At 47.4% G+C, this 1,082,873-nt stretch overlaps 22 protein-coding genes, 2 long non-coding RNA genes, 2 other non-coding genes and 2 pseudogenes across 70 annotated transcripts; 18 read left to right on the top strand and 10 right to left on the bottom strand.

Annotated features, from left to right (window-relative positions):
- The first annotated feature begins 3,917 nt into the window (after positions 1 to 3,917).
- ANKFY1 (ankyrin repeat and FYVE domain containing 1) lies at positions 3,918 to 80,261 on the top strand. 2 transcript variants are annotated; one of them, XM_030861724.3, is made up of 25 exons: positions 3,918 to 3,986; positions 20,233 to 20,425; positions 24,872 to 24,990; positions 35,777 to 35,912; positions 40,385 to 40,508; positions 41,640 to 41,789; positions 43,311 to 43,476; positions 48,057 to 48,261; positions 49,527 to 49,595; positions 49,819 to 50,018; positions 54,920 to 55,017; positions 58,120 to 58,351; positions 59,307 to 59,405; positions 59,646 to 59,799; positions 60,550 to 60,718; positions 61,530 to 61,648; positions 62,456 to 62,612; positions 63,748 to 63,948; positions 65,518 to 65,694; positions 70,358 to 70,505; positions 70,969 to 71,059; positions 71,363 to 71,487; positions 72,964 to 73,110; positions 75,034 to 75,124; positions 75,797 to 80,258. In XM_030861724.3, exons 1-25 carry the CDS (start codon positions 3,977 to 3,979, stop codon positions 75,927 to 75,929), a joined length of 3,513 nt encoding a protein of 1,170 aa, XP_030717584.1. In that variant the 5' UTR covers positions 3,918 to 3,976; the 3' UTR covers positions 75,930 to 80,258. The 2 variants fall into 2 exon arrangements, with proteins under 2 accessions (XP_030717584.1, XP_060147186.1); XM_060291203.2 differs by lacking the exons at positions 3,918 to 3,986; positions 20,233 to 20,425; positions 24,872 to 24,990 and having other exon boundaries at positions 35,864 to 36,004; positions 75,797 to 80,261.
- Positions 79,968 to 94,947, bottom strand: CYB5D2 (cytochrome b5 domain containing 2). 8 transcript variants are annotated; one of them, XR_009560500.2, is made up of 8 exons: positions 94,533 to 94,947; positions 90,179 to 90,319; positions 86,114 to 86,300; positions 85,563 to 85,615; positions 84,996 to 85,126; positions 83,470 to 84,200; positions 80,818 to 81,042; positions 79,968 to 80,304 (listed from the first exon to the last, which is right to left on the bottom strand). XR_009560500.2 is itself a non-coding variant. In XM_060291205.2 (6 exons), the coding sequence occupies exons 1-5, from the start codon at positions 94,780 to 94,782 to the stop codon at positions 84,903 to 84,905; spliced, it is 855 nt and encodes a 284-aa protein (XP_060147188.1). In that variant the 5' UTR covers positions 94,783 to 94,940; the 3' UTR covers positions 79,968 to 80,304; positions 84,862 to 84,902. The 8 variants fall into 8 exon arrangements, 4 of the variants coding, with proteins under 4 accessions (XP_060147188.1, XP_060147187.1, XP_060147189.1 ...); XR_009560497.2 differs by lacking the exon at positions 80,818 to 81,042; XR_009560498.2 differs by lacking the exon at positions 79,968 to 80,304 and having other exon boundaries at positions 80,311 to 81,042.
- Positions 94,948 to 95,228: 281 nt separating this feature from the next.
- ZZEF1 (zinc finger ZZ-type and EF-hand domain containing 1) lies at positions 95,229 to 208,659 on the top strand. 4 transcript variants are annotated; one of them, XM_030861721.2, is made up of 55 exons: positions 95,229 to 95,701; positions 112,072 to 112,216; positions 115,692 to 115,886; positions 117,409 to 117,580; positions 119,082 to 119,281; positions 120,909 to 121,119; positions 124,544 to 124,660; positions 125,706 to 125,884; positions 127,451 to 127,549; positions 131,470 to 131,561; positions 131,945 to 132,093; positions 136,445 to 136,556; positions 137,641 to 137,856; positions 139,492 to 139,592; positions 140,114 to 140,283; positions 140,857 to 140,990; positions 145,026 to 145,093; positions 146,071 to 146,185; positions 149,781 to 149,940; positions 150,867 to 150,988; positions 151,074 to 151,196; positions 152,089 to 152,255; positions 152,339 to 152,420; positions 153,395 to 153,596; positions 154,656 to 154,804; positions 156,503 to 156,743; positions 159,939 to 160,018; positions 162,185 to 162,278; positions 163,049 to 163,517; positions 164,390 to 164,554; positions 167,922 to 168,041; positions 168,834 to 168,995; positions 170,556 to 170,685; positions 172,394 to 172,532; positions 174,109 to 174,274; positions 175,205 to 175,467; positions 176,843 to 177,012; positions 181,201 to 181,351; positions 182,763 to 182,902; positions 183,237 to 183,514; positions 184,575 to 184,749; positions 185,249 to 185,381; positions 190,434 to 190,633; positions 192,139 to 192,258; positions 194,068 to 194,259; positions 195,367 to 195,467; positions 196,813 to 196,948; positions 197,044 to 197,403; positions 198,440 to 198,583; positions 200,145 to 200,313; positions 200,481 to 200,579; positions 200,982 to 201,147; positions 203,422 to 203,575; positions 204,171 to 204,242; positions 206,060 to 208,659. In XM_030861721.2, the coding sequence occupies exons 1-55, from the start codon at positions 95,348 to 95,350 to the stop codon at positions 206,138 to 206,140; spliced, it is 8,904 nt and encodes a 2,967-aa protein (XP_030717581.2). In that variant the 5' UTR covers positions 95,229 to 95,347; the 3' UTR covers positions 206,141 to 208,659. The 4 variants fall into 4 exon arrangements, with proteins under 4 accessions (XP_030717581.2, XP_030717576.2, XP_060146345.1 ...); XM_030861716.2 differs by having other exon boundaries at positions 145,023 to 145,093; XM_060290362.1 differs by lacking the exon at positions 198,440 to 198,583 and having other exon boundaries at positions 145,023 to 145,093.
- Positions 127,943 to 129,682, top strand: LOC132594173 (etoposide-induced protein 2.4 homolog pseudogene; annotated as a pseudogene).
- A 3,046-nt stretch (positions 208,660 to 211,705) lies between the features above and the next one.
- Positions 211,706 to 211,778, top strand: TRNAR-CCU (transfer RNA arginine (anticodon CCU)). Its single transcript has one exon. It is a non-coding gene; the product is annotated as a tRNA-Arg (tRNA).
- A 30,399-nt stretch (positions 211,779 to 242,177) lies between these two features.
- On the top strand, positions 242,178 to 280,631 carry ATP2A3 (ATPase sarcoplasmic/endoplasmic reticulum Ca2+ transporting 3). 4 transcript variants are annotated; one of them, XM_060290909.2, is made up of 21 exons: positions 242,178 to 242,412; positions 251,821 to 251,838; positions 252,135 to 252,217; positions 253,657 to 253,761; positions 253,944 to 254,082; positions 254,347 to 254,427; positions 254,518 to 254,603; positions 256,175 to 256,639; positions 258,601 to 258,689; positions 258,855 to 258,957; positions 260,169 to 260,300; positions 260,694 to 260,819; positions 261,877 to 262,095; positions 262,204 to 262,539; positions 264,365 to 264,585; positions 265,457 to 265,659; positions 266,125 to 266,210; positions 269,716 to 269,849; positions 270,312 to 270,429; positions 270,948 to 271,065; positions 280,413 to 280,631. In XM_060290909.2, exons 1-21 carry the CDS (start codon positions 242,289 to 242,291, stop codon positions 280,511 to 280,513), a joined length of 3,087 nt encoding a protein of 1,028 aa, XP_060146892.1. In that variant the 5' UTR covers positions 242,178 to 242,288; the 3' UTR covers positions 280,514 to 280,631. The 4 variants fall into 4 exon arrangements, with proteins under 4 accessions (XP_060146892.1, XP_060146894.1, XP_060146893.1 ...); XM_060290911.2 differs by lacking the exon at positions 280,413 to 280,631 and adding an exon at positions 273,827 to 275,193; XM_060290910.2 differs by lacking the exon at positions 280,413 to 280,631 and adding an exon at positions 273,824 to 275,193.
- On the top strand, positions 280,550 to 295,038 carry P2RX1 (purinergic receptor P2X 1). The gene is made up of 12 exons (XM_030861758.3): positions 280,550 to 280,806; positions 289,423 to 289,570; positions 289,870 to 289,941; positions 290,398 to 290,467; positions 290,709 to 290,805; positions 291,109 to 291,189; positions 291,452 to 291,593; positions 293,247 to 293,374; positions 293,809 to 293,899; positions 294,319 to 294,384; positions 294,624 to 294,725; positions 294,836 to 295,038. The coding sequence occupies exons 1-12, from the start codon at positions 280,670 to 280,672 to the stop codon at positions 294,899 to 294,901; spliced, it is 1,200 nt and encodes a 399-aa protein (XP_030717618.1). The 5' UTR covers positions 280,550 to 280,669; the 3' UTR covers positions 294,902 to 295,038.
- A 5,154-nt stretch (positions 295,039 to 300,192) lies between these two features.
- On the top strand, positions 300,193 to 327,410 carry CAMKK1 (calcium/calmodulin dependent protein kinase kinase 1). 4 transcript variants are annotated; one of them, XR_009560295.1, is made up of 18 exons: positions 300,198 to 300,349; positions 306,899 to 307,021; positions 307,137 to 307,538; positions 308,438 to 308,485; positions 309,250 to 309,303; positions 309,853 to 309,904; positions 310,157 to 310,290; positions 310,735 to 310,771; positions 311,634 to 311,655; positions 312,900 to 312,988; positions 316,194 to 316,393; positions 318,231 to 318,284; positions 318,917 to 318,990; positions 320,634 to 320,721; positions 320,942 to 321,070; positions 323,131 to 323,234; positions 325,366 to 325,596; positions 326,339 to 327,410. XR_009560295.1 is itself a non-coding variant. In XM_060290293.1 (17 exons), the coding sequence occupies exons 2-17, from the start codon at positions 306,989 to 306,991 to the stop codon at positions 326,352 to 326,354; spliced, it is 1,536 nt and encodes a 511-aa protein (XP_060146276.1). In that variant the 5' UTR covers positions 300,197 to 300,349; positions 306,899 to 306,988; the 3' UTR covers positions 326,355 to 327,410. The 4 variants fall into 4 exon arrangements, 3 of the variants coding, with proteins under 3 accessions (XP_030717612.1, XP_060146276.1, XP_030717611.1); XM_060290293.1 differs by lacking the exon at positions 325,366 to 325,596 and having other exon boundaries at positions 300,197 to 300,349; XM_030861751.2 differs by having other exon boundaries at positions 325,366 to 327,410.
- A 7,032-nt stretch (positions 327,411 to 334,442) lies between these two features.
- On the top strand, positions 334,443 to 365,029 carry NCBP3 (nuclear cap binding subunit 3). Its single transcript, XM_030861741.2, has 14 exons — positions 334,443 to 334,633; positions 336,598 to 336,663; positions 338,563 to 338,668; positions 347,500 to 347,625; positions 349,471 to 349,599; positions 349,810 to 349,886; positions 350,629 to 350,737; positions 353,089 to 353,188; positions 353,488 to 353,591; positions 355,688 to 355,982; positions 357,494 to 357,648; positions 359,150 to 359,311; positions 360,439 to 360,601; positions 361,068 to 365,029. Exons 1-14 carry the CDS (start codon positions 334,451 to 334,453, stop codon positions 361,174 to 361,176), a joined length of 1,884 nt encoding a protein of 627 aa, XP_030717601.1. The 5' UTR covers positions 334,443 to 334,450; the 3' UTR covers positions 361,177 to 365,029.
- Positions 365,030 to 384,131: 19,102 nt separating this feature from the next.
- Positions 384,132 to 429,954, top strand: ITGAE (integrin subunit alpha E). Its single transcript, XM_060290773.2, has 31 exons — positions 384,132 to 384,147; positions 384,561 to 384,678; positions 392,026 to 392,117; positions 393,309 to 393,412; positions 393,764 to 393,881; positions 394,102 to 394,245; positions 394,657 to 394,772; positions 395,371 to 395,522; positions 396,737 to 396,890; positions 397,423 to 397,573; positions 398,082 to 398,149; positions 399,428 to 399,563; positions 400,097 to 400,239; positions 400,604 to 400,744; positions 401,412 to 401,648; positions 402,676 to 402,806; positions 404,457 to 404,587; positions 405,792 to 405,955; positions 407,377 to 407,505; positions 410,506 to 410,579; positions 413,792 to 413,924; positions 415,951 to 416,049; positions 416,566 to 416,645; positions 417,345 to 417,422; positions 417,943 to 418,006; positions 418,089 to 418,196; positions 421,583 to 421,639; positions 421,956 to 422,051; positions 423,597 to 423,692; positions 428,273 to 428,383; positions 429,334 to 429,954. The coding sequence occupies exons 1-31, from the start codon at positions 384,132 to 384,134 to the stop codon at positions 429,427 to 429,429; spliced, it is 3,537 nt and encodes a 1,178-aa protein (XP_060146756.1). The 3' UTR covers positions 429,430 to 429,954.
- HASPIN (histone H3 associated protein kinase) lies at positions 418,609 to 421,457 on the bottom strand. Its single transcript, XM_030861738.2, has one exon. It carries the CDS (start codon positions 421,390 to 421,392, stop codon positions 419,047 to 419,049), a length of 2,346 nt encoding a protein of 781 aa, XP_030717598.2. The 5' UTR covers positions 421,393 to 421,457; the 3' UTR covers positions 418,609 to 419,046.
- A 16,609-nt stretch (positions 429,955 to 446,563) lies between the features above and the next one.
- On the top strand, positions 446,564 to 463,024 carry P2RX5 (purinergic receptor P2X 5). Of its 7 annotated transcripts, XM_060290913.2 has the most exons (14): positions 446,573 to 447,232; positions 451,199 to 451,349; positions 451,985 to 452,056; positions 452,342 to 452,417; positions 452,504 to 452,600; positions 452,859 to 452,939; positions 453,181 to 453,319; positions 453,786 to 453,922; positions 454,378 to 454,471; positions 454,621 to 454,686; positions 456,702 to 456,784; positions 457,678 to 457,827; positions 458,349 to 458,428; positions 459,235 to 463,024. In XM_060290913.2, exons 1-14 carry the CDS (start codon positions 447,096 to 447,098, stop codon positions 459,261 to 459,263), a joined length of 1,392 nt encoding a protein of 463 aa, XP_060146896.1. In that variant the 5' UTR covers positions 446,573 to 447,095; the 3' UTR covers positions 459,264 to 463,024. The 7 variants fall into 7 exon arrangements, 5 of the variants coding, with proteins under 5 accessions (XP_060146897.1, XP_060146896.1, XP_060146898.1 ...); XM_060290914.1 differs by lacking the exon at positions 451,985 to 452,056 and having other exon boundaries at positions 446,564 to 447,232; XM_030861747.3 differs by lacking the exon at positions 458,349 to 458,428 and having other exon boundaries at positions 446,582 to 447,232.
- Positions 463,025 to 474,080: 11,056 nt separating this feature from the next.
- Positions 474,081 to 474,983, bottom strand: EMC6 (ER membrane protein complex subunit 6). Its single transcript, XM_030861762.2, has 2 exons — positions 474,836 to 474,983; positions 474,081 to 474,648 (listed from the first exon to the last, which is right to left on the bottom strand). The coding sequence occupies exon 2, from the start codon at positions 474,598 to 474,600 to the stop codon at positions 474,268 to 474,270; it is 333 nt and encodes a 110-aa protein (XP_030717622.1). The 5' UTR covers positions 474,601 to 474,648; positions 474,836 to 474,983; the 3' UTR covers positions 474,081 to 474,267.
- A 121-nt stretch (positions 474,984 to 475,104) lies between these two features.
- Positions 475,105 to 480,115, top strand: TAX1BP3 (Tax1 binding protein 3). The gene is made up of 4 exons (XM_030861760.2): positions 475,105 to 475,253; positions 478,235 to 478,354; positions 478,759 to 478,836; positions 479,148 to 480,115. The coding sequence occupies exons 1-4, from the start codon at positions 475,215 to 475,217 to the stop codon at positions 479,283 to 479,285; spliced, it is 375 nt and encodes a 124-aa protein (XP_030717620.1). The 5' UTR covers positions 475,105 to 475,214; the 3' UTR covers positions 479,286 to 480,115.
- On the bottom strand, positions 479,037 to 501,216 carry CTNS (cystinosin, lysosomal cystine transporter). Its single transcript, XM_060291284.2, has 11 exons — positions 500,023 to 501,216; positions 497,180 to 497,259; positions 493,140 to 493,218; positions 491,869 to 491,953; positions 487,373 to 487,476; positions 487,124 to 487,255; positions 486,108 to 486,207; positions 485,898 to 486,017; positions 484,667 to 484,837; positions 482,774 to 482,891; positions 479,037 to 482,513 (listed from the first exon to the last, which is right to left on the bottom strand). The coding sequence occupies exons 2-11, from the start codon at positions 497,238 to 497,240 to the stop codon at positions 482,380 to 482,382; spliced, it is 1,104 nt and encodes a 367-aa protein (XP_060147267.1). The 5' UTR covers positions 497,241 to 497,259; positions 500,023 to 501,216; the 3' UTR covers positions 479,037 to 482,379.
- On the top strand, positions 500,540 to 521,093 carry SHPK (sedoheptulokinase). Its single transcript, XM_030861754.3, has 7 exons — positions 500,540 to 500,786; positions 504,179 to 504,320; positions 509,982 to 510,165; positions 510,707 to 510,859; positions 512,121 to 512,296; positions 516,000 to 516,200; positions 518,425 to 521,093. The coding sequence occupies exons 1-7, from the start codon at positions 500,571 to 500,573 to the stop codon at positions 518,835 to 518,837; spliced, it is 1,485 nt and encodes a 494-aa protein (XP_030717614.1). The 5' UTR covers positions 500,540 to 500,570; the 3' UTR covers positions 518,838 to 521,093.
- Positions 521,094 to 522,802: 1,709 nt separating this feature from the next.
- TRPV1 (transient receptor potential cation channel subfamily V member 1) lies at positions 522,803 to 555,563 on the top strand. 2 transcript variants are annotated; one of them, XM_030861763.2, is made up of 16 exons: positions 522,803 to 523,112; positions 531,398 to 531,716; positions 532,474 to 532,628; positions 532,703 to 532,855; positions 533,233 to 533,373; positions 533,516 to 533,814; positions 534,680 to 534,859; positions 537,418 to 537,576; positions 538,847 to 538,942; positions 540,343 to 540,413; positions 542,973 to 543,138; positions 543,558 to 543,624; positions 546,454 to 546,776; positions 547,682 to 547,809; positions 548,420 to 548,535; positions 554,660 to 555,563. In XM_030861763.2, exons 1-16 carry the CDS (start codon positions 522,833 to 522,835, stop codon positions 554,830 to 554,832), a joined length of 2,826 nt encoding a protein of 941 aa, XP_030717623.2. In that variant the 5' UTR covers positions 522,803 to 522,832; the 3' UTR covers positions 554,833 to 555,563. The 2 variants fall into 2 exon arrangements, with proteins under 2 accessions (XP_030717623.2, XP_060147266.1); XM_060291283.1 differs by lacking the exon at positions 522,803 to 523,112 and adding an exon at positions 529,392 to 529,996.
- Positions 555,564 to 561,082: 5,519 nt separating this feature from the next.
- On the top strand, positions 561,083 to 590,691 carry TRPV3 (transient receptor potential cation channel subfamily V member 3). Of its 2 annotated transcripts, none has more exons than XM_030861772.2 (17): positions 561,083 to 561,198; positions 565,794 to 565,898; positions 566,099 to 566,185; positions 567,110 to 567,264; positions 568,032 to 568,208; positions 570,740 to 570,880; positions 573,287 to 573,567; positions 575,672 to 575,848; positions 576,785 to 576,943; positions 577,659 to 577,754; positions 578,798 to 578,871; positions 581,039 to 581,204; positions 582,598 to 582,664; positions 584,392 to 584,666; positions 585,721 to 585,833; positions 587,020 to 587,099; positions 587,346 to 590,691. In XM_030861772.2, exons 1-17 carry the CDS (start codon positions 561,083 to 561,085, stop codon positions 587,438 to 587,440), a joined length of 2,364 nt encoding a protein of 787 aa, XP_030717632.1. In that variant the 3' UTR covers positions 587,441 to 590,691. The 2 variants fall into 2 exon arrangements, with proteins under 2 accessions (XP_030717632.1, XP_030717631.1); XM_030861771.2 differs by having other exon boundaries at positions 587,343 to 590,691.
- Positions 590,692 to 594,051: 3,360 nt separating this feature from the next.
- On the bottom strand, positions 594,052 to 651,207 carry ASPA (aspartoacylase). Of its 7 annotated transcripts, XM_060290559.2 has the most exons (9): positions 650,286 to 651,158; positions 648,813 to 649,373; positions 637,824 to 637,951; positions 613,858 to 614,118; positions 610,537 to 610,732; positions 608,978 to 609,071; positions 606,336 to 606,443; positions 599,373 to 599,482; positions 594,052 to 595,578 (listed from the first exon to the last, which is right to left on the bottom strand). In XM_060290559.2, the coding sequence occupies exons 4-9, from the start codon at positions 614,091 to 614,093 to the stop codon at positions 595,381 to 595,383; spliced, it is 942 nt and encodes a 313-aa protein (XP_060146542.1). In that variant the 5' UTR covers positions 614,094 to 614,118; positions 637,824 to 637,951; positions 648,813 to 649,373; positions 650,286 to 651,158; the 3' UTR covers positions 594,052 to 595,380. The 7 variants fall into 7 exon arrangements, with proteins under 7 accessions (XP_060146542.1, XP_060146543.1, XP_060146544.1 ...); XM_060290560.2 differs by lacking the exon at positions 637,824 to 637,951; XM_060290561.1 differs by lacking the exons at positions 637,824 to 637,951; positions 648,813 to 649,373; positions 650,286 to 651,158 and adding an exon at positions 616,130 to 616,234.
- On the top strand, positions 618,523 to 636,714 carry SPATA22 (spermatogenesis associated 22). Its single transcript, XM_070044471.1, has 9 exons — positions 618,523 to 618,563; positions 619,923 to 620,038; positions 621,756 to 621,884; positions 623,763 to 623,823; positions 623,963 to 624,058; positions 628,396 to 628,732; positions 631,433 to 631,565; positions 633,472 to 633,569; positions 636,402 to 636,714. The coding sequence occupies exons 2-9, from the start codon at positions 619,996 to 619,998 to the stop codon at positions 636,591 to 636,593; spliced, it is 1,089 nt and encodes a 362-aa protein (XP_069900572.1). The 5' UTR covers positions 618,523 to 618,563; positions 619,923 to 619,995; the 3' UTR covers positions 636,594 to 636,714.
- Positions 651,208 to 654,298: 3,091 nt separating the features above from the next.
- RAP1GAP2 (RAP1 GTPase activating protein 2) lies at positions 654,299 to 872,122 on the bottom strand. 7 transcript variants are annotated; one of them, XR_009560476.1, is made up of 26 exons: positions 871,985 to 872,122; positions 862,050 to 862,166; positions 837,042 to 837,077; positions 758,104 to 758,188; positions 716,053 to 716,088; positions 711,363 to 711,407; positions 710,627 to 710,659; positions 709,992 to 710,204; positions 708,681 to 708,784; positions 699,548 to 699,626; positions 698,720 to 698,773; positions 695,943 to 696,026; positions 690,479 to 690,579; positions 688,252 to 688,381; positions 685,649 to 685,804; positions 680,366 to 680,437; positions 679,763 to 679,849; positions 678,272 to 678,406; positions 669,001 to 669,138; positions 667,145 to 667,263; positions 664,530 to 664,643; positions 664,142 to 664,259; positions 663,734 to 663,855; positions 659,957 to 660,033; positions 659,525 to 659,563; positions 654,299 to 658,637 (listed from the first exon to the last, which is right to left on the bottom strand). XR_009560476.1 is itself a non-coding variant. In XM_030861781.2 (26 exons), the coding sequence occupies exons 1-25, from the start codon at positions 872,032 to 872,034 to the stop codon at positions 659,555 to 659,557; spliced, it is 2,319 nt and encodes a 772-aa protein (XP_030717641.1). In that variant the 5' UTR covers positions 872,035 to 872,122; the 3' UTR covers positions 654,299 to 658,637; positions 659,525 to 659,554. The 7 variants fall into 7 exon arrangements, 6 of the variants coding, with proteins under 6 accessions (XP_030717641.1, XP_060147093.1, XP_030717640.1 ...); XM_030861781.2 differs by having other exon boundaries at positions 663,734 to 663,860; XM_060291110.1 differs by lacking the exons at positions 862,050 to 862,166; positions 871,985 to 872,122 and adding an exon at positions 855,902 to 856,085 and having other exon boundaries at positions 663,734 to 663,860.
- On the top strand, positions 858,690 to 859,517 carry LOC115855961 (high mobility group protein B1 pseudogene; annotated as a pseudogene).
- A 12,928-nt stretch (positions 872,123 to 885,050) lies between the features above and the next one.
- Positions 885,051 to 887,780, bottom strand: LOC132594133 (uncharacterized). Of its 2 annotated transcripts, none has more exons than XR_009560350.1 (2): positions 887,642 to 887,780; positions 885,051 to 885,467 (listed from the first exon to the last, which is right to left on the bottom strand). It is a non-coding gene; the product is annotated as an uncharacterized lncRNA (long non-coding RNA). The 2 variants fall into 2 exon arrangements; XR_009560349.1 differs by lacking the exon at positions 887,642 to 887,780 and adding an exon at positions 887,278 to 887,632.
- CCDC92B (coiled-coil domain containing 92B) lies at positions 887,007 to 907,724 on the top strand. Its single transcript, XM_030861791.2, has 4 exons — positions 887,007 to 887,534; positions 895,969 to 896,121; positions 900,464 to 900,511; positions 902,846 to 907,724. The coding sequence occupies exons 2-4, from the start codon at positions 895,992 to 895,994 to the stop codon at positions 903,439 to 903,441; spliced, it is 774 nt and encodes a 257-aa protein (XP_030717651.2). The 5' UTR covers positions 887,007 to 887,534; positions 895,969 to 895,991; the 3' UTR covers positions 903,442 to 907,724.
- On the bottom strand, positions 889,022 to 889,094 carry TRNAA-UGC (transfer RNA alanine (anticodon UGC)). The gene has a single exon. It is a non-coding gene; the product is annotated as a tRNA-Ala (tRNA).
- LOC115855964 (uncharacterized) lies at positions 893,747 to 904,339 on the bottom strand. Of its 4 annotated transcripts, none has more exons than XR_011377063.1 (3): positions 903,998 to 904,339; positions 900,787 to 900,910; positions 893,747 to 896,048 (listed from the first exon to the last, which is right to left on the bottom strand). It is a non-coding gene; the product is annotated as an uncharacterized lncRNA (long non-coding RNA). The 4 variants fall into 4 exon arrangements; XR_009560348.1 differs by lacking the exon at positions 903,998 to 904,339 and adding an exon at positions 902,842 to 903,165; XR_011377065.1 differs by lacking the exon at positions 903,998 to 904,339 and adding an exon at positions 903,085 to 903,138.
- A 5,926-nt stretch (positions 907,725 to 913,650) lies between the features above and the next one.
- CLUH (clustered mitochondria homolog) lies at positions 913,651 to 935,381 on the top strand. Of its 3 annotated transcripts, none has more exons than XM_030861786.2 (26): positions 913,651 to 913,871; positions 921,138 to 921,340; positions 922,177 to 922,348; positions 923,344 to 923,487; positions 923,671 to 923,795; positions 923,874 to 924,028; positions 924,110 to 924,235; positions 924,509 to 924,656; positions 924,831 to 924,923; positions 926,087 to 926,781; positions 927,520 to 927,743; positions 927,852 to 927,953; positions 928,073 to 928,173; positions 929,605 to 929,757; positions 929,846 to 929,908; positions 929,991 to 930,235; positions 930,456 to 930,540; positions 930,660 to 930,813; positions 930,911 to 931,050; positions 931,917 to 931,997; positions 932,077 to 932,202; positions 932,284 to 932,405; positions 932,685 to 932,778; positions 932,860 to 932,994; positions 933,076 to 933,149; positions 933,942 to 935,381. In XM_030861786.2, the coding sequence occupies exons 1-26, from the start codon at positions 913,772 to 913,774 to the stop codon at positions 934,126 to 934,128; spliced, it is 4,047 nt and encodes a 1,348-aa protein (XP_030717646.2). In that variant the 5' UTR covers positions 913,651 to 913,771; the 3' UTR covers positions 934,129 to 935,381. The 3 variants fall into 3 exon arrangements, with proteins under 3 accessions (XP_030717646.2, XP_060146582.1, XP_030717645.2); XM_060290599.1 differs by having other exon boundaries at positions 927,849 to 927,953; positions 934,269 to 935,381; XM_030861785.2 differs by having other exon boundaries at positions 927,849 to 927,953.
- Positions 935,382 to 940,419: 5,038 nt separating this feature from the next.
- Positions 940,420 to 1,013,419, bottom strand: PAFAH1B1 (platelet activating factor acetylhydrolase 1b regulatory subunit 1). 2 transcript variants are annotated; one of them, XM_030861792.2, is made up of 11 exons: positions 1,013,034 to 1,013,419; positions 982,826 to 983,046; positions 958,899 to 958,983; positions 958,525 to 958,599; positions 957,452 to 957,658; positions 952,117 to 952,285; positions 950,262 to 950,364; positions 949,320 to 949,548; positions 947,797 to 947,898; positions 945,275 to 945,431; positions 940,420 to 944,363 (listed from the first exon to the last, which is right to left on the bottom strand). In XM_030861792.2, exons 2-11 carry the CDS (start codon positions 982,855 to 982,857, stop codon positions 944,290 to 944,292), a joined length of 1,233 nt encoding a protein of 410 aa, XP_030717652.1. In that variant the 5' UTR covers positions 982,858 to 983,046; positions 1,013,034 to 1,013,419; the 3' UTR covers positions 940,420 to 944,289. The 2 variants fall into 2 exon arrangements, with proteins under 2 accessions (XP_030717652.1, XP_030717653.1); XM_030861793.3 differs by lacking the exon at positions 1,013,034 to 1,013,419 and adding an exon at positions 1,012,205 to 1,012,347.
- Between the last annotated feature and the right edge of the window lie 69,454 nt (positions 1,013,420 to 1,082,873).

The following is a 1,082,873-nucleotide window of genomic DNA, read 5'->3' as shown; positions in this document are numbered from 1 at the left end:
ATAAAACTATTACAGAAAGGTCTAGATGATGTCCCTAAACTTTAAATATCAGTTGTAAGCATAATCATCTACTTGAGGTATATAGCAAAAAAGTTTTATTCCCATGCTGTACAATGCAAATGAACAGCTTTTGACTTTGTCTACTGTGTGCAAGGCCATAGGCTTTGAGGAAGGATCAGTTGGTTTTCTCCTTCCTTCTTGTAAGAGTTGGTAACACCTCACCAAATTAAAATTGTTCGTTTTCTGGAGGACTGCAAACCCCAACGGGATTCAGGTATTTTTTGATTGCTCAGTTTCAGATGGTGTAACCTGGCTGTCTAGGTAGGACTAGTCTTCTTTGTCTCTTGGAGTCTGCACACCCCACTGGGCTGCAGTGAAGGAGAAGGGAAAGGCTTTCAAAAAAGGCAGCCAGACACATCTTAGACATAGCTGCACAGAAAGTCATAGATAAGGTACTTGGTTTTCCCTTGCCAGCAGTCTCCATTAAGAACAAGTGCAGTATAATAGTACTGTGTGTGTTAGCACTGTGACCTCTCCTTTAACCCTCATGAGCACCAGTAATCAAGTTCCTATTTATTGAGCCTCCACTTTGTGGCAGGCTTGTGCTAGATGTGTTTCGTAAAGGATCTAGTCAAATTCTTACAAGGGTCCTCATGCAGAATCAGGTTCAGATTAATTTCTCAAGACTGTACAGCAAGTAGGTTTCATGGCTGGGATTCAGTTTCATGACTTCCCTTACATACCGTGTGCCATTATTTCTTACCTCCGGGATATTTTTTCCCAGGTCACGTAGAGACTGAGGTGTGTTGAGGCTTGTACTTGAACCCAATTCATTGGACTACCAGTCTAGTGATTCCCTCCCTATCCCCTTCTATCTACCTCCCCAGATAAGAGTCTACTACCTCCCCAGAAAGAGTCTGTTCCCCTACGCTCGTAAGGCAGGCAGCATCTTTCCCTTCCTGTACTTCATGCTCCATGTCCGGGACAACTTCATACAAAGTTCCTCTAAATCAGACAAAACATGAATTAGGTCTAAAATGAATCATGTTTCAGTGCTCAGATTTCTCAGGTCATATCTAATATTGTAGCTCCATCCAACCCTGTTGGGTATTGTAATTCACTGAGTACTGTAGATGCTTTATTTTACAGGGTGTATTAAGTAGTCCTATAGCTCAGGGGTTTCAAGCCAGTAAGAGTCTATTCAGAAGACAAGGGCCCAGAGATAGGGTTATATTACAGACAGCGCTAAGAAGAGTGCTTTCACCTCTGCTAGAGGGCTTCTTGAAGGTAGTTCGTGATGAGGAGGTAGTGAAGCTCTTGAGTTGATTAAATCCCTTAAGATGAGTTCTTGTTTGACTGTGGGCATCTAGGCCAAGCAAACTAAAAGGGCACATTTGTTTACTGCTACCTGTGTGCTGCTCTAAGGGAGAGGGTCCCTGGTTTTCATCAGATTCTCCAAGGTCATGATCCCCCAAGTTATTAAGAACCATGGATTCTAGTCCAACTCCTTCTTGAAACTGATGGAGAATCTGAGATGGTAGCATAGATCGTACAGGGACTTGACCATGATCGACACAACAAATCAGTTGCAGAGGCAAATCTGAACCCAGTTCCCCTGACTCCCGGTATAGCTCACAGCAACAGCTCATCAGACATTTTGAGGGCTTACCTGGTGGCGCAGAGGTTAAGAACCCGCCTGCCAATGCAGGGGCCACAGATTGGAGCCCTGGTCTGGGAAGATCCCACATGTCATGGAGCAACTAAGTCTGTGCACCACAACTACTGAGCCTGCGAGCCACAACTATCGAGCCCACGTGCCACCCGTGCTCCGCAGTAAGAGAAGTCACCACAGTGAGAAGCCCGTGCACCGCAACGAAGAGTAGCCCCTGCTCACCGCAACTGAGAAAGCGCGCGCACAGCAATGAAGACCCAATAGACCCAGTGCAACTAAAAATGAATAATAATTAATTTAAAAAGAATGTATTAAAAAGAAAAACATTTTGAGCACCTGCTGTATGCCAGACACTAGGCTGGTGCTGGTGAAGAGGCAAAGATAAGTCATATGATGCAAAACCAGACATCAGCTATGACAGGACTTCTTGATCACATTTATGTTATGACCCAGGAAATATTTGTAGGGCACTCTGAGATAAAACAGATGAGGCTGCCTGTGGCCAGAGGAGACTGTCTTGCCTGGCTACCCTAGTGGCCCCAAGGGCTCACCATTTAGCACACCTATAAACCATTCTTGACAGGGAAGCTTTGAGCCATGACACCTCCATTAAGCCTGGCAAATGCTCTCCTGCCCTCTAAGCTCTGCTTGCTCGATGCAGCTGCTGTACGCACCTCCCTGCCCACGCCTCTTCCGCATCTTTAGTCTCTTGCCACAACTGGAACGCTATTTCCCTGAGCACACCACCGTTCTTAAACATTTCAATACCCTCTCCCCTTTCATCTCCCAGGTGTCCCTCCCTCAGAATTCCTCCTCCTTCCTCAACATTTTAACCCCATGATTATGTTTACCATGATCTAAACTCCAAATTCTTTCTCCACTCTACCTCACTACCCACTAAATGGTTAACCTTGGCAGCACCTAAAATTTCTCCACTTTCAAATCCTCCCCCTTTTCTGTTCTGACACCCTCATCCTGTTCTCAGATCCTTCCTTCAACCTGTCATCTCTTATTCTTGGCTCTTCTCCAGGGCCACCACTTCCCCCTCAGTCCTTAACTGTGGATGCTTCTAGGAATGGGTGCAATCCACATTCTTTTGATTGTCCTTTGAGTAAGAATCTGTTTTGACAGGTTTCACACTATTCAGTTATATTACTCGTTAGTCTTCCTTTTTGCTATTAGTCATCCCCACATTGACTAAAGATTTTAGCACCTGGTTTATGGTCTCCTACCTTCTCTACCTCTGAATTCCAATATCTGATTTTTCTAGCTTCTCACCTCCACTTCAGCTACCATATTCCATGACTCTGTCCTGGAGTTTATTGTCTCCTAGTACTGTTTAACTTATGAACTTCAGTTTGCCACCCTAACACAGGGCCCTCACAACCTTGTTCACACTGCATTGGTCTTCAATATTATAGAGGCCTGCAGTTTTATGACTCGTACATCAGCCTCTACCCAGTCTGCACCGGAGTTATATTCTCACAGCACTCTCAATTTCTTTTTGGTAATGAATCCCAAGCCCTGCGCAAATGCTACAATCCATATTCTCTGCTTCTGCAGCCAGGTGGCTGAGTTCTGCTAGAAAAAAGTGACCCATCCACACACTCAGAAGACACGTGCAACCAGGCCTTCCAAATTCAGATTCCTCTCCCAAATTTTCTTCACTCTTTTGGTCCCCTTGCCTATGAACTTCAACCATAAAAATGGTGTCACCAAGCAATCTCTCTGATATCTCTTACCTCCACATCCATCTGCATGCATGTTCTTGTTTCCTAATGTTTTAGTAGAAAACAAGTGACTTGCCTGTAGTCTACAGTTAATCCCTTCCCCTAAATTTCCTTCTGAATTCGCCTGCAGGGCATCCCGCCTCCCCAGGCTAGTGAACCTTCATTAGCCTTTCCCTCTCCTTTGGCTCTTTTCTCTCAGCCTCTCACATCTTTACAAACAAACCTAGAAACGACGAAAACCCCTTTCTCGACCCTCTCGTGGCCACATTTTCCCAAAGAGTAGTCAATGCTCGCTGCGTCCATCCCTTTCAGTCCCCTGCCTAGGGCGTGTAATATGATAGAGCCCAGTCAGTGCTTGATAAGTCCAGAGCCTCGAAAGTATAGGTGAAGAGAGCTAGGCTCTCGGTTCCTCCCGCGTCCAGCTACCTCCACTTTCATTCACTGCTCTTACCTAGTCTCGATCCCTCCCTCTCCCTGGCCCCCATGACTCTCGCGAGACTTGGGCACCTCCGTTACGCACCGCCCAAGTTGAGCGGCGCACTTCTCGCGAGGCTGAGGCAGGGCTGGGCCCGACATGGCGGAAGGTAAGGTTTCTGTGGAGCAGCGCGGGAAGGCGCGGAGCTGTGGGGGCGCTGCTGGCTGGGCGAAGCAGCCCTGTGAGGGAACGGCCGGGTGTGTTCGCTTGGGGCACAGCGGGTCTCGCGAGCCTTCCTCTCTCGCCTCTGCCGCGCGCCTCGGGCCGGGGTACTGAGCGCTATTCCTATGGCAACGCCCCTCCCGGCGTCCCCGACCCCGCGGGACCTTGGCAGGGTGCCGGGCCGGTCGTGAGGTCCCGTACCAGCACTGAGTGCAGCCTCGGGGATCCCGAGGGCCGCCGGGGAGGCTCCTTTGATTACCGGCGGTGCTGGGACGGCGGGGGACGTAACCCTTCTCCTTAGGAAATCGAAACTGCTGTCCTGGCAGGTCCCGCATCCGGAAGGGGTACATCCCTCCCCTGCGAAAGAGCTTAGGACTCTTCCCAGGGTGAGGGGTGGGGGTGAGCCAGGGCTGTCACGGGCCAACGAGCCAAACAGGAGGGGGCTATAGGCTCTGGGCTCCCCAGCAGCCTCGGGATTCGGAGCGGCTGGGATTCTTTCTCCAGATTGAGAGATGTGGACGGGAGGAGGGGGTTTGCTTGGTAGTGGAGTTGGCCAAGGTCACGCTGCTCCTAAGAGATGTGCTAAACTAGACCTCGACTCCTTTGCCTCTCAGTCCTGTATTTACCCGCTTTTCTGGCGCTTTCTTTGTGCCCCTGCAGGTGAAGGCAATTTGGCCTCTCGGATTGAGCCGCCCTTAACGTAGCAATATTAGAAGCCTTCATTGTCAAAGCCTTGTTGTACAGGTGGCGGGAAAGGAGACCCAGAGGTGGGAGTTACCTGCCAGGGACCCTAGAGTGAAGCTGTCGGACCTGGCTAGTGTGCTTCTCCTGTTCACCCCATTACTGGAGGAAAATACTCCTTATTTGACTTAATGTTTATTGAGTGACTGCACTGTGCTGGTCCTCCACCTGTCCGATTGGTTTTGAGCTAAGCTTTGTCTGAACCTATCTTTACTTGGATCTTACTTTTGGGCAGCACCTGACAAGTTTGCAGGCTTTTCTCATTTGGATTAGACTTGGCAACAACCTTGTGAAAGAGGTCCGGCATGGGTGTTACTTGCACTTTATAGATAAAGGAATTGAGGCCGAGTTCTAGAGATATCCGGGGCAGGCACCCACTTTTTGTCTGCTCTTTCTACCATGTTAGACCCCCTGAGGGGGAAACATGAGATAAATATTGTATGAAAGCAGAGGAGGATTAAAAGGAACCGAAGAAAGCTGAGGTATCCCCTGAAGCTAGTCTTTGGATGAGTCACAGAATGTTGATTAAGATTTTTTAACATAGTGGGTAGCCAGTGAAAATGGAGCGTGTTGCCCAGAGCAGTGAGTTGGGGTGGAAAGGTTCAGGAAGGCTTTATGTGAGGTGACAGGTACTCCAGCGCTTTTACACCAGTTAGGGAAGTTAAGGAATGTTTGGGGAGTACATTACCAAGATTGAAATTGTAGAAGGCAGTTGGTTTTTCATTAAGCAGTTTTACTGAGTACCTGCTCTGCCTCGCAGTTCGGTTCCAGCCTGAAGAGCTCCTACTGGCTGAATATGCTGATTGTTATCCTGCAAGTGCCTTGAGATTTGTGTTAGGATAACCTTGAGAGAGATGCAGCTGGTGGAGAGCACACCTTAAAACATCCTTTCAGGGTTAAATTGGCAAGGGAGTACAGATAGGTAAGCATAGTCAGGAGGTTCTGACTCGACAGTTTTTATTTTACTCTTTTTGTGTGTGTTCCAGTTTCCTAGCCTGTGTTCTGACTTAAGCTTTTTGGAAACAATGTCACAGACTTTGGGAAGAATTGAGTGAGCATCCTAGTCCAGTTACCTCATTAAACTGAAACTGCTTGTTATGCACAGGAAGGCAAGGTTATCTAAACAGTGTTTTGCGGGGGTGTTACGCGACATGTACTTTAAAAAGAATTTATCGGAGCTGGCTATGCTTGTTCAGAAATACTCATTTAAATATAAACAAATAGCAAAAATCTGTGTCATGTAACAATTGGATGATCTGTAAGCACGCTCTGTGGGAATTTCCCTGATAATGGTCTTCGTTAGGTGGTGTGAGTGTGAGAATGTGGGAAATTGCGCTTAGGAATAGTAAATAGAACCTGCAGGGGCTGAGTTATACAGTAACTTCTTAATGCGACTCGTTTAGAAACCAAGCTTCTTTCTTTCCTTGCATCCATGGGTATTGGTTTGACCGTATATATTTAGCTAAAGTCTTTCCTAAAATTAGTTGCCATTTCCACTCTACATCTCTGTAGCTCTCCTTCATCTCAGCCTCCTTCATGACTTGAACAAGTCCCTCCAACTTGGTCTTTCTGCTTTTACTTTTTCTCCTTGATTTTACTTCCCCACAGCCTGTTTTTACAGTCTCCAGTGTTCCTTTTAAAGCATAAATCAGATCATGTCTCTCCCACTCTTTGCAATACACCTACCCTTCCACACGTTCTCCCCATTCCCCGTGGCTCTCCATGATTTTATATATATTTTATATCTTATATACATTTGGAATATATTTTTCCGAAGCCTTCCAGTGATCTTTACAGGCCAACAGGATCTGGCCGCTGGTTAACAGTGATACTTTATTTCTTCTCCTTCACAAAGCTCTTGCACACTAACTTCCTTGCTGTTCTTTGTATTGTACATTCCCAACACACTCCTACCTCTATATCTTTGTCTTGCAGTTTCCTTGGCCTGGAACAGTCTTCCTCAGTTTCTCCACGCAGCTAATCAACTTTTATTCACTCAGGTGTCTGTTCAGTTCTCACCTCTTCAGAGACCGTCCCTAGGTTTTGTTTGTTTGTTTTTTAATTCCCTTACTGGAATATAACCCCCATGAGGGCAGAGACTTTTCCTGTTTTGTTCACTGCTGTATCTTCCAACTTAGCATCGTGCCCGTGGTTGAAGGAGTGGATGAATTATTGAGCATCATTTACCAGACATCAAGAAAAGTTGCCAGGAATTGCCTGGCGGTCCAGTGGTTAGGACTCCTCGCTTTCACTGCTGAGGGCACAGGTTCAGTCCCTGGTCGGGGAACTAAGATCCTGCAAGCGGTGTGGCCAAAATAAAAAAATAAATAAATAAAATTAAAAAAAAAAAAAAATAAAGAAAGTTGCCTGGATACATCCTTGGTCTCTTGTCAAGTACGCTGGCTGGTCCAGCTTTTAAGAAAGAAAGTTGCCTGGATACATCCTTAGTCTCTTGTCAAGTAAGCTGGCTGGTCCAACTTTTAATGTGCTCTGAATAACATCAGCTTGCTGGGAACTGCCTAACCTACTTTTCATCCAGCCCAGTTTAGTCTTAGCAATTTAAGCATGCTTAAGAGCTCAGTCTCTGCAGGCAGACATGGGTTTGAATCCTAGTTTTACTAAGCTGTGATCACAGGCAAGCCAATTAATTGCTCTCAGTCTCAGTTTCCTCAACTTTGAAAGGGGGATAATCACTATCTCAAAAGAAATAGTGTATCATGCAGTGTACCTACCATGCGGTCTGTCTCTTAGTCTCATCTTTTTTTAAAAAAAATATATTTATTATTTATTTATTTGGCTGCGCCAGGTCTTAGTTGCGGCATGCGGGATTTTTTTTTAAGTTATTTTTATTTTATTTTATTTTATTTTGGCTGCATTGGGTCTTCGTTGCTGTGTGGACTTTCTCTAGTTGCGGTGAGTGGGGGCTACTCTTCGTTGCGGTGCACGGGCTTCTCATTGTGGTGGCTTCTCTTGTTGCAGAGCATGGGCTCTAGGGTGTAGGCTCAGTAGTTGTGGCACATGGGCTCAGTAGTTGTGGCTCATTGGCTCTAGAGCGCAGGTTTGGTAGTTGTGGCACACGGGCTTAGTTGCTCCGTGGCATGTGGGATCTTCCTGGACCAGGGCTCGAACCTGTGTTCCCTGCGTTGGCAGGCAGATTCTTCACCACTGCAGCACCAGAGAAGCCCCATGTGGGATTTTTTAGCTGTGGCATGTGGAATCTATTTCCCTGACCAGGGATCGAACCCGGGCTCCCTGCATTGGGAACGTGGAGTATTAGCCACTGGACCACCACGGAAGTCCCCTCTCTTAGTCTCCTCTTAAACCACTCTCCCCTCAATAAAATAAAAGTGAAAATTGGAAAAAAATGTGACTTGTTAAAACAGAAAAATGATCATGGACTTTTATAAGCTTACTGGAATTTGGTCAGGAAAATACTTTTGACAACAATTCAAGTAACAAGGTGAAGACATTCTGTATTCTGGACAATCCCTGGCCACTACAGTAGCCATTAGCTACATATGGCTTCTTAAATTTAATTAAAATTAAATAAAATTTAAAATTCAGTTCCTTAGTCATGCTAGCCTCATTCCAGGTGTTCAGTAACCGTGTGGTTAGCGGCTCCCATATTAGCAGACAGCACAGATGAATAGAACACTTGCATCATTCTAGAAGGTGCTGTTGGACAGCAGTGTTCCAGAAAATGCTTGGTATAGGCTGGTAGAAACAGTGAAAGGAGAAATTTTGCTCCTTCCAGTTTGAAAGTTTATCTCTTCATTTATTATTTTATTCATTCATCAGATGTCCCAGTCTGTTCATAATTATGTATTGTCTGGTGACCCCTCAAGCAGTATCTCTCTATATACCATTCCTACATTCCCTACAACTGCATTGTAGGGTGGAAGGTGAAAAATGCTTAGGAGTTACTTTGAAAATTCAGAGTAGGAAGAGATGTTTTAGGGAAGTGGGGAGTATGTTTCGGGTGTCAGGGGAGGCCTTTGCTGCAGGAGTTAAGCTGGGCTTATCTGGGCTGGACTTTGGAAAAATAGGCCGCTTTTGGACATGGGGAGATGTGGGTGGGAGGAGGTCAGTATTCTCGGAAGAAATATCAATAGCAGGATGTGAGGTTGGAAAAGTATGTTAAGGGCTAGATTATGAAGGGATTGTTTAAGCATTTGCATTTTGCTCTGTGGACCGTGGGGCGAGGCTACTGAAAGGTATCAGCCAAGGTAGTGACGTGACTAGAATTGTCTGAGGCCTGTTGAAAAGGCTGTATAATGTAGAGGATGGATTTGGGAGGGAATGAGGGAGGGAGGCTGGAGTGGGTGCCGTAGCAATTGAAGGTGAGTCCTTGGGTAAGGGGCATTGGGGTTGGTGAGGACTGCTGTGAGAGATACTCACTATAGACAGCATAAAAGACAGGACTCTGGAAACCTGTTTGCATGTTGACAAGAGGGCGATATCAAAGATGACCCAAGGGTTCTAGGCCTGGGTGACTCAGATAATGGCTGGGCTGTTAACAGGAAGAAGAGGAACAGATTTGAGAACAAATATCTTGATCTCAGGTGTGGACAGATTTTGCCATGCCCAATATACCTTTAGGTGATTATGTCTTAGCAGGCAGTTGGAAGCATTTCCAGTCAGACTGGCGTTTGTGTGAAAATTAGCTAGTGAGCTAATATTTGTTGAGTATCTCCTGTGAAGCCAGCCCTATCTGTGATCAGTGCTACACAGAGTGAGGTTTTTTCTTTTTTTTTAATGCTGTGCTTTTTAAAAAAATATTATTTAGGCTGCACCAGGTCTTAGTGGTGGCATGCGGACTTTAGTTGCAGCATGTGGACTTCTTCGTTGTGGCATGTGAACTTACAGTTGCGGCCTTCATGCAGGATCTAGTTCCCTGGCCAGGGATCAAACCCGGGCCCCCTGCATTGGGAGTGCGCAGGCTTACCCACTGGACCACCAAGGGAAGTCCCCAGAGTGAGGTCTTGAAAAACATACTAAGTCATGCCACTGACTTGCAGACAAGTCTTAACAGAGTTGAATCACAATCAGGAAAAATGTATTTCATTTCTATTAACTATTGCTAGGGATGACAGGCAACTATTGCTAGGGATGACAAAGTGAGCAACACACAGTCGCAGCCTTAATGGAAGTGGAACCGAGAGGGGAAGGCAAAGTTTCTCATAAAAACATGCATATTGTGCTTTATAGTTTAGTAACTTTTCTCTTTTGCATTGATGCTTAGTGGCACTACTGTCCAGCCGAACTCAAGTCCATAACCTAGTAATCATCCCTGACTTCCTCCTAAGTCTGGTGTCAGTCACCAAATCCTGTGACTCTTATAAAGCTCTCACATACGTTCTTTCCTTTCTGCTGTCATTCTGGTAGTTCATGCTAGTGGCTCTCAACCTGGAGAACCTGGCATATTAGAATCACCTGGGGAGTTTTTAAAAACTCAGATTTTTGCATCACTCAGCTTCAGTGAAGATCAGTATATCCCCCAAAACATTTTTTTCAAACTGAGCCAGTATTGAATAAAAGAGGGTTTTACTGCATCTTTTTTTTTTTTTTTTTTTTTTTTGCGGTACGCGGGCCTCTCACTGTTGCGGCGTCTCCCGTTGCGGAGCACAGGCTCCAGACGTGCGGACTCAGCAGCCATGGCTCACGGGCCCAGCCGCTCCGTGGCATGTGGGATCCTCTCGGACCGGGGCACGGACCCGTATCCCCTGCATCGGCAGGCTGACTCTCAACCACTGCACCACCAGGGAAGCCCTACTGAATCATTTTTTAAACAAATATAACTATGTGCATATACACACATATACATAAATAAAATAAGGTCATCTTTCCTAACTAAGAAGTCCTGAGTAATTGGTTTTATTTGTAAACTGGGGTAAAAGGATTTTTTAAAGCAAACTTTTGTTAAGTAATGGCTTTTGGACGTTGTCGATGCATTTGAGTTATGACAGAATTGCTAGACTTTTTAAAGTGTGAAAAGTCAAAATGTGAAATGTCTCTTAGCACCATTTTGTTTTCAGTAATACAAACTTTGTGTGAACTGGGAGGTTACAGACTGGCAGGGGTATCTTACTATTCCTTTGTAACCTCCTCCCGATGGTATTGCTGTCTTCTTTCCCCTTCCCTTCCTCTTTTTTTTTGGCCTAGCTGTGCAGCTTGCGGGATCTCAGTTCCCTGACCAGGGATTGAACCTTTGCCACGGCAGTGAAAGCCCGGAATCCTAACCACTAGGCGGCCAGGAATTCCTTCCCTTCCTTTTTTCATTAGGGTATTTTGTGAACTTGAATTCTGAACAGTAAATGTATCCACTTATTTCTTATTCTCCATTACACAATTTTCCCATAGTTAGCACTCTTGGTTAGTGAATATTCAGTAATCCCAGTGAAAGAAAAATGGCATCTTTAGTATGACAGGTTTAGGAAAGCAGTAGTGGTAGTAATTCATCACCTGTGAGGAGCTTATCTTTTCTGGTGCCAACAAAGAAGATAGTATTTTCTGGGACTTTGATACATGCTTTAATGAAATATTGTTATGTGGAAGACTCTAATATATGTCTGAAACAAAAATTATTCTTGTAGTTCTCAAAATGAAATGTTATCACAGCTTTTACGATCATTTTTCTTTTATCTAATGGACATAGTTGAAGCAGAGTAGGGAGAAAGTCGGTAATTAAAGGATTATACAAAAGAACACTAATTCACTGCTAAAATTGGGACTAGAAAGTAAGAACTACAGAAGTGTAGAGAAAGGAAATATCAGGGTTTTGTTAATCTAAAAAGGTTTAATGAATACAGTGTGGGTTAGTATTGGAGTAGGCAGAGGGGAGTAGAAATCACATTTAAGGTAGGGAATGGAAACAACATTTAATTTCTAAATCAGTGAATTAATAATAAATACGTGTTTGATGTCCTGACATTAGAGCTGAAAATAGGTAGCATGGTACAGTGGGATGAGCATGGGCTTTGGCTTAAGATCTTAAATTATGATCTAGAACATTTTTATAATCTTAAAAAATTTCCTTGAACTCCTTTGCATTCATTCAATCCCATTCCCTTGACCTCTGGCAACCACTGATCTGCTTTCTACCACAAAGCCTAAACTATTTACTATCTGGCCCCTCACAGAAAAAGTTTGCCGACTCCTGACCTAGAAGGAAGAGTCTTATAAGGATCATTGTGGGTTCCTTTTCTGACTGTCCAATGACTTGCTGATTAAAAAAATATATATATATATATATATATATATTGCAGTTGATGTTGGTCTCTTTTTTAGGCTATTAATAGTGAATGTAGATTTTTTTTTGTCTCAGGCATCTTTGGTTAGGTCAAGAGTGATGAATTATAGAGAGCTCATGAAAATGTCTCACCTCCAACTGCGTTGGTGAAGAGCAAATGGGTATTGTTTGGAAAGAAACATGATTGAATTATAATGCAAGTGCTGACATACTTCACCAATACTTAGCATAGCTCTTTCGGCAAAACTGTAGGTTTATCTATTATTTAAATTTCTAGGCTTATTTTTCAAAAGGAAAGTTGGAGGAAGAGAAAGAAGAAGCCACAGCTGAAAACTAGTCACTTGATAAAGAAGTGGTAGTAAACCTTTAAACTAGACACTGTTCTAAATAATTTAATCTATCTTAACTCAATTACTCCTCGACAGCACTCTGAGACACCATGATTATTGCCACTTTCCACCTGTGAAAATCGAAGCACGGAGAAGAGTAAGTGACTTGCCAAGGTCACACAGCTAGTAATGGGCAGGCCAGGGTTTCAGCCCAGTCAACTGAGGCTCCAGAGTACACTTTTTTTTTTTTTTTTTGGCCGCTCAGCATGTGGGATCTTAGTTCCCCGACCAGGGATTGAACCCATGTCCCCTGCAGTGGAAGCACGGATTCTTTTTTTTTTTTTTTTTTTTTTTGCGGTACGCGGGCCTCTCACTGCTGTGGCCTCTCCCGTCGAGGAGCACAGGCTCCGGACGTGCAGGCTCAGCGGCCATGGCTCACGGGCCCAGCCGCTCCGCGGCATGTGTGATCTTCACGGACCGGGGCACGAACCCATGTCCCCTGCATTGGCAGGCGGACTCTCAACCACTGCGCCACCAGGGAAGCCCAGGAAGCACGGATTCTTAACCACTGGAGCACCAGGGAAGTCCCAGAGTACACTCTCTTAAGGACTGTATCGTGTTGCCTTTCTAAGAATTGTAATAATTAACATTTATTGACCACTTACTGCAAGGCAGGTAATCTTCTAAGGTCTTTGTATGTATTTGAATGTTTAATGTTTACAACATACTTAACATATGAGGAGAAGGAGGCCTTTGCCTGAAGTGTCACAACTAGGAAGTGCTGGGCCTGGGATCTGATCCCAGTCAGTCTACCTCCAGAGCCTGTGCTCCTCACCACTGTACTGTGCTGTAGATTCTCTCTCCATTATTGCTCAGAATGGTAATTGTATACTTTTTCCTATAAGAACTCTACAGCTTGGTGGTACTTCAAGGACACATTTGTATTGCTGTTTGCAAGCAGACGCATTGCCCACAGAATAATATCTCAGCCTTGGGTGCTCTCTCCATTATACTATGAAATGGTGTGGCAGTTGCAATACCACTGTTAGGTGCACCTGGGATCAGGGTTTCATCCTACAAAAGATGCTAGGCGGGGAGCATCTCTGATTTCATGAATGAGAGCCCTATATCCTAAAGCCCTCCTTTCATCTTGCCTCTTCTCTTTGTAATTTATATAACCCTTGTAATTTATGTCTCGTGTTGTTAGGGAACTGTTGACTGAAACAACAATGTCAGGGTCGAGGTTGCAGGTAGAAATTTGTGTCAGTAATTCTGGAGAGAGACTAGGGTTATTGCTGTAGATTTTGGATTTACGTGTGTATAACTGATATCCAAAGAAATTTACAAGGATTCCTTGAGAAGGTGTTTGAAACAGAACTTTTATGATCTTTTCTTTAAGGGTTAAAGGAATTAGTAACTTTCTACTGTTGAAGGCAAATGTCCTCATAATTCCCCCACATGAATCAGTATCCAGATTCTTTGTGACTGTTAGCTTTGTTCTTTTCCCTCCTGTTTGTGAGTTCCTGTAGATACTACTTTGATTCTATATTTGGTACTCCTTTGGTGCTATCAATACATTATTTGTTTGGAAGAGGTGCAAATTAGACTGCCCTTTTAAAAAACTCTCAAAGAGGCAACTGGTGATCTACTATAATGCTTAGTTCATAGCAGGTGCTTCATAAATACTTGCAGAATGATAGTTTAAGTGAAATGGAAATGCAGAGTATTTACAGATGCTATAGTCTTGATGGATTGGAGCTCTTGAGCAAAAGGTTGGCTAGAATATGGTGTGATTGAAACCAGGGTTAAAGGGTTCAGTTTGCTTCAGGGAAGAAAAATCTGCAGTCGACAGCCACAGGCTATACCCTGTGAAAACTTGGAAGCTATCTCTTGGGTAAGTGGGATGTGACTGTAGCCACTAGTTTGAACTAGCAAGATAAGGTGTCCTCTGGCCATCCATTTAGTTGACTTAGAGAGAGGCAGGTGAGTGGTGCCAGTGACTTTTATGGAGGACAAGACTAGGTCTTGCTTTCTAATTATTTGTATTTCTCCTAGAGCCTACTATTATGCCTGTTGCACAAACCCATTGACTGATACTAGTTTAAAAGGAAAATCTGACCAAGAAAACAAAACACTGAAGCCTTTTCCTTACATTTTCTGGACCCAGTATGCTACAAGCAGAGGCTTTATTTAAATCTTTTGGAGTAAAACATCACTTGTCTGGAGTGTCTTTCCTTGCGCTGGCTTTAGCCAGGTGGTCTTGCTCCATGCTCAGTTTGCATCCCCTGTCAGAGTGCTGTCAGGTTTTATCAATTTGTCTTGTTTAATTGCCCATCTTCTCTATTACCTTGTGACTTTGTAAAAAAACATGTGCCAAGATGGTTTTCTTTACTTTGACACTGGCACTGCATAGGTGCTTAATAAATTTTTAATGAATGACTAGATTATACAGCTGTCTTCCTAGGAGATGAAAACCTTTGAACAAGTCAATGAATGAACAGAAAAATTGCAGTTCAGTTGGTCTTCTATCTAAACAGTAGTATTCCCAGAGCAGTCTTTGTGTGACTTGGGGAGGTACGCGCTGGGGGCTGAACTTTTTCCCCAGGCTAGTCATCCCCATACCTGGGGTAGTCTTAAAAGTACTCTGTATTTCCTGTGACCCCACTCCCCATCTACTGAATTTGGGCGCGCTCTCTCTCTTTAGTTCAAACTGCCTAAGTGATTCTTACACAGCCAGTTTGGGAGTAATGTCATCAAACACAGTCTGAGGGAAGAGGTGGGTAGGCTGCTGGTTGTGGGCCTGTCCCCTTTCTGCTCCTTGGTTCACTCTCTGGGAATTGAGCCAAAAGAGATGATCTTTAGGCTCCTTCCCTTCCTAAAGTTTTGTGATATATAAAAACCCTTACACTTGGGAATTAGAAAATTATTTATTTTTCCTCATATTTGTAATTGTTTTCCATAATCTTTAAAATTTGTGTGAAATAGTATATTTGCTTTGTAAGTGCACATAGATTTAAAATTCAAATAATATTACAAGACTTACAACAAAAAATAAATTTGCTACCCCTCAGACCCACTCCGCAGACCACTTTCCACTCTTCTCTGTTTACCTCTAAGTGATAATACTGCCATTTCTAGATTGATCAATTATAGACATTGACTGACTTTTTCCTAGGGTAGATTAGGAGTTGCCTCTTTGAGAGCTTTTTTTTTTTTTTTTTTTTTTGCGGTACGTGGGCCTCTCACTGTTGTGGCCTCTCCCGTTGTGGAGCTCAGGCTCCGGACGCGCAGGCTCAGCGGCCATGGCTCACGGGCCCAGCCGCGCGGCATGTGGGATCCTCCCGGACCGGGGCACGAACCCGTGTCCCCTGCATCGGCAGGCGGACTCCCAACCACTGCGCCACCAGGGAAGCCCTGAGAGCTTTTTTTAAGGTACAGCCTAACTTACATCTCTTTCAAATGAATAGTAATGATGATTTTTTAAAGCATGTTAGGCTTTACTTTTTGGTTCGGGAATTGTCACTGCAGACTTGCTATACGAGGTGATGCAGTATTTAAAGTAGCTCGTTCAGTAGTTAGCGGTGTTTCCATTTCTGTTTTTACTTTTGTTCATCACCTCATCCTTCTGATAATGTCCTGTTGATTTGCCATGATTTTAATTGATCAATCTTAATTCCTAAGTCAATAAAACATTTGAAACTCATTCTGCTTTTCATGACTCAAAAAAATGTGTAAACAGTTAAAATAGTTTAAACTATTTATCCAATAATTATGTAATTGTGAAATGCAAAGAGGAGGGTGGAGGCAATGCTGACAGTTTTGAGTGCATGTGCAAATTACAGTAGTTTCATTGAATTTTTACTACAGCACTGAGTAGTAGATTCCTGCCCGCCCCCCATCTTACATATAAAGAAACTAAAGCTCAGAGAAATGAATTGCCCATGGTCCCCATAGCTAGTTACTAAAAGGATTTAGATCCCCATTGCTTGGACTCCAGAATCCACTACAGGTGTATATGAATTTTTTAAAACTGTTTAATTGAAGCATAAGATACATGCCAAGAGCAAAGCATTAGTATAGAGCTCAGTGAATTACCAAAATAAAACAGGAATGTAACCATTACTAAGTTAAAAAACAACAAAAAAGGATGTTACCAGCATCCCAGAGGGCATCCCTCATGTGCCCTCCCAATTACCACTCTCCGCCCATTCCTCCAAAGATAACCGTTATCGTGACACCATAGATTGATTTTGCCAAGAGTGTTAGCAGTTTTTGGACATAATTTGAAGCTACTCCTAATTCATATGTCCTTTTACATTTTCTGTTACCACATGTAGAAAATGAGTGCCAGTTTTTCTTTAAAGAGACCCATCAACTCCATTTCTTTCTCTACAGGAAGAAAAAAAGTATAAATTTTGTACAGTCACATGAATTTACTGCTTTGTGTTAAATGTGTCCCCGTTTTAGGTAAATAATTGCAATTTCATGGCTCTTTAGTCCGAGTAACTATGAAGAACTCTTTAAAACCAGTGATTTGTCACACCAGAATAGAAGTGTAGACCTGAGTCCTACTGAAGGGGTTTTGTGTAAATGTAATGCTAAGATTTGAAAAAATATTGCAATAGGATCATTGTAAGTACTGTTTTCCTTTAGCCAGTGTTTTTTAAAACAATATTTGGTTTAACGGTTAGTAGGCCAAATAATTGCAGTATTTTGAAAAAAAATTAGTTTTAGGAATTCTCATCTGATATGTAACTCATGACCACAGTGATCATTTTAGCAGTTGTAAGCAAATTTTCATCTTGCAAGTGCCTTCTCCTTTATTTTCCTAAGAATACTGATTTATACCTGAGATAGCCAGGTTTTTGACTCCAGGCATTTATTTAATGTGGAGTCTCTAGATGAAGGGGAAAAATTCCCTACTGTATGTATGCAGAAGATAGGCTATTAGTATTTAAGTATTTAAACACATTTCTCTTTAAATATTTTTTTATAATTATGAAAAGAGAACACATTTCTTGTAGAATACCTGAAATGTGCAGGAAAGTGCAAAGAAGAGAAAAATCTGATATTTTGTGGTATTTGTCTTTTTATTCCTCATATATGTGAATGTTTTTAATAAAATTAGACTTATAAAATATGCTTCTCAGCCTCCTTTTTTCTGTTAATAATATTTATAATTTGAAAATGCATGTTTAGTATCACATATTTCTTTGAAAACATTAATAGTTGCATAATAACTTCAAACTCTTATGTCACTTTATTTAACCATTCCTTTGTTTTTTAAGTGGGAAGGTCAGTTTTTGAGTTGGGGTAGGGTTAGAGTCATGTGAGTGAACAGGAGACATCCAGGATTCCTCCCACATTTCTTCTTCAGGTAACTAGGATAGATGCTGGTGTCATTTATTAATATAGGGACCATACAAAGGAAGAGCAAATTTGCTCGAAGCTTTGTTTTGGGGATAGAGAGTTTGACGTGCCTGTGGGCCACTAGGGAGAAATGTCTGTTGGGCAGATGGATAGTTGAAGCTAAGAAGAGAGATCTGCACTAGAGAGATGAATCTACGGATCACTGGCACTAGATTTTGGCATCAACCACAGACCAAAAATCTGCTGCCTTAGGAGATCCCACGGTGGAGAAGAGGGCCAAGGATAGACCCCCTGGGGAGTGTCAGTGGTCAAGTGTTCAGAGGGATGCAGAGAAGCATGTGAAAGAGACAGAGCACCAGAACTGGAGAGAAGGTGGCATTGTGGTTGCTGAAAGAAGAGAAGAAAAGAGGGATGGACAGTAGTGTCCTGAGTCATGTTACAGAGGTGTGGGAGGAGACCCACTGGCAAGTGTCTATTGGGTTTGACAATCAGAAGGTCATCAGTGAGAGGAGTTTCAAGGGAGTGGTGGGGACAGAAGGAGGGAGTGGCAGGGGAATAGTGGGTGAGGAAATGTGTGTGGTAGATAGAGCTGGAAGGGCAGAGGTGGGTCGGATGTGTGGAAGGAGAGTTTTGTTTTTACTAGGTATAGACCTGGACAGCTTTATGTGCTGATGAGAAGGGCCCAGCTGAAAGAGATTGAAGTTGCTGGAGGAGGGGGGGTTGATGATCAAGCAGAGGACCAGAGGAGAGTGATGGGTTTGGAGCAGAGGTGGAGGGATTAAGCTTGGATAGGAGGGAGATGGTTTCACTGAGAAAGCATAGGGTAGATGGGAGTAGGTGCTGGCACGGTGGGGGTCGGTGGCAGTAGCTCAGTTTTCTCAAGACATTGGCCAAGAATGAGGCAGATTGGGTGGGAGATGGGCTTGAGGGCGGTGTCAAGATTTGGAATATCTGTGGTGGGGAGTAGGGGGTGGATGGACCGAAGCCCAGAGAATGACCATAGCAGCACTGTGGTTCCCTAGATACGATGATTTATGCATGGTTGCACGAATCCCCACCAAAGTTCCAGGGAAAGGAAGAGAGAAGTCTCTTGACTGCTTGCATCCTCAGGGGAGTCTTCCCTGATGTCGGAAGTTAAATTTCTTTATTATAGGTTCTCATAGCTCTGTTCTTTTCTTCTAGTAGTTTTGCATTTGGTTGTTGCAATTATTATTTTAATTATAAAAATTTACTTTCCCCGGTTACTGAAAGCTCTGAGGAAAGATATGTCTGATTTTGCTTACCACTGTAGTGTCTGGCACCTCGTAGCTACTCGGTAAATGTTTGTTGAATTTAATGAATCAAATACAGTGGTTCTCGGGCTTCCCTGGTGGCGCAGTGGTTGAGAATCTGCCTGCTAATGCAGGGGACACGGGTTCGAGCCCTGGTCTGGGAGGATCCCACATGCCACGGAGCAACTAGGCCCGTGAGCCACGACTGCTGAGCCTGCGCTTCTGGAGCCTGTGCTCCGCAACAAGAGAGGCCGCGATAGAGGCCCGCGCACCGCAATGAAGAGTGGCCCCCACTTGCCACAACTAGAGAAAGCCCTGGCACAGAAACGAAGACTCAACACAGCAAAAATAAATAAATTAATTAAAAAAAAATACAGTGGTTCTCAACCTTTTAAATCTGCCCCAGCACACCTGTGGAATATTACTTGCTTTCATCTGAACCGTTATTGACTGCCCTGAGGCTTCCTGAGGGAGGGCAGGTGTCAGGTAGTGTGGGGTGGTAGTTAATAGATCACAGGCCCCGGAATGAGAATGCCTGGGCTCATATCCCAGCCCCACCTCTCACCAGCTTCGTGACCTTGGGCAAATTCTTAATCTGTGGCCCAGTGTCCTCATCTGAAAAGTGTGGCTAGTAATAGTACCTACCCCATGGGGTTGTCATGAATCTTGCATGAGAGTTCACGGAAAGCTTGTAGAACAGCATGTGATATGTAGAAGTTACTTATTACTGCTAGTGGTTTGAAAAAGCCTCCCAAGTAATTCTGATAATCATTCCTGAGACTCCATATATTAAATATTGGTCTTCAGGGAAACTGGGAAGACATCCCTGGACTGTGATGGCATCCTCAAACAAAACCACTCTTGGTCTTGTAGGAGTATCAATAAGAAATAGTAGGAATGTCACGTGACTACAGTTGACCCTTGAACAACTCCAGGGGCTAGGAACACCTACGTTCCGGCACGGTGGAAAATAAATCTTCGTGTAATTTGTAGCCCTCCATGACCTTGATTCCTCCATATCTTCAGATTCAGCCAACTGCGGATGGTGTAGTACTGTATGTATTTACTAATGAAACATATCTGTGTGTAAGTAGACCCACGCAGTTCAACCCCGTGTTCAAGGGTCAGCTGTAGTCATTTTGCTAGCCATCCTGACTGCAGGATGAGGGATGAGTGGATGCTGTCTGCTTTTACACATGCTGTGGTAAACTTGATTTTCTGTCTCCCTTGCAGAGGAGGTGGCCAAGTTGGAGAAGCACTTGATGCTTCTCCGACAGGAGTATGTCAAGCTGCAGAAGAAATTGGCAGAGACAGAGAAGAGATGCACCCTTTTGGCTGCGCAAGCAAACAAGGAAAGCAGCAAAGAGTCCTTCATCAGCCGCCTGCTGACGATTGTGGCCGACCTGTACGAGCAGGAGCAGTATAGGTGAGCTCCTGGCACTGGGCCAGTTTGGGGAAGCAAGCCCTTTTGCTTTATTCACAGGCTACATTGCAGCTTCTCCTCTTACTGACTTTCTTCCCAAGTTTATTTCTCTCTACTAGTTGACCAGCCTTTAGTCTCTGGAATGTAGGCCCCTTGAGGCAAGATTTTGTCTCTTTTGTTTGCTGCTTATATTCAGTACAGAGTATAGGAGTGATGGTGATAGATAGCATCGCTGGTATAGATAGGAATTAGCTTACAGGTGCAGGGATTCAGAGGGGAGAGGTCGCTTTCTCTTGAGCTGGTCAAAGAGGGCTTCTTGGAACTAGTGGGTAGTGTAGCATGATGGTTGAGGGTGGACTTTGGAGCCACACAGCCTGTGTTAGAAGCTCAGCTGGCCACTTACTGGCTATGTGACCTGGAGCTATATGACATGCCTCAGCCTCCTAATCTGTAAAATGGGGATAATAATACAACTGTTTACCTTAGGGTTGTTGTGAGGATTAAATTAATAAAATACTGTTTAAGCACTTAGAACAACAGTCTAGCATATAGTAAGTGCTCAGTTTTTAATTGTTATTAAATGAGTTTTGAGGTAAAGGTTAAAGGCTGAGTAGGATTTAATAGAGAAAGACAGTGATATTACTAGTAGAGAGAGTGGCTGAGAATAGGCTCAAACATGGGAACATGTGGAGGATTTAGAGGACAGTGAGGGGCCCATTTTAGGGTACATGTCCATGTAGGGGAGCACTGGGAGAGGTGGGTAAGGTAGGGTGGATTGGGGATGCCAAGGTGAGGAATTTGGATTTGATCCTCTAGGAAGTGTGGAACAGTGTTTTTGAGTTATAGGACTATCATGATCAAAGTGGTGTTTTAGGCAGATTAGTCTGGTAACATCGTATAGATGAAATTATAAAAAGACAAGAGCAGCCATGATGTTGTCGTAAATAGTCCAGACCGGAAGTGATGAAGGACTGAGCTGGGATGTGGATGTGGAAAAGAAACATGGACATGAATGTGTGTGGAAGGAAGGATTTGCCTACTAGGGAGAAGGATGATTGGATTAGATGATTAAGTAAAATTTTGATATTATGACATTTAAAATAGATCAAAATCCAGGATTGCCATCTACCATCTTAATCATTTCTAAAAGAAAAGAAAAAATTAATACCAAAAAAATAGGAAGTACATACTCTGAGTAAAGGACAGGGCTTTCTTTAAATCTAATGGATGTATCTACTTGTAAAATATAGTTCATTGTTTTTTTTCTTTTCGCCCTCCTCTTTTTCCCATGGACAAGTGAAAACTTTGTTTCCGTTGGCCCCAGGAAGCCTGGCATTTCTATTACAGACACAGCTGTCCCACTGTCCAAGGCTCTTACCCATTAGAATTCCCATAATTTACTTTCTGTAATACGTAACAGTTGATTGCATTCCTTTTAAAAAAATATTTATTTATTTAATTAATTATATTTAATTAATTAATTTTTGGCTGCACTGGGTCTTTTTTGCTGTGCGCAGGCTTCCTCTAGTTGCAGACTGCGAGAGGGGGCTGCTCTTCATTGGGGTGCGTGGGCTTCTCCTTGCAGTAGCTTCTCTTGTTGTGGAGCACGGGCTCTAGGTGCGCAGGCTCAGTAGTTGTGGCTCGTGGACTCTAGAGCGCAGGCTCAGTAGTTGTGGCACACAGGCTTAGTTGCTCCACGGCATGTGGGATCTTCCTGGACCAGGGCTCAAACCTGTGTCCCCTGCATTGGCAGGCGGATTCTTAACCACTGCACCACCAGGGGAAGTCCCTGATTGCATTCTTATACTGTATTCCTTCTAGGAGACTGGGAATGAGACTGGGCAGTTATCTCTTCTGGCCACTTTTTACCTGGTCGGCTATGGTATGATCCCATGGTTCTGGTGGGTCTCTCTTCCTCTTCTAAAACCTGTCCTTTATCAAAAGAAGGCTGAATACCTTTGTTATCTACAATTGATAATCAGATGAGGAATGGAGACTTCAAAGAGGACTTACCTGTTGAGATGGGATAAGTGAAACTGGAATATCAATTTCTGAAGCAGATGCTCTTTTACCAAGATGTGGGGAGGGAATACTTTGTCCCATGAACATGCATTTTGTTGAATTTAAATAGTGTTTTTATGTGTATTTCAGTAATTGGAATAACTGAAGGGTCAGTGTTAAAATTTTTAAATTGAGTGATGTGGAAGAAATTGGTGCATTTCTTTTATTCTTACTTAAGTTCAGGAGGAGGCTTTGGTCCCATAAGACAGTTAAAAATGATGGTTATATGTAGTTATTTACTACCATTTTTTTAGCAAACAAGCTTATAATTTTTCCTATTAAAGTGTTTGATTGAGACACTCTAGCAAGAAGCTCTTTATTTATGTTTCCTCTCCAGTTGTTACATCCTAGCATCCATATTTTTTTTTTGTTTTTTTTGTTTTTTTTGCGGTACGAGGGCCTCTCACTGTCGTGGCCTCTCCCATTGCGGAGCACAGGCTCCGGACGCGCAGGCTCAGTGGCCATGGCTCATGGGCCCAGCCGCTCCGCGGCATGTGGGATCTTCCCGGACCGGGGCACGAACCCGTGTCCCCTGCATCGGCAGGCGGACTCTCAACCACTGCGCCACCAGGGAAGCCCCTAGCATCCATATTTTAAAAGGAAATGCCTTTAGTTGACTAGGATGAAATTTTTAAAAAATTGCTAGCCTCCTAATTGTTTCTGCATAGAGTCCTCATAGACTTGACCTGTCCAGTTTTACATTTTTGAATCATATTTTTAAAAACTATTATTATTAGAGATTAGTGAAATCCTTATATTTATTTCCTTTTGAGATGTTAAGACTACAGAAGAAAAAGTTTTGACTTGACATTCATGAATAATAGTAGGAATTTTATAGAAACATTCATTTTTATAATTTTGTGGCTAAAGTCAGGTTTGTGGCAGAAACGGTAAACAGTGACTGTTCATTTACATTATTAGAATTTAATACTTTACAAATAAATTTAGAGTGTAAAAATTATTTGTGCTTTGTTTTCATTATAATTTTTAAACCTTATCATAGGATATAGTATGAGACAGTTTTATCTTCCATTTAAAATAGAATATCAATTGTATTTCTTCTTTATTGATAGTGTTTTGTGTTAACAGTATTTTCTAATAGTTTGAAATAATAAATACCCTATTACTCTTTTGATCTAACATAATTAGTTGCAACTTGGTTAGTTCTTTAATAGAAGTAGAATTGATATGCTTACATAATTATAAAGTATGTTCTAGACAGTGCTTTTGTGGGGTAAAATGTGTTTGCATCAAGCGTTGTATAGAAGCAGTATTATGTTTGCATCTCCTTTTAAGTGGATGAGTCAATTCATGTAATAGTTTTTTCTTTCTTTCTCTCTTTTTCTCTCTCCTCCCTCCCTCCCTCCCTCCCTTTCTCTCTCTCCCTTTCTTTCTTTCCTTCCTTCCTTCCTTCCTTTCTCTCTCTCTCTCTCTCTCTCCCCCCCTCCCCCCCCCTTCCTCTCTCCCTCTCTCCCTCTCTCTGAATTTAGTTTCTGAAACCTTTCCAGCCTAACAAATTATTTTCAACGGGAATATAAAAATAAAAAGACATGCAGATACAAGCAGGGTGATGCTGATTCGTGCCTGTGGATTGCTGCCAGCGCTGCCATCTGGCACATGCTTGTGTCAGCCCAGTAGGTCACCCTTAGGTTTTTGTTAACTGCCCAGATGCTTTCCCACCTTGACATCTGACATTTCAGAGTTAAAAATAAATAACTATTTGGAAAGCTCTTTTCATGTAGTGGTAAGTCATACATATGGAAACATGTTTGAAAACAAGATTTCTCTCATCCCATTTCTTTATAAATGGTTGAGTAAAAAATGGCCAATAATAGGTCTGAATGTTTCTGGTGAGAACAGGAGTGTAGATATTGGGTTTCATATTCTTGACTGCTTTGTCAAAGCTAATTTGTTCATGGTTTTTGGTTTAACCTTGCTTGAGCATTAATATAGTGTGGAGCATTGCAGCACTGTAGTCTCAGAGCTGTTATCACAATCTTTAATCTTTCTATCTCTCTCTCCTGATGATTAATCTTGATTTTTTTTCCTTCATAAAACCTCTTCTCTTTATATGAATATTAATAATCCTGTGTATTGATAACTTGTAGGTTCACCATCTTGTGGGTGACATTAGGGAATGTCTTTGAAAGCAGAACATCCCACGTGAACTAAAGCTAGAAGTTAGAAATAGAAAACGTGTCTAGCAACATATTGTAAATGTGAGCCATCAGAATTCAGTGGTAGCATAGAGAAATAATTCTGCTGTGATTTTTTTTTCTTTTGCAGATGTATGTTGATCAGTCAATACTCATATATTTATCAGCTGTGAATCCTAGCTACACCTAGTTATAATGACATTTTATATCTGTGGGTATTTTTCTTCATCAGTGATCTGAAGATAAAGGTTGGGGGCAGGCACATCAATGCTCACAAGTTTGTCCTGGCGGCCCGCAGTGACAGCTGGAGTCTGGCCAGTTTGTCTTCCACCGAGGAGCTGGACCTGTCAGGTGAGCCTCTGATGGGCTGGGGACTCAAAACTCCCAGCACAAGAACACTTGGCAGAAGGTTATGGTGTGTAATTTTGAAATATTTGTGGTTTAATGAACGTAGAGTACTTTTCTTACAAATTGATGGTGACCATAAACTAGTTAAATAATTAGTGAACCAGTAGGTTGTACTTTGTGGACACTTCTGTTTAATGTCTGGCTGATAAATCATAAATATTTGAGGATTCACAGTATTCTTAGAATTTATAAAATAAGAATATTTATCCAGAAACTCTTTTCATATAGTAGTATGTTATAAATATGGGAGCATGTGTAGAGAAAAATTTTTCTTCCACTCTAAGAAAAAGTCCTGCTGCTGTTCAGTTGCTTAAAATTTAATCATAGCTGCCAAAAGTACTTTTCCTGGTCTATAAGAACTGAATTCAGAAGTAACATTTATTCCAAAGAATAAGAATATTCTTTCTTTAACATCAAAGGATGACCATCAGTCTTTAGGATTTGAATAAGTGCATTGAGCTGTTTAATGTTATTATTTAATTGTTTTATGCCACAGTATGTTGTGTAGAATTTGGGTAAATATGGTGGTTAAGTAAACTTAAAAACATAGTTTTCAAAAGTTGATTTCAAAATTGCATTTTCACTTAGTACTTGCCTAACAGCTGCTTAAAAAAAATAAAAAGAGCAAATTTTGAATTTAATTCTGATATTAATAATGAAGAGAATTATAATGTGGTAAGGAGCATACCCAGGCATTAAGATATGCGTTACTTGCAGAAGTGATTGTGTGGAAAGTCTGATTTATGTCTTTGTTCAAAAGGTTTGCCAATTCAGAAGGTACTGTTTTCCATGTGTAGTGTTAGGAACACTGAGATGGTTATAACACCATCCTTGCCATACAGAGTGCATACTCTGTTGGAGGAAATGGGCTGATAACAAATCATTTAAGGCCAGGGCTGTATATACAGTAGTATAATGGCTTTATGTCTAAGGTACAGAAGAGACTGACTTGGGCTGATAAGGAACGTGTCAGAGGTGGCTAACACCTGAGCAGTGTTGCACAGGTTAAATAAGCATTTATCTCAAGAATTTAGGGGGTAAATTGTCTGATGCTTCTCCACTGTGAGTGAACTCTGTCTCATGATCATTTCTGGGATTTAACCTGAGGTCCGTAATTCATAGCTGTAAACACACAAATATTCATACATGCATATACATGAGCATATGCATTCATGCCTATAACTAAAACATCTACTTGGGAAACGGTCTTTACTGGAAGGACACCAGTCCACATGATTGAAATCGGAACAGTTTTTCTTTTTTAAAAGTAAAGTCTTTTGAAGCCTTATGTCTTTGACCCCATATAACACAATTATGAATAACTTTTAAAACCCATTGGATCATGAGGTGTTCTTCACAGTGCATGATAGGATCTTGATTACATGAACAGGTAGTTTTCAAAGACTAGTAGAGATAATAAAATATTGAAAATATTCAACTTTGTTAGAAAAAAGTTTAGAATAAGTTACCACCTTTTGATACCTACAGTATCAAAAATTGATGATCCCGGGCTTCCCTGGTGGCGCAGTGGTTGAGAGTCCGCTTGCCAATGCAGGGGACACGGGTTCGTGCCCCGGTCCGGGAAGATCCCACATGCCGTGGAGCGGCTGGGCCCATGAGCCGTGGCCGCTGGGCCTGCGCGTCCGGAGCCTGTGCCCCGCAACGGGAAAGGCCACAATGGTGAGAGGCCTGCGTACCACAAAAAAAAAAAAAAAAAAAAAAAAATTGATGATCCCAGTAGTTGTGAGGCTCATGGAATTGGTATTCTTGCACATTGCCAGTCACATTGTAAATGGGTATGAAGGATTTAGAAAACAGTTAGACAGCTGAGCTATAAAATAGTCATACTTTTTTTTTTTCACCTCATCATTTGACTTCTGTCAGATGGATTCTGTTATAGGTAATTCAGACAGTGTAAATGTTTATCATGGTAAATGTAGCTGTGAAATATTGCATACAACCAAAATGAATGAGTGGGAAAAATAAAATATGACTGCTCCCCAGAACAAATAAAATTACGTAAGAACACAGAAAATTGCATTAATTAATTAATTGCAAAATTGCATTAAACATTGCACTTAAAATTTTGCTTTTACTTTTTTAGTACATTAGAATATTTAAGAGCTGCTTTAACACTATCTGTGACTATCTGACCACAAGATTGGATCACTGAGAAGCAGGAGATTTTCTAGAGTTTAGGAAGGTATAATGTTAATGCCTTGAAATGTCCCTGAACATGCCTCCTGCTGTAAATAATCAGCATGGTTTGATCCGGGCTACAAGGTTTGCTTTCAGGAGTGAGCGGCTGCAGAGTCAATGTTTCTGGTGGCTTTGGTAAATCAGGCATCTACTAAGATAGCTGTAGTGGAGCTTATGGTATCTTTTCTTTTTTTTTTTTAAGCGTTTTAAAATTTTATTTATTTACTTTTGGCTGCCTTGGGTCTTCCTTGCTGCGCGTGGGCTTTCTCTAGTTGAGGCGAGCGGGGGCTACTCTTCGTTTTGGTGCGCGGGCTTCTCATTGTGGTGGCTTCTCTTGCTGCAGAGCACAGGCTCTAGGCGCCCGGGCTCTAGGCGCCCAGGCTTCGGGAGTTGTGGCTCTCGGGCTCTGGAGCACAGGCTCAGTAGTTGTAGTGCATGGGCTTAGTTGCTCTGCGGCATGTGGGATCTTCTCGGACCAGGGCTCAAACCCGTGTCCCCTGCATTGGCAGGCGGATTCTTAACCACTGCACCACCAGGGAAGCCCATCTTTACTTTTCTTTATAAAGTTTATCTTTGAAGGGTTCCAAGGAGGTGGTTGCATTTGTGGACCTGTTCATGTTTGTGTGTCTGGTGCAGAGTCCTGCTGAGTTGCCTGGGTGGGCATGGGTGTGATTACCTAAATCTGGGCTTGCAGCAACTGAAACTGCCTGAGAAGCCTGTGTGTTATACGATACCTGGAAGCACTACTGCCCATGGCTGCCTCACGCCTGAGGGAGATTGGAAATAGGCTCTTGTAAACAAGTGTATAAATAGCGTAAAAGCTGTGTTTTAAATGGTTGAACCTTTTCCACACTCATGAACTTAATAAAATCATTTTATGAATTTATTGGTATTTTGTTTCTTCAGAATTAGTCCATTAATATCACAAATGCTGAGTGGCAGGCACTTTTCAAGGTACTAGGGTTATAGCAGTGAACAAAATTAAATTCGTATTTGTATGGAACTTACATTCTTAGAGTGACATCCTAAGTCTCACATTTTCTTTGGAGGTTCTTGTGTAACTGATATTTCTTAAAATTCAAAATAAGCACAACTTTAATTCTATTAATTGTTATAAGAATTTTAGCACATGTTGATGAAGATACAGTAGGCATTATATACCAAGTGTTTAAAATGTATTTGGGTACATGAAAGTTTTCTTAAATCATACCTTGTTCAAAAAAGTAAAATATTGGGCTTCCCTGGTGGCGCAGTGGTTGAGAGTCCGCCTGCCAATGCAGAGGACACGGGTTCGTGCCCTGGTCCGGGAGGATCCTGCGTGCTGCGGAGCGGCTGGGCCCGTGAGCCGTGGCCGCTGAGCCTGTGCGTACGGAGCCTGTGCTCTGCAATGGGAGAGGCCACAACAGTGAGAGGCCCGCGTACCGCAAAAAAAAAAAAAAAAAAAAGTAAAATATTTTGCGCTTGATATGATGCAGTGACAAAGGCACAATCACTTCTGTAGGATTCTTGCCATAAATGCATGACCTCAATCTAATTATGGGAAAGCATCAAACTAACCCAAATTGAGAAACATTCCACAGAATAACTGGCCAGTATTACTCAAATATGTTAAGGTCATGAAAGACAAGATAAGATTAAGGAACTGTTAGAGATTGGAGGAGACTAAGGAGACATGATAATGAAATGCAGTGTGGTACCTCAATTGGATTCTGGCCCATAAAAAGGACATTACTGGGATAATTGGCAAAGTTTGTAATTAGTTAATAGTATTGTATCGGTCCTAGTCACCTGGTTTTAATAATTGTGCTATGGTTATGTAAGATGCTAATATTAGGGGAAGATGGGTAGAGGGTATACGGGAACTCTACAACTGTTTTGTTAAGTCTGAAATTGTTTCAAAATATAAAGGTCAAAAGTATAAATTTGCTTTTTATTTATTGGTTATTTTAAGTATAAAGATGTTTATAAAGATACTGACTGATCAACTGGGAAGAGAAAGAATATAACTGTTAGCTCAACACAGTACAACAAATCTTGATGCACGATATTTCACTTCTTTATGAAGTAAAGCAGTTTGCTTCAGGCTAAGTGGTTTGTTTATAGCCTCTCTATAGCACTTCAGTAATAGCAGCTGACACTGAGCAGTTCCAATGCTGTAGAATGGCTGTTTTGAAGCTAGAATTTCTTGCATGCTTCCTCCAGCAAAGATCTTATGGTTCCCTGGCATGAGAGTTTATGGTGAGTCATTCAGCTTTCCTGGAATGTGTCCTGTGTCCTGTCAAGCCATTCCCAAAACAGAAAGCATCCTCCTTCCCTCCTTTTCAGTCCAGTTAGGAAAACTACGCACCAAAGCACAGACCTGGGAGGTTGCACTGTGCAGTGGAAGAAGCATAGGGTCCCAGACTCTGTGCTCAGGCACACTAAGGTGCTCCAGCAAACTCACAGGGACAATGGTATCTGTTAGATACCATGTGTTCTAGGTTGTTCAGTTTCAGTATTTTGAAGATATCTATGGTGGTTTAAAATATGTCCATAAATTATTTGTTATTCCTCCCTTCAAAGGAGGATCCTGATTCCATTCCTCTTACGTATAGGCTGACTGAGCTTGTAATTGATAACATGTTACTGCAGAGATAGGTTCTTTGAAGGCATTGTGACTTCTTCCTTGCTCTGTCTTTTGGATTGCTCACTTTGGAAGAAGTTAGCTGCTGTGTCATGAGGACACTCAAACAGCCTTGTGGCCTCCTGCTAACAGCTGAGACCCCCTCCCAGAGATTTTCTTAGAGCTTCAGTTAATCTGTGTTATGTCCCCTTACTCAACCCTAACATGGCTTTTGTGTTTTTCTGTCTAATCTCTGTTTATGCTAAATTTGTCTGTGTGTTGGTTTAAAATAGTCTGTTTTAATAATAATCATAGGAAATTTTTGTATAGCAATTAACATGTGGTGGTAGTTTACAGGTATTAACTCATTTATCTTTAGAATAACACTTTGAGGTAAGTACTATTGTTTATTCCCTCTTATAGATGAGGAATATATGGTCATCTACATATTGAGCAATATATGCTTCCATCTATTGGCTAGTGTAAATAATGTTGCAGTGAATATTGGTGTACAAATCTCTCTTCAGGAGCCTGCTTTCAGTTCTCTTGGGTACATACCCAGAAGTGGGATTGCTGGATCATATAGTAGTTTTATTTTAAATTTTCAAGGAACTGTTTTCTATACGGTCTGCACCATTTTACATTTCCCCCAACAGTGCACAAGGGTTCCAATTTCTCCACATCCTCACCAATACTTGTTGTTTACTGTGTTTTGTTTTGTTTTGATAGAGGCTATTCTACCGGATGTGAAGTGGTAAAGACTTGTTCGTTATGTTTAGTTTGCAGTAGTTTGCTGATGATGTATCTAGATGATTTTCTTCTTGTTTAGGGTACTCTGATCTTGAATCTAAAAATTTAGGTCTGTCACCAAATTAGGAAAGGACCATCATTTCTTCATTATTTTTCTTCCTTGATCTCTTTCTTTCTGAGACTCCAGTAGTAGACCCTTTGTTACTATCCAACAGGTCTCTTTGAGGCTCTCTCTTTTATTTTTTTCTCCCAACCTTTTTTTTTTTTTTTTCTGTTCTTCAGATAGGATAAATTCTACTGATCTATCTTCAGGTTTACTGACTTTGCACTGCTGTTTTCATTCTGCTCTTGAGCCCACTGAGTATGTTTTTATTATACATATCATATTTTTCATTTCTATAATTTCTATTTCTTATAATTTATATGCTGAAAATTTTTCTTTTAATTTCAAGTGTGTTTCCCTTTACCTTCTGGAGCATAGTTATACTAGATGTCTTCAAGTCTTTCATAAGTTCAGTATCTGGGTCATCTTGACGTTATCTTTTCCCTTGAAAAACGGTCATATTTTCCAAATGTTTTTCTTTATCAAATGATTTTGAATTGTATCCTGGACATTGCCATTATGTTGTGTAGGCTTTGGTCCTGTGTCATCCTCTGGAAAATGCTAAGGCTCCTTAGGTGCAAACTGCAGCTTCTGTTTCACCTTCTGTGGGTGGTGGTTCAAATATCACTTCAGTTCTTAAAGCTGGGCTAGGACTGTTCTGTGCATCAGTGGCTTAGAGGTGAGCCTGAGGCCTTGTGGCTTGTACACAGAATTAGGAGATCTCCTTCTCTGGTTCTCTTCACTCTGGGACTCTCCCCTGACCCTTCAGTGCCCTGGGGGCTCCTTTTCCTGGTTCATCTGACCAGAAAGGTGGAGTTTTTATTGGCGTTTTAGGCATCCTCGTGGGCACTACGGCAGTGTTCCTCCTGGACAAGTCTACCCTCAGGACAAAGCCATAAAGGGAAAAAAAACAATGGAGAAGCTTGTCCAGTGCAATTGCTTCTTCAAGTTTTGCCTCCCCCTACAATTCAGATGCTTTTGTTTATTTTCAGAATCCTCTGGTAGCTGTTTTTGGTACACTGTCTATAGTTTTTAGCTATAATCAGTTACAGTAGCATGGGTTGTCACACTGCCATAACAGAACTAGACCCTGTATACTTTTATTCCTTTTTGACACTGGGATTATTTTGAAGTACGATATGGGGTTTATTTTTATTTCCAAGAAGTTATATTTAAGGGTACATCCTTAAACTGACTAAAGAGGATGTTTATACTGATAAAAGATGCAGTCTATGGGAATTCCCTGGTGGTCCAGTGGTTAGGACTCGGTGCTTTCACTGCTGGGGCCCGGGTTCAATCCCTGGTGGGGAACTAAGATCCTGCAAGTCCTGCAGTGTGGCAAAAAAAAAAAGATACAGTCTATCGTGATTTTTAAATTTTATGAGCTAAAAACTTTTTGTAAAGGGCATGAAGAAAAAAATAGTTGGAAACTCAAAGACAAACCAGAGTCACAGTAGGAGATTCAAAACACCTTTCTCAGATTTGACAGATTGAATGGAGGATTTAAGTAACAAAATTAATTTCCTCAGTATACTTCATTTAATGGCTACTTGCGTACAGATAAGTTTATTCCCATTCTTTCCAAATGTCTTATAAAACATTTATCTGAAATCAGACCAAAAAAAAAAAAAAAAAACCCAACTAGGTCACAGAAAATTTCAAGTTCTCCAAAAGAAAATTTCAAGTTTTCCAAAGCATGACAATATGCATCGTGGACTACAGTGAAGTCGGAAGGTTAGGTGTTACCTTCTTTTCATCCTTGCAGTCACAGATTTTTACCAGCTTCTGCGCTGGGCCTGATGAGAGGGCGACGGCTTCTAGCAGCAGATATACCAGGCAAGTCATGGATGCCAACTGGTTTCACTTCTCAGAGTCTAATCTTTTTAAAGGTAATTTCTGGTTTATGGGATCATCTGACTTTTATAGCCACTTGCTTACGTAGATTGGAAGCAGATAGACTGAATCGCTTGCCTAAAAGTACACAGTTGGAAGCACATACCCTTCTGGTTCATTGTTCTCTGCCCACCTTATACCACGGGCTGCTTAGTCTGAGTCTCAAAATGGATCTATTCTCAGTTTATTTTGGAGATTAAGGGAAGAGTCAAGGCAGGAGTGGGAAAATTTGGCGATCACTTGGATCTTATTTTATTTGAAATTTTGAGGGCTTCCAGGACGTCCCTGCTGATGTGGTTTTTAAGAAAACTAAAAAAAAAAAAAAGAAAAGAAAACTAGATTTTGGTTTATCAACCGTACAGGTCAAATTTATTTGTTTGGACAATTGGGGTAAGAGTTATTAAAGGAAACCAGCCAAATTTTAAAACAAAATTAATTAAACTACCACAGAGAAGATATTTGAGGGTTGTGGTGTTGGGGATGCTCTCATCATTAGGCATAAGCTATCTTTCCAAGATAAGGCTGTATGAGCCAAGTAGTGGTGTACGGGCAGACCTCGGAGATATTGCAGGTTCAGTCCCAGACCACTGCCATCAAGAGCAAAAATTGTAACAAAGTGAGTCACATGAATTTTTTGTTTTCCCAGTGCATGTAATGCTATGTTTACACATAGCCTATTAAGTGTGCATTGCCATTATGTCTAAAAAAACAATGTACATACCTTAATTTAAAAATACCTTATGGCTAAAAATTTCTAACCATCATCTGATAACACAGGGTTACCACAAACCTTCAATTTGTGAAAAAACACTATCTGCAAAGTGAGATAAAGTGAAGTGTAATAAAATGAGGTCTGCCTGTACACAGCTTTGGCATTTTTGGTGACTCTGGACAAATTGCATGGCCTACATATTTTTTCTTTTCATTAGGAGACTACTGAGGCATTAAACCCAGTTTACAAAGCTAGCTTAGAATTTCACTGTTTCAAGATCTACTTTGTATACCTTAGACAGCTTAGTTGAAGTACTTCTTCAAGTAAATTGTTTAAAGAAATCAAATTAGATTTTCATCTGATTTTAAAATGTTTTTCTCTCTCTTAAGACATTTACAAAAGTATTATTACTACATTGGCAGGTAAGAGAAAAGAAAAAAAAAATAGACCTTAACCTAATCACTGTTAGCATTTTGATGCATTATTTTTCACTGTTTTTTTCCCCGCCAATTACACCTTTTTTTTTCTCCTTTTACTATCTGGCTACTTAAGGGGGTGATGGTGAATTAACGTGGTTGCAAGTTAATCAGGGGCCTTCAGTTTCACTCACTTGACATTACTGTCTTCAACCCTCTCCTCCCCACTAGAGTTGGAAGAGAGGGGTTAGTAAGAACCATTCAGTTGTTGCCTAATTACTAAGTTAATGGGATGTTCCTGTTGCATGTTCCACCTTTCCTAGGTAATCAAGAATTGAGTATAGTTTCTTAAACCTTAGCAAGCATCAAAGTCACATGAAGGACTTGTTAAAACACAAATGCTGGGCCCCACTCTTATAGTTTCTGACTTAATAGATCAGGGTGGGCCTGATAATAAGACTTTCTCACACTTTCCCAGATAATGCTGATTCTGTTAGCCCAGGCCCACAGTTGAGAACTGTTGGTGTGTAGACCATGATTTTTTGAGTGATCCTCTGACCATCACTGACCTCCTTCTGATAACCAAGAGTTGATTTTAGTTGAAATCATAATTTAGATATTTTACATTATGATTTTCGTCCCAAGCATTTCCCCGAGTTGCTGTAAAGCATTTTAACTGAAAAAACTACACAAGTAATGTATGTTCATTAAATAAAAATCAGGGAGAAAAGAAGCTAAAAGAAAAATTAGTTACAAATTCCTCCAGGTCAATACTTTTAGTGTATATCTTTCCAGTCTCTCAATAGATAGACAGACAGACAGATGGACAGTCTTTTTGTGGTCATACCACCCAGAATGTCTTCGATTTTGTCTGATCTTGGAAGTTAAGTAGGGTCGGACTTGGTTAGTACTTGGATGGAAGACAGACACAAAACTCTGTGTGTGTGTGTGTGTGTGTGTGTATGTGTATACACACACATATATACACAGACAAATATATCTAACAAAAGTGAGATCATTTAATACATGTATTTTTAGTTATGTAGTTTTTTTACTTGCTATGTAGTGAATATATTTTTATGTTGAATATAGATCTAAATAATTTTAATTGATGCAACATTTTCCAGTTTATACTCTAATTTATTTAATTAGTTCTCTTAAGAGTTTTGCTCCAGTTTTTCATTATTAAAAATAATACTGCATTGACTATCTTATGTTTCTCTGTATTTGCTTAGTTATTTTCTTAGGATAATAATCTACATGTATGATTGCTGTGTCAAAGGTTATGCACTTCCCTGGCAGTCCAGTGGTTAAGACTCTGCTCTTCCACTGCAGCACAGCCAAAGGAAAAAAAAAATGTTATGCACTTCTAAGAATCTTTGCTAGTCTGAGAAACAAAAAAAGTATTCTAGTTTAAGTTTATATTTAATTATCAGTAAGGTTTATTGGCCATTTTATTTCTTTGTGAATTACCTGTTTATATCCATTGCTGATATTTCCATTGAGTGTCCATCTTCTCATTTTTATTTGTAAGATCTTTTTATTAGAATGTAAACTCTTTGCCATATGTTTAAAATAGTTTCCCCCAGTTTATTTGACTTATATCTTTTTTTTTGCGGTACGCGGGCCTCTCACCGCTGTGGCCTCTCCCGTCGCGGAGCACAGGCTCCGGACGCGCAGGCCCAGCGGCCTTGGCTCACGGGCCCAGCCGCTCCGCGGCATGTGGGATCTTCCCAGACTGGGGCACGAACCCGCGTCCCCTGTATCGGCAGGCGGACTCTCAATCACTGCGCCACCAGGGAAGCCCTGACTTATATCTTTAATAGGTTCATTTTCCCCACCTGCTGCCCCGTGCAGAATTCTTAACACTTTTCTGGAGTCAGATGGTACCCAAAATGCTTAATTACCATTTTTAATGCCTGTGTGATATTTCTTTGAGTGGGGTCTACCAGAATTTAGTTTATTATCCTCAACTTTTAGGGGTCCTCGAGAAGGCCTGAGTGTGTCATCTGTGCTTTGTTTTCAAAGTTTTTCTACTTCTTTTCTTTAACCAGATGCTAACCCTGAGGTGACCATGACAATGCTTCGCTGGATCTATACGGATGAGTTGGAGTTCAGAGAAGATGATGTGTTCCTGACTGAGCTGATGAAACTAGCTAATCGGTTTCAGCTACAGCTCCTTAGGGAGAGGCAAGTCACAGCAGATATATTCAAGCACCTCAGATGGTGGTGGCTGAGCTTTAATTATGCCAAGCTCTGGGAAAACAGCTGCTTCTGCTAATGTAAATAACTTTTGCAAGGTGTTCTTTTAAACGCAGTAGTGGGGAGAGAATTTTATCTCCCTTGCTTTGTGTTATCTTGTAAGCTAAATTTTGCCAAAGCTTTTAGGTATTCTCTGTTCTTTCACTGGTTTATTACCTGAGATTACATAGCTGTGTGAACTGATGAACTGAATATGAAATAATGTAATCCAATGTCCAACGCCTCAACTTTCCCTCCTATACCATTTCCTTTTGACATTTTATTCTACTTTCTGATATATCTACTTAGAAGGAGTTCTTGGTCATATTCTCTTGTTAGAAACACATTAATAACTAAATTAGTACATGAGAATCTGCTTCAGTAAGTTTCATAGTGTTTCTGAGGTCTCACTTCATTTGTTAACTGCTTTTTAGGTTTAGTCTCCTATGTTTTTTATATTGCATTTTCTCTGTTGCTCTCCCGAGTTGGCCTTTATAACAACAGAAAACAAAATGTTCACCAGATGATATCAAGCAAAATGCCCTTTAGTTTTTGTTGGAGATATGGCCCTTGGTAGTCAGCTTGGTAGATGGAGCGTCTTTTTATGTCACTTAGTAATCTTTTGTATTCTGCATGCGTGAAGGAATGGCTTTTTTCCTGGGTGGGTGGAGAGGTAGTTTCAGCTATCAAGAGGCATTCCACTTGTTGTGTTGCCCTCAGTGAGTCAAGAGAGACCTTGCTACCAGAGCTGCTTGTTCTGTTTTCTTTATGAGGCTGATGTTTCCCCTGAGATGGCCCACTGGGCCCCACATGAGACAAGTACACAGGTTACTCCTGACTGTCTGTGATTGATGTGGGCTTGAGTGTATTTTAATACCTAAATCCAATAAGTAAAAAAAAAAAATCAAACAAGCAGGTCTAAGGTTTGTAGGTACATACAGTATTAGGTTAGCAAAGATAACTTTACTGTCAGGGCCTTTCTTTGGGTGAGTTTTTGAATCATCTGAGAGTGAAATGAGAATAATTTTGATTAGATTGAGTGTGATTTATATCTACTTTTTCCCCCCCAGATTTCCTGAGCTTTTTCCCATTGACCTTGTCAAACTTGCTTGTAAATTAAATTGCTTTGATAAAAGTGCCCTGCAAAAAAAAAAAAAAAAGTGCCCTGCAGTTTGGAGTAGTTTAGATAATTGTAATCTGTGTAATGGATTCTTTAATTAGAATGTTTGTTGTTTATTGACTGATTAGGCTTCAAAACTGTCAACATGACCAGATGCTCAATGTTGTATTGTTGGATGTGGGCATTAAGTTTATCTGTCATGGCTTTGTTAAGGGCTGGGATGGAAGAGACCCAGTAGCGGGTTCAATTGTTGGCTTTTGAAAGGTCACAGAGCGCCCACTGCTGTCTGCAGGAGAAATTACACATTTGAAATAGTAAGTGAAAGGGCCCCAACACAAATGTGTGCAGTTAGATGTGAAGCCGGTGTTGGTCATTTTTGTAATGTAGGGGTCTTGGCGGTTTGGGAATGCTATCACCGGTTTGATGAAAAGGAGGTTTTGGGCATAAGCATTATCAGGAAAACACTCTTAAAAAAGGAGAGAATTAATGGTGTATGCTAACAACTGACAGTTTGTATAATTTTTTCCTGATTATTAACTACGTATTCAGTTCATGGTATTTAGAAAGTATAGAATGATATAAAGAAAAAAAGTAAATCGTCTAATTCAACCACTGTTAACCTTTTGCTGTTCATTCTTTCAGTAATTTTTCTGCCTTATGTTCATACACGGGATTGATAAAAAACTAGATAGGAGTTTGTGGGACGCTTGAGTATATGCTTGACTTTGTACTTTAAAAATTAGGTTTATCATTTTTGTGCATCTGTGTCCTTTTTGTACTCTAAAATTAAAAACGTATATTAACAGCAACAAAATCCCTTTAGAGGAAAGTTAGTCTGCCTTGCTACTTTTCAAAGAGAAGACATGAACTGAGAATCTGAGTTTTTAGATATAATTACATGTTCTTCAGTTGTGTAAATCATGTCAGTTACTATTTATAGGCTATCCAAATAGTGAATGTCACTCTGGGGATCCCAGAATTTAGTGAAAATGAAGTGTCTGCCAGTGGTAACAAAACATCTGTCTTCATGAAACATAGTTGAGTATCTTGATAGAGTGTATTTTGGCAGTAGTAAGGAGGGGAATAGAATTTTCAGACTCTCAGCATTTGTCTGTAAAAATGCTTTGTAAAGTCAGTACTCCCTGAGATCACACCATGTTTTAGGACATTAGGATATTTGTCATTGTAAAAGTGGTAAAAGTTTCACATACCTGAAAAGAGGACTTTTCTCCTGGAATGCTCTGATTTCATAGCCTGGGTCAGAATAACTTCAAACATTGCTGTCAGTCTGCTGATAGTTTGGGGAGACTGGTGGTACAGACAGCAGAGGCTCAGAAATAGAACATTGTTATTCATTATTATAGTAACTTATTTAGATATTGTGACAATTTGAGTTAAAAGTGCCCTGGGGGAGATGCTTCTTCACACCAAGCTGTGTAGCTTAAAAACAAAGCACTTAAGCACAGGTCTTGGAATAAAATGGGTACCTGCATTTACTGCCAGATGGAGAAATGACTCCATGATTATTCTTGCTCCTAGCCTAAGGTCTCATTTGTGAGGTTTAGAAAGTTTGTTCCCCCTTCTTCCCAGGTCTTTCTCATGACTTTCCTCCTCTCCTCCCTCATCTCCCACTCTCCACTTGGTATCCAAACCTCACCTGTTAGAATTGGGAGTTATCCGCTAGCCAATCAGTTATTCTTATTTATAGTAATACTGAAACCCATTCTTATTAGTTATTAAATTATGCAGCTTCCTTGAGAAGGACCTCAGCTTTCAAGCAAGCATACCTCCTATGTACCTCAGACTGTGCAAGGCTTACATAGTTTTCCTTTATCTTGGAAAACACACAGAGATCCCCTAAACCTCTGAGATAGAGTAATGTCTCACAGGGGAGGAGGTGGGGTCACAGGGAGCTTGTGTAGTTTGGCCCCTCAAATTCCGTGGGCCTCAACTCAGGTCTTTCTCACCTCACGGTTCACTTTGCGTTCAGCACTGTATGCTGCCCTTGTGATTAGAACATGGTTTTTGTGGGAGCTGGGGACAGAAGCAGCGGTGGGGTGTCAGGGAATACCTGATGCCACATTAGGCCTCTCGACTGCCCTTGGAGGTGAACCTGATTTGTAGGGAGATGTTCAGGCAAAGGAGATGGGAGGGCCGTGTCACCTGCCTCCTTCCCCCGGGCCCTGTGCTGTGGAGACCCACCAAGATTTCCAGGAATTCTGGGGCAGTGGAAGTGTGGGCCTTCCCAGTGCTACATCTTCTAGTCTAGGACATGCGTGTGCCTGCTTTGTGCTGCCAGAGGCCTGCGTGCAGCCCTCTCTTCCCTGACGTAGTTGGGGCTCTCTTAGTGATTGTGAGAGTCTTGTTATTGTTGCTGTTGTTGTTGTCATGTTGTTACCAGGCTCTATGGGACATCCGTTGTAGCCAGTTCTTCTCTGTCTGGTGTACTATAGTTTGACTCTTAACTCAGTTGTTTCTATACATGATAGATTTTTAAAGTGGGCTTTCTAAAATCAGCTTTATTGAGTTATAATTCTCATACCATATAGATCACCATTTGGGGAAGACTTTTAAGGAGGTGTTCATTTATTGAGGCATAGAGCCTCATATTTGAAGTGATTTCTAAGCCACACTGGTTGCGTGACAGAGTTATGCTTGTGGGAACTGCAAACGTGTCCCATACAATTAAACATCAAAGGACTGAATTTGATTTATTGCGTGTTTGATATTACAATTGCCTGTGTGCTATGATTACTGAGTTTCACGTGATTACTTTCAAGGCAGTTGGGGGGTTAAGCTTAACATATTTATTTACAGATTATTTTGGTTCTGACCAGAATGAGCAATATAATAATGAAATTCTAGGACTTATAAAATACAGTGGGCTTCCCTGGTGGCGCAGTGGTTGAGAGTCCGCCTGCTGATGCAGGGGACACGGGTTCGTGCCCCGGTCCGGGAAGATCCCACATGCTGCAGAGCGGCTGGGCCCGTGAGCCATGGCCGCTGAGCCTGCGCGTCCGGAGCCTGTGCTCCTCAATGGGAGAGGCCACAAAAGTGAGAGGCCCGCGTACCGCAAAAAAAAAAAAAAAAAAAATTATATATATATATGTGTGTATATATATATATACACACATATATATATAGTAACTCAGCTACAATTCATTCGTAGCTGCTTTGCTTAAACCTTAGGCTTTAGTGCTATTGGACATGGCCAGGCAGTACACAGATTATTGCTTTGGTTTGTTTGTTTATGAATAAATTGGTCCTAATAATACTGTTGATCATTAAAATTGTCTCGTAGATGTGAGAAGGGTGTGATGTCCCTGGTGAATGTCAGGAACTGTATCCGCTTCTATCAGACTGCGGAGGAGCTGAATGCCAGCACGCTGATGAACTACTGTGCAGAAATTATTGCAAGTCATTGGGTGAGTGTGAGACTGAGAGGTGTGGAGAAGCACCTTCACTGGAAGTCAGAAGACTGGGGCTTGGGACCTGGTTCCATAGAAAGATACCTCTCTGGCCCCTCACTTCCTCTTACAACAAAATTGAAGGCTAAGTAGTCGCACTAGATGATCTGTGAGATTCCTTTGGGCTCTAAAATTCTCATAATTCTGATTTCGGAGTAGAGGAGCAGAAGATAGCTCAGGTCAAGAAGTAGGCTTGGAACGGAGGGACACAGGCCTGCTTTACCCTCCATCTGCAGGAGTGGCAGCTGAGCCCCGGGAGCGGGTGCTGCTGTAGGGCCAGCAGGCCTGCCGTGCTCGTGCTCGGCAGCACCCCTTCCGGGATTTCCCTGCCTTCTTGTCGTGTGGAGGGTGTTGTTAAATTTACATATGCCCTTCTTAGGTAGCTTTCATCATAAAGACAGGTCTTGCATTTCTTTGTTGTTGTCTGTTTTGCGTTTTTCAGAAAATCATGGCTAGGGCTATGTTTATAACCTAGTTTCTGCAAATTGTTCGGTACTCAACAGCATTATGAGAAAAAGTGTCTTAAAGAACTGGATTTTAAAGAATTGAAACAGGAACGGTTTCAATTAGAGATCTGCAAACTTAGAGATCTGCAACAGTAGAAAGCGATGGTGACTCAGTGGACTGAGTTGTTTGTGGAAGTTCTGACTAATTCTGTACCTGTCTCCTGTGTGGGGTTGAAGGGGAGAACTCTGTTCTCACGGGGAGGGCTCCTTGTGACTTCGTCCTTGTGGAGTGTCCGTGTTGCCTGTGCTTTACCGTCTCACCCAGAGGCAGGGCAGTGCTGTGGTGAAGAGTCCTCGCTCGGCAGGTGGGCCTCTGGGCTCCAGATCCCGGCTTGGCCGTTCACTCATTGTGCGAGCTGGGCACACTAATTAGCCTCTTTATGCTTTACTTTCTTCATCTGTGAATGGGGATAATAATAGTACCTACCTCATAGGGTTTTCGTGAGGATTAAATGAGTTGGGAAATGTTAAGCCCTTTAAAATAGGGCCAGACACATTCCAGGGGCTTCTTAAGAAATGTCAGTTGTCGTTATTGTTGATATGTTGAATCTGTTCTGCTTTTCACTGTCTTTTTAATCCTTAGGATGACTTACGAAAGGAGGACTTCAGCAGCATGAGTGCTCAGTTGTTATACAAAATGATCAAGTCCAAGACTGAGTACCCATTACATAAAGCTATCAAAGTGGAGAGAGAAGATGTGGTCTTCCTTTATCTAATTGAAATGGATTCACAGGTACTATACCTTTTCCCCAAACTATACTTCTCTTGTTCTTCTCTACAGTGCTCCTCACTTTCTCTGAGCCATTGCTGGCACAGTCTTTTTTTTTTTTTTTTTTTTTTTTTTCTGGTACGCAGGCCTCTCACTGTTGTGGCCTCTCCCGTTGCGGAGCACAGGCTCCGGATGCGTAGGCTCAGCGGCCATGGCTCACGGGCCCAGCCGCTCCGCGGCACGTGGGATCTTCCCGGACCAGGGCACGAACCCGTGTCCCTTGCATCGGCAGGCGGACTCTCAACCACTGCACCACCAGGGAAGCCCATCTGGCACAGTCTTTAATGTACATATTTCTACTAGTAGTTTGTCCAAGGCAGTCTGAGCTTATCCTATCATGCTTCTCAGTATTCTTCCAGCCTCTGCCCATTGCCCACTTCCAAAGACACGTCCACATTTTTAGATAGTTGTTACAGCAGTACTTAACTTCCAGGTACCAAAATCTGCTTTAGTTTTTCTTTTGCTACTGTAAGAAATTACCACAAACCTAGTGGCTTAAAACAACACAAATTTATTATCTTATAGTTTTGTAGCTTGGAAGTCCAGTACAGGCATCACCCATCTAGAAGTCAAGGTGTTGGCAGGCTGTGTTCCTTTCTGGAGGCTCTAGGGAAGCCTGCTTGTTTGGGTTGTTGGCAGAATTCAGTTCCTTGTGATTATAGGACCAACATCCCCATTTTCTTCTGGCTATCAGCTGAGTCAGGGCCATTCTCAGCTTCTAGAGGCCACCACATTTCTTTAGCCTGTGGCCCCCTTCCTCTGTCTTCAAAGCCAATAGTGGCAAATCAAGTCTTTCTCGTGTCACAACTGTCTGACCTACTCTTCTGCTTCCCTCTTTCACTTTTAAGGACTCATGGGATTAGATAGATTGGGCCCTCCTGGATATCCAGGGACACTGTCCCCATCTCAGGGTCCTCAACCGTAATCACATCTGCCAAGTGCCTTTCATTGTGTGAGGTGACATAGTCACAGGTTCGGGGGGTTAGGACGTGGACATCTTTGGGGCTGTCGTTCTGCTTACTGCACTGCCTTAGAAGAAACGTAGCTGCTCTTGATGGATGGCTGTGTCATGTGTTTTATCCTGGGTGTCCAGGGTGTGGGGGAGGCATTAAACTGCTAGGAGGAATTAGATAGTTAAGCCACAGTCTTTTGTGAAAATGTGAGCTGTTTCCCATCAGGCTCTCTGAACCTCTGTCCTGACACTTGTGTTCCTACAGCATTGTCTGCATTTCCCCCTTGTACTGTCTTCCATGGTGTTTGCACCTGCTCTGTGATCCCCGTTAGTCCTGGGCTCCCTGAAAGGCATGAGTCCTGAGGAGGCCTGAGAGAAGTTTGTGAATTCAGTTGAATTTGGAGAGTAAGATATAGTAAGTTATAGGACTAAAATTTGACATTTGTGTGAGATGATTTTTAAGAGTCAAGGTGTGAGAGATTTAGTTGTATTCTCTACTGGATGGGTGCTGATTTACAAATTTCTCTGTGCAGCTCCCTGGGAAGCTGAATGAGTTGGATCATAACGGAGATCTTGCTTTAGATCTAGCCCTTTCACGACGACTAGAGAGTATCGCCACCACTCTGGTTAGTCACAAAGCTGACGTGGACATGGTGGACAAGAATGGCTGGAGCTTGTTACATAAAGGCATCCAAAGAGGTAGGAAGAAGCGTATTTTATATTTTCTGCAGTGGGCAATTTTACCTTTATCCAGGTAACTTTTGAAGACTCTCTGACCCTGTTCCTGTTCCACAGATTCTCAAAGGCTTCTTGAGTCTGTACTTGCAGGCTACATGATTTAGAATTTGTGATCAGTGGGTCAGAAGAGAGATGGAAGAGCTATTGCCTTATGTCTTGTTGGTTAGGCTCTTCAGAGTGTCAGCAGGAGCCCCAGAAGAAGGCTAGAAAGATGGTACTTATAGAAAAAGTACCTTTTACTTGTAAGCAATTGATGTGTTATTTGCTTATTCAATACATCAGTTTCTCCAGAAATTGTGCTAGGAAGACTTGTATCAGTTACTGTAAGAGAGGGAAAGTATCAAGAACACGAATATTTAAACATATTCTTGGATTCAGAGTTTTCACTTTTACAGAATAGACTTCTCATAGATCATGACAAAGTGCTAAAGTTTCATTTTGTTCTTGGGAAGTTATTTGAAATTGTAGCTGTGTTTGAGTACATTGTCATTAGTAGTGGGAAGCTATGTAAGTGATAGAATTACGATCAAAGCATTTTCACCTTATTGAATTAAAGGGAAACAAGTACTAGTCTTTTGTTTTTCCCATGGCCTTAATAATTCTTAAGTCCCAAATGGATCCTGCCTGACTCTACTTTGCAGTAGTTATTTTTTTGACAGAGTGAAAAGCTATATAGGGGTAGAGTTCCAGTATGGAAAGAAACCTTTCAAATGTCTCAAAGCCTTCATTTTGTAGGGGGATAGATGACTTGATTGAAGTACTTGGCTGTGGCCACTTTTTTGTTTACATGTGGACATCAAAAACAGAATACGTGTAATGGTTTCCCTATATCTTAATCATGTATGTCTAACCTTCCAGTTGTTCATTATTATACTGTTATTATCTCTGCCACATTTTTACCATTCACAAGTTGCTCCTAGTTGGTGGAATGTAGTTACTTCAAATAAGGTCGTGTTGCAGCTGTGGCTTTGCCCTTTTTGGGCATAGGCTTTAATATAAATATCCCTCTAAGTCATGCGTTAGAGTGTTAAGCATGCTGGCTGATGGAGAGGAAAATTTTGTTCATCATTGGGAAGGAAAGCCTTAGAGTATGTCAGTGTCAAGAGCAGATGCATTTTTCCCAAGCATCACTCCACACTGTGCAAAGCCATTGGGTGCTGAGCACTGGGTGTGTGTTCAGTGGGGAAAGTTTCCACCACATCAGGAACTATTCTTTCCCATACTGTTTAGTGTCTGAAATGTTTATTTTGGAAACAAATAAACTTGTTACTAAAAAAACAATCTCAGAATTATGTCTCTTTCCTCTTAAGGACTTAAATTCTTATGTATGATGAAAAAACATCTTTGATGAGTTATTAAATATTTTGATGATTGCTTAGTTACAAGGATTGCCAAGAATTGGTGGTGCATTTATGGTGCTTATTTGCAGATGATTTAATCTTCTGCTCTGAATTTATTAGTTGCTTGCAAGTATGTGGGCTGCAGTGTGGGCACGGTAAACTTGATTGTTGAACGTGGCAGTGTGGCCTGGTGTGGAGCACGGAGTATTGGCATTGGAGCGTGGATGTACCAAGCTGGGAATCCTGGCTCATCCACTTACTCTGTGGCCTTGGACAAGTCACTTAACCATTCTTGAGTCTCCTTTTCCTCACCTGTAAGGTGAGGAACCTGCTTTACTGGTTGTTGGGAGACAGGTTAGTAGCACACCTAGCCCAGTGACTACCATGTGGTAGGGTCAGCCTGCAGCTCTTACCTCGCCCCTGTGTTGCAGTGCCACGACCAGCTTCAATTTCTGTAGGAATTTTTTTCACCTTTTCCTTCTTCACCTTGAGCTGTCAGTCCGTTGACCTGCCCAAATGATTAAATTGAGTAATATACCTGAAATTTAACTGTTAACCTTACTTTAAGTTCATTGTAATATGAGTGAAGATCCTTAATATATGAGGTTTAGGTCTGGTTGTGGACACACATTAGAATCTCTAACCAGAAGACTCACTAATCATCCTAATAACCAAGTGTACCCATCAGTTTGTACCGAGAGTGCGTCTGTGAGTGAGTCCACAGGAGATATACATGTGACCAGAGGGATGCCATCTCCTCTGATTAGCTGCATCTGGGCAAGAAGATGAATCCTTGCTTTTTAAAACAATCTTCTTGTGCTTATTTTCCTTGATGATCAACATCAATCAGTGGGTCTCTTAAGCAGCATGCTCCTATCTAATTGTTTGTAGGAGGTTTGCAGATGATGCCACCAACTGGAGCAGCATGAGATACAGCTTTTGTTAATTAAATAATGAAAGTTACTGCCTGGTCCCTGAATGAAACCGGTCAGGGAGCTTTGTTGAAAGAAAAATTGTGTGTGGATTTCTTTTAAACGTTAACTACATTGTTAGGAATGTTTTTATGTGGACAAGTCATTATACATTTACTTGGCAGTTTCAGGGAGTGAAGTGATGAAGTAATTGGAACTGTTGAGCACCAAACAGTTTTTGTTTTAACGGTTTTTGATGGAAATCGTTCTAAAATGTATTAGAAGTTTTCTTGTTGGCAGAACCTTTATAAATGGTGTTTTTGGCATTTTCTGTTCCCTCCCTTTGTTCTGCTTTTTCGATGTCAGTTGTCTATTTCCTCTAGGCTGTATATCCATGGGCTGACTTTCTGTTAATGTAAAACATCATCAATTCTCAGTTGCCAATAATTCCTAAATAACTTTTTGTGTAGGGTGCGTATACTGTATGTATGTATATATGTGTAAGTTAAAAAAAAACACACTTCGGCGCTTATGAATAAAGTAAATCTAATCTAAAAGCTATGATTCTTTTTTTTTTTTTTGCGCAGTACGCAGGCGTCTCACTGTTGTGGCCTCTCCCGTTGTGGAGCACAGGCTCCAGACGCGCAGGCTCAGCGGCCATGGCTCACGGGCCCAGCCGCTCCGCGGCATGTGGGATCTTCCCGGACCAGGGCACGAACCTGTGTCCCCTGCATCGGTAGGCGGACTCTCATCCACTGCGCCATCAGGGAAGCCCTATGATTCTTTTCAAGAGGGCTTAAGATATAAAACGTTTTTTTATTATGCCATCCATCTGAATCCAACCATTGATCTGTACCCTTATTTCTGTGTGCAGTATTGCCCAGTTTATCTTCTGTGTGTATAGTGTATTATAAGTTTTTTATTGACATACTTTAGCTTTGCTATCTGTTTACTACTTAGTTTCGAATATATGCCAAGCTTAAAGATAACGAAACCACATTTCACCTCTCCCCCAGCATGTTATTTATCAGATTTGTCATTTTAAGGCTCTCTGTCCTCATAATTCTAAATTTTCTTTCCACTTCCAGAATGTAAGTGACTTTCTCTAGGATATTTTATTCTATTGCTAATGTATTGTTTTTACATATTCTCTCCTAGACTGAATCTCTGTGGGGTTTGTTCATATTACACATTAGGGCCCTACTGAGAACCCTAGTATGTCTTTGTACATATGGACAGCAAAGGCCTGACCCAGACTAATCCCTGATATGCATGTTACCTGCTGCTTTCAGAGCTCTACCGACATCTTTTTGTAAAGAAATCTAAGCTTTGGTCCTTTGCACACGATGCTGGTAAAGATTGTATCTTCCCCTACCCCCCAAGAAAAAAATCGGGGACAGACGAATGAAAAGATTTCAGAAGCGTCTGGTTAGAGGATTCTTAAGTTACCCAAAATCATAATTGATTGGAATTAGAGCCAGTCTGTTAAAGTGGAACCTTATAACTTCAACCAGTCAATCCATTTTCTTCCCAAACATTTCCCTGGTGCCTGTTTTGTATAAGACAGTGGTAGATACAAAAATAAATCAGACATGGACCAATCAGGATATGGGGGGCTGTGGTGGCCTAGTCACGTCAGTGCCAGAGCTCACACTCTCCAGCAAGATGGTCCCTTGGAAGAAAGAATACAGCAGATGGGAAATATCGAAAACCAGTTGATTTTGAAATTCCATGTCTACTGAAGATTAGATGAAACTCATATTATTCAGATGAATAATACAGGAATACAGCTAACAGACTTGAGAGCTTTGCCACTCCTGAAATCCTAAGCCCCGTTCTCGATATTCAGATAGCAGAAGTATAGTTGAAGAAGATGAAATGGTATTGCAGGATATAAAGGAAAACTTCTCATAAGTGCCTTAGCAAGAGCCACTGCAAGTATAGCCGGTTAGAGGTAAGTATTGCTTAGGTATAGACTGTGATCAAGAATGAGAGAGGGAGATAAATTGTGTTGCGGAGGAATCTCGGAACCCTTTATGAGAGTTAATGACCTTTGAAGGATAGAAGCCTGGTATGCTTAAAATTGTGAAGTGATATTGAAGCGAGGGGTCAGGACAGATGACAAGAGGTCATCAGAAGTTGAATTTGAGTATGTAAGTCCATGATCTCAATGATGAAATCTTCTTTGTCTACAGTTACTGACTGGTACCTTTTTGTGGAAGCATTGGTCAGAAAAGCTTGCCCTGAGTGTTGTCATATGTGACCATTTCTTCTGTTGTTTCTTTTCAAGGAGATCTCTTTGCTGCCACTTTCCTCATTAAGAATGGGGCCCTTGTCAATGCTGCTACGTTGGGTGTCCAGGAGACACCGTTGCACCTTGTAGCATCGTACAGTTCAAAAAAACACTCAGCAGATGTGATGTCCGAGATGGCACAGATTGCAGAGGCCCTCCTGCAGGCTGGCGCCAACCCCAACATGCAGGACAGCAAGGGCAGGTAAGTCGGGGAGCAGATCACCTGCTCTGAGCACAGTTCCCACAGTGTTATTTTATTGTGGCACATAACTGGCAGGCGGGGACTTCATGTTTTTTAGTTCAGCATTATTCTCTCTGAATTTTATGGAAGTTACAAACATTGATTCGTTTTGCAAATGAGAGAGATGACTAAGGCCAGAGGCATTTGGGGAAACCATTTCCATCCTGGGTAACTGAGGTCCTTGGATCTTTAAGCAGTTTCTGTCATCTCCACAAAACTCCATTTCCACCTTTTTGTAAGTACCTCTGCTTCAGACAGCTCTGTCCACACAGCTTGCCATCTTCCACAGCATACTGATAGTAGTTGTCATGTTCCTTTTGCCCCTTCCCAGAAATATTTGGTTGAGGATTCCTTGTGGTTTAGAATCTGAGAACGGGCTGCTTATCTCTGGGACAGCAGTGTGTGAGGCATTGAAGGGAGTTAAGCCACCTGAATCACCAACACTAGGGGGACCCACTTCTTACCATAGCAGCTCAGTATTTTATACCTTTAAAAAACCCTGTCAAAAAATAACTGTGAGGTCGTCAGAATAGGAAAATAGATTTGTGTGATGAGTAAGGTACTTAAATAAGGCGGATCTCCATGAACTCAGTATAATGTCATAATTACCTTATTTCCCAAAATAATTGCATTCCTTTTTTTCTTGTGATTTCTTAATCTTTTTCCCCCAAGTGTAATAAATTCTGGCATTCTGTACCTCTGAGATAGATACCAGCCTGGGAGTCCCTGTGCTCTGTGGTGGCCATCTTCCTCAGGGCACATGAGGGCTAAATAAAAGCAGTGAAGAGTGGTTAATCAATTCCTATCGATGCCACTCATAATGTGTTTGAGTATAACAGAGAATTATGGGAAGAAAAAGTTTCTTTTCAGAATTGTGGAGGATATGTAGGGGAAAGTAGGCATACCTATGGCAGAAACTACTGTTTTATTTGTTTTAAAAACAGTACATATACATTCAATGAGGGTCAGTATTTAATTGAAGAGTATTTTATATCTCTTCCTTTTATTGATTCTTGTTCTTTTGGCTACTTGAATAAATTGTAACATATAATCAAATCCATTTTCATCCTTTGATACTTGGTCATGGTTTTGGAAAACTGTTTGTCAGGATAGAAAAAGAAACTCTGGCAGAAATGGGGAATTTCTTGTGGATTCTAGTTGCCTCCTGCTGTGAGTAGTCCTGAACTGGGCCTGTCCTGAATTGACACCTCTTCTTCATCCTGTAGGTCTCCCTTACACTTGTCCATCATGGCCAGGAATGAATACGTGTTCAACCAGTTGCTGCAGTGTAAACAGTACGTAGGGAGACATGGAGAAATGAAAAAGCAGTTGTGAGGGTGGGATTGTGAGTGAAAAATGATTCTCTTAAAATGTCTTTTAGCATTATCCATTTTAATAAGTAAAAGTAAAATAAAAAATTGTCATTCATAAAGTACAAAGAGAAAGAATGAGGCTGTTGACAGTACAGAGTGTCAGAAGACGATTATACTTGCTATTCACATTGCTTCCTCATTCCAGATTAGATTTAGAGCTGAAAGACCATGAGGGCAGCACAGCTCTGTGGCTTGCCGTGCAGTACATCACTGTGTCTTCCGACCAGTCCGTAAATCCCTTTGAAGACCTCCCTGTGGTAAATGGGACCTCATTTGATGAAAATAGCTTTGCAGCCAGACTCATTCAGCGTGGCAGCAACACCAATGCACCTGATGCAATAACAGGTAAAACACAGGCCCCTAAGAGCTGATGCTCAAGTCTGGAGACCCCATGAAATATTGTCAGTGTTTTTACCAAAAATTTAAAAACCGAACGGCATGCTATTATGAGAATTATTTTGTATGTAATTTTAACCATAGTAAAAAGCCTGATCTTGTGCTTCCAAAAATCTAGCCAGACTCGATAAGTCCGTTGAGCTGAAACACTTCTATTTATTTAATGCAGTGAATTTCAGTCTTTTTGGACTCAGAACTCTTTTCACCCTCTTAAAAATTATATCCCAAAGAGCTTTTGTTTAAGTGGATATCTTTGGTATTTACCATGTTAGAAATTAAAACTGAGAAATTTTTAAAAGATGTATTAATAATAATAACGACAATTTTATGTTGACATATAACATTTTTTATGAAGAATAACTTTCAGAAAAAAATTTAGTTGGAAGAGTGACTGGTTTCTAGTATCTGCATCTGTGTTCAGTCTTTTGAGATACGTTGTTTTGGTTAAAGAAAATACCCTCACACAGTGATGTAGTTGGAAAACGAGGCATATTTTAAGAGGCTTTTCAGATAATTGTGGATATATGTCTTTGATACTACAGCGAGAAGAATTTATCAAGGGATAATTTTTTTAAGGTTAGTTGCAATATGGAATCTGAAACTATATCAGTGAACTTTTTGTACTCTGTTATATAAAATCCATGGTCTGTGTGTGCTTTGAATGGATTTCTTCATGTGTGATTTTGTAACATCATGCCTTAGTCATTTGGAAAATCTTGTTTCACTGAGTTATGCAGATCTTCAAAATGTTCATTTATTTTAGAATCACATTTATTAATATCACCACTGATCTCATTGGAAAAGTCTTTCAGTATTGAGAAGCTGTTAAACTTACAGTTGCAGACAAAAGTTTTCCAAAATTCTAATTTCACTTGGAAGATCAAATTTTGTCATTTGGTGGAAGTATTGCCAGTTGTTTTTCTTACAGAGACAGGCTTACTTTTTAAGAAATTGTCTGTCAAATACTCAGGTTTGAATAACCATGGTTTGTTAATCAGTCATTCTTTCAAGTAAAAATGGTGTTCCATGAAAAAACTGTTAGTTCAGCTTGCAGTGAAACAATGACACAAGTGCTTTCCTTTGAGACAACTTGTGTAATTTGTTACACAACAGATGTAACATACTTTATATACTTTATGCATACTTCTTATTTTGTCACACAGAATTTTAAAGACATGTACTCAATGTTGAGATTTATTAAAGTTAGTAATTTTTACTGCTTTATCAAGGGCCACCGTAAGTGAAACTGGTTATGTTTCTGACCGAGTGCATGGCAGTGAGGAGTACAGTGATTACCACTAGTACATTTTGGGGCCCCTGCCTTGATTTGTGTTAAGGCTCCCCAGTTTGATCCACCATTGCTTTTGTGCCCTCAGTGCAAATGTCAGCACAGGGGGAAAAAGCAGATAACATCAAGTATTATTATTATGAAAATAGTTTTGACCTCCTGGACCCCCTGAAAGACTCTGAGGAACCCCTACGAATCCAAAGACCATACACTGAGAACCACTGTTTTAATGTGAATATGTCCTTGATCTGACTAAATAAAACATGGAGATATTTTAAGGAGCGGGATTCCATGTGGTTCAGTATTGAGTCCTAGCAGTGTATAAAAGCATGGGTAAGTGCCACTAATGAGGGGAACTGGCCAAAAAAAAAAAAAAAAAAAAAGGATATTAAATATCCCTTCCCCTAAAAGAAGTTACTAATTAAATAAAGGTCAAATGAAATCACCCTTTGGGTGACATAAAAGCTAAAGGCAGCAGTACTACAGGATGGGGAGTACAGGCAGAACTGTGTTTTAGACTAAAGATTCTCTGGAAATGAGATAGTTACTAAATAGCTTTTAATTTATAAATGTTTGTTGGTTATTGACCATACTTCCACTGATTTCTGATTTAACTGCATTGTAGAAGAGTGTGACATATAAGAGATCGGTTCTTTGGTGCTTCGGACTTGAATGTTAGACTCTTAGAGATAGTTTTTATGAAAGTCTGACATGTACTTGAAAAGAATTGCATTCTTTAATTGTAGGATGCATGTAGCATTCTCTGTTTATGTCCATTAAATCAAGCTTGTTCATTGTGCTGTTCAGATCTTACTCATTAGCTTACTAACTTTTGGACTCCTTGATCTGTCCGTTTCTGGGAGGTATATTAGAAATGGTCACTGTGATTATGGATTTGTCCATTTTTCTTGCTAGTTCTGTCAGTTTTACATTATATACTTTGAGTTTTCATAGACATATCAGTAATGTTTTAGCAGTTGCAGGTTATCTTTGTTCTGTAGGGAGGTATATGATTTAGTTATTGTGTACACTGGCATGACTACAGAAGTGAAAGTGGGACTCTTATTAGGAGTCTCAATTAGAAAGACTCTCAACTAGGCATGGAATCACTTTCTCTGAGGGAAAAGATAAAAATGGCATGGAAACAAAGCAGTCCTTTGTCCCGTTGCTTTTCCTTGGTTTTAGTCCTAGTATTTAATTTATTTTGAGTTTTCAAATAGCATAGCTGTAGAACGTGAGACTTGTGTTTATCCAAAAAGGAAATGGATTTTAATAGAGAAAACACTGTTCTGGGACTAAAACCATTTCAAGAGGAAAAGAAGAAAAAAAAATTTTTTTTTATTGAGTATAATTGCTTTACAATGTTGTTTTAGTTTCTGCTGTACAAGGAAGTGAATCAGCTCTATGTATACCTATGTCCCCTCCCTCTTGGACCTCCCTCCCACCCCCACCCCCATCCCACCCATCTAGGTCGTCAGAGAGCACCAGGCGGAGCTTCCTGTGCTTTATAGCATGTTCCTGCTAACTATCTGTTTTATGCATCGTAGTGTGTATATGTCAATCCTAATCTCCCAATTCGTCCCACCCTCCCCTTCCCACTCTGTGTCCACATGTCCGTTCTCTACGTCTGCGTCTCTATTCCTGCCCTGCAGATAGGTTCATCTGTACCATTTTGCTAGATTCCACATATATGTGTTAATATATGATGTTTGCTTTTCTCTTTCTGGCTTACTTCACTCTGTATGACAGACTCTAGGTCCATCCACATCTCTATAAAAGACCCAATTTCATTCCTTTTTATGGCCAAGTAATATTCCATTGTGTATATGTACCACATCTTCTTTATCCATTCATCTGTTGTTGGACATTTAGGTTGTTTCCATGTCCTGGCTATTGTAAATAGAGCTGCAGTGAACATTGGGATACATGTGTCCTTTTGAATTATAGTTTTTCTCAGGGTATATGCCCAGTAGTGGGGTTGCTGGGTTATATGGTAGTTCTATTTTTAGTTTTTTAAGGAACCTCCATACTGTTCTCCACAGTGGCTGTCAGTTTACATTCCCACAAACAGTGCAAAAGGGTTCCCTTTTCTCCACACCCTCTCCAGCATTTATTGTTTGTAGATTTTTTGATGATGGCCATTCTGTTAGGTGTGAGGTGATACCTCATTGTAGTTTTGATTTGCATTTCTCTAATAATTAGTGATGTTGAGCATCTTTTCATGTGCCTCTTGGCCATCTGTATGTCTTCTTTGGTGAAATGTCTATTTAGGTCTTCCGCTCATTTTAATTGGGTTGTTTGTTTTTTTGATATTGAGCTCCATGAGCTGTTTGTATGTTTCGGAGATTAATCCTTTGTTGCTTCCTTTGCAAATATTTTCTCCCATTCTGAGGGTTGTATTTTCATCTGGTTTATGGTTTCCTTTGCTATGCAAAAGCTTTTAAGTTTAATTAGGTCCCATTTGTTTATTTTTGTTTTTATTTTCATTACTCTAGGATGTGGGTCAAAAAAGATCTTGCTGTGGTTTATGTCAAAGAGAGTTTTTCCTATTGTTTTTTTCTTTCTAAGATTTTTATTTAGAAGAGTGATAGTGTGAAGTAAAACATTTCTAAGCCAAGAACAAACATATTTAAGGCCATAGGAGTAAAACTAAAGTATTTAAGGAGCATTTTCTGGTAGAACTTCGGCTCACAGTGTCTCCAAAATGGTCATCTACCCCAGAGGTTCTTAGAGATGACTTCCCAAGCCTCACCCCCCAAGGGACGTTTGGTAACGTCTGTAGACAGTCTTGATTGTCACAATAAGGTTGAAGGTCGTGGTGCAGTGGTTAAGAATCCACTTGCCAATGCAGGGGACACGGGTTCGAGCCCTGGTCTGGGAAGATCCCACATGCTGCAGAGCAACTAAGCCCGTGTGCCACAACTACTGAGCCCAAGTGCTGCAACTACTGAATCCCACGTGCCTAGAGCCCGTGCTCCGCAACAAGAGAAGCCACCACAATGAAAGGCCCGTGCACCGCAACGAAGAGTAGACCCCGCTCACCACAACTAGAGAAAACCCATGCGCAGCGACGAAGACCCAACACAGCCAAAAATAAATTAATTAGTTAATAAAAAAAAATAAGGTTGAGAGTGTTACTGGCATCTGTTGGGCAGAAGCCAGGGATACTGCTAAATATCGCACTGTGTACAGGTCAGACTCCTCCTCGCAGCAAAGAATTATCTGGCCCAAAATGTCAGTAGCACTGCTGTTGAGAAATTATGTTCTAACCAACCCTGGTAAGGAGACATAGCTTCCCCCTGGTCCTAGGAGGTGGCTAGTGGGAAATCCAGGGAGGAATGAATGTCTTTTGACTTCCAGACCAAGTGTTTTCTCCCCACACAGGCTCATTTGAGTCTCTGTGTCCACACACAGGGTGCCTGTGTAGACTTAAATTTCACCTACGTCTAGTGTGGGCTTGTAAGTTGTGAAAGGTGGTAGGGAAGGGCAGGGTGTGGTGCAGTGTGGAACTTGACCTCATTTTTATGCAAATGGAAGAATGAACATGTGCATTTTCTCCTAGGAAATTGCTTACTACAGCGGGCAGCTGAAGCAGGAAATGAGGCAGCAGCTCTTTTCCTGGCAACCAGTGGTGCCCACGTCAACCACAGAAACAAGTGGGTAAGTGTGACAGGGCAGCCAGGTGAAGCGGCTTTGGTCTGTGGAAGAAATGGCAGTGGTGGATGGGTAGGAAAAAACAGAATAGATTCTCTTCAATTTTTGTCAAAAAAAAAAAAATACATGGACACTGTTAAAAAACCAGAGTCTAGTCGATGCTTTTATCCTCAAATATTGGTTGATCGATTCATTCAGCAGCCACTTCTTAAGCATTTGTGGTATGTCAGGTCCTAAACAATACACTGTGGACTTCATGGTCTACTAGAGATTAGCAAACATGGACACAACAACCTACCATATTAGCATCTTAATTTTTTGTAACATTTTACATTTGCTAAAGTTTTCCTGTGTGAATGTTTATTTAGTCTGTATCTCAAGCTAAGGCAGATGGTGCAGTGTTAAAGGGGGGCCTTTCGGGTTGCACATTCCTGGATTTACTAGGTTTCCCATTTCCCATCCTGCTGTATGTGGTCTTAGGTAAGTTGCTTAACGTTTCTGAGCTTCAGTTCTCATCGGTAAAGTGGGGTTAATATTGATTTCATAAGGTGTGGTTAAGATAAAAATAAATGATAAATTTAAGTGCTTATTAGCATAACATCTGGGACATTAGAAACTAAATAATAGTTATTTTTACTTTATAATTTTCAGACAGGGAGGATGTGTTTATCTTTAAGATCACATTTATTCTACAGCTACTTTGTGCAAGGAGCTTTAAGGTTATTATCCCTTTCAGTTCTCACAGGATCTAGAAGCAGCATGTGTTGAAGAGACATTATCAACATCTGTAAATCCCTCATTTCAGGGTAAAGAACCTTGAGGTTCTGAGAGGTTAAGTGACTCGTAAATAACGGAGCCAGTATTAAGACTCAGGCACTACAACATACAGTTGCATTTTCTCTCAGCAGCGCTGGGCAGAGCAGTAAACAGTAAGCTTGGTGTATGAGACAAATCAATGTGTCGTGGAAGCACAGAGGGGAGGGCAGCGCCATTTTTTCCCACCATTAAATCTACTAATCTGTCTGCGCCTAAACCTGCACCCGGCCTGCTCTCCAGCTAGAATGATGGCATGGCCCTGTATGCACCAGCGGCTGGTTTCTTGGCTTTGCTCCTGCCATTATGTGTGTCTGCCTCTGTCTGTCTCTCTCCTGTATCATCACTGTTGCCCACTGTTCATTTCTAATAGCATACAGACATGCTCTACTGTCTCTCAACTTAAAAGAAAATTCTCCCTTGAGCCCACGTTGTCTACCAACTCTTCCTTCTCTGATACCCTTCAGAGCAAAACTGGGTGAAACCTTAAGATGTAGAGGCACAGAGGAGACTCGACTTGAAAGCAAGTGAGAATGACACTGGAGACAGGTCTGGAATGCTGGTTTAAGGTCTTTGGACTTTATCCTGTGGGAAGAGAAAATCCACAGAAGTAGGCAAGCAGTATGATCATTTTCGGCTTGAGAAAGCTTCCTGGGATAGCTGGTGGGGTGGATGTACCATTGAGATCCAGGCTGGAGCCAGATGGGAATCATCTAGACAAGCAATGGCTTGTCCTGACCTCTGATACTAGATTTGGACCCAATGGGTTGGGTTTCAGAGGAATTGCAGAATGATAGTCCATAGGACCTACCTCTGTGGCTCTCAGAAGCAAGGGCTGGAGAGGTGTTAAGACGGTTGTGTTGGATCCAAGAAGAGAAGCAGGGGACTGGCCAGGGGGAAGAACTGCTGTGGGGAGAGTGAATTCCATTTTGTGATTGTTGAACTCCTTTTTAAACATTCAGGCAGGGATATCCTGCAGGCAGTGGGAAAATTAGATATACAGACAAGGCTGGAGATCCTGGTTTGAGAGTCCCCTGCTTGTATTCCCTGGTAGAAGTCATGGGCGTAGATAAGCGTACCTAGGGAGGCTGTGTGGGGGGAAGGGCTGGAGCAGAAGACAGCCTGAGGAGGAGGCTATAGGGAGAGGGTGGGGTGGGAAGGGGTCCTCGGGGGAAAGAAGTGAAAGAGCCAAATCCTTATCACCCGGTGAGATCACAGTGGCAGGACCCACAGGGGATCCCACACCGGGGAAGGTGATGAGGCGGCAATAAAAACACGTTAGCTAGAAATGAGGAAATACAAAACCCGCTCAAAGCATTCAAAGTGGTTCCTTCTGGGAAAGGAGAATTTTTTTTAGGGAAAACAAGGTGAAACCTTGCTGTTTTTCACAGCAGGCCTTGTAGATGAAGTTCTTGGACTCTAAACAGTGAGGATGTGTAGCTTCGGTAGGAGCCGGTGCAGAGCAGTGTGTTCAGTTTGTTTGGGTGAAAAGATCCAGTGTGTGTGTCTGCGTGTGTGTGTGTGTGTGTACAGGTGTACACATATATGTATTCACACATATATACACGTGTATATGTCTTTGTGTGAATATTCCGTCACTGGAGAGAAACATGAAACTGGTAATAATGGTTCCTTCAGGGGAGGATAATTGGGTAGGTGGGGGGGAAGGCACGAGGGGAAACTTCTTTTCAGTGTATACTCTTGCACCTTTTGAATATTGAATCAGGTACCTCTAATACCAATTAAAAATTTTTTAATTTTAAAAAGTGGGGGAAAGAGGTGTTTCTTGATCAGAATTCAAGGTGAGGTTGGTACAAGCTGGTGAAAGAATCAGGGCATCAGTGTGCTGGAGGGGGTTAAAAAAGCTGTGACGGTCGACTGACAGCACCGCTTATCTGTGGGGCTGTGGATGTGAGGCTTTTCTGATTTCTACAGTGTTTATTTTAGTGACGCTCGGAGGTCGTCTGTTTAATAATAATAATAATGTATTATTTTTATAATTAGCAACATAATTCTAAAAACTGAGTGAAGGGTGGAAATGCAGAAGATGAGGACCCAGGGTGTTCGGAGGGTGCTTGGGAGGACATTGGAGGAACTAAGGATGGTGGCACAGGAGAAAGGGAAGGAGAGGAGACCTGAGGAGTGGGACAGACCTCATGGAGCTGGTGACAGGATGAGCCAGGGGCTGTGCCTGGCACTGGGGACTGAGTTGCAGCACGTAGGCTGTCTTTGTCCCTTTGTGAAGGGGCCTCCTAGGCTGAAGTGCTCTGACTGGGACTATTCATTTCTGTTCAGGGAGAAACCCCGTTGCACACGGCCTGTCGGCATGGCCTGGCCAACCTCACTGCAGAGCTTCTGCAGCAGGGAGCGAACCCAAACCTACAGACGGAGGAGGCCCTGCCTTCACCAAAGCAGCCTGCATCCTTGCCCAGCTCAGCGGACAGCAGCGTCTACCTGCAGACACCACTGCACATGGCGATTGCCTATAATCATCCAGATGTGGTGTCTGTCATCCTGGAGCAAAAAGGTAGGTAGTTAGGGATTACTGCCCATCACCGTGACCTTTGCACAGTGGTTTTGAGTAGTTAATGACAGAGTTGATGTTTCTTCTATTGGTGAGTTTTCTTACCCCAAAAATCCTTTGCGGTCAAACCAGATAAGCATATATTCTGGCTCCGGCTACTGTTTTTCTCTGTGTACGTTTTCAGGATGGGGCCTGCTCACTTCACCCGCGGGGTTAAGGTTTAGAGTCTCTGGCTGCTCCTCTGGTGTTTCGGGGTGTGGCCCCAGGCCACTTCGGTGCGGGTCAAGCAGAGTTCTGCCTTGGCGTGAGCACTGTCTCTGGAAACTCTGCCGCCGCCGGTCTTCCACGAGCCGGTCAGCTCTCTCGCCCACCTCTGAGCCTCCCTGGCAGGTGAACCATGAGAGAGGAGCCAGAAAGAGGGGCCGAGGGAAGCCCCTGCCACGAGGGAGGCCCGTTTCCCTCAGAAAGTCATCTTCCAATTTTTCTCTTTCCTGCCTTGAAATTTGTTTTACTCTTTCCTGCATCCTTGTTAAGGCCGGCATCTTTTAGCACTGAGCTCATGGAAGGAAGTGGGGTGTTAGATAGGCCGTGCCTTTTTCTTAGCCCACACAGGAGGTATACGATGGTAGGACTTATGTGTTAGGGAAATGTCACCAGGGCATTGTTTTGATCCTCTTTTCAGTAATCAAGTAATTAAGGTGTGTTTCCATAGTGGACTCTGTTTTCCTTTTGTGAAGATTCAGTATTTTAACCTTTAAAACCATTCATTTTTCCTCATAAACTTTGCTCCAAAATATCAAATGTCTTGGCTTCCACTTCCCACAACAAGATTTATCAGTTCTCTGTATAGAAATGATCAGTCAGTCAGTTTGAAATTGAGCTGGTAGTCTCTTGAATACTTTAGATGGGATCCATGGGATGGTGAAATCAAGTGTTCTTTTTCTTTTAAAAAATATAGCTAATGCTCTTCATGCCACCAACAACCTGCAAATTATTCCAGACTTCAGCCTCAAGGATTCCCGAGACCAAACTGTGCTGGGCCTGGCATTATGGACTGGTAAGGTGGTGCCAGGGCCTGCAGACAGACAGACGCCAGACAGTGGGCGCTAGGAGAAGGGAGGTGGAAGGGTCGGAGCTAATCATTTGTTGTAGGACAGCCTTTCTGTTTGGGTTCAGCCCGTAATATCCAGTGGAGAACTGCTGGCTTTGCAAAGTTGAGAGGGTGTTTGTTGTAGTAAGAGGTTGATGAAGTGGGAGAAGCTGAGCCCACGTTAATCGGGGCTTGTCTCTTTCCCAGGCATGCACACGATCGCAGCCCAGCTGCTGGGCTCCGGGGCTTGCATCAACGACACCATGTCCGACGGGCAGACCTTGCTGCACATGGCCATGCAGCGGCAGGACAGCAAGAGCGCGCTCTTTCTCCTGGAGCACCAGGCGGACATAAACGTCAGGTGGGCTGGAACAGCACTCCGCCACAGCACCAGGCCACGTTTAGTTGGGACGGTTCATAGCCTTGCTTGTAGAAAAGAGTTTTGTTCCCTGTTAAAGGGAGAGAAACAATGACTCTGAAAAAGTACCAATGCAGTGTTGTAATTAAATGTAATCATAGACTCAGAAGGAGAATTGTGTGCTTTGCTCTTATTTGAACCTTTCGAGACCAGGGCACAATATTGCACAAATCTCCTTAAAAAGGACAGTCCAAAATCAATTGTTTAAAAGTAGGAATTTTCAGTTATAATGAAGAACATTCCAACAGATGAGCTATCAAAAGGCTTGAGGGGCGAAAATACACAGTTAAATTTTTATTATTTTTGCTTTTTCAAAGGAATTTATCTTTATCTCCAATGTCACCTGACCCAGAATGACTGAGTGGGTGAAAGTGTTTTGTCAAGTGGGTAGTTGGGGTGACATTCTATTCAGATGCTGTTGAAAGCAGCTGTATGCCTGTAAGATTTCAGCATGCTGGCATGTTTGGCAGTTATCTTCTCTGTGCAATAGGATAGCCTGGCTGTATTTTTTAAAAAGACAGGAGGGACAGATGCTATTGACAGGTTAACTTTCTCTGAAAGAATATTAGTGAATGTGGGTGAAGTGTGTTTAAGGGATACAGTGGACTCTGGCCTCTAGGATGCCCAGAAGGGCACGCTTTAACCATTTGGCCCCAGATACAAACATTGGTTTTGGTGTCCATGTCCCAGCAGGACTCAGGATGGGGAGACAGCTCTTCAGCTGGCCATCAGAAATCAGCTTCCCCTTGTCGTGGATGCCATATGCACCCGAGGAGCTGACATGTCTGTGCCAGATGAGAAGGGGAACCCCCCACTGTGGCTTGCGCTGGCAGATAATCTGGAGGACATCGCATCCACTCTGGTGAGACAAGCTCAACTTCAGCTCCGTTTACACATGGGGATATTTTGTGTCAGAGATGGATTTGGGGCCTCCGTAGCAATCATAAGGAGCATGAGATCTACCAAGTAACAGATTGGGTCAAGGACAAGCAGTCAAAGGTCATGTTAAAGAAGCTTGCGGGTTCAACGTAGCCTTGGCCAACACCTTTTCGTAGGGTGTCTTTATCAAGAAAACTACCAAGAAGCAAGAGAGCTGAGGCATTTCCTCAGGCGTCTGCTCCGGTGGTGGCTTAACTGGCTGTGGGATGTCCTCACTGTTACCACAGTGATAAGTTCTCAAATCTCAGGTTTGTCCCCCTTATTCAGAAGACAGGCTCCAAAAGTGGAGGTAGCCCCAGAAGCTCACTTAGTTTTCTGAAGGGCCTGAAATGTGACATAGAGGCATTTTAAACCTGGGGGTTTACCCAACTGTTCTTGAGATTACCTGCTGTTTACAGGTGTGTGTTACTGGGGGGCTCGTGTGTGTGTGCAGGCATTTGTGTGTGTTTTCTGTCCCTTCTAGGACACAGCTCTAGAGGACACTAATCAAACATATCTTCCTTCTATTTCTCAAACCCCTCCCGCAGGACCTAGTGCAAAAACTTGCACCGAGCAGATTTTAATCAGTGTTTGTAAAACTAATGAATGGTACAGATTAAACTAAATCTCAGTTAACTATCTACTGTGTCTCGCCTGAAAACTGGGTCTAATGATGTGCGTAGGGCTCACAGATGGTAATAAACGTGTTTACCTTTGCTTGGCAGTGCTTGTGAGTGACCTGTGTTTTCCTGCAGGTCAGACATGGCTGTGACGCCACGTGCTGGGGCCCAGGACCTAGTGGGTGCCTTCAGACCCTGCTGCACAGAGCCATTGATGGAAACGACGAGTCTACCGCCTGCTTTCTTATTCGCAGGTCTGAGAGGCCTGAGTATCCCTCCAGATCTTATTCAGCGTATCGCAAACTGGCCCTTTTCTCATTTACTCCAACTATAGTCTTGACCTGCCTGTAGCTAGCTTGACCTTTGTAATGAAGGCTAGAGAGGGTCATTGTTCTGTCAGATCAAGTCAGTCAGGGAGAGGGGCTTATGTGCCCAGATCAAAGAATCTAAAAGCTAAGCCAGCTTCCTGCTTTGGGAGCCATATAGGTCCCTGTAGTCACATCAGACCAGTTCACACAGTGAGACCGGGAGGCTGGGGTGGAGGAGACCGAATGGCCTCTGCAGGACTCCACCAAGGTGCCTGAGTCATGCCAGCCTCCACGGCCTCAGAGTACAGGAGGTGTGGGAGCTGAGGTTATTCAGGAAAGCTTTAGAGCAGTAATTCTCAAACTTTAAATGCATGCAGGTCCCCTGGGGGAGTTTTTAAGCGTTCTGATACCCAGGTTGCCCCCAGGGGCAATTGCCAAAGAATCTAGGGAAGCAAGGGAATTCCCTAGCAGTCCAGTGGTTAGGACTCTGCGCTTCCAGTGCAGGGGCCCGGGTTCCATCCCTTGTCGGGGAACTAAGATCCTGCAAGACGCGTGGCGTGGCCAAAAATAAAAGAAAAAAAATCTGTGGGAGCAGGACACACACACCCGTATTTGAGGCCAAGAAGCAAGGACTGCAGTCCCTGGTGGTGGCAGCCTTTCTGTTGGGTTGGATGAGGCTGCTGCTTTACACCTGTTAGCATGCCTTCAGGCTCGGTGGAAGCATGCGTTCCTTTTACTTCGCCTTCCTTTCAGTGGCTGCGATGTGAATAGTCCCAGACAACCTGGTGCTAATGGAGAAGGAGAGGAAGAGGCCAGAGATGGGCAGACCCCCTTGCATCTGGCAGCCTCCTGGGGGCTGGAAGAGACGATACAGTGTCTTCTGGAGTTTGGTGCCAATGTAAATGCACAGGTAAGGAGAGTATCTCTTTTCCAGGAAGATGGATGGTAACCCCAGAATCAGGGAAATCACCTCTTATGGCCAGGGACCTTGCAGAGTCTCTGGTCTCGGGCCTCTGCTTTTCCATGAATGGGCCTAAGGGACGGACACACGAAGTGACTGTCTCTTGGGTCATGTAGCCTGTCTAGTAGTTTTAATGATTTCAGGTTAAGACTTTTCGTCTCTTTGCCTTTGTCCTTTCTACAAAGTGAGGAAGGTTCGTTCAATCAACTTTTCTTTGCCTCCTGTCCACATTTTTTACAGATTTCCATTGAGAATTTGTTCCTATCCCAAGCTGAGTACTGTGTTTAGGAAAATGTTCCAGTAGCTCAATAGGGCATCCCTGAGTTACGTTCCTTGATGCTTTTCAACGTTCTAGCCTGTAAAGATTTGTGTAGCGGACTTCCCTGGCTGTCCAGTGGTTAAGGTTCTTCTAATACAGGGGACGGGTTCGATCCCTGGTTGGGGAACTAAGATCCCATGTGCCGCACTGTGTGGCCAAAAACAGAAAAGATTTATCTGGCCCTGCAGCCAGATAAGTAGTGGTTTAACTTAGAGGTGAGGGTGACTGCAGCTTTTTTTTTTTTTTAATAAATTTATTTATTTTATTTATAAAATAGTTGCGGCGAGCGGGGGCTACTCTTCGTTGCAGTGCGCGGGCTTCTCGTGGTGGCTTCTCCTGTTGCGGAGCACGGGCTCTAGGTGCGTGGGCTTCAGTAGTTGTGGCCCGCGGGCTCTAGAGCGCAGGCTCAGTAGTTGTAGCACGCGGGCTTAGTTGCTCTGCGGCATGTGGGATCTTCCCGGACCAGGGCTCGAACCTGTGTGTCCTGCATTGGCAGGCGGATTCCCAACCACTTCACCACCAGGAAAGCCCATATCACAGCTTTTCTAAACCAAATGTGTTTGTGCCCCTGGTCACTGGAGCGTGGAGGTAACGGGGAGTGGCTGTCAGTCATCTCTGTGTTTGGCCTCTTGAAAAACTGATTTCAAATACAGAGTGGCAGTATTGATTCTCAGAACTGAATTCTGTTTACAGGTTATTCCCCTTCGTATTTTTCCTGGGTTTTATCTTTGCTTGGACATTGAAATCTGTGCCTTGTCCCCACAGGATGCAGAAGGAAGAACGCCTGTCCATGTGGCCATCAGCAACCAACACGGCGTCATCATTCAGCTGCTGATTTCCCACCCTGACATCCACCTGAATGTCCGAGACAGGCAGGGCCTGACCCCCTTTGCCTGTGCCATGACCTACAAGAACAACAAGGCAGCCGAGGCCATCCTGAAACGAGAGTCCGGGGCTGCTGAGCAGGTGAGTGACCGGCACCCAACATTCTCCATGGCGCCCCAAGCACTAAACATGTGTCACCAACTAAACAGGGCTCTTCTCGTTAAAGACATTTGTACTCCCCTTAAATTTTGGCCATTCAGATGTCCTGTCAGTGCTGGATGGAATGTGCCTGCTCTGCCCTGCATGCCAGCCACCTGCTGGTGCCATGTGTGGAAGGGAGCTGGCGGAGGCTGGGCCCAGGGACAGGAATTCTGTGTTTGTACAACTGAGGGCATTCTTTGCTTTTGCTGGGTGGTTTACTTGCCCTAGTAATGAATGTCTTAAAAGGGTTAAATTGAACTTGAGCTTTTGGTGTCATGTTGGGTTTTAGAGGAGCTGTCAGCATTCAGCTTAGCAGGCTCAGTTGTCCTTATTGTGGATGGTGAGCTGTTGACCTGCAACATCAGACTGGGCGGGAAAGGACAGAGGCAACTGATTTAAGGCGGGAGCTGGGATGGGTTTGTGAAGTCAGTTCTCAGACACTTGAATCTCCATCCAGCACTTTATTTGTCTATTTACGCCAAGATTTATGAGTAGCCATTTATGAAGGTAAATTGGAAACTTGGGACCTGAACAAAAGTACTAACACGGGTGGAGACTTTTGCTTTGTATTTCAGGCTTCCGTATATCCCTTTTCTTCAGCATTTGCCTGAGTGTGACTGATCGAGTAGGTGTTGACCTCACTCTTGCTCACATGGGGTAAAATATTCATGAATGGAGATAGTCATTTCACATTTCCTCCCCATCTAGCCTGAAACCGGTGCTGTTGATCGAAGTCCTTTGCAGATATGTTGCGCTGTGTGTGTGTGTGTGTGTGTGTGTGTGTGTGTGTGTGTGTGTGTGTGTGTGTGACGGAATGTGGTGTGTGTGTAGCATGTGTGTCTCCCTCACTTTCTCCTGAGCCCTCACACTGATATGGCAGCTCTGGTAGTTGTAGTGTCCTGTGTGGTTTGATGTGAGTGGGCTTCTGTCTGCTTTACATCAGTGGTGCAAAGTCTGTGACATACCGTTGGCGACCTCCCCCAACATGTATTATTATCCTGTAGCTCAGTGAAAGAAGAGACTTTCTGGAAATTTCTGAAGGTTTGTTTGGCTGCTCAAGGGTCAGGCTGGCATTGCAGCTGTGGTTTTTAGAATTCTGGGTGCTTGTTTTAGCCAAAGCAGGAAACGCCCAAAGCCGCTGTCCACCATTGCCTTTCCCCATGCATCCCAGTATTCTGGTGCTTTTCTTTCCCTGTCCTTCAGGTTGTCTCCTTCTTGGCCTTCCAAGTCCACTCCTGCTTCAGGAGGATGCCGGGGCAGCTTGGGTTAGCTCCCTTTTTCTGACCACGCACATGTGGTCACACGCATAAATACGCAGTGTGGGTCTATGGTGGGTGTGGGGCGTGGGGTGTAGCGCGACATTGAGTGTTGGTTCTTGGGAGGGAGCTTCTGGAGCTGAGGGAGGACTACACCGTGGCCCTTCCAGTGGTCAGTGCAGCTCGCAGCTGCTCAGGAGGCCCTCTTGCAGGGGGAGCCCACTAATATTTTGGTTCCCACTTGTTGCCTTAGGTGGATAACAAGGGCCGGAATTTTCTTCACGTGGCAGTTCAGAACTCTGATATCGAAAGTGTGCTCTTCCTGATCAGCGTCCAGGCTAACGTGAATTCCAGAGTCCAGGATGCTTCCAAGTTGACCCCTTTGCACCTTGCTGTCCAAGCAGGCTCAGAGATTATTGTCCGCAATTTGGTAAGTGTCGCTGAAACATTATCGCATGAAACGTGTGGACAAAGCATGTTGTAGAGTGTGTGCGGACTCTCATCACAGGTGTTTGGCCAGGTATTGTGAAAGGCCAGCAGGAATTTGGGGAGGTAGCCGGTACACTCCAGCAGGTGTGTCTGTGGGCAGTGTGTCCTGAGTGCCCAGTGGGCAGACAGATGCTGGAGTGAGGCCACGAGGGAAGGCGGCGTGTGGGTGGCGGTGGCAGGGTGGGAGCATCAAGGGAAGGGAGGTCACTTCCGTTGACTGCCGGCTCTGTGTCAGGCGCTCAACTGGTGCTTTCCAGCGAGTGCGCGCACACTCTCCCTCTCCCCACCCCTCCCTCCCCCCTCCCCCCTTCCCCCCCACTCTCTTGTTTTCATGAGTTTTAAAATCGTTTTTGGAGGTATAATTGACAAACAACATTAAGTTGGCTTCAGGTATACAACATTGATTTGGTATTTGTATATTTTGCAAAATGATCAACTCGAGTCTCGTTAACATCTGTCACCATATGTAGTTACAACAAATTTTTTTCCTGTGATGAGGATTTTTAAATTTACTCTCTTAGCAACTCTCGGATATACACCACAGTTTATTCACTGTAGTCACCATGCTGTGCATCACACCCCCGTGACTTACTTATTTTGTAACTGGAAGTTTGTGCCTTTTGACCCCCTTTACCCATTTTGCCCAGCCCTCACCCCTGCCTCTGGCAACCACTAGTCTATTCTCTGAATCTGTGAGCTTGGGGGTTTTTTGTTGTCTGTTTTGTAAACTCCACATGTGAGGTCATACAGTATTTGTCTTTCTCTTTCTGACTTATTTCACTTAGCATAATGCCCTCAAGGTCCAGCCATGTTGCTGCAAAAGATTCCATTCCTTTTTACGGCTGAATAGTGTTCATTGTATATACATAACACAGCTCTTTATCCATCCCTCCGTCACAGATACTTAGGTTGCTTCCATATCTTGGCTGCTGAAAATAATGCTGCAATTAAACATGGGTGCATGTATCTTTTTGAATTAGTGGGGGTTTATTTTGGAAAAATGCCCAGAAGTGGAATTATTAGATCGTATGGTAGATGTATGTTGAATTTTTTGAGGAACCTTCATACTTTTTTCCTTAGTGGCTACACCAGTTTACATTCCCACCAGCAATGCACGAGGCTTCCCTTTTCTCCACGTCCTTGCCAACACTTGTTACTCATAATAACCATTCTAACAGGTGTGAGGTGATATCTCATGGGCTTTTAAAAAATGTTTGTTTATTATTTATTTATTTGTTTATTTTGGCTGCGTTGGGTCTTAGCTGCCGCATGTGGGATCTTCCTTGTGGCATGTGGGATCTTCCTTGTGGCGTGTGGGATCTTTTTTTTTTTTTTTTTGGTTGCAGCATGTGGACTTCTTAGTTGCAGCATGCATGCGGGATCTAGTTCCCAGACCAGGGATCGAACCCGGGCCCCCCGCGTTGGGAGCTCGGAGTCTTACCCACTGGACCACCAGGGAAGTCCCTCTCATTGTGGTTTTGATTTACATTTCCCTGATGATTAGTAATGTAGAGCATCTTTTCATGTACCTGTTGGCTATCTGTATGTCTTCTGTGGAAAAATATGTATTCAGATCCTTTGCGCATTTTTAATTGGATTGTTTCTCCTTTGCTGTGCAGAAGCTTTTTAGTTTGTAGTCCCAGTTTTTTATTTTTGCTTTTGTTGCATTTGCTTTTGGTGTCAGATCTAAAAAACTATCACCAGTACTGATGTCAGGGAGCTTACTGCATCTTAATTCTCAAAACTACTCAGAGGGATGTAGGAAATGTTTTACATTTTACAAAGGAGAAAATTTAATCTCAAAGAATTTTCTTCCCTCAAGAATATCAGTGGACTTCCCCGGTGGCGCAGTGGTCAAGAATCCGCCTGCCATTGCAGGGGGACATGGGTTCGATCCCTGGTCCGGGAAGATCCCACATGCTGCGGAGCAACTAAGCCCGTGTGTCACAACTACTGAGCCTGTGCTCTAGAGCCTGCGAGCCACAACTACTGAAGCCCGCGTGCTACAGTTACTGAAGCCCACGCACCTAGAGCCCGTGCTCCGCAACAAGAGAAGCCACTGCAATGAGAAGCCCCCACTTGCCACAACTAGAGAAAGCCTACATGCAGCAATGGATGAATGAATGGATAGATAGATAGATAAATAAGAAAGAAAGAAGGGAGGGAGGGAAGGAAGGAGGGAGGAAGGGAAGGAGGGAGGGAGGGAGGGAGGGAGGGAGGACGGAAGGAAGGAAGGGAGGGAGGGAGGGAGGGAGGGAGGAAGGAAGGAAGGAAAATCAACTAGTTAGGAGTATAGCTGGGAATTTGGCCATTTCTCTTTGACCCCAAAGCCTGTCTTTTCCAGGACAACTTAATGCCACCCAGGCAGGGGAAGGGTCTGAGCAAAGATGTGGAGACTGGAAAATGCATGTGGTTTTTCAAGTGGCAAAGTTTGGTTGAAATTTGAGCAGAGAGTAGAAGGAGATGTGGTTGGAGAGAGAGATAGAAGCCAGGTCATGGGGTCTCATATTTCAAACCAAGAACTGTGAGCGGCCTTCATCCTTTCAGTAGTAGAGTGTTTGAGCTGAGAGCGTGGTCCAGAGCCAAGACCAGGCCTCCACGTCACCTGGCTGGCTTACAGAGCTGCCACTTGCTGCTGCCTCCCATCGGAACTGACCGCTCGAGCACTTGCCCAGCCTTTGGTGCCCTGCCATTTTTGTTTTTGAAGAATTCTTTTTAGGAAAATCTTTATGACTTGACATGTGTTGGAGCTGAGAGAGCATCTGCCTTGGGGGTGGGGTGTGAGGGTGTGGGGGCAGTGTCAGCAGAGAAGAGGCCTAGGGGAGGCAACCACAGGGAAGGATGGACTGGACAGTGATGAGGAGGTGGGTCTGACAGATGCCGGGTGCAGACTGGATGTGGGGAGCAGTGAAGGAGGCAGACGTGAATAGGGAGTTGCGCCCCGTGTGTGTCAGTCTGCCTGCCACCCTAGGAATCTAGGTGTTTTGAGGGTCAGGGCCCCTTCCTCAAGGTCATGCCCTGTTTTACTAAGCCTTGATCTTGCAGGTGATTGGAGTCCCTAGAAACAGCTGATCTTCCAAACAATGGCCATGTAGTCCTTTGTCTATGAATCGGTATAGCTTAATGTTGGAACCTATTCACACTGAAACAGTGCCTTTCTCCACTGAGAAAGGTTAGGGTTAGCGATGACCCTAGCACAGCACTCGCGACCATGAATACCCCTCTATGGCATGTCCTGTTTGGACCTATGAGTGATTTGACCAGGCACCCAGAGGTCTGGGGGGCTGGGACTTGGAAGTCAGGGTCAGAACCAGAGAAGCTGATCACTGCCTAGATTTTCCCAGAGGCAGAGTGCCTGCACACACAGACAAAGGAACCAAAGATGGCTGCAGACCTCAGGAGAGGCAAATTGGGCTTTGACTGCAAAGTAGAGGTTCTGTTCTGTTAACAGCAGCTGTCTTTGAAACTTTATTAGGAAGTGGATGATGAATGAACTTCAGATACTAAATGAATATATAAGACACTATTTAAAGGACCTTCCTGCCTTTGATTCTGTAATTCTTTGTGTTACTTTCTTTCTTTTAAAAAACTAATTTTAAAAAGTACATTTTTATTGTGGATTTATTTATATCCCTTAAAGCATGTAAGGATATAAAGCAGTTAGTAACTCCCTTTCACTCCTGACTCTTCCCTGAGTTTGGCGTGTATGCTTTTAAACACCTTCACAGTTTGTGTATGTTTGTGTGTGCATATATAGTTCTCTTATCTCTGTCTCACCAAATGGAATCACACTATCTTCCTGTCTTCTAACGTGCCTTTTTAAATTTAAATTTTATTTATTTATTATTTATTTATTTATTTATTTATGGTAAGCACGGGCCTCTCACTGTTATGGCCTCTCCCGTTGCGGAGCACAGGCTCCGGACGCGCAGGCTCAGCGGCCATGGCTCACGGGCCCAGCCGCTCCGCGGCACGTGGGATCTTCCTGGACCGGGGCACGAACCCGTGTCGCCTGCATGAGCAGGCGTACTCTCAACCACTGCGCCACCAGGGAAGCCCTATTTTTTTATTTTTATGTTTTGTTTTTTTGATAGGTAAGTAGTGGATTTATTTAGAGAGAAACACACTCCACAGACAGAGTTCGGGCCATCTCAGAAAGCAAGAGAGGCCTAACTTGCCTTTTTTTTAAACTTACTATAGCATAGATATCCTTTCATGTTAAGCCCTAAATTTTTAACATCTTAGTGGCTCCCAGTGCTATTGTTTGTATGTATTATAATTTCTGTAACTAAATCTTTTCTGCAGTCTGGTTTTACTGTTACACGCAGTGGACATCCTTATATAGTGCACTGCAGTCCTGTGTAGTTTAATATACTGAAGTCTTAGAATTTCTCTGTCCTAGGGAATGGCTTTTTAAACATTTTGATAATTGCCAGTTTGCCCTTGGGATAGGTTTTGCTGGCCTGTGCCTCACCAGGAGTTTGCTCCCAGCTTTGCCAGCAGGGCAGACTCTGTGGATGCCAGGAGATAGGCAGGCTTGGTCCCTTACACAGGACCTTGGTTGGTTGTGGTAGAACGGCTGATCATGTAATCAACTTCAACAGCTTCTTGCAGGAGCCAAAGTGAATGAATTAACCAAGCACCGCCAGACCGCCCTGCATCTTGCTGCCCAGCAGGACCTGCCCACCATTTGCTCAGTCCTCTTGGAGAATGGAGTGGACTTTGCTGCTGTGGATGAGAATGGAAATAATGGTAACTTCCAGTCATTCCCCGTGTGCAGTGCTGAGTGCCTCGAGCAGTCCCTCCCTTCTAGGGTTGGAGGGGCACTGCCTCCTTGGGTCTGCTCCCCTTCCCAGAGGTTGGCTCTTACAGGGGCAGTGCTGTGACAGGAAATGCTCTGAGCCAGGCATGCACCCTGCTCCTGACCAGGGCCTGAGCAACCTCCTGATGTGAGTGGTAACTCTGGAGGCCTAAATGGCTTCTTGTGAAACCATTGAATCTCATCTTTGGATAACGGCAGAGGCAGAAAGTGAATCTTAGGTTGCATTTAGGACTCATTCTTGGGGATGGTGAAGCATGGAAAGGATGGTTCTGTGAGTGGACAGTGGCTGCTCTGGCCGAGTCCCATTTAGAGGGAAGTTTGTGAGGGTGAGGAGGAGTCGAGATTTTCTCTCTGTGCTTCTGGGCTTGCACTGTAAGAGAGTTTCCTCCTCAGCTCTTCATCTCGCTGTCATGCATGGCCGGCTCAACAACATCCGGGTCCTCCTGACAGAGTGCACCGTGGATGCTGAAGCCTTTAATCTACGGTGAGTGTGTGTGGTTCAGAGCAGAGGCCAGAGCTCCACGTCCCCTGGCCTGCCCCTCCGAGCTGGTGGTCACGGGCACCTTGTATTAGCCCCAGGGGCATGCTGCAGAACTGTCCACTAGGGCCCTTGACCAGCCTTTAGTACCCTGGAATTCTTCTTTCTGAAAATACTTTTTAGGAAAACTTTTATGATTATTGTGTCCTTTAGATTTATCCAGCATCACAGAGTTCTGAAAACCCCATTTCTCTTGTGCATGATGGCTGTGGCAGATAGATCCCTAACTTTTCCAACTTGTTTTATCAGAGGCCAGTCGCCACTGCACATTTTGGGACAATATGGCAAGGAGAACGCAGCAGCCATCTTTGATCTCTTCTTAGAGTGCATGCCTGAGTATCCTCTGGATAAACCAGATGCAGAAGGAAACACAGGTATGTAATAAGATTTTTGTCTGTCCTGTCTCACTGGTGTTCCTTGCTTCCTAGAAAAATAAGAGCCCATGCCGAAAAACAAGACACCCATGCCGTTACTTAAGGACATTCAGCCCAGTGGGCTGGGCTCTGTGAGAACCTGTCACCGATTCCTGACTTGGAATTTGGCAGTGTCTGATTTTAGGCACAAGCACATCTGAAGTGGGGCTAGTGCTCCAAAGCCATATCCACGTCCAGACAGGCCTGCCCACCTGTTTTTATTGCCCTCATCTACCTCGTATCCAGTCAACTAGATCCCTACCCAAGCTTCCAGATCCCAAGAGAGAGAGGAAATACAGCCACCGCACAGGTGCTTCAGAAGGAGGAAATGTGCCACAGTGCGTATTTATGTGTTTTGAAAAAGTGGCATGTTATGTACAGATGAGGGCTGATGTCTACTTGAGGGGTTTAGTAAACAGGCCTCTGTCATGGTAGTGCTCTAGCCACCCACAATCACTGTGTTAATTTGTGTAGCTTTCATAGTGTTTTTGATGGACTTTTGCATTCGTTTTCTTGTTGAATACTCGCAACAACCTTATAAGGTAAGCAGTGCGTATAATGTGTCCCCATTTTTCAAGTAAGGAAACAAAGATGAAACCCAAATCTCTTTCTCCCTAGCCCAGGGCTCTCTGAGCTCTTTGCTGCTGCTGTATTCCCATTCATTTGCCATCATTGCCAGACAGAACCTCATGGCCTTTGGCAGCAATGCAGTCACCAAAGGGTGTCCCAGACCTTAGCATGGGACCAAATATTTTGTCATCAGTTCTCGGCCTTGATTCATGAACATGTTTTTTAAGCCAGCAGTGGTGAGCCTGAGTTTCAGAGGAGTCAGCCCTGGGCGTGAGCTGCTGGACCCAGAGCCTACTGCAGTGAGCACCGTTGTCCAGGAGCAGGTGAACAGGCAGGCAGGTGCTTCCTGCCCCAGTAGGGAGGGCCAGCAGGGTGGCCTGGCCAGAGCCCGGGCGCCCACCAGGCCTGCTCCTGCACAGGAGAGAGGCTCCACGGGGTAGAAGAACTTTCTGGCGCAGGTTTACCGCACTAATCTATTGTTTTCTCCGTGTGTACACACCTCACGAGTCTTCAGAGTTAGGTACATCGTGTGAAAAGAGCTTTGTCCCCCACCCCCCAGTGTTTTATGCCAGAGGAAGGCAGCTGAAACAATGGTATATTTTCCCTTCAGTGTGTGACCCCTCCTCAGTGCTCTTGTGGCCAGAGCTCTGAATGGGCAGGAGTGTGTCTCTGGAGCTGGAGCTGCTCTGGACCCCCTGGCTCGTGGCCGGGTCCTTGGCTGCAAGATGCTGCAGATCCTCTGCGGAGCTGTCACGAGAGCCCCAAGGCCCTTGTGTGTCAGTGGGGACTTTGCCAACACGTGTCCTGCCAGGGTTCTGTCCTGCCCTCGGCGGTGGGAAGTAGCCCTGCCTGTGGTTTTGTTTCCAGTGCTGCTCTTGGCATACATGAAAGGGAACGCCAACTTGTGCCGTGCCGTCGTCCGCTCGGGTGCTCGCCTGGGGGTGAACAACAACCAAGGGGTCAACATCTTCAACTACCAGGTTGCCACCAAGCAGCTGCTGTTTAGACTCTTAGGTGAGTGGCCCACTTTCTGCTCTTCCAGTGCAGGCACAGTGACGGTGTTGATTATCTGGATGTATTGGTGACCTTGAAATCTCATAATGACTTGCTTCACGATCTGAACCAGCAGTTTTCCAGGCACCATATGGTTTAGGCCTTCGTGAATGCCATGCAGGGCCTTTGAGCAGCAGTGGGAGGGTCACTTTTGGAAACCCAATCTGGTTTATTGGGTGTCCCGCTTTGGGGCTCCCGTCAGTTTCCCATTTCCCCAGATCCCACCAGAAACCTGACAGCTCCAGGCATTCCCCCTTCCCACGGTTCCCGACTGCGTGTCTGCACACCCTTTGTCCTTCAGCTGATGCCACTTCTCTGCGTCCTTCAGAATTGCCTTCTGGTTCAGCCCCACTGACTTCCTCCTCTATGTTCCTTTTGTGGCGAGGAGAGCTTCACGCTTGATAAATGTCATATTGCAAGTCTTTACTTGTCCCCATTGAAGTAGCAGAAAGACTCAGAATGTCTCAAGTGCCACTGTGCTGTCATCACCCACAGTGCAGGTGGAACGGGGTTCTTAGCCCCATGGTATGTGCAGAGAAACGAGCTCAGACATACTTAGTAGCTGTGTGATCTTGATGTAGGTGACTTGCCCAAGGTCACAAAGCTGGTTTGTAGCAGAGCCAGCACCAAAGTGCGGTGTTGCTATAGCTAGTCTACTCTCTGCCGTGCTCTTGGTCAACCTTTAAGGAGCTCAGATCAGGAGCCCACACCATCTGCAGTGCTGGCATGTGGAAGGTGCTTGGTGACGATTGATTCCTCCCCGTGAGCTCGGTCTCCTTCTCTGCATGGAGCACTCAAAGCAGTGCCGGCATGTGGTTAGAGAAATGCTAGTGGTTGCTGCTGTCACCTACACTGGTAACTTCCAACCGAATGCCCCACAGCTTCCACAGACTCAAAACTGAACTCCTCTGCTGCTCTGCTTCTCTCTGATGTCTCTTCCCTGCCAGTGGTCCCACCTCAGACTCAGTGACTCTGTCCAGAAACCTGGGAATCACCTTTGTCTCCTTCCTGCTCCCTGCCTCCCTCTCACCCCCGACTTGTGTTCAGTCACCAGACCTGACGGATTCTGCCCCCTTCATTGCTCTTGTCTGGTCCCTCCATCCCTGTTCCCCTTACCATGGGGCCCCTGCCAGTCTTTCCAGCTGTTGGTCTGCCCTCTCCCTGCCATACCATCCCTGACTGCATGTGTTTCCCCCACAGACACTGTGCTGTTTCACTGCCTTAAGACTGTTTCCTTCCTACCCCCGTCTGCCTGGCAGACACTGGTTCTCCATATTTTCCTGTGTGCCACTTTCCCTGACCTACTTAGAATATAGACAGACCTCGGTCAGTTCCCGACCACCACAATAAAGTGAATATTGCAATAAACTAAGTCACACAAATTTTTTTGGCTTCCCAGCGCATATAAAAGTTCTATTTACATTGTACTGTAGTTTATTGCGTATGCAGTGGCACTGTCCAAAAATCAATGTATATACCTCAATTGAAAAATACTTCATTGTTAAAAAATGCCAAAATAAAATAGTAACATCAAAGATCACTGATCACAGATCATCATAACAAATATAATAATAATGAAAAAGTTTGAAATTTTTGAGAATTACCAAAGTGTGACAGAGACATGAAGTAAGAAAATGCTCTTGGAAAAATGGCACTGCTAGACTTGCTCAATGCAGGGTTGCCACAAACCTTCAATTTGTAAAAAGTACGATATCTGCAAAGCGCAATAAAAGGAAGCGTGCCTGTATGTTGCTTTCTTATCCTTCACGTCCCTCTGCGACGTGTTGCTTTATTTACTGGGCCATTTCCCTGCTACTTCTGAGCCCCAGGTCTGGCTGGGCACAGTCGGTATCTGACAGGAACTAGTCTTGTGCTGTGTTGCAGATATGCTGTCCAAGGAGCCTCCGTGGTGTGACGGCTCCAATTGCTATGAGTGTACTGCCAAGTTTGGAGTCACAACTCGCAAACATCACTGGTAAGACTGTCCCCGCCCACCCCCCACCAATCACTTGCCAGAGGAATAAGGGGATTTCTGCTATACCATTGCTGCTGCCTTTTCCCATGGTAAACTATGAACTTGCCAGGGCCCTGTACTCTCCTGGGCAACACTTGACCACACGGAGCAATGAGGTGACGGGACCCTGCACACTTCTAGTGATGTACAGAGGCCAGCGGGCACTCAGACTGATGGCTTTCCTGCTGAATGCTGGGGTTCACAGTGCTAGGTGGCCTGTCAGGCCTCCTGTCGTCTTAGCCAGGCTTCCTGCTTGCAGTGAAGCTGAGTTGATCACTGCGCTCCCAGGACGTGTGCTTCCCAGCCTGAGCACAGGCCACTGTCCTGAGAACTGAGGAGCTGTTCCCATTACAGGGAGACGCTTCTTTGGCTCTTGCTGAGCCTTTCTTGAGCTTTAAAGAAAGAGGCTTCTCCAGGATCACTTTAACGTAATTATTGGCTAGAATTTTGTTGTCATGGACTATAAATTATACATGCGTTGGTATGATTTGGCTGGCGAGGGGCAGAGCTGGCCTCAGAGTGCCAGGCGTGGGCTTGCTTGTCCGATGGGGCACTGCCGTGCTGTGCTCGCGTGCCAGGCGGCAGTCTGCTCTCGAGAACCCCTCTCACACTTCCTTTCTTTGCTTCCCACAGTCGTCACTGCGGACGTCTTCTTTGCCATAAATGCTCGACCAAGGAGATTCCTATTATAAAGTTTGATCTGAACAAGCCTGTGCGAGTTTGCAACATTTGCTTTGATGTACTGACTTTGGGTGGGGTCTCTTAGTGAGCCCCCGGGAAGGTCCAGGCCACATCCTCGGTTGCATCCCCAGCAGCTGCTCTGCTCACCAGCCTGACCCCCCCACCCTCCACCCCCCAGAGCAGGAGCTGGCAGTTGTGTTCTTGCGGCAATAGACTGGAGCAATTAAGGACCGTGGTGTGACAGATCCCATCTCAAATAATTCTGTGTGATTGTCAGTTTATCAGACTATGATCAAGGTCACTAGACGTCTCACTAATTGGACCAGGTCTTTTAGCCTAAGTGGTAAATGTGATAGGAATTAGACCCCATTCTGCTAGCAATGTACAAGGATGCTTCGAAAACCATTTTCCCTTCCAGTAGCTTAGTGTCCATCTCAGAGCATTCATGAAGTCTTCCTGACTGGGTGGACTTCCTAGGCAGAGCCTAACCGTAGGAAGCTGGCATCTGGCTGCACGACAAGAGCTGGCTTTACTCTAGGGTAAGTGGCTGTGGACTTTTCTGCACAGTGTTTTCATAAAGGTAATAGGATCCTCTTGCCCTGAAATCTCGCTCTCTCTTTTTTTTTTTTTTTTTGGGAAAAGCTAAGCTGTATTTTTAGTGAACTACCCCTTTAAAAAAGGTGAAATATTTCTAAGCAGGGTTCAAAGATGAGAGCTGAAAAATTGTGGCCTTAACAACTGAAAGCTTTACCAGTATTCATGCTACTCGGGTGTCAGGATTGCGGTGTGGCAGCTTGACACCTCCTAGCAGCCGTCTTGTTCTCTCATCTTACTGTGTCCTGTCTATGGAGTCCTCAGTCACCTGCCACTAGGCAGTGGTGGAGAAAATGCACTTTTATTGTGCTGCACTTTTTATATAGCTGCATTATTGGTGATTCCAATTTAAAAATCCATATTCAAAAATACCCTCACGCATCCATGCATCAGTGATTCTAATGATCGGCTTTGACTGGACCTCAGCTCACACTAAGTCTTAAAGGGAAAACTCCTGCGGAGTGTCATGTGGAGCAGGAGAGTGACACGGGCCAAGTGAGGGGAAGGGGACTCTCCAGCCTCAGGCTGGCAGGTCCCATCTCCTTGACACGAGTGCTTCTTGCTGAAACCTTTGCAGTTATGTTGTGAGTGCTGTCCGTCCCAGGTCCCAGGTCCTTGCCCCATAAGAGCCAACAGCCAAAGGCCCTGGCCAAGTGTGTGTGACCCCATCTTGGAAGGCTCGCTCGTGTGCTGAATGAGGCCCCCAGAGCCTACCAGGCCTTAGTCGCTGCTAGTACTGCATTAATCCTGAAGTGTTAAACTTCTTTTCTTTTGAAGGTTTGGCCAGTTTTTTTAAAAAATGCACATTTAAAGAGAAACTTCTACCACTGCTTTAAAAACAAAACAAAACAAAACTCTGAGATGAACAATATGTGTTGTACAGCTATACTCAGAGATTAACAATCTCAATCATACATACTGTTTTTTTCAGACATTTAACCACTACATTTTTTTGTATTAATGAAGTATGAATATATGTGTAAAAGGGACTAAATATTTTTTTTGCAGCAGCAGCCTGTTGTTTTGTTTGGATAATGGTGTGTCCTCCATGTCGCTGTAGACTTATACATCCTACTGCCTAAATATGTGTGTAAAATGAGCTGATAAGCCAGAGTGCTACGGTTTTTTTTTAACATTTCTGTGAATTTATAAGATATATATGCTTTCTATGTTAATATGAGCTTGTGCACAATGTTTCAAAGAAAAAATTAATTAGAAGAGTTCTCCTGTCCCCAAAAGTCTGTGACATATTTCATATAGAATTTTTATAGGAAAACAGCTAGTCTTGGCAAACACCTGACCACGTGAAGCATGTGGTCAGTTTCCATTTTCTGTTGCCTGAACAGGGCCTGAGGAAGTAGGCCTTAGTTAGGTGGCTTGATTCTTTAATTGGAAAGTAAGATAATTATGCTTCAGATATGAATTGAGGTAGTCGGTACTTTTATACCTGTTCTTCTAACGTTCATGGTAGAGAGAGCAGGATGGAAATTCAATCAGGGATGAGATTGATTGTCCTGCCTCTGCCCTACTATACCAATTTCAATAACACTCTAATTTCACTTAAGAATCTTGAAATCATGTTTGAAATTGTTGAGTCAAGCTTCTTTTTCTTCACAGAGTCCAGGGATAGCAATGGTACTTAGCTGCCACAAGTTGGGGGAACATTTTGTGAGTTCTGCATTGGCTTCAGGTAGATCTTGTAGATCTAGAAAAAGCACCTTTCCACAGTCTTAGGCTCTCCCTGCCGTGCCGATGCTTGCAGGGCTGTGTCTCAGGATCCTTGAGTGGTGGCTGACCTGGGGGGACTTGATGTGCTCTCAGTCCCCTTTGTGCTCTCCAGGCCGTCAGACTTGACTCTAGAACTGCCTGGCTGTTCTTGTTACATTTTAATCCATAGCTTACATACTAATAGAAAAAACTCAATTTTATTCATTCAGAAAGTTGCCAACTGTGACTGAGTAGAGCAGGAAGAATAAACTTTATTGAAATATAATTTGCTGAATCAGTCAACATTTTACGCTGAATTAGCTTTTTAACTGCCTCATGCTCATCACCAGATTTATGATACAGTGTGTTCTTTACAGTCCTTTCTTTTTTTTTTTTAAAGATGAAGGTACAAACCATGTGCTATATATATAAATGGAATGGCTAAAACTAACTTGCTATGATCCTCGAACACAGGAATTTCCCACAAACTTAAGTGCCTACACTTAGGACTTATTAACTTTCAGTTATCTTTTAGTGGTGTCTCACTGAATGATGTATTAGAATATGTGTTCTGTTTGGAGTTTGTTGCCTGTGCATTGTCAACCCTAGTTACCAACTTAGTCGAGGCTGGATTAGATTGTTCAGTTCACCTGCCATATTCTCTCCAGGAGTGGGGTCCACGTGACCACTAGTCCTCTACCTCAGAGCCCTGAGTTATTTGTGACCGCCCTGTTCAGCTTTCCTCTCTCCTCTCCCTGAATGGGGTCCCTGCATGGAACTCAGCGTGCTTGTGGGTTCACCACCACTCCCGGTTCATGTCTCCCACTTGTTGTATTGAACGGTATTGTGCTAATCTTATCTGTAGGCATGAAGTGGAGGAAAAGCCTTGGGACAGGGGAAAACCTTGATCTCCATCTAGGTTTCTTTTTAATCTGGAGAAAAACCCCTATTGAACTATGTAATGCTTAGATCTGAAAGGCAAACTAACTCCCCAGGTGACAGTAGCATGAGCAAGTAAATGTAACGCTTCCATGACAGCCCCGCGTGGAGCTTGCAGGTTGAGACTGAGAGAGAGCTCCTGAAACAAGCTTTCTTCCAGGACCTGGGACTGCTTCCCTCGGGCCCAGGCCCAGGAGAACTGGGCATGGGGCTGGCAAGACCAGCCCCTCCTAATCTGAAGCACCAAAGCTCCCCAGCCCCTCTGGGGAGAGGAGGAAGCTGAGGACAAATAACTTTCTAAAGCGTTTGGAAGCCACATTCTCATTTTGTGGAAGTAATTTAGTGAAGAGCTGATTATTTGACTAAACACTTACTAAATTTCCAGAAGTCATCATAGATGCCTTAAAGATTTTCTTTGGAAGATCATTGCCTGTACTGTTACTTTTTTGTGTGGCATAAGTAATATATTAACCTGTTACAACCGACAACATTGGTTTTCTGTAGCTAGGGAGTCTTGAGTTGGCAGCCTGTTCAGCTTAATGACTTAATGTCCTTTTTTGGCACATGTGTGGAGTTGGCTGCTACCATGACATACCTGTGTGCTATACCCAGGGGGAGGGCTGGGCCGAAACTGCAGGCACACATTTGGGTTGATCACCTTGGCTTCCAAGCCATTCTGGGTGGTGCTCAGTGTGGGGCGAGAGCATCATATAGGACCATGGCGCTTAGCAGCATTGTTTCTTTGGAGTCCGTGTAATGGAATGTATTTTTCAAATATTGATATTTGCATTTTCTGTAATATTTCCATATAAATAAAATGAGGTAAAATTGTACATTTAAAGTGGAAACCTTAATAACACATTTGTAGTTCCTTTTTTTTTAAAATTTATTTATTTATTTTTGGCTGGGTTGGGTCTTCATTGCTGTGCACAGGCTTTCTCTAGTTGTGGAGAGCAGGGGCTACTCTTCGTTGCGGTGCGGGCTTCTCATTGCTGTGGCTTCTCTTGTTGCAGAGCACAGGCCCTAGGCACGCAGGCTTCAGTAGTTGCAGCACATGGTCTCAGTAGTTGTGGCTCACAGGCTCTAGAGCACAGGCTCAGCAGTTGTGGCGCACAGGCTTAGTTGCTCCGTGGCATGTGGGATCTTCCCAGACCAGGGCTCGAACCCGGGTCCCCTGCATTGGCAGGCGGATTCTTAACCACTGTGCCACCAGGGAAGCCCTGTAAGCATTAAAAACAAACACAAAAATTTTAACACTCCTGACATGTGAATACATTTCTTTAACAGCTACCCTCTAGGAAAATCTGAATTTCCAACACTTTTCAGAAACACATGGTTGACAGCAGTGAGAAGGTAGCTGTTTTAGGCATAATGACCAGCTGCCTGGATGTCCTGTGCTCTTGGCCCAGACTTCAGCTCATGGTGACGTCTGTGACCACAGCTGCCCAGGCTCAGCCACCTGACCCCACTGCAGCTCTCCCGTGGACCCTGGAAATTCCCTCCCTGACTCCATTATTTAGGAGCAACTCGAGAAGATCCCCCCATGGTGAGGTTTCTGCTGGCCTTGGTCTGAAGGGAGGACTGGTGCTGTGGGTTTCAGAGAAAACTAAGGAAAGTTTAGGGGTTTGCAAGTTAAAATCTAGTGATCCATAATTCCCTCATACAAACTGCATGAATCTAGTAGCTCACCTCACCATCACACTTTCTTGAACTAGTGTTCTCCTTTCCCTTACCTGTTTTCCATTTTGCTCACTCCTGGTTCGGACCAGCTATGGTGATTGATAAATCGCATTCTCTGGTGGCTTTACTCAGAGTTAATAGGCACTGTTGGGGGCTTCCACGTAACAATCCCAAGTAATCCTAATAGCCGTCCCTGAGGAGAACACTGGTCATATTTTGTCATAATATGTGAGTACAAACCGGCATGTTTCATAATTTCTGTGCCTTCATTTTTATGTCTGTAAAACAGAAGTGAGCACGGTTCGTCCTAGCTCACAGGGTTGCCCTGAGGAAGGCGATCAGTATTAGGTCATATGTCCTTCCTCTCATGCAAGTACACGAATTCTGGTGTGCACAGCGAGGGTCCCCTCCAGTGTGGACTGATGGGAGCAATGTCTGCTGCCTATTTGCAGGAATCTGGGGGCCCAGGGAATAGGAAGTGCTTTCGAGGATGGAAATTCAGATTTCCACAGATTTCTGAACAGATATCCCTAACCTGTCCGTAGCGTCTATCTTTCAGATCACAGTTTGTCCTGGAGCTGAGCAAGCTAGGGATGGCGGCAGTGGTCTGATACGGGTCCCTTTGCAAGTTAAAGGGACTGAGCTATGGCCAAAAAATTCTGGGCTCTTCCCTCTTAGTTCTGTGTTTCTGGAAAAACTGGAATCTCAGGATTAAAAGGCAGACGTTACAATTTCCTCCAGCATGTTGGAAGGCAGCTGCCCAGCCCTTGCTTTAACACTGCTCATGGTGTGGCAGAGAGAGCAGACCTGGGTAAGAAGCTCAGCTCTATTCACTTTGTTATAAAGCAGAAACTAACACACCATTGTAAAGCAGTTATACTCCAATAAAGATGTAAAACAAACAAAAAAACACAAAAAACTCAGCCCTGCCGTGCAATGACTGTTGTAACCATTAGATGTGGGGTGGGAGAATTTATGCCCCTTTTCTGGACCATAAGAAGACCCTCTCAAGGCTGGCATCGAGGTTCAGTGAGAACAGACAAAGCTCCCTCCCTGCTCAGCATGTTTGCCCAACATGTATTAGTTTCCTTCTCCACTTCCCTCTGTCAGCAGGTCTTAACTGCCCGAGCTGAACTTTCTGTGGCTTGCATCACGGAGGGACTACCTTCCTCCTCCATAGTCTTGCCCAGGAGAGAGGAAGGAGAGGCATTTCTCCAGTAGCCACTAGCTTCTCATGGCTGAGCCTTCTGGATCATTAACATGACAACCTACTCTTGGCGAATCCTTTGAAGACTCATCCACTGCCCTGGTGTGAGGAGGCTGTTTCCTATAAAGTAAGTGGTCGGCATCGAAAAGGAAACGAGTGCTCATTGAGCAAGGAAGTGAGCAGCCCGCAGAGGCTGGATGAGTGTGTCCTGAAATGTGGGCTCAGGGGTGTTGCATCAGCCAGAGTTCAGGTCTGTACTTGGCTGGGATGACTCTTAAGTGCCTTGTTTTGCTCTTTTTCCTTATCAGTTTGTTTGGAAGGATCTAAACATCTCTGGACCTGGCCTCCACGCCATCCCTGCATTCCTACCCCAGGAGTGGCCTCTGGCCGCTCTAACCAGGGCTTTACTTGGCCATACTACAAGCTCCTTGAGGTCAGGAGCCTCACTTCCCCCCAGCCCAACCCCATGGCACACAGATGCTTGGTAAATATCTGTCGAATAACTAAGGACTAAGGAGAGCAGTGGCAGTGACTAGTTCTCAGTTAGCCTGGGGTTGAGTCAGCAGGGGTGCCTCAGGCACTGAGCTCAAGGGCTGTGTGGAACTCAGAATAAGGTCCTCACTTAAGTTCGCCTCCTTACTGTTTGCTCCTGCTCCAGGGAGGGCGGAGACATACCAAGCCATGGAGGCACGAAGATAGCACTGAGTCAGGACAAGAACCTTGAGTTCTAGGCTCAGCTTCATTGCTATGTGCCTTTATTAAGTTCTTTGGGCCTCGGTTGCCTCATCTGCAAGAGAGCTAATTCTGCACACTTCTCGTGTCCTAGGTATGGTGGATATGGGGGTACAAAGCCAAGTGATCCTTGGTCCCTGTCTCAAAGAGAGTCTGCAGTCCAATGCGAGAGGCTGATAGGAAATTCATAGTTACGGGACACTGTGACATTTGTTATTTTAGAAGTGAACACAGAATTATTTTCCTAGAGGAAAGTGCGTCTAAATCCACTGGTGGGCCAGTGGTTCATGAAGCCTCCCATTTGATTGAGCTACGTTATTAAGGGATAAGAGGTAGAAAAATTGAGAAGAAGACATGTCATTCCAGGCAGAAGGGACAGCCGGGGTGAAGGTGTTGCAGGCATAAAGCAGCGAGGTGAAGGCTGGAGGGATCAGTGCACGTGGGAGGTGGTGGCAGAGATACAGAGGCTAAGAGGAGACGGACCCTAGAAGGGCCTCGTGTGCCGCTGAAGAGTTAGCACCTGATCCTTACAGATAAGGGAGCCACTGAAGAGGTTTAAACGGAGAATGCCCCGAACATCACGGGGATGGCTTGGCAGTGTGGAGGATGGGCTGGAGGGAGTGCAGTTAGATCAGGTGAGAAAGGAAGGCCTCAACCAGAGGAGGAGTACTGAACAGGTAAGGGGTGGGATTGCTAGGACCTGGAGACTGGTCAGGAGGAGGGGCTCAGGAGGGAAGGGGCTGGGGATGATGGCCAGGATTCTTACTTGGTGTGACTGGGTGCTTTGAGATGGCGATGATGGAACCATCCAGGGACACTGGAAGAATCACCAGGGAGAAGATGAAGACTAAATGCCAGAACTGTGGAGACTCTGGTGCCTGCAGAAATGGTCAGGAAAGCCGCCTGGACGAGATTGCAGACTTGGCAGCTGACGCAGGAGCGACAGGAGCTGGTGGGAAGGCGTGTGGAGGAGAGGCTTCCAGGAGGCTGGAAGGGACCCCCGAGGGAGATAAGGGAAATGGGGAAAAAGCCAAGGGAGGCTTTCACGAGGGCCCTCAGGTGGGACAGGTCCAGGTAGGTAATAATTGAATGTGGCCGTGCGTTTGCCAGTACAGAATTTATCCTGCTGTGGCGCAGGGAAGGGCTAAGCTGGGCGACTGTGTTGCAGGCAGACGGGGGCTGAGGAGCAAAGCCTGAGTACATGCAGCATTCTCCAAAGCTTCGCTGGGGCGGGAAGTAGGGACAGGAAGGAGTTACGGGGCCTCAGAAGAATGGGGCAGGAGGGAAGGGAAGTGAGCTGTTGAATGCAGACTTAGAGGGAAGAGCCGGGAGGCAGGAAGAGGTTAAAGGTGCTGGAAAGGCCGGTGAGGAAGATCCTGGATGGCAAAAGGAGCCAAGAGCAGGATTCAGGCGTGAAGAGCAGCTGTGGCCGAAGGGCAGTGAGCCACACCAGTTAGGGCAGGCAGCCTCCGTTTTCCAGTCCGTGAATCTGGAAAGCTATTAAGTGAGATTAATGATAAAGGAGAGGAAAAAAGACCAAGAAAGGGAGGACAGGGAATGTTTAGATTAACAGCTGAGGGGACTGGGAGAAGTTGAGGTGAAGGCACAGATGGGGAGACCATGAACCTGTAATCGCTTCAGATTCGTTTCCTTACCTGTAAGGTAGGAACTCTGCCCCCATGAGCTTAACTAGAATCGAGGAGGTAACGGGTATGAACTTGGTCCAGTGTGGGAGATTACAGATGACCTTGGACACACCACCCACTGTTGAGGCTGTTTGTATTGGCATTTGTAGCCTTGCCCAAACTTTGATGTTGCGCTAGCCAGTGTCCGCGTTAGAGCTGTGAAACTACCTTTTGCTCAAAAATGCAGACTTCTCCCTTTGAAAACACACCACCCCTAATTTTAAGTGTTTAAAGAGAAACAATATCTTTGCTTTAAATTGTTGCTTTGTTCAGAGTTATCTGGATTTGCTGCATCCCTAAGAGCAAAAACTTCTCCGTTTCCAGAACTAGCCTATCCTGTTTTATTGTCACCTCTCACTATATTGGTCCAGCTCGAATTAACTCAATGCGGCTTTTGGCTGTACTGATAAATTCAAGTTTGCCTAAGGGCAGAGGTCTTACTTTTAAGAAAGGTTGTAAAAGTCAGGGCTCACATTAGCAAGTGGGGAACCGGAACAGGGTTGTGTTGACACTGTTAGTTCGTATGGCTTTTCTGGATGTGTCTGCTTGTTTCTGAGTTGTAAGGGAATGACGTAGGCCCCGATGTCCTGGTCAGGATGAGACTTACAAGCAGGGCCCAGGCCGGCAGCTGATCTGGGCAGCCTGGGAGTCCGTGGAAAGGAAGCTGTTGGAGCTCAGAGCCCTTCTGCGTGTCTGTCCAGTTAGCTCTGAGTTGGTCAAATTTGTGCCCGTTAATACCTGCGAACTCCAAAGGATGATGGTGAGGAGATCTAGCGGAATAGTGGCAAAAACAGGCCGACCAGTACTAGGCAGGTTGCCAAGCACTGGGCTCAGTCACCAAAATGGTGAGCCCATGGGGAGGGGCATGAGTCCTGTCTGCAGAGCATGGCCCAGTCCTTCCAGGCCCTCTTGTTTCATGTAGGAGCCCTCCTAGGGCACAGGAGTCAAGGGCCCATTAGGGAAAGGCAGGTGAGGGTTCCCTGTGGGTTATGGACATACAGGGTACCGGCTCAGAGGGGGACATAGCATGTGATGGCTAGGGGTGGGCAGCCTGTGTATTCCTCCAAGTTGGGGTGGTCCAAGTCCCCACGATTTCTGTGTGTAGGGTTGTCCGGCGTCTGGTCACTAGGGGGGCCAGTTGTTCTCACACACACGCAGTGGGGCTCCTTGGCACCTGGCTTAAACAGCTTCCTGGGGACGCCAATCCAGTCTCTGCTCACACCTCCACTAAGGAGAGAAGGAAAGAGGGCTGCTTAAAGCATGAAGTCGTGAGTTTCTCTGGGAAGGGAGGAGAGGGAGCAGTGAACCAGGCCTTGCGAAAAGGAGAAGCCATTTCACTTGCTGCCTTGGTGTTTTCCCAAGGCAGTGGTCTGCAGTGTTCACCCGAACCTTCTTGCTCTCCCCCGAGGTCCTCCAGCTTCCCCTCTGAGGGCACAGCCCGTCGTCCTTTCACTGCTGCTCCAGCCCCTGCCCTCTGCCTTCCTAGGAGGCCGCGCCACTTCCCTGCACTGGTGGCAACACCTGTGAAAGGCTTTTCCCCACTGGCCTCTGAGCGTCTCAAAAGCAGCGTCTGGCTTGAGAATCGCTATCCCAGAGCACACGTATTTTGACAAAGTTCCCCTGGGTTAACAGTCAATTTATGGCCTCACTGAACAGCACAGATGTGGTGACCTAGAAGATGGATTTGGGGGAGAGGCGGGAGGAACAGAAGGAAAGCCCGTTTACCTCCTCTGGGAGCACCAGAACCGGCTGCCCCGGGTTGAGCTCCACTCAGCATTGCATGGTGGAAACTTCTGCTTCTCTTTCAGTTCCTGTTTATTTGCCTCCAAGCCTTTGGTGATCATGGCTTCTGCCTGGGTCAGTTCTGGAGTAGGTAGCCCATCCTCTCCGTAGAACCTTCCTGTCACCCTCCCTGTGGTGACAGGAAAGCTGACATCAGAGTAGCTGTGGGAGGGGGGCGGCAGGAACAGAGGCTTAGCTCCTGCAGAAGTCCTGGTAAAGCCGAGTCCCCAGGGCTTCCGCCTTCCACAGTAGCCTGCTGGCTGCTGATTTATTAAGAACTGGTTGGAGGGACTTGTGTTGCCTTCTATCCCGATGTCTCTCAACATCTTATACGACTCTGGATAGACGCCTCCCTGTTCTAGATGTAGAGTCCTCCAGCACGGAAATTATAAAATCCTTCCCCACATGTCACTCATTTTTCAGTGTTCCACAGTGCTTGAGGTACACAGTAGGTGTCCAAGAAATGCTTGATGAATGAATGGCTTATTGCATAACATTTTTGTGGCTCATTTCTTCCCCACATTGAATTATTTTGTCTTATATGGATATAAATAAGTCATTTATTGAGTGTTCACTCAGCATCAGGAGCTGTGCTAGCACTTTACCAGTATTTTGTAATCCTCCTAACACCCGTTTGAGAGAGAAATCAGTGCTCCCGTGGTCCTAGGAGAGAGACTGGGAGACTGAATAGCTGGGAAGTCCCTGAAGCTAGTAAGTGGGTCTGGCCCTGAGCTCATGCTCTCCCCTCCACCATTCTTTTCCGGCTCAGTCCTTCAGTGGACAAGCTGAGTGGAAACTGGTTTTAGTTTGAAATCCCCGTCAGAATTTGTAAGGTCTGAGCTATGGCAGTGGCCAGCAAGTGGTCGGCGAGCCTGTAGGCCAGAGCCAAGAAGAGATCAGTTCTTAGATGCAGGGACTTGCATCTCCGAGTCCTGAAGTGCAAGTGGCTTTCACAGCAGCCCCTGGCACAGGGCAAGAGAAGCAGCAGAAAGGACTTCTAGAAGGTTTGCCCAAGTAGGAGGAGGTATCTGTACATACCTGCTCCTGCTGTGTCTGTCCAATCTTCTCAGTCCCCGAGAACTGAGATTCCAGGGTACGTTCGTGTACCAGATTCAGTTCATCTTCTCAAGTCCAACACCCTATCCTGACCTTTCCAATTCTATTCTTATCACTTTGTTTTTTCGGCCACTCCATGTGGCTTGCGGGATCTTAGTTCCCCAACCAGGGGTTGAACCCAGGCCCCCTGCAGTGGAAGCGCAGAGTCCTAACCAGGGGACCGCCAGGGAGGTCCCTATTCTTATCACTTCTGCCTGGGTTCCCTGGCTTAGGAGCCCTGGATCTCTGACTCCTCCTTCACATCTAAATGTACACTTCCCTTCGTTCATGTCCAAACCATGGGTGAATCGTGTCGGTCCAACCTTTAAAAAACACCCTGATTCTGCCCATTCCTTTCCATTTCCATTGCTACCACCCTAATCCAGACGATGGATTACGACAGTGGCCTCCCAGTGGTCTCTGCTTCAGCTCATTCCTTCCCACAGTTCTTTCTCTACAGAGTAGCTGGGGTGACCTTTTAAAAACGTAAATCACACCTCCATGCCTGGTTTATACCCTCCTATGGCTTCCTAAAACATATGGATAAAACACAAACTTCTTATCAAAGGCCTCCAAGACAAGCATCTGACCTGTGTTTGCTTCTTCAGCCTCGTCTTAAGTGGTCCCCTCCCTCACTGTAGGCTCCCTGACCATGCTTCGCTGCTCCCCGCCTCGCGCACTCTGTTCCCTCAGCCTGAAATACTCTCTTCTCAGATCTCAGGATGGCTGGCTCCTTCTCACCTTCCAGGTCTCAGCTTAATTTTCATTTCCTCCAAGAGGCTACCCTGACCGTCTGCTCTAAAGGTGTCACGCACACACCCAAACATGCATCACATTAGTTTTAGCTTATTCACAGTCCTATCTGGAATTGTCTAGTCAGTTTACTAGTTTATGATACTGCTCTCCCCACCAGTGAGGCCCCAGCACTCAAAGCAGCTTAGTTCAGAGCATTCATTTTGAACGCTTGTTAGAATAAATGAAGGGAGCAGGGCCCAAGTCCCAGGGCTTCAGTCTGAGTTGGCCTGGCACCGCACTTTCTCCTGTAGAGGGTCTCTGTATGCATGGTGACAAGTCTGTCCTGGTGGGTTTTAGACATGAGACCCAAAGAGAGGACAGCAGTAGTAGAGGCAACAGAGGAAGAGGCAGAAGCTGTGTCGTGAGAATGGCGGTCACCATTGGCTGGGTCTCCAGAACACAAAAATGGCATCTCGTTTCCCCTCGAGGCCTGGCCATATGGCTGCCAAGATGGCTTCCTGCTGTCGTCCTTCAGTGTGCACCTGTGTAATAAACCTTCATCTTCTGACGCTCTGTCCTGAGGGTTTCTGGTGCCCTGAAAGAACCTAACACTGCCCTCCCCTTACAGAATGAGCTAACAGAGGACAGGAACTGCATTCAGCTCATCTGTGGTCCCCATGAGGACCAGAACCACAGCATATCCATAGCAGATACTCGAATGTATCCTGACTTTAACTACAGTCCTTCGGAGGCATTTCTGACCATGTGCCCCTCACTCCCCTGCACGTTAACACTGTTCAGACAAGACGAGTTCACTCATCTCACCAAACACATCAGTTTGCTCCTCGACATCAGTGTGATGTGTTTGGTCTGGCATCCTTTGCTGACACACAGGACTCCACTTTTATTCTTCTGTGTTGGGTTTTTTCCTTATTAACACAGTCATGTTTCAGCTTTGGTTTGGCAACTTTATGGGGAAAAGGGAGAACCAAGCCTTCTGAAGGCCAGACGGATAGAGGTCAGTTCCTTCAGTGGCAAACATAGTTGTGATCTGAGGAGTGGCCTGGTGCAGACTGGGTGAAAACAAAGATGGGGGGTGCTGCAGGTTGGGGTGACAGGGGCCAACAGTGGTGGGTGTGGAAGAGGGGGCACTGGAAACAGAACTTCAGATTCATGAAAAAAGCCTTGGCTAGTTGGATGTGGACGGAGCAGAGGAGTCAGTGAAAATGCCAGTGAAAGGTTCTCAGCAAAGGTAACCCAGGGAGTAATGACAGAAGCAGACATGCAGGGGCATTAGGGGCAGAGAAAGAACTTCCAATTTAGACCTGTTCCAGGGTTAAGTGACACTGATGTTCCTCAGGAAATTAGCCGTGTCTAAGTGGGCTCCAGTGAGAGGTCAGGGCAGCAGTAGATGGAGAACAGGGGCCCAACCATCCCAGTTGTCAGTGTTTGTGAAGCAATCTACTGTTTAGTGTCTAACATTTCTTTAGGACACCGTTAGGTATCTTCTCATTTAGGTAGCAGGTGCGGCGCTCCACACAACTGGCTTGAACAAGTGTTTGATGAGCATGACTTCCACCTGGGAGGCAGTTCGTTGAGGATGGGCACAGGTTGATGTCTGTCTCCTTCGGGGACGAAGTAAAAGGATATTTGTCAAAACCATTTGCAAACAGGCTTTGAGCCTCCCTGACTGTGTCTGAAGCCAGACTCCTGGAACACGGCGAGATGGGGAAGCTGCCCTCCTGGGCGGGTCACTCAAGAGTGGCGCAGGCTGTGGGGCAGCAGAGGCCAAAGCCAGTGGTCGGGCAGTCCTCTCCCAGGAGCGAGAGCAAGGGAAACAGGGACCTCCCCGGTGGGCCCGTGGTTAGGACTCCGCGCCTTCACTGCCGAGGGCCTGGTCGGATCCCTGGTCAGGGAACTGAGATCCCACAAGCCGCGGCATGACCAAAAAAAAAGGTGATGGAAACAAGCGCCCCAGCCATTTCCTTCCGGGACATATCGCCACACTGACAGCCGGAGTTTAAGGTGAAAAATCCATGGGCATTTTTCAGATTTTAACCTTGAGTCCAATCCCCAAAGAATTCTAGCCCCTTAAAAAAACTGCAAGACAAACAAAACAAGAAAACAACTGCAAGACAACTAAATGAAATCTATGGAAATGACCTGTGGAATACTTACCGATGAATTCATAATTCTGCTCATAGAATGAAAGCCAACTTTGGAGTGTCAGCATCTCAGAAAATGACAGGTCAGATACATCATCCACAAGGCCTCCTTCAGAGTAGTCCCCGGTCACAAACGCTCTGGATGCGTCTCGGCCTGCAGGGGAGATGTTTCCAGTAGATTAACTTATAAATCACCAACACTGTAGCAACTCAAGAATCTGTTTTCTGAGAAACATCTCCCCCAAACCCTCACTCCCCAGCCCCCAGCAAAGCTGATCCCTCCTCCCCCTCGGTGACAGACGCCCCTGGATCTTAGACATACTTTCTGGCATGCATCCTGTTCTTTCATTGACTTTCAGCAACATTTCGCATGGTGGACCATGTCCCTTGGCTTCTGTGACACTATACTCTTGGTTTTCCTCCTACCCTTCTAGCTCATTTTCTACCAGCCTCAGACATCAGTTCTTGTTCACCTCCTTTGCTCCATCCACACCCTCCACTTGACAATCTCATCCACTCCGTGGTTTCAAGTACCACCTCTCTGCCAAAGATGCCAAATTTGTATGTTTAGCTCAGACTTCTCTTGAGCTCCAGACCTGTATATCCAGTTGTCTGCTCAACGTGCCTTAGATGACTTTCAGACATCACAAGTTAAAAATGTCCATACTGCATCCCCAGCCCCTGGAAACCTGCCTCTATTCTAGTACTCCCTGTCTCGGTTAATAACCAGTTGCTCACTCCAGAAATGTAGTCCTTGACTCCTCCTTCATCCCTTACATCCCATCAGTCCCCAAGTCCTATAATTTCTTCCTAAATATCAGTCTGCCTGGCCCCATCTACTACTAAGCAAGCCCGGGCTGCCGTCGTCTCTCATCTGAACTACTAGAGTAACCTGCTAGGTCTCCCTGCATTCATTTGGCCCCCTGCTCATCTATTTTCCATACAACACTTAGACTGATATTTTAATTAAATCGATCATACCATTCTCTTGCTTCAGAATCCTCAGGGGCTTCCTTTTGCCCTATGACAAGGTACATATTCCTTAGCAGGCCATTCAAGGCTCTGCACCAGCCACCGCCAACCTCACCTTGCCACTGTACTCCCTTTCTCGCTCTCCTCCTCCCCCACTAGGCTAAGGCCTCTAGTAACACCACTATGTTCTTTTAACACTCATCACAAAAATAACTGATTAACTGCTTATGTGATAACTATTTAACGTCTGTCATTTCTACTAGTCCGCAAGTTTTATCAGGGAAAAGAACATACCAAACTAAAGAATCAGTTCCCCAGTGTCTGGTGGTGCCTGATCTTTAGTAAATTCTCAGTAAATACACGACTGAATGAAACCCATACATTTATAGTTAATTGATTTTCAATAAGGGTGCCAATTCAATGAGGGAAAGAACAAATGGTGCTGGGACAACTGAATAGTGACATGCAAAAGAATGAAATTGGACCCCTACCATATATAAAATTGACTCCATAAATCAATGACCTGAATTATGAGCTAAAAATATAAAACTCTTAGGAGAAAACATAGGTGTAAGTCTTTGTGACCTAGGATTAGGCAATGGTTTCTTAGCTAGGACACCAAAAGCACAAACCACCAGAGGGAAAATAATTAGGATTTGGTCAGAAATTTTAAATTTTGTGCATTAAAGGACACTATCAAGAAAGTGAAGCCCTGAAACCATAAAACACCCAAGAGAAAACAGGCAGCATGCTCTTTTTTTTTTTTTTTTTTGGCCGTGCTGTTTGTGGGATCTTAGTTCCCCAACCAGGGATCGAGCCTGGGCCCTCGGCAGTGAAACTGCAGAGTTCTAACTACTGGACTGCCAGGGAATTCCCGGCAGTATGCTCTTTGACATTGGTCTTGGCAGTATTTTTGGGAATGTCTCCTCAGGCAAGGAAAACAAAAGCAAAAGTAAACAAATGAAACTACATCAAACTTAAAAGCTTTTGCACAGCAAAGGAAACTATCAACAAAACGAAAAGGCAAGGGAATTCCCTGGCGGTCCAGTGGTTAGGACTCCGTGCTTCCACTGCAGGGGGCCAGGGTTTGATCTCTGGTGGGGAACTAAGATCCTGCAAGCTTCAAGGCGCAGCCAAAACAAACAAACAGAAAACCCGAAAAGGCAGCCTACTGAATGGGAGAAGATATTTGTAAATGATATATCTGATAAAGGGTTACCATCTAAAATATACAAAGAATTCATACAACTCAGCATCAACAGAACAAAATAAAACAGGGACTTCCCTGGTGGCAGAGTGGTTAAGAGTCCGCCTGCTAATGCGGGGGACACGGGTTCGAGCCCTTGTCCGGGAAGATCCCACATGCCGTGGAGCAACTAAGCCCGTGTGCCACAACTACTGAAGCCCATGTGCCTAGAGCCCATGCTCCACAACAAGAGAAGCCACCGCAATGAGAAGCCCACGCACCGCAGCGAAGAGTAGCCCTTGCTCTCCGCAACTAGAGAAAGCCTGCGCAACTTGTACATAATGTTCATAGTATTATTCATGATAAGCAAAAAGTGGAGACAACCCAAATATCCAAGAAATGATGAATAGATCAACAAAATGTGGTATATCTATACAATGGAATATTATTTGGCCATAAAAAGGCATGGAGTCTTGACATGCCGATACATCATGAATGAACTTTGAAAACATTATGCTAAGTGAATGAAGCCAGACACAAAAGGCCACATGCATGACTCCATTTACATGAAATGCCCAGAAGAGGCAAATCTTTTGAGACAGAAAGTAGATACTGGTTGCCAGGGGCTAAGTAGTCGGAGGGGTTGGGGAATGACTCCTAATAGATATGGGGTTTCTTTTGGGGGTGATAAAAATGCTCTGAAATGAGATAATGGTGATACTTGCACAACTTTCTATGTTCACAACCACTTGTACTCTTTAAAAGGGTGGATTTTATACCATCTGAATATCTTTAAAAAAAAATATTGACTAAGCGAATAAGTGAACATACCTGCTTCCCTACTAGAGTGCATAGGTGTTGGGGAGCAATGTTATAATCTCTGATTCCTCAGCACGTGGTACAGGGCCAGCTACATGGCAGTGGTCAGTAAATAGATGGTGAATAAGTATTGGGCACAAAGGAACTCAGTCGACAGTGGAGCACATTGCAAAAGAAAAACCACTCCAGAAATGGAGTGTTTTCTGCTCACACTTGTGCATACAGCCATGATGGCTGCATCAGAGTGCGGCAGGAGAGTGCACCAAAGTGTCCTCACCTGGCAGGTAAGTAAAACACTTGATTCCAGTTCCAGCTCTGCTTCTAACTCACTGTGTAGCCCTGGGTAAGTCCCTTCCCCTTCTGGACTGTTTGAGGAGCTCAGCAACACCAACTGAACTTAATTCCTTCTCTGTCAATGCTTCTGTTTCTTAAAAGTTCTCCCTAAAGACAGGGAAGTGACTTGCATTTAAGTACCAGAGGCAGCTACCCAGTTCTCCTGAAATAATGACAAGTGGGAAATGCTTATTTCCTATCAGCTTAGTCACTGGCCGTAGGCTTGCTCGTCGTCTTTTTCTTTTTTAATCTAGGAGATGGTCATTCTTCTGGGCTGGTAAGACGACATCTCTAAAAGTAATAGGCTGGTGTTCCTAGTTCAAGTCCTGTCAGGACTTAGTTGTGAGGGCTCTAGGCAAATCACATCCTCCAATCCCCCAAGATATAAAATAGGGAGGACAGAATAATCCTCATTTGACAAATGTTCTTTGAGGCCTAACGTGCCAGCTTTGTTCTAAGTACTGAAGGACTGTAAATGAGGCCAGACTCCTTCCCTGTGCTCTAACCTGATAAACTTTTTCAAGGAAGGCAGACAAATGCATTTGTACTAGAAGCAAGAACGACTCAAACCAAATGTACTACTTTTAGGGGAAACCTGGAGCAGGGGGAAAGGAAGATCGCTTCCAATTGGGGCACATTGAAGAAATGGTTGGAATCATTTCCAACCATTTGGGGAACTCTTGAGGCCGGGGCAGGGCGTCACTCATCTCTGGGCCCTGAGAGCCACGCAGTGTGGCACAAAGCATGTACTGGGGGCTTCTGCTGGCGAGTAAAAGGTAACTCGTAAGAGGCAAGAGATGTGTTTCTCCAGCCTAACTCAAGAAGAGCGGTGGGGAAAGATAGGGAAAGCAAAGGCTGGCAACAGTTGCCCATAGTCCTGCCCGAGTCAAAACAGACCAGAAGGATGATGCAGCTGAGCCCGGTCCCCACGCTGGTCTGACGAATGTGGGGAGGAAAAGAGGAAATGAATAAACGAATGAATAAGTGAATGAATGAAGCGCAGACGCCTACCGGCCCGCATCGTAACAGGAATAGGCGTGAACCGCCCCGCTAATACCTGCGAAGCCGCTATAGTGGGCCCCAGGCTCGTAGTGCCTCCGGCCAGAGGACACATCGTAGACGCGTCCGAGCAAGGCCAAGTAGAGGCCCCGGTCCCCAGGGCGGCCGCGATAGCGGGCCAGCTCCTCGGGTATGAAAAGGCGAAAGTCAGCGCGGGGACTCCACCAGCCCATCAGCCGTGCGGCCATCGCCGCCGCTGCCGCCGTGGCCAGGCCCAGCCAGAGCCCACGCCTGCCGAGGCTCAGCATTTCGACAGCCGCACCGCCTCGGCTCCTCCGAGATTGCTGCCTCTCTGTCCACAACTAAGATGGCGGAGAACCGGCCGCTACGTCACCGGCGCGACGCGCGCTCTCCTGTGTCCGCCCGTCACCAAGGGGACAACGGAGGACTGAAAGGGGAAAGTCTGGCGAAAAGTTCACTCCCTGGCTCCAACTCTTTCTCGTACTTTTCTAGCATAGCTAGCGACTGTGGAGGGATACCGAGAAAGTGAGTAGCGGGAAGCCTTCCTGGCCGGCAGATTATCTGCCCCCAACAAAGATGGTGGCAAAGGAGGCCGCGGGAGGACGTAGACGTAATGACAGACGCGCCGTCTTGGAAATCAGGATGCCCTAGCTAGCTGTCTCACGACAGCTGGTGGAGTCCACTTGACGGCGCCTTTGCGACATCAGTCCTCGCTTGTCAGCGAGGAAGCCGGAAGCCGCAGCCGCCGCCGTCCCTTCCTCGTCCCCGCCCGCCGGGTGCCGTCGGAGGTTGACAGGTCGAGGCAGGGAGGCGGCGGCGGCGGCAGAGCCGGGCGCTCGAGACGGAGACCTCATGGGGAACGCTCCGAGTCACAGCAGTGAAGACGAGGCGGCAGCCGCCGGGGGCGAGGCCTGGAGTCCGCACCAGGACTGGGCCAAGGACTCGGGGACGACCCCCGGTCCGGGCCCCGCGGCCCCGGCGCTACCTCCCGCCGCAGCGCTACTGGAGCCGGCCCGACTGCGAGAGGCGGCGGCTGCGCTGCGGCCCGCGCCGCCCTACGAGTCTCTGGTGTCTAGGCACCACGGCGCGCTGTTGCGCTGGCTGGAAGAGCGGCTGGGCCGCGGCGAAGAGTCCGTCACCCTGGAGCAGTTCGGGGAGCTGCTGGAGGCTCGTGGCGCCGGCTTCTCGGGCGAGCGGTTCGAGGAGGTCAGGGCTGACTGGCGACTGTGGGGCGGGGGCAGGGCGGTCGCCCCCAAGGGCGTGAAGAGGTGGGCGGTGGCTTTGGAGAGGCTGGGCAGGAACCCATAGGGTGTGCAGGTTCCCAGAATAGGAGCATGAGTGTGCTGGGACTCACAGTGGGCGCTTCCAGCCTGTTCACTTTGGGAGACGACTGTGAATCTCTTTAACCTTTATTAGAGGTGTGGAAATCCTGGACTAGGCCGTTCTTGCTCGGAAGTACTGGACAGGTGTAGATGTCTTTGCATGTTGCTGTGGTATAGACCTTTGTGCTGTTGTCTGACGCTGCATCAACTGCCCTCTGGAGCTTCCTTATCATGCTCCAGAATGGTTTAAGGGAGATGTGCTCTAGGGATCAAGGGAGTGGCCATGAAAACCATTCTGTTTTATTGGCCAGTGGGTTTTTGCAGGGCCCCTTCTGAATCCAGTGTGTGGGCCTGACGAATGTGGGAGGAGAATAACACATATTGGAAATTTTCACATTCTGAAAGCCATTCTCATCACGCAGAAACTAGCTTTTCCAAAACACACATTTGTTTTAGAACTTTGAAAAGTCACATTTTCGACTCATTTAAACCTACCTAGAGCCTAAAACTGACAGGCAAATACCAGGTTTCCTGTCACTACTTGTAATTGTATATAATAGCTTTGGGCATAGTCACCAGCATTGTTTCTGTTAAGTGATTAACTGCAAATTGATATGGCAACAAAATATTTTCCTTGAAAGGGATCTTAGAAATTATCTGTACCACATTCTTCATTTTAGAGTTAAGAAAAGAACTGATCCAGGATCACCCTGTGAATCATTGGCAAAACTGAGACTGTCACTCAGATCTCTTGGTTTTTTGTTTTTCTTACGTCACACTACCTCCTTGGGGCCCTGTTTCTTTAACTCCACAATGTTATAACAGAAGGTGCTTAATTTGTGAAAATGGGTAAACCATGTAGTATATTCAGTGTCAGTGAAGGGTGAGTGCATAAAGCAGTAAACTGACAGGTACTTGTAATGCCATTAAAAAGTGATGTACACTTTAAAACCAGAGGCTTTTAAAATATTTTAAGGATGTTTTCCTCTACATGGCCAGAATTCAGATAATGTGGTTTGTGTGTTTCTTATATTTTCCTTTTAAAAATACCTGTAAAGAATCCTGACTTTAGAAAATGTTGGTAATATAACTTAGTGAAGTGTCTCCTTTTTTTTTTAAAATTCCAGGAGCATTCATAATAATTTCCACTCTTTTCGTTTTGTTCTGGTTTGTTTTTTGGCCATGCTGCGTGGCTTGTGGGATCTTATTACCCTGACCAGGGATCAAACCTGGGCCCCCTGCAGTGGAAGTGTGGAGTCCTAGTTACTGGACTGCCAGGGAATTCCCAATACTTTCCACTCTAGTCCTAGGTGTGTAAAGAGAAAATGAAGCAGTGTCAGAAAGAGCTGTGCAGATCTCTTGAAGGAGTTAGCACATTTCAAAATTGTCCAAAAGAGAATGGAGAGAAACTGTTTACATCGTGAGAGTGTCTGACAGGAATAGAGCTACAGGAGTCCCATAATGTAAGGCCAGAAGTCCTCGAGGTGTGGTCCAGAATTCACTCAAGGACTATGACGTTATCCATTCATTCACTGAGCAAATATTTATTGGGCATATACTGAGTGCTCAGCACTTGGATGACAGTGGACAAAGCAGATAACTTGTTCTTAAAGAATATCTAGTACTGAAAGTGATGCACGTTAACCCAGCAATTATAGGTGTGGTGAGTATTATCCAAGGGAAAGCATAGTGAAAAAATAGGAGTATTTAAGCTCATCCAGGGTGTCAAGGAAGACTTACCTGAGAAAGTTAACTTTTCAGCTCTGATTTGAAGGCTGAAAGCAGACAAGGAGCAGAGGTGTTAGCAGTGTTTCAGGCAGAGGGAGTCGAATACACAAGTCCCAAGTCCAGAGAATAGAGAATCAGAAAGAATGGTAGGATGTGTTATGGTTACAAAACTGCTTCAAGGCAGAAAATCCAGTGCATCAGTGCTTTAAATGATAAAGAAGCTTTTTATGTAAAAGTCCACTTAGGCAGTCCAGGATTGATATGGCAGTTTCACAATTATCAGGGACCTGACTCTGTCCATCTTCTTGTGCTGTCATCCTCCACAGTCACCTTCCACTTAATGACCCAAATGACTCTGTTGCTGTTGCTTTGCACAACCAGCAGGAAAGGGAAAAGGAAGGAGAGGGCCACAAACCCATTTGGCCAAACCCAGTCACATGGCTACACTTAAATGCAAAGGAGGCTGGGAAAGATCCTTATTCCATGGCCATATATTCAGCTAAAAATCAGGATTTAATTACTGAGGAAGAGGAAAACAGATATTGGGTTACAATTTCATAGACTGCAGCAGGAGGAGAGCAAGGCTAGGAAGCAGGCAGGGACCAGATTGTAGAGCAGGTTCTCATCGGTGTATAGTATTTACTAGTGTAATGGTAAGAGTTTCCAAGTTGTACATGTTGGTTCTTCCGGCTCCTGTTGCCATCCATGTGTACCCAGCTGTCTTGCCTTCACATACCTGTGACCTCAGTTGCTTGAAGTGTTGTCCTAAAAAAATTCTTGAACTTGTACCAAAGACCAAAGTCTGAAACGTTGTCATTTTATAGTGTAACACACCTTTTCTCTTGGTGGGTGTGGTCCATGGAGAAGGACTCTTTGATTTGGTCACAGGGAGAAATATTTAATTTAATTGACTCCTATGTAGAAGAGGAATTAGAGTTAAAATTAAATTCTTATTTGACATCAGAGATTAGAGATTAGATATTGTGCTCTTAATATGATAAGCTTCCAGAAAATCATGTAGACTTTGGAGCAGGAAAAAAGTGCTGAACATAGGATGATAGCAGATGCCTTGAATGTGGGAATTTAGTATGAATAGGTCTTATTATTATTATTTTTTTTTTTTTTTTTTTTGCGGTACGTGGGCCTCTCACTGTTGTGGCCTCTCCCGTTGCGGAGCACAGGCTCCGGACGTGCAGGCTTAGCGGCCATGGCTCACGGGCCCAGCCGCTCTGTGGCATGTGGGATCTTCCCGGACCAGGGCACGAATCCGTATCCCCTGCATCGGCAGGCGGACTCTCACCACTGCGCCACCAGGGAAGCCCTAGGTCTTATTTTATTAATTTTCTGTATTAGCTTTGGTGCCTACTTTGTGAAATTCGTTGGGTTGTAAAGTCTGAAGGAAGGACCATTTTCTTTTTTTAATTTAATTTTATTTATTTTTTATACAGCAGGTTCTTATTAGTTATCTGTGTTATACACATCAGTGTGTACATGTCAATCCCAATCTCCCAATTCATCCCACCACCACCCCACCCCCCGCCACTTTCCCCCCTTGGAGTCCATACATTTGTTCTCTACATCTGTGGCTCTGTTTCTGCCCTGCAGACTGATTCATCTGTACCATTTTTCTAGGTTCCACATATATGCGTTAATATACGATATTTGTTTTTCTCTTTCTGACTTACTTCACTCTGTATGCCAGTCTCTAGATTCATCCATGTCTCTACAGATGACCCAATTTCGTTCCTTCTTATGGCTGAGTAATATTCCATTGTATATATGTACCACATCTTTTTTTTAAAATAAATTTTTTTATTTTATTTTATTTATTTATTTTTGGCTGCGTTGGGTCTTCATTGCTGAGCACTGGCTTTCTCAGGTTGCGGCGAGCGGGGGCCCCTCTTTGTTGTGGTGCGCGGGTTTCTCATTGCGGTGGCTTCTCTTGTTGTGGAGCACAGGCTCTAGGCACGTGGGCTTCAGAAGTTGTGGCGCACAGGCTTAGTTGCTCCGCAGCATGTAGGATCTTCCCGGACCAGGGCTCGAACCTGTGTCCCCTGCATTGGCAGGCAGATTCTTAATCAGTGCACCACCAGGGAAGTCCCCACATCTTTATCCATTCGTCTGTCAGTGGGTATTTAGGTTTCTTTCATGACCTGGCTATTGTAAATTGTGCTGCAGTGAACATTGGGGTGCAAGTGTCTTTTTTTTTAATTAATTAATTTATTTTTGGCTGCATTGGGTCTTCGTTGTTGGTTCTTCATTGCTGCACACAGGCTTTCTCAAGTTGTGGCGAGTGGGGGCTCCTCTTCGTTGTGGTGCGTGGGCTTCTCATTGCAGTGGCTTCTCTTGTTGCAGAGCTCGGGCTTTAGGCACGCGGGCTTCAGTAGTTGTGGCACTCAGGCTCAGTAGTTGTGGCTCTTGGGCTCTAGAGCACAGGCTCAGTAGTTGTGGCGTACGGGCTTAGTTGGTCCGTGGTATGTGGGATCTTCCCGGACCAGGGCTTGAACCCATGTCCCCTGCATTGGCAGGTGGATTCTCAACCACTACAGCACCAGGGAAGTCCCGCATGTGTCTTTTTGAATTATGGTTTTCTCAGGGTATATGCCCAGTAGTGGGATTGCTGGGTCATATGGTAATTCTATTTTTAGTTTTTTAAGGAACCTCCATACTGTTCTCCATAGTGGCTTTATCAATTTACATTCCCACAAACACTGCAAGAGGGTTCCCTTTTCTCCACACCCTCTCCATCGTTTGTTGTTTGTAGATTTTCTGATGATGCCCATTCTAACTGGTGTGAGGTGATACCTCATTGTAGTTTTGATTTCCATTTCTCTAATAATTAGTGATGTTGAGCAGCTTTTCATATGCTTCTTGGCCATCTGTATGTCTTCTTTGGAGAAATGTCTATTTAGGTCTTCTGCCCATTTTTGGATTGGGTTGTTTTTTTTTTAATATTGAGCTGCTTGAGCTGTTTATATATTTTGGAGATAAATCCTTTGTCCATTGATTCGTTTGCAAATATTTTCTCCCATTCTGAGGGTTGTCTTTTTGTCTTGTTTGTAGTTTCCTTTGCTTTGCAAAAGTTTTTAAGTTTCATTAGGTCCCATTTGTTTATTTTTATTTTTATTTTTATTTCCATTACTCTAGGAAGTGGATCAAAAAAGATCTTGCTGTGATTTATGTCAAAGAGTGTTCTTCCTGTGTTTTCCTCTAAGAGTTTTATAGTGTCCGGTCTTACATTTAGGTCTCTAATCCATTCTGTATGGTGTTAGGGAGTGTTCTAATTTCATTCTTTTACATGTAGCTGTCCAGTTTTCCCAGCGCCACTTATTGAAAAGGCTGTCTTTTGTCCATTGTATATTCTTGCCTCCTTTATCAAAGAAAAGGTGACCATAGGTGCGTGGGTTTATCTCTGGGCTTTCTATCCTGTTCCATTGATCTATATTTCTGTGTTTGTGCCAGTACCATATTGTCTTGATTAGTGTAGCTTTGTGGTATAGTCTGAAGTTACGGAGTCTGATTCCTCCAGCTCTGGTTTTTTCCCTCAAGACTGCTTTGGCTATTCAGGGTCTTTTGTGTCTCCATACGAATTTTAAGATTTTTTGTTCTAGTTCTGTAAAAAATGCCACTGGTAATTTGCTGGGATTGCACTGAATCTGTAGATTGCTTTGGGTAGTATAGTCATTTTCACAATATTGATTCTTCCAATCCAAGAACATGGTATATCTCTCCATCTGTTTGTGTCATCTTTGATTTCTTTCATCAGTGTCTTATAGTTTTCTGAGTACAGGTCTTTTACCTCCTTAGGTAGGTTTATTCCTAGGTATTTTATTCCTTTTGTTGCAGTGGTGAATGGGATTGTTTCCTTAATTTCTCTTTCTGATCTTTCGTTGTTAGTGTGTAGGAATGCAAGAGATTTCTGTGCATTAATTTTGTATCCTGCAACTTTACCAAACTCATTGATTAGCTCTAGTAGTTTTCTGGTGGCATCTTTAGGATTTTCTATGTATAGTATCATGTCATCTGGAAACAGTGACCGTTTTACTTCTTCTTTTCCAATTTGTATTCCTTTTATTTCTTTTTCTTCTCTGATTGCTCTGGCTAGGACTTCCAAAACTGTGTTGAATAGTAGTGGCGAGAGTGGACATCCTTGTCTTGTTTCTGATCTTAGAGGAAATGGTTTCAGTTTTTCACCATTGAGAATGATGTTTGCTGTGGGTTTGTCATATATGGCCTTTATTATGTTGAGGTAGGTTCCCTCTGTGCCCACTTTCTGGAGAGTTTTTATCATAAATGGGTATTGGATTTTGTCAAAAGCTTTTTCTGCATCTATTGAGATGATCATATGGTTTTTATTCTTCAATTTGTTAATATGGTGTATCACACTGATTGATTTGCATATACTGAAGAATCCTTGCATCCCTGGGGTAAATCGCACTTGATCATGGTGTATGATCCTTTTAATGTGTTGTTGGATTCTGTTTGCTAGTATTTTGTCGAGGATTTTTGCATCTATATTCATCAGTGATAGTTGTCTGTAATTTTCTTTTTTTGTAGTATCTTTGTCTGGTTTTGGTATCAGGGTGATGGTGGCCTCAGAATGAGTTTGGGAGTGTTCCTTCCCCTGCAATTTTTTGGAAGAGTTTGAGAAGGATGGGTGTTAGCTCTTCTCCAAATGTTTGATAGAATTCACCTGTGAAGCCATCTAGTCCTGGACTTTTGTTTGTTGGCAGATTTTTTTTTTTTTTTTTTTTTTTTGTGGTACGCGAGCCTCTCACTGCTGTGGCCTCTCCCGTTGCGGAACACAGGCTCCGGACGCGCAGGCTTAGCGGCCATGGCTCATGGGCCTAGCCGCTCTGCGGTATGTGGGATCTTCCCGGACCGGGGCACGAAGCCGTGTCCCCTGCATCTGCAGGCGGACTCTCAACCACTGCGCCACCAGGGAAGCCCTAGTTTGTTGGAAGATTTTTAATCACAGTTTCAATTCATTACTTGTGATTGGTCTGTTCATATTTTCTATTTCTTCCTGGTTCAGTCTTGGAAGGTTATACCTTTCTAAGAGTTTGTTCATTTAAGGAAGGACCATTTTTATTCATTTATTTACTGTCTCAGCACAGTCCCAGCTCATAGCCAGTGCCCAGTAGGTATTTTCCCCATGGAGCCCTCAGTTTGATTTGACAGATTGAATATGGTACAGTCCTCATTCTCCAACCTCATATTTTATGTTCAATCTGTAACCTTTTAATAAGATTTTTCTTCTCTTTTCTTTTTTTTTTGCCATACCACACGGTTTGTGGGATTTTAGTTTCCTGACCAGGGATTGAACCTGGGCCCTCAGCAGTGAGAACGCAGAGTCCTAACCACTAGACCAGGGAATCCCCAAGAAGTTATTTCTTGACATTGGAGGAAACAGTTAAATACAGTTTTAGTGAAAACTTAAAAAGGTTCTTAGTCACTGTTGGGTTTAGAGGAAATTTGGAGAAGAATACCATCTTGGCATTATCATGTCATAGTATTGATCAATTAATTTAGAATGGCTCTGAGCCCAAGAACTATGCAAATAGAATTATACAGATGTAATTCTGTACCCTGTCAAGACAGTGTGAGAGACGTGAATGTACCGTAACGCGGAAGCAGGCTACAAGCGTTGCTTACCCTCAGCTCAGAGCCAGTAGAGGCTCCCCACTGCTTGAGGGATCAAGCACAGATTCCTCTGAATGAGTCGGAACCCACAGGCCAACCTGTCTCCCTGTCTGACCTTATCTACCTCTGTCCCCTGTGGGACACCTGCCTTGTCCTGTGTGTGGACCTTGCTTCTATGAGTTCTTCAAGATTCCCTGCCTTGGCACCATCACCTGGTCAGGACCAAGCCTTTCCTGTGACATGATTCAGATGGCTTCTATATAATCGTATTTTCAGTCCTACCCGTGAGGCTCTTGTTTCCTGTTCAGTACAGGTCTTCTGGCACTTAGAGTACACTGTGTAGCCTTGCTCTGCCATGGGGCTCTGAGGCACTGCCTGCACTTCTCCAGCACACAGGAAGCCTTCAGTAAGCGTTGGCCATTGATAGTGATGAAGCAGTGCAGAAGAGGAAGATCCTGGGGGAATTGGAGATTATTCTGGCTCTTTGTGCTTTGCTTTGGGGGGAGTGATGGTATTGGCTTTCTTTTGGAGAACTTCACAATCCACAAGAGCTATGGAGGAAAGGTCACAGATCTGTTTTGCCTTTCCCTGATTTCCAGAATACCACTACATTATGGACTCTCTTGCTTTAGAAACTTCATTGGCTTCCCATTGCCTTCAGAATCAAATGTTAGTCTAACATTTAGGTCTTTACACCCTTCCACTCTTACCTCCCAGTGCTATTTAGCCAGCCGGGTCCATTTACTGTTTCCCATATACGAGGGGAATTTTGTCCTTTGCTCCCTTTCTCTCGCTTCAGCCCTTTGCTCCCTGCTAAGCCCTTTCCACTTTCAAGGACCACATAGAAGCATTTAACAGTAGCATGGGAGTTTGGGAAAGGCTTCACCAAACCAGAGGTTGAGAAGCTGAAAGAATTTGCCAGGCAAAGAAAGAAAGGGATATTCCATTTGAAAGGCACAGCATGTGGAAATATATTGAGGTGAGAGAAAGCAAAACTTGGGGAATGATGTTTCTTTGGGACCTGGTCTAGAGTCTGAGTTGGCTGGGACCTTTGTAGCCATTGCAGGCAGCCTGTCCCCCACCTGCCCCAGGATCACTTCTGTAACATCTTGAACAGTTAGCCTGTTAAAGGTATTAGCGAGTTTCTGATTTATTTACTTATTTATCTTTTACATTTTTAAAAATAAATTTATTTATTTTTGACCGCTTTGGGTCTTTGTTGCTGTGCGCGGGCTTTCTCTAGTTGCGGCGAGTGGGGGCCACTCTTCGTTGTGCTGCACGGGCTTCTCATTGTGGTGGCTTCTCTTGTGGAGCCTGGGCTCTAGGCACACGGGCCTCAGCAGTTGTGGTATGTCGGCTCAGTAGTTGTGGCTCATGGGCTCTAGAGCTCAGGCTCAGTAGTTGTGACGCACGGGCTTAGTTGCGGCATGTGGGATACTTTCTGGACCAGGGCTCGAACCCGTGTCCCCTGCATTGGCAGGCTCTTAACTACTGCGCCACCAGGGAAGTTCCGAGTTTGCCGATTTGTAAGTCTGCCTGTTCCACTGTTCTTTTTTAGACTGAGCGTGAGAATTGGGCCCTGGACTCAGCCTGCTTGTGGGCAAATCCTAGTTCCACCATCCTCAAGCCGTGTGACCTTGATTGACTTACATGACCACTCTGAGTCTCAGTTGCCTCAGCTATAAAATGAGCATAATAATAGTATCTACCTTATATAGTCAGTGTGAGGATTAAATGAATTCATGTAAAGCCCTTAGAACAGTGTCTGGCACATGCTTAATGCTCAGTAAATGTTGCTGTTAGTGGTGTTATTCTTCTCTATTGTTCTGTCTCTGCTCTAGGATTGTTTACTCCATCTTCTGTGACAGCCCTTCAGTACTTCACTAGACATGGAATGTGGAACAGCCTTACAGATGAGTTAACTAAGGCCTTAAATGGATGTGACCCTTTCAGCCAACAGGTGGCAGAACTAGGACCAGACCTAGATCTTTTGACTTCTGATGGAGTGTGCTTCTCCAAGTTGAACCAGTGTGCAGCCTTTATATGTAAGCCTGGTGCGTTGCATTCTGCTTGTCTGAGCCCACAGTTCTGTTCTGTGATGATTTTGGCTCCTTCTCTATGTGTACTGTGGTCTTGATCCCAGTAGTGGTTAAGAAGGTTAGACAGGAATGGTCTGAGCCCGGCCCCGTGCTGCCCTCGGGCCAAGGCGAAGGGATGGAAATCTGTAGTCAGCCAGCCCACTTTTCTGTCTCTTGTCTGTGAGTTGTATCAATTATGGCCTCTAATTAGAATGTATTAATAGCTCTTTGCAGTTTACTAGGCATAGACTTGTTCATGAAACCTTTGGACCCCCACAACAAGCTATGAAGGAAGGTTGGGTGGGAAGAGGAGTTGAGACTTAGAGAGACCAAGAGTCTTGTCCCAGGTCTCACAGAAAGTAAGAGGTCCATGTGACACTGATCTCTTACCCACATTTCCCCTTAGTCTGACTGTGTTATACTCTTTATCTCCCACATGCTCCCTAGCATAATGCCTGCACTTGGGAGCTGCCTGCATGGTTGTCATGTGGACGGCAGAGCATGTAGCGGGTGTAACAGGAAGAGACCTGGAGCAGGAGAGGAGGAGGAATACAGCAGATCAGTCCAGGTTGCTGTCTATGTGGAGACTCCATGGAAATTGGGGGTCTTGCTCTGTACGCAGAGAGGTGAAGGTAGACTTGCTTTACTTTGCACCATGAGGTTAGACCCAGTGTATCGAGTTGGGTCTGGGGCCCCATGTTCCAGGGCAGTGAGTTTCAGACTGTCCCTTCAGTGGGTTGGAAACCTATTTAGTCAGTGTTAACCTGCAAGTTAAAAAAAAGAAAGAGTAGAATGGAATAGAAAAGGTCAGGGTACATTATATCTGATAAGAAAAAGTACATTGTTTCACCAAACTTTTATACCAATTACATGTATACTGGCTCATGATATAAAATGTATTTCTTACAGTGGATCAGCCGATAAAAGTTGAGAGGCACTGCTCTGAGGTTTATTGTCAAATTGGAGGGATCTTGGAGGGGGCAGCCAGCATGGGAATGAGACCAAAAGCCATACCACATAGAGAACTGGCTGAAGGATGGAGGGTTTGAAGAAACTCAGAGGACCTGATCAGTGTTTCCAGTGATCTGCAGGCTGTGTTGGGGTAGAAGGAACAGATGTGTTCTGAAGGGCCCCACGGGGTGGTAACATCAGGGATGGAGATTTCCATTTCTTATATAGGGAAGAGCATTGTTGCTGTCAACTGGCCAGAAGACATGAGCTTCCCATCACCAATGTATGTCACAGAGACACTGGAGAAGGGGTTCAGCAGTATAAAGGAACATATTTTAAGAGATTTGTAGGTCCATTCCAATATGGGAGCCTTTATAGATCTGGGAGGCTCGGCCCCCTCCACCCTTAGTCTTCTCCAGCAGCCTCATGGTACCCTTGCTGCGAGATCTGAGCTCTGTAGCCTGGTTGGCCAGGTTCTTTCTCTTCTGACCTCTGTGTGTCTCTTCACCCCCGCCCCCGCCTCCTTTCCACACTGCAGGTAGGTTATAGTTCTCACGATCTGTGGTGCACTCTGTGTCTGTTCTCACACTCTGTCCCCTCTACCCAGGATGGCCTCCCTGTCTTCATATCCTTGCAAATTCCTAGTTATTCATTAAGGCTCAATTCAAGGGTCATTTTTCTGAGGGCCATTTCCCCCAAACGCCCCTACCCCTCCTGGGCTTCTGGCTTCTGGAGTGCTTCTGTTAGCTCATGGCATAGTGGTCGACAGTGTGGGGTCCCAGATCAAACCAGGATTGGAATCCAAGCTCCATCATTTACCAGTACTAACCATGTGACCTTGAACAAAATGCTTAACTTCTCTTGCCCTCTCTAGTAAAGCGATAATACCGACCTTAGGGTTGTGGAAAATATGAGTTGATCCAGGTGAGGTACTTAGAACTCTGTCTGGTGCCTAGTAAATGCTTACTTAATAGTAAGTATCAGCTATTATAGTTATTTATGCTGTTACTTCTTTATTATAATTATCACACCTATCACATTGCTGCTCTCGGTTTACATATCTGTCTTCTTCTAGGCTGTAAGGATTTTGGAGAGCAAGGACTATGCCCTGAATCCCAATATGCACATACCCAAGCATGGGTCAAGTATATATGGCTGCCTGTCGGATGGTGTTGAATAACTGCTAAGTAAATTGGCTTCTGTGAAACAAACTAGATGTTAAGTGTTAGATTTTACAACTTGTGCATTTCTTTAAGGATGATTCCTTTTTTAAATTTTTTAATTAATTAATTTATTTTTGGCCGTGTTGGGTCTTCGTTGCTGCGTGCAGGCTATCTCTAGTTGCATTGAGTGGGGGCTATTCTTTGTTGCGGTGCGCGGGCTTCTCATTGTGGTGGTTTCTCTTGTTCCTGAGCACGGCTCTAGGCACCAGCTTCAGTAGTTGTGGCTCGTGGGCTCTAGAGCACAGGCTCAAGTAGTTGTGGTGCACGGGCTTAGTTGCTCCACGGCATGTGGGATCTTCCTGGACCAGGGCTCAAACCTGTGTCCACTGCATTGTCAGGAGGATTCTTAACCACTGCACCACCAGGGAAGCCCCTCTTTAAGGACAATTTCTGACTGTTAGGAAATCACGTATTTGTTTGGTGAAGCTGTTAGCAACGCTCTTCTGATATTTTTTCTCACCCGAACTGTCTTTATTTTGTTTGTTTGAAAATTCTCTTTATCATATCCATTAACTATTGACAGATCAACAGAGTCTGTTAAAAATAGCAGAATGTCACCGTTTGTATAGCCTTGCTTATATAGGATTTTTATCAGCCATAAACGGCAGGAGTTGTGTGGGAATTTGGGAACAAACAGCACTTGAGATGCAGGTGGCACTCGAAGTGCAGAAGTTCTGGTAGGAGTAGGACTTGAGTACTGTTTGAAATTTAGAGAGTGAGTCTCAGTTTTAAGGTTGATACTGAGTTAACTTGGGCACAAGGTGCTGAGAGCAAATTTTACAGATGCAGGAAAGAGATAGATAAGAGAGGCGTTTTGAGCACTTGGTCTCCGGACTGCAAGGAACCCCAGGTGTTATCTGGTCAAAGGAAGGAGAATGGAGTCGTGGTGAAGAACATGAGCTCTGGGGGCTTTGTAGTCGAATACTAGCTGTGTGACCTTGGGCAAGTTCTCCGACCTCTCTGTACAACTATAAAATGGCTAGGTTAAATAGTAAGGTCTTTTGCTGTTATAAGGAATAAATGATATGTACACTGCTTAAAATTTAGCCAGTGTTCAATATTAATTCAGAGCTTCCCAAACCATCTGTCAGTCCCAATTTAATGGGTTACAGCTGTACTAATCCCCTCAGACGCTGAGTCATACAAATACTATTTTCTCACTATGCTGTAATGTGAAGGAGTTGGGAGGTAGCTGTTATTGGTACTGCGTATTCACACCCTGGGACCTCAGGGCAGACAGAGGTGTGCTTCTGCTCTACCTCCCTCCATATCCATTGGCTCTACTTTTTATATTGGGGTGTGCTTAAAATTTCTTAATATTTATAATTTCCTCTTTATTATTATAAAAGCAACATATGTAGATTGCTATATTACCACTATTAACATCTTGATGTTTATTCTTTCAGATATATCTATGTATCTATGTATCTATCTATATATATTTGGTACCAAAGTAGGAAGTGCATATTTGCTTTTTGTTCAAACTAACAGGAGATCATTCTCTAATATTCTTCTGTAGCCTAGTGTTTTCAGTTAGTGGTATTCACTGTTCCATTAATTTCTGTTTAATTAATACCCAGGCCCCCCCAGAATGTATCCAGCTGTCCCACAAATCTCCCTTTATGGCTGATATATCCAGTGTACATACAGTTTTATTTAGAGAGGTACTATTCATCCATCTGCTTCCCAGCTTCCAAAATTTTGTTGCTATTGTAACATCTCCTGTTCTCTTTGTCCTTATGGTTAAAAAAAAAATCCCTTTATAATATTGTCTTAGTGGGATTTCATGAGGGAGCAGAGGTAAATGCATTTGTTTAGTATGACTTCTTTGAACACTCCTGTTGGCTGGTTGTCTAGCTGTTGCCCTGAAGCCTTGAGGGATGAGGTGGGCATTCCTTCTAGAGCTTCCTAATCCATCTTTATACCCCACTAACAGCAGACATATCCATCTTTTTTTATTTTGATGAAGCATAAGTATTTTACTAATTTTATAAAATATTGATCTCATTTTATTTATTTATTTATTGAATTTTATTTGTTTTTATACAGGAGGTTATTTATTTATTTAACTGGAGTACAGTTGCTTTAAAATGTTGTGTTAGTTTCTGCTGCACGGTGAAGTGAATCAACCATACGCATATGCACATCCCCTGCCTCTTGCACCTCCGTTCCCCGCCCTGCCTCCATCCCACCCAACTAGGCCATCACATAGCACCGAGCTGAGCTCCCTGTTATACAGCAGGTTCCCACTAGCTATCTGTTTTACACATGGTAGTGTATTTATGTCAAACCTAATCTCCCAATTCATCCCACCCTCCCCTTCCCCACCATGTCCAAACGTCCGTTCTCTACATCTGCATCTCTGCTCCTGCCCTGCAAGTAGGTTCATCTGTACCATTTTTCTAGATTCCACACATATGCGTTAATATACGATATTTGTTTTTCTTTCTGACTTCACTCTGTATGACAGACTCTAGGTCCATCCACATCTCTACGAATGACCCAATTTCATTTCTTTTTATGGCTGAGTAATATTCCATTATATATGTACCACATCTTCTTTATCCATTCATCCAGACACGTCCATCTTTATGATGAGCTTTTCCCTCTAGCTTCTATCTAATGACCTTAACTGCTCCTTCCTGTTACAACCCATCAGGTATTTGAAGAGGAGTCTATTACTCCCAGTCATCTTTCCTCCTCACTGAAGATTCCATGGTCCTTCAGCTCTTCTCACAGGGCAATTTCTAGCCTTCTCTTCATCAGGATATCTTTCCTCTGATCTCTTCTATTTCATTTACTTTGGGTGTGTGACTTCCCAGCTAAGCTTAGCTTTCCTGATTGGGTCTAATCAGAAAAGAACAGGATGGTATCTTCCCTCCTTCTGAGCATTATGCCTTCATTAGTGTAGCCTTTGATAACTTTTTGGATTAATGTAGCCTGTTAACTCTTTGGATAATCCCCCAAAAGAAGTAGAGGCAAAAAGAATGCTATAATCGCTCTCTTTTTTTAAACAAATTTATTTATTTGTATTTTTGGCTGCACTGGGTCTTCATTGCTGTGCACGGGCTACCTCTAGTTGCGGAGAGCGGGGGCCACTCTTTGCCACGGTGCGTGGGCTTCTCACTGTGGTTGCTTCTCTTGGTGCAGAGCACATGCTCTAGGCACGTGGGCTTCAGTAGTTGTGGCACGCAGGCTTTGGTAGCTGTGGCTCACGGGCTCTAGAGCGCAGCCTCAGTAGTTGTGGTGCACGGGCTTAGTTGCTTCACAGCATGTGGGATCTTCCTGGACCAGGACTCAAACCCGTGTCCCCTGCATTGGCAGGTGGATTCTTAACCACTGCGCCACCAGGGAAGCCCCAATCTCTTTTTTTTTTAATTGGAGTATAATTGTTTTACAATGTTGGGTTAGTTTCTGCTGTAGAACAAAGTGAATCAGCTATATGTATACACATATCCCCTCCCTCTCGAGCCTCCCTCCCACCCGCCTCCCCAAGAATGCTGTAATCTTTCTCCCACATTCTACCTCTAAACTCTGTCCCCCATCCTGCATTTATGTCCATGGTTTTTGGACCCAAACACAGGAATTTGCATGTGTTCCTATTAAACACTGCATTGTTCAGAGGTCTGTGATGGAAATAGGGGTATTTGTGTCAGTCATGAATCGTCAGTGGGACATTTCCATTTTTCTTGGAGGGGGGAAGTAAGGAAAGAGGGCAGGAGTTTTAAGAAAGAGAGAGGATTACTTAGAAAGGAGGTAGAAGGCTCCTAAAGTATTTCATGGTGAGGGATGTTTGTGAGTGAGTGTATCTGCAGGAAGAAAGAAGCCCCTGATGAAGGAGGGCTTGAGATCTGGGGAGAGGGGCAGCTGCTGGGTGAGGAAAGTCTTTAGGATGTGAGAGAGGGTCAGGGACACAAGAGGAGGTAACAGTGCAGATTAGCAAGGAGAAGAGGACCACTTTGCACTGCTTCTGTGCTTTCACTATACTGGGCTCTGTGCCAATGTTACTTAATCCAGGCAGCAGTCTGTGAGTTTGGTAATATTTGCTCCATTTTTCAGATCAAGAAACTGAGGCTTACGGAGGCAAAGAAATGTGTGTAAAGTCACATGGACAGTTAGTGACAGAGCAGGATTCAAGCCAAATCCCATGCTGTACCCGGTTCCCCAGATGACCCAACATGAACAGGGAGCAAATTAGATTATGGTTAAAGGTTAGTGAAAACAGGGCTATGAAGTAGATAAACCAAGTTAGCTCTCGTGTCCAAAGAGTGTTTAAAAGAAAAAGCCCAGATAAACCAGAGGTGCTACCCTAAGCCAATGCTTTGTTTTTGGCACTTTGTAACCAGTTGAACATTTTTGCAGTGGTTGCTTTCTTCTGAAATTATTTGGGGGAAGGGGGCTTACTCTCTTGAAAGATGAGATGATGAAATTGTGCATACATGTAGCAGTACTTATACACACATTCTGCAGAGCATAGTGAGTTACTATCCTGAATGTTTTTGTTCTTTGAATGATGTATAGGAACTCTTCCCACAACAACAGTAACAACCAAAATCACTGGTCTTGGGAAGTGTCAAAAAAATTATTCAGGATTTGGAACAGACCTTATTTTCTTGCATCTCTTCTTTTAGGCCTTTGCTCAGTTTGACGCCGAGGGTGATGGTACCGTTGATGCTGAGAACATGTTGGAGGCTCTCAAGAATTCCAGTGGAGCTAATCTTCAAGGGGAGCTGAGCCATATCATCAGACAGCTGCAAGCCTGTTCTCTTGTTCCAGGTAAGGCTGTCATCTGAGTGCTGAATGCTGAGGAACGCTCTCTTAAAGCCCAAATGAACTTTGCTATAATGTGGGTTGTAATTAGGCAGACTTGTGAGCACCATGAAATAAATGTGCTTCTCTGATAGTCGTCATTAAGCTCGTGGTCTGAATTAGTGTTCACTATAATCATTTCTCTTGCTTCCCAGTACAGTGTTGGTTGAGCAGTTCTACCATGTTTTTATGAACCTTTGTCATGAGACTGCCTTCCTTAGTGAATCTCTTTATTTCAGTCTCTCAAGAAGCCTTCCTTGGCCCCAACTGTATGTTGTCTTAGCATCCTGCATTTGTTTTTTGCAACATATTACCGTTGTAATTAATTAATTAATTATCACTCACTTATTTGTATATGTCTGTCTTCACTCTTATCCTGTGAGCTCCACGAGGGCAGGGAGCCTTCTCTTTTATTTCTGTTGTGTCCTCACATTTAGTACAATTTTTGGCACATGGTAGGCACCCAGTGTTTTTTTTTAGAAAGCTATCACTCAGAAATTTAAGTAAGAATAAAAATAGCTTAAAATTAAGCAATACTTCTACATTATACCTATGAAAAAATTTTGTCTATGTTTTTGATGGTTTCTTTGGGGGACTCAGAAACAGAATCAAAATAAAATTCCCTTTTTTTTTTTTCTAGTGAGAAAACAATTGAGTTTGAAAGGGAAAAAAAAAAAAAAAACTTGGCATATCATCTTTTTGGTTCAGTTTATCTTATCCAAGAGCTTTTCCTGCTCTGTGTACTTAGAGTCATAATACTTAGTATAGAGCCTGAGCTCCAGCAGCAAGGAGGCAGATAGACTTGTTGGATACATAAATGTAACTGGTTGTCCTTGACCTCTCTGACTTCCTGCTGAGGATCTATTGAGCTAGGGAAGGATGGTTTCTGTATCTCAATGAAGAATGCCTATTTCCACTCTTCCTCAAATTGTCTTTAATTGCGTAACTTTTATAGAGCATTATAGGTAACCTGTACATGTTAACTTTTCTCCTATTCTCATGGCAGTTAAAATTATGCTTTGAATTATGCATAACTAACTTACATCTTGGCATTTACGTATTACTCCCACCTCTGTGTTACCAGCATGTGGATAGCATCAGGAGTTTATTTGAACACTTCAAATAGATGTTTTGGGAGGAGAGGAGAGGAGTGGAGACCAGGGGATCCACCAATAGTTAGTGCACCATTGCTCTGGGTGACCTTGAGGAGAGGGGGAGATTAGGTTAGAAAAGTTGGGGGTCCAGATCCCAAGGTTCTTACCTTATTAGCAGGGTTGTGAGTTAGGACTTTCTTTCTTTCTTTCTTTTGTTTAATTACAACACTGAAGGTAGCGCTACTTTATTTTTTTTAATTAATTATTTATTTATTATTTATTTAATTTATTTATTTTGGCTGCGCCGGGTTTTAGTTGTGGCATGCGGACTCTTCGTTGTGGCATGCATGCAGGATCTAGTTCCCCAACCAGGGATGGAACCCAGGCCCCCTGCATTAGGAGCTCAGAGTCTTACCCACTGGATCACCAGGGAAATCCCAATGAGTTAGGACTTTCTACTCAAAATTTTTATCAACAGCCAACTTAAGAGTTGTTTTTCACAGTCCTTGGCTGAACCTTGGTGAGCTGACCTCACCTCTTTGGTGGTATCCTAGTTCCCTGGTCCCTCTGCCTAACCCAGACTGACACTTATTCCTTTTGTTTCTCATTGTATGGGTGCTGAATGTTTAAAAGAGACAGTCCCTTTACCGGGACTGTTTCAGCATATGACAGAAGTTTTCCTATTACAAGCAGCACACGGATTCTGAGATCAGTGCAGCATCAGCAGCGTCATCATGTGAGGTTTGGGTATTACTGTGGGCCTCTGCTTAGGAAAGAACTGTAAGAGGAGAGGCAAGGGATGGCATCAACTTCTGCGGCTTGGGAAATCAAACCAGTGTCTCTGGGTTTTGTGTAGGGGGCAGAATCAAATGGGCTGCTTCAGGGGCACAGTTTCTCTACAATCTTATGTTTATCTTTAAAAATCAATGCAGGGCTTTCCTGGTGGCGCAGTGGTTGAGAGTCCGCCTGCCGATGCAGGGGACACGGGTTCGTGCCCCGGTCCGGGAAGATCCCACATGCCGCGGAGCGGCTGGGCCCATGAGCCATGGCCACTGAGCCTGCGCGTCCAGAGCCTGTGCTCCGCAATGGGAGAGGCCACAACAGTGAGAGGCCCGCATACCGCAAAAAGAAAAAAAAATCAAAGCAAAGTTTCCTTCTGCTCTCATATGTTTCTGTTTCACACTTAAAAGTAGTTTCTCCTGCAGACTTCTGGAGTCCTGCTCTAGGTGCTGCTTACGTGGGTGTGTTCAGTTTGTGACAGTTTATCAAATGATACAATTATAATATACTTTTGTTTTAATTAGAAAGCAAAACGAAAAGAAAAACAAATCCTCCCCAAATCTACAAGCATATCTGAGCTCCAGGAAAAGCTGCCATGTTTATTCTCTCTTCACTTAACTGCCTGGGTTATGTGCACCTCAGTTCAAAGCATATTATTGTAGGTTATGAGGAACCATGAAAGGATTTTAAACAGGGTAGACATGGCCTGTTTTGTGTTTTTGTAAGATTACTCAAGTTAATGTCAGACAAAATGCAGCCAGGGGAGCCGCTTAGGATATCTGGGGAGGTGTATGAGTGGGCGGTGTTGAGGCCAGAGCCTGGGCAGCGGCCAGAGGGATGGACAGATGGGGGAGACTCCAGAGGGGCCACACTGGAGAGAAAAAACTGGAATGGTGGAAGGAGCACTCGGAGGCAGTGCGAGGAGCTACTTCCGGTCCTACCCCTTTTTTGTTGTCTTGGTCTGTCACCTGAGCCTCGTTTTCCTCAGTTGTAAGAGGAGGATACCAGTACCTTCGGTGCCTTCTCTCCCCCACCCTCCACCCCCCCACCTTATTGTGGGGACCAAAAGAGGTGCTGTGTGTGGAAGGACCTTAAAAACTATAAGATGCCATCGGGAATTGTGGTCAGGGCAGTGGTTATATTTTCATTATTGTGGTTTTTTGTAGCTTAGTATAAAAGCAGTTATGCCTTTACTCTCTAACGTGATAAACTTTATTCCTAGCCCACATTCTATATGCAAAACTTCTTTAAAAATTTCAAGTTAGTATTTAGGTTTATAAATTAAACTTATAAAAATTTGAAGCTTGGAATGAAACAGATAATCACTATTCTGAGTCTTCTAAACTTTCTGTTAAACTACAATGAAGTTAATTTTTAAATTGAGATTACCACTGATTCACTTCTTAAAAGCCTTTTTAGATTTTTCAGTGATGAAAGCTGAAACTATCAGTGAGGATTCTTACCGGCTGCTTTTAATTCAGCTAATTCAGAGAGGCCGCCAGGCAGGGGATGTGGAAACTACTGTGGTGGGTTCCCAAAAACACCAAAGATGGATTTTGTCTGTTTAGGTTTCATAGACATATTTTCAGAGTCCAAGGAGGGCCTGGATGTTCACTCGTCAATGATCCTGCGCTTCCTGCATCGCAACCGGCTCTCTAGCACCGTCATCCCCTACCCGATGTTGGACCACTGCAATAACATGAGCACCATGAGGGCTTCTGTTCTGAAGGACTCTCTGGATCAACTGGTACAAAAAGAAAAGGGTACGTGTGCAGGGGTGGGGGTGTTCTTGAGAAGGCGTGATCATCGTTTCTTCCAAGTGTGGTATTTATTGATAGGACGAGCCAACACTTCTCCCTGCTTTTATTTCTGAAAATGTAATAGTGACCAGTTTGTAGCACAAGAATGAAGACCTGCTCTGCCTTTCCCCTCCCCCTCTCCTTCCCCTCCCCCTCCCTCTCACCCTCTTCATAACCCCAAGTCTCCGCTCAGATGTGACTTCAGGAAGGCCCTTTCTCATTACTCTTACCTAACTAATGCCCCCACCCCTGCCACTCCCCACCTTTTGGTTACTATCCCCTTTGCAGGTTTGATAGTCTAAATGGCACTTATCATCATCTGAGGTTGTAGTGTTAGTATTTACTTGCGTTTCTGTCTGTCTGTTCGCTTCATTATCCTTGGCACCTGGAACTATGCCTGCCGCGTAGTAGGTACTCTGTGAATAGTTGTTAAGTAAATGAGGGAAGCCACTACAGACTCACTTAGTGACCACAACAAAAGTTGATACTGTGAATTAGCAGGTCCGTGGAACATAATAAGAGTCCAGAAATAGACCCAAATACATGTGGGAATATAGTACCAGATATAGTTAGCATTACACGTCAGGTTGGAAAGGTGAATTAGCAAGCAAGTTGGGTTAGGGAACTGGTTAGCCATTTGCAGAAAAAAATAAAACAAGATTCTTAACCCACTGTATTCACGAAAATAAATTGCAGATGGATTAAAAAGTTCAACCGAAAAGAAAGCTATAAGAGCTAAAAACCCTGACATGGGAAAACCTTTCTGAGCAGGACATGAAACTCAAAAACTACAAAAGAAAAGATTACTAAGTTAGACTGTATGCAAATTTAAATTTCTGTACAGCAAAAAATATAAGCAGAGTCAAACGACAAATGACATTTTAGGGAACAAAAGTATATTTTGTAACATTGTGACAGACTCAGTTTTTTTTTACTAACTCTGACCTTGGGCAATTACTTAATTACCTTAGTTTCCTCATCTCTAAAATGAATTAATACATAAAAATGTGTAGAAAAGTGCCTGGTTCACAGTAAACAGTTAGTAAATATTACTTACTATGTAGGTGTATATATACATTACATAATGTACATAAAATATATAAATTGATAAGAAGACTTGTGACCCAGTAACAAAAATAGATGAGGGCAGGACCAGGCCATACTCAGAAACACAAGTGGCTTACAAACAAGTGGCTTAAAAAAATCTCACTCATAATTAAAGAAATGTAAATTCAAACTATAAGTCATCATATTCATCTCTTGGGTGGTTTTGCAGATATATCAGTGGATTTGTGTTGTACTACAGTCAGCTCATGGAGCAGTCCTTCTGCTTTACACGTGTTCTCCAATTTGGAAGGAGATTTTAAGGAGCATTTATTTTTCTAGGGCCAAAGTGCCAAGCATATTTCTGCTAGATATTTTAAATGATCTTTTTAAAGATTCTTTGTGAAAGAGATGTTATGATAAAATCTGGTTTTTCTTGCAGAGAGCCCTGGAGATCTAACTAGAAGTCCAGAGATGGACAAACTCAAGTCAGTAGCAAAGTGCTACACTTATATAGAAACATCCTCCAACCCTGCAGACATTGACAAGATGACAAATGGAGAAACGTCATCATACTGGCAGTCAGATGGCAGTGCCCGCTCACACTGGATTCGGTGGGTGCTGTAATACCAATTCTTGAGCGAAAGTCCAAGAAAATTACCCACTTTCTTTCTCTTATCCCAACAATGTGTTAAAAAATTATTTTTTAAAATTTTAGAATATTTTCTACTTAACTGGCTAGTGTTTTTCTTCTTGTGACTATCTGGAAAGATGCTTTAAGAATCAAGTTAGGACTTCCCTGATGGCGCAGTGGTTAAGAATCCACCTGCCAATGCAGGGGACACGGGTTCAAGCCCTGGTCCGGGAAGATCCCACATGCCACGGAGCAACTAGGCCTGTGTGCCACAACTACTGAGCCTGCGCTCTAGAGCCCGCCAGCCACAACTACTGAGCCCACGTGCCACAACTACTGAGCCCACATTGCCACAACTACTGAAGCCTGCGCACCTAGAGCTCATGCTGCATAACAAGAGAAGCCATTGCAATGAGAAGCCTGCGCACCACAACAAAGAGTAGCCCCCGCTCACTGCAACTAGAAGCCACTGCAACCAGAAAGCCCGCGCGCAGCAATGAAGACCCAATGCAGCCAAAAATAAATAAATAAATAAAAATAAATCTATGAAAAAAATTATTAAAAAAGAAAAGAATCAAGTTAAAGGAATCATGTAAAATTTTCTAACCTGGTTCATATATTCATAAACATGGAAAATTACTTGGTATTTTAAGGGAGAAAATTAGCATTTGACTAATATTTTATGATATGGATTTCAGATCTTTTTCACTAGGTTTTCAGGAAGATTAATATCACAAGGGACAAGTACTTTTCTTATATCTGATGTGATTTCACTTCTCAAGATTTTTTCTGCACATTTAAACAATTTGTGTACAACTAAGTTGGCCAGTTTATTAGAGAAAGAGGGAACGGGGGTGGTCAGGAATCCTGGAGTGGAATTTTTTTTCCCCCACCCCCACACAGCACGTTGGGGGATCATTCCCTGACCAGGGCTCGAGCCTGTACCCCCTGCAGTGGAAGCATGGAGTCCTAACCACTGAACCGCCAGGGAACTCCCCCACTGGAGTGGAATAGATGACAGTAAACTATGATGAAGCTGCTATCTAAAATTTCACCTGTCCCTTCAGAAAATGGGCTGATTTCAGCTGGTGGAAATAGAAATAATTACCTTGTTTTCTCATAGAGGATAAATATGCTCTTTAGCCATCTATACATGAGGGAATATACCCAGTTCTTTGCATGCAGTTTAGAAATTTGCTTCTTGCCAGGTAAAGGGATTTTGTTAGACTGTTCATATTGTACTTTCCTGCTTGTGTTAGTAGCTTAAAAAGAAATAGAAGATTGATCTTGAACTGAAAGGAATTTTAGAAACTTGGGAAGGTCATATTTGAAACTAATAGCCAGCATTTCAAGTTAGTTGCTTTTAGGGGAATCAGTCTTGGGGTATATCACACGTAAGATCTTAAGAGATGGGACTTGTGGGCCCTGCCAGTTCTCAACCTGTATAAACACTTGTAGTTTCTGCTCTCCGTGTTTTCCAGTTTAAAAATGAAGCCAGATGTTGTGCTTAGGCACCTGTCCATTGCAGTGGCTGCCACTGACCAGAGCTACATGCCGCAGCAGGTGACTGTAGCTGTGGGGAGGAGTGCCAGCGATCTTCAGGAAGTCCGCGACGTGCACATTCCCAGCAATGTCACTGGCTATGTGACACTGCTGGAAAATGCCAACATCAGTCAGCTCTGTGAGTCAACCAAGATACGTCTTGCCCTTCTAACTAAGGGGATTGGGAGGGGAGGAAGAAGTCATGTTTTTTGGCGGGAAGACCTCTGAAGTAGAAAAGCTGTTTGCTTTTCTCTGGAGATTTGATTTGCTTCTCATCATATACATGGAAGTGGTCATTATTTCACCTATTCAGTGTTTTTAAAAGTTATAGAAAAGCAGTAAAGCCTATTTTAATTAAAAATATTTTATTTTTGTTTTCTTATTAGAAAATCAGAAATATTTAGATAAAAATTATTCAAAATCCCACTACCCAGGGATTGTCGCTGTGAATCCATTGGTATGGATCCTTCCAGACCTTTTCTTACATTTTTGTGTGTGTGTGTATGTCTGTGTGTATAAATACACACACACACGCACATATATATATACACATTTTAAAAAATAAAATAGGTTTGCATATATATATTTACATATATCTATACATGTCTTTTTACAAAAAATAGTGATATTTTGTACACGCCCTTTTGTAACTTTTTAATGTGTTGTCTTATATATTCATGCACACCTTTATTTAGTGTTGTAAGAATATGCCTTAATTTTAACAAGCCTTTTATTCTTGGACATTTAGTTTGTTTCCATTTTTATACTATTATAACCTTGCTTCACACATAGCATTTTGGAAATAATCACAATTCTGTGATTTCTTTCCAGGCTTATTTCATTCAGGGAGCCGGAATGCTTCATGTTTTGTCTCATTTCTTCTAATGCTTTCCTGGGCCAAAAGAAGTATTCTTACTTTGCTCAAAGGAACTGAGGCCTGGGGAGGTAGAGTCTTTGTGTCTCACCCCTGGGCAAAGACGTAGTTAAGCTTGTGGAGTAGAAGCTTCCTGTCTTATACTGTGGTGGTCTTTTCTCTAAATTGTGTCCTTTTAAACTTCTCACCTCCTTTCCAACCCAAATAAGAAATTATGACAGCTCTTAAAAGTGAGTCATGCCTATGCCATTTATCTGGACTTGATAATTAAAAAGAAATTCTCACAACTGCTATGAGCCAGCTGCTGTTTCATAACAACATCCAAATTTCGGAACTCTAGGAAAAGTTTTTAGACATTTTCTTACCGTGTATTTAATCAGGATTTTAAAAATGCACTTTGTGTTAATTATCAGAACTCATAAATGCCTATGAAACTTTGTGATATATAGATTTAAGCCACCCTTAGTTTTACACATGATTCTTTTGACTCCTTAGATTGGTCAATGCTTTTTTTTTTTTTTGCGGTACGCGGGCCTCTCACTGTTGTGGCCTCTCCCGTTGCGGAGCACAGGCTCAGCGGCCATGGCTCACAGGCCCAGCCGCTCTGCGGCATGTGGGATCTTCCCAGACCAGGGCACGAACCCGTGTCCCCTGCATCGGCAGGCGGACTCTCAACCACTGCGCCACCAGGGAAGCGTGGTCAATGCTTTTTTGACAAATTTATTATATATACTAGCTCCATTGCACACATCATTTATTTCTGGCAACAGAGTATATCTTCAGAATTTTCTTTTCAAAATGTGAATTACTATCTTGCTTTTAGTTGGAAGCCTAGAATTTGCTGAACTGAAGAAGTTAATCCAATACTGAATTTGTTGTTTGCGCTTGACAGATGTCCAGATTAACATAAAGCGTTGTCTTAGTGATGGATGTGACACTAGAATTCATGGTCTGAGGGCTGTTGGCTTTCAGAGAGTCAAGAAGTCTGGGGTCTCAGTCTCAGATGCTTCTGCAATATGGTATTGGTCTCTGCTGACATCTCTGGTGACGGCTTCCATGGAGACAAATCCCGCCTTTGTCCAAACAGTGCTACGCAACACTCAGTAAGTCGCTCTGCTTTCCAGGCTTGTCACGGGGTGCTCATTCTCTAACCCTTTAGGGCGAGTCACTGAGCAGCCTTTGATCATCGAGACTCAGTCAGTAGCTGGGCCCCAGGTGCCCTGTTGTTTCCTGTTGTTTGTGCCTTCAGCTTCTATCTTGTGAGGGGGTCCCACATGCCATTCCTCTTCCTTATCCACTGGGGAACAGTTGTTCACATTACATAGCAATTTATATGGGATAAAACACCTTCAGATGCTATATATTATTTACCTACTTATGTCGTAAAATGTATCTGTAAAAATTATCCCTGTTTTATAGACAGGGATACGGTGACCTTCCCTGAGGTGTATGACCAGGCAGTGATGGATCAGTTTGAATCCAGGTCTTTGGACCTAGGCCCTAGGTTGAAAGCTCTTTTCACTAAAGAGTCAAATCTTTTCAAGGACACCAAATTAATTTATTTTTAAATGTAGAGTACCTTTGAAAATTTTCTTCTAAAAACTGTTAGGGCAAAAAGACTCAGTTGTAATATATAAGGCAAAGCAACTAGCTTCAGTAGCAATGAAGTATTAGTGTTATATGTAAGTTTAATAACTGATAATAGGCACTCTTAGTGCAGGCTGTCAAAATATCAGATAAAAGAGATAGCTAATATTTTGTTCTGTAGATGTTTTTTGAGATTTGTTATTGCTATTAAATAAAACTCTTCAGCAAATAATACTGCTGGCAGTGCTAGATCTGAAGGGTAATATTTGGCCAGACTCCTTTCTTCCTGCCTGTTTTAAAATTTAAAAAATAAAAAAAAGTTCAAACTTAGAGAAATATTGCAAATTCGATGCAAAAAGAAAAAGTAGCTTCTTCCTGAGCCAGTTGAGAGTAATTTGCTAACCTGATGCCCCATGGTTCCTGAATATTTTATTCAGTATGTGTTTCCTGCAAATGAGAACATGCTGCTACAACCATCAAAATCAGGAAATTAGCATTGATATACATTGCTACCATCTAATTCTCAGATCCCGTTCAAGTTTTGCTAGTTGTCTCAGTAATGTCCTTTGTAGCAAAAGGATCCAGTCCAGAATCATACTTAGTATTTCATTGTCATGTCTCTGTAGTTTCCTTCAATAAGGAACAATTCCTCTGTCTTTCCTTGACTTTTAAGACTTTGAAACTTTTGAAAATTATAGGTCAGTTATTTTGAAGAGCATCCTTCAGTTTTGGTTTATCTGAAGTTTCATCATGATTAAGATTAGATTTTGTATCTTTGGCAGGAATGTCATAGAAGTGATGATGGGTTCTCATTGCATCCCATCAGCGACACACAGCTTCAGATTGTCCTATTACTAGTTTGGTGATGTTAACTTCAACCCTTTGATGAAAGTGGTGTCTGCCAGACTTTTCCAGTGTAAAAGAATTCTTTTCCCTTTGTAATTAATAAATGTTTTGTGAGGAGGTGCTTTGAGACTATGTAAATATCCCATTCCTCATCAAACTTTATATTGGTATGACTCAAGATTCCTGTTTTATTCCCTGAGTTATAATCCATCACAGTTTTGACGGTCAGATTGGCCCAGATTTGGCCGATGGGAACCCCTTCAGTCTGGTTCATATGTCCTTTTGATATGTCCTCATCTTCTTGGAACACTTCCTTACAACAAGATATTCCAGGCTTATCTTGAATGTTCCCTGCCATAGTCCTAGAATCAGCTGTTTTGCTCAGGAGTCATGGTCACTCTTAGTGGAGAGTTGTGTTTAGAAACAAACTAAACTCATTGCTGTTGGAGTGTTGCTTCTTTCAGTGTACACAGCTGGGAAATACATGTTTGTGTGTAAGTAACAGACACATATGTGTATCCACAGACACATTGACACCTATATTTATTTCTATATCTGTAACACTGAAAACTCTGAGTTTATACTTCTAATAAACTCTGATAACTTCTAATTCTAATCCAGCACTGCTGTTCATTCTAGTTTTCTCCCTTTCTCTATTTGTAACTCCCTTCGGTGATTGTGAGAAACCTGGCTCCCATCATCCCTAAAATATTTACTTATTTAAACAATCCCGCTCTATATAACCAGTCTCCCACCTCCCTGGCCCTTGCCTGGACACCCTCCTCACCCTCTTGGTGCTTGCATTCCATGCCAGGCTGTCCCTTTGCTCAGTACCCCACTCTAATACCTCGCTCTGGGCCACCATGCACCCCACCCATGCACCCACCCAAGGACACACGAGTGCCTACCTTGCACAGCCCTACTTTATGGACTGAATTTTCAGGAAGGGGAAGAGGAAAAGTTTTCTGCCTTATTTTTGTGAAGCTATGCCACGTTGTTGAAGAACGGATATATCCCTAAACAGTTGTAATAGTTAATTGGCAATGGTATCTTCACTCCTAACTTTTAAATATCAGTGATCTTAAAACTATTCTAAAATTTAAAAATTATTTTAAAAAAATCAATGAGGAAAAATAAGTAAGAAAAAAATATTATGAAACAAAAGTGGAAATAAATTCCGTAAATCCTTGCATGCCACTTAGGTGCATTAGACCTTGTTGATCGACTGTATGTTAGTGTAGGTGCCCTACTGATGCAGCTCATATAGAGGGGACAAGAAACGAGAGCAGAGTGGAAGCTGACACAGTGTTATTAGCCTTGCTGTTTTGTCTCTGTTGTGAAATGTAGAAATAAAATAGTTTCAGGGATTCCCACTACTATTATAAAATGACTATCAAGTGTAGAATTTTGAGTGACTTTTTCTGTACCTTCATGTTGTTCATGGTACACTCATTGCCTAGCACAGTTGCTGGCACAAGTAGGGCTCAGTAATATTTTGTTGCATAAATTTATTAGATGACTGCTGGTCCAGAGGAGGTAAAGCTATTGTAAAAGGAGATGAGAAAAGAGAAACATTAAAGCAGACTCTGAGGTAGAAAGGCCAAGAAACACAGGCAGGAATAGAGAAGGTGACAGGTGCTGATATGTTTAGGATAAAATAAACATATCATGATGCATCTTTAGATACAAGAGATCTGAAGATGAATTTTTTTTGTGTGTCACAAACAGCTCTGCCCCTGGGGTCAAGTTTTCTAAGAACTCAGGGTTTTTCTGTAGACATATGTCTTTTGCTTATACTACTTAAAATGAACACTTGCTTCCAGAGGGTTGAATGAGCTTTTATAGAGGGAAATGGAACTCTTAAAGAAAAAAGAAAAGAAAAGGAAGAAACCTCATTAAACTGTTTAGCACCAGGACCCCTGCAGGAAAAAGGCTGATCTGTGTTACGTACCAGGTTCTCTGTAGGAACACTGTCTGTTTCTTGATAAGGGATTAATCCAAACAAGCTTCCAACAATTTTTTTTGGTCTAAAATTGTATTATTAAGTTTATTGTTTGCCAGGGATTGTTCTGATTGCACATTTTACACTCCTAGGAAGGCACTGCAGCACATGCCTCCACTTTCCCTCTCACCAGGATCTACAGATTTCTCAACTTTCCTGTCTCCCAACGTTCTGGAAGAAGTGGACAGCTTCCTCATAAGGATAACTAGGTAAAATTAAGGTTGATAAGGGCTGGTGGCGGATAGAGGGCATATGGGCTTGATAAGTCCTTTTCGTTTTTTTTTAATTTTAAAATCTTTTAAAGATTTTTTGTTTTTTAAAGAATCATTTGTAGTGACTGAAGAGAAAGTGAAATAACGGTGTACCCGTGTAAACTCCATGATCTAGCAGTACACCTGCCCTCAGGAATTGGGGGTGGGTGCGGAGTAATCCTCCGATTCAGCTAGAGCAGGGGTCTCAAAGTCCAGAATGCAAAGCCTTTCAGTTCCCTCACATCCCCAGCCCAGCACCTCCTGTCTCCGTGAACAGGTCTAACAAGCCTGATTGTCCATAGACCTGGGAAAGGACACCCTGCTAGCTGTTTGAGGGATCGCGTAGTGTGGGGACACTCAGCTCTGTCACAGTGAGCCCTGTTAGAGTACAAACCAGGCCCTGAGCCATCTAGACAGGGTTTTTTTTTTTCTCTCTCTCTTTTTGGCCACACCACATGGCATGTGGGGATCTTCGTTCCCCAACCAGGGATCAGACCCATGCCACCGGCAGTGGAAGCACGGAGTCCTAACCACTGGACCACCAGGGAAGTCCCCATCTAGACAGGTTTAAAAGTTTCAGTGTAATATGTTTAAAAAAGCATATGTGATGTGGAATAGATCTAAAGCATGTTATTGGTGTTTGAAGGAATAAGCCCTTAACACTCTGGCCAAGCCGAATTATTACCCGAGGCTTCTTCATAGCAGGGGCTTATTGCAACAGCCTATTTATTTTTGGTTTATAAAGTTTGCCTTATTAAAGTTGATAGCATTATTTAATACTTATAGGTGAAGGTTACAGAAGTGAGGATTTAATTTCCTGGTCCTCTGGGTTGATTTAGTTTTTCTTTAGGCTGTCGTAAGGATTTTGAAAAAGTATTTCTGGTAAACAGAGAAAGCATATGGCAGCTTGATGTTGCTTATGTAATCAGTTACACAGAGTTTGAGCTACCTGGATTTTCTCATAGTTTTAAGAAGTGAAGTGTTTTTTGTTCTTTGTTTATAGCTGTTCTTCTACTCCAGAGGTGGAGCTGACTCTTCTGGCTTTTGCACTAGCAAGAGGGAGTGTTGCCAAAGTGCTGAGCTCTCTGTGTACTGTCACTGACCACCTGGACACACACTATGATGCCTCATCCCTCATCTCATCCATGGCATCAGTCAGGCAGAACCTGCTCCTTAAATATGGTAAATGACCTTGGCATGATGCACACGTCATAAAACCATCACCAACGTGGGATTTCCTGGCATCTTCTTATCTTTTTGTGTAGTTTGTGGGCTCGGTCGTTGTAGTTATACAATGATTTCTGGAAGAGCGTGTCTTCTTTGGGGCTGGTAGGGAGAAGGGAGATGTTGGTTCATTTATGGATGCATTAGCAGAAGGGGACCTGAGTGTTCACTACGCTGTACTCCCAGGATTTACTGGCCTAATCACTTAGGCATGGTGGCCATTTGAACACAGCCATCTTTGATAAAAGTATGGGAGTGTCTCATGGTGTAGGTCAAGAGGTTGGGAAGTTGGAGTACCTCTCATCTGGAGGAGGGAGGAAACTACCCCAGACCCAGAGCAAAGGATCCTTGTCTTGGAATCCATCCCTCTGCATCCTCGTGATAGTTTATAGTTGGTTGGGACAACATAGATGGTCATACATACATGCCTGCTATCACTTTCCCCTCCTGGGCCCAATGGCAGTCCATCTTAGCACTTTTCTACTGACCCAGGGTGGGGCCTCCTAATCCTTCTCAACACAGGAGTCCATACAGCTACTCTCAGATGACTGCAGTGGACATGTGCTGTCCTGGCCTCTAGTGGTAAAGTTTCTGTCCACAAGTACAGTATTGGATCCCATCCTCTTCAGTAATAGAGGCAATACTGTGATACTTCCTCATGATATTTGTACCTTTGCCTAAATATCACTTTATAATAATGTATTTTATGTTTAATTTTTTAAGTCTGACAATCGATGTCTTGTAAATCCAGTCCCTCCCCAGTTTTGGAAAGGTCATTTTTTTGGAGGGGTAGGGGCCCGTAGAAGGCACAGCCAAATGGGAGGGATACGTAGTATCTGGAAAATATTCTCCAGAAAGGTTTTTGATTCAGTTTAGCAGTTATTTGAGCAGGGAGCACGGGATGGAGGAGGAATGCATAGGGGGACTGTTCATTATTGATAATGTTCTAGTTCTGGGTTGGGTTATAGGTTAATAGGGTTATAAGGTTTTCATTATATTATTAAAAGAAAAAGAAAAATTTTCAGATCATTATAGCAAAAGTTGATTTTTATAATTTTGAAAACTTTCAAAATTTGCCTGGAGACGTTTTAAAGAAACAAGACCTAGAACGCTAAGACATTATTTATATATTTAAATGCAATTACAATAAAATTAATTATTGGCTCCAAAACAGTGTCTTAGGAATTCCTCCTTTCCCCCCACTCGGCACACAAATATGTTGAGCCTGTGCTATTAATCTGTGTCTTATAGTGTGCTTCGTTTCCAGCTAGTGGTTATTCTAGAATGATTCTCCTCAGAATTACTTAGGGACATAAGCTGTACTTTGTTTCTTTCAGGAAAGCAGAAAAGGATGGTGTCAACTTTTGTCTAATATTACTTCCTATTTTAGCTTTTAAATGGGTAGATTTTTACTGAGCAGTCTGGGCGTCCACAGGCTCTCCATTTGCACTAATGAGTTCTAGTTTCCATTTTTTCGTAGCGCTAGCTTCAGGCTGTCTCTTTCTCTTTCTTTTCTTTGATTAGGTAAACCTCTGCAGTTGATTCTTCAGGCCTGTGATGTCAAGGGAAAAGAAGAGAAGTCAGGACCTGAAAACCTCCTTGTTGAGCCGTGGACGAGGGACGGTGAGTGGTGGACCTGTCGGGTTTTAGTGAGTCGAAAGGGCCATGGTGCTCACTAGAGGCTGTGTGAAACCGCACTGTGGTCTTCGAAACTTTCAAGATATGCAGTCTTCGCTGCGATGTCCTTCAGTTGGTTTCAGTGGTTCCTGAACCATTTGCGTGATTTCTTTACTACAGTATTGCCACCTGCTAGGTGTCAGTCACCTGTAACAACTTAAAAGTACTTGAGAGCCTTCAGTTTTGAAAAGCAAAGACTTCTCCTCTTGGAATATAAAAAGTTACCATTTTTAAGTTCAGACTGTCTTTCTGTTGTGTTATCTCAAAGTATTGAGACACTCAGTGGATCAGTAGCACTTAGTGCTAAAAACGTAGCTTAAGATGAGGGTATTTCTCCATATGGCTGCTCTGGCATTTGAAGTGTCTGGAAGGAAGCCTCACTCCTTCCCTGGCGTCAGCATGGTGATTGCTGATGTGCTCCTCAGCGCTGTGGCTCTTTTCCTCATCCAGGGAGTGTTTGTGAGTCTCTTCCTCATCCGTCTTGTTGGCCAGCTGGTTAGTCGCCTGCACATGTCCCCTTCTACTCACTATACTGCTTTGAATATTGCCAGTTCAGAAAAGGACGTGGAATGTTCCAGCAGTTATCAAACGTTGAAGGGAACTGGCCTTACCACTTTGCACTCGGTTTCGCCTTGGCTTGCCTCACAGCAGAACAGACCTTGTGCATTCTCAGTAGTCGCCTCCTCTCTGTTCTGTTTCCTGTGGTCATTAGCACCAGTGAAGTGAAGACGCCTGGGAAAACGTGCCTCACCAGTCCCACCTCCTCCTGGTGGTCTTCTTAAGCCATGACTACCGCATGAGACAGGCTTCCTGCAGTCCTCGCTGAGCAGCTCAGCCTCTGCAGACACATTTCCTCCCCCACATTCATCTCCTGCCACCCTGAAGGCCACCTCAGACCGCCCAGTCACCTGCCATCCAAAGTGGGGTTGGGAGGAGGTGGTGGCAGCTCTTTGCCCGTTTCCCCCTTCCCACACTCAGGAAAGCAAGACCACTCTACCAAAGGCCCTCTGCAGTTTTCCTTTGCTCTCTGAAGAATTGGGATTTTTGTCTCTGGAGTATGTAAGGCAGAATCTTCTTAAAACCAGTGTATGGATTTTTTTTTCATACTCTCATCATCATCTACTGAAAGGCCTCTCTTATTTTATCTTACTTTTTTAAACTTTTATAACAATTTCAGATTGTCTCCATCTAGTCTTTCTTTTTAAAGACTGTATTTTCTTTTTTTAAGAGCAGTTTTAGGTTTACGACAAAACTGGAAGGAGGTACAGAGATTTCCCGTATGCCCCCTGCCCCACACATGCAGAGCCTCCTCCATTATCCACATCACTCACCAGAGTGGTACATTTTTACGAAGGGTGAACCTACATTGACACGTAATCGCCGGAAGTCCATAGCTTACTTTAGGCTTCACTCTTGATGTCTTCCATTCTGTGGATTTGAACAAATGTATAATGACCTATATCCATCATTATAATACCATACAGGGTGTTTGCATTGTCCTTAAAATCAGCCTGGATTTTTAACACCATTCTAAGTCTGAAAGCACCACAGGTTTTTCTGTAGCTATTGAAATGCATTTGCCAGCTCTTCTGCCTGGTCTGATTTGAATAGTTTGCTACTCTCCCTGTGTATCATCCATCCCCCTCTCCTCCCTGCCTTCCACCTAACCTTGCATGGATAAATTGCATAAACTAGTTGTAGTGTGTGGATTTGTTGCTTTTGTTGTGTTTCTGATGAGCACCCAGGTGGGATGTGACTGGGCGTGGGGAGGAGCCTTGGTTTCCCCTGGTTTCTCCCTCCACAACCATCACTGTCTGTTTCTTGTAACTCAGGTTAGGATTCCGTCCTCTACAAAAAAATGAACCTGACGAGACAGGGAGGACAGAGGAAAGTCCTCACAGCCGGAACTGTGGGGTTTTGAGGAGTGATTTGTTTCTTCCCCTTAACGGGGGCCAAAGCTCTTTTTCACTGCTACCTTTCAAGTTCCCCAGCTTCTGGGAAACACTGGACGTTCCCCCTTGCTGCACAGAGTGCCCGGAGAACACGAACGTGGACACTCCGAGGGCTGACCTCCCGTGAGTCACAGCCATGAGTCTGGCATTTTAAAGGAGTGCAGACTGCTGCCAATAGAACTGAAGGAGTAGGGTTATTGAATTCTTTACGTTTGAGATTGGTTATTTTCTTCCTGTCATTTTAAGAGAATAAATTGGGCAGGAGGGGCATGGTGTCCAAACAGTTGTAGCTTTAAAATATTATAGTTAGACTTATGAGCTGGTTTTTTACCAAGAAAAGGAAGCACAGAGGTTTTATTTATTTACTTTTTAAGCTTTATTTGTTTAACGTATGTATTTATTTGGGCCTTAAAATAATTGATGGCAATGTTATTTTAAAAGAATCTGATTCTTTTGACTTAAATTATTGCTTCAGCTACTTTGAGACTAATGAAAACTGGCAGCTACTCCCAGGCAGCATTTCAGCCTTTACAATAGATTTGATTAGTTAGAGGCATCCAGACCTCCTAGGAAAGGTGACAGTTCAATAAGTGGGATCGTTTTTAGTATTACTGTTAGTAGAATTGTGTGAATTTCTGGCCGTATGGCTTCTTAAAATTGTCTGTAGAATTACTATTTGATAGCATTAGATCAATAATAGCTTCTCCCTGTGATTTAGTAAAGGTTCCTTTGGATTTAATTTTCTTGGTTTTGGTGACAAATAATGCATATTATTTAAATCTCTCACGGAGATTTAACTTCACAAATTTTTGTTTTATTGAACCCAGTGTAATGAAATAAGCATGAAATTGGTTTTAGTCTTTTCATCTTGATAAGGCAGAGTGGTTGAAAGCAGTTCGTGGTTTCAGGAAGAATGGGTGGTCAGGCTGATTTGAGTAAATGTGTAAGTTATATAATTTACAGAGGTTGGAAAGAGAAAAGCAGCTTTGGATTTAACAGACCTTTTTGTAAATTTTTAAAGGATAATTAACAACAGCAAAAAAGGTGAACCACAACTCTCATACAAATATAAAATGAAGACGTCAATCTTTTTATTTATCCCATTAATTACTGAGGGAACCAGTAAGATGTTACAAGCAGGTCAAAGGAGAACTCATTAATACACATAGACCAGTAAGAATGCTGACACGAATCTACAGATGGTTGCAAAATTGGTCAGTCTTCATAAGGAATAATCAGCTATGTTCCTATAGACACAATTTTTATTTGTGTGGACAAGAATCTTTTGCATTACTGTTACTATTCTACAATTTACAGAGTTGTAAAATAGTTCAGAGACAAAGAAAGGTGGAGATGACCCAAAGAGTGCACTGAACAAACACCCAGCATGCTTTTCTTGCCCATTTCAAAGACTTTTACAGTCTTTCCTGAAAGAGTATTCAAGAAGCTATCTAATTCCTCTCTCAGCCTTTAAGCCTGCTTGCTTCTAACAGCCCAGCCAAACGTCAGTCATGGTTTCAGGAATGGTTTAGAAAGGTGATTGATTGTCCAGTCTTTTGTCTCTTTGAATTAAAGTCACAGTCTTTATCAACTTTTTAATTTCTTTATCGTTACCTCAGAGCTGAGCGGCCTGTATAGTTGAAAAGATTTTGCTCTGACCAAGTTATACCTGGACCATGATCTGTTACCTCGGTGTCTCTCGGGGGGGGGGGGGGGGGGGGGGGGGGGGGTTGCTTCTGCCCAGAGGGGAATTCTTTTTCTAATTTTCTTCTTTCTTTTTCTAATTTTTATGAGAGAACCAGGTAGACTAGATGCCCTCTGCCTCAAAGGATAAGCTTTGGTTTTGTTGGTCTTAGTTCTTAGGGTTATTACAGATGCCTCAGTCATCCTAACTTTAGTTTTTCTTTTTTGTAGGTTTTCTTACAGAGACTGGAAAAACCAGAGCAAGTACTATTTTTTCTACAGGAACTGAATCTGCCTTTCAAGTTACTCAGATCAGAATTATGGTAATTCTTATGCTGCCTTCTTTAGGAAATGTTACTGCTATTTTTAAAAATATGATTGTACTTCGGAGGTCCATGTCACTGGTTTTTCATTGAACATTTAGTGATTATTTATTCTGTGTCAGGCCTGTAGCAGAGGGCAAGGGCACAAAGATGAATAGATTGTTAAGTCTGTAGATGGTGTGAGTATAAGGATCAAGAAAAGTAAGGAATCATTTCTTGGGAAGCAGCTTTCTTACTTTTCCAGGACTTAATGTATTTTAAATCTCATTTTGTTGGTTTGATTTTTGCGTTAAGCTATTTGAATTTGACCATATTATTTGGTAACAAAATGGCCACAGAACTTTGGTCCCTTTGATGTACTTTATTTAGATCTCTATTTCCAGGTTCGACGTGGTGGCATTGGTGCCCAGTGTGGGTTGGTGTTTGCCTATAATTCATCTTCTGATAAATTTCATGCAGAAGAACACTTCAAAAGGTTTGAAAAATATGACAAATGGAAGCTTCAGGAATTCAGGCAATTTGTAAAAAGCAGGTAAGGAACAGAATAAAAATCTTTATAGTTAATAAGATTGTATACATTCTCTTATTGGTGAAATACGTTTTCTTTATAGAAAAGTTGCCACTAACCCATCTTCAGTGGCCATGAGCATTCATTGCTTTCTGGCAGCACATGTGAAGACATATATTTTAATTTGTTCATAGTCTCTTACTTGATCCCTTCTGTGACCAGGTGTACACATCTTCAAAATGGTTGGGTAATAATACATGCCTGAATTGTGGGCAGCCTGAGGTCTCTAGTCTTATCTAGCCACTGGAAAATTTACCCAGGCCCCAACTTCCCTCCTCCTATTTTTGTGTTTTTACTGAAAATATTTATTAAGCACCTACGATGTGCTAGGCCTGATGCTAGGTACTGAAGATACCGTAATGAGCAGATTGGCCCGTTCCCTGCTCTGTAGAGCCTACTGTTTAGCTCAGAAGACAGGTGATAAAGCCTACAGTGTCACAGTACTATAAATGCGAGGTGGGTAGGAGGGATGAGGTGCTCTGGGAGCATATGGCAGAGCACCTGACCTGAGCAGGGAAGGCTTCCCGGAGGAAGTGTTGAATATGGATGAGCTAAAGCTAATTAACTACCTGAAGAAGTGGAAGGAGAGTGGCCTGAGCAAAGAGCAGAGCAGAGTTGAGAACTCAGGTGGGGTCTGGCGTACACAAGGGACTGACGAGCCCCACGTTGCTGAGGTGTGCCGTGAGTTGGAGAGTGGGGAGAGGTGAAGCTGGAGAGCTAGGAAAGGGTCAGGTTGTTAAGGCCCTTTTGTCTCTGTTTCAGGGTTTAGACTTTATCTTGAAAGCCATGGGGGCAGGGGAAGGGAGCAGGGTGGAGTGTGTTGCTGAGGAGCTTCAAGAAGAACGAGGAGAGATCGCATTTGTGGTTTGGAAGTGCTGCTCTGGAGCCTGCTATGTGAGGTGGGCTGGAGGAGAGCGAGCGGGGAGGCCAGATGAAAAGGGGGAGGCTGTCACGGTCACCTGGGAAGCCAGAGTGTGGGTAACCTCAACTAGAGCAGCAACAGGAGCCATGGAGAGATGTGGACGATTGAAGAGACGGCTAGAAAGTAGAAGCGGCAGGACCTGCTGAGTGACTGATGTACAGTAGGAGAGAGAAGGAGGCTTAGGCATCAGTGAGTCGTGGATTCTTGGCTCGCCAGAGGGGACATTGGTAGCGCCTTTTTCTGAGACAGAAAATACCTCGGGGAAAACAGGTTTGTGGGAAGATGATGCGCTCAGTTTTGGTCCTGTTGCATTTGAGGTTCTAGGAAGCCTCTGAGATATCCCACAGCTAGTTGGATAAACAGGTCAGGAACCTGGAAGAGATGTTGTCCTGAAGGCAGAGATATGAGAGACATTTCGGTGATAGGTTTTTGTTTGTTTGTTTGTTTTTTTGCGGTACACGGGCCTTTCACTGCTGTGGCCTCTCCTGTTGTGGGCCTCTCACTGCTGTGGCCTCTCCCGTTGTGGAGCACAGGCTCCGGACGCGCAGGCTCAGCGGCCATGGTTCACGGGCCCAGGCACTCTGCGGCATATGGGATCTTCCCGGACCGGGGCACGAACCTGTGTCCCCTGCATCGGCAGGCTGGCTCTCAACCACTGCGCCACCAGGGAAGCCCTCGTTGATAGTTTAAAATGAATTAGAAGAGGTCATTCTGGAGGAGTGTGTGGGCTGGGAAGAAAGAACAGAGACCTTAGGTCAACATGCTGAGAGGCACTAGCATTTATGGGGCAGCAGAGAAAGGGAGGCTGAGCAAAACAGCCAGAGAAGCAGCAGGGAAGCCAGGGGAAAATCGTGGTTAAAGAGGTAGGGAGTGGGCAACAGTGTTGGATGTTACCCCGGAGTCGGTGAGGTAAGTCTAGAAGTGGACTTGTTGGATTTAGCCACAGACGTCGTTGGTGACCTCTTGGACAGTGTTACCTCCCTTATTACTAGTAGCAAGTTAAAACTCATGCAGCTGAGCCCGAGACTTGCCCTTTTTGCTCCTGTATTTCACAGGTAGTGGGGTGCTGGAGTTTTTACTATCACTGAGTACTGTACTACTAGGCTTTCATGTACGTATGAACCACCAATAACTGTGTGAAAATGCGGATTCTGAATCAGTGGTTCTGCCTGGGGCCTGAGACCTTCATTTCTAACAAGCTCCCCGGCAACTCTGATGCTCCCTGACCACGGATCACACGTGGAATAGCAAGGATCTAGAGTAACTGCCTCTCTCTGCTGGACTTCCTTTGGTGGCATTCCTGACAAAGGGTCACTCAGCCTCCCTAGGATATCCTTAATGATGGAGAACTCACTGCACTTCAGTAACATATTCTATGTTTATTGAAATCTACACTTGTAATTTCAACTCTGTGGTCTTAATTTCAGCCCTCTAAATGAATTGAAACAAATCTCTCTCCCATCATGCATACATGCTTTTTTAAAAGATGCTTTTCTTTCTAAACAATAACTAGAGATACACTTGTTTTTAAGTAGCTGTGTCCCACTTCTGGGACATATTAATATAGGGTTTTTTTCCCCTAAACCTGCTGTCCAACAAGATCTTTCACATCTTATATAGGATGATTTTTTTTGGAACCTAAATGCAGACTTATTTGCTAGTCCCTTGTTGATTTTAGCTCCTGGTTCCAGCCTGAACTACTATGAAATCCTGATTTGCTTGGGCTACATATTATCAGTCCCTCTCCAGTTTGGAGGTCAAAATGGTAATAAACATGTGTCTGTCTTCTTGCCTTTTTTTTTTTTTTTGTCTGCCCTCTGGTCAGACATTGGTCAGTTAGCACACTCTGGGACCAGCTGTTTGGTTGCTGTACATATTTAAGAGGACTGATTCTTAGCTCTGTTTTCTCCACCCTGCCTGTGAGTGGGTGTAGTGAGCAAGGTTGCTTCTCCCCACTCTCTGACATCCTGCCAGCTCTCTGTATCTCAAGGATTTCCTTGATGACTCCCAAAGGGTGAATTGAAAAATCCTCAAACACACCGTATTGATGAAAGTCATTGGCATGGTTTTGGGCTAAGACGGAATACCACCTGTCCCATTGGTTTTAGGGTTAACTATATCATGAAAGGTTTATGCTAAGAAAGACTTAACTGTAAGAAGAGAATGTTTTTTTCTCTCTGTTACAAAACCTACTCTGGGTCCTTTGTCTTTTTCTTCTTGCTGTTTTCTTCTTGTAAATCCCTGTGTTTGCTTATCTTGTCTATACAGAATACCCATGTGTTGGCTAGCTTGTTAGCCTATCACAGACTAAATAGTTTAAAGTTTTAGGAATGTTACTTGAAAAGACTGCCATTTTCTCCTTCTCAGTTATTTAATTCCTAAAAAGGAAGTACCATTCAAGTATCCAATTTTAAAAAGAAACAAGGGCTTCCCTGGTGGTGCAGTGGTTAAGAATCTGCCTGCTAACACAGGGGACACGGGTTCAAGCTCTGGTCCGGGAAGATCCTACCTGCCACGGAGCAACTAAGCCCGTGTGCCACAACTACTGAGCCTGCACTCTAGAGCCCGCGAGCCACAACTGTTGAGACCACGTGCCACAACTACTGAAGCCCGCGTGCCTAGAGTCTGTGCTCCGCAACAGGAGAAGCCAATGCAATGAGAAGCCCGCACACCACAACAAACGGTAGCCCCCACTTGCCGCAACTAGAGAAAACCCGTGTGCAGCAACGAAGACCCAACGTAGCCAAAAATAAATAAATTAAAAAAAAAAAAAAAGAAACAGCACACAGTTGTACTTCTTCAGCCTTTGGGTTGAAATGCTTCCCTGGAAGGACTTCTTAAGTAATAGGGAAAAATCCTGAGGCCTGTGAAGGCTGAAGTTTTCCTTTTTTGGAGCTCCAGGATCTGAAAGCTCCTCAGCTTTTACCCTTCAGTTGTTGCAGTTGTGAATCTCAGGCCGGTCGTACCTATGTTAGCCAGACCTAGGGAAAGAAAACTGAACCTGCCTCTCCTTTGGATCTTTCCAGAAGCACACACCAACTGTTGCATTGTACCTTATTCCTGAGTAGCTTCATCTCAGATGCCTTGACTTCAGGTCTCATTCTTCAGATAAGCAAGTTATCTAGGGAAGCAGACTTTCTCCTTAGTTCTCAGGTTATATTTGGGACTAATCATAGTTCCCATTGCACAGATGAGGAGGCTGAGAAATGGGGAGGATGTTACCGCCAGCTCCCTTGTATGCTCATAGAGGCCCACGTGCCACACCCCGTCCTCGACTGTTAACCGACAGGCCGGGTAAACAAGTTAAATGCCATTTAGGTGGTGCCTTATTCATTAGACGCTTGAGAAGTTTAGGAATAGGAGAACATTCTGTGATTACCTTTGTGTTTACAGGATTGGTTGCCCGTCTGATAACCTTGGCGAGGATGATCCTATTGGCTGGTTTGAGCTGGAGGAAGAGTGGGATGAAGCAGATGTCAAGTTGCAACAGTGCAGGGTTGCCAAGGTAAGTGTCAGTGAGGTGTGGCCTTCGCACACCTGCCCACTCCCCTCCTTTTGTACTGTAAGTGTTTATCAAGCGGTTATTTTATGCCGGCCCTGTGCCAGCACTGGAACCCTGGAGGTGAATCAGACGTGATCATGACCCTCACGGAGCTCCGAGTCTAGTGGGAGACACAGATGTATGAGACAGTGTGATATGGGCTGATAAAGAGACACACAGGGGGCTGTTGCAGCCTAGAGGAACAACATTTACCCAGCCTGGAATTCACTAGGGAAGACTTCCCGGGAAAGTTGGTGCGATGCCAAGTGTTGAAAGTTGATTAAGCTGTCATCTTTAGCCAGGCTGAGAGGTGTGGAGAAGGGCCTTTCAGGCTGAGGGAGCAGTAAGTCCACAGGCCTAAATGCAAGAGAGATGTCTTTTTGTAGAAACAATGGTTATCTGGCTACTTAATTTTTTTTAACCTCCGTTGTGAATCTTAGTAAGAAGCTTAAAAAAGAGAAACAAGAACTATCTTTAGGGCTTGTACATAGTAGGTGCTCAGTAAATATTTGTGCAGCTGAGTAGTGGATTCTGAAAGGCCCTCAACAAAGGAGCTTTCACTATAATAAGCAGAGAGTATGCATAGAAGTTGGGCTTTGCAAATGGTTTTAGCTTTGAGCAGACAAGGCTGTGTCCTGGGCTCCCAGCACATGGATTACAGGTAATTGGGGGCTTGGAGATGATCCCTTAGGGCAGTCATTGACTCTTTTCACCATATAGCTGTTGTCTGTTTCAAAATGACTGTGCCACAGAGCAGACGTCCTTCTCTTATTCATCCTGTCTCATCCTGTTTTTGCCTTGAAGCAGGAATAGTGCCGTTTCTCTTATTGTGAACTTTCCCCAAACCTGACTTCAGCGTTTGTATTGTCTCTTCCCTGTTTGTTGTAGATGCTGGGCTTATACTTTGTGTCTCCAGTGCTAGGCATAGTGGTACCTCATTAATTATTAAAGTCACAGGAAGACCTGCCCAGAAAGGCCTTTATCTCCCTTTCGTCAGTACCTGGGGCTTCTAAGTCCTTCTCCTCACCTCTGTCTTGTCCTTTTCCAGTATTTGATGGTGAAGTTCCTCTGCACCCGCCAGGAGTCGGCAGAGCGCCTGGGAGTACAAGGCTTGAGCATCAGTGGGTACCTCCGGCCCGCGAGGGCAGAAGCAGAGCAGAGCATCGTCCGTACTCACTGCAGAAAGGGCGTGGAGGAGAGCGTCTGTGGGGCCACACTGCTCCTCAGGACCCTTCAGTTCATCCAGCAGCTCGCCCACGACCTGGTAGTGTTTCCTCAGTTGTTAGACCTCATTCCTTTGGGAAGAGTAACGACAGTGTTTGGGGAAAGGAACACCAACCAGTGAAACCTGGCCCTGCTGACGCCATGCAGTACAAATGAGGACGGCAGGCATCATGCTGCTGTGATGATGTTGGGAGGCCAAGGGGAGTGAGGCGTTGGGCATTAATGGCATCAGTCAGTGGAAGACGAAGTGGCATGTGGCCACCATCGTGAGGTTTCCTGGGATACACCTACATGCAGATCTTAAAGAGCCCCAGCTTTGATTGACAGGGAGACAAAGCACATTTGTGGAATTTATGTCTTCTTTAAGTCCTAGAATTATTCCTGAAGTGTAGGTGAATTCTCTTTGTTTACTAAAAGTACCAAAAATAATAACAGGATTTTTTTTAATTGAAATATAGTTGACTTACAGTATTAGTTTCAGGTATACAACATAGTAACCCGATATTTTTATAGATTATACTCCATGCAAAGTTATTATAAAATATTGACTATATTCCCTGTATTGTACATTATATCCTTGTAACTTAAATTTTATTTTATACCTAGCAGTTTGTACCTCTTAATCTCCTTCACCTATTTTTGCCCTTCCCCACACTCCACTCCCCTCTGGTAACTACTAGTTTGTTCTCTGCAACTGTGAGTCTGTTTCTGCTTTGTTATATTTGTTTGTTTATTTCATTTTTTAGATTCCACATATAAGTGAAAACTTACAGTATTTGTCTTCTCTGTCTGACTTATTTCATTAGGTATAATACCCTCCAGGTCCATCCATGTTGTCACAAATGGAAAAATTTCATTCTACTTATGGCTGAGTAATATTCCATCATATACATATACCGTATCTTCTTTATCCATTCATTTGTTGATGGACACTTAGGTTGCTTCCATATCTTGGCTATTGTAAACAATGCTGCTGTGAACATTGTGTTTTTGATACTGACTTCTACAGTCACTAATAAAAACGCAGTGACAGTCTACTCAAAGAAAGGTTCTTGCAGCCATCACTGTAGAGAACATGGCTTATCACTCAGGAACCCAGTGGAGCCCTCTCACATGTGCTATGCAACAGTATCTACTCTTGACCTGCATTCTGCTTCAGGGCATGTTCAGAGGCTGGTGACTCAATTTGTATATGGATTGTTTGGTCTTTGTTACTGGAGCTCTCCTATCACAGCAGAAAATAGCAAATGAGAGGGAGATGCTTAGGAGTAGCAGAAGCGATTACAGTAGAATTGATCTTTCAGCCTACATGCAGGGAAGGGTCAAAACATGCTGCAGGATGGTCCTGGACAATAATCATCACCAAGTAAAGATTCCCTTACGTTCCAGGTGTAGAATCTATGAAGTCAAGGAGCTTTCATAGGGATGTGTGTGTATGTGTTATGTGTATATATACATTCACGTACATACGTACACACACACGTATTTTAGAAAGTTTCACACCAAAAACAGTTGTTCACGGACTTTTTAGTTTAAGAGTAAGCATCAGTTATGTTGGAATTTTACAGATGCGGAGCCACCTTATCCCTTAACAGTGAGAAGTAAATGAGCCACTACAATATTTCTCTAAATACATGTTTCAATTTTATTTTTTCTGGTCTTTATTATTTTTTAGGTACAGCAGAAGGAAAGTGGCTTAAAATACAGATCTTTTCTGGACTTCACGGGTCTTGATTTGCAGATCTTCTGGGATTTTTACAGTAAATTAAAGCAAAAGTAAGTCAGAATTTGTTACAAGGTGATAATCGGATATTGATAAGCACAACTGAAAACAGAGTTTTGCTGTTCTAAATGGACAAGTTTTTTCTTCCAAGATTTTTTACTTCCTACTAGTTTATATTGCTCTGATTTGAAAGATTTGGTTATTGTTGAAAATAAACACCTTACATTTCTACAAAGTGCTTTATTAGGGCAGTGTTTTTGCAAGCATTTTGTCATTTATATTACAACTTTATAATGATAAGCAGGTCAAGTATTATAGTATTCTCATTATACTACTGAAGAAACAGAATCAGAGGTGTATTTCTTTGCCCAGAGTGGGCACAGTCAGACAGGGTCTGTGTTTTCAGTCACTACCCAGTCCATTGTTCTTTCCTTTCCACCTTTCTGCCTCTGGTTGGCATTCTTTTTACTGAGCCTGATGCCTAGCGGGGAGAGCCCTTTGTAGATAGTTGTTTGGCTTGGAGGGTAAAAGCAACTTGCATTTTTGCTCTCTGATGTTCTTTTTCTTTCTGTAGCCCAAGGGAAGAATGCATCTGTGCCCAAACCCTGCTTCTGCAGCTCCTCCAGAGCTGTTTCTCCGTGCTGCAAGGAGATGTGTTGGCCACCTCTGAGGACGCCAAGGCTCCAAGCATGAGCCGTAGGCGGGTAGAGGCCGCCAAGGAGCTCTACACACACCTGTGTGATGGTAGGGATTGGGGTTCTTCTTTACTGTGACCCTGAGCTCGTAGCCTGCAGGGCCTTTTGCTTTAGAGAACAGGGGGTCCTCTGACCATGCAAACCCAGGAAAAGGTTTACATCTTTGGAAAATGAGTTTCCATGATCCTCTTTTGAATCATTATTTGGAGTTCAGGATTTAGTCCCTCTTCAATGACTTCTTCCTGGTTTCTGATATACAGTTGTGTTATATTGAGAGTAATTGCTATCACACTCCAGTCTTTACTTCAGCTGAGACACGGAGATGAGGCTGATAGATTGAGGTGGGGGAGATGATAATATTAATTGAGAATAAAACACATGATCATCTGAAGTTATTTTTAAGGCTTCGCCAAGTTGTGTCTCAAAAGGACAGAAATAATGTAAAAACTGGTACATAGAGTCTTTATTTTTGTTAAACAAATAAAAATATAATTTCTTTACATTGCCTAGCCTGTACAGAAGTATTTCTTTGCTCTGGTAGCGAGTGTATGGGCTACAGACGATACATATATTGTAAGTGAATAGGTGGGATATATTAAAGCCGATTATTCATTTTTATCAGTGGTGGATAGGGTGGATGGAGACTCTGCACCCATGGAAATATTGAAACAAGAAGTCAGGAATACCCTTCTTAATGGGGCTGCCGTCTTCTTTCCTGATCGACAGACCCGGCGGGACCATCTCTTCACCATGATGGTAATTATTTACGTTAAAAGTATGGATTCCATTCCAGAACTCTGTTGGGGTGAAACTTATTAGTCTTCGTTTTCTCTGAATATCCTCTCAGTTTCAGTTTCCCAAATGTGTATTTAATACTGTGTGCAAAGTTTTGTGTGGGTCACAAGTATCTAAGGACATAGCGCTGTACTCAGGGTGGGGATGAGAGATAATCCTGACCTCTGTTTTAGAACCTGTTGAATCACAAAGGGAGAGTTTAGTCTCCTTCAGCTTTATGACATGCCTACAACCAAGTGTTCTTTTTAACATTTTAACCTTTTATTTAATATTTATTTTTATTTATGTATTTATTTTGGGTCTTAGTTGTGGCACATGGGATCTTTCATTGCGGCGCGTGGGCTGTTCGTGGTGGTGCGCGGGCTTCTGTCTAGTTGTGGTGCACAGGCTTCTCTCTGGTGGCGCATGGGCTCCAGAGTGTGTGGGCTCTGTAGCTGCGGCATGAGGGCTCTCTAGTTGTGGCGCGTGGCCTTAGTTGCTTGCAGCATGTGGGATCTTAGTTCCCCGACCAGGGATCAAACCTTAGTCCCCTGCATTGGCAGGAGGATTCTTAACCACTGGACCATCAGGGAAGTTCCAACATTTTAACTTTTTTTTTTTTTAAATAAATTTATTTATTTATTTGTGGCTGCATTAGGTCTTCATTGCTGTACGCGGGCTTTCTTTAGTTGTGTTGAGTGGGGGCTACTCTTCCTTCTGGTGTGCAGGCTTCTCATTATGGTGGCTTCTCTTGTTATGGAGCACAGGCTCTAGGCACGCGGGCTTTAGTAGTTTCAGCACGTGGGCTCAGTAGTTGTGGCGCTCGGGCTTAGTTGCTCCGCGGCATGTGGGATCTTCCGAGACCAGGGCTCAAACCCGAGTCCCCTGCATTGACAGGCAGATTCTTAACCACTGATCCACCAGGGAAGCCGCCATTTTAACTTTTTATTATGGGAAAATTAAACACAAAACTAGATTAAATAATACATATAATGAATCCCTCCAACCCCCCAAGTGTACTCATCACCTAGATTCAATAATGATAAACTTAGGCTAATCTTGTTTCATCTGTAATATACTTCACCCACTCCCACCCGCCATTATTATTTCAGAGTAAATCCCTGACTTATTTTATTCATAAATATTTCAGTTTATATCTGTAAAGAAAATACAACCAAGTTTTAATCTTCCCACCCAAAATTATGATTTATCCTAGGAATGCAAGGATGGTTTAACATTAGAAAATCAGTCAATGAAATCAGAGAGGAAAAAAATCATATTGATAAATGCAGAAAAAATTTTAATAAGATTAACTTCTGATGATGGTTCAAACAACAAAACCCTTAGCAAACTTGATATAAAAGGGAAGTTCCTTAATCTCTTGGAGGGCATGTATCCAAAACCTACAATAAACAATGTACTGGTCTTTGGGACACTGACTCGTCCCTTCCAAAGTGAGGTATAAAACAAGGATGCTTACTGTCACTGCTTCTCTTTGATATTATATTAGAAGGCCTAGCCAGTGCTGTAGGACACGGAAAAGAAATTTTAAAAATAACAATCAGAAAGAATAAAACAAATAATCATTATTTGTCTGTTTAGACAAACAACTATTAGAAGTACTGAGAAGACTTTGATGAAGAAAACGAGATGCAGCATTTAAAAGGGCATTTCTGTATGTAACAACTAATTAGTAAATGCAATAAAAGTGCCCTGTCGGATGCATAAAGCCCCATAGAAACAAAAAAGGGAATAAAAGAAGCATAAAATGTGATGCCAAATGACTGCAGTCTGTTTGGGGGCACTGCCACAAGGAAAAACTGACCCTATACGCAATAGGTGTTTAGAGGAGAATCTTGTTCAGGTTAAATGATGGAGGATTTCCAAGAGGAGGGAGGATCTTTGGTTGTTTTCAGCTCTCTGCAAAATTTCCATATCAGCTTGAGGGATCAGGTTTTTTTCTTCTAGTTTTATTGAGATATATTGACATACAGCATTGTATAAGTTTAAGGTGCACAGCATAATAATTTGACTTACATACATCATGAAATGATTATCACAATAAATTGGATGAACATCCATCATCTCATATAAATTAAAGAAATCTCAAAATTAAAGAAACAGAAAAAAAATTTTTCTCCTTGTGATGAGAACTCTTAGGATTTACTCTCTTGACCACTTTCATATATAACACGCAGCAGTGTTAATCACATTTATCATGTTGTATGTTACATCGCGAGTATTTAGCTTATAACTAGAAGTTTGTACCTTTTGACTGCCTTCATCCAGTTCCTCCGACCCCTGCCTCTTATCTCTTTTTCTATGAGTTTGTTTGTTTTTGAATTATAATTGACCTGCAGCACTACATTATTTCCTGTTATACAGCATAGTGATTCAATATTTCTGTACATTTCAAAATGATCACCACGATAAGTTTATTTCATGATATGTCACCATATGAAGATATTACATAGTTATTGACTATATTCCCCACACTGTACATTTCATACCTGCGACTCATTTAATCTGCAGCTGGAAGTTTGTACTTCTTAATTTCCCTCATCTATTTCTTCCCTCCTTCCATCCCTCTCCCCTCTGGGAACCACCTGTTTGTTCTTTGTATCTATGACTTTGTTCCTGTTTCGTTATGTTTGTTCATTTATTTTGTTTTTTAAATTCTACATATAAATGAAATCATACAATATTTGTCTTTCTCTGTGTGACTTATTTCACTTAGCATAATACCCTCTAGGTCCATCCGTGTTGTCACAAGTGGCGAGATTTTATGGCTAATATTCATTCATCGTGTGTGTGTGTGTGTGTGTGTGTGTGTGTGTGTGTGTGTATATCTCACATCTTCTTTATCCGTTCATCTGTTGATGGGCACTTAGGTTGCTTCCATATCTTGGCTATCGTAAATAATGCTGCAATGAATATGAGGGTGCATATATCTTTTCTAATTAGTGTTTTTGTTTTCTCTGGATAAACATCCAGGAGTGGAATTTGCTGGATCATATGGTAGTTCTGTTTTTAATTTTTTGAGCACCCTCAAAAGCTATTACTGTTTTCTATAAAGGCTGCACCAATTACATTCCCACCAACAGTGCATGAGGGGTTCCCTTTGGATCAGTTTTTACTTCGTGAGTTTTAACCTTTGACAGTATCAGCTGACTCTGAATTGTGGATGAATCTCTGTCCCACTTGTTTGCTGGAAGCATTTATCAGGCAGCTGAGCAAATGGTTTTTTTGTTAGCTCGTGTCCCACATGGAAAAATAGAGGACATGCGACCTCTTGAATGACATTGCTGTGTGTTAGGAAAGCAGCTCGTTAACTTTTCCTTTGCCCATCTATCTGACAGCAGTGGTAAGGTCTATATTTTTTTTCGCTTCTCGTGCAGATGAATTGAACTGCTGTCATTTGTGACCATATCTTATCTCTCCCAGCCTCTTGTGCCAGGCAGGGCCCCGGGTCTTAAATCCTCTGGAAATCTCCCCCAGTGCCTTGCATAGCAATAGGTGTTCAACACATTTATTGAATTAAGAAAAAAAAAAGTGCCCCCAGAGTAACCCATAGCCTCATCAGGGGGTGTGATTCCTTTAACTGTCACCGTAGGCTGTTCGGACTTATACAGAGAAAGCTTAGATCCTGTTTAAAAAAAACAAAAGAAAGCTCACAAGAAAGGCGCTCTGTCTCTGTCCCCTCCTCTTGGGATGGCCTGCCCAGGGATGAAAATAGACATCTTTTGGAAGTCACCTTCCTAAACATTTGCATCAAGCTTTCCTGCAGGAAGGCTTGAAAATGTCAGCTTCAGCAATGAACAGAAGCAAACCTGCCGTCTCTTGGTTCTGCTCCCTCTTCGCGCTAGGCCAGGTCTAAGTTGGGCCCGTGAGGTGGTCTGCTGACCCCGGCTTTCCCCATGTTTGGGATCAGTGGGCCGTGGCATTTTGTGCTGCTCTAGGGCTCTAGAATGTTGTGGAATAGATTTCCTGAATCCGCAGTGTCTTGTTTTCTAGAAGAATGTCACTGAGCAGGAACACAAGCAGTCCCTGCAGCTCACTTTCCGCTCACTCTGCACGTATTTTAGGTAAGTTTACAGTTCTTTTCAGTTGTCCAGTATTTCAGATCTTTGCAACGTTGTTTTCTTGAGCTCTCCCTTCCTTTCATGTGCTTTTGGAGTAACCAAGTACTTCCCTCACTCAGCCAGGTTTCTAGAGTGAGGTATCACTAGACTCAGAAGTGACCAAAATAGTGGTAGAATAATAGTCTTGTCAAGAATTTGCTCCAAGTCCCAGTCACTGTAAGACACTTTAGAGTTGAACCCATGGGGAATCTCCTTGAATGCTTCAGTTTCTACATGATTTTTGAAGACAAAAAAGAAGCTGAAGGAGTTTGGGGTCCAGTCCTCAAGTCTAAAAACCCAGATACCTTAAAGCCCAAGCCCAACTGCAGAGGCACAGAGTGGTAGTTTAGCAAAAATTGTGCTGAGAGGGGTGACGTGGAGACCATTACCTGCTTTGACTCCCAAAGAAGCTCATGGGCCTGTAGGTTGCATTATTAGAGGTATAGACTCTTGAAGGAGGGAGGGGACTAAAAGCCTGAGCAGCTGTCTGCAGGTGAGACTATACCTGGTACGGAGGCCAGATTTAGAGGACTGTATAAAATGTCTTCAGAATCGAGTATCAAGGATGATGAAAGAGGCTGGGGCTCATGTGAAGAAACTTTGAAGACACAGGGAATGTTTAGCCTGGATTGTCAGATTAGCAGTCATGAGATTAGGTTTATTTCCTGTTGGTGGCCAAGGTGATTTATTCATCATATTTATTCCCTGGAATATTTTCTAAGGACTTGAAGATTTATGGGCCTGTGCTTACATAAGTACATGTGGACAGACAGTGGCACAGACCCAGCTGGGACCCTGGCCTTTTCCTGACCCAAACTCCTCACATCCCATAGAACTGACAGTGAAATCTTGCTAGGTTCTCTTTTGGAACCTTTTGAGATAGACAGCGTGAAAATCCCCTTCCTGAAACAAGGTGTCATGACTAATTTGTGTCCTTTCAGTGATAAGGATCCAGGCGGCCTTCTGCTGTTACCTGAGAAAGGCGACCTGGCCGACACGGACATCAGTGAAGTGCTGGCCGTCATGAGCACTCTGCTCTCTGTTGCTGCTCGAGAGGTAACTGATGCCGCTCTGTTTCCTTTGCCTCTTGCCTTTAGGAGACGGGGTAGGGCAGTTGTGGCTCCTTCCCCTTTAGCCCTCATTTACAGCATGATTGTAACTTTGCCTACGACTGTCACACACGAGCACAGAGGTTTCCCCGCCTGCCTTTGCTTCTAGTTAGCAGCTCCTGCAAAATGAGCGAGAGGTTGCTTCCCTGCCCCTTGGTAGTCAGCCAGCAATAAATACCTGAAAGTGCTCATTAAGACTCCCTTTGAAAAGGAGGAATGGGTATTTACTGAGTGCCCTTCTGGTGTCAGTCAGTGAGCCCAGCGCATAGTCATATATTTGTGGTGTGAATTCTGTGGAAAAAGCCTTTAACTTTTTTTAAAATTTAAGATTACTTAGCAAACCCACAGGCTAATCAAATCTGAAAAGATGGTCTCTTTTTTTCTGTGCTAATGACATTTTAAAATTTTTTTCTTTTCTTTTTTTTTTTTAACATGAAGGATTTTGTTTCTCAAAATGTAGTCCATTTGTCACCTGGATCAGAATCGCCTGGTACATTGTGGCAAACATTTGGATTTCTCGGTCCCACCCCAAGCTACTGATTTAGAGTCTCTGGGGGTAGGGCTTAAAACTCTGCATTATGTCAAGTACCCCCAGAGATTCTGAAGTAGCAAAGCCCTGTAGTAGGGGACCAAGCACTACCTCTCTGGATAAAATACAGGAACCAGGGAGGTAGAGGAGATGTGGGCAGAGTACAGACCACACCCTTGATGTGTTTAATGACGTGGCTGAACTTGGTGTCTTTAAATCTCTTACGTTTTTGTTAGTGCTTTGCTGTTTTCAGGTTGCTTCTGGAGCCATGATTTCGTTCATTCCCAGCTGCCTGCATTGATAGGCCACTCAGCACTTACCCCCCCCCCCCGCCATTTGCTCACAGGGACCTTAGAGAGCTTTCAGTGTGCTGGGCTGTCATTTGTAGTGTGCTAGGTCACACTGGACTGGCCACTATTTAGACCTAATATTAGTTTAAATTCAGGGTTATTTTTATTTTACTGTGATGCCTGTGTTCTTTAAGGTAATGTATTGACTTTATAAGCCTTAATTGTTTTTAATCAATGCTCTATTTTCTGCTGTCACATTAATGTTCTCTTTGGTTATTTTCTCCTTTCTGTCTTCTTTCCAGACCCATCTCTTGAGTCTCCCTTAAAAATCTTACTCCAGCCTACTGCCCATCAGTTTTTGCTCTGCCCTGGTTAGCCGTGTCTCATTCTCATCTGTTTTTATTTCTGCCATTTCCCACACTTTCCCTTTCTCCTGGAGCTCATCTAAATTCTGTGTTTCCCAGACTGCTGATTTAAGTTCTACGTTCCCATCATCAGTGCCCCTGGGCAGAAGACTCCAGTGTTCTCACTGGTTTTCGTGGGTGTTAATTCTGCCTCCTGCGTGAGTCGGTATGTGCTGGAGCCAGGACTAAAACCCAGGCTATTCGACTCTTAGTCTTGTCCCCTTTCCACTTGGTCAGGTGTGCTGTGAGTTGTACGTAGAGAAGTGAGATAGCATTTGTCCAAGAGAATTCCTCATAATCTTCACTATTTGGAGATCACGTGATTGTCTTTTCTTCCCTGTCACTTTCCTGTGATACAAAGGAAGTTAGAAACCTCACCAAACCTCCCAGGCCAGGGATCACTGCAGCCATTGAGATATTTCCTTGAATTATCTTTTTGAATAAGAAACATTTATGGTTGTACTAAAGAAGAAGAGTTAGATTTAAAAAAACTTTTTTTCAAGGTGGTCAGAAATGTACCTAGTCTGAAAAATTTCTCGCAAGTCTGTTAATTCAGTAGAGATCCACGAGAAGCCTGCTGCGTGCCGGGCCCTGTGCTAGGCATGGGGGTACAGTGCCAAAAGAGCACGGTCTTGAGAAGCAGGCAAACATGTGATCAGTCATAATACAGTAAGGGCCTAAAAGCGTAGGTCTTGTGGGTACAGAAGAGCACACCTGACCCCATCTGGTGGAAGAAGGCAGTAGAGCTTGGGAAGGGCTTTTTGGAGGAGGTGGTGCTGGAGCTCCTTGTGAGCCCACAAACGGAGTCTGATCAGGCATAGAGGAAGGGGTGTTCTTAATATAACAGCATATGTAAAAGGCCAGTGACAAGATGGGGAGGAGCAGGTATTTGAAGAGGAGAGTGCTAACGGCTAGGCTTCGAACATGTTGGGTTTATGGTTCTGGGAGGACTTCAGGTGACAGTGTCTGGTTGGACCCTCAGGAGCTGAGTCAGTGCTGGAAATGGAGATTTGCCGTCATTCACCAGCAGGTGATAGTTGAAGCCATGAATGTCAGTGTTCTCTCATCGCCTGTGGGCATCTGTGTAGAAAGGGCAGCCAGGAGAGTAAGAAGGAGAGGCAGGAAGAAAGTCAGGGGCCACAGAAGCTGAGGGAGGAGAGAGCTTCAAGTAGGACCGTGGCTGGCACAGCTCCCAGGGCTGAGGTTAAGTGGGGAGGCTTTGCTCTCTAGGTGGCAACTAATGCCTTTGAGGAATGGCTTCAACGAGTGGTGGGTGCAGGAGGGGTAGAGTGGCAGGGAGGGGAAAGGCAGGCACAGCAGGTGCAGGCAGCTTTTTCAGATGGAACACATGTACACAAATATATATATTGATGCACACTTTAAAGAAACAACTATCCATTTTAAGAAGTGGAACATTACCAGTATTTTTGCAGTCTGCCCCTCCCCGCCCAGTGCCCTTCCATGGCTCACCTTCCTCCTTCCTCATCAGAGGTAACCACCATTCTGAAATTTATATTCATCATTTCCTTGTGTTTCTTTCTACTTATCCCTACATAGCAGGCTTGTTTTCCCTGATTTTGGTCTTTAATGGAATCATGTGGCATTCAGTCTTCTGGGACAAGTTTTTTTCACCCAACAGCATTTTTGAGATTCATGCATGTTGATGTATGTGCTGCAGTTCTCCCCCTCCACCCCCAACCCACTGGTACACAATATTCCCTTTATGAGTCTGCCATAATTTATTTATCCATTTTACTTTGGAGGGAAGGGAGAGTTGGGTTGTTTCCAGTTCGGGGCATTTACATGGAAGTAGTATATCTTGTGGTTTGTAGGTGCAAGAATTTATCCCTAGAGGTCATTTGACTCTTCAGAGAAACTGGAGAATAAAGATGATGGTTAGAGAGCTGTAGTGGGATAAAGAATTGTCTTTTAAAATGGGAGAGATTTGATTGAAGGCTCAGGGGAAGGAGCCAGAGAGAAAAGGAATTATTGAAGATGTGTGTGTGTGTGTGTGTGTGTGTGAGTGTGAGTGTGTGAGAGAGAGAGAGAGAAGATAACCGTGGGGTAAGGTTCCTAAGGGGTGGAAGGGGGAACGTGGAGTCCAACATCTATAAAGGCTCTGAACAGCTGGAGGGCAAGAGAGGAGTTTTCATAATGCCGTCTTTCTTGGTCACTTTTGGGTTGAAAGCTCTGTCATAAATATTCCCCACTTCCCTAGAATCTCTTTGTGTCTGACAGCTGCTCTCTTACAGAATGCCCCTGGCTGTGTTCTGTGAATGGCCTGTTGTAAACACTTTCCATTTCTCTCCTCCCTTGTAGTGTGAGCTGCTGATGGTCGATGGGGCCCAAGGGGAGGTGGGCTCTGTGCTCTTCTCCCTGTTCTGGTCTGTCCAAGGCAGCCTGCTGTCCTGGTGCTACCTGCAGCTGAAGAGCACAGACTCTGGAGCCAAAGATCTTGCCGCTGACCTTATTGAAAAATGTGAGTTTCAGTACAAAATCCATGAAAACAGATAGGTGTTTGGGTTTGACTCTGTGTGTGCTCTTTTCTTAGTACCTCACGTAGAACAGAGTGTGTGTTGTTTTCATTTCATTATTACAAATCAGATCTGTCTTCGGGTTGTTTTTTTCTTCTTAAAATGGAATTCTGTAGCATGTCTTTTTGCTCAGTTTCCTGTCTGAATGAAGTAGTATGCCTAAGTGTTTTTATTGTACGGTTGGGTCATTTCACGGCCTAAACATTGCCTCTGCGGTCATACAGCACTCTTAGATGATACTATATTCTTCAGTAGAGTCTGTCTTCCCTGTTTTAATCAAATTATCCAAAAAAGAAAGTCTTGAACTTTAAAAATCTAAGGTACATGTGAGCACTTCTGTGATCTTTGCTGGTACTGAAAATATTCATGTCCCATAAACCCACAGAAAATTATACAAATCCCAACGGGTTCTGAGAAGTTGTATGTAGAAAAAGCAGTTCCATCAAACTTGGTCTCAGCAGCCATGTCAAAAATGCTTACAGCATTGAGTCTTGGCTCTTCAAGTTTGGCCTGTCACATGGCGTACCTAGAGGCGGGCCCTTTGTAAACAAAGGGAGAGGCAGACCAGCAACTGGGTTGGTCAGCCATGTACCTTCACTTATAAAAGGGATATCTCCACCCCATGGAAAAGTAGCAAAGACAAAAAAAAAAAAATCACTCACTTTAAAAGTAAACTTTTACTGAGATTCGCAGTGCTTTTCCCTCCCAGAGGAAAACGTTTGTATGACACTGAAATGGTCTCATGGTCTTCTCTGATGGGGAATTCCCTCTACAGCTTCTGTGACCCTCTCCAGCTTTGTCCTTGATGATGACCAAGTAAGTGGTGTTTCTACCATATAAAATATTAATTATTTTCTTTATGTTTTGGCAGATGTGGGACAGTTTCTGGCATGCATGAGAGTGATTTTGGAATCCCTTTTGTCACAGTATAGCGGGAAAACTGTAGTAGAAAAATTATGTAATTCGGTGTTTTCAATGGCAGCTCGTCAACTGGTAAGACAGAGTGGCAGCCATTTGTAAGGGGTGGGAGGGGGCGACTCTGAGGTGGACGCTAAGTGCTTCGTTCATCTTCCTGTAGGTGATCTTTCTGCTGGACTTTTGCACGTTAGATATTTCACACTGCACGCTCTTGAGAGAGTTCAGTGCCCTGACAGAGCTGTTGAAGGAGCTCTGCAGTGACCCTGATGGAGGACTGAACAAGGTACCTCGAGTTGGCATTTGAACCTGCTTTGTATCCCCTCTTAGGAACGCTGTGACCACACGTAATGAGACATACCACTCAGTTACGGGTCTACACGAATAAGTTACCTCTAGAAGAGCCCCCTCTGTTTTATCAGTACTTTATCAGTGCCTATCAACTTTATCAGTGTTGGTTTTGACAGCAAGAATAAATGCCAGTCTGAGTTGATTTGGTATATGGTCAGCATTAGACAGGAGACACAGAGGAAGCTGTACATAGATTAATTTAATTGTTCTACAGCACATGAAATTATATCAAAACCATGTGAATGATTAACCAAATTGAAGTCCAGAAGAGAAAATCTGTGTTGAAAGGCAAATTAGAGGGTTGGGTATTTAAAAGCATTTTCTCCCTTACTCAGCCTTACAGGACAAAATGTTTTTTCACTGTCTTGTTTGAATCTCACAACTCTGTGGGAGTAGAAAGGGCGTATATTTTAAAGCCTATTTTAAAGACAAAAAAAGCAAAGACTGAAAAAGGGAGGGAGAAGACAAGGTGGGCTCGGGTTTGCCAGGGTCCCAAATAGGAGTGTAAGGTCTTTCATGCTAGTACTGGAACTTCATGCTGGTACTGGTTTGTAAGAAATAGTTCTTACAGATAGTCATAGTTAGAAAAATAAAAGCTAATCAGAGTTACTATAATGCAATAGAAACCCCGTGTCTTCTCTGCTGAATAAATGTATGTTGATCGATATGTATAGATGGGAACATCAGGTATATTTTTAGCCTGTGTGATGATTCGTGTAGGGATGTCAAAAGCTACTGTCTGGGGCACTGATGCACAGCAGTTTCCTGTGTGTGGCTGGATGTAGAGTGATGAAAACCCTTCTTTCTTAACTCGTTTGTCTACATAGCTGGATGTGGAGACTTGGCAACAGGAACGTCCTGTGGTGTTACATACGTGGACCAAGGAGTCTGCTCACAACTATGAAAATAACTGCCATGAGGTGTCTGTCTTTGTTAGCCCAGGGGCAACCTATTTTGAGGTAGAATTTGATGAGCGATGTGAAACTGAGAAAAGGTACAACTCACCTGTTCTTTTTCCCCAAGCAATAATGGATCAGAAATGAGAGACGGAAAGTGATAAAGATTATGCTTTCACAGGTATGATTATCTGGAATTTACCGACGCTAGAGGTGGGAAAACACGCTATGACACAAAAGTCGGCACTGATAAATGGCCCAAGGTGAGTGATGTTCCCAGAGAGCCATGCGATACTTGTTTCTGTGTCAATTCTTCTCCTTTTGTCAGCCTCAGGCGGTAATAGAGATATGGTCTTTGAAGGGAAGCACTTATATTACACTTTCGTAAAAGGAAGTGCTTATAGCAGAGTTCAATACCTGTTTTGTAAATAAAGTTTTTTGGGGATACAGCCGCGCCCATTTGTTTGTTTCATCTGTAGCTGCGTTGGCACTTTAGTGGTGGAGTTGAGTCATCGCAACAGAGGCTGTATGGCGCAGAAAGTCTAACGATTTACTCTCTGATTCTTCATAGGAACAGTTTGCCACCCCTGGTTTATATCACATTGTCAGAGTAAATGGGGAGTTGTAATCCTTAGCAAGAAAGGGCCAGTGAGTCCAGGAGGGCCCTGACCATGGTGATGAAAGCCAGGATCTCCCTCACAGTTAGGGCCGCATGGTCTCTGGGGCTGGGAAGTTAAGTCCTGCTTCACTGTTGACCTTCTCTCTGCTGTCAGCAGTCTTGGTTGGGAGCAGAGGAGCGGGCAGCATGCTCTCTGGCTGAGTAGGTGGTGGGCAGATGGGCATCTGAGGTTTAGAAAACCGACCAGCAGTTTTCAACTTTGCTTCTTCATAAGATGCAGTTGTGAATTTTCTGTTTCAGTCACTCCGTTATACATTTCTCCTTTAGTAGTTTTGGTGGGGGTGATAAGATATAATGGTGAGAATATAGACCAATTTTTTTTTTTTTTTTTTTTTTTGGGCCATGTGGCATGTGGGATCTTAGTTCCCTGACCAGGGACCAAACCCATGCCCCTTGCAGTGGAGGCGCGGGGTCTTAACCACTGGACCTCCAGGGACCAATTTTATATTTAGACCAATCTTATATTTAGATCTTTCTGAGTCGTGAAGAACATGCTTATTATTGAAATGCTACCTTCTCTAATCAGTTTGACCACATGACTTTTTTGTTTGTCTCTAGAAAGTGACCTTTAAGGCTGGTCCCCGGCTGCAGTTTCTCTTTCACTCTGACAGCAGCAACAATGAGTGGGGCTACAAATTCACCGTCACTGCCTATGGCCTGCCTGATGTCGCCGTGTCTTGGGGCTTGGATTTACAGCTCCTTGTTTCCCGGCTGATGGGACGCCTCGCTTCCCAGTGCATGGCACTCAAATCCGTGCATCGTAAGTCCACAGACCATCCCTTCCCTTCTTGCTAACAGCCACATTGAAGAGCAAGGTAGTACCCCTTTTGTGTAAGTTGTCTCCACATAGCAGTAGAGCAAAGGGGATTGATAAAATTCCCTTTCAGTTTCCTTTAAACTAAACCACAATAAGATGTCTGCTTGACTCAGACACTGGGGCACATTGCCAAGGAAGGACATGGTGGATTCCCTGTCTGTGGAGGACAAGTGGGGAGGGAGCTGAGTTTGGGCAGCATTGTCATCATTGTTTTGTGAGTCAATTTTGGTATACTCCAACAAGAAGGCAGAAATATGGAATAAATTAATTGTATATTCTCTAATTATCTGAATATTTGTGTGAATATGTATAAATATGTGAACATGGATTTAGCCTTAAAGTGATTTCTTCAACTTATTTGTTAAATTCATCCAAGGATGAGTGAAACAAGAAATAGAATGAAACTTGCTAGCGTATTTTATTTCTATATCATGTCTTGAGTTTTTCCTCACTTTAAAAGTAAAACATCATACAAAAATTGCGTAACGGAAAAAAGCCAAGGGGAAAAGCCATTTTTAATCCTGATACCCAGAGATAACTATTATTAACATTTTAATCTATTTCTATCTAGTCTTTTTTCTTTGTTTATTCATAAACACATACATGGTGGGTATTTAATTATTGCTGCTATTTTTTTACAAACTTAAGTTTATGAATTGTGAACATGTCCCCATAATGGAACGTTTCTAAATGGTCTCCTGTTATACCCTAGAGGTAGTTCCCATTCTGTTTTCAACTTACTACACGGGTTAAGTCATTTCAGAGGCACCTGTAACTGAAGCTGTCGTAGAGAATGGTAGCATTTCAGGACTGCCTGATGGCTTGGGTTCATTGGGGTATTTGTTTATGAAGTATCACAATTACATTCTGCTAAATGTGTGTGAATTCCCTCCAAGTCTTAATGCCCAAGTTTTTTTAAAAGCTTTTCTTCACCAGTTCAAAGATTCTCAGTATATTAAGGAAAAAATAGAACTCTCATCAGCCTTCTTTTTCTCTTTCCAGAGTTAGGAAGTAACATGGCAATACCTCAGGCAAAAATGGCATTAGTCCTAAACTCCCCCTTGTGGAAACCTGTGTTCAGGCACCAAATATGTCCAGAGTTGGGATTAGAAGCAAGCTGGCCCACTCACCCACCCCAGGATAATAAGGAGGTATTTGTTCTTCTCTTGTCTTTGTATTTGGAATGGGAAATGTTTACTAATATTTATTACTTTAAATTATAAACGTCTGTGTTTGTATCTTATCACCCCCACTGAGCTGTTAGCTCCTCGAGGGCAGAAACTATATCCCTTGTTCACTTGGGGTCCCCACTGTGCACCACAGGGGCCAGTGTAACGGGTCTTCAGAAGTATTGACTGACTGACTCTTCAGTGATATACAGTAGGTGCTCAGTAAATCTCTCTTGATGGAGTTATTAAACAAACAAGTCGAGTCTATTTCCGGTGCCCGCTGAGTCAAACTTCAGAATAAATGATTTATGCTGTACTTATTTGTTCTCCATGGAACAGTAACACATTATTTAGGCTTATAATAATTAAAAACGAAACAAGTTTGCCCACTGTCTCTTCTTCATCTCTCCGCCCTTCTCTCTCTGCTCTACTACTTTTCCTCCCTTCTTCCTGCCTCCCCCTACCCCAGTTCTTCAGTAGTTAATTGCTGAATCCAGGGGTTCTTGCTCAGCTTCTCTTCTCCTTTGCCTCTCTGCTCCTTCTCTTATTCCATGGCAGCCCACTGTCTTCTCTTAATCTCACCACTCCATCTACTCCCTTTATTGACCTCTCTTCTTCCTCCTTCTCTAAAGAGTAGGCTTCATTTGGGCTTTCTCCCCTTTCCTGCACCCCACCAAGACTTGATGCTGTCTCCTCTCTTCTGTTGTCATATCTGTGTGAAAAATACCTAAATGTCAGTTTCCAGCCCTGGTTCTTCTCTCAGGCTCCAGTCATGTATCCCCATCTTCCTGTCAGGTATTTCCATTTAAGTGTTCTGATGCCCTTTAACTCAGAGGTGTAAAACCAGGACGTCTCCCTGGACTTCTCGCTCCTGTTACTGTCATTATTGTTTCCCAGGCATTGAACCACTGCTCCCTGGCATCACCTTTATCCCCACCTTGTTCTCACCTTTCCTGTCCAGTCAGCTGCAAGCCCTGTGGCTTCTTCCTTGAGATGTTCACCACTGTCTGTCTCCTCTGTCTCCATCTTTATTCAGACCCTCATCTTGCACTTGCGTTGTTACATTGGTACCTACCAAGTTTTTTTTAATCACTGCATTATCTTGTCATTCCACTGCCAAGCACCATTAATGGCTCCCCGTTGCCCACAGGGTGAAGTCTAAACTCCTCAGTGTGACAGTCAAGGCTCTCTACAGTCTCCTTTCACCTTACCTATCTGACTCTAGTTCCCACCACTCCCCAGCTGAGACTTCAGGCCAGGTCAGTCTCCCCACTGACTCTTAACTTTTGCTCATGGTTGTGTTCCTCAGGGCCAAACCTGCGCAGTCTTCAGGGTCCAGTCCAAAGCCCGTCCCCTCCAGGAGGCTTTCCGTAGTTACTTTAACCTGCCAGGAGCTCCCCCCTGTGGATTCTCAGCACTGGGTGTCCCTTCTAGGCATTTGGCACTTGATAATCTTACGCTTTACAGTAGTGGTAGCTTTAATGCTTTTAATGTTTTATTTATGTTTACCTTTTTTTTTAACCCATGTATCTGTCTGATCTCCCCCAAGTAGATTGAAACTTCCTGAGAGTAAGCACCGTGTTTTATACTTCTGCTTTGGCCTAGTAGGTGTTCAGTAAACTTTATTTTTTGAATGAATGCATTAAACATGATGGTTTTTCTTGTTGTTGTTGTTCCCAGGTTAAGAACATCCCTGATGATCCCTGCCACCAATTTCTTCTTGACTTTGCACAGTCAGATCCTGCCCAGAACTTCTGTGGGCCATATTCAGAACTTTTCAAAGGATTCATACAGGCATGTAGAAAACAGGCCCCAAAGACAGATATAGTTGCTGGTTCCACTATTGATCAAGCTGTGAACGCCACCTTTGCTGCTCTGGTGTATCGCACTCCAGATTTATATGAGAAGCTGCAAAAATATGGTAACTTATATTACAGGGAATGTTTTTGATCTGAAGGCCAATTGCTAAGTTTTAAGAAAGCTTATCTTAAGTGAAAGTTGTAAAATATTTTGGAACATAAACATACTTCTACAACTATAGACTTCATCTTGTCAGTCCTACTTTGCCAGTCAAAAGATTTGTGACCAATTTATAATTAGCAGATTGCAGTATATAGCAAGTAGCCTTGAGTTTCCTAATTAGCAGGTAATTTGTAATCCAGAATTCTCATGGAAAACTGGCGAGAAGTTTAATGGAAAGAAACCTTAACTTGGGTTGTAGTCCCAGCTCACAAACTAGAAGTTGTGCAGCTTCAGGTTAATCAGATAACCTTTCTGCACCTGAGTATCCTTATCCATAAAGTTTAGATTAGCTCTAACATGCTAAGAAATTCCAATTTAAACCTGAGATGTTTAGGTAATTGAATGTGCTGATAACCAAGGAGGAAATGCAGGTATTAACTCCATCTTTAGACTTGCAGCTTCTTTGTAGCATCATCCCTGCTTGGTTTCCTTCGTTGATAGCCTGCTCCTTGCCATTTCTTTTCCTCATGTCCCCCAGGGATACCATCTCTGTGTATTTACTATAAGTGTAGACTGCAGCCTAACAGGACCCACGGAGAGGGAGGGTCTCTCCCTACGCATAATCTTTCAGGGGAAAAACATTTCAAACCCAACGTAAAGACAAGTTATGGGCTGTCCCAAGCACTTTGGCAGGATATGTGTTCTTTCCATGGTGCTGATGAAAGAAGCAGGAACAAATGCTTCCTTTCTTAGAGTAGGTAATTGCTTATTGCTCTAATTATTATTATTGTTGATATTATTAGCACTGCTACCTTTATTGCTTAGTCTTGTGTGTCCCACATTGCAGAGTTTATTTCCTGATGTCCAAATCATCTCAATTACTCCTTCAAATCTTAATATTTCCTTTAAGAAGCTGCTCAAGTAAATAAAACTGTACTGAAGCATGAGTGGTTTAAGTAAACAGCTGTCACATGGGAGAGTATATTTCTGCTGGGGATGAGGGGCCTGCTGACCTGTATGGTCTTGGAAAAAAAAATTCGGTACATGTTTCCATAATCAAATTGTAGTAAGACAACTGGACAGCTTTGTTACCTGTGGGAACTTTCAGTGGAAGGATAAAAGCCTTGTGAGTTAAAAGCTGAGAGATAGAACTCTCCCCCAGCTCTTTTTCAAATCATGTTCAGCTATCACATACCTATTTGCAGTTAAGAAACACACAATCAAATGTAGGAACTAGAAATATTCTACCGAATACAAGTTGTTTCTAGAATACCTACCACTGTTGCTTTGAAAGAGGTAAAGTTGGTTCCCAGTTCTTTCTGTCCCTGCCTCTAAGGGGCTATTCATGGGTTCTTCAAGACTGAACTACTTTGAGAGTGGTCCTTGTCTAGCTAATTTGCTCATCTTTGTCTAAAAATTTGTCACCCTTTTGGGTTAGAAATGTACGGGAGGAGTTTTTCAACTAGACTCTAAGCTGCTTGAGGGCAGGAACCATGTTTTTTTTTTTCAGCATAGTGTTTCCCAGTGCCTGGTATAGAGCCTGGCACATTCTAGGTATTCAGAAAATACATTGCATTTACATTGGCTCAACAGAGAGTGTCACTGTGTTCTAGTAGTTTATCCTTTGGTTTTTAGATGAAAAGGGACAGGCCTCATGGGTCTTTCTTTAAAAAAAAAAAAAAGAAAAAAGAACTTTTTTGTTATTTTTCTAATTATAAAAATAATACCTATTCATGTAGAAACTTACAAAGTACAGAAGAGCTTAAAGTAATTATCAACTATAATCTCACCACTTCAAGAACATTTTTCTGTTATCATTTTTCTATATATCTACTTGGCCTTTTATTTAGGTATATTTATATGTGTACGTATGTATATATACACACCATGTTTTTACTATGTATACTCTTTTTAAATAAGACAATTTTGTACATACTGTTTCATTATCAGCCTTTTTTACTTAATATATACCATGAACTTTTTTCCATGTTTTTTTTTTTAACATCTTTATTGGGGTATAATTGCTTTACATTGTTGTGTTAGTTGCTGCTGTATAACAAAGTGAATCAGCTATACGTATACATATATCCCCATATCCCCTCCCTCTTGCGTCTCCCTCCCACCCTCCCTAGCCCACCCCTCTAGGTGGTCACAAAGCACCAAGCTGATCTCCCTGTGCTATGCGGCTGCTTCCCACTAGCTATCTATTTTATATTTGGTAGTGTATATATGTCCATGCCACTCTCTCACTTCGTCTCAGCTTACCCTTCCCCCTCCTCACGTCCTCAAGTCCATTCTCTACGTCTGCATCTTTATTCCTGTCCTGCCCCTGGGTTCTTCGGAACCATTTTTTTTTTTTTTAGATTCCATATATATGTGTTAGCATATGATATTTGTTTTTCTCTTTCTGACTTACTGCACTCTGTATGACAGTCTCTAGGTCCATCCACCTCACTACAAATAACTCAATTTCGTTTCATTTTATGGCTGAGTAATATTCCATTGTATATATGTGCCACATCTTCTTTATCCATTCATCTGTTGATGGACACTTAGGTTGCTTCCATATCCTGGCTATTGTAAATAGAGCTGCAATGAACATTTTGGTACATGACTCTTCTTAAATTATGGTTTTCTCAGGGTATATGCCCAGTAGTGGGATTGCTGGGTCATATGGTAGTTCTATTTTTAGTTTTTTAAGGAACCTCCATACTGTTCTCCATAGTGGCTGTATCAATTTACATTCCCACCAACACTGCATGAGGGTTCCCTTTTCTCCACACCCTCTCCAGCATTTATTGTTTGTAGATTTTCCATGTCAATAATTATTTTTTACTCACTTTTAATAATTTTTATTTTGCTTTTAATTTTTTTATATTTTACTTTTATATTTTTACTGTTAATATTTTACTTTAACAGTATATCCATTTCAGATGCGGTTTGTTTGAAAAAAGTTAGTTTGAAGTAACACAGAGAACCCATTACAGGTGTTTGTGGTTTAATTGATAGTTTTTTCCCCCCAGTCCTCTCTTAGGAACCCCCATGTGCAAGTGTCAGGGGAAGAGTTTTCCTTTGCGGAGATTGGGAGGTGACTTTGGGCTTCATGTTGCAGTAGTGAATTGTGTTAACTGAATGTAACCTCTCCTTTCCCCAGTAAACAGTGGGGGCAAGACAGCCCTGAGTGAGGAGTTCGCACAGGTGTATTCCTTGGCAGATGGGATTCGAATATGGATGGTAAGGTTTTCCTTTGCATGTGATTTTTATGCATTTTGAGTTTTCCCACCATGATATCATTGAATTAAGGTAAGTAGCTCTCTTCTCAAGAATTTAACTTTAGGAATGTTTTTCAAAACTAAAGTTCAGTGATGTGAATGGATAAAAAATAATTTAGAACCCTTGAAATCATAATTTGGTGAATGTTGAGATTGTCAGAGTAAACAGGGCTCAATTGAGCCCCCGCTTACCTCCTTCTGTAACCCAAAGGCTGCTCGGTGGAACCTAACCTTTTAGACTAGGGGGAAGAGCATTGTGTTAGATGACAGTTTTAGGCAGAGGAGAGCACTCTTGCAAAGGAGAGGGCTTTCTGCATTTTAGAAAAGTAGTTCTGCAGCATTGTTCATGACAGCAATAAACTGGAAGAACAAAATGTCCCATTTATAGAACAGACAAAAAGATTATATATTATATTACTGTATAATGCTGTATTACAGTGAAAGTGAATGAAGTAGAGCTGCCTGTATCAGCATGGGTGGTGCTCACAAATGTGATGATGAGCAAAAAATAGCAAGTTGTAGAAGAATGCGTAGGTATGATATTCCTCGTATAAAGCTTAAACATAAACTAGATCTGTTATGTACATAAATATGTAGTAAAATTATACAAATGCATGGAAATGATAACAAATTCAGGAGAATTGTTTTTATTTCTTAGGTGTGGAGATGAGTATATATTAGTATTATTTATATATATATTTACAACCACCTTAAATATTGTATAGTAATTGAGAAAGCAGTCTTAAAATAAATGAGTAGAGGCTGGTAATAAGAGTGAAAGCAAGAGACTAGTTGTGGTAATTAGATGAGGATGGCTTCTGCTACTTGGGAGATAAGATAATTAGACTGTGTGATTGATCTGAGTGGTGAACAGGCAAATGGAATTTAGGACTGTTTCCGTGTTCCTGGTTTGGGTGACTTGGTGGGTGGGTAGAAGCGTTGACCAGAATAGGAAGAATGGTCTTGGATCTGGGAGTGGGGTGCTAAGTTCAGTTTGAGACCTGTTATGTATGAGGACATCTAGGTTATTTAAGACACCTAGCTGGAGAATTTAGTAAATGTGAAAGAATATAAATGTCAAGGCAGAGATAAGGATAACTTCAAATCATTGGTAATAGTTTTTTTTTTAATGTATGAGTTTATCCAGGAACAGACAGCCTTGGACAAAATCCACAATGATTAGAACATAGTTGGTGCTCAATGTAGACAAGATAGATAGATGGAGACCCAAATGAACAGGGACTCTCAAAAGAAACTAAAAGGTATCATCATCAGAATGGCGGCGGGTGGATCAGAAGACTGTGTTGACAAAGGAACCAAGACAGTAATAGCAATTTAAGAAAGTGTCCGATAAAGTCAGTGGCCACACACAGTTCAAGTAAAAAGGATTTGGCAATTGTGACAAAGCACATTGTAGATTATGCTTCTGGCTTAGCATATGACAGACTGCCGATGATTGGACAAGATACCAGCCTTCTCTCTAAGACCTTGGTCTACATACATCACACATGGTCTTCTCTCTGGGCTGTCAGCACCATGGCCCAAACTGTGACCATTTCCTGTGCTGGTACTAGAAGCACCATTCTCTGCCTGGCAGTCTCAGCATCACTTAGAGGTGTCCCCTCCTTCGGAGGAGAATAGAGATCAACTTGTGGTTCAACCTCTGCTGCAAACCGGGTGTGTGATTTCTGGCCACACCACGCGGCTTGCAGGATCTTAGTTCCCCGACCAGGGATTGAACCCATGCCCCTTTCAGTGGAAGCATGGAGTCCTAACCACTGTACCGCCAGGGAAGTCCTGAGACCTCACTTCTTTATCTGTACTAGGTCAGCTTTAGGTAAGGGCCCCTCCAACTCCAGGGTTCTAGAATTTTTTAAAGAATAGGGTCATGGTTACAAATCCCTCCCAAATAACACATAGTTGAAAAGGAGGTGGTCTTGCAGATAGACCTTTAGGCAGCTTCAAATCCTGAATTATTTCTAGGACAAACAAAAACAGCTCAGTCCTGTGCACAGGACTGTAAAGTTCTCCAGGATCTCAACACTGTGTGCTTTTGAAGTAGTTTGCTGTGGCTGCCCTTGCTGCCCTGTCTGGACAGCGTAATTATGTGGCTCAAATCCTTCCCCAGTTAGAGATGAAGCAGAAGTCCCTGATGAGCCTGGGGAATGAGGCAGAAGAACAACGCGGGCCAGAAGCTGCTGAGGTGAACCCCGAGAGCCTGGGTGAGTGCCATCTCCAGCTGTCATCACTGGGCCTTCTGTTTCCATTTTGTAGAAAACCAGTGACCCACCTTCTAGATAAGTTTAGTTGAAGCTGTGTTGGCCTAGGGAAGGTAACACAGGCACTAAATGTATTTTCCAAGGATGTTCACAAATAGAGAAGTGCCAGTTGTTAATTGTTTATTAACATGATCCAGACGGAGCATCTTTCTAATTACTTTCCTTAGGAGGCACGAAGTGCTTTTTGAGCTACATCTTGTTATGTTTTTAAAGTGTATTCACACTAAATATTTAATGAAATTAAAGAATTACTGTTAACTTTTAAAATTTCATGGTTATGTTATTATTTAAAAGTTTTTTTTAGTGAAATATACTGGAGATTTTACAGATGAAATAATGTGATGCCTGGGATCTGCATGGAAGTAATCCAGGGAGTGGGGAGTGGGAGTGGGTGAAAAAAAGACTGGCCTTGGACTGATGGCTGTTAAATCTGCACAAGGGGAAGGGTCCTTATACTATTCTCTCTCTATGTATATTTGAAAACGTCCACAATAAAACTTTAAGTGTGCTGATGGTAGTGCTAGGGAGATTTTGATGTATATAATGAGAGAAAATTTGATTCTGTCCTGTCAGTAGATGTGTATATCACTGTGTTAATGGAGGTATTTCTTGTCCTAAACTGTAGAGTTTAAGTAGGTTATTTTCAATGCAAAAGTAGGTAACGAGTTTAATTTCGACTTTTTTTCATTATCTTTCTTGCATTTTGCATTTAGCGAAAGAGTGTATTCAGAAGAGTCTTCTACTACTGAAATTTTTGCCCATGGGTGTAAGTTCAAAAGAAGGCTGTGACAAGTTGGTGGCTGTAGATGACACAGATCATCTGCGGCCACTGGACAAGCGCCAGAGGACAAGCTCTGTGGTGGAAGAACATTTCCAAGCCTCCACATCTCCCACCAAAGCAGCGCCCCCTGCTGTGGAAGATAGGAGTCCTGGCTTGGATGTCCAGCCCACGCTGCCGCCCAGCAGTGGTGCTCCTGCCACGGAAGTGTCCTCTGCCACAGCCGAAGAGCCCTCATCACCTTCCACTCCCACCCGGCGGCCTCCCTTCACCCGGGGGCGGCTCCGGCTGCTCTCCTTCCGCTCAGTAGAGGAGGCCAGACCGTTGCCCACAGTGAAAGAGAAGTACCCTGTGCTGAAGGATGCCATGGACTTCATTAAAGATCAGTCACTCTCCCACGAGAGGTGAGCGCCTTCTCTTTTCAAGCAGCAGGTACCCAGTCTTGTCAAAGACTTGAAGTTCATGTTAAAAACAAGCAGATAGGGCTTCCCTGGTGGCGCAGTGGTTGAGAGTCCGCCTGCCGATGCAGGGGACATGGGTTCGTGCCCCGGTCCGGGAAGATCCCACATGCCGTGGAGCGGCTGGGCCCGTGAGCCATGGCTGCTGAGCCTGCGCATCTGGAGCCTGTGCTCTGCAACGGGAGAGGCCACAACAGTGAGAGGCCCACGTAGCGCAAAAAAAAAAAACCAACAAAAAAAATGAGCAAATAATACTTGGAGGACAGATCAAGATTTGTCTTAGAATGTTCAAGAAAAGTTTTGATTTTGTTTTTCTTTTAAAGAAGTATTTTTTTCACTTGAGATTTGTACATTATGCTATATATACATTATATCAATAATGTACCATTTGGATAAGAAAAGAAACATTTCTCTTCCTAGCTGCCAAAATAAATTTGTCTTATTTTAACGCTGGGAGAAATTTAGGATTTGATATTTTTGGCAAAATTACTTGTCAGTGGGCCTATACCTCTGGAAGTATTGCGTATTTTAATTTCCTTTCCTAAGTTTGTCCCTGGTTTACCACAGAGACAGAGTTCCTTTTTAATCAATTAATTGTTCAACGTGAGTTGTTGGGCTTCTGGACAGTGAACTGATTTGTAGTGCTGCTGAGTAATGACTAAACGTAGCAAACAGTTCTTGCTATCCTTCCTGAATGATACCTCACAATAGTGTTTCCTTTTTATTAATACGGCATCAGAACTTGGGTAGGGGTCTGTTTTCTTTCTGCCCCAGCTCGAGAGTTTTCTGGGTGTTCCTGACTTGAGTTCTGTCTCCAGTGTTGTAAAGGTTCTTTCCTTGAGGAAGGCCCAAGCCCGGAGCATCCTCGAGGTCCTGAGGATCATTCAGTGTTGTACAGAGTCCCTTGGGCAGCCTCACTGCTTCCACCCACCTTTCATACTTTTCCTGTTGGAGCTTCTGACCTGCCAGAAAGAGTTTACCAAGTAAGTCCAAAGTACGAGGAAGACAAGCCGTGGGGTCGTTTTAAAGAAATCCTGATTGTCTTCTCTAAGTAACAGCTCTATCATTTCCATGTAGGATACAAATTCATGTTTTTGAACAATTCATTCTCTCATTCTAAGGAAAAATGGGTTCTATCCTTTCAGTAAGTAAATACCAGAACATGTTTATTCCTCTTGATGAGTTTATCAGCTTTATTTTACCAATGAGGGTTGTATTGCCTGTGCACCCGTACTCATCATTTGGCTCCTGGAAGCTGGGGGCCACATTTAATGCTCATTTACTATAACAACATAAATCTAGGTACCTCACAAGGTTGTTTCAGCAGCCACTTGGTAAACACTTCCCGAGTGTTGTCTCTACCAGCCACTGTTCTAGGTGTTGTATATAGCAGTGGGCAAGGCAGACAAGATCCTTGTTCTAGTGGAGCTTGTATTCTGTTTAGGAGAGACAGACAAAACAAAACAAACACAAACAAACGAAAAATATGATCTATAACCTGGCTATGTGGTGATTTCATACAGAGTGACCTAATTTGTGTAGTTGGGTTAGGCAGGCTGAGGAGGACATGGAACCAAGGCATGACTTGACCAGCTGAGATCCAGGGGAAGAGCACTAAAGGCAGAAGGACCACCACACAGACCCTAGGGTGGGGGATTAGCCCAAGGAGCAGAAAGAAAGCCAGTGTGCCTGAGCAAGAGAAATAGGAGGAGGTGAGGTCAGAAAATTAGGGCCCATATTACGTAAAGCTTTGTAGGATATGGTTTAAGGTGTTTGGATTTTACCCAGAGTTGCAGATGGGAAGTCCCTGGAGAAATTTAAGCCCAAGGGGAACACACTGTGATATATCTTTATGAAAGATACTTCTGGCTACTACATGAAAAAGAGTGGAAGGAAGAAAAGCAGTGGAGAGACTGCTGCAGTAGCCCAGGCAAGAGGTGGAGGTGGTTTGGACCAGGAGATAGTACTGGAGAAGGAGAGAAAAGGGTGAGATTCAAGATACACCGTGGAGGTGGAGTCGTAAGGACTTGTTGATGGATTAGACGTAGAGGGTGAATGAAAAGAGTCATGGGGAAAGAAACCTCTAGGATTTTGGCTTGAGCAGCTGGGTGGATGGTGATACATTTTACTGAGGGGAAGAGTATGGAAGGAACAGATTGGGGTGATAATCAGAAGTTTTGTTTTGGCCATGTTAAGTTTGAACTGCTTCTTTCATACCCAAGTAGATATGAGAAAATAGAGATAAGAGTCTAAACATCTCAGAAGAAACCAGGAGTAGGGATAGAATTTGGATGTTGTCAGTATATAGATGGTATGTAAAGCCGTGAGACCAGATGAGAGCTTCTAGAAAGAGTGCAGAGAGATGGACAAGAGGGGGCTCTGGACTGAGCATTAGGGGCACTTCTTTATTTAGATGAAGCCAAGCAGAGGAAGAGGAGTCATGAGGAGACCAGGGAGTGACCACCAAGAGCAAAAACCAGGGGATGGTGGTGCCGTCGAAGCCGACAGAGGAATGTATCTCCAAAGATAGGAATGGGGCTTCCCTGGTGGTGCAGTGGCTAAGAGTCCACCTGCCAATGCAGGGGACACGGGTTCAATCCCTGGTCCGGGCAGATCCCACATGCTGTGGAGCAACTAAGCCTGTGCACCACAACTACTGCACCCGCGCGCCACAACGATTGAGCCTGCACACCACAACTACTGAAGGCCATGCACCTAGAGCCCGTGCTCTGCAACAGGGAAGCCACTGCAATGAGAAGCCCGCGCACTGCAACGAAGAGTAGCCCTCTCGCCGCAACTAGATAAAGCCGGTGCACAGCAACGAAGACCCAACACAGTCAAAAGAAAACAAATAGATAGGAATGGTCCATTGTGTCATATGCTGATGTGAGAGGTTGAGAGAGATAAGAACACACTAGATTTGACAGCAGTCTTACTGGAGCCATGAGGCCACAAGCTCTGTTGGACTGGGTTGAGAAGAGAATGGGGGTGATGAAATGGAGAGGGAGACTAGACAATTATTTCAGGAAATTTGGCCTTAAAGGGGAGCAGGGGATTAGGATAGTAATTGCAGGGGATGTAGCATCAGCTGAGGGTTTTGAAGAGATAGCAGAGTATACTGTACACTGACGGGAGTGGGTCAGTAGTGAGGAAAACTCGATGCAGGAAGGAGGGCTTAATTGCAGTAGCAGTGGTTAAGTATAGTGGTCGGCCTTTGAGAGCCAGGGAGACTATCTCCCTGGCAGCAGGAGGAAACACACTGGGGTAGAGATGCAAGTTGCTTGGTAGGTTTGGTGGTGCGAAGATGGGGGAGTTCCTGTGGGATCATTTCTGTTTTCAAAATATAAAATTTGAGGGTAGGTATCAGCTCTAAATGATGGCTTAGGAGGAGGCAGTGGAAGTTTAAGAAGAAGCAGGAGGTTTGAAACAGTAGTGAAAATTGAGACAGCCGGTCTGATTGCCTGACAGTTTGGAGAGATTATTTGAGAATTATGGTTGTGAACGTAAAGTACTACTAGTCAGCTTGGTTGTGTGGTGTTTCCTCCAGCAACAATTAGCTATTTTGATGTTGGCATATAATTTCTCAGGCAAGTATGTGGAGGGAGAAGGCAGCAAATGACTTGGTGATTGCTAAGGTATGATTATGGTGACGGACCATGGAATTAAAGCTGAGTACAGGGCAAAGAGAAAGCCTGGCGGCAGTGGTGGATAGTCAACGTGAGGGAGCATCATGGCTTGGGGCTCCCTGGGATTGGTGGGAGTCGCAGTGTAGGTGAGCAGGGTGAGAGGTCAGTCAGAGCAGGATGCTCTGAAGTCAGGATTTCAGAGGTAACGCCGTTACTGTGGTGACAAGGTCAAGGAAATGACCATCAGACGGGGACGGCAAAGGGGCTGGAGGAGAAGATCGCTGGAGGTGAAGAGGGCAGAGGATCCAGAGACGGCAGAACTGGGGCATCATTCCCATGGGTGTTGGAGTCTCCAAGGTGACAAGGATCAAGGTCGGAAAGACACTGAGCTTGGCACGGAAGTCGTCACTGAAGGGAGGCAGAGGGGTGGGCGTGACTGTGTGGAGAGGATTAACTTTGGTAATTTGTGAGGAATACTTAACATGGTACCAGGCGCTCAGGTAGTGGTGGGAAGGGTGGTTTTTATAATAACAAAGAAAGGTTAATAATTGTCATCTCTATACTCCTGGTGGGCAACCTTCTTGATCCAAGCAGATGAGTCACTTGCTGTTTTGTCTGTTACTTTCTGAAGTTATGTTTTTATTAAGTTTCTGTGCCACTTCGTTAGCAATTAAGTGATTAATGTTCTGGCAATTAAGTGACTGGTAATTTCTTCTGTTTCTAGTTATTTTGGACACCTGGAGGGCTGTGGTGCAGATCTACACAAAGAAATTCGAGACACTTACTATCAGTTTGTTCTGTTTTTGGTCAAAGCAGTTAAAGGGTTTAGTAACGTAAACGACAGGTACGGGATAATTTTATGATTTCTAGAGAAAAAAATTATTTCTGTTTTTTCTGATTTTTTAAAGAAATACATGTCCACTGTTAAAAATACAGAAAAGCACAAAGAGTAAAATAAAAATAACCCCTAATCTTACCGTCTAGAGCTAATTGCTAATGTTAACTTATCAGTATATTTTCTCCCAGCCTTTTTTCTATATGGTGTGTACAGTTTTTTAAAGTGGATGGGTTTTGGTTCATCTGAAAATTTGTAACCTGTTATTTTCAATTTTAAAAACTTGAATAGACACTTTGCTGTACACCTGAAACTAACACAACATTGTAAATCAGTTATATCCCAATAAAAATTAAAAACAAACAAAACTTGAATAGAAAGCCATTCCCCAGTCTCCTCCATAGTAAGTGGTTTAGACATAAACCTTAAATCAAATGGTTCTTCTCTACATCTGAGCTGTATAACCTAGGCTAATTGGGCCTGGCCCTGACCTTGCTGTTTATCAGAGGTGAGTTTTACTACTCAGTCCTTTACCGTAAAGTGTCCCCTGTGGTAGTCCTAGCAGGGTGGAGACCTTTCTCTTTATGCTTTCAGAACTCTTTTGCTTAATCTGTTGCTTGAAGAAGGTTTATATGGAGTCTGAGAAATTGGAAAAGAGATTATAAGGAACCCAAAACAGCAGTCTGGCGTTCCCTTCTGTTTTCCCCTGACAAGCACACCAGGGCTCTGATTCACATTGTTTCTGTTGTCTCTGTGGATGATGGGCAGCTTTAGTAACTTGCACCTTCGTGGCCTCTTCAGGTCCTTGCTGCCTGCCTTGTCCTGTGTCCAGACGGCCCTGCTTCATCTTTTGGATATGGGCTGGGAACCCAGTGATCTCACCTTCTTTGTTGACATTCAGTTACCAGATCTCCTCATGAAAATGTCACAAGAAAATATAAGTGTCCATGACAGTGTGATCAGGTAAGGACACAGTCCTGCACTCTGCAGTTCCTACAGTAGCTAATCAAGTACAGGGATCGTAGCACATTCAGAGCTCGGGCCTGGAGCTAGACTTTCTGGGGAGTATCCTGGCTTTGGCACATACTAGCTGGATGACCTCGGGCAACTTTTTAAACTCCTTTGTGCCTCAGTTTCCTCATCTTTAGAGCTGGAGGTAATAACAGTACCTACCTCAGGATTGCTGCGAAGAATGAATGAGTTCCGTTTCTCAGTGTTTAGCAGGTATCTGGTGCATGGTGCTGTATATAAAGTGGTGGTGGTGGTATTGTGAACTCAGCATGAGTTTCTCCTCATTTTTGGAGATCCTCATATAGCTTGTTGAATTGGAGAATCTTTTTCTGTTGTTGTTGGTGTGTGTGTGATTTTTAGCCACTATAACCTCTTGCACATTACAAGGACTTAAGGTATGAGGGGAAAAAATAGTATGCAAAGTTTTCTTTTTTTTTTCTTTGCACTTCTCATTCCACTTACCCATTAATCACTCATGTCTGTAGAAAAGAAAGAAGAGAAAGGGGGGAGAAGAGCAAGAGGAGATAATTAGGAGGAAATCAGTGAATGAATCAACATCAATTTTCACTCTCTCAGAAGAGATATCCTGGGCAAAGGACATAGAATTTAAGTGGTCTCCTTGTTTACAAACCGCAGTCATTGCCCTGCTGTCAGAGGGAACTCTTGGTGGAGGGCTGGGGCACAGCAAGGAGGAGGAATGGGTGGGGCACCAGCTTTCTGGCTCTTCAGCCATCAGTCTGCTTCTTGTTTCAAGCTTCGCCTACTCCTCCGTGACCCAGTCCTTGGGAGTAGGGACCGCACCTTCCTCAGCGCTCCCCATAGCACCTGGAGCAGGCTCAGTCTGAGTAGGCCTGAAGTCAGTTTGTTGGAACAAGTGAAGGAACAAATGTGTATTTGTTGGTTGGTAGATGTTTTGCATTTGCTGTCGAGCAAATAGTTGTGTATTTAAAATTCCGGTTGCTGAAACAAACTGTAAACTGAAATTATGGAAATCTGTAATTTTGCACCTAAAAGGAGTCCCTGAGATTATCTATTAGAAATGAGGAAACTGAGGACCAGGGCTGAGTGCTGTGTCCAGGTCTTACAGAAGCCAGCGGGAGAGCTGAGGCCCCAGGGTCTCCTGACTCCCTTCTCATGCTGCTACCGCTAGGGTGTGCTGAGCATGTCCAAATTGGACTTTTTTTTTTGCTTTATTTGGCTCCAGTGCCTGGCACATAGTAGGTTCACCACAAATGGTTGTTGAGTGGGATTATGCCATGTAGGTACAACCTTTCAAGCTCTAATTCCTCACCCATTGTAGTCTACTCTGGAAGGGGCTTCTCCCTTTTTATTGGTATATATCTATCAAACATCTGGCAAATCCTGGGGCTTTGAAAACCGAATTGACCTCTTCCCTTCAGAAGTTTAAAAGTGCCTCGTGTATTAGACCCATAGGACACAGAGTCTGCTAACAAGCGCTTTCCTTGATTATTGGGAGAGGCATGCTTTTCTCTCTTTATGTCCTTCTTTCAGCCAATGGAGTGAAGAAGATGAGCTTGCTGATGCCAAGCAGAATTCAGAATGGATGGATGAGTGTCAGGATGGCATGTTTGAGGCCTGGTATGAAAAAATAGCCCAGGAAGATCCAGAGAAGCAGAGGAAAGTAAGACCTCTCAACTAGAGTAACCTGAAGTGACTTGCTAGGAGTTTGGAGAGGAGAGTCTGTGCGGGGGAGTGCCAGCAGGCTGTCCCCTGAGAGGGCTCCAGGTGGCAGTCAGTACCTTAGTGAGTGGCCATCACCCAGCCTAGTCTTTAACCTGAGGGGCCCTGAATCCTGACTTGACCACAGTCAGGTGGTGGTTCCCTCCCGTAGAACTAGATTCACAGGAAATAGGCTCGTGGGGCTGAAGTAAAATATTAGGTGCCAGTTTATTAATTTATAGTGAGAAATAGAATTGCTGGAGGCCCTGGATTCTGGTGTCTGTGGTACATTCTTTTCCTGTAGGCAAGCAACTTGGGAAGTCATGTTTCAATCAGAAGGTTGCCTGGTGAGCGTGGAAGCAGCCATGTGTGCCCAGAATCAGAGTTACATGATTCATATGTGTAGAGGCATCAGGCTCCCATAGCCTGCCATGTCCATCTCCACATTAGGGGTTTATCTGTCACCACCACATTATGCCAGGCATCTGCTGCTTCAGATGCATTCATTTTCTTAGTTTGTGTGCCTACTATGTGCCAGTTACTTTGCTCATTTGGCATCTCTGTGGTGCTTGGATGGAGCACACCAACTTGGCCTTTGCGATTTTTCTCTCTTGTATGTTAATACCTTACTGGGAGCCATTCTAAGGTGGCTTGGCATATTTGCTATGCTGTACTACCGTATGGTGACTTAGTGGTTTATGTCCCTTATTTCTAGGCCGTAAAGATAAAGCATACTGTAGCCTCCAGGGACTTCGCAGTAAAACAGTTTGTTTTGCTCATGAAATGGTGCCCTTACTCTTTCCCCAGAAAGTTTTTCTTCTTAAGTGCCAGCAAACAGTGCTTCTTGTGCAGTGTTTCCTGTATCTGTGAACACTACCCTTGTCCAGCCAAGTACCCAAGCCAGAAATCTGGATGTTGTTCTTGACCCTTCCCTTTCGCGGGCCCCTGTAACCAGTCAGCCCCCAAGGTTCCTCACCTCTGTCTTCTACTACCTCTCAGCTCTCCCACCTTCCACCATCTCACTTTTGGCCCAGTCCAGCCCTTATCACCTGTTGGGGGGGTGCTTTAACAGCTGCTGTCAGGGTCAGTCTCCCTGTCTCCAGTCTTGCCCTCTCTGATCCGTTCTCACTCAGTAACCAGAGGAGCTTTCAGAATGCTCAGTTACTCTTCTGTTTAAAATGTCTCTGACTCCTTAGACTAGCATCCCAGGCACTTGTGGTTTAACCTTTCTAACTTTATCTGGTTACCCCCCCTCCACACTGTATTCTACATACGGAATTATTGCCAAGTTCATGAGCCCTTGCCTTGACCCTTTTGTGCCTCCTGTAGAACTTGCTATTGCTTTTATCGGGCGTGCCCACCACCCTTACCCCCACCCAGCTAATGCCTGTTTGCCCCTCAGGCCTCACCTGAAGAATTAGCACCTTTGAAAAACCTCCACGTGCCCTGTAAGCCTCCTGAAATTTCTATCCAAGCCCCTGTCATACTGTATGCTGTCATCTGTTTGCTTCAGGGAATTCCCAAGTAGACACTAAGCTCCTACATCCCCTAATCCTAGCACCTAGTACAGTGCCTGGAATATTTTAAGTACATACTGAAGGGTGGATTGATTACTGAATAGTGCCACATTAAAAGTCTGTTGGTTAATTGTGTTTTATTTCATCTTATAGATGCACATGTTTATTGCTCGCTACTGTGACGTGTTAAACGTGGACATCTCTTGTGATGGGTGTGACGAAATTGCCCCCTGGCATCGCTACAGGTGTCTGCAGTGCAGCGACATGGATCTCTGCAAGACTTGCTTCCTAGGTAAATTTCACGGCCTCAGTGTGCCATACCCAAAAGGAATAAGCATTTCTATTTTCTGTGATCTTGTCATTTTTTAAACCCCACTGTACAGTAACAATACTGCCCCAGCAGTGTTCTCTGACTTGTTGGCGAATATGACCCTTATCTCCCCAACTGAATGATAAACTCCAGAGCTCTGTTATGTGATGTGCTGTCATCTTCTATCTTGCTGGGTATAGGCACTTGATAAACACTCAGCACCAATGAATGTACATTCAGTTGAGTTTTCAGGAAATGATTTTGCCTTCTGAATCATGCAGTGTTTATAAGAAGTAAAATACACACAAGCAAACTTCAGAAAGTCTTGAATCCTCTTGACTTGTAGGTGCTGAGATAAAGCAGGTTGTCAGTAGTAAGCAGTTGAATGCTCTTTGTGTGCATCACCCAGTCGAATAAGATACAGCCCCTGCTCTGGAAGCATTTATAGTCTTAGCAGGAGACTGGACCTGCTCACAAAATGTATATTCCAGGACAAGAGTGTACATGCTGAGTTACAGATGAGCAGTACAGATTGTTCTGGAAAAGTTCAGAAGTAGGGAAGGCTACCATTGCAGGAAGGCTTGTGGAGGAGATGGGATATGAATTCGTCTTTGAAGAAAGTTAGAACTGGGTGATGAAGGAAGCAGTGGAGAGTGCGTCGTCATCCAAAGCTGAGCAGGTCCAGGGACAGAGGAGTGAGCATATGTAGTGTGTTTAGACAGACTCTCCAGTGTCTGCTGCTGAGTGATAGATTGAGACAGGTTGGGTCCAGGTTGTAGGACCCAGAGATACCAGGCTCAGGAATTTGAATGAGTCTACAGACAGTGGGGAAGGTTTTTCAAGACCTGCATTGGGAACATGACCAGAGCTGTGCTAGAGAAAGGGGGTTCTGTCCATGTAAGAGTTTCCTTTAGGAAATCAATCACAATAGTGACAAGGGGATTAGTGCCTGGACTGGGTTTCTGGCAGTGGGAACTGAAGTGGGTCAGAGGTAAGGAGCATTGAGCAGGTGTATGACGGGGCTCAGAAACCCATTGGACTCAGAGTAAGAAGGAGACCAGAGCTGTCAGTCTCTTTCGTGACTAACATTCTTTCTCACTCAGTGGGTCTGTGGTTATGGAGTCTGTTTTCATCTATGATTCGGGAATGAAAAAGTAAGAGCAAATACCTGATTACTTCTCAGTGCCTGTTAAGAAGAATACACCAATATTTGTTAGAGGAGAGGTCATGGGAGACAGCCCACAGATTGGTGTGTGGACTTGTGCTGCCAAATGGAGGTCATGATGGGATTGGTGACCTGTTGGATCAGACTCCATATTGCGCTGGAAAAGCAGGGTCCATGCACGGTACTATTGCTAAGATGTTCCATGCCAAGAACATCGTGCATATGCTAAGAGCCACCTGGGGAACCCTTGGTCTCCAGAAGATTCCTGTGGCCCGTGACGCCCCGATCAATCTGTTGGGAACAACCCTGCTTCTGGGGTTGGTTTGGGTTTGGAAACTAGCCCTTCTAAGAGCCCTTTGCCCAATTCACCTCACGCTGCTGTTTTCCCCCCAGGTGGGGTGAAGCCTGAGGGCCACGGAGATGACCACGAAATGGTCAACATGGAGTTTACATGTGACCACTGCCAGGGTTTGATCATAGGCCGGAGGATGAATTGCAATGTGTGCGATGACTTTGACCTTTGCTATGGATGCTATGCGGCCAAGAAATATTCCTATGGGTATGTCTCAGATGACCTCCAGCCTGGTAAACTTTCCTTCATGTATTCCGTTGCCTTCTTTTTAATAATTAAAAAAAACCTTGCATTATAAAAAATGTCAAACATACCCACAAGTAGAGAGAGTAGCACAGTGAATCTTCACATAACCATGACCCGGACTCAACAATTAGGAGGATTTGGCTATGTGTGCTTAGCTTATTCTTCTTTTTAATTTTCCTTTGTTAAAGTATTTTAAAGCGAATTCCAGACCTTAAATCATTTCCTTCCTGCATACTTCATATCTGTCTCTAAAGATTATGGTCATTTTCTCATGTTACCAAAATACTATAACCACACCCTGCGAAACTTCACAATAAGGAATTCTTACTTCACCTGGTTTCCATAGACAGTCTTCTGGGGATTGTGAAATCCCAAAATGGAATGTGCAGTGTTTGTTCATTTTTCTGAAGAGAGGGCCCATACCCATCTTTAAAATTTTTAATATAAATTTATTAATTTTATTTATTTATTTTTGGCTGCGTTGGGTCTTCGTTGCTATGCGCGGGCTTTCTCTAGTTGTGGCGAGCAGGGGCTACTCTTTCGTTGCGGTGCGCGAGTTTCTCATTGCAGTGACTTAGGCGCGCAGGCTCAGTAGTTGTGGCTTGCGGGCTCTAGAGCGCAGGCTCAGCCGTTGTGGTGCACGGGCTTAGTTGCTCCATGGCACGTGGGATCTTCCCAGACTAGGGCTTGAACCTGTGTCCCCTGCATTGGCAGGCGGATTCTTAACCATTGCACCACCAGGGAAGCCCTGTCTTTAAATTTTCAATAACCACAGTCTTAGAGCTACCTGATGCCCAGTTGTGACCATGCATGTGGTCCCCTGAGGCCCAATTCTCCCTTTTTGGGGGCTCACAAAGGCCTGTAGGCCTTAAAGATGTCTTGCCTTTGCAGCCACTTGCCTACCCACAGTATCACTGCCCATCCGATGGTGACCATCCGGATCAGCGACCGGCAGAGGCTCATCCAGCCCTACATCCACAACTACTCCTGGCTGCTCTTCGCCGCCCTGGCTCTCTATAGTACCCACCTGGCCAGCGCCGAGGACGTGGATGGTGAAAAGCTGGATCCCCAGGCCCGCAGCAGTGCTGCCACCCTGCGGAGCCAGTGCATGCAGCTCGTCGGGGACTGTCTGATGAAGGCTCACCAGGGAAAAGGTAATTGTTCCTCATGCATGGAAACCAGACCACCCCTCAGCTGCTTGTGAAGCAACAGCCCCAGTGGAAGTGAAATGCAGTGCTCAGTTCAGAAGCAGTAAAACCCAGTTTTCCACAAGAGGTGCTCACCCTGGAGTGGAACCTAATTTTAAATCCCCAGATGCAGGACTTCCCTGGTGGTCCAGTGGGTGAGAATGCGTGTTCCCAATGCAGGGGGCCCGGCTTCGATCCCTGCTCGGGGAACTAGATCCCACATGCTGCAACTAAGACCCAGTGCTGCCAAAATAAATAAATAAATATTTTTTTAAAAAAACATCCCCAGATTCATTTGAGAGAAATGTCAGCATTAAAGTAGCATTTAGTTTCTCTAAAATATTTCATGAAGATGTAAAAAAAATTAATAATTAAAACTCTTGATGTCTGGGGATGAAGTATTTAGTATTTGAATCCACCAGACTTAACTTTGCCAAAGGAATGCAGCCTTTTTTTAACCTGGAGTGCAAATCTACTTCCACACAACTGTGTTCTAGATGAGAGCTATTTATAACTAAAATAGTTTGATTAGGGACTTCCCTGGTGGTCCAGCGGTTAAGACTCTGCACTCCCAAAGCAGGGGGCCTAGGTTCGATCCCTGGTCAGGGAACTAGGTCCCACATGCCACAACTAAGAGCCCACATGCCACAACTAAGAGCCCGCATGCCACAACTAAAGATCCCGCATGCTGTAACTAAAGATCCTGCACACCGCAACGAAGATCCTGCATGCCGCAACTAAGGCCCAGCACAGCCAAATAAGTAAATAAATAAATATTAAAAAAAAAAGTTTGACTAATAAAATATCTAGTTGACTTTGAATCTACTGAGGGGTGCCAAGGAGAAAAATAATGTGAATGTTCAACTTCTGAGTAATTTAAACTCCTTTCAGAATAATGGACTAACTCCCCATTCTAATAAACATTAGGGAAATCAGACTTGGATGAAGTAGCAGGTGGGTAATACCAGTACTTCAGAGCTATTTTGTTATCTATTTGCCAGTGGAAATTTAGAAGTCTGGCTGTTTGGGGCTACTACAAAATTTTAATGTTCATGATTTTCTAAACAGACAATCCTATTGTATCTTTTGTCCTCTTGTTAATAAAGTACAAGTATCCCCCACTATCGAAACTTCCGGTGTCTGAAATCAGGAGCTGAGTAGATTTGGACAGCCATGGCGAGGGGGGAGGGAGGGAGGAAGGTTGGATGGAGCACTCTTTGGTTCATTTCGTGGAGAGCTCAGCCATGTATTTCCATATAGTAGCAAAGTGATTTATGGCATTTGCAGAGAATAATCCTTATTATAAAACTTTTAACCATTCTCTTATTTGCTTCCCATGTAGGTCTTAAAGCTCTAGCTCTTCTTGGTATATTGCCAGACGGTGACTCTACTTCAGAAAAGCAGGCCCCACCAGTCGCTGTGCCCACCCAAACATCAGAGGAGCAGCCAGAGAAAAAAGCCATCCAGGCTGCTGTGGAGCCAGCCGATGCAGGCCCATTTGTGCACCGCAGTGTAAGTAACAATCCTTCCCTGGGCAGAATCACAGGTGAGCTCAGAGCTTTCACACGAGGGACTGGAACACAGAGGTTAATGGTATAGGCTCGTGACCCAGATTACCTGGGTGCAGATCCTCTGTCAGACCTTGGGCACGTCACCCGAATCTCTTTGCTTTGGTTTTCTCGTCGGTAAAAATGGAAGGATAATAATGAAAATACCCATTCCTTAGGATTGTTGTGAGGATTTACATGCATTACATACATTGAAATAATGTCTATAAAGTGCTTAAAACAGTGTTCAGGAACTTCCCTGATGGTCCAGTGGTTAAAACTCCATGCTCCCTGTGCAGGGGGCCTGGGTTCGATCCCTGGTTAGGGAGCTAGATCCCGCATACCGCAACTAAGATCCTGCATGCCACAACTAAGATCCCGCATGCTGCAGTGAAGATCCCGCATGCTGCATTGAAGATCCCACATGCTGCAACTAAGATCCTGCATGCCACAACTAAGATCCCACATGCCACAGCTGAAGAGCCCGCATGCCACAGTGAAAAGCCTGCATGCTGGAACGAAGATTTCCTCACGGAGCAACGAAGATCCTGCATGCTGCAACTGAGACCCGACACAACCAAATAAATAAATAGATAAATAAGTAAACATTTTTCTAAGAAAAGCAGTGTTCATAGTAAGTTCCCTGTCAGTGTTAATTACTCCTGTTTCCTGCCTCCTGTGGTTATTATAAGAATTGAACAAGATTATGCACCTAAAGAGATTGGTTCCTGACCTATGGTGAACACTGTATATGTGAAACTATTTTTATATTCAGCCAACAAATAGGTGATACTAATTGCTTACCACTTACCAAGTAGTTTACATATGTAGTTTAGAGTAGTTTGCATATGCTTGTGTAAGTAGAAGAAAAGCCTTCCTGGATCCAGGTGGAACCTGTGACAGTGACATTAAGATTGTTCTGTGGAAGAGCAAGCAGAGCTTCCATGATGCTGCCTCCAAAGCTTGAGCTGGTGCTGTAAATGCCCCTGGCTTTGCCTCAAGAGCTGCTGCTGTTTCTGTCCTCTGTCTCTGTTGTGGAGGATCCCCATTTGGTGGTTATAGCTCACTGGGATCCTGTTGTCATTTAGAGGAAGGCAAAAGCAAAGGTAGCTGGCAAAAACTTGAAAATTCTATTAGCTTCATTCCGCCAGAGAGCCAGCACAGGACAAGTGACATAATAACCTTCAAGCCTGTTTTGACCACAAAACCCCTTCTCCAGGCAGCATCGAACCCACCCACAGATTATGGTGGGGCAGAAAGAACGTTATCAGCAGAGACAGGATAAATCAGCAGTCTTGTCTTCACCTTTGAGCCTGGGAATAATTGTATCTTCTTGTGAGCTCCCAGCATCTTATGCTACCCATCAGCACAGCACTCCCCATGTATCTACTTATTCATTTATTTATATGAAAATGGACTCGGTGAATTTTTTTTATTCAATGGATTAAAATCTTTTACTTTTTATTACTTATTTTGATGCTCATATTGTCCCGTGTTTGGCCAATGGAAACTTCCAGCTGGCTTTTGTGTCCTTTTGATATGTCTCCATTATTATTTGAGCACTTTCTTAATTTTTGATACAAAAAGATGTTTCAGGCTTATCTTAGGCTTTCCCTGCCTAGGGACTGGAATCACCCTTTTTCTAAGGATCTCCCAGGGCATTATTTTTATTCCTGAGGTGTCCCTACCTTTTGGGTCCTCTTCCCATCAGCAGCTGGGTATACCCAGGGTACCCTGCCTCTGCCTCTGGCTCTTAGTCTTCTCTCTAGCAAATTGCAGTTTCCAACACTGTGCCCACAACAGAACCCAAACGTCCCCGCTACAATGGCCCTAAGAACCATATCCTATTTGGGCCCTGAGTACAAATCACTTGTTTTTGAACTTCTGCGCGTTTCTAGCCAATCCTAGGCTGTATTAAGGGTATTGTCCCTCCTTCCCTCTAATGTCTAGAGATACTTTTTGTTTTAAACAACTGAGAAAGCAGTCTCAGCCAGAGACATCATCTGTCTACAACGGCCTCTGGCCAGTAATGAGACCCTCTTGAGTGCCATGTGGTGCAACTGCAGTGGCTCTTTGGAGTCCTGTGATAACAGGAAAGAAGATCAAGACTAACATTATTAGCCAGAACTTTGGAATTATATTGTTTCCACAAAGGGCCACATAGTACAGAGAGTATAGTGTTGGAGATCTTTTCAGAGGGTACATTTTTAACAAGGCAGGTAGCTCTCCCAGTCTGGTCCCCTTTTTGGACAATCTTTTTTTTTTCTATTAAATAACTGTATTTAAACTTACATAGAGATTGAGAAATCCAAGATCAAGAAACAAGTCAGGAACAGAGCTGGGAAAAAAGGTCAGGTCTATGGATCTCAGCTTCATAGGAGAGAGAGAAGGTAGGGGACACGGTGGAAAGTAAAGGCACATTTGTCTTCATGTGGGTGAAGCTGATAATGTGTCGATTCATGATGTAGATGTGTTATCTTCCAAATGCAGAAAGCAATTAGCTGACTTAACACAGGGAAAAACCAACAGTGACATGAGGACGGGGGAGGAGTCGCTAATTCGTGTCACGGGGGCAGGTATCTATGTCACTGACTTTAATGATATTTTTGACTTGAACAGCCATTTTCTTTGTCTTTTCTTTGAAAACCTCATAGTCTTCAGGGCTCAGATCACGGCCTTTGGCAAGTGCCATCGTCAGGGAAGTCATGAATCCGTCCTCACTTGTGTTGACTAGAAAAATAATACGTACCTTCCTGCGATCAGGAAGTGTGTATAAATAGTCCTTCCCTGAGTAGAGCATGCTGAACCAGATAGCCACGGGGTTTTTTTGCAAGGAGGCTGAAGCTTTGACACGTACAATTAACCCTTCGATAAAAGGTGACTCCAATGTCACCATTGGATGACTCGTTAATAAGCAGAAGTTCATCCTTAGTGGTCCATTTTCACTTACCATGTTTTCATTGTTGGCAGCCAAGTAAATGGTACTCCAGTTTCCAGTCCACTCTTCAAGCACCCACATTTTCTCTTCCATTACCATTTCTTCTTCTGTATCTTGGGCAATACAGAGAATGCCTTAATTTAAAAAGTGTATTGTTGTAAAAATGTCGCTGATGGACTTGCTCGATGCAGGGTTAACACAAACCTCAGAAAGCTCCAGTCATCCTGTGGTCAAACAGAACTGGTGCTGTGATCAGTTTCAAGCTTAGATTCAAGTTCCATTGTGTCTTGGTTCCGTCGTGTGCTTCGGGCAAATCTCCTGGACAATCTTATAGCCACTTTCTTCTTGGGGTGTTGAGGGTAGGATTGATGTTGAGGTTACAGTATCTGGAGAAGGGAGGATAAGTAGCTGCCGCTGGGAGATGTCAGGATCTTCTCATGAGTGTTTAGTGTTGGACAACGCTCCGTCTTTGGCTCCAAAGTGTCCTCTTCTCATGAGTGTTTAGTGTTGGACAACGCTCCATCTTTGGCTCCAAAGTGTCCTGCCTTCGCAGACTCCTTGGAGCTAGGGTGCCTCCACCGTGCACAGAAGGCTTCCTGCCTGGCCTGGTTTCCACATATAAGCCTGTGTGACAGCAAGGAAAAGTACCCTGAGGGCCCAGGGAGTGCAGGTGATTCTTGGGGTGACTTTGAGTGACTCCTAAGGAAATTCAGGTCAAGGACTGTCACCCTGCCAGTGTGGGCAGCTCACTGCCAGACTCCTGAGCCCAGAAAACCCTCCCAGCTCCAATGAGGGCCCCCTTTATAAGTCTCTCTGCCAAAATGGAATTCTCAAAGGTGTAAAGTCAGCTTACTGTGCTAGAAGGAAATCCACACCTTCGCTTTTTTTCTTTTTCCCCAAGAGAAGAACTGTCTATACCTGGCTTCTGGAAGATAAATAGAATGTGTTAGAGGTTTGTACCAGAGCTATTGCTTATGTGACTGCAGGCTCTGACAGAGCGGCATTTGGAAGGTGTTGGGGGGATGTGATGCAGTGATTACTGTCTTAATTAGAGTACAGATTTATCATCAGAAACGAGGGGCATTCTCTAATTCAAAAGTATTTTTGTTTGTGAAGACTGATTGGCTAGTGATTTTAAAAGTTGTATTAGATTAACAAGTAAACTTTTTTAAGAAAGAAACCTTAATTCTTTTACACTCACCGTTTTGTTTTTAGGGGAAGAGGGATGCCCCTAAGGAAGTCAGACCTTTAGACTGCAAGCAGAGGAGCAAGGCAGGGGGAGCTGCATCGTTACTGAAGGGTCCTTCCTGCCAGACGCAGATTTCAGACTCACCTGCAGATGCCTGTGCACCTACAGAACTTCCAGGTAAAGACTCTTTGACAGTTACCTTGATCTCTTTGATCTTAAAGTGCACGCATACCCGTCCCTGACTTACTCCTTGCATACAATTTAAAATTGGCTAGCACCCAAGGGTGCATGGTTTCTCAGTTCTACATCAGATGGTACTGGTAACACTTTGAAAGTCACCTTTTCTTCATCTTGCCTGCTTTCCTACCTTGTTTATTCCCTAATTTACTGAGTGCCTTCTATGTGCCAAGCACTGTGCTAGGCCCTGGGGTTGAAACAGGGACCAAGTCAGACAGATAGACACATCTTCTGCCCTCACAGTGCTGACAGTCTGGGAGGGTTTAAGACAAAGGTGTGTGTAACTGATTTGAGCTGGGATGTGATTCTGTCCAGGAGAGAGGCCCAAGTGGGTGTTAGCGGTGATGGGTGTGTAGCTGGAACAGGTTGTGTCATTGTAAAGCCCTTGTAAATAAGGCCTGCATGGGACCTTCATTGTGCTGAGATCTACTGGGGGGAAGGGCATTCAGGGCAGAAAGAACTACAGGAGCAAAGAAAGGCCCCAGAGTGGGAACCCCCAGAGAATTCAGGCAGTCCCTTGGGGGGCAGGTGTGTAGGGAGGGAGTGGAGCACTGGAAGGTGGAAGTGGAGAGGGGCTGTGCACTCTGCTGTGGAGGCCCTCGGACATCTGCTGGGGATGGCAGCGCAAGGTCAGGGCTGTTTCAGGGCAACTGAGGAGCCAGGAGTGGGGGCGCTGTGGGCAGAAGGAGCGCGGCAGCAATGTCAGCCCAGTCCAGGACGGCTCGGGGAGGCGGGATCCTCCCCAAACGGCCGCTCTGTGACAGGCAGGGGTGAGCACCGGCATCCTGCCCCGTCCGTGGGGCCAGCTCTCAGATGGGGCTGACGCTTATCTCTGCAGGGCCTATAATTCTAAGGTCCAGAAAACAGTTTGACTCCATGTCAATCCAGGTCATCAAAATCCACTCTGGTCTGATTCCATCTGAGGAGCAGCATCCTGGTTCACATATAGTTTATTCATCCATCAAGTATTTATTGAATAGCTGCTGTGCTCCAGAAACATTTCTAGGTGTTTGTGATACATCATTGAAAAAAACAAAAATCTAGAAGGGAAGCCAGATGGTAAACAATCAATATCAAATAATATGGTGTGTTAAAAGGTAATTAAATGCCATGAGCGCAGAAGAGCAGGGGAATGGAGAGCGCAGAGGGGTTGGGAGAGATCAGAGGGCAGGCTCAACCTTAAACCAGGGTGATCAGGACAGACCTCCTTGAGTAAGGCGTGTTCAGCAATAGGTTTTTAAAGTCCCAGCTTGATTCTGTAGTGGCACAGGAACAGTGCAGTGGTTTACTTGCCTCTTCATACACATATAGAACCTGGCAAACTCTCAGAGCTTGGTGTTTTACAACTCAGATGCTGAAAATGCAGAAGCATCATCTCAGAAGCCGATCGAGGAAAAGGCAGTTACTCCAAGCCCTGAGCAGGTGTTTGCTGAGTGTTCCCAGAAGAGGATTTTGGGATTATTAGCAGCCATGTTACCTCCCTTAAACTCGGTAAGAGACAAATTGGCATTTAAAAAAAGAGGGGGTGGGGTGGGTAGTGTTATGCATAGAAAAAATTTTTGGAAAGCCATATACTGGAATTAACTGTTAATTGCAGTCATCTGTGTATCCCTGGGGTAGGATTATAAATTACAAGTAGGATTGTAAGATGATACCTGAGAATGTTTATTTCACAGTCTATTGTCCCTAAGCCATTTGTGAAAGACACTGCATAATTCCTTTGGCACCAGGCCAGTTATAAATAATATATGAAGGAGATGGAGTGTTTAGCTGGTGTGGTTACATAGATTTTTGTATTGAACAGATTCTTCTCCTCTCTCGACAGGATCCCACAGTCCCCCTGATAGACCTGGAGCACGTGCTCCCACTCATGTTCCAGGTCGTCATCTCAAATGCAGGCCACCTGAATGAAACGTATCACCTCACCCTGGGTCTTCTCGGCCAGTTAATCATCCGCCTTTCACCAGTGGAGGTAGATGCCGCAGTGACCAAGGTCCTCTCGGCCAAACACAACCTGTTTGCAGCAGGGGACAGTTCCATTGTGCCAGATGGCTGGAAGACCACCCACCTGCTCTTTAGCCTGGGAGCTGTGTGTCTGGACAGGTAGCCGCCCTCACTGTGCCCCACCTTGGTGTTCATTTACTTAGGTCAGTGATCTGGCTGTTGATTAATTTCAGCGTGCTTCCCTGCTCTTGTCTAGGGATCTTTTGTGAGAGTGGAATGTGTTTTATTAGCAACACTGTCAGCCGACATTAAAACTGCACTTAAAACCCACATTAAGACAGCTGTACAGTCTGGGCACTCTCTGGTGATACATATTCTGGTTTGTTCTTTCCTGAGAGTAATAAGTGTAGGCTTTGGGGTTGAAGAAAATAGATCTATTTTCATTATATAAAAGTAACATAATCAAAATACCAAATTTGGAAAACCAAAATGAGGGGGAAAACTCACCTTGCCTTGTACCACATCAGTGCATCTGGTGCTGTTTTATTCTCCCCACTGCCACCACACTGCTTGCAGGATCTCAGCTCCCTGACCAGGATTGAACCCGGGCCGTGGCAGTGAAAGCCCAGGATCCTAACCACTAGGCCACCAGGGAACTCCCTGGTGCTATTTTAGTATACATTTCCTGTGCGTTTTTTTCTGTACGTGAATGTGAGTGTGCACAAGTGCACATGGTGCATGACCTTTTATAGAGATTTTTAAAAGCATAGCTGTAGACTTGAGTATATAAGTAACAAATCTTGATATCCCCCCCACACACACTTATCATTATATGAAAAGCATCATTCTGGTAGTTTTTTTGTTTGTTTGTTTTGTTTTTGACTACATTTATTCCAGGAAATCAAGGAGGGTTTACAGTTTTAAAATCACTACGTTAACAACAACCAAAATGGGAGTGAGGGAGTACAATGTGATCATATCAACCAGTGAAGACAAATCATTTGATAGAGCACAACAATGTATTCATGATTTAAAGAAAAAAAGAATAGAGGAGTAGGCTCCTGATCAGTTAAAGAGTTGTCTAACATTCTGGTAGTTTTTAAATTAATACAATGAATGGCTCATTGGCATGCTTCTGGGTCTGCCTTTGAGTGTGGCGACCTGATGAGTTGAATTTGGAGCCTCTGCGCTGCCGTCTAATGGAGCTCTTGCCTTCTAGCCGCGTGGGCTTGGACTGGGCCTGCTCCATGGCGGAGATCCTGCGGTCACTCAACAGCGCCCCCCTGTGGCGTGACGTCATTGCCACCTTCACAGACCACTGCATCAAGCAGCTGCCCTTCCAGCTGAAGCACACCAACATCTTCACGCTGCTGGTGCTGGTCGGCTTCCCCCAGGTACGCCACTGAAGGCCTGGCCTCCTCTTCATCACGTGCACAGCGTATATCTTTGGAAGTTTTTTTTTCTTTAGTTGTATAATTTGCCTTTACAGTATTGGTATATTTTCAAGATTATGGGGTGGTTTGTTCAACTTGCATTTTTAACAGTTTTAGCCATTTGATTCATTTTCTTGGCTTTGAATAATAGGTAACTGTAATATATTAAGTTACAGAGAACTTCAAAATACAGTTGTTCACTTTGGCATTCACCTTGATCTCATTTCTACTCTTCACGTCTCTCAACTGGTTGGGACGAAGAGGACTGTGAAAACATGGCTTTATCCAGCAAGCACTTAAACCAATTCTGTGCCAGGCCTGTGCCAGGCCTGTGCCAGGCCCTGGACTTAGAGATGGGAAGAACCCTGTCCTTGACTGCTTGTTGAAGTCAGCGGCACAAGCAAAAGGCACTGTGCTCTATATGCTGCTGAGTTGCCTTTTCTGTCTGTGTCATGTTTAGGTCCTCTGCGCGGGGACCCGCTGTGTTTATATGGATAATGCCAACGAACCACATAATGTGATCATCTTGAAGCACTTTACTGAGAAGAACAGGGCTGTGATCGTCAACGTCAAAACCCGGAAGAGGAAAACAGGTCCCAAGCATAATGATTTTTTCTAAGAATGAGAGACAGTTGTCCAATCTCTGTATACCCTAAAATCAGTTAAGATATCTTGGTTCTTCCCCTGCATGTGAATTTTTAAAAAACAAGTTATAGGTCCCCGAACTTCTTTTTACTTGTCTCTGAAGTGATGTGGTTGAATTGGAATCACTTTGAAGGCCCTTTCCACACTGTTATTTTGTGTACATGGCTCTGTGTTTTTGAGTTGGCTAGATGTTTAGGTTCTGAACATTAACTCTTTTCATTTGCCAGTGTCATTTGTTTTCTAATGGGTAATTTAAATATATGATGGAGTCAGGTGGCTACAGGACTGTAAAATAACTTCACATAATTGTATTGGCATTCATGTCACTTTCCATTTTGTTTCATCAATAGAACAGTGAAGGTACATCATTATGTGCCCAGGTCTGCTCTTGAAATAATCTGCTTTATCATTCAGCTTCAGCACTAGGCACTATCTGTGCTATTATTGTGTACTGTGCAATGTAAAAGTCAAGACTTATTTGTTTGTTTGTTTGTTTGCATGTGACTGTCCCATTGTTCTTCGACCATTTGTTGAACAGACTATTCTTTCTTCATTGAATTATCTTGGCAACTTTGTGAAAATTAATTGACCCATGTATGTTTGTGTCTATTTGTGGATTCTGTTACGTTCCATTAATCTATATATCTGTCCTTACGCAAATACCACATTGTCTTGACTGTTGTAGATTTCTCCTGAGTATTGAAATCAGGTTCTCCAACTTTGTTATTCTTCAGAATTGTTGGCTAGTCTAGTTCCTTTGTCTTTCTGTATAATTTTAGAATCAGCTTGTCAGTTTCTATTAAAGAACCTGTTGGACTTTTTTATTTTAATTAATATTTATTTGTTTATTTTTATTTTGGCTGCACCGAGTCTTAGTTGTGGCATTCGGGTTCTTTCATTGTGGCATTCGGGATCATTAGTTGTGACAAGTGCAGTCCTTTCAGCTGGGACATGTGAACTCTTGAGTTGCGGCATGCATGTGGGATCTAGTTCCCTGACCAGGGATCGAACCCGAGCCCCCTGCATTGGGAGCACAAAGGCTTAGCCACTGGACCACCAGGGAAGTCCCCCTGCTGGACTTTTGATTGGCATTGTATTGAATCTATAGATCCATTTGGGGAGAATTGACATCTTACCAATACTGAGTCTTTTGACTTGGGAGCATGGTATATCTCTCCATTCACTTATGGGATAAATTTGGGTCTTATAAAATGTAGATCTTTAATTTCTCTGAATTTCACATGGGGTATCAGATGCCTCTTCTCATTCCTGGTTTTGGTAATTTGTATCTTTTCTTTTTTGTTTCATAGGCTAGCCAGAGATTTATCAATTTATTGGATCTTTGCCAAGGACCAGCTTTTGGTTTCATTGATTTTTCTCTATCTGTTTTCTCTTTTATTGATTTCTATCTTTCCATTATTAATTTCCTTATTTCTTCTTGCTTTGAGTTTAATTTGCTTTTTTCTTTTTCTGGTTTCTTAAAGTGGAAGTCTAAGTCACTGATTTGAGACCTTTCTTTTTTCGTCGATAGAAGCATTTTAATGCTGTGAATTTCCTGTTAGGTGTGGCTTTATCCACATCCATAATTTTTGATATGTTGTGTTATCATTTTCATTCAGGTCAGAGTATTTTCTATTCATCTTGTGATTTTTTTCTTTCTTCTGTGATTATTTAAAATTTTGTTGTTTAATTTCCAAATATTTGGGGGTATTCCAGATACCTTTCTGTTACTGATTGCAAGTTGTGGTCAGAGAACATACTATGAATGATTTCGGTCCTATTAGATTACTGCAATTTGTTTTATGGTCAAAAATTTAGTCTGTTTCAAATAAGATTCCATGTGCACTAGAAAAAAAATGCATATACTATGTTGTTGGTAGAGTGTCCTATAGATGTCATTGAGATCAAGTCATTTGACAGTGCTGTTCAAGTCTTCTATACTCTTACTGATTTTTTGTCTATTTGTTCTAACAATTACTGAGAAAGAAATGTTGAGGTATCCAGCTATAATTGCGTGTATGGTCTGTTTCTCATTTCATTATGAAACGTTCCTTTATATCCCTAATAATATTCCGTGTTCTGGAATCTACTTTAATATTTAGGTAGCCTCTCTAGCTTTTTTGTTGTTGTTGTTACTAACATTTGCATGATGCATCTTTTTCTATTCTCTTGCTTTAACCTCCCTGTGTCTTTACATTTCAAGTGTAGATAGCACATAGTGGAGTCTTGGTTTTGAATCCAGTCTGACAATACCTGCCCTTTTTTTTGTTGTTTTTTTTATGGAAGTATAGTTGATTTACAATGTCATGCTAGTTTCAGGTTTACAGCACAGTGATTCAGTATATATATTCTTTTTTCAGATTCTTTTCCTTTATAGGTTATTACAAAATATTGAGTATAGTTTCCTGTGCTATACAGTAGGTCCTTGTTGGTTATCTGTTTTATATGTAGTAGTGTATGTCTGTTAATCTCAAACTTCTAATTTATCCCTCCCCAATACCTGCCTTTTTTTAAAAAATTATTTATTTATTTTTGCTGTGTTGGGTCTTCGTTTCTATGCGTGGGCTTTCTCTAGTTGTGGCGAGCGGGGGCCACTCTTCATCGCGGTGCGCGGGCTTCTTACTGTCGCGGCCTCTCTTGTTATGGAGCACAAGCTCCAGACGCATAGGCTCAGTAGTTGTGGCTCACGGGCCCAGTTGCTCCGTGGCATGTGGGATCTTCGCAGACCAGGGCTCGAACCCGTGCCCCCTGCATTGGCAGGCAGGTTCTCAACCACTGTGCCACCAGGGAAGCCCATACCTGCCTTTTAATTGAGATGTTTAGACCATTTGTATTCAATACACTTATCAGGATGATTGAGTTCAAATCTACTATCTTCTTATTTATTTATTTGTTTGTTTTTATTTTTGGCTGTGTTGGGTCTCTGTTGCTGTGCGCAGACTTTCTCTAGTTGAGGCGAGCGGGGGCTACTCTTTGTTGCGGTGTGCGGGCTTCTCATTGTCGTGGCTTCTCTTGTTGCAGAGCATGGGCTCTAGGTGCATGAGGTTCAGTAGCGTGCAGGCTCAGTAGTTGTGGCACACGGGCTTAGTTGCTCTGCGGCATGTCGGATCTTCCCGGGCCAGGGATCGAACCCATGTCCCCTGCATTGGCAGGCGGATTCTTAACCACTGTGCCACCAGGGAAGCCCCTCTACTATATTCTTGCTTGTTTTTTGTTTGTCACATCTGTTCTTTGTTCCTTCTAACTTCTTTTGGATTGAGCTGGTTTTGTTTTTGTTTTTTTAATGATTCCATGTTATCTCCACTATTAACTTTAAAGTATATCTTATTTTTTTAGTGGTTGCTTTAGGGTTTACAGTAGTTTACCTTCAAATAATTTCTTACTGGTTGCATTAGGGTTTATAATATACACCTTTAACTCATCGTGGTCTGTCTTCAAACAGTCTACCACTTCACATATAGTGAAGAAACATAGGTTTTGTATTTTTATTCCATCATCTTTTGTACTGTTGTTGTCACACATTTTACTTTTACATGATATAAACCTCACAATACATTATTTATTTTGCTTTAAAAGTCACATACTTTAAAAGGGATCTTAAAGTGAGAAAACAATAGCTTTAATATTTAGCCACATATTTACCATTTCTGGTGCTCTTCATTCCTTTGTATAAGTTCAGGTTTGTACCTGGTATCATTTTTTTTTCCTGAAAAACTTCCCTTAATATCTCTTGTAGTGCAGGTCTGCTGCTACAAAATCATTATTTTGGTTCGTCCTGCCAAACCAAAGAAATATTTACTTTGACTTCATCTGTGAGATGAATTTTTCTAGGTAAAAAATTGTAGGCTGAGAGTTTTTTCTTTGTACGCCTTAAAGATATTGTTCTTCTGGTTTGCATAGTTTCTGCCATGAAGTCAGCTGTCATTCTCTGTTACTCTTCAAAATGTGTCTCTTTCTCTGCCTGCTTTTAAGATTTTTCTCTTAATCACAGCTTTTTAGCGTTTTGATTACGATGTGCCCTGGCGTGATTTTCATTGTCTCTTCTGCTTGACGGCTTAAAGAGCTCCTTGGAGCTGCACATTTATAGTTTCCATCAAATTTGGGATGTTTTTGATCATTATGTCTTCAAATAGTTTTATGCCCCCGACTAGGACACTTCCACTCTCACTGGTCAGAAGACAGAATATTCTCAGAGTTCTTTGTGAGCTCCAAGAATTGTTCTGCCTACTGCTTTTTGACAGTTCTTTCCTAGAACCAGGTAGTTTCCTATCTAGTTTCCTCTCACATTTGTGTAGATCAGTATTCAGCCAAATACTCATGAGGAACCCTCTGTAGATATCTAGAGAGGTCTCCCACACACCCCTCTCTCTGTGCCTCTCTCTTCTCTGTGATATTGTGTCCCATAAGTCCTAGCTGCCTTGACTTCCCTGAACTCTGACCTCTGTCTCCTCAGTTCATTAAAACTGGACTTGGATTTCCACTCCATGCTGTGCAGGCTGGAAATTGTCTCCAGATAGCCAGGGCTATTGGAAGGCTCACCTGGTTTATGTCCCTTCTTTCAGGGGTCATCGTCCTGTACTACCTATTGTCCAATGTCTGCAAACCATCGTTTCATGTATTTTTCCAGGGTTCTGGTTGTTTAATGTAAGAGGGTAAACCCGATCCCTTTTACTCAGGCTTGTTCTGAAATGGAAGTCTCTCATGTGTTCTGTGTTTATGAACTTCCTTTAACACCTTTGGAGACAACCTGTTTGTGTGAGTAGTAGGAATGTGAATTGCATCTCTTGGTGGCTTGGTGGGTAGGTGGCCCAGTACCACTTTTGTGCTCAGCTGCAAGCTGGCCTTAAATATAATGGCTAAGTTTGAAGCCAGAGAGATTTGTGTTTTGGGGTCTGCAGTTCTTGCTTCAGTAAGGCACATTACTGGGGAAGAAACTTATCTGCAGGAAGTATTAACTGTGCTTTTTGTGCCTTCTTTTCCTGCCTGACATCACCCTTCAGTGAAGGACTACCAGCTGGTCCAGAAAGGAGGAGGACCGGAATGCAGCAACTCTCAGGCCCAGCTGAGCCAATACTCCCAGCACTTTGCCTTTATTGCCAGTCACCTTCTGCAAACCAGCATGGACAGCCATTGTCCCGAGGCAGTGGAAGCAACTTGGGTCCTGTCCTTGGCCCTCAAAGGATTATACAAAACACTGAAGGTAGTGGTGAGCTTCTTCTATTTGCTAATGAATCTGGCTGTGATTTAACACCTGCAGGGTATTAACTAGAAGGACATACCGTCTGATTTCAATGGATGGTTAATCATAGGATCTTGATTATTTTTAGAAATAATTGGCACCTTGCACAAGGATAACTTTAAGGAAGAAACAGAGTTTTCCCAATAGTTGGTTCTCTGTAATTTTTCAGTCCTGCCTCATGGAACCAGGTACCACTACCTAATGGGCCCATAACCTTGGAAGATGAGAAGAAAAATTGACTGAACAGTTTCTCACTTGCCTCTGAACCACAGTCCCTTCTGGTTCATCCTAGGAAAAATACAATATCTTACGGGATCTTGGAGCAATAGGTTTGGCATTTGGTGTAAGAGAAGACAGACAAGTTAAAGAGCTGGGCGATAATTGACATGGAGATGGGAAGCCTTGACTTGTGGGGAACATGATTCTTCTACCATCTGAGGGGCATCGATAGGGAGGATCTTTCCAACAGAACTAGCCATGAGAGAAGGATCTCATTTGGAAAGTTTATGCGTTCCCTGACTTTGGCAACACTGGCGAGGAGGCCGTGGAACGACTCAAGCACCACAAGGAGATTGGATTAGATGGCATTTCAGCTCTGGCCCAGCCCTGAGAGTTTATATTTTTAGGCTTGAGACAAGACCACACATCTGCTGTTTGTTGATTTCATGGCATTTATCACAATCTACTATTGTTTCAATTGTTTACATTACCGTAGGAAAGAGAAAATAAACTCCCTGAGGGCAGAGACCATTTCTGTCTTTGAATCCTTCATTCTGTAAATATATGTCTATTTGTCGAGCACCAGGGGCCAGATGGAACTGAGTACATAGTGTTGAACTAGAAAGAATGTCCCTGCTGTCATGGAGCTTTCAGCCTAAACTGCAAGGGAGACAACAAAGAGCCTGCAAGGAAATCCACCATGAGTCAGAAAGAGCCTTTCTGAGGAGGTGAAATCTGAGGTGATAAATAAGGAGTCTGGGCAGAGCATTACATCCTGGGAGAGGTCAAACTCCAGGCCCGGTTGTCAGGGAGCAGAAGGAACTACCTTAGGGATTCAGGAAAGTGCCGAGGAGGAGATGAGACCACAGAGACAGGCAGGGAGCCTGCGGGACCTTGTCAGCTATGAATAGGGACTTGGATTTCAGTCTGCAGGGCAGTGGGAAGCTTTTGGAAGGTAGAGAGCAGGAGAGGGACATAAAACCTCTGTTCTTAGCACAGGACTCAGCACGTAGAATGTACGAAGCTTCAGAAATACTTGTTGAGTGAATGAATTAGAGAGCGAACACACTTAGGTTATGGCTCAGGTTCAGAGTTTCATCCTCCCCGTTGACTCTGGAATTTTCACCAGAAGGTGAACTTGGGCCACTAGCTGAGACTGGGCTGTGACAGAGGCCTGCTTCTCCCCGAGTGACCCTTACCTTCTTCACTCTGAGGCAGTTGCAGATCATTCTTTTTCTGTTTGACAGGCTCATGGTTTTGAAGAGACCCATGCTACCTTCCTTCAGACTGATTTGCTGAAGCTGCTGGTGAAAAAGTGCAGCAAAGGGACCGGCTTCAGTAAAACGTGGCTCCTCCGGGACCTGGAAGTAAGGGACCAGGGTGATTCCTGCTGCTGCTTCCTGATGCAGATTTACTGGCCTGGGAGTTAGAACCACGAGTCAGTTACAGCTGGTTCTGCCCTGTGTACTCTCATCTGGTGCAGTTGTTAAAACAGTGTCTTATATTTGTCTTCCTTTTTGGAAATAGAGATTATGACACCTGTCCTCCCTTGTCAGGGAAAATGAATTTGATGTTTGTTCAAAGAATATTGGAAGAGAAGTATTTTGTGGAAACACACGGTTGACCATTTATATCATGGTAGTAAATCTGCCCTTGAATTATTATTTCCCTTTAAACTTCCTTTGAGCTAAAATCAGTTCCTAAATTTGTCCTCACTTATGTTTATTTTATGTAGGATTTTAGTTGATAATTTTCATTTTATTCCTTTTCGCCATAGGCCTTAGACTTTTCTTAGTGGAATTACTGTGGTTCCCTGGGGCGTTTCTGTGCCAAGCGTCAGCTTCAGGTCAGAAAAGGCTGCTGCTGTATGGGGGTGCTCAGGTGGTCATTCTCAGTCACGCAGAGGCCTGAGCTCCAGGAAGCAGCTCTCAGTTGCCACAGGAGGATTTGGTTAGGTTTTAGGAAAGTACGCTGAAACATATTAATGGATAACCTGGTGAGCATTTGAGCTCTTGTTCTTTAGGAAATATTTTTAAGTAAATTTTTTTTTACATTCAAAAACTTATATTTTTTATATTCAGAAAGTTTGAAAAATAGAAAAGAAAGAAAAACCCCAAATTTCATCCACCCCAAACACAGCTACCATTAGTATTATGTGTATTTCCTTTTTCTAATTTTTTTCCTTCTGTGTTTATATTACATACGTAGGTTTAGATTGTACAATGAGGCACACTGTTGAAATGAATTGAGGTCATGTGATGGCCACTTTTCTAGGCTGCTAGGTAGTTTTCATAACGACCATCTTTAATGGCTGCAGATGATCCATAAAGATGAATTTCAGGTTTTTTGCCATTATTAAATGCTTCATTGACCATATCAAGAGTATAGCTTTTTACACATTTTACATTATTCCCAGAAGATGAGTTACCAGGTCAAAAGTTATGAACATTTGTGTAGCTCTTTACATTTCACCAAAATGCCTTCTAAAAGGATGATAACAACTTACACCATCAGTGGCAAAGTTAAACACGAAGGTCCCGTGTAGTTTTTATTTTTTTATTTTTTTTTTCAGTGTTCTTAAAGTCTTTTATTCTATGCACATATTTTTACAAAATAGGGTAATGCTATATAACATGGCTTTTCTCTAAATATCATCTAACAAACGCTTTTCGAAACCAATAGAAATTTGTCATTATTTGTAAGGAATGTTCCTTTGTGTGAGATATGCACTAATCAAACTCCTACTGTGGGAAATTTAGCTTGTTCCCAGTTTTTTTATTTGTTTGTTTTTTTGTTTTGTTTGTTTTTTTACATCTTTATTGGAGTATAATTGCTTTACAATGGTGTGTTAGTTTCTGCTTTATAACAAAGTGAATCAGTTATACATATACATATGTTCCCATATCTCTTCCCTCTTGCGTCTCCCTGCCTCCCTCCCACCCTCCCTATCCCACCCCTCCAGGCGGTCACAGTCCCTTGTAGTTTTTAGTCAGCATTTCTTTTATTGTAAGTATGGTTGAACATGTTTTCATATTTCTTTACTAATTTTACATTCTTTTTGTGAATTCTGATGTCTTTTAAAAGGTTCAGTCAGATATTTTCTACCCTTTGAGGGTTAAAGATCTCACCCACTAAACACTCATGTTCCTGCCCTGCCTGATTTTCTTTCTGTATAGATATTGTCCATCATGCTGTACTCCTCAAAAAAGGAGATCAGCACTTTGGCTGAGCATGGAGAGCTGGAGCTGGATGAGCGAGGTGACCAGGAGGAAGAGGTGGAACGGTCAGTCAGCAGCCCGGGTGAGCCGGAGCAGAAAAAGCTGGACCCTCTCGAAAGCCTGGATGAGCCCACCAGGATATGTTTCTTGGTACGTTCTTGGGTCACGGTGTGGACTGAGGAAGGGACTCTAAGGAATGGATTCTCTTTGGCTTGGGCTGTGTTTTAGCCTCCATGTGAAAATGCTTCAGACTGATGTCCTGAGAATGCGCTTCCTGAAGACTCAGTCGGTATTGTGCAGAATTCGTCCAGAGGGATGGAAAAGCCCTATTACAACAGTAGTTCTTAATGTTTGGGGGGTCATGGACCCAAAAGCTTTAGATCGTTTCTCCCATAAACTATACTTGCAAATAACTTTTGTAAAATTTTGCATGTAATTTCAGGCCTGTCCATAAATCCCCAGGTGACAGTCTGTCCTCACAGTTTCTCAAGACACACTCCTACTTTCCCTGAATAATCCACTCTTCCTCAGAATGATGTGAAAATGGGCAAGGGCTTGGACTTCAAAGGGTCTAACTGTGTGAAGAGTAAACAGAGTATGGGGTGGATATAAGGAAAGCAAGTACAGTTTTTAAAAACCTCAAAAGAAAGTCCAGTACTTAGATTTATGTGCCACTTAACAAACTTGAGTGCAAGGCAGCTGCTACAGAGAAGCTAGCAATGAATACAATTTGGTGGGTTATTATTGACTATTAACAGTACATTTGTTTGCATGACTTTTTTTTTGGTGTTTCCATGTTTTATATCTTCCTTTGAATTTATAACAGTAATGCAGATTTTACAGTCCATGTTTTAGGGCTTATAATCTTTTTTAATTTTTTTATAATTTTTTATTTTTTTGTGGTACGCGGGCCTCTCGCTGCTATGGCCTCTCCCGTTGCGGAGCACAGGCTCCAGGCGCGCAGGCTCAGCGGCCATGGCTCACGGGCCCAGCCGCTCCGCGGCATGTGGGATCTTCCCGGACCGGGGCACGAACCCGTGTCCCCTGCATCGGCAGGCGGACTCCCAACCACTGCGCCACCAGGGAAGCCCAGGGCTTATAATCTTATATACATGAAGTGCCCATGTGATGTTTTTAAATTATAACTTGTGGTAACTTTAGGAAATAATTGTTTTATCACTTTTGAGGTCAGATCATCAATAATGTGTTAATGCAGTTTAAATTGTCTCTCTTCTACTTCCTCCTTGTGGCCTTCAGATGGCTCACGACGCCCTCAATGCCCCTCTGCACATTCTCCGGGCCATATACGAACTGCAGATGAAGAGGACCGACTCTTTCTTCCTGGAGGTTCAGAAGAGGTAAGGGACATTTAGATACAGCCAAAGTGTAGTGAGTGAGGCAACAAGTAAGGGCGGGACTCTGTTTACCTCCTGCCAACTAGATCTGGGTAAAAACTCCTGACAGGCCAAAGAGCAGTTGGTTTTCAGTTCTTCATAAAGCGACATGAAAGCTGGCTGTGCCACACCGCATGGCTCATCTTTGAGTTGTGTTGTGTGCTTCTTCTTTAGGAAGAGCTTTATATTCGCAGTCTGCCTCTTAGAGTAAACTCGTTGTGGGGGCAGAGTTTTGACACAGACGCCAAGGTCTCTCTCCCATGTCAGCCCAGGGAGCAAACGGTGCAGAGCAGGACCTTCTGGTACATTCTCGTCAAAAGTGTCCTTTCGTTTGTTTGTTTTTTCACTTCTGTACATTATTTTCATTTTTTTTTCTTCAAGGATTATTACAAAATTAACAATATACCCTTCCTCTTGGCCAGGAAGTTCAGAGCTAGTTCTCGGGCCCAGCTCTTAAATTTGTGGAGAACTTTATGTTTCTGCAACTAATCTCCTCCTCCATCCCCCACATCCTAATTTTGACTTCCTATTCTGATTTATATCCAATTCCAATTTAATTTTCTTTTATTTCATATTTCTATTTTCCCATATGTATTTCTTATCTACTGCCTCAAATCCTTTGTGAGATGAGGCAGGGTTGCATCAGTTAGGACACAGAAGTATCATGGTCAAGGAAGATGGAATTTGTTTTCCCTCTCACGGCACAGTCCAGAGGTAGGCAGTAGCCTATGGTGGGTGGGCGGTCTGCTTCACAAGGGACCCCGCACCCCCAAGGGTGCTGTCCTCATCTGTGTCCTCAGAGCTGGCTCCCCGACACCAGCTCTTTGTTCCAGCCCAGGGGAAAGGGGGAAGGTGGGGAAAGGAGCTCATCCTTAACCCAGTTGTTTGAGAGCAAGCTGCGGAAATGGCACACGTTACCTCACTGGCCTCCCGTTGGCATGACCCTAGTTGCATTGCTGCTAGGAGGACTGGGAACTATGTCTCCAGCTGGGTGATTGTGTATCTTGCTAAAACTTCAGGGAACTTTGTTTCTAAATGAAAGGAAGAATGGATCCTAAGGGATGGCTTGCATCTCTGCTTTGGGCACGTGGGCATGCGTGCACGTTTGTGTGCCCGTTTGTGTGCACGTTTGCGTGCACGAATAGATGAACACTGTGAATCTAGTGTGCGAAATATGGAACGTAATAATGTAATTGCAAAATAACAGGAAAATAACTCGGATCGGCATTTCTGCAAGTTTCACTGCAGGTTAAACTCTTGCCTTTCTGTAACTAGGGTGCCCAACTTTGTGTTTCTTCCTTCTCTTCAGGTTTGACGGGGATGAGCTCACCACTGATGAAAGAATACGGACCCTGGCTCAGAGGTGGCAGCCCAGCAGGAGTCTGAGACTGGACGAGCAGAGCGCCAAAGCTGTGGATACAGACATGATTATCTTACCATGCTTGGTATGTTGCCCCACCTGGGAAGCAAGGTGTCTGCCCTGCCCCCACCCCAGTTGTGAGGAGGCCAGGCCTCTGTGACGGTGGTCTTTGGGTTGCAGTCCCGGCCCGCACGCTGTGACCAGGCCACCACGGAGTCAAACCCTGTGACCCAGAAGCTGATCTCCAGCACGGAGAGTGAACTGCAGCAGAGCTACGCCAAGCAGCGGCGCAGCAAGAGCGCCGCCCTCCTGCACAAAGAGCTCAACTGCAAGAGCAAGAGGGCTGTGCGCGACTACCTCTTCCGCGTGAACGAGGCCACAGCAGTCCTGTACGCCCGCCATGTGCTCGCATCCTTGCTCGCTGAGTGGCCAGGGCACGTGCCAGTGAGCGAGGACATCCTGGAGCTGAGCGGCCCTGCCCACATGACCTACATTCTGGATATGTTCATGCAGCTGGAAGAAAAGCACCAGTGGGAGAAGGTAATTAGGCAGCCGGGCTGGGCTCTTACCCCACTTGCTCCTCCTCTGTGTCCCTCCCAGCCCCCCGCTGGGGCGTTTGAATAGGCTTCCTCTAGGGAGTGCCTTCCTGGAGTGAGGTTACCTGTGTGGCTCTACAGCCCTCCTGACAGGTGTGAACGCAACGAAGGCAGGGTCAGGTCGCTGTTAAACTCTCCCAAGTACTGGCCTGGAGCCGAGCTCATGGCCTAGGCAGACTTGGTGCTCAGGGAGTGTTTGATGTAACAATCCACGAAACCTACCCTTGCAGTTTTCCTTTTTTGTTTTCAGACTTAAGAGTCTAACTCTCCTTGGTAGCCTGTCTCTTCTCATGTTCCCTAGGGTCTCACACAGTGTGAAGTCTGCGGGACAGGGTTAATTATGATTCTGACAGCCTGTTCCCGTAATACAGGAAGCCTTCCAGGAAGGTTTACGTCGTCTGTTTTCAACCATGGTTTCTAGAATGTCTACCTCAGGTCAGACACTCTGCCAGCACTTACACCTGTGTTACGTTGTGACCCAGGGAGTTTTATTGGTGAAGAAGTCAAGCCCGGGAGGCTTGTCCAAGGCTCCCAGCTTCTGGGTGGCAGACGTGGGGTCTTACCAGAGTCTGTGCATTCTCTTAAGTCCAGTGCTCTAATTTTTTTTTTCTTTGGCCACACCTTGTGGCATGTGGGATCTTAGTTCCCTGACTAGGGATCAGACCCGTGCCCCCTACAGTGGAAGCACGGAGTCCTAACCACTGGACTGCCAGGGGAGTCTTCAGTGCTCTAATTTTAAGTTTCAACTTGACAAGTGGTGACCATCTTTTGTTTTGTTTTTAAATCACATCTTCGACTTGGTCTTTTGAAGTAGTGCTGGGTTACCAAACTTTCACAGGACTGGAAGCATCTCTTCCACTTCCTTCTGTGTAGAACCAGGGGACCCACATAGCAGAACTCAGGAGCCCTGGGCACAGTCTGTAGCTGAACTACAAAGTTTTGTCACCATCTTCCCATGTTTCCTGCCTGTGTCCCACCAGATACTGCAGAAGGTGCTCCAGGGCTGCCGAGAGAGCATGCTAGGCACCATGGCCCTGGCTGCCTGCCAGTTCATGGAGGAGCCAGGAATGGAGGTGCAAGTGAGGGAGTCGAAACACCCGTATAACAACAACACCAACTTTGAGGTACGATCCAGGGTCGGCCAGACTCGCCCAGCCTCAGGGTACGCAGCTGGCAGGACCTGCAAGGGTTGCTGAGTAGCGTGAATTTCATCAACTCCCACTGTGGCTCTTTCTGCCTGGACAGACATGGCCTAGAATGTGCTCCCGTGGTCTCAGCAGCAGTCCGCCTCCCTGAAGCCAGTCCCAGGAATCTATACAAACAAGTCGTTTCTTCTCCCGACCTTGTTTTAATAGAAAGCAAGGGGCCACCCGGCCCTGGAGGAGAGATTCCTCTTCCTGCAGCAAGCTCCTTAGAGTGAGGCCTTGGTGTCTCTGGCAGAGACTTTGAGTGTGGATCTGGGTTCAGCCCTCACTCTGTCCATCTCCTGATGACCTGGCCACACCTTGGAGTCTCCCACCCCTTTGTTTAATTACCCAGAACTGAAAAGCCGCATCTCTTCCTTCCTTAACTCTGTACGTGGAGAGATATAGGAGTTTGGATGAGGCAGGAGGGTGGTGGCCTCAGTTATCCTCATTGACCTAATGCTGCTTGCATTTCTTCATCTCTTTTCAAAATGTTGGTGCTGTCGTTCTGAGTAGGTGACGGCCTGTGGCCACAGTGGTGGGCGATAGAGAAACTAATCCAGGATATGGTTGTTGCCAGCTGAGGTTTTGTTTTGCAGACGTATAAACCTCCTCACTCTCTACCTTCTAAGCCTCTTTTCTTCCGCGGCTCCTAGGCTCTGTCCCCACTCCCTCAGCCCCACGTAGACACACCTAGTGAGCTAGCGAGTTCTACCTCAGAGCCCTCAGAGTGATCACCTTACCTTCTCCACTGCCCTGACTCCTCCCCTTCCCTGGGTCCCTTCCTCTGCTCCTCTCTGATCCCCCACTGCTGGCCTGCCCCGGCCCTGGCCTTGCTGCACACCAGCTGTCACAGTGATCCTGGTACAGCACAAACCTAACCTAGGCTTTCTCCTGCTTACAACCTTTCCAGGGCTCCCCCTGCTGTCCAGACAAGTCTCAACGCTTCATTTTAGCACACAAAGCCTTCTGCATCTGTCCCTGCCAGCCTCTCCAGGGTCACGTCACCCCTGTCCGCATCTCCCAAGCATATGTGCACACAGAGCTCACCCTGTACCTCAGACACATCAAGCTCCTGTTACTCCCTGAACATGTCAGGCTTTCCAGTCAGTGCTCTTTCCTTTGCCTGGAATGTACCCGCCAGGTGCTCATCTCTCTCACCTGCCTCCTGCCATTCCTTCCTCCTGGACAGGCTGCTCCTGTGCCCCCAGTCTCCACAGCAACCCAAACATCCCTTCACTGGGACTCTTTTCTGCCCTCGCCTCCCCTCCCCTCCCCCCACTCCTGCGAGCTGTGCCCCAGGCCGCACAGTGTGCTTCCTGCCGTGTTTGCAGCCATGTGCGTTCTCCCCGACTCAGCTGGGCTGAGAGCTCCTGGAAGGCAGGAGCTGTGACTTACCCCTTCTTACGTGCCCAGTTTTAACTGCAGATTGGCACAAGGAAGCCTTCGGTCACTGTCCAGTGCCCAGCGATGTCAGGAATGTCCTTGTTTCCCCTCCTAGGATAAAGTTCACATTCCTGGTGCAATCTACCTCTCAATCAAATTCGATCCTCAGTGCAATACAGAGGAGGGCTGTGACGAGCTAGCCATGTCCAGCAGCAGTGACTTTCAGCAGGATCGACACAACTTCAGCGGGTCTCAACAGAAATGGAAAGATTTTGAGCTTCCAGGTAGTAAATAAGTACTGAGTTATACAGACTCTTAACGTTAAGTACCTAGAAGGGAAATTGTTGAAGGATTTAAAACTGTGTTGAATCTGTCTCAGTGGAAAGCGCTCACTTGCCTTTCCCTGTTGCTGCAGTGTCCTGACTTGTTTTCTGATTCTTGTGTGCCCCAGGAGATACTCTGTATTACCGCTTCACCTCTGACATGAGCAACACCGAGTGGGGCTACAAATTCACTGTGACAGCTGGGCACCTGGGGCGATTCCAGACAGGTGTGTGCTCTGGTCTTTCTGTTTGCATGATCTCCCGGCCCGGGACACTCTGGGGTTCGGTGCCATTATGTCACTGATCTTTGTTAAAATCAAAGCAGGTACTTTTCTCTGAGACTTCAACAAATATGTCCACAAGGCCCACGCATGTCCCTCGTGAATGTGCTGGAGTTGGCAGGTTGTAACTTCTAAAGAGCCATCTGTCAAGGCCTAGGAAAGATGCTTGTTCTCTTAGAATTTGCCAGGGCATTCTGCAAAAAGGAAGAACTGAAAGTGTTCCTATGTTGCTTTTACATAAGGCATAATTTCAGGTGAAATGTAAATGATCACAGTGGTTTCCTCCTATTCATTAAAACTTGAGCAGTTTACATTTTTCAAATGTCTCTGTGTTGTGGGGGTTGCCAGGATTCGAGATTTTGAAGCAGATGCTGTCAGAGGAAAGAGTTGTGCCGCACCTCCCGTTGGCCAAAATTTGGGAATGGCTGGTGAGCGTGGCCTGTCGCCAGACTGGTCATCAGCGGCTAAAAGCCATCCACCTACTCCTGAGGATCGTGCGATGCTGCACCCACAGGTAAGCTGCCTTCTGGATACGAGTCCCTTGCTGGGTATTTGTATTGTGAATATCTCCCCCCACTTCGGGGCTTGCCATTCACTCTGTTAGTGGTGTCTTTGATGAGAAGTTTCTAATTTTAATGTCTTCCAGTTCATCACTCATTTCCTTTATGATAGAGCTTTCATTGTCCTATTTAGGAAATTTTTGCCTTATTTGACCTTGGGGTCATGAAGATAAAGCTTGATTATTTTTTCTTCCATATTTAGATCTACAGTCCACATGGAATGAATTTTAGTGCATGATTTGAAGGGTAGGGTCAAACTTTGCTTTTTCACATGGATCTCCACTTAACTCAAAAGCCCACCTTTCCCCTCACCACACTCCAGTGCCATCTTTGTCACAGAGAAGGTGTCCACATGGATCCATCCCTGGTTGCTTTTGTTCCATTGGTCTTTTTGGTTATCTTTGTGCCAGTACCACACTTAGATTTTGTAGCTTTATAGCAAATTCACGTTATCTAGCAGTATAAATCCTTCAACTGGTTCTTCATCTTCAAGATTGTCTTGGCTATTTTTACCCTACATGTCCATGTAAATTTTAGGATTAGTTTATTTCTTTCCCCCCCACCAGCTTTATTGAGGTGTAATTGACAAATAAAATTGTAATGTATTTAAAGTATAGAAGGTAATGATTTGATACATAATACATTATACATTGTGAAAGGATTCCCACAATCGAGTTAACTAACACATCCATCACCTCATATGTTTACCTTTTTTTGTGGTATGTGACAACACTTAAATTTCACCCTTTTGCTGAAATTTGCCTTTCAGCAAATTTCTGTTATGTGTTATAGTATTGTACACTATTATCAACTATAGTCACCATGTTGTATAATAGATCCTCAGACCTTATTCATCTTGTAACTGAAAGTTTATACCCTTTTACCAGCCTTTCTCCATTTCCCCCACTTCCCAGCCACTGGCAACTACCATTCTAACTCCCCGTTTCTATAGGATTGACTTTTTTTTGGATTCCACATAAAAGTGATACTGTGCAGTATTTGTCTTTCTTTATCTAGCTTGTTTCACTTAGCATAATGCCCTCCAGGTTCATCTGTGTTGTCGGAAATGGCAGGATTTCCTTTTTTCTCATAACTGGATAATATTTTATTGTGTATACACACCACATTTTCTTTATCCATTCGTCCATTGACAGGCATTATTTCCAGACATTGGCTATTAGGAATAATACTGCAATGAACATAGGAGTACTGATAATCTCTTTGAGATAATGATTTCATTTCTTTTGGATATACCCAGAGGTGGGATCGCTGGATCATTTGGTAGTTCTAGCTTTAATTTCTTGAGGAACCTCCATACTGTTGTGCATAGTGGCTGTACCAGTTTACGTTCCCACCAACAGTGCACAAGGGTTCTCTCTTTTCTCAACATCCTTGCCAGCATTTGTTTTCTCTTATCTTTTTGATGAAAGCTATCCTAACACAGGTGAGGTGATATCTTATTGTGGTTTTGATTTGCATTTCCCTGATGATTAGTGATAATTGAACACCTTTTTATGTACCTGTTGGCCATTTGTATGCCTTCTTTGGACAGATGTCTCTTTAGGTCATTTGCCTTTTTTTTTTTTTTTTTTTGCGGTACGCAGGCCTCTCACTGTTGTGGCCTCTCCCGTTGCGGAGCACAGGCTCCGGATGCGCAGGCTCAGCAGCCATGGCTCACGGGCCCAGCCGCTCCGCGGCATGTGGGATCTTCCCGGACCGGGGCACGAACCTGTGTCCCCTGCATCGGCAGGTGGACTCTCAACCACTGCGCCACCAGGGAAGCCCTGATAACATTTTTGATATGTTTATTTACTATTGTTTTTAATATGGTCACACAGTACTACATATACAGTTTTTAAATGTTTACATTTTATGTTGCGTATCTTGCTCTTTTCCACTTAACGTTTATCTTGAGATTTTTTCCGCTGTCACTGGAAGTTTTTAACAACCATTTTTAAAGATGTGCAGTTGATTTACATGAATGTGCTTGAGGATATCCTTTTCCCCGGAGTCCTGGTTTGAAGTTGAGATGCTGCCCCTTTTTTTTATTTGCCATTGGTGAATATTTGGGGCTGTTTTGGGGAGTGTGAGGTGACTGGAACTGTCCTGTCCTGCCTTTACTGGATGGGGGGGCGGGGAGTGTTGGAGCTGCAGTGCCCGGCAGCTACCCTCCGTCTGTCTGACATCTGATGGGTGTGATCCCAGCAAACCATACCCCTCTCCCACAGCGACCTCTGTGACCTCATGCTGTTGAAGCCCCTGTGGCAGCTCTTCACCCAGATGGAGTATAGCCTGTTTGAGGACGTGACACAGCCTGGCATCCTGCTGCCCCTGCATCGCGCCCTTACCGAGCTCTTCTTTGTCACTGAGAACCGCGCCCAGGTGAGGGCCTGTCCTGCCTCCCCACCAGGTTCCGGGCCTCTGCTTCGTCTGCTGCCTGGGGCCAGCCCTGGGCCTCAGGTCACAGCCCTCTGAGAGCCCAGGGTGTCGTGGGGGCTTGGCAAACCCGCACAGGGAGACAAGCGTGGCCTGGGGCCCGGGGTTCCCCTCTCTCCCGCCCCAGGGAGCCAGGCCCTCCCCTTGTTTGCTCAGGCCTGGTGCCAAAGGGGGAAGGAAACTGCCCTGGATCGACCCTTGACAGCAGTGAGTTTGGGAAAATAAACCAACAGGTTCTTTCTTCTTCCTCTTTTCCCTCCCCTCAGCACAATAGACTCATTGACTGTGAGAGATGAAAGGGCCTTTCAGAACTCTTTAGCTTAAGCCCTCGTTTTATAGTGAGGAGACTGCGGTGAGTCAGGACACCTGGTTCCCCACCGTCCTGCTCCTTCCATGGCTCCCAAGGAAAGCAGGCAGTGAGATGTCTGGCAGAGTGGGCAGCAGTGTCCCACCCGAGTCTTCTGGGGCCTTGGGTCGTGGGTCATGGGTGGGTGTCCGCTAGCAGGTGGCCTCTGACAGCTGCCCTCCGCTCTTTCCGCAGGAGCTCGGCCTGCTGCAGGATTACCTGCTGGCCTTAACCACCGACGACCACCTTCTGCGCTGCGCGGCGCAGGTACGCCCTCCCCGGGCGGCCGAAATTCCCCCGGCACCCGTGCAGACTCCACCCCAGCTTTACACGGAGCTCTGTTCCCAGTCAGCCACTTCCTACTGGTGTCACAGACAGCAACGGAGCCCCATTTATCAGTGTCGTTCGTATTAAACTGTGGGGTCAGTAGACACTAGCAAGAATTTGTGGCTTTTAAACCAGAACAACCAGTGCCTTAAATTTATAGTTTGGCTGATCCCTGAAGTTTCCATAGAGGATTTCAGATATTTTTGGATGTAACTTTCTTCCCTGGTAGGAGAACTCCTCTCTGACAGCTATTGGGTCTCAGGGCCCCTTTGTGCTTTTAAATTACTGAGGATCCCCAAAAGCTTTTGTTTATGTGCGTTATATATATTGATATATACTGTTAGAAATTAAATTAGATTTTAAATTTAGAAATTAAGTTAGAAATTAAATGCTAAACACTTATCAATTTGTTTTTTAAAATAATCTCATTCTATTTAATACTACAGTTGTGAAAAACAACGGTATTTTTCAAAACAAAATAATTTTTGAGAAGGGTAGAGTTGTGTTCCATTTTTGCAGATCTCTTTAATGTCTTCCTTAACAGAAGACAGCTGGATTCGCAGATCTGTTTCTGCTTTCAGTTGTTCTATTATCACACAGCAGCCTCTGGAAAACTCCACTGTATACTCGTGAGAGTATGAAAGTGAAAAAAGAGAAATAATGTCTTGGTATTATTATGAAAGTTGTTTCCACGACACGGAGCCCCTGAAAGGGTCTGGGGAACCCGCAGGCTCCAGACTACATTTTGAGAACCTTAGGCTCACAGACTCCTTGAACATCGTAGAGTGTGTGGTCTGCGTCCACAGTGGACAGATGGGGACACGGAGGCTCAGAGAAGGGAAAGATTTGCCCGCAGTCTCACTTGAGGGGCATCCAGCTGGGACTCCCGGCCAGCGCCCTGCACTCTGTTCCTGGCAAGTTTTCTCAGTGAACCTACGGTCCTCCTACAAAAAAGGGTCAGAGTGCCTGCTTAGAAGCGGGCTTCCCCATCCACTACAGAGGGGTTTGTGTGAATCGTCCTGACCCCGAAGGCAGAGTGGAAACTCCCTCCCCTCCCGACGGATGCCTGCCAGCCCTGCCATCACCACCCGTGGTGTCCCGAGGTTTCACACAGTGAAATCTTGACATTTGACCGTTTTGACACCGGAAGCTTTGACACCGCATCACATATTGCTGTGGCTCCTCCCTCACCTGCCGCTGTGTCCGGTCTCCTAATCCTCATTCTGACCCTCCCTGCAGCCTGTCCACTTTGCTGGACCAGCGCTCTGCTTCTTCTCCCTGCTTCCGCCTCTTCCTTCCCCAGCCCCTGCCCCGGGCTCCTGCTGCCTTGGCTTGGAGACCAGCCTTGGCCTGGCTCCAGGGCGTCTGTCTTCCCAGCATTGCTTCCCGGGGGGGGGGCCCCCACTGGCTGTTTGTTTCTTCCCTTCTGCACTTTTGTGCTGCTGTCCCCATTCCCTAAACAGCTTTCCCAGACCCCCCAGCAGATGTGCCCTCTGAGCCCCCAGAACTGCACCTGCTCCTCTCTCGGGACAGTGATGATTCTGCCTACATTTGGAGTTTCCATGTGGACTTTCTTGATAGCTTTGTCCTTCGCTCTAGACCGTGGTCCCCCTGGTGAGGGGAACAACATCTGGCTCGCGTCTGCCTCTCCCCTTCCCTCCTCAGGTGCTCAGCTGAGGGTCTTGTTCTGTCAGCAGTTAGTGACCCAGCAGGTGACCGGTTCTTGACGTTGGTGATGACTCTTTCTCCCTCCACAGGCTCTGCAGAACATTGCTGCTATCAGCCTGGCCATCAACTACCCAAACAAGGCCACCCGCCTCTGGAATGTTGAGTGTTAGCCCTTGGTATGGTGTGCATGGAACTAGCTAATCTGTCCACAAGGATCTTAGAGCAGATGTCTAAACTCATTCGGGAAGATTCCTGTGGCGTTGGTGCCTGGCTCTCCTTGAGCTCCCCCTTCCACCCCAACTAGAATGCCAAGCCGCCATGTCTCCGAGAACTTCCCGTGTCACAGGCCAGGCACCCGCACGTACCATAGCATGTGAGAATAAGCAGACCAGTGCAAAATTATTCAGAAAGGGCAGGCAGCAGGCCCTTGAGAAGGTTGTTCAGAGGCCAGCCTCCTCCAGGGTCTGTCCCTGCAGAAGCCACAGCCCCAAGAAGACCTGGCTGCAGCCGCTCTGGAAAGGAATCTGTCTCCGTTGAGCTGGAACTGCCTGCACTTGACCTTCAGGGGAAGACAGGGTCTGCCCTGAGCCACCTTTCTCAGCAGGACCTCCAGCAGCAGCCTGGGAGCTCCTCCTTTGCTTTTGCTTCTTGAGACTGGGTCATCCAAACCAAAACCAGTGAGAGCCCCTCGGGGCTGCCACCTGGTCCCCACCATTCAGTACGGAACCCACTGCCGCACTGGCCCCCTGCATAGCCTCGGCCGTCCCGGAGAAATCCTTGGTGAGAACAAGTGCCCTTGGGAACAGCCAGCAGGCCGCCGTGCACGTCCACCCGTGCCCTGCTCCCAGCACAGCTGCGTTGTTTTAACATATTTCGGTTCCCACCTCATGTTCTTAGAAAGAACCACACCAACTCCCTTGAGAGAAGCTCGGGGGCCTGACCAGTGGATCGGTCATTCCGGGGGACAAACTGGTTTGTGTGAAAGTAGCAGAACTTGAAGAATACTCTTTAGCTTCTGTACCTAAAGATTTGAAATGTAATCACAGGATATCTTACCTTAGAAGTAAAAACAAACAAAACCCCATGATTGTATTTCTGCTCCACGGTCGTGGTAGTCCATCACGTCCACCTCTGGGACTCTCCGTGGTTACTTGGCTGTCACTTGTCTGGCAATAACTACATTAGTTCTAATGAATGCTGTTTTCCACATTTTTTTTTAAATGGTTGTAGTCTTGCTCTGAAGTGCTGATTACTATTCTCTTTCCAAAGCCACGCTTTGGAGTGTGAGGCTGGGTTGGCACCTGTGCCATGGATAAGCCTCAGTGGGACTCGCCATTTGAAGAATGTTTGAGCCAGCTGCCATTTAAGGGCGGGGGTCTGGGCCCGAGCATGTCCCCCCACACAGGGCCAAACCCAAGGAAGGCTCATCATACCCAGGGCCAAGTTGAGCAGATCAGCACTGCCATGGCCTCGGAAGCCCCCTCTGCAGGGCCCAAGACTCCTGGTCCCAGGAGCATCTCACCACAAGAGCACTTTTGCCTTCTGGGTCAGGAGGCCAAGGTGCAGCGACCTTCTGCAGCCCTAGAATTGGATTCTCAGCCCAGCCCCAAGCTGCATGTGGAGCCATTATGGAGGGAAGAATTCAAAGGAGACAGAAACAAACAGGACAGGTCCTGAAGCTCGGTGACCTGAAGCCCATCACCCTGGTGTCGGAAAGGCCCGGGCATGGCCTGGTGTCCCACGGTGTTGAGGTGTGAGGCGCTGCTGGCTTGGTAGAAGCCGCTTTCTCATCTTTTGTTCTGCCTGCATCCCCAGAGAAGGGCCTACACTCCGTACCACCCAGACCCGGGTGGGTCTCGCAGTGAGGAGGGAAATCACAGAGAAGCGCCGTGCTTGGGAGGAGAGGTCCCTACTGCGGGCTCGGGCTCACTGAGGGGCTCCACGGAAGGTCAGCATGGAGATGGTGCACTCACTGCTTACCCTCGCCATGCCCCCCACCTCCCCGATACCCCTCCGTGCCTCAAACTGACAGCAGCCACCAGCTTTGCTCCCCATGCTCCCTCCTGGAAGATAAACTGTAAATAAACTCTGGACTCCTCATAGCTTCTCTGTGTACACCACCCTTGCTATTCTGGTCTCTCTGTGTTCAGTTTGCACAGAATAAGCCTCGGTTTCCCCTTCACACACAACTGCTGCTCTCTCCTGGGAGGGCCCTGCCTGGCCCAGCTCCCCTGCATCGCACCCGCCTCTGCTTCCAGCCACTGGGTGGCGCCGCTGAGCCAGGCCCCGCTCCCCTGGTCCCCAGCTGGGCCAACAGCATCCGAAAGCGCGATTTCCATCAAGACCAACATCCCTCTGATCCTTCTTAGGCAGGACTGCCTGGAATGAGATAAAACTGGCAGGAATGAAGGTGTTGTGGAAACATGTGCCTAATCTATAAAGAAATCTGTTCCAAACCATGTATATTGTACAGACAGACGCTGTTCCTAATGAGGAGTGACTTATTTTCATCATCGTTTTTAATTTGTTTTCTTACAGGTTTACGATTTTGAATTTTTCTTATTTGGTTGAAGGAAAGAATTTTGATTATATCAGCTGAGTAAGTTCAGCCTGTATAAAGGATGTTAAGTTGTGGGTAAAATATGCAAATGAAGAGAAATATATTGTACAAATTCTATATAAAAAGGTACACTTGTGTGTGGGCTTTTCTTTTTTTCCTTCTGCCTCTCTTATGAAGATGATACCTGGAGTTTCTATCAAGTCCATCCTGATGAATTTCTAGAATCCCACGGCCTCAGGGTAGAAAGGAATCAGAACGGTTCTTAGCTCCGATACCCCTCCCAGCTGCACCTCCTGCCTTGACTATAGCCGTGCAGGAGATGCCCCTCCCCTCGGGCTTATGGTCTGGGGGGGCTTATGCTCAGCCCCTGCTCCCTGGGCCTGTCCGTCTGCACAGCTACTCAGAGGTTTGTGCACATACACGCTCTCTCCCCGGTCCGCTCCTCTCCAGCCACACACCCCAGCTGCATCCCAGGCACCCCTCACCTCTTGTGGCTCACAGGACCTGCGTGCAGCCAGCTGAGGGAAGGAAGGCAGGGGTCTCACGGGGCTGCTACCCATCCAGGGCCCGGTTTCCTCCTTGCCTGCCTCTGGACCTGCTCCTGACAAAACACGAGGCCGACGTCTGCCCATCCTGGGGTCTTGCGCTTCCTCCCTCACATCGCTGGTTTGCCACTTACTGCTGTGCCCCCTTCTCAGCCACTTTCCTAGTGCTGAGGGCTGTCTCATGAATTAGAGAAGAGAGACTTTGGTGAGAGCTGGATGTAACCAATCTTCGAGGCCCGTCTGTTCCGGCCTGAAAGCATCTTGACACATCCCCCCTAAAGCCCCCAGACTGCCTTCTGAGGAATCCGGGGCCAGGACCCAGGACCCAGACTCAGCCCTCATCATCCTTGAGGCCAGAGAGAAAACTGGATCAGCGTGGGGCTCAGCAGAACTGGGTGCTCCCAAGGCCTGTGCAGCCACTGAGTCTCCCTCTAGAGCCTGTGGGTGATGCTTTCGCCCTCTCCTGTCTCACAGCGTTACCTAAGCAACATTGATTGCTTGGGCCTTTACTCCAAAAAGTCGGCCTGGAGAGGCTGGCTGTGTTGTGCTCTGTCCGTCTGAGCCCCGTGCTGCTGCTCTGACACTGCTTTTGCTTGGCTGGAAAGGCTGCCTGCTGAGATTAACCCACGAGTAAACAATAGAAGGTCACAGAGGTCAATAGCAATCTGAACTCAAGCCTTTTAGAACGGAAGGGAGACACAGTTCAACCAGCCAAGCCTCCTCATTTGAGAAAGAACTAGAAGCTGTGAGAGGTCAGCTTGAAATCGCACAGGAAGTGGTGGCAGAGCCAGACCAGCTCAGTTCTTCTGACACACCAGCCCCAAAGCTGTCACCGTGGTAGGCACGCGTTCATTCATTCAACAAACAAATTTACTCAACCAATCAGCAGTAAGCCACCTGGTTAAAAACCCAGGCTCTGGCTTTAAATTCTGATGTTTTCAAGGATTTTAAGCCCCCAGTGTTTCCTCTTCATATACTAAGTTCTCCAGTCTGCATTTTAATTAAAATGGTAATTTCTATTAAAAACAAAAACAAAACCAGCCTCCGGATTGAGGCCAAATGTAAACATGGCCCTGTGTGCCCTATATGGTGGACCCTGTCACTTACTACCCTTTCCCACCCACTCCCCTTCCCTGCTAACAGAATCCAATTTTTTTGCAGGTGGTGACTGGAGATACTTTAATCTCAAGAAAGATAGGACCTTACACTAGCTCCTGAGGAAAGTCACGATTGGTTTAAATCCGTCTCGGTAATCTCATTTCTATTTGCTGAATGTTCACTTTTCCAGCCCCTCCCACAGTCAGGGTACCTGTGTGACCCAGTTCTGGCTAAAGAGAATTCAGCTTAAGCCTGTTGAGAGGCCTTGGGGAAGGGATTTTGCCCTGGCCCCCACTTGTTCCTCTTGACTGTGGTGAGAGAGCACCATGCTTGGCACTCCCGCAGCAGTCTTGCTGCCACGGGGCAACCTCCAGAAGTGCGTGCGTGCGTGTGTGTGTGTGTGTGAGAGAGAGAGAGAGAGAGAGGGAGAGGGAGAGGATGAGAGAGAATATGTTTGTTGTTGTGCGGTCTCTTCCAGCTGAAAGCAATTCTGACCCAAGTTTATGCAACAATTTGGCTCCAATAGTTCGAAAAAATGTCGTAGTTCTGTCTCATCACGTCAATACGAAAGGTATATGGAAAGCAAATATGTAAAAATCCCCGAAATAAAATCAAAGAGACTTCTGGCAGTGTCCAGTCAAGCCACAGATGACATTAAGCTGCAGCCATTGCCAAGTTGTTATTCTCCTTTCTAGGGATTCTCGGTACGGAGCTTTGCTCATGCTCAGTGAAGTGCCAGACTAACTTTGGAGGCGCTGCCCTGGATTTACTGGGATTTCTTCAGTTGCAAGTTAAACCCACTCTAAGCTAACTTAATTTAAAAGAGAATTTATTGACTTACAAAACTGAAAAAGCCCAAGTTGCATCTGGCTCCAGGCAAAGCTGGATTCCAGGTCAGTCTGTCTGTCTCTCCCCCTCCCTCCCCTGCTCTGCTTCTCTCTTGGGTTTTCACAGAGGTGAAGGTGAAGAACCAGGTGATGGTTCTCCCCTCCTTTCCAACCTGACCACTGCCCACCACTGACTCCCCGGTGGCGACAGCCTCTCACTGTCTCTTCATGTGATGCTTCCCTGAGTTGTTAACTGATGTTTTCTAGCCATGATTTAAGTTCATGTTTACAAAGCTACTTGGGAGACCCATGAGTTTGCAGGTTGTCAGCCCAGAACTGCTGAGCAGCACAGCATCCATGACAACTGGGCAGGAGATGTGCCGGGAGAGCCCCACAGAGGTGTGCTGTGGGTCACACCAGCACACCTGCTCAACCACTCAGCTACCCTGCCGGGCAAGATGCCCCTCATCCATTAGTGGTATAGACGTTTCCCATACAGAAGTGGAGAAAAACATCCAAAAACAACCGATCTAAAAAAAAGGTTACATGGAAAAGAATGAGCACGGGTATACCAAGCAGATGAGACCAGAAAATCAGGGTCATTTAGTATTAGGCAATGCAGTTCAAGACAAAAAATTTAACTGGACCAAATGTCATTTTATGGATCAATATTTTCTGCGGATAAAGAGTGTAATTTGTGGGACTTCCCTGGTGGTCCAGTGGTTAAGACTCTACGCTCCTGATGCAGGGGGCCCGGGTTCGATCCCTGGTCAGGGAACTAGATCCCACATGCCGCAGCTAAGAGCCTGCATGCTGCAACTAAGACCTGGCGCAGCCAAATATATATATATATATATATATATATATATTTTTTAAGAGTGTAATTTGCAGTTAAAACAGTTTTCTGTACGAAATCCCACCAGAAATTACATAAGGCAAGCACTGCTAGAAATGTGTGGAGAATTGAGCAATTGTAACGGAAGGTAGGTGACATCCTTCTCATTTACCAGCAGGTTATTTGAAAAAAAAAATGAACAGCAGAGTTGTAAGGAAGCTTTCATGACAAAGCTCCCCTTCGCCGAGACTGCCCATGGAGAGAGAACCTCCTGAGAAGGAGGACAGTTGACCCTCCCAGACCTTGACTCTCCTAGGCCTGTCTCCCGTCCCTGAGGGTCCCCTTCCGGGTGGACCATGTCATGCTCCCTGGGGGCCTTGTGCTCCCTTTGCCCTGCAGGCTGGGTATGGACATAGGCCTTCCTCTTACTGCACATGACACAACCAGGGCTGGACTGGGCAGCTCATCAAGGCTTGTCAGATGGTCAAGGCAGAGCAGGCAGGAGCCACAGCACAGCCAAATCTACCACAGGTGACTGGCTAGCTCTGGTCATCAGTCAAAGGATGGGAGGAAGTGCCCTTCAGGATTCAGAAAGGACAGAAGCTACCTTTTCCTCTCTCTAAAGCACCTTATACTGGGATGGATTGGGAGTTTAGGGTTAGCAGATGCAAACTATTATATGTAGAATGGATAAACAACAAGGTCCTGCTGTATAGCACAGGGAACTATATTCAGTACCCTGTGATAAACCATAATGGAAAAGAATATGAAAAAGAATGTGTGTGTGTGTGTGTATATATATATATGTATATACACACACACATACATATATGTGTGTGTATATATATATACACATATATATGTATAAATAACAGAATCACTTTGCTGTACAGTAGAAATTAACACAACATTGTAAATCAGCTATACTTCAATGAAATAAATTTTAAAATAAAGCCCCTTACACCAGCCCCTGCTCCAAGTCCTCACTTTCTCTCCCAGGTCCAATTCTTCCCAGGCTGATGGGCAGTGGGAATGTCTAGTTCCTACAGGGGCACCTCCACTCAACTTCCCATCATGCTACTAACAGGCTGGCTAGACCACAACACAATCACCCACCGTCTCTCTGTTCAAGAGTCTTACAGCAGTTAATAGCACTGCTCTGTTCCTAAGTAAGTGTGGGTGCGTACCTGTGCTTGTGTGTGTACATGCAGATCGTGCCCATAGAGAAGGCCTTCTTTTCCAGTGCTCATGGATAATTCCTAAAAATGGATCCTATTTCGGGCCATTGTATTAGATATGCTGGACATCACATCTCTTCCCATATAATCTTTCTAAGGGAACCTGACCCCATTCCTAGCCCAGCTGGGGGGGGGTGGTGAGCAAGTAACCATCCATTATGGCCACAGGTGATTGGATCAGGAGTGAACACCTGATCCAACTTACGGCAATCAGACCCTTTAGGAAATAAGGATTTTAGGACACAAAAAACTGTGGCAAACTGTGGATCTAAAGAGTTACGTAAAATTGGGGTTGGTGGTCATGTTGAGCCATGTTCAAGTGAATGAAACTAATCTACAGAGTAGATATTGGAGCAGATGAAAAGAAAGAGGTTCAGTAAGAGATTCCCAGCCCTAGAGTAGCTTCCTGGTTCTTTCTTTTTCCTCTGAAGTCCAGCTATTGTTCCTCCACTTCATTTCTGTGAGAGTGTTCCCCTTTTTACTTGACTTAATGTGAGTGGGTTTCTCAATAAGTATTTTAAAAACAGAAATTGGGTGATGGAAATACTCTGAAATTAGATCATGGAGATGGTTGCACAACGTGGTAAATACACTAAAACTACTAAATTGTGTTTGACTTTTAAATGGTAAATTTTATGTTCTATGAATTATATCTCAATGAAAAACTTAAAGCAGAAATTATATGCCGTTAAGACCAGATGTTATTAACAAAAGGTTTAGAAATCTAGCCACCAGAACGAGGAAACGGAAGGGAAGGGAACTATCATAGGTCATTCTTTGGTGAAAAAGAGAATCCACACTGCAATTACTATTTTGAAGTTAATGACAGTGAAAAAATATAAAAATTGTGCATGTGGAGGGTGGTCAAAGCTTTATTCAAGGAAAATCATAACCATAAGTGAATTTTTACTAACATAAAGAAAGCAGAATTAAATGAACTAAGTGTTCATGTCAAGAAGTTAGAAATCAAAAAGCAAAATAAACGTAGGCAAGATAACAGAAAGGAATGAATGAAGATTAAAAATAAAATAATAAGATTTTATTTATTTATGTATTTTGGCCACGCTGCGTGGCATGTGAGATCTTGGTTCCCTGACCAGGGATCGAACCTGTGCCCCCTACAGTGGAAGCACAGAGTCTTAACCACTCGACTGCCAGGGAAGTCCCCAAATAATAAAATTTTAAAAAGAAAAAGCAGAGAGGATAAACGTGGGTCCTAGACATGTCAGTCACAAAGCTTACAGGTCCACCATCCTTCTTAGAGACAGCCATCCCGTTCCTGCCTCTCTGCTAAGGGAGGGGGCCCTGGGCTGCTCCTTAAACAAGAGAAGCTTCTGACAAGAACTCCAGTGAGGCCCTGAGCAACGGAGGCCCAGGATAGCCAGGCATAAAGAGCTCTGTCCAACAGAGGCAGTGTCAAACAGCATGACATCAAAGATGGGAGCCATAAAGGAGAGATGGACAACTTTGACTATACAAAAGTTAGAACTATTGCAAAGGAGAGGAAAGCTTGAAAGCATGCTGGGTCAGATGTGGAAAACAAAGTTTGATTCCTACCTCACACCTTACATCAATATAAATTCCAGAGAAAGAAATACAACTGGCCAAAGAACATATGAAAAAGAATGTGCAATCTCATTTATAATTGAAATGTAATTCAAACAGTTGTTTTATCTATGAGGTTCACAAAAACTAGAAAATTCTACCTTACCCAGATCTCTCACACATTGCTCGTGGGTGTGCAAACTGATGCAGCGTTTCTGCAAGATCTAAGTAAATGCTGAGTATATTTACCCTTAACCCAGCAATTTCACACCCAGGAACGTATCCTGCAGAAACCTTAGAACATGTTCACAAGTGTGTGTGTCTCTCTCTCTCTTTTTTTTTTTTTTGTGCCGCACCACACCGCATGCAGGATCTTAGTTCCCCGACCAGGGATTGAACCTGTGCCCCCTGCAGTGGAAGCGCAGAGTCATAACCGCTGGACCGCCAGGGAAGTCCCACAAATGTGTCTCTTTGTTATTCTGTTGAAAGAAATTTGGGAAGCTCACAAATATATGAAAATTAAATAACATATTCCTAAATAACCAATGAGTCAAAGAAGAAACTGAAAGGAAAATTAGAAAATGAAGTGAATAAAAATGAAGACACAAAACACCAAAGAGCAGCTAAAGCCATGCTTAGAGGAAATTTTAAGCCGTAACTACCTACATTAAAAAAAGAATGATTTTAAATCCGTAACCTAACTTCTACCTCAAGACAATGGTAAAGTAAGAGCAAACTAAGCCTAAAGAAAGCAGAATGAAGACTGGAGTGGAAATAAATAGAGTTCGAAAAGCAGAGAGAAAAATCAATGAAATCAAATCCTGGGTCTTTGAAAAGATAACCGTATTGACAAACTTCAGCTGAATTGACCAAGAAAATAAAAAAGAATACTCAAATCACTAGAATCAGAAATGAAAGAAGGAATATTACTACCAACCTTACAGAAATAAAGTGGATTATAAAGGAAGGCTATGAACAATTGTATGCCAATAAATTAGATAACTTGGATGAAATGAATAGATTCCTGTAAAGATAACAAACTACCTTCAGGAACCCGGGCCCCTGGCAGTGAGAGCGCCAAGTTCTAACCACTGGACCACCAGGGAGTTCCCAGAAATAGAAAATCTTTAACAAAATATTGAATTAGTAATCAAAACACTACTTACAAAGAAAAGCCCAGGACCAGATGGCTTCACTGCAGAATTCTACCAAAATTTAAAGAAGAATTCATACCAAAGAAGTCTTCACAAGCTATTCCAAAAGTAGAAGAGGAAGGAATACTTCCCAACTCATTCTATGAGGCCAGTATTACCCTGACACCAAAATAGTGAAGATAGCACCAGAAAAGAAAGCTATAGGCCATTATCTCTTATGAGATTGGATTCAGAAATCCTAAACAAAATACTCGCACAAACCCACATCACAGAAAATAATTATACACCATGAGCAAATGGAATGTATCACAGGAACGCAAGGTTGGTTTAACATCTGAAAATCAATTAATGCTCTCCACCATATCAATGGAATAAAAACAAAAACCACAGGATCATCAAAATACACAGAAAAGGGCTTCCCTGGTGGCGCAGTGGTTGGGGGTCCGCCTGCCAATGCGGGGGGCGCGGGTTCATGCCCTGGTCCGGGAGGGTCCCGCGTGCCGCGGAGCGGCTGGGCCCGTGGGCCGTGGCCGCTGGACCTGCGCATCCGGAGCCTGTGCTCCACGGCAGGAGTGGCCACAGTGGTGAGGGGCCCGTGTACCGCAAAAAAAAAAAAAAAACACAGGAAAAGCATTTAACAAAATCCAACACCCTTTCATTAAAACAACAAACTAGGAGTAGAAGAGATCTTCTATAAAGGGCGTCTATGAAAAACCCACTAACATCATACTTACTAGTGAAAGACTGGATGCTTTCCTCTTGCTATCAGGAGCAACACAAGGATGTCCACTCTCACCACTTCTACTCAGCATTGTACTGGAGGTTCTAGCCAGGGCAATTAGGCAAGAAAAAGAAATAAAAGGATTCTGTATTGGACAGGAAGAAGTAAAATTATCGCTGTTTGCAGATGACATGATCTTGTATATGGAAAATCCTAAACAATTCACTAAAAAACTACTAGAACTAACAAATGAATTCAGGAAGGTTGCAGAATACAAAATCAATATATATAAAAAATCAATTACATTTCTACATATTTGCAGTGAAAAATTAAGAAAACAATTCCAAAAAAACAAACAAAAAACAGCATCAAGAATAATAAAATACTTAGGAGTAAATTTAACAAAAGGAGTGCAAAATTTATCAGTGGAAACCATGAAACATCGTTGAAAGCAATTAAAGATCTAAATAGATTTTAAAACATTCCATATACATAGATCAGAAGACTTATTGCTATTAAGATGGCAATAGTCCCCACACTGATCTATAGATTCGGTGCCATCCCTTGTCAGATTCCCAACTCACTTCTTTGAAGAACTGGCAGACTGATTCTAAAATTCACATGGAATGACAAGGGACCCTGCATAGCCAAAACAATCCTGAAAAAAGAAAAATGGGGAACTCACACTCAAAATTTACTGCAAAGCAACAGAACTTCAAGATAGTGTGATGCTGGCTTAAAGACAGACGTATTACTAAATAAAAAAACAAGATATAAATAATGTCAACAATCCCATTTATATAAGAAAAAATATTTTTTCCCCATAAGGAAAAGTCTCACAACATTAACACTGCGTGAGTAACAGTGCTCATGCAAATAAGGGTAAAATGAAATACGCAGGCTTGAGGCCTGGCATGTGGGGCTCAGCATTAAGGGTGGTGTGGTGACCCAGGTCCAGGGGCTGCCCCAGAGTCAGGGCTTCATGAGAAACAGGCAGCTAGCTCCTGTTTGTTCCAAACTCCCAGTGCCTCTCAGGCAACCTGGAAAAACACAATTCCCCAAGCAGGAAACCCGCCACATATTCCAGCCTGGAGCTCAGAAAGCCAAACCCTGTGACAAATTTAAAAACAAAACTTGAAAAAGCAAACTCTCACAATAGAATGTTAAAAAAAACAAAAACCAAAAAGCCAACTTTTATTTTCCTTTCTTATTAATAAGTACCACACGTTTATTGCAAAAAATTTTTTTTCAAAATACAGATAAGCAAAAAGAATATTTCCCATAATCTCGCTGCCAATGATGACCAATGTTAATATTTTACTGCAAATGTTGTGAGATTTTCACTATAGGTCAAAAAACTTGTAGACGCTATAACTTATTTTTTCATTTAATAATACACTGTGAACGTTTTTACATGTCAGTAAATATACATGTATATTATTACATAAAGCACCTGTTCTTGCCATTTTCCCTTCTCTCACAGAAGTTTTTCTCTCTGGGGCTAACCCAGCAGGATGCCCACTCCTGGCCCAGACTCAGGCCTGGCCAATCAGTCTTCTGTTCCCCTGCTACAGTGATTCATCCAGGGGTGGGCACGTGACCCAAGTCATTCCAATGAAACTCTGTCCCAGGACCTTTGCCGCAACTGTGGAGAAAGAGAAGTTCTCTCTCTACGGGGGTTGCTGGGACACAGGAACATCAGCATGGCCCTTCTGCGCTCCTGTCAGGAGCATAAGAATGAGGATGCTTCATCCCTTGATACAGCCATCCTGACACCAGCTACCCTGAAATTGTCAGTCACAGGAGCCGAGAGTTTCCCCATTTTTGCACACCCACTCTGAGATCAGCTTCTGTTACCTGCAAACAAAAGAGGCCTAATTCAGTGAGCTAGGAGCCAGGTGCTGTGCCAGGCTCGGACGTGGCAGTGACAGACCCAGTAAGGTCCAGGCTTCCTCCTGGTGGCTGACCTTGTCTGTGGTCTCCCCACCAGCCTGCCCAGCAAGGCAGCCCTCTGGGTCCTTCCATCCGCAGAGCCTTGCAGATTTTGAACTCTCCTGTACAAGTCTCTCGTTGGCAGGAGAGCAAGAAGTTGAACTCACATTCCCCCCACATGCTTGACTTCACGTTCCACATTTCTTAAAGTCTCCCATGGTAGCTAGAATTTTGTGTAAATTCTGCATTCTCTACTATTATGTCTTAACATTTAAAGAATGTGTTCTCCAAAAAGTCTTGGAGTAAAAGTAAGATACACCCTGCTTATCCTGTGTCTTTTTAAACTAGACTTTTATCTAGATAAAAGTAAAGATAAAGGTATATGACTTGTAAATATTTTCTCCCATTCTATAGGTTGTCCTTTTACTCTCTTAATAGTTCCTTTGATGCATTAAAGTTTTAAATTTTTTTAATTTACATATAGTTAATTTACAATGTGTTAGTTTCAGGTGCATAGCAAAGTGATTCATACATATATATATACACATATATATATACACACATATATACATATATATTCTTTTTCAGATTCTTTTCCATTGTAGGTTATTACAAGGTATTGAATATAGTTCCCTGTGCTATGCAGTAGGTCCTTGTTGTTTATCTATTTTATATATAGTAACGTGTACCTGTTAATCCCAAACTCCTAATTTATCCATCCCTTCCCCTTTCCCCTTTGGTAACCATAAGTTTGTTTTCTATGTCTGTGAGTCTGTTTCTGTTTTGTAAATAAGTCCATTTGTAACTTATGATATCACATACAATATCACATATGATATCACATGTAAGTGATATCATATGATATTTGTCTTTCTCTGTCTGACTGCACTTAGTATGATAATACCTAGGTCTATCCATGCTGCTGCAAATGGCATTATTTCATTCCTTTTTATGGCTGAGTAATATTCCATTCTTTTTTTGAATTTTATTTTTTTATACAGCAGGTTCTTATTAGTCATCCTTTTTTTTTTTTTTTTGCGGTATGCGGGCCTCTCACTGTTGTGGCCTCTCCCATTGCGGAGCACAGGCTCTGGACGCGCAGGCTCAGCGGCCATGGCTCACGTACCCAGCCACTCCGCGGCATGTGGGATCTTCCCGGACCGGGGCACGAACGCGCGTCCCCTGCATCGGCAGGCGGACTCTCAACCACTGCGCCACCAGGGAAGCCCCAGTCATCCATTTTATACACATCAGTGTATACATGTCAATCCTAATCTCCCAGTTCATCACACCACCACACCACCCCCTGCCACTTTCCCCTCTTGGAGTCCATACATTTGTTCTCTACATCTGTGTCTCAATTTATGCCCTGCAAACCGGTTCATCTGTACCATTTTTCTAGGTTCCACATATATGCGTTAATATACAATATTTGTTTTTCTCTTTCTGACTTACTTCACTCTGTATGACAGTCTCTAGATCCATCCAAGTCTCTACAAATGACCCAGTTTTGTTCCTTCTTATGGCTGAGTAATTTTCGTTGTATATATGTACCACATCTTTATCCATTCGTCTCTTGATGGGCATTTAGGTTGCTTCCATGACCTGGCTATCGTAAATAGTGTTGCAATGAACATTGGGGTGCATGTGTCTTTTTGAATTATGGTTTTCTCTGAGTATATGCCCAGTAGTGTGATTGCGGGTCATATGGTAATTCTATTTTTAGTTTTTTAGGGAACCTCCATACTGTTCTCCATAGTGGCTGTATCAATTTACATTCTCACCAACAGTGCAAGAGGGTTCCCTTTTCTCCACACCCTCTGCAGCATTTGTTGTTTGTAGATTTTCTGATGATGCCCATTCTAACTGGTGTGAGGTGATACCCCATTGTAGTTTTGATTTGCATTTCTCTAATAATTAGTGATGTTGAGCAGCTTTTCATGTGCTTCTTGGCCATCTGTATGTCTTTTTCAGAGAAATGTCTATTTAGGTCTTCTGCCCATTTTTGGATTGGGTTGTTTGTTTCTTTAATATTGAGCTGCATGAGCTGTTTATATATTTTGGAGATTAATCCTTTGTCCGTTGATTCATTTTCAGATATTTTCTCCCATTCTGAGGGTTGTCTTTTCATCTTGTTTGTAGTTTCCTTTGCTGTGCAAAAGCTTTTAAGTTTCATTAGGTCCCATTTCCTTATTTTATTTCCAGTACTCTAGAAGGTGGATCAAAAAAGATCTTGCTGTGATTTATGTCAAAGAATGTTCTTCCTATGTTTTCCTCTAAGAGTTTTATAGTGTCCAGTCTTACATTTAGGTCTGTAATCCATTTTGAGTTTATTTTTGTGTATGGTGTTAGGGAGTATTCTAATTTCATTCTTTTACATGTAGCTGTCCAGTTTTCCCAGCACCACTTATTGAAGAGACTGTCTTTTCTCCATTGTATATCCTTGCCTCCTTTGTCGTAGATTAGTTGACCATAGGTGTGTGGATTTATCTCTGAGCTTTCTATCTTGTTCCATTGATCTGTGTTTTTGTTTTTGTGCCAGTACCATATTGTCTTGATTACTGTAGCTTTGTAGTATACTCTGAAGTCAGAGAGTCTGATTCCTCCAGCTCTGTTTTTTTCCCTCAAGACTGCTTTTGTTATTCGGGGTCTTTTGTGTCTCCATACAAATTTTAAGATTTTTTTGTTCTAGTTCTGCAAAAAATGCCATTGGTAGTTTGATAGGGATTGTGCTGAATCTGTAGATTGCTTTGGGTAGTATAGTCATTTTCACAATGTTGTTTCTTCCAATCCAAGAACATGGTATATCTCTCCATCTGTTTGTATCATTTTTAATTTCTTTCATCAGTGTCTTATAGTTTTCTGCATACAGGTCTTTTGTCTCCTTAGGTAGGTTTATTCCTAGGTATTTTATTCTTTTTGTTGCAGCAGTAAATGGGAGTGTTTCCTTAATTTCTCTTTCAGATTTTTCATCATTAGTGTATAGGAATGCAAGAGATTTCTGTGCATTAATTTTGTATCCTGCAACTTTACCCAATTTATTGATTAGCTCTAGTAGTTTTCTGGTGGCATCTTTAGTATTCTCTATGTATAGTATCATGTCATCTGCAAACAGTGACAGTTTTACTTTTTCTGTTCCAATTTGTATTCCTTTTATTTATTTTTCTTCTCTGATTGCTGTGGCTAGGACTTCCAAAACTATGTTGAATAATAGTGGTGAGAGTGGACATCCTTGTCTTGTTCCTGATCTTAGAGGAAATGGTTTCAGTTTTTCACCATTGAGAACGATGTTTGCTTTGGGTTTGTCATATATGGCCTTTATTATGTTGAGGTAGGTTCCCTCTACGCCCACTTTCTGGAGAGTTTTTATCATAAATGGGTGTTGAATTTTGTCAAAAGCTTTCTCTGCATCTACTGAGATGATCATATTGTTTTTATTCGTCAATTTGTTAATATGGTGTATCACATTGATTTGCATATATTGAAGAACCCTTGCATCCCTGGGATAAATCTCACTTGATCATGGTATATGATCCTTTTAATGTGTTGTTGGATTCTGTTTGCTAGTATTTTGTTGAGGATTTTTACATCTATATTCATCAGTGATATTGGTCTGTGATTTTCTTTTTTTGTAGTATCTTTGTCTGGTTTTGGTATCAGGGTGATGGTGGCCTCATAGAATGAGTTTGGGAGTGTTCTTTCCTCTGCAACTTTTTGAAAGAGTTTGAGAAGCATAGGTGTTAGCTCTTCTCTAAATGTTTGATAGAATATCACCTGTGAAGCCATCTGGTCCTGGACTTTTGTTTGTTGGGAGATTTTTAATCACAGTTTCAATTTCATTACTGTGATTGGTGTGTTCATATTTTCTATTTCTTCCTGGTTCAGTCTTGGGAGTTTATACCTTTCTAAGAATTTATCCATTTCTTCTAGGTTGTCCATTTTATTGGCATAGAGTTGCTTGTAGTAGTCTCTTAGGATGCTTTGTATTTCTGTGGTGTCTGTTGTAATTTGTTTTTCATTTCTAATTTTATTGATTTGAGTCCTCTCCCTCTTTTTCTTGATGAGTCTGGCTAATGGTTTATCAATTTTGTTTATCTTCTCAAAGAACCAGCTTTTAGTTTTATTGATCTTTGCTATTGTTTTTTTGTCTGTTTGTTTTTTGGTTTTTTTGTGGTACACGGGCCTCTCACTGTTGTGGCCTCTCCCGTTGCGGAGCACAGGCTGCAGACGCACAGGCTTAGCGGCCACGGCTCACGAGCCCAGCGGCTCCGCGGCATGTGGGATCTTCCCAGACCAGGGCACGAACCCGTGTCCCTTGCATCAGCAGGCGGACTCCCAACCACTACGCCACCAGGGAAGCCCTTTGCTATTGTTTTTTTTTTTTGTTTCTATTTCATTTATTTCTGCTGTGATCTTTATTATTTCTTTCCTTTCTGCTAACTTTGGGTTTTGTTCGTTCTTCTTTTTCTAGTTCCTTTAGGTGTAAGGTTAGATTGTTTATTTTTGATTTTTCTTGTTTCTTGAGGTAGGCTTGTATAGCTATAAACTTCCCTCTTAGAATGGCTTTTGCTGCATCCCATAGGTTTTGGATCGTTGTGTTTTCATTGTCATTTGTCTCTACGTATTTTTTGATTTCCTCTTTGATTTCTTCAGTGATCGCTTGGTTATTCAGTAACGTATTGTTTAGCCTCCATGTGTTTGTGTTTTTTACATTTTTTTCCCTGTAATTATTTGATTTCTAATCTCATAGCGTTGTGGTCAGAAAAGATGCTTGATATGATTTCACTTTTCTTAAATTTACTGAGGCTTGATTTGTGACCCAAGATGTGATCTACCCTGGAGAATGTTCCGTGCGCACTTGAGAATAAAGTGTAATCTGCTGTTTTTGGATGGAATGTCCTATAAATATCAATTAAATCTATCTGGTCTATTGTGTCATTTAAAGCTTGTGTTTCCTTATTAATTTTCTGTTTGGATGATCTGTCCATTGGTGTAAGTGAGGTGTTAAAGTCCCCCACTATTATTGTGTCACTGTCGATTTCCTCTTTTATAGCTGTTAGCAGTTGCCTTATGTATTGAGGTGCTCCTATATTGGGTGCATATATATTTATAATTGTTATATCTTCTTCTTGGATTGATCCCTTGATCAGTATGTAGTGTCCTTCCTTGTCTCTTGTAACATTCTTTATTTTAAAGTCTATTTTATCTGATATGAGTATTGCTACTCCAGCTTTCTTTTGATTTCCATTTGCATGGAATATCTTTTTCCATCCCCTCCCTTTCAGTCTGTATGTGTCCCTAGGTCTGAAGTGGGTCTCTTGTAGATAGCATATATATGGGTCTTGTTTTTGTATCCATTCAGCAAGCCTGTGTCTTTGGTTGGAGCATTTAATCCACTCACGTTTAAGTTAATTATCGATATGTATGTTCCTATTACCATTTTCTTAAGTGTTTTGGGTTTGTTTTTGTAGGTCCTTTTCTTCTCTTGTGTTTCCCACTTAGAGAAGTTCCTTTAGCATTTGTTGTAGAGCTGGTTTGCTGGTGCTGAATTCTCTGAGCTTTTGCTTGTCTGTAAAGCTTTTGATTTCTCCATTGAATTTGAATGAGATCCTTGCTAGGTAGAGTAATCTTGGTTGTAGGTTCTTCCCTTGCATTGCTTTAAGTATATCATGCCACTCCCTTCTGGCTTGTAGAGTTTCTGCTGAGAAATCAGCTCTTAACCTTGTGGGAGTTCCCTTGTATGTTATTTGTCGTTTTTCCCTTGCTGCTTTCAATAATTTTTCTCTGTCTTTAATTTTTGCCAGTTTGATTACTATGTGTCCGAGCCTGTTTCTCCTTGGGTTTATCCTGTATGGGACTCTCTGTGCTTCCTGGACTTGGGTGGCTATTTCCTTTCCCATGTTAGAGAAGTTTTTGACTATAATCTCTTCAAATATTTTCTCTGGTCCTTTCTCTCTCTCTTCTTCTTCTGGGACCCCTATAATGCAAATGTTGTTGCGTTTAATGTTGTCCCAGAGGTCTCTTAGGCTGTCTTCATTTCTTTTCATTCTTTTTTCTTTATTCTGTTCCGCAGCAGTGAATTCCACCATTCTGTCTTCCAGGTCATTTATCCGTTCTTCTGCCTCAGTTATTCTGCTATTGATTCCTTCTAGTATAGTTTTCATTTCAGTTATTGTATTGTTCATCTCTGTTTGTTTGTTCTTTAATTCTTCTAGGTCTTTGTTAAACATTTCTTGCATCTTCTCGACCTTTGCCTCCATTCTTTTTCTGAGGTCCTGGATCATCTTCACTATCATTATTCTGAATTCTTTTTCTGGAAGGTTGCCTATGTCCACTTCATTTAATTGTTTTTCTGAGGTTTTATCTTGTTTCTTCATCTGGTACATAGCCCTCTGCCTTTTCATCTTGTCTATCTTTCTGTGAATGTGGTTTTTGTTCCACAGGCTGCGGGATTGTAGTTCTTCTTGCTTCTGCTGTCTGCCCTCTGGTGGATGAGGCTATCTAAGAGGCTTGTGCAAGTTTCCTGATGGGAGGGACTGTCCATTCTTCTTTATACATTCATAAACGTATACCACGCTTTCTTTATACATTCATCTGTTGATAGATACTTAGGTTGCTTCCATGTCTTGGCTATTGTAAATAGTGTTGCTGTGAACATTGCGGTGCATCTGTCTTTTCAAATTAGAGTTTTCTTCTTTTCTGGATATATGCCCAGCAGTGGGATTGCAGGATCATATGGCAACTCTATTTTTAATTTTTTTAAGGAACCTCCATACTGTTTTCCATAGTGGCTGCACCAATTTACTTTCCCACCAACAGTGTAGGAGGGCTCCCTTTCTCCACACCCTCTCCAGCATTTATTTGTAGGTTTTTTGTTTGTTTGTTTGGCCTCATTGTGCGGTTTGTGGGATCTTAGTTCCCCGACCAGGGATTGAACCTGGGCCCTCGGCAGTGAAAGCACCAAGTGCTAACCACTGGACCGCCAGGGAATTCCCATTTGTAGACTTTTTTTTTTTTTTTTTTGCGGTACGTGGGCCTCTCACTGTTGTGGCCTCTCCCATTGCGGAGCACAGGCTCCGGACGCGCAGGCTCAGCGGCCATGGCTCACAGGCCCAGCCGCTCCATGGCATGTGGGATCTTCCTGGACCAGGGCACGAACCCGTGTCCCCTGCATCGGCAGGCGTATTCTTAACCACTGCGCCACCAGGGAAGCCCTGTAGACTTTTTAATGATGGCCATTCTTACTGGTGTGAGATGATACCTCATTTTATTGGGTTAGCCAAAAAATTCTTTAGGTTTTTAAGTAAAAATAAAAGACACATTTTTCATTTTCACCAAGAACTTTATTGAACAACGTATTCACCGTTTTGTTCCACTTCCTTCTGCCATATTTCAGGCAACTTCATAATTCCATCTTCCCAAAACTTTTTATCTTCTTGAGCAAAGAACTGTTCAGGTGCCTTTTACACTCTTCCAGGGAATTGAAATTTTTTCCATTAAGAGAATTTTGTAAAGACCGAAATAAATGGAAATCCGAAGGTGCAATGTCTGGTGAGTACAGCGGGTGAATCAGAGCTTCCCAGCCGGGCTGTAGCAGTTTCTGCCTGGTCATCAAAGAGACATGCGGGCTTGCGTTATCCTGATGGAAGATTATGCGTTTTCTGTTGATTAATTCTGGACACTTTTCATCAGGTGCTGCTTTCAGTCAGTCTAATTGGGAGCAGTACTTGTTGGAATTAATCGTTTGGTTTTCCGGAAGGAGCTCATAATAGAGGACTCCCTTCCAATCCCACCATATACACAGCATCCCGGCCTTTGGTGGGGTTAATGGTGGTTCATTTCGCTTGCCCCACGATCTCTTCCATTCCACATTGTTGTACAATATCCACTCTTCATCGCCCGTCACAATTTGTTTTAAAAATGGAATATTTTTGTTACATTTAAGTAGAGAATCACATGCAGAAGTACATCAAGAAGGTTCTTTTCACTTAACTTATGTGGAACCCAAACATCAAAGCGATTCATATAACCAAGCTGGTGCAAGTGATTTTCAGCGCCTGATTTGGGTATTTTGAGTATGTCAGCTATGTCCCGCGTGGCATAACGTTGATTGTTCTTAATTAATGTCTCAATTTGATCGCTATCAACTTCAACTGGTCTACCTGGCCGTGGAGCATCTCCAGCACAAAACTTCGCAAACCACTTTTGACATGTTTGATCAGTCACAGCACTTTCTCCATACAGTGCACAAAGCTTTTTTTGTGTTTCAGTTGCATTTTTACCTTCCTTGAAATAATAGAGCATAATATGCCAAAAATGTTACTTTTTCTCTTCCATCTTCAATATTAAAATGGTTACACAAAAACTCACCAATTTTGATAAGTTTTTTTAAAATGCACACTGATACGACAGTTGTCACAATACAATCTAACAAAGTTGTTTCGAATGAAGTGAAAGACAACTAAGGGCTACTAGAGCCATTGTACAGAAAAAACCAAACGAGCTTTTTGGCCAACCCATAGTTTTGATTTGCATTTCTCTAATAATTAATGATGTTGAGCATCTTTTCATGTGCCTGTTGGCCATCTGTATGTCTTCTTTGGAGAAATGTCTGTTTAGGTCTTCTGCCCATTTTTTTGATTGGGTTGTTTGGTTTTTTTTTGATACTGAAAACTGCATCAGCGGTTTGTATATTTTGGAAATTAAGCCTTTGTCAGTCACATCATTTGCAAATATTTTCTCCCATTCCATAGGTTATCTTTTTGTTTATGGCTTCCTTTGCTGTACAAAAGGTTATAGGTTTGATTAGGTCCCATTTGTTTATTTTTGCTTTTATTTCTTTTGCCTTGGGAGCCTAACCTAAGAAAATATTGCTATGATTTCTGTCAGAGAATGTTTTGCCTATATTCTCTTCTAGGAGTTTTGTGGTGTCAAGTCTTATATTTAAGTCTAAGCCGTTTTGAGTTTATTTTTGTGCATGGTGTGAGGATGTGTTCTAACTTCATTGTTTCACATGCAGCTGTCCAGCTTTCCCAGTGCCACTTGCTGAAGAGACCATCTTTTCTCCATTGTATATTCTTGCCTCCTTTGTAAAAGTTTTTAATTTTGATGAAGTCCAATTTATCTATTTGTCTTTTGTTGCTCGTGCTTTTAGTGTCATATCTAAGAAACCATTATAAATTTCAAGCTTATGAAGATTTACCCCTATGTTTTCTTCTAAGAATTTTATAGTTTTAACTGTTTGATTCATTTTGAGTTAACTTTTGTATATGGTGTGAGGTAAGGGCCCAACTTCAGTCTGTTGCATGTGAATAGCCAGTTGTCCCAGCCACACAGACCCCTGGACTGGGTGTCTCCCAGGCCCCCTGAGAACCTTGAAGAGAGGACACACTCACACCTTTTCGGAAAGGACAGGTGTACTAAATGCCGGACCCAGCTCAGGTCAGGATGGTTTGGGTTTCGGAAGATGAAGATAGACTAGGAGAAAGGAATATGATGAGTAAAGACGGACAAGAAGACAAAGCAAGTGGGGAAATAAGCTGGAGAAGTGGGAGGACACTGAAATGAGGGGACCGGAGGTGGGCTGGCTGGAACGGAGGGGGAGCCCACCAGTGACCAGAGAGCCCAGAGTCTGGGGTTGGGGTAAGGCTGAGGCAGGAGACAGAAGGCCTGGAGCTGAGGGCTCCTCAGCCACCCTGCCTGGATGGCCCTGAGGACAAGGATCCTTAGAGGATGCCAGGCTTAGAGTGCCTGGTGGACTGTTCTAAGCTCCTGGAAAAATAACGGGTCCCACTCCGCACCTCAAAACAATAGATGTCAGCGTTTCCAGGCAACGTCGCACAGAGATCAGCCTCCTGAACTTCAGGGGCCTGACTGTTAGAGTTCAGCTCCTGAACCTAACATAAACAAGTATGTGCCCTTGGGCAAGTCACTTAGCCTTTCTGAGCCCAGATAAACCATCAAAGGAGGAAAACCTCAGTGGGGATAAAGGGAGTAAAGTCAGGCAAAGTGCTCAGATTACACCTAGCACATACTGCATGCCGAGTGTCAGTTACTGTCTTATGCCAGGAACCCAAGAGGTCTAAGGACACTTGTTTTCCAATTATTTCTATATTTAGTCGTTTACAATGATGGTATATACACTTAGGACCACAAAACCCAGTGACGCTTAGGATTTGTGTCTTGGCATTTTCACCCGGGGCCTGCTCCTGGCTGGGGACCGGAGGCCGGGGCGAAAGCCATACTATTGGTTTGACCTGAGCGTGGCCAGGCAGTGCTTGGCTTGGAGCCAGCTGCGGCAGGAAGCATTTGCTGCCCAGAGTCTCCGACCCTTCGTGCCTGGGGATGCCGGGCAGGGGCTGCCTCTGAGAGGAGCTAAGGCAGACCCTTTGTCGTTGGTGGGCTCTTGGAGCCTCACAGAGGCCCCCAGGCTGGCACATGACCTGTTTTTTACGCCTGGGAGTCATCTCAGAGGGCAGGCGACTTGCTGTAGGTTTCACGCATGTTTCTGGGGTTGGAACCCCAATCTGACCCGGGCTCTCTGCACCCCTCTCAGAAGGCTGAGGTCTAGGCCCGGGGCCATGGGAGTCTGAGACGCACGCCCACCCCCCACCGCCGGGCTGGAGAGTCACATCCGCTGTTTGGCTGTGGGCGTGGGCTCTGCAGCACCTCCTCGGGGGGAAGCTGGCATTGTGTCCTCAATGGCCTGTTGTGGAAAAATCACAGAGAGCAGAGTAAACAGAGGACCGAGGCTGCCGCCATGGGAACCGCCGGGTGGAGGTGGCAGTGGAAGGCAGAGGAGGGAGGCTGTGGCTTGGCCCAGGCTCACCTTGGAGCCAGGAATCTGCCAGCACAGATCCAGAGGGCCTACCGGGTGGCTCGAGGAGGTCTGAAGCTCAAGGAGTTCCCCGAGGTCACCCAGCGAGCCAGGGCCAGGGCCAAGGGCAGCGTCCTGGCCTCTCGGCTCTAGCTGCTCTGGTTGCTCCCTGCTCTCCCAGCCAGAAAGACTGGCAGAGGCACAGCAGGAATTTCTTCCAGAGCTGTTACTTCCAGGAGACTCTGGGGACAGCCCTTATCCTTTATGGCCCAGACTCTGGCCTTGACTGATGCTCAGAGCAAGGAGCCGTCAATACCCAGGTAAAACTGAGTGTAGTCCCGAGTACTAACTTGTGCTGTTTAAAGCCCTTCACAAGCCCAGAATGAAGCTAGTACCTGGAAGACACTGGCACACAGAGTGTGTGAGCTCACGGAGATGATTAGCACATGGAGGTATAAGCACATGGGGGTATTAACACATGGGGGTAATTAGCACATGGCAGTATTAGCACATGAGAAGCAGTCACACTTGAAAGGTATTAAAGTCAGAAAGATTCAGTGGGATGGATCAAGTTTATGACACGCCACCCGTGCTCCCTTACTAAGGGCCTGATCAAGGGGTACCTTTATTTAAGGGGATGATGATTCACTTTGAGGCTAGAAGAGGAATGAGAGGCAAGATGTGGACCTGTTAGTTATGCTTCCTCGTGTGACCTGTAACCACATGCTTTTGGAAGTGGCTGGACCCCTGATGGCTCGGGGCCTGGGGATGAGGTCAGTTTGCTCTCAGGAAGCTATCACTTCCTGTTTCTAAGAATAAGGATCACACGGCATTTCCCTCGAGAGTCTCCCAGCCTCCCAGGAGAGAGACTCGTCCACCAAGGCCACGGGCCCTCCTCAGCCCTCCATCATCCATGAGGCTTCGTCTCTGGGCTGTTCTGCACTCAGCACTCACCCTGTGCCCTTACGCCTCCTCCCTGAAGACTGTGCCACTGCTGGGGCTCCTTGGAGCCCGGGGCTGGACAGGAGCCTCCTCCCTTCCCCCTGGGACCATCACAGAAGCTCACACAGAGCTGGCCCCTCTTAGTGCCCGTGGAGGAGGTCCCTGACCTGGCATGCTCCCGCAGTGGTGGTGGCCCTTCATGTTCCTGCCTGCTCAGCACCCCTTCCTCCAGGTTCAGCGCCTTGACTGTCCTTTGAGGAACCCCCTTCAGCCCTTGTGTTGACCTCTTCCCTCTTCCTCCTCACCACCCCCCATCTCCCGGGTTTAGAGCATGTGACTCCATATAGCCAACTGGAGCATGACAAGGATTTGTTCAGGAAGGGGCACAGGACCCACATCCCATGGGAGCACAGGATATGAGACTCAAATCAGGGGCTTTTCATGAAACTGTTGGCAGAGAGAATCTCCTTCTTCTAGGGTGACCATGCAAGTGAGATGTTAGGTGGAACTCCTGGCGGCCATTTTACCACCATGAGGAGAGAACCCTGGACTCACCACAGAAGAAACATCCCAGAGGCAGCGAGAGACAAATTCCCCAATTCATAATTTGAGAACCCTTGATGCAGCCGTTTCTGAAGCCATCGCCGTCCCCTGGACTTTGAACAGAAATGAGCCAATAATTTCCCATTTGTGCTTCAGCCTATTTAAATTGGGCTTGTATCCCCTGCAACTGAAAAGAGACCAGATTTGTCCTCCACATCCAGTTCAGACTCTGCTGGACCCGTGGGGACCTTCCGGGTGCCCCTTTCCTTTTCGCTGGAAGATCCCAGGCACGTGACTGGTTTCCTGCTGGCCTACATCACTCACTCCTTGCTTAGACTAAGGGGACTGAGGGGACCCAGGAGGCCCAATCAGAGGGGAGGAGGCAAGCCAGGAGAGACCCCATTGGGCGAGGGTTGGTGGAGGTGTGGGGGCTGGGGCAGGGCAGGGGCCTGGTCCCAAGGCATGAGAAGGCCCAAGGTGCATCTGGAGAGGTTTCTCGAGGCTGTGAAGTGAGGGACACTCAAAGGGCTGGTGAGACCATCCTGTCCAGCCCCCGCTGTGCCAGCAGGGTGACTGAGGCCAGAGGGGCAGGGACTGCCCAGGACCCAGCAGCTGGGCAGGGCTCTGTCCACTCAGGGGTTGTAGCGGAGCAAGTGAGGCCCCACCCCATCCCACCCCCAGCCCCTCCCCCATGCCCACTACTGACGCTCTGTGGAAGGTTTCCTCTGAGCAAACGTTTCTGCCTAAAACAGTGTAAAACGTCACAGACCTGGAACTGGAGGGGGAGAGCCTTGGAGACCACCTGACCCCTCCTATACATCCCATCCCCATCCCCCACCCACTGTGCAAGAAGGGAAACTGAGGTCCAAAGCAGGGCTGGGGTCTGCCAGAATTTGCAGAACAGGTGTGGTCCCAGGTGCAGAGTGGAATGGGGATCTCCCAGCTCCCAGGCCAGGCACATCCACTCTCTAAGCCTGGGGGGAAGGGCAGGCAGTGGGGGATGTGAGGGTGGGGGGCCAGGACGACTGTCTGACCACATGTCTGTGCGTCTGTCCCTGAGTTGGGCAGAGGCATGAACATTCTGTAGCAGGTGCCCTTAGTTCCCTTGGAGAAGGGGATACCTCAAAAAATCCCGGGGACGGGTTTTCCCTCCACTGTGGACGGTGGTCCAGCGGGTGCCAGGTCCCAGCATTGCCACCCGTGAGCAAGAGCGTGTGGCTGCTGCCACCAGCATCACTGTCCCAGGTGGTTCCCGTCCTGTGGCTGTTCTGTGTCTCCCATTCTGTGGCGGTTCTCTTGACATTTATGGTAGAAAACGTCATCACACAAACGTGTATCATTTTCATCTGTCCTCATTTATCTTCTTGCTGACAAGAACAACATTCCCTGTTTCTTCAGGACTCTGACCCCTTTCCCCTCTACGTGGCCTTGCCATTTCTCCTTGGGACAGTTCCTGGTCTCTGCGGGCTTCGAGTCCAACCTGCGCAAGGAGAGAAAACAGAAGATGACTCAGGGGTCTTTCCAGGTCAGATGCCCTGGGTTCCACTATTTTGTCATTTTTAAGGTGAGGGACAGAGCCGCAGCACCTCATCGGGCACTGGGTCCCTTAACCGCTTCTTGGTCTGTGCTCCGAATGCCTTTCTCTGCCTGGTGGTGGAGCGACACCACAAAGGCTGTCCTTCGGGGCAGGCCCCGTGTTCAGAGCCACGTGGCAACGGATGAAGTGGGTTCTAGCATTATTCCCGTTTCTCAGACAGCGAAACAGAGAGCAGAGCCTGCGCTCTTAACCTCCCCTTAACCACATTGCCTCCTGTTAAAAAAAAAAAAAAGCAACCAAAAAAACCCAATTCAGAATATTTACAACCCAGGAAGTTAACCACTTGAAAGTTTTGGGGACCGAGACCCCAAATGGGCTTCAGCTTGGTTGGGCGCCCCCCTTTATCACAAATCCCAGACCCTCCCTGTCTTCATTGGCACTTAATGTAAAATGCAACCAGCTCTTGAGATGTCAAGTTGTTCACCCCAGAGCCTGTGCTAACACTGGGCTAAGACCTGCGTGAGGTCACAGGCAGCCTGTTGTAGGGAACAACCTTGGTTCATGAATTGAGACTAATTAATCACTTAGGTTCTAAATGAGCTATGTTTCTCCCTTTTCCTCCCTTTGTTCTCCCTGGGCAACCTCTGGTGGGGAGTCAGCCCCTTGTCTGCTGGTTTCCCTCCACCTGTTCCATCCAGCGGGGTAATGGGCACCTCCGGCAGTTCTGATTCAAATGCATGGACGGCCCAGGCGCATAAGGCAAAAACTGAGGATGAGTGAAATCACCCTTGAAACCCTCCAGGAAGGAGTGGGGAGCCAGATGCCATCACCTGTTGGTGGTTTCCAGCCAGACATGGGGCAGCCTTGGTTTCTCCAGTGGAGCCCACACCCAAGGCTACCTTTGCACCTTGAGGTCCTGAGAGATACTTGGGCCCAGCAGATTCACAGCTCCATCCCATTTACACACTGAGTGGAAAGGCAAGTGGAGTGACCCACACCATTTATCTTTTACATAACTCATCTCCCACTTGCTTTGAATAAAGACTTTTAAAATCATCTTTCAGAACAAGAAGTCTGGATGTGTGCGATCTCAGGCTGTTCTGCAGCTCAGCAATGCCTCCCCACATAGCCATCCTCAGGGTAGGTTTCTCATCCTTAAGCTGGATGCCTCATGGCCACAAAATGGCTGCTGCAGCTCCAGGCATCAAAACTCTTCATAGGGAGGAAGCAGGGAAAGCAAAGCCTTCATCCTCTGTATTTTATTCAGGAAGCCCTCAGCAGGCTTCCCCTTATACCTCACTGGCTATAAGTGGGTCACATGGCCATCCTCAGCAGCCAGGAAACTGAGAAAAACAGTATCTGCAAAGAGGATTTTGGCCTGCGATTGGCTTAAATCACTCATGATTCATGCACTGGGCTGGGGCAAAGTCTTTGCTACCTGGAGTAAAGTCAGGGCTCTGTTAGCAAAAAGGGGGCACCTATGTTGGGTACCCAACTATGAATGCCATATATTTTCTTAGTTAAACTCACAGCAGTCCACTGAGGTGTGTCTTGTTATCACTCCCATTTTACAAATGATGAAACTGAGACTCATTTAGTAACTTGTCCAAGATCACATGCCTGGTAACTAGTAGCAGTTTAATCCCAGGTCTGTCTCCTGAGAGCATAGTCTTAACTACTACACACGCTTAAGTACCTGCTACTTGGGTATGTACCAGCCAGGCTGTGACCCTCTTGAGGGAAGGGACCACATCTTTCTCTTCTTGGTATTTTGGCGATGTCTGAAAATTGACAGAAGCCCAGCTGAGTTGATTTAAACACAAAATCATTTGGTTTTGATACTTGCTGCTTTGTAATATGTTTTATAACCAAGAGTGCAAGCTTGCCAACACTACCTTTAGAAAAATACACCTATCTCTTTTTTTGTATTGTTTTCCACTTGCCCATGCTGGGTTCCTGAAGTCCTGGGAAGAATTCCAACGTAAATATCACCAGTGATGGAAATCTGAGGGAAGGAGAGGAGGATGAAAGACTAATTGAGGCCCAGAAGAGTGTCAGTTCCTCATTAACTGCGGAGCCATGGAAAATTCTTTGTTCCTGCCTGTTGGCGTCTTGCCTCCAGGATCTGGGTGGGTATTGCCCTTGGCCAGCTTCCTGGTCAGGTCACAGACAGTTTGACCAGAGGGGGAGTGTCCTGGGGAAGACAGGGCAGAACCGGGCTGGGTCCTTGGAAGTGGACACAAGTAAAAGATGGGTTCTGAAGATCTACGGCCCAGTAGGCCCATGCTGGCCACTGTAGATACACCAGCTCACTTAGCACTCAGAATGACCTGTGGGTTTAGGTCTACTATGTTGCCCATTTTACAGATGAGAAAACTGGGGCTCAGAGAGGTGAAGTCACTTGTCCCAGGTCACGCAGCAGAGCTGAGATTAAAAACTAAAGCCTATGGTCTTCTCAGGTGGGGTTCTTTCCCCAGTCAAGGGTGACTGCCATCTCAGGGACCTGGAGTGGATGCTGATGGCATGTTGGGGACCCTGGCCCCTCCTCAGAGCTTTCACCAGGCTGTATAACTTAGTGGTCATGAGCAGGGGCTTTGAGTCAGAGCCAGGTTAGGAAACTAGCCCTGCATTGCCTAGGGACCCAGCACAAGCAGAATAGCACAGTGGTTAAAAGCCTGGGCTCTGAGGCCAGATGGCCCGGGTTCAAAGCTTTGCTCTCCTATGTATCAACTGTGTGGCTCTTACCTCATTGGGCAGCTCTATAAAGCAGGGGTGTAAGAACCTGCTCTAAAGTGTAAGGGGTGTAAGAACCTGCTGGTAAAGATTAAATAATGCACTCAGCACAGTGCCTGGCTGTTGTTACTTTATACCCCCGGAGCAGATAGTGCTGTGAGATGTCCAAGGCAGATCCCATGCCCAGGTCCCATCCTTCCCTCCACCCCAGCAGCTGGTTGTGAATGACCCACCCAGGAGGGCCTGGGCTAATTTGAATACACAAATGAGGGGGTGTGTGACTCCAGGGAATGAAAGGCAAATGGAACCCAGTTTGCAAGTCTGGGCATTTTCATGGAGCCCGGTTACTGGAGGCCAGGGCCTGGGCTGGGTTGGCTGTAAGTCATGGCCTCAGGGAGGGAGCTCAGAGAAATAGAGGACATGCCAAGGTCACCCAGAGAGTGGGCAATGGGGCAGGGAGACCTGCCGGTGCGTCTGCCCAGAGGCTGGCCATGGCCCAGGCGTCAGGTGTCTTGGGCACCATGCCCGGTCTGCCACGCTGGGGATCTGGGTGCCTTTGCCAACTTCCCTAACCTCTCTGGGCTCCTGGGCCCCACCTGGGGACCTGGAAGGGACCCAGAGGACTGGAGCTGACCTGGCAAGAGGCAGTGCCTAGGCTCTGGGCCACAATGACAGGATATCCCCAGGGAGCTGGGCTGGCCGCCACACAGGGAACACCGGGGCGGAGACCTGGCACTGCTGGTGAGAGACCCAAAAGAGCACTGAGGAGGGAAAGTCAGGACAGCTGGGCCCTGAGAGGGTAAAGAACAGGCCAGGAGTGACATGGAGCCTGTGACTATAGGCAGCAAGGGGACCACAAATAGAGACCTGAGTTTTTCCCTCTGCCCCCAGCCTTTGAGCCAAGGACAGACCTGGGTCTCCTGCCACTTTGTCCAGATTTTGCTCCTGGGTGGACCCTGTAAGCAAGTTCCTACCATGGATCCTGTGAACTCCAGACACTGTTCTGTCCCACCCCCACTGCACAGAGACCCTGGGTCCAGAGGGGAGGGGGCTTTCTCAGACTCCCATGGCCAGGGTTGTGCCCAGAAGGAGCCAGCCTCGCTTGAGGACTTGACCAGCCCCACTAATCCAGCCCCAGGCCTGTGGGTACCCGCTGGGTAAGGCTGAACCAGCAGCCCCTGCTCTCTGCGCACAGGAGGCAGGGATGGTTCTCCAGGCTGAGGGTCTAACCAAGAAAAGCCTTGCCCTCAGGTACCCCCAGGCCAAAGGCCTTTCTCTATACCAGGGAGCAAGTCCCAGGTCTCACATTCCTTTTCAAGTTGTGCCTCAGTCTTACAAGCCTGGTCAGGTGTAACCATTTACAAGGCAAATAGGGGTTTTGTGTTTTAACTTCTTACAACCCACTACCAGCTGATCCTATAAGCAGACTGGTCAGGCATGGCCTGGAACCTGGAATGAAACCTCCTCCCTGCCAAGCAGGGCTTCTCACCTCACTGGCCAAGGTGCTGATAGGCACAGCCCAAGACTAGCCCAGGCACTATGTGCTTGTGCCAGACACTGTGGCAGAAAAAGTAACAGAGCTAGGAGGTAACCCAACCCTCTGTGGGACCTCCAGCAAATTCCAGCCTCTCTCTGGGCCTTAAACCCCTGTCCATACAATGGGAGTGCTAACTCTGATATATCCATGGTGAGACTGTCACAGCTCCTGGATGTGATTATACTTACTCAGTCTTTCACTTTCCAGTATTTGTATCCCATTTCCTTTTCTTCTCTTATTGCATTGGCTAAGAACGTGTTCATTTAACCAGTATCTTTGAGAGTCTAGTAAGTGCCAGACCAGATGCCAGGCACTGAGAGGCAATGATGAGTGTTATAGACACATTTTCAGTCTCAGGAGATCCCCAGCCTAGAGGGCAACTTTATAATGACCTTCATGCACTGGGCCACCCTGTAGAGACCTTGTGATGATTCAGATGCAGCTCCTGTCCTGGAGGGATGCACAGCCTGGATGCTGCTGCTGAAAATCCAGGCAAATAGGGCGGAGCACAGAAAAGCTGGGCCACGCAGGAGGCACACGGTCACTGGCTCTTGAGGGGTCAAAGAGGACTTCTCGGAGAAGGTAGCATTTGAGCCTGGCTTTAAAGAGTAAGGAGAGTTTAGACAGGTAAAGATGAGAAGAACTAGTTTCCTACTACAGGTAATAGCATGGGCAGAGGCAGGGAAGGAGAAGACAGGTCAAAGTGACTAAAGTCCAAGGGGCTGAGGAGTTGATGTTAATTGGGGAGACCATGGGGAGCAGGAGAGTAGCAGCATGGCTGCTTAGGAAGGGGGCTCTAGTAGCAGCACCAGGAGAAGGCAGGTCTGCAAGAAGCAGGCGCACCCTCACATGACATGCTCCCCCCCGCCTGAGGTCCAGGAGGGTGTCTCTGTCCACCATTGGGAGGGAGAGGACAACTTCCTCTCCTCAGCCTGGCCAGCGAGATAAGGGGACAACGACAGGAAGTTGCCTCAAGGAGCTAAAGAGTGAGTAGCCTGACCCAAGGCCCCGGCCCCCATGCTGTGCAGGGCGGTCCCACAGAGGTGGTTGCAGGGAAAGGAGGCCAGCCTCCTCTGGCCAAAATGCAATGGTCCGGGTGTCCAGGGCCGAAGGCCCCTGGGTGCCTGTTCTGTCCCACTTGCTGACAAATCCCCACTTCCCCAGGTCCCTGAAGGCCAGGTGTGCCCCCTTCCCAGGAAGAGGCTCTGGAGTTTTCCTGCCTTAACTCAGTCATTCAGACACCCTCCCTGACACCTCCTGAGAACTGAGGTGAGTCTGCCTTCAAGGGTGACTACAGACAGGGGTGCAGGGCAGACAGTGAACACCAGGGTGCGGGGAGCTTCATGGGGTCATACGGGCGATGGGAGTCTTATTGGCCCCAGGGATGAGCCATGGTTTCTGGGCCTTAAGGTCTAATAGGAACGAGCCCCAGAGGATGGCAGAGGGAACAGAGTGAGCAAAGATCCAGAGACAAAGAAACTTTTTACTGTGTACAGGGAGCTAGATGTGGCCCCAGTGGGACAACGTGGGCAGCTGCAAGTGATGAGGATGAGTGTGGGCCAGGGAAGCTGGACATCCCTGAGGGGCAGGGCTGAGCGGAGGTCAGAGTGTGGGGGTCCCCACCTAGGGCATGGGGAGAGGCGGGAGGGTGGCTCTAGGTTAGTAGGGGCCCTAGGCCCAAGAGGACTGGGGTTGGGGTGCATCTAGAACTTGCCCAGGGGTCCCCAAGACTGAAATAAAAGAACTTGCGGTTAGGGGGGTGGCCGACAGGAGGGTCTCCCACTCTGTATGGCTGGGGGCCAGTCTTCCCTGCCCCCACTTCACAGGGTCTGTCCAAGTGGGCAGGGTGGGGCTAAGACAGTGGACTTGAAAGGGAGGGAGGAAGGGAGGGAGGGAGAGAGGGAATCAGGGAGGGGGGAAGCTAGGACAACAGCAGGGTGGGAGCCCAGTCCTCCTGCCTCCAATCCTCCCAAACTCTGGCCCCGCGCCTGTCCCCTCAACTATCTCTCAAGACCCTCCCCCAGGTTCAGGTTGGAGCCCCCATTGGCCAGGCTGTCCTAAGCTCACTCCCTGGCCTCAGAGGAGACCTCCCCAGCCTGGCCCAGCAGAGGTATCCCAGCAGCTGAACACCAAGGAAAGCCATCAGCAGAGGAGGAACAGGACACTTGGCCTGGGAGTTCCAGCTGAAGCTCTGCCTTGGCCTCCCTGGCTCCATGTCCCTGTTAGAGTCCCATCCTCTCCCTGGGCCTCAGTTTCCCCTTGTGTGCAATGGGGAGATAGGCCTTGATCTATGGGGCCTCATTCAAAGTCGGTCAGAAGCGTGCAGGGAAGAGCATGAATACACAGTGTTGGGGTAGCCAAGGAACTGAGTTTCTTGGGGAGACATTTTAGGGGGAGGAGCTGGGAGAGCACTTGAGACCAGGGGAACAGCCTGGACAAAGGGCTGAAGCTAGAATGTGCAAGGCCCGTTTGGAGAATTTTGAGCAGACTGGTTTGCTTGGATATGAGTAGGAGCCGACTGGTAAAGAAAGGGCTGTGACTGCTGGGTTGAAGGGTCTGGACTTTATCCTGCTGGTAATGGGGAGCTAAGGAAGGGTCTTGAGCAGAGGGATGAAGTAATGAAATCACCAGCTCAGGCAGGCAATCTTGATATACAGAGGTAAGTCTGGAGGCAGGGAGGCCAGGGAGGAGGCTGTTGGAGAGCTTGAGAGAGAAGGTGGGGCCTGAGCGGGGGCAGTGACGATAGGCGATAAGGTAGGGCAGGGAGAGGGGAGCTGCAAGAGGAACCCTCTTCCGCCTCCACGTGGATTCCTCCAGGCCCCTCCCACTCCACTTGGCCCCACACACCCTCCCACCTCAACCCGCTCCTCCCCCACCTCAGAGCTGAACCCCTCACCCACCAGAAACACGGGAGTCAGCTGTCACTCCTCACTTGCTCTCATCCCTGAACCTAATCCGCAACCAGCTCCCTCTGCCTTGGTCTACACCTCCTCATTTTTTACCACTGTGGGGTCCTTTCAGCGTCTCCTCTCCCCTTGGATGCCGTCCCCCACCAGCTTCCAGGGGGAAACTATTCTAGAAAGCAAATGTGACCTCACATCTTCATTGCTTAAAAGGCCAGGCCATTAAATGTTCGAACAGGGCTCTCAGCGTCCTAGCCCTGCCTCTCCGGTCTACCCTCCTGATCCTGTGCTCATGCTCCTTCTGGTGCAGCCATGTTGAGGGGCTGAGGCACTGTCTCTGGCACACGGCTGAGGTTTCCCACCCTCAACTTAGGTTGTTTTTTCTGCCTGTGACACCCTCTTCTTCATGTGTCCAAATCCTTCTGGCAAATACCTACCTTTCCCCCATGCTCCGCTCTGCCCCCCCCCCCAGGTGAGGTTGGCAGGCACACCTCCTGCCAAAGAGGTGGTAAGTTCTGCCATCATCTGTCCTGTGGGGGATTTAGAAAGAGCTGGGACTGGGTGCCAGGCCTAGAGCTCTCAGTACCTGGCAGCTGGGAGGTGGGGATGACAGACCAGCCCTTTGGACAGCGGCGTACCTGTGACCATGTCCCCCTGGCTACCAGCTGTATGTCTAGGTGCAGATAGAGGGCATAATGGGGGGGGGCACACAGCAACTGGGCAAGTAGTTGGAGTGTGAAATGACTGTGGAAGCTTGGAGCGATGCCCAGAAGCTGTCATGGGGGCAGCCAAGCAGGTGGGCATGCTGACAGGTGTGTGAACCTGCCAGGTGGGGGCCATAGTTGCTGGCAGCTGCTGGCCCTGCTTGTGGTGGTTTGGAAGCAGGGTGGGGTGCGGTGGGTGGGCTGGAGAGAGGGAAGATAGGCCAGGCTGCCAGAGCAAGCAGGCAGGCCTTCTGGCTCTGCCTTTGAGCAAATGCCAACTGACAGCTGAGGGTGGGGTGGAGTGGAGAGGCTTAGTGTTAAGGTCCCTGGGGCTGACAAACGAGAGTGGGGAGTCGTACCCGAGGATGTGTAAGTGGGGGAGGGGGAGGGATTTCCAGTTGCTTTGTGACTAGGGCTTCATGTCTCTGGGAGGGAGGTCTCTAGTGGAAAGCTGTAGGGTTCTGTCCCTGCCTAGCCCTAGCTAACATTCTTCCTGGCAACTTAGAGATGCAGGTAGGGCTGTCTTTGTGCCCTACAGTGGTGGGGGAAGAAAGGGAGAGGGTGGAAACACAGGGAATATTGGACTTGAGATCTAAAATATCGGGCTGCATGAAGCCACAGACAGAAAACCAGCATTCCCCTACCTCAACGGCAGTAGGCTGAGCCCCAGCTGATGCCCCTGGAGTCAGTCTGGGTGACCTGTCAAAAGCAGCAAAGCACTGGACCGTTCCGCCAGCTAGTCCTCACTCAATCTCTCTATATTCAAGGAGTAATGGCAAAGGGGAGAGAGAGGAGCAGGACCATGGCCCCATCCTGTGAGGAAGAGATCAGGAACTGGGGGGACACTGGGTAGGGGTCAGCAGGGGGGGAGCCAGGCTGGAAGCTGGGGCTTGTGTGTGTGCAGTTGCAGTCTCCCTGAAGGCTTTCTGTTTGCAGAGGCACTATAGGGTTTGAGGTTTGAACAGCCAGCTGAGTGGGCTCAGTCCTGGAATCTCTGACCTTGTGCCAGCAAGGTGGATCCCAGAGCTCTGGGCAGCAGAGGCCACCAGTAGGGGTATGATGGTGGGTGGGGTGAGACTGGCTGGGTCTCTCAAGCTGGAGGGGCGCAAGCAGATTGCTCTTTTTTGCTCTTCCCTTTGGCGCGGTGAGTGGTTTCTGCCTTCCCGCAGTTTGCTTCCCTGACCTGCAGCCCTCCTCCTGGTACCCCTGAACAGACTGGATCTCAGGGAGCACCGGAGTAGGGGTTCCTCTTCCCTCCCCTGCCCTGCACCAGGGTCACTCTCCCTGGGGGCCTGGTCAGAGGCTTCCCCCCCACACCCTCAGACTTCTCCAGGGAACCCTCATCCCACCTGGCAGTTACATTTCCTGCTGGGGTGAAGGTGTGAGTCTAAGGTAGCAAGACTGGTTTACTTTCTTATATACTGGGTCATTGTTAGAGGTTCTGATTGTGTGAGGAATAACCGCTCATCGCTGGACTTTATGAAAACAATAAAGCAAGCATAAACATCAGAAGAAGAAAACATCAAGTAATCTCCAGAGGAGTCATGCTTATTCACAGGCTTTTGGGTTCCCTCTAGACCCAGGGTCATACTTTGCAGAATTCGAGTAGGGGGTAGGAAGCCCCTCTATGGACATCCCCGTTTTGCAACCTCCCAGGACCCAAGAGGGCTCAAAAGAAGGCATCTCAGAGACACGTGCTCAGCAGCCCTCCCAGTTCTCTGACCTGCCTCCCCCTTCCAGCTCTGTGGACAGTGGTCGAGGCCCTTCCGGACCACGCTCCCTCGGCTCCCCCAAGCTCAGCGCGTTCCGCGTGGGCGGCCTCAGTTCCCGCTTCTGCAGAATGGGCGGGCAGCTAAGCCTCCGCGCCTCGGGGTCCTGCGGGGGCGGGGCGGAGGGCTCCGAGGGCGGCCGGAAGGGGTGTGAGTGCGGGGGCGGGCCCCAGGCCGCCCCGCCCCTGGGAGGGAGCCCTGGGCGCAGCATTCTGGCGCGGGCCGCGGCCGCTGCCGCCACTGCCGTCGGGGAAGGTCCCAGCGCGGTCCTGGCCTCGCGCGGCGCCCGTCGGGGCCCGAGCCCCCCGCGCCCCGCGCAGTAGCCCTGCAGAGAGGCGGCCCCGACTGTGCCGACGGCGCAGACTGCCGTGGGGGCGGCATGGAGAAGGCGGAGGCGCACCTGCTCCCGGCCGCCGACGTGCTGCGCCGCTTCTCGGTGACTGCCGAGGGCGGCCTGAGCCCGGAGCAGGTGACCGGCGCGCGGGAGCGCTACGGCCCTAACGGTGAGAGCGCAGGCCACGCGGGGGCAGCCGGGGCCGCGTGCGCCGCGGTCTCCGTATCGCCCCCGGCACCGCGGCTGCGGAGAGGTACACTCCCCTCCCAGCCATCGGCCCCCGCGGGCGGGCGGGCGGGCAGGAAGCGAGGGCTCAGGAAACCTCTGCAGATGCCCTTGGGGCTCCCGGCGGGGCTGCGCGGTACCTTCGCAGGGGAAGTGGGGGTGCGGGTTCCGGGTTCGGAGACCAGACGCCTGGCTCCCCTGCCCCGCTCTCCTCCCTCCGGGCCCAGGGACCCGTGCGGCCCTTCCGGGCTTCCCACCTCCACCCGCGTCCCAGTCCACTCCTGCAGGCCCTCGCCCACCCCCATCGGCGCTCAGCGCTGCATCCCCGCGCCGCCGCAGTCCGCCGGAATCGTGCAGGTGCACATACCGGGGTCGGCCGGCGAGGGACCAGCCGGGGACTCTGAGGCTCAGCCTCCTAGCTGACCCCGAGGGTCTCCCCCGAGGGCTCAGTAAAACGCCCAGAAGGTGCAGCTTGTCAGCTGGCAGGCTTGGTGACCCCACCCCCAGGTCTTCCTCTTTCTGCAACCCCAGGCGGATGTGGCTGGCGGAGTCGGTGGGGGCTTTGAACTGCTGAGGCGGGAGACCCACCTCCTTGGGGGTGGCAGGTTCAGGGCCTCACTCAAGGAGTTGCCTGGGGAGGCCTTTCCTTCCTGGGTGACCTGGAGCCACGCCCGCCCATCTCTGGGCAAGGAGGGAGCCTTCATGCTGTTGCTGTTTGGGAGGGAAAGGTATCGTTCTTCCTCATGTTCAAAGAGTGTGGGATTCTCCACCTGCCAAAAAGCACGGCAAGTGCCAGCTGTGCAGATACGACCCAGGGATGGTAGAAGGTGTAGAGGCCCCTCCCCAGGTCGCTTGCAGGCAGGACTTGCCACCCCTTTGGTCCACCCCAGGGCACGGCGCAGAGTGTTAGGGGTCCAGAGAGAAGTGTCGCCTCCATCCCCAGAGTGCAGCCTGGACCCACGCCCTTTCAGAACTTGGGGCCTCACCCTTTTAGGATTCCCCGCCAGCCAGAAGGAAGGTTCTCTGGCCTGTGTGTCTCACTGCTCAGGGCTGGCTTGAAAATTACGAAGAGCTGTCAGAAAGGGAGCTTTGGGTTTTGTATTGGTTTATGACAACCACCTCTTATATAAATATTATCTTTCTGTAGCAGAAATCCTTTTTCGAAAAAATTAGTTGCTATATTTAGTTGAGCTGTGGGCGGAACTAGGGAGATAAATATTATTTAATATCCCCTACTAGTGACTTGGCAGGGAGGGTGTCCTCGCTGCAGGAGCGCAGGGCATCAGGGCTGGTCCCCCAGCCCATGGGTGGGGCTGGGGGTCGGGGCAGCAGGTCTGGGGTTCCACTGCCTCCTCTGTGCTGCTGTGGCCTCCAGCTTAGGAGTCCTGATTCCCAAGGGCAGCTGGAGATCCAGCCCTTGGTTCTGCCTCCAGAATCACACAGATGTTGCCCTGCATTACTCTAGCCAACACCCTTCTCCTTTCTGGCCCCCATGTCTTCATGAGGAGGGGAAGCTGGCTGGGAAGGAGGGAGCCTCTAGTTCCCCCCATGTTGTTTTCTCTAGGTGAGAGGATTTGGGGGTGCCCTGGCGGCTGAGCATCTGTGTGGGGTGATGAATAAGGATGTTGGTGCAGTGTGTAGGTACAGAGAGGTGGATGTGCATTTTGGGGAGGGTGGTAGGAAAAGTTAGGGGGCTATTCCTAGGCTCCTCTGGTTCCTCTGTGCTTCGATGGTAGTAAAAATGAAAGCTCATGTTCGCTGACTACCTATTGATACTACGTGCCAGGCATTGGTCTTATAGCACTTTTCATCTCTTGTCTCATTCCTTCCTCAAAACAACTCTATGAAAACAACTGTTGTCATCCCCATTTTACAGAGGAGGTAACTGAGGCACCAGGAGGTTAGACAGCTTACCCAAGGTCACACAGTAAGTGGTAGAGCTGGTACTGGGTGCCTGCCCCTCTCTGGGCCTCAGTTCCCCTGTCTGTTCAAGGGAGTCATCCGTTCTGCAGACGCTGGGACCCTGGTGTTGGGGCCTGTGCTAGGAGCTGGGGTCAGCTAGACAGGAGCTAGTACAACCTTGCCCCCGGCCCCCGCGGAGACCCCAAGGGTTTTTTCCTCGGGAAGCATTCCAGAGCTCTGGAAGTCATCAGGTGAGGAGAAGGGAGCCGGCTTCCCCTTCCTGGCTCATGCTCCTGCAGCAGAGCCCCGGCCTGAGGAGGAGGTGTGGGTGTCCCGCGGTCTCTACCCACGCAGCCTCTGGGGTGAGGCTGACAGGGTTTTGAGCCCTAGCTCTGCCCTTTCATAGCTGTGCAATCCTGGATATACTGCTTTGCCTCTCGGTGCCTCTATGCTCATCATAAGTGAGGCTACGATAGGACCCATGCCAGACATTTGTGAGTGTTTGCGTACACCAAGCCATCCCTTCTTGTGGCAGAAGGAGCTGGGCCTGGCTCTGGGCCAGAAATAGGGTGGAGGGGGCGGGACCTGCAGGTGGAGGGAACACCCCAGGGACTAGTGTCCTCCCCCACCCCAGGAGTCTATGCACCTGCAAGGTCGTTAGGCTGGAAACCACAAGGAAGTCATTTGCTTAAGTCTTGAAGTTCACAATTTCTGCCAGCACAGGAAGAGGGGAAGCAGGGGCCGGGGATCCTCCCTCCCTGCTCCTCAGAGCTGGGGGAGGGGCCTCAGTCAGTGAGTGTACTGGGAGTCGCACCTCCCTCCCCCGCATCTGTCCCAACCCCAGCAAGTAGCCATGTCCTCTGAGGCCCCAACAGGGCAGAAAGTGGGAGGCTCCTGGCCTCTTGTGAGCCGCCTTTCTCTGCAGACCCCAGCAGTGCCCAGGACTCAGCTTTCTCGGAGGGGCCTTTCTACATCCCTTCAACTCTTTTTTTTGAATAAAAATGTACACACAGTACCACATTCAAAATGTACAAAAGGAATATAGTAAATTCTCCCCAGCCCCGTCCCCAGTCACCCATTCCCAGCCACCCCAGTGTCTCCTTCCCAAGATACTCTGTGCACACACACTTCTGGGTCTGTGATCGATGATCTTTTTTACATGAAAGGAAGTGGATTTTGAGGGCTGTTTTGCCCCTGATTTCCACGTGACCGAGTCACTCTTGCAGGTGGTTCCACGTGGAGCATCCTTGGGCTTCCTAGTGGCCACTCAGAGTTTCAGCATGTGGCTGTTCCAGCACTTCTTCACCCGAGCTTTTGATGGGCTCTGGGGTTGTTCAAAGCCTCTGTTATCACACACACGTTATTAGGGACATCCTTGTCCCCATGTCATTTCACACACTGTGACTATCTCCAAAGGATAAATGACTAGAGGGGGAATTGCTGGGTCAAAGGGTGTGTGTATTTTAAATTTTGACCGCTGTTGCTAAATTGTTCTCCATAAAGTTGCACCAGTTGACCTGCCCATTTCCCTACCACCTCACCAGCACAGTGTGTTATTGGACGCCAGTCTCATAGAAGAGTGGCCTCTCATAGTCTTACTTTGCATTTCTCTGTTTGCCAGTCATGTTGGGCATTTTTTCATATATGCAGGAGCCATCTGATCTCCTCATGTCCGTGGATGGGCTGCCTATCACCCCTGCTGGACGTGAGCCTAGGCAGGAGGCAGGACTGGGTTGGGGGTGTCCCCCCAAATGGGCGGGCCAACACCTAAGCCACCCCCACCCCAGAGCCCACTGATGTGGGAGTCAGGCGAGGTCCCAGGAAGTCTCTGCGGGGGAGGGGCAGTGTCTCTGTTTAGGGGAGCTGGGGGAGGGGCTGTGACAGGGGCTGGAGCCTGCCTTCCTGGGCCTCAGCCTGCCCATCTGTACAGTGGGTACCAGAGCTCCAGGGGTGCCAGGTGGGAGGGATAGTCTGGATTTAGATTCCTGCCGGTGGGGTCTCTGCTGTGACCTTATCTCCTGCCCTCAGCCCAGGTACCCGCTTCCTTGGCCCCAGTGTTGTCAGTAGGGCAGAGACAGGCCCCTGAGATCCCCCAAGGGCCTTGCAGATGTGAACTGACTCGGATCTGAGGCGGGTATTTCAGGCTTCACCCCCATTCTCACACCCTTGTTGGGCAGCCTTAGTACCCCCTCTCAGGAACAGCACCAGCCCCGCCCCTGCAGAACCCCAAGCCCTTGCACCAGAAGCTCCCTGAGGCGGGGCTGGGTCTGCGCACAGCTCCGAGGACGCCCAGCAAACACTTCGCCTCTGGGCCTGGTCAGCCAGTAAGGCTGCACCAGGGCAGAGGTTATCCACTCCAGGTGGGGCCTGGAGACCGTGGCAGGCCAGGTGGGCGGGGTGGCGTCTGCCAACCAAGATCTCTCCCTGACTTTGTGAGTGAGGATTTAATTGCTCTGTAAATTTGCCTTTGAGGAAGACCTTGGTGAGCACTCGCCTCTCCCAACTGGAACCAACACTTAGAAGCTGAAATACCAGTTTCCATTATTGTGAGAAGGAAGGAGTCAAGGGGGGATTAGGGGAGCAGGTGGTGTGTGGAGCCTGGGGGCAGCCCTGGCCCCGCACCCCCCTTCTCCTGGGCTCTGGGCTGTGAGCCCAGGGTCCAGGGCTGAACCATGGGGCAACCGAATAAACAATTCAGTGAGGCTCTGTGTGGACCCAGGGATGACTCAGCCCCTGCCTGCCCTGGGGGTGCTCCGGGGCGGGAAGCAGAAGGCAACATTGATGACCCTTGAGAGCAAAGCTTTTCTGGGAAGCCTTCCTGGAGATTCAGATGAGGAAATGGGGAGGTACCCTGCACAGAAAAAATGGCGAAACAAAATCTTGGAGGGGGGAAAGCTTTAGCAAAACCAGGGGACGTGGTAGCAATCCTGAGGCATCTCACTTGGCTGACAGAGGGAGGGACGGATGTCTAAGCTATGAGAGTGATTCTGGAAGGGTGGGTTGGGGCAAATCCAGGAAGACCTTGAAGGCCCTGTTAAGGTTGGTCTTTATCCTGTAGGTCCAGGAGAGTCACTGAAGGTCTGTGAGCGGGGCAGGGTCATTCATTCATTCACAGAGTTTTATTGAGCACCTACTGTGTGCCAGGCACTGTCCCAGGTGCTAGGGACACTGGAGCTTCCATCCTCTTAACTGTTGTTATGGCTGATGTTTACTGAGCATTCACCATATGCTATGCATTAGTCTAAGTTCTTCATACATATTACATCGTTTCATCTTCACAGCAACCTTATGAGGTAGTTACTATTATTATCCCCATTTTCCAGATGCAGAAACTGAAGCACAGCCAGGGTTAAAGTGACTTGCCTGTGGCCGCAGAACTACCAAGATATAGGATTTGAACCCCAGCCCTCTGGACCAGGCTGTCTGCTCTAAGCTGCAGAGTTTCTCTAATCACATCCCAGGCCCTTCCAGGCCAGCTCCACATCGGGCATCTGTGGACATGGGCTGGTTCAGTCTGGCAACAGTGACCCAGAGCAGGGTTCGGCCAGGAGAAGCCACCATGTGAGAGGTCCAGACAAGAATAGTGGGGGCTCATATGCCCCCAGGCTGGCCCAGCTGGGGTCTGGGAGGGGCAGCACCTCCTGTTACTGACTTGGCCCGTGCAGCCTGGCAGATGGCACCAAGAGGTGGGCAGGGCCAGGACATTCTCCTCACTTAACAAATGGGGCATCTGGTGCTGCTGAGGGCCCAATGCCATCATTTCAAGGGGAACTGGCTCAGCCCCACCAAATGCAACCTGGAGGTGGCAAGGGGGAACCAGCATCTTCCAGGGATGCCTAGGAAGGGGAGGAGGTGCTCTCCTAGCCCCTGGATCCCCCACCGTGCCCCTGGAACTAATTCATGTGAGGGGAGAACTGGGTTGTTCAGAGTCTTGGCAGGATTGGAGTTTGAAGCAGATCAGGCCTGAGCAGATACGGTCTAGTAACCCCCAAAACACCACCTGTTTTGTGAGGAAGAGCCTTTGGGCCGGGATGATTGGGCTGATGGCTCTAGGGTCACAATAGAAGGATGAACCGATTGATGGGATGAGGGCATCCAGCCCAACAATCAGGACGTGGGATATTACGTTCTTTCAGGTGACCTTGGCTGGGGGGAGACAGGGGGACCACTGGGGTGGGAAGGCAGGACAGCTTAGGCATGAGTGCAGGAGGTCCAGAGTAGGGATTTGAGCTCAAAATGCTTCCCTGCCACTTCCCAGCTGTGTGACCATGAACTAGTCACTCAACCTCTCTGTACTTCTACTCTGTAAAATGGGAATGATAATTGTATCCTCCTTCCCAGGTTATTTGAGAATCACAAGAGAGTAATGCACATGAGGAAGTGATTATTCTGTCTGTGGAGCACCTTCTCACGTGCTGGGCACACAATGCCCTCCCGTTTATCTCCGGAGATGAAGTAGGTAAAGCACCTGGCACACTGCTCGGTATATAGTAGGTGCTCAATAAATGTGACTTATTAATATTAATGATACTAATGCTGATCCTCACAGCAGCCCTTCTGGGTGGGGGTGGGTACTCCGTCTTCCAAATGAGGCTCAGGGCCCCACGGGGAGCCAGCTACTCAGACATGACTGGAAGCATGTGCATTACATGAGCAGGGATGGCCCTCATTCAGGGATGGGCAGGGCATCTGTGGTGACCTCATGGCTGGCTGAGCCTCCCCCAGGGGCAGCGGATGGGGGTGAAAGGGGAGCCTTGCGGTAGAGGCTAGGTCTGGGGAGAAGGGGGCATCGGTCAGGATCGGCTAGGTTATGTTGCAGTAACAACCCTCAGATCTCAGTGGCTTGAAACAATCCAGGTCATTTCTTGCTCACACTGTATATATGTACCTCAGTGCAGCCCATCTGGGGGCTCGGTGTCTCCCGACTCTGTGACTCAGGTTCACAAAGCAGATACCGTTGCACAGGTGCTGGTTGCTGTAGCAGAGGGTCAAAGAAGTCCAGACTGTGCTGTCCAATAGGGCAGCCACTAACCTTGTGTGGCTGATTGAGTTTAAATGAATAAAAATTAAGTATAATTTAAAATGTAGGGAATTCCCTGGTGGTCCAGTGGTTAGAACTCCGTGCTTCTGCTGCTGGGGGCCTGGGTTCAATCCCTGGTCAGAGAACTAAGATCCTGCAAACCTCAAGGTGTGGCAAAAATAAATAAAATGTGGCTACTTAGTCACACTAGCTACATTCCCAGTGCTCAGTTGCTACATGTGGCTGGTGGCTACCATATCAGACAGTGTGGCTATAGGACTCTTCCATCATCACAGAAATTTTCCATCGGACGGCGCCCTTCTCCAGCAGTTCAACATTCCAGCCCGAATATACATCCTTCTTTTTGCCACTCACACAGGAAGCTGGGACGTGCAGTCCTACTGTGTGCCCACAAGGTGGGGAGAATGAGAAGTATTTGGGGAACAGCATGATGACCACCACCAAGAGTGGACCCTGGATCGAGCTGTGGGTCAGCAGAAGGGGAGATCCAGGTGGAAGGGGAGAGAAAGGAGAACTGGTGAGACCTGCAGGCAGAGGGCAGCTTGCAGGGGAACTAGAGCTGGTATGTGTGTCCAATAACATGATTCCCAACCCCGGGCCTCACTCTTACCCAGAAAAAAAGCCCTGAGGAATATGGTGGTCAAGGGGCTACATGCCAAATAGAGGGAGGGGTCAGGGAGACAGCAGGAGGGATTCAGGTGAGACTTAACGGATACACTCTCCCTTAGGTCAGGAACCCTGAGGACACCTGCAGAGGTGAGGGGTTGAGGAATCTCCTGGGTCGAGCATGGCAAAAGCAGACTGATGTGTGCCATGAGGCTGGGGCATGGCCGAGATGACCTCTAAAGGGCGCTGCTCCATTGGAGAATCGGCCCAGAAACCAGGCCTGGCCCTCCCCCCGCCTTTCCTGTTCGCCTCAGCTAAATAGATCAGAAGGAAAAAGTCTGTTTGATTTTAATCTCAACGCAGGACACTGGAGATTACATTTTCCACGGAAAATGTCAGCCATTGCCTAAAATAGGACTTTGGAGAAAATGCTAGAAAGTGTATTTTTAGGTTACATGTTTTCCTCCTGGATTCCTGCAGCCCGGTGGGCTGCTTATTACTCCCCATGGTTCAGCTGCCAGGTGCAGACCCCAGACCTTTGAAACAGATGGTCAGGGGAGAGGTGCCCGTGGGAAGAAATGCTGGCAGGTGCTCGAGCCGAAAGCAGGTGGACAGAGGCAAGGACCCATGTCAGGGAGGAGGAGAGAGGGAGAGCCAGCCTGGGGTGGGGCTCGGATTCTGCATGCTAACAAGCTCCCAAGCGACCCGGGGTGGGGCTGGGGGTGTAGACAAGAGGAGGCAAGACTCAGTTAGGCTTGATCTGGGAGGGGCCTCAGACAGCTGTGGGCAGGTCCCGAGCTTGGCAGGAGGAGGGAGAAGCCCGTCCAGGGCCCCTTTCCACAGACCCACAGATACCCTTGCTGGCTGTGTGACCTTGTTCAAGCCACGAATCCACGCTGGACCTCACTCTTGCACCTGCGAAACGGGGTCAGAATTCCCACCTGCCTCCCCTTTAGGCTGTTGGGAAGATTCCAAGACTTCAGGTACTGGGGCAGCCAGCTCCACCTGTAACATAGGTGCTTCGGGAAACAGGAGATAAAAGTGGAGCCCGTAAAGTGACAGCAGGTCCTGGTGGTGTTTGGAAACATGGTTCTTCAAAATGTTCTGTGGTCTGGCCTGGGCATGCTGGCTGGGTCCTCACTGAGCTTGCCTGGAGTGGAGGGCCTGGGAGGGGACAAGCTGAGACTCAGCCTCTAGGAACTGAACTGCGGTGGGTTTCTCAGTGTCCGGGATGCTGGCTGCTGGGGTCGTGCTCAGGGGGAGCCTGGGATGGGGTGAGGCTCAGAGGGACAGCAGTGCTGTGGGCCTTGTCCCTGTGGTCCTGGAGAAGCAGGTGTGTCAGAGGTGGCCTGAGCCGATGTTCTCAATTTGAGGGAAGGGCTACCCTGCCATGGGTGGGGGACATTGAACGGGACCAGGTGGGCATCTGAGAAAGAGCAGAGTGCAGGGAGCTGTGAGAACTACCAACTCCCTATGTGACCTCAGGGGTCCCGTCTCTTCTCCAGGCCTCAGTTACCCCTCTGTGCAATGGGGGAGTGTCTATGAGGCCGCTTCTGGCTCCCGTCTTGTCCCAGGGTGAGCCAGGCCACACCAGACCTTCCTCAACCAGAGTGAGGTGAGGGTTGGGGGTGGAAGCATCTGGGCTCAAACCATCCGTTCTGTGATCTCAGAGAACTGGAGTGATGTGCCCTGCCCATCGTGGAGGTCCCCGTGGGCACATGGGCAGGGGCTGCTCAGACTCCACTCTATAACCCAGTCATTTCTTGTCTCCCCATGGCTCCTGTGGCTGCCTGGATCCTGCAGAGCTCCCGACCGAGGAAGGTGAGCCTTGGGCCAGGGCGGCCTATGAGGCCACCAGACACCATCGTGGGCCGTTCACTGTCAGGCCGTGTCCTCCCCCCACCCCCGGCTGGGTGGGGCCTTGCTGAGCAACACCCCACCCCCACCCCACCCCACCCCACTGCATTGCCCATCTGTGCTTCTCAGGGCCTCTGGGCTCTCCCTTTTCAAATGGTAGGGAGGGAGTGGGCCAGGTGGCCCTGAGGCCGCCCCAGCTCTGCATGGAAGCAGGTCAGTCGGTCAGGGGCCCAGGCCTCATGCGGCACTCCTGTCCCCAGGGAAGTCCCTGTGGGAGCTGGTGCTGGAGCAGTTTGAGGACCTCCTGGTGCGCATCCTGCTGCTGGCGGCCCTGGTCTCCTTCGTAAGTAGGGCCCCCATTTCATGGCATCGGGCAACCCGGGAGGGAGACCAGGTCAGGGCAGTGCTCAGAGGCCCAGGCTCTGGGCCACAGGGCTGTCCTCTCAGCTGTGGGCATCCCTGGGCCCCTGCCTGCCCCCTGCCCTTGCCCACACCCTCGCAGCCCCGCGCACTGGACTCGCGGCTCCCACCTGTCCCCTGGCTGGCAGAGTGAGCTCACAGAGGCACAGGTCTGACCCCACCCCTCCTTGCCTTAGCGCAGGGTTTCTCAGCATCGGCCCTGCTGACCTCTTGGACCAGATGATTCTTGGTGGTGGGAGCTGTCCTGTGCACTGTAGAATTTTTAGCAGCATCCCTGGCCCCTGCCCACCAGATGCCAGTAGCACTCCCCACTTGTAACAATCAAGCCTACAGATGTTGCCAAATGTCCCTGGGGGGCGAAATCCCCCCGGCTGTGAGCCCATTCTGTGACTTGCAGAGCTCCTCAGACAGACTTCGGGCCTTAACCTCCTGCAGCCTCCTCGTGGATGCTGCTCCTTGCGGCTGTCCCCCATCCGCCCTGCCCAGGCTCCTTCTGCACCTGCAGGGCCACGGGGCCAGAGTGGAGCGGTGGGGAAGGGGAACACCAGTGGCTGAGCAGCAGAGACCCAACGGTCATGCAGGGAATGGAGCCCCGGGGGTGCATGTGACTCCTGCCCCAGGCCCCGCCAGCCAGGAGGGACCCAGCCAGCTGTGTCTGACCCCCCTGGCCACTCACTGTTCCTTGGAAACGGAGGACTCTTAAAAAAGTCTGTCCAGGCATGTGCCCAAAACAGCTGAGCCAAAAGGGTTCTGGTACCCTCTCCACGGAACAGATGGACACACTGAGGCCTGGAGAGGATGACAAGTGCCCACCTGGGCCAAGAGGTGGGAACGGACTTGAACCAGGTCTCGTGCGTCCAGGCCTGGGCTCTGGCTGGAATCATGGTCCTCTGGTCTGTGAACCATGAACTTGAGCCTGCAGCAGGATCACCTGGGCTGCTTAAAACACAGACTGCTGGGCCCCACCCCAGAGTTTCTGACTTGGGAGGTCTGGGATGGACACCAAGGATTTGCATTTCTAACAAGTTCCCAGGTGATGCTGCCGCCACTCCTGGTCTGGGCACACCACACCTGCTCCGAGAACCACCGCCAGGCAGGTGGCGATGCCTCCTACTGGCCATCACACAACGGCCCCACGTCCCTGAAAGTGGGTGGGGTGGGACGTGGGCTCTGGTGGTCACTACCTGCAGGGGCTGGACTTCGTAAGCCAAGGCCTTCTGAGAGCAGACCTCTCTAGGTCTGGTGCTCCTCAGGGGTATTTCCCCCAAAATGGGAGCAGACAGAGACCCTGCATACAAAGGAAATGGCAAGCAGACCCTGGCCCACGGCTTAGCCTAAACTCACCAGCTTTGATCCCGGCAGGTCCTGGCCTGGTTCGAGGAAGGTGAGGAGACCACAACTGCCTTCGTGGAGCCCCTGGTCATCATGCTGATCCTTGTGGCCAATGCGATCGTGGGCGTGTGGCAGGTGGGAGGCTCGGTGGTGGGACTGGGCCCTGGGGTCTCCCAGCTGCTAGGTGTGACCTCCATTTGGTCCGGAAATCCTGCAGGTCCTTCTGCTTCCAGATCCATCCCAAGCCCTAAGGGTGTCACTCCAAGGGGGTGGCCTGCTGGGGCCAGCAGAGACAGACAGCCTTCCTGCCTCTGCAGGAACGCAATGCTGAGAGTGCCATTGAGGCCCTGAAGGAGTATGAGCCTGAGATGGGCAAGGTGATCCGCTCGGACCGCAAGGGTGTGCAGCGGATCCGCGCCCGGGACATCGTCCCCGGAGACATCGTGGAAGTGGCAGGTGCGTTGGGGGCCTCCTCCTTTCATTATGTGACGCAGATGAGCCCATCCTTCTCTTTCTGACTGTATATGCAGAGGGGGTAGCTATTGGAGTCTTCTAAAGCTCTTTGGCCAAAACCGCATCGGACAGATAAGGGGACTGTAGGCCAGGGGACAGCTCAGGCCTCTGCCTCCCAGCCCCAGCCTTGGTTTCTGGGAGCCCTCCTGGCTTTCCCAGGAGGTGGCATCCAAAGCCACCCTCAGCCAAGCTGTTCTCCCTCCACAGTGGGAGACAAAGTGCCCGCCGACCTCCGTCTCATCGAGATCAAGTCCACCGCGCTGAGAGTGGATCAGTCCATCCTGACTGGTGAGGCCTGGAGGCCGGAGCCAGGGGCGGCTAGGCCAGGGGACAGAGGCGCCTTCACGTGGGGCTTCTCATTTCTGATTCCGCATCCAGGTGAATCTGTGTCTGTGACCAAGCACACGGATGCCATCCCAGACCCCAGAGCTGTGAACCAGGACAAGAAGAACATGCTGTTTTCTGTAAGTGCTTGGGATGCCTGGGGCCTTTGCCTGGACGGTGATGGTAAAGATAATAACATTTAGATTAATCAGCTGAAGCCCTGTGGGAAAGAACCTCATCTGTTATTAAGAATATGTACAAACTTATAGTAATAATAATAGCTGTGTTTACCTAAGGCTGTGTGCTTGGCCCTGTTCTAAGCCCTTTACCTGTATTAATTTATTTAATCCTCACAGCGCCTTTGAAATAAGTACTCTTGTCTGCATTTTCCAGCAAGGAAGCAGGCACAGAGAGGTTAAGTAAGTTGCCCAAAGTCACACAGCCAGCGAGTGACAGAGCTGGGATGTGGACTCAGACTCCTGATTCCAGAGCTTTTCCTCCTACCTGCTAGGCTTATCCTGCCTTAAACTGGAGAGAGGCAGAGCCTCTCTTGCCTCAACAGAATCCTCTAGAGGGAGAAGCATTGCCAAAATGGTGAAGGATATCAAGAACAGTCCATTTCTCAGATAGGAAAACTGATCCCCAAGGCAAGATTCCAAGCCGCCCAGCTCTTCTCAGGGAGAGTGATGGGTTCTTCTCTGGTGGGAGGGATCAGCCCCTGTGGCCTTAGAGGGACTTAACCAGTGATGCTCACAGGCTGCCCACGGAGGCCACAAGGAGGGGTCAGGCCAATTGGCAGTGGCCCTGGGCACTAAGTTATTAAAGTCTCCCCAGAAGTGAACAGAAATGGAGAAAGTGATATACACCCACAGCTCTTCTTGAGGAGAGCACCCTGCCTAGGTGCCTGGAAGCTTTGGACAAGCTGCCTTGGGTGGGGAGGGGACGCCAAGGGGCATATTCAGGCATTAGAAGCTGTCACTAGAAGCTTTCTAAGGAGGGTGCCCTGGCTAACTGCAGGTCATTTCCTTAGCGGAGGGGCCTGTAAGGGGGGGCAGGAGCTGCATAGCTCAGGGCAGAAGGGACGCTGAGGCTACCAGAACCCACCTTCTCTCCAGCCTCAGCATAGTGCACCTGTCTGAAGGGGACCGAGTTATGAGCCTCCTCAGAGCAGCTGTGTCTCGGGCCTCTGTTGGACCGTTTTACAGCAGAGGACACAGAGGCTCAAGGCTGGCCGGCACTTGCACCGGGGCTTGGGGATCTTACTGGGGCCTTGGGAATGGATGGACTTCAGCTCACATTTTCTGGATTCTTCAGTAAATATTTATCGACTGTTTACCTGAGGTCACGGTTAGCCACACTCCTGTGTGGCTGTATTGGTCGTTTATGAGCTGAATTTTGATGGGTTGGTGCTGTGCTGTGCTGGTTGATCATGCTGTCAGTATCAGCTGGTGCTTCCTCTGTGCCAGGCCCCCCACACTAGGCACTGGGGATGTGGCACTGAACCAAGTCCCTGCTTTCATAGAGCTGACACTATCATGGCGATGACAATGACTCAAGACTACATAGTGGCATCCCTCTGAGAGCACTAAGTATGGAGAAAAAGAAAGCCAAGGAGGGGAATAAGAGCCCTAGCCCCAGCCTGAAGGGATCAGGGGTTCTGGGCCCCGGTTGGGGTGCTAACCATCCCTTTCCTTATCCCTCCCTCGGCCAGGGCACCAACATCGCATCGGGCAAGGCGATGGGTGTGGCAGTGGCCACGGGCTTGCACACGGAGCTGGGTAAGATCCGGAGTCAGATGGCGGCCATGGCACCAGAGCGGACGCCCCTGCAGCAGAAGCTGGATGAGTTTGGGCAGCAGCTGTCCCGCGCCGTCTCCGTGGTCTGCGTGGCCGTGTGGGTCATTAACATTGGTCACTTCGCTGATCCGGCCCACGGCGGCTCTTGGCTCCGAGGTGCTGTCTACTACTTCAAGATTGCCGTGGCCCTGGCAGTGGCCGCCATCCCTGAGGGCCTCCCGGCTGTCATCACTACATGCTTGGCACTGGGCACACGGCGTATGGCCCGCAAGAACGCCATCGTGCGGAGTCTGCCCTCCGTGGAGACCCTGGGCTGCACCTCGGTCATCTGCTCTGATAAGACGGGCACACTCACCACCAATCAGATGTCGGTCTGCCGGGTGAGTGGCTGCAGCCAGGTTGGGTATTGCTGTGTGATGTTTGGCAGGCTAGGCTCCCTCTCTGGGCCACTCCCTGACTCCTTTTTGGCCAGAGGTGGAGGAGAGAACCTGTGTGCTGCCCCATGGTGGGGAGCAGATCCAGGTTCTCATGGGGCAGAGCAGCAAAGCCTGGCTGGACATGCATCGTTAGGACCCATGGGTCACTCTGTAGGGTACTGGCAGGCAACTGCCCATCTGTGAACCTCAGTTTCCCCATCTGAAGTTTGGGTGTGCAAGCCCTGCCAGGTAACCATAAAGGACACAGGGGAGGGTCAAGTACAGCCTGGGCATCTGATCCAAGCTGGGCCTAGACCCAGGTTCGTTTTTTTCTTCTTTTTCTTTTTTTTTTTTTAGAAATTTATTTATTTATTTATTTTTGGCTGTGTTGGGTCTTCGTTGCTGCACGCGGGCTTTCTCTAGTTGTGGCGAGGAGCGGGGGCTACTCTTCACTGTGGTGCATGGGCTTCTCATTGCTGTGGCTTCTATTGTTGCAGAGCATGGGCTCTAGGCGCGTGGGCTCAGTAGTTGTGGCACGAGGGCTCAGTAATTGTGGGTTGCAGGCTCTAGAGCACAGGCTCAGTAGTTGTGGCACACAGGCTTAGTTGCTCTGCGGCATGTGGGATCTTCTGGACCAGGGACTGGACCCAGGTTCTATCCTTCACCACCGTGACTCTCTGTGGTCAACGCCTATCACCAGATGCGCCAGCTCCAGTGACCTGGGAAGGGCCCAGGCAGGAATTATTCATTTCCTGGCACTTGATCCCAGATCCTGGGCTGCTGCCCACATGCATCAGGGAGTCTGGCTGAGACTCCAGCAGGCCCCTGGGGTAGAGGAGTGGGTGGCATGACGGTGAAGCTTTTGGATTTCCCGCTCCCTAGGTCCCCCAATCACTCCTCTCCCACCCCTGCTCCCATAATCTGCCCACTGGGCCTGGGAAACCCAGGCTCTGTATCTGAGAGCTTAGTCCCCCACAGAAGCCCATCAGCGGCTGCCATGGGGTTGGCGGCACCAGCACGCTTTACTGCCCTGCAGCCCCTGACCTGCTAGAATCCCTAGTAGGACTTCATTTGAACAGTCCTACTAGGGGTTCTGAAATAAAGATTTGAAAAACACAGTATAGGGAAGTCGTAGGGGCCTTACATACTGGATGATGGGCTAAGAAACTTGACTTCTCAGGGGTCTGCTGGCTGGAGGGCTGTCCCCAGGCGCAGGGAGGAAAGTGCAATGGAAGGGATGTTTACTGAGCACCTGCTGGGTGCTGGGCTGGCCATTGGCTTGGGAATGTGCAGTGAGGCCGTTTCCAGGAAGCAAGCATTAGCTCCCTGGCAGAGCTGGCTGACAGATGAGGACATGGGCTGCCCTGGGAGAGGTGAGCCCCCTGTCCCGCAGGGGCACAGGTAGGGGCTGGGCCCTGCGGGCAGGAGCTCACTCTCTGGGACGGGGTCTGTGCCTCAGGATGCTATGTAGGTTTCCTCCCTTGGAGGTCAGGAACTCGTTCCCTTGAAGGGCAAGGAGGGGCAGCTGCACTCTGATCCCACTTTCTCCACGTTACCAGTGGAGAAACTGAGGCTTAGGTGCTCCGCCAGGGGTCACATAGTGAGATGGGCAAGGACCCAGGCTTCCCGTCCCAGCTCAGAGCTCTGTCAAGCTGGCAGCTGCCCCAGAACATTGAAGAATCTGCCATAAATCTCTCGTGGGTTTAGAGCAAAGGACAAGCCTGAACTGGACACAGCTGGGCAGGGCAGAGAGGCCCGGCCTCAGCCTGGACGCAGTACTCTTACACTTCACCTCCAAGATCCTGGGGGAGGGAAGGCCGGTACCTCCTCTGGAGACCCACAGGACACCACCCTGGGGTCAGGCTTGAGTCCGACTGGCTGCCCAGGGAGGAGGGCCTGCCTGAGCACGCCCCTGCGCTCCGCAGATGTTCGTGGTAGCCGAGGCCGAAGCGGGTACCTGCAGTTTGCACGAGTTCACCATCTCGGGCACCACGTATGCCCCGGAGGGCGAAGTGTGAGTGCTCGGCGAGGGGGCTCAGGTGGGCGGGGTTTCCTGGTGGGCGGAGCTATGTAGGACAGCTCTGAGAGCTGTCATTGGTGAGACCTCTTGGGGGCCAAGAGCTGGGCATTGCCCAGGGGCTGGGACAAGGGCACCGTACTGACAGCTCTGGCTCCACAGGCGGCTGGGGGGGTGGCCTGTGCGCTGCGGGCAGTTTGACGCGCTGGCGGAGCTGGCGACCATCTGCGCCCTGTGCAATGACTCAGCGCTGGACTACAACGAGGTGGGCCCCCGCTCCCCTTCGTGACCTCCCTAGTATCCAGGCGCTCAGAACAGACCTTGCTCCCAGAGTATCAAAGCTCGCAGGATTGGAGGTCCTGCCCCGTTGGAGTGCCACACCCCAGGAGCACTGCCATCCTTTGTCCACTCCACACTGTCACCCCTCCTTCCTCAGACTGGCTCTGGAACCCTGCTCGGGGCTCTTGGGCTGTGGGGGACTGTAATGTAAAGGGCAGAAGGGCCAGGGGTGCCTGGGGGAAGAGGTTTGGGGGACAAGACTAAGAAGTGTTTAAAGCAGAAGGCACAGCCCAGAAACGAGCATTGAATGCTCTTCCCTGTGGCTGGAGCATGTGGGAGGCCGCTCCTGCCTGTTGGGGCGGGGGCGCTTGGCCAAGTCAGTCTGATGCCCAGATGAGGGCAGTAGACAGACAGCAAAGGGTTTGGAGCAGGAGAGTGATATGGTCAGATCTGCGCTCACAGAAGATCACCCAGACTTCTGTGTGGAGGACAGAACAGACTGGGCAAGACCGGAGCCGAGGAGCCCCTTGTGGGCATCCAGGCCGGAGCGGTGCCAGCTGAGTCCTGGCTGGCGCTTCAGGGGGAGGGGGGCAGGCATGGGTTGGAGAGAGAGTTTGGAGCCCAGATCCTGGGACTTGGTGACTGGTTAGGTGAAAGAGGGAGGAGGTCAGGGTAGCCTGTAGTTGCTGTCCTGGCTGGGACTGTCATGGGAGTGGCAAAATAGGGAGGGGGAGAGGTAGCCTGAGGGTCCCCAGGGAACAGAGTCCAACAGGTGGCAGCTGTACGTGTGGGCTTGGAGCTCAGGAGAGAGGTTGCAGTGGGCTGGGTGGGCACTGGCCATCATGAGCCCATGAAGGATGGGAGAGGCCAGGGGCATATGAGGCCTCAGGGAGACGGGGGTGGACGGAAGGAGCAGGGCCCAGACAGCAGGTTTAGAAAGAGGAATCTGGTGAAGGAAGCTGAGAAGTGTGAGCAGAGGGCGATTCAGAGGACAGGAAAGGTGCGTGGCCATTGATGTCAGGGGAGGAGGGAAGGGAGGAGGGAGGGTCAGGTCAGCTGGGCTGGGAAGGGCCCACAGGCCTGGCGCAAAGGACGTTACAGGTGACGGGCAAAGGGAGCTCCAGGGGGCAGGGAGCGAGTGGGAGGTGAGGCTGGGGGCCACCCTGCCCCTCACTCCCTGTACCTGGCCCCCGCTAGGCGAAGGGCGTGTATGAGAAGGTGGGAGAGGCTACGGAGACGGCCCTGACTTGCCTTGTAGAGAAGATGAATGTTTTTGACACGGACCTGCAGGCCCTGTCCCGGGTGGAGCGAGCTGGGGCCTGCAACGCGGTGAGCAGCTTGAGGGTTCGGCCACAGGCCGCGTGGCTGGGGCTTCTGGGGCATCTGGAGAAGGGAGGGAAGGGAATGAAGTGGTGGGAGGCTTCTGGGAGGAGAAGGGCCCTCAGACCCCTAGTGAGACTGGTCTAGGGGGAAAAGAGAGGAAAAGCTGAGTGTGGGCAAGGACTCCGAGTCGGGAATTACACAGCGTGGTCAGGAAATGGCAACTTCGGGGCATTTCTGGGGCTGGAGAGGGGGAGAGAGGCCTTGAATGCCAGGGTCAGAAGAGGGTAGACAACATCGTGCAGGGAGCAAGAGGCTCTTCATGGGGCTGAGCAGCTGGCAAGGAAGGAGCCAGAGTTGCTGGCTGTGCCCCTCACGCCCTGACCCACCTGGGCCCTGCAGGTCATCAAGCAGCTGATGCGGAAGGAGTTCACCCTGGAGTTCTCCCGAGACCGGAAGTCCATGTCGGTGTACTGCACGCCCGCCCACCCTGGCCTAGCGGCCCAGGGCAGCAAGATGTTTGTGAAGGTGGGCCTGCCCGACCAGCCTGGGGCCTCTGGAGAGCCAGAGCCTGCAGCGGTGGGAGACTGGGGGAGGCGTGAGGCCCTCTGTCAAAGCGACGACTCCATAACAAGGGTGCTCAGCCTGCCATGGGCAACTGGGAGTGGGATCCACATGTGGGGCAGATAAAGCCAGGGCCAGATGCCCTGTGGTCCCCGCTCTGGGCTGAGAGGCACTGCCTGGCCACATGACCTTGCGGTCACCGTACCCCCGTGTGGGCCTCGGGCTCCCCATCTGAACAGCAGGTCAGGCTGGCAGGTCTTGGAACCCCTCTTGCTTCTGATAGGGCGTGTTGAGGTGGTTGGTGTGCAACTTTGGTGCTTTGTGTTTTGGAAACCGAGACCCACGTTCCCATCCAGACCCCCGTTCACGTCTTCACGCGCAGTGGAGGGTTTTAACCTCTTTGGAAATGACAAGCTTCTGTACTGGGAGCTTGGGCAGCCGAAAAAACCTAGCATTTGGAGTGCCCTTTGAGGAGGGGGAGGAGGCACTGATGGAGGATTCAGAGGTTCCTCCCAGGCCTCGGGCGAGATCTGGGTTGAGACCCCAAGGCCGCTGAGTAGCCCGGCACCCCCAAGACCACCTTCCCAGAGCCACACCGCACACACCCTCAGCAGGGCTCTGTTCCTGGTCCCGCTGCCGAGCACCCCACAGAACTGGGATCCCGGTAGCAGCAGGCTGGCAGGGAGGCAGGGCCTGCAGGAGGGCTGCCATTCCCACCCCATCCCCCAAAATGCTGCAGCAGGCCTTCTCAGCTGCAGGTTGGTGAGGGGAGGGTGCCTCTGCCTGGGCTTCACACGGTGTCACACCCTGTGTGAGCCCCCTTCCCTCTGGGCTTTCTCACAGTGGGGCCTAATTGGTTCCCTCTCCGAGCTTCCAAAGAATGGATTCTGGTCTGTGCCTTGCTGTGTGTCCCCTTGGGTGACCTTTCCCCGTATCTGGGCCTCAATTTCCTCTGTTAGGCAGGAGGGAGGGAAGGGGTCCTGACTGACGGACTTGTCTCCTCCCCTACCCCACGCGGCAGGGGGCACCTGAGAGTGTGATCGAGCGCTGCAGCTCAGTCCGCGTGGGGAGCCGCACGGTATCCCTGAACACCACCTCCAGGGAGCAGATTCTGGCCAAGATCCGGGACTGGAGCTCAGGCTCGGACACACTGCGCTGCCTGGCACTGGCCACCCGGGATGCGCCCCCGAGGAAGGAGGACATGCAGCTAGACGACTGCAGCAAGTTTGTGCAGTACGAGGTGGGTGCTGGCCCCAGGGCTGGGAGCCATGTGTCCGCCTGTGGTGCTGGGCAGGTGGCAGTCTGAGGATGGGCCCAGGCCCTACTCGCATCTGCCCCCTCCCTGCAGACGGACCTGACTTTCGTGGGCTGCGTGGGCATGCTGGACCCTCCGAGGCCCGAGGTGGCTGCCTGCATCTCACGCTGCCACCAGGCGGGCATCCGTGTGGTCATGATCACGGGGGACAACAAAGGCACGGCTGTGGCCATCTGCCGCCGGCTTGGCATCCTCAAGGACACAGAGGACGTGGCGGGCAAGGCCTACACGGGCCGAGAATTCGATGACCTCAGCCCCGAGCAGCAGCGCCGTGCCTGCCGCACGGCCTGCTGCTTCGCTCGGGTGGAGCCCGCGCACAAGTCCCGCATCGTGGAGAACCTGCAGTCCTTCAATGAGATCACCGCCATGGTGAGGCCACGAGACGGGAGCCTGGGGAAGGTGGCGAGGGTGGGGGTGAGCACTTGCCATAAGCCCTGGGAGGAGCAACCCGGGCAACCGCTGCTTCTGCTTCATTCTTATTTTTCCCAACATTTTATTACAAAACATTTCAAACACGAAGAGAAGTCAAAATGATTTTTATAGTGAATGCCTATAAATATCCACTATCTAGATTCTATAAATAACATAGTTGTATTGGCTTTATCACGTACCTATCCCTCTACCCATCCTTCATCCATCTTTTCTTAAATGTGTTTCAAAGTTGCAGACATCAGTACACTTTTCCCCCACACGCGCTAGGGAACATTACCGTCAACCCGTGAAGTTCCCTTATGCTCCTTCCCATTTTTTTGCATCATAGATTAGTTTTGCCTCTCCTGGATTTTCATGTAAGTGGGATCATACAGCATGTGCTTTTTTGTGTCTGGCTTCTTTCCTTTGAGGTTTACCCATGTTGTTGCAGGTATCAGTTACACGATAGCTTTTTTACTGTTCAGTGGCATTCCATGGTGTGAATATACCAGAGTCTCTTTTAAAGATTTATTTATTTATTTATGTATTTGCTTGTTTGTTTGGTTGCGCCAGGTCTTAGTTGTGGCAGGTGGGCTCCCTAGTTGCGGCTCACGGGCTCCTCCTTAGTTGCAGCTCCAGGGTTCCTTAGTTGTGGCATGCGAACTCTTAGTTGCGGCATGCATGTGGGATCCAGTTCCCTGACCAGGGATCGAACCCAGGCCCCCTGCATTGGGAGTGCAGAGTCTTATCCACTGCACCACCAGGGAATTCCCATCCACAGTCTCTTTATCCATTCACCTCTGAATGGACATTTGGTTTGGACCCAGTTTTTGTTCTGTCTCATTCTTGATTGTTGACCTCTTCATCAACACTGAACTGATTCTCAATCTCAGCCTCAACCCTGACTTGGCCTCAGTTTATAATCTTGACTTCCAGCCTAACCCAGTCCTTTACCTTGACCTTAATCCTGACCTGTGGCTCAGCCTAGACCTGGATAAAGAGCTGAGCACCAACCTCGACTTGACTACAGCTGTAACCTTGTTCTTGACCTTATTTTGATCTTCACACTATGTCCCTGACCTTGACCTTGACCATCTTAAACTGATTCTTTAGTCTGAGCTCAACCCTGATATGGGTTCCAGTCTTGACCTGGACCCTGATCTGTTCCCTGACATTGATCCCCCCCGCAGTCCAGTACTTTATGTTGACCTCAACTTTTATCTGGCCTTCAGTCTTGACCTCAACTCCAACTTCTACCATGACATCGTTCCTGATATGGACCATAGCCTTGACTTGACCTCTACCTTAATCTAATTTTTTTTATCTTGAAAGGAGTCCATTCTTGACCCTGCTCGTCACTTTGGCTCCAGCCTTCCCCTTGACTACAACACCTAACCGACCCTTGACCTGGGCCATGACCTTCACCTCATTCCTGACTTGAGCTTACCTTTGTCCTTAATCTCAATTTCATCTTCTACCCCACATCCCACCTGAATTTCACCCCTGCTCTCGGCGTTGACTCACCCTCATCCCTGTCCCCACCTCACCATTCTCTCTGATCTTTGACTTGATCTCCTCAATTTTGTCCTTATCTGCACTCCTTGCCTTCCCCTTAGCCTCATCCCCAAATCAGTTTCTAGGCTCATGACCTCACCATTTGTTCTGTCCAGCTGTCTGCTTCTTCGGGGACATCCCCTAAACTTGGTGATAGGCTGAGTTGAGGGGAGTCAGGGAGGTAGAAGGGAAGTTTCTCAGGCGTGAACCTACCTAACCTGGCCCTCAGACTGGAGACGGGGTGAATGATGCCCCAGCCCTGAAGAAAGCGGAGATCGGCATCGCCATGGGCTCCGGCACAGCCGTGGCCAAGTCAGCGGCAGAGATGGTACTGTCAGATGACAACTTTGCCTCCATCGTGGCTGCAGTGGAGGAGGGCCGGGCCATCTACAGCAACATGAAGCAATTCATCCGCTATCTCATCTCCTCCAATGTTGGCGAGGTCGTCTGGTGAGGCCCTGTGTTCCCTCCTCCCAGCCCTCTGGACCAGCTCTGCATCCCTAAGACTGGGGAAATGCCTGTTCCTGGGATGGGGCTGCAGGGATGGAGGGACCCGTGCCCTGCCCTGGAAGGCTGGGGCCTTCCAGAGTCCCACCTCAGGGTGGGGAGGGATGGGGACACCTCATCACTCTCCAGAGGCCCTGATGCACCTCAGCCCCTGAGGTGGTGCCTGAAAAGTCCCCTGTCATCCCTCCAGCCTGACCTTCTTCCCACTTTCAGAGTCCTGCAAGATGGGAGAGCTTGCTTCGCCTTTGGGCAGGAACGTGTCCGTGCGTGTGTGTGTGTGTGCGCACAGGGTGTATGCCTGAGTGAGAGGTGTGTGTACGTGTGTGCATGTGAGTCCTTGTTCAGCTTTTCGCATGAGGATTTGTGCTAGTGTGTAATTGGGTACGCACTTAGGTTCACATGTGAGTGATGCCTGTGGAGAACGGTGAACACGTTTGCCTGGCTATGTAAGAATTCTGCATCTCTGCACGTCGGGGCAAGCATGTAGGTGTTTGCTTGTGTTTGTGGGATTGTGTAACCTGTGCTAGGTTGTTGTACACATCTGTGAACAAATGTGTATATGTTTCAGGCATGCACTGTCCACGTGTGTGTGTGTGTGTGTGTGTGTGTGCCCCTAAAGAGGACTTGTGTCCTCAAGAGGAGAGGCCTAAAAGGCAGGTCTGTCCAGGCGCCAGAGCTGGGACTGAGGGGGCAGGGGTGGCCCAGTGTGAGGCGGGGCTGCTGTGGAGACAGTGCAGGAGCTCCTGGGCCTGGGGTAAGAGTAGGAGCTGTACCCTCCATTTGCTGGGGCTAGAGCCCATGACTCTGGTTCCAGCATCTTCATCACAGCAATTCTGGGCCTGCCCGAAGCCCTGATCCCTGTGCAGCTGCTCTGGGTGAACCTGGTGACGGATGGCCTACCTGCCACGGCTCTGGGCTTCAACCCACCAGACCTGGACATTATGGAGAAGCGGCCCCGGAACCCTCGGGAGGCCCTCATCAGTGGCTGGCTCTTCTTCCGATATCTGGCTATTGGAGGTGAGTGGGGCCCCAGTCTTCACTGCGGTTCCTGGAGCTTCCTAAGACCCTTGTATCAGTTACACTTGCAAACTACAGACCAGTATGACTCAGCCTGGCTTATGCCAAGAGAAACTGTGTGGGCTCGTGTAACTGAAGAGATTAGATCATGCCTCAGGCATGGCTGGACCCAGCCCTCAGACAGTACCATTGGCATATTTTGGCTCTGCCTCAGCTCCATTCTCATGCAGGTGCTCCTTGGGGTGGCAGGATGGCTGCCGTAGCTCCAGCCCTTGTACTTGCCCCATTACAACCTCAAATAAAGCAGGAGAAAGAGCGTTTTGTCCTCTTACTCCTGCAGTAGTGTGCAAACCACATGGCTCAGAAAGGGAGAGAGTGGTTCCAGCGAATTATTAGGAAGGGGAAACGGATACCAGAAAACCAGAGGTGTCCACTATAACCAGTTTTCTCCTGCCCTCCCCACAGTGTACGTTGGCCTGGCCACAGTGGCTGCTGCCACCTGGTGGTTCCTGTATGATGCCGAGGGACCTCAGGTCACCTTCTACCAGCTGGTGAGCAAGGGATGGCCAGGGAGCCTGTTGGGGGCATCTGGGAGGTAGAACTCACAGCCCAAGTTGTTGTTGGAGTTCCAGGGGAAAGGAGTCCAGAACCCCACGGGTGCCAGTGGCTGTCCCGCCCCCGCCCCCACTCCTCACGTATAGACATCCACCACCTAAAGAGACAAGCTCAGAAGCCACAGGAAGCCTAGAGACGGCAGCACAGCCCCCGAGCCAGAGAGGAGGCTACTTCCTCCCCCAATCATTTAGTTACGGGGGACCAAGGGGCTTAACTGCCCAGAAGTGTCTTACTTTACTGGGAAACTGCCCAAACAATTGAGGGCTCAGAGGTAGGAGCCCCTAAATGGTGGAACTTCAGGCAGAGGGTCAAACTGGAGCAATTGACAGTGGACGGAAGGAATCTGCCGGGCTCCCCACTTTCATAACCAACGTGTGTCTTGGGGAAGGGACCCTCTGACCTCTGGAAGTCACCTGGCTGGCAGGTGCACACCACGGGCCGGGCTTAGCTCAGCAAAGCTCTGGAAGCAGGCAGGGAGCCCCACCTCAGCTGCTGTCTGTCAGTCTGTCCTTCTGTCTGAGCAGCCAGTGCATCTCCTTTGCTTGAAAGAACCTTCGCGGCAATTCCGGCAAAGGCAGTTGTGGGTTTCTCATTTAAAGGGGAGAGAGGCGGGGATGTGGAATTTCCTTCCTCTGACTGTGCCTGACTTTGCTACTTTCCTGTAGGTAGAAGAGCTCAAGAGAGGGACCCTGACTTCCTGGCCACTCTTGGGAGTGTCAGGGGAGTACAGTCTTCCCCACCCTGAGGGCAGCGTGAGAGCTCCTTCAGGGGTTCACACCTAGGTAGAGGCAGCCTGGGGATGCTTTCCTCCATCCACCAGCCCTCAAGCACATGGGGCTCTCCCTCCTGGCAGCAATGAAGAGCATGGGCCCAGACCCTTGTCCCAAAGGCTGGTGGCCCCACAGCCCTTGGCAGATGGCTCAGACCAGCCTCAGGCACCTGCTCCTGTAGCTCCTGTGGGGGCAGCAGCTGGAGAGTGGGGATGTGCCAGCCATCCCGCTGCTGCCTCCTTCCTGCCCTGCCTCTGTTACCATCCTTTGTGCTGTGGATCCCCTGAGGTCATGACCCCTGGGGTCATGCTAGACACACATCCCATGCCCACTACCAGTCAGTCCCCAGTCCCCTTGGTGCCACCTTCCCAACTGTCCTCAGGTCATTCCATTTCTCATTTATCCACTTGGTTAAGAAACAGCTATTAGGCACTGACTCTGTGCCAGGCACAAATTGTTAGGGCGATGACAGTGACCGAGCTGGCAAAGGCTCTGCAAAGAGCGTACAGTCCAGTGGGGGAGAGAGCCACGGAAATGGGCAGTCACATTTCACAGTGAGAAGTGCTTCAGCAGAGAAAAGGCAGGTGGCTGTGGAACTCAGAGATGGTCAAGAGTTAGACCTAAGAGAACTTTCAGCTCCAGGTGCTGGAATTTCAGGAGAAGTGCCCAGAGCCCCCTTTGATTCCTGGAGGAACACTGAGTAAAAGCAGCAGAGTGGATCCTGGATCCTGGCTGCCCAGGTTCCCACCCTGGTTCCATCACACACTAGCTGTGTGATTTTGGACAGGCTACTTAACCTCTCTGTTGGTTTCTTCATCCATATAAAATGGATAATAGACCCTGCCTCATAGGGCTAAGATGATTCAATACTTACAAAGTGCTTAGACCAACACCTGGCACATAGTAAGAGCTATGTAAGTGTTAAGTTAATGAAACCCAGAGGGGGCCTTGCAGGTGAAGGTGAATAGGAAATAACCAGGGAGGCAAAGGGAAGGAGTAGGCAGAACAGTGGCTTCCCCCAAAGAAGCAGCCTCCCCACCCCTCGGGGGCTGCTCACCATGCATCTGTGAGGCGGAAGTTCCAGCCCTGAGCACCTTCTAATAAACAATGTAGGAGGCCTCACTGTGACCCACGACCTGGGGACAATGCGTGTGTGGCAGGTGCTCACGGCTGAAACCCAGGAGGTCTGAACTGGGCAGGGTGTTTGTCTATGGAAACACCTCCATGTTTCAATCCTGTTTGTATTTTCTTCCCCTGCATGGGCATAGGGATGCAAGCACACACATGCCTGAGTGGGAGGCGTGTGCACTGCGTTTGTGGGTACATGCATGTGCAAGGTCCTTACCATTAAGGTCTGGAGGTGGGGCCTGGCGGCGGTGACACAACTCGCAAGAGCATTTGGTCCTCTTGATCAGTGGGTGGGTTCAAAGTTTAGGACATTTTCTCTGGCCTGTGATCAGTGCCAAATAAAAACATGCACTTGTCCCAAATACCGGAGCTTGGTTTTTGGAGAAATTCCCACTGTTCGTTTAAATAAGACTCTCCATCTCTTTGTTAAAATAAGAAATCTAGCCAAGCCATAGCCTTTTATAATTTTGTGTTCTGCACGAGAGAGGGAAGTGCCAGCAGCCCCTTCTGGCTGACAGTCGCCTTACCCGCATTTTTGCCCGGGGAGAAATGAGGGATGGATTTCCTGGACAGGAGGTCAGACAGCTGGTCACTTTACAGATTTCTCTTTGAGAGTTATTTTCACAGCATGTGTCCCCCCCCCCCCATTTCTGAACTTTTAGCTTAAAGGATCACTGTGTTCAGATGAGATTCCAGAGGCCAGATTTGTATTGTTGGAGAACAGAGCTGTTGAACGGTTATGAACGTTCATGCTCATCCCCGTGGTGCGGAAGAGAACAAGACGGAAGTTCTCACGAGTGTCCTCAGTTCAGCATGTTATTACAGCAGATTCTGTGAGCCAGGTTTATGGGCAGGAAGAAAACTCCCCTGGGGCTGCAGGGGCAAGGGCCACTTCCCTTATTGAGCCCCGAGAGCTCCCTGTTAATTATGAAGAAGCCGTGCAGCAAGCCTGCACCTGGCCATGAGTTAGGCCACGTCATAAGCAAAGGGCAGGTCTGGTAGAGCTCGATTTCAGCAGCAGAAGTGGAGGGAGGTGTGAATGGAATCTTATTTAATAATCATGACTAGGGCCCCAGTAACCTTCCTCTTCTACCCACCAAGGGTGAACTCTGTTCAAGTATAATTTTACTGATCAGTTTTCATATGCGTTTACTCATGTTACTCTGTGGCCTCAGTTAATCACCGCCCGCACTCCTGTACCTCGGATACTCAGTCCCCCACTCCCTGATTCCAGGGCCCCCTGCCGTCCATCCCCAGCCTAATGCCAGCTGCTCCCCCTCCGTCCCACCACCCCCCTGCCCCAGAACGGTCTGCCCTTCTCCCTGGCCCAGTGCAGCCCCTCTGTCCCCATCCTGGGAGAGCGAGCACCCTCCCTGGACCCTCCCCACGGCAGTGCTGGCTGTATTGAGTCCTCAGATGTGAGCCGAGGGTGAGGGCGAGGGTGAGGGCGGAGTGAGGCTTCCCTCTTCCCATGCCCTGGCCCCGCCCCTGACCGCTGTTCTCCCTGCCACCACCCCACCCCACCCCACCTGGGGGCCCTCAGAGGAACTTCCTGAAGTGCTCAGAGGACAACCCGCTCTTTGCCGGCACTGAATGCGAGGTCTTTGAGTCACGCTTCCCCACGACCATGGCCTTGTCTGTGCTGGTGACCATTGAGATGTGCAACGCCCTTAACAGGTGGGCTGGGCAGAGGGACCTGGAGAGGGTGTTGAGGGATGGGGGCTGAGGGTCAGTGGGGCCCAGAATTGGGGTCAGAGGTGTCCAGGAGTGCGGTCTGAGGTTTCGGGGGTCCAGGATTGGGGTCGGGGGGTCAGAGGGTCCAGAAGAGGATTCTGAGGACCCATGGGGGCCCAAATTGGTGGACCTGCTGATGGAGGTGTGAGGAAACAGAGGGGCCAGGATTGGGTCTGAGGGGCAGAGAAAGGGCGTCCAAGTCCCAGCATAGGCCCCTGGGGGCTGAGAGGGCAGCAGTGACATCCACCTTCCGGCGGCACTGGCCTCCCAGAAGCTCTCCCGTCCTTAAAGGGCAGTGCCGAGGCCCAGACCACCTGCTGCATCTCACATGGGGGGGCGGGTGGGTGACCACGGCGGGGCCTGCCCGCATCCTGGCCTGAGGTGAGCGCCCTGTGCCCTTGGCAGCGTCTCGGAGAACCAGTCACTGTTGCGGATGCCGCCCTGGCTGAACCCCTGGCTGCTGGTGGCTGTGGCCATGTCCATGGCCCTGCACTTCCTCATCCTGCTCGTGCCGCCCCTGCCTGTGAGTCTCCATCCAGCCCTGCTCACCTTCTCGGGCTCCTGGGGTCACAGGGTCCTAATTCTCCTCTGATGCTAGGCCTTTCTGGGCCTGTTCGTGATGGAAACTGCCTGGGGGGTGTGATGGGGGGGTCTGATGGTGCTCTGTGACTGCAGCCTGTGTTGGGACCCTGGCCAGCCACTGTCCTCCAGATGTGTCCCCCACTTTGGGACCCTCCCCCCAGACTTGGGGAACAGAAGAGGTGGGGAACCTTCCCAGGCTGGGGCAGGAGGAAACCTGATGCCCTTTCCCAGTGCAGAAACCCTCCCACTTCCCAACAGAACAGAAGGATTTGGTCCTCTGGGTGAGGGCAGGGGAGAGCACCTCAGGCAGAGGAAACAGGGGGGACACATCTGGAGGTGGGACCTTGAGAGGCATCTCAGACGTGCTCGTGAAGAGTCCACTGTAGTCCGGGTGTATGAAGCAGTGGATCTGGGGGGCTCTGGGCACTCCTTCCTTTAACCAGAACTACCCCGCCGCAGCTCATCTTCCAGGTGACCCCACTGAGTGGGTACCAGTGGGTGGTGGTGCTCCAGATATCTCTGCCTGTCATCCTGCTCGATGAGGCCTTCAAGTACCTGTCCCGGAAGCACGTGGATGGTGAGTGAGAGGCCCCAGACCCTCCCCACCCTGCTCGCCTCCAGCCCGCCTCCCTGCCCACCCCTGCTTCCAGGCTGCAGTGAGTGTCCGCAGGGTCTTGCACTGCAGGGGTTGGGGCCCTGGGCTCACTGGGCCGCCAGCGGGAGCACTGCTCAGAGCCACGCGGCTTCGGTTTCTTCACTTGCCACCAGCCCTGCACAGCCAGGCCTGCTGTGCCCTCCTCTGGGCCTTGCTTGGCCTCTGACTTCCCTGAACCGGGCCTGATCTTATGCAGGCATTCTCAGCACAGTCTCCCAGGCGGTTCTCTGTTTCTGAGTTCACAGCTCTGGGTCTGCCTGAACCCGGGAATGGAGGACAGAATGGCAGGGTTGGCGTGGGGGGCGGTGAGTGGAGGAGCAGGCTGGGGCACGGTGTCCACCTGCCTGCCTCTGCCAGGGGCTCAGAGCGTGGGTGATTCTGACCCTGCCCGAGCTGCCCAGAGAGGGAGGAGGCAGGGGTGAGAAAGTCCCTGTTCCTGGGAGTTTGAGCCAAGGCTGTAGGTCTGTGGCCAGGCTGCTGTTGAGGGCCCCGGGTTAGGCCCAGAGATGGCTGAGGCCTGCTCTGTAGCAGCTGGGTCCTTGAGGGCCACCTCTGGCAGGAATGTATCCCGGGCCCAGGGGAGGGTGCCAGGGCGGGGTGGGGGTGGGGGGCATAAACAGATCACGTGCCTGTCATTCCGCAGGGGCCAGGGCAGCCGATCAGCCCCCATCTCCCATGCTGGCCAGCCCTCCCAGGCACTGCAAATATTTTATGTTATTAAAAAGGCTAAAACAAGTTGGCCTCCTCTCTCTGGAGAAGCTGGCCCACCGCAGGTCTGTCCAGAGGGTGACCACACACGTGGCAGGGGGAAGGGGGCTCAGCTGAGGGTAGAGGTGGGTGCTTGGTCAAAGCAAGGTCTGTTGGAGCCCACAGGTTGGGGGTGGGGAAGGGGGAGCCAAGCCAGACAAGGCATTCTGCCCCGGCATGGTTCTCTCGGGCCCACCCTCAGGGCGCTTCTGGGGAGGTGAAGACAGGGAAATGGCTCTGTCACCTGAAACTCCGTCTGCAGCAGCCCCAGCTCTGGCTGGAGCACAGGGCTGGGCCACCAGGAAGGCTGCCGGCCAACCTTGACCACACTAACTCACCTGCAAAGTCCCCCACATCCTCCGGGGGATGTGGGCACCTTCGTCTTTAAGAGCTTTCCCTAGCCAAGAGGTTCCGCGTCTTCTCGAGAAAGCTGAAAAGTGAGAACCTTTCTCAGCCAATGGGAGAAGCCTATGTCTTGGGCACTGTTCCAGTGCTGGCTACTGGATGATGGAGGATTTGGCTTGGGTGGGGGAGAGGAGCGGGCCCCTAGCAGGACCGGGTAGGTTGGAAGGACTGGGGAGGGAGCAGCCCCTACTGGGCCAGGGTTGGGGGTGGTTTCTAGAAGAGGTGGGGTTTGGGCAGAGGTTTGAAAGGCGAGGATTGAACTTGGTGGAGAAGAGGCTGGGCTCGAAAGGCTTGGCCTCTTTAGTGGAGCTGGGGCTTGGAGTGCAGGGTAGAGGGCTGAGGCCAGAGTGTGGCAGGGGCCTCGGATACCAAGGTAAGGACCCTGGACATTATCCTCAGGTCAGAGAGAGCCACAGAAGGGTGGAAGCATGGGAGGGACTGCGGTGACCATGGAGGGTAGATGGGAGCGAGACTCAGAGCAGGGAGGCTGGTGGGCCTTGTTAAGCTGGTTTGGGAGGGAGACACTGAGGCCCAGCCCAGGGTAAGCTGGTCCCGGAAGATGCCTCCACCTCCACCATTAACCTGAGATGTTGACTGTGGTCCTGGTGAAGCTCGGCTCGTGAGGGTGGTGCTCTGCTCTCAGGAGTGGCCATGGGACCCGCAGGACGGACACAGGCTGGGTATCTGTGGCCACATCTGAGAGGTGGGGTGGAGTGTGCCCGCTGGCAGCCCAGGCAGCTATGGCCTGTGCAGCCGCAGTCCCTCGGGCCTCCTAAAGGCAGACAGGGCAGGGGTGAGACAGGGGACTCTGTTACATTCCCAAGCCAGCCTGGTGGCCTTTTAGGGAAGTTTTGCTGAGGCCTGATGCTCGTGGCTTCCCCATGATTTACGAGAGATGTGTCCTGGGAAGAACTGTGGATGCTGGGTCAGTCCCGGAGGGTCAGGGGCAGGGGCCTCTTACCCGACCTCAGCTGTCAGGCGGAGGCCTGTGGGCCAGGCTGAAGGGAGGGGAGGCCTGGAGAGACTGAGTGGGGACCGATCTGGGAGGGTTCAGGATATGGGGCAGGTTTGGAGTTTATTCTGATGGCAGTTGGGGAGCCATTGAAGGGAGTGATGGGCTAGGTCTGTAGTGTGATGCCAGGGACAGGAGGTTGTTGGTGAGAGGCCTTGAGCCCTGGTGGGGGCAGTGGAGGAAGAGAGATGAAGATGGTGAAATAGCAGGCCTGGTATGTGGGATGGGCAAGGAGTAAAGGATGGCCGGGGTTTCTGGACCTCATGATGGTAGGTAGTGGTTCCCCAAACTGGAAACCAAGAGGGTAATGTGCATCAGATGCTCTGAGGGAGTTGATGGAACATGTGGGGTGAAGGAAGCTCCAGGGACATCCAGGGGGTGTAGCGGGGCTGGGGGCCGACCGAGAGATGCCATGGGAGAGTGGGGCTGTCCCAGGGAAAGAGGAGGACAGAAGGAACCAGTGTGGATGTGTGCTCTCCTACGTACATGTTAACACGCTCTCGGGTTTTCTTCCAGAAGAGAGTGCCGGGAGCAGAGTGGCGTTTCCAGTGTGTACCTCAGAGTGATGGTGCCCAAGCCTTCGCCCCCCGAGCCCCCCCGCCTGCATGCTCACCTGCTTGCTCACTGGGCCCTGCTGAGGTCGGGGCGGCCACCTCCAGGCCCATCCCGGGGTCTCTGTCCCCCTCCCATCTCCCTGGGGGCTCTGTAATTCAGGTCTCTAGGGCCCTCCTGGGCAGTTCATCCCTGAAGCTGTGGCCCAGGAGCTACAGCCCGGGCAGGGCCTGCCCAGAAGCCCACAGCAGAGCCCTCCTCCCCAGATCCACAAGGGCGCTCAGGAGTCTGCTTCCCCTTCCTTGGACGCAGGTGACCTGCATCTCTGCATAGACAGAGCTCTCCTGGGAGCCACTCTGGCCTCTCCCTCAGTGCCTGGGCTGGGGCCTGGTTGGCCCAGGGTGAAGCGGGGACAGCCAGGCCCAGCTGTGCACAGCGAGGGCAGACAGCCCCCTCCACTCTGCTTCCACGGAGTCAGCTCCCGAGGGCTTGCGCCTGTTTGTGTTTATGTGTGCAGGGGGTGGAAGGCTCAGAGAGAGGGACACGGGAGCGGGGGAGGGGGGCAGAGCAAGGCCCTCCTTTCCTGGGAGATGGCCAGCCTGCCTGCCGCAGCTCGGCGCACCCCCAGGCTCAGGTTTCTCTGTTCCAAGCCGACAGAGCACGCGCCGTCTTGGTGCTGCCTGCTCTGCCAAGCGGAGGACGATTTGCCTTCTGCGTCCCTGGCGCCCGAGACCCGAGCCGTCCTCGGGTCCCTGACCACTGCGCCTTGACACCCTGACCCAGCTCCTGGCCGCGTCAAGCTCTGCACGGCTGCGTGATCCTGAGTCCCCACACCCATGGGCCGAAAGGACGTCCTGAAGAATGGTTAGCTACCCAAGGGCACGTCCGCTCCCTCCCTTCCGATGATGGGAAAAGAGCGTTTGCGGGACACCAGTGTTCTCTTCACTCAGCTTTTGCCCCTCCAGCGAAAATTAGCTAAGAGCAGAAGCAGCAGTGAGTAAATGGCCGTGCGTCCTCGCCCCTCCTAGAGAGTGTACAAAGCGATTATTTTATGTGTAAATCAAGACCTGCATCCCTGTCCCGGTCCCCAGAATCAAAAGGCCCCCTGGGCCCGCCTTGCAGACAAATGGGCTCCACGTTCAGTAGCCCCTCCGCCCACACTTCCGCCCTCCCCTCTCTCGAAAGTGAGAGAATCAGAGTTGGGTGGGACTTTCCTGGAGCCCCCAGAGATTCTCCTGCACCTTTCCTGCTGGGGGAACGGAGGTCTCGGAAGGGGGCAGGGCCCTGTACCCACCTGCTGACGTGCAGTCTGGTAGAGAAATAAAGGTTGAGTGTCTGGGGCAACAAGGGCCATCAGCGTGTTTCCTGGAGAGCGGTCCCCCCTCTGCCCCCTCGGTGTCTCCCTGGGGGCTCCCACCACCTGTGCCCCCTCCGCCAGGAGCAGTGAGTGAAGGTCTGGGGCTCTGATGCCAGCCGGAGGGAGAGATCTCATCCTCAGACAGGGGGCGGGGAGCCACGCCCCCGTAGCAGAGGCCTGACTGCCTTCTCCTCACGTGTACAGCACTTGAAAGTTTGTGCATGTGATCAAAGCCCTTTACACACGATTCAAGGGAGATGAGGCTGCGAGGGGCCCGTGACTCCCCGGGGCAGGGCTGGGTCTGAAGCCTGAATATCCAGGGTCACTTGCTCCCCACAGAGGGGCCCCCGGCCCTGGCTGTTCCAGGGGTCCTGCGTCTCCCTGAGGTACCATCCGTCTCTCGTCCTTCCCAGCCCAACTCAAATGCACCTCCCCGAGGCTTCCTGAGGCTCACACTGTCCCGGGGCCTCGTGAGGCTGCTTGACATTAACTCCTGACTCGCCCAGGTGACCCTGCCCTCCAAAAGTGGGAGCTCTGGGAAGGGAAGAGCCGTGTTCCCCTGCCTCCCTCATTTCCTCCTCTGAAAGGAGGACTCACTGCCCTCGGAAGGGGACTCAGGCCCTGCCCACAGGGCCAGAGGCAGGCACAACTGTATAATTTGTGGAGCTCAGTGCAAAATGAAAATGGGGAGCCTCTTGTTCAAAACTTAAGAATTTCTTAGCAGTGGCAGCAGAGCAATACACCAAGTGCGGGGCCCTTCTGAGCACAGGGCCCCATGTAATGCAAGGATGGCACGTCCAGGAAGCAGGCCGTGACCAGAGGAGACAGGCAGGACCCACCCTTCGGAGCTCCCAGGCTTTATTTAGGAGACAGGATTTGACACACAGCACACAGCAGAAGCTGGGGATGGGCAGGCAGAAGGATTCCCTCTTGAACAAAATCCATCTCAGATCACAAAGCATTTTCATGTACCTTGTCTCCGGGTCCTCAAGCAGCTCCATGAGATGGGCCCGGCAGGGCGTAGGGCTCCGTCTTACAGTTAAAGAGCCTGAGGCCCTCTGAAAATCTGACCATCAAGTTGGCCCTCACCCTGACGGACGGGTAGCAAGCGGCGCTAAGATGGGCCTGGGGAGCTTACGTAGGAGGCAGGCGGGCTCCAGCTCCTGGCAGCCTCTGGGGCACGTGGCCAGGCCTGCTTTGCCTCCAGCCCCACCCAGCCCTGCCCAAGTCCGGCCTTGTCCAGCCCACAGGACATGGAGCCCGATGGGCCAAGGTAAACAGAGGTTTCCTACCTCACGGCCACTGACCCAGGGGGGAATTCCGGGGAAAGCCCCGGCACACTTCGCACTGGCTCGGGGATGGCAGTGACCAAAATGCCCATGGCCTCCCCCGTCCCCTCCAGAGGCCAGGATTTTGTGCTCCTACGGACCCCCACACTGCACCCCTCCCAGGAGGGATGGATGCCCGTTGGGGCTGCCCTGGGAGAAGTGGAAGGGCAAAAACAGGAAATGAAGATGTGTCCACGCAAAGACCTGGACCTGAGTGTCCACAGCAGCTTTATTCATCGTAGCCCCAAACTGAAAACAGCCCAAATGGCCATCAGCAGGGGAAGGATGAACAAACTGGCATGTCCATACAGCAGAATACTGCTCAGCAATAGAAAACAACGCACCCATGTATGCGACAGAATGCGTGATGCTTAAAACCCTGGTGTGAGGAAAAGAAGCCAGAACCAAAAAGAGCCCATACTGAGCGATTCCACCTCCATGAAGTTCTAGAAAAGGCAAAGCTGTAGCAACAGAGCGGATCCGTGATTGCCGGGGGCTGGGGGTTGGGGAAGACCGACAGCAAAGGGGCAGGAGGGAACGTTCAGGGCTGAGGGATTGGGGAGGGAGGGGAGTTCCATGCATTTGTCAAGACTCATCAAACTGTGTGCCTAAAATGGGTACCTTTTATTGCACGTAAATTATACCTTAGTGCAGTTTGATTTAGAAGAAAGAGAAAAGAGGTGGGAGCCAGAGGAGGTGGCTGGCGCGCGGCTGCTGTAGGTGTAGTGGCTTCAGCGTCGGCAGGGGGCGGGCCTCCAGGTGTGTGCGCAGTGTTTGTGGGGCAGTGGCCCAGGCCAGCCCCAAAGAGTCCCCACATTCCAGGGGAAGGAAGAGGCTGAGAACCAAGGGGAGATGGCCCAAAAGCATGGAGGAGAACCAGGGGGTCGTGATGCCTCAGACACTCTGGCAGAGGGGCTCCAGCCGGATGGAGGCCCTTAGTAGGGGACGGAAGAGGCCAGAGAAGCCATGCAAGATCTGGGCAGTGAGGAGAAGCCAGCCTGGGGACCCCCGTAGTGGCCTCCCCATGGATGCCTGCCCTCCCCTAGACAGTCCAGTTAGGCCAGCCCAGGGCCCTGTTCCACAGCGTCTGAGAGGCTGTGTGAACACTGAGGCTGGACCAGCTGGTGTGGGAGCTTGGACCGAGCTCCTCTCCGGGCAGAGGCGTGGCCCCTGCACCTTGGGACCCTGAGTGGCCAAGGAGACCCACTGGAGCCTGTGCCGACCTCCTTGAGGGCCCAGGCTGGCCTCCAGGATAGGCACACAGGCCCCCTCCACCCTCACAGAGTGGCTAAGTTTAGCCACGCAAGGGAGGTCATCCTGGGGCCAAGCTTGGCAGCACTGCCTTGCCTCCCTACAAGGCCCGGCCCAGTACCCACTCAGGCCATCCCGGCCTTTGGGCTTATAAGGCAGGTCTGGCGGCTCTGAAGGGCTGGAGTCTTAGGGTGGGCTCTGGGCCAAGATCTCAGACTTTGGGGAGCTTCCTTCCCGGCCACCAGCAGATACGGGAGCTAATCGTTGTGTGACCTTGGGCAAGGCCCTTAACTTCCAGAGCCTCAGTGTCTTTATCTGCAAAGTGACAATTCTTGAGCCTCCATCACGGGGCTGCTGTAAAGAAAAGCCTGCAGAATTCTAGGTTTCCTTCACTTCCCCAAATGCCTGGAACAAACACGGATATCTGCCCCTGGGGATGCTGAGGTGGGGGCCAAGGGCGGGAAAGCACAGGCCTCAGTGGAAAGACGCACTTTAGGACCAGTGAAAGGGACATCGACCCTCTCAGCTGCCCGTCTTACTCTTGCAGAGTGATTCACGAGAAAAGGAATTTGGGGAAAGAAATGTAATTGCTTTTATTTCTTTTTGTTTTGGGCACATTTTTGGTTATGATAACATCCCCAAATGAGACTGTCCTCCGGCGCATCCTGTTTTCTGAGTGTCAGGGTCAGAACCGAGGCTGTAACAGCAGCACATGTGTGTGTTCCAAGCAAGTCTGTCTGTCCATTGGTCCATCTGTCTGTCAGCAAGCCTAGCTCCTTGGAGGAGGAAGAGGAGGAGGAGGCAGGGGAGAAGGAGGAGAACATGGTGACGGAGTGAAGAGCACAGACACAGACTGGAGGACTGTCTGGCTTCCCTCCTTCCTCCCTCCCTCCCTCCCTCCTTCCTCCTCCCTTCCTTTCCCCCTCCCCTTCCCCCAAACCCCAATTTAGTGCCTGCCGCCCTCCCAAGTGTGGTGTGCTGTCCTGAGAAGTGTGGGTGGAGTGGGAACACAGAGATGGCCCAGACACGGTGTCAGCATCCACCTCACCCCCACTGCAAACAGTTCATGTCCAGCGCCTGCTGTTCCAAGGGCATGAGGTCAGCTGGGAAGAGGACAGGCCCGTTTGTCTGAGGTCAAGACCAGGCCAAGGGGATGTGGCTACCTCTGCTCTGCCTCCCAGCATCTCTGGATTTTCCTTAGAAAAGCCAGGACGTGGTACTCACCAGCCCCTCTTGAAGGCAGCATCCCCGGACAGACCCTTGAGCCTGAGATTAACGGGAACTCTGTGTTGGGTGAGGCTGATCTGTTTGATGGGGGGATTGAGCTAGGGTGCTGGAGGGGCCCTCTGTGGGGACCCCCTGCTGTCTAGAAGGCAGCTCTACTCAGACAGGAGGCTGGGATTCCCAGCCCCGGGGCCTGGCTCCTTGCCCAGAGTGATTTCCCAGCTAAAGGCCTGCCAGGAAGAAGACTCCCATCAGCCTTCAGGGTGGGGCAGCCTGGACGGGGCGGGCGGGGTGTGGGGGAGCCCCGAGGACACCCAGCCTGGGTGGAGGGAGGGCCAGGGAGACCTTCCTGCTTCAAGCGGGGGCTTCCTGTACCGTGCAGGGTGAGCTTGGGCAATTCATTTCTCCTCTCTGAGCTCTAGTTTCCTCACCTGCAAAATGAGAGGGAGGTTGGGAGTTAGCCTCCAGCTCTGATGCTCGGAGAGTTAACACAGGACCTGCCCCAGCCCAGCCCCCAGGGCCTCTGCTTTCAGGGCCTGGGTTGGGGTTGAGGGCAGGGGCTGCAGGAGTGGCCTCAATTTCTCTGTCCTCAGTGTTGTCAGGACCCATCCCCTGGCCTCTCCCTATGAGGAAAGTCCCATTATTGCCCCATTTCACGGATGAGGAAGCAGGCTCAGGGAGGTGAGGCAAGGTACCCAGGCCCCCACAGCAAGCAGCACAGCCAGGGGTGTTCGCTGAGGCGGTCTGATGTCAGGCTTCCCCTGCTGGGCTCTGAGAGCCCCACAGTGATGTGTGACAGACGCGGCCTTCGCCTTGCCTGGGTTCCTGCGCCCTGTGCTGGTTTCAGGGTGGTGGAGGTGCGGCTAGGACAAGAGAGGTGGGGGGATGGAGATGCCAGCCCGACCCTGAGGTTGACTGGGCACGGGCCAGGCTCAGACCCAGAGGGATGGGTGGATGGAAGGTGGTCTATAAGGGCGGGGTGGGGGTCCTGCCCCAGGTTCAGGAAGTGTCAGGCAGCTGGGCTGGAAGCAGCCCTCCTTCCTCTCTGCCCTCCTGGCTGTAGACTCCCAGGGACTGAGCTTTCCACCTGGGGCCAAGGTAGGGTGGGGAGGATGTTTGGATACAAGATGGGTCCCTGGTTTGGGGAGGGCTCCAGCCTGAGGCCACTCCACCCAGGCCCTGGCCTGAGCCCCCAGCTCTGTTCCACCAAGCTCGTGGGGGGCAGACAGCTTTATCTTTGCCTTGTGACGGGTGGCCCATGGTTTCCTGCCAGCAGCTCCCGTTTCCGGAGGCCCAGCAGGGCCCAGGCGGAGCCAGGAGGGGCAGTGGGGCCGGGCCTGGGTGGCCCCCTGGCCCCGCCCCCGCCTATCTTTGGGAATTTATTTGTCCACAGGCACAGCTGGTCCACAGTCCATTGCCTGCCAGGGGCCAAGCGCGGCTCTGACCACCCAAGGACTCTCCCTCCCAACTCAAGTGCTGACAACTGACCTCTGACTCCCGACCTCTGGCCTCACCTTTCCCACCCTGCTCTTCCTAAGGGGCTGGGAAACCTCTAGAAACTTCGCTGTAGACTTGGGTGTTGACGCCTGGCTCACCCCAGGAGCCAAGGCCGGGCAGGGGGCTCGGCTCTCAGCCCCCAGCTGGGCCACCATGGCGCGGCGGCTCCAGGACGAGCTGGCCTCCTTCTTCTTTGAGTATGACACTCCCCGCATGGTGCTTGTGCGCAACAAGAAGGTGGGCGTCATCTTCCGCCTGATCCAGCTCGTGGTTCTGGTCTACGTCATTGGGTGAGTCTGGACGCCCCCCCTGCTGCCCTCCTGCACCAGCCCCCAACCCAGGCCTGTCCTCCAGGCTGATGCTTCCCATGACCCCAAAGAGCCCCTCTTTCCCTCCACGGCCTGTCACGCTTCCTGACAAACTTTTCAGGTGCCATTCAGAAGGAAGGGAAGCCTGCTAACCCGCTGCCTAGGTGGGGACACTGTGACGAGGGGCAGCCCTGCCTCCGGTCATGTGGTGAACAAGAGGCAAAGCCTCTGGGCTCTGAGGAACTGACCCACTGCTAATGGTTCCCTCAAGGGGTGGGGGGGGCATCAGAGGCCAGGGCCCCAGCCAGCCCCAGCCAGAGCCCTTCCACTTCTGACCTCCCAGCCAAGCCACGCAGCTCCTGAGAGATGGAGGCCGCACCCCACTTTACAGGCCAGAGTGGGACGGGCCCTGCGCTCACCTGCCCTGCCTAAAGTAAAGGCATCCTGGTCTATTCCAGAACCTGAGCAGAGAAACCTTCAAATTCAGAACACCTGGTGCCTTAATGGTGGCATGTCACGCAGAGGTGGGAGGTCCGTTCTGGTCCCGGGGAAGACAGCTCCTTTCTGGGCATCATGGGGCCTGTCCCACCGCCCCAGGGGTGCAGGGGCAGAAGTAGGTGGGACTCCCCTGTGGGCTGCTGTTCTGGGAGCCACGCAAAGGCCATCTTCCTGAAATCGGTCTGGCTGTCTGGGCAGGTGCTTATGTGATCACACGTGTGTGTGGTGTGTGGATGCGTGTGCATTGTACCCAGGGCTCTGTGTGGGGTGCACGTGCCCTCGTGTGTCTGGGCACGAGCCTATCGGGTGTGGTTGCTGGGGGTGCCCCTGGGGCTGGGCGCCCCTGTGTCAGGGACACTATGTCAACTTACAGTGACTCCACAGAGGGCTCCTGGAGGCCTCAAGGCCACTGAAGGGGGTTCAGCCCCCGCTGGGGGGTCTGGGGCACCCAGAAGCCCTGCCCCTCTGGTCTCCGTGTCCCCGTTTTTGCTGTGAGACCAAACTAGGGCGGGCTGACCAGGAGGCCAGTGACCACCTGGTCCCCCTAGGGCCTCTGACATCCAAAACAACCTTCCCTCTGCCCCCCACCCCCTGCCCCCGAGGCCCCAGAGCTGGTTGGGTGGAGCCAGGGCCACGACCCAGCCCTCCGATACCTTTCGACTCTGCCTCCTTACTGTTCACAAACCAGTTTGATATGTGCAGTGTCATTGAGCTTGTGAGGGAAAGAGACCCAGAGGGGAGCAGTGGGGTTTCCAGGTCACACAGCAAGTCAGCATCCAGGCCCAGTTAGAACTGGGGCCTCCTGATCCCCAGCCTTGACTCTGCCTTCTCTTCCCCTCTTCACAAGGGCTCTGAGAACCCTTCTAATGGGGCCCCGATGTGTTTCCACCATTAGCCACACTCCTGACCCTCCAGCGGGGAGAGAGCTTGCCCACAGGCCCAGCGCATCGCTCCCACCAAGAGGCTGGGAGAACGTTGTCCTCACCGTGGCCCCCATGGTTCCCCATCTCTGCTCTCGGGTCAGCACTGCCAGACCTCCTTTTGTGTGTTGGTGACAGACTGTCAGAGGGAAAGGCACAGTCCTCCCACCCCACTCCCAGCTGCAGCAGATGCCCCAAGCCACCATCCAGTCCTGAACACATGCCTCCAGTGACGGGGACCTCACTACCTGCCTCCTTCCCTTCCTCTCTCCCAAGACAGTGCACTCAGTTTCCAAATGGATGTGGCCTCCTCAGTGTTGGTGAGACTCAGAGACACTGAATGATTTAGCCTGGTTCTCACAGCTAGAAAAAGGCTGAACCAGGACTTGAATCCAGCTGTGTGACTCCAAAGTTGGACTTGATATCCTGGAAAGGAAACATGCTCAGAGAGGGGCACTGACCTGCCCCAGTCACAGAGCAGAGGGAGGCAGGCAGAGTCCCTGGAAACACCCACCAACCCCCAGACTCCAGCTGGGGCTGCCACTCCTGCTGTCTCTGGTGCCGCCACTCCTGCTGTCTCTGGTGCCCTCGTCTGGCCACTGCCCACTGCTGCACTGACCGCTCAGCTAGGCACCCGCAACTGCTGACCAAACCCAGCCTGCACTTTGTCTTACAATTTCAGACCTCAGTTTCCCAGCTGTTCCACAGAGCAGGGGTTAGGGGACCCCCTCCAAAGACATTGTCTGCAGGCTCAATAATTTGCCCTTTTCTGAGGAGGGATGGCCTATCTTTAATTGCCCCCCCTTCCCAAGGGCCCTGTCTGTCAGACTCTCTGGTCCTGTGGGCATTGCAGGGGCACAGAGGGGAGCATAGAAGAGCCAGACACCCCAACCCCAGAGACAGAGAGATAGTCCAGATGGGGGGTGGGCAGACACAGAGACAGAACTGGACAGAGGGACAGACATTGGAACACAACACTCAGATGAAGAGAGAGGCCCTGAGGCTCAGATATGGAGAGGGAATTATTGAGACAGAGGCAGAGAGGCTGAGATGCTGAGAACTCGAACAGACTCCGAGGAGGGAAACTGAGGCTGTTTTCTCTGTCAGTCACAATCCTCCGGGAAGTCGAGGGCAAGTGGAGGGAGCGGACCTGAGGCCCTGGCGGCCTGAGCTAAGATGTCACTCTTTTTATCTCAAATTGGGATGGTTTAATTTGCCGTTAAAGCTGTCTCCTGGGAGGTGATGAGCTCTCTGTAACTGGAGGTGTGCAGGCAGTGAGCTGTCATCCATGACCTCGCAGGCCCATACAAGAGGTGTGTTGGGATATGTCCCTGTCTGGGGGGCTCTGGCTGCACACACAGGAGGGTCTCAAGGGGATTTATGAATGCTGCTTGGGGAGGGGAGCCTGGGAAGACTTCCTGGAGGAGGTGGCACAGTGGTAGAGCCAGCCTTGAGCAAAGGCCTGGAGGCTCTAGTCCAGGCAGTCCTGCTCTTGGCTTTCCCTCAGGCCTCCTGTGCGCCCCTACACAGAGCTCATGAAATCACATGCCTCTGATCTTGGAGTGCACCAATCAGAGATAAGGAGAGATAGCAATTATTGCTGGGAGAGACACATCCAGGGACACTTCCATAGCATCTTCTCTGTGCCTAGGCCTGCGTCAGGTTCCCTGGGACAGAGGTGGGGTACAGGGTGGGCAGGGGGAGAGAGAGAAGATGAGGATGAGTTAGCTGGAACTTCTTGGTTCCTAGGGACTGAAACCCAATCAAAATGGGTTAACAAGGGAGGATGAGGGTATTAACTGGTTTGTGTAACTGAAAAATCAGTGTGGGCTTCAGGCCTGGCTGGATCCTCCCTGATGAGGGTGCAGGAGCATGTTCTATGGGAAGATGAGGAATTCAGGTTGGTCCCATTGGGTTCTCCAAGGAAGCTAGCCAGGATCTTCTCAGCTCTGCTTTCCTCTGTGGAGGCCTCATTCTCAGGCAGGCTCTCTGCCCTCAGAGTGGAAAAATGGCCACCAGCAGCCCTGGGGCACAAAAGCGTCTTCTCCTCCAGAGTTCCAGCAAAAGTCCCAGGTCCATCTCTTATCGGCTGTGGTTGGGTCATGTGCCCATCCCAGAACCAGTTGTTGTGGCCAAGGAAAGGGAATGTCCTGACTGGTGGAGCCTGGTTGGGTACCCACCTCGCTTCAGGCACTTCTGCTGGAAAGCAGAGTGTGATCAAAGGTCCTGGGGCAGGGAAGGAACACCCAAAGAGTCACTAGGGCTAGGCTGAGGGAGCATGAATAGAGACAGGGAGAGGAAGTGGAGGAGTGAGCAGGGCCACTGGCTCAGGCCTCTCAATGCTGAGTTGAGGGATATGGGCTTTCTCCTGCAGGTGGTGGGGAGCCATGGAAGGGTGTCTAACAGGGGAAGGCCCAGGGCAGGCAGGTGCTGGGGTAGGGGGTGGAGGCCAGAGGCAGGACAGCTGTGAAGAGGCAGCAGTGATAAGAGGTGAGGGTGAGGCCAAGGCAGAAGCAGCGAGCATGGAAGACAGGTCATCATCCCAGCGGGCCCCGCACTGGGGGTGGCCACAGCTCAGCTTCTGCCCACCGTTGCTGCATCAGGACATGTGCCCAGCATGGCCAGAGTTCCTGACTTCTCAAGAGCAGTGGGAAATTGGAAATTATGGGTGAAAGGAACGTCTCTTGGTTTTTAGAGGTTGATGATTCAGTCAAAACACTTACAGACATAAATCATCAGCCTGACTTGTCTGCAGACTGCATGTTGATGAACCTCTGAGCCCCGGTGTGGGCCCCAGCTCTGAACTCAGTCCCTCCTGGGCCCGGAGCCTGGTCTTGCCTCTCTTCAAGGGTGCTCTGCCCAATAGCCCGTGGCCCAAGGCTATACCCTGTATCACCAGCCACATGCCCTGTCCTCCCTGCCGCACGCCAGAGCTGCCCCGGCATCTGCCCCAGCTCCTCTTGTGTCTCAGCCTCCCCACAAGAAGCCCTCTGGGTTCTTTGATGAAAGCCAAGGGGAGATGGGAAGGATGGAGGGATGCAAAGAATGGGGGCATGAGAGGGAGGGTGCCGTGTCCAGGCTGTGAGCCTGGGGGTTGGGGCAAGTATGGCCCCGTCCTTCAGGATGAGGGCACCAGAGAAGGAAGTTCTGTGGGAAGATGAGGCGTTCAGTTTGGTCCGGTTGAAGTTTTGTTTTGAGATAGATTTCACAAGTCATAATGTTCACCCTTTTAAAGTACACAAGTTGGTGGATTTTAGTGTAATCACGAAGTTGTGCAACCATCACCACTATCTAATTCCAGAACGTTTGCGCTATTCCAAAAGGAGCCTCACACCCCTTAGCAGCCACTCCCCGTCGCGCCTCCCTACCCCTTGCTCTGCCTATTTTGGACGTTTCATAAAGATCAAATCGTACAATATGTGGCCTTTTTGTGTCTGGCTTCTGTCACTTAGCACCATGTTTGCAAGGTTCGTCCACGTTGGTTGTAACACGTTTCAGTTTTCAGTCCTTTTAATGGCTGAATAATATTCCACTGTATGGAAATTCCACACTTAGCTGGGCATTTGGGTTGTTTCCACTTTTTGCTTGTGAATAATGTTGTGAACATTTGTGTATAAGTTTCTGTGTGGACATGTTTTCCGTTCTCTTGGGTATTCGGTTCTAGGAGTGGAGTTGCTGGGTCAAATGGTAATTCCATGTTTAACTTTCTGAGGACCTTCCAGACTGTTTTCCAAAGGGTCAAGTTAAGTTGGAGGTACCTATGAGATGTCTGGGAGGGGGGTGGGAGGGTAGGCAGGGCAGGGGGGGAGGAATCTGTGTCACCAAACAGTTGGAGGTTCAACATTTGCATAAGTTCTTTTTTTTTAAAATGTTTATTTATTTGGCTGCACCGCGTCTCAGTTGCGGCATGCAGGATCTTCGCTGGCATGTGGGATCTAGTTCCCTGACCAGGGATCAAACCTGGGCCCCCTGCATTGGGAGCACGGAGTCTTAACCACTGGACCACTAGGGAAGCCCCTATATAAGTTCTTTGAGTGCAGAATTTTGGTTTGTTTTTCCTTGGCACATAATAGGGGTCCGATAAATAAATATCTGTTGAATGACTGAATGTGTGGAACTGAATCTTGGAGGAGAGTGCAGAAGTGGAGATAAAAAATCGGGACAAAGTGTGCCCGCAACAGCACACACAAGGTTCTGCCTGGGCTGAGAATGGAAGCCAGAAGATGGGGACAGATCGACATTTAAGGAGGAATTGGTGAAGGAGGACCAGAGACCGTAAATAAATAGGATTATTTTATCATGTGCTTGCTGCATGCCAAGCACTGTGTTAATTTCCTTAAAAAGAACTCATGGGAACGTCCTCCACACCATCACCTAGACTCTTTTTCTTCCTGGAGCCCAGCCCACGGCTCAGTGAGGGGTAGGGCCTTGCTTGTAAATATCTGTGGAACGATCAGCATCTTTGAGGTAGGTGCCTTCACCTCCTTTTACTGAGACGTCTAGTGCTCAGAGAGGTTTAGTCTTTAGCCTGAAGCCACGCAGCTGGTGAGTGGCGGTGCTGGTGTGTGAACCTCGGCCTCTGTGACTCCAGAGGCCACACTCTCAGCCACTCCACCATGTGGCCTCTTCCACAAGGGGCTGTTGAAGAAGAGAGACTACTGAGGATGAGGAGGAGAGAATGGAAAAGAGAATTTCTGGAAGGGGAGGGGCTTCTGAAGATGCCAGTGTCTTTGGCATCAGACCCCCTTGGTGGCCTTCCTGGGGTGTTGACCACAAGACCGGATCACGGAGAGCATGGCTTTGGAGGGAGAGGCCTGGCGCCATGGTCATTCCGGTATTATCAGAACCGAGGTCATTGATGTCAGATTTGGGCCACAGGACTGACAGCCCCTGGGAACGGACACAGCCTGAAATGGCTACATCAGCCCCGGGGCACAGCCTCCGTGTGGCTCCTGGCAGACACATTGATGCCAGACTGCTCAGTGGCGGGGCCAGGGTCCTGGGCTGGGGAGCCTCGAGCCTGGGTCTGCCTCTGACTCGGGAGGGACACTCCCTCAGGCCTCAGTTTTTCTATCTATACGGTGAGGAGTTGGTTCTGAGCAAAGAGAGAAATGCTGCTACTAGGATGTCAGGGATCGGGGGGCCCAGGAGGCAGGCCGGTGACCTCTCTCTCCTGCAGCGTGTTCAGAGTGCGGAGCAGCTCCCCGTCATCCCCCTCAGTAGCAACTTCACACTTGGACCTGGAGCCAGAGGCCTTCCTGGAGGAAGGAACCTAAGGAGACTGGGGGAATAGGTGATGGCCCACCCTCCCTGACGGGGCTGGAGGCAAGCAGGCAGGCTCAGGCTTTGTCATGCCTCACCTGTTGCCATCTGAGACCTGCAGGGGGCAGCAGTGACCACGCTTAAGCTTGGGAGGGGTTGTCTGGGCTCCAGCACCAGGCTTTGGGGGTTGAGGGGGCTTGGAGAAGGAGAGGAGTAGACTATAGGAGGGGAGAGGACGACATTGGTGGGCTGCCTTCCTGGAGCCTGGAGCAGGGAGACAGCCCCCAGAGAGCTAGTGGTGACTGGGAATAGGAGGCCTGGAGAACTCCGTCATGGGTCCTGAGCTCTGGGGGACAGAAGAAGGGCTCTGAGCTCTGCTTTGGACGGGTGGGCTAAAGGTAGGGTGAGGGGTGACAGGGGCAGAAACACACCTCCCCACAGTCAGCCACAGCCACAAGTGTGCTCACAGATTTGCCCTGGAGATACACAGCTACACACTCTGATGGATACCATGGACACACACACACACACACACACATACACACAGAGTTACAATGAATCGCCAAGATTCTTTCCTGAAGGAAGGGGACCACACCCTGGAGAGAAGTATTATCCACAACTCTCACTTGTAAGCTACGGAAACCAAACCCAAATTGGCTTAAATAAAGGAAAAGAATTTATTAACTTATATAACTGAGAAGTCCAGAAGTGACTTTTCAACATGCTTCAGGTGTGGCAGGATCCAGGTGCTCAAGCAACATTGTCAGGGGTCTGCCCCTCTCCATCTACTGGCCTGGCTTTTCTCTAAGCTGGCTTCATTCTCAGGCTTGCTGTCTCCGTGAGGTAACACAGATGACTAACCATACCTTGCTTAGCCACCCAACAGAGAGGACGTTTCTTTCCCAGTAATTCCCAGAAAAATTCGGGCTGCGTTGCTGAAACTCCTTAGGGTTGTGTGCCCATCCTTAGACCCATTGCTGTTGCTAGGGCAATGGAACATTGATTGGCAAACCCTGGTCGTGTGCCCCCCACTGTGGGGCTAGGAGGGAGGTTGACCCCACTAAACCTCCCAGATTGGAAGTGGAGAACCCAGAGGAGCAGGGGTTCTTGATGCTGGGAGGGGAAGGCCAGAATCTCCCGAGAAAGCTGGGAGACCTCCAGCCTGACCCACACCCACAAGGGCCTCATCTGGGGCCAGATGCTGTGAGCCCTTCAAAGGGCCACTTGCCCCTCTGGTTTCCCTTCCAGTCAGTCCCCCTCCCCAAGAGCTCCCAGCATGGCTGAGATAATAGTAGCTAATGTCTATACAGTGCTTAGCCCATGCCCGTTTCCATTCCAAGTGCTTTCACAGGCATTAACTCACAACATAAGTAGTATTGGTACTATTATTGTTTACATTTTACAAGGAAACTGAAACAGAGAGGGATTTGCCCTAAACAGAGACTAGTTTACCCTCATACAGCCTGTGAGATTCAAGCCCAGACTCTCGGGCACCAAAGGCCAGGCTCTCGGCCATCATCATACTCTGCTGTTTCTCAGCGGGAAGAGCTCAGGAAGGAAGGAGATAGGGCTGAAGACTGGAGTCCAAGCAGCTTGGCCTCCAACAAATGCTACTCTTGGAAAAGGCTCTGAAAGAGACCTTCAGGGGCTCTGCTCCCTGGCCAACCAGTAAGAGTATTTTTATAGTGAAAAGAATGGTAGAACCCTAGGCACAGGCCAGCAGGGGGAGCAGGTGAGGATTTCCAGCCTCCAGTCCCAGATGTAGCTTTAGGAACGGAGAGTGGCTCAGAGACGCGTCTGGGGAGGGGAAGGGAAAGGACTTGACACGTCCAGCTGGTGCCGGAAGGGGCGGTGGCCCACAGCCTCATGCCATCCTTGAATGGCTCCGGCCAACTCTGGCCCCTCTGCCCCCCTGCAGGTGGGTGTTTGTCTATGAGAAGGGCTACCAGACCTCGAGTGGCCTCATCAGCAGCGTGTCTGTGAAACTCAAGGGTCTGGCTGTGACGAAGCTCCCAAGCCTGGGCCCCCAGGTCTGGGATGTGGCTGACTACGTCTTCCCAGCCCAGGTGAGCAGACTCGGGGTGCACCTTCCACCCACAGGGCTTGCTGGCTCAGAGCTGGGTTAGGCTCCGTCCCACCTCCCTGGGGGACCAGCCTAGCTCCTCTCTCTCTCTGGGCCTCAGATTCCCTGTGAGTGAGGGGCGGAAGCAGCCTCATAACATCACCCCAGTCTGATGTCGTGGGTTATGGAGGCTGCTGGGTGTCCTGTGGGTTCTGGGGGCTTGCTAGGGCAGTGCTTGGGTTCTTGGGGCTCTTCTCCCAGCTCAGAGCCCTGCCCTCCCCTCCCCCTGCCTCTCACTTCCAGGGGGACAACTCCTTTGTGGTCATGACCAATTTTATCGCCACCCCCCGGCAGGCCCAAGGCCACTGTGCAGAGGTGAGGACTGTTGCCCATCCCCCCTTCTTGGACCCACAGGGGAAAATAACATAGAAGAGGAGGCCCCCTTGGGCATTGGAGGGGAAGCCAGGTAGGCTTCCTGCGGCACCACAGTGGTGGAATCTCAGGCATAAGTTCACACCCAGTAATGGCCCACCACTGGCGGTTGCTGAGGCTTCCCTCCCAGCTGTGTGCCACGCAGGATGCTGAGCCTCAGTGCCTGCCCAACGCCCAGGCCCCAACCTCCCCTACCCCTGCTGTGACATCAGCACTAGGGCAGCTTGGCATGAGCCCAGAGGGTCCTGGGAGAGGACTGGGGGAAGGAGGCTGTGATTAAGCGTCACTCCAAAGGGGTCTGAGACTCTGCCCCACACCCTAGGGCCATGCAGGGGGTGGGGGGATCTTCTTAGGACCCTACCCAGGGGACCTGGGGCCAGCAGCTCTCCCCTTCCCCAGAACCCAGAAGGGGGCACGTGCACGAATAATAGTGGCTGCACCCCGGGAAAGGCAGAAAGGAAGGCCCAAGGTAAGGTCGGCCTCCTCCTGTCCCCCTCCACAGCCTGTCAGTTCCAGGCTTCCTCCACCAGGATGTCCTTCCTGCTCTCTCTCTTCCCGCCACCTTGACCTTGGCCTCCCCTGTCCCAGAACCAGCCAGGCTTCTGCTCTTGGGCGCCCCATCAATGGGGGCTCCTAGGAGTGGGGCCTGGGGGTTCTCCTCTGCACCCCCAGCTTGGGGTGGGCACCCAGGGGTTCCACCCTTGCTCCAGGCATCCGCACAGGCAAGTGTGTGGCCTTCAACGACATCGTGCATACGTGTGAGATCTTTGGCTGGTGCCCCGTGGAGGTGGATGACAACATCCCATGGTAATGCCCTGTCCTTCCAGGGAGCTGGGAGCAGGGTCCCCAGCCCAGACTAGAGGAGCATCTGGATCTGTGCTCTGTCCCCCCTTCTTCCAACCCCACCCTCACCCCATCTGTGCAGCTCAGGCCAAAGATGCCCCAGCCTCTGCTCAAGGGGCCTGAGAGTCCACATTACAGCATGCCCACCCCTCCAATGACTCAGGAAGATCCCATAGGCTCTCACAGCCCCACACGCCAAGCCCAGCTCTGGTAGGCACACGAAGGACTCCTGGGGAGGGGGCAGCAGGTGAGTGCCGTCTCCTCCAGCCCTGCCCTTCTCCGAGAGGCCGAGAACTTCACTCTCTTCATCAAGAACAGCATCAGCTTTCCACGCTTCAAGGTCACCAGGTTTGTGGGAAAAGCGGGCAGAGATGCAGGCGGAGGCTGCTCCAGCCGGTCTTAACCTGTCACCTCTGTCACCCTGCACTCATGCTGAGTTCCTTCTGGAGGCAGAAGCTTGGGCTGGGCCCCTGGGGTGGGCTGCCTTCAGTCTCCAAGGGATAGGGAAGGGGCGTCTCTAGGGCCCGGGAGGGGTCCCCAGAGCTCCCGGGCATGGTGGGTGCCCTCCCAGCTGGCATGCTGCCACCACCAATGCCGTCTGCCCCTGTAGGCGCAACCTGGTGGAGGAGGTGGATGCCGCCTACATGAAGACCTGCCTCTATCACAAGACCTTGCACCCACTGTGCCCAGTTTTCAAGCTCGGCTATATGGTACAAGAGTCAGGCCAGAATTTTAGCACCTTGGCCGAGAAGGTATGGTGCCAGCCGAGTGGGGAGGGCTGGGCCCCCAGATCATCAGGCCAAAAAAGACTTTTCAGGCCCAGTTAACCCCCGCACCGCACCCAGTCCCTAGCGTGGGCCGAGCATATATATAGATCTATCCCCTAATACTGGGGGCCCCTGTGGTTCAGGCCTGTGTCCTCAGCAGGGCCTGGCATGGACCTGGCACAGAGGAGGTGCCCAGAATGAATGGCCATAGGCAGATGTCACTTGGCTGTCTTCCGAGGGCCCAGTGTTTTTTAAATATTAGATACAAGCAGCTTAAATCCCATGGCCCATGGCCCTGGGAAATCCTGTGCCTGCCCAGGTTTCCTGGGAATTCTGGAGGCTGAGATGCACACAGTCATGTGGGATTCCCAGAGAAACGTTACCTTATAAGGAGCACAGACCTGTCTGACTGGGTTCAGATCCTGGCTCAGACAAGTCTCTTACCTTCAGTGAGTCTGCGCTTTTGCACCTGTAAAGTGGGAGCAGTAATAGTGCAAGTCTCTCGGGATTGCCTTGAGGGCATGGGACAGCACTTCAGGGTGGCCTGGCCCAAGGCATCCTAGGTACGTGCTCCCTTGTGAGCCTTATCCGCTCCTGTGGGATCCAGGGATGGAAATCAACCCCTCTCTGTGACATCACACACCAAAACAACTCACCCACAGTGCCTTTATGGAGAACACGGGTCAGCAAACTTTTTCTTTAAGGGGCCAGAGAATACGTATGGGCCACAGGTCACATGGTCTCTGTTCTAGCCACCCAGATCAGCTGCTGTAGGGCAAAGGCAGCCACAGGCAATGTGTAAACAGATTCGGCCCCGAGGCCTCAGTTTGCCAACCCCTGGAGGGGGTTTACGCAGTAGCAACACACAGGACCAGAAAGCTGAATGTTAGTTTCCCCTGTTCCTAAAAATCTCCCTGCCACCCCCAGTAGGAACTTCTCACCCATCACCATTGTCGGTAGGCATCTAGCCTCCCGCCTAGCTGCCCAGCTCCACGCAATTCTCCTCTTGCTCAGCCCACCTGTCCCTGATCCTTGCCTCGCCCAGAGGGGCTTCACTTTCTCAGGTTTTCTCTTCCCAGCCCATGTCTTTACAGACTCCCTCTTTAATTCAACAGCTATTTACTTGCCTCCTGCGCTGTGACTCAGGAGTCAGTGCAAATGAGACAGACAGCTCCACCCTTGTGGAGTTTACAGTCTTGGAAGAGATGCGTTAATAATCACACAAAATAAATGTGTGGTTACAAAGTGACACGTGTTCTAGAAGAGAACACAGAGGGAATCACAAGGGCATATTTTAGACTGGGGGTGGTGGTCAGGGAAGGCTTCCCAGGAGAAGTGACCAAAGGATGAGAAAGAACCAGCCTTGTGGGGAATGGTGGTGGGCGGGGGTGGGGGTGAGTGGGGGGAGTGACTGCTTGTGCAAAGACCCTGAGGTAGGAAGAACCTGGTGTATTCTAGAAACTGTCAGAAAGCTGGAATGTGATGGTGGGAGGCAGGACCAGAGAGGGTGATGGGACCTCAACCCTGAAGCAGCTCCTCAGTGTCTCTTCTCAAACAGACAGAAAACAGCTGCACCAGCTGTAAGGCAGGAGTTCTTGATCCTAAACCCCGGATCTTGAGGGCCTGTGTCCCTGGTAGGGCGGGGTGGTAGGCATCACCATCGACTGGCACTGTGACCTGGACTGGCATGTGCGACACTGCAAACCCGTCTATGAGTTCCACGGGCTGTATGAAGAGAAAAAACTGTCTCAAGGCTTCAACTTCAGGTGCCTGCCGGGCCCCCACCAGTGCATCCTTCCTTGGCGTCCTGCGGGCTTTTCTACTCCCAGAACCCCTTAAGGCCAAGCAAGTGTCCCCGGGAGGGGAGCAGCGGATCCTAGGAAACTCCCATTCTCCCGGAATTGACCAAGCAGGGAGCACGAGCCCAGAGGCCTGAGCCCTGCCCCTGGCTCTCGGTTCCCTTGAGGCCCACCTGGCCAGGACTGGCTGGGGAGATTGCCCACATCAGGAGTTAGGGCAGCGGTTGAGTACAGCATTCCTGGAATGAGGCCTGCGATTCCCCCTCTATATAATGTTGGGGGGCACGGGGCTGTCCTCATGGACCTCTAAGGGCTCCTGTATCCCTGATGCTGTGGAAACTCTGGACCCAAGACAGTTCTCCATCACCCACCCTCTCCTGCAACCTCTCCCCTTCCCCAAGGTTTGCCAGGCACTTCGTGGAGAATGGGACCAACTACCGGCACCTGTTCAAGGTGTTTGGGATTCGCTTTGACATCCTCGTGGACGGCAAGGTGAGTGTCCAGTGTGAGGGGTAGCCAGAGACACACTCTCGGTTCCTGCCGGTGCTTGTTGGGTGTCTGTGGTTAGAGGCGACAGGAAGTTGGATGGGCCTCATTCAGCACTTCTACATCTGATAACAGAGGGACCCAGATGCTGTTGAGGGCAGGGCTTTCCAGCCTGTGACCACACCTCCCTCACTGTCTCCCCTTGTCCAGGGAGGGCAGAGTCAAGGTCAAAACCCAGGGCTCCCAAGCAGCAGCTGGGTCTCCATGCAGAGCCAGAGCCGTGGGCAGCAGGCTGTGGGACCAGCTGCCAGTGGAGGGTGGGGAAGGCCCCTTGCTCCCGGCCCGGTCTCAGCGCTCCTGTGGAAGGCCTTTTCCACCAGACCCTTCTGACTGTTAACCTTCTTTCCCCTGGGCCCTGCCACCAGGCTGGCAAGTTTGACATCATCCCCACCATGACCACCATTGGCTCTGGGATTGGCATCTTTGGGGTGGTAAGTGCTGAGGTCATGGGGTCACTGTGCCGGGGTCAGGCCCTCCCCTTCCACACCTCAGCAACAAGTCTCCCATCCCAGACCTGACCGAAATTGTTCCCTATTACTGAGCCCACCCCACCTCCCTAGACCCGCACACAGTATGTCTGAGGAAACTGGGGCCCAGAGCTGGGGCAGGACAGAGGTGGGGAGTGGAGGGTCCTGTCCCCACCCCCAGGTTCCCGTGCGCCGCCCCTCAGGCCACGGTTCTCTGCGATCTGCTGCTGCTCCACATCCTGCCCAGGAGGCACTACTACAAGCAGAAGAAGTTCAAGTACGCGGAGGACATGGGGTCAGGGCCGGTAAGAGAACTCCCGGAGCCAGCCCTGCAGAGGCCCCAGGCCTGCGTGTCTGTGCCGGGGAACCAGCTGCTTCTCCCGGGATGACTTTCATCCCCCCAATGTTTACACAGGAGGCGCACGACCCTGCGGCCACCAGCTCCACCCTGGTTCTGCAGGACAACGTGAAGACATCCTGACCTCTGTCCCCCCCCTCCTACTGGACACAGCAGGCAGGGAGCCTGGTGGGGTCTCAGCCAGGGTGGAGGGGTCTCCCCAGGAGCGCTCCCACCCTCTCGGCCAGGCAGACACCAGGTTGCCGGAAGCTCAGGGTGGACTCTGGGAGAGACCTGCACAATTCTGGGCTCTGGCTCCAACTCTGCAGCCCCCAAGGGAGCCTCACACCAGCCTCAGCCACTCCTGGCCCCAGGTTTTATGCCTCTCCCTCTGGGCCCTTGTCCATCCATCCTACTCCCTCATGTCTCCAGACCTCTGCTGTCCCATATGGCAGCCACTAGCCATCGGTGACTATTTAAATTAATTAAGATTGAATAAAATTAAAACTTCAGTTCCTCAAATAGCCACATTACAACTGCTGAATACACACATATGGCTGTGGTTGCCCTATTGAACCACATGGAACGTTTCCAGCATCGCAGAAAGTTCTGTTGGACAGCTCTGCTTGAACCCTGTTTCTTATTGACCCCAGATTTCCCTGGGATGCTTATCAACAGTGCTGGCACCGGGGGATTCCCTGGCAGTCCAGTGTTTAGGACTCTGCGCTTTCATTGCCAAGGGGCCTGGGTTCGATCCCTGGTCAGGGAACTAGGATCCCACAAGCTGCGAGGCCAAAGGAAAAAAAAAAAAAAAGAAAAGCAGTGCCAGCAGCTGGGCGCGCCCCAGACCTCCGGGACCAGAAACTCCACGTCTGGTGACATGGTCTGCAAGCACAGCAAACTCTTCAGGTCATTTTCAGGACCTAAGTTTTAGAACCGCTCCTGATCAGGTATCAGACTTAGCTGGGGCCGGCATCCCCTGGCAGGTGCGGGCCTTGAGCAGGTGTGTGGTGTGCTCACAGGCCACACGGTGTCTCATGCACTCCTCCCCCACGTGCACACTCACCCGCATGCACGCTCACCCGCACGCACAGCCCCCCCTCCCATCCACACTGTGTGTTTGAACAGCTTGGGCCCTGCAAACACAACCATCTGAACACACCTACACCCCCAGGCGCAGACTCATGGTCCATGCCACCCCGCCTCTGTGGGGATGTGCTTCTCCTCAAGTGTGTCAGGCCAGGACAGCCCCTTCTAGTGATGAATCCTTACTCAGCTACCTCTGGTCGGCGTGGGAGCCTCACCCGAATCCTGGGCTCTCTGCCTGTGAGCCAGCCCCAGCTCCCGGGGCCTTCCCGGCCCTGTGTGAACACAAGGTCTGGGAAATCAAGGGCTGGAGTGTAATAAGAGGATTGGTGAACGAGTTCAAACCTCTGCCTTCCGCCCTTTCTTCCCAGCCCTCTCTGAAACCCAGTGTCCGCAGCTGTGAAACACGGGGCTGAGCTGAGCGATCTTTGAGATCCTTCTGGGTCTCTCCGTGGGAGGTGGTGAGCTGACCCTTATGCAGAGGCAGTGCTGGGCATCAGCTCACCTCTATCCAGGGTCCGCTGTCCTGGCACGGCCCCAGTCATTGGAGATCTTCCCAACCCTCCTCACGCCCCTCCCCCAGCTTTGAAAGGCCCGGCACTGGGACAAGCAGAGACCCCAGGAGTGGCCTCATGAAAGCAGGGGTGAGGAAGGGACTGGCTGTCCCAGGAGGGAGATCGGATGGAATCCCAAAGAGGGGAGGAAGGTCTTGACTGGAGACAGTGTGGAAGGATCCTCCAGGGACCCTGCTGTGGGCATGACCCTCTGGCCAAGCAGGGTCTCTGGGCACCCCCATCACCATGCTCTGTCTAGACCAGTGTTGTCCGACACCAGTGATGGAACAGTGTCTATCTGTGCTGTCCAATGTAGTATTCACATTGTGGACGTTAAGTATTTAAAATGTGGCTCATGCAACCAAGGAACTGAATTTTTTATTTTATTCATTTGAATTTAACTCGCCACGTATGGCTAGTGGCTACCATATTGAACATCACAGGCTAGCCCCTCCCCTCTCCCTCAGGCCCTTGGCCTCCTGCCGTCTTCCCCGGCCAAGAGCCATCCCTCGGATTTTACAAGACAGGCACTCCCTCTTCTTCCCTCCCTTCCTTCTCCAGATCTACCTGCTTGTGCACCTCCAGTCCCCTTCCCTCCCGAGTGAGCAGAGGATTCCTCCCTGGAAATCATGCCTCCCCCAGCCTGGAGGCCGCCTCTCCTCTCTCCCGCTCCCCTCCTGCCTCCTCGCAGCCCACATTTCCCTGCTGCTCTGCCTGCTCTCCGTTCACTGCCACCACCATTCCAGAAAGACCAGTCTGCACTTCCCTCTGGGTCCCACCCTCTACAATTGGCCTCCAGCCCCTACCCCCACTTCTAGATGCCCTTGCCAAGGTTACCAGCGGCGTCCTTGTTGCCAGATGCAAGCAGACACTTCAGCCCATATCCTGCTCAGCCTGTCAGCCTCTGACACTGTTGGCCGAGCCCTCCTTTGTTGAAAGATTTCCTTCCAGCAGCTCCTAGGACCCACCCTCTCCAGATTTTCCAGTCAGCCTGGAGTGTAGGGATAAGATAGTTTTCAATTGCAACTCTGTCACTGTGTGTCCTTGGGCAAGTTGCTTAACTCTCCAAGCCTCCTCTGTGAGTCAGGGATAATAATAGCCTCTACTCAGGTTGGGGTAAGATAAGATGCATAAAGTACCTAGCACAGAGCCTGGCACACAGTAGTGCTCTGCCCCTGCCTCTATCCTCTCTTTCAATGGCAGAGTCAGCTAGCTGTCCCCAGGTTCTTGGCTGGGTATGTGGCTGCCTAGAATGGAAGCTGCATTTCCCAGCCTCCTCTTGCAGCTGGGTCTGGTCATGTGACTGTTATAGCTAATTGGATGTATGTGGAAGCGTCATGTGACGCCTTCTGGGAACTTTCCTTAAAAGAGAGCTGGTGCAGATCCTTTGCCTTCTTCTTCTTCATCCTTGTCTCCTTCCCACTGCCTGGAATGTGTGCGTGATGGCTGGAGCTCTAGCCACCATCCTGAATCACGAGGACAAGGGTCAAATCCAGAAGTGGCTGGAGTAGTGAGTGGAAAGAGCCACATCTGGGAGGTCTTTGTGGAGCACAGCTGACATACTGTTACCCCAAAACTGGGTTCACCTTCTGGTGGGTGTTGAGCCCAAAGACACAACCAAGCCAAAGAGTGGGAGAAGGAGACACTTATTACCTGAGGCAAGTAAGGAGAACACTGGGGATCTTTCCCAAAGCAGTGTCTCCCCGAATGGCAAAATTGTGGAAGTGTTAAGCTACGGGTACATGCATATTCGTGAAGAGGCTTGGGCAGTGTACGCATCATAGAATTGGGGAAAGGTTGACAGAAGCGTCAGAAAAGATCAACATCATCCCTCAGGTTCTAGTTGATCTGGTGGTTGAAGGGGGTTTAAATTCTGCAAAACAGCTCTTTTAAGAAAGTACTTCAGGCTAATCTGAAGTACTCAAACAGAACTGGGAGTCTTTACAACTGCTCTATTATCTTTGCTATTGTTATTTCTCCACCTGATAACAGCTGCTTGTTCCTCCATTCTTTTGTTCCCTTATGATCATTAATTACTGAGCCTGTTCAAGGACAAGCATTGTGGCCAGGGTTAGATTACAAAAACGGCTTAGGCCAAAAATGGCTTCTCTTATGTCAAAATGCTACATCTGGTTCTTTTCCTCGGGGACCCCCTACCTCATCTGCTTACCATACCAGCCCAGGACTGTCTTCCCTGAGGCTCTTACATGGAATTTCTGTTATCTAAGTCAAAACTGATCCTACCTGGTACAGAAATTTTTCCCCCTAAAAGCAAGTGTTCTGTCCTCAGCCCCTGTTTATTTGCCCTGAAGTTATCTCAGCCTTTCCCATGGCCCTACTATGGGTCCCTTCGGACAACTCCCAAAACTGTCTCAATGGCCCAGCCCTCTTTCCTGAACTCCAACCACACACATCCAACCCCCTAATCGCCATATCAATTAATTATTCATTCGACAAACATCTTTTAAGCAACGTGTCAGGCTTTGTGCTGGATGAATCAGGCATGGTCCTTGCCCTCAAGGAGCTCCCAGTCCAGAGGAGGAACAGGCAGGTAAACAGATGCTCACTTCAAGGAAGTCCCTAAGAGGACTCGCTAACCCACTCTGGGCAGTGAGCTCATAGGGAAGTGTGTCTGGCAGAAGGGGCATTGAACCAAGTCCTGAAAGGAGTGAGGCAGGTGATTAGGACTGAGGTCATGGAGGGCCTGATTAGGTCTATTCTCAGGGTACTGGTGAGCCATGGAAGATTCCGAAGCAGGAGCTGACCAATTGGACTTGTGTTTCTAAAATATTACTCTGGCCACCAGGTGGAGAAATGCAAGTGGGTGGGGGCCGTGCGGGAGGGCAATGAGGCTGCACGGAGCTGGGAGGCCAATGAGGAGGCTGCTGTAGCAATTCAGGTGCAAGAAGATTGTGACCTGAGCCAAGGGAGGGGCAGAGAAGCAGAAAAAAGTGGGTGGATTCCAGGGATATTTAAGAAGCAGCATGGGCAGGACTTGGTGATCTACTGGTTGGAACAGGTAAGCGGTAGGCTATGATGACTCCCAGGTGTCTGGCTCCAGACTGAGACAGGGACATAAGAGGCCAGGTTTGGGGGAGTGATATGGGGCTCTGTCTTGGACAAGCGGTGGGGTGAGGTGCCAGAGGATAGATACACAAGTGTAGAATGTAATTGAACCAAGAGTTGATGAGCTTGCCAGGGGAGAGGTGGGCTACCACGAAGGTCAAGACGTCCTGCCCCAGCTCGCCATTCCTGCTGCCTGCTCCCTTCCCCAAATGAGAATCCGACTATGACCCCAGCATTCTGTTAAAACCGCTTCCCGTTTCCCCTACCCTCCACGCAGCAGAAGGCTAAACTCCTGAGTCTACCATTCAAGGCCTTCCTCCCTGGCCCTCGGCCCGGGCCCCATCCCTTTGCTGATCTCGCTTCGCCCCTCCTCTAGTACTCACTGCGCCTCATCCCCGCCCCCCACTCCGGGGGCAGGGGTGCGCTCTTGCCCCTCCCAGGCCGAGATGTTTGGGGGACAAAGGGTTTTATGGGGGAAGCAACCGTACCCTCCAGGTCCAGCTAAGGGGCCCAGGCCGCGGCGTGGAGGGATTTCGGGGGACCCCAGATAGCCTGCCGCGAGTCGATGGGGGCGTGACGAGGCCGGTCCAGCCGCAGGGGGAGGTACCCCTACAGAGCCACCGCCCGCCGCGGCCCCTCCCTTCCAGGAGCCGGGCGGGAGTCCTGGGCTCTGATTGGGCGGTGCCGGAGGGGGGCCGCGCGGCCAGGCCAATGAGCGCGCGCCGAGAGCGGCGGCTGGCTGGGGAGCGAGCGCCGCTTGGAGCCCAGGGGCCGGCGGTCTGAGCTCCGTGATCTCGGCCCTGGATAGGCGGGCGGGGCGGGATGCGCGCCGCGGGAGCGAGCCTGGCCGTCCTCAGGGCCGCGGAGAATCTCGCTGGGCACCGAGGTAGGGATCGGCTGGGAGGGGGCGGGGGAGCGGGAGGGGACGAACGCCTGAACGTCTGCTCGGAGCCTGCAGGCGAGAAGGATGGTCTGCGAGGACAGCCGAGAACTAGTCCATGCGGGGATCCTCCCCCTTCGGTCTGCGGGGCCCAGTCTATTAGGTGCCTCCCGGAGCCTGCTTCTGTCTGCGCCGGCATCCGGGACCGCATCTATGAGGGCGCCCCGCCGTCTGCGTCCCTCTCCCAGCTCTGGTCTGCGGGACCGCGTCCATACCTGGCGTACTACCCCAGCCCCAGCTCTTGGTGGGAGGCCGTGTCTATGCGGAGTGGGCCCAGACAGGTGAACCCACGTGTGGATCTGCGCGGAGCGCTCCTCCCACACTGCCCACCTCCGAGTCTTCGTGCTGGAGCTGGGGCGGGGGGATGAATGGGACAGATGCGACTCGAGTGGTTTTAGCTGCGCAGTCCTCCCTGGTTGGGGCGGGGGGTGGAGGAGGGCGGCGGAGGTGGATGCTGCGGTTTCGGCGGCCCGACAGGCACAGAACTGGTGGCTCGGAGGGTGCACACGTGCACAGGGACCTGTGTGTGGTGTTTGGAGGCGGGTGTGCGTGTGTCACGTGGGCACAGGAGTGTGCCTGTGTGCATTACAGGATGGAGTGGTGTGTGCGGGCGGGTCACGCGGATATCGGCGTGTGCCTGCTCCGGGAGTGGGGTGTGCGTGTGTGTGTGTGTGTGTGTGTGTGTGTATCTTGAGGGTGCAGGGGTGTGTAGAGAAGGCTGTGTCCCAGGTCACAGGACTGTGCCTCGGTGGGCTTGTATGGGGCTGTATATCTGTCAAGTGGGCCGGGAAGTGGGAGGAGCACACAGCTTGTGTTCTTGAGGGTGCACCGACTGCCCTCACAGCCCCCACTCCTTCCTTCAGTGCATACAGACTGAGCACCCACCGTGTGCCAGACCGTGTCCTAGGCCCACAGACTCTGGGGACTCCTGCCCCTTCCTTGGCCTCTTACCCTCAGTCCCCACAGAAGGCAGAGGGATGATTTTTTAAAACCTCATCCAAATCGAGTCACTCCCCTACTCAAAACCTTCCTCTGGCTTTCGAGTCCTCCTGGTCTCTGTCCAAAAAGACCCCCAAAGCCAAGCCCTGAGCCCCAGCCAGGAAGTGGCTCTCTGTCATGCACAGTGTGAACTTCTATCCTCTCCTCTGAAACCCGTACTCAGCAATCATGAAAGCGCTTAAATGCCACCTCCTCCAGGAAGCCATCCGTGAGGCCAGGCACAGTGAATGACTGGGCCTTGTCATCCAGGTGTAACTCTGCTTGCCATCAGGTACCTCTCACACGTGGATACCCCACTCTGGTGACATCGGCCTCCTTGCTGTTCCTCAGACAGTGCAAGCACCGTCTCACCTCACAGCCTTTGCGGTTGCTGTGCCTAAAATGCCCTCCCCAGATATCCACACAGTTCGCTCCCTCACTTCCTTCAGATTCTGCTCAAATCCTGCATCAGAAAGGCCTTTCCTGATCGCCCTGTATAAATAGCACCCCCCAGTGCCTCACTCTTGATTCCGCTTGACACGATTGTATTTCTTCTCCATAGCATGTACTGTTTGACATACCATCTATTAATTCCTGGCTTTCTTGTTTGTTGCTTCTTGCCCCACTAGAAATTAAACTTCATCAGAGCAGGGACTTTGTCTTTTTGGTTCGCTGCTTTATTTCCTGGGAACTAGCACAGTGCCTGGGCATATACAGCAGGTGCTCAATGAGTTTTTCTTGCATGAATGAATGACCCTGGGTTTGCGTCCCAGAAGTCTGTGTCCCTGGCTGCTCCCTAGCCTGTGAGCCCCAGTCTGAGTCTAGGTCTCCTGCTCTCCTGTCCTCCAGATTCCAAGATCCCGGAAGGCCAGGTCTGGAAGAACTGAGACCAAATTTGCATGTTAGGAATATTCCCTCTAGCAACTGGTCTGGAGGATGGGGTGTGGTGGGGTTGGGGTGTGAGCCTGGAGGCGGGTGACCTGTGTGGCGGAAACAGGGGGGAAGGAAAGTGGAGGTCTGCGTGTGGACTTTTTAAGGAGTTGGGCTCGGTGACCTCATCCAGCACAGCAGTGGGGAGATCAGGAAGGAGATGTCTGAACTGCCCTCCAGCAGCAAAGGAGAGGGAGGTGTGTTCTGGCAGAAGGCACAGCTTGGACAAAGGCCTGGCAGCAGAACAGAGTCTGCAGTTTGGGACTTGCAGCCAGAGTGGAGAGTAAGTGTGGGGTTAGGGGGGATAAGGATGGGCAAAAGGGAAAAGATGGCTGATAAGGAGGGCTCCTGGGTTTCTGGGCTGGGAGAACTGTGGGGGGGGGCACTCGTCTCAGCAATGGGGACAGAGGAGGAAGCGCAGACTCAGGGAAATGCTGAGTTGAACTGGAGCCTCTTGGAACCGAGCTGCCAGGGAACACGGAGGGGAGGAGGCGCAGACCTGCTCTGGAGGATGCGGGGGCAGAGGGAGAGGGGAGGCCTGGAGACTCTCAGCCAAGGGCGCTCAGGATGTGCTGAGGGCTGCCGTGCGGAATCAGGCACAGAGCCCATCTCGGCGCCTGGGGCCTCCCTGGGAATGGGGGGGCGGGGGCGCGTCCTCACAGCAGGCGTCCTCGAGCATGACAGACGCCTGGGCCTCCCTCGAGGGGACTGAGTCATCCTGGGCGGGGGCGGGAGCCACAGAGGCCACCGTTGCCAGGGCCATCCAGACATTTGTCAGGAGCATAAACATGGCTCCTGTGAGGCAGCCCAGTGATGTCAAGGCCACTTTCTGTGTCTGGCCCGGGTGACTGGACCACCTCCTTACAGCTTTCCCTTCTGGCCTGCCCTCTGCCAGCCAGGGCCACAGCTTGTCTTGCCTAGATGATAGCGGGACCCCTGCTCAACCTTGCCCTGAGGTTCCCAGCAGCCTTCCAGAACTCAGGGTGAGGCCTGACTGGTACCTGAAGTCATCCCAGGAGAGGCTGCTTGAACCAGTGTGGATGAGAGCAGGATACCCCTGCTCTGTCCTGCGCTGGGCCTCCTCCGAGGGACCCAGGTGATGAGGCACATCCTGAGGGGGAGGCCTGGCCAAGCAGGGTCTGGAGCCAGGGTCTGCATCCCTTGGGAATAGCCAGACACCTGTGCATGAGGGACGTAGCCTGGGAGGAGAAGCCTGAGGGGGTAATGTGCCAGGCCACCTGGGAGCGGGGGGCAGATATGGGGCTGCGCTTTGCACGTACATCAGGGCTCGCTCTCGGTGGCCGTGCCACAGACTCATCCCAGCTCCACGTCGCTCAGGCACCATCCTCTTCAACGTTCACAGTCTCATCCATTTCCTCCCGTAGCCCTGAAGGCGGCATGATGGTGGCTCTCTGTGCAGTTCACAGATGAGCAAGCTGAGGCCCCGAGGAGTTCAGTGACCCGTCCAGACAGCACAGTCACAGGCTGGGAGGACAGACTCGGGTAGCATTTTTCAGTGAGCGAGGGCCTGAGCCTGGCCATTCTCGGCTGCAGGACCAGGCTGGTCCCTGGGAGGCTCCCCACGCCCATAGGAGTCCTTGCTCTGTCCTGGGCCTGGGTGCCAGCCTGTCTGTCCTTCTATTTGCCCATGTGGCTCCTAGCCACCTGCTGAGTCAGTTTATATGTAGTGTGCACGGAGGCCTCAGCTTAGAGAGGGCCTTGAGAGACCCCCTGGGTGAGCCTCCAGAGAGGGGTGGGTCCTGCCCAAGACACACAGCCCAGGCCAGCAAGCAGCCCCAGGCTGGTAGACTGTTGACCATGTGGGAAGTTCAAACTTGATGCTGTGGGATCACATTGCTGTGGCCCCGAGGGGCGCAGGCCCCACCCCCCATTCTGGGACACACATACACAAAGACCTAAAGGCACACAGTGTACATGAACACACTTATCCGCAAGTATAGGCCACACCCATAGAGTCTTGTTTCCGTGCAGATGCCCTCCTGTGTGCGTTCCACTGCCCCCGGCCACACACACACACACACACACACACTCTGTCACCCCGAGCCTACAGCCCTGCTTACACATACTCTCTCACGCGGACACACGGCCCTGTCTCCTGGACACGAGGCAGGAACCTGGGGCCTCCCCAGGGCGCCTCCTGCACAGACCTGCTTAGTCACCTGAATTTGATCCAGGCGGGAGGGAGGGCGGAGGGCCTGACGTCAGCCCTCACAGCTGCCTTGTGCCGCCTGCGCATCCATCTGGGCCACCACGTGTCCCAGGCAATCACAACAACGGCAGCACAACTCCGTTTTACGGGGCTTCGTCAGTGGCAGGCCTGGTTCTGAGCCCGGGAAGGGTGTTCACTCCTTTTCACAGCCCCGCGGGCGGGTGATACTGCTGTTAACCTCATTCTGCAGATGGGGAAAACCCAGGCACAGAGCGCAGTCACCTGCCCACGGGCACATGGCCAGGAAGGAGCGTAGCCTGGCAGCCTGGCTTCAGAGCCTGGGTCCTCAACCAGGTAACAGGGCCTCAAACTGGAGCAGGAAGGCTCTGCCCTGACCTGCTGTGTGACCTTGCTGGGCCCTACTTTCCCAATCTGAGAAAAGAGGGAAAGAGAGTTGAAGGAGGATGGCCTGTGGCTGGGGTAACAGCCTCAGGGAAATCCTATGCAAACTTGATGGGCTAGGGCAGCCTGTGGCCTCTGCCTGGGGTGACTCTCAGTCCCCTCGGTCACTGCTGTGGACAAGAGGACAGGAGGTCCGCACACTGCCATTTGTTCCCTGCCATGGGCTTGCCTTAGGCTCCCTGGGGTCTCCTTCCCCCTCTCTGCTGTTCCATCTGTCTAATGGGGCCAGGACTGTAATGATCACTATGGCAACTACTCGTTCATTCAAAAAATATTTACTGTTTCTCTGTGCCAGGCACTGCTGCTGATGCCAGTAATCTTATGGAGACGAGGCAGACAAGAGCCCTAACCTGTGGAGTTTATATTCTGGTGGGAGAAAAAGGGCCTACAGAGTGAGGGGGAGGGGCGGCAGGGTGAGCCACCTACAGGGTGGGCCAGGCTTGTAGGGCTCCCTTTAGCCTTGGCTTCTTCCTTCCTGCAACCATCTGGTTCCCAAAGCCTCCCTGATGCTCTAATTCCATTCCACCTCCTCCAAGGAGGCCTCCATGATGCTCCAGCCCTACTCCCTTCCTCACCTACTTCAGAGAGTCCTCCCCGATGTTCTACTCCTACTTGCCACTCTCACCTTCTCCAGGGAGGCCTCCCTGATGCTCTAGCCTCACCAACCCCCACTCCCCTCACTCCTTCAGGTCCAGTGTCCATGTCTTTTCCTGTTGCCAGTCTAAATTCCCTTCTCCCTTCCTTTCTGCATGCCAACATCAGCTCCACCAGGCTTCTACTCATACAATACACTGTGTGCCAGGCACAGGGGGTCTGGACCACACCCTTACCCACAATCCATCTCCAAGTTTTGCTGTGGCCTTAGGAATCTGGGAAGGTCCTGCATCTGTGGTACAGATGGGGAGACTGAGGCTCAGAGTCAGGAAGGAGCTGCCCAGGGCCTACAGCAGGTTGGCCGGCAGGACTGGAACCCAGCCCAGGCTCCTCTGTGGCCAGTGGACTCCAGTGAACCCCGCCTCCTTGACATCTGTCAAAGCAAGGTGATGGGGGAATAAGGGGTGTAACGGAGACCACGTTCTCAAAATTGTTGTGTGGTGACAGCACAAGTTACCGCCAGACAGGAAGGGCAGAGGGTCAGGAGTCCATTTACTTCCTTTTCCTGAGAAGATACTGAGTCTGGTCCAGGAAAGGGGAGGGGCATCGAGTGGGGTGGGGCCAGTGCTCAGCCTGGGGCAGAAATGGAGTCCCAGCCTGAGTATCAGGGTTCAGCCCTGGGTCAGGGTTCAGCCCAGAGCTGTAGTTGAGTGTGAGGTCTGGGGCTGGAGGTTGGAGGTTGGTTCGGGGTTCAAGCTGGAGTTAGTCCTTGGCCTGGAGGCTCAGACTGCAATAGGGCCAGTGTGGATATAAGGCCAGGCCAGGGGGAGCATCTCAGCCTGAACAGATGTGGGGAACATTTTAGCCACATGAATAAACTGGAAGGAAAAACCAGGAGAAATAAGTGCAGTGAAGTCTCTCTTCACGGTCACCAAAGTAGCAGCCTCCTCCTCTAATGGACCCTGTCCTGGGTTGCCGGCTCTGCTAGGGCAGGGAAGAAAGGAATGGGAGACTTGCCCCGTGGCCCTGGAGGGTCTCCTGGAGGAAGTGAGATGGGTGGGAGAGGCTGGAGACCCAGGGAAGTCTTCCTGGAGGCAGTGAGGGGTGGAGGGGGGGCCTGGATCAGCTTCCAGGCGGCCACAGCAGCAGCATTGGAATGCTCTGTTGTCAGGGGGTGGGGCTGTGAGTCACTGCGCTGTCTGCTGGATGGGGGCCTGAGCTGACCTGGGGCTCTGTTTCTCCCAGTACTGCTGGGCCTCCAGTGTTCTGCCCATGTCTGTCTGTCCTGACTCCAGAATATCAGATTCTCCCTGCTTCCCTGTGAAGCCAGGAAGGCTGATGTGACTGTGCCTGTTTTACAGATGCGGACACTGAGGTCTAGAGGGCTGGTGTGCAGCAGAGCCAGATGAGTTCCTGGAATTCCTTTAGTTAGTAGGGAGACTTGAGTTTGGATGCTGGCAACCCAGGCAGAGGGAACAGGCCAGGTAAAGACATGGAGGTGGGACTCACAGTTTGTGGCTACGATGGGAGAAGGGCCTGGAAATCTGACCTCCTTGCTCTGTGGCCGGGATTGAAGGCTTCTCTGCCCTCTTTTCTCAGGTTCCCAATAAGGCTGCACAGAGGAACCCGCTGACTGTGGCAATGGAGGGGGGCCCGGCGGTCTGCTGCCAGGACCCTCGGGCAGAGTTGGTGGAGCGAGTGGCAGCCATGGATGTGGCCCACTTGGAGGAGACGGATGGCAGCCCAGAGCCCACCAGGAACTGTGTGGACCCTTCACCACGGGCCAGAGCTGCCTCCGTGATCCCCGGTGGTACTTCAAGATGCCCCGCCGCCCGGCCCGGCCTCTCGGCTAGGAAGTTCTCCCTGCAGGAGCGGCCAGCGGGGAGCTGCCTGGAGGCCCAGGCTGCACCTTACGCCACAGGGCCTGCCAGCCACATCTCCCCACGGGCATGGCGCAGGCCCACCATCGAGTCCCACCATGTGGCCATCTCGGACGCAGAGGTTGGTGGGGCAGAGCTAGGGGGTGCCCACGAGCTTTTCAGTAGTCCTCAGTGAAGACCCTTTGCTGTTCCTATCCCTGCCACACAGCTGTCTAGCCTTTGGTTTGCATACCCCCAGAGCTGAGGAGCTCACTACCTCACTACATGGTCTCTTCCCACCCAGGGGAGCTTCATCTGAGCCAGTTGCTGCCTCCTGTAAGTCTCACCATTCCCACCCCCAGTCCAGGCCTAGGAAATAGGTCCCTCCCTTATTCCCCCAAGAAGTCCTCTTAGAGATTTGAAGATAGACAGTGCGTCCTCCTGTCCCCCAAGTCTTCCCCAGCTTGAACCTTCCACCTCTAATCCTGCCTCTTAGAGTCTGCTCTGACTTAGGAGCTGCCAGCAGGCTTCCAGCCTCTGGGCTCCGTCCTTGCCACTTAGATCTGAAAGGGAACCCAAGTACTGAGCAATCTACAGGCTTCAGAAGCTGAGCTTTTCACGCCTGAGCCAGGGCTCTGGTCTCCTGTCCCCAAGGCTCTCCTCCTCTTTCTTGTCCATGCAGTCTCCTCATTCAGCTGCTTCTGGAAATACTTGCTCATGGGTTTCTCCCATCAGGGTCTCCCAGCCCCCAGCATCCAGGTAGGAATCAGTGCATTTTTCCACCACTTCCTAGGGAGCAAAGCATAGGCATGCTTCACCATTCATGTTTTCAAACATTCTCCAAGTCTTGTCACTTTCGGCTTCACTTTTGGCATTGGCACTACCTCACTTGCCTATGTAAACTTGAAAGGTGGGTGAGACCCAGGGTCTGGGAGCAAGGGGCCTGGGGCCAGGATGGGGCCCTGGACGTGCTCCTGGAGTGGGAGCAGTGCTGCTTCTGGATCAAGCTTTACCTGATGTCCTCTCTCTTTCCCCCACCAGGACTGTGTGCAGCTGAACCAGTACAAGCTGCAGAGTGAGATTGGCAAGGTAGGCCTGGGGGCAGGCCAGGAGCAGTGGGAACTTGTCTGGGGGATTTGCAGAGGCAGCCTGTCCAGATCCTCTGCTTGGCAAAATCCCCTCTCCTCCTCTGGGAATGTGAGGCTGGGCCAAGAAGGTCCCAGCCTGGAAGTGAGGAAAGTTTTGTCCTCTATAGGAAACACCTGGGGTGGGGGGTGGGCGATGACTCCTGATTCCTGACTCCCTAGAGGTTTTTTTTTTAATATAAATTTATTTATTTATTTGTTTTTGGCTGTGTTGGGTCTTCGTTGCTGTGCGCGGGCTTTCTCTAGTTGCGGTGAGCGGGGGCTACTCTTCGTCATGGTGTGCGGGCTTCTCATTGCGGTGGTTTCTCTTAATGTGGAACACGGGCTCTAGAGCACAGGCTCAGTAGTTGTGGCACACGGGCTTAGTTGCTCCATGGCACATGGGATCTTCCCAGACCAGCGCTCGAACCTATGTCCCCTGCATTGGCAGGTGGATTCTTAACCACTGCGCCACCAGGGAAGTCCCCTCCCCAGAGTTTTTGATGGAAGGGACTGGGGAAGGCATAGAGCTGTGTTGAGCCCGGCAGGGGCAGTGACCAGGGCATAGGAGCCCTCTCCCTGCCCGCCTGAAATTTATGCCCACTGGTGGCAGGGGTGGAGATGGGAAGCGGGGGGAGGGGGCTGGAGCTGTTCAGGCTCCCCTTCTCCTGGGCTAGTCCTGGGGGAGGCTGTCCTGTCCAGCGGGGGCTGACCTGTGCCTATCTGCAGGGTGCCTACGGCGTGGTGAGGCTGGCCTACAACGAAAGTGAAGACAGGCACTATGTGAGTCTGGGGATAGACTCACTATGTGAGTCTAGGGCCCCTCCAAGCTGGGCCCTAGGAGGCTGGGAGGGTGGGCAGAGGCTGTGCTAAGACAGAGGACAAGGCTGCCTGTGAACAGAGTGAGCTCCCTCTAGTTGCTGCATGCAGGCTCTTTAGTTGTGGCGCGTGGGCTTCATTGCCCCGCGGCATGTAGGATCTTAGTTCTCTGACCAGGGATCGAACCCACGTCCCCTGCATCGGAAGGCAGATTCTTAACCACTGGACCACCAGGGAATTCTCGGAAATGAGCTTCTTGACCCTGGGGATATGCAAGCAGAGGCTGGATGCCTCTAAGGGGAGAGCTCTAGAAAGGCTTGTTGGGGGGAAGAGGGGTGAGGCCTAGGTTCAGATATGGCTCCCTCCTAACCCAGCATAACTGCAGGCAGTCCATATCCTCAGTGCCAGTGACAGATGCTCATGTGCCTTTCTGGACCTCAGTCCACATGTAACCAGCCTGTTCTAACCCCTGGTGGCTTCACACAAGTGACATGTCTGCCCCTCCCTCCTCAGGCAATGAAAGTTCTTTCCAAGAAGAAGTTACTGAAGCAGTATGGCTTTCCACGTACGTATCTGTCTGGTCCTGGGCTTGGGAGCTCCTGGCCTGGGGGCAGAGGAGGAGGAGACCTCGGAGGCTAGTTTTTGTTAGGACTGGGGGTAGGCAGGGAGAAAATGAGCAAAGGCCTGGTGGTGGGACTGTGCTTGGGGGTTTGAGGCCAAGGCCATGGTCTTGCAAGATTCTTGCTTGAGGCTGGTCGCAGGGCCGTGGTGAGGCCCAGCCTTCTGCAACTGGCTGGACTCCCCTTCCTGGTCACAGGTCGCCCTCCCCCTAGAGGGACCCAGGCTGCCCAGGCAGGACCAGCCAAGCAGCTGCTGCCCCTGGAGCGGGTGTACCAGGAGATCGCCATCCTGAAGAAGCTGGACCACGTGAATGTGGTCAAGCTGATCGAGGTAGGTGGTGAGCCAGTGAGGCCTGTGGAGTAGCCTCTGGTGCAGGGGGCACTTGGCACGGACCCAGCGATCCCGCTGAGGGAAATATGCCAAGGGCAGGGCCAGAATTGGAGTGGGGGCTGCCGGGAGGCTTCTGGGGTCAGCTCAGGCTGGTCTGGGATGTTCTCAAGTTCTCATGGAGGGGGACGAGCTGCCCCAGAGGCAAGAAGTGAGCCCCCATTATGGCAGGAGGGGAAGAGGGGCTGGGTGCCATGTGGTGAACCCAGGTCGGGGCCCGCGATTCCTGAGGCCTCATCTGCCTGGTGCCTGCAGAGTTCCTGCTGCATCGTCCAGGGTGGCTGTGGAGCACACTAGGGGTCCTAGGGCTGGTGAGGACGAGACAGCCTGGGATGCCCACCCCATAACTCCCCAAGACTCACCCTCATGTGTGCTCCCTCTCACCAGGTCCTGGATGACCCAGCTGAGGACAATCTCTATTTGGGTGAGTGACCCAGCTCATCCCCAAAGCAGCTTACCCCGGTGGGTCTGAGTGCTCCCCGGAGACACACTTGACATTTAGATGGGCTGTGTGCAACGCACTGACCTCCTGGGGGCAGGGAGGAAACACATGTTCTCAAGGCCCAGATTCTCTTGCCCAGCACTGCTGAGCCAGGCTCAGAATATCCAGTTAGATTCAACAAATATTCCCAAGCCCCCCCACTCCACTGATCGGAGAGATGGTGGATCAGATAGATACAGGAAGTAGGCTATGTGATGTGGGTTCCCAGACCCTATCTGATAACTCTGTGCCTCAGTTTCCTCACCTGTAAAATGGGGATAATAATGGTATCTACCTCCTAGTGCTGATGTGAGAAGAAAATGAGTTATTATATACAAGACACATTAGCTATTATTAGTAATAGTATGCTGTTGTCATTACTTAAGGCCTTGGTGCTCGATCCAGGGCTGGGCTTAGCAGCTCTCAGGGAATGGCCAGAAGGAACACTGGCTTAGGAATCAGAGGCCAAGTCTTTAGCCTCCACTCCCTCTCCTACCTGCCTATCTGCTATGACCTGTAGGAAAATTCCTGCCCCTTCTCTGAGGTTCCATTTCCCCCCTATAAAAGGGGTCTATGTTGATGGTCCTCACTCGGCACCTGGGAGTCTAGTGAGGCAGGTCCATAGTCGACCCACGCTCATTTACTTCCTCTGATACCCTGGGACCCCTGTCCTATCCCTCCCTCAAGTATGCCTGGATGCCTGCCCCCTCTCCCACCCTCCAGAACAGGGAGGAACCTTGGCATCGGCTGTTTTTTCAGCCTGGCTGCACCTTACCTACTCTTCTTTTCTTCTCTTTTCTTTCAGTGTTTGACCTCCTGAGAAAGGGGTGAGTTCCCCATCCCGATCAGGCAGGTCAAGTCTTCCTTTCCTTCCCTGTATCCCTAGTCCTGGGGTCAGCTACTCTAGCAAAAAAAAGAGGTCCAGCCTCTGTCCTTAGGGAGCTGTGGTCTGGGTTGGGGAGTGGGGGCAGAACGAGAGACCAAGAGGATGATTCTTTGAAGGCCGGTGGGGTCAGTGAGACTGGAATAGCCAGGGAGGCCTCAGGAAGAGGGGGTGGGTTTTGAGCCAGGACTTGAAGAACTGGAAAGAAGATTTTGATGGAGAAGAGAGAGAAGAAAGGAATATTTCTCCAGCAAAAGTATAGAGATGGAACTCAACTCTCATCTGTATTCAAATCACAAAGAGTTCTTTCAGTTTTACAAGTTTGTGAGTTGGGTGGCTGGGATGCCATTCACTCCCATTTACAAGAAGGGAAGCTGAGGTTCAGAGAGGGTAAGTGGCTTGCCCAAAGTCACACAGCAAGTCACTGATGAAATCTAGGGTTGTAACTCATGTTTGCCTTGTCTGACCTTCTCAGGGTATGTGAAGAACAGCAGACATGCAGTAAAGGGCACGGGGCTGGGTGGACTGGGGGCCCTCACTGCCAAGGCCTGAATACAGGCTGTGACTTGTCTCTCTGCCTGGGAGGCTACCTAAAGACCAATTTGGGGAAGGGGCAGGGAGTGATGTCCTTTTAAGACTCAGGGGCTTTCAGCATTTTTGACCTCCATTCAAAGTAAGAAATACAAGTTTTACATTGCCATCCATATCTGTAATTGAAACCAAAGTTTTATAAAACAGTGTATTACGTGTGATATACTCTGATATATTCTACTTCATTAGGAAAAAAAAAAAAAAGCAGTAGGCATCCACTAAATTGATTTCATGACCTTCTTGGTCCTGGACCTACAGTTTGAAAACACTGCCCTAAATGGCATCTTCACAACTGTTTGATTATAGATAATTAAGTACTTAGAAGAAGGAATACCAAGCCAATCAGAAATTAAGATAAAGGTAATTTGAAATTGTAGTGATTGAAAAGGGATATTTGCGTCTATGCCTGTTTTCAAATTTTCATTATATGGGAGAAGAAGCTACTATCTGGGGTTTTAGGGACACGTTCGAGCATAGAGGGCTCCCAAAAGGTCCTGAGGGGTCTGTATGGCCCAGTCCCTGTTCGCCTCCACCTGACATCTGCCTTTACTCATCCTGATTCCGGCGAAACATCCCTCCTCCCCGCCCTCCCCATAGGCCGGTCATGGAAGTGCCCTGCGACAAGCCCTTCCCCGAGGAGCAAGCTCGTCTCTACCTGAGGGACATCATCCTGGGTCTTGAGTACTGTGAGTAAGGGGCTGCCTGCCCCCCTGAGGCTGGAGACCCGGGGGGAGTGGAGGGGACACAAGAGGAGACGGAGCCCAGGCTGAGCAGACTCTGAGCAGTTCCTGTCAGTCAGTGCTGATCTACCAATCATCTTTAGCTGGGGGTGGGGAAATGGGCCTGTGGGCGGGGCCGAAACTTCCCGAACAGGTAGGGTGGCGGCAGACTTCACTGGGCATGCGCCAGGTCCTTGGCGCCTGGTCGTCACCGCGTCGGCCAGCGCCTCGGACGTTCAGCGTGTATCTCACCTCCGCTGAATTCTTAGCCAAGCTTAGCCTCTCCACTGGACCTCAAGAGCTGTGGGAAGGAATTTATGTCCAGCGGCTCGAGGAGGAGTCTGTCCTGGTATGGGGCCAGTGGGTGGTAGCAGAGTCCGTTTACTGTGAGGGGCCCTAAGGTGATGAGAGCTCAGAAGGGAGAATGTTCGTTTAGCCTCTATCTGTGGAATTCATTTATTCATTCATTTATCCATTTACGAGTATCTACTAAGTGCCAGGTGGGGGCACTGGCCAAAGACCCAGAAGTGATCTCAACGATCTCGCAGCCTAGTGGGAGGGACGGGAACCTAAGCAGTGCCTGCCAAGGCTGGGGAGGCACAGGGGCTGTCAGAGCACTAAGGGACCAGGGGTGGCTTCCTGGAGGAGGCCACTTATGAGTAGGGTCCTGAAAGATGAGTAGGAGTTCGTTGGCTAGTTTGAGGCATGGTGGGAGGGAGTACACCAGGCGGAGAGAACTGCATGACAGCGGCACGGAGGGGAGTACTATTTGAGACTGGGGAGAAGTTCAATTTGGTTAAGTCCAACCTGGGAGCCAGGGATAGGGAAAGATGATGCTGTAAACACTGTCCAGGCTGCACCGCGAGGGCTGGGAATGCCTCCATAGAGGACTTTCATGACTTTATCCTGTGAGCCTTGTGAGCCCCTGAGGGCTTTGAGCAGGGGAGGGGAGTGACAGGATTTGTGTCTTGGAAAGCTCTGTCTGGCAGCGTATGGTGGCTGGATGGAGGACAAGAGGCCACCAGCTGGTCAGGGAGGAGGCTGGTTCTATAGCCCAACTGACAGATGGTGAGGCCTGGATTAGGGCAGCGGCAGCGGGGAGCAAATGTGAACGAGGTGAGGTGGGCAGCAGTGGGTGACTAACTGGTCATGGGGAGAAGAGGGCCCGCAGGCAGCTAGGGTTCTGTCCTGGTTTGGGGAGTGGGGCACAGGCCATCCCTCTGAAATCTCAGCTTGGTTTATCAGAAGCATATTCTCTCCCTAGGGGAGCAGGTGAGGACCAGCTGAGGTTTGACCTGCAGTGAACGTCTTTATCTCATCTGAGGCACTCCAGTGCCTTCATTTTAATGATGTCTTTGTACCTATGGGGAAACTGAGGCACAGCGAGGGAAGGGCTTTGCAGAAAGTCCCTAACAAGGGCCTAGAGGCGTGAGAAGGGGGGCACTTCACCCTGGTGTGGTCGGCAGCAGACACAACCCCGTACCAGCTTGGCTTCCACCCACTTCTTGTCCCGGGCCTGTTGTCTCCCATCCTCTCTCCTTGCAAAAAAAAAAAACAGAAAAAACAAGCTAATCCCATCTGGCTCTTGGGTAAAGCCTCATCAGGACCCAGCTAACCATGATGAAGGGCTTTCTGGAGTGAACTGGTCAGCAGCAGGGACTGGACAGGCAGACAAATGGTGGCACCCGGTGCTGAAGACCCACTTTGTGATTCTGGCCCCCAGAAGGGAGAGCTGAGGCTGCCCGGGGAAGGCCCTGTGGTCGGGGAGGCTCAGGCCTGATTCTTACAGACGGGGCAAGTGCAGCCATGCAGGTAGGAGAAGCAGTCGCATCTGGAATATATCTCAGAGGTCCAGTCCATAGAACTTGCTGATGCATTGGATGTGGGGTCTGAAGGAGAGAGGAGTTGAGGCTTTTGGCCTGAGCAGCTGATAATATGGCCATTAACTAAATGGGAAAGACTAGAAGAGGAGCAGAGCTTTTCTGTTCTGTTTGTTTGGTGGTGCTGTGTGTGTGTGTGTTTAGGCGGGGCGGGGGTTGCAGACAAGAGAAGTCAAGTTCTCAATTAAGTATGTGATTGACAAATACTGAGGTGTATGTTGAGATGTCTGTGGGATACCCATGTGGATAAAGAGCTGGGAGTTCAAGGGCGATGCCAGGGTTTGTGATAAGAATCTGAGCCCACTTTCCATGGTCCAATTCACAGCCTCCTGAACGTCTGTGTTCTGATGGGTGTGTGTCACATGCTTTGTGTGTACCTGGCACATAGGAGGCAGTCGCTGTAGGGCCATGGGTCCTGTTGTTATTCTTATCAATATATGATGTTCACTCCCCCTGCCCCCAGCCTTCCTCTCCTTCTCCTTCCCCCTCCCCTTCCCTCCTTCCCATTCCCTTCCCTCCTCTCCAACACCCTGGGGTCTGTTGGTCCAGGGGAATGTATTTGTTGAGCAGGGAGCCCATAAGTGGATGGCTGTGGGATGAGGTCAGTGCCTTTTCTCTGCTGGGACATTGCTGGTCATCTCAGCCTGAGCTGCCCGTCTCTTCCCAGCAGTGCTGGACCCAGGAAGCAGAGTGGGCGCTCAGCCTACTAGAGAGGGCCGACCCTTACCCCGGCCACGTTCATCCCGGCAGTCCCAAGGCTTGGGGTGCCCTCCCTCTCCAAAACCTCATCAGCCCAGAGTCCCTAGGGCTGAGGTGATACCTCTGCAGGATACCCCACAATCCCACCCTCAGTCCGAGGAACAGGGACAGCTGTGACAGGCTGGGTGCGGGGGATGGAACTGGGGAAAGATTTTGATGGGCTTCAAGCCTGTAGACAACACTCACATGGGAGGGCCAGGGATGGCCTACGGAGGACCCCTTCCCCCAGTTTCCTCTGACGTCCACCCTCAGTGGCAGATGCCTTGACTGCCATGGAGAGAGCACTGGTCTTGGGGTCCAAAGATTCCTAAGAGTCCAGTCCCGGCTCTGTTACTAACAGCCTAGGTTAGTGTCTTCACTGCATAGCTGAGCAGGGGGCCCTAGATCCTCAAGAGATGAATGTGTGCAGGGGACAGGAAGTCCCCGCTCCTTCTCTCCTGGAGTTTGAGGCAGCCTCCACGGCCAGGCAAGAGCAGGTGGGGGGTCTGGGCGGCAGGGCCCCAGGCCAGCGCTCGAGCTGCCTCTCTCTGCAGTGCACTACCAGAAGATCATCCACAGGGACATCAAGCCATCCAACCTGCTCCTGGGGGACGACGGGCACGTGAAGATCGCCGACTTCGGCGTCAGCAACCAGTTTGAGGGGAACGACGCTCGGCTGTCCAGCACGGCCGGGACCCCAGCGTTCATGGCCCCCGAGGCCATTTCTGAGTCCGGCCAGAGCTTCAGTGGGAAGGTGGCTCCCAGGACCCGGGCTGGGTTGGGGTTCAGGTGGAGGGGTGGGGGTACGTGCCACGGGGTCCCATTTCCAACCTGAGGGTGCCAGGGTCCTCATGTCTCAGGAGGGACCGAACATGGTCCCCTCCGTCATGTTTGCCTCCTTCTGGAGTCCGACAAACTCGCCGAACTTGGGCCTCCTCTCGTCCTCCAGCAAAACGGCCCCAAGTCTTCCCTGTAGATACTTCCCGCCAGCTGCTCTGTGCTGAGTTCTGGGCTGGGCTGTGGAACACACGGAGCCTGGATGGCCCAGCTCCCTGCCCTTCTGGTCATGGTGCAAGGGCAGGAGAGCTCGTGTCTGGGGGGACATCAGAGCTTCCCCTGACTTCTTGGATATGCCAGCCTTTGAACTAGGCCTTGAAGAATGGGGAGAATTTGAGCCCAGAGAACATACAAGGGAACTGAGGGGCACAGCGGGGTTTGGACAGAGTTTAAAGGGTCTGGAAGTCCTAAGGGTCTGGGCTTTGTCCTAAGTGACAGAGGCAGTGGCAAAGGTTTCTGAGCAGGGACTGTGGTTCTGTGTGTCCCCCGGCACATCCTGCTCTACCTGTGAAGTACTGGCTGCCCCACTGTGGTTCTGCCATGGAGGAAATGGTTGAGAGGCACTTGGACACGTGTGTGAGTGTGGAGCTCAGGAGACGGCTGTAGACAGAGATTTTTTTTTTTAACTTTTAATATAATTCCAAATTTACAGAAAAATTGCAAGAATAATACAAAAAACTCCCCTATATCTTTTATTCAGATTCACCAATTATTGACATTTTGTTCCATTTACCTTTTCACTGTCTCTCCGTATATTTATAGAAGTTGGAGACATTTTGCCCCTTTATCACTGAATACTTCTGGAGGTATTTTCTGATAACAAGGACATTCTCTTACATAACCTCAGTACAGTTATCAAAGTTAGGACATTTATCATCGCTAAAAGACTGTTACCTTATCGACCTTGTTCAGATTTCATCGGTTGTCCCCATACTGTCCTTTAATGCCTTTTCTTTTTCTGGTCTGGGATCTGATTCAGGGTCAGTCACTGCATTCACTTGTCACATCTCTTTGGGGTCCTTTAATCTGGAAAAGTGGCTTGACCTTGACATTTTTGAAGAGAACAGGCCTGTTATTTTGTAGAATGATGTCAGTTTGCATTTGTCTGGTGTTCCCTGATCGGATTCAGATGAGGCATCTGTGGCAGGAATACGTAGGCAGAGATTTGAGAATCATTCACATAAGAGAGAAAGTGGATACTAGGAGAGGAGGTGGGGTTCCAGAGGAGGAGCCTGTAGAGACAGGGCACATTCAAGGGTGCAGGGAAGCCCCAAGGGGCTGTGGAGGTAGCTGAGGGCCAGGGGCTGTTCTGGTGTCAGAAAGAAGGTGGATGGTGGCTTTTCCAGTGGATCATCAGGAAGAGGGATGACTTCTCGAAGCCAGAGCTGGTTTAGCGAGTACAAGTTCAACATATACTGTCGTTTCTGGGGTGCATCTGTGTCGTGCGTACAGCAAATGCGACCCTGTAGATGAAGGGGGTTTTGTACCTGTTGAGTTGGAAACATGTCTGGTTTGGGCCCATTCCAAGGAGACTTGGAAACCCTTGACAGCAAGGGCCCTGGTCTGGCTGTCCCTGTGTCCGCAGTGCTCAGCACAGGGTCCAGCATGGAACAGGGGCCTGGGAGTGTTTGTTGAGTGAATACATGACTGAGGAAGGAGGTTCCCCACTTGCCCTCTCCCATGGCCCACTGAAGCTGGGTGATCAAGGGGTGTCAGTTCCTTTTGGGGGACTGATATGAGCTGTTTCTTTCTAGGCCTTGGACGTGTGGGCCACAGGGATCACGCTGTACTGCTTTGTCTACGGGAAGGTGAGTGCTGGGTGGGCTGGCAGAGGTGGGGCAGCCCTGGCACCATGGGCTGGGCACCATGGGTCAGGATGCATGACAGATGCAGGCCCTGCCTTTGTGTCCTTAAGTAAAGTGACTTTTGAAAGAGCCCACCCAGCTCAGAGAAGACGGAAGGAAAAGGGACTTTTCTGTTCTCCTCTTGTCCCCTTGGGGGGATGGATTCATGTGCAGGAGTCCTGGGACAGCAGACATCCCAAGGGAGGTGTAGATGGTGCCATTCATTCATTCACATATTCACTCACTCATTCATTCATTCAACAAATTGTCCTTGACCTCTGCTCTAAGTCAGGCCGGACACCCAACCTTGACGTGCCGAGATCCCCGTCCGCACGCGCTCCCACTCCAGGGACCGTGCTGAGGCACAGGGGGGAATCTCAGGGAACATGTTCCCAAACTTCAGGCCCTGGCAGTGCAGGCCTTGCTGCGAGTGGTTGTCATGCACTCATTCGTTCAGTCCACGTTTGTTGAGCATCTCCTGTGGGCTAGGACCTGCACAAGTTAGACGAGGTCCCCCCCAGCTCACGAGGAGCCCGGAGCTGCCCCCAGCGAGCTGAGGTGCTGGGCGCCGCATCCTTTGTCTCTCCCCACCGCAGTGCCCATTCATCGATGATTTCATCCTGGCCCTGCACCGCAAGATCAAGAATGAGGCCATCGTGTTCCCGGAGGAGTGAGTTGTCCACCACGGGCCCCGCCCACCCCCAGGGAGGCGTGTCTGGGTTTTAGCAGAGCTTTTGTCCTTTCCGGGCCCCACCCCAGCCTGCAGATCTAGAGGTTGGGGTGCTGCTCCCTGGGAGCAAATGGAGGGACATATGAGCGGGGTCTCAGACATCTGGGTTGGATCTCATTGAACAGATGGGAACTCTGAGGCTGGGAGTGGGGCAGGGATGACCTCAGGTCACACATTCATCCTGCTTCTTCACTGAAGGCCTCCAGGAGGTCAGTGACATCAACCCCATGCAGATCCTGCACCCGCGGGGAACCTCCACCTTCTCCACACGGGTGGGGGGGCTTCATGATGCCAGTGCACTCCCCCGTTTCACAGATGGAAAAGTGGAGGCTCAGTGGGTCTGGGATTTGAAGCCACTCCCTCCCCCTTGCCCCTTCCTTTGTGACTGAGGTCTCTGAGCCCAGAAGGACTGTTTGGAGAGGCCTCCCCACCCATCCACGGTTCTCCCGATTATGATGCCAGCTACCATGGCAGCCAGCCTGAGTCCCCTAGCGCCTCACTTTTCAGGGCCCTTTTACCATCTGCGCAGAGTGCCCAGGTCAGAAACCACCCTGGGAGTTGTCCTCGGGGTCCCTGCCCCTCGCACCCACTTCCTGTTTGGCCCCAAGCCGTGCTCAGTCCACCTCTTACATTTCTCCCGGTTCCGTTGCCAACGGCACCCCCTGCCTAGTTCAGGCCTCTGCCTTGTCCAGCTACTGCAGTCAGGCCAGAGTGACCCTGATGAAGCGCAACAGATCTCACCACGCCGCCTGCTGAAAGTTTTTCCAAGGCTTCCCAAAGCCCGCAGGAAGAGGCACGCCCTGGCCCGGGCATTCAAAGACCCCTGGGTCCCCCCACCTGTTCACCTGCCGCCAGCTCCCCGCTCCCTGCCACCATCCCTACAGCAGTGGCTTCCTCCCCTTTCACGTGACTGCTTGTCTCCCAGCCTTTCCGCCCCCCCCCTGACCCCCAGGGATTAAGTATCTAGGACAGCAGAGGGAGCCAAGGTCATAGCCCTGAGAGTAGGTTCCTTCTCCCAAGAATTTAAGTAGCAACGAAGCCTGAAGTTTAAGCAGAGACCGTCGAAGCTGATGCGGGGCTGAGTCCTGCTCTCCTCCCCCTGAGTCTCACCCCTGCCCTCCCTCTTCTGGGTGGCGGTGAGCCTCGGTTTCCTCCTCTGTCAAATGGGTATCTTCCCTGGCCGCCTCCCAGGCGGAGGAGAAGATAAGATGGTGAGTGGGGGCGAAGGCCTCTTGGGGGTCCCATAAAGCGACTCTTCTCGCATTATCCTTGCCACCTCTGCCTCCCAGGGGGTGTCCAGCACCCATGGGACCCCGTTTACGTCTGTGACCTCTGCCCCCTGAGGGAGAATGCTTTACTTCGTACTCAGGGGAGAAGGATATCCATACGCTTGTTCTGGAGCTTTCTCCTTCCACCCTGGTGCCTTTGGGGGTGTCCCTCCTGCTCTCTGAGAAGGGGGGTCGGCGGTGTCTCTGCCCTGGTGTGCACTGATCAGGGAAGCCTGGAGCAGGGTGGAATGCAGAGGTGGGAAGCAAAGGACCATCAGCTGTCTCTCCCTCGTCTCCTTCCTTCCCCTTCTTTAGGCCAAGGGTCAGCGAAGAGCTCAAGGACTTAATCCTGAAGATGCTAGACAAGAACCCTGAAACAAGAATTGGGGTGCCAGACATCAAGGTTGGGGAACCAGAGGTGCTGGGCTGGGCTGGGCCACAGAAAACAGGCCTCAGTTTCCCCTTCTGGGGAGCCTTACACTGGGGACATCTGTGTATTGGGTTGGGGTTTGGGGTTTTTGGGCTTTGGACCCTCAAGGCGACTGCGGGTGGGATGCCTAGGTCCCTCGCTTGCCGATGTCTGTCGCCTGTGGCCCTGACCCTCCCTGCCCTCTGCTCTGCAGTCGCATCCCTGGGTGACCAAGAATGGGGAGGAACCCCTTCCCTCGGAGGAGGAGCATTGCACTGTGGTAGAGGTGACGGAGGAGGAGGTGAAGAACTCAGTCAGGCTCATCCCCAGCTGGACCACAGTGGTAAGAGGATGGGGGGGGGGAGGCACCGACTCCTGGGAGGGCCTGGGGGGTGGGCATGGCTGCCGCCTGAGACTAGCTCTGTGCTGGGCCCTGTGGGGGGCAGAGGGCTTCCTGGTTGGCCAGCCCCGATGCTGGGCCCTTGAGGCCACTGTTCCGCTAGAGGCCCACAGGAACAAGGTCACATTATTCAGCCTCGTGGTGGGGAGACCAGGAGGTGTGGTGAGGAGAGCGAATGGTTTAAATATACAGCCCTCACTGAGTGTCCACATTCACCACGACCGGAGAAGCATTTCCTTCCTTCCTTCCTCCTTCCTTCCCTCCCTCCCTTTCTTCCTTCCTAACGTTTATTGAGCTTCTGCTATCTTCCAGGCACTGGCCTAGGTGCCAAGGACGTGAGAGGGAAAAGGCCTAGCGTGCCTTTGATTTGGAGACGTGGTCCCGGGGCCCCCGCGTGTCAGGCAGACACCACCCATGTGCTCCCTCCGCTTTCCTCTCATGTTTCAGCTGTTCGCATCCTCCTCTGGACAGCTCCCACGTTAACAGTTGGGAGTTATTAACTTGGCCCTCATGGCCATCTGGGTTTTTTTGTGGGGGGACACTGAGAGCCATGGCTTGCCCTGCGCTGAGGTTTCACAGTGAGTCGGGGTGAGCGCAAGGCCGGGAGAGCGAACTGGGGCCCGTGCCTGGCATGGGGTCTGGCCTGTGCACTTCATGCCTCCCTACTGGGTCCAGTAGGGCCAGCGGGCTAAAATCCTGTGCTCTACAGAGCTCCAGGGCTGTATGGGGTCCCTGGAATTGTCAGCTCCCATAGGGTCCCTACTGCCACTTCCCTGGTCTTAACCACCATACTCTCTTTTCTAAACCACTGGACTCGCCTCCCAGGTTGTCCCCCTGCCCTTCCTCCACCCTTGCCCCCACTACAGTTAACACCCAACTCAGCAGCCAGGGTGGTCCAGGGACCTGGTCATGTCCCTTCTCAGCTCAGACCCTGCTCACTCAGGCCTCCGTGTTGCTCAGAGTAAGAGCCACACACCTGACTGCCTGGCAGACCCTGCATGGCCTGCCTGCCCCCCTTTCCCCTGCCCACCTCCTCTCCTCCCTCCGTTCACTCCAACCACATGCCACGGAACCTGCCGCCCCAGTGCCTTTGAACATCCCTTCCCTCCGCCTGGGGTCCTCTGGCCCAGATGTCCACAGGGCCGCTTCCTCATCCCTCCAGGTCTTCACTCCACAGTCACCTTCTCAGTGAGAAGTGAGTGAACCTTCCCAGCCCCTTATTGAAAATTCCAACCTCCTCTTTGTCATACCTCATCCCCCTTCCTTGTTTTATATTTTCCTTCTGAGCCCTTACCACTAACTAACATACATTCTACTGATCTGTCTTATTTATTGCCTGTCCCTGCAACTAGAATATAAACTCTATGAGGGCAAGAATTTTTGTCTCGTTGTGGTCCCTGTGCCTCGAATAGTGTCTGGCATATGTAGGCGCTCAATAAATACTTTCTGTTGGAAGGAAGAAGGAAGGAGGGAAGAAGTAAAGGCGCCCCGATGCTATGCTGGTGTGTGAGAATTTGTGTGCATGTGGGCAGGAGGATGGAGCTGTCCTTGTAGCGGGAGGAGGGACAGTCAGAGAGCTAGGGCACAGCAGCCTGTCCCCTCCTGGCATCCCCCCAGGCCACTGCACAGCTCCTCTCTGGCCCCTGGGACAGCCTCTTCTCGACTCCATCCTTCCTGTGTAGCCAGAAGGCATTTCCTAATTGCACTCCCCATGCCCTCAGCCTCGCATTCCAGACCCTTCCTGGTCTGCTCCTGGCCTCTGTGCCCGCCACGCACCAGATGCACCGGGCTCCTCGCCATTCCCAGAATTCACCCTCAACCAGCTCCCCTCCGTGCTCTTGCCATTTCTTCTGCTTGGGATGCGCTTCCTTGCTCTGCCCAAGGACAGGGAGCTTTAGCAGGGCCCACCCAGCAGCCTCCCCGTCCGGGAGTCAGGGTGGAGGCTGCCAGTGCGTCTGGGAACCCGGGGGCCTGTGTTCCTCACGCTGATGTGTCTTCCCCAGATCCTGGTTAAGTCCATGCTGAGAAAGCGTTCCTTTGGGAACCCGTTTGAGCCCCAGGCGCGGAGGGAAGAGCGATCCATGTCTGCCCCGGGAAGCTTATTGTCGTAAGTACTGGTGGGCTGAGGCCTGCAGGGTGCTCCCTGCGGTGGGGTGAGGGCTGGGGCCCCTCCCCTCACTCTCAGCATCACCAGGCTGTGCAGGCTGAGCCTGGGGACTCGGCCAGGCCTCAGAGCAGGGCCCTGTCTGCACCTCTGTTCTCAGCCCACGGCAGCCTAGTCGAGGTTTGCAGGCAGACCTCTTTGTAGAAGGTTGGTTTGTGTGTGGAGGGAGGGACACTTCTGCTGACTCTTCCTGGTCCGGGGGCGGGGTGGGTCAGCTGCCTTCCTGAGTGGCCTGTGCTATACATCCGGCCATTGCTGAGGCCGTGCACCCAGTCAGCACTTCGTAAATGCTTGTTCAGCGAGTAAGGACAGGCAGACTGGTGACGACGATGCTGGGCCAGGGAAGAGGAACCCCCAGTGCTGCCGGCTCCCGCCTCAGAGCCCGGCAGGTACATTCGCCACCTCCTGGGGGAGGGCAGAAAAGCAGTTCCCCAGACCTCCGTGAGCCTTGCCCTCAGCGTTTCCACCTTCTTCCACTGAAATAAAAGTTTGGGATGCTGACAAGGCCTGCTGGAGTTTGCGCACAGACCTGCAGAGAGAAAACAGTAAGGGGGTCCTGGACCAGAATGTGGTCCTGGGACTTGGGTCGCCTTCCTCTAGCCTGCGAAGGGAGCTGCGGGACAGAGGGGCTGTGCCAGCCAGCCCGCTCTGCGGAGGAGATGTGCTCCCCTGGGAGGTGAGCGGCGGCTGCCGTCCAGGTACGTCGGCCTCTGGGGAAGGAGCAGTTTCACTTGTGCTGTCCGGGGGCCCAGATGTGGGTTTCGTCTGTGTGAGACCACTCTCTTCAGACGTACGGGGTCCCATCATAGTGGACAAGCTGGTGTCTGCTCCCTGCCAGAGGTTGCTTGCACCCAGGGAGGTCCACGTACCAACCTCTTGCCCTCCTCTTGACAGACTCCCTGGCCTAAGTGGGGTGAGCTCTGGGGCCTGGGAGAGGCCTCGACTGTCCAAAGCTTACTTCCTGTTCCCTGTCTCTTCTGTGAGGTGGCCAGTCCTAGGGAAGGGGTTCCCCGGGCTCTTTTAGATCTGCAGGCTGCGATGCTGGAATTGGGCATAGTGTAGGGGACCACATATTCTGCGTCCAAACGGAGCCACTCTTGAGAGCGAAAGAGGAAGCTATTACTAACTATGCCGGGGACAACAGGCAGAACTAGGACCATGAGGCGCAAACCTGGACGTCTGGTCTCCAGCTCAGTGTCTGTGACTAGGCGCCCCCTAGTGGTGGTTCGGGCCAGTCACAGGCCAGGGACGCATCCACGCAGGGCACAGGGCTGGGCATAGGGCTGGGCATGAAGAGTACACCTGAACGAGGCAATCGTTGTCCTTTCGTGGACATGTTAATGGGGAGACAGGTCAGTTCCTTCATCTGGACTGTGAAGGGATTGGGCTTAACACTTCCCAGCTATAACATTCTATAGTTCTGTGACTCAAGTTTAATTTTGAAAAGCAGGTTTTACCTCGTCAGAGTCCCAACATTTGTCCTTGATTGTCTCTGTTTTTTATGCTTCGGGATAATTGTTGAAACTCTACAGTAGATTTAAATGAGATTGATCCTTTTTAAAGGTATCAAAATCCACTCATTGATCATGTTTTTAAAAAAAAGGTCTTAGGGGAAAAAAGCAGATACAGGAATCTACTGAATATGTGACAGAATCCTGAGACCGATAGGTAGAATCTGTCCTGTGAACAAAGAAAAGAAAATGCAAAACCAAAGCCCTTCGACCTAGGACCATGGGGGCTGATCTAGGCCAACCTAGAAGGCCTGTGACCTGGCTGGTCCTTGAGGGTGCAGGGAAGTCAGCTCAGGAAGGTCAGATCTGGAGAGGCTCCGGAAGCCTGGCTGGGAAATCTAGACTTGGTCTCCAGGCAGTAGGGAGCCACAGAGGGTTGTGGGCTGAGACTAGGGGTGAGGAAACCAGCAAGGGACCACCATGCAGGAGAGTGAGACTGAGATGAGCTTAGAAAGGAGGTGAGGGGGGATTTGAGAGATGTGGATATAAATGCCTGTGAGTGTCCTCGTGCATGCGATGTTCTGACCCCTGAGGTCCCTCTGCCTCTGGTGTCCCCTGAACAGGAAGGATGGGTGTGGTGAAGGAGGCAAAAGCCCGGAGCTCCCCGGCGTCCAAGAAGATGAGGCTGCGTCCTGAGCCCCTGCATGCGCCCAGGGCCGCCCGGCAGCACGCTCATCCTGCGCCTCCAAAGGCCCACTGCCCTCATGCCAACAGCCGCCCCTGCGGGCAGGGGGCTGGGGACTGTGGCCCCTCTCCCGGCCCTCCTCCCCTGTCGTGCTGCATGACCTCCACAAGTGCGTGTCCAGGGACAGGATCGGAATGTGTGTCACCTGGGGTTTGAGGGGGGTAGGGCTCCCACAAAGCCTTTTGTTTCGTCCTCGCTCTCCCTGGCGGGACCCATTCTTTGGGGAAGCTGGGTGCCCGTGGTGCCTTAGAAACCTCACCGGCTGGTTGGCAAGGCCCAGGGGCAGGAGGCAGGAAACCAAGATGACAGGTGGAAGCCTCGTTTGCTACCACCGCAGAGGCCGGGTGGGCGTGGCTCAGCCGCCACCTGCACAAGGAGGGGTGTACCCTGCCCTCCTCAGGGGGGCGCTGCCAGAGCTCTTGTCTACTGAGAACACTGACGTGGAGGCTCTGAGCCCTTGGTGGGTGTTCCTGGGCCTCACGGGGGCGGGGGCCAGTATTGGAGAATCCAGGTTCCTCTTTCGTTATCTTTTTTTTGGTAACTTGATGGGGGAGGTAGGTGCAAAGCTCTGCCTGGGAACACGTATCGAGCTTTCCTCCAGCTTTGGGTGGTTCCCAGCGTACCCACCATCACTTGGCAGCCAAGTGGATTGGACTGGCCTTCCCGGATTGTGTTTCACACTCTGGAGGATGGGCTGAGTGAGGCTTTGAGCAGAGGCCCGAACCAGGAACACCAGCCTTCCCTGCCCGCCTCCCTCCCTCCCCCCGTGGCTCCCCAGAGCCCTGGCTGCCAGAGATACCAGGGCTGACATGGACCGAGGGCCCTGGACTCACAGGGCTGTGACCTTGCAGATGCTGGAGTAACTGAAATCCAGGCTGCGATCCAGCACCGGCCTCCCCATCTGGTCCTGGAAGCTGCCCTCGCGTTCCAATGATGAAGGACCAAGTGCCCAGGTTGGAGGCCTCGCTAGAGCTGGAACCCTGGTGGGGTGTGCGCGCTGGCAGGGGGCCACGGAGAGGTGGGCCTTCTGTCGCTGGCTCACCCCAGAACAGTTGTCATCCCACCTGCTCAGAGCTGGAGCCGACTTCTCTCTGGGATCAGTGCCTGGCTTGCTGGCTTGGCCTTGACTGACCAAATGCTGAAGAGACTGGCCCCCAAAGGAAAATGAAGCAGGACTCACATACCTGCCCTGAAGACATGGGCCAGACAAGGGATTTCAGTCACCCTCACAGGGCTCCTGTTGCAGGAGAACTCTGTTCGGAAGGGAAGGAGGTGGGGCTGGAGGAAGGCTGCATCTCGCGTGTGTCTGTGCCTGTGGGTGTACATCGCCTCTCCATGCACGCACGCCCGTGCGTGCCCGTCTGCTGCACACAGCATGTCTTGCACCAGCACGTGCATCTGTAATATAGCGTCTATGTTTATTTAAGGCTCTGAGCAGAACGCGGCCAGTTGTCACCGGGTCCACATGTCTCCCTGCTCCTCTGCACTAAGGCATTGTAACCCAGGGCTTAAACGATAATTCGGTACTGTTCTTAAGAACACTTTTTATAGAGTTCATGGGAGGCCATTCACGGATCAGCAGGTTTTCCCTGAGCATCTCTGTGCTGGGGCCTTGGAGGGTAGGGGTTTCAGGGACACGCTCCCCCCTCGCAGAGCTCCAAGGTGGGCCCGGCTTCATTGCCCATGCTCACCCCATCACTGAGGGTTTGGACTGGCATCATTGTTTCTGAATGTAGCACAAGGGATGGACAGACTCCATAAGAGTGTTTTAAAAATTAACTTCCTAGGAAGTGAGTTAAAAACAATAAAAGCCCTTTCCTGAGTTAAAACAAAACAACCCCCCAAAGCTTGGTATATGTACCTTTTCTGCATCTGGGTGTGGCTTTGCTAACTTTTCTGCAGGGGTCTGAGTAGGGCAATAGTGGAGGAGCTCTGGGGGTGGGAGAGGGAGGGAGGGAGGGTTGATTTGGAGGGGGAGGGGCTACAGTCCAGGATGTGGCTCAGTCTCCTGGGTAGGTCTTGTGGCCCCTCCTTGGGAAGAACAGGGTGTTTGGGAGCCAGTGCGTGGCCCGTCAGGGCATCCTGCCTGTTTTGCAGGGGCCCAGGGAGGCCAGGGTCTGGTCCTTGGGAGCCACTGCTACTCCTCATGGGGCAGAAGTCCCAAGTGAAGGCTCACAGGAGTCCCTGTGATACAGGCCAGTGTCCTCCCAGTGCCCCCTTAGCCTTGGGCACTGGTACTAACTGTTTGGACCCGGCAGCTCCCTGCTCGTAGGAGGCTTCTCCGTGGCCATGATAAGAAAAGTCATCTTTGAAGTCAGATAACCTTCATCTTGAATCCCAGCTTTGCCATGTAATAGCTGTGTGCCCTTTGCAGGTCATCAGAGGAGTCTCAGCTTCCTTGTTGGTACAATGCAGACAATATCGGCACCTCCTCATGGGGCTCTTGTGAGGTGAAATGAGGCATTTGTGCCAAGCATCTGACATAGTGCTTGGTACATAGTAAGTACTCAGCAAGTGAGACCCTTGAAAAGCAACCCAAAGACCTTTCTGCCTCTGGGGCTGCCTGAAGCCAGCCTTAGAGACCCGAAGCGCAACACGTCCTGCATGACTGGTATTTGCTCATCTGCAGAGCTCCTCACCAGGTGCTACTGGAGACCAGCCGGAAGGAGATCAAGCCAGAGGCTGCCCATCATGGTGATCGGTTTTTCTATCTGAGAAACGGAGACCAAAGCTGCTGCTGCCTGTTTCCTGGTCGTCCTGCAAAGGTCCCATGAGGGCTACACCAAGCCCTCTGTGGGAGGGGGTCCTGGCCGCCAGGCAGAAGTTCCCCAAACGCCACTCCCTCCCGACCCTCGCTGTCCCTCAATTTTGGACCCACCACCTCTCGCTTCCTTACTGGTCTCTGGCTTGGTCCTCAGTGCTCCAATCCATCCTCTTACAAGCTGCCAGAGTGGTCTTTGGGCACCCACCGGACCACGCCCACCCCTCTCAGTGCTCAGCCCGGGGTTTGAGGCCATTGCCATTAGCCTCCCAGGCCTCCCTGGACGCTCTCCTGACCCATGCCCCGCCCACCCTCCCTCCAGCCACTTCTTGCTCCCCACGGCTCTTCAGACTCACTCACCCACTACTCCCAGACACGGCCATCCCCCACCCCTGCCTCTGTTCATCAGTGTCAGCCCCACCCTCCAAGGCCTATTCTGCAGTCGGGAAAGATCCTCAGGTTGGTTCATCCCAGGTGTTGGTCACCAAACCTCGTGCCTGGGTTTGACAGTACAGATTGTCACGCACAGGAGCTTCGAATAGGACCACGATGTCATTTCACCACGAGGACAGCCACTCTACGTGGCACGCTAAGGTAGGGAAACTGAGGCTCGGAGTCACACAGCGAGTTAGGGAAGAGCCAGACCAGAGCCCAGGCCTCCTGCCCACACCCCCACGCAGGTTCCCACGTCAGTGGCTGGGAAAACCCGAGAGCCCAGCGTACGGGGAAGGACACCTGCGAAGATGGGAGATGGAGGTTGCGCTCCCAGGCCTAACTACACGGGGAAGCTGAGCCCAGGCCAGGGTGTCCAGCTGAAGGCTCGGGGCAGTGTGAGGTTTGCCCTGGGAGGTTCTGGTTCCTCGCGGAGAATGTCTCTGGGCTCCGGATCCCACAGGAACTTTGCCCGGTCTCTGCTCCCCCCAACCTCTATCATCCTATATGGTCTCAGCCTGAAGGAGAGGAGGGATGGGTGGTCAGGGCCACTGAGGGTTCCAGTTTTCCCAGGGGAACACCCAGATGCACTGGGACTCATATATACACGTCACAGGTTATAGATTCCCTCCCCTGCCCACAGGCTGGCACACCTACGCAACCTCCCCTTGGGCAAACAAGCAGGCCTGTCTATGGGGCTGCCTCCTGGGCCACTGGGGATCCACTGAGGGAGGCTGGGGAGTCATGCGGTGGATGGTACTGGGCCCTGGGGGTCAACTGAGGCCCAGAAGGAGACCAGGAGGGGCTGGGAGGAGACTGTCCTCTGTCTCACCTGCAGAATAAAGCCCTGGCCGCTCCCTGCACTGCTTCAGCCTCCTGACGGACTGGGTGTCCATGGCTTAAATGACCACCTCCTGTCCCTGGTCCCTTCCTGCGCGCGCGCGCACACACACACACACACACACACACACAGACTGACCTGGATCTGCCCTCTGAGGTCTCAGATACATCCACTTCTCCAGCTAGCATGACCCAGGGAACAAAGTCTGGGACCTCTCACTCTCCAGGGCAGCTGCCAGTTCCCACCCAGGTTGGGCTGACAGTTTATCATTAGCCCATGCCAGCTCTGTGGTCAACTTCCATGCTCTCCCCACTGCCTAGGCCCCCACCATCTCCAGGTCACCTCCTCCAGGAAGCCTTCCCTGGTCCACAGCCCCAGAGGCACCCTTGGCATGTGGTCTGATGTCTGGTTCATCTCCTATAAGACTGGAAACAAGGCCCAGGGATTGCAGCCTTACCTACCGGCTGAGTCACTTTCACAACTTGTTATCTGTCTACTCACTGATCCGCCATGATGAAGACCATTGGAAAAGCATCTCTCAACTGAATCGCAAGAGTGGGACTTTCCCTCTGGGAACCCAATTCTCTCCACCTGATCCCTAGTAAGCCTCTTCGCTAGCCTGTATATCTCTGGCCTTCTCTGTTCTTCCCTCCCTGCTCCTCAGCCTGCAAACTAGCTCAGGTCTTCCCTTAACTATTTCCCAATTTCCACCGCCTTGGCTTTCTGAAGGCTGCTGTCCCACACTCCCAGGCATACAGGAAGAACCCCTCCTGGCTTCTCTCTCAGATGCCATCTGCGCAGACTCCTTCTTCCCTGTTACTTCCTGGCTCAGTGTGTCCCGTCCCCAGCAGCGCTGGTCCCTGCTTGCTCTGGTCACAGTGGCTGATGCTCTCTGCACTGAGAGCCCTTTGACAACCCCTCCCCCCAGTCCTTTGGTCTCCCCAAGACCTTCCCTTCCCCATGGCCTAGGCACAGGTCCACACTGCAGGAATGGAACCACAACAATGGGGAACCGCAAGATGGGAAGGGGCTAGTTAAACTTCTTCGCCCTCGGTCTCCCCCAAGCGCAGGGGATCAGCCTTGAGGCACAGAGCTTTCACAGGAGAGGATCCACATGCCCTCAGGTGCTCTCATCTTCTTTCAGGTAATCTTGCCAACATCCACCCACCTCCCTGGGAAATGCACCCCAAAGCTGAGAGAGCTCCCAGCTGTAGTCTGCCCTCTCCCATTCCCAGTTCAGTGTAAACATCAGTTATCAACCTGGCTACATGCTAAAATCTCCCAGGGAGCTTTTAAAAAATCATCCACCCTTAGAGATTCTGATTTATTTTGGTCTGGAATGTAGTCTGGGTGTCAAGGTTTTGTTGTTGTTGTTGTTGTTGTTTTAACACACAGACTTTATTTTTTGGAACAGTTTTAGGTTGACAGAAAAAATGAGTAGGAAGTAGAGTCCCATACACCCTCTCACCTGCCTCTCCCGCCCCCCAGTTTCCCCTGTTAGTAACATTTGCCTTAGTGTGGTACTTTTTTTTTTTTAAAGGTGGCTATATGACATAATGTATTTTTAAAAAATGTTATTTATTTTTTTATTTTGGGCTGCATTGGGTCTTTGTTGCTGTGCGTGGGCTTTCTCTAGTTGCGGTAAGTGGGGGCTTCTCTTGTTGCGGAGCATGGGCTCTAGGCGTGCGGGCTTCGGTAGTTGGGGCACGCGGGCTCCAGAGTGCAGGCTCAGTAGTTGTGGTGCATGGGATTAGTTGCTCCGCGGCATGTGGGACCTTCCCGGACCAGGGCTCGAACCCGTGTCCCCTGCATTGGCAGGCGGATTCTTAACCACTGCGCCACCAGGGAAGTCCTGTCTGTGACACTTGATCACTTCTTTTATGAAACTCTCCAGTCTGTCTCAGTATCCCACTCTCCTGGTTTCTTCTATGAATAGAAAATTATCCAGACATTGGAAATAAGAAAAAGGAATAGGAAAAATAGCCACACTGATGTTGTTTCAGTATAGTGCTGGCTGCTCTCTAACATGCCTGTTCCACCTGGGATCATCTCATTCTCTAGGGAAGGGTACCCTGGTTTGACTTCCGATTTACTATTGATTAGGGTATTTTACAACTCTGTAAGGGCAGAGGTTAATTTATAGAAAATTCACAATGAGCAAATAATTCTTTTTTTAAATTTATTTCTTTTGAGTAAATAATTCTTGTCCAATAGTAATGCAAATTTTTTCTGTCTGGTAGAAAAGGGAACCCCAAAGGTTACAGTTTCTTGCCTTGCAGAGCATTAACCTCTGTGGTTAAATCCATTTCAATATTCCTTTGATTGACCAACTTGGTATTCATGCTCAAATTCTCTTTTGAGCTAGTCTTAATATCTTCCTGGGGACTTCCCTGGTGATGCAGTGGTTGGGAATCCGCCTGCCAATACAGGAGACGTGGGTTCGAGCCCTGATCCGGGAAGATCCCACATGCCGCGGAGCGGCTAAGCCCGTGTGCCACAACTGCTGAGTCTGCGCTCTAGAGCCTGTGAGCCACAACTACTGAGCCCACACGCCTAGAGCCCGTGCTCCACAATAAGAGAAGCCACCGCAATGAGAAGCCCGCCCGCATGCCTCAACGAAGAGTAGCCCCTGCTCGCCGCAACTAGAGAAAGCCTGCGCACAGCAATGAAGACCCAATGCAGGGTCTCCCTGGTGGCGCAGTGGTTAAGAATCCGCCCGCCAATGCAGGAGACACGGGTTCGAGCCCTGGTCTGGGAAGATCCCACATGCCGCGGAGCAACTAAGCCCGTGCGCCACAACTACTGAGCCTGTGCTCTAGAGCCCGCGAACCACGACTACTGAGCCTGTGTGCCACAACTACTGAAGCCCGCGCGGCTAGAGCCCGTGCTCTGCAACAAGAGAAGCCACCACAATGAGAAGCCCACGCACCCCAATGAAGAGTAGCCCCTGCTCGCTGCATCCAGAGAAAAGCCCGCGTGCAGCAAGGAAGACACAACACAGCCAAAAAATAAAATCAATTTATTTTAAAAAAAGACCCAATGCAGCCAAAAATAAATAAATTTATAAAATCTTACTGATGTCCTCATTCATTAATGAGGATTAAAAGCTTTGACGTGTTCATTTAATATTTGGGAGTCATGTTTTTTAACTTTTTTGAAAATTGTTCTTTGCCGCTACTAGTGTTGTGACCTCACCTCAGCAGGCTGCACTGAGGAAAGGAAGGGGCGGTGGGGGTGAGTTAGGTGAACAGAAAGGTACAGGCATCAAGGGCTTTTCTGACAGGAGTCTAGGACCCCTGGTGTTTGCTGGATGCCCTGGCTTGCCCTGGATTCCTGATTCTCATGCCAGCCAGAGGTCCCCCAGGGAGCTGGTTCTCCTCTAGACTGTGCTGAATTGCAATGCCTGAGTCCTCGAGGCTCTTACCCTGCAGGGACAGGGGCCTGCGCAAACTTCTCTGCTGGCCTCCTGATGTCCATAGCTGAGGAGGGATTGCTTCCTCCTCTCCCCACGCCCCACCCCCTCAGGCCTATGGAATACATGTAATGGCGTGGTCTGTGACTGTGGCCCAAAGCTGGCCAGCTAAGCACAAACTTTCTTTAAAATGTTCTTTAAAATTCATGCAAGTGCATTCCATACATTTAACCCAATCTTGTAACTACTATGTGTCCCTTTCATCAAGGAAAACTAGCCCCCTAAAGAGCTCCATCTCGTGTTTGCTCTGTTTTAGACCATATTTTAAAAAAAGCAAAACCAACCAAACAAAGAACTATGATGTACTGTACCCCTTCTGTTTGATCCTGTATCTACATATAATTATCTCATTTAAGCCTCACAACCTCCCAGGGTGGGTAATGACCCATTTTACTGATGAAGAAATTGAAATTCCAAAGGGTTAAGTAGCTTGCCCAAGGTCACATGTGGTGTAAGGGGCGGAGCCAGCCAGCTTGAGACCCAGGTGTGTCTGATATTGATCATGTTCTCCCTTGGTTTATAATTATTTGCTTCTCCATTGTCAGAGCTGGTAAGGCCTTGGAGACCCTAGGATCCCACCTCCACCCTCCTCAGATGGGAAGACAGGACCAGAAAGGGGTCAGAACTAGCCCAAGGTAACACGGGGAGGAAGGTGCAAAATCAGGACTCAAAGCAAAAACTGACCAGTGGCGCCCTCTGGAAGCCTAGAGGACACTCCCTCTCTCCCAACCAGGTTCTTGTTAGAAATGTCCGCAAGAAACCATGCTCAGAAGTCTCCAGTAGACTGAGCCCTTGGGAGACACGAAATTAGCGTTCAAGCTCACTACCCTCTTGGAGTCTCAATTTTGCGGTATGTAAAATGGGCCAACTATTGGGAAACTTGAGACAAAGGTTGTCAAGGCAAGTCCATTGTAAACCTACAGACTTGCCCAGAAGTGACAGACCAAGGCTCATTCTGGTTGCCAAGGCTCACATCCGGATTTTGTCCTTTAAATAGCCTGTCACCTTGGGTAAATTTCAATGCCTCAGTTTCCTCAAATGTGAAATGGGGATAGTAAAAGTAGAAACTTCATAGGGTTGTTGTAAGGATTCAAGCACTTGGAACAGTCACTGGCAGGTAATGATAATTCAGTAAAATTAGCTTTGATTACAAGTTTACTGCTCAAGGTGTAGCTATTTTCTAAGCCCAGACTGTAGCGAACTGCTCCAGGCCCCGCAGGGGGGCGGCCCTCCAGCAGGCCCTGCCTCCGTTCCCACTCGGTCCCGCCTCCTCTTCACCAGATCCCGCTCCAGCCGTCCAGGGTTCCTCCCACCACCAGAGGGCGTAGGCGCTGAAGAGAGCCTTCTAGCCGCAGCAGGCGACGCTCTAGGTAGCGGCTGCTCTGTGGCCTGTGGCAGTGGCGCTCTAGCCCGCGGTGTGCGGGGCGAGCTCTCAGTGGTGCGGCCGGCGGGCGGCGATGGCGGCCGTACGGGGCCTGCGAGTGTCGGTGAAGGCGGAGGTCCCGGCGGGGCCGGCCTTGGGGCCCCCGTCGCCTGAAGCAGAGTCAGGTTTGGACCGCGGCGAGCCGGAGCCCATGGAGGTGGAGGAGGGCGAGCTGGAGGTCGTGCCGGTTCGGCGCTCGCTAAAGGAACTGATCCCGGTACGGGCGGGGGGCGGGGGCGAGGGCGAGGAGGAGGTCGCTGAGCGAGTGTCCCGCGCCGGTGGGGGCCGGAAGGGGAGGTGGCCGGGGCTGGGGGAAGTCTGGGGAAGGGATGAGGGGGGCGAGCGCCCGGGGGGCGGGGGCGCCAGGCTTGAGCAGAAACGGGCAGCAAGAGAAAGGACGCTGGGGCGCCCGGAAATGGGTGTTGAGAGGGCTGGAGGAGTTGGGGAAGAGCTGGGGGGTAGTTGAGGACACCCCCTTCGCTGCTCCTCGGAGTCAGTCTGTGCAAGAGTGTGAATGAGGAGGGGTTGGGCTTATCTGGGGGCTTGAGATAAAGGGCGAGCCCCGGGCGGGAACAGAACCAGGAGCGGCCCAGAAGGAACTGTCGAGTGGCGCGGGCATCCCGGTCTCTTTGTGGGTCCTACTCCGGTGGAGCTGGTGTCTGTTAAACATAGCACTCGCGGTTTCCCTTGGGAGAGCTGGGCTTGTCAGCTGCAGAAACTCTGTGTTTCTGTTGTGACTTGAGGGTCATCTTGTCCCCGCGCGGCTCCGCTGTTACACCGTGGCTCCAGGATCTCAGCCCTTAATGAAAACAAAACATCAGTGAACCAGCAGTGGTCCTTGGTCCCTCTTTTATCACAATGGGGATGCTGAGAGGTGTTTTTGCTTTTGGTTTGGTGGTCTTGTGTCCGGTTCTTAGGGCTGGTCTCAGGCCTGCATGGCTTCTCTCATGTACTTAATTTCTCACCTAACATGGACTACTTTTTAGCACATGTCTGCTAGTCTTGCTTTTAAATTAAGATTATGGAAAAAGATTTTTTAAAAAAAGGTAAGAGCACTAAAGACAGTAAATTATAGTGACTCTGGCAACAACAACTAACATAGTGGCATTTTACCATTTACTACATTATATCATTTAAAATATCACTGTGGTTGTGAAGTAGGTGTTATCATCCCTTCATTCCTTCAGTTCAACATGTACTTATTGCGTCCCCCACTTAGTGCCAGCCACAGCCCTAGGCACTTGACCAAGATCAAGACCAGACTGTGTCCTGGAGTTTATGTTCCAGTTGGGGGGACACAAGTAAACTAATAATTTACGGTAGTGGTGAGTGCTGTGGAGAGAATAAAGCATGTTAATGGGATGGAAGTGTGCAGAGGGCAGGGAGGGTGTGCAGAGCAGGAAGCAGAATGGCATAGGATGGTCAGGAAAGTCCTCTGAGATGGTGAAATTTAAGCTGAACCCTAAGTGACAAAAAGGAGCCATCCATGTGAAGATGTGGAAGAGAGCGTTCCCAGCAGGGGCAACAGTAAGTGCAGAGGCTCTGAGATGGGCACGAGATTGTTTTGTTGGAGAAAGGTAAAGTTCTGTAGCACAAGTGGGAGAGCAGTTAAAAGAGGTCAGAAAGGTAGGCGGATACCACAGAGGAAACCTAGGCCCAGAGAGGCCAAAGGAATTGTACAGTGTCATGTAATCAGTGAACGTCAGAGATGTGATTTGAGTCCCCAGGCTTCCAAATCCCATCCTATTTTCATTGCACTGTGCTGTGTTTTCCCCAGAAGGTCGAGGTGAGTCCTGACTTTCTGCATTTTGGTGAAGACTTGTGCTCCATCTGGTGGCCTGGCACAATGAATTTGTCCAGTCTGGGTTGGGGAGATAAGTGACTGTGCATCATCTTGGATATTTTTCATGAACGCCTTTAGATTTTCATTTACACGGATACCTTCAGTAGATGGAATTACTTTAGGTTGTGGATAGGCCTAGAAAAGCCTTCTTGGTATAGTAGTTGATTGCTACATGGAGTCACTGGGACAGGCTTCCCCATAATATGAGGTTGTCAGGGCGGGGGAAGGATTGCTGAAAAGAACGACTGTCCAGAAGGAATGGGTTGTCAGGCTGTTGTTTATCATGTGCTTGTCGTCGGTTGCTCGTTAGCAATTCTCACCCATCCCCTTCTTGTTAGGACACAAGCAGAAGATATGAAAACAAGGCTGGCAGCTTCATCACTGGAATCGATGTCACCTCCAAGGTAAGACAGACCATGATTAATTTATTCATTTTGAGAAGCAGGTGAACTTAATGAACAGATCTCTAGGAGAACAGCAATTATTCTTTACCTCCTTTTTTCTTTTGTTGTTGGATTGAAACTTTTTTTTAGGTTTAAATTTTGTGTTATACCGTGATGCCTTCATGCATCCTGAGAACATTCAGACAGCATTTGTGTGTTGTTGAATCCATGAGAAGATATAATCACTGTACCTAGATGCCTGTAATTAACCATGTTCAAGAAAAAGTTCTGCACTGGAGTGCTTTTTTTATGCTGTCCATTCTTTAAAAATGTGTAAACTGTTTCCACTTTAAATGAAGCAAAACGTGAAAGTGCCTTGCACATAGTAAGCCCTTAGTAAATGTCTTTATTCCTCACTGGTTGAGGCCGAGAAAAATACGATTTCCTGAATGTGTGTGTGTGGCTAGACTTTGAAGGCCAAGTGGACTGAATTATTCCCAGTACCTGGGAGTATTGCCTTTTATCTAGTGACTGCTGTTACTAGATTACCAGCTTTACTGTAACTCTTCACAGAACGAAACATATTATTTTCTTTACAATAAACAGTTGATACTTATTTGTTGCTTTAATTGTTGATGATATTCAGCTTAAACATTGTTTCTGATTTTAATGTGTGCAGTTAAGTTTCAAACAGAGTTTAAGTTACAATTCTGAATAAATAATACTGTGTTACTATATTGGATGTGTGAAAGCAAAAATAAAAATAAGTATGTCATGCTAACTTTTTTGTGTTTTATCTGGGTCTCAATCTCTGATTGCTTAAAGGCCAAAAGAAATAACTGATCATCTTTTTTGACAAGAAAATAGAATAAAGTGAAGATGTTTTCTTTTTGTAATTGAAAAAGAAGTATACAGTACTCTTCTTAAGCCCACACCATTTGCCATTACATGAAACAAATATATGGGGGAAAGGGTGGTAGCCAAGAATTGGTACTTCAGTCTTATTAAAGGAAGGTAGATTAGTTGTTTCCACTGGGAAAACTTAAGTGAAGAAAATTAGCATAACTATTGGGAAATAACAGAATTGTTGCTGCTTTACCAATCCCCACAAGCTTTCTATAGTCAGACCTTCAATTAGTGTGGCAAAGTCAATATACAATTAGTGAAGCTTCCTAAAAGCTATCAGAAACCCATAGTTGGACCTGGATTTATTTTACCTCCTGGAAAAAAAATTTAGGAAACTGATTGTTTTGTTTTTTAGAGAGCATCAATGCTTCTTGTCACTTATAGATGAAAACTGGCAATTCCGTGGGCACAAGTTTAGAATAGAGGAGAGAGTTTCTTTGCTTCAATGTTATTTTCAAATGCAGAAAAAGCTTTAGGGAGTGGACTGCTCAGGCAGACATAATGTGATAGGTGTGATTACCATGCACACAGACTTTGTGAAATGGGGGTGGTGGTGGGGCTTCTAGAAATAGTGCTGAGATCAGAAGATCTGCCCCTTATTAGCTGAAGTGCCTCTAGCAAACCTTTTAACTTTCTTTGTGCCTCAGTTTCTGCACCTGAAAAATTGGAATGTTAAGATTGTATAGTTACAATTTGTTTACATGATTCCTAATAATAAATGTCAAACCATTATTCATTACTCACTGAATCAACAAATATTCATTGAATTCCTGCTGTGTCCCAGATAACAGTGATAGGCAATGAATCATTGTAGAGATTATTACAAATTATAGCACTATTAGTGTATACCCTCCCAGTCATTGACTGTGAATATCTAGTTCTTTGCAAAAATTATTAAAGGCACAATGTTGCTTATTTCTTCTAAGTTACTTGTCACTGATGCATCATTTTGTGTTTGTGATTTAACTTTCCTCTTCCATGTTTCACTTCTTTGGCTTTTTCTATACCTTCTAGGAAGCAATTGAAAAGAAAGAACAGCGAGCTAAGCGCTTCCATTTTCGCTCAGAAGTAAATCTTGCCCAAAGAAATGTAGCCTTGGACCGAGACATGATGAAGAAAGGTACAGGGTGTTCGGGGGGAATTTTTCCACATTTTCCCAGAGAATGACTTCTCCCTGCCAGGGCCTCATGCTTCTGGCCTTGCCTTGCGTGTCCAGTCCTCATCCAGATACTGCCTAAGGAAGGAACTGGTGAATTCCCCATTTCTGAGGTGACCTGTTAAAGTTGAGCTGCATTAGCTGTCTCTCAGATGTCAGAGCTGGGAAGAAGGAGATTGTCTTCTCTGAGAAGCCCCAGAGAACGTCACCTAGTTGGAGGCAGAGCTGAGATTAGAACTGTGCTTTGATGGACTCTTACTCATTTTCTGCTTTTAACATAGAAGTGTTAACTTTTCTTTGCCTTTAAATATAGTGGGAGTGTATCACAGTGAGACTGTCTTTTAGGGGAGTCAGATTGGTTGGGGGGATACCATTAATACTTCAGTTGATACAGGCTTGTGATTTTATTTTATTTTTGTGTTTTGTTAGGGTAAGTATCATGCTTCCTGAAATTCACCCTGAATTATCACATCTAGTAATCTACCCCAGTTTTCGAAAGCAATTTATAAATAGAGGGGAAAATTATTATTACCCTTTTAGTGAGTTCACAGTCATATTTATTATTCCATAAATGCAAATGACCGCCCTCTGTTGTATTTGCAAATTTGGGATTTGTGAAGGGCTTAATAGGCAGCCTTCTGAATGCATGTTAAAGGTCTATGCTCTGCTGTGTGAGTTTCTCTAGGCTTGCTTGTTTGATAAAAACATGTTGAATGAATGAAAGAATAGCGACTATTTGTTGGGAACTTGCTCTCTTACCAGGCACTGTGTTAATTAGCGGGTTACATATTTGTTTCGTACTCATTTCTCACAACAACCCCATGAGGAATGTATTTTTATCCCTATTTTACAAAGGAAACAGGCCCAAAGAAGTTAAATAAATGCCCAGGTTTACATAGCTAGTAAAAGTAGAGTCAGGGTTAGAACCTGATAAACCAGATAAACCCTGACTCTAAAGCCTTGCTCTTAACTGCTTTGCTCTGTTGCCTTACAATATATGATATGATCCCAGAGACCCAAACCTCCTTCCACGCCAGTGGGCAGAGTGGCTCGGATGCAGAGCTCAACTCTTGGAGCTGCTTTACTCCTTTTTTCTGCATAATGAGTTCAGTTTGGAAATACGACCTTGCTTCCCTTGCAGGCCAGGCGTCCAGGCATCTGCTTGAGTGGATTTTTCTGTTTCAGGAAAAGTCCTGTGAAGGCATAGGCATTCATGTGCCTGCACGGTCTAGACCCAGGCAGATGTCGGAGGCCTTTCTTACAGCTCCACCTTGAAAGCCCCCGTTTCCTTCTAGTCCCGTAAGCAGTCCTTGTGACATCTTGCTTCTGACCTTGCTCATGCCGGTCACTCTGTTGATTTGCCCCTCCCTGTCCCACGCTTTTTCTGGTTCAGATGTCACTGCCTCTGTGAAGCATCCCTAATTACTCACTTCAGCCTCTCTTCCCACCTGTGTTGGGGCTCTTCAGAGTGCTGAGCCCTCCTGGGATCGTCTCAGTTCCTTAGTGAATGCGGGCGAGTTAGTGAACCTTTTTAGGTCTCACTTTCCTTGTTGTAAAATGGGAATAGGATACCTTCCTGAAAATGATCACTTTCGGGGTTAAATTTTAATTAAAAAAAAAATGTTTTTTTGAAAAGTAATCCCGATCTCATGGTTTTAAAGATTCTCTTAAAAACAATAGATCTGCCTGGAATGTCAGTTGCTCATTACAACCTGTTTTTTGATCCAGGAAGCAGCATGGTTTTGGAGTGTGTTCTTGAACTCCAGAGAACCCTGCTGCCTTTCCCAGATCAATTTAAATTAGAGTGGGGGAATGGGTTTGGATAGATCTCAAAGATAGTTATTATTTTTATATCTCCTCAGGTAATTCTAATGTGCAGTCAGGATTGAGAACCACTGGTGTTGTGGTTAAGAGCGTGGTTTCTGAAGTCTGACTGCCTGTATTCAAATCCTGACTTGTCACTTTCTAGCTCTTTGACCTTAGGTAAGTTGTTTAGCCTCTAAGAACCTCAGTTTCCTCATCTGGAAAGGCAGGTTAACGTTAGTTCTTATAGGGTGGTTGGGAGGCTCTGACAAAATGTTATGATTCTTAGAGTGGTGTCTGGCATATAGTAAATGTTAGTTATTATTATTATCTGGCATTCTCCATCTTCCAAACAGTCATCTAAGTGGTCCAGCCTCTTGGGAGAATGGGGACATTGGAATAAGCATCTTGATTCCTGCAGCCACAGTAGGTGTCAAGTTATTTCTTCTTATTAATATCAACAGTAATAAAATACACCATTTGATAAATGCTTACTATGTGCCAATCACTCTGCTATGTGGTTAGCTTATCTTCCAACAACCCTGTTGCAGGGAACGTATTTATCATTTCTGTTTTACTGGTGAGGAAAGTAAGGTGCTGAGAGGTTGAGAAACTTGCTCAAGGTCCCACAGGTAGTAAGTAGCAAGGCTGGGATTCGAAGGCTGGTCTGACTGAAGCCTGTGTTCCTAATCTCTCTGCCAGCTTCAGGGATGTGGTTTGGGATGTGCTGCACTAGACCAGTCCTCATCAAGAGTAACTCGCTACTTTTGAGTGACAGTGTCAGGCAGCTTCTCTTTATCTCCAAGATCAAAGCTCTCATGGTTGGAAAGGACCTTAGAGGTCATCTGGATCCCTCCTCCTGCCCAGTGCTGCAGGCCTTTCGGCAAAGTTCCCCGTGGTCCTTTGGCCTCTGCCTGAACATTTCCTAGTGGTGGCATGAGAACTATTTATGAAGCAGTCAGTTTTTTTGTTTTTGTTTTAATTAAGGCATGCACACTGTTTATTTATTTATCTTTCTTTCTTTCTTTCTTTTTTTGGCCGCACCCTGTGGCATGTGAGATTTTAGTTCCCCAACCAGGGATCGGATCTGTGCCCCCTGCAATGGAAGCACGCGTAGTCTTAACCACTGGACCTCCAGGGAAGTCCCCACGGTCTTGTTTTTGGATACTTCTTCATGTTGAACAAAAATTGCTTTCTAGTAATTTCTGTCTATTAGTTACTGTGTAACTCTTAGAACAACATTAAGTCCTTTCCTCATTCACACAGTAACTCTTCAGGTGAAGGAATGGACAGCCCATTCCCTGAACTTTCTTATGTGGCATGACTTTCTGGTCTCCCTCCTATAGATCCTTCCCAGTTTCTAAACGCCCTTCATCAGATGAGGTGCAGATCCCAGATTTGGTTGGATTCGTGCAGTGCACGGCAGGACTCCGACCACGGTTTCTGTCCCGGCCGTTCCATAGTCATCTTCTGGTCGACCGAAGCAACAGCTGTTTCCCTCAGGAGTTGCGCCTATCAAAACAGTCTTTCTCATCTTGTATTTGAGACATTTTAAAAAGTTGCCTTTTTATTTATCCCTGTTAAATTATATCTTGATTTCAAGACTCCATTTCAGCTTACGGAGTTAATTTTCATCTTGACTCTGCCTTTCAACATTTTAGCTGCACTCCTCACTTTGTTATGCATGGCTTCTGCATCTTTATCCAGCTGTTGGTAAATGTCAGACAGGATAATCCCGTATCATGCCATGACACACAGATGCATCCATTATAGTCTTATTCTATTATCAGGCCCACCTATCATTTTATTGTCATGGGGAACTAGATTACGCGCCTTAATAAACTTGAGATAGAACATGTCTGTGGTATTCTTTGAATTTCTTGGCCTGCTAATCCAATCAAAAAAGAAAAGAGGTTAGCTGGCTTGCTTCTTAGTGAACTCATGTCATTTCCTATGGGAAAGACTTAAGTTTCTTAAGGGATCAGAGATTCTGTCTGATAAGCTATTTTTTAAAAATTTCAGAGAATGACAATCTTTTGCATTGTTTGGGAATTTCTCTTTTCCTCTTTTCTGAAAATCAGTACAGAATTAGTCCTTCTCAAGGCTTTAAGGTACCTCGTTCCTCCCCTGCAACTTTTTAGAGATTACTGCCTAATTCTGAAATCACTGCTTTGTGTTTTGGTTAGTACAGTGGGGCGTAATTCTAGATTAGAAGACTTAAATCTATTAAAACTATTTCTAAAGCCCTTCTTGTCACCTATCTTGGGTTTTAGTTCTTACTTAATGATAGCTATTCTACTGCCCTTTAGTAGTACAGCAAAATAGATTAACAGTTCTGCCCTTTTCCCCAAAGCAACGTTGCTCGAAACACTTGGGAAAAAAACCACCATTCCCCCCCCGCCCCCCCCCCCCCACCTCACCGTGCCGCTTGGCTTGTAGGATCTTAGTTCCCTGACCTGGGATTTAACCCGGGGCCATGGCAGTGAAAGCGCTGAGTCCTAACCACTGGACCACCAGGGAAGTCCCCCATTGGCATTTTTTTTTTTTTTTGCGGTACGAGGACCTCTCACTGGTGTGGCCTCTCCCGTTGCGGGGCACAGGCTCCGGATGCTCAGGCTCAGTGGCCATGGCTCACGGGCCCAGCCGCTCCGCGGCATGTGGGATCTTCCCGGACCGGGGCACAAACCCGTATCCCCTGCATCGGCAGGTGGACTCTCAACCACTGCGCCACCAGGGAAGCCCCCACCATTGGCATTTTTGATGAGCCTGTTTGCTCTGGACTGTAACCTTTTCTTCATTAGATGTTAGACAAACAATTCGTGTCCACCAAAGAAAATTTGGAAAGTAAAGTAAGAAGAAAAGTTGCCCACAGTGCACCACCCAAATGCAGTCATTGTCAACATTTTGTGCATTTCCTTCTAATCTTTTCTGGGTATGGACTTTATTTTTGCTTTTCGCTTTGTAGTCCTACTGCTTTCTTCCTTTCCACTTGACAGTCTGTCATCAGCATTTTCCATGTTATCATAGAGCCTGATGTAGTCTTTCAGACTCGTGCATTTCTTACATTTCTTCTCTTATACTGGTAATTTACCCTTTATCTGTCTCCCATATGTGTTCTTTGGTGAGTTGTGCTCACCTAAGCTTTGTTGCGTTCTCTTTTCTTGGGATCACCTCTCATACTCTGAGTTACTGTATTTAGTGTCTTCCAAATTTTTTGATCATCCTAATCTGAGGCTTTGAAATTGGCTACTTTTTCTCTGGATTTTCAGAAATCTGCTTTCTTAAAGACTTGAGTTTTGTGTCCTACGACCTGTCATTCATTGTCTTCTCTCCTGTTGGAAAATCCAAGATGATTCCCTCACCACCTTGCTTGTAGTCAACACTCAGTAAATGCCCAGTTCTCATTCCCCAGTTCATTTGTTCACTGCCACCTCAGCAGTTAGTCCTTTCTCATCATCTGGGAATAAATCTAGGCGCCTTCTTTGTTGCTTTGTTTTATTTTAAGCAGTGACATTGGCAGGCTTCCATCAGATCTTAAGCTTGTCTCATATATGATTAAATCCTTCATATCAGCATCTCCTACAAGATTTTCTTCTGCCTGCTCCTCAGTCTGATTCCTCTACCCTCACCAGGAGCTGTTCTTGTTGTTTACCCTCTTCAAAACCATCTCTTTACTTCCCAAAGGATTTTTTCCTCCAAAATCATGGCTTTTAGCTTGAAGAACTGAGAAGGTCCCCTGGGCTACCTCTTCAGTTTCCCATCCTGCGTGGTAGAGTTACTCTGCATGTCCAGTGTGGACATCCATCTCATTTGGGGTTCTGTTCATTGTTGCACCGCTGGTCACTAATAAGGACTTGCTAAGGATTCATAAGTCTTTTTTTTTTTTTTGGCCGCACCATGCAGCATGCGGGATCTTAGTTCCCTGAGCAGGGATTGAACTCATCCCCTCAGCAGTGGAAGCACAGATTCTTAACCACTGGACCACCAGGGAAGTCCTAGGATTCATAAGTCTTGATGGTATCTCTGTCTTCATGAATCTGAGTTGGCAGGAAGATACTTACCTGATTTATTCTGCCCACACCTAATGGGCTCCCATTAAACCTGTCTTTTACTCTTCAAAATGACAAAAAAAAAAATTAAAAAGAACTTTTATCTGAAAGTATTCACATGTATTTCAAGTTCATTTGTTTTAAATAAAATATATGACATATAAAAACATACTTAGGAGTAATGGATGCTGAATTCTTTTTTTTTTTTAATTAATTTATTTTTTTGACTGTGTTGTGTCTTCATTGCTGCACGTGGGCTTTCTCTAGTTGCGGAGAGCAGGGGCTACTCTTTGTTGCGCAGGCTTCTCATTGCAGTGGCTTGTCTTGTTGCGGAGCACGGGCTCTAGGCGCGCGGGCTTCAGTAATTGTGGCACGCGAGCTCAGTAGTTGTGGTGCACGGGCTCAGTTGCTCCGTGGCATGTGGGATCTTCCCGGACCAGGGCTCGAACCTGTGTCCCCTGCAATGGCAGGCGGATTCTTAACCACTGCGCCACCAGGGAAGTCCCAGATGCTGACTTCTTGACAGAACTACTTTGGAGAAGCTCGGGGAGGAAGGGACGTGGAGAGCTTACACAGGCCCTAGGGGGTTTTTTTGTTTGTTTTTGTTTTTAAATTTATTTATTTTATTTATTTATTTTTGGCTGCGTTGGGTCTTCGTTGCTGCGCACGGGCTTTCCTCTAGTTGTGGCAAGTGGGGGCTACTCTTCGTTGTGGTGCGCGGGCTTCTCATTGCAGTGGCTTCTCTTGTTGCAGGGCATGCGCTCTAGGCACCCAGGCTTCAGGAGTTGTGGCTCACAGGCTCAGGAGTTGTGGCTCGTGGGCTCTAGAGCACAGGCTCAGTAGTTGTGGCGCATGGCTTAGTTGCTCTGCGGCATGTGGGATCTTCCCAGACCAGGGCTCAAACCCGTGTCCCCTGCACTGGCAGGCGGATTCTTAACCACTGCACCACCAGGGAAGCCCGGGCCCTAGTTTTATATATAGTGTTTTATTTGCCTCAAATCTTTTTTTTTTTTTTTTTTTTGTGGTACGCGGGCTTCTCACTGTTGTGGCCTCTCCCGTTGCGGAGCACAGGCTCTGGACGCACAGGCTCAACGGCCATGGCTCACGGGCCCAGCCGCTCCACGGCATGTGGGATCTTCCCGGACCGGGTCACGAACCTGTGTCCCCTGCGTCGGCAGGCGGACTCTTAACCACTGCACCACCAGGGAAGCCTTATTTGCCTCAAATCTTTTTAAGAATTTAAGCGTAAAGCTAGGTGGTGGATATACAGGTATTTTAAAAATATTTTTTCTTTGTTGATATATTTGTGTATTTCACAATTAAAAAGATTAAATGAGATAATGTGCTTAAAGTATTTAGTAAAAAACACAATTCTGCTAAGGGTGAGGTTCCTTTAGACCACAGCCTTCAACGTTTCTTCCTTCCCAGAGGTAACAGCTCTTATCAGTGTGGAGTGAATTATTCCAGAGTTTCTTCTATGTATTTGTGTACACAAATATATATCCTTAGAAAATATATGGTGATATTTATGTTTTAATATTTTTAATGTATGTATTTTTCTGCAGCTTTTTTTCACTCAGTAATGTGTCATAGAATCTTTCCATGGTATATAATAAATTATCTCATTGTTTTTAACTGCTTAATATTCTATAATATGGATAAACCATGATTCATTTAATATGGATAAACCATAATTTATTACTCTGATAGCTACTGGGTTATTAAAATAGTGCTGCAACAAACATCTTTGTGTGGACCACTCTGTGAACCCATGTGTGTTTAGGATAGATACTGAAGAGAATTCCTTTGCGTATAGGGCATGTGCTAAGTTACATTTGTAATAGACACTCCTAGTTGCCCTTCAGAGTGGCTGTGGCAGTTCACACTCCCACCAGCAGAGGGAGGGGCTCCTTCCTCCACACTGCCACCAATTGATACTAAAAGACATGAATTAAAAACATAGTCAGTGGGCTTCCCTGATGGCACAGTGGTTAAGAATCCACCTGCCAATGTAGGGGACACGGGTTCAAGCCCTGGTCCGGGAAGATCCCACATGCTGCGGAGCAACTAAGCCCATGCGCCACAACTACTGAGTCTGTGTTCTAGAGCCTGTGAGCCACAACTACTGAAGCCCGCGTGCCTAGAGCCTGTGCTCCGCAACAAGAGAAGCCACCGCAATGAGAAGCCCACGCACCGCAACGAAGAGTAGCCCCCGCTTGCCGCAACTAGAGAAAGCCCGTGTGCAGCAACGAAGACCCAACGCAGCCAAAAATAAATAAATTAAAAAAACAAACAAACAAAAAAACCTGGTCAATGAAAACTGATACCTTGTTTTAAGGTGGATTATCCTGATAGTAGTGAGGTCAACCATCTCTTCATGTTTATTGGCCTTTTCTGTTTCTTTTTGTGTGGATTGCCTGCCCATGTCCTCTGCTCATGTCCTCTGCTCATGTCCTCTGCCCATTTTTATTTGGGGCCGTCATTTTCTATTGATTTGTAGGATTTCTTTGCTCTACTTTCATACTTTGCTTTACATCCAGGGGCAGTGTCTCTTCTTCTCAGAACTGTCTTGACTATCGCACATTTCTCATTGACATATCTTTAAAAAATTTTAGAATCAGTGTATCAAGTTCAATGAATAACCCTGTTGAATTCGGTATTGCTTTTATTATTACAGGTCATTTTGAGACGAGGTATCATGTATATAATCAACACCATTTGTTTAATCTTCCTCAGCCTAATAAGCCCATTCTGAATAGTCGTTTATTTAATGCTATTGATGTGTGATAAAAATTAAAATAGTTTACCTTACTGTCAAGTCTCATTTTCTTTTGAAATAATTATTATCTCTTTCAGCATATTTCTTTTTAAAATACCTATTATCTGAACTGTTACAACGGGCTACTGGTGGATTGTGCAACAGCAGGTGTCTTGTTTTTCTAGCAATCCCCAAAGTGAGACTGGAGACAATCTACATTTGCGGCGTAGATGAGATGAGTACCCAGGATGTCTTTTCCTATTTTAAAGAATATCCTCCGGCCCACATTGAGTGGTTGGATGATACCTCCTGTAAGTAACCCAGGTTACTTGAATATGCTTTTGTTTATGATATTAAAAGAATTTTTGCCATCTCAAATGGTGAATGATTTTGGCCAGACTATGTCTAACCTCTGCCTTTAGCCTAGGAGAGAAAAAATTGCTCACTGCTGAGAACCAGAGTGCGTTAACCAGTCTGCCAGATCGTACTCCATGCGTATTTTAAGTCAGCTCAGAGGTGGTTACCCGGCCTCTAGGAGGATGGTTGTTGGCAGCTGAGTCCAGGGTACATGACTGAGGCCTCTCTTAACACCCACAGTTTCCCAACAAAGGGGTGGGTCCAACTGCATAGACTTGGGGCTGCATTTTCAGGGCTTTAGACTTTGTCATTGCAACTTGCCATACAGCTTTTCAGAGGGCTATCTCTGACCTAGAACTAGACCAGAACCCTCTGACACAGTGCCAGACCTCTCATCTCTGCTTGCTTTGGACTGTGTTTTCTGGAGCTTCATCTGCTGGCCCTAATCTGGGGACTGTTCCACTTGTGAGCTATCTGTAATTTTTAACTTGCGTCCCCACTCCAAGTCTGGCCTGACCTTTGGTACCCACTCTGCTGGCTTCTTGTCTTGTCTCACTTCTAGTCTGGCTTTACTTTCTGCCAGTGTGCTGACCTGCTTTTCCCGGCTGCTTTCTTAGATGTTAATTCGTTGAAAGAAGAAGAAGCATGACTGAGTAAAAGTTTTTCTCCTTTTTTCTTTTTTCTTAACTTAGACCATCCAAATCAGGGTATGGCAAGCCTTTTTTATAAAGGGCTGGATGATAAATATTGTAGGCTTTGCAGGCCATACAGTCTCTGTGGAATCTACCCAGCTTTGCCGTTGTAGCGTGAAAGCAGCTATAGACAATATAACTGAATGAGCCTGGCTGTTCTCTGTAGAACTTTGTTTACAAAAACAGGTGGCAGGTGTGTAGTTTATTATACGTTAGTTATAACTAAATAAAGCCGGTTCAAGTATAAATAGATAAATGGATGGGTGATGGATGGATGGATGAATGAATCAATGATAGCAGGTGGTGGGCTGGATTTGCTAACGCCTGATTTATCTAATTAAAACTGTAGCTAAGGGATGTTAGAGTCAGAGGAACCCTTAGAATCATCCAGTTCACCTATCTCGTATTGTACATCAGAAACTGAGAAACAGAAGCGGGAGGTTATTTGCTCAAGACCATGTGGCGTATTATTAACAAAGATGAGACTCTTTAGACTTTCATTTCCCAAACTGAGATACAGGAGTAACATAAGTTTGAGAAACGCTGCTTTAAAGTTAAACTTCTCAAAAACCTTTTCTTGCTAACTTCTCTTAAAGAAGCAAATTAAATTGATTGCTGCAAAGCCAGGTGGCTGTCACGCCTCCATTCTATATATCCCATGGATGCCATCGTCACCCACACTTCACAGTAGGGAAACATCATTTAGCATGTCTGGATAACAAGGAGCAGCAGAGGGCTTCCATGTAGGGGGCAGTAGAATAAAGGATAATCTAAATTTATTTGAGAATTTTCACCACCATCATCATCAAGAACTGCTAACACTTATGTATAACAGCCGCTGTATGCCAGGCAGTTTTAATACACAGAACCCCTTTTCATGGAATACTTGACCATTATTTTGTGGACCCAGTTTGGGAATGTAGCTCTAGGTTGATTTTATCAAAGAAGATTTACTACCAGGTTCTGTAGTTCCTTTCATTAGTTGGTGTGTACATTTACTGATGCCAGTCCATAGCTGAATGAGACTTTAGCAGTGAATATGATGTAGTCTCTGTTCTCAAGAAACTTAACCATTTGGATGTGATGTAACGTGTTATCTTATTTTAGGTAATGTGGTTTGGTTGGATGAAATGACAGCCACACGAGCCCTTATCAATATGAGTTCCCTGCCAGCCCTGGATAAGATAAGAAGCAGGGATGCCAATGAGGACAAGTCGTCTGAGAAAAGTAAAAAAGGTAACTGACCACAAAGGAGGGACTTTGGGGCTAAAAGTCCTGTCCTTTACAACTTGAGTTTCTGTGCAGTGTTCAAAGCATCTCATCGCCAGTTATTTCTGAAATAAGCTGTGATGCTTTGCATCATTAGCAAAGAGGAGGAGAAAGTATTAGACTTAGCATGCATGAGATGGAGTTAAGATTCATCTTGTCCCTCACGTTCCGTTTTAGACAAGCAGGAAGACAGTTCCGACGACGATGAGGCTGAAGAAGGAGAAGTTGAAGATGAGAACGCAAGTGATGTAGAGGTCAGTGAGAGGGCAAAGGTGTCTGTAAGGTTTCACTGTAAACAACTGCTTACTGTCTTGGTATTTAAGCCTTAAAGACTTAATACAGTACGTTGTGTTCCTCCTCTGGCTTTCACCATTATACCTCCTGAGGGGGCACCAGGCTCTTGGCCTTTAAGTTCGTGTGGCTATAATGAATGATTCATCTTGAGATCTTAGTACTCACACTTCTGTATGAAAGGAAATGGTTTTATTGAGAAATCCTTTGAAATGCTATCAAATCAGTAAAATTAAGGAATAGCAAGTAATGGCATATTTCCTAATGGCATATGTACTGTTGTTGGAAATATTAAAGTGTATTCATTTTAAAATTATTTATTAAATGCCTACCATATACCAAATTCTAGGTGCTGGGGGTATAGCGTCCAGCAAAACAAAGTCCTTACCCTGTCGGAGCCTACATTCTAGTGGGGTAGACAGACAATACACTGATACACAGATATGTAATATAATGTCAGGAAGTGATGAGTGCTGTGAAGAAAAGTAAAGAAGGGTAAGCAGATAGAGAATGATGGAGACGATTCTTTTAGACAAGGTGGTCAGGGAAGACCTCTGACTTAGACATCCTGCAGAGGAACTGGTGCTGTAATGCTGATGGGTATTAGTAAAGGTAGATTGCTTTCTTAATCAGTGGTAACTTTGCTGCTGAATGAATATGAAAAAGGCTTTAATTTTTATGTCGAAAATGCTCTTTTTTCTTAAGTTGGACACGTTGTCTCAGGTAGAAGAAGAATCTCTGCTAAGAAATGATCTTCGTCCAGCGAACAAACTTGCTAAAGGAAATAGGTTATTCATGAGATTTGCTACAAAAGGTAAATGATAATTGGTATTGATTTTTATTTTTTATTTATTTTTATTTTTAATCAAAGTGATTTTTATTGAGTGACACCTCTCTTGAATCAGAACCTAGGTCAAGTAATCTCAAAGATCCTTCAAACTGTAATATTCTGTGCTTATAAAATCAATGACTTGCTGCCTGAGTTGGAATTTCACACATTGAAAGTGAATATTAGTTATTTGTACACTTTTGTGGTTTCTAGCTAAAGTAAGTTATTTTCTGTCAAAGCTGGTTTGTCCCATGTGCTTTTCAGCCAGTTTATCATCTGAACTATGAAAACTTTAAAATTGTATTTTAGGTATCATAGCAATACCTTCCTGGACATTGCTAGTAGCGCCATTCAACTCTAATTCTCTAAAGAATTAAATAAAAAGCCTCTTAACAATTCATAAGGCTTTTTACACATAATGATTTGGGTACACATTAATAATGTGTGTGTGGTGGTGGGGGTTGAGTCAGTTGAGAGTTAATTGGAAATGACAACTCTTCACCCCTGAATACTTCAGTAAGTATTTCTGAAGAACAAGGACTTGGTTTTACACACAGTTATCAAAATCAGGGAACTTAGCATTAATACAATACTGTTACCTAATTCGGAGCCCACGTTCAGATTGTACCAGCTCCCCACTCTGTATATTTAAACTACCTGGGGGAAGAAAAAACTACCTGGCACACAGTGAGTGCTGTGTCAGTGTTAAGAGTTCATGCTGCTGCTGCTGCTGACAATGATGATTATCAAATACATTTGGATTGTTCTTTATACTACTCCCCCACTGAACTAGGATCCACTCTAGGCCCGGGTGTTTAAGTCTGCCGTGTTGCCTTAGTCTCCCTGCATATGGAACTACTCCTTTGTTTTCCTTGACTGGGACATTTTTAAAGAGGATAGGCTCATTATTTTATAGGCTGCCCCTTAGTTTGTCTGATGTCTCCTAATTAAATTTGGGTTGTGCGTTTATACCACAGACGTGACATTGTGTCATTTTCAGTGCATCATGTCAGGAGGCACATTGTATTTATTTATCCCCTTCCTGAGGATGTTAGCTTTTATCACTTGGTTAAGGTAATGATTGCCAGGTTTCTCCACTATAAAGTTACTCTTTTTCCATTTATAATTTAAAGGTTTGTGGGGAGATGCTTTGAGGTTATGTAAATAGCCTGTTCCTCATCCAACTTCCATGCCGTAGCTTTAGATCCATTGATGACTTTTTAGCTCTCTCATTTATTAGTTGGCAGTCTGCCGTAAGGAAGAGCTTTCCCTTTTTACCCATTTGTTTATGTGTTTACTTATCTTTTTTACTTATATCAGTTTAGATTCATGGAGTTTTATTCAATGGGTTATCATCCATTTTATCATTATTTTGATTCACAAATTATTTTGGATTTGGCAAGTAGAGCCTCTTCAAACTGTGTTCTTGTGACACGCCTTCATGATTCTTTGAGTTCTTTCTTTATGGCACAATAAAACATCTTGTTTTGCCAGACTCAACTTGTACTTTCCCTGCCCCAGATCTGGAATCAGCCATTTCTCCAGGGAGCTGGTGGGCATGCTTTTTGTAGGGTGCACATTCTGGTTTGTGACACCAAGTTTATCTCTAGCACTGGGTACATTCTCATTGGTGTTCATCCCTTGCGTTCAGTGAGTGCCCAGGGAGCTGTCAAGAGACCTTTATATTATGAAAATATGTGTGCTCACTGACCACCTTTTCTTCCTGTTAACTGGCATTTTAACTTGATAAATGGGGTCTTGTCTTCATTTACTTATTCGAGGGACCATTTGTGTGCATTCTGGATATATGGTGCTGTGCTGTTTTCCTTAAGCCATTTTGAGGAACATCACGGTAAACTGGAAAAAAAATGGTTTGCCAAATACATGGACCTGTGTATAATCTGTTTCTTTGACCCTGATTCTGTGTTATTGGAGTGTTGTCATTCAGAAGTGAGTATCATCTTTCAGGGGGCAGTGAAAATGCCACCTCTTCTAAAAGCCTTTTTGATTCCTGAAGGCTGGTGATAACTGATGTTCCCCTGTGCTTCTTGGAACCTAGTATATTGTATTGTTGTTAATAGTATTTTCTCTATGAAGTCAGCTCCCTAACAGCAGCTTAACCTCCCTCGTCTCTGAATTTTGCTCCACCCCCTCCACAAGGCAGTGCGTTAGGAGGCGCTCAGAGAGTGAGTGTTTCTAGTGCGTCCTCCCCTTTTGTTGGCTGATTGTGCTGATCTGATCCCAGCCATGAAAAAATTCTTTTTTTTTTTTAAAACCCATTCAACATTGTCTTCACACTCACAGGAAATCCTTGGTAACTTGTAATTAATTTTTAGATGACAAAAAGGAACTTGGAGCAGCAAGAAGAAGTCAGTATTACATGAAATATGGGAATCCAAATTACGGAGGCATGAAAGGAATTCTTAGTAATTCTTGGTGAGTCCAAAACCTTAAAATACAATAGTTTAAATAGTATGTAAGCTTTTCATAATCCTTCAGTTGGTATTCTGCAGTGGAATGTCAACACCGTATGTGGACGTGAAGGAAAACAAGAAGAAAGAATTCAAGATTTTTAACTGTGGTAAATGGTGTGAGAATGCTGACTTTCAGTTTCATGTGAAATATCTCGGTTTCAGCACCTAACATTGTGTCAGGGTGTAGTTGAAATTAACTAGTGGATTTCAAGGCCCTTCCTGCTGGTTTTTGATTATGTGCTTGTTTTGGCAATGTTGCAGGAAGCGAAGATACCATTCCCGTCGCATTCAGCGGGATGTGATCAAGAAGAGAGCCCTGATTGGGGACGACGTTGGCTTGACATCCTATGAACACCGACATTCCGGTAGTTGCCTGCTCAGCTCTTGGGTAGACACATGTTTGGCTCCTGAAATCATATTTTTATTCTTAATACAGTCTCTTAAGGTTCCAAACTTTATCATCCTCTCTTCCTTGCCCTCACCCTCTGCCAACATATAGGAAAGTAAGTCAAGTCACAATTAATTTGAAATTGCCCCGTACAAAGAGGTCAAATGATTTTATAAAAGCCGTTCTAACAATAAAGGCAAGATGTAGGAAAAATTAAAACTTTTCTTAGGAATCTAATTTTCCTATTAATATCAAAAGCTGCATGAAAAAATTTTTAATTCTTTTGTTGGATGAGTTGATTTGATCGTTCCTTTGTCTGATGAAAATAAGCTGCTATGTTTAGCGTTCTGTGCTTATTGGCTTGTGCACGTGAATGCCTCAGTAAAGTGGGATATCATGACTTGGGTTTCATTTTGTTTCTTCTTTTTTCTTTTTCTTCCTTTTTCTCTTCCTCTCTCTCCCCTCCCTCCCCCCCCCCCCACCCCCCCTGCCTCCCTTCCTCCCTTCCTTCCGTCCTCCCTTCCTTCCGACCTTCCTTTTGGTGCTTATTGTGAAAGAACCATTTTCATTAAGTTTTATAAAGATTTGTTTATTTTGAGTCTGATCTGTGAAAATCTTCTATATGCTTTGTAGAACCAGCCAAGTCAGCATACAAACACAGAATAACACGCATACACATTTATCATTGTAATAGGGACAGGGAGAGATGAAATCTCTACATTTTAATTTCATGTGAATATCCAAACTTGTATATTTGAAATCTGCATCTTAACGCACATACTTTTCTGATACACAGTTAGGCTTTTCCAATTTCAGTTACTTTTATTTTCATTATATAATCTTTACATTCATATTAAAGAAATTAAAAAACAAATTGCCTCTAATTCTAGCACTCCAAGATTAACAACTGATTTCATTTTACATTTTTCCTTTGTCTCTTTTCACAATAAATACTATAATAACTGTTGTGGACATATATTTTATATTCTGCTTCAAGCATTCCACTTACAAGCATTTTTCCATGACTTTTAAAGGTACATTTCATTATTCATGGTGGTTATGTTCTATAAAGTCACCGTGATCATTGAAAACCATTCAGAGACTCTAATCACACCATTTTTTTTTTTTTTGCGGTAAGTGGGCCTCTCACTGTTGTGACCTCTCCCGTTGTGGAGCACAGACTCCGGATGCGCAGGCTCAGCACCCATGGCTCACGGGCCAAGCCGCTCCACAGCATGTGGGATCTTCCCGGACCGGGGCACGAACCCACGTCCCCTGCATCTGCAGGCATACTCTCAACCACTGCGCCACCAGGGAAGCCCTAATCACACCATTTTTGTCAACTGATCAGTATATAACTTTGTTTGATGTGTGTTTCTGCTTAAAGACACCTCATTTACTACATACCGTTGATTCATTAACATTGGACTCGAGGCCAGCAGCAGTGTAACTCATGCCCGAACAAAGCTTATCTAACACACGTATTTTCTCCATATGGCACATCACAGCCTCATTGCGTTTAGGAACACTAGACAGCTTTGGAACTATGCTCAGAGGCTATTTTAAACAAGGGAATCACCAATAAAAGCCACAAAAGTGTTAAAAATTAGCACTCGCTGGACTACAAAAAGGACACTTGTTTACAGTGTGAGAGAGAAAACAAAGAAGATGTGGCTTTGCTTGCCCGCAGCTGGGAACATGCATGGCTGGTGCCTCAAATTTCTTGCTGCTCCTGTGCATGTCCACAAATGACCGCGAAAGCGCCATGGGTTTTGATTCTGGAGTTACAAATAAAATTGGCAAATTCACAAATACAGAATCTGTGAATAATGATGAGGGTCTGTATTTTAGATAACTCTGTAATATGGCATCAGGCTGCTCGTTCATACTTTACCTAGACATTCTTTGTTGTCGGGATCAGAATGGTAAGCAGATTAGCACTATTATACATAATGCCCCAATAAACTCTAAGGATGGGAATCCCATCTTTTAAAAAGGTCACTGACGTAGAATAGAAAATTGGATTTGTTAGTTTTAGGGCTTTTCCTAATGTTTTTTGGTTAAATTCCTTAGGACTAGTGAATGTTCCTGAGGAACCCATCGAGGAGGAGGAAGAGGAGGAGGAGGAAGAGGCGGACCAGGACATGGATGCTGATGACAGGGTGGTGGTGGAGTACCACGAGGAGCTCCCAGCCCTCAAGCAGACCCGGGAGCGGAGCACGTCTAGGCGGTCCAGTGCCAGCGGCTCAGACTCGGATGAAATGGACTATGATCTCGAACTGAAAATGATTTCCACCCCTTCGCCAAAGAAGAGCATGAAAATGACAATGTATGCGGACGAAGTGGAATCTCAGCTGAAAAATATCAGGTAAAAATATTTTTTTCTTTTTATCAGTGCTAGCTTTTAATTTGATTTAAAAAATTACTAAGTTCTTCTTAATACCAGTTACTAACTTCTTCTTGATGCCTCTTAATTTTATATCCACTTTTATCTTTTCTAATTTCAGTCCTTTGTAGAATTTGAATAAAAGCATCTGATTTTTCCTCTTAATGTACAAGAGGTGATCCTTGTTATAAAAGCTGTAACGATATAGAAAGCGAAGTCACCTGTAATCTCCTCTTCTAAGAGAACGACTGTTAGCAATTGGGTGAATTACTTTCCTGCTAGTTTTATGTGTATACATAACACATAGAGAAATTATAGATATCTTTGTACAAAAATTAAGTTATACTGTTTACATTGTTTTGACATACGCTTTTTCCATTTAATGTAGTGTAGACGTCTGCTAATTTTTCAAGTGTATGTAGTCCATTGTGTGAAAGTGTCATTGTTTACTTAACCAATCCCTTATTGATGGAGATTTCTGTTTTGTTTTTTTTTCCCTTGGCTGCGCCATGCGGCTCACAGGATCTTAGTTCCCCAACCAGCGATCAAACCTGGGCCCTCGGCAGTGAAAGAGCAGTGCCCTAACCACTGGGATGCCAGGGGATTCCCTGGATTTCTGTTTTCTTACTGTTGCAACAACTAGATAAATTCTAGTTACTGCATAAGTCAAGGCACATGTTTTAAAATGTGATGTTGCTAAATTTCCTTCCAAAAAGGTTTTACTCAAATTACCACCTGTTGCCTACATCATTCACCAACCTTAGGTATTATCACTCTGATTTTTGCTATTCATGGACGAAAAAATACAGTTATTTTAATATGCGTTCCTTGATGACCAGTGGAGCTGAGCAGATTCCTGAGGGCAGATCGCATATGCATGGCTCAGAGAGGGCTCGAGGCTGGGGTGCTCTCTAAGAGCTCTTGATGGTGTGTTTGGGAAAAGGGAAGAAAAAACTTTTAAGCTGGTTGGTTTGTATGGCCTTGTTCACATCCTTATTTTTAGTTTTCAGAGAACTTTCCAGTGGCAAATGCTGCCAGAATAATGGAACTCGTCCCCTGACATGGTGGGAGAGGTCTTTGGCAGAGACGTCTGTCCTTTAACGAAAGGGGTTGTAGACTCCGTTGTGTCTAGACTATAGCCAGATCACAGCCTGGGTGAGCAGAGGCCTCCAGCCCTCTGCAGGCCTCTACTTAGCGTTTGTCCCAGGAGGAGGGGGCTCGCAGGTACGTGCTCTGCGATAGCTTGCAGATGCTGTGTGCGGAAACCACCCCGGAAGACTCGGGCCTGCTCAACCCCAAGCAGCCTCTTTACAGCAGGCTGGTCCTGGCTTTTGTAAGCAAATAATTACTGGTTTATGGTGTTGTAAGTGAATGTTGGTTGGCCATGTTAATTGGGTTTCTTAAATTGTTTTTCCAGAGTGTATGAGATTGTTGTATGAGTGTTATCCCACAGTTCAAGTTGTTTTACTGTTCCCCCACCCCCCTTTTTAAAGGAACTCCATGAAGGCAGATACTCTATCTACAAGCAATATAAAAAACCGAATTGGTAACAAATTAACACCTGAGAAATTTGCAGATGTCCGACATTTGTTAGATGAAAAACGTCAACACACACGTCCACGGCCACCTGGCAGCAGTACTAAAACAGGTATTGTTGAGTTGTGTATCTGGGCTTCATTCTGAGTTCCAGAAAGCAAATGCAGACAGGGATAGGTTCTTGGATAAAACACTGTCATTTACGGACCAATTTAGTAGTCCTGATTCATCACTTCTAAATTTTGGGTTAGGCATTGGCACTTTAGGACATGAAATTTAATCAGACTTTTGCAATACTCATTTTCAATATTTTTGTCCCAAACAATTATTTTACTCTGTATGTCATTGGTATACTTCATACATAAGGATAATAGAAATTAATTCGGGTTGTTGTATAAATGGTTAAGAGTTTGAACTGGTTAGTTTATATGTGCAAACACGCATATAGTGGGTACTTGGCCATGCCTGCTGTGTGCCAGGGCTAGATGCTGGGAGTGTTAGAAGTCTTTGCAGGGGATGCAAAGTAATCATAGAACTCAGATGGAAAAACATAAGGGCACACATTCAGGTAATTCCACCTGAAGCAGAATGGAGTAAGTGCTGTGATAGGGCACTATAAGCAGTGGGCTATGGGAGCAGAGAGGGGAGGTGGATCTTTTGGGGGAAGATCTGTTGTGGGATGCTTCTCCGAGCACGTGACTGAGGAGTGAGGCCTCGGAGAGGAAATAGGATCTCAGTTGGCAAACCTAATTTTTTTGAGGTGGGAAGTAACCTGATCTTATATCTATTTTAGAAAGGTAACTTGGTGGCGGCGTAGCATGTGACAGAGAGTTAAGTAAGTAACAAGGGCCTGAACTAGATCAGGGACAGTGGAGGCAGAACTGATGACAGTGTCAGCCTTGGAGAGGAAGAAGACTCGGCGCTGGGAATTGCGGGAGGAAAGGGAGAGAAGCCAAGGGCCCAGGCCTGAGGGGCTGAAAGATGGGGGTGCTGTCCTCAGAGAGCATAGGCAAGGTGGGTGAAAGCCCAGCACAGGGACTTGCTAATAAATGTGTTTTTGTGGTTGCTGTTATTGTGAGAGGGAGCTCAGGAGGACAGGCAGGTTTCTGGGGGGGCGGGGCTTGGAGGAAAAACAAATATGATTTGGGACATCTTCCCTTGATCCTTTGCTTTTTGTCAGTCTCATTACAACTATTGTTCAATGTAATAGTTTATTGAGAACTTCTTACATGTTCAGAGATTGCGGCTTCTGTCCTCAGGGAGCTTGCAGTATTTCTTGTTAGCCGAAATGTTCGTAAATTATTTGCTCTGCTTGATCCTACTACAGAAAACACAAAGCAGACAATTCTGCCTGAGAAGTTCCTTTCTGGAGCAGTCAGCTAAGGTTTTTTTCCCCCTGCGAGCCCCTGGGGATTCTCATTTGAATTTTCCCAGAGAATCCAGACTCTGTAGAGGGAAGGCTCTTAAAAGCCTGGTTGTGCTGGGCCCCATGTCCAGCGCGTGTCTAAATCTCAGGGAGATTTGGTACCAGGTCCTGCAGAGATCTCAGGTTGACAGTACAGATAGCAAAGCATATGCACGTGGTCATGGCAGTACTTTTTTTCTTTTTCTAGATATACGCCAGCGATTAGGAAAAAGACCACATTCTCCGGAAAAGGCTTTTAGTGGTAACCCAGTCGTTCGGAGAGAGCCCTTTTCTGATGTACATAGTAGGCTAGGTGTTCCCAGGCAAGATGTTAAAGGCCTCTACTCTGATACTCGGGAGAAGAAATCAGGTTGGTAACACTGAAAACTGATGGGGAAGGGAATTGGGTAAGAGCAGAGACAATGGGTGTAGCACAGAAATACTTTGTTAGCAGAAGGCAGGAAATAGCATATGACAAAAATAAATTATTTTTCCTCTTTCATTATAGTCATTGTCATCATCATCATCATCATCATCATAATGGTAACAGTGTGGAAAATTTAGAAAATGGGAAAAAAGACCCACCCCTGATTCTTTCTGTTTAACACAAAGACTTTTTAGTTTCATGCTATTCCAGTCTTTACCCATATAAATATACTATTATTTTCATATATCATCTTATCATAGGCATTTTTCCACATTGTTATAGCTTTTATAAATAAAACTTTTTTTTTTTTTTTTTGCGGTACGTGGGCCTCTCACTTTTGTGGCCTCTCCCATTGCGGAGCACAGGCTCCGGATGCTCAGGCTCAGTGGCCATGGCTCACGGGCCCAGCCGCTCCGCAGCATGTGGGATCTTCCTGGACCGGGGCACGAACCCGTGTCCCCTGCATCGGCAGGCGGACTCTCAACCACTGCGCCACCAGGGAAACCCTTATACATAAAACTTTTAATTGCCTTACAGAGTGTCTATCTTACGAAATTCTGTGTATTTCTCTATTGTTAAATATTAATATTTGAAAAATTAATGGAGAGTGGGCAGAATCTGAAAGTTGACAGTGTAGCAGGCCCATCAGTTTGTAGAATGTTGTAGCTGGGAAGATTTGGGAATGGCCCAGTCCTGGCAGAATGAAGTTGTCCACGGACGGGATGGTGAGTCTCACCAGGCAGGGGCAGGTGTAGTATAAGCAGCCTCCCAGGTGATTCTGATGTGCCTAGCATGGGGTAGGGTGGAGTCGGGGGGCACATATCCCCGAGCTGAGAGAATCTCCCGTTGGGTCCAGTTCTCTCAGTCTGCAGGCAGGGGACTGCAGCCGGGGAAAGGAGAGGATCTGCCCAAGGCTGCACCATGGTTGCAGGTGCCACGGACAACCCCCCAGCCGCCCCGCTGGCTCCATCCCCGCCCCCCGCCCCGTGCTTCCTGCACGTCAGGTGTTGCCAGTGCCCCTGTTTCTCAGCATCGACTGCCAGAGCTGAAATGCCTTCTCACCCAAACAGGTAGTTTATGGAATCGCTTAGGATCTGCACCCAAGACCAAAGAAAAGAACACGAAGAAAGCGGATCACAGGGCGCCCGGCACAGAGGAAGATGACTCCGAGCTGCAGAGGGCATGGGGGGCTCTGATTAAGGAGAAAGAACAGTCTCGCCAAAAGAAGAGCCGGTTAGATAACTTACCATCTCTCCAGATTGAAGTTAGTCGGGAAAGCAGCTCTGGTTCAGAGGCAGAGTCCTGATGCCCTTGGGGCCCAAGGCAGCTGCCCTGAAGCCTGACATTCTTTTGCAGGGTGGGGTGCACAGTAGGAACCCCCCATGCGGGAGTTGGCGCCCCTCCCGTTCTGGCTCACGCAGTCACCCTCCGCTCTTGCTACTTCAGCAAGACATCTTAAGAATGTGACATGTTTTGAAGGGCATCTATCTAATCTTTTGCTGCAGAGTTATAGTTCTGGGCCCTCATTTCTTTTCCCACCACCCCACAAGCTTTACCCTTTGAGGAAAAGGCAGCCCTCCAGATTTTGTAGACATTTTTCTTAATATTTTTAACATTGTGTCTTTTAAAAGAAATGTTTTACACAGTTCATCCAAAGAGCAGAGAACTGAACTTCTCACTATTGCCTTGGCCCTGACAGCTGTTACCAGCACCCTTTTTCCAAGAAAAGTCAATTCCCAGGTGCTTATTGGACAGCCTTCGAGGGGGAAGATGAGGGAAGCTGCCAGCTCACCCTTCCAGGATCCTAGTGTGGGGGCCGAATCTCATGGACCTGACCTCAGAGGTGCACCCATGCCGCCCAGGTAGATAAGAGCCGCAGCGTCGATCGCCCTTCGTTCCTCCCTGGGGATTTCTGTTAGGGGGCCTTGTTAGCAATCAGCTTGCAGTGAAGATCAAGTTCAGTGCTGTGGGATTTTTAGGAACAAAAAACTGTGACTTTGGGGTGGATTTTTGTGCTAGGGGTGGGGTCATGGGTTAATGTTGAACAATTTTTAAGTCTGTATTATGTTTAAAAAATATTAATGATTTAAAAGTTTAAATTTTTAATTTTTATATGTGAAAATATTTCCTTTTGGCTACGAGGGAAGCTCAAGTGGTGTCTTCTTATGTGCTGTTAAATATATATTATATACTTTGGAAGAAGGCAAAGAGGGGAGCCGCATTATTTTTAAATGATCCTAACTGTATAGTCTGTCTGTTGTACATAGAGTTTACCTTGCTTTTTGGCCGCTGTAGGGAAAAAAACCCATCCACCTGAGATGGGAACCTGTCATTTATTATCACTTCAGAAGTGATAACACTGATATTTATTCTTTCTGTCTCCAAGTTCTGGCACTTGAAGACTCTGCAAAACTGGCAAATAAGATAATAGTTACAGAAATTTTAGTTCATTTATTTCTAAACTCCTTTCAGATTATTTTACCATGAGAAGGTGGTAGGTTATTTTGTCTTCCTGTCTGATTTTTATTTTGAAGTATTTAGTGTTGTATTCCTCTGCAGGCTTAAAAATAGTGTCTTACTTCAATTCAGTAGAGCTTAGGAGTTAAAGAGAATAAAGCCTGTGTTGCTTGTGTGATGTCACAGCCCCTCACCTGTCTGGAATGTTCAGCACCCAGTGCAGCTCAGGGTTCTAGAGCTCTTTGCTCTGCCTGAGCTAATGGTCACATGATCAGTTGATTGCAGTGCGGTGCGGTGGAGGGCAGAACGAACGCTTTGTTTAATAAAGAAGGGCGGGGAGACTTGAGAGTTGCAACAAGAACTGTGTTGTCCATATTTTGTTGGTTAACCTGCTTTTTCCCTCCCTGTAGAAAGATGAGAGCATGTAACCATGATATGTTTCAGCTTCCTAGTGGGATTCTAGGAAAGAGCTGGTTCTGGTTTCCCTGCCAGTTGAGACCTAAGGCTTCTGAGGTTTCTCAGCTCTTTGCCCATGAAGCACACAGCTGGGAACCAGGTTCTTGAGGAGGGGCCAGGGTCTGGGCGGTTGGTCAAGTGAGAAGTGCAGGGGCTGTAGAGTCAGAGATGCCGACCCCTGGCTCTGCTCCGTGGGCCTGGGCCTCAGTTTCCCCTTCTAGCAAATGAATGGGCTGGTACCTGAGCCGCTGGCTTCGTTGGTGCGTCTTAATGGTGTTTTGCTGTCTCAGAGCGGTGGCTGCAGCGGGCTGGCCAGCACCAGCGTCTGTGGCAGGTGCGGGGAGTGTCAAGGAGACAACTGAGGGTGTGCGTGAGGTTGTGGACGGGACTACCCCCACCCCACTCCAGTCTCTGGGCCACTAGTGAGACAAAGAGGCCCCCGTGGTCAGAGTCCCCACTGACATTCTCTCTGCAGTGTTCAGAAAACTCCCCTTCTCAGACTTTCCCTTGTGTTTCCCAGTCATGACCCTTTCCCACCAGTAGTTCAGGCCCACTTGTCCCATGGCCTTTCAGCCCTCACCAGTCTTTTGCTAGGAATCAAGGAAGGCTTTCAGGAAGGGCGGTGGTATGTAGTTAAAACTGTTGTGACCAAGAAAAATGCCTACTTCAGCAGCCTTGCAGTTCTCACAAACACGCACAGCCCAAAAAATTACCTTTAAAGACGTTAAGTTTTATTTCCCAAAGTTATTGGCCTTAGCCTCTCACTCTCCAGCCCACTCAAGCACTCAGATCTTGCAGCGTCTTACGAGTGGGGGGTTCTGGAAGCCCAGGCCCTTTCTTGGGAGCTGGGGAGCAAAGATGGACAGTCGGTTTAGTCTTTACACATATGAGATTTTAGATACGTTTTGCTGCTTGATAATAATTACAGATACCTCATTTCTGTTTTCCACTCTCCACCTTGGGAGAGGTGCCAACTACCCAGGAGAGCTTGTGGAGCCCAGCACACAATGGAACCTCTCCTCCCCTGGCCTCCTCTAGCCTGACCCCATGAGTCCCTCGCCTTAGGTCAGAAACTGTCTTCTCCCACTCCATCCCTGCAGCAGCCTCTTTACTGGTTCCTCTCCCCTGTCTCTCCTTCTCCATTCTGCACACTGCAGCTGGGATGAACTTTCGGTGTTGTTAGCAGCTTCATTGAGATATAATTTACATAGCATACGGTTCACCCATTTAAAGTGTACATTTCAGTGGCTTTTAGTAGATTCACAGAGTTGTGCATCCATTGCCATAATCAATGTTAGAATATTTTCATCATCAAAAAGAAACCCTGTACCCATTCGCAGTACCCCATCCCCTGTTCCCCACTGGCAACCACTAACTACTTTTTGTGTCTATGGATTTATCTGTTCTGAACATTTCATATAAATGGAAATCATACACTTTGTGGCTTTTGTGACTGGTTTCTTTAACTAAACATGTTTTCGAGGTTCATCCATGTTGTAATATATGTCAGTACTTCGTTTCTTTTTATTGCTGAGTAATGTTCCATCGTATGGGTATACCATATTTTGTTTAGCCATTCATCAGTTGATGGACCGGTGGGTTGTTTCTACTTTTTGGCTGTTACGAATAAGGCTGCTGTGAGAATTCATGTACAAGTTTTTACATGGACATATGTTTTCATTACTCTTGGGTTATATACCTAGGAGTGGAATTGCTGGGTCCTCTGGTATCTCTATCTTTAACCTTTGAAGAGCTGCCAGACTGTTTTTCCAAGTGGCTGCACCATTTTCCATTCCCCCCAGCAATGTATGAGGGTTCCAATTTTTCCACATCTTTGTCAAGACTTGTTATGTTTCGATGTGAATTGGTATCTCATTATGGTTTTGATTTGCATTTCCTTGATGACTAATGATGTTGGGCATCTTTTCATGTGCTTCAGGACGAACATTCTTACGAAGGTTACTCCTATTACTCCTCTGCCTAAAAGCATCACCATTGCCGATGGGATAAATTCTGAACTCGTTTGACAGCTCACGAGGCTGGTCAAGATCTAGCCTCTGGCAGTATCTCTAGCCTCTTCTCCCCATCCTCCCCGACCTTCTGCCTGCTGGTTTCCTGGAGGCATCTTGATCTCACCAGCCTCCCAGACTTTGCTCAGTGCTGTTCCTTTCCCCAGTGACCCCCTGGTCCTCTCCTCATCCCACTTCAGCTTTGCCTTCTCCTCTCCCTCATCCTCAAGGACTTAGAAACCTCTCCAGGAAGCTACCTGCAACTTCCAGAGCAAGGTTATTGGCCCTGTTATGTGTCCCATGGTACTGCCACGAAGGAGTCTTGTTACATTCCAGGTTTAGGTTATAAAGTCATGCCTAGGATAAAAATTGAGTGTAATCAAAACTCCTTTCAGACACCTTGAGGAAGGCGCCATGTTGAAGACCATTCTCGCAGGGTGCAGTGCGGCTGGTTCCTGCCTGTGCAGGAATAGGTCACAGTTTCTTTCGCTGAGCACCAGGAGAAGTGGTTAGCCTGCAAATAGGGCCGTGTTATGCAAGCAACACTTATTTGTAGCTGTTAGACTCACACTCAGGCGAGCAGTTCGCTTTTGAAGAGGCTCTTGGGAACTGAGACAGGCCACGGGAGCAGCAGGGGCACAAGCTCACCTCTGGCCCTCCCGCCTGTCTGCTCAGGGAGCGGAGTGGCAGATGGAATGGCCCAAATGACTTAAAACTGTTTTCCTTGACTTTTTTTTTTTCCTAACTTTTTCAGACAAATACCATAATGTTTGCCTAAGTGAAATACGTATGTAATGCCAAATCTCTGTACCCCCTCAAGCCAGCACACCGGCACACTGGGTCGCAGTTCCGTCTTCCTGCTTTGTCTTCTTGTTAGACTGTGAGCTCCGTGAGAGCAGGGCCGCATCTGGCTTGGTCATGGGCTTCCCCAGTCCGAGTGCCGTGCCTGGCACCTGGCAGATCCCCTGTACACATAGCTGGATGTGTGAATTCCCCAGCTGCTGGAGCAGCTCCATTCTCTGAAGCCCCGGCATCCTCTTACAGGCTAGTCCTCGTGGTTCTGCCTTGTACACACAACACTTTATTTTCATGTTTTGTTTTCCCTGCTAGCAGCCCCTGTGAGCAGGCTTCTTCATGTTGTTATCTGTTCTTCCTACCAGGCCAGTCCAGAGTAAATGGTGCCTAAAAAGTGTTTGGCAAATGAATGAATTGTGGGAAGCCAACCCAGCTCTGGCACCTTTGTCTGCAGGCTAGTCTGCTTCTAGCGGAGACTACCAGATTCAAAAAAGAGGAAGGTTGTTCACAAGTGCATAAATCGCACTTGCATAAGAAAGAATCTCATTAAGTAGACCTCCATGAAGTTCAAATTTTGATGATCTGGCTGTATCTGAGCTGAAGCTTACCTGGCTTTGTAAAGAATTTGCTAGAGAGTCATGTAGATAATCCAGAATATTTTTTAGAAAGCATTCATCTGCACCCAGGAGACCAAGAAAGGAAGCCGGCGGGTGGATCAGAGGCCCCAAAGAGAGACTGCTGGGCCGATTCTTAGCATCTGATCCAATTGGTGAGGAAGTGACAGCAGCCCAAAGAAGACACAAAGAAACAACTCGTTCCTGGCAACAACTCTTTTGCCTAAAGTAGGCTTCCCACTGTCACGCGGAGCAGTTTTAAAGTTACGGTGAAATGCTAACAGGCAATTTGGATTAAAGTTAACAGCAAATGACGGCTTCACAGATTAATTAATTGCTGCACAAATAAGTTGATGTACAAGTATTTGCCTTTAAATCTTACACAATAAGTAAATTAGAAGTCAAACCATTTTTTTCTTTGAAGAACTAGAAGGACAGAATGTCTTTGATGAACCTGAGAATAGCATGCTGGCTTCAAGGCAGACTGTTGTTGTGTAGTCTGACCAGTAATAACGTAGGACTTTTCTTACATGTTTATAAAATAAATCTTAGAAGAAAAATAATACTCTAGCCTTTTTTAAAACAATGAAATTCTATGAACGTTTCACAGAACTTGGATGTTCCTGGGAGCGGTCAGGGAAATGCTGGCTCAGAAGCTTACTTCAAATAGTTGTGAGGCATTGCAGTGGGCTTTTGCTCTGCTATAAATACAACTCTAGGGTATGGGTGGTCTTTAACCCACCGAAGTCAGCACCCGGCACCCGGGGTTCTTACCTGGTTTTGTTGGAGCAAATTCCAGAGGCCCCCTCTGGATGACAGAGTCTTCAGTAGTTGAGATTTTGTGTTACCTCAGACTGTGTCACCCCTGCCTCGGGACCAGTGTTGGTTAGAGCAAGGGACCACACCATCGACAGGAGAGGTGATGAGGCCTTCCCGTCCCTTCCTGGGGCTGTCGTGTGTTTAATGCGTCACCTCTTAGTGGCAAGAGTTCGTCAGAGGGCCCTTGAGCAGGAGACGGCACTGTTTTGCTCAGGTAGAATGTCTTTTGCGGGGGGGGGGTCAAATGGGGTGATGGCTGGGGCTGGGCCCGCAGCCTTGGGGACTCGTTCTAGCTCATCTGCAGACTTGAAAAAAAAACCCAAACGAGTCCCTTCGCTTCTTGGGACCTCAGTGTTCCTGCCTGTCAGATGAAGGGCTCAAGTGGGATGACCTCCAGGTTTCCTTCTAGTGCTAATGTCAGTTCTAGGATCTTTGCTGAGGTTTCCCAAGGAGCATCAGGAGCGTAAGTTGGACGGGAAGGAGTTGGGGGCAAGCAAGAGACCTAAGCCCTTGCACCCTTGGTTCCATGAGCCGGTGCAACACCCCCGCCCCAGCCCTCCGTTACGAAAGGAGAAGGAGATCCTCTCCCTTGCTCCCTTCCCTGCTTGCCCCCCTTCCCCAGTGCACACACACCATTCTGTGTTTCACTTGGGAGATTTTTTAGGAGGTAGCCCAGTGTCTTAATCAGCTCAGGCTGCTATGACAAAATACCATGGACTGGGTGGCTTAAATAACAGAAACTTATTTTCTCAATGGTCTAAAAGTAGAAGTCCAGGATCAGGGTGCTAGTAGTTGGGTTCGCACGAGGCCTCTCTTCCTGGCTTGCAGACAGCATCTCACTGTGTGCTCACATGGCCTTTCCTTGGTGCATGCGCTTGGAGAGAGAGATGTCTCTTCCTCTTCTCAAGCCACCAAGCCTATTGGATTAGGGCCCTACCTTTTTTTTTTTTACTTTTATTTATTTTTGTCTGCATTGGGTCTTCATTGCTGTGCGTGAGCTTTCTCTAGCTGCGGTGAGCAGGGGCTACTCTTCGTTGTGGTGCACGGGCTTCTCATTGCAGTGGCTTCTCTTGTTGCGGAGCACGGGCTCTAGGCGCACGGCTTCAGTACTTGTGGCACGCAGGCTCAGTAGTCGTGGCTTGTGGGCTCTAGAGTGCAGGCTCCGTAGTTGTGGTGCATGGGCTTAGTTGCTCCATGGCATGTGGGTTCTTCCCCGACCAGGGCTCGAACCCGTGTCCCCTGCACTGGCAGACAGATTCTTAATCAGTGTGCCGCCAGGGAAGTCCTGGGCCCTACCTTTTTGATCTTAATTATCTCCTAAAGGCTCTATCTCCAAATGTAGTCACATTGGGGGTTATGGCGTCAACATATGAATTTGGGGAGGGGGACACAGTTCAGTCCATGGCACCCAGTAATGCAAGGGTCCCAGTGTGTGTTTGTGGAATGAGGTCACTGCTTTTTAAAAGCTCACAGACTGGGAGGAATTTTGATCCATGGGTCTGAAGGCAGTAGGGTTTGTAGTTCAGAGTCCTGGTTCTGGAGGAAACAGACCCATTTGATTGAGTCCACTCGGCCACTTACTAGGCATATGGCCTTGGGCAGATTACTTAACCTCTTGTCTCTGAGCCAGCATCCTCATCTGCAAAATCGGGATAACCGAGTATGGTGGCTGTGAGGATCAGATGAGGGCTTGCGTGGAAGGCCCTTGGCACTGAGTCTGCGTCCCCTCCTGACGCTCAGTCAATGGGCTTGATTACGACTGCTTTTCAGTCTTCCCGGAGCCCCTTTGCCAGCTCTGTCCTCTGCTGCAGTCCCGTGTCTAGTCTCAGTAACATCCTCACTCTTCCAAATGCCCTCCTCCCAGCCTCCTAGGACTCAGAAGGCAAGTGGGTAATTAGAAGTATTTCCTGTGTCTGGGGGCGATGAGGCAGGCCTGTGGGGACAGCCCCCATCCCCTGGTGAGTTGTGCTGTCCGCTCACTCCGCAAACAAAGCAGTTAGTCCTTTCAGCTCAGGCTGAACATGTGTCCTCCGTCCCCTAACTTTAAAACTGTTCATTGTGAATTAATTTAACAATTACAGAATCGTTTCGAGGGTAGACCAAGGAACATTTTGCCACATTTCATTATTCATTCTTTTCTTCCTCCCCTCCCTCCCCCCTCACCCCCTTGTCCCCCACCAGCCACGAACTGTTTGAGAGTTACTTGCCTACATCGCATCCCTTTACTCCCTAAATGTAATACTTTAGTGTACATTTTCTAAGAACAAGGACATTCTCTCATATGACCAGAGCATTGTTATCAAATTCAGGAAATGTATAATTTTAATCAGTACAATAGTACCTAATCCGTGGTTCATGCTTCAATTTTGCCAACTGTCCCAATAATGTTCTTTTCTGGTCTAGGATACAATCCAGGATCACACACTACAGTTAATATCCTGTCTTTAGTCTCTTATAATGTGGAGCGATTCCTTTGCCTTTCTTTGCCTTTTATGATGTTGACGTTTTTGAAGTGTTCAGTCCCGTCATGTTGTAGAATTCCCTCAAGTTGGTCCCTTACCATTTGTTTAAAGTCAAATGAGTTAAGAAGCCATTTTCACATTGCTTTTGGATGTAGCATTATATAGCCTGGCTCTGACTTAGGACCTTAAGTCTGGGTTTGTGGGGACAGCAGTTACTGTCAGAAGGGCTTGAAGGGCCCCTGCGTGCTCGTGATTAGGGGTCTGCTGTGCCGGCACCAACAAGCTTGGAAAATACATCTCGGATGGATGCAGGAGGAGTCAGCATTCTGGAAGTCTCCAAAGATGCAGAAAATGGCCCTGCACCTGTTCCAGCATCCACTCATCAACTTTGCCTGGCCTCCAGAGATGTCCTAAAGTTCACACTCCAAACCAAAGTCCTGTTTTCTCTCAGAAACCTCCAGCAGGCTGCAGTTGTGGGTTCCAGCCTGTCCTTACTGCTGCTCTGCTCTGCGGCCTGGGTCTGTTCTCTCCCGCTCTGGGCCAGTGGTGGGAGGGGAGCCCCTCCTTGCTCTGCCAGGTGCCCCTGGCACTGGGAACAGGGAGGGAAAGAGTCACTGAGCCCTGAGTGTGGGAAGACAGCCAGCACCCTGGCCTGTGACGAGGTGAAGCCAACTTGGGGTGATCTTCGTCGTGATCTGGCGGACAACTCATCAGACCTGGAGCTTTGCTTTTTCATCTGTTTAACTGCTCTGTTGGATGGTATATACTGTGAAAAACAGTGAATCGTAATCTCTGTTCAAACAACCGTGTAACATCAGGGAACTATCGTGCTAGTCGGAGGTATTTTGTCAGACCAAAGCAAACAATGCAAGAATGTTATAAGTGACATCAGTCTTTACAGAACTTTGGCCAAGCAGGCTTTCACTGTGAGAAACAAGATAAAATTGATTTTCATCTAGTCATTAAGTCATCACCATTGTCTGCTGTGTTTTAACACTTATATTAACACTTCAAAGCGCTCTCCCTGGAGATGCAGGCATTCATGTGAGAGAGACATAGAGTCCCCTGCCTTTTTGATTGTAAATTAATTAAAATGAAATAAAATTGAAAATTCAGTTCCTCAGTGACTGGTGACATTTCAAGGGCTCAGTAGCCACATGTGGCTAGGGGCTCCCGTGTTGGACCGTGCGGCTCTAGACCCTCATCGCCGAGTTCTGTTGGACAGCACTGCTCTGCACGGCCAACAGTCTGGGAAGTAGAGGTGCGGGAGGGACTTCCTTCTGCGACAGATGTGGTCACGGGGAAAATTGGACAGATCGTGAAGTTGGCATTTAAATATGACTGCAGGCTGTTGGCAGTGTGTCCTCTGGGCTGCTGGGTTGGATCCAAGGTGTGCTGAAAGGTGCATGGAGTGTCACTTCTTCCGTTGTTCTGGTAGCCCAGAGCTCGTGAGGTTAGTTCCATATCATGGGCTGTAGTCAGGTGTTAACGAGAATGCAGCCAAAGCTGCACTGAGGCAGCGATTCAGGCAGCACGTGGGTCTTTCCACTCACCTGACCTTCCGCAGTCTCAGGGCCTCGCGTGCGCAGGCGGAGTGCCGGAGCCCCGAGCTGTGAGGGTGCTTTCGGTAGGAAGGACCCTGGGCCAGGCGCTGGGGTGAGGTGTGTAGTGGCGGGTTCCGGGGCAGGGCATGGGGCTGGGACCCACCCACGTGGATGCTAAACAACGGCTGGATTAATACTGCTCCTGCACCTCACACATCTGCTGCTGAGATCATCCAGCCCTGTTCCCAGGCCAAACCTCGGCTCACTGTTCCACCAAAGCGTGGGTGATGGGGCAGGGCTGGCTGGTGTCTCTGAGCTCCCAGGACCCAGCCCACAACTGCTGAGGAAGCCACGCAGCCAGCCGTTTACAAGTGAAGCGTCTGTGTCTACTTGAAAGTGCCTGCCTGCCTGTGGTCCTTGCCTGTGTGTGCGCCTCTGTCCCCGCCTCCTGGCTGTCTGAGCCCTGGAGCCGCGGAGGGAAGCTGAGCGAGTCGAGGCCCACGCCGCTGCCTCTGCTCCAGCCAGGATGTGGCTCTTCCACACTCTGCTCTGCATGACCAGTAAGTCAGCCTCACCCCCTGCCCCGAGGGGCTGCACAGCCTGTCCATCTGCGTGTCTCTGGTGGGGCTCAGAGCCTGAGGGCAGAGAAAGTCTGGGGACTCCCCCTGGAAGCCCGTCTTGCTCCGTGGGTCAGACCCCCAGGTAGGAAGGACCTCTGAGGCTCTGTTGGCTGCTGACAGCGTGTGGCTTTGGACTCCAGGGCTCTGCCTCCTGTTCCTCCCGCCAGCTCCCCTCCCCACGCAGGCCCTCTCCCCTGGAACCCACTCCAGGCAGCCCCTCAGGTCTGTGCCAAGCTTGTCCCCAGAGTGTGGAGGCTGGTGCGGCCCACCCGCCCAGCGGAGCCCCCCGGTTTAGCTGAGGAGGGTGAGGACCCCGTGCTCAGGTGAGCACTGATGAGAGACCGTGCGGCGAACGCGTGGGGGGAGCCTGCTTCCTGTTCCTGACGTTAGGTCCCCTGAGAGAACCTGTATGGGGGGAGGGGACACTCCCTCTCCACTGCCTGGGGTCCCATATGGCCTTTAAAACTCCTCTGGAAGCCCCTTGAGGCAAGCCAAGCCAGGAGCCTGCACCCCGCCACTAGGCCCCAGGGATGAGAATAAGCGTGGTCAGCGAGCCCCTGGGCACTGCTCAGATCCAGCCTGAGGCGAGGGTGGTCCTGTGTAGTGATCCGGCAGGCTTCCCGGGGGCCTCCTGCGCTGGCCAGGAGCTGGTCAGAAGAATGAGACTGGACATCAGGCAGGTGTAGCTTCAGGGCTGCTGGGAGCCTGAGTTCTCCCCAAGGATGGGTGGGGGCTAGCTAGTGAACGCCAGACAGTGGCTGAGAGCTGAGGCCAGGCTGGGAGGGGGCTCAGAATTAGCACCTACCATGGGGCCAGATCACCCAAGAGGCAGGCCAAACGTGCATGGGGCACGAGCAAAGCATGCATTTTTGGATACCTTTTAATATTTGATATTTAAAAAAACATCAAAATAGTCATCGTGGAAAGATCAAAACCTTGTTGAACTTCCTTTTCCTTATTTTACAGTTTAGACTTCCCTTTACTTTCAGTTACATATGGTGTGCGGGGAAGGTCTCAATGCTTTTTATGGTTTATGGCTTTGATCCCCCATCACCAAGTGTGTCCATACCTGGTCCACCCCATCCCAGTAGAGAGGAGGTGACTGAGGCCCAGAGAGGGGTAATGACTGGCCATAGTTACAAGCACGTACTAGTAGAAGCGGGGCTCAAGGCCAAGCCTCTGCCTGCCTCCCAGCTCTAGGATACCCCATGGCCTGGGACACTAACCCTGGTGTCACTCTGGTCTCCTGCTTGTCTCTGTCTCCTGTGGCCTCTGGAAAGACCATCTATCACCCCAGCACCTTTTTCAGCAATGTCAATCCAGATGACATGTATCAAACCCCTTCTGAGGCTAAGGCACTCCCCAGGCTGACGGACAGCAGAGAGCAAGATGCAGCAGACTTGCAATGAAATCACTTACCCCGCTTGGCTATGCTATGGGCTGGGGGTAAGATCAGGGCCCCAGCAGCGCCAGTCTGAGTGGGAGAAATGGAACTGTGACAGTTCCTCTCCAAGCTGTGAGGTCCTGAGATTTAGGGATGGACCAATCATGAAGAGCTTCCTGGAGGAAGTGAGGTTGGCGCTGAGTCTTAAGGGCTGGAGAGAGTCTGAGAAAGTGACAAGGAGATGCCAGGGAGGGTGGAGGAACCCCTCAGACAGTGACCCCACGCCCAGGGCCCTGCATCCTGTGCCTGGCTGCACCTCCCTAGGCTGGAGAGAATCCAAACTGTTCCTGGCCTGACCTTCCACCCTTCCCAAGCACCCACTGTGGTGATGCCCACTTCTTATCAGTGGGAGCAGATGAGATAACATCAGTTTTCTGGGACAGTCAGATGTAGATACAAACTCACGGAAACCCTGGGGCTGCCCATCTCGTCCTGCTACCATGCAGCCTGCTGTTCCGAGGTCAGTCTTCACCCTGACTCATTCTGTGACCACAGCCACTCACTTCTCCCCCCAGGGTCTCAGAGATTGCGTCTGCATCGCTCGTGTGAGGAAGGGAACTGTGCTAGTGGCCTGTAAAACCTTACAGTGGTACACGAGCCAGCAGTCCAGGGCCGGCTCTGCTGTTGCACCAGCTTCAGGCTGGGGCCTGGGGCCCTGCTGGGTCCTGCTGGGGGAGTGGGGAGGTGTCAGACCTGCCTCCGCCCGGGGCACAACCCCAGACCTGAGTGCAAGTGTGTGATGGGAAACCTTGGCCATTGAGGATGGGGGACTGTAGTGTCCACGGTGGCCCTGAGGATGGGGGAGGTGCTTAGCAAGTGCAGACAGGTGGTGCGGGGTGAGAGGGAGGCTTTCTGTGCAGGAGAAACAGTATGGACAGAGACCCAGGTGTGAGGAGTGTGTTTAAGGAGACGCAGGGTGAGGTTTGAGTGGGAACAGAAGGCTGTCTGCTCTGACGCTGCCTGTGCCCCACAACCAGGACACGCTGGGCCCTAGTGGGGAGCAGGCCACACGCACACAATAACCCTGACCCTCTGTCCCCAGCCAGAGGGCCCACTGAGAATGCCTTCAGGTGACACACAGGGGATGGGGAAAGGGCATCCCAGGCAGAGGTAAGACAAGCACAGTGTTCGTGGGCCAGCCGGGTGTGGAGAGCGGTCCACGCAGGAGCCAGACGCCTCCGACCTTCTCTGGGAGGCTGGCTTGGGGAGTAGCTGGGGGCCATGCGGGTGGTCAGGGTGCTGGTGGAGAGTGTGGGGGGCCCAGAGTGCCAGGCTGAGGGAGCTCGGGCCACACCCTGAGGGCAGTGGGAAGGCCAGCAGGCCCCTAGCCAGGAGGTGATAATGGGACGTGCCTGTGGTGTAGAAGGCGGAGTCCTGGAGAAAGGGGAGGCAGACGGGCCCGTGAGGAGCCGCTGCTGAGGTCCCATCCAGGGGGGTTGGGGCAGGAGGGCATGGGGAGGGAGAGACACTTACGAGAAATGTTTAGGAGGAAGAAGCACTTTAGCACAGAGCACAACACTGTCTGCTCTAGACCTGTCGGCCATGGTTATTAGGTAGCCTGTGAAGGGGCCAGGGTGGGGGACCGAGGGATGAGGTTTGGGGCTGGGACGATGAGGCTCAACATGGAAGACCCAGGCGGGTGGGTGGAGGGTGAGCTGCCCCACGGGACAGGCGGCCTGCAGACCTTTCTGGGTGCTCTGGACTGGGCGTCAGGAAGGCTGAATCTAGTCCTAGCTCTATGGCCCGGCTCCTTGTATACGTGTGGGCAAACCATTCCCTGCCCTGCATCCACCCCTCTGGGTTCAGTTTGCTAAACCGAGAACAGTACTGTGAGAATGTGTATTTAAACTGCCTGGTGTGGTGGGGGAGATAGGGGGTGGGTGCAGGCAGTGGTGGCTGACAGGATGGAGGGGACTCTGACTCAGCAGACCTGTGTGGCCGGGACAGCTTGGAGAGGCGGCCCTGTGGGCGCTGTGGTGACAGACTCCGGTTCAGCCGGGCTCTCACCACTGGCAGCCCAAGAAGGGGCCTTGAGCTGGCGGGCAAGACTGTCAGAGAACGTGGCAGGCCTCCCTTGTGGTTATAACACTGACATTAGCACCCACATACTGAGCCTGCAAGATGTCAGATGCTGCGCCCGGCCTTGCCCCACTAGTCTGCACGGTCCCACGTCACAGATGGGGAGACTGGGGTGAAGTGACAAGCCCAAGGTCCTTCAGGGACTCCGTGGCAGAGCGAGGATTTGAACTCAGGGCTGTCTCCCTCCTGGGCTCATGCTCTCTTCTCTGAGTCGAAGTGGGAAGTGGGAAGAGAGTGGTCCCCTGATGGAGGTACAGCCCGAGCAGAGGGACCACGGCAGGGGCCTGGGGGAAGCCTGCCCCAGCAAGGCGGCCCACGCCTGGTGGACCCCAGGCACTGGCTGGCCTTATGGGAAAGCTCAGCGGCCCCGGTGACACTCCTGAACACACACACACATAAATATGTTCTCACTGACCTAATTACCAGCTCCATAACCCAGAGCTCTGCCCCAGCTCTGAGCTGCTGGCACAACAGGGAGCCAGGTCTCTGTTTACACCATCCCCCCCCCGCCCCCGCAGCGCCTCCAGCTTTTATTAAAGGCTTTAGAAATAGGCAGACCTGGGCCCCAGACACAAATTACAATTTGCTGATGGGCCACGAGCAATCACCTGACCTCTCTGAGCCTCAGCACCTGAGTATGGTACCTGGAAGACAGCAGGTGGTCAAGGAAGGTGGCTGTAATGGTCTCTCTGCTTATCTCCTCCCCTTTCCCACCCCTCAGGAATCTTGCACCAAGATCCCGCCGTTGAACAAAGCAAAATGGGGATGTGGGGGTTGGGGTAGGGGATCAGGAATCTCTGTCCCTCTTCGATGTTTCCAGGACACTTCATCTGGGCCTGGCACTGTGCTGAGCGGGACTCAGTGGTTGGGGGTGTGTCATAGATGACTCAAATCAGATTACAGTTTTGGGGAGACAGACTTTATCACAGATCACTCTGACCCAGACACGATTTAGTCAGAGCGACAGAGACCCCACAGGATGCCGAGGGAGCTCAGGGACCACTGGGGTACTCTGGCTGAGAATCTGGATTTGCTCCTGGGGCAGGGCCCCAAAGGATGGGGTAGAGGTGGGAGAGTGATGAGGAAGGCACATTGGCAGAGGGAACCGCTCGTGCAAAGGCCCTGCGGCGGGTGGTATGCAGATGGTGTTCAGGAAGTGGGGTATCGAGCCAGAGAGCAGAGCTGGCAGAGGGGACACTGGGCTGGGCAGGGAGGCACCATGGATGCCGGGGGGAGGAGGCTGGACTTATCACAGGGGTTTCAATTCATGTCTCTTAAGTCACACAGATGGTAAAAAGGGGAAAGAATGCCTTCCAGTCGCCCCTTGTAAGAAGTGGGTAGTTCTCCCTTTTTAGTTTTTTTGACCTGTCCCATTATTTTAAAACAAGTTTTATTTTAGCACATGGTGTATTTTTATGAGTCACCACCAATCATTCCGGGCAAGGCAGAGGTATAAAGGGAAAGGAATAAAGTACAGATGTCTATTTTGTGCCAGGCTTGGGGAAGGAGACTGGGAATTGAGAGGAGAGAGTGGACACTACCCTCTCACAGAGTGCCTGCTCCTTCAGCCTTTGGAAGGTTGGTTTTTTTTTTTTTTTTTTTTAATGTTTTATTTATTTCAGCTACACAGGGTCTTAGTTGCGGCACGCAGGATCTTTTAGTTGCAGCATGTGGGCTCTTAGTTGTGGCATGTATGTGGGTTGTAGTTCCCGACCAGGGATTGAGCCCAGGCCACCTGCATTGGGAGCGCAGAGTCTTACACCCTGGATCACCAGGGAAGTCCCTGGAAGGTTGGTTTTTAACAAAGTTTTAAGCATGTACAAAACTAAAGCAAATAACATTAATAAACCCAATATACCCGTCACCCAGATGACACAGCTATCAAGATCTTGCCGCGCTTGCCGCGTTTATGTGTTTCACTGTCCCTTTTTGTTTCCTTTGCCAAAGTATTTTGAAGCCTTGCTGCTCACAGTTTGGTCTGGGGACCAACAGCAGCCTGGCATCACTTAGCGGCGGTCAGACTAGGATCTTAGCACCACTCCCTGACCTACTGAATCAGAATCTGCATTTTTTTTGTTGTTTTGTTTTTGTTTTTTTGCGGTACGCGGGCCTCTCGCTGTTGTGGCCTCTCCCGTTGCGGAGCCCAGCCGCTCCGCGGCATGTGGGGTCCTCCCAGACCGGGGCACGAACCCGTGTCCCCTGCATCGGCAGGCGGACTCTCAACCACTGCGCCACCAGGGAAGCCCTGCATTTTTAAGAATATACTTGGATGATTCATTTGCACATTAATGTTTCGGAAGCATTGTTTGAAAAAAAATGCCCAGCATCAGGCATTTCACCCTTCAGTACTTCAATACGTATTTCTGAAGTACTTGGGGATGTTTTCTTACACAGCCATAATGTTCTCATCACCCAACAAAATAAATAGTAATTCTTTGGTATCATCTAATACCCAGTTCTTAACTCACATCTTCCTGACTGTCTCAAAATGTATGTTTCTAACAGTTCAGATCAAGAGCCAAACAAGACCCACACCCCACGTGTGGTTGCTGTGCCTTTCTTAGTCGAGAGTGACCCCCTTGCTCATTTTTGAGGTTTGTGTGTCTGTTTCAAATCTTCTCTTTACTGCAGAGCGCAGTTGCTTGTCTTGCAGAACATCTTGCAGGGTTTGTGCGTTTGCTTCCTCTCGATGTGATTTGTCCTTCAATCCCCTACATTACCCGAAACTTGGAAGTTAGGGCTAATGCCTTCATTAAATTCAGGTTTAACTTTTTTGGCGAGCATCCTCTAAACAATCAGGAGGATTTTGCCATACGTCCTGCATTTATCTCACTCCCTTTTTTCTGTTTCCTTTGCCGACGTATTTTAGAGAGTTGCTTCTCAGTGTGGTCTGATGACTGGCAGCCTGGGCATCACATGGGAGCTGTTAGAAATGCAGCGTCTTGGGCCCCAGTATTCTTCCCAGGGGGTCACACTAGGAGGCACACATGCCTGGGGGGCCCACTCTTAGCGGCACTGAGATGAACTAGTGGGCTGGGGTCGGGGGGGGGTCAGCCTAATTGTGAAGTGCTCTATCAAAATTTCATCTAAGTAGTTTTATCCATTGATGATCGTGGCCTGAATTAATTGTATTTCGTTATGACTTGCAAAATTGTGTTTTTATGGTTCTATTATTCCTTCCGCATTCATTAGTAACGATTCTTCTGTAAAGAGCTTTTTCTCGTCAACTAGGACCATTTGGTGACCCTGAAATGCAGCGCATACAGGAAAGGCAAGAAAATGGCTTAATGCTTTCCCTTTAATAGTCAATTTTCAGAGTAAGGGCATAATGCCGTCATTACTTCCAAGGGTGAAAAATGCAGTGTTTTGATTAGTTTTGTTTTCTCTCTGTCTTTTAAGTATCATTATGAACCCCTGGAATTTTTGTGTATTCAATGTGCTTCAGACACTTGGCAATTATTATTTTTTTATTGAACTGTAGTTGCTTTACAATACTGTGCTAGTTTCAGGCATACAGCAAAGTGATCCCGTTATACATACATGCATATACATATATATTCTTTTCATATTCTTTTAATTATTGGTTATTACAAGATATTGAACATAGCTCCCTGTGCTATCCAGTAAATCCTTGTTGTTTACCTATTTTATATATAGTGGTGTGTATCTGTTAATCCCAAACTCCTAATTTATCCCTCCCCGCTCCCCACAATTATTATTTTTTAATATAAACTTTTTTGAAGACAACACATGCAAAAATGGACAAATTCAGATCAGTGAATTTTCAGATTAAATCAAATCCACATGCTGATACCAATTTCAAGAAACAGAGGACATTACCAACATCCCAGAAGTACCTCCCATGGCCCCCTCCAGTTATTACCTTACCCCCAAGAGTAACCACTCTCCTGACGTCTGATACCATGGATTAGTTTGCCTGTTTTGAACTCTGTATAAATGGAATTATACAGTATGTTCTGTTTTGCTCCTGTATTTATGAGATCCAACCCACCTTGTTGTTGATTATTTTCATTGCTGTAGAGTATTCCATTGGGGAATATACCACAGCATATTTTTTCTCCTGTTGATGGATATCTGGGTTGTTCCAGTTTGGGGTTGTTATGAATAGTGAGGCTATGAAAATTCTTGTACGTGTCTTTCTGTGAATATATGAACACATTTCTGTTGGGTTTTTGCCTTAGGGTAGGATCGCTGGGTTATGAGCTATGCATGTGCTCAGCGTTAGTTGATAACTACCAAACGGTTTTCTAAAGTGATTGTACCGATTGACATTCCCACCAGCAGTATTTGAGGGTTCATTGTCAGCACTTGGTATTTTCTTTTTCATTTTAGCCTTTCTGGTGGTTGTGTAGTGGTATCACATGGTGATCTCAGTCTGCCTTTCTGTGAAGTCTAATGGTGCCTTCTCATATGATTGCTGGCTATTTGGATAATCTCTTCTGTGAAATGTCCTTTTTCTGTTGGCTTACCTGACTTTTTCTTATTGATCTGTAGGAACTCTACAGATTCTGATAGGAATCTTTTGTCAGATACTTGTATTGCAAACATCTTCTCTCTCCGTGGCTTGCCTCTTCATTCTTAATGATGTCTTTTGATAAACAGAAGTTCTTAAGTTTAATGAAGTTCAGTTTATCAATTCTTTCCTTTATAGCTAGTGTTTTTTGTGTCCTGTTTAAAAAATATCTGTCTACCCCAAGGTCCTTTGTTTTCTCTTAGAAGCTTCATTGTTTCATTTTTCATATTTAGATATTTGGTCTATCTAAGTCCACATTTAAATCTTCAGTTCATCAGGAACTGACTTTTTGTGTATGATGTGAGAGAAGAGTCAAGATTAATTTTTTTTGCAATATTGATATCCAAGTGACCCAGCACCATTTAAAAGAGCATTCTTTCACCACTGTTCCTCACTGTCACCTTTGTCATAAATCAGGTGCCCATATGTTTCTGGACTCTCTGTCCCATTGATCTATTTTCTATCCTTGTGCCAGTATAATTCTGTTTTAATAACTATAAATTTATAATAATCTTGATAAATGATAAGTCCCCAAATTTTGTTATTCTTCTTCAAGAGTGCCTGAATATTCTTGCCCTTTGCATTTTCATATAAATTTTTAAAATTGGCTTGTGAACATCACCCTTCCCCCAATAATGTGCTAGGATGTTGATTGTGGTTGTATTGAAGCTATAGATCAGTATAGTGATAACTGACAACAACACGGAATCTTCTAATTCATGAACATCATCTGTTCCTTCATTTTAGATCTTTAATCTCTCCCAATCTTTTAATAGTTCTTAGTGTAGAGGTTTTGCATATGTCTAGTTAGAGTTACTCTTAGACATTTGATTTTTTTATGGCTTTTGTTAATGGCGTCTTTTAAAATTTTTCATTCTTCATTTGATCATTGATGGTTCATAGAAATACAATGGTTCTTTGTATTTTGCCTCTGTATCCCATGACCTTGCTCAGGGCACTTATTAATCCTCAATGTTTGTGGATCTGTTGGATTTTTCAATCTACTTAATCATGTCATCTGCAAATAATGACAGTTTTATTTTTTTCCTTTTTAATCTCTGTGCTCTGTATTTTTTCTTTTTTCTTACTTCTGTAAAACCTCCAGTAAAATGTTGAATAGAGGTGGTATGAGTGAGCATCCCTGTTTCATTTCTGATTTTAGGGGGAAAGCTTTCAATAACTCACCAATAAGAATGATGTTGGGAATTCCCTGGTGGTCCAGTGGTTGGTTAGGACTCCATGCTTTCACTGCCGAGGGCATGGGTTCAATCCCTGTTCGGGGTAATGAGATCCTACAAGCTGCGTGGCATAAAATAAAAAAATTAAAAAAAATAAAAATAAAATAAAATAACTCTGGCAGTCCAGTGGTTAAGACTCTGCACTTCCACTGCAGGGGACGTGGGTTCTATCCCTGGTTGCGGAACTAAGATCCCGCGTGCCACGTGGTATGGCCAAAAATTTAAAAAAAAAAAAAAATTAAAAAAAAAGAATGATGTTTGCTGAAGGATTTTTGTGGATATTCTTGATTAAAGACATTCCCTTCTATTCCTAGTTCGCTATGAATTTTTTAAATTACAAATCAGTATTGTATTTTATCAAATACCTTTTTCAGCATCTATCATAATGATCATATGATTTTTTTTTCTCCTCTTTTTTCTGTTAACGTGATAAATAAATTGATTCTTTTCGAATGTCACACCTCTCTTGCATTCCTGAAATAAACTCCACTTGGTTGTAAGGTATTATGCTTTTTATATACCCCTGGGTTTGATTTGCTAATGTTTTGTTTAGCAGTATTGCATCTACGTTAGAGAGATGGCTAATTTTCCTTTCATGTGTCGCTCTTGTCAGGTGCTAATATCAATGTCATGCTGGCCCCACAAAATGATTGGAAAGTGTTCTCTCATTTTCTCCTCTCTGGAACAGTTCATGTAAGATTGGTATTGCTTCTTTACGTGTTTGGGAGAGCTCACTAGTGAAGCCATCTGGGCCTGGAGTTAATGGATTCAGTTTTTAAAATTTGGGATTATTCAGATTTCACTTCTTTTGTCAGTTTTGGTAAATTTACTTTTCAAAGAATCTGTCCTTTTCACCTAAATTGTCAAGCTTACTGGCATAAAGTTGTATATACTATCCTCTTATTATTTCATAAATGTCTTAGGCTCTGTTCTGATGTCCTCTTTTCATTCATATTGGTAATTTATGTGTTTGCCTTTTTTTTTTCCTTGATCAGTGTTGCTAGGGGTTTTTATCAGTTATATTACTCTTTCTAAAAACCAAACTTTAGCTTTGTTGATTTTCCCTACTGTAGGTTAGTTTTCTATTTCACTAATATATGCTCATGTCTTTATTTCTTCCTGTACTCTCTCTGGGCTTGATTTGCTATTCGTTTAGCTTTTTGAGATGGAATATTAGATAACTGGTTTTCAGCCTCTCTTTTTTTCTTAATTTTTTTTTAGCGTATGCATTTAAGGCTCTGCGTTTCCTCTAAACACTGCTTTAACTGTATCACACAAGTTTTGATTTGTCCTGTGTTAATTCTCATTCAGTTCAAAATATTTTAAAGTTTCCATTATGATTTTATCTTTGGCCGTAGGTTATTTAGAAGTACATTGCTTAATTTCCAAGAAGTTAGAATTTTAAGCAGTGGAGTAGCATGCTTTTAAAAATTCTTTCTGGCAACTGGTACGGAAAGGATGTACCCAGAGGGAGAAGTCTTGGAAGAGAAAGGTCAGGAAACGAATGAATGTGTCCAAGCAGGAGACAGTAAGGTCAATGGGGCAGAACTGAGTCCCTGGAGACGCCAAAACGCACATGAGAATTCTGAGAATGATAAAGGTGGTATTTCAAATCTGCAGGGATAATATGAGCTATTTGAGAAGTAATGTTGAGACAATTTCATGTTGTGGGGAGAAAAAGTAAAGCTGGATATATGCAAAAATAAAGTCTAGATGAATCAAAGACTCAAGCATAAGAAATGAAACAAAGAAAATATCGAAGAAAACATGAGTGAATTATATGATCTCTGAGTGGGGAAGCGTGACACAAAACTCGAGTCATACAGGAAACATAATTTGACTACATAATAAATGTAGATGTGGGGAAAAATATAAGCCAGTCAAACAAAGAGCTAAGTGAGAAAGAGTCTCTAACACATTGACAATTTCTTTTGGACAAAAAGCTCTTATAAATTAGTAAGAAAACAATAAAGACCTCATAAAATGGATAATGTATATGAATAAGCAGGAAACAAACTTATAAGAGGCTTGACTTTACTCATAATTTAAAAAATAGATTTTTTTTCAAATTTTCTCTTTTTTTAAAGAGCTGGGCTTTTAAAAAAATTTTATTTAATTAATTTTTTTTTGGCTGTGTGTTGAGGCTTCGTTGCTGCACGCAGGCTTTCTCTAGTTGCGGCGAGCGGGGGCTGTTCTTCCTTGAGGTGCACAGGCTTCTCATTGCAGTGGCTCCTCTTGTTGCGGAACATGGGCTCTAGGTGCGCGTGGGCTTCCGTAGTTGTGGCACGTGGGTTCAGTAGTTGTGGCATGCGGGTTCAGTAATTGGGGCACGCGGGCTTCAGTAGTTGTGGCACACGGGATCAGTAGTTGTGGCATGTGGGCTTCAGTAGTTGTGGCTCGCGGGCTCTAGAGCACAGGCTCAGTAGCTGTGGTGCACGGGCTTAGTTGCTTCGCGGCATGTGGGATCTTCCTGGATCAGGACTCAAACCCGTGTCCCCTGCATTGGCAGGCGGATTCTTAACCACTGTGCCACCAGGGAAGCCCTAAAAAATAGTTTGGGAACAAAATGTTGAGATACTCTTTTAAAACAAGGATGAGGAGGTCCGCACAGTCTGCTCAAGAGATGCTGTGAGGAAATAGGCCTTCCATTCTGTTGTTGGAATATGAATTGGCGCAGCCTCTTTGGGGGACAATCTGTCTGTATCAATTTTCCCCCCAAAATTTTTAGTGAAGAATTTCAAACGTACAGAAAATTTGAAAAACTTGTGCAGTGGACAACCACATACAACACTTAGATTTTACAATGTATAGATTTTACAATATATATATTTTTGTATATTACGTATATGTAAAATATGTGTGATAGTGCAAATATAACAAAATGTTGACAATTGTAATTGACATATATAAAAATATGTTTATTTATATCCATCTATATATAAACATCCATCCATATATATTCATCTATTCGTCCATCAAGCCGTCTTATATGTTGAAGCATTTCAATGTAAATTGCAGACATCAGCACACTTCATCCCTAAGCATTTCATCATACATATCAACTAGAGTTCAATGTTTCCTTATAGTTCTTTTGGTTTTTTTTTGAGGTAAAATTTACCTACAGTGAAACACACAAATTTTAAGTGGACCATTTGATGTATTTTTGACAATGCACACCTTTGTAATCCAAACTCCTATAGAGATATAGGATATTTCCATCACCCCAGGAAGCTCCTTTCTGCTCCTTCCCAGTTAATCCCCATCCCACATTAGCCCAGGCAATATTTTCTTTTGCTATAGATTAGTTTTGCTGGTTCTAGAACAGCATATAAATGGAATCATACAGTAGATACTCTTTTGTGTAAGACTTCTTTCACTGAGCATAATGATATTCATGATTCACCCATCTTGCTGTGTGTGTCAATTGTTCGTTCCTTTTTACTCCTGCGTAGTATTCCATTGTCTGAATATGTCAGTTTATCGATTCCCCAGTTGATGGACATTTGGGTTGTTTCCAGTTTGGGACTGTTACAAATAAAACTGCTATAAACATTCTTTTTCTGAGGTATTTTTGAGGACATGTGTTTTCTCTTGGGTCACTTGATGGGCAGGTACGTAGACAGAATGTATGCAGACCCTCACCCTGGGGCCCGTAGTCTATTTTAACTTTGGTACATGACACGGTGATGAGCATGTGCTCCGTGGCAGGTATAGAAAGTGCACAGTGGGAGGTGTGAGAAGGTAGCAAGTGCTCTGGGACAGAACCAAGGAAGGCCTCCTGGAGGAGGGGGTCTTGGTGCCAACACAGCTTGGTTTAGTGGGAGGACCAGGGGCTCTGGGTCAGACACGCCTGCATTCCAGTCTTATTCCCATGGAAAAAAGGTTCTTGGTAGCAGGGGGACTTCCCTGGTGGTCCAGTGGTTAAGATTCCGCACTTCCACTGCATGGGGCATGGGTTTGATCCCTGGTCAGGGAACTAAGATCCCACATGCCATGTGGTTCATCCAAAAAATATTCTTGGGAGTCTTGCTTTCCTCATCTGTAAAATGGGGATAGTGGCAATGCAGGATGTGATGGAATAATGGTGCCTCTTTTGTTAAATGTTCTTTTTTTCTCTTCAGGCCTGGCTCCCCTGGCCACCTTCAATGTGGACATGGTCCAGACCTGGGTGACTCCCAAGGGAGTCCCCTATGTGCTCAGCTCACTTCTGCATGAGGACTCCAGCACCAACCAGACCTGGTGAGTGGGGCCTGGCGCGCGGGGCGGGGTGTGTGAGGACTGATGAGTCCTCGGGGAGCCTGAGAAGGCCCCCAGACAAGCCCTTGGCACCTCATACCCCAGCCTGGGGAGAACCCCCTTTCAGAAGGGCGTGCAGGGGAGAGGCCGTTAGCTCAGGGCCCGTTCTCCCAGCCCTGGCCCCTCTCCTCACCCTGGCCTCTCCGGGGGTGGAGGAGGGGAGGCTAAAAATCTTTTAAAGTTTATCAAGGCTCTTTTGTCTGTTACAAAAGTAACGTGCTCAACATAGAAATTTTGGACAGTGACGGTAAATATTTCCTTTAAATGGAAAATATGAGGCAGGTGGGCGTGGTGGTTACGAGGAGACTGTGCCTCTGGTCGCCGTGGTTCGGTGACAGCTTTGCTCTGTATTTATAGCAAGGCATGCAACCCCCGGCCTCAGTTTCTCATCTCTGCAGTGGGGGTGATTATTTTCCTGCCTCACAGGGTTGTTGCAAAGAGTATTTGAGTTCATGCACGTAAAGTGTTTGGCACAATTTCTGGCCAAATTTAAGATCAACACGCATGACTTTGTATTTTAAACTTCTCACCTGTACCCACCCATTAGATAAGTAAAACATTTTAAGTCTGATAGCATTCTGCTGGTAAGGATGTGGTGAAACAGGAACTTGTAGGAATGTGAGTTGGTATAACCACCTGGGAGAATCATTTTGCCGTATCAGGTAGAGCTGAGGATGCAGGCGGCCCTTGATTCAGTGATTCCACCCCCAGATACCAACCCTAGGGAACTTTTGGGGCACACCTAGAGATATTGACTGGGACATTGTTTTGAAATAAGCATCGTCGGAAAAAATGGAAGACATAAGGTGTGAGTCATACAATGCGACACTGAAAGCAGGTAAAATGAACGAATTGAGTGCAGTGGTTATGAACCGGATCAGTCTCGAAACACATTGTAAAATGAAAAAGGCAAGTTGTAGAATTATTTATACCATGGCCATTCACTCCGCAAGCATTTATACAATAACAACTTCTCTGTGCCAGGCCCTGAGGGAACAGTGGTGAGCAAAGCAGACACAAATCCTTATGCTCGGGGGAAATAGACAATAAGCAAGTAAATCAAATGTAGATTCTATCAGATGGAGGTAGTGGTGGTGTGCTGTTTAGGGACATGTCTTTGGTTTTCGGAGAAGTTCTGCAGTGAAGGGTCACGACACACACTCCAACGTCCCCTGTTGTCACCAAGATGACGTTTAGAGCTGCTCATTTTGAAGCCAGCGTTCAGTCAGAGTTCCTGTGTTGCGTATCGTGGCTGTATCTCTTTCGTCTCCCTAACTCTAGAGCAGCCCTTCCTCTCCCTGTCCTGTTCGTGGCAGGGCTCTTTCTGTGCTTGCTCCACTGCCCAGCTGCCCCTGGCTGGTTCCCTACCCCACCCCTCACCTGCCACTGCTTTGCTTTGCTTCTGATCCACGGTGAGGGGTTTCCTTCGGACCCGGCAACCCTGAGCCATGAGCCCAGGGTCCAGATAGCTTTGGGGCAGAGTCAGGTGAGGCACTCAGGGCGCCTGGCTGAGTGGAGCTCTGTTTGGTAGCAGATGGGTGGGCAGTGGTGGCTCCCGAGGCAGCCTCATAGCCCCGGACTTGGGCCATGGCCACGCCAGCCAAGCGGGCTCGGACCCTGTGCTTGATTTCCTCACTGTCCAGTGAAGAGGCTGGTGACCATTAGATTTAAGTGGTGAGGGCAGGGCCCATTCACTCATTCATTCATTCATCAGTATTTTTGGAGCATCTACTCAGTGCCGGGCAAAGCTAGGGGGATAAGATACTAAAGGAGACAGTCCGTGCCCTCATGGAGCTCCCAGGCTCTTGTGGGAAACAGACAAGTTGGTCGATGACAGGAGGAGTGAAGACTGCTCTGTGGGGACGTCCAGGGTGCGTTGGGGACATAGAGGCACGTGTGTCCTTCAGCCAAAGGATGTACCTTGACACTGGGACTTAGGGGCTGAGTAGGAATTAGTGTGAGAAGGCATGGGAGGGGGAATCGGGGCTGAGAGCTGCTTGGTCAGAAGTCTGGAAGCCAGCCTGAGCCAGGTGCGGGGGCTGGGAAGGTGTCGGTGGCTGAAACTGAGCCTGATGAGACATTGGATGGGGGAGGTGGGCCGTGCTTTGTCAGCCGGCACAAAGGTTTGGGGAGCCTGAAAGGCTTGAAGCGCGGTGAGAAGGTTGTTAGGAATGTTCTGGTTCCAGGAAGAATTAAAGGTAAGCATTGCTGTGTTTTGTCTTGATAAAGTTCTATTGCTGCACTATTGCGCAGAAGACTGCACGTCATCAGAGTGCCGCTCAGCGAATGTTCACAGAGTGAGCCACCCACGTAAGCAGCGTCCAGATCGAGGCAGGACAGGACCAGCCTCGCATAAGCCCCCTGCAGCCATGTGCTCCCTTCCGCGCACATCCCAGGCGAGAGTTAACCCCCACTCCCACCCCCGGCTTAGCTCTGCACTTTCTTTCACTGGGTGAATGCACTTCTTTTTATTAGGCACAGGGTGCCCAGCAGTGGAATTGCTGGATCGTGGCTTCTATGCTGGGTCAGCATTCAGTTTTCACAAAGTTGGCAGTGTGTGAGTGTCCTGCACTCCCCGCACTCATCAAGGTCGAGGCCGGGTTTCGGCCATGCTGTGACCATCTCCTGCCGAGCCCCCTCCCTCCAGTACCCCAGCAGGGCCCTCACCACTCCAGCTTCAGACCCAACAGACTTTAACCCCCCTCCCTCAGAAGCCAAGCCAAGGGCTTCCCTGGTGGTGCAGTGGTTGGGAATCCGCCTGCCAATGCGGGGGACACGGGTTCGAGCCCTGGTCTGGGAAGATCCCGCATGCGGTGGAGCAACTAAGCCCGTGCGCCACAACTACTGAGCCTGCGCTCTGGAGCCTGTGAGCCACAACTGTGGAGCCCACGTGCCACAACTACTGAAGCCCACGTGCCTAGAGCCTGTGCTCCGCAACAAGACAAGCCACTGCAATGAGAAGCCCGGGCACCTCAGCGAGGAGTGGCCCCCACTCGCCGCAACTAGAGAAAGCCCACGTGCAGCAACGAAGACCCAACACAGCCAAAAATTAATAAATAAAATTAATAAATTTATATATTTTTTAAAAAAGCTGAGCTGAAACGCCACAGTGGAAGAGGGGACTTTGAAGTACCCAGAGCAGAAGGCTCCGAGCCCCCCAGGGCCCAAGGAAACCTCCCCGGACACCTGCTGAAGCAGAGAGGGTCTCACGGGCTTGAACGTGCAGCGGGGGAGGATGTGGTGGGAGGCACCTGTGGGTTCCTGCCTCAAACCTTGGAGCCTGAGACCACGGGCTGCTGCTCAGGGCAGGAAACGTGCTTCTGGCCACCCCGGCCGCAGAGGAACAGGCTGGGCTCCTCGTGCAAGGACCACACGTGCCTCTCTCTCCCTCATGTTGTTTCTACGTCAGTTGTAACAGCCAGGGCTGGCAGCATCATGGACTTGGCCGCTGCAGTGGGGTGGAGTGGGATATAACGAAGGCCTTCCCCCTGGGCGGTATGGGAATAGACTCTGAGGACAGAGATGAGTTACAGCTGGGTGAAGCCAGGAGCTGGGCTGCACTCAGCCCAGGTGTGATAGGGTCCCTGGGGCTGTCAGCTGATGGTGAGCTCAGTTATAGTTTAGTTTGCCAGCCACTCAGTCGGTAAACCTGGAGATCAAGAGACCACCCACCGTGGTGGAGGTGGTTAAAGGGGCGGGCGGCAGAGGCAACTCAGATGGGGCCCCGGGCCCCCGGCATTGCGTGACTGTGATATGGGTGGCAACCTTGGGTTCTGCAGTGAACAGCCTGTGCAGCTGTACGTGGTGGTCTCTCAAGAACTCACAGTCTAGGTGGGAACAAAAGCCAGGGATAAGTGTAGGTGTCCAGTAGTGAGGGCTTCCTGGAGGGCTTGGAGGGGGTCAAGGTGCTCCTTCTTTTGGGAAGGCTTCCTGAGGAGCTGGTACTTGGGAAGATTGTTATGCAGGAAGAGGAGCTGAAAGGCATTGCAAGCGGAAGAAACAGCTTGGGCCAAGGCCTAAAGGAGGAAGGAGAGCTGAGGCTATTCCAGGCCTGCACCTACCCCACCAAGACATGGCTGGGTTGGATCCCAGCTCTGAGCCCACCTTTACGGGGGAGCAGAGAATAAGGTGCTGGGCCCAGGGCTGAGGCTCAGGCTGGGAGGGGTCTGCGGAAAGAGGCAAAGTTGTTGAGCAGGCGACCTAATTTAGGGGCTCAGCTGCAAGCCCACAGAGCTCAGCTGCACGTGGTTCTCTGCCCCTCAGCCTTGCCCCAGATTAGCCCCCTCATGTGCTGCCTCGGCTGTTGTTCAGTCGTCATTTAACAGATGTTTACCAAACCCCTGCTCTGTGCCAGCCACTGTTCCAGGTGCTGGAAATAACATGGCAAACGAGAGGCAAGGGGAACTTGGGGAACTTGTGAGGTCTTGGACTTGGTTCACTGTTACCAAGATCCTCTCCCTGTAGACTGTAAGTTTCCTTGGGGAACTTAGAGTCTAGGGGGAGAGACTGATAATAAACAGTAAAGAAGTAAACAGGATGCTATCAAACGGGGACAAGTTCTGGGAAGGAAATAAATGGGACGATGCAGAGCGGAGTAACTGGGTTGTGAGGTGAGGCTGGTTGGAGAAAGCATTTGTGAGGAGGTGACAGTTAAGCGAGGCCAAGGAATGAGAATGAGCCAGGTTGGGGAGAGGGGGCGCAGCAAGGCAGAGGGCCCAAGCCGGGAAAGAGCTGGGGGCAGCCTAGGAACGGAAGCCAGCCAGTGCGGGGCTAGAGCTTGGAGAGCAAAGGATCAGGAGGGGAGTCTCAGCGGTGGGGAGGTGCTAGATGGTGCAGGGCCCCGTGGGCTGCAGCAAGGGCTATGGACTCGTCACCTAAGTGCACGGGAGGCAGCTGAAACAGGGCAGTGACGTGGTGTAATCTACAAGGGTACATTTATTTTATTTTATTTAAACAAATATTTATTTATTATTTACTTATTTGCCTGCGCCGGTCTTAGCTGAGGCACGTAGGATCTTTGTTGCGGCATGCATGTGAGATCTAGTTCCCCGACCAGGGATCGAACCCGGACCCGCTGCATTGGGAGCTCGGAGTCTTACCCACTGGACCACCAGGGAAGTCCCAAGAGCAAATTTAAAAAACAAACAACAGAAAAAAATAACAGGGGGCTATTACTACACACCAGGCAAGATGATGGTGGCAGGGGAAACAGAGAGAAGAGATGTTCTCTAGATATAGTTTGGAGGAAGAACCAACAGGGTTTACTGATGGATTTGATGAAGGGGATGAGCGAAAAGACGAAGCAAGGGTGCCCCCAGGCTTTGGACTTCAGAACATAGTGGTTGGTGGTGCCATGTATCGTGTCAGGGAAGATGGAACGGTTCAGTTCAGGCGATGGAGAGCAAGACCATAGTTCTGTTTCGAACGTTCTAAGTTTGAGATGCCTATTAGACAATGGGCAGTTGTTTATTTATTAGTTTCCTAGGGCTGCTGTAACAATTCATCACAAACTTAGTGGCTTAAAACAGCACAAATGACTATCTTACAGTTTTGGAGGTCAGATGTCCAAAGAGGGTCTTACTGAGCTGAAATCAAGGCATTAGCAGGGCTCTGTTCCTTCTAGAGCCTCAAGGGGAGGATCTGTTTCCTCACTTCCTTTGGGTTCTAGGCGCTGCCTGCATTCCTTGGCTTGTGGCCCCTTCCTCCATTTTTAAAGGGTCTGATAAGGACCCTCGTGATTACATTGGACCTACCCAGATAATCCAGTATAAATTCCCCAGCACAAGATCTTTAACTTAATCTACGAAGTCCCTTTTGCCATAAAAAGTAGCGTATTCCTGGGCTCTGGGGGTTAGGACATGGACTTCTCTGGGCGGGGCAGGTCATTATTCTGCTTTCTAGAGCTGCACTGGCCTGGCTTCTGGTGGAGGGATGCTAGCATTGCAGATATAAAGGTGGGAATGTCAGCATTGATAGGTGTACTGAAGCCAGGGATTGGAGGGGGGATCAATCACCAGGGAGAGTGTGTGGACGAGGAAAACAGGGACCCAGCCCCGGGACACCAGTGACATTTAGAAGTCAGACAGTGAATGAGCAAGCAAAGGAGTTTGAGAAGGAGTAGTGAGAGAGGTCAGGGGAACCAAAAAGAAAGTGGTTCAAGGGAAAGACGGTTACTTCTGCCCTGGGCTGTTGAGAGGTTGAGGAAGATGAGGGCAGAAAGGTGTCCCTTGGATCTGACGATGTGTGGACCACCGCTGACCTTGACAGGACCCGTCAGGGGTGGAAGTCAGCTTGGGCTGGGGTAAGCTGGGTAGGGCACACACACACAGGTGTAGATTTTATTATTATCCTGTCACCCATGGAGATAAGTGAATGATACATTTCATATTTTCTTTAAATGTCAAGTAACGGGAGATGAGGAAGTGGAAACATGACCTCGTTCCTGGCCCCCAAACCACTGTAACTCATCATGACCTGTCTCATCCCCTTTATAAAGCTTCCCCTTTATAAAGTCCTCTGTGGCTTCCTACTGCCCTCAGCATAAAACCTTGAACTTGGTTCAGTGTTATCAAGCTCAGCCTCGGACCCCTTCCCCAACACCCCCTACTCACAGCTCCTAGGATGGGGAGCTCTCTCCCTGTCTCGGGGCAGCCCTGATCCTCCCTGGGCAGCATGCACACGGAATGTTTAGGCTGACGCTGGCTCTCTGCTGTCTCCCTGGGCAGGGGGCAGAGTTTGCCATTGGGAATCACGTCTCCTGAGGCTGCCTTAACCAGGCTGAGGGGCCCAGAACCTCCAGTTCTGACCTGCCCCTAGGAGAGGGGCACAAGTGTGCTCTTCTCAGGAAGTGCTGTCACTGGGGCCAGGTGGGGCAGGCGCCCTTGCAGCCACTAGGAAGGCAACAGAAGGAAGGCTTCTGTCCCCAGCAGAAGCAACTGTGCTGCTGGTGGCTTCCTGGTTCCCCCCACCGCCATCAAAGAGCAGCGAGTGTTTATTTACCACCAATATCACCCCATTTCTGTCAGGGTGGGCCAGCAGGCAGAGGGGATGCATTTAGCCATTTCCTGCCTGGAGCTGTGCAAAGGTTGAGCCCATGCCTCCCTCGTAAGGCAGATCCACCATCCCGGGCTGGGAGCCTGCCCGCCTTTCCAGGTCTGGTCTTCTCCATAGTTTTCCCCACAGGGAACCTGTGGGTCTGTGGGCCTGGAATGGAAGGACTGAGTCTGGGCAGGTAGGGAGGAAAAGGGAATCGCTGACCAGCTCAACTTTGCTGCCGACTCTTTCGCTCAGGCTCCTGGTAACCAGCCCCGGGACCAGCAGGACGGCAGGGCCCCTGTATCAGTGTTCCCTCATTCAGGATGAGCTCCATTGCCAGCCAGTAGGTAAGTCAGCCCCTGCTCCCGGGAATGCTCCCAGGACCTCCTTTCTAGGAATCCCACTCATCCAGCCCAGCCATTCCAGTCTCTCCACCCTAGCCTCCACCACCAGCCACAGCAAGCCTTCCATCCTGGTGCCCAATCCCATCCCCACCCAACCCTAACCCCCAGCCCACCTTTCCGGACCCAATCCTAACAACAAAAATGAAACCTAAAATGGATGGAGTGCTTACAGAGTCACCTGACACTCTGCTAAGTGGTTCGCGGACTTTTAATCCTTAAAACCACACCATTTTACAGAAGAGAAAGCTACAGTTCAGAGAAGTCCTTTGGTTTCCACTATGACTAAGGTCACGCATCTGAGCAGCACCACAGATGCAAACCCAACTCCACCCAATTCCAAAACCCAACCTACCGCAACTCACCACGCCTCAATGGAACCCACCCCCGCCCCGCGCCCCTGCAATCTAACTGTAGCCATCCTAGCGCCTAGCATGGGGTCTGCCATATATTAGGTGCTCAATAATGCCGTTTGAATGAACAAAGGAATGGACCTAATTCGCTCGTTGACCAAACTCCTCCCATCCTGCCCAGCCCAACTGAAGGCCCACTTTGCTGACGACCGTTGGGCCATGTCAGGTGGAGTGCTGGTCTCTGTGGGAGGCGCTGTGTTGAACAGCCTCCATCTCTGCATCAGAAGGGCACACGGTCCGGCAGGGTGACTGAGTGATCCTGGGACTCAAAAATGCAAGTCTCCTGAGGCCCACAGTGGGGCGGGAGGGGAAGGAGCTACACTTCTGCCCCTGGGGATGTGGGGCAGTAAGATTCCCCAGAGACAGGACTTGGAGAGGGGAGAGTTCATTGGATTCTAGGGCCAGTCCCCCAGCCTCTTGCCATTCCTCCCTGGTGCTGCACACACCTGCCAGCTGCCCAGCAGCCCAGGGGCCCCTGGACGACCAGCACCAGGTCTCAATGTTTCTGGATCCCTATCACCATCTGTCGCAGGCTGGGCACAGAGCAGACATCACGGGGCATATGTTGAATGAGACACCGAATGAGCCTGGGAGAGAGGCCTGTCCTTGAAGGCCCCCCGCATCTAGCTTCTAGAGGTTGCTCTGAGTGGCCAGCTCTTCCTCATGGGGCTTTGACCAAGATGGCCCTGTGCTCTCTGACCTTGGCTCCTGGGTTGCCTCCCAGCATTCCTCCCTCCTTACCTGGGCCTCACTGTTTCAGAGAATGTCCCCATCCCAAAGGGGAGGTACCGTGGAGTGACAGTTGTCCGGAACCACCATGGTGTTTTGGTGAGTATGCGTGGCGAGGGAGGGTGGAGGGCCTTGGGGAGCTGGTGCTACCCCTGTGGTTGACCGTGGTGGATACCAGTCCTGACTGGCGTGTTATTCTCAGGGCTGAGCCCAGCTGTATCCCCAGCAGCCCCAGGGCTGACAGCGGCTCTGAGCTGGGTACTCCGTGTGACCCAGCACACTGACCCCGGCAGCGACTCCTACCCCTGGTGAGGGGTGAGCACGCTGTTCCCGCGTCCCCTGCCTGGTTGAGCCACTGGATTCTGACGTGGGGGTGTGGGTGTGGCTGTGACGAGGGGGCCTGGGCTGGGGATGACCCGGGCTTTCCCCTCCTTTCTCCCCCTCCTCTAGGTCTGCATTCAAGTGACGACCCGGTGGCCCCAGAGCCTCAGCTCAGAGCTCACAGGCAACTGCATCCTGCTGGCCCCTGACCTCCGTCCCCGTGCCCAGGTCTACTTCTCCGACCTTGGTAAGGACTGGACCCTCGTTGGACAGCTCTGAAGGGATATTCCGGGGTCTGCAAGAAGAGGCGCCAGCCCGTGGTAGATGCAGAGGGACACAGGCCCGGAGAGGGCAAGGCAGGCTTAGGCCCCATGTGAAGGAACCAGGGCAGAGCTAAGAGCAGGCTTACCTGTAGGTGAACGAGGAGGCCATCTGACTCGGAGCTCTTCCACGTGTACTTTTTAAAGAAAAATTACTGGACCCTGATGCCCCTGTGGATGCTGGAGACTGCTCCAGGAACAGAAAAGGCAGCACGGAGAACACAGCCAGGCTGCGCCGGGAATTGAAGGTGGAGGAGAAGGAGACAGAGGACGAGGACGAGGAGGCAGCTGGTGAGAAGAGGCAAATCTGGTCGCTCCCAGGGCTGTCAGAGCTGACTCCCTAGGCTGGAGACCTCCAGGGCTGAGGCGTGCCTAGGTCCAAGAGATGGAGAGCAGTGGCTGGATTCTACAGGCCTGGCCAGTCCCAGCCCTGTCTCTCTCCATCTTACAGCTGGGAAAACTGAGGCCCAGAGAGTGGGGGTGCTGGGAGTGACTCACGCAGCAAGTCAGAGCCTGAGCAGGTTCTGGCTCTCTCTCTGCCTCTGAGACAAGGCTTCACTCTTGGGAGTGGCACCGATGCCCTCCCTGAACTGAGCCCTCAGGGCTTGAACTGGGTGGGTGCCCTTCAGGGCAGGACGAGTTGCCCTCACTCCTGCCCCAGATGCCAAGCCTACACCTGACCTGTTCCCTGTCTTGGCCCAGGCACCGAGATCGCCATCATCCTGGATGGCTCAGGAAGCATCGATCCCCCAGACTTCCAGAGAGCTAAAGACTTCATCTCCAACATGATGAAGAACATCTATGAGAAGTGCTTTGAGGTGGGCTTCCCTAAGGGCTGGACTCACACAGCTTGTGTGTTATCTACCGCTGGGAACAAACCACCTCAAAACATCCACCAGCGATCTGCTCTCCTTCTATGGGTCAGCTGTTCGGTCTGGGCTCAGCTGGGTGGTTCTTTTGCTGGTCTTGCCTAGAGTTATTCCTGCAGCTGCAGACATCTGGTTGTTTGACTAGACCCTAAGATGCCCTTGCTTGTCTGGACCATGTGTCTCCAGCAGCCCAGCCCAACTCTTTCATGGCAAGCACTTTCCAAACCTCTGATTATATCACATTTGCTGATGTCCCATTGGCCAAAGCAAGTCACCTGGCCTATCCCGGAGTCAGTGTGGAAGAGGGGGACTACACAGGGACATGGATTCAAGGAGAAGTCTGTGATTCACTGGGAGCCATTACTATCATACCTTCCTCCACCCCCACTGGCTTAGAGATTTCCCTCTGCCTGAGTATTTCCTCCTGCCCAGAAACTGGGAGGAATGAGTGGATTCTTCCACTGCTTCCAGGCGGAGCCATCTAAGGGGCAGGGGTGGCCTTGGGCAACTTTGCCAAACTCCTTCCCTCTCGGCCCCTCCCCTGCAGTGCAACTTTGCCCTGGTGCAGTATGGGGAAGTCATCCAGACAGAGCTTGACCTTCAGGACAGCCAAGACGTTACAGCGTCCCTCGCCAGAGTCCAGAACATCACTCAAGTGGGGAGTGTCACCAAGACTGCCTCTGCCATGCAGCATGTCCTGTGAGTGTGAGGGCAACAGAATTACCTGTACCCCTGCCGAGTGCCAGTCCACGGCCCCGCCCAGAGGCTCTGAGGCGTCCTACCTGGGGAAGGGGCTGGACAGACTGTGTAGAGGAGAGGGTCAGGGCTCAGGCTCTTCCTTGGTGAAAGGGGACACTGTGAGGTCTTCCCACCCAGCCTTGGCTGATAGATGACACCCCAAGACAGTCCTCCAAAAATTCTTCCAAAGACTCCTCCTGCGAGCAGCAGTAGGGCACGGTGCTTATCAGAGCGGCTTAGTGGGCAGGCTCCCTGGGTTCAATCCCAGCTACAGTTTGTACTCGTGAGACCTTGGGCGAGTTGCCTAACCGCTCTATGCTTCAATTTTCTCACTTTTTTTTTTGCGGTACGCGGGCCTCTCACTGTTGTGGCCTCTCCCGTTGCAGAGCACAGGCTCTGGACGCGCAGGCTCAGCGGCCATGGCTCACGGGCCCAGCCGCTCCGCGGCATGTGGGATCTTCCCGGACCGGGGCACGAACCCGTGTCCCCTGCATCGGCAGGCGGACTCTCAACCACTGCGCCACCAGGGAAGCCTCAGTTTTCTCACTTTTAAAATGAGAATAATAGGGAATTCCCTGGTAGTCCAGTGGTTAGGACTTGGTGCTTTCAGTGCTGAGGCCAGGGTTCAGTCCCTGGTTGGGGAACTAAGATCCTGCAAGCCGCAAGGCGTGGCCAGTAATAATGATTAATAATAATAATAATAATAATAATAGTACTTGCCTTAAAATATGTACGGTGCATACCAGACTGCCTGGCATCTAAGTTCTATGTAAATCTTAGCCACTGTTTTTAATATCATTATTATTCCCACACATACACACGAGGAATAGACTCCAGTGCTGTCCAGCACCTTTCTTTTTCTTTTTTTTAAAATAAATTTATTTATTTACTTATTTTTGGCTGCATTGGGTCTTCGTTGCTGTGCACTGGCTTTCTCTAGTTGTCCAGCACCTTTCTATTGGGAGCAGGTGAGGGGTAAGAACACCTGTGTTGCAGCCTCACCTCCACGCGCGCAGCTGTGTACCCAGGGACATCACCACCCCTCTTTGGGCCTTTGTTCTCCCAGGAGGGCTCCTTAATCCTCTTCAATTCTAAAACAGGTCAGTGAATAAAATCTCCCCAGGGCTCAGTCATCCCTTTGGCAAAGTTCTTTCCCTTTACTCTCCCCGATTTAGAGACAACATCTTCACACCAAGCCATGGCTCCAGAGAAAAGGCATCCAAGGTCATGGTGGTGCTCACTGATGGGGACATATTCGGGGACCCCCTCAACCTCACAACTGTCATCGACTCCACAAAGATGCAAGGTGTTGAGCGCTTTGCCATTGGGGTAAGAACTAGGTGCTGGGGGTACCTCGTGACCCTGTGCAGCCTGGGGTGGCGAGAAGCCAGGGCTCCTAGAGGGGCTTCAGTAAGCAGCGTACCCAAACCCTGCTGCACTCACAAACACTCACCAACTTCTCTTCTTTCAGCCCCCGTGTCCCATGCACCCCGCACTCCCCACCCCACTCAGGGTCTTCCCCGCAGACGGCTCATTTCCCAGTGGTGGTCACAGCTCACTCGCCCAGCAGTGATGGGGAGAGCAGTGGACACCCTGGGAGCCCACAGGAGGGATGTCAGGGAAGGTTCCAGGAGGAGCGGGTGCTGAGCTGAGTCTCGGAGGACAAAGAGGAGTAGCTGACGTGGGGCACAGGGGAGGCGGGAAGGGCTCTGCAGGCAGAGGGAATAGCGTGGGCAGGGGTGAGGAGCTGGTGTGTTCAGGAAAACACACGTAGAGTGTGTGGGAGAACAGGGAGCAGGGAAAGAAGGAGGCCTGGAGAGCCCTCGCGGTGCTGGCCCACTGACCCAGGGCCTCTGTGCAGGTGGGAGATGCATTTAATAAAACTAGGGCGTACAACGAGCTGAAGCTGATCGCCTCGGACCCCGATGAGGACCACGCCTTCAAGGTGACCAACTACGCAGCGCTGGATGGGCTGCTGAGCAAACTGCAGCAGAGCATCATTAGCGTGGAAGGTGAGGCTCCAGGTCCCTCGCCACCCCTGTGTGGCAGCCCCCTCGGCATTCAGCAGGAGGCCCGAGGCCCACGCTCCAGCCCTACTCCTGTCCTCCCTCCATGTGGCACTCTGGCAACTCCTGTCACCTCTCTGAGCCTCAGCTGTTCCATCTCTAAAAAGGCAACAATATCCCCAGCCTTCCTCACTTCCCCCAAATTCCATGAAACTCTGATGAGAAGCTCTTTCTGGTGCTGGAGGAAGAGGGGTGACTGGGGCATGATTCCTGCTCCCAGGAGCTCCCAGGTGAGGAAACTGAGGCCCAGGAAGAGGGAGGGGATGGCCCTCTTCCCAGCTATGCTGCCAGCAGCTGCTCAAGCAGGACCCGGATCTCTACTCCAACCTGATGCTCGTCCCATCCTACCAGAACCTCCTTCCCTCTGGGAAGAGGCCAAGCCGGACCCTTCCCCGACTTGGTTTCTCCCTTCACCTTGGCCCACAGCAGTCTCACTGGGCTTCTTGGCTTCCAGGCACGGTCGGAGATGCCCTCCACTACCAGCTGGCACAGGTCGGGTTCAGCGCCCAGATCCTGGACGAGGTACGTGGCCGACTCAGCACCAGGCAGGCTCTCCACAGAGGAGGGGCCCCGGCGACCCCCAGGGACTCAGGGTCCCCTGGCTCTCAGTGCCCTGTGCTGAGGCCTCTGAAGGAGCCAGTTTAAGATTTTTTTTTTCATAGAGATTTTTTGATGTGAACCATTTTTAAGTCTTTATTGAATTTGTTACAATATTGCTTCTGTTTTATATATTTTGGTTTTTTGTCCCCGAGGCATGTGGGATCTTAGCTCCCCAACCCGGGATCAAACCTGCGTGCCCTGCATTGGAAGGCAAAGTCTTAACCACTGGACCACCAGGGAAGTCCCATGAAAGAGCCATTTTAGGACAAAGGAAAACACTTCTGTGTGCTCGCCCTAACCTGGACCTTTGAGGTCGAGGAGAGAGTGGCCCTGTTTATAACAGGAGGTCATTTCGTCCTGCGCTCAAGGATTAAGCAGCTTCCTTAACACAGACTGGTAACACCCTGCCCTGGGTGGGCTTGCCTACCAAGCCGGGTACTTCTCCCCACCAGAGGCCCTGTTCCCCACAGACGGGCAGTGAGGACACCGTCCTTGCATGTGGTGGAAGCACGGTTAGCACATCACTCGACACAGGTGGGCCTTGGGTGCCAGACTCAGGCTGTGCAGACTTGGAGGACATGAGCCCCATTTTGCTCAGTCGTACTTTTTTTAAAAAAATTTATTTTAATTAATTTATTTTTGGCTGTGTTGGGTCTTCGTTGCTGCACGTGGGCTTTCTCTAGTTGCAGCGAGTGGGGGATTCTCTTGCGGAGCATGGGCTCTAGGCACGCAGGCTTCAATAATTGTGGCACGAGGGCTCACTAGTTGTGGCTCACAGGCTCTAGAGCGCAGGCTCAGTAGTTGTGGCGCACTGGCTTAGTTGCTCCGCGGGATGTGGGATCTTCCCGGACCAGGGCTTGAACCTGTGTCCCCTGCATTGGCAAGCGGATTCTTAACCACTGTGCCACCAGGGAAGTCCCTCAGTCATACTTTTTTAAATGCTCAACATCTGGGCCCCGGGTTGGATTTCTGCCCCAGGGGTTGCTGGTACTGGAGGGACAGCTGCCCTGACAGGGTCATGGGTACAAGGCAGGAACCCAGTGTCTGCCTCTCGCCTTCCTCCTACGTCTCTGGCCGGGTGCACTGAATGCCCCTCATCCCCCCTGCAAGGTTTGCTGTGCTGGCAGGTAGACCCGATGCCACCCTGGCTGGCCCTGGGTCCCTCCCGCTCAGATGGCCGCCCACCCTTGTCCCCTGCAGGGGCAGGTGCTGCTCGGTGCTGTAGGGGCCTTCGACTGGTCGGGGGGCACGCTGTTCTACAACATGAGCAGCCGCAAGGGCCGCTTCCTGAACCAGACAGCGGTGGATGCCAAGGCTGTGCAGTACAGCTACCTGGGTGAGGGCGGGGCCTGGAGGCTACCTGGGTGTGGGCAGGGCCTGTACAGGGACACAGGCCGCTAGTGCACTTCCTAGCTGGGGAGGGCCCAGGTCGGTCACGTGGACCGAGGGAAGGGCCCCACTTAGGGAGCCTGAGGCTGAGAATTAGGCCTGCTTGGTACCAAAGCGCCAGGTCCTGGCAGCTGCCTAGGGAGGTAGGGCCTCTCCCTTAGTAATGGCGGTGGGTGCCCCTTCACCCCTCCTCAGTCTTCATGCACTGCGTTTGTGATGAACGTGCGTGGAGTGTATTTTGAGTGAAGCTGTGTGTGTGCTCGTGTGTGTCTATCCCATCTGTATAGTGGGACACATGTGTGTGAGCAGCCGCATGGGTAAGTAGAGCCACCGCTGACGATTTTAAAAGGATGAGGAAGATAGTCTCTCCACGTTTGCCTCCCTGCCCAAGCTACTTCGAAGTCCTGGCTGGGAAGGGGGGCGGGGCACAGGAGTGGCCCGGTGGGAGATCCTGATCACAGTTCCACATCCCCCCCGCAGGTTACTCGGTGGCGGTGCTGCACAAGGCCTGTGGCCTCTCCTATGTGGCAGGGGCTCCACAGCACAAGCAGCAAGGGGCTGTGTTTGAGCTCCGGAAGGAGAGCAAAGAGACCAACTTTGTACCAGTGCTGGAGGGCGAGCAGGTACTGCTGGAGAAGGACCCCCGCTCCCGTTATTACAGATAGGGATCTGGAGGTCCCAGAGGGAAAGGGGTGGGCTCCAGGGCACACAGTGGCTTGGGGACCCAGCCTGGGCAGAACTCAGGTCTCAGAACTCAGCCTCTGCCCCGGCTCTGCGTGTCTGAGCGCCAGCTGGTTTCCCCCATCGTGGGGGATCAGGCTGTTCACCCAGTCTCCTGTGTTATTCTGCTGAACACATTGATCTGGTCTGACCCGAAGCTGGTGGCCCAGGAAGAGCAGGAGCAGAGGCCTAGCATTGCTGAGGGCTCTGGTGGTGGCGGCTGCCTCCCCGGCACTCCCTGTGAGCTGCGTTCCCTCTGGCCTGTAGATGGGGTCCTATTTTGGCTCTGAGCTGTGCCCTGTGGACGTCGACATGGATGGGACCACAGACTTGTTGCTGGTGGCCGCCCCGTTTTACCACGTGCAAGGCGAGGAGGGCAGAGTCTACATGTACCGTGTGAACAAGCAGGTGGGACAGTCGCCATCTTCGCAAGCTGGCCGAGGCTGTGGCTGCTCGGCCTGGGGCCGAGGGGACAGAGGCTGGGAGCGCCCCGGCCCCGCCTTGCACCAGAGGGCGGAGATGGGGAGCTCAGGGTGGATGGCAGCCTGGTGGGGCGACTGCTTCCCTCCGTCCCCTCCCCCACTTTCTTACGTTCCCCACCCCATCATCTCATGTTGAGGATGATGACATCGCAAATAGCTGCACGGTTGACAAAGCACATCCTGTCTGTGATCTCACTTGTTTCTCACAGTAACTATGGGAGGTAGCTGTTACTCCCATTTTACAGATGAGAAAACTGAGGCTCAGTGATGTGGAGACTTGCTTCAGTTTACAGAGCAAGTGTGTGGTGGAGCCAAGGCGAGAAGCCAGGCCTCCTGATCGCCAGCCCAGTACCCCAATCATGGGAGCAGAGGGTTGCAGCTCTTGGTCCTGGACTGCAAGGCAGGAGGACTCCAGCTTCACCACTCACTCACTGTGCAGACTTGGGAAGGTCTCTTGCCTCTTCTGAGCCACAGGCTCTCTCCCTGCTGGAGAATCAGAATCAACAAGTCCTTGAGCATGCTCCCTGGGGTGGCAGTGGGGTGGGCACCCTGCATCCCTGTCTTGAGGGCTGAGCTGCCTCTCTGCCTTACAGGATGGTTCCTTCTCCTTGGTACGCACGCTGAGTGGCCACCCCAGGTTAACTTATGCGCGATTTGGCTTTGCCATGGCGACAGTGGGGGATATCAGTCAGGATGAGCTCACAGATGTGGCCATCGGGGCCCCCCTGGAAGACTTCGGGGCAGATGATGGTGTAGGCTTCGGCAGCGTGTACATCTACAATGGACGCTCTACCAACCAGCTGGTTGACCTCGCTACCAACCAGCCACAGGTGATCCGCAGGGCTCTCTCTTGCCTCTACTCTGGGACTCTGACCTTCCCCAGATATGATGGCCTGAGACCCAAGCCAGCTCCAGTCCTAAGTGCCAGGCAGGTCCCAGAGGGTTGAAGGACAGAAGTCACTTGGAGGTTCTCACCTCAGACCCTTCCAGTGGGGCTAGAGGTTGTGGCAACATCCATGTACTTTCCTGACCTGTGACTCCCTCCTTCTTTGGCATTCCTGACCATGGACCTGCCTCAGATCCTCTTTCCTCTCTCTGTCCCTTCTCTGGCTCCTGTCTCCCACCCAACCCCTCCCCCCACCCCAAGCCTAGCTCTCACCCCCCAGGAATCCATTGCCAGCTTCCACGCTCCATCTTTTATGGGCACTTTCACTCACATCCAGCTGCAGTTTCTCTCCAAGCTTCAGTCCTGTGTGTCCAGCTGCTCCTGAGCCCCTCACCTGGATGGCTTCCAGCATCTCACTCTCAGGATGCCCAACTGAAAGCATCCTCTTCCCCCTAGACCTGCCGCTCCTCTGAGCCCTACCCCTCCACGGCTCACAGCAGAAACCCGGGCTAATCCCGGACCTCAGCTCAACGTGTCAGCCTCTGCCTCCTAAAGATCCTGCTGTCTCCCAAATCCAGCCCCTCCTCTCCATCCCCACCACCCCTGCCCTGGCTCCTTCCTCTTCCCCATCTTCCACCCTGTGCTTCAGTGGTGTTTCTGAAATGTAGTTCAGAGCCACCCTCGCCTCAGCCCCACATGAGGACTGCTTGTGCCCAGTACTCCCTGTGCCCCCTGCACTGACCCCTGACTGTTTCCTGGGACGACCCTACTCTTCCCCACCCCCTGCTGTCCTTACTCTCCCTGTCAAGCCCCACCCCCCTTCAAGCCTCCCTGGGAGAACCTTGACGTTTTCTTCCCAGTTCCTCAGCTGATGGCTCCCTGGGATGGGGACAAAGGCTAATCTGCTGATTGAATTAAACCAAAAGGAAACCCCTTTCCCTCCCTGACACCTTGTGTTTCTCGATCCACAGAGGATCAGAGCCTCAGTGGTGGCCCCAGGACTGCAGTACTTCGGCACGTCGGTGGCAGGTGGCTTAGATTTCAGTGGCGACGGCCTTGCTGACATCGCTGTGGGCGCTCTGGGCCGGGCGGCTGTGCTCCGGTAGGGGTCTGCTCTGGCAGCTTCACCCAGTTGTCCTGCCCTAAGTGACCTCGTGAAGACACCAGGCACTGAGGGGAGGGAGTAAGCGCATGGTTAAGGGCGCCGGCTCTGCCCAGCTGGGTTTGAACCTCAACTTGCACTTAACGGTGTGCCCTTGGACAGAATTTCTAAGTCCCAATTTTCTTATCTATAAATGGGAATAACAGTGCACCTACCTCAGAGAGTTATGAGGACTGAGAGGATCTATGCAAAGTATTTAGCACGGTGCTCAGTGGTGGCTGCTATTATTACTATTAATTTCAGAGCTTCTGTGCTCCATCCCTAAGTGAGTGATCTAGTCCCATGGCTATAAATAATCTGGCGGGGCACCAATCTGCCCTGTGCTCTCCGCGAAGCTCCAGGCTCGGCTGTTTATGCAACACAGGCATCGCAAAGTTACCACGTCTAAAAATGGACTCACCAAAAAAAAAAAAGTCAAAACCAACCAAACAAAAAAGGGGACTTCTCTGGCGGTCCAGTGGTTAGGACTCGGTGCTTTCACTGCAGAGGGCGTGGGTTCAGTCCCTGGTCAGGGAACTAAGATCCCGCAAACCCCATGGGGCAGCCAAAAAAAAAAAAAAAAAAAAGGACTCATTCCTACCCGCCCTTCCTTCTCCCCACCTGCCCCTCCCTGGGCTTCCCATCTCAGCAAAGGGTGCCATTTGTTCAGGATAAAAACCCAAGAGTCATCCTTGATTCCTCTTTTTCCTTTCCCTGCCATCCCACCAACGAGTTTTGGTTGGCTCTACCTCCAAAGTACTTCCTAGTAGTTCATGACATTGTCACCTCTCGCCTGGACCACTGCCATGGCATCCTTCCCTGCTTTCACTCCCTGTGCTCCGTTCTCCACACAGCAGCCAGAGAGACCCTTTCATTCTGCTGCTCAAAACCCCTCAGTGGTTCACACTTAGAGTAAAATCGAAATTCCTTACCATGGCCTGGCCCTGCAGACCCCTCCCTCCCCGCCACTAGTTACTATTCTCTGTCTCACTAATTGTGCCCCAGTTATGCTGACTTTTGTGTTCCTCAAACAAAGCAGACTCATTCCTACCACAGGCCCTTTATATCAGCTGTGCTTTCTGCCTGTAATGCAGTTCCCCTAGATCTTCACAGAGCGGGCTCTTTCTTGGTAACAGAGCTCAACTTAAATGTCTCCTCATTTGTGAGGCCATCCCTGACCACCAGCTAAGTAGCCCCCAATCTCTATTACCTTATCCTATTTTATTTATTTAGTTAGTTAGTTATTTTTTGGCCACACTGCGCGGCATGCAGGATCTCAGTTCCCTGAGCAGGGATCAAACCCGGGCCCCCTGCAATGGAAGCACAGAGTCTTAACCACTGGACTGACAGGGAAGTCCCAATCCTATTTTATTTTTATCATAGCATTTCCTGTACATAGGATTTTCCTGTTTCTTCTTGTTTATCTGCTTGTTGTCTGTTTTCCCACTAGAGCAGGGCTTATCTCTTTCCCTGTAGTATCCTGAAGACTCAGAATAGCACTTGGCATAAGCGAGGTGTTGAATGTATATTCACTGAATGAAGGAAGAGCCCAGGCACCGATCCAGAAGTCCTGTGGTCCCTTCTCATGGTCCTCTTTGCTGTCTTGTTTAGCTCAAGACCTGTGGTTCGTCTGAAGCTGTCCATGACCTTCACCCCCAAGGCACTGCCCATTGGCTTCTACAGCAGCGTGAATGTGAATTTGTGTTTTGAAATCAGCTATGTGTCCCCAGCTGCTGAGTCAGGTAACAGGCAGCCTAGCTGACCCGTCCAGTGCTGTGGTCAGTCCCTGTTGGCTTCAGTGGGGGGCAGGAAAAGAGGGCTGAGTGGGGGTGGGGTGTTACGAAATCCCTCTGTTAGACTTTAGCTCCTTTGACCTTAGGTTCAATTTAATGGGAACCGCCCCAGAAAAGGGTGATCTGCTGTCAAGTCCACACTCTGAAGGGGTCTCTCTGACCCTGTTGGGAAAAGGGGCACTGGATCCCTTCCTTGGGTGGAAGGGTTGAGTTTCTGAAAGGAGACTCAGAAGAAGGCCGGCACTTGTGCATCTCCACCTACTGTGCCCACACCTGTGTGTGCGCAGGGCTCCCGAGAAGTACCTGTCCTCTCTCTCCCTGATTTACATCTTCTCCCCTTCCCTGCTCACCGTGTCTCCCTGGCCCAGGGGGACTGGATAACCTGCCAGCGGCCTGGCCTCCCTTCCCATCCGCTTAGTTGGCACTGGTTGGGAGAACTTCCAGAAGGCATGGCTTTCACAGCCCAGGTGCTCACCGCCAACCCAAGAGATCCCCGCCAGAACAACCCCCCAGCAACCGTCCCCAGGGCTTAAGCTCTCGGTAACAATCCTGGGGATGTCTTCCTGCAGGTCAGCATGTGCTCTCCCATGGAGGCTGGCTTTCCTGCAAGAGCCCATGATCAAATCTGTTAAGTAGGAAAGGGCAGGCCTATCCGTTCCAGCTGTATAGGCTGAAAGGTTCAGGCCACAGAGCCCGCATGGCAGCTGCTGGGTGGCTGTGTGACACTGGGAGGGCGTCTTTCACTCTCTGGGCCCTGGTTTCTTTTCTCCACAGTGAGGGAGCTGGCCCAGGTAGTCTACAAGGTGCTTCCAGCTCTGCTGTCCTCAGGTTTTACTCTGTGGTTTCTCTCTCTATTCCTTGACTTTTTGCTCCTCCTCATTTCCCCCCTCAATCCCAGCCTCCTCCCTAAGCGCTTCTTCCCCTAGGGAAGCCTGACTCAGCCCCTGGGATGTGCTGCTCCGGGTTTGGGGCTGGTGCACTGAGGGACCCTAGCTGGGTGCCGGAAGACATGAGAAAAGTACCTTTGAAATGAAGAAGCAGCTTGGGGAAGCGCCTGCGTGGGGGCGCCACTCAGGAGGGACTCATGGGAGGGCCCTCTGTCTGGGGCTTGCCCATCCCAGTCTCATCAGGAAGACGTGGTCTTCATTCCCAGGCCTCAAAGAGACCTCTCTGAACTTCACTTTGGACGTGGATGTGGTGAAGCAGAGGAAAAGGCTGCAGTGTTCAGATGAGAGGCTGTGTCAGAGCTCCCTTAGGGAGTGGGGCACGGGCCCCCGTCTCTGTGAGCCCTTCCTGCTGGTTCCCACAGAGGGAGAGGTAAGTGGAGGAGTTTCCAAAAAAGTCTAGAGGCGTCTGTATTGTTGAGAAAAGAACTGAGGTGCATGCAATGAAGCACATGTACCCATACACACAAATGAGGCAACTGAAATAATCATAATAGATTAAGAACCAGATGATGGGGGAATTCCCTGGCGGACCAGTGGTTAGTACTGTGTGCTTTCACTGCTGAGGGCCCGGATTCAATCCCTGGTCAGGGAACTAAGATCCCACAAGCAGCACGATGAGGGCAAAAAAAAAAAAAAAAAAAAAAAGAACCACATGATGGCATGGGAGGTGGGAGGTGGGAGTTATGGTACCATAAATCCAAATTAAAGAAACCTACCGAGGGACTTCCCTGGCGGTCCAGTGGTTAAGACTCCTCACTTCCACTGCAGGGGGCGTGAGTTCGATCCCTGGTTGGGAACTAAGATCCCGCATGCTGTGTGGAGTGGCCAGAAAGAAAAGAAACCTACCGAAATTGAACACTAAGTAGATCTCTGAGCTTCCTAGAAACTGGACAAAGAGGGAAATTCTCTAATTGCTGACATTTTTCTTGGTAATAAATTGGGAATAACAGGGCTCCTTCCCTCACCTGATAATAAAAGTGGGGCAGAGGGCCCTTGCATGAGTCAACATCAGAAAACCTGAACGAGAGAAAGTAGAAATAGAAAGACAGAAGTTGTGATTTACAAAAGTTTACTCCTGACAGGTGTGCCTAGAGACATGAAAGATGTATTTGTCAGAACCCAGAGCCTGACAGGACCCAGAGTTGTGGACCTAAAAGGATCATTTATTCCAATAAACTCGTAAATTATTCTTCTGACTACACATCTGTTCCCATGTCTGTTGATTGTTAAATGGATTAAGAACGAGTTTCTAGCAAATCTATGGCTTCCTTAAATACAAGCATAACTACCTTTTCCACCTGGGAATCGTGCTCACCTACTCTCAGGTGTTCAAAGCTCCCACCTGGCAAAAAGGCTCAATAAACAAAGAGAATGGCAAACAGCATGCCAGCCCATCTCCTGGTCTTCAGCTTTTATTTCTCTAGTATATCCTCCGTGTTGCTTGGAGAACGATCTTTGTAAACACAGATGTGGCCATGACTCTTCCCTTTCGTGGCTCCCCTTTGTACTCTGAATAAAACCCGGGCCAGTTTTTAACTCCTAATGGCCAGAATCCCGTTGTGATTGGGGCAGGAACCATAAGGAGTTACGGTGCCCGAGGCCATGGCAGATCAAGGGAGGTTTTCCCAGTGCTCTTGGCAGCCGGGCCTATTTGGAAGAAGCTTCGGAATCCTGGCTTACCACTTTCATTGTTTATTTCTTATTGTGACTGCATCAAAGTTAAAAGTATTCTCCTTGTCATCTTCTCCCCCACATCCAACTCCAACCCTGCCTTCCTTGGTGACTCTGCAGCTCTGTCAGGAGGACTGCTTCTCCAACATCAGTGTCAAGGTCAGCTACCAACTCCAGACCCCCGAGGGCCGGAGGGACCATCCCCAGCCTATCCTGGACTTCTATGCTGAGCCCTCTGCCATCTTCCAGGTGACTCAGCTTGGACCAGACTCTCCTGGGAGCCATCCCCCTAAAAGTACCTGCTCCCCTGTCTTCAAAGAATGTTAAAGTTGGGAGGGTCTTCAGACAGCATTTAGGCCCCTCACTATACAAACAAGGATATAGAGTTCCTGAGATGGTGTTAATTTGCCCAGGACCTCACTGGTGGGTAATACACGTCTCCAAACCACCCCCAAGGCTCGTTCTTTCATGTTCACAAAAAGTGCCTGCTACATATTTAATGAAGCATGTGAATACATTGCCCACCTTGGCAAGAGTCTCTGATAACGGAGTGGTGAGGGGTGGGGACTGGACTGGAGCCCACCTGCCCCGCGCTGCAGAGAGGATGCCCTTTGGCATACCTGCCTGCCCAGGTCCTGCCCAGGCCTTCAGGCTGAATGGCCCACCAGACCTATACCCTAGCAGATGGATAGTGTCACAAAAAACTTTTCTCATAACTACAGGAAATCAGAGAGGGAAAAAAAACAGTAAAGTTTCTTGATTCTATGATATCTAAGGAGATTTTGTTCCCACTCAGGCCCTGGCCCCCTGGGGTATTCTGTCAGTATTCATTTAGACAGTCTTATGGGGTACAGAAAAATCAGCAGGATCAAAGAAGGGATAACATGAGCATTGAAAAGTAATAATTACAGTTAGCTGGAATGCATTGAACCTCCAAAAGTAAAAATAAGCCAAAAGTAGTTCATGCTGGCACAGAAAAGCTTCAGGTAGCAGAAGTATATTTCTAGGTAATCATAGGACACTCACAACTGTCCAATATTTGTACAAGAATGCTCTATATTAATTCAGTTATATAAGCCTTTAGCTCCAGTTTTGGTTAACACCCAATGCATCAATCACGAAAGGTAAATAGAAATAAGAGAACAACATCATCAGGGTGACTGTTCCTATCGCTCGTCTGCCCAGGAAGAGGGAGGATCAGGTTCCCGATGAGCAAAGATTCTCATTTTAATTTTTTAGGCAAATTTATTCTAAATTTATAATAGTATATTAATTTTCTAAATTTTTAAAATTTGGCATTGACACTTAGATGGTTCAGAAAAGACTGGGAGAACTAATAATAAAGTTTTGTCAACAAAGCAGATTATCACTAATTATATATATTCTGTTTTAAGAAAACTTTAGTTTGAAATACTTTGCTTACTAAGAAGTTAGAATTGTCCAAAGAATTCCCATCCTTTATCCAGATTCCCCAAATGTTAACATTTTAACCTTTTATCACATTTGCTTTATTCTCTGTCTCTCTCTCTCTCTATACAAAATCTCATGTACATCTTACACATATACATATGTAGTCTCAGAAATTTATATTTCTGAACCACTTGAGAGTTAATTACAGATACGATGCGTCTTTACTCCCGATACTTCAATATGTATTTCCTAAAAAACAAGGACACTCTCTTACATAACCACAGTACAATGATCCAAACCAGGAAATTTACAATGATGAAATACTATAATCTACAAACTTTATTCAAATACCACCAGTTGTCCTATTAATGTCCTTTTTAGCAAAAGAAAAAAAATTTTTTCTGGACCAGGATAGTTCATTACTTTTGTTTAGTCTCCTTTAATCTTGAATAATTTCTCAATCTTTCTTTGTCTTTAATGACCTTACATTCTTGAAGGGTACAGGCCAGTTATACTGTAGAATGTTCCTCAACCTGTCTTTGTCCGATGTTTCCTCATGGTTAGATTCAGGTTATGCATTTGGGGCAGGAATATCCCAGAAATGAGGTCTCACCCCTCTAAGTGCATCGTATCCGAGGCACATCATGTTAAATTTGCCCCATTCCTGGTGCTATTTCCCTTTGTAATTAATAAGTATCTTATGGGGAGATGCTCTGAGACTATGCATATATCCTGTTTAACATCCATTCAGGATTCTTACCTTAATCAACTATTAGTTTGATGGTTTGGCAAAGAGGTTTTTAAAGAAATTATCCCACTGATAAAATGGATGAGGAGAAATGATTTGCTGTTAGGTTAGGCACATAGATGTTTCCAGAGAATGAGTTCTGGCTGGGAGCTTAGGGTGTTATAATCGTGCTGAAAGAGAGCAGGCTGCTTGGCTGTATTAAAAACAAAACTAAAAAAACCTGCCCCCAATTGTTGACCCAGTCAGATAGAGCTCCAAGCTCTGACTCCTGTGAACTGCATCTCCCTTCTCTGGGAAGCAGAAGGTTTTCTTTCTAGCTCTGGGCTCCCATTCTAGCTCCAGGTCATGGAAACAGTCCTTGCTGCTGTTTAGTAAAGCTGCTGCGATGGTCACTGGCTGCTGGGAAGATAAATGCAGAGGTTCCCCAGTTAGAGAGCTGCCTGTGCTTCCTTCAGAATAAAAAATAGACCAGCTCCTTTAGACAACCTGATTTTTCAGCCTGAGCTGGAGCTTTTCAACCTTGACTGGGCCTTTTGGACCCAGTGCGACTTTCTGAATTTGTTTGGTGTAGGCAAGATTGCAAGGTGGAATATTTAACCTACAGAGAAGACTAGCCATGGGGGTAGAGGACCTCACGGGACTGGACCTTGACAATATTTGGTTATTTACCCCCTTTTGTCCCCTGCTGTTGCTGCTCTACTTAAGAGGACTAAGGAAGCTTTTCTTCACCTGGGTTTTCCTCCCCCAAATGTTCAAAATAGTGAGTTGTGAGTGTTGCTGCTTAATTAGCATAATATGAAAGCGGCAGGCATTCCCACCGTTTCACGAAGGTCACCCCATTTTTGACCTTGGCCAGTGGCCTGACGCATGGTACCTGTGTTGTAGGACCAAGCACATCCCCATCCCTGACAAGCCAAGGAATGTCACAGTCACAGCTCTCACGGCCTTGTGGACACAACCCCAGCCTGTCAGCCTTCACCTGCACTTCTCAGAGTCAGCAGGAGGGACAGGAATGTGCTAAGGAGATCATGAAGCAAGGCGGGGATGGCGGGGTCTCTGGGCTGATCCTGCCCCTCTCTGTCTGGTTACAGCTGCCCTACGAGAAGGCCTGCAAGAATAAGCTGTTCTGTGTCGCTGAGCTGCAGTTGGCTACCACCCTCTCTCAGTGAGTTGAATCCAGTCGTCACGGTTTCTGCAGTTAACTTCCTCCTGAAGGCTTACCTGGGCAAACCCCTCCCCAGGATGGACCGCTCACTTCCTCCCCCTTCCCCTCATGGCCCACAAAGGGCTTCTGCACTTATTATCTCTTGCTTCCCCACCCACCCAGTGAGGGAGGCAAGACAGAAATTTGTATTCCTATTTTATAGATTAGGCAACAGACTCAGTAGTTGAGGGCCTGTGTGGGGTCACATGATCATTGGGTGGACTTACACCCAGGTCTCTGGACATCCCAGACAACGCTATTTTCGTTAACTCAGTGTCTCTCACTCCTAGGACCACCTCAGTTAGAGGTAACCTCTTCCCTGGCTCACCTCTTAACCAAATTCCTTAATTCATTGCATATTTATGGAGCATCTCCTCTGTGCCCAGCACTCTAGGTGCTAGAGGTACATCAGTAAACAACACACAAAAATCCCGGCCCTCCTGGTGCTTTTAGGGGGAGAAGGTAATAAGTCAACCTTGTGTTGATGAGATGTATCAATACTATGAAGAGAAAGAAGGCAGGGAAGGGGGGATGGAATGCCGGGGGGAGGTGGGGTGGCAGTTTTAAATAGAGTGGTCAGGAGAATGTTCACGGAGAAGGTGACATTTGGGTGCATGCAAGGGGAGGTGGAGGAATGAACTCTGCGGGTGTCTGAAGGAAGAACACCTGTAAATGCCCTGGAGATGGGAGGAAGAGCCAGGACACCGGCATGGTTGCAGTAGTTGAGGGAGGGAGAGGTCACGTGAGGGGAGGAAAGGTCATACGTGGCTGCATCTCCATGAGGACTTCTACCACGAGCTGAGAAGTCAGAGGGATGACATGACCATGCACTTTAACAGGATCATTCTTGCTGCTGTGTTGAGAGTAGACTGTAGGAGCAAAGGTGGAGGCGGGGCAATGGTAGGGAGCTACTGTAGGAACTCGGGTGAGAAGTGATGTGACTTAGGCCAGGGTGGTAGCAATGAAAGTGGTTATATTTTGAAGTTAGAGCCCACAGGATTGGATGACAGACTGGATGTGCGGAGTGAGAGAAAGAGAGGGGTCTAAGAAGTCTTTCAACGCTTCAGCCTGAGCATCTAGGACTGTGCTGTCCAATACAATAGGCTCTAGTCACACTTGGTTATTTAAATTGAAATTAATTAAAATTAAATTTTAGTTCCTTAGTTGCACTGGGCCCATTTCATGTGCTCAGGACCCACATATGGCTAGTGGTATTAAACAGCGCAGAATAGGTCATTTTCAGTACTGCCAGAGTTCTGTTGGACCGCACTGCATTCTAGAATGATGGTGATGTCAAGAACTGAATTAGGGAAGCTTTTGGAAGAATTGTTTTGGAAGGCAGGGTGGGGAGGAAGAGATCATGAGTTTGGTTTTGGACATGTGGTGGTTTTAAAATGCCTTCCCTGACTCCTAGTGCTGTGTGTGTAACATGGCACTGATGGCCAGCTGGCCGGAGTTGGCATCTCTGGGGAAGAGCACTGTTCTCTGAGTCCTGGTAAGCCTTCTCATAGACATTTGCAGGACTTGTGTTTCAGATGTGGATGGCTTAGCGCTGCCCCTCTCAGTCACTAAGGATCCAATTCAAGGCTTTTGAGTGCTTTGGAAGCCAGCCTAACAAGGAGACGCAGTTGTTTCTAACAGGGAATTAATTACAGCGGAGAAAGCCCTCCCAGCCACGTCCTTGTGAAGTAGACAGTGAAACAGCTGGCCCTACATCACCCCCTAGTGTTCACAGCCAGCAGTCTCTTCTTTTTTCAAAAGTATTGAACCTAATCCTTAGCAACCAAATGTCTCAATGGCTTTGACCGTTTTTGTGAACATGGATCTCCTAAAGAATCTAAGGGAGGCTACAGAGCTTTCTCCCTAGAAGATCACACTTGCATCCACTGGTGTTTGCATTTGGGGCCCTCTGAAACTGCCCCGGCCCTCAGGTTGAGAACCCCTGGTAAATATTCCAGTGACTCTCAGATCTCTCTCCTGGGCTCTAGAACAGGATGCCTTACTGACATTTCAACATCTCTGCCTTCCTGTCCTCTGGGCACCTCTCATCATGCCCTGGACTGAACCCATCTGATCAACTTCTGCCCTCGGGTCTTCCCCCTGTGTTCTCTCCCTCACGACTAGCCCCACTCGGTCATCCAAGCTGGAAATTCAGGAGGCATCCTCGACTCCTCTCTCGTTTTTGTGCTGCTTGCAAGCACGGCCTTATCACCTCTGGTTTCTACCCCCTGCCCATCCCCACTACTACTGTCTGATTTCAGGCCTGTATCATCTCCCAGATGGATCCCCACACAAGCTCTGCCTCTGCCCCCTCTAGCCCTCCAATCTATCCTTTTCTCAGCTGTGATAAAAACAAAAACAACACAACAAGACACAGGTCACGTTACTCTCGAGAGCTGCACATTCCATCTTTGAACCTTTCAGAGGGTTAGAAAGTTTTCTTTGTTGTTAATATGTTTCCCTGTAGGTCTCAATTACTGAGGGGCCCCATGGTGCCTCAGCAGATGGAAAGAAGCACTTACACGTCCCCAAGTCTTCTCCAGGCTGAACAGATTCATGTTTTAACCCACAGCCTTTAAATTGGAAGGGCCGGGATGATGTTGTGGGTGGGAAGGCTGAGGCCAAGACAGGGGCAGGGGCAGCATCTGTCCCCCGTGTGCTATTTCTGCCATGTCGAGCAGGGTGTCTGGCACAGAGAAAGTCTTCTGTAAATGTACGTGAGATGGATGAATTTGGGTCACGAAGTACGTTGCCTGGGGTCACAGTGCGTTGGTGGTAGAAAGAGGGTTTAGATCCAATTCTCCCAACTCCCTTTTGAGGCTGCTGGACTTCAGGCAAGTCAGTTAGCCTCCCTTGGCTTCTGATCCCTTCTCTATAGAACAGATAGCAACCGTACTACTTCATAGGGTTATTACGAGGATTAACTGAGCGTGTGAAGCATTTAACACAGTCCTTGACTCATGGTAAACATTACGTGAATGGTCATGTCACACAGCAGCTGAGGTATGGCAGTCCAGATGTTTGCTTACGTTGAGGGGAAGAAAATCTAGGCTAAATGTATCCTTTAAGCAATTTATCTAAGGAGTTAGTTTAAAAGGTGCTGTTGTATTGCACTGAGGTTTGTACAGATTAAATAAACTGGTAACATTTATCTATTTGCCTACCCTGTGCAGGCAGGAATTGGTGGTGGGTCTCACAAAGGAGCTGAGCATGAACATTAGCCTAACTAACTCTGGGGAAGATTCCTACATGACAAGCATGGCTTTGAATTACCCCAGAAACTTGCAGTTTAAGAGGATACAAAAGGTAACTATGACAGCGTTTGGGAACCACACTGCTCGTGGCTCTCCCTTCTGGCATACTTGCTTTGTTACGGCAACCTCCTGACTCTGCCTCCGGCCTCACCCTGGTCCATCCAGTAAATGATTATTAACTAGATGGATCCGCGCCCCCCAATCCAACTATATGCCATGGATCCAATCACGTCATTCTCTGCTTTAAAAATCTTCAATGGTGCTATTTTGCTGCCTAATCACTCCTTTTGCTTGCAGCCTTTTTTTTAAATCAATTTTTTTTTTTTTTTTTTTTTTTTTTGCGGTACGCGGGCCTCTCACTGTTGTGGCTCCGGACGCGCAGGCTCAGCGGCCATGGCTCACGGGCCCAGCCGCTCCGCGGCATGTGGGATCTTCCCGGACTGGGGCACGAACCCGCGTCCCCTGCATCGGCAGGCGGACCCTCAACCACTGCGCCACCAGGGAAGCCCCTAAATAAATGTATTTATTTTATTTATTCATTTTTGGCTGCATTGGGTCTTTGTCGCTGCACGCGGGCTTCCTCTAGTTGCGGTGAGCGGGGGCTACTCTTCATGCAGTATGTGGTCTTCTCATTGCGGTGGCTTCTCTTGTTGTGGAGCGTGGGCTCTAGGTGCGCAGGCTTCAGTTGTTGTGGCACGCGGGCTCAGTAGTTGTGGCTCACGTGCTCTAGAGCGCAGGCTCAGTAGTTACGGCACACGGGATTAGTTGCTCCGTGGCATGTGGGATCTTCCTGGACCAGGGCTCGAACCCGTGTCCCCTGCATTGATTGGCAGGCGGATTCTTAACCACTGCGCCACCAGGGAAGTCCCCTTGCAGCCTTTCTTAACTAGAGTTCTGAGAGAGAAATAATCTCTAATAAAGTAGCTTGGACTGGAAAGTAAGAGTCTGCTTGGCCTTTCATCAGCCTGGGAGCACAGACTCAAAGCCAGCTGCAAGATACTAGGAAACAGTATTTCTCCCAAGAACACCCTGCAGCTGTAAAATATTGTAACTCTGAGAAATTTTGTTCCCTAACATCATAGGCAGTCAGAAACTTTGCTGTTCGAAGTTCTATCTGTAATTATGAAACCATCTTACTCTTGCCTGGAGAGTCCAAGCCACTTTGACAAAGAGAAGCACTCTCATTTTCCGTCTGAGGCTTGGAGCTTCAGATAAAATGTTTCTGGACATAACTTTTCACATTCACCTTAATAGTTTCCAAGGACATGGGTCCCTGAGTCCACTCTGCAGTCCAGCCCTGATGCTGAGTGGCCTTTTACACGCAGCCCTGCTTTGGTTTGGGCCTATCAAAACACTGCTTTGTCTACATTTCCCCTGAACTCCACCTTTCCCCAGAATCCTTTAATAACTGTCTTTTCCTTTGTTTGGTGAGATACACCACAGTGCAGTTTTCCTCGTTGTAATGAGTCAACAAACCTGGCTTTGTCATACTACGACTGTGTCCCTAGTGGTCTGAGGCTATCTGGGCTAAGACAGCATCCATTACATGAGAAGAATGCCATGATCTCCTAAGCATCTAGAATGGAACTAGATGCAGCATCCTTGGGAGAATTAAGAAAATAGTAGTTACTCAAGTCATTTTCTGTATTCAGTGGTCTGGATGAGGAACCGTGGCTGAAAAAGGCTGCATGGCAGTGCTTGGGCTCATGCTGGCCTTCCAGCCTGGCTCAGTACATGAAATCTGCATTGGTCCAAGGCCCAGTTCAGATGTCTCCTTCCCCATGAAGACTTTGAATCCTCCTGGTTGGACCTCATCTTTCTCTACTGCTTTTCTCTGTACTGCTCTCACAGAACCACTCCTTAGGCCTTGTATTTAAATTCCTCAACCATCTAGCATTGGGCCCTTACTGCCCAGCTTGTGAGGAAGACAAGGACAGAGTCTGATTTATTTGTGTCCCTTGCTCCTGGCAGGGCGTCTGGCATGTTGAATTGGTGTGAGGAAACTGCTCCTTTTTTTGCCGTTTAAAATCAATGTCAAAAACAAAACAAAACAAAAACAGCGTCTTTTATGTTAACAGCCTCCTTCTCCAGACATTCAGTGCGATGACTCTAAGCCAACTGCTTCTGTCCTGGTCATGAACTGCAGGATCGGTCACCCCGTACTCAAGAGGTCATCTGTGAGTCTGTTTTGATTGGCTGACTCTTCTCACTGCCCTGGGATTGGTGTCTTCTACTTCCCAGTCTCATTAGAATCTCAGTTGCAGTCTCCACACTTCTCTTAGAGTGCTCAGAGCGGCCAAGCGTGCTCTGAAAGTGGGGAGTGGTGGGGGTGAGGGATACAGCCACAGATAAATGGTTGACACACCCCAGTACAGCAGAGTGAAGCTGGGTGCAGTATGGAAGGAGCATCAGACCCAAAGTTATGAGTCCCTGATCTGCCACTGATGAGCTCTGCGCTGTGGGAAATCTCTGAAGCAGCTTCCTCACCTGTAAAGGGGAATAATCCTGTCTGCCCCGCTTACTCCATCTTGACATTGTGAGGCTTAACGTGGAATAACGGACCTTGAAGCATGCTGTGCCACAAAAACATGAGTATGAATTATGTTTCCCAGGTCTGTTTAGTTAGTAGGAAGCAGTTTGAGTTGTGAGTGGTATAAAGGGGAATCAAGTGACCTTGTTTTTTGTTTAAACAGGCAAACTTTTCATTAGTTTGGCAGCTGGAGGAGAGTGCCTTTCCAAACAGGACAGCCGACATCGCTGTGACAGTCACCAAGTAAGTAATGCCTGTGTTACAGCAGGCCCAGCCTGTAGCCCTGCAAGAAGCCTCCCTCCCATGTGCGTGCATAATAGCTCTGGCTCCCTCACTGCCCAGGAAGGGGAACCTCAGTGAGCCCTGAGAAGGCACGTGTGTCCCTGCTGTGACTTGGCTTTCCCTTCTTGTTATCGAAGATATTTAAAATGTTCTTTTACTGACAAAGTAAAACTATGGTATGGTCTGGAAGAATGAGCTTTGGACTGGAGCTCTAATTCTGGTTCATTTAACTTCAGAGAAGCTCTGTCTTCTGCAAAACCTCTGTGTTTGGGGTAGAGTCGGGTACGGTGTTGGGAAAATTCTCAAACAGGGGTGGTTCTGCCCCCAGGGGCAGCGCCCGGAGACACTTGACTGGCACCACTTGGGGCAGGTGCTACTGGCATCTAGTGGGTAGAGGCCTGGAACGTTGCTAAACATCCTACAATATACAGAACAGCCTCTCTCAAAGACTTATCTGGCCCCAAATGTCAATATTATCAAGGTTGAGAAACCCTTTTAAAATCAGTTTCTCTAAGTATGGTCTCCTAGAGCGTCTTCTGCACTCTAATTGCTTATCTCCCAGAGTCTTTTCTGTCTGACCCCCAGTGATCCCAGGAAGCCAAGGTAAGAAGCCATGTGTACAAAGCAGGTGTGCTGTAAACTGACATTCTTATTTCCTAGTTCCAATGAAAGAAGGTCTTTGGTCAGTAAGACCCACAGCCTTCATTTCAAACATGCCTTCATTGCAGTTCTTCCCAAGTAAGTACTTCCAAGGGGCCCACACCTGCGGGACAGCTTCAGGCATTTTCTCTTGTGGGTGGAACTTGTGGTCAGGGTAGATGTGGGCATTGCCCTTCCCTGAGAGGAGGCTGCTTAGAACCCAGGCGCCCAATGACGTCTAGGGCACTAACAGTTGGGTCCTAGAAACCCCATGGTCATAATCAAAGGAGGAGCAGTGCCAACTGGTCTTGATACAAAAGGGAACTGATGTGATGCTAAGGAGGGAAGAGAGGGGCTATGGGATTGGGAAGAAAGGAAGGAAAAAAGTAAGGCCACTCTAAGGCATTATAATTAGATACAGAACCAGCCCAAATATACAGAATTCGAATATTCTAACCTGATCCCAACTGCCCTACCACCACCTTACATTTTGATATTCAGCTTTGATCCCTATTAAGGATCAGGTGCTCTCTGTCCTAGTGTATCCAGTTGGTAGCATTGAGGTTTTTCAAAATGAGAAAGGGGCCTTGAGGCCTAACCCATGTCCTCTCAAATGCAGACCATCAGTGACGTACATGAACACAAGCCAGGGGCTTTCGCACCACAAGGAGTTCCTCTTCAATGTAAGTGCTGTGCTTGTCATTGCAAAGCCACAGGTGGCAAAGCAACACCAGCCGTGACTTGCCGCTTTGATTTATTTTGCAGATACATGGGGAGAACCTCTTTGGAGCCGAGTTCCAGCTGCAAATTTGTGTTCCAGTTAAATTACAAGGTTTCCAGGTCATAAGAGTGAAGAACCTGACCAAGACTCAGGTACATAGAGGCGGTTCTATATCACCATCACATCTCTTTCCAGAGTGACTGTGGATTTTCAAAGGTAGAAAAACTAAAACTCTAGAAAAGGAGTAGAAAAAGATTAGTTAACCTGGGAACACATTTTAGGAGTAAATTACCAAAGTCATGTTCACAAGGAATATCAACCACTCAGCCCTTAAAACGACATTCCAGTTTTTCTTCCCTTGATGAAAAAATAAGCAAAATTCAAACGTTTTGAGTAGCCATGGAGAAATTTATTTTCCATTTGAAAATCATCGATAAATTCTGCTTCTCTTTGTGACTGGCAAATGAGCTTGATAAACATGTGGCATTTCTCGCACTTCTCCCTATAAACTGCCTACCATCCTCCTTCCTGCTTGCCCTCCAGTCTGTCTGCCTAGGACTCTGCTCTGCTACGGCCTCTTTGCTCTCAGCTGGCTCCTCGTCTGTCAAAGCCAGCCTTATGACACCTACAGCAACAGGCTCTGATCGGTTTGACAGCTGAGGCCTTGGGCTTTTTTTCCTGCTCAGGCTACATAAAGTGTCAAGGCTCAAAAAGGAAAATGGGGAAAGGAATTTACAAAATGGAGTCTGCTGACAGAAAGAGGGCTTTTCAGTTGTAAACACTTGTTCTCATGTATAGTTTATTTTTAAAGAATATTTGTTAAGTTTAAACATTTCAACAAACATTTCACCTTCCACTTGGAAACAAAATTCTTGTTTGAAAAGCTGACTGGAAACCTGTAAGAACAGGAATCCCACCCTGCTGTGGGGATAGAGGTTAAAAACGGCATCAGGGGCTTCCAGACCTGTGCCCTCTCCTTTGGGAGCGGTCAGCAACCCCAGCTTACTTAAACAGACTGTGCTGGCAGAGCAGGTCTGTGGCAGAGCTGAAGTTCAACATAGTCTCATGGAAATGCTTGATCTTTCTCCTCATTTTCTTCAAGGCAGGGGTGTTATCTTTGCTCTTGAAGGTCATTTGTTTCAGGATCTTATCTGTGAGGTAGTGTAGCCAGAGCACGTTGTTATAAGGGTGATATTCGTCCCAGCAGTTGTTGTTTTCCTTCCTCATCAGCCTGTAGATCTCAAACTGGTAGTCACCTTCTCCTGTAAACAGGTCTTGGTCCATGGAAATGTCACAGAAAACCACGATCCCGTCCCGTTCCAGGCGTGACAGGGTGTAGTCGATGATGTTGACCTGTAGCCCTCGGGTGGGGATGGAGCTCGTCTTCCCATTGAGGGTGTAGTGGAGCTCTTTGAGGCTGGTTTTCTTTAAGAGCACGTTCCCCCAGTGCAAGTCTCGGTGCTCAAAGTTCAGCGATGCCTCTGCCACTGCAAGGGACGCAGTGATCTGGTGCAGAATGCTCTTTGCAGTGGCGATGGAGGACAGCTTCGTTCTCATTTGCTCTAAGTCGATCCCTCCAAACTCAAATTCCAGCACGATGAAGAGCTGGTCTTCCTCAAAAAAGTCAGGCCGGTCATTTGCAGACCCTTTGGCTGAGTTATAGCGATCCCAGGCCTGGAGGAGCAAGGGAGGGTAAGATCCTTGAACACAGTGTACCGAGTTCAGCCCAATGAAGCCTTCTGTACGGTTGCATACCTCATCAGACAAGAGGCTCAACTCTTTGGAGATGATGATCTCTGGCAGGATTTCCTCAAAAGTTTTCTGATGAGCTCCATTGACTAACTTCTGTCCTTCAATAGCAATGATTTTTAGGGCTACAGGTGTGTGGTTAGCAACTGTTTGAAACACTTCGCCAAACACCCCTTCCCCAATCTTCTCACAGCATTCCAGTTTTTCTGAGGAAAGGCAGTCGCTGAAGGGGATAGGACCCTCCTGACTGCATTCCCCATAAACCTTTTCTGCATCGGATGCCTTTTTGTCTGTGGCATGTAGTGTCTTTAAGGGGGTGAGCAAATATATGGAGGAGAAGTGCCGAGGGTACAGGGCACTGTTTGTTCTGTTTGTGACAGGAAGGTTTGAATATTCTGATATGAGGGACTCAGAGAGGGAACTGGCAACGGTGTAGATGCTGCACACTTGTGACGCGGCGGTCACCGTCTTCTTCTTGTGCAAGCTGAAGGAGGCCCTGGCTTTGGTCCAAGAGCAGGCATTCTGTAAACGCGTCAGGTCCAGGGTGACGAGTGAATCTTTTTGCATCTTTTGGCCTTTTTTAAAGTGGTGGTGATGGTGGAGGGAGGTTTCTGCTGTCTCTTGATGCTTCCTTTTCCGGCTTGGCCCGGTTCTCTCAGGCCTGTTGCTTTTCCCAGGTGCCATACCGCGCTTGCACCCACGGGCCTCCCCGTATTCTATCTGGACAGCCTCCTGAGACCCGGCCTCTCGACCGGAGTCCTGGTCCGTGGCCCTCTGCTTGCCCGTGCTGTGTGAACCTGGGCTCTCCAGCCTCCTCCTCACCAGTTCCCTGTCACAGCAGGACTCCCGCATATTCCTCCCATCTGGCCCAAGCTCAGAATCCTCAGGATTTCCTGAGTCCAAAAAGCTACAGAGAGCTGACCTGAGGCTGGCACGGGCTTGGTGGGCCAACCTGCTGAGCCTGCCTCCTGCTGTCTCTGCCTCCTGGGAACAGGGGAGAGGCTCCTGGTCCAGGGAGGCTTCTGGGAGGTGGAGGCCGCTCGGAGCTTCAGAGGCTGCATCCAGAAAGGCGGAGGGGTCGGTACAGATGCTGTCTCCTGGCGCAGGGGACCCGGGGCCGGGAGAGGCCGGAGAACTCAACAGGGAGGCACTGGTGCTCAGCTCGCCGCCGTCCCTGGGCTGGCCGCACACACTGAGGTCCGGGCTCAGGAGGCCCGGGTGGCCGTTGGGGAAGGGCGGCGGTCCGAGCGGCCCGCAGGGGGTGCTGCACTTCTGCGGGCACCGCGGTCGCAGCCTCAGGCGTCTCGGGGTCGCGATCAGACTCGGCCGGTCCTTGGAGAGTCGGCCGCCAGCGCGCCTCCGCCGCTGACCCACCGGGCTGCCGGGGAAGTCGGGGTCGTCAGGATCGTCGGAGACGACAGACGGCGAGGGGCCGCCGCCGCTGGCGTCGCTGCTACTGCTGCTGAAGAAACGCTTCTGGTCTTGTGGCGGGAACCACTGCACCGCTGCCTGGCCCGGACGCCGCCGCGGCCCCCCGCCGCCAGCTACCCCATACGTTCGGAAGAGGCGATTCTCGGGTCGCCGGAGTGACGCCGCCATCGCCGACACCCGCCAGGCGGTTCAAATGGAAACACCGCGAGACTTGTTAGAGACGCAGACCCGCCCGCCGGGTCCTAGCGCCCTGCCTCGCACCCGCAAATCACGATGGGTCTCGCGAGAAGTGGGAGAGGGCGGATAACTATGGCGGTTTGGCTTTCTCAAGGCGTCGCGGGAATGGGTCTTGTTTCAGGCTCACACTGTGTGCAGCCAGAGTCCGGAGCGCGTTTGTGGGAGCGACCTGGTTCAGGTGAGCGCGGTCGTCCGAGAGGCCAGGGCGGGGCGGCAGGGAGGGAGAGGGCCTGAAGCGGGTGACATGAGACGCACGAATTCTACTTTTCCGAGGTTTCCCCTGAAAGCACAGGCGGGGCGGTCCCAAGGCGCCCCTTAGCCTCTACACTGGGTCACGTTTGCCAGGGTTGCGGCTTTGCTCGAGCCAAGTGAGCGCAGAAACTGCTCACACCCTCTATTCCGGGACCTTGAGGTGCTCTGTGTGCCAAGTGTTAAAATTCCCGGCTTTTCCACCCGAAGAGGAATTGTGCCAACTAACACACACCTTCTTCCAGCATGTGGAAGAATGGCATTCAGTGAGCTGTAACGTCACCTCGGATAAAGAAAATGTAACCGTGGCTGCAGAGGTCTCCTTGAGTCAATCAGAACAGGTACTTGAGATCTGATTATCCTACTGTTACCCTAAGAAGGATGATAGCATCTCCAAATATAATATGTCCAAAACGGGTCTCTTGATCCACCTCCTATCCCAACCTGTTGCTTACCCACTTACTGAGGGTTACTAACTAGGGTAACTTATTCGGGTTAGTTACTAGGAATTACTTGCGACTCCTTTTCTTACATCCCCGTATCTGTACCAGCAGCAAGCTCTGTGATTCTACCCCCACCAGTATATTCTGAATCCACTCACTTCTCTCCATCTCCACTGGTACTGTTGTAGTTCAGGCCACCCCTCTTACTGGGTTTATTGCAGTATCCTTCTCTCTACTCTTCTTGCCTCTGCTTTTGCCATACCCTCTACAAACGTTCTTCATATAACAGCTATGTTTTAAAAGAAAACACTGTGCCACTTATCTGCTTTTAATAAAAGTTTGAATACACTTAGATTAAAATTTGTCTCTTTCAGTGGTGTGCAAGGCACCCTATGATCTGGTCTCTGCTTGCTTCTTCAACTTAATCTCCTAGTACTCGCCTCTTCCCTACTTTTTTTTTTTTTTTTTTGCGGTACGCGGGCCTCTCACTGTTGTGGCCTCTCCCATTGCGGAGCACAGGCTCCGGACACGCAGGCTCAGCTGCCAGAGCGGCATGTGGGATCTTCCCAGACCGGGGCATGAATCCGTCTCCCCTGCATCAGCAGGCGGACTCTCAACCACTGTGCCACCAGGAAAGCCCTTCCCTGCTTTTTATACTCCAGTTTGCCAATATTGTTCTGGCCATAGGATCTTTGTACTTGCTGTTCCTTCTGCATGACATTGCTTTTCTCATAGATCTTCATGTATGTGGTTTCTTCTTATATTTAACTCACATGTTACCTCTTAGGCCTTACCTGATGACTCATTCAAAAGTAGGGACTAGAGCTTCCCTGGTGGCACAGTGGTTGAGAGTTCGCCAGCCAATGCAGGGGACACGGGTTCGTGCCCCAGTCCAGGAAGATCCCATGTGCCGCGGAGCGGCTGGGCCCGTGAGCCATGGCCGCTGACACTGCGCATCCGGAGCCTGTGCTCTGTAACGCGAGAGGCCACAACAGTGAGAGGCCCGCATACCGCAAAAAAAAAAAAGTAGGGACTAAAGTCTAGTTTAACGTCTTGTGATGATCCAGGTGAGAATGATGAGATCTGAGCTGAAGAAGTAGCAATGAGGATGGAGAAAAAGGGGCAGGTGCAAGAGAGGCTAAAAAAAAGAATCACCAACAACTGACTTGGGCTGTGTGGGTAGGTCAATGAGGGTGTAGCATGAAGTAAAGGATAAGGGAAAAGAAGTTGAGGTATAACTGCAGGTGTCTTGCTTGGGTAACTTTGTGATTGCTGAGGAAGTACTGGAGAAGGAGCACGTTTAAAGGGGCAGATGATGAGTGCTGTCTGTTTTAAATCAACTATACTCCAATAAAATTTTTGTAAAAGTTAATTTAAAAAAAAAAAAGAACAGTAAGTCCATGTCTAAAATGTGTTTCGTTTTTTTTCTTCCCCATCTTATAGTTACGAAGAGATGTGACTGAGCTGCACATCCTTGGGGAAATATCTTTCAACAAATCTCTATATGAGGGGCTCAATGCAGAGAACCATAGAACTAAGGTAATCCCTGGCTGTCTTCTCGTTCTCTGGGTGATGTCCTGGGAAAACTGTGCCTGGCCTCAGCGCCCCTGTACAGACACTTGGCTGTTGCCCTCTTCCTGTTTTAGTCTTATCACCTCTGATCTTGACTCTGCCAGCAACTGCCTCCGTGACCTTGAGTTACTCAGCATCTGCCTCAGTTTTTCTGTCTCTGAAATGAGGCAACTGAATAAGAGGCCTAAGCAGAGGAAGTCTCAGTTGAAATAACTAGGCTGGAATCAACAGCTATATATACTTTGATTTGAAAATGTATATTTTTTTAAATTTCTTAGGTGAGAAATTTTGGGGGAGGGGGTATATAACAACTCTCTTCTTAGTGTGTGGTATCAGTGTTTAGTTACAATGTTGCACAGTTACAATACTCAGGAATGCATATTTTTTTTTATGAGTCTTAGACTAAGTACTAGAACTCTTGGATTCGTTTTGCAGAAGAATGACTGCAAGTCAGACTGACCTTTGTGATCTGTGGGCCGAATACTGTGTGTGCCACCCTGAGTTGTCATTCTTGTTGACACTCACCTAGATGTGCTGCCGGTGTCAGAGATTGTCCATCTGTGAGCTCTGTAGTTAGGCATGATTCAGTATCGGAGGGAATGTCAAGAGGGTGAGACTGGATCGCTAAACATTAGGTCCTCTGATTTCCTCCCTGGAGGAGGGGAAAGGTGCAGTTCTCCAAACATGTCAGGAAAAACATTTCCTTTTATTTTTAAGTATTTCTAATACAGAAAATGATATGGAAGAAAGTGCCCCATTATCCCATTGCTCAGACTTTTTTTTTTAAATAGAAAAGCAAGAAAATCCAAGCCTTACACAAAGGTCCCAAACAAAAAACAATGGTTCCTTTACTTCCCCCTTTCCACACCCCTGATTCCCTCTTCCCAAAGGGAATTACTGTTAACAGTTTCTTACATGCACATTCTTAAATAATTTATGTATAAATTTCCCCCTTTTACTTACTGATGCTTTTATTTCTATAGCATAGAGATCCCACAGTGATTTTCCTTTTTTAAAATTCAGGACCCCAAGCAAAGTATTTACATTTCAGCTGCAAGACACTAGCACTCATGTACCATAAAGGCCTCTGTTGTTTATCCAGTGAGGGAGGCAGACCAGTGTCAACGGGCTGGCCCCTTTGAATCTTGTGCTCTACCCTCCGTGTGCTGGGGACGCCTTCCCTTGTGGCTGCCACAAAGTTGCCACTTTCCACTTCTCCCAGTGATACAGTTTCACATGGCAGTATACAAAGTAGGAAGCCAAGAGGTCAGAAGCAAAAGGAGTTTTTCCTCATTTGTCTTCTCTTTTCTTTCCTTTTTTTTTTTTTTGGCTGTACTACGTGTGGCCTGTGGGATCTGAGTTTCCCAACCAGGGGTTGAACCCATGTCCACTGCAGTGGAAGTGCAGCGTCCTAGCCATTGCACTGCCAGGGAATTTCAGCCTTCCCTTTTCAAGGACAATTTTCCTAAAAACTCCTAGCAGATAATATCCTTGTAACTTATTAGTGAGAACTAGATCTTGTGTCAGTCACTGGCAAAGTGGGATGACTTTGTCATGATCAGCTTAGACCAGTCATGACTTCTGAACAAACTAGGAAAGGAGAGAATGGCTGTTGGGTGGGCCACCAAGAGTGTTTTCTACAAGCCGGGGTATTCTGTGTCCTGCTTCTGCCTTCACCTCTACTAGGACACCTTTAGGGCACTTTAGGAACCTGTGGTTTTGGAAGAGGAAAAAAGGAGGAGGCTTTGAGAAATAGGAGTACTTCTACTCAAACCTGACATGTTACATTACTGTCATCTTGGGACTTCCTTTCATTACTTTCTGAAACCTCAGGTTCTCAAGTCTTCTCCCCATACTCCCCGCTGCCCCCACTTTACTCTTCCATGAAGGAAAAAAACAGCTCTCTTCCTGTTCTTCTCTGTTGCGTTGCTCCCTCGCTATTCCCAAGGCCCAGAACTTAAGTTCAGCTTATATGAGTTAAACAGTGCCTGGAGGGTCAGCCCTTGGAAGTGTTTATGACTTAATTGGAAGAGGCCTCAAAGGTAAATTTGTCCAGCCTTCCATCCCATACAGAAATTCTGTCCGAAGCATCCCTGACCTTGGTGCTTGAACACTTGGATGAAGGGAATTCAGTGTTTTGGGCAGGCAGAGGTGTCTTGATGGCCTTCTGGCCGTGATCTGTGTGCTGGGCACAACTTGGGAGCACCATGTCTGGGTCTCACTTGGGAAGCACGTCCCCTGGGTTTTCCACTTGAGCCCTGGGATGGAGAGAGCCTCTGGACAGCAACGCTGGGGTGGCTTCTAATGGAAGGGCTTTTCAATAGTACACATGGACGCCATTTTGCATTTATTACTGTGTCACTGACATTAGTCTGGTGAAGAGCAGACCCTTATCTTTGTCATGTATTTCATGTCAGAAAATGTCCTATCAGTCATTAGGCAAGATCAAAAAGAGTTGTCAGAACAGAGTTGGAAGGGACTTAGAAATCATTTTGAAGATGTGAGCTTGGGGCATACCTGGATGTAGAATCTTGATTTTCCGTCTTTCAGTGTTCTTTAAACCCTAGAGATCTTAATTTGTTGGGACCCTCTATTAAACTGTCAGAGGCTCCTTAATAGAACCTCTCTCGCTCTCGCTCTCGCTCTCGCTCTCTCGCTCTCTCGCTCTCTCGCTCTCTCGCTCTCTCGCTCTCTCTCCCTCTCTCCCTCTCGCTCGCTCTCTCTTGCTCTCTCCCTCTCTCGCTCTCTTGTCTCTCACACACACACAAACAGAAGGTCACAGTCTCCTGGCAGACATAACTCTTCTAGATAAGAGACCAAAATAGTTTGTATAAAATATTTTGGTCATCAGATAATTTTACTGTGCTCTGGGTTTTTTTTCTTTCGTTTTGTTTTTAGTTTTTGTTTTCTTTGCTTTTCGAGGATTCTGTTGCTGTCTGTAGCTCAGAGATTCTTTCCTCAGCCATGTCCAGTCTACTAATGAGCGCATCATAGGCATTCATTTCCTGTTACAGCGGGTTTTCATCTCTAACGTTTCTTTTTGCTTCTTTCTTAGGATTTGCATCTGTCCACTTACATTGCCCGTCTGCTCGTTTTCTTTGTTCATGTGTGCTGACTGCTCTAACCGTTAGAGCCCTTAGCATATTCATCATGGTTGTTTTAAATTCCTGGTCTGATAATTCCAGCGTTCTGGCCGTGTCTGGTTCTGAAGCTTGCTCTGTCTCTTCAAGTTGTGTTTTTTTGCTTTTTGGTATGCCTGGTAATTTTCTCTTGGTAGCTGGACACGCTGTACCAGGTAGAAGGAAATGCTGTAGACGGACCTTCATGAATGTGGTGAGGTGTTGGGGAGGGGCAGTGTGCTGTCGTTCTGTGATAGGCCTCAGTCTTTTAATGAGCCTGTGCCTCTGGACTGCGAACTTCACCCCTGTTTCTCAGTCTTTTTCGACCCCATTAGGTGGGACAGGATGGCTAGAGTGGGCTTGAGTTGGGTACTTCCCTTCCCCCAGGACAGTTAGGCTCTGATATTACCCAGCAGGTTAGGCTAGTTAACTAGTTTCCCCTGAGGACAGGCCTTGTTAAGATGAGGGTTCTCCGGCTTATTTCAAAATGGTTCCTCTTCCCCTCCCCCTGCTGGAAGCATGAAGGGTTTTTTCTCCAGTGTTTACTGTGGGAACCTGGTCAAGCTCCTGGAGAAAACCTCAGCCCCGCGACTGGGTTTCCTAGAGTTTGTAAGCCCCAGGGTTGTCAGCACTGCGCTTCCAGCAGCCCATCAGTTGCAGTTCAGGTTTTGCTTCCCTGGTGCTGGTGAGCCTCTGCTCTCTGTATCAGTCTCTCTGTCTCTCCCTCCGCTCTTGGGGGCAGCAATTTGCCTTGTGGCCTCCGCTCTCTCAGGGATCCAAAAATTGTTGATTTTTCAGTTTGTTCAGCTTTTTACTTGTTAGCATGGAGTGGTGACTCTAAAGCTCCTTACATGTGGAAGCAGAAACCACAAATCTCATCAGATAATTTTAGATGCTGCATCAGGAAATGTTTAGCTTTTTGCTTTACTGTCATCAGTTTTTTTTAAATATATATATACTAAAAACCATTGGTGTGTACACTTTTTTAAAAAAATTCCATTGGTATTTTTATTTATTTATTTATTTATTTTACTTTTGGCTGTGTTGGGTCTTCGTTGCTGCGTGTGGGGGCTACTCTTCGTTGCATTGCGTGGGCTTCTCATTGCAGTGGCTTCTCTTGTTGCGGAGCACGGGCTCTAGGCGTGCAGGCTTCAGTAGTTGTGGCATGTGGGCTCAGTAGTTGTGGTGCACGGGCTTAGTTGCTCCGCGGCATGTGGGATCTTCCTGGACCAGGGCTTGAACCTGTGTCCCCTGCATTGGCAGGTGGATTCTTAACCACTGCGCCACCAGCGAAGTTCCCTGTCATCAGTTTTGATCAATACACTGTATGTTGCCAAGTTCTCACATTTTGCTCCTTAAAATAACGTGAAATTTTTTTCTCATTTTGCCTTACCTGACTTATTGGATGATCTCTTTGTTTTGTTCCAGATCACTGTCATCTTCCTGAAAGATGAGGAGGCGTATTCTCTGTCTCTCATTATTAAAAGCAGTGTTGGTGGCCTTCTGGTTTTGATCGTGATTATAGTCATCCTAGTCAAGGTCGGTTCCACTCATGTTCGTAAAGGTTCTGGTGTTGGGCACAGTCCTCCTTAGGACAGCCAGCCCCTGACCTAGAGCAGCTTCCCTGGCCTCGTGACCACCTTTCCCTCTTCCTTCAGCCACAGGCCTGTTGAGGCAAATGAGTAAGACAGTTTCTGTCTGAAAAAGATAAAGATCTAACTGAAGAATTGGAGTACCGAGATATTTTCCTAAAATGAACCTGATTGTCGTTCCCCTATTTAAGTCCTTTCCTTTCCTTCCCCTGTTTTGATGTTCAGACTCTTTCACTGCTATTCAAGACCTTCCACTCTGGCCTCTACTTTCTCCACCTTTAAGTCTTGCTTTTTTCTCAACACACTGAACTAAATAGGTTCGTGTCTCTGTGTTTGCAGTTAGGCTCTCTACACCCGTAAGCCCTTTCCTTCTTTTTGACTTGCTCTCACTCTTCCCTTAAAACTCAGCCCAGAGATTCCTGAGTCCTCTGAGCTGAGCTTTATGCTTTTCCTTCGAGCTCCCCTCTAGAAACCCTTCCAAGGGGCAGTCGTCACACTATATTCCGGTTATTTCTCTTCTCACTAGGTTGTGAGTTTCTTGATGTGTAGGAGGCTGTACTTGATCTCTTTCTACCCTCAGCCCAGTAGGCTGAGTACAAAATTTTACATAGATATATGACCCAATACAGCTGAAACTGTAGTACTTTGCAGAATTAGTTAAGTTAAAAAGGTTAAAGTGCTCTGGGGGTTCAGAGGAAGGTGGAAAATCTCTTCTGACTGGGGACTGAGCACAGGAAAGGCAGTATTTAAGACGGGTCTTGAAGGATTGGATTATCAGGAGAGATTCAGAGGAAGCAGAGGAGCATGGGGGCTATTATGGCAACAAGCAGGTAGATGGTTTTCTAAAGCAGATGGTTAGGTTAGGCCTGTAATCGGGCTTCCCTCCCTTTGTTTTAGTGTGGCTTTTTTAAAAGAAAATACCAACAACTGAACTTGGAGAGAATAAGGAAGGACCAGCTGAAATCAGAGAGTCTACTGGAAGAAGAAAATTAGACCAGCTTCCTCATCCATTGGGAGAGAGTACCAGCCAGTCCTGGAGGCTTCTAGAGACTGGGTGTCCTGTGGGTTGCTTTTCCGTAGGATGATCGAGAGCAGAACCTAGCACACCGTTTTGTGAATGTTGTTTTTTAACCATACATTGTCCCCAAAGTGTCTGTGCATTGTGCAAAAATGAAACTTGGGAGACATTTGGTATTAAATAAAACTGTTTTCTTTACAGAAGTGCCTTTAATATGCAAATACAATATACTTTGTGATTCCCGCCCCCCCCCCGCCCCCCAAGAGGAGGTTATGCAGTTATGCAGCATTTCCCAGCCTTATTTGCCTAAGAGTGCTTTTTTCCTGCTGTTTCTGTTAACATCTTCCAAAATGGTGTTCCACGAAGTATATCTTGGGGAAAGTGGTACGAAAGCAGCTCCTAGTTTGGCATTTTCAGACCCTAAGATGTGGCCTATTATTTCAAATGAGGCCACAGAAAAGCACCCCAGAACAAATGTAAAAAGTGGAAAAACGGAGGTCACCAAAACAGGAACAAGGTGGGAGAGGAGAAGACCAGGACTTTGTTTTGTAGTGTCTACTTAACATCCTGTGCTGGTCCTCGCCTGGCTTCCTCCTGAGTGAATTGCTCAGGGGACCATCGTGCCTCCGTGAGAGAGCGCTCGCTCATCCGCAGGAGGAGGTGGAACCAAGAGTAGGGCCTAGTTACAGGCTGGCTTTGCTCTTAGTATCTGATTTTATTTCATTTGTACGCTCCATGCTGTTAAAACTTGGCCATATCTCCCTACTCCCAAACCTGCAGTGGAACAGTCTTTGTTTTCATGGGTAATAAAAGTCATTGCAAGTAATTAAACGGTGCAGAAGTATATAATGTAGAAAGTAATCTCTCTGATCCCTTGGTCTTCTTTATCTAATTCAGGTGCTTTCATTGTTATTTCTTCTAAATTTTGATTTTTTTCTAAAATTTATGTAGGTATAAGGTGTGAATTAGGGAATTTAACCTGAGTTTTTTTTTTCCCGGATGCATAACTGATTTTCTTTTTTATTTTATTTTCTTTCTTTATTTTTTTTGGCTGCGTTGGGTCTTCGTTGCTGTGTGCAGGCTTTGTCTAGTTGTGGCGAGCAGGGGCTAATCCTAGTTGTGGTACATGGGCCTCTCATTGCAGTGGCCTCTCTTATTGCAGAGCCCGGGCTCTAGGCGCACGGGCCTCAGCAGTTGTGGCACGCAGGCTCAGTAGTTCTGGCTCGTGGGCTCTAGAGCGCAGGCTCAGTAGTTGTGGTGTACGGACTTAGTTGCTCCGCGGCGTGTGGGATCTTCCCAGACCAGGGTTCGAACTCGTGTTCCCTGCATTGGCAGGCGGATTCTTAACCACTGTGCCACCAGGGAAGTCCCAGTTTCTGTTTTCTTGATGAGCTAAAGTCTAACTATATTATTATTTCCAGATGAATAACAGTTTATCATGTATTCAAATATATATTAGAATATATATACTAGTGTGTATACACACACAGACACACACACACAGACACACACACACACACACACACACACACACACAAGTGGAAATCTAGTTTTGTTTCATTGATCTGTTTGTTCCTGTGCCAGTACCACAGTGGAAGGAACCACAGTTTTTAGCATTATGCAAATAAAAAGTTCAAAACAGCAGAAAGGGATCTAAAAAATGAAAAGGCAGTCTCCCTCTCCTCTCCCACCTCTAATGTCTCTTTCCAAAAGCAACCACTGTTAATGGTTTTTCACATATTCCTTCAAAATATTCCTACGCATATACCAGTGTAAACGTTTTCAGTGAGATTGAATTGTTTGCAGTGTTCCACCCCTTGCTGTTTCATCTGATAGACCTTAGAAAAGTCTTCCACTAGCAGCACCTGCAGATCTACCCCGTTCTTTTTAACAGCTCCATAGTATACTGTGTTACATGCAGATGTGTTGGAGTTTACTTGTGAAGTCCCCACAGGTAGATATTTAGGTTATTTCCATTTCTTTTTTTATTACAAAGAAAAGGCGCGACGAACATCTTTAAACAGGTATCCTGGCACGCTTTTCAAGTATAGTGATGGGTAAGTTCTCAGCACAATTACTGACTCAAAGGTTATGTGCATTTAAAGTTTCGATATATGGGACATCCCTGGTGGTCCAGTCGTTAAGACTCTGCGCTTCCAGTGCAGGGAGCTTAGGTTCGATCCCTGGTCAGGGAACTAAGATCGCACATGCCACGTGGTGCAGCTTCTAGAAACAAAATTAAATTAAATTAAATTAAAAATTTTTTAAAACATAAAAAGTTTCAACGTATGATGTGACTTGACCTGCAAAAAAGTTCACCAGTTTTCAGTCCCACTTAGAATATATGTAAGTGCCACTCTGTGCCCTTGCCACCACTGGGCATCATCAAATTTTAACTTCTGCTAATCTGATCAGTGTGGAAATGGTATTCTGTTTTTGATATCAGCCTTCTTTTTAACCTTGCAGTAAATTTTGATTATAGGGCATTTTCATTCTTATTTTTTTTTTAATTATTGATTGTGTTTTTTCAGGTAATTCATAGTATCAATTTTTCAGAATCCCAAAAGAAACCTTTTGGGGTTTTAATTTAAATGTACAGATTAAGTTGGGGAGAATCATTATCTTTATAGTATTATCTTCTTACTTAGAAATATGGCATTTCTGGCCTCTCGCCTTCTGAGATGGCCCACACTCTGTGGAGTGTGTTTCTCTCTAAATAAATCCACTTCTTTCCTATCAAAAAAAGAAAGAAGTATGGCATTTCTCCACTTGCTGAGATTTTTTAAAACACCCTGCAACGAGATTTGTAATTTTCTTCAGAGAGGTCTTAATTTACAAAGATTTTAATTTCCAGCTGTATTATAGTTTGTATTTACATTTTTATATTTTTTACTGCTACTCTGAAAAATACCTTTTTTCCCCCTGACTGATTATATAGAGTTTGTGTTTAATTGGTTGTTTTGAATATTTATCTTATCTGCCATCTTACTGGACTCTTTTTTAATAGCTTTTCTGTTGATTTCAAAATCCTGTCTGCACAGAATGGCAATTTGGAGTCTTTCTGATATGCTTTTTCTCATCCTTACGTCTTTGGCTGGAACTTGTGGGACTCCGAGCAGTTACCTCTGGGCCTGACCTTCATGGGAGCTTTGCATGCCCTCTGCCTGCCTCACAGCCTGCCCTCGGTCCCACTCTCTGCCACTCTGCCTCTGGGTGATCACTGGGGCTTGGTTGGGGTCCCGTCCGCTTCTCATGGAGCCCTTTATCTTTCCTGTCTGGGACGATCAGCTTTTCTGTTGATCAGAATCCGTCTGCTTTATTTGTTTCAGGAATTCCTTTATACGTTGGTCCCTTTATTATACCATTCTCTGTTTTTCAGTGCAGCTACCTTTATTAATGTATCTTATTTACAGACACATGTTGTTTTATTGCACTTTCCTTTATTGGGTTTTGCAGGTACTGCATTTTTTACAGACTGATGGTTTGTGGCAGCCCTGTGTTGAACAAGTCTGTCAGCACCATTTTTCCAACAGCATTTGCTCACTTCATGTCTCTGTCACGTTTTTGGTAATTTCTGAAATATTTCAAACTTTATTACATTTGTTGTGGTGATCTGTGATCTTTGATGTTACTCTTGTAATTTTTTTTTGTTTTAAAATTAAGGTATGTACACTGTTGTGTTAGACATAATGCTATGACACACTTAATAGACTACAGTATAGTGTAAACATAACTTTTATATGGACTGGGAAACCAAAAATTTGTATGACTCACTTTATCATGGTATTTGCTTCATTGTGGTGGTCTGGAACCAAACTTGCAATATCTCTGAGGTGTGCCTTTGAAGGAAAAGAAAGAAGTAAGTTTGCTTAGGTGTTTCCCTGTTGTTGGGCTCAGGAGTTGTGTCCAAGTTTTCATTATTATAGGTGACTTGTAGTCCCTGCTTTTATACTTTTTTTTTAATAGCAAATAAGAGCCCACTTTGGTTGTAACAGCCAAGACTTACATTGACCATCTGTAAGCTATTGACTGACTGAGCTGGGCTGACCTGACTGGGTTAGACCAGTGTCATTGTAGTCAGGAGACTTCGTAAGGGACCAGTCTGTGAGGAGGAAGAGACTTAAATGGAGCCATGGTTACACTGTATAAATTCATGTGCTGTTGGCTTGGGCCAGAGCCTTGTCTTTCTTCTAAAAGATGCCCATCTAGTGCCAGACCTTTCCCATTTCCTGTTCACCCTCCTCTGCCTGGGAACAGGACATGCCAAAGCTTGCAGAGATCCAAGGACAGTGGGTCATGTCACAGGGCCAGTGTCCCGGCCAGAAAAGGACTAAGATGGGGCCAGCTGGACACTAGCATGGGGGAAAGTGCCCCTGTGGTTTCTCTTGTTTTCATCTCCCCGGCTACAGGCTAGTGAGCGCGGATTCAAATAACCTCTCTCAGGATAACATCTGAACTTTGAATTTGATTGTTGGAGGGATGAAATAAGCAGATGTGAATATCTAAATTGGTCAAACTATTTAGGCCTAATTAGACCTTGAGAAAGGAGCATTCCGTTCAGCCAAGCCCAGCAGTCTAAAATTATCTGTGCTAGTGTATTAGTCTGTGCACATCTTCTCTAATATCCGTACAAGGAGGGATATTTGGTTAAGATCAGGCTTTAGGTATTTTGGGGTCTCCTAGCCGTAATTATAACCTTGCAACAGTGCCAGAATTTTACCATTACTTTAAGAACAGCTCTAGTAAATGGAATCAAGGGAATCTTAATCACTTCAGGAAGGGCAGTTGTTCAAATATCAAGAGTTCAGGAGGTAGCTGGATGCACCTAAATAGACAATTCCCAACTCCAGTTGACTTTATTTTGATTAGTGGAAGGACGTTTTGAAAAGTATGTAAGTAATACATAGATAACACTCTCAGAGTGAGATCAGAGTGAAAAGTGAAAATATGCTTTAGTCACAACCTTGCCCCATCCCGTGCCCCTCCTTAGAAGCTGAGGTCAGCTGGCTTAGCATGTATCCTTCCAGACCGTATTCGGTGCTTTTGGAAATATTCACATATGTACATATACAAGTACATGGGTTTTTGGGTTTTGTTTTGTGTGTGTTTTACATAAACAGGATCATAACTTCTACCATTTGTGATAATTTATGACCATTTTCAAGGAGCCAGTGTCAGAGACAAAATGCTGCTGCGGAATGCGGGTTTGGGGGGAGGGGGAGAGGCAACACCTTGGGTTACTGTGTGTTTGGGGAAGTCAGTAACTTAAATTTGTGTAGGTCATTACACTTTGTAAAGCTTTCTCCAGAAGTGGGCTTACACACGTTTGGTAATTGCCCTTCAATGCCAAATAGCTTTCCAGAAAGATTGAACCACATTACGTGGTTATCAGCAGCGTGAACGAGCCTGGGATCTCTGTTTTTACTTTGTTTGCTTAATGGGTATATAATTGTAGCTTTACTTTCCTTTTTATTTATTTTTTAATATCGGCGAGACCATGTATTTTCCCATGAAATGCGATTTTTTTTTTTGGCAATCAGAACAAATTTAATTTTTTTCTTCCGGTTTTCCTGAGCTATAACTGGCACACAGCACTGTGTGAGTTTAAAGTGTGCAACGTAATGACTCTGTTTACACACATCATGAAGTGATTACCACAGTAGATTTAGTGAACGTGCATCATCTCCTATAGATACAAAATTAAAGAAATAGAAAAAAAAATTTTTTCTTGTGATGAGAACGCTTAGGATTTACTCTTAACAGCTTTCATATACAACAAATTTAATTTTTGATTAAAAAATTGAATAGGTAAAGATTATGATTATGATACTTCTTGAGTCACATCTGGAAGCTCAAGATATACCCGACAATGTAGAATAGAATTATCTAGAGATAAATTCAAAAGTCAGATCCAGAAGTTATAACATGAAATAAAGGAGTCTGGAGGTAGAAAAGAAATAAGTAGAGAAGTAGTCCTCTTTCTGAGTCCCAGGCAGGATTAACGTAAGAATATATGTGTAGACACACGTTGATGAAATTCCTGAAGTCCAAGGATAAGGACGAATCTTAAAGTTTTGAGACCCAAAGAACAGATTATTTATTTGCAATGGAAAGAGAATCAATTAGCTTCAGACTTTTTTTTTTATCAGCAACACTAACAGTTAAATTCCTGGAGCAACATTTGTAGAATCCTGAGGGAAGAAGACTAAGGCCCCAAAATCACTAACCAGGAAAAGACATCATTCATTCGTCAGGGAAAAATAAACATTGTCAGAAGTGCAGGCATTTAAGAAGTATTCTGTCCATGTACTTACCTGAGGACAGCACGTGGGGAAATACTCTATCAAATGACAGTTGGTTCAGAACAGAAATCCCAAGATAGGGAAAGACAAAAAGGAGAGGAATAATGGGAGCAGTGAATCTTGCAATATATGTATTATTAACGTTAAATAGATAATAATGATGTGACTAGGACTTTGTAATATAAACGCTAAGTAGGGACTTTTGAAATAGAAGAGTCATTCTTTAAAGAAAAACTTAACAGTAACCTAGAACTAAAGCTTCTATCCTGTTTGGGGTTGAGGGAGGTGTGAGCAGCTATAGATGCTTGGTGCATGTGTGTTAAAAATACATATAGTATAAAAATACATGTTGTATAAAAAAAATACATGTTGTATAACATTTGTTTAAATTAATTTATTTTTGGCTGCGTTGGGTCTTCGTTGCTATGCACGGACTTTCTCTAGTTGCGGCGAGTGGGGGCTACTCTTCGTTGTGGTGTGTGGGCCTCTCATTGCGGTGGCTTCTCTTGTTGTCGAGCACGGGCTCTAGGAGTGTGGGCTTCAGTAGTTGTGGCTCGCGGGCTCTAGAGCGCAGGCTCAGTAGTTGTGGCACATGGGCTTAGTTGCTCCCCGGCATGAGGGATCTTCCCGGACCAGGGCTCGAACCCATATCCCCTGCATTTGCAAGCGGATTCTTAACCACTGCGCCACCAGGGAAGCCCCCACATATTGTATAACATTATTATTTTCTTTTGATAGAATATATATATTTGAAGATGACTCAGGAATATATAGGCATGAGCTGATCTTTAAAGCACAGTAGGACTTCAAAACTGACAGGAAAGAAAGGCAAACAGAGGAATGACAGGGAGGAAAAAGGAACAGGAAAAAAATGACAGGGACGAAAATGGCTAATTCAGCAAAAGTAAGAAGAAGAAAAGTGAGATTGTATTTAAGATGGAAGCAATAAAACCAAGTACATTAATTACTTCCCTAAGCGTGAATGCACTCAGGAGACAGAGACTGTCAGATGGGCTGAAAAGTCAGATTCAAATGCATATTATTTGTTTTTTATTTTTTTTGCGGTACGAGGACCTCTCACTGCTGTGACCTCTCCTGTTGCGGAGCACAGGCTCCGGACGCACAGGCTCAGCGGCCGTGGCCCACGGGCCCAGCCGCTCCGCGGCACGTGGGATCTTCCTGGACCGGGGCACGAACCCGTGTCCCCTGCATCGGCAGGCGGACTCTCAACCACTGCGCCACCAGGGAAGCCCAAATGTGTATTATTTGAAGAAACACTTGTAAAACAAGATAGCAAGCAATTTGAAAAATAAATAGACAAAGATATTGGGAAAATGCAAACAAAAATGAAGAAGGGGTGGCAATTTTCATATTTGAAAAAGCAGAATTCAGTGTCCAAAACAATCAGGACAAAGAGAGGCATTATGTAGTGTCCTTCCAGTCGCTCCTGGATGGCACCTGGCACTTTCTGGTCTTAGGGCAGTCTCATTGTCTGGTATTAAAGATGAAGTCTGAATTAAAACAAAACTTGAATTGTTTACAACAGCAAATTAAAGGAGAAAAACAATTAGGTTATATGAAAAATGCTACAAAGGCATTTGATAACACTTAGCAACTTTTCCTAATAAAACTTCTAAGTAGGTTAGGAAGGGAAGGAAGTTATTGCATAATGATAAAGACATTTACCAAAAATTTTTAGCAAATATACTAAATGGCAAATTTCTGAGGCTGTTTCCTTAAAATCAGGCACAGGAGATACTTACTCTTAATAATGTGATTCATTATTTGTAGAGATCTGGTCTGATGAAATAGATAAGGGTATGAAATAATTTTGTAATATTAGAAAAGCATAATTTGTCTGTAATTGTAGAGGTCTCAAAAACCTATGAGAATCTAGTAAAAGATTACTAGAATTAAAAAGAATTTATAAAGTGGTATAAGAATTTATAAGGAGTTATAAAGTTACATAAGACACAAACTGATAAGTTGGGTTTTGTTTATGTTTTTCTTATTATTTTTATTTTTAATATGAGTAGTAGCCAGTTAGAAATGGACAGGGGAAAATATACCACTTATAATACACACTTAATACATTTAAATTTAACAAAATGTTAAAGAACCTAAATAAAAGAAATGTGAAATCTTACTGAAGGACACAAAGTAAGATCTGCACATATGGCAGGCCACACCAAGTTCCTGAATCGGAAGGCTTACTGTCATAGCTACATAAATTTTTCCTAAAATAATATTTCCATGCATTGCAGTTTTCTTTTTTCATTTGAATCTATTATAGATATATTCACTTAACATGAATCTATAAACATTTTCTTCAAATTTTTTTAATTTTTAAATTTAATTTTATTTATTTTTTTATACAGCAGGTTCTTGTTAGTCATCCATTTTATACACATCAGTGTATATATGTCAATCCCAATCTCCCATTTCATCACACCACCACCCCCAGCCCCCGCCACTTTCCTGCGTTGGTGTCCATACATTTGGTCTCTACATCTGTGTCTCAATTTCTGCCCTGCAAACCGGTTTATCTGTACCATTTTTATAGGTTCTGCATATATGCGTTAATATATGATATTTGTTTTTCTCTTTCTGACTTACTTCACTCGGTATGACAGTCTCTAGATCCATCCACGTCTCAACAAATGACCCAATTTCGTTCCTTTTTATGGCTGAGTAATATTCCATTGTGTATATGTACTACATCTTCTTTATCCATTCATCTGTCAATGGGCATTTAGGTTGCTTCCATGACCTGGCTATTGTAAATAGTGCTGCAGTGAACATTGGGGTGCATGTGTCTTTTTGAATGATGGTTTTCTCTGGGTATATGCCCAGGAGTGGGATTGCTGGGTCATATGGTAATTCTATTTTTAGTTTTTTGAGGAACCGCCATGCTGTTCTCCATAGTGGCTGTATCAATTTACATTCCCACCAACAATGCAGGAGGGTTCCCTTTTCTCCACACCTTCTCCAGCATTTGTTGTTTGTAGATTTTCTGATGATTCCCATTCTAACTGGTGTGAGGTGATACCTCATTGTAGTTTTGATTTGCATTTCTCTAATGATCAGTGATATTAGTGATGTTGAGCAGCTTTTCATGTGCCTCTAGGCCATCTGTATGTCTTCTTTGGAGAAATGGCTATTTAGGTCTTCTGCCCGTTTTTGGATTGGGTTGTTTGTTTTTTTAATATTGGGCTGCATGAGCTGTTTATATATTTTGGAGATTAATCCTTTGTCCATTGATTCGTTTGCAAATATTTTCTCCCATTCTGAGGGTTGTCTTTTCGTCTTGTTTGTAGTTTCCTTTGCTTTACAAAAGCTTTTAAGTTTCATTAGGTCCCATTTGTTTATTATTGTTTTTATTTCCATTACTCTAGGAGGTGGGTCAAAAAAGGTCTTGCTGTGATTTATGTCTAAGAGTGTTCTTCCTATGTCTTCCTCTAAGAGTTTTATAGTGTCTGGTCTTACATTTAGGTCTCTAATCCATTTTGAGTTTATTTTTGTGTATGGTGTTAGGGAGTGTTCTAATTTCATTCTTTTACATGTAGCTGTCCAGTTTTCCCAGCACCACTTATTGAAGAGACTGTCTTTTCTCCATTGTATATCCTTGCCTCCTTTGTCATAGATTAGTTGACCATAGGTGCGTGGGTTTATCTCTGGTCTTTCTGTCTTGTTCCATTGATCTATGTTTCTGTTTTTGTGCCAGTACCATATTGTCTTGATTACTGTAGCTTTATAGTATCGTCTGAAGTCAGGGAGTCTGATTCCTCCAGCTCTGTTTCTTTCCCTCAAGACTACTTTGGCTATTGGGGGAATTTTGCGTCTTCATCCAAATTTTAAGATTTTTTGTTCTAGTTCTATAAAAAATGCCATTGGTAATTTGATAGGGATTGCACTGAATCTGTAGATTGCTTTGGGTAGTATAGTCATTTTCACAATATTGATTCTTCCAATCCAAGAACATGGTATATCTCTCCATCTGTTGGTATCATCTTTAATTTCTTTCACCAGTGTCTTATAGTTTTCTGCATACAGGTCTTTTGTCTCCCTTGGTAGGTTTATTCCTAGTTATTTATTCTTTTTATTGCAGTGGTAAATGGGAGTGTTTCCTTAATTTCTCTTTCAGATTTTTCATCATTAGTATATAGGAATGCAAGAGATTTCTGTGCATTAATTTTGTATCCTGCAAGTAAGAGTGATTTGACTTAGAATTAGAGAGCAATGTGCTCTCCAGAAGTGGGGGAACTGAGTCTTGCAGATTCGCTGCTGGGCATTAGGAAGCAGTAGTATTGCTGGTGGTTTGTCTAAACGAGGAACTCTTCCTAAGTATCACAGGGAAGACAGGACCAGGGTGCCAGCCTCCAGGAGAGGCAGCTGGCAGCTCTGCTCCCCCTCCCTTTGCCCCAGGATTGGATTCTGGGTCTGGTTGGTCAACTCCTAGGACCTGTAACCAGCTGCAGTCCTGAGTGGTCGGGGGACTGCAGGTGTGCTCTCTGGGGAGGCGTCTTCTCTGCAGGGTCTGGGAAGGGGGCTGGGCTAGCCCTGCCCAGAGCGCTGGCAGATGCTCTCGAGCTCTTGGCCTTGTTTCCTGGGTTTGACTAGTGTCCTACCCTGGGGTAAGTTTTTCTTTCTTTTTATTTTTTTCAGGAACAGTGAATTTATTTATTCTCTTCACGTGGTAATGGTTCATACTCATGATAACAGAATTCAAACAGTGCAAAAATCAGTCTCCCTCATGCCCCAGGCCCCCAGTTGTCCATTTTTTTTTTCCTCTGAGAAAACCAGGATTACCAGTTTCTTTTTTCTGTGCATTCTTCAAGAGAGAGTTTATGCATATAAAAACATCCTTTAAAATTGCAAATCGTAGTATATAATGTATACACTCTTCTGTATTTTGCTTTTTTTCATTTACTAATCTATTTTGGAGATCATTTTATATGAACTGGAAATCTATTTTATTCTTTTTAATGGATGGTTTGTTGTCCTGTGTATCTGTTTTGGGAGGTACCGTAATTTATTTAACTACACCATTATTGATGAACATTTAAGTTGTTTATAGTATTTTGCCACTTGTGTATTGGAGCAGGTGTAATTTTGAGCAAAGATGAATGTGGTCAGGAATTTTTTTCCTCTCTGTAGAGCTGTGAGGTCTGAGATTGACGTTGGACTGCTGGGGTGGGAGAAAACACCACTGGCCCACTGTGGTTCTGCAGACCTTTTAGATTTCCTAGTCTGGGAAAGGCTACCAGCCTAACTCCTGGATTCTACACTGGGGCTTGGGGTCCTTTGCCTCCTAGGTGAAGAACTCACTGGTAGAGTAGCAAGTTAAGGACACTAGTACCTCTAGGTCAGGGGTTCCTAACTTGTTTGTTTGCCATAGACCCGTTTGGCGATTTGCTGAAGCCTAGGGACGGCTTCTCAGATAAATTCCCAGCATTTTATTGTGAACATCTTCAAACATACAGAAAAATTGAATTTTACACTGAACACCTGGCTTCTTCCATTAACATTTTACTATGCTTGCTTTATCGTATTTTTCCATCAGCTTGTTTTTAAATATATAAGTTTATAAAGAACCAGTTATATTGAAACAGTGATCAGAATATTAAAAAAATTTTTATGAAATGGAGATACATACTTCTTTATTAAGAAAGAAAAATGGGGAAATATCTGTAATTTCTACTGGTGTTAAGATACAGGTACTGCTAATACTCTTATGGTTTGTTGCCTACATTCATAATTGAAGGAAATGGTAAATTTCAGTTAAAGTGTAGTAAAAATAAATAGGTAACCTATTTTTCCATCCAGCTTCACAGACCTACTCTGTTTAGGCTGGGTCATTTAAGAAAAAGCATCTGTTCTACCCCAGGCTTTGTACTTTTGCAGCCATCTATCAGTCACTCCGGGCACCATTAGCTGTTCTGTGGAGGAGGAAACAACTTGCCCAAGGCCATCAGCTAGTTTAAGGAGGAATCTTCAGGTCTAATGTTTTTCCACAGAAGCTTCATTACAGGCGGGCAGGGTCTAGGGCAGCGGCAGCTAGGGGGCAGTGGAGGTTTACAGGTGTTGCTGGGGAAGAGGCACAGGTGGAGCTCAGCTCATCAGGTTCCTGGGCTCTACCCACTAAGGGTCCTGATGCTCTAGTCCGGCTTGGGCTTGGGAATTGGCTTTTGGGGCAAGCACTCTGGGTGAGCTTTGATGTCAAGACCCACACCCTGTGAAATACTAGTTAATGAGATCAGGGTTTGTTCATGTGATTACGCTTTGTCAGTGGGTAGCGCTCAGCACAGACTTGGAGTCTTGATGACTAACAAGTTGCTTCAGGAGACAAATGTAACATAATGCTCTAGTAGAGTTATCTCTGTTGAAATCTTCTAGAAATACACACTCAAAAATAAAGGCTTAGTCACTCTACTCTTGACACTTCAAATATGCAGGCTAATGGGTAGAGGCAGGATGATCAGGAATCAACCTTCCCCCCTTCCTCCTTCCCTCCCTCCCCCCATCCCCCCTTCTCTTCTGGATGACCACTTATCTCATTATAGACCCAGTGGAGCAGAGTGGTAAAGCCTTTTCTGCCTTCATCACCCTATAGGACAGATAAGGTGTGCACTCAGCTGTAACTCCCTGAAACATACAGATCGGATCCTGTCCTTTGGGAATTTAGAGGAGGAGAGGGATCCAGGAGGCCTTTGTGAAGGAGACAAAGCCCTGTAAAGGCTGAGCCTTGAAGCCATGAAGTACTGAGGAGAGACCCGCCTGAGCAGAGGCACAGGGATTGGAAAGTGCGGGATGTGATAAAGCTGTCAGTCAGTTCCCCTGAAGCTGGTGTGCGTAAAGGGCTCGTGAGGCCAGAAGGGCAGGTGGGGATAGAGACTGCAACAGAGGAAGAATCTGTGGGAGGACTGAGCGCAGGAGCTGTGGACGCCACACCCACTCTCGGGTTTCACACGAGGATGTCCTGCTTGCTCGCGGTTCATCACTACAGTCCTGTGAACTCGAGGAGACAGAGGTGGGATGGACGAGGGCTGTTTCATGAAGGTGGGGAAAACCCCGCAGGGAGCACGAGCAGGACCATCTTTCTCTACCGTGTGCCATGTTCGTGCTGGCGCCGCTGTGTGGGTTTGGTTGGTTTGAGTTTGAATCTTTATCCTTTTCAGTGCCCAGTGAGCCAGCATTTGACGATTTAGTCTTTTAAAGTGACACCTCGGTGGAGTTTTTCCCCAGGTCACATTCTGAGAACTGAGTAATGAGTAAGAACCCATCACTTAAGACAGGACTCAGAAATGCTTCCTGCAGAGACAGGCTTCCTTCTTCCTGTTGACTCTTTGAAGCAACATTAGTATCTGCTGTTTCTTTTTTAAAAAAAATTTTAATCTTTATTGGAGTATAATTGCTTCACAATACTGTGTTAGTTGATGTTGCACAACAAAGCGAATCAGCCATGTGCATACACGTGTCCCCACATCCCCTCCCTCTTGAGCCTCCCTCCCACCCTCCCTATCCCACCCCTCTAGGTCATCACAGAGCGCCAAGCTGATCTCCCTGTGCTCTGCGGCTGCTTCCCACCAGCCAACTATTTGACATTTGTTAGCTTATATATGTCAATGCTACTCTCACGTTAGCCCAGCTTCGCCCTCCCACCCCAAGTCCTCAAGTCCATTTTCTATGTCTACCTCTTTATTCCTGCGCTGCAGCTAGGTTTGTCAGTACCATTTTTTTTTTTTAGATTCCATATATATGCGTTAGCATATGGTGTTTGTTTTTCTCTTTCTGACTTACTTCACTCTGCTCACCATTGCTAATTATTAGAGAAATGCAGATCAAAACTACAATGAGGTATCACCTCATGCCAGTCAGAATGGCCATTATCAAAAAATCTAGAAACAGTAAATGCTGGAGAGGGTGTGATGAAAAGGGAAGCCTCTTGCACTGTTGGTGGGAATGTAAATTGATACAGCCACTATGGAGAACAGTATGGAGTTTCCCTAAAAAACTACAAATAGAACTACCATATGACCCAGCAATCCCACTACTGGGCATATACCCTGAGAAATACTATTTCTTAAATGGACCAGTAATGTCTGTTAATGGAATGTGTTTATCAAAGCAGGACTCCTCAGAGCAAAAGAAAAATTAAAGGATGAATTGCTTCATGAAACCCTTTCCGTGCCACGCCTCTCCCACTCTTGTCCCTTCTAGGTCATCCAGGATATTTCGGGCTCTGAAGGAGGGCTCTCCTTGCCTTGTGATGACTTCCTTTTGTGCCCTAGGACAGATTCAGATTTCCTATCTCAGGCCTCGTTTGATCCCTCCTCTCCTCTGGGGTGGGAAATTGAACCTCGTTTGTTAGGTGTAAGTAACCTCTGAACCTCTCCTCCAAGGACGTTATTTTATGAGATTTGTATTTTATTTCTCTTCTGCTTCCTTTTAATTATTTGGAGAATATTTTTTGAGTTCATTTAATAATTTCCCATCACTTGACTGCAGCTACCTTAAATCATCCAACGAGACAGTCTTACGAACCAGATGAGATTGGTCAGTCCCTTCACTGCCAGCCCCTTTCTTTAAGGTGGACCACAGTCATTATAATGAAGCGTGATGTGGATGCCTTTGGGGGAGGAGAGGGAAGGGGGCTTTGACTACTTTGAGAACTAGCCATTCACCCCTGACCCCTGACTTACTACTTGCTAAGCTGATAAGCATTCGCACAGTAGTGGTGGCGAAGATCATTTGAACAGGGTGCCTGTTGAGATGGGTTTAGGTAGAGACTGGAAAAACCACTCAAAGACAGCAGGCAGTTTTCATTCAAGTGGAGAATTCATCTTGGATTTGGAAACATCCCTGACTTGAACTTCTAATAATGCAAACGTAAAAAGCAAAGACTCTGGTACTTCCCTGGCGGTCCAGTGGTTAAGACTTGGCACTTCCACTGCAGTGGGTGCAAGTTTGATCCCTGGTAATGGGAACTTCTGCATGTGCGGCCAATAAAAAAGCAAAGACCCCTTCTCCCACTTTGGGTATAATGGGAGTTAGACCTGAACTTGGGGAGGTGAGCCGGCCCCAGCGATACGGAGGTAGATTGCAGATACTTAGGTTTGCAGCTCCAGGGAAGTATTTTTCACATTGTTTTGACCATGACCCACAAGAAGAAATATATTACACGTCATTATACGCACACACATACTTCAAACATTTCACCAAACTGTCTACACTTACTTCCTTAAACACACTCTGATATTTTCTTTTTGTGAATATGCTGGTTGGAACTCAGTAAACTGATGTCCTGACCCACTGATGGGTCTGGATCTAGCCTGAGAAGCTGTGAGGGAGCCCACAAGGAGGGGTCTGGCCCTGGCCCTGAGAGCAGCGCTTTCCCCTTTGGATGTCCCTCGTGGTCTGTAAAGCACCTGGATAGTTCTGTCAGAAACTGCAGCCTGGTCTTGGCTGGGCCGTGGGGGGTTCAGGAGGGGCTGCCCACACTGGAGGGCAGACAAGAGCAGGTTGGTGGGCCTCCTTATAAGGCGTGGTGTCACTCCATGGAGGCTGCATCTCCTCTGAGTGCTGGAGAGCCGTGTGAGGGGAGGGCTGAGGAAGAGGCTGGCAGGAGAGTGAGGAAAGGAGGCCTGGTGACAATTCCTAAGCCTTTCCCCCAGGATGATGTCAGCTTCCAAAATCCCCAGCCATGACTGGAACAGGGCGGCAGCGGAAATCTCCCTGTTTAAAACGCCAGGCCTGAGTTTCACTCAACAAATATGTACTGACATATAATGTAGCAGTCATAGCGGTGGGCATGGGATGCAGAGATGTCCAAAGGCAAGGTCCCCGCCCTCCTGGAGCTTACGGTCTTAGTGGGGGACACAGACAATAAGTAAATAAGATCATATTCAAGAGTGACAGGGGCTCTAAGGGAATAAGAAGGGGTAATGGGATAGAAAGTGTTTGGGGTGGAGGCGCTTTTGGTGGGTGGTAGTAAGAACAGGACTTTTTTTTTTTTTTTTTTAAGGAAATGGCATTTGAATTGAAATTGATGAACAGTTGCAAAAATCTGTGCTTCCGAAATGGCAACTTGAGAGCAAAATACAGATTTGCTGGTCCCATCCTAGCCTTAAGGGAATGAAAATATTTGGGGCAGGGCCCAGGAATTTGCATTTTTCTTCCAAATGATACCCATGTTCACTAAAACTGGAGGCGTGCTGCCCTGGGGCTTTTACTTTGAGAGGAGGTCACACCTGGTGAACTTTAGGGTCCCTTCCAACTCCCAACTCCCAGAGCCTATGGTTCAGGGAAGGGAACTTATTCCTGTGTGAGAGCCAGGCTAGGGAGAGGAGCAGGACCACGTCCGGTCAGACTGCAGGATGGCAGCGAGTGAAATGCAGAAAACAAGCGTGCACAGCCCAGCACACACGTGCACACGCACACCGAGCTCACCCAGGACCCCGCCTCTCGATGGCTGTCCCACGTTCTGAACCTGATCTTCTCAGAGGTGTCCTCATCTGTGTTCCCAGTGCCTCTAATTTAATTCCACCGTCCGTGAGGGGTTGCAGATTCAGCAGCTTAGGTGAGGTCCGTCTCTTGCTTTGGGAGCATTTCCACAGCTGGTCCCCGCCCTCTCTCCAGGCATCTTTAAGATCCCAGGCCTCGGCTGCCTGTCTCCCCATCCCCACCCCACCCATCCTCCCTGCCCTACAGAGTTCTCCGTGCTCTGGCCACTGGGGCGTGCCTGGCAACTGACTCCCCCGGAGTGTGGGGTTTAAACGGGCCGGCCGCAGCTGCTGCAGTAGGAACGCGCACTTCATCACAGCCCCCATCCTGTGAGGGGAGGGCGAGGGTTGGCCCCAGGGAGCAAGAAAAATCAAGAAACCTGTTTGTATCTTTCTGTCAATGCTCTTTACCCCGTCTTCGCCTCCACTTGCTGTGTTGTAGGTCCCCCTCCCCTGGCCTCAGTTTCCCCGGCCATTCAATAGGAGGAACCCCTGGATTTCTTTGGGGGCGGAGAAGGGGCGTTGCTTCCAAAGGAGACCCTCTTCTCACCGCACCCCTCCCGGGCGGCGGCGATCGCCGGGAGGGCCCTCGCAGGCCAGTGGCCGGGCGGCGGCCCGGCGGTGTCACTGTCAGTCAGGGGAGGAGGCAAGGTCGCAGTCTGAGGCCCCCGCCTGGCCTCGGGCGGCGCTGCCGCGGCCTCGCCAACCGCCGGACCCCGCCCGGTGAGCCGCGCACCCGGGCGCAGCGGTGCCCACACTGGAGGCCGGGCGGCGGCGGGGGCGGCTCCATGCGGTACACGTGTGGCGACGCGATCGCGGGCCAGGTGAGCCGGCGCCATGGGGCAGGCGGGCTGCAAGGGGCTCTACCAGTCGCTCTTCGACTACAAGACCGAGAAGTACGTCATCGCCAAGAATAAGAAGGTGGGCCTGCTCTACCGGCTGCTGCAGGTCTCCATCCTGACCTACCTGGTGGTGTGAGTTCTCCGGGGCTCGGGGCTCGGGGAGGGGGAAGGGCCGGTCGGGGCCGCAGCTGTGGCCTCCGGGGGCTGGGAATTGGCCTGGGGGCGCCGGGGGTGCCCTGTGACTGGGCTCTGGGACCCTGCTCGGGAAGGCGGCCCTTCTTGTACCGTTGGGCTTAAGGGTGGGGGCTAAGGAGGGAGCCCTCAACTCCCCAGCGGCTCTTGAGGTGATGAGATGCGCCGGGGTTCCTGGGGCCCCCCCATTTGTGAGGCTTTCCGTGGGCAGTTCCTTTCTCCAGGGCTGGGGCCGCCAGTGCTAGGGCTTTGGGAAGGGGGCGAGGCTGCAGGGGCTTGGGCTGCAGCTGTCATGGCAGCCCCCCTGGGCCCTAGCCCGGGCTGGCCCAGGCCGGCCCCCGGTGGTTTATTTATAGTCACTGAGCTCAGTGCCAGTCTCCCGGCAGGGGCAACTCAGGAGCCTGGCATGTCCCAGAACTCCTTTCTGGCTGGCTTGCCCCACCCGCGGCTGGCCTCTCTGGGGGTCCTGCCCCGAAACACTCTATGCTCCCTGGCACCCAGCTCTCCTGTCTGCCCCCCTCCCCTGCCCTGCAGGAGCTGGCACCATCAGCTGAGGGGCAGCTCCTTGGGGTCAGCCAGGCACTGTTCAGAGGCCTCACCCCCAAGCAGGGAGCGGACAGGTGGAGAGGAAATGACACCAGACAACTGGGATGCGGATGTGCCTCTTTTATTCCTTCAGTTTAATGCTGTTGAGTCCCTCCTACTTCCTGACTTGGGGAGCAGTAGAGGCTCCTCCAGGGAGGGCAGCCCTGACCTCACCTCACCCCCACCCGGAGGCTGGGCTTCATCCCTGACATTCATCCCTAAGACACCTGGCTGCCCCCCACCTGAGGGCCTTCTGTCTTACTGCTCCTCAGCCAGGCTTCCCTTTCCTCCCCTACCTCGTTAGCGCCCACTCATCCTTCACACCTGGGTTCTCGCATGCTCCTCCCCAGAATTCCCACAATGTAATTACGTGCGTATTCAGGGGATCATTTGCTTAACGTTCGTGCTGACTGCCCTTGTCAGCCTGGGGATGCCATGAGGGCGGGGCCTGCCTGGTATCCCCTAACTGCTTAGGGGACAGGTGTGAAACGAATGAGTGAATGAAGGGTTGTTGTTCCTTGAGTATTTGCTGAATGTTTCTGTCCAGGCCAGGCCCAGTGTGTCCCTACTAAAATGGCTGGTTGGCTCAAGGGTCACAACCCTCTCAGAGGTCCTTGGAGATGGGACAGCCTAGGGCCCCAGGACATGCCAGCTCTGCCCCCAGAGATGAGGGTGGAAGCATCCTGGTTGCTGCCTGGGAGAGGCAGGGCACCCCACAGCACTGCTGCAGGACCTCAGGAAGGCGGCTTCCTGCCCTCTTCTGGCTGCAGTTTTCCCAACTTTACCAAGGGGGGTTGACCTGGACAATCTCTAATTAACAGTAACCTCAGTAATAAGTTGATGTGTTATATTCATTGAGCTCCTCCTCTGTGCCTGGCACTCGCTGTGCTAAGCAATTTACGTGTGCCGTCTCATTAAAAAAAAATTTTTTTTGTATTTTGATGTAATTTATACTCACAGAAAAGTTTTAAGAGTAGTAGTTTTTTAATGCCCTTCACCTAGATTCCTCAAATGTTAACATTTTACTACATTTGTGTTTTCCTTATCCCTTTCTCTTTCTATGTGTGTGTGTACATGTGCAATTTTTTTCTGTTGAGTAGGTTGCAGGCATGATGTCTCTCGATTCCTAAATTCTTCCATGGGTATTTCTTAAAAACAAGGAATCTCTTATTTAATGAAGTAAAAGCATGAAAATTCGGGAATTAACATAAAAATATTATCATCTAAGCAATAGACCTTTTGTAAATTGTCCCCAAAATTACCTTTATAGGAAAAGAAAATCTGAAATCATGCCTTGTGTTCAGTTGTCATGTCTCCTTTAATCTGGAATCACTCCTGAGTCTGTCTTTGTATCTTATGACACTGACATTTTTTGGAGAGTGCAGGATCTTTTAAAAACCATTTTTAAATTGAGGTAAAACTCACATAGCATGCAGTTCATCATTTTAACTAACCATGTTAAATTACACAATTCAGTGGGTTTTAGTACATTCACAATGTTGTACAACCATCACCACTATCTAATTCCAGGACGTTTCCATCACCCCCAAAAGAAACCTGTGTCTATTAACAGTCATTTGCAATTCTCCCCTACCGCCATCCCTCCCTTGGTAACCACTAATCTACTTTTTGTCTCTATAGCCCATTCTGGACATTTCATATAAATCAAATCATTACAACACGTGGCCTTTTTTTGTCTGGCTTCTTTCACTTAGCATAATGTTTTCAAGATTTATACATACTGTAGCCTGTGTCAGTAAATTATTCCTTTAATTGCTGAATAATACCTCCTTGTATGGATACACCACATTTTGCTTATGCATTCATCTGTCGGACATTTGGATTGTTTCTACTTTTTGGCTATTAGGAATAATGCTGCTAGAACATTCATGTGTAAGTTTTTGTGTGGATATATGATTTCAATTATCTTGGTTACATACTGAGGAGTGGAATTGCTGGGTCATATAGTAAGCTTGTGAGCAACTACCCAACTGCTTTCCACAGCACCTACAGCTTTTTACATTCCCACCAGCAAGTACCAATTTTTCTGCATCCTCACCAACACTTGTTATTTCCCATTTTTTGGATTACTGCTGTCTTATTGGGTGTGAAGTACTATCTCCCTGTGTTTTTTGATTTGCATTTCCTGACTAAAGATGTTGAGCATCTTTTCACGGGCTTATTGGCCATTTGTATGTCTGTCTTGGAGAAATATCTATTCAAATCCTTAGCCCATATTTAAATTGGATTACTTGTCGTTTTTATTGTTGAGTTGTAAGACTTCTTTGTATATTCTGGGTACTAGACTCTTATCAGTTATGTGACTCACAAATATCTTCTCCCATTCTCTGGGTTGTCTTTTCACTTTGTTGATAGTGTCTTTTTTTTTTTTTAATTTTATTCTTGGTGACTTTTGGAAGTTTGCCAATAGAACCTCCTCATAAGTAAACTCTGGAATTCACATGTACTCTTTTTGTTGTTGTTGTTGGGGGTAGGAGTTTATTAATTTATTTTTGCTATGTTGGGCCTTCGTTTCTATGCGAGGGCTTTCTCTAGTTGTGGCAAGCGGGGGCCACTCTTCATCGCGGTGCGCGGACCTCTCACCGTCGCAGCCTCTCGTTGCGGAGCACAGGCTCCAGACGCGCAGGCTCAGTAGTTGTGGCTCACGGGCCTAGTTGCTCCGTGGCATGTGGGATCCTCCCAGACCAGGGCTCGAACCCGTGTCTCCTGCATTAGCAGGCAGATTCTCAACCACTGCGCCACCAGGGAAGCCCCGATAGTGTCCTTTGATGCACAAAAAAGTTCTTAATTTGGATCAAGTCCAACTTACCTATTTCTTCTTTTGTTGCTTGTGTTTTGGGTGTCAAAGGGTACAGGATTTTGCACTCTAATTTTGTAGAATCCCCCTCAGTTTGGGTCTGTCTGAGGTCTCCTCATGATAAGTTCCAGGTTGTGCACCATGTCCTTTAACCATCCTCACCCCTCTGGAAGGAGGTGCACTTAGCCCTGTGTTGACCCCCAGAGTTCATTGGCTCACCCGGGGTCACATGGCAAGTGTGGGTCGAGCCGGTTTCATCCCAAGCTTGCCCAGCTGCAGGGCCTTGGCTCCTGAGAGCAGCAGCCTCTCACTTCTGGGGTTGCTTGTCACCTCTGCTGCTTGCAGGACTGGCTTTCAGGCGGCAGAGGGAGTTGTGACTCCTGCCCAGGAGCTGGTGGGAAAGGTGGAGCCCCAAGCCTGACCCCTCCACACCCTGGGGGCCTGAGGAAACTTCCTGAGGGCAGCAATGAGGCTGACGCCCACCTGCTTGCCCCTCCCTGCAGCTGGGTGTTCCTGGTGAAGAAGTGTTACCAAGACACGGACACATCCCTGCAGAGCAGCATCATCACCAAAGTCAAGGGTGTGACCTTCACCAACACCTCAGAGCTTGGGGAGCGGCTCTGGGATGTTGCCGACTATGTCATCCCACCCCAGGTCTGAGCCCCACCCAGCACAAGGGCCCAGGCTGGCAGGGTCTGGATCCGGGTGGGTGACATGGGAAACTGCTTGGGGAGCCAGGGACCTCCATTCACTGTCTCCCTTGGCCTGGGATGGCTGCAGGGTTTGCAGATAGACTCTGCCCAGGTCCTTTACCCCATGCCTAACCCCAGCCCTCCCCAACTGTGCCTTACGGGGCTGCTCTGTTCCCATGAAACCCTGAGCCTGTTGAAACCAAATGGGACCCAGAGAACTTCCAGGTCAGTGTGAGTCAGGTGGCCTGGCACCGAGAGCCCTGCCCTTATATTGGCCACTGTCCCTGGGAGCAGTTCCCTGTGCCGGGGCCGGGCCATCTCTTCACTGCCCCTTCTCCTCTCTCCCCTCCTGTATCTCAGCTTGGACCCTGGGGGCTGAGGTCAGAATGGTTTGGGGTTGTGGGCATGGAAGAGACCCCTCTAAGCATACCTGCTCTGGGACTCCGAGGTCAGTGGGCTCGTGGGTGGGATCCACTGATTTGTGGCCCCAGTGTCTGCAACACCCATGCAGAGATCCCACCACCTGCCAGGCAGCCCCGGGAAGGGGGGACCCCAGATGGCAGGAGGGGGTTCCTCAACCTCCCTCTGGTTTCTCAGGGAGAGAATGTCTTCTTTGTAATCACCAACCTGGTCGTGACCCCCAACCAGCGGCAGGAAACCTGTGCCGAGGTGCGTCTTGGTGCAGAGAGCTGGGGAGGGGGTGGGAGAGCTGCCAGCAGTACTTGGGGTCCACCCCTCTCCTGAGGCAGGGGTGTCGACCCCCTCCAAGGGCCCTGGGGGATGTGTGCACCAGCGTGCATACCTGCATTATTCAGGGGAGAAGCAGGTTCTCAAGGGGTGAGCAGCCACAGGCAAGGGAGGAACCCCCGGCCTCACCCTGGGGTGGGACCTGGTTCTGAGAAGGGGTCCCTGCAAGCACCTGCCCCCCGCCAGGCACCCTTTCTCTCCTGGCAGAGTGAAAGCATTCCGGATGCCTTGTGCTATGAGGACAGCGACTGCCCTCCTGGGGAGCCTGTTGTGGCTGGAAATGGTGAGGCCTGGAGTAGACAGGGCTGGGGGCAGAAGGGGAGTTGGAACCAGGAGGTTCCTGGCATTGTCCTTCTCCCACCCCTGCAGGAGTGAGGACTGGCCGCTGCCTGCGGGCGGGGAGCGAGCAAAAGGGCACCTGTGAGATCTTCGCCTGGTGCCCGGTGGAGACAAAGTCCAGGCCAGCGTGAGTGGCTGTAACCTCGGGACCCTGAGGAGTTACCCAGTCCTGGGCAGCGGGTCCCAGCCCAATGGTGGAGACATGTCCTGGGGGAGAAGCCAGGGCACCCCACAAAGGCCCCAGGACCACCCCGACATGATCAAATTGACTGTCCTTTGCAAAGGCTCCAGGGCACCCAGGGAGCAGACAGGCTTCAGCCTCCGCACAGGCATGGAGGGGGCGGGGTAGGGCCTCCTGAGCAGACTGTCCTGCCTTGGTTTTCAGGAAGCCACTCCTGGGCGAAGCTGAAGACTTCACTGTTTACATAAAGAACTTCGTTCGTTTCCCCAAATTCAACTTCTCCAAGTACGTGGGCCCATGTGTATGGAACGCTGTGTGGAATGCCCCACTGGGTGGTGAGGGGGCACCCTTTCCCGTGCAGTGGCGGCAGGGCTGTGTCCTTTCGTGCTGGAGGGTGTTGGGGGTGGAAAGCAGTCAGGATCTGAGGGGCTTTAGCCAAGGGCTCAGGGTGGGTCACACCCGGTTTCTGGCCTGGGAACAGCGAGTCTTACCTTCCTTTCACTGGCTCTTCATGGCCTCCACCCAGGACAAATGTGCTGGACACCACAGACAGAGCTTTCCTGAAGTCCTGTAAATTTGGCCCCAAGGACCCCTACTGCCCCATCTTCCGACTTGGGTCTGTGGTCAGCTGGACGGGGAGCAGCTTCCAGGAGATAGCTGTGCAGATGGGTGGTGGGGCTGGCCGGCTCTGGGCTTGAGCTCTGCAGTGAGGAGGGGGTGTGGAGGAGGACCCACGCGATGGGGTGGCCCTACAGTCACCTGCCCAGGGACCGTCTCAGAATTAGCTGTGCTGCACACTTGCACCTGCGTCTGGCTCTGAGTCCAGGGGCATCAGCTGAAACCGAGCCAGGAGCCCCACTGGCACCCTGGCTGTAGTGTGAGGTGCCAGTCCTGCAGTAGGTGCTTGCTCGGGTCATTCCCTTCTCCCTGGAGCGTGAAGCAGGAGGATATGGGCTGTCCGCGACGCACTTTTCTCAGTCACCCCAGAGGTGTGAACCCTGGGCCTTCTTCCCTCCGGGAAGGATGCTCCAGTGGGGCCAACCCCCTGCCTGAGCTCTCCACGAAGAGCTGGTCTGTGACTTGTATCTCCAGAAAGTTCTGTGCACTGATTCTTGTCTCTTTTGCATCAAGGGTGGTGTGATAGGAATTCAGATTGAATGGGACTGTGATCTTGATAGAGCTCCCTCTGAATGTTACCCTCGCTATTATTTTAACCGTCTGGACAACAGATTTTCAGAAAACTCTCTTTCTTCTGGGTACAACTTCAGGTAACTGGGGCTAAGTCTGCCACCTTATGACCCTCTCCACGTTTCGTGTCCTTGCCTGGGTGCCAGCGCTACGACACCCCTTCCTGGGGGTGGGTGTCAGAGCGGGAGGTGCAGGGAGGCTGCCAGGGGGCCTCTGGGAGAGAAGCATTGGCCATGGCTCTGGACTTGCCCTGAAGCTGAGGCCTGGGTCAGGCCCATCAGTGCCTTGGTGGTCCGGGTTGGCCCAGTAGTCGTGGGAAAGCCCTTGCCTCTTGGGGAGCGTCTGACAAGAACTTCAAAGATCTGAACGAACCTTTTATGTCACGTCAGCAAGGGGGTCTCCAACCTTTCCTGGGCCTGCTGAACGCCAGGGTCCTGGGGTGGGGGGTTATAAATCTCCAAGGTAGTGGAGCCTGTGTCGCCAAACAGGGAAGACCCAGGTGGGCCGAGGGCTCCCTGAGCCGTGTCTCCCCCAGGTTTGCCAAGTATTACCGAGACGCAGCTGGCGTGGAGCTCCGCACGCTGTTTAAAGCCTACGGGATCCGCTTTGATGTGATGGTGAACGGCAAGGTGTGTGGGTGAGGCTCCCCTTCTGAAGCTGGGCAGGTCCTGGGAGGGTGGGGCATGCTGGGGGGACCCCAGGTTGGCTCTGGGGGAGTCCCTGGGGATCCCGCTGTCCTGCTGCCTTCCTCACCCCACCTTGTCTTTCTGTGCTCCAGGCAGGGAAGTTCAACATCATCCCCACAGTCATCAACGTGGGCTCAGGGGTGGCGCTCATGGGTGTGGTGAGTACCTCTCCCCCACCCTCTTTACCCTCCAAGCACCCGCAGGGGCGGGCAGCAGGGACACTGCCCCACAGGAGTTGTCCCAGTGCTCCAGAAAGAACCAGAACTGGGGAGGTCAGTGCGGATGGGGGTGAAGAGGGCTCTCTGGGACTTCACACCCCTCCAGCAGCCCCCAGGTGGCCGTGACTACCTGGGTTTCTCTTTCCAGAGCCAGAGAGGCTTCTGCCTGTGGCTCTGCAGCTGGGGGGGGGGGGGTTCTCTGGGATCCTGCGCAGCCTTGTCTCCACTTCTGCTAAAAAGAGGCAGGATCCGGCTATACACAGGGCTTCTCAGCCGCGGCCCTGTTGACACGTAGGGCCAGATCACTTTTTTTGTGGGGTGACTGTGTGCATTGTAGAGTGTCTGACAGCATCCTCGGCCTCTACCCACCAGACGCCAGCGGCACCTTCCCCCACAGTTGTGACGGCCAATAATGTCTCCAGACGTCGCCAAACTGCCCCCCGGTTGTGAATCACGGGGCTAGAAAGATGAGAGGCAGGGCAGTCGGGCTGTAGTCCAGGTCTGTCCCTTCAGTTGGGCAGAGGGGCCACCGGAGAGGAAGTAGCAGCTGGAGGGCAGGGAAAGGCTTCCTCTGGATCTTTCATGCCCCTTTGTTTTTCTGGAAGTTTTTTAAAGACAAGGCAGTCATCAGAGTGGCTCACACCCGTACCAGCAAGCCACTTGCCAAGGTTTCTGGCAGCCTTGTCCCTGGTTCCTCTGCCCAGGAGGTCACAGCAGCCCCATGGGGGCTTCCAGGAGGACCTAGGACTGACTTCTTATTGAGACCAGGAACACCATGTCCTGTAGCAGGACTCAAAGAGGCCATGCTCCTGAGAGGTGGTCAGTGGATGAAAGTGGGCCCCAAGGGCCTCCTCTTAACTGCTGCAACATCGTTGGGGAGCCCTGCACGTTTAACATAGGTAACTTCCCGAGACAGGGGCCACCTTCAGACATCACTTTATGATGGGGGTAAATCAGAACACAGGCATCTGGGGACACACTTGTGAAATGAAGGTAAGGGGGAAAAGTGGTAGAGGCTGGGTGGGGGGTGGGAGGAGTGTTCTCTGTGGAACAAGGAATTGATAATCTTTTTAGCATCTGGGTGGGCGGGTATGGCGGGGAAGGTTGTGCAATGCCCAGGGTCAGAGGACTTGCTTCACCTGTGGTCCTCCATCAACCCTCTCCCACCCCCCACCCCCGCTCCCTCCTCTCTGTGCAGTGGGTGGAGTCGCCCTCTGGTGGAGGAGACTGGTATTTGCGCCATCCACTCTGGTCTGAAGAGCTTGTGTTCAGGTGTCAGTGGGTCGGTCCGCTGGGTTGGCTCAGCCCTCCTCATCTTTCCTTGACCGCTGCTGTGGTGTCCTTGTTGTTCAGATACCCTCCAGTCCCTCTCTCACTGCCTACTAGAGGGATTCCCGCAATGCCACATTTCTGTTCCTGGCCCTGTTCCCAGGCATGACGAGCCTGTTCCTCTGCAGTGCCCTTCCTGAGCGATTTTTCCTTTTTCCTTATATAAAATCCTATTCAGCCTCAAGACTCAGCCCAGATGTTCCTCCCCAGGCTGAGTAGCGTCCCATCTTCTCTCTGCTGCCCCTGCTCCTGTCCCCATCCTGGGACATTGTCACTGTCATAATTTATATGCCCGCCTCCTGCACCAGAGGGGGAGTCCCCAGAGGGTCTCACTGGCTTACTCTTGGCCGCACCCCAGGGCAGTGCTTAGCAGACCCTGGCTGAAGGCGTGATCCGATGGGATCAGGGTAGTGCGGGGTGCTCACCCTGAGGGGTCAGACAGACCACAGGCTAACTCGGGCTCTACCATGGAGCAGCTCTGTGGCCCTGGACAAAGATGCCTCTTTCTGAGCGCAGCCCCCCTCAGGGGTTGCTGCAGGATCAAATGGGATGTAGTTGGTGTCAAGTGGCCGGGTGCTCTCTGGAAGTCTAGGATCCTGAGTCAGGGACCCCCAACTCTTTTGCAGGGGTCTTTCTTCTGCGACTTGGTACTCATCTACTTCATCAAAAAGAGCCACTTTTACCGAGACAAGAAATATGAGGAAGCGAGGTCAGTTATGCTTCCTCCCAGCGGCCCTAGGGGAGCCCACTAGGTCAGCCTTTCCCCCTCCCGGGCTCAGAACTCTTACCCTGGTTTTATGTCGGCGTTTGGCGGGTAGAGGCAGGGCTGAATACGGGGAGCTCCCTTGGAAGGGCTGGGTAAGGCGGAATGTTCTGAGTACCCGCTCTACAAAACTGGATTCTACTTCAGAGCAGCTGGCAGAAGACAAGACCACCCAGGCCATGGGCAGGAGACCTCGTTTCCAGGCCTGGCCCTGCCACTGTCTCCCCAGGTGACTTTGGACCAGTCCCAGGCCGCCTTGGGCCTTAGTTTCTCTCTCTGTGAGATGAGAGTGTTGGTTTACATACAGTGCCTTCCAGCACCTACAATTTTAGGATTCTTGGACTTGGTGGTCCTGGTGAGCTGGGGTTTAGGGAAGCTGGAGTGGTAAGGGAAGGAAAAAAAGAAAACGGATTCCCCCCCCTCACTCTGGGGGCCTGGGGGGGGGGGGAGAGAGAGAGAGAGAGAGTGTGTGTTCAGAGGAGCTTGTGTGTGTGTGTGTTCAGAGGAGCTTGTGTGTGTGTGTGTTCAGAGGAGCTGGTTGTATGTGTGTGTGTGTGTGTGTGTTCGTGTGTTCAGAGGAGCTGGGATGGGAAATGCACTGGGCGCTGCTCCCTCACTCCCACCCCAACCTGGGACGGGGCGGAGGACCAGCCTGCATCATCTGCCTGGACTGAACCCCAGCCCTGGTTCTCGGGCTGAGCCCTGAGCCCTCACTGTACCTGCCACCCCTGCTGAGCTGCTGGGGGAAGAGGGGCGCCCCCTGCAGGGCGAGTGGCTCACCTGTCCCAGGGAGGAGGTGGGACCCACAGGCCAGGGTTAATGGGTCATGTCCTGCCCAGGGACCTAGAGGTCCTCGCCCGAATGGCAGAGTCCTCGCAGCAGAGCATGGCCCCGGACGCGGCGGGGCTGGCGGAGCAGCCAGAGGTGCAGGATGGAGGTCGCGCCCAGGAGAATGGCTGTGTGTGCCGGCAGCTCCTCCAGCCTGCCAGGTGAGGGGCTGCCCAGCCAAGGGCCAGGAACGAGGCCCGCAGAGACAGCCCAGCTGGCTACTGTGCTCCCTGCTCTGGGTGACCTGGCCCCAAGGCAGCATGCCAGGGACCCAGCAGAGCCCATCCAAGCTGGACTCTGGGGGGGAGGGGTGCTGGTGGTGCTTTAGCCCCTCCACGATGCCCGTTACCCTCCAGTACCCCTGAGCGACCACAAACCTGTCTGCTTGCTATGCTGTGCCCACGTTAAGACAGTACTATCATTTACTCAGGCTTACTCTGCTGGGCACTGCTCTGAGTTCTTTGTACATGTGAACTCTTTTCAGCAACCTAATGAGGTGGACATTAATATTTCCTGTTCTAATGAGGAAACCAAGGCTCAGAGAGGTCAAGTAACTTGCTCAAGTCACACAGCTAATAAATGGCAGAGCTGGGATTTGAACCTGGGCAGTGGGTTCCTAGAATCCAGTTCTCCATCAGGTTGTTTTGCCTTACCGGCCCTTCATCCCTCCACACCTCATCAGATGCCTCCCCCGAAGCTCCTCTTTGATGTGGAAATTCTGGAGCTGCCCAAGCCTGAGGACAGTGGTGGCTGTGCTGACAGGTGACCTGCAGGCTGCCCTTCCCTGAGCACTGCCCAGAAGCCCCGGGCAGCCTGGCGCTTTCTGTAGACCTGACCACAGCCTGGCGTGGGAGGGAGCCCTCAGGCCTGCTCTGCTTCCCTGCCTCGCTATGTGCCCCTGAGCAAGTGCCTGGCCCTCTCTGGGCCTGTTTTCCCTTTTGTTCCGGGGGTGCTGGACACAGGGGAACCTCCAGCTCAGTGAGTAGGGTTCCCTGACTCTCCTCTCGTGAACTACGTCAGAGGCGCTCACTGACCTGGGGCTGGCTGCCCTCTGCTTCGAGCTTCCATTCTCTGCTGACTCAGCGATTGGCAGCCTCCAGTGGGTAACTGGGCCTGGGCAGGGAAAGAGGGAGCGGTGAGCCAGGATGGAGAGGGAAGGCAAAGGATGGAGAGGAGTGAGGAAAGAACGATGGAGAGGCTGGGAGATCTGCTGGGGTAGGCCTGTGCCAGCAGCCCTCCACGTGCTCCCTGTCACTTCCTGGGTGCTCACCTGAGCTCCTTCGCCTACAAGAGGAAAGAGCGGTTGCTCTGCTGGTCTTGGCCAACCTCGCCTGTTGCTGTGGGGCCGCAGCGGCTGCTCATTGCTGGGCCAGCTCCAGAGGCCGCGGCCTGAGCGCCTCCCTGTGCCTGGGCTGTGGCCAGGGAGCCCTCAGACTGCTGCTGTGAACGCTCACTGCCTACCGCGCTGCCAGCCAGAGGCTTCTGCAGGCGGAGCCTGCCTTTAGGGAGGCCGTCCCTGCCTGCAGGGCTCCCAAGCGTCCTCTGTGCCCCCACCCGCCCACACACAGGTCTGGCCACCAGGGGAATGGAAAGGTGAATGTGGAGCAGCTGCAGAACCTGCAGACCGTGGAGGCATAGCCAGAGCTGTTGGCTGACAGCAGATTTGGTGAAGATTTGAGGGCAGAACTGCCCACAGCTCTGAACTGGAAAGAGTCATCGTCATCCACGTGGGACGGGGCTTCCAGGCACAGCCCACTCTCCTGCACTTTGGGATCCTGCTACAAGCTTTTTGTTGTGTGTGTGCGGAGGGGAGCCTCCCAGTGGCCACAGTGGCTCATGCAGAAGAGGCCCTGGGGAGGGGAAGGGTGGAGGGCAGGCCAAGGGCCTAGAGTGTTTTCATTTTTCCTGAGAACTTAGTAGGGCATTCAGTTATTCATTCACATAACAAACACTGATGCCTGCTGCGGGCTGGGCCCTGTCCAAAAGATGCTTGAATGAGACACTGACCTGGCCCCCAGGGAGGGGGGCACGCGTATAATTCCCTCCAGAGCCGACAGACATGACAGCTGGGCCCAGGACTCTGGCCTTCCTCCAGCCTCTAGCTGAGACCTGCACAAATCCCTAGAGCGAATGATGGCTCCTCAGAGAAGGACCTTGGCCAACACCCAAGGGGACATGTGGCCTTGCCCCCAGGGGTGAAATTTAAAGGTGGCCAAGGAGGCAACTGGGAAAGGACTGGACCTGTGAGGAGGCAGCTGGCCATGAGGAAGGAGAGCCTCGGGAAGCTCAGGGGATAGCGTCTCACCCAGATGGGAGACACATCTGCCTGTGTGGTTTGGCTCTCGCTGTTCTGTGGGGCTTGCAGTGTCCCTGCCCGGCTTCCCTCCCTGTCTCCTCTAGGGCTCCATCTAATGAGATGATGAATGGCGCTCAGTCGTCAGGTGGAAACAGTTGTTACTAGGCTGGCCTTCAACCCCCTCCCTCAGTGGCTGTAAAGCACTGCTATTAAAGTGTGGTCTGGACCAGCAGCATCCGCATCATCTGGGAGCTTGTTAGAAATGCAGTCTCAGGCCCCTCCCTCATCCCCCTAAATCAGAACCTGCATTTCAGCAAGACTCCCAGGTGATTCACACGCACGTGAAAGGTTGAGAAGCAGTGCTTGAGGAGATAGCGCAAGCTACTTTGAGACCAAGCAGATTCCCCCCTTCCCTCCCTCGGGAAAGTGGCATTATGCTCAATTCATTTAAATTAAAATATTTTGGCTAGGTCATACTTAAATGACTCAAAATTTAAGAGGTACAAAAGAACAGAAGTGAAAAGCTTCCCTCCCACCCGTTCCCGGAGGCAACCTGTGTTACCAATTCCAAGAGGCTCACCTGTCTTGCTGAGAATCCACTGGGTTACTCACGCCTTCCCTCAGGAAATGAAGTTTTCCTGCCGCCTGCAGTCAGACCAAGTCTCCTCTGTCAGATGCAAGAGAATATGCTGGGCTAGGGAGCCGGCTGGCTCGCTTCTCCCGCTGCACTGGCTGAGGAGCCCCAGCGAAAACGCAAGGGGAGGGGTCTAGAACTCAATCATGGTTGTTGAAACCAGCTGGCAGCCCAGGCCTGCAGTGCTGCCCGTCACCCAGCAAGCCTGGGTGCTGTGTGAGCACCTGCCCTGACTCAAGGGAGCACCCTCTCTGGGAGGACTCTGGTTCTCCTCCGCACAGAGCGGGGAGTAAACATCCTTCCACTGGGGCCTTTGGACAAGAGGGTTGGAGGGGCGGAAAGGTCTCTGGCGAGGCTGGCCTCTGGGGCACAGGGGCGTGGTCCCCAGAACTGGACCCCTTCTAGATCAAGCAGCTCCTCCCCTGGGCTGCTAGGTGACCTGTCAGCAAGCCCAACCTGCTGTCTGAAGAGAAAGTGAAAACTCCAGGTGATTTGCTGTGGTGTTTCACTTCCTCTCTAAGGCTAACCCTTGGATCTGATAACACAGCATGTTACCTATATGTTTGGGAGTGAAAAGGGCAGGGGTCACGGCCACTGAGGAGTTGGGTCTGGTTTCTTTTAATCTGCTTTTGGAATCGCTTGGCAGCGGCCGTAACACTTGACAGCTGTGCTATTTGTTTTATACTGGAATGGAAATGTCTCCCTACAGCTACTCCTTCAGTCAGTAAATATTTATTGAGTGCCTACTGTGTCAGGTGTTGGACTAAATGCTGGTGACACAGTGGCTAGCAGCACAGAAACGGTCCCTGCCCAGGTGCTCAGAGTCTAGAGGTCACACATCAATCACAAACAGGATGGGATGCTTTGAGAGTCCTCAGTGAGGAGGGGCCAGGTTTCCACAAGGAAGTGACACACAAGTTGAAGTCAGAAAGGTTAGTAGCAGTCTAACTAGGTGATGGGGGAAGCATCCACGTCAGGGAACTGCATGTAGAAAAGACGTGAGAAAGAGCAACTGAGGAACTGGAATGCAGACGGTGTCACTGGAGCAGCTTCTGTGAGGCTTTCATCAAGTTAACGTTCTTTAATTTTAAGGGTTGCCCCTTTAAACTTACTGCCATGGAGGACTTAACCTGTTTCTTCAAGTACAGCAAAGCTTTCCAGGTGGCCTCTCCCGTACGTCAGAGGCCCCATGCTCAGGAAGCCAGACTGGCCAGTGGCCCCCATCAAAGCTTCTGGATGGTGTAACACACAGCCAGTTCCCATGCTTCTGCACAGCATCACCCCTGCCCGCGTTTTTGCAGAAACTTGGTGAATGAGTAGGAGGCTCATTAATCTTACAGAAATTGGCTTTGAAGTGGGAAGAAGAGAAGCAGGAACTTGAGCACTTTCCAAACCTGGGAAAGCCCCTTTCCCTCGGTGCACCTCATCAGGAAGATGATCATGCTAGCCTCTTAAGATCTTTCCATGCTGACATTTCAGCATCACAAGAATTGTCTATGCTTATGTTCAAGCCCTGGCCTAAAGCCATCTACCTATTCCATGCCTTTGGAGTACCATGATGCTGGCCAATGGGAAAGTTTCAAATTGGGTGCTATTAATGTGACATCATAGGGACCAGCCATTGAAAGACCAAAGAGCGGGCTTCCCTGGTGGCGCAGTAATTGAGAATCCGCCTGCCAGTGCAGGGGACATGGGTTCGCGCCCTGGTCCGGGAAGATCCCACATGCCCCGGAGCAACTGGGCCCGTGCGCCACAACTATTGAGCCTGCGCTCTAGAGCCCGTGAGCCACAGCAACTGAGGCCCGCGCACCTAGAACCCGTGCTCCGCAACAGGAGAGGCCACCGCGATGCGGCAAAGAGTGGCCCCCACTCACTGCAACTAGAGAAAAACCCGCAGGCAGCAACGAAGACCCAGCGCAGCCAAAAATAAAATAATTTATATATTAAAAAAAAGCGCAAAGTGCCCTTTACTCCTGATGCAGTGGTCATCAGGACTGATCAGTCACAGATGCCTTTTTTGTGCCCCCCAAGCCCATCAGTTCCTTTCTCAGTGGCTAGCTGACCCCTGGGGATAAAGGGGGGAATGTGACTTCCTCCAGGTGTCTGAGTACCCCAGATAGGGTCTGCAGTGCCCTGGGAAGTCCTTAAATCACCCCATTTGGAATGGCAACTTGCACGTCTGGAAAAGGGCTCCACTTGGTTCCAACCTGCCCCCCCCCCCAAGTGGTACAACTCTCCTCAGAGCATATTGTCCAGTGGACCCAAGAATGCTCTCTACAAAAGATACCTTTCTTTCAGCTGTTTCCCCTTAGGCCAGCACACAGAATTAAAGGGGGGAGATATCAAGCATTTTCTGGGTCCTGACCAGTATATGTATTTTCTGACATTTTAATTTGGTTATAAAACAATAAAAGGTGTTAACTTTAAATGTGTCCTGATCTTTTCTCCTACATATTTTCATGGATACCTGGTGTTTTAGAGGAAAATGTAAAGAAGGCAAGACCAAAAGAGGCAGACACAAGAAACAAATAGTGAGCAATATATTGCTTTCCTTATTGTCTTGCAAAGAAATTCAAATGAAAGGAAACTCTTTAAACTAGCAAACATTAAAGGACTAGGAAGGCACTGATAAAACTGGTCCTTTTCATTTAATGAGTATAATCTGATAAAACTCTGGAAAGCATTTGGAATCAAGTTTTTATCTTCTAGTAGCTTACTAAATTCCCTCAAAATGATATAGATGTGAAGACATGCACTGCAGTCTTTTTTATAATAACCTTTCAAACAATTTTACTGCCCAACAATAGAGGAATGGTTAAGTAAATCAGCTCACTTTTCGCCATACCCCCCAGCAGGACTCACCCTGCATCAGGACTGAACCCTCCCTTCCCACTTAGAGAAGTCCCTGAAAGGACCAGGGAGGTTGGGAGAGGGGGTGGGGTGTGTAAACCATGAACGTGAGCATCTTCATTGGTGGTCAGAGAAAGGGTTCAGAGGTGGTCACTGGGAGAAGGAGGCAAAGCTATCACCTCAGCCGCTTCTTGGCTTCATGTGAAAACATCTGGTCCAGAGCCCAAAATGGGATTCAGGAGGCCTGGGCCTCCACTATTGGTCACAGGTTACCACCTACTATCTGTAAAAGGGGACCTGAATTCAAGTTCTCAGATCCCCTTCTGATCTAAAACTGATTCTTTTCTAAAAGTCCCAAACTGATCACATCGCTCCTAGCTAAAACTTTCAAAGGCTCCCCCCAATTGCTATTAGTATCAAGGGCAAACTGTAATTGAGCAAGACCCTACGTGGCCTTCCCAGGACAGAATGTCCTCCACATGCCTCCTGTCTGCAGAAAAACTTTAGCTTCCTAGGCTTCCCCCCAGTTCCAAAGAATAAATTTAATCAGAGAAGGGAGAAAACACAGAAAGAAAGAAAAACAGTCAAGCAAGACAAAATAATAGCTAAACTAAGTCAAAGACCTTTAGTTCCTCCTCAAGGGCTATAGATAACATTCTGAGCCACCTCCTTTGAGCTGTTTTGCAGATAATGAAACCCTCACCAGGTGGAAGAAGTTAACTGTATGCTGCCCACAAGCAGTAGACCCCAGACCTGTTAGAACCAGAAGGTTGATGATGTTAACTCCTGGTCACCTCAACAGCAACCAATCAGAAGACTGTCCACAGGTTGATCACGCACCCTGCAACCCTCTCCCTCACCCTGTCTTAAAAAACCTTTCCCTGAAAGCCATCAGGGAGTTTGGGCCTTTTGAGCACTAGCTGCCTGGTCTCCTTGCTTTGCGCCTGCAATAAGCACTGCACTTTCCTTCACCACAACCCAGTGAAAGTAGATTGGTTTTACTGCGCATGGACAAGTGGACCCAAGTTTAGTTCGGCAGCCAAACCTCCCACTGTGCTCTACCTCAGGGCCTCTTCTAACTTTTCAGACACAGGCCAAACTCCTTTGTTCTCACTGACCCTCACACATGCACTTTCTTGCAAGTAACTCCTTCTCCACACTTGACTGTTACTCAACCTTTGCATCCTAGTTGTAATGTTATTTCCTCAAAGAAGCTACCCCAGGGGCTTCCCTGGTGACTCAGTGGTTAAGAATTCACTTGCCAATGTAGGGGACACAGGTTTGAGCCCTGGTCGGGGAAGATCCCACATGCCGCAGAGATACTAAGCCCGTGTGCCACAACTACTGAGCCTGTGCTCTAGAGCCCACGAGCCACAACTACTGAGCCCTCATGCCACTGAGCCCACATGCTACAACTACTGAAGCCTGTGTGCCTAGATCCCATGCTACGCAACAAGAAAAGCCACTGCAATGAGAAGCCCATCAATACAACTAGAGAAAGCCCGCGTGCGGCAACAAAGATGTAATGCAGCCAAAAATAAATAAATAAAATAAGTAAATTGAGAGATTGGTTCAAGATGGCGGAGTAGAAGGACATGCTCGCACTCCCTCTTGCGAGAGTATCGGAATCACAACCAACTGCTGAACAGTCATCGACAGGAAGACACTGGAACTCACCAAAAAAGATACCCCACATCCAAAGACAAAGGAGAAGCCACAACGAGACGGTAGGAGGGGTGCAATCACAATAAAATCAAATCCCATAACTGCTGGGTGGGTGACTCACAGACTGGAGAATACTTATACCACAGAAGTCCACCCACGGGAGTGAAGGTTCTGAGCCCCACATCAGGCTTCCCAACGTGATGTCCAGCAACGGGAGGAGGCATTCCTAGAGAATCAGACTTTGAAGGCCAGCAGGATTTGATTGCAGGACTTCGACAGGACTGGGGGAAACGGAGACTCCACTCTTGCAGGGCACACACAAAGTAGTGTGCGCATCGGGACCCAGGGGAAGGAGCAGTGACTGCACAGGAGACTGAACCAGACCTACCTGTTAATGTTGGAGGGTCTCCTGCAGAGGCAGGGGCGGGGGGGGTGGGGGTGGGGGGTGGGGGGGTGGCCACTGTGTCTTACTGTGAGGACAAGGACACTGGCAGCAGAAGTTCTGGGAAGTACTCCTTGGCGTGAGCCATCCCAGAGTCCTCCATTAGCCCCACCAAAGAGCGGGTAGGCTCCAATGTTGGGTTGCCTCAGGGCAAACAACCAACAGGGAGGGAACCCAGCCCCAACCATCAGCAGACAAGCGGGTTAGGATTAAAGTATTACTGAGCTCTGCCCACCAGAGCAACAGCCAGCTGTACCCACCACAAGTCCCTCCCATCAGCAAACTTGCACAAGCCTCTTAGATAGCCTCATCCACCAGAGGGCAGACAGCAGAAACAAGAACTACAATCCTGCAGCCTGTGGAACAAAAACCACATTCACAGAAAGATAGACAAGATGAAAAGGCAGAGGTCTATGTACCAGATGAAGGAACAAGAAAAAAAACCCAAAAAAACAACTAAATGAAGTGGACATAGGCAACCTTCAGAAAAAGAATTCAGAGTAATGATAGTGCAGATGATCCAGGACCTCAGAAAAAGAATGGAGGCAAAGGTCGAGAAGATGCAAGAAATGTTTAACAAAGACCTAGAAGAATTAAAGAACAAACAAACAGAGATGAACAATACAATAACTGAAATGAAAACTACACTAGAAGGAATCAATAGCAGAATAACTGAGGCAGAAGAACGGGTAAATGACCTGGAAGACAGAATGGTGGAATTCACTGCTGCGGAACAGAATAAAGAAAAAAGAATGAAAAGAAATGAAGACAGCCTAAGAGACCTCTGGGACAACATTAAATGCAACAACATTCACATTATAGGGGTCCCAGAAGGAGAAGAGAGAGAGAAAGGACCAGAGAAAATATTTGAAGAGATTATAGTCAAAAACTTCCCTAACATGGGAAAGGTAATAGCCACCCCAGTCCAGGAAGTGCAGAAAGTCCCATACAGGATAAACCCAAGGAGAAACAGGCCCGGACACATAGTATCAAATTGGCAAAAATTAAAGACAATGAAAAATTATTGAAAGCAGCAAGGGAAAAACGACAAATAACATACAAGGGAACTCCCATAAGGTTGAGAGCTGATTTCTCAGCGGAAACTCTACAAGCCAGAAGGGAGTGGCATGACATATTCAAAGTGATGAATATGTAACCTACAACCAAGATTACTCTACCTGGCAAGGATCTCATTCAGATCCGATGGAGAAATCAAAGCTTTACAGACAAGCAAAAGCTAAAAGAATTCAGCACCACCAAACCAGCTCTACAACAAATGCTAAAGGAACTTCTCTAAGTGGGAAACACAAGAAAAGGACCTACAAAAACAAACCCAAAACACTTAAGAAAATGGTCATAGGAACATACATATCGATAATTACCTTAAACGTGAATGGATTAAATGCTCCAACCAAAGACACAGGCTTGCTGAATGGATACAAAAACAAGACCCATATGTATGCTATCTACAAGAGACCCACTTCAGACCTAGGAACACATACAGACTGAAAGTGAGGGGATGGAAAAAGATATTCCAAGCAAATGGAAATCAAAAGAAAGCTGGAGTAGCAATACTCATATCAGATAAAATAGACTTTAAAATAAAGAATGTTACAAGAGACAAGGAAGGACACTACATACTGATCAAGGGATCAATCCAAGAAGAAGATATAACAATTATAAATATATATGCACCCAACATAGGAGCACCTCAATACATAAGGCAACTGCTAACAGCTATAAAGGAGGAAATTGACAGTAACACAGTAATAGTGGGGGACTTTAACACCTCACTTACACCAATGGACAGATCATCCAAACAGAAAATTAATAAGGAAACACAAGCTTCAAATGACACAACAGACCAGACAGATTTAATTGATATTTATAGGACATTCCATCCAAAAACAGCAGATTACACTTTCTTCTCAAGTGCACACGAAACATTCTCCAGGATAGATCACATTTTGGGTCAAAAATCAAGCCTCAGTAAATTTAAGAAAAGTGAAATCATATCAAGCATCTTTTCTGACCACAACGCTATGAGATTAGAAATCAATTACAGGGAAAAAAAAACATAAAAAAACACAAACACATGGAGGCTAAACAATACGTTACTAAATAACCAAGAGATCACTGAAGATATCAAAGACGAAATCAGAAAATACCTAGAGACAAATGACAATGAAAACACGACGATCCAAAACCTATGGGATGCAGCAAAAGCAGTTCTAAGAGGGAAGTTTATACCAATACAAGCCTACCTCAAGAAACAACAAACATCTCAAATAAACAATCTAACCTTACACCTTAAGGAACTAGAGGAAGAAGAACAAACAAAACCCAAAGTTAGTAGAAGGAAAAAAGTCATAAAGACCAGAGCAGAAATAAATGAAATAGAAACAACAAAAAAAAACAATAGTACAGATCAATAAAACTAAGAGCTGGTTCTTTGAGAAGATAAACAAAATTGATAAACCATTAGCCAGACTCATCAAGAAAAAGAGGGAAAGGACTCAAATCAATAAATTTAGAAATGAAAAAGACGTTACAACAGACACACAGAAATACAAAGCATCCTAAGAGAGTACTACAAGCAACTCTATGCCAATAAAATGGACAACCTGGAAGAAATGGACAAATTCTTAGAAAGGTATAACCTTACAAGACTGAACCAGGAAGAAATAGAAAATATGAACACACCAATCACAAGTAATGAAATTGAAACTGTGATTAAAAATCTTCCAAAAACAAAAGTCCAGTACCAGATGGCTTCACAGGTGAATTCCATCAAACATTCAGAGAAGAGCTAACACCCATCCTTCTCAAACTCTTCCAAAAAATTGCAGAGGAAGGAACACTCCCAAACTCATTCTATGAGGCCACCATCACCCTGATACCAAAACCAGACAAAGATACTACAAAAAAAAGGAAATTACAGACCAATTTCACTGATGAATACAGATGCAAAAATCCTCAACAAAATACTAGCAAACAGAATCCAACAACACATTAAAAGGATCATACACCATGATCAAGTGAGATTTATCCCACCGATGCAAGGATTCTTCAATATACACAAATCAATCAATGTGATACACCATATTAACAAATTGAAGAATAAAAACCATATGATCATCTCAATAGATGCAGAAAAAGCTTTTGACAAAATTCAACACCAATTTATGATAAAAATTCTCCAGAAAGTGGGCATAGAGGGAACCTACCTCAACATAATAAAGGCCATATATGACAAACCCACAGCAAACATCATTCTCAATGGTGAAAAACTGAAAGCATTTCCTCTAAGATCAGGAGCAAGACAAGATGTCCACTCTCAGCACTATTATTCAACATAGTCTTGGAAGTCCTAGCCAGAGCAATCAGAGAAGAAAAAGAAATAAAAGGAATACAAATTGGTAAAGAAGAAGTAAAACTGTCACTGTTTCCAGATGACATGATACTATACATAGAGAATCCTAAAGATGCCACCAGAAAACTATTAGAGCTAATCAATGAATTTGGCAAAGTTGCAGGATACAAAATTAATACACAGAAATCTCTTGCAGTCCTATACACTAATGATGAAAAATCTGAAAGAAAAATTAAGGAAACACTCCCATTTACCCCTGCAACAAAAAGAATAAAATACCTAGGAATAAACCTACGTAGGGAGACAAAAGACCTGTATGCAGTAAACTAGGGCTTCCCTGGTGGTGCAGTGGTTAAGAATACACCTGCCAGGCTCCCTGACTTCAGACTATACTACAAAGCTACAGTAATCAAGACAGTATGGTACTGGCACAAAAACAGAAATATAGATCAATGGAACAGGATAGAAAGCCCAGAGATAAACCCATGCACATATGGTCACCTTATCTTTGATAAAGGTGGCAAGAATATCCAATGGACAAAAGACAGCCTCTTCAATAAGTGGTGCTGGGAAAACTGGACAGCTACATGTAAAAGTATGAGATTAGATCACTTCCTAACACCATACACAAAAATAAGCTCAAAATGGATTAAAGACCTAAATGTAAGGCCAGAAACTATCAAACTCTTAGAGGAAAACATAGGCAGAACACTCTATGACATAAATCACAGCAAGATCCTTTTTGACCCACCTCCTAGAGAAATGGAAATAAAAACAAAAATAAACAAATGGGACCTAATGAAACTTCAAAGCTTTTGCATAGCAAAGGAAACCATAAACAAGACCAAAAGACAACCTTCAGAATGGGAGAAAATATTTGCAAATGAAGCAACTGACAAAGGATTGATCTCCAAAATTCATAAGCAGCTCATGCAGCTCAATAACAAAAAAACAAACACCCCAATCCAAAAATGGGCAGAAGACCTAAATAGACATTTCTCCAAAGAAGATATACAGATTGCCAACAAACACATGAAAGAATGCTCAACATCATTAATCATTAGAGAAATGCAAATCAAAACTACAATGAGATATCATCTCACACCAGTCAGAATGCCCATCATCAAAAAATCTAGCAACAATAAATGCTGGAGAGGGTGTGGAGAAAAGGAAACACTCTTGCACTGCTGGTGGGAATGTGAATTGGTACAGCCACTATGGAGAACAGTATGGAGGTTCCTTAAAAAACTACAAATAGAACTACCATATGACCCAGCAATCCCACTACTGGGCATATACCCTGAGAAAACCATAATTCAAAGAGTCATGTACCAAAATGTTCATTGCAGTTCTATTTACAATAGCCCGGAGATAGAAACAACCTAAGTGTCCATCAGCGGATGAATGGATAAAGAAGATGTGGCACATATATACAATGGAATATTACTCAGCCATAAAAAGAAATGAAACTGAGCTATTTGTAATGAGGTGGATGGACCTAGAGTCTGTCATACAGAGTGCAGTAAGTCAGAAAGAGAAAGACAAATACCGTATGCTAACACATACATATAGAATTTAAGAAAAAAAAAAGATGTCATGAAGAAGCCAGGGGTAAGACAGGAATAAAGACACAGACCTACTAGAGAATGGACTTGAGGATATGGGGAGGGGGAAGGGTAAGCTGTGACAAAGCGAGAGAGTGGCATGGACATATATACACTACCAAATGTAAAACAGATAGCTAGTGGGAAGCAGCCGCATAGCACAGGGAGATCAGCTCAGTGCTTTGTGACCACCTAGAGGGGTGGGATAGGGAGGGTGGGAGGGAGGGAGATGCAAGAGGGAAGAGATATGGGAACATATGTATATGTATAACTGATTCACTTTGTTATAAAGCAGAAACTAACACACCATTGTAAAGCAATTATACTCCAATAAAGATGTAAATAAAACAAACAAACAAACAAAAAATCCGCCTGCCAATGCAGGGGTGACGGGTTCAATCCCTACTCTGGGAAGATCCCACATGCGGAGCAACTAAGCCCGTGCGTGACAACTACTGAGCCTGCGCTCTAGAGCCCGCGAGCCATAACTACTGAAGCCCACGTGCCACAACTACTGAAGCCCGCGCGCCTAGAGCCCGTGCTCTGCAACAAGAGAAGCCACTGCAGGGTTTCCGTGGTGGCACAGTGGTTGAGAGTCCGCCTGCCGATGCAGGGGACACGGGTTCGTGGCCTGGTCCGGGAAGATCCCACATGCCGCGGAATGGTGGGCCCGTGAGCCATGGCCGCTGAGCCTGCGCATCCAGAGCCTGTGCTCCACAACGGGAGAGGCCACAGCAGTGAGGCCTGTGTACCGCTAAAAAAAAAATAAATAAAAATAAAAAATAAAAAAAAGATGATACCAACAGATGGAGAGATATACCATGTTCTTGGATTGGAAGAATCAATATTGTGAAAATGACTATACTACCCAAAGCAATCTAAAGATTCAGTGCAATCCCAGATTCAGTGCAAAAAATCCCAATGGCATTTTTTGCAGAACTAGAACAAAAAAATCTTAAAATTTGGATGGAGACACAAAATTCCCCGAATAGCCAAAGCAGTCTTGAGGGAAATAAACAGCTGGAGGAATCAGACTCCCTGACTTCAGAGTATACTACAAAGCTACAGTAATCAAGACAATATGGTACTGGCACAAAAACAGAAACATAGATCAATGGAACAGGATAGAAAGCCCAGAGATAAACCCACACACCTATGGTTAACTAATCTATGACAAAGGAGGCAAGGATATACAATGGAGAAAAGACAGTCTCTTCAATAAGTGGTGCTGGGAAAACTGGACAACTACATGTAAAAGAATGAAATTAGAACACTCCCTAACACCATACACAAAAAATAAACTCAAAATGGATTAGAGACCTAAATGTAAGACTGGACACTATAAAACTCTTAGAGGAAAACATAGGAAGAACACTCTTAGACATAAATCACAGCAAGATCTTTTTTGACCCACCTCCTGGAGTAATGGAAATAAAAACAAAATAAACAAATGGGACCTAATGAAACTTAAAAGCTTTTGTAAAGCAAAGGAAACTACAAACAAGACGAAAAGACAACCCTCAGAGGGAGAAAATATTTGCAAACGAATCATGGGACAAAGGATTAATCTCCAAAATATATAAACACCTCATGCAGCTCAATATTAAAAAAACAAATAACCCAATCCAAAAATGGGCAGAAGACCTAAATAGACATTTCTCCAAAGAAGACATACAGATGGCCAAGAAGCACATGAAAAGCTGCTCAACATTACTAATTATTAGAGAAATGCAAATCAAAACTACAATGAGGTATCACTTCACATCAGTTAGAATGGGCATCATCAGAAAATCTACAAACAAATGCTGGAGAGGGTGTGGAGAGAAGGGAACCCTCTTGCACTGTTGGTGGGAATGTAAATTGATACAGCCACTATGGAGAACAGTATGGAGGGTCCTTAAAAACCTAAAAACAGAATTACCATATGACCCAGCAATCCCACTCCTGGGCATATACCCAGAGAAATCATAATTCAAAAAGACACATGCACCCCAATGTTCACTGCAGCACTATTTACAATAGCCAGGTCATGGAAGCAACCTAAATGCCCATGGACAGACAAATGGATAAAGAAGATGTGGTACATATATACAATGGAATATTACTCAGCCATAAAAAGGAATGAAATTTGTAGAGACATGGATGAATCTAGAGACTGTCATACAGAGTGAAGTAAGTCAGAAAGAGAAAAACAAATATCATATATTAACGCATATATGTGGAACCTAGAAAAATGGTACAGATGAACCAGTTTGCAGGGCAGAAATTGAGACACAGATGTAGAGAACAAACGTATGGACACCAAGTGGGGAAAGTGGCCGGGGGGGGGGGTAGTCGTGGTGGTGGTGGTGGGATGAATTGGGAGTTTCGGATTGCCATATATACATCAATATGTATAAAATGGATAACTAATAAGAACCTGCTATATAGGGCTTCCCTGGTGGCGCAGTGGTTGAGAGTCCGCCTGCCGATGCAGGGGACACGGGTTCGTGCCCCAGTCCGGGAAGATCCCACATGCCGCGGAGCGGCTGGGCCCGTGAGCCATGGCCGCTGAGCCTGCGCGTCTGGAGCCTGTGCTCCGCAACAGGAGAGGCCACAACAGTGAGAGGCCCGCGTACTGCTAAAAAAAACAAAAGAACCTGCTGTATAAAAAAATAAAATTAAAAAATTTTTTAAAAAAAGCTACCCCACAACCTGGGTTAGGTTTGGGGCTCCCGTGTACTCTCTTCGTAGCTCTTATAATCTATTTGTGAAATCAGGTAATGCTGGTCTTCCCAGTTAAAACTATAAATTCCACAAGCAACGTGTTCCTTACTTAACGCTAATGCAATATTTATTTCTCAATTAAATGTATGCATTTTATTCTAAGATAAGCCTCCTGACAGGAAGGGATCATGGACCAGCATATAGACAGAGGCATTTACACTCTAGACAAGGCCATAGATTAGCTCAATCAATCAGTCTGTTTAATTCTTACTTGACAGAGTCTAGAAAAAAAGAGCTTGCTTTTTAAAAACTGAAAACAGCTAGCTCTAACTAGGTGAAATGGAACTGAAATGACACCACTCATACCTTGAGAGTAGTGGTTGGGAGGGAAGGCTGGGTTCTGAAAAGGTAGTCAGCCAATACAGTAAGAGCAATTAAGAGACCTACATTTGAATCCTGGCTCTGCCTCTTCCTAGCTGTGCCTCCTCCGGCAGAGGTATTTAGCCTCTCTGAGACTCAGGTGCATCAATGGGGAATAATAATCACATCTACTCCATAAGGACATTGCTAGAATTAACGATTTACGAGTAAAAGGTACGAGGTACAATGCTTGGCATACAAGGCACACTTAATAAACATTAACTGTTATTAATTCTCAGGATGTTAACGATAAGTTCTCTCCTTATTCAGGCCCTAGTGGCCCCTCTCTGAGGGGCCTATGTGTAAATGCAAGGAGAGGACAGAAAACTAAGGCGCAGTCCCAGCTCTCCCGGAGCCAATACCGGGCGATTTTGCACCCATGGCAGACAGGTGGTACGCGTTAAGGTAGGAAGAAAACTCCACAAAGGGTCTCACGCTTCATTTAATCTGTAGAACAGTACAGACTCTTCATCTTAAGATATAAATTATTTATAACGTTACAGGACAAGCGGCGACTCCAACAATTTAAAAACTGGGTAAGTCTACCTGGTGTTAACTTCTGGCAACAGTCCTCCCAATCTGTTTTTTTTAAAGTCATCCCTGCCCACGTTTCAGTAGACGTGCACCATGCCGTAGAGGAATGTCCAGAACAGGACGTAGGTGAAGAGGCCTCCAATGAGACCTCCTGTAAAGAGAGGTCTTCGCGACTTAAAATATTTGTTCCACCTCCTTCCCGCCTTGAGAATTAAGAGCAGGGAGAGCAGGATGGAGGCCAGCAGGTAGAAGATGAAGCCGTAGAGGCCGGTGAGGCCGAGGATGCCGGCCGTGGCCCCTGACAGCGCCGACACCGAGGTCCGGCAGTAATCCAGGACGGCGGCGTTGCCCCGCACAGCGGCCTCGCTGATGAACGGCGGCCCCTCCCGCTTGGCCACCACAGCGGCCATCGCACCCGCCCGGGCTCGGCCTCTGCTTTCTCGTGGAGCAACGCGGGGCTGCGGAGAGAACCAAGTTACAGGTGGCGCCCGGAGCGTGGCGACTTGGGTTCGCGCCGCCCCTCCCCCTGGGGCTGCGGAGACCTCGCACCCCTCAGTCTCGGACCTTCGAAAAACGCTGAAAAGGCTGAGGGCTCGGGGTTGCTGGCGGCACATCTGCATTTCCCACCCAGACTCGCCCAGTTACCTGGAAGCCGGCGGCGGACGCAGTAGTTCGGCGCTCCCTCAGACAGCCCGTAGGACGGATTCCCGCGGCGCCATCTTGCACTGGAGGATGCTGGGACGGCCCAGCCTGCGCAGTCGCCAGGAACTCGCACCCGCCCTCTGGCGCATGCGCCACGGGCGCCCTGAGCACGCTCCACCCCCTCTCTCCGCTTTTCTATGCGCGCGCTGGGACTTCCGAAAGCCCGAGAGCGCTCCGGCCGGTGATTGGCTGGAGCGTCGTTAACTATTCATGAGCGGGCGGGCCGGGCTGGTTGGCCTTTGTTAACTAGAGAGGGCGAGGCCTTAGGGATTTTCGCTGCGGGCTTCACTGAGCGGTGTTTGGTAACCAGATTGGGGTCGAGATGTCCTACGTCCCGGGCCAGCCGGTCACCGCCGTGGTGGTGAGTGGTCTCGCGCGGGCTCCTCCTCGTCTTGGCTTGACCCCACTTTGCAGATAGGTAAACTGACACCTCAAACACGTTGACAAAGCGTCGAGCCCGGGTCTCCTGCAAACCCGCAGCTAGAGCTCTGGTTCTCGCTTTGCCGGAGCGGAGCCGCGGTCTTACCCAGCCATGCAGCAGAGATGGCTGGGACCCAAGCGCCTCCTGAGGAGCCGGGATCGAGGCCAGACCCCGCGCACCAACGCCGCCGCGTTGGGCTCCTCTCAGCCGGCCGGGGCAGGGAAGATTGAGGAGAAAGGCCCCTGCTGTGGGAGTCTGGGAAAGCGCCCACTTCCCGGATCTGTGTCCCCAGCCGGGCAGCCGCGGGTGGCGGGCGCCGGCCCCGACGTCCATGAGTCGCAGCCTCTGGAATGAGGAAGTGCTTCCTCCACTCCAGCCGGCGCCGCCGCCCAGAGGGAGACTTGCGGGGTGGAGGTGGTCGGGGCCAACATAGCTGCCCCTCCCCCCCTCCCCTGCGGCCTTTCCTTCTCGGACCCATCGCCGCCCGGTCCAGAGTGAAGGCTCATACAACTGGTTCGATCCTGCTCCGAACGTTCCCTGGAACCCCAGCCCTTGGGGCAAAGTCCAGGTCCCCTACCTGGCACTTGGGGCCTGAGGAGACCTTTTGGGGTCAGCTCAGGCCCCTGTCTCCTCCCTTGGCTGGTCTTGGGTGCCAAGTGCTATTAGAATAGGCAAAGTGAGGCTGGGACATTAGACCCAGATACCAATGCCACAGCTGGATGGGGCCTGGAGGCCCACTCTGTGGCTAAGGTGGGGAAATTGAGTCCCAGAGAGAAGTCTGGTCATGCTCAGTCGTGTGAAGAAGCCCTCAGGAAGGAGCCAGGTCTCTGAGAAGAAATGCCTGCTGGGTAGGGCACGGGTCAGGTGGAAGTCCTAGTCCTGGGGCCCTGGGACTGGCTGCAGTATCTCAGATGGGCGTGTTGGGCACTCCTGCAGTCAGGTGGCGTGACCAGGGAGCCACTGATAAAGCTGACACGTGAGGGTCAGCTTAGAGCACCAGCTCAGGCCTGGGCTAGGAGGAAACATCGTTGGACCTGCTGACAGCTGTCCTCAGCTTCACCCTGGCTGCACCAGCCTGCCTTTTCCAGCTCTCTAGCTGCCCCAGAGAGAAGGAGTCATGTTTGCTCCTTAGCTGGAAAAAAGGGGCGCAGGTGGGGAACCAGAGAGGGGCAGTAACCTGCCTGACCTCACCCAGCAAGTCAGTGACGGGGCCTTGTCTCCCAGTCCTAAAGCCTGTACTTCTTTCTGATCTTAAGGGTGAGTCAAAGGTGCGCAAAGGTGTGTGTCAGAGGAGGCAGAGGCAGGCCTGGAGGAGCGCACACGTTTGCACATGAAGGACCTAGGTCCAGTGGGCCTCAGGTGTCACGCTTCCCGCAACCCCCTTACTGCAGGTCATGACTGGTCCCCGGGCCTTCCTCAAAATTCTAGGACCATGACCTTCCCATTCTTCTCACACTAGGAACATGTCTGAATACGGTGGGTGGGGTCTGGCCTCTCCCTCTTGTGTCTTGGATCGGGGATGGGGGTGGAAGCAGCTCCTTCCTGCCCTGTGCCCTCTCCCATGTAGTTAACATTTTGAGAATGTTAAAATCATTTTGGCCTCTCCTCTGAACTCTGGCTCCATAGGCCTGTCTACCCTCTGGACACCTGCCTGGATGGCTCCTGGCTCTCCAGCTCAACATGCTCCTTCTCATCTTGGGTCCCCATCTGGGAGATGGTTGTGTTCAGCCAGGCCAGGTGGCCAGCCAGGAGCTCGCCTTGGCTCCTTTCGGCCATGAACAGTCTGGAGCCTGTTGATCTCACTTCCTAAGTAGCTCATGTACCCTGGCCTCCACATACCACCTCTGTGAGACATCTGTTCCCGTACCGACTGCCTGAGTGGTCATTCTAGCATCACACCTGACCATGATCTACCATCAGGCCCGACTCCAGCCCTACTCCCCAATTTCTGAGAGCTCCAGTGGGCCTAGAATCAAGGTCAGGTGGCCAAAATCCTGGTCAGCCCAATGCCTGGTGCTTCTTTGTGAAGCCCCTCAAGTCCAGATCAAGTCACCTTTTGCTTTGTGTTTTTCTTCTTTCTGTTAAAACTGTCAACTTTTGGGGTGGGGCAGTCGGTCTGGCTCCCAGCATCTGGGGACTGGAGGGTGGCTGCTGAGGTCTTTGAAAGCAGCTTGGCACAGATGGGGCCCACAACCTGAGTATGGTGGGAGAGCCCTAGGCACCTCCACCACCTCCTCCACTGCACAAGAGCAGGGCCTGGGGCTTAGGGAGACACCCCCTCCCTCTGGGCCAGTCTCCTGGGCCTGCACTCCCCAGCCTTCCTGACCTGGGCTCGGCCTCATCCCACCTCCCAGTTCCGGTCCTGCGCTGTACACTCCGGTCTCATGGACGTGTATCCATAGCAACTTCAAGCCTCTGCTCCTGTTCCTTTGGCCATGACAGCCTTCCTCCTTTCTGTGCAAGTTTGATCTCTGCTTTTCCCGAGCATCTCCGGGCTTGCCCTTGACAGGGCTGGCTCAGCAATCCGAGCTGCCTCAGCAGTGTGCCTGCATATTATTTTCAGGGCCTGACCTCTCCTGCCCTGTGTGGTCCCTCCCCTGGGACATAGGCCCTTCTTCAGAGCAGCCAAAGCACCCTGGTTCTTGGGCCAGGAGGGGCTTAGCATGTGTTGAGAAGGCTGGTGCCTGAGACAGAGGGAGCTGGGAGAGGTTGGGACTGAGGGTTGTGTGGGTGGGTTGATGTGGCTGAGTTATGAGTCTCAACCCCCCAGCCCGCCAGGCTGGTGACCAGCTGGATTCCTGAAGGAGGCCCTGGGCCCCACCCCCGTGGCATGGCTCTGAGCCTGAGGCTGCTGCAGGGGACACAGACCGCATTTGCTCTCCATACCTACTCATCCCCAACTCATTTTTTATCTTTGCCAGCAAAGAGTTGAAATTCACAAGTTGCGTCAAGGTGAGAACTTAATCCTGGGCTTCAGCATTGGAGGTGGAATTGACCAGGATCCCTCCCAGAATCCTTTCTCAGAAGATAAGACGGACAAGGTGAGGAGGACTAGGGTCTGGGGACCTCTCTGTGGGGCACAGAGGCCTGAGATGGTAGGTCTCTGCTTCCTGGGCTTTTGTGGAAGGAGCAGACCTCATCTCTCTCAAACGTCCTCTCTAAGAAGGTCCAAGAAATGATCTGGTGGGAATAAGTAGGGGTGGGCCTCCCAGCCCTCCCAGCACTAGGAAGCCCTGCTCAGACAGAGCCCAGGAGGCTAGCAGCAGGGGCTGTAGCATCCATGGGGCTGTTCTACTTCCCCCTTGGCTGTTCGACACAGCTTGTGCTGGGGGATACTGGGTGCGGGACAGACAGACGGCTAGGAGTATGCCATGCTGGGCTTTGCTCTGTGGATAAGAGGCCAGTGCAGTGACCCCAGTGCTTGACTTGGGCTGTCTCTTTCCAGGGCATTTACGTCACACGGGTATCCGAAGGAGGCCCTGCGGAAATTGCTGGGCTGCAGATTGGGGACAAGATCATGCAGGTAACAGATGTCCCAAAGGAGGAAAACAAGGTTTGGGCCAGAGGGTGTAAAGCACTTGGGGGGGGGGGGGCGGGGCTGCCCCTGCCTGCCTCCCTGGGCACCTGGGAGAATCACCGAAGTCGTTTTGGAGCCCATACTGGCGTCGCCCCCAGAGGAAGCTGGCTCTCCGCTGTGTGTGCGTGTGAGAGGTGCTTGGCATCCCCCAGCCCGGGCACGTCAGCTCGGGAGACCCAGGCCTCCCAAAGCCCGTCCTACTTTCCGATCCCAGAAGGTGGCAAGCTGAGGTGGGCTGTGTTCTCTCCCTGGGCCAGGTGAACGGCTGGGACATGACCATGGTCACACACGACCAGGCCCGGAAGCGGCTCACCAAGCGCTCGGAGGAGGTGGTGCGTCTGCTGGTGACGCGGCAGTCGCTGCAGAAGGCCGTGCAGCAGTCCATGCTGTCCTAGCAGCCGCCGGGGCCCCTGACTCATGCCTGCCCGCCCTTTGTACAGCGACACTACTTCCACGCTCTGTCTGCCCCTCGTCCTGGCTTCTGCTCGTTGCTGGGCCCCCGCCTAGAAGGGCAAGAGCTGGTCCCAGAGGCCTGACCTGCCTTCCCCTCTCCCACCATGGGCCCGAAGCTCTGGGACCAGCTCTCTCCCTTGGACACTGAGGATTGGAAACAAGGGCCTGGAGCCGAGATGGAGTCAGTCCCCAATCTGTGACCAAGGCTTGGCCCCCAGACCCTGCTGCCGGGCCACAGCAGGCGAGCAGGGGCCCCCCTTCCTGAGAACACCATGTAGCTGGGAAACACAGGGCTGGGCACTGCCCCCCGTGTCTTGGCTCTGCAGTGCCTGTGCCCCATCCTTTTCCCTGTGTTTCCCAGCGGGGATTCGACTCACTACCAGAGACACTATGAAGGTTTGTCCGGATGGAAGCCAGGCAGGCTCGCAGCTCACCCCGTTGCACTCCCACCCCCCAAGGGGTGCGGGCCTCCCCAGGGTTCACCTACTTACAGGATTCAGATGAGGTTTGAGGCTGACATTTCAGGGCAGTTCTCAGGATTGCCATTTTCCTCTATGCCTTTGGGTTTAACGTTTGTATTTTTTAATCACAACTTTGATACAAAGTGTTTTTATCGTACTCTTTGAAGATGCCAGTTCAACTTTCGAATTCGGCTAATTCACATCTGGGAATTACTCTTAGCAAGGGAACCAGCCTTGCTTTGGTTACTGTGGAAATGGGGCAGTAGGAAGCCACCCCACGTCTTGTGCCCAATAAACAGTGCTGGAATTCATTCATCAGAGGTCTTTGCTGAGACATGAGGTAGGGATATTTGGGGGTGAATTGTGAGAGAGCTTTGGTTGTGAGGCTGGCTGACTTGGCCCCTGCTGCTCTGGACAAAGCCCAACTATCCCCAAGGCCGCTGACACTGTGCTTGCCCAGGGCCGCCCGCGTGGGAACGTCTGGGAGTACCTTCACTGGAACTGGGCCAGGAACCCCCAACTTCCCTCGCGTAACCTAGCCTCAGCTCCTATTGGGGAGGGACCTCATGGACACCAAGGGAGAACATCCACCCACTAAGACTCTTAAGAGCATTCAGTTTAGCACAGCCAGAGATGCAGCCCCAAATGTTTCCAGGGGCTGTGACCTGAGGAGATGGGGGGAGCTGGGGAGCACTGAGGCCTCTGCTTGGCCCAGCACTGGCTGCATTACCAGCTCTGGGAATTGTTGCCACTCATGGACCCACCTAGCACTGCCAAGTCAGATTTTTGCAATCTCCCACCTTTAAAGTGTGGTACCCAATCACAGACTGGGTGGACCAAATAAAACAGGCGTGTGGGCTTGGTCAGGCTGCAGTTTCTGCTTTAGGGAAACAAGATCCTAAGTTCTTTGATACTTATACCTGGCTAGACGATCTGGAAGACTTCCTCCCCCACCCTTCCCCCACGTGCCCTTAAAGACCTCATCCAACCCGTGCTCACCACAGCCTGAGTGCCATGCCCTTGGTAATGCAGACAGGGTCCCTGCGGGACCTACCTGGCCCTGAGCAGGTAAGCATCTTGTGCCACCCAACAGAGCTCCCCTGATGAAATGCCGGGTCGGCACGCAGCCACCTTGGAATCAGCAGACTTCAAAATCCCACACATTTCCTTACACGAGTGACTGAGGCTGTCTCCCTAAGCCCCAAGGACTTGGTTCTGAAGCCAACACCCCTGCCTCCTGCATCTGGCAAATGCTCAGTGTGCAGAGGAAATGAATCAGGTTTAATTAAGGACAGAAGCCCCTCATGTTGATCTCGTGGTTAACAACTACGAGAGTGGACTGACAAGCTCATGGCAGGTACAAGGCACGTCCTGGGACCCTCCCCTCCCCTCCTCCAAAGGAAGGACAACTGCTTGGAGTGGGAAAGGAGGGGCTTTGGGATCAGGTGGGGCCCATAAGGATTGTGTAAGTTGGTCTTAAGTCCTTATCTGAGGCTCCTGAATAGCCACAAATTGGTGAGTCTCAGGTAGGGGTCTGGGGAGGGAAGGGGGCCTGCCCTCCCCGTCAGGGGAGCTGTTTTCACCACGTGGCAAGTCTAACAGGCGCCTAAGGCACAGACTGGTGTGTGTGTGTGTCCTGTACTCCAGACTCAGGGTAAGGAGCAGTTGGAGGGGCTTGGGGCCTGACTATGGGTAAGTGGAGATAGGCAGCAGCAGAAGAAAGTAAGCCACTCACTTCCAAAACATCCCTTTGAAAAATCCAAAAGGGTCGTTAGTGTGATAAGGATCCAGAGAGTGTTGGATGTGAGCCTGGTTCTGAACCAATCTGTTGGGTACCTCAAGGCTCAGAAATACTGTTTCTTTACCAGAGCCTGGCCTGGGCCACCTGTGATTGCAGTCGTGAAAGTGGGTTTACGTAGAATTGAGTGTCAGGACAGTGAGCGCTCAGAGAATGCAGCCTTCAGAGGAGGTACCCAAGGCCTAACCCCAAAGTCCTAGCCCCCCTGCCACCAGCACCAGCACCTCAGGTCTGTTGGCCACGGCACCTGGCTGCTTGGTCTCTGAACACAGCAGTGGCAGCAAAGCACCCTTGGCTCTCCCAGCTGCAAGGTCAGTCCTTCAAGCTGCTTCCAGAAACACTCGTTGCTTGGGGCCAGGCCTTTGGCTCCAAGCTCAGTGCTCAATCCTGCCTGGGACGGCTGCCAGAAGCCCTGCGTGCTGCCTGAAGCCTTGAAGAAAATAGAGGTGCAGCATCAAGATGCAGGAGGGCCAGATGCCTGGCCAGCAAAGCCTGGGAGGGGCTGAGACCTCTGGGGAGTCTGGGAGGGGCCGCCAGTGGTCTGGCCATTAATCTCAGCACACAGTCAGGTGCCTATCCCAGAGGTAGGTTCCTCCCTGGCCTGTAAGAGTCCTGGACGAAAGCAGGCTGGTTCAAGTTCAAGGAGTTTGGCCCTGAGGAAGAGTGCTTCTCCACATGGAGCCAGCCCGGCACTCCAGACGGCTTTTTCAGCCTTCCTAGTGGAAACTTGCCCACCAGGGCCCAGGGCCTGGGCTGTTTCCGCTGGGTCCCTGGGAGCTAGTTCAGCTGGTCATACCCTGGTTTCTTTCTGTACAAGCAGAAATGCTGGATGAAGAAGACAACATCGAAGAAGATGGAGAAGATGCCGAGGCCAAACTTGGTCGGGTCTCCAAAGATCAGCGTCCACTGGTCTGTTAGCAGCCAGAAGGGATGGGATTGGTTTTGGTTTTAGGTTGGCAGCCCCTGAAGCAGCTGGAGCACGTGGGGCTGTGGGGGTGGGGGGGCGGGGTGCCCATCTGCCCAGGAAACCACAAATCCTCTAGCTGCCAAAGCCGGAGGTAAGCCTCACCTTGGGGGCTGGGACTGGCTAGGATTCCCCGCGTGGGGGAGGGGTGGTTTCCAGGAAGCCTGGCCCCGCCCTGTGCCTCTAGCTGCCTGCCGGCTGACTCACCGTTGTTGTAGGATTGGAGGAACATCTGCAGGAGGCTGAAGCTGCCCCCAGTGAAGTCCAGAAGCACGTTGCCAATGCTCCAGCCCTCGGTGCTTTTGTAGTAGAAGTTCAAGTAGGCCTGGGCCGGACAGACAGATGGAGGGCGGTGAGGGGGCTGAGTGGCGGCCTCCTGCACCTCGTGACCGCGCTCCAAACAAGAGCGGCTCTCATTCCTCCCACTCATGCGCTTGGACCTCAGCTCCAAAAACAGTGACCTTTGGGCTCCGACAAGCCTCGACTGAGGGCACGGTTTGGGCGGGTCCTGGGGTCTCCTCTGCGTGCTCAGCAAACAGCCCTCCTCCTCCTTCCCTTGCACCTCCCAAACTCCGGCAGAGGGATGGGGAGCTGCTGCCTCTCCATCTTCTTCAGCCCTCCTTATCCTGGCTTCCCAGCAACTCTGATTTTTCTACTCACCTTCAAATGGAGAGTCTCCCCAAACTCAGCCTGGACTGGATTCATGTTGAGCTTATGAACATGGCCTGGGAGTCTGATGGCCTGGTTTGGAATCCCAGCTCCACCATCGGAGGAGCTATGTTACCCTTGCAGAGTGACTTGAGTTCTCCCAGCCTTAGTCTCCCCATCTGCAGAGTGGACTTAACTCCCTCCTCAGCCCTGGTTGGGCTCTAGGGCCTCCACCTCGGGCTTCCCAGGTCCAGCCCACTTGCACATCGCCCCTCTTCCTGCTGCCAGTGCCCTCTGGGCTTCTCTGACCGTTGACCTCCCTTCCCACCACCCGGGGGGACGGCTTGGCCTCTGTAGTGGTCTTCTCCCAGTTAGCCACCTGTCAGTTCCCCTTCTTTGCCCTCTCCCACCCTCTTCCGTATTTGCTGCCACCTCTCCAGTCCTGGACGGTTCCAAACATCTCTAACTGGGGCTCCTGCCTCCCAGGTTTCCCAGGCCCAAGCCTCCCCACGCTCAGGGACTGAGGCCCCACTTCCCCCAAAACCATCCCCCGACTCTGAAGCCACCTTCCCAAGCGCCCTGGGACCTGGTCCTGCCTTCCTAGCTTCACAGTGCTCCGCCGGCAGGGTCTTCTGTGCCTGTGCCTTTGTGCAGGCTGCCCCGGCCTGGAGCACCCCTTCTCTCTTGTCCACAGAACGGAGTCCTGCTCATCCTTAAGCGGATGGCTCTGTTTCCATGCCCTCCAGGGTACTGGCCCTGACCCTGGCCAAAATGCTCTCCTTCCTGGGCCCACGGAACACAAGGTTCCCTGTGCTGGGAAGGCGAGTTAAAGGCAAGGGCCTAGATTCAGCCTGCAGTTAGCAGTTCTTCTACACCTGACCCTCTCCCGGGCCATTCCGCCTGTGGGGCAAGCTGTGTTTGACTCTTAGGCTGTGTCTGACCCAGCTCTGAAGAGGACTGTTTGAGTGCTCGAGGGAGGGTGCTGAGGGCTCACAACGAGGACCCTGAATGGTGGCGGGTTCCCCCCCACACCTCATCTTCCTGGTACCCTGCTGTGGCCCATCAGGGTCATCAGTTGGTGGTAATGGGTGGTGGTGGTAGGGTGGGGGGGCAAAGCTGAAGTCATTAGAAAGGTGGGGCTGGAGAGAGATGGGAGTGACTTGCACAACCCTTGACTCTCAGAGCTGAGCATGAGTCAAAGAAGCGGCCACTGACTTCCCCGTGGGATTCCCGGCCCCTGGGAAGAGCAGGTACTGGTCACAGCCGGTTTTCTGTGAGGCCCCACTCCTGCTGGGCTTGCCGGCCTCCTCCCTGTAGCTTTCCATCCACATCTCACCCCGGCCAGAAGCTGCCCCAAGGGAGCCGGGTCCAGGGTCTGTGTCTCATCCCTCTCACGCTAACGGCCAGACCCTGGAGGTACCTGTGGAAAAGGCGGGCAGACCCTGGAGGTACCTGTGGAAAATACTTGACCAGCGTCACTGCCAGCTTGATGTAGGAGAAGCAGAAGAGAAACTGCAGCCACGTGGTGGCCCTGACCGCGGCCATGATCAGGGTGATGAGTGTGAAGAGCCAGGAGAGCACGAGGAAGCCGACGGCCAGCCAGGACACCCGCTGGTTGCCTCGCTGAGGATGAGACAGGGCAGGGGAAGGGATGGGCGGGGTGCAGAGAGCCCAGCACCAACTGCACCTTGTCACTATCAGGGTCTCTGGTTCCCTCCTCTTGGACCTGAAGAGCCCGTTTGCTTCCTGTTCCCATGTTGCAGAGCGGGGTCCCTCTCAGAGCCCACCAGGAGTGAAGGGTGCTAGGGACATGGCCCCCATCACGCTGGAGGCCTGGCACCTCATCTCGGCCCAGGCTCCTTCCATGACCCCAGGGAGCCTGATTGGCTCTGGAATCTCTTTCCCAAAAGCAGGCCTCCCTCATCTAACCTTCTCAGCAAAGGGTAAGAAAACCTAGAAGATTCGTGAAGGTGGGGGCCAAGCAGCTCTGGCCGGCCTTGTGTGTGGGAAGAGAACTCCCCAAGGGAAGTGGTGCACCCACAGGGAAGTGAAAGGAAACAGTAGCATCAGCGATGCCCTGAAATACGCACTAACTCACGACGTCCTTCCCTGCTGAGACAGCAGACGGCCCTCCAGCAGCACAGCTGTGCCCGGGCTCCTCAGCCCGGCCCCCAGAGCCCCCCAGGGCCTCTCCTGCTCCCTCCACCGCCACCCTGGCCACCCATCTGCTCGCAGTCCCTCTCGCAGTCCCTGGCCTTCACAGTTCTGTCCGCCGGCTGGGGTGCCCCACCCTGGCCCTCTTCCGCATCGCCATGGGAACTTCACTCATCCCTTGGACCACAACTCAGTGCCCTCTTTCCCCCTCCTCCCTGGCTGAGTCGTGGGGCCCACGAGCTACCTGTGCTCTCCCTGCCCGCTCAGCTCTCAGCCTGCTGGGTCATCACTGTCTCTGTCTGTGTCCCTCACCCCAGACCTGGGGCGGCCTGAGGACTTGGGCTTACGGGGTGTTCCCTGTGCCCAGCAATGGGGTCTGGATAATAGGCCAGCAGATGTGAGTGAACGGACACATTTCCCTTCTGGGGGTTTCCATGTCTCCTGTAAAACGGCAGGTATGGGCAGCAGGTGCTGCCGGGTGTTGGCCTGGGCAGCGCAGGCTGCGGCGGGTGCCAGGGTCACTGCTCACCTCGTACAGGAAGCACTGCACCACGATAACCAGGGTGAGGGCGACCGCGTGCAGGCTGAAGAAGACGTCATTAATGTCCACGGGGTTCACGCCATTGGGGTATTTGAGGAGAAACTGCTCCTGTTTGGGAGTGGGGAGAAGCTGGGGGGTGAGGGGTGGCCAGACCACCGGACAGCTTGGACTGGGCTGCGGGGGTGAGCAGGGCCGTACCTTGATGGAGGGCACCCAGAAGAGGCCGATGTTGAACACGCTGTAGGCCACGAAGCCCATCAGGTTCAGGGCCACGAAGTCAAAGCTCAGACCCACGACACTGAGGAGGGGGGCGGGGGGACGGGGAGACAAAGCAGAGCAGGGGGTGAGACTGGGGGCCGCCGGGGGCTGGAGGGGACAGAGCTCCCAGCACACAGGAAGGAGGGCCTGGCTCCCTCAAGGAGAGCACAGTCCTCAGGTCCCTTTCCATGCCACCCCCAATGCCACCGAACCCCACCCTCCTGGGATTGTCTGGAGGCTTCCTGCAGAGAGGAAGCCCCCCCCTCCCTGGTTCCCAGCTCAGCAGCCCCTCAGAGGCCCACGTTCCTTGGTGGCCTAGGTGTCCTTGGTGCATGACGCCTGGGCCCTTGTCTTTTTTTGCGGTACGCAGGCCTCTCACTGTTGTGGCCTCTCCCGTTGCGGAGCACAGGCTCTGGAGGCGCAGGCCCAGCGGCCATGGCTCACGGGCCCAGCCGCTCCACGGCATGTGGGATCCTCCCGGACTGGGGCACGAACCCGTGTCCCCTGCATCGGCAGGCGGACTCTCAACCACTGCGCCACCAGGGAAGCCCTGGGCCCTTGTCTTTAAAATCAAGGTGGGCCGGTTTTCGTCTCTGAGGCCGAAGGATCCAACTCCTGCACTGGGGCACAACTTGACACTAATTCCTCCAGGGCTCCGTGGACCAGGAGCCCAGCAGATTCAGGTGGGCTCCTCCCACCCAGCCCCTTCTCCACTTCCACTGAGAAGCCCCATTTTGTCGCTTTCGCAGGGAGGGCCTGAATTGCACAAGAGACCAAATGCCCAGCACTGCAAGTCCTACACAGGCGCTTAGAACTTTCACATCAGACCACTTTTAAGAAAGGACAGGAAAAAAGAAGAGCAGAGGGTAAGTCAGAACCCAGGCTGCCCACAGCCTCGTTGGAACACCCATCCTGCCGGCCCCAGGTGAAACTGCACGTGAAGCTCTGTGGGTTACCTCTTCCGCCTCCAGTTGGCGATCCCCTGCGGGTAGAAGGAGACGGACCAGGCCACAAAGTAGATCCAGCCGATCACCTGGTTTATGATGCTGACGACATTGCTGTGGATCACGGAGAAGAGTATCCTTGGGCTGGAGAGAATGCGGGGACCAGGATGAGCTGGGGCTGGACTTCCGGAGGAAACCCCACGTGCCAGCACCATCCCCCTTCTCATCATTTAGGGCCCACACGGGCAGAGGTCAGCCTACCTGGTCTGGTTGGAGTGATTTCCGTGCAGATAAGTGGTAACTTGTCCAACATTTTGAGACGTCACTTGAAAAGAGGAATTTGTCACGCCGGGAGGGACCACAACCTGTTAGGAAAACTGAATCAGGTCCAGCGCCCCGTAGTTATTGGGACCCCAGCTCCAGGCCATGCACTAGGGAATGGAGGGACAGGTCACACACAGCCCCTGCCTTCTAGGAGCTTCCTAACAGTAGGGAGAAATGTTGGACTAATCGGCCAGCTGGAATCCCCATACATCAGCGTCAGACTCCCCTGGCTTATCTCTGAGGGATGGTGGGAGGGCCCTCTTCGTCTCACTAGCCATTCGATCTCGGGCAAGCTATTTGAGCTCTGATCTCGGTTTGCTTATCTGTAAAAGGGGAACACAAGTGTCTACCTTACAGGGCTGCTCTGAACGACATAATGTCCATAAAGCTTACGGCACCGAGCCTGACACGCAGCAAGCTGTGAAGTGGTTACCATCACTACTACCCTACGATGACTGCTATTACCTCTACTTCCGTTACTACGGACGGCTCTTCCAGATCCACAGAGGGATGTCTGCCCCACGCCCAGCCTGGCTGCCAAGCGACAAACAGAAGAGGTGCACACACCAGACGCCCGGCAGGGAGAACATCCTTACCCTCATTTCTGCCCAATATTCATAGAAAGCTCTGCTCCAAGAAACAGTACTTGGAGGCCTACCTGCAACTTCTGACCTCCCAATCATGCTTCCTGATGCTCTCAAATGCCGAGTGTGGCAGGGAGTGGGATGATACCTTTACTGAACCACACTGTCCCCCATCTCTTTGTTCCCTGGATGACGCTTCAGGCCCCGCCTTCCAGCCATGTTGTAGGCACCGTGAGGATGCGGCTCACTGGATGGCAGTGGCTTCTTCAGGGACCCTTGAACACTGTCTTTCTGCTCTTATCCCCAGAAATCGGGGGCTTTGGCAGGACAATTGAAACGGTGTAAGTGGCTGCTGCAAAGCCTGGGATCCAGTTCGTGGCCAATGTCTCGTGAGCTACGTCTTCATGACATGTACTACTCTTGGCTCTTTTACTTTCCCATCCTCATTTGTTCTTATTTTTAGCAGATTTTCCTGGCAACTGTTGTTTGCATATTTCTAAGTGGCCATCAGGTCCCTTGTAGAACTAGGTAAGAGGAAAATCTTCCAATTGGAAATTAACTGATACAAGGCAGAATGAAATCATAACAACTGCTTTTAATTTTTTTATTAATTAATTTTTATTTTTGGCTGCGTTGGGTCTTCGTTGCTGGACGTGGGCTTTCTCTAGTTGTGTCGACGGCCTTCTCACTGTGGTGGCTTCTCTTGTTGCAGAGCACGGGTTCTAGGCGTGCAGGCTTCAGTAGTTGTGGCACGTGGGCTTAGTTGCTCCGTGGCATGTGGGATCTTCTCGGACCAGGGCTCGAACCTGTGTCCCCTGCATTGGCAGGTGGATTCCTAACCACTGCGCCACCAGGGAAGTCCTGCTTTTAATTTTTTTAATCAATAAACTTTATCTTTTAGAGCAGTTTTAGGTCCACAGCAAAATTTATTGCTATCTTTTTTCTGAGCGCTTTCTTTCTGTGAGCCAGCTGCAATCCTAGACATTTCATACTTGCTACTGCTTTTAATCCTCACAGCCCTGTCAAGGAGACATTATTAACCTTCTGTCCACAGATGAGGAAACTGAGATGTGTTGGGGTGATGTACCTCATCTGTGGTTCACAGCGCAGGCTCCTAGACCGCCTGCCTGACCCCCAAGTTCTACCCAGTGGTTTCCAAAGGCACAGGGAGTAGACAGGAGTAGTTAGAGAAAGGGATGGGTCAAGGAGGCATAAGCCTGGAAGAGTGGGTTGGTGCCCAGATAGGTCATTCTACAAATGGATCTGCCACCATTACGCTAAAAAAAATAAAAATAAAAAAATTGAACTAGGGACTTCCCTGGTGGCGCAGTGGTTAAGAACCTGCTAACGCGGGGGACACGGGTTCAAACCTTGGTCCGGGAAGTCCCACATGCCATGGGGCAACTAAGGCCGTTCACCGCAAGTACTGAGCCTGCGCTCTAGAGCCCGCACACCACAACTACTGAAGCCCACGTGCCTAGAGCCCGTGCTCCACAACAAGAGAAGCCACCGCAATGAGAAGCCCACACACCACAACGAAGATTAGCCCCCGCTCGCCACAACTAGGGAAAGCCTGTGCACAGCAGTGAAGACCCAACGCAGCCAAAAATAAATAAACAAATAAATAAAATTAAATTAAATTCTTACGAAAAAAATGAACTATAACATAAGTGCAGAAAAGTGCACCCAGCACCCAGATCAAGAAATGGAACGTTTCCAGACCCCAGAAGCTGTGTTCTGTTCCCTTTTGGTCACCGCTGATCCCAAAAGGAAACTACTATTTTTTTTTTTTTTTACTATAGGAGTTTTTTATTTATTTATTTGTACAGGAGTTCTTATTAGTTATCTATTTTATACATATTAGTGTGTACATGTCAATCGCAATTCATCCCCCCACCCCCGCCCCCGCTTTCCCCCCTTGGTGTCCATGTTTGTTCTCTACATGTATGTCTCTATTTCTGCTTTGCAAACTGGTTGGGAAACCACTCTTCTAACACCATAGATTTGCTTTGTCTGTGTTTGCACTTTAATCATACAGTCCAGGCTTTTTTTTTGGCTTAATGTTATGCTTGATTTTCACTTATTTTTATTTATTTATTTATTTAAATTTTTTATTTTATTATTATTTTTTTTTGCGGTACGTGGGCCTCTCACTGTTGTGGCCTCTCCCGTTGCGGAGCACAGGCTCCAGACGCGCAGGCTCAGCGGCCATGGCTCACGGGCCCAGCCGCTCTGCGGCATGTGAGATCTTCCCGGACCGGGGCACGAACCCGTGTCCCCTGCATCGGCAGGCGGACTCTCAACCACTGTGCCACCAGGGAAGCCCTCACTTATTTTTAAAAGATTAATCTTTCCCTTAGATGTTTGGCCCTTAAACTAAGTGATCAGCGTCCTTTCCTCAGAGTCTAAATTTGATCTGTGGATCAAGCCAGACTTCTGAGGGCTAAATACCACAACCTGCTCTTAGAATCAACGGCTTTTCTTACCCTGCAGCAGGCCTCATATCCCGGGGCAGGAGGGGGAAGTTGTGGGAAATGGCCCTGTCTATGAGATGAGACTCCCCTCTCACTCAGGTCCTTTAGGTAGACGCTCTTTATCTGATCATGAGTCAATACTGTTTGCTTGCTAGGAGGCTCAGAGCTGATTTGCAGCTCATTTCTACGACCACACAGGGCCTCATGCTGAGCCTCACGGCTATCAATTTCATCCCTGTGTTCATCTTGTCTGGTTTCTTTTTTCCCCCTACTGATTTGTTTTAAAATCAGGTTGACTGGTAATTGGCTCAAAACCTTGGTAAGGTGGAAGCAGGGTATGTATTAACAGATAAATGTATAAAGACTATAAATAGTCATCACTATTATATCAGACAGCCTCTGGGCCTCTGGCACTGGTTTTTGGAAATAACACTCATCCAATGGGATCTCAGAACAGTGCTTTGCAAACTTTAATGTGGACCCAAATCATCTGGGGAATCTTGCTTATATGCAGATTTTTAATCAGTAGGTCTGGGATAGGGCATTTCTAAAAAGTTTTAGCGGGGAGGGATAAATTAGGAGTTTGGGATTAACATATACACACTATTATATATAAAATAGATAACCAACAAGGACCTACTGTGTAACACAGGGAATTACATTCAGTATTTTGTAAGAACCTATAAGGGAAAAGAATCTGAAAAAGAATATATACATAAAAGAATATATATACATATGTGTATGTATAACTGAATCACTTTGCTGTACACCTGAAACTAACATAACATTGTAAATCAGCTATACTTCAATTAAAAAGAAAATAGGGGCTTCCCTGGTGGTGCAGTGGTTAAGAGTCCGCCTGCCGATGCAGGGGACGCGGGTTCGTGCCCCGGTCCGGGAGGATCCCACATGCCGCGGAGCGGCTGGACCTGTGAGCCATGGCCACTGAGGCTGTGCGTCCGGAGCCTGTGCTCCGCAACGCGAGAGGCCACAACAGCGAGAGGCCTGCGTACAGTAAAAAAAAAAAAAAAAAAAAAAAAGAAAAGAAAAGATTTTAAAGCAGAGACAATGCTCCTAGTCTGTCGATGCTCTTTGAGCAGCAACGTCTTAAAAAACCATCTTAAGAATTTCTTCTACATTCTCAGAACCATTTCTGCCTCAGATTTCTTACCATCACCTTCCTAATTCCATCTGCATAGCATAAAAAGCCCATCCTCAAAGAGACTAACAAAGCCCAAATCTGAGATTTCTAGAATAATAGGACAGGGGCAGCCCATGGTATAAAAACAAGGTGGCCTATTTACACAAGCACTTAGTTAAAATGTGTTTTGTTATCCAGTAGTTTTCTGCCCATCAGTTATGATTCATTACTTACTTCATCAGGGAGCTGAAGGATAGTAATGTTTTTTGAACGAAATGTGATTTCAAAAGTGATCACCAAGGTTGCATTTAAAGGACGCCTGTGGAGGACAAGAGTCTGGTTACTGCTGAGAAGCTGTACTCTGTGAGATCTCAACCAGCCCTCTGGATTTCACAGCAGGCCTGTCATTTCTCAAGCAATTAGGGTGAGGCACTGCTATGTGCTTGGCCCTGGGGGGGTTGAGAGGTGGGGTCCCTGTAGCCAGCGAGAACACGAGAAGGTGGGAAACTGGCTGTGAATGCCACATGAGGTGTCCAGAGGCCGACAGGACCATGGCATCTGCTCTGGTGGGAAAGGCTTCTGAGAAGGGTCAGGTGGCAGGGAGCAGCAACCCCAGAAAGCAGTGAGATATGTCTGAGTGGGAGCAGCCCATAGGGACCTCAAGTCTGGGCTTAGAGGCCTGGAGTTAATTTGGAAGGCGGTGGAAAGCCGCTTAAGGATTCTGCAGAGGGGAGAGTTGTGCTGAGGGGGTGATGTGTCAGATTCACAAGGTGTCGATGTGCAGAAATGGCAGGATCTGGGGATGGAATGCGGGTCTGTTAGGGAGCCTTGGTCCCAAAGCTTTGGTTTGAGATCAGACATCCCGGGAGAGGTGAGGAAAAGGGAGAAGGGTAAAGAGAAAAAAAATCTTCCCAGATCTTCATCTTGGGGAATCCTCATGGCTGGGAGGCAAGAGTTGGACAAAGCAGGGAAGGATACAGAGGAGGTAAGCTCTCTGGCACGGTCTGGACTAGGTCGGCACCCTCGTGCGGGAACCAGCAGAGGGCAGCTAGAGAGACTCTCAGACAAGCCTCAGCAGGAGCGCTGCACAGTGGGATCCACCCAATGCAGATGCAGTTGGATGTGATCTCAGAAGCACTGCCAAGCGACCTAGCTCCTCGCCCCCAACCTCCAGGGCTCTCTTCAAATATTTCGAACTTTGGAAAGGACCACTTGGAAGTCTGGCATCAACTGCTGGTCACTCAAGGACTCTCCTCAGCTGGGGAAAAGGCTCATGTGTCATCCTCCTCCCGCTGGAAGCAAGGATTCAGCGGTTGGGGAGAGAGAGACTTTGGGACCTCGGTCTGCAGCCTAGGGCCGCTGCCTTTCTTTCCCTGGCTCGTCTTAAAGTGAAGAGGCAAGGGCATCACACTTAAAATATGAACAGACTGAGCCGGGGGTCAGCCCTGACCCAGCTGTGGGGCGAACGAGCTGGGCTGAGGACAAAGCTGGGCCTGGGAACTTACGGGAGGGAGATGCTGACGTTGGTGGAGCTTCCATTTTCCAGCTTCACGGTGGGAGGAACAGAGAAGTTGACCGTGGACTCTGGAATGACCCAAATCAGTGGCATGAGTCATGAGGTCAGAGAACTCAGGCCCACTGAGACGCTGGGAGGAGGGCTCCTGACACTTGAACTTGCGAAGTCTGATTTATAACCACCTCTATCCCCTAGGCAAAGACTCTGAGATTCTGAGGGGCTAAGTAAGTGATGGGACTGGAAATGTCCTTGTTATGCTCTCTCCCCTCCTGCTGCCAGAAATAGAGGGAGACACAGGCCTGAGGAGGAGATGCTGTAGCGTCCTCCTCTCCCACCGATGAGCTCTGAGGGTCTGTAGGAGTCACCCAGAAATAGAAACCATGGAGCCCCAAAACTGGTCCCAGTTTTTGGCCCAACTGGCCCAAAGGAAATCAAGCCACAATCTGGGACTGGAACATGTGGGCTTAAACCACCTCTTCAGATGGAAAGCACAATGGCTTCTTCTGTTCATGGAGCTAAACTGGCCCTGCATAACTGGTTCTGTCCCGTCCTGTAGTCTCAGAGAGACACCTGGGGCCCAGCTAACCTGTTTCTAAAGAACCGCCTTTGGGCTCCTGTACAAACCCAGCTCACCCCATTCATTGATCCCCTTCCGGAGGCTGACTCTGCTGGGGATGCGGGAGAGACTGGTGAACAGTACACAGTTTCACTCTGGGAGATTTCTTCTTGGCATTAAGATGCTAACTCAGGAGGTAGACAGATAGGCCTCGGGGGTGAGGGAGGAAGCAGGTTTGGGAAGCCAAACACTCCAGGGCAGCTTGGCCACAGACCAGGAGTGAATTAGCTTCTCTCTGACCTCTTCCTATGTTCTTTGGGCGGCCCCGGCACCCAAGGTGTTCCCAATGCCCCAGGCACGCGTCTACTTCACCTCCCTCACCTGAGGGCCTTCGCAGCCTAAGGTGTGATCATGAACATAGACGGGGCTGGGAAGGGGGTCCACAGGGGAAAGCAGGTGCTCAGTTTGATGAAGATGGTCCTTGTGTGGGTAGTGGATACAGGTGGGGCCCAGGTCTCCCTCTCCCTCCAGGTCTCCCCAGACCCCTCAAAGGCAGAGACGAAGAACTGAAATTTTAGATGCTCAGGTTGGAAGGAAACTTAAAAGTTCCCTAATTCAACCTCCACTGTCTGAGCCCCTTCTCAGTCCTCCTCCCTAGTAGTTTCTCTTCCTCTGTCCGGACACCTCAGTGGGCGTGGGGGGGTGTGGAGAGTAACCTCATCTCCTCCAAGGGAACCTGCCAGCCTGAAACTTGCACTCCGGGGCCTGGCTCTGTGACCCGGGACCTCTCAGGCCCCACCTGAGCCACCTTGTCCAGGCTGGCCTGCAGGTGGATGCAGATGCAGGCTCTGGCGCATGCCTGCAAGTCTCCAAGCTGATTCCCACAGTCAGTTGCAGTCCCCACCCTGGCCCTTGGGAGGCCAAGCTGCTCAGAGCAGAGTAGGATGGTCCCCACCCACCACCCCCTCCTTAGGTGTATCTTTGGGGCCTGGAGGCAGCTCTGCCCCTCCTTGTTCACACTCACCTCTCTCATAACAGGCCGAGGCTCTGTTCTGGGCTGCACAGCTGAGGTAGGAGGACTTAAAGGTCCCTGCTGTTACTTTCTACCTAGAGCCTGAGGACCACATCAGATAAGCAAGACCCTGCCCAGGACAGGGATACTGAAGGTGATGCCAGGTAGCCACCCACATTCTGGGTCCCTTGGGGCTCTGCTGGGACTGTGGTCAGGGTGAGTGGGAGATCCACATGGCCTTAACTCTTCCAGACTTTGCATTTTAAAAGAGGAGGTTGTGAGCTCTCAGAGAACCAGGTCAGGGTTCAACCACTTCCCCTCACTTAGCCCCAAGGAAGATGGCAGCGCTCAGCAGCGGAGAGACTGGGCTCTGGGTCACACAGTTCCCTCCTGGCTCTGTCACTTCCTCGCTGTGTGACCGAGAGTAACGTACTTAACCTCCCTGAGCCTCCATTTCCTCACCTGTGAAATGGAGAGCACAGCACTCCCTCCCTCCCAGGGGCACTGTGAAGATAAAGCGTGGTGACGTCTGTGATGCAATTTCCACACAGCCTGAGTGCGAAATAATTGCTGGTGACTATTCTTATCATGTAAACCCTGCAGGACATTTTTTAGCCCAAGATGGGAGGCAGTTAGGAAGCTGGCATCATATCATATCCTGGGAAAGCATGTTTTAAAGTTTGCCCCAGGGCAGGAGTCTCTGGACACCACATCCGAATAACCAAATGAGTCTTGGTGAGACTACCTGAAGGTTCCCCCAAGGAGAGTCTTTGCATTTTAAAAACTAATCCTTATTGGCACATCTCCCACTATGCCTCCCACCCCACGCCAGCCACTCTGCTGTACTGTGAACTCCCATCCTCAAATTACTATAACAGTGAGAGACGGGCAACGTGATCCCTATTTCGGATAGAAGAAAGTGGAGAAACCCATGAGGGCAAGTGTCCTGCTCACACAGCTCAGAAACGGTAGAGGCAAGATTTAAACCTAGGCCAGCCTGGTCCAGAGCGCAGGTCCTTGCCACTAGGTGGCAGCACCTCAAGATTCCACCCAAAGAAGTCAGGGGCAAAAAACTCCGAAGGCAAATGATCTCATCATTGGTCCTCTAATACCACTCCCGAAAGCAGAGACAAGTTTGGGAGAGACTTCTACCCTCTCTGGGCCTAAGTCAGCCCTCTGTATGATCGAGTGGTGGCAGTTGGATTTGTTCTTCTTTCCTAGGGCAATGCATTAGCATGACTAATGGAGTTTTATTTAAAGCAGCCCAAGGCTCATGTACACACTTCGGGGCCTTAGTCCCAGACAATATGATCCGGCAGGTCTGGAGTGGGGCTCTGACATTCGTATGGAAGAACACTGGACTCCATGGTGTTCTTTCTTTCTTGGAAGAAACCTCTTCTTTCTCGGAAATTGCTTACCCGCAAGGTGTGACTACAAGGTGACATGACTGATTGTTTAACAAACCTGGAAGAGCTGATCAGATGACCTGTGTTTTCTCAGAGGCTCAAGAGGCCAAATAATTGGAGCAGGGCACCCACTGCGCGTGGCTCCTGGGGAGCTTTGGCAAGGGTTTGCACGGTTCGTATAAGGTTAATTTGGAAACTTTAGCTGGGGGTTTTAAGATGTATTTGATTTGTTTTTGGCTGTGCTGCAAGGCTTGTGGGATCTTAGTTCCCTGACCAGGGATTGAACCCGGGCCCTTGGCAGTGAAATCATCGAGTCCTAACCACTGGACTGCCAGGGAATTCCCAAGATGTATTTGATTTTTGACAACAGCCAGATGATCAAAATAATGGGCCTGGTGTCCATGGAGGCTCTACGCAGCTTTTCGTGGAAGGAATTTCAGCAATGTTTGGGCAGTGGAGAATTGATGGAATGATACAGGCCTCTAAGGGCCCTGCTCTGAAGGTCAAGCCTCACAAGGATGCACAAACCCTGACGTGTTTTTCGACAACCAGCCTGAATTCTGTGAGGCCCCTAGCCCTGCTTCACTCTGGTTCCTCGGTCCCTGTCTAAGGGAAGAGCTTTCTCGTCATACCAGGCGATGCCGGGCAGGCTCCTCAGGTGTCTACCGCTTGGTAGAACCAGGTGCAACAAGGTGGCCACCTCACCTGCTTCTGCAGCATCTCCCAGGACCCATAACTCCCTTCTTTGAGGTCTACAGGGTGGGAACACAAGCTCTTCTCTACAGATATTATCCCAGATTTTCAGAGCTCCACAGTTTGATGTTGGTGATACAGAAAAGGGAATAGGGACCCCGGGGCAGAAGGCTAATTATCTGTGGAACCATCTGGCTCCCTGTAAAACTCCTGGACTCCAGACCTCGGTCTGCTCCACTCACTGGGTGCCCATCTGGCCAAGGGGCAGGCAGACACATGCAAGCTGGATGGTCCTGAACTTTTGGCGGCAAACAAGTCAGGCTACTTACTCCATTTCCCTCTTTATCCATTTCTCAACTTACCACATTTCTCTATGAGCTTCAGGGGAAAAAGGCTAAAAATAACCAGCCACCTTCTTATCATGTTCCTCGATTTCAATGAACTAGAAAGAAAAACAAACAGCAAGAGAAGTTCAGGTTAAAGTTGGATCAGCTCAGCAACAAGTGGACAATAAGCCACCTGGAACCATGGCACGGACAGTTCCTAAAGGACTTCCACTTCACACCTGTGACTTCAATGGGCTTTGTATCACCAGCTTGGAGAAGGGGACCCCAGGGAGGACTTATCTTTCTTTGACATGTGGAGAAATGGGCTCAGAGAGGCTAAGTGGGTTGTGTAAGGTCCCACCCTGAGGAAGTGGACAAATGCTGAATTTTTCCCTCTTCAACTGCTTTGTGCAACCTAGTAAACAGAAAGAAAGAATGCAGTCTTATTGGCTGGGGGTTCTTTTTTCCAGAAGATATTAAAACTGTGGTCAGATATTTGACTTTGTGAACCTATAAACCTTAAGGAAATTAACTTCATTTCCTGTCCTGGGATAAGCGTCTATGGGTTAATGCCACCAACCGACCCTTGATTAGGACATTTTCGTTTAACAAGTGTCACTTCTCTGGGACCGGCGGGGATCATTCACAAAGGGGACCCAGTGTGGGACAAGCCTCAGATCAGCCCCGTGGCAGCTCATTGGTTAAGTGAAGGAGATGGGTTACTGCGTACCCATAACCCCCACGCACAACAGGTGAACCAAGGGTCAAGATGGGGCAGGTGAGCTTAAATATCTATAACTTGGCTTCCGCATGCTGCTTCAGTGTACAGTGCTCTGCCCCACCACCTGTGACAGCCTCTGGGGATTCCTGTGGACTGTTGGAGAGCCATGAGAGGTCTGTGTGGAAACATCCCTGCCCCCCTCTCTGGTTTCAGTTTCCCCAAAAGGCCTCAAGAACCCTCCTGATACTCCCCTTCCTCGAAAAAGTCTCCCTGACTGCTTCAGCCTGCCTGACCTCCATTGCCCCTCCGTCTCCTCCAGGGGCCTCTCTGCCTGCTGCAGCTCCCCCGATCATTGGGTGTTATCTCAGGAGCTTTCCCACCCGCCGGCACCCATCTCCCCACTCTCTGGCCTCCTCTGGAGGCCTTGCCCTTGCCGCTGTATCCCCGTGCTCTCTGCCCCTCTGCTTTCTGTACCCTGACCTGCGGGAAATTGCTCTCCTGTGTATGTGGAATGACTCCCCTCTCATTCTTGCCACTCTCTGCTCTTCACACTTGCTGATGTCCTCAAGCTCAGGATTCAGTTTGTTCCCCAGGGCAGAGTCTGGGTTTTCCTTGAGAACTCAGGCACAGAATCAGACCTAACCGGCTCCTCTCTCATTCCACAGGATTGGAATGTAGACTGAGAAACTCAAACTCTTGGACAGCAGAAGTTCCCTGGTCCTAGACGCTGACACACCTTGGAAGAAACACATTAGGACAGATATAAAACGAACTTAAGAGATATGTGGTCGATTACAATGTCTGAAAAAGATCAGGTTAAAATTATACCCAGGGACTTCCCTAGTGGTCCAGTGGGTAAGACTGCGCACTCCCAATGCAGGGGGCCCGGGTTTGACCCCTGGCAGGGGAACCAGATTCCGCATGCATGCCGCAACTAAGAGTCCGCATGCCGCAACTAAAGATCCTGCGTGCCGCAACTAAGACCTGGCACAGCATGCATGCGTGCATAAATAAATAAAATATTAAAAACTATAATTATACACAAAAACTAGTGTTTTGTGAATGCTACGAGGTAGAAATGGAGAATTTCACCACAATGGGCTCTGTCTGACATGCTGCTCTTCCTGTGTAAGTTCTATTGATATATTCTAGGCCTCGCTCAGATGCCACCTGCTTCAAGAAGCCTCCCACTCCCAATCCCCTCCCAGGGGAAACCTGGGGTCAGGGGTTTCCTGTGGTAGCTCCACTTGGTCAGGTATCCGGTTAATCCTGTCACCTTTTGTACAACCTGGAACTCCCTGGATCTTCTTCACTTGGAGAAGGAAAACATAGTGGCAAGGAATGTCTGCCCTGGGGAGTGACTGCACAGGTTTGAACCTGAGCTCCCCAGTTATTAGCTGTGTGACTCTGGGGTGCTGCTTAACCTCCTCAAGCTCCAATTTCCTAAAGTGAAAACAGGGACAGTGGGAACTAAATCATAGGACTTAAATGAAATGACACGTTAGGCACGATTCGTGGTCCTTTTATCAGCAGTATTAAAATTTCAAGGGGAAGGGGTTGGTAAGAAAAAAAGGATGAGAAACAATGATGTAAAGTAAATACAGCTGTTGCCTAGGGCCCTTAGCAGGCTCTCACAAAGCCTAGGCTGTAATTTTCCTCAACATTGTTGAAAAAGGCAGGGCCCAGTAGTCCTCCCTTCCTCCAGCTTGAAAGGCCCGGAGGGCGGGACCGGGTCTCGTCCTGCCCACTCCCCGGTAGCCCAGCCCGGCGCTCAGCACCCCAAAAGGAGTTCCTGACGTGGTCCTCTCAGTGTCTCCCCTCTGCCAAGCAATCTGCAAACTCTGCGACCCAGATTCAGGCAGCAACTAAGCAGAAAGCGGGGAAGGGACGCTAACCTGCACTGGAACAGAGCCTCCCACACCACCTCGGCAGCCCGGTGTCCCCTGCCTCCACTCACTACCACCCGAGCCCTTCAACCCGGGTGCTGTCCGGTGCCTCGAGGCCGGGGCTAGCGGCCGGGGAAGGAACCCTGGCGCGGCTGAGGGAGGCTGGATGCGCGGCAGGCTGCCCAACTGACTTGCTGTGCCAGTCTCTAGGCCTCAGGGGGTCCGCCTGGGAGACGAGGCGGGGAGGCTGTCGGGGCCGCGTCGGCTCTCACCTGAGGTCCTCTAGGCTCAGGGGACCGACCAGACGGGACGCAGGAGCCGCTTCGGACTGTACCAGCTTCCTCCGGCCGGCTTGACTTAGTGTGGGGCGGACCAGAAGTCACCTGACTCGAGCCACCTGATCCGCGGAGTACAGGTCTCGGCGCGGTGCACCCTGGGAGCTGTAGTTTTCCCGCGTCTCGGCGAGACAGTTTGGGGCTGGGGAGGAGCGGAGGGGCTCAGGCAACTTGGCAGGCTCGGATATGTGGGAGGGTTAAGTCACTATTAGGGTCACAGAAGCCCTCGCATCCCCCAGCGAGACTCGGGGTACTGGTACTTTGGTGAGCAAGGCCGAAGCCTCGGGCCACATCGCAAACCCTGCCCTGCGGAGCGGGGCCTGTAGGTTCCGCCTTCCACCGCGGCTCCGCCTATAGCCGGGGCCCGTCACTCGGGGTGCGCGGGACTCGGCCTTCCTCAACCAATGGGAAGACGAGAATTCGTCGTGTTGAGCGTGGCTGGAAAGATTGGCAGGCGAGGCCCCGCCTCGGCGCCTCTGTCCCGGATGAAGTGTGCTGGAAGGGGCGCCCGGGCCCCAGACTCAATCGCTGTCATGGCTGCACGGTCTGTCACTCTCGGCATCGACCTGGGCACCACGTCTGTGAAGGCGGCCCTGGTGGAGGCCGCGCGCGGCGACCCTTCCGGGTTCGTGGTACTGGCGAGCTGTGCCCGGCCTGCGCGGGCCGAGACTGCGGCCCAGAGCGCGGCGGCGGGGCCCCAGGTGAGGCAGCGCCCTGGAGCCTCGCCGCCTCCAGGAGCCTCCAGACACCCTCTTCCTCCTCAAAGAAGTCTCCCTAACTGCTCCAGCCTGCCTGATCTCTGCCTGCCCGCTGCAACTCCCTCGATCCGATAGATCTCCTCCCAGGAGCTTTCCCACCTGCTGGCACCGATCGCCCCACTCTCGGGCCTTCTTTGGGAGCCTTGACCTTGGCGCTATACCCCCGTGCTCTCTGCCCTCCACTTTCTGTATCCTGACCTGAAGGAAATTGCTCTCCTGCATATGGAGCGATCTCAGGCTGCCTTCTCATTCTTGCGGCTCTCTGCTCCTCACATCTGCAGGTGTCCTCAAATTCAGGATTCAGCTTGTTCCCTAGGGCGGTGTCTGGGTTTTCCTTGAGAAATCAGACGCAAAATCCAGCGTAACCTGCCGCTCTCTCATCCCGCAGGAGTGGATTGTGGGTGGAGGAACTCAAACACTTGGACAGCAAAAGTCCCCTGGCCCCAAAGGCTGAGATACCTTGGAAGAAAGACACCAGGACAGATAGACATTGAGAGATACCACAATTAAAATGTTAGAAAAAGGTCAGATTGATAATTCTACACGAAAACTAGTGTTTTGTGAAAGCTACAATATAGAAATGGAGAATTTCACCACAGTGGGCTCAATTGCAAGTTGTGGGTTCAGAAAGGATGTCAGTCCTCAGAGATGGATTCCATTAATTCCTTGAAAAAGGTAGCTTTATGTTCAGTTCATTGATAATACAGATTAATATCAAGGAACTTTCTGTGTATCCTCATGACTTTTTTTTTTTTCCTGGATCTCAGCTTGTTCTTATAATTGAAATAGATGACCTCTATGGCCCCTTCCAGCCACAAACCTCGATTTTCTGAGCCAAACCCCACTCCCAATAGCTTTGTTTTTCACAAGCTCTTGCCACATACCTGGACTCAGTCCTTTAGGGTTCAGAGTCCATCTTGATCAGAAGCATTTCAGAGGATAAAGATTTCAGGAGCACTTCGCATTTTCATAGAGCCTTTCAAAATTAGCTTGGTTGGGGCATCAGGACATTTTAGAATGATTATCTCACTTCATGGACCATGAAGTGGAGGCAATGTCAGCTCTGACCCTGTGGGGGTAGGCAGCAGAGCTGCGATTACAGGGGTGGGTTTTAGGCAGTGCCCTTTTCTCTTGAAATAGGGCCACTTCTTGAAAACTACTTTCCCCACTTCCCCCAGTGTCCAGCACAGTGTTCTGTGTTTACAGGCATGCCCAGTGCTCCACACCTGCCTAAGGGGGGGGTTTAGGGGAGGCCGGTAATAGCCCCCCTTGCATCCTCCACATGTGTGTTGTGCTCTGGGACAAACAGCCTTGTTGTAAGTTCACCTATAGCAGGATTTCTTCACCTTGGCACTGTTGATATTTGGAGGTTGGATGATTCTTTGTTGTGGGGTGCTGTCCTGTGCGTTGTAGGATGTTCAGCAACATCCCTGGCCTCTAACCCACTGCATGCCAGTAGAACCCTCCTCCCCAGCTGCGACACCCAAAAATGCCTCCATATTGCCAAATGCCCCCGAGGGGACAAAAATCATCCCTGGGGTAAACTCTACTGATCCATAGAAACACCTGGTGGCTCTGTTCTTTCCTCATGTCCATATTTCTCACTCTTTAGAAGCATTGTGTACTCCACGGTCAACTTTGGCAGCTTTGTGGAAGGTCAGACTTTTAGCTCTTTGCAACTTTAAGATATCAAGATTTTTGAGGGAAGCTCTGTGACCCTTTCTGTGTTATGAATTTTACCTGTCTGGGCCTCAGTTTCCCCATCTGTAAAAAGGGGTGTGGGGGAGGAGGGTTGAATGAGTTCCTAAATTCTTTTTTCAAATCTGAATTTCTAGCATCTGATCTGAATGTAGACCACTTGATATTCTGAATCAAGGAATGGGGGCAGCGCCTTTCCTGTGACATTGTGGGTGTATCCACTGTCTGTCCAAGAATTGCTCCCCCATCACACTCACCACTAAAACTCCCCACACACTGAGTGCCTCCTTGCCTTCGCTCCCCTCTGGCCTGTTTCACTCCTCCACTGTCCTTACCTACACAGCTCACCCACCCTAGGCCCATTTTAAACAGCAGCTCCTCTGTCCTGCGTTCATGTACCATCTGGGTTCATGCCACGTGGGAACTCTTTAAACCAGCACTGTGCAGTGCAAATGTGAGCCACACGTGTAATTTTCAACTTTCTGGTGCCCGTATCAAAAAATAGTAAAAAGGAACCGTAAAATTAAGGTTCATTGCTTATTATTTTAACCCAATGGATCCAAACATATCATTTCCATATGTAATAATCAATATAGAATTATTAATGAGATATTGTGCTTTTTTTTTTCGTACTAAATCTGAAATCTGGTGTGTAGATTTCAATTCAGACTAGCTGTGTATAGCGGATGACTGGCGTGTTGGACAGGGCAGGTGTAAACAAATGCCTCTTCCCTGCTTCCTTCTTCCTTTGCCCACTGTCTTATTTCTTCCCTCCTGGGGGATCACGCATAGCCATGCATCTCCTCTCTGCCCCATCTTTTACTGCCCGCTCAGTTCTACTGTAGTCTCTCCTGCATAAAGAGTCTTGTTAGGATGTAGGGTTGCCTCCTCAACGAAATGCTCTGTGTTCCCTCTCCTCTCCTTCCCCAGCCCTACCCCTCCTCACCTTTCTTCTTTCTACTCCTTCTATCATGTTTGTTTGGAGCCAAGAACTGCCACAGCCCGAGGCCAGCAGGCTGACAAATAAAGGCTTAACTCCAAGGAGGGGAGGCCTTCACTGCCCCCGGAACACATGCAAGCCCTCAGGGCATTCGGGAAATGTTTGCCAGATGGATGAACTGGAGCAAACACTAGGGCTGGTCCTCAGGTGCTTTAGTCCAGGAAGCCTTTCTTGCCTACACCTTCCCTGCTGTGTTCCATCCTTCCTCTACCCCAATGCTTCATGTGCCTTGCCAAAGACCTTTGCCTTATTTCTTCTTGCAGCATGGTCTTTCTTGTGTTTTCCTGTCCTGCTGGACAGTAAGCTCCTGTAGGGCAGGGCAGTGCTTTTCTCAGCTCAGACTCTTCCACGGCAGCGGGCAGAGCCCAGGCCATTGGCTGAACTTAACCCACAGAAGCGCCTCATCTGTGAAGGGAGAAGTGGGACCTCGCCCACCACGTTCCTACTCCAGGCCCCGCTGGAGGTGGTGGAGAACCCTCAGGCCCATATCCCCTCCTTGAGGCCCCTCAGCAGGTCCTGGAAGTGACCTCGGTGGAATTAGGTGGGCAGCCACCACCCAGGAGGTCCCTGGCGCCTCTGCCCTCCTTCCCCTGCCTGTGTGTGTACCTCTGTCCAACGTATCCTGTTCTGTTTCCAGGGGCAAGAGCAGGATGTGAGGAGAATCATCCAGGCCCTCCACGAGTGCCTTGCTGCCCTTCCCCGGCAGCAGCTCTGCAAGGTCTGTGGCATCGGAGTGTCAGGACAGATGCACGGAGTCATGTTCTGGAAAACAGGCCAAGGTATGCTGAGCTTGGGGGTGATCACGTGCTGTTAACAGTCACCCTGTGATCTCAGGTGGCCTCGGCCTGCAGCGGCTTGAAGCAGGGTTTTGGTTGCCCTGGCCAGAGACTGAAGTTAGGCTGCAGCAGTGAGAGTGCTGAATCCTAGCCACTAGACCACCAGGGACCAGCGGCCAGTGATAAGACTCTAGCCCGTCGGCTTTGTAGAAATGAATTTCCACAAAGAGACAGAAAGTAGTGAAACAAGTAAAGTGTTTATTAGGAGGAAAAAGGGTACGTGTGTATAGACACACAGGCAGGCTCAGAGGGGCAGAGGCTCTCAGAGGCTCGCGCCCTCGTGGTAGTTTGAATCACTTATATGGGGCATTTCTTCTGATTTCCCTTGGCCAATCCTCTTGCTTTGACTGGCTCTGAGTCCGTATTTGGTTTATCTCAGGGTCCTCCCCTGTGTGTGCGCACATCTCTTAGGCAAGATGGATTCTAGCAAAGAGGCCTACGGGTAGGTTGACATCACCTACTATGGAGTGGCACCCCTTCCCTTTTTGACCCCCGAGGAGCCTTTCTGTGCACGTGTACTTGGGAAGGGCTCCTTGATCTTGAGAATGAGGAATATGTGGTCTCTTTATCTTTTATCTGGACAGCCCTTAACGCTTCGCTCCGCTATTACCTTCATCTTGGAGTATCTGTCCGCAGGGGACAGACTCCAGCTGCTCAGCCTGGGGCCCTTCTATCTCCTGCCTCCCCTGGAACCAGAAGAGGGCTGCCAAGGGCTCTCTGTGAAGGGTCAGGTTATTCTGCTGCCTCTTGCGTTTTGTGTACATCCTGTCCTGTTCAAAGGAGGTAATGAAGTGAACTGTCCACTCACACGTTATTCATGAACAGGGAGAGGAGAAGAGTGAGTTCTCTCTGATTCTCTGTTGGGTTCAGTGGAGTGGACTTTCCACAGCCTCCTCTTTCTTTGTGCCAGTGTCTTGGAGCATCAGTGCCAACAACCAAGAGATTAGTGTAGCTGTAGATTCCAAGACGCAGAGGAAACTCTTCTGAATTTAGGCATAGTTTTTGTTGTTTAACATAATCACAGATATTTGTGATTTTTCCATTCCAGGGCACATCCTTTTCATGGGCACAGTTGCTAAGCATCATTTAGTTGGTCGTATTCTTTCAGGAGGTCTGCCACAGTGCAGAGGTGGGTGGCCTGTTCTGTTTGGCCTCTAGGAGGAGTATTAAGCAAGGAAAACAGCAGTGAGCACTTCGCATGCCAGGTGCTGAGCTAAGTATATTGCCTGTGTGATCTCATTGAATTTTCCCAACACCCTTATGACATGGGTTACATTACTCTCCCTCTTGTGCAGGTGAGACCTGGAGGTTCAGAGAGGATAAAATAATATGCTCAGGGTCATGTGGCAGCAAGTAGCAACTCCAGCTTTTCTCTTTTTTAATTAATCTTTATTTTGGCTGCGTTGGGTCTTTGTTGCTGCGCACGGGCTTTCTCTGGTTGTGGCGAGCGGGGACTTCTCTTGTTGCGGAGCACGGGCTCTAGGAGCGCGGGCTTCAGTAGTTGCAGCACGCAGGCTCAGTAGTTGTGGCTCGCGGGCTTAGTTACTCCACAGCATGTGGGTTCTTCCCAGACCAGGGCTCGAACCCGTGTCCCCTGCATTGGCAGGCGGATTCTTAACCACTGCGCCACCAAGGAAGTCCCGTGACTCCAGCTTTTGAACTCAAGTCTGTCTGACTTCAGACACTGAACTTTGAAAATCTCCCAGGAGGACCAGAGTCACAGGAGGACACACTAGCTCAATGAAGGGAGGACTTTCCCAACAGAATGTCCAAGGCAGGATTAGACTCCTGTAGGAAGTTATGAGCTCCTGTTACGGCAAGTGTTAAAAAAAAATTTTTTTTTAATTATAGAAAGTTCGACATAGACATAAAAGTAGGGAGAACAGCATTATGAACTGACACATACCCATCACCCAGCTTCAAAACTATCAACTTTTCACTGCAGGTGTTTTAAGCGTAGTATGGATGGCTACTTTGCGGGGTGGAGGCTGTAGTTAAGGAGGTTGGACATTGGATTCACCCCTCCTCTGCCTAGAGGATCAGTGATTCCGATTCCCCTGGGCCAAGTGAGTGGTGACTTGCCTCTTGGTGGCTTGACAGGGGTCTGGTGGTGCATCCTTTGATCAGTCCCCAGGGGGGGCCTGGGTGACTGCCGAAGCCCACCCAGGCTCTCCCCCTCCTCCTCTCCCTTTGTCTGCCTGTCGTCAGGCCAGCTGGGACCACGGGAGCTGCTCGGCTCCAATCCCCAGCAGGAGTGAAAGGCCAGTTCTGGTGTTAGAGCTGAACTCTCAGGGGGAGTCTAGGTTGTAAAAGTTTTTAAACTCCTTAATTTTGCAGTAACAAGAATAAACGTCCTTTTGATACTAAAACCCTTCCCAAAGAGGACAGCAGAGATCTAATGATTGTGCTCCGGTCACACGCCTTCCTTTCTGCCCGTCTCCTGGCCTCTGTAATGACCACACAAACCATCGCCCACATCGGTGGAGAGAGCTGCTTAATATTTCATGGGGCCCACCTGCATGCCTTCTTGTTTTGGTTTCAGTTTCTGGGAAGGAGAGCCACTGTTTGACGATGATACCTGCTTAGCAGAGTGAGTGAAATCATATTTGAGATCAAGTCGTTCTGCTTTTAATAGCGGCTGTAATTCAGTTTGGTTTTGGGACCTACAATATATGAGGCTCTGTGCTGGGCCCCGCGGGAGACATAGAAACAGGATGCAGCCCTCGTCTTCCAGGGCTCGCTCAAGGCAGTCAACACAGACAGGCACCAGTAACCTGAGCGGAGAGCTAAGTGCTTCCACAAGGGCGCCAATTGGAGAAGAGAGGGAGTGACTAGTGTCTTCTGAGAGGCCTGTGGTTACACCAGTTTCCACATTCCATTTTCAGGCTCAGTAATAGCAGGAGAGAAGTGGGGATCATAAAATCAAGCTAAAAGGCCAGCAGCAGACAGGGAGAAATTATTCACTAGTATATAGTAGACAAAGGACGAATATGGGTGCATATAAAGAACAAAGAAAGGACCAATGGCCCTGTGGAAAAATGGGCAGAGGAAACCAACAGGCAATTCCTAGAAGAGGAAATACAGATAGCTAATAAGCATATGAAAAGATGCTCGGTGTCATTAGGAATTAGGAAAATGCAGAGGAAAACAACAACGAGAAATCATTTTCCACCCACTGGATTGTAAGAAAGCAGTTTGAGAATGTCAAGAGTTGGCAAAGGGGGTGGAAAATTGGTTTTTTAAAATATCACTCCTGGTAGTATATATTAGCTTGGCCGTTTCAGAGGGCAGTTTGGCAGGGTGTTTGGTGGGCTTCCCTGGTGGCGCAGTGGTTGAGAGTCCGCGTGCCGATGCAGGAGACGTGGGTTCATGCCCCGGTCCGGGAAAATCCCACATGCCGCGGAGTGGCTGGGCCCGTGAGCCATGGCCGCTGAGCCTGTGCGTCTGGAGCCTGTGCTCCGCATCGGGAGAGGCCACAACAGTGAGAGGCCCGCGTATCGCAAAAAAAAAAAAAAAAAAAAGATAAGAGAGTTATAGCAACTACAGGAAGAAAACTTCCAGCTGAACTAATATGAAACCCATTTGCTAACTGCCGGGGGTGAGGATAAAGCTTTTAAATTATACACTGTAAAAATAAGAGTTACTATGACTCAGTGGCCCTACTACCTAAAATCTGTTCAGGAAAAGGACTTTAACATGTATATGCAAAAGAGGCATAATCATGGTCATTCATGGCATCCTTGTTTATTGTAGTGAAAACTGTGACGTTTCCTCATGGGGGAGTGGTTAAATAAATGTTGGTACCCCACGCTGTAGAATGGTATGCAGTAGTTGAAAAGAATACGGTGCACTCACATGTACTAATGTGGAAAGAATTCCAGGACATGTTGCTGGATGATAAAAACAACCACTAAAAAAATACATACAGTATAGTACTGTTTGTTTTTAAAAAACAGACAAAACCAAAATATAATAAAACCCAGCCCAAATCAACCAAACCAAAGAGAGTATGTTGTGTGAGTATAAAAACCCAACAACGGGACTTCCCTGGCGGTCCAGTGGTTAAGACTCCGCGCTTCTAGTGCAGGAGGTGCAGATTCGATCCCTGGTCAGGGAACTAAGATCCCACGTGCTGCGCGGCCAAAAAATAAAAAAACCCAAAAAAACTCTACAAGTGCTAACAGTGACAGGAAGGGGGCTGGGACTCTGATGGGGATGGTCAAGCAGGCCTTTTGCTTTATCTGTAATATTTGGATATTTTATATTGAGAATGCATTCACTTATCATTTGTATAATTTAAAAAATTTTAAATTATTATTATTATTATTTTTGCTAAAAAAAAGAAGAAAGTGAGAGAAAGGATATCCATCAGGCCAGATTCTGGAACAGACTGCCTGCACTTGAATCCTGCCTCTATCACTTAGTAGCTATGTGATCTTTGACAAGATTTTTAAAGCTTCTCTGAGTTTTATATATCTTATGTGAAAATGGGGATAAATATCACACCTATGTTGTAAGGCTAATATGTAGATTAAAAAATTAATATTTTTAAAGTGCTTTGAACAACACCTGGTACATGGTAGGAACTTCGTATTTATTTTATAACACAAACAAAATAAAGATGATAGTCCTAAAAGTAAAAAGAAGAAAAAGGGTCAAAAGAGTTTTGGAAGCAGATAAAAGGGTTGAAGAAAAAGCTTCAGATTTCCAGCTTTAGGGCTGGGATAAGAATCCCAGCTTTAGGCAGAAACGTAATAGTGAGGGTGGACCACCCCATCCCCAGTTTACTCCCTCTTCCTGGGTGAAACTTAGTAAGCTTCAGGTGCATATTATCTGTGACCGCTTCCCTGCTCTTCTTCTTCTTTTTTTTTTTTTTAATGATTTTTATTGACGTATAGTTGATTTACAATGTGTTAGTTTCTGCTGTACAGCAAAGTGAATCAGTTATACATATACATATATCCAGTCTTTTTTAGCTGCTTTTCCCATATAGGTCATTACAGAGGGATTGAGTAGAGTTCCCTGTGCTATACAGTAGGTCCTTTCTTTCCTTTCTTTCTTTTTTTTTTTTAAGGCCGTACCTTGGGGCCTGTGGAATCTTAGTTCCCTGACCAGGGATTGAACTGGACCCTCAGCAGTGAAAGCACTGAGTCCTAACCACTGGACCGCCAGGTCCTTATTAGTTAGATCCTTATTAGTTATCTATTTTATACATAGCATTGTGTATATCTGAATCCCAATCTCCCAATTTATCTCTCCCCCACCCCATTCCCCCCTGGTAACCATCAGTTTGTTTTCTACATCTGTGACTCTATTTCTGTTTTGTAAATAAGTAAATTTGTACCTGTTTTTTTTTTTTTTAGCTTCCACATATAAGTGATATCATATGATATCACTTGCCTTTCTCTGTCTGCCTTACTTCACTCAGTATGACAATCTCTAGGTCCATCCACTCCCTGCTCTTCTGGGTACTGGCCAGAACCCCTGAGTGTGAGTGAAGCATTGTCATGGGTGATAAAGTCTGTCCTATAACCTCACTAGCAGAGTAGTCTCAAGGACATGCTGGTGCCAGTTCTCCATTTTTGGTCATCTCCTTCGTTCCAGGTTGTGAATGGACAGAGGCAGGGGCTGCCCCTGTGTTCGAGCCCAGAGCCGTGAGCCACCTGGTAACGTGGCAGGATGGCCGGTGTGGCAGCAAGTTCCTGGCTTCTCTGCCTCGGCCAGAGTCTCATCTCAGTGTGGCCACGGGGTTTGGCTGCGCAACCATCTTCTGGCTTTTGAAAAATAGGTACGGACACCTGTTGTTTGAATTGGGTGACGGATTTGCAGGGGAACGAGAGTGGCTAGGGAGCTGTACCTCTAGCTGGCCAGCATCACTCCACGTGCTGGACTGTCCCTCAGTGAGTGTGGCCCAGCACAGGGTATAGTCACAAGACTTAGACTTGGTCTACCACTGCTTCATTTCGCAGAGGGCTCTTATTGGTAATCTGATTCTCACCTGGAGGGGGAAAGAAGAGACCCGAGAGGGCCAGGGACTTGCCAAGGATCACAGGATGGGTTCACGGTGGGATCAGGGCTGCTGAGAATGGCTGATGTCCTGCTTTCCCAGGCACGGTGTGTCCTCCTAGGAGTACCCTCCCCTAAAGCTGACTCTGGCCAGCTTGGCTTGGAGGGGTTGGGAGGTTCCGCTGCTAGGGATCCACAGCCTGTGCGGTTCTGGCTGCTACCCAGCTATGCCATGTCTAGTCCACACCGCCCACAGTTAGGTGCAGCACATGCTTTCAAGTCAATATTAAACCACGTTGAATTGTTTGGGGTATGAAAAACAGCCCAGAGTTCCTGAAGTCCTACGATGCAGCTGGCACTATTCACGACTATGTGGTTGCCATGCTGTGTGGCTTGACAAGACCCCTGATGTCCGACCAGAATGCCGCTAGCTGGGGATATTTCAACACCAGGAGCCAAAGCTGGAACTTGGAGACGTGAGTATAACTGTGCAGGCTGGCTTGAGGCTGAAGGGCAGAACCTCTAAAGCGGGAGCTTCAGTGGGGCTTTCCCATCTGGGAATAATGGAGGATTCCACGAGGCCAAGGTCAGGTTCCAACACCCTCCAGCCTGTTCCAGTCCCCGGGCATGGGTGGGCCTGACTGTAAGTGAAGTTCTTGGGGAGGGGCGCCATCCACCACGCCATGCTGCCTGCTCCTCCACCGTTGCCCAGACCTAGGGTGGGCTCCCCAGTTCTTTCTGTGCCCTGAGCCAGCCCGTAGATTCCAAAGAACAACATCCATTCTTTAACATATTATTTTATTTTTTTAACTTTTTATTTTATATTGGAATATAGTTGATTAACCATGTTGGGTTAGTTTCAGGTGTACAGCAACGTGATTCAGTTATACATATACATGTATCTGTTCTTTTTCAAATTCTTTTCCCGTTTAGGTTGTTACATAATATTGAGCAGAGTTCCCTGTGCTATACAGTAGGTCCTTGTGGGTTATCCATTTAAAATATAGCAGTGTGTACATGTCAATCCCAAATTCCCTAGCTATCTCTCTCCCCCACCCTAATGTATTTTAAAATAAGGTTAAGAAATGGAAGTAGTAGGCTTAAGGGATGCCTTTTAAGTTCCCTTTAAGCAATCATTTGCCTTTTCAGGTCCAGCAGTCCAGTGCCCTATAAGTTCACTGCCTTCAGGGTCCAAATTCTGAGCTCTGTAATAAAACAAAAAGCACCTGGTAATTCAGGTAAAGGACTTTCCAGCATGTTTTATAAAATTGGCAGCCCCATGTTCACTAACCGCGAGTGATGGATGCATTTGGTATTCAGGAGACTGATGGGTTTGACTTTGGTTTGGCCTGTGCTAACCAGCTGTGACTTTGCTCTAAAACTTCAGCTTCCTCCCTTTGCACAGTGTTTGCTCTCCCTTCAAATGCAGGAGGCTGGATGCCGATGAAATCTGCTTCTTATCCAGTCCCTTCTGACTACCTCTGCTCAAACTGGTTGTGTTCTTCTCCAAGAGGCCCATCCCAAGCTCTTGAAAGCCAGGGTTCACTCTTTAAATAACCCAAGGCTTTTCCTCATGGTTTAAAAAAAGCCAAAGAGACGCTCTGTGAAAACACTGGATTCTGCCCTCCCTTCTTGAATGTGTATCCTATCGCGCTTTCCATTGCTGAGTTTCCTGGAAACAACAGAAAACAGAAAACCAAGCACCAGGTAGATATGCTGTCCACTTTTGGTTTGCAGACTGAGGGACGCAGGCTTTCCCGTCCACCTACTCCCGGACGTCACCGAGCCTGGCAACGTGGCAGGCAGAACTTCCCGGGCCTGGTTTGAGATCCCAAAGGGGACGCAGGTGGGCGTGGCCTTGGGGGATTTGCAGGCCTCTGTCTATTCCTGCATGGCCCAAAGGACAGACGCAGGTAAGTCTGTCTTTGGTTCTCTCCTCAGACTTCTACTGGGGCCTCCTAAGCCCCAGCTCTGTGCCAGGGTCCGAGGGGCACCCATAGCCAGCAGTCGCAGCGTCCTCTTGACCATTATGTTAAAAACATGAAAAACACCCTCATCCCTACAGGTGAAGCCCCTGCCCCGGGAGCTTACAATTCAGCAGGGCAATTTCTATCCTGACCACAGTCTGTGCCTTTCTTCTCTAGAGACAGGTGAGGGAAATGACTCTCTCTAGTTGGCTGGTTTCTATGTGTCTCCATGACCAAGAAAATAGATTATTATTCAATAGGTTAGGGGTTTTGTTATTGTGTGTTTGTCAATGAAAGTTCCTCGGATCTGAGTAGAAGCGCAGACGTCCCTGTATTCCATGCAAGAGAGTCACAGTGAAGGGGAGACAGCAATCCAGGGCAGGGTAAAGGGCCAGATTGTAAATATTTTAAGCTTTGTGGGCCATTTTGTTTCTATCATAACTACTTCACAGCTGTTGGGGCAGGAAAGCAGCCATAGCCAATGCATAAGTGAGTGGGTGTAGCTGTGTTCCAATAAAACTTTATTTAGAGAGGCTGACATGTGAATTTCATAAAATGTTCATGTGTCATGAAATATTCTTCTCTTCTTCATTTCTTTTCAACCTTTTAAAAAGGTAAGAACACGCTACTGGGATTGTAAAATGGTGCAGTCCCTTTGGAAAACAGTCTAGCAGTTCTTCAAAAGTTAAACGTGGAATTACCATGGGACCCTGCCATTCCACTCCCATGTGTATACTCAAAAGAATTGAAAACACATGTCCGCACAAAAAACTTGTACACAAATGCTCCTAGCAGCCTTATTCATAATAGCCAAAATGTAGAAACAACCCAAATGCCCATCGACTGATAAATGGATTTTAAAAATGTGGTGTATCCACAGAGCTAAAATGCTATAACATGTGAATGAAAGTGAAAGGCCACATAGTGTATTATTCCATTCCTGTGAAATGTCCAGAACAGGCAAATCCGTAGAGGCAGAAAGCAGATTCATGGTTGTCTAGGGCTGGGACACGGGGTTGATTGCTAACCAGTATGGGATTTCTTTCTGGAGTGGTGAAAATGTCCTAAAATTAGGTCTCAGTGATGTTTGTACAACTCTGTGAATATACTAAAAAGCACAGAACTGTACACTTTAAAAGGGTGCATTTTATGGTGAATTTTCTGAATTACATCTCAATAAAGCTATCATTTAAAAAAAAATGGAAGAGACTTTCTTAGCTCCTGGGCCATACAAAAACAGATGGCAGGCTGGATATGGCCTGGGGGCTGCCATTGGCCCCTCCTGGGGCTGGGGTAGACTTTGGGTCTGCTTCCCCGAGCAGGGTGATTGCAGGCTGTGTGTCTCATTTGATCCTCAGGGCAGCCTGGCTGAGTGGGCCCACTTTGAGAGCCTCGCCTTGTTATCAACGGGAACAGAGAAGTCATTCATCTTACTCGGATTTTCTTTGTCATCACATCTTTTTTTCCTCCATCAGTTAGAACTATTACAATTTAACCTTGAGTTTAAAAACTCTGACCAGCACTATCCTCTGAAGCAGTAGTTTATTCCTATTTTAGTACATTCTTAAAAAATAAAATTTCAAGTGACTTTTTGTTTTGTTTTTGGTAGTAATTCCTCTTAATTCAAGATTAGGTGAGAGGGAAAGCTGAGATTCTGCCACTTAAAAAAATTTTTTTTTATTGAAGTATAGTTGATTTACAATGTTGTGTTAGTTTCAGGTGTATAACAAAGTGAATCTGTTATACATATACATATATCCAGATTCTGCCACTTTTGTTTGCACAAATATGTGATAAAATCTTTTAAGGTCAAGAACCCCGTCTTTTTCTCCTGAATTTTCTCCCTGAGCCCTTGTCATCATGCAAAATGAGGATGATGATGCCTTTCTCATGGGGCCGTTGTCGTGATGCACTGGGATGGTGCCTATAAAGAGCCTGGCTCTTTCCTCCTACCTGGTAGTCTTCAAATCTTAGGCTGTTCCCTCCACAGAGAGCTGTCATGTGCCTGGATATAAATGTCCTTTCTAGATGGTGGTCAAATGGGAAGAAGCTAAGCTTTAGGCTCCATCTTCACTGAGCTGGTTGTGGTCTCTGGTTCTAGACTGGGGCCGCTGGCCTGTGCCCAGCTGTGCGGTGTCCATGGGCAAGGCTGGTCGGCCCCCTTCACTGACACTTCCCCCCGAGGGGATAGGTGGAGGGCATGATGCTTCTGGTTTATCATCATGGTGAAAGTCTTGATGTGGCAGGAAGTCAAGGTTATTGACTTTCTGAGACTTGTTTTCACTCTCCTTGCCTCTGCCTCCCAGGAGGTAGGACAGTTGGATCCTGACCTCAGTTAGTTTAGCCCCAACAGACTGAGAGGAACAGGCTTTCTGGCCAGGTCTCGTGAGAAATGGAGGAGAGACTCCTGGGACAGTCTGTAGGCTCTGGCCTCCATCTAGAGGAGAAAAGCATCCCCTCTGTTCTAGGTCTGGGAGCGTCCCCCCTGCTGGTGGAGGGAGGTTGAGAAGCACACCTTGGAAATGAGAAGGAGGTGGTACCCACCAAAAATGAATGAAACCTCCCAAAGAATAAAACACTTGGGCTGAGGTCTGCCTCTCTGTGAATAGTAGCTTATTGCTGTGTAACAAATCGCTCCAATGCTTAGTAGCCTAAAACAGCAAACACTTATTATCTCACACAGTTTCTGAGAGTCAGGAGTCTAGGTGTGGCTGGATTGCAATCACACTGTCAGTCGGCTGGGGCTGCAGTCATCTGAAGGCTTGACTGGGCTGGAGGATCCACTTCTCAGCTCACTCATGTGGCTCTTGGCAGGAGGCCTCAGCTCCTTGTAGGTGTTGGAGGACGGAGGGAATGAAAAGTACCCACCGAACTGAGACTGCATCTTGAGACTGAAAAATGAGGCAGGCGGCTCTGTATAATCAATGTGTCAGTTTATTTTAGGGTAACTTACAGAGTGGGATCAGGCAGACAATGATCTGGAAGCATTGGCAGCTGCATTCTGCACCACCAAGGGGCCTTTGGGACAGTTTTATAGTTAACCTAGGACATGAGGGTGGGTGCCTGGAAACAGGACATACACTCCTAAGTTAAGATAACTGAATGGGTAACTAGTCTCATGGGCTCTGGGAATACATCAGCAAAAGTCAGCATAGTTTGGGAACTAACAGAGCATAGAGGCCACCTGGCCCTAACCATTGTTAAACAATATCTACTAACTATAAAGCCCTTGACGACAGAGAAGTGATTCACCACCTAGTACAGTCCTGGGTAGGGTCAGCGGAAGGACAGGAGGGACCGTATGGGCTCCAGATGGGGTCAGTTATGCCAGCAACCATCCAGTGGGCCTCTCCATAGGGCTGCTCACGATGTGGTACCTGCCTCCCCTGGAGCAAGTGATCAGGATGGAAGCTGCAGTGCCCTTTTATGACCTGGTCTCCAGAGTCACACACTGTCACTTCTGCTTTACTCTCTTCATTAGAATCCAGTCACTGAGTCCAGCCCACACTCAGGGGTGGAGGACTAGGCTCTTCCTCCTGAAAGGAGGAGTATCCAGGAATTTGTGGCACACTCTCCGACCCTGTTGTGACTTGTGGCCTCTGAGTTAGCCCAACAGGCCTAACCTCTGCTTTCTTTGGACCACATCCAGTTCTCAACATCAGCACCTCGGTGCAGCTGGTAGCCTCCATGCCTTCAGGATTCCAGCCAGTGCAGACTCCAGACCCTGCAGCTCCAGTCGCCTACTTCCCGTACTTTGACAGGACCTACCTGGCGGTGGCAGCATCCCTCAATGGGGGCAACGTGCTGGCCATGTTCGTCCACATGCTGGTCCAGTGGATGGCGGATCTAGGTAAGGGTGGCCCACACAGTGGTGTGTTCTCTGCTTGTCCTTTCTATGTGGCAGTGTCCTGGTGCTGAATGTGCTGTAAGTTTCTAGATTCTTGTCTCAGACCCAGCCAGATTCTAGCACATTCCCTCTGTCCTTAGGGATCTGAGCTTGTAGCCTTTCATCTTCTGAGCTGCCATCACCTACCCTTTTTTATTTTTTTTTTGCGGTACGCGGGCCTCTCCCTGCTGTGGCCTCTCCCATTGCGGAGCACAGTCTCCGGACGCGCAAGCTCAGCGGCCATGGCTCATGGGCCCAGCCGCTCCACGGCATGTGGGATCTTCCCGGACCGGGGCACGAACCCGTGTCCCCTGCATCAGCAGGCGGACTCTCAACCATTGCGCCACCAGGGAAGCCCATACTCTCTTTTTTGAGGCGCATCTTCTCCTCTAATCTTAACTGTGGAGTATCCTAATAGTCTCCTGGCTCTCCCTGGCCCCGCTATTACTTTCTCTGTCAGTAACCTTGCATTTGAGGTTTGCCTTCTGCTGGCTACAGACAGCGAAGAATAAAATGATCAAACATGAATGAGTGAGAAGACTGGTAGCACTTATTCCTGGAAAGTAGCACCTCTCCTCCTTCCTTGGAAGGGTCCCTGGAAACTCTGACGTCTTCCTGCTCTCTTCAGGGTGGAATTGATCAGGCCTTCCTCTGCTCTGCATTTACAGAGAAAGATGTAACCTCTTTCTTCCAGGAGAGGTTCCCTTTCTAAGTACTTAGGGTAGAAATGAAATTTCTGGCCAGCTGTCTAGAAATAGGGAGATCATGCTTATCAGATGCATGGGTCACTTGTAGGAGCTCAAAATCAGGTCATTCCAGGAAACATCCAACAGAATAACTAGGTGGGGCACAGGCCACAGGGAGCACCTGGGAAGTTCATACTGGTCATGCAGACAGGTGTTGCTGACCCACGTCAGTCCTTCCAGGCTGGCTGGGGGTGTCAGCATTGCGGGTAAGTTCTGCCCCCTTGGCTGGGAATCCCTCAGGAATGCTGCATTTAAAGAACAGAACTTTGATCTTGTTTTGCCTTGAATCAAGAAAGGTTTTAAAGATGCAGAACCAGTCATCAGAACCTTCAGGCAAGCCCTTTACTCAGATACTTCTTTAACTGGGTTGAGTCTGTCGACTGTTTACTGAGTTGGCTGGTGTTTCTATTTATACAGAAGTGACTGTTTTGCTCAGCCCTGAAAGAGTACGTAATACTTAAGTTTTCTCTAAGATTTTCAAAAAGAAAAGTCTTTTACATTTTCGTGGTTCTTATTTTGATGAAACAGAGGGTGCTTTGAAGGCTAGTAGTTTATATAACTTAACCTCCTATGAAATGTCTACATTGTTTCATTTGATTGAAAAGAATATATTTTTTTCTTTCTCATTCCTGAGGGTGTATAGGTGAGTTTGTATCAGTTAAATGTGCTGACGTTGAGACTCCTTGGGGACTTTTGGCCATACATTGGAAATACTCGTGGAGTTTTAAAAACCATGTTGATGTCCTCGTTTCACCCCCAGAAAAGCTGATTATTTGGCTTGGGGGAGAGGAGTGGGGCCTGAGCACAGCATTTTATAAAAGTTTCTCAGGTGATCCTGATGCTCTCAAGTGTTGCTAAGCACTGATCTAGAACCTTCTACTCAAAAAGCGTGGTCCTCAGGCCAGCTGCACTGGCTTCCTCTAGGAGCTGATGACAAATGCAGAATCTCAGGCCCCACCCCAGGCACACTGAATCAGAAGCTGTATTTTAATAAGATCCCTGAGTGATTCACATGCACATTCAACTCTGAGCTCTGGTCTAGACCGGTTGTTCGTAACCTCTGCCGAGGGGCAGGCTAGACTGTGATCAGCACTGTGGTCCTGGGATTCCTGTGACACTAATAACAGGTGTGATGATACTTACTGATCAGTGTATGCATTTGGTCTACTTAGGACCAAGAGTCCCACAGCTGTGGGATTGGTAAGGACTCACAGCAGCGCTTACGAGATCTCTCCTTGAAGATTGGGCTGGGGTCTGTAGTGAGAAAGGTGGCTGGGGTCTGGAGCAGAGCACAGCTAGCCAGAATATTTGAGTCCTGAGCTGGGAAGCAGCCAGCCACAGTGAGGAGAGGCAGCAAGTCAACCTATCCTTGCCCCCGGTAACTCTATAGCCTGCAGCGAGGGGGTGCATGAACTCACACAGGCCTTCTCTGTTCCTGGCAGGCCTGGAGGCTGAAGAATCCACTGTGTACTCACGCATGATCCAGGCTGCTGCACAGCAGAAAGACACCTGCCTAACCATCACTCCAACAGTGCTGGGCGAGAGGCACCTGCCAGACCAGCTGGCCTCAGTGACCAGAATCTCCTCCTCTGACCTCTCCTTGGGGCACGTGACCCGGGCGCTGTGCAGAGGCATCGTTCAGAACCTGCACTCAATGCTTCCTTTTCAGCAGCTCCAAGAGTGGGGCGTGGAGCGGGTGATCGGCAGTGGGAGTGCGCTGTCCAGGAACGAGGTGCTGAAGCAGGAGGTGCAGAGGGCTTTCCCCTTCCCAGTGTCCTATGGGCAGGATGTGGATGCAGCTGTAGGGGCCGCTCTGGTTATGCTCCAGAGAAACCTCAACCAGCAGGAGTATTAGCACACTCATTGGCCAAAGGACTGTTGCAAAGTTTATCTAATTAACGTTCCTCTCCTTATCTTGGGATCATGCTTTTCCTGGACAGCTCTGTGGGCAGTTTTAAGCAATGCTTATTCTCAGGCCATCATTTTGACCAAGAACCAATCTTCAGGGCACACTCTAATAATGCAGCCAGGAGTCATCAACCAGATCCCAAATCAGTGCCTTCTGAAAGAGACTCACCTGAGAGCTGGTTGCAAATGTAGATGTGGGAGAGACAGAGAGAAAGGGAAAGATGGGTCACATGTACTGTTGGAAGAGTCTTCCCTACTGGATTGTGCCACGTGACCCTGAGGCCCCTTTCCCAATCTTGTTCTTCTCTGGCCACAGCCAGCTAGCTGGGGCAGAAGGTGACCCAAGGACAGTGATGCAGGCTGGCTGAGATGAAGATGCAGGGATCTGTGCTGGCCTTCTTGCCATGTACCTCCCCTCCAAGGAGAGCCTGCTTGGGGCTGCCATGGTTCCTCACAACACAGCTGGCTTGAAGACACAGAACAGAGAAGAAAATGTGGGTGGAATGACCAGCCAAGGGGACAGATGCTGCATAACGCCACCGTTCAGGCATGTTGTTCCCAAGAGTCTGACCAGACACCAGCAAGACTCTTTTCCAAGAGTGTGTCTGTGCAGCAGTGTGTTTTTACCCCTGTGCATCCCTGGGAAGCCTTCCAAGGGAAGGGATGCAGCTGCGCATGCTCCTGTTAGAGAGAAAGCAGAGAGAATCCCTTGTCCCAAATGCCCCAGCTCTTCTTTCTCTTGGTGTGGGCCTTGCTGGCCCGCCATGTGTGCCTGGCTTGCAGAAACATCCCACTTGAGTCGGCATCTCTGCAGGGATCCCAGAGCATCTTAAACCTTCCCGTGGTTGGTAGGATGACCATGGAATGGCTTCCAGGAGAGGGCCACCATTGCTGTGTCTACTTCCACACTCCCAAGGGTGATCCCAGGTCCCTGACTCTGAGGCACCTGGGCGACTGTGAGTTTGGGAAGCAGTCATGTCTCTTTGTGAATGCCACGTTATGTGGTTGTCTGAAACTCTTAATCTGCCTGGCTGTGCTGATTGAATTTCAGATACTAAAGTTCATTCTTCCAGAGCCTTGTCCCTTTAGTAAAACACACCTCTCTGCATTGGGAAGACTATAAATCTGGCACTGCCACAGGGTTTGGGAGGTTGGACATAACTCTGGGGATCATTTGTAGAAGCCCTGCCTGCCCCATGGTTCTGCCGGGACAAGCAGCTGCAGATCACTCAGGAACGTCATGTAATTGTTCTCTTGGCCAGAATGAGTTGACACCATCATTTTGAGAGAGAAGTCACCTCGGGATGGGCCAAAGGATAGCAGAGAGCCCTGTCCATCAGGAGGAACTGGCCCTCCGATGTCAGGGAGGCAGCCTGTCTTGCATTCCCAGGATGCTGTGGGTAGAGTCTAAATATAAATTAGGAGCTGGATGGGTATCCTGCGAAGCACCATAACTCTCTGTCCCCTTTCCGCATGTCCACACTACCTCTGAGGGCTAAGCCTTGCACGGTCCAAGCTTGCCAGCTGGTGGTCCTGTTGTCATTTCTATTGCACTTGGCCTGGAGCCTCTGCAAGGGTTTGAGTACAGCTGCCAGGGCCTCATTTCTCCAGCCTGAAGTCATAAACCACTCGTTGCTTCTGCTCTCATTCTCAGGAGGTACCATTCTGATCCTCAGATGAGGAGCTGGGTCATTAGGGCTGTTTGCCAATACCCTGATCTTAAGCGCATGGTAGGCTAGCACTTCCCCACCTGATTTGCTTTGGCCAGTAAAACGTCAACAGAAGTTTGTCGCTTCCAGGCAGGAAGCCCTTTGGAGCCAATGTGAGATTTGCCACACTCTGTTCCCTTTGCTGTAAGTGACCTGGGGTGTCCCAGAGAGGAGGCTCTGCTGCCCTGGGTCCCACATGAGGGCATTGTGGTGTAGAGCCCTCACCAAAGAGCGAGTGACTCATAGTGTGACTGAGAAATAAACCTTTGATGTTTGATGCTACTGAGATTTGGGAGCTGTTTGTTACCACAGGATAACTTAGTTCATTCTGACTGCTACAGCCATGGTAGACACTGTGCCTGAGAAGTCCCAGCATAGACCCAGGTGAATCATATTTATGAAGCATCTACTAGGAGATGGGTGTTCTATCAGGCACGGTGATGTATTGTTGAATCCCCCTCACTAGGGAATGAAATAAACGCTATAACAGATTTACCCACATGCCAAGAAGGAGGAGCAATTCATTCTTCATGCAAGCGACATCGAAAAAAGAAACCTTAGAAAGTTTCAGTCCATTGCTACTAACAAAAGTTAGCGTTTTTTTGTTTGTTTGTTTGTTTTTTGCGGTACGCGGGCCTCTCACTGTTGTGGCCCCTCCCGTTGAGGAGCACAGGCTCCAGACGTGCAGGCTCAGCGGCCGTGGCTCACGGGTCCAGCTGCTCCGCGGCATGTGGAATCTTCTCGGACTGGGTCACGAACCCGTGTCCCCTGCATCGGCAGGCAGACTCTCAACCACTGCGCCACCAGGGAAGCCCAAGTTAGCGTTTTTTGAGTACCTACAATGGACTAGAAGCTAATCTGGACTCCACTTGTTTGAACTCATTTGATCTTCACAAGAATCCTAGAAGGTGGGTGTATTATCCCCATTTCACAGATGAAGAAACCGAAACACAAAAACGTTAAGTAACTTATGTAAGATCACGACTCTAGGATTCCCAGCCCGCTTTCTTTGTTATTCTAGGCAGCGAGGTCAGGTTAGGCAAATGTGTTTATGTTAAAGTGATTGGCCTGACCAGAGTGTGTGAATTGTCTGGTGTCACTTGGTCATAGGGCAGGTGCAAGGGTGTCGTGGGAGTGGTGGCTGGAAATGTTGGGCAGACGGAGAAGGGTGGTGGATGCCAGAGAGTTTGGACTTTCTCCTGTGGGCAGCGGAGGGGAGGGAGGGCATTGGGGATTCTTGGGCTTTGGGAGAATAGCTGGCAGTGTGTATTCTGGATTGGAGGATGGATGTTAGGAGAAGGGTCCCAATTAGAGGAACCTAGAAAACAGCCTGTGAGAGATGGTGAGGCTGGAACCAGCCAGGGGCAGAGGAGTGAACGCCAGCCCTCCGGCTCGCTCCCCTGTCCCGGCCACACGCACTATCCTTTGGCCTTTGACTACATACATATGATGTTTACGTGGCTTTCATGTTCTCTGTTTTCCTTTTCTTCTCAAGTGGACTGAAAGCTCCTTGGGGGCAGGGTCCCTATTAGGTGTTCTCTGCCCCGTCCTCCTCCTGCATCTGGACTTGGGCTGATGTCCACCTCACAAGGCAGAACGCTACACCTTGTCCGAGGCCTGACTCTGATGCCATCCGCCAGCTGCAGTCCCCCTGCAGCATATTTGCCACCAGATCACAACTGCATCCAGGACCTCGCTCAATGTTTGCTGTCGGCACGGCCTGTTGGCTCCTGGTTTGTGCCTGTTACAGGGAGCCCCACCCTGTAAGCATCAGAGAGAGCCTAGCAGGTCTTCCTCCTTATCCCTCCCAGCCTCCTGGAGGGCAGAGACCACCCTGTTCACCCTACTCACCGCTCTGGGTTTGCAAAGTGCACAGTGGGCCTCAGGAAAGAGGGTGGGTCACACCTGACCACTTCTCAGGCGTGATTAGATGAACAGGCCACATCTTTGAAAGTGAGATGTTCTTGGTATAGAGATGCTCACTGCGTGACTCATGAACATTAAGGAAATCTTGTTTTTTTCATCAGAAAACAATTAGTCACCACCTCGAGCTAATGGCCGGATACAGTTCAGCAGTCAGCAGATGCGAGCTGAAATAATGAGGAGATGTACAACCCCCCAGACCTGCCTGGAGACTTACCAGCTCACAGAGCCCATTCACATCCATATCCTTGCTAATCCCCAGCAAAGCCCCTGAAAGCAGGCCAGGCAGGTGCTCTCACCTGTGTTGTGGATGAAGAAGCAGGCCCAGAGCTTCAGCTACCGCCCAAGTTCACGCAGCTGGCGTCTGACACAGCTGGGCCGCTTCACTCCTGCTTCCATTCTCTGCCTGCACGCCGCCAACCACTTCTCACTCTGTTCTGGTCCCTCTCTCTGGGTCCCAGCTCTGCAGAGCAGGGCTCAGCCATGGGGTGCCGAGTGGATGCCTCCCCAGCTCAGATGGCCAGCTCATCTGCTTCTGCAGCACACAGACCCCTCTCCCAGAGCCCTCCCCTCCACGGGAGCTGACTCATGTGAGTACCGCTGACACTCATGCACAGACCAAATGCGAAAAGGAAAGTAGTTTTCTTCCAGGTTTGCTGTTTTCCATCTGAATCTTGGACCCCTGAAGCCATTTAAAATTTGGGAGGCAAGACGCATAAATCAGGACACGATTTAGAAATCTCAGTGCAAGACTTAGAAAGCTCAAGACAAACTAGTAGTGTTTTCACTGTCCTTGGCGGGGGGGTGGGCGTTACAGGCACCTGCGGTCGTGTCTTCACCAGTCTCCCTGGGGCTGGGTCTAGCACGGCCTGCTTCCCACCAGGTTCCTCCCGAGGTAGCAGGATGAGTGTTCCCGACTTTGGTAATCAGTCTTTTTCAGCACATGGGAGTTTGCTGGTTTCTAGCTGTGCCAGAAAGTCTGGCTTCCAATCTGAGAAGAGCCCAGGTGGATGAAAAAAATCTATTAGGCTCCCATTGCCAGGGTCAGTGTGCCCCACGGTGGTAACACAGAGAGAGAGAGAGACCTGTGGCCATCATTGACGTTAGCAGTTTTAGCCTAGGTCACACCAGACGGGGCCCAACCACCTGCTGTGAGACCTCCAGCGCTTTCCCGTGCTGCCTCTGGTACCCATCAGAGCTTGGAGGGAGTGCCCCTTCCCAGAAGTCATCATTAAAACATGATCTACTTACAAAGAGTTTTAATGGGCACGTCATTACATAGATCCAAGAACAACACAGTGTTTCAAATTACGACCCAGAAACCACACTGATGGTGGTGAGGCCCAGCCCTGAGGTCCCGTCCCAACACTGTTTTCTGAACTTTAGTGGAACCACTCAGGGCAGGTGCTGTTCAGATAAAGCCGGGCCAGCGTGCACCTTTGGGAAAGGCACGCAGTTAGGCTTGGAGAAGGGAAACGGAGGGCGCCGGAGCCTGTGTCGCCCAGGAGCCGTTAAAATCTGCAAAGCCGGGTGCAAACATCAGAGAAGTTAAGGCCCGATACAAATTTTAGGAAGCTCCAGCTGAGACTAGTACAGTTGTCACTGTTCTTGGGCAGGTTACATAGCCTGTCTGCTCTTCATTTCCTCCTCTGTAAGGTGGGGACAAAATTGTACTCACCTCGTGAAACTTTGCAAGGGTCCAATGAGATAGTGCCTATAAAGTGCTTATCCCAGAACCTGGCACTCTGTCTGCCATTCTTGTTGTCATTGTGATCAAATGTACCAGTAGGCCCAGGAAGGCATCGTTTGGAGGAGGTGGGATTTGAATGATAGGATCTCAGCGTCCATAGGTCTCACCTGCCACTTGGGCCGTAACGGTGGGTTGAGTGGGATGGATGTTGGGCAGAGGGAGGGCGGGGGGAAGAGCGTGGAGGCAGGCACCGTGGGTGTGGCTGGGGAGGAGATGTGTCTAGGTGACAGGAGGAGGTGGGCCACGGTGGGAGAGGGGACCGGGGATGTGGTCTCAGGGTGCCAGGTGGAGGGGTGGGGCCTTGATTGGTAAGGGGGCCACGATCAGGACAATGTTCTAGGACTAGGGACTGGGAGGTGGCAGGCTGGGAAGCCTAGACTGGGAAAAGGAGGCACTTCTGGGGCTTCTGGTGAGAACTGTCTGCCAGCTGCCGTGAGGGATGGACGTGAGCCACAGAAACAGCCCAGACGGCGAGGACAGAGAAGAGGGTCGAGAGGACAAAGCATGCCGGACTTGGTGACCAGAAGAAAGTTGGTGCCTTTATAGGCAGGGGCATTGAGGGAAGGGAATGTGGGGGGAAGAGGGGTCCATCTTGGGATGTGCTGAGGGGAAGGGGTTTGCGGTCTTTACCTGGAGATCCCGGGAGGCAGGGATGGAGCCCAGGGGAGAGGGCAGGGCTGGACGCCTGGGTGAAGGAGTCACTGGCTTGGGAATGTCAGGTGAGTTCTTGGAGGAGTGAGGGTCTCAGAGAGGCGAAGGAGGAGGTAAGGGTCCCGAGGAGCACCTGTGTGGAGGGGAAAGGCTTGGCGAGGAGAGGCAGCCAAGGAGACCAACATGGAGCTGTCGGGGAAGGAGGAGAAGGGCCAGGATTTCCCCTGCAGCCCTCGGAGCATGTGCGGTACCAGGTAGACTCTGGGATGTTGTCAGCCCCACTGGCTCTGTTACAAAGGGGACACATTTAGTGACAAGTGTTGTCCTCACCAGAGGCAAAAATCACCTTGGAGGCTAAGGGGACGGTCCTGGTGGAGAAGTGTGACCCACCACTTTGCTGGACATTGCTCCTGGGCTGGCCGGTTCTCGCAGTGCCTTCCTCAGATATCTCCCTCCCTGTGCCTGGGGGCAGCTCAGGGCTGAGACCCCGGCCTGGCCCAGGCAGCGTGTGAGCCAGGGGCTGTGCCTGACCCAGTGTCTGCACGGCACTGTCTCCATACCGAGGTGTATTTAATGCTACTCAACTGTACACTTAAAAATGCTTAAAACGGTAACTTTTAAGTTATACATATTTTACCACAATTTCAAAAAAAAAAAGAATGAATTCCAAGTTTCATTTTTTCAAAAATTAATTTTTTTAATATTTTTTTAAAATTTTTATTTATTTATGGCTGTGTTGGGTCTTCGTTTCTGTGTGAGGGCTTTCTCTAGTTGCAGCAAGTGGGGGCCACTCTTCATCGCGGTGCGCAGGCCTCTCACTATCGCAGCCTCTCTTGTTGCGGAGCACAGGCTCCAGACACGCAGGCTCAGTAATTGTGGCTCACGGGCCCAGCTGCTCCGTGGCATGTGGGATCTTCCCAGACCGGGGCTCAAACCCGTGTCCCCTGCATTGGCAGGCGGACTCTCAACCACTGCGCCACCTGGGAAGCCCTCCAAATTAATTTTTATTGGAGTATAGCTGATTTACAATGTCGTGTTAGTTTCTGCAGTACGGCAAAGCGAATCAGTTATACATACACATATATCCCCTCTTTTTTAGATTCTATTCCCATATAGACCATTACTGAGTATTGAGTAGAGTTCCCTGCACTATACAGTAGGTTCTTAGTCGTTCCAAAATTTCATTTTATTTTATTTTTTATTTTTGTTTTGGCTGTGCAGCCTGTGGGATCTTAGTTCCCCGACCAGGGATCTAAGCTGAGCCCGCTGCAGTGGAAGCTCAGAGTCTTAACCACCAGACCGCCAGGGAAGTCCCCCAAGTTTCATTTTAATTGAAGCATTTTAGCTTCAATTTTAGGCACATATGAAAAGGTGTGCAAGCAGGGGACATGGTATGGCGTGGTGGAATGGGCCCGGCTTCCTGGCCCAACCAGCAGTGTGACTTGGGCAATCATCTAATTGCTAGATGTCACAGATTTCTCATCTGTAAAATGGCTATGACAGTCTCTACCCTCCCACTGTGCCGGGTTGTTGCATGGCCTAGGAGAGTGGGTGGTGAAATCTTTTTGTAAACTGTAGAAAGACATGCCGGATCCATGTGGTGTCTGCACTTCAGTGTCTGACTCAGGGGTCGGAGCTCGTAAGCTACTCCAGGCAGGGCTACAATGGGCCTTTCTGGCATGTGGCTGCTCTTTTCAGGCTGTGTCTGACCCGCAGCTTATTGGAGTCCTATTGAGTTCCCAGGGGCAGCTGCTAGGTCAGCTTCTCAGGCATTTTGGGCGGCAGCCTGTATGCACACCTGGAAAGACTTTGAGACTTTTCTCAACCAGTTTCCGGGAGGGAATGAAGCCCTATTGGAAGTGATGAATTAACTTTTCCCTTGTTCCTTTAGGGTCATACTAGGAAGCGTTAGAAAATAAACCCTCATCATTTTCTGTGTTCTGTGGTTCCGTGAGGAACCCCAATTGAGAAAGGCCGGAACTGGCAGATGCAGACGTGCCCCCACCATCATCCCTGCCCCAGATCTGGGCACACAGGGAATGAGAGGCCCAAGAGAGCCAGGCACTCGTTCCAGGTCACACAGAGTTGGTGCAAAGGCAGCACTCAAAACCAGGAGGTCCCTAATTGCCAGGCCAGGATTGCATGATGGGTGACACGACCCTTTCCATTCCTTCTGCATTTTGAAAATGGAGCGGTGCTCCATTTACATCTCTGGCTGTGAAAGTGCATTTGCTGAGCTGTTTCCCCAGAGCACCCTGTCTGCAAGAGTGGTGGGTTTGGGAGGCCTGAGCAGCGCCCTTCTTCCTTGAGAGCTGAGGTCACCAGCTCTGGCTGGTTCTGGGCTGCGTGTGGCTAATTGCATTGTGGCCCCAGCACTAAGTGGTTTCTGAAAAAAAGGGCAAAAATGATGGGAAAGACTTTGGGGTCCTCTGGGAATCGGAGCCTCAGCAACAGCGGCTGCTACCATTGCTGGAAACGTTTTCCTTGAGTGCCAGAGGGCGCCCACAGCCCATCCCTGTCAGTGCGGAGCAGCCGCAGCCCGGGGAGGGGCCGTGGACCCTCACGGAGGGAGGCAGGGGAGGCACCTCTTCTCCCCACAGCAGCTCAACCCTCCCTTCGAGTGGAACGGCCTTCGAGCTCGCCGCGCCTGCTGGGTCTGGGGTGTGCCTGCGTCTAGCTGGTGAGTCCCTTTTGTAGTTGGATGTTCGCTTTCAGAAACATCTAAAAGCGTTGGACAGCATAGTGAGCTGTCCAAAGCTGGGGTATGCCTCTTCCCAGCTGTGTGACTACGGGCTGTTCAACTAGCCTCTCGGCGCCTCACTCACCCCATCGGAAACCTGGGGATAATGACAGTGGCTTCCTCAAAGCCCATGGTGAGTCTTAAGTGGTACCGGAGTCGCAGGGCACTTATCCTAGCTAATCGCGAGCACTGGGTAAGGGATCGTGGAGGTTGCTATTATCACTGTGTCTCATCTGCACCAGAGGCATCCTGGGGTGAAGAAGCTCTGGCTGCTGCAGAGGCCAGCGGTTCGTGGCTGGAGGATTCAGTGCGTAGTCCCCTCTGGAGTGAAGGAGCGCTGGGCCGGCAGGCGGGAGCCCTGGGTCCTCGTCTAGCCTCCACTCTCTGTTTGGGGTAGTGTTCCTCTGGCTCTTCATCCACGGGCTGCAAACCCAGCTCTCCATCCCTCTTTAGGAGATGCTCAGTAGGAGACGAGAATAATCAAGGCCGGGTGCTAGACCAGCTCCCAAAAGCCCGAACGGAAGCCAGACGCAGATGGATGCTTTGGGCAGAGAGGGGAGGAGGAGAGCTGTACCCCAGGATGTCTCACCTGGACTGGGGAGAGGGGAAGGGAGCCCTCTCCCAGGTGATGGGCAGTGTCCTTCCTGGCTCTAGAGTTGAGAAAGACCCAGAGGCCAAACCAGGCCTTTGCTGGGCAGAGTCTTTTCTCGAGACCATCCTTTAGTCCAGATGGGTGAATTTGTGAATCTTATGTAAAACAGAAGCACCATCTCCATCAGACACCCCAAATCGCGGTTGGAAATTCCCCCAACTCTGTAGAATGTTTGGCTCTGACAGGTGCATTGCCATGGGACGCACGTGCTGGGCACACCTCAGGCCTGGCAGTGCAGACTATCTTGTCCCTGTTCATCCCCCGCAGCCTAGAGCAAATGGCCTCTTAGTCCTTGTCCCTCCCTCTGTCCTGGGAGAAGCTTGGTTTCCAGTAGGGAATCAGGTGCAGGGCCTGCAGGGCAGATCCAGGGTTTGTTGACTGACTGACTGATAGCACTGTGTGGGCTGCTTCATGTTTACTGAGTTTGGTTAGATTTGGACCAGTCAGAGAATGAGGCAAAGCTGCAAGAAAGAACAGCACTGAAAGGTTTGTTGAGGCTCCTGGCTAATAGGTGCTCTCTTGTTGGACTGTTAAGAGCTGCTAGTTGGGAAGCAGGTTTATTTTTGGTTTTGCAGCCAGCCTTATCCAGAGGGAGACATTGCTGGGAGAGCCAGGCCTGGCGTATGGCCTGGACCTGATTTGTGTCTGTTGTGGGGTTCTGAGCTTCCTGGGATGCTTGTTTTGAGCAGGAGGGTGCTACAGGTTTGGGGCTTCTGAATGAAAGGGCATTGTCCCCACCTGCCTGGCCCCACGGCTGGGAGGGCCTGGTCTGATTGGCCCCCAGCTCTTGGTGTGAGGTCTGGGGCTGATTTTCATGACTGAGAAAGAGCCCTGAGCCTTCCGGTGGGGGTGGTAGAGTGCTAGAGAGGCTCAGGGGCCAGGCTGCCTGGGATCAAATCCAGGTTCCACCTTTTACTAACTGTGTGACCTCGGGTAAGTAATATAATTGCTCTGTGCCTCAGTTTCCTCATCCATAAAATATTTCCCTCTTAGAGATGTGAGAATAAAGCGAGTGAATGCCTGTAAAGTGTTAGAACAGTGTTTTCCTTTGCACAGCATGGGCTCAAACACATCAATTCCTCTCATTCTCATTAGCCTCCCATGCCTTTTAATCGCCAATACGATCCCCATCCTATGAACAGGCCTCGATGGGAAGCTTCTCATGGCTTCCTACCATCTGAGCAGTAATGTCCACATCTTGTTCCTTGGCGTTCAGGGCTGACAGCCATCTGGTTCTGACCCCACTGACTTCCTCTTCATCAGCTGCTCTGGGGGTCTCCATCCTCTTCCCTAGTCCCAGCCCAGCCTTGTTCCATTTCCAGGCCCAGCTCATCTGTCACCTCCTCCACGAAGACTTCTTCAGCACTCTGGGCCTTGTTGTGGTTCCCCTGACCCAGCCAGCACCTGGTTTCTGTCTCCGATGGGGTCTCAGTCCTCTCCGTGCCCCCAGCACAGGGCTGGGCACCCAGTAGTGTCAGTGGATGGGTGTTGAATGATGGGATGCACACATGGGTGTTGGTTGGAAGTGGGGCTTTCTGTGGCCGGGCATACTTCCTGCAGCAGGGTTTCCACCTAGTGGATGAATCAGAGAAAGACTCAGGCCCTCCTGAATGCAGAACAACAGGCAGGAGTGGAAACGAGCCTGTAGTCATCGTCTGTCCTATTCACAGGATGCGAAATGGTAAGGCTGCCTCTTTTTCCGCGTGGATCTGGGCATCAGATCATAGCCAAGTTATTGTCACAGCCCAGCCACATGCTCTGAGTTTTCACTGCCTGAACTTTCACTTGAACATGTAGGCTTGAGAAGCCTGGAATCCGGCCACTGCCGGAACATGAATCTCTCTAACTTCCTATGGAAATGGGAGCCAGAAGGGTCTGTATCTGATCTCACTCCTTTCCCAGCACAGCTTTTTTTTTCGTAAAGACATGGATCTGGTAAGTGCCCTGCCCAGGTGGAGTTCACGGGGCAGGGTGCGGAGATATCGGTGAAGCATAGAAATTGCTAGACTGCATGGTGAACGGCGCTAAGAGGGCTGTGTGGAGGGATGAAATGAGCTGGGCCCCTCTGGAGGGGGAGGGGAGCAGCACGATGAGTGCAGGGATTAGGGGACGTGGAGGAAGTGGCATCAGTGGGGAGGTGGCATCTGAGCGGTGGTGCGGTTTGGACAAGAGGAGAAGGAGGAAAAAGCACCCCCTGTGGAGGCACTGTGGAGGCCAAGGTCCCTGAGATGTGGGACAGCGCTGGGTATCAGGGAGTGATGGTGCCCAGTCGGGAGGGGAAGAGTAGGAAAGGAGGTTAAGAAAGAGTGGAAAACAGTATCAACAGCAGTTTACAGCCATAGGTGCTGGCACCAGCTGCCAGTGTAAGTCCAGGTGTTCAGGCCTAGAAGGCCCACCGGCGCTGAATCACTTAAAGTCTAAAAGTTCAGGGCCAGGATGCTTGAAATATACTAATTTCACAAAGATGACAAAACGTGCAAAAAATCCCCTGCAAACTCAACAGCTGCAGCAGCCAGGTCGAAGAGCAAAGGTAGGAGAGTGCGTGGCTGATGGGGGTGGGGGGGGCGACACACAGCACCCAAGGGCCCACGCAGTGTGGAGTGTGAGTGCCGGTCTCTGCCAGCAGCCACCTTGCTCCTGGGGACGCACACTGCTCGGCTCTTTGGGGCTGAGCCGTCCTGAGCTCCTCCCCAGATGCACAGCCAGAGATTAGCCTCTCCTCCTGTTTCCCGTATTCTGATCTTGGAGGGAGGCAGAGCAGTGGTTATCATTCCTACTCTGCAGACAAGGCAACTGAGGCCCAGAGAAGAGGAGGAACCATCCATCCTGATGGTTCCAAGCTGGGGGCTCATTCATCCCTGGAGGCTGCTGGCCATGGGGCTGCTAGGCCTGCTCCCCCTGAGGCCTCTGGGGTGGGAGGTACAACACCCCTGAAAGCTTCCTTTCTGGAAGGCTGGGGGCAGGAGCTGTCGGACTTCTGGGCTGTCCTGCTTCACAGGGGCCTTTGCAACAAGGGCAGTGGGGGCTAGGGTCATGCAGCCCTCCAGCTGGGAGCAAACTCGATCTTGGTGGCTGCCCGCAGGCCGCCTCTCGGGCCACAGAGGATCTGGCAGGATGAAGAAATGGGGAAGCTCAGACTTACGGGAATCTCAGGACCTGCGTCAAGAGGACTCCTGCCCAGAACCCCTAGATGGAGACCCTAACTCCAGGCCAGCTCCAGCCAAGCCCCACAGCTTCCCTGTGGCCAAGAACCGCAGCCGGCTCTTTGGAAAGGGTGATTCGGAGGACACATCCCTCATGGACTGCTCATATGAGGAAGGTCAGCTGGCATCCTGCCCGGCCATCACAGTCAGCCCTGTTGTCACCGTCCAGAGGCCTGGGGATGGTCCCACCTGTGCCAGGTAAGCTGCATCTGGAGCTCAGCCTCCCGCTCCACCAGGAGCCTAACTGGCCCAGCTGGCTGAGGCCCCAGCCGTGGAGACACCATGTGATACTCGAGTTTATGGGCTGAAGGTCATAGAGCCAGGGAGCTGGGGGTCTCCAGAGGTCGCCTGGTCCAGCGTCTGTACTCATAGGACCTTCGGGACATGTGGCCACACATGCTGGCATATATGCTGATCCTAGCTGCTGGCTGATCTCTGGGTCCAGGCTTAGAATGCTCACCAGCCCTAATCATGAGGACTCTAAGTTGGAAGGCTCAGGCGCAGGATGCTTTTAGACAGAGTACAAAACAGTTCCAGAGAGAGCGCACCAGGCCTCCCACCTCCTCCGAAGCAGGACAGGGACTGCACAGGGCTGGATGACTTCTGTGGCCCTGTGAGCATGCTTTTTCACTTAGCAGAGGCCAGCCAAACCCCTGCGCTCCATCCCCTCCAGGCTCCGCCAGCCTCTGAGCAGGCAGAGAAGTGAGTGGCCTGGGTATTGGAGGAAGTGGAGGCTGCAAAGACTTTCTAGATGATGCCTACACACAGGGTGGGGACACAACAGGGGTACACGCGCCCCACTGTTCCCTGTTACAGCCTGGACTGAGTGGTGGGTTTTGTATCGTGTTTTTTCCCCTTTTGGTTTGCCTCGGGGTTTAGTTGTGCCCCCTGACAGGCTCTGAAGGCCTCAGGGCTGAGACCAGAGTATGAGACGAAGGTGTTTTCTGGCCCTCAGGCAGCCATCCCAGGACTCTGCTGCCGAGAACCTCAAGCTCTATGATCGCAGGAAGATCTTCGAAGCAGTGGCTCAGAATAACTGTGAAGAGCTGGAGAGCCTGCTGCTCTTTCTGAAGAATAGCAAGAAACATCTCACGGACAGCGAATTCAAAGGTGGCCTGGAAGCCGCCGGGTCCCGGGAGCGGCCCCGCCGTGCTGCCTGCTCTGACCCCCATTTTGTCTTGCAGACCCGGACACAGGGAAGACCTGCCTGCTGAAAGCCATGCTCAACCTGCACGACGGGCAGAACGACACCATCCCCCTTCTCCTGGAGATCGCCCGGCAGACGGACAGCCTGAAGGAGCTGGTCAATGCCAGCTACACGGACGGCTACTACAAGGGTGAGGGAGGCCCGGGCCAGCATGGCTTTGCCCACAAGTTTGCCTGGATCCAGGAGGGCACCGTCATGCCCGGGAAAGGCTCTGAGCTCCTTACTCCCTGTCCAGCCACTGAGTTGGGATCTCCTGGTCCTGGGGGTCCCTGCACCCCCCACCCCCCCAATGGCTCGGTGCTCCTTACACTTGGGCCATTTTGATTCCTTCAGATCCCAGTCTGGTGTTCCCTGTTCTGGGGGTCTCTACTCCTGCCTCAGGGCCTCCTTGGGCCTCCTTTGGTGGGGGGTCATGCTGCATGTTCTGCCCACGCCCACCGCCGGCACCTGTCCGGGCAGCCCCCGCAGGACGACGAGCACAAAGCCAACAGCACGCGTCCTCCACAGGCCAGACGGCACTGCACATTGCCATCGAGAGACGGAACATGGCACTGGTGACCCTCCTGGTGGAGAACGGGGCCGACGTCCAGGCCGCGGCCAATGGGGACTTCTTTAAGAAAACCAAAGGGCGGCCTGGCTTCTATTTTGGTGGGGAGACCACGTGGTAGACACTTGGCTTTTTGATGATTGCTAAGGGGAGGTTTGAGGTGGAGACGGGGGGAGTTGGAGGCTGGGTGGTGCAAGGGCCAGTCTCTTCCTGGGGAAGACCGCTTGCCTGTGTTGGCTGCAGGTGAGCTGCCCCTCTCCCTGGCTGCGTGCACCAACCAGCTGGGCACCGTGAAGTTCCTGCTGCAGAACTCCTGGCAGTCGGCCGACATCAGCGCCAGGGACTCGGTGGGCAACACTGTGCTGCATGCGCTGGTGGAGGTGGCTGACAACACAGCCGACAACACCAAGTTTGTGACGAGCATGTACAATGAGATTCTGATCCTGGGGGCCAGACTGCACCCTGCGCTGAAGCTGGAGGAGCTCACCAACAAGAAGGGGCTGACGCCGTTGGCTCTGGCCGCCAGCAGTGGGAAGATCGGGGTAGGGAGGGGGCATCATGCCTGAGCAGGGGGTGCTGTGGGAGGGGCCTGCCTACCTTCCTAAGCTTCTGACATCGCCACCGCGCAGAGCCCTGGTGCTGCCCCACCAGCCTGTAGAGGGAGGGCAGGGGGCATTAGAGTCAGCCAGGGGAATTGTGAGATGCCGAGCAGAATTCATCAGCTCACACGTGGCCGTTTCTGATTTCCAACTCTGAGCATCACCGACAAGACACAGAATGGGGGTGGGGCGTTGGGGTCTGGGGATGGGGGTGGGTTGAGCTGAGGGTGAAATGGAAAGAGAAACTGTTGGTGTTTTTTCATGGAAGATAGGACTTTTGGGTGATATGGGGTCCTAATGGGGTGGGGCAGGCCCAAGCCTGTGGACGATGTCAGGCCATGGAAGGCTGAAGGTGGGGCTGGGCAATTGGGAACTGGAGGGGAAGGGGCTTCTCAGTACCAGAGGATTCTGGGAGCTTGACTCTGTTCATACTGAGTCTCTTAGGATGAGAACATTGGTTTTATAACCTTTATAACCTTGGTTTTATTTCTTGGATTTTATTTCCTTCTGGCTTGAGGTTTTCTAGAGTGGACCACTGCAGTCCTTCACTGCGAGATGGGAGAAATGGGGGGCCAGGTGTGATCAGGTGATGGGTCCGATGTGGCTGCAGTTGGGGTCTGAGGCAGTGGGAAGTTGATCTTGATGGTGGTCAGGAGGCTGCTAGATGGGGGTGGGGCTCTCCTGGGGCTTGGGTGGGGTCTCCAATGGGCTGGGAAGCAGAATTAATCTTGGAGCAGAGCTGGTAGGGAATGCAGCCTGTGCAGGGCCCCAGGCTGGCCTCTAACAGGCTCTTGTATCCCTGCGGCAGGTCCTGGCCTATATTCTCCAGAGGGAGATCCAGGAGCCCGAGTGCAGGCACCTGTCCAGGAAGTTCACCGAGTGGGCCTACGGGCCTGTGCACTCCTCACTGTACGACCTGTCCTGCATCGACACCTGTGAGAAGAACTCAGTGCTGGAGGTGATTGCCTACAGCAGCAGTGAGACACCTGTGAGTGGGCTGAGGCTGGGACCCAGCCAGGAAGGGCTTCGGGTCTCACTGCACCCCAGCCCCTACTCCCACTCCCTAATCTGGCTCTGGCCCCTCCCATCAATGGAAACCTGCTACCCGGGGCCTACACCCTGCGGTCTCATCTCCCCATTCATTCCCACCGAATGTCTTCCTGCATCATACAGTCAATATATGATAATATTCCCATAAAACTTAAATATTTCAAAAATACATAGACAAGAAAAGAATCCTCCTTTTCTACCATATAAAAACATGTAGCTTCATTTTGTTTATATAAATGGGATTATACTATATATAGTACAGAACAACCATGTTTTTCACTTAGTGGCATGTTTTATTGTTTAAATTTTAAAATTTTTTATTTTGGCTGCGCTGCTCGGCTTGTGAGATCTTCCCCGACCGGGGATCGGACCCGGGCCCCCTTCAGTGGAAGCACAGAGTTCTAACCACTGGACCGCCAGAGAAGTCCCTGTAGATAGTTTTATATCAGCACATAAGAGTCTGCTTCATTAAAAAAAATTACTGCAAGTATTCCATAGAAGGAATGGGGTGTAAATATCCAAAGAATGACATTTGAGTTATTTCGTTGTTTTTTTTTTTTCCTACTACAATGCTACCGGCCACTTGGCATGGGTTTGAGAATTTTTCTGTGAAGGACACCTGGAACTGGAATTGCTAAGTCAGAAAGTATGGCCTCCAAAAAGATTTCATGAATGTACTTGCCCACCACCCATGGGTACACATCTACTTATGTCCTTGCCAACCTGGGTATTACCAATCTTTCTTTTTTAACCTAGTTTAAGCCCATGGAGCCCAAAATGCTATCTCATTGATGTCTTAATTCTTGTTTTCTTGCTTACCGTGAGGCTGAGAATTTTTTCATGTGTTTTCAACCATTCATATTTCTTTGGTAGATTTCCTATTCCTTGTCCTTTGCCATCTCTTCTACTGGACTGTTTGCCTTACTCTTTTAGTGTGTAGATGCTCTTGTTATGAAATGAATTGATCCTTTCTCTATTGCACATGTTTCAGATATTTTATTTTCTCCTAGTCTCCTAGTCTCTTGCAAACTTCATTTGCATCATTTGCTTATACAGAGTTTTCATTTTGAGAGTCGAATTGGTTAGACTTTTTCTTTCATAGCTTTTGTGACTTGTGTCTTGCTTTGGAAAGCCTTTTCCACTTCAAGATTGCACGTACATCTTCCAATACTTATATTTAGTTCCTTTGTAGGTATTTTATGTTTGGCTTTTAAATTTATCAAGAATTGATTTTTGCGTATGTGTGAGGTAGGTGTCTTACTTATTTTGTTTACAAATGAGGGTCCCAATGCCACTTAATGAAAAGTTTATCCTGCCACCACTGCTGTCCCATCTTTCTAAGGTGACAGGTGCTCCAGGCCCTGAGGCTGACTTTGGGGGCTGTAGTCTGTGCTGTTGGTGATGATGGGCTGCCATGATGTCTCACAGGGCAGAGGTTGCACTTACAGGGGCAGAATCCAGAGGAGGGAGAGGCCTGGCTTGCTTTGTTCTGTCCTGTCAGCTCCCACCTGGGCTGCCATGCTGAATCTGGGCCTCTGACTCAGAATCCCTGATGTAAGTGTTCCCAGAGGGCTGGCCCAGGTAGGAAACAACCTCAAGAAGGACTGGGGTGTTTGGCCTAGAGAGAAGGCTCTGGGGCCACGGCTGCCATCTGCACATCTCTGGAGGCTTTCAAGGGCTGGAATGCAGTACTGGGGTCCCGAGTGCAGAGCGGGGACCACTGGTGGGAAGCAGAGAAGACCAACTTTACTCCAGAGAGCAGAATTTCCCGACAAGCTTCTTGGGGCAGCAGAGAGCTTCCCATTCCCAAAGGTATTCAAGAAGACACTGAACATGGTCCTTATTTGGGGAGCTCCAGCTTGGGTCAGCGTTGCACTCAATGGCCCAAAAAGGCTAGGATGACCTGATTTTGGCTCATCCACATCCTAGGAATACTTGAACTTTACAGAGAGCTCGTTGATGTGAGACTTTTGCCCCAAAGCAATACTTGTAATGGTGGTATCCCAGGCACTGGGCCCACTCACGGCAGGAAAGACTTCCCCGTTCCCTTCAGTCTCATGCATAGGTGATTGCCACTCCCACCTGGATAGCCTGTCTGACTCAGGGCCGGAAATGGGAGAATTAAGGAATTCAAAGGCCTCTCCCTCAGCAGCCTCATGCTAAGCTCTGCCTGTGCCAGCCTCTTCCCGATACTGTGGGAACAGCAAGGATGTAGGCTCTTGGGAGAGCGTTATTACAGAGAGTGGGCGTAGAATGTCGGGTGACACTGGTACGGTCTTGAGTGTCAGGGGCTCTTAGGGTCACGTGTCCAATGTCACCCCTTGTTCACTGCACAACAGAGACACTGAGGCCCACGGGGGGGCCACGTGGGGAGCCGGCTGTGACCCTCCGCTGCCGCCCAAGCTGAGGGCGTGGTCCTGCAGAGACGTGGGTGTGATGTGGTCCTGTGAGACGGGTCCGGGACGGGTGAGCCTCACTCCTCTTTGCTCCCCTTAGAATCGCCATGACATGCTCTTAGTGGAGCCGCTCAACCGCCTTCTGCAGGACAAGTGGGACAGATTCGTCAAGCGCATCTTCTACTTCAACTTCTTCATCTACTGTCTGTATATGATCATCTTCACCACGGCCGCCTACTACAGGCCTGTGGAAGGCCGGGTGCGCCTGAGGCTCGGGCCTCTGCGGGGCACGAGGGGAGGGGGCGGGCGTTCCTATAAGACCCCAAGACCACGGGCCCAGGCCAGACCCTGGAGACATGGAAGAGTCACCTGGAGATCTTATGTCCCTGTGCTCCGTCCTCCCTCTCCTGGTCGTCTCACCTCCCTCTCCTGTTCTCAGCCCCTCCTTTAGCCTCCGGGTTCTGAGAGGCCGAGCCTGTGGTCGCTGAGGTCCCTGATCGCAGGGGGGCAGTACTAGGTTAGAAAGGATGCAGGAACTGGGGCTCCAGAAGCACCTCTCCGCTCGTCTGGGTGTCTTCAGGGTCCCAGGTGGCGTCAGCCCTGAGCACATTGCCAGCCGTCTCACCTGCCTGCTTTTGTTCACTCACTTGCACATTATTCATTCCCTGGACATATACTTCGAGGGCTTCCTCTAAGCCAGGCCCTGGGTTATGCATCAGATTAACTTAAGACCAGACTTTTTCCGCTACCAGGAGCCATAGACTCCCTCAAGTTTCTGAACTGAGTCCTTTCCATTCAGTATCCAAGCACTTAACTTGCTGCCTTTATCTCCAGGTTGCCTTGCTTGTAAATTTGGTTGAAAAACTCAACTTCCTAGTTAGGGGAGACCCAATTTCTATACAACTATTAAGGCCATCTAACGACTTTAAGAGAAACAAAATGTGTACTAATGAGACAAGCTAGTGAACTAGTGCTTATGAAACATGGATGATAGGCTGGAAGGAAACCCACTCTGGAAAACTGTGGCTGAAACACAAGGACGACACACACACGTGCGTGGGCGCACACGCGCGTGCGTGTGTGTGTGTGACGGTGACGTCTCTCCCTCCACCATCCGTGGGGAACCTTGACAGTTCTGGGAGACCAGGCGTTCGCCATAGGCTGTGGGAACAGCAGGAAGCACATGACATTGGATCTGTAAGGGTGCCTCCACCTAATGCCACCACCGTCCTCCCAGCCAAGCAGAGCTCCAGGTTAGGACATCATCCTAACACGAGACAGCACAGTACAGTAAGGACACTCCTCTTAGCAGCTGGAAGCTGCCACTTTGGAAATCAGGTCCCACAGAGGGGCCTCCTTGCAGGTGTCCCCATAATTATGCATTGTCTTTATTTGTGTCTCTCTCTCCTGATGGAGGCTGAGCCTTTCCAGAAGGGGCTGGGTCTTAATCGCAGGGCTCTGTACCAGGTAAATGTTTGTGGAATGAATGAATGAGTGAATGGAATCACTAATTTCTCTGCCCTTTGCAGCCTCCCTTTAAGCTGAAACACACCGTTGGGGGCTATTTCCGAGTCACTGGAGAGATTCTTTCTGTAGCAGGGGGAGTCTACTTTTTTTTCCGAGGGGTAAGCATTCCTTCCAACTCCGTGAGTTTCCACTATCACCAAAACAAAAAGTCAAGAGACTCACTCAGCGCTCACCCACTTTTTAATTCATCAGCCACATAATGGCCCTGATAGAGGAGCTTAGAGACGCACAGGTGAAGATGAGATCCCTCAGGCATTCACAGCTGTGGGAGGGTGCAGGTTTGCCCAGTGGGTCCCTGCAGACCCAGGGCAGTCATGCTTGAAGACAGGCAGTCAGGGCTCCCCACTGAATGTAATATTTAATTACAGAGATAGAGTGGAAGCCTATTAAGAGACAGGATCATGACTAGTAGTTGTTTAATTAATTGAAACAGCCCATTATAGCTCTGAATAATGAAAGAAATCTATATGTAAACTGGAACCATTTTAACTAAAAACTCAAACATGCATATTCCTTGGCCATTCTTCTAATATATGTGGAACCACTGTTGCATGTACAAAGGGACCTGAATGCAGAATTTGAGATTATTGTGATTTTTTCCTTTAATCTTTTTTTTTTTTTTTTTGCGGTACGCGGGCCTCTCACCGCTGTGGCCTCTCCCGCTGCGGAGCACAGGCTCCGGATGCACAGGCTCAGCGGCCATGGCTCACGGGCCCAGCCGCTCCGCGGCATGTGGGATCCTCCCGGACCGGGGCACGAACCCGCGGCAGGTGGACTCTCAACCACTGCGCCACCAGGGAAGCCGCCCCTTAATCTTTTTGATCTAAGCTACACCTCTTTTTTTTTTTTTTTTCAGTAACTCACCTTTAAGGAGTCTTTCCAAATCACTGGACTCTGTCTTCACAGAAACAACTGTTTCTGTTTATTTTCACCCTCCTAGTTTATATTTTAGTAAAGTACAAAGCTGCAGTAGCAAGTGCAGTGGGCAAAAAGCATTATTGTCAAACAGGATTAACCAGTGGGAGGGCAAGGCGGGTGTGGGTGTCCTGGAGGGGAGCATGCACCGTGGGCATCAGTCAGAATGTTTTCGGGGGGTGGAGAGCACTGGTTTACCCTGGGGAGTTAGTTCGGTGGAGGATGGTTAAAGAATTTTTACTGTAATTCAAACTTCTTTAAGAAAATTAGGAAGAAAAAGTACAAATTAAAAAGAAGGAAAAAAAATCACCCAATTCCATCATTCAAGCACAGCAATTAATAACATTTTGGTGGTTTTCCTTCCCATCTTTGCTTCTAGGTATAGCTGTAATTCCACTCTATTTTAAAAAAATCTTCCTGACCGAGTACATAACATTACCCCATTAGCCTGACCCATCCTGTTTCACTGTCTTCGTTATCTTTGCTTTGATGCACTCCCATGGTCCATCGTGGCTCCATTTAGGAAGCATTCTGGGCGCTCACCATTTAACCTTTCCTGGGATCTTACTCTGTTTACCTGCAGATTCAATATTTCCTGCAGAGACGGCCATCACTGAAGACCTTATTTGTGGACAGCTACAGTGAGATGCTTTTGTAAGTGATACTGACTCTTATGCCTCTGTAGCAGATAGCATCTTTTGGGCATGAGACCTGGGGTTACAGCAATCAGCTCATTCTCACTCATTCTCTCACATCTGCTGGACCTGGCACATAGTAGGGCTTCATAAACATGTTGAATGAATGATGGAAGGCACCCAATAAACGTTTGTCGGGTGAGGAATACTGAGGGTCCACTCTGTGCCAGGTATGTTCCAGGTGCTAGGGAATTTCTTTTAAATCTGGCACATCTGAAAATATTTCTACTGTACCTTCACGTTTGATTGATAGTAAGGTTGGTTATAAAATTCTTTTAAAATTGTGAAGATATTTCTCCATTTTTTCTTTGCTTTCAATATTAAAGGCGACTAGTCCGAAGCCATTCTGATTCTGAATCCTCTTTTAAGACCTCTTTTGGTTTTTCTCTTCGTAAACCTATAGTATCTTCTGTTTATTCCTAGTGTTTGGAAACTTGATGTTTCTTGATGCAGGTTTGTTTTTATCCAATATTCTGGGTACTTAGTGGGCTCTTTCAATCTATAAATTTATGTCCTTTATATTTTTGTATATTTTCTTGAATTATTTCTTGATCTCTCTTCTGGAACTCCTGTGATTTGTATATTGAACCTCCTGACTTCGTCCTGAACTAGTTCTTACATTTTTTCACTTGTGTTCTCTTTATTTTTGGCTCTTCTTTCTGGGAGGTTCAAATCAATTTTAATTTCCATTCTTTCTAGTGAGTTTATTATTTTTTATATCATGTTTTTAATTCCTAAGTGCTCTTTTAAAAAAATTCTATTTGTTCCCCCCCCCTTTTTTTTTTAAGTTTATTTATTTATTTATTTTTGGCTGCGTTGGGTCTTTGTTGCTGCACATGGGCTCTCTCTAGTTGTAGCGAGCCGGGGTTTCTCTTTGTTGCAGTGCGCGGGCTTCTCATTGCGGTTGCTTCTCTTGTTGTGGAGCGCAGGCTCTAGGCGTGCAGGCTTCAACAGTTGTGACTCACAGGCTCCAGAGCGCAGACTCAGTAGTTGTGGTGCACGGGCCTAGTTGCTCTGCGGCATGTGGGATCCTCCTGGACCAGGGCTTGAACCTGTGTCCCCTGCACTGGCAGGTGGATTCTTAACCACTGTGCCACCAGGGAAGCCCGGTGCTTATCAATTTTTAGCTGCATTATAGTCTGGTCTAGATAAACAATTTGTTGGAGAATGTCCAAAGTCAATCTGTTGCATCTTTTCAATCTCCTATCCGGAGGGAAGAAGTCTAGCTGCCAGCTTCCTGAGAGCTGAGTGGAGAAGAGGGCTTTACGTAATGTCTTGTATAGAAATCACACAATCTCCTGTTTTGGGTAAAATACCAATGCTTTCTTGGGTGTCTGATGAAACCGGGTCCAAAGACCCTCTGCTTTATCTTCTTCAGAGACAACACCTCCACTCTTACTCACGTCAGGTCTCTTCACCTCCCCTCGAAAGCCTTTTGAGTTTCCTTGATGAAACGAGTTGGTTCTCAGGTTTCCGCACTATGGATTTGAATTTGGCTTTCTTGGGTCTGCTAGGTCAGTTTCCATTTGTTCACTACGTCCCAGCTTCCAGAATTCCTAGGTGGGGACTCCATTTGCCTATGTCAGCTGGCGTCAGTTCTTATTTTGGCCAAGGGTCTGCAGATGCCGAGGAATAGTTTTTCTTTGCAGCAGAACTCCAATTGACGAGCCAGTTTAAGGACACTAGTTTTCAGTACACTCACATCAGCACAGCGGTGACTTTTTGCTGGGTTCTCACACACAAATGGGAGGTTGGGTGGTCAGTGCAGGCTTCTGTGTTAATGCAGCTGTTGGGCGGGCACTTCCGGGAGGAGGCCATGATGAACAAGGAGACCTGGGACGAATAAGTAAAGAAGGGACAACTGAGCAGACCCTGTCATAGGATCGTCATAGGATAATGATCATAGGATCGTCCAGACGTCCTCCAGCCTCTCCAAGGCTCCGACTAGGGCAGCCCTCACCAGACTAAAGAGTGAGAGGACATCTTCCCTGGCTCCTCACCTGAGTTTGAGGGTGTGACCAGCAGACTCTACCTGTGGTTCTTTCAAGAGAGCACAGCCTAGACCTCCTCAGAGGCCTAGGCCTCCTAGGTTCTCTGTTGTCCGTGAGGTTATTGTTCCCAGGGACTGGGCAGGGAGGCTATTGGAGCTACAGCCCTTTTTCTCAGCCTTTTTAGAAAATTTTTTTCCTAATTGCCCCTCCCATGAAATCTCCTACTGCAAATGTACTATATATGCGTTTATGTACTGTATTTGTATCTGTGTTTTGTGTGTAAAAAGGATAAGATTTTGCACATGCAACACCCCCTCCCCCTGCCCCCCGAACCGATTTTTGCCTCTTGGGAGCGATACTCCTCCCACTGAGACTCATGGGCTGACGGAGGGAGGACAGCCATCCCCAGCTCACCCGTGGCCTGGGGCTGTGCCTCTGAGGAGAGGTCCAGGCATCTGGGGTCTTGTCTGTGAGGGTGCAGGCCCCCCGGTGCCCATGGACAGGGCTTGCTGTCCCTCCCCCGTCAGCTTCGTGCAGTCGCTGTTCATGCTGGGGACCGTCGTGCTATACTTCTGCCACTGCAAGGAGTACGTGGCCTCCATGGTTTTCTCCCTGGCCATGGGCTGGACCAACATGCTCTACTACACCCGCGGCTTCCAGCAGATGGGCATCTATGCTGTCATGATTGAGAAGGTGGGTGCCGGTGCCGGAGCGGTTCTCTGCAGAGCCCGTTTACCTCCTGAGTGTGTGGGACCCGGTCTGGGGAGTTGTTGTCTGGGGAGGTGCTGCTTTAAGACCCAGTTTTGCAGAGAATTCCCCAACAATGAGGCAATCTGGCCTTGACCCAGGTTTGGGGGGCTCCCCTGAAACTTGACCTGCCACATGCCAGGCCCCCCTCTCCCACCAGAAAAAGGCCCATGGGCGGGGGGCGGGGGGAGCTGTGGTGACTCCCTCATGACACCTGAGCTGAAAACCACCAAACCAAACCTACCTGTCTGTCCTCTGATTCCACTTGCGCTCAAGATGAGCCCCCAGGCCGACACAGTCCTGGCCCTTCCCTTGGCCCCTCCCAGGCCTTGATTTGCTTCTGACAAGCCTGCTTTCTCCCGCAGATGATCCTGAGAGACCTGTGTCGCTTCATGTTTGTTTATCTCGTTTTCTTATTTGGGTTTTCCACAGGTAACGGGCTTGGTCAGGGCTGGTGGGGCGCAGGGGGTCCCGCTGACCTCAGCTTCCTGAGGACCCTGCCAGGCTGGGTGGGGAGAGGCCCACCGGGGTGTGTGTCTGCAGGTGACAGAGCAGATGGACAGTGAATACACTGAAATAGTAGGAGAACTTAGAAATTGATTCATAAAAGATTTTAAGTCATTTTAGAGGTATGAAGTGCTGCTTACCTATAGTATAGCTGCATTTTGGCTCAATTAAACTTTTAAAAAATTTTGATGTTATTTCAGAAAAGCCACAAGAATAGTACAAATAACTTCTCTATAGTCTTTACTCAGATTCCCCAAATTTTACCACATTTAAAAAATCACTTTCTCTCCCAGCTACACACACACACACACACACACACGCGCGCGCACACACACACACACACACACACTACACCATACTTAAAAGAACAGAGTGAGTTGCAGACATGATCAGTCCTTTACCGCTGAATACTTCAGTGTGTATTTCCTAAAAACAAGAACATTCTCTTACATAAACACAGCATAATGATCAAAATCAGGAAATCAATATCAATACAGGACTATTAGCTCATTTCCAGCCTTATTCAAATTTCACCAATTGTCCTAAAAATATCTTTTACAGAAATGAAAATCCCAGATCACACATTACATTCACTTGTCAAGTCTGTTTGGTCTCCTTCAGTTCCTCAATCTTTCCTTCTCTTTTGTGATCTTAGCATTTTTATTGAGTAAAGACCAGTGTTTACAATGTCTGTCAGTTTGTGTCTATCTGCTGTTTCCTCACAATTAGATTTCGGTATACATGTTTGGTCAGAATATCAGTGAAGTATGTGTGTCTTCCTTATATCAGGAGTCCCGTGATGTCTGTCTGTCCCATTTCTGATGATAACTTTGTGGTTCTTTTTTTAGAATTGAAGTATAATTGATTTACAATATTGCATTAGTTTCAGGTGTATAGCAAAGTGATTCAGTTACACACATATATGTATGTTTTTTCAGGTTATTTTCCATTATAGTTTATTACAAAATATTGAATATAGTTCCTTATGCTATACAGTATATCCTCATTGCTTATCTATTTTATATATAGCAGTTTGTATTTATTAAGCCCATACTCCTAATTTATCCCTCCCCTCTTCCCTTTCCCCTTTGATAATGGTAAGTTTTGTTTTCTATGTCTGTGAGTCTGTTTCTGTTTTGCTTATAGATTCATTAATATTATTTTTTAGATTACACATATTAGTGGTACCATATAGTATTTGTCTTTCTCTGTCTGACTTACTTCACTTAGTATGATATTCTCTAGGTATATCCATGTTGCTGAAAATGGCAATATTTCATTCTTTTTTATGGCTGAGTAATATTCCGTTGTATATATATATACCACATCTTCTTCATCCATTCATCTGTCAATGGGCACTTAGGTTGCTTCCATGTCTTGGTTATTGTAAATAGTGATGCTATGAACATTGGAGTACATGTATCTTTTTGAGTTAGAACTTTTGTTTTTTCCAGATATATGCGCAGGAGTAGGATTCCTGGATCATATGGTAGCTCTATTTTTAGTTTTTTAAGGAAACTCAATACTGTTTTCCATAGTAGCTGCACCAATTTACATTCCCTCTGGTGATGTTAACTTTGGTTACCTGGTTTTGGTAGGTCTACCAGATTTATCCACTGTCAAGTTATTATCTTTCCCTTTGTAATTGATAAGTAATTTGTGAGGTGATGCTTTGAGACTGTAAATATCCTGTTTCTCATCAAACTTTCACCCAGTGGTTTTAGCATCCACTGATGGTTCCCACCTGAATCACCTGATCCTGTGATGGTTGCCAAATGATAATTTTCTAATTTATTCTTTCTACGTTTGTTAGCTGGCATGCTATTGTCTGGAAGAGCTTTCCCTACAGTAACGTAATGGAAGGGGTTTCCATTCTCCTACATTGATTTATTTATTTACATCAGTAGGGCCTCTTTGATTCTTTTGTGTGTGTGGATTCTCACTTTGTTAAGTGGGTTATAACTCCTTACTATTATCATTTCTTTTCATGCTCAAATTCTCTGAGAAATAGTCATTAGGAGTCCCTTGCAGCTGGCTCCTGTGCCCTTTTGACACACCACATCCTTTTCTTAGCAACTGAGTCCTGCTTTGATCCCCATCTGAGTCCTACTGTTACGTGGTTCACGTGGTATCCTGTCTGGGAGTGATGGGCAGCTTTGACTGGAAGGGATCTCATAGGGATTAGTGTGGGCTCTGGCGCTTGATCTGAGCCACAGGAGGGGATAAGGCCAAGGGGGTTATGCAGTAACCATGGGGCACAACTGCTACAGAAGCTCTCAGGCTCTGGAGTATCTCTCCCAAAGAAGAGTACAGAATGCAGCAAGAAGCCATTCTGATCTGAGCTGCTTAGCCCCCATGGTTCTGGAATGGGCTGGCTCTGGGCTACCCTCTAAGGGGCACAGGCAGACAAAGGTGTGACTGAGAAAGTAGATGCGGACCCAGGGCTGACATGTAAGGTTAGGCAGCTTGTGTACTGCACACATGTGACTGTATCACATTGTGCATATATATTTATTTTAGCATTTTTTTCCCCTAGCAGATGATGATAAAACTTTTCTATTAATAAAACAGTATATTATGACAAACTGATAGTTTTGAAGAAGGGAGTGCTTTTAAAAACAAAAATCACACAAAGGTTTCTCACAGCCAGGCCAGAGTTCCTGCCGCAGACCCATCCTGGGGGTAGTGGGTGTGCATGTTGGGGAACCTGGGGTCTTGGCTTCCATCCAGCCACATGTTCCCCATGCCCTACAGCGGTGGTGACACTGATTGAGGATGGGAAGAATGGCTCCGTGTCGGCTGAGTTGACGTCGCACAGGTGGCGAGGTCCTGGCTGCCGGCCGTCCGACAGCTCCTACAACAGCCTGTACTCCACGTGTCTGGAGCTGTTCAAGTTCACCATCGGCATGGGTGACCTGGAGTTCACGGAGAACTATGACTTCAAGGCTGTCTTTGTCATCCTGTTACTGGCCTATGTGATTCTCACGTACATCCTCCTGCTCAACATGCTCATTGCCCTCATGGGCGAGACGGTCAACAAGATCGCACAGGAGAGCAAGAACATCTGGAAGCTGCAGGTGGGTGCTTGGCGGGGTGTGTGCAGCACGAGGGGATCCCCTGCACGCTTTGGGGAGGGTGCAGAGAGCCTAGCCAGGCCACGGGCTCAGGCAGCAGCCTCTCCCTCAGTTGGCTCCCCCTGGCTCCTCCCACAGGGGTCCCTGCCCAGGGTCACCAGCGGGTGTTTGCAGACTCTGTGTCTACTGTGGGCTGGGCAGTCCCTGCGGGGAGGAGATGGAGGGTTCAGCCCCACGGGGGTGCCTGTCGCAGAGGAACTCCATCTAGAGTGGGCACCAGAGACCAGACTCGGGAAGCAGCTAATATGGGATGGGCCCTGAGAGCTGCATCTTTGAGACACCTGGTCTACATCTGCCTTTCCAACTAATGATAAAAGCATCATTGTTATTAAGTAGCACTGGCTCTACACCAGGTACTGTTCTAAGTGTCTTACGTACATGCTCTCTTTAATCCTACAGTAATGCTACCAAGGGGGCACTCTCACTCTCCCCGTTTTTGGGTGAAGGCACGAGGCATAGAGAAGTTAGGTATCTGTGTCCAAGGTAGCCAGGACTCGGCACAGGCAGTCTCACCCCCGAGCCTCTGCTCTTAGCCACTATACCACGTTGCCCCTTTGTGAGCTCCTCAGGGGAGGAACTGGGGCTGGCACACTCCATCTAACTCATGGTTGCCCTGCCCAGACCTGGAAGGCACCAGCAGTGCCTGTGCAGGTCTGAGCTCCATCCATGGAATGTGCACCCGCCTGGCTGTGGGAACCAGCCTGGTGCAGAGGGTTCTGGAGGTCCGGCTCGGAGGCGCAGGGACGGGGAGAGACCCTGCAGACGCTGATCTTGGCAGGTGACACTGGCAGCCAGGGGCGGCTCCTGGATGAACCCTCTGCCCCTCTGCCCTTTGTGTCGTCCTGCAGAGAGCCATCACCATCCTGGACACGGAGAAGAGCTTCCTTAAGTGTATGAGGAAGGCCTTTCGCTCAGGCAAGCTGCTGCAGGTGGGGTACACAGCTGACGGCAAGGACGACTACAGGTGGTGTTTCAGGTAATTCCCAGGCAAGAATCAAAGCTTGGGGAACTTGGGGGCTAAGCTATGGATATTGGGACCCAACAGAATCAGCTGTGGGTACAGAGGCCTAACTCAGGGCTCACCTGTGGGCCTGGGGATTCACCCAGAGCCAGCTGTGGGTACAGGGGCCATTCCAGGGCTTAGCATGGGTATGCAGGACCCACCTGGAACCAACTGTGGGAACGTAAGCCTTTCTCAGGGTCTCTTGGGCCCAGTCATGAACATAAAGGACTCTCCCAAGGCAACTGTAGGTTCAGGGGCTGCCCTAGGGGTTGACTGTGAGCATAGGGGCCCCACCATAGATCCCAGATGGTGGGATCCAGACATGAAATACTGGTAAATGAGGTGTCCAGAAGGGGTCACCTAGCGATCAGGGTCGGAACCAGGAATCCAATCTTTAAAGTTCCTGGGTCCCACAGTGTGGTCAGAGAACTCATCTTCAGGGGTGGTGTCCAAAAGGCAGGCCCCTCTGCGCCTCCTCTCGCCAGCTGTGTCTCCCCATCCTGGTCTACGGGCGTGGCCTGCGGGGTGGGGAAGCTGGCCGTGGACCACCAGCTCCCTGCTCCCTCACCTCCTCCCCTTGCAGGGTGGACGAGGTGAACTGGACCACCTGGAACACCAACGTGGGCATCATCAATGAAGACCCGGGCAACTGTGAGGGCATCAAACGCACACTGAGCTTCTCCCTGCGGTCGGGCCGAGGTGAGGGGAAGGTGGGCAGTTGAAGCCTTGGGGTCCCCCACTCCTGGAGCAGCCCCAGGTGTCAGCCACCCACATAGTCATGGGCACTCCCGTGCTCTCTCGCATGCCTGCGCGGCCCGCTGCTCCGTGTGCCCGTGCCCGCTAGCTCTGCACGCCCCCCTGGTTGTCAGTGCCCCAGAGGAAGCCGTCAGCCCACGTCCAGCCTCTCCGTGGGTGCCCTGTCTCCTCCTGCCCAGTCCTCACACCCAGCATCTGCCTTCAGCTCCGTGAGGCTTACGGACACCAACAGGGACTCTCACCCGACCCAACACATCCAGGCAGGCAGAGGAGGGAAGAGTGGGAGGAGACAATGTACACCTTGAACAGAGAAGCCCCGTGGAAAATCACTACCAGAAAAAGTCCTTTCATCATTAATAGTAAACATTTTAACAGTGGGCATGAAATGAAAGGTCCAATGGAAGATATTTACCTAAAAATGAGGCAAGCCTAGTCTTATATTGAAGTCTTATTTTGAGTTATAATTACAACCCTGCACTAAGTCTGTTTTTCTTTTTCTTTTAAGTTGTGGTAAAATATATATAACATGAAATTTGCCTTTTCCATCATTTTTTTCAAAGTGTTCAATTTGGTGGCATTAATTATATCCACAGTGTTGTGTAAGCATCACCCTTATCTATTTCCAAAATGTTTTCATTCTTCCAAACAGAAACTCTGTACCCATTCAGCAGTTATCTCCATTTCGCCCTCCTCCCAGCCCCTCTATTCTACTTTCTGTCTCTATGAATTTCCCTATTCTAGGTACTTCGTATAAGAGGAATCACACAATATTTGTCCTTTTGTGTCTGACTCGATACTGCTCCATTGAATGTATATACCATATTTTATTTATCCATTCATCTGTTCCCTGACATTAGTATTGTTTTCACCTTTTAGCCTAGTGTGAATAATCCTGTGAACACTAGTGTACAAGATTCTTTTTGATTTCCAAATATCCAGTCTTCTGGGTGGTAGTAGAACTGCTGGATCATGTGGTAATTCTAGGTTTAACTTTTTTGAGGAGCTGCCAAATTGTTTTCCAAAGCAGCTGAGTCATTTTACATTCCCACGAGCAACGTACCAGGGTTTCATTTCCTCACCTACACTTGTTATTTCCTGTTTTCGTTTTGATTATAGCCATCCTAATAGATGTGAAGTAGTATCTCATTGATTTACATTTCCATAATGACTAATGATTTTGAACATCTTTTCATGTGCTTATTTGCCATCTATAGATATTCTTTGGAGAAATGCCTATTCAAGCCCTTTGCCCATTAAAAAAAATTTTTTTTATAGGCGTTCTTTGTAACTTTCGGATATTAATTCTTTATCAGATATATGATTTGTCAATATTTTCTCCTATTCTGTGAGTTGCCCTTTGATGTACAAAACGTTTATTCTGATGAAGCCCAATTTATCCATTATTTTCCATTGTTGCCTATTCTTTTGGGGTAATATCCAATAAATCATTGTCAAATCCAATGTCAGGAAGATTGTCCCCTGTGTTGTTTTTGTTAGTTTTTTTTTTTTAAGAGTTTTGTAGTTTTAGCTCCCTAACATTTTTAAGTTGCTATAAACCTTGGACTGTTTCACAGAGTTCTGACTGCATTGGTTCTAAAGTTTCTGCCTTTTTAAAAAATGTTTTTGTGGAGGCATGGGTGTTTAGAGCTGCCTACTTTGCCAATTTGCTGATGTTGCTAATTCTTTTCTTTAATTTTTAAAAACAAATTTATTTATTTTATTCATTTATTTTTGGCTGCGTTGGGTCTCGGTTGCTGTGTACAGGCTTTCTCTGGTTGCGGCGAGCGGGGCCTACTCTTCGTTGCGGCGCACAGGCTTCCCATTGTGGTGGCTTCTCTTGTTGCAGAGCACGGGCTCTAGGCACGCAGGCTCAGTAGTTGTGGCTCACAGGCTCTAGAGCACAGGCTCAGTAGTTGTGACGCACGGGCTTAGTTGCTCCTCGGCATGTGGGATCTTCCCGGGCCAGGGCTCGAAACTGTGTTCCCTGCATTGGCAGGCGGATTCTTAATCACTGTGCCACCAGGGAGCCCAGTGTTGCTAATTCTTAGATGAACAAATGAATCAAGTGTTGATAGTTTTTTTTTTTTTTTTTTGGCTCGCTCAGGGAAAGGGCATGATTTTTCAGGCAAACTTGCCTGTTAGCATGACACTGCGTGTTTGATATTGCTTCATAGAGAAGCTCATTTTTTTATATTTCACAAACTTTAAAAAGTATACTTTATTGAGATGTAATTTACATACAATAAAATGCACACATTTTAAATGCACAGTTTGATAAGTTTTGACAAATGTACACACTCAGGCAACCACTACCCCACTCAAGATACAGAACATTTCCATCATCCCAGAAAGACCCTCATGCCCCTTTGTAGTCAATTCCACCCTCCCCATCCCAGGTAACTATCTAATTTCGATCAGTATAGATTAGTTTTATATCAGCTTTTGTTTACCTGAAAATGTTGATTTCATCTTCATGTTTGAAGGATATTTTCATTGGATATAGAATTCTAGGTTAACAGGGTTTTTTTTTTGTTGTTGTTGTTGTTTTTTTTTTTAAAGAAGATGTTGGGTGTAGGAGTTTATTAATTAATTAAATAATTTTTGTTGTGTTGGGTCTTCGTTTCTGTGTGAGGGCTTTCTCTAGTTGTGGCAAGTGGGGGGCCACTCTTCATCGCGGTGTGCGGGCCTCTCACTGTCGTGGCCTCTCTTGTTGCGGAGCACAGGCTCCAGACGCGCAGGCTCAGTAGTTGTGGCTCACGGGCTTAGTTGCTCCGCGGCATGTGGGATCCTCCCAGACCAGGGCTCGAACCCGTGTCCCCTGCATTAGCAGGCAGATTCTCAACCACTGCGCCACCAGGGAAGCCCTGTTGTCATTGTTTTTAATTTTAACACTTAAACTGTGATTCTCTGCTGTCCTCTGGCCTCCATTGTTTCTGATGAAAATTTACCCATAATTTGCACTGCTGTTCTCCTGTCTGTAGTGTGTCTCCCCACCCTCCCCCCGCCCCCGCCCCCAACCCCAGCCCCGGCTGCTTTCAAAACATTCTCTTCATCTTTGCTTTTCAGCAGTTTGACTAAGATATGCTTAGGTTTGATTTTCTTTGGTTTTATTCTGCTTGGGGTTTGCTGAGCTTCTTGGATCTGTACATCAATATGTTTGGAAACTATATACACTTTGTTTTAGTCTCCCTATCTGCTCCTTTTACATGCATGTTAGACCATTTGATATTGTCCTGTGGGTTTCATTTGTTCATTCCTCCTCAATTTTTTTCTATTTCTCAAATTTGATAATTTCTATTGATCTGTCTCCAAATTCATTGACACTTTCCTCAGTCATCTCTAAACTGCTATTAAGCCCATCCAGTGAATATTACACTTCAAGTGTTAGGCTCTTGGTTATGGAATTTCTATTGGGGTCAGTTTCTACTGACTGTTTTTTTCCTGGCTGTGAGTTACATTTCTTTGTTTCTTGTGTGTCTAGTAACTTTAAATTGTATACTGGGCATCGTAATAATATGTTGTAGAGACAGTTGATTGAATTTTTATCCTAGTTGGCAGTTCAGTTACTGATGAATCACCTTGAACTTGTGTAGGCTTAGTTTTAACCTTTATTGCGGGAGGCCTGTGGAAATTCCAAGGTATTTGCCAATCCCATCAAACTTGTAGGACTCAACCTCCAAACTGTTTCCACTGTGGATCTTGTCAGGGCTTGGTTAGAGGCTTTTTAGGGTGGGTCTCGAGTAGATCTTACTTTAGTGTGTGTACAGTAAGTAGGGTATTTCTGGTATTTTAGCTTGATCCTCAGAGTAGAAAAAGGGTGGTGAGGAAGTCTCTCCACTGGCGGGGCTGGATCTCCAATATCCCTCAGTACGGCTCAACTTCTGATGTCTCTGTCCCACTTTCAACCCCATAGCATCCGCTGTCTGAGAAGCCTGTGCAAGTACAGCCCAACTGTGAGCCAAGGACTTGGGGGGACCCCACCCCAAAGACTTCTGGACCTCTACCCCTACAGCTCCCTTCTTCCTCGTCTCCTGCACCCTGTCCCACAGATTCTAGCTGCTTCGGCTGCTCAGAGACACGGCCACTTCGGCTGCTCCCTTCTTCCTTAGCTCAGAGGCACTGCTACACTCTGCTTAGGCTCCAGCTTGCTGCACTGTAGTCTGAGAACTTGTCCCTAAGCAATACATTAGGGCGATCACAGGGCTCACCCTGTGAATCTCACTTCTCTCAGCAATTGCAGCTTCTCAGTCTGTTGTCTTATGCCTGAAGACATTTGCTGCATGTATTTTGTCCAGTTTTATGATTGTTTATAGCAGGATGGCTAGCCCAGTACTAGATACTCCATCAGAGCTGGAAGTGGAAATCTATTTTATTAAGAGGCTTACTTTTGGAAAACTACTCAAGGGCTTCATCAGTGTTCCCAAGGGCCTTCTGCAGTCCTATACTTTCCCCACAAGTTTCATTAGAAGCACTCCCCGTGTCATGTCATAACACTTATTATCTCTTTTTCGGTTGTTAACTGGTCCAGCTTCACCACAGAGCCGTTCAAAGATGGCTTTGCAAGTGATTTGAGTAGTTTTCCAACGTTGCCCTCATTGATTTCATGAAACCACACACCTTTTTACAAGATTTGCTGTTTCACTTTGCAGTTGATTTGCACTGTGTTTGCATGACATTGTTGGCTGTTTGAGGCATTGCACATTCACTGTGCTATTAATAAAGACATTGATCCAGTGACAGGGATACACACACACTCATGTTACTTGGGGAGGGGCTAGGAGATGGTTAGAGGATCCCTGGTTTCACACCTATGCTTAAGTAGGGAGTATTTCCTGAGGATTTTGCTTTCCTATACAACCTCGTAACAGTGGAAACTCCCATAATGAATAATCAGATTATTCAGGTAACAGGGAACTCTCCCCACCCACATAGCACTAGTGATTGGGAAGGCATGAGGGAGCGCAAGAGAGAAAGGGCAGGGAGGAAAGTGGTCAGTAGCTGAGCTAGGGAGAGCACGTGAGGGGGTCTTCGTATCAGGACTGTGGGAAGCAGGCACTGGGAGCCCCATGCCTGCTTTGAGGGCCCAGGGACTGGAGCTGGGCCAAGCGGTCTCTGAGGAGGGGTATCCCCACCATCCATCCAGCCAGAAGATGGTATCTTCAGTGAGCACCTGGCCTGTCTCCCCGTGGAGGCTTCCTGCTTCTATGCCTTCCCTGAAACATCCTCCTGGTGCTTGTATCAGGCTGTGGTGAACGGGGGCAGGCCAGTGTCAGCCTGCGGGCCCAGGGGAAACCAGAGGCCTGGAGAATTCAGCTGGGAGGTCACAATGGGCCCAGCCTCCCACATTCCTGATGCCTTTGGGATGTGACCAGTGCAGGACACCAACAGAGGAGCCTGAATTGTGGCCTGAGGGCGAAAGGTGTGAATTTAGGCTGGTTTTCTAGAAAGATCAGACCCAAGATGGCCAGCCAGAGGCAAGCAGAAGGAGAGCACGTACAGCTGTTCCTCTTGGCTGTCACTTCTCTGAGGTTGCTGGGGGGAGGGAGGGGCTGGAGATCGCTCTGGGGGGTGACAGTGGGTCCTCCTCAGGGGCTTCCTTGGATTTCAGGCCACACATGAGAGCCCACTTCAAGGCCCAGTGTCACCATGGTTCCCTTGGCATTGTTCCCAATCTGCTATTCCCTGGTGGGGCCTGAACCCCAAATCCTCATTGTTTGGCTGGGGTTCATCACCCTGCAGCTGACCTGGTGTGGAGCTGCTCCCAGGGCAGCCCCAGCATTGCTCTCCCTCCCACATGGGCAGGGAGGAAACTGAGGCTGAAAGCAGCACCGGAAAATCCTGAGGCCACAAGCAAGTCAGGGTGGGGTCGAGGAGGAGAATTTAGGAGCTGCCAGAGCAGATGAGCCTCCTCGATCAGGTGAGGAAAGAGGAAATGGCACTGATCCCTGTGTTCCGGAAGCACCGATGTGCTTGTGCCCCCTTTTATCTGGAGGGTGGTAAGGCCAGCAAACGACTGTTTGGTATCGTTTTGCTGCTTCCAAAGCAGTAATAGTGTTTCATCTTTCAGCTGCAGGGAGGAACTGGAAGAACTTTGCCCTGGTTCCCCTCTTAAGAGATGCAAGTACTCGAGAAAGACACCCTGCCCAGCCTGAGGAAGTTCATCTGAAGCACTTTGCAGGGTCCCTCAAGCCAGAAGATGCTGATGTCATCAAGGATTCTGCTGCTTTAGGGGAGAAGTGAGGGACCACACAGGGTGCTCTCAACCCTGTGGGCCTTAGGAAAGCCCACTGTCTCCGGTAAGAGGGTGTGTAGGGGCCACCAGTGATGCCTCAGCAGCCTGGCCCTACCAGCACCCTCCTCGCAGGCCCTTTCCTAGACCGCACGGAACAAGCTGCACGAGGCATTGCTGGATGCGTGGGTAGAGCTAGTCACGCCACCCTCACTGTCCCCAGCTGACTCTCCTAACACAAAAGGATATCGCTTTCCAGTTTTTACTGACTTTATCAAACATGGCGAATGAGAAATCGCCACGTGCATGTACGCGATGCCCCAGTTTCCTTTGATTTTATATTCCTGGGAGTGAAAGGCAGCGATGCCCAGGGAAACACCTTTTAGAACAAAACACTTCTTTGAGATAGAATGCCGAAGCCCTTGTCTATTTTGTCCTTAATATCTCCCCTGTCCAGAGTGGTCTGGGGGTGACGATGTTTGCTCCTCTGAGAAGATGGGGGAACCTGGCCCCATTCCCAGCTCTGTCAGAATCAGGTGTTTCCGGAGTGACTCCCTCCTTCTGTGTGATCCATCCCAGTTCCAAAAATATTAGCTCTATCGCTGTTCAAATGAAAGTACAGAACCATGTCCCAAAGCCACGTGGCAAGAATTTTTTTAATGATCTTCCCTCTGTAGTGGCCATAATCCTGCTCGCCTACAGGGATACCTACTTCCACCTCTACCCATCCTGCCGTCCATCAGATAAGTACAGAAATAAATACATCTGTCATATCAAGTGTGAACTCCATGTCAGTCATTGAGCCGGCGTAGCTCATTGGCTCCGTGTGTTCTGTGTGTGCACATGCGTGTGTGTGTGCGTGTGTGTACTACCTTGTATGGCTAGGAGCCTCTGGTCATGCTTTAGTTGTTACCCGTGTGTGAGGGCACTCCTGCATGCATACACCTACAATAGTTAGCAAACTGTGGGCCAGGGACCAAGTCTGGCCCGCCACCTGTTTTCGTTAACAAACTTTTATTAGAACACAAGGCAACCTTTCATTTCTGTACCGTCTCTGGCAGCTTTCATGCTACAACACAGAGCTGAGCAGTTGCAAGAGACTGAATAGCTTGCAAAGCCTAAAATATTTCCTTTCTGGCCCTTTATGGAAAAGTTTGAGGATCCCTGCTTTACGGACTAGAATGTAAGAAAGAATGATTTAGAAAAGCCCTCTGTCCCAAACACTGGCGGGTTTTGTTACGTCTGTGGCGTGTGGAATGAGCTGCCTAGTCGTGAAATTGTTGGATGTTGATTCCCAAGATGAAGGATGACATTAGCTGCGGCCGGGCTTCAGCCCTTTTGTGAGAAGTCTATCCGGAGGGAACACTGGGACCCCCTCCTCCAAGTTCTCCAGCAGCACGTCTACCTCCACACACAAGCCCAGCAGAGGATCCTGAGTCTGGTTGACGAAGCGGCCAGGCGTGTAGTGAGCCATGGCCAGACCATGGCAAATGAGCATAGCAGAAGAACACCGACGGCTAGAACGAAGGGAGTGTTTATGTGATGTGCTCCATGTTCATTATCCTGTAAGCCTCCTAATCGCCCATGAAGAGCTATTATTAGCTCCATTTTATAGATGAGAAAACTGAGACTGGAACAGTTAGTAAGTTTACACAGCGAGGAAACAGCAATGCCTGGGTCCGACCCCAGGCAAATGTGACTCCAAAGCCAGAACTTGACTGTGGTGCCAGGTTGCATGGCAGAGAACGGGCTGGGGCATGACAGCCTAGCCCAGGGTTGGAAGGGAGACGTGCGGGCTTCTGCTTCCTGTTTGGGTTTGGGACTCCTTACTTTACCCGTAAGCCTTCCTCAGAAAATGTGCAGACATTAGATATTTTCAAATGACTGCAAATTGGATCAAACCTCCAAACTCAGCGCTGGAAGGAATCTTGTGGGTGTTCTTTTGTAAAATGAATGATTACAACCTTTGTGTAAACCCGGGTTGTTTAAAGGAGGACACACCTGCAACTAGCTTGGTCTTTTTTATCTGTCGCTGTCTATTGATCTCTCTCAGTTCCCATGTCCTCCACTCTCCATCACTCGGAGGCAGCATGAGTCACCACCCAGAATCCCTGATGGGCGGGCTGCTCAGCTCTGCTAAACCAGGGACAGCTGTGGCCACTGGGATGCAGACGGACACGCTGCTGACCATTGGGTGGGTCTGCTCAGGCCTGAGGCTGCTGATGGAGCTCTGCCTGGCTCCTGGTCCCCCCTCCTTGCTCACTGCACCAAGTGGGGCATTTTCTAGAGCAGGTCAAGAGATCGGCCCCTCCCTGGCTGCACCCCCTCCCCCGAGACCCCTCCTCTCCCTTCTCCCTTCTCTTTCCTGGAGGAGGGGGTACCTGTGGGCCTGCATCTCGGGCCTGATGTCTGCAGGGCTTGGGAGGTGTGTGTGTTGGGGGGGGTCTTCTCAACACTTGCCTGGTGTGTCCCCCCTAAGGGGTCAGGGCTGACTCAGTGGCCTGGGGCCACTCAGTTGGCTGCAGCCGGACTTGAGTTTAGATGTTGCCCAAGATCGTCACCACAGCTTGAACGTGCCTGTGTCTCTTGCCTCTGAGTGCCTGCTCCGTGGCTCTCCCTGTGTAGACTGTCCTCCCTCCTCCCAAGTCCAACCCAAATGCCCTTCTCTGAACCCCTCCCCCACCTCCCATTAGAAGCACTTCCTCCTCCTGGGCGGCTTGAGTCCTCTCTGTCCTTGTAACCTGTCCCGTGGGGTTACAGTTCCTGCCCGAGCCTGGCTGCCGCGTGGCTCACAGCTCCTTGAGGGTAGAGACCACTTTCCCCAGTTCGGAACCTCACGCTGGCCCCTGGCTTCCCTGCCTGGCCTCCCACTGTAGGCTCTCATGATGTGTTGGATTCAATAGGACTGAATGCAGACCAGCCCCTGCTCCACACACAGCAGAGGGGGCTCCCTTTTCTCCTTGCTGGGCACGCTGTGTACCTTTGGGTGGGAAACAGAGGCCTTCTTAGCCAGCCTGGCTGTTGAGAAAATGTGCTAACACAACGCAAAATACAGATGCCAAGATTGGGCAAGAGCCTCACCCTTAGGGCTCAGAGGCAGTCAGCCCAAAGCAAGCAGGGAGGGGTGAGGGGCTGAGTCAGGAGGGGCAATTAATGGAGCAATAGAGGGCGGACTGTGTTTGGTCCAACGCCTGGCTTTAATGGAGTTTCAGGCAGTGATGGGATTGCGATGTGCGCTTAGGAACTTTGAGGCTCCTTTGACTTAAACTGCAAAAGCAGCCCCCTACTTCACCCACACCTGAAGCCTGTTGGCCCCGGAGCCTGGTTTTCTGCCCCTTACTGGCCACAGGTGGGAAGCCTTGAATGGGGACTTCTTCTGTCTCTGAGCGGACTTGATCCCAGACTTTGAAGGACGGAAAACAAGTCTTGGGGGTGGCCATTGTGAGGTCAACCAGGCCAGCCCTGGGCTGTGGCGTTGCCTCCCAGGGGTCGGGGCTGAGCACTCGACCGTTCATTTGTCCCGCCTACCAGCAGGATCTCTGACTTCTCACAGCATCCTTGGGAAGCAGTTATTATGAGGCCCATGATGGGAAGCATCAAATACAGGAAAGGGAAGCGTTGGGACCAAAACTTCAGGCTCAGCACCTGCTGCCTCCCCTGCCTTCTCCTGGGCCGGGGTGAGGCTGCCCTGGGGGTGTGGGGCTGACTCAGGCAGGGCAGGTGGGCGGTGGGCGGGCGTGGCAGCTGTGGCTGGTGGGCGTGGCCTGCCTGACATCAAGGGCAGGTGACCCAGCAAGTTCTGCCTCTGACGCCTCATTCCAGCCATCCCTCTGTCTCTGATGAGAGCCTCTCACCACCTCAGCTACAATCCTACTGGGGGGCCTTGGGCCCCTACACATGCGGTGATCTGAGAACAACCACTGCCACCTGGACCTCACCAGGTGAGTCTTGCCGAAGAGGTAGCCAGTGCCCTCCAAGGCCGCAGGGTGCCCAGAGCGAGGACCTCAGGTGTCCCTCTGCCAATTGGCCTCAGGGGAGGGCTGGGGGGGAGCTTGGGTCTCTAGCAGGGAAAACAAAGCTGAACGTGAGCTCTTGGCCACAGGGAGTGTGTGAGAGCACAGGATATGATGGATGTGGGAAGCTTTCCCCTCCCCGAGGTTTGGGGATATTGGGGTGCGAGGACAGTCGTAGCTGCCCAGGGCAGAGGTGAGGCTCCTGTCACCCCCACAGGCCCCAGGGACGTGACTCTCCAGGGCAGCAGTGTGATGGGAGCTCAGGATGGGATGAGATGGCCCCAGAGTTGGAGACGGACAGGGCCCAGGCGGCTCATAGGAGCTGAGTCAGCAAGCCCTGGACGGAGCGTGGGCCCTGTGGCCCCCCGGCCTGGTCAGTCTCCCAGGAAAGGCCACTCCAGTCAGTACCAGGTCTTGGGAGGCACTTCCCAGGTGAGGACGCCCAATCCCAGATAGAGTGAGGGCCAGGCCTGCAAGAGAGTCCAGCAGGTGGGAACGCAGGTTTATGGGGTGACTCAGGGAGCTAATTAGAGCTGCTGCAGTCCCCGACCAGAGTTCTCTGACCCCCTCCTGCTCCAGCAGCCCAGGACTGTCCCGTACTCACCAGGCAGGGCAGAGAAAATGGAGCAGCCAGTGGTCATGGATGAGAGATGTAGGGGACCATTCAGCCCATTTTTCAGAAGGGAAAACAGAGGCCCAGGGAGCGGTAAGGGACAGGCCCTCCATCCCTCTCTTCCAGTGTTGGCCCAGCCCAGCCTCTAGCCCCACGGGTCATTTTGGGCTGAGGCAGGTGGTAAAGGCAGCCCACCCTTATCAGGCTGTGACTGTGGATACGGCCTGGGGCCTGTGTGCTGAGGATCCTCTCCCAATAGGATGCTTAAGGCCTCCTCAGAGCTCCCTAACTCTAGGTGCCTAACGCCGGGGCACCCCCGGGATGACTCTCCTCTCCCAAGATTGCTCACGTTTAGTGGGGTGGGGCGCGCGGGCAGAGGGAGGAGGCTCTCCCATTTCCAAGTCTCACTGCAGTCTGCAGACAGCCAGGTCCAGACACTGCCTCCGGGGGGCTCTCCTATTTGGGTCAGGATCACCAATGGCCCAAGCTCCACCCAGAAGAAGATGTGGGCTCTTCTTATGGAAATCACCGCCCCGCACCCCTGCCCCGGCTCCCTGTGACTCTGAGGGAGTTCTCTGAGGGTGGCTTAAGCTGAGAATGGCCCCCGCTCACTGCAGAGTCACCTCCTGTCCCCACAGCCCTTTCCCCTGCCCACCTCTTCCTCTATGGCCAGCCCACCTCCCCGCTGGCCCCCACGGCAGCCTCGTCCTGGCCTCTGGTCTCCTCCATCCCCCTTGTGCCGTCTCCGGTAGGACCTGGGTCCCTCTCACGCCCCCGCTGTCCCCAGGTTCAGCCACAGCTCCTACTACAGGCCCAACCTCTTCCCAAGCCTCTTACCACCCACGGGTCCAGCCACACCAGCTCCTTGCCACTCGCCAAACTTTCTTGAGCCCTGGTCTTTGCTCAGGCTGTCGCCTCTGCCTGGACAGCCCTGCCTCCAACAGAAAGCTCGAAGTTCCCCTCAGTCTCCTTGGAAGACATATCAGTTCCTCTCCCCAGTACCTCCCTCCAAGCCCCGCATGGGGTCCAGTCCTTACCGAGCATCAGTAAAGCAGGTCTGGACAGAGGGGGCTGGGGCTCAGCTGCTCCCTCCAGGTGGACAGATAGCCACATAGCTTGTTACACTCAGCTTTGCGGGGGAGAAAGATGATCAGCGTGTTAGTGGCAGAGAGCACCAGGGGGTGAGAAATTAAAAAGCCGGAGCGGCCTGAGGCTGTGTTACTAGGAGCATAGTGTCTAGAGGAAAGGAGGTGACAGTCCTGTTCTGTCGAGGAGAATTCTAAGCACAAAACCTGAGAGGGATGTTGAAAAAGCAGAGCTGATTCTCAGGAATCCACCTGGAGATTTGTGGGGCTGGAGAGGATGTCTGGAGAGAGGTCAAGGGCATGGTGACCTCTACCTGGAAGGTCTGCTGGGCTCTCCTAGGACCCAGAGGAGCAGGGGTGCTGAAGCGGGGAGCAGGGGAAGCTGCGGGGACAGTCTCCCTGTCCCTGAGACGGGGTGGTGGCCTGGGAAGGCAGAGTGAGCTCCCCGTCCCGGGGGGTATGAGCAGGGGCCATATGGTGCTCCAGGGCGGTCTGAAGCTCCTTTCTGTCCCTTCAGCCTGAGCATCTGTGCTGTGGTTGTGTTCCAGCCATGGATGCCCACCCGAAGGAGATGGTGCCTCTCATGGGCAAAATAGCCACTATGCCCAGTGGGAACGCTGCCATCCTGCAGGAGAAGAGGCTGGCAGAGATCACCCCCACCAAGAGGTAGGACCAGCAGGTTCAGGGCTGGGTGCTCTGCTGTGAGGGGCACAGGAGGAGCCTGGCACCCACCTTCAGGGACTCCTCGCCTGGGGTGGACCTGAGAATCTCAGTCTCATCTGGGGTGGCCTGGTGCCCAGCCAGGTATAATGGGGGGTGTAGGGGGGACAGCACTGCATTCTCTGGGGTTGAGCTCGGGAGGTTAGTATGACTGGAATAATCAAGGGAGGCTTCCCTGGGGGCCCAGGGGCACCAAGGCAGAAACATTCAGAAAGGCTCCTGGGGGAGGTGGGGAGTTGCTGGAGCCCGAGATAAGGAGCAGAAAGATGGGTGGAAATTCCAGGTAGCAGGGACCCGCTACAGCATACATTTTTCAAGTCCACTGGGGGCTTTCATATCCACTGGGTGCGTAGCCAGGTAATTCAGGCTCTCCAACCCCGCCTGTGTAAGAGGGACACCAGCCACGGCACCAGCCCACAGAGTAACAGTTAATTGCAATTGTGCCGACAACGTGCTCGGCACGGCGCATGTTGGCGCTGATAATGTTTTGTTACCTTGAACTTTGTCTTCATTGTTGTCGTTGTCACTGTCATGCCCCAGGGCCCCTGGAAACTGCACAGGGCTGGGACAGTTATGACCACTTCCCAGTTGAGGACACGGAGGTGGCGGGAGCAGAGAAAGTCCTTCTCCGGGGTCACAGCTGGCCCCTGAGCTGTCTCCACCGCAGTCCCCGCCTGAGCCGGTTCGGTGTCCCTCAAGCCTGAATGCCCCTCCTCCAACCCCGCGGCACTTCCCTTGGACCCGGGTGGGCCCCCGGGGTCTAGGTTGGCCCATTTGCCCTGCCTCTTCGGCCCCTGTCCCAGGCCCCTTCTTGGGCCGAGGTGAGCCGGGTGCTTTCCCGTCTCTTGATTTGAGTAGAAATTGCTGAGGCCTTCTGTGCATGGGGCGGGGGCTGGGCCCAGGCTGGGCAAGAACACCTGCCCCTGTTCACAGTCTGGATGGTGAGGGGCCCCCAGAGAGAAAGTGGGGCGTGGCCTGGAGAGAGGGTGAACTAGGCGGGGTCGGGCCTGAGGAGGGGCAGGTCGTTCTGATCCTGTGGGCATGTCGTTGAGGAGCTGCTTTTACAGTGGATGGTGGCAGGTGGACAGGAAGGGAGAAGGCAGAGGCTTGGGGCAGGAACCAGTGAGGAATCCCATGGGACTAAAGTGCCGGGTGGGTGAGGGTGTCTTTGGGGGGATAAGTCCCACCGGGGCTGGGTCTTGGCAGTCAGTTAAGGACATTGGACAATTGGGGGTAGTGGGGAGCCATGGAGGGATTTTGTATGAGAGGGAGGGCATGGCAAGATTGCATTTTAGAAAGGATACTCTGGGTGATCTGTGTGGGTGATGGATTAGAGGGGAGTCTGTTGTGACTATTGCCCAGGTGATAGGTGGTGAGCCTGGCGGTGAGAAGCAGGCACAGATCAGAGAAGTAGTAGGATAGTGGAGTCTGCCGGATCAACTCTGGGAGGGGAGGGAGGAGGACTGAGAGACATCCCCTCCTCCGGTGGGGGGACCTGGAGGGGTGATGGGGCCACCTCTGACATGAGTACTTCAGAGGAGCAGGAACAAGGGCAGGAGGAAGGAGCCAAGTTCAGGTGTGAAATGTTGGCTGAGAGGTTCCAGAGGCTCATTCAGGTGGAGGCTCCATCCTGGAGCGCAGGAGAGAAAACTGGGTGGATGTGGAGACCAGACAGGTGTCGGGGGCCCATGTGGGAAGCCCGGGTCTGGGAGGGCTTGTCTGGGCAGCAGCAGAGATATCTTGGATCTAAGCCACCAGCACTGCCCTCCTGCCTCCTTTCCCCCTTCCCTCCCCTCTCACTTTCCCAGGGGAGGTTTGGACCTCAGAGAAGGACTGAGGACAGAGTTTCAGGAAAATCCCAGATTCTTCCTGCAGTCGGGCTGCCCTTCTGAGCCCATCCTGGCTCATGAACTTAGTTCCAGGGTCAGCTCTGCCAACGGCCCCCGCCCAGCTAAGGGCCTGGTGTGAGGTGTGACCTTTGTCTCATGAATTGGTGGTCCCTTCTCCTTCCCAAGGCTCTTTGAGGGACCTCGTGTGCCTACTTCTCCCCAGACCCCAAAGGTTTGGGCAACTCCCTCAGAACAGAGTATAGGACTCAGGTTTAGAAAGAAAAAGAAAAGAAAATATTATATGTCAGAAGGCAGTTCTGACCACTGAGGAAATATGTCCTAATGGGGGAATTGAAGGCACCAAGAAATCTAGATTGGGGAGAAATTTCTGGACCTGGAGCTTTTTCTGAAGCATCATGCCCCTCCCTGTGAGTGGCTGCTATGGTTACCTCCCCCTGGGCGTCACCTTGCCCAGGGACACAGACACAGGCCATGAAGGCTGCAGAGGCACTGGCCTTGAAGCTCAGAGCACTCGGGCTTTTCTTTGGACAAAGTAGGAGAGATAAGCTCCTCCCCAGGCCTGAGTCCGCCTGGGGATTGTTCTCTGCCTTCAAAGGAACAGAAATGCAGGAGGAATTGTACAGAGCTGTCTGTCTGCGCATCTGAGTTAACAACACCTTGGTGGTGGTTCCTTTCTGGCTGGGTCAAAGTAGGAATGAACAAACAGCACCTGCTGCAAGTTAGGAGCCGGGATGTCACCCGGCCAAGACCTTGCTGTCTGCTCATGCTGGTGGATGAGATGTGGCACATGCAGTGGCAAGTAGGGCAGGCAGGGGACAGGCCCTCGTGGTCTAGCAGCTCCCTGTCCCAGGAGTTAGGTCCTTACATACAGCTGGGTCCTTTCCAGCTCAGCTCTCACCATCCACCTTCCCAGCCACTGAAGTCCTCCTTCCTCAGTCACAGCCCTCAACTTCCTGTTGAGGGATGCAACCTCACAACTTTTACAGTTTAAGGGTGTGTTGGTCTGTCTGATTATTGGTCTCTCCATCTATCACCTATCTACCCACCCAAGTATTCATTCCTCAGACAGGCATCCATCCATCCATTCATCCTTCCAACCATCCGTCATCTACCCATCTATTCATCCGTCCACTCGTGTGTCCAACGAGCCATTCTTTTTTCCACTCATTTATCTTTCACCTATCCATCCTTACACTCAGCCATTGTTAGGTCTTCTGAGCGTCACGACAAATGTTGGGTTCTAGAGAATTAGGACGATGCAATTGTAGTTTCTGCTGTTGAAGAACTTACAGCCACGGGACAGTGTGTTATTGCCTAGAGCAGCAATCCCCAACATTTTTGGCAGCAGGGGCTGTTTTTGTGGAAGACGGTTTTTCCAAGGACCGGGGGGAGGATGGTTTCGGGATGATTCAAGTGCATTACATTTATTGTGCACTTTATTTCTATTATTATTTCATCAGCTCCACCTCAGATCATCAGGCATTAGAGCCCAGGGGTTTGGGACCCCTGGTCTAGAGCAAGAAAAGCAATGGCCTTACTGTGCTATAATCTGGTCTGATCCTTGGGGCCAGTTCTTACCAACCCACTGAAACAAGAGCTTTGTGAGGGGAGGAATTTTTGTCTACTTGTTTACCACTGTATCCGCAGCTTCTAGAATAGTACTTGGCACATTGTACATGCTCAGTAAATATTTGTTGAGTAAATGCACTACTGAACCCAGATAAGTAGGGTGGGATGGAGGTCAGGGCAGGAGCTGGACCTGTTGTCCTGGGGAAACACCTGCAGGTGTGGGAGTTGGGCTCTGCCTGGAGATAGTCAGCAAATCTCAACCAGGATGTTTTGCTAGTAGATGTGTTTGTTAGTCGCTGGGTCAGAGCTGCCATAGTGGTGTGGTGATGACTTTGGGGTGGCAGTTCTGGGGTACTGCCGGGGTGCAGGGAAAGGTGATCTCACAGGATGACCTCTGATGCCCATTTCAGCTGGACGGTCCCTAAGTAGACAGTCCTAGAGCAGCACTGGCTCCAGAGTCCAGGTCTTTTTTATTTGTTTTGTTTTTTGTTTTTTGCGGTACGCGGGCCTCTCACTGTTGTGACCTCTCCCGTTGCGGAGCACAGGCTCCGGACGCGCAGGCTCAGCGGCCATGGCTCACGGGCCCAGCCGGCATGTGGGATCTTCCCGGACCGGGGCACGAACCCGTGTCCCCTGCATCGGCAGGCGGACTCTCAACCACTGCGCCACCAGGGAAGCCCCAGAGTCCAGGTCTTAAGGATCATGTAGCCCAACCATTTTCATATCCGGTGAGGACACTTGGTCCAGAGAAGGCCAGTGACCTCCTGGGGTCACACAAGAGGAGAGGCAGAGGCAGAGCCAGACTAGAACCCAGGCCTCGGGTTACCAGCTAGGGGTTTGTTCCTCCCTTTGTCTTCTCTTTTGGAAGAATGATTTGATTTTATGTCAAATCAGAAGGTTCCTCTTGGTAGGCAGGAGACAGGCAGGTGGGGGGGGCCAATGTATCAGGGAACCCTGCCCTCACGCCATTTATGCCGCATTTCTGGACTAGCTCTGAGCCTTCCAGGCTTCCCTGGGAGTGAGCACTCCGTGAGATGGGCACCCTCGACAGTGGGGTTGCAGGACACACAGGTGGACAGGCCCTGTCCCAGCTCTAATGGCCTTGCTTGGGTGTCCCCCCAGTGCACACTTTTTCCTGGAGATAGAAGGGTTCGAGCCCAGCACCACTGTCACCAAGACCTCTCCCCTCATCTTCTCCAAGCCCATGGACTCCAACATCCGGCAATGGTGAGTACTGCGACCCCAGCATCCGGCAGTGGTGAGTACTGTGGCCCGCCGGCCCGCCACCCCTGCCCTGGCCCAGCCCTCAGCTCTCGCGGGCGGGCAGTGACTCGCCCTGGGCCACACAGCCAGACCTGCTTGGGGCATACTACCATTGTCCATTTAAAAACTTGTCCCTCTCTCTGTCCTCCCCATTCCCCCAGCAGCCTCCCCGGCAGCTGTGATGACATGGACTCCCCACATTCTCCTCAGGATGACGTGACAGAGACCCCATTTAATCCCAACAGTCCCAGGTGAGCCTGGCCCTTCCCCTCCTCCCACTGTGCCCACCAGGCAGGCGCCAGAGGGACAGGAACCAGGACCCTGCAGGAAAGAGAAAGAGGCCAATCCTGGGGTGCAAATGTCTGGGCCCATAGCTATGGCATGTAGGTCATTTTTGGGGGGAAGGGAGTATTACATTTTATGAAAGTAATACCCGTTCATTATAAAACATCCGGACAACAGTATGCAGCAGAATGAGAACTTAACGCAATGCCATATACGTAAATTAAAAATATATGCATGTAGGGGACTTCCCTGGCGGTCCAGTGGTTAAGACTTCGCCTCCCAATGCAGGGGTGCCAGTTCCATCCCTGGTAGGGAGCTAAGATCCCACAGCCTCGCAGCCAAAAACCCAAAACATAAAGCAGAAGGAATGTTGTAACAAATTCAACCAAGACTTAAAGAAAAACATACATGCATGTAGCCATCAAACATCAATGTGCATTTTGCAAGAACACACACAAACAAAAGGAAACACATCACGCATTCCCGTGGCTGCCTATTTGGAGTGTAGGGGTGGGGAGAGAGATATGAAAAGTATTCAAACAACACAAAATATGAAAGCGAAATTCCCCTTCCTCTGACATCATTCTTTCGAGGTAATCAGGATGAACAGTTCGGCACGTATCTTTCCTGATCATTACTATGTGGATCCAAAGATACAGTTTGATAAAATGTGCTTGCATTTGGGTTAGAAGCGGAGCAGCACAGGGCAACATGAATCCCAGCACCTCCGCCCACCCCCCAGCACTAAAGGAGGGGATTTCAAGCACTGTGACAGGCACGTGCAGATGGTGGGGGCTGGCGCCGAGCCCCCTGTAGGCACAGCGGCTTTGGAGGGGTAACGGGAGACAGTGGTGCACGTGTGGTGAGTTGGAAACATTTTCTGGCCTCAGTGCAAACCTGGCCAAGCAAGAGCAGAGGCACAAACAGAAGCGGCTGAAGAAGCACATCTTTGCGGCTGTGTCGGAGGGCTGCGTGCAGCAGCTGCTGGAGCTGCTGATGGAGCTACAAGAGCTTTGCGAGCAGCGCCACAGCCTGGAGGTGCCTGGTCAGTGGCTGGCCCTGGCAGAGGGTGCAGGGCTGGGGGTCCTGCTCGGCTCCTGCTGTCCACCTACCCACTGCCCTCCCACCCCGCCCTCCAGCCTTAACTGCTGGGCTGGCAACTTCGAACCTGATTCTGAGGGCAAGGGGGAGCCATGGAAGGGCTTAGACAGGTGACGGTGGAGGATGGGGGTAAAACTGGAGAAGGCCGCCGTTCAGGCGGAGTTGGGACTCCAGTGGCAGGGCTGGGGAGGGGGGAACAGCCCTTCCGGGAGTGGCACTGGTAGGACTCCAGGACGTGAGGAGTGAGTCCATGGCGGTGCCATTTGGACTTGGGAGACTTGGTGGCTTGTGGGACCCGAGCTGTCTTGGGGACCAGGAGAGTAGAAAGTTAAATGGAAGGGGGTGAAGTCTATTTGCAGGAAACCGGGGTGTGGGGTGGTGGCCTGGAGATTTCTGAGCTGGACAGTGGGAAGCCAGGCCACGGGTGGGATTGGAGACGGTGGGAAGGCAAAGAGCAAAAGGTCTCTGATAAGGCTCTGGGCAGCTCACCGAGGGGGAGGAGCCAGCAAGGAGGCGGGAGGAGGAAGAGATGGACAGGGCAGAGGGGAGCGCGGAGTTCAGGGCAGGGAGCTCCGTGGAGAGCCCGCGGCAGGTTCTTGAGGTCTGTGGCTGCAGCCGCCACAGCCCGGCCTCCCTTTCTCCGGGCCGGGAGGACCAAGGGCAGCCGGGGTCCCCCTGTGCAGTGGCTCCATCCTGCGACCCTGCCTGCAGACTTCCTCATGCGCAACCTGACGGCCTTGGACACGGGGAAGACCTGCCTGATGAAGGCCTTGTTGAACATCAACCCCAGCACCAAGGATATCGTGCGGATCCTGCTCGCCTTCGCTGAGGAAAACGACATCCTAGACAGGTTCATCAACGCCAAGTACACGGAGGAGGCCTTCGAAGGTACCCGCCTGCGGGAGGGGCTGTGCAGACGGCGATTTCTGGCGGTGGTGGGGCACAGGCACTGCTGTTGCGGAAGCCCAAAGCACTTAGTGTGGTGCCCGGCACCTTCCTTCATTCTGCAAACAATCTTGACCTCTGGCCGCGTGCCAGGCAGTGTTTTTGGTCCCAGAACACAGGAGTGAACAAGACAGATGAAGGCTGATCTAAATAAGGCAATTTAAAAATTGATGAAAAGAAAATTACAAAAAAACCAAAAGATAATGTCATCAGAAGTAATTGGGGATGGGCAACTTTAGTGTGGATGGTCAGAGAGGTGAGCTTTGACCCGAAGCCAGCACGATGAGAAGGATCCAGAACAAAGCAAGGGCGAAAGCCTGAGATGGGACTGAGCTTGACAGGGCTGAGTGATGGCAAGAAGCCTGGAGAGCTGGGCAGGGCCAACACATAAGTAACTATTAGTATCGCCATTATCCTCATCACTATTAACAGCCCCATTTGGGACTCAGTTTTGTGGCTTCTCTCTTAGGTGGTCTGGAGAGGGGGCAGGGAGACCAAACTCAGGAAGTCTGTTGTGAATAACCAGTAAGGTGTGTCTTTGAGTTTTTGGAGTCAGTAAACGTCCCACTAGGATCTTATGACACGCTTGTGTCAAAAATGATTGGCCTGAGAATAACTGGATGCCATCTTACTGACATGCCGAGGGTGCTAAACATCTCAGCTTTTCGCAGGTGGGAGTCTGGCTTGGGCCCTTAACTTTTCTTGTGGGAGAAAGTTATTTTATTTGTACTTATTTATTACCATTATTATTTGTTTTTGCCAGTCTGGTGGGTGAAAAGTATGAACTCATTAGGTTCAAATTTTCATCTTCCCGATTACCAGTAATTCCAAACATCGTTCATTTCCTGTATTGTCTGTGTGTATTTTCTTCTCTGTGAGGTGCTTGTTAATAATAGTTTCTCAGTTTTCTTTTAGGTTGTTTGTCTTTTTATTGATTTGTAGGAGCTCTTAATCCTTTATGGACTTTTTTTTTTTAATTAATTTATTTATTTTTGGCTGTGTTGGGTCTTCGTTTCTGTGTGAGGGCTTTCTCTAGTTGCGGAGAGCGGGGGCCATTCTTCATCGTCATGCACAGGCCTCTTACTGTCGTGGCCTCTCTTGTTGCAGACCACAGGCTCCAGACGCGCAGGCTCAGTAGTTGTGGCTCACGGGCCTAGTTGCTCCGCGGCATGTGGGATCTTCCCAGACCAGGGCTCGAACCCGTGTCCCCTGCATTAGCAGGCGGATTCTCAACCACTGCGCCACCAGGGAAGCCCGCATTATGGACTTTTAAATGCACATTGCCTCTTTTATACATCTCAAATATTTCCCCCAGCCTATCGCTCGTCTTTTAACTTTCTTTAAGATGTCTTTTGAAACACAGAAATTTTCAATTTTTATGGAAGCAAATATGTGAGTGTTTTCTTTATGGCTTCAGAATTTTGGATTTTGCTTAAGAAGTCTTAAGAGGGTTTTCCCTCCAAAAAGGTTAGTTATTCACAATTTTCCAGTTTTTAAAAATGCTTAGTTCTTTGATCCAGCAGGACTTTGTTTTTATGTATGGCATGTTAGCAGCTCTTTGGAAAATGCTGTTTCTGGTGTAATGTTCTGAGACACCGGCCCCCGCACCCCCAGCCCTCTGGTCTCTTCTGTCTGGAGGTTCTGTAGGCTCCACCAACTGTGTCTATGTCCCTCCCCCACCCCCCTCCCTGCTGCTTCTCCCCTGTTCTGTTTCTCCGTCACCAGAGTATCACCCACCCAGCACCCAGGCCAGATGCCTGGACCTTACCTGAGACAGCCCTTGTCCCCCATCCCCAACAGACCATCCTGAGGACTCTTTCTTCCCAAGGATCTTTGGGTCCATTGGATGGACAGCTCCTCACAAGTCTGAGCTCCTTCTAACACATCCTCCAATTTTGCAGCCAGAGTGCTTTGAAAATACACATGTACAAAACCCCAAACTCTGATCATGTCACTGCCCTGCTTCAATGCCTTCTGTGCCTTCCCATATCCTTTGGGATAAAGTTCTAACCTCTTAACCTGGCTTACGAGGCCTTGAGTCAGCCCCATCCAGCCTGGCTAAACTTACCCCTTAGTTTCGAGGCCACTCTGGGAAGCCCCCCAACCCCTTAGGCTGTGTTAAGAGCTCCTCTGGATACCACAGACCCTGCACCTCCCCATATCATAATGCTCAATTCGCAGGGAGACTGTGAGCTTCCTGAGGACAAGAATCAAAACTGCATCCCGTGTCCTGCTGTGTCCCCATTGCCTGGCTGTGGGGCACAGAGCAGACGCTCCACGAATAATCCTTGCTTCCACGCAAAAATGAATGAAGCGAAGAATGAAGCTGGGCGACGCAGACCAGGCAGGCAGCTAGCATTTCTCCACGGTTCGGTGGAGGATACAGAGGACAGAGAGGGGAATAGGCCAGAGAGGGTGTGTCACCCCCGGTCCCAGCCGCTGAGCGCAACCGCCCACCCCTGTCCTGTCCGCAGGGCAGACGGCGCTGAACATCGCCATCGAGCGGCGGCAGGGAGACATCGCCGCGGTGCTCATCGAGGCCGGCGCCGACGTCAATGCCCACGCCAAGGGCGTCTTCTTCAACCCCAAGTACCAGCACGAAGGCTTCTACTTCGGTGGGTGCCGCCGCCCCGGGTTGGGGTCTGGGGGCGAGAGGGGCGGAGGGCGAGGCGGGGCTTCTGCCCATAGAAGCGCTAGCAGGCAGGGGAGACCCCACTGCCAATCTCTGCTGGCTCAGTTGTGTCCGAGGCCCTGGAGGACGGAGCCGGGACCAGGGTGGCGGCAGGGGCAGATCCACCTGAACAGGACCGCCAGGCTGGAGACCGGCACTTGGGAGGATGGGGAGCCTGCATTTGGGGAGTGTCACCTGGTGGTGTTAGAGGACACACAGACATTCACCTGAGCAGCCCCCGGTTGGGAACATAGACCTGGGAGGGAGAGCAAGGAGAGCGCCCTAGTTTACAAAGAGCAGACAGGTTCTGAGAAGGGAAATGACTTGCGCCAGTGTAGTAAGGAACGGATGTAGGCATCCTGCCTGCCAGCTCTGGCCTCTGTCCCCTGTGTACAGTGCCTCTCAGGGCTGCAAACAGGAGTCAAAAGTAAGGGGACAAAAACTCCCTGACTGACACTTTAGGGGGTCCAAAAGCAACTGGTGTTAGGCCATCCCGGGTGAAAAAAAATTTTTTTATTGTATAATTTAGATACAGTGAAGTTCACCCTTTTTTTTTTTTAATTTTTATTTATTTATTTTTGTGCTGTATGCGGGCCTCTCAGTGTTGTGGCCTCTCCCGTTGCGGAGCACAGGCTCCGGACGCGCAGGTCCAGCGGCCACGGCTCACGGGCCCAGCCGCTCCGCGGCACGTGGGATCCTCCCGGACCGGGGCACGAACCCGCGTCCCCTGCATCGGCAGGCGGACTCTCAACCACTGCGCCACCAGGGAAGCCCCAAGTTCACCCATTTTAATGTACACTTCTGTTCATTTCCACAAATGCGTACAGTTGTATAACCATCACTGTGATCAGGACAGGGGACAAACAGCTCCATCACACCAAAAAATTGCCTGGTACAACTTTGTAGTTAACTCCTCCTCCTTGCCCAGGCCCTGACTGATGGCCACTGACCTGGTTTCTCTTCTGGATGGTTTTTTAGTCAGCAGGACTAAATGGGTCTGGGTGGCCTTGAGGACAGGGTCTTGTCCAGTCAGACCTGGCTGGGAAACATCTGTTGGGTGGGATGAAGAGAGGTAACAGGATGGAGATTGGGGGGGGAAGCAGCAGGAGACCTGATGTCCAGCCCTGGTTCTGTCCCCGGTTTGCTGTGTGACCCAGTGTGAGTCACTTGCCTTCTCTTTTCTCAACTAACATTGATTGTTTACTATATGTACCAGGCATTGTTCTAGGTATTTGAAATATATCTGTGAACAAAACCAAGATCTCTACCCTCATGGAACTTGCATTCTAGATGGGAGACAGACCATCAATAATGGATATAACAAATAAGAATGTTATGTAATATGTTAGAAAATAACAAGTGCTATTGAAAAAAATAAAAAGTAAAGCAGGGGGGACTTCCCTGGTGGTGCAGTGGTTAAGAATCCGCCTGCCAATGCAGGGACAAGGGTTCGATCCCTGGTCCGGGAAGATCCCATATGCCGTGGAGCAGCTAAGCCTGTGTGCCATGACTACTGAGCCTGCGCTCTAGAGCCCGCGAGCCACGACTGCTGAACCCGTGTGCCACAACTACCGAAGCCCACGTGCCTAGAGCCCATGCTCCACAACAAGAGAAGCCACGACAATGAGAAGCTCGCACACCACAATGAAGAGTAGACCTGGTTCACGGCAACTAGAGAAAGCCCGTGTGCAGCAACGAAGACCCAAAGCAGCCAAAAATAAAATAAGTAAAATAAAAAGTAAATAAGTTAAAAAAAAAACAGCTCAAAAAAAAAAAAAAGTAGTAAAGCGGGGGAAGGAGATCAGGAATTCTGGGCCAGGAAGGAGCTGGGTTTCCATTTTAAAAGGGTAGTTAAGGTGAATGATTCATTGAGAAGGTGACATTAGAGCAAAGACTCACAGGTGGTAAGGTAGGGAGTGATGCAGGTATCTAAGGAACAGCACTACTGGAAGAGGGAACAGCCTGTGCAACGCCCCTGAGGCAGAAAAGTGCCTGTGTGTGCTCGAGGAAAAGGAAGAAGGCCATTGTGGCTGGAGGGGAGTGAGTGAGAGGGAGAGGAGGAGGTGACGTCAGAAGATGTAGGGCCTTGTAGGCTGTCATTGGAATTTGAGCTTTTGTTCTGGGTGAGGTGAGCCTTATGTATTAATAGGATCAGTCTGGCTTCTGTGTTGAGGATAGTGTTGGAGGGCTAGGGTAATAGCAGGGAGACCGGTTAGGAGTTTGTTGCAATGATCCAGCTTCAGTCTCCCACTCCTGCTGAGATGGGCAGGATAAGCCCCATTCCTAGAACTTGGGGAATCACCACTCTGGTCCAGGAGAGAACCGAGCCCCTGTGCTCCCCCTCCCCCAGGCGAGACACCCCTGGCCCTGGCAGCCTGCACCAACCAACCCGAGATCGTGGAGCTGCTGATGGGCAACGAGCAGACGGACATCACCTCGCAGGACTCACGGGGAAACAACATCCTCCATGCTCTGGTGACGGTGGCTGAGGACTTCAAGACGCAGAATGACTTCGTCAAGCACATGTACGACATGATCCTGCTGAGGAGCGGCAACTGGGAGCTGGAGACCATGCGCAACAATAACGGCCTCACGCCGCTGCAGCTGGCCGCCAAGATGGGCAAGGCCGAGGTGGGTGAGGCCCGGGGCCGGCGGGAGGGCGTGAGGCCTGCTCCCCAGGGGCCCTTCTGAGTGGCCGACTGCACGGACCACGGACAGGCAGCACGTGGACACACCCTCTGGACTTCAGGCCCTGACATTCTGGGTTTCTGTCTCCTGCCCTGGGACCCCCTTGCCGGGGCCAGAGTGGAGGAGTCTTAAGGCTGCAGTGACTCAGGCTTTGCGGCCGAGGATTCCTGCGCAGTGAGGCACCCAAGCGGAGGCTGACTGTCTGACCCTGGGGGCCTTCAGCCTCTTATGAGGACGGGAGTCCCCGAATGTCTGCTCTGGATCCAGAGCCAGTTGGCTGCTGGTCCCTGACGCTGGACAGACCCCAGCCTGTCTGTCAGGTTGAAACATTGAGCCAAGTCCCCAGCAGAGTATGTGGCTGCTCGTGGCTCTCTGTGCCCTTGTGATGTGGCCGAGGAACTCAAGTTAACTGGGAGCTTGGTGAAGACTCAGCTGGGGTGGGCTCCCATCTCTATCTGTGGTGGGAGCCACGGCTTGGTCTGGTTTCAAGGTCAGGACTCATCATGGCAAAGCTGCCCTGAGCGTCCACATCTTGAGCCCTGGGAGGGGACCGTGGCTCCTAGGAGGCTGCAGGAGGGCACTGGGTAGGGTGGGGACTGTGGAGCCATCACAGCTGTGCCAACCTCAGGGCAACTGATGAGGGAGGTGGTGCCCCGAGGGCCTTGGGTCCCGTCCCAGTGCTCAGGGCTGGTGCCCACAAGGGACCTTTTCATTCTCTTGTGGGAGGAGGAAGGGGTGCAGAACAGCTTTGACAGAGGAGGAATTGTGTGCCTGCCTCGCCCATCTCCTGCCCACCCCAAGGACACAGCTTCCTGGGGGCTTTGAGGAGAGTCAGACTGTGGTCACAAGTCAGAACTTTCTCCAAGGACCGCTGCACCATGTGTTTGTCCCTGGGGAGGGCCCAGGGATGAAGCTTCCTGCATGGAGCATGGCCCCCTGACCCCTGGTTCCCCAGAGGATAATGTGTCCCTCCACCCACACCCACCACTTCTTGCCAGTCTTGGGAAGCCGCCTGCACCCTTCCTGGCCCCTCCGCTCCTTCATTCAGTGTTCTTTGGAAACTTTTCCAGATGCTGCCCAAGTTGGCCACTATGCTGGGAGCAGAGGGTGCGGTCATACTTGAGACACAGACCATGTCCTCGGGCTCTTGTAGCCTGGGGCACAGGAAGGGGAGACGTGCCTTATCCCTAGGAGCTCCCTGCCTGGACTGTAGAGACTAGGCTCCCGTGCGAGATGAGATGGGAACCCCACTGGGTCACATGAGATCAGGGCTCTGACACTGTCCTGCCCATTAGGACCCTCCTCCTGGGCCTTGGGTTGGTGCCCCAGGAAGTTCTGCCCCCATCTTATCGTACCCAGGGCTCGCTTTCGGGAACCAGTGAGCTCTCCATCTTGCCTGCACTTTGGAACCACCCAGGAAGCTTTACAAGATGCAGATTCCTGAGTCCCACCTCCAGAGATTTGGATTGAGTTAGTCAGTGGTGTGGGAATTCTAAATGTTCCCCAGTGACCCTAACATGTAGCAGAGAGCAAGCTCGCTGACCTAGAGAGTGGGTCCCACGGGCCTCTCTGAAAGGCTGGTGTCATGCATCACCCCCTGACTGGCCAGAGCAGTGAGCCTCAGCTGGCAGGGTCTGACAGAGGGTGGGATGGGGAAGCTGGAGAAACTTCCAGCTGCTTCTCAAGTCCAGGCCAAACAGAAATTATTTCTCAAAATTGTCAGTTCCTGGATTCTTCCCGGAACAGACTCCCCAGCTGGTGCAAGGATTTGTGAGCTGATCATGCAGCCCTCTTAAGCGTGCAAAAGGCCTTCACGCCTCTTGTCTCTGTTACTCACAATGCCTGGTGTGACGGGCAGGTCAGCGAGCTCTGTGCCCATCCCACAGATAAAGCGGGGGCCGGGGGTCACAGTGACAGGCACTCGGCCTGACTCAATCCATCCCTGGTGGGAGCCTCTTCCCAGGCCCTGTCTGCCTGGGGCAGGCCCAGCGGTCTTCGCCCCAAACCCTGTCCAGCGGCTGATGGTTGTGACTCTTCCTGTCCCCAGATCCTGAAGTACATCCTCAGCCGTGAGATCAAGGAGAAGCGGCTCCGGAGCCTGTCCAGGAAGTTCACCGACTGGGCCTACGGGCCAGTGTCGTCCTCGCTCTACGACCTCACCAACGTGGACACCATGACCGACAACTCGGTGCTGAAAATCATCGTCTACAACACCAACATCGATGTGGGTCTCCCGGGTGGGCTGGGGAAGGTCAGAGGGTAGCAGGCTGGGCCCCAGGCCAGGGAGGCCCTGGGAAGACCCCTTGCTACTAGCCAGACGTGTCTGCAGCCCCCATTCCTTAGCCTTAGTGGGCGGGGCCTGGGGTGGGTGCTGGGGCCACCTGTTCCCAGCTGACCTTGTGGTGGGGGTCTCCTGGCCCCATAATCCTGGGCAGGGTTGGGGGGGTGTAGACCTTCTCCATCTTGTTTCCCCCCAACTCCTTCTATTGGTTCCATATGGTCAGGCTTAGAATCCCCTCTTCCCCCAAACCTGGCCCTAAATAAGGGTCAGGGAGTACACAGCTTGAGCAATCAGGGAGGCCTTTCTGGAGGAGGCATAGCTGGGAAGTCAGTGAGGCTGAAGGAGGAAAGAGAAGATCAGCAGCGGGAAGTTTCTGGCTCTTGGAGGAAAGTGAGGCAACACATCTTTCACATTTTACCAAGAGTTGTGCTTCCCAGAGCCTGCCTTGCCCGGGATCTCCCTGGCCCTCACAGCAGCCTGACTGGTAGGCAGGGACTGAGATCAGTTTTACTGATGAGGCGGCTGAGGCCCAGAGAGGGTCAGGGGTTTTCCTAGGGTCACACAGTGAAGGAGGGCCCAGGAGGGGCCAGACACCAGTCGTGGCCCTGGCCTCCCTTCTAGCCCTCCCTCCCCACCGTGCCTCAGATCCCCTTGGCAAAAGCACCAAGCTCTGTGTCTTTTGGTTGCTGTCTGGGTGCGCTGGAATGGAACCTCAGGAGCTAGAAATTACCTCTCCCAACATTTCCAGCCAAACCAGTTCATTGCCTCCTTCTGCCAGGGGCAGTGCTGACTCAGAGCTTCCTTTGAAATGAGGGCCTTCCGAAAATGGTCCCTTCCTCTGTCTCATCTCCATGGTGACTTGTGCCGTTCTACCCCCAGAACCGGCATGAGATGCTGACCCTGGAGCCCCTGCACACGCTGCTGCATATGAAGTGGAAGAAGTTTGCCAAGTACATGTTCTTCCTGTCCTTCTGCTCCTACTTCTTCTACAACATCACCCTGACCATCATCTCTTACTACCACACCCGGGGGGAGGAGGTAAGTGGGCCCCTTGAAGTGGGGGATGCGTTGGTCAGCACTGCTGGACCCTGGAGCCGCCCCATGTGCCTATGGAGAAACTGAGGCCCAGAGAGGTCAAGAGTTGTGCATGGGGTCCCCCAGTTTTCATGCTTCAACAGTGTCTTGGACACTGAATACGTCGCCAGCGCCTGGTTGAGCTCAACCCCAGGTGCTCAGCCCCAGGCTGACCCCTGCTGCAGAATTAGGAGCCCCAGGCCCTGCCCAGGCTCCATGTCTAAATCTGGAGCTGGTTGGGTGTTTCTGCTGTGAGGGCCATGGGAGAAAATGGGAGGAGGTGGAAGTCACTTGGAGAAGCATTCCCAGCACTCTGGGTCTCGGTTCCCCATCCATTACACGAGGCATGGAGCCTTGGCTTTAACTCTGTTCTGAGGCCCTGTGAGTGTCTGGATACAGATGGAACAGATAAATGCCAAGAGGTGTGAGAGAGTTGTTAGCGTGGATTGGATCGTGCTTCTCACCGCACAATTCTGGGTTTCCACTCTGGGCGGGGGAGGCAGGGGCTGGGGGCTGCAGTTCCTTTTTGGCCCTGTACAGAGATGCGGCTTTGTGCTGGCCTCTGGCCCAGCTTGAGGGTTGGGCACGTGTATGTGCGTGGTCGCCCCGGAGGTGGCGCTACCCCTACCTTCCTCACTCCCCATCCTGCACCCATCCATTCCTCTCCCTTCCTCCCCAGGCCCTGAAACACCCCTTAGCAAACAAGATGGGGTGGCTGCAGCTCTTAGGAAGGATGTTTGTGCTCATCTGGGCCATGTGCATTTCTGTGAAAGAGGTGAGTAGGTCACCAAGCCCTCCTGGACTGCCCTGTGAGGCAGGCAGGGTGACAGCAAGCTCTGCTACTACTGCTGGGAGACTTTGGGGAGGCATTTCCTTTTTAACCTTTAGATTTACATAAACAAGCAAGCTTATCCTACCTACTTTATCTATCCATTCCTCCATCCATCTGCCCATCTATCTGCCAGTTATCTACACTCCCAGCCACTCAGTGTCCCATCTTCCCTGCCCCTCCATCCACCCATCCAATCACCTGCCCTCTCTCATCAACCCAGCCACTCATTCATCCATTTAAACACCCACTCATCCTTACCCACTGTCCTTCCATCCTTCATCCGACCATCTTTCCATCTGTTTGTCAGTCGATCTACCCATTCATCCATCCAACCAATGAATCAGCAGGTATATTCTGAACACCTTCAATGTGGGGCTCTGGAGGAGATGATAGGGATGGAGGGAATCTGCCCTCTTTGAGTTCATAGTCTGGTAGGGATTTCAGATGGACACAAATAGCTAGACTTTAACATAGACTGTGAAAAGACCTGATGTTGGGCTCAGACCCGTGCTCAGAAGAAGAGAGATGACTTTTATTGGCGGGGGGCGGGGGGGGGGCAGGAAGGCTTGAAGGCAGAGATGGCACTTACTCTGGTAGGGGAGGGTTGGCATGAGGACACTGGGGAGAAGGTATTACAGGACAGGTGTGGGGAACAGCATGAACAAAGGCTCAGAGGCTGGAAAGCTAGGCCATATTTGGGGAATGGCAGGTAACTGTATGGTTCTGCTGCTTTGTAGGTTCTGGGGTGATTATGGGGGTGAGAGTAAGAGATGTGAGAAGATCAGGGGGAGCATGCCCTCTTACCCTGGGGTTGCCTCTGTCCCCCAGGCACAAGTCCCCTTCCATATCCCTCACCTGGGCTCTGGCTGGGCCTTCACGTACTTCCCTGTTCCTGAGTCTCAGTCCTGGGGAAACGCCCCCCTTCCCCAAATCCTCCAGCGAGGGGCATGAAGAGGGGGCAGCTTTTCTTTCCTTTCTGGCCTCAGGGCATCGCGATCTTCCTGCTGAGACCCTCAGATATGCAGTCCATCCTCTCGGATGCCTGGTTTCACTTTGTCTTGTAAGTAGGTCTGTCCCCTGGTCACCACCTCACAGGCAAGGCTGCAGTCCTGTATGATGGCTGCTGTGTCCCTCTGCAGTAGCCACCCTACCGTGTCACCTGTCCCTGTCATTTCGCCAAGTCACATGGCCAGGGACCTCCTCTCTCCTTTCTGGTAAGAGAGGCCCATAGATGCCCATGGAGAGGACCAGAAAACACTAGGACAGTGCCCACCATCCGGTTGCAGGGATAGCTGCCTGCACCCTGCCAGAGCCCTGGGCGGCAGCCAGCACAGAGAAGGCATGTTTATTTTTTATGAAGGGACACTCCCGGCCAGTTCCTCCTGGCTGTCGTTTTGGACCCTGGCAGGTCAGGGCTGGAAGGTACTTGAGAAATCATTGAGTCTCATCTTTAGGCATGAAAACCGAGGCTCAGGGCTTCCCTGGTGGCGCAGTGGTTGGGAGTCCGCCTGCCGATGCAGGGGACACGGGTTCGTGCCCCGGTCCGGGAGGATCCCACGTGCCGCGGAGCGGCTGGGCCCGTGAGCCATGGCCGCTGAGCGTGCGCGTCCGGAGCCTGTGCTCCACAAGGAGAGAGGCCACAACAGTGAGAGGCCTGCGTACCGCGCAAAAAAAACAAAACAAAACCGAGGCTCAGAGCAGGGAAGTGAGTCACGTCGAGTCAGGCGGAGCTTCAGTCGTGAAGCTCAAGCCAGCCCAGTTTCCCAGTCAGCCTCATCCCCAGCTTGTGCAGGGTTGACTACTGTAGGCTCTAGCCAGAAAGCCCAGCTCAGCAGCCTCTCTGAATGAGGTCTTGTGCCGAGGATTACGTAATCCCTGTCTCTAAATGAAAGGAGGATTATGTAACCCCTGTCATGTGCAGAGGATTACGTAACCCCTGTCTCTAAATAAATAATGGAAAAGGATCTGCAGCTTGAGATGAAGAATGTTAGGCTCCATGGCTCTGTAGACCCCACCAAAGGCCCTATTCTGAGCATTTGGGAGGCTGGGTCTATAAGACCTTGAATCTTGGTCTGATGTTTCCAAATACCTATTAAGTATGTACCTGCCTTCCAGAAGCATGAGCTAAGTTCTTCATCTCTTTGGGCACGTGGGGCCCCCTGATACTGCAGTGAATGAATAAGCCAGGTGCAGCACTGCCCAGGGCGCAAGTCACATATGAGTCTGTCACCTTGGAGAAATTGTGACGATTCCAGAGAAAAATCCATTTGTACAGCCACTGGCTTTGGCACAGACGGAAGGCACCAGTGCCATGTCCTGTTCTTCTGCTTCTTCGTTGTTTTCTTAGTGTAGAGGAACGTGTAAACATGCTTCCTCACTTCAGTCCCAAATGCCCTGCTCACCCAAACGTTTGCTTTTCACTGCACAAGGAAATCAAAGTTGCCTGTGTCCTAACTTTAACTAGTTAGATATTTTGTAATCGTGGAGACTACCTGATGTTATAAGCAAGAGAGGGTTTCTATCCAGATGTCTGCATAACTGATGGTGTTACACACTGTTTAGGAGTAGATTTTGATCTTGTATGTTTGGTACTTATTGTACTTTAAACATTTCAAATTGTGGTATAATACACGTAACACAAAAGTTAAAACATCTTAACCATTTTAAGTGTACAGTTCAGTACTCTTAAGTACATTCGCATTGTTGCACAATCTCCTTTTAGCAAACCTATTATATAGCATGTATTGTAGTTTTTTCAAGGATTTCTCAAAATAGGTTATGGGGGACTTTTGTTATGATTGACTTTTGAGTATAGATATCAGCTTTTGTCATTTTGGTTAAAAATGCAATCATTCACCACATCCTCAGTCTACCCCAGTGTACCCCAACCCATGTGGGGGTCAGAAATCACATGGGTGATTTAAAAAACATACAGCCTCCTGGGCAGCACCCTGGGCCTTCTGAACCAGAATCTCCTGGGCCCTGGGGATCTGTATCTTTAAAAAGTCCTTGTCAACTGCAACCAGCACTGACTTGCATCTAGCAATGCAGTCTGCAAGGCTGGATTTTAGACGTGGTCCAGCAGATCTGGGGCAGCCTTATCTGTCTCTTCAGCGCCAGCCACCAGGGTAACTATTCAGGATTTAAGGGAGGTTGGAGGATTTGGACATCTCTGCCCTGATGCCAAGAAGTAAGTAAGGCCCTTGTCTCCTGTGTCTCCTGAACAGTTTTGTCCAAGCTCTGCTTGTGATACTGTCTGTCCTCTTGTACTTGTTTGCCTGCAAAGAGTACCTCACCTGCCTCGTGCTGGCCATGGCCCTGGGCTGGGCGAACATGCTCTACTACACGCGGGGATTCCAGTCCATGGGCATGTACAGCGTCATGATCCAGAAGGTGTGTTGGGGCTGCCGAGCGTCAGAGATGGGCAGGGAGGGCCTTCCGAGAAGGCCCATTTTTCAGATGGGGAAATTGAGGTGTGGAGAGGAAAAGAGACTTGCCCAAGAGACAGGCCACTGCTCTTTCTCCCAAATACTGTGGTCTCCCTTTGCCTTTGGTCAGGCTCTCTAGGAGGGAAAATATGTATATATAATATGTTATATATATACACGTAGATATGTTTATTATATATGTTTACCATATAAAGGATGTGCAGCACACAAGTTACAAACAATAATAAAATATACAGTGCCTTTTGTTGTAAATTCCACATGGCTAGTTGAGTCTCACCGAATAGTTTGTTGATTTTGGTTGAACTCATATCTGTTTGCCAACCTATGGTTGCAATTGACAAGTGAGTGTTTTGCCAGCATAAATGCTGGTATTTTCCTCTGCTTTAAGGAGTAAGATGAAAGGGAAACAATGAAGACTTGTGTTGAAACTGCATTTGTTTGTCAGTGATGCTGAGCCATTTATCTGCTGAATTGGATAATAGTTTTCAAATACTAGAAGAATATTTCATCAACGTTTTTGTGCTATTCCCACTATTAACAGCTACAGATAGGACACATTTTTAAAGTTTAATCTGCCTTAACATTTTGTCCATCGTTGTCTTAAGTCTAGATCTAGATGATCAACAATCTCTGATTTGTAGCTTTTACCAATTTCCATGGTGTAAATATTCCCACCATGGCTGACTTCCAGCTACCAATGCGATGTCACTGAATACAGAATTGGGAAGGGATGCACAGTAATGCACCATTATATAGTGTTTCCACCATATGGTTATGAGAAATAAATAGGCTTAAAAGCCTAGATAATTATAAAATGTAGTAAAGTCACTCGGAAGTGATGCGTTTTGAACATTTATTATCTTTGTTTCTAACGCAATTTATTTAGTTATAAGTTTACACAATTTAATTCTTAGTCATGGCTGTGTTTAACGAGCTCAGAAAATTCATGAAAGTGAGACCATCAGCTCTTGTGAGCTGGTGCGAGCTCGGCCCAGCACACTGCATCCCCCAGGAAGTGTGAGGATTCCAGATGTGAGTTTCTATGAGGAAAGGTGCTCATGTGCAGCCTGAATCAGCAGGGACAGAAACAGACTGTGTTCTAGGAGGGAGGAGGGTGGAGAGCAGGAACAGAAGAGAAGTCTTTCTGGAGGAGGTGGGCCCAGCGCTGAGCTGTGCAGACAGCATCAGGAGGACCTGGTGAGGGTCGCAGAAGAGTGGCCGGAGTGAGGGCATGGTTAGAGTGCGAACCCAGGAGAGGGTGGGAAGCAGTCAGGAAATCAATGTATAATGAATCTGTGCTCAAACCTTACCCTTGAATTGCGTTTCTTTCTTTGTAGGTCATTTTACATGATGTTCTGAAGTTCTTGTTTGTATATATCGTGTTCTTATTTGGATTTGGAGTAGGTAATTGATTTATAAATAATAGTAACTCCCTCATTTGTAAAACACTTTACACAGATGTCAGCATGACAAAGCACACAGGAGCCTTAGCAACTATTATATCGGCCACCGGTGGAACACTTTCCGTGGTTAGCATTTCCCAACGATTATCTCTTTACTTCTCGTGACATCTTGACCAAGGGGGAGTCATCATCATCCCCGGCCATAAGGGCACTGAGGCTTAGAGACTCCAGGGTTTGAACTGGTGGCTTTTATCCAACCACCCTGTGTGGTATGCCTCCCACCTTTACGTCCATCATCCCATGCGGCTCTCACAGCCTCAGATAGGCTTGGCAGGTTTTTGGCCCCATTTTACAGATGGAGAAGCTAAAGTCTGCAGAAATTTGATTGATGGTCTTTGAAAAATAGGAGTAGAGTAATGCATTGAGATAACCTCCTTTGGCCCTCCACATCACATTACTGTCATAGTTTGCTGCAGATATATCTGTGAGAGCCTCTGGTCTGCTGGGACCAGGGATGGGAAACCCCTCTTGAAAACCTCTCCATGTACACCTAGAGACTCTCATACAGAGTGGAGTAAGTCAGAAAGAGAAAAACAAATATCGTTTATTAACGCATATATGTGGAATCTGAAGAAATTGGCATAGATGATCTTATTTACAAAGCAGAAATAGAGACACAGATGTAGAGAACAAATGTATGTATACCAAGGGGGAAAGGGGGGGTGGGATGAATTGGGAGATTGGGATTGACATACATACATTATTGATACTATGTATAAAATAAATAACTAATGAGAACCTACTGTATAGCACAGGGAACTCTACTCAGTGCTCTGTGGTGACTTAAATGACAAGGAAATCCAGAAAAGAGGGGATGTGTGTATACACATAGCTGATTCACTTTGCTGTACAGTATAAACTAACACAATATTGTAAAGCAACTGTACTCCGATAAAAAAAAAAAAACACCTCTCCATTTACAACAGAGGGAACAGCATAACCTGATTTTATTTCTAACCTCTGCATAAAGCGATATCATTTTATTTTCCCAAGCCAGTTTTTCTTCCCCTAGTTATCACTGGCATTTGAAGTTAGGCAGCTGTTCCCATCTGTCTGGTACCTTTTCTGGGTCAGTTTGCTTATTTATTTGCTCCTTCACTTGTTTGTTTATTCATCCATCCATTTCCTCCCTGATTAATTTGATCATTCATTCATTCATCCATCCGTCCATTCATTCAGTAAAGAGCCACTGCTGTAGTGCGTTGGGGAGAAGAGAAGAAAGAGTCCCAGGCCTTGACCAGAGGTCTTGCCACAGAGCATTAGGAAGAGACTCAGGACTTCCCAGTCTTGGGGGATACAACCCAAGCTGCAGGAAGTTGGGAGCTCAAAGCCTGGTTGAGGAGCCAGAGACAGACAGATTATAGATTGTAATCATCGACTGTGCAAGCCCGTGATAGATCAAGGGCTGAATGGTGGGGTAGAGAGAAGAGTTTGGGCCTTGTTAGGCAGAAAGGGCTTTCTGCCCTTTCTGTCAAGGCAGAGCACCAGCCTGATGAAGCTTCCGGAGGAGCTGAGGCTGGAGATGTAATTTAAATAGCTGGAGAGAAGGAGGCAGCAGGCCTGCAGTCTGTGTGTGTGGGCATCGGTGTACATGCAGGCATGCACGGGTTTATTGGGTAATTAACCAGACAGAGAGGCTGCAGAGAACACCCTGTTGTGTCTTCCCAGCCCTGGCCTCGCTGATCGAGAAGTGTTCCAAAGACAATGAGGACTGCACCTCCTATGGCAGCTTCAGCGACACGGTGCTGGAACTCTTCAAGCTCACCATAGGCCTGGGTGACCTGAAGATCCAGCAGAACTCCAAGTACCCCATCCTCTCCCTGATCCTGCTCATCACCTATGTCACCCTCACCTTCGTCCTCCTCCTCAACATGCTCATTGCCCTGATGGGGGAGACTGTGGAGAACATCTCCAAGGAGAGTGAGCGCATCTGGCGCCTACAGGTGACCTTGGCAGAGTCTTTCTATGGGAGCCCTCATGGGGACTCAGTTCAGCACATGGCACCAGTGGATCTGGGGTGGGGCCTAGAAATCTGCATAAGCTCCCTGTGCTTGGCCAGGTTTGAGGAAGCTAGGTTTCTGGGGTATAAGGTCTAGGGAGTGTGGCTGGACAACAGCACGTGTGAGAGGAGCTCAGGCTTATGGGTGTGCTGTGCTCAGAGTCAATGGTGTGATATGTGGATGTTGAAGCGTGGCCTTAGGTTGCATTAAGAGGAGTAGGTATAGGACAACGTCCTTAGGTATAAGACAATGGAGGTGACAGTTCTGCTCTCCTCCAGTACTCCTCACATGCTATGGGCCTTACACACGGAGGATACTAACCCACAGGATGATCCAGAGGTAGTGACCAGGCATGTTACACTTCCTACATAAATGGTGTAAGAAGAGCGTGACAGTTCCTTCAGATATGTGCAGAGCTACTTGTGAAAGGGAGAGCAGCTTCCTTCTGTGATCCAAGAGGCAGAAATGAGGTATATGGGGCAACAACAGGGAAAAAAGCTTTGATTTGACACAAGGAAGTTACTAATGATTAGGGCCTTCTTAATTGCATTGTTGCTAGTATAGCTAGTATTGCTAGTATTCAGGAGAGATGGGACAAATTATTGCCGGGAAAATTGCTGAGGGGACTCTAAGCCTGACATGGGGCTAGGACCACATGGTGTCCTCCTGGAAACTCCCTTCCTGGTGGGATCCCAGGATCCTAACATTTTCAGTTAGGCAGCTCTGGACTTCCAGAAACATTGTTTATGTGATGTTTAAAACAATTTGAACACCTTCCCCAAACTTACTGGGTGTTCGTTTTTGAATTCTGTAGGTTAGCTAGGTCCTCAGGATCTATGCATGAAGCCTTCCATGCAGGTGGAGTGGGCTGTTCGGTGTGTGTGCACGTGTGTATGTGTGTGTGTGTGCAGGCGTGTGGGCGCATCCAACGCTCACACGGAGCCGTGCTCCTGGGCTGGCTCCTGAGAGATGCACTTAGGCTCGTTTATGTCCCCAGAGAGCCAGGACGATCTTGGAGTTCGAGAAAATGTTACCAGAATGGCTGAAGAGCAGATTCCAGATGGGAGAGCTGTGTAAAGTGGCAGAGCAAGATTTCCGACTGTGTTTGCGGTAACAAACGGAGAAGGGCCCTTTGGTGATGCTTTCTGGGTGGGTGAAGAGAGATGAGTTGGGGAATGTTAGTGAAATGATGCTGCCATTTGCTTGCCAGACCACGGTCTGTTCTGCCTCCTCAGAAGATGGAATTTGCTCTCTCGGGGTCGCTGGCCCAGGGATAGACTTTCTAAGTCTCAGAAGGGAGAAGGAGACTCTGCCCTTTTGGAGGTGCCTCCTCCTGCCCAGTGTCTGCCTCAGAAGAGATTTGCCAGCCTGGCACTATTTGTCCTTCTGAGAGGCACATTCTGTCATAGGCAAACGGAAAGTGAGACAGCTACTTTTGACAGATGTCAAGCTTTTTGATTTTTAAAAAAGTACTTGCACGTGCCCTGACCCTCTTTTCTGATGGGTCTACCTCTTCCGACCCCCTGTCTGACTGCCTGACCCTGCAGACTACCTTCTTGGAGTATAATTGAACCTTGACCTAGTTCTATGACTGAAACCCCTCTCCGCCCCGCTCTGCCCCAGGAGCCATCATTTCAACTATAATAGTTACCCTAACAAATATGTCTAATTTTGACACCCTCACTCTAGAGATGTTCTGTGAATGTGAACTTCAGCCAAACTATCTTCTCCAGTTACAATCCAGTACCTTAGACACTGCCCACTCTTTTGGGTTCTGAACCCTGACCTTCTTCTCTTTTTATAACAAAATTTTGGGCCACACCCCGCAGCATGTGGGACCTTAGTTCTCCAACCAGGGATCAAACCCCTGCATTGGGAGGAGGAGTCTTCACCATTGGACTGCCGGGCAAGTCCCCTAACCATCTTCTCTTAGTGCAACCTTAACCCTAGCTGGACTTCACGCCCTCACATCTTCTCAGCCCGAGCCTGCCCACTCTCCTTCCTTCCCTCCTTCTCTGTGGGCTGCCTCCCCGAGTCAGGCACAGCCCCTGCTGGCTGAAGATGTCCCCTTTACACCTCTCTGAGCTTCTGGGTCCCACACGCTGGGAGGAGACTGATCCTGGAGGCCTGGGAAAATGGAGATTCGGGCAGGTTTCAAGCCTTAACAACACTGATGTGACCACATGGGGCAGGAACGCCCTTGATCCCTGTGGAGGACTCCCCAAACGCTGTGCTACTTGTTTGCATTTGATGAGGTGCACTTGGGGAGTAGTGAGAATGATTATCACACCCGCAGGATCAACGAGGTGAAGTGGACTGAATGGAAAACTCACGTCTCTTTCCTCAACGAAGATCCGGGGCCCGGGAGACGGTCAGGTACCGCTGCTGTCAGGAAGCGTGACACCCACTCCGTTCTGACCACGTGACCCCAGGCACACCAAGTCGGAGGGCCGTGATTTTCCCCATCTGTAAAATGGGAGGGTTGAATTAATTCCTTCCAGCTCTACCGTTTTCTAACCTGAGTTGGAATAACTTCTAAGGCAGGTGGTGGACTGAGACCTGGAGGTACAACTTGCAGAATGCTGTTTCTGTAAAATAGTGTTTTTTGGTTTTTTTAAGCAGATTTCAACAAAATCCAAGATTCTTCCAGGAACAACAGCAAAACTACCCTCAATGCATTTGACGACATAGATGAAGTTCCGGAAACCTCCGTGTAGAAGCAGAACCCAGAGCTCGTGTGCATGTGGGCCGTCTGAGGCTGGAGGCTGGGTCCTGGACTTGGTGCTGCGGGCTTTGCAGAGTAATGGAGCCTGGCTCCACCTGCAGAGACGAGGAAAGCACACTCATGCTGGACGGGTGTCTGAACCGAGGGGCAGTTGTCAGTTTGAGTGGGAAACACCCTGGACTTTGTTATTCGGCAGAGAGTTTGTATAAACCCACGGCCAGCAGTCCTGAGCCTGGGAGTCCCAGGAGTCCCTGAATCCCGGGTGAAGTCTCTGCGTTCACCAACGGCAGGTCGATTTGGCTGGGAGAGAGGGTGGCAGGGCAGGGGCGGGGCCCAAGGAGCAGGGAGAGGAGTCTTCTGCCAAGGTCCCCAGCCCCAGCCTGCGCATCCTACCATTTCCCTTATTGTAACTGGGTCTCCTGAACTTAAGGGACGCTTGATGCATCCCAGAATGTGCAGGGGACTGAGCTAAGCCGGGTGTCCTGGGACTGGAGGAGAATGAGCTTCTGGAGCCTTCAGGGAGAAGGAAAACACCCTTGGAATGAGTGGCCTTTGTACTCAAGGCTCAAACTGTCTCCAACTGAGACGTTTCTAGTAGCATAATTAACACAGGGTTTTTCTTTTCCATAGAGAAAGGCTTTTTCCGTTTTAAATGAAAATTACTTCACATGAAGCATGTGATTTTAAAGCTGAGAAATAGATTTTAGGATTTGGGGCTGGAGGTAAGTATTATATACTTGGCCTCGGGGTGGCCAGAGCAAGGACAAAAAGCTTTTCTTTATGCACATAAAATTCCACAAGAGACACGCCAGGCAGGGACTACCATCTGGGTGAAAGATCTTGGCTGTTTTCCTTGTCCCAGCCCTGCAACAGTGCATGCCTCTAAGTTGGGATCATGGCTTCGACTGAAACGGAAATAGCAGCTGCTCTATTTACATGGTCTTGAATCTCAGAGGTTACTCGTATACATCAGTATTTCTCACTGGAGGAATTTAACAAAATACCTGAAATGCTCTGGTATTAAATATTTTTGTTAACTGTGAAGTCTGAAGTGGAGGAGGAGGCCTTTGAGAAAGGAGTGCTTGCCAAGATGTGAGGCTTATTTTTAGATTCTCATCCTCTGATTTTTCTCCCCCCTGAAATCACACAGAGTCACTTTGGGGGCAGAAGTGAAGTGGAGATAGTAGAAATGTTCCAGGTTACTGGAGCCTATAGAACCATAAAATCCACTCTGCCTCAGTTATCTGGTAATAGATTCATGTGGGAATTTTTGAGGTGGAATTATGACGCTATTAACCATGAATTTTAATTTTAAGTGGCACAAAAACCATTCGGCTTTTAGATAACTTGGCTATTGGCTAGTTAATCTGACTTGAGGCAAACTAAGGAGTCCAGGCCAAGCAGTCCACTCTCGGCCTTCTTCTCCGCTCTGGGCTGCTCTGTGCCCCAGCTTACCTCGGCCTTCTTCTCCGCTCTGGGCTGCTCTGTGCCCCCTGATGGGCTGGGTCAGGGAGCGATGCCATGAGTGGTGGATGTAGCCTTAGAGCCGTAAGATCTGCAGCAGCCCCTGTGCTCTCGGATGACCCAGGGAGCCAACCCGTGCTCTAAGCTGTAGTGGTCAGGCCAAGCTCAAGTGTGGGCAGGGGAGGAAGGGGCTAGGCATGTTCCCCAGAGAAGGGAAGATGTGGGGAGATTGTCCTAGAGGCAGGGGGAGCAGATGTGTTCCAGATGGGCAGAGCTAATGCCAGAAGTTGGAAATTTCAGGGAAAAAAATTTTAGTTCAATTCAGTCCAGCAACTGCTCCAGATATTGGGGATATTTAAGCAGAAGCTGGTTGAGCATTTATTAAGGATATTGTTAAAGATCACAATCAAATGAACTTGAAGGTCCTTTTAGCCTGGAGATTAGCATCCTGTGTCTGGAATTACCTGCTTGCGTTCATCCTGAACAGATGTCCTGGTTTGAAGGGCAGCCGTTTGGATCGATGGCACCATGCTCTACACCATGCAGCTGGGAATTCAGATATGTTTTGATCTGGATATGAATGGATAAAGCCGTATGGTTCTCCATTTCCCACTTGAACGAAAGCTGGGACGTTAGACAGACAGAAATCAATAACTGGATCTTTGCCTTCTTACATGTATGGAGACCTGTCTGTGGATCTGGATGGAATTTGCTGGCAGGACCATTTTCTATACTGAATCTTCTTCCTGACAGTGGCATCCCCCAAAGGTTTTCAGCCTAGGTAGGTTTACCAAGGAAAGCAATGAGTCAAAGAGCATTGGCTTAAAAGGACCAGTTCTCTTATTTTACACCTGGAGACTAAAGCTCCAAAAGGAAAGTGGACTTGTTCAAAGTCATGCAGGAGGTCGTATCAGAGCTGTCGAAGCTGGAGTGTTCTGATTCTGGACCGCAGTATCCCCCTGCACGATTTTTTTTTTAGCACAGTTATTTGGTAAATTTGAGTCTGCCTTTGTGGTTGGCGTATGTGAGGGGACGAGAGCTTTTTGCTCAGAGGATTCATGCTGGCAGTCTGCACTGTCCCTGTGATCCCCACGATGGGTTTAAAATTGAAGTGTGTGCATACAGGTGTGTACAAAACCACACACCACGCCACACTGAATTCACAGGTGTATCAGGGCATCTTAAATGATTCACATTTCAGTAATTTAAGGGGAAGGCATTTTCCAGGGGTGGAATCTCCCACACTCAGATAACAGTTTTGGCTGGAAATTTTCCTTTAACTAAACTCTGCCTCAGGAAGAATCCATTATTTTAGAAATTATGTGATATATCTGTTTGGAAGAAAAATGGTGCTTACTTTCCTCCTTGCCAGGGTGGGAGAAGGAGTTCAAGGCTGTACTGTGAAGTCATTATGCTTGTAGAGGGCTCCTGCCTGCCCTGGAGCCCAGGGTTATTGACCTTCGTTTCCTTCCACAAGGCCTGGTGAGCTAAGTCCTTTTGCTCTGGGTAGGGCCCCAGGAGATGGGCCGTCATCTGGGCCTGTAAGTCATACTTGATCTCTGCATTGATTTATATGTTTTTACTGTGCTCTTGGTCCCAAACACAGAATTTTCACCTTGTTCTCATTGAATGTGCCTGATCCTTGCAAATTCCTTTTACATCTTGTTTTTAGTGTTGTGTGTGTGTGAAACTCTGTGTTCAAGAAAGAAGTCATAAATGCAGTGAGAACATCTTAGTGCCATTGAAGAAATACTTTTATGATTTCTAATAAATATTTATTTTGCCTTGTTATGATCATGTTTTATCCTTGTCTTAGGTGTGCCACTGTGAAGACTGACTAGAAATCGTAGGGTGTTGCTTAACATGAGTGGATAAAGGGAAGGCCACTTTTCGGACCTAAAATATTATTATTGGTCCCAGCTCAGCACACTAAGACATGCCACCTTTGTGCAGCGTTTTACATCTCAAAGCATATCACGTCCAGTACCCCATTTTAACCACTCAATAACTCTGGAAGTAATTTGAGTAAAAGGAGACCTAGAGATTTTGAGTGACATGCCCAAGGAATCACAGCCTGAAAACCTCATAGGTTCAGGTAATATGACCCCAAGCAGGGGGTCCATCCATAGAAATCCCTCCTGTCTACCTCACAGGACCTTTATTGATAAGGAGGCAATAAGGGAATGGACAGGAAAGAGCTGATATTATTACCATCATTATTGCCCAACATATATGCATGTGCGTTTTTTCATTCTTTTGAGGTATTTTGAAAGAATGGCCGTTCTCAACTTGAATGCCAAGATGCTGCTGTGTCTTGAGGGGTTGCAGAACTTGCAAACAATGTATTAATAAGTGATGTGCTGCATTTGGTCAATTACTTAATCCAAACGATTCCCAGAGTAACACCCTTCACTGGGATATGTCTTCTCGAGTGGCAAGGAAATGGGAATTGTACACAATCCAGATCCTAGCTCAAACAGGTTTCAGTCTATAATCTAGGATTGTGCCATCCACGGAAACATTCCGGGTAGACTGATAGAAAAAGGGTGGAAGCCCCTGTTGTAGTATATATTCTGGGAGTGGGATGCCTAGGTCAATGAGGATAAACAGTTTTATGACTTTTGATACTGTGAAAAATTATCTTCCAAAAGATATTTTGCAATTTTTTCAGCCTTTGAGATTGTATGATTCCCTATTTATAAAGTGCTTTCATTCATATTGGTTATCTTCATCCACTGTTTTTTAGATGGCTTGTTTAATTTTTATTTTTGTATTTATTATTTTTGGCTGCATTGGGTCTTCGTTGCTGCACGCAGGCTTTCACTAGTTGCGGCGAGCGGGGCTACTCTTCGTTGTGGTGTGTGGGCTTCTCACTGTGGTGGCTTCTCTTGTTGCAGGGCATGGGCTCTAGGCACACGTGCTTCAGTAGTTGTGGCACGCAGGCTCAGTAGTTGTGGCTCACGGGTTCTAGAGCGCAGGCTCAGTAGTTGTGGTGCACGGGCTTAGTTGCTCCGCGGCACGTGGGATCTTCCCAGACCAGGGCTTGAATCCGTGTCCCCTGCATTGGCAGGCGGATTCTTAACCACTGTGCCACCAGGGAAGTCCCTGTAGACGGTTTGATGAGTATTCTATCTCCATTCAATAGGTGGGGAAATTGAGACTTGGAGAAAGATGGAATGACAGGTAAAGGTCACAGTGCTTTTTCGTGGGCCAAGGATCCAGGTTCTCTGAGGTGTTCTGGTACGCACTAGTCCAGTAGTGTCAATGAGTTCACATAACAAAGTGGTTTACCCTAGCCTGAGTCACATTTAAGAATAAGTGGAATCCAGGTAAAGGGAGTGTGGTGGTGGGATAGGGTTTCAATAAGAGGGAACAACATGGGCAAAGACCATGTTGTAGTAGGGAGCTTGGTGCATTTGAGGATGGAGAAGTTTTTGCGGTCAAATTGCTGGGAAAAAGGGCTGCAGAGGTAGGCAGAGGCTAGAGCACATAGGACACGTCCAGCTGTGGGGAGGCTTTGAGATTTCCTATCAAGGGTGAGGGGAAACCACCCAAAGCTTTCACACAACGGGATTATTGAATTTCCTTTTTTTTTCCCCCCCGCGGTACACGGGCCTCTCCCTGCTGTGACCTCTTCTGTTGCGGAGCACAGGCACCGGACGCGCAAGCTCAGCGGCCATGGCTCACGGGCCCAGCCGCTCCGCGGCACGTAGGATCTTCCCGAACCGGGGCACGAACCCGTGTCCCCTGCATCGGCAGGCGGACTCTCAACCACTGCGCCACCAGGGAAGCCCAAATTTCCCTTTTTTCCCCAAAGGGCTGCTGGCTTAAAAGGGTGTAATTTTCCATCCGCCATCATTTGCATATAGTGACAGTCTGAAGAGTGTGGCATGGAGTAAATTCTACCTGGGAGTGATGGGGACACTCAGGAAGTGACTGGGAAAGAAGGCAAGAAGGCAAAGAGAAGGCAGAGACATTGATGGAATATGAAGACGTTTCAGTAGAGAAGGAATGGTTGAGCACACTCATTTACTCACCTGAACTTTATCAGGCAGTTAGTAGGTTACAGGTGCTGAAAAAGACATTGGTAATGTCCCCAAGTTTGGATGGAAGCAGAGAGGGTCAAAGGGGCAAACCAAGAAAGGCTTTATAGATGAAATGAGAGTCGAGTTGCATTTGGAAGAAAAAAATAGGAATTTGCCAACACGAGGTCTTGTGGGGGAGGGGCAGGGATGGAGGAAGGGAAGGGAAGGGAAGGGAGAAAATTCTAGGTGGAAAGGCCAGTCTGTGTGAAGACATGCAGGAATAAAACAACACAAAGCCCACCGGAACAGAGAGGACCTGAAAGCAGATGAGTCTAGAGAGGTTGTGGGGAGGGAAGGGCAGATCAGAAAGGGCCTTTTATGTTAGGAATTTCACTAGGCACCCTGCTAAGTACTTATCTGCATTAGCCCACTTAATCCTCACAATAATCCCATGAGAGGGACACTATTATTATGATTATCCCCATTTTATAAATGGGAAAAATGAGTCTGCAGACTGTTAGAAATCATCAAAATAAAACTGAAAGTGGCTAAAGCCACACAGCAATATGTTATAGTTATAGATTAAAAAAAGTCACACCTGGGCTTCCCTGGTGGCGCAGTGGTTGAGAGTCCGCTGCCGATGCAGGGGACACGGGTTCGTGCCCCGGTCTAGGAAGATCCCACATGCTGCGGAGCGGCTGGGCCCGTGAGCCATGGCCGCTGAGCCTGCGCATCCGGAGCCTGTGCTCCGCAACGGGAGAGGCCACGACAGTGAGAGGCCCGCGTACCGCAAAAAATAAAAAAAAATCACACCTAACTAACTCTAATGATATAAATATTGAGTCAGAGAGAATAAGACTTGATAGAAATAATCAATACAAAACCGGAAATCGCAGTGGCCTCAGTTGCACATTGTAAATTTTGTAACTAACTAAAATTTGATGGGAGAGTAAAGTATTTTTGCCAAAATATACGTATGGAAAAAAACTGACCTAGAAAAATTGAACTTAGACATAGAGCACAAAGGAACATTCTATGTTCTATGGGAGAAGGAAGCTTGGTAAAACTTGTTATATACAAAAGGTGATTGATAAATTGAAACTTTAGTAAAGAATTCAGAAGGAAGAGAGTTTATTCCAATGAAAATAGTTTTGGTAAAGTGCAAAAATAAATGCTGAAAATTTAGAAACAGTTTAATTGTGTGCTATAGAGCAGTGCATATGGAATGAAATGGGCTTAATGGAATTTGCTTTGCAAGAATGGAACTGTCTATATCTAGACATATATACGTTACAGATAATGTTAGTGTGATTTTGTAAATATATTTGAAACCATAAACATGGGTTCCATGGGGTCCAAATCATGGGATAAAGTGTTCTTTACTTGGCTGCCATGAGGAGGGAGGGGAGGCTCCTGCAGGGATTGGAGCGGGAGAGAGGCAGAGTTTTAGCCCGAGGACCTTTGAGGAGAAGAATCCTGGGAGTGAGGGACTTGGGCATTTAGGCCAGGGGGGAATGTCTTAAAAGAATGCATTTGTGAACCAGAGATGGCTTTGGGTCACATTTCCGCTAGTGTCCGCTGCCCTCTGCTCTTTCTGCCTTTACTACCTATGCTACTGGAGCCCAAAGACTTCCTTACACGTTGGCTGGGAAGAGGGGCAAGCGTGTTCTTTCAAAGTAAGAAGGGAGGGCTGGGAGCAACATGCCTGCCAAGTTGGGAAGGAACGTGAGCTTCTAGCGGGGCGTGTGAGAGGTCTGAAGGAGGTTCTTCGCTCCCTGAGGTCAACCCAGAACAAGTGGGCATGCCAGAGAAGTGATATTTTGTGATGCTTTGTGTGGGTGGCTGTCAGTGGACAAAGGACCATTCAGAGTTTCTTGATTTATTCATAATGTCACCTTTACAATCAGCCCTCATTTCTTGTTCACATTTCATCTTCAAAAGAGCATTGAAAAACCTACAGATAACACAACTACTGCTGAAGTCGATAGACTGGATCCTTAATACTTTATCATTAATTCAAATGTGAAAAAATTTAAAATACCATTAGTTTCTAGCAGCATTTTTATATTACTTGAAAACATACAACATTTAATTATATGCTCAAGTTATTTTTTTGTGTATATAGTATCTATTTCAATGTTAAAATTTAAATTCAAAGGCTGTTTACTAAGAATGTTAAACTATCAAAGTAGAAGGTATAAAAAGCTATACAGAAATAAGAAATGTGCTTCTTTGAATAAGTTACATACATAAAGTACGATATCTATAAAAGGTATTCATTAATGTATTCACTCATTCAAGAAATTTACCTGAATGTCCATTGTGTGCAAGGCACTGGGCTAGGTGCTGTGGAAATGAATAAGGCACAATTCTGCTCTTCAGGAGCTTACGAACTAGTAGAACTTTTCAACGTACCCTATAACAAGTGAGCTAGAAGTGATTTCTAATGTAAAGAGGAACGAATACTTTTCGCATTGAGTGTTAGTTTAGCTGTCTTTGCGAAAGCTTCTTTCTTTTCATAATATGCAGCCTCGTTTACAAACGCTGGGTACACGGTATGGTCTCCGCCCAATGGAATAGTCTTTCCATCAAGAGTTAAAAACACAGGATCCCCAGGGTGCAATGGTTTCCAGTCTTGATCCTCTCAGGAAACAATTAGAATACATAAATTACATTAGATTTTTCGCCTACTTTACACATTGTATAATGGAAAAGAATATGAAAAAGAACACATATATGTATAACTGAATCACTTTGCTGTACACCAGAAAGTAACACAACATTGTAAGTCAACTATACTTGAAGAAAAAATAAATTAAAAAAATGTTTATGTCAGGCTCTAGACAACTAAAATGACAGCATTGTCTTATTTTAAAAGAGATAGTGTAGAGGCATGTGAGTTATCTGACTAAACAGATTGAGCAGTTAATTTGGGCAGTGGTTTTAATAGTTCCCCTTTTTATTCTTATAACTGACACATGTGATTATAGTTTGCTTCAATATCAGGTTTGCCTTGAATATTGCCAAAGAGATTTATAATATCAAAAGGCAAAACTAAATGAGTGTCTCCTCAGGTGCATATCCTAACTCTTGCTACCTGAAGTTAAATTCTGCTCAGCAAAATTTAGGAAATATCCATTAAGAGCCTTCTGTGTATAAGACATTCTACTGTTGGGGATAAAAAATGAGTGACGTTGTGCCTGCATGCTAGGAGGTTCTATACTGGTGGGAACTGGTGGGAGAAGGTGGGGTGTGGGCTGGGAAAACTCTAAGACGACGTGGGTATTTCCCATACGTGTCCCCACATTAGGATAACAACTGAATCGTTTGAGAGGTCCCCACCAGGGTTTGGACCTGTGAGCCCTCAAACACCAATGCTGGCACCCCAAAGGAACCCTAGAGCAGTTCTCCTCAAACTCTGCTGTGTTTGCAAATCACATAGGGATCTTGTTGAAGTGCAGATTCTGATTCTATAGGTCTGGGGTGGGGGTCTGAGATTCTGTGTTTCTAACAGTTCCCAGCAGCAGAGCAGCATCACCTGAGAGTTTGTTAGAAAAGCAGAATTTGATTCCCCACCGCAGACCTACTAAGTCAAAATCTTCATGTTAACACATCCCCAGAGGTTCACAGGTGCAACATTTAAGTTTGAGAAGCGTTGCACCACAGCGATTTTCTGAACCCTGGCTGCATGTCACAATTACCTGGGATGTTTGAAAAATATAGATGAATAAAGGCTGGCCCCGTCTCAGATACATCAAATGGGAATCTCAAGAGTGGGGCTCAGGCATCACTATTTTCTAAATTTACATGCAGTAAAATCCAACCATTTTGGGGTATGATTCTATGAGTTTTGACAAATGTATAGCACAGGGTCATATAAGCATGTAATCAAGAAGCATAATTCCATGACACACCTCCTCCAATTCCCTCATGCTACTCGCTGTTATAGTCCGCTGTTTGTATCTTTTTTAAAGCCCCAGGTGATGCTACAGGACAGGGTGGCTGAGCACTACTGCTCCAGACCAGTGGTTTTCAGTCAGAGATGTGCCCCAGAACGACGGACAGGGTTTCTTCAACACCTCCCCACTGTCTGCGAGCCCCACCTGCAGAGATTCCGATGGGCAGTGCTACCCAAGCCTGAGCCACATGAAAATCACCTGGTGAACCTAATTGACTTCTTGTCTCCACCCTGATAAATTAAATCAGAATCCCTGGGCCGGAGAATGAGGATTTTACAAAGTTCCTCAGGTGATTCTCATGTGGCTGGAGCTTGAGAAGCACTGTATTAGTGCTTTTGTGATAGGCTCCAAGCATTGGGGGGTGGGAAGAGGGAACCTGGAGCATTCTAGTGAGCACCCCTGATTAAGAACCATCATTTTTAGAATAAAATCTGGACTCATAACCAGGTGCCTGCCTGAGTCTCTGGCTCCAGGGTCTCTGTTCACTTCCTACTCTCCGTTGACACTGGTCTTCTTGCTGTTCCTCAAACACTCCAAGTTTGCTCCAGCCTCAGAACCTTTGCACTTGTTTTCCACACGGCTTACTTCTCACCTTCCAGGTTCCAGCTTCCATGCCCTCATCTCAGAGATGGCTCTTTCTGACCACTCCATCTAGTAGGAACCCTTTGTTAACTGCTCCTATATTATTCTGTTTATTTCTTTTATAGCACTTATTACAATTTGAAATCATGTGGTTGATGTATTGTTTACTTATTCACGGTCTATTCTCCCCTTATTAGTATGGAAGCTCTATGAGAGACCCTATCTTGAATCTCAGGGCCCAGAACAAGCTGAGAAGTCCTTCAAATATATTTATTGAAATAGTCAATCAGTCAATCCCTCCTGTAGAATACTGAGCCGTTCCTTACTGTCTACCAAATCAAAATGATCCTTCCTGACTTTCAAGACCTACAACTAGCCCTGTTTATTAGTGATCCCATCAATCTTACCTCTCTGCCTCCCCAGGATGATTTTTGTATTTTTCATGGATATCCTTGAGGAATGTAAAACTTACATTTGTAACTATTGATACTATGTATAAAATAGATGACTAATGAGATAACTATGTATAAAATAGATAACTAATGAGAACCTACTGTATAGCACAGGGAACTCTACTCAGTGCTCTGCGGTGACATAAATGGGAAGGAAATCCAAAAAAAGAGGGAACATGTGTATACGTATAGCTGATTCACTTTGCTATACAGTAGAAACTAACACAACACTGTAAAGCAACTATACTCCGATAAAATTTTTTTTTTAAATCCTGTGTTGTAGCAGGTTGTGACATCATCACTTTGGCCTCTGTTTCTTGTATGTGCAATTTTTGTTACCTGTAGTGCTTTCCTCTTTTCTCTCCCCCAATCTTTATCTTTCTGTCCTTTAAAACACTGCCCAAGGCTCCTCCTTCAAGTTTCCACCCGGATCGCACTAAGGCACAAAGCTGGGTTTGCTCCACGAGTCTATTTTTGGGCAGGCTACTTTATTAAGTTGTAAGTCTGAATAACTATCATTAGGATCATTAAACGGGAGTCTGAACTGGATCAGTGGTTTTCCACCCTAATTACCCACGCCAATACGATCAGATTATCCCAGAGTGGGAGATCGTTATTTTTCAAAAGGCTCTCTAGGCAATGTGCATCCAGGGATGAATGTACCAGACTAGACAACCCACTGGATCACTTCCACATTTCTGAGGTCTGAGATTGTGCATGGAGATGGATGTTTTAGCTTTTTGGAATCTTTGCTCCTCTCTGCTTTTATCTCTGCCTTTTCCAGTTTTAAACCTCCTATACATTCCTAGGAGCCTTTTCTTCCCCTTCACTATGCCATTATTGATCAAACCACACAAGGAGCAGACATTGAGGTTTTGAGGAGTCAGGAAAAGGCGGCAGAAAACATTCCAGAGAAAAAGGTTCTGATTGTTTTGCTCTAACTTATACAGTAGTGATCACAGGGAGGTGGTAGCAATGTGGTCAACTGCAAAGAACATTCGTTCTGGATCTGTCATCAATAACTATAGGACTATGGGAAGGATATAATTTTTGAGCCTCTGTTTTCTTATATTAAAATATATATAATAATTCTTACCCATTGCACCTGAACAGGAATTTCACATTCTCTGACCCCCATCCCCACCTCATTATTCTGTTATAGCATCTGGTTATCTTCATTTCAAGATCACAGTTTAGACTTTAGTATATCTAGACTATAAATTCCACAAGAATATAAACCATGTTCACTGATGTACCCCCAGAGCCAGCAAAGGATTTACTCAGTAAATATTCACTGAGTGACGGTCTGAATACCTTAGACTGCAGTGTTTTTGAGAACATCAAATGAGCTCATGCATGTAAAGTGCTTTATGGACTGTAAAGTTCTACTCAAAGGTAGGGCATCATTATTTTCAACATTTAAAAGAAATAGTGAATGTTACCTGCAGTTTAGGGTGGATAATAGCAGCAATTTCTCCACTTTCATTCCTGGGATAATCAACTTTCTCCATTATTTTATAGACTTCAATAGCACAGGGAGGAAATTCTTTACCTATGGCAAAAACAATATGTATAAATAGCAACTAACAGAATCTCCTGAAAAAAGGGAAGTTGATACTTTAAAGAAGGAAGAAGAATGAAAACTGAAGACAGACAGTTACAGGGAGAACACACTATTTTCTTGCTTTTGAACCATTTTATTGTGAAGTATAACACTCAGAAAGTACATGAAACATAAGTATATAGTTTAATGAACTGTAAAGTGATTAGCCATGGAACCACCACCCAGGACAAGAACATTGCCTGCATACCAGCATCCCTGCATGTCTCTTTCCCATCATGATCCCATCGCCTTCCCATCTGAGCAGTAATCACTAATTTTGGTAATGACTCACTTGCTTTACTTTATAGTTTCACCACCCGTGCATGAATCCCACACAATATAGTTCAGGTTTGCCTACTTCTGAATATTTTACAAATATAATCAATCAATATATGCATCTTGTGTCTGTCTTCTTAAGATCAACTTTTGGGGAAGATTCATCCCTATTGTGGTATGTAGCTATTGTTCATTATATTTGCAGTATAGTATTCCACTGTGAGAAAATGCCATAATTTATTTATTCTTTCTATGGTTTATAGACATCTTGCACATTTCCAACTTGGGGCTATTAAGAAAAATGCCACAGGCTTGTACAGCTTCAGGCAGAGAGCTGCTCTGCCACCACTAACACTGAGACACTGTACAGGACCTTCTTTCTGGTGCTTGAATGTCCTAACCTAAAGCTGAAAAAGCCACCCTTAGAGGCACATGTCATTGGCCATAACAGCTCTTGCTCTAGTGTTATCTTATTTCATCATTGCCAGCATTACCAAAATGCTGAGCGTTGGCTCTATGACTAAAGATCTCAGGTCCCAGAGGCCTTTAACTTCCTTGGCCTATGGAGTAAGTGGACAATATATTATAAAGGACTTGTACCCTTTCTATTAACAATAAGAAGTTTAGGTTTCATAATCCTGAACCAATCCAATACACCAAAGAGTCCAACACTCGATTTCTTATTTTCTTTGATTTCTTTGTTTCTTCTATTTATTGGATTTGTCTGTGTCTTACTGAGTTTTTCATGGTTACACTGTGCTTGAAAAATGAAACTTCCAGGCTGTCTAATAGGTTAGAGTGGCTTTAAAAAAATTCAATTTATTTAAATTAAAAAACCCCTCAGACAGTTCATCCATTTCTCCCATCCCTACCTGTTTCTGCTTTAAGGCAACCCCCAATTTGTTTTCTGTATCTACGAGCTTGGTTTTAAATTTTTATTTATTCATTTTTAGATTTGACATATAAGAGAGATCATATGGTAATTGTCTTTCTCTGCTTGACTTATTCATTCAGCATAATGTCCTCGAGGTCCATCCATGCTGTCACAAATAGCGAGACTTCATTCTTTTTTATGGCTAAATAATATTCCATTGTATATGGATACCACAATTTCTTCATCCATTCTCCCATTGATGGACACAGGTTGTTTCCATACCTTGGCTATTGTAAATGGTGCTACAATGAACACAGAGGTGCCTATAGCTTTTCGAATTAGTGTTTTCATTTTCTTTGGATAAATACCCCAAAGTGGAATTGCTAGATCATATGGTAGTCTTATTTTTAATTTTTTGCAGAACCTCTATGCTGTTTTCCATAGTGGCTGCACCAACTTAGACTCCCACCAACAGTGCATAAGTGTACCCTTTTCTCTACATCTTCAACCAAACTTGTTATTTCTTATTTTTTTGATAACAGCCATTCTAAAAGGTGTGAGGGGATACCTCATTATAGTTTTGACTTCAATTTCCCTGAAGATTAATGATGTAAAGCATTTTTTCACGTATCTGTCAGCCATCTGTATGTCTTCTTTGGAAAAATGTCTATTCAGATCTTCTGCCCATTTTTAAATCACACTTTTTTTTTTTTTTTTTTGCTGTGAGTTGTATGAGTTCTTCACATATTTTGGATAGTACTTCCTTATCAGATACATGATTTGCAAATATTTTCTCCCATTCAGTAGATTGTATTTTCATTTTGTTGATGGGTTCCTTTGCTGTGCAGAAGCTTTTTAATTTGACAGAGTCCCACTTGTTTATTTTTGCCTTTGTTGCTTCTGCTTTTGGTGTTAGATTCAAAAAATCACCAAGACCTATTTCAAGGAGCTCACTGCCTATGTTTTCTTCTATAAGTTTTATAGTTTCAATTCTTATGTTCAAGTCTTTAATCCATTTTAAGTTAATTTTTGTGTATGGTGGTTAAGATGGTGGTTGAGTTTCATTCTTTTGCATGTGGCTGTCCAATTTTCCCAACATCATTTATTGAAGAGACTGTCCTTTCCCCATTGTATATTCTTTGCCCCTTTCTTGTAAATTAAATGACCATATATACATGGGTTTATTTCTGGGCCCTCTATTCCGTTTCATTGATCTGTGTGTCTGCTTTTATGCCAGTATTATATGGTTTAATTACTACAGCTTTGTAATATGGTGTGAAGTTAGGGAATGTGATGCCTCCAGCTTTGTTCCTCTTTCTAAAGATTGCTTTGGCTATTCGGGGTCTTATATGGTTCCATAAAATTTTAGTTAAGGATGTTCACAAACAACACTAAACCAAAAGATGTTCTCAAATTATGCCTACCGACACACTGTCCACAAGTACACCGAGGTAGGACAGAGGTAGAAAACGGAACTTAAAAAGCCAGTGTGGGAGAGAAAGAGGCTAGGACTGGGAGTCATGATACCTAGGCTCTAGTCTCCTAGCTGTGTAAACTTGAGCAAGACACTGAACTTCTCGAAGCTCACTTTCTTTACCTCTCAAATGAAGGTTTCACATTAGTTTACCTTGAAGGACTCTTCCAGCTCTGACACTCTGTGATTGCATAACTTCAGGAGGACGTTCAACTGGTTAGATGACTTCCCCACTGTGCTCCTTCTCTTAACTAAGTATGTTAAACATTTGGGTAGCTCCTGAGCAGTGAGATATTGCGATGCAGGCAGTCTGCCAACAGTGGAGTCCAACTAACAAAGACGCAGCATTAAACAACCCAATGCCCAGAAACTTGGAAAAGCAGTAGTTTACATTTATACCAGGCAAACTCTTAATAAACAGGATGAACTTTCATCCAGCGTAGAGCCCCTAGTGTGCTATGGTTGCAATCCAAAGAAAAATCTTCCTTTCCCCTTGGCGTGGAAAGTGCAGCCAGGGTTGGAATGCAGATACCCCATGATTACTTCTGTATCAGTTAGCTTTTGCTGCGTAACGCACTATGCCAGAGCTTAGTGCATAAAACAACAACCACCTAATTTAGCTCATGACTCTGTGCGTTGGTTGGCCCGTTCCTCTGGTCTAGGCTGGACTGGCTGATTTCTAATTGGCTTGCTCATGCATTTGTGGTGAGATGGCAGGTCAGCAGGAGGCTGGATGATCTAAGACAGCTTTACTCTCATATCTGGCATTTGACAGGCTGTCAGCCGGAGCTGCAGGACTATTGGCTGGGGTGTCTCAGTTCTCAGCCTCACAGTCTCTCATTATCCAGCAGGCTAGGGTGGACTGATTCACATAATGACAGTGCAAGGTTCCCAAGGTCAGCAAGAGAGCAAGCCCTGATGTTCAAGTTCTTTTCAAACCTCTTCTGTGGCACAAAACACGTCACATGGCCAAGCCAGATTCAGGTGGTAGGAAAACAGACTCCATCTCTTGATAGGACATGGAAGCAGGGAAGGGAAGAATTTGTGGCCATTTTTAGAATTTACCACACCTTCCAAGATGAAGATGGAAACAGCAGATGTCATACCTTTAAACCAGAAGGTCCATTGGGAGGAAAGGAGAAAGTGGTAGAACACAAAGGAGCATGTTTTTGCTACTTAGAATCTCAGAGCTAGAAGGAGTCTCAAATGCCTAAGTTTCATCGATGCTTGAATATTCTCCGTATCTTTCTGATCAAGTGGTCATCTTGCTCCTGCTTTTAAACAACCTCACAAAATGTGGTCTGTTCCATTGTTGGTCAGCTTCGTTAATTAGAAATCTCTTTCTTTCTTTCTTTTTTATTTTTAATATTTATTTATTTGGCTGCACCAGGTCTTAGCTGCAGCATGCGGGATTTTTTTTTTTTTTAGTTGAGGCATGCAGGACCTAGTTCCCTGACCAGGGATTGAACCTGGGCCCCCTGCATTGGGAGCGTGAGTCTTAACCGCAGGACCTCCAGGTAAGTCCCAGAAATTTCTGTCTTTAGGTAACACTATCCCACCGATTCTATTCTGGCCTCTGAGTCACAGAAAACATGTCTAATTCCTTTCCAATATAACACTTCTGAAACTCTGAAATAAAATTGGCCTTAAGACTTCTTGTTGCCAGTCTAAGTATCTTTGATTCTATCAGGCTCCACTCATATTGTCACATACACGAGGATACATGTGAATGTACTTTGTAAACTGAAGTTCTATGTGTAAACTGAAGTTCTATCTTTGGATCATTCCTATTATGGTTTTCAAACTCTTCAACGTGCTCAACTAACTCCTTGGCTAACCTTTACTTTGTAGATGTTTCTCCTGAAATATGGACTTGGAATTTATTCAGCGGTCTCCAAATGTTGTTTAGCCAAGCAGAAAAGAGACTATCACTTCCTTCATTCTGGGATTTTTTAACATGAAAGTAAAATTTTGTTCCTGATGTATTTAACCTTAAACATTTGGTCTAGATTATTGTTAAATATTGTCAGAACTTTTTGGATACACCTTTTGAACCCAGATACTTTCCTGATAGCTTCCTGTCACTTACCACTTATATAAGCATGTCACTTATGTCCTTATCCAAGTCACTAATAATAACTTTGAGTAGCACAGAGCCAAAAATGGAGCTCTTCTATACATTTCTAGAGACTTTTCTTCAGATGGTATGATCCTTTTGCCAGCATTGTTTGGATAATGGTGCTCTTTCCATGTTAGTTAAAAATCCATCAAAGTGGAGAGTCTAAATTAATAATGGTTTTAAAATGTTGAATTGCAGAATCCTTTGGTTAAATGAAATGTTACAAGGATAAAACAGATAGAATTGCTCTGATTGAAGCAGAGGTGGGCTGGCTGTCCCGGAGCTACTAGGACAGCTACTAAATCCCTACCCAGTAGCAGGAATCTATGGACTGTGATTTGAAAACCATGTGTTTTTTCAGTCAGGTCTGTGGCCTTCTACCTGGGTGCATTGTTTCTTAACATCATAGTCTCACACTCACTATTTGAATGGTTTCTTGTGAATAACTGATGACCTTCCCAACACCAGGTCCACTAGACCGTATAGAACCTGTCCTCAGACAAAGGTGGTAGAATGCTGATTTTCAGTCTTTGTGACTTTGGAGTCAAAGGATTCCCAAGCACGGAAGAAATTCCTGTGATCACAGTAGGATGCACAAACAGGTTAAGGGATTATACTCCCCACAGGCACTGAACTATTCACCAGCCCTCTCACTGTAATGGCCCATTCCTCAACAAATAATTTCAGTTCTGCCTGTATGAATAATTATTTACATAAGATGCCTCTTTGATTTTACTTTTATTATAATTCTTAAAAATTTTAAGTTATTTTTAAAATAATTAATAGATTTCATTATTTTTTCTGCTGCAGTTTTAGGTTTACCAAATGAATGAGCAGATAGTACATAGAGATCCATGTACCCATCTCACCACCAGCCCCATCTGTTTTGTAATTGCACGAATAATACATGAATACATCATTCTTCCTGAACACAATTAAAACAAAATTAACCTGGTTTTCCCCTCCTCTCCCCAGTAATTGCTGTTATCGGTTTGATATGTTTTCTTCTAGAACTGTTCCTATGTACTAACATATATATTTATGTATATTCCAGCAAGTGTTTATTATTATTATTTTGAAGCAAATTGGTATATTGTATGTTTTGGTCTGCAACTTGCTTTCTTTCAATTAACAATGTAGTTTGAAGATCTTTCCACGCTATTTTATTTAACTAACCAACTGATGGATATTCAGGTCATTTCCATTGTTTTGCTTTACATACAATGCTGCAGTGGCCACCCTTGTATGTGGCATGTAGGTGTGCATGTGTTTGTGTTTCTTTGAGATGTGGAACTGCTGGGTCATAGGATCTGTGCGTATTAGAAAGTGGTTACTGTAAAATTACCCTCTAAGTGTCTTTACCAATTTATACCAGCAGGGAAGGACAATGTCTCCTTTTCCTACACCCTTACCAACACTTAATATTATCAGATTTTAATATTTTCCCAATCTAATGGGAGAAAATGGTTTTGCATTTTAATTTGCACTTTTTTTTTTTTTTTTTTGCGGTACGCGGGCCTCTCACTGTTGTGGCCTCCCCCATTGCGGAGCACAGGCTCCGGACGCGCAGGCTCAGCGGCCATGGGTCACGAGCCCAGCCGCTCCGCGGTATGTGGCATCTTCCCGGAACGGGGCACGAACCCGTTTCCCCTGCATCGGCAGGCGGACTCTCAACCACTGTGCCACCAGGGAAGCCCCTAATTTGCACTTTTTGATCACTAGTGATACTGGACATCTTTTCATCTGTTTATTGGACATTTGTATTTCTTTGCTTTTAAAAATGGAGATTAATAGGAAAATGAGGATTTCATTTGGGGAGCTTTATTTGGTAGCTGCTTTTCTTGAATGTGTCTACACTGGTCATTGACGAATGGCTGAAGTGATTAAATTTTTTAAAAAGCAACTGATGTCACAAACATGGCAAATGTAACCTAGGTTCCATTGCTATTTCAATGTTTAGTGGTTAAGTCATTATGTGTACTCCATTTCATCTTCCTTTTCTGATTTATTTACACACACAAGCTAACAATTAAAGAAACAATTTCTGCCTACTACTTACCTTCATTGAAATTATGTATAAAGTCAAGAGCATGTTTAATCATTTTTCTCATTTGATCCAGAATATCAGCTCTCAGAACCCCTTGAGGCTGGGGACCAACTTCTATACCTAGGTACAGAAGGGGAGACAGTCACACTCATCTAAGTATTAGAATATAAGATCGAGCATTCTCATATATCAAGATCTAGAATCCCATTATTAAAAATGATTAAAGAGGTAGACCATGCAGCACCATGGAAAATATTTGAGACCTAATGTTAGGCAAAAAATAAAGCAGAACATTTACATGTACAAGTTATATGCATAGTAAATAAAGACTGGGAGAGAACATGGGAAAAAAATCAAAGAGTTGTGTTATAGTAGCAAGGTTTTGGGGTCTTTTTTCTTTAAATTTCCTTCAATATTGTCAAAATATTAAAAAGTAATAATATAGTAAAAGGAGCAGACAAATTTATACTGACAAAATAATAAGTGGCCACAAAGAGAAACTGTCACGGACCTAACATTTAGCTTGTAGGAGAAAACACATCTATAATATTTAGTAATAGAAATCTAGACTAAATGAGCCATGGATTGAAGTCAAATGACAACCTATGTGACCCTAGAGCAACATTCTTGCCTTTAATATAACAACCCATCCCAACATGATAGTGAAATGGTTTTAATTTTCTGTAGAAACAATTTGTATTCATTTCTTCTCACCCCAGTAAAATTCTGCCTGTACTATCAGGTCTATTTCGTGTGGCTGTCAAGCATCCATCCATAAACCTACAAAATACTCTTTCTCTAAACCACTTATCTAGTCCCTTCCCTCCTGCCCAAGTCTCCCACACTGTTATCACTCCAATCATCATCTTAACCATTTACAAAACCATTTACCAAGTATAGCATCATCCACTCTCTTCCACCAATTCATATACAGTCTTTTCCACCTATTCTATTTTCATCCACTTCTGTTATTTCTCAGTTCACAAAATCTTACTGTATTCTCTTTTATCCTCATTTTCATTTTTGTGCTTAGCTTTCCTGGATATACTTAAGTATATGATATAAGTGCGGTTAAGGTATGTATCAGTACATAAATGATTTGTACAAATGTGTGAAAATGTGTTCATGGATATGTCTTGTATGCATACTGTAGAAGACATTGTTGGTTGCCTACCCAAAATTCATTCTGTCTTACTCCTTGCTGACAGAGTCCTGATTTTGGTTGGGGTATCCAACTCAGGAGTAAATGTAGAATAGTTTTAGTCAATCATAGTAATCTCGTTAATCCTAGTGATTAATTTAAGAATGGATATGTGACCCAGTTCTGAACTGGCCATAATGGAAGGTCTGCAGGGGAGTTGCTGGGAGTCTCCCTTCTTCCACTAGATGTTGTCATGTTGGCATATGATGCTTGAAATTACAATGAACATCTTGTGGCACCTAAAGTCATAGGAGTATTATAAAACATTGAGTTGGAGAGAGTGTCTCTCTGATCTTAAGTGTTTTTCCCCCCAATGGCTGGATGATATAAAAAATATTCCAAATAAAATAGTAAAGTTGAAAGGAGAACATACAATATTTCTATTACTTATGATGATCTTAATACTCCCCCATATTGAAACCTTTGAAAGATTTGGCTCTCTTTTTACGAGCCAAACATATCAGTAGATATTTGTTCTACCTAAGAGCAGCATTGCCCCCTAAATGTAATAGGCCAAGATTGCTCTCTCAAGACTTGGAAATCCTATGCTTTATATGGTGTTACAGAGAAAAAGGAACTTTATCCGTTATTGTCAAGCATTTGGTTTGTTTCAAATAATTACCTATACTTGGCTATTTAGCTTGCCTCAACTGATCCCTTGATTATGCACCAAAATTATCAATAATTGAATAACCAAGATAACCTTAAATTTGCTTCTATTGTTTGACAACTTGTTTTTAAATTAAATTTCTCTTATTTAAACCACCTGAGATCTGACAAAAAAGATTTTAAGTCGTGACAGCAACTTTAATGATTATAGTGTGGTCTGCAAACAATTACGCTAATAGGTCACTCAGGAAAGAGAATGGAATACAGAAAAAGAGACTGTCTGTCTGGGAGGGTGTATGAGAGTGCAAACCTGCATGTTGGAAGTTACCAGAAGGTAAAGATGAATTCACAGCCCCGTGACTGACAGGGCAAACAAGTGAATGGATAACAAACACAGGTTACCAGAGACTCTACTGCAAAGCAGGTGCTAAGAGGGATGTTGGGAGAGAATTTTCCAGGGGTCTTTTGTACTTCTGCACATCTTGCCAGCAAGATAGTGACTGCCTTGGCTCAGATTATATTTTTAAAGAATGTTTGTATAGTAAATAGTCTTGGAAGATAGGGATGGTGTCTTCCTTAAGCAAAAGGCAGGCTGCTTACTGTCCATTATAAAAGATTCAAATTCCCTCAGCTCAGTGTTTTTTCCTGGAATATAGAAAGCTGCTCAATGAAATTGAGGAAATCTGCTATAGTTAGAGACTGCCTGCGATATTTTGCTTATTACTTGACAGTTATAAGCCATACTGATAAGCCAAGTAGCTATAAATAGTCTTTAAATTAATTTTCTCAGAGTTTCATCTCAGACATATTTTGTTTAGTTGTGACAGTGGGAAATATGACTTACCAACAGGATACTTGGCTATAGAACGAGTGGTTGCATATCTGAGGGAAGGATGCTCAATAAGGTAAACATAGCAGGGTAATGGAGCCAAAGAAGTCTGAAAAGAATTTAAAACATTTTTCTTATTATGTAAAGACCATATGCCTTGTTCTCTTTGCTATTAGAGAGTCAATAATGTCTTCAATATGTTTCACTTCATCAACTAAGATTAGTAAGACAGCTTTATGAAACACACTCTAAAATCCGATGGTATTATTAAAGGTTTGAAAGCACATAAATGAATTACATATAAAATTGGATAATACATAGCTTTCTGGATAAAATGTACATTAAACAATTCCCCAGAACCATAAACAAAGAATATGAATAAATTCTTTTTCTGAATGGATTTGGTTATTTTTGTTTTCACCACTGGTTACACTTACTATGTAGCTTAGTATTGGTCTCTTAAAGAATTCTTTTTCTACCCCTATGGGCCAGGTCCCTACAGATGTCGGCTAACTCCCCCTACCTCCACTTATCTGAATGAGAATTCAAGATGGCCCTCTCAGTTTTGATAACATGCTGCTTCTGTGCCTGGCAAGCAAAGTATTCAGCTCTCCCTTCAATCAGCAGCAAAGAATAGCTGCATTATGATCTCTTACCAGAACTACTATTTAGTCAACGCCAAAAAATTCAAGGAAACAAAACTAATAATCTTTACTATCTGCCAGGCATTCAGCTAAGTGCAGTAAATATTTTATCTCATTTAAGGCTTATAACAGCCATATGGGGTAAGTATTGTTATGATGTCAATTTTATAAAATGAAGAAAGCAAGGTTTGGGGAGTTGAATATCTTGTTCAAAGTTAGTGAGAGAAAGCCAGGATTTGAACCCAGGCACTGGCTATATGGGTCACACTCTTTCCATTAAATCATACTAGATCTTACCAGCTCTCCGGAAGGAAGGCTATCCTTTATATAAAAATAATCATACAGTTTATTATGTGTGTTTTTGTTGGCTTGTTATTCTCTAGCAGTTTTTCTCTAGGTATAGCAATGGATTGCTGATATTTTTCATCTTGTAGATTTTTGAGCCTTAAAATGATTAGCTATATGAAGTACTGAAAGATCAGATGTATGTTAGGGTATCTGAATCAAATGGAGACAAGCGCAGGACTAAAGAGAGCCAACCTTTTTACCATTGGTCTTTAGTCAACATTAAATGACTATATTTTGAGCTTCCTAAAATGGTAATTGAGCCACTTCAACCATACCATTTAAAATTTTGGTGTTAATTTTACCACATAGCCAATGATTTGGTGGCTGTCTTGATAAAAGATTTAAAATTTTATAGACACAATGGTCCATATGTTTTATCATTTTATTCATTGCATTTATTGTTTTACTCATTTCTTCTCCTTTTCTCCCGCCTGTCACTACTACCTCTATTCTGGCGCTCCTCGCAGCCCCCCATTTCCCTTGGACCCTCCCTCCTGACCCTTTTCTGCTTGTTTCACATCTATAAGTGACTTAAAATTATGGATCCTATGCTAACTTGTAAATTAATAACATTGACATTACCTTAATATAATGAAACATCTGAATTAAAAAGTCATTCCTGGAATCTTCAAGAATAAGAGTGCACCCCATATTAGAAGTAGTGTTGTGAAGGTCAAAAATAATGTCATACGAATCTTCACTATCTTTTGGACCAAATAAATGATTTATTTCTTGAGCCCTTCTCACTTCATACGGCAAATCCTCTGACATTTTTTTGCTGTTATTAGCAGAGAGAAAAAGATTAACAACATCTGCAGCTAAGGTAACATAAATATACAATAAGAACACAGTATATAAGAAACCAGTTGGTAAACCTTTAATATGAAAAATCTGTAAAGGAATTGGAAATTTATTTGAAAACTTTATAATCGAAAATTTACATTTTTTCCTTCTATTTGATTCCATGTAATGTTGCACTGACATGCTTGCAAATAATAGTTCATTTATGTGGTTGGTCACAAGAAGGACATTTCCGTTTATCATTTGACTTCAACCCTGAACAAAATTCTTCCATTAATTTAATCAACAGTCTCTTAGTAGTTAAGTGCACTAGGCTATAATGGAACTAGACCATCAAATGCACCGATTTTTCTTTTTTTTTTTTGCACTACAGCTAGTTCTAGTGCACAAAAATAGTCAAAGTTAGGTGCTCACATCATCTAATTAGGGATTCTTAAGTGATGTCCAGGAACCACTAGTGGTTCAGGGTCAAGCTTTACAGAGAAGAGTCTGTAGACCCTGCAAAAATACAAAAATTTGCAGGTATATGCATACATGCATTTTCTGGGATGACGGTTGATAGTTTTTATTGAATTCTCAAATGAGTCTCTACCTGCCCCACCCCCAGTGGTTAGGATACATTTTTTTCTTAACGTACATGATAATTTAAATTTATTTTTCCTCATTAAAGCATTCAACCACATTTCTCTCTAATTCCATTTATTTCCATTCTCTGACTGTTTTTGTTAGTATCTTCAAAGGACCTACAGTTTGCGCCTGGGTAATTCTTGCCTGGAAATCAGTCAAGAAAGTGGAGCAGCCATTTTTCAACTATGGGACAAAAGCTGCACATCAAGGCCGGTGCAGTGGGAAGATAGGAGGAGTCTGCGGCACTGATGATATCATTGAGCCACTGTACCAGCCCTGGACTGCCTACCTCTGGACTTATTACTTGTGAAAAAGAAACCCTTATTTGTTTAAGCTACTGTTTTCAGATTTCTATTACATGCAACCAGACATAGTTCCTAAAGGATACATATGCACTTTAAAAGTTAATTCATGCAACAACTTCATGAATTCTCCCCCTCCCTCAACTGATTTGCTTCTCATTCTCCCCCATGTGAGTAAATCACACCACAGCCACCCAGTTGCCCATGGTCAAGGCTTGAAGTCTTGAAAGATAATAGACACTTTGAGCTCTTGTGCCTGGAATCCAGGTCCCACGGGAAGAGTCCCAAAGGATAAAGCTGAAAGAATAGGCAGGAACGATATCCTAAAGGGAATGACATCTATATGCTAAATTACTTAACTCTATTCTGGATAGGAGATTTTTGAAGAATTTTTAGCAGGGGAAAGACATGACAAGATTTGCATGTTAGAATGATCCCTATGGCTAGTGCCATACAGACAATACATGGTAGGGAGGATTGGAGTAAGGCTGGATGCAGGAAGATTCTTTAGGATGCTACTCTACCTACCTACAGAACAAGTAAACTAAGGCAGTAAAAATGGTGAGGAAGACTGGATTTGCAAAATACCTACAACTATTCAATATTTGAATAATTGGGAGACTCCGTAACCCACTAGACGTAGGGGATGAAGAATGGGGAAGGTTCTAAGATGATTTCCATAGGTGATTTGGTGGGTAATCGTGACATCACTGAGATGACGAATAGAGGAAAAGCAGCAAAATTTGGGAGAGGGAAGATGAGAGAAGGTAATTAACTTATCTATTTCATAAGTTTCCATAACTACCCTGAGAGAGAACTGTCTAGCCTCTGATAAGTGTTAAATGCAAGAAGTAGAAAGTGAATTTAATTAAAGAGACTACTCTCATTGAAATGCATGTTATTGAGTGGTCATAATAAGAAAACTCACTCTAGTTCATCTCAGAGTTATTTGGGAAGTTAACATGCCAACTAAAAGTTATTCTTCAAGAAATCCTTACTTGTAATATGAGTTAGTTAACAGCTGTTTTAGGTGAATAGATAAACCTTAATTGTGTTGACATAACCTCAGTCATGAAGATAAAGCATTTTTGAAATTAAAATTTATGTTAGTGAGAACATGGCCTGATACGCAAGCTATGGCTAATGTATAATTGCCCCAGAAGAATGTATTCCATAAAGTGAGGCAAATTTGTATAAATGTAGTAACCATCTTTTGATCTGTGATGAGATTAAGTAACTCTTTAAACTCAAATTAGGATTTAATAGAAAATGAGTACATAAAGTGGTGCTCCATTAGTTGTTCCTGTGCATGACTTATATCTTAGCTTGTAGTCTGCCAACCCATTGAAAGTAGAAACCACTTTGTCCATAGCTTTGTACTCCCACAGTACCTGGCACAGTGCCCCATGAAGAGTAGGTATTTAATAATAGTTTTATGTAAATGAAAGAAAGAAGTGGTAAAAAGCTTAGAAGCCTATATATCTACAGCGGTAGCTCTAATGATGTAAAAAAAAGGCAAATTTATGATTGCATACACTGTATGCAATGTATCATCAGCAGTAATTTAAATTCAGAAAATTCAGGTCTTAGTAATCCATTACTGAAGGTAGTACATCTACTCCTCAGATCACAGAGCAGTCTAATGTTTTCTGATGATAGACATTTATTCACTCTTTCATTAAACAAATATTCACTGAAACATTACACTTTTCTTAACTAGAACTTTCTGCACTACCATAAACATAGTTGCAAAACACATAGTAGTAAATCACCTAGAAGCTAACAAATATGTAACCAAGCATAGTGGCCAAACATTCATTTAATGCAAAAGACTATTAAATCTGCTTCTTTAAAGATACGACTTAAAAATAAAAACCTTTGTTATTTGTTGTCTCAGTCTGTGTAGAATACATTTAAAAACAACATCAGTTAAGAACAGTCTGATGGTTATAAAAGTTTATAAAAGAGCCCATGAATGCCCAGTTTAGAGAACTGAGTAATTCATAATGGCGTATAACAAAAGTGAAAGTGATCTTATTCACAAGAGCGACTATATGTACAAACATGAATATCAAACATATATACATATGCTCTCACACACACTACTTTTCAGACACATCCACATCCACACACGTGTGCATGCATACACACACAACACAACATATAGTCTTACCCAAGATTTTCAGGTCCAAAAACTCGATTCAGGTCACAGTCAATATATCTGGTGCACTCCTTCACTGCTCTTGGGTTGGTAATAAATGGTTTTACTTCCAGCCCTGTTCTCTGAATCTCAGTGCCGTTCTGCAGCCAGTGCTTGACTAGGAATACTCCTGTTAGTTCATTCCCATGAGTTCCTCCAAAGATAGCAACCTTTTTAATAGGATCTTCAGCAGCGTGACAGGAAATCATTTTATCAAGTAGTTTTATCTGATTTCTGCAATTCAGAAGAGAGGAGATCAAAGAAAACTTAATTTTGTAAGCAAAGTTTAGAAATTTAAATCTAAATGAAACTTTAACCAAAGTGCAAAGTTAACCACGCGAGAACTTGAGTGGAGTGTATTTTAATTTTCTGGTACAAGTTCTGAGCCCTGTTTATTATAAGAACACTCCCTTATTTAGCCCTGCCCTTTACCATATTTGGATTAAAATATGCAGAGATCAACTAGAGATACAGCTGTTTAACTTCTAACTCCCTCAAATGGTCGGCAGACCTAAATGCAATAATAAATTAACATCTCACACTAATGCAAAACTTCTGTTTTCTCTTCAGCTAGAATGTCATCTAATGGTGCTTTCATGACTATTTGTAGTAGTAAAAATAGATTACACTTTTCTTATCCTCAAAACTATAAAAAATAAAGAAAAGGTCTATAGTATGCCTGTTATTATTCAATATTTATGTTTCCACTTTAAACCATTTCTTCTCTGAAACGAGTTCAGGCCCTTTTTTATCATCTGAGGGCATTTGAATTTCATCTCTATAAACAGCCAATGGCAGATCTTCAGAGACCTCCTCTGGAACCACTATCCTTTCTTTCAGAATGCTTTTTCATGGTCAGAGATGCAAGAACCAAATCAATGGTCACTGGGTCTTAAAAAGCTACTTTGAAACATGCTTTCATTTCTTTCTCATGAAGTTATTAGTAATTCTAAGTCGACTTGCTTAGGGATCTTCCTCACTTTTTGCCCAAATACTAAAGGAAAAACAACTGTTAGTAATTTTCAAGACTTTGTAATGCCTGAAAATGTCTTGGGGCATGCTATATATACGAACCAGATTATATGAGTTTATATGGACAAAGCTTAATTTACTGGCAACAGAGACTCTCCACTGGAATGTGTTACTCAAGAGGGGGTCTTATTAGGGGAAACTATCCAGAATACTGTACTAAGATGATTACATCCCTTTGCAGAAATGACTCTGAGCCAAATCCGATTTGATTTCATGCTCAATCATCCAGAAAGTCAAACATGTTCAAGTACTGAAAACACTATGTGCTAGTAATGGGAGATTGTTTGAAAGGGGTATGACAAGAGTAATTCATTACAACTGCAGAGTAGTTCAATTTATAATGTTTTTCCGCATACGTTATCTCAGTTTATTCACATATCCACTTTATGAGATAGGATGGGTTAGGTATTGACATCCCCATTGCAGAGGTAGAGAAAAAAGAGGTTAAATAACTTGTTAAATTTCCCAAGCTTCCAGGAGAAAACTAGGCCTGAGATCTAGGTTTGCTGAATCTAAGTCCAGTGTTTTTCACAGAACAAAAGGGTGTTCCCTGTTATTTTTGGCTTTCCCCAAAGTTCTAATTTTGCTCTTTCCGAATTCACATGAACAGTCACTACAATGTGCTCAGGAAACAAACAAGCTTACAAACAAACACATGATGGAAATATAAAATGTGAATGCTTCAAAATATTTAATAAACCAATACCTGTGTTCTTCCTTTAAGAGATTATAATGCAGAGATAGAGAAAGCATAATAATAAAATCAAAACGTACACATTAAAATTACTGTTCTAATTTCAGATAAAGCCCTGCAGCCTTTGATTTTCTGCCCACATCCGTGTACACTGAACACTTCATTGTAGAGATGCAGAAAACAAGCATAAATGTAAACAGATGACAGTCGTATTGTTTAGTTACTTTGGTTTTAAGAGCAGTAACTATGGTGAATTATTAACACTCGATTATGTTTGTTTCTTTTCTGCCAATTTGTGGTTAGCTCTGTCCTTTGCCCTAGTCTCTCTGGAAATGCTGCTTCAGCTATGTACTTGGAGCTGGCACAAATGACTTGCATTTCGAGGCTTGTTTTATGGAATTTTAACAGAACAGCACTCTGAAGCACATCTAACATTCATAAATAAAGTCTCCCTTACATATCAAAATGAATAACTTTTTTCAGAGTTAATGAATTGTAGTAATTCTGTCCTATACTTACCCTGTTTATTGTGTACAGAGTTTGTCTTCTGCGGAAAGCTTTATTAGAAAAAAAGGAGAGCATTTCCTTAGAACTAGAGCAACAGAGGCTTTTCATACTCTTATACCAAGTTAACTTCCGAAAGATTTTTAACTCCCTGTTTCCCAAAGCACACCCTACAAAAAATACAAATTCTTATTAGTCTAGTCCTTTCCGAGAATTCAGAGAACTCATAGTATACAAAGTGAGACCCTTTCTAGTTGTCACTATCTCACAATTAGGTTGAATATTTAATGTTTTGAAGGACTTAAAAAAAATAAGCCTGACTTCCAGTACTACAAATGTTTTGTAGGGATGTTGGTGCCTGATTTATTAGTAAAATAATATACTTTAAAACAAAGGGAGAATAAATTTTTCATAGTCATGGCTGTCCAATTGATCAATGTCAGAAAATTTGTAGGAAACAAATTCAAGGCAGAGTTGTTTCCAAAATAGTATGATTGGGGGATGAGAGGGTTTTCTCTCCAATACGACACATAAAGCATCTCATACACAGTGTGGTTGTCCAGCAGTCATGTAATCAAACTACTATTACTATTTTAATTTTTTCTTCCCCTGTGGTCCTATAGCTGTCATCCATCCAGAATAACTTTCTAGGTGGAAATAAATAAATGATAATCAGAACAAGATAGTGATAGAACAGCTAGGTTTATAAACTGCTAGCAAAGATTCCACTTCTGCAGTCCTTACAGATGTAGCTCAGGATGTTTCTCATAGTGGGTTTAAAGTCTTTTTCTTTCAATGAGAAATCTATTTTGGGGGGTAGATGGTGTTACATATGTGTGTGTGTACATATGTATATATCAGGTCAAAATCTGCTTCCTTGAAGTTTTTACTCATTTTTTAAAAAATCTCCTCTCTGGAACCATGAAGACAAGTTTTTTCAGACATTTTATTGTGTGAAGTCTTCTCTTTTCCAAATTAAACGAAGACCTTATTCCTTCAGACTTATCCCTTAGTTTGGCATTCAAGATCTTTTATTATCTGGTCTCAATTTACCTCTAATCCTATCTTCCAACATTCTCTTTTATTTGGCCTAATCTTCAAAGAAACTACTAATAAGTCTCATGATCTCATAGTCTTAGGACTTCACTAACAACATTCCCTTTATCTCTGGGTCCCTTCATAACTCTTCCCTTCACCTACCCCAGTCTTCAAATGGTCAGAAGGTAGGGTAACAACAAAAAATGGGCTTTGAACCCAGACAGAAGTAGAATTATTATTCCTGGCCTCCAGTAAGTACTCAATAAATGGCAGCTACTGTTATTAAATAAGGGCTAACATTTATTGAGCATTTACTGTGTGTCAGAACTGTTCATTTTCTCTTTTAGCATCTTCAGGGCAATTAAGTATTATTATTGCTATTTTACTGAGGAAGGAAATGTAGGTTTAGCGGGGGTAACGTGCCGGAGATCAAAGGGCCAGAGAGGGGCAGTCCAATGGTCGAGGGCCAGAGCCCAGGTCACTGCACCTTCCCTTTCCTCTCCAGGGTCCTAGGTCTTTAAGGTATGTACTCCTTCTCTTCCCGAGCTTGTGCAGCACTGGCCCTGCCTTCCTGACCACGCTTGGCCTTGCGGGACTGTCATCTAAACCCAGGCTAGCTCTCCCAGCCTCCTGGCGACTCCAATGCCCCGTCTGCTTGACCTCACTCAGACTCTCAGCCAGACCAAGAAAGACCCCTCTGGCCTGGCTTTGAGGCCTGTGGCTTTTTTTTTTTTTTTTTTTTTTTTTTGCGGTACGCGGGCCTCTCACTGTTGTGGCCTCTCCCGTTGCGGAGCACAAGCTCCGGACGCGCAGGGTCAGCAGCCAGGGCTCACGGGCCCAGCCGCTCCGCGGCATGTGGGATCTTCCCGGACCGGGGCACGAACCTGTGTCCCCTGCATTGGCAGGCAGACTCCCAACCACTGCACCACCAGGGAAGCCCGAGGCCTGTGGCCTTTGAGTTACCCTATTCTAGGCACACTCTGGGGTGCCACCAGCATCTCGCAAACTGACGTCTAAACCTAAGAAATGACTTTTGAGTGTGGGAACGGGGTTGGGCGACCAGCTCTGGCCTAACTTCCTGATGAAGCTGGGGCGAAGGTTGGCTGAGCAGGCTTGTCCCTCTCTGGGCAAAACTCCAAAGGGAGTGTACCCAACAGTATGAGAACGCAAGGTGAGGCGCGTTCATGTTTCCATGCCAGGGAAAAGGGGTGCGTGTCTTTCCCTCTTTGTCCACAGAAGTGACGACGACACGGCGCCGAGCCCCCAGGTGGTGGCCTCTGCGCCTGCGCCGACGGTCGTGCGCGGCGGCGCCGTGCATGCGCAGAGCACGACTTCCGCGTCTTTTCGGCGGCGGGAAGGCGGCTGGTGGTGGCTGACGCGGTGGCGGTTGACGGAGGCGAGGAACCTGAAGGTTAAAGTTGCGTGTCGTATGACAGGAGGGCCAAGGAGGGAAAGAGTCTGTGTGGGCCCTAGTTACCAAACTGCCGCGATCCCTGGGTCAGGAGAGCTCATTGGGAGAGAACGTGAGCCCTGACTGGAGCTTGATGTTTTTTCCCCAAGTAGGCCCGACGGCCTCCTTCTGAGGCAACGGTCTTTGGGGCAGGGTGTGTGCGTGTGTGCGCATTGAGCAAACTTTCTGCACATCGATGTCACCACCCGCCTTAATGTAATTAGGGTCCAGTGGGAAGCCGGAGTGGGGGGCACCTCAGGGCCCCTGCCCCCAGGGTCAGTGGTCCAGGGGAGGATGTGGCGCTTTTGTTTGCCTGAGTCTCTTGTCGTCCCCCTCTAAGCTCAGGATGTGTGTTGCGTTGGTATTTCTGGGCTGAGAAAAGGTCACATAACCTGTTTTGGTTCCTAGAACGGCATCAAGAATATTTTCTAAAGGGCATACTATATCCAGGTTCAAGACCAATCTGTGGAAACAAAGCAGGGGCAGCCCCTGACCTCACGTTTCCCAAGTTTTATTTCTAGAAACGATATTTGGAAATTAATATGTACCTCAGTATGATTTGCATTGTTACTCAGTGGTGTTCGTGTCTGTTTGTCTCATGGGGCAGAGAACTTGGGAGCAGAAATGATCTTATTTAGATTTGAATCTTACCTTTTCATGAAATAGGCAAGTATTCATTGAATTAAATTGGGATCAAAATATAAGAGGCTAAACATGGAAAAAACTACAACAGAAATTCTGTGGTAAAAGAAAAAACAAAAAAATCTTATTTCACTTGTTTAAGTTATAGAAACGGAGGGGAAACTTATCAGTACAATTATTCTGGATATTAAGTGAGGCCTTAGTCTTTGGCTTTATGTAATCCAGGGATCTCAAACTAATGGCCAAAGCAGATGATCTGCACAGTGTTTTAAAAGTGAGACACAGAATACGTTCTCACATGGCTAGTTCAATTGTGTATGTTTCCTCCCTGGCCTTGTAAGTGTGTTTGCCAGTGTTGTAGTCCCTCTCCCTCTTTGTAGATCTGGTTCAGAATTATTCTCACTGTGGATCCTTGATTCTGAGATAAATTATGTAGACTCTGTGAAAATCCACAGATGTTTAGGAAGCAAGATTATAGCCACACTAGTCTTATTTCAAACAGATTTGGAAAAATGGGCTATGCTGTAAATTCTTACTCAGAAAGCAAAAGAGTCTGGCAGAGAGTTTACATTATCGGGTTTGAAACCATAGGTTTAAACCATAATTTCAGTAATTACTAGGCTGAGAACTTGATTTTGATGTTGATACAATACAAGGTATAAATTTCTTTCTTTGAAGGTTTAGTCGAACAACTTCATGTTGTAAAGTTGGAGCGCTAAAGAAAAAATTATAGACTTTGATATCGAAGGAAATGAAGAGAAACATAAATGAAAATTCAACTCGAAATACAGCAGGTATTGACTGACTTTTATTTTTAAAATTTCTATAGTTTGTATATACTATGTAAACCTTGTATAGTATATAGATGCAACATTTTGGAAGGAACTTTTAAAAACAATGAACATATAGTCTAGCCTCTTTACTTTTTAGGTCGAAGGAAGTAAAATAACTTACGAAACACTTAGTGGCTTAGGTGGAAGTAAAATCAGATTTTCCTGGATTTACTCTTGTATTCTTTCTACAAATCCCATGTGCTTGAGTTGTTTTGTGCTTTGTAAGCTGAAAATAATGAAATTAATAATATTTTAATTTTTATTTGTGACTATTTAAAATATTTTCAGAAGTGCTTCTGTTTCCCTAATAGCTTCCCTTGACATTTCTGCTTTCCAATTTGTTAGTATAAGGACAGAGGACAAGAATGAAGAGAACTAAAGGAATGATGATAATGCACAATGAAGATAATAATAGCTATTATTTATGGGGGGTGTACTGTATTCTGGGCATTTAATTTTATGTTAATTTATTTACTCTGAGAGAGTTATTATTGTCATCCCTGTTTTCTAGATGAGAAACAAAGGCACAAAGAGGTTAAATAAGTAATTTATGAAGTGGAAGAGCCAGGATTTGAACCTAGACTCCATTCTTTTAATCACTATATTATTCTGCCTCTCACTATATGCCATATTGGCACAATGAGTTTAAGGAAACAGCCGTAGTTTGTACTTTAAATTTTAATTGAAACATGCTTTGAAGTTGTAATTCAAATTCAGACAGTCTGAGCCCACATCATTTTCCCAGCCGTTCATCAGACAGTTACCAGAATCTATATGCTCATGTAAGTGTAAGTGTTGATGGACCAACTAGAGCATGGTATAGTGGCAAGATATCTGAACTGAGAGTTAGGAAGTGTGGGCCCTATCTAGGTTCTTTCACTGTGGCAATGTGTAAGCTTTTTCTTTTTCCTCTGAGATCCCTTCTAGTTTTAGTGTTCTGACTTTTGACCTGACTTGAGATCCCAGGTCCCTCAACTGGAGGGTTTGGAGTAGTATTTATTCTCATTTGGATTTATTACTATCACTCTAAGGCATTCTCAAAATGATCCACAGAAAATATGCATTACAGACACCTGGAGTTCTTGTTGAAATTGCAGAGTTTTGGTTTCCAAAGCAAGTCGATTGAAATAAAATCTGTGAGGGTGGGGTCTAAAAACTGGCATGTTAAGCATAACCACAGATAAATCTTAGTCAAAGTAGAGTTTGAGAACCATGGCCTTAAAGGGTATGCTACCATAGTCAGAGAGTGGTTAGGGTTTTGGAAAGCAAAATGGGTCAAATTTTGGTTCTCCCTTACCTCTATTGTACTTGAAGTGTCCCCTCCAGTTGATATGGTGATAAGCAAGCACAGGAGGGAAGTAAGGAAAACAAAAAGTGGATTTGGAAAGGGTAGGGGGATGAGGGAGGAGATGGGAATTACTGCCAAACAAGAGGAATTAAGGCAGTGTCAACATAGAACAAGAAAGGAGTTTTTAGAGAGACAAACAAGGCTATTCAGGATCTTAAAAAGAGTGTAAAAAAATTCCAAATCTATAGAAATATATCTTTAATAAATATAAAATTAATGTATAGAAGCAGACAAATTCAAATCGTGAATTATTATATACTAGTAATTAGTCTATAACTAGATCTGACTATTTGCCTATTATGTACTTATTTATCGGTACATTCAATTTAGGCTGTTTGCCTGTACCACTGTTCAATCAGAAAAAGAGGAATAGACAGCCATTAACATCCAATCCACTTAAAAATGATCCAGGTATCAGTACTGCTTCTGACAGTTATGATTTCCCTCCTCTACCAACAGGTAAGAAAATAAGGTGAAAATTTTCAGAAAATAAGAAATAGGATTATAGAAAATTACCATTTCTATTTTATTATAATGGAAATAGAAAGTTTATTTTTTTCTTCTTTCCAGTATCCAATTATAGGGATTACTTGGTTCTTTCTGAACATTCCAGTATAGTAGTTTGAGTTTCCTTGTCTACAAGAGTGTCTTAGCATTTAAATGGAGTATCTTAAATCTGGAGCCTTTGTTCTAATGAAGTAGTAACCTATATTGTAAAGGTTTTTTTTTCTCTTTCAAAACACGTATAGATATTGTGACTTAAACATTTGGTGATAAAGAATGGAGAAACTCAAGTTCCTTGAGTTATAAAAATTTGGTGATAGTTGGTGATAAAGAATGGAGAAACTCAAGGATAAGTGTGAATGGGAACACGGGAAAAATGGAAGAAAGTAGACCTTAGGAAGGGTAGAAGCCCAGGAATTTCTAGTGCTTGCCCCTAGTCTTTTTTCTCTTCTTACATAATTTTTGCCATTTTTCATTTATTGGCTTTTCACTCTTTCATCCCATTGGCTTCCTTATAGCTTTGACTGGCGTGTGAACTAAATTGCTTTTGCTTGGTGTTAACATAACCTTTTAGTTCTAGTTCTCAGGGTCCATCATTGGCTGTCCTCTGTTTCTCTTGATTCAAAATCTAGAGACAGAGAGCCTCTGCTTCAGCTCATATTAAATGCGGTCACTGAAATCCTAATTTATCTTTATGGTTAGCCTCTCATATCTGAAACAATTAGCTGTGGTGGTTTGTGCTGAAAGGTCTTAATGTTTGCTTACTTTTTACTTCTCTATGGAAGAAGGCATGGACAGTCAGACAGTCTGAAATATACTTGGTACATGCTGGTTATATACATTTACATTTTTGGGGGGGCACACTTAAAAATCTTTAATAGGATTTTATGCAACTAGAATTTAAAAATCCTTGTGCAACCATAGACCTTAATCTACTTTTACATCTATAGTTATTTTGTTTTCTTCCACATTTGAGGAATTGGAAGTATGAATTTCATATTATTCTCATTTTTATGGATAAAAAATTAAAAATTCACATGGATATGCTGCATAAGTGGTCATCTTCTGTCATTTAAAAAGTTCTCTACTATTTAAAATATTTTTATAAGTAGTATGAATGATAGATGATCTTGAAAAATCACAATTTGAGTTGTTCCATAGGGAAGTGTGCATTCTCCTAAGTACTGAACTTTTCAAACTCTGACCAGGATTACTATCTGTCAGAGATATAACAAGATTCTTATATTGGGCAAGAGATAGGACTAGATCAGTGTTTTTCAAATTTTTTTTATTGATCCATTAGTAGGTTAGGAAATAACCAACCTTTTAAAAAATAAATAGAAGAGAATAAAATAGAAAAGAATAGAATAGAAAGTGTCAGTATATCATATAGTAAGAATAAGAATTGATAGTAAAATTGTTATATTCTCCCTCAGACACACACGTGCGCGCACACACATGCACACCATGCCTGTATATATTCCGGGTTTCGATGTATTTCTTGCTGTGGGTTGGGATTAAGAAACATTGATTACACTGAATTTATGTTACAAAATACAAGGTGCTATACTAGGATTGACTGTGGAAGAGATACAGATTAAACTATTACCTTGCTTAGAATACAGTGGGAAAGAAAGACATCTAAAAAATTAATAAGGCAGCCTATGACAAATTCCACAACAAAGTACTATTGAAGAACATGTCCATATATTCAAGTCCTTTTCTCCTTCAAACTTTCAACTGCCTCCCCCCATATATTAAATAAATATGAAAGAATTATTTCAAAAAATGCTCCCTATCTTACTCTTACCTATATTACTTGTATCTTTTGAGATTGGGCCTGGGAAGCTATGAATCCAGAGCTGCCTCCTTTAACGAAAACAGTGAACACAGGGTATGTGGAAAAATATATACCAATGAATGTATGTGTCTGTTACAGACTGATGTTATTCTTCTATATATATTTTATATTTTTATATTTCTCAATTGGGGAACAAATTATTAATAGTTAATAAGACGTATTTCCTTGAAAGGCAAATACCACATTCAGTTTCTCATCCCCTGAGAAGTCAAGATTCTGTGTCTAAATCTATTCAATTAAATGCTGAAAGAAGCAAGAGTGGTTGGAGGTGAGTCTACTTATGATTTTTCTTACTCTATTCATACTTCTCCTTCCCATCTCCTCCTTTAGTCCCTTCCCTCCTCCTCTATCTATTCTTCCTTTTTTAAACAGAATTATATTTAGGAAATTTATATACTTAATAACTAACTATAGTGATATTAGCTGTGTTTTATAAAAGAAGAGAACATGCCATATATAACTTTAAAAATAGGTAAATTTGGCAGTGATTATATTTTCAAAGAATACTTCATGTTATAATGAAATTTTTGTAAATATCACCATGAATTTATGATTTTGCTGTGGATTATTAATGATCTAATTGACAATAGTTAAAGAGTCAAGAATAACTGTATCTAAGTGTACTACCAACTGTAAAATAGATAGCTAGTAGGAAGCAGGCGCATAGCACATGGATATCAGTTCGGTGCTTTGTGACCACCTAGAGGGGTGGGATAGGGAGGGTGGGAGGGAGATACAAGAGGGAGGAGATATGGGGATATATGTATATGTATAGCTGATTCACTTTGTTATAAAGCAGAAACTAACACACCATTGTAAAGCAATTATACGCCAATAAAGATGTTAAAAAAAATAAATGAAAAAAAATGTCAGATATATTTAGGTATTGAGAACCAAATAGAATGCTGAGCCTTACCCCAATAAGATAATCAGCTCCCAGGTAAATAGGATGGAATAAGAAAGAAAGACAGAGAATGAAATCATAAGCATATGTTAAGATGGTGAGGGTAGGGCTTCCCTGGTGGCGCAGTGATTAAGAGTCCGCCTGTCAATGCTAGGAGATGCGGGTTCAAGCCCTGGCCCGGGAGGATCCCACATGCCGCGGAGCAACTAAGCCCGTGCGCCACAACTACTGAGCCTGCGCTCAGGAGCCCGCGAGCCACAACTACTGAAGCCCTCACGCCCAGAGCCTGTGCTCCGCAACAAGAGAAGCCACAACAATGAGAGGCCCGCACACCGCAACGAAGAGTAGCCCCCGCTCACCACAACTAGAGAAAGCCTGCGCACAGCAACGAAGACCCAATGCAGCCAAAAACAAATAAATTTATTAAAAAAAAAAAAAAAAGATGGTGAGGGTACTTTTGGGTCATTGCCAGAAATATCTTAAGTTTAATGTCTAAATAATACGAAAAAAATGAATAGATAAAGGACATGGATTATTTTTTTTAGGTTGGACTTTAGTATTTTTGGGTAAGTGGCAAACTACTGAAAGAAATAATTTTGGAAACAAAGTATTGGAAAACAACCCCAACCCCAGATCATATATCACTCATTAGTTAGTGCTTTGTTATGTTATTTTAATGATCCTTAAAACAACCCTGTGAAGTTAACATAACCTTCACTTTTTTTTTTTTTTTTTTTGCGGTAAGCGGTCTTCTCACTGTTGTGGCCTCTCCCGTTGCGGAGCACAGGCTCCGGACGCGCAGGCTCAGCGGCCATGGCTCACGGACCCAGCCGCTCCGCGGCATGTGGGATCTTCCCAGAACGGGGCACGAACCCACGTCCCCTGCATTGGCAGGCGGACTCGCAACCACTGCGCCACCAGGGAAGCCCTAACCTTCACTTTTAGTAGATGAAGATACCATATTTTTTAAAAAGGGGGAAACTTTTAATAAAGGGGTTCATACAACAAAACAGTATTTTTATTTTTAAAAATTTAGTATTGTTTTTATTACTCATGCTAGTTTCCTCAGGACCAGTCAGTTCTTTCTTCAGTACCACTGCTTCAAACTAGGCCTATTCAGTGGTTTGAGATGGTCCTCGGAGGCATAGTTCCAGCTGCAAGTGCTAGGAGAAAATGCATTCTGATAGACATTAGAGAATTAGGTAACGGATTGTAATATGGATAGGCAGCCAGTATTGGATATTCCAATTTAAAATAATAAATGATCTGTCAGACAGTTGGAATATAACAACAGAAAATCCAGGAGCAGAAGACATTTGAAAACCCAAGTAGGCAGTTAGTAATCTGCTGAAGATCTTTTAACTGGTTCTATGCTTAGGTTTAGAATCTAGGCTAACATTGCAAGATTTAGCAAATAAAAATATAGGATGCCCAGGAAAATTTGAATTTCAGATAACGGACAAATAATTTTTTAGTATATGTCACATGTAATATTTGGGACATAATTATACTAAAATCTTATTTGTTATTTATTTGAAATTCAAATTTAACTGGGCATCCTGTATTTTACCTGATAACCCTTGTCTAGAATCTCTTGAAACATGGAATTTGCAAGAGCAATGTAGACTCCTATTCTTATAGGTATTAAGCTATTAGACAAGTTGTCAAGATAGGTTTAATTTACCAGAATTAGTATACTAGACAATAAGCAAGGTGAACTGATTTAACATCTTCAAGCTTTCATACTAAAGCTCCTATAATTAAATAACTGGTCTTAGAGAAATTGGGATTGCACTTGATGGTTAAGAAATCTCAGTTGAGGAGAGGTGAAGACTTTAGAAACTGGAAATTGGGCACAACCTGGCAAATAGGTTTAGATAGATCAATAAATTGGTTTTTATAAATTTATTTATTTATTTTTGGCTGCATTGGGTCTTTGTTGCTGTGCGTGGGCTTTGTCTAGTTGCGGGGAGCAGGGGCTACTCTTGGTTGCGGTGCGTGGGCTTTTCATTGCAGTGGCTTCTCTTGTTGCGGAGCACGGGCTCTAGGCACGAGGACTTCAGTAGTTGTGATGCGTGGACTCAGTAGTTGTGGCTCACGGGCTCTAGAGCGCAGGCTCAGTAGTTGTGGCGTATGGGCTTAGTTGCTCCATGGTGTGTGGGATCTTCCCAGACCAGGGCTTGAATCTGTGTCCCCTGCATTGGCAGGTGGATTCTTAACCACTGCACCACCAGGAAAGCTCAATAAATTGCTTTTAAGGGAAGATGAAGTATTTTTTTTCTATAATAGCCTACTGTTCTTATTATAAAAATAATATAATCATTCTAGAAAAAAAAAGTAAATGGAAGAAAGTTATTCATAGTCACACTGATCCAGAGATAGCCATTAATCAATTAATTAATTTTTAAACAGAAATATCAAGGCATTTCCCCAGGCTAGGAGCACCTCCTGAACGAAAACATTGGAGAAAGTTGCAGATGCATTGTTACCGATAAGGAGTTGTAAAGCTAAAAGAAACTTTCCTAAACTATGAAAATAAAAGTAATTTCCACAGCCATGAGGAAGGAAAAAATTATGTTTCTATTCTCTCTGTTGAATATAAAATTGTTGCCATATGAAGAGGTGATTAATGTAGGAAAAAATTTTATAGAGTGTATTAGGCAGTTATTTAATGATAATAAGTTTTTCCTGGATATTGGGATGTTTGTGGTATTTATCAACTTAAAATAATTTTAAATTATTTGTGGTTATTTCTTTTCTCTTTATTTTCATACTGAATTTTGTACCTAATTTACTTACGAAAGCTCCCTAAATTATATAAGCCTCAGGTCCCATATAATCTGGTCTAGGGAACTTAAACGTTTTCTTGGATTATTTTCCCTAACAAGGTATGGGTTGCATTGTTTGCCCGCTTGTGGTACTTGTGGTATTTTTAGGAAAATTATTCAGGAATAAGCATTTGTGACTTAGACTAGTTTTTCCCTGTGGAACTCTTAACTAGCCTGCTCAGAAATTATACTTTTGATTTTGGCCTCATTAACATCATGTTCTGATGAACTGGTACAGCTCACTTAGGTTAATGTAGCTAGTAAAATGCTGAAACATATTCATAAGTAGAGTTTTTAAGCTACACAGTAAAAGTACAAAATTTCTAATCAAACAGCTGTCTACCCTGCCTATATCTATTTTCCTTGTGATTTAAAATCACTGATGAGCAATAGTTTAACTTTTGAAAATTTTACTTTGTAGAAAATTTAAAAATAAATGTATAAAAAAGGAAGCAGGGAGTTCCCTGGTGGTCTGGTGATTAGGACTTGGTGCTTTCACTGCCGTGGCCCCTGAGGGTTCATAACCACTGTCATATAAAGGCTTGTATAATTTAGAAATATACTCTATGGCACTGGACTTTGAGTTAGGAGACTAGGATTCTCTGGGTTTTGGATTGTCAGTAACTTGCTATATGACTTTGGGCAAGTTACTTCCTCCTCAAGACTCAGTTTCCTCACCAAGAGAGGTATAATATAGGGTTGTTGTGATGATGTATTTGGAATTTCTAACTGTTTAGTAATTACAAAATAGTTTATAAACCACAAATTACCACGTAAATGCAAATTTTCATTAATAATTTTCTTTCACTTAAGAAAAAGTATATAGAAACAAAATTAATACTAATTTAAAAAACAAAACTATTTCTGCTACAGAGACGGCAACAAAAATACCACTTTAAAAACTTGGGATAGAAATGATTTTAAGCCTCAGTGCAAAAGAACAAATCTAATGACAAATAATGGAATAAATTCATGTCCAGTGAATTTGGGAGCTCAACAATGGAAACATTTAAGAGTATCTGAATCTACTAACTTATCTCACCAAAGAGAAAGTGAAGTACTCACACAAACACATTCGTCAAAAATATCTGGCTCCACAATGAGAAGTCTAGACAAAAACAGTTCATTACAGGCATTTAAGCCCAGTTTTCAACAAAATCAATTTAAGAAAAAAATGTTGGATGGTTTTCCAGAAGAAAACACCCTCAAGGTAAACTTTTAAATATTATTTGCATTTTTGTATTTACATTAAAAAAATGAGATAAGTATTTAGAAAATTACAGAGATAAGAGCATTTGAAATCACTCCCCTGGTATGCATTACTTGATTAGCACAAATACCCAGTTCTGTTGGAGTAGGTATATGTTAGTGTACAAAATATTTTCTTAGAGGTTGTGAATGGCTGCTGCTTTTCAGAGTTGCTTTAGAATTTCCTACCAGGTTCTGAATTTCACTGTTTGCTAATTATTGAGATGATGATAGTTTATCCATTGCTTGCAGCAATTCTTCAAGTTCTTCATATGTCACTCTTTTTTTTTTTTTAATAGGGGTCAGCAAACTTTTTCTGTAAAGGGTTAGATAGTAAATATTTTTGGCTTTATGGGCCATATTGTCTCTCTTGCAAGTATTCAACTATACCACTCAACTCTGCTGTTGTACCTTAAAAGCAGCCATAGATAATTCATAAATTAATTGGTGTGGCTGAGTTCCAATGAAAATTTACCCAAAAAACACAGCAGATTAGATTTGGCCTGCAGGCCGTAGTTTGCTGACTTCTGCTCTGTAATCTGGTCTTATTTACTTTTACAGCTTCGTATTCCATATTTCACTAATTCTTCAATGCTCCAGCCATTTCAGACTCTTCACAGTTCTCTAAACGCACTCTAATATGACTCTGCTTCGGTTTATATTCTTCCCCATACCTGTGCCTCAGCCTTATTTCCTCTCTCCACCTCTCATTCTAGTCATTCTTTGTAAATGTCTTTCATATATGTTCTGGCTGTTTGCTATCTTCCCTTGCTCGCCACCTGGTCTAATAGATTCTTTATCCTCTGCCCTTGTCTGTGTTCTGGAAGGCTGAATGGTCCTACATAGTGCATCATTCTGGGATCCATTAGCTGGCTTCTGTTAGGAGTCAGCCAGTGGGAGTGGAAGTCCCAGGCAGGACATCAAAGGGTAGAGAGAGAAGTTGGGTTGTCCCATTCCCCGCCCCCCCGCCACTTAAGTGTTGTGTCTCAGGTGGTAGCTGTGTCCCTGCATGATGTAGCCCCTCCGTAAGTCCAGATTTCACAGGCTTGGTAATTTTATTTCCTCCTCTGTCCTTTCAGCCTAGGAGTGGTAGAAGTTTCTTATTGTTGTTAGTCTTTGAGTGCTTAAGTACCCTATGTTTATTCTGCCCATACACCTGTAAGCAGTTTTTTCAATAAGCCATCTGGGGTAAATTTTTTTTTCTGGAAATCTGACTAATATTGCATGTTCCACAGTGGTTCTTAACCTTGTTTCCTTGTACACAAGAATGATATGATAGTCACCTTAGTAACAGTGGCTCATTATGGCAGTAATCCTCAACAGGAAGCATTCATATCTTCGTTAGGTATGGGAAGAGGAGGGAAGGTAATTGTAGTTGGAAAAAAGTGTTCCATCAAGTGTTCCTGCATATGCCACTGCCCTCATGAAGGAAGGTGCCCCCTCCCCCCAAAATTAGTATCTTAGCACACTGTATTCTTAGTTGATCTTTTAAAATTTTAGTTAATTAGTTCAACTTTTATTTTTGTATGACCTTATGTCATCAGGCTTTCTTTTCCTCCCTCCCTCCCTGCCTTCCTTCCTCTTTCTTGTAGGCCTGCCTACTTTCTTGGCCTGAGGCATGCCAGTACTGGTCCAACAGGCTGGTGGGCAGGCCAGGTCCTGGTGCTCTGTGATTGCAATTAACCTCCCATTTGTGGGTTGCCCACCCTGGGGGTATGGGTCTTGACTATACCTTGTATCTTCCCTCCTACCAGTCTTGTTGTGGTTCTTTCTTTATATCTTCAGTTGTAGAATTTCTTATCTGCTAGTCTTCTGGTTTTTCTCATCAATAATTGCTCTGTAAATAGTTGTAATTTCGGTGTGCCCATGGGAGGAGGTGGGCTCAGGGTCTTCCTACTCTGCCATCTTGGCCATTCCACCCTTTTAGTTGATCTTTAAAAATGCCAAACACATTCCCATCTCAAGGTTTTTACACTTGCTGTTCACTCAGTCCTCACTCAACAACCTATTTAAAATAATAATCCCTGTCTCTTTTTATCCTTTTACCCTGTTTATTTTTTTTAATGCATAGGATATAGCAATTCTTGACATTCTGTATTTATTTTCTGAATCCCCTATTAGACTGTACAGTCTCTGAAGGTAGATAGATTGTCTGTTTTGTTCAGTACTGTTTCCTCATTAGCTATGTTTGGCACATAGTAGGTGCCAATAAATACTTTTGGAATGAATGAATGAATGAATGTGTCTGGGTTCCCTCTCAGTGTGAGCACGTTAGGGAAAGGAATTGTGTTTTACTCACCTGTGTTTATCACAGGATTGGCACATGATGCTTTAAAAATATTCAAAGAATCAACAAATGAATGATTGAATAAATGCCCATATAAAACAGAGATAAAAAGAAAAAAAATAATCCTCTTCTTGATTAATTTTCTCCAAGTGCATTCTAGTTTCTCCTCCTTTATAAAGTACTAATGATGCCTTTAATTTAGGGGAGTAACTGTACTAAAATTGTCAATAGTTCCTTTTACATATTTTACATAGTCTTTTAACATATTTTACACATTTGCCTATTATAAGGACCTAGAATCTTTACATAGAAAAGTGAATGAGTATGACGAAAAAAATGACAGGTTTTTCTAATGCCATGTTTTCATTTTTTCAGAAGGAAGCATCATTGTATCAGTTAAAGCTTAAGGAGAAAGAGAATTCTTTAAGAATTATATCTGCAGTTATTGAAAGCATGAAGTACTGGTGTGCACATGCACAGAAAACTGTACTTCTTTTTGAAATATTAGGTAGGTATACTACTTCAAAAATACTTCAGTAATACCATTTGGACAATAATTTTGAATGTTAATAGGAATACCTAGGGGATCTTAAAGAAAAATAACATTTTATAAAAGGAGATTACGGTTTATTAGGATTTTCTTCAGTTCCTGTATCTGTCATAGATTTGTGTGACATTAGATGTATTTGATTATTCATGGTAGAAGAATTCTAATTCATAATGTCAAAAATGGAAAGATTCTTAAAAGTAATCTAACCCAACCCTTGAGGTAGGTGAGGAAGTGGGGCAAATAATTAAAATAGACTTGACTAAAAATCATAATGCTAGTTAGCAGCAGAAATGGATCTAGACCCCAAGTCGTCTTATTCTTAACAGTGTTCTTTCTACTATATTACACTAAATCCAGTAGTAATTTTGTATATAAGTTAAATTATAAATCAAATATTCTGAAAGAACATTTGTGAAGAATCCTTTACTGATATGAGTAAACACCCTACAATTAGCCTGTTTTCTAAATTAATATTTAAAAGGGAGGAGAGTTTTGTAAAATGTTTCTGGAATTTAATTTTACTTAGACTGAAGAGAGAAACAAGAAGTAGAGACTCAAAACATATTTATTTCCATAGGCTAAATAAAATATTTAATTTAAATTATGAAATATTTTAAACATACAGAAAAATACAGAGAATAAATATCCACCTACCTATTGTTATAGATATCTTTGAAAACTGCTATCCATTTTTCTTCTTCTCTAGAGATAATCACTATGGTATCTTTCCTTTCCATGCTTTTATAATTTTACTCTATACATCTGATTTCATAAATTTATATATATTTATTTACTGTTTTATGTGTTTTAAAATACAGAGTTTACATTTTCATCCAGCATTATGTTTTTGAGATTTAGCCATCTTTCTATCCTGTTAGTGTTGGCTTCATCCTGAGGCTCCAATTATGGTCTCTCAAGCAGCTTCTGACTCTTCCCTTATGACATTAAGAAGATTATCAAAATTCTCTATACCACACATTCTTCCTTATACCACAGTCACATTCTTTGATAGTTTCTTCTGGTTGCTCTTTCCCGGAAACTAGCAAATGACCCCTTGCATATCATCATTTCTGTCTGGGCAACAGGCCCATCACTGCAACCCTGAGCTCTGTAGCTGAGGAAGGGGGTACATTGACTGGCTTACATCAGTCTCAGGTTACTCCTGGGTCTAGGGGTGGGGACAAATCCCATCCAAATCATATGGCTAAGAATGGCATAGGAGAGATTTCCTAAAGGAAAATCTGGGTATTATTAGGGGAAATGGAGGCTGACCTCAAAGTAACAAATGTTCACTATCAGTACCTAATAGATGGTTATTATGGAATGAATAATGGTCTCATTTGATAGTAATTTCTTGAGATAAACATGAATTATCATTTGAATTTTATAGATGAAACAGATTTGAAAGAGGTTAAACAGTTGTTCGATTTAGTAAGTTGAAGAACTGAGACTCAATTGCATGACTTCTGATTCTAATTCAATGCTTTTTTTTCATTAAACCATGATGTTTATTTGTTATACTTGTGTATTTTGTTTACTATAATGTAGTAGACTGGTCTGAGGATTTAACCACTCCATCAAACACATTCAAAGAAAAAAGCTTCAGATGGCCAGCTATTGTCAGTTGTATAAACTTTGTCATATAACCTGATCCTAGGTTGGAGAGGGCCAGAAATTTTGCTTTCCTTAGAATAAAAGTTTCAGAAATATCTTTCCCTCTTAAGATGTTTTCTTATCAATGTATAAACAAAACTATGAGAGGTTGGTGTGGGAATAGCTATTTAAATATCAACTTCTCTTTGTTAAACTTTATTTGCATTTTACCAACACTGATTTTTTCCCCCTCTATTTCAATGTTGCTTAGCTGTTCTCGATTCAGCTGTTACACCTGGCCCATATTGTTCAAAGACTTTTCTTCTGAGAGATGGGAAAAATACTCTGCCTTGTGTATTTTATGAAATAGTGAGTATCTGTTTAAGTATTCTTTGCAAAGCCTATGCCAACAAAAACATACAAATGCAGGCTATAATTCAACTGTAGTAGAAATTCTGTTAATGATTTAGTGGTACTTTCAACATTTTGTTTGGTTTTAATTATGATTTTAAAATTATTTATTTGTTCAACTAAAATGGAGGGCTGCTATATGCCAGGCGCTGTGCTAGATGCAGGGGATACAAAGTGGAATAAAAGTGGTAAATGGCTCTTTCTCTCAAAGAGTTTATAATCTCAGGTAGAAAGACGGAAACATAAATGTTACACTGCGGTATGATAAATGGTATGACAAGTGGTGTGTGCAGGGTGCTATAGAAGTAGATAGGGAGGATGGGTCAGATCAGGGGAAGATTTTTGAAGAATGTAGTCTTGTCTTAGATATTTAAGGTCTAATGAATTAAGCCAAAGTGTTGGGAGGTGGGGGAAGAGGTTGGAGGAACACAGTCTAAGGTGAGGGAGCAGCACATGTAAAGACATGAAGCTCAGATAGAGCCTGGATTGTTCAGGAAACTGCAAGTAGTTTACAATTACCGGAGTGTAGAGTTAGTAAGTGATGGGGGTAAGGGTAGTGGTTATGAACTTGGGGGAATGCAGAGAGAGTGGGCTGGGACGTAGGGAAGAGCTTGGTAACAAAGGAGGCTGGAAACTTTATAAGACTTACATACTTTGTAAAATAGTTTGGCATTAATTCTGAAATTGGGCTTAATTCTGAAATCACACTTGGATTCCAATTTGTACTCCACCATTTATTAGCTGTATGACCTTGAGTGAGCTCCTTAAACTTCTTGAGCATCAGTTTTTTAATCTGTAAATTGGGGAGACTAATTCCTACTTTGAAAGGTTGTTTTGGAGATTAGATAATAAAATATATGAATGTATAGCATCTGACACATAGCAGATGATCAAGAAATAGTAGCTGTCATGTTATTAATTTTTCTAATATCTTGAAAGCTTATTATTTTTCTTTAGTCTGATAAGTTTTAAAAAAAACTTTTATTAAAATACAACACATACAGAAAAATGCACAAATCATAACTGTACAATTCTATGAAGGTATCACAAAGTGAACATTACCAAGGTTAAGAAATAGAACATTGCTATCACCCTAGCATCCTTGTGCCTCTTCCCATTCACTCCCTCTTGTTTTCTGCCTACAAGTAACCACTACTGTGACTTTTAATATCATAAATTAATTCTGCCTGTTTTTGAATTTTATATAAATAGTATCACGTGGTACGTCTTGTTTTATGTCTGGTTTCTTTCATTCAACACAACGTAAGATTCATCTGTGTTGCTGCATGTAGCTAAAGTTCATTTATTTATATTTCTATGTACAATATTCTTTTGTATGAATATATCACAATTTAGTTTTCTGTTCTACTGTTGGTGGGCATCTTGGTTGTTTCTTGGTTTTTTTTTATTATGAATAATACTCTGTGAACATTCTTATATATGTCTCTTGTTGTGCACATGCATGCCTTTCTGTTGGGTATATACCTAGAAGTAAAATTCCTGAATTGTAGTGCATTTGTATGTTCTAATACAGTAGTTATTGCCAAAGAATTTTCCAAAGGGTTGTAACAGTTTACGTACTCACAATTAGCATAGGAGAGTTGTAGTTTCTCTGCATTCTTATCAACATTTAGTAGTCATTGTTTTTTATTTTAGCCATTCTAGTGGGTAAGTTTAGTGCTATCTCATTTCTCTCCAATTCCCTGGTGACTAATGAGGTTCAGCACTTTTGATGTTTACTGGCCAGTTAGATATCTTCTTTTGAAAAATCTGTTCAGGCTTCTTCTAATTTTTTTCTGTTGAATTATTTTTTTTCCTTATTGATTTATAGGAGTTTTTGAAAAAACTATTCTGAGTACAAGTTCTTTCTCTATTATGTACATTGCAAATATCTTCTCATACTCTGTGGTTTGCTTTTTCAGGCTTAGGAGTGGCTTCTGAGGAAAAGAAAATCTTCACTTTAATATGGTCCTTTAGCAATTATCAACATTTTCCTTTATAGTTAGTGCTTTTTATGACTGTTTAGCGAAAGAAATCTCAGAATAATTTTATTCATGACTGAGAGGATTTGGAGCTGGCTGGTCTTTTTCTGGCTCACTAGTCCCATTAGGGCACAACCCTTTTGAGTCTCCCAACCCTAAGCCTGGGGTGGGGGCGGGGTGGTTACCAGAATCTCTTTTCTTTGGGGGACCCTGGAGTCCATTTTTTCTCTAGCCCTATGAGCTGTCAGAAGCTCTGCTAAGTCTCTTAAGACTCTCAAATTGCCTTGACTGTAATTAGCAGATACCTCAGGGGGTAAAGCATCCCCAAATATCAGGCCCCATTCTGAACTCCTATCCTCTCTCAGATGGGGTCTCTGTAACTCCTCACTGCCTTTTATCTCTCTGGTGTCTATGAGGATATTTTTAAATAAATATTCTATCCAGGTGTTCTAGTTGTTTTCAGTGGGAAAGTTGGTCTGAACTACCTAGTCTGTCATCTACTGATAGTAGAACTCTGGAAGTCTAATAGAAGTGAATATTCATGTGCCATTATATTGGGAATTATTCAGTCTTTTAAGAAGAAGCAGCTCACTAGCTTGTAAGAAGCCCTACCCAAGTGAAGGGCTTCTGTGTCAGGGCACCCATTTACGACTAGCTATTATGGTCTTGTCACAGTGGGGCCCTAAATGAGGTAAGGGAATTACAGCATTTTGGAGTGATTCATATTTAGTTGATCATATTATTTAAAAAACTGAAATTCAAATGAAGTAATAAATAACTTTATTGATATTTATTTTTTTAAAAACAGGATCGTGAACTTCCAAGACTGATTAGAGGCCGAGTTCATAGGTGTGTTGGAAACTATGACCAGAAAAAGAATATTTTTAAATGTGTTTCTGTCAGACCAGCATCTGTTTCTGAACAAAAAACTTTCCAAGCATTTGTTAAAATTGTAGATGCTGAAATGAGATATTATACTAAAGTAATGAGTGAAATTTAAGTAGTGATGAAGTTTAAATAGTATAAATTAAGCATTTTTCTGTTCTTGTTTAAATTACCATCTCCATGGTTTTATGGCTACTGTTCTTCTGTATTTCACTTGTTGAATTAAAATATTTAAATCCTTTTAATGTGGAAAGAATTTTTGAAAAATAATTTTACTGTTATTATAAAAATGGTGCATTTGCTAAAACTAAAAAACCATTTCAGATAAAAATGCTCAATATAATAAGAATAGGCACATACTTATTTAACATGGGATAATAGTACATTTGAGTCAGCCTAAAAGCCAACATCAAGCTTAATGGGGAAATACAGAGACATTCACACTAAAGTCAGGAACAAGGTCAGGGTGCCCTATACTGGAGCTCCTAGTCCATGCAGTTCATTTAATTACTTCAGATATTTAGTGGGCATATGCTCTGTGCCAAGCACTATTTCATGTGCTTGTTTGTTAACAAAGCAGGTTACAAAGTAACAAAAATCTCTGAATTTATGGTATTTATATTCTGGGACCCATAGAATACATTAGACAAAAGAGAAATATTTGGGGTATAATGATTACTGCTATTGGTAGATGATATAATTGCATATATGGGAAACCTAAGAAAATCAACCAAGAAACTACTGTAAAATGAGATAATTTGGTAACGGCACTAAAATAGAAAACTATTTTAATATGCAGAAATCATCAGTAGGTGTTATTTATATGACCCAAACCATTAGAGTGTGAAATGGATAAAGATATCATTTAAAAAAATATCTAAGACTAACCAATACTAAGTGATAAATGTGGAAAGTATATGAACGAAACTTTAAAATACATACTAATGAAGGACACAAAAGAAGACTTGGACAGATGGAAAAATAAATCATTTTCTTTGATAGGAAGACAAAGATGTTGATTTTTCTAAAATTAATTTATAACATAATTTCTTTCTCTCTTTATGTATACAAACCACACACACACACATTAACCAAATGAATACTAAAGCTTATAGATATCAAAAAATGAGAATAGTCAGGAAAACTCTGAAAAAGAACAATAGAGGATAGTTTTATCGAATATTATAAAGCCTTAAACATATATTATTGTTGCATAACCAATTACCCACCAAATTAGTGGCTTTAAATGACAAACATTTATTATCTCTCACAGTTTCAGTGGGCCAGGATTTCATAAGTGGACTGGCTAGGCAGCTCTGGCTTGGGATCTACTAGGAGGACTCACCTCCAGGGTGGCTGATACACATGATTGCCAAGTGGGTGCTTTCTGCTGGAAGGAGGATTCAGTGTCTTCTATGTGGGCCTTTCCAAAGGGCTGCCTAAGTGTCCTCATGACATGGTAGCTAGCTTCCCCTAGAGCAAGTAATACAATAGTGAGTTAGCTAGGTAGAGCTATCCTTTATATGACCTAGCCTAGGAAGTCACATAGCATCACCTCCACTACATTCTGTTTGCTGGAAGTGAGTCATTAAGTATGGACCACATTTAGGAGGGAAATTAGGCTCCACCATTTGAAGGAAAGAGTGTCAAAGTAATGGCAGGCATTAAAAAATTAAATACATATTATGAAGGCATATTTATTCATGTAAAATATGGTACTGGTTCATGAATAGACAGGACAATAAAACAGAATTTAAAGTACAAAAATAGGGACTTCCCTGGTGGTCCAGTGGTTAAGACTCCATGCTTCCAATGCAGGGGGCCCAGGTTCTATCCCTGGTCCAGGAACTAGATCTCACGTGCTGCAACTAAGACCCGGTGCAACCAAATAAATAAATAATTAATTAACTTTAAAAAGTACAGGGCTTCCCTGGTGGCGCAGTGGTTGAGAGTCTGCCTGCCGATGCAGGGGACACGGGTTCGTGTCCCGGTCCAGGAAGATCCCACATGCCACGGAGCAGCTGGGCCCGTGAGCCATGGCTGCTGAGCCTGCGCGTCTGGAGCCTGTGCCCCACAACGGGAGAGGCCACAACAGAGAGAGGCCCGCGTACCGCAAAAAAAAAAAAAAAAAAAAAAAAATTTATAATAACTTTCTAATATCTATCATTTGCATTTGCCAACATTCACTTAACCACTGGGTATTTAGTTTCCAATTTATCACCATTGTAAATAATAGTGCAACCAAGTCTCTACATCTCTGATTTTTGTCTTATATCCTGAGTAGTTTCTAGCCCCAATTTGTGCAATGATCTTGTCTAATACATTGATATTCTATTACATTCTCAAGACTAGATTCCTTGTTACCTCATGACAAAATTAAAAATTACTTATATTTTTATATATTTTTACTTATATTTTTATATACCTGTCTCCGGACGCGCAGGCTCAGCGGCCATGGCTCACGGGCCTAGCCGCTCCGCGGCATGTGGGGTCTTCCCAGACCGGGGCACAAACCCGTGTCCCCTGCATCGGCAGGCGGACTCTCAACCACTGCGCCACCAGGGAAGCCCCCTTGTATTTGTTTTTAATTGATTGTAGAAGCTTGGGATATATTTTGGATACTCCAGGATAGCTCTGTACGATGCCAATCTCTTAATTTGTAACTGTCTTTTCACTTTAAAAAAGTTACAAATTACTCATCTATGATGAGTAGAGATTTTAAATTTTAATGCAGGCAAATTTAGCAGTCTTAAAAATGATTAATGCTTTTTTGGACTTTAAGAATGATTGAAGGAAACCATAAACAAGACGAAAAGACAACCCTCAGAATGGGAGAAAATATTTGCAAATGAAGCAACTGACAAAGGATTAATCTCCAAAATTTACAAGCAGCTCATGCAGCTCAATATCAAAAAAACACCCCAATCCAAAAATGGGCAGAAGACCTAAATAGACATTTCTCCAAATAAGATATACACATTGCCAGCAAACGCATGAAAGAATGCTCAACATCATTAATCATTAGAGAAATGCAAATCAAAACTACAATGAAATATCAACTCACACCAGTCAGAATGGCCATCATCAAAAAATCTACAAACAATAAATGCTGGAGAGGGTGTGGAGAAAAGGGAACCCTCTTGCACTGTCGGTGGGACTGTAAATTGATACAGCCACTATGGAGAACAGTATGGAGGTTCCTTAAAAAACTAAAAATAGAACTACCATATGACCCAGCAATCCCACTACTGGGCATATACTCTGAGAAAACCATACTTCAAAGAGTCTTGTACCTGCCACGGAGCGACTGGGCCCGTGAGCCACAACTACTGAGCCTGCGCGTCTGGAGCCTGTGCTCCGCAACAGGAGAGGCCGCGATAGTGAGAGGCCCGCGCACCGCGATGAAGAGTGGCCCCCGCTTGCCACAACTAGAGAAAGCCCTCGCACGGAAACGAAGACCCCACACAGCAAAAATAAAAAAATTAAATTAAAAAAAAAAAAAAAGAGTCACGTACCACAATGTTCATTGCAGCTCTATTTACAATAGCCAGGACATGGAAGCAACCTAAGTGTCCATCAACAGATGAATGGATAAAGAAGATGTGGCACCTGCACCCACCTGCAGGCAAATAACCCCCTCACTGCTACCTGACCCAAAGGAGTTACACTATTGCTGCTCCCACTGCAGAACCACAATCACCCTGTCAGGCAGTCCTGGGTCCCTTCTTGCTCTAGAGTCCAGCACGTCTGGGTGCAAGACACACCTCATACTGCACCCACCAGGTAAGTAGTATCCTGTAAACACAGGGAGGTGGGAGAGCATAGATAGGCAAACCAAACCAAGGGACAGAAGCCAAGGAGGAGATATCCCCTGAGCTGGGTCTGGAAGGACAGGAAGAAGGAGTTATGTTGATTAAAAAAAAAAGAAAGTAAGAAGGAAAACTGAGGCAAAGGGAATGGTATGAATAAAAGCACAGGAACTTTAAACAGCACGGTATATGCAGAGTTTTAGGCAGTCTGAAATAATTAGAGTGGTGAGCGATGATGCCATCAAGGCAGTGTCACAGGTTGCGTTCTCCAGAAGCAGCTGCTGAGATGGAGTTTGGAGTGTAATGTGTTTATTAGGGATAGACACAAGTGAAGGAACACGCCTTCCCAGCTCTGGCAGGAAAGGGTAGGAGCAGCCCACAATGATCTCCTTCCCCATTCAGGACTCTACCCCATACTCCAGATCTCTAGCCCATAGGAAAGACATCGCTCCCCCGGCTCCAGCCGTTTTCTACTGAGGGAGGCACTGATGAGCCCCCTAACTCCGCCCCAGTTCCAGCTGTCTCCCGAAGCTCGTCCATCCCTGTGTGCCGGGGGTCTAAGGCAAACAGCACCAAAGAGGCATAAAATCCATCCGAAGTGCATCGGCTCCGCCAAGGAAGCCCGGCTAAACTGCTAAGGAGAACCTCAGCCACTCCAAAGCCAAAGCGACAGGCGCGGGGCAGAAGCCAATGGGAAGTCTTGCGGAGGAGGGCCTCCTGTTTGATTGGTCCTTGTAAATCCGGACCTCTCGGTCGGCCCTTCACCCCTTTCAAGACCCCGGGAGGGGCTAACCAAAGACGCACACCCCTCCTGGGCCGACAGCCAATGAGGAGACCGGAAAGGCGGGACTCCTGCAGAACTAGCTAATGAAAAGCTCGGAGGAGCGCTCTAATTATCCTTCCCCAAACGCCGCGGAGCGACGCCCGCTGGTTCCGCTGGTTGCGCGCGCCATCCAGTGGCGGTCTGGCAGAAATCTCAGCGTCATTATTAGAAACTTAAAATCTGCTTCCTACCTTCGTAGTGTTCCCCAAGCTCAGAAGAAAGGATGTCCCTGTTGACCCTCCCGGTCCACTGGAGAGCAAACAGTCCCGGACCCTCTTATTCTTCCTTAAAACTAAGTAATTCTTTCCCACGAGCACCAGGCGCCCGCTCCCACTGCCCGGGCTCTCTCCTTTGTGAAGGCGTTTGATGCAAAAATTCTAAATAAAATACGAGCAGATTAAGTCCAGGATTACATTTTTTTTAAACAATGCGCAATGACAACAGTCAGATCGTTAAACGAACAAAGGCACTGATAAATTTAACATCGATTACTGAGTTTAAAAACAAAAAAATTCTCAGTAAACCAGGTATTCAAAGAAACCTTAATTCAATAAAGACTCGGAAGACCACAATGAATCTCAGACTGTGTGATACACCAGAAGAATTCCTGTTAAAGTCGAGACGGATATTAATACCCCTACTCTCATCAATTTCATTTAAAGTTTTGGAGAGCCTGACCAAGCTATAAGACTTTAGAGGGGGCAGGGCAGTTAACTGGAAAGAAAAAAGTAAGAAAGAAACTATCAGTATGTCAGGTAAAATGATTTATAGCTGAAAAACCTGAAAAATCCACTAAAAACTAAAGAATTCAGTAAGGTATTTGGAAGAAAGATATATTTGTGTGCAGAATGTGTTATGTACGGGTATACAGAAAGAAAGAGGGAAAGAAATGAAAGAAGGCTATGGCTTTCCTATATTCTAGCGTCAAAGACTTAAAAGATGTTGTGGAGGAAAAGAAGATCCCATTCACCAGAAAAGGGGAGACAAAATTTTTGTTATATGGAGATAAATGTATACTTGGAAACATAAAAAGAGTCAATTGAAACTATTAATAACAATAAGAGGATAGTGTAGGGGACTTCCCTGCTGGCGCAGTGGATAAGACTCCGTGATCCCAATGCAGGGGGCACAGGTTCGATCCCTAGTCGGGGAACTAAGTTCCCATGTGCCACATGGCGCAGCCAAAACAAAAAAAAGAAATTTCACATCAATTGTATATGAAGATCATAAACTCTTCAAGAAAAGAAATATAATCAACTGTAAAAGCTCAAGAATCAGAATGGTTATTCTGATTGCTAGAAGACAGTGGAGTAATGCCTTCAAATTTCTGTGGAAATAAATATTTACAATCCAGAATTTCCAGCCAAAATGGTAATCTAGTGTACAGGCAGAATAGAGACATTTTCAGATATGAAAGGACTCAAAAAGGTTGTCTCCATTCTTTCTTAAGAAGCTCCTGGAGGTACCAGCCCCAGCAAAATCAAGGGTTAAATCAAGAACAAGGAGTTCATGGGATCCAGAAAAGCACAGGTTTAGCCCAGGAGAGCAGCAAAACAGAAATCCCTGTATAATGGTTGTACAGGTAAACCTAGAAAGCAACCAGGACAAATTGGAGCAAAAAGACAAAGCTTTTTGCCAGGAAAAAAGTAAACTCAATAGGACTTCAAGAACGCAATGAGACTGTATATGAGAAAGTAGATAAGTTACAACTGAGGTAACTATTCTCTCTGGGGAAAAACATAAAGCTGTATAAGAAAGAAAATGAAATTCTACTTGATAGTGAGCAAAATTTATATCATTATAATGACTAGTACACCTTGATTGCTCACGTAACTGAAAATACTGATGAAAGAGGGAAGGAGGGTTAAGAGAACTACTTCCACCTGTCCTTAGAGAAAGACACTAAATATACTAAAATTGATCAGTAAATATCAATATAAGGATATCATCAAACAATATGGCAGGAACAACCGGGGGGGTTAAATGCTTAAGGAGTTAAAAGTGATTGCCGGGACTTCCCTGGTGGCACAGTGGTTAAGAATCTGCCTGCCAATGCAGAGGACACAGGTTCGATCCCTGGTCAGGGAAGATCCCACATGCCGCAGAGCAACTAAGCCCGTGCGTCACAACTACTGAGCCTGTGAGCCACAACTATTGAAGCCCACGCACCTAGAGCCCGTGCTCCACAAGTGAAGCCATCACAATGAGAAGCCCGCGCACCACAACAAAGAGTAGCCCGTGCTCGCTGCAACTAGAGAAAGCCCGCGCCCAGCAACGAAGACCCAACGCAGCCAAAAATAAAATTAATTAATTTTTTAAAAAACGATAGTGAGGCAGAAAAAAATGGCGAAACCCTGGTTCCCTGATGGCATCACTGAGCCCCTAAACTGCCTACCTTCAGACTTCGTATTTGTTAAAAGATAATTTTCAAAATAAGGTAAAATCATGGCTCTCATATATTATAAAAATGAACTTGTGTTAAAGATTTTAACACTGCCAAGGTGTTACAGTCCAAAGAACAGATACATATTTAGATGAGGAATATTGAAATGTACAAACAAACTGGTTTTGCCATTGAGGGGGACAGTAGAGGAGAGTTATCCCTCTACTGGGCATAATTCATTTGTATGTCTATAGACTAGAATTATTTTGTTTTGCTATCAGTTATCTAAAACTTACAAAGTTGTAAAATAAATCCGATAGAATCAGAATAACCCATTGTGTTCTAGACAATGCAGTTTTCCACTGATGCCCTAATTTTTCCCTGCATGTCACATGTAACAAATACTCTCCCATCTTTTCAAGCCATTGTTAGTTGGCTTTTTATTTCCTGTAGCTGAATATATTCCTAGCTGATAGAACCGATAAATTTGACTAAACTTAAAAAACTTTAACTTTGCACAGCATAAAAGGAGCCAAAAGATGAGAACAAACTGACGGAACACTGCCAACATGAATGCCAAAGGACTACTTTCCTTAATATTAAAAAATCAAACCAGAATGAAAAAGACCAACAACCCAAGAGAAAATGACAAAGGGCATTAACAATTCACAGAAAAAGAAATGCAAATACCTTCTAAACATAGGGAAGATGCTCAATCACACCCATGAGTTTTGAAAAATGTAAATTAAAACTATAATGTAATATTATAGTTCACCTATCAGAAAGGCAAAAGTATAGAAGTTTATTGATAGTGAGGGAAATAAGGTACTTTCACACATTCTTGTAGAGTGGTAAATTAATGTAGGCTGTGTTAAGGGCAGCTTGGCAGAACCGATCAAAATGCAAAATGCACATTCCCCTTGTTACAATAATACTTCAGGCATTTATCCTGTAGATATACTTGCCTGTAAACACAAAGACTTATGTAGAAGAATATTCTTTGCAGCACTGCTTGCAGTTGCAAAAGACTGGTTAAGTAATCATTCAAACATACATAAAATGGAATACTATGCAACCATTTAAATAATGGGGTAGAGTAGTATTATTAGAAGTCAGTGGGAGGGTTCCCCTTTCTCCACATTCCTGCCAACACTTGTAACCTTTGGCTTTATGATAAGAGCCATCCTAACAGGTGGGAGGTGCCAAGTCACTGTGGTTTTGATTTGCATTTCCCTGATGATTAGTCATGTTGAGCACTTTTTCTTGTACCTATCGGCCATTTGTAACTATTCATCTGAGAAATGTTTATTCAGGTCCCTTTGCCCATTTTGTAACTGGGCTATTTGGGTTTCTGCTATTAAGTTGTATAAGTTCCTTATACATTTTGGACATTACATCATATCAGGTACGTGGCTTACAAAACCCATTCGATAGGTTCCCTGTTTGCTGTGTTGATTGTTTCCTTTGCTGTGCAGCTTTTTAGTTTGATGTAATCCCACTTGTTTGGTTCTGTTGCCTATGCTTTTACTGTCATATCCAAAATAATTGTTGCCTTTTCCCTGTGTTTTCTTAGATTAGTTTTTAAGGTTTCAGGTGTTACATTTAAGTCTAATCCATTTTGAATTTTTTTTTTTTTTTTTTTTTTTTTTTTAGGTACGCGAGCCTCTCACTGTTGCGGCCTCTCCCGTTGTGGAGCACAGGCTCCAGACGCGCAGGCTCAGCGGCCATGGCTCACGGGCCCAGCCACTCCGCGGCATGTGGGATCTTCCCGGACCGGGGCACGAACCCGTGTCCCCTGCATCGGCAGGCGGACTCTCAACCACTGCACCACCACGGAAGCCCTTGAATTGATTTTTAATGTGGTGTGAAATAAGGGTCCAATTTTATCCACAGTTGTTGGAAATATAAACTGATACAGCCATTATGGAAAATGGTATGAAGTCTCCTTAAAAATTAAAAATAGAACTGCTATATGATCCAGCAATCTCATTTCTGGGTATATCACCAGAGGAACAGAAATCGGAATATTGAAGAGATATCTGCGCTCCCATGTTTACTACAGCATTATTCACAATAAATGGCCATGAATAGATGAATGGATAAAGAGAATGTGGTATATATATAAAATGCAATATTATTAAGGCTTTTGAAAAAAGAAGGAAATCCTGCCATTTGCAACAACATGGATGAACCTGGAAGACATTATACTAACGGAAATAAGCCAGATGCAGAAAAACAAATACTGCATGATCTCACTTGCATGTGGAATCTAAAATAGTCAAATTCATGTAAAAGAATGAAATTAAAACATTTCCTCACAACTAATACAAAAATAAACTCAAAATGGATTAAAGACATAAATGAAAGACCGGAAACCATAAAACTCCTAGAAGAAAACACAGGCAGAACCCTCTTTGACATAAATCATAGCAATATTTTTTTTGGATCTGTCTCCTAAGGCAAAGGAAACAAAAGCAAAAATAAACAAATGGGACCTAATTAAACTTAAAAGCTTTTGCACAGCAAAGGAAACCAGTGACAAAATGAAAAGACAACCTACTGAATGGGAGAAAATATTTGCAAATCATATGACTGATAAGAGGTTAATATCCAAAATATATACACAGTTCATACAACTCAATTTAAAAAAAAAAACATTTAAAAAATGGGCAAAAGACCTGAATAGACATTTTTCCAAAGAAGATAGCCAACAGGCACATGAAAAGATGCTCAACATCACTAATTATCAGAGAGATGCAACTAAAAACCACAATGAGATATCACCTCACACCTCTCAGAATGGCTATCATCAAAAAGATTACAAGTAACAAATGCTGGTGAGGATGTGGAGAAAAGCAAACCCTAGCACACTGTTGGTCGGAATGTAAATTGGTGCAGCCATTATGGAAAAGACTATGGAGTTTCCTTAAAAAACTAAAAATAGAACTAACATATGATCCAACAATTACATGCCTGGATGTATATCCAAGGAAAACAAAAACACTAATTCAAAACGATACATGTACCCCAATGTTCATAGCAGCATTATGTGCAATAGCCAAGATATGGAAGCAACTTAAGTGTTTATCAACAGATCAATAGATAAAGAAGATATGAGAAATACATATATATATTCACATATATATGATGGAATATTACTCAGCCAGAAAAAAGAATGAAATTTTGTCATTTGCAACAACATAGATGGACCTGCAAGGTATTACACTTAGTGGAATAAGTCAAAGAAAGTCAAATACTGTATGTTTTCACTTATATGTAGAATCTAAAAAAAATAAAACGAATGAATGAAACAAAAAGAAGCAGACTCACAGATATAGAGAACAAACCAGTGGGGAGAGGGAAGGGGTAGGGGATTAAATGGCGTAAACTACTACGTATAAAATAAATAAGCTACAAGGATATATTGCACAGCACAGGGAATATAGCCAATATTTTATAATAACTTTATATGGAGTATAATCTACAAAAATATCGAATCACTATGTTGTATACCTGAAACTAATAAAATATTATAAATCAACTATACTTCAATAAAATAAAATATTCAAACTCATAGAAGCAGGGATATAATGGTGGTTGCCAGATGGTAGGGAGAGGGTTAGTGAATGAGGTGATATTTGTCAAATAGTACGAAGCTTGAATAACTTCTGGAGATCTAAGGTACAGTATAGTAATATAGTTAACAGTGCTGTATTGTGTATTTGAAATTTGCTAAGAGTGGATCTTAAGTATTCTCACCAAGAAGAAGGAGAGAAAGAAGAAGGAAGAGAAGGAGGAGGTGGTGGAAGAGCAGGGGGAGAAGGAGGAAGAGGAGGGGGCGGAGGAGGAAATGGTAACTAATGTGAGGCCACAAAAATGTTAATTAGCTTGATCGTGGTGATCATTTCACAATATACACATATATTAAAACATTGAGTTGTATACCTTAAATATATACTACAATTTTTATTTGTCAATTATACCTTAATAAAGCTGTTTTTTAAAGTCAGTAGGAAAAAGGTCAGTAAGAACATGTACAGTATCAATATTTCTCCAGCATCATTATTAATTTTTCCACATTCATTAAATGGCCAGGTATTTTTAGGTTATCAGCATGTCCCAGGTTTCCATACACTCATTTACCTTTAATAAACAGGGTTCTGTAGTAGACACCTGCTGGGAACCTGCCCAGGTCCCAACGACCCTTTAACCACCCTTTAACCGCTCTTTGTGGTGGCCACACGCCCCAATCCCCTGGCTTTAGTTGATTGGACTAGGAGGTTATCACCTGACCTTCTTGGGCCAATCAGATTCTCCCTCATGGGACTCTGAATAGAACTAAATACTGGCCCTGGACTGACTCTTTAATGAGAGTGATGTGGGCCTGTGTGCTATGGAAAGGTTTTTAGCAGAGAAAATAAGAAACCTGGTCTATCCATCTGGGTCCAATCAGGAAGAGAAACCACACAGTAGCCTGAATAAGGAAAGTTTAACAAAAAGAATTATTAACTATAACGGGGTTGGAGTAATGAGGGATTGACTGCTGGGAAGTGAAGAGAACGCTGAAGAACACAGGAATAGCAGAAGTAAGGAGCAGCCACCACTCCTGGGGCAGAGATCTAGTGCCTGAGGAAGGGGCTCCCCCTAGGGCTGAGCCCCAGAGCCTGTTGGCCTTGGGTCACTCGATGGAAAAAGAAAAGGAGTCACCATGGTCCCACACCAGCAGAACTTGCTGGAAACCCACCCTCTGTTCTCAGGGAAGTGTTTCACTGGAGGCACAAGGCTATAAACCACCTGGCACTGGGGGAGGCAGGAGAGGGGAGATGGAGGAGGCCACCGAGGGGACCTAACCACTGGCAGACCCAAGAGCTGGACCCAGGAAATCTGAGGTTCCTCACCCTCCGCTCCTGCTGCCTTCCCCGCTAGAAGCTGCCTCAGGTACACGGCCTTGAGATAGTAATGTGTAGCTGAGAGGTCTGGCTGTACATGACTGAACCGAGTTAGGACCTCTGTATACCCTTTTTTTTTTTTGCGGTACGCGGGTCTCTCCCGTTGCGGAGCACAGGCTCCGGACGCGCAGGCTCAGCGGCCATGGCTCACGGGCCCAGCCGCTCCGCGGCATGTGGGATCTTCCCGGACCGGGGCACAAACCCGTGTCCCCTGAATCGGCAGGCGGACTCTCAACCACTGCGCCACCAGGGAAGCCCCCTGTATACACTTTTAAGGTTCTGCCAGGCAGGTGCAGAGATCTACTTCTCTCGCGGCCACCCAAGATAAACCTCGGGAGTAAGTTCCCTTGCTTATTAAACCTGCACCTACCAATCTGGAGTGGTCTGCCTCTTTCTTCGGTCTCTCCTTGCCCTCCACGTAGAGGGTGCCAGTTTCAGACTTCACGGCAAACTCTGGAGGGGACGAACCAGCAAGTGCAAGAAGAGGCTGTCGCTGGGAGAAGCCACTGGCCACTGGGTGCTGCTGGCCGTCGTGCACCGCAGGCCCCGGGCACTGGAGAAGCTGTGCGCGCTGCAAGCATCCGGTGCCGGGAAAACTAGGACGTCGCCCAGGTTGGTGAAGCAGGCCAGGCAGGCCTCGGCGTAGTCGTCGCAGCAGCCCTCGTGGGCCGTCAGCTTGAACTTGGTCTTGGCGCTCATCTTCGGCAGCGTGAACACCTCGGACTGCTCCTCGGACTCGATAAGCACCGCCTGACCGCCCTGCGTGTTCCGCGCCTGCGCCAGATACCGCGGAAGCCGAACCTGGAGCCGACGCATGCGCCTACGCTCCAAGGGTTTGCCGAGTGAGGCCTGAGAGCTTGCCGAGCGCACGCGGAAGAACCAGAAAGACAGCCCTCCAGGAAGAGAAATGCCCCCATGGACAGCCCAGCACCTAGAAATAAACACAGCGCACTATGAGGAGAAATGCCAGGTGGCCGGCACTCCACTTGAAAGAGAGAGAGGGAGAGAGCTTCCTGAGGAGATTATGCCGGATGCCCAGGCCTTCTTGGCCTCCGCAGTGACAGAGCTCCATGAGGAGCAGTGCCGAAGGGTTGACCCACTTTAGTTTTATTTCTTTTTTAATTTTTATTGGAGTATTGTTGCTTTACAGAGCACAATGAGGAGAAATGACAAACGCCAGCCTTCTATTTCAGAAAGAGAAACCGTGCTCTGTGAGGTGATATGCCTGAGTGTCGGCCCTCCTTTTAAGACAGAGGCAGCGCTCTATGAAGAGAAATGCTGGCCGGCCGGCTCCCTCTTTCAGACAGAGAGAAACCCCCCTATGAGGAGAAATGCTGGGTGGCCAGCAGGCACTCTTTTCCAGAGAGACAGCTGGCTAGGAGGAGAAACGGCAAAGCGCTGGCCTTCTCCTCCGACACAGGGACGGTGTCCTATGCAAAGAAATCGCGGGAAGTCGACCCTCCTCTTTTAACAGAGACAGAGCTCTATGAGTAGACAGTCTGAGTGGTGAGAACTCCGCCTCCGACAGAGAGACAGCACTGGAGGGAAAGAAATGCAAGCCACCTGGGCTCTACCTCAGACCAAAAAAGAGTGCGCTGGAAAAAGAATGGCGCGGACTCTGACCTCATTTCAGTCAGACACAGGGCCCTGTGAGGAGACATTCGGGGCAAGCAGTTCACTTTTCCTGACAGAGAAGGAGCTCTGAGATGAGAAGTGCCTGACAGCAGGGTCTCCAACTCAGACAGAAACAACACACTCTGAGGAGAAATGCCCGAAGGCTAGCGCTCGGCTCATACAGAGAAAGAGAGCTCTCTGAGGAGAAAAACAGGAAACTCTGACCTACCATCCAGTCAGAGACGGTCTCCAGGAGGTGAAGTGCTGGAGAGCCAGGCTTCTTCTTCAAACAAACACAGCACACTGGGAGGCGAAATTCCTGATGGCCATCTGCCTTTTTCAGACAGAGAGACAAAACTCTGTGACAAAAAGTACCCGATGGCCGGTTCTCCACCTCAGAAAGAGAGACCACACTCTGAGGAGAAATGCCAGATTGCCAACACTCCACCTTAGAAAGGAGACACCTGTTTACGAGGAGAAATCCCAGATGGCCGGCCATGTTCTTCAGACAGAAGAAAGCTCTGTGAAGAAAAGACAAATGTCCAGCTCTCTTATTCAGACGGGGAGACAGCTCTCTCTGAGGTGAAATGCCGGAGGCTGAGTCCTCCTCCTTCCACAGATAGCGCTAACACGACAGAACTGCTTTGTGATCAGTGTGTTCATCAAACAGAAAGACGGCCCTCCATGAGGACATGCCAATATCCAGCTCATACAGGGACACAGAGCTCTCTGAGGAGAAAGGCAGTGGCTGGGAACTACCATCCATCTAGTTAAGCTGAACTAGTTTAAGTTCAGCTTAAACTAGTTTGAACTGGCTTCACGCTCCACAGAGTCATCCTAGTCAACACGGGCTAGCATTCATTAGTCACTGAATTAAAATCTTAGATCATAACTTTATCATTGCTGAATCCTTGTAATAGATTCCAGTTCTTAGTATCTGCTGGAAATTTATCCTTTCTAGTTTTTGGAAACTCTCTTCCTTAGTAGAAAATTCTAGTGAATTCCCTAGCCGTCCAGTGGTTATGACTTGGTGCTGTCATCGCCATGGGCCTGGGTTAGATCCCTGGTCGGGGAACTAAGATCCCGCAAGCCACGCGGTGCAGCCAAAAAAAAGAAAATTCTATAATTAAACAAGTTAAAATCCTTTTCCGTTACATTCACTGTTATACTAAGTGGCATAGCTGGATTTCATCTGGGCTTTGTTGTCTATTTTCCCTGGATTTTTCCTCAGATTCCTTATTAGTGATAAGTTCTTGTAAAACCTACCGATATTTTAGAGCAAGGCTATGAAGACTTCCCTGTTACTCTTATATTTTTAAAAACTGTTAATATAATGTCTTTTAGGTGATTCGTAAAATTCATCTGATCTAATAATTCAAGCACGTTTTCCACAGTCTATCTCATAAAGTGTCTGCATTTTTCTGTAACACAGTCTCACTTATGTCTGTCTAATCATTCGTATGTCTTCGTGTGGAGCCATTTATGTGGCAGCTTGTTTCTGCTCGTTCTTTCATACGGGCTGTTTCGTGTTATTATCCCCCTTGATGGAGTCCATTCATCAACCACATCCTTTTGTTTACCTACTGAAGTTACTAGATTACTTTGCCTCTAACATCCTTAGTGACCGGGAACACGTCACCCAGGGGTGCTGTCTTCAGCCCTTTCCAGCAGCTGTTTTGTTCCTAGATTGCTAGTGGGTTTCTGAAGTCTCACATCACATCTCTCATCTGATAATGTGTATTGGATTGGAGAAAGAGGCTCTAGCTGTATTTTAATTTTTAATTCTTAGGATCTGATTTTTTTTTTTTTCTTTTCAACAAATTCCTTCTCTCTGCTTCATGCGTGACCTCATCTTTTCTCCCAGTGTTTCTTATTACAAGGTGCCCTGGTCATTCATGCAGCCATGATGCATTTTCATCTTAAGCTATTCCTTACACGTTTCATGTTTTATTTATCTTTCTCTATTCTGTTCTCTCTAGTGATTCCCTTTCATTTTCCTGTAAGAGTTTGTGTCTTGCTGGGACAGACATTTCTCCCACATTTGTGATAATGATAATGACAATCCCCTTAGGTGGGGGACTGGCACCTCTCAAACCCCTCACACCTTCACTGTTCCCTATCCCTTTCTCACTGGGCCTGAGACTATTGTAATAGGAGAGGGACATATATAGAGACTACAGACTGGATCAGTGGTTCCCAAAGTGAAAGACTGCATCAGAATTCTTCATGTGCTCATTAAAAATGCAGATTCCTGGGACGCACCCAGCCCAATCGAATTCTAACCTCTGGAATGGTGCCTGAAATCTGCATCTTAACAATCTCTCCAGATGATTCTTATGAACCCTAAAGCAAAAATGCTTAAGAAGCCATCCCCAGATGAGAGCAATTTTCTGTTCTGAGAGTAGAGGGAGCTGGTCTGAAGTGGGGATGAGCTTCTACAAGGTTTTTCCACACCCTGATCCTCCCAACAGGTATTATCTCTGCCTGAAGAAATGGAGACTGGGGGTACCCTGTGGAGGAGCACTGCCCTTAGGTGTCATAACTACGTCTCAGAGTTTCTCTCTGGAACTTCACTCTGGTTCCCATAAACAGTGTCTGCCACGGCAGCACAAGGGTACCATTAAATGTTTGAGGCCAGATGCTTCAATCAGCCATAGCAGTGACCCACCAAGTCCACACTGCAAATTCAGAGAACCACTGGATTGCTGGAGCCAGCCATGGAGCCCCTCCAGGCTTGCAGAGAGGTACCATTTCATTAGAACCAGCCATAAAACCAACACCCCACTTCATTCCCCAGGCGATATAAGGCGGGATGGGGGGGGGACTGGCTCCATGAAAGAAGGAGAGCATTTGGCTTGTCCCTCTCTATTCCTACAAGATTGAGGGTCCTACAAACATATCCTCCAATGAGTCAAAGCACGGTGATTGTCTTAACATGGCCAAGACCACCTATCACAGCTAGGGTCTGGAGAAAGGAGAAGGTAAATGCTGAATGAAGAGAAAGAGTGCTAGGAGATGGCACAGAGCAGCAGACATTGGTACCTGCGTGGGTGGTGAGGCTAAGGGACCAAGCTGAGAGTTGAGTGGACACGAAGGAGGTAGCAGAGCTTGAAATTCTTACACCATTAAGCAAAGGCTGCATGTAGATTTCTCTCATCCTGCGCTTTATGACGAAACAGCAGCATTTGAATGCCTGCCAAGCACAAGGAACCAACGGAGGATTTATATCAGACACAGAGGCAGAGAGAACCAAGAGAAAGGAGGCTATAACCACCCCCTGTGCTAGGGCGGCCCTATCCACAAATAAGGGGAAATTGTAACCAGCCAAAACTGGGGCGAGTTTATATGGTGACCACAAGAACGTGCCTCTCCAGTCTCCAGCTGCAGGGGGCATCACTGACCAACGGTCCCAGCTGCTGCATTCTGAGAGCCATCGCTGTGTTCCATGGTTGGCACCAAAGCCAGACTTCCCACAGGCTTCCTCCCACCCGGTGCCTGGGTGTGGCAGAGGTAGTGATTTTAGACTCATTCTTGTGATACGCAGGACTCCTCTGGGGAGTGACTTTGGCTAGGGGCCTCCGCAATCATCTTGCTTAGAATTTTCTTAGAAATGAACTGACATCAAAAGATGCCTCCACCCCACCTTGCTTCCTCCCATCTCCCCTTCACTCGGGGTCAGAACTGCATCGCAGTCTGACAGCTCTTCAGCTTTCTTCAGCTCCCTCCCCATTTTTTTCCACAGGCCTTTTGCCTAATAAATGTCTTATTCCTGTCTTCTGCCTCCCTCTTCCCCCATCCAACACTGGTGTGGACGTATAGACAATAAAGAGGGGCTGGGGCAGGGGAGCAGGTTAGCTACCTGTCAAAGAAAAATTGCCCCAGAGTTCAAAAGGCAAGGAAGACTTTATTTGAGGTTACTGTGAGAGAGGAGAGAGATTGAACTCAACTCCAAATACAACAGGGACAAATGGGGATTTCTAGCCCATGGCAGGGTGAGGAATTGGATGGAAAATCATTGACAGGAACTTGGTTAGCTATCAAGGGTGAGGCAAGAGCAACTTCATTGGATATCGAGGATGAAGACTGCGGGGGCAGGGGGGTGGGTGGTCAGAGTGGGGAGGATTCTTGATAAACACATCTACAGGCCAGATGCAGCCCATGGGAAAATGGACTCAACCTCTGGTGACCTGAAAGGCGATGCTCAGGCCTGGGATCCCAAGCAAAGAAGTCTGAACTCTGATGGACACAAAATATCCTATTTATTGTCAATTTCTGCAAAGACACATTTAAGCAACAAAATATACATTTGTCAACCTTTTAGAATTTGTTTTATACATTAACAAATACAATGTGCTACCATAGCAATAAATTAGATGTACACTATTTACATTACATACGCAGTCGGGGGGTCTATGAATCACCTCCTCTCGAAGAGGAAAGACAGAAAAGTCATCATCACACGGATCATCATTTCCAAGCTACACTTCGCGGGTTCTAGCACACAGAGGAATCTCTTCACACTTAAACGACAGCACTACCCAGGCTGGAGTGTGGAAAGACAATGCCCGGGGCAGGGGGGAGCTGGCACACATGCTAAGGAGCGGGAAGGGGCGATTGACACTTCCAAGCAGAAATGTCGCAAAAGCAGAAACGATGGCATTTAAATTCCAGTCTTCCAGCCAGACAGCCTCCCCCTGGGGCTGATAAGGCACAGGACAGTGCCCCTGCCCCCAAGAGTCTCTCACCAGGCAGGGCTCTTCTGTCCTTGGCCTTAGTGGGGGCTGTCTCCTTTCTCCCAAAGCTGAAAGGAGGGAGCTGTGGGATGGCAGTGGGTAAGGAGCTGGTGGCAAAACAGCCATCAGAGGCTAGCAAAATGTCCCAGCTGGGCCCCCAGGCTGCAGGGACAGCCCTGGCAAACTGCTGACTCACCCTGCCTCTGAGAGAGGGGTACCTGGTGTCTGGGGGAGGAACTGTGGAGTCCCTGCTGGCCACGGGTAGCCATAAGATCTACTTGAACCCTGATCATTCCCCCGCAACAGGCCTGTCTCTGTTGACTCAGAATTGAATGAAGGTAGTGTTTGAGTTGGCACCTTAAACAGTTAGGGTAGGAACATGAAACCGGCTCTCGGCCCTTGAGCCTAGGTTTTTACTGACCACCTTTGTTTAAGGATCAGGGAGAGTCAAAGAGTTTTTTCTTTTACCACTTTTCTCCTTAACTTAAAAAGGGGAAAGCGAGGTTTGGTTAACTGCATCTCTCCCCTGGTCTCCACTCCCATTACAGACAAGGGTTGAAGAACCGATGTCACCGAGGAACAGTCCCTGGGAATCTCTTTTCCTCTTTGTTTTCTTTGCCCAAGCCACAGCCAAAACCGCATGGCTCTCCCTAAAAAAATCCCAGGGAACATCCCTCCTGATGAAAAGAACAGAGACTGAGGCCCACCAGCACCGTTGGCTGCTGACACCTCGCAGCCAGTGCCAAGGCGCCCGCTCACTGGCTTTCTCCAAATGCAGTCAATGCAGTCACTTGTCCCACCAACCCCATAGGTGGTGCCCAAGAAAGGGCCCTGCTTGTGGGTTCTCGTCCCAGCTTTGTCACCAGCTGGCTACGTGACCTCAAGCAAGTTGTTTTCCCTTCACTGGAGCTGAAGTTTCCCATCTGGAAGGTGACACGGTTGGATTAGAGGCTGAGAAGGGGCCCGGAAGGCTTGGACATGGAGATGAAGCTGACAAGGCTGGACCACAGAATATTTTGCCGCAAACACCATTTCCCTTCATTAGCACAGACAGAAACTCTAGCTGAGACCTCCTCCCTCTAGCTCTTTCTGCATCTGTTTTTAAGCATCGACTCAGCAGAGGCACACGGATGCCCGACAGAGCCTGAAAAGTATAGTTTCTTCCGTGAGTCAGGCAGGTCCCAGAGCCAGAGCTACGTCCGGGAAACACTTCTCCTATGAGGAGACACCTCAAATACCAGCAAGAGCGCCATCCAGATGAGTCTAGTCACAAGGTCTGATGAGGCCTGAGCAACCCTGGAGCCCCAAGACTGGATGGGGCAATAAAAGGAAAGACATTTTGGAGCAAAGCAGATGCAAGAGGGGGATGGAAAAGCAGCCTCCGGGAACCCAAGCTGCCTGTCCCATGGTCCAGAGGGGCAAAGGGAGACCGGCCTGTCCTTGTTCTCCCCCTGCCTCTCAGCCCTGGGACTTCACGGGGGCTGGTCTGGAAGCCAGAATGACCAGAATGAACTTTCTAGATGTGGTGAGGCAGGACCCAGAGGGAGGGACATTTCAGATCCTGCCCAGAGCATCCCCATTAGCAAACAGAGGGTCGAGGCCACTTCTCAGGTCTGTTTCTTAGGGGGCCCAACCTGCGCCTCTCAGTTTCTCTGGACACACCCAGCCATCCTGGCCACTGGCTCAGAGGCAGGGGGCAAAGCCCTCCCAAGAGGTGGGGCCTGCAGGGAGAGCAGCCAGGGCAGTGGGGGAAGGTGGCTGTAAGGTTCTCAAGTCGGACAGAATGGAGACAACCTAAAAACCCCAGAGGACCCCCAGACCACGACAAACACAGCAAAGCACAACCACCAGGCAGCTGTAAATACCAGCTACCCAGAGAAGCGAGCCAGAACCTGGAACAGTTTTTAAAGAAATGCAGTTTGACCTTTCAAGTTCCTTCAGAAACCCAGCCAACAGAACGCCTCCAGAATCTGCAGGCCTAGCAGTGGTGCCGCTACAGGGATTTTTAATAAAAGCTAAACAGACATTTGTTGACCTTCTAACTAGAATAAATCTTACCGGACTAGTACTTTAAGCAAACACATTTCTAGCGTGAGGGAAGAGGTCCACCCAGCCTGTAAATAGGATCCCACAAAGTCCACGTGAGTCGGGGATGAGGATCAAGGTTTTGCTCTAAAAGCAAAAACAACAGGGAAATGGTCACATCAGTCAAAAACAAGCGTAACATTTCTATGTCTTGCCTTGGGAATAGGCCCAGATCCCAATGCAAATAAAGCATTTGGTTGGAAATCCTCGTCCTCTGCTCAGTAAAGCAGGTGCCCAGCCTGTGTCACCCTGGCAGCCCCGAGTCACTAAGGCCCCATACACGCTTGGAGCTGTAGCACCGCAAGGGTCTGCTCTTCAGACTCTGTTTAATTTGGAGGATACCTTGCCTTAAACCCCACCACGGCCAGTCAGCAGAAATGACCTGCCGCACTGCAGACTCAGATGGGTGAGAAGGGAGGAGGGGCCGCTTCTCAGAGAGCAAGCTGGCTCAGCCCAGCAAAGGTGGCTCTGGCTGGGGGTGCAGGTGACAGGCAGTGTCTGAACTGCACCCAGCCGGGACCCAAGTTGCAGGAATCCCACCGATGAGACAAACGCCTACGGACTCCCTGTGGCTGGAGAGGGGAAGAGGAGGACTTAGGGGTGGGGGGTGGAGGGCTTGAGCCCTGCTAGGACCAAAAGGCTTGGTAGCTGGAGAGAAGCCCCCCCAGAGCACCAACCAACCTGACCAGTTGCCCCTCACATTTCAGATCCTGCCCAGAGCACCCCCATTAGCAAAGAGAGGGTAAAGGCCACTTCTCAGGTCTGTTTCTTAGGGGGCCCACCTACCCCTCTCTCGGGCTCCCACCTAAGTGGGTGGGCTAAAGTAACTCTCTACATCTCCCACGAACCTCCACCACCAGCAGAGACTTGGATCCCAGCCTAGGCCTGGGCCCTGAGGTTTTCCTCGGCCAAGTGCCCAGGACCTGCTGCTGGCTCTCCCTGAATGCCTTCCCACTCCCATTGCCCACCCCTTCAAGGGAAAAGCGTCTGCTCAGAGGGGAAAGACTGATGGCTTCTCCCACCGCCACCACATCAGGAGCCTGTGGGAAATGAGGACGTCCAGGAAGAACCCGGCGCCCGCTCCCGCTTACCCGCAGCCGGGTCTCAGCTTCAACCGGCCTCGTGGCTCAAGATACACAGGCAGCAGGGACAGAGGCAACCTGGGCCTGACGTCAGCAGATGGATAAGAAACTCCCAGCACAGAAGGAAACAGATGTTTGGGAGCTCCAGACGTGTGGGAGCGGCAGAACCGACTTCTAGCAGGACACCTTCGAGGATGGCTACAAATCTGGGCTCCTGGAAAAATGGTCCCTCCACCACTACTAAATGCATTTGCTGTGGCTACAGCCTCCTTCCTGCCATGTCCAGGACGTGGTGCTGCCCCTGCTTGGGTGCAGGAACCTGCTGTCAGTCTCTGCTGCCCACCTCACCACTCTCTCTACTTCTCTGGACTCTGACTGGTACCCAGATCCCCCCTTGCCCAACTCGCTCCCCTGCAGACAAAACAAGATGACAAATGACCCAGACACACATCACATCAGGCGGTCAGGAGCAGGGGGGCCTGGAGGAAAGAGGACTTGTCCAGACAGGGGGAGGCGCTGGCAGGGATGGGCAGGACTGTGGCCAGGTCAGGACACTGGGACAGACAGCTGGTCTGGTGGGCAGGTGGCCAGTGGAGATGCAGGCCTGTGACGCTCAGAGTAGTGGACGGCACCCCCAAACTGCTGGAATAGGAGCCTTCTCCAAGACAGAATCGGGCTTCCCTGGAAAAAACAAGGAGAAGGGAGACGATGACCAAATAGTAGGTGAAGGGAGAGAGGAGACATATGTGCCCACGGCTACATATTCTTAGGACGGGAGGCTGCCAATACAAGGGTGCAGACTTTCCACAGCCTGAGAAGTTGGGCAGAAACATCGCTTTGGTGAACCAGACATCTGAAGTACATGATGGGAGTCGGAGTGAGTGTCAACATTCCCATTTACATAGATCAGGGTTACATAATGTGGGCTCAGCTGTGCCCCTCCCCTTGGTTCCAAATGTGACTCACACCCCTGGGAGCCCCATGGCAGGGAGAGGGCTGGGAAGTCAGAAGGGTCTCTAGTAACTGCCCTAGCAGGAGGCCAGGCCTTGGTGGTGGAGTGCTGGACCCATGCCCTGCTCTGCTGTAAACCTCATGCACCCCTGGCTGGGGGCTGGGAGCAGGGTCCTCCCTGGGCTCATCCCGCACAATATTTAGGGGACCAGAGCACCTCTGGACGCACAAGGAGGACACATCTCAGCCCAGAGCCCTGGCCAAAGACACAAGGAGGGAAAGGCTGCCGTAACAGGGAGGCAAGGGGGCCAAGTGAGGAAGGAGGGCTCTGGGCTGCTGCCCTCTGCCTGCTGGAACAAGCTCCTGTGGGGAAGGGAGACCCACTCAGCGAGTCTGGCCCAATCCTATCAGGCAAACCTTCCCATCGGCACCCGAGACCATCTGCTCTCTTCCCCATCTAGAGCTGGGCCCCATCACAGAGGCTCCAGGGAAGAGGTGACTAGCCCACCCGGCGGTCAGGATCTCTCTGGCCATTCTCACATTATCAGGCCACAAGTGCCCCGATCTTAGTAACACACCCTCCCTTGTGGCCACAGCAGGACTAACACCTGACCCACCTTTGACAAGCGAAGGACTCCTCTTTCACATTAGTGACCCTGTTTCAAGAAAAATCCGTATGAGAGTTTTAAATAACTAGACAACATAATCCCCACCAACTACAGCTTCTGTATATTCAGTGCTCAGCTCTCTGGAGAGCCCAGGAAGGGACAGGAGACCCCAGGAGCAACAGTTCCCAACTGGAACCTGCCTGTGTCCAAGGGTGTGGCTCTAACACAGGAAGCATGGCCAAGGTGGCTGGCGAGCCCCAGGCTGATGCCTGCACCGTGCGGGAACCAACGGCACCCCCAGATCTGACCAGGGCTTCTCCCCACCTCCCCCCATGTGAGGTGTGAGGCGCCCTCTTCCCCCACCCCCAGGAAGGATGGCCGAGGCTGGAACGTGGGAGGTGGGAGGCTCCCCCTGCTACCCTCACACCCCTAGATCCTCACCGCACTGGAGCTGGCATGGCTGAGCTTATCAAAGCGGAATTTCAGGTTTGACCTCGGGGAGTTTCTGCTTTTGACATCTAGGAAAAAGAAGGAAGCCCCTGAGAGGAGGTGGGGCTGCAGAGGTCACTGGGGCTCCAGGGCGGGCGCTGGATACGGAGGCCAGGAGAAGGGGGGGCCTCCTCTCCACTAGGCACTTTAGCTGACCTGCACCGATTCACAAGAGCCAACTCGCAAATTTTCAGAAATGTTGTGAGCTGGTTGTTACACAGAGTTATTTTTTTTAAATTATATAAGCTTACAATTAAACAAATTATATTCCCCAAAGGTAATAAATACTCAGAAGTTATCATTGCCTAGTTATTTTACTACATTTTACTATTATTTATTCTCCTAAGGTTATTTACGTCTATTATATCTGTCCGGTAGTACTTCCCAACTCCATGTCACATTGGGCGCTTGAGATCAGCCAGGAGTACTCACACCAGAGAAATCAGCAAACGTTTTAAATCAGAGCTTGAATAATTGTTTTCTTGTCTAGACTTAAGAAACTCATGGAGAAAACATTATTAATATAGATCAGACTTGAAAATGTGTTTGTCTATAGCCATTACATTGTGAATGGCACAAAAAACTGAGAAAATACTCTTCCAGTATTTGAAAACTATTATCTGATTCAGCAAAGAAGTTGCTCACATCCCTTACAAAATAATATCAATCATCATTCGTGTCGGAACTATACTTGTTCGTCATTTGGAACCTTACGGTGTCTACGGATACAAAGGTTGGGCAAATATTAGTAAAGGTGCTTTGTGAGAACCAGTTGGCTCTGTCGACTTATAGTAAAGAATATTGTATATTTCGTTCCAGCTTACCCTTCCCCCTCCCTGTGTCCTCAAGTCCATTCTCTACATCTGCGTCATTATTCCTATCCTGCCCCTAGGTTCTTCAGAACCATTTTTTTTTTTTTTTAGATTCCATATATGTGTGTTAGCATACGGTATTTGTTTTTCTCTTTCTGACTGACTTCACTCTGTACGACAGACTCTAGGTCCATCCACCTCACTACAAATAACTCAATTTCGTTTCTTTTTATGGCTGAGTAATAATATTCCATGGTATACATGTGCCACATCTTCTTTATCCATTCATCTGTCAATGGACATTTGTTATAAAGCAGAAACTAACACACCATTGTAAAGCGATTATACTCCAATAAAGATGTTAAAAAAAGAATGTTGTATATTTTATCATTATTTATAAATTGTGTGCTTCAGATCCTCTATATCAGTAAAATTTACAGTAAGCACATACGTGTGTGCGTGCGTGTGTGTGCGTGTGTGCGTGCGTGCCTGTGTGCGTGTGTGTGTATGTGTATGGTGGGAGAGCCGGTTGTTAAACATTTACCAGCACACCACTGGCCGGGGGGCCCCTTGGCTTTCTGATTTTCCTCCGGCTGGGAGAATCTACAGCTCAGTACACTCCACCTGGAGGCTGCTGATTTAGTCTTGACGCTTCACATTCAAGGGTTCCACTCAGCACTAGGATTACCTCTCGGTGTGACCCACCAGCCCCCCTCAGGGCCCCAAGGAGCCCAGGTGTGAAATGACCAATGACCAGGGCATCGGAGATTATGGAGGATAAGATGTCAGGCCCTCCCAGCCATCTCCCTCTCCTCGGCCCTGTCTCTCCCCCTAAAACAGGTTTCCAGATCTCCGCAAACCCACCCTGGTCCTGCGGGTACAAAGCATAACTCCTGTGGGGCTGGGGGTAAGAGGCAGCTCCTCAGGGTTAAATACTCCATAGGAGGTGGGGTCGCAATAAGCACTGGGCAGGTGTTACAGACCCGTTGTAGGTCCCCTTCTGCCCTGGGTGACCTTCAGCAAGTCATACTCTAAACCTCCTTTTACTTGAAACCTTATTTATTTTGATATTTAATACTAAGTCAGAGCCAGGCTTGATTATAGATTCTTTCATTCTTTCAATATTTAATTAAGCCTTGTTAAAAAACAACAACCAGGGAATTTGTATTACTACCCCACTGTACAGATGAGGAAACTGAGGTTCAGAGAGGTGGGGCTGCCAGTGGTGCACCAGGATTAGAACCCAGCTCCACAGCGGACCAGCCACGGCGGGGGTTGCCGTACTGCACAAGTGATTGTTTGCTTGTGAACCAGGCCTTCCCCTTATCCCCAATATCACATGTCGTCTTTTGCCAACATTCCTTCACCATGAGAACCCCAGAAGCACTGTGGCTTAAACCACCCCGTGGGCCCACTGGCCCTGTGTTTCTATCATTTCGATTGGAGCTCCTCAACCTCAGCCTGACCTTTCGGGCCAGGTAATCCTTTGTCGTGGGGACTGCCCTGTGCACTGTAGCATGCTTAGCAGCACCCCTGACTCTGCCCACTAGATGCCAGCAGCACCCTCCCTTCCCCCAATCATGCAAATCAAAAATCCTCCAGACACTGCCAAACGTGCCCTGGGGAGCAACGTCACCCCAGTTGAGAACCACTGATTGCACTACTGTTTTATTCTCGTTGTTTAACAAATACTTAGGTTAACAGTTCTAAGTCTCTTATAAGTCTCTCTTTTACTCTTCACACAACCAACCATACGAGGTAGAAACTAGTCCCCTCCCTCCATTTTGCACTTGGGGAAACTGAGGCACAGAAAGACTCAGTAACCTGCCCCCTGGCTCATCACTAGTAAGTGGAAGATCCAGGATTTGGACCCAGGCTCCGGAGTCCTGCCCCACACTATGCTGCCCTCCTCGAGGGCAGGACCAAGGCTCTGATTTCCAGGCACCCCCAACACCCAGTGGTGCCTACAGCACATGTCCGCTTGGACGCCCCTCAGGCTCCAGCCCCTCGCCCTCTCCCCAGAGCGGGCTCCGCCTTCTCTGCCCGACTGCAGGGATCACAGAACCCTGAAACGCCCGGAATCCTTGCCTTCCTTGAGCCGCCACTAGTGAGCCTGTACATCCCTTGAATCCACGTCCTTCTCCCATTGCCCCAGACAGCCCCCCAGATCCATGGCCCTGTCACCCCTCACCAGCCACTGTGGCCCCTCACTGCTCTCCCTCCCTGTGCCCACTCCCCAGCAATCCTTTCTGTTCAGCCAGCTGCAGCCGCCAAAACGGTCTCTCTCCTTCGGATGGCGCGTCTATACTTAAAGGACCTTCAAAGCCTGAAAGCCCTCCAACGGCTTCCACTGCTGGCAGGATAATGCAAAATGCTCCCCAGGGTCCCCGTGGCAGCCCCAGCCTGTGGTCCTAACCACTGTCTCCTCTCTCGCGGGTCCCCTCCGTGCACTCCAGCCTCACTGAACCACATGCGTGTCCAGAACACAGTCTCTGGATTCCCCCCAGGCCTTTCTACTGCTGTTCTGTCCACCTGCAACACTCTTCCCACCTCTTATCTCTGTATTATCAGGATGGTCGCTGTGACAGAGGGGCCCTGGGTCGGTGATGGGGTGAGGCGAGAGGTCAGGGAAAGAGCCTCAGCTTTCTAATCACATAAGCCCAGCTCCTCTGGCAAATCATTGAACTCTCTGAGCCTCAGTTTCCCCACGAGTAAGGAGGGGATGAGAACACAGGCCTCTGAAGGGTGATGAACCGATGCGGTGAGCTGGCAGCGCTGGAGGCCCTAATACTTTGGGGCTGAAATAGAAACAGGCCAGTTCTGCGTGCCTGGTGCATGTGCCCCACCAACAACGGTCAGGCCACAGCCCCGCCTCCGCTGGGCACACGGTACACACCGCCCACGGGATGCCACTGACCTGTCGGACTCCGGCTCATGATGATGGGGGTGGCGGCTGCCCCCAGGCTGGGGCTCTCGCTGCTTGGGGACGGGCTGTAGACAAACACCTCCTGCTTGAAGGGAGAGGTTGTGGACGGCTGGCTGCTCTGGGGAGAGAGGCTGGGCGAGTGACGCAGCTCCCCCCTCGGCAGCCTGAGACAGGCAGCCGTCCACTGCCCCGCCCCCTCCCACCCCGGGCGCTCCCAGAGGGTGGCGACGGCCGACTGGGCCCTCTCCTGTTTCCACGCTTCTCCTTTTATCTGCAGAGCCTGCAGGGGGCTCTGCCCACAGTAGCTATGTTAATGCACAGAGCAGTATAAGGCTGGGTCCAGGGTGCCCCCCCCCCCCCGCCCCGCCGCTCCCCAGCGTTGGACGCGGCCACACCTACCCCACTGTCACACTCCTCCATGACCTCGCCCTCCCCTGCCGTGCTGCTGAAGCTGCTTGTGCTGGAGGAGGAGCGGGAGATGTTGGCTCGGCCATTCTCCTTCAACTTTATGAAGGGCCTGCGGGGGAACAGGAAGGCAGGCTCTGCTCACACGCCGAGACCCCCGCCACGGCCCTCCCGGGACTGAGGACGAGGAAGGCCCAGCAGGCCTGAGCTCGCCACCAGCAGCCCCCCGCGTGCACCTGCTGGTGGACTTTTGCGTTCCGGAGGGTTCCCAAGGCAAGAGACTCCGACTCTCAGCTTACCTGGAGCAAAGCACATATTCCCGGGCCCGGGTGGCTAAAGCCAGCCCCGCCCCCCCCCAGCCCCGCCCACCACACTCTCTTACTTCTCCTTGCTGGGGCAGATTTCCGGAGAGCTGGGATTGGATGAGGTCTCAGACTTTATCTCCTGAGAAGAGTGTCCGCCCTCTGGGGTCTTCGGGTTGCTGGATGCACTGTCGCTGAGGAAGTGAGGATGAAGAGGAGTGAGGCCCTGGGCCCAGCCCCCCACGCACCCCCAGCACTCAGCACCATGGGGACCTGTGGGGCATAGTGCCCCTGCCAGAGCACGGCCACCGGACCTCCATTCCCACCCGAGCCCCCCTCAGACACTGCAACAGACAACAGAATTCTCTGCTCCATCAGGGGCTACTCCAGCCTCCTCGGTGAGAGTCAAGACCTATCAAGCAAGAGTCCTGGCTTGATGTCCCTGAACCCAAGTCCACCCCCCACCCAAGCTGGCCATCCCACCCAGCAGAGCTCCAGGTCAAGGGCAGGCCACAGAGGGAATGGAAGGGGTCTCGGACATCCACCCAACAGGGAAACAACCCAGTACACATGGGTTCCTCAGGGTGCTGGCCAGGCCACCCACTGCTTAACTCCAGGGGACACACTTCACACAGACTGTAAAATGAACGCTCTGGATCCGGCCCTTGTGCTGGGATGTGGGCCACTCTCGGCCCGGGGCTCCAGGGTTTCCTCCTCCTCTAGTTTACCAAAGACCACGCACTGACACCCACTGTTTAGCCAGTGCCCGCTGCTGGGGACATGATGGGCCTGTCCTCAATGCACTTCTATTTTTATAACAGCTTTATTGAGATATAATCCACATACAATTTACCCATTTAAAGTGTGCAATTCAATGGTTTTTAGTATATCCACAGAGTTGTACAACCATCAGCATGATCTAATTTTAGAACATTTTAGTCCCCCCTGAAAGAAACTCTGGACCCACTCACAATCACTGCCCATTCTCCCCCTGGCCCCTGGCAACCACTTGTCTACTTTCTGTCTCTGTGGATTTTCCAATTTGGGACATTGCATATAAATGGAATCATACAATGTGGTGTGGTCTTTTTGTGACTGCCTTCTTTCACTTAGCATAGTGTTTTCGAGGTTCATCTATGTTGTAGTAGGTATCAGTACTTCACTCCTTTTTGTTGCAAAATAATATTCCATTCTATGGATAGACCACATTTTATTTACCCGTTCAATGAGTGATGAACCTTTGGACTGTTTCCATTTTCGGCTATTGTGAATAATGCCGCTATGAACATCTGTGTGCTAGTTTTTATGTAGACACATGTATTCTTTCTCTCGGGTACGTACCTAGGAGTGGAATTGCTGGGACATTTGGTAACTCTCTGTTTAACCCTCTGGTGAACTGCCAGACTGTTTTCCCAAGCAGTTGCACTATTTTACATTCCCCCCAGCTATGCACGAGGGTTCCAAATCTTCCACATCCTTCCCAGCACGTGTTATTATTTATTTTTTTGTTTTATAGACATCCCAGAGCTGAGAGGTGCCTCAATGCACTTTTAATGAGGTTGCTGATGACCTCCTAATTGTCAACCCGAGCAGGGGTTTGGGTCGTTGAGCTGGACTTCTCTGCGTGCCTGACACAGCTGCCCCTCCCTCCTGGAACGCCTCCTCTCCCGGCCTCTGAGATCCACCCCCTCACCCCTACACCTCCAGGCTCTCTCCTCTCTCATCTTCTTCCCAGTCTTCTTCACCGGCTCTTCTCCCTCCACTTGCCCTTAAACGCAGGTCTTCCCCAGGCATTCTATACAACCCCCTGTGTGGTTGTATTCCTTGGTCCCTCTCTAAACACCACCTCCACCCCCAGGGACTCCCATCTCTTCTTCTCCAGTCAAGGTCTCTCTCCTAAGCTCAAGACCTGCAGTTCTGACCACCCCCAATTCTGCCCTTCTCTCCTGGGGGGCCCACAAAGACTCACTCACATGTACAGGTTCCAAACAGCTTTTCATCCCCCTCCATAAACCTGCCCCTGGTCCTGCACGCCCAAGCTCAGGGGATGGTGCCTTCCAGGGCTGCAGACAGACCACTTGGAGGCCTGGACATCAGCCTAAAAGCCTCCCTTTCCCTCTCAAGACTGTAAGCTTCTGGAAGGCAGGTTTGCATCTTCTGTAGCTCTGTCAGAGCACTGAGCCCAGCACGCGGCAGGCACTCAGCGATGCTGCTTGCCAAATTAAATGACAAGAGGGCTCAGTGATTAAAGGATCAGAAAGTCCATTAGCTGGAACTGGTTAAGTATGATGCAATATGAGAGTTGCTTTAAAAAAGAGAGAGAGAGAACATTCTAGAAGCCCCGAGGAAAGTTTGATGAACTCCCCCTGGTAGAATCAGGGAAGGTTTCCATAAGAGCGGACATTTGAGTAAGCACTGAAAAAGGAGGCAAAGAAAAAAAAAGAATCCAAGCAATTGTTTCTAGTTTTGGTCAAAAGGCAACAAGGACAACTTTGGAAAGTCCCGTGCAGAGACCAGGCAAATGTGCCTCGGTGGATAAGGAGCTGAGCGGGTGACGGGGGTGTGCAGGTCCCTGGAGGAGGGAACAGGGTCAAAAGGAAGGCATCTCCTGAACCTACGCAAAGCCCTCCCCAAGGATGACACCTGACGGCTGCAGCAGTGGTGAGAGCTGACAACCCCCACAGGGCACAGTTACCATCGTGTCCGGCTGTCCCCTTGGCCTTCAGAGCCCGTGTGCAGACGGGGGAAGAGCCCCGACCTCCGCTTGATGGGGCTCCGTGACTGGTTCTTCGCTGTTGCCACTGCCACCGGAGGCTGTCAAAGAAACCGCCAGAATGAGTGCTGACCACACCCCCAAACGCAGCTCTCCTTCCTCTCAGCCCCCTTTCTGGCCTACACTAGGTCCTGCAATCCCCAGCTGGCCTGGAGGAGATCCCAGAACACAGCGAGCCAGCCAGGAAGGTTGGGATCTAGTAATGGGATCTGGGACCCTAAGATTCAAGCCACCTGCAGCATGTTTTCCTGGGTTCTTAAGCCAAACCTCGTGGCCCCAGGTAACAGTCTACCAAAGACCAGAATTCTTGGAGGAACATGGGGTCGGGGCCACCCTCAGGAGAGCCCTGCATATTTATAAGGACAGGATGACTCAGGGTCACAGACTGAGAACCACAAAGCTGAGAGCCCAGGTCCAGCCTCACGCTTTACCAACGAAAAAGCCGCGGAGCTGAGGGGCGAGGGGCGAGGAGACTCGGCCAAGGTCATAATAGCAAATCACCAGCAGGTGAGCACAAGAGCCCAGGGCTCCCGACTCTCCGTCAGCTGCTCACAAAGAAATGGGTCCAAGCTGGTGTCACAATAATAAGACAGATCGGGAGCTGCAGAACCAGGTCCACACGCAGCCCCGGGCAAAGGGGGAGCCCCCCAAGAACATGGCCCTGCTTCAGGCACACACAGGGGGACCATGGAGAGGTGGGAGACTGAGGGGAGACAAGAGCCTACAGCCAATCTCTAGAGCCCACCAGGCTTCTAACCCAGGCCCCAACTTCTGCCATCCACATGCTGTGCAACCTTGGGTAAGTGACAAAACTCTCTGGGCCTCAGTCTCTTCACCCACAGAATGAAGATAACTGCTCTGCCCTGCTCACTTCACAGACGTTCTGGGAAGAACCAGATAATAGCTATGAAAATACTTGGTAAGTTAAATGAATTATGCAAGACCATTTAAAATACTAATCGCTGGTATCATGATGGATGTGTTCCACTATGAAAAGAAAAAAAAGAAAAGAGGGGAAAGGAAAGGAAGAGAAGAGAAAAAAGAAAGAAAAGACTAGTCTATACAAATCCAAAGTCACTTTGCTTTTGTAAAGGACTGACTGGTTCCTTCCCTGGCCAGCCCCTGGTGTGAGCAGACCACACTCGAACCCACAGACCTGCCAGGCTCTTTCCTTGGGAACCGTCTACACAGTGACTAAGAGCTTCGACTTTGGATCAGGGAGACCTGCATTCAAATCTTAGCTCTTCAGCTTACCTGGGTGACCTGTAGCAAGTTACTTAAAACCTCTGGGCCTCCTTTTCCTCAAGGAGGAATGGAGAACAAACACATCAATACCTACCTCAGACAGCTGTCACAGGATCGGATGAGACAATGTCCGTGACTTAGCTCAGTGCCTGGTGCACAGCAAGTGGAGGGCAGCTACTGTTATCATCAATAATAACAAAGCAAGGACACCATTCTCACAGTCACGGGTCCCAAGCTCCCAAGCAAAGAAACTCGCTTCAGGCCCATTTTGCAGGGTTGGCCTTCAGGAGGAGGCCCAGTTGTCGAGGAAACTCAGAGAACAGGACAACGGGAGGCCTCTAGGCAGGGCCAGCCCCAGGCGCTGCCTGGGGTGGGGGCTCCATTTCAGAGGGCAGGGCCTGGGCTCACCCCCAAAACAGGCTCAGTTTCCCTCTGTCATCACTGGTCTCATCACCTGGCCCAAGCCTCCCCCACTGAGGCCTGGGGGACCCTCCCCGGGACCCATGTGCTGCCCCAGGGCCCGCGGCTCTCACCGAGAAGGTAGTCTTGGTGACCTCCACGCTGTTATGGGAGATGCCCCCGCTGAGGCTGCCGGGGATGCCCCCGCCATGCTGCTTCTTCTGGCTGCTCACCATGGTCTCCATGGAGTGGCTGCGCACACGGATGGCCCTCTGTGGGGAGAGCAGGTGACAGGGGCCTAAGGGTTGGAGTCTGGTCCCTCTCGATGACCCTGTCCCACTTGACAGGGTCTGCAGACACAGCCTTCAGCCTGTGCACACATATTCACACACACACACTCTCTCTCTCTCTCTCTCTCTCTCTCTCTCAGTGGCCCACACTACAGTCACTACAGTTTGCAGAGAATTTTCACATATTCCATCCTATGCTCTGGGAATGGGTGGCTCTTTGCAGGCAGAAGTGAGGGAGGACACCGGCCAGGGGGAGTCTGAGGGGTCAGTGCCCCAGCTCCCAGCAAGGTGGGCAAAGGCTGTTATCCTCATCTTACAGGTGAGGAGAGTGAGGTTTGGACAGCTCACTAAACCCAGGTGACCCTGGTCTAGTTACCACCTCTCCAAGCTACAGCTTCCTCATCTAAAATGGTTGCGGTATGCGGGCCTCTCACTGTTGCGGCCTCTCCTGTTGCGTTACGGAGCACAGGCTCCGGACGTGCAGGCTCAGCGGCCATGGCTCACGGGCCCAGCCGCTCCGCGGCATGTGGGATCCTCCCGGACCGGGGCACGAACCCGTGTCCCCTGCATCGGCAGGCGGACTCTCAACCACTGCACCACCAGGGAAGCCCAGATCCCCCAATTTGACTCTTTTTTTTTGCAGAAAGCTAAGTGTGCTTCTGTGTTTAAACACTGGATAGCCCTTCTGCCGTCATCCCGAAGTGCACTTTGTGCAACGTGGAATACGTTCACCTTGCTGAACCATACGGGGCTCTTACTATTCTGCGCATCAAACCTTCCCGCACACTTGCAGAGGCTTAAGAGGTTGTGAAGACAAGCCTGAAACCTGGCACAGCTGCTAGTGGAGGAGATGCACACTCAGACCGGGCGGAGGCGTGGGGTCTCGGAGCACAGAACTGCTCAGGCCCACTTAGGGCCACTGAAGAGCAAAGGGTACGTGGGCAAACACTGAGGTGTCCAGGAGGTCAGGGGCTTGTCACAGAGCATGCAAGAATGAGAAGAGCTAAAATCAAGATTGCTGAGCCAGCAGCAGGGAGGGACTTGCAGGCCTACGTTGGTCTGGAACTGGACCCAAGGGCAGTGGCAGTTCTCAGATCGACCCAAGGGAGGATTTCCTGACAAGGGAAGTCCCACAGGATCCTACCTACCATGTGGATGATGCTCCGTGGTTCTGGAGGCCTTCAAAGATGACCTGAGAGTCTAGGAAGGGAAGTTTCTCTCTAGTAACCCCCAAACCCTCCCATCACTTCCCTTTAATCCCTCATTCGGTCACTCAGTAATACAGCCAGGGGGCTTCCCTGGTGGCGCAGTGGTTGAGAGTCCGCCTGCCGATGCAGGGGACACGGGTTCGTGCCCCGGTCCGGGAGGATCCCACATGCCGCGAAGCGGCTGGGTCCGTGAGCCATGGTCGCTGAGCCTGCGCGTCCGGAGCCTGTGCTCCGCAACGGGAGAGGCCACAACAGTGAGAGGCCCGCGTACCGCAAAATAATAATAATAATAATAATAATAATGCAGCCAGGTGGCAACGCAGCTTAGCAGTCACAAGCATGGAGTGCCAGGGTCCAACTGCCAGAATTTATATCTGGGGTCTCTGCTCCATGACCCATTAGCTAATGCCCCTGGTAGGTTCCTCATCTTTTCTGAGACTTGCTTGTGAAATGGGATGGAGGAAATCTACACTGTGGGGCTGTGGTGAGCACCCATATAGGGCTCTTAGCAGAGGGCCCGGCACATCGTAAGTACCCCATACATGTGGCTATTCTTATTGTTAATCATAAGCATTTGTTGCGTACTTCTCGTGTGCCCGGCACTGTGCCAGGAACTGGAAGAATAACGGGAAGGGAGTCAAAGAAGTGGAAGACACAGCCCCTACCTCCAAGGAACATACAAGTCAGCTGGGGGAACAAGACACGTTCCTGCAAGTAGGGCAATGCTGAAGACCCAGGGCCCGCGGGTGCGCCCTCTGCATTCATTAGTCATCCAAGGCCCCAGGGCCTCAGGTCCATGTGCAAAGACACAAGGATGCGGATATCACTAGTTGCTCACATACAGCTGCCCTCCCCCTCCCCCCACATCCCTTGCCGGCAGAGCCACTGTTGAGCCAATGGCCCTCTCTTCCTCCACGAGACAAAGGAGTAAATCAGGATCCATCTAAGGTAGTCACATCGCCCCTCCCCTTGCCAGTGGAACATGAAGGGACATCTGCTGGGGGCTGTTCCCAAAAGATTGTGACTTGTCTGCTCCTGAAACCGTAGCAGCCGCCTTGGGGCCATGAGGGGTCAGGCCTGAGAGGTAGAGCTGATGAGCAGGGGACGGCAGAGGGGAAAGGGAAAGGAACCTGGATGACCGTGAGCCACCTGGGGCCCTGCTTTAAGGGAACTAGCGGATTTTCCTTATTGTGTGAGCCAGCAGAACCTCAGCTCCGGAAAACTGACGTAGAAAGACGCTGCTCTCCTCCTCACTGGGTTCATTCCCGCACTCGCACACACGTGCCAGCTTATACACTCCACGTGCCAACCTCCAGATGGTCTCCTTCCCTCCCTTGAAGTATCGAGAGAAGAGCTTGGTCTATGGCAAGGTGGCCCCAAGAAATTAGCGTGAATGTTGCTCCCAACCCAAATAGCAGATACCCCTGAGGTCTCTCCCCAAGGTCAGGAATTCTCTAATCTCTGACCCAGCCAAGGACCACAACCCGCCTGCCTTTCTGTCCTGACGAGGGAAGCTGGTTCAGAAAGGAGGACCGTTTGCAAATAAGCATGGAGCCTACCAGCCTTGTATTCCTGAGGTCACCTAGGCTCTCCCGTCTGAGCCAAAGACACCCCTTAAGGGACCTCATCTCTCTCCCTCTCTCTCCCTTTCTAGACCACAGAACAGTCCCCTAGCAACAGTTTCCTGCAACATGGTTAAAACAGCCAGCACATTCTATTCATTTCATCCTGCAAAGATCATTAAGTCACAAACCCTTTGGAGAACTGAGGGCAGGAGAGGTGGGGTACCACTCTGAGGGGTCCCTGGATAAACATCAAGGTTCCTTAACTGAGTCAAGTGCTCCATAAATCTCAGCATCATTTCATTCCATTGGTGTCCTCATGTGTTGCCACCACTATAGTCATCAACAATGACGTGTTAATTAATCATTTATATTGTAATCTGTTCCTCGATGTCTCTTTCCAGCGAAGATTTGACATGGGTCATAAGCCCTGTGTGATGGTATCTGGTCTACTGAGCTCCACATACATGATCTTATTAAATCCTGCCACTCTGAGATGCAGAGAGGATGGCACTGATAGAAAAGGTCCCAGGACTTCCCTGGTGGCGCAGTGGTTAAGAATCCGCCTGCCAGTACCTGGGACATGGGTTTGAGCCCTGGTCTGGGAAGATCCCACAGGCCACGGAGCAACTAAGCCCGTGCGCCACAACTACTGAGCCTGTGCTCTAGAGCCCGTGAGCCACAGCTACTGAGCCCATGTGCCTCAATTACTGAAGCCCACGTGCCTAGAGCCCATGCTCCGCAACAAGAGAAGCCACTGCAATGAGAAGCCCGCGCACTGCAACGAAGAGTAGCCCCCGCTCGCCGCAACTAGAGAAAGCCCGCGCGCAGCAACGGAGACCCAATGCAGCCGAATATAAATAAATAAAAGAAAAGGTCCCTAAAGGTAAAAGATTACCCAGGTCACACCTCAGGTAAGAGATGGAGCCAGGACCCAAATCAGAACCTGGGCCCCAGATGGAAGGGTCCCAAGATCCCCAAAAGTGGTTCATATTGAACACAGAGTTCAACTGGTTGATGGACTAGGGGTGACCAGAGACCATGGAGCTTCAGCACCTCTCCCCGCAAACATCTCCAGCAGGCTGGGAAGAACCTTCTTGAATGCCCTTGGTGCTGCTGTCTGAGTCAACTAGATAAGCTGGAGGAGATAATGGGCTGACATGGAATTCCAGGGATGTACAGGGGAGCCATCTGCTGCTCAGAGCAAACAGGAAGGGGTTTGAATGCTGGCTCTTCCAAGCACAGTATGTGAACCTTTTGGAGACAGTCCCCTCGTCTGTAAACACAAGGATGACACGCGACAGGATGTGTCCACGTGACCGGACACCTGGTGTGTTACCTGCTTGTTCAGGGTCAGCCCTCCTCCCCTACGCTTAGGGACCAAAGGAGAGAGAGACTATGGCTACTCCAAAATCCTAAAATAATGCTTGATTTGGACAAAATCACCCAGTGACAAGGTCTCAGGTATTCCACGTTTCAGTGTGATATAGAGCTGGGAGTACCAGCCTTTTCAAGCTGGGCAGATCAGGTAAAGTGTGAAGACAAGCACGGAGGCAGGAGGGAAAAGGCATGTGAAGCCTTCGCAGGGGCATCAGCTCTGCAGGGACCGTCTGGACCCGCTCCCACTCAGCCCCTGTACATCCAGGCCATGGTGCACCACTCCTCTGCTCGCATCTTCCCAGGGGCAGGCTGCTCACTGCTTTCCAGGCTGCCTGTTCCAGCAGTGGACAGCCTGACCTCTGGAAAGGTCTTCCGTGCACTGACCTGAAATCTTACCATTTCTGGCCCCTGGAGTCTTAGACGTGTCTATTCCACATTTCACACAGCTGTCCCTACCTGTCCTTACAGTCTGCTCTCCTCCCAGCCAATCACCAACCCCAGTCACCAGGGTTTCCCTGCCCTCAGCTCACCTCCCGGCTTACGTTCGAAAGAGTTCTCCTTTGGGGGAGTCAGAAAAGAGAGAGGGAGTCACTTTCTCAGTACCTGCTGTGTCACATCATTTCACCCAGGGGGGATGAGGACCCGTTGGTATCATCGAGGGAGCACGTATCCTCTGGGTCAACCACAAACCTCGCTTGCTTAAATGGGTTTCGTGAGTGTTTCAATTTAACAAACTCAACTTAAGGGACACAGTGCACAGGGATGAGCACTGAAGGGGACATGCCTATCGGCATGCCTACCAGGCAAGCAACAGAGGCAGGGGCCCTTGGAGAGAAAGATGCTAACTGCTATCCTGCTGAGATGCGTCCTAATCAGGAAGTACTAGGTCCAGAACAGGGTCTTCTGTCCCTCTAGCAGCCCAACGGGAGAAGGAACTATCCCTCTGCATCTCCACCCCGAAAGACCAGAGCTCCAATCCATGAGCTCCAGGGCTGGCCTGCCTGCAGGTACTTCTGCAGGGATTTCTGCAGCCTGATGCTCCTTTCCCGCCACTAGGGGTCAGATCAGACCAGTGCATCAACTATCACAGTCCCTCAGATGCTAGGAGAAAGTCACCTGACAACTCCCTGCTTGCTGTGGTCCCAGTTCCAATGACACTGGGTGACCTTCCCCTCCCTGGGCCTCCATCCCCTTTCTGCATGATGAGGTCAGCAGGGGACAGGGCTAGCTCAGCGCTTCTTAAGACACGGCTCACATTTGTTTTAGGTACAAAGCACGTGGATACATCAAGTAGCATCGCTCATTTCATTACGGACCAATAAAAACACCACGAACGGCTGGCAGTGCCTGAGAATGACATTTGAGAACAACTGTCTAGAGATCAGTATTTTTCAAAGGCGAGTAACGTACACTCCTTTATCTAGAAAACTCTTCTTGCAAGACTCCAAAAGTATGTCCACGGACCTCCAACAGCAGTGGTCCCATGGACTGCATTTGCAATAAACCTACTTATTCCATAGAAATGTCTTTTAATTGTGAGTTTAATGGCAAATATATATTTCATCTAAATATATATTTAGATTATCATCCAAAGTAAAAATGCTACATTTTAAACTGTTCGTAGCACTGGCAGATTCCTGAGAATACCTCCAAGCACCTCAGTTTGAGAAGCAGGTGTGGATGTCCATAAACCAGTGGTTCCGTTTCTCATGAGAGAAAAGCTTAAATTAGAGCCAGTGGGGTTGAAGTAAGATGTGAAGAGCTAATCTAAGTAGGTGCCAGGTAGCACAGCCCAGGGCAGTGATGGGTCTGCTCCTCGGGACAGAGACAGAGGGTCACTGCCCTGGAGAGTGGGGGCAGAACAGCCACAGAGGCAAGGGCAGAGATGGCTGAGATCACTTTTAGTCCTGGGAATTCTTAGTTATGTTTCCCTGAACCTGTGAGATGAAAATTTGACAGGAACGAGATGAAACGTGCAACTTTTCTTCCTGGAGTCACTTCATGCACCGTTCCTACAAGCGGGATCCCATGGAGGTCTGGGTGAGGAACTCCAAGGGAATGCCAGTGATTCTGACACACAGCGCCATCCTAGGGGCCCACGAAGAAGTACCAAAACTAGAAACAGTTTCCTGAGCTGGGTCAGACCACAGGCCTGGCCACAGGCCACACCCAAACATCAGAATCCCTCAAGCCACTGGGCTCCATGCTGCTAAGCCTGGCCTGCCCCCAGCTTGGGAGACGTGAGGGCAATGACAGAAGGGACAGGGCAAAAGAGTAAGCCCAGCAGTGTTTGCAGAAAAGCTGATCATAACCGGCAGAGCTCTGAAGGCTTACTCTGTGTGACTGACCATGACCGTGACTGCGTGACTGTGACCATCCCCTCCCTCGCCCCGCAGTGCTACCTCGGAGATAAGCAGGGAAGCAGAATGCAGAAGCGGGTCTATCTTCAGCCTACAGATGGAAGGATTTAGGGTTGAAAAGATGAGTTCCCTGGATTATAGGACCAAAGACAAGCGATGATAAAGTCTTGAAGCATCTCTCTTGGAAAGCCCTTTAGTCAGACCCTGTGGAGTCAAGGACAGATCAACTGCTTCTGCTGGAGAGAAGGGCCTGGACAAATGGCCCTTAGACTCACAACCTGTCTGCAGCTGCTGGGCTATTTTATCCACTGTCCACAGCCTACAAGCTCTTCCAGGTTATAAAAATATTTGAAATCTGAAAAAAATCATTATTAACTCCCAAATACAGAAAGAAACCTGCAAAACTGAAAGCAATTTGCTTCATTACATGTCTGCAAAATATAACATGAGGTTAGCTAGTCAACTGTAGCTCAAGTCTTACATAAATTACATTGACTGTGGGATGCAGGAAAGGGGGGCAGAGCCTACAAAGGTTTTCCTAATGACCAGGTGTCACGTTCACCCCTCTCTCGGCTGGGCTAGCCAACGCGGCTCCCTCTTTCCTCCCCTTTCATCTCGTCTCTTATCCCTCATCCCCCTTTCTTCTTGATTTCCCAATTTCTATTTCACCCTGGCTGCCACTGTCCATCACAACTGAAACAGATGCCCCAGGAATCTCCCACCAGCCTAGGCGAGCAGCTCAGCCCCTACCCCCACTCCCATGAGGAATCTCAGCACTGATCCCAACTAGGCCATCAGAGCTCTGCCCTGCTCTCTGTGGTCCAGCCTGGCAGCGAGGGGCGGACCCCAGGCTTGCCCGGGCTGGGCTAGCATGGGTGGAATCTTAATGGAGTCAGGAACCAGGAGGCAGTGTCATGTAGCTGTTAAGAACACAGGCTTTGGAATCTGGCAAACCCGGATTCAACTCCCCTGTCTGCTGGAGGACTTGGGACAAATTGCTTTGTCTCTTTGAGTCTTGGTTTCCTCGCATATAAAATCACACCCATCATTATTAAAATTGGGTACAAATTATCATACCAAAATTATTATGCCCATAATAGTAGCCTTCCTCACAGGGCACAGAGGGCAGTCATGAGGCTTTCAGTGGAATAATGTATGTTAAGCTTTCACTTTCCATGAAAACAGTAATAACAGCTAACACTTCTACTGAGCATTTCTTGTATTCCAGGCCACATGTACTTTTCCAGGCATTATTTCAAGGAGTCTTCCCACTGATTCCATGACAGAGGCCCTGTGGATCACCCCTGTGCTGTGGATAAGAAATCTGTCGCTCAATGGACATCTATACGCTACCAAATGTAAAATGCATGGCTAGCGGGAAGCTGCCGCATAGCACAGGGAGATCAGCTCGATGTTTTACGACAGCCTAGAGGGGTGGGATAGGGAAGGTGGGAGGGAGGCTCAGGAGGGAGGGAATATGGGGATGTATGCATACATAGAGCTGATTCACTTTGTTGTACAGCAGAAACTAACACACAATTGTAAAGCAATCATACTCCAATAAAGATTAAAAAAGAAAAGAAAAGAAAAGAAATCTGCAGCTCAGAGACTTTAAAGACCACGCCCAGGATCGCACAGAGCTGGGATTCTAATATAGGCAGGTCTAACCCTCACCCCACACATACCGCCACCAAAAGGGTAGCTTTACAAATCATCTTGCAATGGGCGATCCAGCAGAACACTGACCTAAAGACCAGAAAACCTGGGTTTGAAACAAGGTTCTACCTCTCCTGCAGGTGTAAGGTTTTGAGCAGCCCTTCAGCCTCTCTCAGCCTATCCCCCTGTGTGTGAGTGAAAAATAACAAGACCCAAGTTCTGCCAACGGCACAGGATTACAGCCAGCCTCAAATCGGATGCTGGATGTTAAGTGCTGGGTGGACCAACATGCACTTGGCAAGCATGTGATGATGAACCTTTTTTACCCCATGCCAGCTAAGTGTCTGTCCAAGCTCTATTTGAATACTTCCAGGGACAGAAAGCTCACTACTTATTTTAGTAGCTCACTCTGGTTAGAAAGCTCTTCCCTTTGCAAAGTCCCCGAGGACTTGCCTGTAACTCCATCCCACCAGCCCTGGCCAGGTCCTCCACTGCCCTGGTAACTGGGAACGATCCTTGCAGTCTCCCACACTGGCTGCTGAAGATTCCTAAGGCTGGTTTCCTTGCTCCTGCCATCCTGCCCTGGGCTCCCCAACCACAGAAAGAGGCAGATGAAAGCAAGAATGTTCTTGGCTTGCACTGGCTCCTCTCCTGCTACTAACTCTTCCCCTGTTCCTTCTTACCAGACTCCAGGAGTCTGATGAGGAGATGATCTAGATCAAAGACAGGATGTGGAAGACGCCAGAGACACTGTCGGCTGCTCTGACCGCTCACACTTCCTGAGACCCCTGCCCTCTGCAAACATCTGTGATGCCCTTGCTGGTCCTGCCACCGCTGGCTGGCACTCGGGCTCTGGTCTCAGGGTCACGTGGACTCTGCCCTGCTGTCGTCCCTTGTTTGGCCCCCGCCTCCCTGCCCTAGCAATCCCCGGCCGCTCTTGTGCCCGTACCTTAAAAGACTCCAAGAATCCGCCATGGCCCCCGTTCTCAAACTTGTCCTCTTCTGGGCCCAGTCCCAGCATGGCCTGAGTGTGGGCGTGGAGTTCATCGTGAAGGTTGTCCAGGAGGGCGGCCCTCGTCCGGTCCTGGAAGGGAAGAGGGTGGGGGCTGTGAAGCTGGCACTGAAGACAGAGCTGTGGCCTCTCCCTGGGGGGCTCCCGACACCTGGCCCAAGGGCTGTTCTTCTGGCCAACTGCATCCCGGCAATGGTATGGACCGATATCCAGGCTGAGATCCACTCTCACAAATGCTGCAGCTAACACTACAGCTCCGGGCCAGGCCCTCTGCGCTCTTCCCTGTGCCTCTTCTCCCTGGGCCATCCTGCCCTCCCATGGCTCTGCCCTGATGACTCCTAGCCCAGATCTCTGCCCCGGGTGCCGCCTCCACGTACCCAGCTGCCCGCAGCTCTTCTCCATCCGGATGTGCGTCCAGGGCTATGTATACAGCCTCCAGGGGGCGCCATTCACACAGACCAGGACCAGCCCTTTCCACAACCCAGCCTTTGCAGGCACCTCCAATCAGCAGGTTCAAACAGAACTCATCTCCAGCGGTCCCCATGTCAGCAAAGAGCCCAAGACAAAGGCCCAAGAGCCACCCCACCAATCCCACTTACCCCTACCCTTATATACTGGAGTCCATCAGGTCTTCCTGATTCTGACCATTTCCTGTGCCTGGTGTAAGCGCACTGTCACTGTCTCTTTTGGACTCCTGTAATAGCTTCTAACTGGTCACGCTTCCTGCCCTCCTCGCCTTCAATCTACCCTCTCTCCCACCTCCTCCTGAACTTTATTAGGGACTCATCACCTCTAGTTCTAGTTGATCTGACCCAACTAGCATCTCTAGGTGGGCCTCCCACCATTCCAGGCCCCACATGAATCCTTCTTAGGCCACATCCAACCCTCTGCAGCTCCCTCACAAAGTCACGCTCTGAATCTGCCTGGCCTTTGCTCATGCTGTTTCTCATGCCTGGAATAACCCTCCCCACTCTTTCCTCCTGGCAAAAGGTTCATCAGATATCCAGACTCAGCAGCTCAAGGGCCACCTCTTCCAAGAAGCCTTCCCTGAACACACCCTCCATTCCCCATCAGCAGAAGCAGCCTCTGTGCTGGTCTCCATCACAGTCCAGCTCACTGCATCATACCTGTCTCCCATCAGCCTATGAGCTCTATAAGGGCAGAAACTGTGCCTCACATATCCCAGTATCCCAGGGAACAGAACAGAGCCTAGTACACAGTAGGTGCTCAATAAATGATTGGTGAATGGTTGACTAGACCTAAAGTTTGGATGGAATTCCCGCAAGAAGAAAGAGCTCCATATCAACACAAGGCTGAAGGCTTAGAGGGGCAAAGATGGTGCTTCCCCACCTTAAACAGCCCCAAGAATAGACCTCCAGGAAAGGCTGTGCAGGAGGGCAGGAGGAAGATCAGAAACCGCGCTCTCACCTCCAGCTTCGCAAACTTGTCTGACTTGCAGCAAGCATTCTCTGCATTGGTGAGCTTGGTGAGGAGAAACTCCCTGAACTCCGGGCCCTGGAACAGACAAGACACCCCACCCTTAGCTGTTGCCCAAAGGGCTTCAGCCACAGGAAGAGGTAGGCAGAAGAGGGGGTCTTGGGAGAGTCCCTGAAAGGTCCCCTTCCGACATTTCATCAGTTCTAGCCCAGCCTAAGCCCACCTGCTAAGACGCTAACATGGAAACCAGCTTCCCTGGTGCTGGGGAAACCAACCCTCCACACCCACAGTGGCATTTCCATGACTGGAAGCCCACCTGTGCCCAAGCCTCCTGGGACTGGAGCATGGCATAAAAACCCTTCTTTTAGCAGAAAGGCAACCCCAGTATCAAACACCCTGACAAAAGGCCCTGTGCTGGGCCAGGCTGGCGGCACAAGGAGAGGTGGGGAGAGACCCCAAGTGAGGAGATTCCCCAACCCTGCTGAAGGTTCTCCTAAAGATCTAGTCCAATTCAGCGCCCCTGCAACCACGGACACTCAGGTGTGAAAACCTGGAGTCTCGGACATGAGAGGAGCAGAAAGGAGAATTTCTTACCTTCTGGAAAACAGGGGGGCTGGGCAGAGGTGGGCCGAAGGCCGGCACGTCTTCCCGTGCGGTGACTGCGACCTGAAACACAGAAGCTCGGTGTGGGCCAGGAGGGAGGAGACCCAAGCTGAGGATGACGAGAGTTCCGAGCCCTGGTCCTAGGGGACCTACTCCCCTTCTCCCTCCTCCCCTTCCCAGAATACAAATAAAGAACCATCACTGGCACACCCGAGTCACTGTTCCTAGAAGCGGGGCTGGATGGCATGGAGCTATCCCCATACCCTCATCTGCATTCCTGGAGGCCGGAAGCAAGTTTGGCAAGACGACTGGACAGGGCTGAAGAGCAGCCTGGAACCCTGATTCTAATGTAGCACAAGAGCCCAGGAGATGCTATCGCATTACCTCATTCGACTGGGACGCTAATCCTACAGAGAAGGCACCAGCAGAATTATTAGCCCTGGATTCCTGATGAGGAAACAGACGCCCAGAGCCGTGGAGCCTCAAAGGCTCACAGGAGATCAGCCCCGGAGATGAACTGAGAGTCCGGAGCACCCCGACCCTGCTCTGGGATTCCTTCCGACGACACTGACTCCCAAACCTGACCAGACGTCAGAATCACTTCAAGTGTTTAAAAATAAATACCGATTGCATGGGCTCCACCCCAAACCTACTGAATCAGCAGCTTTGGGGTGGAGCCAGGAATCTGCAACCCTTAAACGCACCCGAGAGCTTCTGTGCGGTCAGCGGACTGGTGTTTGGGAGCCCTGGTCTCAGACACAAAGGGTCGATCAGGCCGGGCAAGGCTGCAACTAACAGAGCGCCAGGGCCCGGCCTGGGAATTGGGGGTGGAAGGACACCAAGGCGCTCTGTGTGAGGGTCTCCCAGGCTCAGGACAGGCCCCACACCTCCCTTTTCCCTCTCTGCACGGAGGTGCCCTCGTGTCACCTGTTTTCAGCCCCTGAGGCTGCAGGCCTCTCTGGAGACTCTGCCCTCTCCCTTCCCCGGCGGCTGCTGACGCGAGCCCAGCCCTGGCATGCCGCCAGCCTGCCCAGCCTGTGAAGTAGGGCAGATGCAGAGTCTGCCAGACCGGGTGAGCAGGCAGCTCGGAGCCAGGCCAAGGAAAGGCCGGCCAGGGTCTGCAGGGGAAGGGAGCGGGAGAGGGCTGGTCTACATGACGTTCTCTCCCCAAGTGCAAGACTGTCCCCATGGCCCACACGGCAGTGCCCGGAGTCAGGAAATGGTACGTGCTTGGCTGACGTGATTTCTGGCTGGTTCCAGCTGCCAAACAGTTCCCCCTCCACCACCCACCCACCGTGCACCCGTGGCACAAGTCAAGAATTCCACCCACGGAGCCAAAACTGGGGGAGAGGGAGGGGGAAGGCCACTGACGGGCTGCTGGCGAGGATGAGGCCAGAGGCCAGGCCCAGCTCTCCCCTCTTCCCACCCCGATGCCCCTTCCTTCTCAGGCTCTCATTGGAGTAGTCTGTGCTGACCAGGTAAGGAGCTGCAGATAAGCTCTTAAATCCACCCGAGTCTCCCAGCCAGACGCGCCCACGAGCCCACGGCAGCAGCCGGGTCAGACAGGCGGGAGACAGGATCCTTCCTCTGATGGCGACTCTCTATCCCCACGCGCTCCCTCTCCTGACCCCTTTCCAGCGAAACACCTGGGCCTTTGTTGTTCCCTCCTCTTGGGGACGGTTGGGTTGCCGAGCTGAAAGCAGAAGCTGCTTGAACACAACCTCACCTTCCTGTTTTCTAAATCCAGCCAAGGCCTCCCAGCAGGGGTGGGGGCAGGGCTTAGAAAGACAGAGGCAGCAGGTGACTCTGGGGAAGAGACTCTTCAAGAACTGGAAAGCGGAAGGAGACAGCGGTGTGTAAGTAATAAGAATACACCAGGGAGGCGGGGAGCCTCTGAGGACTCCAGACCTCATAAGATCCCCACATCTGTCCAAGCATGGCCTGGAAGCCTTAGAGAACCACAAAGGTCGCTCAAGCAGCAGACCAGTAGTGAGGGAAAGAGGGCACCTGGACGGGAACCCGCCTCCGGGGTCTGCTTCACGTAAGATTCCTGACACCTTTGCAGAACTTGAGGAGTCGGGGTAGGATGAGCTCAGACAGGGTGGGGAGAGGGTCCTAGCGATGGCTCAGCTATAATTTCCTTCCAAGCTAGCAGGATGGGGATGAAATTCACATCTGAAACATAGTTCGATGTGATGTTTCATGCACACCCCAGATCGTGGGTCCAAGTTCCCACCTGCTCTGACAGCTCTGTGATGAAGACCACAGTCAGACCTGGACAGGACCCTGGTTCCACTGTTTCTGGGCTCCGTGGCCTCGGGCCTTAAGAAACTTAAGCTCTGGGCTTCCCTGGTGGCACAGTGGTTGGGAGTCCGCCTGCCGATGCAGGGGACGCGGGTTCGTGCCCCGGTCCGGGAGGATCCCACATGCCGTGGAGCGGCTGGGCCCGTGAGCCATGGCCGCTGAGCCTGCGCGTCCGGAGCCTGTGCTCCACAACGGGAGAGGCCACAACAGTGAGAGGCCCGCATACCGCAAAAAAAAAAAAAAAAAAAAAAAGAAACTTAAGCTCAGCCTCAATTTGCTCCCCTGTAAACAGGGCCAATGGAGGCCTGCCTGGCCAGAGGTTTGGGAGAATTCAAGAAGACTGCTCATAAGGGCCTAGCACAGTGTCCAACGCAGATCAAATAAGAGGTAACCACTGTCACTCAATGTTTTTTTTTTATTTTCCCTGCTGACCTGCACCTAATAAAGTACACCTGAAATACTAGAGTTCCCCCAAACCACTTTCTAATCCACACACACACACACCCCTCTTTCTCAACTCCCCTTCCTTCCCCTCCTCAGCATGTCAGAACTGGAAAGAGCTCAGAGATTGCCTACTCCAATTTCCTCATTTCACACAGAAGGCAACAGAAGCCCGGAGAGGGAAGGAACTGGCCCAAGGTCACACAGCAGTCAGAGGCAGGGTCAGGACAAGAACCCCAGATTCCGGAGCCTCTCGGTCTGGGACACTTTCCTGCACATTCCCACCGCTGTCCTTCACACCCTTCCTCTTCTTCCCTGTTGTTTGTCCTCCCCACTGGGGGCCCCCTGGGGCACTGCCCAGCCCCCAAGGAAATCTCACCCTCCTTTGCCATAGCCCCTAAGCGCGCAGGGGTCAGCTAAGGTCCCGTGTCACCTGGACCCCCCCTGAGGGATCTAACCATGTCCTCCTCAGCCTGCCCATCACTGGGGTGCTGCTGGGGCCGTGGATGGACAGAGCTCTGGGGAGCACCTTGAAAGGCTGATCTCCCTCCCTGCCCTCTGCCCCCCGACCCAGCCCCACTCACAGTCTTGCCCTCCAGCTTCGATGTTTGCCTGGCAGGCGGAGCCCAAGGTCCCACATCACAGGGACAGCCCCGCTCTCCCTGTGAGCTCTGCTTCTCACCACCCCTCTGAGGACAGTGCTTTCCCCTGGACCAGAAACGGTGGCTAGGGAGACTTGGTAAAGACTTCTGGCATCAACGCTGGAGGTGGGGGGGTGCTTTCTTGGATCTCTGATTTTTCTCTTTCGTATTTTCCTACTCTACAAAAGCTCTTGGAAAGTGGAGAGGCAGTTAGCTGAACTCCATTTCCTATCAGGAACTAAAAGCAAATACTAGACGTCCACGAGAGGCCTCATTCTGCCGGCAGAGGCCCAGCAGATAAGCCACACGTACATACATGACTGCCTGGAAGGCCTTGGGTGCCCTCCTATCACACAGCTTTACTCTGAGGATCCGTCTCTGCCACCGCTGGCTGTTAAAAGAACCAGGTGGCTGTCTGAGTGACCCAGTGGCTGAACTGCCTCACAGCCTCTTCTGTCCCTTCCCTGAAGCTGGTGCTTTATGTCACTTCCAAGTGCCCACACAGTAGGCACTGAATGAGGACGCTTACTTCCACCAACAAATTAATCAACCAGTTGTTTGAAATGAATGTCCCCGTTGGTGAAAGCCTTGAAGGAAACACCCAAACCATGGCTTCTCCAACTTTTCAGCTAAGACTGCTCAGTGACAGAGGAGGAAGAACGTGGGCATATAAAGGAATCAGCTGTCCTCAACAAGAGAGAGTGGGGTTTTTTGGTTCTGTTTTGGAAGCCTCCCATTTGGCTTTAAAGCTGATGTGAATTTTGCACTTCATACACCTGGGTTTGTGCTGATATAACAATTATATAACATCATTTTTCTTTCCGAAAATATTCAAGCAAAATTGATATGCTGGAAAGATGGCTATGAAGTGGTATGGCCTCATGAACCCCAGGGACCAGCATTGGCCTAAGTTATTATATAGGAAACATTTCAGGCCTATGGTTTCCTCTTCCAGGCTCCTTTTCCCTCTCCCTTACAAATGTGGTTCCTAACACTGTGGGGAACAGGGAGTTCTCTGAGAATGTGAGCTATGGCTTCTCTCCCCAGAAAACACAAAGAAGCATGGGAACTCCACATTTTGCACTTATCTACAAGGAATACATAACAAAACCTATCTAACATCCACTTTAAAAACCCTGCCTCAGTCTATCTCCCTTGGGTCCCATGCCCCCCAACACCACTGTGATACAGAGAAACTGTTACCCAAGAGGTTGGAATTGTTCCTCATGGAGAAGCAAAGGAGAGGGTTAGAGACACAGCCATCAGGAGGGGACAGGGTGAGGGCAGCTGACGCTCATCTACATCCGTGAAGATTCTGAGCCAGTGTGAAAGCCCACTAAATGGGTCAGGAGGTCTAGACCCAGATGCTCACAACCCTACCTCCCTGGGAGTCTTCAGATTAAGATCATTTGCCCAGAATGGCTAAACCAGAGGGGCCCCCCCAGCGGCCAGGGTCTACCCTGCTCTCCACCCTTCTCACCATGAACATCTCTCCCTTTCCTTCCTTCCCTTTGTTTGTCACCGCCTTCTTCCTCTCCTCTTTCCTGACAGTCCTCTCCACTTTCTCTTCTCTGCTCTCCTCTGGCTCTGCCTCGCTCTAGCAAATGGCATTACCAGATTCCACGTAGGGACACGGGGTGCTTCTCAACCCTTGAGTTAGGGGCTGGGAACCTGAAGGCAGCAAGATGGATGAGGTGACCTCAGAAGGCGCTCTCCAAGAATCTAGCTCGCAAACCCCAGAAACCCGAGAACTCGTGGGAAATCTATCACGTTTCGGAGGATGGTCTGAGGAGCCACTGAGACATGGTGTTGCTCGATGTCGCTGATTCCGTGAAGTGTGGTGAGGTGCCCGGGCCCACCACCTCCTCTGACGGGACTTTCTCCTTACCTTGTAGGATGGGGTCTCTGTGCCCTCGTTCTCAGCCTGCACAACAATGTAGGCATGTAAGAAGTTGGAGGCAATCATATCCGGGACAAACGGTGTGTTTTCTTCTTGGAAGATGATGGCCACAATGTCATTCCCAATGTGTCTCTTTCTCTGGAGCTAATCAGAAAGTGTTCCATTGTTATAAGCCAGTTAGGAACATCCTGAAAACAGAATAGGTCTATATAGGAAATTCCTCATTATTCTATCGTTATACATAAACCCCGGAACGCTGAGACCTCTCTCTCCAAGGAGCTTTTTCTTTCACTCTCTAGAAGCCACTAAAAAGGAAAAAAAATGAGGGAAATATCTACGTTGTCAGGAAGAGGCTGGCAAGCTTCTTACTGAGCTCTATAGCACGTAGAGGTAGCCCTGACTCAGGACTCGCGGAGACTAGTTAAAAAGTGAGGCCGGGGGCTTCCCTGGTGGCGCAGTGGTTGAGAGTCCGCCTGCCAATGCAGGGGACGCGGGTTCGTGCCCCGGTCCGGGAAGATCCCACATGCCGCGGAGCGGCTGGGCCCATGAGCCATGGCCGCTGAGCCTGTGCGTCCGGAGCCTGTGCTCCGCAACGGGAGAGGCCACAAAAGTGAGAGGCCCGTGCACCGCAAAAAAAAAAAAAAAAAAAAAAAAGTGAGGCCGGGTTTTGCCCTGGGAGACCTTGTAATTGATCTGGGAGAGACACAAACACAGGTGGAGCCACCTGAGAACACTAACAAAGCCACCAGCCAGCAAATGCTAAATCAGCCACTACCCACAAAGTGCCTATGGGGGCGGAGAAGAGGGCAAAATCAGAGGCCTGGTAGCAATCTGAGAGGGCTTCCTGGAAGAGGAGATTGGGAGAGAAGGGAGCACTTGATGGAAATGTGGATGATCAGGAAGGAGGGGGCAGATCATCCTATACCAGAAAGGAGAAGAACCATGCTCAGGGAAATACGGGCAACCTGGCTTGGTGGAGGTCATGGGGGAGAGAGAAATACAACCCCGATTCAGCATCCCAAGCTCGGCCAGGTGCTGTCACAGGTGATCTCAATCCCCAAGCACCTACTGTGTGCCAGGAACCATACTGGGCTGTTCCCATGCAAGATTTCAAATGTTAAGGCCCTCCTGTATACCAAACCCAGGCTAGGTGCTTACCTACACTTTGTTCCTTTATTAAACACCTACTGCACGTAAGCTCTGTTTCCCACTGAGTTTCTCACTTACTGAGCACCTGCTGTATACTAAGCCCGGTGCTGGGCACTTTTACAAATTGTCTCACTTACGGCACACACATCATCCCATTTCTTAGGAAGAGAAATTAACATGTATTCGGTCCTTGCTGAGAGCCAAGCTCTGTGCACATCCCACTTAACAGGTGACACTGAGAACAAGCCAGGCAGAGAACGATCCTCAGTCTTAGGCTGGGGCAGCGGGTGAGGGAGGCCGTGAGGGAAAAGAGCTGAAGGTAAAACACTGCGAGAAAACCTACTTTGGGCACAAAAGGAATCCTGCTCCTATTTGTTTCTGGAACATTCAGTAGTTATTTTAGAGCCAAACTGCAGTCTCCTTTGCCAATTTCCTTTTTTCCTAAGAAGCCAGGCACTATGTTTACAATATTACATCTGTGCTCCCTCCTGGGCTCCCTGCTCAGAAACAAATGGGTCCGAGTTTGGTGAAAGGCCTAGCTTCCTTCCTTATCTTCCTGGAGACTGAAATGGTACAAAGAGTGGGACGGGGCAAATGGGACCACAGCCAGGGACCAGCTGCTGGTTTCAGGGCTCGATGAGAAAAAGAAGCCAGGTCCTCCCCGGGGACGTGCAGCTGTCAGAAGCAGCAAATGAGAGGGAAAGGAGGAATACACTGGAAGCAGAGGTCTCATTCAGGGTTCTCCAGTCAAGGAAAAGGCTGGATTCCTGCCCACGGCAGGTGTCCTAAGAGGTAAGGCTGTGTGACTAGACAAGCTGGAGAGGGGTGTGGGGGTGTCACATGCAATAACCAGCTTGACGTCTCTGGGCCAGGAAGAGTGGCCTGGACAGTGAACAGACATGAGGTAGGAAGCCTGCCACAAGCCGGGCATCGTAGTGAGCCCTACATCAGAACCTTATGTGATCCCCACCACAACCCTCTAATGTACGTGGTGTTATCCCCATTTTACAGATGAGGCAAATGAGGACACAAGATTACCAGCTTGCCCAGAGTCACATACCCCTCAGTGGCAGAGCTGGCTTCAAGCCACCACCTGCAGACCACGTCATGTACTCTTTATCACCAGCCTACACGATCAGGGCACCTGGGCTCTGCTCACAGCTCTGCCCCTGATCACCTGGGAAACAGTCTTTTAACCACTGTTTCTGCATCAGTCACAGTGGGATAACCAGGAGCCCTGTCCCGCCTCCCACACAGGCTGCTGACCTGCGGCCTTGGTGGAATAACACAGTAGTTCAGGTTTTGATAAAAGGAACAAAGTTGAACAGACGGGCTTCTCGATTATGAAAATGGGGAAGGCGGCCTCGGTTCTCCAGGGAGACCAGACGCAGGCTTTCACCTCACACGCCCCAGGCTCCTGAAGCCATCCTGAACCCGGTTACCTGCTGGGTGTCTCCCTCGGTAAACGGCAGCTTTGTGGAGACGTGAAACATGATCTCCCTGTCCCGGAATATCGTGTACACTGATTCCACCCCCGTCTGTCCATGGGTCACATCCAGGCCTCCTCGGAAACTGTCAGGGGAACGGGAGAGTGCCAGGGGAAGAGAGAGAAAGAGAGAGAAGGGAAGTGGGCAACTTGGTACAACCTTCCCTAAGGACATGGGGGCAGGAGAATGAGAGAAGATGTGGAAGAGTCGAGGGCAGAGAGACTATGATTCTGGGAAAGCAGATAAGGCTCATCTTCTGAGCAGATGAGCCCTGGCTTCTAACCGTAAATTACTATTTCAAAGACAAAGGCAGGACCTCCATTCCAAGCCTTGGCTGTGTCCCCTCCACTCCATGGGAAGAGAGGTCGTCCATCCATCCACAACCCCAGACAAATGCCGTCCCAGCTGCTAGTGGCCCCCAAGGCTGGGCATAAGCCTTTGATCTCTGCGAGGCTGTGTCCAGGTCCTCAGCCCAGAGCCAGGGCAGCCGTCCATCCTTTTGGATGGTGGTGAGCCCCACAGGAGTATCCGGAGTCAGCGAGAAGAGGGGACAGATGCTTGACTTCTACCCAGCCAGTCCCGGATACGGAGACCCCACCACAGCAGCTGGGAGGTATCCAAGGAGGTCCCTTCTCTGGCTACCTCCTTGCAGGCAGGAAAAAAAAAAAAATACTAAGGAACTGGGTGGGCTTCTCAGAGCTGCCCCTCCTTCCCTTATAGAAACATGGCTGCTAGCCATGGCTCATCTTCTCCAGCAAGGAGAGTGGGATACATGTTCCTTTCAGAAAATGCAATAAAACAGATCCTGAACATCAGGTCCCCCCAACCCCAAGCACTATAATACAAGCCAGAAATGTGCTCAGCCCCACATGGCGGAAAACACATGTGGCCAGGAGTTAGGTCCATTCAGGTTCTAGACCAGCTTCTGCCGCTAAGTCAGCACATGACCTTGGGCATATCACTTAATCTCTCCAGGCCTCCGTTTCCTTTCTCTTGAAAATAAAGGGATAGGATTACATGACCTCTGGGGTCCTTCCCGGTTTTAATATACTTTATTTCATCAGTTGCAAGATGGAACATTTTTTCCCATTTTAACCTCTCTGAAATCAGGATATATCTTATAAGGATGGCACCTCAGAGCCAGTGGAAGGTGGTATAATAAGAACAATAACAATGATGACCAGTGCTTACTCTGCGTGGCACTGGCCTAAGTACTTCACGTGCACTATCTATTTCAATTCTCCAGCAGGCTTGTGGGGTCAGTACTATCTTTATCTCCCTTTTTACAGACAAGGAAACTGAGGCTTGCAGAGGCTAAGTCACTTGTTCAAAGTCATAGAGCTAATTAGTGGCAGAGATGGGATTTTGACCCATATGTGACTGGCTCCAGCCAGCAGTGATGACCTTGAAGGGGGAGGAAGAGGAGGAGAGAAGAGAGCAGAGGAAATAAGTGATTATCAAGTGCCTGCTCCATGCCAGACACAGAGCTAGTGCGTTCACACATGTTAGGACATCCTGGTAATGCGGCTGCTGAGGTGGGAAATTCTGAGGGCTCAGCCGTGTGCCAGCCACAAGGCAGAGAACAGGCTGGCCAGGTCCGAAGGCCCTCCCCAAGTGTTGCCTTTGTCAAGGAACATCAAAGGCCAGAGCTTTCCAAGAAACGGCCCCAATATTCTTTCTGTCCGCTTAGAGAACCACACACTGTTGCATAGGTTCCTGCCAGAGGGATTACGGTATTTGCACCAGAACTCTTAATCAACCATTCTTTTTGTGTCTTATCTAAAATGGGTCATTTCCCCCAAAACTACATAGGGTCCTCTTTCCGGAATGCCTAGCAGGTGAGTGACCTGCTCACCTGGAAGGGAAGGTGGATTCATTTCACTCTCAGTCTGAGCCAACTGTAATTAGGAAGGCAAATCTCAGGTGGAACGATTTCATCAGGCATCCTAAGGGCCAAAGTCAATGCCTTTCAGACCATCTGCCATTCAGGATTATCCCCTGTACCACCGAGTCCTTCGAGATGCAATCAATGAGTGTTGATCATTTGCTGAAAAATAATCCCATGTTCCTTGTGCGTGTTGTTAACTCTCACATGCCACCCCCTGAAACTCTGCAGTCAGTCCTCCCCCTTCCTCTAGGGCCTCATCAATAGGGGCAGAGCCATCACTTGGCTAAAACCCACCCTTTGAAGTCCTGCAGCGTGATGGTGTCTCCCAGCAGATCTAAGAACTCCTTGAAAGCTGGGCTCTCCTCACTGTTCCCAAACAGCTCCTCCTCCAGGGTCTGAAAGAGAAACAGAATAAGGGGCAGAAGTTCAGAAAAATAAGCCTTCTCGTTGCTGCCAAGAGAAGGAATGTGATTGTCCAGATACCTGGTCCCTTTCTTCCTTTCCCCATCGCCCTCATTTGCCATCCAGTGGCTCTGTCATCCACGGGAGGAAGGACTAATAGAGGCTCACTCAACAGAGCTGGATTTGGGGGGCTGGTTAATGAGGACTTTCTATTTGAACCAAAGCTGCTGCTCAGTTTTAAAAAAAAAAAAGGCAAAGCTGAAGCAAAGAATTCTTAGACTTGATACCAAAAACCAATCCAAAAATGAAAAATTAATAGTTGGACTTCTGACAAAGGACTAGTATCTAAAATACATAAAAAACTCTGAAAACACAATAGTAATCAAAACCACAGTGAGGGACTTCCCTGGCGGTCCAGTGGTTAGGACTCCACGCTTCCAATGCAGGGGGCACGGGTTTGATCCCTGGTTGGGGAATTAAGATACCGTGTGCCACGAGGTGCAGCCAAAAACAAACAAACAGACAAAAAAAAAAAAAAAAAAACACAACGAGATACCACTCACACCATAATCAAAACGAAAGACAATAAGACGCGTCAGTGAGGATGTGGAAAAATCAAAACCCGCTTACGTTGCTGGTGGGAATGTAAAATGGTGCCACCTCTTTGGAAAATAACCCGGCAGTTCCTCCAAAAACTAAGCATAGGGCTTCCCTGGGGGCGCAGTGGTTGGGAGTCCGCCCGCCGACGCACGGGACACGGGTTTGTGCCCCGGTCCAGGAAGATCCCACACGCCGCGGAGCAGCTGGGCCCACGAGCCATGGCCGCTGAGCCTGTGCGTCCGGAGCCTGTGCTCCGCGACGGGAGAGGCCACAACAGTGAGAGGCCCGCGTACCGCAAAAAACAAACAAACAAACAAAAAAAACTAAGCATAGAGTTACCATATGATCCAGCAATTCCACTCCAAAGAATATACTCAAGAGAAATGAAAACAAAAGTCCATACCAAAAAAACTTGTACACGAATATTAGTATCAGCATTATTCATAACAGCCCCAAAGCAGAAACAATCAGAATGTCCATTAACGAACAAATGGATAAACAAAATGTGATATATCCATACAATGGAATATAATTCATCCATAAAAAAGAATAAAGTTCTGATTCATTGCACAACATGAATGAACCTTGAAAACATTATGCTAAGTAAAAGAACTAGACATTGAAGGCCACATATTATGATTCCATTTATATGAAATGTCCAGAACAGGCAAATCCACAGAGACAGAAATAGATTTGTGGCTGACAGGAGCTATAGAGTATGAGGATGATGGGAGTGACTGCTAATGGGAATGGAGTTTCTTTTAGGGGTGGTGAAAATTTTCTGAAGTTAGCGGTGATAGTTGCACAATTCTGTGAACATACTACAAACCACTAAATTGTACACTTTATTGAGATATAAATCACATGCAATTGTGAATTGTATGGTATGTCAGTTATACCTCAATAAAGCTGTTATTTAAAAATTTTAAACTCAACAGTAAAAGAAATCCAATTAGAAAATGGTCAAAAGACATGAACAGTCATTTCACTCAAGAGGATATGCAAATGGCAAGTAGGATGTTCAATTAGAAAAGATGTTCAATGTCATTAGCTGTTAGAGAAATGCAAATTAAAACCATAATGAGATCTCACTACACATCTATCAGAATAGCTAAAATGAAAAATAGTAACCACACCAAATGGTGGCAAGGCTGTAGAGAATATGGATCACTCACGCATTGCTGGTAGGAATGTAAAATGGAGCAACCATGCCAGAAAACAGCGTGGCAGCTTCTTACAAAACTAAACATATAATCACCACACAACCAGGCAACGGCACTCCTAAGTATTTATCCCAGAGAAATGAAAACTTCTGCTCACATAAAAACCTGTACATAAATGTTCACAGTGGCTTTATCCATAATAGCCCCAAACTGGAGACAATCCAGATGTCTATCCCTCAATAGGTGAATGGTTACACAGACTGTGGTACATCTAGGTATACCATGGAACACTACTCAGCAATGAAAAGGAACAAACCATTGATACACTCAGAAACGTGGATGAATCTCGCTGAGTGGAGAAAAGCCAATCCCCAAAGGTTATATATTGTATGATTCCTTTTACACAACATTTTTGAAATGACAAAGTTCTAGAAATTGGAGAACAGATCAGCGGTTGCCAGGGGTTAGGGACTGGAGCCGGGGAAGGGAGCGTGGAGGCAGGAGGGAGGTTAGCATGGTTATAAAAGCATGAGCCACACCAGGATCCTAGTGTCGGTGGAACTCTTCCGTATCTTGACTGTGGAACCTACATGTGTGATAAAATTATATACGATGACTAACAAATGGATAAACAAAATGTGATATATCCATACAATGGAATATAATTCACAGACATGCCACAAATGAGTATGTGTAAAATTGGGGAAATCTGAATAAGATCTGTGGATTGTATCACCATCAGTATCCCAGCTGTGATACTGTACTATCATTTTATAAGACACTACCTTTGGGGGAAACTGCATGAAGGGTACACAAGATCTCTCTGTATTATTTCTTATTAATACAACAGCATGTAAATTTACAAATATCAAAAAATTAAAAGTTTAATCATTTTTTTAAAAGTAGAAAGCAAAGCTGAAAACAGTAGCAAGTTCTGCAATCGTGACAGGCTTAAAACACTGAGTGGCCCTGCCTGATCAAAAGGTTCTACCCACAGTGGCAGGCTCTGCAAACAGCTGAAGGCTCTGCAAACACCCATAGATGGCAATGAACAGCTGAAGATGACACAAAGACACTCCAGTCTGTGCAATCCCTTTAAGGAGGAGGTCTCCAATAGGTGATTCTTTAACATCTCCTTAATGCCTGCTTTATAAGAAGAAAGAACGGACCTCAGGTTCTAAGCCTTCAATAGGAAACAGAGTCTAGCTAGATTTCAATAACTTAATTTTGTTTTTTTACAGTATTTCTTTTTAGAATTACCTTCGTTTCATGCAAGTGATACTAATTTCCCAGTAAGAGTAGTGACATAAAATATCCTTTAAAAATTGAATTTAAGGTGAAAGAAAACTTTAAAGAAAAGTAAGTAGTTAGTGGTATCGGTGCAATAAAAAAATGTAAGGGTAGAATGACATGATCTTGGATGGGGTTTGTGAACGTCTAAAATTTGGGAAACACTGCTTTCTAGCAGGGGGTCAGCAAACTATGGCCTGGGGGCCAAGTTGGGCCCGCTGCCTATTTTTATAAATAAAGTTTTATTGGAACATGGCCAGGCCAATTCACTTAGTATTGTCTACGGCTGCTTTTGAACTGCAAAGGCAGGGTTGAATAGTTGCAACACAAACAGTACGGCCCGTGAAGTCTAAAATATTTACTATCTGGCCCTTTACAGAAAAGGTTTCCCGATGCCTGATCTGTCACATGCCACGAAGGCATCCCAACTCTAGTCCAGCATGCTGTATGCCCCAGGTCATGAAGCTAGGGTTCGGGAGAATAGCTGCTTCTAAGCAACATACATCTTCTCCTGAGAAAACAATCCAGCTTATGCTCTGGGGTGTGCACCTCTCTCTAGGAATTACACCCAGCCTGGTATTACCGTCTTTATTTTTATACTGGCCTTGAACGTGACCATGACCATGAACTCAGGGGAGATGTTCTTAGTCGTTACTGTATCCTCCACAGGCTTAGCAAAGTGCCTGACAAACAGAGAGCTAGATGGGGCTTATTTATATCCTAAAACCAGCATAGGGCTTTCACGCAACCAATGTTCATATATAATCCCCCCAATGTAGGTTTGCAAAACAACAATCCAAAGATTTTAAGAAAAGACTCTTATCTGCCGGGGCGACCCCACCTCGCCTCAGCGGTGTCAGGTACATAAAGAACATACAGACTCCTTCAGACTCCTTCTCAGAGGTGGATGGTTAATGTTCAGTAATTATAACTCTGCTGGAATATTGGACTGTAATCACCTTATGAGATCTGCTTTGGTAAATTTCACAAGCAAAGAACTTTAATTAGTGGGACTGTATGATCAGAGCTGTACAAAATAAAAATGCAGTATGTGAAAATAATTAGAGTGGCTACTTGAATAATTCCCTTAAATTATAAGATTTATCTGTGCTGGTCTTTCAGCTCCACAAGCCTTCATTAATTAGAGTGTTTTTAAGTGAACACATGCCTCTTGTGGTCTAATATCTTCAGACAAGGAAGTCCGCTATCATCCAGCTGAGAAACACACTGTCACGCTAAGAAGATGACACAGATAATATTGAAAGATATTATCAACCTACCACTCACAGGGTCAAAACTTTTATTCATTCATTCATTCACATAACAAAAAATTGAGTGTATTTATATAAACACCCCATGCTAGGTTCTTGGATGATACAAAGGTGACATAGGTGTGGAACCTTCTTCCATACAACCCAGATGAGGAAATACCGGTGTGTTCAGCAGACCACTTCTCAGGATGCTAATAAAAGTTCATAGTAGGAGGATAGGAAGTTTGTGGTCAAATATGTATGGGAAACACTGAGTTCAACAAAGTTATAAAGAGTTCTCTACTCTGGGGGTCCTTAGAACCTTTAAAATGTTCCCACACAGCTGACCACACCCACCCCCGTGGAACTCATCTGTTCACAGAGTACCTCACTGGACTAGCGTCTCATGGAACGCACTTTGAGAAACACCATTCTGGTCGACTGATGCCAAAGCAGCACGTGAGTGCTACAAGAGACAGAGGAGTACTATGTACTGGTAAAATTTTTAACAACCTCCTCTCCAAAGACAGAAAACAGAAGCCCTGGTGTTTGCCCATTTCCATGGTGTGAATACTTCCATCGTGGCTGATTTCAAGCTACCAGGGTGACATCAATGAACACAGAGCTGGGCAGAGAGCATACAGCTGATGCCAGGACACTACTCAAGTGTGGGGAGCAAAAGCTAGTTCCCAGCCAGGAGAGTGGTGGGCAAGGAGAAAGCAGCCTGTGCTCATGCATTCCCTCCACCCAGTCCGACTTTTCTTGTGACGAACAGCTCATTGTTAAATATAAGCGGAGGGAGCCAGGAAGAATCAGGATTCACTGCATGAAAAGCTACATTACCATTGAAGGGATCTGCAGGCCTTTTTGAGAGCAGCAGCCCACCTTGAGGATTCTACCACCACCAGTCTAATTCATATATGAAATGTGGTCACTGTGTTCAGAGTATTTAAGAACCTAATGCGGGGCTCCTGTGCTTGGGGGATGGGAAAACAGAAGTCCCCAGGGAGAAACCACAGGATCTAGTGACCAGTATGGATTCGTGATGCTTACCTGCCTGGCTTTTTGATAAATGACCCCAAATTTGAAGGTGTTGTTGACGTCATGCTCATCGTAGGACACGATCATTTGGGAGGCCTGGAAAATGTGGGAAGAAGAAATCAGATTATTAACTTGGAGGCAAAATGAGGAGGCAAGTGGAAGGGGAAGCACCCCTTTTGGTGGAGAACATGCCCCCCTGATACGAAACATCCACACAGGGAGGAAGAGAAAGGGTGAAGTCCAAAGTACACGGTCGAGATGCAACTCCAAAGGTCTCAGCTGTTCCCAGCCCCTGGACGTCCACCAGTGGTGACCAAACCTCTGGATCACCCATTCCATTTCCCTCCAGATATGCCAGCCAAGGCCTGGACACACAGGCAGTCCAGCAGGACGCGGGGAACTGACTTTACCCCAGTGTTCTATCTGGGGAGTAAAAAGTGCAGCCGGGACCCCAAAACCAGTCAGCGAGGATGATGCCGGCTCCAATTCCACCTCTAAGCAGCAGTGTGATTTTGAGCAAAGCACTGCTCCTGCTCAGACATCAATCCCCTTTATCCATAAAACAAGAGGTCTCTAAGGCGGAACATACGCTAGCTAATTCAATATGCAAAGAAAAAACAAACAAAAAAACCCTGACCACTGGTTCCATCGAATTTTCTATTGTGCTTCAAAGAGTTGGTCAGAAACACTAAGCTCTCATTTTGAATCCACTGCCTTCACCTGTGCAGCTTTGAGTGAGCCACTTAACTTCCCTGGGCCTCAGTCTCCTCATCTGTTTCTTTATTTTTATTATTATTTTATTTATTTATTTTGCCATGCTGCGCAGCATGCGGGATCTTAGCTCCCTGACCAGGGATCGAACCTGTGCCCCCTGCATTGGAAGCACGGAGTCTTAACCACTGGACCACCAGGGAAGTCCCTCCTCACCTGTTCAATGGATACGTGTGGCTGTGAAGATTCAGTGAGATCAAGCACATGAAGTGCTAAGCACACAGCAGCTATTACCATCATCATCTATGTAAACCCTCCAGAAATATCAGAGTTGGACCAGCTTGTTAGGAAACACAAGACTTGGGGACTATTGGGATGGTCTCTGCAATAAAAAGGAGGGATTCGACCACATGTTTTGCTACAGGAAGAACAAACCAGGCATGACTTTTTGGCCAGAGTATGTGGCCCATGTCAGGTTGTCACCCCTGACACATCTCTGTGTGGCTCTCAGCTGCCTGAGGAAATGGACACTTCTAAGCTCCCCCTGGAAGAACAGCGCTGCCCGACCCCAAAGGGTGCCCCCCACTCCCACCTGGGATGAGTCAAAGGCTTGGAGCAGTTGCCCTGCCCGGGAAGAGGCACCCGGTCATGGACACCCTCCAAGGAACATTCTAAACTCTGTGAATTGTAAAAACACACACACATCTCAGCCAGATTAACATCCCAGCCGGACGAAGCAGTCCTTCCAATCTAGAAAACATGAAAATACAGCTGCTCTCCCATTATTACCAGAGCCGGAGGCTTTCCAAGCTATAGAGAAAACTGCAAAAATGAGAGTCATCGGGTTCTCTCAGTGGTTGTGATTTGACAACAAAAATTGCCAAACTTGTAGTTAAGTTAGGGCTTTATGATGGGGTTTTGATGTTTGGTTAAACCTCACAAATTCAGCTTTAATTATAAAGGGGAGGGCAGTCTGAATGATAGAAAATATTCCATGGAGCACAGCATCTTACTGGGAAGCGCCTACAGATGCTCGGGGTGGGGGGGGGGGGCGGGGAAAGAGGCGTCTGAGAGAAGGGCTCTGGCACATTCTCTGTGCAGGAGAGGACCCTGCCATTATCTCAGCCCCCGCATGGGGACAAATAGTGTGTCAAGCCCAATTGTGAAGATATGAGGCTTCATTCCAGGGGGTTCTGGGTATCCCAGCCAGGACAGGACCCCTCTCCCCTCATCAAACGTCTCACCTCCTGGCTCCTGGCTGTCAGAACCGGGGCTCGGAATGGACTGAATCAGCGCCAGCCAGCCTGCCCCAGCGAGCCCCAGCCGGCCCACCGCCTGCTTCCACGGCCTCTCCCCAGGCCCCGCGGGCTCTCGAAGCAGCAGCCAGTGCCCTGGGTCTCTTCCTATGGCCTATTTAAAGCGATTCGCTGTCCATGGGTGATTAAGTCCTCTCACGGCATAATTGCTCTTGAGCGGGCTTGGGAGTTTGTTTTGTTATTATGGCTCTTCTCCCCACCCACACCCCGACATCAGAACCGGGGTCAAGTTGAGGCCAAGCCTAAGGAAACTGTAAACAGAGAACCAGCCAAGTTTATTAACTAGGGGGCCGGTGGAGGCTTGTTAGGCCCCAGACCTGTAGTAATGTTGGCAACAGGGAGCCGAGGTCTGGCCTCTTATTTCTTAGTGGGGTTCTGCCTTCTGCCCGCCTCGCCCCCTTCCTGATGGCTGACCAGGTCTACAGCAGCCCCCCAGCTAGAGGCAGAATCACTCCCCAGCCCAGCACTGGCCTCAGGCAGGTACGACCAGACTGAGAAGCTGCACCACGGCTACCCGTCTGCCACCTCCACACAGCTGGGGACCAATTCTAGCGGGCTGGGGACCCAGGCATGGCTGAGGACGGGTTCGCAGCAGATCAGTTTGTGAAGGGGTGGGCAGGGAGAGGGGGAGACATGGAGGTGTATCACGGAGACCCCGCAAAACCCCCCAAGATGCAGAGAACTTCCCACAGAGCCCCAGGCGTGCAAATCCGTGCCAAATGGCAGAGCCCTGAGCAAGGGGAGAGGGGGAAAGGTCCTCACCTTGGGGTACAGGACAGGGTTGAATTTCAGCCCCACTGCGTCGTCACAGAACGCCTAAGCAGGGAGAGAGAAACACACAGCTCAGGGGCCACGTCCATGGAGGGCACCTGCGCTCCTCTGCCCACCAAGAAAAAGAGCGTGAGGCCAAGACCTGCGGGGCTCAGGCGGCCTGGGGTCAGATCCTGGTGCTACTGCCGCTCACTCGCATGTGGTCGGGAAAGTCAAGGGACCTTCCTGGGGTTTCCTGCTGAAGTGAGGCCACCGAAGATATCCGACACAGTTCTGCCTGGCATTCCCACTCCCGGAGTGTGGGTCCAACCCCACCCAGCTGACCATCCTTCTCACCCCACTTTGATCACTCAGTTTCCAAGTTCCCAGGACCCCAGAGAAGTGACATGGGCCCCTCCACCAGCTGATGGCTCCTTACCTGGGGGGGGGCCCTCCGTCTCAATCAACAGCCCGGTCATCCCTCAACCCAACCGTCCTCGGCTGTGAAGTCGCCCCAGTTGCCCCCTCTCCTCCCTCCTCCTCTATTCTCCAGCCCTGTCTCTCCATTGCTCTTGTCTCCTGAACTAGCTGTGAACTTGGGGGCTTAGCCTGTTCCCTGATCAGCCTCAGCAGCGAGGATGAGATGGGCAAGGTGTAGAGGAAAGGGGGGCATCCGCCAACCGCTCCCCCCAACCGCATCCATGCAGTCAAGGGCCCAAGAGGACCATGGCCTTCCCCTCCCCAAGGGCAGAGCCCACCCAGGACGAGCCTCCGCCCCCACCCCAGAGGCCAGACCTGGCCCAAAAGAGGAAGCCACGTCCTCTCAGTGTCAGCTTTTACCTTTGCAATCTGAGGGACGCTGGGCAACTTGCTCAGGCCGGCCAAGGGGATCCGCTCATGTACTGTCTTCACTTTGGACCTGCACACATGGAGGAGGATGAGAAAGCGGTGTCCACAGAAATGGAGTCAATGAGGAAGGTGGCTGACGTCACGCCAGGCCACAGGCAGGTACTTGCTTCACGTCACCCTGGGTCAGACCTGCCTCATTCCGCCCAACCCGGGCATTGGGCGCTGCACTCAAACTGGAAAATGGAATGCTACTTAGGGACCCCATGGGAAATGGATACTCAAAGAACCTGCCTGGTACAGCTGACTGCAACTGAAATACGGAAAATGCAAATAGCTACCTTCAAGTTCGACATTACTTTTTTGTTTCTTTGTGTGTTTTTTGTGTTCTCCAGAAGAACTGGGCAGAGCTTCTGGACATATTTGGGTCTGACATGCAATGAAACCTTTATGAAAAGAAAAACTAATATTTGAAAATCTGTATTTACGTAAAATATAGATGAGATGAAAGTTGCTTTATAAAGGGATTCACCATAAGGCTAAGTTTAGCCTGTTCCCCTGATTCATTCAGCACATTACGAAAGTGTTGAATTCTACCGAATGCTTTTCTGCATCTGCTGAGATAATCATATGGTTTTTAATCTGTTAACCTGGTGGATTACATTTCTGTTGAGCTATATTTTCAATCCGTGGGTAAAACTCCTCTAGCTTATGATGTATTCTTTTTTTCATATCCTGCTGAATTTAATTTATTGATTTTTTTTTTTTTTTTTTTTTTTTTTTTTTTTTGCTGTACGCGGGCCTCTCACTATTGTGGCCTCTCCCGTTGCGGAGCACAGGCTCCGGACGCGCAGGCTCAGCGGCCATGGCTCACGGGCCCAGCCGCTCCGCGGCATGTGGGATCTTCCCAGACCGGGGCACGAACCCGTGTCCCCTGCATTGACAGGCGGACTCTCAACCACTGTGCCACCAGGGAAGCCCAATTTATTGATATTTTATTTAGAGTTTCATATCTATGTTCAATAGCAACACTGGCCTATTTTATTTTCTTGTACTTCCCTTGCCAGGTTTTGATATCCAGGTGTTACTCCAGCCTCGTAAAATGGTGAGCATCTCATCTTTTGAAATAGTTTGTATACCATAGGAATCTTCTGTCCCTTAAAGGTTTGCTAAAATTTGTCTGAGATTTCACAGACAAATCTCTGGGCCTGCTATTCTTCGTTGGGAGGATATCTGTGGCTATCAATTCGGTTCTTTTTTTTTTTTTTTTTTTGGCTGCTTTCGATCTTCGTTGCTGCGCAGTCTTTCTTTAGTCGTGGCGAGCGGGCGGCGGGGAGGCACCCTTGTTGCAGTGCGCGGGCTTCTCACTGCGGTGGCTTCACTTGTTGCAGAGCACAGGCTCTAGGCACGTGGGCTCAGTAGTTGTGGCGCACAGGCTTAGTTGCTCCGCGGCATGTGGGATCTTCCTGGATCAGGGCTCGAACCCGTGTGCCCTGCATTGGCAGGTGGATTCTTAACCATTGCACCACCAGGGAAGTCCCCCAATTCGGTTCTTTAATGGTGAACGTTGAGGTTTTCTACTCCTTATTGAGTCACTTTTCAGAATTTATGGGTTTTTTTCTATAAAATTATCCATCAAATGCATTGATACAAAGTTGTTTTGGGTATTCTCTTAAGACTTCATTTCTATTTGCAGTCGTGTCCCTTCCTTCATTGTGGAAATAGTATCTGTTTGTATCTTTTCTCTGTTTTCCTTAGTCAGCCCTTGCTGGGGGTTTAGTTTATTAATCTTTTCAAAGAGATAGCTTTTGGTTTTGTCTATGACCTCTATTCTTTATTTATTTTTGCTTTCTACTTCACTAGCTTATTCTTGCCTTTTTTATTTCTTTCCTTCTATTTTCTTTGGGTTTTTTTTTTTTCTACTATTCTTTTCCTAACATCCTGACCTGCATGCTTACACACTGAATCTTTCTTCTTTTTTACAAATGCATATAAAACTATACATCTCTCCCTAAGTACCACTTTAATTGCATCCCACACATTGATAGGTAGTATTTTCATTGTCACTTAGTTTTAAATATTTTGTCAGTTTTCTGCGATTTCCCCTTCAGCACCTGAGTTACTTTCAAGGGTTTTCTTTATTTTTTTAACTTTCCAAATATATGAGTTTTATCTTTCAGTATTTTCATTGTTGATTTCTAGTTTAATTTTTGTATATTCAGGGAACATACCCTCTATATTAATTATTTGAAATTTGCTGACTTGATACGTGGACTTTTTTTTCATGTTCCATCTGAGCTTGAAAAAGAATGTATCTTTTTCTCTTTTGTTGAGTTCAAGAATGTATGTTACAAGATCAAATTTGTTAACTGTGCTGTTCAAATCTTCTATATCCTCACAATTTTTTGTCTGCTTGGTCCATTGGCATCTGAGAGATGTTACTGAAATCTCCCACTATGAGGATTTGTCTGCTTCTTATATTCCTGTCAGTTTTTGCCTTTTTAAATTCAAGACTATGTTACTAAATACAAGTTCATGACTGTGAGATCTTCCAGGTGGACTGTTCTTTTGATCATCATGTAGGCTGAGGCCTCTGAGGGGTCCAGTAAAGGGCATCCTTCTCTGCCCAAGTTATGAACAAATACAGAAAAGAGAAATTAAAAGTAATTTGGGAATTAAAATAACTCCTTTGGCTGATAAAGGTGAAAAGGAAGCACATGAGCTTACTGTGAAGGTGCAGTGGGCCTTCTGACTACACCCCAGAGTTAGCCACACCCACAGGCAGTGCTGGGCAGGGGCAAGCCTCCTCTCGTGGGGTCTGCTCAGGTGGGACTTACAGTACAGGGAGCAGGGGGAATGCCCTGAGGGCAGCTAGCTCCAAGAGGGAAAGGGAAAAGAACACAGCTATACACATCAAGTTCTTACTCCCAAATTTAGCCTTGTATCAAGGGGGTGAAGAGAGCCAGGGGTGCCACACAGAAGTGTTCCCTTCATAGAGCAAGAAAATCAGGAGTAGGGAAGGATTCCCAAGTTACAAAGGAGTGTTCCTTTTATCCCTACTAACACTTTTTCCCTAAAACTCTATTTTGTCTATCGCTCACCAGCTTTCTTGGTTAGTATTTCTCCAGCATATCTCTTCTTATTTCTTTATTTTAAATCTTTCCATGTCGTTTTTCTTTAGACATGTCTCTTATTAAGCAGAGTATAGCTGCATTTTTAGTTCAATCTGATAGCCTGATATTTTCATAGGCTAATTTATACTTGTGATTACTAATGTACTTAGAATTACTTTTTCTCATTTTGTGTTTTTAATAACCCTGTGTTTTCTTTTTATAGAAGTTTCTGTAACTTCTAATACACATATTTATATTTTTCCAACAAACTCTAAACTAACTTGCTATCTCTCTCCTGAGGAAGGAGGGGACACAATAGCTACTGAACTCTTCCCTCCCACTGTCCTTCCTACATTTGTTTATAAATTTAATTCAAGAATCCTTTTTTTTTTAAAAAAAAACTTCCTTTCTCCAGTCAGTAATTAAACTCATCAACACAGTTTACCTATTTCTTCTCACTTTTTAGTTGCATCTTTCCTTTTGGTTTCTCTTTTCTTCTAGCTGAAGTACATCCTTTAGTAATTCTTTCAGAGAGAGTCTGTAACTGATATATTCCCTTCATTTTTTTAAATATCTGAAACAGCTGTCTACCACCACTTTAAAGATATTGTCCCATTGTCCCATGGCTGATAAGAAGTCTGCTCTCAGCCTAGCTGTCATTCACAAATAATCTGTCTTTATCCTTAAGTATCTTTAAAATTTCCTATTTATCTTTGAAGTTCTAAGGAAATCTGTTCCTTACAAGTTTCAAATAACTACCTACAAACCATCTAGATCTAGAAACTTTTTTTTTTTTTTTTAGATCTAGAAACTTTTGGAGAGATCATTCTTTGAGAACTTTTTCAATTTATTCCATTATTATTATTGAGCCGGTCAGGTTTTTTCACCTCGTGTTAAATTTAGTAATGCATACTTTCCCAGAAAGGCATCTGCTTCAAATAAAATTTTCAATTTAATAGCATTGGTTGAACATAATATCTATTTTTTTAACATAATATCTATTAATGTCTATTGTTAAATTGTTTGATCTTCTTTACATCTGTGGTTATATGCCTTCTTAATGCCTAATTTCGTGTATTTTTATTTTCTCTTTTTATCTGTATTTGACTAGCTGAATAGTTACCTATTTTGTTGTTATTTTGTTCCCTCAACAGAAGTTTATCTTTTTCTAGGCTACAAATAAATCTGTAGTTTAGATTTACTTATCAAATCTCATGAGGTTTTTTATTTCTAATTTATTTCTTTCAACTTTAATCTTTGTTAATTCCTTCCTCTTAACTTTAGGTAATAATATTGATAATAATAGCAGCTACCATTCTTGAGTAGCTACAATGTATCAGGTTCTGACACAAAATATGCATTCAATAATTTTAAGGTGGATACTACCATCACCGTTTCACAGATAAACTGAGGCACAGACAGGTTACTAACAACTTACAAATATGATTCTTTCTTTTTGAATAAGGAACTTTTTAAGGCAATTAATTTTCTTCTAAGTATAGCTTTTGACACAACCCATAAGCTTTTAGATGTAATACTTTAAATGTCATTATTTTATAAATATTCTATAACTTCAGCTTTGATTTCCTCTTTGGCCCAACAGTTATTTAGGAAAGTGTTGAGATAACCTACTTCTAAGTGGTTAAGTGAGTTTTTTAAACATTACTGTTATTAATTTGTAGTTTTACTGTCAAATTGTAAGCAAATATATCCAGCAAAGTGTCTGATTTTTAAAATTTATTTAGATTTACTCTGTGGCTCAAAACTCTGGTTCCTAAATCTACTGCTATCAAGAATGATCTGTAAGATTTTTAAAAATAGAAATTTGGGCTAACAATCCTTTTTTTATAAAAAAAGGAGCAAAGCTTATGAACAGACAGTTCACAGAAAATAAATACATGTGATCCTTAAATATATGAAGAGATGCCCAACATAATTCAATTAAATTATTATGAATTTAAACCATACTAAAATACCATTTTCAACTATCAGATTGGCAAAAATCCAAGTTCAAATTTATACAGCTCCTACCGAAGGCAATCTGGCAAATCTATTAAAATACACGTGCATTTATGTTTTGACCCAGCTATTTTACTTCTAAGAAATTATTTTAGTCCATACAAATTAACATTTGTACAAGGTTATTCACTGCAGCATTATTTGTGATACTGAAAGACTGACAATGGCCATTAATAGGGGATCTATTAAATAAATTATTTCACGTTCAGGTGATAGAATACTATGCAGCAGTAAAAGGAATTAAGAAACTCTTTATGTACTAATATGGAAAGAACTCTAGATATATTGTTAACAGATGCAAGTTACAGAACACTAGGTTCTACAGAATGCTAGGGAAATGAGGAAATGGGAAGATATAGTTATTCATGTCTTTACCTTACATATTTATATTCAAATATATATATGTATGTATGTTATATATGTATATATAACACATATATATGTGTATATTATACATATGTTATATATAATTGTTATATATATATGTATATATGTTATACATATATAACAATTATATATATAATTGTTATATATGTATAACAATTTGTTATTTTTTTAAATGGTTGGAGCCTAGAAGTCTAGGTTTTGTTTTAAAGCCCTATCTACCTTATAATCAATTTGTGTAAATATTCCATAGACACTTGAAAAGAAGCAGAGCTCTCCATGAGAGGATCAAAGTTTGATAGCCAAGTATAGGTACAGATACATATAAAGATACATATATACAACTGACATAAATAATATTAATGAGATTATCCATACCCTCTCATTCCCTACCCTAGTTGATGTCAAGTGGTAAGAAGTATGTTAAAATCTACCACTACAATTGTATTCTGCCAATTTCTCCATATTTTAATCACTATATATATGTGTGTGTGTGTGTATATATATATATACACCCACATATATTGTTAAAATATATACTATTAACAACAAAAATGTTCATAAGATATCTTTGCTGTGGATTTTATCTTTCACAAATAGACAATGGCCCTCTTTGTCACACTGATTGTTTTGCCTTAAATTCTGTTTTTCCATATTAATATTGCCCACTCTGCTTTCTTTTCGGATTGGATTGTTATAACTTTTTCTCAACACTTTTCTTTTTAAATATACAGTTACTTTCTTTAATAAAATTAATTGATTGATTTTTTTTTCCCTTTGGAGAGATGACCCAAACTGAGAATCTTTTCTGTGTAATAGTGGAATTTAACTAATTTATATTTATTATACATCATCTATGTACTCAGACTTATTTCCGTTATCATATTTATTTATTTATGATTCCTCTATTTTCTCTCTTTTTCTATAATGGGTACGTTTTCTTTGTCATTGATTTTGCCTGATATTTGGTGAGTCTTTTTTTTTTTTTTTTTTTTGCGGTACGTGGGCCTCTCACTGCTGTGTCTCTCCCGTTGCAGAGCACAGGCTCCGGACGCGCAGGCTCAGCGGCCATGGCTCACAGGCCCAGCCGCTCCGCGGCATGTGGGATCTTCCCGGACCGGGGCACGAACCCGTGTCCCCTGCATCAGCAGGCGGACTCTCAACCACTGCGCCATCAGGGAAGCCCTGGTGAGTCATTTTGATCTTCAGATTTAAGTCTTCAATCAGCTTAAGAACATCCATTATCCACATGTTTAATTCCTGTTCACTATCCTCCACATTCATTATAATTTTGCTTATCATTTTATAGTTGTTGTGTTTACCTTTGAATTATGTGAGAGCTTCTTAAGCTTATTCTCAATATTACTAACTGGGTTTTCCACAAAGTAGATTCTGCTCTTTACTGTTTGTAATATCATTTAGAATTCTTCTTGGCCATTTTTAGTTTTTTTATATTATTTCCTTAATTTAACCAGCACGTTCTTCATATCATTCTATTGCCTTATTTAATCTTTTGTCTTTAAAACAGTTTATTTTTTTCTAGAAGTCTGCCGAAAACACAAAGTTAACAGATATCTAAATTTTACTTGGCTTTCTATAACAAATCCTTTTCAAAGCTTGGTTATTTCCCTACCTTCTAAATGCTAGGTTATACTTTTTTAGATGCAGAATCTTTTCTTTCTCCAAACTATGAGGGTTTTTTTTTCCCCCTCTCCTTCTTCTTTTTATATCCAAACTTGAAAATGGAGACATCTACTCAGGCTTGTTATTTATCTCCAACCTGTTAGTAGATTCTCCTTGGCAACTCTCATGGCACACACAGATGCTGTTAGAATACTCTCCTCAGATTTTAGGCTAGAGAGCTGGTTGTTATAAGACATCAATTAAATAATCCAGAAGCCTACAGGGAATGAGGAAGAAGCTGGGACAGGAGTCACTGCCAGCAGAGGAATTTCATCTCTGCATAATTTATTCTTTGTGCCTGGTAAAGTTACTAGGCTGTGGGACCAATTTTTTTATGTCTGGTTTTCAATTTGGCCATTACTCTGGGTACACGATGTGATTATCCAACTTCCTAGCTGGTGAATGGCTTCTCTCTGCCACCCCACTCACTGGATTTCTGTTTGGGAGAGCCACATTTGAGCTTGGGCTCCCCAGGGCACCGATTTCAAATGCTATTGACCCCAAACAACAAAAATGTTTCCACGTAGAAAGACCCCTGACTGTTCCAGGGCTCACCCTTACTTCTAAACAGCACAGAATTGTCCCCAAATCTCCAATTTCATATATTCCCACACTGCATTGCTTTCTAAGGAAGAAGCAATGGGGTGCAACTCTCAATATCACCTACATTACAGTCCTAACTACCCCACAGATGACAAAAAAAAAAAAATCATCAAAGTACGTTGCGTGCTGGGCATCTTTCTCTTATTTTTAGTTCAGGTGCAGCATTTCAGATAGGCTATATACTAGAAAAAGAGGGTTAGATCCTTGTGTTCAGTTATCTTCTTACTCAGAAATTCTACCCAACCTGGGTCTGATTTTTATTAAGAAAGGAAGTAATTTTCTTTACAGAGGTTCACCTAGCTCGAAATCCTATTAGGAGATGGGGATCCAGGTATTACTCCCTCAGAAAACTGGCTCTAGCGATTTGATGGACTCTTCCTTGCCTTGCAAACATCATTTCTAGCCAGGTGAACCTCAGCAAAGAAAATTGCTTCCATTCTTAATAAACAGCAAACCAAAATTGTACCAGCCGCCCCCCCTCACCTCTCCTATAGCAAGGCTATGTGTCCCTGTCCATCCCAAATTTATCTCAAAATCTGGGCAGAAAAAAAAAAATGTTATTGCTCTTTTCCAAATACCTTCAAGGACTTCCAATTAGATTCACAAATATGGACTGGGAGCGTGACAGGCTCATGGCTAAACACCAGCACTGGTCTTCCTGGCTTCTCCACCAGCCCACCAGGGACAGAGATAAATAAGACAGACTCTGTGCTCCCACAGCGCCCTGTGTAAATCACTAAAATAATACCTGCGCCACATATCCTCCATGTTCCTCTCCACTAGACCATAAGCCTACAGAGAACACAGACCATCCCTCTGTCATTATTGCAAAGGAGGTTCTACAAAACACGTTAGTCACACCAAACAGAAACCAGTTCCAGTTCCTGCCCTTGAGGAGGTCGTATTCCAGAGAGAGGTCCCCAGCTTAGCTGTGAATCGGTGCTCCCGTTGTGACCACGACTCCGTCTCGGGTGCACACAGATGTTTTGGGATCTATTTTCCCTGGCTGCACACCGTAGGTAGTATTCTGGCAAACCCTCTCCCGGGACAGGTTGGAGTTGCATCTCAGCAGGATAAGCCGTCTTCCTCAGAGTCCCAGTCCCCACAAGAGAGGCAGGTTGGGGTGACCTTGAACCAGACACCACTCTGACTCCCGCGATCAGCCCCAGGCATAAACACCTGGTCTCCCTACCTGGCAACTCAGACGTAGCCCCAAGGTTCCAGCCAGGTCTGTTTCCCCAGCACACCCAGAGCAGACTGGTCAGACTGGTATTTCTGGGTCCTGGCCACCAGAGGCGTGGCCTCTAAGAGTGCAGAAGCCCCACCTGAGAATGATCCGAAGGTACTCAATACCATCCGTCTCCTCACACTTGATGGACAAGAGCAAGTTCCCCAGACTGCTGCCGGTACAGTAGAAGTTTAGATGATCCTAGAGACAGAAATCAGGTGTTAGCGGGGAGGAGGGGACCTTCCGGACATGTTCCCCCAAATCACCTCCTTCACCAGGAGTCAGAAGCCCCATAGCAATGAGGAAGAGAAGGATGCTACTGCTGTGGCTGCTACTGGTGAGGATGGGGGGAGGGGGGAGGAGGGGAAGAAGGAGAAGGGTCACAGTGAGAGGCCCAACTCAGTCCCAGGATGTGCCAGGCACTGGGCTGAGGGCCTAAGAGCCCTTATCTCCTTTAACTGACTACAACTTTATGCAGGAGGAAACATCATCATCCCCATTTCACAGATGGGTAAACCAAGTTCAGAGTTGTTAACTGTCCAGGGTCACACAACTAATAGTGAAAGATCCAGGGTTCAAACCCACACCTGTCTTGACCAAAGCCCAAGTTCTTCACCACAAGATATCGAGTCCACTTCCTTGCTTCCAGGGGCAACGCTTGCCAATTCAGACTATTTGTGGGAATAAAGCCAGGAGGTTCACTGGCACCGCCACCCAAGGGGAGCCAGGAGGTCCTCTGGACAGTGGGTCTCCTCCTGGCCCAGGAAGCTCATACCAGACAGGCCATATCAGGATGCGGCCCTCGAATCTGCACTTTAACACGTTCCCCAGGGGGTTCTGACGCAGCTCCTAAGACTGCAAAGCTGCCTTAGGCCGGAGATTTCTGGAATCTACCTTCGGGACTTCCAGAACCTGCCAAGTCTAATGGGCAGAATATATTTAAAGAAATGTAACTTTGTCACTTTTAAGCCATCAGAGGCTCACAGCACATCATCCAGTACAAGTACTCAGGGAGACCTGCTTGAATGAGGACACGAGAGACTTGTACCATTTTGACAGAAACAGACTTCCAAGGTGTGAGAATGTATTTGTCCCTTCCACCCTCCTCCACCCCCAAACACTACCCATTCCATCACCTCCTAAGATATTTGTTGGGGGTGATTCCCCACCCAGACTCATCACACCAAGAGCCTTCCTAACTTCTGCACACCCTCTGTCCGCCCCATCCCTGCCCAGGAGCACAGCCAGTCAGACCTCTCCAATGAGGACACGGGCAGGCAGCAAGGACAGGGAGGGCGACTTCGAAGAGGAGAGACAGAGATAAAGGGGCACCTGGAGAGGAATGCTGGGTTCCTGGGGCCCTCCCCCTCCAGCAGCTATTTTTGCCCCCGGGCCCCCTGGGCCTCACCTTCCCCAGGAAGTGCCTGCGGTAGGCCCTGGCTTCACCCTTGCACTCGAGCTTGTAGCCAAACGTGCTGGGGCTGAGGTTGTCCTCTTCCTCCTCCTCACAGATGCTGCTGCCCAGGGAGGTCGGCGTGCTCACGTTCTCAGGGTCCTCAATCCAATAGCCCCCAAACTGGGGCAGGACGATCAGGGGGTATGGGCCTCCCTTCTCCACCACCTAGAGGCAGAGGGAGGGTCTTGCACTGCAGCCTGCCCTGGGTCTGCAGGAGGTGGGGAGAGGTGCCGGTAGGGGTGCCCTCCAACTTCTGGACGGCTCCAAGGAGGGCATCCCGTCTTTGAGGCCAAACGCAGCAACATGAACCCCTCCCCTAAGCCCTACAACGTCTCCAGCTTCACCAACCCTGTAGTTTCAGAGGTGCAAAGCTCGGATGGGTACCCCCAATTTAAACATGGAAAAGCTGAGGTCACAAAGGGAAAGGTGGCAAAAGGCCTCAAGCCCTCAAGTACCAGGGCCAGGGTTCTCTCCCACGTGGGGTGGGGCAGGGACCATCAACATCATCACCGTCAGCTCCCCCGCCGCCCCCGCCCCGCCGGCAAAGACAGGACCCAGAGCTGCCGTGCGGCCAGGGGGGTTCCTACCTCGTCGATGCTGGGGTACGGAATGTAGTCGTCCTGCAAGACAAACCAATGTCACCATTAGTCCCGGCAATGCCCAAAAAGTTTGATCACTGTTTCCATTCCCCTCTCCACTCCTTACTCCAGAGGGGGTGAGGAATAGGCTGGGGAGCATCAGTGGGAAGAACACCGGACAGAACAGCCTAGAGGCAGCTCTGGGATGTGGCTTGAGTTCTTCCCCAAACTGACAGAACCTGAGTGCAAACCCTGCCAGCTGAAGATGCAGTACGCAGAGCGCGGAGTCCCACACTCCTGTGACCCAGCTTCTCACCCTAGGATGCTGTAACAGGAAGATGACCTCTGGTCCCACCTAGCCCCCTCCAGGAAAGGGGGTTAACCTCTAAGTGATGAGCTGCTTGCCTGGGCCTTGGCAGTGGAAGCTGAAGCTGAGAGCTGACGCCTCCGGAGTCTGGAGCATAGAGCCTGACACCCCTACGTGCTGCACGTGGTCCGTTTGCAGGAGCAGGTGCAGAGAAGCCAGGCTGAGCCACAAGCCTTGTCTCACCAAGGCCTCCGCCCCAGCAGACCCTGAAGCTGCCCCAAAGGTGTCAAGCCAGGGCCCCCCTTGCTGCCCACTGTGTACCAGTCAACACTGTGTGGCCACTGAAGTGGCTCTTGGTGAAAATAAGAGTTAGACAGTGTAAGAGAGCAGACCCCAGCATGCCAGCTCTGTCCCCTGCCTGTCACCCGCCCAGCCCACCTTGTTCTTCTGGGGTCCCGGCTTCTGCTCTTCAAGCTTGATCCCCTGCAGAAACAAGGAGAAGAGGATCCATGGAAAAGCAAAGGTCACAGAAGACAGGCCAAACAGAGGAGTCTATCAGGAGCAGCTGCCTTAGCTGGGGGTTAGTAACAACAGCAGCAGCAGCTGGCATGTGCTGGCCCCTTACACACTCAGGCCTCACAGCAGCCTCCGGCAAGGCAGCAGCGTAGGGGGTTAAGAGCGTGGACTCGAGCCAGATCACCGGGATTCAAATCCCAACACTGCCGCTTATGACCTGATGACCGTGGGCAAGTCACAAAACCTCTCTGTAGCTCGGTGTTCCCATCTGTAAAATGGGAACGAAAACGTCGCCTACGCTTGTGGTGAAGATTAAATGTTGAGAGTGTGTTAAGCCCTTGGAAGACTGATCGCTATATAGTAAAACTACAGGTAGGCGGCATTTTCATCTTGGTGCTTAAATATCTCCACCAGGCTCTCTCAAAGCCAGTAGGTGAGGGGTGAGGATGGGAACCTGCATCTTCGGGTGTCATCGATGCCCACATGTTGGACCTCATGCCACACCAGCTCCACCCCTCCCTGGTGGGAAGGTCCAAGGGTGACAGGCGGGCCACCTGGTCCTCGTTCTGCCGCTGTCGTACTATCCACGACCCTTGACAAAGTTGAGCCTCTTGCAGCCTCCATGGCTTCATCTGCAAAATGAGGATTCTAACACCCATCCTCCCGCCTCATAGATGCGTCACTGCAAGGGACAGGCACCGTGACTGGGCCTGGATTAAAGGGGATCATCTGCAGTTATCTGGAAAATGCTCTTCCGGGGAGCAGGGCCCGGTCCTATAGTCACGTTGTGAATTAACTAGGTTTTGAGGGAGGGGGGCCCAAGATTGTTTGAATAAATCCAATGAGGGTGTGAGACGCTGGGACACACGGGGACACACTAGGAGAAACAGGTCCCCTCTAGAGAGAAGAGTGTCCAGAAGCGACCGCTGCCTGATCAGCATAATACGCATCAGGACCTCGGCCTTCCACGGCGCTCCCTCTGTTGTCTCCTTTGAAGCCTGCAGCACCTATTTACCAACGAGGAAACTGAGGCCCACGAGTAGGTTGCTGGCCTAACGTCACACAGCTTGCGCGTGACGGCACCTGGATTTGAAGCTGGACTGTGTGTCTACACGTGTGTCTACAAGTGCACGGTCCTATCCCACAGCTCGCAGAGCCCAAGACTCCTGCTAACTGGGTGGATTTAGACTTGGGCTTCTCCAGACTTGGCTGGGCTGAGTCACCTGCGGCGTTGTTCAAGAGGGCTTGGGGGGGGCCCCTCCCGCTGGACAGGTGCTCCTTTCCACACACAGGGATAAAAAACACCTGAGTGGCCAGCAGACCCTGTCCAGGGAGGCAAACTGGGCGGATGGGGATGGGGGTGATGTCAGGAGTCTGTTTTGTTTGTCCTGCACTAGTCATCCCTGCCTGGGAACAGCCCCTGGGCAGGACAGCAAACCTCCTCCTGTGCCTTCCCCCACGACAGAGCCACCACGCAGCACTGGGCCGTCTCTGGGTGTCATCCTTTGCAACAGGTATTATGATTATGCCCCCCTCCCCCATCCCCAGCCATGAAGACACTGAGGCTCAGAGAGGTACAGTGACTTGACCAAGGACACTCAGCTAGAACGTGAACCTAGGACCAAAGGGATCCAAAGCTTGTGCACTCGGCCCCTGTTGCTTCACAGGGATTGTGCCCTTCTTCAAATCCCTAGACCCTCGGTCCGGGAGGTCAGGAGTCCTGGATCTTAGTTTCAGCTCTTCACAACTCTCAAGAGTGCCCTGCATGCTTCACTGCTCTGAGGCTCAGTCTTCACGCCCGCAGCGTGAGAGAGCGCGCCCACACTCAAGGACAGACTCCAGCCACACTTCATAGAAGCCGCTTCCCATGTGAGTTTCATACAGGCAGAGGAGTTGGAAACTGTGGCCCCTAGGAGGCTGGGACCCAGTGGGCACGTGGTAGAGGCCCAAGCACTGGGAAGTCCGGTTTCAGCCACCAGCAATCTCAACTGGGATGAAATTGACCCACCGCCCAAGGGTGTCAGCCGCCTGCCGTGGAGACACACAGGAAGCAGCCAGACCCCTGGCACTTCCCTGGCGGTCCAGTGGTTAAGACTCCACGCTTTCACTGCAGAGGGCGCGGGTTCAATCCCTCGTCGGGGAACTAAGATCCCACAAGCTGCATAGCGCGGCTAAAAAAAAAAAAGACCCCTGTCCTTGCCAGGCTCCCAATCTAGTTGAGAGGACAACCCAGCAGCCTCAAAACACGAGGACCGTGAGGCCGGTTAAGTGGGGCTGGAGTCTGTGCTCAGAGAAGCCCTTTGTTGGGGAGGCCGGGGGCCCCGGCTAGCGGTGAGGGGTGAGTGGATCGTGGCAGCAACCAGAGAGAAGGCAGGGTGAGCCGCAAACTCCCCGCCAGCTTGCCAGAGTGCGGGGATTCCGTGGCTCGAGGTGAAGGTCCCAGCTTTACTGAGCACCTATTACACACTGCCTCCCATCACTCACTGTCAAGGCCGGTGCCCTCCCTGTTTCCTCAACTTGACTGTACGTTCCCTAAACGCACATAAATCAGTTTGTAGTCCACACACTGCTGGGCACAGAGCAGGATTTTAATAACTTGCTCGTGATAATGACACAACCACTAATAATAGTTTTCCCTCAAACAGTCCCTCCCCCTCCCCCCTTAGGGAGACCTGGCTTTCCCAGGAGGACCACGCTTGCTGGTAGCAGCTGCCTTCTCAGCATCTCCACCTGCATCTCAGGCCTGTTGTGGGCACGCTCTCTGCCTCTCCTCCTAGACCTTCCATCACTACCGGATCCTCCTTCCTGGAGCCTGCAGCAGCTACTTAGGGTAAAGAGCACCATAATATAGTGGCTAAGCCTTGAAGCTATGTACTAGCCCCGAGCCCTTAAATGTTTTATTTAATATCTCTGTGCCTCAGTTTTCTCACCTGTGAAATGGGGATAATAATAATATGCCTACTTCCTGTGGGCTTTGTCAGGAAGACATGAGATAACGCCTGTCAATCTCTGAGCCCGAGAAGTGCTTGAAATACGTGGGCTATTACCAGCATCTTCTTCCCATCTACATTTATGAAGCCTTCTGGACCTCCTCCCATATTCCCTAGGGCGGTGGTTCTCATTTGTGAGCTCTGACCCCTTGGTGAGGGGTGATTATAAAGGACCCGAACACTGAACACTGCTTTTTGTGCAACGCCTACAAAGTCTTCACATATTTCTCGTTTCATCCCAACAACCACGTGAGTGGGTATTTTACATGTAAGCGGGCGTTCTTATTTATAGAAGCTGTGATATTGTGATTTATAATAAGAAATATATATTTGGTCTTCATGCAATTTGAGGCACAGAGCTCCTAAAACGCTTGGAATTTCCTAGGTGATAAGAGCAATGGGGGCATCTTTTGTTATAGCATTTGGACTTTTGTCCTTGGTTCCTAAAACAGCTCCAGAGCCATAAAGGTGAAAGGAGTGTCTTGTTATAAGTTTATGTTAATGAGGTAACTTTTGGGAAGCCCCTAAGGATGGAAGCTTGTTGCCAGGGGAACCAACCCCAATTAGAGGGTTGGAACTTTCAGCCCCACCCCCAACCTCCAGAGAGGAGAGAGGGGCTGGAGATTCAATCAATCACCAATAGCCAATGATTTAATCAATCATGCCCATGTAAAGAAGCCTCCACAAAACCCCAAAAGGACAGGGTTTTGGGAACTTCCTGGTTGGTGAACACATGCTGTGCCCAAAGAAGGCAGAGAAGCTTGCACCCCTTCCCACATACCTTGCCCTAGGCCGTTCTTCCATCTGGCTGTTCCTGAGTTACAGCTTTTTATAATAAACTGATAATCTAGTAGTAAACCCTTTTTCTGAGTTCTGTGAGCCACTCTAGCAAATTAATCGAACCCGAGGAGGGGGTCGTGGGAACCTCCGATTTGTAGCCAGTGAGTCAGAAGCACAGGTGTCAACCTGGACTTGGGATTGGTGTTGAAGTCAGGGGAGGAGGGTGGTCTTGTGAGACTGAGCCCTTCACCTGTGGGATCTGACCCTACCTCCAGGTAGACAGTCTCAGAACTGAGTGAAACTGTAGGGCACCCAGCTGGTTTCGCAGAACTGTTTAGTGTGAGAAAACTGCCACACGTCTGGTGTCAGAGTGAGGTGAGAACAGTGCTGTGAGTAGACAGAAAACAGGAGCGAGAAGCTTAGAAAAGGGAAGGAACTAGTGCTAGCGAGTGTTAGATGCAGGATTTGAACTCAGGTCTGTCTCCCACTCCACTGCTCTGCCTCGCAGACGTGAGATGAGTCCCCTAAGAAGGGGCTTTCTTTCCAACCCATTGCCGGAACAACGGACCCCCTCAAACCCTCCCCACATCCGTCTGCCCTGCTGGCAGGTTCTGTTTGTCTTCTCTCCATCCTTCAGGCGGGAGCCGTCCCAGGATCCTCTGTGCCGTTCGACCTGGAAATGGCCTCAGGTGGTCCAGGCCATCAGGACTGTGAGTTCTCTCTTCTCTGCCCTCCCTCCGAGCACCCGAGTTTTGCCTGTGGGTTCTGCTGGTGTCGTGTCCGCTGAGGCCACTGCAGCATCCCCACCCGGTGCCTGGCTCCCCGACAATGAGGATGCTCACCTGCATTTTCTCCAGCATCTCAAAGAACTCCGCTGACTGAAAGACACAAAGAGGGCGGGGAGAGAAAGATGGGGCATCAGCCAGGAGGTCTGCTGAGAAAGCCTCTGCGTTGACCGTCTGGAAGCTCCACCCAGGGCTTCCCCAGGGACAAAATTCATTTGGATCAAGAGAGAAGATCATTTGATCTTGCCTTTGCAGGGCTGGAGGGCCAGAATACCCCATACAACAAGAGGGGGAGAAAAGCATGCCCGGCCTGGCAAATGGCCCTGGGGAGAACAGTTACTCAGTCTCTGTCAAGAGGGAGGGGTCCCTGGGAAAAGCTAAGGTCTCCAAAAGCCCTGGGATTCAGCCTCCAGCAGGATTCGTGTTTGGGATGTTTTCAGCCCAACAGTGAGGCCAAGATGTCCCACACAAGTCGTTTTCCAACTTTTGTGGCAACACACAGCTCTTCTGTCTTCTCACAGAAGTCTCACTTAGAACTCCAACATACAAAACCAGTAAAAACACAGGGGCTCTGGCCAAGGCAGAGCCCCTGATGTGCCACCTCTGCCTGCCCCTGTCCCCTGTCCCCAAGGCACCTTTTGGGACCCAAGAACTGGTGAGCAAAACCTAAAAACCATTGAACTGCAGCCTCCAGTGGCCTGGATGGGTTATTTTTTAAATCGTAAACTACATAAGTCCAAACTTTTAACCTACATTGGTGCCACCCTTGTAAACTCCAGGTAAGACCAAAAGGAGAAAAAGTGGAATGAAAGGGTGAGGGACTGAAAGCTCTACCTTAATAAACACACGCAGAGGTTGCCCCAGAAGTGTCCCCACTTCCCGTTCTGTAAAAACAGCTACACTTTTTTGTCATAAGATCACTGCCCACATCAGGGCACTGGCAAGCCACGAGTTAATGAGCGCCCAGAAGAGACAGTCCCCGGATGAATAGGAAACAAAAGAAAGCAGTGAAAAGGAAACATGTCCTTGTCACTTCTTCATGCAGAGGCAGGGTATCCACTCTGCTTTCCTCTGCAGGCACCAATGGGCCAGAACTGCCTGCAGCCCCGTCACCCTCAGCATTCTCAGAAGAGAACCACCATGGAAAGGACCCTTGTGGAGTCACCTGCAGAGACCTGGCCCTGCTGCAGACTCCAAGTGACCTCTCCCAGGCTAAAGGTGGCCCAACCCAAAAAGTCCATCAACTTTTGAATAAACAAATTATAGCATATCCATTCAATGGAATAGTATTCAGCCATTAACAAAAAAAAAAGAATGAAGCACTGGCTCATGCTACAACATGTATAAACGTTGAAAACATTATGCTAAGTAAAAGAAGCCAGACACAAAAAGCCACGTGATTCCATTAATATAAGATATTAATGTATAATAATAATAATTATATATTATATAATATTATATAATATATAATTATATCTATAATTTCACATTTATATGTAATTATATATAATTATATATATAATAATATATATTATATATATAATTTCACGTATATATAAAATATATAATTGTATATTATATAATTATATATTATATAATATTATATAATATAATTATAATAATTATAATTAATAATATAATAATTCCATTAATATAAGATATCCAAAATAGGCAAATCAAAAAGACAAAAAGTAGATTTGTGGTTGCTTAGGGCTGAGGGAAATGGGGGATTTGGAAGGTGATAACTAAAGGATATATGGTTTCTTTCTGAGCTGATGAAAATGTTCTAAAATCGACTGTGGGTAATGGTTACAGAATTCTGTAAATATACTAAAAACCATTAAGCTGTGAACTTTAAATGGGTGCCTTTATGGTACTGAATTCTATCTCAATAAAGCTGTTCAAAAACAAAAACTACTCGGTTATTCAAAAAGAAAGCAGTAGATCTATATTGCTTACATAAGGTGCTCTCCAAGATATATTAAGGGGGAGGTGCAAATCAGAACATCACATAGAATATGATCCCCTCTTAATAAAAACAAAACCTAAAAAGACCTATATGTATGTATATAAATGCATAGAAAATAATACAGAAGATACCTCACACTATCAAAAAGTGATTAGATCGAGAAGGCGGAGAGAATAGTGAAGGGGGGTTTGCTTTATACATGGTCTGCTTCACAAGCAGGTAGACCTACATTACTGGCATAATTCAATTTCAAAGAAATAAGTTTTGGAAAGGAAAACAGAAAAATGTGCAAAGGACAGGAACAAACAACTTGCTAAAGGAGAAATATAAAATGACCCATAAACAATTGGAACATGCCCAACCTCCCAAGTTATGAAAGAAATTAAGATAATAGTAAGATAACATCTTTCACCTATCAGATTGGCCACAATTAAAAAGAAAATCCAGTGTTGGCAAGGACTGTAGGTAAGTGTGCACCTGGTACTTTCTGAAGGGCGATTTGGTACTATGTGTCCAAAGCCTGAAAAATGTTCATGTATTTTGGCCCATAAACCCACTTAAAGGAATTTACCCGAAAGCAATATTTGGGCAACTACACAAAGATATGTATACAAGGATATCTGTCGAAACACTGTTTATGGGTAAAAAAAGTGGAAAGAGCCGAAGTACCCATCAATGAGGGAAAGAATAAATCATACAAGGAAGTATGCCCATACAATAAAATAAGAGGAGATCTGTGTTGATTATGCTACTAGGAAGATTCACATTGTACTGTTAAGTGAGAAAAGTAGGGTTTAGAACAATGTGACCCCTTTTTTCTCAACATATATGTCTTCATCTTGAATACACGCATCACCCCTCCAGAGAAAAATATCTTGAAGCGTATATGTCAAAATGAGTTATAAGTTAAGGATAATTTTTTTGCTTTTCAGTATTTTTTAAATTTTCTATAACAATTATAAATTATTTTTGCAATTAATCAACTGCAAAGACTTCAACACATAAGCAGAGGCTCTGGCATGCCTTTCTTTGCTTCTCCCAACTCCTGCTACATGCCTTTCCTGTACCCTCCTAAGACGCTGTGCCCAAGGACCCAAGTTATACAGCCTTTTGTGCCCACAGAAAGCCCCTGAATTCAGGCCATTTCCAGGTCTAACCATGGCCCTGGGTGTTATAGACTAAGAGTCACCCCCATATTCAGCTTACCCCCTGGGATCCATGTAAACTGGCAACCAAAATACCTTAGGTGTGTTCCTACACAATGTTCCTTGTGTTGGTTAATCTATTAACCCCAAATGATTAAGTGCTGGCAAGGCATGGACTGGTCACTGGAAGTACTAGGCAAGGGCTCCATTTCTAGGGTACTTGACCTTAATTATGAGACAAAGTTACACAGGGTTATGTTACAGATGACCAGTGGTTCCGAGGAGGCATGAAGCACTTCTTGCTGGGAGGTAAGGATATTAGTTCTGTACTGCTGTAGAACAAATTACCCCCAAACTTGGTGACTCGCAACAATGTCCATGGGTCAGGAATTCAAAAGTGGCTTCGTTGGTCAGTTCTGGCTCAGGCGGTTGCATTCAGAATGTCAGCACAGGCTGCATCACCTGAAGGCTAGATTGGGATTGGAGGATCTGCTTCCAAGATGGCGCACTCACAAAGCTGTCAGCAGGAGGGCCCAGTTCCCCATCACACAGACCTCTCCATCGGTTGCTTGAGTATCCTCAAAACGTGGCGGCTGACTCCCCCGGAACAAGTGATCCAAGAGAGAAAGCATGAAGGAAGCTATACTACCTTTACACCATCCTTTCCCTTTTATCCTGTTCTTTAGAAGCTAGTGTCCACGACCAGCCCTCACTCAAGGGGAGGGCAATTAGGTTCTGAAGGAGAAAAGTATCAAAGAGCTTGTGGACATATTTTAAAACTACCACATCAAGGAAGTCTTCTTGTAAGAGGCTGGATTCCAACCAGACCTTAAAAGATAAACAGAAATCACTCGATAGAGAGGGTGGAGAGGGCATTACAGGCGGTGGTAACTGTGAGGGCAAAGGTGGAGAAGCACGGTGTGTACTCAGTGAATGGTGAGTGGATGAACCTGGCTGCCTGAGGCCTCTGGGTCAACATCCTTAAGTTCAGACTGGAAAGGAGGGCTGGGGTCTAGGCCTGAGAGATTCCGAACGCCAAGAATTCAGGCTTAATCTGGAAGGCGCTGGAGAGCTACTGAGGTTTGGGTACAGTAGAAAGATAAAGTCGTCCACAGTATCTGTGGGGGATTGGCTCCAGGACCCCTGTAAATACCGAAATCCGAGAATACTCAAGTCCCTTATTTCAAATGGCATAGCGCAGTTGCCCCCTTTATCCGCAGGTTCCACCAACTGGGGATCAAAATCGAAATCTTTAGTTGAATCTGTGGATGCAGAACCCGTGGATACAGAAGGCCAACTCAACAGGAGGGAGTAGAATCCAGTGGTCAAAGCCAGGTACGGGAAGTGACCGACCTGCTACTGGCCGGCTGCGTGGTACAAGGCACGTGATTCAATCTCTCTTACTTCCCTCACCTGAAAGCGGGATCAGCCCCTGCCTTTCAGGGCTCATGTGAGGCTGAAGTAAGAACGTGGACAGGAAGTGCCAGGGCCTGGTCCACGGCCAGCGCTCAGTAAACAGCAACTACTATAAGGAACTAGTAGAAAGTTCGCTCTGGAAACAAGCTTTGCCTGTTGGGAGATGGTCTAGTACCTTCAGGACAGTTAGCTTTTCCTGATGTAGCTTTTCTTGACCTCATTGGTCTTCCCAGAGGCAGCGTGTTTCGATTACTGTTAAAAAAGGGTCTATGTCCCGAATGAAGATGCTCCGTGGCTTCAGGGCTGGCACAGGTGGTGAGATGAAAGGGCTGTGATTCAGCCTCAGCCCTGGGTAACACACTGGGTGGACAATGGCTGCGTGGACAGTGTCCAGGAGCAGAAATCAGCCAGTGGCAACTCGGCCCCAGCTGGCCTAGCCCCACTTCATGGTGACTTGTTGAACTTTCCAATGGGACAGTTCCAACCTTGGCAAAGAGCAAGTCTCCTTTTCCACCCAGAAGCAGGGTGACTCAGGCCAGCCTGGAACAGCAGCTCCGGCCACTGAGTCCCACCCTTGTCCACACCCCATGAGGTTGCTTCACGCGGCCAAGGGCGCACAGCAGGCACTCAGTAAATGCTCACTGACTCACTGGCATCGTCCCACAGGCCCTTTAGGACAGAAAGCCTAAAGCATTCTTCGGAAGGGGATCCCCCTCCATTGGGAAGCCGGGCGCTGGATTTTCGCAGAGAAACGTAATTCGGCCTTCTCATCAACAGCGGCCCAGCTGTCTAATTTATTATTAGCAACAGCCGTCAACACCCAAATCAGAGCAGCGGCCAGCATTTCCCCTTGGGCTCTGCTTTAACCGTCAGTCAAGTAGGATGTGAAATCATCACCGAGAGCCAGCACCCAGCCGGGGAAACCACAGGCTGGGCCCCAAGGTTCGGTCCGGGTTCAAGCCGTGTCCTCCCACCTCTCAGTATAGAAACCGACCAGTCTCCCTTCAGAAGGACAAAATGCGTCCTTGCGGGGAGAAGGCCAGAGGAGGTCCCACGTGGCAGGAACAGAAGTGAACAGGAACTGCAAGGCCAGTCTTGAGGAATCTTCCCGATGCCCCTACCTGTTCACTCTGGTGCCAGCCCCCTGCCCAGGTGGTGAAGAAGTAGAAGCAATGGAAGGGATAGAGCATGTGCGAGTATAGCAGGGCCACCACCCCATCTCAGCACCCTGTGCCCTTCCCGCGGGCAGGAGCGGCCTGGCCTGCCTCTCTCTGGTCCACAGCAGCTCTGCACGTGGGCGTGACCTTTCCTGGCAGATGGGTTGCCACCTGTCCTCTCCTTCTTGCTGCATCGCAGGAAGGGCCCCCACCAGCACACCCCCCTCTCTTTCTGACCCTAGTTGAAGTCGCGCCCACTGCCATCCATCTGCTGCCCACCAGATCCCTGCGGGGGGTCCTGCCCTAGCTCTGGCCTCCTCTGCTTCCCTCCTGCAGGCAGGCTGTATTTGTGTGTGAGCAGTCTGCCCAGAAGGCACCACACGCCCAATGCTCACACACAGGACGAGGCCATCTGAGCGCCTGCACCTTGGAACAAGGCTCAAAACGGCACCGACTCACAGGGCTGTGGTGGGATAACGTGAGCCAGTCTGCAGAGCCGGACACAGCACCCAATGCAGAACTCGCTCCGTGCACAGCAGCAAGTGTCTCCTTATCCCACCTCAAGCCAGGGCATGCATGAGGAGGCCAAGGCATGTCAACAGCAACCAGAAACGGTAAAACAAGACGAGGATGGAGGACAAGGTGTCTTCCCCCCCACACAGTCCCAGGAGAATGGGATGGAGACGTGGGCTGGGTGGTGCTGAGGAGAGGAAGAAAACGGGTCTGAGCAGTTTTCCTCATTACACAGAGAACGAAGACACCACAAAAGAAAAGGATTTCTGGAGAGTTTTGTAGAGATTTTTGGAAAGCCGGGAGAGCTGGGAACCCAGAGCACACACCCCATCAGGAGCCAGACCGGATGTGTCCCAAGGCCACCCAAGCACAGTACATGCTGCGCTGCCCTGGCTCTGCTGCTGGCTCAGAGGCCCCCATCCAGAGGACATCAGGATGCGGGCCAGCTGGCCGCCACTCTGGTTGCTGGAACCTGCAGAAGAAGGCAAAGGGCGGTTCACTAGAATAGAAGGTCCTTGAGGGGAGGGCTCTGATTATTTTGTTCACTGCTATATCCCTGGATGTACAGCTGCCTGGCACAGAGGAGATGCTCCAGAAACATTTCCTGAATGAATGAGAATGAAGTGGGCAGGGGAGACTGACTCCTAGGCCTGTGGGTGGCCGAGGCTATCTCCTCAAGATGGCTACAGTCAGGGGCAGGACAGGCCAATGCATGTGCTAGGAAGGGCTGTCTCTTCTCTGGCCACAGACTGTACCCCTCACCCTGGACGGCCAACAGGTGTCCCCAGTAAGTTGCATCCAGGTCCTATTCCAACCAAGCCTCCTTCCCCGCTCTCCCCTGTGCAACCTTCATGCTTCTCTTTCCCTTCTTTGGTCTGCCTTCACACCAGCTCACACTGAACATGGCTCCTCAGCTGCTTGAGGCCTGCAGAGGCACAGCTTCAACTACATCAGCTTGGGCCAGGCGCATACAAGGCTCTCTATTACCTATGGCAATGGTGATACAACGGAATTACCCGGAGAGCGTGTTAAAACACAGGTTCCTGGCCCCAGCCCTAGGGAATCTGCATTTCTAACACATTCCCAGGTGATACGGATACACCTGATCCAGGGACTACACTGTGAGAACCACTGACCTATGGAATTATAACGTTTAATGCAGGGGGTGTGTGAAAGGGACCAACGTGGCCGGAGCAGAGATTGGGCAGGGAGGAAGGGTGGGAGGATGGCTGGTTTTTATAGGACATCTTAAAAATGATGCAGATTTATATTTAAATCTGTAAGAGAGGATTTGAAAATGCAAACGACTACAAGTACCAGGCAAGTAACATAAAAGGATGAAGAGATAATAAGAGATTGAATCGGTAATCCAAAACCTCCCAGCAAAGAAAAGTCCAGGATCAGATGGCTTTCATGGTAAATTTCACCAAACATTTAAAGAAGAATTAGCACTAATCCTACATAAACTCTTCCAAAACACTGAAGAGGAAGGAACACTCCTTAATTCATTCTGTGAGACCAGAAATACCAAAACCATACTAAGAAACTACAAGGAAACAAAACTACAGACCAATATCCTTGATGGATATAGATGTAAAAGTTCTCAACAAGATACTAGCAAACTAAATCCAACAGCACATTATACATTGTGACCAGGTGGGATTTATCCCAGGAGTGCAAGCTTGATTCAACATAAGAAAATCAATCAATGTAATATATCACATTCATAGAATGAAGGGAAAAACCACATAATCATCTCGGTTGATGCAGAAAGAGCACTTGACACAATCTAACACCCTTTCTTGATAAAAACACCCGGAACACTAGGAATAGAAAGGAACTTCCTCAACATGATAAAGGGCTTTTTTTTTTAATCCACAGCTAACATCATGCTCAATGATACTGAAAGCTTTTCCCCTAAGACCAGGAACAAAACAAGGATGCCCACTTTCACCACTACTATTCAGTGTACTGAAAGTTCTAGCCAGAGCAATTAGAGAAAGAAATGAAAGGCATTCATATTGAAAAGGAAAAATAAAACTATCTCTATTTGCAGATGACATAATCCAATATAGAAACCTGAAGAATACACAAGACCACTACTAGAGCTAATAAAGGAAGTCAGCGAGATTGCAGAGTACAAGATCAACATACAAAAGTCATTTGTATTTCTATACACCAGCTATGAACAATCTGAAAATAAAATTAAGAAAACAATTCCATTTGCAAGAACATCAAAAAGAATAAAATACCTAGAACAATTTAAACACGGAGGTAAGAGATTCACACACTGAAAACTAAAAAACTTTGATGAAAGAAATTAAAGAAGACTTAAATAAATGGTATGACATTCCTTGTTCATGGGTTGGAAGACTCAATACTGCTAAGATGGCAGTAATCACCCAAAGTGATCTACAGATTCAATCCAATCCCTATCAAAATCCCAGCTGGATTTCTTTGCAGAAATTGAAAAGCTTATCCTAAAATTGATGTGGGAACTCAAGGAACTCAGAAAGCCAAAACATTCTTGAAAAAGAACTCACAATTCCCAATTCCAAAACTTACTACAAAGCTACAGTGATCAAAACAGTGTGGTACTAGCATAAGGATAGGCATATAGACCAATGGAATAGAATTTAAAGTCCAGAGATAAATCCATGCATTTACGGTCAACTGACTTTTGACAAGGGGGTCAAGACTAATCGATGGGGAAAGAACAGTCTTTTCAACAAATGGTGCTAGAAAACTGGATACCCACATGCAAAAGAAATGAAGTTGGACACCTATACCTCAAACCATATACAAAAATACAAAAAGCAACAACCTAAACCTAAGAGCTAAAACTGTAAAACTCTTAGAAGAAAACATAAGTTAAATCTTCATGATCTTAGATTTGGTAATGGATTCTTAAATATGACACCAATAAAAAAGGAAATATAAATTACTGAACTTCATCAAAATTTAAAACTTTTGTGCCTTAATGGACACTATCAAGAAAGTAAAAAGACAACCAACATAATGGGAGAAAATATTTGTAAATCATATATCTGATAAGCACCTAGCATCCAGAATATATAAAGAACTCTTACAACTTAACAAAAAGACAAACAACCCAATTTAAAAATGGGCAAAGAACTTGAATAGACGTTTCTCCAAAGAAGATATACAAATTGACAATAGGCACATAAAAAAAATGCTCCACGTCATTAGTCACGGGGAAATGCAAATCGAAACCACAATGAGATACCACTTTCATACCCACTAGGATGGCTATAATCAAAAAATAGAAAATAACAGGTGTTGGCAAGCATGTGGAAAAACTGGAACCCTCATACATTGCTGGTGGGAATGTAAAATGGTACAGCTGCTGTGGAAAACAATTTGGCGGTTCCTCAATAAGTTAAACATAGAGCTGCCATATGACCCAGCAATTCCATTCCTAGGTAGATACCCAAAGAACTGAAAACAGGTACCCAAACAAATACTTGCACAAGAATGTTCTTCACTTGTACACTAAAGAGCCGTGCTATTCACACTTGCCAAAAGGTGGAAACGACCCAAATGTCCATCAATTGTTGGATGGATAAACAAACTGTGGACACACAATGGAATATCATTCAGGCATAAAAAGGAGTGAAGTGCTAATAAGTGTTTCAATGGGAATGAACCTCAAAAACATCCCATGTGAAAGATGCCAGAGACAAAAGGTCACGTACTGTATGATTCCATTTCTGTAAGATATCTGGAATAGGTAAATCAATCCATAGAGACAGAAAGCAGATGGGTGGTTGCCAGGGGCTGGAGTTGAGGGAGAATGGAGAGCAACAGCTTAATGCGATTTTATTTGGAGGTGATGGAAATAGTTTAAAACTAGGTAGAGGCGATGGTTGCAAAATATTGTGAATGTACTAAATGCCACTGAATTATTCACTTTATTTATTTATTTTTTGATGTGGACCATTTTTAAAGTCTTTATTGAATTTGTTACACTATTGCTTCTGTTTTATGTTTTGTGTTTTTTGGCCCCGAAGCACGTGGGAACTTAGCTCCCCGACCAGGGATCGAACCCGAACCCCCTGCAGTGGAAGGCGAAGTCTCAACCACTGGACCTCCAGCGAAGTCCCGAATTATTCACTTTAAATGATTAATTTTACATTGTGAAAATTTCCCCTCAACAACAACAACAAGAGTTGGGGGACTGAAACAATGGTAAACTGAAGAGGACATGCTCCTTCCAAAAGAGGCAACTGCTGCTCATCTCTGCCAGGCTGCAAGAGGAAATGCAAGCTCGATGTTACCAGAGTTTTCAACTTTTCAGGATAAGCCAGAAATCCAAATTTGTAGGTAAACTCTCCCAACTTCTATGCATTGATAACCAATTAAAAGTTTTTAGGGCTTCCCTGGTGGCGCAGTGGTTGAGAGTCCGCCTGCCGATGCAGGGGACGCGGGTTTGTGCCCCGGTCCGGGAGGATCCCACATGCCGCGGAGCGGCTGGGCCCGTGAGCCATGGCCACTGAGCCTGCGCGTCTGGAGCCTGTGCTCCGCAACGGGAGAGGCCACAACAGTGAGAGGCCCGCGTACCGCAAAAAAAAAAAAAAAAAAAGTTTTTAAAATCTCTACGTAGACCAAACAAAATTCATCTATGAGCCAAGTCAGTCCACAAGACACAATTTCCAAGCTCTGCTCTGTACAATAGGGAGCCATTGAATGTTCCTGAGCTGGAAAATGAGAAGATGTAAGGAAAGTGTAGGGAGCCACAAGGAATCCTCTTTTGGGCACACGTGACATGCCAGGCACTGGGGCACTGAATCAGTGCCACCCCATTAGTACAAATGCCACCCCATTAGTCCCAGGGAGGGAGGGTTAGAGGGGTGGAAGGGGTTGAGTGATTAAGCAACTTGCCCAAAGTGAACACACTTAGTAAAAGGCAGAAGCCAGATTCAGGTCCAGATCTATCTGAGTTTGCCAACTCCACATCTCAACATGCGTGTCTGACAGACATCTCAGACTTAACTAGGTCCAATACTCCTTAACTCTTTTTTTTTTATCATTAACTCTTTCCCTCAAAAACTTTCCTCCACCTTAGCCAGTCTCCCCATGGTCCACCCATCCTGACGCTCAGGAGAAAACCCCCAGGATTATCACTGATTTCTTCCTCATTCCCCACACGCAACAGACCTGCGAGTCCACTGTCAAAACATATCCCAAGTCTAAGCACATCTCAGCAGCTCCCCCACCTCCATCAGCTCTCACTGCCCCTCATCAGGACCATGTAGCAGCCTCCCGGCCTCCACACCAATGCCTTCCTAATCAGCCCCCCAGACAACAGCCACATGGTCTTTCTGAAAGATAAATCAGATGACATCCGTATCCACCTTAAAATCCTCCAGTGCACCACTCCATATCCTGCCAAGGTCCAGGGGCGTCAGGCCATTTCGGTTTGTAACAGTGTCACCAGGCTCACACCCTGCCCCCCATTCCGGAGCCAGTGGTAGCACAGCCTGAGACTGGGGGACTCCTTGGTCCAACCCGCTAACAAGTGTCCTATCACTCCCCACACTCATCCCTAAACTGTCACAGCCCGCGAAGGGAAAGAAAGGGAAGAACACAGCCCACTCCCGCCTGCAGCAGGTAGGTCGTGAATGAGAAGAGGCCAGCAGTTCCAACCCGGCCGAGTCAGCCTGGGCCCCCATGCGCACAGGGGCCTGGCACAGATGAAACAGGGGGGCCCACAGAGCCTCCAGGGACTATCTGACTTGGCAGGAAAGGACCTTAACTCCCAGGCCAGCAGGAATGTCACACACAGCACTCCCAAGTGTCACACTAACAGCACAGCTTGGAGGCTCTGTGACAGGACAGAGTCCCCTGCCAGGGCCATCCCAGGCACACAGCACAAAGGAGAGAGGGCTGGACCCACAGGGCTGGCCCGCCAGCTCCAAGTGCCTGGAGCCGGGCGGAAGCCCAGCTACAGAGTCCCTCCCTCTCTCATCCTGGCACCCCACCTGGCACAGCCTGCAGTTGGCTGAGGGTCCCCTCAGGCCCTCACCTAGCATCAGGAAGCCTTGACAGAGGAGCACAGAGGTGAGCTTTGCCCAACCTCATGCCAGGACCGCCACACCAGGGAGGAAAGGCTCTGGTCCCCCATTCTGTCCCACGCCCTCCCATGTCCCCTCCACACACACAATCCCCTCTGTCCCTAATCTCTGTTCCTCCTTCCCCTGAGTGACAGGTGGCTTCCATACCCCACGATAGGCCAGCAGGCACCAGGGGCTCCCTGCCAGGTGACGGCAGGAGGGGTCCTGGCTCCTCCCTGACCCAGCCACTCCAGGCCACCTGCGTGGACAGGCACTGCCCCATAGCCCGGGTGCACTCACCAAAACGTTCTTTAAGAAATCCATCATCTTCCACTAGTGCCTTCCCTGGTGAGTCAGGGGGCCCTGACTGTCTGAGCAACGCTGTAGCTGTGGCTGCTACCACCCCAGCTGCTGCTGCTGCTTCTGCTGCTGCTGACGTTGAACAACTTCCTTAAGATTAAACAAGGAACTGCAGGATTTGGGTGTCCGCCCGGAGCTATTATTCCACACTGACTAGACCTGACCTTTGACCCCTCCTTTGCCAGTGCTGTTTCTCTAGGGAGCCCAGGGCTGGTGGAGCCACTACACATCATATGTAGTAAGGGCAAGGGGTCCATCCCAGGGGAGAGGCACCATGCCAGCAGGTTGTAAGGGGAGACCCATTTAGGGGTGCGGGAAAGTCAGGGTGCGGGAAGCATTCCTGTCTTTCCATCCCTAATTTTTTTTTTTTTTTTTTTTTTTGGTCCCGCCATGCGGCATGTGGGATCTTAGTTCCCTGACCAGGGATCAAACCCATGCCCCTTGCAGTGGAAGCACAGAGTCTTAACCACTGGACCACCAGGGAAGTCCCTCCATTCTTATCTCGAGTGAGTTCTCAATGCTGCTGGCCTGTGATGCGTGACGAGAGGAAAGGCTGGGGCACAGGATGCTGTGGGACTCAAGGCTGGGACCTCAATTTTCCATCTGCGAATTGAGATGCTCCATGTGTAAGGAGAATAAAAACGAAGTAGAAGAAAGAAAACAGGTGCCTGCACCTTTAAAGGCATTCACATGGCCCTCACAGAGCCCAAAACTTCCTACTCAAAGGTTTGAAGAAACAGCTAAAAAAGTAAGACATGGTTCCTTTGCAGGTGGGGCTTGTAGGAGGGGGCAGAGGCAAGGTGAACTGCTTTCTTTCACAAAACAGCCTGGGTTTTGTTTTCTAATCACTGCATGTATTACTTTGGTTTAAAAAAATTTTTAATGTGCCTTAAAAAAGAGAGCGATCCTCACGTCCTGTGGCTCTCCCACAAGGAAAATTAAAAATAAATAAAGCAAATGGCTTGGGAAAACTCATACTCCATCTACGGCCCAGGGCCCAGAGCACCGAGTGATGTGCTATTAACAAGAGTGAGAAACCAGGCCCCAGAGCTCAGCCCAGGGCTCACCTGGGTCTTGGAGTCTCTTCCAACACTAATAAACACATCACATTTAATATCTATCCACTACCCTCGGTCCTGTTCCAGCTTTGGGAGAAAAGCAATGTCCCAGCTCAAAAGGAAAGGAATGAATTTTTAAATCCCTCAAAAAAAGGCAGCATGGTGTGGAAGAAATAGCCCTGGACTTACCGTTCAGCAGACAAGGTTTTAACCCACGGCTCTGCACCTTACAAGCTGTGCAAGGCTGGTTACTCAGCCTCTGAGCCTTAGTTTCCACATCTGTAAAATGGAAAAATCTGACCCCCTCTGCACAGCGGTTGTAGGATAAGGTATGGTGTATATAATATGTCCAGGGAGGGTGGGGCACAAATACCCTCAGTAAATGGCAACTATGATGATCTTCATTCCGTCATCCCAGTGCAGGCTCCGTACTCACTCTTCATGCCCCGGCCCCCAAGACAGTGTGAAAAGTACCCCACGACCTGCTTAGCCAAACCCAGGAAGCCGATCTTGTCTCTGCTTTCCCTCCTCCAGCCCAGCCTGCCGCCAGACACACAGCCCACCCCCTCTGTCCAGCGCAGCCCCATCCTGCGCTTGTTTGAGCCCCAGAAACCACAACAGCATCAGGGGGAGATCAGAGAGGCCAGGAAATGTCCCCAGGGACTGGGGGAGGGCACAGCTCAATCGAGGTCGAAGAAGGTCTTGGCATGAGTCCATCCCTGGGGGCTTCAAGTGACAGTGAAGGTCAGGGAAGGGGGGATGTGAACTGAGCCATCTCACACATTTGGAGGAGTCACGTGCTAGAGGAAACCCTGGCTACAGAGAAGGCTGGCAATGTCCATTCCAGCTCTTACAATTCTGATATAAAAGATCATGTTAGTAGAAGGGATGTGATCAAGCTCACCAGCCTCCCTGCCCCCAAAGGGGTCCCACTGGGCTGTCCCTAACGAGCCCTTCTCTCCTTCCCCGGGAGAAAGGAACCCTGGATAAGGCTCCTGCATCCTCAGTATCCTCCCCGTTCCCTCCTGCACCTGCTTCTGGCTCATCTGCATTCCTGCTCTGGGCCAATGAGTCAATACCAGGGCCCCACCCCCCCCCACCCCACCCTTGCAGCCAAGCTCTCCAGGACATGCCACATCCAGAACACTTCTGCAAGGCCCTTGGCCACAGCACACCAGGGTCCATGAAGCCTTGTGGTCCAAGCCCCTGCCTCTGCACAGAACACATCCAGAGGCGGCGAGGAAGAAGAGAGATAGGCAACTAACATACTGATTCCCTCTGGGCCAGGCACTGACTTGGGGCTGGGGACCCTGGGAAGATCAGCCTCAGTCCCTCTCCTCCTACCTACTCCCCTTTACTTGGTTGACTCCTACTTGTCCTTTAGGCCTTAGCTTGAAGGTCACCTCCTCCAGGAAGCCTTCCTGGCATCCACCCCTCTCCCAGGTAGTACTCCCATAGTATCCTGCATATACCCTATTGAGTCTCTTATCTCTCTGCATTATAATTTCTCATTTAATTGTTTGTTCCCCCCACTTCATCTGTTAACCTCAGCACCTGGCACACAGGTGTTCAATAAATACTTGCTGAATGAAGGACTGAATAAAGGAACTGACTTCCATCTAAAGACTAAGACAATCACAGAAGTAAATAATTAGAACTCAATAAAATAGGAACAGTAATGGGAGTGCCAACGCCTGTATGGACCCAAAGAGGAGTGGACAATGGCTGTGCTGCAAGGGAGGGACCTTCCGAAAGGGGCTACTCTCCCTATTTTGCAGATAAGGCCGTGGAGGTACAAGAAAATCAAGTCCTGCATCTCAGGACACACAGTGGTAGAGCAGGAGTCAATATCCAGGCCCGGGATTCATTCCCACTACCTCCCACCTGACCCTTACGATAATCCAGGTGGGGAGGAGGTGAGAAATGAAGCTCAGAGATGGCAACGGACCTGCTTCAGGTCACACAGCCTGTTAGTAGCAGAGCCAAGTGTTCTAGGTGAAAGATGGGATGCGGTGGAGAAAAATGGAGAGGAAGAGGGGGGACAGGGAGGAAGAGAAGGTACGTGTGTTTGTGCTAAACTCAGGGGGCAGGAAGGAGACTGCAGGCGAGGAGGCCCACAGCCCTTGGCAGCATCATGAGCAGCGGTGGTAGCGTGACCCCACACTGGCGGCCTCTCCAGGGTGGGCGAGGGGTAGGGGAGTGCACATGCCAGGAAAGTGAGCCTGAGGACAGGCAAGCACAGAAGGAACGAGGGCCAGAGACACCAACAGCTGTTCTGGTGGGGCAAAAGTGCCCACTGACCACTGGGAGACGGGAAGGAGAGATTATGGTCTGAACACGTTTCCCCTCTGTTAAATTAGCCTCCAAGCCTCTGAATGAGACCTCTCTTCCTTCAACACCTGGAAACCCACAGTTAAGAATGCCCAGCAGTAATTTGATTATAAAAAACCCTGCCTGCAGCAAGGCCACTGGGATCAGCAGGGTTTCCTTCCCTGCCTGTAATTTTTCACCAGCAGCTGTGGTCCGGTAAAAAGAGCACCGGACTGGGAATCAGACAGACCAGCACCCACATCCCAGCTCAGCCTCTGGCCAGCTGTGACCTCGGGCCCCATTCTCGTCATCTGTAAAGTTGGAATAATGACCCCCACCTTCCTGTTGACAATGAAGTGAGATGACAAATGTGAATGCACCTAACACAGGGACAACAACTGATCAACAAATGTCAGCTGGCTCTAAATCTGTTGGATTTACGGGATTAATTTTGTGACGGGAGCAGCTGACGTTTACTGAACTCTCACTACGGGTGCCAGGCCCTTGACAAAGTACTTTACGTGCATCCTCTTATCTAATCCCCATGAGCGCCCACGAGGCGGTCACTATTACCATCCCCACTCTCAGGCGTGAAAACTGAGGCTGAGAGTTAAAAACCTAGTCAATAGGTGGCATCAGCGACGCAAACACAGCATCCAAGCGTCGAACCACCACACTCACAGGGCTTGGATATGTTGTTCAGAGCAGCTGATTGGTCCACAGGAAGCAGGATGCTCAAATCCCACCCATCCTCCCTCAAGTCTTTCTGAAACCCCTCAGTCAGAAGTCCCAGAGCACATGACTCGACTTGGGTATCATATTCTGTTTGGGGTTTTTTGTCTGTTTAGTTTTTCCAGCCGTGCCACACGTTTTGCAGGATCTTAGTTCCCCGACCAGGGATTGAACCCGGGCCCACAGCAGTGGAAGCACCAAGTCCTAACCACTGGACTGCCAGGGAATTCTCTTTATATTCTGTTTTATCTGAACGGCTACCAGGACTGTCTGATCTCTCCCCTTAACTGAAAACTCCTGGCAGGCAGAAGCCATGTCTGCACACCCCAGAGTTGTACACATCCCACATTTCGTCACATTTTGAATGACACCCATCATAAGATACATATTGTTTTATGTACCACAAACAAAGCAAAAACACCACCAATTACAAACTATGGCACTATTGCTAGTGAAATGCAGCCTGATTTCAGAGATGTTGAATGAGACGGGGCAGGGGGGGCGGAAAGCATGTCTTCACAGCGATGAAATACAGTAGTAGATACTCAGTAATTATTTGTACTCAGTAATTATTTCTCAGGGTAGGAGAAAGAATGCTAACTTGAAATCACAAGCTTCAGGTTTGTCTTACCAGCTGGCTAAGGGGAGAGGGCTGCATTTCTCTAGTTCTCTTCCATCGTGGCTGTGAGAACCACAGTGAGTTCAAGAAAGTGCTTTATAAGCTGTAAAGCACTGTACCAACCTACAGTGTAAACAGCAGGAAGAGGAGACGATAGGCACCCTCCGCGGTTATGAGAGACACCAGCAGACCCTGTGTGTGTTTGCAGGAGGCTCTGTAAGCATGTGGCTGCCCTGGCATTGCTGCTTCCAAGCTGTCCCTACCTTGGAACCACTAGACCCCAGCCCAGCACTGGTCAAGAAGTCACGGTGTGCACACCATGGAGGTTCTCCAAGCCAGGCTCTGGGGTGCCAGTTGGCAGAGATTCTGCTTCTGATCCAGTCTGTGGCCTGAAATTTCCAGTCTTCCAACAAGGTTGGGCTCAGCTTCAGGCCTGAGCCTCACCGTGGGAGGACTGGAAAAAGAGCCTATGAACCTCATCAGGTTATTTGAAATAAACCTTGCTGGGTCTGCAACAGGGTGAACTGGAGGGTTAGGCACCCTGGGGGCGGCAACAGCCTCCACAAAGGCTTGGTGACAGAAAAGTGAGGAGGAGGTGAGTCTGGCTTTGGTCTCACCAGTGGCCATACCTGTGGCCCAGGCAAGAGGCCCAGGTCCCCCTGCTTGCAACTGTCCAGAGAAATAGGAAATAAAGCAACACTGAGGCTGAGAAGGTAGGACCAAAGAGCAGTGTTGGCCTCCCAGAAAATTCTCTGCTTCACTCCCAGCCCCCTTGTCCCTGAAATGCAACGGCTGGTGCTCCACAGCTGTGTCTCTCCTAACTGGCATGGGTGGGTGGGTGTCTAGCTGAGTGTCAGAGGCACGGTTCCCTCCCTCCATCACACCTTGGTGGCCCTTGTTCCCCAGGCAAGGTTCCTGCCTAGCCAGCGTCCTTCCGACTTATCCTCGCACATTACTGCACTTCCTTCCCCTCTCCCTCTCCCCTTCCCTCCCAATTCTGCCCACTTTCCTGCTGGCTCTTTGAGGGTAGAAACTGCAGGCATGCTACCAGCGCACCTGGACCCTGGGTTTGCAGCACGAGCAGCAGAAGCCCAGCCACCACCTCTCCACCTCTCCCTCCACAAAAACAAGTTTTAAGAACCAAAGAATATGAATATGTGTGTATATGTGTGTGTGTGTGTATCTGAATTACTTTGCTGTACACGTGAAACTAACACAATATTGTAAATCAACTATACTTCAATGAAAAAAAATAAAATAACCAAGCACTAAGGACCCTGGGACCGATTAGCCTCCTCCCCTAATCCTGGCCCTGATGTGCGCCTGGGAGAGAAAAGAAGCTGCAGAAGCTCCCGGGTTTGCCACTCACAGAGAACCCATCACAGAACGAACGTGGAACCTGGCGCCCCCCAGCAGACCCTGATCCTCTTCCTTGATCCCAGAAGCTGCCCAAGCCTCCCCCTCCAGGTGCCCCCACCCATAGGAGTGTCCCTGTCCTCCTGGCAGGGTCTAGTGTCATCTCAGGGACCCATGAACATACCCGGCTACCGCTGGGGAGGTGTCCTCATGCTGCCAGTCACGTGGCTGTGATCGGGGCCCAGCTGACTCATCTCCAGAACAAACATTCATCCTATTCTCACTACCCAGCTCACCCCTAGGGCAGTTTGGGCAAGACTGAGTGAGTGCAAGGACGCAACCTCACACACTTCTATAGTAGGAGGTGCCTCGTACCAAGACATATAGCACGTGCCAACATACCTTCTCCACGGGCCTCTACCTTCTCTGTGCCTCAGTTTCCACACTCATCACGGCGTATGCAAGGTAGCCGCTCTCCCTTCCCCTACATCAGGGCTGAGCTGTCGCCCCAGAGAGATCACTAGGTGCCCTATGGCCAGCAGCAAGCTGTCGGCTGCTCCCAACACCCTCCTGCCTACGAAATGTCCCAAATGCACCACTTCTATTACAAGATGAAGAAAAACAAAGCTCCCCACCCCTCATGCCCGCATCAGCACTGTTAGTAAGTGGCAAAAACAAGGTTTAGAGATGATCCGAGTCCGAATTTCAATGATCTGTGCTCGCCTGCACCCAGGACAATAGGTTATTGGGATTTCACTGGGGCCAGTCCCTTGCCTAGCACATAGCCGATTCTCATCAGATGTACCAGGCTGAGAACTGAATAAATCAATACAGGCTTTGTGCTTGGCTGAGCAAAGGGCAGTATCAGAAAAAAAGTCATGGGGAGCTGGTAACTTCGGGGGCTCACGCTCCCAGATGTGCCTGGGAGATGCCATCTGAGGCATCCCACCTCAGCCCTGGGCAGCCCCTAAAGGACCCCAACCTACCCCTCCCCAGATGGCAGGAGATGGCAGGAGGAAGGACGCAGCGGTTTTCACTTGAGACTAACCTTCAGGAAGGGGATGTTTGCAAATCGCACGTTCTTTTCCTTCCCCATCTTCTAGTCAATGATCACCTAAATAAATGCTTCGGTCCCAAGTGATTCTAACAGTGGGTCCCCGAGCTCCAACAGCCTAATTATACATACACAGCACGGGGGACTGTGACGCTGAACAGCCCTCTTCCCCATAAACCATATGTCAACTAACACGACTGCCCTGCCCCCTTTCGCCAGCTGGGGCTGATGAACGGGGGTGCTGGGGCTAATGAACGGGGGTGCTGGGGCAGATGCAGGCCCTCACAAGGTCTGGGGTAGGGCCGTTGGGCTGCCTGTCCCAAGCCAAGCTATCCTGGCTGGGGAAGCATTCGGGGGCAAACACTCCCACCAACGCAGAGTCCCACAGCGCCCACCTCCGAACAGTCCCCCCGAAGGCACGATGGTACAACAAAGAGCTACCCAGACATTCACATTCACCCCACGTAAACACTCACGCAAACACACACACCTAGTCCTCGGGGGGCTTATGGGCCACCAAGGCAAGGACCGTTAGCCAGCTGCACACGCCCTCCTGCTATAAACAGCTATCATCTCTTGCTGTTTGCAATCTGCCTGCCCAGTGGTCCCCTCCTCAAAAGCAGGCAGACAACAAAGGAGGCGCGCAGAGGGAAGGAGGCACGAAGTTAGAGACCTCAGCCTGCTTCTCACAATCCGTCCCTTTTCCACCAAAAGAGATCCGTGCGTACAGTAGACACTTTTTAAAAATTTATTTATTTTATTTAGTTAGCTTTGGCTGCGTTGGGTCTTTGTTGCTGCGCGCAGGCTTCCTCTAGTTGCGGCAGGCGTGGGCTACTCTTCGTTGCGGTGCGCGGGCTTCTCATTGCGGTGGCTTCTCTTGTTGCGGAGCACAGGCTCTAGAGCGCAGGCTCAGTAGTTGTGGCGCACGGGCTTAGCTGTTCCGCGGCATGTGGGATCTTCCCGGAGCAGGGCTTGAACCCATGTTCCCTGCATTGGCAGGTGGATTCTTAACCACTGTGCCACCAGGGAAGTCCCCAGTAGACATTTTGGAAGTGGTGCTGGTGCCTGGCTCAGAGAGCTCGTGTCACCTTTCAGACCGTCCCTGAAGCTGTAGGCTGGGCAGGACTGAAACAGCAGAGGAGCCTGTGAGGCTGGGAACACGGGACACATTCTGACCCAGGCCTGGTCTCCCCTAAGGAGGTCTCCAGGGACACCCGAGTGGGGAGGATGGAAGTGGGCACAGTGGTGGGGCTCCAGCTCCTGGCAGCCTCACCCCCTGGGTCTGCCCAGATGGCTTAGCAGGCAGCTGGTGGGCTTGTCACCGCTCCCCAGTTCCCCCCAGCCTACCGTCTGGTGTTGATGGTATAAGCCACAAGGGGGCCAGGTGAGCCATATGGAAGTTCCAGATCCACAGGTGGAGATCCAGGTAGTTCCCTGCTATGTGGATGGATGCGGCCAAGACAGATGATTGCAAAGCAGATCTATCGCAAGAGAGCTCTGGCCTCTTCCAGTCCCAGACTAATTTCCAGGCTCCTTTCAGCTCCCCAAAGGGCAGGTGGCATGCTCTGGTCCCAAGACACAGCCCCGTTTACACTGAATCGGGAGTTCCTTTGGCCACATGGCTATGCAGAGGGAAGGGTGAGTTGGAGCCCAGGGAGTGACCAGTCTGAAAGGGCCACCAGGAGGTGAAATCATGACCCTGCTCTCCCAGGCCTAAAGGGTAAGCCATGCAGAAGGAAGATGCATTCGTGATTTTAGCTGAACCTACATGGCTCAGGCTGGGCACTCATCCTCATGACCATCCCCTCCTAGAACCACCAACCAGTCTGGATCTGTTCTGCCCAAGGAAACTGTGTGCCGAGTTGTGAAGGAAGCCTGGCGCCTTCGAGGAGCAGGGTGGTCATGGGGTCCTAGCTACCAGGAGGGTAGCCTGACTGTACACATGGGAGACCCCACCTCCAGCTGGAGCAGACAGAGTCACGGTCTTCCTACGCTTGGCCACTCTGGTCAGCTGCGGAATTCTGCACACCTTAAGCAACAGAGTCTTCCTGCCTCCATCAGTCGATAAATCTGGCCCCGCAGCTCCCCTAAAATTGCTCTTGTCAAGGTCACCAGTGACCTCCATGTTGCCAAATCCCAGAAGAACTTCTCCCCTCATCTTTACCCCTTAGCACCACTTCCTCCTCCCTGCAGCGTTCTGGGGTTTCCTTCAGCTCTCCTCGCAGGTTCCTTCCTCTGTAGAGACCCTCAAGGCTCAGCCTGGGACCTTCCCTCATCTCTGTCTCTGCTGCCTTCCCAGGGTACCCATCCATTCCCCTGAATTTAATTCCATCTCCATGCTGCTTCCCCTACATGAATATCTCCAACCTTGACCTCTCCTTGGACCTACAAATTAGCATCTCCAAATGCATACTTGATTTTTACACTTTGCTGTCTCACGGGGATCTCAAACTTGGCATGTCCAAAAGAGAGTCCCTGATCTTCCATCCTGAACCTGTCTCTCCGCAGGCTCCTCCTCAGAAAAATGGGACCCAAACCCATCCATTGCTCAAGTCTCATCTAGGATGATGAGACATCTAGATTCCTCCCTTTCCGTCACCTCCTAGGTCCAATCCACCACAACCTCTTGTCGTCTCGACTTCCTCACCATAACCCTAATCCATCCATTTCTCTCCATCTCCACTGCCAACACCCTCCCGGGTTCAAGCCCCCTTCGCTTTTTGCCCGGACTAGAGCCACAGCCTCCCATCTGGGCTCCCACCTTCCCCTTCTGCTGATCTATAGCCCATTCTCCACGTGGCAGCCAGAGATGAATCACATCACTCTGCTGATCAGGACCCTTCCCAAGACCCACAGGCCTGGATGCTTTGCCTCTCGGCAACCTCCCGCCTCGCTCATGCTACTCCAGCTGCACAGGCCTCCTTTCTGTTCTTCCAAAGCACAGACACACAAATAACAAGGACCTACTGTACAGCACGGGGAGCTATATTCAGTATCTTGTAATAACCTACAATGGAAAAGAATCTGAAAAAGAACATATCCAGGACTTCCCTGGTGGCGCAATGGTTAAGAATCCGCCTGCCAATTCAGGGGACACGGGTTCGAGCCCGGTCCGGGAAGATCTCACATGCCGCGGAGCAACTAAGCCCGTGCGCCACAGCTACTGAGCCTGCGCTCTAGAGCCCGCGAGCCACAACTACGGAGCCCACGTGCCACAACCACTGAAGCCCACGCGCCTAGAGCCTGTGCTCCGCAACAAGAGAAGCCACCGCAATGAGAAGCCCAGGCGCCGCAAGGAAGAGTAGCCCCCACTCGCCACAACTAGAGAAAGGCCGCGAGCAGCATCGAAGACCCAACACAGCCAAAAATAAAATTAAAAAAATAAAAAGAATATATGTGTGTGTGTGTATATATATATATATATATACACACACACACATATATACATACAGCGTTGGCCAAAAAGCTCGTTCGGGTTTTTCTGTAACATCTTACGGAAAAACCCAAACGAACTTTTTGGCCAACCCCATATTTATGTATAACTGAATCACTGTGCTGTACACCTGAAACTAACACAACAGTGTAAATCAACTATACTTCAATAAAAAGAAGAAAAGAAGAAAAAAAAAAGAACAGATTGTTCCCTGCCTCGGTGCCTTTGCACTTGTTATATCTGGCACCCAGACACACCCCCAGCTCTTCACACGGCCATTCCTTCTCACCTTTCAGGGCTCAGCTAAAATGTTACCTCCTCCAGGCCTTCCTTGAGCCCCCTGGCAAAGCCATTTCTCCCTGCCACAGACACAATATGCTCAAATAGCACCCTCGAAATGATGCCCCTCCCCAAACACCATGTTTGTGTCTCTCTTCGGGGCACTGATCAGAAGCTACTGTTGTCTGATGGCTTTCTTAACTACCGTCCATCTCCCTCACTGGACAGTAAGCTCCGTATCCACAGGAATCGTGTCTGCCGGCTTCCCTGCTGTGTCCCCAGGCCCTAAAGCGGTCCTTAATCCATGGCAGGTGACCAATAAATACTAGCCAAGTAAAGGAAGGGATTTCACTGGAACTTCCACGTGTAAGGTGTTCTTGTGCAGGAGACCAAGCAATAGAAACTCCTGCTGGAGGAGTTCAGGGAAGGCTTCATGGCGGAGGTGGCATCCAAGCTGCACCTTTGAGTGAGGAGATTTAGAAAGAAGGAGGGAGGCTGCGGGGTGGGGGCTGAGGAAGAAGCCCAAGCAACGGAAGAGGAGCAAGCACAAAGCACATACCAGGAAAATAATCAGCCTCACTGGCTGTAGACCACCCACTGCTGTCAAATGATCCCTGCCGGGAATGACCTGACTAGGACACCACCCCAGGGTCTCCCCAACCAAGTGCCAGGAGATGCCCCAAGCAGCCATTTGTGCACCTCTAGCTAAGAGGATGCTGGCCTACTTTCCCACCCCACACAGAGAGGGTGAGTCTGCCCACCTCCCCCATATCCCACAGCTGCTGGGACCCCTGCGCCTCCTCAGGAGAGAAGGGAGCTGCCTGGGAACAAGCCCTGTGATGCTTGGCACCCTGCAAGTGGTCTCTGGGCCTCAACCAGCATAATGACTTTCCTTTTAGCAGGACCAAGGCTTGCCTGCGAAGTGCCTTTGTGGGAATGAGAACAGGGCACCCCTCTGGGTGAACCAACTGGAAAAAGGCATCCTTCCCTCTCGTCAGACAGCCCCTCACAAGATACCCAGTTGGCCAGCAGATTGCCGATGTCAGCCCCCACTCATCCCTGATGTTGTGTGCCCCGTGTGGTCCATGCCTTCCGCGGGGGCCTGGCCCACCATAGCGATCTCTTTGCAGTCCAAGGCAGAATCTGGACAGCCGCCCCCAGATCCCCGTGCCCTCAACGCTCCATCCCAGCAGAGGAGTCCAGGCTACGCCAGGCTGTCCCAGGAGTCTTGCCCAGGTGACCAGGGTGACAGTCGTCATGGGGCTGAAGCTGTAACGCCCACCCCTGCCCGTCCCTCACAACAGCTGATGGCCGATTCCCAGAAGAGACCATCTGGGTCTTGGTGATGCCTCACCCCCAACACACACACACACTCACGGAGCAAGGAGAATTAGAGATTATCGGTGCGCTGTAAGGCCCTGCTCGAGTGTTTACCCTCCCGGGGATATTAAATTTTAAACGTATGTGCCTGTTTACTCTCCCTGCCAGAGCCTTGCTGGCTACCCCGTAGCCAGGCAACACTATCTGACCTGGGGGACCAGGAGGGGGACTTTCCATGCCAGGCAGGTCGCCTGGGGAGGGTTATCTAAGCACAGCTAGTCTCCGCACAATGAAGTACCTCTCTCCCCTCCCATTCCTTCCCCCCCTCAGCCCCCAGGTGACCTCACACCCACAACACACAGTCCGCTCTTACAGCAAGAAGCAGAGGGTGGTCCTGCGACGGAAGTGGTGACACTTTGGAATGGGATCTGTTAGAAGCAGATCACTGGGATTTGGTGTCATTATCAACCTCGTGGCCAGCTTTGCTGTTTCCCTGCCAGCCAAGCTGAGAGCCAGCAGGCTGAACCTGCAAGAAGAAAGGTTCAGGCTAGATGGGAGGAAGATGAACACGTATGAACGGAGACAGGCCACGGCACCTCCTTCCAAGGGAAGACTGGACAACGCCAAATCAGGGCTGGAAGCTCACGTGTGTCATTTTTTTCCTCCATGAGGGGTTATCTTTCCACCTGGATGGGAGATCGGCAAGTTGCTGACTGAAGGTAACAAAATCAAGGTCACATCTCAGCTCTGGATTGACGACGTGAGCACTGTGTGACCTTCTTTTCTCCGTGGAAAAGTTTAGGGACATGTGACATGCCTACCCTCCGAACCCCATGGTCAGGGGAGGACATTTGAAATCATATAATCAGTCATGGGCTCACAAAGCAATGAAATCAGGCAAGCAAATTATCTGTCATAGAATCATAGGGTCCCACAGATGGAAGACCTACTGTGTGCTGGGCCTCTAGGGTTTCCACTAGGGGTAAAAAAAATCTCCCCCATTTTACAGATAAGGAACCCAGTTCTGACAAGACCCAGCCTCTCCTACTGAACCATGAAGGTGGCCTGAGCTAGTCACAGCTGAATAACACCCACCTACAAAAGATGTTCTTGTCCTTAATCCTCAGAACCTGTGAACATGTGAGGTTAATGGTGACAGAGGGAATTAAGGTTGCTGATCAGCTGGCCCTGAGGTGAGCGGAGGATCCTGGATTACCCAGGTAGGCCCAATATAAACAAAAGAGTCCTTATAATAGAAGGAGGCAGAAGAGAGAGAATGAGAGCGATGGCAGTGTGGGAAGGACCCGGCCCAATCAATGTTGCTGCCTTTGAAGATGGTGGGATGGGGCTGGGAGTCGAGGAATGCAGGTGGCCTTCTAGAAGCTGGAAAAGGCAACGAAATAAATTCTCTCCTAGAGCCTCCAGAAGGAATGCGTCCCCATGGACACCTCGATTTTAGCCCAGTGAGACCCACTGCAGACTTCTGACCTCCAGAACTCTAAGATGATAAATCTGTGTTGTCTTAAGCTACTACGCTTGTCATCATCTGTTTCGGCAGCCATGAGACACTAATACAGACCTCTCGACAGATATAAGTCCAATGTAACCATGGGCAGGAAGGAACTCTGACACTCTAGCCCACGCCCCTGCTCTGCAGAGCTGAAATGTTCTGAGACACATAGTCACAGTCCGGGATGAACGTTATTTTGACGTTTTGATAACTGCCTTGAAGCTCTTTGCTGATCTTCAGGAAACCAGGTGTGGATTCCTGACCTTCACTGGGCCTGGGACCCACAAGCAAGGAGAAAGGCTGCCCAGGAGATGACAGAGGACCATGCCATGCCAGCAGGACCTGGGACCCCGCCTGTCCATGACAACTCAGGCTGGACCGATGACCTGGGAGGCCTGGGTTTCAAGGTTCCCACCTCCGCTGCCAGCACTAACCTCAGGTACCCCCAGGCTCTGGATCTGTGGCTCAGCTTTGCTCTTGGGGTAACAAGGCCCATCCCTGACACTTACTGAATCCTCCCAGGCTTTGAAGACCCACCTTCCCGCTCTTCAGATCTCACCATCGTTCCTGACCTGCTTTCTCCTTCACTATTCTAATGTTTGAGGGACCCACTCTCCCCCCACCCCAGACCCCAGGACGCATCCCCTCATGGGGAAGTGACAGGGAGAGGATCTTCCAAGGATTTTCTGCTTTTCTGAGCATACCCAGGCCACCCTTGCTTCCACACCCAAGCAGGGACCACCAGACCACTCAGTGGAGGTCATGTCCCTTCTTGGGTCACTCTCCGAGATGGTTTCTGGGGCTTGGCCTCCTCGCAGCCATCATACCCTCAAAGGGTGGACATCACGTCTTCCCAGTTCAACAAAGGGCCGTCAAGCATGAGGAGACGGAGCTACGCAAGGCATAGCTCCTGTCTCCTACATCTCACAGCCTGGCTCTCCCGACCACGGAATAACCACCCCAAAGGGACCCTCAAATGCTGTCCTGAAACCCAACTGGACATCCACAAGGCAGCGATGCTGGGAGCCATCGGGGGTCCAGTGGATTTTCAGAATCATCATCTCTGGGGCGAGATGCAATGCTGGTCTCCTCTGAGCCCAGGCCACCCACCAGGGTGAGTCCCTGGGAAGGGAAAACTCTAGAAACAGTAGCAGAGCATCTGCAAAAGGTCCTAAACCTGGATGCCCTTAGACACAGGGAGGATATAAGGCAAAATAGTTGGAGAGAGCACATCCCTCCCAATAGTACGGAAATTCATTTTTTAATACCATGTTGGTCAAACAAAGCGTATCTGACGGCAAACTGGGCCCAGGCCTACCAGCTAGCGATCCTCAAAGGAGCAAACCCAGCCCACCCACCTGACCTCCTTCATCCCCTTCCTGCCTGTTCCCACCTGCTTTCCCTCCTTCCCTCGCCTCTTCCCTCCCCTCCCCCCTCCTATTTCCCCTCTCCCCAGTCCCTCCTCTTTTCCCCTTCCACAGCAGATGACGCCACCAGGCCACCCACCCCTCACTCCTGGCTTCCCATTTAGAGCCAACCAGCCATCATATTAACATCTGACATTTCAGAAGCTTCTCGGTCCTGCTGCCAAATCTAATCAGCTCAGCTGTGTCATTTGCTAGCAAACCCAATTCACTTCCGCAACAGGTTCTGCTTAATTTCCACGTGGACCTGGGCTGGAGCTCTTGAAAGGCTCCCCTCCACCTCTCCACATACCTGGAGATGCAGACCCTGGCAGCCCAGGCTGCTGGTAAGGGCATGGCAGTTTCCCTCAAAAGGAGCGAGCCACGCTGTTCATAGACTGCACTACCGCTCCTCCAAAATCACCTGGTTCTCATATCCCAAAGAAGGGAGCCAAACACTATGTATAAAGTGGAAATAATTTATTTAAAAAAAATTAATGTCACCACCCTCAAAGATTTGTTTGGGGACTTCCCTGGTGGCACAGTGGTTGAGAATCTGCCTGCCAATGCAGGGGACACAGGTTCAAGCCCTGGTCCGGGAAGATCCCACATGGTCGTGGAGCAACTAAGCCCGTGCACCACCAGTACTGAGCCTGCGCTCTAGAGCCTGTAAGCCACAACTACTGAGCCTGCATGCCACAACTACTGAAGCCCACGCGCCTAGAGCCTGTGCTCCAAAACAAGAGAAGCCACCGCAATGAGAAGCCCGTGCACCGCAACGAAGAGTAGCCCCCGCTCACCACAACTACAGAAAGCCCGCAGGCAGCAACGAAGACTCAACACAGCCAAAAAAAAAAAACCAAAAATCTGTCCATATTTTTTTAATAAAATAATTTAATAGAATAATTTACCTCATCTTTAGAGGACTCTTACAGGGGTTACTATCTCTTCTGGAGCAGAAAAATTTATCTAAACTTCAGTGACTCCTTCTGGGCCACCTGGTTTTCTCTTCACTAATTAAATGCAAGTAAAATCGAATTTAACTCTTTTTATTACAAATGAGCACAAATGGTACAATCCCATTTATTTATTTATTTATTGCAATTTCTTTTTTTTTTAACATCTTTATTGGAGTATAATTGCTTTACAATGCTGTGTTAGTTTCCGCTTTATAACAAAGTGAATCAGTTATACATACACATATGTTCCCATATCTCTTCCCTTTTGCGTCTCCCTCCCACCCTCCCTATCCCACCCCTCTAGGTGGTCCCAAAGCACCAAGCTGATTTCCCTGTGCTATGCGGCTGCTTCCCACTAGCTATCGATTTTACATTTGGTAGTGTATATATGTCCATGCCACTCTCTCACTTTGAGAGGGTGTGGAGAAATGGGAACCCTCTTGCACGGTTGGTGGGAATGTAAATTGATACAGACACTATGGAGAACAGTATGGAGGTTCCTTAAAAAACTAAAAATAGAACTACCATACGACCCAGCAATCCCACTACTGGGCATATACCCTAAGAAAACCAGAATTCAAAAAGAGTCATGTACCACAATGTTCATTGCAGCTCTATTTACAATAGCCAGGACATGGAAGCAACCTAAGTGTCCATCGACGGATGAATGGATAAAGAAGATGCGGCACATATATACAATGGAATATTACTCAGCCATAAAAAGAAACGAAATGAGTTATTTGTAGTGAGGTAGATGGACCTAGAGTCTGTCATACAGAGTGAAGTAAGTCAGATCCCATTTATTTATGCCTCTGTCTGTGTGCATGACGCCGAGATGTCTCGAGGCTTAGCAAATGGTAATGATGAATATGGCTGGATGGTGGGATTATTACTAGAGTTTTGTTTTGGATTTTTTTACTTTATACTTTACAATTTCTTACATTTTTTTTATAAGAAGCATGTAACACCTTATTTAAAATAGGGTGTGGGGTGAGGGGTTGCTGTTCACTTGCAAAAAAAAAAATATCTTACAAAATTTCTCCAAGATGGGGCTTCCCTGGTCGCACAGTGGTTAAGAATCCGCCTGCCAATGCAGGGGACATGGGTTCGAGCCCTGGTCCAGGAAGATCCCACATGCCCCGGAGCAACTAAGGCCATGCACCACAACTACTGAGCCTGTGCTCTAGAGCCCGCAAGCCACAACTACTGAGCCCACGTGCCACAACTACTGAAGCACACGTGCCTAGAGCCTGTGCTCCGCAACAAGAGAAGCCACCACAGTGAGAAGCCCACGCACTGCAACGAAGAGTAGCCCCGGCTCGCCACAACTAGAGAAAGCCCGGGTGCAGCAACGAAGACCCAACGCAGCCAAAAATAAATAAATAAATAAATTTATTAAAAAAGGAAAAATTCTCCAAGAAAATACTGGGCTTTTTTAGTTCAATGCCACATTCTCAAGGCTGGATCAATTGATGAGAATTCATAAATCACCTGTTATGAGTATGTCTTAAGCACCGACCACTAAGTGTTTATGAAGCACCTGCTCTGGGCCCCTTATGTCCCAGGCCCTGTGACAACAAGGATAGGAGAACATGTCCTGTCCCCTCGGGCGATGGAGCTGGGGCTGCATTGGGCCAGTTCCTCCCAGCCCTGCTCCAGCAACACTCTGCCCCATCACACACATACACACACCTGCAGTCACACCTGAATGACCTCCAACTACACAAAAGTAAGCAGGTGCTGGCATAGCTTCTGGGCCTCACCAGCCTCCCATCGGGGGCTCCTGAAAGAGGGCCGCTCACACCCTATAGTGGGTTAAATGGTGCCCCCCAAAAAAGATATGTCCACCCAAGAATCTGTGAATGTGACCCGATTTGGAAAAAACGGTCTTTGCAGGCACAATTAAGCATCTTGAGATGAGAGCCAGGTGGATCCAGGTGGGCCCTAAATCCTTATAAGAGACCCACAGGCCCAGGGAGACGAGAAGGCCATGTGAAGACGGAGGCAGAGTGGAATCATGCAGCCCCAAACCACAGGAAGGCCTATAGCCACCTACACGCCTACCGGAAGAAGCAAGCAAGGATCTGCCTCCTCTAGTGCCTTTGGAGGGAGCGCAGCCCTGCCGACACCTTGATTTCAGACTTCTAGCCTCCAGAACTGCGAGAGAATACATTTCTGTTGTCTTAAGCCACGAAGTTTGTGGTAATTTGTTACAGTGGCCCCAGGAAATGAACAGACACCCTAAGGCCTGAAACACCATCTCCTCACTCATCCAAGAACCGGGAATCTACTAGGGGTCCAGGGGAAAAAAGCCAACAGGAGGGGGACACACAGGAGGTACCTACGGGACTCATAGTGCAGGGGTGACTCCCTCCAGGAACAAACACAAAACCCACTGTCCACTGTCCCACAAAGCACCAGACACACCGGGCTTGAGTGTCAGGTCAATGACATGACCCCCAAGCATGCATGGGGTGGGGATGCGAGGCGGGGCATGGAATCTGGCAGGACCCCACTCCAGAGCCAGTCTCGGCGCAGAAGTGTCTATGGCAGCCAGAAGAGGAGTGGGACAATCAATGAAACCACCACACAAGTATTTAGCTCACTGCCCACGATAAAAACCACGAGTACCCATCACATACCAATATAACACCCGTGTGGCGTTATATCGGTATGAAGCCCTTGCCCACCCGCTTCCTCCTGTAATCCTCACAGCAACCCTACGGGGTGGGCTTAGTCCCACAAATGAAGGAACTGAGGTTCCTAGGAGATGAGCGAACTGCACAATGTCACACAGTTGTTACTAAGGCCCGGGCTCTGTGTGCCAGACCCAGTGTTGTCCATCGGGGACGGCAGGACCAAAACAAGCAGGGATGTTGTAAACTAGAGGCTAAGTTATGGGGTAGGACAGCTGCCAGGCCTTCAAAGGCAGGTGGCATGACTAGGGCTACAGCAGCACGTGAAGCATCCCCAAGGAGACGCCCTGAATGCCAAGTGCTCTATCAGGGCACAAGGTCAGTATCTGTCTAGAAATATAGACTCGTTTCAATACTAGCCGCAGGCAAAAGGAATTAGGAAGGAACCTTCTGATGGGGACAAACAGATTATAAAATGCATTCCAAGGCCAACCCCGGGACACTCCATGGCCTTGAATTATCCGGATCTCCGCTCAGTCCAATCCCAAAATCCTTCATGAGGACAATGACCTTACAGTTTCTCCCTATCACCATGGGGACCCACCTGGTCTGTGAACACTGACTAGCTCAGGGCAGCCTGACTTCAGGTGATGGGAACATGATCCAGAGGGATGCTTCCTCCCTAAAGACCCCTCCCCGAGGTCCATCTGAGTTTGTTGGGCAGGATCTTTGGTTTGGGCCTTTTTCCAATACCCTTACTGTCATCCATACTTATCAGGCAGGGTTTGGGGTCTGGTACACAGGGCTCAGGTGGGGCCAATCACACAAAATGCAATTTCAATTTTTGTTCATTGGTTATGGAGAGGCACCTCAGTCCTGGGTATCAGGCAGGGCATCAGGGAGTCCTGAGGAGAAACTATATTAGCAATAGAAAAATCAGTGCACCTCCTTCCAGACCTTCCCTCTGAGCATTGCTGTTCTCTGGAGGAATAATAAGTACGAACATTTCTGCAGCACACGCCACGTGCCTCTAAGTGATAAACGTACATCATCTCTATTAATCCCCATTACAACCACACGTGGCAGGTACTCTCATATCCCTACTCTACAAATGAGGGAACTGAGGCCCAGAGACGGTCCACAGCTAGGAAACGGCAAAGCCTTACACCAGGCAAGCTGGCTCCAGAAACTGTGTTCTTAGCTCCTACTCCATATGTGTCACCTTTCTGAGAAAGAGCCTCAGAGGGAGCTGGGTCCAGGTCAAAGGAACTGGATTAACCTCCCTGATGGGGGAGACCATGTGGCCTGTCAGAAGGAAAGGGAGATGGGCTGGAGAATCAAAGGAGAGAGGCAGGGTTCCCAGAGAGACCATTCTGGAAGCCCAGCTGGCCTGTTCCCCTGAAACAAAGGAGAGAAGGAATCAGGCCCTAGTGAGCTGGATGCCTAGGCCTAAGCCTGGGGTTTGGGCTGCATTAGCAATTGCTAGGAGGCAGGGCGCCCCCCGGGGCCTCCAGTTCAGAAGGCTCCATGGGAACAGGCAAAGGACTCTCACGTGCTGGTGGCTCCCAGTTCCCTAGAGAGAAGGCCTCTGTATGTTTCTCAAGGGCAAGAACTACATCGTCATCAACATCATCACCATCAACACCACCACCATCATCATCACCATCACCGTCATCACCATCATAATTATCATCCTTATTATGACAACCACTGACTGAGCCCCCACTATGTGTTAAGCACCCCGCTAGCTGCATCACGGTTTACCTCATTACTCCTCACACCAGCTCCTCCAGGTGGCCATTGTCCTCATTCTACAGGGGAAGAAACTGGAGGTCAGGGAGATTAAGTAACACGCTCACATGACTCCTGGAAAGCAGTCCGGAGCGTGGTTAAGACAGCACAGGCTTCCGAGCCACACAGACAGACCTGAGTCCAAATCCTGGCCCTGCCCTCACCAGCTGTGGGACATGGAGCAAACAACTTAACCCCTTCCGCCAAGTTCAATCAGAGATGCCAGAAGCAATTCATCTCAGGGGTCGGCTCAAATGACTGACGGTGGCTACCTGCAGGGCTTTGCTGGAGAGGACTCTGAAGCCACATCTAAACTCATGGGCAAGGGTGCCATGATCGTTACTAACATCCGCCATAGGGGCAGAAGGCTGGTGGGCTGGCACGAGTGTCACACATTTGCCTGCCCTGATCTGGAGAAACAACACGGCTTACAGAGACAACCATACACGTGCATGGGTGCATGTATAGAGCCAGCGGATTTTTGACTAAGGTACCAAAGCAACCCTAAGTCTTTTCAATGACTGGATATCCATATGGGAATAAATGGACCTAGATACCGGTACCATCAGGCCACTCAAGATGGCTACTCTCTTGCTCACTATACATCCCCCTGCTCAACTGGTCCCTGCCTCACCTACACCCTACTCACCGGACAGACTTTCCCTCTTAGTCATAGAGCCTAATCAGTAAATGCCTACATACTTGTCCCCCACTCCTACCCAGCTAGTTCTAGTCCTTAGATCAGAACACCTTCACCATGATAGCGTATCAAAGGGGCAAAGGGGCGGTGAAGGACGTGCTCCTCTGCTGGTTTCCCTGGTAACCAATGAGCCAACCTGATGTCAATTCCCACTATAACGGGTATCCTCCCTCTCCCCTCCAGTAGTGAAGACTGCTGCCCTGTCCTGCCCTCGTCTGCCTCACACAGTGCGGTGTCACTCCAGGACCTTGCTTCAGACATGTAAGATCCCCTGTCCATTAAACCATCGATGTCTCTGTCACTGACCCTGGGCTCTTCCTTCTCGAGGCTTTCTGTCTCGAGGCTGGGCAAGTATAAGGCTTGCTGCCCAACAATGCCTATATCATGCCACACAATTAAATTAAATTGAGATGGATCTTAGATCTGTAGCTCAAACTAGACAGCTTCTAGAAGAAAATATGGAAGAAAATCTTTGTGATATGGAATAAGCAAAGAAAGCTACAGATACAAAATGAAAAAAAAGTCCATAAATTGGACATCATCAAAATTAAAACTTCTGTTCATCAAAGACGCTGTTAAGACAAGGAATGAGCTTGTATCTAGAATATGTAAAGAATGCCTACAGGAAGACGAACAACTCAATTTTAAAGGGGGAGGAGGGACAAAGGAACTGTAAGAATGGTCCACAAGCATATGAGAAAGTGTTCAATGTCATTAGTCATCAGACAAATGCAAATTAAAGCCACAATGAAATATCCCTCCCTACACACCCACTCAAGTGGCTAAAATTAAATAGACTGACAATGGCAAACGTTGACAAGGATGTGAAGCAGTCAGAGCTCTCATAACACTGCTGGTAGGGACGTAAAATGGTACAACCACCTGGCTAAAAGTTTGGCGGTTTGATATAAAGTTAAACATTCACCTCCCCTTTGACCCAGCCATTTCCCTCTAGGTATTTACCTAAGAGAAATGAAAACACATGTCCAAAACAAAACAAAACTTATACCAGAATATTCGGAGCATTTGGTTATTCATTATAGCTCAAAACTGGAAACAAGCCAAATGTCGCTCAACAGGAGGAAAATAAACAAACTGTGTTGTATTCATACAGTGGGCATAAAAAGGAACAGACTACTCATACACTCTACATCATGGGTGAATCTCACAGATATTATGCTGAGCTGGACACAAACAAGTACAGATTATGTGATTCCTTTTAACTTTTTTTTTTTTATCTAGTTCCCTGACCAGGGATCAAACTCGTGCCTCCCTCACTGGAAACAGAGTCTTAACCACTGGACCACCAGGGAAGTCCCCGTGACTCCTTTTAAATTCAGTTCTAGAACAGGCAAAACTAATTTACAGTGGAAAAAAAAATCAGAATACTGGTTGCTTCCCGAGGGGAGGGGGTTGGGATTGACTAGGAAGGGACATAGTGGAACATTCTGGGGGAAGAGAAAGGTCCTCTATCTGAATCAGAGTATGGGTCCCATGGGTGTATCCATTAATAAAAGTACACAGTCAAGATTTATGCATTTCAATGTATGTAAATTTTTAAAATCCGGTTACACCTAAAGTAATTTGCAAGAAGTGTAGGCTAGTTGGCCTTAAAACAATGAACAGATGCAGGGGACACGGGTTCGTGCCCCGGTCTGGGAAGATCCCACATGCCGCGGAGCGGCTGGGCCCGTGAGCCATGGCCGCTGAGCCTGCGCGGCCGGAGCCTGTGCTCCGCAACGGGAGAGGCCACAACAGTGAGAGGCCCGCACACCGCAAAAAAAAAAGAGAACAAAATCAGGTACAATAGAGGGGTGGGTTCATGCAGGTGGAGCACACACAGACATCTCCCAGCTCTCTAAGCCTCCAAGGTGCCCCCCAACAGATGCAGAGCCAGATTAAGCTCCCCTCGCATCTGCACTGCCCTTGGGCTCCCCTGTCCACTGGGCTGTATGAAATCAGAGGCCTCCTGGGAAGTGGTTCCTGAGGAGATAGCATCTGGACCAGCGACATAAATAGGGTCTGCGTGGGGACCAGAGACAGCTCTCCTAGGAGCGCCAACAAGAAAGCCAGCTAAACCTCCTGCAGCGGTGGTCATGGGCCGCAACAAACGCTTGTCCCAACTGTCATGCCCCCAACTGCAGAGCTTTCTTGAAGAGGAGAAACCAAACCCCCTTGCTGGTGTCCTTGAGCCCTTCTTGCCTCTGCCCAAGAGGGGTCCCAACATCCTTCCCACAAACGCCTCCTCATCTCGTCCATACAAACTTGGTAGATGTGGCAGGGGCTGACACCCCCTCACTCAACCCTGACAGAGGCAGGTGGGTGATCTCTTTTCCCAGTGAGAACAGAAGACAGGGGGCAGGAACCACAGGCAAAGTAAGAGATGGCATCGGGCCTGGGGCAGTGCTACAAGCTGGAAAGGAAACCCCAGCGCCTCCCCACCCAGGCCAGAAAGTGGCTGGTGGGCAGTTCGGGAGCCTGGGAGGGTAGGAGGCCGAGACCCAGCACAGCTCTGTCCAAAGGGAATGAAGGGAGTGCAGAGAAGGCACCTCTGACCTCCACTTTCTTCCCCAACATGTGGGGACTTTGCACCTGCCTGACCCATCACTGAGGGTTTCGAGGGCATCGGTGAGTGATGGAGAGCAAAGGACCAAGGGGGCAAAGCAGGCATGAGACTCTCTGCTCCCCCCACAGCGGGCACCCCAGCCCTCCCTGTTCTCTTCGGGAAAGGAGAAGGTCTGGGGTGGAGGAGGCTGTCCTCAGACTGGCACAAAGAGGGATGGAGAAGGCTGAGAAAGGGTCACCTCCCAGCTGACCGGGCCAGCCCAGGCCTGGTGGGGCTCCAGAGACGAGTGTGACAATTCAGATCAAGGACACACCAAGTCCCAGCATCACCACCTTCGATAGAACGCCCCGTGCACTTACTGTGAGCTGGAAAAGAATCAGGAGGGTCAATCCCAACCCCTTCACGCCCAAAAGGCTGTTGTATGGTCGGTCCCAGGGGGTCACTCAACCCCCGTGCTTGCCACTAGGGTCCCTTCCAACTCCCCCCCCACCTCCCCATGAAGCCATCCTCACTCCTCTCCCCCCACTAAGATGACACACTGCAGCTTGTCACATGCTCAGCCATATGGTTTCTTCTGCTCGGTTAAGGCCCCCCGAAGACAGCAGGTTCTTTGAGGGACGAGGACGGCAGCCTCAGTTTGACCACACGGGGCCTAGCACAATGCTGGGCACACGCCCACTCTCCTTGGTGCCTGGTGATCCATTTGGGCATGAAAACCAGATCATAAAAGATGTGGGGAAACAATTCACAGCATTCCCAAGGAGACAGCCCCAAACCCCTCTCCCAGCCCACCCTGCACCATCCACAGCTTGAATTCTGGTTGGGAACCGGGCTCTCATTCTGCCCATCTGCTCGGCGTCTCTGTGGTGGCTCTTCCTCAGGTTCATATTAGCGAGAAAAAAAAAATTCCCTTGAAAACCACAAACACAATGAGGTGGAGAAGGGGGCACAAAGGACCAGTTGCAGCAGGCATGCCCGTGGGGGGCAGGGGCCTGGGGAGTGGGGGGCGCTTCTCGGGCTGGAGGCCAGCTTCTGCTCCAGTAGTCCCTTCCCAATGGGGGGAGCAACTAGAGGAGGTTGTCCCTGGTGTGTGGGGTGGGATGAGAGCATCTTATCCAAAATGGTTTGGGTCTCAGAACTGAACTTACTCTATGACTACAGGAGGAACACACCTATCTTCAGTGGGACCTTGGCCAAGTCATTTCCCACCTCCTGGCCTCCAGCTTCCCTAAAAAGGAAATGGATCACCCATCCCTGACATTTTGTCACTCCCGAGCTACTGAATACCAAAGGGGCTTCACTGCCACCCCTAACCCGAGCCTGCACTGCCAAGGGAACCAAGTGAGACCCTCCTCCACTGCCCAGATGCTGGGAGGGAGGGGGGGCTGATGGAACTCCAGGGCCAGTGACCCTGGAGAGATTCCAACCTCCACCCTCAGTGTCTCAGACCTCGATGTGCAGTAATAACCTGGGGAAGTTGGGAAGTATCAGCAAAGCAGAGGCCTAATCCCACCCTGGAGAGGACATCGCAGGCGGGAGCCCAGACCTGCACAGATGACTCCACAGGTGAAAGCGATAGGGAAGGAGGGGGCTTCAGTCCACATCTTGAAGAACACATGTATTCAGGCTTTTTTTTTTGGCCGCACCGTGCAGCATGCGAACTTCCCCGACCAGGGATCGGAACTGTGGCCTCTGCAGTGGAAGCGCGGAGATTAACCGCTGGACGACCAGGGAAGTCCCTGTATTCTGGCTTAATTTAGAAGAGTATTACTGGAGAAAGAGGGTCTGCTGGGATAGGAGATTCAGACAAAACCAGAGGAGTGGAAGGGAAGCACCTGCTCCTCCAACCTGGATTCCAGAATGGTCAACACACCATAAACATCGACCAGAACTAGGAACCCACAGAATAGGACGCAGTCGCTGCCCTGAACTCAATGCAGGGACGCGTTGGCCTAACAACATGACTTGGTAAATGCAGTCCCGACACGGCTGCTCCCTCTGTGCTGAGCAGGCTGGGGAGAGGTAAGTGAGCATCGTAGCTTTAAGTAGCCACCAGGACGCTAAACCCAGAGGCCACCGCGAGCTCCACATGTGGCCTCTCCACCGTAGTTGACACATCTGCCCATCCCTCTCACCATGTCCCCAGCCTCGTCCACACCAGCCTTTCCCTGGGGAGGCCACCCCCGGAATCTCCCATCTTCCCACTCCATCCTCTCCCTGGAGAGTTCACCAACCCACCCATCCCTCCACCCCGAGCTTCAATTCCCATCTCTACAAAAATGACTCCAGATTTTTATCTCCAGTCACACCCTTCTTCTGAGCCTGGCCCCCAAGTACCCGGCTGCTCAATGACACCCCCATTGGTGCCTCAAGCATGTCCAACTCAGCACTTAGAACTTAAAGCCTCATCCTCCCTCCTGGGTCACCCCCTCTCAGAGAATGGCTGTATCGTTTATCTGGTTGATCCAAACCTGGGACCATTCTTGCTTCCTACCTCTCCCCAAATCCTCATATCTCACCAATCCACCTCCTGGGAAATCTCTGAGATCTGACCACTTCCAGGAGGTCACAGGCCCTTCAGAGTCAGTCCTCTCCCACTGGACTCCTGCAGTGGCCTCCCCACTCATCCCACTTCCACTCCGTTCCGTCCCACACATCCTCCATACGAGCCAGGGTGACTTTGCAGAAGTCCTGTCACCTTACTCCTCTGACTAAAATCTTCAATGACTTCGATGCCCCTAGTTAGGATAAAGCCCAAAATCTTAGGCAAAACTTCCAAGGGTCTGCCTCTTGGTCCCTAACTGTGAGTGCTCTAGCCATTCTTTTTTTTTTTTTTTTTTACATCTTTATTGGAGTATAATTGCTTTACAATGGTGTGTTAGTTTCTGCTTCCTAACAAAGTGAATCAGTTATACATATACATATGTCCCATATCTCTTCCCTCTTGCATCTCCCTCCTCTAGCCATTCTCGTCCCTCGAGAATAAACTTCTCTCCTGCCTCAGGGAGGACGGAGCCTACAGCAGTGCTTCTGGAGCTGTAATGTACATGTGAATCACTAGGGAATGTTGGTAAAATGCAGATCCTGATTCAGCGGTCTGCAGCGAGGCCTGAGAGTCTGCATTTCTAAGGAGCTCCCCGATGAGGCAGGTGCAGCTGGTCTCTTGGCCTCACTCTGAATGATAAGCATCTAGAACACTCTCCTCCACCTTGACTGCACTTCTGCGTCACTAAGTCCTACTCCACTCTCAGGGTTCAGCTTAAGCACCACTTCCTCAAAGCCCTCCCTGACCTTCTCCAAGGCTCGATTAGATCTCCCCTCCACAGACCTTATATTGTCTGAGCTATGCTGTGCTTCTCCTTTGGAACATTCATCACACCTAACTGTCCATCCCTCATTCTTGAAGTTATTTTTTCAACTTTTGTCTCCATAGCTGGATGACAAACTCCAATAGGACAGGGATCATACTGCCTTGTTGCTACTAGGTGCCCAGTGCTCAGCACTAGACCTGGCACCTGGTCAGCACGTGTAGTAGAAAGCTGTGGGTCTTGCCTGCCCTGCATCCGTTTCCTCTTCCTCTCATTGTAGTATCTTCAATTTTCCTTTAAACCGCCACCCCTCCCCCATTATCCGTTCTTACAGTTTAGACCAGGGATCCCCAGCCCCCGGGCCGTGGACCGGTACCGGTCCGCAGCCTGTTTGGAATCGGACCTCACAACAGGAGGTGAGTGGCGGGCGAAGCTTCATCTGTATTTACAGCTGCTTCCCATCGCTCGCATGACCACCTGAGCTCCACCTCCTGTCAGCATTATGGTGAGCTGTATAATTATTCCATTATATATTACAATGTAATAATAATAGAAATAAAGTGCACGATAAATGAAATGCGCTTGAATCATCCCGAAACCATTCCACCACCACCACCACCCCACCGCCAGTCTGTGGGAAAATTGTCTTCTACGAAACCGGTGCCTGGTGCCAAAAAAGTTGGGGACCGCTGGTTTACACGGTGGGCAAGAGACCCAGGTCTGGCCAGTCAGAGCCTTCCATCTCTGAGATAGACATGTGACCTAAGCCCAGCCAATGAGCTTCCTCCCTGGGACTTTTGTTAGAACTACTGGGGGAAAAATGATACTCTTCTTTCCACTGGAGTTACTTAGCAAGTAGGAGCTACTGTCCCCATCTGCCACCACAGAGCCAGAGCTTGACAAAGGATGAAACACAGAAGAGAAATGGTAAGAGACGGATTTCGTGGATGCAGCCGTGCCTGGAGTCTACACTTGCCATTATGAAGGCAATAAATTTTCTTTTATGCTTAAGCCAGAGCGAGTTATGTTTCTGTCACTTGCCACCAAGAGTCCTGACTAACACAACATTCAAATAAATATTGGGTGTTGGGTAAATGAAATGAGCACATAAGTAAAGCCTGCCAAGAGAACTCAGTGACTCCTCCTAGGAGACTTTCAGAATTCCTCCCTGCAAACTCCCGCCATCCATGAGCAAAGAGACAAGCATCCCACACCCAACTCTGCAGACCAAGGGACTAAAACTCAGAATGGCGACACGTCTCAGTAATACCCTGTGCAAACAAGCCACCCCAGCACCTGACTCGGAGGCCAGCACTGTGACTAGGCTGATGAAGGTGGTCTGGCTTTCAGTGCCCCTGGGTACCCCACCAGGAGGAGAGCAGAGCTGTCTTCTAGGTCAGCCCTGTACCCTACCCACTCCTGCATTCCTAATTCAACCAGGACAGGCTCTGACTGCCATTCTGTGATATTCCCCCTCAGTTCTGTGTGTGAGGGGCATTCAGTGTGGGATGATAATGGGAAGATGGCTTTTATCTACCTCCTTTGAGGGTATCACTTTGCAACAGATTAGGTCAGGGAAGAAGGGGCACAACAGGGACTCCCAGGAAAGAGATACCTAATTATTTCCCTGTGAGTCACCTTGTAGCAGAACCCCAAGACCTCAGATGACTCAGGTGACGTCTTCAGACCTAGTCCTCACCTGGCAAAGTGTGAGGGAGGTGCATTGCTGCCTAGGCAGGATTACTGGCTGAACCAAAGTCCTCCCTGAGGGCCGGCTCAGGCCCATGTGGCCACCCTGCCAGGAAGACTGAACAGTAAAGGGGGAGAGCTCGGTGTAGGGAGGATGCAGCCCCCTCAGGGTCCTGGGATGTAGTCTCCCAGGAGAGAGACGTGTGAATGAAGTGCTAATAGGGAAAGAAATACTGGCTCCCAGAACCTCCAAGGCAACTCTCCCACAGAGATTAGGGGGACAGGGCCAGCCCAGGAGGCCAGTCAGAGGCAGGTAGAGCAGCACACAAGTGCCATTCAAGTCCCAGGAGGGTCCCAGCCCACAGGACCCCTCCTTCCCCACCCCCAGCCCCAGGCAGCCCTTCTGGGCAGTAGCCCCGTAAGGCCCCCAGCTGCATTCTGAGTGTCCCCACTTACTCCCGCCTGGGCCCCTTGTGCCGGAACCTACAGCTCCACAAGGCCTCTCGCTAATGACCAAGCATCCCGCCCACCCCATTCAGCCCCAGTCTGTTTCCTCACTGCCCCTTGACACCCCCGAATCTCACAATCACACTTTCCTCCTACACGGGTAATCTCAAGTGGACGCTGCCTTCAGAGGTGTGGAGACATTCCAAGGCCCCCATGGGGACAGAAGCAGCCAGGCCAGGGGCCAAAGCAACAGCACTTTCCCCGCGCACTTCCCCTCCCCACTTACCAGCCGGAAGCCTCTTACCTTCATGGTGGGAGGCGCAGTGAGAGGAGGGGACAGCGGCCGGTCTGGGAGGGTCACATCCGAGCTGTTGGCCAGCTCCTGCTTCCTGTTAGGCCACAGAACACAGAAGAGGTGAGTGGGGGCCTGTCTGCCCACCCCTCTCTCCTCTAACAGCAGCTGGGCTTAAGGACACAGTCTAACACATGCAGAAAATAGAGCCAGTGCATTTCTTTGCCAGGATGTGCTCAAATCTTAGGCAGGGCTACTCCCAGTGTGGTTCCTGCACCACCGCATCACCCAGACACTTGTTAGAAATGCATATTCTCAGGTGCACACCAGACTCCCGGGTGATGGGGCCCAGGAATCTGTGTTTTAACAATCTCTCCAGGTGATTGTGATGCTGAGGTCTGAGAACCACAGGTCTAAAGAGATACAGGACTGGGAAGGAAAAGAAGGGGAGAGGGGTAAACGTTTTCAGTTCCTCCTCCCTGGGGGGACTGCTTTGTCCCTAAACACACACACACACACACACACGCGCGCGCACCCTGGTCAGACTTTGGGAAGACAGGGCTGCCTGCTGTGTGTGCTGCAGGTAAAACTTATTTTAGTCCATGTGGGCTAGGACCGTGGAGAGGCAGCTAAACAGAGTTGCGTCACCATGACAACACGACTGCGACAAGTCCGCGGCTCTCACACACTCCCCACTTTCCATCTGGCCCTTGCTGGTGACCAGGGAGTGCTAGTGTACGGTCCAATCAGTAGGGAGAATGTGTGCCACGGAAAAGCCTTCAGAGCGATGGTCACGCACAGGGCCAGCTGGGCAGAACCTGGGGGAGTCTCCGCACGAGGGACTCTGGTGTCCAGGACGTGCCCTGGCTCTATCCTGGGACAGGAGGGAGAGGCAAGGATAACAGAATTAAGAGCCTAAGAAGACCAGGCTGAGCCACAAAGCCCCCAGTTTTGCAACTGTTTGCTTCTCCAGAGCCCCACCCAGAAGCAGCCAAGAGTCAGCCCCCAACCTGGTCCCACTGAAATGACCGAAGGACCCCCACTGCCACCTGGAGAGAATGCTTCTGTACTTTGTTCCAGCCCACGTCCTGCCAATGGGGGTGACAGCTCCAACCCCAAGCCCCCCTTCATGAGAGAAGCCATGTTCCCTACAGAGGGAACCGTCTTTCCGGAGGAAACCCTGGCCCTGGGGCTCAGACACCACCCCAGCCTGGCTCCCCTCAGCCCAGGCAGGCCCAGCTACCCTGGCACAGCCCCGGCCTGTCCCTGTCACCTGTCCTCCAGGGAGCCAGGTAAGGAGGCTGCATGACCGTCTGGCTTGGTGGAAGGATTCACGTGACCCCACTAACCTCAACCCTGCCAATCCCCCTTTCTGCACCTCCATCTGCCTCCCTCCTCCTTTATTCCTGGACCTTGGACTCACTCCGATGACTGGAGAGTGGGGTCCCCTCCCTCCTGATCCAGACTAACTAACACAAGAACCAAAGGGTCAAGACTCAACACTCAAGACGTGCGCACACACGTGGTCACACACAAAGGAACGGACGCAGCTCCTTCTACTTCTCAGTCAGAGTCACCAGCCTCCCCTTGCACTTATGGCCTTGGAGGTTACCATTGTGGGTAACGTCCGGCTGCTCTGGCCCTCACCTGCCTGTGGATCCAACAGAGCTGGGTGGAAACAAGCTTGCTTCCCCTAGCCACTCTACCCTTTCCAAGCAGGCACTGTTCCTCCTCAATGGGCCTGCAGCCCGGGACTCATGATGATGGAAAAGGAAGGGAGGAAAGGTGCTCAGAGAAGGGAGCATCACTCTCAGGTCCCCTGAGGTGAGGACGGGCAGGGCAGTTCCTGGGTGGGTCTGGGAGCCTGGAAGGGAAAACCATGCAGGGAAGGGAGGGGAGGCAAGCCCCCACCCAGAGTCTGCAGGACTGTGTGGGGTTAGCTGAGGACCTCTGGCTTACTCCCCTGGAGATGGCTTGTGGGCAAACTTGACCAGTAGCCGCCTTGGCTCTCTGGGAACACAAACCCTGGAGGAGGGCAATGGCAGCAGATTTTTCATATCAGTGGTCGGGGGACCCTCATATACACAGTCACACTGTCCGGTTCTCTCCATAAGGTGGAAGATGTCCACGCCCGCAGGACCAGAGCAGCTGAGATTATGACCAAGGTCCCTGAGTCCCAGGCACAGGGCCCTCGTACCCAGCCCTTCGTGGACTAAGCCTCTCTCCCCTGAGCCAGTCTGTTCTCCCTGGACCAGTCTCCAGGAGCTGGTGGGGGCTATCACATGGGAGCACGGGGCATCTGCCAGAATGATTTCCCAAAGGATGCTTGGAGCCCGGAAGGTGCTGGAGCAGGAAGGAGCACGAGTGGCTACCGGCCTCCTGCTAGCTCCAGGGCCCTGTCCAAGACTCCAGAGGGGACACCAGGCTGGGCAGAAGGCATGACCACTGCCCTCAAAAAGATCAGAACCCAGAGCACATGCACACCGATGGCCGCAAATCAGAAACTACCCTGCCTTGGTACCTAGATAGCTTGGAATGGCTTTACGGGAGGGGATGGGCCACACGGCACCAAACCCTACTCTGGACTTCAGTCCTCCCTCCTAGGAGCCAAAGGTACTTATTTAAGAGCTGACTGCCTGTTATGGATTGAATCATGAACTGCCTTAAAGATATTTTGAAGTCTTTTTTTTTTTTAGCTGCGCTGTGCGGCATTTGGGATCTTAGCTCCCTGACCAGGGATCGAACCCGCACCCCCTGTGTTGGAAGCACAGAGTCTTAACAACTGGACCGCCAGGGAAGTCCCAAGATATTTTGAAGTCTTCACCTACCTGTGAATGTGACCTCGTTTGGAAATAGGGTCTTCGTAGATGTACCCAAGTTAAGATATGGTCATTAAGGTGACCCCTTAATTCAATCTGACTAGTGTCCTTATAAGAGGAGAAGGTGGCCACCTGAAGACACAGACACACAGGGAGAATGCCATGTGACAACAGGGGCAGAGGTTGGAATGATGCACCTGGAGCACCAAGGAAGGCCAAGGATTGCAGGCCACCATCGGAAGCTACAAGAGGCAAGGAAGACTCTTCCCTGGAGCCTTCAAGAGGAGCATGGCCATACTGACAGCTTGATTTTGGACTTCTCACCTCCAGAACTGAGACAATAAATGTCTGTTGTTTTAAGCTGCCTGGTTTCTAGTACTTGGTTAGAGCAGCCCTAGGAAACAAATACACTGCCCAAATCCCACGTTCTAGCCTTGGCTTTGTAATTGGAAGACCAAAACCCAAAAGGATGAAATCCCTGCTTCCGCCTCACCACCCCTGCTATGGTCAGCTGGGCTCAACCTCGCCCTGCCCCAGAGCTCACAACCAATGACATCTGCGTGTGAGCCGCCCTCCCAGGGACAGCCAGGCCCAGCCTAGCCACCAGCTGGTGCTAAGATAAGACAGAGTAAGAACATGGTGCTCAATGCAATTCTAGCCCTTTCTCAGCCAAACACATCACACTTACCGAGTGGTGAAAGTGACATGATTATCTCCAGAGATAACCTTGAATCTGCTCTAATTTATTATAAGCAAAAGGTAAATTATTAGCAGAAATGGTAACCTCCCTCTTATTGGTAATGACTTTCTTGTAACCCACAGTGATCTTGACATGGGTCATGGCACTAAGGTTGAAGACTGCCTCTCGAGCCAAGCCAGCCCACAGGCAGCTCTAAGGCCACAGGGTCCCAGACCTACCCAGGAACCCAGAAGAAGAGGGGCTGGTGACAGAGGCAGAGGAGGGAAGCTGGGAGATTACACACTCAGCTAAAAGAGAAGGGTGGTTAAGAGCAGGTGTGAATGAGCAGGTCAGAAGAGCCTCCCGCCTCTGGGGTCCTGGAGGCGCAGCCCACTCAGCTTCCCTCTGCCCCAGAGCTGCCTGGCACTGAGGTTCTCTACTCTGGGATTCCTTCCCCAGCTGGGAGGGCTCAGGGAGGCCGGGAGAGGTCCTATCTGGCTTTAGCCAAACGTAAATCTCAGGAGGAAATGATCAAAGAGCCGGGAGAGGAAGCTGAGAAAGCCGGGGGATGATTCACCCAGATGGGGCTGTTCACAGGGAACTGGGCAGACCTCCAGGCAAAGACCCCACGTACAGCACCCAGGCCTCCAGGGTCCTTGCCTCCAGCCTCCAGTGTCTCTGCCCCAGACCATTTGAAGTCATCGCAGCTATCGTCTCTCCCACATGTCTATGAAAAGGACCTATATTAAGAGTCAAGCGATGCCTGCGTTCAAGTTTGTCTCTACTTGCTATCCCACTGTGTGACCTTGGTTAAGTTACCTCACCTCTCTGTGTCCCAGTTCCTTCCTCTGCAAAGATGGGGGTGATAATGTTCTGAGGATTTAAACATAATGGCTGTGCAATAAAATATAAAGTCCTATACAGATGTAGACCATTATTATTATAACTCATAACATGGTGATCAGGTTTCCAAGTGGAAAGAGAGAAGCAAGGGTCCAGGGCTGTTTACGTGTCTTTGAAAACATTCCTGGCATCTCAAATAAGCACCAGTTCTAGCCCCGGGGATCTACCGTCAGGATCGTAACCATCGGTTAATAATCAACAACAGGAAAAAATCCCCTGTAACAGCAGATGGCTCTGGGGCCAGGTTTAAGCCCTCCCTCTGGCACAGAGTTTCTCCCAAACCTACACACTCCCCTTGTCTGCATCTCCCACTACACCAGTTCCCCAGCCACCCTGCCACGTTCGGCCCTGCTTTCTCTTGCTTTCCAAGTAGCCAAGCTAGAGAAACGCATACAGCTGGCCGCTATGAAGAGCTTCCCAGGAAAACCAAACCAAAAGGAACGAGACACATTATCACAACAGCCATCAACCGATGGATGGATAATCAACACGGTCCCTCCACACAGTGGAATATTATTCAGCCATAAAAAGGGATGAGGTACTGATACATGCTACAACATGGATGGACCTCAAAAACATGCTAAATGACAACAGCCAGAAACAAAAGGCCACCTATTACATGATTCCATTTATACGAAATGTCCAGAATAGGCAAATCCAAGACAGAAAGCAGATGAGCGGTTGCCTGGGGGCGGGGGCAGAAGGAGGAGGGGCAGGGAGGGTCTGCTTGTGGGCCCGGGGCTCCTTTTGGAGGTGATAAGAATGTTCTGGAACTATGCAGTGGCGATGGCACAGCTCTGTGAATATACTAAACCCCACTGAATCGTACACTTTAAAAGGGTGAATTTCATGGTATGTAAATCATACCTCAAAATTTTTTTTTTTTTTTTTTTTGCGGTATGCGGGCCTCTCACTGTTGCGGCCTCTCCCGTTGCGGAGCACAGGCTCCAGACGCGCAGGCCCAGCGGCCATGGCTCACGGGCCCAGCCGCTCCGTGGCATGTGGGATCTTCCCGGACCGGGGCACGAACCCACGTCCCCTGCATCGGCAGGCGGACACTCAACCACTGTGCCACCAGGGAAGCCCTACCTCAACTTTTTAGAAAGAAATAAGGATGAAGGGGCTGAATGGGCTCCATTTCTGCCATTCCTGCTGCTTAATTTTCTTCTCTGGCTGCCTTTTGGTGGCCCCGGGGCCCCGGGCTGTGTGCAGGGTCTCGCATTCTGGAGATGCTGAAGATGCTGAGTACGGTTTCCTGACTGATCCCACCTGCTGAAAGCACTGCCTTTCTTCCCCACCCCCAGCATCCTTAAGTACTTGCAGCACAGTACTTAAGAACTTAGGAGAGGGTTTTGGAGTTCCAACTTTTCACATTTCCAAACCCTGCATAACCAACTAGACCATAAACGATAGGAAATAAAATAAAACAAAATGAAATTAAAAAGCTTCCAGAGAAATCATCATAAGAAGGAGAGACGATGGGAAGAAAAGGGAATTAGAAGCCAGGACTGGCTCCCACCAGCTCTAGCCGTGACAAGCTGGACCCTCAGAGTCTTATTATCTCTGCTTTCCCCTCTGCAGGATGGGCAGGCTAACCCCCAACTCCTGCTCCCTGCACTGGACTCGGAAAATTGCGCTCAACTCTTCAATATGACTAGAGTCTTAGACAGTTTTCGTGGTGGCAGAGAATTGTGTGGTCATTGGGCAAGCCGGGCCAGGGGGAAGGACGAGCAGGGACCGGGCTGGGCATGGGCTGGGGGGTCCCAGCCCAGAGGAATCCACTTTGCTGTCTACAGAGACCCAAGGCCACAGGCACAATCACGTAGCCCTCATTCCAGCAGCCAGCAGTGCTGGAGCATCCCCGTGGTTGGAAACATGTCCGAGAAGTTCTGTCCATCATGGCAGGACAGCCTGGCAGATGCTGGAGTAGAGGGCCAGCCTCCAGCCTCGAGGGAGGCGGGCAGGCAGTGTGTACAGTGGATCAAAAGCCCTGGAGTTCTGGTCCAACAGACCTGGATTTGAATTCCGGTGCCACCCCGGATTAGCTGTGTGACCGTGACCAAGTTACTTCGCCTCTCCCCACCTCAGCTTCCTCATCTGTAAAACGGTATAATAATACTCACCTCCTTGGGTGGTCTGAATAAGGCCTGTAAAGCACTTGGCACGGTGCCCGGTCCACAGCCAAAACATAATACCTGGCCGCCATGGTCATGGCCAAGGCTGCCGTCAGCTAAGCTGGAGGGAATGGGCATGGTGGCGGGGACACAAAGGCAGAAAGCCAATCAGAGAGCAGAGAGGAGGCAGGAACGGCTTCAAATCCCAGAGAACCTGGATGCCCACATACTTAAGACAGGAGAGTCCAGCCACTGTGTGTGGGCCACCGGGTCCTGCGTTTGTGCACGTGGCTTGATCCCAACCCCAAGGGCCCAGACGTGGAGGTGAAGACATTACTGTCCACACTCTGCTGAGGCCAGTGTAGAAGGGGAGAAGGATGCCAGCCCAGCAGAACGGGCGGGGGAACGGAGGCAGGGAAGGGGGCACGGGATTCAGGAATGAGAGGCTCCAACACGTGGAGGGATTGAGCCCCGATGCCCCCCTTGGAGAGCCCGTTGGGAAGGAGCAGGTGCTGCTCACCTGTCCGCACCTGGCAGGGCTGGCTCTGGTGACACATCTCGTTCCCATGCACACCCTAAGAGGATCCAGGAGACTCAGAGCACAGCTCTGGACCTTCGAGGATGCAAAACTCCCCAGGGAATGCAACCCCAATCCCACCCCACCGTGCCCACCCAATCTCAGGGTTCACAGACGCAAAGACCAGCAGAGCCGGGAGAAACCAATAGAAGCCACCCGACAGCCTGATCCTGGTGACGAGGACATTGAGGCCCAAAGAGGCCGAGGCAGATGCCCAAACCCCACAGCGAGCCTCTCTCTTCTCCTCCTGAGAAGAGCTGCGGCTCTCCCGTCACCTCAGCATGAACGTGGGAGGTGAGCAGGTCACGACATCTCGGGAAGAACCCGAGGAAGCACGGCTGGTTTATGGACAAACGTTTATACAGCACGAGTGCCGGGGCCCTGTGTGAGGGGAGAGGTGGGGCAGGGGCCCCAGGGATCTACGGGTCTACGGCTGTGCAGGTGTGCCAGGTGCAACTCAGCCGCAGAAAAGCACGTGGGACCAAGGGGAGGCCGGGGCGATGCTCCGTGCCTGCAGCTACAGAGAACATGCCGGCGTCTCTCTGGGTGCGTAGGGGGAGGATGGCACTGCCCTTCCCTGGAGGACCCTGAATCCCTAAACTGGGCCAGGGGTGGGAGAAAGGGCAGGTTTCAAGGAGGCGCAGCACACGACAGGGCAAACCAGCCATGAGAACCAGCTCTGGCCCCTGCCTGGGCGGCGGGGACACAGCCTCCCTCCGGCATTACAACTCAGAGGTGATGGACCAACCTGTCCACAAGGGCAAACCTCCACACTCCCAGGAAAATACGCCATTACTGAACACATAAGCTTTAGAACTGACTCAGGCCGTAGGGTTCACACATGAGGAAGCAGAGACTCAGAGGGGTTCCATGTGGGCCTGAGGGTCCCAGAGTCAGAAAACTGGAGAGTCAGGCCTCAACCCCAAGATCTCCAACTCCGCTTGCATGGTTCCTTCCAGTCACAATGAGAAAGCCAGCTCTGCCGGGCCCAAGGGCCACAGCGGCATCTGAAAGGAGAACACTGGCCAGCAGCTCCCTTTAAGCTTGAGCTCTCGGGGACCAAGGATGGGCTGTGTGTCTTAGCGTGCGCGGTGACGTCAGGATTATTTACACGCCTCTGAGAAGACAATCCGGGAGGGAGAAGTGAAATTGCAGAAGCCATACTGGAGGCCCAGCACACCCACGTGAAAGACCCACCTGCCAAGTGTGCACTGTGGGTTATCGGTTAAAACAGAATAAAGCGGGGGCCAGGTCTCCTTGGGAGATCAGCTAAGGTTACCGAGGAGGTGAGAGCTAAGCCAGACCTGGAGGGAAAGGCCAGCATCTGTCTGGGAGAGAAAGAGGAAGGGGAAAGGCACTGAACAGAGGCACAGAGGAGTGAAAGCAAGGAGCACTAGGGGGCCGCAGAGGAAACACAGGCGTGGCACTTAACAGGCTCTCAAAAAGGAAAAGAGAAAACTCAGGGCTTCTCCTGTACTAGGTACTGTTGGAAGTGACCCACATATCCTATCTCGTTTCATACTCACAACAACCCTTTGCAGCCAATATCATTAACCCCACTTCACAGATGGGGAAACGGACACTCAGAGAGGTTAAGTTATTCGCCCAAGTTCCCACAGCAGGAAAGTAGCAGAGCAAAGCTTGGACCCATACAGTCTGGCTCCACAGTCCACGATGTTAACCACGGTGCCACCCTGCCTGCCGGGAAGAGCTAGAGCCCGCTCAGGAAAAGCAGCCACATCGCACTTTCCCAGAGTGGGGGGCACGCTTTCCTGCGGGCACCTGAGGTGATCTGGGGTGCCCTTTATCGCAATAATCACTTATTGATCTTCTACGTGTGGCAGGCCACCCTGATCTTCCCTTTATGCTAGTGACACACCGTCACCTTCTAAAACGAGTTCATTCAAGTTTTTAAAACTGAGCCAGTTAAAGAAAACTATTAAGTAACGGATACAGGTGTCACACAGACACGACGGAAGCGCTGAAGGTGGTTTGGGAAACAGGCACTGAGCAAGCTGAACTCTGTCTCATGGGCAAAGGGGGGCGTGGACGTGGAAGGCAGGTGGCTGACCTGCAGGGTTTTGCTGGAGGACCCCAGGCAGCAGAGCGGAGGACGCAGTGGCTGGAAGGGGAGGGGCGAAGGGGGGAACAGCATGGGAGGGGCTCCATTCTGCTTATGGTCACGAAAATGAGAGAAAAGGGTCCGATCCATCAGGCATTTCATAGCCAAAATGAAGGGCACTTGGTGACTAAGAGAAAAGGAGGAAGAGACAGCCAAAAACGTGAAAAGATGAGGGTTTCAGAAAACTGTGCGATGCTTCAACCATGACACAGATAAAGCAGGAGAACTGGGTTTGCAGAGGCAGACGATAAAGCGTTCACTCTGGATGTGTTGCAGCTCAGGAGGCCCTGGGGTCCCCAGGTGGGATCAGGAAAGAACTGCAGCCTAAACAGAGACACAGGTGTAAGGAAAACAGAGGCAGGAGCTGAGGCCATGAGAGGAAAGGAGGCCCCCAGGGAGAACAGGTAGGGCTGAAAAAGCAAAAAGGAACAGAAGCCTTCAGCAGGGCAGGTAAGAAGAGGTGAGAGAGGGAGGACCACGCCCGGATGGAGTCTGGAAGCCACGCGAAGGGCAAGTGCCAAGGAAGCGATGGTGGGCAAGTCACCCCGTTGTCCAAGGGGCTCCATGTCCACAGGACTGCGAAAATAGCCTACCTGCCTGTCATCCAGCCCCCAATGTACTGCATCGCTTGAAAACTGCTGAGTGAGCAGCTTCCCTCACGTGGTCAGCGGTTCTGCTTAGCACCGCCTGGCCTCAATTGAGGGAGCTCCATCACGGTCAGAGCAAAGGCAGCCAGCTCACAAGGTCACAGCCCCAGACAGCTTCAGAATCAAAACCATAACGCCACGGGGCCACAAAGGCACAGAATATCAGCATTTTCCCAGCCTGTACAGATTTCCTGACCGGGATAGCAAGTAGATGGGCGCTCATTTCACGCTTCAGTTTGGACATAGGACGTGTATCACAATAAAAAATAATTCTTGGGGCTTCCCTGGTGGCGCAGTGGTTGAGAGTCTGCCTGCTAATGCAGAGGACACAGGTTCAAGCCCTGGTCTGGGAGGATCCCACATGCCGCGGAGCAACTAGGCCCGTGAGCCACAACTACTGAGCCTGCGCGTCTGGAGCCTGTGCTCCGCAACAAGAGAGGCCGCGACAGTGAGAGGTCCGCGCACCGTGATGAAGAGTGGCCCCCGCTTGCCACAACTAGAGAAAGCCCTCGCATAGAAACGAAGACCCAACACAGCAAAAATAAATTAATTAATTAATAAACTCCTACCCCCAACATCTAAAAAATAAAAAAAAATAATAATAATAATTGTTGGGCTTCCCTGGTGGCGCAGTGGTTGAGAGTCCGCCTGCCGATGCAGGGGACACGGGTTCGTGCCCCGGTCCGGGAAGATCCCACATGCCGCAGAGCGGCTGGGCCCGTGAGCCATGGCCGCTGAGCCTGCGCGTCCGGAGCCTGTGCTCCGCAACGGGAGAGGCCGCAGCAGTGAGGGGCCCGCGTACCGCAAAAAAAAAAAAAAAAAGGTGTGAAATGACACAAGCAAATGCAATGGAAGAAGAAAATTCAGCCTAGAAGAGATTACAAGTGCCTGGAAGAAGGATGGGGGATGGATGACCTGGGGGAGTGTTTGATACTTGAGACACTCAGTCTTTGGACCCTATCCCCCAACCTTTCACTTCCTCACCAACCACATGACCTCATCAACCGCCACCACCACCACGAGAAACTGGACCATCCCTAAGAAAAGACAACGTCTAGGTTCCTCCAATGAAAAGGGCAGCTCACTACCCAATCATCACCCTGCATGGAAACCCCCAGGTGCACGCCAGTCCAAGCACACAGGGCTCCCAACCCACTTCCAGTACCTCACTCTTAAGGACCGAGGGACAGCAAAGGGTGGCCAGACATTTGAGGAAAGCCTCCAACATGAGCAAGAGACATCAAAATAAACAAGAGGAACCTGAAAGAAACAGACACTGCAAGGAACCAATGGAAAATTCAAAATATACTATGAAGTAATATGGCCTCAGATATAAGACAAGATTTTACATGCACAACACAAGGAGAGAACACTGTAAAAATGGAATGATCAGGAGAGAAAGAGATCTCAGAAAAGAGAAATATGATTGGAAGGCTAAGCTGAGGAAGTCTCCCAAAAAGTAGGACAAAAAGATACAAATACGGAAAATGAAAGAGAAAAGGTGAAAACATCAGGGGACCCAATATCTGACCAATAAAGTTTCCAGAAAGAGGTAATAGAGAAGAGAGAGGGGAGCTGTGGTACCTAGTCTCCAAAGGTGGCCTCCCAGTGAGTATATCTCTTGGTATTGATGCACTTGTACCGTCCCTGCTGCCGCCTTGAATCTGGGCTGGCCCTGTGACTCAGTTTTGACGGACAAGGTTTTAACTTCCAAGGCTGAGTCATAGGAACCCTTGAAGGTTCCACCTCTATCTCTAGGAACATTTGCTCTAGGGAAAGCAAGCCAGCATGTAAGAAGTTTGACTATACTGAGATGGCCGTGCTATGGCTAACGCATGGAGAGGTTGCATGGAGAGACACCCAGCCAGCTCTCAGATGTCCCAGACATCTCAGTCCATACAAGTGAAGAAACCATCTTGGACATTTCACCCCCAGCACATGCGAAGAACCGAGGAACCAAGCCAGAACCAAGGCCCCAGACATATGGCCCCAGCTGAGCATCCCAACCGTCTCCAGCCATCTGAGCCACCCAAGATGAGGTCTCAAACATAGTGGAGCAGAGATAAGCCATCCATCACCAATGTGCACTACCGAAAATCCTAACACACAGAGTCTGAGCATAATAAAATGGTTGTTGTTTCACCTTCACAGGAGAAATTTATCAGAGAATCAGTACAAGAACACTTCTGAGAACTGAAGGAAGGACCTGAGTCTCTGGGTCCACTGAGCACCCAGCACAGTAAATGACAAAGGATCCACCCCAAACATTGTCAGGGAATTTCAGAATGCCTAGGTAAATGAAAAATCATCAACAATTCCAGAAAGGAAATACAGAAACACACCATAGACAAAGGGATGTAAATCAGCATATCATCAGACTTTTCAACAGCAATTATAGAATCGAGTATAAACAATGATATAATACCTTCAAAACTCTGAAGGAAAATTATTTTCAACCTAACATTTTATACCCAGGCAAACTATCAAGCAACTGTGAGAGTAGAACAAAGACATTCTGAAACATGCAAAAGCCCCCCAAAATTTACCACCTTGCACCCTTTCTTGGAAGGCTACTGTTAAAAAGCAGCAATCAATCCAGCAGAAGCTAGAAAGCTCTGGAAGTGAGGTCTCCTGTTAGAAAGAGTAGAACTGACAGGATATGCAGTGGCCATAAGCTTTGGGGTGGGGGAAGAAAAGCTATTAAAGGAATTATGGTAGAATAAATTAAAACAGTAAGAGAAAAATAAAGATAGGTATATAGAAAACTGCACTAATGGGGGAAACATGAGTTGCTCATTAACTCTAGGAAAAATAAAAGGTTATACAAGAAGGGAAACACAATTATAGCACCCTCTTTGGCTCAAATATAAATACTATTTACACAGTTATAATAAGTAAACATGGACTATTGAACAACAACAACAAAAATGGTGCTAGTGGAAGGATACACTGCACATTAAGTGGCCCCAGGTCTTGGATGAATTCCTGGTAAAGCCTGGGAAGGAAGGAGCACCCCCCAATCCCACCTCCAGAGTGCCCAACACGGGGGTGTTTTAAACCATCCATGCTAAGAAACCACCCAACAGTCTGTTGGCATTAGGAGTCACCCTATCACAGAGCAAACCAGCCTCCCAGTTAAACTATCACTCCAAGACTCTGCCTCTTAATTCTTAACTCTTCCGAATAAGTTATTACTTGGTGATATACCAGATTGAGGATTTTCATCATTGGTTCAAACTAAATGATAGTCTCAGTGGGGAGAGATCATAGCATTTCAGGGTAAGTATGTCTGATCTTTTCAATTAATAATGTCATTCCCTATCTGAAAATTTCACTCATTAGAAAGACAAATGCTTGGAGCTGTTTTCCAGGACCGAGACAGGGCACATGGCCCACCCTCATTCTTGCACCACTGGGAGATGAATGTCCAGGACAAGGGGGATCCCCCTGCAGCCAAGAAATCAACCATAGCTGACTCAGCCCACAGGAGCGAGGGCTACAATCTCATCTTACCAACAACATGCTCTGACCCTGCCTACAGAACCCAAGCAGATGAACCAAACCCAGCAAAATCAAACCTCTTGCCTCCTCCCAGCACTGGCTTCTCTCTAGTGGACACTAGGAAAGGAAGGATAATTGTGAGAGCCTCCAGCAGCATCCCGGAATCTGGGTGTGATCCTTGCAGTATTCTATGACTGGAAGGTTCAGAAGAAGGGCTTGGCAGCCCGGAGCACCCCTGGATAACCAAGAGCCCCAAGTGATGAGCAAAAACCTACTTCCCAGGCCAGGCCCACCTCCTGAATCAGTGAGAACAGAAGCCACCTCTGTCTGGCCCCTTCACAGGTCTCTAACATGTACCCTGCCCACCGGCCCATTCCCAGCATAGCAGCTGGCACTGAATGAACTCAATAAGAGTTCAGAATAAGAAAATGAGAAACTCATAGACCTTCAGACCTAGAGGGCTAAGTTAGAGCAGCATGGGGCAGGAGGCTGCTATCTCCACTACAATCTGGTCTATTCACTGTTCTGGCTTCAACTGACCTCAGTGCCCTGCTCAAGAGTCTGGGACACAGTTAACCCGTTCCCCACCAGTTTGATCAGTTACTAAGCTCCTGTCATTCCCTGGTAACTGATTCTGCTTCCGAGCTTGGATTACTCCTCTGGACATGGAGAGTGGACGTAAAAGAAGCATCTTTCATCATCACTGTCATCCTCATCATACCAGCTAAGATGTATTTAGTACTACGTGAAGCTCTTTACATGCATTATTTCATTTCATCTTTTCAACAACCCTATGGGGTAGATACAGAATTATTCTGTCATTTTACAGATGAAGAAACTGAGACTCAGAGAGGTTAAGTGACTTGCGGAAGGTCCAACAGCAAGTAAGTAGCAAAGCTGGGATTCTAAGGGGCCCTGGCGGGCAAGTTCTAGATGGCTCCCCTCTGTTATACTCCTGCTTTGGTGGCCTCAGCGTCAATCCTGGTACTCAGCTCTGCAGCCCTGCAGCCCTGGCCTCTGAGAGCTGGCAGCTAGGGCACTGGGATCATTCATTAAACATTCTGCTGGGAAAAGAGTAGTTCAAGAGCCTTGAAGTTCCCTCCTACAACAACCTGGGGTCCAAAAGCAATGCTGCTGGGAAAGGGGCCTGGGATGAGTATTTTTTTAAGAGAAAGTTACTTTTCATTTGCCAAGTACCTAAAAACTATCCCTTTAAATACAAATAATCTATTCTGGATTGTTTCAAAGGACACCACGAGTGAGAGCCTATCATTCTAATTCTGATTTTCACATTTTATCGTAAATATTAATAGAAACTCATTGGGAGCAAATTCAGAGGATCCGGAGGCATCTCATGAAGTGGACTGGGGGCAGGGAGGGGCCCTGCCACATCTGCTTTCTGCTCTTCTGATGCAACCCATCAAACCAGAGCAGGCGAAGCCCCAGGGAGCAGACCCAGCACCTGCCACAGGGAATCAGGGCTGAGAAAAGGCTGCTGTTTCAGCTTTCCTGCTGAATCATTTCCAGCTGCCCTGGGCACTTAAGTGACAAGATGATACATCAACATCAATAATGCTGGAAGGGTCTGTCCATGGACATGGCCTTATTCTCCCCAGGAGGCATGAAGTCAGCCTCGACAGACAGCTGGGGCCACTGAGAAGTAAGGGCCCCTGCCCAGGACCTCTGCTGTCCTTTCCCAGATCTCCCTGTCCCAAGGAGTAGACCAAAGAGAGACAGGAAGAGGCCACTCCTGGGCCAGCCAGAAAATCATCTGATAAATAGGCACTGCTGGAACGCAGTGTGTATGATGGGGTGGGAGAAGCAAGTAAGGGGAGAGGACACGGCTCTTTCTGCTAGAGGAGCCGGGCACAGCTGCAAGACTCAGTGGGGCGGGGCTTCCCTGGTGGCGCAGTGGTTAAGAATCCGCCTGCCAATGCAGGGGACATGGGTTGGAGCCCTGGTCTGGGAAGATCCCATCCGCCGAGGAGCAACTAAGCCCATGAGCCACAACTACTGAGCCCGCGCGCTTAAAGCCCATGCTCGGCAGCAGGAGAAGCCACCGCGGTGAGAAGCCCACGCACCGCCACAAAGAGTAGCCCCCGCTCGCCGCAACTAGAGAAAGCCCACGGGCGGCAACAAGGACCCAATGCAGCCAAAAATAAATTAAAAAAAGAAAAGACTCAGTGGGGCACCAGGGCCCTTTGCTGGCCTCCAACCTGCCCCCCACGCATCAGCCGACTCCTCTGGGCGCTCGGTAACTATCTGTTGAATGAATTGAAGAGCTTGAGGGCTACGACGGGTCAGTACCCCAGGAGGAAGCACGATGAGAACTTTCCAAGAAATGAAAGATCCTCCAAGAAGTGAATCCACTCGCAGACTAAGCTGTAAGTGATCTGAGGACGGGAACTGTCTTGGCCACTTCCATAGAGCACACAGGGCCCAGGGCAGCACTGCAGACCCTCAGAACTGTCTGTTAACACTAAGACCTTACGTTCATATAACAATTTGCACTGACGACGTTTATCATCACCTTCTCTGCCAAGCACGGTTTGGGGAAGATCACGGTTTGGCGTGATGTTTTCGTCTTATATATAGATGAGTCAGCTGAGGCCTGGAGAAGGAGGGATGATTTCCTAAAGAACTCACAGCGAGTTAATGGAGAGACCAGAACTCAAACTCAAGAATGACTCAAGGTTTGTGGGCTGAGCTCTCCTGTTTATGTGTGGAGTGAATGAGCGAAGGAAAGAATGAAGGAAAGGGCGGCTGCGTCCCCTCTGATCTCTCCCACCTCTGCCTTTCCTCAGCAAAGCACGGAAATCACTACACCTGGTTTTCCCTGCTCAGCCAGGGTCCCGCCAGGTAAGGATGGTCCTCACTCGCAGTGCAAACTCCAGGCAGGCTTCCAGGAACCACACCCTGAGCTACCGCTCACCCTCCGCACCTCCAACAGCGCTGAACAATGAATTCCTGTCTGGCCGTGTCCTTTTTGAGGCAGCACGTGTGCTGTCCGCCTCGGCCAGGAGCGCAAGCCATCAGGTGGAGGTGGCCCCCCGCAAATCATCCCTGTAGCCCCAGCTCTCCCTTGGGAGAGGACAGCAGGCAGAGGCCAGGTCTGACAAGGAGCCCAGGGTCCACATAGACCAGGGGTGACTGCAGTAGCCTGTCCTAGCTTTGCTATCGCTCAAAAGGCTGGCTGACGCCTCCCAGTCCCCTGCCTGTCCTTTCTGGGTCCCTCTCCAGATCAGAAGGTGCGCACAGAGCAGAGTGAAAGGGCCATCCACCCGCCTATCTGGGTCAGAGCCTCTGAGGCCTGGCTGACGAGGCCCCAGGCCACATGGCAGGGCCCTGGGATTCTCCGCCAATCGCCCCAGGAACAGAGCTGACTAACGCCCGAAGCTCAAAAGCCAACTCCCAAGGGAGGCGGCAGCTTTATCCTGCTCTGAGCTGCAGATGGAATAGGTAAATGAGTTTGTTTTTTTTTTATGTGTTTGTTTTACAAATTTACAGAACGGGGATTGGGGGTGGGGCAAGGGGACAGGGCAGAGGATGAAAAAAGAGGAAGAAAAGAAAGACAGGGTGGAGAGAGGGGGAAGAGAGAAAATGGAAGCTTTTAGAAGCTTCTAGATGGAAGACACTTCCCTCCCCATAACGGCCAAAATCCATCAGTTAAAAGGCCACAGAGCTGAAGAAGCCCCAGCAGGCGAGGGCAGGGGCACCCAGAGCTGAGGCTTGTGGTGGGAACATCAGTGGAACCACACAAAGGGCTGGGCCAGGTCTTTCTGGGAAGAAGTGGCAAGAATGGAGGAAACCGGGCTTCCCTGGTGGCGCAGTGGTTGAGAGACTGCCTGCCGATGCAGGGGACACGGGTTCGTGACCCGGGCCGGGAAGATCCCACATGCCGCGGAGCGGCTGGGCCCGTGAGCCATGGCCGCTGAGCCTGCGCGGCCGGAGCCTGTGCTCCGCAACGGGAGAGGCCACAACAGTGAGAGGCCCGCGTACCGCAAAAAAAAAAAAAAAAAAAAAAAGAATGGAGGAAACCTTTAAGCAAAGCATCCCCTTGCGGAGCGGCAGCGGTTGCCCTAACATCCCAGTGACCTGCGGACAGGAAGTGCTCTCCCCACAAGCCGGGGAGCTCAGGATAGGCTTCACTGCCCTCAGAGCTGCCAGTTCAGCCCTTGACGGCTCCCATCAAGTCAGCCCCTCACCCATTCTCCCCAGCTCCCCAGCTCCACCCGCCAGACTATGAACTGCAAAAGGGCAGTGATCAGGCCTGCCTCATCCCTGCTGGATCCTCAGCCCCTACCCAGGCTCCAGGACTGATATGTAATGGGGGACATGGATGGACAGACAGACAATTATGCTGCCCCCAGGGAGGGCAGCTCAGAAGGGAAAAGTGAATGGACAAGAGACCAGCTTGAATGCATGGGCACCAACAGGAGTGGGATTCAAAGCAAGAGAGATCACGGGGACTGATCTGACTGGGTTCAAGCCGAGGGGAGGGACCAAGGAGGAAGCAGGGCCCCTTCCATGTGAGAAGTGCTTGGAGGTGAAGCCATGCCCAGCGCATGCAGAGGGCAGGCAGGGAGGGAGTGGGCAAGGCCAGTGCCCATCCTGACTCTGCCACACCCTCTGGAGATAATTATAATTTTGCTGAGCACTGGCCAGCGCCAGCCTCTGGGTTCCGCGTGCTAGACACACCATCTCACTGACCCTCACAACCACCGCTGTTACCACCCCAATCATACAGATGAGAAAACCAAAGTCCAAAGAGGTGGAGTGCCTCGCCCAAGGTTACCCAGCTACCAAGGGGTGAAGTGGGATCTGCGCCCAGGTTTGCCCGAGTCCACAATGGGGCTCCAGGCAGCAGGGACACCCAAATGCTCCAGGACAGGCCCCCTGGGACAGCAGCACCAAAACTGGAGAATGTCCCGCCTCCATGAGAACCAGAGTTGTCTGGCTTCCCTCCTGTGCCCTCAGGCTGGCCGCCTTGCCATTTTCTTTGTGGGGCTGTTGAACCAGCGAGGTCAGGGTGGCACTGAATGAGCCCAGTGACGAAAACACCTGTCCCACGCTCAGTGTCCGGTCGGGTGTCTTAACCAAGGCCCTTCCCTGGATCTCCCAGGGAGGGAGAGGGCTCCCTGCAGCCCTGCCCCCCACCTCAGTGCACCCTCTCCCCACTCAGCCTCACCCACGCCGGGGCTGCCTTTGCCGTCCCTGTGATGACCCCCTTTTCTGCCTCCAGCTCGGGCCTCTCCTCTGAGAGTCAGATCCCACTGCCAGCTGGAACCTCCTCTCGGATCTCAGCACCTCAAAGTGTCCAAAAGTGACCTCAACACTTCCCCCGACCTATTCTTCCTGCTGGGTTCTGTCTCCCTATGAAAGGCCCCGAGCACTCCTGACTCTTCCTCCTGCCTTATGCCTGACAGCCAACCCCAAGGTGAATCCATGGACCTGCAGCAGGGGCATCACCTGGAAGCTCATTGAAAATGCAGGTTCTAGGGCCCACCCCAGACCCACCAATGGGAAACTGCATTTCTTTTTTTTTTTTTTTTTTATGGAAAGGCGTTTAATTTTAAATATAGCAGTGTGTACATGTCAATCCCAAACTCCCAGTCTATCCCTTCTCCCCACCCTTCCCCCCATCCCCGGCAACCACAAGTTCATTCTCTAAGTCTGTGAGTCCGTTTCTGTTTTGTAAATAAGTTCATTTGTATCATTGTTTTTTTTAGATTCCACACACAAGCCACAACGTAGGAGATTCGTCTTCCTCCGTCTGACTTACTTCATTTAGTATGATAATCTCCAGGTCCATCCATGTTGCTGCAAATGGCATTATTTCATTCTTTTTAATGGCTGAGTAATATTCCATTGTATATATGTATCACATCTTCTTTATCCAGTCATCTGTCGATGGACACTTAGGTGGCTTCCACGTCCTGGCTATTGTAAACAGTGCCGCAGTGAACACTGGGGTGCCTGTATCCTTTCAAACCATGTTTTTCTCCTGATATATGCCCAGGAGTGGGACTGCTGGATCATAGGGCAGAGGAAGCTACATTTCAACAAGACGCCCAGGTGACTTGTGTGCACATTAAAATCTAGGAAGCGCAGCTCTAATGGTCAACAATCCTTTCATTCTGCCTCCTCCGATTCTCTCAAGTCCATCCACATCCTTCCATCCCCCTCCACCATCACCTTCAAGCCACTGACATCTTCCTAACCAATCTCCGTAGCCCCACTCTTGCCCCACTCTGATACCTTCTCCCCCAGGAGACAGAGTGACCCTTTGAAACGTAAATCTGATCAAAGGAGTCCCCTACATAAGGCCGTGAAATGGCACCGGGTTCCCCTCATTATGAAGACCGAAGGTCATGCATCCATTCACTGCATTTTTATTGAGTATCTCCTATGAGCCAGGCACTGTTCTAGGCATCGGAAAGAGAACAGTGAACAAAATAGATGAAAAGCCCTGCCCTCGTGGAGCTTATATCCTAGTGGAGAAAAAGAGATAATAAATATCGAATGATGTAAAAGCTCTAAATATGAGGTTCATCAAGGGGTGACAGATGTTCCAAAGAAAAAGAAAGCAGGAAAACGTTTGCAAATTTAAATAGGGTCACCAAGAGGAGACTTCAGTGAGAAGCTGTCATCTGAGGGAAGACCTGAAGGAAGCGAGGGAGCATTCCATGAGAATATCTGGGGGAAAAGCATTCCAGGCAGAAGGAACAGCAAGTACAAAGGCCCTGAGGTAGGAGCATAGCTTAGTGGGTCAAGGAATAGCAAGGAGGCTGGCGTGGTTGATGCAGAGTGAGCAATGAGAAAAGAATAGGAGCTGAGGGGAGAGAAACCACAGTGGGCAGATCATGTAAGGCCTGTGGCATGGTAAGAACTTTGGCTTTTACTGCAGAGAAATGGGAAGCCATGGGAGGGAGGGTTGTAAGCAGAACAGAGATGTGATCTGACTTATGGATTCAGAAGATCATTCTGGCTGCAGGGTTGAGCACAGACTGCAAGAGGGCAAAGACTGAGAGCAGGGAGGCCAGTTAAAATGTTACCTCAATAACCCAGGTGAGAGCTGATGATGGATTTGGACTAGACTGACGTTGTGGAGGTGGTGGGAAGTGGTCCAACTCTGGATGGAGAATGAAGGCAGAGCCAACAGGATTTGCTGATGGATTGGATGGGGGCGGAGGGTGGGATAAGGACAATGTAGAGAAATGAAGGAATTTGGCCTAAGTAACTGAGACAGGGAAGGCTACAGGAGGGATGAGTTTGGGGGAGGGGGGAGAGACAGAGACCAGGGATTCCACTTTGGACGTGTTCAGTTTGGAATGTCTTTCAGACATATAAGTGGAGATCACTGAGGGATCAGCCCAGACACATGTCCACATAGGAGAAGGAGGGTAAGACTGAGATAGACAAGCCAGGAGATGGAGGGAAAGCAGGAGGGTGTTTTCATGTGCAAAACGAAGAAAGCATTTTAAGAAGGAGGGAGTATTAAGCAGTGTCAAATGACTAAGGTGAGAGCCCAAAGGTAACCCCTGGATTTGGTAACCAGAGCAGCCACTGTGGTGGGGAGCAGAGCCAGGGGCAGTAGCTGGAGGTGGACATGCGATTGGGGTGGGGGGGTGGCGGGGTGACACGATTTCTTGGTTGAGTGACGGGCTGTCTCATTTTCTCCAGATTCAAACCTTAGGCTTGGTTCAAGCTCTGTCAGTCTTGGGTCTGATCCTCAGCTCTCCTCTCTCCTTTCTCCTAGCCCACCTCTGCTACTTTCAACACATCCATCTGGGGCCACAGGTGAGGGCAAGGGAAAAGTTTAACTCTGCCCAGGAAATGAAAAGACCTCGCTTTCCCCAGTTGGGAACTATAAATTTTTCTGAAATTCCAACCATTCCTCCCTTGGAGTCTTGATTGTTTTCAGTCTTTAAGAGTCTCCATTAAAATGCAAATGTCCCAGCTAGCCAGAAGGAGGGAGACAACTCGGGCCGCCCTGACAATCCTCATCTTTCTGGACAGCTAACCCACAGGGAGGCCTATGATTCCCCAGCTAAATCCTTCACCTCTCATCCAGTTCTCAGGATACAGTCTTTTATTATCCACCCTTTATAAATGACTAAACTAATTCTCCAAAAAATTAAGTAATTTATCTATCCAATCATAAAACTAGGAAGTAGCAAAGTCAGGATTTAAACCCAGGCAACCGACCCCAGGACCCTCATACCATGTTTTTTCGGTTTCTTCCACTTTTTTTTTTTTTTTTTTTGGTCTGTTGACTTTTTGCACATTTGTTAGTTGTGATAAAACATACATAACATAAAATTTACCATACTGACCATTTTAAAGTATACAATTCAGTAGCTTTAGGTATATTCACAATGTTGTCCAACCATGACCACCAGGAAGGTTTTAGTTCCAGAACTTTTTCATCACCCCCAAAGGAAACTGACCTGTTGATTTTTGAATGAGTGATACACTCGTGTAGTCCAAAAGCCAACAATTATTAGAAGGTATACAGTGAAAGGCCTCGTCTTACCCTTGTCCCAGTCTGTGCAGTTCCCACCTGGCCCATGAAATAGTTTTTACACATCCTTCTGCAGCATCTTTATGCAAATATAAACCAATACAAAGATGGAGTCCTATTTTCCCCCTTTTTTTTTTTTACACAAAAGTTAATATATTATACATTCCACTCTGCACCTTGCTTTCTTTACTCAAAATATCTTGGAAGAACTTTCTGTCACTACATAGAAAGCTTCACCATTCTTTTTTAAGTAATATAGTAGCCCGTGGCATGAATTTGAAATAATTTAGGTAACCAGTTCTCTACCGCTAGGCATTTGGTTGTTTCCAATGTTTTGCTATTTCAAATAACATTGTGGTGAATTGACCTTGTACTACACCATTCCACAAGTGTGGAAATATACATGCTGGATAAATCCCCCAAAGTGGTTCCCTGGGTCAAAGGGCATATGCATGCATAATGATGACAAGTTGCCAGACTGTGCTGCTTATAGGATGGTACCCATTGATCTCCCATTAAACTGGTACAAGAAAGAGGGCCGGGGACTTCCCTGGTGGCGCAGTAGTTAAGAATCCGTCTGCCAATGCAGGGGACACGGGTTGGATCCCTGGTCTGGGAAGATCCCACATGCTGCGGAGCAACTGAGCCTATGCTCTAGAGCCCACGCGCGCCACAGCTACTGAAGCCCGCGCACCTACAGCCCGTGCTCCGCAACAAGACAAGCCACCGCAATGAAAAGCCCGCGCACCCCAACGTAGAGTAGCCCCCACTCGCTGCAACTCTAGAGAAAGCCCGCGCGCAGCAACAAAGACCCAACGCAGCCAAAAAGAAAAAGAAAAAGAGGGCCAGGACTCCCCTGGCAGTCCAGTGGTTAAGACTCTGCCCTTCCACTGCAGGGAACGCAGGTTCGATCGCTGGTCGGGGAACTAAGATCCCACGTGCCAGGCGGCACGGCCCCCCAAAAAAAGAAAGAAAAGAAAGAGGGCCCACATGCTCACCCCACACACTGTGCTAGCCCTTGTGTCTGGAACCAATGCCAAAGCAGCTTTTGTCTATCACTTTACCTGCCCAACTCACTCTTATCCCTTGCTCTAGTACTAAAACTCCCCACCCCTACTTCAGGGATCTGATCCTCTCCCACCGAAAAGGACTCTTGTAGGTACAATACCCACAATGGCCACAGGAATGATCCCCAGACTCAGGCGGGGCCATCATCATTCCCCACCCTCACCCCCATACAGGGACGGATGCAGAGATGGGCACATAGTCCAAGCCAATCAGAACTCCTCCTTGGGATCTGTCTAACTGGAATTGGTGGAAAGGAGCTATTTTTCCCTCTCTGGAGGAAAAGGGATTAAAATGCAAAGCCGCAGTGGTCTGCAACCGTGGTTTCAATATCATGGGGAGAGGTGGCCCAAGAGAATGAAGCCAACACAGAGACAGACACAAGCGACAGAGAAGAAGATTGTTCATGGTCCTGGATTCAGCTGTTCCTGAGGCCGTTTCCACAAATAGGTTATGCCGGCCAATTAAATCCTCCGATCTTGTTTAGTTAATTCAACCTGGGCTTCTGTCACTTGCCCTCAGGAGTCCTGACTAATACACTGTGTATAAAGTATAATCCCAATTGTGTTATAATAGAGAGAAACAGAGTAGATGCAGATGTAAATATACCATGTGGAAGGGTATGTGTTTGGATATGAAAAAAGACCAAAGAAAATACATTAAATGTTAATAGTGGTTATCTCTGCAATTCCCCCATCTGGGATTGCAGATGAGTTTTATTTTAGTCTTTGTACTTTTCTGTGTTTTCCAATTTTTCTGCAAGGAACATGGATTTTAAAAATATAATAAACGTTTCTTTAAAAAATCAGATCGGCAAGAAGCAGCCCAGAGAGCACTCCTAGCAGGTTCCGAGCACGTGCCACGGTCAGGAACAGCAGAGACGTCTGTTCTGCATGGTCAGCGCCCCCTGGGGTGGCTGCTGCCCATCTCAGGCTGCTTTGTGCGCACAAACCCCAGCCCTCCACGGTGTGGCCATGGGCTCTGGGCTGTGGCCCAAGGTCAGCACAGAGCCAAGGCTCCTTTCTTCCTACTCAGCTCATGCCGAGCACCCCCCACCTAGTCTCCACCCACCCCTGGTCCCCTCAGCCTCCAAGGAGAGCCCCATAACGCAGAGGCAAACGCCCATCCCTGAGCTGTCGACCTCAGGACTACAAGGAGAGCTCGCGTGAGGTGGCCCAGTCCCTCCGGCGCCTGCGCCCTGGGCTGACCTTCCCCAGCACCACAAGACAATCAGTGGGGAGTGAGGCTTGGGCAGGACAGTGGCCTTGTTCTGACCTCCAACTTTAGAACATGGACTGTTAGGGGAGGAAGTGCTGTCCCTTCCCTGGAGTCCCCCAGGCACTCTGGCTCCACACACATCTCGGTTTTCACAGAAATGGGACTAGAGACACCTCCACCTGCCTACCCCATCTCCACCCAGGGAAATATTCTCTTTTATCTGTGCTACATTTTAGGGTCCTGCATAAGATTTGTTTTTGCTTTTACCACGGTAGCCAATTTTCAGTGTGCGATTCAGTCCCGTGCAGCCATCACCGCTCTCCGTTTCCAGAACTTTTTCCAGAATCCTTAACAGAAGCTCTGTATCCATCGAGCAATAACTCTCCCCACCCCAGCCCCCAACCCCTGGTAACCTCTATCCTACTTTCTGTCTCTATGAACTCACCTATTCCAAGTACCTCGTATAAGTGGAATCATACAATCTCTGTCCTTTTGTGTCTCGCTTAGTTAACTCAGCATAATGTTTTCAAGGTTCCTCCATGTCGTATCAGAATTCCGGTCCATTTTATAGCTGAATAATATTCCATTGTACGGATATACCACCTTTTGTTTATATATTCATCAGCAGAAGGACACTTAGGTGGTTTCCGCTTTTGGCTACTGTGACTAACGCTGCTATAAACGTGGGTTCGCCATATCTGTTTGAGTGCCTGCTTTCAATTCTTTGGGGCATATACCTAGGAATGGAACTGCCGAACAAGATGTTTGTTCACACAGATAATTCCATTAAAGAACACGTGACAATCATTCATTAGTTCTAGTCCCATTTCACAGATAGGGAAACTGAGGGTCACAGTTGGAACACCCTTATGCATCGAGGATCACATAGGGTGTTGTTTCCCTGGGTTTTTCCGTGAGGCTTCTGGCTGCCCCTCTCTGCCCTCCTGCAGTTACATCCTTGTTACCTAGAAGTCCCTACGTCTCCTACACCTGAGACCTCTGCTGGGCCTGGGCCTCCAACAGGGGGATGGATCACTCTTAGCCGGGGGCCTTGTGACCAAGAGCACCTACTGGCTACACGGCTGGAGGGAGTGGCAATCTGTATGCAAGGAATCCAGACTTTCCGGGTTGAGAAGCAACCGGGCTCCACTGAACATCAGCAAAAGAGGACTGAAAGCACGATCCGACCCCAGAGCTGAGGGCCAACCCTGAGGGAGGCCTGGCTGTCCTCCGGGACAGTCCTCCGGGACTGTCTAGCACAGTCACACGTCTGACTGCCTCAAAGTTCAGGATGGACTCGGGGAAAAGGTGGCCCAGGGAGCATGTTCACTAAGGCCGCATCCAATATGCTGGATCAGGGGAGAAGAGCGAACACCTCACGTGCAGAGCTGGAAGGAGGCATCAAGAGATGCCTGCAGCCTCCAGCGAAGACTGAACCAAGGCCACCACCAGCTAAAATACCAGGGCCAGGAGAGTGGACAGCTGTCGGGTTGTTCCTGCCCTGCTTCCATCCCCTCACCTTCTGATAGCAACACACCAACTTTCCTTAGGTGACCCACCCCTCCTATTGTCTCGGCCCAAGCAACTCCATCTCTGGAACCAAGAGTGAGCACAAGACCCAGACCTGGCTAATCCGTGTATCCTATCCCTCTGGCCAAAGTCAGGGGTGGGCACACGACCCACTGTATCCAGCAGGTCATCCTTGGGACTCCGGCTGAAATTATTGGGAAAGAGGTTTGCTCTTCCTACTGGTGTTGCTAAACTGGGAGAATGTAAGCTTGAAGCGGCCATCATCCAACTGTGTGGATAACCTGAGGACGAAGCCAACTCAAAGAAAAACATAGCCTAGAGACAGAGAAAGAAAACTGGTGCCCAAGGACACCACTGGAGCCATGGGTCCAGCCATTCCTGAATCTGTGCTCCCTTGAACTTTCCAGTTGACCTAAACCAATACATTTCTTTTTTTCCTTTAGGTTAATTGGAATGGGGGTCTGTCACTTGAAACCAAAAGATCCCTGACTAATTCAGCTCAATGGCCCAGCAAAAGAGTCATTTTGGAGGCACCACCCACCTCTCCTCCAATACAAAGACTCTCTAGCTCCAAACCCCTGACTAAATAGATTGCCATAAAACAAATATTACAGAACTCTATTTCAACCGTAATGCTGATTCTGCTTTTCTATGCTAACTGGGGTACCAAACTGCCACGTGGGTTTGGGGGAGGCCCAGAGCATAGAAGCCTCCCATTGCCTAACCTGCCCTTCTCTCCCCAACACTCGGCACCAACCACAAAATGGACTCAGGTGACCCTGACAGCCTCATTTCCCACTATTCCCCAACATGAAATCCACACCACAGTCCAACTGGGTTCTGAGCATGTCCCCTGCTCATCCTACCTCCACTCCTTTGCTTACATATCCTATTTAACTAGAATGTACTTCCCCACTTCACCACCCCCTTCAGAAATCTTGTCCAGGCTCCATGGCCCACCTCAAACACCAACTCCATGAAGCCTTCCTCAGGTGGCCTCCAGGGCACCAGGCACCTCTTCTCCAGCACCCACCATCTCCGGTCTTGGGTTCACACTACATGTCTGGTCTCTCCTTTGAGAACACAGACTGCGAGAGGCAGGGAGTGTGTCTCATTCTCCTCCTGGACCCTGTCTTCCAGGGCCTGGTACACATCCGGTGCTCCACGTATAGTGACGGACGTGAACTGGAACAGCACGAATGAATGTCTGGGACCCAACTCATTCAGAAACAGGACTGCCGCCTGCATTTGCATTTACGGAGGAGAAAGAGAAGACGATGTTGCAGAGGGGGTGGCGGCACCTTCCAGAAGCGGGGAGAGGCCAGAGGACCTGAGACGGGGAAGCCAGGTGGCCTTGTTCCCATCGCTTGCACTACAGCCTGTGACCTGCTCCGCGCAGCTGTGCCCCTGGGGGACCTTCTCAGCTATCAGTAACTGGTCTTTGCTGAGGTCACACCCAAAAGCCCTTTCTGGCACATTTGCAGATAGAGTTTTCAAACAGCCTGTTTCAGTTACCTCTTGATTTACATACTGTTTCTGCCTTTGCATCTCAGATTACATATCTTATTAAAATAAATGCTCTATTAAAATACAGATGGCACGGGTAACCCAGGCTCCAGCCCAGACCTTCCCGTTCTCATAAAGGAGCAGGAATTTCTGTTCTAATTAGTGAGGAGAGCAGCCAAGAGACCTTTCAGCTTATCTGAAGCCTGAGAGGACAGACCCCTCCCCCAACTAAGGCTCCACAGTCCCCCACGGGCACCCCACCCCCGGCTAAGGCCTGGTGTTCGAAAGAAGCCCAGCTGCCCGAGAGACCTATCCAGTCCCTACCTTACACAATAACGACAATGTGCTCAAGTGTCATAGTTCAATATAACCTGAAGCCTTTTCATATACCTGGTATGCATTTCATACACCTGAGATGCATTACAGTCCACTTCATAGAAGGTGAAAGTCAAGGACAAAGCGGTCAAGTAACTTGGCCAGGGTCACCATGTAATAGGGATAGGAGAAAAGCCTAGAATTTGGCAGGAAACAGACTTGGGTTTGAATCACAGCTCTGCTATACAAGCTGAGTGACAATGAATATGCCACCCCTTTTGTTTTTTGTGTTTTTTGGTTTTATTTATTTATTAATTTATATTTGGTTGCACCGGGTCTTAGTTGTGGCAGGTGGGCTCCTTAGTTGCGGCTCATGGGCTCCTCAGTTGCAAATTGAGGGCTCCTTAGTTGCAGCACTCAGGCTGCTTAGTTGTGGAATGAGAACCCTTAGTTGCAGCATACGTGTGGGATCTAGCTCCCTGACCAGCGATCGAACCCCAGCCCCCTGCATTGGGAGAACAGACTCTTAACCACTGCACCACCAGGGAAGTCCCCTGCCACCCCTTTTGAACATCAGTTTTCTCCTCCATGAAAAATGGAGATGACAAGGATCAGTCGTGCAGAGAAAGAAATTAGTGAGGTTTAAGTGCCAGCCCAGTGCCATGCCCAGAGTGGAGCTGAATACTAGTGCCCTTCCCTGTCCCTTCTCTTGGGATTCCTGAGTTTTTGTTCTGTAAAACCCAGCCTCGCATAATTTCTGTTATTTTTTTTTTAATAAATTTATTTATTTATTTTTGGCTATGTTGGGTCTTCGTTTCTGTGCGAGGGCTTTCTCTAGTTGTGGCAAGCAGGGCCACTCCACATCGCGGTGCGCGGGCCTCTCACTGTCGCGGCCTCTCTTGTTGCGGAGCACAGGCTCCCGACGCGCAGGCTCAGTAGTTGTGGCTCACGGGCTTAGTTGCTCCACGGTATGTGGGATCTTCCCAGAGCAGGGCTCGAACCCATGTCCCTTGCATTGGCAGGCAGATTCTCAACCACTGCGCCACCAGGGAAGCCCCTGTGTTATTTTATTTGTGGGTAATTAGGGAGGACAAGGGAGGAGGAACATCTACAGACAAATTAACAGTGGCCATTCTGCAGCCCAGCTCCTGCACGGCACCCAGCCAGGCTGCCAGGACCCCTCATTTCCAATCACAATGGACCTGCCCCAAACCAAGGAGACCCAAAGGGCGTGCAGGGCTGAGACCCAACCCCCAGCCTCCACGTTCAGTTAATTACACATAGAGCTCCCCAACCCTGAGCCTCTTGCTTCCCACACTGTACATCCAATCCCTCAGGGCTGGGGTAGGGGACACAGGTGCAGCCAGGTATGCGTGCTGGGGTGAGCAGGAGGGCACCAGCCCTGTATGGAGCCGGCAGCTGGCACGGTAGGTGCCATGCGGAAGGCGGGCCCAGCCAACGTTGCCAGAGCTTCTGATTTCTCAAGAGAAGATGGAAACGCACATTTGTAACATGGAACCTTCCAATTTAAAAATATCAGCTTAAAAGTAGAAAACATATGTGGATCTAACCAGCCCGCTCGAGAACGGGCAGGGCTTTGTGCTGTTCCCTGCGGCCTCCCCAGCGCCTGCAACAGGGTCTGGTACACAGTGGAGGCTTCATGAGGATCTGAGGAGTGTGCAGGGGCCAGTTTCCCACCTCTGCCTCAGATTACAAACTCCCAGGTACCAGCGGTTCTGCTGTCCCCACTCTCTGCAGACAGGACACTGTGGTATTGTAGCACATGACAGTGAAAAATGAGGGGGGTCCCGCCTCCACCCTTACAGGGGCCTGTCCTCTAAACCCGGTGAGGGCTGCACCTTGCTCGGGGGCTGTTACGAGTTGTTCTAGCCCCGAGAGTAAGCATTTAAGACAACAGGTATCAGCACAGCACCCTGATTCTACCACACACGTTCAGGGTGGTTGGTAAAGATCTTAACAGTAAAGAAACAGAAAAGCGGGGACGAGGAGAAGGACAGGGGAGGGGATGGCTCTAACCAACAGCCGGCTCCCTCCTGCCTCTGGAGAAGTGGCCCCGCAGGGTCAGCCCACCCCCGAAGGGCTCCGGGAAGGACTTGGCCAGAGCTCCAGCCTTCATGAAACAGTGTTCATAACTGATAAGCTTAAAAGCAAGTGACAATTTTTCAACCTAGTCTTGCTCCAAGGGCAGCAAATAAACACAGCATCGGCTCCAGGCCCCCACTGAGCACGTCTGGAAGGAGAAGGGAAGGTGAAACCAGGCTCCCTCACCCCTAGAAACCAGTGTGGAGTCTGACCCCATCCACCACAGTTGAACTGGGACTCCCCACTCAGAAATACCACCTCATGACATGAGCTCCCTTTATCACAGGTGTCAAGGCTACCCCAGGTACCACCCATATGCGAGGCACTGGGCCTGACTCCACAGTCATTATAACTGGACTGTGGAGAGGCCTGAGGGAGCCTGCTGGGGTTCTGGAAAGTGCTACATCTGATCCGGGTGGTGTCTACACAGGCAGATACCTATGTGGCAACTCGTTGAGCTGTATCTTTAAGACTTGTGCACTTACTATGTGGATGTTACCCTTCATTACATTCATAATAACAGCAACATCATGGAGGAAGCACTTCTCAGAAGTCAGGCACTGCGTAAGTGCTTATCCTGGGTTCCAGATAATATAATAGTTAAGAGCACAGTCTCTGGACCACAATAGAACCGAGTTAAAATCCCTGCTCCTCCACCTCTGATTCTGCCCCCAGCAGGCTCCTCGACCTCTGAGCCTCTGTCCCTCAGCTGGAAAACAAAGATAATAACTGGTAGAATTAAGATAGATGTGCACGTGAGCCCTTAGCCCAGAGCCTCAAAAACAGTAAGCCTCAAAAGGTGTTGGCTAGGGCTTCCCTGGTGGTGCAGTGGTTAAGAATCCGCCTGCCAATTCACGGGACATGGGTTCAACCCCTGAACTGGGAAGATCCCACATGCCGCGGAGCAACTAAGCCCGTGTGCCACAACTACTGAGCCTGCGCTCTAGAGCTCATGAGCCACAACTACTGAGCCCGCGTACCACAACTACTGAAGCCCGCGCGCCTAGAGTCCATGCTCCTCAACAAGAGAAGCCACCGCAATGAGAAGCCCACGCACCACAACGAAGAGTAGCCCCTGCTCGCTGCAACTAGAGAAAGGCCTCGTGCAGCAACGAAGACCCTATGCAGCCAAAAATAAATAGATACGACATTAAAGGAATAATTAAAAAAAAGGTGTGGGCTAGGACTTCCCTGGTGGCGCAGTGGCTGGAACTCTGCGCTCCCAATGCAGGGGGCCGTTGTTCAGATCCTTGGTCAGGGAACTAGATCCCACATGTATGCCTCAACTAAGAGTTTGCACGCCACAGCTAAGGAGCCTGTGAGCCGCAACTAAGGAGCCCACCTGCTGCAACAAAGGAGCCCAAGTGCTGCAACTAAGGAGCCCGCCTGCTGCAACTAAGACCCGGTGTAACCAAATAAATAAATAAATAAATATTTAAAAAAAAAAAAAAAAGGTGTTGGCTTGTTACAATCATTCAGCCCTCAACAACCCGGGACTTTGGTGCCGTAGGGTCCATTGTAACATATGAGAAAAGTGCCCCCTTCCTGCCAACAGTGCTCCCTAAACTGTAGGCATTTCCTCACCATCTTCCCAATTTTCCCCAAATCCATGTACCACCTATTACTTTTCTTAACACTTTTCTTTAAATGACTCGCCATTTTTTTTTTTTTTTTTGCGGTACGCCGGCCTCTCACTGTTGTGGCCTTTCCCATTGGGGAGCACAGGCTCCGGATGCGCAGGCTCAGCGGCCATGGCTCACGGACCCAGCTGCTCCGCGGCATGTGGGATCTTCCCGGACCGGGGCACGAACCTGTGTCCCCTGCATCGGCAGGCGGACTCTCAACCACTGCAACCCCAGGGAAGCCCGACTCACCATTTTTTACTTAAACAAATTTACTTTTAAAAAATGTTATGTAACTGTCATACAAGGAAAAACGTCACTTGCCAGAATTCATCTTTTTAAAATAGCTGTTAAAATAAAAAGCACTTGTCCACCTGGAATCATCTTGCCTACCTCCTTTACTTTTTGTGCCTCTGGGAGGCAAATAAACTCCGTTTGTTGAGCCGGTCGTGGGGTAGGGGCAGGGGGCGGGCCTCATCTGCTTAAAATGACTGAGAAACTTCCTGCGCCCTTCAGCAGCCCCGTTTGCACAGAAGTGATTTTCGTTGGTTTAACCGAGCAGGCCTGGCAAGCCCTCTATTTGGCAACATCCTGGTAACCCGCCATCTGTGCACCACGCAGGCTCCCAAGAGATAAAGCTCCATTTAGAAAAAAATGTATATTTGCTAATGGCGACTGTTCGCTAATTCAGACGCCCACTGGCCCCTCTTGGGCATAAATGAAGGGAACCTGACTCTGCCTATCAGACAGCAGCCCCAGGACCCCAAATCTAGGAACCCAGAGTCAGGACAGTCCTGGTGCCCAGACCCAGCTTCAGTGTGGGCTGGACTCAGCCTGGACCCTCACATCTATGGGTCCCCAAACCAGGCAGAGGCAGGAAGGAGTTAGGGGACTAATCATGGAAATACACATGTGCAAGCAATCAGGTTCATTTCTCTCCAGAATCTCTTCCGGAAGGGAAGGGAAGAGAGCAAAGGGGGAAAATCTCAGACAAGAAAAGGGGCATCTTGAAACCTGTGTCAGAGGGCACTGCGGTATTAAGAGGACCTCGAGGTAAGAAGCAATGGGCACATTTAGCCGGGAGAGTCAGTGAGTTCATTCATTCATTCAGCAAATATTTACTGAGCGCTCCTATTGTAGGCAATGATGTGAAAAATGCAAAGTCCCTGCTCTCAGACATCTCATCTTCTAGGGGAGGGAATGGCCAATAAATTATTTATTATCGAAGCTAGATGATATCAGTTAATGATAAGTGCCGTGGAGGAAATGAGTCAGAGTAAAGTAAAAACGGCTGGAGTGAGTTGTTTAGGTTGGATGGTCAGAGTCCTTTTGGAGGAGATGACATTTGAGTTGACAGCCCGATGTTGAGGAAGCACAGTCAATAAAGTCACTGTAAAGAGCATGTATAAAGGGCCTGGGGTAGAAGCAAGCTTGGCATGTTCTAGAAACCGAGAGAAGGCCTTTGCAACAGAAGTACAGTGATCACAGTGAGTGAGGGGAGAAGTGTTAAGAGACAGGCTCACAGAACCAGGCAGGGGAAGTAGACCCAGCTTCAGAGTTGAGATTTAATTTAAAGTGTCTTGGAGGGACTTCCCTGGTGGCCCAGTGGTTAAGACTCCACGCTTCCAATGCAGAGGGCGCTGTTCAATCCCTGGTCAGGGAACAAAGATCCCACATGCCATGCGGCCAAATAAAATAAAATAAAATAAAGCCATTAAAAAAAAAAAATTTAGGGTTTCCCTGGTGGCGCAGTGGTTGAGAGTCTGCCTGCCAATGCAGGGGACACGGGTTCGTGCCCCGGTCCGGGAGGATCCCACATGCCGCGGAGCGGCTGGGCCCGTGAGCCATGGCCACTGAGCCTGCGCGTCCAGAGCCTGTGCTCCGCAACGGGAGAGGCCACCACAGTGGGAGGCCCACGTACAACAAAAAAAAAAAAAAAAAAAAAAATTTAAAGTAAAGAGGCCACCACAGTGGGAGGCCCACGTACAACAAAAAAAAAAAAAAAAAAAAAATTTAAAGTAAAGTGTAACGGAGGGCTTCCCTGGCGGCGCAGTGGTTAAGAATCCACCTGCCAATGCAGGGAACACGGGTTCGAGCCCTGGTCCGGGAAGATCCCACATGTCGCGAAGCAACTAAGGCCATGCACCACAACTACTGAGCCTGTGCTCTAGAGCCCGCGAGCCACAACTACTGAGCCCGCGTGCCACAACTACTGAAGCCCGCGTGCCTAGAGCCCGTGCTCCGCAACAAGAGAAGCCACCGCAATGAGAAGCCCGCATGCTGCAATGAAGAGTAGCCCCCGCTCGCCGCAACTAGAGAAAGCCTGTGCACAGCAACGAAGACCCAACGCAGCCAAAAACAAATAAATTAAATAAATAAATTTTTAAAAAGTAATCAGGGTCTTTTCTTAAAAAAAAAACAAAACCAAAAAAAAAAGTGTAATGGGAAGCCTACGGAGTAGACAGACTTAATTTTATTTGAATTTTTAAAACTACGCTGTGGCCGTCATCAGGAGAATGGGTAAGGGGGGACAAGAAGCGAGGAGACCAAATAGGAGATTAAAATAATGGCTCAAAAGGAATCTAATAAACTCATTTATGCCTCAAATTCTGTTCCTTAGCTCCTCAGACTCGCAGTGAAGTTAGAAATGGGAAGCTGGTTAAAGGGAGATGTTTGTTCTTTAAAGCAACGACAGCCAACCGGGTCAAACATGAGACAAGAGAGGGCGAGTACCAGGCCCTTCCACAGAGGGCAGGACCCAGCCACCTCCTAAGAAGAGAACAAGCAGCCATCTGTTCTGGGGCCTGGGAGCAGACTAGCTCCTGCCTTGTGCCCCTTCCAGCCCTGGGACTCTGGGACTCCAAGACCAGGACTCCTGGACACTCCTGAGGCTCGGACGCCCTCATCCAGGCAGCTTGCAGGGCTGTCACTGGCTCTCCCATGTGAGAACCTCAGGATCATCCCTGACACCAGCCTTCAAACCCTAAGGACAAAGCAATCAATGGCTGCTAACATCACAAAGGCAGACTACTGGACAACCTCCACGGGCATGGTCTTACCAAAAAAAAAAAAAAAATCCAACCCAAATCTGATGGAGCTTCTAAAACTAAATACCGACTTACAGTTACATAGGGGGCAGCAGAACATGTGAAATGACACTCAGAGACTCCATCCACAAAATTCTGACTCTGGGACTCTCCCCAAGACAAGCAACACAGTTTCTTCAATAAAGAAATCGTAAGGGGAGAAAAAAGAGTTGGAGGAGAAAACTTATAATGAGACATATCACCAATCACACTGGATTTTGTGAATCCTGGCCCAAAAAAACTTTTGAAAAACTTTTAGGAGGCGATTAGGGAAATCTGAACACCAATTGAATGTGATATTAAGAAATTATTGTTAACTAAGGGGGTCTGATCATTGCTAATTTCTTAGAAGAATTCTTATCTTTAAGATGCATGAAATATTTAAGAATGAAATGATATAATGTCTGGGATTTCTTCAAAATAATCTTGTGGGGGAGTGGATTGGTAAATAAATGAAACAAGATTGGCCATGAGTGGATAAGGGTTGAAACTGGGTATCATATTACACTATTCTCTCCGCTTTGCAGCACACTTGAGAATTTCCACAATAAAGGGTTTTTTTTAAGCTAGGGATGAGCTTTTTCTAATACCGTACACAGGAATAACCCACTAGACATCCTACCGACAATGGAGAGTCCAGGCTCATTAGAGTCACTGTTCTGCCTCCCCACAGCCTGCCATTCGTGATTTGCTGAACGATGAGTGAATTTATATTTTCCTCCTCATAAATCCTATGGTGGGAGTTGTCCCAAAATAACTACCCCCTGTAAAATGTGGATTTCTCTTTCATTTATGCTAATTGACCTCTCTCCAGTTCAGAATGTCATACCCGCAGCCAACGGACTCTACCCGTACATTTCAGAAGGTACAAAATTTGACTGTGTTCCTCTACCTCAGTCTTTCCAGCTAAAGATCCCCGTTTCCACCTCAGAGGGCACCACTCCCTCACCATCTACTTCTATTATTATTGAAGGGATGTTCTGGATTTACCCTGCTCTGCCACATCTATATGCTCTGAAAATCAGAGCGATTTTTTTTTAACATTTATTTATTTATGGCTGCGTTGGGTCTTCGTTGCAGTGCGCGGGCTTCTCATTGCTGTGGCTTCTCTTGTTGCGGAGCACGGGCTCTAGGCACACAGGCTTCAGGAGTTGCGGCACGCGGGCTCAGTAGTTGTGGCTTGTGGGCTCTAGAGTGCAGGCTCAGTAGTTGTGGCACACGGGCTCAGTTGCTCTGCGGCATGTGGGTTCTTCCCGGACCAGGGATCAAACCGTGTCCCCCGCATTGGCAGGAGGATTCCTAACCACTGCGCCACCAGGGAAGCCCCCAGAGCGCCTTAAAGGAGCTCTCCGTTACAGGGCTTTCCAAACTACCGTCTCCAAGCAAGGCTTCATTCAGGTGCCTCCTTGGACCCATGCTCAAATTCAGTCCCCTCTCAAACACAACATTGTTTCTGTAGGATCGCAGGTGATGGAATCCCTGGAAGATGGTGGGAAAGAAGCAGAGGCTCCAGGTGGTCCCACAACTCCCAGAGAGTCGTCAGGTCAAGGCTGATGAGCCCTACCCACATTTCTCCAGGAGGCAAACTGAGGCTGGAGCTTTGGGTACAGTTCTCAGGACCTACCAAGAGTGCCTGGGAGTCTCCTGCTTCTGAGCCCCTATGGGCTACCTGTATCGTTACCATTCTCCCTGGCACACCTACCTGTCCCCCATATACACTATCTCCAAGTGGCCTGCGGAGGACAGGAAGGTGACAAGGACCACTGGGCCATTACTGCAAGACACACGGTACTTTACATCCCTTATGGTCAACAGCCACAAGCGTTATCTGCACAAGCCTGTCAGTTGAGGTGCTGGGAAGATCGATGGGTGAATCAAGCCTTCTGGGAAGGATGAGGAGGGCACCTGAATCTGACCTGACCCTGTGATGAGAGGGGGAAGGAAGGAGGAACTCGGCAAATGTATCACTCATCATGGAGTTTAGGAAGTGCTTAAGAGGGGCTGGCAGCTGCAGCCTGCTCCAGGCGCCCCCATGGCCGGTGCCTGCAGAGCAAGGGTCAATCACGTACAGGGCACGAATTTCAGATGCTTATAGACAAATGAACTCCAGAAAACAAACAGCAAGGGAAGCAAAGGTCATTTAGCACAAACGTGAAAGCAAGCCCTCTCTCTCCTTGGTAGGGTAAATCCATGGCCAAAGCCATCAGGATGGCAGGAGCAACAGAAGAATAGGACAAAGGCGGAGGTGAGGAGGGTCACCGCTGTGTGCCTGCGTTGCAGGGAAGAGCACAGTGCATCCAGGAGGAAAGACAAGTACCCTGAGCCTGGGACATCCTCACCCCTGCCAATCCCTTCCTGCCCGCTGTCCACGTCCTTCTCCGGTGCCTCACTGCAGCCCCCCACCCCCGGACTATCTCTGCCCAGGCCCACACCTGCCTGGCTGCCTCCTCGGCCCATGTATGGCTGGTCTGGACTACTGGTGGGGCTGTCATCACCAAACATCTTACCTTCGTTTCTGGGACATGGGCCCAGAGAGAGGAGAATGGGAGCAGTTCCAATCAAACCTCTTCCTCCCCATGCAGCACTTCCTACCTTTCAGATGCATGTTTACCCACGTTATCTCCCTTGAGCCTTGCACGCCCTTTGTGTAGATGCAGGAACTGAGTCTCAAAGAGGTGAAATCTATCACATCACAGTCAACGGGAGGAGCCAGGACTAGAGCTTCTAGCCCTCTGTGCAGGGCTTTTGCCACGCTCCCGCATTCTACACTCAGAGACAGGAGTGTTCTGATGCATCTGCCTTTCTAGGGAGCACATCTCCCTTCTCGTCCCGCAAAACAGGTCCAGGTTGTCTCAGAACAGCCATCCCATAGCCTTCTGACTTCAGAGGGCTGGATTGTTCATCCGCCCTGTACAGCTAAATGCCAAAGGGCACGGAATAGATGAGAATCAAAGTCTACGGGAGAATGGGGCCCAGACCTGGAGCCCTGAGCTCCGGAGTCCTGCTGGCAGCTTCTCCTGCTAGACAAGTGTGCCCTGAGCATCAGTCATTCCTAGATCACCTGCAGAATTTCTGCCATATTCTATACCATTCGTACTATTACCACTGTTTCTACTAAACAGGTTCATTCTTGTGACTTGATACTTCTAATTTAAAGTGATACTTTGTATCACCACTGCAAGAGGGAAAATTAGTACCACTGGCCAAAACCAGGAGAGAATCCTAAAAATAAACAGTACAAAAACAACTTAAGTTATAGGCAGGCACTGTTCCCCAATTTAAAGACCCTGAGCCAGAGGTCTGTTCTCTTTGCTATAAAAGGGAGATTAGCAAGTGTTAAAGAGGTGTTAAAGCCAGACTAGCACCAATCTAAAACTTTCCCCTTGAAGCAATTACAAGGATTAGCAGAGAACGGAAAAGGGAAGAACTTTCTCACTAGGTGACTCAATATTACTTCATGCTTAACCACCTTCAGTTACTTCACTGAAGATTCATCCTGCACTGTGGGAAACATCAAATTAGACTAGGTTATAGGAAGTGGGACAGGAGGGATGAGAGACAACCAAACCATAAGCGGCAACCCATGCCAGCTTCTCCAAGTGCTCCAGTTAGTTCATTGCCCGTCACCTCCCCCAGGCACATCCAGCTTCTGGGCAAGCCCAGGGGCCACCAGTCACCACCCAGGCATCTATGGCTCCACTGCCCTTGTCTTAGCCCTTGTCCAACGCAGGACGCAGCACTAACTCCGAACTCCTCTGGAAATTAGGATGCAGCAGGGCCACCAGCAGTTACCCCAAATCCCCACAGCATCTCTGTGGACATTCAACTCTAATGACCCCTGGTTGCTGGGAAGCTTTGGGCTCATATACCCTAGCAGAGGAGGGAGGCTATGCCAGCCTGGGTGGGCAGCTCCCTGGGGTCTCGTGGACATCACATCTGTAGCTAGGGGCTGCAGCCCCGGAAGCAACCCCAAAAGCTCCTTTGCCCATCCCAAACCCCGCATCTCTCACCCCATAGGTCCTCCAGCCTATCTCTGAAATCGCCTGAGAGAACGATTTTCAACACCCAGGATCAAACAATTAAGAGAGTAAACCCAAGAAAGGTGAAGAGTCAAAGACAGAAAAACCCAAAGACAGAGGGACACGGAGGCAGGGGTGGAGGTGGTAAGCAACCGCCAAACTTGCTCCTCGCCTGCCGGCACCTTGCGCAAAGCTAGCAGATCCCGACCTGGCCGGCACCTCGCGGGCTCAGCCAAGTTGCAGAGAAGCAAATGGCATCCCCAGCGTACTGGGCCATTCGGGCCTGAGCCAGGGACGGTCGCCCGGGTCGGATCAATACTACTCGCGCTGCAGGCTTTGGGAAGGGCGCCGCGATAGGCAAATTCGGGGAGTGGGAGTGAAGGACTTGGTGACCCTCTGTTGGGGATGAAGTCCGAAGGGTTCTCCCAGCCGCCCTCCGACCCAGCCAATGCCCTGCCTGGGCTTTCCCATAACAGCCAGTGTTGGCGGCTAAGCTCCGAACTCGCTCCCCAGACAGCGACCGGAGTAGAGGCTTTTCCCCATCCAGCTCGAAGCCAAACGCCCTCTTGGAAAAGTCCACCCCAAAGAAAACGGGAATTTAGCCCGAAAGCAGCGGGAAGGGGGAGGTGGCGCTGCCAGGCTTTACCTTTTCTCTTTACTCTGTTTTCGGGATTTGTGCAGGAGTCCGATGAGCACCACGGCGGCGCGGATCCCCGCCTTTCGGCAATGCATCCTCCCCGCGGGCTGGGACATGGCGAGGCCGCCGGCGGTGCCCGGCCGCGCCCTCGCCCGCCCGCCGCGCGCCCCCGCCAGCCCCGCTCCGCGCGCTCCGCGCCGCCCGCTCCCGGCCCCTGCGCCCGCGCCCGGGTCCCCGGCTGCTCGCCTCGCATGGGCCCCGCCCCGCCTAGGTGCGCCCAGGGGGTCAGGTGACTGGGTGCTCACTTCCCGGCGACCTTCAGTGTCTCCTCGGGGCCCGCCGGGCGGCCGGTGCCCGCTCCCCCAGCGCGGGCATTTCCAAGGCTCGCTAGGGGCGCGGCCCGGACGGGTGGCTCCGTGGCTGTAGCTCCGACGCGCCGCCCGCGCCCCGGACCCCGCCCCGGACCCGCCTCTCGGGCCCCGGCCCGGGGCGCCCCGGCTGAGGGCGGTTCAAGCGGGCCGGCCGCCACCGAAGGAAGACGGCCGGCTCGCGCTCAGCGCTCCCGGGGCTCGGCGCCCGCGTTCGCCCTCTGCCCCGCGCCCCGGCTCCTTCCCGTCCCGCCGGGCGGCCAGGCCCCAGGGCTCCCTCGCCTCTCCTTGGTCCCCTCCTCAGCGCTCCGTGTCTCCCGCCCCCGCTGGCCGGGCCCCGGGCTCCCTCCCCAGGCGAAGGCGGCTGACGCGCTTTCCCAGCCCGGCCCGCCGAGATACTTCTCCGATGCTGTCACTGTCTTTAAAACAGAGGGAGAAAAAACATGCACCGAGAGGAAACGCGCGTCCTCAGTCCAAGCGAAACTGCCTTCGCGCGCGGGCACCGCCTCAGGCCTCCTCTGCCCGGGGCCAGGCTGCCGGGCGGTTAGAAGGGCATCCCGCGTCCAGCGCGCGGCGCCCGCCCTCCCGGGCCAGGGATCCCTGGCGTTTTGACTCGGCCGGATGCTACCTCTCACCTTTCCCCAAATCCCGGAAAGGACTGTCATGCGGGGGTAGAGGGATCTACTACAGAGTCCGCATCCATGTGGGCTGGGGTCAGTCCCCCGGTTAACATTTGTTTTCCCGGCCCTGGGAGTTTGACAAAACATAGGGTCAATGATAGATTTCCTGGCTGCTACACCTGCACCTCGCGTCCCAGGTTGCCAGGGAGACGCAGGTGGGGGGGAGGGGGACCCTACTCCACGGCAGCCGGGGCCCCAGCGCGGGCAGCCTCACACACCCAAACGTGCATTCTTCCCCTCCTCCTGCACACCGCGTGCACGCTTCTCCTTCACTTCAGAAGCCAGTTGGTGGGGAAAGGGCCCTGGCCCGGTCTCTACTACGGGCGTGGGATGCTCCTAAGCCCCACTCAGTCCCTTCCATATGCTGCCAAGAAGCCTAGCACCCTCTCACCACCCTCACCTCCCCCCACCCGCTGCTTAACTACTGGCTTTGCTTCTCCTTCCATCCCCCTAGGGAAGGGAATCGGCAGAGGACTGGAGGGAATTAAAACTAGCCAATTAGTCCATCTTTGGTAACAGCCCTGTTGGGGCCAAAGAGGTCCCTGAGGCAATTTGCCTTGTTTTTTATACAGTCTGCAGTTCAAGCAAGCAGAGAAAATCCAGACAGGGAAGGGGACCTTGCTGGAGAGGGGACGGGGGCTGCGAATGAATTCAAGGGCCTGAGACCTCAACCCCGCCTCTCCAGTGGGCACAGCTTCTTGCGGGCACTGGCATTGGGGGGAGGGCAGGGAGCGCCAGAGTGGTGCCAAAATGTGCCTGGTTTATTTATGAAGCATCTATTAGCAATGGCCTCAGCCCCCCTGAGCCTGCCTGGGTGGTGGGAGATCACAGATATAGCCATGGACGGCTATCTACAGCCGGAGAGGAGTGTCCCAGGCCCCACCCCTGGGACTGCAGCTACCCTGGCTTCAAGGACTACACCAGTAAGTGACCTGAGAATCAGTCTGGAAAAAGAATGGGGAAATGAGTATGTCCTCAGTGGGTAAGAGGGCAGCGCGGCAGCACATACAGCCCAGGGCTCCTCCAGCCTTTGCCATACACAGAACCTCTCCATGGCCAGGAGGGTGCTGGAGGCACTGGCTGTAGGTCTAGGCCAGCATGGGGTGTATTTTATCCACACACAGGTAGAGTACACCTCGGTGCAAGACCTGAATCCCTCCCAGGTGGGTGGACGTGGATGGCTCCCACCTATGCCCCACTGCCTGGGAGGTATTTTAGATCAAGTTCATCAGTGAGAAACAGGGCATTGGGATGAAAGTGAAAAATCTTTCCACCAAGCGGGTAACTTTATTCATTGTTATTCTGGGCTTCCAGGCCCTCTCAACTCACCTACAACCACAATGTTTCCAGCCCCAGTGTGGCTGAAAATATAAGGTTGTCCCCCCAAGACCGTAACCTGATCTGATTCCTAGCGCCCTAAAAGGTAGACATTTTCTGGGGGTGGGAGAGCCATTCCTTCTGCCCACACCCCACACAGGAAACACCAAAGCATAAGGACACCCATCAGTGGCAGAGAATGTAATGGCCATCTGCTAGATGTGGCCATTCCACCAACATTCATGAAACAATTAGGATGCATCCAGCTTTGTGCAAGAAACTAGGGTAAGAGAAATGTAAGAGACCATCCTTGCTCAAAACAAGCAGGGCTGACACACATGAAACCACAAAACCATCCCATTCCTGGCTTATCCAGTTTATCCAATGTGACCCAGCCACTGTTCCCCCAAGTTAGGCCATTTGCATACCACCTTCACAATGTCTTAATACCATACTACTCAGTTATTTACTTATTAACTTTGCTTTAATTAAATCCACTCACTTCTTAACTAATTTTAAAAGAAAACATTATTACCACCCTAAAATCTATTATTGCTTATCATTCATCCCATACAAACATACACAAATTTATTAAATTCTAGCTCAATTCTGTTGCCTGGCGAAGGCTCGGCACCTGAAGCACCTTCGTTAAAAGAGAAAAATAGACAAGCATTAGTTTTTAGCTACACACTTGCACCAAATGAAGACGCTGTCCTTGAAAAAATTACCAAGTTTGAAAGAGAACCCAAAAGGGAACAATTTTTCAGGTAAGTGACTCAAAGGTCTTCTAGGGCCACATCCGTGGGGTACTTTGGGGTGGACGGAGAAGACTGGACACTTCCAGACCGCAGGGAGTGAGGTCAGTGAGGACCACAGTGGTCAGAGAAGGGGTCTTCTCCCGGATCCCAGGCCACTGAGCAGCAGTTTATCCTCGGCGGTGTCCCAGCTCACAGGACCTCCAAGGTCTGTCCCAGCCCTCCCCCCTCCCCAGCACACAGTCCCTGAGAACAAAGTGCTGGGCAGCTGCCAGCCTGGGTCTCTGTCCCAATCCGGGGAAACCCGAAGGCTGAGGGGGCCTGGGTAGGAGCCGGGTGGGGAAGGGGACAGGGCAGTTAATCATGAACAGAGGGCAGACAGCTGCACAGCCCATTCCTAAGGGGCCAGTGGGGTGAAGCAGACAGACACGCATGCTTGGTCCTGAAGAAAAGGGCCTTCTGTGCCTGGGAAGCCGCTCCAGGAGACACATCCGCGTGAAAGCGGGAATCAGCCCCACTGCCAGCGCCCAGGTCTGAGAGCAAGCGCTCCTCCCCACCCCCCACCCCACCTCCACTACCAGTGCCTCCACTGCTCCCCAAAAGGATTGCAACCCTCCTTGGCTAGGATCACGGGTAGATGTGAGGCAAGAGGGACTGTGGAGCTATGGGGTAGGGCCTCTTACGAAAAGCAGCTATTTTCAGATATCTTGCTTCTCCCCTTCTACAGGGGACAGTGTGCCCAGCCTTCCCATGGATCACACAACCTTTGGAGCAATTCAAGAGTTATACACCTTTAGACCTGCTTAGGACAGGCCAGCATCCCCACTCTCTTATGCCTTTGGGGGTACACACCAGCTCCAGCTCCGAGAGAAATCACTCAGAAGCCCCCCTCATGTCTCTCTGCGGAGCACTCGCACCTGTGCTTGCAAGGAGCCAGACTGACATTCATTCTTGGCAGGTACGTCAGCACCCCCTGCTGGACCACGTTACAGTTGCATCTCTGGGATACCACCATATGAGGAAAAGGAGAAAGAGGAAGGGAGAGAGGGAAAGGGGGGGGGAGGGAAAGATTGGGAAGGTCATTTGAAGTGGAGAAGCAGTTTCTATTTTGAAAAGAGAGAGAGACGCAGGAGGGATCTTTGCCACACGTTGACTCTCCACCCAGCTCCTAACCTCCCCTCTCAGAGCCCACGACCAGCCCCCAAAGGGGTCCCTCCCACCACAACAGGCTCCTTTGGGGATAGCAGCAGACCACGCCCAGGCTGGGCATGGAAGCCAAACTTGGGAACCACAGCTCAGCCTACTTCCCCGGAGCCACACATGTCATACTGAACAGAGGATCTGCCAAGAAACTGGCTCAGATTTGGGAAAGGGATCTCGGTGACTTGTGTGGCATTTCCGAGCTCCAGGGAGAGGAAACCATGCCTGAGGAAACCCACAGATTCCACTCAGTGGCAGGCATCCATCCTTTGGGCTAAACATCATCTAGTACCCAGAGCCTGCAATGCATGATGATAACCAGAACTTTGCTGCTTTCCTGTTCAGGAATTACACGAAAAGGGGGTAGGAGGAGGAAGAAAGGAGTTCCTCACCTATTTCTGGGGCTACTGAAGGTATTTAAAATATTTCTTTTTGGTTTACTTATGGAATTTCGAATCCATGAATCTAAACGGCATGGCTACAATTTTTCCCACAGTAGAAACATTCAAAAGGATTCTTCCATGTGTGAAATTTCTGATGAGCAGGAAGCAGATTTTGCATGGAGGCTGCCAGGGGTCACTCCAGGGAATCGGGAGCAGATGGGGCCAAGGGTGGGTGTCCTGCAGCACAGGCATCTCATGCTCAGGGTCCCCAGTCGTTCCCCACCTCACTGATTAGCTGTTGCTACCCGTGGAGCCACTTCCAACTCTAGGCTTTCTGGGGCTGAGTGGAAAAGTGGGGAGGAAAGCTGTCTTTCCATAATATTAGCAACATTGCTTAGCAACATCTTTCAAAGCAAGAACCAGCAGACTCTCCAAAAACCTATTCTGTTTGGCTCTACAAAGAACAGAGTGGTTTCTTACATGTGCATTATTTATATACTAGTCTATATACCCAGTAACACCTTCTGTGCTGGCTTCCTCAGGAAGAGGACGTATTACAGCGAAGTGAGATTTCCAGACAACAGAGTTTGGAGCAGCAAAACTTTTCTTTGCTTGCTTGCTTTTATTGTGATGACCTTGGCTAGAAATTTCTCTCAAATGTCTTACAGATTTTTTGTCCACTTCAAATATAGGTTTCATGGAAACTTTTCTTGGTGACTCAGAGCCATTATTATCAATACCACCTACTGTACTCAAGCTAAAACGCAGTTATGAAGAACCGGTCACTGAGGTGAGGACCCATCTGTCTCTATATTTAATGACCTCGATCAGCTGTGATGCGAAGATACTACAGCGAGGGAATAAAAACTTAAAGACCCCGCAGTCAGACGAACTTGGGCTAGAATCCCATCCTCAGACTTTACTATCTGTGTGGCCGTGGGCTAGAAATTTCATCTCTCTGAGCCCTGGTTTGGTCATCTGTAAACTGGGCACAACAACAGTGCCATCCTCCTAGCGTTCTTGCAAGGCTTCGATGAGCATGCACGGTCCGCACAAAGACTTGTATGAAAATGGTCGTAGTAGCTTTATTCAACATAGACGGTCCATCCGCAAACTGTGGTCTATCCACCCCACGGAAGACCACTCAGCAATAAAAAGGAACAAAATACTGACACATGCAACAACATGGCTGAATTTCAAAGCACTATGGAGTGAGAAAAAGCCAGATACAAAAAATACTTACTGTATGATCCCATTTATACAACATTCTAAAACGGACAATCTAAGGTACAAAAAATTAGAACAGTGGTTGCCTCTGGAGGTGGGGGATTTTCTGGAGAGACGGAAATGTTCTCTATTAGGACAGGATGGTGGGATCCATTTGTCCAAAATGTATAATTAAGATTTGTGCATTTCAACGTATGTAAATTCCCCCTCAAAACACAAATTAATAATAATAGAGGGAGGATGTGGAGTGGGTAGAGGTATAGATGAAACAAGAGTGGCAGAGGGGGCTTCCCTGGTGGCGCAGTGGTTGAGAGTCCGCCTGCCGATGCAGGGGACGCGGGTTCGTGCCCCAGTCCGGGAAGATCCCACATGCTGCAGAGCGGCTGGGCCCGTGAGCCATGGTCGCTGGGCCTGCGCGTCCGGAGCCTGTGCTCCGCAACGGGAAAGGCCACAACCGTGAGAGGCCCGCATACCACAAAAAAAAAAAAAAAAAAAAAAAGGCAGAATGTTGATAACTGGGGGGGGGGGGGGTGTTCAGGTGTTCATTATACTATTCCATTTACTTTGTATATGCTTGATATTTTCCACAATATAAAATAAAAAGAGGAAATTTCCTGGCGGTCTAGTGGTTAGGACTCAGCGCTTTCACTGCCATGGGCCAGGGGTTCAACCCCTCGTTGGGGAACTAAGATCCGACAAGCAGCACAGCGTGACCAAAACAAGTAAAAAGAACATGTTCATAGTGGGGGGAAGAAAGGTTAACAGTGTTTATCTATGGAATTATGATGATTTTTATTGTTGTCTTTGTGCTTTTCTTCTATCTACAAATTTATAAGGACTACCTATTAGTTTTGTAAATAAGTAACAAGATGGATGTTATCATTAATTAAAGGAGGATGCACGCAAAAACACCTCGCAGGTACTCTTTAGGTGGCCTTTCTCACTGTGCTGTTTTAAGTCCTTGCTCACAGTGACTGGTCCCTGGGAAACCAAATACAGGTGTACCTGGGAGATATTGCAGGTTCGGTTCCAGACCACCGCAATAAACCAAAAATCACAAGAAAGCGATTCACGTGAACTTTTTGGTTTTCCAGTGCATATATAAGTTATGTTTACACTATACTGTAGTCTCCTAAGTGTGCAATAGCATTATGTCTAAAAACACAACGCACATACTTTAATTTTAAAACACTTTATTGCTAAAAAATGCTAGCCATCGTCTGATAACACAGGGTTGCCACAAACTTTCAATTTGTAAAACAAAACAAAACAAAACAAAAACAACACGCAATATCTGAGAAACGCAAGAAAGCAAAGTGCAGTAAAATGAGGTATGCCTGGAACTGAGCTTGACAACAATTAGGCCAAGCATCCTGGGTACCAGCAAGTGGGCGAGTGTTTACCTGCACAGACACACAGATCTTACACGTCCTGAAGACAGTATGATCAGGCCGCCCAAGACGGCTGTTCTCTTGCTCTCTGTCCATCCCCTGCTCGACCAGCCCCTGCTTCATCTACTCCCTACTCATATGACTGACCTTCCTAATCAGTAAATGCCTACAGACTTCCCCTTGGCCCCAACTACTAATTTACAATAGCTTATCAAAGGGGGTGACGGGCGTGCTTCTCTGCTTGTTTCCTTGGTAACTGATGAGGCAACCTGACATCAATTCCCCCTATAACTGGTAACCTCCCTCTCCCCTCCAGTAGTGAAGACCGCTGCCCTGTCCTGCCCTCGTCTGCCTCACACAGTGGGCTGTCACTCCAGGACCTTGCTTCAGACATGTAAGATCCCCTGTCCATTAAACCATCGATGTCTCTCTCGCTGACTCCAGGCTCTTTCTTCCGTCTCAAGGCTGGGCAAGTACACAGCTTGCAGGCCTGCAGGGTGCAGCCCAACTGTGTGTGTGTGTGTCTGTGTGTGTGTGTGTGTGTGTGTGTGTGTGTGTGAGATAGGTCGTGGCCCTGTTGACCTGATTCCTAATAAACCCTAATTTTTTTTTCCTGTTATCTGAACTAATCTCCTGCTTCTTCGGGTCCCGGAAGAACTCTGGGTCGGCTGCTCCTTTCTAGAGGGAAGTTGCCCCTATAGGTGGCCATAATCAAACGCTTTCTACCTAACCCTAACTAGAGTTCGCTTCACAACGGACTCTGGACTCTAACTCGTTGATGTGTTCATTGCTCTTTCCCGTGATGACTTTAAGTCCTATTAGCCTTAAAGACAAACACAAAGTTTATCTTCCTTGTCGACACAGATTCCCTGAGCTTCGCCCAGCCAGGAGCCAAGCTTTGAGCCTCCCAGGGAGCAGCTATGAGTCTGCAATTTGCAAGCTTTTCGCCAGGACTGCTTTCTGAGGCCTTTCTGCCCTTTCCTCCAGGAAAAGTTCTTCCGGCTGTCTAGCCTGCAGCACTCCTGTTGTAATCTAAGCTCTTCTGGTGAATAATTCCCTCCATTGTTGGGAAAACCCCATTTAGTTCCCACTATCTTACCCCTCCTCCAAGTCCCAAAGCAGCTTCAGAAACCACCAGCTGCTTCCCTTTCTCCCCAAGGCTCCAAACTCTTTGCTTCCATCCATTTTCTCCCCTGCCCAGCCCCCCTCACTCACAGTCATGAGGCTGCCATGTGTCACAGCTAATAACTAAAGGACCAAAGTTTCCCAATTACTTCCTTCTTCTTAATGCATTAGAGCAGTTTCAAGGTTATTGGGAGCTGGGCTCAGCAGCCAGCTGTGTGTGAACACCATCCATCAAACCTGTCATGCAGAGGACACGTAAGAAGATGCTGTCAGACCGTCTCCAGGCAAGACCAGCAGTGACCTTTGTAAGGGTCCCTTCTTGGAGAATCTGGAGCAGAAACAGTCTCAACCCATCCAGCCCTCGAGGCCGTGGGATGTGTGCGAATTAGTGTAGGAGGGGCAACTAGCAGTGTAATCCCCCAAAATCCAATGGGGAAATTAATCTTGCAAGCTGCTGACCTGTCCAAATGTAGAGTACATCCCTGAGTTACGCTGCACCTAGCCCCTGGTTTGTTTCCTTTGTGGCAATTATTCTAGCTTAGGGAGGGGATTGCGAGGGGGCGGGTGGTACTGATTTGTCTGTTTGCTGGTTTTTTTGGTCTGTTTGCCCCAGTGGACTGTAAACCCCATGAGCTCAGACACAGTACATATCTTAGAGGTCACCATCACCTGCTCCCTCGTCACCCCGTGCCCAGAATGGCACCTGATGCACTCTAACCCTCAATAAATATTGTTGGAAGTGAGGAAGGAGAGGAGGAGAGAAAGAAAGGGAGGGAGGGAATTCCCACTAGGAGGACCATGTGTCCTGGAGTTGAACTGGATTGGCTGGACGGGAGGGCAGAACATCGCCGTTCCAGGGATGGAGACCCACCCTCCACCCTCTCACAGGTGCAAAAGCTCAGACAGGGTGGCTAAAAGGATGCTTACATTGAAAGCCCCATTCCAGGCCGGCACAGCCTCGTGAGCCTGGCAAGGAGAAACCTCAGATCAGTGGGTCCAACTCCAAGGTCTCTTTCAGGACACCCGAAAGTCCCCCTGACTGTTAGACAACCCTACGGAGGAGGGTACTAGTCTCCTTCTCATGTTTATAGATGAAGGGAGGGACCTCTCTAGGGCCAACCCTGGACAAGCTTGGTCTGACTCTGGGGCCCACACTGGGTGACAGGTAGGGGTTTGGCCACTCACCCTTGGGTATGAAACAAATTACATTCCTTTATTTTTCCAAAAATACCTTTTAAAAAGTCTTCTGGACTTCCCTGGTGGCACAGTGGTTAAGAATCCGTCTGCCAATGCAGGGGACACGGGTTCGAGCCCGGGTCCTGGAAGATCCCACATGCCGCGGAGCAACTAAGCCCATGCGCCACAACTACTGAGCGTGCACTCTAGAGCCTGCGAGCCACAACTACGGAGCCCGCACGCCGCAACTACTGAAGCCTGCGTGCCTAGAGCCTGTGCTCCGCAACAAGAGAAGCCCACACACCGCAACGAAGAGTAGCCCCTGCTCACCACAACTAGAGAAAAGCCCACAAGCAGCAACAAAGACCCAACGCAGACAAAAATAAATAAATAAATAAAGTCTTCTAGGGTTGGCAGGAAATGCAGTATTTTTGGAGCCCTCTCCTCCGGCCCATTTACTTCCACCATCTTCCCTTCCTCATCAAAGAATGACCAAAGGGCTCAGATAGTCCCCTGGGGGGACAGTGCTGTGCCCCATTCTATGGTCACCTGTGGAGGAATCACCCCACCCATTCCGAGGGTCCATGGCCCTGTGTAGGTCACCATCCCAAGTATCCAAGGAGCAGCTCCGAGGGCAGGTCCTGCTCACCCTGAAGCAGGAGAATCACCTCAGAGGGGAATAAACACCACCCCCCTGATGCAGCATTTGACAGCTACAAGCACATTCACATCTTTTATTCCATTGGATACTCACAACTCTGTAAAGAAGGAATATTAATATCATCCCCATTTGCCAGATGAGTAAACTGAGACCCAGAGAGGTTTAACTCTTCTGTCCAGGATCACACAGCTCTTAAGAAGCAGAGCTGGGACCCAGACACAGGTCTCCATAGTTCCTGACTCCCACAAAATTCATAATGAAAAGGATGGAGATCCCAAGGGATTAGGAGACGACACAACCAATCAGAGGCTCACCATGCCTGTCACCAGACAAACTGGAGTTGGCTTTTCCACCTGCCTAACACTCAGGCCCCTTCTTCCGGTCGACAGGCCTTGATTTTCCCTTGGGGAATACCCCGACACCACTCTTGGTTTTTGTGGTTCAGATGGGACTGTCCCTTTCTCAACCTCTCCACCCTGAGCTGTAGGGTGGGTACATGGTCCAGGCCTGGCCAATCCATGTATTCTATTCATCCGGCCACAGTGACTGCTTCTGGGATGGGCATATAAACCCAGTAGGTCCAAACAAGTGAAGACCTGAATTGTTGCTGGCACCATAGAAAGAAGCAGCTTTTTACCCCCTGGGATTTCCAAAGTTGCTGGCTGTCTTATGTTTAAACTGTCTTATGAGAGGAGAATTGCCTGTGAGTGAAGTGAATGCAGAGGAGAGCAGAGCCAAGAGACAGGGACAAACAGACTGATGATATTTTTTGACCCACCTGGATCCAGCCATTCCTGAAGTCAGTGCTCAGATCTGTTTTTCCTTTTGGTGTCTTTTTTTTTCCCCCTTGAACTAGTTTGAGTGAGATTTCTGTCACTAGTAAATGAGTTAATTAACATATGAGATCTCTACCCAACGGGCATGCAAAATAATAGCTTTAGACAAGTAAGAAAAGCACATCGCTCCTTTACCCGAGGGGAGCAGCCCTCAAAGTGATGCACAGGAAAGTCCTTCCAGGAGGAGCCCCTAGGAACACCAAACAGACCTGGAGGCACCAACCCAGCCCATGAGTGACAGGCTTGGGGACAATCCTCTTGCCCCTACTCTCAGGGAAGGCAGAATGGCCTAAATCCCACCCTGAAGATAAAACGGGAATTTCTCCCTTCCTCCTCCCTGTCAGCATGTGGGTCACTCGTTTTATCTTTCTTCAGTAAAATCAAGGGCTATTCAAGGAAAACATTGAAAAAAAGGAACATTTGGACAATTCTAAAAATGTGGGACATTCTACAAAAACAACTTTGCCAGGTCTGCTGTTCCACATTTAAAGAAACTAAAGAGATGTGATAACCAAGTACAAAGAGTGACCATTAATAATAAGCCAATAACATAATCTAATATACAATCCACATTTAAATTTGGGAAAACTATATTTGGAAATGGACTGTATATTAAGTTACATGGTTAAATTAATATTCACGTTCTTACATGTGATCATGGTATTGTGGTTCTATCAGAAAGTGATACTGTTTGGGGGAGACACCTGCTGAAATATTAGCTATGACGTATCTTGATGTCTGCCACTTATTTTCTCTACTTTACTCTCCTTATACAGAGAAAATGAGAACACCTGTGCAAATGTTAATAAGTGGTGAATCTGGGTGAACACAGCTGCTCATTGCACTACCCTTCTCATTGTTGCATAGGTTGATAATTTTCAAAACAAAAAGTTGAAAAGAAACTACATCACCCTTGCCGATACGTGCCCTCAAATCTGCACACATATGTGCACGCATGCAGGGAGCATGCATGTACACACGTACATGCATTCTGTGACCCAACAGATGGGTGTGCAAAGAGCACTGGGCCTGAGTCAGCAGAACCAGCCTCTGGAGCAGATCTGTCCTCTCAGTATCCATACATCCTTTTATCCTAGTCTATTTTCTCAGCTGTAAAATGAGGGCTGAAAATGCTATATACACCCATGAGATGCAGTATGAGCATTTAGGTGGATGGAGTAGTACTGTGAAGGGGTTAAGAACTGAAGCCAGAGGCCTAGATGAGATGGTCTTTTCTATCTTAAGGTTCCTTTCTAAGGAAGTGGGTGTAGGTGACAGAAACTGTCTCCAAGGTCACCCCCTTCCCACCCAATTGCCCAGTTCTAGGCCTCTCAAGGAACCTTAGAATTTGAACTTGGGTTTGAGATCAGCAGGCAATATCCAGGACCAGCCCAATGAGAACTGGCCTCTCGGTTCCATCAGCAAAGGAAATGCATTTGGGCTCCAAGCTGTGCCCAAGGGACCCTCAGGGCAGAAGTGCCTTAACAAGTGTGAACCAATGAAAAGCCAAGGCCAACCCCTCTGAACTTGGCTGGGGAAGTCAGTGCATTGAGTCTCACAGACAAATCCATGGCCACCCCTCCGGTTAATAAAGCTCTCTGGGTTCCTGGGCTTCTGAAAAAGGAGAGGTTGAGGATACTCTCAGCAAAAAACCATCCTGCAAAGATCCCAGGCAGGTGCAGGAACTTCAGAGGGCAACAATCCACTGACTTAGGGAGGATGGTGCCGGAAGGGGTAGAGGGTGTGGCAGGCAACGCACAGCTGGAGAAACTCAGGGGTGAGCAATCAGAAAAATGCAGCCACAACAAAGAGGGCGTTTCACCCAACAGACTGGCAAAATGCACACGCCTGCTAGCGGTGGGCGTAGAAACCAGAGGGCAATTTTGCAGTATTATTAAGATAAAAAGTCACCCACCCTATCACCCAGCAATGTCACCTCTAAGATTTACACAAATCTAGAGAAACACTCGCATGTGTGTAGAGAGATGAGTCTGAGGCTGTTCACTGCGGCACTTTCGGAAAAGAGTCAAAAATACCAGAAGCAACCATTTAGAGTGAAGACTGCTAAGCAGATGTGATATATTCATAAGCTAGATAGTATACAATGTTTAGAAGGAATGAACTAAATCTATATGTATGGACATTGACAGTTACTCAAGATACATGTAAAAATATTTTTTAATATTTAGAAAAATATGTACCAAACTGAACAGTGGCTACACTGGGGAGAAGAAGCGACTGGCATTGTGGCCACAGGAGACCATTTCTTTTTTTTTTGTAACATATGTATTTTTTTATTGAAGTATAGTTAATTTACAATGCTGTGTTAGTTTCAAGTGTACAGCAACGTGATTCAGTTATACACATATATATATTCTTTTTCAGATTCTTTTCCATTAGAGGTTATTATAAGATAGTGAGTATAGGACTTCCCTGGTGGCACAGTGGTTAAGAATCCGCCTGCCAAAGCAGGGGACACGGGCTCAATCCCTGGTCTGGGAAGATCCCACATGCCGCGGAGCAACTAAGCCTGTAAGCCACAACTACTGAGCCTGCGCTCTAGAGCCCGAGAGCCACAACTACTGAGCCCGTGTGCCACAACTACTGAAGCCATGCGCCTAGAGCCCGTGCTCCACAACAAGAGAAGTCACCGCAATGAGAAGCCCACGCACCACAACGAAGACTGGCCCTCGCTCGCCACAACTAGAGAAAGCCCACGCGCAGCAACAAAGACCCAATGCAGCCAAAAATAAATAAATAAAACAAATTTATTTTTTAAAAAATGATAGTATGTTCCCTGTGCTATACAGTAGGGCCTTCTTATTTACCTATTTTATATATAGCAGTGTGTATATGTTAATCCCAAACTCCTAATTTATCTCTCCCCGAGACCTGGAGACTGTATTTTTTTTTTTTTTTTTTTTTTGCGGTACGCGGGCCTCTCACTATTGTGGCCTCTCCCGTTACGGAGCACAGGCTCCGGACGCGCAGGCTCAGCGGCCATGGCTCACGGGCCCAGCCGCTCTGCGGCATGTGGGATCTTCCCGGACCGGGGCACGAACCCGCGTCCCCTGCATCGGCAGGCGGCCTCTCAACCACTGCACCACCAGGGAAGCCCGAGACTGTATTTTTTTTTTTTTCCGAGACTATATTTTTAATGTTCTGATTTTTTTTAAAGAAAATGTATTCTTACATTACTTGTGTAATGTAGAATTAAATTTCTTAAAGGAATCATCAATTTTTAAAAGTAAATCCACATAGTGAAATGATACACAGTTAAAAGAAAAAGGGGGAGGAGGAAGAGGCTTTAAATGGACGGCTATAGAAAGATTTGCAAGATATATTCTCCAGGGAGAAAAGTAAGATGTAACACCATGCTGTGTAGGATATTACTTCTTATGTAAGAAATGGAGATAAGAAGAATAAATGTTCGTATTATATAGGAATACAGAAGCACTGGAAATACCTGATAAGAGGATTTAAGAAGGAGGTGACCAGGTGGATTGGAGGAAGAGCAAGTCTTCTCACCATATATATTTTTTAATCGCTTTGGTTTCTGAACCAAATACATGTAAATAAATCGACTATTCAAAATAAATTATAAATAAATAGACCAGTCGGGATACCCACAATACATTAGATCGCATCGTGGAGACAATCAGAAACAGTCATAAAAACAGAAGGCCAGACCCTTGGGGTCGGTTATTCCATTCTCGGGAATATATCCTAAGGAAATAAACCCTGCACGTGCAGAAACTACATGCACCAAGATGGTCGTTCCAGCGGTGTTTCTGATAGCGGAGAAGTGGAAGCAACCTAAATGCCCACTAGTGGGGGATCAGCTTATTATTTACGCTCTGGCGACAAGGCCACTGGACAGTCCAGGGCTCGCTCCCTAGGGATTCTCCTCCACACCAGCCTCCACACACACACGGGCCAAACATGGGTGTCAGCACAGTGACAATTTAGTGCAGGTGAATGGAATAACTGACGGCACAGGTGAAATCCGCCAGCACTCAGGGTTTCCAGCCTGAGCCTCACACTCCGTGTGCCTGAGCAGAACCACGGGTCATCGTGACAGTTGCAGATTCCTCGGCTCCGCCCTCTGAATTCCAGTTCCGTGGGTCTGGGGTAAAGCCCCAAATCTGAATTTTATCAAGTACGCCAGGTGGTTCACTTTGAAAACTACTGTCCTCTGTGTCAATGCAAACTTGTAAATACTTTCTGTGTTAGAGCGGGAGGATTAACCACAGGAGCTTTCTGGCTCACTTGTCTCATGTTTTCTTTAACAGTGGGTTACGTTATCGTCCCAGTAAAGACACTGACATGCATGGATATCCACATGCATGGACAATGATTTTTATATGTAAGTACAAGCATGGGAGAGTGAGTTCTGCTGGAAGCAAATGTCTCAGTCTTAACTGGGGGGTAGACCAGAAAGCTCTATATACTATACTAATAATATGTTACCATTCCATTGTTGCTATTATATTAACATCAATTAATTAATAATATATTGTAAGTAAAAATGCAGTCTTAATTATTAATAAAAAAGATGTAGGGACTTCCCTGGTGGCACCGTGGTTAAGAATCTGCCTGCCAATGCAGGGGACACGGATTCAAGCCCTGTTCCGGGAAGATCCCACATGCCGTGGAGCAACTAAGCCCATGCGCCACAACTACTGAGCCTGCACTCTGGAGCCCGCGAGCCACAACTACTGAAGCCCGCGCACCTAGAGCCCGTGCTCCGCAACAAGCCACCTCAGTGAGAAGCCTGCGTGCTGCAACGAAGAGTAGCCCCCGCTCCCCGCAACTAGAAAAAGCCTGTGCACAGCAGCGAAGACCCAATGCAGCCAAAAATAAATAAATTTATTTTTTTAAAAAAAGATGAAGTTATGAGAGCAAGCAATTTCATTGCACTTACCATGTCTGCAGTGGGAAGCACTTTACACATGCTGACTCAATCCTCATGACAAACTACATGGGTGTTACTACTATTGATCCCATTTTACAGATGAAGCAGCCAAGGGGCAGAAAGGTTAAACATTTGGCTGCGGGTCCCATGGTAAGGTGCAGAGCTGGACTTCCCACCCAGAATGAACCTTTTTTTTTTTTTTTGGTATGCGGGCCTCTCACTGTTGTGACCTCTCCCGTTGCGGAGCACAGGCTCAGCAGCCATGGCTCACGGGCCCAGCCGCTCCACGGCATGTGGGATCTTCCCGGACCGGGGCACGAACCTGTGTCCCCTACATCGGCAGGCGGACTCTCAACCACTGCGCCACCAGGGAAGCCCCCAGCAGGAAGCTTTAAAACACTAAGCTCTTAACCACTGTGCTCACCCAACAGCCTTGACCCTGATAATGGCAGCCAGGAGGTCAACTCCAGGCTGCGGCCAGTTCAGTCTCCACTGAGAAATAATTCAGAAAGCACGTCCTAACGGGGGTAAGGGAGACGCTTTCTCTTTGCCGACTAAAATGACCCATTATAACAGTCCCTGAAGGTGACCGCTCTTCTGCTGTCTGATGCCATCTGCTTTACTATCCAGATCTCCGGTCTCAGCTCAAGCCCTGGTTCCCACTGTCAGGGATGATGTGAGGCCAGGGCTGCTTGCTGGAGGTGCCAGAGGTAAGACAGGCGTGGCACTGGGAGGCAGGCCCAAGGGGTCCTGGAGTGAGGAGTCCTAGGAACATTCTCTTCTGATGAAGGTCACTGCCTGAGCCCTGGCCTTCCCTGGAGAACTGAAGCCCCAGGAAGGAGAGACAGGCACAGAGATTAGGAACGGTCTATTCCCAACTCTAACTCCCAAGCCCTCCATCAGAGCTACCATCAGGAAAGTGATTAACCTTTGAGATGGGAACCAGCTGCACCAGGGAGCAGTGGGAGAGGGGAGGAGCAGAGACTGGGAGAGCAAGACAGAGAAGCAGAGAGGGAAAAGAGGCAGATACCCAGAAGCCAGAGGAGAGATGAGCGAAGAAACACTGAAAACGATACAGCCGAGGGAGCAGGACAGTCAGGAAATGATCACCTGGTCTGCTGGCCCTGGCCAGGGCATCCACGTGTGCCCACCTCAATCTCCCCAGAGGGCAGGGGTACACATTCCAAGTTACAAACCTCAAGTCAAAGCACCTGCTCGCCCACCTGCCTGACTGGCCACACCCAAGAGCGGGCAGTCCTGGGCTGACAGCGCCACCTGCTGGTGCTGAGGAGAACTGTCTATGTTCCCATCTTACCCGCCACCTGGGGATGCAAACTTCCCATCCCCTCTCCTGCCCCTTCCTCATTTCACACCTCCCAAGCCTGTTCCCGCCTCAAGGCCTCTTTATGTGCTCTTCCCACCACTTGGAATCCTTTTCCCCCAAAATATCTTCATGACTGGCTCTTCCTCTTTCTTCAGGTCTCCACTCAAACGTCACTTTTTTTTTTTTTGCGGTACGCGGGCCTCTCACTGTTGTGGCCTCTCCCATTGCGGAGCACAGGCTCCGGACGCGCAGGCCCAGCGGCCATGGCTCACGGGCCCAGCCGCTCCGCGGCATGTGGGATCTTCCCGGACCGGGGCACGAACCCGAGTCCCCTGCATCGGCAGGCGGACTCTCAACCACTGCGCCACCAGGGAAGCCCTCAAACGTCACTTCTATGGAGAGGCTGCTCCTGACCACCCACCTCAAGGAGCCCCTGTGCCCCTCCCCTGTCACCTCACTATTTTGTTTCCTTCACAAGCGAGTCTGGGCATTATCTGAGACCACCTGAATTCTTTATCCTGTTCCTGTCTGCCTCCCCCATTAGAAAGTACCACGAGGCCCCACCAGGTCTGAATGGGTCCACTTTTGTATGACTTGCACTCAGAACTGGCCCTGGCAATGAGCATTGCTGTTTGAACCTCTCCACAGTCATTCAGCGGAGCCTCCTGAGCACACAGACCCAACTTCAAACTCCACAGGGATGACCCTCAAGCTCCTCAAAACTCACCCTGTTCAAGGCCAAAGTCATTACCTTCCCCTGCAAACGGGGCTTCTCTCCTGCGCTCCCAGCTCCGTGCCTGCAAGTGACAACTTTGCAAATCCTCTGGGCGTGAAACCCCTGTTTCTAGGGGACTCCTCCTCTCACTCTCCTCACGTGGATCAGACACCTCACCTGGAGATTCCACCTTCACTCGGCCCTGGCCGGGCCGCCCCCCGCTGTGGAGGGACCCCCCCCCACACACACACACACTCCCTCCCCAGCCCAGTCCCCACCTCCCAGTTCCTCAAGAGTGACAGTTTCCTCACCTCCTTAATCCATCTCCAGGACTCCCAAAGACGCCTTCCCCAACCACCAAGGAGACAGACAGTTCCCCACCCCAGTCTTCAGGGCACCTGTCACCTCCTCAGTATCACACTTGAGACCCTCTCTGAGCACACCCTCCACTTGCCTCAGTACCTACTCACTGTTACACAAACAGCTTCATACACTCCCCCACCCAACGCCTTTGCTCTCACCGTTTTCTCAGGCTGGGACACCCCCTGCAACCCTCCCCTCCTAGAAGGTTCCTTTTCAAACTTCAAATGCCACCTCCTTCAAGAAGCCTTCCCTGTTTCCACCAGGAAATATTCACTGTTCCTCCCATGTCTCTACTGGCGATGGCCTGCGCTTTGTGGTTGGCTGTTAAATGTCTGTCTCCTCCATAGATTGTGAGCTCTTGGGGTGCAGGGGCCAGGCCCTGAATCACCTACCCACTCTCAGTGTCTTCGGTATTGGCAATACTCGTGAGCACTAAGGACCATCCTAAGTGCCTTTCATGTGTTGGCTTATTTAATCCTCAAGCATCCCTATGAGGAAGGAACTCTCATCATCCACTTTCCAGACGGGGACATGGAAGCTCAGAGAGGTTCGAGGTTTGTCCAACGTAACCCCGTTACTGTGTGGAAGAGCCAGGATCCCCAGCACCTAAAACAGCACCTGACACAAGATAGGTGCCCAGTGAATATTCTTCAGAGAAACAAATGCGGGGTTCCCTGGTGGCGCAGTGGTTAAGAATCCTACTGCCAATGCAGGTGACATGGGTTTGAGCCCTGGTCCGGGAAGATCCCACATGCCACGGAGCAGCTAACCCGTGCACCACAACTACTGAGCCTGTGCTCTAGAGCCCGCGAGCCACAGCTACTGAGCCCGTGTGCGGCAGCTACTGAAGCCCGCACCTAGAGCCTGTGCTCCGCAACAGAGAAGCCACCGCAATGAGAAGCCCACGCACCGCAACGAAGAGTAGCCCCCGCTCGCCGCAACTAGAGAAAGCCTGAACGCAGCAACGAAGACCCAACGCAGCCAAAAATAAAAATTAAATAAAATAAATTTATTTTTTTAAAAAAATGTATAACCAACAAAGACCTACTGTATAGCACAGGGAACTCTGCTCAATATTCTGTAACAACCGAACTGGGAACAGAATTTGAAAAAGAATAGATATATGTATAACTGAATCACTTTGTTGTACACCTGAAACTAACACAACATTGTAAATCAACTATACTCCAATATAAAATTAAAAGTTTTAAAAAAAAAAAAGATGCAGGCAGCAATGGTTTTTTAACGGACTTAGAATCCTAACAGTTTTCCTGTCTCAGACACTTACAAGTTCCTGAACCCACGCCAATTGGGGGACAGGCGTGCAGACACTGCTGGGGCTCCCCTGATAAAGCCTGGGTCCCATTCACTGCGAGGAACTTAGGCCCCCGCACGGGACACCACACCACGTAAAACATAGCTGTCTTGCGTGTCTTCTGTAACACAGCCCTCCCAGACCCACACGACCAAAAACTAACATCGTCCCAAGAGAAAGAGGGAGCGGCTCCAGCTTCCTGGCTGATAAGGATTCCACAGCTGCACCTGGAGGTCGTGGATTCAAGTGTAAACAGAGAAAGTGTCAGAGGTCACCCCCAGCCTCCATCCCCATAACACCCAAATACTTCGGACCCGGGCACAATCACCACTGTTTACAACATTTGACACTTCACCAGGAGACCTTCCACACACCATGCCTCGCACCCCTTGGAAGCAGCAGCCGTCACTCCTGTTCTACTCCCTCCATTACTCCATGTGCCCCTCGAGTCTCGGTGGGACCAACGGCATCGATGTGTGTCTGTGCGAGTATAGAGCACAGTTCTACCCTTCCATGCCTGAACCTGTCTTGAGCGTGATCACTGGGTCTGCCTTTGAGCCTGTGCTCAGAATTAAGTACGATCAAGAGAAGAGAATGACAGAGCCTTCTGAGTCAGACAACCCTGGTTGGAACCCGCTGCATCTCGTACCAGCTATGTGACCCAGCAGGTCACTTAACCATCCTGAGCGGCTTGTGGGATCTTAGTTCCCCGACCAGGGATTGAACCCAGGTCATGGCAGTGAAAGCGCTGAGTCCTAACCACTGGACCGCCAGGGAATTCCTGGTTTCTTCCATTTTAAAATGGGGAGAACAGCAGGAGCCACTTCACGGGACAGTGGTGAGGGTGGAATGAGGTAACAAAGCCGGTGCTGGTTTTGTTGCTGTTATAACATAAGGTGGCATCGACCAAGCTCGTGCCTTTTAGGGGTTGTGTTGCTCAGAGAGTAGCCCTGAGCGACGTGTGTGTGTGTGTGTGTGTGTGTGTGTGTGTGTGCACGCGTGTGGCTGGCAGGGGGGCTGGGGTGTCTGAATGAGAATGCAAAAGCCAGGACCCACGACTTAATACACTTGAACTGGGTGCGGACCAGTTCTGTTCTCAGGCCCAGGGAGGCAAGAGCTGGGTGTGAGCTCCCAGCTTCCAAAGATCAAATTTGTGGCCGCCTCCTTGGCGCCACCTAGTGGCTCCGGATTTATGAAGCGCCGACATCTTCTGGAACTGGAGATCTGGGAATATCTCTCAACATCAGCATTTGACCTGTCACAGACTGGGTAGAATCTCTGGGCTCGTCTGGAGATCTCCAGGGGAGTCTGTCCAGCGCTGTCCAACAGAACTTTCTGTAACTATGGAGATGTTCTGTATCTGCGCTGTCCAATACAGGAGGCACCAGTCACAGTGACTATTGAGCACTGGAAATGTGGCTAGTGTGACTGGGGAACTGAATTTTTAATTGTACTTCATTTTAAGTAATTTCAATTGCCACACGTGACCGTATTGGACAGCACTGGTCTGGAGGATTGTTTGAGACCTGGAATCTAGCTATGCCTCGGGGAAGATAGACTGGCTCCCTGGTCCTTCCAGTTACGAAAACCAAGACATCCCCTTTTCACGTAAGCTGGTGAGACCTGGGTTCTGGCCAATTCCACCGAGAGTCCTGACCAATCAGATGATGAACAACTGACCCAACTAGGTCCTCTTCTAGGGCCTATGAATACAAAACACATTCAGGGAAGGCAGGAGGAAGGAAGCCTATTACTGAAAGACAAGAGGGCCCACGCCCCTGGAGCTGCTAGCGGGTACAAGGCAGGGCTCCACGCTTCCAGAATGCTGCACACCCCAATCCTGGAGGAGCTGGGCCCCCACATGACTGGAGAGCTACCCAGGGCCTTTCTGTGTCTTTAGACTGCAGACACAAGCATGGCTTTGGAGACAGATAAATCTGGTTCAGTTCCCAGATTGCCAGTTGTGTGACCTGAAGCAAGTGACAACCTCTTTGAGGCTAATTTTCCTAATCTGTGCAATAGGAATCAGGGCACATATCTTACAGGGATCGGGTGAGGGTTAAGATAATGCATATAAGAGCATTTCACACAGTGCAGATGCACAGAACAAGCACTCAACGTTTGCTAAAATAATTATTAGTCCTACATAGCTCTACACCAAACCATCATTACCTAAGTTTTTACAGCCTGGAAAAAAAAAACAAAAACTGATTAATAGAACAATTATCTGGATTGCCACACCAGGGCACAGTCCTTGGCTCCCCAACCCAAGTCCAGCCAGTCTCCACATTTTGCAGGTTCTACCGTGGAGCATCTTGTTTACACATCACACCTGAAGCCACCTTCATCTCTCGCTTGAGCGGTTACTGCTCCATGTCCATCTGCTTCCAGTGGGGTCCCATTGGCTCTACCTTAGCAGCCACAGTGACCCTCCAGACCGCTACTCAAAACCTCCAACTATCTATCTCCCCATAGCTCAATAAACTGAACACACGCTCTGAAGTCTGACGTTCAGGGCCCACCAACACAACCAGGCCCCCACCTTTTGGACCTGAATCCTCATTATTCTGAGACCCCAGCCACACCGACTCCCTGAGCAAACTTGCTCTATTTCACCTCTGGGCCGTACAAGATTCAAGAGACAGGTCAATGGAATAAGACAGAAGCCCAAAAAGGTACCTTTGGATATGTAAGAATTTAGTGGTGGAAATGGAAAACTAAAGTCTAGTGCTAGAACAACTGACTGATTATTTGGAAAAAATGAAAGTGTAAGTTTATCTCTCATCTTACCCCAAACTAAATTTCAAATGGATCAAAAAGTTAAATGTAAAAAGGAAATAAAACTATTTTTTTTAAAAAAGAACATACAGGCAACCACCAACTTTCTGAATGGAGAAGGACTTTTCTAAGCATAAAAATAAAAAAAGAAGTCACAAATAAAAAGACTGACAGATTTTGCTACCTTAAAATTGAAAACTTTTGCAACAAAAAACAACAGAGTCAAATTTATGGGCAAAGGGTAAACTGAGAAAAATTATTTGTAAATAAAAATATGAATGACAACGAGTTAACAGCTTTAATTAAAAGAGAGAAATCAACAAGAAGAATATGAATATACCAATAGAAAAATAGGCAAGAGTCATTAAGAAATATTTTCTTAAATAAATTAAAAAATAAATGTGTGAAAACATTTTACCTTTATTGGTAGCCAAAGGAAATCATCAAAGATACACACAAAGATTTATATTCAAAGACGTTTTTGAGCATTAAAAATAGTTTAAAACTAATAACGGGGGGGCTTCCCTGGTGGTGCAGTGGTTGAGAGTCCACCTGCCGATGCAGGGGACACGGGCTCGTGCCCTGGTCCGGGAAGATCCCACATGCCGCAGAGCAGCTGGGCCCGTGAGCCATGGCTGCTGAGCCTGCGCGTCCGGAGCCTGTGCTCTGCAACGGGAGAGGCCACAACAGTGAGAGGCCCGCGTACCGCAAAAAAAAAAAATAATAATAACGGGGGAAGGGTAAGCTGGGACAAAGTGAGAGAGTGGCATAGACTTAATATATACTACCAAATGTAAAATAGATAGCTAATGGGAAGCAGCCACATAGCACAGAGATCAGCTTGGTGCTTTGTGACCACCTAGAGGGGTGGGATAGGGAGGGTGGGAGGGAGACGCAAGAGGGAGGAGATATGAGGATATATGTATACATATAGCTGATTCACTTTGTTATAAAGCAGAAACTAACACACCATTGTAAGCAATTATACTCCAATAAAGATGTTAAAAAATAATAATAATAACAGGGACTTCCCTGGCGGTCCAGTGGTTAAGACTCGGCGCCACTGCCGTGGGCCTGGGTTCAATCTCCGGTCGGGGAACTAAGATCGCAAGCCACACGGTGCAGCCAAAAAAAAATTTTTTTAGTGTTTTTTTTAAAAAATTAAAAACAACCTTAACATTTAAAAATAAGGGACTTCCCTGGTGGCTCAGTGGTTAAGAATCCGCCTGCCAATGCAGGGGACACGGGTTCAGTCCCTGGTCCGGGAAGATCCCACACGCCACAGAGCAACTAAGCCCATGTGCCACAACTACTGAGCCTGCGCTCTAGAGCCCGAGAGCCACAACTACTGAAGCCCGCGTGCCTAGAGCCCGTGCTCCTCAACAAGAGACCCACCGCAATGAGAAGCCCGCGCACCACAACGAAGAGTAGCCCCGGCTCACTGCAGCTAGAGAAAGCCCGCGTGCAGCAATGAGACCCAAAGCAGCCAAAAATAAATAAATAAAAATAAAAATAAAACAGTGATTAACTATGGAAAATTATAATGATAGTATGGTATGCAATACTTTTAATTATGTTTTTAAAGCATATTTAATGGTGTTCAAAATGTCATTATATAGTACGTTTTAAAAGGAAGCTAAAAAGCACAAAAAGATTATAAAGGAACACATCAAAGTGAAAACATTTTAGGTGGTGGGTAATGGCTTTTTATTTTTTCATCTCAATATTTGTATGCATTTTCTAAATCTACAGCGAGCCCTTACTTATTTTTATCATCAGGAAAAATGCTAGTTTTAAAAGGAAAAAAAAAAAGATTGTACCAATATGGGAAAATGCTTGTGCTACAACAAAGAAAAAAGGGCAGAAGCATCTCCATCCAGGTCTGTGGAGAGAGACTCAAAGAGGTCATGTGAGTTTTCATTCACTTATTCAGAGTTAATTAATTAATGTCTGTATAATAAATAATAAAATAAAATGTGCTGTGGTCCATCACATCAATGTAAAAATTAAATATCAGTGAGGACGTGGGGAAGAGGACTCTAGGAGAATTCTCACACATCCCTGGTAGGAGTGTCAATGGTAAAACCTCTCTTGAGGACAATCTGGCTGCATCCGGTAGAGCTGCAACCCACCAGCCCCACCCCCCCCCCACGTCCCTCTCCAGGTGACCTCTCACACAAATGCAGAGAGGGTCAGGTGAGGGGACAGGGCTGCAGCATTGTTTGCAACATCAGAAAATGCAAACAACCTTAAGTTTCCATCAGTAGGAGATACAACGGGGGAAACAAAAAATGTGATATGTTTATGTGAAAAGAAAAACAAAAAATACTACATGGCAATTAAAAAGGAGGAGCTACACCTATCTCTGATACCATGGATGGATTCCAAAATCCATGTGGAGTGGCACAAATGCAGAACTATAATGGTAACAACTAACGCATCTAGTGTGCTCTACGTGCCCACCCTGTTCTAAGCACTTGACATATGTAAATTTGCACAATCCCCAAAATAACCCTACAAGAAGGTTTTAGGTTCTACCCTTATTCCCAGTTACAGATGAACAAACTGAGGCACAGAGAAGTTAAGTAACCTGCCTGAGGTCTCACAGCTCTCAAGTGGCAGAGTCAAGACCTGAACCCCGGCAGGCTGATGCCTGAACACCACCATGACGTATAAATTCAAAAGGACATCATGCAGGTGAATTTTTAATACACACAAAAAACTATACTGTGTTTCTAGATACCTATCTTATGAACGTGAAAGTATTAAAAATGTGGACTGAGAAAAGCATACCAAATTGCTGACAGAGCTCACCTCTACTGATGGAAGAGGCAATGTAACAGGGCCAAGAAGGAGTGATTCCAGGAACTTAACTTTATGATGTTTTACTTCTTTTCTTAAAAAAACAAAGCTCAGGGTTTCCCTGGTGGCGCAGTGGTTGAGAGTCCGCCTGCCGATGCAGGGGACGCGGGTTCGTGCCCCAGTCCGGGAAGATCCCACATGCCACGGAGCAGCTGGGCCCGTGAGCCATGGCCGCTGAGCCTGCGCGTCTGGAGCCTGTGCTCCGCAACAGGAGAGGCCACAGCAGTGAGAGGCCCGCGTACCACAAAAAAAAAAAAAAAGTTAAATATAGAATTACCACATGATCCAGCGATTCAGCTTCTGGGTATAACCCAAAAGAACTGAAAGCAGGGACTCAAATATTTGTACACCCATGTTCATAGCTGCATTATTCACAACAGCCAAAAGGTGGAAGCAACCCAAGCGTCTATTGACTGATGAGCAGATGAACAAAATGCGGCATTTACATACAATAAAATAATATACAACCTTCAAAAGGGAGGAAATTCTGACACATGCTACACCGTGAATAAACCTTGAATACGTTATGCTAAGAAAAATAAGTCAGTCACAAAAGGGCAAATACTGCATGATTTCACTTATGTAAGGTCCCTGGGGTAGTCAAATTCATAGAGACAGAAAGCAGAATGGTGGGTGCCAGGGGCTGGTGGGAGGCGGGGAATGGAGAGGTACTGTTTCATGGGTACAGAGTTTCAATCTGAGATCATGAAGAAGTTCGAGAAATGGATAGTGGTGATAGTTGGACAACATTATAAATGTACTTAATGCCACTGTATGTATTTCACCACAATTTTTTTAAAAAACGATTTGATGAAAATGAAACAAAATGTTAACAACGGTCAATTCTGGGTCATGAGTCCTAGCGGTTTGCCATGTCGTTGTTCTAAAAAACTAACAAAACAGGAGGTTCCGTGTGGTCGAGGACGTGGAGGCCCCAGCCTCGCAGCTGGCTCAGGCCTCTTCCATCTCTTCCCTGGTCCTCCTATTTTTACTGCATTGTGGTTGCTATGGAAACAAGGGGCACCTTGAGCTCCCCGAGCTCAGCCCAGGTGCTGCTAACTCCTGGAATAATGTCAGAGTGCGAATGAAATAAAAACTCCGATCATCTGGGCCTCGTGTACACATACCTCTGCCCTCCTCATATATTTATCAAGGGACCATGTGTTCATGCGTGAGCCTGCGGTGACTGTCACCTGCACGCGTCTGTCCTCAGCAGCAGGCTTGGGTGTGGGTGCACATCGCTCCGGTTTGCCCATGGGGGTGTGCTTGCATGCATGCGGGCATGTCACGTGGTTACGTGCATCTCCCCAGCCCAGGACTATTATTACCAATATCAGAAATATTAAAGCAGGGAACACTTACCTGGCACTAACAATGTAGCAGGCACTGTGCTCCATGCTTCACCCGGACTATCTCCTTTAAACCTCACAACAATAGTACCTACATATAGGTATTATTATTATCCCCAGAAAAAGAAATCAAGGCACAGAGAGGTTACATAACTTGACCAAGACCTCCCAGAGCACATGAACCTAACCACTGAATCTGTACTGTGGGGAAAAGAGATCTTTAAATGTCATTAGTTCCCAAACAGCTGCACAACGTGCTGCATCAGAAGCACCACCTCTGGCCCTGATAAGGCACAGGTTTCCTGGGCCCCACCCAGGCCTCAGGAAGCAGAGTCCCCAGGGTGGGTCTGCACGGCAGCCAGGGCAGACAACTAGTGGTCCCCTGGGTTGAGCTGACTGACAGGGTTGTATAAGGCGTGGCAGGGTGGGGTCAGGGGCTGTTCCTCGGCCCAGAAATGGTCCTGGGAAAGTCTGTGATTCAATGCTCCTCGATTCCAGATGGCATCAGCTGGTGGCAAGGCAACCGAGAAGAGGTTAAGAGCTGCTGCCACACACACACACACACACACACACACACCCAGGGCAGGGCTCCAAAATTCAGTTATGTGGCTTTGTGGCCTGCCGGGCACGGATTTCCGCTCACTCCACCCTCTCAGAATGAGCTGGGCCGTGGGTGGAGGATGACAGTGCCGTAACCCGTAACCCGAGCCGTTCACAGCTCAGCCCGAGGCAGGGAGGGGTCAGCCGCCTCACCTGGACAACAAACAGTGACGGAGCCCAGGCTGGGCACCCCAGAGGCTCCCACGGCCTCAGCCCTCAAGGGGAGAGGGACACAGACAGAAACCACTGGACCAGCACAGGGCAGGAGGAGATAAATGTGGAACCCTTGAGGTTCCAGCTGCTCCAGGAGCACAAGGAACAGAGTGCTTCGTCCTCAATGGGAAGGAGGTGTTCACGGAGGAAGCAGCATCTAAGCTGGTCCTGGAAGGACAGGAGGGTTGATGCTGCTGGGAGAGGAGGAAGTAAAGGCATTTCTGCAGAAGCAGCCATCCAGGCTGAAAAGCGCCAGGAAACAGCAAATCCCATCACCCGGCTGGAGCTAAAGGTCAAGAGGAGACACAGTTGTAAGGGGGTCGGGGGGGAACAGCTAGATATGTACTGGGGCACAGAGAGGCTAAATAACTTGCCCAAGGTCACCCAGCTGGTAGAATCAGGATTTAAACATAAGCTGCCTGACTCCAAAGCCCAATGAATTAACCACTAAGATGGGGCTCACCGGCTGGTAGCCTTTTCTTCTGCACGTGCTTTAGAATGCTGTAGAGGTGGGCCTGTCTGGACTGGGAACAATGTTTCTCAGTGGGTCGGGGGAGCTCTTATACCCCTGCCCCGGAAACTCAGCAAAGCCTGGAGACGTTTTTGATTGTCACTACTAGGGGGTAGGTGGCTGGCATCTCATGAGCAGAGGTTAGAGATGCTGCTGAACATCTACAGTGCACCGGCGAGTCCCCACAGCAAAGAATTCTCCAGCCCCAATTGTCAACAGAAACCCTGGGCTAGAGAGACTCACCCACTTACGGCCCATTTTAACATCCAGCCCCACCTGAGCCGTTGACATTCGTCACACTCGTTTATCCCTTGGGACAGGGGTTCCCAAATTTTGCTGCAGGTTGGAATCACCCGGGAATCTTTTAAAAGTGCTGATGCTGGGTCCCACCCTAGATGCTCTGATTTCCAAGCCTGGAATTGGGTGCAACCTGGGCATGAGAACTTTTTTAAGCCTCCCAGGTGATACCAAAGTGCAGAAAAGCTTGAGAACCAGTGCTGTGGTTGAGGGCACAGAGGATCCAACTATCTTCTGTGGACCATGGACAGTTAGTTTTTCTAATGCCAGAAAGAGAAGTCACTGGGGAGTAAACACAAACAAAGACTGCCCAGGGGGACTTCCCTGGTGGTCCAGTGGTTAAGACTCCGTGCTCCCAATGTAAGGGGCCTGGGTTCAATCAGGGAACTATGATCCCACATACCACGCCCTGCAGCTACTGAGCCCACGCGCTCTAGAGCCCACGCGCTGCAACTAGAGAGAGCCACGCGACACAACTAGCGAAGCCCGCGTGCCACAACAAAGACCCAGCTCAGCCAAAATAAAATTAATTCATTAATTAGTTAATTCAAAAAAAAAAAAAAAAGACGGCCCAGTCCCCAACCAGGGTCTCAGGGACAAGCCCATGCAGAATCAGGACTAACAAGGTCTACCATCGGTGCTGTGGATACGGGCCTCCTTGGAGAAGTTAGAGATGGCTGTGGGGATGATGAATTAGAGTTGGCGGAGGCCCGAGGAGGAGGTTAATTAGAGAGGCTCTGTCACCATCTGGGCAGGAGATAATGGGCCTGAACCGGGAGGAGGGCAGGAGAGGACCAATCCCCGTGACTCGGGGGCTTCACAACCCAGTGACAGAGAAAGAACTGGATTAGGAAGAGAGAAAAGATTAATTGAGAGTGAGTCCAGTCTGGAGCCAGAGCAGGAAATGACCAGTCAGTGGCTGAAGGCAGTGGCGAGAGCACCAGGGAAGGGGTGAACTGGGGAGAAGGGACCAGGGAGTAGGCCACAGGGAGATAGGAGCTGAGACCCGCAGGGCTGACACACCTGGAGCAGAAGTGGCACACAGGTGGGGTGAATCTGGCCTGCAGGATGGGTTACATATGGCTTTGTTTTTTTGTTTTTTTTTTTAATTCTTGAGCTAGTTGTCAAGATGTTGCCCAAACTCCAGATTTCCAGCTTCTCCTGTAACGTGGAAGATCTGGGGAGACAGGCGGCATTCGTGCAGAGCACAGATGTGTGCTTGCCGGTGCCCCCAGGCCCCGCCTGGCAGTTGTACTAGGCCCTGCCAGATCCCTGCAGGCATCAGGTCTGTCTTCAGGAAGAAGAGACCAGGTCCTAAGTCAGAAAGTGCTGAAGATGGAGGAGCTGACAGGAAAGCAGGAAAGGGGCCAGGCACTGCACAGAGGCCGACCGCCGACCTCCGCTGTCCTGGTCCTGCACCCACTGCCTTCGAGCTGGGCCGTCTCAAGTTAGGCACATCCCCACTTGGGGTCTCAGTGTACTGATCTGTAAACAAGAAGGCTGAAGCTCTTGATCTCTCGTTGTCCATCCTCATGTCCATCGGGCTCCTGCGGGCTGCCCAGGGCCAATCCCTTTGGCCAGGCTTTGAAAGGAAGCCTAGAAAACCTGAACACTTCCGACAAAGATCAGGCCAGGCAGCGAGAAATCCCAAACAGAGCCAAAGAGGCCAGGGATGACCCGCCAGGGGCACAGACAACTCAGGGAACAGGAGCCACCTTCCATATTCTGAGGGGCTCTCGGGAGAAAGCAGGGTTATTAGCCCTGTTTAGGGTGGGAGATGAGTGACCAAGCGGCAGCAGTTACAGAAATTCCCGATGAAAATAATGGTCAGCTTTGAACAATCAGAGCTGTATTGCAATATAATATCCTCACAAGATAATGAGCCCCCCGTCACTGGAGGTAACCAAGCTCAGGCTGGGTGACTAGTTTTAGGGGCACAAGGGATTCACATAGTGGCTAATTTGACCTTTTTATTTCAAGCCCTAAGATTCAAGGACTCCAGAGATCTGGGGATCTCTCCTGAAGGCTCCCCTCTCCCTTTTCCAGCACCCCCAAGGACAGGTGCTGGGCATTAGGCTCTAGACTCTTCCAGAGGGAAGGCCGAGGTGGTCTGGAAAAAGCATAGAACGTCTACTTCCTTGCTCCCCTTGCCCTTCACCAGGACCACAGGCCCCAGCAACCCCTGCCACACAGCCCCCATCCCAGCACAGCCTCACCCAGCACCCCCTCAGAGGCAGGGGGAGCAGCTAGCTCCTGAGCGGGGCTCCCAGCACAAGCCAGAGAGGCCATCTACATCCCCTCCTGACACCTCCATCCCCACTCCCTGCTCCCAGCCCCAGAGGAACCAGCAGGAGGAAGGCGATAGAAGCAAGCGCTCCCCCAACTCCAGACCCCTCTGAGTATTTCCCGGGCACCTGTCCATCAGGAGCCGCTCCAAGAGGATGCAGGGGTCCTGACACACCCACAGGGTCCACAGTGTGTGGACCGGAAGCACAAGGCATGCACAGTGTGGGGAGTCAAAGCCTCTCGCCAAAGCCCAGCGGGAGCAATTCTCCCCTAGCCTTGGCGAAATCCAGCTCCCGGTGAGCCAGGCAGAGCCCTCTGGCCTCCTCCTCACAGGACCCTGAGACTTCCCAACCAGGACAGGCCAGCAGGCCTCTGAAGAAGTTCAAGGGCGCGGCCAGAGCCCCGAGCGTCCACAAGGACTTTCAGGGAGCTGGAGTGAGGGGGGGCCCCCAGGATAGTTGGACCTGGGCTGGCAGGCCACAGGCCGCCCCATCTGCATCCTGCTCCCCCGCATCCCTGCCCTTGTCGCCATTAGCCCTGTCCCACGGGATCAACAAGCACCATTCGGCTCACCAGCCACGAGGAAAAACCCCCCCGGGGCCCCAGGAATACGCAGAGCCCCTCCTGCCCACCATCCCGCACCCATCTCAGAAGAGCCCCAATGCCCAGTACCTACTGGCCAGAGCTGCCAGCCAGCTCCCTGCTGCCCATCATCAGATACCCACCAGACCTGGTCGAGACCCAGGGAGCTGCTTGTCCATCAAGAAATCAGAACAGGGACTCACCAGGGCTTCCTGGGCATGACGGGGACCGGCCAGTATGAGGCCAGGAGCACACAAATCCCTGGGGTTTGCTGCCTGGCAAATGGCACCTTTAGGTGGTTCTCCCAGTGCCTGGCAATGAAATCAGGCCACAGCCCAAACGCCGGCTAAGCACCCGCCTGCCTTGCTTCTCCCCGTAGCCACTCACGCCCCACGACTCCAGATCCCAAAACAGGCATGTTCGTGGTTACCATAGGAACTCGCTAAAGCCAAAAAAGACACCACACAGTCACCCACATGGGCCCTCAAAGCTCATGTCCACCTGCACGGGCAAGCTTGCACACACACGCCGACACACACCTACACGCGCCAGCACTGTTCTCAGGCTCAGGGACCATCCTAAAGAATCAATGAACCAGGGCTGATACTTTAGCCAGAAACAGGGATGTGCCCCTCAGCCCCAGCTGGAACGTGTCTGCAAGTGGGTTCCCTGCACATCTCACGTGGCCAGCTGTCGGTTACAAGAGCAGTGGCACCAGCTAGGGCTCACCTGGTGCTCACCTGCCAAGGCACACCTGGAGCTGAGGGGGAGGGGGGTGCAGAGCCCCCGGGACCACCACCAGCTCTGCCTGCAAGGCCAGGGAGAGGGCACTGCCCAGCCAGCTTCCCCGGCGGCCGACCACCCCCTTCACCCCTCAGGATGCTGCTTCTCTCCTCTGTACCCTTCTATGGGAGGGTGGGGGGGCAGGTATAAAGGTCAGGACCTAAGCCAGCCACTTGGGAGGGGAGAGGGGAAATGAGGAGCAGAGACTGTAATTCAGAGCCTTACTCCCTCCCTCTACCCCCAAGCTGCCCAAACTCCCCGTCTCCGTACACGGGACCAACATCCACTCAAAGGCTCACCCAGAGGGATTCCCTGGTGGCACAGTGGTTGAGAGTCTGCCTGCCAATGCAGGGGACACGGGTTCGAGCCCTGGTCTGGGAAGATCCCACATGCTGCGGAGCAACTAGGCCCCGTGAGCCACAACTACTGAGCCTGAACGTCTGGACCCTGTGCTCCGCAACAAGAGAGGCCACAATAGTGAGAGGCCTGCGCACCGCGATGAAGAGTGGCCCCCGCTTGCCGCAACTGGAGAAAGCCCTCGCACAGAAACGAAGACCCAACACAGCCAAAATTTTAAAAAATAATTAAAAAAAAAAAAAAAGGCTCACCCAGAAACTTGAGTCTTCACCCTTCCCCTTCCCCTTGCTCCCACCTCCTACATCCAAACCAGCTCCAGGCTGGGGAGTCCGCCTCCTCAAGAGCTCTCCAGTCTGTCCACTCTCCCCAACCCCACTGGCCCTGCTCTAGCCTCAAGCCTCTCCAACGAGTCAGCAGATGGCAGCCAGCGGGGCGTTCAGACTCAAATCTGGCCACGTTACTCCCCTGCTTTAAAGCCTTTCCATGGCTCCCGGCCACACAGAGGGGCAAGCCCAGCCCTCCACACAGCCCTCCCACGCTCCTGGACGAGGCCCAGCCTGACGCCGCAGTCGCACCCCGTGATCTGTCTGGTGTCATGACCGCACCCAGGTCCCTCCCAGCCCGCGTCATTCACACCTCACTGCCTGTGCGCTGTTGCTGCTGCCCCGGGTGTCTCTCCTCTCCGGGCTGGGCTTGCTCACCTTTGGAGATGGCTGAGGCATCACCAAGTCTCCAGGAAGCCCTCCTCCGTCCTCTCTGAGGACATCTCTGTTAGCACTTGTCACATTCCATTGCAACTGTCTGTCTGTCTGTCTCCCTATGGGACTATAAGCTTTCATGAGCAGAGACTGTGTCTTTTTTTTTTTACTTTGTTGCCGCCGCGCGGGCTCCCTAGTTGCGGGCTCTCTAGTTGCGGCGAGCGGGGGCTACTCTTCACTGCAGTACGCAGGCTTCTCATTGCGGTGGCTTCTCTTGCTGCGGAGCACGGGCTCTAGGCGTGCGGGCTTCAGTAGTTGTGGCTCGCGGGCTCTAGAGCACAGGCTTCAGTAGTTGTGGCGCACGGGCTTAGCTGCTCCGCAGCATGTTGGATCTTCCCAGACCAGGGATTGAACCCGCGTCCCCTGCCTTGGCAGGTGGATTCTTAACCACTGCGCCACCAGGGAAGTCCCGAGACTGTCTTTTTCACCTTTGCTTCCCCACCAGCCCCAGCGCCTAGCACTGGGCTTCAAATGCAGGTGCCCAGTAAACGTGAGCTTACCTGATTCCGCCTTCTAACCCCATAGAACATCAAGTTCCCCCTGCCTCTGGCAACCCCGGCAAACTCAGCAGACACCCTAGATATGCAGGAGATGAGCTGACTCAGATGGGGCAGCCTCAGAAGGTTCTAAAACACCTTTGTACCTCAAAGAGTCTTGTATCTGCAGTAAGCAAAGACCTGGTGGTCAAAGATGGGAGAAGTAAATTGGCGATCGTGACCTTCAACTGATGCATGAAAAAAAGCCATTACAGGGACTTCCCTGGTGGTCCAGTGGTTAAGACTCTGTGCTTCCAATGCCGGGGTTGCGGGTTTGATCCCTGGTCTAAGATCCCACGTGCTGCAATGCAGCCAAAAAAAAAAAAAAAAAGGCCGTTACATCAGAATCAAGGGGTGGACCGTGGAGGGACGGGCTTTCCAGTAGGGCTGGAAAGCTGAGGCACAGACTTGATGCACAGCTGCCTGGGCCCTGACTCTGCTCTCCCCGCACCCCCCGAGAATGTAGCCTTGCTAACAACACCAAGAGAAGCTGGAGAGGCAGATGTCTGTACAGGGAATCGCCCAGATTTTGTACGTAATCCTCATAGGATGGGGACTGAAGCCCTGAGTTTACAAGGGCTGTGACACAGCCAGAAGCTGAGCTTTCTAGATGTGGCAAGACCCCATCCTGCATGGACAATGGCTCCAGCAGCTGCCATCAGGGACCCCAGGGCCAAAGGGAAGTTACGCTGAGACACAGCGTCTGCTGCTGCCCTGTGTGCTCTCCTCCCTTCTAAGATTTTAAATCTTAGCTGGTGAAATCTGAAACCTAGAGTACAGATGGCTGTGTGGTGTCTTCTGACCAAACCACAGGACAGCTGAAATGCTGCCCCAGCCAGGCTGCTGGGAAGACAGCTCCTCCAGGCCCTCTCCCTCCTTCTCCTGAGGAAGAAATAAGACGGCACAGTGACCTCTGGGCGCTCTTATGCACTTTCTCTCTATTTAGAGATGCCCACTTCTAGTGACCAAGAGCAGGGACCATCAATTAAAAAGTTGGATTCTTTTCCCTGCAGGGCAATGGGTTCTAACTTCCCGGTCATCAGGAATGTGCCTGATGCCCTACCCCAGCAGCAGAGACAAGCTGCACCGAATCACCTCCACGCTCACGCCGTCCCACGATGGCCAGTGCCTGTGTATCACAGTCATCTCGGATGGCTGGAACATGGCTTACCAGCCCATGCAGCAGACACACACACACACACACACACCTCTTTCTTTAGCAAAGAAGCAGGAGTCTCTGAGAGGGAGGGCAAGGGGCAGCAAAAAGAAGAGTGGAGGAAAGTACCAGAGGCTCCCAGTCCAGGTCGTCCTCTCTGGATGCTGCTTCAAGGACCTCCATGAGCAAACACATGGCCCTGCCAACCTAGGTTCCCCCTGTGGGAATCCAGTCAGACTATGGTTCAACCACCGCAATACAGACCGTATCCCAAGCTGGCCTGGGAGCAGGCTAGTGAAGCGGCGCTCCCCACCTGGTGTCCCTGCCTCTTTCTCTCCAGCCCTCCATCTCATGTGATGGGCTAACCATGATGACCCAGAATTAATTCGTCCAGCAAATATAGACTGAGAACCTGCTATATGCCGAGCATGGTGTAAGGCTCTGGGGAGCCAGAGATGAAGTATGCAGAACCTCTGCTCTCAAAGACACTCATTCATTCGTGCATGCATTTGCTTAGTCAACAGCGAGCACCTACCATCATCAAGGTCCTGAGAGAAATGCAAAAGGACAAAAGGCATGAAGGTGAACTCCCAGAACGTCAAAGCTAGAAGAGAGCAGATTGGGCACCAGTCCAACCTTCCCACTTTACAGATGGGCAAACTGAGGTTTGGAGAGGTTAACAATTTGTTAGTCTCCGCCTCCCAATTTTTTCTCCTCTATGTGCTGCCACCACCCCCCCATCCAGTGTTCTTGTGTGGTTCCAGGCCCCCAGCACCCCTTGCCTCTGAGAGTCTTCATCATCAGCTACCCCAGACCCCTCTCAACCTGGGCCTCCAGCAGGGAGCTGGGCCCTCCCATCCACAGTGTTGTGGAGGCAGGGGTGCATTCTGGGGCCAAAGCACCAGACTCTCTATCTAAATCGGGAAAAGAGTGGGAAAGTAGGGCGGAGAGAGGTGCTGAGAACTATTTAGCTCCAGCCTGGACTGAACCAGCCATGAAGTACAGACCTGGATTCAAATCCCAGCTGCATGACCTACTCCCTGATGACCTTGACTAAGCTTCCTAACCTCCCAAGCCTCCCTTTCTCTTCTGTAAAATGCAGACAGTAGTGGTAGCTGCTTCCCAAGATGGTTGTGAAACCGCAGGGAAACTGTGATGAAAAGTGAGCACATAGTAAGTGCTCAATAATGGTGCAGAACCCCGATCTTCAGAGCTGCATAGCTCAGGGACACTTCCAGGAGTTGTATGGCTGCCTGTCTTCGTGTCAAGGACACCAGGTAACTGCGGAAGAAGCTGAGGCAATCGGGAGCATGGGCTGCAGTCCAGGGGTATCTGGTGCTCAGTGGAGAAGCCAATGGGCTGCATTAGTACAGAAATATGTCTCACCCAGCAGAAGCCGAAGGAAGGCAGCATCTGGGTACCTGGAAGAGCCCTAGCACATGCAGTTGGCTGCCTAAGGACCTGTCAGTAAGCAGAGCCGTATCCTGGGTACCCAGGCAGAATTTCTTCTTAGGTATTAGCGGGGAGGAGAATGAGGGAGCAGCTACTGATCTTCCTTTTAGTCCTAAGAGTCATGGGGGTGATGGGATAAAACCTCCTATGGTATCTGCCCAGCCCACAACTCATCCTTCTTCTCTGAGAACTAACCCCTCCCACAGAGAGAGCTGGCTGCAGCAGACATATTTTACCCATAAACCCCATCTCTCCAGCTAAACTGATTGGACCATGCTGGGCCAATCAGATTCCCTCTTTTTTTTTTTTACAGTTTTATTGAGATGTAGTTTATTTACTGTAGAATTCACCATTTCTAAGCCTATCATTCAATGGTTTTCAGTATATTCACAAGGTTGTACAACCATTACCACGAACTAGTCCCAGAACATTTTCATCACCCCAAAAAGAAGACTGTATCTTTGCATTTGGATTATTTCCATTTGGGGCTATTATTAATAATGTTGCTATGAACATTCACATACAAGTTTCTCTATGGACATATGTTTTCATTGCTCTTGGATGTATACTTAAGAATGGAATTGCTGGTCATACAGTCACTCTACGTTTAACCCTTTCACATTCCCACCAGCAGCGTGTAAGGCTTCCAATTTCTCTGCATCCTCACCTACACTTGTTATTATCTGTCTTTTTGGTTGTAGTCATTCTAGTGGGTGTGAAGTAGTATCTCACGGTGGCTTTGATGTGCAAGTCCCTGATGGCTAATGACGTTGAACATCTTTTCATGTGCTCATTGGCCATTTATATAACTTCTTTGGAAAAATGTTTATTCAGAGCCTTTGCCCATTTTTAAATTCTTTTTGTCTTTGTATTATTGAGTTGTTAGAGTTCTTTATATAGTTTAGATATGAGTCCCTTATCAGATATGTGATTTAAAAATATTTTCTCCCATTCTGGGCATCGTCTTTTTACTTTCCTAATGGTGTCCTTTGTAACACAAAAGTTTTTAATTGTGAAGAGGTTCAATTAATCAGTTTGTTGTTCTTGTTGTTTTTGTTGCTTGTGCTTTGGGTGTCATACCTAAGAAACCATTGCCTTATCCAAGGCCACAGAGATTTTCATCAGGTTTTCTTCTAAGAGTTTGATACTTTGGGCTCTTACATTTAGGTCTTTGATCCATTTGGAGTTAATTTTTGTATACGGTGTGAGACAGGGATTCAATTTCATCCTTTGCATGTGGATATCAGTTGTCCCAGCACCATTTGTTGAAAGACTATTTTTCTCCATGGAATTGTCATGACATATTGTACTTGTTGAAAATCAATTGACCACAAACGTGAGGGTTTATTTCTGGACTCTGAATTCTATTCCATTGATCTGTGTGTCTATCTCTATGCCATTACCAAACTCTCTTGATTACTGTCACTTGGTAGTAAATTTGAACTCACGAAGTATAGTCCTCCAACTTTGTTCTTCTTTTTCAAGATTATCCTTGAATTTCCATAAGAATGTTAGGATCAGTTTATCAATCTTCGCAAGGAAGGCAGCTGGGGTTTTGAGGGGGATGCATTTCCAGTTCCTGTTCAATGCCCCCTGAGCTCTAGCTCCACCTCCTCCCCTTGGGTTCCCTGAGGCACCTGGGATTTTTTTCCATAAACTCCATCTTTTGCTTAACCAGATTACACTGGGTTTTTGTTTCTTGCAATCAAAAGAATCTTAACCAAGTGCAAGTAGGAGCACAGTCCTACACACTGTCCCAAACAACCCTCTCAACACCACCTCCCCAAGGCCTAAGACCTCAGACTGTCCCCCACATACCCAGAGAGCCCACTGGGGTCCCAATCTCAACACTGGCCCATGCCCCCAGCCCTTCACTCCACCTTGTAACTAGTTCCTTTGCAGGTTACATGTATCATCTTTACTAGTTAACATAAAAACAAACAGGCTCTCAATAAACGCTTGTGAAATTGAACTAGATGTCCCAAGACGGTACCAAAAAAACCCACTCCTACCACTCTACACCCCTTAGTAACTCAGCTTCTTACCTAGCAACTCATGCAATACGCAGATAGGAAGCTCTAGGAAGGCCAGACATCGCTGTGCCCACTGGACAAAGGATATGGAAACTGAAGTCCAGAGAAGTTAAGTGTCTTGCCCAAGAGTGACTTGCCCTAAACGCTGGACTGCCCTGATGCACACCCCCCGCCAATCAGCACAGGCACAGACAGGCCCATCGTCCCGCCCCATCTTTAAGAGCTACTTTCGAATCTACCTCCTCCTGGCAGTCTTCCAAGATTGCTCCCACTACATCCCTGGCATCAACTCTACAGAGAGACTGAAAGCTCTCAGAGGGCAGGGACAGTTTTCCATCCATCCCTGCCCTGCGAACTGCCCACCCTCACCCTTCTGAGCAAAACAAACCTGAGTGGGAAGCTTCCTTGTTTTGAGCCCCTCCGCCTTAGATGCCAACTCGCAAGACTGGCTGTGCTCTGCCCAGGGAAGTGTACCCAGGGGATGCACAGTCAGTGCTGGCAACTAAATGGCATGGCAGAGAGAGGCCAGCCTGGAAAACCTTTCAGCTGAGATGGGGGAGTTACAAGCAGCTGGGGCTGCCTCCAGAGGAGGACACTTAGTAGAGGAATTTTTCATGCTTGAGCCAATTCACGTGTTGCAGGATAATATTTTGAGCTAGGGACCAATGCTGTTTTTCCCTCCTAAAATTTCTCTCCTTTTTAACTCACTTCATTGGAGAAGGTGGTTGGTCAGTACTCATTGCCCGAGGGAGGGATGCAGTCGGGAACCGACTTTTGTTAAGTCTCAAGGGGGAAAGAGGATCCAGGTGCAGGCAAAATGGTTTGGCCAGAAACACAGAGGGAAAAGAACGAAGGTGATGAGAGAGGCGCAGTCAGAGGTTCTAGGACAAAGGGGTGTCTGCTCAGGGCTCCCCAGACAGACGAGCAGACACGTGGTAAACCGAGGCAGACAATCACTCCCCAGACCCTGAATCTGGTGCTGGAATTCTCAGAGAGCCTCAGGGCCAGGCTGATCAGGACGACAGATACCTGGTAATAGATGACTCGATGACCAACTGACTACCCACAAACACACACACGCTGGGGTGTTTTGCCAGGTCCTAGAACTGTGTGGCACAATTTTCCAGGTAGGTGGGAATGTCAGAAAGACAGCCTGGGACTTCCCTGGCGGTCCAGTGCTTAAGACTCCACACTTCCACTGCAGGGGGGCATGGGTTCAATCCCTGGTTGGGGAAGTCTGCATGCTGTGCAGTGCGGCAAAAAAAATAGCCTCTTGGGACTGGGGCTACAAATATTATATATAAAAATAAAATGATTACAAGCGATGGAAAATTAAAATATAAAAATTAAAGTGATGGAAAATACAATTATCTTTCTTATACCCTTGAGTTGTGGCCTGAAAGTTTCACTGCTATACACATGTCCACCACACGGGGCCCCCTGCTTGCTTCCCAGCATCTGCCTTTTCCCGGATACTTCGGGAATCAAGAGCCCAGTCCAGCCTCCTCCAAGTCCACAAGCCCCTGGACTGAGACAGAGAATCTGACAAATGCAACAGTCCCGCTCACGTTTTCCACAACCAGGAGGGAAATGAGGGCCCCAGAAGAGCTCCATCTGCCATCACCTCTGACCTTTACGTAACAGGAAGTGGCTACTTACTTGACCTTCAGGCTCGCCAGCATGGTCTTGTCGATCCTGCCAAGAGAAAAGCAAGGGCTTCCGTCAGTGCCAGGGCTGAAGGCTCCCACCTAGCACCTGCAGGGGACAGGTCCCGGGGCCAGCCCAGACCACCAGCCCCGCAGGGCCATGGACAATGTGGCTTCAGGAGGAAGGAAGTTCTCCTCCAGCCCAGAAAGGGAGGACTTGGGAGCTCTGGGAGGGCCGGAGCCACTCATAACCCAGTGAGATGGGTCCTGTTATTCTCCCTATTTTAGAGATGAGGAAACAGGCTCGGGAGGATACAGTCACTGGCCCGGTCTGGATCCCAGTATCTGACTCCAGACCCAGGGATCTAAAGCACTTTATATGCCATCTCTGCTTTCGTTACCCAAGCTCCGGAAGAGGACTCTGCAACCCAGCCTCATGGGTCACAGCGGCTGGACAATCAATGCATGGATATTTCCTGGGATTCTGCTTTACAAAGATGCCGCAACCTCCAGCACCAGGGACCCTCCTGCTCTGGGAGCTGCCAGTTCCTCTAAGGAGGCATAAGCCACTCCTGAGACAGAACCTGACAGCAGGCGCCAGGGTGCACAGGAGGTGGGGTCTGTCGGGCACAGGAGCTCAGAGCCCGGAAGATCACGTTTGCGGCAGACTGTCCCGGCAGCCAGCAACTCCACCCCAGCCTGCGCCTACCCTTGCTGGAAGACAAGGCAGGGCTGCTAGGCTTCTATTTTTACCCTCTGCATATGCCAGCCCTTATGGCTGGTAAAAGAGGCCCCTTCCTCTCTCCAGAGACAGAAAGGTAGGCGAGATTCCCACTCTCTGTCTCCTCTGGTTTAGGGGTCACAAATACCAGGGTCACTTCACCATCAGTGTCACCACTGCGCCATGTCATCATTGTCATTAATGCCACCAAAATCACCACCACCTCCAGGAGGCTTGAAACCCTGGAAAGTTCTCATAGCCACCTCTGCCCAGCAGCTCAGCTCTGCCATGAGCTCCCCATACACGCAACGACTGGGGCCCCAGGGAGGAGGGGAGCTGTGTCAGGGGCCACACGGTGAGGACGCAGAGCTGCCCCAGCAACCACGAGTCAGCACCAAGCCCCTGAGCTGGGGGGTGGGATCCTTCCACCCTGAGTCAACTCCCAGCGCCTTCCGATCTCAGTTCCCAACAGCAAAATAAGCCACACCCGCGGTTCCTGGCCCAGGTCCCCCCTCCCAGCTTCTTCCCCACGGGCCCCCTGGGCCCCCTCCTTGGTGCTTCCACGAGGCCCCCAAGGGTCTCACTGGGTTCCTAACCCCCTCTGGTATGGAGAGCCTCGTCCTCCCCCATTCAACTCACTGAATGGGAGTAAGGTGGACCCAGGAGCAGATCCCTGCACTCTGCTACAACATCTGTTACCCAGAGCAACCCAACTGGAACCTCTATCAATAAGCCCTTACATTTTATATTTTCCCAAGGAATCTTTTTTAATTCTTACAACATCCCTTTGTTGTGGGTAAGGCAGAAATTCCCCATTTACACATGGAGAAACTGAGACGTGGAGAGAGGAAGTGTCCCATCTGGGCTCCTCAAAGAGCAGGAGAGGAGCGGCGCCTTAACCCAGGTCTCCCAGCATGCCCTCTCACCCTACCACCCGCCACCCGCCACCCACCAACTCTCTGGGTCACACCCTGGGCCACAGCAGCCCCGGTCCCGGGACCCACGTCCACACCTACTCAGTCAACCGGGCTCCCACGGGGGTGTGGCCTCAATGGGCAGGGTCTATGGCTTGGCAGGGCTGAGATGGGGAGATAGGGCAGCCCTGTGACACTGAGCTTTCCCCTTTCAGGAAACCAAGGTCCCCAGGTGCTTCCGGGTGCCATCTCTCTCCTCCCTCCCCTGCCGCATCCCATTCACTCTCATCACCTTGTCCACCAGTGCTACTGGACATCCACCCTGGCATCCAACGGAGCTCTGAAGATACCACCCCCAAGACTCTTTTCACCATCTGGAGTGGACCAGGGCTCCAGGAATCTGTAATGTAGCCCTCAAACAACTGCAAGACCCCTTCCCTGCTGAAAGCCATCCCCGCACGATAGCCACCCTAACCCTCCAGCCCCACCAGGAAGCTCTGCCATCCCATGTCTTGCAGCCCCTGTGCTCCCTCCCACTCTCCTTCGCCTCTTACGCCCCCCGCTACTGGCCACCCAGCTTCCACACCAGGACAGCCCTGGCCACCCTCCCCCCCCTCAGCAGTGGGAACCTCTTCTTTGACGACGCTCCAAAGCTAGAAGCTGAAAGGAAACTGATAATGAAAACCACTAGACCCCGTTCCCCAGCTGAGGAGAAGCTGCCGGCAGCTGGTAACCAGAGACAAGTCTTTGACCTCAGTTTCCTCACTTTATGGCCCCATAGGGAGGAAAGAGCCTCTCCTTTGTCCCAGACAGAAACTTAGCAGCAAAGGTGGCCCAGAGGGTCAGGCGAGAGGCTGGAGCACAGCCCCAGCTGCTCAGACTGGCTGTAGGGGGAGGGCGGGGAGGGGCCCCTGGCGACAGGCCTGCCCGGTCCTCTCACTGCTCACCCCTGAAGAGAGCAGACAGCCCAAAGGCCGAGCAGGCCACACACTCTCCCGGCCACGAAGTCACAGAGATGACCCAGACAGAAGCATAACACACACGCACAGACAAGAGCACACACAGGTACAGAAGCTCCGAGGCGCACACCAGCATCCGCTCAGAAGCGCAGAGTGCACACGTGGCCACGCGTCGGCACACCCACCCAGCCAGGCACACACCTCACACCCGGCCGCACAGACGTGCACACCTAAACACACAGTCCCAGATACACACGTGTTCACAGTCATCACAGATGCACATACACGTTTATGGAAACACATGACACAGAGGCCCACGTTCACCAGAGTCACACTCCCACTGGCTCCAGCTCCGACCTCTGAATTCCCTAGAAGACTGTACCCAAGGGACAGTGAGGAAAAGCCTGGTGCCCCCCGCACAGGATCTTCCATCTCCATCCGCCCAAGCATCTGAAAGTCCTCCGCACTGCTCCCTACAGACCAGGTCACAGCCACAGGCTCAACCGGGCTTCACGGCCAGATTCGCTCCCACCCCTTCACCCTCCCTCCCATCTGTTACCCACCATCCGAAGCCCCCAAAGGAGACGCTGCGCTTCCTGACAAACATGGCTCTGACGGAGGGGCCCCTGGTCCAGCGATGACCCCGAGGCTGTTGGCAAGACTGCTGCGGCCTCGGAGCAGCGGGGTCGACAGCCACCGGCAAAGGGCGGGGTGCCCCGCGTGGCACCTCCCCCATTGCCTGCCCCCCAGCCCGGCTTCCTGTGGGTGAGGCCGCGGGGTGGGAGGGGTGTCCTGCCCCCCAGGACGCACCAAGACAGGCAGGGGAGGTCGCAGAGGGCAGCTTCCCCACACCCGGAGGAACCCGCAGCTCCGGAAGGGGCTCGGCCGGCAGATTGCACCACAGCCCGGGTTGGCAGCTCTGCCCCACACAGCCCAGGCTGCCCGGAACCCAAGGAGGCCCGAGGATTACCATGATTGTGCCTGGGAGGGAGAGAGAGACCTGGCTGGAAGGCTCAGGGAGCCCTGCCGACGCGGGCCCACACCGACTCCCTGGGGCTGCCGGAGGCGGGACCTTGGCCTTTCTCCCTCCGCCGTACCAGATAAACCTGCCCCACATGCACACGCGTGTGGACACAAGTATACGTGCACCCACGTGGGCCCAGGGGCGCACACACGTGCACACATATATGCACAGGACCCACGGGTCCACCTAGGCGCATGCGTGCTCACGTTCGTCAGCAGACGCCGGCACACACGTGCACGCAGGTACTGCACACTCACCTGCAGGTGCGTGCAGACGTTTACAAAGACACCTGCACATCCATCTCGTGCACATACAGCTCCCCAAACAAACACACGCTCACACACACATCAACATACGTGCACACACCTAGGCGCACGCTCAGATCGCACACACGCCTACAAGGCGCCCTCACAGGCACAGGCACAGGCACAGATCTGTACTGCTCAGATGCCCTTGAGCGTCTAGACAGAGGTCAGCAGTGCTGAGCTCCTGCCGGCAGTGGCAGAGGTGGCAGGTGGCACCGACGTGCACGTCTTTGCCTTTCCCACTGGACCCACAGGCTAGTCCTAATCTCTGTCTGCACCAGTGCTGCCATGCCTGGTACACGGTAGGTGCTCACTAATGAGAGCCCCGTCGAAGAGTGCGGCACATACATACAGCAGCCTAGGGTAGAGGGTCACCGGCGGGGTGCCAGGTCCCCGCCCCTACCAAGCAGTGGAGAAGCTTCCACCACTGGCCTTTCCCACTGGCCCACCTTCCCCGGAGCTGGGAGTCAGATCCGCGCTGTGATGCCAGAGGGCCACCCCCAGGCTGTGGACAAAGGGCACAGGCATTTTTATCTTCTTGACTCCTCCGCTGCAGGGGACACAAGGGGCCTCAGGCCCTATGGGGGCAGCACAGGGTCCTGACCGAGGTCAGGGCTAGGGGTGGCAGGTGTGGGGTCCTGTGCCCCCCTGGCTGCCCAGCAGGAGCCTGGTGGTCCTTGGTTCAGGTTGCACCCTCCACCCTCACCTTCATCAGAAAAGGAAGGATCGAGTGGTTCACTCCCTAGGGTTGCATAGACCACCGGCTTCCCGCTGGACGTCCACTCCACACCCAGATCTGTCACCCCTACTGCACCCACCCCACACTCAGGAGATGCTCAGCAGGTACCACGGACCCCCTGGGTCCTGCCTGTCCTGCATCCTTTTGGCCTCCGTCTGAGCAAGACAGCTCTGCGCTCCATCTGCCCCCGGGGGGGACACCTGGCCAGGCCTGGCCAGCCAGGGCTTCACCCTCCTGGCTGCAGTGACTGGGTTGGGAGTGGGCAGGAGACCTAATCGGACCCAGTAGGACTCACTCCCACAATGCTTCCCCCCTCTCCTCCCCAGGGTTGCTGAACCACAGGATGGACCACCAGGGTAAGCCAGAAACGGCCCACAGCCTCAGCCCAGGCGTCACGTGGGTTACTAATAACCAATAACCCACATTCCTTTTGCAAAGTGCTTACTTTTTTTATCAATTAGAGGGAGTTCCTAGTGAGCCCATCATTGGAGCACATCATCTGACATGCTTCCATGTGGGAGAGAGAGGAGGGGTTGCCGTCACAGTAAGCTTGGGCACTTCCGGCCTTCCGTCTTATCTATGCTTATCTGTACACACATGTGACCATGTGTGCTTGCTGTCCACCAACATATTCCAGGGGAAGACACAGCTGAGAGATGCTCTGATTCAGGCCCTCATAGTCTGCAAAGACACCCAGATAAAACCCAGGTAGGAGGCCACCTGGGCCAAATGTTCGCAGACCCAGAGGAGACACAGGCCCAAGCCCGAGCATCTGAAGGTCCGAAGGGCAGCCCAAGGACCAGGCAGGGAGGAGCATTTCAAGACCTGGCTGGATTCTCCCACCTTGCACGGCAGCCACAAAAGACACCAAGTCCTGGGATTCAGACACCTGACCAAGGAGCGGCAAGGGCCTGGCTGCATCAGCAGGAAGGGCACAGAGCTCACAGCCTGGACTTGAACTTGAGAGTCCAGAAGGGCCGGTGCCGTCTTCGCCCCCCAGAGTAAGGGCCCGGAGCAAGAGAAGGGAAGTTCCCGGGTAGCTTCCAATTTTACCGCATAAGCTCGGGAGGGAGGCGAGAATCATTCTAGAGCCTCCTCAGTGCTGAGGCTCCCAAGCTTTGGAGCTGTGTGACCTCCAGCAACTTACCTAACCTCTCTAGGCCTCAGTTTCCTCCTCCATAATAGGGAGTGGCTGCCACCAACCTCACAAGATTATAAATGAACGTAAACACAGCACAGGGCTTCCAAACCATTCCCGGAGCTGTTATATGTACTATCTATTATGATTCCACCCCCTCCCTCGGTCCCACGCAGCTTCCAGCTGCCCCTGCTCTGACCCCTCCGTTCTTCTTCTGGGTGGTGGTGGGCAGCGAGGAGTCCATGGCTCTCTGGGAAGGACTGCAAGTCAAGAGAAAAGAGAAGCATGCTGTGTGCCAGGCCCAGCCCTCCTGCCCCACCAAGCACGGCCCAGCTTCCTCCCAAACCTCAGCTGACTCAGCATGTGGGCAGTCAGGGTGGAGATAAGGACAAGCTTGGGGCCAGGGGGGCCAGGGGGGCCAGGGGCAGCGCTGTGACTGTGAGTTGACTATGGGTCAGCACTGACCTTTCAATCTCACAGCCACCTCTGAGATAGCACCACTTTATCCCCATTTTACAGACGGTGACACTGAGGCACAGAGAGGTTAAGGAACCTGCGTGATGGTGGCAGAGCCAGGTCTGACTCCAGAGCCCAAGTTCTCAGCCACTGCTCTATACAATGATCTGCATCATCAGACCAAACCTGCCCCACTGACTCTGGAACCTACAGAAATGCCCAGTTCACGCAACGCCCATTTTACAGATGGGGAAACGAAGGCAAAGCTCAGCTCAACAGCCAGGAAAGCACAACAACGAAGCTGGAAGGAGCATGTGCCTGAGTCCTTCTCACCTGAGGTTGCTCCTTGCCCTTCCACAGAGGAACGGCCCACTTTGGGTCACCAAGTCACAATGCCCTGGCTTCCCCGGTGGAGGCCTGTGGGTATTTCTGGTCCAGCTGAGGGAGCAAGTACCAACCAGAGCTCCAACTCCGGGACAGAGCTCCAGGGAACCCAGCCAGTTCTCTGGATTTTAGAGAAACACGGAGCGGAGAAAGCTGGCTGGGATCAGAGGAGGAGAGGCAGCCCAGGTCCCTGCCAGGAGCCCCTCCATCATATCTGCAGTCCCTTGGGGGCAGGAGGGAAGGGAGAGACAGTGTGGTTTCCTCCACTTCGGCAGCTCCGTCCTCGCAGCCACCAGCAGGAGGTAAAAGATGAAACAAGCTCCCTTCCCAGGCGTGGGGATGAGGCAGTTACAGGAAGCTGAGGAAACAGATGTCCTGAGAGAAGCAGGCACTAGATCATTCAGCCTGGATCCTCCCCCACTCCAGACAACATAAGCTGGCATCAGTACCGACCCCGTAAGGCTCAGCTCTCCTCCTATCTCGACCGCTGAATCACCTTGAGCAGGTCACGTCATCTTTGGAGGCTTCAGTTGACCTTGCCTCAAAGGGGAGGCTAGATTAGCCTCTGCTTCCTTTATAAACCAGGTGAGGGCAAAGCATAGTGGCAGAGAAGGACCAGGAAAACAGGGTGCCATGGGATTCAGAGCCAGCAGACCCACACTGGTTGGGAATCTACACCTCGGGATGGAGAAAAAATGACATCTCACATCTGCAATGTGATTTACAGCGCCCTGATCACTTCCCCCCTCACGCTGCCTCAAGGGCTAGACTGAATTTCCCATTGCACAAGTTCTGAAAAGCAAGATGATGACCAAAAAGATTACAAGAGAAGCGCTTGTGAAAACTCGGTTCCAAGAGCAGGACCCCAACATAAGACAGTCGTGCAATTTATTCTGATTTGTTCAGTAACACTATCTACCAAAAGAACTCCCAGCAACACGTGGTTGTGAACTAAAGAAGCTGCAACGTGTACCATTATTTTAAATTATTTTTAAATAATAATAAAGTATTTTTACCCATCAGATAAGTTAAAAAAAAAAAAACCTTGATAATGGTGTGAGGATGTAAGGAAACAGGCACCCCACCATTAGTGTGTAGATATTTGACAAGATCTATTAAAATATGAAGTGCACATACTGTTTGTGCCAACACTTCTGTTTTTAGAGATTTATCTGGGGAATTCCCTGGCGGTCCAGTGGTTAGGACTCTGCGCTTTCACTACCAAGGGCCCGGGTTCAACACCTGGTTGGGGAACTAAGATCCCACAATTTTCATGGCACGGCCAAAAAAAAAAGAAGAAGAAAAAGAGATTTATCCTGGGCTTCCCTGGTGGTGCAGTGGTTGAGAGTCCGCCTGCCGATGCAGGGGACACGGGTTCGTGCCCTGGTCCGGGAAGATCCCACGTGCCGCGGAGCGGCTGGGTCCGTGAGCCATGGCCGCTGAGCCTGCGCATCCGGAGCCTGCGCGTCCGGAGCCTGTGCTCCACAACGGGAGAGGCCACAAGAGTGAGAGGCCCGCATACCGTAAAAAAAAAAAAAAGAGATTTGTCCTACTGGTAAACTCATACAAGCTGACAAGATCTATGCACACAGATGTTAACTATATCATTGTTTATAATAGCAAATACAATTAGTAACATAAATAACCATCATTTCACGATATTGTGGAACAAGCATACAATGGAATACTGTGTAGCCATTGAAAAGAAGGAGGTAGGATTTATATGTGTTACTACATAAAGATATCCTAAAAACTAAAAAAACAACAAATAGGGGCTTCCCTGGTGGCACAGTGGTTGAGAATCCGCCTGCCAATGCAGGGGACACGGGTTCAATCCCTGGTCCAGGAAGATCCCACATGCCGCGGAGCAACTAAGCCCATGCACCACAACTACTGAGCCTGTGCTCTAGAGCCCATAAGCCACAACTACTGAAGCCCTCGCACCTAGAGCCTAAGCTCGGCAACAAGAGAAGCCACCGCAATGAGAAGCCCGCGCACTGCAATGAAAAGTAGCCCCCGCTCGCCGCAACTAGAGAAAGCCCGCGTGCAGCAACGAAGACCCAACACAGCCAAAAACAAATAAATAAAATAAATAAATTTATTTTAAAAATTAAAAAACAACAAACAAAAAGACACAGAACAGGGACTTCCCTGGTGGTCCAGTGGTTAAGAATCCGTCTTCCAATGCAGGGGACTGGGGTTCGATCCCTGGTTGGGGAACTAAGATCCCACATGCCACGGTGCAACTAAGCCTGCACGCTGCAACTACTGAGCCCGAGCACCTCAACTAGAGAGCCCACGTGCTGCAACTTAGACCTGACGCAGCCAAAAATAAATAAATAAATAAAATTAAAAAAATAAAAAGACAGAACAGTTCATATAATAGGATCTCATTCGTTTAAATAAATATGTAAATTCTTATATATGCCTAGACAATTTCTGGAAGGAAACATAAGCAATGGCCCAAGACTGGTTACCTCTGAAGAATGGGACTGGAACTGGAAATCCAGGGGGAAGAAACTTTTCACTTTATGTCCTCCTGTGCTGCTTGATTTTTTTTTTTTTTTTACCAAGAACATGTTATAATTTAAAGAAAAAGTGTTAAACAGATGGTTTGCTAAGAAGAAGAAGAAAGAAGATGAAGGAGAAGAGGAGGAGGAGAGGGGTGGAAGCTACAAACGCTTGTTTCTTTAAAACCTTCTTAAACTATTTAGAGTTCAAACTGACTGCTGATTCCAGTCCTGAGATCACCTCTTCTACCCTGAAGGTAAGCCTGTCTTGCCCCAGAGAGGTGAACCCACGTCTCTCTCTCTCTCAGTATCTGACTCCAGATGGTTCTTCCATACACTCTGGTTGGTTTTTTGTGTGTGTTTCGTTTTGTTTTTTGGCTGCACCACTCGTCTTGTGGGATCTTAGTTCCCTGACTAGGGATTGAACACGGGCCCTCGGCATTGAGAGCACAGAGTCCTAACTGCTGGACCACCAGGGAATTCCCCATCCACTCTGCTTTTAAGCATAGTTTGTCTCTCAATCTTAAGTAAGAAAACCCCAAGGAGACCAATATACCACTTTGTTGGGGGAAATTTGACAGTTCACGTCGGAATCCTTACCTTCATGCCAAGAAGCCTCTAGAGTGCACATCATGGCCAGTTTGGGGATCTGGGTGTTGGTTTTTTTTTTTTTTTTTTTTTTGCGGTACGCGGGCCTCTCACTGTTGTGGCCTCTCCTGTTGCGGAGCACAGGCTCCGGACGCGCAGGCTCAGCAGCCATGGCTCACGGGTCCAGCCGCTCCGCGGCTTGTGGGATCTTCCCGGACCGGGGCACGAACCCGTGTCCCCTGCATCGGCAAGTGGACTCTCAACCACTGCACCACCAGGGAAGCCCTGGGTGTTGGTTTTACATGGGTATGTCAAGCCTGTGAAAATCCATCAACCTGCACACTTACAACCTGTGCACTTCTCTGTATGCATATTATGCTTCAGTAGGAAGTTTTTTTTAATATGCATACCTTTTGACCTAGAAATCCCAAGGGGAAAAAATCAGAGCTGTGTGCCAGGTTGTACTTTTGAGGGTCTCCAGCTCATTGTTGTCGTAACTATGAAATGCTGGGAACAATCTAAATTTCCAACAGTAGGAGTAGGTTAGAGAAAGACAACATCTCTCAACAATACAGTTCATCTCAGCCAACCAACCACAGGTAGAAAATATTCGGGGAAAAACATTTCCATAAAATTCCAAAAAGCAAAACTGGAATTTGCCATCCTGGCAACTATTTACATAGCATTTACATTGTATTAGGTATTATAAGTAATCTAGACATGATTTAAAGTATATGGGAGACCTAAGTGACCATCAACATATGAATGGATAAAGACGATATGGTATATGTATACAATCGAATACTACTCAGCCATAAAAAACAATGAAATTTTGCCATTTGCAACGACTTGGTGGACCTGGGAAGGTATTACACTTAGTGAAACAAGTCAGACAGAGAAAGACTGTTACCATTTATATTTCAAATCTAAAAATAAAACAAAGGAATGAATATAAGAAAAGAGACACAGACTCACAGATATAGAGAAGAAACCAGGGGATACCAGTAGGGAGAGGGAAGGTGGTGGGGGACAAGATAGGGGTAGGGAATTAAGAGGTACAAACTATATTTTATAATAAATTTAAATGGAGTATAATCTTACATTAGTTTTTAATTTAAAAAATAAAGTATAAGGGAGAATGGCGTAGGTTATATGCAAATTCTACACCATTTTATATAAGGGACTTGAGCATCACAGGATTTTGGTATACTGGAGGGGAGCGGGGTTGGGGGTAGTCCCAGAAGCAATCTCCCAAGGATACTGAGGGACAACTGCATATGTGATGCCAGGGCAAACAAGGTACAGTAAGTCTCTGAATAGAATGCAACAGGCGAACTAATATGCTCAGGACCATATTGTTCAGGAGGTGAGATTCAAGATCATGATTTTTTCTTCTTTGTGCTTTCCTGAACTTTCTAAGGTTTCTGAAATAAGCAGGTTTTGCTTTTATAATTAGAAAAACACAATAAATGCTATTTAAAATAACGACAAGTAAAAGGAAGTAAAAGGAGGCAAGAAAGGGGACAGGCTCAGTGTTATAAAATAGTGGTTCTCACATGCTCCAGGTGTGAGACCCACCTGGGGCTTGAACAGCATGGGTTCAAACCCCAGCCCTGCTGCTTGCAAGCAGTGTGAACTTGGGCAAGTTCCTCAACCTCTCTGTGCCTCAGACCAGACTCCCCATCTAGAAAATGGGGATACTAATGGTACCTACCTCATAGGGTTGTTGGGAGGGGTATAGGAGTTAATACGTGTTAAGCCTTCAGAGCAGTGTCTGCCACAGATCTATACACCTGTTAGCCAGTGCAATGGCTAAACTTCAGATCCCATCGTTCTGGGGTGGGGTCATGGAATCTGCATCTTTAACAAACTCCCCAGATGATTCTAATCCAGTGAGAAACACTGGAATGAAATCCACTAGGATACTCCCATTATCTTTGGTGGCCCTGGAGTTATCTGTAGGAAAGCTTCGGCACTAGGAGCTGTCCAAAGGAGATCACAAAGCCAGCTCTTCGCTCTCCCCCATTCAGCTGTGTCACTCCCCACCCTCCCCTACTACTGCAGAGCCTCACCTGGATACTTCCCTCCCCAGGTGGGAGAGAAGGTAGGTGTCGGCGCCCTCTACAGGCAAGTCTGGGTAGTGCAAGGAGGAAAAGGGGGCATCTTCTTGCTTGTATTTCTAGGATGGCAGCCATACTGCCCCCTGGCAAAAGGAATTGAGGGATGGAGGAATTCTCTGTATGGCAAGAGATAAGTAACAACCACCTGGTGTCAGAGCACATGGGTTCCAGCCCTGATTCTGACGTTAAATGTGGCTGTGGGGACATCGCTTAAACTCCCTCCGCCTCACTTTGTTCATCTATAAAGAAAAACTGCCAACATTTCTTGAGTATTTCCCATGAACCAGTTACGCCATGATTTTATTTCATTTAATCCTTACCATAACCAATTCCTCCATCCTGGTGAGGAAATGGAGCCTCAGAAAGGTTAAGAGATGTGCCCAAGGTCACAGGGCTGGCAGGTGGCAGCAGCAGAATTCAAACCCAGAGCCTCTGCTTTTAACAATTCTGCCATTTCTATAGAGAATGAGGGCAGTGCTAGATGTGAGATACAGCCAGGCTGGGCTCCAGCAAACCCCTAGATTTCCCCTGGCTCCCTGCCAATGCCCAGCTGAGGAGTACCCCAACCTGGGCCAGGACAAGGAAACCCTGAGATTCCTCCCTGGGCCTGGCAAGCCAGGCTGGGGACCCATTCTTCTGGCAGATGAACAATGACTCAGACGGAGGCAGGCAGGGGGCACAGAGAAAAGGAGGGAGCTACACACAAAAAAAGGCCTGCACCTCAAACACAGCATATTCACTTATCCTGACTTCCCTGGATAAAGATGGGGGTCCTCGTGGGATCTGTGCCTCCAGACCCAGAGGAATCCTGCTGGAGCCCCAGCTTCGTGGCATCTCCACCAACCCTGCCCCTTGCCCCTTTGAAGAGAGCAGGGCTGACTTAGAATCACATCATAAAAGGAGACAGAAAAGGCCTTTTCCACTCAGGGTCCCCTCTTCTTTCCCCATCACCAGCCCCACCCTCAGAAGGACTCTGCACAGGTAGGTGCCTCCTGTATTACATGAGAGTTGGGGGTGGAACTGGGGCTGGAACCTGCAGCTCCGTGAAAACCTGGACCAACGCCTTACCTGAGGCCAAGGGGACCCGTGGGTAGAAGTGTAGTCACCGCTAAATAACCCAATGAGTACGAAATAACCCAATACATACTGACGGTGTTCCCACTTTATAGATGGAGAAATTGGGGCACAGAGGGACTAAGTAATTAGCTCAAGGTCACACCCCAGAGAAGTGGCTGTGCAGACTGTATTTCCCAAAGATGGCCCCACCATCCCATAATATATCCCCATTCCACATGTTCTTCTTACCCTGTGACATTAACACCCCTCCATTAAGCGGTGGGGTACACGTTCCTCCCTCTTGGATCCTGGTGGATCTGTGACTCTGGCAGAAGGGAAGCTGCATCATTTCCCAGGCCAGGTAAGAAAAGGTGAAATAGCTTCTGTCTGGCTCTTTCTTGCCCCTAATCCAGCCAGCACACTGTGAGGAAGCCCAAGCTAGCACACAGAGGGGGCACACAGAGAGGCCTGTGTGGCGAGGAACTAAGACCTCATGCCAACAGCCAGCACCACATGCCAGACATGTGAGCAGCTGAGCCTTCAGACAATCCCCGCCCCTGGACTTTGAGCCACCCCAGAAGACAATGGCAGAGCAGATACAAGTATCCCCACAAGCCCTGCCCAAGCTGCAGATTCCTGAGCAAAATAAACAACACTGTTGTTTCAGGCCATAAGCTTCTGCACGGTTTATTATGCAGCATCAGATAACCAGAACAGTGAACCCAGCGAACTGACTCCAGAGCTGTGTTCCCTGCCACCCTGCAGTGGTCCCTGCTGGGAAAGACAATGTAGAGAAGGGGTATAGAGCTTAGGTCTGGAGTCAGACATACCTTCATGTGTTCAATCATTCATCCATTCATCGAATGGTTATCACATCCCTACTTTGTTCCAGGCTCTCTGATAGTGCTGAGGGTATTTCAGTGAACAAGACAGACAAATCCCTGGGGGGACTAGGAGTGGAGAGGTGGAGGACAAGAGAGGGATAACTTTACAACAGGTATTTACAATAGGGTGATGTGATCCAAACGGGAGTGGGGGTGGGTGGGGAGCTCTGTTTAGAGGGGGTGATCTGAGTTGGCCTCTCTGAAGGAGAGACCGTAAGGATGAGACGGATGCAGCTCTGTGAAGAGTGGAGGGCACGGCAACAAGTGTCAAGAATAGACCCAGATTCATGTCCTGGCTCCACTACTTACTAGCTGTGTGACCTTGTGGAAGTGACTCAGCCTCTCTGAGCCTCCACTTCCTCATAAGATGGGGATGCTTTCATAACCCACCTCATAGGATTGTTCTGAGGAGCCAAGGAGCTAATACATGTACCTTGTGAGTTCAGGGCCTGGCACAGGAAGAGCTCCATAAATTTAAATGATTATGCTGAGGCCAAGGCTGCCAGTGGGATGCCTGGAGCCTCAGAGACCATTCTGCTCCCCATCAGAAACTGCCAGGCATGGCTACGAGGGAAGAGAATATGGACAGTGGAGGATGGGTGAAGTGGATGGGGGTGCACGCACCTCCCTGAAGATGCTTCTGCCACCCGCTGCAGCCATCCTGACTCATCTCCTCCACCCAGGGCTCACCCACCCATCACCCTCAGCTCAGAGCTCGAAGGATGGGGCTGGAGATCGGACTGGTTGTCTCTCCCCAGGCCCCACCTGAACAGCAGTGGGCACCCGCACAGCCAGTGGGAGAGAAGCAATTTCCTCAAGTCAGAGGGAGGGACAGGGACAGGAATCCCAGAAAGAGGGCAGAGCTGGGCAGGGCAGAAGACTTAGGGGCCGCAGGGGGCCAGGAAATCCTGCTGGGTAAAATGTCACCAGCCATCAGACCTGCACACCCTCAAGGACCCTGGAGAGCGCCAGGTCACGGCCAACTCACACACCCAGAGAAAAGAAAACGAATAAGCCAGGGCACACCACAGTGCACACAGAGACATGCTCAGAGGACCACAGGTAACCACACAGACATGTGCAGACACAGTGATCCAGCAACACGCCCTCCAGGGACCCACGTGTACAGATGCGCACACGCGCACAGGTGTGCCTCACTGTGCCTGTCTGCCTGTCACTCCCCCCCAGCTCTTGCTCTCTACCAGTCATCTAATTGGCAGGGTCCCCCAGGTGCCCATACCTAATGCCACCCAGCCTTGGTAGGGCCCAGCTAGCGCACCCAGCATGACCCAGGAAGGAGGCTGACAGCCCTGGATCTGAACTAGGGAAGGGGGTGGAACACCAGCCAGCCTGGAGATCAGGAGCAAGTTCAGAACCCAAACCAGGTCTCAGGCCAGGCTCCCCAGAGCACAATCCTTGCCTTGGTGTCCCACCTGCCTTGGGAGCCCCAATGGCCACTTGGCATTTTGAGAAGATAGAGTGGCATCTCTTCCTAACTTATCTATAAGGCCTAAAGCGTGGTGGCAAACACAGTAAAAAAAAAAAACAAACAAACAATAACAACAACAAAAAGAAAGTGTAGCACGGCAGACTGAGATCAGACATGATCCAGAACTTCTCACTAGAGAAGCACCAAAGCATTGAAAAAGGTGCGGGCAAGAAGAGAGTGTCATCTGGCTCTTAAAAAAAAAGGGGAGGAGGGACTTCCCTCGTGGTCCAGTGGTTAGGGCTCTGCGCTTCCACTGCAGGGGGCACGGGTTCAATCCCTGGTCAGGGAACTAAGATCCTGCATGCCGCAGCACGGCCAAATAAAATAAAATAAAATAAAAAGGGAGGAGATGGGTAGGCTGGCATTACTGATTGCCCCTCCTTTTTCTTTTACTAAACTTATTAAAAACAAAAGGAGTCCCAAATTACAGAGGTCAGAGGAGTCTTTAAATGACTGTAAATGAAGACAGTAGCTGTTGCAACCGCCCAGCCTAGGCTAGGTGTGACCTTGCCTGAAGGCAGAAGGATGGACACCATGACCTTTGCATTGCCAGCCTGAGCTGCCCCTGCATAAGCAAGAGGCAGCTGGACACCTTCCCCCATGTACGACCTCCCTCTGGGGAGGGCCACGTTGCCCAGAGATGGGAGAGGATAGGAAGACAAGGGTCACCGTGGTACCATGGCAACGGGTCTTGGCAGAGGTACATCCTCGCCTTCTCCAATCACCGCTCACAACGGGACCCAAGTATTTGCCGACAGCACCTCACCTGCCAACGTGGGTGGTGGCCCAGGAGGAGCAGGTAGATGCACTGGAAAAAGGAAAAGGAGGGAGCTTACAGGTACTGTACCCTGAAGTAGGATACCTGCCCCGGCTTATGCCCTAGGGCCCCCCCAACTAATCCTCAACCAGTGCTGTCCCTTCCCTCACACCACCTCGTCGCTCTCCCACCGGCCCAGCCTGTCCCTGCCACTCCAGACACCCCCCAATCCTCGACTCACTCCACAGCCCCGGTTCTGCCATCATTCTGGGCCACTCTCTGCCAACCTGCTCTCCCCTCCCTTCCTGTTCATTTTCTCTCGCCCTTCCCCACCCCTGTGCCCCGTCCTCCCCACTGACTGTGGCCCAGACCAGTGCCCATGACCATCTGGCAGCTCCAAACGCCAGCATCTGCCCTCTCGCCACCCGTCCTTTAAACACCTGCTTCCGAGCTGCCTGTTCCCCTCGCCCCTCTGCCCACCCTCCAGGCTCCCATGTCCTCCAGGGGACACAGCCCAAGGAAAGGCACATATGAGCAGCTGGCATTGTTGTCTCCAATCCACAGAATGCGAAGCAGAGCCGTTCAGGGGTTCTGGGAGACTGGGCCGCAGCTCCAGGAGGAAATGACCAGGTCAGGCATCCGGCCCCTGAGCCCAAGAGTCTCTGACTAGGAGGAGGTCACCTAATCCAGCCCCCTCCTCCACTTAAGTGAATGAATATCTGGGCCACCCAGAAGGTGCTGTCTTCCCAAATATACGGAAATATTCCATTCACAGAGCTCTCGCTATGGACCCATCACCATGTTCAAAAACTTGATAGTATTTTATTTAATTCCCATAACCCCCAGATAAGGAAACTGAGGCTCAGAGAACATAGGAAATTTGCCCAGGGTCACGCAGTGTCGGTCACCCCAGGGCGTACTTCAGACACTCTCGGTCCCACTTCCTACTCCAGCGACTTCTGCAGTGACCGGTTCCCTGCAGGCTTTGAGAGCAGCCACATGGCAATGCTTCTTCGAGGACCCAGCGGGACCGTCTTTGAAGCCGCAGTGCGGGGTGCCCACACGAACCCACTGGGGCCTCACACGTAAGGCCTGGAAGCATGTGGGAGTTAATGTCCACGGACGGAACAGAGCTGACGGATGAACACGTCCCTGTTTCTCTCCCCAGCCAGGCAGTTCTGAAACGCATCCCTTAAGGCTTCTCAGGAGACCTCCCAGGACAGAGCGGTAGTAAGATTAAAAAGAATGCATCCTCGGGTTCTGCTCTGGGGAAACACAGGTGGAAACACAGACAGTGGTGGAGCTGGGATTCAACCCAGGTCTGCTCCGCTGCTGCCACCACCATCCATGCTGGGGTCCCCTTCCCTCGAGGTTCAAGTCATTCTGAACCACAGTGGCTCAGCCACACTTGATCCAGACAGGATCCTGGTCGGCGTGGGGACGGGATGCCTGCAGCAGCAAGGTCATCTTCTCTGGAACTGAGGCCACCTCCCGATAAATCGCCTCACAGCCTGGGCTGAGCGGGGTTCCCAGCTAGCTGTGCCCTGGCCCTACTCAACTTTAGCGTCCGCGTCTGCCCAGAAATTTGGTGACTCTAAGTCCCCCATCCCATCCAATCCTCCCCACACCCTGCCCCCCGCCCTCCATTCCTCAACATCCTAGAAAGGAGGAGGAACCTGAGGTCGTTTCTGGAAGCCTGAGCATCCAGGTCTAGAAGATACCCACCCTGCCCCACACTTAGAAAATCCAACACACTCGCTTGGAGGTGAGGGCAGAGCTTCCCCCAACTCCTGCCCAGGTCTCAAAGACATGCTGGGACTTTCCAGGGGGAAAACACTGCTGGGGACCTCACATGCCCTGAGTCACTCCCAGCCTCCCAGCCCCAGGCAGCTGTGAGCTCTCTGTTTACTCCTCACTCTGCAGCAGGAAGAACGGAGTGGGGCGGTGCCTTCTCCCCTCTCCATGGGAAACTGAGGCGCGTGGGGCTTAAGGGACAGCCCCAGGGTCACAAAGCATGAAAAGAACCAGAGGGCCCTGGCGCCCAGCCCAGGACAACCCTATTATTCCCTATGGAGGCTGCTCCAATGGGGGCCACTCAGCAGAGGCAGATCCCCGCCTTCAGAGCCCAAACCCCACTTGCATATAAATGCCCTTTGGTTTCTTAAGAAGGCTGTAGAGGAGCTATAGAAAACAGATGAGGAGAAAGAAGGACGTGCCCCTGAACCAGCTCCAGGTCAGGACACCCAGCATGCCCTGGACCCCCACCCAAGGCAGGCACCCCACGCTCATCCACCCAGGGCCTCCAGAAACGAGCATCAGGCTGATCCTGGCCCGGCCCCAAAGGTCCACAAAGGCTTCTCACACAGCACCCCACCATCCTCTCCCCTCCCTGCAACAGGCACAGGTTGGAGTGGGCATGGGGTGGGGTTTATGTCCTTTCGGAAAAAAACAAACCAACCCAGCCTAGCTACAGGGTCCTCCTGGGGGTCCTGGCTTTTTCCTCTCGCCACCACCTGTAAACACCCCACCTCTGAGCTCCACCTCGGTCAGCTACACACTCCATACAGGATGTGTGTGCGCCATGACCCACCCGTAGGGGTGTCTGAGGACAGTCACCCCACCTCCCAAACAACCCACTCCGCTGAACTGTTCCGTGGAATCGCAGCGCAGGGCTCACACGCGTCCACACGAGCTGATTTCTCTTTGCAAACACCTGCATTTGCACTCACAACATACACCCCAATTCCACCCTGGGTTCAGTCGCACCCCGGACTCGCGTCCTGATCCCTGCTGACTACGGGATCACCACCCAGCCCCGAATCCGCTGACCTTCTGTGAAGCCGGCGCCCGGGGCTCACTCCTCGACGTGGACGGAATGGCAACAGTCTGTCGCGGCAGCTCTCTCGGCCCGTGTGCCCGCGGCGGCGGCGTCCCCCTTCTCCATCCGGTGGCGAGCCCCCTCCTCCTCGGCGACGGGCTGCCCTGGCCGCCCGCCCCGCCGCGCGTACCGTCACCGCGGCGCGCACGCGCGCACCCCGGCCGCGGCTCGCCGGGCACAAAGCGGCTCCCCCTGCCCGCCGCCGCCGTCGCCGCCACGCGCACACCTGGCAGTCGCGCCGCAGCCGCCGGAGCCGCGCTCGCCGCGGGAAAGCCCGCGCCTGGCCGAGGCGGGGCCCTCCTGCCGCCCTCCACGACGCCGCCGCCGGGGTCTGCGCCCCGGTTCCGGCAGTGCCCACCCGATTCGCCCCGCGCCGCAGCCGCGTAGCTGCCGGAAAGTGGGGGGGAGACGGAGGGGCGGGTACGAGCGGCAGGAGAGGGCGCGGGGGCGGTGGGGGGCCGATACGGCGAGTCCGAGGTGCGGCGCCCGCGGGATGCTCCAGTCGCCGCCGCCAGGGGACTGCCCGAGGCGGCTCCTCGGGAACAAAGGCGCGGGGAGGGGCAGGCGCGCCCAAGGGACCCAGGGGAGCGGAGGAGGGGACAGCCCACCGGCCCACAGAAGTTCCTGGAGAATGGGGCCCGGGCGGTGGGGAACGGAGGTGAGGAAAGATCTGCGGGTCCCTGGTGGATTGAGGAAGACACCGGGGCTCTCGCCAGCTCGGCGTGCGGTGGGGATGGAGAGGGGGTTCAGTGCTATCTGGACTTGGAAGTGGGAGGTTTCAGGGACTGCCAGAGTCCTTGAAACTGTCGTCGTCGTCCCCCCCCACCCCCCGCCTTCGACTTGGCAGCCGGGAGCTTTCATTCATTCGCTGCACAGCCATCCTCCCAGCTTTGGCCAAACCAAGGGTGTTCCTGAACTTGAAGGGGTTGAAGGCAGGAAGGGTGCCCTAGGGAGCCTTTGAGACGCTTGAGTCTTCCTCCCTAACCTCCACGGAGGGCGGCCTCTGAATATGGCTTGCACATCTCAGTGATGGGAAGCCCAGTCCCTCAGGGGGCAGCCCACGCTGTATTCGGGCAGCTCTAAATGTTAAAAAGCCCTCCATTTAATTGCATGGAAATCTGCATCCTTTCCATCTGCTGGCCATGGCCTCACTCCGCTCTGGCCACAACAGCTTCCTGCTTCTGGATCATAGATAGGGCCTTGTTACCTGCTGTTTCACTTCCCATCTCCTGTGCCCCTCCCCAGCCTTTATGCGACACCCCTCACCAGCAGCTTCTCCATAGGTCTGCCCCCTGAGTCCTTCAGAACTCAGCTCAAATGTCACCTTCTCAGAGAGGCCATCCACCTCTTCCAAACTCCCCACACGCCCACTGGTCACTCTTTATCTGATGCTCTGTTTCAGTTTGTTCAGTACTCTGGTCATCCCACAAGATATTCTCTTGTCTATGCGTCTATAGTCTGTCTCTCCCACTAGAATGTGTGTCCCTTGGAGGCAGGACCCTTGTCTTCCTTAAGACCAGGCATCGTAACCCCAGGGCCTGACCTGGAGCAGGGTGGCAAGCAAAAAGGAAGGCGGGTGGCCAACCCACCCTCTGAGTCCCTTCAGCAGCTTAGCCCATCACCCCAAAATGTAACCTGCTCAGCCATTCAAGGGTAACGTCAGCATGGTATTAGCAGAAGAACGTGCTCAATCTCTGTCCACAAAATAAATGAGGAAATGACAGAGCATTCCTCTTAGTCTGAGACAAAATAGCACTTTCCTCCTCAGCTCTGGACTCTGCCCTGAGCTCTTGCAGCCCCAAGACACGAGCATTTTCTTAAAACATGGGGCCATACCCAAGCTTCTGGTCAACTGGAACCTCTCAGACAGCTGATCCCCTCAGCCTGCTGCTCAGGTGCAGACAAGATTGGAGGCCAAAATAGACTTCTCCTTTATTTCTGTTAAACTGTACCTTCTAGACTTGGACCTGGACTCCAAGCCTCCAGGGCACTTCGGGTCCAACTGTGCCATCTTGTCCGTTGGGACGGTGCCCAGGTTCCTGCCATCGGCAATGTCCCCGGCATGCTGCCTACATCCTTCCTCACCAAGTCCCTCATGAACACACTGAGCAGACTCAGCAAGGGCAGCCCACTCATCAGCCTCCCTAGCTGTGCCCTCCCCCAGCCCACATTCCTCTGTGTCACCCGCAGGCTTTGATGGGAAGAAAAGAACAATTTCTTGCTGAAACTCAGAACCACTGTCTCCTGCTTTACCACCCCCAGCCTACCTTCTAGTCTAGAAGACTAATCAGAAAAGCAAATAAGCTTCCCCCAGCAGGATGGGTTCCCAGGGAATTCACTCACTGCTGCTGGCCCTCTATCTCTTCCTTTTCTAAGTACCCCCAAGCCATCTCTTTAATAACAGACTCTGAAACCTGACCAGGAATGATGCTAAGCTCACTTATTTATGGTTCGTGAACTTATTTCCTCTGCGCTGATAAAAATTACCCTCGCCATCTCCCACTTTGGGGCCCACGCCACATCCTCTGAGAGGCAGTGCGCGTAGTGGTTGCAGGCACTGCCACTTACCCTGCGCCTCAGCTTTGTCATCTGATAAATGGGGAGTACAGTACCTAGATCATAGCATTGTCATGAAGATTAAATCAATTTATGCCTGCAAAGCATGTACAACATGACGCATAATAAACACACAGAAGTTAGTACAACTTTTGTGATATAAGAATAATAGTTGAGAGAGACAGCGCCAGGGCAAGTGAGAGCCGGACGGGCACTGGGCGACTCTGTGCCTCGCAGAGGAAAAATAATTAAGCGTGGGCAAAGGAGATCCTAAGAAGCCGAGAGGCAAAATGTCATCATATGCGTTCTTTGTGCAAACTTGCCGGGAGGAGCACAAGAGGAAGCACCCAGATGCTTCCGTCAACTTCTCAGAGTTTTCTAAGAAGTGCTCAGAGAGATGGAAGACCACGTCTGCTAAAGAGAAAGGAAAGTCTGAAGACATGGCAAAAGCGGACAGGCCCGTTATGAAAGAGAAATGAAAACTTCTATCCTTCCTAAAGGGGAAACAAAAAAGAAGTTCAAGGATCCCAATGCACCCAAGAGGCCTCCTTCGGCCTTGTTCTTGTTTTGTTCTGAGTGTCGTCCAAAACTCAAAGGAGAGCATCCTGGCCTATCCGTTGGTGATGTCGCAAAGAAACTGGGAGAGATGTGGGAAAACACTGCTGCAGATGACAAGCAGCCTTAGGAGACGGCTGCTAAGGTGAAGGAAAAGTACGGAAAGGATATTCCTGCAAACCGAGCTAAAGGGAAGCCTGATGCAGCAAAAAAGCGAGTCGTCAAGGCTGAAAAAAGCAAGAAAAAGCAAGAGGAGGAAGATGAGGAAGATGCAGAGGATGATGATGAATACGTTGGTTCCAGCGCAGTTTTTTTTTTTCTTGTCTATAAAGCATTTAACCCCCCTGTACACAACTCACTCCTTTTAAAGAAAAAAATTGAAATGTAAGGCTGCGTAAGATTTGTTTTTAAACTGTACGGTGTCTTTTTTTGTATAGTTAACACACTACCGAATGTGTCTTTTTTTTTTTTTTTTTGCGGTACTCGGGCCTCTCACTGTTGTGGCCTCTCCCATTGCGGAGCACAGGCTCCGGATGCGCAGGCTCAGCGGCCATGGCTCACGGGCCCAGCCGCTCCGCGGCATGTGGGATCCTCCCGGACCGGGGCACCCATGTGCCCTGCATCAGCAGGCGGACTCTCAACCACTGCGCCACCAGGGAAGCCCTCGAATGTGTCTTTAGATAGCCCTGTCCTGGTGGTATTTTCAATAGCCACTAACCTTGCCTGGTACGGTATGGGGGTTGTAAATTGGCATGGAAATTTAAGGCAGGTACTTGTTGGTGCACAGCACAAATTAGTTATATACGGGGATGGTAGTTTTTCCATCTTCAGTTGTCTGTGATGCAGCTTATATGAAATAATTGTTCTGTTAACTGAATACCACTGTCATTGCAAAAAAAAGAAAAAAAGTTGCAGCTGTTTTGTTGACATTCTGAATGCTTCTAAGTAAATACAATTTTTTTATTAAAAAAAAAAAAGAATAATAGTTAATTTTGTGAGTGCTGAGTCACAGAGCTATAGCAGCTTCCTCTTCAAGCCTCCTGGGAGGCAGCCTTCCCAGGTATGAGATGAATAACTCCATCCTTCCTATCTTATGATTGCTTCCCTCCGCCATGGACTCAACTGGGCTCCTGTGACTCTGAAGAGCATTCTTGTTCTTTGGCTCAAAAAAGGTTAGCCTCAAGCCACCTGCATGGGCAGGAGGTCCCACCGTCCTCTTCTTCCCTGGCTGTTATCTTGGGCAGGTATAGCTGGCCCACATCAGTCTTGGAGCTAGCTTCCCTTCCAGCCTTCCTACCGGTGAGCCTGCATTATGTTCATGTGTCCTTCACTTGGTGCCTGATTAATGAGCTCCTTCTCTGGGCTAGGACCTCAGGATACAGAAGAGGGAAAAGGCCCTGCCCTCATGGACCTCACATTCCGGGGGAGCCACAGACAATGAACAAATAGGCAAATAAGATAACGTCAGGTCGTGGAGAGCTTTTGACGAAAGGAAAGGAGGTGAGGAAGAAGCTGCTTTACGTCAGATGGTGCTTGGCTCACAACAGGGCTTTGCACGTTGCCTGAAGCTGATTCCGACCATGTGCCCTTCCTGTCTGTGCTTCGCCAGCGTGTTCCCAGGACAGCCTCCTTCTCTGTCCCTGCAAGCATTCACAACTGCACGTTCAGGATCGCATCGCCGCGCCCTTCCTGATACTCTTGCCTCAAGCTCTAGCGCCGTTTCGGTCTTTTCTCTGCATGATCTGAAATCTGCCCTCTAGAGTTTAGGGCATTTGTCTAATCTCCCATTTCCTGAATATCAGGAGTTCCCAGGTGGCCTGAGTCACCTTTCCCAGGGTTCCTGTCATGTCACATCATCATCCAATTAATTCTTCCTCTTTGGGCAGAACTGGATCCAGAATACCTGTCCCCTCACTGCTTCCTGTACCTTCAGAAATCGTCATTGAGACAAGAGAGAGCACATGCATTGCTCTTAGCTAAACAGGACTCCTGGCAGATGTCTGGGTAGGTGAAGTCTCCCATCATCTCTGAACCTTATTCCTGGGGCCGGTTTGGGGAGATGCGGTAAGAGCATGGTCCCTGTTCTCTTGCTGGCCAGCACATGGTGTACCCCCAAATGACATCACTTCCATTCTTCTTTTCCACCCCTGGGAGGAAAGACCTGTTCATTCTTGCCTTCAAGGGGCCTGCTAATTTAGAAGCTGGTGCAAAGAAGTTTTGATGGGGAAAGTGGGAAGAAAGGTCCTGGGTCAGGTCTAGCAGAAGCCTTGGGAAGGGGTGTGGCAGCAGCAGGGCTCCCAGGGATATCTCCATCGAGACTGCTAACACGGCTCATGTCTGTCCGCAGTGTGGAGGAAGAGTGGGCGGGAAGGAGCCTGGGAGCAGGAAGCTGGGTGCCCCTCACCGGACTCAGGATCCTAGCTGGGTTCTCTGGCATGGCGGAGGAGAGCGACAAGAAAGGAAGGGCTGGCTCTACCCAGGTCAAAGCAGGGACTGCCCAGCAAATATGCCAGCCACTCTCCCTCTTAAAGAGGAACCAGCGGGACTTCCCTGGCAGTCCAGGGGTTAAGACTCTGCGCTTCCACTGCAGGGGGCACAGGTTCTATCCCTGGTCCGGGAATTAAGATTCCCACATGCCACACGGTACGGCCAAAAGTATAAAATAAAAGGAACCAGTTGATGATCTCCAGGCATCGTTTCACTTGAGATTCATGATCTTCCTGATAGAAGGCAGGGAAAATATGATCATACCCATTTTACGGAGGAGAAAGCAAAGAAAATGATTTGCCTCAAATCACTCAGTGCATTCTAGGCTTGACAAGCACCCCGGCTGACAGACTCTTTCAAAGACCCGGCAAGGCCTCTTTGCCACTGAGGACTGTGGTTCTCCACTGGGAGTTTATGGACCAGTGTGGGACTGCTATATAATAAGTACCAACTGGAGGGGCCTGGACTAAGGATGAGAGTAAGGGCAGTGGGTCCCCTTACCTGGAGGGAGACTCAAGGTCGGCACGGCTGAGGATGCGATGCTGCTGGGGGCTGTAGAGCCACTGGAAGGCTGTCAGTGTCCTCTCCTCAATTCGGAACCGCCCTTCCTGCACATACCTGCAGGCGAGATAGGAGAGAGTGAGGAGGTGGGCAGGCGGGGCTCTGCAGGGATCCTTTGGGAGTTGGCCCTACTTGCTAGAAAATGATAGATGAGAGGTACCTGTCCCCAAATATACCCCCTGCTCGTCTGCCAGAAAGCCCTGTTTCCAGAGAGCCGCCGTTAAAATTCCCTGAAGAAGAGGCAGCTACAGGGAGCAGGTTTCAACTCAATAGATGGAAAAACTTTTTACAAGTTAATTGTCTGGGACTTCCCTGGTGGCGCAGTGGTTAAGAATCTGACTGCCAAGGCAGGGGGCACGGTTTCGATCCCTGATCCAGGAAGATCCCACAGCCAGGGAGCAACTAAGCCCGTGCGCCACAACTACTGAAGCCCACGCGCCTAGAGTCCGTGCTCCGCAACAAAGAGTAGCCCCCACTCGCCGCAACTAGAGAAAGCCCACACACAGCAATGAAGACCCAATGCAGCCAAAAATAAATAAACTAAATAAATAAATTTATTTTTAAAAAGTTAGTTGTCTGGGGCTTCCCTGGTGGCACAGTGGTTGAGAGTCCGCCTGCCAATGCAGGGGACGCAGGTTCGTGCCCCGGTCCGGGAAGATCCCACATGCCGCAGAGCAGCTGGGCCCGTGAGCCATGGCCGCTGAGCCTGCGTGTCCGGAGCCTGTGCTCCACAACGGGAGAGGCCACAACAGTGAGAGGCCTGCGTACCGCAAAAAAAAAAAAAGTTAGTTGTCTGAAGTTGAAAGGAGTCACTTGGAAGGAGTGAGTTCCCTGTCACCAGAGGTATGTAAGCAGAGGCTGGGCAGGGGATTCAAGCATCAGACAAGTGTCCATTCTCCAAGCCCTTTATAAGACTGAGACATTGGATTTCTTAAGTTCACAGCAGGAGAAAGTCTGCTCTGGAGTGGGGGTCATGAGTCAGATGTCAGGATTAGATCTTCCAGAACCTCAAGGGTCACTCACAGGGTCCCAGCCACCCTCTGGATCGACAATCAGCCCAGAGCAAGGATCGGGGAAGCTGAACTGGGCAAGGTGAACACGAAAGGATCTCACCCACCCTGGCCACCCATTCCTGGTAGAATCATAAATCTGTCCATTAATTCAGTATTTATTGAGGGCCCACGACAATGAGCAAAAGATACATAATCCTGCCATCCTGGAGTTTACAGTTTTGTGGGGAGAAAAGCCATCAAATAATCACATGAACAATATATCATTTTAAACAGGCCCTCTCATACATTGCCAGTGGGATTGTCAATTGGTACAAGCCCTCTGCTGGATAGCCTGACAACATCTGTCTAAATTATACATGTAATTCCTCTGTAATCCAGCGATCCCCCTTCAGAGAATTTATCTACAGATTCTAGCATGTTGGACAAGGTAATCTGTGGCACTGTTTAATAAATAAATAAAATAAAATAAATTTATATTAAAAAACAATGTATCCTGGAGCTCTTTGCATGATAGCACACAGAGAGTGCCCTCAATTAAAACACTTTTTTAAAAAATATTTATTTATTTTTATTTTTGGCTCCGTTGGGTCTTCGTTGCTGCACACGGACTTTCTCCAGTTGCAGCAAGCAAGGGCTACTCTTCGTTGAGGTGCGCGGCTTCTCATTGCGGTGGCTTCTCTTGATGCGGAGCATGGGCTCTAGGTGCGTGGGTTTCAGTAGTTGTGGCACATGAGCTCACTAGTTGTGGCTCGCGGCTCTAGAGCACAGGCTCAGTAGTTGTGGCGCACGGGCTTAGTTGCTCCCCGGCATGTGGGATCTTCCCAGACCAGGGCTCGAACCCATGTCCCCTGCATTGGCAGGCGGATTCTTAACCACTGTGCCACCAGGGAAGCCCCAGGATATGTTGTTAAGAGAATAAAAATCAAGTGCAGAAAGGGCAGTATGTGTACTTTATGTTTAAAAAGGGGGAGAGAATAAGGTAGGAATTCCTGTTTGCTTATCTTCATATGTAGAAATTCTGGAGACACAAAAGCTAATAAAAGTAGTTACCTGGGTGGGGGTAAGGGAGAGCTGGGGGAATGGTGGGGATGGGGGAGTGACTTTTTAACAGTGTGTCTTTTTATACAGGAGAGGTATTACCCATTATTCCAAATGTTTAATTGTGTGTGTGTGTCCGTGTTATGCAATTACAAACTGCATAAAGTGCTATGAAAAGAAAAAGTTGTGCAGGTGCTCTGATATTGCCCGATGGGGCACAGGCTATCTGCTGGGGGAGGAGATTTCCCAGAATGCAGGTTGCTGGAGGGCAGAGGGCTTTCATTGCTCCTATGATCTCCCAAACCAAAACGTCTGGTCCCCGCCTGTCTCCCTTCACTCTCTTCGATATGATCTGATGGGCATTTCAGTAAGATCATCCTGGTGGAAAAAGAGCAAGGTAGCCAGGTTAGATGTTCCTGGAGGGGTCCAGGTGGGACAGTGTTGGTTTGTACAGGGGATAGTGCTGGAGATGGAGAGAAATGGGAGGACTCAAGTGAGCGAAGGAGGTAGTGTCCCCTGGTCCAGGGGATGGGTTGGACATGGGTGAAGGGGAGACAGACAACAAAGTTGTTCCTGAGTTCCTGGTTTGTGTGGGCATCTGGCTGCAGTGCCATTCAAGCTGGACAAGGACAAGTTTGGGAGGGAAGATCCTGACTTTATGACTTCAGTTTGGGACATGACCTATCTCCATGACCTACTTCCTGCCCCAAGATGACTCCTGTCCTATAAAACCTGGCTCAAAACTTGTCTCCTCCAGGAAGCCTGCCCTGATTAATCCCATCCTATTCTGAGGATGAGTTTCTATGCCTTTCCCCATCCTTGGGCTCCTCGATATGCGCTCCCCCTCCTTGCCATAGCCACCCCTCCTCTCCCCGACTCCCATTTCCCCAAGGCAGGTGTAAGGGACTGTCCTCCACTCTTTGCAGACACCCTGACCTGGATTCTACTTCCCAGCTTCAGGTGACTAATTTTTCCACTGTGAGTCCCTGAATCCTCATCTGTAAAATGGAAGTACTAATAACACCCACTCTGAAGGGTTGTTAAGATGATTAAATGAGATAATGCCAGGGAAGCTTCTGTCACATGGTCATCATTATCTCCTTTCCTCCCCACCATCCCCATCAGTCCTCACCAGTCACTGGCTTTACCTGCTTCACCGACGACAGACAAACCCACTCCCTGCACTCTCTCCTCCAAGCTGCACATCAAACCCCTCAGAACTGGTGGATCCCATTTTAGAGATGAGGAAAAGAGGCTCAGGGGACGGAAGTGAACTTGTCCAAGGTCACACATCCAGGAAGCAACAGAGGCAGGCCCTCTCTGCACCTTCAGCCCCTGGCATCCAGTTCCCTCCGTGCACACACACATCCTTTCCTCCTCCATACCAGCCCCCACTTCCCAACACAGATCTTGTCAGCTCCTCCCCTGCCCAAAAAGGTTAGTGGTTTCCCACTACATATCAACTGTCCTCCAAACAGCTCACCTGAGAGGTTTAATTCTTCCCCACTTTGCTCCCCGCCAGCCTTTCCCACCGTTACATGCCCCCCCACCCCCGCCCACATTCACGCATACAGACCTCTGCATTCCCCATCTGTTTGTCCTTCTCCAGAGACGCCCTGCCTTTTCTTACCTCCGAGCCTTTGCTCAGGCTGTGCTCAGATCTCAGTCGCCCTCCCTCCATCTGAGTCTTGCCCTACCCCATCCCAACTGCTCAAACCACACTGCTTCTAAAAATCTGTCCCCACGCCCCCAGCCAGAATCCGAAGTTGCTCCAAGGTTCCAGGGATGCTTTGCTTAACCTTGATCACAACGTTGCTCTCTGCCCGCGTGAGTTATTTATGTGCCTGTCTGTCTCCCTGCTAGAGTGCAAAGACTGTGTCTGATCTTCTCTGAAATCCCTGCCACACCCTCACCCAGCACCCTGTTCGACTGAGCCAGTTTCCATAAAAATCACAACAGCCACAGTGATCAACTCACTACGTTCTTGGGCAGTTTCTTCCACAGAATGCTCTGACACAGATGATCTCCATTAATGAATCCAATGTGTTAACTTCGTAAGTGTATTTGCTGCACTGCACTTCATTAAATATAGGAAAAACAGAACACCATCCATCCCCAAATATCTTCCCTATTAATCTGTTTTGTACCTGAAATTCTATTGAAGAGTACACAGAAGGAGATTAAATACTGCAAAGGGTCAACCTTGTAAGGCACGAGCAGCCATTAAAACTTTAGCAAGGGGCTTCCCTGGTGGCACAGTGGTTAAGAATCCACCTGGCAATGCAGGGGACACGGGTTCGAGCCCTGGTCCAGGAAGATCCCACATGCCGCGGAGCAACTAAGCCCGTGCGCCACAACTACTGAGCCTGTGCTCTAGAGCCCGTGAGCCACACTACTGAAGCCCTTGTGCCTAGACCCCGTGCTCTGCAACAGGAGAAGCCACCTCAATGAGAAGCCCACGCACCGCAATGAAGAGTAGCCCCTGCTCGCCGCAACTAGAGAAAGCCCACGCACAGCAACCAAGACCCAATGCAGTCAAAAATTTTAAAAATTAAAAAAAAACACTTTAGCAAGGACCAGCTTCTCAGATTATCCCTGGAAAAGTAGGCATCAAGACATGGGCATAGTCAGGGACATTTCAAAAGGAATGAGAAAAGGGGGGGGAGGGGTAGAAGTTGCCCATAGTAAGAGTCCCCCCGTTGTGGAGGTGGGTGACACCTCCAGGAGGATGCAACCCATCACCAAAAGAGAGAAGGGTCAGGCACTTTACAGGTTACACTTATTTTTTCAGTTGAACACTGGGGAAGGTCAGGCAGGCGTCGAAACCTGAACCTTGAAAACATTTTGCTAAGTGAAAGAAGCCAGTCACAAAGGACCACATACTGTAGGATTCCATTTATATGAAATGATGTCCAGAATAGACAAATCCAGAGAGCGAGAAAGGAGACGAGCGGTTGCTTAAAGCTGGGGGAGGGTGGGGTGGGAGGAAATGGAGGAGAGGGACTGCTGAAGGTTATGGGATTTCTCTGGGGGATGATGAAAATGTTCTAAAATTGACTGTGGTGATATTTGCACAACCCTGTGAATATATTCTCACTGAATTTTACACTTTGGGTAAGTTGTGAGGCACGTGAATTCCCATAAAGCTGTTGTTAAAATAAACAAATATCTAACAGTGCATACTGATATAAATAAGTGATTGAATAAATAAATGGGGAGGAAAGAGACAAATCTCGGGTGCGGAAGAGTTCCAAACAATATACGGAAGCACTCTGTCCTCAAAGAGGTGAACCATAACTCCACTCTACTTAGACATGGGCTTCACAGAGTAACTTCCTTCCAAAGAGTATACACTATAGAAAGGGGGAGGGGAGCAACTTTACAGTGGAGAAGACTGACAAATACTACCTCAGCCAGGTGATCAAAGTCAACGTCAACATTGATAAGCTATGTTGATAGTACGTATCCTTGATATGATGCATGACAATGGCACTCTATCCTCGTGGTCTTTTTCCCCAGAACTCATGACCCCAATCTAATAATGAGAAAAACATCAGACAAATCCCAATTGAGGCACATTCTACAAAATATGACCAGGACTCCTTAACACTTTCAAAGTCATCAAAAACAAGGAAAGTCCAAGAAACTGTCACAGCCGAGAAGAAGAATTACATTAATTACTAAATGCAATGTGGTATCTGGATGGGACCCTAGAACAGAAAAAGGACATAAGAAAGCTAAATAACCTATGGAACTTAGTCAAAATAATGTATCAACATTGGTTCATTATTGTAACAAATGTACCATACTAATGTAAGAAGCTAATAATATGGGAAACTGGGTGTGGGGTATATGGGAACTCTTTGTACTATCTTCTCAATTTTTCTGTAAATCTAAAACTGTTCTAGGGACTTCCCTGGCAGTCCAGTGGTTAAGACTTCTCCTTCCAAAGCAGGCAAAGGATCGGGTTCGATCCCTGGTCGGGGAGCTAAGATCCCATATGCCTCATGGCCAAAAAACCAAAACATAAAAAAAAATAAAATAAAATAAAAACAGAAGCAATACTGTAACAAATTCAATAAAGACTTTTAAAATGGTCCACATAAAAAAAATCTTAAAAAAATAAAACTTCTAAAATATAAAATTTACTAAGAAATTAAAAAAGGCATCTCCATGATAAAGAGCTTTTGTAGATTAATATGAAAATATATATATATATAATGAGCAAATCAACATGGAAAAAAAGGACAAAGGAAACAAATGAGGAGTTTACAAAAATAGAAACACAAATGACCAATAAACATAAAAAAATCAACTTATATAAGAAATAAAAATTAAAACAACAGGGTTTCCCTGGTGGCGCAGTAGTTGAGAGTCCACCTGCCCATGCAGGGGACACGGGTTCGTGCCCCGGTCCGGGAAGATCCCACATGCCGCGGAGCGGCTGGGCCCGTGAGCCATGGCCGCTGAGCCTACGCGTCCAGAGCCTGTGCTCTGCAACGGGAGCGGCCACAACGGCAAAAAAAAAAAAAAAAAAAAAAAAAAAAATTCCCTAAAAGGTCATCAGTAGAGGCTAGACAAAGAAATTATGGTTCAACTTAGAATGGAATACTTTACAGTCAGTAAAAAGAATGTTGCCAGAGCACTTTGAAATGTTTTTCAAGTACTCACACAGCCTTAGCCTCTAGCTTCTGTCAGTTCCTTCTCCCAGATCTGAAGCCCCACCGTCATAAACTGGGCAACAGGCCCTCAGAAATAATCAGAAGCTAAAAAGTCATACATATCTAATAACGAGCTGAAGAACCCAACCAAATTCTAATTTAGTTTTTGGTACTTTATGGAGAGTTTGGAGGAGGAGCCTCCAAAGCAAGAGCTGCTCTAAAAGAGTAGGTAGACATCAGACATATTTGTTGCCCAATGAGTATTCACCACCCTCTCCCCCACTCAAAATTTTGTTGTTTGGGTGGAGTTAACCCCAGCCCCCAGTTCCCAGGATGAGCATATGACCCAGCCTGGCCAATATGAGCAGTCCATCCCCCTTGCCATGGTGATTGGCTGAAGGATGGCCATGTGACCCAAAACAGGCCAATGGGATGACATTCTGAAACTTCTGCTAGAACCACTGAGAAAGGGAAGCTGTCTTTCCCAGAGGGTTGTTGTCTGGAGGGCTGCCTGCGGCTCCTGAGAGCCACCTCACTTCCACAAGGGAATAAAAAGGGAACAGAGGAAAGAGAAAGGAGAGAGTAGGGCGTTATTTGGTGACATTATTTGAGCACGTGAATCCAGTTTTGCCTGAAACATGGAAAGTTCTTGGTGTTTTCAGTTACATAAACCAGTAAATTCCCTTTTTCTCTTAAGCCAATTTGAATTGAGAAAACTGACTCAATCTGAAATCCTGGAAGCAGAGGCCAAGGCTGATCATGTTGGGAGTGTGCCATGGAGTTCAGAAGGTGTCTTGCCTTCAAGAGTGCTCCCTGCCAGGGCTTCCCTGGCGGTGCAGTGGTTAAGAATCCACCTGCCAATGCAGGGGACACGGGTTCGAACCCTGGTCTGGGAAGATCCCACATGCCACGGAGCAACTAAGCCTGTGTGCCACAACTACTGAGCCTGCGTGCCATGACTACTGAAGCCCGTGCGCCATGACTACTGAAGCCCGCTCACCTAGAACCCGTGTTCCACAACAAGAGAAGCCACTGCAATGAGAAGCCCGCACACCACAAGGAAGAGTAGCCCCTGCCCACCGCAATTAAAGAAGGCCTACGCACAGCAACGGAGGACCCAATGCAGCCAAAAATAAATAAATAAATTTATTTTTAAAAAAGAAAAGAGTGCTGTCTGATCACTCAAGTCACGTCTTCAGGACCTTCTCAGAGCAATGGGCTTTTTTAACCAGGAGTGAAAGGTGACCTAAAACCTATATTAGGATAGGGACTTCCCTGGTGGTCCAATGGGTAAGACTCCGTACTCCCAATGCAGGGGGCCCAGGTTCGATCCCTGGTCGGGAAACTAGATCCTGCATGCATGCCACAGCTAAGAAGTCCACCTGCCATGACTAGAAAAAAAAGAAAGATCCCACATGCCATGAAGATCCCACATGCCGCAACTAAGACCCGGTGCAGCCAAAATAAATAAATAATAAAAAACAAATAAATAAAAAAAATTTAAACCTAATTAGGGTACTAATAATGATTTATGCTTCATCAGGTTCAGCCCAAGATCCAGCCCAGACAGGCATCAGGGCAGAGAGAGTCAGAGCAGGAATCCAAGCTCTGCCCCTTTAAAACTCTTCCTGTTTCCTCCTCCATGAAGTGAGGGAACGAATCAAACTGCACAAAGTGATCTGGGAAGTTCTGGGGTCCTAGGGTGGTGCCTCCTTTCCAGGGAGAGGGCACTAAGTAACTGCCCACTCCCCACCAGATCTTCAAACAGATTAACTCTACTGTTATCTGATTTATGTACTGAGGTTTCATCTGAAGAGTAGCTCCACTGCTAAATAATAATTTTGATTATTTGGACTTTGATTCTTGGAACCCTTGAACAAAGGCGGGATGGGCTGAGCAGGGTGACCCACTGACCCCTCTCCTGCTCTGACATGCTGAGGTTTTTTTGACAAGGTGAACTTGGATGGGCAGCCAGGCCCTGTGTTCAGGAAATATGAAGCGAAACAGAGGAGGAGTTAAGCCCCTGGGGAAGCCCTGAGTTCAAACCCTGACTCTGTCACTTGCTTGCTGGGTGACATTGATTAACCACTTTCCTTCTCTGAGCCTCAGTTTCCTCATCTGAAAGAGGGGGGTGCTAATGCCTTCCCCTGAGTATCACTGTGAAGAGTAACTGAATCAATGCCTGATTATGGTAGAGCCAGTAGGAAGTGCTCTGGAAGCCAGGTTGCTATTATTAACGATTTTATTGTTGTTCTTTGTATTCAGGCTACAGAATGTACCTGGTGAGAGGTGTTCCGGAACGCTACTTCAAAGATGCTCCTGGCCCTGGTTTGGGTGGGATGATTTGCGATGGGGAGGGGTCCCAGCCAGACATTCTTGGAGTCCTTCCAGGGCAGGAGTGGGCTGAGCAGGCTGCCCTGCATTCTAAGTTCCGCCAAGCAGAGGTCAGGCCCCTGGTTGAAACGGCCCTGAACATTCGGACAACAGGGACATGCGCCCAACCCCTCTGCGATGCGTCTGAAACTCTCTTGGCCTGCAGTCTCGCCACCTGACACCAGCAGGCTCTGATTTCCCAGCCTGGGTAGGACTCGGTGGGGTAGGGGCAACCACCCACCTACACGGGGACCTCTTCCCTCCCTTCCTAGGCCCCCCTTCTCAAACACCCTATCCCCCAAGTGCCCACAACCACCGGTCCGCGTGTAGGTGAACTGAAGCACCTCCTTGAACAGGAGAGGTGAGAATTGTATGTTGTGCCCTCTTGGGCGGGGCCCAGTCCTTGGCCGACCCCGAGCAGCAGAGGAATGAGGGTAGGAGGGGGTACCCCACTGCACAAAGAGAACTAAGGCGCGGGGAGGAAAGTGAGGAAACCCCGCGACGAGTCTGTAAGGAGGACCGGGGTCCCTCCAAAGCCTGACGTCAGGAACAGGGTCCAGGTTACCGGCGACGATCGCTCTGGAGAACCGCAAAGACCAAGCTCGGAGACGCCGGATGGCGATGACCAGGTAGCGCAGCGCCTCTCGTTAAATCCGGCCCCTCTGCCTCCGCACGAGAAGAAACTTCGGGCCAGCGCCCCCGCTCCTTCCCGCGCCCGGCCCAGCCCCAGCACGCGGTGCGCGAGGGTTCGCGCCCGCACCAGGCCCCGCGCCCCCCGGTGCTCACTCACCAGCGCACCAGCTGCCAGCGCTTCTCCCCCGGCGCCCGGCGACCCGTCATGCCTCCCGGCCGGCGCCAACTCCCTATCCGCCGCGGGCCTCACGGTGGAGGCGGCTCCGGCTGCCGCAGGCCAGTGCCGAGGGCGCGCTCCGCGGCGCGGGTCCGGCGGGCGGGGCGGGCGCGAGGCGACTCGGCCGGAGCCCAGGCGGTGCGGCCTGCAGCGCGCATCCCCCACGGGCGGCCGCCGGCCCCGCCCCTGGAGCCGGCCGGGGCTGGGTCACCGCGCTCCTTGCCGCGGGGGCGAGACCGCAGCCTGTCCGCCTCGCTCCCTTCACCCACGCCCCGCCTGCCCAGCGGCGCAGCAGAGCGGGCTTTCTGTGGAGCACGGGGAGAGGAGTCAGGTTCTCCGAATTCCACTGTGACGGAAACCTGACTTGCTGAGTGACTCGAGAGGATTCACTTAATTCCTGTGCCTTACTTCCTTATGACACCTGTTCCATCTACCCAGACAGTTATGCATAAAAATAATTAAACTACTATGAATGCTTTACAGATGCGTCTTACAGATTATTGAGCTATTTTAAGGTAACAGTAGTTAAAACAGTATGGCTTCGGTCCGGCACGCTGCCTGACCCTAGGATCAGCTCCACCCAGGCCTTCAAACTACTTTCACCCAGAACTTTAGTTTGAGTTGAGCAGAGACCAACATGGCCCACAGCGTCCTGGGAGCCTGGTTTGAAGGAGCTGAGTTTTAGAAATGTTTATAAACACAGAGATTGTCTGTACATTGCACAGTGCAATTCACCTGCCTCTCATATCAGGACAATCCACATGCTTTGCAGAAGGGAAACTTCTGCAGAGAGGAGAAAATCTAGCTCCCGGTGTAGAGCCCCTGGGAGCTTATCTTCCCCTTAGGGATGGTGGACCCGTGCTCAGGAGCGTTGGAAAAGTTTCCAGCAGAGTCCAAATGCTACTGACATCTGTCACTATATCCATAGGCACCTTCCCCAGGGTGCAACAAAAATCAGGATTACATAAATCCTGAGAATTCTCATCTGAGCTTTCCACTAGGTCTCAACTAAAGAACTGACAGGAAGCAACAGGGAATGAAGAACTTAACCAATACAGAGGCATCATGTAAAAGAAAACAGAGAAAGAGATACAGACAAGATAGTTTGGCAGCTCGCCTTTGACCTTTAAATATAGTGTCTCGCATGAGGCTAGCAATTGCCTTTGAGTGTCCTTTCCTTAAGCTTCCCCAACATAATTAACAAGGAAACAGAATAGAAGGTCTGAAAACATCCCCACCTGTGTGTATGTGTAATATATGTATTTCAAATTAGTGATGGATATGGTGATGGGACAATTAGCCATTTACAGAGGGGAAAAAAAAGCAAGGCCTCTATTTCACATAACAAGATATATTTCAGAAGAACTATAAATGTAAGTGTATAAATATATATATAAGGGAGTAGAAAAAATACATAGGTAAGTATTGTGATATTAAAATGGGGATGGGGCTTTCCTGGTGGCGCAGTGGTTGAGAGTCTGCCTGCCGATGCAGGGGACACGGGTTCGTGCCCCGGTCCGGGAAGATCTGGGCCCGTGAGCCATGGCCGCTGAGCCTGCGCATCCGGAGCCTGTGCTCCGCAACGGGAGAGGCCACAACAGTGAGAGGCCCGCGTACCACAAAAAAAATCTAAAAATAAAAAATAATAAAATAGGGCTTCCCTGGTGGCGCAGTGGTTGAGAGTCCGCTTGCCGATGCAGGGGACACGGGTTCGTGCCCCGGTCCGGGAAGATCCCACATGCCGCGGAGCGGCTGGGCCCGTGAGCCATGGCCGCTGAGCCTACGCGTCCAGAGCCTGTGCTCTGCAACGGGAGCGGCCACAACGGCAAAAAAAAAAAAAAAAAAAAAAAAAAATTCCCTAAAAGGTCATCAGTAGAGGCTAGACAAAGAAATTATGGTTCAACTTAGAATGGAATACTTTACAGTCAGTAAAAAGAATGTTGCCAGAGCACTTTGAAATGTTTTTCAAGTACTCACACAGCCTTAGCCTCTAGCTTCTGTCGTTCCTTCTCCCAGATCTGAAGCCCCACCGTCATAAACTGGGCAACAGGCCCTCAGAAATAATCAGAAGCTAAAAAGTCATACATATCTAATAACGAGCTGAAGAACCCAACCAAATTCTAATTTAGTTTTTGGTACTTTATGGAGAGTTTGGAGGAGGAGCCTCCAAAGCAAGAGCTGCTCTAAAAGAGTAGGTAGACATCAGACATATTTGTTGCCCAATGAGTATTCACCACCCTCTCCCCCACTCAAAATTTTGTTGTTTGGGTGGAGTTAACCCCAGCCCCCAGTTCCCAGGATGAGCATATGACCCAGCCTGGCCAATATGAGCAGTCCATCCCCCTTGCCATGGTGATTGGCTGAAGGATGGCCATGTGACCCAAAACAGGCCAATGGGATGACATTCTGAAACTTCTGCTAGAACCACTGAGAAAGGGAAGCTGTCTTTCCCAGAGGGTTGTTGTCTGGAGGGCTGCCTGCGGCTCCTGAGAGCCACCTCACTTCCACAAGGGAATAAAAAGGGAACAGAGGAAAGAGAAAGGAGAGAGTAGGGCGTTATTTGGTGACATTATTTGAGCACGTGAATCCAGTTTTGCCTGAAACATGGAAAGTTCTTGGTGTTTTCAGTTACATAAACCAGTAAATTCCCTTTTTCTCTTAAGCCAATTTGAATTGAGAAAACTGACTCAATCTGAAATCCTGGAAGCAGAGGCCAAGGCTGATCATGTTGGGAGTGTGCCATGGAGTTCAGAAGGTGTCTTGCCTTCAAGAGTGCTCCCTGCCAGGGCTTCCCTGGCGGTGCAGTGGTTAAGAATCCACCTGCCAATGCAGGGGACACGGGTTCGAACCCTGGTCTGGGAAGATCCCACATGCCACGGAGCAACTAAGCCTGTGTGCCACAACTACTGAGCCTGCGTGCCATGACTACTGAAGCCCGTGCGCCATGACTACTGAAGCCCGCTCACCTAGAACCCGTGTTCCACAACAAGAGAAGCCACTGCAATGAGAAGCCCGCACACCACAAGGAAGAGTAGCCCCTGCCCACCGCAATTAAAGAAGGCCTACGCACAGCAACGGAGGACCCAATGCAGCCAAAAATAAATAAATAAATTTATTTTTAAAAAAGAAAAGAGTGCTGTCTGATCACTCAAGTCACGTCTTCAGGACCTTCTCAGAGCAATGGGCTTTTTTAACCAGGAGTGAAAGGTGACCTAAAACCTATATTAGGATAGGGACTTCCCTGGTGGTCCAATGGGTAAGACTCCGTACTCCCAATGCAGGGGGCCCAGGTTCGATCCCTGGTCGGGAAACTAGATCCTGCATGCATGCCACAGCTAAGAAGTCCACCTGCCATGACTAGAAAAAAAAGAAAGATCCCACATGCCATGAAGATCCCACATGCCGCAACTAAGACCCGGTGCAGCCAAAATAAATAAATAATAAAAAACAAATAAATAAAAAAAATTTAAACCTAATTAGGGTACTAATAATGATTTATGCTTCATCAGGTTCAGCCCAAGATCCAGCCCAGACAGGCATCAGGGCAGAGAGAGTCAGAGCAGGAATCCAAGCTCTGCCCCTTTAAAACTCTTCCTGTTTCCTCCTCCATGAAGTGAGGGAACGAATCAAACTGCACAAAGTGATCTGGGAAGTTCTGGGGTCCTAGGGTGGTGCCTCCTTTCCAGGGAGAGGGCACTAAGTAACTGCCCACTCCCCACCAGATCTTCAAACAGATTAACTCTACTGTTATCTGATTTATGTACTGAGGTTTCATCTGAAGAGTAGCTCCACTGCTAAATAATAATTTTGATTATTTGGACTTTGATTCTTGGAACCCTTGAACAAAGGCGGGATGGGCTGAGCAGGGTGACCCACTGACCCCTCTCCTGCTCTGACATGCTGAGGTTTTTTTGACAAGGTGAACTTGGATGGGCAGCCAGGCCCTGTGTTCAGGAAATATGAAGCGAAACAGAGGAGGAGTTAAGCCCCTGGGGAAGCCCTGAGTTCAAACCCTGACTCTGTCACTTGCTTGCTGGGTGACATTGATTAACCACTTTCCTTCTCTGAGCCTCAGTTTCCTCATCTGAAAGAGGGGGGTGCTAATGCCTTCCCCTGAGTATCACTGTGAAGAGTAACTGAATCAATGCCTGATTATGGTAGAGCCAGTAGGAAGTGCTCTGGAAGCCAGGTTGCTATTATTAACGATTTTATTGTTGTTCTTTGTATTCAGGCTACAGAATGTACCTGGTGAGAGGTGTTCCGGAACGCTACTTCAAAGATGCTCCTGGCCCTGGTTTGGGTGGGATGATTTGCGATGGGGAGGGGTCCCAGCCAGACATTCTTGGAGTCCTTCCAGGGCAGGAGTGGGCTGAGCAGGCTGCCCTGCATTCTAAGTTCCGCCAAGCAGAGGTCAGGCCCCTGGTTGAAACGGCCCTGAACATTCGGACAACAGGGACATGCGCCCAACCCCTCTGCGATGCGTCTGAAACTCTCTTGGCCTGCAGTCTCGCCACCTGACACCAGCAGGCTCTGATTTCCCAGCCTGGGTAGGACTCGGTGGGGTAGGGGCAACCACCCACCTACACGGGGACCTCTTCCCTCCCTTCCTAGGCCCCCCTTCTCAAACACCCTATCCCCCAAGTGCCCACAACCACCGGTCCGCGTGTAGGTGAACTGAAGCACCTCCTTGAACAGGAGAGGTGAGAATTGTATGTTGTGCCCTCTTGGGCGGGGCCCAGTCCTTGGCCGACCCCGAGCAGCAGAGGAATGAGGGTAGGAGGGGGTACCCCACTGCACAAAGAGAACTAAGGCGCGGGGAGGAAAGTGAGGAAACCCCGCGACGAGTCTGTAAGGAGGACCGGGGTCCCTCCAAAGCCTGACGTCAGGAACAGGGTCCAGGTTACCGGCGACGATCGCTCTGGAGAACCGCAAAGACCAAGCTCGGAGACGCCGGATGGCGATGACCAGGTAGCGCAGCGCCTCTCGTTAAATCCGGCCCCTCTGCCTCCGCACGAGAAGAAACTTCGGGCCAGCGCCCCCGCTCCTTCCCGCGCCCGGCCCAGCCCCAGCACGCGGTGCGCGAGGGTTCGCGCCCGCACCAGGCCCCGCGCCCCCCGGTGCTCACTCACCAGCGCACCAGCTGCCAGCGCTTCTCCCCCGGCGCCCGGCGACCCGTCATGCCTCCCGGCCGGCGCCAACTCCCTATCCGCCGCGGGCCTCACGGTGGAGGCGGCTCCGGCTGCCGCAGGCCAGTGCCGAGGGCGCGCTCCGCGGCGCGGGTCCGGCGGGCGGGGCGGGCGCGAGGCGACTCGGCCGGAGCCCAGGCGGTGCGGCCTGCAGCGCGCATCCCCCACGGGCGGCCGCCGGCCCCGCCCCTGGAGCCGGCCGGGGCTGGGTCACCGCGCTCCTTGCCGCGGGGGCGAGACCGCAGCCTGTCCGCCTCGCTCCCTTCACCCACGCCCCGCCTGCCCAGCGGCGCAGCAGAGCGGGCTTTCTGTGGAGCACGGGGAGAGGAGTCAGGTTCTCCGAATTCCACTGTGACGGAAACCTGACTTGCTGAGTGACTCGAGAGGATTCACTTAATTCCTGTGCCTTACTTCCTTATGACACCTGTTCCATCTACCCAGACAGTTATGCATAAAAATAATTAAACTACTATGAATGCTTTACAGATGCGTCTTACAGATTATTGAGCTATTTTAAGGTAACAGTAGTTAAAACAGTATGGCTTCGGTCCGGCACGCTGCCTGACCCTAGGATCAGCTCCACCCAGGCCTTCAAACTACTTTCACCCAGAACTTTAGTTTGAGTTGAGCAGAGACCAACATGGCCCACAGCGTCCTGGGAGCCTGGTTTGAAGGAGCTGAGTTTTAGAAATGTTTATAAACACAGAGATTGTCTGTACATTGCACAGTGCAATTCACCTGCCTCTCATATCAGGACAATCCACATGCTTTGCAGAAGGGAAACTTCTGCAGAGAGGAGAAAATCTAGCTCCCGGTGTAGAGCCCCTGGGAGCTTATCTTCCCCTTAGGGATGGTGGACCCGTGCTCAGGAGCGTTGGAAAAGTTTCCAGCAGAGTCCAAATGCTACTGACATCTGTCACTATATCCATAGGCACCTTCCCCAGGGTGCAACAAAAATCAGGATTACATAAATCCTGAGAATTCTCATCTGAGCTTTCCACTAGGTCTCAACTAAAGAACTGACAGGAAGCAACAGGGAATGAAGAACTTAACCAATACAGAGGCATCATGTAAAAGAAAACAGAGAAAGAGATACAGACAAGATAGTTTGGCAGCTCGCCTTTGACCTTTAAATATAGTGTCTCGCATGAGGCTAGCAATTGCCTTTGAGTGTCCTTTCCTTAAGCTTCCCCAACATAATTAACAAGGAAACAGAATAGAAGGTCTGAAAACATCCCCACCTGTGTGTATGTGTAATATATGTATTTCAAATTAGTGATGGATATGGTGATGGGACAATTAGCCATTTACAGAGGGGAAAAAAAAGCAAGGCCTCTATTTCACATAACAAGATATATTTCAGAAGAACTATAAATGTAAGTGTATAAATATATATATAAGGGAGTAGAAAAAATACATAGGTAAGTATTGTGATATTAAAATGGGGATGGGGCTTTCCTGGTGGCGCAGTGGTTGAGAGTCTGCCTGCCGATGCAGGGGACACGGGTTCGTGCCCCGGTCCGGGAAGATCTGGGCCCGTGAGCCATGGCCGCTGAGCCTGCGCATCCGGAGCCTGTGCTCCGCAACGGGAGAGGCCACAACAGTGAGAGGCCCGCGTACCACAAAAAAAATCTAAAAATAAAAAATAATAAAATAGGGCTTCCCTGGTGGCGCAGTGGTTGAGAGTCCGCTTGCCGATGCAGGGGACACGGGTTCGTGCCCCGGTCCGGGAAGATCCCACGTGTCGCGGAGCGGCTGGGCTCGTGAGCCATGGCCGCTGAGCCTGTGCGTCCGGAGCCTGTGCTCCGCAACGGGAGAGGCCACAACAGCGAGAGGCCCGTGTACAGCAAAAATAATAATAATAATAATAATAATAATAATAATAAAATAAAATGGGGATGGATTGTTTTAAGCTTGGCATCAATGGCAGAAGCCATACAGGGAGAGATTAATGGATTTGACTAAAATAAAAATATTTAACCTTAGCACATAACAAAAGTATAATAAGCAAAATTAAAAGGCAAATGTCAAACTGGTTTAAAAAATATATGCCTGTATTTGAACATCCATATTCATAGCACTGTTATTCACGATAGCAAAGGAGTGGAAGCAGCCCAGATATCCATGGATGGATTAATGGATAAGCAAAATGTTGTCTACACATACGATGGAATACTATTCAGTCTTAAAAGGGAAGGAAATTCTGACACGTGCTACAACATGGATGAACCTTGAAGATACTATGCTAAGTGAAATAAGCAAGTCACAAAAGAACAATACTGTATGATTTCACTTATATGAGGTTCCTAGAGTAGTTATATTTATAGAGACAGAAAGTAGAATCATGGTTGCCGAGGTCTGGTGGTGGGGAGGGAAGAGGAGACAGTTACTGTTTAATGGACACAGCATTTCAGCTTTGCAAGATTAAAAGAATTCTAGAAAGGGATAGTGGTGATGGCTGCACAACAGTGTGAATGTATTTAATACCATTAAATTGTACACTTAAAAATAGTTACGATAGCAAATTCTATGTTATGTACACTTTACTACAATAAAAAATTTAAATGTTGAAAGTTTTTAGAATAAAGAAATAAGAAATGATAAATTCTCCAATAGAGAAATGGGCAAAGAATGTGAACAAACAATTCACAGAAGAAATATAAATAAATAGACACACTTTTTAAAAATATATTTATTTATTTATTTTTGGCTGTGTTGGGTCTTTGTTGCTGTACACGGGCTTTCTCCACGTGCGGTGAGTGGGGGCCGCTCTTCATTGCGGGCGTGGGCTTCTCATGCCGTGGCTTCTCTTGTTGCCGAGCACAGGCTTTAGGCCAGCAGGCTCAGTAGTTGTGGCTTGTAGGCTCTAGAGCGCAAGTTCAGTAGTTGTGGTGCAAGGGCTTAGTTGCTCCATGGCATGTGGGATCTTCCCGGACCAGGGCTCGAACCCATGTCCCTTGCATTGGAAGGTGGATTTCTAACCACTGCGCCACCAGGGATGTCCCTAGACACATTTTTAAATGTCAATATTACTGGAAATTAAGTATTTGAAAAATGTAAATGTGATGTTATTTTTTTACTTGTCAAATTTGGAACAGTTGGTTGTTTTTGTGTTGTTGTTAATTATCTCATGCAGGGTTTGTATGGAGAAGGGAAGTAGGCTCTCCCAATCATGACTGAGGTCAGTGTACAAATTGGTTCAATTATTGTGCATGGCAATTTGACAGTATGATCAAAAGCCATCAGATGTGCATTTCTCTTGACTTAGTAATTTCTCTTTTTGGAATTCATCCTAAGGAGATAATTAGAAATGCGGGGGCGGGGGGAGTCTTTGTAAAAGAATGTTCCTTGCAACATTGTTTGCAATAGAGTAAAACTGAAGACAACACAAAAGTCCAACAGGAGATTAGTTAAGTGAAGAAGCAAGTCCATATGATGCGATATTATACAACTACTAAGAGAGACTTTTATTGACATGAAAAAAACAAGATATATTTTGAAATGAAAAAAAATGTTACCAAGTAGAACTAATATATTAAAATATTTGTACAAAAATCTGGAAGAACTACAGGAACATATGTAAAAAGTGATTTATCTCTGGGTGGGTGAAGTTATAGTGACTTTTATTTTATAGTTTTTCTTATCCATATATTCTAATTTTTCTAAATAAACATTATGTGCAATAAGAAAAAAGACAATAAAAGTCACTTTTCAAATGATTAAGCTACCAAGATATTTGCCACATGGCTGTTTTTTAGTTGTTGTTTTTTTTTTGCGGTACGCGGGCCTCAGCGTTGTGGCCTCTCCCGGTGCGGAGCAGAGGCTCCAGACGCGCAGGCTCAGTGGCCATGGCTCACGGGCCCAGCCGCTCTGCGGCATGTGGGATCTTCCCGGACCGGGGCACGAACCCGTGTCCCCTGCATCGGCAGGCGGACTCTCAACCACCGCGCCACCAGGGAAGCCCCACATGGCTGTTTTTAACATTAAAAAATAGAAACAATCTAATTATCAAACAATATGAAAATGGATAGAGTACATTGTAGTTTATCAATACAGTGGAACTACACTCTGTAGCAGGAGAAAAATGTTCATGCTACGTTGCTAAGCCAAAAAGCAGACTACAAAATAAGATGTTTAAATTATACATAATTAAGATTTTATATAATAAAATTTTTTAATGCCAAATGTTAGGATTTGTTATGACCAAAAGGTATAAGTGGACAATTTTGTTTTTATATCTTTACTTATCAAAAATTCCTAAGTTTTCTACAATGAATAATGTGGGGAAAAAATTTTAATTTTGATACATAGGCATCGATTGGTGAATGAAAACATTTAATGAATTTTAGGATATTTCCAACATACAAGTGGAAAGAAAAAACACAATACAGAACAGGGTGTGGTGCTATATGATGTCAGTACCTTAAAAATGGGGAAAAAAGGGCTTCCCTGGTGGCGCAGTGGTTGAGAGTCCGCCTGCCGATGCAGGGGACGCAGGTTCGTGCCCCGGTCCGGGAAGATTCCATATGCCACGGAGCGGCTAGGCCCGTGAGCCATGGCCACTGAGCCTGTGCGTCCGGAGCCTGTGCTCCACAATGGGAGAGGCCACAACAGTGAGAGGCCCGCATACCGCAAAAAAAAAAAAGAAAGAAAAAAAAAAGCATGTGTGTGTACGTATACACAGAATTTGTTAATGGTGGAAAACTGGGCAGAGAAGTTGAAGATGGAGGATGAGGAAGTTTTTACTTTTATAAGTATCAGCATGTCTTTTTTTTTAAAGTATTTTTAAGAATTGTCTGCGTAGTCTGTATATAATTCTGTACTATCTGGGTGGTGAGATTACGAGCTCTTTAACTTCTTTAAAAATTTTTTAGATTATTCAAAAATGATAGTGTATTTCAAACAAATAAAAAACTACAGCCAGCCACAAATAGCCAATTATCTTCAAGAGGCTGCAAGCATTGTGAAGACTCCACAGAAACATGGGGGGAAAAAGTTGTGATATAATATGGGTAAAAAAATCAGATATGCCAGGGAGTTCCCTGGTTGCCCAGTGGTTAGGACTCTGGGCTTTCACTGCTGTGGCCCGGGGTCAATCCCTGGTCAGAGAACTGAGATCCCACAAATTGTGTGGCATGGCAAAAAAAAAAAAAAATCAGATATGCCATGAAGATGACTATATAAATCATCATTCATACGAACAAACTAGAAGATAATACACAAAAATAATACTAGTTGCACTAGGGCAGTAAGATTACAGGTATTTTTGTTACTGCATTTCCCAACCTTTCTGAAGTATAATTCTAATGCTTCTTTAACAAAACACAATATTTAAAAGAATTGGCTGAAGGAAGTGGTACGTTTAAGGCAAAATGTGGAGCATTACATGTGGCAAAGCTAATACAAAGTTAGGGAAAAATTAAGGAAAAAAGTGGCCACAGTTACACCAGATCATGAAAGAACTGGGGAGCTAGCTGCCCAAGATCATGGAAAGTGGTCTGAAATGGAAGAACTTCAGGCACAGGTGGTGGAACCTCTCAGGATTCCTTCAATGAAGTCTCCCAGGTGAGCATCTGAGCTCTCTGCCCTAGAAGGAGGAGGATGTGGGCAGGAATGAGGCAGAGGGGATGTGTCTGAGGCTGAATTGTGGCCTAGTACACACACACACACACACACACACACACACACACACACACACACACACACAGAGCTCATTCCTGTTGCCATGCTAGTGGTTGAGGAATGATCTCAAACTCCAAAAGTCAGAGCTGAGATTTTAGGGACCATTTTATCCAAATCAGCCATTTCACCCCTGAGCAGAGTGCAGACTTGCCCTAGTTTGATCTTTCATTCTTAAGGTAAGCTGACTAAAAGGCTTATCCACAGTAACTTCTGGTTGGGTCTCCAGTCCCAGAGCTCCCAGTCCCTCTAGCCACAGCATCCCAAGGGACCCAGATTGGGTGGTCTTTTGGGGTCAGGACAGATGGCCAAAGTCTTTGAAGAAAAGAGGGTATCCCTGTAACACTGTCACCTGCCCCCCTCTTTAGAGCATCTTGGTGTCCACCATTGCTGGAGCACTCAGTGGGCAGCAGCCTGGCAGAGAACAGCAAATGGGGCCCAAGTTGAGGAAGGTTGTGCCAGATATCTCCTTCCTCCAGAAGGTTTCCACACCTTTCTCTACTCTGCTTGTGTCCCAGGAGGTCAACCTATGCAAGCAGTGCCAATGGACCCCCTTAACTTCTGGCTTCTGATTGGGACTGGCTTGAGGAGGCGCCAGCAGAGATGGGGAGGAAAGAGGAGAGTGAGGCTGGGATATTTATTCCTCAGCTCCCTCCCAGGTCCCTGTGGGTCAGATGCTTCATTTTAAGGAAAGCCACAGCTCCTGCCAGGTAGCCCTCTCCCCATACCCATCCTTTCTGAATTCTCATAACTGCCTTCCTGTCCCTCCAGGCCTAGGGATGGTAACATCTCTGCCTATCCTTTGTTCTTAAACTCTGCCCCACAACCTTGTAGATAGTGCCTTAACTCTCTTCAAATGATTCACATTTTAAATGTGCTGTCTGTTCCCTGCCAGGACACCGACAAATGCAGAGCTGTTACCACTGTGGGTGCCTTCTGCCACTGCTGGAGTCAACTCCTCTCTGAGGGGCCTGATGAAGCCCACCTCTGGCTTTTTTTTTTTAAGCCACTGATTTTATTTTATTTATTTATTTGGTTGCACCGGGTCTTAGTTGTTACAAACGGGCTCCTTAGTTGTGGCATGCAAACTCTTAGTTGCGGCATGCATGTGGGATCTAGTTCCCTGACCAGGGATCGAGCCCCGGCCCGCTGCATTGGGAGCACGGAGTCTTAACCACTGTGCCACTAGGGAAGTCCCCCACCTCTGGCCTCGATCGGGCTGGAGTTTGAATCCTGGCTCTGCTGCTTACAATCTGGGTGGTATCAAACTTAACCTCTCTTGAGCCTCCTTTTCCCCACCTACAAATGGGAATAAACCTTTCCAGTAGGATTTCTCTGAAGTTTCAATGAGATTATGTGGGTAAAGTGCTCAGCTCAAAATAATGTTACTTCTGAGGCCTGATGTACACTTTTTATACAATTTAGTCTTCTTTGACTTGGTTACAAGTTTAATTTTGAAAATAGAAATATGATCTTTTTAAGTATTTAGTGGATGGCTTGGCATATAGAACATGCTTAATAAGTGTTATCATCAACATCATCATCCGCAATATCATAATCTCCGTGTGTCATAATATGTCTCTGGGTCTCCCCATAACGTCAGGTATAGGACCCTGCAGTCAGCTTTGCTCAGTGTTACTGTCCTCTGTGTGCTGACTGATTGTTAACCCCCTCCAAGGAGGCACCTCAACGTCTCCTTGCCCAAAACTTAAGCCCTAGCTCTGCTGGTTCATCATTTTCAGTTATTCCTTGGATGCTTTTGGGCACATCTTTTGTTGTCTCACATGTGGATCTTCTTCCTGCAAGTGTCCCACCGACAGCCCTAGGGGCCCAGCTGGGAGCTTGGCCCAGTGCAGGACTCTGTCAGAAGCACTTCTTGTGGCAAGGCTAGAGCCCCCCATGACCAGGCAGGGCCACCCATCAGCTGGAGCTGTTTGCTTCAGCTGGTGAAAAGCCAGAGTCCCAGGATCCATCTTTTTTTTTTTTTTGGCTGTGTCGGGTCTTAGTTGCGGCATATGAGATTTTTCATGTGGTGCGCAGGCTCAGTAGTTGCGATGCGTGGGCTTAGTTGCCCCGCGACATGTGGCATCTTAGTTCCCCGACCAGGGATCGAACCCGCGTTCCCTGCACTGGAAGGCAGATTCTTTTTTTTTTTTTTTTTTTAATTTATTTTTGGCTGCATTGGGTCTTCATTGTTGCTGTGCACGGGCTTTCTCTAGTTGTGGCGAGCGGGGGCCACTCTTTGTTGCGGTGTGCGGGCTGCTCATTGTGGTGGCTTCTCTTGTTGTGGAGCACAGGCTCTAGGCACGCGGGCTTCGGTAGTTCTGTCACACAGGCTCAGTAGCTGTGGCTCGCGGGCTCTAGAGCACAGGGTCAGTAGTTGTGGTGCACAGGCTTAGTTGCTCCGCGGCCTGTGGGATCTTCCCGGACCAGGGCTCGAACCCATGTCCCCTGCATTGGCAGGCGGATTCTTAACTACTGTGCCACCAGGGAAGTCCAGAAGGCAGATTCTTAACCACTGTGCCACCAGGGAAGTCCCTCCAGGATCCATCCTGATACTGATCAAGGAGAAAAACATTTGGGTCCTGGTTATAACAATTCCATCTGCATGCACTTTACAAAACCCTTTCACTCTCACCTCATGACAACCCCACAATGATCCTGTTGGCAGAGTAGATGTTGCTTTTCCTTTTTTACTATTTTAAGGAGGAACTGGAGCTCAGAGAGGTTAAGGCTTCCCCAGAATTACCTAACTAGTAAGTAATAGAGCTCAGACCAGAGCCCAGGTTTTCAGGTGCTTCATACCACAAGTCTTCTGGGGATACAAAACATACCTTTCATCCTTCTTACCAATATCTCATGAAATTGAGGGATTGGTTCCTCAGAACTGGTAAATCAATGGTTTATCAGACCCATAGCCCTGCTGGAGACACACACACAATACATGGCCCAGGAATGCTGCCCCAGGAGGGACAGCAAGGGACGAAGCAGCAGGACTGGGCTGGCCTTTCTGCTCCTCTCCCAGGGGTTTCCTCAGGGGAGATGGGGTGAAGAGGAGCTACCTTCAGCACAGCTAGAAGCTAAAGTTACCGCAGGGTGGGATTTGAGTTGCCTTTGAACCCCACTGCCTGTCAAGCCAACTAAGAGAGTAATTGCAATTTTTTGAGAATCTGCCAAGAGCAGCTAAAGCTTTTATCCATTGACGCTCAAGTCCAGTTAAGGTTTGAAAGTTGCCTAGGAAGGACCGGGAGCAAAGGGATCCATAGAGAAAAGGCAGGAGGACCTTTGATGAGTCGTTGGAACCTTCCCTGAGGCCCTCATGCCAAGGTCTCCCAGTTCTGGAGACAAAGGTAGACGATTTCTCTGGCTATTTGGCCCAGGAGGGTAGGGAAGGAAGTATTCGGCTGGCAACAGAGTGGGAAAAGCCAGACCATCCCTTTAGTCTGAAGCCCCTCAGCCTCTTCCTCCAGTCCCTGAAGGCAGGGATGGAAATGACTCACCCAGAGGGAACTCTGGACCATCTGCCACTCACTCAGTGCCACCTGGTCCCTTGCCATCATAAGCAAGAATGCCTACCGAGCACGCAGCACTGTTGTATGTACTTTACATGCATTATTTCATTTAAACCTCACAACAACCCGAAGATCTTATGAGTGGTGTAGACCATCATTACCCCATTTTACAGATGAGGAGACTGGGGTCCTAGAAGGAGGAAGGTATTGGTAGACCCAGAATTAGAAGCCAAGCAGTCTGGTCCAGAAGCCTCCCATGTACAGTGAAAACGGATCAACACCAATGTTCTGGACTTTAGTTAGGGTTTTAAAAGGATCTTCTCTTGGCTTTTGGGCCTCTCAAATAGAGGGCAAGGGGATGTCTTATTAACTGCTGCCCAGAGAGGTGACGTGACTCACCCAAGGTCACACAGCTAGTGACAGATCTGAGGCACAGGGTAGATTTTCTGACCCCTGGGCAGCTCACCCCCCAACCCCAACCCTTCCCTGGGCCAGTGGGGGGCACTGTCTCTGGTTTCTACGCCAGGGGGTGGGCAGAGGGGAGGAGCGGATCGCGGCCTGCGGGCCTGGGCGCTGTCCGCGGTGCTGATACGCCCGCCGCGCCCTTGCTCTCCAAGTGGTCGGCGGGTTCCCCGGGTTTCCCTTCCAGCTTCCAGGCAAAGCCGGCTCCGCGAGTTCGGCAGCCCGCCGGGGTCCTTAGGCCTGGCTCCCGGGGCTCCCGGGACTCCCGGGATTCCCCCTCCCCCGACCGCGCTCAGCCAGCCTCCCCTCCCCCCGCCCCGCCCACGGCCCCTCCTCGCCAGTCCCAGGTCCCTCCCCTCCCCCCTTATCTCTCCCGCCCCCCCTTCCCCCCTACTGCTCGTTCGCCAGTTCCGGTCACGTTGCTGGGTGTTTACGCCTGGAGCCCGCCCCGGACCCCCCTCGGCGCCCGGGAGCCCCCCGGAGCCCCGGCCCGACCGCCCCGCAGCCTCGCAGTAGCTGATGGCGCCACAGCCCGGGCGGGTGCTGCGGAACCCCGGGCGCAGCTAGCGCGGGGAAGAACAGCGCCTCCCCCCACCCAGCCCGGCCAGGACTCAGGGCTCCGCTGGCCCGTCGCTCCCTCAGGTCCCGAAGGTGAGGAGGCCGGTGGGCGTGGGGGTGGGCGTCCGGGTGGCCCCGGGTGGGGAACCGCACGACCCGGGCTCCAGCTCCCCCGGGAGGGCTGGCGCGGGGCTGCGCACCACAGCGCGGGAGACGGACAGGACCCGCGGGCTGCTGGCAGAAGTTGTCCTCCGCCGCCCTGACTCGGGTCCTTCCTGGCCCTGGCGAAGAGTCCAGAGCGGCCCGAGGTCGAGCCACCGCCACCTCCTGCCACCTCCCACCACGCGTATCTTTCCTTCTGCCTGCCTTCCCCTGCCCTCCCTAGGTACCTCTCTTCGCCGTCCTCCTTCGTCTCCACATCCCCCCCTGCCTTCTCTGGGAGTCATATTCGAGGCATAATCAGGGCAGAACATTAAGACTGAAGGGGGCGGGGGCTCCAGTTTCCCCATACATCCCACTCCCCGTGTCCCTGGATCTTCAGCTCCACTGAGGTCGGGGCTCCTGGGATCTTCAGTAGAGAGGGGGGGCCATAGCCTAGAGGTATTGGGGGATGAGGGGCCCCAGAGTGGAGAAGACCACAAGACCACCAGAGAACTGTGGCTCCACAACTGGCCAAGTGACCCCACCTGGCAGAGAGTCCCAGACATTTGTCAAGGACTGACTTTTTGTTCCCAACGCAAGTCCCCAGGAAAGCCAAGGACTTGGGGAGGTTGTGGGGGGGAGTAATTATTTTTTAATACGTGTACTGACTTGGTCTGGTGAGGCCCTGCCCTCAGGAAGCTTATGGCTTAGAGCCAGGTTTGCACACGCACACACGGGGGGCATGCACACACACACACAGCATAATATGATACAAGGCAGAATGCCTGGGGAACACAAAGGCAGGAGAGAGTCTTCCCAGCATGGTGGGCCAGGGAAGCCTTCATGGGAAAGGTAGCATCTGAGCAGGGCCTTGAAGGATGGGTCAGGTTTCGGGAGGCAGAGATAGGGTGGGGGATAGTGAGGGGATGTCCACGGCTAGCAGCAAGAGGTAGAATCTGAAAGAGGAGTTCAAACTGCAGATGTGCACTGTGTTTTGATTGTGAAGGGCCTTGAATGCCACGGTGAGCACCCAGTGGAGAGATCCTAGTTGCCAGGCACTGTAGTTGTATATGTTGGGCAAACTACTTAACCTCTCTGAGCCTCTGCTTCCTCATCTATGGGGTGGATATACTAATAGGACCTTCAGTGCAGGGTTGTTGTAAAGATAAATGAGTTAGGAGGTTCCCTGGTGGTTCAGTGGTTAGGACTGGGTGCTCTCACTGCAGAGGGCCCGATTCAATCCCTGGTCAGGGAACTAAGATCCCGCAAACCGCGCAGCCAAAAAAAATAATAAGTAAATAAATAAATGAGTTAATATACATAAAATGCTAAGAGCAGTGCCAGCCATTTATTGTTATTTTATAGGTATTATTACCTGTGCACAGATGGTTTTTTTCTTTGTTTTTTTTAACTTGGCTGCATGGCTTTCGGGATCTCAGTTCCCCGACCAGGGATCGAACCTGGGCCCCCCGCAGTGCAAGTGCAGAGTTCTAACCACTGGACCGCCAGGGAATTCTGCTGATGATTACTATAAATATTATTACCTGTGCATCCATGTCTGAGAAAGACTTCTTGAGTTCCTGCTCTCCCTCCTACCCCAGGCCTCAGAGTCAGGTAGTGAAGAGGAATAATGACTAAGAAAAGTAAAGAATATATTCATTCATTTATTTATCCATTTATTACCATGCCTGTCTTATCTAATATACCTGCCCTGGCTATAAGAATGATAAACATAAGTTTAACTTTCTCCTTGAAACAAGAATTCATACTTAAAGAATTTTAACAAAATGTGGGTATTTTAATGTTCAGAACAGTGCAAGGATATTTGTTGACTCAATAAATATTTTCAGTCCCAAAGAGACAAGAAACACCAAGAATGAAATTGAAACTGGGACAAGAGAAGCAGTCAGGGGCTGCGCGGTGGCAGACAGTGCAAACTCCACATAAGCGAAAGCAAGAGGCTTCAGTTGTGCTTCATCTCCCAGCCACGGTGTCTGCCTGAGGGAGAGACGGGGGCAGCAGAGACCAAGGGACATGGAACAGACTAAGGAAGGGAGGATGGTTAGCCACTCAAGGAAAATTTGGACTACTTAAGTGGTTTTCAAACTTTTGGTTAGTGGAAGCCCTTTCTCCAATGAATTTGTATGCACAAGCCCACCATATAAAAGAGGAAGAAACACAGCAAAGCTTCCATCCTGTCTTTTGCCCTCAAACCTTTTGGCCACATCTGAGACCCCTTTGCAGAGCTCTGGGGCTCTATGCAGCAAAGTTTGAAAAACACTGATTGCAATGATTCTGAGGGCCCCTCTGAGCCCTGAGTACTATGATTCTGTACTTTCTGTGGTTCTTTCAACCCAAGGAGCTCTAAGAACTGGAGAGGAGAGAGAACTACAGTTTCCTCCTTGCCCAGTCTGTGGTAGATAGATAGCTGGGGAAGGAAGTGGGTACCCATAAGCTCGAGACAAGCAGGAGATGAGGTCATTTTCAGAGATCAGGAGCCCAGGCCTTAGAAAGTCAGAATTGTACCAGGATCACAGAGTTCCTGGGCCTGACACTTTGTCAATGGTTGGGGACCTGAGCACAGAAGGTTTCTCCCACCAGCTTCCCCAAGAAGGAAAAATATCTATAACTTTCAAATAGATGAGAGGCATATCAAAAGTACTTGGAATTAACTCTATAAATTGTGAAGCCTGTGTTACAGGTCCTTTTTATTCTTAATGACACTTTTTTTAAATGAACTTTTTTTTATCAAACTAGAAAATTCAAAGAGAGAACTAGGGACACAAGGAGAAGGTGGGCAGCATAAACAACGCAGGCCCTGAAGTGGTCGGGACAGTGGACAGAGGTGAGGGACCCTTCTCAGCAAGCACTATAATCTGTGAGTTTGGGCATCTCAGGCTGGGTGCAGGGAGAAGACGGCACTGATAGCTCTAACCCTTCATCTGCTGCCACTGGCCTGGACCAAGTCCTCAGGCAGGAGCATTTTCTGAAGTCTGGAGCTTCCGGCACTGCATTTCTATGCAAAAACCTGACGTTTTCCTGGCTCAGGCCTTCTGAAGTGCCTATGATTCCCCAGCTACACAGAGAGATCTGTGTTGTCCCCGGTTCCCCCTTCCCCACTCCATTCCCCGCCCTCCCCCAAACAAACTAAACAATACCGTCTAAGAAAGAATATTTGCCAAGATCGTTTGTGACCCAAATTTCTGCCCCGAGAAGAACAGCCTGCCTAGTTGGAAGCAAATACTCAAGTCCTTCTGGGAAGGCACAGAAACAGCTGGTTGGTTCAGCCTCTCACTGTGGCCAGGGTCCAGTCTCCAGGGCTGTGTGGAAAGGGCTTTTACTCTTCAGAAACATTTGCTTTTCAGCAGCTAGGGACAGACATTTTCTCTCTTCATCCTAAGCATAGGCCCACATGCCTTCATCCTTCGGGTGCGCGCACAGCAGACACATAGATACGAGAGAAGCAGGAACCCTCCCCCAACACACATACACACATGCACACACATCCATGCACTCCTTGAGGCATGCACACAGGCTCAAGTATACGCACAGGTGCAGAGGCACACACATCCCAACACAGATACACAAGAGCACAGACGTAGCTCACCTGTTCCTCCCGAGTTAGGCACCAGTATACTGACTGCCTGCTTGAAATCTATTTCTCCTTGTTTGAGGTCTCCTGAGCATGTCAAATCTAACATGTCTCGGGCTGGGACTTCTCTGTAAATCTGCTTCTCCGTCAGTCTGCCCCAGCTTGACAGATTCACTCACTCAGGCATTCTACACATGTTTACTGAGTGGTTCCTATTTGCCAGATGCTGTGCTAGCTACTAGGGAACAGGGGGAAACAAAACAGAGTCCTTCACCTTGGGTTGCCAACGATCTGGCAGGAGAAACAGATAAGCAGAAATGTAATGTATTCTTGTGGTGATAAGTTCATGGGAAACAAAACAATGCAGATTAAGGGAATGGAGGGTGACAGAGTGTTCCATTTTTTGGTTTCTTGTTTGTTTGTTTTGGCTGTGCCATGCGGCTTGAGGGATCGTAGTTCCCCCATCAGGGAACAAACCTGGGCCCCCAGCAGTAGAAGCACAATGTCCTGACCACTGGACTGCCAAGGAATTCCCAAGAGTTCTATTTTAAATCAGGCAATCAGAGAAGGGCCCTGGGTCAGAGTCCTGAATGCAGGGAGGGAATGGACCTTGAGGGTATCCTGAAGAAGGACATTCCTGGCAGAGGGAAAGTCTCTGAGGCTGCAGTATGCTTGGCAAGTTGAATAAAAAGCCATGAGGCCAGAGCTTCCCTGGTGGCTCAGTGGTTAAGAATCTGCCTGCCAATGCAGGGGACATGGGTTTGATCCCTGGTCCAAAAAGATCCCACATGCTGTGGAGCAACTAAGCCCGTGTGCCACAACTACCGCTCTCCACGACTAGAGAAAGCCCACGAGCAGCAACAAAGACCCAACACAGCCAAACATAAATTTTAAAATAAAGAAAGAAAACAGAAAGGAATCAAAGATGACTCCTAGGTTTTTGGCCTGAGCAACCAAGTGCCCTTTATCAAGATAGCGAACACTGGGCCAGAGCAGGCTTGTAGGAGGGATCATAAGAGTTCAGTATTGAACCTTGTAAGTTTGAGGGACCTATTAGACACCCAAGTGGAGGTATTAGGAGATTTAGTTTAGGGGTCAGCATATAAATAGCATTTACAGCCATTGGATTGGATGAGATCATGGAAGGAATGATTATAGAAGAGATCCAATGTGAAAGAGGTCCAGCATGAAAGATGAAGAAATGGGGAAAGACCCAGCAAAAAGTGCCTTCATACTTGAGTTTCCCAAACTGGAAAACTGGGAGACATCCTGGACATCCCCTTCCCCATCATCATGATCTAATCCAAGCCATCCCCTCATCCTGCCAGTTCTACCCATAAAATACACCTGGAACTTGTCTCCAACTCTACCTCCATCATGCGGTCCAGGCCTTTGTCATCTCTCACCTTAATAACTGCTACATTTTCCCAGCTGACTTCTCCACATCCACTCTGCCCCCTCTCATCTGCCCTCCCCACAACAGCCAGTGATCTTTTAAAAATGCAAATCATATCACGTCCATCTCTTGCTTAAAATCCTTTAATAACTTTCCAATTCATTTAGCATTAGTCCAAAATTCTTAACACAGTTTTAAGTCCCTGTGTGATCTTTCACTTGCTAACCTCACTTCCTGCAACTCTCCGCTAATACCTTACACTTCAACTTCACCAGCAGTGGCAATGTCTCCGTTCCTCAAAAAGACCACATGAAGCACTTAGCACGAAGCCTGGCACATAGTAGGCACTCAGTAAATGTAAGCTATCATTATTCTACCTCTGGGCCTTCACAGATGCTGTTCCCTGTGTGGAATGCTCTTCCCTTTAGTCTTCTAACTCCTACCCCTCTTCAAGTCTGTATTAGTTTTCTATTGCTGCATAAATTTATCATCTCACAGTTTCCAAGGATCAGAAGTCTGGCACCTTTTACTTGGGTCCTCCACTCAGGGTCTCCTAAGGCTGAAATCAAGGTAGGGCTGCATCCTTCTCTGAAGGTTCAACTAGGGAAAGATCCGTTTCCAAGATACCTTAGGTTGTTGGCAGTATTTACTTCCCTGCAGCTGTAGGACTGGAGTCCCCATTTTCTTGCTAGCTGTCAGTCAGGGACCATTCTCAGCTACTAGAGCCCTCGCTCAGGTTCTTGCCCATGGCTTCCTGCACAGGCTGTCTCACAGCATGGCAGTTTACCCCTTCTAGGCCAGAAGCCAAATTTCTCTCACGCTTCAGATCTCTTCCTATAGCAAGGGCCCTTAGAACCTGGCCCACCCAGAATAATCTTCCTTCTGTTTTTAACTCAAAGTCAACTGATTGGAGACCTTAATTACATCTGTAAAATCCTTCACCTTTGTCATATAACCTAATCAGAGGAATGAAATCTATCATATTCACAGTCCCACCCACACCCAAGGGGAGGGGATAATGTTAGAGGGTGTATATATCAGGGGCTGGGAATCTTGCGGACCACCTTGGAATTCTGCCTGCCACAAGGTCTCAGCCTAAAATCATTTCTTTTTTTTTTTTTTTTAATATTTATTTGTTTGCACCAGGTCTTCGTTGCAGCACGTGGGCTCCTTAGTTGCGGCTCATGGGCTCCTTATTTGCGGCACACGGGCTCCTTAGCTGTGGCACGTGAACTCTTAGTTGCGGCATGAATGTGGGATCTAGTTTCCTAACCAGGAATCGAACCCGGGCCCCCTGCATTGGGAGCACGGATTCTTATCCACTAGGCCAACAGGGAAGTCCCTCAGCCTAAAATCATTTCCACAAAGATACCTTCCCTGACCCCAGATCTAAACTAGGTCCCACTTTATATTCTTTCAACGTTACCCTGCAGGTTTCTTTCACAGCACTTATAGATTGTAACTGTAAACTTATTTGTATTATTTGTTTGTTTGATGTACCTGTTTATTTGTTTGATTCTCTTCTCTTGGCCTTGTGAGCTCCATGAGAGCAGAAAGCAGGAATACTGTTTTGTTCATCACTATGTCCCTGTACCCAGCACAGTGGTTGGTAATAGTTGATCGTTGAATGAATGAATGATGAACAAATGGACAAATCAGGGCACGGATTAACCTACTCAGACATTAAACAGGGAGGAGAAGGGATGAGGCATTGATTGAGCCAGGTTCTGCGCTAAATGTTCTACAATTTCTAATTTCATTTAACTCTCACAACTATCCTAGGACTGCTCCTGTTAGTAGCCTCATTTTACAGAGAGGGGAAGCAAGGTTTAGAGAGGTTAACTTTCTTGCCCAACGTCACACAGCAGGGAACCGAAAAACCTAGGATTCAAACCCAGGACTGTTTTCAGTGTAAATACTGGGAAACTTCTTTGGATTCAAAAGACTTGGTTGGAGAATTGGATCTGCTGCCACTTACTGACCACGTGAACTGGCACAAGTCACTTCAGCTCTGAGTCTGTTTCTTTGTTTGTGAAATGGAGGTGGTGATACCTACTGAAGAGTGGTTGGCAGAAGTAAGATAATGTGCATAAAGTTCCCTAAATATAGCAGATGGTCAGTAAATGTAACCAGTGATTCCCACAGGCCAAAGGGCCACCCACCCCGCTGCTGAAGTGAAAGTCCATTTGGTTGGATTAGGGAGGCCATACAGGTACAAGGGAAGGGGGGCCCCAAGAGAGGAACCTATGAACGTGAGGTTCTCAGGTGCACCTGCTGGATGTGACCCTACAAATGGAAATCTTGCTTTGCAGAGGCTTACCAGAAAGCCTGTTTCAAGGGGACCATTGCTGAACAGAACAAGCCAGCAACTGGTTTTCCTCTCCTCTGGCCAGGGAATTCCTAGGGCAGGTGGAGGAAGGGCCGTCACAAGCTTTGGGAGTCCCTGGCGGAGAAGGCATGAGCTCTGAGTCCTGGACTCCAGAGGGCTCAGCTTCCGCTGCCCTCTGCCTCCTGTTTTTGCCCTCTGCCTATGCTTTTCCAAGATGCTGATCATCACAGAAGAGACTCACTGGGCAAGGGTCAGGGTCAGAAGAGAGAGCGCTGAAAAGCCAGGCCATCACTAGGATTCAGGGATGCAAGCCTCCCTCTCCCATCACAGTGTCATAAGCTTCTACCATGGACCTACTGCTTAGGTCTCCATATGACCCTCCCCCATTCCTCTTGGAAAAAGGGACTCCACCACCTGCCCTCAGCCCACAGGATCAGTCTTAATAAAACATTCATCAGATCTTCCTCTTCTGTAACATGGAAGAGTCCAGAGCCCTGGGCTGAGGTTAAATCAGAGAAATGGAATTGAACTGGCGGAGGGTTGTGCGCTAACCATCACACTGCCCTGCCAGTTGACGGTCACCCTTGAGCTGGGACGCTTGAGGGGTGGCAGAGCTGCAGAGGCTTCAGCATTCATCCTCTCCACAATTCCCTAATTTTACCCAGGAGAAAACTGAGAGCCTAGAGAGGGAGAGGGCTGGCCCAAAGTCACACAGCTTGTGAAGAAGCAGACGAGAACCCAAATGTCTGTCTCTCTTTACTGACTTTGCTGCCCCATTTGTTTTCCTCTCAGAGATACAGAAGAGGCTAAAGTTACATGGGGGCAAGGGAGTAAAGCCATTTCCCTCTGAGCCTCTGGTTCTTCATCTGTTAAATGGGAATAATTATACTTCCTGCCAACACACCGCTTGTTTATGAAGCTTCAGTGAGTAAATACAAATGACTTCAGTGGCAGAATCATCTGCCTGGTACAACAGGACCCCAGACTGAAGGAGACAATTGAAAGGACCTGAAGGTTGGCAGGGTGGATGGGCCCAGAAGATGTGGGTTCACCTTGTCATCCTCCCCAGGTGGGGCCCAGGCCTGGGTTGCCATGGATACTGTGTCCCTGGAGCATCAGATCCAGAGCGTGCAACGCCACATCAGCTTCCTGAAAAAAGAACAGATGGCCCTGCTGCGAGACCTGCACCTGGAAATCCTGAGGCTGCAGAAACGCTGCTCAGGTGAGGCCTGGAGGGATGGCGGGGGGCGACTGTCATCATCATAAGCACTGTCCCTGATGGGGTGTCCACCGTGAGCCTCTCTGAGCCTCTTAACAATCCTGCCAGGCAGGTGTTCGATCACCCCTTTTTCTTGGCGAGGAAACTGAATCTTAGGGAAGTGAGATACAAAATGTTCATCAAGCACCTCGCAGCCCTAAGAAGCCCTCAGTCTAGCTGGGGAGACACACACACACCAACAGGTAATCTAAAGATACACAAAAAAATGAAGAGGGCTGACAGGAGTTCACGGGCAGGATCATGTCCAGCTTGAGGCGTGGGTGATGGAGGAGGAGACCAGGCATCCCACGCTCCCCAGAGGAGGGAGCACTTCCTCTCCCTGAGAGCTGAGTAAGATTTAGACATGCTGAGATATTACGGGGCAACGAGGGTGGAGAAAGCTTTCCAAATGAAAGGAACAGCATGGCAACATTCAGAAGGTAGGAAACCAAAAGCTCACGAAAAGCTCTATTCGACTGGATAATGCTGTGCTTAAAGCTGCTGGGAAATAACGGTTGCAGACAGATCATGGAAGACTGTGACCAATATCAGGACAGCTAAGAAGTCCTCCTGGGGAGTAGGGAGCCACTGAAGATCTTTGAGCAGAATCATGCTACATTAAGAAACTCAATCCGGGGGACTTCCCTGGTGGTGCAGTGGTTAAGAATCTGCCTGCCAAGGACTTCCCTGGTGGCGCAGTGGTTAAAAATCCACCTGCCAATGCAGGGGACATGGGTTCGAGCCCTGGTCCAAGAAGATCCCACGTGCCACGGAGCAACTAAGCCCGTGCGCCACAACTACTGAGTCTGCGCTCTAGAGCCCGCGAGCCACAGCTAGTGAGCCCACGTGCCACAACTACTAAAGCCCACGCACCTAGAGCCCATGCTCTGCAACAAGAGAAGCCACCGCAATGAGAAGCCTGTGCACCACAACGAAGAGTAGTCCCCACTCTCTGCAACTAGAGAAAGCCAGAACACAGCAACGAAGACCCAACACAGCCAAAAATAAATATAACTTAAAAAAAAAAAAAAAAGAAAGAAACTCAATCCAGCAGTTGTATGGCAGATGAATTGGTGGAGAAGGAGGCAGGGAGACTAGTGACAGGTCTGGGGGAGAGATGAAGGGGGATGGAAAGGGGAGGACCAGTGGAGGCAGATTGAAAGAAGGGATCTGGCAACCAATTGGATTTGTAAGCAGGACAGAGGGAGGTGCCAAGGATGATGTAAATCGCATGCCTGACCTCCGCTCTTGCACCTCAAGCCTCAGCTGTGTAGCCTTCTCAGAGGCTGGGCTCTGGCCCAAAATGCTCACCCAGGCAGAGTCTTCAAGTGCAGGCTTTAGAGCCAATGATTCGTTCAATGTCTCAGCTGGAACAGCCCAACCTCTTCATTGTACAAATAGGTAAACTGAGGCCCAGAGAGAGAGTCACAATGTTAGTGTCAGAGCCAGGATTAGAACCCAGAGCTCCACACTTCCAGTTGTGATGCCTCTGTTGCTTTCTGCCCATTCTCTCCAACATGCTCAGATTTCTACCTCCTTTCCATTCCCTGCTCATGGAAGACTCCCCATTCCCCAGAGGGAAACTGAGGCCCAGAAGGTTCAAGTGACCTGCCTGGCTTCTCACTCTATAGCACGAGAAGCCGGCAGTCCTAACCTTCAGCTCCATATACAGGTTCAGCTGCCATTTGCCAAGACCAGGCTCCCTGCCATCTCCCCCAAAGCCTGGCAGGCAGCAGAGGCCAGCCCAGGGGGCAGGGATGACCCACACCATCTCACCCCTGCCTGATGCTACCTTTTCATTGCAGTAATAACATTAAAGGAAAATTGACATGAGTGAACCCTAAGACCCTGTAGCTCTTCCTCTAATTTCTTTTTGCTTAGCCCTAATTCTAGACACAGGCCAGGATCCACAAGAAAGTGGAAGAGGCAGGAATGGAGATCCCTCAGCCCCCCACCACTCTTCTCAGACAAGTGTGGGCCTGCAGCTCTTGGGTATTGATTCAGGGGATAAAAAATAACTCCAGGCTGCCTGGAGCAGCCACTCTTGGGGCTGAAATGACTGAATAAGGCCCTCCCTCCAAAGGGTGGGGGAGTGAGGAGGAAAGAGAGCAGGACAAACGGCAATTTTTAAAAAGAGATTGGGGTTTCCCTGGTGGCACAGTGGTTAAGAATCCACCTGCCAATGCAGGGGTCACGGGTTCGAGCCCTGGTCCAGGAAGATCCCATGTGCCGCGGAGCAACTAAGCCCGTGTGGCACAACTACCGAGCGTGTGTTCTAGGGCCTGCGAGCCACAACTGCTGAAGCCCACGTGCCTAGAGCCCGCGCTCTGCAACAAGAGAAGCCACCGCGATGAGAAGCCCGCGTACCGCAACTAGAGAAAGCCCGCACACAGCAACGAGGACCCAATGCAGCCAAAAATAAATAGATAAATATTTTTTTAAAAAAAAAAGATTAAAGAGGGACCCAGAGGGTGGGAAAAGGATAAGAGTGGGGAGGGGCTGGTGTAGGAAGCAGGAGGGCAGGCCTTTGGGAAGAACCTGCGTGACAACTCAAAATGAAGGGGCTTGAGAGGTGGGTAGATGTGCTCTGGTTGCGGAGGTAGCTTGGATGATAACAAGAGCCGACTCAGCCCAAGACTGAGCCCTTTCTTTCTTTTGTCTCATTTAATCTTAGCAACAGCCCCTTGTGAGGTGGGTGCAACTTCGTTCCCATTTCACAGATGGGGAGACTGAGGCTCAGAGAGGTGCTGTCACTGGCCTGAGGTCACACAGTGTGTCTGACCTCACAGCGCACTCATCTAAACCATGGGGACCCTGGCTGGAAGATGGGCAGGGAGAGTTGATGGATGGGGGAGTGGAGCCCAGCTGGGGTTCTGTCCCCCCACCCCCAACTCTAGTGGTTAAGGGCTAAGGAGAAACAAGCCCACAGGCAGTCAGTGACAGAGCCAGAGTCCCGTGGGCTACATCCCCAAACCTAGTCCTGGGCCCCTTGGGTTACATCACAGGGCCTTGGAGGAGGGGCCAAGCTGGCCCCAGGAAGCCCTGGCAGGGTGAAGGCATCAGAGTTCTCCCAGGGACCCCAGGGAGGAGGTTCAGGCTCCGGTCACAGCAAAAGGCCCAGGCACTCCAGGCTGTCTGTCTCCTGGCAACTGTTGGCCTCCCCAGAGAAGGCACCTCCAGAAAAGCCCCTAGTCCCTAGAAGAGCCTGGTGAAGGCAGCAAGGAGGGACAGACAGAGGGCCCACAGGGTGAGTCTCTCTCTGTTGGTGCTACTGGGCAGTGGACCCAGAGATCGGCTACCTTCCCCACCCCCACGTTCACACCTTCTCCCTTTGGGCACCAGGTGCAGGTACACCCAGGTGCTCCTGAGCAGATGCCCTCCATCATAGGCAGCTGCGGCTCCTGGGCTCCCTCCTGCCCACCTCCAGCCCCTGAGCTCTGATGGAGTTGGGGGGAGTGGGGAGTGGGCTGGAAAAATGATCAAACCCAGCTGGCTGAGGGATGGGGCATTCTGGGATCTAAGGGTTGGGGACTGGGAAGACAGGCAGGCAGAGGAGGAAACTGCTCCTGCACCAGTGCCCTTGGCGGGGCCCCTTGGCTGCCCCGCCCCACCTGCTCAGCGCCAAGCCGAGCGCCATGCAGGCTTTGCTTCACCAGGTGGCGCTGTCCTCCTTGAAGCTCTTCTCCCCGCCCTGCGGAAAGTGGCGGAACCAGAGCTTAGAAAGGGCAGGGCTAATGTTCAGAAAAGAGCACAGGCACAGCAGTACCGGCTGTGACAACAGTGAAACGCACGTGTCCTATTGGTAAATAGCCACTGCCCTGAATCCCCCTTTAGTGTCCCCAAGCAGCCCAGGACACTCCAGCCTTCCCAGACCCACCAATTAAACGGTAAAGAGAATGTGCCCTGGGCAGCAGGGGTCCTCCAGGCTGGCTCTGATTGGTTGGCATGTTAAATATTTGTACATCACCTCTGGGAAGGGGCAAATATTACCCCCCCAGCCCCAAAAGCAAGCCTCAGTCCCACAAGCGTTGAACTAACCCCCAAATCGAGGCCACAAAGCTTACACTGGAAAGATCTCTGGGCTTAGAATCAGCTAGATTGGCTCAGGCTATGCCTCTGACACCTCTCTTTCATCTCTTTCCCTCTCTGGGCTGCAGTAAAATAGCATGGGGGGTGGGTAGTTTAGATGGTTTCTGAGAATCCTTATCGACACTTTTACTGGGCTGTGATTCCTGATCTCACACACATACTCTTTCTCTCTATCTCTAACATACACACGACTGCCTTTTCTTATCTCTGCCCCCAGAACTGACCCATGACCTGGAAATGAAAGAGGCCCAATCTCACCAACAAGGTAAGAGGACAAGTGGTCACCTTTTCCCCACCACTTAGGACCCAAGCCTTGTCCACCCCTGGTCCAGACTTGGGGACAGCCACTCCTCAGCTTACTGAGTGCAGGACGTCAGCCTCATTTGCCCACTCAGCTGGGTGACCTTGTGCAATGAACAACCTGCACCACCACACATAGTGCCCTGTATCCCTGTCTCTGTCCAAAGTGGGAAAATGAAAGCAGGAAGGAGATGGTGTCCAGGAAGTCCACATGGCTGACTTCATTCCTTTGTGACCCACCTCCCTAATCCTTCTCATCCTTGCACGAGTGATTCTCACAGTCCGTGTCCACACCCTCCAAGATGCTGAGTGTCAAGATTCAACACGATGACAATATGGGGTCTTTGACTTCAAGGAACATAGTCTAGAGGAGGAGCAAAGAGACACAGGCACATTAGCAAATTCTTCATTTTACAAAAGCATGACTTCTTGCCGTTGTAGAAATTCCACTAAAGTATTTGTTTATAGATTATTACTTCACCTGTAAAATGGGGAGTGGTGTGGGGAGATGGTGTTCAATGAGTATAGAGTTTCAGTTTTGCAAGATGAAAAAATTCTAGAGATCTGTTGCACAACAATGCGAGTATATTAACACTACCGTACACTTAAAAAATGGTTAAGATGGCAAAATTGGTTCCTTGTTTTTTTGCCACAATTAATTTTTTCAAATGGGAGGGGTTGCATTGTTGAGATCTTAATCTCCAGATGATATGATCTCTGAGAACTAGGACTGGGTGTTACCCATCGTCTCTCAGTGCAAAGCACATTACCTGACATGGAGAGGGACTCAGTAAATGCTTGATTTGAAATGAATCACAAAAGTAGTATTTCTTGGCCAGGAGGGTTTTAAGAATGGGCTCCCTGCCATATTGATGTGCTGCTTATAGATCAACAGCTACAGGACCAAGAGTTAGGCGCAGGGTAGGCTGGAAGTTTAAGGTTAAGGTAGAATGCTAGGAGCTCTACTAACTGCTTTGCATATCATGCATAAACATCTAAACACTTATGGCCCTGAACTAATTCTGCCGACTGCTTTAAGTGGCAGTCATGGGCGGCCTCTTTGTGCCTACGTGCTTGGAGGAAGGGGTCACATATCCCAGACACCAGGCAAGAACGGTTCTGTGACAACAGTAGCTTTTACTCCACTTACTGTCCTTCCTCTGAAAGGGCTTTTGGGGTCACTGGGCTCAAGGCACTGCCCCAGTGTCCTGGTTTTTACTTTCTCTCTCAGTGGGCTTGAGAGCTCTCTTTCCTTGTCCTCCTTTTATATGAAAATCACTTGGTGGTTTTCCTGTCCCCTCCAGAGTCACCTTTTACCTACCCTTTGTCACCATTCTCACTCACATGTGCCAGTCCTGGGATACAGACCCTGCTGAAATGGAGTTTATGATCCAGGAGGTAGGGGTCCTCAACCCCGTGGGTACATGAGAATCACCAGGGAAGATTCAAGAAGTACCCTTTCCCAGTACTTGATACTTTGATAGGACCCAGGAAAACTATTTTTTAAAGCTCTCTGGATGGTTCCAGTGTATATCCAGGTTTGAAACCCAATGCAGTGGGCAAAGGCAAACAATAAACAAGTTTAAAAAAACCCCACAAAATGTAATAAATGCTCTTTATGAAGGAAACAAGGTTCGCAGCACACTGACTCCCCTTTTCTGCTCACACTCCCAGTTCTTTCAGTCCCTTGTTCTTGTATGTCTCTCCTGCTACGGGGCTTTTGCACAAGTCCTACGCTCTGTCCGAAGCACCCTTCTCTCCCCTGTTCACTACTTAATTCCTATTCACCTGTCAGATCCTAGCCCAAGTTGCTCTTCGGCTGAGAAGCCTTCCCTGATTAGGTCACAGTCTCCTGTTACAGTCGTGGTATTGGCACGTGTCACAGATGCAACCTCACATTCTTTTGTGGTTATGTACCATACCTCTCCCACTATGCTTGCTGTGAGCTTCGTGAGGAATGTTTTACTATCCACCATACCCACAATGCCTAATACAACGCACAGAGTGAGGGCTCAACAAACAGTCATGGAGTGAATAAATGGTCAGGGAAGGGTTTGCACTTAAACTTAAGGGGCGCACTGAAGAATCAGAGTGCCCAAACAGAAGGCAAGATAGGTGCAAGGGCCTCGAGGAGGAAACAGGCAGGCCAGCGTCGCAGGCGCGTGGGGAGTGAGGGCGAGCGCCGCAGGACGTGCAGTCGGGGGCGGGGGGGTGCCGGGCTTCGCTCTGAGGATCGGTGAGCTGTGCAGGTAACAGCCAGGCGGGGACCCTCACTCTCCCCTCCCTCTCCCCTACCCAGAGTTGGCGTCCCGGGAGCTGGAGAGCAAGTGCCGCGAGCTGGAGTCACAGCTGGCGGCGCGGGTGGCGGCCAACGCGGAGCTGCGGCGGGAAGTGGCGCAGCGCGAGGCGCTGGTGTCGGCGCTGCGCTGCAGCCTGCGCGCCGAGGAGCGCCGCTTCCTGGAGGAGCTGCGTCGCCGCAGCCACCGAGCCACCGTGCTGGGCACTGAGCTGCAGAAGCACACCGAGGCGGCCGCCTACCTCTCCTACCAGCTGCACGCGGCGCGCCAGAAACTGCAGACTCCGCGCCCAGGCCCCGGCGCCGCCGCCGCCGCCCCCGAGCCTCGGATCCGCCGGCGCGCACAGCGGGCCCGCCGCCCGCCCGCAGCCGAGGCCGCCGCCAAGGGCCCCGGCCGGGACTGGGCCGCCCGGGAGCGCTCGGCCGGCGCCCCGGACGACGCCGATGCCATGCCAGACCCCGCGCTCTTCCTCTACGCCCGGAGGCCCCCGCGGCCCAGTGGCCGCAGCCCGCGCCAGCCGCCTCCCCAGGAGCCCCCTGACCAAGCCACCCCGCCGGCCGCGCCCAGCCCACCCAGTGCGCCGGCGGACCCGGAGTAAGCGCGGGGCCGGCTGGGAGGGGCGGGGCGGGGAGCGGGGGAAGGCGGGCCCGGGGCCCGACCAGGGACGCAGCTCTGGCCGCGCGGGCGGGTCCCAGGGGCTGAGGCAGCCGGTCCCTCCCCCAGGGAGCGGGCGGAGGCGGCCCCTGCTCCCCCGCCCCTTCGCCCCTCCCAGCCGCCCCCGCCTTTTGTATTTGCCAACAACGCCGAAGCTTTGAGCTCTCCCCTCCCGCCGGGGACCTCCTCCGCGGGGCCCAGCGAATGCATCCTTTTTCTAGGAGAGGACTCACAGTACCGATCTTTATCTGGTCCCCACCCTGCCACTGGGAGGGGAAGGGGAAGGGGCGGGGGTCACGCCCTGCCCCGGGAAAGCTGACAATCATTTGGCGGGAGGGGGAAGCCTGGGCGGCCTACGGAAAGGAACCAGAGTGGCCCTTAGCATCCTTAGGCCTTCCAGCTCCCCGCTGCGGCCTCCCCCAGCCCCCCACGGCTGCCCTTCCCGCCGAGCCTTCCTCCAAGGGGAAGTTCGGGGTGAGGTCTAGAGGCTGGACCTTTACCTTGGAAGCCGCTTCTCCTACCCCCTGCCCTGTTGATAGGTCCTTACAGGTGAGCACGGAACACTTTAGAAGTCGCCTTCTCCAGAGCCTCCGATGGGGAAAGTGTGGACTTATTGAAGTTTCAGCTTCTGGAAATTAGCACCCATAGACCCTTAGAGAAGATTACAGAATGGGTTTGTGGCAGATCCTGGGCTAGAGCCGTCTCCAGCTCAGTTCTGCCCCAGGATGCCGACCTAGGTATTGACTCGGGACACGCCAGAGTCGGGCTGCCCCATCAGGCTTATGGAAGGGTTAGAAAGTGCTTTCAGGAGGTAGCTGGGAACCTGAAGGCTGCCCTGGGAGTTTTCCTAGTCCTGTTTATTGGTGCTAATTTTGCCCAGCTTCCTCATTAGCTGGCTGCACCCAGAGGCAGGAAGAAGGGCCCGGCTTCTCGGAAGTGGCAGCTGTTGAGAGAGGTTTGGGTTTGCTGGGGGGAGGGGGAGAGGGAGTGGACAGGTTAGGCCCCAGCCTGGCCCTCTCCAGGAATGCCCCCAATCCTATCAGACCTGACAGTGGTGGGGTGCTTCGTGCCCTCTCTCTAGGTTGGGGAGTGGCAAAAGGAAAGAATACGGCCCACCTCCTAACGCGTTTCTCCCCATCTCCCCGTCACGACCAAAGGCAGGAAGTGAAGCTCCAGTCCAGTTCATTGCCCCCACCCAGTCCGGCCTAGAAAGAAAGACAAATCCCTGGAACCCTGTCCTCTCATGCCATCCCTCCTCTGTTGGTCCTGCATCAAGTCCTAAGTGCCTGTGATGTCTTCCAGGGGCTGCCGTGGGAGGACGTGGGGCAGGGAGAGTCCTTTATCTCACTCACAAGCACCCATCCTGGCAGGTCCTGACCTGGTTGGGGCTGAGCCTTCTGTTTGTCACCCAGGGGTCTGGGAGGTCCCTAGGGTGATGAACCCTTTTTCCGTCACGGCCCCATGAAGAAGAGGGGGAAAGAACCCCAATTATACCCTCTTTCACGGTATATGTTAGAGGGAGCAGGACACCCGTGAGCTCACACATACGCAGCCCCCTCCCAGCTCAGGACTGCTGAGACCACTGAGCAATAACCAGGCCTGGTCTAGGTGTCCGCCACCGAGGCACCCTTGGAACGGACCGTGCTGTCCAGTCTCAGGGGCCACAGTAGTGGCCTAGGGTCCTTGCTTTGCCTGCTCCCACCTCTCCCCTCCCCAGTCTCTGTGGCTGTGCCTCTACCCTCTGTGTCCCCTCAAGTGTGGGCGACCCACCGTACCCCCTCGACCCGTTGCCTTTCCTTTCAGAGCAGGTCTGAGTGAGGAGGCCTCTCTCTGCTCTCGGCTGCTCTCACCTGATGGGGCCCAGAGGATCCTGGGCAGGAGGGAAAGGGGGTCTTTCTGGAGGCAGCCTCATCTTCCACAATCAAACTTTTGGGGTGAACTGGGTGACTTTGTTACACCAATTCTTCTACAGAGATGGTGAAGTACTTTATCCACCCGCCCACCCACTAAAAGCCATAGCTACGCCCACCTGGCCTCCCCCGGCTCTATAGCAATAGCCCTCTTCCTCCTTCCCTCCTGTGTACCCGAGCTGTCTGGCTGGGGGCCCCCAAACCCCCTACCGCACGGATCCTCCCGTGGCCTGCCTGCCTCTCCCCAAGTGACCCCATCAGCACCTCCCACCTCCTGTCCCTCTTCCAGCAATCAGAGATGATGACCCTTAATTGTGAGGTACTTGGAGGTACCCCACATGAAGGTCCAGCGTGCTGGGGCGGCTGACTCGCTGACTCCCAGCTGAGGTGTCGGCGAGCTGGGGCAGGGGCCAAGGCAAATACAGGGTTCAGATTTTATGAGAAATTCCCGTTCCCTCTCCCTCTCCTGGAAATAATGGACAGAGGCTTCCTGCCTCTCTCCTGCACCTGGGTTTGGAACAGAACCCTCAGGGCAGCAGAATAAGACTGGGAGTCAGTGGCCTGCCCTTGGCCTCAGCGGTCAGAAACTCCTCAGCCTTGCCCTCAGCTTCTGGCCCTCCCCTTCTCCTAGCCTGGGGGACCCGCCCTGCCAAGGGAAAGACGCCCTCCCTTGAGCCCCTAAAAAGTTTGGGTGGCTAGAAGGGAAACGATTGTTTCCTTCCCTCTCCCTGTTCTCCACCTCTCCCCTCTTCTCTGCTGCATGAATCCCCATTGGGGGAGGACTGTGTTGACATGGACACTCAGGGGCCCTAGTTGGAAGCAGGAGCTGCAGGTGGGGACCCCTCCCCGTTCTGGAAGCCAATCAGTGACCTGTGGGCAATACAGCATGAGGCTTTGTACCCCTGCCCCCCAATATCCCACCCACAGTAGCCTGCAGTTTGGGGGGCCAGGCCAGGGCTGAAATGGGGTAGCCCTTCCCCAAACAAGCGGCAGAATAGAGGTCTCCCTGATGGAGAGGAAGGAGGCCGAGAGGGTGTGGAGGAGCATCTCCTCATCACGGAGAGCCAGGGATCTCTAAGCACCCTCTCGCTGAGGTGCCAGCCTTGAATGGGGGACGCGCGAGGCTTCAGAGCCACCTGGCAGGAGCCCCATGGGCGCGGCAGAGGGATCCTGCTCCAAGTTCTCTGTTGGCTGCGCTTTTTAATCCAATGCTTTTCAGAGTGTATTCACTCACCCACAGAAATAGAACCCTGTGCTTTAGGGGTGACTGTCATATGCCTTATTCTTAATAAAATATCTGAAAAACACACAAGTCAGACTTTTTTCCTGTGGGCACTCTGCGCCCCCATCCCCTCAGCCCACCACAGGTCTGTGGAAAGGCCGTGGAGGACATAGCGAATGGTTTGGGAGTTAGCCAGGGGGTTGGGTGAGACTGGCAGCTGAGACCCTGAAGTCCCCTCAGTAGGCATTCCTCACATAGAGCATAAGGCGTTCATCTGAGATGTCTGTCCTGATGCTCAGGTTAGCCCTGTCCCTCTCTCCATGCCACACCAACCCAAATGAACAAACAAGACCTTAGATTAGAGGCTCCTGGCAAGGGTTGGCAGGGGTAGATTGGAAGGGTTCTGTGCCTGGAATTGCCCATTGTTGTGGCCTAGAAGGAATCCTGGGGTTCTGGACGTCTTTGGCTATGCCAGTTCTTCTGCCCTGACAACCATCTCCATCTGATCCAGATGCAAGAAGCCCAGCATCCCGAAGAAGAGCCCTAATCTTACCCTCCACTAACAAGGGCTATCCAAGGACTGTGGTCTGGGAGCTCAGCACACTCAGCATCTTCAGGCCTGTACATTTTCAATGTAGGTCTATGTTGTGGATGGCTCTAGGAGAAAAAGCAGCAGCCCTGCCTTCTAAGAACGCAGGGGACATATTGGTTTTGCCTGCAACCTTTCTTCTGATAACAGTACCTGTTACTTCCTTTCAGGCAACAGCCTTCTCCCAGCTTAGTCAATGTGTTGCGGGGCTCTGACCCCACCCGTGTGACCCAGGTAAGGTAGGTCACACTGATTGGGCTGGAGATGGGCATGCAACTCTAAGCCAATAAGAGTCCATCTCAGAACTTGTACTGTAACCATTCATTTAACACACCAAGTTAGGTGCTAGGGATACAGCAGGGAACCAAACAGAACTACTGAAGGACAAATTCTTGGGTGGCTGACATGGCAGAACATCAGCTTGGAAATCTGGTGGGCCGTTTGCTGTCACCGGGGACGGGGCTACCTGATTATGAAGCTCCACAAAAGAAGTAAAACCTAGAAAGGGGGAGGCAATTCCTTTTTTTTTTTTTTTTCTGTCATGAGTGTTTTTTTTTTTTAATTTTTGTGACATATAGTTGATTGACAATGTTGTGTTAATTTCTGCTGTACAGCAAAGTGATTGAGTTATACATATATATTCTCTTTCATATTCTTTTCCATTATGGTTTATCATAGGATATTGAATATAGTTCCCTGGGCTGTTGGACCTTGTTGTTTGACAGTGCCTGATAATTAAGCTGCCTGGATCCTGCTGTGCCTGCAGCCCATATACCCGTGCCTTTTTCAGTTACATAGACCAATAAGCAGCCCCCCCGCCACTTTTGTATTTAAATGATTAGCATTAATTTGTGGGGCTTTTCTGCTTTTTATTTTAACCTAAATTTAGACTTAGAGAAAAGTTTCAATAATGATGCAGAGTTCCTGCATGTCTCTCACCCAGCTTCTCCTAATGTTAACATCTTATTTTATCATAGTACAATTATCCAAACCAAGAAATTAACATTGGTACATGGCTATTAACTAAACCACAGACTTTATTTGAGTTTCACCAGGTTTTCCCCTAGGCTCCTTTTTCTGTTCCAGGAACCTATCCAGGGTCCCATTCCATTTAGTTATTTTTTCCTTAGTCTCCTCCAATCTGTGACACACTTTTAAAAGCCATTTTGAGTTGGATTTTAGTGCCTTGCTAACCCCATGAGACCTGATGATGTCAAAGAGCAAATAATCAGTGGGGGAGAGACAAGTGGACCCCAACTAATAAAGTACATTGAATAAAATATTTGCTGAACTCTAAGGAGGGGGTGACTGCTTCCAGCTGCCAGGACTGAGAAACAGTTTCACAGACACAATGGTATCTGAGCTTGATTTCATAGACCTTGATTTCATGCCTCTTTTCCCATGATGCTTCTCCCACAGAAGTTGGCATTGAGAAAAGGTAAATGACTTGCTCAAGGTCACATAGTGAAGGAGTCAGGGATGGAGATAGATGACGTCACATACAGTCATGCACAGGGGATTGGTTCCAGGACACTCCCCCCAAACTCCCTCCCCCTCCCCCCTCCTCCACAGAAACCAAATCTGAGGCTGCTTAAGACCCTGATAGAAAATGGAAATTCCCTGGCAGTCCAGTGCTTAGGACTCTGTGCTTCCGCTGCCAGGGGCCCAGACTTGATCCCTGGTTGAGGAACTAATCCCTCAAGCCATGTGGTGAGGCCTTAAAATTTAAAAAAAGGCATAGTATTTGCATACATCTTCCCTTATTCTGTATTTATTTATTTATTCTTTGGCCATGTTGCTCTGCTTGTGGGATCATAGTTCCCCAACCAGGGATCCAACCCAGGCCCCTGGCAGTGAGAGCATAGAGTCCTAACTGTTGGACTGTCAGGAACACCCAATTCTCCCTTATACTTTTTTTTTTTTAACATTTTGGTATATATATATATATTTTTTTCTTTTTCTTTTTAAATATTTATTTATTTAGCTGCACTGGGTCTTAGTTGCGGCATACATGTGGGATGTAGTTCCCTGAGTAGGGATCAAACCCAGGGCCCCTGCATTGGGAGCATGGAGTCTTAACCACTGTGCCACCAGGGAAGTCCTCTCCCTTATACTTTAAATCATCTCTAGATTACTAATAATTCCTAGTACAATGTGAATGCTATGTAAATAGTCATAAATGCGGTGTAAATTGTAAATACAATGTAAATGCTATGTAAGTAGTTGCCACTGCAGCAGATTCAAATTTTGCTTTTTGGAACTTTCTGGAATTTTTTTTTTTTTTTTTTGAATTTTTTTTTTTTAATATTCTTGGGAGTTCCCTGGGTCTAGTGGTTAGTGTTCAGCGCTTTCACAGCTGTGGCCCAAGTTCAATCCCTGGTCGGGGAATTCCCACAAGCCCCATGGTGCCAACAACAAAAATTTTTTTTTTAATTTAGTTTTTTGATCCGCTGTTGGTTGAACCATTCATGCGGATGCGGAACCCACAGATATGGAGGGCCAACCTGCATATTGATTCCTACCCAGTGTGCCCAGGTGGAGGAGACAGGGCAGCCCTGGCTGCCCCATCTTCGTTCCTTGCTCCAGCCTCTGGGGATCAGGTTTGAGCCCAGGGTGAACTAAGGCTAGACCTGTAACAGGCCCAGGAAGTATGGCCCAGGCCTCCCTCTGCTTGCCCCTAGCCTTTTATCTCCCCAGGTAGCTGAGGAAGGGAAGGACCAGCCCTGGGTAAACATCTACCCAGGACTCTGGGGTCCCATTTCAAGTAGAGAAAAAGGAGAGAAGAAGAGGAAGGGGGAGAGGGATTGGCCTTTGGGTCCTCCCAGAGACCCCTGTGGGTTCTAGGCTGAGCCCAGCCCAGAGTCACAGTACAGAGCAGAGATGTGCAATGTCAGCACCACCTAACTCAGAGATCATATTTTTCAATCCTTTCATTTTATAGATCATGAGACTGAGGCCCAGGGAGTCTTACTAACTGTCACCCCTCCTGGCAATTCTGACCACACAGGTTTGGGTTGAGGGAGGTGGACCCTCTCTCATGGGTTCCTGGAGTCAGGCCATTGGGGTAGGGGACTCCTTCCTGCAATCCGGGAGGTTTGGGTCCCAGCTCACCTCTCCAACCCCTTGGGAACTCTGAAAATGAGGGGGGAAAATAGGAATGCCCAGCTGAATGGGCGCATCCGTCATAACAATAATTAGGGAGATGGGAGGCTTTAAGCAGACTCATTACGTAGGGTAGGTCTCAGCCTCGGTAAACTTCCCTTTGTATTTACCTAGCATCTGTACCCAGAAGCCATAAAGATGGGGAGTACCACCCAGGCAGGCAGCCCTGAGGATGGGGACTGTGTAACAGGAGCCTGCTAAGGAAATGGGAAGAGGATCCACAGAAGCTATGATGCAGGTTCGAAGGCTGCTGGGACTGCTTAGCCACTAGGCCCCTGGACAGACTGGTCATTAGCGCCCTTCCTTACTTACCAGTAGGCACTCGCAGACCTTGATCATAAGGAGGACATAGGAGTAAGGCCAGGGCAAGGTATAGGCTGGTGCCTCTCCAGGGCTCAGCATGGTGGGTCTCAGCTAGGCATCACGGAAATGATCTGAAGCTCTGTATACAGAGGTCAAAGCATACAGTACATAAAAGGAATATTTGCTCAGAAAGCCCAGATATTTTAAATATCTGGTGAAACCCCGTGGAGGCATCTAAAGGACTGCTTGGCTCTGCCTATACCCGGGACCTCCATTCAACCAACCACTGTGCATTAAGCACTACGATGCATCAGGCTCTGGGGAGATGCTGGGGATACCAGATAAATAAGGTATGGTCGTTGCCTTCAAGAAGTCCCCTGGTCTAGCAGCTGGACTCCTCACCTGAGAACCAGACATCCTAGTTTGGCCAAGACAGTGTTGGTTTATGCCTGTTGTCCCAAGGTCCTTATTAATAGTGTCCACTTTCACTCCCAGAGTGTCCTGGTTTGCATGATACATCACATGGTCACCCTAACCATAGCGCAATGTATAGGCAATGGTGGAAATAGTTGGGGAAAGTGATGGGAGTCGTTGTTGTTAAGACTATGGTGAGAAGACATTGGTGGAAGCAGCTTGAAAGTAAGAAATAGTCTGCTTAATATGTGATTGGACCACCAGACGATAGAGAAAGTGGTCAGAGGATGATGCTTTTTGTGTGTATCTGTTTCCCTATCCCCAGGCTTGCTGCTCAGTGTTCAAACAGGGCTACGCTTTTGGTTATGAGCGGTGTTACCAACATGGAGGGGGCTTCCAACTTCAGCTACACTGGACTAGGTACAATTCTCCAAATTCCTTGAGTTTCAGTTGGGAGACTGGTTAAAAGACTTATGGTACATCTACACACTGGGATATTATCCAGCCATAAAATGTAATGAGAAAGCTCTTTGTGTACTGATATCTCCAGAATATAGTAAGTAAAAAAATCAGGGTAAAGTATGTTACCATTTGTGTAACTAAAGGGAAATACACACACACACACACACACACACACACACACACTTATATGCAAAGAATATCTCTAGAAGAATATAAAAGAACTGGTAATCCTGGTGGTCTGGGAAGGAAAACCAGATGGCTGGGGGCAGGTGACAGATTTCACTGTATGCCCTTTTATGCTTTTTGAAATTTGAACCATTTGAATGTATTCAAAGTTCTAAATAAAATTAAAAGGTTTTAAAAAAAATAAACGAGTGAATAAATTCCCAGGGTCCCTCTTTCTGTGTCTTCCCTTATGATTCCTCTGTCTTGCTCATTAAAATCCTTCTTATCCTTCAAAGCTTCAGAGGAGCTTCTTCCCAGAAGCCCTCCCTGACTGCCTCCCCTGCACACTCAGAACAGCCTTCTTTAAAGGCTTTTATTCTGCAGCCTTAGACATGAGATTGCTGTGTGCATCTCTCTTCACCCACCAGATTGAAACTTCTCCTGGCAGGGACTGGGTCTGGTTCATCTCTGATCTTCCTGCAGTACTGAGCTCCTGCAAGCTTCGCTTGAAAGAGAGAGTGAAGTATTTTACACTATCTAAAGTGCTTTGATGATCACTATCTCCTCCCAACAGTTAGGTAAGAGGCCAGACAATGGATGTTTTTATTTGACAGAGGAAGTTCCTGAGATTCAGAGGCGGCGTGATAGTCAAGTGACTTGCTCAAGGTTTCGAGAAGAGACAAGGTTGCAGGATGCAGATTTCCAATCCAACTCCGTGTTAGGTTCATGTACCACCTGACTGCCCACCTTCCATGTGGTGGGCTGTAGTCAGGTCTTGTTTTTATTTCCAGCCTTCTTGTGCAATAGTCCAAACTCGTCTCCCCCGGTCTAGCTCAGTCCCCTTATCCTCCACACAGCAACCAAAGCATTTCTCACCTCCCTTCCTCCTGCTTAAGTGCTTAAAGCCTTTCACTGGCTCCCCTTCCCATCACTCGTACTCCAGGACAAAGTCCATTTTCCTCTGCAATTTTTATGAGGCACTAGGCCCACCCCAGCCAACCTCTGCAGCTTCAGCTTCCCAATTTCTATTAGTTCCTGGAATATGCCTGAAGTGCTTCCCAATGGCTTCCTGGGCCTGTGCAAGGAAGACCGTCTCACCCTCTCGGCTTGGAGAACTTCAGGTCACTGGCAAGACCTGGTAAAATGTCATCTGGGCAGCATTCTCTGACTTCACTTCTCAGTCCCCACCAGGCCCCAAACATCTGAAAACACGAACTACTGTAAAGTGTCCAGGCTGTGGATTTAGCCTGTTCTAGCTAAAGTCTTGCTCTCTGTGTGACCTTGATCTTAGCTTCCTCCACTCAAAAATGGGGCTAATGTGCCAGCGCGGATGTGAGGACGCATCTGGTGGGGGGTGTCGAGGCCGCTGGCAGAGGGGAGCCCGTTGTGGCTCAGGACAAAGTTTGGTGGGCTCATCTCTGGTACTTCATCCCTATTAGCCACCCGCCACCCCTGCCTCTTGTGACCATGCCCTAGGCTACCCTCCACCCCCTCCTCAAGAAGCCAGACGCACACCCGCTCCACCCCTTCGGGGACGGCAAGCTCGGTGAGCACGGCGCTGAGTGAGGGTCATATTAACACCTCAGATTAGACACCGCGTGGTCATTTGGCAGATCTGCAATAGGAAGCCATTGGGGGAGGGGACTGTAAGCAATAGTAGTCCAGACGAGTCTCCCCGCAAGGTCAAGGTGCCCGCCCGACGGGCAAAGAACCGCAAGGACTCCTCTCCGTAGCCCCGCCCCTCGAGGGGGCCCGAAACCTTTCTCTAGCCAGAGCCAGGGTACGTTCCCTTTAAGGCGTTCAAGAAAGTCACCACGTTGGTACACAGCGAACGAGGCGTGGCGTATTTTGTCCCTCGCCGGCCTTCGTGGGCCGGGCCGGGCGCGAGGGCGGGGCAAGGGAGCGGCGGTGGGGTCAAAGGCCATAGCGCGCACCACGTGGGCCGGTGACTCCGTCCTTCCCGCAGCTGCAGCGGCGCGCAGGGCACTTGGGTTAGTGGCGCGGCGGGCGGCGCGGACAGCCGAGGCGGACGCCCGCTCCCGCCGCCATGGTCATCAAAACAGACGAGTTGCCGGCGGCCGCCCCGGCGGACAGCGCCCGGGAGCCCAGCTCGCAGGCCGGTGGCAAGGGGCGGCCGGGCGCGACGGGTGAGCGGGGCCGGGGTCGGGGGGCAGCAGGGCGGGAGGCTGAATCGGGCCGAGTGGGCGGGGGGGTTCGGGGTTGCGCGGGGACCGCCGCCTTCCCTCCGCGCCTGGCTGGGTTGCATCTCGCCGAGCCCTCCACCGGGCGCCCCCGCCCTGAAGGTCACCTTCACTGTCGCCCCCGCCTGCGGCCCGGGCTTCACACGTGGGGTCCCGGGGCGGGCAGCGGCGGCTAACACACGCGTGCCAGATCGCGGAGAGACGTGCACGCGCATGCAGTTTCGGGGTGTGCCGGCTCCGCAGACGGACGGACGCGGCGGCCCCACCCCCTACGCCCCCGGGCATGGGGAACTCTCCGGACTGGGGTCACTTGACCCTTGCTCCGTCAAGCACCCCCTTCGCGTCAGGATCCCAAGCATTCCCTGTGCACAGGGCTGCAGGCTTGCGAGTTAGACTCAGCTTGGGACTTCTCAGGCTTGGTCTGTGGGAAGAGTGCAAGTTGGGGTGTGTGTTTCGTGAGGGGGTTTCTGTGGTTCGTTCCCGGAGGCAAGGCTTTAACCCCAGGTCTGCAGGGTCTGATCTCCGTCCTGTAAGATGTCGGCCTGGAGGGCAGACCTGGGGGTCTGCCTGTGTATGGGGGCAAAGCCAAACTCCTTGGCAGGAGGTGGTGTTTGTGCCAGAACTTGATCATTAACCCGCCTTATTGCGAAAAGTGGGTCAGCCCAGAGTTGCTGTTTTTAAGGCAAAGGTCATCAGCATGGAGTCAAGCTCCCAGCTCTCCCCCGTGGGGCTGTGTGGCATTGGCTTTGGGAGTGGCTGCAGTTTTTCTCAGGTGGGGCCTGCCTCTCTCCTGGGCCTCCTCTGTTTCCTCTGTTTCTTCCATCACATCTTTGACTACAACCCTGAGGTTGGAAGCCCCTTCCCAGCCCTTGGGTTGTCATCTCCAAACCTTCCTCAGAGTCCCAGGGCTGGGCTGTGTCCCTCTGTGCCCTGGGTGACAGTGGGAGTGCAGAACTCCCCGTGCCTCCCACTCCCCATAACTCTCCTCAAAAGGGACTTGTCATCTTCATCTCCCTTCCCAGCTTGGGTGAGTCAGGACGGGAACAGTGTTAGGTGGGTTCTCTGACCCTGTAACTGATCACAGCCAGGTTAGCTGATGGTGGGGGATAGGTACTGTGGCAGCTTTGCTGATTGCCTAGAGAAGGCCAAGGTTTGGGCAGAATGACAAATGCTGATGACTCCAGCCTGCCAGGCTTCACCCTGATGAGGTTCTGAATCAGTGGAGCAGGCTAGATAAGAGGAGGTCGATTTCCCCTCCAGCAAAGAGACCTGAAGAGATGAAGCGACTTGGCCAAGGTCACACAGCAATTCAGCATTTGGATTTCCAGCTCACAGCCAGATTGCCAAGGCTGCCCTGGCCTGTCCCAGAGGAAGCTGGGAGAGGCATGTTGGCTGGGATCATATGCTGAGAACATAGGGACTGAGGAGAGGGGAGAGTGTTGGAGAATTTCTTTGAGGGGGTCTGTCTGGGGCAACCTGGGTCAGGGGAGGGTACAGCTGTTCATTTTGGGGAAACTGGAAGCATACTAGCAGGTGGAACATTGGCTCCCTAAGCCTCTGGGAGGCTTGTATAGAGCTAGGACTTGAATTATAGCCAGTCTGAATCTATTCAAAGGAGGAGGAGGCCTTAATGGAGACCCCCAACAGGCCCTCACCCAGGCTTCTGACCTCAGAACCCAGCTCTGGAAGTCCCCTTGAGGGGGACTAGTCCCCTTGAGGAGGTGATCAAGGCCTTTTATGGGGGGACCAAGGATCAGTTGCCTTGTTGGGAAAAAAGCTAGTTTTAGGGGTTAAGAGAATAGCAGGTTTTTCAAGTTTATGGTGGTGTGTCGAGTTCCTTCTGCCTAGGCGAGGGCTCCTTGGAGCTGAGGCCCAAAGCGGAGGGGAAGGGGGCTGGCAGACAGGAGAGGAACTTGGGGGCTTAGGGGAGCTCCTGGACAGGACCCCAGAGCTCTTCTTTTGGGTAGGTCTGAGCAGAGCAGCTCAGGGAACACTGGACTCTCCCCAGACCCTGCAGACCGCTTCTGGCCTGGGTGGAGATGGGAAGGAGGCAAACAGATGCCTGCCTCCTTGGGATCTTCCTTAGGCTACCTGCCCCCACCCCTTTCCCTTGAAGCCCCAGATTCCTGGGATGGGGTGATATGCCTTCTGAGGCCTAACTTCCTGCAGGAGCCTCACCCTGTGAGGTTTTGGCTAGGGCGGGGCCTGGCCCTGGCACAGTCTGCTGAGTGAGGCCATGCCAGGCTGGGAAACGCACACAGGGGCCACCTGGGATGGCTTACGTTTCTTTTCTAACTCCTTTCAGCTGCCCATTGGGTCCACGTTCTCCCGGGCCAGGCCGGGGCTGTGCTTTATCTCTTCATTCTGGGGGGCGGGAGGTGTATGCCATGCAGTTTGGGCAGCCCCTTCCCATTCTGCAGAGGATCGCCTTTCTCCTTCCCTAAAGCCCAGATGCTCAGGGGTACCCCCTGGGGTAAGGAAGCAGGGGTGTAGAGGAAGGGGGTACTGTTTACCTGGTGGGCGCTGCAGCCTGGGGGCTGGCGCTCAGGCCTGGGCTTGGGCGTCTGACAAACCTGGTTGTTTTCTTGACCTGGCTTGGCTGCCTGTTGCCTCTGCGACCTTGGGCAGCTTGGTTACTAAGCTTCTGGAGCCGCAGTTTCCTCAAGTGAGATGGGCTGGTCAAGCTGCTGGAGGGACCTGCCACGGGCTGGGCCTAGAGTGAGCGTTGGCTCTGTGGTAACCAGGGTGGGAGTGGTTGCAGCAGTTACGCAGGGGTCACTGCCAGGCTGCTCTGCCCCCCCCTTCTCCACAGGGCTGGGGTGTGTCTGGGGAGGGCGGCGGAAGAAGAGGGGCTCTGCCGGGGCCTGGCCCTCCGCGGAGTGTGCGCGAGCCAGAACCCTCGGCGGGGGGTGCGGGGAGCCGTGGGCCTGCTGGGTGCCGGCCCTTCAGGGCTGCCTGGAGGGGGCCTGAGGGAGCCTGGCTGCCGCCCCCACCCTGGTTAGTACGGCTGCCGGAGCAGGCCTGCCTGGGCCCTGGCAACAAGTCAGAGGCCCTGGGAAGGCGCCCTGGCAAGGCTGGGCATGTTCCTTCTCCACAGCCGCGCGGCCTTTGGTCTCTCGCTGCCAGCTCTGTTTTCCCCAGGGGAGAGACTTGGTTTTCTCCTGGCAGCGCAGGGGCTGCTGGGGAGGGAAGTCGGAGCCTGCCAGCTTCTTGGTGGAGCTGGAGGCCTGGGGCACGGGTGCAGTTGTCCTCTGGGCGCCTGGGGTTAGGGTTCCCACCAGAGCTAGGGACTCTCAGGAAGGGGAGAGCTGTCAGGTCACCTGCAGGGGGCAGCACGAGCCAGAGGCCCCAGCCAGCCTCTTGACCCAGGAGGTGGGCAGGGTGCTCAGTGCAGCCGGTGGACGGGGGGCAGCCACCTCGTGGCCTGGGCCCGAGTCTGTGCCAGCTGTTGCCGGCAGCCAGCTGAAGCGGTCCTGCCCACCCCCACTGGGGTTGGGGCCGAGGAGAGGACTCCCTTGCTGGGCTCTACCCCTGCCCGCCAGTCCCCAGGGCCCTCGATCCTGAGGGGCCCAGGTACCCCAGACGCTGGGTTCTCCTGCCCCGCTGCTTCACCAGCAGGGACCCTCTTTTTGGGGGTACAGGGAGATGGGCCTGAGCACTGGTGGCAGCTCCACCTGGGGTCCTGGAGCCACCAGGGCCTCCGGGCCCACGGCAGTCCTTCTGGCCGACCTTGAGCAGGATGCGAGGCCGGGGGACTGTGCCCTTCCCAGGGCCGCCCAGCAGGCCTGGCCCTGCTGAAACCCGAAGCCAGCCGGCGGCCAGCTGCATGGCGGCAAGGGTAGAGGCAGAGGCCGGGACGAGGCACCCAGGCAGTGCCGGGCCTGAGCTGGAGAGCTGGCTGACTCGCGGCCATGGAGGTCCTGTGACTCCAGAACGCGGGCTGGGGCAGCCGCCGACCACACCAGGGGGGCTGTGGGGACAGGGAGCCAAGTGGCTGGCCTCTGGTGGGGAGGCCACTGGGCCTTGATCCGCTGTAGGGAGACCTTGAGGGTGCTTTGCAGGAGGGAGGAGGGGCAGGGCGGGCTGGCCTTAGGGGAGTGGAGGCCCCTGGGAACCAGCCACATTCCTTTGAAATCTGATAGGAGATTGGGTGCCCCCTGGGGCGGGAGCCTGCAACAGAGGTGCCTTCTGGGCAGGCTCCCTGAGCCAGGGGGGGAGTGGGAGCTGTGGCTACCCTTGCCCTCCTCTCTGTCCTCCTGGCCCAGACTCAGGGAGCACAGGCCACCTGTCTGGGTCCAGGCCTCTGGTTTCCCACTTTTGGGGTCTCAGAGACCTCAAAGCTGCTGTTCTGTATTGGGCAGGGGCCCCCTCATCCTGAGGGCTGGTCAGCCAGCAAAGCCTTTCTCAAGGCCTCAGCTGGGGGAAGGCCGCCTCATAGCTGTCACCCCTCTTGCTGCATTTTGAAAACTGACCAACCACCACCCTTCTCCCACCCTCCTGTCCCTGTCTGCCGTGTCACAGAGTCAGCCAGGTTCTCCCTTTGGGGCCGGCTGCTCAGTGTCCAGGGGCTTGGGGTTGCCCCGCCTAGGACTGCGGGCTCACTTGAAGGAGAGGTCCTTGTGCGTCCTTGTAGTTGTTGGGAGTTTACCTTCAGGTTAGGCGCGGTGTGCTGGGGACGGAGGTGGCGACAGCTACTGAAGGCCCGCCGTGGGCCAGGACTGAGGGCAGGGCAGCCATGTGGTAGAGGGGCTCTCCAGGGGGGAATCTAGGGTCCACTCTTGACCCTGGGCAAGGCACTGAACTTCTGGGCCTCAGACATCCTTATTTGGGGGAAGGAGGAGGGGACCGTATCTGAGCTCCTGGCCGTTCTGTTTATCACTCAGTTGAGAGGACGCGGGAAGAGGGAGTGGCTTCTCTCCACGTCCCGTTCCCGGTACCCCCGTGTGCCCTTGTGTGTCAGGCTTATCTGGACTTTTATACATTTCCAGAGGCCCCTGCTCCATGTTTCTGGTAGGTCTGGGTAGAGCCCACACAGCTCTGGGGAGGTGCACCCCGTCCCCACTCCTCACAGCTGGGTAGGGAAGAGGAGGTGGAGTCTGGATGGGTTGGGGTCCAGAGCAGAGCTGGCTGAGCTGACCTGTCTGGAGCTCCCAGATAAGCAAGGGGCCAGTCTGGCTGCCAGGAAGGCCCTGGGCCGGAAAGCCCCTTGGGCCAGTGGGGCTCCAGGCAGGCCTGTGTTTCGCTGGAGGGTTTCTGCGAGGACATCCTCCTCTCCCCCAGCGGGGCAGGGCGGGAAGGGCTCTCCGCTGTTCCCCTTAGTGCCTGCGGAGAAATGGGAGCTTTTGTCACCTGCTCCTTCTCCCCACGACATGTGTGTCGGTTGCTGGTCACAAGTGCGGGACTTTTACAGTAATTAATTCATTAATTCAGTGCCTTTCTGTTGAGCGCGGGCAAGACCGGAGGAGGAAGATAGAGCTGCTGGTGTGAACAGCCCCCCAAGTGCAGCACGACACTGCTGCCAGGGGTCATTGGTCAGGCTTCAGAGAAGAGAGTTTATTTCACCTAGGCCTTGACGGATGAGTAGGAGTCTGCCTGATGGAATGGTATATGGGGGGCAGCATAAACAAAAGCGCAGGTAGGAGGGAAAATGTGTGGCTTGTTCTTAGGCTTCCGGGTAGTTTGGTGTAGCTGCACCTTGATGGGGAGAACTGGCAGGGGCTGAGGTGGACTTCAGGCCTAAGATGTTCGGTTCCCGTGAGCGGTAGAGCAGTGGAGAGTATTAGAAGGTTCTGAGTGGTACCTTTTTTTTTTTTTTGGAAGAGGAAAAAGCTATATTTATTTGATTCTATGGATTTTCACTTATTCCTAGTAACCATTAATTATGCAGATTTACCATTAATGGAAATATTTTATCTTTTTTACTATGATCACCTTTAACAACAACTTAAAAAGCACTTTATTTAAAAAAGGAGTTATCTATATTTACCAGAATTTCGTTTGTAGAAGCACAAGTGTTGTCTCTGGATCACCCTTAGCTACTCATCTAAGGATATGGTCACACCATGGAAATGAAGATCACTTGTAGACTTTGGATATAAAACATGAACAGTTCACAAAAGTTGGTATAAGAATTTGCTCGCTACAGTTTCAATGCCCTCGTTTTCTCAAAAAGCTCCTGATACGTTTTTTTCTAAATCGTACCCTGAAATAAACACTGGTTTAACAGTTGTGTCATACAATAATACAAGCTTCTTGTAAACACCTGGAAAGTACAGACTTTATAAGGAAAGGATTATATGACTGTTAATCTTGTTATTTAAGGAAAGCCACTGAATTCTGAGTCTTTCAGTCTTTCTACTGGAATAGATATAAATGTACATATACACACATAATTAGGACTAGTGCATGTTCTAATTTTTTTTTAATTGCAGTACAGTTGATTTACAACGTTATGTTAATTTCAGGTGTACAGCAAGTGGAATTCTTGAAATAGGGGAAATGGCCTGCAGCAGTCCTGTGACCAGTTTGGAGATTAGGTTGGGTGACTAGATAGGGATGAGGGGGGCGAGCATTCGCAGAGCAGGGGCTGGTTTGTGGAGGAAGATAAATTCCGTGCTGACAAGATGAGTCTGGTGAGGCCTAAGGGATGGCCACATGTTGAAAAACTGGAGCGAGGCCTGGATTGGTCACGTGAGCTGGGAGACGGGAGGGCATTTGCAGTCACGGGCAAGGGTGAGGTGGGAATGAGGAGAGGCTGGGGCCCAGGACACCCACAGCTGGACTGCCAGGAGGAGGGCAAGCTGGAGAGAGAAGAAAAAGAGCAGCAGAGTCCATCAGGGAAGAGGAGGAAGTGAGCGGTGGGGGAGGGGAGCCAAGCAGCTAGTTGCCTAAGGCCAGAGCAGACCCTCAGGTTTGGCCCTTAGGGTGGCATTGGTGGCTCTGGGGAGAGTGGTCTGGGTGGCCTATTCACACGGCTGCCAGACTGGGGGCCCGAGGAGCAGATAGGAAGCGAGGGCCCAGGGTGTGGAGGCGAGCGAGCGGGCAGTAGCCTGCAGGCGTGCCCTGGGGTGCGGTGGGACCGGAGTCTGGCGCAGGGCCGAGTCTTGGGAGGACAGGCAGACGCCATTCTGTAGGGCTGTGTCCACCCTGGTAGGTGAGGCAGACCTCGCCAGCGAGGCCCGTCTGACTGAGCTCCTTTCTTTTCCCCCGCAGAGCTGCCATCAGTCATGCTGTTGAATGGGGACTGCCCGGAGAGCCTGAAAAAGGAAGAGGGGGCTGCCGAACCGCCCCGGGAAAATGGGCTGGATGAGGCTGAGCCGGGAGAGGAGACCACTGGACAGGAAGTCATTGTCATTCAGGACACGGGCTTTTCTGTGAAGATCCTGGCTCCTGGGATCGAGCCCTTCTCCCTCCAGGTGAAATGATAGAGGGGCGCTGGGGGCCAGGGCCTGCGCCTGTTGGGGAGCATGAGGGTGCGAAGCCAAGCTTTGCCCTTGCCCGGTCTGGCCCCGTGTTGAGGCAGGAAACCGAGGGTCCTGTGCCTTCCAAGGTCACTCAGCTAACGTGGTGGACGTGGGAGTCCAGGTTCAGGCCGTTGCCTCAGTGCAAGGGGACAGATCCCAGCTGGGACTGCCAGCCCTGTTTGGGGATCGGTATGGTAGTGGCTGGGTAGTGTTGGGGTCCCAGGGCTCCCCACCCTCAGGTAGGTCAATTCTCTGGCTGGAGTTTTACCATCTGTCTGAGAGGAGAGTGGTAGTGGGTGGTCTTCAAGAGCCGAGCCGACCCAGAGGTCTTGTAAACTGTTACTCACTGGGGAACCAGGTGAGGCCCTCTTGTGTCTTCTGGGGCCACAGGCTTCAGCCCCACAGCACACCTTCCTGAAGGGGGAAGCCATTTGCCCTGGGGACCTTGGCACTGGGCAAAGGAGGAGGCAAGATGACTCTTTTCTTTTCCTTGTTTTTACACCTCCTGCTGCTCTACTCAGGGCCTGCTCTTGGTCTGCAGGAATAGTTTAAGCTTGCGGGTAACAGGGCAAGGCTCTGTCCTGCACATGTGTATATGTACCCTGCACACACACATACACACACACAGGTGCAAGTGGGCATGGTATGTATGGGCAGGGCCTGGAATTTAAAATAAAAGCCAAAAAGGGGGAAACAGTATTTGGAGCATTGACTTTAGGCATCCAGGTGCTTTGGGCTGGGGAAGCGGTATGTTTTCACCAGGTTGGTCAGGGCCTTCTCCCTGGCAGGTGTCCCCCCAGGAGATGGTACAGGAGATCCACCAGGTGCTCATGGACCGTGAAGACACATGTCACCGCACCTGCTTCTCACTGCACCTGGACGGCAACATGCTGGACCACTTCTCAGAGCTGCGCAGTGTGGAGGGGCTGCAGGAGGGCTCGGTGCTACGCGTGGTGGAAGGTTTGTCCGGAAGTTGTGCGGCCCGCCAAGGGGGGGCATGAGGAGGCGGGGCCAGGCGGCGCTCACCCCCACCCCACCCCTCCCGCTGGTACCTTGGTGTCACTGTGTCACAGATGAGCACGTGGAGGCTCAGGGCAGCCTTGAACTTGTGGAGGCAGGAGAAGACGAGACAGGAGCACAGGTCTGCTTCGCAGGCCGTCACAAGCACACCCTCCAACTTCATGGCTGAATATCAGAGTCGTGATTTTAAACAAAACAAACAGTGCCAGGCAGGTGCTTGAAATCAGCCCGTTCAAATTTTATAGATAAAAGTTCAGTCTCTTAAGGAAACTAAGGTTTCACGGCTCTTGAGCAGGGAAGTCAGGCCCAGTGTGGGACGGTCAGCTGGCACAGTGAGTCTGGTTTGTTTGTTTAAAAAAAAAAAAAAATCACGTGAACTTAGGTTACCTGGGGAAAGGTGGCACTGCTGTTCTAGGCATGTCAGCCAAGGAGCAAATGTGGGAGAAATGTAACCCAGCTGTGCCCAGACTTACCTAATGACGAAACCTCTGTCCTTCCCCAGAAGAGCCCTCATTGAAATTTCATGAAACATGAGTTGGAGAGCAGTGTTGCAGTTTGAGGTCCTGTAAGTCCTCAGGCCACCCCCGGCCAGGGCTGCCCTGGGAGAACTGGACTGAGCCCATGGGGACCTAGCAGCTGTGCTGGGCTGCCCACCCGAGACACTCGTGGGCAGAGAGCAGGGGCCTTCTGTGTGCACTTCCAGAGGCATTTCTTGTGCCCTTTGGCATAAGGTTCTTTGCAAACAAGGATCCCTGCCCACCAGCAGGCAGGTGTATGTGTTGAAAGCAGAATTCCAGCTTATGTGTTCATAAGGGAATTTGTAAGTGAAAGCCTAAAACTAAAATCAAGACCACCCCTGCTAGTGCCATGGCCGACTTCTCTCTGCTGGGTGGGTTTTTGCCCTGGTGACGCCCTGCCCATCCCCCTCCCGACAGAGCCATACACGGTGCGAGAGGCCCGCATCCACGTGCGCCACGTTCGAGACCTGCTCAAGAGCCTGGACCCATCCGATGCCTTCAACGGGGTTGACTGCAATTCCTTGTCCTTCCTGAGTGTCTTTACTGACGGCGACCTGGGAGGTGCGCGAGGCATTGGGGCTGGCGGTTGGGCAGACGGGCCGGGAGCAAGTTGGCCAGGGGCTGGTGAAGGGGCCAAGGGCTCGGCCTTCCCACCTGGAGGGACACAGACCGGGGCCACCTGAGCTGGGGAGGGAGTTGGCCCCTGGGTGGTCCTGGGCTGACCACCAGCCTCGGGTCCCTCAGACAGCGGGAAGCGGAAGAAGGGCTTGGAGATGGACCCCATCGACTGTACCCCGCCTGAGTACATCCTTCCAGGGAGCCGGGAGCGGCCGCTGTGTCCTCTGCAGCCCCAGAACCGTGATTGGAAGGTGGGAGCAGGTCTCTTTTGGGGTGGGGGATCGCCACACCAGGAAGCCTGGCCCACTCGTGCTTGGCCGTTCCTGCAGCCCCTGCAGTGCCTGAAAGTGCTCACCATGAGCGGCTGGAACCCACCCCCTGGGAATCGCAAGATGCACGGGGACCTCATGTACCTGTTCGTGATCACAGCCGAGGACCGACAAGTCAGCATCACGGCGTCCACTCGGGGGTTCTACCTGAACCAGTAAGTCCTCGTGCGAGCCCGTTCCGAGTCCGTGGGCAGCTGCTTGGGGTGCCCTGCACAGTGGCCACCGTCTCCCTGCAGGTCCACAGCGTACCACTTCAACCCCAAGCCTGCCAGCCCCCGCTTCCTCAGCCATTCCCTGGTGGAGCTGCTCAACCAGATCAGCCCAACCTTCAAAAAAAACTTTGCCGCCCTGCAGAAGAAAAGGTAGCACCTTGGCCCACCTGTCCCTCATCCCACGTCCCATGGGGTGGGTGAACCATACAGCCTGAACTCTAGCCCCCCTGCCCTAAGCTGTGCCCCCAGCACCCCAGAGCTCCCTTCTAGGCAGCAGTCAGCCTAGCAGCCCTACGACAGGCGGCCGTGTGCTTCCGTCGGACTCTCCAGGGACAGGGCAGAGCCAGTGGGACCTTGGAGAAGGGGCCCAGGGCAGGGCTCTGGGCTCAGTGGGCTGCCCCATCTCCCCTCTGCCCACCACAGGGTCCAGCGCCACCCGTTCGAGAGGATCGCCACCCCATTCCAGGTATACAGCTGGACAGCGCCCCAGGCGGAGCACGCCATGGACTGTGTGCGCGCAGAGGATGCCTACACCTCCCGGCTGGGCTACGAGGAGCATATTCCAGGACAGGTGCCTGCAGCCTCGCGGCCCACCCTTAGCTCTTCCCTCCCTTCCCCTGGTGGGCGCCAGGCTGGGTTCTGGGTGCTTGGGGGGCTGTCTGCGGGGAGGCGGGGGACGGGACTGCCCCGAGCAGGTGCTGGGGGCTCAGGTTGAGCCGGTGTCTCCCTCCCTGTCCTGCTGTAGACCCGGGACTGGAATGAAGAGCTGCAGACAACGCGGGAGCTGCCTCGGAAGAACCTGCCTGAGCGGCTGCTGCGAGAAAGAGCCATATTCAAGGTGCCCGTGGCCCCTCAGGCCTGACCGGTGGCCGCAGGCCCTCCTGCCACCTACCTGCTCGTTTTCTGTGAACAAGACGGAAGCTGGGGTGGGCTGTCAGGGATCTTCCAGGGCGTTCTGCCAGCCTTCCGCCTCCTGGTAGATGACCCCAACTCCTTCTTCTGGCCTCTCTGAGATTTAGTGTCTGTGGGCCGGAACCGGTGGGGACACGCCTCCAGGATGGGCTGAGTGGCAAGGTCCATGACAGCTTCCCTCCCAGCACACCCACGTGGAACCCTCAGCTGGACACACGTGCCCTACTGAGATATCCTTAGTGTTTTTCCTGAGACAGATGAGGAAAAAGCAGTGCTTTTGAAAAAAAGTTTCTTTGAAATCTCCCATAATCTTACTAGAGATGATAACGGTGACAATAAGATCTAAAGCCCGGGGTGCTCACTTTGCCAGGGGCTGTGCCAGGTGCTGTGTAGGCATTGCCTCCTGTAATCTTCCAGACACCTTGTAAAGGCTGATACTTTTATGTCACAGTTTTATAGATGAGAAAACAGGTCTGAGAGGTGATCCAGCCAAGATCACCTGGCACGTATTTGGTGATTCCCAGACCCACCCCAGTCCTCACTCTCCCTTTTAATCACTAAGCTCTGCTCTCTCTCGCAGTATAAGTGTTACATTTTTTCAAAACTGGGGTTTCTTTTTTTTTTAATAAATTTATTTATTTTATTTTATTTTATTTGTGGCTGCGTTGGGTCTTCGTTGCTGCGCACGGGCTTTTCTCTGGTTGTGGTGAGCGGGGGCTACTCTTCGTCGCGGTGCACAGGCTTCTCATTGCGGTGGCTTCTCTTGTTGCGGAGCATGGGCTCTAGACACGTGGGCTTCGGTAGTTGTGGCGCACGGGCTCTAGAGTGCAGGCTCAGTAGTTGTGGCTCGCGGGCTTAGTTGCTCCCCGGCATGTGGGATCTTCCCAGACCAGGGCTCGAACCCGTGTCCCCTGCATTGGCAGGCGGATTCTTAACCACTGCGCCACCAGGGAAGTCCAAAACTGGGGTTTCTTGCCCTTTTCCAAATGTGAGGAAACTTTGTCCTGCTTACCTCCACCAGCCCTGGGCGAGCTTGGCCAGGCGGGATGAACCCCGCGGCTCTCTCACCCTCCAACCTCGGGCCCCCAGGTACACAGCGACTTCACAGCGGCAGCCACGCGGGGCGCCATGGCAGTCATCGATGGCAACGTGATGGCCATCAACCCCAGCGAGGAGACCAAGATGCAGATGTTCATCTGGAACAACATCTTCTTCAGCTTGGGCTTTGACGTCCGCGACCACTACAAGGACTTCGGGGGGGACGTGGCGGCCTATGTGGCGCCCACCAATGACCTGAATGGCGTGCGCACATACAATGCCGTGGATGTGGAGGGGCTGTACACGCTGGGCACGGTGGTAGTGGATTACCGCGGCTACCGTGTCACGGCCCAGTCCATCATCCCCGGCATCCTGGAGCGGGACCAGGAGCAGAGCGTCATCTACGGCTCCATTGACTTTGGCAAGACGGTGGTGTCGCACCCACGTTACCTGGAGCTGCTGGAACGCACGAGCCGGCCCCTCAAGATCCTGAGGCACCGGGTGCTCAACGACCGGGATGAAGAGGTGGAGCTCTGCTCCTCCGTGGAGTGCAAGGGCATCATCGGCAACGACGGTCGCCACTACATCCTTGACCTGCTGCGCACCTTCCCCCCCGACCTCAACTTCCTGCCCGTGCCCGGCGAGGTGCTGCCCGAGGAGTGCACCCGCGCCGGTTTCCCCCGCGCCCACCGCCACAAGCTCTGCTGCCTGCGCCAGGAGCTGGTGGACGCCTTCGTGGAGCACAGGTGGGAAGCCAGGGCAAGCGGCTGCGTCCTCTGGTGGGTGGTCCTGGGGCCTGATCCTTGATGGGGGGCGGCTTTGGAAAGTGAAGAGGAGCTAGCTCTGGCCCTGGCCATCCCAGCCCCAGCGCCACCCACCGCGGCATCAGGCTCCCCAGCACGGACATCCAAGAGCCTTATGTGGGTCAGAAACTAGCAAGTGGCTAGACCAGCGGCTTTCAGCTGCCGGAAGCGGGTCTGTTCCCTCAGGGAGCACATGGAAACCTGGTTAGGTGTCTTTGAACCTCCCAGTGCCAGGGCCCTGGAGGAGGGGTGGGGGCGGGGTCCCTGCTGCTGCCGTTTCGTGCTTAGGGGTCAGCCCGTCAAATGCCCCAGAATAATCTCCCTGTCAGAATGCCAGGGGGGTTCCTGGCGCTCTCAAGAGCCCTGGGCTGCGTGTGAGCCCCCCACGCACCAGCTGTCCTCTTCCTGTCTGGGAAGATACCCATTATTGCTGTGACCTGCTGCCGCCACCTGGTAGTAGTGCTGGACTGGCACATGCACACGTGTGTGGACGCTTGCACACTGGAAGGGATGTGTCCCCCAGGCCGGCAGGGTGTCCAGCCCCAACATCCCTCAGCCCCAGCGGGGCAGGAGCCAGGGCCTGGCTCAGGTCCCCCGAAGCCAGCAGGAAGCCGCCAGAGCAGTTACGCTTCTACATACCCCTCCTCTATTCCCTGCTCTGCCCCATCCACTGTGCTCTAGGTACCTCCTCTTCATGAAGCTGGCAGCCCTACAGCTGATGCAGCAGAAGGCCAGCAAGATGGAGACCCCCCTGTCACTGGAAAACGGCGACCCCCCATCCTCGGAGTCCAAGCCTGAAGACCCTCCAGCACCCGAGGTGGGAAGCGAGGAGGAGGGCAGCAGTGCTAGTGGCCTGGCCAAGGTGAAGGAGCTGGCAGAGACCATCGCCTCGGATGACGGGACAGGTGGGGCTGCCGTGGCTGCCGGGGGAGCCCAGGACAAGGGAGGCTCGGCTGCTGCCCCACCGGAGCGGGAGTGGGGCTACCTCCTAATGGGCAGTGTCTCTACAGCAGATCCTCGCAGTCGGGAGGTGATCCGCAACGCATGCAAGGCTGTGGGCTCCATCAGCAGCACGGCCTTTGACGTCCGCTTCAACCCCGACATCTTCTCGCCAGGTGAATGGTCCTCTAGGGCCCCAGCGCTGGTGGGCCTGTTCACCCACCTGAGGGCTGCCGTCTATCTGGCCACCTGCCTCTCTTCTGCCTGGCTCATGCCTCTGCCCTCCCTCCCCCAGGGGTTCGCTTCCCGGAGTCTTGCCAGGAGGAAGTTCGGGACCAGAAGCAGCTGCTAAAAGATGCTGCTGCCTTCCTGCTCTCCTGCCAGATCCCCGGCTTGGTGAGGGCACGGGTGGGACGAGGGACTGCCCAGAGGGTGCTGTTACAGGCCCCAGGGCCTCATCCATCTCCGACTCTGGAAGCTTGTGGAACCTTTGCGGGAGTGACTTAGGCCTGCTGACCTGCAAGGCAGGCAGGGTGGAGTTCTCCCCAGAATGGGGCTGCTGACACACAGGGGTCAAGGGAGGCATCAGGTTCTGCTCTGCGTGCCCTCCCTTGTAGGCTGGCAGCTGGGGTCTGGCCCTCTGAGCCCCTGTGTGATGGGATGGCTGATAGAGGGGCTGGGGGCATCTTCACCCCCACAGGCTTTGTACATAGGCCCTGTGTATGTACACGGTGCTTGCTCCCCCCAAGGCAGCCCTGAGCTTAGGTGCCATGCTGTCCCCCGATCTTTTTTTTTTTAACATCTTTATTGGAGTATAATTGCTTTACAATGGTGTGTTAGTTTTTGCTTTATAACAAAGTGAATCAGCTATATGTATACATATATCCCCATATCTCCTCCCTCCCACCCTCCCTATCCCACCCCTCTAGGTGGTCACAAAGCACCGAGCTGATCTCCCTGTGCTATGCGGCTGCTTCCCACTAGCTATCTGTTTTACATTTGGTAGTATATATATGTCCATGCCACTCTCTCACTTTGTCCCAGCTTACCCTTCCCCCTCCCCGTGTCCTCAAGTCCATTCTCTACATCTGCGTCTTTATTCCTGTCCTGCCCCTAGGTTCTTCAGAACCATTTTTTTTTCAATTCCATATATATGTGTTAGCATACAGTATTTGTTTTTCTCTTTCTGACTTACTTCACTCTGTATGACAGACTCTAGGTCCATCCACCTCACTACAAATAACTCAATTTTGTTTCTTTTTATGGCTGAGTAATATTCCATTGTATATATGTGCCACATCTTCTTTATTCATTCATCGGTTGATGGACACTTAGGTTGCTTCCATGTCCTGGCGATTGTAAATTGAGCTGCAGTGAACATTGTGGTACATGACTTTTTTTGAATTACGGTTTTCTCATGGTATATGCCCAGTGGTGGGATTGCTGTGTCCCCCGATCTTTGAGCTGAGCCTGCCGTGCTGGCTGCCCCAGGCCCCTGCGAGGCGCAGCACAACCGCGGGATGAAGCTGTGGCCCTGCTTCTTCCTGTGCAATCACAGGAGAGCCTGTGCGGCTCCCTCATCCCTGATTCCCCACCGTGTGGGCCCAGCAGTCGCAGGGGTGATGGTGGCCTGTGCAGAAGGCTGGGGACAAGATCTCACATTCTTGCTGCCGCTTTGTCTCCTTCCCTCTTCCCGATTGGGAGCTGGGGTCTCAGTCCCCTCCTTCCCTCAGGGCCTCAGGATAGCGTGAGCTCCCTTGGGAAGACCCAGGGCGGGAGGAAGCGGAGGCCCTGGGCTGGGGGGGCCTGACGTGCTGCAGCCCGCAGGTGAAGGACTTCGCAGACCACGCGGTGCTGCCCATGGACGGAGCCACGCTGGCCGAGGTGATGCGTCAGCGCGGCATCAACATGCGCTACCTGGGCAAGGTGCTGGACCTGGTAGTCCGGAGCCCGGCCCGGGACCAGCTGGACCACATCTACGTGAGTGGTGCCCAGGGTGGCTGTGGGATGGCGGGGCTGGGATGGAGGCCGGGGCCTGACCAAGACTCCCCTCTCTGCACCCTTGCAGAAGATCGGCATCGGAGAGCTCATCACCCGCTCTGCCAAGCACATCTTCAAGACGTACTTACAGGTACTGCGCTCCCTCCCCGTCCTGGGCCATGGGGATGTCGGGGGGAGCCCGGGTGGTGACACTGCTCCAACCTCCCTTGCAGGGGGTCGAGCTCTCGGGGCTCTCGGCTGCCATCAGCCACTTCCTGAACTGCTTCCTGAGCTCCTACCCCAACCCTGTGGCCCACCTGCCCGCCGACGAGCTCGTCTCCAAGAAGAGGAACAGGAGGAGGAGAAACCGGCCGCCAGGGGCAGCAGACAACACAGCCTGGGCTGTCATGACCCCCCAGGAGCTTTGGAAGAACATCTGCCAGGAGGCCAAGAACTACTTTGACTTCAGCCTCGAGTGGTACGTGATGGGTGCAGGGGCGCTGGGCTCCCGGGCAGCGTCCGGGTCCTCCTTGGTCGTTGGCAGTGGAACGGGGAGGAGAAAGCAGGGAGCTGTGGAGGGCTGCTTGCTTGGGGAAGTGGGGAGGGGAGCTGGGAGGGGGCTCGGGTGGAGGGGCAGCTGTGGAGAAGGGGGCAGAGGGGTGCTGGGTTGCCTGGGCCCACCCGCCGCTCCTCCCCAGTGAGACCGTGGACCAGGCCGTGGAGACCTACGGGCTGCAGAAGATCACGCTGCTGCGGGAGATCTCCCTGAAAACCGGAATCCAGGTGGGCTGGCTCAGAGCGTCCTGCAGGGCTCCCGGGGCCACGGAGGGAACTGGGCGGGGCGGTGCCGGCCGTTTGAGCCCGGGCTGAGGCTGCCTGCGGGTGCCGGGCTGGGTCCCCAGATCCTGCTGAAGGAGTACAGCTTCGACAGCCGCCACAAGCCCGCGTTCACGGAGGAGGACGTGCTCAACATCTTCCCTGTGGTCAAACACGTCAACCCGAAGGCTTCAGACGCCTTTCACTTCTTCCAGAGCGGGCAGGCCAAAGTACAGCAGGGTGCGTGCCAGGTGCAGCCGCGGGGCAGGGTTGCGGGGGGGGGGCACCCACTTCCCTCCGGCCGGCCCTGACCTTCCGCCCCCGGGGTGCCCTGCAGGCTTCCTGAAGGAGGGCTGCGAGCTCATCAACGAGGCCCTGAACCTGTTCAACAACGTGTACGGAGCCATGCACGTGGAGATATGTGCCTGCCTGCGCCTCCTCGCCCGCCTCCACTACATCATGGGCGACTACGCTGAGGTGGGCCATGTGTACCCTCTGGGCCTTCAGCAGGGGCCCAGGGCCTGGTCTGGCACCAGCGGGGCGGAGGGGGGCATTGGGGGAGCTGGGGCTGTGTTCTCACCCCCCGCGGCAGCAGGAAGCAGGAGTCCCGGCAGGTGGGACTGGAGCCCCTGTCATCCCAGGGGCCCGGGATGCTGCTGACCTCTGGGCCCCCCCAGGAGGAGCAGGTGGAGACCCGGGGAGGTGCTTGTTCTGCCTGTACGGCGGCCTGCCTCCCCTGTCCCCCCCAGCTCCCTCCACTTAAGAGCTGTATCTTGGGGGGAGCTGCCGTGCCCGTGGACAAAGTGAGTGTGATGGCAGGGCCTCCCTTCACAGGGATGAGGGAAGGGTAAATTCTGACTCAGTACCTAGAGCCCTGTAAGCGCCAGGGAAGCTGCTTGGGGTCTGTGCTGTTGCCTGTACCATCCTGGGGCCTGTGGCGTTGACCTGCCTTGCTGGCCCCGGGGCTTGAGAGGCTGTTTCCTAAGCTAGGTGCACTGTAGGTGCCCTACTCCCGCCTCCAGCCATAGGACTCTTGTTTTCTTTTGCCTGTCTGCCTTTTCTCATTACGAATACTTTATTTTTAGCACAATTTTAGGTTTGTATGCATGTGTTGGCATAGATTAAGACAAGTGTTTTAAAATGTGAAGCGGCCTCAGAGCGGGCTGTCGACTTCCATGGTCACGGCAGCTGGATTTTGACCACTCTTCTGCTGCCTTTGTGCAAAGTAAAAATAGAAATTGCAGCCGAAGGTGAAGAGGCCGAGCTGCTGTGGAGGCTCGTGAGCCAGGCAGACTGGGTGTGGGGCGGTACCCCCCGGGAGTGACAGCCCCCCACCTCCCCAGGCCCTCAGCAACCAACAGAAGGCTGTGCTGATGAGCGAGCGAGTGATGGGCATCGAGCACCCCAACACCATCCAGGAATATGTGAGTAGCCGCCGGCGGCACGGCCTGCAGGGTGGGTGGGACCCGTGGCTGCCCCGGCCTGACGCCGCTGCCCCCGCAGATGCACCTGGCCCTGTACTGCTTCGCCAGCAGCCAGCTGTCCACGGCCCTGAGCCTGCTGTACCGCGCCCGCTACCTCACACTGCTTGTGTTCGGGGAGGACCACCCTGAGATGGCCCTGCTGGACGTGAGTACCGGGGAGGGGCAGCGGGACTAGCCTCGAGCCCGGGGAGTGGGAGCTGACCGGGGCCCTCCCGACTGCCCCCAGAACAACATCGGGCTGGTGCTGCACGGAGTGATGGAGTGTGACCTATCGCTGCGCTTCCTGGAGAATGCGCTGGCCGTCAGCACCAAGTACCATGGGCCCAAGTCCCTCAAGGTGGCCCTCAGGTGAGGCTGTGCTGGGTTAGGGGACAGGAAGGCCCCAGGCCACAGGGTGCCGGGGAGGCGCTTGCATTGAGGGCGGGCACGGGATCCAGCACTCTGTCCTCCATCTGACTCCTGAGGAAATCTCTCTCAACTTGCATCTCTTCTCTGAGTTCTGGACTTGCCTTCCCCCTTGGAAAGTTCCCAGAGTGGGTTCTGGGGTAGCCTGCACACCACCCATCCGTCCCCACCGGCCCATTCACGTCCCTCCCTCGCCTCCCCCTGCGCCGTGCCTGCCTGCAGCCACCACCTGGTCGCCCGGGTCTATGAGAGCAAAGCCGAGTTCCGGTCAGCCCTGCAGCACGAGAAGGAAGGCTACACCATCTACAAGACGCAGGTGGGCCACGGCGGGGCGGGGCGGGGCGGGGCAGGGAGGGGCGGGGCTACGGGCAGCACTGATATTTCCCGCCCCCTGCAGCTGGGCGAGGACCACGAGAAGACCAAGGAGAGCTCCGAGTACCTCAAGTGCCTGACCCAGCAGGCCGTGGCCCTGCAGCGCACCATGAACGAGATCTACCGCAACGGCTGCAGCGCCAACATCCCGCCCCTCAAGGTGGGTCCCCGAGCGGGGCTGGGTGGGCCGCACCCCGGCCTCCCGGCGCTCAGGCAGTGGCTCATCCTCCCTGCCCCTCAGTTCACAGCCCCCAGCATGGCCAGCGTCTTGGAACAGCTGAACGTCATCAACGGCATCCTCTTCATTCCTCTCAGGTGAGGCGCCCCACCCCCGCTTAGAAGTTGGCCTTTATTTTTTTTCTTGGTTTTTTAAATAAATGATGCATTGACATGGCTCAAAATTGAAAAGTATAGCCAGTGGCAAGGAGTTCCTTGTGAATCCTTCCAGAAATACTCTGCATAATTGGGCAGACACAGATTTGTAACCGTTTTTCCCCTTTTTTCCCCCAAGGTGCCAAATTGTAGTGAGCCATGCACATAGGTATTTTTCTCCTGCACTTAATCTATCTTGGTGATCGTTTCGTGTCAGTATGTAAAGAGCAGTGTCATTCCTTCTCTGGACTCCTGCTCTGTCAGTGTAGTGATGTGCCTTAGAGCCAGGCCCTGAGGGTCCCTGTGCAGCTCTTACAAACAGTGCCGTCTTCGAAAGCCCCTCGCGCCGTCTCCCTCCCACCTGTGTGCGGCATGGGTTTGGTCAGCTCAGTGTTACGGCGTTTACAGCGTATCTGCTCTGTGTTGCACTCTACACCTGTTTTTTTGGGTGTAATCGGCTATAGGAGCGGCCGGGGTGCAGTGGGTTTGAACTGGGCGTGAAGGCTGGGTAGGAGCCAGGCCTTAACTGGAGGCTGTCAAGTGTGTGCAGTTCGTACTTTTTCAGCACTCGGGGGCCTTTCTGTTTGCGGGAGGGAAGCACTTGTTCCACACGTGTGTCTCGCTGCGGAGAGCACAGAGCCTGATCTTGTTCTAAGTTTAAGCAGAGCCAGTAAGGGGACGGAGGGCCCAGGCCCACTCTGATAAACCCACCCTTCGCCCCGTCCTTCTACTCAGCCAAAAAGACTTGGAGAATCTGAAAGCCGAGGTGGCGCGGCGGCACCAGCTCCAGGAGGCCAGCGGGAACAGGGATAAGGCTGAGGAGCCCATGGCTACTGAGCCAGAGCCAGCAGGGGCCTCAGAGGATGCGGCCACCCAGCCCCCAGCTGCCAAGGACCCTCCTTCCCAGAGCTTGCAGGGGTAGGAAGGGAGACACAGACAGACAGTCGGCCAGCTGCCCCGTTACCCAGCGATCCAGACTCCAGGAGAAGGGGGCGTGCCCTGCACATCAGGAGAGGCAGCAAGTCCTCCTCCTCCACGCTTCCAATCCCACCCTGCCCCCAGCATCCTCCTGGGACCCTGGCCTGGCCTGCCTGACCCTCTGAAAGACGTTCTTGCACTGGTTCGAAGAGTATACGACGCAGAGGCCTAATCGGAGACACGTGAATGGAGCACGTGGGCATCAGTTCCCAGCTGGCGGACAGGTGCCCCCTCGGGCCCCCCTCCTCAAGCAGGTGTGCGCGAGTGTGTCTGTGCCCGTGAGTGTCCTGCTGCGCCCTTCCTGACTTGCGCATAGCCCCGGGCCGGCTCCGAGTGGGTGGGTGACGTCAGGGGAGATTTCTCAGGTCATTCGTATGTTTGACATGGCTGCTGCTTTTGCTGCCACTACCCCCGGGCCCGACCTGGCTGAAAGTCCAGGTTTGAAGCCGAAAAGAGGGGAGCTTTCCTGTGTCCTGGGTTGGGGAGCCAGAGCTCTGTGGCAGGGCTGGACGGCTGGGGAGCACTTTATGGCGGGGTGAGGGCCGCAGCAGCTTTACTAACCACCGGTGGGCCGGGAAAGGGTTGGGCATCGGTGGTTCCCCAGACACCCCTGTGCCCAGCCCCGGCTTGTCGGCCCTTGGGCCCCAGCAGGAGGTGCTGCCTTCCCACTCCCCGCACCCCAGCTGGGGCTAACCTTGGGGTATAGTCTGAATGTATCCTTCTCCCTGTTGAACAACCTCAGCTGCCTAACGCACAGGGGGGTGGGGGGGGACCCGGACTGAATCATGGATCCCGGGGGAGACGTCACAGATACAGGAGTGACTGTCCCTTGTTTGTGGAGCTTAGCTCCCTACCTGGTCCTAGGACACACAGGCACCTCCTACAGAGAGGAGCTCTGGGAGTGGAAGGGAGGGGGCTGCCCGTGCCGCTTCTCTGGGCCTGCTGTCAGAGCCCTAGCAGGTGGGCGGAGACGGCCACCCTTGGGAGCTGGAGGGCGCGGTCCTGCGGCTGGGGCCTCCGCCTGGTGGCTCTGCATGGAGCCGCAGCCGGGTATGGCCTGTCCCAACGCCTGGTTTCAAAGGGAGTGGGTGCGAGCTAGCAAGCGAGGCATCCCCACAGCTGATCAAGAACTTTTTCTTGTTTTTAAACCATCAGTCTTCATTTCACATTGGAATAAAGTGAGTTTTTGAAACCTGCTGTCCCGGCCTCTCCTGTGTGTTCTGTACCAGTCTTGTTTGGTTGTGAGAGCTGTTTCCGGAAGTGGTACTAGTAAAAGAGTTTAAGGCACATGAATGTGTAAAATTAGGTCACACTCAAAGCTATCCTTAGAATGTCATTTAAGTGGGAGGAAAGGGGCCAGAGCCGCAGGCACCCACCTAGGGCTTACCAGTCTGCCCATCAGGAGACCCATGGGAGTGGCACACAGATGAACATCACCTGTTGTTGGCCACAGAAGAAAAGGCTGAGAATCGCTCCTATACAGGGCCCTGTGGTTCCGACTAGGGTGAAGGGTGCTGCAAGGTGAGGGCCCAGGCCTGGGCGTGCTGGCCCTGGTAGGCCGTTGAAGACCTAACTGGGCATCCGCCCTTGTCCCTTTGCTTGTCAGGAGGACTGGGCGGCGCCCCTCAGAAAACTAGGAGTGCTAGAATGGGGGGTGTCTAAAGTTTGCCATCCTAGGTGGGCCCTCGTGGGGGGGAAGTGGAGCCCACCTAGGTGGGCTTGAGAGGCCGGGCCTGTGAGATGGGAGGGTTGTGGGCAGGAGGCCTGTCTCAAGAGGAGAAGTGTCTACAGCAGGCGGGCCCTCAGCCTCATGCGTAGTTAAATGCCTTTTTGAATACTTGGAGAGTCCTTTGTGTCTGACGTTGTGGGAAAAAAAAATTCCAACCCTGACGTCTGTTTTCTGGAGCCAACTGAAAAAAAGATGTCCCTGACATCGTCGAGGTTTTCTTCTAAGTGATGCCCAAGGATGCTCGCTCCCACCCCGCTTTACAGTCTCCTGGTTGCGTTCTGAACGTGCATCCCTTCCTAGAGCATTTATCCCGTGAACGCCAGTCACGTGTTTCTCAGCACTTCTAGAATTGTGGGCGTGATCTTGTAAAGCTGAGAAGGGATCAAGTGTAATTACCGTTGTACCTACTAGTCACCTGAGGCCCATTTTTCATGGTTGATCCCTTAAGCGTATTGGTGCTGTCAGGTGCCTTTTGACAACCGAAATGACGAGGGACTGTTGTTTTATGAAGGACACAGAGGTGTGAAATCCACCTTTTCTCCTCTTAGTTGACAGATGGCAAATTTTTGAAAAGGGTGAACAGTGGTATCCAGGAAGGGTTAGGGTGAGAACTGGCATGCAGGTCGTGGGGCAGCTGCGCGAGGTGGAATACAGGTCTAGCTCGTGTGAGCCTCTTTGTGTCCCCCACGCTGGTCTTCCACTTTCTGCTCTGCTTTCTTCCCTGTTTGCATTTCTCTTAACATGCATATTACTTTTACAACTTAAAAAATATTTTTAAAAGAACTGTTACTACTTTTAAGTTGTATCATCTGTCTCCACTTGCTTCTGCCCTCCAGACTCATTGGGTTTTTTTGTTTTAATTGAAGTATCGTTGATTTACAACGTTGTGTTTCTGGTGTACAGCAAAGTGATTCAGTTGTACATTATCTATACCTATGTATGTGTATGTATGTATTCTTTTCCATTATGATTCAGTACAGGATATTGAATGTAGTTCCCTGTGCTACACAGTAGGACCTCGCTGTTTATCTAGTTTACGTATAGTAGTTTGTATCTGCTAATCCCGAACTCCTAATTTATCCCTGCCCCACCCCCTTCCCCTTTGGTAACCATAAGTTTGTTTTCTATGTCTGTGAGTCTGTTTCTGTTTTGTAAATAAATTCATTTCTGTCATATTTTACATTCCACATATAAGCAGTATCATATGGTACTTGTCTTTGACTTAGCATAATAATCTCTAGGTCCATCCATGTTGCTGCAAATGGCATTATTTCATTGTTTTTATGGCTGAGTGGTATTCCACTGTATATATGTACCACATCTTTATCCATTCATCTCTTGATGGACATTTAGATTGCTTCCACGTCTTGGCCACTGTATTGTGCTGCTGTGAACACTGAGGTGCATGTGTCTTTCTGGATTAGGGTTTTCTCCGGATATATGCCCGGGAGTGGGATTGCTGGATCACTATTTTTAGTTTTTTAAGGAACCTCCATACTGTTTTCCATAGTGGCTGTATCAATTTACATTCCCACCAACAGTGTAGGAGGGTTCTCTCTTCTCCACACCCTGTCCAGCATTTATTATTTGTAGTCTTTTTAATGATGGCCATTCTGACCAGTGTGAGGTGATACTGCATTGTAGTTTTGATTTGCATTTCTCTAATAATTAGCAATGTTGAGCATCTTTTCATGTGCCTATTGGCCATCTGCATGTGTAGAAATGTCTGTGTAGGTCTTCTGCCCATTCTTTGATTGGGTTGTTTTTTTTTTTGTAATTGAGTTGAATGAGCTGTTTGCATATTTTGGAAATTAAGCCCTTGTCGGTGGCATCATTTGCATTGTTAAATATGAATATTGAGAGAACTGTTAGACTTAGTTGAGGAATTCCTACATATCCTAAAGGTGAGAATAAGGTATCCTGATGTGGCCCGAGTATTTCCTGCCCCGCCGCCCCTGACTCCCAGTATCTACACTAGCGATCAAACAAGGCATGCTTGATCAGGACACCTTACAGAGGACAGGAGGGCCTCCTCAAATGCAAAGAAATACCCCCATTAAACAGGGAAATCCACTGATTAAAAAAAAGAACTCAAGACACTGGGATGCAGGCCATTCAGGACACAGTTGCCCTGAGAATAGTCATTTCATATAGAATGAGTGAGGAGCCTTCCTATGTTGCAAGTGTGGGCAACGTTAATTCTTATCCATTCCCAGCCTCTACCCCATTCCTCATGGTCGCCCCACAGTGGAGCTGGCAGTGTGGTGACAGAGAGGGGCTTGGGGATGGGATGAGGGTCTTTCCTGTATGGCTAAAAGTAGGTTAAATGATTGTTTCAGAGATGTCAGAAGGCCCTCCTTATACATAAATAGCTAATTAGATGCTTAATACAGGCAGAACCAGATAAGGGAAAGAGCTAGTGCATTTGGGTTCAGGTCCCAGCTCACTCTTTAATTAGCTTAATACCCTTGGCATATGACCTCACCTTAAGTGAGCCAGTTTTCTTGTCTGTAAAAATGTGCTAATATCCACCAGCAGGGGATGTATGTGAGGAAGACAGTATGTTGAGAATAAGGGTGTTGGCCTGACAGGCATTCAGATGTTGGGTATTTTCCTTCCTTTAGTCCCTGCACCAGCCACTTTCATTTAAGAGGGCTGGTGACCAAGTGGGGCTGATGACAAAATGGTGTTTTGTGAAAGTGATGGTTATTATTATTTATTCTTGTTCAGAAGCAAACAGTGATCTCAAAACACTCTTAGGAGAGTGTTTGCATGATGTGTCTAAACAACTGCAGGAAAATGAAATCTTTTTTAAAATGCACGTGTGGCAAAGTGCTGAATTTATTCATTTATAACATTCACTTTTAGAAGTTTGTGTTTCTGATATGATGGGGGAAAAAATGCAGTGTTTCGGTTCAGCCTTTTCATTTACTGGATTTAGGTATAAAAGATCTTGGAAAGGCAGTTACTTTGGTGTAAGAGAAAAATCCTTGCCCTTCGTCCCTGGATGTAACTATCCTGTATGTTTACATAAGAAATAATAAACTGGAGATGTGCGTGGAAGAAAAATATTCACAAAGGAACAAAACTCCATGTATGAAACTGTTGGCGAGAGAGGTTTGAGTTCAAACCCCAGCTGGAGGGCCCCGGGACCAGTGACTTGTCTAAATTTTTGTCTTCAGGGAGAAGTTAGTTCATTTAGATCAGTGGTTCTCAAACTTGAGCCTGAATCAATCATCTGGATGGTTTGTTAAAACGGATTTGCTGGGTCCCACCCTGTGACAGATACAGCAGGTCTGAGCTAGAGCCCAAGGACTTGCATTTCTAATGAGCTCCCAGGTGATGCTGATGCTGGCACGGGGAGCACACTGAGAATGACTTTCCTAGAGGGTTCTGGTACGTCAGCAGTGGAGCATCGTCAAGTCTGCAGGCAAGACAAGTTCCACCAAAGACTTAACAGGGATAGAGCTGCCTCACCCAGGGTGCAGCACCATTTCTCCAAGTCTTCCATGTTCCTCCAGTCCTTGTCCTACATCAGGGAAAGACGCAACCATGAGTCTTAGAAGGAAGCTTGACGTGTGTGACAAACCAACAGGTTTTGAAGAGCTAAGTGCACTTCTGGATAGTGATACTAAAGCTGGAAATCTCCACTCTCAGTGGTTAGGCTCATCATCTGGATCTCAGCCTAGGGGAAAAGAGGAGCCCTGCAAAGAAATGGAAAAGCTGCAAAATGCAGGACGCTAACTTCAAGCAAATTACTTTGTGCTCTTGGCCCAGCTTCCCATTTGGAGGAGGGGAGTGGGTAGAGAAGCTACCTTCTAAATGGCAGGATGACAGTTGGGCTGTAAGAAAAGAGCACATCATTCAACTTGTCCTTTGCGGGAGACCTCACGGGTGCCCTAAAACACTTACGCATGCTAGCTGGGCAGTAGTCCAGGGATGAAGGCAGGACGTGGCCGACATATGTAAAGCACATAGAAAGCCGTGGGGCTTCTGGGAAAAGGGTGAAGATTCTTGGTACATTTCAACCAAAATTTTTAAAACAGTATTAATAATCTCCAAGAATCCAGGACCACTGGGCAGAATTAAAAGGCTCATTAACAGAACAAAGGCAGTTAGGGTCACTTCTCCCCGGGGCCCTGAGGCTGTAACAGGTCCTTCCTGGCCTCAGCTGTAGTCACTGTCAGAAAGGGCTGCTGGAGGGCAGGGTGGAGCCTTGGAAAACAGTTTGGAGCTGCCTGACCCAGTGGTTGTGCAAGCCCCTCAGGCAAGAACCCCTGCAGCTGTGCTCCTAGTTCCCTCCTGCAAATAGGGTGAAGGAAGCAAGACAGCAAAGGCAGTGCTGGCACTGCCCTGAAGAAAGGCCTTCCATCCAGGCCCTGCTAGCAACTTGCATATCTTATTCTCCATATGACTGGTGCTGAACACAACCCTGCTTCCTATTAGGACTCAATTTGAAAGGTTTTAAATCTGCGCACAAAAAGACTAAAAAAAAAAAAAACCACATCTAGTTTTATAGGCATTTAATAGTTTACCAATTGGTACAATAAGATTTTTTTAATATGCAGAAAACATGAATAAATCTTGTTTTACACAGTCTGAGAGCAACAAATCTTACTGTAAAACACAAGAGCAATATTATATACATTCCTTTACTGATTTTTTTAAAATTGTGTCAATATCTTCAGTTAACTCTTACAATCTGGGGAACTGTTTTCTCCAATCACCACCTCTGTAACTGTTCGTTCGTATGAAATCAACGTTCGCCTTCATGTCAGTGTCAGGATCAACTTCTAACTCGAAGATTGTGTGTTTTGTTTCTACCATCTTCAGAGTGAGCTTTAGGGATGCTTGAAGGATAGGCAGGACAAGAAAGCAGCCACTTACATGATATAGTGGAAAGATAAAAAGGCCAGTTCGGTCCAGTCGTGACTTGTAAATCCAGCTTGCCCTCCCCCTCCCCCACTGAAAAAAACCAAAACCTTTTTCACCGATTTCGTACATGTTGCTTCTCTACCAGGCGATCCTTCTTTGCATCATCTAGGTTAGTTAACACACTGGACTTATATACAGCTGGACAGAGAGGAACCATTTTAAGTGCCTTTTCCTTCAACAGTTTTATCTTCAGTTGCTTAAGGATTATCAAGCCACCACTGTCAACAAAACAAAATATCCTTTACTTCTAAATAGTTTTTCTTTAAATAAATATTAAAAAAAAACTATTTAATGAGTGATATTATCTGGAAGTTCACATAGAAACAGAAAGAGGCAAACAGGAGAGCAGGGCACTGACAGTAAGGAGACTGGGCTTGGTGATCTAGAGCCAAAGCTTCCGAAGGCTACAGCGAGCGCCCACAGCCCTGACGACGTGCTAACACTAGTGAGTTTTAGAGCAGTGCTCTGGGCACACCATTGGTCACACCACAATGGACAAAACAGGACAGTCTCAGTCTCCTAAAGTGCAAGAGGCCATGTCAAAAAGCAACTATTCTCCAAGCCATGTCTAAACCAGTTTCCGTGGCTTGCACTTTCAAGAGTGCAGCTAGGACTTCTTGGGCACGTTATATTAGGGTGGCAATGGAATGTCTGTTTTCACACACACAAAAGGTCAATCATCATCTGAGGATGCAATTCTACCAGCTTTTTATTTCTTAAATAAGTGGCCAATTTGATTGAGACAGTGACAAAGCAGCAGTGAACCTCTAAACCAATCAATAAATTCCTCTACTTACAATCCAAACCGGTAACCTCATCATTGTACTTATCCCAGGCAAGGCACAGGGTTAGACAGCAGACAGAGAAAACGCAGGAAACAGGAAGAAAGGGCATCAACAGGGCAGTGTCAAACAACAGTGCAGGAAACCTCTGCAAATCTGCTTCCGGATTGTGGATGGATCACTCTCCCCACCCCCTTCATTATTCAAACAGGGCTCGTTACACTTGGATCCAGTTGAGGACCATCCCTGAGATTCAACGTTCGCTGCTTCGTAAATGGAGGATGTCTGGTAACTCAACTTAAGCAGCAGGCTGTGGCAATCTCCCAATAAGGATGACTTTGTTTACAGAGTGATAGTTTCTCCTTGTCAGTGGAAGTCACTGCAGGCTGCAGGGAAAACCCAGCGACAGTGGCTTTGTTTCCTCCTAAATCGGTACCATTTTTTTTCCTTTATTGTTCGTATCTAGGAGTGATTTCTAGATGTTGTGGCTTACCCTTAAACAATTCGTGTTGCTACATGCTAAAAATGAATTAAAATACAAGACATTTATACATGTACAAACAAATGTTAAAGATGCACCATTTCTATGTATTTATATTTCTTAAAATAGGACAGGAAATAGCAGCAAACAAGAACAAAGATATCTTCCGTAGCTTCTGTAGAAAAATCCAGTCAGAACAGCTAAGGGGAAACAAAAAAAGACTTCTCAATGTGAGCAGGGTTGTGAGGCAATATTGTCCTGAAAGTTATTCTACTGTATTTAAGAAATTAGCTTAAGTTGTAATTTTTGTCCTCAAAAATAGCCATTAGTTTTCGAAACACTTCCTTCCAGAGACATCTCTCGGGAATTATTAAAAACAAACAAGCAAACAAACAAAAAGACAAAAGCTAGACATAAAGCTGCTTCTAGTAAATATATGGCCTGTTCTCTGTGTGTGTATCTACAGGACATTAACTCTAACCCTTTGTCTTTTTCAGGAACCAAATTTCCACTGAATACTAAAAGGGATATTTTTTTTAAAAAAATCACATATTACACAAATGAATAAATGCAATCCAGGATAAATTTCTTTGTTAAACTATCTTTGTTATTTCATTGTTCTGTTAACTTTTCAAATGACCTTCTTTAAAAAAATGTTGGTTAGCTAAGCAATGGGATTATTTATTAATAATCTGCAATGGAATATTGTTTTCAAAGTCATAGATAAAAATTTTCTTAAACCTACTTGTAGTAACTTTGGACCACAATATACAGTATATCAGGGATGTGTAAAATGCTCAACAGCCAAACTGGGGGTGGAGGTGGCGGATAACGGAATTGATTTTCCTTTAGCTGGGAAAAATTCCCACAGAGTCAGACCTGGTTTTCAGAAGCGTTAGGATCAAAAAGGATTTGTTCTAAAGCATGGTATTCCACAGCAAGATTTATTCTATTTATATGTTTTAGCACTTCTTCAAAAACCCAGGACCCAAGGACATGGAGGTTGTATGTGTGTGATATACATACATATACAGACTTATCCACTTATAGATAGGCCCATATACTCATAAACATTTATACATAAACAAAAGGTGAAAACACAGTACATTTTTATGCACGCTCCATTAAACCCTGTCTTTTTATAAACTTGTAAGTTAAACACAGTTCAAATCGATATCAGATTCATGTTGAAAAACAAACTGCTGTATTTCTCCCACTCCCTTAAAATGGACAACATAACCTTTTCAATATTTCTTTGTCATTATGTTATGCACATTGCACATCCCTAAAAAACATCAAAAACAAATAGTGATTTGTACCATGACACACTCAATGGGAAGATTAAACTCTACTTGGAAGTCACATCACTATACAGTCTAACAGTATGGAGAATACAACTAGAAGTGTGTCTAGTGTGGAAAATAGAAGCTTAGAGTATTACAGTGTTTTTTAAACCTGTTTACAAAGCATTAAGACCCAAATGAAATAAATGATTTGTTATTAGCTGCTGAGATTTTTCTTATTTCAGATTTACAGTCATTTTCTTACATAAATATACCACTAGCCTTTGCTTGATAGGCTGCCAAAACAAATGTATCCTACTGATTTGGCAAATGTGTCATGACAAAAATTCCAATGTGTAATCCCCATTAATTACATAGATGGTTCAGAAGATTCTGAATTGTAGCCTTATTATCTAACATCCTTAAAGAAGATTTATTAAGCACACTTAAGTGATGTTACATAGATACACATTTCAGAAAAAGCCCTAATAACCACCACTTTCCCCCAAATGAGGCCATCAAGTCAGGCACCAACAGACAGCAGAAAGGAAAACAGGAATTAATAATCCAACATAAAACGACACTGTCAACTATTCAGTTTAGTGCCCTAGTTCAATTTATTCAACTTCTGCCTTCTTAGGCCTGGTGTGACCAATGCCAGCCCAGGTTTTTAAACCCTATGGTACTTCTAGACAACGTATGTAAATTTACAGTATACAATTTGGATTCACCATGCATGAATACTTTGTGTGTAACATTTAATAAGCTCAATCTACATCCAGAATAATTTACATGAAAGGACAATATTTATTTAAACAGAGCTCAATGGGGTAACCATGGTATCATCAGAGTGCATCCAGAGGAAACAAGGGAGGAGGGGCCAAATGAAACTCAATCAACGGCACTCCCACACCTTTACTGTTTGATCTACACTGCCAGTAACCACATATGGTGCCGTCTTATGGAAATCTGAAAGAAAAAGAGAAGGCTTATTTTAAAATCAGACTGAGCCAGATACAATTTTTAATAAGCCACAAAATAAGCACATCCAAGTGCCAGGAATACTCATTCTTTTTCTCTATACAGCCACACATCTACCCCTAGCAGGTACATCAAGCTTATCAACTAGGTGAAGGAAGCTGAGCCTTAATGATTAAATCCTGTACTACTAACACCCTAAAAAAATACTTCCCCCACTATCCTCATCCCAACTGAGGCTGAATGAACACTGAATTCTAACAACAAGGACAGACTCAATGTATCCATTTATTGAACACTTACTATGTTCTAGGCTTAGTACTAATGCTTTATATTCACATTTGATCCTTCTAATGACCCTGTAAGGTTAAGCATTAGCCCTATTCTACTGAGGCTTTACCTTCATTATTAGATCCATCATACACTAGTGTATTGTATTTTACTTTATTCACTATCTTAAATTCTAGATTCAGGTCCAGATGATACTGAGGATGTTTATTAAGTGTAAATACAGTTCCCTGAGTTTACAATAGTATATATCTGCCAGAGTAAAAAGGTTGAGTAAGATTTCCTCTGAGAAACTTACAAACTAGTAGGGAAGAAAAATTACCCATCATAGTGCTCAGTAAGCATCCTCTTCATAATTCTAGCTTCCAAACCAATGTTGTGCAATGGAGAAAATAATTTTTTTTATTATAAGGCTGATGATGGAAAGAGAGAGTTAAGAAAGGAGAATTTAAAACAAATGGCAGGAATCCATAAAGTTTTTAACCTGTCTTCTCTATTCTGCCCTGAAAGAACATGTTCATTTCTTACCTGGAAACATCCACATGGTTACATAAAACTGTTAGGTCTGGCACCCCAAAACCTAACTGCTCAGAAACCTCGTAACTTGTACATACCCAAGGAGGTAACAAAGTGTTCATGCGCATTGAGGGTCTTCATGCATCGCTTGTTCTTGTAATCCCACACACGCAGGGTCTTGTCATCAGCGCAACTCAAGATAAACTTCCCCCCAGAATGGAACAGAACTCCACGTACCCAGTTATCATGACCCACCTTAAAAACAAAGAGGTATTTGACTTAATAAAGGGATAAATAATTTAAAAAGCATCTATGAAAATAGTAAGTCATTACTCAAAGTGGATTGGAACTACATACACTAAAAACGTCAATGCCAAAAAAGACAAAAGGGGGAAAAAGTCTAAGGAATTCTAGGTTAAAGGAAAGTGGAAACTAACAATATATGACCAGTAAATGCAACATATAATACTTGACTGGCTCCTGGAAAGAGGCTAAAATAAAGTTATAAAGGACACTACTGGGGTAAATGGAGAAAATTTAAATACGTAGTGTATTAATGTTAAATTTCTTCAGTGTGATAATTTTATTATGGTTATACAGAATAGCCCTTGTTTTTAGGAGATACATGTTAAAATATCTGGGGTCAAGTGTCATGATGTCTACAAGTAACTTTCAAACTGTTCAGCAAAATCTACATATACACACACAGAGAAAAGAACATGTTGACAACTGGCGACTCTAGGTGAAGGATATATAGGTATTTACTGCATATCTTTATTCATCCATTCATCTATCTATATCCCCTGTCCAGCAGTTTCATTTCTTGCAATCTATCCTAAGAAATAATTAAGAATGTGTCTAGATGACTTGGTTAACGAAGACGTTCAGCAAAGCACTGTATGTAATAAGTGTATCTAATGATATGAGCAACTGCCACATACCTTCTAAATTAAAAGTCTGCTGCAAAGCAGTATGTACGGTATACCATTTTTACATAGAAACTCCCCCACCATATTCATCTACATAGTAATTTAAGAAAAAGGTTTAGAACTGCACAGTCCAACAGGATAGCCATTAGTCACGTGTGGCTATTTAAATATAAACTAAAATTAAATACAATCAACAATTCAGTCCTTCAGTCTCACTAGCCACATTTCAAGAGCTCAACAGCTGCCCGTGGCTAGTCGCTACCATGCTGGATAGTGTAGACACAGAATATCATCACAGAAAGCTCTACTGGACAGCTCTAGTCTACGAAAATACACTTGCTAGGTATTATTAGGTATGGTAAAGTGATCTGAGGGTGATTTTTATTTTAACTTTTCTGTTTATTTCTCAAATTTTCTAAAATGTAAATAGCTATATTGCTTTTGTAAAAGAACCTCCCTCCCTCCCAAAGAGCTAAAAAAAGAAAAAGAAAAGAGACAACCAAGGTGACATATCTTTTGCCTTGGTTTACTTTTTTTGCCTTTGCCCTTACTCAAAAAAATACTTTGTTGGGCTTCCCTGGTAGCACAGTGGTTGAGAGTCCGCCTGCCGACACAGGGGACACGGGAAGATCCCACGTGCCGTGGAGCAGCTGGGCCCGTGAGCCATGGCCGCTGAGCCTGCGCTCCGCAACGGGAGAGGCCCCAACAGTGAGAGGCCCGCGTACCGCAACAAAACAAAACAAAAACTTTGTTATCTGTAAAAGCCACCAATCACTGGAGTTATAGAAGCTTCAACAAAAATCAAATCACATTTCTTGTGGCCACACCAAAATAAAGCAGAGAAAAGAATCCTCCTTCAGTTGAAAAACAGGAGCCAGAAACCTCCAGGGAAATTAATGGTGACCTGTGTTGTTACAGAAGAGAGCACGTGCTTTCTGATTTTTAAATGTAGATCATGTTTTCTAACAGCAACATAGTATACCTGAACTCAGCTCAGAATACTAAGAGGAGAGTTTAATTTTCTAATCAGTTCTTGATGATACTTCCATATGTGTCTATCATATGCTACAGAGAGACAATCACTTCAAGGTATGATTAGCACTTAAAGAATCTCTAAACCAACATGGATACCAAATTAGAAAAACTGCTACTGGATTAATGTCCACAGATCCCCTACTATCATTTATATATCCTCATACTAAAATCTAGATGAAATAGGCTCCTAAATGAAATAAACATTTCCAAGTCATAAAGCTAACACCATTAATTTCAGAATGATAAACCAAATGAACTCCAACATGCAAATATATAGGTAATAATTAAAAGGATTCATATTAAAATTAAATATAATGAAATCGAAAAGCAAACAGCTTCAAAAAATGAATGAGTCTGTAATATTACTGTTTCCCCTCCTCAGGAGATGTCACATAATTTTTAGAGGTAGAGTGGCTAGACTCTCCCTCCTAGCACTGACTGGCTTTGCAGACCCTTTGTATAACATAATATTCTACAGGAATGACCTCCATATCACTGCAACCATGGACTTAACGACAAGAAGTCTATTTATAAAGAAGTTATTTTAAAACCTCAAATAATTCAGATTATTTAATAAGATATCACAAGGCATCTGACCCAAAAAGATATGCACACAGTAAAAATGCGAAAGCAGCAGTAAGATTATGCAAACTTACAAGGGTCATAAGGCACATGCCAGTACTGACGTCCCACATCTTGATAGTCTTGTCTCTGGATCCAGACAGTAAGAATGGTCCAGGCTTGCCACTTTTTTTAGTCTATAGAAAACATATAAAAATTAAGTTTCCCAGGCAAGAAGTTAGGTAAGGACTTTAAATGACAACTACCTAGCAATGATCTATACTTCTAATTTTGTAAAAACCATTTTCTGACAATAATAAAAATTGTATCTATTCAAGGTATACAACTTCATGTTCTGAGACATGTATACGCTGTAGAATGGTTACTATAATCAAGCTAATTAATGTAAACATCACCTCACAAAACTACGTTTTTTTGTGTGTGATGAGAACACTGAAGATCTACCCTCTTAGCAAATTTCAAGTATACAATACAGTACTGTTAACTATAGTCACCATGCTGTATGTACATCAGATATCCAGGACTTATTCATCTTGTTTTTCTCTACTGAAATACAGAAGTCTTTTGACATACCTAGGTTACACAGGAAGGACCTAGATAATATAAAAGTAGAAAATTTCCACTTAGATTAGGATTCAGTTCCTACAACACCAATGGATGGTAAATTTATTGCTCAAGACTTCTGTAATCACGAAAAATTTAAAAACTATTTAATTTATCATTTATATAAAGTCCAACCACAACGAATTTATGACATATGGTACATAAACACCACCAGGTGGCAGTAAAAAAAAAAAAAGTCTGAAAATGCAACCAAGCCAGCCAACTAGAAAGAGATTACAATAGAAGATTCATTTTGAAAAATAATTGGGGGGTGGAGGGATGGGGAATCCTCCTTCATTTATTAAAATGTAATTTTAAAAAACCCATGATAGGAACGTCTCTATAAAAAAGAAATGTGAAAGAAAATAAAAAAGAAATGTGGTCAATTTTGGCTCATACAACTTATTCACAGAATTAATTATTCTGTAATTTTAAGGTAATAATTACAAAGAATGAAATCATGAAGAGCACAAATTAAGAATCATGAAAAAATAATATAACTCCAGATTCAGCTAGTGTTTCTAATGATCAAGAGTATCGGAGGCCTCCATATAAAATATTCTTCATTTAAAACAAATATTTAAATGCTGAACTGCATCTTACCATAAATTTATAAATAAAATAATTATGTTCATTAAGGAACACTATTCTTCTAAAAGATAACTTTAACCTCTCCCATAAGTTTTATTTTTTGCATTGGTATACTCTTATAACAATGACATTTCTGACTAATTTAAATGACCATTTTTACTCTTCAGGAGAACCCCCATCCCAGAACACACCAAGGGTCAGCTGACAGCAACAGTAACCACTAGTTAAAAAATATAAACACATCTATCTGCAAGTTGGAACAGTAGAGAGTTTCAAGATTCAGAATTCTGGGATGCAGATTTTTAAATGCATTAATGGCATGAAATAGAGAATCAGGAAGGTTATTTAAAGTTCTGAGATACTAGCAACAAAACCATGAAATAACATATAAATCATACAGTACCTCAGATCCTGTCGCTTCAGAGATGCAAGAATAGGAGCTTTCTGGAGCCCAGGAAATGCATTCTACCACATGCTCATGTTCTCGAAGCTCAGCCTTGCATTCCTTTGTTGCTACGACCCACACGCGCACAGTCTGGTCGTTGGAACAACTGGCTATCAGAGTGCCGTCTTGATTTGGCCGCACCATACGTACCCATTCTCTGTGTCCTGTGAATGTCTTCACACAGTAGCTATCAAAATAAGTAATAGTTTGCATCGTGAATGGCAATCATTGGGACCCTTCCCAGAAGTGATACAAAACTAGCTATGCACTGGAATGAAGAGAATGGCATCATATGCAAGTCAACAGAATACACGTACATTCCTGGTTAATAAAAGATGGGGACAGGCTGGAAAGTCAAACATCAGTTAAAATAAGCTGATGGAAGTATCATTAAGGAGCTAACCAAATCAAAATCTACAAGGTAAAAAATAGAGAGAAATAAAATCTTTTAACTAAGCACACACAGTAAACCTAACAAAAATATTTCTAGCCATGTTGGGGAAAAGGCATGCTCTTACTAATCTGGACAAAACCAGTAGGTTAAGGTTTTATTATAACAATCATGTAATTCTAAGCACAACCAAATTAAGCCTAATAGGGGCATACCTGCACAAATGTTATTTACATTTTAATTCAACCCAGAGAGATAACCTAAAAGAAGACCACAGAGAAAGTAAGCCATTACACAGAAAATGGCTCTCAAGGATATAGTTTCTTTCATAATTTCTGTTCCTTTTGGATAGACATTTAGAGATTGAAACTTAAGTTTTAAAATATAACTGTCATGGTGATCATTCTGGGTTACAGCCAAATTTACTGGAACAATCAGAATATAATTGTGGGTTTTTTTGTTGAATATTATCTCTTTAAGCTGACGCCTTTTCAACTAAATCTACTTACCCAGTTTGCACTTCCCACATTTTTATAGTTTTATCCCTTGAGGCAGATACTATATGATCTCCATTGGGCATGATGGCTACTGAAGAAACATTGTGGTCATGGCCTAAAACACAAAACACAGTAACATACTAAGTAATATATCATCAAGAGCAATTAAACCTCAGTTCACCATGAGATTTCATCATGGGATTTCAAATATCACAGCAACTTTAAATACAATGGAGTTTTATATAAATTTGATAAGAAACCTGGATTTACACAAAAAAAGTTAAGGGATTAATAACAATAAAATAATCCACAATGAAACAAGCAGCCAGCTCAACTTATAATTACATTTCAACCTGTACAACTGTTTTAAAATCACAGGGAATCAGTATCATCAGCATTTGAATATATTAACACACTGAATGTTTATGAACACTAAAAAAAAAAATTTTCTATGGTTGTTATTCTAAGATATAAGATAGAAATAAGATTTACAGAGATGAACAGAATGGATAAGAAAAATGGGGATTTGGTTCCATATTTAAAATAGTTAAAAATTATTTTGTTGTTGTTGATATTCATAGGGGTAAAAAAAATAAAATGCATTATTCACAATGCTAGTTAGCTATCCTTTGCAAAAGAAGCCTCAGAGAATCCTTATAAGTATCACATTATTTTAAGGAACATAAAAGAACTCTTTAAGTTAGAGCAATAAGATACAGGCTACTTAAAGAAACAAATACAGATTTTACAAAAGGATTCAATAGAACTCCCTTGATCTGTAAGCTTCCCTAATGCACTTAATTTGGGGGAGTGGGGCGGGGGAGCATACCATTCAAATTACACCATCTGTGTAGTCACACAGCTTACTCAAGTGCTAACGTCACTGGATAATAATTAAAAAAATTTTTTTATTAACACAATATGCGTTCCTTAAATAAAACCCAAACATTCATATTTCAACATGTTTAAAAAAACAACAAAAATCCTTATTTAGTGAGCACCTCCTATGTACCAGGTACTAAATCAGATGATTTGAGTATACAATCTCATTTTATCCTCACAACAACCCTATGACTTCAATTCTTAATTCAATACTTAAGTATTATTCATCTTACAGATTAGAGCTTACAATTTCCTAATGCCATTAAGTAAACAAGTAGGAATCGGAACCCAGATATCTGATTCCAAAGCCCATGCTCTTTCCATAAAGCCAAACTGCTTCAGAAAACAGTCTCCATGACAAGGGCTGGGAAAACAACTTAACAATGAGACTACAGTGTATGTGGAATATTAAAAAGTAAGCAAAGGAATATGGGTTCCAGCTTTTACTACATCTACTCTCTCTGACTTCAGTTTCCCAACTGCAAAAAATGAGAAACAACAATAAAACAACCCCAATAAATTCATTTTCTCTTCTTCTCAAGAACACATAGATGTCCTAGCAGTTTTTCTCATTCAAAAATATTTGTGAAAACAAGTATTTTATAACCACTAAGAGATACTTAAAACCTCATAACAGAAAACAACTCTCAATTACCATAATTATCCATGGACTATCTACATCATATGCTCCTCCACTATAGACAGTAAGAATTGAATGTAGGGACCCAGTTGATTGCATGACTGATTTGACCAATAACAGAGTGATGTGAGTAACAAAACAAACAAACAAACAAAAAACACAGTCTGTTCTAGAACCATTAAGATTTCTGTGTTTGACTACTGTTACACTGTAAAATTAAAACCTAGTAAAGAGTAAAAAAAAGAATGGAATGTAGGAAACTTGCACACTGTTAGGAAACATTATCCATCTCTCTGGAATACCATGTTAGAACCCAATATCAAAATGCTATCCTCCACCCCTTACCATGCATGGTTCTGATGCATTCGAAGCCCTGAAAATCCCATAGTTTAATGGTCATATCCGCAGAACATGAAGCCAGAAGCTTGCCACTATGGTCGAATGAAATATCCTGTACAGAGTCTGTATGCCCCTTAAGAGTTCGTTCAAAATCTCCAGTCTCATAATCCCACACCTGTCAAGTGAACAGAAAATTGGTTAGCATCATATCACTCCTTTCTCAGTTCACATCTGCACTCGGCAGGCCAGTCTGGCACTATACTGACTAACTAAACAAGTAACAAAGGGTAACTCTCTTAGAAACAGCACATCTTCAAGTATAAATTGGACTTTTCTCTATAGAGAAAATCGATTATTAAATAGACCTCTAAAACCACATTTACTAAGCATCTACCATATATCTAACCATGCTAGTGATTAGGTATATAATGCAACAGGACAGAGTCCCATCCCAGTCTGACAGCAGGCAACAGACATGTTAAAAAGTAAATATAAGTACCGAAAAAAAAAAAAAAGGGTTTCAGAGGCCTATGACATGAATTTATATGTAGAATATTAGGGGAATGATAAAGGAGTATTCAATTCTACTAGACAAGCAAAGCTCAGACATCTAAGAGGCCAAGGAAAGACTTCACAAGATGTAACTATCCTTAAATAGCAGATTTACAGAAGCATATGTCATTATGATATAAAAACACTGAGCCACAGTCACATTCTTAAAGATAATTTTTCTAAAAAAAAAATAATAAGCTATCAAGAATAATTACTATTAGAAACAGATCTCAAGAACATACTAAACTTCTATCCTGGTGGCCAAATACTAGTCTGAAGTTAAGTCTTTAACCAACACTAATTACATGCTCTAAAATCAAGTGACTGATTTCATTCTTTCCATAGTAAGTTCAAAGGTATCTGTGGTAGAGTGTATTTCACCCAATTTAGAGAAACTTAGAAAATGTATTTTGAAAATATAGAAACAATCTAAACATCCAATATTAGGGAAATGGCTACGCAGATATAAAATTTGCTACTGTAAGGAATTTATGGCACGTATACAATAATGTTATATAAAAAAGACACAAAATTACACACGATTACAACTGTTAAAAAATGCACATAAGAAAAATAAACTATCCTCTAAAAACATTTCTTTTACAGTAAACTTACATAGCCTTCCCAAAATAAACATATTAAAATTTTACCATTTAAATGTTCAAGTATTTCTACATGGAAGTGATTACTGTATGTTTAGTTTTGTTCATATTTTGTTAGATGTATCTTGAAGTATTCTGGAGTTTTTTGATGCTACTGTGGCATTTTTAAATTTCGATTTTCAATTATTCTAGTTTATAAAATACAATTACTTTTTTTTTACAATTACTTTTTATATATTGACCTTGTATCCTGTCATTCTGTTACACTGTCATAATTCCAGCAAGTTTTTGTAGATTCTTTGGGATTTTCTATATAAAAGATCATGTTGTCTGCAAATAAAGGCAAGTTCCATTCTTTCCTTTCCAATCTATATGCCTTTTATTTCTTCTTCTTTACTGCACTGGCTAGGCACTCTAATACAAAGGTGAATTTAAGTGGTTGAGACTGGTCATCCTGGCCCTGATTCCTGAACTCAGCGGGGAAGCATTGCTTTCCACCATTAAGTATTATGTCCACTCTAGGTTTTCCAGATAGCTTTACCTTTTATCAGGCTGAGGAAGCTCCCTTCCCAGCTTGTTGAGAGTTTTTATCATGAATGGATGTTGGAATTTTGTCAAATGCTTCTCCTGAACCTACTATGTTTTTTTTGTTGATATGGTATATCACACTGATTGATTTTCAAATGTGGAACCAATCTTGCATTCTGGAATAAACCCTATTTGCTTATGACATAGTAATTGTCCTTTTTATGAACTGCTGGATTCAATTTGCTTATAATTTGTTAAGGATTTTGCATTTATGTTCATAAATGGTATTATATCGGTCTATAGTTTTCTTTTTTTTGTAGTATCTTTACTCATTTTGATATCTAGTCGTTTCATTTCAACACCAAGAGTTCAGATGAATACTTTACATACTGAAAATAAACAAGGTGTGACCTTGAAGTTCACTTCCATTTAAGTTAATTTTCCTTCCATGCATTCATTAAAGAACACTGAAGCATTTTCCTCTAAAATAAATATACCCAGAATATGAACTGTGTCTCTTCATAAATGGTAAGCAAACAGAGCATTTTAGTGTTTATAAATGTCAGGAATTAATGAGAATTTTTTCTTTACTTGATATTTACCTTTTGTATGATTATAAAATAAATGCTCATGATAAAAAATATAACGTACTGATACAAAGGCAATAAAAAATATCCATTATCCTACCAATGGCATAGTTTTTCCATTTTTTCTATGCTCCTTTTAAAAAAGTACGGTGACCGTGTATACTTCATTATCCTGTTTTTCCCTTTGCATCTTATCATAAGGATTTCTCCATGCCATTAAAAACTTATTAGCAAACATTCTTTTAAAAGTAATTCCTAATATTTTCTAAACAAAAGGAGTGACGCCAAAGCTCTACTGTTGTTGGTTAGCCACTTTTTCTTCCTCTGAATTGTCTGTTCATGTCCTATAGTCCATTTTTCTGTTGAGATGTTACTGTTTTCCATATTTGTTTGAACTCTATATATTAAAGTTGGCAATCCTTGATCTGCTTTATTAGTTGAACGTATTTTTCAGTTTTGTTTGCTGTTCATTTTTCTTAACATTTAAGAACTAATTCTAAATGACAACCAGAAATAATGTTTCAAAAATTTAAATGATGCAATTAAAAAGTCATGAGCTATTCCTCTATCATTTTTCTTAAATTGTTGTAGTTCAAATGTTGATAATGTAAATGAATGACTCTAAAAGGAACATGTTATATTTATCAGATGCACAAGAGAAATTATATAATAAAATTTTAATTTTGTTATAACTATAACATTATCTACAGTTTATTGGTGACTTACCATCCATCCACCAAACACTGTACTGTTATATACATTATGTATACATTACTTCATTTTAAGCAAAAGAATCTTATAGATATTTTTAATCCCCCTTCCAACAAATGAGAAATTTGAGCCTTAAACATATCAAGCACTTTGCCCAAGATAGTCACAAAATTACAGAAAATTCTGTCTCTGTGTGCTCCTTTGAGTTTTTTGGAAGGTAGTTCTGTCACAATCATCATTTAGGAATCCCCTAGCTTTACCGTAATTGAAGAATGAAAACCACTGGTAGAAACAGGTTTCTTTTCATTCCACAAAATATCCAACAAAATGAGAAAGACTTATGTATAAAATAGAACAGTATTATTTAAGATAGTAGATGACTGGAAATAAAAATCCAGTGGAAGATTTGTTAATGGTGTTGAGACACTGCTGACACTGAGTACTCCTTCAGTATTTTAAGCAGTTTCCATGTATTATTTAATCTTCCCCAAAGTCCTGTGACACAAGTACTAATTATCTTCATTTTACAGATGAGAAAAGAGAAGTACAAAAAGTTAATTTGCTCATATCACATAAATCATTAAGTGGGGGGAGGGGGGTCAGAACTTGAACCCAGAGCTTGTGCTCTTGACCATTAACTACTCTATAAAGTCTCCACATATAAGTAAAAAGATCAGTTTAAAATCATTAAAAATGATGATTCATTAGAAACAAAGAAAAGTATTTCTAAAATAAGTTTAATCAAAGAAGGAAGCAAAACTAAATACAAATGCTTTTCGTATGTGTGCACATTAAAGACTAAATGGAAGGGAGAACTTTTACTAGTTGTTGACATACATGGTATGGTTATAGATAAAACTTTTAAAACTTCCATTTGTAATATTTTAAAGCTGAACCAATAGCTAATTTTAAGATGGCATATTAGCAGTTTTATTTTCGCTTTTAGACCACTGCTGCAAAATCAATAGTTAAGACTGAGTTTTCCATCTATTTGATAAATCTATCTTTACCCCCATGCTTCATGACAGCAGTGCAGTTTTTAGTAGACTATCGTGAAATTAATAAACTAAATACATGTCTACATAATTTGAAAGACAGCAATATATTAGTGTATTAGGCAATCACCTCAGCCTACAGAAATATGTAATGCAAATAGAATTTAAGACTCTCTTCCAATTACTTTGCAGCCCGACCCATGGATCACCAACCCACAGGATGAAAGTAAGCCACTGATTTAGAAACTAAAGAATCCACAGAAGGAAAACATACAATCACGTTTAAAGAACAGGTTAAGGATATATATTTAAGTCATGCCTGCGTTTTATGCTGACTGCTGCTATATGATAAATACAATCTTAGCAATCTACTCACATTTTCTTATTTATACCTCTACAAATGAAACTTAAAATCTAGAACTTGGGGGCTTCCCTGGTGTCGCAGTGGTTGAGAGTCTGCCTGCCGATGCAGGGGACACGGGTTCGTGCCCCGGTCCGGGAAGATCCCACATGCCGCGGAGCGGCTAGGTCCGTGAGCCATGGCCACTGAGCCTGCATGTCTGGAGCCTGTGCTCCGCAACGGGAGAGGCCACAACAGTGAGAGGCCCGCGTACCGGAAAATAAAAAAAAAAGAAAAATCTAGAACTTAATCTGAAATAAGCTTTAGATAGAGAAACCTACTTAAATTTTTAAAACTACATTTTACTTATCTTTCTGTACGTGGTTTATACAACTATCACTGTATTGTGTGTCTGAATCAAAGGAAATTATAAAAACAACTTTTTTCCTGATTAAAAATATTAAAATGTATATGCTTATCATGAAAATTTTAAAAAATGACAGAAATAACTAACTTATAAAATGGAAAGCTGCTACATTTCCATACCCCTAGAGAGAATTACTGTTTAGTTTGGAATCAAAACCATCAAGGAGAGTGCAATTTAAATAAATCCTCTATTGATTTTTTTTGTGGAAGATAGTCACCCCCGCCAATTACTAGTTCTGTAATCCTGTATTTTCATCTATCACCTCTGCTAATAAGTAAGGCACATACTTATACTTTAATTCAAGAACAAAAGTTATTCGAGCACTGGGTGACCTATATTTGTCCAATGTTACATTAGTGACACCCAATTTTCTCAAAGTCATCAGTGAACTTATTTGGCAGCTTGTCTCTCAGGAGCTACAATGAAATTTTATTCTGTCTTTTAAGGTTTAGAATCAATCACACAGTTTCAAAGAGGCCCTCCTGTTCCTCTGCATAGGTCCTCATTTCAGGATCTTTTCATTTCTTTCACTCAATTTAACATTAAAGTTGCTTCTAACAATTATCCTATTGTATGTCTTCCAATTTTGAAATCACTACCTTAATTGTAGCATCCTCTGAAGCAGAGACCATAACACTGAACACAGGATGGAAAATGACTCGAGTGACTGGACTCCTATGACCACTCAATGCATATTTTTCTGGTGGACGGGGAATCCATTCTTTTGGGTCTCTTTTTTGACCAAGAGGTCCACCCGACGTAAATTCTTCTTTTGCTTCATTTAGCTTTGATTCTAATTCCATAACCTTAAGAGGAACACATAGTTATGTACAGAAAAATTCTGATAAAAATAGTATATTTTTAAAAACCTGCCTTTATTTTGCATTCATATACGCAGAATAAAATTTCAGTAATTTACAAAGCATTTGTCAGATTTAATTGAAAATGATCTATATTAAATATATCACTAAAATCTTAGTGTGACAAAACTAAAAATTGAGAAAAATGCAATACAATTGTGTCTTACCTCCTTAACTCAAAAAAAATTTGGAAGGTGCCAGGATACAAATTAGAGGAAGAGTAGGGAACCTATCTTGATCCTTTCTAGTTTACATTGTACATGCTAATCAGAATATTCATATTAAAAGCTAACATTACTGAGCATCTGTGTGGCTAGGCACTTTTCTAAGGGTTTTTTATGGATTAACTCATAACAATATTATTCTAATTTTGCCTACTAAAAGTATAAATTTTAGGACCAGAATATTACCTATTGCCTTCACTTTATAGATAAAAATAAAAGGTCAGAGATGAAAATGACTTGTCTAAAAGCACACTTTAGTGCTCTTTCCCCAGCATCATATTGGCTCCATGTGTTCTTCCCATCTAAGTGCATAAATGGGTTCTTCAGTACCAATTCCTTGAAGTCAGGGTTGTGTTAGATTCAACTCAGCCAGTAGCCCTGGTTGCATAAATTACCATTTACCAGCAATGATCTGTATAGGTCATAATGCATAGAAATAATAATGCATAGAAATGTATTTTTATTTGCCTTTTCAAGGTTAAATATAATTATTAATTAATGTAAAAGAATAATTTATGTTATGTTGATATTTTCAGTTTATATAATACTTTGAATACAACTAACTTAAAAGAAAAAAGACTTAGTTACCTTCTTTTGTAATCTAATAACAGATGTCCATTTTTTTTCCAAAAGACCAGCATATTTCTTATCTAATTCTTCATTCTAGAGAAAAAAAATGAGAACATTAAAAAAAAAAGGCAAAAGTACAATAGTTCAAGCCATACAAACCATTCAAGCTCTAGGTTCAAACGTTACGAAAAATATCCTGATTATAAAAATAAATAAATAAAAACATCTGATTATACCAAAAGGGGGGGGAGGGTGAATACTAGGTTTAGTGTCAAGTAAACCACAATAACAAATGACAAGATCTGTGAATAACTCAGGTGACTGTTAACTAGGGATACCTAAGTAAAGTCCACTCATATATACTATGAGTAACTGTAAAAAGTCAAACATACCATATCTAATTCAGCTTCCTTTTTAAAAACTGAATATGCTTCTTCATAGCCATTTGAACGAAGATAATCTGCTATAGCTCGATTTCTGAAAGAAAACAAATTCAAATGACTCCTAATAAACTCTCATTTCTATTTTGAAGAAAGAATATTTTATTTAAAAACTCATAAATCTTAAGACACTCTTTTAAGAGTATTACCTTCCAAATCATACAAGTATTTCACAAGAAAAGGAACCCCCCCCCCAAAGCCTCTAAAACAGCTAATCCTGTCATAGTACATCCTTAAGATTATAACACTGTTCTTGAGCTTTTAGTTATGTTTCTAATGTGTTGCTTGCCTCACAAGCTGTAAGATCAAGATGTGGCTTATATAATTAGTTATCACTTTGTGACAGTAATGAAATTTAGTTTTGTAGGGAGAATTGTTCTGATAAAATTACAATTAGTATTTTAATTTTAGAGACAACTTTAAACCATGAGAGTGGGTAAAAAAAAGGTATAAGCTACAAACTTAGTATATTATTATAGAATGAGAAATTAATTTAGAATTAGAAAGAACTCAAAGGTTAGAGAAGCTGAATTAGCAAATGAATTTCATGCTCTCCTTATATTCTTTGAAGGCAAAAATCAGCTACCTGTCTCCTGAGGCAACCTATTCCAGTGTCTCTCAATTTTTTTCAGCCTAAGTCCCACTGTGATAGAAATAGTTGTTTCCTTAGTATTGCCTTTAAAACATTTCAAATTAATTTAAATAATTTAAAAGTTTATACATACACAAGGTTAAACAAACTTTAAATATATAAGTATACAATAAAGTGTGGTTTCCACCACTGACCTCCAATATTCCATCCCAGAGGCAACCACTTTACCAGTGTTTTGTGTATTCTTTCAGTGATAATCTACCTATAACTACATATCTTTGCAGTCTTCTAGAGATAATTAATATGTGTTTTTAAAACAAACTGCAGTACACTACAGATAATGTCTTACACACAATGTCACATAAACTCATTTAATCTCAGCAATCATTCTTTATCAGATGTAAATCTGCCTCTTCAAAAAAAATATTGTATTCCATTACAGAGAGACATAGGCTTTTACTACTACAAACAATGCTGCTAGGACTATCCTTGTATAAATGTCAATGCTACTGCCCACCTAATGCTTTAGGAAATAAAACACTCTAGCAGTACTGTAGAATTGGTGGGACTAAGTTTTAATTCAATGGCATGTTAAGAACAAACAATGGAGAAAGATAATATGGAATTCGAGCAAACACTTCATATTCCAGGTAATTATTAGCATACCAAAGATTAAAGTACAATAACTAGGGACTTCCCTAGTGGCGCAGTGGTTAAGAATCCACTTGCCAATGCAGGGGAGACGGGTTCAAGCACTGGTCCAGGAAGATCTCATGTGCCGCAGAGCAACTAAGCCTGTGTGCCACAACTCCTGAGCCTGTGCTCTAGAGCCCGTGAGCCACAACTACTGAAGCCATGTGCCACAACTACTGAAGCACGCGCACCTACAGCCCATGCTCCACAACAAGAGAAGCCACTTCAATGAGAAGCCCGTGCACCGCAATGAAGAATAGCCCCCGCTCACCGCAATTAGAGAAAGCCCGCGCACAGCAACCAAGACCTAATGGAGCCAAAACCAAATAAATAGATAGATAAATAAATTTATTTGTTTTTAAAGTACAATAACTAGTGGAGGGGCCTAATCCCCCAAGTGATGGTATTTGGAAGTGGGGCCTATGTGAGGAGGTCACAAATGGCGTTAATGTCCTTATGGAGAGACTAGGAACCAGGAAGTGAGCCCTCACCAGACACCGAATCTGCCAGTTCCTTGGTCTTGGACTTCCTAGCCTCTAAACTGTGAGAAATAATCTTTGTTGTTTATAAGCCACCCAGTTTATGATATTTTGTTAGAGCAGTCTAAGAACAGACTAAGACAAAAAAGATATACATTTTTTAGGACATTTTGATAGCTGTTGTCAAACTGCTTCCGAGAGTTGTAACCAGTTTATACTCCTACCAGCAGTTGCCAATGTCATCCCTTTACCACCTTTACTTTTCAAACATTTGGGTTAGCATTTACTGACTTAAAACAAACAGTTGATGCCCTTTGATTCTGCTTATATAGCTTTTATGAAAGTGTAGACGTTAAATTTTTAAGATTCTGCAATATTTCCAAATTCTATGTGGCCTAACCCAACATCTATATTTTTAAAAAGATGCTGTGTGGTAAATGTGATTAATTAGAAAGATATAGGTAATTCCAAATGTGCATAAAACAGCACCTCAAAAGAGTTGTATGTTACATTTATACTTTTTATAAAATGTTAAATCTAATTTAAAAAACAATATTCACTGTCTCTTTTGATCCTAAAACCATCCTGTAGAAAAGTATATTACCCCTATACTATGTAACTGACAGACTGATTTATCCAAAGTCACAAAACTAAGATGAAGTGAAATAATTTAGGATAATAATTCCAATCAACATTCATTAGGTAGGTGGGGAAGAAACCGGCTAAGTAGGTGGAATGCAAAACCTTCCTCCTTTAACTAGAATTGTTCCATTTTCATATACTTCCATATATTGTATTTCTTCATAAGTGTTTTAAAAGTGGATCTATACTGCAATTAAAAAAGCCTGACACTCAAAATTTTTTTATTGAAGTAAAGCTGGTTTACAATGCTGTGCCAATGTCTGCCGTACAAAGTGACTCAGTTATACACATACACACACACACACACACACATATATATATATATATATATTCTTTTTTTAAATATCCTTTTCCATTATGGTTTATCCCAGGAGACTGGATATAGTTCCAGTCCTTGTTGTTTATCCATTCTATTTTTTTTTTTTTGCGGTACGCGGGCCTCTCACTGTTGTGGCCTCTCCCGTTGCGGAGCACAGGCTCCGGCCGCGCAGGCTCAGCGGCCATGGCTCACGGGCCCAGCTGCTCCACATGTGGGATTTTCCCGGACCGGGGCACGAACCCACGTCCCCTGCATCGGCAGGCAGACTCTCAACCACTGCGCCACCAGGGAAGCCCTCCATTCTATTTTTTTTAAATTTCTTTATTTATTTTCTGGCTGTGTTGGGTTTTCGCTGCTGCAGCAAGTGGGGGCTACTCTTCACTGCGGTGCACGTGCTTCTCACTGCGGTGGCTTCTCTTGTTGCGGAGCACAGCCTCTAGGCGTGCGGGCTTCAGTAGTTGTGGCACACAGGCTCAGTAGTTGTGGCTCGCAGGCTCTAGAGCGCAGGCTTAGTAGCTGTGGCACACGGGCTTAGTTGCTCCGCAGCATGTGGGATCTTCCCAGACCAGGGCTCGAATCCATGTCCCCTGCACTGGCAGGCTGATTCTTAACCACTGAGCCACCAGGGAAGTCCTGTTTATCCGTTCTAAACATAATAGTTTGCATCTACCAACCCCAGACTCCCAATCCATCCTTCTCCCTCACACCCCCCGCCCCCCGCCGTGGCAACTACAAGCTTGATCTCTATGTCTGTGAGTGTGTTTCTGTTTTGTAGATAGGTTCATTTGTGCCATATTTTAGATTCCACATATAAGTGATGTCATATGGTATTTGTCTTTCTCTTTCTGACTTATTTCACTTAGTTTGATAATCTCTAGTTGCATCCATGTTGCTGCAAATGGCATTATTTCGTTCTTTTTTATGGCTGAGTAGTATTCCATTGTATATATGTACATCTTCTTTATCCATTCATCTGTTGATGGACATTTAGGTTGTTTCCATGTTTTGGCTTTTGTGAATAGTGCCGCTATGAACACAGGGGTGCATGTATCTTTTTGAATTATAGTTTTGTCCAGGTATATGCCCAAGAGTAGGATTGCTGGATCATATGGTAATTCTATTTTTAGTTTTTTAAGGAACCTCCATACTGTTTTCCATAGTGGCTGCACCATCTTACATTCCCACCAACAGTGTAGGAGGGTTCCCTTTTCACCACACTCTCTCCAGCATTTGTTATTTGCAGAGCTTTTAATGATGGGAATTCTGACCAGCCTACACACAAATTCTTGAAACCAAGAATGACTCATACTTTTAACCACTAAGCTTTTGTTTTGGTAACTGACTAGATCTGGGAGATGGGAGAAAATAGTTGATTTACAAGTTTCTGGTAGATGGTAATAACACTTACTTGGACAGGAAACAGGAGAAGAGGAGGAAGGAAAAAAGGGTGGGGCAAGAATATAATTAGTTCAGTTTTAAACCTTTTGACTTGAAGTAGCTGTAAGATATTTAAGTAAAGATATATGATACAGGAGGTAAATGAATATACAGGTCAGAAGCTTAAAAGATTGATCTGACGTAAGGAAAGGATTTAGGAAAATTACTAAACAGGTAGTAGTGATTCAAACCATGTAAATGGTGAAAGACACTTTGGACGAAGTATAATGGGAAGAAAAAAGGAGACTAGAAAGTAAATGATGGAACCTTGACAGATACCAATAATTAAGAAGCCATTAGGGAGTGAAGAAGCCTAGTATGAGAATTAAGAGATGTCAGCAAGTCAATGTAGAAGGGAGTTTCAAAACAATGGAAATGGCTAACAATGACAAAGATTTGAGAGAGGTCAAGTAGAGTCTAAAAGGTGTCCAAACAATCTGGCTACCAAGAGGTCCCTGCTGACTTTAGCAAGTGCAGTTCCAGAACTTAAAGTAGCCTCAGTATTCCACTCCACAGTAAGGGTTCAAATGAGCACTCTAAAATACTGGAGTTGGGGAGGAGCAGTGAGATTTGAGAATATCAGGGATGCATTCTCCTTCTATCTAATGAAGGTTAAATGTTAACAGTATTACTTGTTAAGAGTTTAGAAAAAGAGCTATTACATAGCATTAAAATATCATAATACTGAACTACCAAAGGGCAAGGGATATATACAAAAATATGGCAAATAAATTAAAACTGAAGTTTAAGCGAGTATGATACCATTAGGGGTAGTACAACATACTGATGATGTACAAAGTCTACAACCCAGTCCCAGAAGAGTCTAGTCAATTTTATTTCCACATCAAATATAATTTAGACCTCTTAGTCACACTTCTAACCACAATGTCAGGTGAGTGGTGTTGACAGAGTCAAAAAACTTAAGTCAGGTTCCCATGGCCAGATAACCTTGGCACTACTGCCCCTGTTACCTCATCACTCAATATCTAAGCTAACTATCTGATCCAGAGAATGTGGAACCTCTAACTCAGGCAAGGTGTACCACCATCACTTAAAGTAAGAATAAATAAGACTGAAGAATCTCTTGGTTCTAACAGCCTAAAAGGTGCTTCTAGAGTTTGCTACTAATTTCAATTGTTGACCTAGAGTTGATTTTCATCAGTTTTATTAGGATGGAAGATTTATCCCCTTGGAAACAAGTGGACATCAAAGCACAAGTTTATAATAATCTCTCAAAGAAACTTCGTACACGAGTTAAGTAAATCTACTAAGCCTTAGGAGATGAAGAAAAACAACTATCACTAGAATCAAAGAAAAATTCATGCAGAAGTGCAACATTCTGAGTAGAACCAAAACCAGTAACCCCATGCAGAATCAGAGAAAATGGTTAAAATCAAAAGAATGAACTGAGATGAAGGACTTTTATGTATGAACAAACAGAATTGGTTAGACAGAGTTTAGGCTTACATATGGAATAGTACCACATTGGATATATTCTACTGCTGTCCTTTGAAATTATTATAATAACAAATGAGATTGTGTTTGTTTTTCTAAACTATTTCAAGTTTATTAAAATGCAAGGATTATATTCTAAGCATTTTAGCTGACTTCTTTTTTTTTTTTTTTTTTTTGCGGTACGCAGGCCTCTCACTGTTGTGGCCTCTCCCGCTGCGGAGCACAGGCTCCAGACGCGCAGGCTCAGCAGCCATGGCTCACGGGCCCAGCCGCTCCGCGGCATGTGGGATCTTCCCAAACCGGGACACGAACCCGTGTCCCCTGCATTGGCAGGCGTACTCTCAACCACTGCGCCACCAGGGAAGCCCTTAGCTGACTTCTTACACTCTCTTCATTGTTCTTATATCCCTAGGATAATTTTTGTAGCTGTGGTATCAGTCATAACATAATATGCCACAGTACCAATCCATACACACCCTCACACTCTTATAAAGGGAGATAAGAGTTTCAAAAGTTTTTCTAAATGCTATGAACTGCTAGTTAAACAAAAACAACTCTAAAAAGATTGGATAGCACCAACAATAGCACCAACAATAAAGGCGGAATACTTCAGGGTCCCCTGCATCTCTTACGAATATAAATTGAAGCAAAGGGTATTACAGAGCATGCGTTACAGGAGACTGAGATGGAAGCTGTTTTTCACAGGCAAAGAAACTGAGGCTCACAGAGCTTAACTGATATTTTTGCTAATAAATGGTGAAGCTGAGAAAAAAAAATTTGGCCTTTTGAAACCAAAATGACAATAACAGTATTTCTTCAAACTGTGTACTCTATTTTGTTTATTTATCTTTTGTGGTGCGCGGGCCTCTCACTGTTGTGGCCTCTCCCGTTGCGGAGCACAGGCTCCGGACGCGCAGGCTCAGCGGCCATGGCTCACGGGCCCAGCCACTCTGCGGCATGTGGGATCTTCCCGGACCGGGGCACGAACCCGTGTCCTCTGCATCGGCAGGCGGACTCTCAACCACTGCGCCACCAGGGAAGCCCTAAACTGTGTACTCTAGCATTCTAAGGTTGAATAAAAATGTTCTAGGAATTCTATAAATAGTTAAATTTTATTGTTTATATGAGGAGAAACAAGGTTAAGTCAGTAGCTGACAAACAGATGTTTTCTTACCAGGCCCATCAGAAAAGATACACTGATCTCACATATTCAAGAATGAGGAAAGCAATGGAGTTAATGTGCACTGTTCTAAAAGTCTGCAGTGGCCCAATGACTGTGGGATGTCTGCAGGGTTAGGAGGGCACACCACTAAGATAATGAGAAGACCCAGCAGGATCAAGCATACACGTTCACACCCCCAGAAGTACATCATCATCTTTAGTGCCCTGTTCCAGAAGACAACCCTCACAACACCCCAGGCTATGCCATTTTAGACAAACACCAAGATGAACTAAATAGTACTGGGGAAGATGTGAATAAAGTTCATTTCAAGTGCAGAGACACTACTGCAGGTCATTCCATAAGCTGCTGCCATAGGATATTAACCAAGTCTTAGACAGGTAGGTAACATGACTTCTTAAATATGCTACAGCCACCCACTGAATCTCTGGGGAAAGGGGAGCACTGATATGATGAGTTCCTGGCCACAGGTCTTATACCTCTCCAACCTTATGGGCCCTGACAAAGGGTTACAATGATCATCCTTCATCATCACACTTGAAGATACTTACCCCAAAAGGGTAGTCCAGGATTCAACTACTACCAGTCTTGGGACAAGTATAAGCACAGCAAGAGGTTACAATGAGACCTTATTCTGGCAGTGATGAAGTAAAGGAAAATAAAATTTGGGTGAGCCAGGGTGAGTGGACCTTTATCTTCATCATTAAGCAAAAGAATATGCTCCTGGTATACTAGCCTGTCAGTTACCATTTCTCTTCAGCAGAGATCTGGGTCTGAGGTAACATCCATCCCTCACTCTCCATACCACAGCAGCAATAAAATGGTATGTAAGTATACCATGTTGGATTTCTTTTAAAAAGGCAAAACCAAAAACATGAACACACAAAAAAAGCATTACTACTTTTCATTCTCATATTTAGATGAAATTTTTTGAGTAATGGAACGACAACAAAGCAGAAGGCCCCACTGAACAGTTCAGTTTTGATCCTCCCCCTTGTTTATGTCTTCTTCTTTACTCTTTTAATCTGTTAAGAAAAGTAACCTTACTGGGCTTCCCTGGTGGCGCAGTGGTTGAGAGTCAGCCTGCCGATGCAAGGGACACGGGTTCGTGCCCTGGTCCGGGAAGATCCCACATGCCGTGGAGCGGCTGGGCCCATGAGCCATGGCCGCTGAGCCTGCGCGTCCGGAGCCTGTGCTCCGCAACGGGAGAGGCCGCAACAGTGAGAGGCCCGCGTACCGCAAAAAAAAAAAAAAAAGTAATCTTACAATAACGTAAATGAAGGTGTGATTGTGACATCATTTCACACTAACTGGGTCAGCCTCCCAATTATGTTGTTTCAAATTAGTGATACACATGTGTATTACTGACTGACATTAAAAAGAAGTTGCGGGCTTCCCTGGTGGCACAGTGGTTGAGAGTCCGCCTGCCAATGCAGGGGACACAGGTTTGTGCCCCGGTCCAAGAAGATCCCACATGCCGCGGACTGGCTGGGCCCGTGAGCCATGGCCGCTGAGCCTGCGCGTCCAGAGCCTGTGCTCCGCAGCGGGAGAGGCCACAGCATTGAAAGGCCCGAGTACAGCAAAAAAAAAAAAAAGGAAAGGTCTTCATTAACATTAAAAAAGATATTTCTTATTCTTTCAACAAAATTCAACACCCATTTATGATAAAAACCCTCCAGAAAGTAGGCATAGAGAGAACTTACCTCAACATAATAAAGGCCATATATGACAAACCCACAGCAAACATCATTCTCAATGGTGAAAAACTGAAACCATTTCCACTAAGATCAGGAAGAAGACAAGGTTGCTCACTCTTACCACTATTACTCAACATAGTTTTGGAAGTTTTAGCCACAGCAATCAGAGAAGAAAAAGAAATAAAAGGAATCCAAATTGGAAAAGAAGAAGTAAAGCTGTCACTGTTTACAGATGACATGATTACTATACACAGAGAATCCTAAAGATGCTACCAGAAAACTACTAGAGCTAATCTATTAGCTCTAAACTAGAGCTAATGAATTTGGTAAAGTAACAGGATACAAAATTAATGCACAGAAATCTCTTGCATTCCTATACACTAATGATGACAAATCTGAAAGAGAAATTAAGGAAACACTCCCATTTACCACTTCAACAAAAAGAATAAAATACCTAGGAATAAACCTACCTAAGGAGACAAAAGACCTGTATGTAGAAAACTATAAGACAGTGATGAAAGAAATTAAAGATGATACAAACAGATGGAGAGATATACCATGTTCTTGGATTGGAAGAATCAACATTGTAAAAATGACTATACTACCCAAAGCAATCTACAGATTCAATGCAATCCCTATCAAACTACCAATGGCATCACAGAACTAGAAAAAAAATTTCACAATTTGTATGAAAACACAAAAGACCCCGAATAGCCAAAGCAATCTTGAGAAAGAAAAACAGAGCTGGAGGAATCAGGCTCCTGCACTTCAGACACTACTACAAAGCTACAGTAATCAAAACAGTATGGTACTGGCACAAAAACAGAAATATAGATCAATGGAACAGGATAGAAAGCCCAGAGATAAACCCACGCACATATGGTCACCTTATCTTTGATAAAGGAGGCAAGAATATACAATGGAGAAAATACTGCCTCTTCTACAAATGGTGCTGGGAAAACTGGGCAGCTACATGTGAAAAAATGAAATTAGAACACTGCCTAACACCATACACAAAAATAAACTCAAAATGGATTAAAGACCTAAATGTAAGGCCAGACACTATCAAACTCTTAGAGGAAAACATAGGCAGAACACTCTATGACATAAATCACAGCAAGATCCTTTTTGACCCACCTCCTAGAGAAATGGAAATAAGAACAAAAATAAACAAATGGGACCTAATGAAACTTAAAAGCTTTTGCTCAGCAAAGGAAACCATAAACAAGATGAAAAGACAACCCTCAGAATGGGAGAAAATATTTGCAAATGATGCAACTGACAAAGGATTAATTAATCTCCAAAATTTACAAGCAGCTCATGCATCTCCATATCAAAAAAAACAAACAACCCAATCCAAAAATGGGCAGAAGACCTAAACAGACATTTCTCCAAAGAAGATATACAGACTGCCAACAAACACATGAAAGAATGCTCAACATCACTAATCATTAGAGAAATGCAAATCAAAACTACAATGAGTTTTGCATTAGAGAAATGCAAAACTACAAAAACCTCACACCAGTCAGAAGGGCCATCACCAAAAAATCTACAAACAATAAATGCCGGAGTGGGTGGAGAAAAGGGAACCCTCTTGCACTGTTGGTGGGAATGTAAACTGACAAAGCCACTGTGGAGAACAGTATGGAGGTTCCTTAAAAAACTAAAAATAGAAGTACCATATGACCCAGCAATCCCACTACTGGGCATATACCCTGAGAAAACCATAATTCAAAAAGAGTCATGTACCACAATGTTCACTGCAGCTCTATTTACAATAGCCAGGACATGGCAGCAACCTAAGTGTCCATCGACAGATGAATGGATAAAGAAGATGTGGCACATATATACAATGGAATATTACTCAGCCATAAAAAGAAACAAAATTGAGTTATTTGTAGTGAGGTGAATGGACCTAGAGTTTGTCATACAGAGTGAAGTAAGTCAGAAAGAGAAAAACAAATACCGTATGCTAACACATATGTATGGAATCTTAAAAAAAAAAAAGGTTCTGAAGAACCTAGGGGCAGGACAGGAATAATGACACAGACGTAGAGAATGCACTTGAGGACACCGGGAGGGGGAAGGGTAAGCTGGGACGAAGTGAGAGAGTGGCATGGACTTATATATACTATCAAATGTAAAATAGATAGCTACTGGGAAGTAGCTGCATAGCACAGGGAGATCAGCTCGGTGCTTTGTGACCACCTAGAGGGGTGGGATAGGGAGGGTGGAAGGGAGACGCAAGAGGGAGGAGATATGGGGATATATGTATATGTATAGCTGATTCACTTTGTTATAAAGTAGAAACTAACACAACATTGTAAAGCAACTATACTCCAATAAAGATGTTAAAAAAAAAAAAAAGCTCAAACTCAAAAAAAAAAAAGACATCTCTTATTAATATTTTAGAGATTTCCCTGGTGGTCAAGCAGTTAAGACTCCACGCTCCCAATGCAGGGGGCCTGGGTTTGATCCCTGGTCAGGGAACTAGATCCCGCTTGCCTGCTGCAACTAAGAGTCCACATGCTGCAACTAAAGATCCTGCATGCCTCAACTAAAGACCTGGCCCAGCCAAATAAATAAATATTTTAAAAAATGTATTTTAAAAAGAAACCCCTTAAACCTTCAACCAACAAATGTTATAGTTAATGGTAAAGCACTAGAAATATTTGCATTAAAGTTGAGAACAAGAAAAGCATGCTAATAATCACTTTTACTTAAAATTGCTCAAAAGTGATCTATCTAAATAATACATATAAAAATGGAAATGAGATTAAGATATGAGAAAAATGGCTGAAAGACAGGACAAAACAGATTATGAAGGACATGCAAGGCAAGAAAAGGTAGTTTAGTTTAAGTGATATTTTTAAGACTTACTTATCAGAAGCATATAGGAAGATTAGATGGGATATTAACTAAATAAAGGAAGAGCATCATAAGTGAGCCAAGCCCTAAAGCATAAAAGTAAAAAGTAAAGATCCCTTAAAATCAAGTCATAGTCACAACAGGCATCCTCAGAATTACCTGGCTAAATACAAGTTCCATTTGCTGACGGAGCATAATTTTAATTCTGCACTGAACAGCAAGATAGTCAATGATCTACAATACAGCTAATAATGGATTTGTATTTTTAGAACTGGTATGGGTCAAGTGGTTGTCATTCCAGGGCTGCCTGATGAATCATTCACTTGTCCCTGGTCTCCTTTTCGCACACTCAAATACCTAATTGCATCCCACCTTTCAGGTGACCTTCAATCTCACATAGACAATAGGAGCCACTCAGCATATAATTTTCTCAACTTCCTTAATAGTATTTGTGGCACTGCCTTCCTCTCTTTTACAGTATGACTTCTCTTCTAATACAATCCTCTAGAATACAATAAAAAATTTCAGTGAAATGAAATGTCATATGACACAATAAAAGCTTTGTATGAGTTCTATAGAAAAATCAACAACTTTGAAATTGATGACCACATCTTTACTATCTTTAGAGATGCCTACATTTCACTCTTCCCTACAAATGTCAAAATATAGTTTTTGAAACATTCAGCAATTTTATAATTTTGGTTTAATTTCACAAATGAAGTATGTGTTTTTGTTTACTAGGTTATTGTTTTGACAAGTCTAACATTAACAACAGGAGAAAATACCAGTACTCCTAAATTATAGTTAAGTCATTATTTGTTATCTGGAATGATGAGAATATGATGCATTCTACTGAATGAAATATTTCAATTAAAAACTTACAAAGAATAAAAAGATTAAATATAACACAAACTGAGAATATTTTAATCTTCCTTTGAAGACTCAGAAGGCATCATACTCTTTCACCCCAAGGAAATATGGTTACAGGTTTCATTATGATCAACCTTTTAAAGTTTAAAAAGCAGCAGAACCTCAAAACATAAGCCAGATGAAAGCAATATATTAAGAAGTTTATGTTTAAATATGTACTTATTTTTATAGTCAAAGAAAATACATAGCTTTTAAAAATAAAAATTTGAAACTGAGAGGATATGAATTAGTTACAGTCTCATTTCAGTCCCAGCACCCAATTCATGTATTTTACTTTTCCTACCCAGTATTAGGAAGATTCTAATTCACAGAGGTAGTAGTGTACTCCCATGTACAATTTTAAGTGTCTAGGGAAGTACAGATCTTTACTTTTTTTTAAAGGCCAGGACAGAACCACTCTTTAATAGATATTAAATATATACAATGTTCAAATGTATGCAGAAGAGAAACCTGAACACCTCAACTAACTGAAGAGGTTAGTTTTTTAAAGCAAAACACAGCTTAAAAATATATTATAGTAACAAAAAGACATGAAGGAACCTTAAATGCACATTGCTAAGTGAAAGAAGTCATTCTGAAAAGCCTCATACCACGTGATTTCAACTTTTGGAAATGGCAAAACTACAGAGACAGTAAAAAGATCAGTGGTTGCCAGGGGTTTTGGAGAGAGGAAGGAGGAACGATGCAAGCACAGGGGATTTTTAGGGCAGTGAAGCTGTCTACAGGTAAAGCAGAATTTAAGAGAAGGGTAAAGAGAATTAGCTTTACACGAGCCAGCCAGAATTAGCTAACAGAGACAAACAATAAATTATCCAAAAAAGCCTTGAGATCACTTGAGGAAGATTAGCTCACCTGGGAAGGTTGTGGAAAGCTGAGGTAAAACGCCCCAAGGGCAAAGGACTGTACTAATATGGTAGAAAGGTGTACTAAGACAGCACACTCAATTTCAAGCTATGCCAGCTTTGTCTCACTTTTTCCCACGAACAGAACTGCCCTAAAAAATGCCACAAAGGACCCGCGCAAACTTTTTTAAGAGGAGAAGAGGAAAAGTAGCAAAGCAAGTAAAACAGAGAGAAAAGCATGCTTTAGAGAGGAAGAATAACCCCTGGAAGCAGCAGAAAATTATAGATGAACACTCTATTCCTTCAAAAAAAATCTAAGGTAACATAAAACTAAAAATAAATCAAAACAAAAGGAATCCAAAAAGACATAATACGATATAACCAAATACTGATATAATAAGAGCAAATGTTCTTAAAATACAGAATATCCAAAACCTACCTTGGTGAACATGAAGATAAGTAAACAAATACTATGGATACCCTAGGCAGAAAAGCAAGGAGAAACAGGCTGACCTAAAGCTTCTCCATTGCAACCTATAATGCCAGAGAATATTAATTATCTATAGTTTTTTTGTTTAAAAGAAAATCCATTAAATTTTTATTTTATTTACACAAAAAGTAAATATATTTGCTTTCTAAAATACTGAAACAATACTATCAGAAATCTTCGTTCTACCTTTATCCAATTTCATTGTTCTCTTCAGAGGTAACCACTGTTCACAGTTTAGTGTATATCCTTTCAGGCCTTTATCTGTGCATCTACACAGATATAGGCACAAAAGAAATGCATAGTTGTGTGTGTGGGTGTTTAACAGAAACGTATCATACCATCTTATTTAACAACCAGATTATTTGACTGAACAATAGATTTTACACCTCTTTATGTGTAGATACACATAAATATACCACATTTTTAAGCCGATATACAGTATCCCATAGAATGGATGTACTATATTTAACATACCCCTAATGATAGACCGTTTTAGGTTGTTACCAGTTTCTTACCACTGAAAACAATGCAATAAACATACATAATTTTACACAGCTATCCATACAGAAATATTTGCATATGTGCTAAAAAGAGCTCTTTATAAAGAAAACTGTTAAATCAAAGAACATATTTTAAAAGATACTGTCAAACTGACCTTTAAAGAAATTATAACAATGTATACATCCATCCGGTACCTGAGAGAAGCCATTTCCCTTCACCCTTGCTAGCCAAGGTTATCATCATTTTCATTTTGGACAATTGTTTAAAGAACAAACTGTATCTTGTTTTGTTTACAGATGTTAAATACTATGTCACATGTTTACTGGCCAATTTTAAAATTTGTTTTGTTTGTGAATGGCCTTAGTAATATTTTTTCTTTTTTCTACTGGTAGTTTGTGATAATTTTTTAATCAATTTTTAGGACTTCTTTATATACTCTAGATGCCATTCCGTTGTTATATGTATTGCAGATATTTTCCACAGCAGGTCCCTTGTATTTTAATTTTGTTTTAGGTCTTTCTTCTTATAAAAATTTTCTAATTCGATATAGTCAGATTTACCACTTCTTTTGTTTTCCACATTTGGTATCGTTAGGAAGTCTTTTCCTACCAAAAGGCTGTATTTTCTTCTACCATTTCTATACCACAATTATTTATTTATTTATTTATTTATGGCTGCGTTGTGTCTTCGTTGCTGTGCGCAGACTTTCTCTAGTTGCAGCAAGCTGGGACTACTCTTCGTTGCGGTGCACGGACTTCTCATTGCAGTGGCTTCTCTTGTTGCGGAGCACGGGCTCTAGGCGCGCGGGCTTCAGTAGTTGTGGCATGCAGGCTCAGCAGTTGTGGCTTGCAGGCTCTAGAGTGCAGGCTTAGTAGTTGTGGCACATGGCCTTAGTTGCTCCATGGCATGTGGGATCTTCCCAGACCAGGGTTTGAACCCCTGTTCCCTGCACTGGCAGGCGGATTCTTGACCACTGTGCCACCAGGTAAGTCCTCTACACTGTAATTTTTATGTGTTTAACAACATTTGGGCTTTTACTTCATCTGAATTCAAGTTTATCTTAACAATGTGCTGTACTAACACTATTTGCTGAACAGTACATCTTTTCTCTATTGATGTGAAAAGGCACTTTTACCATACGCTTAATTTCTATGGATAAATGGGCCTGTCTCTGAACTTTATCTGTCCCCTTAACCTATTTGCCTAGTCCACAAATATTTTACTTACCACCTTTGTATTAATGTTTGGATATCTGGTACAACTAGTTGCTTTCTCATTAATCCTTTATAATTTTTTCATAACCATTTTTCTCTTCCAGATGACGTTTCAAATCAAGCTGGTCAAGTTCATGAAAAATTCTGTTTGGATTTTGATTGGGATTCTATTTAATTTTATTAATAGTATGAAAGTTCTGACACCTTCCCATTATTCACATTTTTCACTAGAAACAGGGCAAAGTAATCTTTTCTACTATATTACCTGATAACAAAAACAATTTATTTTTGAATGCCATCTTGTTTATGGCCACCATACTAAACCCAATCATTCTATAGTTGATTCTGTTGGATTTCCTACGTAGATGCTATCACCTACAAATATATTTGGTCTCTTCCTTTCCTGTAGTTTTATCTAATTCTTTTTGTTGCCTCACTGCATTGCCTAGAATCTCAAATAAAGTTTAAATGGTAGCAGGAACGCAGGAATTCTGAACTTCTTCTAGACTTTAATGGAAATGCACTTGATATTTCTAATGTTTGCTGTAAATTTCTGGCAACAAGCCTTAATCATGTTAAGAAAATATCCTATTCCTTATTTTCTCAGAAACTTCTAACAATCAGGATTATTAAAAATACTATTTCTGTATTTCCTGGATTGATCACTTTTCTCCTATTTATTAATATAGTAATTACACTAACAGGTTTCTAAATATTGAAAAATCTTTGCATTCCTGGGATAAATCATACTTGGCCATGATTAACTTTTCTCATATGCTACTGGATTCAGTTGTTATATTATTTAGTATCTTTATATCTGAGTTCACGTAAAAAATTAGTGTGTAATGTTTGCTGTTATTTTCCTTTTGCCTGGTGTCGCTATCAGGGTTATTCTATCTACCCTTACAAAATGAGCTCCTAAGTTTTCCACCTTTTTCTATGTTCTGGAATAGACAACATAATCTGGGAAGTTACTGGTCCTTAAAGACTTGACAGAAAGTCTAGGCTTGAAAATCGTCTGGACTTGATATCTGTAACTATTTTTACCATTTCCTCTACAGTCAATTATTCAAGTTTTCCACCTCTTCCTGAACAAATTTTATCATATATATTTTCCTAGAAAATCACTCAGGTCATTTAGATTTTCAAATCTAATAGGATAGAACATTCTCATAATTTTGAAAATCCCCTGAGTTCATTTTATGCTGCCTTTTTCATTACTATATTGTTCGTTTGTGTCTTTTTTCTTTCAGTTTTGTCTATTTTTTAAAAAACCTTTTCATATTTACATACTCTGTAACATCCTTTTTTTAGACTTTATTTTTTAGAACAGTTTTAGATTTACAGAAACAAATTGAGTAGGTAGTGCAGCATTCCCATATTCTCCCAGCCCCACTGCAATTTCCCCTACTATCAATTATTTTTATTAATTTTTGGCTGCGTTGGGTCTTTGTTGCCGCGCGCAGGCATTCTTTAGTTGTGGTGAGTGGGAGCTACTCTTCGTTGCGGCGCGCAGGCTTCTCATTGCGGTGGCTTCTCTTGTTGCAGAGCACGGGCTCTAGGCATGTGGGCTTCAGTAGTTGTGGCTCGCAGGCTCTAGAGTGCAGGTTCAGTAGTTGTGGCGCACGGGCTTAGTTGCTCCGCAGCATGTGGGATACTTTCTGGACCAGGGCTCGAACCCGTGTCCCCTGCATTGGCAGGTGGATTCTTAACCACTGTGCCACCAGGGAAGCCCCAGTTTTGTCTATTTTTAAAGCTAGTTTTTAATTTTACCAAACAAGTTACCAAGTTATATTTTCTATTTCATTAATTTCTGCTCTTATTATTAATTCCTTCCCTCTGCTTCCTTTAACCTTATTTTCCTTTTTTCTTGAATTGAATGTTCATTTCTCATCTTTGTTTTCTTTTTTCTTAAGAGTAAAGACCATCTAGTTTTCTGTATGCTATGTAGGCTATATCCCTGAGGTGAGTACCCTCACTATTACTGATTTCTTCACTTCCTAAGTTTTAGTTTTCTCTCTTTATTCCACAGTTATTTAGAAGTATATTTTTAAATGTTCACATGAATAGATTTCTCTTTTCTCTCCTTTTGCTATTAATTTATATTTTTATTGCATTATGGTCAGCAAATGAGCCCTACGTGATTTCTGCTTTTTTGGAATTTGAGATTTTCTTTGCAGTCTAATGCATGGCAATTTTTTTTCCTTAATATTTATAACTCTGATTGGGAAAAATGTGTAATCTAAAAATTGTTCACTTTTCATTTGTCATTCATTTTGGGAGCAAGAAAAAATTAGTCTCTAGCATGCAAAGACCCACAGAGGTCTACTTATGAATCCATCTTCAAAAAGGTACATAATGACAAAATCTACCCAACAATAGAGGAATCAAAATAAGAATACAGGGGCTTCCCTGGTGACGCAGTGGTTGAGAGTCTGCCTGCCGATGCAGGGAACATGGGTTCATGCCCTGGTCCGGGAAGATCCCACATGCCGCGGAGCAGCTAGGCCCGTGAGCCATGGCCGCCGCTGAGCCTGCGCGTCCGGAGCCTGTGCTCCGCAATGGGAGAGGCCACAACAGTGAGAGGCCCGCGTACCACGCAAAAAAAAAAAAAGAATACAAGAATGGTCCAAACTCATCAAATTGTACACATTAAATAGGTACAGTTACTTGTATATCAATTATACTTCATTACAGCTGTTAAAAAATACAAGAATGGTAAAGTTGTGGCACAAAGGAACTAGGGGTGAACATCAAATCAAACAGTACAAATATTATCAACCAGGACAACATAAAAGTAACAGACTTCCTTCATCTTTCATAGGGGGAAATCAATGTGTAAAATTTGATTAAAAAAAACAATAGAGGGCTTCCCTGGTGGCGCAGTGGTTGAGAGTCCGCCTGCTGATGCAGGGGACGCGGGTTCGTGCCCCGGTCCGGGAAGATCCCACGTGCCGTGGAGGGGCTGGGCCCGTGAGCCATGGCCGCTGAGCCTGCGCATCCGGAGCCTGTGCCCCGCGGAGGGAGAGGCCACAACAGTGGGAGGCCCACATATCGCGGAAAAAAAAAAAAAAAATAGAGGTATAAGTTTATTTTGCTATAAGTAGCTATTAGATGAACTAACAACAGATAGTACCATTTCCAAACTCAAAGAAAGGGTGACAAAAAGTATTAAAAACAGGTTGTAAAGTATAATTCTATCTTATAACTCTTAAGGAAAAACAGATGTTCATGTAATTTTTGTAAAAACATGAAAATATGTGAAAAAATTATAATATACAGAGGTGATGGTGGACACTTCTGGAAAGTGGGACTGAGAAAGTAGGGGGTTATGTTTACTTTTGACATATATTAATTTTGGTAATGGAATTTTGTTTAATGAATAGTGAACTTAAAGTCAGAAAACTGCCTCTATTAGTGTCACAAAATTGGATAATTTTAATTTCTCCCATCCTCGATTTATCTATAAAATAAAGATGTTTGTCATAACCACAAAAATGTTTTCATGTTATTATTCATGTTTATATGCCCTAGAGTAGTAAGAACACAGAAGGCAGGCAATACACATTTGCTGAGCTGAATCACAAATTACCTGTTTCAAAGTTTGTTAAAATTAATTTCATTTCTTTTCCAAAAACACCTCAAAGAATTTTATAGCCTGCTATCCAACCTTCAGAAATGCTAAAATGTTACAAAGGCTAACAGAGGTGCCAAAAAATATCTTACTTGTAAGAGGTACATAAACATTTGTTTCTTGCTATCATAGTAAATATATGTGCACATCATTTTCAAAAACAGGAGAAAAAGCAAATCCCTTCATTTTATTTCCTTACTAAAAATTGGAAGACACTAAATCTACTTCCCAAAATTACATTTAGATCTGTAAGACAATTTTTTTTTGCTTGATGAGCCCTTTTAAGTCAATTCTTATCTCAAATTCTATAAAAACTTGGCCACCTGAAATTAGGTTCTCCCCTTCTCAACTGATTTTTAGCCAAATTACAAGCTCTATTCTTGGGCCTTCCCCGGTGGCGCAGTGGTTAAGAATTCACCTGCCAATGCAGGGGACATGGGTTCGAGCCCTGGTCCGGGAAGATCCCACATGCCGCGGAGCAACTAAGCCCATGCGCCACAACTACTGAGCCTGCGCTCTAGAGCCTGTGAGCCACAACTACTGAAGCCCGCGGGCCTACCACAACAAGAGAAGCCATCACAATGAGAAGCCCGCGCACTGCAACAAAGAGTAGCCCCCGCTCGCGGCAACTAGAGAAAGCCCGTGTGCAGCAACAAAGACCCAACGCAGCCAAAAATAAATAAATTTATATACACACACACACACACACACACACACACATATATATAAGCTCTATTCTTGGCCATGTTTAAATATTCATCCTGATTATGAGGGTAATAAGCATGACTTGCAGTCAGCTCACACAGGTATCTAGAAGAAAAGGATCTGAAGTGACTTAGAGACAAGAATGATTAAAAACCAGACATGCCTTCATTAATATAAAAGTACATTTGTAGGCTTATAAAAGTACATTTGCAGGCTTCCCTGGTGGTGCAGTGGTTAAGAATCCACCTGCCAACACAGGGCACACGGGTCCAAGCCCTGGTCTAGGAAGATCCCACATGCCGCGGAGCAACTAAGCCTGTGTGCCACAACTACTGAAGCCCGCATGCCACAACTACTAAGCCTGCACACCTAGAGCCCGTGCTCTGCAACGAGAAGCCATCGCAATTAAGTCCGTGTACCGCAAGGAAGAGTAGCCCCAGCTCGCCGCAACTAGAGAAGATGGGAAGGGGATGTGATGCAAAACACAGAAACTGAAACACTAGAACACATGAACCCAACTGTATTTCAAATGAATGATATAACTACATGAAGAGTGAAGAAAAAACAGTACAAAACAAATCCACGTAACTTACAAACACAGTATTTGATTATATACTCTCAGTCTTGGGCAGGATGGATGGGGGGATAACTGCATACAAACTCTGGACCCTTTCCAGGAGATTTGTTTTTTGTAGTAGTATGTAAAATAGTAAAACTATTTTGGAAGTATGACAGCCCTCCTAGAGGACAGTGGCAACATCTGGAGATATTTTTGGTTGTGGCACCTAGTGGGTAGAAGCTAGGGGTGTTGCTAAACAACCAAGAGCGTACAGGACAGCCCCCACAGCAAAGAATTATTCGGCGCAAAACGTCAACTGTGCAAAGACTGAGAAACTTTAGTACACATATGAGCTAGGGGGTCTGTATATGTGTTAATACATACATGTATGTCCTAGTTCTGTCTACTTAAAGGGCCCAGAAGCAAAGACATCCCAGTAGTAATGAGTACACTTAGTGCCCATACCTTGGTCTCAAATACCATTCCCCACTAAGAGGAACCAGGGCTTTCTAGAGCAACAGCTGATTCTAAGGTTAAGACAGGATAGGTAAACAATAAGCTTGGAATATCCTGTTATCCTAGAAAGTAAGGAGGTGCTCACAAAAAATGACAGGGGCATAGATAAGAGCCAACTGAAGAGGCTCCTATGGGACAATCTGGGACAATTCAAGCACCAAAACAGTACAATAGTAAAGAATGATAACTGAAAATATAAGAACCCATGAGTTAATACCAATAATGAAAAGAGAAGTATATAAAAAGGAGAAAAAGAAGGTCCACTGATTACAGTAAAATGCTGAGTGCTAACAAATACAGAATGAGTAGTGGGGTTAGAAAATCATCACTTTGCCACCACTGTAGTATAGAATCATTCAAGCAGGAATCATCAATGGATGTTAAATCTAGGAGAGAAATTATCGACAGGAAAGAAAAATGTTTGCATGATCTTAAAATATCTTCCCACTTATCTGCTGAAAAGGAAATAAAAGCAACTATATAGTGGAGACATCAGACATTTAGACTGAGTGATCAAAATTAACATCATCATTGAGGGACAAATGGACATTCTGTGTCCCTAGATATGATATCCTGAAAAGAATACAAAATTATTTATGTAGTATTCTGTCCAAGAATGCATAAACTGGATCTAATCATGAGGAAACAGACAAACATAAAATGAGAAATACTCTATTAAAAAAAAAAAAGACTCACAAATAACAAACGCTGGCAAGAAAAGGGAACCCTCATACACTGTTGGTGGGAATATAAATTGGTGCAGCCACTGTGGAAAAAGGTAAGGAGGTTTCTCAAAAAACTAAAAATAGAGCTACCTTATGACCCAGCAATTCTACTCCTGTGTACATACTGAAAGAAGCAAAAACACTAATTTGAAAAGATACATGCACCCCAATGTTCATAGCAGCATTACTTACAATTGCCAAAGTATGGAAGCAACCTAAGTGTCTGCCAACAGATGAATGGGTAAAGAAGATGTGATATATATACAATGGAATACTACTCAGCCAAAAAAAAAGAAAGAAAATCTTGCCATTTGCAGCAACGTGGATGGACTTGGAGGGCATTATGCTAAGTAACCTAATCCAGATAGAGAAAGACAAATACTGTATGATATCACTGATATGTGGAATCTAAAAAAAATACAACAAACTAGTGAATAAAACAAAAAAGCAGACTCACAGATATAGAGAACAAGCCAGTGGTTAGTTACCAGTGGGGTGACGGAAGTGGGGAAGGGGCAACTTAGGAGTAGGGAGGAAAAAAGGGTTACTATGGGATTATATAAAATCATGTGTGAAGCTTCTGAAAATTGTAAAGCACTATAGAATTTAAAGAATCTTTCATTCAATAAAAAGAATTTTTTTAAAGACTATTCAAAAATATTAAATGTCATAAAAGACAAAGAAATGTTGAGGAAATGTTCCAGGTTAAATGAGACTAAAGTGACATGACAAATAAATATACCTAATCCTAGACTGGATGGTGTACCAGAGAGGGGGAAAAAATGCTATAAAGGACATTATTGGCCCAATTAACAAAATTGATGTAGATTAAATAAAAAGTATTGTGATGATGTTAAATTTTACTGAAACTGCTAACTGTACTGTGGTTTTATAAAAAAATAAAGTTATTCTTAGGAACCGCACAGTGAAGTACCTGGGGGAAAGGTCGTTCATGCATGCAACTTACTCTCAAATGGTTTTAAAAAAAATACTGTGGAGTGAAGTAAGTCAAAAGAGAAAAACAAATATCGTATATTAACTCATATATGTGGAAGCCAGAAAAATGGTACAGATGAACCTATATCCAGGGAAGGAATAGAGACGCAGATGTAGAGAACGGACATGTGGACATGGGTGGGGGGAAGGGGAGGGTGGGACGAATTGGGAGATTAGGATTGACATATATATACTACCATGTATAAAATAGATAGCTAGTGGGAACCTGCTGTATATAGCACAGGGAGTTCAGCTCGGTGCTCTGTGATGACCCAGATGGGTGGAATGGGCAGGGCGTGGGAGGAAGGTCCAAGAGGGAGGAAATGGAGGTATACATATAGCTTATTCACTTCATTGTACAGCAGAAACTAACACAATATTTTAAAGCATTATACTCCAATTAAAAAAAAAATACTGTACACACAACTAGAGTGCAAATGATAGAGAAAATGGTAAAAAATAACAATAGGTGAATTTGGATAAAATGTATGAGTATTCTTTGTACTAATCTTACAACTTCTCTATAGATTTGAAATTATTTCCAAATGAAATTTTTTAAAACCCACAGAAAATCTTTTATTATATCTTTATTTTTATTTATTTATTTTTTTTGTGTGGTACGCGGGCCTCTCCCGTTGCGGAGCACAGGCTCTGGATGCACAGGCTCAGCGGCCATGGCTCACGGGCCCAGCTGCTCCATGGCACGTGGTATCTTCCCGGACCGGGGCACGAACCCGTGTCCCCTGCATCAGCAGGCGGACTCTCAACCACTGCGCCACCAGGGAAGCCCAGAAAATCTTTTAAATATCTAGAACATGAAGTTAAATGTTCCCCCTATTTCCTCACCTACAAAAATAGAATATTATAAAATATGGGATGCTGTAAGATACTATAAAATAGCAGTAGTCAAATCATTTCATGCTTCTTTCATTAATGCACTTGCATTAACTATACTAGCCACCTCATAAAGTTCAAATACAATAGCCATTGGATGATAAAAGATAACACAGTAAGACAAAAAGGAAAGGCATTAGCAGTAAAAACAACAAAAAAGCTTTCATTTTTCTAATACACGGATTCCAGACAAAAAAATTTTGAAGAGCTTTGAAGCACCTACCTTCCTATTAAACAAAAGATAGTTAATACACGCTTAGGATAGAACTTATCCCAACTAACTTACTTGTTTGCTCTGCTTTAAACATATACACGTTTATGTCAAATGGGTAAATAATACTATGTCAAAATAAGATCCAGTTTTAAAATCAGACCAAATAGTCCAAACCAATATTTGAACTCTCATAACAATAGTTTTAATTTAGAATATGTCTCCCAAAGCTGTATTTTAATTTACTACTTTGTCCTTTATGAGAGGATTTTTTAAAAATCACAAAACAGAAAAACTTACAGTTCATCTCGTTGTCTCTGGGACAGCACCATTTTGGCTGTAATGTCAAGCTTATTTGATATAGTGGTATGTCCCTCCTTTGGGAAATCAAAAAACTTTGCAATCCCTGGATTTATAATTAAATATGCCACTAAGTGGCTTCCACGCAGGGGAAAATGATTCTTCCACAAGTGAATCCAACGAGTAACCAGGAGATATTCAACAAGTCAGGTTCATTCCACCTAAGAAGAAAGAGAGAAAGATTATTTCTTTCACTTAGAATTTAAATTATTTCTAAATTATTATTTGCAGTATACACTTTCAAAGGTGAGGTATTACTATGATGGTAATATGAGTATCAGATGATGTTTTTTAACCTACTGTGAAAATCAATGCTAAAATAGTCATTTTACGAATTTTAAATTATCTTTAATAGTTTACTGAGCCAAGAGAACACTATTTTAAAATTTACCCACTCACAACCATGTCACCTACTAGATATATTGATACCAATTTTATTAAATTTTGAATATTAACATACAACTTCTAGAGAAGACAATAATTTTCCATTAATGATAAAAAAAACAAATTTTCTAATTTACAAAAAGAAGCATTACCTGAAAAAAGTAACAAAGATAAGTACTTCAGAAACTGTCCACAAGCCAAAGGTTCCAACCATAACTGAAGTAACCTTCAAGATTGAATATTAGTTACTAGTGATCTTAGAATAGCTGATATTACTTATAATGTAAACAAGCCATTTAGCAATCTCATGCCTTCTTAACCAATGCATTTAATCAAGAAATAATTTTGGGACTTCCCTAGCGGCACAGTGGTTAAGAATCCGCCTGCCAATGCAGGGGACACGGGTTTGAGACATGGTCCGGGAAGATCCCACATGCAGCAGAGCAACTAAGCCTGTGCGCCACAACTACTGAGCCTGCGCTCTACAGCCTGGGAGCCACAGCTACTGAGCCTGCGTGCCACAACTATTGAAGCCCGCGCGCCTAGAGCCCGTGCTCCGCAACAAGAGAAGCCACCGCAACGAGAAGCCCACGCACCACAACGAAGAGTAGCCCCCACTCGCAGCAGCTACAGAAAGCCCACGCACAGCAACGAAGACCCAACACAGACTAAATAAATGAATGAATGAATGAATAAATAAATTTTTAAAAAGATAAAGCTGAAGAGGTAAGCACAGGCTAGGCCACAAAACAAGCTCTGGTCTTTACAATTTATCCTAGGGACAATGGTAAACCATTAGATAAGTTTTTTAGAAAAATCATTCTCATTTATATAGTGAAGAATGGACCATAAGGACGGGAAAGGAAGAAACCAGATAGAAGGCTTGCAGTAATGAAGGTGATAGATGATGGAGATCTACACTAGAATAGCAGCAGTAAATAAAGAGAACTAGAAAGGTGAGAGTAAAAGGTCAGTCAAGAAGTCAACTCAAAAAACTTCTAGATTTCTAGATTAGAAATAAGTTGAACTAAGTAGAACTATGTGTGAGGGGATGAAGAAGTAAGTGTGACTCATTCCATCTTTAGATACACTGAATCCAAGGTGCCTGTGAGATTTCTAGTCAGAAGCTGTACAACCAAGTCAGTTCTGAAAATAACCAACCTATGGGGGGGAAAAAAAAGGTCTGGTACTTACCAGCTAAGAGACGGTATAACTGAAGCCATGACAAAGGATGAGATGACCTATGGAGAATGTGTAGAGTACAATGAGCAGAAGCCCTAGCCTAGAGCCAGGCAGAGCAACACCAACACGTAAGAGTCTACAACAGAGGCTAAGAGGAAGCAATTAAAGAGGTAAAAGTAAAAAGAAGAGAGAATATGTCACAAGCCAAGGAAGTATTTCAAGGAGAGGCAACCAACAATACCCAAAGTTACCCAACTGTCAAGTAAAATAAGGTCTGAAATGGGTCTGTTCCATTCAGTATAGAGCTCCCACTGATAACCTTGATAAGAATGGTTTCAGTAAAATGGTAAGGGCATGGTTCAACACCGCAAAATCCACATCCAAATGGGCTGATGAGTGCAAGAAGATGAAGTAAAGATGGTACCATGAATAAAAATCTTAGAAACAGATGGAAATGTTAAAAAGCAGTTTTTCTGGGTTGTTGTTTTTCTCAACCAAGCGAGATGCTTAAATGCTAATGGTGGAGAAAAAAAAAGACTCAAGAGAAATAAAGGAATGAATAATTTTAATATGACCATTTTCACCCCCTAATTAACCAAAGGCAAACAATAAAACAACCAGACATGATGTATCCACTGACAGAATAACAACACGCCACCTATAAAGTATTCTTGCCACAAAATCAAATCTGAATCTGTTCAAGTCTCTGGCTCCAACTATCAATTTGCAAGACGTATAGAGGGCAGAAGAATATGTTAAAGACACCATGGGGATATAACCAGCAAAATCCAGATTGTGAAAAGCCCTATAAAATGACCCAGTTTCTTCAAATAAATTCCAAGGAAATTTAGAAAAGAGTTGGAAAGGGAAACCTATATATTAAAAGAGATAAGTGATATAACCATTGGACTTCACTGACCTTACTTAGATCTGAACTTTTAGAAAGTGTAAAATAAATAATTTTTGTAAAACAAACCAATTAACAAACATTTGGGGAAATGTGAACATTGACTGGATGTCTGATGATATTAAAGAATAACTGAGTTTTTCAAGGGACAACGGTATCGTGATTATTTTTTAAAGTCGTTTAGAAATATACAATGAAAATTTTATCAGTGGAATAACATGTCTGGGATTTGCTTCAAAAAATTTGGAAGTGTGGATGTAGGGACATATATGAAACAATATTAGCTTTGAGTTGATAACTGTTGAAGATGGATAATGAATGGTTATTATTCTCTACTTTTGTTTATGAGTCTGATAACTGATAACAAAGGAGTCTGGACTCCTTTGAGAATGTGATGAAAGCCAAGACCTCTTCCCTCATAAAAGGACATATGAAGATAAACAAAATATTACATACATGCATTTTAAGGGGGTTCACAAATCCTTCCGAAGTCAACATAATGAATGAAAAAACTTATCATTTTTGAAATGTATTTTGGCAGTACTTCAATAATCCCCTCTAAGCTACTTGTATATATCACAAACATATTTCAAAGAGTTTGGTTTGTTCATTTGCAAAGAAGAGTTTGGTTTGTCAATATCCAGACGTTCTTAAGAGATCAGATCTGTGTTGCCTGAGCACTAGAAACAGAGGCTTCTTCAGTATGCTTTCTGGAATGCAGAATTCTTAAGTATTCTGTATTCTAATACTATATCCACTTTTCTGCTACACCAGTGCAGCTCTCCTAGACAACAATGTTTATGACTTGGATAAGTACCTCACCACAGAAAGAGAAAGAAGAAAAGTAAAAAAGAAAAGAGAAGTAAGAGAATATTAAAAAATAATCTTACAAATCAGGATGGTGAGTAAATTATTAAAGTTCCTCTCATTTTGTTTCTATGTGTTAAAAACATTGGCTAAGGTTTCACACTTAGCCAAGTTTGCAAGTTCTTTTATCTCCCATGGACTTCCCAAGGACACCAAGGCTCACTGCTAACGGATTCACACTTGAGACAGATATTTCAACAACAATGATACCGTCCTATAATCTCTGAGCAAACGATTTGAAATTTTTCTCCTGTCAAATTCTTTTGTATTAGGCTGTGTATCAATAGTTAGTTACGTTAAAAATTACCTGGAAAACTACAATACAAAGTGGTAACACACTGAAAGAGACTACACGGACAGGACAGAGCTACAAGATCTGCAGAAGTCTAGTTTTACCAAGGTGGGAAATAAAGTCCACCACACAGCTCTCAATTTCACCCCATTGCAATGAGAGCTTTTGGTCCGAAAGTTAGGGACTGAAAGCTTCAAGGCTAATGGGAATTTTCTGCTCAAACAATATTGTTTTAAATGCTAAAGCCTTCAATATTAACATATTGATTGGTAAGGTCTTACCCAGGGATTTTCCAGTTGAATATTTATTAAAAAGAAGAAAATCACAATACTTAGACCATTCTTAAAATGGGACAACCAGCCTCATGTAAAATTGGTGTAAATCAAAAGAATATCCTAGAATTTGAGGCACTGTGATGTTAAGGCTTCAAATTTTGAGATCAGTTTCCAGCTTCAAGGAAACTAAAGCAGAAGGTTGTTACATTTTTTTATGAAAGGCTTTTAGTAGAGTTTTTTACAGTTTTATTTTAGCAGAGTTTTATTTCTATGCAATGCAGAATTCTTCTGTATTATTCTCTCTCTTCCTGGTAACACAGTATTACATACAGTTTTGAAGTAATGATGCTTACACAACAGCATTTTGGGGGAATGTTACATTGATCTCAAATTATAAGCACTACAAAATGCAAAATTATGAGGACTGACACAACTTTGCCTTAAAGAGTACTAGACTGGAACTTGTCATATTATGTTTAAGGAAGACTTAGAGTGTTCACTGATGTTTATGATTTTAATATTTCTGAAGGCCATTACAGTGACTTGGATATGTGCTGAAAGCCAAACTTTAAAAATTTTTGGCTTTTTAAACAAAGAACTTTTTTTTTTTTGATTTATTTATTTTTGGCTGTGTTGGGTGTTCGTTGCTGCGCGCGGGCTTTCTTTAGTTGCGGCGAGCAGGGGTTACTCTTCATTGTGGTGCACGGGGTTCTCACTGCAGTGGCTTCTCTTGTTGCGGAGCACAGGCTCTAGGTGCGCAGGCTTCCGCAGTTGTGGCATGTGGGCTCAGGAGCTGTGGCTCACGGGCTCTAGAGCGCAGACTCAGCAGTTGTGGCTTGCGGGCTTAGTTGCTCTGCGACATGTGGGATCTTCCCGGACCAGGGCTCAAACCCGTGTCCCCTGCACTGGCAGGCGGATTCTTAACCACTGTGCCACCAGGGAAGCCCAAACGAACAACTATTTAAAATAAATCCTATGTCAACACAGACACAGACACACACACACACACAAAACACCTTTATAAAATATTATTTCACTAAAAATCTACATTGTTCTTTGCTAACCAGGAGTTTATGAAATAGGGGAAAACAATACAGAAAATAAAGGATGTGTCTGAGGGAAAACATAAACAGCCAATTATATGGTAACAGTAGAGGTGTACTGACATAAAAAATGGAAACTGTCAGATTTACTTATTATTAGATGTACATTAAGTGATTACCAATGGTTCCTGCTCTCATGAAATTGTCACTCAACAATGCCTTATTTAAAGAGGGTCAGCATGGCTTCCCTTGTGGTGCAGTGGTTAAGAATCTGCCTGCCAACGCAGGGGACACGGGTTCGAGCCCTGATCCAGAAAGATCCCACATGCCGTGGAGCAGCTAAGCCCACGTGCCACTAATGAAGCCCGCACATCTAGAGCCCATGCTCTGCTACAAGAAAAGCCACCGCAATGAGAAGCCCACGCACCACAACCAAGAGTAGCCCCCGCTCGCTGCAACTAGAGAATGCCCTTGCACAGCAACGAAGATTCAACGCAGCCATAAATGAATGAATGAATGAATGATGACAGCTAAGAGAAAGGGGTATATTTTTTAAAAAAATAAAATAAAGAGGGTCAGCAAATTATCTACCTTCCTTGAATAGCACATATTATAGCTCATAACCCTAATCCAAATAATATATTCCAGATACAGCAATGAGGCAAGGCAGAAGAATTATTGAGTACCTTTTCATACTAGTTTTCTAGAGTTAAATAGAATCTCCTGTTTCTTCATAAACTGTGTGCTTCATGAGAAATGAAAACTGAAGCAGTCATCTCCCCAAAAATGGTCCTGGCCCCTGGATGAGAAATGTTTTTTCACTTGTGCTGTCTTCTCTTCCTCTCACCATCCCCAAATTGTCTGCACCATCCAAATCATTCTGATTTCCGTACAACTAACCCAACAGAACATACACATATGTGTTTTGATTTGCACAGTCCTCACTGTACCGACTCATCCGTGTAAATAGTGGTGGGTATTTTGGGTGTGCCAGCAAATTCTTCATCACTTCAGAAGATGCTCCTTATCACAGCATCAGACATGAGGTTACAGGTTTCTCTAAGTTCTCAATATTTGACTTTGACTATTACTCTAGGTAAAAACAATGTTTAAAACTACATCATTAGTGCCATACTGCAATGCAGTCAAATAATGAAAAAAAAAATAGGTACACTTACCTATGAAATCAATGCATTGCATATTCTGAAAAATACCCCAGTCAAACTTAAATTTTTAAATTTACAGTTTAATTCTGTAAGATTACATCAGACAACAAAGTATCCCCGAGAGTAACTTCATTCCCTTAAATCAATTTTTGTCATTTCCTCACTCTCCCACCTACAGAGATAAGCTTCTAGAGTTCTGAAACTGTTTTCTAATAACAAATAAGATGACAAAAGTAACTAAAACATTAACTGTCCTTGCAGTATCTTGTGGTCTGCGTGAACAATTAACATGAAGAAGTTAGATTTCCCCTATCCTCACAATTTGAAAATGTTAGATCACTGAAAGTTTTTAATCAAATACCTAGGTTTTTTGTTTGTTTGTTTGTTTAATTTATTTAGTTACTTGGCCGCACTGGGTCTTAGCTGCAGCATGCGGGATCTAGTTTGCTGACCAGGGATCGAACCCAGGCCGCCTGCACTGGGAGCACGGAGTCTTAACCACTGGATCACCAGGGAAGTCCCTCAAATACCTAGGCTTTAATGTCTACTTGTTCTTATTCTCCTTCAGCTTGGAGGTCCATGATTCACTAGGACCTGCTATTGGCACGCAGTAACAAAAACTAAAGCAAAAAAAGACCAGGTTGGTTCATAACTGAGGGACAGACTAAGCTCAGGCATAGTTCACTTTTTGAAAAAGTAAAATTCTTCCAACAGCTGCACCATTTCCTCACTTTCCTATTAGTTACAACTGACTACCATATTTCATTTTGCAAGATTTAAGTCACTCATCCAAAATACTTTGCATTTTTCAATTAGCCTTGGACCAATGATTAAGATATCACCTTTTCTACTGAGAATTACTCCTACCAATCTCAAGTCTAGTAACTCTTAATATTAAAGGCAAGTGTTGCAAATAGATGCTCTACAGCTTTAGATTATAAATCTGAAGAAAGGAGATAAAGTATTTTTAAGACGAGATGAACATTTCAATCAGTAGACTCTGAGTAAAGCAGATGACCCTCCATAATGTGGGTGGGCCTCATCCAATCTGTTGAAGGCCTTAAGAGAAAGACTTACACATCCCCCGAGATGCCTTTGGACGTGGAGCTGCAACATCAACTCTTCCCTGGCTCACCAGCCAGCCAGCCTACCCTGCAAATTTTGGACTTACCAACCTTCACAACCACATGAGCCAATTTCTTAAAATCTCTCCCTCCCCTTTCTCTCCCTCTCCTGGCGATTGACTGTGGTCACTTTTTCCTTTTAAATTTATACGTAAATCCTATTGGTTCTGTTTTGCTGGAGAACCCTAATAAAGTGCCCTCAAACCCTCAGTTCTGTTATAATAATATAGCAGCCTTTATTATTATAGCCTTAGCCTATCACTAAACTCTACTGGAATGAATACTCTTCACCCCTCATACTGCTTAAACACTACTCCCTGGATACTCTCCAGGTAAATCAATGCCTTCAACGGTTATCAAATGTAAAATACTGAGTCCCACTTAAAACTGATAAGAGAGATGTCCTGAACAAAGGGCTACTACTGAGGCACAAAACAGATAACTGAGAACTCTCCTGTCCTCTGTTTCTTCATCACTCTCTCCACTAAGTTTTTGATATTCACTGCCATTGCAACTTACAAGTGCCATCTCATTACTGTTGACCTTTCAGCTCTTCTCTTCCTCTCCTTGTTTCTTTTTCTTGGCCGGTCTACCTCATCATTCTTGGCTTTCCCTTTACGGACATTAATCAGGATGCCTCCTCATTCTCACAGCACACCCATTAAACTCATGCTAGATATAATCTTCAACCCAGCAGTGTTCACCTGTTGATGGGTGCTCAAAGATCGCTTGTTTTTTTCTTATTTATTTTTTGACTACATTGGGTCTTCGTTGCTGCATGTGGGCTTTCTCTAGTTGCGGCAAGCAGGGGCTATTCTTCGTTGTGGTGCGTGGGCTTCTCATTGAGGTAGCTTCTCCTGCTGTGGAGCATGGGCTCCAGGCGCACAGACTTCAGTAGTTGTGGCGCGTGGGCTCAGTAGTTGTGGCTCGCGGGCTCTAGAGCACAGGCTCAGTAGTTGTGGCACACAGACTCAGCTGCTCCATGGCATGTGGGATCCACCCGGACCAGGGATCGAATCCGGTCTCCTGCACTGGCAGGTGGACTCTTAACCACTGCACCACCAGGGAAGTTCCAAAGATCGTTTCTCTGTTGATTAAAATCCCTCTCTGACTTAAGGCATGAAGCCATTTGGAACATCTGATGGCTCCTAAGAAATGGAATTCTGACTGACCTGCTTAGATTTTATTGTATGTCGCTTTCTAGTGCTTTTTATCTCAAATCAGTTTTCTGTGTGATACAACTGTGTATGCCTGTAAACAGTGAAATAGAATGTGAAAAAAGACAAACACTTGTTGTTTTAGTATGCTTTTAGAGGTTGCAGGTCACTTTTTTCTTTTAACTTCACTCTGGTGTCAAAATACACTTAAATGAAAACAAGAGGAAAAGATCTACTATTTAAACAGTTGTTTTACAGGCATACAGCCTGATAGAACTACTGACGAAACAAAATGAACTATTCCTTCTAAAAATATTGAGTCTCATATAAATTGTGTTCTACCTCATTAAATCCATTATTTCCAGATTCACTGGGATTCTATGATGCCAAATAAATATCTCATAAAAATAAAGAATACTAAATTATACTACTTGCTCTCTAATGTGAATTCCAACTTGTATTCTACTATTCTATTGAGTGACATCAAAAGAGAAAATGAATTTACCAAACTGATGCTGATGACCTCTGTGAGTATACATAAATTTAGGCAATGAAAAAAAAAAAATTTAGGCAATGATTCTTTAGGTTGAAAAACACCTCTGGGACACAGACAATAAATGCCACATATGTATTTTTTTTCAAATAGGATTTACTAAAATAGTTGAAGGAAGTAACTATGGATTTTAACCAGGAGTGTACGTTAGAACCCCCTGAGAAACATCCTGAAAATAATCTTGGCTAGACCTTCTCCTCAGAGATTCTGAGACGCCATCTAAATTTTAAAATTTTCTCCAGATGATTTTGATACACATCCTTAGCAGAGAACCATATATTCAACATTACAGACTACAGCCAGTCCTAAAGGGCCAAAAGCAAAATTATAAAGAAGGGGAAATTGAGAAATCAAGTGTCAGAACTCATCTGTGTTCCAAGGGCAAAAATCAAATCAGGAGGCCAAGGTACTCAGATTTCAATGGTAACTGCAACAACTGTCACCCAAATTCAAAGAAATATTTACAAAGCCCTTCAGATATATCTGGAGGAGAAATTTTATATCAACAGGAAAAAGAGGTCAATACAACACTTTGAAATAACTAAGTATTTTTCATTATAGTTAAGCTGTTATTAAAGATTTTTTTTAATTCTTCAAGAAAATACTGCTGGCTTGTTCATCATACAACTCTGTGTCGTCCTCATATTCCTGGTATGTGTCTAATAAAGACACATTCTTTTGTAACTATATTATTTTGTCGCTTTTTGTCTGGATTCTATCTCCTTTCCTTTGAATCTACACCAGGGGTCAGCAAACTTTCTATAAAGGGCCAGACAGTAAATATTTTAAGTTTTTGGACCTTATGGTTTCTGTAGCAAGAAATTAACAACAATAAATAATGTATGTGGAATATGTGGGTCTCTGTTTCAATAAAACTTTATGGACAATGAAATTTCAATTTCATGTAACTTTTAAATAAATTATTATTGATTTATAAAATTTGGAATTATTTTAGAAAATAAATTGTATAAAAATTTTTACAAAATATTATTTTGCTTCTTTCCAACCACTAAAAACTGTAAAAATCACTCTTAGCACGAAGGCACAGTGGTTAAGAATCCACTTGCCAATGCAGGGGACATGGATTCAAGCCCTGCCTGGTCCAGGAAGATCCCACATGCCGCAGAGCAACTAAGCCCGTGTGCCACAACTACTGAGCCTGCGCTCTAGAGCCTGCATGCTACTACTGAGGCCTCGTGCCACAACTACTGTAGCCTGTGTGCCTAGAGCCCATGCTCCGCAACAAGAGAAGCCACTGCAATGAGAAGCCCGTGCGCCACAACGAAGAGTAGCTCCCACTCGCCGCAACTAGGTAAAGCCCACGCGCAGAAACGAAGACCCAATGCAGCCAAAAATAATAAATAAATAGATGTAATCTCTCATCATTAAAAAAAAAAAAGTAGAAGGCAGAATTTGGCTTGCCAGCCATAGTATGGCAAGCCCCCTTATCTAGACAAATGAAGTTATCTGACAGTCTATTTTTAATTAACAGTAATATCTCTTTCATAGGGTTGTCAGGCAGATTAAATGAGTTGATACATTTAGAACAGTAAGTGCTGTATGATTTTACACACACACACACACACACACACCCCACACACACAAAGGAGATACAGAAAGACACTAAGATAGATATTTCCATATCTTCTCTATTTTGTTTAATACACCTCCATTTGTTAGCCTATCACACTGAAATGTTTTGCCTAAAATCTGATTGTTATAAAAAAGAAAAATCAGGGGACTTCCCTGGTGGTCCAGTGGTTAAGAATCCACCTTCCAATGAAGGGGACCAATCCCTGGTCAGGAAACTAAGATCCCATGTGCCGCGGGGCAACTAAGCCCGTGCGCCGCAACTACTGAGCCCGTGTGCCTCAACTAGAGAGCCTGTGCACCACAACTAGAGAGAAGCCCGCATGCCACAACTGAGACCAAAAAATATGTAGCCAAAAAATAAAGAAATAAAATAAACATTTTAAAAAATAATAAAATTTTAAAATTAAAAAAGAAAAATCATTGTTGAGGTAGAAAACGCATCCAGTGATGTTTCATCAGCTTTTTCTAGAAACTAATTTGCTAGTTCTCTTTCTCAAAATCCAAAGTAAATACATCCACCTGCAATTTATCCACAGCAGTAGTCTCATATATCTGAATCTCAGGCAAAAAAAAAACCCTTACCTACCTACTGAAGTAAACATTTACAAAGATCTATATTAAGACCTCAATGGAGGACACAGGGATCCTAATTTTCAGTACACTAATGCAACTGCAGTTAGGAAGGACTTTGTCTATAAATGCATCATTACATTATAACCAAGACACGGCTTACAAATTCAGGTTTAGAGTACTTTTTCCTTTAGTTAAGTAGCCAATTTAATTAACCAAGGAAAGTCAGCGACTCTCACCCTGGCTTAACCCAGCCTAATACTAAAGTGTGAGTCAAAGACTGTAAGGAAAAGCTATGTAGAACTCAGGTGAGGCCATTTATCTCCAGAAAGGGATAATGAGGCAGCATTCCACATACCGAAGTCTTCATTATGGATATATTTCACTTTGGGTGCATGCCTCTCACCCATATGTTTTGCAATTTTTCATTTCCCTTCAAGATTCAGCCTGAAGGGGACTTCCCTGGTGGTCCAGTGCGTGAGACTCCACGCTCCCAACGCAGGGGGCCCAGGTTCAATCGCTGGTAGGGGAACTAGATCCCGCATAGCCATACCACAACTAAGAAATCCACATGCCTCAACTAAGGCCCGGCGCAGCCAAAATAAATAAATACTTTAAAAAAGATTCAGCCTGAAGGCAGCGCATCACCACCTCTGTGAAGCCCTCCTTAGCCAGCCTACTCCCTACTCTTCTTTAATCTCACTGTGTCATGTACATATAATCCTAATAGCTACCATTTACGGAATGACTTTATATGCTGGGCCCTTTTCCTGCAATGTTTAATTCTTACAACACCCAGCAAAAAAACTAATATACTTATTTAACAGTTGAGGAAACAAGTTCACTAAGGTTAAAGCATGTATTCAAGGTCAAACAGCTAAACAGTGGCAGGGCCAGGATGCAAACCCGATTTGTCTCTGACTTCCACACCAATGGTTTCAAACAGTAGGAATGAGGACAGAGAGGAGGCCAAATAGGCAGGATTCTGTTTTTTATCTGTTTATATATTGGATTTCTGCATAAAAGCTCTTTGGAAAAGTTTCCACTGTTAAAATAAATCTGAAAAATCACTGATTCTACCCTGTGCTGCCTCCCACAATCTTTGTAACTATATACATGCTGTCTCTAGTACCAGACTGATCTCCTTGGGGCAAACACTGAACTGAATTTCTTTGCCTCTCTAGTGCCGGGTACAGTATCTAGCACCCAACAGATGTTTGTATGGAGTCAAGCTATGAAAGCAAAACTTTCCAAATCAAATAACTATATTTCCATGGTTACAAGCAATTATAAAATAACTACACAGCAATTTATAGTTACTAAAATTCTTTCATATATTATCTTTTAAAAAAGAGAAACCAAATGAGCTTTAAAAAATGTTTTCCAGGGCTTCCCTGGTGGTGCAGTGGTTGAGAGTCCATCTGCCGATGCAGGGGACACGGGTTCGTGCCCCGGTCCGGGAAGATCCCACATGCTGTGGAGCGGCTGGGCCCATGAGCCATGTGCGTCCGGAGCCTGTGCTCCGCAACGGGAGAGGCCACAACAGTGAGAGGTCCGCGTACCGCGAAAAAATAAATAAATGAATGACTGTAAAAAAAAAAATGTTTTCCAGGGCTTCCCTGGTGGCACAGTGGTTGAGAGTCCGCCTGCCAATGCAGGGGACGCGGGTTCATGCCCCAGTCCGGGAAGATCCCACATGCCGCGGAGCGGCTGGGCCCGTGAGCCATGGCCGCTGAGCCTGCGCGTCCGGAGCCTGTGCCCCGCAACGGGAGAGGCCACAACAGTGAGAGGCCCGCGTACTGCAAAAAAACAAAAAAGAAACAAACAAAAAAAATGTTTTCCAAAAATGGCACATTTATTCAATATTCAAAGCTTTATTTTAATAAAATATCAATTATCTAACAACTGTCAAACAGTATTGGCAAAAGACATTAAGCATGTTTCATTTTCTTGTTTTAATTGCCATACTGAAATACTATTAGAGTTAAACCATATAAAATTGCCAATAATGGCAATTACACAGGTTCAACCTAATGCTTATCAATGGTGTTTAAACACCATTAGCAAGCTCTCAGCAGCTAGCAAAAAGAGAACTTGCGGGATTTATTTACATAGTTTTGAGAAAAAAATTAAGCAGAGTAACTCGCTCCTCTGTGATTTTATAGTTCTTTGTACATACACATATTTAACACTTCTCACGGCACACAGTAATTATCTGCCTTGATGTCTCCTCAACAACACTCCTCCAAAGCTGCAACCCTGACATATTCCTCATTATATCTCTACCAAATAGCATGGTAATTAACACACAGTAGGTACAGAGTAAGTGTTTCTAAATGTCTGCTACAGGAATCACAGTAAAACTGAGATAAAGATTTACCATGTTCGCAGAACTAAAGATACACTATATCACTTTATTCTCAGCTTTCTTTTTTAAAATTCCCAAAAATCAAATTCTGAAACATGGGCAATAAAATACATTCAAAGTCCAGCTGCTTGGAGCTGGTTTCGATGTAATTTTTTTCTTTTAAAAGATTTAACACTAATTAATATATGTCAGAGAAAGTATACCAATTTAAAAATCCTGTAGAAAATCAACTGACTGTCTCAAACTTAATACTAAAACTTTAAAACTTAAAGGCCTTTTAACCTTCTACCATGCATATTACTCTTTTCGCTTTTGCTTACAAAGGCTACATTTTCAAGTGACAATTAGACAAACATAGCTACAGCCTGTATATCTTTTTTTTTTTAATCAAAACTAAGTCACACACACAAATCCACTGCCTTAAAATTTAGAGGAAAAAAGCTTACTAATACTTCTAAGCATACCAACAATAACAGAAAACATACTGTTCTGTGTACCTTTTTTTTTTTTTAAGTACAAGTTATGGTGAATATTAATGCAGATAGCCCAAAGGAATTATGACAATGCAGAAATCACTGCAATTCTTAAGCAAGGGAGCAATGTTCTAAAATTGATGTTTCGTGGTGATTTTTTTGGAGATGTATAGGAGATATTAGAACAAGGGAAGGCTACAATTAGAAGATAAAAGAGGCCTGGACTAGGATGGAAGCAGTGAGAATGATTTGGGGAAAAAAGAGCTTTAGAGTCAAACGGCAATTATGCAAGAGTGCAATTTTTTTTTTGACCTGGTCTACTACTACTTGCTCTTGGTCTTAAAGATGGCGTTCTCAAGGATATGATTTGGTCCTAACGGTGGATCCCCTGTTTACAACCAAAGCCACTGTCCAGGTGTTGTGCCAATCCAACTGGAAAACTTCCATTGTCTCTCGAACTGATTTCTAGTTTACTACTATCCACACCAATGCTTGCCTCCAATGAAACAAATAATGAGAAATAACTACATTCTCAGTGTCAGTTATTCAATTTATTTACTGAGGATCTACCAAGTGCCAAGTATTCAAATCAAACAACACATATCTGTGTTCCATGTAACTTAAGTGTCTCATCTATGGAAAACTACATGTGACCTAAAAGCACTGCTGAGAGATAGTCCCTGTCCATAAGAAACTTACAATATGGTTGAAGATGTGAGCTATATATACATATCCTTTAATTCATTCATTGACTATTCTGCTAGGCTCTGTGATATAAGGTTTTACTATAAATAAAGGTGAATAAAATGCAATCCACCCCCCTAAGAGAATGTACAATCTAGTTAGAGTAAAATGGGAGAGTGGAGAAAGGAAAGGAGGTGATAAAGTATATAACATGAGCCCAGGACTGACTGAGTCAGCTTTATAAACTGAAAGGCTAAAGATGGAAATGACTGGCAGTTTTTTGAGGCAGGTTTTAGAGGAAGGGAAAATAATATGTTGAATATAACATGAATACAAAATAACCAAATGCAAAATTATTTTAAGCAGCTGAAAAATACAGTATTGCTAAAAAGTTGAGGCTACATATGGCAAACTGAGAAATACAAAGGGCAGTCATCAGTAAGAAAACAGAGTGGTATAAACACTGAATTCAAGAGATTCAGTAGTGAAGGTAACAACATAAAAAACTGAGTTCCAGTAGGGTTGAACAAAAAAATCTTACTTGGGGAATCGAGCACATGGAAAGAAAGAAGGGGCAGAGCCACATATTAATATGTTTCTTGAGCGAAGAGACCATATCTATTATAAACATAAATAAAAACAATACCTCCTTACATTTAATCTATGCTAAAAACCACCAAGAGTCCATTTTCACAGGAATGGTCTGCTGAAGCAATTAATTTCCAGCAGCATGAAACAGTTGTGTACTGACCCCCTTTTTCTTTAAATCTATTTCTTAATGACTTTACCAGTTTTGTATACTCTAGAAGAATACTGCTCTGTCCACCTTCAAACAAGACAGGAATGTAGCAGATTCTAAGAAGAATCTTAACCTTCAAGCAATCCCAGTTTTATTTGGGTAAAAGTAAGTTTTCACAAAAATATTTAAATCCTACATATGAATGGTCTGTGTTTGATATATGGAACACCTGCACTTTAGGTACTTGTCAAGGAGCTTAATCTCAATAAATATCAACAACTGGATTGAGGGAAACTATATCCAATGGTCAGACACCAAAGGACAACCTACCCACTCATTCAGACTGACTCTCATGTGATGTGGTTGGTCTTCCCATATTGAGTGCTGTTAAATACTAGACATCCATCTACCTTAGAGATGTTGATGAGGGAAATGATAATTACACATAATCCTCTTTATGAGGACCCCTATGAGAAGTTATAGTCTGATAGTATCAAGTTAGTTACCTTTCTGAACTGTTTATTTTTATCTTAAGGACTTTATGAAAAACGTCACCTCATAGAAAAGCTCAGAGTCAAATCTGTGCTCTGTGCCTGCAACAAGACCATTGTGATAGACCTTTGTGGCCTAGATTCTCATTCCATTTTGTCCCTACCCTTTGTTTTCGTTTCTTCTTTCTCTTTGTTTTTAATTTGTGGTATTTTCTAGTTTATACATCTTTATAAATTGCCTTAAATAGGTTACAAATCAAATACTTACAGAGACTAGGCAGGTAAAAGTGTGAATCAGCTAGAAATAAGGCAACAGTGGTAGAACTGGGTTTTTAAAGTAAGTCGAATTAAAAACAAAAACACTGAGCAGACAAAACACATTTTTGATCCAAATCCTCGACCATCCATTTGTAGCCTCTGAAAAAGGTACTTAATAAATACAGTGCTGAAAGGTAGGATGGTTTAGAAGATTAAATCAGTTTCAACCCCTCTGCTTAAAATCTTTCTGGAACAAGGGTGTATGTAACAGCTAAAAGAACAGGTAAATATCCTGCATTCGCACAAAACTTCACAATTTACAAGCCATCTTCATATCCTTTTGATCTTCAACTTCACTATGTGGCAGCCCTCACAGCTATGTGCACAAAATGCAGAGATCACAAACTCAAAACAATGAAGGTAATATAAACCAGTGAAGCAGGAAAGGCTGTGATCTTTCCATACAAGACTCATTTTGTTTCCATATTAATCATGTTACAACATTCTTCACTTCCAGAGAAATATGCTATTCTACTTTTCTTGAATATTGCAGTTGTCTAGCTACACTTTCCCCCCATTTTTTATAAAAACATCAATAGAAAAGTATTTCTTCACTATAAACAACAGTGCAAGGGCAATAATAAACAGTAACAGAAAGTGGTAGGAACTTGTTTTCCTGGAGAGCTTATGCCCATCTAAAGGAGGGCAGCTGTGGGAGTTCCCTGGTGGAGCAGTAGTTAAGACTCCACACTCCCAATGCAGTGTTCACATGCCACAACTAAGGAGCCCTCCTACTGCAACTAAGACCCATCACAACCAAATAAATAATTTTTTTAATAAATAAAAAACATAAGGGAGGGCAGCTGTGACTCAGCTTAGGCCAACTGTTGCCATGGGAAAATGTGGGCCCCACTGTTGCCAACGCTTCTAATTTTTCAGGATAATCCAAAAATAGAGACTTTACACAAAATACCTAACTCCAAAATATTGACTCAAAAAAATTTTAACGATACAAGGCCAAGCATTTACACTTAGTTTGTCCTACAGGCCACCAGTGTGCAACTCCTGGCTCAATACTGAGTTAAACACAGGTTTTTGAACAGCTGAACAGACTGAGGAAAGTGGTACAAAATTCAGGAATTTATGGTCTAAAATCAATGTCAATATTATTCATTCTATTTATTCAATTCAAAGCATAAAAATTACTAAAGAACAAATATTTAATTAACCTTAAGATAAACTCTGCAATGAAAAAACAAAAAACAAATTTTATCATCTTATCTGCAGATACCTTTCCCATGTTCACTGCAGCACTGTGTAATAGTGAAAATCTGAAAACAATCTAAAGACCTATTTCTGTACTGTAGGTATAAACTATAGTATGATTATATATAAGAAATTCTTTAACATAATAAACTAGATCTACATATACCAATACATCTAGAAAACATTTTTTAGGTGAAAAAAACAAGTTGTAGAATAGTATACAGTATAACATTCAAGTAAACTCTAAGCATTATTGTACATTGTTTATGCATCATACATATATGTATAGTAAAAGTATAAAAACAGAACAAAAGAATATATGCAAACTTTAGGAGGAACTTTACCACTGGGAACAGGGAGGGAGGGGAGTAGGATTAGAAAGAGGATATCAACTCTAACTGTAATGTCATATTTCTTTAAAAAACAAACAAAAACTCCACAAAAACTCTAAAGCAAATATGATAAAAATGTTAACATCTGTTAATTCAGGTAGTAGTTACGTGGATATTTTGTTATATCACTGCAGGTACTTCTCCTGCATGGTTGACATATTCCATAACAAAAATAAACAAACTATAAATATGTAAAAAAAAATTTAGAAGAAAAAACAAAAAGTACTTTCCTATGTATACGTCCCATGGTAGGCCCTCTTAAAACAAGCTGAATATGTAGATGATATGAAAGCAATGAAGGAATAAATCCTACACTTTTGAGGTCCTACTGTGTAGAATTTTGGAGTCAAATAGTGTAAGTTCAAATAACAACTCGGCCACCTACAAACTGACCTTGGGCAATCTTCAAACTTCCTAAGCCTGTTTGCCCACATATAACTGGAGCTAACACCACCACCTACTCAAACAACTGCAGTGAAGCTTAACGAGATAATCAGTGTTAAGGGCTTGTCTACCATTTTACTTCCCTCAGTAGAGTTCTAGAATAGTGAACATGTACAAAGAGAATAACTTCACTTTGAAGATGATACGGCACAGTACCTTTTGCACTTCTATATACATTATCAATGTAAAAAAGACACTGCTTTCCTAGTGTCCAAGGACAGAGAACGAATCCGTTTTGCCATCACAAGAAGGCAGAAGGTAAAGGCAGACTGCCCTATTACTATTACATCAATTTGTTTTAATCATCTTAACATCACCATAATAACAGCCACCATTTACTGAGTACTATGTGCAAGGTACTGTTCTAGGCTCTTTAAATACATTAACTCACTTGATATATCAGATAGAGTTTTATATAAGCTATAATAAGAGACAAAAATAGTAGATACCTTAAGATTATGAATTCAAAGAAAATTTCTTTCAGGTAAAAAAAAAAAAATTAGGGAAGGTTGCCTGGAAAAGGAGAACCTGGTATGCAGATTTGAAGGATACATAGGTCAGAAGATACACAGAGAAAAAGAGAAGGGAGGGAGTGGTAAAGAGTGAAAATGCCATAAGGAACAGAAAGTATCTTCATAAGGCTGAATCATAGGATACATGACAGGCAAGAAGAAAAAGAATAAGCAAGTGAGCTACGACACCAAAGAAAAGACCTTGAGTATCCATTTAGGATTAAACAAACATCTATTAAATACCATGTTTCTAGTAAGGTACCCTTTGCATTTATTCATATACAAAGCTGATTAAATAATAGTAAAAACCTGGCAATGGGTTTTTGGCAAGAAAGTGACTTGAGAACCGTGGTTCAGGAAAATTAATCTGGCACTTTATGTAATATCCCACACATAATTCCTCCTCTTAATCTCTACTATGGATGGCTAATGACGCCCAGTTTCTCAATTCCACCCAGACACCCAAGCCACAAATCTGAGATGTCTTCTAATACTTCCCTCTCCTCATCACAGACTACTCATTCACAATTCTACCTCCTAAGCCTTTCTCCAATCAACAACCTTCATTGTCACTGTCTTATTTCAAGCACTAATCATTCTTTCCTGAAAAAGCCTCCTAAGTGACCTTCAAACTCCCATCTGTATTCCTCACTGCCACCTACATAAACTACCTAAATACACCTGATCATAATGCTCACCTTTGCTTAAAATTGTGTCTTCCAAATTGCCTACAAACCACACAGAATTTGTAAATTCTATCAATCTGGCTCCTATGTACCTTTCCAGCCTCATATTCACATGTACCCTACAATGCCCTCTGCAAACTACTTTCCAGCATACACATAATAGTTTTTCATGCTTTTGTACCTGTATATGTTGCTCTTCCCTCTACCTCAAATGACCTTCTCCCATGTCCACTCCAATTATTCATTCAAGATTCAGTTTAAATATCATCCCTCTCAACTGTCTTTAGTGGGGAGATTTGATGAGCCCTGCAATAGCGTAATTGACAGACATCATACACTACGTACACCACTACAACCCAGGACCCAGATTTAAAATACTATATAAGGACACTGAATTTCCTATCCATTTAATAATTTCATTAAGAATCTAGAGAAAATTCAAATTCAAGAAAGTTCTAACTTCAACCAAGTTTTCCCCTTTTTATAAAACTGAATGGCAAGAAAAAATATTCTTAAAATTTGACAAATCTAGATTTGGGGAGTTAAGATTTATCAAAGGAATGAACAGGTGATGAATGTTCTGCCTATCAAAGTTATTTACCATATATGAATAAACAATGAAAAATTAGATATAATAGAATTAACAAATTTTAACCTCTTTAATGATTCAGCAGTCACTTCAAATTTTTACAGCATTACTATGGTGCTATATTTTTATAATCACAAATCTTAATATAAAGTTATAATATAAAAACATAAAAAATCAATATTTAAGCTTTCTAGCTCTTTGGACATGGGCTAAATGAGAATTTTCCACATAATAGTGGATCTTTAAAGAGACACTTCTCTCCACATACTGAGAAAAACAGCAAAGGCCTATACATTAAGAGAAATTAAAAACTATCTCAGGCCATTATTTCTCATTTTTATGGAAGCATCATAACATACACCAAAGCCTCAAATATAACTAGCATAGAGGACATCTAAGATCCAAAGTGCTTGAAATGAATACTGCTTTAAAAATGTTAGAAATAATATCTTATGTGGGAATCAACCTTGACTCTTTTCTTTCTTCTTCTATATTCAATCAATTACCTGGATCTGCCAAGTTTACCGCCTCAATATTTGTTGAATTATTCTCTGTCTACCCTTAACAGTACTACCACAGTTCACACCATCATCTCTCACCTGGACTGGACCAATTTCAACAGGTCTTCTTAAACCTAGCCTTGGCCTATTAACATCTATCTTCTACTCAGCCCCAGACTCATCTATTTAAAATACAATCCGACCATATCTCTTCCTTACTTAAAAACAACCCTTCATTGGCTCCCTATTTTTTATTTAACAAATATTTAAATAGCACTTACTATATGCTAGTCACTGCTTTAAATGTTTTAGAAGTGTTCATTTACTCCTCACAACTACCTATGAGAATTTAAATAACGAGCTTTTATATTGTTTGTGTTGTGTGTGTGTGTGTGTGTGTGTGTGTGTGTGTGTGTAATGTAACACAACTATGTAAGCAGCAGAGTTGAACACAGGCATCTGGGCTCCACAATTGGGGCCTTTATTCACTGCACTATGCTGCCTCCCTATTTCCTGAAGTCCACATGCTTTAACAGTTTATAAGGTCTTTGATTAGTATCTGGTCCCTTCCCACATTTCAAGTCTTATTTCTAACCAAGCCCCACTTTGCTCAAACTCCAGTAACACTGAGCACCTTGTAATGCATGCCTTCCCTCTCCTCATTTTGTGACCTTTATGATTTTACTGCTGCTGTCCCGTCTGGAGTACTTTCTAGCACCTCAGCACAGTTCTTATAACAGAGTGCACTGAACACACTCCGATGAAAGAATGAATTTTTTAATGCGTCATGAGAAATAATAAACAAAAATGTTCTACTATTAATTACACTGGTAGACATATAAAACATGAAAACACCAAATATCTTAGAATTCAAGTCTCCAATACACCTAATGGTTATCCTGTTAAAACACACACAAACAACAACCAAAAAAACCTCCCCCGACCTTGGTTCTCCTCAACTCTTTCTTGCTCCTTCCGAACACCCATATCTGCTCAACAGCCCAAAACAAAAAACACCTCAATTCTTCACCTTCCTCATTCCTTGTTTCTCTTACTTCCCATATCAAACTAGTTACTAATTTATACATACTCAATCCCCTTCAAATCCATTCTTTCAACCTGCACTGCCTCTTGAGTAGTCTCCACAAGTCTATCTACCTCCATCCACTCCACAGCTGCATCTTCCACAATGCTGACAGTAGGCTTTTTAAAAGGGAAATCTAATGATGTCACTTATCATAACTTAAAATCATCCTCTGGCACCTCAAGGGTAAAAACTGGTTTCAGTAAGCTTCTCAACTAGGAAGCTTACTGACAATGCAGATATCCCAGGTGCTCCCCACCACGGAATTTTTATTGCTTTTTATTGTATGAGTCTAAGATGAAGTCTGCAAACGAAGATGGTCCATGTGCCAACCCACTTCACAGGCCAGATCAGGGTAATGTTCTCACTCCTCTATACTCACCAATCACTCCAGCCATACTGAACTACAGCTACATGTAACTTCCCTCACTAACCAAGGTGTACTTATGAGACTAGGTACAAATTACTCCCCAAACAACATGACAAGATTTCTTCAAAAATGTTTAACCAACATCTTCGTGAAGACCTCCTTGAAAACTTTGGGCCCTCAGGACTTCCCTGGTGATCCAATGGGTAAGACTCCTCACTCCCAATGCAGAGGGCCGGGGCTCGATCCCTGGTTGGGGAACTAGATCTCACAGGCATGCTGCAACTAAGAAGTCCGCACAACGCGACTAAAGATCCTGCGTGCTGCAACTAAGACCTGGTGCAACCAAAATTAATAAATAAATATTTTAAAGAAAGAGAAAACTTTGGGCCCTCATCTCACCAAGTACATATTTTGATTATAGCACTATTATGCTACCTTTGCATGTTAAATATGTGTTCATAAATTTTAAGATCTTTGAGGGCAAGGGCTGACAATCATGTTTGTATCCCCAATGCTTAGAATATAATATATCTAAATAAATGTTTGCTGGACAGAAAAATTGATGAAAATTTAAAAGAGAAACAAAAATATGTAATGGTACTGCATAAGTTTCTTTTTAAAGTAGAAGCCCAATGATATTTTCTGTACAAGTGATACAATGGAAGGGCAAGATATAAAAACAACTGAAAGAACTGTAATAACTGCAATTCTCAAGAATTACCTTGCACTCAAGTTATAAATTCTCCTTAGGGTAAAATAAATATCTTTCAGGACACAGATCTACCAGTTCTGTTTTTAAAATAAGAGTCCAATTGGTCAAAAATACCGTCTTTTCTGCTGCAGTATTTACAAGCTTTTTGAGGGAAAGGGAAGAACAAGGAGGATTCAAATACTAGCACAGCACCAATGAATAAGATACCCTATTTGCTTTGCTTCTCAGATTACAGCAGTCTCCCTCCAAACAAGCCCCCAAATGTGGAGCTCTTCTCTAAAATCCCAATACTGAACTTTACTCTCAGAGTAATTTCTAGACGGATATATAATTCACTTAAACATAGCTCCTTCAAAGGCTTTCTCGGATCTTTATTCTCCAAACCACTGTTAAAATATTTTATATTTTTAAAAAGCTAGAAAAAATTGGGGGTTATTTAAAATAATAATATTTAAAATTCTAAACAAAATTTTCCTGATAGTTAAAATAAAGATGTAAATTGTTTTAATAAATGGGGAAGAGGAGGTGAATCCACCTTACAGAAGAATTCCAAATAACATATGTAAACAGACACTCCCCCACACACACCCCCACCGCCGACATGAAACTGGAGTCAGTTCCAAAGGATAAAGTAAGAGAAAGGTAAAATAATAACTTTATGAGAAAACTGGCAAACACTACGTTAACCAAGTGATGAAATATCATGTAGCCTCTGACATGATGTGATGACAAGTGCACTCCACCTCTGTGGTATTTTTTCCAAAAACCCATAACCCATCTAATCATGAAAAAACACCAGACAAACCCAGTGTGGAGGACATTTTACAGAATACCTGACCAGGACTCCTCAAGACTGTAAAAGTCACGAAAAACAAGGAAAGACTGAGAAACTATCACAGACCAGAGGAGAGTGAGGATAAAAGACAACCAAATGCAACGTGGTACCCTGGATTAAATCTGCAACAGAAAGAGGCCATTAATGGAAAAACAGTGAAATCCAAATAAAGTCTGGAGTTTAGCTAATAGTAAATACCAAGATTCACAAATGTAGCACAGAAATGTAAGATGTTAACAATGGAGGAAATTGGATGCAGGGTATACACAAGAACTCTCTGCACTATCTTTACAACTTGACTACAAATCGAAAACTATTCCAAAATAAAAAGGTTTCTTTAGAAAGAAAAACAGAAAAAACTGTTTGGGATTATTTAAATAATATTTAAAAGTACAAACAAAATTTTTCTTAAAATAAAGATATAGGGCTTCCCTGGTGGCACAGTGGTTGAGAGTCCGCCTGCCGATTCAGGGGACGCGGGTTCGTGCCCCGGTCTGGGAGGATCCCGCGTGCCACGGAGCGGCTGGGGCCGTGAGCCATGGCCGCTGAGCCTGCGCGTCCGGAGCCTGTGCTCCGCGGCGGGAGAGGCCACTACAGTGAGAGGCCCGCGTACCACAAAAAAATAAAAATAAAGATATAAATGTACTCTGCAGTTTAAATAACATGCTTATGAGCAATATAATTTTATATTAAAAAAAGGAATTAGTCCATTTGGCATTGATTTACATAGCACTTCTTGCCCTACTAAGAAACTCTGAAGTCATCTCTGGTTTCAGATACACATAATGGATAAAGGGGAAAGAATCCCTAATACTAATTCTTAAGAAATACATTTAAAACTATAAGAGCTATATTAATGTATTAATAACTGCTTATTTATGATTAAATTGTATGTTAATTCTCTTCCTTAAAAAAAGTCTCTAACAATAAAAAATATCTACTGAAGGGTTTACAGGCCTTTTATCCAATAATAGCAACCACCCTATGAGTTACATTCTGTCAATGTTATCCATTTATAGATTAGGAAACTGAGGCTTATTGCTCAAGGCTCATAGCTGATAAATTGTTGAGTTAGGATTATAATCTAAAATATTCATTTTTGGTTTTAGTCAACAGCTTTATTTAATTTTCTCTGATAATGTTAAATGTATAGCTTTTTCCCACCCTTAAGAAATAAGTTAACCAAAAATAATAATAATAATCAATACAACTGACTCTTTTTTTATTGGCCACATCACATGGCTTGTTGGATCTTAGTTCCCCCACCAGGGATCGAACCCAGGTCGGTCCCCGGTAGTGAAAGCGCAGAGTCCTAACCACTGGACCGCCAAGGAATTCCCAATACAATTGACTCTTTTATCTTCACTTTCCCTTCTTCTGCAGTCAGCACATTTTTGATAAAATAAAAACAACTATGGAAGGGAAGATGAAAAGATAAAATATATGCCTTATGCATACAAAATACTAAAATCATATCCTTTTATTCTTTGCCACAGATTAAAAGTGAATTTAATCCACAACATGCAAATCCTTAATAACATAAGCTTTCAATTAAATTCCTTAAAAATTTCCCAGATTCTTAATTTCACTGTTATCAAAAGACAGTCTCTCAGAAAATTTCTTAACAGCCTCAGTTAACTGTCAGTAATTCTTGTCAGCACATAAGCGCTCAAGGACCAGCTAATCAAAATGCAAAGAACAGAAACGCAAATGTAATTTATCCAGTTGGGTTAATTCATTTCTTATAGGTAAGAGTTTTGTGGCCCTGAAACAACTATGTCATAAGTATGACCCTGTTCCTGGGACAACATAAAATCTCTGTAAAGGAAGTATGAACACTTTTCCCTCCTTCACCTTAATTCCAGAGAGATCACTGGAAGTTAGCCACTACAAAGAACTATAGGATATCTCATTTCCTTTCACATAACCCCATATTCAATCAAATGCAAAAAGTATTTATTTACTTATTAATACCACTTGTATGTATTTAAATAGATTTAATATTGATTTACTGATATTATTACTACTACTTGTATGTATGCAGCAAGTACTTATTTACTTATTAATATTACTATAAAGCAGTATTAGGCATTTTCTGCAAGTCCCTATTCAAATGCCTTATGCAAGCAAAATAGTTACAATATAAGACCATGTTAATAAATGCCAATTTAAATGATGCAGGCAATAAATGCCACCAGTTTTCACCATTTTAGAAAAGAAATTAACAAACATAAAAACAGTTTTGAAAAGAGTCCATTCTGTCAAAAGAAAAAGGAATGTTTGTTTGATCATGCAAGGCAATACCCAAGTGATTCACTGACTACAATATTTACCTCATTCTAGCTACTAACCCAACATGTGACCTTGGGAAAAGAAATTCTCTGAATTTTAGTTCTCTCATCCATAAAAAATACTATTCTATCTCAAAAAGCAGCTGACAGAACAAATGCCATGTTCAATATATTTACAAAGTTCTAGGAAAAGGTTTACAACAATGTTAGATGACAATAACTTTAGAGGATACTTTTCCAGAAGTATCCTTGACAAATCCACAAATCAATCCTAAATAGGTAAGTTTCAACTAAAAGCCACCAACTTTTAAAGAGAAAACAATAAATCAAAATAATAAGCCCTTATGATACCTGCATCCAATGACTATAAAGCATTTCACCAATATCAATTAAAATTTGTAACTGCCGTGGCAAGGTTAAAAATTATACACACAGCAGAAGTTAAACTAAGGTTCCACTTAAATGACTAGCCAACATGCCATATCAAACCAGCAACAAAGCTAAAAGAATTCAAAAAGCCTTCACTGCAGTTACCTGTTACGCTTATGTAATATAGCATCTTTCTTCATGAAATACAGATTTCTCAAAACACTTGGACTTCAGCAACTAAGATTCACTCTACAGCTAAGCATCTTCAGGAGAATAGGTTTACTTTTTCTTTTCAGAAGTCCCTATATCATCAGTTTTTTTGTTTGTTTTTGTTTAGTTTTATTTTAAATAGAGCAACTTTTAAAGTAAAAAAAAGTTGTATAGTAAAAGTGGCAAAGAATTCCCACTTTAACTATTTCTCTCTCTCTAAAGTGCATAAAAACAGATTACCCATCAGAATGAAATATTTTCACAACAGAAACTTACAACCAAGTAAAAAAATCTCTTTTAGGACCACAGCGGACATGACAGGCGTGGTTTAAAACCAACTGAGCCTCAAGTCCCTTTGGCAAAAGAGTGCATGACTCACTGCTTTAGAACTCAATGGGAAGAACTGGAAAATTCACTCTGATTGCCCTAAGATTTTGTTTTGGATTTGTTTTTTAAGATATCTCCATCCTAATGCTGACAACTGCCACAGTTTCTATGGCTTACCTATTGAGATTAAGATGACAAATTCTGAATAATATGAACCACAGGTAAACAAAAAGTAAGGTCCTATATTTTCTTGGACACTGAAAATATGAGCCATAAGGTAAAGTCATATATACAGTATTATTTATTGCATAAGAGGGAGCAACACTTACACTGAAAAAATATAGACAATGAAACACGGATATTCTAGCTGGAAAAGCAAAAATTATCAGATATTTATTTTTCCCTTCCAGAAAACATCTCTAAATCTTTTATATACCAGAGTAATTGTATCTGGAAAAAAAGATACCAAGTAAGTCTACTAAAAAATTAACCCATCCCAATCTCATTATAAGTTTTATAAGTATAGAATTATGAAGAATTTTAAAAACTGCTCTCCAAATTAAGCAAAAGATTCTGCCACATGTACCAGAAGCACACATAGATACACATTTGTAAGTAAAAGCTCTCTTACTTAAGTAAAATTATTTTAAACTCCTAATCAACTAATAATCTACTGAAAAATCTCAGCTCTTAGTATGCTTTTAGAGCTAGAAATACAAGGGGTGGGGATATGTTAGACACATAACAGTGAATTATCATACTAACCTCATTCCTCACCACATGAACCCTTCTACTTTCTAATCACATTAAAAATAACAAAAATGTAAAAATATATCATACACTGACAAAGTCATAAGGCCCATCAAAATCACATTTACAACATGAATTTGACATTCTTCTGAGAACATCTATTCACATGAATGCTTGATACAAGACATTAAAATGACCTACCCTCTCTTACGGTAGTACCTTACTGAAAGGTCTCTTCCAAAGGACAACACAAGAGAAAGGGTCTATATAAAGAGCATTTAACACAAATTATCTTATCCTTTCTTACTCACTTTGATGTTCATTATTTAGAAATCACAGATTTACTGTTTTAATGCAAACTAAAGTTAAAGAAAACATCTGCAATGTTCTCATTAGATTTTTGCAATATTCCTACTACCATTTTTTGCCAAATATTTCTGGCATTCGTTGATCTACACTTACTTAACTAAAACAATAAAAAACATTAAGAAATGTGTATAAATATGTGTGTGTATGTATACGTACAGATACATAGAGACAATAAGTATTTGCTTTAGAGCAGGGACATTGCTTTTTACCCCAATCATTCAATACCCACCTTGCAAAAAAGGTGGAAACTAAAAACACGAGATTTTAAGATTTACTACAGAGAAACGCCTTTGTTGTAGTACCAATTAGCATCAAATAACCTTACAAAACATAAGCAAGAGAAAAATGCTATGAAAGGGCAATCTAGCATTTCACAGCTTCTGCTCTCTTACTCCACCCAGTCTCCTCGGCTCAATGGCTGTTCATAGCAACCACAAATATTAGCCCATTTTTAAAAAAGGTGTGGGAGAGGCACCGAAATAGGGCTAACTCCATCAAAATCAAGATATACAGAAATATTCTGTGAAAAATTAAGTTCCATTCTGATTTATAAAAATAACAGCTTTGTTTCATTTAGGAGATCCTCCCCTTGTGAACAATCCAAACAATGATCATTTATAATAGAACATGAAAGAATAAATCACCCTAAACACAGATTACTCTTCTGCTTTAATAAACACTGCAATTTGCAACTGCCAATTATTTTGCAAAACTGTGTCCTGAAAGATACCCATGAGAGATTAAAAGCTAGCTTAATGCCTTAGACCCAAATCAGAATTTTTTAAGTAACAGCTTTTAATATATTCAACATTATATCACTACCGACATACCCAACCAGGAAATTTTCCCGATTAAAAGACTGGACCCTGCAGCAATCAAGCTTGCTGCAGAAAAAAAGAAAAAAAAAAAATTTCAAGCAAATACTACTGTGGCAAAAGGGGAGGGATGACATTACTGGTATGAAAGGCCCAAGCACTGTCTCCTCCGCCCTAGCCTCAAAATGAAATTCACACAAAACGATCCCACCTCCCAACAAAAACAGAATTACCAAAAATGGCACAAATTTTTTGTTTAGCCTTTAAAACGTTATAAATCTCAAGGATTGTGTGTTAAAGTAAAGGTCGGAACATCGGTAATATCTTTATTCTCTCCCGACTGCCTCTTAAGGAAAGGGGGAGGGGGGGACCTTGGCATGACATCGCCCATTGAGAACGAAACCACAAATCTGGTTCTTCGCTTCCAAAGCACAATTTCTTAACCAAAGGATTGATATAAATTGGACCCAAACCCCAACCCCAAAAGAAAATCTCCTGCCCTGCTCCCAAGGAGTTTCTTGCTAAGTCACCGAAGAAAGGCAGAATCACAAATAAAGCCAAGGCACCTTTCTGTCTTGTCTCACGATATTGAAAACCTCCTCCTCCTCTCCACTCTTCTGTCTAGAGAGAGAGAGTGAAAATTTGCCCACCACCTCAAAGGCATTTTCTCACCTGGGAGGCTACGGAAGGCACTGCGTTTCCTAAATGAGTGGGGAGATTAGATTAGAAGGAGAATGGCTGAGGGCCTCGAAGCTCAGTGCTATAACGTCAAAAGGCAACTCCCGTTGAAGGAGCCGGCGGCAGAAAAGAAAATCCTGCCTCATTTGGTGGGTGGGTGCTGCGGATGGTTCGGTGGGTCGGGCCGCTCCTCCTCAGTGGGTGCAGAGGCTGGACCACTGCACAGGGGGACCAGGGAAGGGCTGGACCATCATTCTCAGGTCAACCCCATCCTAAGGACAGGTGGGGGACAGAACGCCTGAAGGCCTGTGGGTGCCGAGGCGGCTTGGGGCTGAGCCCAGTCCCTGAGCGCCAGCCGCGGGTGGGGTGGGGACTGCGGAGCTCGCCTTCCGCGGCGGGGGAGAGGAGGGCCGAACCCTTTCCCCAAGATCAGAGAGAGACCTGCTCTCCACGCCCTTCCTACCCAAGAATACTTTTCTTGCTAAGTCACCAAGGGAGGAGGGCGATCCCTTCCCAGGGAGGGCCGCGGGTGGAGCCGCGGCGGCCCTGGCAGCCCCCGAACCCGAGCCAGGGAGGAGGGGAGCGAGGGCAGCGCCCTCCCCGGCCTGTCCCCCCTCCTCCCGTGTCTCTCACTCAACGGCCGTCGCGGCCGCCATTTTGAGAGCGAGAAGAGAAGAAGAAGGAGGAGGCGGCGGCAGGGGGAGGGGAGTATGGGAGGGAGGGGACCGGCGCAGCCACATCGTCAGGCCGCCGGGCCCGGCCCGCAGCCGCCGGAGCGCGGTGGAGAAGACAGAGGGGAGGACGCAGACCCTTGCCGCCTTACCGGAGCGCTGCACCGCCGCCTCCGCAGGGCCTCTTCCGTCCTTCACTCCCATCCACCGGCGGGGGAGGGGGAGAGGGAGAGGGAAGGGAGGAAGGAGGGAGGGAGGGAAGGAGGGAGGGGGAGGATGGCGCGCTGGGCCCTGTCCCGGGGAGGGGGAGGGGAGGGGAGCGGGCGGGCTCCTCAGCCGTTCCGGGGCTCGAGCCCACGCCTGGCGCTCGCGGTTTCTCCCGCTCGCACCCGAGCGCTCCCCTCCTTCTCCTTCTCGCTCCCTGGACCCCGGCGTCGCTGCTCGTTCGCTCGCTCACTCGCTATCTCGGCCGCCGGACTCCGCCGCCGCCCCGCCGCTCCAGCTCCGTCTGTCACAGGAGCTGCCCCAACGCCCTGACGTCACCGCGCCGCCGCCGCCGCCGCCCCAGACCCGCGGGGAAGAGGGAGGGGAGGGGAAGGGAGGGGTCCCGGAGCGGAGGAGGGGCTGCGGCGCATGCGCCGGCCTGGGCCGGGCCCTCAGCCGCGCTGCCTTCCGCTTAGGCGGCGGGTTGCCGGTGCGGCTTGGCGGTACCTAGGCGTAGACGGACGAGTTTGCGCGCGAGGCGCTTTTTCTCGACCTCAGCACGCCTCTGTAACCTGGCAAAAGGCTCTCGGCTCCCTTTTCCTAGACCCTCGTCTGACTGCTGCGGCCCCTCACGAACTCCGGCTCTCTTCACGTCCCCGACCTGGTCTTGGCCACGAACGGCGCTCTCCCCTCTTCCCCCCGGCCAACAGAAGAGACAAGCTGGCCCCGGTGGATTCCGGGCCCCGATAGGCTTCAGAAAGCGGAGCCCGGACCAGGATGTCGCCCCTTCTACCTCCGGCCTTTGGGTTTTATTTCCCAGGGGCCGGGGGCGGGGGGGAGGAGAAGGGAGAAGGTTGGCTTGGCTTGGGGAGAAGAGCTGTTGAGGTTGAAAGGCTGACGGAATGCCTAATTATCTTCATTTTTATTATAGATTTCTAATTGGGAGAATTCGCTTTTAGATGTGATTCAGCTATTCTTTTCCTTAGTCACACACACGCACGCACACACACATCTGCGACTCTGGAAGTCTCGAAACTGATGCCCAAAGAAAGACCTGGAACTTTATCCCTACAAGGCTTGAGCGCGCGCGCGCGCGGCCGCGCGCGTGTGTGTGTTTGCTAATTTATGGGTTGAAATACTGAGGACAGGTCTTGGGGATTTGTAGTCAGTGTTTTGCACACAGACATTTGATTTAAAAGCGGCCAGGTTTGAGATTCTGAATTATCCAATGTGGAATATCCTTTTAGTAAGAGTTGTTTAGTGTGATTATCTCATCACTAATTTGTATTGTCCAAGGAAACTCTTTTCCTAAAACATAGGTTTAGGCTTGTGTTTATTGATTTTATTGCTTTCCTTTATTTAGGTAAATACATACACTGCTTTTGAGAAGCAGCTGGGCTAATGAGAGAGAGAACTTGGGTATGTGTAACTGTGACCTTGGGTAAATTACTTTCTCTGGCCCCAGTTTCTCTATAAAATAGACCTAATAAGTAACTTGTAAGGCTTTTGTGAGAATTAGGAGATGCTGCATGTGTACAGTATATGGTAATTAATGGTTACCATATACTGGTAACTCACAGGTAACTCATGTAGCAATTACTGTTACTTAATACCCAAAGAAGTTTCCTTTTATCAAGAAAGATTGTATCTCTAACCCTGCAGGTGTTCAAGAAGAATATGAGCGAATTGCCTGGAGGGTTTGGGTTCTCTCCTTTATGAAGGCAGGGAAGGAAATCAGAAGGTCTCTGGAATGTTTTTTCCAGGTTTACAGTTCTGGGATTCTCTAGCTGGGTAAGGACAGCAAGAGAGGAACAGAAGTTTGGTCTGTGCCACGTCCATAACAGTCAATAAACATGGAATAAATTAACATCCCCTGTTCTAAGAGCTGGTTCATTTTTACCTTTTAAAATATTTATTATTGCCTGACATCACGCTATTAAGATTTAATCAGCTGAGTATATCAGTTCTTATTTCTTAAATCAATGTTCTAAAAGCCAACAAAATTGCCCAGAAATCAGAATCACATTGATAAACACTGATTTAATACAAACAGCACTAACCCCCCTAAACCTTGAGCTCATAGACTCAGGTATTCAGAATACTTTAAAATGTGTATTAGGTAATTATGAATTAAACTGAGATCAGGTTTTATTTGTATAGCAATTCTTCAAAAAACAACGGACTCCCTTGGGAGGAATGCATAAAAGCTTTCTCCCTGGATTATAATTTTTCTGAAAAGAAATAAAACTGTGTTATGTGCTTAACTTGATATGGAGCGATGTGTTCTGGTTCTGTGCACTTTCTTTTCAATTGCTAAAATGATAGATGCATCTTAATAAACACTTGTCTATTGAGAATGGAGAATTAGGACATCTATGCTATTAACCATAATTCATAAGGACTTATACAGAACCTACTACATCCATCCAGGAAACATTTAATAATGAATATTTTGGGTGATGTTTCTTGAAAAAATAAGTATAAACATCGATTTTACTTAACACAATCTTACAATCTCCCCATTCATTTGAATTGCAAATCTTTATTTTTCCAGCAGACATTTTCAAAATGGAAACATTTGTTTCAGTTGCTGCAGTAAAATTAGTGTTAGTTTAAACAATTCTGCAAATAAGCTGACTGGAAGAAGCACTCTAAAAATATTGCTATTGGGGAGTGGACAAAATATCTTCTAAAAGTAGCTCCAAAGCAAAAATCTGTTAACAATGAGCACAAATGTTAACACATTATTTTGAGAATGAAACTGTCCTCTGTTTATAGGCAAACATACATCACTGTATGTGTGTACCTGATAGAAAGCAATTAGCAAATGGTGAGAAGGTAGCTTTCAGGCATACAAGTTATGTGTGTCAATGTCCCATTTGAAAGAAAACCATGAACCAACTGGCAAGACTCACTCTAGGAGATTTTGGCTAAATAATTTGTGTACCTGCATTTCCCCAAAGCATGGACATGTCAGTGAGGGCAAGTGCAACTAAACCAGTCATTCTTCATCTCAGCATCATGACACCTTCATGTGTCATGAACATCGGGAGGCCATAGAAATAAATGACAGACTATTAAAGGAGGTGAAACGCACAGCCTGGACATAGGAGAAATATTTAGAAGCAGCACCTGGTAATCTGAAACCTTAAAAAAAAATACATACATATATATATATATACACACGCATAGAAAATAATTTTTTAAAGTGCTAACATAAACAATACAAAAGGATGTATCAGATTCATTCTAGATGTCACCTCAGTAGACCAGGCAAAGGGTAAAACAAGCTTTCTTCCCCTTCATGCCTGTTTGTACGCCCAGTAAAGTAAAAGATTAATTCTCACCTAGAGGACTCAAAGCTTTATGAAGGAGGTGATTTAAAGCAGACTTTTTAAAAATGACTAGAGGGCTTCCCTGGTGGCGCAGTGGTTGAGAGTCTGCTTACCAATGCAGGGGACACAGGTTCGTGCCCCGGTCCGGGAAGATCCCACATGCCGCGGAGCAGTTAGGCCCGTGACCCATGGCCGCTGAGCCTGCGCGTCCGGAGCCTGTGCTCCGCAACGGGAGAGACCACAACAGTGAGAGGCCCGCGTACCGAAAAAAAAAAAACGAAAAAAGTGGCTAGAGTTTTCATTCATTCATTCAACAAATATTTAATTGAGTATCTTCTATGTACCAGACCCTGTGCTGAGTGCTCAGTATACACAATGAATAAAACAAACAGAATCCCTGAGCTCATAGAGTTTATATTCTGGTGAAAGACAGAAAAAAGGTGACAAAGCTATGAAGGCAATAAACAGTTTTGATGGAGAAAAATAGGAAGGACCACATGAGTGAGTGTGGTAGAAGAAGACATTTCTGAGGAATGAGTGACATTTAAGCTGAGACTTGAGTAGCCAAGAGATTCTAGATTAAGGAACAAGTGCAAAGACCCTGAAGCAGGAAAATGATTGCTGTGTCCCAGGAAATTAAAGAAAGTCCAGGCAGGTGTAATGAAATGATGGTGAGAAAGGAGGCCTTTTGACTGCACTGGTCCAGGGGACACCCTTCACATTTTATTCCCTGAATAGCTCAGAGAAGAAAGAAGAAGAGAACATCAGAGAGACAGTTTGGAATCAGATAGTACAGGACCTTGAGACCATAGTAGGGAGTTTGGATTTCATTTTAGTAGCTGTGGATAAAGGTAAGGACCAAAAAAAGAGCACATTTTGACTATGTCTTGATCTTAAGGACTTTAAACAGATAATTATGCTATTATCTTACCTTTTTAATGTGTAAAATTTCAAATATATAAAAGACAGAGTGATATAATGAACGCTTATATACTCATCACCAGGTTTGACAATTATAAACTTATGGCTAATCTTGTTTCGTTTATATTCTCACTCATTTCCCCCTTCTTATTTTGAAGTACTTCTAAATATCACACTATTTCATTCATTAACAGTTTAGTATCTCTAAAAGAAAAAAAAGCCTTTTCTAAAAAACATAATCACAATACCATTACTACACCTAAAAGAATAACAATAATTCCTTAGGATATTTTGACCCTGCCCTTTGATTTTTGCCTCACCAAAGACATGGAGTGATCAGAAGTTCTGGAGAAATTGGATAAGCAATGCAGTTAAGCAAGCTTGGACAACAGAACTATCCTGGGTTATTTGAGATCTCCCCACTATTTTCTCATGAATAAGTCTAAAAATTAATATAAACAATTGGTTTTTTATCCAATTAAAATGAACATTACTGGTAGAAATGATTTGCATAGCATATAAGCAGCAATGGCTAAAACTGCACACAGTGAAATTTGACCGAGGAAAATTGCATGTGGTGAAAATCATGGCCATGAAAGGGTTCTCACAGCAATAGAAAAAATAAAAGAGAGACTGAAAGAAAAACCCTGATAAGTAAATCAAACTTCCTTTGTAAAAGTATTAGAGGAAAGAACGTTTCCCCAGTGAAAATAATTTCATTAAAATAAAAATGAAAATAGAAAAATTGGAAATGGTTTTACTCTGCAAAATAGAGAATTGATCAAATAATTGATTTGACTAGAGTCTGTTCTAATAAACACATTTGCCTTAAAAATTCACTGAAGTTGGTATAATTATGATTACAACACTAGGATTCACAAATGCTGAGGTAACATGTCCTTATACATTTACATATATCAATATATATATTTTAAAAATTTTGTGGTGACCACATTTTAAAAAGTTAAAAGAGATGAAATTAAGTTCTATCTTTTCTTTGTACTCTTTGAAATCCAGTGTGTATTTTACATTTACAGCATATCTCAATCCACACTAACCCTATTTCTAGTAGCCCATGTGGCTAGTGGCTATCCTACTGGACAGTACAGGTCTAGAAGAAAGGTGATCCAAGTGGAAAGAGTGGTTTAAGCAAAGGCGTAACATTGTAAGTGTGGAAGGCAAGTTCTGGAAACAAGAAGTGATTCCAGGGTAGATGAAAAGGAGTGTATATGTATGTGAGAGAGGGATGTGGGGAGAGTGAAGGGTTGGAGAGGGAAGAAGGGAGAAATGTATGGGCTCTAAGACTGGAAAGATAATCTGGACTGGAAGGTTTTGAGTATCTTGATCACTAGTCTGTCCTGTTTGCTAAAGGGCTGCTTATATTTGTCTTTGTGCAAGACCATAAACCATTTTCCAAAGAGAGCTTTTCTGACTCTCTTCAGTAGTGTCCTCTTTCCCCCTCCCAGTTGCTGTTTCTACTGTCCCTTCTTCCCCTATTGACTGTTCAGAGAAAGGAAGGACTGAATTCCAGGTCTCCAAATGAAGGTCCAGGAAAAACCACTAATGCTAGGTTACATCAAGACATAACCTAAATCATGGCTTTTCTACTTTCTTTTTCTCCAAAGCCTTTTTTTTTCAGACAATATACTGTACAGAATGCCCATGTGCATATAAACAAACAAACACAGAACGTCCCTGTTTGAAACAGAGTTTGGGGCACAAACTGACACCCCCTCTGCCATACTATCCCAGCATCTCACTGTGCATCTTTGACAGCATTCAGAACTCACAACAGATTCATTTCTTCATTTTAAAAAAATTTAGTACACTAACTCTTTCCTTCTTTAAAGGTGAATAGATTATGGCTGCATATCTAAAATTTTCTATTTCTTCCTGGACTACAGTGCACAGTACTTAGATAAACAAAATAATATTCTTTTCTCTACAATCACTTTTGATACATGTATATATAAAAGTATGTAAAATTTTGTTCCAAACTTCTTCCTTATAAAATTGGGGTTCGTTTTAAACACCTACGCATCTTCTAGGACTGCAGACATTTTAGTGGGAGCACTCTGACAGGTGAGATAGGAAATTAATATAGGACAGAAGGCCCGTTTGGCCCACAAATTACCACCTGCTTATTTTAGAGAATGCCTTTTCCGTCTCACTAGATATATGTTTGTTTCCTTATTTCATTTATTTATGACTCATGCTATAGCAAAAATTTTGGAAAATTCAGAAACCATGAAAAGAAAATGAAGTCTCAAGTAATCCCATAATTCAGATATAACCACAGTGAAAAAAATCACATGTACCTTTCATTTTTTTTGCAGATATTGTCAATACTTTTCACAAAATCAAGATCTTAGTTTAAATGAAGTTTTGAATCTTAATAGTTTTTAGTTGAAGGTTAAAAATCAACAATTTCCCATGTCATTAAGTAGTCTTCAGAAACACAATTTTCAATGGTTGCTAAATAGTCTATTGTTTTAGTGTTTCTCCCAAGGCCATGCTCCGCATTTTGGTTGGAACAATACTTTTTTTTAAAAGTTTTATTATATTTTTTATCTTGAGATAACTGTAGATTGACATATAGTTGTAAGAAATAATAGAGAGATCCCTTACACCATTACCCCCTACCCCAATGGTAACATCTTGCAAAACTATAGTACAATATCACAACTAGGATATTGACATTGATATATTTCCATCAATGGGAGGATCCTCCACGTTGCTCTTTTTTACCCACAGCTACTTCCCTTAACTGTCAATTTAAGAATGTTATATAAATGGAATCAAGTAGTATATAATCCAGTCCTTTTGAGATTGGGGTTTTTTCTAACTCAGAATAATTCTCTGGAGATTGATCTAAATTGTTGTATGTATTCAATAATTCATTCCTTTTTATTTCTGAGTACTACTCCATGGTATGGAGGTAACATAGTTGAACTATTCACCTGTCAAAGGGCATCTGGTTGTTTCCAGTTTGGTGTGATTACTAATTAAGCTGCTATGAACATTTGTGTCTATGTATTCCTGTGAACATGTTTTCATTTCTCTCAATTTTCATTGTTTTCATTTCGCTAGGATAACTGCCCAGGAGTGCAATTGCTGTATCACATGGTAGTTGCATGTTTAGTTTCCAAAAAAACTGCCAGATTGTTTTCCAGAGTGGCTCTACTATTTTATATTCCTACTAGCAATGTATGAGCAATCCATTTTTCCAAATCCTTGCCAGCATTTGGTGTTGTCACTAGTTTTTATTTTAGCCATTTTTATAAGTTTTTTTCTTTAATTATTTATTTTTGGCTGTGTTGGGTCTTCATTTCTGTGCGAGGGCTTTCTCTAGTTGCAGTGAGCAGGGGCCACTCCTCATCGCGGTGCGCGAGCCTCTCACTGCTGTGGCCTCTCCCGTTGCGGAGCACAGGCTCCGGACGCGCAGGCTCAGCGGCCAGGGCTCACGGGCCCAGCCGCTCCGCGGCATGTGGGATCTTCCCAGACTGGGGTTCGAACCCGTGTCCCCTGCATTGGCAGGCGGATTCTCAACCACTGCGCCACCAGGGAAGCCCATTTTTATAAGTTTTTGTGATATCTCATTGTGGTTATAATTTGCAATTACCTAATGGCTAATGATGTTGAACATCTTTTTCATGTGCTTATTTGCCATCTGTATATCCTTTTTAGTAAAATGGTTCCTTGTGTCTTTTGCCTACTTTCTAATTGGTTTGTTTTTTATTGTTGAGTGTTAAGATTTCTTCCTGTATTCTAGATACTAGTCCTTTGTTGGACATGTGGTTTGCAAATATTTTCTCACAGTCCATAGCTTATATTATCATGCTCTTAACAGGATCTTTCACAGAAAAAAAAGTTTTCAATTCTGATGAAGTTCAATTTATCAATGTTCCCTTTTATAAACTGAGCATTTGGTGTCAAATCCAAGACCTCTGCTTACCCCTAGATCTCAAAGATTTTCCCCTGGTTTTTTCTTTTCTGAAATTTTTCTTTTTACATTTTACATTTTTACATTTTTCTTTTCTGAAGTTTTACATTTAAATCTGCGATCCATTTCAAGTTAATTTTTGTGTGAGACTTAGGTTGAGAATCTTTTTTTTTTTTGACTATGGATGTCCAATTTCTCCAGTACCATTTATTGAAAAGGTTATTTTTCCTCCACTGAATTGTTTTTTACACCTTTGTCAGTAATCAGTTGGGCATATTTGTGTGAGTCTATTTCTGGGTTCTTTATTCTATCCCATTGATCTATGTGTCTATCTCTTCACCAATCCATCAACAGTATAGTCTTGATTACTGCAGTTATAGGATAAAACATAGCATTGAGAAGAGTGATTCCTCCTACTTGATTCTACTTTTTCAAGATTGTTTTAGCTCTTCTAGTTCCTCTGCCTTTCCATATAACTTGTAGAAAAATTTTGTGTATAACTACACAAAAACTTGTTGGAATTTAATAGTATCAATAGTTGCATCAAGCCTGTATATCAGTTGAAGAGAATAGACACCTTTACTACATTGAATCTTCCATTTAATGAATACCATATGTCTCTCCTCTTTAGGTCTTCCTTCTATCAACAGTTTGTAGTTTTCAGTACATAAGTTCTGTACACGTTTTGTTAGATTTACATCTAAGTATTTCATGTTTTTTGAGTGATTATACATGCACTGTACTTTTTATTTTCGTTACCACATGTTCATTTTTAGTATATGGAAATACAACTGATTTTTGTATGTTTATCGTTTATCCTGAAATTTTGCTAAAGTCACTGATCAGTTCCAGGAGGTTTTCTTTGGAGAATCCTTGGTATTTTCTGTGCAGACAATCATGTCATCTGAAATCAGGACATTTTTATTTCTTCTTTTACAATCTATGTGCCTTTTATTTCTTTTTCTTGCCTGTTGCCCTTCCAACCCTATGTTGAATAAGAGTGATAAGAGCAGACATTCTTAATTTGTTCCCAGTATTTGGAGGAAAACGTTCAGACTTGCTGCCTGCTTGCTCTCTGTCTGTCTTGGCTGCACCATGTGGCTTCCAGGATCTTAGTTCCCTGACCAGAGATTGAACCTGGGACCTGGCAGTGAAAGCACTATGTCCTAACCACTGGACCACCAGTCAATTCCCCATTTAGACTTTCAATGTTAGCTGTAGAGTTTTCGCAGATACTTTTTCAGGTTGAAGAAGTTCTCCTCTATTCCTATTTTTGTGAGTTTTTATCATGACAGAGTACAGTATTTCTTCATTGATTTTCTGTAGCAATTTTTATGATCATGTGATTTTTCTTCTTTAACCTGTTAATATGGTGGATTACATTGATTGATTTTCACATATTGAATCAGCCTTGCATGCCTGGAATAAATTCCACTGGGTCATGGTGTATAATTATTTTTATATATTGATGAATTCTATTTGCTAATATTTTGTTAAGGACTTTTGTGTATGTATTCATGAGGGATATTGGTCTATAGTTTTCTTTTTTATACTGTCTTTTCTGGTTTTGGTATAGGGTAATACTAGCTTCATAAAAGTAATTGGGAAGTGTTTTCTCCTCTTGTATTTGCTGGAAGAGATTATCTAGAATTGGTGTTAATTTTTCTTTAAATGTTTGATTTCCATCTGGGCCTGGAAATATTTTTTTGGAAGTTTTTAAATTATAAAAAAGAGAGAAGACACAGTTTACCAATATTAGGCATGAAAAAGGGGATATAACTACAGACCATGCAGGCATAAAAAAGATAATAAAGGAGCATTATGAAATATACTATGCACATAAATTCGACAGTTTATAGATGAAATCAACCCGTTCCTCAAAAACCACAAACTACTCCAGTTCACCCAATGTGAAATAATTCTAATAGCCCTATAACTATTAAGGATATTGAGTTCAAATTTTAAAACACCCAATCCAAAACGGTCTTTGATCTATTTTGAGTTGTTTTTTTTGGTACGTGGGCCTCTCACCGTTGTGCCCTCTCCTGTTGCGGAGCGCAGACTCCGGACGCACAGGCTCAGCGGCCATGGCTCACGGGCCCAGCCCGTGGCTCACGGGCCCAGCCACTCAGTGGGATCCTCCAGGACCGGGGCATGAACCCGTGTCCCCTGCATTGGCAGGTGGACTCCCAACCACTGCGCCACCAGGGAAGCCCTTGAGTTGATTTTTGTATATGGTGTAAAGTAAGGGTCCAACTTAATTCTTCTGCAGGTGGATATCCGTTTTTCCCAGCACCATTTGTTGAAGACTGTCCTTTCCCCATTGAATGATCTTGGCACCCACAACGAAAATCGGTTAACTATGTATGCAAGGGTTTATTTCTGGACTCTTTCTTCTATTCCACTGGTCTATATGTCTGTCCTTATACTAGTGCCACAGAGTTTTGATTACAGTGGCTTTGTACTAAGTGTTGAAATTAGGAAGAGCAAGTCCTCCAACTTTGTTCTTTTTTGGCTACTTGGGTTTCTTTAAGATTCCACATGAATTTTAGGGTAGGTTTTTCTATATCTGCAGAAAATGCCGTTGAAATCTTGATAAGGATTGTATTGAATCTATAGATTACTTTGGGTAATATTGTCATCTTAACAATGTTAAATCTTCCAATCCATGAATATGGGATGTCTCTCCATTTACTTAGGTCTTGTTTAATTTCTTTCAGCCATGTTTTGTAATTTTCCTTATAATCTTTCATCACCTTGGTTAAATTTATTCCTAAGTATTTTATTCTTTTTGATGTTATTGTAAATGGAATTGTTTTCTTTTTTTAAATTTATTTAATTAATTTATTTTTGGCTGCGTCGTGTCTTCGTTGCTGTGCGTGGGCTTTCTCTAGTTGAGGCAAGCGGGGGCTACTCTTCGTTGAGGTGCACGGGCTCCTCATTGCGGTGGCTTCTCTTGTTGCAGAGCACCTGCTCTAGGCACGCGGGCTTCAGTAGTTGCGGCTCATGGGCTCAGTAGTTGTGGCTCACAGGCTCTAGAGCACAGGCTCAGTAGTTGTGGTGCATGGGCTTAGTTGCTCCAAGGCATGTGGGATCTTCACGGACCAGGGCTCGAACCCGTGTCCCCTGCATTGGCAGGCAGATTCTTAACCACTGCACCACCAGGGAAGCCCTGGAATTGTTTTCTTAATTTCCTTTTCTGATTGTTAACTTTTAGTGTATAGAATGCAACTGATTTTAATGCACTGATTTTTTCTTCTGCAACTTTGCTGAGCTTATTAACTCTAACAGGTTTGTGTGTGTGTGTGTGTGTGTGTGTGTGTGTGTGTGTGTGCATGCGCATGCGTGCATGTATATTCTTTAGAGTTTTCTACATTTAAGACTATATCATCCGCAAATAGAGATATTTTTACTTTTTCCTGTCCAATTTCAATGCTTTCTATTTCTTTTTCTTATCTAATTGTTCTGGCTAAGACTTCGGGTCCTAAGTTGAAATAGAAGTAGTGAAAGCAGGCATCCTTGTCTTTTTCCTTATCTTAAGGGAAAAGCTTTTAGTCTTTCACCACTGAATATGATGTCAGCTGTGGGTTTTACATTTATGGTCATTACCACGTTGAGGAAGTTTCTTTTCATTCATAATTTGTTGAGTGTTTTCTCATGAAAGCATATTGAATTTTGTCAAGTGCTCTTTTCTGCAACAATTGAGGTGATCAGGTAGGGTTTTTTTTTTCCCTTCATTAAAAAAAATGGTGTATTACATTAACTGATTTTTATATGTTGAACCATCCTTGCCTTCCAGGAATAAATCTCAGTTGGTTATGGTGTATAATCTTTTAAATATGCTGCTGAATTTTATTTGCTAGTATCTTATCAAGGATTTTTACATCAATATTCATAAGGGATATCAGTAGTTTTATATCTATTGTAATGTCTTTGGCTTTGTTATCAGAGTAATGCTGACTACATACAATGAGTCTGAAAGTGTTTATGTTTGTTCACAGTGTTCAGGGTTTCCAGTTGTACTTAGAAAGAACAACAGGGAAAAGTACACCTACTCCATTTTTCCAGAAATGAAAGTTGGGACAATCCTTTTTTATGAAGGATGTGTCATGTCCCTGGTCTCTGGGCATTAACGCCCAGTACTCCTCAGTCATTGTAGCCCAAGACGCTCTGATTGGAATTACAATTATTCTTTCATTGTGCATCAAGGTTATTTCTAATATTTCATTAAAACATAGAATATGATGAAAATTCTTGAACATAAATCTTTGCTGCATTGCACTAGTCATTTCCTTATGACAGGAAATATCTTATTCTAATCCAAAGATTAGGATTACTAGGCCAAAAAGTGCATACTTTTTTTTTAAGACTCTTAATGCACATGTAAAGTTACTTTTTAGAAAGGCAGTGCCAGTGGCTTCACTCCCCCTTAAAACACTGAGCATTATCAATTATTTTCTGAAAAAAAGATTCTCTTTCATTCATTACAGAATAATCAGGAAACAAACATGTAAACAAATAAAAAGACAAGCAACATGAAAATAAATCCTCTCACACAGGGACAACCCCTTTTTCTGTCTTGGTATCTATCTTTCCATAAACTTTTTTGTTTGTTTGTTTTTGTTTTTGGCTGCGTTGGGTCTTCGTTGCTGCTCACGGGCTTTCTCTAGTTGCGGCGAGTGGGGGCTACTCTTTGTTGTGGTGCGTGGGCTTCTTATTGCGGTGGCTTCTCTTGTTGCAGAGCACAGGCTCTAGGCATGCAGGCTTCAGGAGCTGCAGCACGTGGGCTCAGTAGTTGTGGCGCACGGGCTTAGTTGCTCTGCGGCATGTGGGATCTTCCTGGACCAGGGATCGTACCCGTGACCCCTGCATTGGCAGGTGTATTCTTAACCACTGCACCACCCATGAGCTTTTCATTATAGTTATATAGTTACATTTGCATATATATTTTATTTTTAAAAAATTTAATCATGTCACATATGCTGTTTTGTAGCCTGCTTTTTCAATTCAGCAATATATCATAACTATCTTTCTATGTCAATAGACAAATTTCTACAACATATATATATATATATTTTGGCCGTGCTGCATAGCTTGCGGGATCTCAGTTCCAGGACCAGGGATTGAACCTGGGCCGTGGCAGTAAAAGCCTGGAATCCTAACCACTAGGCCACCAGGAAACTCCAAACATTATCTTTCTTTCTTTCTTTCTTTTTTCCCAACATTATCTTTCTAAAACAAACATTACTATCTTATAGTTCCTGTGAATCAGGAATTTGAAAGCAGGTTGACTGGGCAGTTCTGGCTTGGGGTCTCTCAAAAGGCTGCAATCAAAATGTCAGCTGGGGCCATACAGCACCATTTCAAATAACTGTTGTACTAGTACTCTTCTGGTTGAAGGGACAAATACAAATTGAAATAACTGAAGCAAAAAGAGGGATGTATTGGCTCGCATAACCAACCATAGAAAAGGTAGGAATGAAGGACTAGAACGATAGATGTGAGTTTTTCCAGAATTCACTCTTCAGCCTCTTGTCAGTGCCTCTTTCTGTGTGTCCAGTCCATTCTCTCAGATTGGCTTCTTCAAAGCATTTGGAGAAATGGCAACCCATAGTGCCTATGCTCACACCCATTGCAAACGTTCCACTACATGATTGTACTTTTTTTTTTTTAATTCATTTAATTTATTTTATTTTTGGCTGCGTAGGGTCTTTGTTGCTACACACAGGCTTTCTCTAGTCGCGGCGAGCCGGGGCTACTCTTCGTTGTGGTGCGTGGGCTTCTCATTGCAGTGGCTTCTCTTGTTGCGGAGCATGGACTCTAGGCGCACAGGCTTCAGCAGTTGTGGCCTGCAGGCTTCAGTAGCTGTGGCTCGCGGGCTCTTGAGTGCAGGCTCAGTAGTGGCACACGGGCTTAGTTGCTCCACCGCATGTGCGATCTTCCTGGACCAGGGCTCGAACCCGTGTCCTGAATTGGCAGGCAGATTCTTAACTACTGCACCACCAGGGAAGCCCATGATTGTGCTTTAATACATGGATATCCAGTAATATATTAAGAACTTCTACAAACCAACAATAAAGAGACAACCCAACTCATACTTTTTTTCTTTTTTTTTTTGCGGTACGCGGGCCTCTCACTGTTGTGGCCTCTCCCGTTGCGGAGCACAGGCTCCGGATGCACAGACTCAGCGGCCATGGCCCACGGGCCCAGCCACTCCGCGGCATGTGGGATCCTCCCAGACCGGGGCACGAACCTGCGTCCCCTGCATCGGCAGGCAGACTCTCAACCACTGCGCCACCAGGGAAGCCCACTCATACATTTTTATACTTGAAAAAATTTAAACATAGCACAGGAATGATTGATTCCTTGAAAGTTAGAAAGAATTTTTTCATGAAGTTATCTGTACATAGCACTTTTTTGAGTAGTTCTTTGACAAGGTCCTCAATTTCTCCTGTGATCATTGGTGTTTTAGATTTTTTTGATTTTGTTTTGTTTTGTTTTGTTTTTTGGTTGTGCTGCACGGCTTGTGGGATCTTAGTTCGCTGACCAGGGATTGAACCTGTACCCTTGGCAATGAAAATATGGAGTCCTAACCACTGGACCATCAGGGAATTCCCAGTATTTTAGGTTTTCATCTTTTCCTAGAGTCTTTTTTTTTTTGGTAAATAATACTTTTCTCTCTTCATCAGGTTTTCAAAATTTTGACATAGAATTATATAGAGTAGACTCATATTTAAAATAAATCTTAGGGACTTCCCTGGTGGCACAGTGGTTGGGAATCTGCCTGCCAATGCGGGGGACACGGGTTCGAGCCCTCGTCCAGAAGGATCCCACATGCCGTGGAACAACTGGGCCCGTGTGCCACAGCTGCTAAGCCTGTGCGCTAGAGCCTGTGAGCCACAGCTACCGAGCCCGTGTGCTGCAACTACTGAAGTCCGTGTGCCTAGAGCCCATGCTCCGCAACAAGAGAAGCCACCGCAATGAGAAGCCGGCGCACCGCAACGAAGGGTGGCCCCCGCTCGCTGCAACTAGAGAAAGCCCACGCACAGCAACGAAAACCCAACGCAGCCAAAAATAAAATAAATAAATTAAAAAAAAATAAAATAAATCTTAGCTGGGATTTTGACTGGGATTTCATCAAATGTATACCTAAAATTTGGAAGAATTGATATCTTAATTTTAGCCTTCCAATCTATTAAAAATGGTACATATCTCTCTATATATTTGTATCTTCTTTAACTTCTCTCAGTAGTTTTCAGTTAGAAGAAATTACATATCTTTCATTAGATTTCTTCCTCCATATGGTGTTTTTGATGCAGAAGAAATTACATATCTTTCATTAGATTTCTTCCTCCATATGGTGTTTTTGATGCTGTTATAAAGGATGTTTTTGTTTTGCAATTGCTTAATGTGAGTATACAGAAATAGAATTGATTTGTGTATATTGACCTTGTATTTTATGATCTTCATTTATTAGTTCATTCATTTAGCTAATTCATGTATTAGCTCTAATAGGGCTTTTTTGGGTAGATTCCATAGTGTTTTCTACATGCACAATCATGTCATCTGCAAATAATAATAGTTTTACTTCTTCTGTCTAATCATTATGCCTTGTTTCCACTATTAGGAGAAAATAGTTCACCATTAAGTACAATGTCAGCTGAAGTTTGCTTTAGATTTATTTATTTATTTATTTTTGGCTGCGTTGGGTGTTCATTGCTGCACACGGGCTTTCTCTAGTTGCGGTGCATGGGCTTCTCTTGTTGTAGAGCACAGGCTTCTAGGTGCACAGGCTTCAGTAGCTGTGGCTCGCGGGCTCTAGAGCCCAGGCTCAGCAGTTGTGGCGCACGGGCTTAGTTGCTTCGCGGCATGTGGGATCTTCACGGACCAGGGCTCGAACCCGTGTCCCCCGCATTGGCAGGCGGATTCTTAACCACTGTGGCACCAGGGAAGTCCCAACTGAGGTTTGCTTTAGATGCTCTGTAGCAGATTGAAAAAGTTCCCTTCCATTTCTGATTTGCTGAGGTTTTTCAAAATTATAAATATATAGTTTCGAATTTTGTCAATGCTTTTTTTTTAATCTATTGAGATGATCATATTTTCTCCCTTATTTTGCTAATGAGGTGAATTACATTGATTACTTTTTTAAATGTTAAACCAGTGTTGCATTCCTAGTATGAACTCCACTTGATACTCTAAATATTTTGTTTTCTTTGAACTTTTTACCATGTGCATATATATTTATTAAAAATTAATCACTTAAAAAATTTTAATGTATACAACCGTAAATGAGTAGGGCTAGTTCTGGGCATTTACCCTAAGGAAAAACAGGACAAATGCACAAGCATGTGTCTATTCAAGGATGTTCATTGTTGCTTTTTTTTTTTAATACTATCAAAAAAAATTATAAACAACCCAAATAGCCACCATTAAGGAAGTGGTAAATAGATTAATTTATACTCAGGCAATGGCATAGTAGTCGGCCATTAAAACTCATAACTTATGTCCATATATGAGCGTAGAAATATGATTAAGATAGCTTACCAAGTTAAAAAGAAGGTAACAAACCATATGCGTAGAGTGACCCCAGTTTTTAAACATATACACACACACACCAAGAAAGAGATCTAGAAGATTGAGGTAGATAAATAGAAATATTGACATGGAGAAATCTACAAGACATATAATTAAGTGAAAAAAAAAATCAAGTTGCAGGACAGTACATATAGTATAATCCCATTTATGGCAAAACAAAAACAAAAAAATATACTGTATATAAATATACAGTTTTGTGTGTCAGGATTCTTTGCTGCCAAGCAACACAAACTGATTGGCTAATTTAAGAAAACAATAATGGGAAGAGTTTATTGAGTAATTAGGGATCCCCCAGAGACTTAAGGAAAATGTGAAGAATCAGGTCTCAGAAAAAACAGAAACAGCCCTAGAGAGCCGGCAAGAAGCAAACCTGTGGTAGGCTCCTCATGTTACCACTCTTAGAAGAACACACTCATATAACGTTTTCATTTTCCAAACCAATATTCAAATTACAGGGAAAGACAGTTTTGATCGGCCTAGCTTGGGGTCATGCACATGCCCACCCTTTGGCGGACAACCCAAGAGACTATATCTAATATGGATGGTAAAATTTGAGGGCTATTTGTACAGGCAAAAATGAGATGATCTCTTTGGTATACGAATACACACTTTTCTCTGGGGAGTGCATAGCCTTTCACATAAACTATGATGAAATGGCACGCCCTGGATTTGTGCAATTCAGCGGCTGTGGAAAGCAGATTTACAATAGTTACTTTTGAGTTTCTATGTTATCTGAATTTTGTTACAAGGAGAATGTATTCTTGTGCTCTCTGTGCTGACTGGGGCCAAAGCTGCCTGTGGCTCCAGTCCATGACAAATGCCAATATTAGACAATGAGCCTCACACAGGAAAAATGGCAGAGCCAAGAAATAAAGAGAAGAAAGAACCTGATGGGCTCTACACCCTTGGGTCCAGTCATGCTTGAGGGCACTTCCATTCCTTCCCTTTTTAAGATTTAGAAGTGTGAGCCACTAAATCCTCCCCACCCCATTTTTTCTTAAATTAGTTTGAATTTGACTTGCAATTGAAAGAATTGCAAGTGGGAGTAAGGAAAGGTATCAGTGCTATTTGTATAACCACAGTAGCAAATAAGCTTGTCAAAAATAACATTAAAAAAAAACAGGCCAATACCATATAGTTAAAAATTGTAAATATACAGTGAAAAGTTAACCTATGAAATGGGAGAAAATATCTACAAATCATATATTTGATAAGGGTTTGACATCCAAAATATATAAAGAACTCCTACAACTCAGCAATACAAAATCAGATAACTTGATTTAAAAATGGACAAAGGACTTGCATAGACATTCTCCAAAGATGATATACAAATGGCCAAGAAGCATACGAAAAAATGGGCAACATCACTAATCATCAGAGAAATGCAAATCAAAACCCCAATGAGATATCATCTCACACCTATTAGAATAGCTGCTATCAAAAACAAAAAAAAAAAAAATAGGAAATAATAAGTGTTGTCAAGGCTGTGGAAAATTGGAACCTGGAAATTGTGCACTGTTGGTGGGATTGTATGGTGCAACCACTATAGAAAACAGTACAGTGGTTCCTCGAAAAATTAAAAACAGAAGTTCCATTTGATCCAGAAATCCCACTTCTGGGTATCCAAAAAAATTGCAAACAGGGTCTCGAAGAGATATTTGCACACCCATGTTCACAGCAGCACTATTCACAATAGCCAAGAGGTGGAAGCAACCAAGATGTCCATGGCAGGATGAATGAATAAAGAATATGTGATATATACATACAATGATGTATTATTCAGGCTTAATAAAGGAAGGAAATACTGTCACATGCTACAATATGGATGAAGCATGAGGACATTGTGCTAAGTGAAATAAGCCAATCACAAGAACACAAGTACTGTCAAACATCCTAAAACAGTCAAATTCATAAAAACAGAAAGTAGAATGGTGTTTACCAGGGTCTAGGGGGAAGGAGAAAAGGGGAATAGTACCTTAATGGGTATATAGAGTTTAAGTTTTGCAGAATAAAAAAGTTCTGAAGGTCTGTTTCACAACAATGTAAATATACTTAACACTTTTGAACTATATACTTAAAAATGGTTAACATGGAAATTTTGTTATATGTTTTTTACCACAATAAAAACATTAGCATATCAAATCTAGAAAGCTCATTAAAATAATAACACTATGACCAAGAATGATTTATTCTAGGGATGTTAGACTTTTTGACATTTGAAAATGTATTAATATAATTCATCACACTAATTGAACTAAAACGAAAAACTATATGATCATCCCAGTGGGTGCCTTTAATAAAATTCAACAAACACAATAAAAATATCCAATTGAATAAGAATGTCAGAAAACAACAGGCCAATATTAATTGAAAAATATTAAAGAAATTACTGTTAAAGTCAGGAACAAGACAAGGATGTCATTTGTTACTACTTTAGTTACAATTGTTCTTAAAATTCTAAGCTAATGCAGGGACTTCCCTGGCAGCCCAGTGGTTAAGACTCTGTATTTCCATTGCAGGGGGCGTGGGTTCAATCCCTGGTCGGGAACTAAGATCCCATATGCCACGCAGTGCAGCCAAAAAATAAATAAATAAAAATTAAAGTTCCAAAATAAATAAATTAATTAATTAATTAAAAATAAGCTAATTTAATAAGGTAAGATGTACACAAACAGAGAAAGAGGAGACAAATTAATTTCCCCCTTTTTTAATTTTCCCCCCTTTTTTAGAAGAACAAATGCTCATTAAAATATTTAAACAACGTGTAAGGTAAAAAAGTAAACATTACTCATTATTCTGTCAATTCTGTTATTTAGAGGTAATCACCTTCAACAGATCCTTTTCTATGTATATTTCTGAGGTATATACTTGGATTTTGAAAAATAAAATTGGGATCATGATCTATTAATATCTTAGGACGCGCAGTGGTTAAGAATCTGCCTGCCAATGCAGGGGTCACGGGTTCAAGCCCTGGTCCGGGAAGATCCCACATGCCACAGAGCAACTAAGCCCGTGCACCACAACTACTGTGCCTGTGCTCCAGGCCCGCAAGCCACAACTACCGAGCCCACGTGCCACAACTACTGAAGCCCATGTGCCTAGAGATCATGCTCTGCAACAAGAGAAGCCACCGCAGTGAGGAGCCGGCACACCACAACGAAGAGTGGCCCCCTGCTCATGGTAACTAGAGAAAGCCCACACACAGCAACGAAGACCCAACGCAGACAAAAAATAAATTTATTAAAAAAATAATAATATATTAATACCTTGCTAAATATTTTTTAAACATAACAAAATAGCATGGACTGATTTCCAGGTTGGTACTAGAGGTTTATCTTATTCTCTTTAATGGCTTCACAGTATTTCATAGCATAAATGTACTATAATTTATTTAACCATACCCTACTGATGAACTGTAAGTTGTCTGAAAATTTTTTGCTATTAAAAAAATGCTTTGATGAATAGCTATATGCATATATCTTTGTTCACTTGTGCAGGATAGTCTTTTAGAATTGAAATTGCTAGGTCAGAGGATACACAATTTAAAATTTTTCACAGAAACTCTCAAATTATCCTTCAAAAATACTAAACAAGTTACAGGCAGAGCGTTTGAGAACATCCGCTTATCCATATTTCCACCAACAATGAAATATTATAATCCTTGCCACTTTGCCTATCTGGTAAATGAAATCCCCCCTAAAGTCATTATTTGTAGATTATATGGTCATTTTCCTGGAAAAAACAAGAAAATAAACTAAATAAAGTTTAGACTAGAGAGCCGGGTATGTGTGAAGGAAAGCACTTCATACCTGGAGGAAGTATGAATTGTACTCTGGATGGTAATTTCTCAGCATGAGTAAAAAATATTAAAAATATGCATCTCTTCTGATCCAATAATCAAACTCCAGGATGTTTTTCCCTAGGGAAATAAGGAAATGTGCAAAGATTTAGCTACAATAATTTTTACTGACGCATGGTTTATAGCTATGAAAAACTGAAAACAACCTAAATGTCCAACAAAGAGACAAGTTAAATAAATGAGGGTTTGTTCATACAGTCACACACGACACACCCATTAGAAGTGATATTGTAGATTAAAATATGTTGACAAATTAATATTTTCATGTTACAGTGCTCAATGAAAAAATCACAAAACAACACGTACAATACGATGCCAATAAACGTGTATGTATATATATAGTACTGTATCATCCATCAAATTAATTTTGGTCAAATGTAATCTGCTCTAAAGGTAAATTCATTTTGAAGCCCAGGCCAAAACCCCAGTCCAAATGTGAGCTGAGTTTCCTGACATCCCAGTTAAGGTACCAGGAATGGATGTAAATATAAAACTCAGAGATAATCCTGACATAAAAAGAAATGTCTGTTCTGGGACCTGAAAATGAGGCCTCTTAATGAAATTAACAGCTGTTTGAATGACCTCTCTCTGTTTGTTTACAAAGAACACAAGGTCTGCCAGCATATCTCAGGATTGTTTTAAGTACCCCTGGGGACCCCACATTGCGCCTGTCATTTAGAAGCTTATCCCTTGGTTGGAAGAATCCAAACAAGATGCTTTCAGCTCAACATTGCAATGGCCCCAGCAAAAAGGAGGGCCACTGTTTGCTCTGTGACAATTCCCTGTTTTCCCAAACCATGAATCAGCCCCATTGTCCCACCCGCCTCTGTGTATCATTCATTCTGTTCATCACAGCTAATGGCAAAAGCAGGAACACGGCAAAGAAAGAGAACACGAGACCCCAGTATTTAATTCTGCTTGTAAAGAGAGAGTCAGGATTTCACTCTGCTTCAGAGAAATAGCTGGAAATGTGTCAAAAGGCTAATTTCACGGAGAGTATCTAATTTACAAAATAATACTTGGCATTTGACCAGCATTTTTCATCCAAAGGTGGAGGCGTTTCCAAATGTGAATGTATAAAGGTGTTCTGGGCACCACACCACGTCAGACTTTTCCTTTCCTCCTCCACTGGCTTCCCTTCTACCCCAGTTTCTCTCCTCACTCCTCCTCCCTGTTCCATCCCAGTTGTAAACAAATGATAGTTTAAGCTGGGTAACACTCTCTCTTGTTCTCATTGTACAAGTTGATGTTCACTCAGCTGGCCTGACCCTTTCATGCAATTTAGTTTATAAAGAATAAAAGGGGAGAAATTTTTATCTCCCGGTTATAGCACCCATTGCCCCAAAAATCAGCTCTCTTTTAAAATTACCATAAGCCAGTTCAAGACCATGGCTTTCTACTCCATGATAACTCAATTTACCTCCACTTTATTAGTTAGGACTCTTTGGTTGTAAGTAACAGAAACCCTTTTGAGCTAGTTTAAGGAAAAAAAAGGGGGCGGGGACAACTTTTAAAGGATAGAGAGGTGCTTTCATAGCACCAAAGGACAGGTAGCAGAGAGGCCACTGAAGGGTCTGGAACCAGGAACAGTTAAGCAGTCTTGAGCCCCTACCTTTTCCCTCCCTGCTTTATTCCTTTTCTCTCTGCATATCTGCTTTTCTTTCTCCTCTGATCCACATGACATGCAGAATGTGGCTGCTGTATAGCTCCCAGTTCACATGTTAAAATTCCAGCCAACTGCAGAATGATTATCTGTTTCAGTTCAATCCTGAATTCCCCAAAGAAGAAATCTAATCATCAAAAAGGGTGGCTTGTCCCCCTCTGGCACAAACAGCCAGGGCCAAGGAGGCAGAGTCAGGTGGTAGCAAAACGGTTCCTAAGGGCCCACTCCAATGATGTGATATGTGGGTGTGCTTCCCAGGGAAAAGGGGGTGGCTAGTGGGCTGAGGAAATGACTGAAAACCTAAGTCAAATCCATTTATTGCTTTGATACTGAATTATTTATTAACAGATTATTTTTTCTTGTTGAAGCTCAGGAATATCCTTCTAAAAATATTTCTAATTACATTTTTTAAAATAAATTTATTTATTTTTGTCTGCGTTGGGGCTTCATTGTGGCGCGTGGGCTTTCTCTAGTTGCGGCGAGTGGGGGCTGCTCTTCGTTGCGGTGCGTGGGCTTCTCACGGAGGTGGCTTCTCTTGTTGCGGAGCACGGGCTCTAGGCACGCAGGCTCAGTAGTTGTGGCTCAAGGGCTTAGTTGCTCTGCGGCATGTGGGATCTTCCTGGACCAGGGCTCGAACCCGTGTCCCCTGCATTGGCGGGTGGATTCTTAACCACTGCGCCACCAGGGAAGCCCCCTCTAATTACATTTCTATACAATGAGGTTTTCATGACCATGGCCAGTTCACATAGCAGGGGACACATGACCACTTCTCATGGGTAGTGCAAATGGCAGTCCGCCTGGATCCCAGTTGCACCAAATCTCTTAGCTTTTCCAGTTGTCAAAGACCAGTAGCTCCAAATTAAGTAGTGAGTACTGACTTTTGCTTCCAGTGTTCCTGAGTACTGGGCAGATTTATGGGAATAACCTGGATCTTGGAAAAGGCAGCTCAGTGTTTACTGAAGGTCGATAATGTATTGAAAATACCACCGAAAGCTTTGTCATCTTGGCTGAATGTTTAGCTTCTCCGGGTCCCTTCTTCTGTAAAATAGGAGTAATAATTTTTTTATTCCTACCTCTCAGGGTCGATTGTGGGTCAGAGAGAGTATATAATCAAAAGTACTTTGTGGGGACTTCCCTGGTGGTGCAGTGGTTAAGACCCAATGCAGCCATAAATAAATAAATAAATAAATAAATAAATAAATAAATAAATAAAACTATAATGAGATACCACACCACATACCTACCAGAATAGCTAAAATAAAAACACATTGACAGGGGCTTCCCTGGTGGCACAGTGGTTGAGAGTTCGCCTGCCGATGCAGGGGACACAGGTTCTGAGACCCGGTCCGGGAAGATCCCACATGCTGCGGAGCGGCTAGGCCCGTGAGCCATGGCCACTGAGCCTGTGCGTCCGGAGCCTGTGCTCCGCAAAGGCAGAGGCCACAACAGTGAGAGGCCCGCGTACCGCAACAGCAACAACAACAAAAATACATTGACAGGATGGGACAGGGATGGTGGGAGGGAGATGCAAGAGGGAGGGGATATGGGGATATATGTATACATATAGCTGATTCAATTTTGTATACAGCAGAAACTAACACAACATTGTAAAGCAATTATACTCCAATAAAGATGTTAAAAAAATAAAAATAAAAATACATTGACAATACCAAATGTTATAGAGTATACAGAACAACTTGAACTCTCATGCATGCTGGTGGAAATGCAAAAATGGTATAGTTTCTTTGAAAAACAGATAAACAATTTAAAGTAGTTAAACATACATTTACTGTTTAACCCAGAAACTGCACTCCTAGGTATTTACCCAGAGAAATAAAAACACGGGTCTGTACAAAGACTTGTATGCAAATGCCTACTGCAGCATTATTCATAAATGCCAAAAACTGAAAACAAACCAAGTGGCTGTCAACTATGAATGGATAAATACATGTGGTATAGCCAATCGATGGAATACTATTCAGCAACAAAAAGGAGCAAATTCTTTATACACTGTCACGGATGGATGAATTTTGAATAAATTGTGCTGACTGAAAGAAACCAGGCTCCATGATTCCATTTGTATGACATTCTGGAAAAGTCAGAACTATAAGGACAGAAATTGGATCATCAGTTGCCATGGGATAGGGGTAAGGGTCTGGGCTAGACTGCAAAGGAGCACAAGGGGACTTTTGGGGTCATGGAACTGCTCTATCTTGCTTGTGGTGATAGTTACATGACTGCGTGTGTTGGAGAAAGCTCATAGAACTGTACACCTAAAAAGTGAAGTTTACTGTATGTAAATTATTCCTTAATAAACCTGACTTTAAAAAAAAGAACACAGTTTGTCAGTTCCTCAAAAAGTAGAATTAGCATATGATCCAGCAATTTCACCCCTAAGTATATACCGAAAAGAAATGAAAGTAGGGACTAAAACAAACATAGCAGCATGATTCACAATAGCTAAAAAGTGGAAACAGCCCAAATGTCCATCAAGAGATGAACAGATAAACAAAATGTGGTATATACAGACAATGGAAATTGTTTGTATTATAAGGGAAAACCACTAAAAAGGAATGAAATTCTTTTCCATGCTACAACATGGATGAACCTTGAAAACATTATGCTAAGTGAAAAAAGCCACATACCAAAGGACAAATATTGTATGATTCCACTTATATGAGGTACCTAGAATAGGCAAATTCATAGAGACAGAAAGTAGAATAATGGTCACCAGGGGCCAAAGGAGAAAGGAATGGGGAATTACTATTTACTGGGTAGAGTTTCTCTTTGGAATGATAAAAAAAGTTCTGGAAATGGAAAATGGTTGATGATTGCACAATATTGTACTTAATGCCATTTAAAATTATACACCTAAAAACGCTTTAAATGGTAAATTTTATGTTATGTATATTTTACCACAATTTTTAAAAAAGAACACAGGTGGACATGGGTTTGAATCCTGACTCTGCTGTGTACTAGCTGTGTCCCCTTGGGTAAGTTACCCAGACCCTCTTGGATATGATACAGTGGCCAGGTTGTGTTGCAGTTAAAACCAAACCAAAACAACACTGAAATCTTGTTACCACAACAAAGAAAGATTTATTTCTCATTTATAGTGTATATCTGACATGCAGTATGGGTCAGTGGGGGAAGTGGGAGAGTCTGCTCCAAAAGACACTCAAAGTACCTGGTTGGGGCTTCCCTGGTGGTGCAGTGGTTGAGAGTCCGCCTGCTGATGCAGGGGACACGGGTTCGTGCCCCGGTCTGGGAAGATCCCACATGCCGCGGAGCGGCTGGGCCCGTGAGCCATGGCCGCTGAGCCTGTGCATCCGGAGCCTGTGCTCCTCAACGGGAGAGGCCACAGCAGTGAGAGGCCCGCGTACCGCAAAAAAAAAAAAAAAAAGTACCTAGTTGATGCTGGCTCCACCACCCCATCTGGACACTGTCCTTCTGGGCATCATGCAGGGGGAGAATAGAGCTGGAGAGTCATGCACAGGCTTTATTCTGCCTGCATATCCGGCCCCACCCAACTGCAAGGGGCTGGGAAATGTGGGGAGCAGGCGGAACGTTGGGGGAGCAACATTGTCTCTGCCATACTTCTCCATGATTCAATTTCTTCATCTATAAAACAAGCATAGGAAATTTTTAATCTCAGGTTGTTGTGTGGATAAAATGGTATGATGTAAGTAAAGCACTTAGTACACATAGTGAATGCTCAATAAAGTGTTATGTTTCCAAAAATTAAAAATAGAACTACCATATGATCCAGCAATCCCATTTCTGGGTATACATCCAAAGGAAATGAAAACAAGTTATTGAAGAGACATCTGCACTCCCATGTTTCTTGCTGCATTTATTCACAGTAACCAAGATAAGGAAACAACCTAAGTTTCCATCAAGAGATGGATGGATAAAGAAGATGTGATACATATATGTGTGTATATATATATATAACAGAATAATATGCAGTCATGAGAAAAAAGGAATTCCTGCTATTTGTGAAACAAGGATGGACCTTGAGAATGTTATGTTAAGTGAGATAAGTCAGACAGTGAAAGGCAAATACTGTATACTATCCCTTATATGTGGAATCTTAAAAAACAAAAACAAACTTGAAAACACAGAGAGTGGAATGATAGTTACCAAAGGCTGGGAGATGGGGGAATGGGAGAGATGTTGTTTAAAGGTACATACCTGTAACTAGTAGATAAATAAGTCCTGGAGAACTAATACACAGTATAGGGACTATAGGCAACAAAACTGTACTGTAAACTTAAACTTGCTGAGAGACTAGATCTTAATTGTTCCCGTCACTAGAAGAAATGATAATTATGTGAGGCAGTAGAGTTGTTAGCTAACGATGGCAATTGTATTGCAATACAAATGTATGAAATCAATATGTTGTACACCTTAAACTTACACAATATTATATGTTGATTATATCTTCACTTCTTAAAGAAAGTGTTACAGTTCATCCATGATTTTATCCTGAGGATCAAGAGCAAGATGTGGAATTACTGGATCTGTTTTTTAAGGTGTCTGATATTGGACTCCACATCTATGAAAGCAACCACTTTGTCTCTGTCTCAGCAGTGTTGTGTTCTAGTCAGAGGTCCTCTGGTTGTAAGAAAAAGAAATAGCTCAAGGTTGTGAGTTCCCTGGCAGTCCAGTGGTTAGGATTCCACGCTTTCACTGCCAAGGGCCTGGGTTTGATCCCTGGTCAGGGAACTAGGATCCCACAAGCCACGCAGAGCAGCCAAAAAACAAACAAACAAAACCTCACACTGAAATAGCTCAAGGTAAATGAAAGTTTAGTGTAAATATAGCTTGGAGAAAAGCAAAAATGAGCCAGCAGCCTCAAAGAAGGGCAGGAGCCAGTCATTTTGGGACCAGTGATCCTCTCAATCCCTCTGTGATGGTTTATCTGCTGCAATAGGGACATCTGCTCAGGCTTCTCCTAGCTCCCTCGGAACTGTCTTCCCCGATCTTATTTCTTCCCAACCCTGGCTCACACGTGCCTGCAAACATGCTGCACCATCCTTGATTACACATGGTGCTTCCATCCCATTGGCTACCTTTGATGAACAACTTCCCTCTGTGTTATTTCCTGAGAGAGGACTATGTTAGGTCAAGCTCATCTTTTCTAACTTGGCCACATAAACCACAAATAGCTCACCTGTTGGTGGATTGGCTCCCTTCAGATAAGGTGTTTGTTCTTTGACCAATCAGCTTCAGTCCTTCACACTTCTTGATTAGTAGAAGAGAATATTATCATAGAAATCTATCACATTAATTTGATATATGAAAAATGATTCCACTTTAATTTGCATTTTTTATTAGGAAGATTGAACATTTCCCCCTCTATTTATGTATTTGTAATCTCTTTTTGCTTGTTTAATTTTAATGTTCTTAGTGTATTTTTCTATTGCTGTTCCCATCTTTCACTTGTTGATTAGTAAGACTATTAACCATTTGTCTACTGTACATATTGCAAATATTTCCCCCAGTTTGCCATTTGTGTTTTAACTTTGTGGTGGGATTTGGCATAAAGAAGTTTTTGTTGTTTTTTTGGTAGTCAGAATTGCTATCGTTTCCTTCATGTTTTCCACCCTTAGGGTAATATTTAGAAAGTCCTTCTGCTCCCCAAATTTATAATAATGCTCATTTATTTTCTTCCTGGAATGTTTATGGTCTCATTTTGTACATTACTTTGCATGTGGTATAGGGTAGAAATAATAATAGCTAACGTTTATGAAGCACGTTTTGTGTGATAGGCACCATGTTTTTATTTTTCAACACCCATTATCTCTTTTAATCCTCATAATCACATGAGGTTGTCACTTTTATTACCCCATTTTTAAATATGGGAGAAATGAGGCTTGAGGAGGTTAAGCATCTCGCCTGCAATTACACAGCTAATCAGTGGCAAAAGTGGCATTCAAACCCTGTATATCTACTTAATTATTGCTGTGTATATTTTCTCATTTCCTCCAAAAGTCATTAGTCACTTGTTGTAAAATCCAGCATTTCTCTCACTGATTGAAATGCCACTCTAACCACCTAGTAGGTTTTGCTAAGTTCTTCAGTCTATTTCTGCCCTTTCTTTTCTGTTCTATTGATTCTTCTGTCTATTCCTGTGCCAGTAACATACTGTTCTAGTGACTGCTGCATTATTTATACGTTCTATTATCTGGTAGGCCAAGTCATCCCTAAATGTTCTTCTTTTTCAAAGTTTTCTTAACTTTTCTTCATTATTTCTCCTTCCAGAAAAACTTTAGAATTATGTTGTGAAATCCTCAAGACTTTCCACTGAGACTTTTGCTGAAAATGTTGGGGGCTAGGGATGCCTTGCATGCTGAGTTGAGTTCATCAGCTTCCTCAGTTCAGAGAGAACATGGCTCCGTAAGTAAGGCCCTTTGCTTATTTTAACCCCTCCCTTATCCTTGGTATACATTCTCCATCCCCTTCCACAGAAACACCCACCATTACGTGTTTGAAATGCACCCTTGGATATGTATGTATTCTTATAAAGCACATACTGCTGCTCTGTGCATGTGTCTTAAATTTACATAATTGTATTGGTCTAAGGATCTTTTTTGGTTTCCTTTGTTTCTGTACTCAACACATGCTGCTGCACGTACATCTAGCTCATAGATCCTCCTACTGAAGAATTTTACACAGGATGCACCCAAATATTCCACGAGTGATGGCACCACGGATGTTCCCAACTCATTTTCACAACAGAGGTGCAGTGAACATCCTTGTACATGGTTCGTTTTTTTTTTTTTTTTTTTTTGCGGTACGCGGGCCTTTCACTGGCCTCTCCCGTTGCGGAGGACAGGCTCCGGACATGCAGACTCAGCGGCCATGGCTCACGGGCCCAGCCGCTCCGCAGCATGTGGGATCCTCCCAGACCGGGGCACGAACCCGTGTCCCCTGCATCGGCAGGCGGACTCTCAACCACTGCGCCACCAGGGAAGCCCTCTTGTACATGGTTCTTTATGGACCTGAAAGCTCTCTGGAGTACATACCCCAGGTTGGGATTGCTGGCTGTTGAGTCTTTGCATCCTTGAGGTCCCCAATTCTGCCAGATTTCTTTCCAGAACATCTGTACCAGTTTGCACTTCCAGAATGACAAAAGGATTTTCATTTCTCTGATTCTCCTAATCACCTGAGATTTTCTAACTCTCATTTTGTCCCTCTGTAGATACCAAATGATATCTCATTGCTTTAATTTGCATTTCATTGATACCAGTGAGTTTGAACATCTCTTCTTACGCTTCTGAGTCACCTGCATTTCCGCTTCTGTGAATTACCTATTGACAGCATTTGCCCATTTTTCTAGTTCATTTCCTTCCCTCTTTTTTTTTTTCCTGTGGTTTTTCATCTTTCACGTATTAGGTATTTAATTCCCCTGGAGTGCAGATTAGTGTAGGAATGATAGGAATCATACTTTATTTTTCTCCAAACAGTGAGAGAGTTTCCCTGACATCATCTATGGAATAATTTGGCTTTTGCATATTGACTTGTGGCATCATTTTCACCTTATATCAAATTCCCATAGGTTTGTGGGTCTATTTCTGAGCTCTATTCTGTTCCTCTGGTTCATATATCTATTCCCACAGCATCACCATTCTGGTTTTATGCCTATGGCTTTATATTATAGCGTAAAATCTGATTGAGCTAGTCCCCTCTGTTGCTCTGTTTCCAAAATAAATTTAGTTATTCTAAAAAGAGTAAGTTTGTGCAGTTTCTCAAAAAATCCTGATGGCATTTTGGCTGGAATTGCATTTAATTTATGGATAGATTTTAGGGAGAATTGACTTTTTAAAGTAATATAAGTGCATAAATTTTAAAATAAAATAAAACTATAAGGTTTATAATAAGGTTCAGCAATCCCTAGCTCTATCCTTCTCTGACCTCAAGCCCCATTCCCCACAAGCCACCACTTGCACCCTCTTAGCTCTTTCTTCTGGATATTAAGATATTTACTCTGTCATTTTAAAATGTTCCTATTTTATATATTATCTACTGACTTTTTACCATAGAAATAGGATTTTGCTCTATTTTACAGCAGATGTAGACACATAAATACATCCTTCCTCAACCTCCCAATATAGTTTTACAATTTAAAAAAATTGATGCTCAAGTCCTTAACTTGTTATAACCGTGTAACATCGTTTACAGCTGAGTCATATAGTAAGATGCCATGTTTAAATATCCTTTCTTTAACAACAACTTTCTGTTTTCCCTGACATTAAAATGACCTTGCTTTGTTCTGCTGGTTGGTTTTCTACGTACCTATCACATGCTCAAAGTCTGCAGCAGCTCTAAAACTGCTCTCAGAGAGCAGTTTAGAGAGAGTCTAAAACTGCTCTCAGCACAGTCAAACACAGCTGTCTTGGTGATATTGCCTCTGAAGCTTTCCATCCTCCTGCTCCAAAATATATTTGTGACTCCTAGCATCCACTGAAAAACTGGACTTCCTTACATGTACATCCTTGGTCTCTACTTTATGTTGGAGCCCCTGTTACATGGGCCCATGGTATCCTCATTGTGGTGGAGATATCCTCCTGGAGCTTCCTGAGAAATTTACTTGCATGGGAGATACATTTTTGGAGACCACGCATGTTCAAACATGTATTTATTAACCTTTCACATTTGAATTATGGTTTGACTAGACTTTTAGGTTGGAAATAAACTTTTTCTCAGAATTTTGAAGACATTTCTCCATTGTTTTCTAGCTGCCAATATTTATAATGATATATTCAGTATCATTCTGATTCCTGACACTTTGTATGAGACCTGTTTTATTTCTCTTAACAGTTCCATTGTCTCCAGTGCTCTGAAATTTCATGAAGATTGGCTTGGGTGTGGGTCTTTCCTCAATAATCATGCCGGGTAATTGGTCAGTCCTTTCCATTTGAAAACTCATCCTTTAATTCTAGGAAATTACCTTGTGCTTTAATATTTCCTCCCGATTAGATTTCTCTGTTTTCTTACTTCCTGAATCTTCTATTATTTAGTTGTTGGACTCTCTAAATAAGTAATCTTGTCTCTCTCCTCTCCACTCTCCCCACCCTCTCTCTCCATTTTAGATTTCTTTAGCCTTACCTTCCAATGCATTTTGTTTACATATTTTTGCTTTAAAGAAAAACTTTTAAAGAAAAACTTCTTACTTGCTAAATGTTCCTTTAAAAAATCATCCTGGGGCTTCCCTGGTGGCGCAGTGGTTGAGAGTCCGCCTGCCAATGCAGGGGACACGGGTTCGTGCCCTGGTCCGGGAGGATCCCACATGCTGCAGAGCGGCTGGGCCTGTGGGCCATGGCCGCTGAGCCTGCGCGTCCTGAGCCTGTGCTCCGCGACGGGAGAGGCCACAGCGGTGAGAGGCCTGCGTACCGGAAAAAAAAAAAAAAATCATCCTGTTCTTATTTCATAAATGCGATGTCTCTCCAAGCACTCTGGGAATATTAATCATAGTTGGGTTTTTTGTAAAGTATCTTCTCTGCATTGTCTCTATTTCACCTGAGCTCCATCAAATGTCTGATCCTTATCTATCCGTTTATTTCTAAGAGTGAGGCAGACAAAAGGTCATTAGAAACTCTGTAAGGAAACAGACTCACAGACATAGAGAACAAATTTGTGGTTGCCAAGCGGGTGGGTGGGGAGGGACGGATTGGGAGTTTGGGATTAGCAGATACCAACTATTACATATAGAATGGATAAACAACAAGGTCCTACTGTATAGCACAGGGAACTATATTCAATATTCTGTGATAAACCATAATGGAAAAGAATATGAAAAAGAATATAAGTATGTATAAATGAGTCACTTTGCTGTACAGCAGAGATTAACACAACATTGTAAATCAACTATACTTCAATAAAATTTAAAAAAAAAGAATTTCACTCCTCTTAAAGGCTAATTAATATTCCACTGGATGTAAGCACCACATTTTGTTTATCCAGTCATCTGTTTATTATTATTGAGTCTTTTTAAAAAAATGTATTGGCTGCACCATGAGGCATGCGGGATCTTAGTTCCCCAACCAGGGATCAAATCCGTGCCCCTGCATTGGGAGCGCAGAGTCTTAACCACTGGACCGCCAGAGAAGTCCTTATTATTGTTTCGTATGTTGATCTTCTATCTGGCCTTATTGCTAAATTCTGTTTATCTCTAAGGACTTGATTCTGCTGGGTTTATATACAGATGATTATACCATCTATAAATAATAATTTTGTCTCTTCTGTTGTGTATTAGTTTCCTATTGCTGCTATAACAAATTACCACAAATTTCGTGGCTTGAAGCAACCAAATTTATTATCTTATTACAAAACTACACATTTTCCTCTAATTATTTATTTAACTCTGTTCTATATATATTGATATATAAATTCTCTATTGTTGATTTAAAAGATACATCTATTTTTATTCTCCTTTGGGTTATCCCTAAATAGCTCAGTGCTGATAAATGTTTAACAACTGGTTCTCTGTGGAGAAAAAAAGGCCCTTATTTGTAGTGTTTTACAATTTCCATGGTGTAAATACTTCCATCATGGCCAATTCGAAGCTTCCAACATGACATCACTGGACGTAGAGTAGGCAAGAGAGGGGCAACAGCACACCATTATATAATATTTTTACCATGCATATAAAATAGATGTAGGGACTTCCCTGGTGGCTCAGTGGTTAAGAATCCGCCTGCCAATGCAGGGGACACGGGTTCGAGCCCTGGGCCGGGAAGATCCCACATGCCACGGAGCAGCTAAGCCCTTGCGCCACAACTACTGAGCCTGTGCGCCTAGAGCCCATGCTCCACAACAAGAGAAGCCACTGCAATGAGAAGACCATGCACCGCAACAAAGAGTAGCCCCCGCTCTCCACAACTAGAGAAAGCCCGCATGTGGCAACGAAGACCCAACACAGCCCCCAAAATAAATAAATAAATAAATAAATAAATAAATAAATAAATAAATAAAATGCAATAAAATAGATGTAAATAACCTTACAAACATAGATAATAGTAAAATGAGTTTTAGCAGTTTTTACTTTTTTTAAAATATAATAATAAGTATATATAAATTAATTGTTAATGATGTCTGCGTTTAACAACTGGCTCACTGAAAATATAACCATCAGCTCTCACAAGCTGCGTGAGCCAGTTCCAGCACACCACTGTCCCTAAATTAGTAAAATCCAAGTTTATATTTACTTTCTCTATCAAATTTTTGACAGTTTTATTGAGGTATAATTGACATATGATAAGATGCACATATTTAAAGTATAAAAATTTATAAGCTTTGACATATGTATATATCTGTGAAAACATTACTATCATCAAACCTAAGTTTTAAGTCACCTTACTTCCCATGTATCTCAAAGCTGCTAGAGGTATTTGCTGTTGTTGCTGGAATGCTTCATCCAGGGATGTTTTCACGGGGACTCTATGTGATGAACATTCTGATGCTTGGTTCTTCTGCTGACCTTGCCTGGAGTCATTCATCTATTTGTAGTCATCTGGGGTCTTAACTGGGACTGAATGGTCTAAGATGGCCTCACTCACATGTCTGGCAGTTGGCCAGTGGGACATAGGCAGGCTGCTGGCTGGGCGTCTTCAGTTCTCCTACATATGGCCTCTCCATTGAGACAGCTCAGGCTTGTTGACATTTTGGCCTCAGGGTTACAGCCACAGCCAAAAGGGGGTAAGCCCTTTTGCACAAGCACTTTGCAGGTTTCTGCTTACACTGGTATTTTCTAATGTCTCATTGACCAAGCCCAGATTCAAGGAGTGAAGGAATAATTCCCATTCCTTGATGGGAGGTACAAAGTCACTTTGCAAAGGGACTTGCATATAGGGATGGGGAAAATTATTGCAGCCATCTTTGTAAACAAATGACCACTCCTACCATCTATTCAATATATTTTCATTTAGTAAATATTATGTGCCATATGCTAGGACCCATGTATAAAAAGAAAACAGGAATATTTTCTGTCCTCAAGAAGATGTGATTTAGTGAAGAACACAGACAAACCAGCATCATAATCCAGTGCAACTGGAGTCACAACAAAGTTTAGAGGATACCATGCAAGTAGGTGGGAGGCCACATGATCCACCCTGGGTGGAAGGCATAGGAAGGCTGCCTGGAGAAAGTGACTGGTGAGGAGAGTCTGGAGACCCTGTCTACTTTGCCTTCTCAGTAAGTAGAGAGAGAGGATGGAACAGGGGAAATGAAGTTAAAGAACTAGCAGCCTTACACTGTAGCACAAGGAACTATATTCAATATCCTGGGATAAACCATAATGGAAAAGAATATAAAAAAGAATGTATGTATGTGTATAACTGAGTCACTTTGCTGTACAGCAGAAATTAAGACAACATTGTAAATCAACTATACTTCAATAAAAAATAAATTAAAAAATGAACTAGCAGCTTCAGTCAGCCTTCAACCTTCAATCATCCTACTTTTGCACATAAGTATGAAATCATGAAGTGAAGACAGAAGCCTGAAGTCAAGCAGAACCAAAGAAGTACACAGAGACCATTTTTTCCTGGAGCACCCCAGTCTCTCAAAGTTTCATCAGATTACGTTCTCCATAAAAGATCCTTTGTCAAGGTGACTTTCCTAGACCACGTTGTAGGCAGAGTGGCCGCTGCTTACAGCTTTGGGTCTGGAGACAGTCTTTGCCACTCATTCTCAGCGATGCCACTTGTCACAAGTTTCTGGGAGAAGGCACCATCAGGGACTTCCCTGGTGGTCTAGTGGTAAAGAATCTGCCTTCCAACGCAGGGGACTTGGGTTTGATCCCTGGTTGGGGTACTAAGATCCCGCATGCCTCAGAGCAACTAAGCCTGCATGCCACAACTAGAGAGAAGCCCCTGAGCTGCAACAAAGTCCCGACGCAGCCAAAAAGAAACAACTAATAATAAAGAAAATAAATATTTTTTTTAAAAAAAGGCACCATCAGCAACACAGCCAAGATGCCCTAAAGCACAACAGAAGAATGAGGCTGAAAATGTAACGGTACAAAGTACATGGCTGGTGCTCAATAAATGATTGTATAATTTTTAAAAAATGTTCAGAGGAGGAATATATACCTAATAGTTATCTGTGTTTACCTCTGGTCTAGTCACTGGAATTTAGGGGGAACAGGAAATTTCATGATTTCCTATATCTGCTTCTATATTTGAATATTTTACAATCAGCAGAGAGTACTGCTAGTACTCTAAGTTTAAAAAAAATTTTTTTTTTGGCTGCACCTCATGGCTTGAGGGATCTTAGTTCCTCAGCCAGGGATCAAACCTGGGCCCCTAGCAGTGGAAGCGCAGAGTCCTAACCACTGGATCACCAGGGAATTCCCATCTAATTTTAAAAACTTTGAAAAAAGCCAAAGGTCTGAAACATTTCCGACTGATACCGCTATTTTTAATTTATTTATTTTTGTGGTACGTGGGCCTCTCACTGTTGTGGCCTCTCCCGTTGCGGAGCACAGGCTCTGGACGCGCAGGCTCAGCGGCCATGGCTCACGGGCCCAGCCGCTCCGCGGCATGTGGGATCTTCCCAGACTGGGGCACAAACCCGTGTCCCCTGCATCGGCAGGCGGACTCTCAACCACTGCGCCACCAGGGAAGCCCTCTGATACTACTATTAATACCAATAATAATGTTTTAAATGAATCATTGGTATGTGCTAAGCATTTTACAAGTATTAAACATATAAATAACTGTGAATTAGGTACAATCATTCTTCTTGTTTTATGGATTAGGAAACAGAGACTCATAATTTCCCCAAGATGACATACCTAAGAAGTATCAGAGAAAAGTCTGACTCTGGGCCGTTTGGCTTGAGAGTCTATTCATAAGTACTGTGCTATACCAAAATACCAGTATCAGCAGGGAAAGGGACAAACATTCCTGGAAATTGGAGAGTAAGGCCCAAAGCAGCAAGTGTGACTTCTTCAAAGCTTCCCATTTTACCCTTAAACTTCATCATAAGTTACTTTCTGTCTCATAATACATGAAATTTATTTAAAAATAAAAGCATACAGGGACTTCCCTGGTAGTCCAGTGGGTGAGACTCCGTGCTCCCAATGCAGGGAGCCAGGGTTCTATCCCTGGTTGGGGAACTAGATCCCGCATGCATGCTGCAACTATGAGCCCGCATGCCGCAACTAAAGATCCCCGTGTACTGCAACAAAATCCCATGTGCCGCAACTAAGACCCGGTGGAGCCAAAATAAATAAATAAATAATAAAAGCATACAAATTATTTCCCATCAAGTCAAGTAGATGCTCCAGGCAGATGCCCCTTGTCTGTCCCAGAGCTTCATGTGTCCTGGACACCCTACTGTGTACATTGAGAGAACTGTTTGCCCCAGGTTGATAAACACGAACAAAATCGGTTCTCTGTATCTCTGGCACTCTCTGGTAGATCAATGAGAGCAGAATGTTTTCCTAAAATCCTGGAAGTGATCAAACATCAGTTAACTCTGGACTCTCCCTAGTTCAGGGCATAAATTCTTCCTCGTAAGTAAAGACACACCAGATGACCTGTCTGGTGACAGCTGACAGATTGGCAAACCTGCTGGCCTAGATGTGAGATTCCTCAGGCTGGCCCCAGCTGTCTCAGACTTGGTCAACCCCTCCTCACAGACCACAGCCCACTTTCTAGGAATTCACCCACAATGACTGCTGCAATGATGCAGTGCAATCCAACACTTGGTTGTTAAATGATTAATAAGCACAAAAGTTATCCTCAGAAAAAAAAAAAAAAAAGGAATTATATAGTGGTAATGGTTGCACAACTTTGTGAATGTAATTAAAGTTACTGAATTGCATACCTAAAAATAGCTAAAATGGCAAATTTTATGTTATATATTTTCCCACAACAATAAAATAGTAAAACAAAACAAAATAAAACAAAAAACCCTAAACTTATCCACAAGTAAACAATATTCGGTTCCGGCCTCAAGGATATTCTGGGGTTGTGGGGATGGTAACTATGTTCCAAGTGGATGGAACTACCAGCCATGGGGAGAGCAAATCTAATCTGATAACCTCTCACTGAAACCCCTTCAATGGCTCCTTATTACTCTTGGGATAAAGACCAAAAGCCTTAACAGGCTTATGAAGCACTTGGTGGTCATCTTTCTGACCTCATTTTGTGCCACTTCCCTCCTTGCTTTTTCTGTTCCAGCCACCCTGACCTTCCTTCTCTTCTTTTCAACATATCAAGTTCCTTTCCACTTTAGGGTCTTTGCATGGGATTTTACCTTTGCTTGAAAATCTTTTCCATCCCACTATATTCTTGGCTAACTCAATCCAAGCATCTCTTCCTCAAGGAAGCCCCCCAGTATGGGTGAGATTCCATGTTATATATGTTTCCAGAACTACATATCTTCCTGTTATAGCTGCAGATCACAGGAAAACTCCAAATAACAGTGACTTAAACAAAATCAAAGCTCATTTCTCTCTTGTGTTCTGAAGTCCTGGGTCTATGGTGCCAGGGACACAGGCTTATCTTATTGTTCCACTTCCATTCCCAAAGTTACCACATGGTCCAAAAGAGCAGCTGGAGCTCCAGCCATCTTGTCCACATTCCCTCAAGTGGAAAGAAGAAAGAGGGGGAACAGGCAATTCTCCTCCCTTTAAAGACATTTCCTGGAAGTTGTGCATACCACTTCTGCTTACATCCCATTGGGCAGAATTTAGCCACATGACAACTTCTAGTTGCAAGAATGGTAAATAAAATGTTTATTCTAGGTAAGCGTACATTCACTTGGAAGTGGAGGATTCTGTTACTCATAAAGGAGGAGAGAATGGGCATTGGGGGACCACTAGACTCTGCCACAACAGCACTTATCTTATTCTGTAACCATACATTCACTTATTTATTTATAATAAATTTATTTATAAATAAGGTGATTATTTAACAAAAGTCTTTCTCCTTCACTAGATTATAAACTCCATGACAGCTGGGCCTTGTCTGCTCTTGTTTATCATCGTATTCTCTGTGCCTAGCATGGTGCTTGGTGCACAGCAGGCATTCCATAAATATTTGTAAACCAAATGTGGAAAGGAGGCTGTCTTAGCTTGGGCTGCTATAACAAAATACCATAAACTGGGCGGCTTATAAACAACAGAAATTTATTTCTCACAGTTCTGGAGGCTGAGAAATCCAAGATTAAGTCACCAGCAGATCCAGTGTCTGGTGAGAACATGCTTCCTGGTTCAGCGATAGCCATCTTCTCACTTTAATCACATGGTGAGGTATCTCTCTGGATTCTATTCTTATCAGGGCACTAGTTTCATTCATGAGGGCTCCACCCTCATGACCCACTCACCTCCCAAAGGCCCAAAGGCCCCACCTCCTAATACCATCACATTGGGGGTTAGGATTCAACATATGAATTTGGGGTGGGGGGACACCATCCCTAAGTCCATAGCAGAGGCCCTGGTGCCATTAGGGTGGGCCTAAAAGCTATAAAATTTCCTGGCAAGAGTAAATAAAAATAGATAACATTTATTGAGTACCTACTGTATTCTGGACATTGTCACCTAATCCTCAGAACTGCCCTAGAAGGGAGGTTTCAGTGTTATTCCATTTGTTTGGAGGAAGAAGCTGTGATTTAGAGAGGCTAATGTTTTGCTCAAGGTCACATGGCTGGGAAGAATCAGGGTGAGGACTTTGAACCAGGCTCTGGCTCTGATGTCAGTGCCATTAACCATCCCTCAAGTCTGTTTCAGGACGAGGCTGCAAGGTGGTAAACCCCATCTCCCTTAGTCCTGCCTACCAGTCACAGGCTAGCTCAGTATCTCCCAGTGCAGCCTTGGCATCTCCGGCCAGCTCAGCCTAATTCAACACATAGTCTTCCATTATAACTAAACCACTGCCATACGGAGAAAGACTAGGAGAGAAGAGGGGAAAAAGTCAGTGCTCACACACACCAGAATGGCTATTAGTAAAAAAAAAAAAAAAGAGAGAGAGAGAAATAAGAAATAACATGCATTGGATGGGTGTGGAGAAATTGGGACTCTTGTTATTGCTGGTAGGAATGGAAAATGATGTACCTGCTATGGAAAATGGTGTGGCAATTCCTCAAAAAATTAAACATAGAATTACCATATCATCTAGCAATTCCATTTCTGGTGTATACTCAAAAAAAGTGAAAGTGGAACTGGAACAGATATTTGCACATCAATGTTCATAGCAGCACTATTCACAGTAGCTAAAAGGTGGAAGCAACCCAAGGGTCTGTTGACAGATGAATGGATAAACTGAATGTGGTATATATGTACAATGGAATATCATTCAGTATTGAAAAGGAAGGAAATTCTGCAATATGCTACAACATGGATGAACATTTGAGGACATTATGCTAAATGAAAGAAGCCAGTTACAAAAGGACACATATTGTATGAGTCCACTTATATGAGGTTCCTAGAATAGTCAAATTCATAGAGACAAAGTAGAATGATGGTTACCAGAGAATGGGAGTTAGTGTTTAATGGACACAGAACTTCAGTTGGGGAAGATGAAGAAGCTCTGGATATAGATTGTGTGATAGTTGTACAACACTATCAATGTACTTAATGCCATTGAACTGCACACTTAAAAATGGTTAAAATGGTAAACTTTATGTTATGTATATTTTAACACACACACGCAAAATCAGTGTTTCCCAGTAGAACTCCTGGGCTGGGCTTCTAGAGGGAAGAAACTGGAGAAGCAGAAGGGGAGCTTTGCCCAAGCACCTGGTCCTGTCTTCCTTAGGTGGTCTGCTTCCAGTGGGCGTGGGGCAGGGGGCGGGGGAGAAGGGCTGGATGGATGTCGTTAATTTGTCCTGGTCCCTGTGTTCTTTAGCAGAAAGCCCAGCAACACTAAGTCCTATCTGTCCACCTGAAGCTCTCCCACCTCCAGCTGCAGCTCGCTCACCACTGGGCCCCAGTGGGACGTGCAGGGTCAAAGTAATTAATTGACAGAACCACACCCTGGGCTCTTTCCCTCCTCTCCTCTCCTGGCACTGTCCTCTGGCCTTAGGGTTCCTCCCAAGAGTGACTGTCTTGCTGCTGTGTCAGCCTCAGTCCTTTGATTTTTTTGTGGAAGAGGCCTTTGCCATGTGGCTGTCAGAGCCACAGGGATGTGCGGGGGAGTCCTTTCTCGCCCTCTTAGTCATTCAGCCTGCGTGGGTGAGATGTGCCATCTTGGTCACTGTGCCCAACAAAAATGTGGCCCAACCAGGATGAGAGGAGGAAGCAGGGATCCACTTGACATCACTGGGAGGAGAGAGAGCCAAGGCAGTGCCACAGCTGTTTTCTGATCATTGATGGGAATTTTTTTTTAAATTCCATTAAAATTTTTATCTTTGAGGGACTTCCCTGGCAGTCCAGTGGTTAAGACTCCGTGCTTCCACTGCAGAGGGTGCAGGTTTGATCCCTGGTTGGGGAAACTAAGATCCCATATGCCGCAGGGCGTGGCCAAAAAATAATTTTGAAAAAGATTTTAGGGCTTCCCTGGTGGCGCAGTGGTTGAGAGTCTGCCTGCCAATGCAGGGGACGCGGGGTCGTGCCCCGGTCCGGGAAGATCCCACATGCCACGGTGCGGCTAGGCCCGTGAGCCGTGGTTGCTAAGCCTGCGCATCCGGAGCCTGTGCTCTGCAACGGGAGAGGCCACAACAGTGAGAGGCCCGCGTACCGCAAAAAAAAAAAAAAGATTTTGAAAATAAAATAAAATAACATTTTTATCTTTGATAAAATAAGTACAGAGCTAAAAAGTCAAATAAAGAAAAAGGCCTAAAGGTTAAACAGCAGCCCTCTGCCCCCACACTCCCACCCCAAGTCTAGCTCCTCAGATTCAATCACTTTTAACTCATTTTTAGCTGTTTCTTCTAGTATTTACCCCCATATATCTAATAACAAGCTTATACTGGTGTTTCTTGAAATTTCATTTGCAGGTATTACCCACGGGCTTCCTGTTATGGACTTGGAGGATTTAACTTTTACTTCTCCTATTCCTCTCCCTTCTCAACGTCTTTTAACCCAATTTTGGTTAAAGCCATACCTCATGTCTTGATTATTAAATTCCAATCCCCTCTCCCCACCCCCACATCTTGCAGCCCCTCCCCCACCTGGACTGATTGCTCTCTGGGCCTCTGTGAGGCTCCCTTCCTGAGGCTTTCCTTTGCTGACCACCTGGGAATTCCAAAGAGAATTGTTTTATAACTATTTTTAAATTATTTCAAAAGGCCTACTTGTTTGTTGTAGAAACTTTCTAAGGCACAAGAAAGAAAATATAGATAATGTATTCTTCTACCTAAACATAACAATTAACATTTTTGTGTATGTCTTTATAATCTTTTTTATATTTATCAGTATACATCAAAGAGGGGAAAATGCTGTCTAGAAAATAAAACCCACGCCTGTTGCATTTCTACCCCTGGGAGAGTAGCACGATTCCTATCTGAGCAGTAATTCTTCCACGGAGGAAAATAGCTCATTGGACCCCATGAATCTATGAATATTAAAAATGCCACCTTGGGACTTCCCTGGTGGTCCAGTGGCTAAGGGTCTGTGCTCCCAGTGCAGGGGGCCCGGGTTTGACCCCTGGTCAGGGAACTAGATCCCACATGCCGCAAATAAGATCCCACACTCTGCAACCAAGACCCGGCGCAGCCAAATAGATAGATAAATATTTTTTTAAAAGTGTCACCTCCCCCAGCCCCACCAGAGCATGGTTAAAAAAAGGAAGGGGACAAAATCTTTTTGAAAAAACAAAGAGGCCACTCTCACCTTCGGAGATGGCCCACACTCTGTCTGTGGAGTGTGTTTCTCTCTAAATAAATCCACCTCTTACTTATCACTTTGTCTCTCGCTGAATTCTTTCTGCGATGAGACATCACGAACTTGAGCTTCATTAAGTCCTGAAACCAGATACTGAAACCCCCACCAGGTGGGAGAAGTTAACTGTCTGCTGCCCAAGCACGTAGACCACGGACTGGTTGGAACCAGACGGTTGATGATGCTGATTCCTACTTGCCTCACCACCAACCAATCAGAAGGTCCATGAACTGATCACGCCCTGCTCTTTGAACCATTGCTATAAAACTCCTCACTATCCCCTCCAGGTCGGGACACTCAGTTTTGAGAGCATTAGCCCTCTGTGGCCCCCTTTGCGTGGTAAAGCAATAGAACTATTTTTTTCAACTTCACCCCCAAAAAAAGAAAAAAAAAAAAAACAAAGAGAACGAATTGGGAGATTGGGATTGACATATATACACTACTATGTATAAAATAGATAACTAATGAGAACCTACTTCTTAGCCCAGGGAACCCTATTCAACGATTTGTGATGACCTAAATGGACAGGAAATCTAAAAGAGTGGATATATGTATGTATAACTGATTCACTTTGCTGTACAGCAGAAACTAACACAATGTTGTAAATCAACTATACTCCAATAAAAGTTAATTGAAAAAAAAGCAAGAGCAATAAAATGCTCTGCCAGGAGGAAATGGTAGGAATTAAGACACTGAAAAATTAAATTGAAAAAATTAATGTATTGAAAAAACTGACAGCTTGAGAGAGGAAAAGGGTTTAGAGCCACATTGTCCAATACAGTAGGCACCAGTCACACAAGGCTATTTAAATTTAATAAAATTAAAAATTCAATTCCTCAGTTGCACCGGCCACATTTCAGGTACTCAACAGACACGTGGCTAGTGGCTACCATATTGGACAGCACAGAGTAGAACATTTCCATCATTGCAGAAAACTATTGGGGGGACTTTCCTGGTGGCACAGTGGTTAAGAATCCGCCTGCCAATGCAGGGGACACAGGTTCAGTCCCTGGTCCGGGAAGATCCCACATGCCACAGAGCAACTAGGCCCATGTGCCACAACTACTGAGCCTGCACTCTAGAGCCCCCGAGCCACGTGTGCTACAACTACTGAAGCCTGTGTGCCTAGAGCCCGTGCTCCTCAACAAGAGAAGCCACTGCAATGAGAAGACCACGCACCGCAACGAACAGTAGCCCCTGTTCACTGCAACTAGAGAAAGCCCACGCGCAGCAACGAAGACCCAACGCAGCCAAAAATAAATAAATAAATTCATTAAAAAAAAAAAAGAGCCCTCAATCCTTCCCTCCATCTCTTAAAAAAAAAAAGAAAGAAAACTCTGTTGGATTGCCCTGGTCTCTAACAAAGATCAAAAACTTGCAGTGCATGGACCAAATTTAGTTCATAGAAGTAAAGCATGATAGTTAAGAAGTCAGTTTCTAGAGTCAGATGCCTGAGTTCAAATCCTGCTCTGCAATTTATTATCCATATGACTTCGGACAACTTAATCTCTGTGCCTCAGTTTACTCATCTGTAAAGTGGAGATAATAGTAACTACCTAATAGGTTGTTATAAAGACCAAACACTTAATATCTATAATGTGCTTAGGAATGTACCTGACATATAGTACGTACTTAATAAATACTTTGATTTGCCTGTTAGTTACTAACAAATGAAGTTGAGGATTTCTAAGTAAAAATCTAGGTTTCTGGTTTTTTGGGGTTTTTTCCTTTTGTAATGCCTAGTAACCCTGGCTGGAATTCTTGCAATGCTGCAGTTGGCTGGAATGGGGTAGCAGTCGCCCAGTTAAGGTGGAGCACAAATCTCCAGGTGCCCACGTGTTCTTCTGGGGTGTAGTTTACATCAGCTTCACTCAGAGCAGGCATTTTCCTCTTATTTGCACAAAGAGACGGGGTAGGCTAGTGGGCCGCCCTGGGGGAGGTAGCAAACACATGGGCATCAAGAAATGTCTTTAGGAGGGAGAATGCTAGTGGTTATCTGGGACACTGATATGTCATGTTCAATTTGGAGCTATAGCCCAGACTGTAGAGTGTGGTGATTCTGAGCCTCACATCTTTAGTAAAATCTGCTTGCACACAGAGTTTGAGGTTAACGGTGCAGTATTTTTTGAGAAATGAAGGAATAAGGAACAAAAATAGTAGTGAGGGGGCTTCCCTGGTGGCACAGTGGTTGAGAGTCCGCCTGCTGATGCAGGGGACACGGGTTCGTGCCCCGGTCCGGGAAGATCCCACATGCCGCGGAGAGGCTGGGCCCGTGAGCCATGGCCGCTGAGCCTGTGCGTCCGGAGCCTGTGCTCCGCAACGGGAGGGGCCACAACAGTGAGAGGCCATGTACAGCAAAAAAAAAAAAAAAAATTAGTGGTGAAAACAGAGTGAAGACAGAAATTTTTTTAAGTGTCCAGAGGACCAATGAGCCTCTTGAAAAATCTTAGGAGCTTTTTTGAGGGTGGTCACCAGAGAACGTGGAATAGAGGCTAGAGTCATTCTATCTGAATAATCAGGAAAGCATGACTCTCTAAGGCTGGAAATAGTGGCAATCTCTGCAGACTTTTGGGTTATAGACTCATGCACATTAAGGAAGGAGAGCAGAAAATCAGACTACAGTATTGGCAACTTTGTAATTTCCTGTTATCTCAGTGTATCCTGAACCATGTCATTATTCTTTTACCTCAACGAGGGAGAAGTCATATCAGAATCAAACCATGGAAAAAAAAAAGAATCAAACCACACAGGTGCTTCTTCAAGCCACACAGGTGTATCAGTCAGGGATTGGGTGAGGAAACACAACAACTTCCAGTGTTTAGATCAGAATGGATTCAGTACAAAAATTAGTGAGCGATAACCAAATCCCTGGGTGGGTGGGAGGAGAAGGCTCAAGGGGGGCCATTCCCTCTGTCACCCTTAAGAAGCTTGAGTTCTAGGACATACTTGTCTTGCTACAATCCAGGTAGCAAGGGACCAGAAAGCTGGGACCACAGGGCTGCTGCCACCACACTAACCTGGACACTGGAATGTGGAATTCTGCCATTGTTGCCTCTACAATTTCCTCTCAACATCCTTGAACCTGGAGAATGGATGTTGGCATCTCATGGCTTTGTTTGCCAGAAGCAAACAGCCCAAAGCAACAAGAATATGGCATGACCTCCACCTCACTTCCACTTTTCAAATCTCGTAGAAATGCATCTAAGTGGCAGGACCTAATTTGTACCCAGAATCCTAGCTGTGTGCAATCTGGGAAGTAAGTGATCTCTATTTTCTCAGTGTCTGTAGCAGAGGAAGGACCGCTGGTATAAATGCTGTGGGCCCATCAACCACATCCAGCATAGAGATTCCAGTACGTCACCTCAAGAAATCGTCTCTGTTATGGGCAGAGCTATTTTTGCCCTCCCTGGGGTCCACGTCCCATTCTAATAATAGTACTTCAGATTTCCTTGGGAGAATCACCTCTCCCACTTGCAATCCCTGTGGCTGGGTGAGGCTGATCCCAGACCCCAGTCCCAGGAGAGGTACATGTACTAACCCTGGGCAGCTAGTGTACTCCATCTCCTGCTCTTGTTCAGGGCGTAATCACTCAGAGAATATTGGAAGGGATGTGATCTCATATCCCTGGAGACATCAGAAAGAGAAAGGACAGTCATTTATGTTGGACTGTTGAGACATTCACCAGCCTAGAAGCTGGGAGCAGAATACTGACTCATTGTCACTTTCTGCTGTACGATTTGGCAATTGTCTGGTCTGGGTGATACAGATGAGCAAATGCTTCACAGATATCTTTCAGAGTTTCAAACTATCTACAAAGAAAACAATCCTGATTTTAAATATTCTGCCCTTTAATTAAATGAAGCATTAGATCACAACCTCAATAATATTTGAAAAATGTTGCCCCCATAACACCTTCAGACTCGGCCTAATTTTCCCCCCAACACACACACACACACACACACACACACACACACACACACACACACACACACCACACACACACACACACACACACCACACACACACACACACACACCACACACACACACACACACACACACTTATTCTAGCTCTACCTCTCACTTTCTCATACTTCATTCTTCCTAGGTTGGGATCTGCATTCCTCAGCACCAACGTCCACACAAGCTGGGTCACTTATCTTTCCAGGAATTAAACACAAGGACACAAAACTAAAAGCAGGAAGGAGAGGCAGAGAAGAGTGATCTGTTTAAGAAGTTCCTGGTCACTATGTGTACCTGGAGACACAAACCCGCTTTCCATAGGGTCCAGTCCTGTTTGGCTGAGGGCCTGGGCAGTCTGTAGTGGAAACAGCTGTGAATGACACCAGACGTCTGGCTCCAAACCTGCACAGCCAAGGGACCCTGGGTAATCTCTGTGGGTCTCTGTTTCTCACTTACAAAATGAATAGGTTGGACTCATTTATTTTCTCATTTTGATGGTTTACAGTCACATATTGAGTCAGTGTTTGATTTGAGGGTAAGATCACACTAGGCATGACAGTTTGCTTTAGAAATACCCCATTTGTAAAGAAGACAAATAGTATTAGAGAAAAGCAAGAGATCTGAGTTAGGAGTCAGGAAACCTGGGCTGCATCATAAACTGAATATCACTGGACAAGTCACCGGGCTCCTCTGTGCTATAAAGGGAGAGGCTTGGAGCAGGTGGTATCTAATGGCCTTTATAGCTCTGAGGTCCTATATGAGCCCATGATCGAAAAGTCATCAAGAAGGTATCAGCTTTAATGTTTCACTGAGAAGTAAATCAGAAGGGAAAGTGAATGCCCTCAGCTGGGGGAAGAGGCTTGATGGCCTCCTGCATACGTGGAGGCTTCCCTGCTGCTTGTCCCTGCCTCACTCCCAAGGTCCAGATTTAAGGGCGGATCTGGCACATCTGAGTCCCGAAGCCAGCTAAATGAGCAGGACCTTGAGTTCTGCTGAGTTCTCCCATGGCTAAAGTCCAAGGGTTGAAGACCTGACTTTCTCAGCCACTTATCAGGGCCCATCAGTGGCCCAGCCCAAGTGGCTACTTGGCAGTGAACTTTGGTTGGTCTATTAAGTGCCCCAGAAGTGCCACTTTGGCTGGCACCTGCATCTAGGCCAGGCCCCACACCACAGGGAATTTGTGACCTCCAAGTCTGGCTGCAGTGAAGGTCAGTAAAGGGCAACCATCCTTGGAAATTTTCCAGGCTGAGCCACTTCAGGGAGGTATCACAGGGGCAAGGACCACTTCTGAAAAGAACATGGAGTAAGGAAGCCTGGTGGGAACAGAAAAGGGGCCTGGGGGAGGAAGCAGAGGCTACAAGGGAGGAGGAACAAGGGTGGGGAATTCTGGATTTAACGCCAGAGGAAAAGCAGGGCTTGGGCTAAGTGAAGTGAAAAGAAGTCCCAGAAATCGATTCCAGTGCAGGTAAATCTTTATGTGAAAAACAGACTAAAATGTGTAAAATAGCATTCCAAGTAGCCTAATTACATACGCTACCTTTCACTGTTTGTTTCCCCTGATTTTAAAAGTAATGTAATTTAAGGTAAAAAATACAGAAAAGAGTAACCAAGAAAGGAAAATAATCTCACCACCTAGAGATAACCACGATTAATATGTTGGTGTGTTTCCTTCTGGTCTTTTATGTGTATGTACACAATATAAATTTTAAAGGGATGATACTATATAAGATTTTTTCTAACCTGCTTTTTTTACCGGGCACCATATCATGAATTTTTTTTCTTCTCAGTCAATACTGATTCTTGCCATCATTTTTAATGACTGCATGATGTTTGATCATACAGATGTACTATTTTTTATTTAACAATCCTTTATCATTAGATATTTAAATCATGTCTATTTTTAACTATTAAACACATACTTCTTTGAACCTCCTGGCACATACATCCTTGCATATCTGTCCAATTATTTCCTTCAGGTAAATTCCCAAAAGTGGAGGTGCTAGGTCAAAGTGTGCTATACATATTGACATGTTGACAAATTCCTTTACCACCAGTGTCCGATGCTTGATCACCTTTTTTAGGGAGGGCCAGGATTTATTTATTTATTTGGCTGCACAACCTGCTGTGGCACTCGGAATCTTCGTTGCCTCGTGCGGGATCTTTAGTTGCGGCACGCGGGCTCTTTTAGTTGCGGCATGTGGGCTCTTTTAGTTGCGGCATGTGGGATCTAGTTCCTTGACCAGGGATCGAACCTGGGCCCCCTGCTTTGGGAGCACAGAGTCTTAACCACTGGACCACCAGGGAAGTCCCCACGCTTGATCACCTTTGAGTTAACAGCTTTGCACTTTTTGTATTAAGACCATGAATTCTTTAACATCAGAATTACACAAGTTTTATCCTTTGACCCCATAATTTCACTTCTCAGAAAATTTCACTTCTGAGCAGGGGCTGTCTGAATAAAGTAGTTGTTTTGGGCAATCATCATTGTCCCTGTGGACTGGAAAGGGCAACCTTAAGTGTGTCAAAGCCTTCTCCCCATCTTTGCTCACTGAGGGAGGAGGGGCCGGCAATTACTCCTAGTTCCTTGGATGGTGCCACCATTGTGCCAAGGGTGGACCACCTGCTTATACCGCTCTCTCTACCCTCAGCCTCCAGAACCTCCCCTCACCTTCCTTAATGACATCAGGCCTTGGTTCATACACACCTGCCCCACCCCATCTGTCAAAGGTCACCAGTGATATGCACTCAAGTATTTTTTCAGCATTATCATGAGGCAGAATGATAATTTAAGATGATAACTGGTATGTTCTTTCCCTTCCTCAAAATCCCATTTAGTCTAAGACCACCATCCTTCCTTTGGGGTTGTGAGACTTGAAGGCACCTAGAGAAAAAGAGTCAACAAAACGTCGGCTTTTGGGAATTCCCTGGCGGTCCAGTGGTTAGGACTCAGCACTTTCACTGCCGTGGGCCCAAGTTCAATCTCTGGTCCGGGAACTAAGATCCTTCATGCCGTGTGGTGCAGCAAAAAAAAAAAAAAAAGAAAATTAGGCTTTTAGGAACTTCTCTGGTGGCACAGTGATTAAGAATCCGCCTGCCCATGCAGGGGACACAGGTTCGAGCCCTGGTCCCACATGCCGCAGAGCAACTAAGCCTGTGTGCCACAACTACAGAGCCCGTGTGCCACAACTACTGAAGGCTGCACGCCTAGAGCCTGTGCTCCACAACAAGAGAAGCCACCACAATAAGAAGCGCACACACCACAAGGAAGAGTAGCCCCCGCTGGCCACAAATAGAGAAAGCCCGCACACAGCAATGAAGACCCAATGCAGCCAAAAATAAATAGATAAATAAATAAATTTATTATTTTAAAATAAGACCTTATTAGAGAGGGAGGACAGGTGGAGAGTTTGAAGAGGAAACAAAACAGCAGGAACTGTGTATCTGACCCCATCTGAAGTTCAGTAAACACCCTTTATTGATTCCTAGGCAAGGCTTAGGCAGGCAACAAATAAGCTTTATAGGCAAATCTCCCACCATTATGTGAAGACACTATGGAGTAGAAATGACAGCTTTGCATGTCTAGGCTTGGGACCAGAAACAGTTTCTCCCAGCTTCTACACCCTACTCCTGGTAGGGGTAGTGGGTGGGGAATCCTGTCTGGGTTTGGAGAGGCCACATGGAAAGATAGGATGTGGCTACACATCAACAGGTTGTCAGGATAGAGGGGGAACCCTTCCCAACTCCCACTGACACACCACCAGCCCTGCCCCCTTTCTATAGGACAGACAGGTATGGCTCACCTGTTACACTGGAATAGGAGGCAACCATGGGACAAAGCAGATGAAGGTCAAGGAGAGGTTGTCCCTTCCCCATTTACTCCTTGTTGACATTTGTATAACTCCCTCAGAAACAGAGAGGTGAAGAGCTAGAAAGAGCAGAAAGATTCTGATTATGACTGAGTTTACCTAGAAGTGATTATTGATTATGCTTTTTGTTCTAGAAACCTGGGTCTTAAGAAAGAGATTTAGTTCAATTATAGGAAAATAAAAAGTTATATTTTTCTGCACTTGAGGTCATGCAACTGTGAAATTTGAACCTCCTTTTTTTACAATAGTGAAAAATTGCAAAACCTGGAGTATCCAATAAAGGGGGAACAATTGCAGTGTTATGCAATCATTTAATGTTGACAAATACTGTACAATAATATAAAGATGTTTATAAAAAAAAAGATGTTTATGATATGATGTTAAGTGAAAAAGTAGGATATAAAAATGTATGTCCTGGGACTTCCCTGGTGGAGCAGTGATTAAGAATCCACCTGCCAATGCAGGGGACACGGGTTCGAGCCCTGGTCCAGGAAGATCCCACATGTCGTGGAGCAACTAAGCCCGTGCACCACAGCTACTGAGTCTGTGCTGTAGAGCCCTCAAGCCACAACTACTGAAGCCTGAATGCCTAGAACCTGTGCTCTGCAACAAGAGAAGCCACTGCAGTGAGAAGCCCGCGTACTGCAAGGAAGAGTAGCCCCCGCTCGCCTCAGCTAGAGAAAGCCCATGCAACAACAAAGACCCAACGCAGCCAAAAATAAATTTTAAAAATTAAAGAAAAATACTGTGCAAGCTGAAACCCATGCATAGCAATCTTAATAATCAATGAGAAAAAAAAATCAATGAGAAAAAGTATGATTGTTCTGTGACTTTTAAATAGTTCGGTCAAAACATTAAAAGCTCTACTGTCAGTTATAAGTGTTTAGGAAAATGAAAAAAAGAAAAGAAAGTTAACATTTACTTAGTACACTGTTATTTAAAACACTAGAAACATTGAAAATTAAAATGTTTTATTTCTCTGTAAAAGTTATCAGTGCTTACCTTCTCATATGATTTATGATACAGAGCAAGCATCTTTTCTATGACTTGGCCAATTGTTATACCCCTTTCTAAGTTCAGATCAGCTTCCCACATTTTATCCTTTGAACTTTCAATGTCATGAAATATCCCTGAGACTTCCTTTAATGAGGCCACCCAGCTAAGCTCCTCCCAAATTCCTAACCTATAGAAGCTGTGTGAGACAATAAATGTTTGTTGTCGTTTAAGCTGTTAAGTTTTGGGGTAATTTGTTGTGCAGCAATAGGTAACAATCAGTAGTTACAATAAGACTAAATACTTCAATTAAAAGAGAGATTCTCAAACTGGATTAAAAAGGAAGCTTATGCTTCCTATAATAGGCACATTTTAATATAAGGACGCAGAAAGGATGGTTGTAAAATAATCCAACAAGGTATACCATGCCCTAAAAAACAACAATAAAACCCCCAAACAACCCAATTAAAAATGGGCAAATGACTTGAATACACATTTTTCCGAATAAAATATACAAATGACCAACAAGCTCATTGAAAATAGGCTCAACATCATAACCACTAGTGAAATGCAAATCACAACCACAGGGAGATACCATCTCACTCTCATTAGGATGTTACTACTTAAAAAAAAAAAAACAAGCAACGACAACAAACAGAAAATAAGTATTGGTGTATTGTGAGAGTTGACTGATTTTCCAATAAAAAGGAGGGCTTCACCATGCATATGCTAACAATAACAACAAAAAACCTGGTGTAGCTATCTTAATATCATACAAGGTAGACGTTAAAGCAAAAAGCATCACTAGAAATAAATAAGGACATTTCATAATAATAAAGTATTCAACAATCTGAACAATGTAAAAATTCTAAATTTCTATGCTCTTAATAACACAGTCTCAAAATTGAGCAAGCAAAAATTAATGCAACTGAAAGTGAAAACAGCCAAATCTACACTCACAATGGGAGGTCTTAATACCCTCCTGCTGTGGTAAAGATATAAAAGATTTCAACAAAAAATGAAAAAATTATTAAAGCAAACAAAAAAAATTAGTAAAGATATAAAAGATTTTAACAAAAAAATCAGTAATGATATAAAAGATTTCAGCAACCAACCTGATCTATTTAACATGTATAGAACACTCAACAATTGCAGAATACAAACTAGCATTTATTAGGCAGATGAAACATTTACCAAAATTGAGTACAGTGACAATATTTGTGAGTCTTCATGAATCTTAGAGTATTTAAATCATAGAGTATTTTCACTGACCACGATGGAATTAAACTCAAAATGAATAACAGAAAGGTTAGCTAGAAAATCTCTGTATGTTTGCAACATTTTTGATATACTTCTGAATGAGCTACAGGTCAAAGAAGAACTCCCAATGGACATGAGAAAGTATTTGGAATTAAATGATAATAACAATATGACATATCAAAGCTTATGGAATGTACCTGGGCTAAAGGAAAGTTTACAGCCTTAAATGCATATATTAGAAAGGAAGACTGAGAATTAATGTTCAAAGGAGCCATGTCAAGAAATATTTTTAAATGACAGATTAAACCCAAAGATAATGAAAGAAGAAATAATTTAGATAAGAACATACTTCAATGAAGTAGAATGCAAACATAAAGTGGAGACTATTAATAAAGACAAATGTTGATATTTTGAAAAGACTAATTGTTAAACCCTTGGCAAAACTGATAAAAAAAAAAGAGGAGAAAAGGTTTAAATAACTATTATCAGGAATGAAAAAAATATATCACTAGAGAGTCTACCAATATTTTAAAAATGATATTACAGACAGTTTTATTCCAATAATTTCTACACTTTGGTGAAATGGGCAAATTAAGAGAAAAAGTAAACAACAACAAGAACACAAGAAGAAATGGAAAAATCTGAACAGTTCTATACTTATGAATAAAATTAAATCAATACTTAAAAACATTCCACAAAATCATTCCAGGCCCAGGTGGCTTTGTCATTGAATCCTGCCAAAATATTAAAGGAAGAAATCATGATAATTTTACATTAACTTCATTTCTGAGCCTCAGTTTCCTCACTGGTAAAAAGCAGGTTGGACTAGCGAAGCTCAAAAGTGTCTTCCAAAAAAAAAAAAAAGTGTCTTCCAGTGTCTGCCCTTGATATCTATCTTGGTGCCCCCTCTGGGAGACCCCTGTCCAAAGATGAAGTTGAGGACATTTGTCTTTGGTGGGAAAAGATTTCAGAATTCTGCTTTATAGTACACGCTGACCAGCATTGGGTGAATGGAAGTCACCTGGGCCCTGTTCTCCATGCTCTATAATGTGGTATGGATGTTGCCATCTGAACTGAGATAGGTTCCCCTCCAGTGGTCCCATAATCCCCACCACTGTCTTTTACTCCCAGGGAAGCATAGGAAGCTGAATAGTGTCCTGTAAGAAGAACCACAGGATGAAGCGGGCAGAGGGTCGTGGGTGTAATATTAATTTCAAATCCTCAGTTAGCCAGAATCTTCATATATACCCTTTAAGCATTAAAACTCTATTTTAACCATCTTGATTGGACATTATGCTAAATATATTTTATCCATCCTTTCTTTCCTAAGTATAGATGAACAAGTTTACTTTCTTTAGCTTTTTCTTCAGAATACAGGGTCATAGTGATGAATATTAGACATTGTAATCTCAGAGAAGCAATCAGGGAAATTAAAATACATATAGTTATTTGATTCTATACCAACTAAATCTTTCCAATCTTCTGTGATTTTTGAATTCTTGTCTGCCTTAAAAAAAAATCTTCTTCCTACATTTCAGGCTGTTTGCAGTCACCCTGGGTATTATAAATGTGTTTTCTTAGCAGGAACATTTCCCTTTTTCAAATGTGCTCCTATTTTTCCGTGAGTTAAGAAAAGAGACTATCAGGTATGTTAGGATTGTGTGTAAACTAGGAGTCAATAAACCCTGATGAAACTAAGATGGAAACGTTTTACTGCGATATTAACCTATGCACGTACTTTCTCCCCCTTCATTCAAGCAGATAATAGACCTTGTGCTACTAGTCTCAGGGAGAGTTTGTGGCTCCTACTGAAGAAATAGGGATGGAGAAGAGATGAATTTCTTCTGATCAGGGTTTCTTATGACCTGGGGCCCTTGAACTTGGACGGGAAAAAATTACATTTTTTTTTTCTTTTCTCTAACCTGCATCTGAAAAATAGCATTTCCTTCAATTTTGAGTGTAGGCAACAAATTCCTGTTGTATGAACAGTATCTGTGCCTTTGTCATCAGCAGAAATTAGCTATTTTCATATCCTTTTATGGTTGTTGCAATATGTTGAAATATTGTTTACATATATCACTACCTAAAAAGTATGAAGTTATTAGACCATCACTAGATCTCGGTATTTAATGTGCTTTTTTAGAAAACCCATGTGTTACTTTATCATAAGTCTGTTTTTTAAAATATTTAAATAATCGTGCATCAGTATTTCCCCTCAGGCTGGTGGAAGGAAAGAAAGAAAGAGCAGAGAGGGCTGTGATACTGAGAGCAGGAAGGCTGGGTCCTTGGGGAGGGTACAGCCGCTCACTGCATCTAGGGACAGAGTTCCAGGTCACCAGATTGGAATGCAAACAGTTGACAGAGCCACTGCAACCTGCGGGGACCAATGCCTGAGGGCCTGATGGACCCCCCCAAAAAAAACCCTCCCCAAACTGTACATAACCTGTGAGAATGGGGGACCCCTAAAAAACCAAACTCTAGTTCTTATAAAACTGAGTTTGGGAGCTGAAGTATGTGACAGCTACAAAGGTTTTTCTAGTGACTGAAAGGCATGGCTTCAATTACAAGACTTCTATGCACTGTAAACACAAACAGCCCGGAAAAGGTTAAATACCTGCATTCAGATTGTAAGATCTAGCCCAGGTTTGCTGTGTATATTGTTATATTAAATGAAAAAAGAACTCCCTTTTGTGTTATAGTCATTTGGTCTCATATATGACAGTCGAATAATTAAAAAAAAAAAAAAGAAAGAAAAAACAACCTCTAATTGGATTGCTGAGGGCCTTTGATGGAATTCCTGAATAGGGGCTCTGTTTCAGATAGGAGCTGAAGTATGGCAGCCTGCATGAGTCCAGAGCTGGGAGAGGCCGTGTATAGCCCTGGCCTCGCTGTTTGCTGCCTCACAGGTCAGGGGATCAAACTGGGACCCCGGACATCTTTGCACTGAGCCCAGTCTCCACTGCCTCCATCAGAGTCTACACTGGCAGCCTCACGGACGAACTCAGCTCTCTCTCTCACCTCTTCCCATTTCTCCATTTCAAAAATAAATTATCAACTCATAGACTGAAAGCAGGACCAGGCCAAAAGCTTCTTCCTGTTTCTTTCTACCTTGGCCACAAATTCCCTCCCCCAAATAGAAGACTCCTTTAGGGGTGAGGAGTACCAGCCCTGCCCCTTCAGCTCGTGCAGAAAGCTTGCTTTCCCACCCCTGTTTCCTCTCCTCAGGCCTCTCTTACCCTCAATGCACCCCAACCCCTGCGGGGAGGGGGAGTAGGGTCTGAGGGAAAGGTAGAGCTACTGTCCAACTTTTTTGTTATTCCCTACATCCTGACCTTTCCCTTCCATAGCCGAGCCTGGTATGGGAAGAAGAGTCTCAGGCCTCAGCTCGCCAGATTGTGCAATGGACAAGCTGAAAGGTGAGGCGGGCTCTTCCCGCCCCCAGGTAATGTCAGCAGTTTGAAAAACATCTTCTAAGGTTGAATGCCTTGGCCTTGGATGGAGCTGGGCAGGGCTGAGTGGCTGCAGGTTCCTCCTCCCACACCTCTATGCCTCAGCAAGCATCAGGGAGGCAAGATGATGGAGAAACAGGAGACCTGAGTTCTAGCCCATTATCTGCTAATAAAGCATCCCTGGTCCATCCAAGTCTCCACCTCATCCTCGTCTTAGTTTTTCCATCTTTAAGACAAGTGGGTGAAACTAGATGAACTTTAACATCCTTTCCATCTTTTAATGTCCTTACACATTATTAACATCCCCAAAGACAATACTCTCTATCTTACAGGCAAGCCAATAGGGTCCGTGAAGATAAGGGGCGTACCCCAAGCCACACAGTCAGGTGGGAGAAAGAGGGGGCATTGAAACCCACCTAACCCATTCAACTGCATTGGCCAAGGCAAAACCTCACCTCAGGAACTCTGCCCTCTTCCAAACGTTGGGTGGTCTTTGAATTAGGAAATATGGCAGAGGGAGAACATTCAAGGCCCAGGAGAACTCCAGACCTGCTGAGTCCATGGGCAGTGAGGAAGGGAACAGGAAAAGCTCATCATCAGGGATTCGAAAGGAAGCCTGGAGACCCAGCCAGATGTGAGACCAGCAGACAGAATAGAGTGGGTGCCAGGGGTGCTACCGGATAAGAAAAAGTAGGTGGTAGGATGGCTTGCTTGTTCAGAAAACAATGTCCCAAGTATAGTCTTGCTGTCGGCAGAGAAAAATGCCATATTAGCTAAACATGCAATCAGCTTGGCTGGATCTAAAAGAGACCATTACTTAGTGACAGATACAGTCTATGAGAAACAGATTGGGAAGAACCCAGTCTCTGAATGGTGAGATGGAGGTGGATTTTAACAAGCTTCCATTGGTCTCTTTAGGCCTGATGTCTTGCTTCCTGGTCCATAGTGCCTGTTGGAGGAGAGATGGGGACCCAAGGATTAAATAACCTTGAGAGAACACAGTAGTGGCTAGAGGATTTCATCTTTCTCTCTTATTTTTTAAGTTTTGAGATGTTTGATATAGCCAAAAGAATATATGTTATGTATATATGGTCATATGCATAATAATAAAACAAACACCTATGAACTCATGGCCCAACTTAAGAACTAGAAAACACTACCATTGCTCAAAGCTCTCATCCTCTGCCTTACCCAGAGGGGACCACTATTCTGAATTTGTCCCACAATCTTCTGTTTTTCTTTATATTTTCCTACATATAAATGTGCAAATAATAAATTGTTTAGTTTTGCTTATTTTTTAATTTAACAAGAATGTATTTTTTCTAGGATTACTATTTTCACTCATTATGTTTCTAAGATTCATCCATGCTGATGTGTGTATAGTTCAGTCATTTGTAATATGCATAGTGTTCAATTGTGTGAATATACCACAATTAATTTATCCATTCTTTTGTCCAAGGGCATTTGGATTCTTTCTATTTTTTGCTGTTTTGAAAATGCTGCTAAGAACATCCTGGATGTTTATGTTTCCTGGAGCCCAGTATACAACAGTTGTATACAAGTATACAACTTTCTCTGGAGTATACACCCTGGAGTGGAATTATTGGGTCAAATTTTTTTCTGAGTGGTTAGAACAATTTACATTTCACTCACTAGAGCTCCTGTTGCACTACAACCTCACCAAGTCTCGGTGTTGTTCTCCCACATTCCAGCACCATCCCTAACCTCGGTTATCTCTGCTGGTAATCCTGGGGCGGCTCCCATCTTTCCCAGCCCAAGCCCATGGTCTTTTAATGCCTTAGTGAATGTGGTGAGATGTTTCTATGTATCCCTATATGCCTAACTGAGTAACATCGAGTACAAGAGAGGAAATAACAGTTTACGGATAGACTAGGGATCTTAGGGGGGTCTGTGTGAACATCAGAATCACTGGATCCTTTTGGAGAATGAAGGTCAGCAGGTAGATTTGTTAGTTCTATCCGAACCCAAAGCACACTGGAGTCTGGTCCCCTGGGGTGACAAAAGATGCCTAATTAATTTCCTTCCCTATCTGCCCCCCACAGCCTCTCCTGTTTCTCAAGTGAACACTATTTACCTCCTTCCACTTTCTCCTCCACTCTCTAAGTCAGTATTTCTTCAAGGCAGTATTTCTCCTAGTGGTCCACCAGCCACCTACATCAGAATCAGCTGGGGTGCTTGTTAAAAATGCAGATTCTCAGAATCTAAAAAAAGTGGATATATGTATATGTATAACTGATTCACATTGTTGTATACCTGAAACTAATACAACATTGTAAATCAACTATGATTTACAACCTTGGGGTATTTTATACCCCAATAAAAATTTAAAAATTATAATAAAATTTTAAAAAAATGAAAAAAAAAGCAGATCCTCAGACCCTTCCTCATACTGAAGCAGACTTTCTGGGGTTCAGCTCAGGAACCTACAGTCTAACAAGTTCACCTGGTGCTCCATGTGCACATTGAGGTTTGAGAGCTGTTGCTCTAAGCACCACCATCAGGGAGTTTAAGCCAAGGTCATCTCCCGGCAAGTTCAGAAGCTCTCCCAACAGCTCCTCCATAAAGAATGAGTTGAATCCCATCTTCTCATGACCCTTCCCCTACTTCCACTGTACCCTAGGGCAGCAGGGATAAGTCCACTTAAATGATAGCATCTGTGTGTACCAGATGTGCATCCCACCACTGTTTACAGTAAAGAGAAACTGAAAATGGCTGCCTGCTGGTAGAGACCTGGTCAGATTCATTATGGTACATCTTTCCAATGGAATGCTATACAACTATTAAAAATGACTTTATGTCTTCATTATTGCATCTCCACTTTCATGGAATCTTTAAAAAGCATGTTTACATGTTTCCAGTTTTGTTTGAGTTTTCTACATAAGTGAGCATTATCTTTATGATCAGAAAAACACAATAAAAGACAGAAACATCCAGAAGTGTTTGCTGACTATTTTTAAAGGAGCTGGTTTAGATTATTCTACCAGCCCTGAAAACAAAAATCTCTTTAAATGATCAAAGGAAATACTACAGGAAAATTTCCCAGATCTGAAGGGCCTGAGTGTTCCAGATTGAAAGAGATCACCAAAAGGCTAGCACAACAAGCAAACAAAAAATGCAGATATTTCTCATCACATTTCAGAAGTCCAGGAATAAAGAGAAGATCCTAAAGAGCTTCCAAAGAGAGAAAAGGAAAAACAGGTCAAAGACACAGCCTTAAGAATCAGAGTGACATTTGGGCTCCTACCAGAGTCATTGGATATTAGAAGACCATCAAGCTTTGCTTTCAAAATAGTGAGGAAAAATGATTTGTATATCTAAAATTATTTTATGTGTGATGGTAGAATGGAAACGGACTGAGACATACAAACGCTCCAAATATTTAATTTCCCAAGCACTCAATCTTAGAATACTCCTGAAGGATGTATTTTAGCAAGTTGAGATGTGCAACATTAAAGAGGAGCTCATAGATACTGGAAACAGGAGATCAATCCAGGGCACTTGTGAGGGCAGGCCCAGCAGGACCCATGTGTGCACAGGCCCCAGGTGGGTGCAGCTAGTTCAGACTGGGGCAGGAGGAGGGGGATGCCTCCGGATTCAAAAATGCAAATGGGACCAACAAAGGGTTCAAACTCTGTTTGAGTGTATGGAAAAACTATTGAAAGTCATGTGACACATCTTTTGGAGCATATGGGAAAAGGTAGTGAAATAGAGACAGGCCATGGACTACTAAGTCAATGAAAATATGACAACTGATAATTTCAGGAAAACCAAAAATTTGTACAAGAAAGAAAACATAATTAGAGTACTGGAAGTCAGAAGAATGCCTAAAATTGATAAACTATGAAACTGTAGCAAATGCATATTATTTAGAAGTATGGAGAAAAGCAAGTGAAAAAACAGTTAAAAGAGTTGAAAGTAGTTGCCTCTTGGGAATGGCACAGCGGTATGCGTAAAGGACAGTGTTATTTTGCCATAAGCCTTGTAGCACTATTTTTTAAAAACTATGTACATTACTTTGACTGGAACACTCATACACTGCTGACTGAACATAAAATGATGAGCCATTAACTTTAACAAGTTAAACAGAGAGTTACCATATGACCCAGCAATTCCACTCCAATTCCAGAGAATTGAAAAGAGGTGTTCAAACAAAAACTTGTACAGGAATAGTTCAGTACTACTCACAATAGCCAAAACATGGAAACAACCCAAATGTCCATCAGCTGATGAATGGATAAGTAAAATGTGGTATATCCATATAGTGGAATATTATTCAGCCATAAAAAGGAAAGAAGTATTGACACCTGCTACAACATGGATAAACCTTGTAAACATAACCCTAAGTGAAAGGTGTCCGACACAAAAGGTCACATATTGTATGATTCCATTTATATGAAATGTCCAGAATAGGCAAATCATAGAGACAGAAAGTAGATTAGTGGTTGCCTGGGGGAAGGGAGAGAGGGAGATGAGGAGTGTCTGCTTAAGGGTCATGGGGTTTCTTTTGGGGGTGATGAAAATGTTCTGGTAATGGCTACAAAACATTGTGAATATACTAAAAACTGAACTGCATACTTTAAAAAGGTCAAATAGTTTTTGTTATGTAAATTCTACTTCAATAAGGATACATTCACTTAGAACACACAACTCGAACTGCCTTAAACAATTAAAAGAGATGTGTTTTGAGTTGAAAGTATTTAAAAACAAATACAACCCAATGTGCATGTTTTCCTTCCACTCGTCCAGGGTCTAAAATCCACTTTGCTCCAAGACCCTTGATCACAAGCCCTGCAGAGGTGCTGGGGAGGACAGCACATGGTAGAGGTAAATAGATGCCTGAGAGCCAAACAGTTGGGGTTTGAGCTCTGGTTCCACCACTAACTTACTGCAGGACCTTCTGAAGAATTCTTAATCTAAGTCTTAGTTTCTTCATCACTACAGTGGGGTAATAACAGTCTCCATCTTATCCGGTGGTTGTGAAGATTAGAGGAGAGAACGTCTTTGAAGCCCCAGGCACAGTGCCTGGCCCATAATAAACACTTAGATCAGCCGTTTAATATTAGTATTGGACAACCCCCTGAACACGATGTTTGGGAACGCCCCTCCAGCTCCCAGAGTGAGCGCTATTATTAAGCCTAATGAAGCAGAGCGGGTAGGAGATGATTTCAGGGAAAAGCATTATTAGCGCATCTTTTTTGAGCGCTCACTCGGTTGCAGGTTCTAAGGCCCTTCCGCGCGTGAGCTCGGCTCCCTACCCACCTCGCCTGTGCCCCGGCCCCGTCCCAGGAAGAGATGAGCCGGGGACCAGGGATGCAGGCGGCCGCGGCCCCGTCCCAGCTGCAGGAAGGAGGCTGGCGCGGGGCTGAGAGTTGGGGCAGTGGTCTGCGGCTTCAGCCGGATCCCGGCCCGGGGAGAAGTAGCAGCCCGCGGCCGGAGCAGCTCGGAGCTGCCGGCGAGGAAGGCCGCCCTGAAGGGCCCGAGGGAGGCGGGGACCGAAAGGACCAGGGGCTGAGGGGGCGGGAATCAGGGGATGGGAAGGTGCGGGGGCGAAGGGTGCAGGGACCCAGGGGCGCGGGAGGCGGGGGGCGTGAGGAACCTGGGACCTGAAGGAAGGCGGGGGTGGGCTAGGGGGTCGCGGGAACCAAAGGGGCATCGGAATCCGCCCGGCGCCGCCCCCACGAAAGGCCCTTGACCGTGCTCTGCGCCCTTCCCCTTCCAGCCCACATTCTGGGCTCCGCGCTAACCCTCCCTGTTCACAGGGCTGTGGTTACTCACTTTGTATCCTCCACTACTCTGAGCTTGTTCTCGAAGTTGCTTTTATTTTGTTTTAAACAGTGGACACAGGATCCAAACTGTGTCCCTCTCCTGGGCTCCAGCAGAGACCTCTGGGCTCCTTGAGAGCAGGGCTGGTCTTTTATCTCTACATCCCCAGTTCCTGGCACATGGTAGCCTCTCGGTAGATGGTGGGTGAATACATAATGAATGGCTGTGTGATTGAACTGCCTTTCTTGGGACCCAGATCGCACCCCTGGGACTCTAGAAGCAGAAGTGGAGGGATGGGGCGGGGGTGGGGTGGAGGCTGGCTCAGGAATGCTAATATTTACTACAGTCCCTTCTGTGAATGTATTGGTGGACAATGTCAGAACACGCTCATTGTTCTTCCCTCTTCTGAGCCTCACACTATCCTTGGGAAGTAGATGTGGCTAATGCTGTTCTCATTTTACAGGTGAGAAAATAGGTTCAGAGCTAGATGTTATGTAGAACCCAGCCTTGCCTGATTTCTGAGGCCAGCCTTCCTGGAACTCCTGCACCAGGCCTGTAGCTACTGATGGCAGGAGGGCTGGCATTTCTCCTGCTTCTCCTTTTGCCCGCTGCAGTATTCACGGCTACAGGGTGCAAAGGGAGCGCCCTGGACTGGTGATTATAGTCAATAGTAGGTGAAATGTTGGTAAAGGTATTGAAATAGAGAGAGCAATGCTGTTTAATACCAGTCCAAGTTTGATTCAATGCCAACCCTTTACGGGACTATGTACTTGGGGAGGAGTGCAGGCCGATTAATGAGACACAGGACTTGCACTCGGGGAGCCAAAACTTGGTAGGACATTAGCTTTATATATATAGGATATTCAGGAGTTCATGAGGTTTATCTAAAAACAGCGATTCTCAACCAGATGTACACAGTATACCTGTGGAGATTTTTAATAATACCTATGCAAAATACTGATATCAGAACCCCACCTCAGACCTACTGGGTTAGAATTTCCTGGAGTGGGATCAAAGCATGTAGATTTTTAAAAAAGCTTTCCCTGGATTCTGATGTGTACTCCTCGTTTAGACCTGTTGCTCTAATTCAAAATTGTTGTTAAAAAAAAAGATACAGGGAATTCCCTGGCGGTCCAGTGGTTAGGACTCTGTATTTCCACTGCAGGGGGCCTGGGTTCAATCCCTGGTGGGGGAACCAAAATCCTGCAAGTCTTGCATTGCGGCCAAAAATAATAATAATAATAAAAGATACAAATGAACTTATGTACAAAACAAATAGACCCACAGACACGGAAAACAAACTTATGGTTACCAAGGGGGAAAGAAGAGGGAGCGATAAATTAGTAGTTTGGGATTAACATATACACACTACTATATGTAAAATTTATAATCCACAAGGACCTACTGTATAGCACAGAGAACTGTACTCAATGTTTTGTAATAACCTGTAAGGGAGAAGAATCTGAAAAAGAATATATATATAGATGTATGTATAACTGAATCACTTTGCTGTACATTTGAAACTAGCACAACATTGTAAATCAACTGTACTTCAATAAAAAATAAAAAAGAGAGAAAAGAACTCTCTTAACCAGAGAAAAAAACATAAACAAAATTGTTGTTAAGTGTGGATCAGTAAGAGAAGCACACAAATAGCTGTAACAGGAAAAATTGAGGTGAGCACTTCATAAAGTGACAAACCAAGTACTATGGAGTTTAAAAGGAGGGAGAAGTCACATCTGCATGGAGGAAGCAGGGTAAAGGGGCAATCTGCGATGGGATATAAAGTATGTGTAGGATATGGACCAGCAGAAATTGTGGGAAGGAGAAGAGGAGGACATTTCAGGAAGAGGGAGGATATTTCAGCTTGAGCAAAAGAAAGGAAGAAAAGAACATGAAGTGGGTTCAGGGTCCAGGTCATAGTGAATTCAGCTGGAGGGTGGGTAAACATGGGAGGAAAAGGAAGAGTGGGACTCTGTTGTGAATTCTTGTATGCTGAGGTGAAGTCTTATTAAATATAAATGGAAGAGTCAATATTGTAGAGATGCCAATCCTCTCAAAATTGATTTAATGCAATACCAATAAAAAAATCCTAAAATGATTTTTGTAGAAAACTTAATAAAATGGTTCTGGAGTTTAGTTGGAAGCATAAACATGTAAGAAGAGTCAGGCAACAGAAAGCTACAATAATTAAAACAAATGTGTACATGTGTAGAAATAGGCAGACAGATCAACGTGACAAGTCTAGAAGTAAGCCCAAGCATATGTGGGAACTACATAATTGTCCAAGAGGACAATTCAAATCAGTGAGTTAAAAATTGTATTCAGATGAAATATTGTGAATGAATTTAAGTCACAAAAAGATATACTGTATGAGTCCACTTATACAAGCTATCTGAAATAGTCAAATTCATAGAAACAGAGAGTAGAATGGTGGCTACCAGGGCCTGGGGGAGGGGAAAAGGAGATGCTGTTTAATGGATATAGTTTTTCATTTTGTAAGTTGAAAAAGTTCCAAAGATCTGTTTCACAACAATGCTCAATGTTAACACTGCTGAACTGTACACTTAAAATAGTTAAGATGGAAAAAAAAATAGTTAAGATGGTAAATTTTATGTTATGTGTATTTAACCACACACACACAAATTTTTATGTGTGTGGTTAGATACATAACATCCAGCTAGCCATTTGGAAAAGATCCATACCACACTAGATTCTAGATAGATTAATGACAGCAATTGTGTGGACTTCCCCAGTGGCCCAGTGGTGAAGACTGCGCTTCCACTGCAGGGGGAACGGGTCCGGTACCTAACTGGGGAACTAAGATCCCACATGTGGCACAGCATGGCCAAAAGAAAAAAGCAATTGTGAATATTTAAAGAAAAATTAACACCAATCCTCTTCCAACTCTTCCAAAAAATTGAAGGGGAGGGAATACTTCCAAACTCATTCTATGAGGCCAGCATTACCCTAATACCACAACAAGACAAAGATACCGTAATAAAAGAAAAGTACAGATCCCTTACGAACACTGATGTAAAAATCTTCAACAAAATACTAGCAAACTGAATTCAATAGTATATTAAAAAGATTATACACCATGACCAAGTGGGTCTATTCTTGGAATGCAAGGATGGTTTAACATAAAAAGTCAATCAAATAATACTCCACATTAACAGAATGAAGGGAAAAAATGCATGATCTTCTCAATTGATGAGGAAAAAGCATTTGACAAGGTTTAGCACAATTTCTTGATGAAAACATTCAACATACTAGGAACAGAAGCAAATTACCTCAACATAATAAGGGCTATATATGAAAAACCCACAGCTAATGTCATTTTCAGTGGTGAAAGACCAAAAGCTTTTTCTTTAAGATTAGCAACAAGACAAGGATGCTTGCTTTTGCCACTTCTATTCAACATCATATTGGAAGTTCTAGCTAGAACCATTAGGCAAGAAAAATAAATAAAAAGCATCCACATTGGAAAGAAAATGTAAAATGATCTCTGTTTACAGATGACATGATCTTATATGTAGAAAACCCTAAAGAATCCATAAAACACACATACACACACACAAACCCACAAAAAAACTGTAAAAAACTAAAAAATTCAGCAGTTACAGGATGCAAAATCAATCCACGAAAATCAGTTGCATTTCCAGAGACTAACAATGAACAATCCAAAAAGGAAATTTAGAAAAAACTCCAGGGACTTCCCTGGTGGTCCAGTGGTTATGAATCCGTCTTCCAATGCAGGGGACTTGGATTCGATCCCTGGTCGGGGAACTAAGATCCCACATGCCATGGGGCAACTAAGCTCAAGCGCTGCAACTTCTGAGCCCGCGCACTCTGAAGCCCACCCGCCACAACTAGAGAGAAGCCCACTTGGGGCAATGAAGAGTCTGCTCGCCACAACGAAAGATCCCGCATGCCGCAACTAAGACCTAAGGTAGCCAAATAAATTAATTAATTAAAAAAAACAATTTTAGGGCTTCCCTGGCGGCGCAGTGGTTGAGAATCTGCCTGCTAATGCAGGGGACACGGGTTCGAGCCCTGGTCTGGGAAGATCCCACATGCCGCAGAGTGGCTGGGCCCGTGAGCCACAACTACTGAGCCTGCGCGTCTGGAGCCTGTGCTCCGCAACAAGAGAGGCCGCGAGAGTGAGAGGCCCGCGCACCGCGATGAAGAGTGGGCCCCCCCACGCTTGCCACAACTAGAGAAAGCCCTCGCACAGAAATGAAGACCCAACACAGCCAAAAAAAAAAAAAAAAATTTAAAAAAACCCCTCCATTTACAATAGTATCAAAGAGAATAAAATACTTATGAATAAGGAGGCTCTATTCGTTTGCTAAGGCTGCCATTGAGGGCTTCCCTGGTGGCGCAATGGTTGAAAAGTCTGCCTGCCGATGCGGGGCATGCGGGTTGGTGTCCCGGTCCGGGAGGATCCCGCATGCCGCGGAGCGGCTGGGCCCATGAGCCATGGCCGCTGAGCCTGCGCGTCCGGAGCCTGTGCTCCGCAGCGGGAGAGGCCACAACGGTGAGAGGCCCGCGTACCGCAAAAAAAACACACAAAAAACCATTGACTAGGTGGCTTAAACAACAGAGATTTATTTTTTCACACTTCTGGAGGCTAGAAGTCCAAGATCAAGCTGTCAGCCGTTTTGGTTTCTTCTGAGGCCTCTTTCTTTTGCTCACAGATGGCGTTCTTGCTGTGTCCTTTCATGGTCCCTCTGTCGGCATTATCTGTGACCTAATCTCCTCTCCTTATAAGGACACCAGTCACATTGGATTAGGGTCTACCCTAACAACTTGACTTGGTGTGGCTTTTTTTTAATTTTTATTTTGGCTGCACTGCGTGGCTTGCGGGATCTTAGTTCCCCGACCAGGGATTGAACCCAGGGTCACGGCAGTGAAAGCACTGAGTCCTAACCACTGGACTGCCAGGGAATTCCCTGGTGTGGCCTTTTAAAATTCATTCAGTTTGGTACACAGTAAACTCTTTCAATATGAAGGCTTGTATCTTTCTCAGATTTAGGACATTTTCTTCCATTATTCTTTTATTCTGTTATCACCTTCTGGAACTCCTACCAAACAGAGTTGGAGCTTCTGGATATAGCTTCTAAATCTCTTTTATCTCATATTATCCAACTTTTTTAAAAAAAAAAAATTTATTTATTTATTTATTTTGGCTATTGGGTCTTTGTTGCTGTGCTCGGGCCCTCTCTAGCTGGGGCGAGCAGGGGCTACTCTTTTTTGCGATGTGCAGGCCTCTCATTGTCATGGCCTCTCCTGCTGCAGAGCACAGGCTCCAGGTGAGCAGGCTTCAGTAGTTGTGGCATGCGGGCTCAGCAGTTGTGGCTCGTGGGCTCCAGTGCTCAGGCTCAGTAGCTGTGGCGCACGGGCCCAGCTGCTCCGTGGCATGTGGGATCCTCCCAGGCCAGGGCTCGAACCCGTGTCCTCTGCACCGGCAGGCAGATTCCCAACCACAGCGCCACCACGGAAGCCCCATATTATCCAACTTTGCTTCCCCTCCAAACTGTCTTTTCCTGCATGAGCTTTCAGGATGCGTTTTTTTTTTTTTTTTTAGGATGTGGTTGTTTTGACAAGCCTGATTTTGTCTTCTTTTCAGGTTATTTTTATTATTTAGAATCTATTTTTAAATTATACAAATGTATATCGATTCATCATCATTGTAAAACACTTAATGCAGAAAAAAATTTAAACTCTCACATCCTACCTCTATCATTCCAACTCAGTTTCCCCAGAGTAACCACTGTTTTCAGTTTAGGGTTTTTCCCTTCAGATCTTGTCCTATGGCTACATTTACATGTTTACATTTTCATATTGAAATATGTGTTTTGTTTTTGCTTTATATAAATGGTTTCAAACTGAAACTACTGTCTCACAATTTCCTTTTACCTTATTCTGTATCTTGGAGATTTTCCATGTCAGCAGATATTTATTTATTTTTAACACCTACATAGCATTTCATAATACAGATGTACCATAACTTATTTGCTCATTCCTGTACTGAGGAGTATTTACATTGTTCCTCTTTTTTTCTATTTTATAATGTACAATGAACATCTTTTTTTTTTTTTTTTTTTTAACAGTGAACATCTTTATACCTACCTCAACCTCACTGTAAATATGTATTTCTCTGGGACATAACTTAAAAATGGAATTGCTGGTTAGAAGAATATGTACACATTTATTTATTTTTCAGTATACCCTTAGTACAAGATTCAAAAGGTACAAAATCAATCATATTGAAAAGTAAGTCTCCTTCCAGCTCCTGTCTCCCAATCATCAGTTCTTCATTCCAGAAGAAATCACTGTTATCAGTTTCTTCCTTTCACGGATATTCTAAGATTGTACATTTTACTTTATTTATTTATTTTTTTAAACAAGTCTATTTATTTATTTATTTATCATTATTTATTTATTTATTCATTTTTTGGCTGTGTTGGGTTTTTGTTTCTGTGCGAGGGCTTTCTCTAGTTGCCGCGAGCGGGGGCCACTCTTCATCGTGGTGCGCAGGCCTCTCACTGTCACGGCCTCTCGTTGCGGAGCACAAGCTCCAAACGCGCAGGCTCAGTAGTGTGGCTCACGGGCCTAGTTGCTCCGTGGCATGTGGGACCTTCTCAGACCAGGGCTCAAACCCGTGTCCTCTGCATTGGCAGGCAGATTCTCAACCACTGCACCACCAGGGAAGCCCGATTGTACATTTTAGATTTTAATGTATATTGCCACATGATCCTTCAAAAAAGGCAATTTATTTTTTCTGTTCCCCTCATCCAAAGGTGAAGTCTATTTCCCCACTCCTTGCATTGGGTTGCCCTAGGCCTTAAGAGCTATTGTATCAATAGCTTACTTTCTCACTCTCTTGGAATGTTGCTGCCAAGTGAATAAACCCAGTCTATCTTACTGGAGGGTGAGAAACAATGTGAAGTAGAGATAAATACTCCAGATTAGGTTCCCTAGACCAGGGTTGGCAAACATTTTCTGTAAAGGACCATATAGTACGTAGTTTTAGATTTGCATGCTATATGGTCTCTGTTGCAACTATTCAACTCTGCTGTTGTATTGTGAAAGCAGCCATAAAACAATATATGAATACTAAGGTGGGAAAAGACTTGGCCCACCTGCAGCTCTTTGCTGATCCTTACCCTAAACCAACCAGCCTGCCAACTGCCAGGCACGTGAGTAAGGTCATCCTAGACCATCCAAACCCCAGCACAACCTCCAGCAAATTGCAGAGATCAGCTGAACCAGCCCAGACCAGAATACCTGTCCAGCACAGAACTGTAATAATGTCTGATGTTTAAAACCATTAAGTAGCCCCTGGCTAGCTCAGTTGGTAGAGCATGAGACTCTTAAAACCATTTTTAGGGTGGTTTGTTACACAGCAAAAGCTAACCAACATACTAACCAACACACTTTGCCATTATTGGATACTATTAATATTTTTATTAATCTGATATATTAAAAATGATATATTATAGTTATTTTACTATGCTTTTCTATGGTTATGAATGCATTTGAGCATTTTTTCATATATGTTCATTGATCAACTATATATGCTCTTTTATGAATTTCCTTCATATCCAGTGCTCATTTTAACACTGAATTATTTTCTTGTTGATTTGTCATTTTCTGAGAATATATCTTGGATTTTAACACTTTGTCTGCTATATTTATTGAAAATATTTTCTCCCTGTTTGTTGTCTATTATTGTAGCATCTTTTTTTTTTTTTTTTTTTTTGAGGTACGGGGGCTTCTCACTGTTGTGGCCTCTCCCGTTGAGGAGCACAGGCTCCGGACGTGCAGGCTCAGCAGCCATGGCTCACGGGCCTAGCCGCTCTGCAGCATGCGGGATCTTCCCGGACTGGGGCACAAACCCGTGTCCCCTGCATCGGCAGGCGGACTCTCAACCACTGCGCCACCAGGGAAGCCCTGTAGCATCTTTTATTATATTGAAGTTTGAAATTTTTATATAATCAAATTTAGCAAATATTTCCTTTATGGTTTTGGAGTTTTGTGTCTTCAGAAGGCCCTCCCTATTCTAAGCTTATAAAAGCATTCTCCTATATTCTTCTAACACTTCTATAGCTGATTTCATTGGTTTTAAATAATTGTTCTGTTTATTATCCATATAAGATTTATTTTATACGTGATGTCATCTTAATTTTTTTTCCAAGGGGAAAACATAATTACTAGCTATCCTTGCACACTTTGTTTTCCAGATAAATTTCAAAATCATATGCATTTCCATATAAAAATCTCTTGGCATTTTAGTTGTTATTTCTATTTGTTTCCTA

The sequence above is a fragment of the Globicephala melas genome, chromosome 20 (genome assembly GCF_963455315.2).
Source record: "Globicephala melas chromosome 20, mGloMel1.2, whole genome shotgun sequence".
Classification (NCBI taxonomy): Eukaryota; Metazoa; Chordata; class Mammalia; order Artiodactyla; family Delphinidae; genus Globicephala; species Globicephala melas.
This window is presented reverse-complemented; position numbering and strand designations above follow the sequence as displayed.

What these genes read in the sequence shown, in the direction of transcription:
- ZZEF1 (XM_030861714.2), top strand. Translation starts at nt 95,348, where the DNA reads ATGGGGAACGCTCCGAGTCACAGCAGTGAAGACGAGGCGGCAGCCGCC. An exon ending in AGGCAATTTGTAAAAAGCAG is followed by an intron (nt 132,094 to 136,444) that starts GTAAGGAACAGA and finishes TTGTGTTTACAG; the next exon opens with GATTGGTTGCCCGTCTGATA. An exon ending in CACCCCAGGATAATAAGGAG is followed by an intron (nt 154,805 to 156,502) that starts GTATTTGTTCTT and finishes TGTTGTTCCCAG; the next exon opens with GTTAAGAACATCCCTGATGA.
- ASPA (XM_060290559.2), bottom strand. Translation starts at nt 614,093, where the DNA reads ATGATTTCCTGTCACGCTGCTGAAGATCCTATTAAAAAGGTTGCTATC. An exon ending in AGATGTTTCATTATATTAAG is followed by an intron (nt 609,072 to 610,536) that starts GTAATGTCAATG and finishes AATTCTTTTCAG; the next exon opens with ACTTCTTTGGCTCCATTACC. An exon ending in TTATCCACCCTAAACTGCAG is followed by an intron (nt 595,579 to 599,372) that starts GTAACATTCACT and finishes GTTTCCTGAGAG; the next exon opens with GATCAAGACTGGAAACCATT.
- CTNS (XM_060291284.2), bottom strand. Translation starts at nt 497,240, where the DNA reads ATGATAAGAAGGTGGCTGGTTATTTTTAGCCTTTTTCCCCTGAAGCTC. An exon ending in TCCTTCAGCTCCCTGATGAA is followed by an intron (nt 487,477 to 491,868) that starts GTAAGTAATGAA and finishes TTTTCCTAACAG; the next exon opens with GTTGTGGTCCCTCCCGGCGT. An exon ending in TCTGGGTGCCCTCCATCAAG is followed by an intron (nt 486,018 to 486,107) that starts GTACGGCCCTGC and finishes ACTCCCAAACAG; the next exon opens with GAGCAGTTTCTCCTCAAATA.
- CAMKK1 (XM_030861751.2), top strand. Translation starts at nt 306,989, where the DNA reads ATGCTGGCAACCCAGGCAGAGGGAACAGGCCAG. An exon ending in TGGCCATCTCGGACGCAGAG is followed by an intron (nt 307,539 to 308,437) that starts GTTGGTGGGGCA and finishes TTCCCCCACCAG; the next exon opens with GACTGTGTGCAGCTGAACCA. An exon ending in GAAGCAGTATGGCTTTCCAC is followed by an intron (nt 309,905 to 310,156) that starts GTACGTATCTGT and finishes TCCTGGTCACAG; the next exon opens with GTCGCCCTCCCCCTAGAGGG.
- TRPV3 (XM_030861771.2), top strand. Translation starts at nt 561,083, where the DNA reads ATGGATGCCCACCCGAAGGAGATGGTGCCTCTCATGGGCAAAATAGCC. An exon ending in GATTTCCGACTGTGTTTGCG is followed by an intron (nt 585,834 to 587,019) that starts GTAACAAACGGA and finishes TCACACCCGCAG; the next exon opens with GATCAACGAGGTGAAGTGGA. An exon ending in GGGGCCCGGGAGACGGTCAG is followed by an intron (nt 587,100 to 587,342) that starts GTACCGCTGCTG and finishes GGTTTTTTTAAG; the next exon opens with CAGATTTCAACAAAATCCAA.
- HASPIN (XM_030861738.2), bottom strand. Translation starts at nt 421,392, where the DNA reads ATGGCGGCGTCACTCCGGCGACCCGAGAATCGCCTCTTCCGAACGTAT.
- CYB5D2 (XM_060291204.2), bottom strand. Translation starts at nt 94,782, where the DNA reads ATGCTGAGCCTCGGCAGGCGTGGGCTCTGGCTGGGCCTGGCCACGGCG. An exon ending in CCACTATAGCGGCTTCGCAG is followed by an intron (nt 90,320 to 94,532) that starts GTATTAGCGGGG and finishes TCTCCCCTGCAG; the next exon opens with GCCGAGACGCATCCAGAGCG. An exon ending in CAGGAAGCTGTTTAAGCCAG is followed by an intron (nt 85,127 to 85,562) that starts GTGCCAAGGAGC and finishes TGGAGTTCGCAG; the next exon opens with GTATTAACGGGCACAAATTT.
- TRPV1 (XM_030861763.2), top strand. Translation starts at nt 522,833, where the DNA reads ATGAAGAAGCAGGCCCAGAGCTTCAGCTACCGCCCAAGTTCACGCAGC. An exon ending in ACAGGCCTGTGGAAGGCCGG is followed by an intron (nt 537,577 to 538,846) that starts GTGCGCCTGAGG and finishes TGCCCTTTGCAG; the next exon opens with CCTCCCTTTAAGCTGAAACA. An exon ending in GACTACAGGTGGTGTTTCAG is followed by an intron (nt 547,810 to 548,419) that starts GTAATTCCCAGG and finishes CTCCCCTTGCAG; the next exon opens with GGTGGACGAGGTGAACTGGA.
- EMC6 (XM_030861762.2), bottom strand. Translation starts at nt 474,600, where the DNA reads ATGGCCGCTGTGGTGGCCAAGCGGGAGGGGCCGCCGTTCATCAGCGAG.
- CLUH (XM_030861785.2), top strand. Translation starts at nt 913,772, where the DNA reads ATGGTCATCAAAACAGACGAGTTGCCGGCGGCCGCCCCGGCGGACAGC. An exon ending in AGGAGCATATTCCAGGACAG is followed by an intron (nt 924,657 to 924,830) that starts GTGCCTGCAGCC and finishes GTCCTGCTGTAG; the next exon opens with ACCCGGGACTGGAATGAAGA. An exon ending in CTGAGATGGCCCTGCTGGAC is followed by an intron (nt 932,203 to 932,283) that starts GTGAGTACCGGG and finishes GACTGCCCCCAG; the next exon opens with AACAACATCGGGCTGGTGCT.
- TAX1BP3 (XM_030861760.2), top strand. Translation starts at nt 475,215, where the DNA reads ATGTCCTACGTCCCGGGCCAGCCGGTCACCGCCGTGGTG. An exon ending in AGCCGGTCACCGCCGTGGTG is followed by an intron (nt 475,254 to 478,234) that starts GTGAGTGGTCTC and finishes TATCTTTGCCAG; the next exon opens with CAAAGAGTTGAAATTCACAA. An exon ending in TTGGGGACAAGATCATGCAG is followed by an intron (nt 478,837 to 479,147) that starts GTAACAGATGTC and finishes TCCCTGGGCCAG; the next exon opens with GTGAACGGCTGGGACATGAC.
- P2RX5 (XM_060290913.2), top strand. Translation starts at nt 447,096, where the DNA reads ATGGGGCAGGCGGGCTGCAAGGGGCTCTACCAGTCGCTCTTCGACTAC. An exon ending in TCCAGGAGATAGCTGTGCAG is followed by an intron (nt 453,320 to 453,785) that starts ATGGGTGGTGGG and finishes TTTTGCATCAAG; the next exon opens with GGTGGTGTGATAGGAATTCA. An exon ending in AAGAAATATGAGGAAGCGAG is followed by an intron (nt 456,785 to 457,677) that starts GTCAGTTATGCT and finishes TGTCCTGCCCAG; the next exon opens with GGACCTAGAGGTCCTCGCCC.
- ITGAE (XM_060290773.2), top strand. An exon ending in AGCCCTCTGCCATCTTCCAG is followed by an intron (nt 407,506 to 410,505) that starts GTGACTCAGCTT and finishes GTCTGGTTACAG; the next exon opens with CTGCCCTACGAGAAGGCCTG. An exon ending in AGAACCTGACCAAGACTCAG is followed by an intron (nt 418,197 to 421,582) that starts GTACATAGAGGC and finishes GTCTTGTTTCAG; the next exon opens with GCTCACACTGTGTGCAGCCA.
- ATP2A3 (XM_060290909.2), top strand. Translation starts at nt 242,289, where the DNA reads ATGGAGAAGGCGGAGGCGCACCTGCTCCCGGCCGCCGACGTGCTGCGC. An exon ending in GAGCTGGGGCCTGCAACGCG is followed by an intron (nt 260,301 to 260,693) that starts GTGAGCAGCTTG and finishes TGGGCCCTGCAG; the next exon opens with GTCATCAAGCAGCTGATGCG. An exon ending in ATGTGCAACGCCCTTAACAG is followed by an intron (nt 269,850 to 270,311) that starts GTGGGCTGGGCA and finishes TGCCCTTGGCAG; the next exon opens with CGTCTCGGAGAACCAGTCAC.
- CCDC92B (XM_030861791.2), top strand. Translation starts at nt 895,992, where the DNA reads ATGGATACTGTGTCCCTGGAGCATCAGATCCAGAGCGTGCAACGCCAC. An exon ending in GCTGCAGAAACGCTGCTCAG is followed by an intron (nt 896,122 to 900,463) that starts GTGAGGCCTGGA and finishes CTCTGCCCCCAG; the next exon opens with AACTGACCCATGACCTGGAA. An exon ending in GGCCCAATCTCACCAACAAG is followed by an intron (nt 900,512 to 902,845) that starts GTAAGAGGACAA and finishes TCCCCTACCCAG; the next exon opens with AGTTGGCGTCCCGGGAGCTG.
- RAP1GAP2 (XM_030861781.2), bottom strand. Translation starts at nt 872,034, where the DNA reads ATGACGGGTCGCCGGGCGCCGGGGGAGAAGCGCTGGCAGCTGGTGCGC. An exon ending in CGTACCCCAGCATCGACGAG is followed by an intron (nt 710,205 to 710,626) that starts GTAGGAACCCCC and finishes CTCTGCCTCTAG; the next exon opens with GTGGTGGAGAAGGGAGGCCC. An exon ending in ACGCTGCAGGACTTCAAAGG is followed by an intron (nt 688,382 to 690,478) that starts GTGGGTTTTAGC and finishes TTCCCCTGACAG; the next exon opens with TTTCCGAGGAGGCCTGGATG.
- P2RX1 (XM_030861758.3), top strand. Translation starts at nt 280,670, where the DNA reads ATGGCGCGGCGGCTCCAGGACGAGCTGGCCTCCTTCTTCTTTGAGTAT. An exon ending in CCCAAGGCCACTGTGCAGAG is followed by an intron (nt 289,942 to 290,397) that starts GTGAGGACTGTT and finishes CCCCTTCCCCAG; the next exon opens with AACCCAGAAGGGGGCACGTG. An exon ending in GTGGATGACAACATCCCATG is followed by an intron (nt 290,806 to 291,108) that starts GTAATGCCCTGT and finishes CGTCTCCTCCAG; the next exon opens with CCCTGCCCTTCTCCGAGAGG.
- NCBP3 (XM_030861741.2), top strand. Translation starts at nt 334,451, where the DNA reads ATGGCGGCCGTACGGGGCCTGCGAGTGTCGGTGAAGGCGGAGGTCCCG. An exon ending in TCTCAGCTGAAAAATATCAG is followed by an intron (nt 355,983 to 357,493) that starts GTAAAAATATTT and finishes CCCTTTTTAAAG; the next exon opens with GAACTCCATGAAGGCAGATA. An exon ending in TACTCGGGAGAAGAAATCAG is followed by an intron (nt 359,312 to 360,438) that starts GTTGGTAACACT and finishes TCACCCAAACAG; the next exon opens with GTAGTTTATGGAATCGCTTA.
- ANKFY1 (XM_030861724.3), top strand. An exon ending in AGTCCGGGGCTGCTGAGCAG is followed by an intron (nt 63,949 to 65,517) that starts GTGAGTGACCGG and finishes TTGTTGCCTTAG; the next exon opens with GTGGATAACAAGGGCCGGAA. An exon ending in GGATGAGAATGGAAATAATG is followed by an intron (nt 70,506 to 70,968) that starts GTAACTTCCAGT and finishes TTTCCTCCTCAG; the next exon opens with CTCTTCATCTCGCTGTCATG.
- SHPK (XM_030861754.3), top strand. Translation starts at nt 500,571, where the DNA reads ATGAAGTGTGCTGGAAGGGGCGCCCGGGCCCCAGACTCAATCGCTGTC. An exon ending in GCGCGGCGGCGGGGCCCCAG is followed by an intron (nt 500,787 to 504,178) that starts GTGAGGCAGCGC and finishes TTCTGTTTCCAG; the next exon opens with GGGCAAGAGCAGGATGTGAG. An exon ending in CAAAGCTGGAACTTGGAGAC is followed by an intron (nt 510,860 to 512,120) that starts GTGAGTATAACT and finishes TTTGGTTTGCAG; the next exon opens with ACTGAGGGACGCAGGCTTTC.
- PAFAH1B1 (XM_030861792.2), bottom strand. Translation starts at nt 982,857, where the DNA reads ATGGTGCTGTCCCAGAGACAACGAGATGAACT. An exon ending in CAGAGACAACGAGATGAACT is followed by an intron (nt 958,984 to 982,825) that starts GTAAGTTTTTCT and finishes GTTTTCTTTCAG; the next exon opens with AAATCGAGCTATAGCAGATT. An exon ending in TTATTAGATTACAAAAGAAG is followed by an intron (nt 957,659 to 958,524) that starts GTAACTAAGTCT and finishes GTTCCTCTTAAG; the next exon opens with GTTATGGAATTAGAATCAAA.
- SPATA22 (XM_070044471.1), top strand. Translation starts at nt 619,996, where the DNA reads ATGAAGAGAAACATAAATGAAAATTCAACTCGAAATACAGCAG. An exon ending in AGAAGCAAGAGTGGTTGGAG is followed by an intron (nt 624,059 to 628,395) that starts GTGAGTCTACTT and finishes TTTCTGCTACAG; the next exon opens with AGACGGCAACAAAAATACCA. An exon ending in CAGAAGAAAACACCCTCAAG is followed by an intron (nt 628,733 to 631,432) that starts GTAAACTTTTAA and finishes TCATTTTTTCAG; the next exon opens with AAGGAAGCATCATTGTATCA.